Below are 1,153,433 nucleotides of genomic sequence, written 5' to 3'. Positions count from 1 at the left end.
ATCACTGCAGTATCCTCCTCCAACTTCTCCTGATTTAAACTCATCTTCCTTCACTCCATCAGTCACACCACTGTCAGAAATGGGCTTTCTAAATGCAAGTCTGGTGAGTTCACTGCCCTGAGGATTCTTCCAGAACCACAGCTTAACATGCAAGGCTTACCCTAGATCCAGCCCCTGCCTACCTCTGCAGCTTCACCCATCACCATTTTTTCATACCTACCCTTTGCTCATCACTAACCCATACCACTTGCAGCCTCCATACTCTACATGCTTACATGCCTTTGAACATGCCATTTTCTTTCCTACAATGGCCCTCACTCGTACTTCCCTGGCAGACCCACATACACCTTTCAGGATTTACCTAGCTCGTGACTTTTACTTGACCTGTGTCAGAAACAAGAGCGTATCTTTTGTCCACCATAAATTTTTTCCCTAATAAAGCTTCTTGTTTTGTTTTGTTGTTAAAAAGTGTGAACTCTAGTCGAGGTTCTGTTTTACATTTTAGAATTTCAATTCTAAAAACTGTCATAAAGCTAACAAGACCAGTGATATGTACAGGAAGTAGGTCTGTGCTGGTCTCCATATGGTCCAGATCCTCTATATCTAAAACCACCGCAGAAAAGGCTCAGAAGAGTCAACTCAGCCCGGTTTCCTTCTTGTTTAATTTAAAGGCTCTGAAAATAAATGTACCTTCCCTATAAGGCTATTGCTCTAACCATTTCCAGCATAGCCTTAAGACCTAATCAGAGGATCTTTGTTAAGCCTTTACCCCATACTATTTTTAGCTGGAAAAAATACCATCAACTCAAATTAGAACTGATCATAAAACTCTTCGTAGCCCTCTTGCCCAATTGAACTAAGCTTAACAATGTTCCCGACTAGAACGAAAATTAAAACCTGAGAGTAAAGTGCACCAGCCTCATCAATGCAAGATGTCAACACAACCTGAAGTAATGGCATACTTGCTACCATTAGCAGGAATACCTGTTTGCTATCTGACTTGATTAAGAGGCTTCTGGTCATTTACTAAACGAATTAAATCAATATATGATAGTGAACAAAAACAAAACAAAATGTAAAGTCCTCCAAAAAGACTAACCAGAAGGATAACACTTCATAGCAGGTCACAACTTAAGCATTTAAGATTTGAAAGGTGGGGAGGAGGAAACAAATACTAAGATGTCTCCAGCAAATCTCAGACCTAAAGGTATAGATGGAAAATAGGCAACTTCCAACTCCTTTTCCCAGTTCAGGAAGACATCCGGAATCCTTGGTGATCTGGCCTCTGTCTACTGATGGCAACAGTAATAGAGTTGTAATTAGATACCCAGTCTCCCTTGCAGCTATGACTACAGGCCACATGACAATATTCTCACAATTGCAAGGGGAGAGAAATGATGAGCAGCACTTTCAGGTCTGGGCTTTAAGATACTGGGTATGTACTCCTTCATAGCTCTTCCTTCCCTCAACGTGTATCAAAGTAACTACAATTCAGCTTTGTCCATGCAGACAAGAAAAATCGTGATATTAGAGCAACAGAAGAGAAGGGCACTGGAATCTGAAGGAACCTGTGGAGCAGAGCCACCAACTGGGCCACTCACCTGACGCTGATAAATGAAAGAGAAACTCCAAGGTTCTTGTGGCTACTGTATTTTATAGTAACTTTGCTACAACCTGTTAGCTTCCTAACTAATACACACATATCCAACTTTTTTTGAGATTCCCAAGGCACATGTACCCTTCTTCTGAGTCCTCATAGCCCACTGTTTTCATCTCGATCACAACACTCATCACAAGTCATTTCAATGGGTTGTTTACTCTTCTGCTCCCTCTAAAAAAAAAAAAAAAAAAAAAAAAAACTAACTCAGAATTATGAAGGCAGAAATTCATCATATCCTATGTCTTGCACAATGCCTGGAACAAGTTTGTGGCTTAATAAATCCTAAGTGAATAAGTCAAGTGGGAAACTACACAGACTTTCCTAAATTGTCTGAAAACAAATAAGAATTGTTGCTATACACGTCCATCAGCTCACACTCCACACTAATCATGTAATGCTAGCCATTAGAAAAAAAATGTTCAGGTTTTTCAAGAGGCATGGCCTTTCTGTCTAATAGAAGTATGAGCAAAATATAATGGTTGCCTCATCTAAAAACCATGGTTCAAATGCATCATGGTAATGAAGACTGAAAAATAACTACAATTGAGTGGAGGAAAAGAAATCACAAAAATGACTTTCAATAAATTACCCCCAATCAGCAACAGCTGTTATTTAATGTTGATCACTTTGGTTACAAAAATTAATATGACTATTCATGGCAATGGGTTATAGTAACGTTGGCCTCCTCCACAATAAATCATCTTTTCAGTTTTTAACATCAATGACAAAAAAATAATAATTTTACCTCTATCTGACCTCTGGCATGAATGCAAGTGATACTAACGTTGGTTTGATCTAAGTACTACCCTGGATTTCACTCTATGAAAAAAATATTACATAAAAGTCAAATGTAAGAAAGACACTATGTTTGCAGATGTGTGAAAGAAAGGAAATTGTAGTTGAGGCAATGTAACTACTATGAAGTAGAGTACTGGATGATATTCCTTTGGATAAGCAAATATTTTCATCTGAATATTTTGGGTCTTACAGACAAATATTTGGGAAGATTTTTTTTTTAACTTCCATCAGTCTATTGTTGACTAACAATACGTTTTTAAATCTGAACTGCTCTGATTATTAACTGGAATTGGGCCTTTACAATTCATCCATATTTAACAATCCTGTGCTGTGTAAGTGCTTTGTCCCCACCTCAAACTGCAGTAAGAGTTAACAGCCTTTGTCATGTTCTTTGTGTCTTAGGAAGAGAAGTAAACAGGTAGAACCACAAGTAGTCTTGACACATGTATTCTATTCATTATAACAATTAAATTTACAGAGTTAGGCAAATGCTCTGGAGAATCTGCTTCCTCAAGTTTGATTTGGGTGGAAGCCAAAACATTTCAGTTTTAGTACTCAGGAGTATTATTTAGAAGATAAATTGCCTGATATCAGATTTTGGAAAAGGTAGAATTACCATCAAGTCTTGTTACACAACAATTCACTGGAGGGAACATACCTTGTATTATTCAGTTTTGCTTATCATAAAAAAGGATTACTACTAAGGAGAATTTAATTGGAATAAAGTATCACTGAATTATCATTTAGTATAGCATTTCAATAACAAATAGACCACCTCCTTCTCCTAAAAAACAATGTTTTATTTTGAGGTTTTACTGTACCACTGGTATGTAATATATATTTAGAAATGTGTTCTTATCATAAATCTTTTAACATTAAAGTAGACTGTACCAACTAATAGGAGAGCTTCAGTATTGATCTTCCACTTCTTTTGAATGACAAAAACAGTTTCAACTTTCAGTGTGGCAATTTCTCAAAAATAAATTTGAGTGGAGGAGATTACATTCAACTAAAACTACATTATGAAGCAGCAGCAGCAAGATAATATAAAGTACTTTTCCTGGGTATATTTGAGATCTGTACATATTTTCAGTTTCTTTCAAGGTCTTGATTCAACAAGATTTATTAGCACTGTCTTCTTTAAAGGAAAAAAATGGCTCTCTATAAGTTTGTATTTTTCTGTCTCTAGAACCCACATTTCTGTACTTAACTGTCTCTAAATAAACACTGTGAATAAAAGGCTTTTCTTAACTTGGTTAAGCTGAATTAGCCTTGAATTGTAGCCAAGATTTACTCTTTTCACGGAGAAACTTTTAATAGAAATAGCAGGCTTTCAAATTGGAACTTTAAAATCGGAATGCTAAAGTGTGATCAAGGATAATATTAATGCTGAGGCCAGGTTCACAATGGTTGTGTGAAGTAGCCTGTGGAAGAATTAAGACAATAATGGACATAATTAAATAGAATGGGGTAGAGAGCAAGAAATGCGCCTCAATTGCATTGATATTTTGGCAAAGGTTTTATTTTGGTAGAGCTTTCTACATCAGTTTGAATAGATGGTTCTATCTTAATAAAATTTCACAAAATGACATGAAAATTCCTTATATACCTGGTGGGTGGGCAAGTCCTTGTTGAACATATTCATCCTTCCCATTATGAAACATATCTGTGCATCCACAGGTGCTTCTAAATAAAGGATTCAACACCCAGGAAACAAACATCCATCTCACCACCACTCTCTTTTCCTTTCCATGTGTGATTTCTAATAACTTAGGAAACCATCTAGTTGGCATATCCCCAGAGGTGCAATGAGGAAGCCTTAGTAAAACAGGAATTGTCCTGCATGGAGGAATAATGGGAAGTCAAAATTTTTCCAGGACTCAGTGCCCACACTTTTACCTATAAATGACGTGGACATATATAATAGTTCATGTTCTCTCTGGTACTGAAACTGGCCCAATTGTCCCATAGAACTGATATTTATGGTTTCTTTTTAATAAACATAGGAGTTAACCCTTCCATCTTAAAACGTGAGAAAGTTATATTTGTCTTATCTGAGTTCCTTTCTCAGGAAACCAACTCTCATGCTTCCCAAGATGGTATCAAGGAACTGAAACTCACCAGATCACCACATCTGGACAATGAGACACCAGACCCCTCACCAGTCATGACTGCCTAACTAACCACCTGCTTCCTGTTTACCAACTCCTCTTCCTTACCCCTCCCTAATTCCTGTTTTCTAAAACATGGTTACATTTCCTCACTGCTATATAAACCCCTAATTTTAGTGTGTTGAGGAGACAGATTCGAGGCTGATCTCTTATCTCCTCAGCTGCAGCACCCAATTAAAGCCTTCTTCCCTGGCAATACTTGTCTCAGTGATTGGTTTCCTAAGTGGCAAGCAAGCAAAGGGATCTAGACCAAACCCCTAGTGTTTCGGTAACAGTATTTCCTTCTTTTTGGCTAATATATGGTCACAGGTACCTTAACATTTTTAATTTACACTTTAAGAAACACTTTTTATGTGTACCCACAAGAAGAAAATGGTACATATTTGGAAAAAGAATATGACAGGTGGTTGAGAACTCTCAATTTGCTAATTCAAATTATATCTGTTGAAGAAATTATCATCATCACAAAATTTCTCAGTCTTAGAAAACTCTTTGTCATGCTTTGACTGTGTGTTACTACCTTCATAAATATCTCTTTTAATTTCCTACTGATACAGTGAAGTAAATCTGTTCATGTACTTATAAACATTTCATAAGTAACTGACCTGAAGTTGTCCTGAGATAGCATATTATTTTCATTAGATATACAGGACAGTGAATGAACCACTAGAGGCCATTAATATGTATTAAATTTTAAATATATTACTTGATTTCAGCAATTTGAAATGGAGTCTATTATAGATAATTCCTGCCTTTAAGTTCCAATACTAATAATAATCTTCACCTCCTACTTCCACACCAATACGCTCTGGACTAGCAGTCAGTAGACTCAGTCTTAGTTTTAGTTCTGCCACGTAGTACAGTGCAGCCTTGACAAACTCACTTAACTACTCTGTGTTGTGGTTTCCTGTTCAAGAAATTGGGAGCAGTAACAAGCCAGCTTCCTGACAGGGTCATTGAGAAGTTCGGGTGCTTGGGGGAAAAACATCACTGTGAAATGTAAGTTCTATGCAAATGTGAAGGGTTATTATTAGTGTTTTAATTACCTAAGTCTGCAAAGGGAAAAGATGTTAAATGTCATTCACTAACCACATTTTGCATGTAAGAAAAGCAAAGTGACAGGTTAGAAGACTTAGTAAAGCCGCATACCTGTTAGAGGGGGGTGGGTTAGGAACACAACCTTGGGGCTTTAACATTGCTTCCTTCCATGATTCCACTCAACTCATGAAATGAAGTAATAAACAAATTCATATGTGTATTAATGCCTCCTGGTATGTAGATCTGTGGGGGCTGGGTTTTAAAGTATCATTGATGATGCAATTGCCATTATGTAGACAATTTTGTGGTTACATAAAGTCCATTTCAATAGTGCTAACCAAATGCATGCTAAGAATGACTCATTTTATACACAATTATTATATAAAGTACCCCAATATCTGTTGTGATCCTCATTTCATATCAAGATATTTGGAAAACTTCCACTCCTACCCAGCACTTAAGTTATCTCTTTGATTTCTAGTCTGGCAGAAACAAGTAAAGCAAGTCAGCTAACTATACAGTTGTTTTCTTAGTATATGTAAAAATGCCTATTATTTCCTTGAAACAATAAATTCCTCCACTCAATAGCCTCCTGAAAACAGCTACTATGCCATCCTAAGATACTTCTGTTTCCACCGATTCAGTTACAGAGTGATCAAAAGGGAAATACCCCTGCAGGTTACTGCCACTTCTAGTCAGTCAAAATCCTAACAGCCTAACCCTGGAATCTCATTAATAAAATTCACTGTAGTAAAAAAAACAAAAGCAAATATTTGTCAAACAGCCTTTTCTTGAGGGAGGCCTCATACTCTGGTATTCAAAAATATTTCCATAAGGAAAAGGAGGGCCTCACATGGAAAAAAATTAAATAGATTACCAAACAGAATTCTATCAAGGAAATGACTGAAACGTACAAATATACCTTGTGTGTCTTTCCCCTTCTCTATCAATCTAAAGTTAGCCAGATTAATTTAAAGGCCTGATTCCCAGATCCCAGGCCCCTGTGTGCAGTCTGCACATGTACCGTGCCTGCTATTGAAAGTGTTTAATAATAGAGGAGCTTACACTTTCATGTAATTCATAATTAGAAGACGACTACAACTGCATTATTTAAAATCAAGCCTTTGTTATCAGCACCAGTTTTAGACAGAAGCTGAGAATCATTTGTGAGCTGTGGCAGACCCAGACTGTTCAAAGCAATTGCTGTTCAGCATGAAAGCTGCAATGGAGGTCATGAAACAGGTCAGGAGGAAAGATAGTGTATCGATTTCACACCAGGAATAGAGGCAAAGCGAGGGCCCACTGTTGCTGCATGTGATGTATTTCACTTCAGTTTAAGGCACATTTCATTCCAGTCCAAGAGGGGTGGGGAGCAAAGGGCAGTGGATTTCACACTGAATCATGATGAATTCTGGACTTGTGGATTCCAGTAAATATCTCCTTTCCTGGCATTAAGTATTTCTGTAGCAGAGTGAATATAATGGAAATTAGGCCTCCATCGGTAGCAAGAATGTACCTTATAAAAAAGGTAACCATGTTGTAGGAAGTTCATTTCCTCCACTTATTAAAATGCAATAAAAGCAGACATGAATGTAAAAGCATAAAGTGTATGCAAGTAACAAACTGCAGAATAACCTCACAATGAGCATCATTTACAAAGTCAGAATGATGCTATAGATCACTCAATGAAAGAAGTTAATTAACAGAAATAAACCTCTCAAAAAAGAATTCTTGGTCATGGCTTCATGGTTAAATCTCTGATGTCACACATGGGATACTGATGACATCCAAATATGTCATTTTGTCTTCTCACACTGCACACAGTCTTTTCTTCCTCGTCTCTGAGAAACCAGTCATACTCAATAGGATCAGAGAATCATTTCACACCAAACTTCATCCTGGTTCAAGCTGTCCTAAGATAACTGATAAACTCTAATGTTCCCAATAAATGCCATTAATTTACAACAGTGACCTTGTATACTGCCTTGACTATGCCCTTTAGCATTTTTCCACCTTCAAAACTTAGATCAGTTGGGTGGACTTAGGAATATAAAATATCTGATTGGATGTTTATATAATCTAAACAACTGGCAAACACAACAGCCTTGTTCTCTGAGCTCCCATTTTCCAGTGTGCATACGTGACATATGGTGCAGCTAACCCCAAATGCTATGCGACTATCATGGAAAATAATTTGCCGTTTAATAATAATGACATTATCCCTTTAAAAAGCTAAATTTCACTACACATTATATAATTTTATATATATGTGTATATATATATGTAGATGTATAAATAGATAATGTAACATTATTTCTGAAACATTGGTTTTTCCTACCTTTTTAGAAATATTTGGTTTTTTTCAGAAAACCAAGATTATATTAGAAATAGCACAGGAACATTCTCTTAAAATTATTTCTCCACCTAATCATTATTTGTATTAACCTGATCCTAGGCATCCAGGTAGGCCTTTTCATTCCCCTTCTTCCTGTATACCTCTCCTTTGCTATTTTATAAGTGAGGATCAATTAGCTATCTGCCATGGTAATAAAGAGATGGAAATTAAAGCATATATCTTGATAGATTTTTAAAAACCTTTCATTTATTCCCAAGGCTTCATCCCTAAGGGGGAAAAATTGAGAGGGAATTAGCACATTTTCTTTTTATCCTACAAAGGAAAACTTAAAAAGCTCAGATAGGGAAAAATATTCAAACAGAAAAGAGGAAATAGATTTTTCCTCCACAACTGAAGCTGACAAATAAGAATCCACACACAGGCAGGGAGAAGTTAGATGGAAATCAAGTGACATGGTGCTTCTATAAACCAGATGCCTCTAATTCTGAATCCAAAGTATCAAAGAAAAGTCCAAGCATCCACAGAAATCTATAAGGGTAATCAATCCAATCAGTTACTGGGGAGAATAGAGTAAAACAACTGAGATGAGTCACATAGAAATGTCCTCTTAAACTATTTATAAAATTTGGCTGATATTTAACCAATTCTTTCAAATGATCTAATGTATCAATCCAATTTCCCTAGGCATTTAATAAAAGCATTTGTTATTGGAAATATATTTGTTTGAGAATCTTTTTTCTTCTTTTTTGAGACTGGGTCTGCCTCTGTTGCCCAGGCTAGAGTGCAGTGCCAAGATCACAGCTCACTGCAGCCTCAACCTCCTGGGCTCAAGTAATCCTCCTACCTCGGCCTCCCGAGCAGCTGAGACCACAGGTGTGCAACAACACACCAAGCTAATTTTTTCTCTTTTTTTTTTTTTTGGTTGTTGTTGAGATGGGGTCTCACTATGTTGTCCAGGCTGGTCTCAAACTCGTGGGCTCAAACTATCCTCCTGCCCTCGCCTCCCAAATTGCTGGGATGACAGGCATAAGCCACCATGCTCAGCCAAGAATCTTTAATATATACAGTAGGATTCATTTCTCCAACAAATATTTTGGCTAGAATAATAATTTTGAGAAGTTTGGCAAAGTCCCAACCACCTATCTTAATATACAATATGAATGCAGAAAGGATTAATGATGCTCTAATATGGATTAGAACTCACAAATATATTAACATTTTTTAAAACCTAATTAAAGTAGCTAGTTCTTATATTCATTCCTGAGATATTAATTCCTGGCTTTTGTTTTTATATTTCCCCTACTCTACACAAGCGACAGTATGAGCTTTCAATCAAGAGTGATGGTATCTAAACACATTCTATGCAAAATCACAGTGGTTCAATTTCCAAACAAAAATCTATAAAACTAATAAGAGGATAAGTCAGAATTCTAGCTTTAAACTACATCCACAGTTCATAAGATGGTTGTGGCTTTTCTGCAACAATAATGATGCCTTAAGTAAGATGCCTAGATCCGTGTGCAGGTAGCCCCTTGATGGGATGGGTCTGAAAACAGAACAAGTCAGTAGTATATGCCAATGTAATCTGTTCAACTCAGGTACCTGAAAACATCTATTTTTTTCACATCCTTCAAAGAGTCTTTTATAGTTTATCAGTAAATGTCTGATTTTGTTTTTTACTGTTTTTAACCTAGAAATAGACAAAGTAATTTCCTTCCATACTATATGACGACTAATTCTAGATATAAACTTACTACACAGAGAGCTGTATTTCACATAACTAATCTTCAAATTACCTGTAAGAAAATCTCTGTTTCAGGAATTACTTCCCACAATAATAAATGCTACACTGTGCTTTATTCTGGCCTTGGAAAAATTATGGAATCCAGGAATTTTGTTTTCTGTACTGCCTTCTTCAGCCTTTTTCCTTCTACTATCTTTAGGTGTCCAGTTCCCTCTTTTTGGTCCAAGGCCTTTACAGTAACAACCTTATAGGGCTCCAAACAGTGCTATTATTCCTTGCTCCCTACTGGTGGGCCTCCTGTGTCACCTTAATCACTGTTCTCTGCAAGCACCTTGTTCTTATCAAGCTGCCAGCAGTTATTATACACTTTAATAATACAACCCTCCCTCTTCTAGAAACTAGCCCAGAACTCACAGCCCCTTGGGCTTCCTACCCCTACTGAGGCTGCTGCTAGAAACAAGGATTACAGTACCCACCAGCCCCGACCCCTAACCCAGAATTCTGACTCTTCTGCTTTCCAGAGCTCTTTGCCTTAGAAGGAGGCTTGGAATATGATGAAGAATATGGCTGTGGCATACACAAATATCTTTCAGCTCAAACATCAGGAAAGTCCCACCAAAAGGCTGTAGGTTGTACATAGATTGTAAAGGATGTGGCTTCTAGGGCAGTTTCAAAATAAGTTAGGAAAGCACAAGATGCTTTTGCTTTTGCCATCCTGTTTCTGTTCTCTGAGACCAAAGAAACTGGCCTCCCACGTGACGATTCTATGAAAGCCACACATCCACTAGGAAATGACCGAAGAGCACTGGCAACTTCCATATTGTAAAGGCGTCCCCTGTACCCAAAGCCCGGGAGTGTAAAGATGCTGCTAAGGAGGGCAAAACACAAATGGTACAAAGAGAAGAACTCATGTCAACAGAAAGTCTGTTTATCCTTAAAGCCACATTCATAGACTAGACAATTCCAAAATATCCCTTGGCAATCCCTTTTGCAAAGTAATTGGAAAATGCTGTGCCAAGTGATAAAAAGCATTTCAAGTTTCTGCCTAATGTCTGTTATTGTTTTCAAAGCCCTGAATGGCAAAACAAGATTAAAACTAGTTCTGAAATAAACAACAAGTATTTACTGAAGAGCAACTATGAGGCACGCTGCTGGAACTTTGGGGATTTGAAAATGTGTAAGACTGAGCTTACAATTTAGCTGGGGAGATCAGAGGTGTACACAGCAGAGGTTAAGCTCTAATACAACATGAAAATATCTGAAATGTCAAAAAACACCAGCAACTATTTCCATCTCAGGGAGTGAGGCTACTATCCTCCAAAGGCAAGTCCTAGCCCCATCAAAACAAAAAAAAATCTGCTTCTAGGTAATAATAACACAGATAAAAACAAATCAAAGAGATCACTGTCAATTTAGAAAATGTCCTCTAAAAGGCCCTTGATTTTTGCTTGCCCATTTAGTGAATATTATGTATGCATTAAAGAGATCATTTGCTAGGCTTAATTTATATGCAAAATTCACTAAATACATTCAGAAAATAAGACTAACTTTTTAAATGATGCCTTTTCATTACATGTCTGCAAAATATCAAAATAACTGATCAGTTCAGTCATTTAGTAAAAGAAATGTATCGGATGTATGTGATTGGCATTGGTTACACATGGCAAGCAATGTGATATTTTTTCTATGAAATTGACTTCTTGTAAACTGACAGATGATCTTAAAAGAAAATAATAAGTTGTCTTAACAAAACTTTTCCAAACAACCAGAACTGCAGAGCTATGTTCAAAGACAAGGAGTAAAGTGTCCCAAGGTGGCCTGTCATTGGTCCTATGGCCTCCTTGGTTGAGTCATTATCCTCTCCTTGCCCCAGTTTTCTCATTTATGAAATGAGATCACTGTGTTAGATGCTCTCTGAGAGTACTATAATCTGTAACTGTTCCAGGAAAGGAATATCTGGGGTTACTAAATTGAATACAATTACTTTAATGTTGACAGTCAAACACTTTCCTTCAAAATATCCATAACAAGCCCAATAGTGCATTTTACTTTACTAAAATATATTCTATTTTCTATTATGTAGACTATATAAATGTAAATACACTTTCATTTTAAATACCTAAAGCAACAGCTATATATTAATAAATATGTATTAATATGACATATAAACTCTATTAATATATAGTTTTACATATTAAAATTCTAACTTTGAAGAATATTTCCATATATAAGATCATCTTTCTTCTTATTTTTTAGCTGAGTGTACCAAGTTGGTTTATTCATACCAACAAGTATAAATAAAATTTATCACATTGTAATAGAATGAGCATAAAGACTCAAGGTTTTATTTACAATGTTACATAATCTTTTTGGAAATATTTTAAGACAAAATGTTTTTATAAATTTAAACTATTAATCCTACTTTAGAAACATATTGTAATTTAGCTTCTGATTTCATGTAATAATACATAATATTTTCAAATCCAAATTCTATATCTTTAAAGTGAAAAAAAGCAAATAATAAACATTAACCACATATAAAAATAATCCTTCATTCGAATTAGAAGAAAAATCTCCATTACATAAACATAAAAATGCGGTGATTAAAAGCCATTACATTTATTTATCCTCAGAATTACCGATTATCTGATTTATATTTGTCATCACTTCAATTTATAATAAATTGTTTTCGATATTGTGTTTTCAAATAACACCTCTAAACATTATTAAATAAATGTAGTTGTTTACTATGCATAAGGTTCAAAAGTTAAAGGCCAGTGGACATTTGTGCCTATAATAACAATCTTGTTCTTAATTTAACAATTCATTGCATGTTCTTAACACATTAAAGGAATGTCAGTATACCAACAATAGGAGTACATATAAGCAGAGCTTAACACTTGGCCAATGTTAGAATGTGATGAGAGGTAACTGATATAGCTGTGGACTGTAAATATGGAAGCTATCATTATTATGTGATGTATGATAGCTCTTAGAGAGAGTGGTCATCAGTTAAGTACATGAACCACTGGGCAGAGAATATATGTGATACTGTGGGCATGATATACTAATTTTCTAATAGGTGATGGACATTAACCGGTTCACAGATTTAATGAGAACAAAGACAATATGTAGTATATACACATGTACAAATAGACACACACACACATATATATATATATATATATTTTTTTTTTTTTTTTTTTGAGGCAGGGTCGCACTCTGTTGCCCAGGCTGGAGTGCAGTGGCGTGATCCTGGCTCACTGCAACATCCACCTCCCAGGTTCAAGCAATTCTCATGCCTCAGCCTCCTGAGTAGCTGGGATTACAAGCGCCCACCACCATGCCTGGCTAATTTTTGTATTTTTAGTAGACACGAGATTTCACCATGTTGTCCAGGCTGTTCTTGAACTCCTGACCTCTAATGATCCACCTGCCTCAGCCTCCCAAAGTTCTGGGATTACAGGCGTGAGTCACCCACGCCTGGACCAAATAGGCCTATATATTTAAGTGGAATTATGATATCAATATATTACAATTGAAAATTTAATTTTGTTTCTACTTTTCAAAATGTTTTGAAATCTGCATTTCTTTGTCAATATGAAGAGATTGGGCCAAATCACCTCTTAGAGTTCTTATTTGATTTGACAGTCTGCCTTGGATATCTAGAGACTATAGGCAAGCTGAAACTGTTTGGGGACCAAGAATGAAACAAACTGTAATTTCCAGTCTGAACCAAAGTTTGAACTTGGTGCCAGTAAAAATTCTGACTCAGAAAACCCCTATATATAATATAAGCTCACAAGATCAAATTGGGACTTTGCATTTATCTTTGTTTAAGATCTCCCAGAAGCAGTCCATGAGCTCAAGATTTGAGTACAAATAATTTGTTTGGAAGTAACGGAAGCACTGGAAGGGTATGGAGAAGTGCCACAGGGAAGACAAGGCAGCCTGTAAGAATATGCAGTCAGTGCTACCACTGTGGACCACTGGAGCTCAATCCTGCCAAGGAACTCTGGGAGTCCGTGTAAACTGTATATAAGGATTAGCACATCCATAGAGTGGAGAAACTGGTGTACTTACATACCATCTCTGTCAGTCCATGCAGACTGTGTTAATTCCCTGGCCAGGACTTCAGCAGTCAGAGAAAGCCTTGGAGCAAGAATGCTAGCAGTTAGAAGTCAAGTTATGGTCACTAATCACATGTGCTGTGATGTTCTAATGCACTCAAAAGCTCCATAAAGAAATAACCCTTAGGCATGCTGGCATCCTCCCGGAAGCCTTTCTTTCCTTTTGCCTTGAATGTTGTAAGGTTGTAAGTACCTTCCAATTGGTCTTCTCATGTACCTACTATCTCCATTTCTATCTCTCCTATGCACCACTGATAAACTAATCTTTCTAAAACCCAGTTCCAATCTGTCATTGCCTTGCTCAGAATCTTCCCATGATTTCCCTTTTGTCTGGAGAAGTAAGTCAAATGTTCAGTTTGGCTCTCTTCAGCCACATCATGTACAATCCTCCTCCATTTATCTTGCATTCTGGTCACCATGAGCAGTCACTATTCACCTAAACAAATTTTTGTCCTTATTCTCAACTTCCTGTTCAGTTAGCAGAATCTAGACTTCATCATAGTCTATTTCAAAGGGTGCCTACAGTCATCTAAGAAAATGAGTCTTCTTCACATGGGCTTTCCTTCCATACTGTCCCAGCATCTGATTTCCCTTTCTATGCTGGCATTTATTTGGCTTAGCATTGTGTCTACTTATATGCAGCAAATTATATGTCTATTACATACTGCTCTATGAGATCAAAATCTTTGTTTTAATCACGTTGTATCATTTACCCTACCTGGAACAATCTGGAGCATGCAATAGATGTTCACAAAACACATGGCAAGGGCCAAGGGCAGTGGCTCACACCTTAATCCCAGCATTTTGGGAAGCCAAGGCAGGGGGATTAACTTTGGGAACTTTGGGCACCCAAGAGTTTGAGACCAGCTTGGGCAACATTGTGAAGCCCCATCTCTACAAAAAATAAAAAATTAGCCAGGTGTGGTGCACACCTGTGGTCCCAGCTATTCAGTAGGCTGAGGTGGAATGATCACTTGAGCCTGGGAGGTGGAGGCTACAGTGAACCATGATCACACCACTGCACTCCAGCCTGGGTAATAGAGTGAAACCCTGTCTCTAAAAAAACAAACAAAAAAGCATATAGTGAGCTGACAACTACAAATGTAGGAAGGTGCCATGTGTCATAAAAAGAGAACTGAACTTGGAGTCTGGACATCTAAGCTGTAGTCATAACTAGGCATATGGCATTGGCATCCACTGAACCGTTCAGTTGCCTCATCATAAAACTGGATAATAAACTTTCTTTTGCTACACATTTCGTATAACTAACTCAAGAATCAAATAAATTAATATCGATGAAGTTGCTTCAAGATGTTTAGTGACAGAACATGAGAAGTTACTAGTATCGTAACTTCATGAAGGTACTGTCCTTCAGGTGATAATGGAAATAACACCAGTCTGCTGCTGAAATGCTGTGAGTAATTTTACCAGTAATTGTCCTGATTGTGCTTTCCTCAATTTTGGCTCTCCTTAAAATCAATGCCTGCATGTATAAGTTGACTCTCTAGAGAGGGGGCTCAGCATTTGAGTTCAGTTCAGAACGGGGTTAACTGGCCTCATATGGAGATTGAATAAAGAACCTTGACTTCATTAACACCAGGCTTCCACCAACACAGTCAAACAAGTGTGTGTGTGTGGTGGGGGGGGGGGGGTGCATGTGTTTGCATGTATTAAACACAAAAATGTCTATTAAAACAAAGAAGAATGAAGGCTTTCCTGCTTGTCTATAGTACATACGTAGGTTATTTTCACAGAATGCACTTGTGAATATGTACAGATAAAATACATGCATGTCCTCGTCCTCCATTCTAAATGGCATACACTGACTTTACAGTATACTCATACACTGGCATTGACACACCTTTTAAATATTACTAAAAGCCTGCCTTTCTACAGTGTATTAAGCAGCTGCTTGCATATGAGTATCTTGTTGTCCAGAGTGACAGCTGTATTTTCGCCTGTTTTGACATTGAGTCTGATCTGGGTGAATAGCTCATATCCATTAAAGTGCTATTACAACACTGAATGACTGCCAGAATACTTCCTGATCAATTTTAAAAGCCAGCTAGCTGTCATCATCTAATCGCAACAGCAAAAAACAAATCTTTGGGGAATAAAATGAGATTTTTAAACATTTTTAAAGCAGTGTATTAAATATAATCCCTAAAAACTATTTGAATAAGAATTCTAAGCTACAGAAATAGGAAGGTGGAAATAATATTTTCTGCACTCTGAAACCCTTACACTTGCATATTGGCAGGCAATCTCAAATACTCCTTAAATTTACCATTTCGGCAATCACTGAGTTTGAACTCCTGCCATTACATAACTTAATAAAGCAGCACTGAAAACAATCACCACCAAGTGCGATTGTGCTCACCATTAAATTTAGTTCTATAAAATTTAAGACTGAATTCAATCATCTTTCTCTCTTTGCTTCAATGGTTGAAATCCAAATGTTCAGGTTTATTTTTTACTTTCCTCAACAGCCAGACAATATGCATATTTTTAAAGCTACAATGCCAGCATTTTAGATTTGCATTTATTAAGCATTGCCAAAGGGAGGTACAACTCACTGAGACAGTTAAGACCACTTGAATCAACAGTTTAATTGTGGAAGTCTGATTCAAAGTTGTAATTCTGCCACTATTAAACGAACAATATCAACAAGTACATAATGTATAAATTGGCATAATCCATTTGGAGGGCAAATATTTTAAGGATGTAGTTTGTCAATATAATTAATCATCTGGGATGGTTTTTCTTAATGGGCAGCACTCAGTTCTTCTCATTTTGGTTTTGGCATTCAGTATTTTCACACTACTATTATGCCAGTAATACTCCCTCACAATTTGGAATGGGCTGTCTTAATGGCAGAAATGAAAATCCAACTCCATTTGATCACGAGGTTCAGTGGTCCTCAATTCCCTCCAGGACCACGTGCCACAATGTTGAAGAGTCTGAGCAAAAGACTAGAAATGCTAACATTCCAACTCATATATATATATATATATATATATTTTTTTTTTTTTTTTTTTTTTGAGACGGAGTCTTGCTCTGTCACCCAGGCTGGAGTCCAGTGGCCGGATCTCAGCTCACTGCAAGCTCCGCCTCCCGGGTTTACGCCATTCTCCTGCCTCAGCCTCCCGAGTAGCTGGGACTACAGGCGCCCATCATCTCGCCCGGCTAGTTTTTTTGTATTTTTTAGTAGAGACGGGGTTTCACCATGTTAGCCAGGATGGTCTTGATCTCCTGACCTCGTGATCCGCCCGTCTAGGCCTCCCAAAGTGCTGGGATTACAGGCTTGAGCCCAACTCATATTTTATAGAGTGTGATAAATAATGAATAATACATCGTATTTTTAAGCCCCTTCAGAATATAAGTCTCTTTAATAAAAGAGAACTATTAATGGAAATACTGGGTTGATTTTTGGAGATTCAAAAGCTCTCCTAAGAAACTGAAACCTATGCTACAAATAGTCTTCTCCAGATTATTAGATGATCCCCTTCACTTTTGATCAAAGTCTCCCTTAATTTTTTACTTTAAAAGATTCTCTTCACTTCTTGATTCATTTTTAAATATTAAAATCGATACTATTCTAAGAAACTAACTCTATCCTCTTCCCCACTTAAACAGTCAGTGTTCCCCACTGCATAGAGGAGAAAGGTGCCGTCACTTCACCTGGCATGCCAGTCTTTCCAGTGGTGCTGTGAAAAATGTATCCCCACCCGCCTTACTCCTATGTTCCCTTCTGTCTAGCCACATCACACAGTCCTCTGTTCTTCCCCAACTCCAGGCCTTTCCTCTACTCTGCCTTTGCTCCTGTTACACCCTCTGACTAAACCGCCCTCTGACTAAACCACTTTTGATCACTTCGACCTAATCAAACTCCTCAGCTGTCTTCAAAATACCTCCCCCATCGGGGGTGGTGGGGAGGGAGAGCATCAGGAAAAATAGCTAATGCACGCTGGGCTTAATACTTAGGTGATGGATTGGCAGGTGCAGCAAAATACCATGATACACGTTTACCTGTGTAACAAACCTGCACATCCTACACATACACTGGAACTTAAATAAAATTAAATTAAAAAAAAAAAAATATATATATATATATATATATCTCCCCTATCACCTCAAAAAAAGTCTCCCCCATCATCTCCTCCATAATATTTTCTTCAACTTTCCCAGTAAGTGTATTTCTTTATTTCTTGGTGTTCCCACTGTACCTGTACACAACTACTACTCCAGGCCAGGTATACATGACTATTTTACCTACTTGTCTATCTGCCTATGCTAACTGCCACAGATACTAGGTTCAGATGGGAATTATATAAATATAAATTCCACAGAGTCCAAATATATCCCAAAATGACAAAATTGTCTAACAGTGAAACTCCAGCATGAAAAAGAAAAATAGTAGCAGCAGAATAATGTCTATAGCACTAAGTTTTGTGTTTATTTTGTGGTGGCATTCACTCACTTGTTATTTTTTATCATTCCCACTATTGTTCAAGCTTTTCCCTTGTAAAGTAGAATTATCAAAACCCATCTATCACAGTTTAAAAATAGGGAATAGCTGGGGTTTAGTCACAAAACACAACACAGAAATGACACACTAAAATGTCAATGAATGACATCAAGGCAGAAATACAGAAAAGATCTCAATGTTTTTTCAAATCCGCATGTTATTTTTAAAGGGAAAGCTACTATTTATGAGCTGTAAATGTATTTCACACATGGAGACAAAGACTAAGTGTTCCAAAGTCAGAGAGTAAGATTCACAACAGAGACTAAAGTGTAACCTACATGACGGTCCAAGGCATGAGGTACTAAGTTTACCCCCAAGAAACTTCTTGAATTCATAAAAAAGTGACATTTTATGAGTAACTATATGTTAAGTGAAAGTAGCCTAGGTTATATTAGTTTGAAAACTCACTACTATACATGTGATTTTTTTTCTACTTTAAGTTTGACTACACATTGGACATAGGATCATGTGATATACAAAAGAAGGTACAGGAAAAGTTTTAACTGAGATCAGCTATTCGTGCCAATTCCCATTTCCATGATATCCAGCCTATTACTCTCAGTACAAGTTAGTTCAGCCTCCCCACGTACTGTTAAAAATATGTATATTGCTTCTGGGAGATCTACTGCCCCTTGTAAATTCACATATTAAAAGGTAGCATAGAAGGGAAAGGAATCTATAATAGAGCTGTTTATAGCCAAGTACTAAATCATATGATACAGAAAACAAATGTAGATAGCTTGAAGGGTGGGGGCAAATATATTACCTCTCCTCAATGAGCATTCATAAAATAAAATGGGATCTCCAAGCTGCCAAAATTAAGTGGAAGCTGGGCTACAAGAAAATTAAAGACAGAGGGAAAGAAAGAGAGAGAGAAATACCAACTTAACCTAATCTGAGTAAGTAGTCTAAGTAAATGAGCCTTTAAAAAATGAAATTCCTTTCTAACAAACTCATTATACCAATATATATTGAGAGAGAGAAAATAAAAGCTTTAGAAAGAAAAGGCTGGAAAATCAGGCCTTTTCCAACTTTTCCAATGATTCCTATTCCTCCTGATTCAGTGCCCAAGCACGTCTTTCTCTGAACTGCCTTGCTATTTTGCCAAAAGAGAAAACTTATTTTCCATCTATGTAAACTCCTAGAAGAGGAGGGAGCAGGAAGACTACTCAATTCAGCCCAAGAAAAATAGGGCCCTTGTGCCTATCTCCAAGTGTCTGGCAGTGGCCCAATTCCCTGCCAACGTTGGTGGTCCAGGCTACAGGCTATGATCTGACCTAGGAATTAGAAGCATTTTGCTAACCTCCCTTCACTGGGTCAACTGGAGAAAATGATACACTTACCAGGCAGGAAGGAAGGGCATGAAGCACATCACATCTAACACCACCCCTTTCCCTGAGCTGGCAGATCCTAGAGAGTCCCTGGAATTTAGCTACAAAGGATTTAGCCTTGCTAAACTCTGTAAAAAGAGAAACAGCTTCAATGCAACGGAGGAAAAAACGGAAAGGGGTATCCGGGAGAAGGATGAGGAACTCAAGCTCTGAATCCAAGAAGCCAAATCTGTTGTTATTTACATCAAATGTTAATTAACAAAAGCAATAAAAAGGCATACAAAAGACTAGCAATATATTTAAACTAGCTTTCTGATGAATGAGAATACTACAGCTAAGAGACAGATTGTACAGTAGGAGTGAATGAATTGGAAGGAAGAGTAAAAAGGACAGTAAATTCATTGTTAGGAAGAAGTAAAATCAGACAGGAAAGGTTATAGATTTTGATTCTTCTTTAGCTCTCCACAAAATATGAAAAACCAGCAAAAAGAACACAGTGAACAGAGAGGAATGAAAAAAAAAAAAGGAAAATCACTTAGCACATTGTTGTTGCTACGTAGACTCCGTTAACATGAGTGACTTCTTCCCAAACCATTCACATGAACCAAAGTTAACTGAATAGCCACTGGATCCAAAACTATGGTAAAGACTGCAGATACAAGGAGGAACCATACAGAGGCCCTGCCCTAAGGTGGCTTACATTTAGTGAAGAACAGTTGATTAACATATAATTGCAAGTGAGCAAGGTAAGAGGTACATAGAAAGGTCAAACCAAACTTGAGGTACCTGAGATGTCCCAGAAAGTGGCATCTAGGCTGAGACCTAACAGTTGAATCAGGGCCAGCCAGAAGACTAGCTATGGGAGGACATGCTATGTTTTTGAATTGAATAATGGTCATCTTATGTAAACAATGATTTGAATTTGACATACACTTCTTATTGAGTTACCTAAAATCAACCTGTAATCTTGTTCTTTTTATAGTAGACAAGAGAATAGGCTGCTATTAGCAGTGAAGACCTCAATGAAGAATAGGAAATTAAAACATCTTATTTTAAATAATCAAATTACAAACATCTCTTTTTCAATATTTTGACAATTCCCTATGGAACCTACTTGGCAACTGTATTAGTTCATTCTCACACTGCTATAAAAGCATATCTGAGACTGAGTAATTTATAAAGAAAAGGGGTTTAGTTGGCTCACAGTTCTGTGAACCGTACAGACTTCTGCTTCTGGGGAGGCCTCAGGAAACTTACAATCATGGCAGGAACCAAAGGGGAAGCAAGCACATCTTCACATGGCTATCAGGAGAGAGAAAGAATTAAGGAGGAAGTGCCACACACTTTTAAACCATCAGATCTCATGAGAATTCACTCAGGATCATGAGAACAGTAAGGAGGAAATCTACCCCATAATCCAAACACCTCCCACCAGATCCCTCCCCCAACACTGAGAATTACAATTCAACATGAGATTTGGGTGGGGACACAGAGCCAAACCATACCATAAGCTTATGAAGATCTCCCTGATATTTCCTAGCCTGGCAGACTTGCTCTCACCAACCTCTCTTGTAGGGGATAACCAGCAAGTTAACACCTGAACTGTATCTATGATTGGGAGTAGGGCAGATTAGGAAGAAAGAACTAATACTGATACCTACTGTGTGCTTCATGCTTGGTGTGTTATATGTATTATATATTCAATTCTGGCAACAAGCCAGCAAGGCATATACTGATATTCCCATTTTTAAGATTAGGACACAAGACTCAGAAACTTAGAGTGCTTTACCCAAGGTCTTACAGTCAGTCAGTACCAAAGCCAAGACCCAAACCTAGATTTGTCTGATCCCAAAAACTTCCTCAAAGCCATTTAAGCCAGCTGCCTTCTACTTTTGAAAATCTCAGTGATCACTGTACCTGTGCAGTAGCAGCCTCCTCTGTTCTCTCCCTCTTTTTTTATAAGCTTCTTATTTTAAAATCTATGAAGACACATATGTTACTTTGATTAGAGGGCATGGAGGTTCATTTCAAGAGCACCCTAACAATTTAGATATGCACAAATAGGTTAAGAATAGAATAGTTTAGAGAGCATAGCTATAGGATGTATTTTAATGGCAAAACTATATCTGATTTATAACTTAGATTTTAAAAACATTATATGGGTATTGTGGTCTCTAATATTGAAAAGATCCATTTTCTGCATGTTTGGTGTTTTCTGATTACAAAAGTAATACATTTTCATTATGAAGAGTTTGAAAACTACAGATACACATAAACGAAGTAAAAATTATCCATGATCTCAACATTCAGAATTAGCCTATGTGAACATTTTCATTGGTGTATTTCTATATTCTTAGGTGTGTGTATTGAGATATATGTAATTTTCAACTAAGATAAAAATTGTGAACAATGTTTTGTAAATAAATGTTTTCATTTAACATTATACGGTAAGCATTTCTCTCAACCCCACATTATTCAAAAACATGATTTTCAATTAATTGAAGGTATCTTATTTTACAGACCCATGCTGCTCAATATGGTAGCCACTAGAGACATGTGATGATTTAAATATATTACTTGGGAGGCCAGGCGCGGTGGCTCACACCTGTAATCCCATCACTTCGGGAGGCCGAGGCAGGCAGATCACGAGCTGAGGAGTTTGAGACCAGCTTGGCTAACCTGGAGAAACCCCTTCTCTACTAAAAATATAAAAATTAGCCGGGTGTGGTGGTGGGCGCCTGTAATCCCAGCTACTCTGGAGACTGAGGCAGGAGAACTGCTTGAACCCAGGAGGCAGAGGTTGCAGCGAGCCGAGATCATGTCACTGCACTCCAGCCAGGGTGACAGAGCAAGACTCCTTCTTGAGGGGGGGGAGAAATATATGTGTGTATATACATACACACACACACACACACACACACACATATATATACACACATATACATACACATATACACACACACATATACACATATATACACATACACACGTATATACACACACATATACATATATTACTAGAATATGTATTGCTATTGTTCTGTCCGAAACTCCTACCAAGTTACTCTTCTGCAAAAAACAAACTAAAGTGTCTGGTTTTCCTTCAATTTATCCATACTATGAATATCTAAGGGCCACATCAGTGTCCTTTTTTCATCTTTGCACCCCTACATTAGTGGCTGACATACAGTAAACGTTCAATAAGTATTTGCTGAGTTGATCTAAATGTATGCCTATGTGAGACCCACTGGATAATAAGGCCAGACTACAGATGGTGGATTTCTGCATGCTCTGTAAATACATGCACAATAAACAAACAAATCTAGGCTCTCAATTGTAATATAGTATTTAAAAATGCAAAAGAATACTCAAGACAAAAGCTCTATCATTATTTTATACCAAGAGCAGGAAAAGATGTTTCCTAAAACCTCAAAACTACTAAAGGATTTTAATGTCTAATATGAAAATGATGTATTCTGAATACTCTTCCCATCCACTTTACCAATGCTGCATTCAGGTTATTATAAAACTAGAGAATCAATCCACCTTTATAATGCATTTTTAGAATGTATTAGAATGACAATAATTGTTAACAGCCTACAGATCTATTTCCAGCAGCAGAAAGCATCAACACATGTATGAAAAAAGGTGATTCTGACTCAAAGTCAAATTAGGAAATAAGATACATAGAAGAAATATGGAGATTAGGTCACACCTTCCAATGAAAAAAATATTCATTCCAAAAGTGATGTCATGGGTCAGCATTGAATCCAAGTGTAAGGTTAACATTTTGTCTCACTAGAAAAAAATGAATTTGACCTTGTAATATTTATATCACACAAAAAATACTGCAGACAGATTTCTTTCTGAAAGCCTTCAGATTGCTTCTTGTCAAACCGTCTGTGTCAGAGATGTGAAATGTGATCTTAACTGGTAGCCATATTTGATGGTGGCAGCACAGAAGACAGGACTGGGAAATGTTTTAGTGTGGCCTCTTTTCTTTTCTTTTCTTTTCTTTTAATTTGTGTTTGCCACTATTTTTGTTATGTCTGCTCAGAAGAGTGCAGATGTCTTTGAGGGCAGCTCTCAGGCAGAATTGCTTCTTTTTGTAAAACTGTTAACAGTTTTAGATTAAAAATTTAAAGGCAGTAGATTCTGTCTGAACTCAGAAAGGCAAAGTCACCTACCTCAACTTTTGATAAAGCACAGCAACACACTGTAAAGCGACCACAGAACAAAAACTTCCAAAGATGACACTGGCAAATAAAAAGCTATCATGATTTTGATGAACGTTAATTATAGTAAAATATATTATTTATCCTTTTAAATATTTACAATGAATTAGGGGAAGGAGAGCATTACAAAGTTTTTAAACAGGCACTAATTAAACAATGAGTTGGGTTTTCTTATACAAAAGTAATATTTTTTAATCTCCAAGAATGTATAATTTCTAACAACTTTAATGGAAATGCCCTGCAGGATAATATTTAAGCAGGTTATACAGACTTTTTCTTCAAAAATCAAAGTATATGCTCCAATGTATTTTTCAAGTTATTTCGTATCGACTTGTAACCTCTATCTTCATTATTTTCCCATAGGCAGAAAGTTTATGCCTTATATTTTGTAAACAAAGGTAAATATACCTTTCAAAGGCCAATCACATGATTCCTCTGACATGGTCAAATATGTAGTAGGTGAGCAGGAGGCTACAGAGAGGCAGCCTGGTGAATAAGGTGGGAAAAGTACAGGGTTTGGGATCTGATAGATGTGGGTTGGAATGTCCAGCCTGTGACTTCCGCCATACCACCTAACCTCTACAAGTCTCCATTTAGTTTCCTCATCAGTGCACTAGGGATGATAATACCTACCTTGACATGTAGTTTTATGGGATAGCCTTTACAGGTATAAAATACGTGTCATAATCAATCGTAACAGTTATTGTTCTATTACCACTCCTGCAATTATAATATTGGCTCTTGCTATGAGAACCTAATTGGTAAAAGCATGTTACAGTCAACAACACAAAATATCTTATTTATTATCTAAGTTAATGTTACATTAAATATATACAAAGACTAAAAGTGCCGAGGGGCTCAGAAGAGAAAGGAACATTAGGGTGCAAATAATTAGGGATGACTTCAGTGGGAAGGGACTTGATCTTAGCTTTGAAAAATAGGTGGGATTTAGGAAGTTTAGAGGGGCAAGAGGGTGGGTGCACACACGTGAAAGGCATTTTTATGTGAAAATCTCTGGTTACTAAAACCATGTACAGCCCAAACCAAATGTGTCTGTAGGCTGGTTTTGACCCCTGGGCCATAATTTGTGACTCCTAATGTGCAAGAAATACACACATTTGGAGAAAACAAGGAAACTACTCAGGGACTTAGGTGAAGGTAATAGTAAAAATAAGTCCCACTTACTGAACAACTGCTATGTGCCAACTGCCCTCTGTGTCTCAGTTTCCTCTTCTGTAAAATGGGGCTAGTAGTTCTTAATTCAGGGAAAACACCCTAATCTTTGTAGGCATTGAAACACTGGCTTTGATTTTCACGCTGCTGCTGCTGCTCCAGTACCAGGCCCTCTGCAAGGCACTTTCCATAAGCAACATCCTCTACTTCTCACGATAATCCTTCAAGCCACATAGCAACAAATTGGAGGCAGTGGTTAGAATAGAATAGAGTTGAACATACAAATGTCGGACCTGGCCAGGCACAGTGGCTCACGCCTGCACTTTGGGAGGCTGAGGCAGGTGGATCACCTGAGGTCAGGAGTTCAAGACCAGTCTGGGCAACATGATGAAACCCCGTCTCTACTAAAAATACGAAAAATTACCTGGGCGTGGTGGTGTGCACCTGCAATCCTAGCTACTCAGAAGGCTGAGGCGGGAGAATCGCTTGAACCCAGGAGGCAGGGGTTGCAGTGATCCGAGATCACGCCACTGCAATCCAGTCTGGGCAACAAGAGTAAAACTCCATCTCAAAAAAAAAACAAAAAACAAAAAGAATGAAAAATGTTGAACTTGATATGGTAAAAGGAATCACTGATGAACAGCTTTAGGCACACCAATATTTTTTGAAGATTGGGGTGGCAGGAGCAGGCTAGCTGGGAAGCAAAAGAGCCACTGAGATCCTTGCTGTCCAGGCAATGAGATTCTGAGAGGCACTTTGAGGGTTGTAGAAATGGGGTGGAGAGAAAAGGATTCTGATACCAAAAAAAAAAAAAAAAAAAAAAAAAAAAAAAAAATGGGCATGACATAATGTCTTTATGATTCACCACCATTTATCAAGTGCTTAAAATGTGCCAAGCAACGTGTTCAACGCTTTTATGCTAATTATATCACTGAATTTTCCCTGCATTACTCTGGGTAGTTACCATTAACATTTGCATTTTGCAGATGAGTAAACTGGGGCTAAAGTTTACATCACTTTTCCATGGTAATACAGCTGGCTAGCAGTGGGGCCAGGATTTGAACTCAGATTTGTCTGACCGCAGAACCAGCCCTCTTGGCCTCTACACTGCCAGTTCTCGTATGGCAATATTTATGATGATAAATACACCATCTGGTTGTAAGAATTAATTGATATTGATTTCTTTGTTCTTCAGAATGCATCTCTTTGGTATCTGAGGTTTTACTCTGTACTAGATATTGTCAAGGCATACCCATTTTTAAACAAAGAATGCAAATTCCAATTGCCAGTCATCAATATTTTGAAAAATATAATACTGACAAGACAGTTCTGTCAAGGTATATACATATCTGTGGTGGTTTTCGTGAAAATAAACTTATTCATGAAAATAATTATTGCTCTTCTCCATTGGGTCGAGGTTTGTAATCAGATGGAAAAGAGACTCATATAAAGGCAAAGCAAAAGAAGTTTCTATATGGCAAAATCAAAAAGTTAATTTCATGAAACCAGCTGTTTTAAATGGGGTTGTTTAGAAGGCATTGTTCATATCTATTTAAATAGACCCCAGCCCGACCAAAATGTTAATCTGTCACTTCTAACTGATCCTTTACAAAACCTTAGACCACTGCTTACAAAAGGAATGTAGTTTATTACAGTTGTTGCACTCCAAATGAATATTGATTTCAATCTCAGAATGCTATGAAAGGACTTGCATCAATTACACAGTACATCAGAGTCATAATGCAAGTTACCTAGTTCCAATGATGCACACAGCAAATCAATCATTCACTTTCACACACCTTTGAAGAGACACCAGCCACCAAGAGCTTCCTTTATCTAAACCTTAAAATAATCCATGCAGTGCAAAGTGGTGATAGAAAAGGAAACCATCACTAGTTTTTTTAAAAGCCATAGGCTACTGTCAGAAAGCCATTATAATTACTCCCTTTCAAGTGGGCTGTGTGTTAATACAAATACAAATGAGGGGGTAAAAAAATGAAGCCTTAATGACAGCATTATGAGGGGAGGTTTCTCCTTTACATTATTTATTTATTCAATGGAAAATTATTTGGCAATTATGATAAAGCAACTAGAGGACAATGACTTTCTTTTGAATCACTAATTAAAATGCTGATTGCCCGTGGAGTGAGATGTGCAGTTATGGTCAAACAAGAACTTTCATTGTGCTAAACAGCTTGGGCTGGCCTGACACCTGGGTGGGGAGGCGAGGTATGAATCGAACACACTTCATTACTAAAATCAGACTCATTTTTATTCAGCAAAATTGTAACAGAATGTTATGAATCTGGGCAAGATAATACTGTAGCCAGCAATCTTAAGAGATTAAAAAGAAAGAAAACCCAAGTTCTAAAATGAATAACCTTATGAAGTCTAAGAGTATATTTGATACACATCAAGTAGCTTTTCATGTGAAAGGTTTTTTTTTTTATAAATTTGCACTTTCTGTGTTCTTAGCTCTCTCTACAAGTTACCTTTATGTGCATACAAACGTCAAAGAAATGTCACCTTCTTAACTCAACATAAATGCTCTTTAAACACAGATGATTTCCCTTCAATAAGGGAAGAAATGTCTTACAATTAATTGTGAAGAGGAAATTGCCTTTCTTGTAACCTAATGAATTCAGAGCTTTAAATTGTACTAACTAAAATCATGGTTTTCCCAATAACACTGAAATACTCATCATTTTTGAAAATGAAAAATATATTTCTTATACTTTCAACTTGTTTACATTCTTAAAAATTCAATTAAATTTATAAAGTTAAAGGAGAGTAGGTGCCTTTAACCAGTAACACTCATCATTAGAAAATGCATTCTTTTCAAAGATTCAGTCTCTCACAGAAGAATAAATTTTTAGATTTAGAAGAGAAATGAGAGCTCATTTACCCCCCACCCAATTTGGAAATTTCCTCTATTGTATCTCTCAGAAAGTCCTGCCTCTGCCATGACTTGGAGAAGATGATGTTTATCACCCTGAAAAGACCATCCCACTTTAAACGGTTCTGAAGGTCAGCAAAAAAATGCAAAGGCCAAATTGGACTTCCCATCACTTCTACCCTTGGAGCCCATTCTGCCACTGGAGCATCACAAGATAGATCGATCCCTCTTCCAAATGACACCCTTCAAATGTTTTAAGACAGCATTCATGCTTCCTTCAAAGTTTCCACTTTTCCAAATTTATTATCTCTAGTTTTTCCAGCTTGTCCCTTTGTAACTTTGTGTCCACCTCCACAATCCATCCCTCTTAACAAATTGGAGAAAAAGAAAAAGATACATATTCTAGATGTGGTCAAATTATTCAAGAGTAATGGGACCAGTTTCTTTTTTTGTTTGCTTGTTTTTTCTGTTTCTAATTTTTAAAGCCATGACACGACAATGAATCATATTCATCTCACAGTCAACGAAAACATTTAGATCAATTTTATGCAAATGAGTTAATAAAAGTACAAATTTTATGAACTTTACATTTATTGCTCCTAGATTTCATTTTCTTTGTCCATTATTAATCCTAATGAAATCTATTTCTGTCCACTTGATGTTATTTAATCTCTCTAAGGCTTAGTTTTTTCATGTATAAAACATTTAGTGCAGTAAATTCTAAAGAAGCACTAGCTACCATTTAGGGAATATTTCACAAATGAAAAAACTAAGGCACAGAGAGGTTCAGTAATTTTCTCAAGGTCACTCAGCTAATGACAGGGCCAGGCTTTAAGTTTAGACCACCCTTAACTCCCACACTATCAATGACTATTCCTCTTAATTTTCTGACTTGTAAAACATGAACAAATGGGACTGTGATAAACTGTTGAACAGAACCATATTGAAGCAGCATCTTTTTAAAGACCAGACTTCTATTTGATTAATTTATCTCTGGGAGATCATTTGCTCAAAAACCCATAAATCCCTCACCATACAATACATGTATTCACAAAATGCCCACAACCAGAAAATAATTTCTTATTTCTCAGTGACTTGCATAATCTGAGATACACTATGCCCTGGGATTTTTTCTACTCTAGGTTCAGTAATCATTTTTTTAAAAAGGAAATGAGGTTAGCTTGGCATCCTGGCTGGCATCTAATGACTACTATCTTTTCTCAAGAGCATCAATTCATCCATTTAGTAGTTCCCATCATAGAATATGTCTAATTTTAGGCATCCATTTGTTTCAAAATATCAGGAAATTGGCTCATCTCTCCTCTTTTCTGGATTTTCCAAAGTTTTCCAAGAGTGATTCCACAATCCCAGCTGAAAATTCCATTAGTGCCATGAGATGAATTTATAGCGATTTAAGGCAGCTAGGAGCTCATTTAGAATCTCTACACTTACTTGAGGTTTTCAGGTTCTTTTAGTTACGGTTGTGCTGCCCTTTCTAATTTGAAAAACCATTATCCTTTACAGAGAAAACAGAAATTAAATAGAATTTAGTAGTGTTTCTTTCTCTGTAGTCATCTTTTAACATTATACCATCTGTTCCAAACAATGCAAATCGGCAAATATTTATGAAACGCCTGGAATGTGCAAATATTTTTTATGAGAATGAAAGGAACACAAAGATGACACAGTGTGCTTAAAAATTAGGAAGGAGGTGGGGCAGAAGGCTGCAAGGGGAGTTACAGAGAAATAAATGGTTACGTATTCTGTAAAAGAGAAATGAACACACAGGAGAACAAAAAAAAAAACTGCTACAGGATCCCATAGAGAAGGTGCCAATTAAGCAATGGGTTAGGTCTTTTTTTTCTTTTCTTTTTTTTTGTTTCCATACACAACTTTAAATCTTTTTTCATGGTTCTATATATATATATATATATATATATATATATATATATATATATATTTTTTTTTTTTTTTTTTTTTTTTTTTTTGAGACGGAGTCTCGCTCTGCCGCCCAGGCTGGAGTGCAGTGGCCGGATCTCAGCTCACTGCAAGCTCCGCCTCCCGGGTCCATGCCATTCTCCTGCCTCAGCCTCCCGAGTAGCTGGGACTACAGGCGCCCGCCACCTCGCCCGGCTAGTTTTTTGTATTTTTTAGTAGAGACAGGGTTTCACCGTGTTAGCCAGGATGGTCTCGATCTCCTGACCTCGTGATCCGCCCGTCTCGGCCTCCCAAAGTGCTGGGATTACAGGCTTGAGCCACCGCGCCCGGCCATGGTTCTATATTTTACATGTGTACTCTGAAAACTGGTGTGTGACGCTTTAGACAACCACTCTCCTTTTCTTTTGTTATCAATTATTGTCAGAATTTTATTATTAGAGCCTACCACATCCACATGCCATCACTCAATCACCTTTTCATTCATTCGCTCATTTATTCCATGAATATTGCTATGTCCACTAAATACCACACAGTCTTTTACAGTCTTAAGTCATGGAATTACACATATCACATTTTTAGATTATCTACCATGAGCCAAGTGCTACAGAGCCACTAGCTCTATATTTAAGGGGCAAAAAAATTTTTCATTTGTATTGTTTAAAAATCTGCTGCGTAAATTCTGTTACAGTTCTAGCTATATACAGTCTTCACTTGACCAACAAATTCTCCCTTAATTTAGAATTAAGTTGAGAGTATTCAATTATTCCATTGTTTCCTCAATCATTTGAGAGATTGTTTTTAGGGCAAAGCATCAATTTTTCAGATTTTGGGGGACAATCTGTAGAGATGAAATTCCCCGACATTACTATACCTACATGATTGACAGTTTTACAATCCCAACAATTAAAGCATTATTGATTTCAAAAAGTAGCCAAAAACTACTCTTTTCAATTATTTTATCCATACCCAAGTACTTTCTACTCAAATATCTTTTGATATTTCTGGGATTTAAAAATATTACTTAAATACTATTTATATTGTCAAAGTAATAGATGTTTACTGTTGAAACATTTAAAACTATAAAGAAGCAGAAAAACAATTACCCACAATTTTACTGCCTGTAGGTAATTTCTTTAGCATTTTAGTGTATTTCCTTCTTGAGAATATGTAGGGGTGTGTATATGAATACACACACTTGTCTGTGTATGTATATATATTCTGTGTGTGTATATATGTGTGAGTACTGCATGTGCACCTATAATACATAGTGGGTCCTCTGCATTTTTTAAATCTGCTTCTTGCAAAGAGAAAGGTTAGTCCTTACATTGTAAGTCCTTCCCCTTAATCCTTGGGACAAGATTGGCTCACACTCCTTATGCTGTAATTTAGTTTTCTGCTTAAAACCTCTACTTTATACTCAGCATACAGATATCTGACGGTATTAATCCCATCCCCATTATTACTATGGTTTCCAGAGAATTTTCAGGACCTTCATTCACCCCTCCTTTTTGTTAGTCAGTTATTAATTTTAAGTTTTGCTTAGTTTTATTTTCTTCTCTTTACTAGCCCCAAATTTCAATTTAAAATCCTCTTGGTCCTAACAACAAGCCACCCATGAAAGTCATTCTTCCCAGTCCTGAAAACTTGAAAAACAGAAGAAGACAGTTCGTCTCAAACGTTGTAAGTTAGAATCTAGAACTTTAGAGATACATTCTCAGGCCTTTCTAACCATCTCACTCCTAAATACATTGATCAGCAGAAGTGGTAGCACCCCCGGCTTCAAAGAGATTTAACAGACCAGTCATTAATTCTCATATTCTCACTCCAAGAATGTAGTCTATATTTCATAAAAGCCATTTCTGATCTACATACAACCTCCTGCCACTTCCCAAGAGAGACTACTGCCAGTATCTGGAGTGTACCGAGTAAGAGTCCTCTGCAGCTCAGCACCTGTGAATACTCCTCACTGCTGGGCACAGTACGGGGCAGTGCTTCCTCTGAAGGTCCGGCTCATGCTCCAAGGGAGTCTCCCACACCTGCTGTGCAGCTCTGGTAAGGCAGAGGTACCTCTTCTCTTTCCATGTGGAATCAAGTTCCTATGCTCACCAACCTCTTGATGTTGGTTTACAATTTCCTGTTGATGTTCTTTTCTTCTTGGAATGTTTATTCCATTCATTTTGCCCTCATCAAAAAATAATCTAAGAAGTAATATTATTTACTTCTTACAGGTACCTAAAACAAGCAAACCTTCTCTTTCCACAGTTCAACAAATTTATTTACTAAAAAGAATAAATATGACTTGTTATTTTAATATACTAAGTTTTCATGATGTGTCATTTAGTCATTTACGATGTCATATATCACATTTCAAAGACTACATTAATAATCATTTTCATAAAAGGATGTGATCATTATCTGAAGATTAGTTCAAATGAATGGTATAATATTTTATTACAATTGTGGCATTTGAGTAGCTTATTTTATATTGAGGATACTAATTAGACATGTATCTCTACAACTTTAGCAGGAACAAAAAACAAATTTATATTTCTCTACAATTATTTATATATTTTTCATACTAAAGGCATATTATGAAATAGAATCCTTGAACAAATAGTATACTCAATAAATAAACAATTCCTTTCATTATCTGTGTCTCTGCTATAAAAATGCATCTTAGCATCCTCCCCAAATAATGTGACAAAGTAACATTTTAATATTAACTAAAAATTAACATATTTTTCTTTGCCTTTTCTAAACAGATTATGGGAATAATTTTTTAAATATGCTTTTCTGATTTGAGTAATACCTTATGGGAAGTAAGGAGTAAGGTCAACTCTACTGATCCTGCACTGAAGATGTTTTAGATTAAATTTTTTTTGTTGTTCACTTGGACATATATAGAAAAGTAGAAATAGTTTTATTTCTTTTTTCAGCTTATTTTATTGTGATATTTCCATGTTGTTACTGACATGAAAAGAAAATGACAAAAATTCTGGAGAGCAGTTTGACAATATTTATCCAAATTTAAATGCATATTCCACATATTCCACCTCTCTAAATTTATCCTAACAATTCTAGTAACTGACACATACACAGATGCAAAAAGATATCCACATCATTGTTTATAAAAACAAAATATTGAAATCAGGTTAAACATCCATTAATAAAGAACTGCTTACATAAAATAATATGCAGTTAAATAGTGCGCAACTATAGAAAATGTTGATGTAAAGATTTCTAAAATACATTATTAATTTTTTAAAATCATAGTAAGATCAACATGTACAGTAAAATATATTTTAAATGCATGGATGTATACAGAGTTTATAAGATTATCACCAAATTTTTTAAAATGTTTATATTTCTGTGAAGTGGGATGACAGGTTTTTGTCTTTAAATTTCTGTACACTGTGTGGCATACAATAAGTATGTATTACATTTAAAATCAAAAAAGGGAGATAGTAGAACTATCCAAAATGTAAATTCTCCTTTAAATTCATTATCTTAAATTAATTAAAATGAGCCAAAACACATGATTCTAAATTCCATGTAAGACTTTTTCTTTTAATAGAAATGCTAAGTCTGGATCATTTTAAAACATTTATAAGAGAATCTGCCATAAACCTTTAATAACTAGAGAAATAGACAAGACAATCTCTAGGGATACAGAGCTCCATGTATTTATGAAATAACAGCCAATATTCTCATTTGTTGTACGATGAAACCATCTAATCTAATCTGCATGTATTCTTTGGGTATGGAGAAACTGAGTGAAGAATACAATACTTTTTCTGACTTATTTCACTCATTGAAGCAGTATATCTTATTAGCAAGTAGTCAAAGGTCCAGTGGAGTTGACTGAATTTGCTATCCCACAAGGGTATGGACAATTTTCAGTCAGAAAACCCATCTATTCCCACTGCTTTCTCAGTTCCCAAGAACACTCAAATTCCACTAATCATGATACTGATCAACAAATCTGAACAGTGAATTCTCTTTCATGCTTTGCCACTGTTTATATATAAACATGTTAATTAAAAGATATGACTTTGGGCCAGGCACAGTGGCTCACGCCTGTAATCCTAGCACTTTGGGAGGCCGAGGCGGGCGGATTGCCTGAGCTCAGGAGTTCAAGACCAGCCTGGGGAATACAGTGAAACCTCATCTCTACTAAAAATACAAAAAATTAGCCAGGCATGGTGGTGGGCACCTGTAATCCCAGCTACTTGGGAGGCTGAAGCAGGAGAATCTCTTGAACCCGGGAGGCGGAGGTTGCAGTGATCCGAGATTGCGCAACTGTACTCCAGCCTGGGCGAGAGAGCAAGACTCCATCTCAAAAAAAAAAAAAAAAGATATGACTTTGAGGCCGAAAACATTATATACTTTTCCTGATACCATTTAGTTTGAAGTTTCTCATAGGGTCTAAATCTGAAAAGTGAATCTCTAAGTTAAAAGACAGAAAACAAAAAACATGGTTCCTGCTATTTAGCAAGTTAATAGTTCTCTTTAAACTTTGGTTACATGCACCAATACATGCCTTCATTGCAATAATCAGCCAATATTAGAAATTGAATATTTGAAGTAGATAGCAACTAAAAACTTTGTTTTGTGCAAGTAGGGGTCTCAATTCTCTTCTGCTCTACACCCCTACCACTTGAGAAAAAAAGTTAAAACCTATAGTTAGTGTGATAAAACTCACAGTGCTCTTATATCATTAGTGAAATTATAAGGGATAGGGCAAGGCTGTTTTTAATTGTTCTGTGCAGAGGCCTGGATGCTGGAGGGAGGACGCAGGTTGGAGAGAGGAAGGCCAGTAAAGGCAGCCACAGCCCCAGGTCTCACTCAACCTGAGAAGCACCACTTCTATCTGTTCTACATGCTGGGCTCCTGCGTACGATTTTATTTGGAGAAACGGGCCTACTGCTAAGGGGGGAAAGGAAGAAGATGAAAAAAGAAAGGAAAGAAAAAACCTTTGAGGTAAAAAAGCACATGAACCCTGGCCTTTCTAACTGAGAAACCTGAATTTTTTATTCATGTCTGCCACAAACCAAGAGTACACCTTGGGCAGGCCATCTCAATTCTCACAGCCTGCAATTAGAAGCAACACTGACGTGGAGAAAAAGGCACCAAAAGCAAAAACAAGGAAGGGAAGGAAAGAACATATCTGGTTTATAATTAAATTATTTTCTAAGCATAAGTAGGACATAAAGACTAAAGGCAATGGAAAAACAAGTAGGAAAAGCAGGACTCTGCTTTAGAAATTGCTGATTTCTCATGAATTACAGCAGGTCCTCTAACAATGTCATTTTGTTCAACCTCATTTCCTTATAACATTGATGAGGAGGAAAAAAAAAACTGATTTCTAGCCAGGGCCACTGTCTGTGTGGAGTTTGCAATGTTCTCCACAAGTCTTTGTGGGTTTTCTCCAGGTTCTCTGATTTCCTTCCATATCCCAAGGCTATGCACGTTAAGTGACCTGCTGGTAAGTCTACATCGTCTCAGTCTGAGTGAGTGTGGGTGTGTGAATGTGCCCTGTGATGGGATCATGTCCTCTCCAGGGCTGATCCCCACATTGTACCCTGAGTGGAGCTGCCAGGATAGGCTCTGGCTACTCATAACCCTGAATTTGAATAAGCGGGTTAGGAAATGAATGGATACAAATTATTGTCAAATAAAAATTGAAAAGTATACAAATGCATGGCGAAAACTGATGCAGTATAAAAGTGCTCAATGTGCCATCATATCGGTTAATTGTTTGTTTTTGAATTCCATGATGGTTTAAAGTGCTTCTTACAATTTTCACTTTTGCAAACATCTATTCCTCGATTTAACCCACCACCACAGTAACTACCATTACTCACAAATTCAACAAAAGTTGCATAAATAATTATTAGTCTTTCTTAAATGTATTTAGAGCTCACATCTATGTCAATGTTTTTCTTTCTTTTTTTTTTTTTTTTTTTTTTTTTTGAGACACGGTCTGGCTCTGTCACTCACCCAAGCTGGAGTACAGTGGCATGACCCTGGCTCACTGCAGCCTCAAACTCCTGAACACAAGCAATCCCCCCACTTCAGCCTCCCAAGTAGCTGGGACTACAGGTGCATGCCAGTACTCCCAGTTATTATTCTTTTTTTTTTTTTTTTTTTTTTTTTGCCCAGGCTGGTCTTGAAAGTCCTGATCCCAAGTGATTCTCCCTCCTTGGCCTCCCAAAGCACTGAAATTATAGGCATGAGCCACTATGCCCAACCTACTTCAATGTTTAATATTAGAAGAGCTTGCAGTCTTTATTTAGAAGCTTGGTGATGTTTCTGCAACCAGAAATATCTCGTAGGAACTTAATTCTTATCATATCAATTAGCCTATGGTAAAATTGTTATCATTATATATCATTTTCCTTACAGCTCCCAAGAATGTATCAATGACATTAAGTGAGGGCTTATTGTATTTGTAAGTATGTACCTTCTTAAGTAGATTGGCTCAAAGTTAGTCTGAAGGAGAACTGTCTTGTCCACTTCTCACTTTGACTACTGAAACTATAAACATTGGTACTTTTAGAATGCTACTGCCAAATATAATAGGTATGCAGTTACATTTCAATGAAAAAGAGGATCTCTATCCCCCTGGTTATGACCCACATCTGTAGGGACATTCTCCACCCTGGAAGTAAACAGAGAGGTTCATGCTAACCATGCAACATCTCCTTCATCCAGAGTTTAGGATATAGCCAGTAGAATAAATGTTGAGGCAATTAATTAAACTGGCTCTTTGATGAGATGATAACATTTTATTTATTGGACTCTAAAATTTTATTGAATGTCTACTGTTTGCCTGACACTGTTCCATGCATTATCTCATTGTCTCATCCAATCCACACAGTACAATTATTAGCCCCAATCTCTGAGGAAGTAACTGAATCATGGAATGAATGCAATGAATCTTAAAGATTACACTGTCCAGTGCCTTTATTTTATGGTGGACAAAAATAAGGCAAGGGGTTACTTAGTGTCAGAACCAGCACTAGACTATGGTTGTCCTCTGCGCCTGCTTGGTCTTGGAGGTTTGGGGCTCTGGAGTTAGAAAGTATTTACATACCTGCTTTGGCACTCACCAGCCATGTGTTCTTGGGCCCGTTATGTGATCTCTCTAAACCTTGGTTCCTCACCTTTATAATGAAGAAAAAGCGGTACTATGGTCTTGGACTTAGTGAGACGGAAAAGATAAGGATGTGAAACACTTAGCATCTTGCCTGGCATAAAACTCTCGGTGAAAAAACAAGACTCTAGTACGACTCCTACCACTATTTATGCTACTGCTCATGCTTCCATTACACCAGCACCAGCATTAATGTCAATATTGTTACCACTGTCATCATTACTACATTAGGCTCTTCCTCCAAATAGATGCCTAAAGTGCTCTCTGCCTCACCATCATTGACTGCAATCACTCTCCCTCCTGAAATCAGCCTTTCCATCTCCCCGTATCAATCCAAACTTTGCACTGAGGCCCAAATCAAGACACGATTCTCTCAAGAAGCTGACCCTCAACTGTTAAGAGCCCACATTGGTCCCCTAATCTGCTTTCCATATTACTGGATGCTTGCATTGGTGTTTAAAACTGTGATGTCTTTTGGTTTTGTTTAATTTCTTCTTAGTCCCCAGTGAGGTGGCTTGCTCTTCCAGGAAAGAAGCTGTCATTCACATTTCTTTTATTATCATTTACTTTTTCTAATACAGTGAGGAGCTCATAGTCAGCCCTCAAGAAATACTTGCTAGATTGAAAATAGAGTCTCTTCTCAACCTATAAACAAGATTCTTTTTACGTTGTTATCCAGTCTGGGTCTGGACTCACGTACTATACTATCCTATAACAGTCACATTTTAAAACAATGTGATGCTAAATTAAGGTACTGGCATCAGATCCTCACAGATTTCACTTGAGAAGGTAGCATGTTGCAAAATAAGTTTCCCTATCAAAATGTGACCCAAGCACAGGTATAAATTCCTAAGGCCAGACTGACCATAACACTGACATACAGCTCATAAATTGCTGACCACAGTGGTCAGTCTATTACCTTTGCTAAGTTATTGAGTTTCTCAAATTTCATAATGTTCAAAGATTTTCTGTACATCCAAGGCCTACGCAATAAATAAATCACATGCCCATTCTGTGGGAGGTAGAATTCTTACCTAACGTTCATTTCTTATATTTCCTATAAAACCCTCAAAATTACAAAGACTATAACTTTCATGTGCTACAATTTTAAACTTAAAAATTGTAAGTCCTCATTCTTTATACTCTTTCAGAATGTGAATGTCTGTCTAGCTTTTGTGTATGTGTCATTCTCTAGTGTCTTTTTAAATTTCGTGATTTCACGTTCTCTTTGACCTTTGACTAACACTCCTAAGACCAGTCTCTGTTCAGAGATAATCACTGTTATCAAGTTGGCATGTACTCCCCTATAGCTTCTTTATATAAATTCACAAATATATATTTTTACCTATAGAAAATATACTGTATTCTTTTGTGACTTTTTTGTTTAGCATAAACAGTGTCATATTCTATATGTCACTCTATAACTTGCTTTTTTATCCCCCAAGAAATGGTGCTGGGGATACATTTCCTTGTCAGTAAAATAACACATGTAGTTCATTTTTTTTAACTGTGCAGATTTCCACAATTTGTTTAACCAGTTCTCCATCAATGAACATTTAGGCTGTTTCTCTTTCTTGCTTTTATAAATAATGTTGCAGTAAGAGTCTCTGCTAGTGTTTCTCTATCATTCTTAGCATTTTATTAGGAATTATTTTAATTAAGTAAACATCCTAATTACATACAATTCCTTGGTAAACAATATGATACATGATTTTTTTTTCTTCTTTAACTGGAATAAATTTAAACTATGGCTTTCATCTATGTTAATATTAAATTTAGAGCTCTATCCTCACACCAGAACAGGAGTTGGCAACCTTGGCCAATAGGCTAATCTCACTCATTGCCTGTTTTTGGAAATAAAGTTTTATTGGAACAGAGCCACACTCATTCTTTTCCATATTGTCTTTGACTACTCGGAGCTAAGTGGATGGGACAGAGACCATATGGCCCTCAAAGCCAGAAATATTTACTATCTGTCCCCTTTCCAAAATATTAATACTTTTCCAACCCCTATACTACAACATGAAACATTCTTCCTCTGACATTTTTCTTTTGTTTGTACAAAGTGTAAGTTAAAGGGTCAGTATCTTTACATTTTAAGTGTAAAGCATGTAGTAGCACTTGCTTCTAAAAACCAAACAAAAATTCCACATCTGCAGAACAAAACAATATCTCTTTTGAATTCCACAACTGAAACTATGCAGTATAAAGCCATATCTGCTTTGGATCCTTCACAACTTTTGAAAATACTTAGTAATTTAATTAAATTCGAAATTTCCCTTTAAAATAGGAAGTTATCCCTCAGCCTGACTGCTGATTTAGGTCACCATTTTGAAAACATATATATACATTTTTTTAAAATGATGTACCTGCTATAGCCTAATAGTATTTCATAATGTTTGAGACAAAATTACAGAATTAGGCAACGAGGAAGCTAAGTTAAGTGACTCGTGCTTCTAGGCTTCCCTGCACCTTGTGGCATCTGGGATGCTTGTGCCAGGCGCTACTAAGACCCTTCCCAGTCCTCACATTCTGTGGCTCCTATAATCCACACTTTAAAAGGGGTACTTATAGTAGGAACCTCGTTTATTTAAATTAACACTTAAAATTATGACAACATTCACTGACAAGCTCTATTATCAAATATTGCCACTGACTGTGATATCTACGTTAAAGTTGGAAAATGGTGCTAACAGATAACAAAAAAGTCATAATTTAAGCTTACTCTATGCTCATGTACAATAAACTAATGTTTGCAAAATTAATTACTAATAGATTCTACACTTATTTAAAATAATACAAGGAGACCCAAAACATGCATAGATGAATTTGCTCCTATTAGAATATTATAAATGTTCTGATTCTTTTAAACTTGGCTTGCCAGGTTGTGTTATGCTTGTAGGGAAAAGGAAGAATGCTTCCAGCCATTGCCCGACATAAATGTTTTTTTCAACATTTCTCATTATGAAACATTATGGAAGGTATAAAGAGGGTCCCAACAGTTATATAAAGCAATGAATTCCCATTTTGTTCTTCCCTACCAAGAGAAAGAATAGAGAAATGAGTCCACCCATTTACGTTTGGTCAAAAATAATGGTAATAATAATCACTTATCAATTATTTACTGATTGACAGTTGGCAGACTTTTTAAACTTTTTAGATGCATTTAGTGACCAGATTGCTTAGTCTCTTAGAAGACCAGGCTGTGGGCCAGGCGCGGTGACTCACGCCTGTAATTCTAGCACTTCAGGAGGTCAAGGTGTGCGGATGATGAGGTCAGGAGATTGAGACCATCCTGGCTAACACAGTGAAACCCCGTCTCTACTAAAAATACAAAAAAAATTAGCCAGGCACCTGTAGTCCCAGCTACTCGGGAGGCTGAGGCAGGAGAATGGCGTGAACCCGGGAGGCGGAGCTTGCAGTGAGCCCAGATTGCGCCACTGCACTCCAGCCTGGGCGACAGAGCGAGACTCCGTCTCAAAAAAAAAAAAAAAAAAAAAAAAAACACAACAACAAAAACCCACCAGGCTGTGATAACCCATAGCTTCCCCTCCCCCTGCCAATTACTCACCAAAAAATTAGCACGATAATTTGTTGGTAGTGCTGTAGTTGTGTGGAAAGAATATGGAAGAGGGGTGGAGAAATAAATGCTTTTCTCTATCAAAGTCTTAAGTCCAGGGTGGATGCAGGACCTAGTTTGCCCAGGACAGCCAGCTTTACACCAGGTTGTCCTAGTGTTATGATGAATAGCCCCCACTTTCCCCTCAAAATGTCCCAGGCAGAACCACCAATGATGTGATCACTCTCTCTAGGCCCAGCCTTTCTCCCTTCAGCTTTGCCTCCTCTAGTGCCTCCTCTTTATCTTTTCCTTGAGAGTCCTGATTAGGAAGGTTCTGAAGCAAGAAGCAGGGAAGCACTGGTTTGGAAAAATCAATAGAGCCGGAGACAAGTAGGCTCCAGAGATCCAGAGAGCAAGAGGAGATGAAGGAAGTGGTCAATGTGCCGAGTCAGGGGAGGAGGCTGAGGTCAATGTCAATGGCTCCCTGCCTTCTGGTCAGCCAGCTGGCTCACGGGGAGGGAGTTACATGCTTCCAAGTTTGGCTGTTGAGGTTTAAGTGTTAGGGGCAGAGTTTCCGTGGAAGGATCGTTGTCATAATCATAAGGACACAGGTCAGTATCATGAGGACAGGTTATAGGAAAAACTGAAAAGAATATCCTTGTTCAAAGGTCTAAAGTGAGACTGAAGACTCGCAAGTGCTATCATGAAAGCTGACATTTAAAAAAATGAGGAAAGCTCTCTGAATCCTTAGGACCCAACCACCAAGTAATGTCCAAGGAACAGTAGCTTTAATTAACAACTTTGAGACTTCCACTGCCTGTAAATTTGGAACAACTCCCCTCTTCAACCCCAGTTTGCCTCTAAAGGGTTTCCTCTATTTGCCAGCACAGATTATTTCAGAGTGAGTTTCCTCTAGAAGGACGCCTTCCCTAGGTGGAAAATGTCGGCTGCTTGGGGTTCCAGCTATCTCAGGGACTGGGGACCCAACTCTCAAGCCCACCTCTCAGATTGTTAGCTGAGTACTGGGCAGCTGAAGGACTGTGACATGATGTGACTTGTGCTCCCAAGAAACTACATAGACGCACTAAGTAATCACAGAATAACAATGTAGTCATGTGCCACATGACATTTTCAGTCAAAGGCAGAGCACATACATGTAAATGGTCCCCTAAGATTATAATGGGGTTGAAAACAATTCCTATCACCTAGTGTCGGTGTAGCTATCATCATACCACGTTACTCACATGTTTATGGTGATGATGGTGTAAACCAAGCTTGTCCAACCCTTGGTCCACATAATATTTGATATATGCATAGTGTGTAATATTTGATAATGATAATAAATGACTAAGTTACTGGTTTAGGCATTTCTTATACTATATTTCTCTTAATTATTTTAGAGTGTACTCCATCTACTCACAAAAAAAGGTTAACTATAAAACAGCCTCAGGCAGGTCCTTCAGGAGGTATCCAAAAGAAGACACTGCTATCATAGGAGATGACAGCTCCAAGCATGTTATTACCCCTGAAGACCTTCCAGTGGGACAAGATGTGAAGGGGGAAGACGGTGATATTAGTGACCTTGATACTGTATAGTCCTAGGCTAATGTGAGGGTTTGTGTCTTAGTTTTTAGTAAAAGAGTTTTAACACTAAAAAAAAAACTTTTTACAATAGAAAAAAGCTTATGGAATGCAGGTAAAGAAAATATATTTTTATATATCTGTACAATGTATTTATGTTTTAAGCTGTTATTACAAAAGAGTCAAAAAGTTTTTAAAAATCAAAAGTTTATAAAGTAAAATAGTTATAGTAAACTAAAGTTATTATTGAAGAAAAATATTTTAAAAATAAATTTAGTGTAGCCTAAGTGAACAGTGTGTTTATAAAGTCTAGAGTAGTGTACAATAACGCCGTAGGCCTTCACATTCACTCACCACTCACTCACTGACTCACCCAGGGCAACTTCTAGTCCTGCAAGCTCCATTCACAGTAAGTGCCCTATACAGGGGTACCATTTCTCATCTTTTTTCTATATTTTTACTGGACCTTTTCTATGTTTAGATACACAAATACTTATCATTGTGTTACAACTGCCTACAATATTCAGTACAATAACATCATGTACAGCTTTGTAGGCTTTGAGAAATAGGTTACACTATATAGCCTACTGTGTAGCAGGCTATATCACCTAGGTTTGTGTAAATGCACTCTATGATGTTCGCACAATGACAAAGTAGCCTAATGACACATTTCTTAAAATGTATCCCCGTGATTAAGCAACACACACTGTACTAAAAATTATTATTATAGTTGTTGCATAGCTAATATTTGAGTGCTCTCTACATGTCAGGCTCTGTTCTAAATGCTTCACACTAACTATTAATAGTTCATTTAATCTTAACACACCCCTAATAATGACGGCGTAACTCCCATTTTACAGATTAGAAACCTGCGGTTAACTAATTTGCCCTAAGTCACATGTTAATAGGTGCTATAACCAGGATTCAAATCAGTGTAACGAGACTCCAGACCCTACCCACTCAACCACTTTACTACAATACCTTTCTTATATCAAACTCTTCTAAAATTCCAGGGTAAGTATGGTCTTAGAACCAGTTTTGATGCTCAACTTTAAAAGACTAGAATATCAAACTGCCTTAACCCAAAATAAGTCCAGGAAATCACACATACTATTCTTGAATTTCTCCCTTGAAAATTAAAATTAAAATGTAAAGGACAATGCTTTGTACTTTCCCCTATTCCTATGAATCACATAACAATCTTAAATCATTCAACTGTTGCAAAGCTTACACTGTGAAAATCTTACTTGGATTTCTTCTAAACCAAAATAACCTTCCAAAATATTCAGGGAAGATAACTCATGATGGTGTTATAGTCCTTTCTGAATGCTTCATTTAGACACCTACCAGAGATCCCTGCATGGACACAGAAAAAAAAATCTTAAACTGTCTCTATTTGATCGTGCTTGCCTAGGGCATTAAGTCCAATCCACCATGTCTCACCTCAGTAACTCAACACAGACTAGAAAATTCTTACAGTCAGCTTTCCCAAGGGATTTGTTAAGTTTCACATGCATTTAGTTGTGCAGTTGGCCTGCTTAAATTGATAAACTTGTAGCTAAATTCTTTCTGCAGCAATGGGCTGTTGGGCTTTTTTTTTTTTTTTTTTTTCAACAAGAGAGTAAATACTGCAAAAGAAGCTGTTACTATGTGTTAGTGTTACCCATTAGTTTTTAGCATAATTGAGCTTACATTCCAATTTCTCAGTAACTGATAAGTATTCATTTTTTGGATGCAGTTAAAGGGTGAAAGGGATTAAAAAGGGCTAACACTGAAATATAATTATAGCAAGAAAGGTGAGGAAATGTTTGTCTTCAATTCTGCAAAAAATAAAAGAAACAAAAATTATGAATGAAATCATCATTTGTATTAAAACTCTCAAGTTGCTATGATGCATGCCTAGACAGGGAGACTCTCAATGATCTGCCCCATGGAGATGCTCTAGCCTAACCCACACAATAATATGCAGAGAGCGTGAATGACTTCCCCAAGGTCACAAACCCCAACAACAACAAAGTTGGGATTAGATCACTGGTCTCCTAACTCTGCAATTAGAGCTCTTTGAAACATACCATCCTACCTGTAGAACATCTGCATCTGAAATCCTGTTTCATCCTAAACCTGAACATCTATTAAATCAACACATTACAGTCATTCAAATCATTATTCATTCCCAATTTGTTACCATCAGTACTACAGTTATCAGAATTTGTGAAAGCCACCTATTTCTTTCAGTCTCCAGGTATCAGTAAGTCCTATCATTTACTTTTATATCCTATGTTTCACAACTCAAAAGCCTATCAGAAATCTCTGGCTTCAGACTTCCACCTTCTCTAATTCTGTAGGGCACAGGGCCACTTCGCTGTCTGAAAAAAAGCAGGCTCCTTGATTTGACTCCATCTCTAACATATTGTATTTGTTTATTTGCAACCTGACAGGATCCTACAAACAACCATAAGAATTCCCTTCCCCGAATAATTTTTGATTCCTGTTCTCAAAAGCTATCAATGGCTCCCAACTGCCTCTTGAATCAAATGAAAACTCCTATCCAAATCTCTACACCTAAGTGTCTTCATCGCCATCCAATACATTTATTCAGCAAGTATTTGTTGAGTAATCATTGTGTGCCTAGTTACATGCTAGGCTCTGTGGGAAATTATGAGATATATGACATAGTCCCTGCTCTTATGGATCTTAACTATCAATGTGAAGAAACAAAACATGCACACAAACATTTTTATAGCAAAACAAGGCTAGATAAGTCTAAGTACCCAGAGAAGTGAGTGAAACACACAAGTGAAATATTACTGGAAGACAATGTGTTTATGTGCAAGGTTTCATGAGTTATACATGACATGAGCTGAGACTTGCTCCAGAAATGTACAAAACTGTACATTCTCCGGGGTCAGAATTAGCATCCTCTAAATTCAGAGACCGGGTCAGAATTAGCATCCTCTACATTCAGAGACTGCTATGACCACTCTGCCTGTAGAGTAGAGCCTTCCTGTGATTAGTTGTCAGAAATGAGGGTAGGGGACAGTGATTCTTTAGGCACAGGCTGAGGAATCTGGAGTTCATCCTCACACAAAAGGGAGGAAAAGAGATTACTAAATGAGAGTGGAGCAAGAAGAAAATGATTATTTATGTAGCAGCAATATTCGGGCTAGAGTTCTAGGTAGGGACTTACTATACCAACACCATCATTCGGAGATAAGGTCACTATCACGAGTGTGCGCAGATGGAAGAAGAAAAGAAAGAACAGGCTGAAGAGGTATCCTGAAGGAACACTGCTAACCATAACTGCAAGGTACATGCCAAGGTAATGAAAGAATGAAGAGACTGTTGATAAAAAATAATGGATAATGAAGCCAGGAAAGGAGAGAGTGGTGAGTGTGAGGTGACGGCAGGGCACGTAAGCTCCGTAGGAAAATTGGAGACTCAGATCACCTAAATTTCAGGTGAAAAAGAAGGATGTGCTCTAGATTCATAAGATACTAGGAAAAAAGTGATGGCAAGAGATGTGTCCCCCAAAGCCCATGTCTTTTTCCTCAGAGGCACCCAACTACATTACCTTTCCCGGGCTCTTGAATGGAGGTGGGGACACAAAACAGAGTTCTGGTCAGTAGAATGTGGGTAGCCAAGCCCCACATATACCTCCCACGGATTATCCTCCATTTTCTGTCCATTTCACCAGCTGGATGAAGGAGGTTCTTAGAACCTACAGGAAGACTCCTAGAACCTAGAATGTAGCTATTACAAACCTGCATCCCTAGATAACTGCGTAGAATAGAGAAACATACACACAAAGATTCCCATCGGATCTGATGTAAAAAAGTAACCTTTTATTTTAAGTCACCGACACTTGGCACTGATTGTTACAGCAGTTAGCCTACTCTAGTATAGCTGCTTTTCCGAAAGAAATGTATGTCCTAAAAATACTGAGCTTTTCCAGCAAACCTTATTGTCCTCTACAACAGTCTGCTCCCTCTGTATTTTCATTTCATTCTTACTTCCTAGAATGATTTTCCCCACATTAATCCTTGTCCTTCCTGGCCTTAATATTTTTGCATAAGTTTTACATCCTGTATTAAAACAGACTTACCCCAGCTGACAAGAGTCACTGCAATAATTTTCCCAACTCCACAGCACTTGTGCAAATATCTCTATCCATCTGTAACTGGTTATGACTATGTTTTTATGTTTATTTTATCTGTTATCATGTATCTCCATTTATATTTGTTCCATTAGATTATAAACTCAATATGAACAAAGATTGTGTTTCCTATTTCCTTTGTAATTTCCTACATGCCTCATATATTGCCCTACACTGTCAGTGCTTCATAAACCCAACTAATTGAAGTTCAAACTTCTACTCATATACTTGCACCAGATGCATAACAACTCACAAAATCTGTGTCTATAACATAAATACATGCAGAGTCCTACAGTGGCACCCTGGTTTATCCAGCACATCAGGAAGTGAGCTGACACACAGAGTTAATCTTGGCCATCAAATATAATGCAGTATGGTGAAACACGGTGGCTAAACAACCTGCCACACTTAGTTGGCATTTGAGCCTGAAATACTCTCTAGTAAATCACATTTTGGCAATAGTCATTAAAATAGGTCTCTACTAGACTTGAGAGCAGGTAAGTTCAAACTGATCAAAATTAGTTTACACTTGTGCGACCTGAGCAACAACTGGTAAAAAAAAAATAAATAAAAATTTTTAAAAAAATTTTTATTTAAGAGGCTGTTGACACTCTCCAGGCACCATTAAATCCTATTGCCAGCAACTCCTTCTTTGAAACTCAACTCCATATGGCCACCATTCTCTATTCCCCTAGCAGAGTGAAGGGTTCTCTCTTTTGTGTACTAGGTCATTTTGCATAAATGTCAATTGTAGCATCATCATACTATGTGGCAACTGTGAGCCTTTCTGTCCACTTCATCACAACCCACCACAAATACCCTGGAGACAAGGACTGAATTTTTTCCTTCTCATATCTCCAGAGTCTATGCAACACTTGTAGCATCCTAAGTTATAATATTCAGGATATTTTTTATTACAAGCAACAGAAACTCAAGCTAAACAATCTTAAGGGGGGAAAAAAAAAACATGTAAGAGTAAGTATAACTGGGTCTAAGAAAATACATCACTAACAGATTTTCCCCCAGGCTATATGTAATTTTTGGAGCATCTTTACCAAAGGTAAGAAGCTTATGTTGAAATTATTTTCCTCCAAAATATCAAAGGAAATAATTAGAAAAATATGCATGTAATTACTAAAAATAAAAACACTTCAGTGGGGAAATACAGACTGGGTAATCATTTAGAAAATGCAACTGTGTTAGACAAGGAATATAACTTTTTTTTTTTCTTTTTTTTTTTTTATTTTCGAGACGGAGTCTCACTCTGTCACCCAGGCTGAAGTGCAGTGGCGTGATCTCAGCTCACTGCAAGCTCTGCCTCCCGGGTTCACGCCATTCTCCCGCCTCAGCCTCCCGAGTAGCTGGGACTACAGGCGCCCGCCACCTCGCCCGGCTAGTTTTTTGCGTTTTTAGTAGAGACGGGGTTTCACCATGTTAGCCAGGATGGTCTCAATCTCCCAACCTCGTGATCCGCCCACCTCAGCCTCCCAAAGTGCTAGGATTACAGGCGTGAGTCACCAGGCCTGGCCGGAATATAACATTTATAGTAATATCCATCTAATTCCTCACAGTACTCCTATTGTAAATCAAGATATAGAAAAGAAGTTTAACTGACTTTTTTTTTTTTTTACCACAATCAACATCTGAAATTAAAGAAGCAAAAATTGCTGTTTAAAAAACTAAATTACTGTTTAAAAGCAAATTTTGAGTACCCACTATGTTTTCTACACTGTAGTGGGCACGAGGAATAGAAACATGAATAGGATGTGGTCCAGCCTTGACGAAGCACACAGTGTGATGATGGGAAGAGGCAGGGCCATCACAACCCTCAGCACAACGTGAAGGGGCTGTGAGGAGGCCTCCAGAGCAAGGGTGAGCAAGGGGAGGAGGCCAATAAAGAATGCTACTGCCTGGGGAGGGGCAAGGCAGGGGCATGGGCTTCATAGAGGAGCCAGCACTACTGTTCTTCACCAAGAAAGGAGACAGGAAGAAGAGCATTAGCCAAAGTAGAGAAGGATTAAACAACAACAACAACAAAGTGTTTTGGCAACAGCAACTATTTCCTTATGGGTGAGAGGAGACTACAGGGGAAGGAAAAGCAGGACAGGAAATGGAAAATTAGGTTGCAGGTGGATTGTGAAGGTCTCCTATAGGAAGCTGGGGAAACTGGAGCTTCATTCTGTACACAAGGGGGAGCCAGTGAAAGTTTGTTGAATTGTTTTAATTGAGGTGAAATTCACACGATGCAATATTAATCATTTTAAAGTGAACAATTCAGTAGCATTTACTGAAGGAGATGTGAAACCACTACCTCTATCTAATTCCAAAATATTTTCATCACCCCAAAAGAAAACCTTATACCCCTTAGGCACTCGCTCCCATTTCCTGCTTCTCCCATCACCTGGCAACCACCAATCTGTGTTCTGTCTCTATGGATTTACCTATTCTGAATATTTCATATAAATGAAATCATAGTATATGTGACCTTTTGTGTCTGGCTTCTTTCACTTAACATTGTTTTGAGGTTCATCCACACTGGTACATGTATCAGTACTTCATACCTTTTTATTGCTGAGTAATATTCCAGTGTACATTTATAACACAATTATCTGATCATCTGTTGATGGCCATTTGGGCTGTTTTTGTCTTGTGGCTATTGTAAACAGTGCTGCTATGAACATGCATGAGCATGTACTTGTTTGAGTACCATTTTCAAATCTTTCAGATATATACCAAGGAGTGGAATTGCTGGGTAAGAAGATAATTCTATGTTTAACTTTTTGACAAACCACAGAACTGTTTTCCATAGTGGCTGAACTACTTTACATTTTGAATTAGTTTGCTTTCATGCTGCTGATAAAGACATAACCGAGTCTGGGGAATTTACAAAGGAAAGAGATTAATGGAGAACTCACAGTTCCATGTGGCCAGGGAAGCCTCACAATCATGATGGAAGGCAAGGAGGAGCAAGTCACATCTTACATGGATGGCAGCAGGAAAAGAGAGAACTTGTGCAGAGAAACTCCCGTTTTTAAAACCATCAGATCTCCTGAGACCCATTCACTATCTGGAGAATAGCATAGGAAAGACCCACCCCCATTATTCAATCACCGCTAACAATACGTGGGAATTGTGGGACTTGCAACATGAGATTTGGGTGAGGGACAAAGGGCGAAACCATATCATTTCACCCCTGGCCCCTCCCAAATCTCATATCTTCACATTTCAAAACCAATCACGCCTTCCCAATAGTCCCCCAAAGTCTCAACTCATTTCAGCATTAACTCAAAAGTCCACAGACCAAAGTCTCATCTGAGACAAGGCAAGCCCCTTCCGCCTATAAGCCTGTAAAATCAAAAGCTAGTTACTGCCTCGAAACAATGGAGGTACAGGTACTAGGTAAATACAGCCATTCCAAATGGGAGAAATTGGCCGAAACAAAGGGGCTACAGGCCCCATGCGTGTCCGAAATCCAGCAGGGCAGTCAAATCAAACAGCTCCAAAATGATCTCCTTTGACTCCATGTCTCACATTCAGGTCATGCTGGTGCATGAGCTGGGTTCCCATGGTCCTGGGCAACTCCACCCCTGTGGCTTTGCAGAGTACAGCCTCCCTCCCAGCTGCTTTCATGGGCTGGCATTGAGTGTCTGTGGCTTTTCCAGGCACACGGTGCAAGCTGTCAGTGGATCTACCATTCTGGGGTCTGGAGGATGGTAGCCCTCTCCTCACTGCTCCACTAGGCAGTACCGTAGTAGTAACTCAGTGTGGGGGCTCTGACCCCACATTTCCCATACCCACTGCCCTAGTAGAGGTTCTCCATGAGAACCCTGCCCCCACAGCAAACTTCTGTCTGGACTTCAAGGCATTTCCATACATCCTCTGAAATCTACATGGAGATTCCCAAACCTCAATTCTTGACTTCTGTGGACTGGCAGGCTCAACACCACATGGAAGCTGCCAAGGCTTGAGGCTTGCACCCTCTGATGCCACAGCCTGAGCTCTACATTGGCCCCTTTCAGCCACGGTGGGAGTGGTTGGGATGCAGGGCACCATGTCCCTAGGCTGCACATAGCACAGGGACCCTGGGCCCAGCTCACAAAACCAGTTTTTCCTCCTAGGCCTCTGGGCCTGTGATGGGATGGGCTGCTGTGAAACCTTCTGACATGCCCTGGATATATTTTCCCCATTGTCTTGGGGATTAACGTTTTGTTCCTCATTACTTATGCAAATTTCTGCAGCCGGCTTGAATTTCTCCTCAGAAAATGGGATTTTCTTTTCTATCGCATTATCCAGCTGCAAATTTTCTGAACTTGTATACTCTGCTTTCCTTATAAAACTGAATGCCTTTAAAAGCACCTAAGTCACCTCTTGAATACTTTCTGCTTAGAAATTTCTTCTGCTAGATACCCTAAATCATCTCCTTCAAGTTCAAATTACAAACCTCTAGAGCAGGGGCAAAATGCCACCAGTCTCTTTGCTAAAACATAACAAGAGTGACCTTTGCCCCAGTTCCCAATAAGTTCTTCATCTCCATTTGAGACCACCTCAGCCTGGACCTTATTGTACATATTGCTATCAGGCTTTTGGTCAAAGCCATTTAACAAGTCTCTAAGAAGTTCCAAACTTTCCCACATTTTCCTGTCTTCTTCTGAGCCCTCCAAATTGTTCTGCCTGTTACCCAGCTCCAAAGTCACTTCTACATTTTCAGGTATCTTTTCAGCAACACCCCACTCTACTGGTACCAATTTACTGTATTAGTCCATTTTCACACTGCTGATAAAGATATACCCAAGACTGGACAATTTACAAAGGAAAGAGGTTTAACGGAGAACTCACAGTTCCACATGGCTGGAGAAGCCTCACAATCATGATAGAAGGCAAGGAGGTGCAAGTCACATCTTACATGGATGGCAGCAGGAAAAGAGAGAGCTTGTGCAGAGAAACTCCGACTTTTAAAACCATCAGATCTTGTGAGACTCATTTGCTATCATAAGAACAGCATGGCAAAGACCTGCCCCCATGATTCAATCATCTCCCACAATACGTGGGAATTGTGGGACTTACAAGATGATATTTGGGTGGGGACACAGAACTAAACCATATCACATTTCTACCAGTGAAAGTTTTTAAAGAGGCCATCCCATGGAACAAACAAGGCAGTTAAAAAGCTGTTCTGGTTATCTGGAAGAAAGATGAGAGGGCCTCAGCCAGGACCACCATGGTGGGAATCAAAGAAGTAGGCACAATGAGGGGCAAATAGGAGACAGAAATACCATGTAAGGAAGAGCCAAACATGATTCCCAGTCTTCTGGCTTAAGTAACTGGATGGATGGTTCGACCATTAACTAGGTTACAGAACAAGAAGGATAAGTCTCCAATGAGGGGAGGGAGTTAGATGGGCTGATTTGGAACAGCTGAATTATCCACCAAAGATGTCCAATGGGTCATCAAGAATTCTGGTCAAGGGATGAGGGTCCCATATTCCTTTTTCTGTGCTGAGCTGCCCAGCTTCAGTTTCCTGCTAAAACAGTCCTCTTTCTTTCCTGTCTTCTTTATAATATTTCCCAAGAGCCACTTGTTTCTTTAGTGAAATAACAATTGCTCCAAAGAGAGAATCTTGATTCAAGGAACTCAAAGTGCTTAAATATTTAAAATAGAAATAATAGAATGGGCTGGGTGCAGTGGCTCACGCCTGTAATCCCAGCACTTTGGAAAGCCAAGGCAGGTGGATCACCTGAGGTCAGGAGTTCAAGACCAGCCTGACCAACATGGCAAAACCCCGTCTCTACTAAAAATACAAAAATTAGCTGGGTATGGTGGCACATGCCAATAATCCCAGCTACTTGGGAGGCTAAGGCAGGAGAATTGCTTGAACCCGGCAGGTGGAGGTTACAGTGAGCTGAGATTATGCCCCTGCACTCCAGCCTACGCACAGGATCAAGACTCTGTTTCAAAAAAAAAAAAAAAAAAAAAAAAAACAAAGAAAAATAACAGCATGGCGCGCCTATCCAATGTTTTTTTTAAATTTAAGGTCCCAGTAGCAAGCAGTGATCTTGCAACCTGCATCAAAGATTAACTTCTCTTTATATAAAATCATTTTTATTCATTTAAATTAACATCTATCATGAAAAAAATATTTTGGGCTCTAATCTAAAATTTACAAAAGTTCAGTATGCTATTTTCATTTTGATATATTATTTTTGTCTTTTGCTGAAATGACAGAAGTATGAGTAGTATTCACTTGTCATAATTTTTGTTAACAGGTTATTAATTTAATATACAGGAAGTCAGTTGGCAAGTAGTCACTGTAGCAGAACAGTGAAGTACCACAGAATGCCCAAACCATTTACATTTTGTTCTCGATAGTGTACATTAAGCACACTTGCACATTTAAAGTATTCATGGAATTTATAATATAGTATTTCAAACAAAGTAACAAATAACTTCCCATCCCAGTCCATCATCTATACCCCCTTCCTCCAACTCCCCCAGAAAACAACAGCCGCTCTATCACCTTTTAACCTACAAAACTCAAAGGATGATATCTCTGCATATTTACTGGTTCCCTTTCCCTGGGGCAGAAGGTAATTAATTTGACTTAAAAATCCTCCTCTTCAAATTCCTTCTGGGCTAGATAAGCTAAGATCCTGTTTATGTAAACAAAAGTGCTAAATTAAACAGAGCATGTGAGAGTGCCAAAAAGACCTGGAAAGATTTTCATACTACCATTTTATTGATCAAAATTTGACTATATCTACAGAACCATGAAGATATATCTGTCTTTTAAAAGGTAACAGCATCTTACTTTTTTCCATTTTCTTAACTAACTTCACCTTCATTCAAAATTAAAATCAATTTCCATAAAAATTCATTGGAAAGAATGATTAATTTACTGTGGGAAATAAAAGCCATAATCTGTCAGTAAATCCCAGGACTTCTGCCTGACAAATGGAAAACAACCCTTAGTTATTTGAATATAAAAATACAAAATGGTTAACATTAATAAATGAATCTTTTATCATACATGAACTGTCATCAAAGTCAGTGGCCATTTCTAGGTCTAAAATCTTCTTTTCACTTTGTGCATTTGCTTATAATTTTCTCCTCAATTTCTCACCACCTTAGATCTCCCGTCCCTACACAAAGGGAGGGCATTTGATTGTATTTGATTATATTTCCCTCTCGAATTTCTCACCTCTTTGGATTTCCTGCCCCTGCTTTCAACTGCCTCCTTGAAAGTTTATTTCATATTTCCTTCCTGGAGTCTCTTGTTCTTCCTACTCTCAAACCTCTAAAACTGGTCAGTCCCAAACCTACAGATTTATCCCTGTCCTCACACAGCTCCCGTTCTTGCTTTAAGGGCCCATGGACATTTTTACTTTCACGGCAACATCAATCAAATGCAGCATAGTCTCAAGAGACCATCATTTTCCCTTTTTTTTTTGAGACGAAGTTTCACTCTTGTTGCCCAGGTGGAGAGTGCAATCTAGGCTCACTGCAACCTCCACTGCCAGGGTTCAAGAAATTCTCCTGCCTCAGCCTCCCAAGTAGCTGGGATTACAGGTGTCTGCAACCACACCTGGCTAATTTTTTGTATTTTTAATAGAGACAGGGTTTCACCATGTTGGCCAGGCTGGTCTTGAACTTCTGACCTCAGGTGATCCACCCACCTTGGCCTCCTAAAGTGCTGGGATTACAAGCCTGAGCCACTGCGCCCTGCCAAGAAACCATCACTTTGCTTGCCAAACCAGCTCCATATCACTGTCTTCCTATTTTGATTATTCATATTTTACCATTCTTCTCGTTATGTAAAACTTTGGAGTCATCTTTGACTCAATTCTCTCCATTCTAAATTTAATCATGAGTTTATGTATGTTTCATATAATGTTTTCAATAAGGGTAATATTTAGTATCTTCACATGAAGATATAAGCTAGCTTGTGTCTTTTTACCTCAGAAAATATGGTTACTATACTCCCTGATTACCTACTTTTTCCTACACTTCCAAAACATCAATAACTACAGCAACTTACCTGTCAGACAGCCTTATGCCAGGCCCTAGGACAAGTGTGGTTTCTAGGCCAGGGACAAGCAGAGAATCAGCCTTGGTTGTTCATGCCCCACTACCTCAGGTCTACACACTACCTGTTCCTGGGTACTAGGCAGTACCTACCCCAAACATCTGGAAATTAAATACCTATGAAATTTCTACCATAACTAGAACACATCAGAACAGAAGTAGGCAAAGTCATCTTAAGAAAACAGAATGGCTTCCAAACCATCAAAATTTACTACCTGATGACCTAAAGAAAGAATATGGTAGAAAACATATTCATTAACCACAGGTACTACCTAGAAAATGAGAGCAACAGACACAAATGTGGGCTGTGCCCCTCCATACCATTCTCCATGGAGGAGCAGCTTTGGTTAACAGACTTTTAGAAGTCCAGTTTACTGACCAGTCCATGTGCAGATGGCAGCATCAGCCATCACAGTTTGATTCCTCCAACTCCCCCATTCTGACTCCATGCTCACTGGGCCCCTTCTAAGTATAATCTGGCTCTTCATTTTGAAAAAGAATGTTTGAGTCTTGCTAAGACAAGCATTCCATCTGTGTGATTGTATTTCTAATGGTAAGCGAGTAATTTGGCATTCTGGTTTTATTAGTCTCATGAATGTAGTTAATGTGAGTTCACCCGAGAGAGACGGATCTGCCCTCTGAGTGCTGACAACATCAGACTTCTGAGTTGGCAAAGCTGAGTGACAGACCCTGCACCAGACACAGTCAAATTACCAAGGCAACGAATGCCTTACTGTGAGGCCCAAAGGGAGGTGCAATCGTATTATTTTAACCAACCCTGAATGATATTTTCAAATGTTGAATGTATGGGATAGCATTTATAATCCAAATTGCTTTAAACTAATCATGGGTTATGATCTAAATTATGCAAATTAAGAGACAGACAGTAAAATAACTGTCATTGATATTCTTTGTTATCTGGTCATTAAATGAATTACATGTGCTATTTGTATTGCTTTGGAGAGCCAGGGGGAAGAATTCTACCTACGTTTGATCTCCACTGCCATTACAAGGCATAAATGAGAGATCCAGGACACCACTACCTTGTACAGCTTCAATGACAGAGGCCACTAGTGTTACTGGGCAAACTATGGCCAATGGACAGAAAGCTAAAGACATCAATGCTGTGTTTTACCAAAGGGCCAGGTATCCCTTGAGAATCTTCATTCTCCAGAGCGAAGACCCCTAAAGTAGTCTCAGGGGACATTACCCTTCATGTCTAGATTACATTTTACGTGGGATTTGATTTTGCTGAAATTATAGCCCCAATATCTAGAAAGGCTTTCTGGGGAAGCATCAAGAACATAAAGCAGGAGTTTGAGACTAGCCTGGGCAACATAGTGAGACCTCGTGTCTACAAAAAAAATTTAAAAATTAATCAGGCATGGTAACACATACCTGTGGTCCCAGCTACTTGGGAGGCTGAAGCAGGTGGGTCACTTGAGCCCAGGGCTGTATATAACTATCCTGTATCTATCTCATTGATCCTGATAAGCCTCCAGGAATAAACTTCACCAAGAACAAACTTTGACAAATGGATTAATCCTCCAATCGGTGGCTTTTTTTGTTTGTTTTTCTTTTTCTTTTTGTTTTGAGATGGCATCTCACTCTGTTACCGAAGCTGGAGTGCAGTGGCATGATCATAGCTCACTGCAGCCTTAACCTCCTGGGATCAAGTGATCCTCCCACTTCAGCCTCCCAAGTAGCTAGGACTACCAGCATGCACTACCATGCCTGACTATTTTTTAAATTTTTTTTGTAGACACGGGATCTCATCTGTTGCCCAGGTTAGTCTCAAACTCCTGAACTCAAGCAATGCTCCTGCCTTAGCCTCCCAAAGTGCTTGGATTATAGGTGTGAACTACCATACCTGCCTGACTTTTTAAAATCTGTACTTACTCCTAGTTTTCAAGTTTTTGATTGGTCATTTCTCTTCCAGTTATTCCTCTGCCTACTGGGTTTGCCCACTGGTAGCCTTCCATTATTACTAAAATATTCAAAAAAAATGGGCAGTGAGGGAAGGAGGAATAATGGTAGCATCTAGATGAATCAACTTTAAGTATAGGGTTATGTATAGTCACATCAACCTATCTGGAAACTTTAAAGCAACAAAAAGAATTGTTTGTGACACTTATCTTTTCACTTTTATAATAATTAGACTGCTTCCTGTTGTGCTGTTTGATTTTAAAACAACCATAGCAACTCAATGATAGTCATTTAAAATGTAATGAATTGAAGGCTAATCACATCCATTTAATCATTCAATAAGCACTTGCTTATCAAATACATTGCATTATTTTCATATTCTGGATTAGTCTGCAAATATCTGTGTTTCTGCCATTTTATGTTTTCATGGAAGATCTCGGTCTCAAAGCAACCAAAATAGGACACATGATCTTCTGGCACACATTTGCTCCTTTTCCTACATTCCCTGTTTCAGGGAATAGAAACACAGTGTACTGAGTCAGAACCCAACCTTGGCTTATCGTGACTCCTTCGTTTACCCTCACCCCTCATATCTATTCACTAATTAGTTTGTGTGGATTTGCCTCCTATAATTTATCAAGTCCATCCCTATTCACACTGCTTTCAACAGGGGTACCAAGTCTTGCCTGGAACACTGCAAGAGCTTCACACTGGTATCTCCTTCTGTGAATCTCACCTCCTTCCTCTCTCCTCCACATCACTGCCAGAGTCATCTTTCTGAAATTCAAATCTAACTAGCTCACTTCCAAGCTGATCCTTTGTATTTCTTTCAGCTTAATTCAATTCACAGGTATTGTGATAGGAAGTAGAAAATAATGGTCAAAATTCATTGCATAGAATACAAAGTTTTAATAACTTCTCAAAATAGAGCTTCTCAACCTCATTTCCTGTATATGACTACATCTGTCCAGCCACAACAGCCTGTATAGATTTCCCTATGGTATTTCTGCCTCTGTGCCTGGAATGTCGTCCACTTTATCTACCTGCTTAGTTATTCCTCATTCTTCAAGAATTAAAGGGTTCCTTGCTCTTGACATTCACTCCTGAGCCTCCACAATGCAACTGGTAGCCCAGTTCTATGCCACCAGAATATCCTCTACCTACCTCTTCCACAGCAGTCATCACACTAGTTGCAACTGTTGCTTTGCACATATTTCTGCCTCCACTCCTGCCCCTCCCCGCATGCAAACTGGGAGATCCTAGATGGCAGATACCATGTCTAGGTCATCTGTGATCTCCACCACCCTGCTTAGTGGCTGTGCTATAGTGGTACTCAATAAATATGTGCTGAGTGACTAGATGATAGGGAAGATTCTATAGGAGTTGTGCCATGGGTTACATAATTGGAGATATAGAATAAATAAATTTAGAGAAAAATACAAATTGGAAAGTCTTCTTGAGGGGTACAAATTAAGTATTGGAGAGATTAAGTAAGCCCTAGAGAAGTTTTGGAGAACATTAGTCAAGTGACATCAGTGTATGACTGTGAGGACAAAAGGACATGTGTCCAGTCTACTTAGTTGCCACTGTGGCTAGTGAGACTCAAAGATGACATACCCTATTGGCATTATAAAACCAGATTCAACCTCCAGGGTCCTCATAAAAAAAGGTATCATATAAATACAAGATTTTCTCTTTTCTCTTATACAACAACAGACAGACCAGTTGAAAGCTTGAATCCTAAACATGTTTCTGGATTAATCAGTTTCTTATTCATTATTATATTTTAATCAATCATTTTTATTCTTTTAAATTTTCATCTTAATGGAGAAAAAGTTTTCATTTTAATGTATAGGATGTGTCTGTTTCTAAACTTCTATCATATGCCAAAGGAATTACTTTTTATAATTTAGTTTAGTTTTACTGAGAATATAAAAGATTAAAGAAAATTGTCCTTTTCCTTTGACATAGGTTTGCTGTGGACACACAGAAAAGGCAGTCTTAGAGGGCAAAAATAATCATTTTTTCAGTTACATGATGACCAGATCAACTATGCCAACTGCTCAACTAGGAAGGCTTCAATCTGTTGTTCCCAAAGTATCCTAAATGCCATGAACAACTATAAAATTCCTAAATTATTTACAATGTACCCACAAAAACTGCAAGCACATACTTACGAAGAAATTAATTACCAGAAAAATGTGTTTAAAAAGGTAAAGTCAAAAAGGCAACAACTATTGAAGAATAAATGGCTTGAATCCATAGTTCAAGTGGAACCCATATTCAGAGGTATAACAAAGTTATTTGCTTTGCCTTCTGTGTCTATAAACTTCCCTCATTTTGCTCTAATATTAAAGCAGCTACATGCTCGCCCCAAAGAAAGAGCCATTAGTAGGCATGCACCCAAGATATGCAGCACAAGTGAGAGGTCTGTGCTGTCCCATCATTTTTTTATCGTTTCTCATGGCTCAATTTCCGGAAAGCATATATAAAAAGTAGACAGAAGTTGCCTTTTGCCAGCCTCTGTCAACTGAGACTCCAAGGTCTAGTTAAGCAAGAAAACGTCCTTCTCACAAACTCCTCTTTCCCACTCACAAGGCCCTCTTTGAAGGGCCATGGGATAGAGAGGAGGCACTCCCTGCCCTTGCCTGTGTTCAGCCCACATGATCCAGCCATTTGTTTTCTCTGTTTTTCCTTTTCTTAATGTTCTTTCCATGGAGGCAGAAATCCTTTGATTCATTAATACTCTTCTTAGTGTAAACAACTTTACCATCTATTACATAATGATTAATACTTCAAGCCACAATTTAATGGAGAATTGCCATACTCAGACATTATGATTCTTAAATATATAGGCAACAAATCACCAAATCAATATTTTCTTAAATCTTATTTGAATATTTTCCATATTGGCATTTTGATATATTTTACTGAAATTGTTTTTATTAAAATGTTTTCTAGAACTTCCATTTTCTCCTATTGATGTAGAATCAGGAGTGGATATTAATTAACAATAATTAACTTTATAAGGATACCAATAGTTAAAAAGGAAATAAAAGAAGCATGCTTCTTTCATATGTTGAAACATGACAGAATGTTTAGTTATTTTAATTAGTATGTACTTTATCCAAGTATAACGAATTTCATGAAAATGCTCCAAATTAAGTCATGATAATAGCTGAGAAGAGCAAAAAGAAATTTAGAGTATTTTTTACATACAGTAATTTAATGTAATGTACTTACATTAAATTCATAAAATTCATTGTAAATTCATAAAATTATACTGTCTAAAATAAAAGTAAAGATTTGGTCTTTAAAATTTACAATTTTAATTTTGTAATTTTTACAAACTATAGAATTGTATGCTGTCCAATTGTTGTTACTGTCATCCATTATTATCATTTGTTTTATAAAGACCACAGCACATTTCCTGTTTCAAGAAAATTCTATATTACTAATGTTCAAAATCCAATTCCAATGTTGGTATGTTTCTAATCTCTGGAAATAAAAAATAAGAAAACTTGTGTAAAGGTCTGAAACTAACTCCCTGCTCTCAGGGATCATCCTTAATTTTTTAATCCATCCTGGAAAATGTAACATTTTTTTCAAGCAGCTGATGCCTTCAAACATGCAGGACTGGGCTGAGCATTCCTTCATCCTGATGTCATGGACCAGCATTTGTCTCAGAAGACATCTTTTGTAGTTGTAACCAAAAGGCAAAAGAAATCAGAGCTGTGAACAGGGAGAGAGAGGGAGAGAAGGCAAATTGCTTAGGCCAATTCACTAAAAAAAAAAAAAATTCTGACACAAACTTGTGTATTTTTAGTCACTCAACGTGCATACTTTAAAATAAAGCCTTCCGACTTTTATAAGGTATTGTGCTTATTTTCACACTATTGGTTTTAAAAATACTCTCTGCTCTATGGTAATGTGTCACAGGGAAGTTAGCTATAGTTTCATGAAAGACGTTTTCATCCCTGACTGGCATCTTCTCAATAGCTGGGGCCCAGGCACACCGCTCTCTTCCCGGCAAAGCCCTCTGCACTGAAAACAGTGCAGCATTCATAACTTATTCTCAGCACCGCGGGGCAGCGCCACAGAAAAGCTACTCCAGCCTAATGGGTTACATCACTGAAAAGTCTTCCATTTGGCCTAGGTGAAAAACATGAATGCGTGCCTCATTCATTTCTCCACCTTAAAAAAAAATAAAGTAAAATCATATCCATCCTTAGCTAAAGACCTGCATTCCCACAGCCCAGCTCAATCAAAGCTACAATGCTGCTGTTAACTGAATGTTATGCAGTGGAACTGCTAACTTTTTTAACTACCACCAACCTTCCAAATAATTTTTACAACTATGTCACTATTAAAAATGTAGAATGAGACACCGAAAATAACTTTAAATTTTAATAGAAAAGTCTTTGATTGGAGCTAGCATTACCTTTAGATTTAGGTCACATTTTAAAATATGCTTGACATATAGTAACGCAATCAAAACCTTACCCTCCCCAGTGACATCAACACACAAAAACCCATGCACACAGAGGTTTCCCTTTCTCCTTCTCCATACTTTTCCTGGTAGTCAAAGGAAATCAGCTGTGTCCAACTCTTTTAGAATGTGGCAAATGTCCATGGTTCCTTGGAAGGAAGGCACCCAGTAGTCTATCCAAAATATTTTAAATTAAAGAGAATACACTTTCCTTTCTCCTCATTAGAATATGCCTTTTAAGGCTGAATCATAATGAATGGCATGAGAACACTCCCACCCTTTTCTCAAAACATAAGCTAACGTGTGAACACAGGTCACACTTGGAGGGAAAGGGAACCAGTTTTCATTTTCTCTCCTCTAAATCATACAAATGAAAATGAGAAACTTAAAGCTGGAGCTCTGGCCATGATTTCTAAAATGACGCAACACATCCAAAACCACAGCTGCACACAGACGGTTCGAGAGGCACACAGTGTTCTCCTGCACAGAGAGTTCAGAATCCTCACAGCAACGCCCATGTGGACTCTTAGGGCTGTAGTGACAATGGCTGCAGCCCCATGTCCTTAATGCTGTCTGTCTGAATGACAAGGGGAAGCCATGTCAATTATGAAGAATCGTGGACCTTATGACTAACGACTCACTCAAAGCCATTTATATCTTTGATCGTGTAAATCCATCCTCACTCACCAAGCCATGATATGACAGAACTTTATAGCTTCTTCTAAGCTATTTCCTTGCATTATGGAGAATCAGGCTGCTGCCATCCATGTTCAGAATCTGAATCCTAGACATCCCTGTTAAATACAGAAATCAACTCTTTGCATTCCTACAGGCCTCAAATTTTTTTTCTGCTTTCTTTTTCCTTCCATGGTATATCTTTTCTTACGAGTTTGTTGATTTTTGTGTTCTGTTCTGTTTGTTTTTAAAACATAATCCCTAGCTGGCATATACTAAGAAAAATCTTCCCTAGTAAGTCTGCACTGAAAATTCCAAAAGGAGCTAAATTTCTTTACTAGACATATATTTTTGGCATTAGATAAATTATTTACAGAAAACAAGCATAAAGAATAATTCTTGAAACACTAAAAGTTCCCATTTGCAAGAGAATAGCCCAACATCAACCAGGCTGACTATTTTAATAACCAAAGGTCCCCTCTCTGCGTTATTTGGATAATCATAATGTTTGTGTACTATAGATTTCTGACTTTTCAAAAATGTTCCATAGCCTCTAAATTGTGTAGCTGCACCTCTCTCCTTCAACACACACGAGCCCTACCTAAATTAAGTTAAAAATGAGACACCAGCATACATAAAGACCACAGTTACTAAGCCCATTGGTAGGATTACTTTCTTTGTTCACCATTTTCTGTATTAATATATACGAATTGCTTGTTACCTGACTATAAGCACATCAAGCTGAGACAATGTTCTGATGTCTCATATCATATGGCCCCCATGAATATCAACAAATAATCATTAGCACAATTTAAAGAACTCCCAGTATGAGAGAATACATATAATTTGGCTCTCAAATTATGTACATTTTAATGCACGTTATACCCAGGACTTAATTAGTTTGCAACATAAACATCAAGTCAAAAAAATCCCCATTGATGCAATTGTCCTTAGCAATTAAATCAAATACTGAGCTTTTAGAACATAGGAATGAGTACACTGGAGCTGTAGACTTGGTGGCCATTCCCCCACAAACTCTTTTAGAAGACAGGGCAAAAATTCACAGAATATTCACATGACTAAGGATAATTAAAGTCAACCATTTCCACCCTACAAAAGAAAATGGAGCTTCTGTTAAGAATGAACAATAAAGACATTATTCCGGTTCCACTGTGTTTTTTTAAGGAGTTTCCATTTCTAAAAAACACATGCAAACACAATAGTTTTCCTGCTATCTCAATGTCATCCAATTCACTGATAATGTTGTTGGAAAGAATTTTGTGAATACCGAAGAAAAAACTGCTTTAAAATTATTTCCATTCAAAATACAGCACAAGAAAGGCTTACAGAGAAATGAAGCATAAGTATTTAGTTAGTTACTCAACTTAGCCACATCTCCAAAGACTCATGAAACAAAACGTTGATGAAAAACCAGATCTGTTACAGTTCATCTCTTTCCCTCTAATTTTTTTTGCCCAAAGTAAGTTTGTATTTACATAACCCTATTTGAGCATTTTCACCTTACAGAAGCACTAAAAGTGTGGTAAGATTTATACAAGCACATTGCTCCAATCTAAGTGGAAGATCCTTGAAGAACAGTTGGAGAAAAAACCCTTGCTCTGCTTCTAACTCCATACAAAATTCTAAGATACAGCAGGGATTAAAACCAAACAAAATAAGATTGAGGCATTATAACAGGTCAGGGTTGCATCTAAAGATTGGCAACTCTCTTTCACAACATAGGAAAACATATAATGTGTTACATATACTGAATCCAGTCAGTTAAACTTCACTTTACCACACTGTATTAAATGACTTCTCTTCTAAATGCATTTTTCTGTATAATACTTAATAATTCTATTTGGCCAGGTGCAGTGGCTCACACCTGTAATCCCAACACTTTGGGAGGCCGAGGTGGGTGGATCACTAGAGGTCAGCAGTTCGAGACCAGCCTGGCCAACATGGTAAAACCCCGTCTCTACTAAAAATACAAAAATTAGCCAGGCATGGTGGCACGTGCCTGTAGTCCCAGCTACTCGGGAGGTTGAGGCAGGAGAATTGCTTGAACCCGGGAGGCGGAGGTTGCAATGAGCCAAGATCGTGCCACTACACTCCAGCCTAGGTGAAAGAGTGAGACTTCATTTAAAAAATATATAATAATAATTCTATTTCATTCAATATGTGTTATAAATTGCATGAATATAGCGCAGCATCACTAATGTATAGCCATTATTGAAACAGAAGGGAAACCAGCACATATCACACAGTTTCAACCAAAGATTTAAATTTATACTGTTTGGCAAAACCTTTTAGAATGAATACTGGTGTATACTACTTTTTCATTTATAAAGGGAAATTTTGCACTTAATATTATTGTTAGAGGAACAAAAATGAGTGGAAACCTACAATGACAGATCAAAGTGTTTATCTCAAAAACAAATTATTTCATACAAGTGAGTGTCCTGCCCTGAATAGTAGGAATGTAAACAGGTTATTTAATGTACTAAATCATTCCATCAATATAAAGCATGCACATACATATGCACACACACACACACAATTTGGTGAAGAAGTGGGAGAATTTTTATAGTCTAAAGAAAAATACAAAATTTCACAAGCACGTATTTTTCAGGGATGTAAACCCTACAAAATACTCTAATAAAGACAGAACTTGAAGCTTTTTTAAAAATAGTCTTTGATGGGGAATATATTCACTATTGTTACTAGTTGAAGGTGGTGAAAATACCACAAGATACCTTTGTATGATGGCAATATGCTACTCAAACATCTACAGTTCTTAGTGCTGAAATAGGTTTTTCTTCTCTAATTATACCTAACAAACTTTTTTTCCTTTCATCTTTACTTAAGATAACTTATAATTGCATGCCATGCTATAAACTGTTACAACTGGCCAAATCAGACACACTTCATTTCTGCCGTAGCCTCAAACTTTTAAGTTATTCCTATCATTACAGAATAAGCAAAAGCTGCAAGTTACCTACATCTTTATTTTGGCCAATAGTTTTAACTCTACCTCCACCATCTAAGTGATATGAGCAACCAGGGAAACTGAGTGATATGGGTTTTACCTTCTTTCTGTTCCTTAATCCTACAGTTAGCAATAATATGCCCATTGACTGGTTCGTGTAATGCAGTGGACAGATGCAAGGGACCATGCTGAAGATAAGTGTATCGAATTTAGGAACTAATTGGATTTGAGAAGGAAGAAGCTGTCTCAAGTCTTGAACATTTACAACAGAAGAGCACGGATGTAAGAGATCATTTATTTAAGTCGTGCAGATACAGATTTTTTTTCTCTTTTGGTAGAGATGAGATCTCACTATGTTGCCCAGGTTGGTCTCAAACTTCTGGGCTCAAGCAATCCTCCTGCCTCTGCCTCCCTAAGTGCTGGGATTACAGGCATGAGCCACTGTGTTCGGTAAGATACTATTGCAAGGGATCTCTTATTTTGGGATTTGAAAGTGCTATGGTTTGAACATGTTTCCCAAAATGCATGTGTTGGAAACTTAATCCCCAGTATAACAGTGTTGGGAGGTGGGGCTTAATTGGAGGTGTTTAGGCTATTAGGGCTCCATCTTCATGAACGGATTAATGCTGATTATTGAAGGGTGTGAATCTGTAAGTTTGATCTCTTCCTCTCTCAAGCTCTCTTGCCCTTCCATCTTCTATCATGAAATGATGCAGTAAAGAAGTCCCTCATGAGATGCCAGCACCTTGATATTGGACTTTCCAGACTCCAGGGTATGAGAATTAAATTTCTGTTCTTTATAGGTTACCCAGTCTGTGGATTCTGTTATAGCAACATAAAACTAAGACAGAGTTCCTGGTGAGATATCTTGAAAGAGGAGTTCATCAGACAGTTTGAAAGATTAAGCAGAAAATAAGGCAAGAGATGGGAAGAAGAGATGAAAAGGAATGGGCCATCAGTAGAGCTGCTATTTGACACCCTAGGAGTGGATGAGATCATCTAGCGAGGAAGCCTAAAGGGAAAAGAAAATGGCCTGGATTATTTGCATTTGTGCAATTAAGAGTTGAGTGTGCATTGGTTCTGTCCATCAAGAGAGTATGCTGTTGGAGTTCTTATCACCCCCCGCTCCACACCATGCCAAGATGAAGTAGGACTTGTGCTGCCGTAAGAAAACCCGGGACACATCTATGCGATACATTAAGGAATCTTTTTTGTCTTGACAAAAAGACTCAACAGAGATTTATTTTTAAATAATCAACTTTCTGAGTATTTTTCTAATCAAAAGAACATGTTATTTTTTAGTAAGATTAAAAATAAAGTCTGAAAATTTTAATGTGAAATATAATTGATAAAGTTCCTCAGCAAAACATTTATTGCATAAAGATACAACTGTGCTTAATATGTAGCTTGTTAAAAACAATTAAATGGCTGCCACATTTTACTCCAGAGGTAGATTCATTTCATTTCCATATTGGACTCAAAGATCACTTTCTATAAAGTAGTCTCAAGATGCATGTTCCATTTACAAAGCCCTTCAGATGAAAGATGTTTTTGCAAATGCAAAATATGAATTATTGTCATCATCATCATTTTTATTGTGCTAGGCATGTGAATGGATTTTGCATCTGGTGGCTGGGTTAAAATCTAAATTCCTAAAGCAATACTGTAATACTTTGAACCATAGTGACATCCAAGAGGGATAATGACTTTCTGATGAAGTGAGCAGCTACTCCGTGGTATAAGGAGAAATGCCAAACCTGGAACCTGGTGCAAACTCACTGCTAACTCCTGGCTGAAAGTGGATAATAAATGGCTGCAGGCATTTCCGAGTTCCTCTGTGTGAGCCTCTAACAGCAAGAACCACTGGAGGTCACAGTGCTGAGGAGCCTAACAATTTGAAAGATATATGTGTGTGTGTGTGCCTGTGTGTGTGTATGTGTGTGTGGGTGTATGTATAGCTAAAAAATTAAACTGAAATACTCTTTTCTAAATACCTTACACAACATAAGTGGCCTGTATCATCTTTCAAGACAGAGTATCAGTTTATTTCAAATTTAGAGATACTGGCCTCGATTCAAATTCATGGCAGTTATAGAAACCAATGTTCCGTGCCTTGATTCAGGTGGCAAGCATTAAATCTTTTTCCGGCTGTCATGCAACAACAACTTTAATACAAATTAGTACTGCCAAACTCAGTTTCCTGGACTCAGAGGTCCTTGATGCTACTCCGTGAATTTTATTCAGACTTTCACATGAACTGTATGTTTTTTAAAATGGTAGCATCCAAGAAGAAAAACCTAAGCAAAATATAGTTTAATTATTCCAAATTCAATATTCTCATTTACAACTCATTACAAAAAAAATAATATCCCCTTTTGTTATTTTGATAAATATGAAATAATCATTATATCATACAGGAGAAGGTACTCAAATGCAAATTCCATTTCTATAACTGCAATCTCCATTTAAGCTGTTTACATTGAACAGAGACATGTCAATCAATAGTAAATCAAAAATGTAGTGCGTTAGTACCTCATGATTTCTAAGTCAAACCTTTTCAAAGCTCAAAACCCTGGGAACAACCGACCAAAATAAGAGAGCCACCTCTTTTCACTAGATAGAAAAATTCAATTACCTCTGAACCTGACACTCCAAACAACTTTGAAATGACTTCCAGGAAGGAAAGATCTGTCCGGGAAATAATATTTCAAGGTAGGAACCAATTCTTCTTGTTTCTTACATTAGTTTTTAATTAAGACACACAAGAGGAAATGTACTAGTTAGTTTTAGCTCCCAGGTCTGGATGTGTGATATGTTCAAAATCATGATTCTCTGGCAAAATGTTAACACTCACAGAAAGTCAATCTAGCTTCTTAAAATTCGTAACAATAGGTCATTTCTTTTCTTTACAACAAAAGTTTTTGACAAGTCAATTGACATAATCCTAAAACTAAGTGACCTCCCAGTTTAGTAGCTGATTTTACTTAATAAGCACTTCAAGACTCACATAATGGGCAACGTAACACAAAAATAACCTAATTTCAAATTTTGGCCAAGTGGTTTTACTCCTTTGTGATCTTGGAAATACAGAATTCAGTATTTTTAGACAGATCATTACAAGAAAAAAAAAGCAAAAATTTCAAAACCAAAGAAAAGTTTGGGAAAGTGTTATTTCTTTAAATATTTATTCCACTATGATGCATTTAAATCCCTCAACAGGGCAAATAAGGACTCTACTATATTGCAGCCCTCAGGCCCAAAGAAAGAGATGCTACGATAATGGCCCACATATGTGTATGGCCCTTTTAAATAGACTTAGAGTTTGTAAAGTACAGAACAGTGGCTTCAGACAGACACTTGCTATTACTACCGATGTGACCTTAGACTGATACCTTCATTCCCCGAAACCTGGTGTTCGAAATTGTAAAATGAGAACACTGCTACCTACCTCAAAGGACTTCTTCCAAGGATTAAATGAGACAGTGTGTCTAATTCAGTGGTGCATATAATACACATTAAGTAACTGTAAGTTCTAAATCTTATTTAAACTTTACAACAATCAGTGAAGTAGGTAGTAGTAGTATCCCTATTTTATATAAGAAGACCCAGAAGGCTCAATTTGTTTGAAGGTACAGAGGCTTTAAGCAGCAGAGTTAAGAGTTATCTTTTAAAGATAAATCACAATAATCAGAATAATAACTATTAAAAGAAAGCATTTCTTGTATACCTACAGTGTGACAGGTACTGCACTAAGCTCTTTAATATTTTATCCAATTTAATCCTCTTAAGAATACTATGAGATTCACACTATTATCCCCATTTTATAGACAAGGAAAACTGAGGCTCACAATGGCTGAGCAACTTTAAATTACTCAAGTTATTTTTTTGAGCCCTTATGACGTCCCAGGTATGGGAGATACAAACACACGCAGACAGATGGGATTCCTGACCTCTTGACTCTAAAAACATCACACCTAAGAAATCTTCAAAGGGTGTCATCTTAGAGACGAAGGAAAATATCAGCCTGAAACTGCAAGTAGGCATTACCTGACACTGTCATAAGGGAGACAGCAACCTACCACTTGAAGACCTTTCTCGCCAATCCATCCAATGTCTCTCTGATACACAAAACAATGATCATTTCCATTTTAGAAAGGAGTAAAGTGAGATGCAGAAATACTAATAACCTTGGATCAAAGGACTGAAAACAGTTTCATCAGTGAAAATAAAACGTTTCAGGGAGAATGGAACCTGAACACCTAGTGAGCCTCACGAGTGACAGAGACCCAGTTTCCTCCAAAGAGTCTAGATGGCCCTCCCTCCACCTAGCTTCCTAGCTCCCCAATCCATAAAAAGCTGCTAATATTTAGAAATACACAAACTCCATAACCCCTTCCAACTAGTGCTGGAGAGAGAAGTTCCCAGGCAGTACTACCATTTTGCGGAACTCTGGGGGACTCTATTCACACAAAATACAAGTGAAATGATGCTCTCTGAGTTGTATACGGATGGCCCTTATCCCAATTGTGTGTTTGGGCTTCTTCTTTGGGGTAGGCTAGGTTGTGTTTGTTTTCCCCCAAAGAGGTCTGTCCCCATTCCAACTCCCAATCTTACAAAGAGCCAACCCTCCAGTCACAGTAGAAAGGCAGATACTAAGAAGCAGAATATATACACATAGCTAAAAAACAGACCCCTTATATCTGGAGTCCTGCCTGTTCTCCAACTTACTAGCTGAGTGGCTGAAGGCAAGTTTTCTCACCTCCCCACATCTTTACTTCCTCATTTGTAAAGTGGAATAATAATAAGAGCACTTGCCTCAAAGGGTTATTGCAAGGATTAAATGAGATAATAAAGTGCCTTGCACAGTGTCAGGCACATGTAGCCTCAATAAATATTAGTAGTAGTAGCTATATTTATTATCGTTTTAAGTCCAACTTTGCTAGTCCTCTTCAAATTACTCAGACCCATGCAACAATAATGCTGACAAATATCAGTAATAAATAGCATTAAAATAAAAGATGATTTTTAAAATAAGAAACCAAAATAGATTTCAGATCTTCGGACACTGCCTGTGCTATGTGGCTACTAAAATATTAACAATATTGAGAGAAACTGCTGAAGTTTTTCAACGAGAAATTTATGTATGTATGTATTTATTTATTTATTTATTTACTTACTTACTTACTTAGAGACAGCATCTTGCTGTCACCCAGGCTGGAGCGCAGTGGTGCAATCACAGTTCACTGCAGCCTCAACCTCCTGGGTTCAAGCAATCCTCCTGCCTCAGCCTCCTAAATAGCTGGGACTACAGATACACAACACCATGCCCAGTTGATTTTTTTTTTTTTTTTTTTTTTAGTAGAGACACGGTCTTTCTATGTTGCCCAGGTTGATCTCAAACTCCTGGGCTCAAGAAATCCACCCACCTTAGCCCCTCAAAGTGCTGGGATTATAGGGGTGAGCCACCATGCCCAGCCTTAAACCAGAAATTGTACATATGCCTTTTCTCCTTTATTTACAATTCCATTAAATAAATAGATTAGGCGTGTGTGTGTGTGTGTATGTGTGTGTGTGTGTGTCAGAGACAAAACTCGCAGAAAGGTAATAATGGCCTTACGTCTAGAAATACTGACTAGAAGAACCTAGATAAAAAGACATGGCATCTTTGGAGCCTATAGACTATTTTAAAGAATAAAAAATATGAGTAGGCAAAGTCTTGATGCTAGCTCCAAAATAAGGAAAATGAAAGTTTACCTATGGGACTACATTCATAATTATAGTGACAAATCAGTGTTTTTAGTTGTTGCAATCTCAAAGTATCTTTTAAAAGTAATGTTATGCAGTTAAAAAAGTGTGTGTGTGTGTGTGTGTGTGTGTGTGTGTGTGTGTGTGTGTGACCTCGACCAGACAATACTTTATAGGAAAGGGTCCTGTGTGAACAGAAGGGGTTAAATCAAGTTTTAAAGACAAATAATGAGTAAACTCTCTAGAAAATCCACATTTATTTATATCCACTTTTGGACAACTGAGTCACCATTACTAGAAGTTAAGCTTTATTCACGGCTGAAGCGAGGGCCAGAACCTGAGAGACTGAAGTTACCTTGACTCTTCTGATTTCTCAGTAGGAGTTTGTTCAAATAAAGGTGTTCAGTCAGATAACTAACCTTAGCACACAGATACTTCTACTTGCCTTTTATTGCAAACCCTTTTTGTCCTCCCAATCTTTTGCTCTGTTCTGTGTGTATGTATATAGTAGTAAAAGAAACACTGACTAATGTTGAGACCTAAATGAAAACCAACTAAGGAACAATGAAATCTTGCAGACAGTTGGAAAGAGATATGGATTTTGGCCTTGTAAATCATTTAAGGCAGTGCCCTCCAAACTTCTTTGATCATGCACCACTATCAGTAAGAGAGTTTCTAGAACAGGCCTCTAATACATGTGTACCACTCTATTTCTAAAGTACGAATGTATAAAACTGTTCTAATACAGCATGTATGTTTTGACAAATAAAAAATAAATTTTAAATGGCAAAGTCAAAAATAAATATAAATAGAAGTTTCATTATTTCCTTTCTGAATCAAAATGAGTCTCCCTACAAACCACCTGGAGTGCTCCCATCACACTTCGGAGACCTCAGATTTCAGAGACCAGAGCAGGTGAGACATACTGAGGCCCAGTGCGAGAGTCGTCTTCCTAACTGCCCCTACCGTCTTGCTCACTGGTTGCAGGAGTGCTTCTTAAAGCAGAGTCCAGGGACCACCTGCAACAGAATTGTTTGGAGTACCTTTAGATTCCCAATCTCCACTCTTGCCCGACTTAATAAATCAGCAGGCCTGTAAGCCTTCATGTTTATCAAGCTCCCTGAAGGATTTTCACACACACTAATGTTTAAAAGCCACTGATGTATAACAATCACCAGGAGCTGATTGTCTTTGCTCCTTCATAGTTGTGGTCCCCAAGGAGTCCAGAGGAAGAAAGAGTCTAAGGTTAGGGTGGTTCAGGTAAAACGCACGCGTGTCCACAAACTCTCTCTCTCTCTCTCTCACACACACACACACACGCCCCTCACCACCAACAACCACAAATTATCAAGGAAGAAAATTACCTTTAAGAGGTGGAAATGCTGAAAAACATGCAGAGCTGTTTGTTGCTGTTGTTTTGTTTTGTTTTATTAATTACCAGAACTATCCATCCTTCATGATCTGTTGGACTATAAAGCACTTCATATTCCTCTACTAGAACATGTTTTTAAAACTGATGTAAGATTAATAAAAAAAAAAAAACTGTGAGCAACTTTTGCTCCATCACACTGGTCTAATGATTTAAAGATAGCAAAGATGTTTCCTTATAAATCTCCTTTGTTGGCAACATCAAAAAAGGTGACAATGACCATTTGAAAGGAATAACGGAAACAAGTCCCTTCTAGAAACTGAAAGGAGTCAGGCCCAGTAGTTCACATCCCTGTGGTGGCTCATGCTATTCAGGAGGCTGAGGCAGGAGGACTGCTTGAGCCCAGAAGTTCAAGGCTGCAATGAGCTATAATGGTGCCAGTGCACTCCAGTCTGGGCAATAGAGGGAGACTCAGTCTAAAAAGGGAAGGAGGCAGGGAGAGAGGGAGGAAGGGAAAAAAGGAGGGAGGGAGGGAGGGAAGGAATGGAAGGGCAGACAAAGAAAAAAAAACAACCATACTTTCTCAAATGGAGACAAGAAATCAGCCAACTGTTAATGCAAGTTCTCTGTGCTGGTAGTATTAAAAGACTTGATCTGTAGGTGACAGGTTCTCTATTCAGATATCCATCTCTATGATTAAAGGAGTCTTTAATCATTCAAGTGCTTGTTGTAGACTTTTATGTCACCCTTTTACTAGTATGGTACTCTGTAAAACTATTCAACCAATAGCATCCACTAATATAGACAAATCTAAAGATCATGATTGATTACCCACTAAATTCTGACAGACTACTTTATTAATCAGATACTCCATATTTATTCTCAGTAGTAGCAATAAAGGAAAACTTCTTTAGTTTGTTCTTTTCTGCTTGTGCTTTTTGTTTGAGACTGACATTTTTAGACCTTTCTAGTATAGTCCGGATGCTACCATGATAATTAAAGGCAGGCATGTGGCTCTGTTCTGACCAATGAGATGTAAGGAGAAGTTAACTTGGAGCTTCTGAGAAAGACTTTGCTTTTCTGATAAAAACTATGAAAGTGGCTTGACCTCCAGGTACCCTCACCCTTCCTGCCTTGAGAGCAGACAGGATGGAGATGAGGTATCCATGCTGAAGAGACTAAGAGAACCAAGAGAGATATTAGCTCTGTCTTTGTTTGGTTGTTAAACCAATACCAACATTCACCCACCTCTACACTTCTAATTATTTGGAAAAAAAAAAAAAAAAAAAACCTAATCTTTGTTTAAGCTACTACTGGCTAATTTTTCTGATAACTGCAGTGGAAGGCATACCTTGCTGGTACATACCTTCTTTTCCTTCATCACATTTCCAAATTCAAATTCGATATCACCAAACACCTCAATTGTCCTTACACTCTGCTGAATTACAAAAGCATTATCTGTAACTCAGCTGTGGCCATCATCATGTTTTTGTGCATTATCATTATCACCATTTTTCCAATGGAAAGCAAACTCCTTGAGGATGGAGTTTGTTTCATTCATCTTCGTTCCCCACGGAGCACTCAGCACAGTGACTAGCAATCTGAAGTGTTCAACTAAATATTTGTGAATGAACTGATAATAAAGAATAACTTCTTTTGTCACCTAGATGACAATACTCAAACTCACAGTTCTCCTCATCTAAATGACCTCTGGGAAGGTTCTCTTCCTACACTCTGGAGCCATTCATGTACTAATTCCTCAATGTTAACTGACCACTTACTGTGTGCAAGGCAATACCCTATGTATCAAAGGAACAGAAATCCATTTAATACAGTTCTTGACTTCAAATAGTTTCTAGAAAATATAGTTTTATATAGAAAATGAAAATATATTCACTAAAGTTATGCCTTATGGCCTATTTAAGATGTCAGCACTTGAAACAGTTACTTAAACTAGGCTTCCTTGTGATAGAAATGACATTCAAAATTCAAAATATGGCCAGGCTTGGTGGCTTACACCTATAATTCCAGCACTTTGGGAGGCCACGGCAGGCAGATCACTTGAGGTCAGGAGTTCAAGACCAGCCTGGCCAACATGGCTAAACTCCATTTCTACTAAAAATACAAAAAAATTATCCGGGCGTGGTGGCATGCACCTGTAATCCCAGCTACTCAGGAGGCCGAGGCTGGAGAACTGTTTGAACTCGGGAGGGAGAGGTTGCAGTGAGCCAAGATAGCATCACTGCACTCCACCCTGGGCAACAGAGCAAAACTCTGTCTAGAAAAAAAAATCAAAACATACTCATAGAACTATAAACAGAATTTCATTTACAAGCAATTCCAAACTTACAAAGTTCTGAAAGTACATTTTTAGATGGAACTTGGAACACTTTTTTCAAACAAACAACTTTTTAGATTGTAGTTAGGTGTCTGATCAGCCCCAGATGCCTGTTTAACCTTAACATGGCAGAATAATGAACCATGTATTCCCATCATAAAGATAAGTCAGTGAAAAGGAAATTTTTAAAAAGTTAATAAGAGACAAAAACCCCATTCTACCCCACTCCTTGTTTGGGCTTGGTGTTAGCTCAAGGCAAAATCTCCAAACAGATGAATGCGTCCTTAGAATGTCTGTTTTATTTAGAATCTTCTCTTTCTTAGATACTAAGCTGAAAGTGCCTTTATTCAAATCTTAATCACCATTCCCATTCTCTACACCACAAAGCCCCACCACCACCAAAATCATTTTCCCCACCCTAACAGTCACTGCAAAACTCTCTTTACCTCAGATATAAGAAAGAAGGCAACGGGACCAAACTAATCCACAAGAATGCCTTCCAGCAGTATCTACCTTGTAAAAACAGAATATGTGCTAACCATTAAAATGAGCTGAGTATTTCAGGTAGAGTAGCAGTTGTCCATTGTGTGTGTGAGAGAGGGTGCTTTTTTGTGAGTAATCCTGAAACAAATGGAATCTGAGGGTAAACTATCCTATTCCAATCCTTCTATCACTTCCACCCATTTCCAATTCCTGAACTCCCAGGTCTTGATGACTCTTCCAACAAAATGTATTTTGTTCCACAAAGAAATATGAAGGATCTATTCTGTGGCAAAGTGTTTCTCTTTTCCCCTTTCCTACAGTAGGTTCCACGGCAGACAAAGAAAAGATTTTAATAAGGGGGAGAGCAATGGGTGAGCAGGAGCAACCTGCTGGATTCAGCATGGGTCATTTGAAATTTGGCAACCCTCTGTACTCACAGGGTTGAAGACTTTAATTAAAACAAAAATGTGATTTCAAGGAATTTAGTTTAACTGTTCTTTTATGCTGCAGAATTTAGCAAAAGCTGTGTGTGTGTGTACATGTGTGTGTATTTTACATTTAGCAAACTTGATTTTAGGAATCTTCAAAGATAGAACAGACATGAATTATTTTCAATATTTTTAAAACTAAATCTTACATTCATTCCTTATTAAGGCTTAACAGGGTCACTAAAACATCAAGTTTCTTTGCTTTTAACTAGTATTGTACCAGCAGTATTTTACTACACAGGATAACTCATGCTCATCAAGAGTCCCACTGATTAAATAGATATCTGTCAACTCATAAAGAATGAGAAGACTTGAATCTATCTTAATAAGCACACGTATGTTTATTGCGGCACTATTCACAATAGCAAAGACTTGGAATCAACCCAAATGTCCATCAGTGACAGATTGGATTAAGAAAATGTGGCACATATACACCATGGAATACTATGCAGCCATCAAAAAGGATGAGTTTGTGTCCTTTGTAGGGACATGGATGCAGCTGGAAACCATCATTCTTAGCAAACTATCACAAGAACAGAAAACCAAACACCGCATGTTCTCACTCATAGGTGAGAACTGAACAATGAGATCACTTGGACTCGGGAAGGGGAACATCACACACCGGGGCCTATCATGGGGAGGGGGGAGGGGGGAGGGATTGCATTGGGAGTTATACCTGATGTAAATGACGAGTTGATGGGTGCAGCACACCAACATGGCACAAGTATACATATGTAACAAACCTGCACGTTATGCACATGTACCCTACAACTTAAAGTATAATAATAATAAATAAATTTAAAAAAAAAAAGAAAAATCAAAAAAAAATAAAAATAAAAATAAATGCTGTTTACCAGATTAAAACATTTCAAAATGGATTTAAAATGAACATGGTAATTTGAGTCCTTAGTAATAAACTATTTGGAGACCATGACCATGGATTTTATTCCAATATGAATAAACTGCATAAATAAAACACATTCTAGAAAAGTATATATGGGTATTAGTCCTCAACTGAGGAGGTAGTATCTAAGCATAAAAAAATTAAAATGTGATCCAAAATGGAGCTCACAAAACATCACTTCTACTATTATGCCTGCTGAAAGCTATCAGTACTATTTTAAAGTTATTTATCTTCACTTATGAAAGTAAGCATTTTTAATAAAGATTGTCTCAGGGAATTGAAGATAATATCATAAATGACTTATAATTTACAGTCCTGCTTATCCATTTCATTAAAAGATGCCTTAAAAACTATCTTTATTTTAGAGATGATGCACAGGTAGTAAGACTATAAAGAAAAACACAGGTGGGGCGCGGTGGCTCACGCCTGTAATCCCAACACTTTGGGAGGTTGAGGCAGGTGGATCACTTGAGGTCAGGTATTCGAGACCAGCCTGGTCAACATGGTGAAACCCTGTCTCTACTAAAAATACAAAAATTAGCTGGGCATGGTGGTGCATGCCTGTAATCCCAGCTACTCGGGAGGCTGAGGCAGGAGAATTGCCTGAATTTGGGAGGCAGAGTTGCAGTGAGCCGAGATTATGCCACTGCCCTACAGCATGGGTGACAGAGCAAGACTCTATCTCAAAAAAAAAATAAGAAAAAAGAAAGACACAGAAATCATTTTCATTAAAGTCCAACCTTAATTACCACAGAGAAGAGAGAGTGCAGTACTTCCAGGTGGTCATTTCTGAAATGGTAATAACACCCTGGGTAGGTGTCACGGGTTGGACTGTGCTCTCCCAAAAAAGGTATGTTGAAGTTCTAACCCCCAGTACCTACTTTAAAATAGGGGTTTTGCAAATGCCGTTAAGAGGAGGTCATTAAGGTGGGTTCTAATCCAGTATGGCCAGTGTTCTTACACAAATGAAAAATGTGTTACAGACACACACACACAGGAAAAACACCATGTGAAGATGAAGGCAGAGATAGGGATGAGGCATCGACAAGCCAAGGAGTGCCAGAGATTGCCAGCAAACCTCTGGAAGAAGGCAAGAGGGAGGCACGGAACAGTTTCTCCCTTACAGCCTTCAGAAAAGATTAATGCTGCCGACACCTAGATCTCGGAATTCTAGCCTCCAGAATAAAAAGACATAAAAGCTGCATTGTTTAAGCCACCCAGTTCGCAGCACTTCATTACAACATCCCCAAGAAATGAATACAGTAGGGTAATTATTTTTTTAATAATTACTTTTAAACTATATATGCGTGTTGTGTGAATTTTTCTGAACGTATTTTTTAATTAGCAATAAAAAGTAGAAGGAAAGCCACTTCTTTGGGAAAGGTAAGAGAAAACCATGAAACTGTGCAAGAATCAAAAGGGACATATTATGTTAGGTCTCTGAGTTGGAAAATTAATCAAGATACTGAATTTGAGGGTAATGAAAGCAACTAAGGGCAGCAACAACAAAACTGTAAGGACAAACATTTTGTCTTTTCTCAAAAATTGAGAATTTTCAGATATGAATTTAATCTATCTCTAGTCTAGGAAAAAATGATAGAAAAGAATCAAAATCAAGTTCAGTTGCTTTTCCATTAACACATATGACTTCTTTTATCCCATGTTTTGAAATTTGCTCCATAGGTTTACAAAATCATTTTCCTTAATATCCAGATATCTCAATGTGTTTTAGAATTTTAGCCCCTAATATTGCAAATGCCCTTTAAAAAGTTTTCATTTTAGTTCCATATTCATCCTTGAAGCCAGTGTCTCTTTGCTCTTCTCATTAGCCTCATATTGTTTTCAGTAATTACTAATGTGGTTTTCTTTTCACTTAAGTTAGAAAAGGCAATCCTATGTGACATTCTTTTCTGAATTATAGCAAAGTACTAAAAATTATTTTTAATGCACCTTTTTAAAAAAGAGTTTCTGAAAGGTAAACATTTATTTGTCTACTATTCAACTAATTCCACGACCTACCATTTACTTTTCATTAGCAGGCCAGGATTTTTACAAATTCTACAAGGCTGATGTTAGTCTTACTTTACAGATAAGAAAGCTGAGATTCAGAAGCGGCACAGTGGACATTCTAATCTAGTACCTCTAGTTCTTCTATTCTAAGAACTGTTTTTCAGTCTGGTATAATAAAGGCCATCTAAACCTACAAACTCAATCTAACAAAATCACCAATCCTATCCATGTGCAATGCGGAAAGAGGATTTGGTCCAGACCTTTTTATATAAAACACAATATTTTTGTCACAATATGGGCAATATTTCCTCATGAAAACTTTGGCACATTATTAGTACATTTTTTAACTAATAAAATACTTGTTGTGACAATCAGTCCCTAGGACGGTTCACAATAATCCACACCTCCTAGTACTTGGCACCCTCATGTACTCCCCACTCCCCACCCATACTGCACCAGGGTTGGTCTCTAAGTCCAATAGAATGTGGTCTGACATTTTTAAGATTAGGTTCTAAGAGACTAAAGCTTCTGTTTTGGGTTCTCTCTCTCACAACTGTACTCTGATGTGAGCAAACTGCCATTCTGAGGACACTCAGGCAGCCTCTGGTGTGGCCTAGGAAGTGATGGACTGAGACTACCAGGACAGCCACAAGGAACTGTGGCAATAGAACACCAGAATTTATTCCTCCAAACTCTCACTCTGCACCCCCTGACCAACCTCCCTCCATCCCCTGCCCCTCTAGTCTCCCAGTCTCTGGTAACCACTATTCTACTCTCTACTTGTATTAGGTCAGCTTTCTTAGATTCCACACTAGTGAGAAATGCAGTATTTGTCTCTCTGTGCTTAGCTTACTTTGCATAATATAATGTCCTCTAGGTTCATCCATGTTGTCACAAATGACACGAACACACTCACAATGTAGTACTATTGCAATGATACACAATGATATCTCCTCAACATATTAATTTCCTTTACTTTTGATATATATCCAGTACTGGAATTGTTGGATCATATGGTACTACTGTTTTTAATTTTTTTAGGACGCCCCCCCAAGCTGTTGTCCATAATGACTGTACTATTCCCACCAACAGTGTATAAGAGCTCCCCTTTCTCTACATCCTTGCCAGTATTTGTGATTTTCTTTTTTGTCTTTTTGATAATAGCCATTCAAACTGGGCTAAGATGATGACTCATTATGGTTTTGATGTGCATTTCCCTGATGATTAGTAACACTGAACATTTATTCATGTACCTGTTAGCCATTTGTATGTCTTCTTTTAGGAAATATCTATTCAGGTCCCTTGCCCATTCTTTAATCAGATTTTTTTTCTATTCAGTTGAGTTCTTTATACAGTTGAACCTTGAACAAAGCTGGGGTTGGGGGCACCAACCCCCGACAAAGTTGAAAATCTGTGTATAACTTCTGACTCTCCAAAAACTTCACTACTAATAGCCCATGTTGATGAGAAGCCTTGCCGATAACATAAACAGTTGATTTCCACATACTTTGTAAATTATATGTATTATATATTCTTATAATAAAGTAAGCGAGAGAAAACGTTATTAAGAATATCCTAAGAACAAGAAAATACATTTACTATTCATTAGGTGGAAGTGGACCATGATAAAGGTCATCATGATCTTTTCATTGAGTAGGCTGAGGGGGAAGAGAAAGAGGAGGGGTTGGTCTTGCTGTCTCAGGGGTGGCAGTAAATCCTCATATAAGTGGGCCTGGCAGTTCAAACCCATGTTTTTCAAGGTTCAACTGTATCTTCTGGATATTAGCCCCTTGTCAGATGCACAGTTTGTAAATATCTTCCCCCATTTTGTAGGTTATCTCTTCACTCTGTTGATTGTTTCCTTCACTGTGCAGAAGCTTTTTAGTTTGATGTAATCCCATCTGTCTATTTTTGCTTTTGTTGCCTGTGCTTTTTGAGGTCTTATCCTTGCTCAGGCCAATGTCATAAAGTGTTTCCCCTATGCTTTCTCATAGCAGTTTCACAGTTTGGGTTCTTACGTGTAAGTCTTAACATTTTGAGTTAATTTTTGTAAGTGATAAGAGACAGCGGTCTAGTTTTATTCTTCCACATGTAGATATCCAGTTTTCCTAGTACCATTTCTTGAAGAGATTGTCCTTTTCCTAATGTGTATTCTTGGCATCTTTGTCAAAAATCAATTGGTTATAAAAGCATATAACTTCTCTATTTTCTTTCATTTCAGCTATATGAATACAGAAGCTATTCATATACCTTCTCTGTTCTCTTTCATTGGTCTGTGTGTCTGTTTTCATGCCATTACCGTGGTGTTTGGTTACCACTCTTTTGCAGTATATTTTAAAGTTAGGTAGCATAATGCCTTCAGCTTTGTTCTTTTTTCTCAGTATTCTTTAGTTATTCAGGGACTTTATGTGGTGCCTTACAAATTTTAGGATTGTTTTTTATATTTCTATAAAGAATCTCATTGTTATTTCTATAGGTATTGCACTGATTTTGTAGATTGCTTTGAGCAGTACGGCCATTTTAACAATATTAATTCTTCCAATCCATTAACATGAGATATCTTTCCATTTGTTAGTGTCCTCTTCAATTTACTTCATCAATGTTTTATAGTTTTCATTGTAGAAGTCTTTTACTTCCTTGCTTATATTTATTCCTAGTTTTTTTTTTTTTTTTTAATCTATTGTAAATGTGATTGATTTCTTTCTTTTTCAGATAGTTTGCCCTTGGTCTACAGAACCACCACTGATTTTTGTATATTGATTTTGTATCCTGCAATTTTACTAAATTTGTTTTTTAGTTCCAACAGCTATTTTTAAACAGAGTCTGTGGAGTTTTCTATATATAAGATCATGTCATCTGCAAACAAGAACAATTTGACTTCATTCTTTCCAATTTGGATGTCCTGTATTTCTTCCTCTTCTCTAATTGCTCTGGCTAGGACTTCAGCTATGTCGAATAGAAGTAGTGAAAGTGGGCATTCTTGTCTTGTTCCAGATTTTTAGAGAAAAAGGTTTCAACTTTTCCCCATTCAGTATGATGTTAGCTGTGGGTTTGTCATTTCTGGTCTTTATTGTGTTAAGATACATTCTTTTTACACCTAATTTGTTTAGGGTTTTTATAATAAAGAAACATTGAATTTTGTCAAATGATTTTTCTTCATCTATTGAGATGATCAGATGTTTTTTGTCCTTCATTCTGTCAATGTTATGTGTCAAATTTGTTGATCTGTATATGTGGAACCATTCTTATATCCCTACGATGAAGCCCACTCGATCACTATGAATGAGCTTTTAGATGTGTTGTTAAATTTATTTTGCTGGTATTTTGTTAAAGATTTTTGCATGTATGTTAATTTGTGATACCGGCCTTTTTGCTTTTTATTGTGTCTTTGGTTTTGGTATCAGGGTAATGTTAGCCTTTTAGAATGGATTTGGATCAACTCACTCTACTTCAATTGTTTTGAATAGTTTCATAAGAATTAGTATTAGTTCTTCTTTAAATGTTTGGTAGAATTCAGCAGTGAATCCATCAAGTCCTGAGCTTTTCTTTGCTGTGAGACTTTCAGTACTGATTCAATCTTGTTACTTGTTATTGGTCTGCTCAGGTTTTCTATTTTTCATAGTTCAATACTTTGTTTGCTACCATTTCTTTCGTGTTTTAGAGACAGGGTCTTGCTCTGTCACCCAAGCTAGAGTGCACTGATGTGATCATAGCTCACTGCAGCCTCTAACTCCTGGGCTCAAGAGATCCTCCCACCTCAGCCTCCCTAGTTGCTTAGCACCACCACACCGAACTAATCTTTTTAATTTTTTTGTAGAGACAGGGGTCTTGCTGTGTTGCCCAAGCTGGTCTTGAACCCAGTTTCAAGCAATCCTCCTGCCTTGGCCTCCCAAAGTGCTAGGATTACAGGTGTGAGCCACTGCACCTGGCCTCAAACTGCCATTGTTTCAGGCTTCTCTAATTACACATTTTAAAATGCATAAACTTTCTCTGGCAGAATATATGGGTTGCCTATTTACAACAGATGTATCTATTAAATCTTCAGAATTTCTTCTACTCATATAGAATTTTAAACATCTTCATTAATAGATTTTATTCTCTATTTATATCACATTGTATGTATATATGTAACCATTGGACTTTTTTAACTTAAGGAAGTAGTCAGGAGGTTGAGAGTTCCGCACAGTTTGCACATATATGGTATACTGGATAGGAATGTGGGATCTGGAATTCAGGAGACATAGACTGCAATCCTGGCTATCAAATTTGCTAGTTATGTGACCTTGGTAATTTACTTAACCTCTCTGTTACTCACATCCTCATTTATAAAGTGGCTATAACACCTACCCCATAGAGTTGAATAAGAAATGAAGAACACAAAAAACACTCTTAGCACAGAGTATAGAATATAGCAAACACTAAATCAATTAATGTTCTTTTTTTTTTTTTTTTAGTGTAGCAAAATGTGGAACAAAAGAGCTGAAGAAACTTTCTCAGTTGGGGACAATATTGTTTTGGATATTATCAGTCATTTTGTCTATATTCTGACCAGCGTTTTCTGTAAATGTGATCACTTTGGATTTTGCATTTTAGTAAGGGCAAAATAATTATTCTTTGAATATTATTTTAAGGTATACCAAGGAAAGACAGCAAAAAACTGAATCTTCCATTAATTAATAGTGTCTCAGACCTCCCAAATCATGGCTTCTCAGTGTATTTTTCTTTATCCTGTAACAATAACAAAAGTCCTAATACTGAGGATCAGGGTGATTTTATGCCATGCAATTATCATATTACCTGGTACTTATAGAGAACTTTAGAATCTATAAAGCATTGTCCAATGCATTAGGTAATTGAATCATCTACTAAGTTCTAGTTGAATACTAAAAATTAATTTTAAATGTAAAATTAATTTAAACATTAAAATGGGGAGTCCAATTCTGTCTAACTTCAAAGTCGATCATGGCACTAATGACTGCCTCTGTCTCTTGGATAATTCATCTAGGGGAAGAAGGGGACAAACTGGGTGGAAGGTGTGGACCACCATGTCAGTAAGTATGTGCAGGGATTGCGTTCTACCCTCCTCAGCATCAGTTATACAGGGATACCCACTCCATTCCCTCCCCTCACAGCCAGCACTTTGTTGAGGTAAAAGAAGAACCTGTCTTTGAAAATGCTGGAGAACCCAGTTTCAAAGTTTCTCTCTTCTTTTTTCCCCCATGATTTGCTTTGGAACAGCCTGATCCGTTATCTTTTTTAGCAGCTCATTATTTCAATTTAATGTCCTTATCTGCTGTTTCTTTCCACTTCGCAAAGTTCTTCTTATCAAATGTTATTCTGTATTTAAAATCTGAAGGATAGCTAATATGGGACCTATTACAGCAAACACAGAAAAAAACCTTATTTTGCCATTATTTATTTGCATTCAGAACTGCCTTCCTTTTTGAAGCAAGTTCTTTAGCCTCAGAAGGTATAGTTTTTATCATTAAATTCTTTTAGACTTTCTTCAGAATCGTCAGCTATCACCACTATGAGAAAAGCCACTGGAGAGTGCCCATTTAAACAACAGATAGATTTCCAAAAGAAAGGAGATGAAGGGATCTTGAATTAGAAGGAAATGTGCACTTTAATATTGTGGTCAGGCAGCTGAGGCAAAAGGATCACTTGAACCTAGGAGCCCAAGGCCAGCCTGGGCAATATAGTGAGACCTCACCTCTTTAAAAAAAAAAAAAAAAGAAGAAGAAGAAGAAGAAGAAAGAAAGAAAAGCTACCCCTGGCCAGGTGTGGTGACTCACACCTGTAATCTCAGCACTTTGGGAGGCCAAGGCGGGCGGATCACTTGAGGTCAGGAGTTCAAGACCAGCCTGAAAAACATGGTGAAACCCTGTCTCTACTAAAAATACAAAAATTAGCCAGGCGTGATGGTACATGCCTGTAAACCCAGCTACTCAAGAGGCTAAGGCAGGAGAATCGCTTGAACCCGGGAGGTGGCGGTTGCAGTGAGCCAAGATCGTACCACTGTACTTCAGCCTGGATGACACAGCGAGACTCAGTGTCAAAAAAAAAAAAGAAAAGAACAAAAGAAAGAAAAGCTACCCCCAAAGGTTTGTGGTATAAACTCTGAAATTTTAGCATTTCCTTAGATTTCATAGGTGTTAGTAATCTATCTCTTGTTAATACTTGCAATTAATACTCTGCCATTTATAAACACAATATGTCTTATTAAGACATTTTTATCACTTATTAATGGCTTATTAAGTGGTTTGTCTTGTTCTAGCTTTATGCCAATATTATTACTTGCAGTTTAAAATAAATCAGTAGTGGTTAATAGTTTCAAAATTCATTTTAATAACAAAAAATCTAGTCTTATGTTTTTCAATTTAAACCAATATTAATAAACCAACTCACTTTTTGGCATCCTCCTCTACAGGCAGAAGTTCTTCAAATATCACCCATATGTCCTCTCCTTCCCTTTAATACAGTAAGACCCTAAACCCACACAGAAACAGTTTCCTACTAACATCAAAAAGCAACAGAACATTGTACCAAAATATTTGTTAATTCAGCTTCCTTTTTTACTAATCACCTGTTTTGACCCCAAAGCTACAAACGAACATTATTTGAGGAGTTTTATATTTGTGTTTAATTATTTACTTAGAGTAAATAATTAAATTGTGTTCATTTGTGTTACACTTAGACAACAGAATATCAGTATTCTATTCTGTATTTGAACTTCCAAGTCACTGTATTCACTCTTTTATGTTTTATTTACCCCTAAAATTTAGTTTCCTAAAAATAATCTAAATGAGACTGTGACTGAGTAGCAAAGTTCATAGCTTCTAAAAGACTTAGTTCCTCCTCTATAAAATGGGGAGATATCTTCCTCAGAGGGTTACTGGGGGAATTAAATGAGATAACGTATGTAAAGCTCTCAGCATAGTGACTGAGACAAAGTTTAAGAAATGTTGCATTCATGGTGACAAGGATGATGAGAATGAGGATGATGACAATGATCATGATGATGATGGAGGGTGTGTCCCTGTAGGATACCACATGATATGCACACTATCGATGACCAAGAGGCATCCATCCTCAGTTGCAGATATGGAGCAATGTATCACAACATGTTACTGAGATTCAGTGTGAAAACAGCTGGACCAATATAAGGTGGCAGCACTACAATCCGATACGAATTCACTTTTTTTTTTTTTTTTTTTTTGAGATGGAGTCTTGCTCTGTCACCAGGCTGGAATGCAGTGGCATGATCTCGGATGACTGCAACCTCCACCTCTCAGGTTCAAGCGATTCTCCTGCCTCAGCCTTTCAAACAGCTGGAACTACAGACGCTCCCCACCACGCCCGGCTAATTTTCTGTATTTTAGTGGAGACAGGGTTTCACCATGTTGGCCAGGATGGTCTCGACCTCCTGACCTTGTGATCCGCCCGCCTTGGCCTCCTAAAATGCTGGGATTGCAGGCGTGGGCCACCACACCCAGCCGAATCCACATTTTTTTTTAGAGAATTGTTATTAGGTTTCAAATCACTGGTCAAATATTACTTTGAGTTTTAAATATTTGTTTCTGTAATAGAAATAGTCACAAAATATTTTCGAAAACAAAAATGTTTATTTCAAGAACTGCCATGAAATTATCACTTACATGGAGAATTAAGCAGCACAAACATTTCTCTAAATACTTCCAGAGGTTAGTGAACATGTTTAAACACATGTGCTGATGAAAACAAAACAAACCCAAACATAAAACGCTGCTGTCAGGGTTCTTCTGATTAAATAAAGCTGTCTTATTGCAGGTTTTCATCTGCTACTATTTCTTAAATGATCACTGCTAGGTTTTATGTAAGTTATTTCCTTTTTTCTAATTCCACATCAAACATATAAGTATATATGCACTATGAATAAAATTCATGGCATGAAATGATTTCATTCTATAGTAAGAGATCCAAATAATGTTTTAAAAAACAAATACATGTATGACTGCATTTGACTAATTGGTAGACTAATGAAGAAAATCCATTTTTATAGCTGCTCACCATTCCCTTTAAAAAATGGTCTACAATTTGGCATTCCACTGTGGTGTTCTTGGTGATTTGTCGGAGATGCTGTCTCAGCCAATCACCATTAGGCACTGGAAGAGGTACGTCTTTTTAGCTTCCATTTGTATTCAAAAATGACTCTTTTGACATTAAAATCTGATTTTACTTTTACTTTTCTCCTGCTGTTCCAAGAAATGTTCAAGGATACAAACATAAGACTTGGCTTCTCGCCGGGCGCGGTGGCTCAAGCCTGTAATCCCAGCACTTTGGGAGGCCGAGACGGGCGGATCACGAGGTCAGGAGACCGAGACCATCCTGGCTAACACGGTGAAACCCCGTCTCTACTAAAAAATACAAAAAACTAGCCGGGCGAGGTGGCGGGCGCCTGTAGTCCCAGCTACTTGGGAGGCTGAGGCAGGAGAATCGCATAAACCCGGGAGGCGGAGCTTGCAGTGAGCTGAGATCCGGCCACAGCACTCCAGCCTGGGCGACAGAGCGAAACTCCGTCTCAAAAAAAAAAAAAAAAGACTTGGCTTCTCCATGGCTACTCTAATAAATATTATTTTTCCTACTTCCCTCCAGAACTCATTACATGAGTTTGGTAATCACTGTAAGGAATATGTAAAGAATATTTAAGTCAATGAAAAAAAATCTATATAAATACAAAGAAAACATAAAAGTAAACTCTCTTGGGTGATCTCTCTTTTAAAGTTGTTCCACGTATTTGATTACTATCATATAACCAATATATTACCCTTCTCTTCCAAAGTTCCCTAATACATACTTGGAAGGATAGGAAGAACTACAGATTCTGCCTAATTCAATGATTAAGTACTCATTACTCACCAAAAAAATATATATATATGAAAACTGAAACTCACATAAAACATCATTAGATATTGTGTGTCTCTTACGTAGCATTCATAGAATGTTTATGCCAGTTGACATAAGCTACCTGACTTCAGTCAGCATATCCCCTCTTTGTGGGTATAGGTGTGCACAGAAAGAACATAGATATCATCACTACATGAATGCTTGCTACTTGATAAATTCAGCAAATAGAGTTTTCCCCTCAATAAACCCAAAAATACTCAGGAATCTCAACACAAAGTAGAGATGCCATTATTGAGGAAATGATGTACGCCCGACGCTTCTAAAACCAGCACTATGTGTATATTCAAGTGCTCACTCCCTTACATCATAGTTGTAAGTAAGTCTCTGTCTGTGAGAAACCTGAACACAATTCATGCAGGCTGCAGAAGGTTTCATGAAAGAAAAGAAGTTTTAAACTGGCAAAATTAAAATAAAATCAAAGTATATGAAATATTTACTCGTGTAAATGTAAACATAGTTTTCTGAAGGCTTAGCTTATTTCAATTTTCTAACTTTAATATTATTAGACTGAAGGTCATTACTTATGTCTGGAATCTTTACTTGAACTACAGTTAAAGTGTGAACACACAGATGCACACATGTGCACACACATGCCCTCACAAATGTATTAAATACCAGGCAGCCCCTAGTAACAATCAGGCCAAGTGTAAGATTAAAGGTTTTGTGGTTTCTAGGGCATAAGAAGCAAAGCAAAGGTTTTCAGAGCAAGAACACTGAGGCAGAAATAAAGAAGTTCAAAAATCAGTCAAAATAAGCAAATCGTGTGCCTAAAAACCAGGAGGTCAAAGAGAGATTAAAGAGGACAAATTTAAGTGGTCAAGGCAAACAAGACTTACATCAAGCTTGTCCAACCCATGGCCCAACACAAATTCGTAAACTTTCTTAAAGCATTATGAGATATTTTTTTTTTGCCAAGTTCTTTAGCTCATCAGCTATCGTTATTGTTAGCGTATTTTATGTGTGGCCCAAGACAATTCTTCTTTCAATGTGGCCCAGGGAGGCCAAAAGATTGGACACCTCTGACTTACATGTTATAGTCTGGCAGAGGAAAATAATACTACCACCATCACCATTTTGTTATGAGCCTGTTCTGGGGCTACTTCATTTTCTAGAGTTTAGTGTGTTTTCCTGCCCATGTATTTACCCGCTCACTCATTTGATGTATAATATACTGAGCACGTACTATGTGCTAAATACACGGCACATGGTATAACTGTATAATTCAGTTTTGGGTCCCATTGAGTTTCAGGTATCCACGTGAAGTAGGAATGGCCATGGACAACACACAGTTGTGTATATGGATTTAGAGACCAGGAAAGAGATCTTGATTGCAAATGAGAATCTGGTGGTGTTAGCATCGTCACTCTGTTTTATGAAGCCATGAGAACGAATGCCAGGGTCCTGGAGGGAGTGCAGAATGAGATGAGTAGAAAACCCAGACAGAACTCTGGAAACCAAACAGAACTGGGAGGAATACCAGAAAAGCATGGCGTCATGGAAGTCCAGGGATCAGAGTACCTCAAAAAGAAAGGAGTGATCAATAGTGTAAAATGCTGCCAAGAGATTATGGAAGATAAAGACTCAAAGTGTCTATTGGCAGCAGATGACCTCAAGTTTGGAGGTATACAAGGAAGCTGAAGGGAGTAGGCAAAGGAAAGACTGAGGATAATGGTAGGTTCATGGGGTTGGGAGTGGGGGTTATTAACCCTTCTGGAAGCATTCAGTTATTTGGGGGAAGAGAACTTTCATTTTAAATAATTTACAAGATGAAAAAAACAAGGTAGACCATAGGGGTCACAGGCTTTTTTAAAAAGAGAAATAAATCTTCAGGCAGCAATTAAAAATGGAAAGGCCCAACTTTGAGGGGAACTGATGAAGTATATTTAAGGAAACGCTGGGTCAATCTGAGATAAAGGAGTACAGCAAAGAGTGGTTATAATGTAAAAGCTAAACTGGAGCTTTTCTGTACTGAGTTGGAGTGGCAGACAGTGAATGTAACTGCAATAATTCCAAAGCTAGTTTTTCTACACTTACGCTACAAAACGTCCTATCCTAAAAATCTCAGAGACAATGAGAACTTCCATAAGCCCATAATGCTTACTGTGATTTTACCACCAAATTCAGGATTAAGAAGTGCACAGTTCCCACACTGAGAGACAGAAGTCAGTCCAAAGGATAAGGGAGTAACTGTGTTAAACAAAACTGAAAATTTTTAGCTTTCAAAATTATTAAGAGAATAGGCAAATGCAAAATAAAATGCTGGAATAGAAAATGAATATTCATAATAACCCACACTTAAAAGATATCAAAGATCAGTTACAAATTAACAAATTCAAATGTTTAGAAAGTTAATAAAGAGCTTATCACTATGTTTGATATATAGTAACAGTGAAATAACCAGTAATTATTAAAATCTTACTTTTAAAACTGTAAAACATATATATTTACACAGCTTTTTCTGGGAAGAAGAGCATAGTATAGAGATGGTATATGTTTTTCAGAAAAAAGATCAATCTTCCCACGCAGACACTGAACATAGAAGACCAGTTTCATCTGAACCTGGGAAGCCAGAATTAATTTGGACAAATTAACTAAAATCATCATCATGCTAAGGCACCACACCAAATTGCCATTCATGGTTATATTGGTTTCTGGAACTCAGTGCTCTCACTGGAAAAATAGAAAGGTTTTGGCCAATAGATAGAGTTTTCAATATTAACACTGAACAGAATTTCTAACTATGTTATAGAGCAGACCTCTGTCTATATTTGCATGGTGTGTAGAGGGGGCATATTTTAGATGTGTTTTCAGACATACTTAGGTATATACATAAACACATCAAAAGTAATTTGGGTTTCGGAAAAGTGGATGTGTTTCCTTACCTGTGCATTAATAAACTGGTATTTAAATTTTATTCCAACATGTATTCAAGACATATGTCAACATGTCTGAATAAGGCTAATATGCATTAAAGACAAAATTCAGTGTCTACAGATTATAAACTTTGGAGAAAGTAAGCTATGTCCAGAGTAAAGAGAGAAAGGAATAAGTATATTTGAACTACTGATCCACTCTTTCCCTGGAGCTATTAATGATTTCATTTCATTTAATATATTAAGTTCAAGCAAGTTTATCAAGGTTTAGCTCACTATTGGTTTGTATGAAATAACAATGTTCACCACTATCAATCAATCATGGTGAGGAGCTAATCTGTGGTTATTTCACGTATCCTTGCATGATATTTTCAGTGCAAAGATTTGTGTTATAGGTACTATATACACAAGGCCATGTGATGACTGAATTGTGCCACCAGAGGAGAAATCCCTAGAAAAACTGTCAGCCCTCTTTGTTACCTGTTCTATTTTACATGATTGAATTTTTCAATTTTGGCCTAATCAACTTAAATTATTATTGGTACAATTTTGTGAAATACAGAATTAATGGAATTCAAATTTTATGGAATTATAATTGACTATAAAATGGGTTTAATATGATTCTAATTTGAAATCATTCATTGTTCCAGAATTCATCTATTTGGTGGTATCATTTGAAAGTTAAAAAAAAAAAAACCATCAATGGTATATGTGGTTGTAACTGATTTTCTTGATTCCTTGCTTAATAGAGAGTTGTGACACATCTTGAATCTAAAACTATTCTCTGTAGAGTTACAGGGGTATAATCTTCAGGGAATCCACAACATAGGATATAAACAATTCAACTTTGAAACCCAAAAGACACTAGGAATTACTAAGCATTAAAAATATATATTGAAAAATGCTTATATTTCTCTATTAATTTCTTTTTTACATCTGAGATCATGGGGCATGTTATGTGTAGCTGTAGATTTATGACAGATATGGGAAATTCCTGGGATGAAATGTAAATATCAATAGGCAGAATTAGAACCGAAATTCATTTATTCCTTCATTTTCTAACTCTGTTCCAGGGAGATGTTTCAGCACTGGGGGTGCAAAATGGAGACCAATTTGTTCCCTTCTAGAAAGGTCACAATTTATGTAAAAAGACAAGTACAGAAAAAGACTATACTTTATTTCTTCATCATCCATCATTTTGGTTAATGATCCTCGATATTGGTTATGGATATCTTGAGTTTTAGCAATAGAGTCTGACAGTGAACTATGATCAGCTTCTCAAAAGACATGTAATTTCCATGTTATGTTGTCACCTCTTCAAGAGCATCTTACAGCTTGATGTCTTAGCATGATTTCCAAACATATTGGACTCACGTTTATGTAAGTAGTCCCATTGCAGAGAAAGACTGTGCAATGTATCCAACAAAGTATATTTTGGTCTGGGTGATCTCACTACTTATTAGAGTATACTTTGATAATTAATTTACATTAAATTATATTAATAAACATTATTATATCCTATTGAGACAGACATTGAGCTAGAAGACTAGAAGGGGAAAAAGCAAAATGCCAACTCACTGGACATTGATTGCAGGTGAATACTTAATTTTAAAATTGCATCTGAGTTGACCGGAAGCCACAGGTTCTTTTGATCAAGCCTTTTAAGTGAGCTAGAATAACAAATTATGGTATATACAAAAGTGTGACTCCATGCAAAAGGTAGGAATATATTATGACCACAAGAATGCCCATACCACCATAATTCACAAAATGCATGTCTATTCACAACTGAAAAGATTGTATAAACTATGCAGGAAACAGAACTACAGATTACAACTTGCTAAGCAAGACTGTAATATCCTCATAACCATCTTTTAATGTAATACCTCACCATTATGCTAGGCATGATCAAACTTTTGGTCAACCTATTTATGTTATAATTGCAATCATTAGCTTTACAGGACAGTTACTATGGAATCAGAAGATAAGGAAGGTGATGATTTAGTACAATTTGAGAGTGCAAAAATGCTTAATACCAACAATGTCTATGGGAGGTATTAGAAAGTAAGATAGAAGAGGAGAGTTACAGGGTCAACCAGCCTCATACTGGGATTAGGAGAAGGGTATGGGGAAGAGAAAAACAGTATGATGTAGAAAGGTTATGTGGGGAAATGGAGGGGCCCCAGAAGAAAGAATGAACTAGAAAACCACTTTACAAGAGTCAGAAGGTAGTTAACATGGTAAAAGAATGTCATCTCATCAATCCAGACCGAGGCTTAAATCCAGTTTCAAAACTTTACTAGCTATGACCTCATCTACAAAGGAGAAATATCACAGAACCTATCTTATTGGGTTATGGAGAAATTTAAGTGATCTAATGTAAAGATGAAAAGGTGAACTTTAAACAAGTTGAAGTTTATGGGTAAATAGAACAAACCAGGAAGCGAGCATGCTTACAAAAGACAAACACTGATTGCAGGTGAATGCTTAATTTTAAAATTGAATCTGAGTTGACCAGAAGCCACAGGTTCTTTTGACCAAGCCTTTTGTAACCAAGCATGCTTACAAAAGAGGACAAACACCTACTGTGATACAACGGAAGACATGAGAACAGGAATACATTAACAGCATTAGGACCCATCCACTGCTGAATCAGCTAAACCGAAACAAGCCTGGCGTACTCCACCACATGATTCATGCTTAAGAAATTTGGGGAAGATTACATATTTGGAACCTTCATCATTTCCTCTCCGAATTGTTGACTTTGTGTTGCATTAAGCTCAAGGCAGCTCTCAACTACAGGACTACGCCACCATCAGGTCCTCTCATCCCTCTAAAATAATCCTCATTTTAGTGGTTCAGATTGTTGAGAGACAAGTCTCTATGTCTCTCACATTTCTTCACATCTTGCAGATAAAGTACTATTAACTGTCCTTTGTTAAGGATTAATTAAGGCTGTACAGATAACAGTCTTGGAAGACACAGTGTCCTCCTCCAGAGTAAGGAAGACATGTTTACTGCCTGTTTTAAAAGATTCAGGTTCCCTAAACTCAAGTGTCCGCTTGTAACACAACCTACTGCACTACTGCGTGTGCAGGTATCATTTGACCCTCTTTTTATTACCCTGTGGGAACTGGGGCTCAGATAATTAACTTACACACTAATATTCTGACTACTGTTAATGCTGTGAGTAATACACTGTCCTTCGTCTCCGACCCAGCATTCATTAAAGTGTAGCAGGCCAACTTGTTGGCTTGCAAGTAGAGTAAAATCTAAGATCCTTCACAATTCTTGACATAGATCTTTAGGGAAAATAGACCCCCTAGAATCACTGTTAAAATGGTATGAAGATGCTGTTTCAGTAGATTATTGGATTTCCTGAAACCCATTCACTAGACTACTGCAACACTGATAGACCACAGGACAGAAGACGCCCCACTCAGTCAGGGCCTACTGAAAGTCTTTGTGACCATGTATGAAATAGATGCTGCTTACAAGTGAATAGCAGCAGAATACAGCGTGGTGTTTATCCTTGGAACAACACTTAGTAAATGAAAACAGCTGCAGGAGGCAGAAAGGGACCAGATCTTGAGAAGTCTAATGTGGTTTGGTTCAACCCAAGTCTAAAACACTTGCTATGGATGCCTTTCTACAAAAAAATACTATAGCCATCTATAAATCCCAAGTTTAAATTCTATTTCAGCACTGAGCAGGTATTTCCAACCCTGTTTTTTTCTTTCCTTTTTTTTTTTTTTTTTTTTTTGGTTGTTGTTTTGGGGTTTTTTGTTGTTGTTGTTGTTGTTGTTTGTTTGCTTTTTGTTTGATGTTTTGTTTTGAGACAGGGTCTCACTCGGTCGCCCAGGCTAGAGTGCAGTGGCATTAACATAGCTTACTTCAGCCTCAAATTCCTGGGCTCAAGCAATCCTCCTCCCTCAGCCTCCCAAGTAGCTGGGACCACAGGTGTGCACCATTAAGCCTGGCTGATTTTATTTTTTTGTAGAAACGTGGTCTCATCATGTTGCCCAGGCTGGACCCGAACTCCTGGGCCCAAGCCATTCTCCTGCCTAGGCTGTGATTAAAGTGCTGGGATGAGCCACAAGTATTTCCAATTTTGGTTGACACTACATATCACTCAATTCTAAATTTCTTCATTGGTGGTAGATTTTTACCACAGTTAGTGACTTGTAACTAGATAGACAAATATGGTTACCAATGAAAACATGTACAACACATGTATTTAACCCAATTCATGACATTCACCCATTTTTATACTCAATGTTGTGATAAAATTAATTTTTTTTTCTAAAACAATGTCACTATGAGACATTGTTTCCAGGGGAGGTACTTCAAAGTATTGACTAATGTATCTATATGTGTGGTACGGGAGACAAGGAAGGGCACACTAAAGGTTTTTCACGTTCTATTAATTGAAAACATGTTTGTTATGATAGGCTCCTTTTAAAAATTCAAACAAACTTCACCCCTAAATCTGAATTGTTCTAATCAGATCATCTTCTAGTACCTAGCCAAAATTAGCTTCAGGAAAATAGAGTTTTGATGAGTGACGAGGGGGAAAAGGAGTTACAGAAGTCTAGTACACATTATAACGTTTTAAAACATTTTCCTAAGTGTCTTCATAATGGAAAAATAGAACATTACCTTTTGCAGAACTGAGTATTTCTTTGGGGAACAATATTTTATCAGTGGTATATTCCATTATTGCTGACAAGAGCTATAACTACATAGTTACAGGGATGAAATACTCTTAATCTACATGTGATACACAGGACATATGTATAATCTACACACATATATAGAAATTAAGCAAAAAGTTTAATCATCTTACGAAAATATACATGCAATGCCTATTAAGTATCATTAACTGGGAATTTTCAAGAAAACATAAATAAGTGATACCTCTATTTTAAAAGTCATTAATCTACTAGATGCAAGAAATCTTACCTACTCATAAATCTTTAAATCTGTCTGCACTACAAACCCCAAATCAGTTCACCTTTACGAGTAAAGGAGAAGAATTAGGAGAAAGTGCTTTTTAAAAACAAGGTTAAAAAGAAATAACTGTTGTAGTTTGGGTAAATATCTCACTACAGAATTTATTCCTCTATAAATGTTTTAGGAACACACAAAATCTTCAGAGATTAGTTATTCCCTTAAGCAGTTGCCTGTCCATCAAATATTACATTGTTAACTTCCTTCTTCATGGTATATCATCTAGTTTTCCAATATTTCCAGAGTTCTTCTACTGTCTCAATTGAATTTAACAAACAAATGTACTTATCTCCAAACATTTTTAGTATTTTTCTTTAGTGCTACATTGAGTCATGGCATCATAAGTCACTTTAAAATTTAACTTAAGGCATCCCATTGCTTCCATTGCAAAGTCCTCTGGATACTCTTGAAATAAGATGCTTCCTTTCAAAGATGCTTTTATGAAGAAGAATATTTAAACATCCTCTATTTTATATGGACTGAAATCTGTATGACAAGCATCATATTTGATATAAAAAATTTATTTAATCATTTTATAAATATGGAATATTTGTAAATGTTAATGCCATTGGAAAAACAATCTGCCATTTATAGTACCTCATCTCATTATTTTATATTATATGTCCACATAATTCAAATCACATAATCATAGATTTTTGCAGCTGGAAGTAGGTATTAGCAACTCAATATGCAAATAAAGAAACTGAGGCTCTCAAAGGTTAAAGAACCTACGTAGAATACAACTTCCTACAAAGATAATGGAAGACTAACACTGGTGACCAGGATTTATGCCATTCCATGCTGCTGCACTAGTTCCCAAGCAGCAAGTAACCAGTGGTAATTCATAATGTATTGCCCTGACAATCTCGATATCCATGGGCTTCTGTCTTAAGTACACATTTATTACTGAGTAATGGAACTCTTGCTTTTTGCCGGCCCATTGCTGTACACAAAGATTGACACCCTTTGGAGCATCTTGACTTTGAGAGCTCTCTACTAACTTCTGTCCTGGTGTATTTTACTGGCAGTTTAAAAATCCTGATTCAGCAACGTTATGGCAATACTATTACAGTTATCTTTTAAAATATACAAAACCACATTAGCTAGAGGGTGGTGTCACTATCATAAAAAGGGCTATGGGCCAATCATTTGTTTCAGTTGCTATGCAGCCACATCCATACGGCACAGATTGAGGCCTCAGGAAATTCTTAACATTCTGAGGTAAATACAAAGACGTGGGAAGATTATTTCTTTTTGTTAAGACTGTTCTACCTAGGTAGTAGTTGTATCACATCTGAAATGGATGCTGAAATGTAGATATACCCAACTTTTTATAGTTATAAGCTTCCCTATGTTTTATTTTTTAAATGATCCTGACTTTTCTCATCCTAAAATCAATAATATATGTGCTGTATGAAATTAAACCCTATGGATGAAACCACAGGCAAGAGCAGTAAAGGTTATGGAAAAATATGCCTTTATAATGCTTCTGTTATCTGTGCTGCTAACTATAACTCTTGCATATATAATTCCATTATACTTTTATAATTCAGGGCTTTGAAAATGCTTTTGAACCATTAATATATTTTCCTGGTTAAAATTCTTTGAGATGTTCTTAACAAGAGTCTTAGATAATGAATTTGGGCAAACTCTGGAACAGTCTTTACAGTATTATCATTCTCATTAATTTTCAGAACTACCCACTGTGTTGAGATGATTGTCATGGACCTAAGACTTCAATTTGGCTAAATATTTTTGCATATATTTCAACATATAAGTAACTAACAGATGTTTAAATGTTAAGTTCATATGGAAGAAATGGTTAAATGTATTTCATCTCATGATTTCTTTGCCACACTAATTCTTATTTTACTATTTCTTTATGTATTACACTATTTCCTCTATACTTTGGTGTATAATAAACCAAAAATTCCAAAATTCCTTCAAAGACAATCCTTCAAAACATTCTAGAATTAAGACATCTATGCATATATAAATTTAATATATGTAGCATAACTAACTTTTTTAAAAAGAATACCTTAAACAGTGATATAATTAGTAATATAAAATAATTATTTTTATAAAATATACAGAGTTCATATAAAGCATAGGACTGGATTTTTTACTTTTGTCCTTTATATTTTTAACAGAAAGAATGGTTTCCATTTATATTCTTATTTGGCTTTATCAACCTGATATATACTGCCCTAACCTGCCAGTAAAATATGGGTAGGAGACTAAAAACAATATTACTTTAAGAGAGTTAATGCAGTACACAGTTCCATACTTTCATCTAGTTTATTCTTTTCTCTTTGCCTGTTTGGTTATCTCTGAAGACTGCTTCTGTTTCCATTGTTTCATCCTTTGGCATTCACATATCAGAGCAATAAGTATTTCATTACTGGTTTATCTGTCCAGAGGCTTGAGAAGCGGTAACAATTAACCCTCCCTTCACAGTGATTGATACAGGCTTTGCTTTCAATTTGTTCCACTACACAGATCATGAAATTCTGAATGCAATCATCCTCATTGACCTACACTTTCAAACACACAGCTACAATGAGACTAAAGTAATTATTAAAAGGAACACAGGACTACTGAGATCTGAAACAAAGTCTTTTTAAAATCTGTTAGACGACCTTCTGGTAAAATTGGCAAATTCTGATGCTAAGGAAAATGATAGCTTAGTGTCCCTGTCTGGAAATATTCAATGCAAGCTGATCAATGTATATTATGGTGATTGCATTGGCTGTAGTATGTCCTTAGAAAATACAGAAAGCCATTCTAGAACTGTTAGAAACACATAGAGTTAAACTGTTAACATTGTGCCTTACTCTGTATAAAATTTTTTCAAAGAAACTAAAGTTCCTGATTTCTGTAAAAAGTAAAATACACTGACCATAGCGAAGAATTAAGACTGGAAATGCAATAGTTTTATTGTCCAAGAGTTGCATACCTGAGCCCTACATTTTCCCTCTCCCCTCTCCCTTTAGATGAAGAGTCACAGTAAGAAATGAATACATTTTTCACAAAGTCTGGAAAAATGGCTTCAAATAAATATTAATCTACTGCAATCGATATATATGAGGAATGGAGAGGGGCTGGTAGGAGAGTGGTGACTACAGAACTATATTAAAACAAGGGTTGCAGTTAAAGAAAATCAGGGCAGAAAGCAAGGCAGCAGGCCTGAGGCTCTAATCACAGAACAGAGTGATGGAGATGAACCAATACTGCATGGATTAGCGATGAATTATTTTGAACCGTAATCATATGCCTGCACAGGAGAGAGGCAAAAGCTAACCATTGCTCATAAACTGATCTGCTGATTTCCAGAGACAGAAAGAGAGAGGCAAAGAGAGAGAAAAGAATAAATTCATATGCTAAACTAATTCAGAATAATGAAAACCTAAAGATGTGGTTATATTTCAAGTAACATTTTATGTTTAATGTCTGCTACATACTACATAATATGGAGTGTTTCAAATATAAACTGTAAAGTTCTTAGATTCAGACAGGATTAAACCAACCATTTCTTCTAAGATTAGGATGCAATATATGTACTCTACATTCCTCGTTGCCCAATAAAACCATTTTTGGACAACTTTGACATCCCCCAAATATAAATGTTTTAAGCATTTATTTACAAAGAAGAAACAGCATTCAAGAAATTAACTTCCTTTGGATAATGTGAAAAATTCATAGCAAATGAAGATGCAATTGTTAGAACTAATTTTGTTAGGAAGAAAAAAATCAAAACTGCTGGTAGCAAGAGATTCCTGAGATTCTTATGAACAGACTGTTTAAATGAAGAGCACTTTAATCAGTAGAGGAATCCTCACGTTTCTAATGTCTTGCTGTGCATTCTGCAGGTTATAGTAGCAGCTGGTAGAGGTCATATATCTTTTGTGAGCATCCCAAAAAGGCTCACTGCCAGACTGTTAAATTATGAATAAGCAATGAACAAAAGAATGCAGATACGGTGGTGACAAGATAATCCAAGCAAATTTATCTATGACAAATTTCACAGGATTAACAAATTACATTTACACAGAACAATAAAAATGTGCAAAAAAAAAAATGATGAGCCTACTTTTCCTTACAGCATTAGGAAAACAAAAAGTCACCAATCCACTGCATACATTTAAATGTAACTCAGTCTAAAGTAAGACATTTATAATGTTCAAGATAGCTATGTAACATTTTTCCATTTCAGATAGACATACACAAACATGGTATATCTTATATTTTATATATAATTTATGTTGTAAACAGTGTATATATATGTATCATGTGACTTATATATAAGCTGCGCACACTATCTACAAAAATCTTGTATAATTTAAAAAATCATATACATGAATAGAATATATGTTTTTAGTGGATTCTGATGAATAAATTATATTTGTAAAGGGAAAATGTCCCCTCCATCAGCACAATACATACTAGTTAATAAAATATCCTTATTCATTCATGTCTCCATTTTCTAGGACCACAGAGAGAAGTTCTGCAAACAGTTTCAATCATTCCACTTGCCATCATCAAAATACTGCCATCTCTCTGAGTTAAAGTGCTTCTGAATGAAGTTTAGAGCTAGCATCCTTTTCCGCAGTGTTACTTTAGCAGAAAGGAAAATTCAGAGATTTAGGGAAGAGAGTGTTAATTATATCTATATTCACACACAGATGACCCTTAATTCAATATTAAATTCTTTATAATAAAATTCTTTTTATAAATCTTACAAATGAAAACGCCCTAGTTCATCAGCTATAAGGAAATATTATTGAAATGCCCTATAAGTTTATAAAGTGGTCTTAAAATGCCGTGGGACACTACTTTTCAAAATACGCAATTAAGATTTGTAAGTTTAATGTTTTATACTGGGTACCCAACTCACAGTCCTTTAATTCTGCATTAGAATACTGATGATAATATAATACTGTAATCAGATGTAATCTCTTCTAAGATGATCTGACGGCTGTTTAAAATTTTGTAGTCTATTTTTCACTTAATGCTTCCTATTGACTTTTGTTTTTTATCTTCAATATTTCAGTAAAACAACCCTCTAAATTTTAAGTTCTTTGCCACATCTTATAAGGCAACTTATCCTTTCATAAACAAGATATTTGCTGAAGGTAAAAAATGAATCTGATACACAAGCAAATTACCTTGCAACCACAAATACTCAAGCAATTCTTATTCAGTCCTTTAAAGCATGAAATTTCTATTATACATGTTATTTTTAAAGAAGCTATTTAGTTGACAATATTACATCCAAAAATGTAATATTGTGGCATGTTTGTCTACTACTGCAATCTTGCATATATTCTGCAATGAACACCCACCCACGTCACATGCTACAAAGTTTCCTAAAGTACAGTTTTTGTTAAAGAACTGTTATGTATCGGACCAACCCCTAGGGTTCCTGGCTTAGAGGAAAAAAATGTTACCAAAGCCTAACTTTCCCTTCTTGAAGATGACTCTGCTTGTGTGCATGTGTGTGTGTGTGTGTGTGTGTGTGTGTGTTGCAGGGATGGGGGAGTAAATAATAACTTACCATTTATGTATTTATTGTGGTCCATTTTAACATGTCATATTTTTAATTAAATAAGTGAATGCATGTAAAGCTCTTAGAAAAGTACCTGTTTATTAGCACACGATGCTATATAAATGCTTGCTGCCACTGTTATAATGCCAGATAATTTGGCAGGAGGCCAACTTGTACAAATCCTTATAAATTTCAAAAGACAATGTCCAGAAATACAGTTAGGTACTAAAATGAGTTATTCAGAAAGCCTTATGAGACTGTTTCTACACAACCAGTGGCAAAAGTATTACAAAATAAAAATGCTTCAACTATAATCTTTAGACAAACTTGTGGCACACTCTGAGCCATGAATTATATGAGCAGAGGGCCTTGACAACTTCACATGCTGTGACCAAAGAGGCAGATGTACATGGAAACCTGATTCTTCTGACACCACTTAGCTACAAATCTGCCCTAAAGTATGTATAGCTATGGAGTTTGCCCACAAAACTACTGGGACAGTAAAGGGTGAGGTAACGATGCTTTCAATATTGATTCTTTCTCTAATTTCATAAACACTGTATTTCTCCAAACATCTGATGAAGGACCAAAACACAGGGCTATCGTTCACTACCCACAGTGAATTGGTCTTTCTGCCATTGGAACTCTCTGATACTGGCTCGGAAATCTCTGAGTTTGGAAAGTCTGAAAATGCAGGCCCTTCCACACTGGTGTTCAGGTACGTTTCTACAAAGACTGTACTGCCTAAGTTCACCTCAGAGACAAACCTGAATTCAGTCTCTAACTCTATCACCTTCCTTGAGAATGCTAAACCTCTATTTTCTCATGCATAAATGGGGATATCAGCATTTCCCTCCTAGGTCAGTGGGGAAACTAAAGAGAAAATTATTGTGAAGCATGTAATATAGTGTCTGAAACATGGCAGTGTCCAATGTTTATATTATATAATCATCATCATCATATACTATTTTTATTTTTAAATCTCATCAAAATAACTTTTATAAAATTTGCTATAATTTCACTTCAATTTATACAGTATCTTTTCTCACTCCTTCCTCCAGGAGCCTCTAACCACTTTATAGTCACTAATTACAATAGTTTCCAAATTGAATAACTATCCTCCCAGAACATTAAGCTAACAGAAGTGAAAAAAGAAAGCCTTATATTTCTATGAATTCATTACTTCTTACTCTTTTAGAAAATGGTGTCTTCTGGCTCTCTATAATATTCTATATATCCAATAGAAGGGCAAGCCTATAACCAAAGCAACTGCTCTTACAAGGTATATATTTAGTACTGTACCTGGCACGCATCACCATGGTCCACAGTAGAGGTTCAATAAATGAAGCTGAATGAAAAAACCAGTCAATCATTACATTCTAGGGCCAGGAGAACTGTGGGCCATAATAACATAAGATCTTTATCTTGCTTCTTCTGGTTTCATATACAAGACCACAGCATTTCAATTAATTCACCAAGACACTATGTTTTACAAATGCATACAGAAAACTTCAACTATTGCTTAATGTTGTCACTGCCCTAGTCATTTCAGATACAGTCGCAGTTACTTTATTCTTACTAAGCCATGTCCTGTTTCTGCATTGTAGTATTACTAATATTACTACACATTCTTCTAACTATTCTACCAAACTTAATAGTGCAAACATCCTATTCACACTAATGAGGCCCAGCGCAGTAAAAATACCATTCAGTTACAGTTGGTTTATTACACCGACCAATGAGGAGGAAAAAAAGGCTACTATTTACTAGGAAAATACTAACATCATCGAATGCAAACAATTGGATTTTCCCATAAATTCTAGTTCTTACTAATCATAGATTTATATATTTAAAGTTTCACATATTCCATTATGTGCAATTTTGATAGCATTTAAAATTTAAAGAATAATATTTAATCAACTAAAATTTAACATACTAACTTAGTTACTAAGTTTCAGCTTTATTCATCCTAAGCAGTTAAAGACATGTCTATAAAACACCTGAAGTTAGACCGTAGCCCCAATACAATGCAGAACTTTTAAAAATCAGAGTGATTAAATGTTATAAGCAGAAAAAGTGACTGTGTAAACATAGCATGGAGGTGGTGGGGGCTAGTTCTGCTTTCATGTGGGTTAATTTTCTTTAAATTTAGTGACATTCTGCATAAGATACAGGTTTACTAGAATTTTAGAAAAACAAAAACAGATTAACGTTACATTAAGGTCATTATTAATAGTAAAGCACTTAAGGAAGTTAGTAAAGGAAAGCATTCAAAGGATTTTGAAATTTTTGTAATATACTCTCCATAAATATCCCCAAATAAAGGCCAGGCACAGTGGCTCATGCCTGTAATCCCAGCACTTTAGGAGTCTGAGGCAGGCAGATCACCTGAGGTCAGGAGTTTGAGACCAGCCTGGCCAACATGGTGAAACCCCCATCTCTACTAAAAATACAAAAATTAGCTGGGTGTATTGGCATGTGCCTGTAATCCCAGCTATTTGGGAGGCTGAGACAGGAGAATCACTTGAAGGCAGAGGTTGCAGTGAGCTGAGATTGTGCCAGTGCACTCCAGCATGCCTGGGCAACAGAGCAAGACTCTGAAAAGACAGACAGACAGAGACAGAAAGAGAGAGAGAGAGACAGAGAGAGAAAGAGGGAGAAAAGAAAGAAGAAATCCCCAAATATGAAGACCTACAGCTTAAGAAAATAAATAATGCTTCCCCAAAAGTGTTGCTTCACAGAAGCCATAGAAAACCTCACCACAGAGCAGGGGATCCTAGCAGCAGGTCCCACTTCAAACAGACACAATTTTAACATACCACTGAATCCCAGACCAGGATCTGGGGCAGGGAAAAGGAGTAAGGTGATTCACAGGTATTCTGGCATTCTCATAAAATAGCTATATTACAGTATAGGGCCAGCCATTGGGTAGAAGAATTACAGGGGAAAATCAAAATTCATATGACTAAAATTATCAAACTACTCCAATTTGTGGATTATATTTGAAGTACAGTATAAGTCTTACCAATTCATTACTGAGATATTAATTGCACATCACTTTTAGCCATATTTTTAAGACTATATAAAGACACAGAAACCAAAACCTTACTAATAATACTACTAGGTGCTGAAAATACCTCATGTAACTTAAAAAAAAAAAAAGTATCAAATAATGTTGAATTCAGGTTTGCTCATTTGCTCACTGTAAGGAATCAAATCCAGTGATTAGCATATTGTGCATGTGGAGTAGTTATATGCCTTTCAATTCATAAATCAGAAATTGGACATCTGAAAAGATGTTGTAATGTGGGAGGGTCTTACATAATAAAGGTCATTATAACTCCTGGCTCTGGAGCTATACGATCTAATATCCTCTCTGGTGGATCATGATATGCCCATGCATTACAGTTCTTGTTGACAGTCTGTTGCCTTGGAAATATTTCATTATTTCAGTTTTTCCATTTGTAGACCCTTGGCCTTGTGATATGAAGGCCATCCTATTTCATATTTTCGATTATCATTCAAGCAATCTTTTGGAGCTATTTATATATATAAGCAAGTGTTAGACAATGCATATAATCATTTATCATCCCTATTTAAGCTTATACTGTAGATAGAAATACCTCCAAAAAACAGTCTCCACCACCTTTACTTTTTCAACCAAAAGCCTTGTGCTACTGGGATATGCTTTGCAAATCAGCATGGGCATATCACATGCTTGACACTTCTCTCTGTCTAATTTTCTTGGTTATACATCCACATAGTAGAAAAACTTTGTGGTAGCGCTATATAATTTGCAGTCTATTGGAGTTTAAAGAAAATCAAACAAGTTTATGTACACAAGGTTTTCAACTTGTTCTTTCAGGCTCTAAAGAGGCACTTTCTGTATATATAACTCAGAGAAATTTAAGAAGCACTAAATAGTAACCAAAGACATTATCAAGAATGAGCTTATTTTTCTGAAATTTACATTATAAACATTACTATAAGGAAATGACTTTGGTACTGAATTATTTTACACAGGTTAGATATTTCATAAATAAATGAGACAATTCAAAAGATATATTTTTCTCTGTTTCTGCTTACTAATATATTTGAAAAGCAGTAAAGAATACATTGTCCATAAATGCCTCTGTGAAATCAATGATTTGGAAAACATTTTTTTAAATAAATAGGAGGATACTATTTAAAACATATCCACAGAAAGTCATCTTTTATAAACATATTTGTGTTCAACTGCTACAGGGAAATACTACTATTAACCAACAAGTTCTAGGCACAATGTGCAAATAAAGGTGGAATTATTCACTTACTTGAAGCAAGTAGTATGAAAAACAGCCCCCTCCTGAACAAACCATCTGATTTCCCATTTCTCATTACAAAACCAAATCAACTTACATGTGTAATGTTTACACTTAAAGTGTTAAGAGCATTTAAAACCCTGATAACAGAGTGAACCCTTGGGGCATAAAACAACTGTTTGGATAAGGGGCCAAGTTGGTGGTTACTGCCTTTTGAAAGGCTTAGTTTATAACTCCTTCCTTCCTATCTTCTACAGTGCTCCTTCTGCCCCGCACCCGGCTGTTATTACTCCTCCTTCTCCATACAGGTTAAACCTTCTCAGATCCAACCTTTAAAATGACAGCATCCAAGCTGAACAAGAAGATGCTATTAAAGGGCATTAAATTAAATACAGTATATCCTCCTACAACTTCAATCAGAATTTCAGACCAAGTGTTATTTAGTTCAGCTCTCAAGTGGAGCAGAATAACAAATCGCACACTTTGATTTACCTTCTTCGAATGCCAAATGGAGACAGGTGATAAAGAAAGCACTCATGCACAGGCTATGAAGTTTCCTCTAGAAATTAATTCTATCTCTGAGATTCTTATCTCAGAGAAATTCCCAAAATGGCACACAAATAGGCCTCTGCTAGAGAGATTACTGGGGCCATCCCAGTAAATACATTTATTAACAACACAACTGGGAGGGAGGGAGGGAAGGAAGGAAGGAAGGAAGGAAGGAAGGAAGGAAGGAAGGAAGGAAGGAAGGAAGGAAGGAAGGAAGGGAGGGAGGGAGGGAGGGAGGGAGGGAGGGAGGGAGAGGGGGGAATCAATTATAAACTTCTGATTTCAAAAAGTATTCATGTTAGATAAAAAATAGTTTTTAAAATCCTTGCACAACGCTCTGAGAAATTTTTTTTACTACAAGAGTAAAGTAATATGTGAATTCTTCATGAAACACTGATACTTCTTAAGAAGTAAATGCTCATTTTAGCTATATGAGTTATCAGATTTTCTACAGTTTGGGAGCAATAGTTAATGCTATACACATTTAACATCTTTAAAAACTGGATTTTGTATGATTTACTCCCTGATACATGATGTTTACAGAATCATCTCGCGTTTAGAATTAGTCAATTATGTATCTACTAAACAAAAGTATTCCTTAATCCTGACAATTCTGCCTTCCCTATTGTATGAAAGAAATAAGCAACAGTACAATATAAGCTTTTTAAATGAATGGATGCCTGAATATCTCCTTATCGTCTTCTGATGTAAGCTATAGGTTAAATATTATGTTGCATCAAAAATAAAACTATGTTATAATAATTAAATCTTGCAACTAAGCACACCCCTTGTCTTCAAGTTCACTTAAGCCTGTGAGGAAAATCAACGCGCCTGCTGCGGGTGGGGGTGCATATATCTGACTGTATTTGTTTTCCTCATGAATCAATGGGTAACATTTCATGCTTCCTACTGCGCCTTTCCTCTTCGGAGACAGAAAGAGATATCCACTTTGCTCAAACCAATATGCTATATACAATTAATGTCATTAACGCTGCCAATTAATAGTAAATAGGATTCCAAAGAAAGTAGGCTGGGTGGACAGCAGGAGGGAAAACCACGTTGGTGGTGATGGGGAGGGGGTGCTGAGTTACTCTGAAAATCTATCAATGCTACTCACGTAGGACAGTTACGGGTATTTTGAACACAAACTCCCTTTTCCTGTGGCTGTACTAGTTTAACTAACTTCAAACAGACATGCTCCACTGAGCCCCTTGCCTGGATATGCAATTCTCACCAGGAACTTTTTAAAACACAGATCCCCAAACAGTAACTAACGGGGCATAGATGCTCCAACTGCTGACACATTTTGGATCTCGCTGTTTGTTTGCTTATTTGGATTTGAGGGTTTTCTTCTTTATTTTTCTTTTTCCTTTGGGAGGGGCATGGAGGGGAGGGAAAGATGAGAGCGGAGGGCAGAGCGGGAGACCCACAAGTTGCCGAGCGGAGGGCGCAGCCCGGGAGGCGGGGAGGCGGGGAGGCGGCGGCCGCGCTCCTCTGGGCTCGGCCCGGCCTAGCTACTCGCGCGGAGCCGGAGCCGGAGCCGGAGCCGGCCCCTCCGCGACACATTCCGGGCCTGGCGCTAGCTCCGCGCTCCCCGCCCCCGGCCTCCTCCTCCTGCTCCTCGCCTCCTCCCCCTGCTCGCCGCCTTCCCTCCCCCTCCCCAGCCTTATTCCCTTCCTCGAGAGCAGCTGCCAGGGGACCTGCGGCGGCCCCGGGGATCCCCGGCCCCCCACCCTCGCTGCTGCTCCCGTCACACGGCAGCGCCTTCGCATCTCTGTTTGTTTCTCTTTTTCTTTTTCTCCTTTTCTGTTTCTTTCTTCTTTTTTTCTTTTTTTTTTTTTTTTTTTTTTTGTCAGCGAGTCACTCTATTCGCCGAGCCGAGGAGGTGCGACTGCTCAGAGAGCCCGGCCGCCGCCAGAGCCGCTCGCTGCCGCAGCCGCCGCGGGGACAATGCGCGGGGCCCCGGGCGAGCGCTGCGCCCAGACGAGGTCCCCGCGGGCTCGCGGCCCAGGAGGCGGGCGGGCGGCGGAGCTGGGCCCTCGGCGGCGGAGGCGGCGGCGGCGGCGGCGGCGGGAGCAGCGGCCCGGCGGCAGGTTCAATAAACAGAAAAGTGTTACCGTTCTCGCCTGGAAGGATCCTGCTGAAAGCTGGGCTTGGTGGGCGCCATCTTCCTGCTATTTTTTTTCCTCTCTTACTTTTTGCCTTTCTCCCCCCTCCCGGGTGGGGGGCGTGGGCGGGCGGGGGTGTGCGTGTGCGTGGGGTGGCGGGAGAGTGCGGCCGTGCGCGGCGCTCTGGGCTGCCCGGCGGGCGGCGGCCGGGGCTGGGGCCGTGGCCGTGGCCGTGGCCGTGGCGGCGGCGGCGGCGGCGGCGGCGGCCGTGCTGTTGAGGCGGGGAGGCTACGGAAAAGTAGTGGGGCCAGAGCCTCGCCGGCGGCCGGTCGTCCCCTCGCGCCGCCGGTGCTCCCAGGCGTGGGTCGCCGCCTCCTCCGCCGCCTGCGCCTTCTCCTCCCGCTGCTCGCCGGGCGCCGCCGCCGTCCATGCGCCGCAGAGCGCCCGCGGCCCGGGCCGCCCCGGCTCCCGAGGCATGCCCGGCGCGGAGACAGGCGACCGGCGGCGGCGGAGAAGGAGGAGGAGGGGGAGGCGGCGGCGGCGGGGGGAGGCGGCGGCGCGGTCCCGCGGGCTGCCCGGCCCAGGGCCCCGCCGCCTCCAGGTTCTCACCCCCGCGCCACCACCCGCGCCCCCCCCGTCACCCCTTTCTACCACCCGGAGCCACCCGGTGGCAGGTGGGGCGCACACCCTCCCGGCGGGGGGCGCGGGGTCTAGGCCAGGAGGAGCGGGGAAGGGGAGGACACGCAGGGGGTTCCAGCTTGACCGCTGTGAAAGTATTTCTGGGCATTTTCCAGCTGCTTTGCTCCAGAGCGCTCTCTCGCACGCAGACACACACACCCCCCCTTGTCTCTCTCTCTCTCTCAATCTCTCTCTCTCGCTCGCTCGCTCTCTCTCTCTCGCTCTCGTTGGGGGACTGGAAGGCTCGGCTGCCGGCGCAACAACGCCACTCAGTTGCAGTTTCAAACACTTCCCTTCTCTGGAGTATTGCAGCCAGGAAGAAAGAAAGAAACAGCAAAAGGAACTGGGAGGCCACGGGAGCGAGCTGGGGCAGGACACAGTCCCGGGAGCTCCTTGGGGGCAGCGGAAATCAATGCGGGTGGGGGGTGCGCTGGCCCAAGAGCCCCGTGGGCGGCGCAGCAACAGCACAAGCACCTTGTGGCTCTGGGGCTCTCAGCAGCGTTCCCAAAGCCGGAGCATCTGCATCAGTCACGGACGTACAGGAGTGCAGACCCCAGGGTTCACAGGTGAATCCCCGCGTCTTTAAACTCACATATGGAAGCCCCTCCCGACTCGGGTCCTGGGACCTGGGACCGGACTGCGCCCTCTGGGATCTAGCCCAGCCGCACCCCGGTTTGACAGTTCAGCAAGGCCTAGAGAAAGGCTGGCTACTCAGTCCAGGGCCCGCGCTAGAATCCTGTTACCTGGGTAGACCCTGGTCAGTGCGTTTTCTCCACTAAACCAATCAGAAGCGTGTGGACAGCTTTTTACGCAGAGACTTGGGTCAGTCATGTGTCAACCAGGCAAGTAGAAAGGACTCCCAAAGCATTTCCACTTTGAATGAATGAAAGCGCCTGATGGAAAACATCAGTCCTGTGTGAGGTTCTGCATTTGACTTTAAACTTACGAAAAAAAATAAAGACCTGAAAAGGGGTCCTCCATTCAGTCTCTACGACTCCAGTAAAGTAGGGCTGGGAGTTGGAAACTTCCAACGAACACATAAATGTTTTTCGTGGTAGAGGTGTTTAATCTGCATGATGGTGTTTTAAGTTCTCTTTGGAGTACACTCTACAGGTAGGAGAGAATGAGAAATGAACTGGAGTGGAGAGTGTTATGGACAAGATATACATGGGCTGGCAGAGAAGGGAAAAAGTTGCCAGTTCAAAGTGTTGGCTCCAGGACACCCAGTCTAGGGGGTTTCTGCCCCAAGATGACAAATAAGAGAAGCTTGTAGTCTCCCAACAGGCCACTCTTTGCTTGAAAAACCCCCACTCCTGTCACTCCCGCGGCGGACTCCTCAAAAGTACTTAAAAATAATTTTTTGGTAAAATGATATGTCACCATTCACTTAACAAATCCAGATGGAAACAAATCCAAGCGGAAACTAAGTCTGTCCCTCAGAACCCCACAATCCTGTTGAGGTGCCAGAGGACAGGGGACTCCTGACTCAGACCCTACCTGCAACACCTACCAATGACCTTGCCCTACACGGCTCACTCTCTGCCCCCCTCCCCCTATTTTAACTAAAAGACAGTAACAGGTGTCATCATGTCTTAGCAACAAAATCAAAGAAGTCTACATTTTTCACAGCTATCATCTTCTCTTCTGTCAATATAACACAAAAATCGAAGGAGGGAATAATGCACCCCAAAAGCTAAAGTTTAGAGATGCTAGGAAAAAAAAAAAAAGCCTTAGTCTTTAGAACTGCAGTGGAATTCAGAGACTTCATAAGGGACCCAAATTCAGAGTTGAAAGTGGAAAGCACCAATGCAGCTCTCAGTGTTGAGGTGGCAGACTGTAGGGGACTGCCCCTGGTGCTCCTGCCTTGAGGGAAAATTGTCTCCGAGGTGATCTTTATGGTAAGGGATAACAACACTCAGAGCAAACCTGATGGCAGAAAATTCCTAAACCCCCACCCCTTTATGCTCAATTTATATGGTATAGGTTAGCTCAAGTTCCCGGAGGTCCCTGAAATCTTCCAAAGGCCATCTGACACTTCTGACCCTTGACTCCCTACTTCACAGACCATACTACTGTGACCATTGCCTGCACTTCCTAGTTAAAGTGACCGCCAGATTCTATTGTCATTTAAATGTTGTATAAGTGACCAAAAAAAACATACCTGAACCATGAAAAGGAAAAATCTCATTCTTTTCTAGTCTTTTATGTTTGAAAGAGACCCAGATCTTTTGTATTAAAGGTTCCTGTAATCACTGAAGTAAAACAAGACTAAAATAATTTAAATCAAAAATCTCTTTGACAAGGAATAACCCCTTTTTGAGTTATTTTCCAAACTCTTAAAAAAAAAAAAAAAGAAAGAAAAAAACTTCAGGCAGTACACAGAGCATATAATGAAGGCTTCTACAGAATATCTGGAATACTGGGCATCAACTTGGAAAACACTCAATGTGTTATGCAAAATCTGCTCTGGTCACTGGGCCATTGGTTGGAAGGCACAAAATATGGCAGTGATAGATTATCTTAACCTTTTCAGTTTAAATACTGTTGGTTCAAATCAAAGGTTCTCAAATCAATGAAGTTTGAAATACAAGGTAAAAATAGGAACTGTTATTTGAATTATGCATTGTGTATATTTTAAGTTAAATGCCATTGGCAAATCTCTCAGATGTTTAATCGTGTGCAATCTGGGAAACACAAATATTTAATTTCACACTTTCATGTGCTCTTTTTTCTTCCATCTTTTATAAAACCAAGCCCCACAAATGGGGAGTTTACCTTTCACAGTACATTGTTAGTTTTTCTCAGCGCATTTTTGTGGATTACATTTTCAGTAAAATCTTGGAACATCAAAAGTTGTCCTCAGGAAAAACTTCAGGGTTCTAAAGCTGTTGGTGGTGGTAAATTGCTTTCCCTTTCTTTCCTAATTGAATCAAATTACTATTTCAATGTCAAATACATAATTTTTAAGAAAAATCTATAAATACTTTTAAGAGAAATACAAACAAATAATGCTTTAAAACTTCCTTCTCACCACCTACCCTGACTTTGTAAAATTTGCTTCCTAACCTGTATTCCTGAATCTTAGGCATTTGCATTATAATGCGTTTAAGATGAATACTTAACAGCGCCGAGGAGACTCGGATTTCATGCTGTATTTCCCTGTAGTAACAGGTGACATGATAACACTGTTATGTAGAATTCCAAGTCTACAGCTACACGTGAAAATCGTTCCTATTCTGTTTGGAAACAAATGATCAATCAGCCTCCAGTGATCAATTGCCCCCCTAGCTGTCCGTCTGCGCGGGTCCGCATCCGGCTGGGGCATTGAGAAAATTCCACTGGAAAGGGATGAGGATCCTAAACTTTGCAAAAGCACCTTGTGCGGCGTCTCAGACTTCGCTGCAACTCCTCCGCTACTCGGGGCTGAGGCTCTGGATTTGGGGGCCAGGCAAAGGGCAAAGCATGATTTCACTTCGCCAGCGCACTGGAGTGCTTTTCAATCCACCAAAGTGAAGTGTGTTTTTCTTCCTCATCTGTAGATAACGAGGGGCAGGCAAAGTGAGCCCTGGCAATGTGCATGTGTGTTGTAAGACACAAAACAGGAGGCAAAGTGAGTCCCACCCAAGCACCCCGGGGCGGGGGCACTATCCCAGTCCAGGCGGGACTACTCACCGCTGCTGGTAGGAGGTGATGCCCTGGACGTTCTGCGGGGTGCCGTTGGCCGCGGCGCCGGCCCTCCCCATGCCCGCGCCGGCCGGCACCCCCGCGGCCGCCCCGCCGGCCGCCGCGGCCGTCACCTGCACGCTGAAATCCGGAAAGATTCGGATCATCGCCGCGGCTTCGGCCCCCGGGCGCGGCGGCTCTGGGCACGGGCTGGCGGGGGTTCGGGCTCGGGCTCGGGCGGCGGCAGCAGCAGCAGCGCGAGCAGCGGCGGCGGCAGCAGCGGAGCCAGGCACCAGCCTGCAATCCCATTAGTGAGCCGCGGCCACTGTGCGCCGCGGAGAGACGCTTTGATGTGCGCGCAGCGGGCTGGGGTGGGGGGGTGCCGCGAGCGCGAGGAGGAGGTGCGGGGGGCGTGCGAGGGACTTGCAAACAGCAAAACGTGTCGGGGTGGGGCCTTTTTTCCCTTTTGGGGGGCGGCGGTGCTCCCCCCTCTTTCCAGGATGTTGCTCTCACTGGCTGCTCCGGCTGCGCCGCGCGAGCCCAGCTGAGGGAAGAAGGGGAGGGGGTGGCGGAGGAAGGATGCACCGGGAGGCTTGGCGAGGACTTGGCCGGTGCAAGGGAATGACCGGCAGCGGAGGGTGCGTTTCTTTCCCGCCCCCCTCTACACACACACCCACACACACACACGCCGCGCACTTCCGACCCAAAGTGCAAGACTCAGGCGCGCTCTCTCTCCCCTCCTTTCTCTAGAGAAATAACCACCATCCAGGCAAGCTCGCGCCTCCCGCGGCTTCCAGCAACCTGGAAGCCAGCCCGCGTGTGCAGGAATGGGGGCGTAGAGCCTCCCTTCCTGTCCGGAACCCCACTCTGCCCGTTTTATGCACATCAGGCAGCGCGAGGGCTGCCAAGCGCAAGTTGGGCTCCTCAAGAACTTGATACTTATCGAGGAGGGATGGTGTGCAAAGACGGAGAGAAAAAAAGAAGCCGCTTTTGTGCAATGGAGAGTTTGTTCTCCTTGTAAGAATGGGCTCTTCCCGCTACTGGTGGGCGGGCGGGTTGGTCCTGGACAAACTTGTGAGGTGAGGACTGTAGGTCCGGCTAGAGGTATCCGGTTGTGCCCCGATGACCCACCTCTATACGCCCCTTTCGACCGATGAAACGAATAAATTAGCAGCCACCACTGAGACGAACTCTGCAAATTCCAACCACCAGGGAAACAAAAAGAGAAAACACGTGCATTTATTTCCTCGCGTCTCTCAGTTACTTCTCCACACTATTACATCAATGTTTCTTTAAGGGGTGAGGAGGCATGCCTGCGGTTTGGGTGAGCCTTTTTAAGTGACGACTTGCATTCCTTTTCACTCGGCTAGTGGGTGGGGGCGGTAGGAGTTGATCGTTTCCCCCACCCCCTGCCCAGGACCCCCGTTGTCCCACTTCCTCCTCTTTCTTCCGGCTCGCGAGCCGGGAGTGGAGTTGCGGGCGGTGGGCGCAGTCTCCTTCGGGATGAAGGGCTCCAGCTCCCCTCATCTTGCGCGCGCCACCCTCGCCCCCTTTGCTGGTGCGGCTGGTGCTTGCCCCTTCTTGTCCTTGCTCCTTCCCACTTCCTGCACGCCAAGGCCCGGGCCCCACAGACGCAGCCAGGGGACGAGTGGCCGGCCGCCTTGCCTTCCGCAGGAACCCAAGTTGGGATCGGCTTAGCGTGGTGACCGCGGCCGCGCCGCCCCAGCCCTCGGCCAATAGCGCCTCGCCCGGAGAGGCACCTGCTTAACCCTTTGAGCCTAGGGCGCAGCCGGCAGGCCGGGACACAGAGGGGCAGGGCGGATTGGCCAGAAGTTGCCAAGGCCGAGAGTGACACAGGCCGCCCAGCCCAGCGTCCCCGCACACGGTGTAGGGGCCAGACGCCTGCCCTTGCCGCAGACCCGGGCGTCCCCTCCCACCCTGATGGCTCTCGGGAAACAGCCAACCCGCACAAAGGCGAGCCTTTGCCCTGGCGGCGTCCCGCGCCTGCCGGGGCAACCTCTGAACTCCCCTAACCCAAGTCAGTTTCCGGAGGCGCCTCCTGCGCCCGGCAGCCGCTGGGAAACAGAGGGAGGGAGCCCCAGCTCTCGCTGGCCGGGCCCACGGCGCAGCTGCGTTTCCATTTTCCTTTCAAAGAAAATGCTTTGGACGGCAGATAATACCAGGAGATATGAAACTGCTTCGTCCCCCACGTGTTGCACGTAAAAAGAATCGTAATGAGCATCTGTGTGAGGGATCCCACGAATTTGTTGAAGACCTAACCGAGGTCCTGACTCCCTCCTTCCCGAGAAGAAATCATTTTCTAGCTTATCGGCATTCATTTCGGGGATACTTATTGTGCAGAGGCCAAACGCAAGGTCTTTGGGCCGGGATTGTGGTCATGGGGGCGGAGGCCGGGCTGGTGGAAAAGATTTGATCACAGAAGTGGGTCCTCATCCCACGCGGAGCACACAGCGCTGGGCGTCGCAGGTTGACTTGCATCTCAGCGCGCTCTCCTCCCTACCTCTCGGGCTATGAAAAGATCACAAATACCACTCCTTGGCTCTGCGCAGGCTTTCTCAGAGCGAGAAATGGGAGTTTATGCCAATTCGAGAGCGGTCAGGAATGTTTTAGGGATTGGGAAAAGTTTCTTTCTCTGACTGCATTGGTCAAGGCCAGCGGTATTGTAGGCCAAAGGAAGTCTAGTATGTAAATGACTCATGAACGAGGCTAAAAATGAACCCCGATGCAGGCGGTGCCTTTCTATAAACTAGCTTTTAATTGTTGGCCCATTGTGGGGTGGTGCTGTGCCTGCCACAGATGTCTAGGCCAACCAGTTGATGGAGGCTTCCAGCAAGTGGCTCCTGGATCCACGTGTACTCCAGGAATGTAATGCAATATTCCACCTCGATCCTGTGCATCCAGAGGCAGCCTCAATGTGCCAAGTGAGTCAAAGGAGGGAAAAGCCCTCTGTGGCCAGAAGTGCAGAACTTTTAGATTAGTGTCCCTTTTAAAGTCTTTCTGCACAGTCAACGAGTTATATTTACAAAGAATATTACTGCTCTTCTTTGTTTCAATACCAATTCTAAGACTAGAAGAGGCCAGCAATAACATTTTATTCACTACTTATTTTACAAAATCGTTATTTTACACTACTTATTTTACAAAAATGTATCACCCTGTTTCCTGTCACTTTTGGAGGGCAATTTTTTCTTGGAAACCCAAAGGGCAAAATTGCCCCAATGGAAAGAAAATGTGAGATTTGTTGTTGGACATTTAAAACTACATAAACTGAAGCCTTTTCAATTATGCTTTGTTATCAAAATAGTTTAATGAGCACATTCAACTTCAAAGTTCCAAGCTTTCAATTACCCATCTTTACGAGAATTAATATGGCTCCTGCCCTCCAGAAAGTTTGTTTTCTAAAACAGGAATACACAAAATACTCAAAGAAGATTTGCACAGTAGGTTACCTTACAATGCACTTGTTAAGTCTGTTTCAGTATTTTATCCTTACATGTATAGTTTCAGAAGGTCGGTTTGCATGCATGAGAGACAAACTCCTTATTGGATCTGCTTATCTCCATGTTCATTAAGGACCTTAAGCAAAATATAAGTTTATTCTCTCATTAGTAATTCAGATTTCATTACTCTGCTCCTTCAGTTAAAATCTTTACATGCTAGCAGCTGTTTTGAAATATTTTGAAAGTTGCTTTGGCATTCACCCAACCAAAAGGACTCCAGTTAGCACTAACCTGTATACTCTCTCATTTTATACCCCTGCCACATCTAAATTTCAGTGCATGTAGAGACTTGGAAAAATGATTATATGATGTTTTAACCCCAAATACATGCATGTGATATATAGATACACAGTTACATATTTACATCTTTATCCTTGTCAGTGTACAACTGTGCCTTTTACTCATACAATACAAATATCTATTCTCTGAAAATTCATTTCCATGTACTTAAATTGTTTGACTTTGAATTTTCACTATTTCCTGTCAGAAGGTGCCAATGGCAGGTAGGAGAGAGAAGCCTACAAAGCCTGAATGTATCTAATTTTTGCTTCAATTTACTCAGATATTTAACAAGAAAAAAATGTATACAGAGATCAGGATAAGGTAAAGCAAAACAACCTAAGTAGAATAAAAATACTGTAGGTAGTATATAAAGAAAAAAATGCTTTCCTTGGAAATGTTAGATGTTTTTACTGAAGTGATTATGCTGCAAAAAGGGTTTTTGGGTTTTTTTTTTTTTTTCTATAAAGAAACTCTCATAATTTCCAACAACCTGAGAGTTGAGTCTTTATTACAGGAGAAGCCATGAACTAGTATTACACAGTGCCTCCATCATCTCTTGCAAAGAAGATTTTTACATTCTGTAGAGGGCTTAAATCTTTGATTTAACCAATTTTCCATCTTTGCTCCTCAATCCAAATGGAATTCTAGCTCTTACTACTAAATTTGCCATTCTATTAATATGTCCTTAGTACATTCAAAAGCAAAACAATAATGTCAGGGGAGGAAAACAACCATAAACTTAGTAATATAATCATTGTTGGTATTCCAGAAGAGAAACTAAGGAATTAAGAGATAATGGCTAATAAATTTTTATTATATATGTATATCCACATATAATATATAAAAAGAGTTCTGAGGATATTTTCGTATTAGTACTACATATATCAAACTGAAATATCTCGGACTATTATGCTAAACTAATTCTCAGAGGACTTTATAAATACATACCTAGAAAAAGAAGAGGTATAGTTACAAGAGTCTTTTAGCTTTTAAACTCAGTAGCAGGCAGTAGGGGAGGAGACACTATTTAGAAAAATTGGTGTTAGTGGGGAAGAGTTTCAGAAATCCAATGAGGATTTTAGTTAAAATATTTACACATTGTGGCACATGTAATTCCAAAGCATGTGCAAATCAATATAACTATAAATGAACTTTGAGTTAAATGCAAAATAACTACTCTTAACATATTTAAAAGGCAAATTTGTCTTTAAACAACAATCTTTTAAGTTTCTTTTGCTTATTTTCTCTTGATAGTGGATGTGATGTTGGGATTGAAATATTTCTAATTTCTAGAGAACCGATTTGCTGTTTTCCTGTGAATATAAGAGTCCTAAATGTTGGTTCTAGTAGTTTGCTGCTTCTATTACTGTCAGCGTAATTAGAACTTCGATGGAACTACTAAAACCTAACTTGGTACCCGTACCACAGATCTGCAGATTGTGGCTAGTTTTTGTTTCACTGGAAATTATACACAGTGCTAACTGGAACTTGAGTTTCTACTTGACTTGGTTCTTCCAGGTAGGCATACCCATGTAGCCATTGGGCTCTTTTCTTCACTGAATTTTCTTATTGATTATAAAATTATTAATTCAATGCCTGATTGACTAATGGAATAGCTAATTGCTTTGGATTGAATTTTTTTCAAAATAAAAACATTAGAGTTCTGAGATGAATTTTTCATTTTCAATAAGATATAATATTGCATAAGCCTAATAATACAGCAAATCAAACAAATGGATTTATTAAGCTGCATGCTCAGTAAACCTTTCTGTTTTTATTAAACTGTTATGTTCCTTCACCCTCAAGAGATGATTCTCAGACTTTAGGGTACATCAGAATTACAAGAAGGGTTTTTTAAAACACAAACTTCTGGGCCTTACCTCTACAAAATCTTATTCTGTAAATCTGGAGTGAGACCAATAATTTGCATTTCTAACAAGTTCCTAGATGATGCTGATGCAGTTGGCCCAGGCGCCACATTTGAGAACCACTGACCTAGAGTGTTTATGACAGAAGATCCCAACTTTGCTACACACACTGACTGAGCAGTCAAAGGCGTATTATTTAAGTTCTCTTTGCGTCTGCAACCGGGTATTAATTCAATCCAGCAAAAAAAGATGTGTCTTGTGTGGTGGGAATTCAGACACAGTTTCCTCCTTTAGTGAGCCAATAGTTTATTAGAAGAGGTAGATAGTAAATAAATAAATTGCAGCAAAATATCATAAGGGCAACAATAGATTTATGTAAAATGCACAAAACTGGCATGGGGATTGGAAGCCAAGCCAGATGAGAAGAGTAATCAAACATGGTCAAGAGCACAGGGTATGAATTATGTTCTCTGAGTTGAAGGTGAGTCTACCATTTACAAGCTAAGTGACTTCAAGCAATTTGTTTACTTTCTCCAAGCCTCAGTTCCTTACTTTGTAAAACTAGTATAGGCCGGGCAAGGTGGCTCACACCTGTAATCCCAGCACTTTGGGAGGCTGAGGCACGTGGATCACCTAAGGTCACGAGTTCGAGACCAGCCTCGCCAACATGGTGAAACCCCATCTTTACTTAAAAAATTAGCTGGGTGTGGTGGCGGGTGCCTGTAATCCCACTACTCAGGAGGTTGAGGCAGGAGAATTGCTTGAACCGGGGAGGCGGAGGTTGCAGTGAGCCAAGATCACACCACTGCACTCCGGGCTGGGTAAGAGAGTGAGGTTCCATCTCAAAAAAAAAAAAAAAAAAAAACAAGAAGAAGAAAAGAAAGAAAGAAAAAAACTAATAATATAGATCTAAAGGATTATTGTAGGCATTAACTGATGGAAAATACATAAAGTACTTAGTGCGTGCCTAACGCATGTTCATTACTCAGTGTAAGGTAATCATTCCCAGAAGACCAACGTCTAAGTTCTCTTCCAAGTTTTTTTCATGGTGATGGAAAAGGTCTTAGTGATAGTGATTATTCAGACAAGTTATAAAATATTTACATGTTCTGTTTATGAAGGTTGACAAGTCTAAACAGTTATTTCTTCTAAACTTACAACAATATACCTGAAATTATGAGTGACTAACTTTTTCATCAAAGTCAAGAAGGATGCCATGTAAAAGGATTGCACGTGTTCCATGAAGTCAGGAGCACTTTTCTAGAGGCTTGAAGTTTTGCTTTATACAAAAGTTGGTAATCTTCTGGCATCAATCATATACAAGAAGTGCAGAGGCATAAAATAAAATAGCTTCACAAAGTGTAAATGCAATTTGAATATCAGATTCTATATTGGTTATTATTGGAATTAAGAATATTTAGATTTTATTCCAAATCTTTTTGAATCAATGAGGGTAAGGATAATTGAAATCTTTCACTAAAGTATTACATAGTGCAATGATTCACAAACATTTTTGTCTCAAGTCCCCTTTAATATTTTTGAGCCACTGAAAGAGATTCGGATTATATATATCACATCTATGAATATTTACCGTATTCAGATGTAAAACCTATAAACTTATTATTTCATTTAAAAATAACAATGATAAACTCATTACACAGCATAACTTTTTTTTAATTTTTTTATCCCCAAACAAAAAGTAGAACTGTGATACTGTTTTATATTATTGGTTCTCTTTAATATCTGGCTTAGTAGAAGACAGATATCTCTTCTGTATTCAGTCTCTTATAATGCTCTGTTGTTTTGATTGTGCATGAAGAAAATCCAGCCTCACATAGATATGGAGTTAGAAAAGAGTTAGGTTCAAATATAATCACTTTTTCATATAATTATGGGTATTCTTTGCTATTACACCAAAACTCAACAAATAGTAGCTTCTTAAAAGTTAGTTAAAATGTGGAATCTGAAATCATAGTAATAAGATATTCATAACTGTGGCCATTAAAATCCATTGATCTATAGATTTTTTTGTTCATGCATGATTTTTTTTTGAGACAGGGTCTTTTGCCACTGGAGTGCAATGGCAAAATCATAGCTCACTGTAGCCTGGAACTCCCGGGCTCAAGCAATCCTCTCGTCTCAGCCTCCTGATTAGCTAGGACTACAGGTATACACCACCATGGCTGGCTAAATTTTTGTCTATAGTGAAGAGGGAAAATAATGTCTTAGTTTTATTATAAAATAGTGTTGCCCTCATAGGCACCCCAAAAGAGTCTTCAGCCCACACTCCAAGAACTGATGCCTTAATACTATGCAATTCTCAAGTTGTTATTAATAAATTAAAAAATTAAAATTCTCTTTTCTTCATTTTTTAAAGAGTGAAAATGTACTTTACAATTCTATATTGCTTTACTATCAAATTATGAATGGGTTATTACCAATGTTGTACTTAGAATTTCTTTTCTTCTAGTTTTTATTTCTGTGGGTATAGTAAGTGTATCTATTTATGGGGTACATGAGATATTTTGATTCAGGCATACAATGCATGATAATCAAATCAGGGTAAATGGGGTATCCATCACCTCAAGCATTTATCCTTCCTTTGTGTTACAAACAATCCAGTTATATACTCTTTTAGTTATTTTTAAATGTACAACAAATTATTGTTGAATATAGTCACTCTGTTGTACTATCAAAAACTAGGTCTTATTCATTCTATCTAACTATATCTTTGTACCCACTAACCATCCCCACTTCCCCCTCACCCCACTGCCCTTCCCAGCCTCTGGTAAGTATCATTCTACTCTCTATCTCCATGAGTTCAATTGTTTTATTTTTTTCAGTTCCCACAAATAAATGAGAATATGCCAACTTTGTCTTTCTGTGCCTGGCTTATTTCACTTAACATAATGACCACCAGTTCCATCCATGTTATTGCAAATGACAGGCTCCCATTCCTTTTTATGGATGAATAGCACTCCATTGTGTATATGTACCACATTTTCTTTATTAGGATTTCTATTTTATGTAGAACTCGAAATAGGTACTTTGTTCCCATATACTATTATTAACATCCAGGAAGTGGGTACTGTTTTGATCAAAGGAACTCAGTTACTTAATGTTGAAGATCTCAGGTCTGGAACTTCATTTTTTCTCTATTCTCTGAGAAAGCTATGAGAATGTATAAGTGAGAATGATATTCCAGAAGGCTGGAAAGATGAAATATATAAGGAACTAGATTAAGTTTCATATCAGAAGTAAATTTTCCATCATTCAGAATGTGAAGAGGGCCACCTCTGAAAAAGTGGATCCTCCCTTACCTGGCACATATTTTAGCAGACAAGAAAACTATCTTCTAGGTATTCAGAAGAGAAATTTTTGCACTGGGGGTCAGAGGGAGTCAGTGTCCTCTAAATTTATAACATATATACATAATCTTTAACCATATCATCTCTATATCATAAACAACACATCACAACACTGTTTTCAAAACATGTGATCTTTCTAACATGGTTTCCACAGGCAACTACAAATAATTTCTTTGTTTATCACTATTCTAAGGCAGGAGGATTTCAAGTTCTTGTTCAAAATGGGAAAACAAACTGAATTATTGTGCAAAGCATCTTCACTTGCTCAAAAGTATAAGGAAAAAGGTCTGTAACTTAAGTATTTCCAACAATTAATTTTATTTAAGTACCCTGGACAGCTGCTTAGGGTACAGACCAAATAGGGTGAGGCAACCTTTTGAAGTTAGGTCACTATCTATCACCAGTGACTCAAAACCAAATCAAAGATATATTTCAAACAGGTGATAAACCACTGAAGAATTAATCAGCTAACATAGAAATGAATATAATCTTGCCCCAAAATTGTACCCTGTCAGATATATACATAATGGAAAGTTTTAGAAGAATATGCTTCTTTATTTATAGAGACAACTTTTCAGTCTCCGTGCCTGGAGGGATCAAGAAAGGATGTGTATAGAAATTTTATCTGCGTACCTTTGCACAAAGCTAATACACTAACAAAACTTTTAATTCTACTTATTTTGACTGATAAATGATCCCTCCAAAAAAGTTACTTGTGTGGTTATGGCCAATAAAAACTATAAACTTGAAGAGGATTCACTGAGAATTACAACTTATTATATACGAGGGAAAACATCTAAACCAAAGTTTTGTCAATCCTTTTGTTGTTGTTGTTGTTGGAGTCTTGCTCTATCACCCAGGCCACAGTGCAGTGGCATGATCTTGGCTTCACTGCAGCCCCCACCTCCCAGGTTCAAGCGATTTTCCCGCCTCAGCCTCCCAAGTAGCCGAGATTGCAGGCACATGCTAACATGCCCAGCTAATTTTTTGTATTTTTAGTAGAGATGGGGTTTCACCATGTTGGCCAAGCTGGTCTTGAACTCCCGACCTCAGGTGATCCACCCACCTCAGCCTCCCAAAGTGCTGGGATTACAGGCATGAGCCACCATGCCCAGCAATCTTATTTTGTTTGATTTTGAAAAGTGATATAAAGTATTTGCACTTGGAGATTTCATTGTTGCTAAAGATCTTGGTTTATTATGATTTCCTTATTTTTTACTTTTTTCTAAAAAGGTATATTAAACAATGTAGAAGGAAAATACACTGTACATGAAGCTACCTTAGCTTTGTGTAACACAAACCCAAATTAATAGTTGCTTATATAAGACAGAGTTTGTTTCTGTCTCACGTTAATATTTAAAAGTAGATGGTTCAGGAGCCTGGGTTTCTTCTCTCTTGTTGTTCCACCATGTCAGGGGTGTTGGGCTAATCCACACAGTTGAAGATGATCAGCTACCACATCCACATCACAGGACAGAATTACCAGGAGGGAGGGAGAGAAGGGCGTGTACACTGCCCTTCAAAACATGTTTTGGGCATGATGTGTACTGCTCTCACATCTGATTGGGCAAAATCTAGTCACATGGCCACAAATGGCTGAAATGAACTGGGAAATGAAGTACATATTACAGAGTGATGTGGCCAGATAAAAATCAAGAGTTCTATTATTGTAGAATAAGACAGTTCAATTCAAAAATCCACTGAAAATTAAGAGACAAATAGAAATCCACTTAATCTGAAATGAAAATATTAGAAGTAACCCTTCACTGAAGCTTATGAGGATTAAGTTCAACAGTGTTTATTTGAAATAACCAAATTTGAAAGTATTCACCAGTAAGCAGATAAAGATGCTTCTGATTTTCAATGAAGACAAAGGGGAAGGGATATAGGAGTAAAATGTGGCAACATTTTTCCTTTTGTTAAAAGGAAGAAGATGACAAATTTCTAAGAATTCTAGTATAATAAGAAATTTTGTATTATGAGGTATGATTTTCGTTTGATTTATGATATAGAACTTAAATTCAGGCAAATGTGCACATCAATAATACTGTGGTCGTCTGTTGTTCCTTTAGCCTATATTCATAATGCGAGGGAGGGATAACAAGGATCAAGTTTATCCCATCATCATGTTTATACTTTGTGGGATTTACAGAAATGGCTTCAACCAAGCCTCCACCACACCCTTCATTGAAGGAGAGTCTGCAGGCACTTAACAGTTTGGGAAAGAGAGAACCCCCTGTTGGTGATACCAGATGTCTGACCATTTTCAGTCCAGTTTTACACAAAGACAGGCCTCAGAGTAACTCGTTTCCTCCAGTCTTCTCTATAAAAGATGCTCTTACCTTCACCCTGAGTTTATTCTGAATTTTTACCTAAACTACAGGTTTCTTTCAAAGAACATTTTGATATTACATACACTATTCTTAGCATTTGAAAGCTGCAAAGAACATAATACAAATGCCTCAGGTATTTTTTCAATAGTTGAGAAAAGTTCATCTTCTACAGGGCATGTGAAGGGTCAGGACAGGGAAAACTTGAGTGAGAGCTCCTGGATTTTAATACTGGCCAGGATCTTGGGGCAAATTGCTTAACTTCAAGACTTCCTTTCATTGATGCATAAATTTATTTTGACAAACTCTCCTTAAGCACCTACTATTTGCCAAGTATTTATTTATTTTTATTTTTTTGAGATGGAATGGAGTCTCGCTGTGTTGCCCAGGCTGGAGTGCAGTGGCACGATTTCAGCTCACTGCAACCTCTGCCTCCCTGGTTCAGGTGATTCTCCTGCCTCAGCCTCCAGAGTAGCTGGGATTACAGGTGCGCACCCCCATGCCCAGCTAATCTTTGTATTTTTAGTAGAGACGGGGTTTCACCATGTTGGCCAGGATGGTCATCTTGATCTTTTGACCTCATGATCCACCTGCCTCAGCTTCCCAAAGTATTGGGATTATAGGCGCGAGCCACCACACCTGGCTGCCAAATATTCTTTTAAGCAGCAGGGCTACAGCAGGGTATAAAACAAAGCCCCTGTTCATCAAAGCTTTCATTAGAGGTAAGAGGAGATACCAATGAACAAATATGCATAAAAGTCAGAAAAGATACCTAACAGGGTTACTATAAGGATGAAACAAGGTAAGCAATATAAAGTGTTTAGCACAGTCTCTGACATGCAAACGTACTTCCATGGAAAAGTTATTATTGGTACTATTACATGGATTTGGCTATAGAATCAACAAAAAAATTTGAATTTTTAATAATAGTCTAAACTAGCATGACTAGTCTGTATAGAAGGCATTGTTCCTATTATCTAATCTTTTTTTGTAAAAAATAAATTTTTTTAAAAAATCCCCAATTCCAATTATTGCAATGCATAATGAAACATAATCTAACATTTAATAAAATTTGTAACTTCCCCTCTCCTATTTCTCTCAGTTTTCAGTACCAAATATATTTGTAAAAATATCATCATAAAGAATTTAATGGGTCCAGGCACGGTGGCTCACACCTGTAATCCCAGCACTTTAGGAGGCCAAGGAGGATGGATCACCTGAGGTCAGGAGTTCAAGACCAGCCTAGCCAACATGATGAAACCCCATCTCTACTAAAAATGCAAAAATTAACTGGGCATGGTTGCATGTGCCTGCAATCCCAGCTAGTTGGGAGGCCGAGGCAGGAGAATCGCTTGAACTGGGAGGCAGAGGTTGCAGTGAGCCGAGATGGCGCCATTGCACTCCAGCATGGGCAAGAAGAATGAAACTCTGTCTCAAGAAAATAAATAAATAAAATAAAATAAAACACAAAATTAGCTAGGCGTGGTGGCACGTGCCTATAATTCCAGCTACCAGGGAGGCCGAGGGAGGAGAATGGCTTTAACCCGGAAGGTGGAGGTTGCAGTGAGCTGAGCTCGGGCCACTGCACCCCAGTCTGGGCAACAGAGTGAGACTTTGTGTCAAATAATAATAATAATAATAATTAATGGTGTTGAAATGGTTAAAGAAATGAAAATGAAACAATATTTCTTGATTATCTGCTACTGTCAGACACTGTTAAGCATTCTGTACATACTCTGTTTTAAACTTCATAGCAATCCTATAAAGTACATCTTATTAAGCCTTACTTTTACAGAAAAAAACTTCATAATCTACTATTGATTCCAGTAAGTATTTGAGACATTTCAAGAGTATTCAACATAGCTTATACTTTTTAGTTTCCAGTTTTTGTTTTACAAATAATTGACCACATATACATTTTTGTAAGAAACAAAGGAATACAGTATCACCCACCAGACTGAGAAGAGAAATGACAGTTTTATCTCAATAATTATTTATTCTAAAATAAATCAGGGTTTGTAACTTCCCCTATTAAGTTAATTCAGTTATGATATAAAACAGTCATAACCCCCTAGTTCAATGAACAATGCTCATAGAAATTTGAGCTTTTTGTTTTTTCTTTTTTTTCCTAATGGGTACTGACAGCAATGGCATAGATCAGTGGTTCTCAAAGAGTGGTCCCGGGACCAGCATTATCATCATCACCTGGGAACTTGTTAGAAATGCAAATCCTCGGCCTTCCCCTATTGAATAAAACATGCTGAGAGTGGGGTCAGAAATCTGTACTTTAAAATGTTCTCCAGGTGATTATGATGTACTCCAAAGTTTGAGGGTCACTGGCATGGATACTTACTGATATAAGCAATAGGCAATGTTACAGACCATTATAATACTATTTTCTCTGAGGCAAGACTCCCTCTCCCTAGCCTACAAAATGTATGTCATCGGTTTTTTTCCTGTGGAAAGAGAAAACAAAAAACAAAATATTTCTTTAAAGACTCAAATTTCAAGAAATTTCTAAATATCACCGTTTTGAGAGCTGCCCTGATAGTAAAACTAGAGCAAACATTTCAAAAGCAACCAAGGTCCGCTTCCTGTTTTATAGTCTTCTGCTTCTAAAAGGGTAGGGAATGCATTGCAAAGACCCCAAATCCTGAAAGTACAGAAGAACAAACCAAAAGAGTGAACAGAGAGCCCTCACCAGTGTACTTTAGAGGCTTACTTTCCTACCTGGAGGGCCAGAAAGAACAGGTCCTGTTCAGTATGTACGAGGCCAGAGAGCGGGATTGGTTTGTTAAGGCTGTCACTGAGATTAGAGCTTCCCGGAGCTCCTGTCCTAACATCAAGTCAATTTCTTGCTAAACTCATTCTCATTTTAAATGGGAAAAAGATTAGACTGTTGAGTGCTCGGGGAAAAATATAAAACTGGCTGGTAGGCAAGCTTGCTTTAAAAAAAAAAATTCTCTCAGCCTTCTGAACTGAAAGATAGCTTAATAAAAGCAACGGAAAAGACTAATACCAGAGGAAGAAAAAATAAGAGGATGAGAAAAAAAGAAACTAGATCCCCCTTAAAATCAGCATTCGTTAAATACCAGTGAAAGAAAACGACTTTAAAGTTCTTACAAAGGTACTGTTGAGACAGAGGAAGAGACTAACAAATGATTTGAGTAATATTTTGAGACTTTAACTCCAGAATGATGTAGGAAACAGGAGCTAAGGATGCAAAAATACGCTTACCATTAAAAGAGGCCGTAATTCTCACATGAACACTTGCCCTCCCATGGTGCGGACGCCCTTCTCACCACGTAATCGGAAACTGTCCTGAAAGAGACCTGTTGCATGATGTAACTGGAAGACAGCAAAAATGATTACATTTTATTTTCTTACAAATGTGAAAAATAGTAAAGAAAGGGCTCCTGGAGGTTAACTTATCACCCCAGTCTGTTCAGGAGACAGGAGTGCAAGAGGATTTGGGGAGAAGGTTTTTTAGACCAGACATAAAGCTGAGATTTATGAAAGGCAAATGGGGAGGATACAGAATTGAGCAAAGAGACTGTCAGACGCTGGAAAAGTCGGGAGTTATATAGTGTATTAAAGGAATCCCCCCATGCGTGGCAGAAGTGGCTGGCCCTGGCACTCCCATCATGTTCATTGTTTGAGGACCATCAGGAAAGAGTGTGGCCTTGGTTCAAAGTTGTAACATACTCCAAAGACACTGCTTCAGAAAGCTGTCAACCCTCTGGACTCCTCACAGCTGAGTAGCAGGTTCTTTCTTAAGGAGAGATGCATCCAGCACATCTCCCTGGCGGCCACAGGCCATTCCTGTGCCATTTGAATCTACTTCTCCGTAAACACTCAGGGGCAGCCCTGCAGGCTTCTCAAGGCATGTTCTTCCGAAGGCAGTCCTTCTCGCAACTGATATTCACTTCCCTTCTCCTCTCCATTCTCCTTGGCCTCCCTTATCATCTCTATTGGTTTTAATGGTTTTTGAAAAAGTGTGTATTTCTCTTTTGCAGATGACTTGGATTTGTTTCAAAATCCCAGGGGCCTGCATTGAGATTCTCCAACTGGGCTTTTCCCTAAATACCAATGTATCCTTTACCACCACTAAACAAAATCACAGGGTCTGCCTGATCATGTGGTCTGAGCAGCGGGGCTGCTTGAACATGAAGTGTGCACCTGATACCTGTCACCTGATACTTCAGCTGAGGGAGTATTGCTAGGTATGGAATGTGTTGTCTACAGAACCCAAAGCAGCTTACCAAGCACTGTGCTCCTTTCTTTCCTGTAGGGTATACAAGATGTCACAATTTGTTTTTTGTTTGTTTATTTGTTTTTTATTTTAGAGGGGATGCCTCAGCATGTCTCTGACTGCTGGGCCCCTAAAAACTTTACCCAGGTGACAGTCCCCTGAATCTTCAAAGGGTTGATTTCCTTTCCTCTGTAGTACACGTGCCTTAATCAATCTGTCTGATCAGCATAGTATCATCAATGCAATGGATAAACATGATATTCTGAGGGCTCTTCAGATGGTTCATATCACTTAGGACTCTGTTATGGCAGAGTTAACATAGCCCTGGGTCATAACTGTGAATGTATTCTGCTCTCCATATCATATAGATGTGGACTTTTTCTGTTCCCCTTTCTTGATGAGAATCAAAAGTAGCATATTTGCTAAATCAAAGCCTACATATCACGTACCCGAGGTCCTTGCCAGGGTGAAATCCTATATTCCAAGAGAGTGCCCCTAAGTCCATAAACTCTCCTTCATCCAATCTTATGTTCTGGTCTCCTTTGTCAAGCACCCTCAAAATCCAATCCCAGTACTTTCCCAGCTTCTGCTGGTAGATGCTGACTAATTTTTGTAGCAACTTTTAGACACAATTGCTGTCTCTGTGATCAGGCCAGCACAGATGTGGGTTATGCTGCAACTTAATCCTAGGTATCAACATGCAGCCAGAAGCACAGATAAACCCTGAGTGGACACCCCTGATGCCTTGCTGGGAAGAAGCCCTTCCAGTGTCTCCTCACATGCAGAGAGCTCTAGCTCTTAACAGGGATGCATGGGTTCCCCACACAGGCTCTGAGGAATCTGGGAAACCAAACTCTTTTAGGATATCAACTCAGATGTCCCTATCCAATATTCAAGCTTCCTCATATTCCCAACTCGTGCTCGATTATTAGTCCTGCCTCTACTAAGCATCTCATCATCTCTGAAGCTCAGTGATTCTGAGCCCTGAGGTTGTTTTCCAGGTTTTTCTGAAGGTAAAGCCTGCTTTTTAAGCTGCCAAAGAGGCCCCCTGGACCTCTCACTGAGTTTTCAGTTTGTTAACTGCCCTTAGCTTTTCATTATTCTTCTGCAGGGTTTCAATTCAATCTAATAACAGCAAACCAACTTGATTGTCCTTATATGCATTATTCTCCTGTCATCTCCTACTCAGCCTTGTTCAAAGTCCTGAATCATTATAGCAAGTATGATGTTCCCTTCCACTGCAACGTTGTCCTAGGTCACTGCTTGTGAAGGTTTAAGCAGTGGGGTCAGCACCTCGTGCTAGGAACTATGTGTGCTCTGTTTACCACCCACAACGGGGTCCTCATTGCTAGATGCCGAATGACCCAGCCTGACAGCCCATTTTACCACCAGTGTAGGTCACCCAGGAGGTAAATGCTGAGACAGAGCCAGGAATGCACAAGGTTTACTAGGAGGTAACACCTGTGAAAGATACAGGGCAAGAAAGTGGGATTAGACAGGGAAAGCTTTCAGACACACTTGAAAGTGTGTAAGAAAATGGGAGGAAGCAAATTGGAGAGCCTCACACTGCCATGCAGACCTAACCAATTCTTGGCCAACCCAATGGGAAGCTTCCAATCAAAGACTGCCCATAGAGGAGCACAGCATTGGGCAGAACTATCAGGCCCTAGAACCCTGCCATGCTCAGTCATGAGGACGTGGCTGTGCGGGAAGAGTATGATCTGAGCTAGGGTGCTCTGGTGGATCCTGAAGTCACTGCAGATGGAGATCAGCAATTTGCAATCTGAGTGTCACACTTCCATAGCTGCCACAGTTATTTAATGAACAAATGTTTATTTTTCACTTCAGAAAACAGTGATGGGGTCAGGCTTGGTGGCTCACGCCTGTAATCCCAGCACTTTGGGAGGCTGAGATGGGTGGATCACTAAAGGTCAGGAGTTGTGGGCCAGCCTGGCCAACATGGTGAAACCCCATCTCTACTAAAAATTATCCCGGCGTGATGTCGGGTGCCTGTAGTCCCAGTTACTAGGGAGGCTGAGGCAGGAGAATTGCCTGAAGCTGGGAGGTAGAGGTAGCAGTGAGCCGAGACCATACCATTGCACTCCAGCCTGGGTGACAGAGCAAGACTCCATCTCAAAAAAAAAAAAAAAAAGATGAGGCAAGCCAAGAGTTACAAAGACCAGCACATGGAGAGGACCTGCCTGAGAATGAAACCAGGTGAAAGGAAAGCAGCATGGAGGAGAAGAACTTGAGGATCTGGATTTTGAGGACACATTTGGAGCCCTTTGATCCCTCCAGACTTCAGAAATCTAGATCTACTCCAGGACTTTTCAGTTATGTGAGCCAATAAAGTGTTTATTTGGCTTAAGTCTGTTTGAGATGGGTTTACTTTTAACTAGAAGATTCTTAAGTCAAAACTGGTAGAGAAAGGGCTGAGTCTGGAACAGTGGTATGTTATAAGGCATAATCCTCTTTAATACGGGTCCAGAGAAGAGTCATTTCATATTAGAGTTGGAAAAGACCTTACACAGCCCTAGGTCCAGCCCAATCCCTTTAAACAAGAGTCAGTGAAAGCTGAGTGACTTGTCTAAGGTCACAAAGCCACTTGGTAGCAAGGCACATTTTGATTTTAAGTCTGCAGGTTTCTGGGCCACAGTTATTTTCACTGTAAAACATTATGTCCCTTGAGAGAAAGAGGGAGATTACACAATGTTTAGATTCACAGAACTCATAAAAAGTGGGGAAAAAAAAATTACAAACAATAGCAGCCAGCTAATGCTAATTTAGTATTAATGCCAGTAATCCTGGATAATGTGGCTATTGAAGAATAGTTACTAATGCAGGCTTCGTACTGTAATTTAGCATTATTCAAGTAAGAACAAAATCAAAATACACACTTTTGAACAAAGTGTGAAAAATATTTAATCCTTATGTTCTTTTTGCAACTTGTCTGAAAGTGTTTCTACCCTTTGTTCAGCATATTTCTATTCTTTAGAACTTATTGATAAAATCTGGAATGTTGTAAGAGTAAAACCATTTGGAAAATTAAAATTAACTTTTTCTAGTGCATTGTTATTTTCTTAATTATTGCAAAGCACTTCAGGGAGGCTTTTCCGTCTTAATAGTGCCACTATCTTGTTTTTTATAAAGTATTCTTATAACAGCATTTAAAAAAATCAGCCTTCCTAGATTTTAAAGGTTAAATTAAAAGCTAAATTTTTGAATGATGACTGTGTCCACAGAAAATACCTTAAGGAAAAGGTGAAGAATTTATACATTTATGAGTAATTGATACCTTTACAATTTTTTTATTTTCTATAAAAGGGCTTATGAATCATTTGGGGCTTTACATTTCAGGGAAGATTTATTTGTAGGTTTCCATTTGTTTTACCCAGGCTTTATATATATGTGTGTGTGTGTACATATATATATATATATATATATATATATATGTTTTAAATTTTTTGAGATGGACTGTCCCTCTGTTGCCCAGGCTGGAGTGCGGTGGTGAGATCTTGGCTCACTGCAACCTCCGCCTCCCGGGTTCAAGCAATTCTCCTGCCTCAGCCTCCCAGTGAGTTGGGATTACAGGCGCCCACCACCACACCTGGCAAATTTTTGTATTTTTAGTAGAGACAGGGTTTCACCATGTTGGTCAGGCTGGTCTCGAATTCCTGACCTTGTGATCTGCCTGCCTCAGCCTCCCCAAGTGCTGGGATTACAGGTGTGAGCCACTGTGCCTGGCCCAGGCATTATATTTTTAACATTATTTCTAATTTTTAAATGTACATGACTTTTTTTAATATACGAGATTTGGGGGGGCATTTTTCAGACTTCTCTAAAAGCAACATTATGATAAATCACACCTCACTCCTGCATAATGAGCTTAGCACATCAATTTTACACACTGTGGAATGGAAATAGGAGCAGGCAAAGGCTGAAGAGTGGCAATGAAGAGAGTGCACACCCTGATGCACACTCCATTTGGAACTCTCTGTGCTTCTACGTTTTAAAATAAATTTGATTTCAGGAATTTTGTCTATAATCTTTTATTCAAAGCCTATTGTTCAGTCTCACTGTATCCCAGCAAATCTTCATATTCATGGACATCATAATTGCAAAGAGATGGCACTTTAAAGTATGTACATAAGTACTATCACTGCAAACACCTAGTTAAAAAATACTGATAAGCAAAGAAACAAAACTTGATCATATTAATAAGAAACGAGAAAAGTAGTATATTCATATTCCACTATGAAGAAAGCCTGTTTTTGCCTCCTTGGCTACAATAAATTCTTTTATACATTCAATAAATATCCATTGGGCATCTATGTTAAATACTGAAGATATGAACGGACTCAATCCTCACTCACCCCTGAGGACCTTGAAGAAGCAGGGAGGCTAGACACGTAAACTAACATCTAGGGGACCATGCAGCCAGGAGGCCCCAGAACTTAGTGGTGATTGACGTGAAAACGGATGAGAAGGTGAATGTGACTTGGGCAAATGGAAGGGAGGACAGAAGCAGCCTTCACAGAGGAGAAAATCAGTTGCAGTTTCACAGGCGTGGAAGCAAAGAGCATTCTAGATCAGTCGTTTCTAGTAGGTGAGTGGGAGCACGCGTGTCCGCCTCATGCAGGGAATGGAGCACAATCAGAGCAGTCGGGGTCGTGGTGGGCAGCAGAGGTGAAGCAACACAGCAAAATGAGCAACAAGAAATTAGACTCAGGTTTGCGAGCTTAGCAGGAGGCGTATTTTAAAGACTTGAAAGCCAGATCATGGAATGTGGATTTTATCTCACATACATCTGTTAACTGAAAGTAATGCACAAGAATGTTCATGGCCACACTATGCAAGCCCCAAACTGGAAATTTCCCAAAAGCCCGTCAACAGTAGAATGGATAAATCAATCAGAGTATATTCATGATAGAATGAGAAAAAAAAGGAACACTTCATACAATATGGCTAAATCTCAACGACGAAAGAAGTCACACAAAATAGTACATATATAAAGTTTCAATTTACAGAAATAGTTTCAAAACAGACAAGATTACACTATGCTGTTAGGGGACAGGAAGGGGTTATTTCAATGTGGAAGAATGAATAGCTTCAGGGGTGCTGACAATATTCTGTTTCTTGATTTGGGTGCTGATTTTACAAGTATAATTTGTAAAAATTCATGGAGCTCTATACCTAGCTTTTTTTTTTTTTTTTTGCGTGTACATGATACTTTAATGAAAGGTTTTAAAAAATCTTCCCAGTGTCTAACATATGAGTAACATTCTGTATGAGTCAATGTTTTTAGATATATCTATGTGTTTACCTTCCAGGCATCCATCTACCTTTCAGATTAGGTTAGCATGCCTTTCTGATTAGGACAGTCCTTTCTGTACAATCAGTGATTTGTTGCAATGTGGAAAAGCATGCAGGTTTTTTCTCACTGGTTGTGACTGGCAATGCTTCCTAGTGGACAAGTGCTGAACTGGGACACCGTACAGTGTTTGCAGTGAGCTATGTGAAAATGCTCTGGTTAGGGCCTTTGCATGTGAAACTTGCTTAACATATACCAGCTCAGGGGCTAGGAAAAATCTGTCCCTGAACATCAAAACATTAAGACCGTAACCAACTAGGCTTTTGAATGAACTGGCAATTAAATCATTCTTAAGAGTTGATTTGAAAGCACTTTATAAACAAATACACCCCATGCCCTGATCCTCCTTGTACACTGTATTTTATTTTCATCATAATTTACATTACAGAAAATTAATGTTGATTCTACTGTAAATGATGCTTTCTGATCATTGTAACCTGGCAGAAGTTGTCCTATTGATTAGATTGCCATGCTAAAAATAACATGCAGTTTTACAAATTAAAATATCGAGTCAGGAAAACCAATACTTAAAATTAGATAGTTTTTAAAAGTTTAACACTGTTGGACGTTTAAATACATGAAAACTAGGGAAAGAAGTGTTTTTAAAATTTCATATATTGCATTTTCGTGATGATATTTAAAAAATCCGGGTTTTTAACTGAATTTTCTTGAGGTATTTAACATGTTTTATTTTAATTTTAGTTTGTGTAAAATTAACAAACCAAGATTGGAAACTTATTTGTCAAACTTGAAAGAATGCTTAACATTTGTTAGGTGAATTAAGATTCATGGATTGAATATAATAGTACCTAAATCTTCTAATTCGTGAGCCCATTTTCTTTGTCCAAATTAAAGTAAAAAAGGATTTTAGGTTTGAAATCCCACATGATTTCTTTCGTTATGCTGCTTTATATTTAAAAATCATCTCTAGGTAAGGGGAACCCTCCTGAAAAAGCATAATTTCAAGTTTCTTGTAGGAGATAAATAATTTAAATGCAATATATCAAAAAAAGTGGACAATTAGTGGTGACAGAGGTAGTTGCACAATAACCCACAGAGAGGAAAACTAACACAAGAAAGATAAGAAATGTGAATACCTGTTTGCTTAAAAGAAGTTTTAATATGGTCGCTTCCTGCTGGCTGCGAGTCTTCCTCTCGAATGCATATTATACACACATTCTGTATGAAACATTCTGTTATCAAGCTGTCCTCATGTTCAGGGGTCAGTGGACTGGCCTGGAGGCTTGGATTTACAGGTACCTGGATACGGCTTTCTACTTAAATTTGAAGAAACCCTTTGGTTGCCTGCATCTGACTGTCCTCTAACTTCTGACTTGGTGAGGACTAGTGTTACCCCTGCCTCTTCCCACACCATTTCTTCTTCGCCTTCTCCTTCTCTTTATTCACCCCATGGTTAGAGTCCTTATGAGACATTTTTGTTTCAAGCCTTTGTTTCACAACAAAACTTATTATGTTATTTTCTCTTTTTTTAATTTTTGGATTTCCCCAAATAAATAACACCCTTCACCAGCTCCCTACCATTGTCTGACAGAAGAACACTAATTCAGAGAAGAAAAAAATGTTAATGTAAAAATTACAACTTTTAGAAGCAACCATTCATTTTCAGTGTTAGAGAAAATGTGGAGGAAATGCAAGTCTTACTAAATAGGAAACTGCAGTGCTAAAAAGGAAAGTGATCAGCAGTTTAAAGTTTCAAGGCAAATAACCACCAGTACCAGAAAATAATGGCTAAATAAAGGTTAAAAAAGAAGATGATAGATATGCTGATCAAAAACGATCTCAGAAATGAGCTTCCCTTGAACATTAAATGGAAAAATCCAGGGTTGGGATTGCCAACTGTTTACAAAGAAAAGATTATTCAGAAAGACTACGTGACCTAAACAATAACATCTTTCACATTCTTCTGGGAAGATTGGTAGATAATATGAAATTTAAACTAACATTTGGACTTTGTCCATTTTGTGCACGGTGAAGATATCTTTGGCAAGCTATTTAAAATATTTTCCTATCAGTTTGTCATTCCAAAATATGGTGAAAGCACACTTCTGCAGTTGTATTCTGTGGTATGAAGGAAAAAAGTCAAAGGCAGAGGCCACTTTACCTTTTATAGAGATAAATAACAATTCTTTGTATCTATTTTGCATTATTTGCACCCTCTAATATATGCAAGATACAATGTGAAGAAATTCTTTGCAAGAGCAAAATCATCACCCAAACTTGGGCAAGTTACTTAACCCCTCCCTCCAAAACCACACTATGCTTTAGTTTTCCAATCTAAAAAATGGAGATAATAGGGGTACCTATTCCTTGAGTTACTATGAGGATTTGATGAGTTGATACCTAAAAACTACTTAGGACAGTGTACGCCCATAGTGTCAAAAATAAAGAGAAAAAAACATAAGACAGTGAGATGATACTGTTTATAAGACTACAAATTATCAAAACATTTATAACTGCTAGAAAAACTAAAAAGAATGTGTGATAGGCCATAGGAGGCCTGCAAAGCCTAAACTATTTACCATCTGGCCCTTTACAAGAGTGTTTACCAACCCCTGCTCCAAAAGATCATCTTGACCACAATAGATATGTTGATTAAGTGTAAGTGAATAATATATATGGAAAACCACCAATATTTAGATTTTCTCTGGGGTTACATAGCATTTACTAAGATTAAAAATTGATTCTATAACCAGATTACAGTTTCTTCCATAACTTCAAATGTTACCAAAGTATTTATCAAAGGAAATCATTCTGAGGTATGTCTGACATCTGATGCCAACAAATTGTTAGTCAGGGATTTTTTTGTTTTGTGTTGAAGTCTGGCCTATGAACATAATCACCAGGAGCTAGCAGAGATGCAGAGAAGCTTCGAGAACATTATTGTGAAATTAACCTCATTCGGGCTGCACAGCTCCAGGGGAACCAGCCATGTTGTATTCCATGTATTTGAGTTATGCTTAGCAGCAGACTTCTGAGCAATAGACAAGATGAACCAAACCCCTGAATTGTGCAACCCAGTAGCACTGACCTCAGCTCCATTTTCAATGGAAACAATTTGGTATATGAGGACAATAATTTAGACAATGTGTTTTTATTTTAGCAGACTAACAAACTCAGCCTTGATATCTTCTTATCAAGAAAGAGAAATATAGGTTGGATGTTAATATCATGATTTCAGCAGATTGAATGATTTTTTCCAAAGATTTAAAGATCATGGACCCAGGGATGGATGCCAACTGGTTGGGGGTCAGGATGGTAGGACAAGTGGCTTACCATAAAATTATTATCTTGGTCTAGGAAAGTTTAGCTAAGTTTTAATCCATGATCTAAATGAGCACATAGACACCATGATTATCAAATTTGCTTATGACATAAAACTGGGAGGACTAGAGAATACTAGGCACGGTTGCCACATGAAAATTTTAACAAAGGACCAAAAGTAAGCAAACAATCATAACAGAATTTTTTTTTTTTTTTTTGAGACAGAGTCTTGCTCTGTCTCCCACGTTGGAGTGCGTGCAGTGGTGCTATCTCAGTTCACTGCAACCTCCACCTCCCAGGTTCAAGCAATTCTCCTGCCTCAGCCTCCCAAGTAGCTGTGACTACAGGCACGCACCACATGCCTGGCTAATTTTCTGTATTTTTAGTAGAGACGGGATTTCCCCATATTGGCCAGGCTGGTCTCCAACTCCTGACCTCAAGCAATCTGTCCGCCTTGGCCTCCCAAGTGCTAGAATTAGAGGTGTGAGCCACTGCGGCTGGCCTCGTAAAAGAAATTGATCCTTTGCATCAGGGAACCTGTTAAATCATGGCTTTCTCAATATTGATATGTGTAACCGATGTTTTAACCTAACTGTATTTAGGCTTCAAAAGACTCAAGGAATATTAAGAGACTAGGGTAAATATAGAGAAAAATAGCCCTAGATATTTGACATTTTTTATTGAGTTTAATATATCTTTTTCCAGAGGTGAAGTTGTAAGGCAGGACTTAAAATCCCTAGTTATAAAAACTAAAGGGCCACATGCCAGATTTAGTGCATAGATAGGTTTCATTTACCACCCTCCACGTAGTATCTTATTTAACCTTTTTAATTAGTTGCTCAATTGAAAAATCCCATGATTTCACATAAACATTGGATTTTCAGCTTCTCTTGAGTCACAGAAGCGCTGGTGACACGGGCCCCTGATTCCCCTGGGAGCATGCCACTGGGGTAGCATAGCACTCACTCTCCTGTGGCCAGGCCTGCACCCATCGGGTCCCCATAGCCCCTACCACTCCCTACTGTATTACACCTGGCCTGCTTTCATCATTTCTCTATGTGCCTGGTCTCTAGGCATTTAAATTTGTGATTCCTGTAAAATTCAATTTTCCTGAAAAAAATGGAATTGGACTCCAAATACAGTTGGTGCCCTTGAGAGGAGCTGAGCTTCCTGTCTTGGAGGGCAGTATTGTTGAGGAATACGATGTGGATGTTAGAGAAGAGTCCTGCATGGGGCTAGAGGTTAGACTGGATCAATGTTTATCAAATTCCATTACATTTGTTTCATTTTATTTTTTGAGGTGGGGTCTTTCTCTGTCACTGAGGCTGGAGTTCAGTGGCCTGATCATGGCTTACTGCAGCCTTAAAGTCTGGACCCAGGCAGCCCTCCTACCTCATCCTCTGGGGTAGATAGGATTATAGGTGCAAGCCACTACACCTGGCTCTCAAATTTCTTTTTAAAAGAAAAGAGGCTTGCAATATTGTTTGCTTAAATTATTTCTGCTTTAATGACTCTTAAACATTCATAAACATACAACCCATAACATTCTTGTTTTAGCTTTTTAATATAAATTCCAAATATTTAAATCAAATTTCAAAATTATTGCTGTCAAACAGCTCTATAAACTTTTTAAAAAGTCAGATCTTATGTTTTTAGATACTTATATTGTCATGTCTTAATTCAAGCATTTATGATGTGTAGACAAAGGCTATATTTGTGATTTTATCATCGACATAGTTTTGAATGAACACTTAGGCACTGTGCTTAGTTGGGACTGTAAATTTAGGGATGAACCCCACAGTCCAAGACTCAAACGAAGCTCGGTCATTCACAACCAACATTCAGTGAAAAATAAGATAATCTTCATCATGCCAATTCATTCCAATTATGAATTCCAAAGTGCTGGTTTATACTATTTGAGATTCAGCTGCGCATGTGTAGGTTTCTCTTTCAAACGGAAAGCTCTGACTCATTGAAATGAAGTCAAAGGATATTCATAGTAAGTGCTTAATAAGTGGCCACCGTCGTAGGGACTATACAAGATACATAAGATAAGTCTCTGCTCCTAAGGAGCAGACTCCCTCATTAAAGAGAAGCCACAAAAACAAAGAATTCATGAATAATAAAAATAGTGCATAGTCTAATGTACTCCAGACTACATATATGATCGACGTTTGGAGAAGGGAAGGATGAACACAAACTGATGTAATTTGTGGAGAATGAGTAGAATGTGGATGATCCAAAGGAAGGGCAGAAATGTTCCAAGTAATGGACACAGCGTGTGCTAAGAAACATACTCCTCCTACTTGATGGAGACGTGCAAGGCGCATGTGGGTGTGTGGGGAGCTGGTTACAGAGGTCCTGAACACTATACAAGGTTGCATCCTTGAGCACTGCCTTAGTGATTGATGAAAGAGATGATATGAGGTAATAAATGTGATGGCATCTCGAAGACCAGCACGGAGGCCAGAGCTCTGATTCAGGTGGGCATGAGAGGACTCCTCCAGGAGGGCACAGAAGGGAAAATACGATTTGTTTCCATACGTGGATGTGTTGTGGGGGGCCATGGATTGGTGTAGTATGATGGTGACACATCCAAGAGAAATGCCATTTAAAGTGTAGAGGACTGTGAATGTGCTGACAGAGATAGCTGAATAACGAGCTCACAGTAGATCTGTTGCATTTCATTTGATATCATGGCCTTAAAGGGTAGAATTTGCTCCATGAAAAATGGGCTCATTTTCCCTCAGAGATAGATGCAAAGAGAGTTTGGGTAAGGCTACAAAGTTTGAGATGAAAATCAGAGAAGTTGAGGTGGCTTACGTGATAATGTCACTATTTTTTTTTCAATGAAGTAGAAATAAAGGGCTTCTACTGAGAATGAGTACATAAGATTAAGGGTTGAAGTTTAGGGAATGCAGGAAAGGCAAGCAAGGAACCCACCAGTACAGGGATTCGAAAACACATAAATAAGATGATTGTTTAAGCAGAGAGGAAACAGTGTGAATTTGTAGCTGAGTGTGGTATCACAGTTTTGAGAATTTTCCCCAGCACCTTGAGAATAACCAAGGACACAGAACCAAGAATACAGACAGTAGGAAAAAGTGGTATAGGATTTTAAGGTAATATGTGTATATTATTCACATGGTTGTTCATTTCACAAAGTCCAAACTAGGTATGAAAGCAAATCAAATGAGAGTTGCTAGGACGTGGGCTGGGAAGAAGGGAAGCATCAGAGGGCACAGAACAAGGAGAAGAGCAGAGGGGACAAGGAAGGAAAATGTTGTGTACCAAAATAATCATTATAAATTCCTGTGTTCAAGCTTTATAAGTACGGAAGCCCTGGGTGATTCTGTTACCACAGGTAAGGCTATGTCGAAAGTCAGTGAAGTTGGGAGATGACTAAGAAGATGAGAAATTGTGATGCCAGGGAGTTACATGGTCGTCACTGTGTATACCGAAGCCACGGAAAACAGTGACAGAGCCCAGGTTATAGAGAAGGTGGAGGCTTTAGTACCACGATCATTGAGGAAGTTGGAACAGCATCTTGGAACCTGAGGTGAGGGAGAGAGTGGTTTAGGGAGATGTCATGGATTCCAGAAAATGATTGTTGGCTGGGTAACAATTGTTACAGGGGATTGGTTGCCTCTTGTATAGGACACTTCATGTGCCTCTCTTCATATCCTCTTGAGCAACTGCTTACTGCAAGAATTGCTGCAGCAACCAGCTTCAAATAAATGTAAGCAGACAGCATCTCAGCTCAACTACACCACTCGGCTCTTGTCTTCTGTTCCAGAGCTTTTCTGATGATGCACTGATGTGGCACTCACTTATGCGTGATCTAAAAACCGGGAATTAAGACTGATTGGAACAACACTTGACCAACACTTAGCTGGCGGATAAGCACTTCCCTCTTCCATCCCTTAGGCAAACAATGGAGATGCTTTCTTTAAGGTTCCTCGGAGCATCCCGGACGGATTGCACTGCAGCTGTCCATGGCAGTGATCAAGTAGATAACCCATCTTTGTATTGGCTTTCCCTCCTTCCTGAGTCACTCTTCCAGTTCCCCACCCTGTGCTCTGGATCGCTTCCTAAAATATCCTACCAGAATGCAAGCCCTTGTTGCAGACCTGCTATCTTGGAGAAACCCAAGAACCCTTATCTGTAAATGAAACCATTGAGCGAGTAATAAGGAAGGTTTCATGGTCAAGTAAAAGCCAACTTTCAGTTAAGCAGAGGAGAAAGGAGCCCTGAAAGAGAGGAGGTTTTTACAGAACACAAGTGTCAGACAAATCCTCCTGGAACGGGTGGAAAGTCAGAGCAAGAGCAGGGCTGACAGAGACGAAAGCATAAGAGGAAAAAGAGAAAGGTTAAATATGAATTGTATACATTAAATAAGCCCCTCTGCATCAGAAAATAAATGTACTAATAATCATGATGGGCACGTTTTAGACAGTTGTATTTATTGCTGTAGCTTTGTATTTGCCTTCATTTGTTCCACCCCAGGCAGGACATCAGACAGTCTCGCCTTGTTGCATATCTCCCTTTCTTGCCAACCTGCTGATGTCATCCTGTATCTAGACCTTACCATCACTTAGAGTCACATTCATGTCTTTTGTTTTTTTCTTGGTGTCTAATTTACTATAGTTTTACTGAACTCGCTTTTCTCTAAATGGGATACATGGTCAATTCATCTAAGAAAAAGTGTCAAGAAACGAAACATAAGTACCCACAATAATACCATGTAGTATCCACTGGGGAACATTTTTAAATATACATTTATATATAATTATATAATTTTAAAAAATACTGTGTATTTTTTAAAGACATGCAATACTGACACAATGATACATTCCCCTGGGAAAATATTTTTGAATATCACTACCAAATTTTACCATATTTTTTGAACTTTCAAATTTTGAAATAAGAAATCAAGTTATTTTGAGTCCTATTTATTCTGAGCTGAAGATGGTCACTTTCAGACATTTTGATTTAAAATTTTAGGTCATCAGAGGCATCGGTAATGAGTTGAAAGGAAAAAGCTGTTGCTACTTCCTGAATCTGCTGAGTCATAAGCCATATGTATACACTGGTCCTGTCAAACCTATATCAGCCTGCAGGCCTGGAAGAGGGCCCCACTTGTTTAGTATTCAACTGAACCTTGAATTGTTATTGCTTAGAAATAATTCACAAAGGAGACACATTGGGTTTGGAAAAATAGAAAACTGAGATCAAGAGTCATTAGCTCCCTATCTCCTGCCAGTCTTTCACACAATTATTTAGGTTTTTTTCCTCCTGTACCACTCACCCTAGCCTTAAGCCATTTATGTTTAAAGTTCCATTATTGGAACACTAAGCTTGTGGGAGTTACTTATATCCTACTCCTCAAGGTCATAGCCAAGGTCTGATTTTTCACACAAAATTTCACAACCTGCAGCATAAATGGGTTAAACCTCTTCCTAGATGAGACTTATTCCACATGATATTATTGATATAATATTATTGATATTATTAATATTATTCCACATGATAATATAAATTATTCCACATGATAATATTACTGATAAAACTGATTTACATTTGTAGGTCTCGTGCCCATAGTAATACTAGGTCTGGTCTTTCTAATGGAAAGCAAGGTTTTGATTTGTCATGTCCATCACCCCCTCCTCTTACAGCCCACATTTATGTACACAGAATCATCTCACTTTCACAGCCATGGCTTAATTAGTACACAGAGCTTTGAGAAGTCATCTCCTTTACCTGGGTTCTATCAATTGCTTCTGCTATTCATTTTTTAATTCCTCCTCCTTTATCTCTCACCTCTCATTGATGAGGTTTTAGAAGGTATTTTTTTCTTAAAGATAATTCATCATTCCATCATCACAGTTAGTGGTGTCAGTTTAAGTCATGAATTTCAAAGCACAAGTCAACAAAATGTAATCCTAACCATCCAACAGGCTCTAATCCTCAGAAACAGTTTTGTTAGGGGTCCTCCATCCTTCCTTGAATAGGTAAGCTCTCCAAAAGCTACTCGGTCATAGCAATACTAATTATCAAGATTAAAATGTATTTATTAAGCATGTATGCCTAAGCCATATATAGAACAAGTTAGTTTAGTGCTCACTAGGACGTAGAAATCTAAGATTGTCCATGAATAGCTAGTTGGAGGGAAACAGTATTTTACTAACATTTATTTATGTGAAATGTGTAATGCAGTAGACTTGGGCTGTTTTCCAAGGCCAACATGTTGACTTTTTGTTAGGAGGGTGGAATCACCCCTACTCCATAGTCAATTCATGGGATATCATTGGAATTGTCCATTCTCCACACCTCCCAAACCACACAAACACAAGCTCACACACACTTACATACATACTCACTCATCTGGGGGCTGGAGAAGGAGGAATTCGACTCTAGCCTGGCCGTTCAGAGCATTCTACCCACTGGCCGTGGAAATTGTCTTTGGGATTGGGATGTGATACAATTTAGTCCAATGGGGACTCATTGTGGGAGTGTTGTCTTTCCAAAGAAGTCCTGAGAAGATGTCATAAAAACATAGAATCACTCATGGCTGTCTTGTCACCTCTAGGAGTCTGCCTGAAAGGAGCAACATAGAGGAAAACAAATCCAGAAGATGGACAGAGAAATCAAGACCTGATGATATCCTCCAAAAGCTAGCAGATGGTTATATTTTATTGAAGCCAGTTCTACCCTCATACTTTCCAGTTATATGAGTCAATATATGTCCGTTTTTGTTTAAACCAGTTTGATTTGGATACCTGTCGCTTGCAAGTGAAGAAGTCCCTACTAATGTATGTAGCTGGCCAAATAATAAGTTTTACCAGCATTTTGTATCAAATCTTTTGCATTTCAGGGCTTCTTAATGTGAAAACTATATCAGTCACTTTGAATTACCTGTGGTGCTTACAAAATGCAGATTCTTATGCTATAACCCTCATACCTCATCAGAATCTATAAAGGTGAGGCTCAGGGCCCTCACATTTGACAAGCTAACTCTGGTGATTTTATGCATACTACAATTTGAAAACCACTGCAGAAGTCATGACTATAGCAACTCAGATCCAGTAGTTTTTTTTTTTTTAACAAAGCGACCTGTAAGTTCAAACAACAATTCTTTTCAAATAATTGATCATCAGATTTTTAAATGTCACCATTGATGTAGACAGAAAACAAGCTAAATACTCAAGGGTATATGTGAAGGAACTGTAGTGGGACTTACATATTTAAATAACTGCAGAAGTTCCTGACTACATTTTTACCTGTAATCTAAGTGGTCATTAGGAGAAACACACTTCTACTAGATACAAGGCTCAGGAACACTGGCAGATAAGGTAGGAGGGAAAAATTAAGTTTACCTTTAAAAGACACCAGAATCAAGGGAGACCGCAGTGGAGACAAATGACCACGCTGTGCCTTTGTTCTTTCCAATGTTGAATAAACTATATCTCTCCAATGTGGCATGAATTCCCCATACGTGAATAATTCTTCATTTCCCAAAGAGCATCAGTACAAGAAAATATCCTTCCTTTTTGAGGACCCCATGGATCCTTCTGCTTCTCTGGATCTTTTCTGTTATGTTTCAATACAGATGTGTTTAATTAGCTCAGTTTTGGGACCAGACATTTTGAAACTCAAGGAATTCACTTTCAAACCAGTGTAGAAGGAAATGGAATATGTGGAGCAAAATCAACATGACTCTTGTCAGCGAGTCAACAGATAACTATATTGTGATATGTACTGAGCAAAAAAACAAGAGAAACAACTATACTAATGAATCTAAAAAACTCAGACTAAGTAAAATAATCCAAACACAATACAGTACATAAATTATGAGTCCTCTATGAAATTCTGGGAAGGTCAAAAGTACAATGAGAGAAAGCAGGTCACTGGTTACTCGGATCTGGGAGTTAGGAGAAGGCATCCGCCATAAAGAGGCACAAGGGAACATTTTAAAGGAATGGGATTGTTCCATCTCTTGATTGGGGAAGTGGTTTCATCAATGTGTATAATTATGGAAATGTATTAAATTATATACCTCGAATGAGTGAATTGTATTATATGTGTAAATTATACTTCATGAAAAGTATTATTACAAAGTGAAATTTAGATGGAGTGAGAACAGACTTTTTTTTTTTTTTTTTTTTTTTTGAGACAGAGTCTCACCCTGTCGCCCAGGCTGAAGGGCAGTGGTGCCATCTCAGCTCCCTGCAACCTCCACCACCCTGGTTCAAGCGATTCTCCCAGCTCACTGCAGCCTCTGCTGCCTGAGTTCAAGCGATTCTCCTGCCTCAGCCTCCGGAGTAGTTGGGATTACAGGAGCCTGCCACCAGGCCCGGCGAACTTTTGTAGTTTTTAATAGAGATGGGGTTTCATCATGTTGGCCAGGCTGGTCTTAAACTCCTGACCTCGTGATCTACCCACTTTGGCCTCCCACTGTGCCCGGCCAGAGAACAGAGTAGGATGCAAGGAACAGTCTGCAGAGGCCTGGGCTGCAGTTTGGGGAAATGGTCTGGGATCTGGAGATTTGGGCAGGTCCCAGCAAAGGAAACACCTTGGCAACTTAATGGAGAAGGGGAAACTCTTCTCCTGGGGTGGCAGCTTCTTCACTTTGCTTTGTCTTATGTTGCTTATTGGCTTCAGTGCCACACTGATCAGAGCTAGAGAAAGCCCAAAGCTCTACCTGAAGGTGATTAAGATCTTTGGAATTTGCTTACTGATAGGAACATGGTAACATAGGAGGTATCGACCAGGAAGGGCTGAAGTAGACGACAATAACATGCAGAGTGGCATCCTGGTGTGGGCATGTGTGGTGTTCAGCTAAGGGATGTACTGGGAAGGAAGAGAATACTTTCCAGTCTAAAGGACATTCATCTAGAGACCAATAGCCTCTTTTGCAGGCTAGTCTCCTTAGAATTATTCTAATGATGTCAACAGATTATTCAATCTAGGAGCAAGTTCCAAGCTACTAAACGATGCCAGAAGCAAGTTCCAAGCCAGGAAAGAATGCTAGTAAACATTAATTGAGTTAGAAAGTATATCTCTGGGAAAAAAAAAACTTTGCAAAAGATACAGAAAATTGCTTCTGAAAAATTGAGGGCATTTAACAAGCAAGTTTGATTACAGCAGCTTTAACCCAGACTTCTCCAATGAGAATGGAAGCTATTTTTTTTTTTTAGATACTTTCCCATAAATATCCTGTCTGCATGCAGAGAACAAAGGAGAACAGTTGAAGTCTGTTCATTTCATAAACCCCTTAAAAATAATGGGGTATCCCCAGCAGTGGTGTTTTATGAGTTAGACAATAGATTTGGGGTGCCAAGTGGGATAATTTTTTATTTAAACCCTAATTTTCTTATTCACTCATGTGCTGTCATAAAGCAAATGAAATTTGGCTCTTAAAAAAAGTGGTAACTCATGTAAAGAAACAATTAGAGAGATTATTAAAAATCCATAAATCATATTAAATTTATAAAAAGCTCTTAGTGCCAATAAATAAGTCATGTCCTTATCTAGACACATTCAAACTGGGCATCCATTTAAAAAGCCCAAGGAAATGAAAAGTTCAAATGGAAGAAGAATCACCAGATGAATTACTTCATCCTAAATGTTGCAATTGGCTTCTTTTACAGGAACAATTTTTTTTCCCAGAGGTGATGCAGAACCTCATCAATCTAGCTCTTTACCCTTGGCGGATACTTGTCTTTCTATATGCATATATTTTTTTTCTCTTTGGCTTCAAACACAAAACAGGGTATCATTGTGCTCCAGGATTTGTTTGAAGAGATTTCATCTGGAAAGAAGTCAAGCAGGGCACTAGCAGGGCAGCTTTTACAGATTATGACCTGTAATCTGGTTAATACTCTGAAACACAAAGATCCGAATGTTGGGATAAGACTGCTTCATACACGGTCATGTGCTCCACCTCCCCCAGCCCCAAGGAAGTCATCCCAGAGACTGACAAGAAGCCAGCCCAGGCATGCTGGCAGGCTAAAAGGAACGATCATGTAAATATAATGGCATATATTCCAAATCTGGCATAGGATAATCATCTAATAATAGGATTCACTTATTCTGCTGTTATTGCCATAGGAATCAATTTCCTTTTTGGTTTAAGGACTTTACACCATATCCATGGTCCTTGATAAAGAGAGGGTATTGGGTTTGAGTGTAAGGCTTTATTTCCATTCAGATATTTGGACTAAACCTTCAAGTTTTACTTTTTAACTAAAAGGTTATGTAAAACCAGTGTTTAACTTTACATATCCATTTGGAGACCAGTAAATTTTAATTCATCCTCTTTTAGGAACCATCTGCTGAAAGTAAATCTTCATAACATCTAAGTTAAATTGTGAATATGTTTTCCTTTATTTAAATGCAAAGAAGTTTCTATAAGTCACTAAATGATATATTTTTTCTCAATTCAAAATAAAAGATTAAAGTTTGTTTCCTAAGTCAAACTTGAGGGATTTTTAGGTGATTTGGCTTACAAACAGCTCATTAATGGCCATTTTAAAGTCCTATGACATTATTTCTGTTGTGAAAATCAGAACTGCTCACGATAGACTAAATCTCAAAACCTCTTCTTTTGTGCAAATCCATCTTCTAACATATTCACGTGCATCCCTGTGCTCTGTGATCATGGTAATTAGGCATCCCAACAGTGATTCTCCAAGAAATACTTAACAATTTACATGCAGAAAAAGTTATCAGAGGAAGCAAACCCCAAACCCCTAGTTCCTATGGGCACCATTTCTTCATTTCTTAGTCATAATGGAAAGTGACCCTTTCAGAGGAATACTTTATCTAACAAACATAATAACAGAGTCACTGGACCTCGAAAATATTGATCCACCTGCTCTGTGAAGGAGTTGTTGTCCTCTGAGTCTGTTCCCTTCAAAGCTGATGCCACCGAGGCAGAGAGATGTCTGAGACACTGGAATGCTTGTGGCTCTTGGAATATTATTAGAGCTCCTAAAGGTGTACATCAACTATGTACCCACAAAAACTTTTAAATAAAAAAAATTAGACCTCCTGATTCACTGTCAGCGAAGTTTTTGCAGACTAGTTGGGGAACTGAGCCACATTCCTAAAAAACACTGTCAGGGAAAGAGTAAATACTACATTTCAGACACCTTACATATATACTGACTCTCAGAAGTGGCCCACTCGTAAATCAGAAGTACCCAGGATTATTCTTCTGAGGTCAATCATTTTACAGTTTGGCTGAGAAACTGAAGTTAGGCTGAAACTGAAGTTAGGCTGAGTAATTTCTGCAAAACTTTCAGAGACCAAAATGAGGAGAAATTCTCAGACATGTCTAGTCTACAGATTATTCACCTATTTCATCCTGCAGATTGTTATTTTGTTTATATATAGACTTACTTGTTTAAAAAAATGAGCCAAAGCATTGTTCCAAGTGAAATTTTAAATGTGAACATTTAAAAAAATCCTTTTGGGTAGGCAGGAGAGTAGATTTTAACTGAGTTCTTCTATGACTCAATGGAAAGAATCAGTTCTAACACTACTGTCACCATCCCAGCGTTCAAATAAACATCATTTTTAAACTTCATGTTTTGCACATTTTGTACTTGTAGAAAAGAAAAAGGAAATGGGAGAGGGAGCTTCAATCTGAAGATGTGTGGCTGACTTTGGCACTTAGGAACTTTCTCTGCTCTATTTTCTCTATTTATAAATGCTGCTTCTCAATGTATTTTTACATTGAACATTTTAAAAACAGATTTATTTTAATAGAGAAACAACAGAACAAAATTTAAGACACCACTAATACACTTCCAGGATAGAGCAAAGTGTTAATGCAAAATGAACATACATTAGAGAAAATGTAACCTTTCTCAGGATGGACTTCTCACATAAATCCTCCCCTTCCTCCGGAGGCTGTGCGACAAATATCTTGGCTGTCAAAATCAGAAAGCTTTTGATATAGGTCCCGAGGCAAATTCCATATTTTTATACCATTTTTTCTCATTTCTAAAATGAGGATAACACCACCTTCATACTCTACGACACAGTGGAAACTGAAAATTAAAAATAAATAATAAGTAGGGCCGATTTTTTAGTGGTATGCTCTAAAATGTCAGTCTTTAAATTCAAAGACCACAGGACCATTTGACTGTAACTTTTAAATGCCTGAGCAGGTGAGTTCTAGTCTTTTGAATATCCCTCCTTTCTTTTAATCAATAAGCTTATTAATTTTGGAAATTTACTCGTTCTCACAAGTCTATGATGTACTTCTATATACATTATTTCGTTTGCTCCTCAGCAGAGCTCTGTGAGGTAGACCTGATTTTTTTTCCGTGAGGAACTGAAGGACAGAGAAGCTACTATCTTGACTGAACCTTATAGTCTGGCGGCAGTGGCAGTCAGCCTTGAACCTAGGTCTGTGAGGTCAAATTGTCATGCAGTTTGTGCAGTCTCCCAGCCAGACACAGCCAGTTCCTCATTAGGGAGAAGGCGGCCATGTTTTTCTTTATCCCTCTCACTTCCAGAGCCACATGAAAACCCACCAGAATAATGGGATGAGTTTTCGGGAAGGGGGAAGTGTACGTGGATATATCACAAACAGAATAGAGATTCCATACAGCAAGGCCTGGAGTTTTACATAGCTCGACTAAGAATTGCTCATCATTCCTCTGTTACCTTATTTGTTCCAAACATTTTTTTTCAGACAATCAAATGGGGGATGGGACCAGGAGGGAATGAGCAAGAAAGAAATGCCAGTAATCACGGTGAATAACAGTCGTAGGGGTAAAGTGACAGCTCAAGGTTTTACTGTTGTCATAAAAGTGGTGCAGTTTTAGAGCTTTAAGATGAGCAAATCTCTGGGGTCTACGTCCACCGTGGTTCTAATAGCATTAGAAAGGGTGAGTTGGTATAAACAATAACAAGATTTATGTTAGTGCAAACTGCTAACTATTGACTCTGATTTTGAAGAGAGGAGAAAAGAGAAAGCGAAACTAAACCAGATTCCTGTTATCTCTCTATTTATGGGAAAGTGAGAAACTCGACCGATTCTAGTGGACATTAACAATGGGAAGGCAAGCAACGGAGTCTAATGCTTTAAGATTATAGTCGGTAGAAATAAAATGGAAAAAGAGGACAGTAAAAAAAAGCTGTAGTGTGACTGCTTTGAACTGAAAGTTTCTAACCACAGAAAGGAGCTGACCAAAAGTAGCTGGACTAGGACAATTGCACGCCCAGAGGAACAGAGACTTTGAAATCCTACTTTGTGGAACAGAACACCTAACCAAAAGTGGCAACCAGTAGAAAACAAAACCCCAAACAGTCTTTCATGCTGACTTGTCTTTCAGTTTGTAAAATGTTTTTGAAACAGAAGACCTAGGATTTGCCTTCACTACCTGGACTTGACTTTTATGCCAAATTAACATACAAGGATGCCATCTCCGTCCCTTTTTCGTCAATAAAAAGAAGACTGAACCAAGCTCTTCTCCTCTTTGCAGTTATTATCTATTATAAGAGGTACTTTTCTACCCCAAGGAAACTTCCCATTGGGTTTATGATTATTATTGAATATCACAAACATTTTGGCTTCATCAGTTTATATTAACTATCTCATTAACTCAGATAGATATTTTCAGCAACAAAAAAATGACCCTTATTGTATTATTTTAGGTGGGAAGTTCATCTTCTTAAACACAACCACATTATTATAAAAACAAATATATAGGAAAGAAGTCTTTGGCCACAGGAGGGAACTTAACCAAAGTTCCATTGACAGATCTTAGCACAGTAAAAAAGAATTCAAGCTTAAGACAGAGAACTGAAAATTAAGCACAAGATCTCCTCCCATAATCTGGGAATTTTATGACCTCCCTAAAGGAAAGAGTATATGGTCTGTTAAATCTGATCATAAAATATATCCTTGAGGCCTTCAAATGTAACATGTCGGATGCGCAATCCATTCAGTATGGGCCAGTTGGACAGCTAAGATGTCAGCCCCCCCACTTCCAGGGTAGTCCTTCTGGTGTTATTGCCACAGAATACAGCCTTCAGAAAAAGGATGCAAGCTATAAAGTCAATGAAATAGTACAAATATTAGGATAGACATATACTTTCATTATATATTTATTAAATGTACCTGAATATTATACCTATACATCTCCTTTTCTATATAGGACCTGGAAAGATAAAAATTAAATTTTTAAGCGGTTATCTATGGAGTATGAGATTGGTAAGCAGTCTTTACTTTTTATTTTGTACATTACTTTATTGATTTTTTACAGTGAGAATTTATTTATTTAGCAATTAAAAATAAAGTCAAGACAGTTTTTTTTTTCCCCTAAAGAACATATTAGGTAATTGGAGACCAAAAAAAAAAAAATCTGGTTGGCTCAGACAAAGTTCAGTGCACAGTTAAAACTAATTATTTTGGGGTGATCTTATGGCTAAGAAATCATGATGTGAGAAAGATTATTTTTTTATTTACTAGGACATCTCTATAAATTCACTAATTTGTCCTAATTTTTATTGCCTTTGAGATTCATTTAGATTCGAGCAGTTAGCAATTATTTCTGCCTAGGGAGGATAAATCATTACCCTAGGTAAAGCAAGTCAGAACCATTACTAAGTTTTCATCTCAACCAAAGAACATTTTAGAGTACCAATTCTAGAGATGCATGTTATGAAAAGATACACTCTGATGGTTTGGGATTGGAAGCTCATGATCAAGAGGCAGAATAACAGCAAGACCATAGCTTTTGTGCAAGATCATGATCAACTCTAAGCTACTTAGAAAGCTGGAGTATTTGGGGCCTGGAGCCCTCTGTATCCTGACATGTGCAGTCTCACACTGAACAAAGCAGGTGTTTAAATACACAAATTTCCTGTGAGAATGGAGACAAATAACTGGAGTGCAGTTAGATTTGTTTGTTTGCCAATATTTTTTAAATATGTAGTAGAAACAAAGGATCTAGTGCTGAGGTGCTGAGGTGAGGAAAGGAGAGGGGGAATGAAGGGTAAGAGGCAAGGGGGTGCTTAGAGTTGTTCCAACCAGTTTCATAAATCGAGCCACTGAGGAAGGTATAAGAAATGAAGACCAAGTTCATGAAAGCCCAGAAATTGAGGATTTGCGTGCGAGACATACTCTCTAAAACAACTAAACAAGGAGAAAAAGGGCAAGAAAGAAATACTTCATAAAGCCAAGCCTAAACTAATGCTTTTTGCCCTATACCTTCACATTTACACTTAACCTAAAAAGATTAAAATATCATAATAATTCTGAGATTCCTGGCTCTCAAGATTTCCATTATGACACATCAATAAAGCAAGGCAAGGTGACTGAGAAAGAGCGGCCGGCTTTCATTTCCTGCTCATTTGAAGGTCACTTTTGGAGATAAAGATTATATTTTTGCAGAACCAGAGGATACACGAACATTTCTAGAAACTTGTAACATCAGATGTTCTGAACGAGCAAAGGAAAATGAATGATCCTATTAAGATACTTCTGACCATAAATCAGAGGTGTTAAGCTCTGACTGGCTAACTTCAGCTTCCCATTTGACTCATTTGAAAATGGAACTGATGTGAATGTAGATTGGAGGAAGATGCTCAGTGCCATTAGAAGTGGCTCATAAGCTGCTCCTCACGGATCTCAGATTGAAATACAGTGTGCCTAGCACCTGGGGACAAATATTTGCATCGTATCATTGTTAAGTGACTCTGTCCAAGTAGCAGAAAAATGGGTGTCATGCCTGTAATACAAAAGAACTGGTTGTGTTAAAACACACAGGCTTGCAGGGAAGGGTGGTGAGCAAATTACTAATGCCTGGCACTTGGAAAGGGTGATTGCCTTTTCAAGGTTTTTTAATAAAGGACTTTTTTACCCCTCTCCTATTTGCACAAGCATCTATTTCTCCCTATGCTCTGATGTCACAAAATTTGCTTCCTCTAATACTTGTGATATTTTGCTTTGACCCTCTAAGGGGGCAATTCTTCAGCAAGGGATATGTGGACTCATTTTCTGCCATTCTTTCTGAGTTCTTAGTATCCAGGGACTTTTTCCTAGGTAGCTTGGCAAAGTTCTGCCACTCACTCACAGGCAAGTGACTTGACCTTTCAGAGCCCCAGTTTTCCCATCTGCAAAATGAAACTAAAAAAATTCTCATCCCAGAGTGGTGCTTTGAGGCACAGAATTGGATTTGTTAAGGAAAAAAAACCTGGGACTTAATAAATGGCCAACAAATGTTATCTTTCTTCTACTACAAAGGTGCCATGTGGATAAAGATGAACTCCTTGACACAAAAACCCCAACGATTAAGTGATCAAATAATTATTTTTCATTGCTGAAAACATTAAATGCATTACCTTTGCTTTGCCAGGGCTCCATGCAGTGTCGGACACACAATGGCTAGTCGATAATGTTTGTCTCATAGTTGCTTTAAATGACCCCTATCAATGCAAACAGATCAGCCATTTCAATGGTCAACTGTGGGGGAAAGAAGCTATCAGAACAGCTGAAGAAACGTTGTCGGTGAGCATCTGTGATGGAGGCGAGTGTTGGGGAACTTGGTGAGGGCCTCTGAAGGCCTCTCTTCTGAACCTTGTGTGATTGCCATGCCACGTGCCACTAATCAACACAATGCACAGGGCAGAACATTAGAAACAGCTGTTTAAGGATTTCATAAATATCGCTTAGCCTTGAATGTGCCATGGTGAAATAGGTATATACTAGTCCCTGCAAAGAACAGAGCAGAGACACCCAGCCATGATCTTTAAAAGAAACCAAATGGTATCTTACATATTCTGCTATAACTACCACAGGTATTGCAATTAGGAAAGTCACGCATGAAGGCAATTAAATGATTAATTATTGAAAAAACTAAATAATGACTCAATCTCTAAATCATAATTTTATCATCTGGACAGTTTCTTAAACTGCAGGTTGTTGAGAAATAGTGCTAAATATTTTTCATACTTAGAGTTTGAATTATAAACTATAGTTCTTTAATACCAACACATCTTAAAGAAGAAAACATATTGAAGGAAAATTCTATATTTCTTAATAAAGGATTTTTTGACAAATCTATTAAATTCTAAAATAAATACTTCAAATTAAGTCGGACCTCACTGAAAACCCATAGTACATCTGAACTGATATTTTTTTTTCAGTAAATAAATGATCAAAACGCCATGTTATACATGCCAGAATTTCTGTTTCTATTCCCTAAGAAATTCCTGAAGAGGAAACTGTCATTTCATTTGGACGTGTTTTTGGTGCTTGTGGAGATGACTTTTGCACCTAGGTACAAATACTGTAGTTTGTAAGGCTTTGAAAGTTATTTGTTTCTTCATTCAGTTGCATGCCAAGGTGTTCTTTCTCTCTTTTCACAAGACTAAGTTTTCTTCATTCAAGTTGGAAAATTAAACCAAAATAATTAAAATATTAAATATTTCTCATAAATTCTGAAATGATTCACTAAAGTTGTCGGGTATAGTTGTTAGAAGCAGAAAATATTTGACAACTAGGCTTGTCAATTTACCATCTGTGAAAGTATTTTCAAGGTCTTTCAAACTTATCCAAAAAAAGAGTATAATTTCTCATCTTTATTATGTATTATATACTTGATCACATACTCCCAGTATGCTCATACATTCCTCTGAATGTATGAATTCATATTCACACCTTGATTTTTTTCATTTGCGTTCATTGTGCAAACTTTTGTTGTTCTATTATGCCCTAAGCTCTGGATATAATTATGAACAAATGCCCCAATACCCACTGCCCTCGTGGGGTTGACGATCTAATATGGGAGAGAGATGTTAATAAAAAAATCATAGAAGATAAATAATTACACACCATGGTACATGCTCTGAGGAAAAAGCATTAGGTGTGATGAGAGCAAAGAACAGGGGATCTGACCTGGTTTGGTGGTTACGGGAAGACTTCCGTGAGAAGGAGAGTTGGGTTGAGGTATGAAGATTACTGATCAGTCATTAATGATGGAAAAGGCTGGAAGAGAATGCAGTTGGCTGACCTAGTTTCAAAATTTGGGAAGAATCATTCTACTTTGAAGTAAGTAGAAACACGACCAGTGTAGCTAGAGACTTTGAAGCAATAATTCCCAACCCTGGCTGCACTTGGGAGCTTTAAAAAAAATGCAGACACCTGGGTCCCATCCCCTGAGATTTAGATAACCATCATTAGGGGATGAGGCAGGACTCTGGTATTGTTTTAAAAGTTCCCAGCTGAATCCAATGCATAGCCAAAATTCAGAACTGCTGCCTTAGAGTTAGAGGGAGTGTGACAAAGAAAAAGCTTGGGGGTTAGACCGTGTAAAATCTTCAGTGCCTCGTCAAAGTTTTTGGTCTTCATGCTAAGAGCAAGGAGAAGCCTTTGAAAGAGCATGTAAAAAATGAATATGCAATTATGATGGTGGCTGAGACAGCAAATGGCTATAATAATGAGAAAATCACTAGTTTTAGTGACCTGGATACACTCATTCATTCATGTGGTCATTTTTTTTCCTGTGGAAGAACAGTTTATTGAGATATGATTTTGTGTTTTTTCCTCCTGTATTTTTTTTCTTTTGAGATGAAGTTTCACTCTTGCTGCCCAGGCGGGAGCGCAATGGTGAGATCTTGATTCACTGTAACCTCCACCTCCTGGGTTCAGGTGAATTCTCCTGCCTCAGCCTCTTGAGTAGCTGGGACTATAGGCGCCCGCCACCATGCCCAGCTAATTTTTTTTTTTTATTTTTAGTAGAACTCCTAGCCTCAGGTGGTCCTCCCACCTCGGCCTCCCAAAGTGCTGGGATTACAGGCATGAGCCACCGCACCTGGCCTTTTCCTCCTGTATTTTTAAATCTCTAGCCTCTACTAGCAGGTAACCTCTTATGTCAAAGCTGCTTGAAGTAAATGCTCTTCTGGCCAGGCTCATTGGCTCACGCCTGTAATCCCAACACTTTGGGAGGCCGAGGCAGGAGAATCTCTTGAGCCCAGGAGTTCAAGACCAGCCTGGGCAACATATTAAGACCTTTTTTCTACAAAAAAAAAAAACAAACAAACAAACAAACAAAATAGTGAACTGGTTGTAGTGGCGGGCACCTGTGGTCCCAGCTACTTGGGAGGCTGAGGTGGAAGGATTTATTGAGCCCACGGGCTCAAGGCTGCAGTGAGCCATGATCATGCCACTGCACTCCAGCCTGGGTGATAGAGCGGGACCCTGTCTCCCCTTTCTCAAGAAAACAAACAAACAAACAAAAAACTGCTCCTTATTTTTTTTTAAAAATAAATTATTTTATTGAATTATTTTATCCTAGAGTGGAAAGGAGACGGCAGTGCCCGCAAAGATTAAGGTCAGCTGGGGTCAGAGCAGGTGGAAGACCTCATGGGGGAGTACAACGGTGTTACAGTGGTGTTTTGGGGGTCCCACAGCTGAAGAATTTAAGGGATGGTTAAGAGTTGGTAAGGATACCTTCCCAGAATCCACCCCCTCACCCACCATGAACAACCAATGTTGATTATTAATATTGTATTTCTCACTATCCATGTGAGAAATACAGTGATAGTGAGATAGTGAGGGTGTGGATTTAAGGTTCAGTTTAACTTGATTTGAAGAAAATGAAGATATGTGACATGCCTTATATAGTAAAGTTATGGTTGCAGATTCACAATCTTTATATTACGTTGAACCATATACAGTAAGCACCAACTACATGACAGTCATCATGCTAGAGGCTAAGAACAGACCAGTGTGCAAGATAGACCCTGGTTACAGCTTTTATAGCACAGTGAGAAAGACAGACTTGAAATAAAATAATTGTTCTGTAAAGGAAAATACCAGGAAGGAAATTTGCAGTGATGTTAAAATGTGCAAGGTGAGTCTACGGAACTCTGTTCCACCGATCTATTTTTCTATCTTTACAACAGTGTGACACTATCTTGATTACTGTAGCTTAATAATAAGTCTTGAAGTCAGTAAAAATTCAACTTTGTTCTTTATCAATATTGTTTTACTCGTTCTAGGTTTTTATCACATCTATGTAGAATCAGCTTGCCAATTTCTGAAACAAAATTCCATGGTGTTTTTATTAAAATTATGTTTTATTGGGATTATATTATAAAGTAAACTTGTGGGGAACGAATGCCTTGCCAATGTTGAATCTTCTGATCCATTAACATAGTAAATATCTCCGTTTACTTAGGTTGTTTTAAAAATTCAGCAATTTTTTAATGTTTTAAATGTACAATTCTTGTACTCACATTTGTCAAATTTATACCTAAATATTTTATTTTATGATGCTATTGTAAGTGGTATTTTTCAGTTTTAATTTCTAATCATTTGTTGCTAGTATGTAGAAATGCAATTGATTTTTATATATTTATCCTACAGCCTTGCTAAATTTGTTCAAGTAGCTTCTTTGCAGATTCGTTGACAGTTTTATTTTTCTTTTCTAATCCGTATGCCATTTTATTTCTCACCTTATTGCATTGACCAAGACCTCCAGTACAATAGTGAAAAGAAGTGACAAGAATTGTAGGACTTTATAGATGCCCTTTGCCAGATTAAGGAAGTTCCCTTCTATTCATAGCTTGCTGAGAGTTTTTAACATGAATGGAAGTTGAATGTTGTCAGATGCTTTTTCTGTGTCTATTAGAATGGTCATACAATTTTTCTGCTTTATTCTATTAATTTGTTGAATCATCTTAATTTATTTTCAAATACTAAACTAACCTTGAATTCCTGAGATACTTCACTTAGTCATTTTATATTATCCTTTGTGTATATTGCTAAATTTGACTGCTACAATTTTGATAAGAATTTTTTTGTTTATATTCATGAGGGATATTGCCCAAGAACTTTATTATAATATCTTTGTGTGGTTTTGATATGAAGTTACCCTCATAAGTTGTGTGGGAAAGTTGTGACCTCATAAGATGTGTGGGAAAGTTTTCTTACTCTTATATCTTCTGAAAGAATAGGTGTATATTGGTATTATTTCTTTCTTATATACGGGTTATCTAGTTCTTCTTCAGTGAGTTTTGAGCATTTGTGTCTTTCAAGAAATTTATCTATATCATCTATGTTTTCATCTAAGCTTTATTGGCATAAAGCTATTTATACTATTCCTTTATTACATTTTAAAGTAGTATACGTAGTGATATTTTTTCTTTTCTTTTCTTCTTTCTTTCTTTCTTTCTTTCTTTCTTTCTTTCTTTCTTTCTTTCTTTCTTTCTTTCTTTCTTTCTTTCTTTCTACCTCAGAAGGTCACACTCTGTCACCTAGGCTGGAGTGCAGTAGCATGATCACAGCTCACTGTAGCCTCGACCTCCCAGGCTGAGGTGATTCTCCAACCTCAGCCTCCTCAGTAGCTGGGACTACAGGTGGGCCCAGCTATTTTTTGTGTTTTCTTGTAGAGATGGGGTCTTGCTATGTTGTCCAGGCTGGTCTCAAACTCAGGCTCAAGCATTCCACCTACATGAGCCTCCTGAAGTGCTGGGATTACAAGCCTGAGCCACCATGCCCAGCTGGTATTCCCATTTTCATTCTTTTTGTGGGTAATTTATGTTTGTTTTTTCTTGATATTTTTACTAGCAGCTTATCACTTTAATTTTTTTCCAAAGGACCAACTTATGGTTCAATTAATATTTTCATTATTTTGTTTTCTATTATATTGAGTATTATTTTCTATTGTATCTTTTCTTCTGGTTACTTTAGATTAATTTGTTCTTTCTTTCTTAGTTTCTTAAGGTAAAAATTTAGATTCTTTGTGAATCCCTTCTTCTTTCCTAATATTAGTGTTTAAATTTATAAATGTTTCTCCCCTTAATTTGATGACATCTGACAACTTTTGATATGTTGTCTTTTTCTTTTCATTCAATTAAAAGTATTTTCTAATTTCTCTTTGACTTTGTTATTCAACTCATGGGCTATGCAGACTTGTTCAATTACAAATATTTGGGAATTCTCTATATGCCTTTTTGTTAACTTTAATTCTATTGCCATCATAAAGCATACTTTTTATTATTAAAAATATCTTAAATTATTAAAACTGGTTTATGGCCCAGAATATATTCTATTTCGGTGAATGTTTCATATGTACTTGAAAAGATTGTGCATTCTGCTATTATTGGACAAAATGTTCTATCAATTTATTACATCACGTTGGTGATAGTGTTGTTCAAATCTTCTGTATCCTTTTGATTTTTGTCTGCTTATTTTATCGAATACTGTAAGAGAATGTTTAAAATCTCCAACTCTAATTGTGGACTTTTCTATTTTACTTTTCAGTCCATAATTATTATTATTATTATTATTATTTTGCTTCATGTGCTTGAAACTCATTTATTAGCAACTCAAATATTTATCATTATAAAATACCCCCACTTATTCCTGATAATATTTCTTATTCTGAAATCCACTTATTCAATACTAATAAATTATAGATTTCTTTTGTTTTGCCTTTTCATAGTATTTGGTTTTTTCCATCTTTTTAGTTTTGGTCCATCTTTTTTTTTCAATATTTAAAGTGAGTTTCTTAGAGACAAACTATTTACAGTTGTGTGCATATGTAAATTTAATAAAAGTAAGTGCTCTCTTTTATGTTTTTTTTTTTTTTTTCTGCAGTATAATGATTTTGAGGGTCATCTGTGTTGTTGCAGGCATCAATCAACCTGCTGGACATACACTAAGGTGACTCTCATGAGTCACATCCTTTTACAAACCCTTCCCCTTGAGCGTGGGTGGGACCCATGACTTGCTTTTAACCAACAGAATGTGGCAAATAAGGGACACCATGCTCCTATTTATTTTATTTTTCCTCACTGTTAGATTTGGATTTTCAACTCACCTAAAATTTGTTTGGAATTAGGCTGTGAAATGACATTCTGAAATTTAAAATAGTTAATAAGTGGTCCCAAAATAATTTATTGATTTCATTTCCTTATCATTCTGTAGTGTCTGTTTTATAGTATATTAAATGCTTATATTTAGACAAGATTCTGGAGGAGGCAGGACTTTTAAACATGAAAACCAGTTTTAGGGTGGGAGCTGGAATCATAGAGAAAATATAATGAAAAAATGAAAAGATAAAAAGCAATTACTTGAGCCCCAGAGGCAGAGGTTGCAGTCAGCCAAGATTATGTCATTGCACTTCAGTCTAGGTGACAGGAGTGGGGAAAAAAAAAAAAAAAGCAATTAGTGAGGCAACAATTAGGCAATAAAAATGGGAAAATAAAGGTTTGTTTTCTGATTATAAAGTTCTTAAAATATTCTGTGTAAAGATATTTACAAAAAAGAAATTGAAAAAGACATAAATGGAAACATATCCTGTGTTCATGAGTTGGAAGAATTAAATTGTTAAATGTTAATGTTAATTTGGGGAGTAGTATTGCCCATACTACTCAAATCAATCTACAGATTCAATGCAATTCCTACCAAAATTCCAATGGCATTTTTTATGGTAATAGGAAAAACAATAATAACATGCATATGGAATCACAAAAGACCTGAATAGCCAAAGCAATCTTGAGCAAAAAAAGAACAAAGTTGGAAGCATCACACTACCATATTTCAAAATATACTACAAAACTCTAGTAATCAAAACAGCATGGTGCTAGCATAAAAACACATATATAGACCAGTGGAACAGAACTGAGAGCTCACAAATCTCTACACATTTAAGGTAATTGATCTCCAATAAGGGTGCCAAGAACACACAATCAGGAAAGAACAGCCTCTTCAATAAATGTTGCTGGGAAAACTGGATAGCCACATGCAGAAGAATAAAACTACACTCTTAATCCATGTACAAAAATCAAGGCAAAATATATTAAAGATTTAAACATAAGATCTGAAACTGTAAAACTACAAGAAGAAAACATAGGGAAAAAGCTTCTTGACATTGGTCCGGTTAATGATTTTTTGGATGTTCCAAAAAGCACAGACAACAAAAGCAATAACAGGCAAATGAGATTACATCAAACTAAAAAGCTCTTGCACAGCAAAAGAAACAACAGAATGAAGAGACAACCTATGGAATGAGAGAAAATGTTTGCAAACCATACATCTGGTAAGGGCACAGAAAGATATTACCTCATACCTATTAGAATAGATATTATAAAAAAGACAAAAGCTAACAAGTGTTGGCAAAGACATGGAGAAAAGGGAACCCTTGCACACCATTAGTGTGACTGTAAACCAGTACAGCCATTATGGAAAACAATATGGAAATTCCTTGAAAAGTTAAAAATAAAACTACTATATGATCCAACAATTTCACTATCGAGTATATATCCAAAGAAAATAAAATCAGTACGTCAAAGAGATATCTGCACACCAATGCTCAGTGCAGTTTCATTCATAATAGCCAAGATATAGATTAAACCCAAGTGCACACTGAGGGACGAATGAAGAAAGAAAATGTGATATATATGCATACGATGGAAAACTATTCAGCCTTTAAAAAGAAGAAAGTCCTGTCATGCAACAACATAGATGAACCTAGAGGACGTTATGCTAAATGAAATGAGTCAGCCACAGAAAGACAACTACTGCATTATGTCGCTTATATATAGAAGCATTGAATCCATAGAAGCAGAGATTAGAATGGAATTTGCAAGCGAGAAAAGTGAGGGAAAGGGGACTGGGGAAATGTTGATCAAAGGATACAAAATTTCAGTTAGACAGCTTGAATAGGTTCCGGAGATCTGTTATACAGTGTGTGGCGGCGACAGTTAATAATAATGGATTGTATACTTGAAAATTGCTAAGAGAATAGATCTTACATGTTCTCAGCACAAAAAAATGATAAGTATGTGAGGTCATTAACATATGAATTAGCTTGATTTAATCATTTCACAGTGTACAGCAGTCTTCCCAAAGAACAATTTTTTGTTTGTTTGTTTTTGAGACAGGGTCTTGCTGTGTGGCACCAGGCTGAAGTACAGTGGTGTGATCACTGTAACCTTGAACCCCTTGGCTTAAGTGATTCTCCCACATCAGCCTCCCAAGTAGCTAGGCCTATAGGTATGCACCATCAAGAACAATTTTTTAAATCGCAAAATACTGTAATTAAAGTGATATGAATGTGGTCTCTCTCAAAATATTTTATTGTACTGTACTCACCTCTCTTGTGATGATGTAAGACGATAAAATGCCTACGTGATGAGATGAAGTGAGGTGAATGACATAGGCCCGGGATATAGTGTTAGGCTACTACAGACCTCTGACAATATGCCAGGAGAGTCACCTGCTTCAGGTGATCCTGGACCATCAAGCCATGAGGATGCCGAGGCTGTATGTCAGGAGCAGATGATGCAGTTGACTAATGGGTATTCTGACCTAGGTGTACAGTGCGGAGACACTTGACAAGAAAATGATTCATGTCCCGGACAGTATGGGTCAGGCCAACTTGAGATTCTTCACACTAATCAGAACAATGCAATTTAAAAGTTATGAATTATTTCTGGAATTTTCTACATAATATTTTTTGACCCAGTTGACCACAGATAACTGAAATCATGGAAAGCAAAACTATGGATAAGAAGGGACTACTGCACACCTATGTCAAAATGTCATGCTGTATGCTGTAAATATATTCCATTTTTATTTGTGAATTATACCTTAATAAAGTTGGGGAGAGAAAGAAATTTACAAAAGAGAAAATACAACTTACTGATAAACATATTAAAAGTTAACACGTGTTGAAAAGTTCATATGCCCCAGTAACCAGACTAACTGCTTTACATGGATCTCATTCAATTCTCATAGCAGCTCCAGAAAGTAATAGAGGCTGGATATATTTTAATACTCGCTGTATATATTATTCACTTTCACTTGGTAAATTAGCAAAGTTTATTGAAATTCTGGTGGTAAGACAATTTCTTGGGTAGAACACAAAAAGCACAAGACAAAAGGACAAGTCACAAAATGGGGAAAAAAAATTTGCATTGCATATATCTAACAAAAGTACACATATCCAGAATATATAAAGAAGTCCCAAAACTCAAGAAGACAAACAACCCATTTAAAAAATAGGCAAAAGATTGGAGGAGACACTTCCCCCAAAGATGTGGAAATGGCAAGAAAGCATCTGAGAGGGTCTGCATCAGCTGCCATTTGGGAAATGCAAATTAAAACCACAGTGAGATGCCACTGCGAACCAACTAATATGGCTAATATTAAAAAGATTGGCCATACCAGGCTGGGTGTGGTGGCTCATGCCTGTAATCCCAGCACTTTGGGAGACGGAGGTGGGTGGATCATCTCAGGTCAGGAGTTTGAGACCAGCCTGGCCAACATGGTGAAACCCCTCCTCTACTAAAAATGCAAAAATTAGCCAGGTGTGGTGGCACCTGCCTATAATCCCAGCTACTCAGGAGGCTGAGGCAGGAGGATTGCTTGAACCTGGGAGGTGGAGGTTGCAGTGAGATCATGCCACTGCACTCCAACCTTGGCAACAGAGCAAGACTCTGTCTTAAAAAAGCAAAAACAAAACACAAAGATTGGGCATACCAAGTGTTGTCAAGGATTTGAAGCAAGTGGAACTCTCATACACCGTTGGTAGGCATGTTCAGTGGGTTACCACTTTGGAAAAACAGTGTGGTAGTTTCTGATGATATCAAGCATCCACTTACCATATCACTAGGAAATCCTACTCCTAGGTAATTGCCCTGGAGAAATGAAAGTCTCACATGAAAACCTGTAAGTGAATGTTCATAGTGGCTTTATTCAAAACAGCCCAAACCTAAAGCAACACAAATATTCCAAAGGGAGAAAGAATAAACAAATTGTAAATCTGCCACTCAGCAACGATGAACTTGTCACAACTAACAACACAGACGGATAGCAAAGTCATTATGCTGAATGAGAAAAGCCAAACCCAAAAGCATATACAGTATGTGATTTCACTGACAGGAAATTCTAGAATAGGCATAGGTTATTTAGTGACAGATCAATGGTTCCCTAGGCCAGGGAAGTGGGGGACACTAAGGGACACTTGTCTGATTGGAATACTCTGAGTTCTAACTATAATCATGGTTGCATGGGTATATATATTTCAAACTCCTTGAAATATAACTTAAAAAGAGTGTTTGTATTACATCATAAGCAAGTTATAGCTAAATAAAGCTGATTAATAAAAATATTTTTTTCATCCCAGTGGAATTTTTTTATGTTATTGAAACTGAAAAAGCAAAAAATAAAAGTTGAAAAGAAGTTTTGCTATATAAAAGAAAGCTTTGTTAAAGCAATAATGGCATAGCCCCATGTTGAAATATTATACATTTATTGTACAGCATGAATAATATTTAACGACATAAGAAAATTATCAAAATGGATTTTTAAGGAAAAAGAGTCACACAACTATGTGTGTGACTTATATGTGAATTATGTGTATCTGAATTATACCTCTCTTTAATATTCTCAAGTCAGTCCTTACAGCTTAAAATTTAATTTCTTTGTGCTTTCATGCTCCCTCATTAGTTTTTCAAATCTTGGCAAAATGCTTGTTTAACTGTGTAGCCTTTTCACAAATTACTGTGTTGCCCAAAGATACACCTTTTTGTGCCTGGATTTCTATCTATAATTGAGAATACAGAAAAACATATATACGTAATGTGTTTCTTCACAACCTTAGAATGTATCTAGCCATATGGGGAAATACATTCTGCAGGCTTTTTTGTTGTTTAACATGACTGAACCAGGCCAGACACATTAAAATTATTTCATATTAAAAACATGGCATAAATTATAATGTGTTATGTTAAAAACACATTTTGGAAGGGAGTATAGTGATGATGCTATTTTTCTCTCTTGAAAATTAAAGTTTCTGAATTTTTGCACAGAACACAATTTTATGCCACAAAATAATTCTAAACACTCAGAAGAAATTATGTTTGACTTTCTTTCCCATTTAACCTGACATTTTATCATTTTAATTGTCCTTGTGAGTATTTGTGTGTCAGAGGAGAATTTTACATTCAAAAAGTTAACCCAATTCTCTTTAATTGGGGAGTAGAATCAGAAATTGAGTCCTTGGGCAAAGCCTGGCAGAGAAATTGAATATCAGCTCCATTTAGGTTTCAGAGGTGAAACTACCAATTGGCTATTATAATTCAGGGCATGAATACGCCTACTAATAAAATATTTTAAGAATTATTTTCTTTGCTCAAAACATCCTCAGTGCCTCCTAGATGTCAATTAAATTAAGTCTTCATTCTCAGTATGGAATTCAAAGCCTTCTACAACCAATACCTGGTTCTACCACTTACCAACTATGACTTTGGCCAAGGTACATTTTTTTGTCGGAGCTTCTGGTTTCTTAGTTGTTCAAGTTTTTGTGGGTACATAGTAGTTATATATATTTATGGGGTACCTGAGATATTTGGATACAGGCATGTAATATGTAATAATCAGCATGGAAAATTGTGTATCTATCCCCTCGATCATTTATCCTTTGTGTTTCAGACAATCTAATTATACTCTTTCAGTTATTGTAAAAGTACAATTAAATTATCATTGACTATAGTCTCTCTGTTGTGCTAGCAAATACTAGCTCTTATTCATTCTTCTAACTATGTACTTTTTGTACCCATTAATCATTCCTACTTGCCCTCCACTCCCCCACTATCTTTCCCAGCCTCTGGTAACCACCCTTCTATTTTCTATCTCCATGAGTTCAATGTTTTTGATTTTTAGAACCCACAAATAAGTGAGAAAATGTGTTTTTCCTTCTGTGCCTGGTGTATTTCACTTAACGTAATGATCACCAGTTCCATCCATGTTGCAAAGGACAGAATCTCATTCTTTTTTATGGCTGAATAGTACTCCATTGTATGTAAGTACCATGTTTTCTTTTTTTTTTCTTTTTTTTTTTTTTTTGAGATGGAGTCTGGCTCTGTCCCATAGGCTGGAGTGCAGTGGCGCGATCTCGGCTCACTGCAAGCTCCACCTCCCAGGTTCACACCATTCTCCTGCTTCAGCCTCCTAAGTAGCTAGGACTACAGGCACCTGCCACCGCGCCCGGCTAATTTTTTGTATTTTTAGTAGAGATGGGGTTTTGCCATGGTCCCGATCTCCTGACCTTGTGATCCGCCCGCCTCGGCCTCCCAAAGTGCTGGGATTACAGGCGTGAGCCACCGTGCCTGGTCAAGTACCATGTTTTCTTTATCTTAGTTGGTTTTAAAAATATTGGCCAGACACTGTGGCTCATGCCTGTAATCCTAGCACTTTGGGAAACTGTTTTTGTTTTTTTTAGCTGGGCATGGTTGTGTATGCCTATAGTCCTAGCTACTCTGGAGGCTGAGGTCAGGGGGTCAGGGGATTGCTTGAACTTGGGAAGTTATGGCTACAGTGAGCCATGATCATGATTGTGTCACTGTACTCCAGCCTGGGTGACAGTGTGAAATCTTGTGAAAAGAAAAGAGAGAGAGAGAGAGGAAAGCATAAAGAAAGAAAAAAGAAAGAAAGAAAGAAAGAAGAAAGAAAAGGAAGGAGGGATAAATTAAGAAAGAAAAGGAAAGAAAGAAAAGAAGGAAAGAAGGAAGGAAGGAAAGAAGGAAGGAAGGAAAGAAGGAAGGAAGGAAGGAAAGAAGGAAGGAAGGAAGGAAAGAAAGAAAGAGAAAGAAAGAAAGAAAGAGAAAGAAAGAAAAGAACGGAAGAAAGAAAAGAGAAAGAAAAGGGAGGCAGGGAGAAAGGGAAAGAAAAATATACAGGGAGAATAATATCTTGCTTATAGAATTGTGGGCAATAAAATAAAATGTTGAGCACACTATATGTGTGGTATATACTAACTAGTCAGTACATGGAAACAATTCATTTAATGTGTTACTGGGTTTATTTATTTATTTGTTTATTTATTATTTTCCCTACTGGGTTATAGCTTAAAGGACTGCTGTTGTTTTTTTTCCTTTTCTCTTGTCTATTCAATGGATATTTATTGAATGCCTGCCATTGCCAGGCATCATTCTGGGTGCTGAGGTCACAACAGTAAAGAAAACCAATATGGCTCCAGCCTTTAAGTAGCTTTCAGTCCAATGGGGAAGACAGTCAACAAATAAGAAAAGAAATTCAAAGGGCAAAATAGCTGAAGGGGATATTAGCATAAGGTTAAGGGATAGAAACAGCATTTTGTAGTTGTTGTTAGAGAAGGACTCTAAAAGGTAAGGCTGAGGTCTGAGAAATGAGGATTTGGACAACATGCAAAGAGCAGAAGGGAAGTGCAGCCCAGTAAAAGGAATGCTACGGGCCATAGGGCAGATTTGACTAAGAGCATGACATGTGAATGTGCAGAGAGAAGGGGCTGGAAATTAATGAGCGAAGGGGAGACAGTCCTGAGATTTGCCTAGAGAACTCTGCAGGGACCAGGTCTTCATTGTCTTGGAAGCTTGGCTACGAGTTTGGGCACTATTCTGAATGCTGTGGGAAACCCTGGAAGGATGCTAAGCAGAGGAGTGGCAGCATGCAATTGACAAGGGAAAAGAACATTCTGCGGAATTCTGAACACCAAATGAATGGGGCCTGGGAGTCAGGAAGGTGGTACAGGAGGACAAGAGTGGAAGAGTCTTTTCACCTGCCTCTCTGGGAGGTGTGACTATAGAGTATGTTGGGTAGGGCCAACTCTGGAGCACTCAGATTCATAAAGCAAATATTACTAGATCTAAAGAAAGAGCTAGATTGCAATACAGTAATAGTGAGGAAGCACATGTTCAACACGCTACTTGCAACATTAGACAGATTATCTAGACAGAAAATCAACAAAGAAATATTAGATTTAAATTGGACTTTAGACCAAATGAACCCAAGAAACATTTACAGAACATTCTATCCAATAACTGCAGAATATACATTATTTCTATTAACACATAGAACATTATTCAGGATAGACCATATGTTAGGCCACAAAACAATTCTCAACAAATTTTTAAAAAATGAAATTATATCAAGTACCATCTCAGACCACAGTGGAATAAAACTAGAAATTAATACAAAGAAAAACTCTGAAAACTATGTAAATACATGGAAATTGAACAACATACTCCCAATTGACCATTGGGTCAACAAAAAAATTAAGAAAGAAATTTTAAAATTCCTTGAAAAACAAATAAAAATAGAAACAAAACATACCAAAACCTGTGGGATACAGCAAAAGCCATGCTAAGAGGAAAGTTTATAGCAATAAATGTCTACATCAAAAAGAAAGATTGCACGGCCGGGCACAAGGGGTCATGCCTGTAATCCCAGCACTTTGGGAGGCCGAGGCTAGGTGGGTCACCTGTGGTCAGGAATTCAAGACTAACCTGGTCAACATGGTGAAGCCCCATCTCTACTAAAAACACAAAAATTAGCCGTGCGTGAAGGTGGGCACCTGTAATCCCAGTTACTTGGGAATCTGAGGCAGGAGAATTGCTTGAACCCGGGAGGCAGAGGTTGCAGTGAGCCAAGATAGTGCCACTGCACTCCAGCCTGGGCAACAGAGTGAGACTCCGTCTCAAGAAGAAGAAGAAAAAAAAAAAGAATTATGAGGCCGGGCGCGGTGGCTCAAGCCTGTAATCCCAGCACTTTGGGAGGCCAAGGCGGGCGGATCACAAAGTCAGGAGATCAAGACCACAGTGAAACCCCGTCTCTACTAAAAAGTACAAAAAAACTAGCCAGGCGAGGTGGCGGGCGCCTGTAGTCTCAGCTACTCGGAAGGCTGAGGCAGGAGAATGGCATAAAAACGGGAGGCGGAGCTTGCAGTGAGCTGAGATCCGGCCACTGCACTCCAGCCTGGGCAACAGAGCAAGACTCTGTCTCAAAAAAAAGAAAAAAATAATAAAGAATTACGAACTAATAAAAGAATTACGAATTCATGATCTACAATGTACCTTAAGGAACTAGAAAACTAAGAACAAACCAAACCCCAAATTAGCAGATGAAAAGAAATAATAAAAATCAGAGTAGAACTGAATGAAATAGAGACTAAATGAATAATAAATAATACAAAAGATGAACTAAATGAAAAGTTGTTTTTTTGAAAAGATAAAGAAAATTGATAATCTGCTATCTAGACTAATCAAGAAGAGAGAAGACCCAAATAAGCAAAATCAGAAATGAAAAAGGAGACATTACAACTGATACCACAGAAATACAAAAGATCATGTGACTGAGGAAGATGGTGGATAGGAGGCAGGACTAGCTTGCAGCTCCTGCTTGGACAGGTAGAGCACCAGGTGGAGACTCACACTGTAAACTTTTGTTCCCAGAACTACTGAAAGAATATACCAGGAAAGCCAAGAGAATCCACAGACCCTTTAAAGGAAATGGATCACCGCTGCCTACTCCCTGAGATGCTGAAAGTGAGTCTGCTTGCTTTCTCAATGGGGAGGCCTGTGATCTGGGCCAAGTTCTCAGCCCTGGTCACCAGCTGCCTGGAAATAGACTTGGTGCTGTTGGAGGGGGCATGATGGGACTGAGACCAGCCTTTAGAACTGTGGGCTGTGTGGGAGCAGGGTGAGGCCTGTGACTGCCAGCTTTCCCCAACTTCCCTGGTGACCTGTATGACTCAGCAAAGGCAGCCATGATCCCCCTAGGAATAGAACTCCATTGGACTGGGAACCACACCCCCATCCCCCACAGCAGGCACAGCAAGCCCTGCCCAAGGAGAGGCTGAGCGCAGACATCCATATCCCTGTCCCCTCCTAGTGGTCTTTCTCTACCTGCCCTGGTAGTAGAAGACAAAGGTCATAATCTCTTGGGAGCTCTATGGCCCTGCCCACTGCCTGAGAAACATGAATACTTAACCAGGTGTCCCAAGGGCAAGTTTGCATCTTCCTATAGGACCACAGCTGATGCGCTCTTGAAAGCACCACCTCCTGGCTAGAGGCCAACCAACACAAAACCAGTGCACTAAACGAAAACACAACCAAGGACCCTCACAGAGTCCACTTCATTCCCCTGCTACCTCCACTGGAGCAAGTGCTGGTGTCCATGGTTTCAAGACCTGAAGATAGATCACATCATAGATACTCTTTGTAGGATTCTTTGTAGACACATAGGACTCTTTGTAGACACTCCCCAGTACCAGCCTGGAACTGGTAGCTCCAATGGGTAGCTAGACCCAGAAAAGCAAAAATAATCACTACAGTTCAGCTCTCAGGAAGCCCATTCCTAGGGGAAGTGAGAGAATATGACACCAAGGGAGCATACTTTGGGACGAAAAATGCTGAACAGCAGCCCTTGAGTCCCAGATCTTCCCTCTGACATAGTCCACCAAAATGAGAAGGAACCAGAAAAACAATGCTGGTAATATGACAAAACAAGATTCTTTAACACCCCTGAAATATCATAACAGCTCATCAGCAATGGATCCAAACCAAGACAAAATCTCTGCATTACCAGAAAAAGAATTCAGAAGACTGATTATTAAGCTAATCAAGGAGGCACCAGAGAAAGGTGAAGTCCAACTTAAATCAAAAACATGATAGAGGATACGAAAGGAAAATTCTTCAGTGAAATAGACAGCATAAATAAAAAACAATCACAACTGCTGGAAATCAAGCACACACTTAGAGAAACACAAAATGCACTGGAAAGTCTCAGCAACAGAATTTAACAAGCAGACGAAAGAACTTCAGAACTTGAAGACAGACTTTTGAATTAACCCAATCCATCAAACACAAAGAAAAAAGAATTTTAAAAAATGAACAAAGCGTCCAAGAAGTTTGGGATGATGTTAAACATCCAAACCTAAGAATAATTGGTGTCCCCAAGGAAGAAGAGAAATCTAAAAGTTTAGAAAACATATTTGAGGGAATAATCAAGGACAACTTCCCCAGCCTTGCTAGAAATCTAGACATCCAAATACAAGAAGTTCATAGAACCTCTGGGAAATTCATTGCAAAATGATCATCCCCTAGGCACATAGTCATCAGGTTATCTAAAGTCAAGACAAAGGAAAGAATCTTGAGAGCTGTGAGGCAAAAGCATCAGGTAACCTTAAAAGGAAAGCCTATCAGATTAACAGCAGATTACTCGGCAGAAACTCTACAAACTAGAAGGTATTGGGGTTCTATTTTTAGCCTCCTTAAACAAAACAATTATCAGCCAAGAATTTTGTATCCAGTGAAACTAAGCTTTATAAATGAAGGAGAAAAACAGTTATTTCCAAACAAATGCTGAGAGAATTCACCGCTACCAAGCCAGCACTACAAGAACTGCTAAAAGGAGCTCTAAATCTTGAAACACAGCCACAAAATACACAAAAATAGGACCTCCTTAAAGCATAAATCTTACAGGACCTATATAAAATAACGCAAAGAAAAAAAAACATATTCAGGCAACAAATAACACAATGAGTAGAATAGTACCTCACATCTCACTACTAACATTGAATGTAAATGACCTATATGCTCTACTTAAAAGATACAGAATGGCCGAATGTATAAGAATTCACCAACCAAGTTTCTGCTGTCTTCAGGAGACTTACTTAACACATAAGGACTCACATAAACTTAAGGTAAAGAGATAGAAAAAGATATTGCATGCAAATGGACACCAAAAGTGAGCAGGAGTAGCTATTCTTATGTAAGACAAAATAAACTTTAGAGCAACAGCAGTTTAAAAAGACAAAGAAGGACATTATATAATGATAAAAGGACTAGTCCACCAGGAAAATATCACAATTCTAAATATACAGGCACCTAACACTGGTGCTCCCATATTTATAAAACAACTACTAGTAGACCTAAGAAGTGAGATAGATGGCAACACAATAACAGTGGGGGACTTTAATACTCCACTGACAGTACTAGACACGTCATCAAGACAGAAAGTCAACAAAGAAACACTGGACTGAAATGCTACCCTAGAACAAATGGACTTAACAAATATTTACAGAACATTCTACCCAACAACTGCAGAATATACATTCTATGCATCAGCATGAGAGAAGAGAAAAAGAGACCCCCCATATTATTCTATATTGTTTTATGCTCAGTGCTTGTTTTAAGAAGAAATAAGGAAGTGAAACCAAAGGCAGGCAGCATGGCGCCAGGCACCAGAACCAAAACCAGACCCAAAACCAGACCCCCAAACCAGGCCTGGGTCTGCCTGACCTTAGCCTGATAGTTAAAATTCAATCCATGACCTAGCAACCAATGTTATCCATAGATTCCAGACATTGTATGGAAGGACATTGTGAAACTTCTCATTCTGTTCTGTTTCACTCTGATTACTGGTGCATGCAGCCCCTGTCACATACCCCCTAGATGGCTCAATCAATTACAGCCCTGTCATGTAAAATCTTTAGTGTCGTGAGCCCTTAAAAGGGACAGAAATTGTGCACTCAAGAAGCTCAGATTTTGAGATGCTAGTCTGCCGATGCTTCCAGCTGATTAAAAGCTACTTTCTTCACTATCTTGGTGTCTGTGGGGTTTTGTCCACGGTTTGTCCTGCTACAAGCACATGGAACGTTCTCCAATATAGACCATATAATCAGCCACAAAACAAGTCTCAGTAAATTTAAGAAAATTTAAATTATATCAAGTATATCAAATACTCTTTCAGACCACAGTGGAACAAAATCGGAAATCAACTCCAAAAGGAACCCTCAAAACCATGCAAATGCATGGAAGTTAAAGAACTTGCTTCTGAATGCTGGGTCAACAATGAAATCAAGATGGAAATTTAAAAATTCTTTGAACTGAACTATAATGGTGACCCAATGTATCAAAACCTCTGAAATACAGCAAAAGTGGGGTTAAGAGGAAATTTCATAGCATGAAATGCCTACATCAAAAAGTATGAAAGAGCACAAATAGACAATCTAAGGTCATACCTCATGAAACTGGAGAAACAAGAACAATCTAAACCCAAACCCAGCAGAAGAAAAGAAATAATGAAGATCAGTGCAGAACTAAATGAAATTTAAACAAACAAAAAAATACAAAATATAAATGAAACAAAAAGCTGGTTTTTGAAAAGATAAAAAAAAATTTGATAGGCTATTAGTGCAATTAACCAAGAAAAGCACACAGAAGGTCCAAATAAGCTCAATTAGAAACGAAATGGGAGATATTAGAACTGATACCACAGAAATACAAAAGATCATTCAAGGCTACTATGAACACCTGTATGCACATAAACTAGAAAACATGAAGAAGATGGATAAATACCTGGAAATATACAACTCTCCCAGATTAAACCAGGAAGATATAGAATCTCTAAACAGACTAATAACAAGCAGTGAGATTTAAATGGTAATAAAAAATTTGCCAACAAAAAAAAGTCCAGGACCAGATGGATTCACAGTTGAATTCTATCAGACATTCAAAGAAGAATTGGTACCAATTCTATTGACACTATGCCAAACTATACAGAAAGAAGAAATCCTCCCTAAATCATTTTATGAAGCCAGTATCACCCTAATACCAAAACCAGGGGCAGACATAACAAAAAAAGAAAACTTGGAACCAATATCCCTGATGAACATAGATGCAAAAATCCTCAACAAAATACTAGCTAACTGAATCCAACAGCATATCAAACAGATAATCCACCATGATCAAGTAGGTTTCATACCAGAGATGCAGGGATGGTTTAATATATGTAAGTCAATAAATGTGATACACCACCTAAACAGAATTAAAAACAAAAATCACATGATCATTTCAATATATACAGAAAAGCATTTGACAAAATCCAGCATCCCTTTATGATTAAAACCCTCAGCAAAATCGGCATAGAAGGGACATACCTTAAGAGAATAAAAGCCATCTATGACAAACCCACAGCCAACACTATACTGAATGAGTAAAAGTTGAAATCATTCCTCCTGAGAACTGGAACAAGACAAGAATGCCCACTTTCACCACTTCTATTCAACATAGTACTGAAAATCCTAGCCAGAGCAATCAGACAAGAGAAAGAAATAAAGGGCATCCCAATCAGTAAAGAGAAAGTCAAACTGTCACTGTGCTGATGATATGATTTTATACCTAGAAAACCCTAAAGACTCATCTAAAAAGCTTCTAGAACTGGTAAATGAATTTAACAAAGTTTCAGGATACAAAATTAATGTACACAAATCTGTAGCTCTGCTACACACCAAGCTGAGAATCAGCTTGCTAGCGACCATGCTGAGAATCAAATCAGTAATTCAGTCCCTTTCAAAATAGTTGCAAAAAATAAAATAAAAGACTTAGGAATATACTTAACCAAGGATGTGAAAGATCTGTACAAGGAAAACTACAAAACACTGCTGAAAGAAATCATAGACAACAAACAAATGGAAACACATCCCATGCTCATGGATGGGTAGAATCAATATTGTAAAAACAACCATGGTGCCAAAAGCAGTCTACAAATTCAATGCAATTCCCATCAAAATACTACCATCATTAATCACAGAACTAAAAAAAAAATCAACGTTTTTATGAAAAAAAATCATATGGAACCAAAAAAGAGCCCACATACCCAAAGTAAGACTAAGCAAAAAACAAATCTGGAGGCATCATATTACCCAACTTCAAACTATACTATAAGGCCATAGTCATCAAAACAGCATGGTACTGATATAAAAATAGGCACACAGACCAATGGAATGGAATAGAGAACCCAGAAATAAAGCCAAATACTTACAGTCAACTGATCTTCAACAAAGTAAACAAAAACATAAAGTGGGGAAAGGATGCCTTATTCAACAAATGGTGCTGGAATAATCGGCAAGCCACATGTAGAGGAATGAAACTGGGTCCTCATCTCTCACCATATACAAAAATCAATTCAAGATGGATTAATGACTTAAATCTAAGACCTGAAACCATAAAGATTCTAGAAGATACCATCAGAAAAAACCTTCTAGTCATTGGCTTAGGCAAAGACTTCATGACCAGGAACCCAAAAGCAAGTGCCACGAAAACAAAGATAAATAGATGGGACTTAATTAAACTAAAAAGCTTCTGCACAGCAAAAGAAATAATCAGCAGAGTTAACAGACAATGCACAGAGTAGGAGAAAATCTTCACAATCTATACATCGGACAAAGGACTGACATCCAATCTACAAAGAACTAAAAAAATCAACAAGAAAATTAAAAATCTCATCAAAAAGTGAGGTGAAAACATGAATAGGCAATTCTCAAAAGAAGATACACAAATAGCCAACAAGTATATGGAAAAATGCTCAACATCACTAATTATCAGGGAAATGCAAATTAAGGCCACAATGCAATACCACTTCACTCCTGCAAGAATGGTCATAATCAAAAAAATCATAGATGCTGGCATGGATGTGGTGAAAAGGGAGCACTTTTACACTGTTAGTGGGAATGTAAACTAGTACAATTACTATGGAAAACGGTGTGGAGATTCCTTAAAGAACTAAAAGTAGATCTACCATTTGATCCAGCAATCTCACTACTAGGTATCTACCCTGAGGCAGGTAAGTCATTATATGAAAAAGATACTCACACACACATGTTTATAGCAGCACAATTTTCAATTGCAAAAATATGGAACCAGCCCAAATGCCCATCAATCAATGAGTGGATAACCAAAATGTGGTGTGTGTGTGTGTGTGTGTGTGTGTGTGTGTGTGTATGGTGTGTGTGTATATATATATATGGTGGAATACTATTCAGTCATAAAAAGGAACAAAATAATGGCATTCACAACAACCTGGATGGAATTGGAGATGATCATTCTAAGTGAAGTAACTCAGGAATGGAAAACCAAACATCGTGTGTTCTCACTCATATGTAGGAGCTAAGCTATGAGGACGCAAAGGCACAAGAATGAAACTTTGGCCGGGCGCGGTGGCTCAAGCCTGTAATCCCAGCACTTTGGGAGGCCGAGACGGGTGGATCACGAGGTCAGGAGATCGAGACCATCCTGGCTAACACGGTGAAACCCCTTCTCTACTAAAAAAATACAAAAAACTAGCCGGGCGAGGTGACGGGCGCCTGTAGTCCCAGCTACTTGGGAGGCTGAGGCAGGAGAATGGCATAAACCCGGGAGGCGGAGCTTGCAGTGAGCTGAGATCCGGCCACTGTACTCCAGCCCCAGCGACAGAGCAAGACTCCGTCTCAAAAAAAAAAAAAAAAAAAAGAATGAAACTTTGGACTTTGGGCACTCAGGAAAGGGTGAGGGGTGGTGAGGGATTAAAAAACTACACATTGGGTACAGTGTACACTGCTTGGGTGATGGGTGCACCAAAATCTCACAAATCACCACTAAAGAACTTATTCATGTAACCAAACACCACCTGTTCCCCAAAAACCTATTGAAATAAAATAAATAAATAAATACAAAAGATCATCACAGACTATTATGAGCAAGTATATGCTGAGAAAGTGGAAAAACCTAGAGGAAATGGATAAATTCCTGGAAACATACAGACTACTATGTTTGTACAGCCTACTAAGGTTGAATCAGGAAGGAACAGAAAACCCGAACAGACCTATAACAAGTAGCAAGATTGAACCAGTAATAGACAGTTTTCTGACAAAGAAAAGCCCAGGACCAGATGGATTCACAGCTAAATTCTACCAAAGGTACAAAGAATAACTAATAACAAATGAAGCCAGCATCACCTTGATACCAAAGTCAGACAAGGACAAAACAACAACAACAACAACAACAAAAGAAAACTACAGGCCAGTATACTTGATGAACAGAGACACAAAAATCTTTAACAAAATACTAGCAAATCAAATCCAACAGCACATCAGGAACATAATACAACACAATCAAGTGAGTTTTATTCCAGAGATGCAAGGATGGTTCAACATATACAAATCAATAAACAGGACACACCACATCAACAGAATGAAGGAAAAAAACCATATATAGAATTATCTCAATGGAGGCAGAAAAAGTATTTGACAAAATTCAACATTCCTTCAACACAAAAACTCTCAAAAAAGCAGGCATAGAAGGAACATATCTCAGAATAATAAAGGCCATATACGACAAACCCACAACTAATGTAACACTGAATGTGGAATACTTGAAAGCCTTTCCTCTAAGGACTGAAACAAAACAAGGATGACTACTTTCACCACTCCTATTCAACATAGTGCCAGGAGTCCTAGCCAGAGCAATTGGGCAAAAGAAAAAATAAAAGGCATCCAAATTGGAAGAGAGGAAGTCAAATTGTCCCTCTCTGCTGATGCTATGATCTTACATCTACAAAAACTGCAAAAGATTCCACCACAAAACTAAAAATAGGCCAGGTGCAGTGGCTCACACCTGCAATCCCAGTGCTTTGGGAAGCCAAGGCGGGAGGATTACATGAGCCCAGGAATTGAAGACTATCCTGGGCATCATGGCAATACCCCATCTCTATAAAAAATTAAAAAATTAGCCAAGGATGGTGGCTCATGCCTGTAGTCCTAACTACATGAGAGGCAGGAGGATAGCTTGAGTCTGGGAGGTTGAGGTTACAGTGAGTTATGATTACACCATTGTATTCCAGCCTGGTGACAGAGCAAGACCCTATCTCTAAAAAGATAAAAAGTAAAAATATAATTACCATTCAGTCCAGGAGTCCCACTACTGGGTATTTACACAAAGGAAAGTAAACTTATCAAAGGGATACCTGAACCTGCATATTTATTGCAGCTCTATCCACAACAGCACAGATATGGATTCAACCTAAGTATTCACTAACAGAAGAATAGAGAAAGAAAATGTGGTATATATGCCAGGCACAAAAAGACAAATATCTCATGTCCTCACTTATATATGGGAGCTATCAAATTTGATCACATGGAGATGGAGAGTGGAAAGATAGATAACAGAAACTGGGAAAAGTGAGTGGGGGTCAGATAGGAGGATAAAGGTAAGTGGGTTAAAGGGTACAAACATACAGTATGATAGGAAGAATAAATTCAATATTTGTTAGCAGAGTAAGGTGACTATACTTAACAAAAATGTATTGTAGTTGGGTGTTGGACACCCAAAATACCCGGACTTGATCACTGCCCATTGTAGACATGTAACAACATTGTCCATGTACCCCATACATTTGTAAAAATAAAAATAAAGAAATAAAAATAAAATGACTATTCAAATACTGACAATGTTCTAATGATAGACCTTATTCTATCACTGATGTTGTTACTCAGGTTAGTAATGCTGAAAATCTGCATGATCACCCAATCAGTAACTACTGACAAGTTTGGGGATGCCAGAAATGACCTCGAAGTACATCTTCAGCTATTTGGTCTTTCCAAAGGCTGAGATCAAAGACAACACAATGTGAAGACCCAGACAAAAATGTGATGCCTCTCTACCTACTGCTGCTTTATTATCATTACTATACTCATCACTAACTAGGCTTTCCATGTTTTTAAAATGTTCTGTTTTCTTTGTTTACAATGTTGTTTCATGGGAATAAGGACTCTGTCTGTCTGGTTCAATAACATGACTCTCAAGCCCAGAAAAGTACCTGGCACACCGTGGATGTCCTATTGATGTTTGCTGAGCAGATGGGCAGATGGATCAACAGATAAATACAACAGTAGTACAGGCAAGAAATGATGGTGATTTGGACTTTTGCAAAAGAAGTGGGGAAAGTAACAGATTTTGTTTGCCTATAGAATCAATAGGACTAGCTAAAGGAAGTCCTATTGGAAGATGAGGGAATATTATTAATCAGGGTGACTTCCAGGGTTCTGGCTTGAGAAACTTCTGTATCTTCAGTGAGATACAAAAGTATTAAAGAGCATCCAGCCTTATACATAGGTGCCCCCCAAATTCTTGTCAAATTAGTGAATTGAGCTGAGCTTCAACTTTGATAGATTAAATTAGTAACTATGAAATTGAGAAGTACCTGCGAGAATTCTGGATATGATTTTCCCAGATCTGCCCACACTGCTGACATCTGAGGCCCACGTTCTCTTCTCAGTGGCAGAACTGTGAAGGCAGAGGCTGCTGAGGGGCAGCTTGTTGAGTCTTACTGGCCTAGAGAGAGAGACAGAGGTAGCACATTGCCGTTGCTATCCTAACTTGAGGTTTTCACTAGGTTGCTATAAAGGTAAGTGGTTTGCAGTTCCTCACCTTGTTCCCTGGAGAAAAATGAAGAACACCCATTCAGAAAAATATGACCGATTTTCAAATTAATTATTGGAACAGTATCTGAACCATGAAAAATTCCGTTTCCAGAGAAGGATTAAAAAAGAGCATATGGCACTAATTGTCATAGAGTCCTTGTTACATTTTATGGATTTTCCATTTTGTAAAGCAGTGGCTCATTTAAAGGAAAAAAATTAAACAGCAATTCCAGCAAAATGTTAAATTAATACAGACGTTAGCCCAGACTCCATGTGTGTGATGTTGGCAGGCTCCACACAGCTCTTGTTCCTGTGGACACCACACATAGGGAGGCAACCTCCTGGGCTCACTGCTACTCAAGCCTTTTACTAGAATGTGAAACCTGGTGTGTCCTTGCCCCTGAAATTCATTATGTGGGCTTCATGGGCCTGCTGGTCCTCCAATTAGCCATGTTTTCTTGCCTGATTTCTGAAGAAAAGGACAAAGCTATTTGAATGCAGCAGTATCTTACTCAATATGGAGTCTTTATCATTTTTCCCTTTTCAATGATTTTACAAATAACGTTGTGTAGAGCAGAGAGAAGATAACCATTCCAGCATGTAGCCACCAATCATCTCTTATTGTTTACAAAGAATGGGCAAGTGTTATTCTACACTTTGGGTCAAAAGAAATTTTTAAAAATTTGCTAGAGTCATATGCACGCATAAGTAGAAAAGTTTCATTCTTCTAATCAACAAAATCACAGTATCTTCTCCCAAATGGCCTCACTACATCAAATCTCCATTGCCTGTAATGATCCTGAAAAGCTGTAAACCTGATATCCTTTTCCCACTCCTCCATGCTCCCTATTCTCATTGCTTCCATGCACTTCAGGTGGCAAGCAGGGCAGTGCAGGGTAGATGGAAAATAACAGGGTTTAGAAGAGATGGGCCTGACTTCAAATATTGACTTATCCCCATCATTGCTGTTTGACCTCAGGAAAGTTGCTTGTCCTAATCTGTGGAGTGGGTTTAATAAACGTCTTGTAAGGTGAGTGTTAGAGATTGTACATGTATTAAATAAACATCTTGTAAGGTAAGCATTAGTGATTTTACATGTATTAGAGATAGTATATATGAAGCTCCTGCAATGTACTAAGTGATCATAGCTGTCATTGTTGCTGTCTGTACCACGGCCTAAATTCTCATTGCACGCTGATTTGCTTGTTTGTCAATACCACCATCTTCCCTTCAGTTCTGTATTGTGAAATGTCTCTTCCCTTCCATACATTGAACGTCTCCCTATCTTTCCTCATTTATTTGTTTAACAAATACAAACTGTGGAATTATGATGTCTAAGTATGACATTAGTCATACTGCTCTGGAAATCTCCCTGCCTTTTGAAAAACCTCTGTCAAACCACATTTTTGCATTAAAAAAAAATCCACGGTATTTTTATTTAAATATTTACATGTATTTCAAAGTTAGCACCAATTTATTTATTGGATGCTGCTACTTTGGAAGGCATCGGAAGGCCGAGATACAGACCACTGGGAATTTGTATTCTAACAGTTGATGCAGCTGAGGGCAAAGTATTTCAAACAAGTAACTTAGAAAACATGTTCATAAGTTAGGTCTGGAATATTATAGTTTATTATCTCTATTGCAGGAGGCCATGTAAGACCTAAGGAATCAGAGAACAAAATGTGGAGGGGCGGAGCCAAGATGGCAGACTAGAAGCAGCTCCTGTGCACAGCTCTCACGGAGGGGAAACGAAAGCCTAGTGAACACTGACCCTGCAGGTGGATCATCTGAGAAACACCTGGGGATCCATCAAGGCAGCAAGGGGACACAGAGAGCAGAGAGAAACAAAGCTGGGCACCAGCTTGTCTGGGCTCAGTGCAGAGCCAGGAAAACCTCTCCAACACAGGAGAGAGTCAGTGAGTGAGAGCCCTCAGGGGAATTCATGCTCCCCACGGGACATGTGCAGCACTGGGAATGGGAGAATCCTTCTGAAAGCCCTCCACCACCCACTGCACTTCTAGACTGAGGCAGAGAGTCACCCAGCTGTTTTGCAGGGTTAACTAAGAGGACCTCTACTAGCCTTGGGCTCCAGAGTAGACCAGTGCCCGTTCCATAGCACCAATAGAGGCCACAGTTCTGGTGCCTGGAAGCAGTAAGATTTCTCCACCCTGCCCCTTGCTGGATGGGGCTTGGTGTGAGATTCTGGCCCAAGCAGTCCCACGTCACCTGAACATGGCCAGCTACTCCACCCACCCCTGCTACTCGTAGCCAGGAAGTCCATGCCTGCTAGAGCTTCTGGCCTAGTGGCCCCACTTCTGTGTGAACTTGGCTAGAGGGCACAGCCTCCTGTTGTCCCAGAAAACAGCTGGATGGCAGGGTGCATGACCCTCCATCCAACCCTGCCACAGGGAACCTGGTGGACAACACCTGGTAGAGCTTCCGGTCCAGCAGTCCCACTTCTGTGTGAATTCAGGCAGTGGACAGTGGATACAACTTTCTGTTGTCCCAGAAAGCATGCGCATGCCAGGGCAGATGGTGCCACCCATCCCCATTCCTGATAGCGGGTAAGCAATGCCTGCTAGAGCTTCTGGCCCAGTGGCCCTGCTTCTATGGGAACTCAGCTGGAGGGTACAGCCTCCTGTTGTCCCAGGAAACACCCAGATGACAGAGCAGGTGTCCCCACCCACCCTTTCTGCTGGTAGCCAGGTGAGCCACGCCTGTTAGAGCTTTTGTCCCAGCAGTCCTACTTCTGCCTGAATTTACTGAGGGGGACAGCCTCCTCTTGCCCTAGAAACACCCAGAGAGCAGGGCGGACAACTCCACCCACCCCTGCTTCTTGTAGTCAGACAAGCCACACCCACTAGAGCTTCCAACCCAGCAGTTCCACTGCTGCTTGAATTCTGGGGGCAGGCACCACCTTATGTTTTTCCAGGAAGCACAGGGATGGCAGATTAGGGCCAATCTGGCAAGGATACAACTTCTCTGCCAATGGTGGCCCTTGCCTAAGGGAGCTCTGTGGACTGGAATACCCAACAAAAGAAACATGGGCACAGAGACAGTAATTGGAGGAGTCTCTTCCAAGATAGCAACCTAAAAGACTGAAGGAAGATCATACCCACATAAATGAGAAAGAACCTGTAGAGGACTACGTGCTCGCAAACGAGATGGTTCGATAAGTCCTGCTTTTGCAAACGAAGCAGGGCGTTGGGGGCTTGTTTATGTGTAAACATCTTGAAAATCCAGAAAGTCAGGGAAAGGTCAGAAAAACAAAAATGTGTCTTGTGACTTGGCAACATTCCACAAACGACTGTATAAAATAAAGCAGAGCGCGCCATTTGAGGCGGCCGCCATGTTTGTCTTGTCTTGTGTTGTCTTATGTGTTCATTCCTTTGTTTAGGAAACATGTGGACCCCAACAGAACCAACTCAATAACTTTGAGGCTTAAAACAATTCTCAGCAAATTAAAAAACAAACAAAATCGTACGAACCATCCTCTCACATCACAGTGCAATAAAAATAGAAATCAGGGCTAAGAAAATCACTCAAAACCATACAATTTAACGGAAATTAAACAACCTGTCCCTGAATAACTTCTGGGTAAATAATGATACTAAGTCAGAAATCAAGAAATTATTTGATACTAATGAGAAAAAAGATACAACATACTAGAATCTCTGGGACACAGCCAAAGCAGTGTTAAGCAGGAAGTTTACAGCACTAAACGCCCACATCAAAAAATTAGAAAGATCTCAAATTAACAGCCAAACATTACAATTAGAGGAACTAGAGAAACAAGAGCAAATCAACCCCAAGGCTAGCAGAAGGCAAGAAATGACCCAAATCAGAGCTGAACTGAAGGAAATTAAGATGTGAAAAACTGTACAGAAGACCAATGAGTCCAGAAGCTGGTTCTTTGAAAGAATTAATAAGATAGGTCAACCACTAGCTAGACTAATAAAGAAAAAAGAGAGTAAGATTCAAATAAACACAATCAGAAATGACAAAGGGGCCATTATCACAGACCCCACAGAAACACAAAAAACTCTCAGAGCCCATTATGAACACCTCTATCCATACAAGCTAGAAAACCTAGAAGAAATGGATTAAAAACATACAAGCTCCTATGATTGAACCAGGAAGAGATTGAATCCCTGAACAGACCATTAACAAGTTCCAAAACTGAATCAGTAATAAAAACCGGAAAAAGCCCAGGATCAGATGGATTCACAGTTGAATTCTACCAGATATTTAAAGAAGAAATGGTACCATTTCTACTGAAACTATACCAAAAAATGGAGGAGTGGGGGATTCTTTCCTAAGTCATTCTATGAGGCCATCATAATCCTAATACCAAAACCTCCCAGAGACACAACAAAAGAAAAAGAAAATGTTAGGCCAATATCCTTAACGGACACAGATGCAAAAATACTTGACAAAATACTAGCAAACCAAATCCAGCAGCACATCAAAAACTTAATCCACCACAATCTAGTAGGCTTTATTCCTAGTATGCAAGTTTGGTTCAACATTCACAAATCAATAAATGTAATTCACCACATAAACAGAACTAAAAACAAAAAACACATGATTGTCTCAATAGATGCAGAAAAGGTTTACAATAAAATTAAACATCTATTCAATCTACTTGTTAAAAACCCTCAACAAACTAGGCACTGAAGGAACATATCTCAAAATAATAAAAGCTATCTATGAAAATCCCACAGCCAACATCATACTGAATAGGCAAAAGCTGGAAGCATCCTCCTTGAAAATCAGAACAAGACAAGGATGCCCTCTCTCACCAGTCCTATTCAACATAGTACTGGAATTCCTGGCCAGAGCAATCAGATAAGAAAAAGAAATGAAACACATCTAAATAGGAAGAGAGGAAGTGCTACTATCCCTGTTTGCAGTTGATGTGATTCTATACCTAGAAAACCCCATAGTTTCTGGCCAAAAGCTCCTTGATCTGGTAAACAATTCAGCAAGGTTTCAGAATACAAAATCCTAGGAATATAGCTAACAAAGGAGGTGAAAGAACTCTACAATGAGAATTACAAAACACTGCTCAAAGAAATCAGAGATGACAGAAATAGAAAAACATTCCATGCTCATGCATAGGAAGAATCAGTATTGTTAAAATGGCCATACTGCTCAAAGAAGTTTACAGATTCAATGCTATTCCTATCAAACTACAAATGACATTCTTCACAGAAGTAGAAAAAAACTTTTAAAATTCATATGGAATAAAAAAAAGAGCCTGAATAGCTAAGGCAATCCTAAGAAAAAAGAACAATGCTGGAGACATCACATTACCTGACTTCAAACTATACTACAAGGTTGCAGTAACCAAAACAGTATGGTACTGGTACAAAAACAGACACATAATACAAGGGAACGTAATAGAGAGCCCAGAAATAATACCTCACACCCACAACCATCTGATCTTCAACAAAATTGACAAAAACAAGCAATGGAGAAAGGATTTCCTATTCAATAAATGCTGTTGGGATAACTGGCTAGCCATATACAGAAGTTTGAAACTGATCCCCTTCCTTTCACCATATACAAAAATCAATTTAAGATGAACTGAAGACTTACATATAAAACCTAAAACTAACAACCCTGGAAGATGATCTAAGAAATGCCATTCTGGACATAGGACTTGTTAAAGATTTCATTATGAAAACACCAAAAACAATTGCAACAAAAATTAAAATTGGCCAATGAGACCTAATTAAACTAAGAAGCTCCTGTACAGCAAAAGAAACTATCAACAAAGTAAACAGACAACCTAAAGTATGGGAGAAAATACTTACAAACTATGCATTCGACAAAGGTCTAATATCCCAAATCTAGAAGGAACTTAAATTTGCAATAATACAAATTTCAGAAAAATAAAAGTAATACACATGGCCAACAAGCATATGAAAAAATGCTCAATATCACTAATCATTAGAGAAACACAACTCAAAACCACAAAGAGATGCCATCACACACCAGTCAGAATGACTATTACTAAAAAGTCAAGAAGCTGGGTGCGGGGGCTCACACCTGTAATCCCAGCACTTTGGGAGGCCAAGGCAGACAAATCACAAGGTCAGGAGTTCGAGACCAGCCAGAACAACATGGTGAAACCCTGTATCTACTAAAAATACAAAAAATTAGCCGAACGTAGTGGCGGGCACCTGTAATCTCAGCTACTCAGGAGGCTGAGGCAGGAGAACAGCTTGAACCGGGGATGTGGGGGTTGCCGTGAGCTGAGATCACTCCACTGCACTCCAGCCTGGGCAACAGAACGAGACTCTGTCTCAAACAAATAAATAGTAAAAAAAAAATAAAATAACAGATGCTGGTGAAGTTGTAGAAAAAAGGGAATGCTAATACACTGCTGGTGTGAATGTAAATTAGTTCAGCCATTGTGGAAAGCAGTTTGGACATTTCTCAAAAAACTTAGAATTACCATTCAACCTAGCAATCCCATTATTGAGTATATGCACAGAGGAATATAAATGGTTCTACCATAAAGACACATGTATGTTTATGTTCACTGCAGCACTATTCACAATAGCAAAGACATGGAATCAACCTAAATGCCCTTTGACAGTAGACTGGATTTTAAAAATGTGGTACATATACACCACAGAATACTACACAGCCATAAAAAATAACAAATTTTTTTTTTTTTTTTTGAGCTGGAGTCTCTCGCTGTGGTGCCCAGCCTGGAAGTGCAGTGGTGTGATCTCAGTTCACTGCAACCTCCGCCCTCTGGGTTAAAGTGATTCTCCGGCCTCAGCTTCCTAAGTAGCTGGATTACAGGTGCCCGCCACCACACCTAGCTAATTTTTGTATTTTTAGTAGAGGTGGGGTTTCACCATGTTGGCCAGGCTGGTTATGAACTCCTGACCTCATGATCTGCCTGCCTCGGCCTCCCAAAGTGCTGGGATTACAGGCATGAGTGCCCGGCCCAAGATCACGTCCTTTGCAGCAACATGGATGAAGCCGGAGGCCATTATCCTAAGCAGACTAACACAAGAACAGAAAACCAAATACTGCATGCTTTCACTGTAAGTGGGAGCTAAACAATGAGTACAAGAACACAAAGAAGAGAACAACAGACACCAAGGCCTACTTGAGGGTGGAGCGTGAGAGGAGGCTGAGAACCGAAAAACCACCTATCAGGTACTATGCTTATTACCTGAGTGACAAAATAATCTGTACACCCAACTCCCGTGACATGCAATTTACCTATATAACAACCTGGACATCTACCCCTGAACCTAAAATCTTAAAAGTAAATTTAAAAAGAAATGTGTATACAGCATGTCCTCTACTTTATGTAAGATTACAATTTCATAAACAATACAAAATATACAATTTTTTGTGTTCAGTAGAGCACCTGAAACAGTTGGATCTTCAGTTATATCTAGAAATAAAAGTCCTATTTCTACATGTTACTCAGTTTTTCTGTTGTGCCTTAATCTCTGAACTTTTGGATCATAAATAGATTTTTGTAATTATAAATATGCTGGGAAGAGATTGTAGCCCCATGCTTGATTCTCTGGGTAGTTCTGGGACACATAAAGCGTAGATAATTGGTACCTGCAAATAGTATCTCCAAGCCCATTTTAATTGAAAGTTTTCATGTTTACCCTTAGTGAACTTTCTGCTAGAGCTACTGACAAATAGCAAAATAGACGGAGAATGCTAGTGATTCTGAACCCACAGGTGTTTGAACACAGCTGCTGTAGCAGTGAGAGTTTAGGACTGTAGGAGAGTGTATTAGTCAGGGATCTCCAGAGGGAAAGAACTAATAGGAGATATATATATATATATATGAAAGGGAGTTTATTAAGGAGAATTGACTCACAATCACGAGGTGAAGTCCCGTGATACACCATCTGCAACCTGAGGAACAAGGAAGCCAGTAGTGGCTCAGTCCGAGTTTAAAAGTCTCAAAAGTGGAAGCTGACAATGCAGCCTTCAGTCTGTGGCCGAGGCCCAAGAGCCCCTGGCAAACCACTGGCATAAGTCCAAGAACCCAAAGGCCAAAGAACCTGGAATCTGATGTTCAAAGGCAGGAAGCATCCAGCACGGGAGAAAAATGAAAGCCGGAAGACTCGGCAAGCCAGCTTATTCCCCCTTCTTCTGCCTGCTTTGTTCTAGCCACGCTGGCAGCCGATTGGATGGTGCCCACCCAGATTGAGGGTAGGTCTTCCTCTCCCTGTCCACTAACTCAAACGTTACTCTCTTCTGGCAACACCTTTACAGACATACCCAGAAACAGCCAGCCATCTAGGGATCCTTCAGTCCAATCAAGTTGACACCTAATATTAACCACCACAGAGAGGATCCAAGGCTTGGCCACCCCAGAGGGAAGCAAGGTATTTGCCCAGGACCCTGTAGGGGGACCTGGTTTTCAAGCAGGATGACAGAGCCATAGAGGGAGCCGGGAATGTCGGTGAGGTCCAGTAACTCAGCTTTATAACCTGAGGGAGAATTTCCAGTACGCTCTGTGAAGATGATTAAAACCCCTATAGGAGGAGCGACCCAATCTTCTGAATGCTCACAATATTATACAGAAAATTCCTGGAAATGCCTATTCATTTAGTAATAATTAAGTGCCTACTATGTGCAAAAGCTCTAGCCTGTACCTATAATCTAGCATTGCATGTGACCTTGAGTCTACTTTTATTCTCCTCGAGAGACTCTACCAGCAAAATCTTCTTGTTAGAGGGAGAAAAGTGCTCTATTTGTCATTTCTGAACTGAAATGCTTCCATCAACCTTGAATTACAGGAAAAGTCTCCTATACTTAGCTATTGTTTGCATCATCATCGTCATCATTATTGCAGGCTCCTGAAAGGGAGCAGAGAGTGCTTCTTTTAATGCCAACTATGATTTGCATGTTCATAGAAGGTTTGAAGTTTCAGAAATTAAATGTTGGGGTGTAAAATTCTCTTGAAGGAAGAAAGTATGATTGCATCAAACTTTCAAAGTACAATCAACGTCTAAAGAAAATATAATTATTATTGTCGGTTTATCACCTCAAACATGTTGTTGTAAATGTCATTATATCAGATGAGTTTGGTAACAGGTTTTCCATTTTGCACTTTATTTGACAAGGTGATTCATTGTTTAGTGCAGTTTAAGATGTCAGTCCTTCTGGAAGGAATTGAGCTGAGCGATGTGCATAAGAACATTCTTCCATCAAAGTATATGATTAAAGAAGGGTTAGACTCCTGAAATATTGTTTCCAAACTTGCTTTGAATAAGAGTGGTTTATTTGTCGAGATATAATTTATCACAGTTTGCTACATCTGGGAAAGTGTACATAGACTCTACATGCTGACTATAGTATAATACTTTGTATGGCTCTAAGCCTGGGCAAGATAATCCTAGCTTGGGTAAGTTTGTCTCTATCATGGAAATCTATCTTGTAATTGCAGCTGTGTGGTTTTTTTGTTTGTTTGTTTGTTTGTTTGTTTTTAATAAAGTATCTTACAGTGAACCAGAGTGATAGAGTAAACTATTTGGGCCCACATTATTGCATAGAGTGTATTGGGCTACCATGTGTTGGTCGCCTAATATAAGACACTTCACAACAAAGCATTCAGGTTTTGATCACTAGAAGGCAGCCAGGGCCTTCTTTTTGCCATTGTGATGATGCCACAGCATTTCCTTTTTCTCTTTGTTAATGTCCCGTATCAAAATTGTAAATAAGAACATAGATCTTTGTAATAAGGAACGCCATTTTTATATCTATACTTACGAAATGCCAGAAACTGGGCTACTTGAGGTCTTACCTCTCACATACAAAGTGATCTTGTAAATTATTTGCATCTTCATTATATGATTGAGGGATCTGAGACTCTGAAGGAGTAAGTAATTTGCCTAAAGACAGACAGACAGCAAGTGGCAGAGCTGGGATTCCAACTGAGCCCCTGTGACTCCAATGCCCAGAGCTCTTCCCTTCGTTGTGGTTGCTGTGTGTGTCCAAAATGCACCAAGTTTACCCTCCTTTTAGCAGTGTGGCCTATAGGTTTTACTGTTTGCCTAAGCAATGCCTATATGTATATGTGGTATCTTTTAAAATTCCTCTTGATACTTGTTAGTGTCTTATTTTAGGTGCAACAGCACACAATAAATGTAAACTGTGAGAAGGAACATTCTTTCTTTCCTTTCCCCCATTGAAATCTATGCTGATTTCAACAAAGGTCAAAGTGTCCCAGGCTTCTTTAAAGGAAAATTAGATGTAAAAGAACTCCCAGATATCTTCCAAATTACATTATTTAAAATGAACAAGGTAGAGGGCGTCATGTGATAAAAATTTCTTGTTTAAATTGAATTGAACAGCCTTTTTATGAGAGATGCAATGACCAACATTTGAGAATATGAAATAATAGTGATGTATTTATGCCGTTGCCATTAAAAATGACAGATATGTCATAGCTGAATAATATCCTCTTCAATGATGAAAAAGAGGCAGCATTGATACTTCCATGGGCTCAAGGCTGAAATATTTTCAAGGCCCCTCGGTTTTTCTTGACTGTAGAAAGTCCAGGATATTTGCAGGATGCTCTGTCTGGATGTAGCTCTGCTGCTTGGAGTTAAGGTCAAGACACCAAATTTCAGATCCATTTGAAAACATATATACCACACTAGGGGAAGGGTTTTGGTGACATTTCCTATTTATGTTACTGCTCTGGAAGCTTTGAAATTTGAGGTTTGTATGTGTGTTTGATCAGAGGTTTCTTGGCTTACATTTCTATAAAGCCATCTCTTGATAACAGGGATTGTTTGTGTTTTATTTAAAATTTTAAAATGCATATCTGTATGCATCTATCTCTCTACTCCTACATAGCAACAAATGTACACTTTATGGTTTTAAACTCCTCATAGAATTAAAATGGTCATCATACCTTCTCTACATAATGCTTTGCTCAGCAAGCAGCAGGAGATTGGATAGTGGTTACACACTTGGTTTCTGGTGCAGGCTCAGATCCCAGCTCTCACTCCACACTATTTCTGGGATCTTGGGCAAGTTCCCAACTTCTCTGTACATCAGTTGCTCCATTTTTAAAATGGAATCTAATTCACAGGCCTATATGAATTTATATGTTTTGTTTTGTTGTTTTTTTGAGACAGAATTTCGCTGTCTTGTTTTTTGAGATAGAGTGGCACGATCTTGGCTCACTGCAACCTCCACTTCCTGGGTTCACACTATTCTCCTGCCTTAGCCTCCTGAGTAGCTGGGACTACAGGCGCCCGCCACCATGCCCAAATAATTTTTGTATTTTTAGTAGAGATGGGGTTTTACCACGTTGGCCAGGTTGGTCTCAAACTCCTGACCTCAGGACATCTGCCCACCTCAGCCTCCCAAAGTGTTGGGATTACAGGCGTGAGCCACCACGCCCCGCCCTGAGTTTATATTTAAACTCCGTTATATTTAAACTGAGTACCTTGAAGAATATTTGGACATATAGTAGTGCTGTGTAAGTAGGTGCTTAATAAATGAAGTTTTGTTAGAAGCAATATAAGTATAATGGATTAGGATAATATGTTTAAAAGCATATTTTGAGAAGCATTAACTTTTTTGAAGTTTTGCTTGGTTCTCTTGGGGAGATAATTGATCAAATGTGAAGATACACATCACCTTTAAAAGGGAGCTGACATCCAGAACACGACAATGATGTCCACTTTCACCACTGTTACTTAACATAGTACTGGAAGTCCTGGCTAGAGAAATTAGACAAGAAAAAGAAATAAAGGCCTTCAACTTGGAAAAGAAGTCAAATAACCCTTGTTTACAGGTGATATGATCTTATATTTGTAAAATCCTAAAGACTCCATCAAAAAACTATTAGAACTGGTAAACAAATTCAGGAAAGTTGCAGGACACAAAATCAACATACCCAGATCAGTAGCATTTCTATGTGCCAACAGTGAACAAAAGAAATCAAGAAGGTAGTCTCATTTACAATAGCTACACATAGAATAAAATACCTAGGAGTTAACTTACTAAAGAAGTGAAATATCTCTAAAATGAAACCTATAAAAGATGGATGAAAGAAATTGAAGAGGACATCAAAAGATGGCAATATATGCCATGTTCATGGATTGAAAAAATCACTATTGTTTAAATGTTCATGCTACCCAAAACAATCTACACAGTCAATGCAATCTCTATCAAAACACCAATGATATTCTTTACAGAAATCAGAAAAAACAATTTTAAAATTTATATGGAATCACAAAAGACCCAGAATAGCCAAAGCTATCCTGATCAAAAATAACAAAACTGGAGGCATTGCATTACCTGACCTCAAAATATACTACAGAATTAGTAGTTAACCCAAACATCATGGTACAGGCGTATAAACAGACACATAGACCAATGGAACAGAATAGAGAACGAAGAAACAATCCATACATCTACAGTAAATTCATTTTTGACAAAGTTACCAAGACATACACCGGGAAAAGGACAACCTCTTTAATCAATGATGCTTGGAAAACTGGATATCTATATGCAGAAGAATAAAACTAGACCTCTCTCTCTCTTGCCATATACAAAAATAAAATCAAAATGAGTTAAAGACTTAAATCTGAGACCTCAAACTGTGAAACTACTACAGGAAAACACTGGGGAAACTCTCCAGGGCATGGAACTGGGCAAAGACTAGCGACCAAAGCAAAAATGGACAGATGGGATCACATCAAGTTAAAAGACTTTGGCACAGCAAAGGAAACAAGCAACAAAGTAAAGAGACAACCCACAGAATGGGAGAAAATATTTGCAAACAACCCATCTGACAAGGGGTTAACAACCAGAGTATATAAGGAGCTCAAACAACTGCATAGGAAAAAAATATATACTCTGATTTTAAAATGGGCAAAAGATCTGAATAGATATTTATCAAAAGAAGACACATAAATGGCAAACAAGTTTATGAAAAGGTGCTAAACATCACTGATCGTCAGAGAAATGCAAATTGAAACTACAATGAGATATCATGTCACCCCAGTTAAGGTGGTTTTTATCCCAAAGACAGGCAGTAAGAAATGCTGGTGAGGCTGGGGAGAAAAGGGAGCTCTTGTCCACTGTAGGCTGGAATGTAAATCAGTACAACTACTATGGAGAATAATTTGGAGGTTCCTCAAAGAACTAAAAATAGAACTGCCATATGACCCAGCAATCCCACTGCTAGGTATATAACGGCCCCTAAAAGGAAATCAGTATATCAGAGAGATGTCTGCACTCCTATGTTTATTGAAACACTATTTACAATAGCCAAGATTTGGAAGCAACCCAAGAGTCCATCAACAGACAAATGGATAAAGAAAATGTGGTACATATACACAATGGAGTACTATTTGGCCATAAAAAAGAATCAGATCTTGTCATTTGCAACAACATGGATAAAATTGGAGGTTATTACATTAAGTGAAATAAGCCAGGCACAGAAAGACAAACTTCGCATGTTCTCACTCATGGGTGGGAGCTAAAAATTAAAATAATTGAACTCATGGAGATAGAGAGTAGAACAATCATTATCAGAGGCTGGGAAGCATAGTGGGGGACAGGTAAGGAGGGCACTTGGGATCCAGCCCTGTTTTATGCCATTTAAGACAGACATTTCATCTCTCAAAAAGAAGGTGATGGCTAATACGTACAAATATATACCTATTTGTATATATACACTGTATATATTATATATTATGTATTGTTTATATTATATATAATATATAATAGGTACAAAATATAGTTAGAATGAATGTGGTCTAGTATTTGATAGCACAACAGGGTGACTACCGGCAACAATAATTTATTGTACATTTAAAAATTACAAAACGAATATAATTGTATTGTTTGTAACACAAAGACAGGATAAATGCTTGAAGTGATGGATACCCCATTTACCCTGTGTTATTATTACGCATTACATGCCTGTATCAAAATATTTCATGTACCCCATAAATATATACACCTACTATGTTACCCATACAAATAAAAAATAAAGAAATAAAAGTAAAATAAAGTGAACTGACATCCACAGTAGGGTAACTACAGAAAGAACCAGAGTAAGGTACACAATGCAAGTCAGTATGACTATCGTTATTCTGAACTACAGTTCTTAAAAACAGTAAGGGGCAGTGGTCAGAGAATTAATCTGCTTAAATCCAAGACTGACCTTAGACAAGTTCCTAAATGTTCCTGAGCCCCAGCTTCCTCATCTATAAAACGGAAATGTAATGTATCTACCTGTTAGGTTGCTGTGAGAATCAAATGAAATAATATTTGTTAAGCACTATTAATTTAATAACAGCTGTGATCAATATTAGTATTGATAGTTTTATTATTTCAGGTCCTTTTTCACAGGCTTTTCTCATCTGTCTGTTAATAATTGTAACTAGTATCAATTGACTCAGCTTATAATTGGAAAATACACAAGACTTACCTTGGACCACAGTAAGACTTGAAGAAGCCCATATATACATAGACAGTGATAGAGTTTTATAACATAATTTGTCAAACTTTGATTTCTGTATTTTTTAAAATATGTGAATAAATCACAGTGAATTTATAGAACCAAAAAATAAAAGAAGGGTAGATAAAATAAAATGAAATATTTAGCAAATAAGAAACCAGCCCTGAAATAAATGATAGAAAGAATCGGCCTCATTTACATGAAAAGAGACTGACAAGTGACCGGCTCAAAGCTTCGAAGGATAGTTTTTCTGAGAATGTTGACTTTAATTTATGAGAAGATAAAAGTGCTGACTAGAGATAGTGGAGATCAAGTTGGGCAACATAAGGACTTTTATACACAAATGATGTTCCCACAGCAGGACAGTCTCTCAACAGAGATAGTATAACAACAGCCTCTAGAAATCTTTAAACATTAACAATCTCTATTCTGAATGTTTAGTAATTAAATCTAATTTTTGGACATGAAAAACTGGAACTGATAACCACTTTCTACCAAAGTTTTGATTTTGTATATCACAGACCAAAGCCTCCCAAACTTAGTTAAGTGGGACACCAGAATGCAGTGTTACTGTTGTGCTGAGGTTGGACCTTCTTAGGCCCATGTCGGGCCCCCAGGAGGGACCACAAGGGCCAGTCACCACAAGCAGCCTCCTCCATTTACCCCAGAGTATGATACCATCTCTTATGTATGCCATGAGGCAAAAAACATAAGGAATCATAGACTTGGATGCATAATGCACTGAAAAATAGCTGGTATCTAAATTCAAATATATTATCAATCAACTGAAAGCCTTTTGGAGGCCAGATACAACCCCTTGGTATACATATGGGAGCCAGAACAGAAACAAGAAAATTAATGAATTTATAGATTTCATTATTCAAATGATCTTAGGTGTTCTTTGTATTTTTCTCAGGAAAAGGACATTAGAGGAATCCATCTGGGACATTGCAATGGCTTGGCCAAAGTGACAAGGCCTGTATTTCCATGGCAAGTGCCGATAGAGCCGAACCATTTTCAACAATCCATACCTTGAAAGTCTCAAGTGATATGATTCCAACTTTCCTTGACAGAAAGCCAAAACAACTTCTTGAACTGAAGGAGACAGATCACATTCATCACGTTCTTTGAATTTTTGTCTCTTTCTTCTGTGCTTCCAAATTGTTTGGTTAGAAACTTTATATTTAATCATGACTAAAAGAAGGAAATATGTATCCATGTATTCATCCATCTACCATTCATTCATTCTTTCATCAAGCAAACATTTAGAGAAGGCTTATATTTATAGAATGACTGTGAAAGCATTGGAGAATCTAATAAAATAGAAAGCTAATTCAAGCCATAAGATGTATGCAAACCTAAGTATACTATAAGAGTGTATAAAGAAGAGGCCTGAGGACAGATTAGGAAACAGGTTGTGGACAGTTGGGAGAGAGGTAAGAAATCAGCATGCAGCATACATATCTGAGGATAAAATGCAGTCTCTCAATCAGTTAGGAGCACTTTAAGACTTTTCATGGAATTATTGATCCATCATTGGTCATTGAATCTATAAAGAGGCCTAAGTGTATGATCTCAACATAGATTCCAACCTTATAATTCTCTCTCAGAGCCATTACTGCTGGCAATATGGCACAAATTAACATGGATAGGAAAGACCTTCTTTTTGAGAGATGAAATGTCTGTCTTAAATGGCATAAAACAGGGCTGGATCCCAAGTGCCCGCCTTTCAATTTTATAACTGAATAAGTTGTTTGTCTTTAGATGACCTAGCCACAGTGTCACAAGTACCTCTCATGTGTTGGTGACATGCCTTCCTACATGATCACAGAAGTGGCTCTGACAAGCAATTCAACCCATTGGCCAAAGTGTATCAGGAAAAGCTGCTAAATATTAATTTTTATAAAACTGAAATAATTAATTTTGGCAGACACATTTTGATGTCCAGATGGATAATATCAAATTATTCTGCTCAACTGATAGCCATAGTTAGTTCCCAAGGACACCAGCTGGTGATTTACTTGGTTAACCCTTTCGATGCAGTTGCATTTTACAGGAGTCATGTTAAGGATCTTCTCTAGTCAAGACAGACCTTTGGTACTGCTTATCCTCAAAAGCTTTCAAGACAGGCCAACTCTTTTGTGCCTTATGGTACAGAGTTATGGCATTTGCATCAACAATTTGTGCAGACCCCAAAGTGTTTTGTGAGCACTGCACTTCATCCCTTTGAAAGTGCTCGTTTGGCTCACTGTTGTACAGAGGTGAAGTGACCTTCCATTACAATAAAAATATCAGATAAGTCCATTTATTTTCACAAGGAAACACCCTTGTCATCTTCACTTTGGATCTTTTTTCAGTCAGCAATATGGGCTATCTGTGAGTAGAAATGGATAGTAATCTCAATTTTGAATTGTCTATTATCAATCTCCTGTCAAAAGTGTAGCTGAAGCTAAGGGGGCCACCAATCACTCGTCTTTAAACTTCTCCAAAATGCAACCATATTATGCCTTAAGTTCTCACATAAGCTTATTCTACAAAGTAGCTCCATGTGGACTTTTTAAAAAAAGGATTTAAATTATAGTATTCATCATGTCATTCAATGACCCTTAAAGCAAGACATATAGGGTGCATTCCTCACAAAGTGCAGGTGCAAGAGAAAGTTACTCCTTTTATTGGACAAAGAGTACTCCCATTGGTCATTCTTTTTCTTTAATGGGTAGGAAGCTCAGAGTAAAATTTTATGCTCAGTTTCAGTATTTGTTCTCTGTCTGAATTTTCATATAATTATTCCTTCACTACTTTTATTTATTGGCTTGTGTCTTTCATTATATTAATGGTTTCCCACTTAACCAAGATTTTTATTGTAAGCTGCCTCACATCACACATCACCTTTGGAAGTAGGCAGTGTCTAGATGCATATGAAAAAATATTTCTTCAACATAGATTAGATACTAGAGCAGGCACTCCCTGGAGGACTGTCTGAAAGTGTAGTCAGTGTTATACCTAGAAAATAATAACTTGGGATATTTATCCTGTAGATTCCTAGGCTCTATGCTAGGTCTACTGAATTAGAATCAAGGTAGACTGGGAATCTGCCTTTTTGCAAGCAACTCACTTGAGTCTTCTACACACTAAAGACTGAGAACCACTGGCCTAGAATCATTCTCCAATTGATCCACGACTTAATTGTGTCTCCTCTCCCCAAGTTGGAAATTTGCCTTTAAGACTTATGTTTCACCAGCATTGTTCACAGCTCTAGCAGGGGACAAGTATAGATATTCACTGTCAGTGACCCACAAATGAAAAGGGAGTTGGGATATCTATCTATCTATCTATCTATCTATCTATCTATCTATCTATCTATCTAACTATCTATCTATCTATCGATCATCTATCTATCTATATTTCCTAATTATATATATAGGAAATATATATTTATTTATTTCTCTCTCTCTCTTTCTCAGAGACAGATTCTCACTGTGTCACTCAAGCTGGTCTCAAACTCCTGGGCTCAAGCGATCCTTCCACCTTGGCCTCCCAAAGTGCTAGGATTACAGTCATGAGCCACCACACCCAGCCAGAATCAGGAAGTTATAGCCACCATGTAAAAATCATAGGAGTCTTGTCATCAGAGTGGGAATGGAAATGAAAAGTATTTAAAAGAGTTTCAAAATGTGGGGAAGAGCTTCAACCAGGACCTTTCTAGTCACATTAGGGGATTTAGAGTGAGAGAAAGGGGGGGAGAGAGAGAGAGAGAGAGAGAGGAAGAAGGAGGAGGAGGAGGAGAAGAAGAAGAAGAGGAGGAGGAGGAGGAGGAGGAGGAGGAGAAGGAGAAGGAGAAGGAGAAGGAGGAGAAGGAGAAGGAGAAGGAGAAGGAGAAGGAGAAGGAGAAGAAGAAGAAGAAGAAGAAGAAGAAGAAGAAGAAGAAGAAGAAGAAGAAGAAGAAGAAGAAGAAGAAGAAGAAGAGAGACAAAGATCAGCGATATCCCAGAGTTTGAATCTTGAACAATTAGGAAAATGTGAATGCCAGTATCTGAGATAGGAAATGTTATATATAAGAGTAGAAAATCATGTTTGATTTTAAAATATGAAGTCCTAAGGAAACCACCAAGTGGAAAGATGGACCTAGACCTGAGAAAAGTCAAGTTTAGAGATGAAATGCTAGAATTTTACACCTCGAGGTGAACTGATATTATAGGAATACAGAAAAATAACTCAGATAGGAACTACAGAGTGGAAAGAGAGGAAGGCTAAGAAGGAAACTGGGAGGAAGACATCTAGTAGATAAGGAAGGAGACACGTGTCAAAATGAAGGAAGGAAAATAGAATTTTAGGATTCAGAAAACAAGAGAAAAATGACTCTCAAGAAAGGTTTCAAGCACCAGAAGCTTCTTTGTGTTGGGTAGGATTAAGATTTCCAGAGGCATTGTGGTTGAGCAGTTACAGTAGAGGGAAGGGGACAGAAATAAGACTGCAGAGGAAGAATGAATGGGAGGGATATGACTAAGATGAAACTCTGAGAAGTCTGATTGTGTAGGGTGGAGAGATGTGATGGTAACTCTCCAGGGAAGGAGGGTTGAGGACAGGGCTGCTAGTAGACTTTACAGTGTCTTTTTGAAAATTAAGAAATGCATCCCTTCCTCTTGGTAGACATTTTTCCATATGTGAGCTGGCATGACTTGGCCAGACAAATATTGGATGGATTTAATCCTGACTGGCCTCTCCAGCTAGGAGTCTTTATGCAGTGTGCAAGCCCATGCTTAAATATATGCTGCCATCCAAAACTTTCTCTCAACAGTGCATGCACACTGCACTGGTCTGGCGAAAGTTGCCCGTTGTTGGTAGAGGTCAGGGGGCATCAAATGTAGTTAAGGGACAGGAGAATAGGGGTAACTGCCAGAGGAAATTCAAAGAGAAGCATGAAAAGATGTACTTAAAGCACAGTTGCTCTTAGACAATGAACACAGCAGATATGGTCATTTATGCCAACACATTTCTTGAAAAGTTTTTCTCATGTCATTAATCCTTTCACATAATCCAGGCATGGAATGAAATGCAGTCTCCTTTTGTATTTTTTTAAGAACCTCAAAAAGGTTGTGATATCAGTGTGTGTCATATATTTATAAAAGAAAGACATCTATGAACTAATGTGGAGTGATTTCCAGAGGATATTACATTTTAAACTCAAAGACAAAAAATGCATTTAGTATGATACTTTTGAGGCTAGAAAGAAGGAAAAATACAAAAACACATATATCTCCTTATTATTACAGGAAGAAAGAGAAGAAGAATCAGCCAGAAGACAATGAATTTGTGTGTTTACAAGGGCTGGGGGGAAATGGGATGGAAGAGATCGTGAAGGCGGTATTGGTTGTTTGAGTACAGTTTTTTGTATAGTTTTAAGTTGGAAAGCACGTGTATTAGTTCATTTGTGTTGCTACGAAGGAATTACCCCGAGGCTAGGTAATTTATAAATAAAAGAGATTTGACTCACCGTTCTGCTGGCTGCACAAGAAGCGTGGCTCCAGCATCCACTTCTGGGGAGGCTTCAGGAAGCTTTCACTCATGGCAGTAGGCAAGGCGGGAGCAGGTGTGTCCCATGGCGAAAGAGGGGGCAAGGGAGATGCCTGCCTTCCTTCCTTCCTTCCTTCCTTCGTTCCTTCCATTTCCTCCCCTCCTCCTCCTCCTCCTCCTCCTCCTTCTTCCTCTTCCTTCTCTTCTTCTTCTTTTCTTCTTCTCCTCCTCTTCTTCTCCTTCTTCTTCTCCTCCTTCTTCTTCTCCTCCTCCTGCTCCTCCTCCTCCTCTTCTTTCTTTTTCCTTTTTTTGTTTCTTTCTCCTTCCTTCTTTGCTTCCTTCTCTATTTCTTTCTCTTTCTTTCTTTCTCCTTCTTTCTCTTTCTTTTTCTTTCTTTCTTTCTTTCTTTCTTTCTTTCTTTCTTTCTTTCTTTCTTTCTTTCTTTCTTTCTTTCTTTCTTTCTTTCTTTTTCTTTCTTTCTTTCCTTTCTTTCTTCTCTTTCTTCTTTTTTTCTTTCTTTCAACAGGATCTCACTCTGTTGCCCAGGCTGGAGTACAGAAGTGTGATCACTGCAGCCTTGACTTCCTAGGCTGAAGCAATCCTCCCCTTTCAGCCTCCCAAATCGCTAGGACCACAGGCATGTGCCACCACACCCAGTGTCGACTTTTTTATTTTTTAATTTTTTGTAGAGACAAGGTCTCACTGCATTACCCATGCTGGTCTTGAACTCCTGGGCTCCAGCAGTCCTCCCACCTTAGCTTCCGAAAGTGCCAAGATTACAAGCATGAGCCACTGCTCTTTTTAACAACCAGATATCATGTGAACTATCAGAGTGAGACTACTGCTGGGAGAGCACCAAGCCATTCATGAGGGATCCACCCCAGTCCACCTCCAACATTGGAGGTCACATTTCAACATAAGATTTGGAGGGGACATATATTCAATTCATATCAGCATTCTACAAGTTCAAAAAATAAAATTAGGTCAATAAGAATGGGAGGGAAGAAAAAAATAACCTAAACTGAAAGGAAACTGAAACAAATGGACTTAACTTTAATTATTTTAAATGAATGCCATAATTATATTGAAGCGAATAAAGAAAGAAATGACAGAAGAAATGAAGAGAGAAAGAAGGAAGGAAGGAAGGAAAGAAGGAAGGGAGGAGGGAAGAGGAGGGCAGGGGAGGGGAGGGGAGAAAGAAACCAATCCAAGTAGGTTATGAACTTTGGAACACAGTATTTAACCACACACCCCTAGTATTGAATAGCACTGGGTATTTGGGAAAGGGAGGGTGGGAGATGGGATAATTGTAAATGAATCCTGAACTATTTTAAATAGGTTGATTATAATGGTTTTTAAGCAATTCTGACACAATTTAAATGTATCATGCTATTTAGCAAATGGGTATATATGTTGATGTTGTTATCGACGGTTCTTAAAGAAGGGAAATACAAATATGGAATCAGGGAAATAAAGAAAGATTCCTGTGAAAATGGACTAAAATTGGAGACATTGATGTGAGTTCTTGATTTCTAAAGTAAGTATATCTGTGTATACACATTTATATGTGTGTATGAATATGCCTTTGTGCATATAAAATTGTATATATGTTTACATTAATGTGTATAGATGTTCACATATTTCCTAACCTTGTTGGCTGAAAGCATCAAGAAGCAAAGATACCCTAGTAGCAATAAACACATCTAACACTAAAATCTTGGCCTCTAACGCCAATCCCTATTAAAAAGAACCAGGGGTCCTCAGAGACATGGCTGATTCAAGAGTTGGGACACTTAGGTACAAAACGAGAGCACTTTGTAAGACATTAAGAAATTGTTTAAAAGAGATCACAAGGATACAAGACCCAGATTGAAGAGGCTCCCACTGGCCAAACCTGGGACAACTTGAGCCCAAAATAATTTAAGTAATAAATTATAAATAATTGGAGAAAAGGAATTCATAAATTTCTGTCTATGATAAAGAGGTAAATATGTAGGAGTGAAGGGAGGGATTTCACTGGGGAATACAAAGGGCCAAGTGATAAATGTGAACAGAGTACTAGAGTTGGAAAAACAATTTCACAACCATCTTGGTAAAGATTAATTAGACAAGAATTACCCATTGATGCTAAATATAGGAGAAAACTTGAAAAGGGCGGGATACTTGCATGGTTTTAGAGCATCTCTCCACAAAATGATCAAAATTAACATAATGTATGGGGGACAGATGGACATTGCATTTCTCCAGATATGATACTCTGAAGAGAGACCACCACCCATGCAACATTTCTGCTGAGAATGCATAAATACAATCTCATCCCAAGGAAAGGGCAAACAAAAACCGAAGAAAAATCTAGTCAAAAAGTGGCGGGGCTGGGGGGAGTCTATTCTTCAAAATTGTCAATGTCATAACAAGACAAAGAAAAGCTGGAAAAATGGTTCCAGATTAAAGGAGGCTAAAGAGATATGACACCTAAATTTAATAACCAGATCATGTACTGAAGGGGGGGATGCTACAAAAGATATTATTGGCAAAACTCACAAAATTGAAATGTGAAAGGATTCAATAGAAATAATGCATCAATGGAAATGTATAAAGTTGATAACTGTACTATGGTTATATAAGAGAATATAACTATATATGCATTAGGATATGTACAATGAAACATTCAGGGATAAAAAGCCATGATGTGTGCAACTTACCTTCAAATGGCTCAGAAAAGTAAAAACCAGATAAATACATAGATTGATAGATAGACAGATACATAGACAGACAGGTAGATAGAGTTCATAAATGATAAAGCAAATGGGGTGAAATATTAACAAAAGGTGAATGTGGTTAAAGTGTACTACTTTTGGTTTTGCAATATTTTATAAATCTAAAATAATTTTTAAACTGTAAAAAACAATTGTCGTTTGTTATTTTAAATGTTTATAGCAGATGTCCTGCCAGTGGTGCATCTAGCAAATATGATGCACAAACTGTGGTATCCTAGGAAAGCAGCTCTTGAAAATAATGAGAAATTTTGAATTAAACTTTTTGTGCACTGAGACTTTAGTATTTACTCTTAAAGCCAGAATATCTTTGGGAGGAGAGGGGTGAAGGCTCGTGTAAAGAAGAGTCGCATAAAGGGTGCTAGGAATATAGCAAAACCCACATTTTTATTTCACTAAATTGAAATAGATTTCTCTCTCTCTACCACCTCAGATATTAAACAAAATACACAATGAGAAGTTGCATGTTTTAAAGTATTTCTTGAGCAAAATGTAATGATAAAAATGTATGTTCATACTAGAACATTAATCTCATTCTTCAATTAACTATTGCATTTTTCTTTCATCAACCTCTGACCTTTAAGGTGTTCCTGTTGTGTGTGTTTTTAATGCCTAACTTTTCTAGAAAATGTGCACAAGTCATAATGAGGCATAATTATATACTGTATACAATTTTCTTTGGCCTTTTTCAAGTGCTCATTTAGCTATCACTTCTTCCTATAGAATTTGTATAAGAAATACTTTTTAAAATGAAAGTCCTTTCTTCATTTTGGCATGAATTATATATTTAATAAGCATTTAATATAGGCAGGAAATTTAGCAAGGTATATATGGATATTAAATGAACACCGTTCACTATAGTAAGTCCTCCCTTATTTTCGAAGGATACATTCCAAGACTCCCAATGGATGCCTGAAATCTGGGATAGTATGAAATCCTATATCTAAACCATGTTTTTCCCTACACATACGTACCTATGATAAGGTTTAATTTGTAAATTAGGCACAGAGATTAACAACAACAATAAAATAGAACAATTACAACACTACACTGTAATAAAAGTTATTATACACTGTGGCTGTAACTTTCACAGTTTGTAACAGCAAAACTGGCATGGATTTCTTTTTCTTCCTTCACAATTTCATGGATAGAAGATTTGCTCTTACCATAGATTGCAGCAACCTAGACACACTATTTGTTTTCTTTCCTTATTGAGAACTTCCATCTTTTCGTTTAAAGGAAGCACTTTACAGCTTCTCTGTGGCATATCTGAATTGCCAGCATCACTACTCCTGCATTTTAGGTTCAAGGGTTACTTGAACTCAAGCACTGTGATATCAAGACAGTCACTCTGATAACCAAGATGCTACTGGGTGACTAATGATGGGCAGCACCTATAGTGTGAAGACACTGGACAGAGAGAGGATTCATCTCCAGACAGGACAGGGAGGGACTGCAGGAGATGTCATTAAGCAACTCAGAACTGTATGCAATTTAAAATTTATAAATTGTTTATTTCTGGAATTTCCCATTTAATATTTTGGGACTGCAGGTAAATGAAACTGCATGCAAAAAGAGACTGTGGAGAAGGGAGGACTACTGTAAATCCTTATTTATCACGATTGCAAATGAGATAATTTCCGTATTATATAGAATGGATAGCACCAATCATAGAGTATTGTGAAGATTAAATTGAGTATGTAAAGCACTTAGTAGAGTGCTTGGCATATAGCAAAGCCCTCAAGGGATCATGATTTATTAGATTGATTTAAAAAATAATATCCAGAGTGTGTTTACTTATTTAGCCTGATTTCCTATAATTTACTCATCTACAACACTAAACAATAATTGGTAATCATATGGTGAAGCTGGACCATCAAGGATTAAATTTTGTTTAAAAATGTGTGAGTTGCCAGTAAGTCACAAATGAGTTAAATAATCACACCCTAAGGTTGCTAAGAATTGTCTGTTGTTCAATCATTCTGAATCAAACAGAATCTCTTTTGTCTTTAAAAAAAACCTCTTTACTCACTAGAGCATTATTTCATTCCTTTAGAAAATGCCTCAACCTGTAAATGATTAGTAATTTAACTTACTAAAAAATATTTTAAAATATACTTTGCATGGGAAGACATCATTGGTAAATTAGAAAAGAATATTTGGAACTTAGAACACTGATAGAAGTGTTTAGGAAAGAGGCAAATGGTATATATGTAAAAATAGAATTGTTTCCTGAAAAGTTAAGGAGTTTTCACTTTATAAAACCTTGCTGTAAGCATCATTAGTTATTTGAGATCGGCAGGGATAAGAGCACAAATATGAAGAATGATTTGATTTTCACATGATTTTAATGACGAGATAAATTTCACCAACTTGCTTTCTATATAAAAAGACACTTGAAAATAAATGAAACATATTTGCAAGCAAACAAACACACACACACAGAGGGAATTATTTGTTTTGAATTGCTGACTTAGTGTAAGTAACTTGATCAACTAATAGAACCAAACTAATTCTACAAACCTTAGAGTATTTTTTATAAACCAGTGGTTAGGGAATATTGGGATTTAAAAGAGGATCTTATGCATTTTTATGTTCCTAATTCCTTCAATCATTTTAAGTCCTTGAATAATTTTCACGGAATAATATTTGTAATGGCCCATTGTTTATAGAGTTAGGTGTCTTTTAAAATGGCAGGTTACATTTAAGGACAAATAAATGTTTTAATAATTTCAGGATTGTTTCTCATTACATCATATTTTTATGCATTTGTGTTAAATTAATAAAATCCATTATCATATATCTTCATGGTATGGAAAAATTACCAAATCTACATCTGGTGATCCTAGTCAAACTTCCCCATATAAAATGACTAAAGAAGGGAGAAAGAGCAATGGTACAGTCTAAAACGTTGATGAACATGACAGGTTACAAGATATAGACACAAAAGGCTTTGGGTATATCTGGAAAACCTTGATGTTCCATTATCATATGACTCTGTAGTAAACAAGTTACCTCGACCACGTCATCAGGACTGGCTATTTTTCCAACATCACTTTGAGGCCAAGTTCTGTTGCATTTTACATTTGCTTTTTGAATTCCTTTTTTTCTGAAGAACACACCAGGAAGCTCAAGTTCTTTGTGCCTGTGGATTATCTGGGGCGGCACATAAATGCACAATGCGGTTGATTCTCTTGTTCTTTGGGAGCCCTCTCCCAGATTTAGGGGCACCTCATTTCAAGCAAGAGAATGCACGCCTCAGTAGCAGTGGTTCTTAAATATGATGTCACAAGGGGTTCGTAACCAATAATAGAATACCAAAATTTTGGAATACTTTTTTGAGTACTAATTAGATTGGCTTCGAAGTTACCCTTAGAGTAATGTCACTCCAATCTGCTGCATAAAGATACTCTGCTTGAGTAGGAGAGAAGGAGGCAGAGTATTCCACTGGAAATTATTTACTAATGTTTGGCAAAAGCTTGGAAGTGTCTCATTATCATCTCAGTATTTGTGTACCCCCAAAATTGATATGTTGAAACCTAATCCCCAATGTGATCGTATTAAGAGATGGAGTCTTTGGGAGGTGATTAAGTTGTGAAGTCTTCCTGAATGGGATTAGTGCTTTTATAAAAGGGGCCCAAGGGAGCTTGTTCATGGCCCCTTCCACCAGATGAGGATGCAGTAAGGTGCATCAATGAAACAAAGAGTGAGCCCTCCTCAGTCACTGAATCTGCTGGCGCCTTGATCTTGAACTTCCAAGTCTCCAGAACTTTGAGCAATAAATTCTGTTGTTTATACACAACACAGTCCAAGCAGTCTGGGCAGACTAAGACAGTCTTACACATATGAACACATTCCAAGTCCTGCATGTTGCAACGGAAAAGAGACAAAAAAGTTGCTTTATGCAGTTGATGATTTACTTCAAAATGCAAGGACAAATAAGCTCTGCATAATTTCTGCTTTGGTGAGAACCCATTAATCAAGGGCCAGAATGGTCTTATGGCATTGGCCAAAATGCCTTTGCCAAAGAAACCATACTATGTGGGCCTGACCCACCCACGTCATTCTATTATTTTACTCTGGAAATGAAAGTATGTGGCAACTCTCAAACTAAAGGGCCATTGTTGTATAGAAGGTATGTGGTTGCTTTTTAAAAAGAAGTGGCTAAAAGGTTTCCTTGAATGTTCCCTTCCCAGACGTGTGGCATTAGAAGGTGGCCGTGCTATCAAAGGTGAATTTAAGAAAGAAAAGGACTATTCTTTTTGAATATCTTCTTTTTAATTAGAGTGTCCACCTATGGCCACACCAGAGTTTGTGGTGAATACTTAATTCCTTGGTAAATTCAGCAGTTGGGAAGTGAAGGTGGACTGTATACAATATTTTGATCATGGTTTTGCCTTTGAGTTGAAAAATGAATTTGAAAAAAACTGACTGTGAAATGGCCTGAATTTAATTCCTTGGACTGCTTTAGAGAAACATTTAAAGAAAGAATTCCAGTTTATTGGTGCATGGAAGTGAGTTTAAGTTGTGTCAGTTTTTCTGATGGTTTTTATTGAACTAATTACTTAGTCTGTAATTGACTAACCCTCTAAATCAATCAAAGCCAGGCAGTAATAGTGAAGTAAATTTAAATCCTTAAACAAACTGTGGATGTGAAATAATCTTTAAGTGCACTTTATTTTTTAAGGTAATATGAAACAAGTTAAGAATGCAATAAAATCTAGGCAGTAAAAAGAAAAAAAACCACAACTATTGCAGGTGTTTATGTATTACATTGAATTTGCAAATGGAAATCTATCCTAAGAAAATGTGTCATAATTTAGAATATCATAGACCAGGGATCACACAACTTTCTGTAATAATCCAGATAGTAAATGTTTTAGGTTTTGCAGGCCATATGGCTTTTGTTGCAGCGACATAACTTTGTATAGTGTCAAAGCATCCATGGACAATATGGAAACAAATGTGCGTGGATGTGTTCTAATAAAACTTTATACATGGACACCAACATTTAAATTTCATAGGATTTTCACATGTCATGAAGTATTCTTTTGTTTTTTTAACTACTTAAAAATGTAAAAATTGTTCGAAGCTAACAGGTCAAACCAGAACAGGCAGTGGGCTGAATTTGGCCCATGCGCCACAGTCTGTTGACCCTTGCCTTAGATGGATGAAGCATGCGCTGAAAGAGTAAGTTGTAAACTTTAAAACATATCAGGAATGTCAGTTATTCAATCAATCTTCATTAAAGAGTGGCTTTGAATGCAAAGTCACCTATGTATTTACTTGACAAAAAAAAGTTTACCCTGAGTTTAATAATGAGAAAACAACTAGACCCATCAAGATTGTTGATCATTCTGCAAAACTGGCCTGGACTCTTCAGAACTGTCAATGTTATAAAAGCCCGAAGGAAAACAGAACAAAAGCACAGGGAAACTATTCAAGATTTAAAAACAAAAAAAGACTTAGAAACTAAAAGCAGTATGTGATTTTTTTTTTTTTTTTTTTTTTTTTTTTTTTTTTTTTTTTTTGAGACGGAGTCTCGCTCTGCCGCCCAGGCTGGAGTGCAGTGGCCGGATCTCAGCTCACTGCAAGCTCCGCCTCCCGGGTTTATGCCATTCTCCTGCCTCAGCCTCCCGAGTAGCTGGGACTACAGGCGCCCGCCACCTCGCCCGGCTAGTTTTTTGTATTTTTTAGTAGAGACGGGGTTTCACCGTGTTAGCCAGGATGGTCTCGATCTCCTGACCTTGTGATCCGCCCGCCTTGGCCTCCCAAAGTGCTGGGATTACAGGCTTGAGCCACCGCGCCCGGCCAGTATGTGATCTTTGTCTGAATCCTGGATTAAAACAAAAACAACTGGAAGAGGACATAATTTGGGTATTTAAAGAAATACGAATATAAACTATCAGATATTATTGTATTAATATTTTTTTTTTTTGAGACAAAGTTTCACTCTTCTTGGCCAGGCTGGAGTGCAGTGGTGCAATCTCAGTTCACTGCAACCTCTGCCTCCCGGCTTCAAGCGATTCTCCTGCCTCAGCCTCCCAAGTAGCTGGGATTACAGCTACCATGCCTGGCTAATTTTTGTATTTTTAGTAGAGACGGGGTTTCACCATGTTGGCCAGGCTGATCTCCAATTCCTGACCTCAGGTGATCCACACGCCTCGGCCTCCCAAAGTGCTGGGATTACAGGCATGAGCCACCATGCCCAGTCAATGTTACATTTCTTGAGTGGGAAGATGGTATTGTAGACTTGTAGAAGAATGCCCATGTTCTCAGTTAATACATGCTGAAGTATTTGCAGATGAAGTATCATACTCTACAATTTAATTTCAAATGATTTAATCATACAAAAAAAGTGTGTGTATACAGAGAGATGAAGTAAATATGGTGAAATATTAACAATAAATGAACCTGAGTGATGAGTACCAAGTATCTTTGTTCTACTCTCGACTTTTACATAGGTCTGAAGTTTTTCAAAATGAAAATTGAAAAAAGAAAATGTAGAAAAAATATAGCAGTAAATTTAGTTGGTTCAATTTATATTTAAAATATAAGAATTATATGACATTTGAAAAGTTAGTTTTTCTTTAAAATTCTAAAAATTTTCAACTTCTTTTAGAAGCTAAATCAAACTGACTTGTAAGAAAAACCTGGATCATTTCATTGTTTGATATTTTCATCTAGTTTGTTCCTAGGAATTATAGAATGGGTAAAACCTAGTCCGGATGAACCAAACACAACAATATCATCAAACTCAGGTTTCCAGAAGCCCTAAATTTAGATTGTTCTGTTGTTGTATAAGATGCATATTTATTCAGTGACCAGAAATCTAAAAAATATTTTTCCTTCTGTAATTAAAACCACTTTACTTTTTCTGGTAGTCAGATCCAGATGATTTTATATACTGTTTTGCTCACTAGATTTTCTTAAATGCAGAGAAACTTTATCAGAAACAAAGTAAATGAGGTCATCATTTAATTTAGAGAAAAGTCATAATCACTCTATTCAAGGACGCAAAAGGCACTTTCAGAAGAAAACCTGTAAACCTTTGGAGACAGATACCATGTGTTAGTTGCCTTTATATACCTAATGCCAAACATAGTGCCTCACATAGGTAGCCATTTAATAAACGTTCACTGAATGGCTGAATAAATGAATAAACGGAGGGAGTGCCCTACTTTATAAGGAAACAGGTTTGGTTTGTATTTGATATAAGGAGAAGATTCAAGATGACTTAGGCACTGGACTGGGCCACTGAAGGAAGTCATGGATTCTTATTTATTTATTGGTTGAAATTTACAATAATAGAATAAACATATCTTAAATATATTTCTAGAGAAAACTTAGCACTTAAATATTCAGATTCTTTTCTACATGTATGATGATAAAGACAGTTCCTTAATTTCAAGAATTCTGTCTGTTAACATTCAGTCAGGTTGGAATGGATCTGAAAACCATGACATATGAAGGGCAGTTGAGGGAAGACTGGTTGGGAGATGATGAGTAGCTGGCCTCGATTATCTCCAGGGTTGCCATGAGTAAAGATACTCTGGGCTGCTCCATAAGACAGAACTAGGACCAGTGAGCAAAATTAAATGTAGGGTAGTGGGGTACTAGGCAGATTTTAGCAACCTAAGAAATAACTTTCTAACAAAGAGATATGCCCAACAGTGGAACAGTTTGCCTTAACAGACAATGAACCACTATCGCTGGAAGTGTGTAGGCAGAGTTGGTGTGATCGTTTTCTAAGGGTAATTGGGGAGGTAGTGCCTACATGGGGTGGGAGATTGAGGCTATTTTTCCTCTTCCAACCTGAAAAGGCATTGTTCAACAAACCTGAAAGTCATTCTACAAATTTAGTGTTAATACTAAGCAGATAATTAACAAATACTTTCAATACTGCACAGTCTTCCATGAGCATGTAACAAGTAGGTAGAACATCATTGTCAGTTTGTTCTTTGAATATTTTACCAGTAGATGTAGACTTGACATTAGTTACTACCCAAAGAAAATTAACGTTGTCTCAGTATGTAAAATAATACCATATCCAAAATAATACCATATACCAACAGAGGTCTAGAATGCCCCTAGGAATTTCAAAGACTCTAGGATTTGTTCTTTCTCTACATCCTGGGCTGCTCTACTTGTGTACTCTGTTATCGCAAACTTAGCTTATTTTCTCCAGCTGCCCCCTAACTAGACAATTATCTCTAATGTCTTTCCCCTAAATCTTATTGAACACTGCAACTAGATGTCTGGCTAAAACCCCTTTTGAACAAATTACTACCTATTAAAAAGCCTAAAATAATTTATCCATTTAGAAATATGTATGAAAAAGATTAGAAGGGGCATAAATATACAAATAGTTATTAAAGTGGTAGAATTACAGATAAGCATTGTTTAAATATTCTTGGTGTGGCACTAATGATAAATAAAATCAGGTGCAAAACAGCCTCTACAAGTGTCCTTATTACCTAGCATTTTACATACAAAAGCTCCAAGGTACCGTTTTAAAAGACCTTTCATTAAGTCCTCCTAATTTAATTTTTCTCCTCTTACCCCTGCAATAAAGTTTCATGCATATTCCACTAACTTTCCACTCTCTCCAAGCCCTTTTTCTTCCTCCTTGTCCCCACTGCTGCTTCTCTCATTGTGCCTCTATACCTAATGCCAAACATAGTGCCTTAATTTCAAGAATTAAATACATTTCAAATACATTTGCTCTCTTCCTCAGCTCTGCAACAAATACTTCATGTCATTTGTGTGTTCACTTGTCCCTAATGTAGGAGAGCCTTCTGCGGGCAGGGCTTTGACTGTTTGTTCCACATTGCATCTTCTGGATCTAGAATAGTGCCTTGCAGATAAAAAGTGTTTCTGAACTATCTGTTAAATAAATGATTGTCATTCCTGTGACTACATGAACCCACAACATGCTTTACGTTTTTGAAATTTGATACATATTATCTATTGTGATTTTATATTGCATTGTACCCTTTTCTAGTTGTGTCCATGTTTTAGTGTCAAAATAAAGGGACAGATGTCACCATGTCACCTAATTTAATCCTTTAATTCAGTAAATTTTTATTGAATACCTACTGTGTCAGGCACTTAAGTAGGTGTTATGATATAAATTTAAAACTGCATTTAACAGGAGTCAGTAAAGGCCAGATGGAATATATATTTGTCAATTTCTTTTACACATATAAATATACCTGAACTCTATAAATAATAGTCAAATTTTCTATACTTTTCTACCAGTTTTCTATCAAACTCATTCAAAATAAATATTTAAAATAAATTAAGACATACAAGGTATCCTGAAATCCAACACCAAATCATTAATGATAAGTAGAAATAAAAAATCTAGTATAAATTTTTATTGGTTTAGGGGAACTGACATTTAATCATTTGCTGTTCCAAGATCCTTATAGTGACCAGAAAGATTTTGAAAACTGAAGGCTTTATGTCTAGTCTCTAGTTTAGGTAATGTTAAGCCTCTTAAGCAATATGAATATGTTTGGAAGCTGCTACATGCTATGCTTTTTCAGAACCAGATGCAACAATTTGGTAAAGAACATAGTAGAAGAGATCACTAATTTTCCTTTTCCCCCAATAATCTGTGTTTATTATGCCAATTTTAATTACCATGCAATCTAATGGACTTAAGGCTTATATTTTCCACATCACTAGACATCACAAACATGAAAGCATTTTATACTGTCATTATACATCAATGTTTGCACTTGGTTATACATATATACAGAAATTATTCACACATCTTAACCTTGCTATTTCCTCCTTTCAAACCAACATAATTTTACCGTGAAAGCAGCTTTTTAATAAATGGTATAAGAAATACAGCAAGGCACACTTTTTTAAAAAACTTTTTTCTCATTACCACCTCAAGAAGCATAAAAAATGAAAATGTTGTACATAATTCAATAGTAGAATGTCACCAGTTTATAATATACAACATCATATGGTTGTTTCTTGAAATGCTGCATAGATTATTTTTTTAAATGAAATAAATAAAATGGCGCTTTTAATAGTTGCTTAATTTTGAAAGAAGGACCAGTGTTTCTTCTCTATGCTGCAATCAATTCAAATGTTAGCTTTTTAGGTAAAACTCTTTCAATAGACACAGTCATCATACCATTTTAAAAAATCCAGATTGAAACATGAAATTGGTCAAGTACTGGTGGGGGGTCATTCTAGACAGGAGAATTTAATGGACCACCAGTTGGTGAACTGCAGAACTTTAAAGAGCGGAAGGGAGGGGAGGAGGCAAACAGAAAAGTCTAGCTGGAGAGAGAGGGGTGGTAGAGGTAGCTTGGGACAGGAATCCATGGGAGAACAAGCAGCTTTGCTGAACTTCAAAGACGATCACCTAAAGAGAACCAGCGCACACATTCAGATCACAAGGCTCGTGTGGAGAAAACACATTTGGAAGGAAGATTCATCTTGGGAGAAGTCAATGTAATAAACGGCAGTGACAAACGTGATGGAACCAGAGACCAGCCCAGGGCGGGAGGATGAGGCCACCCCTGAGTTGCAGCCAGGCGTATCTACAAGAAACAAAAAAGTGACAAGAAAAGGTTTCAGAAATGTATTTTTCATTAGCAAAACCAAGCTCTTTGAGGAACCATTGAAGGCTGCAATTGTGGGACTACTTGCTAATGTTCTGAAATAAAAAGATACATAAAGTATAAATAATTTTAATAGCCCAAGCTTCACATTACTGACAAAAAAAAGTCTCAGTGTAGATGTGAAAAATACATTGATTTTTTTTTAAAAAGATGTGGTTTCAAAGAAAACAAGAAAAATCATCAAGTTTGACCTTTTCTCTGGATCTCATCCACTCTTTTGCCTGTGAACTCAGTTTGGAACATCAAAATAGCTTCAAACCAATATGAAAATGTGAGGCCGCTGATGCCAAGTGGTGCGGCAAAGTATTTACAATGTACAATGATTCCATAGACTGGGAACTGATAGGCTCTCAGGCTTAACCCTTCCTGCAGTGATTTTATGTATGATATCGAACAATTCCACTATTGCATAGTGGTGAAAGATTCATAACATTGTGATTATCCGAAGTGTTTCAGCCTAAAAAAAGATATAACTGGGGCTTCTAGCTCAAATAGTAATGCATTTCATTTAAGGTACATACAGCATTGTGGAAACGAGATGGATTCAATTATATTTGTACATCTCATGGCTATGATATAAATTTGTTCCAAACTCGATCCATTCTGCTTGTTTCTAAATGGCTAAAAGCAACTGGTCAAATGTGAGGAACACCTAAATATCAAGTTTAGGCAATGCAGGATGCAATTATTGCAAGTCCCCTGACCAGCTCTCAAAGAAAGCAGGCTTTTGCTTGTATGGGCTTAAACTGAGTTCTGATGTCTCATATCAGGTTGTTTGACTGTTCCTCAAGAACGAAATATTCTCTTTGTCTTACTCTCTGTTTTTCTACAGTCTTTCAACTTGTGTTAAGAGCCAGAAAAACCTTAACAAAAAGTCGTTTGACTGGAGCCACGGGGAGTTGGGGAAAGACGAAAAATTAGATAAAGAACAGGGGTAGACAGAAACAGATGGGATGAAATTTGGTATAGTAAAATAATGCAGTAACATAAGAAAGCCTGGTGCATTGTTCAAATGCTAAGGACATGACTCATTTGAAATCTGGCCACAGAGTAGGGAATCCTTAGGTGAGGCAAATCTGGTCTTACTAAATGCTGGCATTTAAATTCTCTCTGGATAATCAATTCTTTCAACTTGGCCCACTTGGAAATGGGCAGGCCAAATTGGCTGAGGCACAGATCTGGGGGAGGTGTGTGTGTGTGTGTGTGTGTGTGTGTGTGTGTGTGTGTGTGTGTGTGTGAGATAGGTGACAGGTGATGCACAATAACATCTTTGTTATTTAGCATAGCAGGGCTATTCAGAAGTGCCAGATAATTTAAAGACACTTCACATCCAGCAAAACCTTGGTTTATTAAAGCGATTTTAAAGGTAAGTTTGATAAGATTATACCTGTATTGTCTAGTGAAAAATTCACACACAATTACCAAAGGTAGTTTCTTAAACCTGGTTGACCAGCTTTGGAAAATATTAAGCACTTAATGTCAATCCAATGAACAGAATGGGAATTGTGCTGTGTACATGAGAAACAAGTGTTCTTACAGCTTTCTCAGTTTGTAAAATCTGAGCAGCAGCATTTAAAACTCTTTATGTGTGTACTTGAGCATGTACAAATACAAGTAATTGCCTAAAATGTAAAATCTACTGGCCACCAACTATCACATTTACAGACCAATGAAGTAGGAAAGGTAATAAAGCTAAAAAGTTCTAAAGGAAATATCTGCACTGTAAGTAAATACACCTCCTCACCCCACCCCCCAAAACACCACACTCTTACACATACACATAGTAAAACAAAACTCCAAATCACTAGAGCAGACCAAAAGGAAAAGGAAAAGCACACATTGGCCGCATATGATGAGTTAAATTTTTATACCATGGGATTTATCCAGCCTGAAGTTTAGGGTTAAACCATTCATCAAAGATCAGAGGCTTATGATGAGGATTATGAAGAAATAACTGTCAGAATACAGCAAAAAGATTAGTGCAAAGTACATCTCTTAGGCAGGTCCTAGGAGGCACTACAGACATACATTATGTGCTTCCTCCAAATTAGGCAGAAAGATCTGGATCTTTCCAGTTACCTTTCCTTTGATGTGATCTGCTGTAACTGACCTCTCTATTTTTATAGAAACATGACACATAAATGAAAATAGTGAAAAGCACAGCAGTATGCCTGGAAATCAGTGCAAATGCATACTGTTAGATCATGTTAAAACTTCTCAAGCAGTTTCAGTGGGTTTTTAATTGGAACACAGTAAATAAAAAACCTTTGAAAATCTGAAAAACATTTTTTGTTACTGATGCAAACTCTATCTGCTATTCTAAGTTATATCTCTTCTGGATGGCATTATAATCATTTCATCATCTGAAAACTTAGTTCTGGAAAAAAAAAAAACAGCAAAAGGAATTTGGTGAATTTTACTGTCCTGATAAAAAGAGCATGACAACGGATGGTTTTCAAATGACTTTAAAAAGCACAGCTTTTTCTTTTTCTTTTTCTGAACTTGTAGAAAGAACAATGACAACAATTAGACTCTTGTAGACATGAAACCTCATATTTATCAAACAATTTTACTATGTATTCTTGACATTAAATACTAAAGGCATATCAACATTTTGAGATTAAATAACTTGTCCTGGTTGATAGTATTTTAACAATTATGTGACTATTTATACTCAGTTATCCAATGCTAACGTCTGGTAAAAAATTCAGGCGTCCAGATGTTTTGTCCACATGATACTGAAAAAAAAAAAAATCCTGAATAGGACCAGTAAATATGGCTATTTAAATAGCTCTAGGCCTATAACAAGTCACTTGGGGGCGATGTGAGTTCTGCAGAAGTAAAATCTGGCTGTTTCTCCCTTTGCCCGAGATAAGGCCAGGCATCAACGGGGCTTAACAAAAAATATTGCTGACTGGCAGGCGGGCTGGCTGCTAGTTTTACACTGTCCCTGCTTGTAAAATGTGAGGGTTACAGAGATCCATCAGCACATTCACTTCCTCCAAGTCTAAAGATGGAGCTGCTCATCATTTACATTTCATTTCAATTCTATGTAAGAGAGAGAAGAAATTCCCAGAGGATCAAAAAAGGGAGAGTGCATCGCAAAGGCTTCTCTAGTGCCAGAGCTTCTGGAGCTCCAGATCTCAGCATGACTGGTGACTTGAGGGTCACAGTCACATGATGTCATACTCAGAGTGGTGTTGCTTTCAAGCCTTTATCCCCTTTCAGAAAACAAAATCAGCCAGGCTCTACCAGCCCTTCTGTGGAGGTTGGCAGAGCCAGCAGTACAATCGGTTCTAATAGAACTTGTTTTGAAGCAGCTTATGGAATTGCAGTTACTCTCCCTTAATGGTCAGTTTTACTGCATACTGATGGAGAATGTGATTATAGGGTGGACATGTTTCACAGAAAATACATTCTCTCTCTCCTACTTTTGTTCTCACTTGCAGCCAATTGTAAATAGAGTCTGAAACACAGAAAATTAGTTGAGCTATATTAGTAAGTGGGAGGCCGTCCTTCAATTTTGCATACTGAGTTTATTTTTAGGGTATATATGGTATAGATGCCCCCCTTACTCCCCATTTCAAGCAGCTCTACACAGAATCACACATTTTAATAAGCTTAGGGCACAGGTGTTGCAGGAAAAAAATAATGATGTTTGCCATTCATCTTTCAAATTAAATAATGTGTTTTTAAATAGTAACTTTTTTCATAATACATTATGGGAACAACATTTATCTGTCACATTTTAAAAGATGTATTTGTAATAAATGTAAATTACTTTTAGAAAATCAGTAATTAGGCTCATCAAAAAATAAACAATCTGCCACAAAAAAGATAATCTTTAGCATAGTTAAGTATAATAACTGTTATTTGAATAAGTTAACAAATTAGGGCAGATTGCTTCTGTAATTCATTTCCTATAGCACGAGTTTAGGTGACGGCATTAAGCTTCTGGAGTGGGGGGTGGAGGTGGCATTAGGTACCTCATACTTGGGTGAAATATGACTCTCACATTTGAAAGCTCAAATTTTCTTCTTTAAACTTGATTGAGAAAGCATATTCATCACTGGGGCTTAGAAATGGGAAATAACAGAATCTTTGTGTCACTTTTAGAGACACATCATCATCCTGGAATTATCGATCAATAGCTGTCTTATTAAATATGAAGAGTGGAATGACTTTCTTAAAAAATTTGATGAAAATCAGCCTGTCACCTTCAGGCAAAATTCAAAAATTCTGTTTTTATGAAAACGCCATTAACTTGTCATGTATTCTTTCTGCATTTGCTTTCTGCGCCTGTTCTCAATCTGTGTGTGGATAAATAAGAGCCTCTTCTTTAACACCAACTTTCCCCTCCTGTTTGAATCCTTAGACGTGGCCATGATTAGGAGTTGTGACAGCACAGTCTTCCACTGGGGAAGCAAATGTGATGATAGTTACATTAGACAGAAGCATAAAAGGAAGGGCCAAATCAGGAGATGCAGCCTTTAGCCTAATAATTGTTCATCTCCCAGCACTGAAGAGAACGGACAGCTCTCTGTGCAAGAAGCTGAAGTGGAGGGTATTGTTACTGTGCGTGCATTTTGATCATGGAGTATAATTGCGATTTGGATAACCTTTTCATTCTCCCTCAATGGAAGAATTTGAGGCCTTAAATTGTTCAACTACTTCCTCAAATTTTGTATTCTTGCCAGAATGATGTAATAAAGATAATGTCACTAAGAATGTCAATTTTCCCTGGTTTTTTGTTTGTTTGTTTGCTTGTTTTTTCTTTTGCTTCACAGTTACTTTCATTGTTGGGAGCATTTCTTCTATCTAAATGTCTTATTTAGATAACTGTCTGCCATAATTGGTCATTCTGACTAGCCTTTTCTCTTACCATGGTTTTGCTGACCTGAACTCAATATTTTAAATACATATATGGCACAAGGACTATACGTACCTTTCAGTGAGATGATTTTCATGCTTGGGGAGGGGGTACATTCTACCTATGCATATTTCTATGTCGTTCTTCATGAAGGTTTAGAAGATTTTCTTCACAGGTTAAAGTTTTGGGGCTGGGATGCAATGCAGCCTTGTCTGTTGGCAGATTCGCCTTCAAGGAGAGGTCTTGAACTTTAGATTTGGCTGAAGCAGCGTTATGTTCTTCTGGCATTCCAGATTCACCTGGTTTTTCTGAACTTTCCTTTTCACTGTCAAGCTTTGAAGGAGTAAACTCTAAGTTTTCTGCACAGCCATTGGAAGTTTGGGGCAAACCATTCACTTCCTTTCCAGCCTCAGCTCTTTCCTGAGAGGAAGGACTTGAAAGAGCCACTGTATCTGCATCATCAGCTACAAGAGAACTATCACCGAACTCAGAAGAACATGCTGTTACTTGTAGTGGCACTGCAGCTTTGCTGGGAACTGCAGATTCATTTGGGGGAGCACTAGAGAAACAAGGCTCCTCTCCATCAGAGTCACCCTCAACACAGGCCTCAAAGAAGCATTCAATGTCTTCCTTGTCATCTAAGCCCGAGTCAGTAGGGTCTAGCGGCAATGGAGTGCTGCTTTTCTCTTCTATGTAATTGGTGACCTCCCCACAATCACTGTCATGAGATGAGAGAGATAAGTATGAATAAAAGTCTCCTTTTCTCAGCTGGATGGGCCGGTGAGAATGCTCCAACACTTTCTCCTTGATTTGAGTTAATGAAGTAGGAGCAGCCACTTCGTTTTCAGGTTGAGATTTACTTTTTAGGGCTGTTGAAGCCATGTCAATGATTTCCTTAACAAAGTTGTGTACTGAACAATCTTCGGCATCTTTTTGATGGAAAACATCTGGCTCACAGTTGCAACAGGAAATGTCGCTGATAGAAGCATTTTCCTCTGTTCCGTTTTCTTCAAGTGCTAGGCAACAACCAGCAGATTTTCCAGCCATACTCGGTGTTTCATCAGATGATTTCGGCGGATCAGAGTCTTGTCTGCTGTTAACCCTGGTTTCTAAAGCCAGTTCTGAGAATGACTTCTCAGTGGGGGTAGAAGCAGTGCTTTGATTTTCAAAATGGTGGTGACTTGGACATTTCTTTGGAAGATGTCTAACATCTTGGGAAACAAATTTCTTGCCAGCAGTATTTGAATCATCTAAACTATCCATAAGTGCTTTACACTTACAATGCTCACTCTCTGAAATCTCCTTCCCATTTGAACCAAGATTTTCTGACACCTTTGAAGTCCCATTCAGTTTGTCCTTTTGCCTTTCTGGAATACCTTCAATATTGCCATTTTCCATGTCAGCCACATATGGATCTTTATTAACTTTGAAAATAGTTTTCTTATTTTCACCCTTTGTCCCTAACTCATGGGTATGAGATGAATTCTTACCGTTTCCATTATTTTCAGAGACATGTTTTACAGAGCCATTTAGAAGGGCCTCAATATTCAGAGTATCAGAGGGATTGGTCATCTCACTGCTACTCACATCTTTACTGCCCTTCATCTCATCACTGACATTGCACCTTTTCTTCTCTCTTGTCAAAGACAATTTTGGCCTAATCCATGTCTGTAATTCATTCTTTATATAGTCTAGCCCTGACATCAAGTTGCAGTCTTCATAAATTTCATCATCTGTTGCAATACTGGAGTCGTCATCCTCATCTTTGATGCACAGCTCTTCTTCAGTCAAGGTAAGGGTAGAGCTGGAGAGCAGATCACTGTCATCTTCATCATCAGTGCAAGCAGAGGTGCAAGAGACATTAACAATCATGCTGACATTGACATCGCTTTCATCAGCCACTGAACGAGTCAGACGCTTCCTGAATGATGCATTCGATTCCGGGATCTTGTTCTTGTGTAACACAATATCCTCTGAGCAAAGAGAGAGCTCGTCACTGCTGCTAAGTTCTGTTAGAGATGCCGCTGAGTCTTCATTGATAGAAGATGCTATGTCCAATGACATCTGGCCAGTAAAAGACATCTTTTGGGAAGTGCTTTGAAGAGTGATATCAGAAACACTTCGCTTTATCTTTTGCTCTGAGGGGCTCTGGATATTCTCCAAACGATTCAGGAGATCTAATGTTCTTTTACTTAGTTCACCAACTGAGCCACTGCTCACGCTTATATCCCCAGAGCTGTGACAGCTAAAAAGATCTTCATTGCTTTTATAGGATGTCAACCAACTTTCTAAAGAAGTACTTCGCTGGAGGCTGTCACTGCCATTTTTAAAGATGCCCAATCCAAATAAATCACCCCCTGGAGAAAGGGACTCAATAGATGAACTACGCGATAAAAGGGAGAGCTGTTTGGCATTCTGCATGCCAGTGAATGTCTTTTCTATATTGCCACTTTTATATGAAATGCGATCCATTTCATGAGATGCACTTGCCAAAATCCTTTCATGGGGAGGTACATCTGGTTGTAACTCTGTAGTCTGATGTTTAGATTTGCATGATTTTTTATCAAAATAAAAACCACGAAGCAGGGGATCCTCCACATGTGCTTTTTCGCTTTGTGACTGTTTCATTATCATTGGTAATTTGAGTTTTGAGCCTTGGAGGTATGAGTAATCATAAAATGTAAACACATCATGTTTTCCTTGTAATTCTTCTCCCAAACAATCAGGGGTATGTTTGGTAACACTGTTTAAATCTCCAACTTTTCCATTTACACAACCCACTGGTGAAATGGACGACTGAGAGCTATTTGGAAGCTTAATGCATTCCCCCTCATCTTTAAATTTTTGCTTTAACACATTAACTGCATCTCCCATTTGTGGGTCCAGATGTTCAGTTTCAAGGTTACTTGGGGACCCATCCACTGCATTGAGCAAGCACATTTCAGAGTTGGTAGTGGTTTCTGTGTCTCCTTCACTGACAATTCCACTCTCACTGCCTGAATTCTGGCTCATGTCTCCTCCATGACATGCGCAGGGCTTTACCAAATTGGAACTGCCTAGAAGATCTGGCAAAGATTTGGTAGATGAAAATGAAGAGTCTTTACTGAGACTCTTAGTTAAAACATTAGGCTGTGTCATGCCAGTGACCTTTGGATTGTTTTTCAGAAATGGCATGTGGTTGTCTTCATAGAGTTCAACATTGTGGAGGCTGTACACCTGGTAAATATGTGGACTGGAGGGGGCAGTAATATTTGAGGCATACTGAGATCCCCCATGGTTATCAGCCTCCTCGTCATAACCAGGGTCCTCATTACTTGTCTCTCCAAGCTTCAAGGAAGGGATGACAGGTTGGGGTTCTTGATCAAGGTCATTTGATTCCTCATTCAGACTAATTAACTTGTTACTTATGTCCATTTCATCCCATTCCAGGGCATCCTCACTCATCCCGTTTAGGTCCATCAAGCCAGGATCAATCACATTCAAAGTCTCCTGTGTGAGAGAAAGAAAAAAAGAAACGAAAAGAATTAGGGAACACAAGCATGAAAATTTTATCCATTGAAAATCTCTTGGAAGACTCAGGAAAGAAAACTGCCCCAAGCACAGACTTGAAAGATAACCTAATTATCAGCTCTATTCCTCTCTGAAATAACACCCAAAATTTACTGAAATAGGCTTTTTGATCAATAGTAATTTGTTGAAAGCAACAACATAGACTAAAATGTATGATTATTATTGTCAAATTGTAATTTATGGAATTAGCCATTTCCTATTGATTTATCTACATTTTAAATCTTGGATACAGTGAAAACTATCAGGTGAATGAAGGTAAAAAGAGTACAGCCTATGACATCTCCTAAGGTACATTCACACTGATCCTATTTTAGTTCTGGAGTCCATAGTAGAATACTATCTGCAGCCACACATGGCAAACTCCTTCTTGCCTCTATTCATGGGTTCTCCATTTTAAGCAGCTTTTGCCTGGGGACTTAGAGTTGTAGCTACCATGTACAGCATTTTATGGGCCAGAGGCACATGACTGTGTACCCCTTCCTCTGTGTTTCTGTTCAGGGATCTGTCTTTTCAGATCGTGGTGCTGCTCCCAATCAGACATAAGATTAGCAACACTTGACTGTTTCCCTTACCTGTATCTTCCTAGACCCTGAATGCTCCAGGGCAATTTCTTAGTCAAAGTTCTCTCAGTCCCTTTCTTTTCCAGTCTCTCTCTGTGACAGAGATTTCACTTTGGTCCTTGTTAACTTGGCTCACTACTGTTAGTCCTGCCCCTATTTCTTATAGACAGGAACCTCTCACTCCAGCCCACACCAGCCCCAGAATAATTATGTGAAGACTTTCCTGACCACTCCAGGATGAAGTAGCCCAGATTCCCTTATGCTGCCCTCTGCCTGCCCAGTTGGGACCCTTGATGTTTCCTTGGACTTCTTGGCTCTGCATCTGTTTAGATAGAGCTTGACATATTCTGGGACAGAGTAGCTGACTGGACTCCTGGACTCTGTTCAAATTCCTTCACTGTCCTTACTTGCTCTCCAGCTGTTTGAATTCATGCTAGAGCCAAGAAAGATAAGATGTTTTATATATATATAAATATATATACAATGCAGGCCTTGATGGGCTCACCTACAGACAGAAACACAAACAGAACTTCTAAGTTCAGCTTATGCTTATGTAGGGTAGCCAAGCAGATGAGTATGGCACTAGAACTTGCAGACTGGTTGAAGGGCTGACTTTGCTGCTTACCATATGCATGACCTTGGGCAAGTTGCTTAACCTTTCTGAGCAACAGTCTCATTGCCCGTAAAATGGGGATAGCATTATCAATTTTTTGAGATCATTCTGAGTATTAAATAAGCTAGTAATTGCGAAGTGCTGAGGAGGCAGGCAGTATTAGGTGGAGATATATATATATATATATATATATTTTTTTTTTTTTTTTTGACAGTCTTGCTCTGTAGCTCAGGCTGGAGTGCAGTAGTGTAATCATGGCTCACTGCAGTCTCAACCTCCCAGGCTCAAACAATCCTTCCACCTTAGCCTCCCAAGTAGCTGAGACTACAGGTGTGTGCCACCACACCTGGCTAATTTTTATTTTTTGTAGAGACAGGGTGTGACTATGTTGCCCAGGCTGGTCTTGAACTCCTGGATTCAAGTGATCCTCCCACCTCGGCCTTCCAAAGTGCTGAGATTACAGGTGTGAGCCACCACATCCAGCCAGTAGCTATAATTCTTAATACATGCAGAATCGCTCTAGTGTGGTCTTGAGTCAATTCATAAAGGGTTTCCTCTGTCTGCTTCATTCTCTTCTTCACATCACACCTTCCAATTTGCTATTAAAACCACAAGGGATTCACGACATGGTAGAAAGAGACAGGTATCACACAGCATAACAGGCTAGCATATTTGTATTAACGTCAGACTTATTTTAACTGGTTGAAAAACAGCCCATGATGCTTTTATTCCTTAGTAGTGGGGGAAAAGCTTCACCTGCAGCACATTAGCAAAACTTTCCTAAGAAGCCCTCAATCCTTCCTGAAACTGATAGTTAAAGGGTACCACACAAACACATTAAGTATAAAATACCCATTCGCATTTTACTATACTGGGTATGTAAGAGATTATCTGTATAGCCTACTTAAGTTTAAGAGTCCAATTACAAGGTAAACATTAATTAAGGGATATTTTTAAATTTTCTAACAGAAATCTTTCCCACTGCCAATGTTACAGCAGTTAATCGAGTACCCAGCAATCATCATAGTGGCTTAGGTATGGAGTACATTCACTGTGATGAATTTTTATTAGAGTTTCTGTTTATTCTTTGCTTGCTGATAAAGGAAGTACTAATGACCAGTTAGTATGGCTAATGAATGTTAAAATCTTCAGCTGTAGGAACAATCAATCAGTCTGATCAAATAGTATATTAGTTTCAAATACTATCTTGCCTGCCACTGTACTCTGAGAGTGATAATAAATAATTGAATCAGTCTTTCAAAGGAGCTCTTTTTGTAACTCTGTGGTTGACTTTAACATTTAGCAGCACAGATTTTCCACAAGGATCCCAAACCTAGGGGCTCACATGGAGAAGTGGGAATTGTGCCATCTGGATGGGCTGGGAGCTAAGCCCAAGTGATGCCTGCAACTCAGACTCATCTTCCATGACACAGTCGTTTTCTGACCAAATGCTGCCTTTGTGGCTTTACGAATTCAAGCCTAAGAAACTATAAAGCTTATAGCAGCACCTAAAGGAAAAAATTCCTTTGCTCAATAAAGTATAGTTGGCCCTCCATATCCATGGCTTCCAAATTCACAAATTCAACCAACTGCAGATCAAATATATTTGTAAAAAAAAATTTCAGTTACAGAAAGAAAAACTTAAATTTTCCCTGTGTCAAGTGATATACAGGCATTGTATGAACTACTATAAGTAATCTAGAGATGATTTAAAGTAAAGAGGATGACCATAGATTATACGCAAATAATAAACCATTTTATATCAGGGACGTGGGCATCTGAGGATTTTGGTATCTGTGTGTGTGTGGTGGGGAAGGAACACTGACAAATAGCTGTAGTTGGAGTCGAAAGTTTCCATAGGAAAAGATTAAACTTTTGGATGTAATATTGTTCTTTTCTCAACTCTCTCCTCTTATAAACCTCTTATATTTATTGTGATTTCTGAAAATTTTTTGTATGTCAATTCCAGGAAATATCTGACAGGATTCATTAGAAAATCATTCACTTTAGACTTTAAATTTTTTTCATATTAAAGAAGTGCTACTCACTCTGCCCTCACTCACTCCCTTCCTGTTGTGGATTAAATTCTGTCAATATTTTCAATAAAATCTCCATTTCCTCAGGATTTAACTTCAACCATAAAATATACCCCTGGGGCAAGAAAGTGGGAAAAGTTTCCAAGAAAGACATTAGAATATTTATATAACTAAAAAAGTTCTCTTTTGGAAAAAAAGATTTGCATATACAAAGATGTAACTGATGGGAAAATTATTTGGTTGAATGCTCTCTTTGATGATAGCCCAACATAACCAATAATGCTCAAGCTAATCAAACGTTTGTTTTTGTTGTTGTTGTTTTCCCAGAGGAACTATTTGGTACTTTTTTTTCAAAGGCACAATGTTTCTGTCTTTGCTATAGTGATAAATCTAAATGAATTTAGACAAAATCTAAGAGTATTTGAATGAGACCAAATGGATAGGAAGTAGTAAATGAGGTTCCAAAAGAGAACCTGCAATTCCAGAAATAATTCTGAATTAATTCATGCAAGGGTCTTCTATTAATAAACTTGCTGCATGGGTACAGAATTTTGGCCCAAACCAAGGCATTATATAAATAATTACACACACACACACACTCACACACACACCTACCTATACAGATCTGCTCAAGAAACAAATGGAATTAAATAACGCTAGTTTATTTCATTATTTTTGTACTTAGAAGCATTTTATTTACATTAGCACAACATATACAGAGAAAGTAATAAAAGTAGCTGAAGAAATGATGATGCTGACGACAAAAAAGAAGAAAGAACTAAGATTCCAACTGTGGCAGGTAATACACATCTCAATTAACACCTCCTGCATGTATATGGCTTTAATTGAGTTAGGACTCCCATGATTGCATTTCCAGGATTTTCTTAAAATTTTAGCTTAAATGGTGGTATTTAGCTAAAGAGTAAAGATAAAAGAACTTGACAGTCTACAAAACAATAACCTAATAAAGAACTGATATAGCTGCCTCTGGATACCTTTAATTTCCTTTAAAAAGTTGTGTCTTTTGAAAGATTTCTTTCTAAAAAATCTCAAAAAGACTAGGATGAACTGAATGTTACAGTTAAACTTCTGGTACTCAGAATGCGCAGAACCATTAAGGAGGTCTTGTAATATGTGTCTCCCTGTTTATTCTAGATCCAGGAATTTATTGGGCAGCACCACATGCAAAAACCAGGAAGGAAAGATTTATCTGGAGAAATGTAGGATACAACAATAACGAACACATAAAAGTGACAACAACATAAACAGCAGTAACTGTAATTGAATAAAGATGTATATATTTACCCCAGGGTGAAAAAGCAGAACACACAGGTTTGAGGGGGTGATGGAGAGGTGGAAGAAGATAACATATAGCTCCAGATAGATAAATCAATTTAAACTAGGGGAAATGCCAACGTTCATATATTTACTCTGCTTTTTTTGGTACCCCCCAACCCTGAACCTAAAACCAAAGTGTCTGAGCATTAGTTACATAATTATCTTCCTAAATTAGACTTAGGTAGAAATTTTATAAAAACAAAAACAAAAGCAGGGCAGGTACAGTGGCTCCTGCTTATAATTCTAGCACTTTGAGAGGCTGAGGCAGGAGGATCGCTTGAGCCCAGGAGTTTGAGACCAGTCTGGGAAACATAGTGAGACAATGTCTCAATGTAAAAATTTTTAAAAATTAGCCAGTCATGGTGGCATGTGCCTGTTGTCCTAGCTGCTCTGGAGGCTGAGGCAGAGGATTACTTGAGGCCAGGAGTTCAATGCCGCAGTGAGCCATGATCATGCCACTGCACACCGGCCTGGGGAATAGAGCAATACCCTGTCTCCAAACAAACAAACAAACCATATAAGAACAATGACAAACAGCTGCTTCCATCTCTGAAAATGGAAAGATAACTTTTAAGGGAACTCTGAGTTTGTAATACTCTGCCTCTTATTGAGCAGAGAATGGACTCAGAGTTAGCAAGAAAAAAATATAGAAGAAAATAGAAATTAGGATAAAAAGAATAATGCTCCACGTTTATCAGCCATTTTGCAACTGGAGGAGGTACTCATACAGGTTTGGGTTTGAATCCTGGATCAGCCCTCCCATATGTTAGCTGTGTGATCCTGGACAAGTTATTTAACTTCTATATGCCTCAGTTCCATCATTTGTTTATCTGGGACAATTACAGTACATTGTATCTACCTTATAGATTGTTGGGAGCTTTAAATTACTAAAATGTATGTAAAGTCCTATGGGGAGAGCCTGGTACATAGTAGGGGTGCAATGACTGGCAGCTATCAGCATATATTCCCTCTGCTGAAGTGAGGAGAGGATAGTAAGGCTGAATCCTAAATAACTATAACAGTGTTTAAGACTGGAGGTTGGTTTACTAATCTCTTTGGTATGACCAAAGAGTCAATGAAAGAAACATTGATACTTTGGGAGGCCAAGGCGGGCAGATCACGAGGTTAGGAGATCGAGACCATCCTGGTTAACACCGTGAAACCCCATCTCTACTAAAATACAAAAAATTAGCCAGGCGCGGTGGCGGGCGCCTGTAGTCCCAGCTACTCGGGAGGCTGAGGCAGGAGAATGGTGTGAACTTGGGAGGCGGAGCTTGCAGTGAGCCAAGATTGCACCACTGCACTCCAGCCTGGGCGACAGAGCGAGACTCTGTCTCAAAAAAAAAAAAAAAAAAAAAAAAAAGAAACACTGATTAGGCCCCTTACTCACCTCTACTGCACTATAAATGAGGTGATACATTTGTTTTTTCATATCCTAGCTGGACTTATCCCATAAAGATAACCAAATGAGAAAAGACACTTGCCCAGTCCTCAGCAAGGCATAGCTCAAGGACTTTCTATTTCCTGAAAATAACCTTTTTTTAAAAAAAGGCAAGTCCATTGTCTGTGAAATTCTATCACAACTGACACATTAGAGCAATCAAATCCTGCTCACTATCTATCAGATTGACAATAATGTTAAAGTAACTTGTCTCAGCTCAGAAAACGCTTTGAAAGTCTATCTCACACTAATGATCAAAAACTGTTCTAGTGAATGCTCTTTTTCAATAACAAAGCTGATCAGAAACTCAAAACAGACAAGTAAAATCCAAAGTCATCTCACAAATCTCACTAAAATGAGTACTGACATGGACACATTTCCTAGTCTTGACTACACAGATAATTCTGAAATAGTTGAAAATGAAAAATCCATTAGATATTGTTTTAAAGTAAGTTTTATAACAGTAAAAATTGCCTTTGTTCTCAAAAGGGATCAGGGACAAAAGGGAGTCCAGTGATGGGAAGCAGGGTTTCTTTTCCTATAAATAAACTTCATGAGGACAGGGGCTCTGACTGTCCTGCCTCCACCAGAGCCCCAGTACTTAAAATAGTGCCTGGCATAAAGCAGGTTCTTAAAAAACGATTACTGATTGCCTAGGCATGGTGGCACATGCCTGTAGTCCCAGCTACTCGTAAGGCTGAGGTGGGAGGACTTCTTGAGCCCAGGAACTCAAAGCTGCAGTGAGCTATGATTGCACCACTGCATTCCAGCCTGGATGACACAGTGAGATCCTATCTCTAAAAAATAAAAAAGTAAGAAAGGAAAAATTTACTGAGTGATCTGGAGGAAAAAAGTAAAAAGACTTGCCTGTTGTCTCATGAACTGTTGAAGGGATCTGGGGATCTGGAGAAAGGTTATGAGGGTAAACTGTGCTGTGGCAAAATCACCTGGAAAATCTCTGACTTTCAAACTGGTGCAAACTCTGTTATAAAAGCTAATAGCCTCAAAAACATGTTTCATGAAAGAAGCCAGACATAATAAAGTCATATATTGTATGATTCCATTTATATAAAATATCCAGAATAGGTAAATCTGCAGAGATGAATGAGACTGGTAGTTGCCAGGGCCTAGGGGTGCAGAAGGAGGAATGGGATGCAACTGCTTTACAGGCCTGGGGTTTCCTTTTGGAGATAACGTTTGGAGGTAGAAGTGGTGGTTGCACAACATGGTGAATGTACTAAACACCACAGAACTGCTCACTTTAAAAAGATTAACTTTATGTGAATTAAGGGAAAGCCACTGAATAAACAAAAAAAAATCATTTGTAACCTTAGAGAGGGCAGGTGCTAGAGGCCAGTGCATGAGGAAACAAGTACAGGATGTGCTAGAGAGTAGCCTGGAAAAGTCCAGGTTCTCTGGTAAAATTTGAATTGAAATTAGGAGTGTGGCCCTATCAGGTACTGTTCAACACCTTGTTTGTCCTAGCACCAGTCTTGGAAGGAGAACAGAAGCCGAGAAACCACAGAGGTCATAGAATGTACAGGAAACTCTTCAATTGTTCTAATACCTCTACCTCAAAGCACAGTAGCCCATCTCAATTCTCATAACAACCACCCCAGGCAAAAAAACAAAAAACAAAAAACAAAAAACCTATCACTTTTGAATTTGATTTTATATGTGAAGAATAAGTTGCAAAGACCTTGAATGTTCTATAAACAGGGTGATTGTGAAGTTGTAGGAAGGACTTCCAAGAAGAAAGAGCAATACAAAAAAAATAAGGGTTTCTTTTCTTCCTTTTCTTACTGTAACTTCAGTTTCCCTGGAGGGGCTGCCCATCTAAGTGCTATTTTGATTAAGAAACTATGGTATAATAAGAAATATATTTGGTCTTTGTCCCAGTTCTCTGGCACAGAGCCCCTAAAGCCCTTGGAATTTCCTAAGTGATAGAATACCTTTTGTTATTCATAATGGCCCCTTTTGATCATACTGAGTTTATGCTAATGAGAAAATTTAGGGCAGGGTCCTGAGATAGCCTTAGGTTGGGGGTGGTCACCAGAAAGACCAAGTGATTAGAGGGCTGGAACTTTCTGCTCCACCTAAGGACCTCTGGAAAAGGGAGGGGTAGGGCTAAAGATGAAAATTGTAACTACCCTTGAACAAAGAGATTTGATGAGCTTCTAGGTTGCAGAATACCTGGAGATGCTAGGTGGGTAGTGTACCTGGAGAAACGTGGAAGCTTTGCCCACCCCCTTACCCTGTGCATTTCTTTTACATGTGGCTTTTCCTGAGTTGTATCTTTAAATAAACTGGTAAATGTAAGTAAAGTGTTTCCTTGAGCTCTTAGAGCAATTCTAGCAAGTTATGGTTAGAATAACCTAAGGAAGGGTTGTGGGTGTCAGGCCTCCGAATTTCCATTCCTTTCCTTTTCTGGTAGAGACAAAGGAGATGTGTTTTATCTGTGAACCCAAAACTCCGGCACCGGTCACGGACTCAGGAAGACAGTCTTTCCTTGGTGTTTAATCACGCGGGGACGCCTGCCTGATTATTCACCCACGTTTCAGAGGTGTCTGACCACACGGGGACGCCTGCCTTGGTCCTTCACCCTTAGCGGCAAGCACCGCTTTTCTGGGGGGCAAGCACCCCCCATCCCTTTTCTCCATGTCTCTACCCCTTCTCCACTTTCCTGGGGGACAAGCACCCCCCACCCCTTCTCTCTGTGTCTCTACCCTTCTCTTTAAACTTGCCTCCTTCACTATGGGCAACCTTCCACCCTCCATTCCTCCTTCTTCTTCCTTAGCCTGTGTTCTCAAGAACTTAAAACCTTTTCACTCTTGCATGACCTAAAACCTAAAAGCCTCATTTTCTTCTGCAATGTTGCTTGGCCCCAATACAAACTTGATAATGACTCTAAATGGCCAGAAAACCGCTTTTTCGATTTCTCCATCCTACAAGACCTAGATAATTCTTGTCATAAAATGGGCAAATGGTCTGAGGTCCCTGACGTCCAGGCACTTTTACACATTGGTCTCTCCCTAGTCTCTGTTCCTAATGCAACTCATCCCAAATCTTCCTTCTTTCCCTCCCGCCTGTCCCTTCAGTCCCAATCCCAAGCATCTCTGAGTCTTTTGAATCTTTCTTTTCTACGGACCCCTCTGACCTATCCCCTCCTCTCCAGGCTGCTCCTGGCCAGGCCAAGCTAGGTCCCAATTTGTCCTCAGCCTCCGCTCCCCAACCCTATAATCCTTTTGTCACCTTCCCTCCTCACACCGGGTCTGGTTTGGCTTACAGTTTCATTCCGTGACTAGCCCTCCCCGACCTGCCCAGCAATTCCCTCTTAAATAAAAGGTGGCTGGAGCTAAAGGCATAGTCAAGGTTAATGCTCCTTTTTCCTTTATCCGACCTCTCCCAAATCAGTTAGCGTTTAGACTCTTTTTCATCAAATATAAAAATCCAGCCCAGTCCACGGCCCGTCTGGCAACAACCCTTAGATGCTTTACCGCCCTAGACCCAGAAGGGCCAGAGGGCCGTCTTATTCTCAACATACATTTTATTACCCAATCCACTCCTGACATTAAATAAAACTCCAAAAATTAAATTCCGGCCCTCAAACCCCAAAACAGGACTTAATTAAACTCGCCTTCAATGTGTATAATAATAAGAGGAAAGGCAGCCAAGTAGCAATGTGTTTCTGAGTTGCAATTCCTTGCCTCCACTGTGAGACAAACCCCAGCTACATCTCCAGCACACAAGAACTTCCAAATACCTGAACCGCAGCTGCCAGGGGTTCCTCCAGGACCTCCTCCCCCAGGAACTTGCTTCAAGTGCCAGAAATCTGGCCACTGGGCCAAGGACTGCCCACAGCCCGGGATTCCTCCCAAGCCGTGTCCCATCTGTGCAGGGACCCACTGGAAATCAGACTGCCCAGCTCACCCAGCAGCCACTCCTAGAGCCCCTAAAGCTCTAGCCCAAGGCTCTCTGACTGACTCCTTCCCAGATCTTCTCAGCTTAGCAGCTGAAGACTGATGCTGCCGATCATGTACCCCTTACCATCTCATTAAAACCTAATCACCCTTACCCTGCTCAACACCAATATCCCATTCCACAGCACGCTTTAAAAGGATTAAAGTCTGTTATCACTCACCTGTTACAGCATGGCCTTTTAAAGCCTATAAACTCTTCTTACAATTCCCTCATTTTACCTGTCCAAAAACCAGACAAGTCTTACAGGTTAGTTAAGGATGTGTGCCTTATCAACCAAATTGTTTTTGCCTATCCACCCCATGGTGCCAAACCCATATACTCTCCTATCCTCAATACCTCCCTCCACAACCCTTTATTCTGTTCTGAATCTCAAACATGCTTTCTTTACTATTCCTTTGCACCCTTCATCCCAGGCTCTCTTCGCTTTCACTTGGACTGACCCTGACACCCATCAGGCTCAACAAATTACCTGGGCTGTACTGCCGCAAGGCTTCACAGACAGCCCCCGTTACTTCAGTCAAGCCAGAGTTCTTACACAAGAGCCAGGACCGCGCCCTGTAGCCTTTTTAGCCAAACAACCTGACCTTACTGTTTTAGCATAGCCCTCATGTCTGCATGCGGCGGCTGCCACTGCCCTAATACTTTTAGAGACCCTCAAAATCACAAACTATGCTCAACTCACTCTCTACAGTTCTCATAACTTCCAAAATCTATTTTCTTCCTCTCACCTGATGCATATACTTTCTGCTCCCTGGCTCCTTCAGCTATACTCACTTTTTGTTGAGTCTCCCACAATTACCATTGTTCCTGGCCCAGACTTCAATCCAGCTTCCCACATTATTCCTGATACCACACCTGACCCCCATGACTGTATCTCTCTGATCCACCTGACATTCACTCCATTTCCCCATATTTCCTTCTTTTCTGTTCCTCACCCTGATCACACTTGGTTTATTGATGGCAGTTCCACCAGGCCTAATCGCCAGTCACCAGCAAAGGCAGGCTATGCTATAGTTATCTTCCACATCTATCACTGAGGCTACTGCTCTGCCCCCTCCACTACCTCTCAGCAAGCTGAACTCATTGCCTTAACTCGGGCCCTCACTCTTGCAAAGAGACTACATGTCAATATTTATACTGACTCTAAATATGCCTTCCATATCCTGCACCACCATGTTGTTATATGGGCTGAAAGAGGATCCTCACTACACAAGGATCCTCCATCATTAATGCCTCTTTAATAAAAATGCTTCTCAAAGCAGCTCTACTTCCAAAGGAAGCTGCAGTCATTCACTCCAAGGGCCATCAAAAGGCATCAGATCCCATCACTCAGGACAATGCTTATGCTGATAAGGTAGCTAAAAAGCAGCTAGCGTTCCAACTTCTATCCCTCACAGCAGTTTTTCTCTTTCTCATCTGGCCACTCCCACGTACTCCTCCACTGAAACTTCCATCTATCAATCTCTTCCCACACAAGGCAAATGGTTCTTGGACCAAGGAAAATATCTCCTTTCAACCTCACAGGCCCATTCTATTCTGTTGTCATTTCATAACCTCTTCCATGTAGGTTACAAGCCGCTAGCCCACCTCTTAGAACCTCTCATTTCCTTTCCATCATGGAAATCTATCCTCAAGGAAATCACTTTTCAGTGTTCCATCTGCTATTCTACTACTCCTCAGGGACTGTTCAGGCCCCCCACCCTTCCCTACACATCAAGCTTGGGTATTTGCCCCTGCCCAGGACTGACAAATTGACTTTACTCACAGGCCCTGAGTCAGGAAACTAAAATACCTCTTGGTCTAGGTAGACACTTTCACTGGATGGGTAGAGGCCTTTCCCACAGGGTCTGAGAAGGCCATGGTGGTCATTTCTTCCCTTCTGTCAGACATAATTCCTCGGTTTGCCCTTCCCACCTCTATATAGTCCAATAACGGACCGGCCTTTATTAGTCAAATCACCCAAGCAGTTTCTCAGGCTCTTGGTATTCAGTGAACTAATGGTCTTCTAAAAACACATGTCACCAAGCTCAGCCACCAACTTAAAAAGGACTGGACAATACTTTTACCACTTTGCCTTTTCAGAATTTGGGCCTGTCCTCAGAATGCTACAGGGTACAGCCCATTTGAGCTCCTATATGGACACTCCTTTTTATTAAGCCCTAGTCTCATTCCAGACACCAGCCCAACTTGGACGGCGCCCCAAAAACTTGTCATCCCTACTATCTTCTGTCTAGTCATACTCCTATTCACTGTTCTCAACTACTCATAAATGCCCTGCTCTTGTTTACACTGCCGGATTACACTTTTTCCAAGTCATCACAGCTGGTATCTCCTGGTGCTATCCCCAAACTGCCACTCTTAACTCTTAAAGTAAATAAATAATCTTTGCTGGCAGGGCTATGCTGAATCTCCTCAGGCACTCTCTAATTGGATGTCCTAGACCCTCCCAATTCTTAGTCCTTTAATACCTGTTTTTCTCCTTCTCTTATTCCGTTTAGTTTTTCAATTCATACAAAACTGTATCGAGGCCATCACCAATAATTTTATACGACAAATGCTTCTTCTAACAACCCCACAATACCACCCCTTACCACAAAATCTTCCTTCAGCTTAATCTCTCCCACTCCAGGTTCCCATGCCGCCCCTAATCCCGCTCAAAGCAGTCCTGAGAAACATCGCCCATTATCTCTCCATACTACCCCCCAAAAATTTTCACCACCCCAACACTTTACCACTATTTCATTTTTTTTTTTTTTTTTTTTTTTTTTTTTTTTTTGAGACGGAGTCTCGCTCTGTCGCCCAGGCTGGAGTGCAGTGGCGCGATCTCGGCTCACTGCAAGCTCCGCCTCCCGGGTTCACGCCATTCTCCTGCCTCAGCCTCCCGAGTAGCTGGGACTACAGGCGCCCACAACCGCGCCCGGCTAATTTTTTGTATTTTTAGTAGAGACGGGGTTTCACCATGGTCTCGATCTCCTGACCTTGTGATCCGCCCGCCTCGGCCTCCCAAAGTGCTGGGATTACAGGCGTGAGCCACCGCGCCCGGCCTTATTTTTCTCATTAATATAAGAAGACAGGAATGTCAGGCCTCTGAGCCCAAGCTAAGCCATCATATCCCCTGTGACCTGCACTTACACATCCAGATGGCTGGTTCCTGCCTTAACTGATGACATTACCTTGTGAAACTCCTTCTCCTGGCTCATCCTGGCTCAAAAGCTCCCCTGCTGAGCACCTTGTGATCCCCCCCGCCCACCCAGCCCCCGTCTGCCAGAGAACACCCCCTTTGACTGTAATTTTCCTTTACCTACCCAAATCCTATAAAACAGCCCCACCCCATCTCCCTTAGCTGACTCTCTTTTTGGACTCAGCACACCTGCACCCAGGTGAAATAAACAGCCTTGTTGCTCGCACAAAGCCTGTTTGGTGGTCTCTTCACACGGACATGAGTGGGGATTTACAGCCTGTGGGCCAGAAGGATAGGAACTTGCGCGATTGGCATCTGAAGTGAAGGCAGTCTTGTGGGACTGAACACTTTCACGTATGGGATCTGATGCTTAACTCCAGATAGATAGTGTCAAAGTTGGATTAAATAGTAGGACACCCAGCTCATGTCTGGAGAGCAGACAGTGGCTTGGTGTAAAAAAACCCCATAAATTTGTTGTCAGAGTGTGTGTAGAGAAACTTTTAAGTGTGTGCAGAGAAACTTTTTATAGAGAAGCAATATATTTGTGCCAATAAATCAAAGAATTAGATAGTGTCATAATTTCTAAAGAATTCTCAGGTGCAGCAACTTCAGTTTTGATAGTATTATAGGTAGGTGGCAACAGATGAATCTCTTGCATCAAGCTATGTTTTTCTTAAACAAGTTAATTCTTGTGCAAATCATTATTCATAGTTGTTAAGCATCTACTGTAGAAAAAAGTTACTTTCCCACCCAACTCTGAATGTTTCACTAGAAGTAACTTGAAAAATAATCTACTTTTCACTGGCAAATAAATTACCTTGACTGTTGCTTTATATGTCAACACACTGTAATTTTTATTACACTCAGAAGAGCCTGAATAGGAAAACTGGTTTGTTTTTTTTCTTCTCAGTCTCTATATTCTGTGTTTCCCTGGAATTTCCCCACAGAGTTTCAAGAAAGTACCTAAATTTAGGACTGTTTAAAGATGAATTTTTAAAAAATTTAGGAAGAGTTTTTCAAATAAAAAGAATTTCTCTTTCTTACCTCTTTAGTATTACATAGAACTGAAACAAATAAAAGAAAGTTCAAGGGAAAAATAACATCAATGAATTTGTAAAAATCCCAACTGCAATGAAATGGTGGCAGTTTCTTCATTCTACCATATGGTAAATCTGTTTGAAGGGCAATGACAGAACCACATGCAAAGTTGCCTACATTCTTTCCCCCCAATGATAACATCTGGCCCCACTTTTTTTCCTGACATTGCTCAGGAATTGACATATCATGTGAGTTTTGTACCTCTGGATGTAATTTTTGCCTCGCCTTTGCCTTAGGGAAAAGTATACCCTTCTCCCTCCTTTATGATAATGATCTTACATTAATAAAAACTTACATTTTTTAAAACCTAAAATGCGTATTGGTAGAAAAGAGGTGAATCATCATGTAAACAAGTGAAATTTTCTAACATACGAATTTTCCTGTGAGATAGATTTCAGGTTCCAACTTTCAAACTCAGTTTCAAGAACACAAGATTCTTGGCATGATCTTGAGGTAGTCAAATGTACAAGGAAAGCTTTGCCAACATGGGGGTTTACCTGAAAAGCCTTATATCAGATAATAGAGTTCACTCATGTTTAGGAACTGTGCCCTTTACAGTTCTGATATAAGGCTTTTCAAATAAAAAAGCAACTGTCCACTCTCCAGACATGAGCTGGGTGTCTTACTATTTAATCCAACGTTGACACTATCTATCTGGAGTTAGTATCAGATCCCATACGTGAGAGGGCTCAGTCCTACAAGACTGCCTTCACTTCAGATGCCAATCACGCAAGTCCCCATCCTTCTGACTCAGTTATAGTTGTAACCTAACCATGGGAACATTATTTTTTTTTATTGAGAGCCTCTTGTGTCTTCATTCTCAATGAGGACACATTGGGAGCCAACATTATATCATAACTGTTCTTGTTTGCTCCTCTCAGATAAATATAATATGATTTTTGTTGTTTTTTAATAATGAGACTATGATTACAACTCATTCAGAGAAAAAAATAATAAAATGTTGATCAGTTTGGATTAGCAAATTAAGAATGACCAAAAATGGCACACATTATCTTAGTCTTTTTTTCCTCTTAACTAAGCCAGTCAAGGAAACTTGTCTTGCTTTCCTCATGCTTATCATCTGATTGGTCCAGGGTTTAAGCTAATTAATAGGTGGGTCAGCTATGAATCATTTTCTTAAGATGGTTTAACCCTTGTTCTACATCTGATTTTATTTCATTTAACATATCTTTGCTTTAATAGCCTCTCATAAAGATAACTGCTTTTAGACTTAGTGGAGATTAAAAAGTCTCAGAATTGCTAGAACACCTCTGTTGAGTCCCCTCCATAAAAATGGCTGGGAAGTTTACAAGTTACACTGATGCTAGAAAGGTTGCTTGAAATTTCAGGATGAATTTTTCTAGAAGGCAATACACATTTTTGAAGTAAATTTCCAAGAGATTTTATACTCTGATTCCTATGCTACAGTCCCCAGACACATTAAAAACATAGACTCCCTAGGGGATTTTCTTTTTGCGATCTCAAGGGAAACACACTTAGGATCCTGAGATCCAGTTAAATTTAAGAACTAAATCTTGACTGGAATAGAAGTTCTTGTCCTGGGCTCTTACACAGGCTCTTGAGAGTTTTAAATGTCAGGACCTTAATTCAAGCTGTAGCCCAAATCAAAGATTCCCAAATCAAAGAAATGTACATTTCAATCTAGAGAAAAAGGATTTCAAAATGTGAATTCATTTTGTAAATTTAAAAAAAAAAGGAGCATTAGGGGGTTGGGATCAGTTTAATCCCCTAAAATTCTTTGCAAAAAATAACCAAAATAACCGCAAGTCCCAAACTCTAGGATATGGGGCCTTGAGCTAGCAACTAAGGGACTATGACTGAGTTTATAGCACAGAGATGTAAGACATTGGCCGGCTAGTGGAGTTAATTACCTGGGCCATGCCTGCTGAATTTATTTCTCCAGGCACTGGACAATGGTAGCATTTGTGAATATCTCTGCTTTGCTTGCATTCAGCGCAGAGTGTAGGATACTTTGCACTACATAAAGCTTGGTTGCTTTTTTCTCTTAACAAATAGCAAGCAATCAGGGAAATAAAATACCAGGTGACCTCCACCTTTTACCAAATCAACAATATTTCTCAAAGGTCTATTCTGCAAGACATTCTCCTGGCAAATGTCATGGCTGTGATTACTGAGCATAAGGAATACTTGGATAAACGGAGATCCCTTATGCCTACCTGTAGATAGTTTCCATCCTAAGCTGACAAAGGCTTTATTTTTTTCTCTAAAATTGAAGCCCCCTGCTCCCAACCCCAACAAATTAATCATTTTCCTTCGTTATTTAGTAAAGCCACTAGATGAGCTGTGTGTGACTCCATAAACTTTAGGAACTCACTTATTATGTTGCCTGATCAGACCTCGCATTTATTTACACAGTGTACCCATAAAACCCAGCTTTCATTAGTGCTGGGGAGGAACAGCCCTGCTCCCTTTGCTGGGGAAGGTGAAGCTGGAGAAGATAATTAACCATGAAACAATAAGGAGGCTTGCTGGGTAAGCAGTAGTGTGAAAACAGTTACTCCTCACAAAAGAGGGGAAATTAGCTTGCTGGATAAAAAAGGAAGTGTCAGATTGAAGACTGAAAGGCCTGCCAACAGAAGTAGATAGCTCTATGCATCATTAATGAAATTTTTTAACACTTAAACGCCACAGCTGTCCACATTTAAATGCATGTAAATGCCATGTGTTTCCAGAGATTAATATGCATGTTAAAATATTTCTTTCCCCTTAAACTTCTAGCTGTTGTCTCTGTCTGTTTTATTTCACCTACTTTCTTTCTAAGAATAAAAATGCGCCAGCTTTCTCAGCTTTATGTCCTCATTTCCAAAGCCCACGTACACTGAGCATCTTAGAGATGGGCAGCACGCTCATTATATTTTAACAAACACATTATTTTACATTCATAATACTGATATTTTAGTAAACAAAAAGTTTGTTTTGATTTTGCTGCTTCACAGAGTGAAGACTTATGATGTGCGTTTCCTTTCAAAACTTCCTCCTAGAGCATTAGTGCTCCCTGAAGCAGCCCCATTTTGGCAGAAATTCAGTTCTTTGCAGTGCCAAAAGAAATAGAATAAACAAACACTGCTCCATGCAGCTGGCGAGATAATTTACATATTACTGCACACCAAACATGAAGACCTGAATATGGATTAGAGCTACGGTGATGACACAAATGTCATATAGATAAAGAGAAACAAAATTCAACACATCGTTGTTTATTTTACCACTGCTACTGTATGAGTGCTGCTCAGAAAGAAAAAAAATGGAGGAATTGCTTTTTGAAAATTGGACTCCCTTCCATATTTGAAGTGAGTTCTTTCAGACCGTAAAACAAGAAAAGAAAGGAGCAAAAAGCATGGGTTATTTTGGATCTCTTAATATTCTCTACTTTTGCTTTGTGAGTTAAAACAATTTTAATGTGCATCAATTTAGACGACGTGAGTTAGTAATCTTACAGGAATAACCTTTAAAATACAAAAACACCTGAATTCTTGCCCAGCCCTTTCTCCACCCTTGATAATTTCAGCTGACCACTGAGCTCTTTAACTGAGAATGAGGTCCTTGGTTAGGGAGGTGCAGTAGGCAATATGGGCCCATAAAAGTTCCTTCAGGAAATACTATCCCATGGACAGGAGTTGTCTTAGAGTGCTCAGCTAATGTGTCTTCTCTCTTCATCCCTGCATGTGCAGATTTATGCAAATCAATTGACCCTTTCTGACCTCAGCTAGATGTATAGGTATTCTTGGAAAGAAGGGACATCTCTCTGGATAATTATTGCTGTAACTCCTTTTCTAATTATTGGGGATGACAAGAGTTAAGAAAGTAACACAAATAATAATGATGGTGATAGGGTGAAGAACAAAGAGAATATGAGATGTTTTAGTCCACACCAAATTAAAAATTCTTTAACATGCATTGGACAAAGTTGACTTTTCTATACTTGCAAAACTGCTCTTGAAATGTGGTTTTTTTGGGAGCTTCTAGTCCTTTAATCTTTACAGGAACAGTATTATTATGACCACTGTTTCTCAAGTGTAAAAACAAAGGGACAAGTCAGGCCCACATAGGTGAATCTAGTTATGTATCATTAAAGTTTAATAGTTAAGGAATGATCTTTACAATTTAGGGAATAAACAATGTGAGAAGGTTCAAGGGAGTTGGTGTTATTTCACCAGGTGAGTAAAAGGCTACTTCTTTTCTATAGTATTTGAAAAGTTATTGGACAGGAAAAGTTCTTTATTTCCACAACTCTAAAACTCAAGAAATGGAATGATATTGCCACAAGAAAAAATAGGTGAGATACACAAGAAGTAACCATTATTAAAAAGGCAATTTAATATTCTCACAGTCTCATGAAAATTTGTGAAAAACTTATCACTAGACTTTTTTCAAAACAGAAGAGATAACAATGTATTTAGGATAATCACATGAACCACTTTCAAACCAAGCTTTTTTTTTTTTTTTTTTTTGAGACGGAGTCTCGCTCTGTTGCCCAGGCTGGGGTGCAGTGGCCGGATCTCAGCTCACTGCAAGCTCCGCCTCCCGGGTTTATGCCATTCTCCTGCCTCAGCCTCCAGAGTAGCTGGGACCACAGGCGCCCGCTACCTCACCGGGCTAGTTTTTTGTATTTTTTTTAGTAGAGACGGGGTTTCACCGTGTTAGCCAGGATGGTCTTGATCTCCTGACCTTGTGATCCGCCTGTCTCGGCCTCCCAAAGTGCTGGGATTACAGGCTTGAGCCACCGCACCCAGCCCAAACCAAGCTTTTAAGGCATTCCGTAATTTTGTCACATAAAATGAGTCAAATTTAAGTCTTTTTTTTTTTTTTTTCTGGAGACATGGTCTTGCTCTGTCACCCAGGATGGAGTGCAGTGGTGCAGTCACAGTTTACCGCAGCCTTGAGCTCCTGCACTCAAGCAATCTTCCCCCCGTCAGCCTCTTGCGCCACCACGCCTGGCTAATTTTTTAAATTTGTATGTAGAGGTGGGGTCTCATTATGTTGCCCAGGTTGGTCTGGAACTCCTGGACTCAAGCGATCCTCCTGCCTTTGGCCTTCCAAAGCCCCCCACTTTGAGATGGAGTCTCGCTCTGTCACCCAGGCTAGAGTGCAGTGGGGCCATCACGGGCTCACTGCAACCTCTGCCTCCTAGGTTTAAAGGAGTCTCCCACCTCAGCCTCCCAAGTAGCTGGGACTACAAGTGTGAGCCACCACGCCCAGCCAATAAATATTTTTTGAATAATGAATGAATACATAAATGTGGTTTATACTACCCTTACTCCAGTCTCTCAATATTCAATCTTAAACTCCTTTAAACATTTCTCTGGTAACCCAGACCTTAGTGATTTCCAGCTTATTTGATTCTTACACTAGAGATAGAATCACATAATTTAGCACTTGCATTCATGTATGCATTCAACAAATGTTCACTGAGTTTTGTGTGTGTGTGTAGGGTGACAGGGTTTTGCTCTGTCGCCCGGGCTGGAGTGTAGTGGCGCAATCTTGGCTCACTGCAACCTCTGCCTCCCGGGCTCAAGCAATCCTCCCACCTCAGCCTTCCAAGTAGCTGGGACCACAGAAACACACCAGCACCCCTGGTTAATGTTTGTATTTTTAGTAGAGAAGGGCTTTTGCCATGTTGCTCAGGCTGGTCTCTAATTCCTGGCCTCAAGCAATCCAACTGCCTCAGCCTCCCAAAGTGTTGGAATTAGAGGCGTGAGCCACTGGCCCAGGGCTCACTGAATATTTGTTACATAGTACTGCCCAAGCACTGAGCAGATATAAAGGTGAATCAAGTAGACTCACCTCTCAAGTGTCTTACAGTTTAGTATTTAGTTTTGTAATTAGTGCTGTCATTTTCACCCCACACATAGTTTGGAATAACTACTGTCTCAACTATGTCAATATTATCTTGCAGATTCCTTGAGTGTAAAGCTCATGTCCTGTTCTATTTCTGGGTAGGCAAATCCCAGAACAATGCTGAGCATACGGCAGGTACTCAGATGGTACTTCTTGATTATCTGCCTGAAGGTTCAGTTCCTTTCAATCCATTGAAACATACCACAAACCATCCTTGCAAATAGATTAAATATTCAGAATCCAATATTTGCATAATCAGCAGTGATACATTAATAGTACTAAGGCTATAGGAAGAACAGTTAATCAATACTAAAATAGCCTTCAGACCATGGTCCTATGGGTTTGCTTGTACTATTTTGCACTGCTACTCTCCTCTATGCGATAATTAGCTTTTTCAATATCGGTATTTCAATGTTAAACCCCTGGATGACTAAACATAGCATCTTTTCTTTGATATTCTGCAGACTTACCCATTTATATGTTAAAAAATCATAAACACAATTCGAGGGAAACAACAAACTTAAAACATTAGACCTAAATGAAAAAGAAAATTAGAGTAAATCTGATCTTCTATAGTGGGGTAAGAAAATTATTTGACACCAGTGGCACTTCCACTTAAATGTCTTCTCTTCAGTCAAAATGTAAATGTGACTGCTACTTCATGATCAGGGGGTTGATACTGAGGCTTAATATCTATTATTTCTAGACTAATACTTCTCAACCTTTTTCAAGTCATAACACATAGAAAATGCTATCATAGATTTGCATACTGGGAAGGAAGTTGCTCACTGCAGAAGGCAAGTAGCCTATAGTTCTCCCCAGTCTCCCCTTCCCCACCCATCTCTCCTCCTACACACAGGATGATGATTTCAATATCTTAGCCCACATCTAAATGATTCATGGTACATGGCTGGGCAACTTCCAGTATAACTAGAGGTTTCTTTGGTTGGCAAAACCATGAATATATGGTAACATGAAGGAGTAGTTCAAGGCTAAATTAATGACAGACTGAGATAGGAAGAAAAAAATAAATAAGTAGACAAAAGAAATTTATTATAAACTTTTGAGACAACTTCATTCATTCAATAAATATTCAACATATTTATTGAATACCAGGTACTGAGTAAGATAGATATGAACCCAGTAGGTCAGATTATAATTTGTGATAAAATACAAGAGGAGGCCAGGAAAAGTTTGCATGAGGAAATGGCTTTGAGCTGGGATAATAAGAATTCTCTGGGAAGGAACTCAGGGTGTGGGTGGGTGATGAAGGCAGAAGGAAGAAGGCTGTAGGCAGGAGGGAGCATGTTGCATCTGAGGGCTTGACAGTAGGCAGAGGGTCTGGCCTGCAATGAGAAAGGTTATGTGCCTGAAGAAGCAGGCAAGATAGGATAATCAGATTGTGTTTTTAAAAGATTACATAGGCTTCAGTGTAAAGAACAGCTGGAAGTGGGTAAAAGTTGATGTGGGGAAGGCAATATTATAGGCTATAGGTAAGTGGCACTGATAAGAATAGGAAGAATAACAACTAACATTTATTGGATACTTTCTTTGTGCCAAGCAATATCCTAAGCACTTTATAGGTATTAACTAATTTATGAGAGATTCTGGTAGGTTGGGCTAAGGTGGTGATACTGCAGTTAGAGAAAAGTAGATGGATTTATGAGCTCTTTAGAAAGTAAAACCAATCAGACCCATTAATGGACTAGATGGACTGATAATGAGTGAGGTGTCAAGGATGACCCATGATTGTGGGAAAGACTGAAGAGATTGTGCTCTCTCTCCTTGAAAGACAGAATAATGGAGAAAAATCAGTTTGCCAAGGAAGATTGGCAGTTTTATTTTTGACAAACTGAGTTTGAAATGCCTTTAGGAAATCTCAGTAGAGCTGTGGAGCTGTATGTATGCGTTTAGAACTCAGATGAGTAGTTCTTGAAGTTATGGGCATTGAGTGAGATTGCCTAGAGAGAAAGAAGAGAATGAAAAGAGCATCTAGACTCAAAACCTGGGTAGAGAAAGATGAACAGAGAAAATGGAAAGATCAATGTAAGCAAAAGTAATCAGACTTCTAAGAAGTATCTACAAAAAAAAAAATAAGAGTAGTCAGAGAGAAATTTGGGAAGAGGAGGTATTTGAGCTGGACTCTGGGAATCAGGTAGGATTTTTAGAAGAACTTTTCTTCTATAAAGTGATGCATTTTACAACTCTATAGGAATGTTTTTTTAACTTAGCAAAATATAAAGAAAATAAAAATCATTCTTAATAACTCAGAGATAACATCTGTAAATATTTGATGGCTCATTATGCATACATGACATGAACAGCATTACATGCATACCCATTTTTCATTCTTTGTGAATCACAAATATTTCTGTTTTGTTTTTTATTTATTTATTCTTTTCTTTATAGAGACAAGGTTTCACCAAGTTGTCCAGGCTGGTCTTAAACTCCTGACCTCAGTGATATGCCTGCCTTGGCCTCCCAAAGTGCTGGGATTACAGGCGTGAGCCACCATGCCTGGCCACAAATACTTCTTAATTCATAAAATATTTCCTTTTAAAAAATCTTTTAAGACAGAGTCTCACTCTGTTGCCCAGGCTGGAGTGCAATGGTGCAGTCTTGGCTCACTGCAGCTTCCGCCTCCCGGATTCAAGCAATTCACCTGCCTCAGCCTCCTGAGTAGCTAAGATTACAGGCATACACTGCCACACCTGGCTAATTTTTATATTTTTAGTAGAAATGGAGTTTCACTATATTGGCCAGGCTGGTCTCAAACTCCTGACCTCAAGTGATCTGCCCATCTTGGCCTCCCAAAATGCTGGAATTACAGGTGTGAGCCACTGTGCCCAGACTTCATAAAATATTTCTAAGAAACATGATTTTTAAGGATGTTAAATACTCTTAAAGGCTTACTTAAAACCCATATTGTTAGAAATTCATATTTCCAATTTTTTCTGGTTTTGTAAATAAAGCATGATGAATATCTTTATATGCATAGTTCAGGTTATTTTCTGAGAGTAAATTTGATAAAGATAAATACTAGGCCAAAGGATGTGAACACTTTTCAGTATATTAATAAATAGCTAAAGATTATGTGAATTTGCAACCAATTCTACCTCTCTAACACTGAAATTTGTCTTTAATTTTCCCTGTTTTTGATGAGTAAATAAATAGCAAATGACAAACTGTAACTTTGTATTTCTTTCACTACTATTTGGATTGGATATTTATTCATAGGTTTAGTAACCATTTGTACTTACTACTTTGTGAATCACTTGGTCATATCTTCTGCCCATTTCTGGGATACTTAGAGCCAACTGGATAGGTAGGCTATTCTTGGGGCAAAATATTTATATAGTCACAGTGGGACCAGACTATGGAGGCTTGGAAGGTTATGAACTTTGATTTACAAGCAAAATGAAACCAAAACATATCCTTGCTGAGTGGGATAATATAATGACAATAAATAAAAAATTCCCAAACTGAAATGCAGAGAAAAAAGTAAAAAGAATAAAACATCCCAAGAACTGTGGGAAATTTTCTAAAGGTATAACATATGTATAATTGGGATACCAGAAAGCAAAGAAATAATGGAGTAGAATATTTGAAGTGAAATGGTTGAGAGTATTTCAAAACTAATGACAGACAAATCATAGAGCCAGGAAGCAGGATAAATACCAAAAAATCTATGCTTAGGCAAATCATATACAAATCATAGAAAATGAAAGACAAACAGAAAATCTTAAAAGATGCCAGAGGGTAAAAAGCTGTATCCATAGAGGAATAAGGATAAGAACCACAGTGGACTTCTCATCGAAATCATTCAAGCAAGAAGAGAGTGAAGTGAAATATTTAAAGTGTTATAAGAAAAAGACCACCAACCTATAATTCCAAATCCAGAAATTCTCCTTCAAAGGTGAAGGATAAATAAAGACTTTCTCACACAAACAAAACCTGGGTGGTTTCATTGCCAATAGAACTGCCCTACAAAAAATATTAAAAATAGTTATTTAGGGAGAAGGAAATAACATAGGTAAGAAACCTGTATCGACATAAAGAAAGAATCCTCAGAGAAGGAATAAATGAAGATAAAATCAAATCTTTCAATTTTCTTATTTTTAATTGATCCAAAAGAAAACTGTTTAAATTAACAGTATTACCAATGTACTGGGTGATTAGGCCATATATATAAATAAAATGAATGACAGCAATGCTGTAAGAAATGGGAGGGAGGAATAGAGTATACTCTAAGTTACCTGCACTATACATGTGAATCAGTATAGTATTGTTTGAAGGTAAACTTGGATTTGTTTAAAATGTTTATGGCAAGCTCTAGGATAACCTCTAATTTTTTTTTTTAAATAAGTATAATTGATAAATTAAGAGAGGAAACAAAATGAAATGATATAAAGTGTTAAAATAAAAAAAAGCAGAAAAAGAGGGAAAAAAGAAAGAACAAATGCAATGAATAAACACAGTTACTAATATGATAGATATTAATCTAACTATATTAATAATACCTTTAAATATGAAGGGTCTAAATAATGCAATTAAAATATAGAGATTTTCAGAATAGACAAAAGAACAAGACCCAACTATATGCTGTCTATACAAACTCACTATTTATTTATTTATTTATTTATTTTTGAGACACAGTGTTACTCTGTTGCCCAGACTGGCATGTAGTGGTAAATCATGTCTCACTGCAGCCTTGACTTCCTGGGCTCAAGTGATCCTCTCACCACTGCCTCTTGAGCAGCTGAGACCACAGGTATGTACCACCATGCCCAGCTAATTTTTGTATTTTTTTTGCATAGATGGGTTTTTGCTATGTTGCCCAGGTTAGTCTCGAACTTCTGAGCTCAAGCAATCTGGCCACTTTGGCCTCCCAAAATGCTGGGATCACAGGCATGAGTCACAGCACCTGGCCCACAAACCCATGTTAAATACAAAGACTCTGCTATGTTAAAAGTAAAGAGATAAAAAAAGGTACCATGCTAATACTAATCAAAAGAAAGCTAGAGTATTTATATAAATTTCAGAAAAAGCAGATTCAAAACAAGGAAAATTATCAGGGATAGTGAAGGGTATTACACAATAACACATGAGTGAATTTTCTAAGAAGACATACAATTCTAAACATGTATGCACCTAACAATGGAACATATTAAAATATGTGAAGCAAAAATTGAAAGAACTGCAAGGAGAAACAGAACATCCATTATTATTGCTCAATTTTTTTTTTTTTTTTTTGAGACAGGGTCTCACTCTGCTGCCCAGGCTGGAGTGCAATGGTGGGATCTCAGTTCAATGCAACCTCTGCCTCCCAGCCTTGAGCAATCCTCCCACCTCAGCCTTCTGAGGACTAGGACTACAGGTGTGTACCACCATGCCTGGCTAATTTTTGTCTATATATATTTTTGGTAGAGACAGGGTTTTGCCATGTTGCCCAGGCTGGTCTTGAAGTCCTGGGCTCAAGCCGTCTGCCCACCTTGGCCTCCTAAAGTGCTGGGATTACAGGTATGAGCCACCACACCCAGCCTATTGTTCTATATTTCTACACCTCTCTTTTGGTAAGTGATAGATCCAACATGCAGAAAATCAGTAGGTACATAGTTGAACTGAACACCATTATCACTTGACTTGATCTAATTGACATTTATAGAATACTTCATCTAACAATAGCAGAATACAAACATTTTTCTCAAGCTCATATTGATCATTCACCAAGATGTACTACAATCTGGGCCACAAAACACACCTTAACAAATTTAAAAGAATAGAAATCATACAATGAATGCTCTCAGACCATAATGAAATTAAACTAGAAATCATTAACAGAAAAGTAGCTGAAAGTTTCCCAAATATTGATAAATAAACAACACTTACTAAATAACACGAGTTAAAGAAGTCTCGATAAAAATTTTAAAATATTTTGAACTAAATAAAAATGAAAATACAACTTATCAAGATTGATGGGATGCAACAAAAGTAGGGCTTAGAGGGAAACTTACAGCATTAAGTGCATATATTTGAAAAGAAGAAAAATTTAAAATCAATAACCTAATCTCCCACCTTAGGAAACTGAGAAAGAAAAACAATTTAAGCCTAAATGAAGCAGAAGAAAAAATATTAAAAATAAGAGCATAAAAGTCAATGACATGGAAAACAAGAAAACAGCAGAGAAAATCAACTATATCAGCCAGTACTGAAAGGGATACGTCCAGAATCAATTCAACTGTTTTAGCTTTGGCCCACTCTTGTGGAAAAGGAGGAGAGCAAGCATAAATGGTGAAGTCTACCATGAAATCCATCACTTAAGACAGGATTTCCTCCTCTATTCACTTCTCTGTCATTTGTTCAAATATTTACTGAGCAAAAATATATTCATTGCCTACTATGCCAGACAATGTATTATTTCTAGATAATTACAAATATAAGTAAGACTTAGTTCCTACAATAGCATAACTAAACTAATAATAGCAATTAACATTAATTGACTATGTGGCAGCAGCTGTTCAAAACACTTTTCATATATTAATTCATTTAAATTTCCCATTACCTATGAAGTAGGCATTACTTTTTTTTTCCAGCTTTTATTTTAGGTTCAGAAAGTACATGTGGTTTTGTTATGTGGGTAAATTGCATGTTGCAGGATTTTGGTGTACAGATTATTTCATCACCCAGGTAATAAGTATAGTACCTGATAGGTAGTTATTTTATTCTACCCTCTTCCCACCCTCCATCCTCAGGTAGGCCCCAATGTCCATTGTTTCCTTTTTGTGTCCATGTGTACTCAATGTTTAGCTCCCACTTATGAGTAATAACATTGTGGTATGTGGTTTTCTGTTCCTGTGTTAATCCACTTAGGGTAATGGTCTCCAGCTCCATTCACGTTGCTGCAAAAGACATATCTTGTTCTTTTTTATGGCTGCATAGTATCCCATAGTATACATGTACCACATTTTCTTTATCTAGTCTATTGTTGATGGGCATTCAGGTTGATTCCATGTCTTTGCTATTGTGAATACTTCTGTGGTGAACATATGTATGCATCTTTACAGTAGTACGATTTGGGAATATACCCAGTAATGGGATTGCTGGGTCAAATGGTTTTAAGTTCTTTGAGACCTCTCCAAACTGCTTTCCACAGTGGCTGAACTAACTTACATTCCCACCAGCAGTGTATAACCTTTCCCTTTTCTCTGCAACCTTGCCAGCATCTGTTACTTTTTGACTTTTTAGTAATAGTCATTCTAACTGGTGTCAGACGGCATCTCATTGTGGTTTTGATTCACATTTCTGTAATGATTAATGATACTGAACATTTTTTCATATGCCTGTTGGCTGCATACATGTTTTCTTTTGAGAAGTGTCTATTCATGTCCTTTGCTCATTTTTTAAAAGGGGATTATTTGTTATTTTCTTGTTGATTTGTTTATGTTCCTTCTAGATTCTGGATATTAGACCTTTGTCACATGCAGAGTTTGCAAATCTTTTCTCCAATTCTGTAGGTTGTTTGCTGTGTTAATAGTTTTGTTTTTTGTTTTTTCTTTGCCATGCAGAAGCATTTTAATTAGGTTCCATTTGTCAATTTTTGTTTTCAGCATCTTAGTTATGATATCTTTGCAAGGGCCTATGCCAAGAATGGCATTTACTGTGCTTTCTTCTAGGGTTGTTTTTTTTTCCTTCAACTTTTAAGTTCATGGTTTGCTACATGTGCAGGTTTGCTACAAAGGTAAACATGTGCCATTGTGGTTTGCTGCACAGATCATCCCATCACCTAGGTATTAAGCCCAGCATCATTAGCTATTCATCCTGATGCTCTCCCTCTCCTCTCACCACCCACTGAAAGGCCCTAGTGTGTGTTGTTTCACTCACATATGTCCATGTGTTCTCATCATTCAGCCTTTCAGTTCTCACTTATAAGTAAGAACATGTAATGTTTGGTTTTCTGTTCCTGCGTTAGTTTGCTGAGGATAACAGCTTTCAACTCCATCCACGTCCCTGCAAAGGACATGGTCTCGTTCCTTTTTATGGCTGCATAGTATTCCATGGTATATATCTACCACATATTCTTTATCTAGTCTATCACTGATACGGATTTAGATTGATTCCATGTCTTTGCTACTGTGAATAGTGCTGCAATAAATATATGCATGCATGCATCTTTATATATTCCTTTGGGTATATACCCAGTAATGGGATTGCTGTGTAAAATGGTATTTCTGCCTTTAGGTCTTTGAGGAATTGCCACACTGTCTTCCACAATATTTGAGATAATTTACACTCCCACCAACAGTGTAAAAGTGTTCCTTTTTCTTTGCAACCTCACCAGCATCTGTTGTTTTTTGATTTTTAACAATAGTCATTCTGACTGGAGTGAGATGGTATCTCATTGTGGTTTTGATTTGCATTTCTCTAATGATCAGTGACGTTGAGCTTTTTTCATGTTAGTTCACCGTATGTATGTCTTCTTTTAAGAAGAGTCCTTTGCTCACTTTTTAATGGGGTTGTTTGATTTTTCTTGTAACTTTAAGTTCCTTGTAGACTCTGGTTATTAGACCTTTGTCAGATGGATAGATTGCAAAAACTTTCTCCCATTCTGTAGGTTGTCTGTTCACTCTGATGATAGTTTCTTGTGCTATGCAGAAGCTCTCTTGACTTAATTGGATCCCATGTGTGAATTTTTGCTGTAGTTGCAATTGCTTTCATTGTTTTCGTCATGAAATCATTACCCAAGGTTATGTCCTGAATGTTATTGCCTAGATTTTCTTCTAGGGATTTTACTGTTTTGGGTTTTATATTTAAGTCTTAATCCATCTTGAGTTAACTTTTGTTGATGGTGTAAAAAAGGGGTCCAGTTTCAATTTTCTACATATGGCTAGCCAGCTGTCCCAGCACCATTTATTAAATAAGGAATCCTTTCCCCATTCCTGCTTTTTGTCAGATTTGTCTAAGATCAGATAGTTGTAAGTGTGAGGTCTCAATCCTGAGTTCTCTATTCTGTTCCATTGATCTATGTGTCTGTTCTTGTACCAGTACCATGCATGCTGTTTTGGTTACCATAGCCTTGTAATATAGTTTGAAGTCAGGTAGAATGATGCCCCCAGCTTTGTTCCCTTTGCTTACGATTGTCTTGGTTATTCAGTGCCTTTTTTGGTTCCATATAAATTTTTAAAGTTTTTTCTAATTCTGTGAAGAATGTAAATAGTAGTTTAATGAGAATAGCATTGAATCTATAAATTACTTTGGGCAGTATGGCCATTTTCATCATACTGATTCTTCCTATCCATAAGCATGGAATGTTTCTCCAATTGTGTCCTCTCTGATTTGAGCAGTGGTTTGTAGATCTCCTTGAGGAGGTCTTTCACCTCTATTGGTTAGCTATATTCCTAGATATTTTATTCTTTTTGTAGCAATTGTGACTGGAAGTTCATCTATGATTTGTCTATTTGCTTACCTGTTTTAGGTGTATAGAAATGCTAGCAGTTTTTGCAAATTGATTTTGTATCCTGAGACTTGGCTGAAGTTACTTATCAGTTTATGGAGCTTTTGAGCTGAGACAATGGGGTTTTCTAGATAGAATCATGCCATCTGCAAACAAAGATGATTTGACTTCCTCTCTTCCTATTTGAATGCCCTTTATTTCTTTCTCTTGCCTACTGTGCTGTGCAGAACTTCCAGTACCATGTTGAATAGGAGTGGTGACACAGGGCATCCTTGTCTTGTGCCGGTTTTCAATGAGAATGCTTCCAGCTTTTGCCCATTCAGCATGATATTGATTTGTCATAAATGGCTCTTACTATTTTAAGGTATGTTCCTTTAATACCTAGTTTATTGACAGTTTTTAACATGAAGGGATGCTGGATTTTATCAAAGGCTTTTTCTGTATCTATTGAGATAATCATGTGAATTTTTGTCTTTAGTTCTGTTTATGTGATGAATCACATTTATCGATTTGCATATGTTGAACCAGCCTTGTATATCTTGGGGATAAAGCTGATTTGATTGTGGTGGATAAGCTTTTTGATGTGCTGCTGGTTGGATTCAGTTTGCCAGTAGTTTATTGAGGATTTTTTCATCTACATTCATCAAGGACATTAGCCTGAAGTTTTCTTTTTTTGTTGCATCTCTGCCAGGTTTTGGTGTCAGGATGATGCTGGCCTCATATAATGAGTTAGGGAGAAGTCCCTCCTTTTCAGTTTTTTGGAATAGCTTCAGTAGAAATGGTACCATCTCTTCTTTGTACCTCTGGTAGAATTCAGCTGTGAATCCAAATGGTCCTGGGCTTGTTTTGGTTAGTGGGCTATTTATTACTGCCTCAATTTCAGAACTCATTATTGGTCTATTCAGGGATTCAATTTCTTCCTGGTTCAGTCTTGTGAGTGTGCATGTGTCCAGGAATTTATCCATTTCTTCTAGACTTCTAGTTTATGTGCATAGAGGTGTTTATAGTATTTTCTAATGGTTGTATTTCTGTGGGGTCAGTGATAATATGCCCTTTATCATTTCTGATTGTGTATATTTGATTCTTTTCTCTTTTCTTCTTTATTAGTTTAGCTAGTGGTCTATTTTATTAATTTTTTCAAAAAAATAGCTCCTGGATTCACTGATTTTTTGAAGAGGTTTTCACGTCTGTATCTCCTTCAGTTCAGCTCTGAATTTTGTTACTTCTTGTCTTCTGCTAGCTTTGGGGTTTGCTTGTTCTTTGTTCTCTAGTTTTTAGTTGAGATGCTAGGTTGTTAATCTGAGATCTTTCTAGCTTTTTGATGTGGGCATTTAGTGCTAGAAATCTCCCTCTTAACACTGCTTTAGCATCCCAGAGATTCTGGTAAGTTGTCACTTTGTTCTCATTAGTTTTGAAGAACTATTTGTTTGTTTGTTTGTTTGAGATACAGTCTCAGTCTTTTGCCCAGGCTGGAATGCAGTGATGCAATCTCAGCTCACAGTAACCTCTGCCTCTTGGGTTCAGGAGATTCTCATGCCTCAGCCCCCCAAGTAGTTGGGATTACAGATGGGCACAACCATGCATTGCTAATTTTTATATCTTTAGTAGAGATGAGTTTTCACCATGTTGGCCAGGCTAGTCTGAACTCCTGGCCTCAAGTGATCCTTCCACCTCGGCCTCCCAAAATGCTGGGATTACAGGTGTGAGCCACTGCACCTGGCTAGCAAATAACTTCTTGATTTCTGCCTTAATTATTTACCCAAGAGTCATTCAGGAGCATGTTGTTCAATTTCCATGTAGTCGTGTGATTTTGAGTGAATTTCTTAATTTGACTGTGCTGTGGTCTGAGAGACTGTTATGATTTCAGTTTTTTTCATTTGCTGAGGAGTATTTTACCTCTGATTATGTGATCAATTTTAGAGTAAGTAAGTGTCATGTAGCAATGAGAAGAATGTATATGCTGTTGTTTTGGGGTGAAGAGTTCTGTAGACATCTATCAGGTCCACTTGATCCAGAGCTGAGTTCAGGCCCCGAATATCTTTGCTAATTTTCTGTCTCAGTGATCTGTCTAGTACTGTCAGTGGGGTGTTACAGTCTCCCACTATTATTGTGTGGGAATTTGAGTCTCTTTGTAGATCTCCAAGAACTTGCTTTATGAATTTGGGTGCTTCGGTATTGGGTGCATATATATTCAGGATAGTTAGCTTTATTTATTGAATTGAACCCTTTACCATTATATAATGCCCTTCTGTGTCTTTTTTAATCTTTGTTGGTTTAAAGAATGTATATTCTGTTGTTTTGGGGTGGAAAGTTCTGTAGGTACCTATCAGGTCTGCTTGATCCAGAGCTGAGTTCGGGTCCTGAATATCTTTGCTAATTTTCTGTCTCAATGACCTCTCAAGCACTGTCAGTGGGGTGTTACAGTGTCCCACTATTATTGTGTGGGAGTTTGAGTCTCTTTGTAGGTCTCCCAGAATTTGCTATATGAGTTTGGGTGCTTCTGTATTGGGTGCATATATATTTAGGATAGTTAGCTTTTTTATTTTTTTTAATTAATTAATTAATTAATTATTTATTTTTTTGAGATGGAGTCTCGCTCTTTCGCCCAGGCTGGAGTGCAGTGGCTGGATCTCAGCTCACTGCAAGCTCTGCCTCATGGGCTTATGCCATTCTCCTGCCTCAGTCTCCTGAGTAGCTGGGACTACAGGCGCCCGCCACCTCGCCTGGCTAGTTTTTTGTATTTTTTTTTTTAGTAGAGACGGGGTTTCAACGTGTTAGCCAGGATGGTCTCAATCTCCTGACCTCGTGATCCACCCATCTCGGCCTCCCAAAGTGCTGGGATTACAAGCTTGAGCCACCGCGCCTGGCCAGTTAGCTTTTTAAAATTGAATTGGGTCCTTTACCATTATATAATGCCCTTCTTTGTCTTTTTAAATCTTTGTCAGTTTAAACTGTTTTGTCAGAAACTGGGATTGTAACCCCTGCTTTTTTCTGTTTTCCATTTGCTTGGTAAATTTTCCTCTATCCCTTTATTTTGAGCCTATGTGTGTCTCTGCATGTGAGATGGGTCTCTTGAAGACAGCATACTGACGGGTCTTGACTCCTTATCCAGCTTGCATTCTGTCTTTTAATTGGGGCATTTAGTCCATTTACATTTAAGATTAGTATTTGTTATGTGTGAATTTGATCCTTTCATCATGATGCTATCTGGTTATTTTGTGGACTTGTTTATGTGGTTGCTTCATAGTGTCACTGGTCTGTGTACTTCAGTATGTTTTGGTAATGGCTAGTAACATTTTTTCCTTTCCATATTTAGCGCTTCCTTCAAGATCTTTTGTAAGGCAGGCCTGATGGTGATGAATTCCCTCAGCATTTGCTCGTCTGAAAAGATTTTATTTCTTCTTTGCTTATGAAGCTTAGTTTGGCCAGATATTAAATTCTGGGTTGAAAATTATTTTATTAAGTCACATGATTATCTCAATAGATGCAGAAAAGGCCTTCGATAAAATTCAACACTACTTCATGCTAAAAATACTCAATAAACTAGGTATCGATGAAACATATCTCAAAATAATAACTATTTATGACAAACCCATAGCCAAAATCATATTGAATGGGCAAAAGTTAGAAGCATTCCATTTGAAAACCAGCACAAGACAAGGATGCCTTCTCTCACCACTCCTATTCAACAAAATATTGGAAATTATGGCCAGGGCAATCAGGCAAGAGAAAGAAATAAAGGATATTCAAATAGTAAGAGAGGAAGTCAAATTACCTCTGTTTGCAGATGACATGATTGTACATTTAGAAAACCCCATCATCTCAGCCCAAAATCTGCTTCAGCTGATAAGCAACTTCAGCAGTCTCAGGATATAAAATCAGTGTGCAAAAATCACAAGCATTCCTATACACCAGTAATAGACAAAGAGAGTCAAATCATGAGTGAACTCCCATTCACAATTGCTACAAAGAAAATAAAATACCTAGGAATATAACTAATAAGGGACGTGAAGGACCTCTTCAAGGTGAATTACAAACCACTGCTCAAGGAAATAAGAGAGGACATAAACAAATGGAAAAACATTCCATGCTCATGGATAGGAAGAATCAGTATCACGAAAATGGCCATACTGCCCAAAGTAATTTACAGATTCAATGCTATTCCCATGAAGATACCATTGAATTTCTTCACAGAACTAGAAAAAACTACTTTAAATTTCATATGGAACCAAAAAAGAGTCCTTAGAGTTCAGACAATCCTAAGCAAAAAGAACAAAGCTAGAGGCATCATGCTACCTGACTTCAAACTATACTACAAGGCTAAAGTTACCAAAACAGCATGGTACTGGTACCAAAACAGATATATAGACAAATAGAATGGAACAGAGACCTCAAAATAACACCACACATCTAAAACCATCTGATCTTGAACAAACCTGACAAAAAGAAGCAATGGGGAAAGGATCCCCTATTTAATAAATGGTGCTGGGAAATCTGGCTAGCCATGTGCAGAAAACTGAAATTGGACCCATTCCTTACATCTTATACAAAAATTAATTCAAGATGGACTAAAGATTTAAACATAAAACCAAACACCATAAAAATCCTAGAAGAAAACCTAGGGAATACCATTCAGGACATAGGCATGGGCAAAGACTTCATAACTAAAACACCAAAAGCAATTACAACAAACGCCAAAATTGACAAATGGGGTCTAATTAAACTAAAGAGCTTCTGCACAGCAAAAGAAATTATCATCAGAGTGAACAGGCAACCTACAGAATGGCAGAAAATTTTTGCAATATATGTATCTGACTAATAGGGCTAATATCCAGAATCTACAAGGAACTTCAACAAATTTACAAGAAAAAACCAAACAACCCCATCAAAAAGTGGATGAAAGATATGAACAGACAATTCTCGAAAGAAGACATTTATGCAGCCAACAAACATATGAAAAAAAGCTCATCATCACTGGTCATTAGAGAAATGCAAATCAAAACCACAGTGAGATACAATCTCATGCCTGTTATAATGGTGATCATTAAAAGTCAGGAAACAATAGATGCTGGAGAGGCTCTGGAGAAATAGGAATGCTTTTACACTGTTGGTGGGAGTGTAAATTAGTTCAACCATTGTGGAAGACAGTGTGGTGATTCTTCAAGGATCTAGAACCAGAAATACCATTTGACCCAGCAATCCCATTACTGGGTGTATACCCAAAGGATTATAAATCACTCTGCTATAAAGACACAAGCACACATATGTTTAATGTTTATTGCAGCACTATTCACAATGGCAAAGACTTGGAACCAACTCAAATGCCCATCAATGATAGACTGGATAAAGAAAATGTGGCACATGTACACCATGGAACTATGCAGCCATAAAAAAGAATGAGTTCATGTCCTTTGCAGGGACATGGATGAAGGTGGAAACCATCATTCTCAGCAGACTAACACAAGAACAGGAAACCAAAAACCACATGTTCTCACTCACAAGTGGAAGTTGAACAATGAGAACACATGGACACAGGGAGGGGAACATCACACAACAGGGTCTGTCAGGGAGTCGGGGGCAAGGGGATGGTGAGCATTAGGACAAACACCTAATGTATGAGGGGCTTAAAATCTAGATGACAGGTTGATGGGTGCAGCAAACCACCACGGCACATGTGTACCTACGTAATAAACCTGCATGTTCTGCACATGTATCCCAGAACTTAAAGTATAATAAATAAATTAATTAAGAAAAGAAAATTATTTCCTTTAAGAATGTTGAATATTAGCCCCCAATCTCTTTTGACTTGTAGGGTTTCTGCTGAGAGGTCTACTGTTAGTCTGATGGGTTTCCTTTGTAAGTGACCTGGCTTTTCTCTCTGGCTGCCCTTAACATTTTTTCCCTTATTTTGATCTTGGAGAATCTGATGATTATGTGTTTTGGGGTTGATCTTCTCATGGAATATCTCACTGGGGTTCTCTGCATTTCCTGAATTTGAATGTTGACCTGCCTTGCTAGGTTGGGGAAGTTCTGCTGGATGATAGCCTGTAGCATGTTCTCCAACTTGGTTCCATTCTCCCTGTCTCTTTCAGGTACCCCAATCAGTTGTAGATTCAGTCTCTTTACATAATCTCATATTTCTCCGAGGTTTTGTTCATTCCTTTTCTCTCTATTATTGTCTGCCTGTATTATTTCAGAAAGATAGTCTTCAAGCTCTGAGATTCTTTCCTCCACTTGGTCTATTCTGCTATTGATACTTGTGATTGCATTGTGAAGTTATCATGTTGTGTTTTTCAGCTCCATTAGGTCAGTTATGTCCCTCTCTAAACTGGCTTTTCAGGCTTTCAGCTCCTATACTGTTTTGTGACGATTCTTAGCTTCTTTGCATTGGGTTACAACATGCTTCTGTAGCTCAGTTCATTATTACCCACCTCCTGAAGCCTACTTCTGTCAATTCAACCATCTCAGCCTCAGCCCAGTTCTGTGCCCTTGCTGGAGAGGTGCTGCAGTCATATGGAGAAGAGGCACTCTGGCTTTTTGAGTTTTCAGTATTTTTGCATCAATTCTTTCTCATTTTGTGGGTTTATCTACCTTCGATCTTTGAGGATACTAACCTTTGAATGGGGTTTTTGTGGGGTCTTATTGTTGATATTGTTGTTTTCTGTTCGTTTTTCTTTTAATGGTCAGGCCACTCTAGCACAGGGCTGCTGTGGTTTGCTGGGGGTCTACTCCAGGCCCTAGTTGGCTCGTCTTTTCCTGTACCTGGAGGTATCACCAGTGAAGGCTGTGAAACAGCAAAGATGACAGCCAGCTCCTTCCTCTGGAAGCTCCATTCCAGTAGGGTACTGACCTGTTGCCGGCCCAAACACACCTGTAGAAGGTGGCTGGAGATCCCTGTTGGGGTCTCACCCAGTCAGGAGGAATGGGATCAGGGATCTACTTAAAGAAGCAATCTGGCTGCTGTTTGGTAGAGCAGGTGTGTTGCATTCGGAGAGACCCTTCCTCGTCCAGACAGTTTGTATTCTCCAAAGCTGGCAGGCTGGAATGGCTGAGTCAACTGAACTGCAGAGATGGCGGCTGCCCCTACGCACAGGAGCTCCATCCCAGGGAGAGATCAGAGCTCTGTCTGTAGAACCCTTGCTGGAGTGGCCAAAGCCTCTACAGGGAGATCTCACCCAGCGAGGAGGAACGGATTGAGGTTCTGCTTAAAGAAGCAGTCTGGCCATGATCTGACAAGGCAGGTGTGCTGCACTGTAGAGGACCCTTCCTTGTTCATATGGTTTGTTTTCTCCAAAGGCGGCAGGCTGGAATGGCTGAGTCTACTGAACCACATAGATGGTGGCTGCCCCTCCCCACAGGAACTTGGTCCTGTCTCAGTCAGACTCCAGCCCATTGTTGTTGGCTGACTGAAATTCCAAGCTAGTAGGTCTTAACTTGTGAGGTACTGTGGAAGTGGGGTCCGCAGAATGACACTGCTTGGCTCCCTGAATTCAGCATCCTTCCTAGGGATATGTATGGATGGATTTCCTGCCTTGCCAGGGAGGCCAGGGCCAGAATTGTAAAACTCCCGGGTCTCTATTTGTGCCTGAGTGGCTGCTCTGCTGAGACTCCACACAGCTCTGTGTCTTGGACCCAAAGACCTGGTAATGTGGGCTCACAAGGGGATCTCCTGATTTGCCAGTTGCAAAGATTCATGGGAGAAGCATGGTTTCCTGGGTGGGGTTGCACACTCACTCACTGCTTCCCTTGGCTGAGGGTGGGGGTTCCTTTGGCTCCGTGCCACTCCCAGGTGGGCTGTTGCCCTCACCCCCTGCTTTTCTTCATTCTGCATGGGTTGAGTTGTTTGCTTAGTTAGTTCCAATGTGAGATCCTGGATATATAAGTTGAAGGTGCTGAATTCCCTTGCCCCTTTTCATTCCTTTCCGTGAGTTTCACAGGCCACAGACCACAAATGCTTCTAATTGGCCATCTTGACTTTCCCTTCTAGGGTTTTTATAGTTTATCATTGTTATCTCTATCTTACAGATGAAGAAACTGAGCCACACAGAAGTTAAATAATTTGCCATGATCACACAGCTACTAAGTGAGAGAGAGTCTGGCCCCAGCTCTTAATCACCATATTCTAATACTCAAGAAAATTCCCAGCTTTCTTGAAAATCTACTCTGTCTACTGGAAACTGTCACATTAAGGATACATGTCTTATATTCTTATATTTAATATCAAGCCCTTCATGTGTAATTCAAAAATTATTTCTTCCTTCCCACCTTCTTTTTTGAGATGGGGTCTCACTCTGTTGCCCAGGCTAGAATGAAGTGGTATAATCACAGCTCATTGCATCCTTGAACTCGTAGGCTCAAGCAGTCCTCCTGTTTCAGCCTCCCAAGGATTTGGAATGACAGGTTTGTTTTTGGCTGTAATAAGTGGAAACAGGAGGGAGGGCATGTAGATCTCTATGTAATATACTTTCATATATTTGAAAAAAATGGTAAGGGATTTATGAAAGAAAAATAAATTTATTGGAGATTACTTTAAAAGAGCTTTTTGGTATTTGAAGCTTATCTAGAAATACTCTAAAGAAGAGAGCTGTTTTTGACATGTATAAAGACTTTTTTTTTTAACAGCGATCTCTCTTGTAAGTAATTAAGTACAAGTAATTACATAATTACTTGATTATGTAGCAGCACTAAAATTTTACAGGAGGTTTTTCACTTAAACTCTAGCCTTATAAAAATAATTGCCACAAGTCAAAATTATTTTCTAAATGTAGTAATTCTGTTTGCTTTTAATTTTTTGGGGGGTGAAATCTAGATCTATTTTTGTTCAGCAACCAAACCCAGATAAATATGTATTTAATAATGTGTCACTGTGTTCAGACACTGACTTAAAAACTTAGAATGAATCCCCAACTTACAATGTTGAGGTACACCTAGATGGAAAATGAAATTATAAGCCAAGGTCACAATCTAGAGAATTTCTTTGGTCATAAATTTCTGAAATCATTAGTCAGATTAGGATAAGAATGCTATTTATCTTAATATATGCATCACCAAATAATAAGATTGAGAGGCAGAAAAAGTGTGGGGTTCCTCCCCTTCCTTTCATTGTTTCTTTCTTTTCTTTTGTAAAGTGAGCTGTCTGATCATTACAAATTTCCTCGAGTTCTTAGAACTCTAATTAAAATGTGGTAATTGGTTATGTTACCTCAATTACCATGATGCATGGACATTGATGCGAAATGACACCAATTGAATCCTTTGGGTGTTTTACCCTGGGGCCATCCCATTTATCGTGGCCTTATTATTTTCAATTATGTGGCTAGATGTGTTATGTACTTTTGGGGCCAATAAATGTGTAAGGTTTCTCTGGACACAACGTTCTGTTTTCAATGTTGGAGTTCTGGAGTGCCAGGGCAAAAGAAAAAAATACATTTGTAAAAAGAATAAAAACTTAAAACCCTAAATTCACAAAGGATTCAAAAACACACTCATTGACATAAAAATATTTCAAAGGAATCCAAATTATTTCTGTTTAAAACATTTACTTGAAAAGCAAGAATAATTTACTTGCTACTGATAACTACTTGTCTGAAATCAGAAAACAGTGATAGGACCATTCAGAAGACTTATATGAGAGTTAGAGAGGTAAGGAAACAGATAGGAAAGGTAAATTTTTCTTGCTCTTAAGATAAAGGTTTGGGTCCCTCCGAGGGCTAAGTAGAGCTGTATTGAGTACTTTACAGATGTATATTATCAGAGATCTGTCCTCAGCATGAACATGAAAGTAAGAGTGCACCAAAATGGTTACAGAGCAAAGTGTTTTCCAATGGGGACGCTGCTGGCATTTGTGGAAAAATCTGTCTGCATACAGGGTTGTTTCATGCATTGTTACTGTCTCCCCAGATGCACCCACTCAAGGGCAGTGGCGTCCTCAGTTGTTAGAAATGACCCCAGAACATTTTCTTAAAAAATCGAGGATTGAATTGGACATTACTTGGGGACATCATCAATAAATGTAATACAACACTTTGTCAAAACATTTTCATTTTCTGAGAATGATACCTGTGTCTTCACCAGTTATTTTTTTAAATCACATTCTCATATTTCTGAAAACTAAAGAGAAATTTGTGTCCTTTTACTTATTAGTTTATGTCTTGGTTGGTTTGACTGTCTCCAAATAAGTATAGCATTCATTTATATGGTGCAGATGATGTAAGAATCTGAACTGGGAAAGTTGTGAGAGAAAGAAGTTGTCCTGTACAAAGATCTTTCAAAGACTGGCAGAGCAAGGATATTTATGGCAAAATCCCATACTATTTTCAACCAACACTCAAAGAGCCTTATATTTACAACACTTTGCAAGTACTTGTCCAAATAAGATTCACACATATATTAACTGTCAGATCATTTTTCCCTTCAATTTTGTCTTTGGATTCAAGAAAATTGCCAACAGGAAACTCAAGAGAGTTTTACATAGGACTCATTCTATTACTTTTGATAATATTTTAAAAGTAAAAAACATTGAATGATCATATATGATGCCATTATCCAAAGTATTTCATTCATAAAAATACATATTAAAAATCTAAACTGTAGGCTGGGCGCTGTGGCTCCCAACTGTAATCCCATCACTCTGGGAGGCTGAGGCAGGCGGATCACGAGGTCAGGAGATTGAGACCATCCTGGCTAACATGGTGAAACTCTGTCTCTACTAACAAATACAAAACATTAGCCGGGCGTGTTGGCAGGCGCCTGTAGTCCCATCTACTCGAGAGGCTGAGGAAGGGGAATGGCGGGAACCTGGGAGGCGGAGCTTGCAGTGAGGTGAGATTGTGCCACTGCACTCCAGCCTGGGCGACAGAGCAAGACTCTGTCTCAACAACAACAACAAAAAATAATAAAAAATAAAAAAGATCTAAACTGTAACTTATCATTTAATTATTTAAACTTTCTCAATTCAAAATTTAATTTTTAACTTCAATTATTTAAAAGAAATGTTTTCCCTCTCAAGATTTACCTTCTTTATTTAGTTATTTCTCATTCTTGGGTTTGAAATTTTTCCAAATAATACCAATAGTTAACTCTATTCATGTGTTTCTTCTGATGAATCCAACTCTTTATGTAAGAGCCAATTTTCATTGGAAGGACATGTAATAGAGAAAAAAGAGCCAACGAACAAGTATGGAGGGAAGCATTGGATTTATTTCCAAATGGTGTTCTCTAATTCAATCCAGTCTAACTTGAGTCTGCAGATCTTTAATATGTCATGCAAAAGTCCTTAGAACTGACTAATGAAAATAGTATATTAACGAAAATTACTGTGCTATCAATCATTTATATGATTCTTCTTGTATTCAATTCAAAAAGGAATTCCAGGCAGTCTCCAATAAAAAGAATAAAAATATAAATCATTAACACAGATATGCTAAACAACCAAAGTAGTCTTAGTGGGAAGAAAGGCAAGAAATCGTTATCAATAAACCCTTTAAGAGCTAAAAGAACTTTACATCTTGGAGTCTGATATGCCTGCATCCACATCTTTCTCTACCTGCTGGCTATATAACTTTGTATAATTTATTTAATCTACCAAAAATTTAGTTTCTTCATCTTCAGTTGTTATGAAGATTAAATAACACAATGTATTAAAAGTGGTAACACAGCAACTGAGAAACAGTACATGTTCAATGCTGTTAGCAAGTAATACAACAGCCCGACTCTCTTGGTGAGTGACACTTAAGATATGCCACATGGCTTTTTAGAGGGATCTTCAGCAGTAAATTAGACAAATAAAACTAATATGGAAAAAAATTAAAAACTGAGAAACATGTCTCCTCACAACGTCTAACACCCTCTTGTGATAGCAATTATGCAGATTCCCCTGAGGAAATTGTGTATACTAGACTGAACCTGTTCAGTAGAGAAGTTTGTTAAGATGGCATTTGAGAAGAGAAATTTGATTTGTGGTATATACAAATCACTGCTGGAAAACTGTCCTTCTTACTACAAATTCCATAAATGTCATGAGTTTCTGTAAGGCATGTGTGAATTTAATAAGAAAGTCCCATGTACTTCGAGGAAATGCTTAAATAAGTGTCAGTGAACTATCAGTGGTCAGCCAATTCACACAGCAGCCCAAATCCTCTTCTCTATTTTCTCCAGCACTTTAAAAGGGAAAGTGCTTGCTTACTCCATTTTCTTAAAGTTCTCATAAGAAATTATTGCTTTTCATAGTCCATTTAGATATAATTTTTGACAATTAAAACTTCTCCATATGTCACATGTGATAAGAAAATTTGATCCATAACTTCCCAAAATATATTGAAAATAGAATCACCTAATTTCCAAATCTAAGTCACTTAATTTGTATTTATAAAAGTCTTGTTCATTTACTTGATTTAAAAGTGACTGCATATGTACCATTCTTATCATTAAAGAAGGCTTTGTCCTAGAGAGGCAGTTTAGGATGTTGATTCAGGACACTGACTCTGAAGCCAGAACTCCCAGGTTCAAATCTCAAATGAGTTACAAACCAGGTGGTAACTCGGGAAAAGCTGCTGAAATTTTCTTTGCCTTAATATTTTTTCTTCTGTAAAATGGAGGATAATGGCACGTAAATTATATGGTTATTAAGAACCTTAAAGGACTTAACATTGCCTGATATATATCAAGTGCGATATGTTAGCTGTTATTAGTATTGTTTGGTTCTTCAGAAAAGAAATGCCCATTTTCATTTACTTATTCCAAGACAGTGATACTCACTGCCAGGCTTCAGGGTAATCTACCAACTCCTTTGTAACTAAAATTCTGAATATGTGTTTTTTTTTTTAACAGTTTTATTGAGGTATAATTTAAATAAATTATACATATTACAGTGTACAATTTTATGTTTTGATATAAGAATACACATACAAAATGATCACTACAAACAAGATCATGAATATTTCTATCACTTTCAAAAGATTTCTCATTGCCCTTTGTAATTGCTCCAGTGATCACAAAGATTTCATGCTATGATTTTTTTTTTTCTAAAATTTTCTACATTTTACATTTGGGTCAATTACTTATTTTGGCTAATTTTTATATGGTACATTATATAGATCAATCTATGTCTGTGCATATGGAAATTCAATTGTTCCAGGATCATTTGTTGAAAGATTATCCTTTCTCCATTGAATTGCCTTTGTACTTTTGTTAAAAATCAATTGACCATTTATGTGTAGCTCTATTTCTGAAATATTTATTCTGTTCCATTGATGTATTTGTTGACCTTGACAGCAATGCCGTACTTTCTTGACTACTGTAGCTTTATTATAACTCTTGATATCAGGAGGTATAAATCCTCCAATTTAACTCATCTTTCTCAAAGTTGCTTTGGGTATTCTATGTCCTTTGCATTTCCGAATGAATTTTAGAATCAGCTTACAAATTTTTACCAAAAAAAAAAAAAAAAACACTGAGATTTTCATTGGGATTACATTAATTCTATAGATAAATTTCGGGAGATTTGATATCTTAATATTGTGTCCTCTGATCCATGAATTCAGTATAGTCTATTATTGATTTAGTTATTATTTGTTAATAATTTCTCTCAGCAGTATTTTGTAGCTGTGTGCATACAGTTCTTCCGTATCTATCACTAGATACATCCCTAAGCATTTCATGTACTATTAATATTATAAATTGAATGTTTAAAAATTTCAATTTATGATTATTTATCAATAGTATCTAGAATATAATTGACATTTATATATTGATTTTATGTCCTACAACCTTGTTAAATTCCCTTATTCGTTTTAGTATCTTTTTGTAGTTCTGTAGCAGTTTCTACATAGACGGTGTTGGAATCTCTGAGTAAAAATAATTTTGCTTCTTAATTGCCAAATGGTATGTCTTAAATTCTTTTTCTTGCTTTATTGATCGGGCTAAAACTTCCAATACAATTTTTAATAGAAACAGTGAAATTGTACTTCTTTGCCTTATTCCTGATCTTAGAGGAGAAGTATTCTATTTTTTACTATTGAGTATGATGTTAACTGTTGATTAGCTGTGGATCCCCTTTATTAAGTTTTTCCTTAGGTCTTTTCTTCCTTTCTTCCTTTCTTTTTCTTTCCCTTCCTCTCTCCCTCCCTCCCTTCCTTCCTTCCTTTCCTTCCTTTTATTGATACAGAGTTGCTCTCTGTCACCCAGGCTGGAACAAAGTGGCATGATCTCGGCTCACTGCAACCTCCGCCTCCCAGGTTGAAGCAATTCTCCTGCCTCAGTCTCCCAAGTAGCTAGGATTACAGGTGCGCACCACCATGCTCAGCTAAGTTTTTCTATTTTTAGTAGAGATGGGGTTTTGTCATGTTGGCCAGGCTGGTCTCAAACTCCTGGCCTCAAGTGATCTACCCACCTCGGCCTCCCAAAGTGTTGGGATTACAGGCTTGAGCCACCACACCTGGACATTGTTTCCTTAGGTTTCTGAGAGTTTTTATCAAGAGGGATACTGGATTTTGGCAAATGCTTTTTCGGCATTGAGATAATCAAATGGTTTTCCTCTCTTAGTGTGCAAATATGATGAATTACATCGATTTTTTTCAAGTATTAAACTACTCTGTATTTCTAGGCTAAACCTCACAATATCATGATGTAGTTTCTATTTTATATACTTTTTGATTTGATAAAATTTTGTTAAGAATCTTTTTATTGACATTCATAAGGGATATCATCCAGCAGTTTTCTTGTATTGTCTTTTTGACATCTGGGTAATGCTTGCCCAAGGAATGAGAATGAAAAATATTCTTTCCTTTTCAATTTCTGGACAACTTTGCATAAAATTAATACTATTTATTCTTTAAATGTTTGGTAGAACTCACCTATGAAACCAACTAGGTCTGAAAATTTTCTTTCTAGGGAGGTTTTAAACTAATGACTCAATGTATTTAGTAGATAAAAGATTATTCATAAAATTATCTTCATACCTCTCCTTTTTTTTTTTTTTTTGTTTTTTGTTTTTTTGAGACTAAGTTTCACTCTTGTTGCTCAGGCTGGAGTGCAATGGCGTGATCTTGGCTGATAGTCTTCTTTTACTATTAGTAGAAGCTGTAGTGATGTCTGTCTCTTATTCCTGATACTGATAATTTATTTCTTCTCTTTTTTCTCCCAATCAGTCTGGCTAGAGGTTTATCAATTTCATTAGTCTTCTCAAAAATAACCCCAGCTTTTCATTTCATTGATTTTTTTCTTTATTACTTTTTCTGTCTTCTATTTCACTGATTTCTGCTCTAATTGTATTCTTTTCTTTCTCCTATTTACTTTGGGTTTAATTTGGTCTTCTTTTTCCAGTTTCATAAGGTGAAAACTAAGATCATTGTTTTGGTGGCAACCCACAGATTTTAATATTTTGTTACTATTCAGTTAAAAATACTTTCTAATTTCCTTTTCATTTCTTCTTTGGCCCATGAGTTGTATATAAGTGTGTTATTCAGCTTCCACGTATTTGAGGATTTTCCAAATATATTGCTATTACTTATTTCTAAGCTAATTCTATTATAGTCAAATAACATACTTTGTATGATGTGACTTATTTTAATTAAAAAATAATAGATATGGAGTCTTGATATATTGCTCAGGCTAGTCTCAGGCTCAAGCCATCCTCCTGCTTTAGCCTCCCAAAGTGCTGGGCTTACAGGCATGAGCCACTGCACCTAGCTGAATTCTTTTAAATTTAAGACTTGTTTTGTGGCTCAGAAGAGAGTTTTAGTAGATGTTAGGTGTGCAATTGAATGTATATTCTGCTGCTGCTGGATGGCATGACTGATTTTTACATGTATATATTGTGTACAACATGATGTTTTCATATATGTAGTGAAGTGACTTCTATATTCAAGCCAATTTACATATCCATCATCTCAGATTGTACATTAGATCTCTAGATTTTTTAATCGGACCATAACTCAAACTACATACCTTTTGACCTACATCATCCCATTTCCCTTGTACCTGATTTCTGGTACCTTTAGATTCTCTGTTTCTTTCATTTTTTTCTTTTTGGATTCCATATATAAGTGAGATCATGTAATGTTTTTCTTTCCGTGTCCGGTTTATTTCACTTCGTGTAATGTCCTCCAGTTTCATCCATGTTTTCACCAATAGCAGGATCTCCTTTTTTTTTTAAGGCCAAATATTACATTGTGTGTATGTATGTGTATAAGCATGTATATATACATATATATTTTTTTCAATTTATTTTTCCATTCATCTAATGGACACTTCAGTTGTTCCCGTATCTTGGCTATGATAAATAATGATGCAATGAGCATGTGAGTAAAGACATCCTTATGACGCAGCGATTTCATTTCTCTTGGGTATAGATCCACAAGACAGATTTCTGGGTCATATAGTAGTTCTATTTTCACTTTCCTTAGGAACCTCCAAACTGTTTCCCACAGAGGCTACACCAATCTACATTCCTACCAACAGTGGACAAGGGTTCCCTTTTTTCTACACCCTCACCTCACCAACAATTGTTATTCATTGTCCTTTTGATAAAAGCCTTGGATAGAGTGTTTTAAGTGCCAATTAAATTGCTTTATAGTATAATTCCATCATTCCAAGTCTTTTACATCTTTACTGACTTTTCTGCTCTATCAGCTATTAAGAAAAAGTATTAGAATCTCTGCCCAAAATGGTCTGTTTTTTTTTTTGTCTCCTCACAGTTGTATCAATTTCTGCTTTATGTATTTTAAAGCTCTGTTTTAGAGCATAAACATTTAGTAATGTTATGTCCTCTTGATTAATTGGCATCTAATCATTAAGAATGCACTTCTTTATAATTTGTAATATTCTTTGCTCTGAAATCTACATTGTTTACTATTAACACAGCCACTCCAACTCTGTTTGTGTTAGCTTAATATATATTTTTCCATCTCTTTGCTTTATTATATCTTTATGTTTAAAGTGGGTTTCCTTTTTTTTTTTTTTGGCGCTGAGACAGAGTCTCACTCTGTTGCCCAGGCTGGGGTACAGGGGCACAAACACTGTTCATGGTAGCCTCAACCTCCTGGGCGCAAGTGATCCTCCCACCTCAGCCTCCTGAGTAGTGGGTAGCTGAGACCACAGGTGCACTGCCACCATGCCCGGCTAATTTTTTATTTTTATTTTTCTGTAGCGACGGGGTTTCACCATGTTGCCCAGGCTGGTCTCAAACTCCTGGGGTTAAGTGATCCTGCTGCCTCAGCCTCCCAAAGTGCTGAAATTACAGGTGTGAGTCACCACATCTGGCCTAAATTGGGTTTCTCATAGGCAACATGTAACTTAGTAGAGCTTTATAAACCCAATCTGATAATTGTTGCCTTTTAATTGGGGCTTTTAGTCCATTCCCATTTAACAGGATTATTTATGCAGTTGTTTTAAGTCTTCCATTTTGCTATTCTTCTATTTATTGTATCTATTTTTTATTCCCTTTTTCTTTTATTTTTTTTAAATGATTCTATTCATTTCCTCTGTTGGCCTATTAATTATAGCTTTTTGTTATGTTTTTAAAGAGTTATAAGCTAGGCATGATGACTCATGCCTATAATCTCAGCACTTTGGGAGGCCAAGGTGGGAGGACTGCTTGAGGCTAGGAGTTTGAGACCAGCCTGGGCAACATAGCGAGATCCCATCTCTACAGAAAAAGAAAAATTAGCTGGGTATACTGGCATGCTCCTGTATTCTCAGCTACTTGGAGGCTCAGGCAGGAGACCTGCTTGAGCCCAGGAGGTCAAGGCTACAGTGAGCCATGATTGTGCCACTGCACTGCAGCCTGAGCAACAGAGTAAGACCCCATATCTAAAAATACAAACAAACAAAAACCCAAAAGCATATATTTTATCTTATCACACGTCTATTTTTTTCTTTAATCCCCTTTTCAAAAAAAAAACTTTAAATGATATTATACTACCTCCCATAGAATAAAAACCACATAGTTCCATTTCTTGCTTCCTGGCCATTGTGATATTGTTGTCATACATTTGACTTCTACATATGTTATACATAGACAATAAGCTGTTATTAACTTGATTTAAGCAGCCTATTACCACTTAGAGATTTAAATAATACAAAAAATATTTCACAGTAACCCACACAGTTACTCTCAGTCTTCTTCATTCCCTTGTGCCTCTCCAGGTTTCCATCTGATAGAATTTTCCATTTGGTTGAAGGACTCTCTTTCACATTTCTTGTGGTACAGGTCCATGGGTAATGAATATTTTCAGGTTTTAATGAATGAAAACTATTTTATCTTCCTTTTTGAATGATATTTTCTCTGTATATATAATTCTAGGTTATTTTGTTCCACTATCTTTCTATTTTTATTTTTCTGAGACAGGGTCTGACTCTGTCATCCAGGCTGGAGTGCACTGGCACAAACACAGCTCACTGCAGCCACAACCTCTCAGGCTCAAGTGATCCTCCTGCCTCAGCTTCCCAAGTAGCTGGGACTGCAAGCATGTGTCTTCATGCCTGCCTACTTTTTGTATCGTTTTGTAGAAACATGGTCTCGTTATGTTGCCCAGGTTGTCATTGAACTCCTGGCCTCAAGGAGTCCTCCCACTTCAGCCTACCAAAGTGCTGGAATTACATATGTGAGCAACAGCACCCAGCTTCCACCTTCCTTTTATTATGGGATTCTAATTCTAATCTTCAATTAGGCTGCTTGAAGATACCTCAGAAATCACTGATGCTCTGTTTTTATTTTGTTTTGTCTTTTTTTCTTTCTGCTTCATTTTGCACAATTTTTATTGCTATGTTTTCAGGTTTACAAATTATTTCTTCTGTGATGTCTAATTGGCTGTTAATCTCATCCAGTGTATTTTTCATCTCAGTAATGATAGCTTTCCTCTTTATAATGTGATTTCAGGTAGAGATTTTTTTAATGTCTCTACTTAATATGATCAGTATATTTTCCAGCAGCTTGAACATATGGAATGTGGGTATAATAACTTTTAATGTTTTTGTCTACCAATTCTATACTCTGTGACATTTCTGGATCAGTTTATATTGATTAATATTCTTCTCCTCATCAGCTGACTATTCCTGCTTCTTTCCATTCCTGGTAGGTTTAGACTGGATGTCAGACACTACAAATTTTATAAATTTTATCTTGTTGTATGCTGGGTATTTGTATTCCTATAAATATTCTTGAGCTTTGTCCTGGGAGTATAGTAAAATTACTTTGAAACAGTTTGGTCCTTTCAGGTCTTGCTTTTAAGTTTTTTTGGGTAAGACCACAGCAGCACTTAGTCTAAGTTTGCCCCATTACTAAGGCAAAAACCTTTCTTGGTACCCTATCACATGCCTTGTGAATGATGAGGGTTTCTACTACGAGTGAGGGAAAAGGAACCATTTCTAGCTCTGTGCAAGCTCCAGGGACTGTTCCCTCTAATCCTTTTAGGTGGTTCCTTCTGCTGAGTACTTGAGAACATCCCTCTGTATATCTCCGGTGTGCCTAGTCTGTGTAGTCCTTTCCTCTCTGGCATTCTGCCCTGTAGCAATGTTAGCCACTTTAGCCTCCTTAGACTCCACTCAGAGACTGACAGTCTCCTTGAGTTTAGGAAACAGGTCTGGGAGTCTGGGGAAGCCTTATTAAACAAGACAGATTAAAGATCATCTTCTTGGTGTTCTTATAGAAACATAACACTCAGCTACTTTGTGAAAAAATGTAAAAATTTAGAATATACAGTAACTCCAAATCAAATGCCAGAATGAAACAAAATTTATTAAATGAACACATGTACTCATTCATTCAGCAAATACTTATTTGTAGACCTACTATGTCCAAGTATTTCCCAGGCCCTGGGGGAATACAGCAGTGTATTAGTCTGTTTTCACACTGCTGATAAAGACATATCCAAGACTGAGTAATTTATAGAGAAAAAGAGGTTTAATGAACTCACAATTCCATGTGGCTGGGGAGGCCTCACAATCATGGTGGAAGGCAAAAGGCACATCTTACATGGCAGCAGACAAGAGAGAATGACAACCAAGTGAAAGGGGTTTCCCCTTATAGAACCATCAGATTTCATGAGACTTATTCACTATCACAAAACAGTATGGGGGAAACCACCTCCATGATTCAATTATCTCCCACTGGGTCCCTCCCATAACACCTGGGAATTATGGGAGCTACAATTCAAGATGAGATTTGGTTGGAGACACAGACAAACCATATCAAGAAGTGAAAGTCCCAATGCACAAGCAAGGATGAAATGGGAATGGGGACGTATGATAACTGAAGAGCCAACTTAGAGGTTTCTGATTATCTGCAAAGGCAGCCTCCCACATTGGCAACTTCAAAGCAACTTGGACTCTTCACTCAACCAACAGAGAAAAGAAGCAGAGAAATATCTCCCACTGAATGATGTATCCTGTGCTTACAGTATTTGCTGGCATTAGTTCACTCTCTTCATTCCTTTTCCAACAGTGATTTTCAACTTTTTTTCAGCAGAAAGGACCTTATTTGCTACCTTCATTTTTCCAGTCTACACATTCAGCAGTCAACGTAAACAAAAGGAAACACCTTTCTCTGTTTGCAATTTGAATCTGCCTGTATGTAGTAGTTTGAACCTTTAAGAAGCAGCCAGGGTTTCCTCAAAGCTAAAGCTAGCCTTCACCATAGAAGTAGGATAAAAGGCTGAGTGCAGTGACTTACACCTGCAATCCCAGCACATTGGGAGGCCAAGGTGGGAGGATCGCCAAGAATTTGAGACCAGCCTGGGCAACATAGTGAGACCATGTCTCTACAAAAAGTAAAATAAAAATTAGGCAGGTATGGTGGCACATGCCTGTAGTCCTAGCTACTTGAGAGGCTGAGGTGGGGGGATACTTGAGCCCAGGAGTTTGAGGTTGCAGTGAGCTATGATCAGGCCAGTGTACCCCAGTCTGGGAAATAGAGCAAGATCCCATCCTTAAAAAAAAAAAAAAAAAAAGAAATAGGATAAAAATGTCTACATGTAGTCTGCAGAGAACTGCTCTAGAACCCCTGATCATATGATTTCAAATAAATCCTCAAAGAAACGCAACTTTGACTCCTCCAAAGCATGACTCCTGAATGCTTCCAAAATTTCACAACTTTTCCTGCTGCAGTTGATTTTTGCATATATCTTATGGCCACTACCACTATTACAGGCTTAAAAGTATAGAAAGTAATAACAATAATCTCATCTGCCCCTCCAAACACTCTCAAAACAAACAAAAAACATGCCAGCTAAATAGCTTTACAATAAACAGGTCATTTCAAGAAAAGACATCTAATTATGTTGACTCTGATTACTAGTAATAACTTGGAAGTCTTAAGAAATTTAACAGTTCAGCTTAAAACAATTAAACAGAACTATTGAGGATAAAATCACCCCCTAGACTCAATATATCTACAGATACAAAAATAATTAGATGGCTTGCTGATTCATTGTCCCTTCTGTTCCCAGTCCCAAGTGCCAAACACATCAGAGAGCAGATATTAAGGCTTCGTTAAAATCAGAATTCATAGGAGGAAAGAATTTTTCAGCAGCATGATTTTTACATTTGATTTTTCAATTTTGGATCCTGAACATTCCAAAGTTACAGAACTGAAAAATATAAACATATAAGGAAAACTTCCCATTCTATGTATATATGTATGTATGTATGTATTCCATTTATATAAGTCAAACATGGGAGTTGGGCCTTCAACTAATAGACACTGACCTCAAGGTCATTTGGAGTATGCAATCTTTTTATCGATAAATCCTTTCTTAAAGGATATGAAGGCTCTCTGGACAAATATGCATTGTATATTACAATGATACAACTTCTAGTTATATCTATTTCCTTCATCTAGCAACAGCTTAAACCCATACTCAATTTGGAAAATCCTTAAAAGGAATCTCTACTCACCACTTTGAGCACTGCATTAAAACTCTAAGAGGAAACTTGCCAATTCTCAGCAATGAAACTATCAGAAGAAGCTCTAAGCAGGAACACTAGGAGATTAGTGTACAAATAGATGATGTTATGTCATGTCAGGGAAAGGTAAACAATATACTTTATTTCATTGTATTATCTGCAGAGCGTACACATTGCTCCAAATGCTCTGACAATACTAAGCTACTTTCTAGCAAAATATTCATGGGTTATTGTATGATTAATGAATATTGTTAGTGAAGGAATGATTGAAAGAATTAATGGCTTAGGTTGGTAAGGTTAAGCAAAACCTCCATGTGATTTTTTTCAAAAAGACAATGAGATACACTAAAAGCATTTTAGCAAGGCAAATAAATGTCAGTGTTACAACAAATGGAGTTTCATTTAGTGGACAGCTAGTTAGTAGTAAAACTACTAGCTTTAGTTACTTAAAACCACTTGTAAGAGGGCAAAACCACTTCGTTAGTAAAACCGTTTATAAGATGAACACAGTTTCCAAGCCTGAAAGAATTATTTTTTGTCTGAGAAAATGAGAGACCATGATGCTTAAAAAAAAAATCACTCACAGATTCCTTTCCCATCTTCTTTTGTAGACGTGTTTGCCACTGGACGGCTTGCATGACAATGGCTTCCCACCTTCTTTCAAGATTTACAATGATCAGCTGCATGGGCTGGTGGTCTGCATTCAGATTGCAAGTCTCCCGGTCATCCAAAAGATGCTGGCATAGTCGCAGAATGGAGGCAACTCCTCGACGTCGTTGCTTGATTTCACGACAGAGGGACTGCAACATAGAGAGCAACCAATCTATAAGTGTTTATACGGCAAAGTTCCCTAAAACATGAAACACCTTCTTCCATCATAATTTCAAATTGTAGTGATACACTCAGCTACCAACAATAGGACAATAAGAAGAGCTCTGATGTCTCTTTTAGAATGGAGGCCTTCTACAGAAGCCCAATATGCTAAAGAATTTAGCTGCATCCCATTCCTCCACACTTTTTCACTGATTTATCCCTCTGAAATGTAGGGTCCCCCTTGACACCTGAGTAATTAACAATTTCCAGTCTGATGAAATAAATCACTTAGGTCAGACGAATGCCAAACAGATTGAAATGCTTTGACATAAGGTCAAAGGAAACACAAAAGATACAAAAATCCTCTGAAAAGAAATAGAATTTTTCCAAATTTACTCCTACATTCTTTGGAGGCAAAAAGTTCAGTTTTCTACTGGCTGAGAACAAGTTAAATAAGATTGCAAAGAATTTTTATATATAAAATCTATTATCTGAAAAAAAAGATAAGAAATATTCCTCTTCCGAAGCTTGATTAACAGAGCAATAATGTTCTGAAAGCGAAAATTAAGATACTGGATTATTACTGCACTATTTGTTGGTTGCCGTGTTTCTTTTAATAGACATTCACACAATTTAAGAAGGACATGCATGCATCAAAATACCATTTTGCCCCCAGAAGCATTTGTATTGCTGCAGTGACCCTAAACTGAATGATTCAAGCAAAATAGTGGGTACACATGTCTAAAAATATTATATCCTTTCTTTGCCTACGGATAGTATGTAAGTGATATTCTAATTCGGAGCCTTCAGGAGAAATGATGATTATATCCACAAACATCACTGAATTACTAATCTTCTACTGCCACAATTGGACTGTTCTAACAGTTAACAGATTGCTTATTAATCAACAAGGGTAAACAAGACAATGCAATTTCATTTAGTGTGAGAGTTTTAATGCCTGAAAGTATTTGTGCTTAAAATGTTAATCTAGATAAGGCTTCATTAGAAGAAATCTTAAAATGATTAAGGGTGGTACGCTGAAATGTGCATGGAGTGGGGGTATTAGATCAGCAGGTGGACATTTCATACAGATGTTCCACTTATTGATACAATGCATGCTATAGCCATTTAAATGACCCTAACTCAGTAATGGCTGGAATTCTATTATTTCTGAAATGAGAGAACTCTGTACCTTTACTATTTCTGAATTTTAAATAAAGAGAATGACAAATTCCCAAACCTCTATTTACGGCAAAATATGACTAGAAATTTTATTATTCAATTTATACCAGTGCAGCAGTTTCAGTTATGTTTCTTGAACTTATCCTTATTTATTTTCCTAGAGTTCATTACTGTTTTCCTATATAAGTCCTGATGTAATCACTATGTCTGACAAATTTCTTTACTGCTGCTACTAATTGGTTCAGTGCTGAATGAGGAGAAATGCCTAAGACATTCAAAGATAAAACTTAAGCCTACTAAGACAACAGGCATTGTTTCCATCTCTTCTACAACCCTGTCAAATGTCTCCCCTCAACCCCACACGCATGTTCTCTTTCTCTCTCTTCCTCTCTGTCTCTTCTCTCTCACACACACAAACACACACACACATCCACACACACCCTTCAATTTATCTCTTGCTCTAGAACAACTCTTGGGCAAGTCATACTATGAAGGCCACGTAATACCTGCCAATTTGGGGCCCAATATTAAACACTTCAAGATAACATTATGGCTAAATGAAATTGGCCCAAGTGAGTACTCTAAATATTAATATTAAGGATTTGGGGTTTTGTTTCTGTTTTGTTAACTTGTTAAGAGTCAAGGCCTAGAAAAATCGAAAGAGATGTTTCTGTGCCACAGAACTGAATTCTGCAAAACTCTCTTTAAAATAAAGTTAACTAGCATAATAACTGTATTTCTTAAGCCAACAAAAAGTCCCAAAGTTCTTAGCTGAATGAAAATTTACAATGGATGGCACTAAAGATATGTGCAGAGTTAGCACAGGCCACATCAGGTAACATTTGCAAAGCACCACAAATAGACTTCATTCACCTTATAGGCATTTTCAAAGTTCTGAAACAGGACACGTGAGGTTGCTGGGAGAAATTCTTCATAAAGATCACTGGCCATAAATTTTTTTGTAAGTATCTAGAATGTATCCAGTATTTAAGTATCTAGGTGATCCCCACTCCTATCTTAATTTGAATCAATCAAGATGAATACAGTGGTTTAAAAACTGAGAAGGCAGTTACTGTTGATATCCAATATCTGACTTTTGGATATTCACAATTCTGCAGGGTTTTTTTTGTTTTTTTTGGTTTTTTTACTTTAAATGAACAAAGGGCTTAGTCTACATTCTGAATTAAAAATTTATCCTACATGTGCACTTGGGAAATAATGCTACTTTTAAAAAGGAGGGGAAAATTGGAAATTTTACATGGCCAGCATATTTTTCAGTACTTTTTTATACCTAGAAGATATAATTAATAAAATAACATTCTTCTACATAAATGGGCTTCCATGACAGCCATTAAAATATACATATGCATTTATAATCACAAATGCTTAATAAATAAAGTCAGTAGATTTGCTGGCAATGTTTCTTAGAATCAGTAGTTTATATTATTTCCATAAATATGCATAGATATTAACAAACAATTATTATAACTATTTTTGGCTTCATTTCAGAGAAAATGTGCTTTGAAACAGAAACTCAAGGTAAGTTACCTAAGTAAAGCACAGAAATAAGACAAACACATCCCTACCTCCCTGATCTCCTCAAACGTGTACTGCACTTTCCATATGCTAGGCACTGTTTCAGGAACGAAGGCTTCAAAAAGGAGCAAGTTCCCTTTTTCCCTTAAGGAGTTGAGAGTCTACTGGAAGTAAACTATACGAATAAGTGTAATATCAAGTATACTTCAGAGAGGAAGGTGCTAACAGAAGTATGTGCAAGTTACTATTAAAAGAGTCAATGAAATCTTCAGGGGAATGGTGTGAACCAGATGGACTAAGATGGGTAGTGGTGGTTATATGGGTAGAAGGCTGAGAGGTATGTTAAAATGGAAAACAAGTAAGTAGCCTCTGGCAGTGGGAATGCCTGGTATGTTGGGGAGAGAGAGTGAAACAGTTAGAAAAGGAAGTTGGAAACAGAAAAGTTTGAAATGCTTTTCATTATTGCCATTTTTAAGCATTTTCTTTAACATCTAATGAGATCATGTTGGTTCCCACACAAGTCATATTGCCTTCCCAGAAAACTATAAAGAAGAGGGAAACAAAATTTAAAAAGAAAGAAAAACACAACTATCAATATGCCTAAGAAAGGGATTCCAAATGCTTTCATATTTGCCTATAATTTGCTAATCTTTAGGCAATTTCATCTTGCCAGGTTAAATCTATTAGTATGGAGGTCATTATCTGTCTTTTCCCCCCCTTATAATGATCTCTGATCCACATTATAAGGTAGTTACCAATAGGCTGAAGACTTTTGTTTCACATTTGCAAACTGTCAATTTGATTTTCAATTTACCAGTGGCAATGCACAGGGGTGTGTTTTGGTTTACTTGGGTTTTATTCCTCTACTGACTTCCTCTGTCACTTTTTCAAACTGTTTAAACCAATCATATTATTGAACAAATGTGCAATATTATTCTTCACATTGGCTTCAGTTTAATACCATTGAAGTTAAGACTTTCAACACTGGTATTTAGTCTTCATTATGTATCAAATATGTGCATATATGCAAACATATTACATAGATATTTACTTATATTTACTTGTATACACATACTTGACATTTAATGTCATACAGTTTATAAAAGGATATAAATAAGCTTATAATAAAAGAACAACTTCATTTACACCAAGAACTGTTACAGCAAATGAGATGTAAGAATCAGTTCAGAGGCCGGGTGCGGTGGCTCACACCTGTAATCCCAGCACTTTGGGAGGCCGAGGCGGGCAGATCATGAGGTCAGGAGATCAAGACTATCCTCGCTAACAGGTGAAACCCCGTCTCTACTAAAAAATAAAAAGACAAAAATTAGCTGGGCGAGGTAGGGGGCACCTGTAGTCCCAGCTACTCGGGAGGCTGAGGCAGGAGAATGGCGTGAACCTGGGAGGCGGAGCTTGCAGCGAGCCAAGATCATGCCACTGCACTCCAGCCTGGGTGACAGAGCAAGACTCTGTCTCAAAAAAAAAAAAAAAAAAAAAAAAAAAAAGAATCAGATTAGGAAAAAAGAGAGATGAGAAGGAAAATAATACTTTGAAATCACCAAAACGAAGTATATATTAAAAACAGAAAGAAACAAATTTAACTGAGAAACTCCAAAGTAATTTGTCTCCAACATTTATTACATAATTTAACTTTGTAGGTTGATTAAACATCATTAGGCAGGCCAATATGAACAAAGTGGTGGGACTTTAGCTGATCTGTTACATTAAAAAACAACAACAACAACAACAAAAAACAGCCTATGAAGCAATTCCCACTTTTAGACTTCACCTTCTAAACTGATGAACAGTTTAATATCAGTTGAGCATGGCTTCTATGTGGCAAGCACAACAAAGAAGGTACAATCTCCCTATATGATTATGTACCTGCCTTCAATCTAGTTGGAGTGAGGAAACATACAGAGAGAAGGGAAGCATGAACGAACACAGGTGACTTCCAGTTTAAATATTATCAGGAGGGGCCAGGCGCAGTGGCTCACATCTGTAATCCCAGCACTGTGGGAGGAGGAGGCAGGTGGATCACCTGAGGTCAGGAGTTCAAGACCAGCCTGTCCAACACGGTGAAACCCCATCTCTATTAAAAATACAAAAATTAGTTGGGTGTGGTGGTGGGTGCCTGTAATCCCAGCTACTCAGGAGGCCGAAGCAGGAGAGTTACATGAGTCCAGGAGGTGGAGGTTGCAGTGGACTGAGATCGTGCCATTGCACTCCAGCCTGGGCTTCAAGACAGACACTGTCTCAAAAAAAAAAAAAAAAAGTCAAGAAAGCAGCTCCATCCCATAGTTGTAACAGTTTCCTAAAATTTTCCACGTGTTTTGCTGTCTGCTCTTTGTCTGCTACCTATGACCAGATTTTCTACAAGGGTCCTCAGAGTACAGTGCTCAGGCCAAGCAGTATTCACATCACCCAGAAACTTTAGAACTACAAATTCTCTGATGCTACTATAAATCTTCTGAATCAGGAATTCTGGGGTGATGCCCAATGAATTATGGTTTAAGAAGTGAGCCCTATAAGTGATTCCAATACATGCTAAAGTTTGAGAACACTAGTCTACAGGAAATAAAGAAACTTAGTTTTTAGATAAGATGATTAATCTAGCTGAGTAGACTTTTTAAAGTATAAAAATATTAATAGAAATTTTACGTTGTAATTCTGGAGTGAAATTGGTAGCCAAGAGACTAGGGACCACAATTGTTGATGATCAATTACTTCTCATTTTTATCAAATGACTGAAATGAGTGAATCAATGAATAGATCTTTTCATCCAGTGATATCTTTATGTTACTAGTATTTTCTTGATGACCTCCAGAATTTCCAGTGCAATTACGTATGAGGTCATTTGGATCCAGTATTTGGTGATTTTACTCTTTTTTGTCATTTTTATCAAATAGGTCATTTGCTAATTAATGACTCTAATACATATGGCATTGTGCTAAGCTAAAAAGAAACTCTGCTTCCAGAAAGCACACATAATAAAGCAAAACAGTGATGATTAGTTGGAAGGTACAAGGTATTCAGGTACAGATAATGTTAATGCCTGAAGCTATAGTCTAATAAGAAATAGAGTAAGTGGAAAAAATGAGAGGCTATACTGGTACCTCTATGCTTCTTTAGAAGATGCATTTGTCTGGCTGCTTTGAGATCATTGTTTTGTGGGGGAAGGTTGGAAATGATAATTTTCATAGCAATAAGCATTTATTGGGCATCATTTATGTGCCAAACTTCATACTTTTCATTACAGAATTAGCGTTAGTGGATAAGAGGCATGTAATAAAATGTACCTGTTCTTAAGAGCTGGTGGCAAAGAGAAGACTGATTCCTCAAAGTGAGAGAAATAAATACAAGGCAAAGGTTTTAGGTAAGACCTAACCCATCAGGTTGTAGTATGTTCCAAATAAGGTAAGGGAGGTGAATGTGCTTTGAGAATAGTGAGGCCATGACCCAAATGTAAGGTGTGATTGATATATATGCTAAACTATAGGCACTGAGTTTGAGAATAAAAAAGATCATTATTAACTGGAGCAGACAGATTAGGATTTATGGTATTAGAACCAGGCTGTGAAAGTTGCTGAAGGTAAGAAAGGTGGAGAGAAGAGAGGATAGGCATTACAGGTTGGGGAGCACACATTTTAAAAGACCAAGAAGGCATAATTTTTGTAACATTTTAAAACAAGATGGAAGTTCAAGTGGGGTGTGGTAATAATCAATATTCGAGTATTGATCTGTCCATCCAAATGTACGTATTGAGTGCCTTTTATTTGCCAAGCAGTGCTCTCAGTGGTGGGGATATAGCAGTGAGCAAGATACATAAAATGTCTACTTTCATAGAACTTACATTCACATTTGTATGCATGTGAGTGATGAGAGGCTGGAAACAAAACATGAAATATACAAGAAAATATCAGACAGTGATAAAAGCTATAAAATAAAATAGGGTAATATGACAAAAATAGCTGGGGAGTTATTTTAGTTTGGGTTTTCAATAAAGCTTCTCTGGGAAGGTGACTTCACATAATAACAAGTTCAATGTAGAAACAAAATATCACCTAGTGTTCTGATGGTGTAATAGCGTAGACAAGATAATGTTCATACAATCAAGACTAATTTATGCCATAAAAGACTTATTTTACAGTTAATTATGGCATAATAAAGATTAAAGATAGGATACCTTTCAATAAAATAAGTAAAATTAAAAAGCTCTGGTATAATTAAGTCAGGAAAGAATAGTCTTTTCAACAAATGGTGCTGAGACAACTGGATATCCACATGCCAAAGAATGAATTGAACCCCTATTCCACACCATCTACAAAACTAACACAAAATGGGTCATACTCTTAAATGTAAAAGCTAAAACTATAAAAATCTTAGAAGACAATATAGAGGTAAATATTCATCATGTTCGGGACAATGGTTTTGTAGATATAACATCAAAAATAGAAACAGCTTTTGACTTCGTAGGCAATGGCTTCTTATTTATGACACAAAAGTATATGCAACTTTTGGGCTTCATCAAAATTTAAAGCTTTTGCACTTCAAAGTATACCATAAAAAGTGAAAAGAAAAACCACAGAATGGGAGAAAATTCGAGACCTGTAACTCAATTTTTTAAATGGACAAAGTATTTGAATAGACATTTCTCCAAACACATACAAATGGCAAAAAAATTAAAAAAGGCTCAACATAATCAGTCATCAGAAAAATGCCAATGTAAGGCATAATTAGATATTACTTCACCCCCTAGTAGGATGGCTAAAAAGGAAATAACAAGTGTTAACAAGGATGTGGAGAAATTGGAACCCTCATCCATCAGTGGGATTGCAAAATGGTGCAGCCACATGAGAAAACCGTATGACATTTCCTCAAAAAGTTAAACATAGAATTTCTGTATGATCCAGCAATTTCCTCTTGAATACATACCCAAGAGAAATGAAAACATATTGAGAGGTGACAGCATGCTGGCAGCCCTCGCTCGCTCTCGGTGCCTCCTAGGCCTCAGCGCCCACTCTGGCCGCACTTGAGGAGCCCTTCAGCCCGCTGCTGCACTGTGGGAACCCCTATCTGGGCTGGCCAAGGCCCGAACTGACTCCCTCTGCTTGCGGGAGGTGTGGAGGGGGAGGTGTGGAGGGAGAGGTGTGGAGGGAGAGGCACAGGCGGGAACCGGGGCTATGTGTGGTGCTCAGAGGCCAGCGCAAGTTCTGGGTGGGCGCGGGCTTGGCGGGCCCTGCACTTGGAGTGGCCAGTCAGTACCGCTGGCCCCGGGCCGTGAGGGGCTTAGCACCTGGGCCAGCAGCTGCAGAGGGTGTGCTGGGTCCCCCAGCACTGCCAGCCCACCCGTGCCACACTCGAATTCTCAACAGGCCTCAGCTGTCTCCCCACAGGGCAGGGCTCGGGAACTGCAGCCTGCAATGCCCGATCCCCTCTGCCCCGGTGGGCTCCCGTGTGGCCCAAGCCTCCCCGACAGGCGTCACCCCCTGCTCCGCAGTGTCTGGTCCCATTGACCGCCCAAGGGTTGAGGAGTGCGGGCACAGCTCCACCTGCGGCCCTAGTGTGGCATCCACTAGGCGAAGCCAGCTGGGTTCCTGAGTTGGGTGGGGACTTGGAGAACTTTTATGTCTAGCTGGAGGATTGTATATGCACCAATCAGCACTCTGTGTCTATCTTGGGGGTTTGTGGATGCACCAATCAGCATTCTGTATCTAGCTAATCTGGTGGGGACTTGGAGAACTTTTATGTCTAGCTAAAGGATTGTAAAAGCACCAATCGGTGCTCTGTGTCTAGCTCAAGGTTTGTAAACATGCCAATCAGCACTCTGTGTCTAGCTCAAGTTTTGTGGATGCATCAATCAGCACTCTGTACCTAGCTAGAGGATTGTAAACACACCAATCAGCAATCTGTCAAAATGGACCAATCAGCTCTCTAAAATGGACCAATCAGCTCGCTGTAAAATGGACCAATTAGCTCTCTGTAAAATGGACCAATCAGCAGGATGTGGGTGGGGTCAGATAAGGGAATAAAGGCAGGCTGCCCAAGCCAGCAGTGGCAACCCGCTTGGGTCCCCTTCCATGCTGTGGAAGCTTTGTTCTTTTGCTCTTTGCAATAAATCTTTCTGCTGCTTACTCTTTGGGTCTGCACTGCTTTATGAGCTGTAACACTCACCGTGAAGGTCTGCAGCTTCATTCCTTAAGCCAGCGAGACCATGAACCCACCAGGGGGAATGAACAACTCTGGATGGGAGGAATGAACAACTTCAGACATGCCGCCTGTCTGTAACACTCACTGGGAAGGTCTGCAGCTTCACTCCTGAAGCCTGCGAGACCATAAACCCACCAGAAGGAAAAAACTCCAGACACATCTGAACATCAGAAGGAACAAACTCCAGACACACCATCTTTAAGAACTGTAACACCCACTGCAAGGGTACACGGCTTCATTCTTGAAGTCAGCAAGACCAAGAACCCACCAATTCTGGACACATTTTGGTAACCACAAAGAGACTACTGCCTATCGCCAAGCAGTAAGACTATTGCCTATCGCCAAGTGGTAAGACTATTGCCTATCACCAAGCAGTCAGTACCATCAGATCCCTTTCGCTTGCTATTCTGTCCTATTTTTCCTTAGAATTCGGGGGCTAAATACTGGGCACCTGTCGACCAGTTAAAAGCAACTAGCGTGGCTGCCAGACTAAAGGCACGGGTGTCAGGCTTTCTGGGAAAGGGCTCTCTAACAAGCCCCAACTCTTGAGTTGGGAGAGTTCGCTTGCCTGGAACCAGCTTCCACTTTTCCTATACTTCTGGGCTGAGCCAAGGGTCGACAGAGAGGAAAGCCATTGAGCTCCAGGGTCCCGACAACAAGTTGGATGACCCTGCAGCCATGAGTGGAACTCTAAAAGGCAGGTCGCCCAAGCAAGACTCGCCCCTCTATCCTATTTGTCCTGACCCTTGCCCCCGGGTCCTAATGCCTGCCACACAAACTTCCTCTCGCCTCTTCTCTGAGGCTAGCCCCGCTTCTAAAAACCACTCCCTGTTTCTGGTGCTTTTCTAGTTTCTCTTATAAGAATGATTTATAGTATAAACTCCAGGACTCTGTTACCTTTTTTAGGCACCCAGGCTCACCAATCAGAAAGACATAAGTTTTGCCCAAAGCCCCATTTTAGGGGGTACTATCGGGAATTTTAGGATCCCGCCTCAGACTAGCAGGCCTAACAAAAGCTATGCCTGAAGCTAGGATATGGGGAGCCTCAGAAATTGTATCCTTCCTGTTCATATAAGTGAGGACAAAAGGCATCACTCTTCCAACCCTGGAGATCCCTTCCCTCCCTCAGAGTATGGCCCTCTACTTCATTTTTGGGACATAACATCTTTATAGGACAGGGGTAAGGTCCCAATACTAACAGAAGAATGCTTAGGACTCTAACAGGGTTTTGAGAATGCGGTGGTAAGAGCCACTAAATCCAATTTTTCTTGGTCCTCTTTGTGGTCTAGGAGGACAGGCAAGGGTGCAGGTTTTGAGAATGTGTCAGTAAGGGCCACTAAATACAACCTTCGTCAGTCCTCCTTGTGGCCTAGGAGGAAATCTAGTGTTTCTGCTGCTGTGTTGGTGAGCACAACTATTCCGATCAGCAGGGTCCAGGGACCGTTGTGGGTTCTTGGGCAGGAGGAGAAACAAACAAACCATAACTGCGGGTGGTTTTGTCTTTCAGATGGGACACACTCAGGCATCAACAGGCTCACCCTTAGGCCGGGCGCGGTGGCTCAAGCCTGTAATCCCAGCACTTTGGGAGGCCGAGACGGGCGGATCACGAGGTCAGGAGATCGAGACCATCCTGGCTAACACGGTGAAACCCCGTCTCTACTAAAAAAAATACAAAAAAAAACTAGCCAGGCGACGTGGCGGGCGCCTGTAATCCCAACTACTCGGGAGGCTGAGGCAGGAGAATGGCGTAGACCCGGGAGGCGGAGCTTGCAGTGAGCTGAGATCCGGCCACTGCACTCCAGCCTGGGCGACAGAGCGAGACTCTGTCTCAAAAACAAAACAAAACAAAACAAAAAAAAAACAGGCTCACCCTTGAAATGCATCCTAAGCCATTGGGACCAATTTGACCCACAAACCCTGAAAAAGAGACAGCTCTTTTTTCTGCACTATGGCCTGGCCCCAATACTTTCTCTCTGATGGGGAAAAATGGCCACCTGAGGGAAGTACAAATTACAATACTATCCTGCAACTTGACCTTTTCTGTAAGAGGGAAGGCAGATGGAGTGAAATACCTGGTCCAAGCTTTCTTTTCAATGAAGGAGAATACACAACTATGCAAAGCTTGCAATTTGCATCCCCTAGGAGGACCTTTCAGCTTACCCCCATATCCTAGCCTCCCTATAGCTCCCCTTCCTATTAATGATAATCCTCCTCTAATCTCCCCTGCCCAGAAGGACATAAGCAAAGACATCTCCAAAGGACCACAAAAACCCCCAGGCTATCGGTTATGTCCCCTTCAAGCTGTGGGGGCGGGGGGAATTTGGCTCAACCCAGGTACATGTCCCTTTCTCCCTCTCTGATTTAAAGGAGATCAAGGCAGACCTGGGGAAGTTTTCAGATGATCCTGATAGGTACATAGATGTCCTACAGGGACTAGGGCAAACCTTTGATCTCACTTAGAGAGATGTCATGCTATTGTTAGACCAAACCCTGACCTTTAATGAAAAGAATGTGGCTTTAGCTGCAGCCCAAGAGTTTGGAGATACCTGGTATCTTAGTCAAGTAAATGATAGAATGACAGCCGAGGAAAGGGACAAATTCCCTACCGGTCAGCAAGCCATCCCCAGTATGGATCCCCACTGGGACCTTGACTCAGATCATGGGGACTGGAGTCATAAGCATCTGTTGACCTGTGTTCTAGAAGGACTAGGGAGAATTAGGAAAATGTCCATGAATTATTCAATGATGTCCACCATAACTCAGGGAAAGGAAGAAAATTCTTCTGCCTTCCTCGAGCAGCTACGGGAGGCCTTCGGAAAATATACTCCCCTGTCACCTGAATCACTTGAGGGTCAACTGATTCTAAAAGATAAGCTTATTACCCAATCAGCCGCAGATATCAGAAGAAAGCTCCAAAAGCTAGCCCTGGGCCCTAAACAAAATCTGGAGGCATTATTAAACCTGGCAACCTCAGTGTCCTATAACAAGGACCAAGAGGAACGGCCCAAAAGGAAAAGTGAGATCAAAGAAAGGCCGCAGCCTTAGTCATGGCCCTCAGACAAACAAACCTTGGTGGTTCAGAGAGGACAGAAAATGGAGCAGGCCAATCACCCGGTAGGGCTTATTATCAGTGTGGTTTACAAGGACACTTTTAAAAAAGACTGTCAAATGAGAAACAAGCTGCCCCCTTGTCCACATCCACTATGCCGAGGCAATGACTGGAAGGTACACTGCCCCAGAGGATGAAGGTTCTCTGGGTCAGAAGCCCCCAACCAGATGATCCAACAACAGGACTGAGGGTACCCAGGGCAAGCACCAGCTCTTGTCATCACCCTCACTGAGCCCCAGGTACATTTAACCATTGAGGGCCAGGAAATTGACTTCCTCCTGATACTGGTGCGGTTTTCTCAGTGTTAATCTCCTGTCATGGACGACTGTCCTCAAGGTCCGCTACCATCTGAGGAATCCTGGGACAGCCTGTAACCAGGTATTTCTCCCACCCCCTCAGTTGTAACTGGGAGACTTTGCTCTTTTCACATGCCTTTCTTGTTATGCCTGAAAGTCCCACACTCGTATTAAGGAGGGATATATTAGCCAAAGCTGGAGCCATTATCTACATGAATATGGGGAACAAGTTACCCATTTGTTGTCCCCTACTTGGGGAGGGAATCAACCCTGAAGTCTGGGCATTGGAAGGACAATTTGGAAGGGCAACAAATGCCTGCCCAGTCCAAATCAGGTTAAAAGATCCCACCACTTTTCCTTATCAAAGGCAATATCCCTTAAGCCTTGAAGCTCATAAAGGATTACAGTACATTGTTAAACATTTAAAAACTCAAGGCTTAGTAAGGAAATGCAGCAGTCCCTGCAATACCTCAATTCTAGGAATACAAAAACCAAACGGTCAGTGGAGACTAGTGCAAGATCTTAGACTCATCAATGAGGCAGTAATTCCTTTATATCCTGTTGTACCCAAACCCTATACCTTGCTCTCTCAAATACCAGAGGAAGCAGAATGGTCCACAGTTCTGGACCTCAAGGATGCCACCTTCTGTATTCCCCTGCACTCTGACTCCCAGCTTCTCTTTGCCTTTGAGGATCACACAGACCACACATCCCAACTTATGTGGACAGTCTTGCCCCAAGGGTTTAGGGATAGCCCTCACCTGTTTAGTCAGGCACTGGACCAATATCTAGGCCACTTCTCAAGTCCAGGCACTCTGGCCCTTCAGTATGTGGATGATTTACTTTTGGCTACCAGTTCGGAAGCTTTGTGCAAGCAGGCTACGCTAGATCTCGTGAACTTTCTAGCTAATCAAGGGTAAAAGGTGTCTAGGTCAAATGTCCAGCTTTGCCTACAGCAGGTCAAATATCTAGGCCTAATTTTAGCCAGAGGGACCAGGGCCCTCAGGAAGGAATGAATACCGCCTATATTGGTTTATCCTCACCCTAAGACATTAAAACAGTTGTAGGGGTTCCGGGGTTCCTTGGAATCACGGACTTTTACTGACTATGGATCCCCGGATACAGTGAGACAGCCAGACCCCTCTATACTCTAATCAAGAAGACCCAGAGAGCAAATACTCATCTAGCAAATTGGGATACGAAGGGCAGGTTATGCCATAGTCAGTGATGTAACCATACTTGAAAGTAAGCCTCTTCCCCCAGGGACCAGTGCCCAGTTAGCAGAACTAGTGGCACTTACCCGAGCCTTAGAACTGGGAAAGGGAAAAAGAATAAATGTGTATACAGATAGCAAGTATGCTTATCTAATCCTACATGTCCATGCTGCAATATGGAAAGAAATGGAGTTCCTAACTTCTGGGGGAACCCCCATTAAATACCACAAGGAAATTATAGAGTTATTGCATGCAGTGCAAAAGCACAATGAGGTGGCAGTCTTACACTGCCAAAGCCATCAAAAAGGGGAAGGAGAGGGGAGAAGAGCAGCATAAATGGCTGGCAGAGGCAGGGAAAGACCAGTAGAAAGGAAAGAGAGAAAGAGACAGGAAGTCAGAGAGACAAAGAGGGAGTCAGAAAGAGAGAGAAAGGCAGAAGGAGAAAGAAAGGAAGAGACAGACAAAGAGGGAGTCAGAAAGAGACAGAGACAAAGGAGAAGTCAAAGAGAAAGAAAAACATAAGTAATAAAGAAAAAACAGTGTACTCTATTCCTTTAAAAGCCCCCAGGGTAAATTTCTAAACGTCCACCCAGCCAAGGCATATTCTTCTTATGTGGAACATTGATCTGTATCTGCCTCCCCACTAACTGGACAGGTGCCTGCACCTTAGTCTTTCTAAAGTCCCAACATTAATATTGCCCCAGGAAATCAGACCTTATCAGTACCCCTCAAAGTTCAAGTCCATCAGCACAGAGCCATACAACTAATACCACTACTTATAGGGTTAGGAATGGCTACTGCTACAGGAACCAGAATAGCCGGTTTATCTCCTTCATTATCCTACTACCACACACTCTCAAAGGATTTCTCAGACAGTTTGCAAGAAATAACAAAATCTATCCTTACTCTGCAATCCCAAATAGACTCTTTGGCAGCAGTGACTCTCCAAAACTGCCGAGGCCTAGACCTCCTCACTGCTGAGAAAGGAGGACTCTGCACCTTCTTAGGGAAAGAGTGTTGTTTTTACGCTAACTAGTCAGGGATAGTACGAGATCCCACCTGGCATTTACAGGAAAAGGCTTCTGAAATCAGACAACACCTTTCAAACTCTTATACCAACCTCTGGACTTGGGCAATGTGGCTTCTCCCCTTTCTAGGTCCCACGGCAGCCATCTTGCTGTTACTCACCTTTGGACCCTGTATTTTTAACCTCCTTGTTAAATTTGTTTCCTCTAGAATTGAGGCCATCAAGCTACAGATGGTCTTACCAATTGAACCCCAAATGATTTCAACTAACAACTTCTACCCAAGACCCCTGGATCGACCTGCTGGCACTTTCACTGGCCTAGAGAGCTCCCTTCTGGAGGATACCACAACTGCAGGGCCCCTTCATCTCCCCATCCAGCAGGAAGTAGCTAGAGCGGTCATCAGCCAAATTCCCAACAGCAGTTGGGGTGTCCTGTTTAGAGGGGGGATTGAGAGGTGGCATGCAGCGTCCTGGCAGCGCTCGCTCGCTCTCAGCACCTCCTCGGCCTCAGCGCCCACTCTGGCCGCACTTGAGGAGCCCTTCAGGCAGCCGCTGCACTGTGGGAGCCCCTATCTGGGCTGGCCAAGGCCAGAGCTGGCTCCCTCTGCTTGCGGGGAGGTGTGGAGGGAGAGGTGGAGAGGTGTGGGCAGGAACCAGGGAACACGGGCCAGTGTGAGTTCTGGGTGAGTGTGGGCTCGGCAGGCCCCACACTCAGAGAGGCTTAGCACCTGGTGTGAGAGGCTTAGCCCCAGAGTGAGGGGCTTAGCACCTGGGCCAGCAGTGGCAGAGGGTGCACCGGGTCCCCCAGCACTGCCAGCCCACCCGTGCCACACTCAAATTCTCACCAGGCCCTAGGTGCCTCCCTGCAGGGCAGGGCTCGGGACCTGCAGTCTGCCATGCCCGATTCCCTCCACCGCAGCGGGCTCCCGCGCAGCCCAAGCCTCCCCGATGGGCGCCACCCCCTGCTCCACGGTGCCCAGTACCATCAACCGCCCAAGGACTGAGGAGTGCGGGTGCATGGCGCAGGTCTGATAGACAGCTCCACCCGTGGCCCTGGCACGGCATCCACTAGGTGAAGCCAGCTGGGCTCCTGAGTTGGGTGGGGAACTTGGAGAACTTGCTGGAGGATTATATATGCACCAATCAGCACTGTGTGTCTGGCTCAGGGCTTTGTGGATGCACCAATCAGCACTTTGCATCTAGCTAATCTAGTGGGGACTTGGAGAACTTTTATGTCTAGCTAGAGGATTGTAAACACACCAATCAGCACTCTGCCAAAATGGACCAATCAGCTCTCTAAAATGGACCAATCAGCTCGCTGTAAAATGGACCAATCAGCCCTCTGTAAAATGGACCAATCAGCAGGATGTGGGTGGGGTCAGATAAGAGAATAAAAGCAGGCTGCCTGAGCCAGCAGTGGCAACCTGCTTGGGTCCCCTTCCATGCTGTGGAAGCTTTGTTCTTTCGCTCTTTGCAATAAATCTTGCTGCTACTCGCTCTTTGGGTATGCACTGCCTTTATGAGTTGTAACACTCACCGTGAAGGTCTGCAGCTTCACTCCTGAAGCCAGCGAGACCACGAACCCACTAGGAGCGATGAACAACTCCAGACAGGAGGAATGAACAACTCCAGATGCGCTGCCTTTAAGAGCTGTAACACTCACTGTGAAGGTCTGCAGCTTTACTCCTGAAGCCTGCGAGACCATGAACCCACCAGAAGGAAGAAACTCCAGACACATCCAAACATCAGAAGGAACAAACTCCAGACACACCACCTTTAAGAACCATAACACTCACCGTCAGGGTACATGGCTTCATTCTTGAAGTCAGGAAGACCAAGAAGCCACCAATTCTGGACACAGTATGACCACATAAAAACTTACATACAAATATTCATAATGGCATTGTTCATAAAGCCAAAAAGTAGAAACATGTCAAACACCCATCAACTGTGAGTGGATAAACAAAATGCAGTATATACATATAATGTAATATTATTTGGCATTTAAAAATGAAGTACTTATGCATATCATAACATGGATGAACCTTGAGAACATCATATTAAGTGAAAGAAGACAGATACAAAAAGTCGCATATCTTATGATTCCTTTTATATGAAATGTCCAGAATAGGCAAATGCATAGAAACAGAAAGTGGAATAGTGATTGCCATCGCCTCCAGTGAGGGGGAAAAACGGAGCTAATGTGTAAGGGGTTTCTTTTGAGAGTGGTGAAAACATTCTGAAATAAGATTTTCTGGTATGTAAATTATATCTCAATAAAAATATTATTTTAAAAAAAACTCTTGGTAAGGCCAGAAATATATTATCAACCCCATAAACAATTACACAATCAGAGAATTTACCATTCTGCTAGGGTGTGTCATACAACAGATGCTAATGATATAACTAATACCATCCAATCAGTATGGTTCTGCAACCATGGGTGGATACAAGGATTAATTTATCAATGCAAACTTGGAGGGTTTTTTTCTTTTTAAAGTTATGGCTATAAAACGTCCTCAGATAGAGTCATTACTACACTATACATATATTCTGCCATATACGTCTATACATCTCTGCCAACAGATCAGACATTCTGCTGTATGACAAAAATAATGCAGTGTCATTTTTAATATAGCTGTTCTACTCCTAGAAATAGCATAAAACATAAACAGAAAAGTAAACATAGAAGACTATGAATCTGAAAGAGGAGTTAAAGTAAATGTGGGAAATGAAGAATGTTAACTAAATCTAATGATTGTAGTGATGAATTTCATATATAGTCATATACATCTTATGAAACCGTAATCTACTGTGGTGATAGTATCAGTACAAAAATGAGAGACTTGACATATCAGATGTACTTCATATACTTTACCAAAGATCATTCTGAGTTGACTATATGCATCTGAACAAAAACAAATTAAAAATAATGTTATGTTTTCTTCAAATATTTCATCAAGATTCACTTGAAGCTGGGCACGGTGGCTCACACCTGTAATCCCAGTACTTTGGGAGGCTGAGGCAGGCGGATCACGAGGTCAGGAGTTCGAGACCAGCCTGACCAACATGGTGAAACCCCGTCTCTACTATAAATACAAAAATAAGCCGGGTGTGGTGGTGTGCACCTGTAATCCCAGCTACTCAGGAGGCTGAGGCAGGAGAATTGCTTGAACCTGGGAAGCGAAGGTTGCAGTGAGCCAAGATCGTACCACTGCATTCCAGCCTGGGTGACAGAGAGAGACTCTGTCTCAAAAAAAAAAAAAAAAAAGATTCACTTGATTACAAAATAATAACCTATAATCATTGGGATATATCAATTGCTGGAGCACTATTTTTAGTAAGATTTTCTTAGTTATTTTCACTAATCTCCAGTAGTAATGATTAACATTTTTTGTATATTTATGTGTGCCACACATTTTAAAAGGTATTTGATATGTATTGAATCATTTAATCCTCACAGCAACACTATGATGTGTGTGTGTGTGTGTGTGTGTGTGTGTGTATTATTGTCATCTACCTATTTGACAAATGAGGAAATGGAGACACAGAGAGGTTAAGTAACTGACCATAAGTACACAGCTAATAAGCAGCAAAGGCAGGATTTTAACCCAGGCAGCCTGAATCCAAAGCTGATTCACAAAAACAATATGCCACATTGCTTTTCATAAGAAAGCTGAAGAAGCTTGTAAGATTTCTACATTTTCAGACAATCTTGTCCCTGACTTCTAACCAGAAGTAGCCATAGCCATAAAGTTATTATTAAGACAGCCAACAACCTCTTTCTGCAAAGGGAAGGAGATTGAACCTTTTCAGAGGTCCAACCTTCATAAGCCTGCAAATATGTAACAGTTAGTAATCTATACAAAATTTAAGCTCAGGGTGGTTATAGTAACAGAGATGGAAAAAATACTGATTCATTCACTGAACAAATATTTATGGAACACTTTTTATAATGGACAGTGTTGTAAGTACTTCAGATATTTCAGTGAACAAAACAGACAAAACCTTTTCTCAAAGACCTCATATTCTTGGGGACAGTGGGAGTAATTTCTTTTCTGAGAAAGATGTAAATTATATAAGTAATAAAGAAGAGATTAAAAAGGTAGGAAACATTCATTTAGGCAAGTGATTATCAACATTTCCAGCAAGGGGTCAGAAGCTCTTTTGGTCCTGATAGCTCTATTCTCTAGCCAATTATGTGTTTAACTATACCTTGTATATAAATGTTGCAAATAAGAATTTGTATCTTGGAATTGTAAGAAGTAATTCTTCAAAATAGCAAAACATTAAAATACCTCAAATGAAGTACGAATAACGACTTGCATATTTTAAAGAAAATATAGGCAAATGACATCTGGGTATTTTAACTGATTACAAACTTAAAAGACAACGTCAGCCAATATAGACATTCAGCTCAGTTGCAAACCCTGGAACTTAATCTATATTGAAGCTAAATATTCTATAAGCATGCAGTGAAGTGCAAAAAATAGCAATTGAAAAATGACATGATTAAATGGCACGACATGCAATCATTTGCTCTCAATTATATCAATGTATCTTCTTCATTTCTAGGAGTCAGGCAGAAATATTGTTTTTTAAATGCCTCTATTAAATTGGTCACCAGTAATAAAATAGATGAGAGTCCTAATAAGCTCATTTACATAACATACATCATATACTACAAAACTATTCTCTCCAAACAGTTTTGCTCATAGATTTGTCTCCTGGTTGTCATGAGTCTTTGCCACATTAGCAGATTTTAAAAGCATAACCCTGTCTTCAGGACCATTTGTAGAAAAACGTTTATGAAACTTTTCTAGTTAACCCTTGGCAGGATCCTTATTGCTAATTATGGAAAAGGTATTGACATAATATCTTGGCTGTCACATTTTATTATGGTGACGGTAAAAGCAGAATCTAAGTCTGACATTTTGGAAATATCATCTAATTGCAAGTCAGAAACAGAGAATGACAGTTTTAAGTAGATCATAACTTCTTTCAAAATAGCAAACTGGTTTATTTCATGTAAAAGCTAGATTTTAAAAATAGCATTAAAGCTTCCTGAGTTGGTTCACCAAGCATATTTCTATTGGCTCTTGAAGAAGGGCTGGGTAGTGTGCCAAAATAGTTTTGACAGTGTACATGATATTACAAGTCTAGATTCAAACACTAAATTATTTCTTATAACCATTTAAAATAAAAATATTTTCAGTAAATCTTTCCATTTTTAAGAAAAATTATCTCCCCTCTGTTTGTTTACCTAGTCCACAGATAAGTGAGACCTAAAGTTACTGCAATCACCTTTACCTCCATGGCCTTATTGGCCTGACCTTTTAACCTAAAGATCTTAATTTTTCTTGCCATCTGGTATACTCACCAATCAAGTTGAATCATTAAGGGCAACCAGGATTATTAATACTGTAAATTCTTGAAGATCCTTGGATGAATAGAGGCATCAAGGGAAAAGAATCATTCTTTTACAAACATTCACAATTATGTTTTAATAGTTTGTATTTTTTTCTGTTGGAAAAAAAATGTGTACTAATTTTACTTGGAAAGGAGCATTTCTATTCCTCTTGGCTTTTGTTTAGCTGCGGGCCAAAATATAATAACCATTCTAAAAATGTAGACCCTCAGTGAGTTATCCCACGAATGCTGTGGTTATCTCTATGTGGCATTCTTTGTTACTTTTCCTAAACTAAGTTACGTACTTTTAAATATGTTTGTTTTTAAGAGTCAAGCTCAGTGGCCATGTGTTTAGTTCATATTCACATGTAATTAATAATATGTTATATAGTTCTTTTCTAAATTAAAAACAGTGTTAAAATTCCAGACATATAAAACAATATAAAGATTAAGTTACTCTAAAGAAAACTGTAATAGCTTACAGATTGCTTGTATCATTACTAAAATGCTGATATCTATTACAGAGTCTCCCTGGAATAAAGTATGCACTTTTAGCAATAATCTGGTAAAAACCTGTCCATTATTGTTAAAATGCTAAACTAGACTGCAATTATAGAAAGGTAACTTTTAGTAGTAAGGGGAAAAGGGTGCTGTATATAAATGCAACTTAGCCATTATACTACAAAATACTTTTTCTTAAAACCCCATAATCACACTTCTCCTAAGCAGATAAGCATTAATTGTCATTTATTTTTATATTGTTATATTTTGAAATCTATTTACAACACCCACTGTGCTTTTTATCTTTTATTGATTCCATAGGAATTATTTCAAAGTAATTCTGGGGAATGGATGAAGGCGTTTTTCTTCTCTAGATCATTTGTTGATTCTAGCTACCTGAAATCATCTTTGCTTTTAATAAATCTTGGGTATTCACTGGCCAGGTCAAAGGATATCCAGGACAGTCTTGAAGAAAGGAAGGAAATAATTCAGTATGACGGGTATGGTGCCATACACCCAGTCAGTAAAATCTATGAAAAAAGAATCATAATAAAAGGCCACAACAGGGTATGAAATAGCACTAAGAAAGAAAGCAAGGGAACACAGGAGCTAGGATGATGACCCAAGAGAAATTCTTAGGGATAATGTAAAACACACAGGCAACCTGACTCATGGGAGAGGACAGATTATTTATTATTAGTTTCATGACTTGCTCAACCCTGCTGCATGGTATTTTTCTTGCTCTCTCATCCATACATAGTTGGCTATTCTCCACTCCTCTCCTCTATCAAGCCCTGTTTTTCCAGACTTATCTTTGGCTAATATATTCTTTATTGTCTAAGAAGCCACTCCTAGAACTCATCACAAAGTTCAGAGTGTTACTTGAAGTATAAAAGCTAGGAAAATGTATTTTAGGAAAGTGTTCCTATTATTCCAGAATGCTACAGAAGGGAAATAAATGGATTCAAGAACTCTAGGGACATAACAAGAATACAGGAAGAGAGTCAAGCATGGGGAATAACACCTCTAAAAAGAAGGAAAATGATACTAGAGAGAAAAAGTCAACATTAGAAAAGACATACTGTTTATTCACTTACTTCTGTCTGACTCGGAAGAGGCAAAGGTATAGATGGCTTTATAAACTTCATATTTCTGTTTTTATTTTCATAGCATCTAAAATAAATAGTACATTTTCCTATGAGTTTGGTCCACTGGGAATGTGCTTCTTAGCTCTTTCCTTTGCATTTGTGGTGGAAGTTCAAGGCAACTTGACTCCTTTTCACCAGTTTTCAGTATTCACGGATGTGTGGTAATACCATACTCTCAGGGTCATTCAGAAGTTTAACCAATACATAACAGCAAAATACTCTTCAAATATCGTATTAGGTAGTAGAGAGATACTGACTAAACATTAGTCAACTGGTAAACTGTTATAATGATTTTTTAGCTTAAAGCAATATTCGGAACCCTGTGAAAAGGAAATATCAGAACTTCATTGATCAAACACTCTCATAGCTAAAACAAAGTGAAGATCCAGGAGAATTTTTCAAGACCATTTTCTTGAACAAAGCTAATTTTCCTTTAGAGGAATAAATTTTATTCTCTTCTGGTAAAAGGCACCACACCTCTCTCCTGCCTGCTCTCCCAAAGAAGATTGAGTACATGGGAAGGTAGTACTCTCATTTATGCCATCTAATATTTTGGCAGCAAGACAGAACACAAGTCACTAATCATAAAGGTGTTTTAGTTGAACATCTGAAAAGCAATGTGGATTGAAAACAAACCACAACTTAGAGTTTTCTCCTACTTTGGTAATAACTAGTTGTGCAATCTCAGGTAAATCATGTAATTTCTATGTGCCCTCAATACTCTTTCTCTAAAATGCATTGATCCTTTAGGCTCTAACATCTTCTGGGATCAAAGATTATATAACTTTATTCTGAGATAGGAAAAACGTTCTATGGTGATCTAAGATGGACTTTTAAAATATAATTATAAAATACAACTTTGACTATCTCTCAAACAAGACATAAGTTGGTTCTCATCTTCTCTGATTAACTTCTAGGGGTGACAGAATATTAATTTCAATATGCCTTTATTGCTGGCTTTAACTGTGGACAGCTGCTTTAACTGGGTAAGTGTGTTGTTGCAATGATTTGCATAAAACAACCTTGCTTGGTCTCAGATTCTGTTCATATCTTGGTCATGTTCTAACACCTTCAAAGTCTAACTCTAAATAACATTATAGTGAAAACCACATGTGTAAGCAAAGCAAACAAGATTGAAAATGTAACTTCCACTGATGCTTTGATAAAGTTTTGAAATTTGTCGCGCCAGTATTTTATTAAGAGTTACAATGGCATGTGATACAGTTTGGATCGCTGTCCCTGCCCAAATCTCATATTGAAGTGTAATCCCCAATGCTGGAGGTGGGGCCTGGTGGGAGGTGTTTGGGTCATGGGGGAAGGTCCCTCACGATTTAGTGCTGTCTTCATGATAGTGAATTACTGCAAGATATGGCCATGTAAAAGTGTTTGGCACCTCCCCATTCCCCTGGCTTGCTCTTGCTTTTGCCTTGTGTTGTGCCTGCTCCCACTTCCCCCTCCACTATGATTACAACTTCCTGAGGCCTCCCTAGAAGCTGAGCAGATGACAGCACCATGCTTCCTGTGAAGCCTGCAGAACTGTGAGCCAATAAAACCTCTTTTTTTCTTTTATAAGTTACCCAGTCTCAGGTATTTCTTTATAGCAATACAAGAATGGCTTAATACAGCATGACCGAACATACACTCATTGGCTTTCTTGCTGGTGGTCTTGGCTAATAGATAAGGAGTAAATGGGTCTTGAAACATCCCTCCATTTCCTAAAAGTCATTTCTCCTGATCATGACTAAAGAAAAATAAAGGAGGATATTTTGAGAAAAGGCAGAGGATATGAGGGAAAAGAGGAACCGAGGTTACTGCTTAGTCTGTGCTTCTCAAAAGAACATTCAACATCAGATCTTTCAATCTATTATTACACTTATCCTCACGATATTAAATTCAAAAAAGAAAGAAAAATCTCCTTGGGAAAAAGAATGTGATATTCTAAATGTAGAGGGTATAACTTGGGATTTAATCAACCATTTAAAGCATCAGTAAAATTAAAAGAGATAAGTTAGGCTATTTTTTTTTTCCCAGATGGGAATAATGATTTATGTCTCCACCCTCTCTGAGAGGTTTTGGGAGGATTAATGAGCTAATGTCTGTAAAGCTCCTTAAGCTCCTTGTATGGAGGTGCAACATAAACACAAGGTGAAAAATGATAGCAAACTCTATGCTGAGTTGAGCTCCCAAAAGTAAAGCCCCTGGGAATGAGAAACTGTTGCAAGTTGAGATGGTAAATCTCTGCATTCCAATGCCAGAGAAGCCTTGGTTTGTTGTCATATGTGTTTTTAATTCTGTTTAAAGTAGTACTTAGTAGTATCAATAGGCATTTCTACATTTCCTATTAATCATAGTAGCCCCTGTGATCATCTTTTTTGTTTGTTTGTTTGTTTGTTTGTTTGAGACGGAGTTTCGCTCTCGTTGTCCAGGCTGGAGTGCAATGGCACGATCTCAGCTCACGGCAACCTCCACCTCCCGGGTTCAAGTGATTCTCCTGCCTCAGCCTCCCAAGCAGCTGGGATTACAGGCATGTGCCACCACACCTGGCTAATTTTGTATTTTTAGTAGAGATGGGGTTTCTCCATGTTGATCAGGCTGATCTCGAACTCCTGACCTCAGGTGATCCACCAGCCTTGGCCTTCCAAAGTGCTGGGATACAGGCATCAGCCATCATGCCCGGCCTCATTTTTTTGTTTCTATGCATCAAATGAGAAAGGCTTATTACCTATATTTTACAGAGTAAAAAGTGGAATGTGAAAGTTACAAAGCCATCAATGATAACCCACAAGAAACCAATGGTTCAACGTTATTGGACTGTGGCCTGGATTGGTATTCTGATATAGGCTGCCATCTGGCTCTGATTGTCTGATCATGGGTGAGTCATTTAATTTATCAGAGATTTAGTTTTCTTCTCTTAGGAATAAGGAGGCTAAGTTAGCTAGATGAGCTCAGGTATTAATCAGTGAGGATATTCCACCATCTTCTAAGCACTTCTTGAGTATCTAGTGACTCCAAGGCATTGTATATAATACTATAAAGGGCATGCAAAACAAATAAAACTTCAAGATAGTTTCTATTCTTAAAGCTTACACTTTAGTCTGTTGACAAGATACACACTCTTAAGTACACATACGTGAGGAATATTCAAATAAGCACACAAAACAACAGAAATTTCTTCAATCACTTATCTCCAGGCCTCCACACATGCATATATTGTTCCGTTTCCTCCTCTCCACTTCAGATCTCATTTTAGAGTCGCTTATTGCAGGAATTTCCTCACTTCTCTTCATGTGCAAACACCCAAGCCTCCCCAGGAATGTACTGCGCACTTCCATAGCACACTATGTTAACCCATCCAACCACATGCCACATCCTACCCTACTTGCATGTTTCACTGTCTGTATTTCCCTTTAGCCTGTGTGTTCCTTGGAAGAGGACTATATATGGCTCACCACAGTATTCACAGTGCCCAGCACTTGACAAAGATGTTTGCTTAGGAGAAAGGTGTTGAATAAATTAAAAATATCTCTACCTATACTCCCCAAATCATCTCGAACTGCTTCTTATTTCTAACGACTAGAACCCCTCCATTCTTACATACATTCTATTACTTACAAGGCCTTTCATTAAACATTCTCTTCCTTATTTAAAGGGGAGCCTGTGCTGATGCAACAGTTAGCATTCCAGGGACAGATGGACTCTTCATGGGAGTGAGGCTTTCGCAGAAGGCCTCCTCCCTCTTCCCCATCCCTACCAACAAACCAGTTCAGAAATCCTATCATCTCTAATCTAGCCTCCTAGGAGGATGTCAGCAAGATGGCAAAATAGGTCTTTCCCGTGCTCATTCCGTAAACAGGCACATCAGCTTGAACAACTATTCATACAAAAACATACTTTCATAAGAGCTAAGGAAACTAGATGACAGATTACGGCACTTGGGGGTAGCACAGAAACAAGAAAAGATGTATTGAAAAGGGTAGGAAGGACACTTTTACATTACAGTTGTCTCTCCTTCCCCAAGCCTGGGCAGCACAACATGGAAAGACACCTACCACTTGAGGCAAGGAGAATTAATTGAGTACCTGACTTTATCTGGGACTCTAGCACCAGGCTAGCCCCTACAACCCCAGGCACTACTCTGGCCTCTGCAGCCCCAGACTATAGCTTGGCACTCATGGACCCAGCCTCTAAGCCTTCCCCACTGTCAGGCTGGCACATGCACACCCCAGCTCCAGGTCAGCACATGCAACCTCAGACACCAGTCTGGCACCGTGATTCTAGGCAGCAGGCTGGTATCCATGGCCCCAGTCTCCAGGCCAGCCCCTGCAGCATCACACTGCAATGGACTCAGGGTCAAAATCCATCTCAAGAGACCCTAGCACCAGGGCAGCTCCTGGGGAACCAGGCTTGGAGGCCCACTCCAGTGTCGGGCTGGTCTCTGTGGCCTTAGGCTCTAAGCCAGCTCCTGCAGAGATAGTCTCCAGGCCAGTATGCATAAACCCAGCCTCCAGGGCCTCCCCTGCAGAGCAAGGCTAGGTCAGCATCCATAGTCCCAGGTACCAGGTTAGAACCCATGGACTAGAGCCCATGATAGAGATTCCAGACCAACCCTTCATGGACCCAGACTCCAGGTCAGGCACTGTTGCCTTAGGCTCCGGTCTGCCCTAATATACTCCAGCACTGGGCTGACACCCACATACTCAGGCTCCAGGATTACCCCTGTGAACCCAGGCTCCAGGCTGACCCTAGTACAGCTCCAGAAGCCAGGTCCACCTCCATGACTCAGACTCCAGGCCTATTCCCAAAGACCCAAGCACTGGCCTATCCCAGTGTTAGGCCAGCCCCCACAGACATAGGCTCAAGGCCCACAGAGTACCAGGTTGACACTAGAGAACCCAGGCTGTATCCAGCCCCCACAGACACAAGCTTCAGGCCTGTCCTGGTATATTCTAGCTCCAGGTTCATCCCAGTGGACCTAGCTCCAGGCATGATCCTATAGACCCAGGCTCAAGGCCAGTCCTTATAAATCCAGGTGCCAAGCCCACCCACCTGCTGACCCAGGTAGCAGGCCCACCTGGCCATGGACCTCACCAGATGTCACACTCAGAATCTCTAGACCAGTTGATTGGTGAAGAATTTTCCCTGATGAAGTGAGTCTGTAAAGACTAGAATAGGTGGCTACTTCCTGATATGTGCAGGCACAAATGCCTAGCCACAAGGATCACAAATAATCAGAGAATATGACAGCACTAAAGAAACAAAATAAAGCATGAGTTAGCGGCCCTAAGTGTCTTCTTGGCAAACAATAAAAATAATTGTCTTGGCTGGACTTATGCCTGTAATCCCAGCACTTTGGGAGGATCACTTGAGCCCAGGAGTTTGAGACCAACTGGGCAACACAGTGAAACCTTATCTCTACAAAAACTTCACAAAGTTGCTGAGTGTGATGGTATTCACCTGTAGTTCCAGTTACTCAGGAGGCTAAGGTGAAGGGAACTCTTGAGCCCAAGAGGTTGAGGCTATAGTGACCCAAGATCATGCTGCTACACTATAGCCTGGGAGAGAGAGTGAGATCCTGTCTCAAAAATTAATAATAATAATAATAATTGTCTTAAAGAAGCTCAGTGGGCTACAAGAGAACATAGACAACTAAACAAAATCTGGTAAGCAATATACAAACAAAACTATAGTTCAACAAAGAGAAACAAAAATGAACCAAAGAGAAATTCTGGTGCTAAATAACACAATGACTGAATCAAAAAATTCCATAAAAAGCTACAACAGCAGACTCAAGAAGAAAAAAATCAAGAGAGATTGAAAACATTGTTTGAGATTACCTAGTAAGTGGAACAAAAAGAAAAAATAATGAAAATGAGTGAAGAAAGTCAACAGTACTTATTGAGCCCCACCAAGTGAACCAATGTATGCATATGAGAATCTCAGAACAAGCAAAGCAAGAGAAGGGAACAGAAAGCTTATTTAAAGAAACAATGAGAGAAAATTTCCAAAATCTGAAGAGGGACATGAACATTCAGATCCAAGAATCTCAAAGAACCCCAAATCAATTAAAATATATCTTCACCAGGTCAAATTATAATCAAATTCTCAAAAGTCAAAGACAAAGAGAGAATATTGAAAGCAGCATGAGAAAAACAACTCATCATATACAAGGGTAGCTTTAATACTATCAGCAGATTTTTCAGCAGAAACTTTGCAGGGCAGGAAAGAGTGGGAACATATATTCAAAGTGCTAAAGGAAACGAAAGTATTTGGCATATGACGTCCTTCAGAAATAACGGAGAGATAAGGATTTTCCTAGAGAAACAAAAGTTGTGGAAGTTCATCACCACTAAACCTGCCTTACAAGAAATGCTAAAGGAAGTTCACGTTGAAACAAAAGGATGCTAAAATCATGAAAACACATGAAAGTATAAAACTTTGTGTAAAGGTAAAGATATAGTCGAATTCAGAATATTCCAATAAAGTGGTGGTGCATAAGTCCCTTGTAAGTCTATTATAAAAGGTAAAAGAGAAAAGTAATAAAAATAATTATAGCTAAAATAGTTTGGTAATGAATACATTTTATATTACATATGTAAGATATATGAATTGCCAGATCAATAAAATGTGGGAGGAGAAGAAGTTAAACTGTAGTTTTGTATGTGGTCACAGTTAAGTTGTTAACGTCAGTTGCATACTCCATGCAAATGGTAACATTTATCAGACAAAAATTTTCACAAGAGACAAAGATGGTAATTTTATAATGATAAAGGGGTAAATTTATCTAAAGGATGTAACAATTATAAATATATATGCACCCAACACCAGAGCACCCGTATAAGTAAAGCAAATGTTAACAGAAATGAAGGGAGAAATAGCAATACAATTATAGTAGGGGACTTCAATATCCTGATTTTGATAATGGACAGATCAAAATTCCAATGACTTTTTTATAGAAATAGAAAAAATAATTCTAAAATGTATGTAGAACCACAAAAGACCCTATATAGCCAAAATAATATTAAGCAAAAAGAAAAAAGCTGGAGAGATCACACTCCCTGATATCAAAATAAACCAGAGAGCTATAGTAATCAAAACAGCATGGTACCGACATTAAAAACACACACACGGCCGGGTGCGGTGGCTCAAGCCTGTAATCCCAGCACTTTGGGAGGCCGAGACGGGCAGATCACGAGGTCAGGAGATTGAGACCATCCTGGCTAACATGGTGAAACCCCGTCTCTACTAAAAAAAATACAAAAAACTAGCTGGGCGAGGTGGTGGGCACCTGTGGTCCCAGCTACTCAGGAGGCTGAGGCAAGAGCATGGCGTAAACCCGGGATGCGGAGCTTGCAGTGAGCTGAGATCCGGCCACTGCACTCCAGCCTGGGCAACAGAGCAAGACTCCGTCTCAAAAAAAAAAAAAAAAAAAAAACACACACACACACACACGTAGTCCAACTGAACAGAAGAGAGACCTCCAAAATAAATCCACACATTCATGATCAACTTTTTTCAACAAAGGTAGCAAGAACACACCATGGGAAAATAACAGTCTCTTCAAAAAAGTTGTTGGGAAAATTGAATATCTACATGTGGAAGAATGAAACTGGACCTTTATCTCACACCATATACAATATCAATATATACAATAATCAACTCAAAATGGATTAAAGACTTAAAAGTAAAACATAAAACCAAAATTACTAGAAACTTTTCCCCTAGAAAACATAGGGGAAAACTTTCTTGACATTGATCTGAAAGAGTTTTGGGATATGACCTCAAAAACACAAGAAACAAAAACAGATTGATAGAATTACATCAAACTAGAAAGCTCTGCACAGAAAGGAAACAATCAACAGAGTGAAAAGACAACCCACAGAATGGAAGAAAATATTTACAAGCCATACATCTGATAATATCCCAAATAGACAAGGAACTTAACCAAACAGCAAGAAAACAAATAACCCAACTAGGCAAAGTCCTTGAACAGATATTTCTCAAAAGAAGACAGGCTTATAAAAAAATCCTCAACATCAGTAATCATCAGAGAAATACAAATTAAAGCCACAAGGAGATATCACCTCACACCTGTTAGAATGGCTACTATCAAAAAGACAAAAGATAGCAAGTGTTAGCAAGAATGTGGAGAAAAGGGAACCCTTTTGTTCCCACTGTTGTTGGGAATGTAAATTAATATAACTATTATGGAAAACAATATGAAGTTTCCTAAAAAAAATTAAAAGGAGAACTACCACATGATCCAGCAATACTACTTCTGGATATATATCCTAAGGAAGTAAAATCAGTATGTCAAAAATATGTCTGCACTCCCATTTTCAATGCATTATTCATAATAATCAAGACATGGAAAAAATCAAACTGATGTATGGCTATAGAAAATGTGGGATAAACACATTCATACACATACACAAACTTACACACACACACATACACAATGAAATGCTGTTCTTTCTTAAAAAAGAAAGAAATCCTGTCGCTTGTGACGACATGGATGAACCTGGAAGACACTATATTAAGTGAAATAAGCCAGGCACAGAAGGACAAATACTGCATGATCTCATTTATATGTAAAATTTCAATAAATTGAACTCAGAGAAGATATTAGAATGCCAGTTAGCAGAGACTGGGGTAGGAGATGGGGGGAGGGGGTGGAAGGGGTGAAGAGATTTTAGTCAAAGGGTCACAAAGTTTCAGTTAGAAAGCAAGAAAAATGACAAGTGTCTGAGGTGTTGGATATGCCAATTAGCTTGATTTAATCATGTCACAACATATACATATATCAAAACATCACAATGTACACTGTAAATATGTTCAACTCTTATTTGTCTGTTATACCTTAATAAAGCTGGGAGGTGGGGGGTAGAAATCCAATCTCTTCCCTCTCACTGTAATTGTCCCATATCAATCCCTCAGGTCATATCACCTAAGTTACAGAATAGCAACCTCCTAATAGGACTTTCTCCTTCCAGGCTGGTTGAAACATGCTCTGCAAGACCACCCTCCTGCTCTGGAACACTGAAGACATCCCTGGTAAATTAGCAAAGAGTAGGATACTTGCTCTGCTTGCAGCTCCACTTGACGTTAGACAGTTTACCTTATGCTTCAGTATCAATACACAAATTGCTATTCCATACATATGGTCTTTCTGATCCCTGAATTTTAATAAAATCGAAGAAAATCTAAAATTTCCCTTTGGTTTTTGTCTTAGACTGAAACATCTGTACAGGGAGCCATTTATATAATATTTCAAAGAGGATCTATTTCAATACCGAGTGTTAGAAAACAAAAACTCCTCAAAAAATGGACAGAAAAATCAACACACACATCAACAGACACTGTAGTTCAAATGAGGGCCCAATTTGAAGACTCAGAACAATACTGAAATAAATAAATACCGAAAAAGAGAAAACAATTCATGTCTTGAAAACAGGCACAAGGATATTGCATTCATGGCACGGAGGTAAGTAGGCACTTTGGAAGACAGAACAATTTAAGATCAGTAAAGATTGTATAAAAATGAAAAGAACTTCTATTGAATTAAAAATTGCAATGAAAACAATTAATTACAAAATTAGGTACTGCAAAAACAGAAAACAAGCTTGAGAATTCTACCAGAAGTCCCTAGATGAAGAAATAAAAATAAAAATAGATTTTTTTAAGTGAAGGCAAGATCTAGGAGATTCAATATGCACAGAGCAGGCCTTTCAAAAAGATGTAACTAAACATATGGAGAAATTACGATAATCAAATAGCGGGTAAAACTTTCCTGATCTAAAGCGGGATTTTCAAAATCAATTAGGACTCACCATGTTCCCAGCAAAAAAAAAAAAGTGAAATGAGACAGATACCTAGTCCTAGTCTATATAAATGAAATTAAAACAAAAGCTACAACTCACACATAAAAGATAAGCATATCTTCTCTTTTATGACTACAAATTTCAAAAGAATCAGAAATTTTGATGACAAAAGATTACACAGCCCTTAGAAAAATTTTATATTCAGCCAAGCTATTGTTTATATGTGAGGTAAAAGTAAAATACATTTTGTGACACACAGGGTTTGGAAAAAATACTAGAAATGGGCTTTTCCTGTGAAAATTATTAGAAGATGATCCAACAGCGAGTACTAAAAACACATTTTTAATGGAAAGTTGTTATATGAAAAAAACTGATGTTCAGCAATGAAAATAGTATGAAGAATTAATTCTGAATTACTTTCATTTTTATTTATTAAAAAAATTATCTAGCAACCCAGTCCCACTGTCTTAACCAGGCTAGAGTGCGGTATAAAGAATTAGCAGGTCGGGTGCGGTGGCTCACGCCTGTAATCCCAGCACTTTGGGAGGCCGAGGCGGGTGAATCACAAGGTCAGGAGATGGAGACCATCCTGGCTAACATGGTGAAGCCCTGTCTCTACTAAAAATACAAAAAAATTAGCTGGGTGCAGTGGCTGGCACCTGTAGTCCCAGCTACTTGGGAGGCTGAGGCAGGAGAATGGCGTAAACCCAGGAGGTGGAGTTTGCAGTGAGCCGAGATTGGGCCACTGTACCTCCAGCCTGGGCGACAGAGCAAGACTCTGTCTCAAAAAAAAAAACAACAAAAAAGAATTAACGAAAATTAATTTAGTGACCCAGTCCTGCTCTCTTGCCCAGGCTAGAGTGCACAATTGAAGCTCACTGTACCCTTGAACTCCTGGGGTGAAGCAATCTTCTCACCTCAGCCTCCTAAGTATCTAGGACTACAGGCACCCGCCACCACACTCAGGTAATTTAACACAATTTTTTTTGTGTGTACAGATGGGGTCTTACTATGTTGCCCAGGCTGGTCTCAAACTCCTGACATCAAGTGATCCTCCTGTTTTGGTCTCCGAAAGTGCTATGATTACAAGAATGGGCCTCTAAGCTAGGCCTGAATTATTTTAATATACTGCAAATGTCAAAAGAAATACTTGAAGGTATGAAAAAAGGACATAATTATATTAGTAAAATAATAATAATACCTAAAAATTAAATCTAAGATTATATATTATCAACAAAAATAGGGAAATAGGGTGGAGGACAGAGAAAGAAAAACAAGCTCATTTTTAAAATTTAAAAGTGGCATCGGAATCAATCTTGAGACTGTAAATAAAGAAAATACGTAATTAAAAAAATCATTCCAATTCACTGCAGTAGAAATAAAGAAAACAGCATTCCATGTAGCAAAATATTTAAACTAGCCCATAATATAAACTTTGTGGTATTGCTAAAACCCAGCCCAGTGCCTAAATGAAAGAATGTGATAAGATGAAAAAGGATCAGTAATCTTAATCAAGGAAATAAATATGAATGGGCTTAATATTCTTATTAGAAGATAGAGACTGTCAGATTTGGTTAGAATGCAATTTGTGAGAAACTTGCCTAAAAGAATATAATGTGGAAAACTGATAACAAAAGGACAGGCAAGGATATACTAAGCCTCTACATATATTGTGAAGGACTTCAAGTTACCTAAGAGATGAGAAAGGAAGACGCTAGGCCTATGATGGTAGGGTTTCTGGTTAGTCCTTCCAGATTCAAATCCTCAATCTCTTCAACTTGGTCATGAATTTTAACTGAGAATTTTCTGCCTTACATCTTATAGATCTGTACATTTGCTTGCCATCACTGCACTAGCAGTTTATTAGTGTATTTCCTTTCACTTTAAAAATGACTCAAACAAGTCTCTGTTAACTTAGAAGCCAGTAAAAACATATTCATGTTATAAGTACGGCTATCCAGACTGAAATTCATAACTGGGAAGACTTTTTACTTTCCTCTTTTAGGCCAGTGTCTGTACTGAACATTATAATGCTAGAAAGGAAATGGGTACAAAGAGAAAGATTGCTACTGTGGTGCTAAAGGCAATAACATTGCAATTCTTGTTCAAAAGATGCTTCTTGCCTTTTGCAGTATCATTTTCAATGAGGGAAATATAAATCCTGGTATACAGAACTGGCCATTGGCTGATCTACCTAAAATTTTGTGCCAAGCTGAAAGTGTTGTTTAAAGAAATTGAATGACATCTATAATTGAAAAATTTACCAATAGAAAAAGATAGCTGTTACAGAATCACAAGAATGCTAGAGTTGAAGGGAAGCTTTTCAATCAAAAAAACCTAAATTTATAAATAATATCAGGCAAAGAAAAATTACTTACCTGAGATCACACAGCTGAAAGTCCTAGGTCATAGTGTTGCCAACTAACAGAAACTAGTGATGATACTCAATAAATACTACTAATTGGTCAATTATAAAAGAATCATGTTGTAGTAAAAGTTACAGAAGATGACTGGCAATTCAATATGGACATTAAAATATAAATTTTGTTTCTCTCCTTAAGTGAAGGTCTAATTGTGTGTGTATGTGTGTGTGTGTGTGTGCACTCACGTGTGCACACATAATGTAATAATTTTGGAGAAACAGGTAAAAGGAGGGTTTACAAAAGAAGGTCATGGAGACAGAAGTTGGAGTAGAAAATGGACTGTAAGTAACTGGCTTGCTGCCTTGCTCAAAAGAGGAAAAGTAGCCCAAATGTGGAGACCCACCCTTAATAATCTGGGACTTGGTTTTTACCACCCCAAAAGAGCTTTTCCTTCCCAGGTCAAAGGGCAAACTTGGGAGGTATACTGACTATCTCCTTTTTTCCTAGTCTTGGGAAGGAAAAAACTTCTCTTACAATTTTACCTAGATAGTAAGTAGGTCAATGATCCAATTAATAGATAATTCAGTTCCTAGAGATCATACAACTCACCAAAGTAGGTGAAACCCCAAGGAATTTGCTTCATCTATTTACTATAACCCTGCTTTATTAAATATAAATGCTTTTTTGAAAGTACAGTTTCATGCTTTAGAATTCTAATGCTGACTGCTAAAATATATTGAGCTTTTAGTAGGCAGACCCTATTTTAAGCAGTCTTCATGTATATATTATCTCATTTAACACTCGCAACCACTTCTTAAGGTAAGTAGTATCATTATCTCTATTTGTAAGATAAGAAACCTGGAGCTTTCAGGAAGATCATCCATCAGAAAGAGGTAGAGCCAGGACAAACACAAGCAACTTGAATCCACACTTAAGCCTCTCAACTATGATGGATCAGATTCACTGTTCCCATCCTATACTTACTTGAACGGAGAGCATTGAGATACCTTTGCAATTATGTTCTTCCAGTTTTTTCCTTATTTGAATTTACTAACAAAGAAAGTTACATTTAAGAAATGTAAGAGACCAGTTAAGAGTAGAAACATTCATTCTCTGGTGTTTCAGAGGCTAAATGCTGTTCTGTCTGATTTTCAAGACAATAAGTAAAGATGGGTGAGATCTCTCTTTCCTCTTTCTAGATTAGCATGACATTCTTGATTTCCATGAATCTGGTCTGTCTGATAGCAGCAGTACAAACACCACATATAAAATGAGTGCATAGCTGTATCTCTGCCTTCTCAAACCAAGGGCAGAACTCTCTACTTCATAGGAATCATTCAGCATCTTCTTCTAGCAAAATACGTAGTCAGAAAGAATTGGGCTGCTATTCCATTTTCTTTTACTTTAGAAAACTGTACTGGGACTACCTGTAAAAATTTTCTGTGGGTCTTCCCACCACCCTCAGACAGTAGTGTGAATAACATTTATTTATAATAAATCTATCTTTGAATTTCAACCTTAACCCAGCCAATTTTTCCTATAAGGCAGTTCTGAACTGTATCCAATTATTTAAAATTATTTCCAAAGAACTGTTAGGTGATGGGTTTTTTAATATGTGGTACAAAAAAAATCTAATAAAAGACTGTTGATGAATATACCTGGCTTTCTTTTGATGGATATACATGGTTAATATGTTTTTTTAAAAATGTATCTATGATACGCAGAAAGGATTAAGCCCTGTTTGATGTCTGTTGAATTTGAAAGTGTTTTGTATGCTTTTGTTACGGTTAGACCGAGTTACTGTAATTCTTTGTTTGCATCTTTGCCAACAGCATCATTACAAAGTTTGTAATGGCTCCAAGATAGAGCAGCAGGGATGATCCAGGCACCTGTAGGAATCATGGCTACTTTTCTTATACATAAAAACTGCTAAAACATTCTATCCTGTCTTTCAGCCTCATCTCCTTTAAATGTGGTTTTGGGGTCAGAGGAAATGAGAACTTATGGTACCATTTGAAATTGGTTATAGCGGACACGAGAAATCCCCCCTAAAAGATTGGATGAAATTGATCTTATTTTTATTTCCGAAAATTATGCACTGAGGTTTCAGGAAACATTCCTTAAAGCATATGAACTGCTTAGCTCTTTTCTTCCTTTATTCTATAAAAGTAAATTAGTGATATTCCTTTTCAGAGTAATTACTTGGCAATGGTGCACATTTTATTGTTAATTTGAAATCCTTTTTTTTTTTTTTTTTTTTTTGTTTGGGAAGTTCTGAGTTATCATTCCTTGAATAAACTTTCTACTCTTACCTCTTTCTCTACCTCCTCTTTCACGCTAATAACTCTTTTTTTTAAAATTTATTTATTATTATTATACTTTAAGTTGTAGGGTACATGTGCATAACGTGCAGGTTTGTTACATATGTATACTTGTGCCATGTTGGTGTGCTGCACCCATCAACTCGTCATTTACATCAGGTATAACTCCCAATGCAATCCCTCCCCCCTCCCCCCTCCCCATGACAGGCCCCTGTGTGTGATGTTCCCCTTCCTGAGTCCAAGTGATCTCATTGTTCAGTTCCCACCTATGAGTGAGAACATGCGGTGTTTGGTTTTCAAAGGCCCTATTCTATAAATTTAATTTCCAAGATTTAAAACATTGACTCCTTGACTTCCTCCAGCTGGCTGTCAAGTATTCAGAATGGAATAAGGAACAAAAGAGTAAACTATGTGCTTTTCTCTTGCAAGTAACAGATCTTTGACCTAGGGACTTCTGAGTCTACATAGGGGCAGATTCTGAAACAGTTTCTAGGTGTGACTATTGGCTTTATCACTTACTAACTTTATGACCTTGAGTAAGTTACTTCAATTTTCCCCACCTCAGTTTTCTCATCCATGATAGTGGATGGGGCAGAGCAAGATACCAGAATAGAAGGCTCCCTAATCGTTCCCCTTGCAACCCTCGACAAGTACACCAATTTAATGATGATCCACTCTGAATGTCTTGCATCTTAGATACCAGCTCAACTACAGCAGGATAGGGCAGCAGTCAACATTTTAAGGCCCCCGTTCCAGGCCCTAGCTCCCAGACAACAGCTCTAGACATAACCCTAGGCCAGAAGGAAACCCACTACCTTGAAAGGAAGGTCCCAGTCCTGGCAGCATTAATCACCTGCTAACTGAAGACCCTTTGAGCCCTGAAAAACCAGCAGTAATACCCAGGTACTATGTAGAGGGCCTTGGATAAGTCTCTGAGACTTGCTGGCTTTAGGTGAGACTTAGCAGATTTCCAGGTGTGGTGGCTAAAGGGCAAAACTCCTTCTGCTTGAGGAAAGCAGAGGGAAAAGTAGAGGACTTAGTCTCACATCTTAGATACCAGCTTGGCCTACAGAGGGGTAGAGTGCCAAGTGGGCTCTTGGGGTTCCCAATTCCAGGACTTGACTCTTAGATGGCATTTCTGGACTTGCTCTGGGCCAGAGGGGAGCCCACTTCCCTGAAAGGTGAGTCCCAGGCCAGGCAGCATTCACCATAAGCCGACACAAGAGCCCTTGAATCTTAAGGGAACATCGGCGGCAGTCTGGCAGTACTCTCCATGGTCTGTGGTGGTGGCCATGGGGTGAGGCTCCCCTGGTTTTGGAAAGGGGATGGAAGAGTGGGAAGAACTGCATCTTGTGATTTGAGTGCCAGTGAAGCCACAGTAAAACAGAACACCTGGTAGACTTCTAAGGTTTTTGACTCTAGTCCCTGACTCCTGGAAGGCACTTCTTGGACCCAGCTGGGGCCTGGGAGAACTTGCCACCCTGAAGGGAAGCACACAGGTAGAGCTGGCTTTGCCACCTGCTGACTGTAGAGCCCCAGGGCCTTGAGCAAATACAGGCAGTAGCCAGGGAGTGTTTGCAGCAGGCCTTGGGTGGGACCCAGTGCTGTGCTGGCTTCAGGTCTGAACCAGCACAGTCATAGTGGTAGTGGCCACAGGGATGCCTGTGTCACTCTACCCCCAGCTTTAGGTGGCTCATAACAGAGACAGAGAGAGAGAGAGAGAGAGAGAGAGAGAGAGAGAGAGAGAATGAACATTTGTTTGGCAGAAAGTAAGGGAAAAGAACAAGAGTCTCTGCCTGGTAATCCAGAGAATTCTCCTAGATGTTGTCCAAGACCATCAAGCCAGTACCTCTTTGAGTCTGCAAGAACTACAGCATTACTAGGTTTAGGGTGCTCCCTAAAGCAAATACAGCATAGATCACAACACCCTAGTCCTTTCAAACATCTTGAAAGCCTTCCCAAGAAGAACAGGTACAAACAAGCCAGACAGTAAAGATCACAATAAATACCTAACTCTTCAATGCCCAGATACCGAAGAACATCTACTAGAATCAACACCATCCAGGAAAACATGACCTCACCAAAGGAACTAAATAAGGCACAAGGGGCCAGTCCAGGAGAAACAGAGATATGTGACCTTTCAGACAAATAATTTGAAATAGTTGTGTTGCAAAAACTCAAAGAATTCAAGATAACACAGAGAAGGAATTCAGAATTCTACCAGATAAAGATTAAAATAATTAAAAAGAATCAAGCAGAAATTCTGGAGCTGAAAAAATGCAATTGGCATACTGAAGAATGCATCAGTCTTTTAATAGCAGAATTTATCTTGGGAGGCCGAGGTGGGTGGATCACAAGGTCAGGAGATCAAGACCATCCAGGCTAACAGGGTGAAACCCCGTCTCTACTAAAAATACAAAAAATTAGCTGGGTGTGGTTGCAGGCGCCTGTAGTCCCAGCTACTTGGGAGGCTGAGGCAGATGAATGGCGTGAACCCGGGAGGTGGAGCTTGCAGCGAGCCGAGAGCATGCCACTGCACTCCAGCCTGGGCTACAAAGCGAGACTCTGTCTCAAAAAAAAAAAAAAAGCAGAATTATATGTAGTCAGAGGAGACAACAGAAAAAGAATAAAAACAATGAAGTCGGCCTACAAGATCCAGAAAATTGCCTCAAAAGGGCCAATCTAAGACTTATTGGTCTTAAAGAGGAGGTAGAGAGATAGGAATAGAAAGTTCATTCAAAGGGATAATAAAAACAGAGAACTTCCCAAACCCAATGAAAGATATCAGTAAGTACAAGAATATTACACCAAGGATTGGGTGCGGTGGCTCATGCCTGTAATCCCAACACTTTGGGAGGCCACAGTGGGCGGATCACGAGGTCAGGAGATCGAGACCATCCTGGCTAGCACCAGGATGAAACCCTGTCTCTACTAAAGATACAAAGAATTGGCTGGGCATGGTGGTGCGTGCCTGTAGTCCCAGCTACTCATGAGGCTGAGGCAAGAGAATGGCATGAACCCGGGAGGCAGAATTTGCAGTGAGCCGAGATTGTGCCACTGCACTCCAGCCTGAGCGACAAAGCGAGACTCCATCTCAAAAAAAATAAAAAAAAATAAAAAGCAGAATATAACACCAAGCAGATTTAACACAAAGAAGGCTACCTCAAGGCATTTAATAAACTCCCAAAGGTCAAGGATAAAGAAAGGATCCTAAAAGTGGCAAGAGAAAAGAAGCAAATAACATACAATGGAGCTCCAATATGGCAGGCAGCAGACTTTTCGGTGGAAACCTTACAGGCCAGGAGAAAGTGACATGACATATGTAAAGTGCTGAAGGAAAAAAACTTTTTACCCTAGAATAGTATATCTGGCAAAAATACCTTTCAAACGTGAGGTAGAAATAGAGACTTTCCCAAATAAACAAAAGCTGAGGGATTTCATTAACACCAGACCTGTCCTACAAGAAATCCTAAGGGGAATACTTCAATTAGAAAGAAAAGGACATTAGTGAGCAACAAGTAATCACCTGAAGATATAAAACTCACTGGTTACAGTAATTACACAGAAAAACAGAATATTTTAACAATGCAACTGCGGTGTGTAAACTACTCTTATCCTAACAGAAAGACTAAATGATGAACCAATAAAAAATAATAACTGCAACAACTTTTCAAGACACAGACAGTACAATAAAATATAAGTAGAAACAACAAAAAACTAAAAAGCAGGGGGATGAAGTTAAGGTGTAGAGTTTTTATTAGTTTTCTTTTTGCTTGTTTGTTGGTTTATGCAAACAGTATTGTTGTTATCAGCTTAAAACAATGGGTTATAAGACAGTATTTCCAAGCCTCATGGTAATCTCAAACCAAAAAACATACAAATGGATACACAAACAATGAAAAGCAAGAAACTAAATCATATCACCAGAGAAAAACACCTTCACTAAAGGAAGACAGGAAGGAAAGAAAGAGAAAGAGAAGACTGCCAAACAATGAGGAAACAAATAAGAAAATGGCAGGAGTAAGTCCCAACTTATCAATCATAATGCTGAATGTAATGGACTAAATTCTCCAATAAAAAGACACAGAGTGGCTGAAGGGATGAAAAATAAAACCCATTGATCTGTTGCCTACAAGAAATACACTTCAACTGTAAAGGTACACATAGACTGAAAGTATAGGGATAGAAAAAGATATTCCATGCCAATGGAAACCAAAAAAGAGGAGGAGTAGCTATATGTATATCAGACAAAATAGATTTCAATGCAAAAACTATAAGAGACCAAGAAGGTCACTATATAATGATAAAAGGGTCAATTCAGCAAGATGATACAATTTAAAAGACGTATGTACTCAATACTAGAGTACCAAGATCAATAAAGCAAATATTATTAGAGCTAAAGAGAGACATAGGCCCCGATACAGTAATAGCTGGAGACTTCAACACACCCACGTTCAGCATCAGACAGATCTTCTAGACATAAAATCAAGAAAAAAACATTGGATTTAGCCTGCACTATAGACCAAATGGATCTAATAAATATTTTCAGAACATTTCATCCAAAAGCTGCAAAATACACATTCTTTTCCTCAACACATGGATCATTTGCAAGGATAGACCGTATGTTAGATCACAAAACGAGTCTTAAAACATTCCAAAAAAAGGAAATAATATCTAGCATCTTCTCTGACTATAATGGAATAAAACTAGAAATCAATAACGAGAAGAATTTTGGAAACTATACAAACACAAGGAAATTAAACAATATGCTCCTGAATGACCAATGGGTCAATAAAGAAATTAAGAAGGAAATTGAAAAGTTTCTTGAAACAAATGATAATGGAAATACAACATACCAAAACCTATGGGATACAGTAAAAGCAGTACTAACAGGGAATTTTGTAGTTATAAGTGCCTACATCTTACTCCAGTTAAAATGGCTTTTATCCAAAAGACAGGCAATAACAAATGCTGGCGAGGATGTGGAGAAAAGGGAACTTTTGTTCACTGTTGGTGGGAATGTAAATTAGGACAACCACTATGGGGAATAGTTTAGAGGTTCCCCAAAAAACAAAAAATAGAGCTACCATATGATCCAACAATCCCACTACTAGGTATATATATCTAAAAGAAAGGAAATCAGTATATTGAAGAAATTTCTGCACTCTCATATTTGTTGCAGCACTATTCACAATAGCCAAGATTTGGAAGCCCAACCTAAGTACCCACCAACAGATGAATGGATAAAAAAAATGTGGTACATACACATAATAGAATACTATTCAGCTATAAAAAAGAATGAGATCGTGTCATTTACAACAACATAGATCGAACCAGAGATCATTTTGTTAGTGAAATAAGCCAGGAACAGAAAGACAAACATTGCATGTTCTCACTTACTTGTGGCCTCTAAAAATTAAAACAATTGAACTCACAGACATAGAGTGTTGGGGGGATGGTTACCAGAGGCTGGAAAGGGTAGTAGGGGCAAACGGGATGGTTAATGGGTACAAAGAAAAAAATAGGATGAATGAATAATACCCAGTATTTGATAGCACAACAGGGGGACTATAGTCAATAGCAACTTAATTGTATATTCTTAAATAACTAAAAATGTATAATAGTATTGTTTGTAACATAAAAGGTAAATACTTGACGGGATTTAGTCACCATTCTCCACGATATGATTAGTACTCATTGCATGTCTGTAACAAAAAAATCTCATGTGCTCCATAAATATATACACCTACTATGTACACACATATTTAAAAAATTTTAAAAATAAAAGTAAAACATAAGAGATCATACTATAATAAGTCTCAGGATGGTGATGACTAATAAGTGAATGCAGGTAAAACATTTAGAAAGTATGCCTCATACATATTAGTTGTGGTTGTTACAATTATTAAAATAACTTTTTGTTCCCCTAATGCAATTGTAGCATGGTCTCTTTTCTTTAAAGACGACACAGACTGTATCCATTCTCATGCTTGTAATAATTTTTGTAATCTAGAGCAGGGTCAGGAAACTATGGCCTCTAGGTCAAATCAAGCCCACTGCCCTGCATTTGTAAATAGTTTCGTAAATTAGTTTTATTGAACACAGCCATACTTATTCATTTACATATTGTCTGTGGCTGCTTTTGCACTACGATGGCAGAGCTGAATAATTCGTACAGAGATTATATTATTATCTGGCTTTAACAGAAAATGTCGGTCAACCCCTGATTCAGAGTAAAACAAAGTTTCAACGTTTATTTGAAAAGTCAGTGAATGACAGGATGGGAATCTGTACTCAAAGACAATCGTTTTTCCTCTGTCTCTACTGCTGGTTGCTATGGGGATTCAAACGAGTCACATTACCTTCCCACAACTCAAATTCTTCATTCATAAAAATAAATACCCACACATATAAGAAGGTAATCATAATTTTCTGACTTATATAATTAGTGTATATTTTAAGTATAACAATATGCATAAAAGTGCTTTGTCAAATTTAAATTATGAAAGCAGATTTGGTTCATTAATCATCAACAAGGTTATTAAATCTAATCCACTCATTCACCTTCTTGATGACAAAGTCTTGTAACAGGTCTAAACTTGCTCTTCCTCAACTGGTTTTGGGACCAGGCCAGTGCTGTGGCCTTGTTTAGCTGCTAAGGAATAATATCTTCCCATTTTGAACATTTAGAATAATGAATTTGGTTATGGGATACAAGGAACATATGATTAAGCAATTATTTTCTTTTCTCTCTGAAGGATCATCATTAAAAAGTAGTGCTTTCCAGCCAACGGCATTGAAGCTGCACACACGCAGCTCGAAGGGGCCCTTTGCCAGCTGGCCTCATTAAATCCCTGACATGCTCTCCTGCATTTTGTTGTCAGAGTGTGTTCATTCCTCGATAACTCTGCATTCCTGTCCCAGGGCTCTTAGGTCCACACCTTCATGTTTCTTCCCTCTTGCTGAGTTTGGACTCTTTCTTTGTTGGGTAGAATTTTCTCCTGTGTCTAGTCCCATATTTCTCATACTTATTGCTTAAAGAAAAGGAAAATGTTCCACAATTGGTTTGTCCTTTTTTCTGAAAACTGAAGATCCTGATCCCTTGTCTCATCCCAGACCAATCTATCAGAAGGAAACACAGTTCTGTCTACAAAGCTATGGGTTTTCCGTTTCATATGTAGCACCTTCCCTTCCATTCTCCTGGAGAGTACATTGTAGTTTATCTATCATTACTCTTAGTGTCATATAAAGGACTTCTGTTAAAAGGCTGAGGATTTATAGGATAAAGAATCATAAAACTAAACCCTGTGGATAAAGCCTGTCCTCTTCTGTGTGACGAGTCATGGCAGGAGGCCTTTGGGAACCCACAAGAGGCAGAGCATGGCAGAGGGTTTCTCATATGTAAAAAGGTTCTTCAGTCACTCTCCTGTCTGAGCTGTTTCATCACTTAGAAAGGCAGAGTGTACCTGTTCTTTGGGTTTGTGGTAAGTAAAAAATTTTTACTCTGTACATGCTTATTACCAATTATAATTTTGACAGGTTACAAACATTACATTATGTTATTATTATATTACAAACATTTGCTTCCATTCTTCCAGTGCATGTGGTAACACACAGAACACTGGATTAATCACACACTAAACACTAAGAGTAAATAGCTCAGAATTATTTAAAATTCTGGCTAGGAAAGAGATTTATTCCAACAGTCATGAATAAAATTTTCTTTAAAAACAATTAAAAAGTGCCATTATGCTAGATCCCCCTAACTTATCTGATCAAACTCCTCAAGGTCAACTTTAGAAAGGAACTAGTTTCAAGTCATAAAGAAAAATCATCAGGGCTCCATAATCTCAAAAAGTTTGAAAAGTTTCATTAAAAGATCTGAAGATTCCATCTCCCTGCAGTAGAGGTTAGGATGAGTCAAGTGGAGATAAAACAGCAAATCATCTGGGTATTAGATTTCAGACCATAAACCCATTTGCTTTGGCAAGACACTTTAACTTCCAATTTGGTCTGTCCATTAAGTGGCAGAAGAGGAGGTTTTCAATGAAAGGTAATTTACAGGTGTGCAATGCAGATAGTTTATTGGGAAGTATTGTGGTCTTGTCTTTGAGGGTGCCTCCTCTTGGGTTATAGAGGTGAGCAAGATGACTCTGCCTGTTTGGCAGAGAGAATGTGAATCACATGTGACTAAATTTTCTGACAGATTACTGGATGATTGCAGGCAGGGTGGGATGAATAAAACTTGGACCTACAATGCTTTGAGAAGAAATGGTTGCTTGGTTCCAAAAAGTTCTTTTCTTCTTGTTTTTCCTTTTACTCCTCTCTAAGATTTCTTGTGATGAAGATTTATTGCCACCAAATTCAAATTCTGCAACCCCAAAGCCTCAGGCTGACACTAGCCAGAACCCAAATAATGACTGCATTTATGGAAAGATTCAAGCAGTATGGGCTAGGTTGGGCAATAGGGGAAAACATTCTAATGTTAAATTGCTTTTAAATAGATATTGTGTAAACAATAGAAACAAACCAGGTGAAATGCCTCTCCATGGACATATAGTGAATATGAATAGTTGTGTTGCTGAGGTTGGTAGATTCTATAATGGAATATGCCTGTAATATAGGAACTTGTTTTGCTTTATTTCTTCCCTCCATAAGTAGTTGACTCTTTCATATGTAAAAATTATGTTTCCTTTTGTTAGCAGTAATGGACTTCAATTAAATCATGTGTTTTTATCATGTCAATTTGTGTAAGTATTTTTATCCAAGTTATTTATAGAACATTTAGGTCTGTCCTTCAAAGGCCTTAGTAATCTTTAATGTTTGCTGGTCTGCTTTTAATTCATCAAAGTTCTCCCTCAACAAGCATTGCAAAACACACACGTGCAGCAGAGATTTTCCCTCTACGATGTATATTTGATATGCTTAATGTTCATCTTTATACACACAGAGGCATATAAGAAATGTGGAGGTTGTCTATAAATTCAAGGAAACATTTAGGTGCACAGTGATACATAGATACATGGGTATAATACTTTATGTACTTGATAAATATTTCATCCCTACCATAAAAAGAGCTTTTTATCAACTTTGATTGTTTTTTTATTACCTTAAAGTATTGCAGTTGTTTCTCAGTATTCATTGTTCCTTCCTTTTCTTGTCTCAGACAGGAATTGAAGATGAAAAGCTCTGTATCTCTTAGCCACCCTTTCAGTTCTTTGATCCTGACCTCCAGCTGCCTTACCAGGCTTCCACTTTCAGGAGAGAGCAGGTCACGTGGACTGGACCCACTGTGCCCTGCCATTGTGTCCTGGATCTTCTCTCCTAGGGTTTTCTAATGCATCAGATTAAAAAACAAAAAAATAAAACAAACAAACAAAAAAACCCACCACGAACAACAAAAAAACAAAAACATAGATTAGCTTAGGTACCAGAAACACATTACACTTTTGTTGGTAACAAGAGCCATCTGGAAGCGTCCATCTATACCTGCCACCTCACTACTGACTTTCAGTTCAGATTAGGTCGCTGTTCCATTTAGTATTTGAATTCTCAGTGCAAGTTGTTCTGAGTACCAGCGGATACTTAAGAAGACCTCATTCCTTATTCACTTACTTTCCTTTAATAGAAAGGAGATTTGGCCCATAGTTCACCAGATAAAAATTCATTTGAATTTTTTTGGTCACAGAGAAAAATTCATTTGAATTCTCATGATAGGACTTTATAGTAAAACAGTCTGCACATAAAACGTTCAGGAGATATAAGTTTAATAAATATACTAAAGAGACCAAGAGTAGATGAAGCATGGAGAATTAACTTCCATTTTTTTGTTTTGTGACGTATTCCTGAAACCATGTAACTAAAGGGTTTTAAGAAAAGGAAGCCTCCTTGGTGATTTTGTTGATTTTACCTGACTTGGAAATTGTTCAATTCCACAATTCTTTCCATTTTGCATTTCTGGATGCTGGACTTTCTAATATAGAATATGTGTTAAAATAATCCCCAACTCACTATGCCAGAAGCCTACTTAAATTAACCACTATGGCAGGAGAGTGTTGTCAGGGAGGGCTCTTTTCTTTTTTTCTTTCTGGTGGAAAGCACTCCCAATCAATAGGATTTAAATCTATAATGATGAATTAAACATACAAAAATAAGCTTTAAAACACAAATAAAATTAAGTCAACAAACATTCATCTGGTGTGTAGTGTTCTGTAAATAGTATCTTTAGGAGATTGTAGCAGAAAAATAGCCTTTCTTGGCAACACCCTTGTATTTTCATGGTGACACCCTTGTATTTTCATGGTGAAAATATTGATAATTTGAAGACCCTCAGTGGAATCCAGATTTAGCTATTGTTTTTACGCTGTAACAAAAGTAGCAGCAGGAGGTGAAATCAATGCCCTTGGAGGGTAGGGTCACAAAAAAGAATTTATTGCCACTTTTTTGTTCTGGAACAGTTTGCAATCATAAATTCTTCATAAACAGAATACTTCAGAGAATGGTCCGTCTTCATAAATATACGACAGAGGACATCAATTTCATTTAATTCACAATTTGTGTCAGCACAGCAGATGCCAATGCCTGCCTTGATAGGGTTGTTTAATATGCAATTGAGACAGAGTAATATGCAGCACAGGGGACAAAATTTCACAGATTAAACTGTACGCACCACTGACATTTCATTCTAATGTATTTCCATTCCACACTGTTCACCTTAGATGAAAGTAATATTAAAAACCATATCCCTCTATTTTACTATTGTTAGAAGTTAAAATCCTTGTCTTTAATTTTTTTCATGCCAATTAAAATGTAATCATGCCAATTAAAACAGTATGCCTGGTGGTGTTAGCATGGTACAGGATTTATAAAAAATCTTCCCTCACCCTACTCTCTCACTGCAAACCTGCATGTTGTATTTGAATGATATTTTTGCCAAAATGGCAACTATTTTTAAAGTCTCTGATTTATAAAGGATAGCTAAATATTATTTCTTTTTTCAATATAATATTGACTTAAAATTCTGTTGAGGAAGCAATACACGTGACACAACTTAAACAATTTTCTTAAAATATTATTGTTATTTATCAAATTAGCAATGGATATATTAAAATGCAATGTAAACAGACTTATCACTACTTTATCAAGCACATAAGGTTGCTATTCTTATCTATGTACTAAACAACCTTTTAAAATGTCATACACTAACCACATTTCTCCTGTCTGAGATCAATGAATGCTGTAGAATTTGGCAGATTTTGATTTAAGTCACCGTACTATAAATTGAAAGCCATTAATTATTATTAAAAAGCAACAATATGTTAGATGAAAAACTTTTAACATTTTAAGTTACTTTGCACAACTGCAGAGTGTAGTGAATTTAAATGAGAAACAAGGACTTAAACTTGCAGTTTTTTAATCTCCCAGATTAGGCATGGCATAAACAGAATACTGGCATTCCTCCAAATCATCAAGGTACATGAAGAGCTTTTTATTCAAAATATTTTTGGAGTATTATTTATCTAAAAAAATTTTTTTAAGGTAGAAAACTGGAAGGCATGCAAAATTATGCTCCATAACTGACATCGCCCATACTTGGCTGTTATAATTAATTATTTAGGTAATTGACAAATATAGCTTACCCTTGATTTGAAGTGAAGGCAATTTAGGAGAGAAGCTGATGAAAAAATACAGTTTAACTTTTCTCTCAGCTGTCTTCCAACAAAAGGACAGCACTGTCTCCTGCACAGTGCCATCCTGGTCTCTGGGTAACAGAATCTCTATATTGCCTTTTTGCCAGATTCTTGCATCTCAGTCTTTGGCTGAGACCCAGACCATCATTGCGTGAAATGAATTACATGAAACTTTTTTCTTTTTTTTTTGGCTTTTGTTAAAAGTGAGCTGGAAATTGAGGCACAAAACACAGGCTGATTCAATTCTGCAATTCAGATTTGGGTCAAATTTGCATCTTTGTTTTGGTAGCTTTAGTGTGACTTGAAAGCTGTAGTGACAACTCCACTTTTCATCTTAAGGGTACAGTAAATAGTTAAACAGTAGATGTCTCTTACATGTACCTTCAGAATAAATTCTATTAACATTCATTCAAGCATGACAGTCAGTATATATCAGATATACTGCATTATAGTTGACTTGGTGCATACCCATAATACATGGAATATTTTACTTACTTTTTCATGTATTAAAGAACCAAAATTATTAAAATCTGAGAGGAGTCAAGCTCAGAAAAAAAAATCAACAGAAGAGGAAAAGCAGTGTCTTTCCCATAATAGCATGAATAGCTTGTTTGAAATGTAGGTAGTGAATTGAAAGAGAGAGATATTTGTGCCTCAAATTAGAAATCAGACAGATAGAGTACTTCACTACGCAAAAAATGTACACATAACCTACAAACAGTAATAAAAATGCAAATACCCCAAGCAGTTCCCATTTTTCATTAATTGAATCCACTTTTTCAAGGAGATCATTTGGTAGTAAAACGCCACCTTTCTTCAAAGCTTCAACCTTACTAAGCAGCTCCGTCTTTTTCAGGTGTCTGATGGACATTTCCACACTGTATCGCTAAAATGAAAAGAGAAAAAGAGATATCATTAGGGAGAGAGGTGTTCTTAGAAAATCATTGAACACAGAATTTGTGATGCTTATGAGCATTAAAAGTTTTTGTTCCCAATAAAATTTATGGGGAGGCTAAACGTAAGTACTTTGAGTAGATGAAGAATATTGCTGAATATATTATACACACACACACACACACACACACACACACACACACAGTTATTACATTTAGTTGACTAAGATTTCTTTCTTAAACTCAAGTTTATACACATATTTGATCTTTAAAATATTCCAAATAGGACAATAACTGGTCTAGGGGGGTTTAATATTACAGTTAATTTTGGTCATCATTTGGCTCCAGAGTGCTGTCCACCTCTCATCTCTGCCCCTAAAGGACCAGTCTCAAAGTGGAAGAAATAAAATTATTCATGAAGATTATGTAAGTTCTCTGAATTCTCGGTTAACATTTTGTTTTCATTTTCTTTTCCTTAAAAATTCTGTGTGGGCTTGGAGAAAAGGTACACATAGACAGAAAAAGGAAAGCCACCATTTTAGGTATAGTTACAAATCTATGCTTCCTTATTGATTACTGTAAAATATCCCCCAAATCATAGTTGACTACAGAACCCTCTCCCCGAGTATGTATTATATTCTAACAAACTGCCAAGAGAGTCTCTCCTAAAAGATGTTTTGCTGGAGATAATGTAAATGCTATTTAATATGACAGTTACTATGGTGATTCTCTTCAAATAACTCTATTTGGATAACTCCATAGTTAGTCCTATATTATGGATAGCCATAAATGACTATGACTGTACTTTATAAATGTACATGTAAAAACACCTCTGAGTAGAAAATCTAGATTCTGGTTAAAATATTAAACATATTTTACATTTTTAGCACATTTCCAAAATATAATAGCAATTTTAAAACTTTTTTCTTTCAGGCACCATATTTAGGTCACTGAGTTCCATGGTAGTATTTGTTCCTTTGCCCTAAATGACCAAGGGTGCCCTAAGATAAACACTTTTATCAGAGTTAATAAAAACTTTTCTCTGGAAATAAGTAAATCAGTAAGTTCAAATGTGCCCAAGCACTTGGGTGATTTCATTCACCTTGAAAACATGATATTATATAAGATCCCAAACAAAAATACAATTGGAAGCAGATTAAAGGAAAAGAAGGTGTGAAATCACTGTTTCGGTTAATAGATCTTCAGCATTTGCATGCATATGTTTGCATACTTTTAGTTTCATATTTTAATCTTTCATTTACACTAAACATGCACATCATTTGTATTATGTAAACTTCTCCAAATGTTAGTCATTTGTGGATCACAGAACAAAATGTTTTAAATGAGGTGATTTAAAGCATTTCATATTATTAATGAATGTTGATCAGGGTGTCAGAGTATCCAAAATTACATGAATATGCATAGTGGAGAAAATCAAGGGTTACTTTAGAGCGCTTTTAGAATTTGGCCCGTGATACAAGAGAAATTCTGATTGCGTTTTCTAATGGAAGGCAATTACCAGGGCCATGTTACTCCAGCACTTAGGAAACACACTGTCCACTTGAATTTTCTGGATTCAATATTCAGAAGTATTCTAGAAACCTAGATAGTGTTTCTAGAGTGATGTGATGATTGGAGGAGATGACAATCTGCTTTATGCAATTAGGTTCCCATCTGAAATGATATAGCTGACAAATATTTACATAATTAATTTGGTAAGATTTCCACATAATATTGGGGGAACCAGTATTTCAGGCAGGCAGGAAAATCTTATTCAAATATTTTACTTATGCCACATGGTATTACACATTGACAGAGAGAGTCCTCTGGCTGTGCCACTTGGGAATGGCCTCTACCAGTTATCCTTTAACTTGTGACAAGCTCATCCCCCCTCTTCACCCCAACTTTAAACAGCTCTCACACAGCAGACCAGTCAAGAAAGGAAACAGCTTAGATGTGTCCCATAAAAACGACAGTCTTACACAAATAAAAATATAAAAAGCAATTAATTTAATTTTAGATGTAATCAACTAATCTTCTCCATTAAATGTGTATAAGTAGTCACTGCAATAGCTATTATAAAAGGTTATTACATTTAAAAGAAACTTGTCTTTATGTATGCTCTCAGTCTTTGTCACCATATAGCCTACTGTCTAAACAGCTTGATGAAAGGTGTGACTGATAGACAATGCCTTCAAACTATAATATAAAAACTAAGAGGATCTAGTTAATTGTTCGATGTATTGATATATGAATGAAAGGTACTAAAATGTTATATAATTTAAGGTGAAAATATTTTAAGTTTTGAAGCACATTCAAGGTTAAATCTAGTACGATTTAGGGGCTCAAGCTGTATGTGTAATAATGTCAGGAGCTTCTATTTTTGTTGATGCTAGTATGTTTTTGCTCTTCTGTCTCTTAACATCTTTTCAGAAGCATTAGACTCAGAGAATCAACTGCCAGCTCTATCAGTTTTCGGTCATCCTATCAAGTGGGGCTACTTTATCCTGTGGTGAGAAGATAATTTAATCTTCATATTCATTCCACCCACAGCAGTAAGTGAGCAGAGGCTGCCCCATTGTGTCCTGTAGTCTGGGGATGTTATGATATAGACTACTCTTCAATAGGCAAAAATGAGATTAGCAAAGTTAAAGTCAGAAAGCTTTTCTTGAGTGCTAAGGTAAATAAGCATCCAGTATTTAATTTCCCCACAGCACCTGCTGTGGGCCTCTCTGTCTAGTCAAAAATAAAATATACTCTCTTGAAAGGCCATATTTACATTATTAAGTGTATTTGCTTGGCCAATTCAATTTTGACTAATGAAGCCTCCTAATAGATACGTGAATGATCTAAATTAAAGACACAGGACACTACTATTCTAAATGTCATCCCTGTGTATAAAATATAAATAAAACTTAAAAAAAAAAGAGTTAAAAATAACTACAAACTCTAGCCCACCATTTTAACTAAGAACTAAAGAAGTTGTAGAAAATTCCTATTGAGTGCTTTACTTAGCACAAATGCTAAAACTGAATTATAAAACAAGGTTAGCAAAAACAGGAATTTCTGAAATAAACATACTTAGAAATGCATGAAGACTTGATTGAGATAACTTTTTTGACAGTTATGCTAAAGGCTTCCCCGCCACACCGAAGTCCCCCTCCTTTTTTTTTGTTAGAAATCACACCGAAAATTCTGCCCAAATGGAGACTGGAACAATGCCTTGAAACAGTGTTAATTGTCACCATGGAAACCAGAAGAATAAGCCATTTTGAAACTGGTATAGAAGGCACACATTGAGCAACTCAAGCATTTTTCTGCCTCCCTCAATGTTAAGGAACAAGATGCCTTGTCACTGTGAGGTCAGAGAAAGAAAACATCATGAAAGAGTTGTAGATGCTCACTGTCTGGTAAATAAAAAAAATAAAAAATAAACTATATACAGCTAATGCTATAAGACTCTACCCAGTGAAATCTTTTTGAAACAGAAGGATCATCAAAAGATGGCCAGGATTGGGGGATGGCTTCCACCTAAGCAAAACTTCAGGGCTATATTATGTGAACCTTGCCCCCAAAGCTCCCAGGGAATTCTGCTGTTGTAATAAAACTTCAGAAGAGGAAAGAAAAAAGGCAGCATGATGGAATTCAAAATAATGCTCTAAAAGCACACAGAGAGATTAAGACATCCATTGTAAGACTTTTGTATGGTGCTTCTGTTGGTTATGCTGAAAAGAGACCAGACATTGCTGAACAGAGAGTGAAGCTTTGGCTGCGAGAAACACACAAATTAAACTAAAGACATTTCTTGATTATTAGAATAGGGCTGTTGTATTCTGTGTCATCAGGGTTTCAGCATTTATATCTTATACCATATTACTTTTAACTGAGCTTCAGTTGACTTTATATTAGGAAAAGTGAAAACAAGGGAAATGATCTAGTTATTAGAATGACAGGATTGAATGTCTTTCCTGGTACAAATAATGCCACAAACACCTGTTTACCCAGCGAGATTCCCTTTCCCATATACACATGATTGACTGATAGATACGATCGATCTATCGATAGATAGAGAGATAGATAGATAGATAGATAGATAGATAGATAGAATACACTGAGAAAATAAAATATATCTTACTTAGTCTATCAGTAAGAAAGCAAATGCTAGGAACACACCAAAACACCAAACTATTGGCAAAATAATGTGTGAAAATACGCATTTTTGCCAAAAAAAAATCCAGGGATGTGTCTATTTACAACTCTCACGTGTTTTCTGGCTAGTGTTTGCCCTCTTCATTCGAGGCTTCATGGTGGCCCCTCAGCAAGTCCATGCCTAATGCCATTCAGTGGTGAACAAAGAGTCTTTTTATATAAAAGTCCAGGGTCCAAGCTCAGCTGTACATGCAGAGTGCAGGAATCTGCTAGAGGCCAGTGTTGCCTTTGCAGCAGCTCTTGTGCTGCCCCCCTTTTCAGAAGACTTGTGTGTAGCATCTCACAATGCATATGATGCTGCACATGGAGTCAGTACCACCAACACATCCAGAAGATGTTCAAAATTGAAGAAAAGGGTTCAAGTCCAAGACAAATAATAGTCGTTATTTCTTGCAAACTCCTTGTATTTTATCATTAGAATTTATGGTGAGTAATTGCATAGAGAAATTATGAAGACTCCTACAATTGTCCTTGTAAATTAATAATAGGTTTTCCTGATTGGGATAAATTTGCTGCGGAGCCTTTGGAAAAATTAAAAAGTGCAATGTCATTTAAAATTGCCAGAACTCGCACAGCAAATTACACCTGAGGTTAAGAATTGAGTTTTCCCCCTCTTCTAGCTTATTCCATTTGCATGATCTGGAAATCACATTACACTGGCCATGTACTGTTAATTGGACATAGATTGCATTATCTTTAATATAAATCAAACTACAAATATGAAAATGAATTGCAAATTCCCTAATAGAAGATCATAAAACAATCTTTTTTAAAGTATCTCCCATTAATAATTTAATTCCAATTATATCACTCAGAAAACTTAAGTAGGAGACCTGGCAACTTATTTCTCCAATCATTTCTTTTAAATAACAAATATCTAAGCCTTTAAAAATAAATATAGCTAGACTAGAAGTCACTGTTATAGAACAAAAATAAAAACACCAATAACTGAAAACTTTCATGTCAATTTCATATAAAATACGGCATAAGGATGCCAAGTCTACCTGTCTCCTTTCTTTCTTACCCATGTCAAGGGTGAGAAAAAAGTCTCCTATAGGTAAAATTTAGTAAGTTTAAGAACTATTTTGATCATACCCTGTAAAATTATAATATTGATTATTATGTTTTTATTTACTTTTTAAAAAGGTTCTCTATCCCCTTAGATATTTCTATAAATTTGATATCTTTCTGAAGCTTTTGTATGGCCTTTAATGAGTTTATATTAAATATTTAATACTGTTTAGGGCATATCCACTACTACCAAAAACAGTTATATTCCCAGCAGTCCCACTGTTTCAGGCAGAGGACTTGATTGATCCTCCTAGCCTGAATTGAGTAGAATGAAAAGAAGCAGTTGGAAAATAGCTGCAATCATTTAATGCAGATGACCTCTGACAGCCTCGCAGCTCTTCTATCTGAACAGAAATTTGCATGGGGTCTCTGTGCAGAGGAACAATGTAACCTAAATGGTAGACAATCTTTATTCTAATGAAGTGGGTGTCAAGGTCAATGTAAAACTGCAATGATAAATGGTGCACCACTAGGCAAGAGAAGTTGCATAGGCATTGTAGTGCTTTCACATTAATTGAAGACTGAAATGCACTGCGTGAAAAGCACAAGCCTCCCTTTTCACCATAATGTGTTAATGCGCCAATACTGAAATGATTTCTTCAAGATGTTTGCCTGTTGACATGTATCTTATTGCAAAAATAACCCAAATATAAAATTATGGCAAAAAATGGACATTTTTAGAATTTAGTGTTTTCCTGGAATCGAATTACAAAAATTAAATAAAACGCTCCCAAATGACGTCCTGACACCTAATGTAATTCCTTTGATCTCTTTTTCTTTTCTTTTTCTATTTAGACTTGTCTTTAATTAGTTTCAACCAAGCAACCTTTTACAGAACCCTTCGTTTGGGTACTTTCCTGTTGAGCAAACTGTAAAAGAAGACTGAGGAGAGGAGAATCATTCAAATATTATTTTTCCCCTCACTTCCAAGTTTTCTGCTTAGTCTGCAGTAAAGATCTTCAGGTGGTGTTTGTCCTGAATGAAAATGTAATGAAAAGTCTACGGTTTGTAAAAGAAAATAACTATTTTCTAGTGTGGGAACTAGAAAACCTTAATCTGGTCATTGGAAATTGCCAAAATGACTGCACAGAAATAATTACACCATTACTTCAGTTGGTCTAGCAATTTTGTGGCAGTCAATATTTTTCATCCCATAAAAATAAGGATAGTAAGCTGCTTTTTAAAAATCCGGATCTACTTAAGCCTGTAAAGGGGACATTGTTTGCTAATACACTCATTAGCAACCAAGCACTTTAACTTCATCAATTAAACAGGAAATGGAGTTGCATCATTTAGTTTCATAATTTGCTAAAATACTGATAAGAGCATATTATTAACCATTTGGGAAACATTTCCAGGCTCAACTCATAATATCTTATAAACTGTATTTTTATGGTTGATATTTTTTTCAGATTCTGGTAGACTCTATGATATAGCTACATTTCCAACAGTACACTTCCTGTTACAAATAGATTTTAATAAAGCAATTACAGTTATAATAGTCAAGAATGGTCTGTAGGTCTGCAGTCTTGGTGAGAGAAGGCTATTAATATCCTTTATTATAAAATAAATGATACTGCTAGTCTGCAACTCTGATGTAAAAACAAATTGTCTCAAACGGAAATCAACATTCCTGAAATGGTAATTCAGAGAAAAAAAAAATCTCAACATGAAGAGGATAGTGAAAAAGAAAAAAAAGTTACTGATGAAACTGTTTAAAAAACTGTACAGCTTCATCTGTGTGTGATTTGTCAGGTCTGAAGCTTTGACGTGCCCAAGGGGCAGACCCCAGCGGGGAGTAGGCTGCCGAGCTAAATAGCTGTGAAAGAAGTCTTAATGTAGGATGGAATTCAAACTAACCTTGACATGACCTCGGGAAAAATATGCAAAAAGTAAAATGAATGCTCTCTGCAAGATACATCCTAATTTTGTGGTAGAGCTGGTTAGTTTTACAAACATAACTGAGACCTTAAAAGAAAAATAGAAAGCTAGTAAAAGGGGAAAAGTTTAGAATACAGGCAAAAAACGTAAGCAGGCATGATGTGTTACTGTGAAGGCATGTGAACCATTTGGAAAGAATCCAAATAAAAACCCACACCGAACAATATTGTTGTCAGCCTGTCTATTCAGGAAAATTGTTTTTTTTTTTTTTTTTTTAGGTTGAATATAAATGACACAAAGCCAAGATTACATCATTGCATTACAAAGTCTGTTGTGGCTTTTAGCTGAACAAGCCCCATGGATCTATTGGTTTAGGACAGTAATTCAGTAAGGAGGTTTTAATGTGCTATTTCTTCCTCCAGTGTCAATAAAAAAGAGAGAAATTTAAGGAAGAAATATCCCATGTGCTCTCTAGTCTATTTCTTGCTTTTGATCTGTATTTGATAAGCTGAACTCCAGTTTTAGTTGATGCATTCAGTCCTGATTTGACACTATTATAAATTTTGCTTGTTTTGAAGTGATCGGCTTAGTAGGAAGGCATTTGCTCTAACTCCCTAGCCAAGAACTGGCTAACTCACTGGATATATGGAAGTTTTAATTGAGTGTCAACTTGTGTAGAAATTCAATCTTATTACCTTCTCAATGCGATTTTGTAGCAATACCAGTTATTTACTACACTACTAACCAGATTTTAAACATAATTAAATTGCTAAGAACATACACCCAAAATCTAATGACTTAAATCCCTACTCCAAGAATGTGAATTCCTGGATTAGATGTATGCGCTTCCATTAGATTTCATAAGCATAAAGTGAGCAGATGGATGCAATCTTTTAGAAGCACAAAGGTTTACTGAGGACCTGTTGAACAACTATATGTAAAGATCATTGTTTAATGGATGTTATGCCATAGGTCTCTTCTTTGGTCCATTCTTATTAAATATTTTATTAATGACATAGATAAGAAAAATATGAATTTGGCATATTGATCAGATTGGGAGATTATACTAATCTCACTGATCAATAAAGTAGAATATATATTTTAGCTCAGAGATCATAAACTCAAATACCTAAGTGTAGTGGTATGCTAGTAAACCGGTTCTCTAAGCAAAAAAAAAAAAAGAAGAAAGAAAGAAGAAGAAGAAGAAAAAAAGACTTGATTTGTAGTGTTCGTTGATTTCCCTGGTATAAATACTCCCACCGTGGCTGATTCCAATCTACCAATGGTGGTTGCTGCTGGTAAAATTCCTGAATATTTAACAATATGCTCTCATAAGTCAGTATTAGCCAGCTCCAACACCTCATTACCAGGCAGATGATATCAAGGAATTGAGTAGGGCAAGGATAAATCTTCTTCTCTCTTTCATATTCGAACTATTGCTACTGTTATAAAAAAGAGAACTTTTTTTTACTAAAATAAAGAATGCATAAATGTGATTATTACTAATATCCAATATCAGTAAGAGATAAGAGGGTGAACCGTGGAGGATGGGAGAGCATATGCCTCATCTAAAAGGGGCAACCCTTCACTCAGCTCTGCCAACTGTTAACATGTGGAAATATGGCTTCAACATGGGTTCAGTATGGCTAGACATATATATTTTAAAGCCTATACACACACACACACATATATTTTATATGAAGTCTCAAAATTATTATATGTTGCATTAAAACTTTTTAACACTACACAGACTAAACTATGTCTCTGGATATGAATCTGCAGGCAACTACTTTACAATGTCTATTTCAGATGATAATAGACCCTAAAAGGAACAAAACATGCTGCCATAATGAGTCAAATCTAAGAAGGAGAAATGACAAATGTAAAGTCAGATAGTTAATAACCACCCCATTTCACCCCATACCCCTACTCCAAAACTATAAAAAGTTTTAAACTGCATAAAGAATGGAGGTGACAGGCTTCACTTGCCTTTAGGTTCAATGTGAGTCAACAGACAACGGAAGGTAGATGCAAATTTTAAAAAAAGTGAGACAGGAGAGTTCCCCTGAGCCCTTCAGGAGACCTGTGAGAGAGGTGTGGCTCATTTACTTGGCCACCCGCATTCCAACTCCTTGCAGGAGGGGGAGCACGCAGATGAGCGAGTGCAGGACCCAGGACAAGTGACTTTGGGTGCCAGCAGGAAAAACACCTGCACCGACCCGCGGCGGCGTCTAGGGGTTGCCCACAACCTCTGGAGCCTCAGAGGGCATGTGTTACAAACAATGCTCTTTTAGCATTTGCCATCTGTGGATGGCTTAAGTGTTAAACAGCTTAGAGAAGAGTCAGTATGACAGCCTTTTTGGGTTCCCGCACCTGGCGCATCATGAATTCTTGTCCAGCATCCAGGAAGAATCAGGTCACACAAATGGACTGAAAGGTGATGTATGTGGAAGATTTTACTGATGCAAGTGGCTCTCAGTGGGATGGGGAGCTAGGAAGGGGATGGAGTGGGAAGATAGTCTTTCCCTAGAGTTTGGCCATCCCTGGCTGAACTCCTCTCTGACTGTCCCCAGCTGGCCGAACTCCTCTTGACATTCAGACGCTGCTTCTCTTCTCTCCTTCTCTGCTGCACTGCTCTTCTCTGCCAGTGGAGCCTGGGGTTTTTATGGGTACAGGGTTGGGGGTGTGGTGGGCCAGGGTGGTTTTGGAAAAGGCAACATTCGGGCAGGAAAACAGGAATGCATGTTCTCATTTAGGGCTGTGGTTCCAGGCTTGCGGGTGGAGCCCTTGCCAGGGACCCCCACCCTCTTCTACCCAATATTTCCCTGCTTCCTGTCCATATCAAAAGGAAACATGATTTTGGGTTGAATTAAGACAAACACAGGGTTAAAAAAAGAAAGGTAATGGATATATTAGTTTGACTGTGATTTGCTAGGCCCCAACCTAATACTGCTTGCATTCCATTTTCCAAAAGGGACCTAGACAATGTTTCAAAGCAAAGCACTTCAGTAAGGGAGAAGATTCAATATCCCAAGGGCCAAGCTGTTGAATGAGCTAAAGGTATTCAGCTAAGAGGGCAAATAAGAGTTAGAGGTGAGAGAAGAGAGGAAGGACATGTTAGCAGACTTTGAATATTTAGAGGACCTTTGCATAAAAAATATTAATTTGTTCCATCTGACCTCAAAGGTCAGGCTGGGGGTCAAAGGCTGAAGCTTGAGTAGGAACACAGCATGAAAGATAGTGAGTTCCCATTCATTAGAGGTGTTCAGGCAGAGATGAGAAGTCTACCTGGCTGGGATATATTATGGGCAAATGAAGCATTCAATGAGGATTGGCCTGGAAGATAGAGCCTAAAGTTCCTCTCTGTTTTAGAAAGTTGAGCTTCTTTGGATCCACATTCACAGGATCAGCCATAACAATTACATTATTTCAGGTAAAAGAAATGCCAAGATTGAAAATCACCAAGTTAAGAAGAAGCTGTCACTCGCTGGAACAAGATTCAGAAACAAGATTCTCATACAGAAAAACCTGAGAGAATAACAATAGAGCAAATACACAACCACATAAAATGTAAGCTGTAGAATCTAAGCTAAGATGGGCTACAGAGAACCAAAAGAAAGGGCAGGGTTAACTGAAAATTCCAAAACTGTCTTCAATCCATCCTGTTTTAGAGAGGCATTTCATTGAATGTGAGGTACAGAATGAAACCTTTCAAGTCCTTTTATCTGATAAATATAGGAGACTTCTATGATAGAATTTATGTGGTTAGGTTCATATTTCAACAATGTCCTTCCTGTAAATTTTTTTAAAAGACATAAACTTCAAGATAAATATCTCCCTCAAAAATCTCCTTCATCAATACAGACTTTCTTCAGTAGATATCGAAGATGTGCATTATAACCCTTGCTACCAGCAGCATGAGCATAATTGTAATTTCTCCTCCATGCTATGAAACTTCATGGTTGTGCTATATTATATTGCAAATCTACACATCTCAAAGGGTTTTCTGTGCATTCCAATGCACTTTAGTGACGATGTGGATCATTGCCATAATACATCATGACTACTCTAATTATGGTTTCATTATGATGCACCATATCAGGGCTGTTGTAATGTCATGTCAGCACATAGTAAAAATAGTTATGCAATTATGTAATATCTGTTAGAGTATGCAATGTAGGAAGGAAAAAAGACTTGAGGCACAGCAATTAATGTAATGAAACTCAGTTTTCTCCTTTAAAAAAGGTTTCCAATGTAAAAGTTTCATTTATTTTGTTTTCCATTTCCCAACCTAAACAAACACCTCTAAACACAGCTATTTCTGTTGAATTTGGCACTACTACATAATTTTTTAAAGTTTTTTTTGAGACAGGTTCTTGCTATGTTGCCCAGGTTGGAGTGTAGTTGGCTATTCACAGGCATGATGAGCACACACTATAGCCTTGAACTCCTGGGCTAAGTAATCCACTTGCCTCAGCCTCCTACGTAGCTGGGAGTACAGGTGCATGCCACCGCACTCAGTACAACTACTTAATTTAGAATTTTCTAATAACACAAAATAAGAAGAATAGGAACAGAAAAATTTTTGACTCTAGCTGTTCTCCAAACGTAACAAAAGAAAACATTTACCTAATACGTGCTATACGAAATCCAGTAACAAGTTAACGGTAGTAAATTAAAGTCCATTGAAGAATTACCATTATGCAAACTTCAAATACAATAGTCACATTCTTCTATCTTCCATGACCTCTTGTGTGGACATACCACTATTTGCCTTACCCCCTAAAACTTGATTGACCATCTATCTCCTAAATAAACTATGATAATGAAATGAGATAAAGCAATGATATGCATGTTTACATCCCTAAACTACTAAGACCATAAATATTCACATGCCTTTAGTCTAGCTGCTAAAATATACACAGATATCTATAAAAACAGAAATGTTATTTGTCTTGTAAATTTGAAGAATAAACTTTAAAAGATGGTGGCTATGTCTTCTTTAGTTGACCACAGAATATCTTGAATATCTGAGACCTTCAGAAAGCCTTGAGTCAATGAATAGTTTCTCAAACTAAGTGATGTATGAATTGCTGTTTGTTGTTTTAATATACAATCAAAGGAGAATTTATATATCATAGCTTACCACATATCTTTATAGCTGAATTACAGGCCTGTTCAGTGCAAGTATTTATAATGAAAATGCTGAAGCCTGAACTATGGATGTGGATGGTTGTGCAGCAGCAGCAGCCATTTCAAATATAGATTTATTTTTAGCATTAGGAGGCACCAAGTTTGTTTAAATCTGGACTTTTTTTTTCTACAATTGCAAGTAATGTTAATAGCACACTGTAAATGTGAAGGCTAAGTGTGCAATGTCAAAATAGACTGGATCTCTCTGAAAATTGGAAATTCAGGCTTTTCAAACATAATCCAGATGTTTGGCTTTTATTCAGATTTCAAGAAAGAGGGATCTAATATGATATAAAATTCATACATGCATATTTCATTAGTGCCTTTTGTATCGCTGAATTAAACATTCTGAAACGTGCTTTTCCCAAATCACATAGAGTTTTAAACCAAAGCAGTTGCCAAGATGCTCCACACCTCAAAAATAATGCCAAATTAATTTCATAAGGAAGAACTTATATATTTCTTATGTTAACTCTGTTGATATTTCCTCAAAGAGATATCTTGCTTTCTCTTTGAGGGTAAGAAGAAAAATGAGAAGTAGAACACTGTAGCCATTGTAGTTTATCAAAAAGGTGTTGCTGCAGAACATGGTGGCTTTTGAAATCTATGAGAATCAGTTTCCTAAATAAAGGCTGAATGCACTATCGCCCTTATTGTCATCATCAAAAAACTATCTTTTCAAGTTTCGTGCAAATGGGCATTCCCCAGGGACTAAGGACTCCAGCACTGAGAAGCTGCACCCAGGATTTACCATGTGATGGTAGGTGTTAAGACAGAGCTGATCAAAGCTTTTCCAGGGTTGCCTGTTCCCAAAACACAATGAAAGTGCCATTATACCTTTATGTATTCACATTGTGACTTTTTTTTTTTTTTTTGCAGAGTATTTTCAACCTTCAAAGGGTTTTCACATCTATAATCTTAACAGATCCATAATGCTATGGAGTTTTTCTTGATGACTGCTCAAATCCCTGTATAGGGAAAATATCTGATTTTTAATGCTACTTTTTAAGAATATCTCTGGTGCCTTCACTTCAGATGAGGATAAGTATGGTTTCAGAATTAGATTATAAGCTAATTCTACAAGGGAATGTATGAGGTCAGAGACCACATGTGTTTCACTCTTTACCCACCGTAATTCTTAGCATTATGGTTTAAATGTAGGAGGTTGTTGCAAAATATTTATTCATTTGAATTTCTCCCAAAAGAAAGTCCAGGCAGATATAGAGAGCAGTTGAAATATATGCCAGATATAGTGTTAGTACACAGAAATGAGTAGAGTGTGATTGCTTTATCTTTGAGCTTCATTTTCTGTGAAAAAACTTATTTGGCAAAACATCCAATACAGAAATATTATTCTCAATTTTCAGACAGATACCATGAACAAAGTTAATTGTTTATCATGGCCATGAATGGTTAACACAAGAAAAGCTTCTGTGAAAATCTATCAAAAAAAAGAGGAAGGTGGCAGTAGTTCTTTGAATATTTTAAGGGCACCTTTTATAAGGCAGTGTTTTCTCAAAGCAAGAACATTTGATCAGAATGCGAAAGGCTAAATCTAATTTCTAGTTCCGATATCAGTATGCTACAGACTTAAATACCTTTCTGTTCTACCCATCCCCTGACCCCTTGGGTCTTTTTGTTTCTTTTGGGTACCTACCCATATTTGTCAGAAAAATATTTAAAAAAAAATAAATTTTAGAGATTTTAGGCTTTAAGGCTTAAACACTGCTGCTGCAGCCTCAGAAAGCTTGACTGTCATTTCAATGGATTGTTCTTTTTTTGTTGATCTATGGCAAGCCCATGGGGAAAAGTTAGTAATATTACTTCTGTCTTACAGATTAAAAATTGATACATAGAAGCCAAGTGACTTGCCCAAGGTCAGTAAGATCTACTAAAATCCACAAATAGAATTTCAGGAGGAATTTCAGCTTAGCTTGGTAAGTCATACCACTGCTCTTGAAAATACATCTTTAGATCTCAGTCCAGAAGTCTGAAGAAATTGGTGGGCCCTACGAGTATAATGTAAATAAAGTCAAGAATGCCATTCAAAGTGACATTGGAGTGGCCAACACATACTTGAGAACCCTACTCCTGTAGCCTCTATAGCCAGATTTATTTGGCATAGGCTCATCCTCAGAAACCCAACAGATTTTTAATAGCCTGAGATTGAGACTAACAGGGCAGATAGGAGAGTTCTCACTGATAGTCATGCCTGTCATTCAGAAGAATGACAATTCACAGTTTAAAGAAGCTGTAGGGTACAAGTGGAAATTTATTGGTATAAACTAAGACCATAAAGAACAAACCTTGGTTATAACTGCTTTTGAGCACTTTTTGAGCTATGTAAAGGAGTCTGCTATAAATATTCAAGGAAGTTTCTTAGAATAGTTCCATCGAAGAGAAACAGAATGTGTGTGTGTGTGTGTGTGTGCGTGTGTGTGTGTGTGTTTGTGATAAGAGACAAGAGTAATAAAAGTAAAGAGGAGGAAGAAGTGAAGATCTGGAGAATGTAATGATGGAGATGCATAGATGCATGGAGAGAAAGTAATAAGTAAATAGGGGAAGTTACAGAGGTTTAGCTAGATAGGAAAAACAATTCCTAGTCTACAGGGAATAAATCCTAAAAACTACAAAAAATAAACAGCGTTGCAGAAAAGGAAGGAAATTACAGCTAGAGAAAAGGTCTTAGTGAATGACTTCCCTGAAATAAACAGATGAGAGAATATGATGTTGATGACTTAAACATTTTGCATAAAGGCTGAAAAAAAATACTAAGAGGATATTAGAACCAAAAGAAGCAGAAGTACAAGGATGTGGCCGTTTAGCACAGCTATAACCACAACAATGGATACATTTTCAAGAAGATATGAGTACTAAAACATGTGATTTTTGAGAATTTTCCCTAAGTACCTTTTGCTGGGCACCATCAATCCTGCAACTGTTACTTCTGTTTTTGTTCTCTTTCTTGGTGGCTGGACACCTGATCCACCTGATCCAGGGAAAGTCATTTCATATTTCCATGGTCATCCCATCCGTAAAACAGGGACAAAGCTATCTTTGCCACTTGTCTAACACAGATATTTTAAGAGGTAAATAGATCATATTTGTAAGAAATTTTAGATCTTGATATAAAATACAACATTAATAACAAGTCCTTGATTTTAACACACACGAGATTTGTAATAAGATTTTTTGGTTTGCTACCCATGTGAGAAAGCAAGACTGCAAATTTCCCATGGTTTTTATTTTTTGTCTTAGAAATAATGTATTATAACTAGTGTTGGGCCATATTAGAGAGTAAAAGAAATCACACATCAGGGTGAAGTCATTAGAAAGGTAAATACAGATAGATAGATAGATAATGTATACCATATAATATATAATTAATATACATTATATAATATATAATTATATATATTATGTATTTTCTAAAAGACAGGAATATATACATGTTTAGAGAGAGTACATAGTATATAGTACATATATTTAGTATATACTAAATATATAGTGTATACTATACTATATACTAAATGTAATTGTGGTTTTTGCCATTAAAAGCAAGGCAAAATCCCAATTACTTTTGCACCGGCCTAACAGTATATAGTACATAATACATATAGTGCATATATATATATACTGTGACAAAGTTTTACTATTCTTCTTGACTCTTAATGAAGGGAGGAGGGAGCTTGTTGATATTACCTATTAATACTATTTCTTAAAATCTATACATATGTGACCATTTAATCACTCATGAGTGATTAAACATAAACATGGTGACAAAAACCATGCCAAACATTTTAATTTGTAAATCAATGAGATAAAAGAATATTGGTTAAGAAAAATTACAAAAATTAAATTAAATGCCTGAAAAATAAATTAAATGCCTGGAATCAGACTCCCCATATTTAAACTTTGCTTGCATTGCTTACTAGCTGTGTACTTCCCTGTGCCTTAGTTGCTCATTTGAGGATACTGTTAATACTTCATTAGGTTGTTGTGAGGATTGGATGAGCCAGTATCTGCAAAGATCCTAGAACAATTCCTGTTACATAATAAACACTATATACAAATGTTTGTTCAAACTTTTCTTAGCATGCAGAATTGCACGCTAAGAAAATATGACCTCTGGCATAACTTTTCTGTCTCTTTTATGCCACTAATTCCTTTATTTGTATATATAACTTCTCTTCACTGTATGAAATATTGAATCTAGGAATCAATATTCACTAGAATTAAAAAAAAAATCTTTCCTTTTATTGACTTTCACTGAACACATGGGATAAAAGCTATACGGTTTGTCACTGGTTTTCCTCTTCTCCAGTTCGTCTTCCTGTTTTTGGTAAAGTCCTAGGAACACGTCAAGCTAATTCCTAGATCTGAGGTTTTTTCCCCCTAAATTGCATTATTTTGTAATGCATCTATCTCTATTCCAATTATTTAAATTATATCCAGTAAGGTTCAGTTCAAATATCATTTCTTCCATGAGGACTTTCTAAGAAGACAAGCACTTATTTTTCATACCACATAAATTTGCTATCTTTGCTATTATTTCATGTTTTTTCATTTTGCTTTTCTAAGTAGATTATAAATTACTTAAGGAAAAGGATAACCTCCCTTTATTTGGTTCTCCATAGCACACCATAGGACCCTAACGAATACTTATTGTCTCATTCCCACAGTCACTAAAATGAGAAAACATCATTCCTTCTTCTTTTTAAGTAAAAGTAAAATAATTAGACCATTAATTCCTGATATATGTATTAGGACATATGGACATATGTAATTTTCAAAATATATGTGATAAGAGAATTCAGGTGAAAAATGTCTTTGTGCTTAGACACACAGAAAGTGATGCAAACTTCATAAATTGTTAGTTGAATTTGATACCAATTAGTGCAGTTTGCAAGGCAGAAAAACTTGTAATCAGTTTTTCCTCAAGCAAATATGAATCTGCCTTCAACCATATAGCTCTCCAGAGAAGCATCCCCAGTAGGGAATTTGAAATTAGAGTGATTGCCTGTCACTAGGTCTCCCAAGGTGTAGACTTTGAATTCAAACGTGAGTCTGTTCTTTACCAAAATGCCTTAGGGACTATTCAGGTCCTTTCCTCATAGACAGCTAAATGCCTTTAGTCATATTTGCCATGACATCCAATGTGACAATTCAAATAGTGTATAAACTACCAATGTGTGTACCACAATACAAGCAGAAGGTAAGCAAACGTTGCTCATATGTTATGAAATGACTTAGTTTCAATGGAAGTGTAAGCGAATGTATCTGTTCCATGCTGTGAAAACAACTGAGGGGCACTTGGTAATTCTGCCTAAAAAAGAAGGTAGAAAAATTAAAATGTGTAGAAAATAAGACGTCAAAGAGAAAGCTGAATTTCCATTACAGACAGCAAAAGACACTGCAGAGAATCAATGGAATTTATCTGCCAGTGAAAGAAAGTAAAATGGAAAGGAAAGTGTCTAAGAAGTTTCATAAAATATATATTTATATTTTTATTGACTGAAATGAACCAAAAGTACTGTGGTATTTAGAAATTATACACTTTTTATGGTACTTTAAAAAAATACAGGCACACTTGGTTTTATTATGCCTTACAGATATTACAATGTTTACAAATGGAAGGTTTGTGACAACCCTGTGTCAGGCAAGGCTATTGGCACAATTTTTCCAACAGCATGTACTCATTTTGTATCTCTGCATTACATTTTAGTAATTCGGTCAATATTTCAAATTTTTCATTATTATTTTTATCTGTTATGAGATCTGTGACTAGTGATCTTTGATGTTACTACTTGTTTTGAGGCACCACAAACCACACCCATATAAGACTATGAACTTAATCCTGAAGTGTTGTGTACGTTCTCATTGCTCTACCCACCAGCAGTACTCTCTGTTCCTCAGACCTCCCTATTCCTTGAGACACAACAATATTGAAATTCAGCTAAGTAATAATCCTACAATGGCCTCTATTTATTCAAGTGAAAGAAAGAGTCACTTTAAATGAAAAGCTAGAAGTAGCTAAGCTTTGTGAGCAATGCAGGTAAAAAGCTGAGATATTCTGAAAACGAGGCCTCTTGTGCCAGTTAGCCAAGTTGTGAATGCAAAGGGAAAGTTCTTGAAGGAGATTAAAAGTGCTACTCCAATGAGCACATAAATGAAAAGAAAGTGAAACAGTCTTAGTGCTGATAGGGAAAAAGTTTTAGTGGTCTAGATAGAAGATCAAACCAGCCACAACATTCCCTCAAGCCAAACCTAATTCAGAGGATGGCCCTAACTCATTTTAATTCTATGAAGGCTAAGAGAGGTGAGGAAGCTGCAGAAGAAATGTTGGACACTAACAGAGGTTGGTTCATGAGGTTTAAGGAAAGACACCATCTCTATAACATAGAAGTGCAAGGTGAAGCAGCAAGTGCTGATGGAGAAGCTGCAGCAAGTTCTCCAGAAGATCTAGCTAAGATCACTGATAAAGGTGGCCACATGAAATAACTTTTCATGTAGACAAATGATTTCATGTAGACAAGATTTTCAATGTAGACAAAACAGTCCTCTATTGGAAAAAAATGCCATCTAGGACTTTCATGGCTAGAGAGGAGAAGTCAATGCCTAGCTTCAAAGCTTCAAAGGAACGTCTGACCCTCTTGTGAGACGCTAAAGCAGTTGACGATGTTAAGTTGAAGCCAGTGCTCATTTCCTATCCTGAAAATACTAGGGCCTTAAGAATTATGCTAACTCTACTGAGCCTATGCTGTATCAATGGAACAACAAAGTCTGGATGACAGTTTATCTGTTTACAGCACAATTTACTATATATTTTAAGCCCATTGTGGGGACCTACAGCTCAGAATAAAGGATTCCTTTCAAAATTTTACTGCTCATTGGCAATGCACTGGGACACCCAAGAGGCGCTGATGAAGATGTTCAAGGAGATTAATGCAGTTTTCATGCCTGCTAACACAATATCCATTCTGTGGCCCATGTAGCAAGGTGTAATTTTGACTTTCAAGTTGTCTTATTTAAGAAATACATTTTGTAAGGCTATAGCTGCCACAGATAGTGATTCCTCTGATGGATCTGGACAAAGTCCATTGAAAACCTTCTGAAAAGGATTCACCATTCTAGATGCCATTAACAATATCTGAAATTCATAGGAGGAGATCAAAATATCAACATTAACAGGAGTTTGGAAAAAGTTGATTCCAACCCTTATGAATGACTAAGGGGTTCAACACTTCAGTGGAGGAAGTAACAGCAGTGGTGGAAATAGCAAGAAAACTAGATCGGAGGTAGAGCCTGAAGATGTGACAGAGTTGCTGCAATCTAAAGATAAAACTTGAACAAATGAGGTGTTCCTTCTTAAGAATAAGCAAAGAAAGTAGTTTCTTGAGATGGAATTTACTGCTGTTGAAAATGCTGTGAACACTGTTGAAATTACAACAAAGAATTTAGAATGTTACATAAACTTAGTTGATAAAGCAGAAGCAGGGTTTGAGAGGATTGACCCCAATTTCGAAAGAAGTTCCACTGTGGGTAAAATGCTATCAAACAGCATTGTATGGTACAGAGAAATCTCTTGTGAAAGAGTCAGTGTGGCAAACTTCATTGTCTTATTTTAAGAAATTGCCGCAGCCACCCCAACTTTCAGCAACTACCACCAAGATCAGTCAGTCAGTAGCCATCAACACCGAGGCAAGACCTTCACCAGCAAAAAGATTATGACTTGCTGAAGGCTCAGATGATCCTTAGTATCTTTACGCATTAAAATATTTTTTAAAATAAGTACATTTTTTAGAGATAATATTATTGCACACTTAACAGACTATAGTATAGTGTAAACACAACTTTTATATGCACTGGGAAACCAAAAGATTCATGTGACTTGCTTTATTGTGATATTCTCCTTATTATGGTGGTGTGGACCTGAACTTGCAATATCTCTAAGGTATGCCTGTATTATATTTATCCATGAGTTTGGTCTTTTAGCCTGTGAAATTAAGTCTTAAAATTCTGATTTTGCCCGATTGCTTATAGGCAAAGTCAATTACTAATTGAAGTAATCTTTGATTTTTTTCACCAAAGAGAAAATATTGAAGTTGGAATGGACCTGAGAGATACTGAGTCCACCCCCCTTACTTTACAGATGAAGAAAATGAGGCCTGAGAGGATAAGAATAATTGCCCAAGGGGAATCTGGCCTCCTTCTCCAGGGCTTTATCACATGGCTTCTCAATCTTCCTTTGCTAACACTAGTCTTTAGTGAAGCTTAAAAATAAGATCAAAGAAAGCTCAAAAGGGGATCTATAGAATAAAATAATATAAACTGGGGCACTGAGATGAGGTCCATCCATTCCCTTCGAGAGAAATTAACATATAGAGATCTGCGCCTCTTTGGCCTTTGTCTTTTCCTGAGAAAGCTTCAAGATCAGTTAACTCTGTATACCTATGAGAGTGGGACTGAATCATGGCAAAGCTATTAGTGACAACCAAGTTTCTTTATTAAAAATCCATTTTGGTGTATGTGTGTGTGTATGCATTTAAAAGCAATAATTCATTTTATAAAAAGGTCAGTGTGAATCTATTTATGTTTCAAGGCCAAACATGAAGTATAGGGTTCAATGAACAATTTCAGAGCAGTCAAGCCACCAGAGAAGTGCCATATGAGCACAGTGAGAGCCAAAGTTGAAAGAAATGTATAGGATCCACTTTCTGATTTTCTTCGGTTATCACAAGCACAATAGAGTATAGGAGGCCACCTGGTGGTGAAATGAACCAATTAACCATTTAATGTTAAACTGAAAAGCAAGCAAAACAGAGTTTGGGTTGTTACAAAAGGAAAACTAGAACCTGGGGCAAGAGGATAATAATCAACAGATATTACTGCAATACATCAGATAGAAAATTGAATCAGGAAATTATTCAAGTCTGTAAAATAACGGATATTCCTAAAGTGTTGCCATAATAGTTATTATTTATACCAGGGATTAGCAAACATTTTCTGTAAGGAGGCAGATACTGAATAGTTTAGGCAGGCTGGCCACATGGTCACTGTTCATGCTACTCAACTCCACCATTGTGTAAAAGAAGATATAGATATTTCCTAAATGAATGTGCCTGGAAGTGTTCCAATAAAACTTTATTTTAAAAATGAGTGGTAGGCTGCATGTGACCTGCAGGTCATAGTTTGTCAGCCCCTGATTCTGTTTTATCTATTGAGCACATACTATTTACCAAGGACCAGGTGAAGCCCCTATATACATTACTTCATGGAATCCTAACAACAACCTTTCAAGGTAGATGTTATTATCCCTACTTCCCACATTTAAAAACGGAAGCCTAAAATGTTTCAATAATTTGGAGGAAAAGGCACTAAGCCTCATTCATTAGAAATGCTTTGTGTAGCGCCATAGCCATTTTTTTCCTCTGTGATTGCACACCCTTGTGCTGACCCTCCCTCCCATTTATCTTGCAGAGGCTGCTTTCGGTTTCCCTCAGTGGTGACTCTGCTCCTGTTTCTCCACCTCATGTTCCCTTGAAATGTTGTTTGTCTCTTAACATCTTTTTCTCCATCACTTCTTTTATGTTTAAAAACTTTATGTCAGTTTTCATAACAACAGATGTAAGCAAGCATGAAAAAGAGACAAAAGCAATGTATTAAAAATAGATAGCCACATATACAACAATAAGCCAGGGAAACTGTCATATTGTGTATGCTCCAAATGGAATGTGAGCCAAAAACACAATGCTCACTCTTACATAAATAATATATTACGCATCCACTGGGAGAAGAAGTAGCTCTGTCCCTAAATGGAAGAGGTTTTTTTTTTTTTTGGTCCATTTTTTATGTCACTTTCTTTTTCTTTTTAAAATTTTTAAAGGCATATACTGTAAGTCATACCATCTCCGACAGGCTACATTCCTCTTCCAAACCATCCATGAACTATTTCATTAACTGTTAATAAGAGACAGTTGAAAAACCTGATGGAGAAATCCATGGAGCTTACTAAAGCCTCTCAAATATATGGATTTACCAGCAGTCTTTCAATATTAGCATATTTTCTGCTACAAAAGAGGATGGAAGTGGTTTCAGTTAGATGGAGTGTAGACAAAACTGAAATAAATGACTTAAAAATTTTTTTTCACCAACCAGCTTTGAGCACCAAAAAATTTTCTAACTTAAAACTGCAAAAGCTTGAGAAATGTGACTATACAGAAAACAGAAGAGCTCATTACAGAGCATAGATTTTGGCTGATCTGACAATGAATTCCACCAACAGAGAGGATTTACACTAGATATACGAAGACTTTCAGGAAAGGGAGAGTCTTTCCTGAGTCTCTCAGGACTTTGAATGGCAGGCTGTGGAATTCCCTCTGGAAAGATCTTCAGTGGAGGACAAATGCTCTTCTATATGGAATGGATAAAAACAATCCTTGAAAGAGAAGGAATGAAATGAAGGTCCTTTCAAGGTACTTGCAGTCCTGGAACACCACTGAAATTCCCACTTTACATGGAACTAAATAACTGTACAAAATCTCTTAGAGATCAACTTTGGCATATTCAGGAGAAAAATCATTAAGCAGGTGATTCAAATCAGAAAGTATTTACTGAGTGCCAAATATTACCTAGCGCTGGGGAGATGTTCTGAGCAGCAGTGTGGACAACAGCAGACAGGGAACACAATTATTCACTTCGGATTAAAAAAAAATCGTTGTGCTCCAATGCTCCAATCAGCTTTCTGGAACTATTTCCTGAACTTGGTGAGCTCAAAACTCCCACAAGAGCTGGCTGTCACATGAGATTTCTGGCATTACTCATGGTATCCCTGGATCTTTTTGTAAACAGAAAAGGCTTCTGACAATGTTTCCATACTTTATTTCTTTTTCTAACCCAAACTTGGACGGATGGAGCCTAGTGAAACTATCATCAAAACTTGGATTATAAGATGCTAGCCAAATTTGAATTCTTTTGCGATATTTCCATGTTACAGAAAAGATTTCAATTAGTTCAACCCTAGAGACTCATTTATACTTAAGTTAACATGAGGATTTTGGCTCCTGGTTTATAAGACATTACTTCACAGAATGGGTCTTTAGCACCACCAGGCAGATGAGAGTGAGGAAGAAGAGAGAAAAATCATACAGACAGGAATGTTTATCATGCATATTTTCAAATTGCAGCATGTCAGCTGAGGAAAGCTAAGGAGGAAGGGCAAAGTTCAGTGGAAAAACAGTAAACCCAAAAGGATGTCAAGGTGGACACAAAGAGGACCAAGAAGTGAAGTGACTACACATCTTTGTCAGATGCTAATTTGAAATGATGCATTTTGTAACATTTTCTTAATTGTTTAAAATCATTAAAGCTCACAATTAATCACTAAGTAAAAAAATTACAAATTGCCATATATGATTATTTCTTAAAATTATGAATAGCATAAAACTTTTTAAAAACGAAAATGTAGGAGAAAGTTTCAAAAGTGTTTCAGCCCTCTCCTGGTATTAGAGTAGTGACATTTAATTTTTAAATTTCCATATTCTGAATTAGCTAGCTATAGCTTTGGGAAGATAAGTCACTCTTTTACTCTCTCTTTCTGTCTCTTGCTCACTCTCTCTCTCTGTCTCTCTCTCTCTCTCTTTCTCTCTCATGTGCACGTGTCTCTCCCTCTCATCATAAACTTGGACTAAAAAGCCAGCCCAAGTCCAAGTCCCTTCTTGTCTTCCTCACCCGCTTCTGACTACCTTCTCAGAAGCACATGCTGATCTGAAGTCATATCTAATTTTCTGCAATGAATGTGTCAATAAACTCTTCTGCCAACTGTGGTACAAGTACAAATTGTGCTTCTATACCTACCATTTCTAATTACTGTTCATATTCACCTACATCCATTACCTGATTTTTAGATTTCACATTTGCACAGCACATGTTACCTTCACATGTATAAATAATCATACCCGTATGTATCTAAATATTCAAGAATACACCAGAGAATACTATGGTTTGAGAGGCTGGAGACTAGCCATAGAGTTATGGTGATTAGTTGTAGATTTTTGTACCATTTATGTCTCAGATATGGGTGTCTTTGTCCTTCCCTTCCTCTCAGCCTTTTTCTTTCCCTACCACTTTCTCTTTCTCCCTGATATCAACCTGGCCAAGCCTGAGTACTCTTGGTATTAGGAACTGTCTTTACTGCACTTTGGTTTTGCAAGGAGAGAAACTTTTGTTTTATATATAACATAAAAGAACATAAAGCTTTACATTCAATTATCACAGCATAAAAATAGTTTTGTTGAAAAATTAATAAATTGATAGCATAGTTCTGATTAATAGAGTTTAATTAACTATCAAATAAGCCTTGTTGAAAATATGTGTTTCAACATATATTTATTGAGTTTCTATTATGTGCCAGGCACTGTGCTTGGCACTGGAGATATATTAATAAACAATCAATAAATAGATAAGAACCCTCCACCTGTAGTGTGAAGTCTAACAAAAAATATAATCAATCATTCTTAAATGTGGCCTATAAAGTCCATATTTATGATCATTATTTTAAAATATGCTTTTAATTAATAAACAAGTATTCACAGCTAAATAATCCCCAAGAAGAACTTTCTCAGGGAGGCACTTTTGAGTACTAAAAGGGATAATACTGTTATAATGAAGGTTGTAAAATCCAATATGCCAAGATTTATAACATGGAAATGTGCTCCAGACTGAAACTTGGCATATATGAAGGAATTTTGTACAGTTATTTATATATGCATTATTTAAATGTCTTGGGACTACAGCATATCTGATTCAAGGAATCTGGCTTCATTCAAATTCGATCTTGGTGAAAGATTTTTTTTTAATTAAATAAGTTAATACTTTGTATACGTGTATATATGTATACACACGTAAATATATGTGAATAAACACATTTTATGTATGTGTACTTCCTCCACAAACTTCCCAGCTTTTTTTTTTTTTTTTTTTTTTTGTGACGGAGTCTTGCTCTGTCGCCCGGGCTGGAGTGCAGTGGCCGGATCTCAGCTCACTGCAAGCTCCGCCTCCCGGGTTCACGCCATTCTCCTGCCTCAGCCTCCTGAGTAGCTGGGACTACAGGCGCTTGCCACCTCGCCCGGCTAGTTTTTTGTATTTTTTAGTAGAGACGGGGTTTCACCGTGTTAGCCAGGATGGTCTCGATCTCCTGACCTCGTGATCCACCCGTCTCGGCCTCCCAAAGTGCTGGGATTACAGGCTTGAGCCACCGCGCCCGGCAACTTCCCAGCTTTTAAGGCTAAAATGAGATGACAAGGGGAGTATTAAAATTCACACATTTTCTTTATGTAAATGTCTATAAGCATATGGAATCAACTACTTAGGAAAGCAGCTGAAATAGTAAGTTTAGATGAGTTTCAGTAGGGTATAGCTATCCTTCTGGAGAAAGGCTAGAGCTCTGTGGTTTGAGAAACTTTAGAAATGAAATTGAAATAAACCCAAAGGCCATAAGAGCGTTAGCCTCATTGTTTCTTTCCTAGCTTGCATGTGTGTGTCTGTGTGTCTGTGTGTTTTGTGTCTTACGTAAATGAATCAAGCTTCAGCAGGAAGACCACTCCTTCCTTCTTTGCTTACCCCAGTGTGCCTCATTAGGGATGGAGTGTCACAGAAGTGCTTAGTTTAACAATGTATGAGAGTTTCACAAATGCCCACATTATTAAAAATATGGTTAGGAAGGCTCTTGTTTCTGAGAACTGAAATTGCTTCCTCAACAGGACTAGAAAATGGTTTTTCTGAAAATGATATTCCTATAGAGCATCTCTCCATGGGGACCCTCCTTCAGTAACTTCCTTTGGCATAACAGGATCCAGGAGGTTGCATCCTCTGAGGGCAATGCTGCCTTTAGTGCATCTTCCAAAAAGCATAAATATTTTCATCCTTAGCTTTCCTGAATCTAACAAAATGCAGGAGGCCCCAGTGAGGCTCAGCATGGCAATACTTCCCCAGGGTATTGAGGTGCTTCAGAAAGTTTGGGGGCTTTCACAGAACAGCCTGATGATTAGCTAAAGAGCCAACCCAAGTCTATCACCTTTTCTTTGCAGATATACCATCTAACATTTCTTTCTTCTATCTTAGCACAAAAAGCTTATATAGAGGGAGGAAATAATGTTCTTGCAAGAATCTACCTGTTGTAGAGAAGACGTTGGGGCAACAAAGAGCAGGCAAGCAAAAGACCATGAGCATTGCAGCCACCCAGACTGGGTTCAAACCCCAACTTACTTAGTTCTTGTGGTAGTTATTAGTACTGCTCAACAAATATTTCTAGCTTTCCACATTTCAGGCACATAGTAGGGCTGCATTTCCCCCATCTACTTTGAAGTTGGTTGTGGCCATGCAATTAGTTCTGGCCAAAAATTTTGAGTGGAACTGATGTGTTTCTTTCAGGTAGAAGGCTTAATGGCCAGAGTGAGACCCGCCAGAGCTCCCTTTTCTCTCTTCCATAGTAAGGGAATATTTAAGAGGGTGGCTGCTCCATTAGCCTAAGTCTTAGAGTGAGGACAATGCCAAGCAGAGCCAATAGCCAACCTGTGGTGGACATGTAGTAGGCATGAGAAATAAATCTTTGCAGTTTTAAGTCTCTGAGATTTGGGAGACTTTTAGGCTAGCCTCCTAACTTCTTTATGTTTTTGGCTCAGGGTCTATGAATTAATGAAAATAATCAAGATCCCTGCGAGCATTAAATAAGATAATGTGAATGGGGCACTGACACAATCAAATTTATTAGTAAAATCTTACTATTTGACAAGTTTCTTTCTCCCTCTATCCTATGCCCATCTCAATACCACACAAACAGGTTCACATATACATACACATAAACACACTTCTCTTTTTATCAAATGTTGAAGAATCGTTTTTGTTCCCTTTTCTAGATTTCTTCTCTCTACCCACTCTCTTCCCTTACCAATGCCTTTCTATTTTAGCTAGATATTAAAATTGATATTTAATTCAATATCATTATCCTGCCCCTTCCCCACAGAATATCTGCATTCAGTAGAGTGCATTCTTCTTTACCCCAAATAAATGAATCTTGAGAATGGGATTACAGGCAGTATGGTCAGTTGGTAATGGAGCTAGTTGGGTTGGAGAATTTCCTAATACTCCAAATTCATATCCCTTGGACAAGCACAAATCTACTTCCTTCCAAAGTTAGACAATGTTATGAGATAAGGACATAAAGGAAGTTAATGAGTTTATGTGTGAAAGCACTATGGGAAAGCTTTTCCCTTGGGACTTACCATCTATTCTGAACAGGTACCAGGACTTCTTTTGAAATAACTGAAACGTTACCTAGGTACCTTTTAGCTCCACATTCCTGCTTTAGGAATACATTCAAGAAGTTATAATAAACTATACAAACTAGAATGATGATAAAGACAAATTATTTAGACTAAATAGCATATGTATCTTATACACTTCCTTGTGGTTATAATTATGATAACCAATGCCTTCCTGATGTAATTACATAGAACATTAAGCCTATCATTTATCTTTTTTATATTAATACCCCTTTGTCAATGATAATACTTGGTTTTCATCTCTAAACTTTGATACTCTTTTTTTTTTTTTTTTAATTTATTTATTTATTTTTTGAGACGGAGTCTGGCTCTGTCACCCAGGCTGGAGTGCAGTGGCTGGATCTCAGCTCACTGCAAGCTCTGCCTCCCAGGTTCACGCCATTCTCCTGCCTCAGCCTCCCGAGTAGCTGGGACTACAGGCGCCTGCCACCTCGCCCGGCTAGTTTTTTGTATTTTTTAGTAGAGATGGGGTTTCACCGTGTAAACAAAATAAATAACCCCATTCATACCATAGCTGTCTGTAAAGTTTAATCACACATCATATAATTTTTTGCCAGCCTAAAACCAGATTAGCCCCAATATGAATATAACCACTAAAGAGAAGTAATTTAAAAACAGGGCATGCTAAAAAGCAGGTGAGGGCCACTGCTATGAAGTCACTGACCTGAAACATATACATAGTATTGAGTAGTTCAGGAGCCAAAGATGGCAGTGATCCAAAAACTCTTTCTTATTAGAAATTTAAATGTTCCTCTAATTTCTTTTCTAGAAACTAGAAAGAAATCTACAAATATCTGGGGCTAAAAGAAAAGCTATCAGGTTAACAAAAGAGTGAATACTATACATTCCCATCTAATTAAGTAAGTCACTTTTCAAAAAATTAAAGGCTGAAATTTTTTGCAACTTAATCCAAAATTTTATTAGCAAACTCTAATTATTATCCTGATTGGAAGTCATAAAATCTCCCAAACAGGTCAACTAATTTAAGTGCTATCTGTAATCATTTGGATTTTAACATGATGGTTATTACTTATTACCCTGAAACCAAGCAGCACAATGAGATATTGATTACTTTTAACCTTTAGATCCAAGGATTCAAGAAAGGTCAGAGAAGGGGAATATTCTACCTCTCTTGGCTGGCAAAGGGATAGCCTTCAGGAGAATTCAAATGATTCCCATTGGCCAAGTACATCCAAGATTAGTTTATTCTCTAGGCTAACAAGAAATGATGATACTTTTAAAAATAACACTTGGCACATATTTAGTGAGCATTACCTTTATATAACCAACGGCTTCAGATGTGCTTCACATCACAGCAAGTCTCAGATTGTTAACCCTTTACCAAGTTTTGTTTGTGGAAGCCTCTTTTTTGAAATGAGATAGTAAATATAGGAGCATTTGTTGGAATAAACTTATCTCATTGAACTCAGAATTCTTAGCAGATTCCAAAAGGCTGAATACAATCATTGGCCACTGTTGGCCACTAGCATTTCTTTTGGTTTTCTTTTTCCATGACAGCATTTAGAAATATTTTTCACATTTGTGCTGCTAAAAGCAATGAGTCCTAGGTAGGGTCCAGCAGAATTACAGGCAAGAGAAACATAACTGTTATGTGTTAGATTAATTTGCAGAACACTTGGCATTATTATTGCCAAGTCGTCAAATTGTTCCAAGTTGTTCCGGAAGGTTGTTATTAATAGTATGTTTTCTGAGGAAAGTTCTGTCTACTTTTGGAACTGCATTTCTGTTGCCAAGGAAACTCCTTTAAGCACAGTTTTCTAGGAGCACACTGCTGCTTTTGTTTGCCAGTGTCCTATTCATATCATCTAAGTAAGCGTTTTACGTGCTCCAGCCTTCAGTCCCAAATGTTGAAGTTTTAGCCCATTTAAGTTGCTTTTTCAAACATAGCTAATGGCTGCTATGATTTCCCTCTCTCCCTTTCTCTCCCCTCACTCTCCACTCTCCATCCAAGCCCCCCTCTCCCCGCCTTCTTCCGACTCTGCCTCCAACATGCCCAACTCTTACTATTCAAGTTTTATTTTTTTAAACAGTTGCATTAGGGCAGATAGTTTTCACAAGTTTTTGATAAATTAACTTTAATTTGAATAATAATTCCATAGGTTGTAGCATTAGTCCTTCAAGTGTTAATTATCTTTTCACTCTAAAATTAATGTACTCATTTCCTACTGACTCCTCTACCCCATTTATTGAAGTGCTGAGGAAAACATGTCATTGAGTCCTGAGCCAGCCCTGTTGTTGTGATTAAGCGTGGTCACATGGCCCATCTCTGCCAAAAGGAGGGCCCTGAGAAAAGGTGACAAAGACAGTGATTTCCTGTCAGCAAAGAGTACGACAGGGCTGTCTAGAAGTGATGCAAATGAGGGGAACTTTCCCCACGGCTTGTTTGATCCACTCTAGGCCAGAGCCAGCCAGGCCAGGGAGAGAAAGAGCAGCACAATGCCTCAGAGGCCAGCCCAGAGAGCCAACGCACCTTCCGGACAGTAGCTCACCCGCTAGAGACAAAAACTGCTGGCGGGGCTTCCCTTCCTTGCCCCTCCACACACAGAGCCAACTATTTCTTGGCATCCTATTCTCTTAACATCTTTTTTTTTTTTCTTTTTAAAGAAGTGATTCAAATAGGAATTACAGGCTCCAGCATGAACAGTGTTTCAAACGTTGTTGAGAAACCACATTCATCTACTTTTTCTTCCTCTAAACATTTTCAGGATAAGTTTTGCCCTCTCTCAAAAAAAGAAAAAAAAAAGGAAAAAAACATATTCAAGTATTCATAGCAAACACCGATTCATCAAAGCTGAAATTAATATGACAGTTAATCTAAGGAGTTTTCAAACTTTAATAAAAATAAAACAACAAATTCATTTCTAGATAAGCAGTAGAGACAATCTATGTCTTTCCATTCTGATCACTTTTTAAATGACTAGATAATGTTATTTGAAATATTATAATGAATTTAAGCATATTCTTCTTATCTTAATGGAGTTTTAATCTAACATACAATTAAACTATACAATTAATCTACCAGGAAAAGAGGTAAAAAATTATCATTAAGTTCTTGTGCCTGATATATCTAGTACGTTTTTACCTTGGCTGCTTCAATAACTGTAATTTGTTTCATTTTGAACATCAGGGTAGAGATGTAACACTCAACACCGAAATTCCAATATAAGGCCTAATTAACAGAATTTAATTTTTTGACACAGTCCTTCTATTCTATACACCACCATGTGAATTTTTTAAAAAAAGTTAATGAATTTTCTTCTATTTCAAGTCTAGCTACTGCGACCTGGACCATGAACCAACCTAACATTACACTTTCAGGAGCTCAAGTTTAGTCATAAGAATATCAAATCACATCTGAAATTAGTTAGATCAATTTGGTCCAGAACAAAATAAAAGAGAGCTATTCCAGAAGGCTGAAATGTGTGAATTTATAAAATACACGAATAGTGTGATTAATCTGTTTTCTGTGATCAGTCCATATCTATGACAACATCATTTTGATATCAATAGTTATAAAATAGCAAGTCAACTATGTTCCATTTTTCTTCTTGCACTCTATATTTCCTATTTCTCAGAATTTCTATTTCTATTCCATACATATTTATATTTAATAATTATTATGATTAGAAATTTATTTACCATACCATTCTAAGCCCTTATATTTAAAAAAAAATCCTAAAAGAAAATGTTTTCACATCTAAGTATCAAAACAAAATTTCTTCAAAGGAAGTTATATCTCTTTTTCTTATAGAGAGTATATATTTTGCAGTTGGACACATTTCCCTCTTTGCTTTCACGACCAGGAAATTCAAAATATAACACTGGGATCACGTTTTAGTAACTTTATAGGGCTTTACAGTTTATATACAGGCATATTAACTCTTCTTACAGATGCAACTTCTAGTCTATGTATATTTTCTCCAGTGTGATTTGTATTTATATTTTTAAAATATTTGTATTATTTTTGTGTTGATTCTTAGAAATAACCTTAAATTCATAGCAGGGTAAAAATGTAATTGATCTGTTTAGTAGCCATGGTATTATATAAATGAATGGCCCTTTTCCTTTTAAACAGAGGGCATGTTTGGACTTCTATGAATGGAGCCATATGAGTAACTAACCTTCAAAATTAAGTACAAAATCTTTAGTATAAATTATCTGAAAGTACAAGGGTCTTAGTTGAATTGGATACTTATTTAGTAGTATTTTAAGCTGGGAGAGTTATTTTTAACCCTTTATAAATCATGTACAAATCATGTTGCTTGACAACGGGGATATGTTCTGAGAAATGTATATCCCTGCTATAATCTCTCCTTTTCTCCCCACCTCACTTTCTGCTCTCTTTCCAATCAGTGTTTCATGATTTTGTCACTGTATGAACATCCTAGAGTGTACTTAGATAAACCTAGATGATAGAGTAGATGGTAGAGACTACTACACATCTTGGCTATATGGTAGAACCTATTGTTCCTAGGCTACAAACCTGGACAGCATGTCACTATACTGAATACTGTAGGCAACTGTAACACAATGGTAAGTATTTGTGTACCTAAACATAGAAAAAGTACAGTAAGAATATAGTATTATAACCTTATGGGACAACCATTGCATATGTAGTCCATCATAGGCCAAAAATCTTGTTATGCGGCCCATGACTGTAATCTAATATTTTATTGATGAGGAGCAGGTAAGCTATCATTCAAGGAACAAATCTATAAGTGGGGTGTTTCAGTGAGCTTCATACTATCTGAAAACTCGTGTTCAATTATAACAATAATCACCGGGCTGCAACTTCTGAATTTGGCCCTTCAAATTAACCCTTGGAGTCTGGTACTCCATACTAACATAGCATCACTAGGAGGTCTGTCATCTGTGCTCTGTAGGTAGCAGCAAACTGGCAGTCCTTTGTGCATAGGTAAGGAGTCCCTGATAGGGTACACCCTCTCCATACTACAAAGTCAGCTGTAGCTGCTGGGGAGGACAGTGCAGCAGCAACAGCAGCAGTCTGAGCTACAACTCTCCAATCGTTGAAATGCTTCTAGGTCACTCAGTCTATAACACTTAGAGGATGGGGGAGGAGGTGTCGTGAGCTTCCCCAAGCCTAAGAATAATGCCACCTTTGATCTGTAGAAATGAAAAAATGGAGCTTTTCCTTCACAAGTGGGTTTTAAATATTTCTCCATTAATAGTTAATGCACATGCAGACCAGCAGAGTGACAGCTCCCTGTGATTATGAATTCTGGCATCGTAACTCTAGTCCAAATAGGAGCTGAACTTTCAAAATCATAGTGGTTACTTTTGACAAATTAAATTGTCCTACTTAGGAAGATAGGAGGAATGAAGAGAAAGAAAGTGAGAGAGTGGGTGCAAATTTTTCTTCGAGGTAATTCTCAGGTTGAGGAAGAAAAAATGAGAAAAGACTACATTGGTGTTTTCTAGGCTGACGATATTGACAATGTTTGTTAGAAAATAGATATAGAAGGCTCCTATTCAGAGGTAAAGCAAGACAGATAAGGGGGAAGGGAAGTCATTGGCAGTATAACTCACTGTCTCAAAACAAAGAAGTAGATTTAAGGGGATGGTTAGTTTTTAATAGGAATTAGGTTGCTTGAGACTGCAGTTTAAAATTAACTCAAAAAATGGTCTTAAATTTCTAACAATATAAAAATAACAAGAAATAGTTTAAATAGAAAGTCCACTTTATAGCTTAAGGTTTCTGAATTATGTCAAGTTGTACTAATGTAGTCTTTGCCCATTAAATCCAATTATTTGTCTTTATAAATTCCTTGTATGTTTTGCTGGCTTTGGATAGCCTAAATATCACAATAGATGCTCTACTCAGGATATCTGCTGAGTGGATAATCTAGGGTTTCTGTATTTCATACAATCTGTAGTTTCATATTTAGGAGGTAAAGCTAGCTGATTTTCTAGTGGAGACCAGGATATAAAAATATATAGGTAAAGTCAGGAAGGTAATGCATAATGTTGAAAAAGCTAAATAAGCTTCACTCTCACTGACTAGCATCTTACTAGATTTTATCTAACCTGACATTTCTAAATGCATACCTTGGGGATCAACCTAGGACTCTGTAAGTGCATGAGTCAGGGTTTGGGCATAAATACTCCAGGAAAGGAGTTGAGTGATGAAACACAGAGAGCTACCGATGGAGAGAAGAACAAAGGTTTTAAATGCTCTAATAGAAGGAATAAAGATTCAGTCCTGCTCTGTAGTTTCCTAGGATTTTTGCCATCAGTTGGCTGAAGATCTCCCTTAAAAGTTTCACTTCATCCTTTTCATTAATACCAGGGATGATGAGCTTCATTTTCATCCTTGAGTTTTAAACTCACAACTGTTGGTTCAATATCAGCTATATAAGGTGTTTGTTCAATAATGTATACAGTACAAGTTTAAGGCATTTTCCTTGGTGTTATATAAGTATTTTAAAAAACAAAGATGGTATAGATATGTTGAGATTGACTGGGAAATGCTGTAAAATGGGTTGGGAAGTCTTGAGTTGTCACAATGACTGGGGAACATGAAGAGTAAATGTTCTGTAGTGTTAAAGACAGGCCCACAAACTGAAAAAAAAAAAAAAAATGTTTTGCCCTAAATGTCAATGGTGCCCTTAATAAAAAATCTTGATAAAGCACTGGTATCTTTTGGGGTCAACAAATAAAAAGATTAGAGATAAATAAGGTAGTCTCAAATTGTATTTAAAACCTAGCAAGGCCTGGGCACCAATTGAAGAGCTTTATTCCTTCAGGTATCTCTATGATCAACAGACCATAAATACCCCTTTCTCAAGGCATCAGTTCAGTTGATTCCTGGAAAAACAGATTAGAATAGAGGAATAAGATATTGAAAATATTGACCTAACCTGGAAATCCCTGAGGATTCCTGGGAAGACATGAAATTAATTCTTCTCATCAGTTTTTCTAATTTAGGAGCCACCTGAAGTTCTACATGACTCCTCAGTCAATATCCTCAGGATTATTCTGGAGGCTTCCAAGCCTCCGGAATAATTTGGGAGCGCACATAAAGAAAGACCCTACAGACTTGCAGCATTTTCTACTGGTTTCTAACTCAATCTTTAATTTTGCTTATAAGCCAAATGCAAAGTTAGTGCTGGTCTAATGAGCAGAGCTATGTTAAGCACCTAAAAGCAGAAGAATGGTGACAGGACGTGAGTCACAAATGAAAAATCACAGTACAGAAAATGTTTGGAAAAATACTATAACCCAGAAGTTCTGAGTGGGTGGAATAATGGTCTTCGATATGCCAGAATGGGAATTTTCAGGCAAAGCACTTATAAGGAAACCGCAAGAAAAAGAAGACTGCATTTTTGTTCAATGATTTCCTATTAATTGTGATGTAAATTATATGAATGTGATTTTGACAAAGAATAGCACTGTTTCTGAAAAAATAGTGGCTTATGTGCAAAATACAAAATGCATCAAGAAGAAAAGAAATGTTATTTGGCACCATGAGTGCAATAAAGTCCGAGATAATGGCTTATGGTTAGGTAACCTTTTATATTTTTCCCGTTTGGCTCAATTTTTAATACTTAAGTCTTAGGGATAAAATATTTTTCTATCACTAAATTAATATAGATTTATACACGTTTTCATATGCAATTCCTGATCCTGATGTGAAATGTGAAGTCATCTAGTTTTAGCTAAATTCGGTTGAGACTGTTACCGTAACAATATGTTATGCCAGAAGATATATTAGATAGCTGTGTTGTTAATGTGGACAGCTATCCATCCAGGAAACAGCTAACAGTCAACAAACTCAATTAATGTTGGACTGAATTCTTTAGAGAATAAAATGTCCCCATTTGCTGGATCCCTGGGGAGCTTATATCTTCTCTTAACTGAGATGATTCCTAGGGGACACTAATTAAAGTCAACCAGACTCTTGAAAAGTACAAATATCTCTCTTTAGGGGAGCTAAAAGTTAAAATAATTTATTAATGAACGGTAATTTAAAATGATAACATTGAAGAAGAAAGAAGGCAACTTTTATTTGACCTTGAATGTACTTCTTATTCTATAAGAAATTTTAAAAACTAGAGGGTAGTTGTTTCTTGTCATTATACTGTTGCTGATTCTGTGGTTAGTTATTAATTTTATTTTTTATGATTCACAATCTGCTCTTTGAAATATGCCATATGCTCAAAGCAATTCAAGGATGACAACTGTCAGAATTACTCCAATAAAAATTGCCTAAATGAGGAAGATTTACTGCAGTCTGATATTTCAGTGGAAAGTCCCTCTTCCCTCCCCCTGACAGCTTTTTCAGATACTGTGAATCCTGCATCCATTTTTTTAAGGCAAAATCACATGATTGGTTTTTAACTGCTAAGACTATTTAAGTAGAATTGGTAAAATACAGTAGGTTCAGGGTGGATTAGCAGACATGGAAAACAATATAGATAGTTATTAGATGGATTGCCTGCAATCAATACATGAGTTTCAAGCCAGTTTTCTTAAATCACATGGAAATGTATTGACGTAATACGACAACGTCTGCTCTATGTATCACTAATAAACATTAAATTGGATGAACGCTGTAATTTGGCAGCAGCAAGCCAAACCAAAGGCAAATTTCTTTTTTCCCTGGGAAGATCTGAGGGGTAGATAGAATCCACCTGAGTGCTCCAATCGTACCACGTTTTGTTAAATGTTACTAGTCCATTTATCCTTCATTTTGTTTCAGTCTATTTATGAATGCAGTTTCATTTACTGCTATTCATCTTGAAGATAAATCTTTGTCCTTCTATAGAATTACAGCAAATAGAATGTGATAAAGGGAACTTTCTTGCAATTATGATGTCGGTGCAGCCTGTCAGCACACAAGGGATGGAAATGAGTTTGGGGACAGGGAAGGGAATTCTAATAGACACCATGATACATACAATGAACGAAAAGATATCCTGAGAGACAGAGAGACTTGTCAGGCTAATCAGATCTTCCACAGCAAGGTAAAGGCAGGAAGGGTAGCTCTAACCTTGTAAAGATGCTGCTGCTGCTCCTCTGACATCATCAGGTCGTGGCTGTCCATCACAAGGGACTCCATGTCAATCAGCCAATCCCAGAGCTCCTGATATTCTGAATCAAAGTCCAGAAGCCTGAAGATAAGGCATAAAATGTAGTACACATAAATACAGTGTAGTTGTTAAAATCTCATATTAGAATAATATATTCTTGAAAACCCATGATGTTCCTAGTGATATCTACAAAAAGAGAAGAGAAAATTTCTATGTTGTTACACAGTGGGCAAAATAGAAACTCAAACCTGCGACACAGCCACCTCTTAGATTGTGAAAACATAATATGCAATTCCAGTGCTCATATCTGAGACATGTTATGGCTATTTCCATTTTCTAACCCTTTCTGAGGATTTGCAGCACTTGAACAAAATGATCACCACCGCATCCTTAAAAAAGAGCCCTGCCATTTAATAGACTGGGAAATACAGAGTCAGTGACTTGTAGAAGGTTACATGGTCCCAAATTTGGGGTAAGAACAGCACCCTCAAAATTTGAACCCCTTTCCCCTCTACTAGATTTTCTATGGGTATTACATCTAACAGATTTATGATTAAGAATAACAATTTAACTAATTTCTCTATAATGATCACTATCAGATCCAAATATATTGATATATACTATCAGATCCAAAATATTATTTTCACTGGGAAATCTCTCAATCATTTATCTGTCCCTCTGCTGTCTATCTGCCTATCTCTGCGAACACATATCCTATATTTATTGTTATGGATGAGTAGTCAGCATTTCAGTTTAACACTCAGAGATAGGCTTGAGTGACTCTGGTAAGCCAGTGAGAACCAGTGGCGGATCCAGTATTAGACAGGTGTTCCCCACAGACATGTAGGAAACAAAGGTAAGGACAGGAAGTCAAAACAATGAATCTTTGAAGAGCCAGCAATCATTAAAATTCAAAGGAGGATCACTATGGTTTTCAACAAAATAAATCATTAGAATAAGGAGCTTAAAAGGATTAATGTGATTCTCTATTGAAAGCCTGGTGAATAAGTAAAGCCCAGATTCTTCTAAAACACTGTGATCTGAAAATGAAAGTACAGAATGAAAAACTATAACTTTGTCCTTTATCCCCAAAATCATCCCACTAAAAGAAATCCTACAGTCTTGTCAAATTGTAACTGAGCAAAACCCTATCAGTACTAATGAGGCAGCAGCCTCAGGTACGAATCTGAATTTTTCAGTTGAGTATTTTATTACTACCTGTTCCTTTCTCTGTACATTAAATGACTGCTTTCCATGAAAATATAAATCCACTTTTAATAACTTGTAATTTAATCTTAATAGATCTGTCAAAAAATTTAAGGTGTGCCTGGTGATGGGGGTGAGGGGGAATAGATCTAGGATTGTCTATTTTATTTTAATTACTTTATCATAATTATAAAGATCCCTGATTAGAACTACAAGCACCTAAGGGCAAGGATCAACACTGGCTAACATGTGGAGTTTATTAATCAATTTTTACTGAATGCCAATGATGGGTATAGTTGATATACTTAAAACCTTTAGTAAGGCTATGGTGGCCTAGAGCAGTGTTTCTGAAACTAAAACGTGCATACAGTGCAACTGATCATCTTGTTAAAAAGAAGATATTGATTCAGTAACTGTTCTAGGGTGGGGCTTGAGATTCTTCATTTCTAACAAGTGTTGGCAACACTGATGGTCCATGGACCACACTTTTTTTTTTTTTTTTTTTTTGAGACGGAGTCTCGCTCTGTCGCCCAGGCTGGAGTGCAGTGGCTTGATCTCGGCTCACTGCAAGCTCCGCCTCCCGGGTTCACGCCATTCTCCTGCCTCAGCCTCCTGAGTAGCTGGGACTACAGGCGCCCACCACCACATCCAGCTAATTTTTTGTATTTTTACTAGAGATGGAGTTTCACCGTGTTAGCCAGGATGGTCTCGATCTCCTGACCTCGTGATCCACCCGCCACGGCCTCCCAACGTGCTGTGATTATAGGCATGAGCCACCGTGCTGGGCCCATGGAGCACACTGAGTAGCAAGGACCTCCAGCATATATGTGAAATCTGAACTAGTATCCCATTTCAAAACACTAAAACAAAACAAAACGCAACCACTATAAAAGGGCCAAACAAAAAATAAATCATCTGATTTTCTTTATTGACTCTGTGACTAATAAGGAATAACTAATAAACATTTCCTTATGTGATAGGTATAACCATATGGAAATACTTCCTGAATTATGGTCACTATTTCTCTCTCCTTGCACCCTCCTATATTTTAACCATAAAGACAGAAAAGGTGGAATGCCACCCACAAAATTAGAAGAGTATATCATTCAAGGGATTATTAAAGCAAAGGGGAAAGGAAGAGAAAGCTCTTTCCATGTCAGAGGATTTGGAGAATAAAAAAGAATAAGGCAGGAGGAGCAGGTGCTCAGATGTGTGTTCTTCTCTCTCTCGGCCTAAGACCTAGAAAGGAGGCATGTGAAACAGGCTGGGAAAAAAGCCCAAAGCACAAGGATGTCAACTCCATTTTCTGGTCAGAACTCTGGGAGGAAATTGCCTCATACATTGTCCCCACAATAACCTGGAGTGGGGATGTTGTAGACAGAGAGAGATCTTTGGTTAGAATTCTCTTTGCTCTGTTGTTCTCTCATTCTCCCAAGAAGAGACTCCAAGGTTCTTGAGAGTTCAGCTGGTGAACTTGAAAGAGGCATTGTCATGACAACAAAGGCACAACGACGGCCTCTCTCCAACAAAAGGAGAGCCAGGTGGGTCTCTGAATCCAGACCACAGAGAGTTGGCAGGGTCAGTGAGGGCTGCGTTGAGACTTAGTCAGCAAGAAATACCACTGAGCCCCGACCAAGTCAAGAGGTAACAATATAAGCTAGACCAGCTACAGGCCTCTGTGGGAGGAAGCCTCATAATATCCTTGAAAAAACCCATTTCAATAAGCCCAGCCAGCCTGTACCTAAGCACTGTGTTAAGCCAGGGGACTCCACTGCACCCCAGAATTACAAGATCATGTAAATTCCTATATGTTCAGATGTCTTCTTGGAGAAAATAATGGAGACAATTAGAAAATCTGAAAAACAGGGCCTTGATCCCAAGAGAGTATTTCCTAAAGAGAATGTTAATTTATTAGAGAGGCTATAATGTGTCTCAGAGCCTAAACTCTGATCTTAAAGCAAGTTTTCTTCTCGCTTTTCTAGGAAAGTGTGAGTGATCATAAAAATGATCAGTCAGCAAGAGAAAAGAAAGAAGCTTGTTTCTTTTTCATTCATGTGTACCACAGAAAAAGAAATTTTGATTATGACTAAGAAATTCAAAGAGAAGAGATGAATTTATTATCTTTGCATCCTCAGTGTCCAGCATAGTCCCTGGTGATTGATGATAAATGAATCTAGATAAAGAAACCAAAAACCTTCAGTAGGGCAAGAATGACTTCAGAAAAGCAGCATGTGTCAGCAGATATAATAGCATCTCATCGCCAAAGGCCAATACCAATACAACCAGTGCCATGAACAGGCTGCTTTACTCATTCTTTACGTGAGATTTTGTTTTTACTATATTAAAATGGTAAATTCACTTACTTAAAATGATTATATGTAGTAGATGTTAAATCAATGTTAATTGCCTTCCCCTTCCTTTCACCTCCTCCTCTTTTCTATAGTGAAAGATAAACAAAGGAGGTTTATGAACATGAGAATTATTAATGAATAGTTTTCAAATAAATTAAAAATACATAAAATAATAAAATGCTCTGAAGCATGGAAATTTTTTCACTGGCTTTTTAGCATGCATTTATATCTATTGAACTGTTTCCTTCTGTTATTCTCCTTATCATGGGCCTTGGAACAAAAGTCACTTAAGACTTTTTCTCAAACAGCCTACACTGGAGACCTGCAAGTAGCAAATGAACTTAATACAGATACTCACCCTTTATCCACTCTAGTTTGTTTTCATCCTAGCAGAGAATATTTAGATTTGATATTTGATTTGTTAGATACAAATGTCTTGGTACCACATTTTGTTTCATTGGTACACAATGAACACCAATGTCCTAAACAACAAATTCTCACAAAGTCTCAAAACAGAAGACAAAAACCTTTTTCTTAAAAGCATTTGTGCCTGATTTCAGATTCTTGGCCATGTGTTAATCCACAAGTTGGAAAAGACCTGAAATTTTTCCACATTTACTGAAATCAAACATATAACAATGGCAAATCAAAGCCAGGTGCAGTGGCTCACACCTGTAATCCCAGCACATTGGGAGGCCCAGGCAGATAGATCACCTGAGGTCAGGAGTTTGAGACTAGCCTGGCCCACATGGCGAAACCCCACCTCTACTAAAAATACAAAAATTAGCCAGGCATGGTGGCACATGCTTGTAGACCCAGCTACTTGGGAGGCTGAGGCAGGCGAATTGCTTGAACCCAGGCAGCAGAGGTTGCAGTGAGCTGAGATCATGCCACTGTACTCCAGCCTGGGCGACAGAGCAAGACTCTGTCTCAAAAAAACAGTGGCAAATGAGAAATAAATTACTGAATTTCTTTGCAGGTCCTTTCTAAAGATTCTGAAATTACCACAATTTAATGTCCCCATTATTACAGGAAACTTCTTAAGTAAGGAAAGAGTTCACTTTCTTACGTTTATGTTACCTGCGAAGGCATGTTTTTTGAGTGATTTTATAAGACAATGTGCTCCAGGAAAAGTTCCAGCTACTCTACAGGAAAACAGAAAAGATCATGAACAAGTGAATTTATCAAGGGTAGGGCAGAACTAGTTAACAGGTCTATATTCCCTTGGAGAATATGCTGATTTTATCAGCTGAATTCAGAACCAGGATCTTCTCTTGAATTTCTAGTGACAACTGCTCTCATCTCTCTGTTTTGAAGGGAGAGAGGTGATTAAAACTGTGGCAAGTAGCTTATAATCTTATAGGAATACAAATATAAGAACTATGAGTCCCTTTTGGAGGGACTTTCCTCATAAAATTTTCTTTGTAGTTATGCTTCGGTTTATGTCAAGGCAGTCACTCTCATTTGTAATCTCCTAGATGTTAAAAGGTCTGTTAGCATACCATTTTAATACTCTATGAATATGTTACAATTTCCATGAAAGTGTTATAAAGCAGATTCATATATACTCTATGAAAGTATTATAAAGCAAACATTTAACCAAAATGTATTCTTTCCGATACTTTTTATTTAAATTGCCATATACTCGATCTTAAATGGGTTCACAGTAAAAGAGTTGGACACTCTGATGTAGGTAGCTTAATCATGTTATGGGGAGAAAAAGTCTTCTAACTTGAAGTCAGTTTTTCTTAGACAAATATAGAAGTATAAATGCATTTGTTTTATAGTTTAAGGATCTAAACAGACAAGGGTATAGAGAAATAGATGTGCAAAATGTTTCTTTAGTGTTTAGTTTTAAGTTTGGGTTTAAGTACTATGGGCTCTAAGTATTTCACAGCATCTTGCCCACCATTTTACTTTGCCTTTTTAAGGTTAAAAAAGATTCTAGGGCTTTTATAAATAAATCAAATACTAACAACCTTATTTAGTATCATTTTTCTGCAGATTTGATGGTAATATATTACTTGTGAGGCCAGCATAGTTTAAGAAATAATCCTTCCTCTAAACCCTGATGGGAGTTATATTTGACTAGCTAAGTGTTTGAATACATAAATGCATTCAGCCTTTGGTATTTAAAGTGAGCATCATTAACTCAACATTTCAACTTAAACTTTGCTTAAACGATAAAGTTTCACCCAAGTGAAATCAATGGGAGGTGTGTGTGAATATATGAGGTTTCAACTGGGCTCACTAAGGAATTTTGATGAAAACAGACAACCAAATTAAGAAATCATTAAAATAGAGCAATTATTGTTTGAAAAAAATATGTAACACTAAAAGTCCTAAAAGTCCTCACAGGTTTTCTACCTAAGGCTGAGTAATCGTGTGTGTGTGTGTGTGTGTGTGTGTGTGTGTGTGTGTTTTGGGGCACTTAAGAATACATCTTTTGTATGCTTAATGTTAATTCACACTAAGACATCTAAAAACACCAGACTGGTTCCTGAAATACCACCTGTCTATATTGGGAGTTCTATTAAATGATCCAATTTTCCTAGCTTCTTTAGCATATTGATTCCTTCCCCAAATATTCACTAAGTGTTCGCTGTTCACATTATTTGCCTAGGAAAGTTTGCCTCTGGCTTTCAAAAAAGACATGTAAAAGAGTGTAACAAAATCTTGCAAAAATATAGTTTAAGTATTTTACTGAAGTAAAATACTAATAATAGATCAGAATTTCCCATCATCCTCTATTCCATGTGTCATCTAAGCACAGAAGGGAGATATAACAGTGATGCCTGTTATGTCTCCAATCATAATATCATCAAAGAATAAAATGTAGTTTTCCAGACATGGAATCTGATATGCACAGTTGCATGTAGAATCCCTTTCCACTCTAAACATATTAAAGTGTGGACACTAATTTACTATTTTGAATGAAAATTCATGAGCGACTTCCTCATGAGAAAAGCAGCCTGCCTTTGCCATTAATAAATAAAAAGGAATATGGAGTTCTTTCTAGCAGTAATTTCCTCAATTTTATATATACCCACATACATGTGAACATGTCTAAGAAAAATCAAATCAAGCCTACAAACTTATTAATAACTGGCCCTGCTTTCTCGTGGACCATCTGTCCACCAACACCTATTATTGAAATAAAAAGCATAAAGCACCAAGATAATCCATTAAAAATTCTAACCAATGAGATAATCTATAACATTAGAAACATCAGTGTAGATTTCCGGGTGTATTTAGAGGATTCTGTTACACTATCAGGAAGTCAAAGGCTTGTCCAAGTTTTTAGATAATATGCTGGACTAAGTTCTACCCAGGGAAACAGAAAATATTCTGAAGAATTTTAAAATCAGTAGTTGGAATAACAAATGGATAAATGTACTTCAAAAGACAAAGAGATTATTTTTTTAAAAGATAAACCGTCCTATGTTATCATTTGTGTGTTAACAGGGGAATGGATCCAAACCTAATGGCACACTGGTGTGGGTTGGGCAGTTCACCCTTTCATTAAAGGATTACCCTACTCCAGGCCTCACTAGTTTTCTGAGATGTAATAGGCAATATATCAGCAACCTGGAAATAATTGTTTGTTACCAAATCCTAACAAAAGTCTGGTAGCACAATTAATATGAAAAGTTATCCTTTATTGAGGCTGACCCTACCCAGAGAGCGCTATGCTTGGACTACAAGATTTTAGTTACTTATAGAACTGTTCTTACTGAATTGTGCTTTGACATCACTTCTGCAGCCTACATCAAAAAACTGCTTTGGGGATTTGACTTCTCTTGCATGGATGTAGTATCACAGACACCTGTCTCTGCCTTAAAGCGCTGCAGTAGAAATTCCTCTCAGGTCTCAACAGCATAAGAAGTTGTGCATCATCTGACACAGATTATTTTTAATCATAGGACATTATGAATTCTCTGATAGATAAAATTTCATTTTATTCTTTGGGTGTGGATAGCCCAGAGCCAAATCATAGCCTTTCTTGAGGACACACATAGGATATACATTTGTTTATTTTCTTACTTTACTTTTGCCTAAATTATTTCAGTCAAACATTTATTCTATTTTACTGTCAAAATTTTTGTAAGTTGACTCAGATCCTTTGTTGAAGGGGATAGGAAAATGAATAAAGGAATACATTTGAAAGAAAAGAGCTAACCTCAGTATACTAAAATGAAGTAAGTGAGATTTGTTTTAGGCGCCTTCTCATTGTCCCTGTTGGCAACTTTCCCCTTTTCCAATGGGCCCCATCAACTCCCCAAAACAGTACAAAAATTGATCATTGTTATCATGAAAGATGTGTGGGGTGTGTGTGTGTGTGTGTGTATAATATAGTATATATATATTTATATATATAATATAGTGTGTGTGTGTGTGTGTGTGTGTGTGTATCTTCATTAGTTGAGTACACTGTTAACTTTGAAGTCATACTTCTCCCAAAAGCATGCTTCTACCTCTCTGGTTTGCCTTTTGTTGGCTCTTGGCATGAATGGCATCAGATCAGTGAAGTGGAAGACTATCTAGGTCTACAATCGATTTAACATATTTCACATTAAAGGGGTATAATATCATGACCCAAGTGAACACATTTCTACTGGTAAGATTTTTTTGTTTGTTTTAGTCCAGAAAGACCTATTTCAATAATTACATAGTGGTCAGAATATCATTTATCCAGGAAGTAGACAAGCACATTTTGCTCCTTTTCACTGTAGCCTATATTGTTACCTTACTATTTAACAGTTCCAGAGCACAAAAAGGGCCTGAATTGAACACTGATCTTCTATTAGACTGAGGTAAGGCAAGAGTCAAGGGAAGGAAGTAGAAATGCAGGATGGAAATAAGATTTCTTTGGGTTGTCTAGTGATTTAATCTATATGTGAGACTGTTATCAATATTGGCACACATAAGAATAGCATATCATTTTATGGCTGGTGTGCACCAAAAAGAACACACTTTATGTAGCAGTGTTCTAAAAATACCCACTGGGCAGAAATTCAAAATGGTCAGAGTATATGTGTTTGTAAGAGAGAGAGAGAAAAAACAAGAGAAAGACAGAGAGAGAGAAAGAGAGAGAGAGAAATAGCATGAGAGAGCATGAATATTTTGCATGCTGCTCAACAGAAAACCAGAAAGATTAACCCATGGCAGGAAATCCAGGGTGATTATATCCCTTCTCATTTGGTTAAAGTCATTTGGCATATCTTATTGTTTAATTAATTTAGATAAACAAATTTGGTCTTTAATCAAGTGATATTTTAAATCGTGATTCATTTGTTTTCACTTGTCAATATCACTTCTCTTTGGGGATGTTATATTTATATATACTTTCACACCCCTCTAGAGGCACTTCTTTTCCTAAAAGAAAATGAACTCATCTTTCCTGCTGAACTTTTAGCCTATAATCCTATTTTAATTTAAAGTTCATTTTATTCAGCCTGTTGTGCTTGGGATTAACCTATATATACTGTTTCCATTTGGGAAGAAAATTTATACTAAACCCTTGTGTGATGAGGGGTGAACTATTCCTGAATTCTCAGACACAAGGCATAAACCTCAACTATATCTCTAGCTGTAGACATTGCCCAATTTCATCCACAGCCAGAGGAAGTCAGGCATACAACTGATGATACTGGAACTTCTCCCACAGGAGTGGAAGTCCCTTAAAAACTCTCTTGGAATCCTTCTAATTCCAGGAAGTGGAGTCAGAAATCACCTCCATGATCTTCTGCTTCAACAGCATCAAACTATTTGCAGTAAACCTCAACATATTCAGATACTCCCCCTACCTAGTTCCTGTCTTATGGCTGAAATCCTCACTCTCCCTCTACATATACCTCTTCTACTTTTTGTTTTATTTATTTCAAATTTTTTATTTTTAATTTTTGTGGGTACATAGTAAGTACATATATTTATGGAGTACATGAACTATTTTGGTACAGAAGTGCAATGAGTAATAATCACATCATGGAAAATTGGGCATCTATCCTCTCAATATTTAGTCTTTGTGTTACAAACAATCCAATTATGCTCTTTTCTTTATTTTAAAATGTACAATAAAGTTATTATTGACTATAGCGCCCCTGTTGTGCTATCAAGTACTATGTCTTATTCATTCTTTGTATTTTATTTTAACCCATTAACCATCTACACCTCCCCCACTCTGATGCCCTAGTACCCTTCCTAGTCTCTAGTAACCATCCATCTCTGTCTCCATGATTTCAACCGTTCTGATTTTTAGATTCCAAAAATAAAGTGAGACCATGCAATCTTTCACTTTTTGTGCTTGGCTAATTTCACTTAACATAATGACCTCCCGTTCCATCATGTTGTTGCAAATGACAGAAGCTCATTCTTTTTTATGGTTGAATAGTACTTCATTGTGTATAAGTGCTACATTTTCTTTATACATTCATCTGTTGATGGGACACTTAAGTTGCTTCCAAAGTTTGACTATTGTGAACAATGCTGCAACAAATATGAGAGTAAAGATATTTCTTCAATATACTGATTTCCTCTCTTTGGAGTATATGTCCAGCAGTGGGATTGCTAGTTTGTATGGTAGCCCTATTTTTAGCTTTTTGAGGAACCTCCAAACTGTTCTCCATAGTGGTTGTATGAATTTAGATTCCCACCAACAGTGTATGAGGGTTCCCTTTTCTTTACATCCTCATCAGCATTTGTTATTGCCTGACTTGAATAAATGCCATTTGAATGGCACAGACCTCTTCTAATGGCTAAAATCTATGCATCTTTTAAGATAGCGCAGATGTTCCCTCCTCCCCCAAGCCTTCTTGACCCCTTTCAGCTGGGCTGGATTAGGCAGCCCTTCTAAGTACTCCCGTAACACTCTATATCTTAAAATTTCCCCCTTCTTAATTAGGTAATTTATTTTTCGAGACATGGTTTCACTCTGTCTCCCAGGTTGGAGGGCAGTGGCGTGATCACAGCTCACTGCAGCCTCAACCACCTGGGCTCAAGCAATCCTCCTGCCTCAACCTCCTAGGTAACTGCGACCATAGGTGCAAACCACCATGCCTAGCTACTTTAAAAATTTTTTGGTAGGTTGCAGGGTCCCGGGGGTCTTACTATGTTGCCCAGGCTGGTCTTGAACTCCCAGGCTCAAATGATCCTCTTGCCTTGGCCTCCCAAAGTTCTGGGATTATAGGCGTGAGCCACTGTGCCCAGCCCTGCCCATTGTTTTATAAGGATGTATCTAAACGTCTCTCTCTCTCACTACACTGAAGACCATGGAGATTAAGTTTTATGTATCTTTTTCATTGCTACCATCTCATACTACTGCCTGCAACACAGTAGTTGGAAAATAAATATTTTTTAACTGATTTTTCATATTATCTACTGCATTCTAGGTATTTTAGATATTTTCCTATCAATTATTGCATTTCCTTTCTCAAAAAAAAAAAAAAAAAAACCCATGAAGTACACTAGAATAACGATTCCCATTTTGTAGACTAAGATATTATATCTTGGTGAGATTAAATGTACCAATCAAGGTTCCATAGCTAAAAAGCAGCAGAGAGCTAACTTGAATTCTATTCTTAATTTTTAATCTAGTTGCTCTCTCTTCTCTTAGGAAATTAGACTATAGTGAATGCTTGACTTATCCCTAAAAATAAACATTATTTGTGTAGTTGGAAGCAATCTGAGCAGACTCAATGCAATCTAATATCTAGGATCAGGAGCTTTTACCTATAGCTTCAAGAGATAAAATAATAGTCAACTGTAGTCCTCAATTCCTGTCAATCAAGATATTACCTGGAATTCTCAATGGTGTAGTCTTTATTTTGTAATTCTTGCATATTACAGCAGGAAATACTCTGACTGAAATAAAAATGTTCTGCTTACCTATAGTTTTAAAAATAAGCATTCCTTAAAGACAATGTTATGTTCACCTGGCAGGGAGGGCATAGTTTACCACAAGGTAAATTCTTGGCTCTCTCAGCCTCTGCTACCCCATAGTTACCACACTGTCCTCCATGTTGGCTGAGGAGCCCAAAACATTTCTGACCTCCAGATCTGCTTCCTGGGCTTTTCTTCTTAGATGTTTCAGAGACCATAGAAAGAACTATGTCTCAAATACTCCGCTCTTCCTCCCTCTTACTCTTCCTCTGCATTCCCCTCCTCAGTGAATGCCACATCTGTCTCCTAGAGTGCACGAGTCTGAAATATGGAGGTCCATTCTCAAATAACCCCTCCCTCAACAACCCCATCTACCCAGTGACCAAGGCTTGTCAAAGCAGCTTCTTTCAGTTTCTATTACTGTTGTCTTAGCTCAGGGCCTATTTCTTATTTGAATGCCTGGAATAGCCTCGTAACTGAGCATTGTCTAGCCTAGGCCTAATCAATCTATTCTCCACACAGTTAGTAGATAATTGTTGCAAACTACTACTCTAGTCATACTGGGCATCCTTTAGTCATTCCGGCTATTTGCACACACTGCCTCCTCTGTGAGAAACACCCTTCTCATTTCTGACCCTGGGCCATCCTCCATGACACTTCTCTGGAAGGTTTTCCTGATTTCCATATACCTATCACCTTTTGTGTCCCACTGCCTCTATGTCCCCAGTGCCTAACACAGCCTGCACTTAATAGGGGCTAAATAAATATTACATGTTGAATGACACCAAAATCACTTGAATCCAAGTATTCCTGTTTTCTTTCTCTTGGAGCCAATATCTGGGGCATCAGAATGGTTCCTTCTCCCTCACGCTCTTCGTCCTGTGGGCCACTGAGGTTTACTGATACCTTCTGGCTTCAGTTGCCATCTAGTATCCACGTGCTCCGTTAACTGTCAACCCAAAAGTCTTTAATGTCTAAAGTGGTGCTTCTCAAACTTCAGCATTAGATTCACCTGGGGGGGTCTGGGTGTGGTGGCTCACTCCTGTAACCTCAGCACTTTGGAAAGCTGAGGTGGGTGAATCACTTGAGGTTAGGAGTTCGAGACTAGCTTGGGCAACATGATGAAACCCCGTCTCTACTAAAAATATAAAAATTCGCCGGGCGTTGTGGCATGCACCTGTAATCCCAGACACTTGAGAGACTGAGGGACAAGAATCACTTGAACCTAGGAGGTGGAGGCTGCAGTGAGCCAAGATCATGCCACTACACTCCAGCCTAGGCAACAGAGCAAGACTTTGTCTCAAAAACAAAAACAAAAAACAAAAGGAAAAAAACAGAATCACCTGGGATGCTTGTTAAACAAAGATTGCTGGTCTCCACCCCTAGACTTTCTAGTTTAATACGTCTGAAGTGGGACCTAGGAATGACATTTCTAACACATTCCTAGGAGATACTGCTGCTGGTGGTCCAGAGACCATACTTTGAAAACCACTGAGGCAATGGTTCTCAACTGCTGGTGAGCATTAGAACCCAATCACTATCATCTACTTCTGCCTACTGAATCGAAATTTTCAGTAGGGTGGGGCAGACAGGCTTTTTTTCTGCTTAAAAGCTCCACAGGTCATCCTGATGCACTATCTTGGTTAAGAACCATGAATTCAACGACTAACTTCTGGATCTGGACTTCACCTTCTTCCAAAGCCTTATTTTTCACACCTCCTTTAACTTCAATCCTCCTCTTCAGTCCTATGAAACAGTAAGCAGTCTGATGATTCCAGACCTTTCCTCCCTTTTAGCCCTGGACCAGTTTTATTTATTCATTCATGCATCCATTCATTCGTTGGGTACCTAGCACTTGCCAGGCATTGCCCCAGATGCAGGAGAGAGTGCAGTGAATATGAGAGATGCAGCCCTGCTTTGTAGAGCTCATCCTGTTTGTTCTAAGCTCCCTAGCATTCTCTGTTTCCCCTTCTCTCTCACTGCACAGATCTGTATCGGCTTCATGCCATAGTCTCTTGCTAGACTGTAAATTCAATGAAGGCAAGGACTGTGGTATGTCTTTGTAGGTGCTCAATATGTGTTTTTCTGGTTAAATTGAAAAGCACTTCTGCTGACCTAGCCCTCTTTCAAAAACCATCTCCAGAGCCTTCTCTCTCTGCTCTTTCCTGACCTGCTCTAATTCTACTTGACACAGTCAGAATTGAGCTCTGCCTTCAATGAGCCCTCCCCTCTTCCCTACACAGATTTCTAACTTGACACTTAAAATGCTTTATTCCACGCTGTTTACAGAGATCTGGTTCCTTCTACCAAACTGTGAGCTTCTGAAATGTAGGAACCATTTCATTTCCACCATTTTAATATCTGTACTTCAAGAGCCTGACATATGGAAAGTACTTTAAAATGTTTGTAAAATTCAGCCTGGGCAACATAGTGAAACTTTGTCTCCACCAAAAATATAAAAATTAGCTGGGCATGGTGCCCCACCCCAGAGTCCCATCGACTCAGGAAGCTGAGGTGGGAGAATCACCTGAGCCAAGGAAGTTGTGGCTGCAGTGAGCCAAGATCACACCACTGCAATCCAGCCTGGACAATGGGAATGAGACCCTATCTAAAAAAAAAAAAAAAAAAAAAAAAAAAATAGTTTGTCAAATTAATGAATGAGTTAATTTTGTTTTGATTTAAAACTGCTCTGCAATGTTTTGCCCCAAACTTCCTTGCGGTTTTAATGAACTCTACTTAAGACTTCCATTTCTCCATAGTAGGAAGATACCTTAATTCAAATTTCATACAGTATGGAATATGCACAACACCAGATTTGGGGGAAAAGCTTATTAAGAATCCAGATAAATCCTTACAGAGAGGGCAAAGAGTGACTTTATAGATTATCTCCTGCATTCTTGACTCAGAGTGCTGACTCGAGGTCTTAACTCCACTTTAAACCTTCTATCCGTGCCTCTCAGTTCTCTCCTTTATATAGACTGAACAAAAGACATGGTTTTTAATCTACACTCAGTTTTGACATCAAGAATGATACTACTTAGCAAATTAAACTGGTTCTTTGAAATTCATTAGAAAAATAAAATCAGATAACCTCTCAATAGGAAAAAGTATCTGAAAAAGAGATGGTTACACTTTACAAAATATACAGAAAGTAAGTGTTCTTGATAAACTATGCTCAGAGTATCATGCCATGCACATAGTAGGCCCTCAATGAATATTTATTGGGTGAAAAAAGGCAACTGGTAAGTGCTTTCACCTAAATTGAAAAGCACTGACTTTTGCTACTGTTGTTTATCACCAGAGACTCACACATTGCAGGTCCCTCCAGGAGCTATGGTTCCACTTTGGGATGCTGGAGCCAGTGCCAAGTGTTTTCCACAGGTGAATAAACTCTGTTACTAGAACTCATACAGCCTCATGTATGTTCAGGGAAATCCTCCTACCACATATATTCATAACTGCTAACCACACAATTCAGAGTTGTATAATATATAAGCTGTGATATATCACCTTGATATATAACTTTTTGTCAGGCTAAAGTGGTTATAAATTCATTTCTAAAAGTTATTTTGGCTACATAAAATTCTCAGAAACTTAAGATCACCATTCAATGTAGCAGCTCAGTCTTCCCTGGGGTAGTCTTATTCATTTTTCAACTACATTAGTACATATAATCTTTTTAGCACGCTTGTAGGCATGAGAAGGAAATAAAATGACATGAACTGTATCACCAACTTAATTTTCTCTTTAGTGTATTGGATATCTGCATGTGGAATGAAGATCCTTGAAAGCCCACACCATTCCCACAATTACTTATTGGAAACAATGTTCATTCTATGTAACAAAAAGAATGATTAATGAAGTTTATGTATCATTGGAGCAGATAATTTTACAAAGCTACTTTCTTAAGGCTTTAGAATTAAGGATTTGACTGTGGGAACAGAGAGTTTTAAGGGCAGGACACCCCAGATAACCTCACCCACATACATTTCTCAAACAATGCTTTTCTGTATGTAAACAGAAAATAGAAAGGAGTATATGGTTTTTGTCCTTAGTATTAAATAGCTGGCTTTCTTTCAGGACACTCTTAAATTTCTGCACAATGCACAGCCTTCAGCACCCCAAGGAGCATAAACAAAGGATATCACGCAAGTTCACCTACTCCCACTTCACAGAACAATGCTTGTTGTTAACTAAGCAATTCCCAGGGCAGATTTATGATTTGTGGAGCCCAGAGTGAGTGCTCAGGTTGGGTCCCTGGAATCCGGGGTCAGAAGCACGTGGTGCTGCTCAATCCCCAGGGCTTTTACAAAACATTAAAATGTGACCTAAAGTTTGTGCTTGCATGTACACCAGAGGCTCTTTAGGCATTTAGAGAAATTAAAGCACATTAAGGCCTCAAAGCAGTTTATTGTTCATGCTTTGAGATTTAACTTTTTCTTTCTTATTTGCTGCTATGTTTTTCCTCTGGTGAATAAATGACTACTGAATCAAGTAAGATGAATTGACTACATATATAACATGTCTCACGTATTAAAATATACTGATAGAGCAACAAGTTATAGAAATAGGTAAATGTGAAAACTTGAAAATTCCCTTTTCATTTCCTAAACAGAATTACGACTCTGAATGACTAAAAATACAGGAGTTATTTCCTGTATTCTTAGACACTGGGTTTTTATAATAAGAAAGAATTTTTCTTCAGTGTACTTAATTTATCCCAAAACTTTACATGAGGATTGTAGTTCCAGTCAGAACTATAAACACTTAAAAAAAATAAATGCAAACAAGTGCTTGAAAAGGCTTCTTTCCTCTTGTCACTTTAAGAAATATTTTGGCTAGAGTTACATCCCATAGGTTTATATAATGCTATTAACACGTAATGTAACTTTGGGGAATAATTTCTCCTTTGTGTTGTCTGGTACAAGTCTAAAAGTAAAATAGGTTACTGTTTCCATTTTTATGAGCATAACTATTATCAAATTATTAATACTATGAAATAATCCAATTTCATCACTACTCTTTTACTCTCTAAAATCACCTATTAAATATTACAATTGGGCTGGAAAAAAAGAAAAAAATATATGTGTATATACATATACATATATAGAGAGACAATGTTCACATCATTTTAAAAGTCATTTGGAATTATCTAAATATGTGACTTAACTGTTCAATAGTATGAATAGTTAGTATAATATAAATACAGCCATATGTCCCAGGCTGAATGAAATTGTTGATGGGTCAGTGAAGGTGTTGGGTCCTCTCACATACTATAGACAATTCAAGAGCTAGCCTATTCCAATTGACTTCATGTGAAGCTAAGTGGCTAACCCATGGTCTCTAAACAATTATTACATTTCTACATTATTCAGGAAAATTATGTTCTACCAAGTTTCCAGTGTGGTTCTGGTGTTTAAAAGTCCTCAAATAGGCTTTAAAATAAATTGTGAAATCTGAAAAAGAGCGAACGCAAGGAAAAAATAATTTATAAAGAAGACAGATCAATACTAAAGGCACATTGTAGTCACAAAAACACTTATAAAATCACAACGCTGTATTTTAAAAATTAATAATGAGTCAGAAAGTTCTGGATTAGATGGCAGAGGCTGATGAAATCCAGTCTTCAATTCTTGCACAAATGGAAAATAACATAAATGCCTAGTCTACTGGGCTTCTCCTTGTCTGTTAGCTAGAGAGGAAATACCTTCCTAACACCTACCAGTGGAAAATCATTGAAAAAGTAGATTAGTGAGAATAAAACAACAAAAAGAATAGTTCCCTACCCATTGCTTCCCACTGAATGAACTTTTGACATATCAGCAAACTCTTCTTTTCGCTTGCTGCTGCTGGTATACTGCTCGCTGTACAGCTTGAGGGACATCTGCTCAACAGCATCTCTTTGTGCTTCCAGGTAGCATAGTTGAACCTCAGCCTGGAAAGAGAAACAAAGAGAAATTGCTGTTTTAATCCAGAAGGAATGCATTTCAAGTGAGGTGTAACAGCTCAAAGAATGGGAATTCTTCACATCATTATACTGCTTCTTTTCGAGTTGGATTTAATGGGATCAGTTGGGCATATTACAGAATTATATTTTAGATCTGAATCTTATAAGTTCTTCCTTAAAATATGACCTGAATAAATGAACCCTCAGAAGACTCTGTAAATATCACAAAATATCCCTGAGATCATAATACTGTATGATAAAACTTTACATAAAAATTCTGTGAAATTCCTTAATAATATTCTTCCTTATATTGTCACATATGTAACACTTATTTTTTAAAAATCCCTCTCCAACTCACACATTTGCATGGACACATATTCTAAATGCTTCTCTATTATTTTCCCTATGGACAATAAAGAAGCCTAGTGTTAATTCCAGTACCTCTTCAATAATCACAATAGACTTTATTACATTTTTTGGTTGTCTGTGTTACTGTCTTAATAATTTTAAAGTAATGCAAATAGTGATTTTGCTTACATGCAGGTATGAATTGTTAAATCTTTCATACTTAGGGCTCACTGCAGTAAAGGAGAGGTAGTAAGTTCACCATGCTGTTTTCTATCAAACCAAGGCCAAAAGAATGCTGAATAATATTTGGCATGAAACTGTATTGAATAGATGCTTTATTTATTGCAGCTGTTCTGATCCCTGTGGCTTTCAGTTTCCCTAGAACACCAGATGAGACCGAGAATGATATCTTCTCAGGGGCATGCTTGGCCATGGTAAAGGGAAGGGAGCAATGCTGAGTTCATGTACATTGTAGACCAAAGGACTCTTCTTTTAGTGTGCTTCACTAAATCCAAGCATGTCCATTAACACTTCTCATAAACCTTAAAATCGCTACTTTACAATTTTATTATATATTCTAGGAAAAACATTTCTGGGTCAGCTGTTAAGTAATTGCCAGAGTTCTGTAACATGTAAGAAGAAAAGTCGGGTCAGACATGACCTTCTACTCTTAGTATCCACAGCTGACCAAGGCCTTTTGTCTGATCTCTAGTTTTACAGCCTCAACTATGGAGAAAAAGTGAATATTATAAAGTGGCAGCTGCTTAAATTCCAAATTAGTACTCTATAAAGGAAATGGGTAGCCTATGAAAAAATGAGGTCTTGCAGGCCGGGTGCAGTGACGCATGCCTGTAATCTCAGCACTTTGGGAGGCTGAGGTGGGTGGATCACTTGAGATCAGGAGTTCGAGACCAGCCTGACCAACCTGGCAAAACACCATCTCTACTGAAAATACAAAAATTACCCAGGTGCATGTCTGTAGTCCCAGCTACTTGGGAGGCTGAGGCAGGAGAATCACTTGCACATGGGAGACAGAGGTTGCAGTGAGCCAAGATTGCTTGACTACACTTTAGCCTGGGCAACAAAGTGAGACATTGTCTCAATTTAAAAAAAGAAAAGAAAAAAAGAAAAATGAGGTCTCAAACCATTCTAGAATTCCTATGTTGTTGCTTTTTATAAGTACTTAATTATGAATGCTCTGGGTTGCTGAGAAAGAATTTAAAGAAACACTGTTAAAATAACTATAGTTATATAATTGAAGTTTCAGAAATCAGATCAAAACTGCAGTCTATTTGTTGGTTCATGTGAGCTGCTCTTGCCCAAAATAATTGACTTGAATAAGAAGACACTCAATTGGATTAAGAACTATGTCAAACACTATAAACAAAGGATAATGTTATATGGAGTACATTCAGTTGGGAGTAGGGGGTATGGCTGGCGGGAAGGCACAAAGAAAATGCTAGATCTAGTGATGTTAGTATCTTTATTGATGATGTGGAAAAGGAGGTATGCAGAATGTTAACAGCACATATAGAAGACTGCCAACTAAGAGGTTTGCAAATATCACGGAACCTGAAAGAATGATAACTACTGATGAAATAATGTTTTATTTTTAAAAGGATAAAACTAAATGTAAAAAGTCAACAATAAGAAACACAACAGAATAAATCTTTTAGAAGAACATATACATTTTTATGAGATAAATGAGATTACAGAGATATTGAGCAATAGTCAAAGAACTTAAGAACAATACTCCTCCAAAATGCCACCCCTTTACTTCCAATGCAAAGCCACAGAGTTTAATGAGTATTATAGCCACACTAAGTATTCCACTGACCCAATTAGAATAATGCATTTGTGCCATTAGGCGCCAAAGGACATGTTTGATATCTAAAGGTTCCTGTTAGTTTTTAACCATCCTAAGTCACAAGCTGGACCATGGTTCATTCTGCATAGTGACCTCATAAATGTGTGCCACTGGTCACAAAAAGGATCATAAACAGAGAAGCCAACTTCATATAGACTCAACACCAGTACAGAAAAATAATCTGCATTCATCACTGTGATCCTCAGCCATTTCTGTGTACAAAGAGATATACTTCACATATGACAGGGATATATGAAAAGAAATTCAGAGAACAAAGCTGAGAGTAACTCCAAAAATAGTCACCTTACAAAATGATTGAAATGTTATAATCTATGACTTTTATTGCATAATACCTCACAAGCATTTGGCAAAGGAAATTTCCCTGCACTAACAAGGAGATGAATTAGATGGCACAGGTCTTTCTTATCCATCTCTATTTCTATTTCTGTTTTCAGTGATTCATTCCTAAATGAGATGATAAAAATAGAACCAAAGTAGTTCCTCCTGCTAAGGTTGAATGGCTTTGCCAGTCTAAATCTCTCTGCAGACTGTTTTAACTTTTTTCTCATATTCTATCTTAGTCCAAAGATAGAAAGAGTTAAAGAAAACTTAGTCCTTTAGAAACAGTAACACAATCTCTGGTTAAAAAAAAAATTATTAGCATCTGTAACAGTGGATACTTTAAAAAGTTACTATATTTTACAAATGGAAACTTAGCACAATTAAATAATATTTAAGATGCACAATGAAAATAATTTGGCAACTTACTCATTAAATAGGGGGTTGGGGAAGAAGACTCGGTGATGGAATCTCCTCTTCCCTTCTAGGTCACTAAAAGACCCATGATACCATCAACAGAAGTAGGAGTATACTCCTGTATAGGAAGAGCAGTTCAAGTGGATGGGAGATATCATCTGGATTTGAATCTATCAGTTTAAGGTACTGGTGGGATGCTTAGAATGAGATGTTCAGCAAGCAGGTGGAAATATTAGGACTGAAATACAAACCTACAGGCAATGGCTGCCATTAGGAGGTGAAGTGAGAATGCCATGGGAGAGAGTAGACAATGAGAAGAGAAAAAAGATCAGTTTTCACTTACTCTGGTCTAGGCCTTCATTATCATTGGCTTACCCAATGTAATGGATTCTCAGTCATTCTCCCTCCCAAAATTCATTTTATTTATTGTTCAATGATCTTTTTGAATCACAGTTGAGATCACTGGTGTATTGTCTGTGGGCTCGATTCTGGGCCACTTTTCTCTATATACTCTCTTCCATGGCTTTAAAGGTCAACTAAGTAGTAATGCCTTCCAATGCTCTTCTCTAAGCTGCATACTTACATACCAACCAGTCACCTGACATCGCTGCTCGGGTTTCTTTAGACTTTACTACTTAAAACAGAACTCTTCATCCTCATCTTTACCACATCCCCCAAACCTTTCTGTACTTAGGCCTTTAAATAGAATAAAACCCTTCCTTTTAAATAAATGGTACTGTGTATTGTTCATGTCAGAAACCTGAGAGTCATTGTTGACTCTTCCTCTTCTTCATTTCCTTTAGCAGGTTATTCCCTAAGTTGTTGAGTCCTCTTCTAAAATGTCTCTCCAGTCTCTTTCTCCAATCGGCACTGCTGCCAGCCTAGTCCAAGCTTTCATCATCTTTCACCCGCAGTACAGCAAATATATTCTAACATGTATCTCTCTGCACTCATTCCTAGACCCTAATCTCTTCGCTTACAGTGGCCCAAGTAGTCTTTATAAAACATGAGCTGGTTTTAGACTGCATTCAGACCCAAACAACAAAATTCTCCCCATGGCCTAGGATATTTGGTTCCTGCTGACCTTAGACCACGTTTTCTACCAGTCTCCCTCTTGATCACCACGCCCCTGTCATCCTTGCCTTGTTTCAACACTTTAAATATTCTAGTTCTTTTAACAGCCTGTTCTTGCCTCAGGGCCTTTGCACATATTGTTCCATTTCACTGGAACATTATCTTGCTAATGTCTTCTCATCTTTCCAGCTCTCAGCTGACACGCTACTTCTCAAAAAGGCCTTGCCTAACTTATCAAAACTAGATCCATTCTATTTTTCCTCTATTTCAGATACAGATTAATTTCCTTCATAACACATACCAAAATTTAAAATTCTTGCATTTGCTGGTTTACATTTTTTTCTGTCCCTTTTTCTAGACTCCAAACTCCATAAAGGATTGTTTCTGTCTCCTTTGCCATTTTGCATTCCCAGTACCCTGGCAATATCCGGAACATGACAGGGGCTCAGTAAATAATTGTTCAATGGATGAGTTGTACATTCTTGCATTCATCCATTCATTTATTATTATTATTATTATTATTATTTTGAGATGGAGTCTCACTCTATTGCCCAAGTTGGAGTGCAGTGGCATGATCTTGGCTCACTGCAACCTCTACCTCCCAGGTTCAAGCGAATCTCCTACCTCAGCCTCCCAAGTAGTTGGGATTACAGATGCCTGCTGCCACGCCCAGCTAATTTTTATATTTTTAGTAGAGATGGGGTTTCACCATGTTGGCCAGGCTAGTCTTGAATTCCTGGACTCAGGTGATCCACCTGCCTCGGCCTCCCAAAATGCTGGGATTACAGGCATAAGCCACCACACCTGGCTGCATTCATCCATTTATTACTCATATGTTTACTGAGACCTTCTCATGTCTCAAGAACTATACTAAGAACTGTGGGAACAGGGAAGAAGAAAACTTAGTTACTTCTCCTGAGGCACTGCAGTGTGGTAGAAGGGAGAGCCATGCCAACAGATAACTACAAGTGTACAAGTGAAATTATTGTAGGGAAGGATGAGAAATAAAAATAATTTATTGTTTGAAGGTGGGGGTTTAGGGTAGGGAGCAAAGGCTTGACAGAAGTGGCATTGGAGCCAAAACTGAGATAATGGGTCTGACCTTGTCAGGTGAAATTTGTACACCATCTTGGCCACAATGAAGTGCCAGTGGAAGCTATTGTCATTTCTGTGATGGCCTTAATCTTCCTCTATCTCTCTTTTTCTGTCATGACAAGATAGTGCCTAATGGATTAGTCCAAATAGCTGGTATAGCTCCTACTGGCTGGTGTACTTGGAGAAAGTTGCATTGAGAACTTGAATCAGCAGTTCCTATCAGGCTGGATGCCCACTATACCAAATAGTGGGAATGTCTAAGAGATTCTAGTAACTAGTACCTCTGGTAAACTTTTAACATAATATTATGGACTGAATTATGTCCCCTCACTCCCAAATTCCTATGTTGAAGCCCTAACCCCCAATGTGACTATATTTGCAGATAGAATCTTTAAGAAGGCAATAAAGGTTAAACGAGGTCACAAGGGTGGGGTCCCAATCCAACAGGATTGGTGTCCTTATAAGGAGAGGAAGAGATACCAGAAGTGTGCGTGCACAGAGGAACAGCCATATGAGAACGTAGCAAGAAGGCGGCCATCTGTGAGCCAAGGAGAGAGGCTTCACCTGAAATCAAACCTGCAAACACCTTGATCTTGGACTTCTAGCCTCCAGAACTGTGAGAAATAATTTCTGCTGTTTAGCCACCTAGTCTGTGGTATTTTGTTATGGCAGCCTAATCATGTTAGAAATGCTGCCTTCTCATCTGAGATTTAATACACTTGCTTTGCTACTTATCAATAATAGCATGATTCTCCCCTTTATTTTGTATGCATTTAGCACCTAAATCATTAGGGGTACTCCTTTTCAAATTCAGACTACAAATTAATCATTAATAATTTAATAAGGACACAAAATGCAGTTTGTTAAAATATTTTATAGAAATTTGGCTTGGTATGTGGTGACCCAGATTCAATGCCTGGATCATTACTCAATCATATACTTCCCTCTGATCTTGTGTGTGTAAGTAATAATAACTGTATAACATATTTTGGGGAGGAAATTTCAGTCAATCTAATCATTTTGAAGGATTAAACACATAATCACTTTTATAATCACATATAGACATAATGCTTTATCTTTGTCCTAAAAAGCAATTTTTAGTTTGCTTTTTGCTAATTTGACTGATTTATCACTTCATGTCCTGGAATTCTTTATTGGGTTAAGCATCCTGACGAATATTAAAATCAATTTTACTTTTTCGTAACTCATACCATTGTAGATCTCCCTGTTCACTCATACTAGACTTCATAGTTCTCACCACATCTACTACTGCCTATCTGCATCTGGGTCCACGTCCTCTGCTATTCCTTCTGTTTCTACAGAAGCTGTCCATATTTCTAAGGCTAATCCCTTGCACTTTGGTACCAGACTTTCCTGACCTACACAAAGATGATCACCCCCCAAAATTGCCTTTCTTTCCTGCATCAAGTTTTTTTTTTTCTCTACTGTATTATTCCTATTGCACATTAGCCCAAAAAATGCTGTTGTTTTTCCAATGGTAAAAAACAATACGGAGAGAAAAAGAAAAATAATCCATTGTCACTAATCTATCTTCTAGCCATTTTTCCATTTCTCTGTTCTCCATTATAGCAAAAACACTTTTACTTTAATTATTTATACTTGCTATTTACAATCTCTCTCCTCTTTCTCTCTTGAACACACTCCAATCAGATTTTGGTCCACATTCCTCATGCAGTGGTCAGTCTTTGGTCCTCAACCTAGTCTAGCCTGCTTCAGCGGGGCTGGTGGGTGTGCTCTTGGGGCATTTGCTTGTGTTTGCATGACAGCTCAGTCCCTCATTTCTCTCAGGTCTTTGCTGAAATATCCTCTTGCATCCAAGACTTCCCTGACCTGCTACTTAAAAACTACAACTCACCCCCATCCCTAGAAATCCCTGTCCTCCTTCCTGCATACTTATCACAGGTAGCCAAACATGTGGCTTTTTTTTATACTGTCCATCTTCCCTCAGTGAACTGAAAGCTCTATGAGGGCACGAGGTTTTGTTTGTGTTTACTGCTGTATCCCTAGCACCCAGCACAGCATATGTGATAAGACACTCTATACAAATTGAATAAATTTTACTGAGTTTGAACATCTAAAATGGTTTAAAATGTACAAAGAAATAAAACAGATAGTTTGAAGGTGAAGTCTCAGCTTCATTCAAAAAACTGTTGGCTTTATTCTCCCTTAAGGAGACTTTTTTCTTTGACAGAAAATAAAATAATTGAAATATAGAACTTGTTTACTATTCTTCCTAGAAAAAAAAAGAAAAAAAAAAAAAAGCTTCCGAAATTCATGAGCCATTTGGGCTTTTGGAGGAGACACCAACAATGGCAGAGTTTGTATTTGGAAGAGTCCACACTAGTTCAAGATCACAGGGATCCTTCAATATAATGGGAGGAAACCCTACTTTTTTGGTAATCATTTTGTTACTTGGGGACATTTTCCTTCTTTTACTACAAAATCTTTTTTACCTTCAATGCAGTATATCTAAGCACCTGTCTTTTCCTTTGCTTCCTTACAAAAATACTACGTTTCCCTTCTTTCCTCCTAATAGTATCCCCTTTAGCAACTAGTCCAGAATGCTTCCTTCTTCTGGAAAGACCTTCAGGTCTCAAGACCCTCATGGGCCCTGCCAAGGAATTCCAGGTTTATTAGAATCTACATTTGGTGCTATGGTCTGGCTGTGTCCCCACCCAAATCTCATCCTGAATTGTAGTTCCCATAATCCCCATGTATCATGGGAGGGACCCAGAGGGAGGTAATTTAATCCTGGGGGCAGTTACCCTCTGCTATTCTTGTGATAGTGAGTTCTCATGGGATCTGATGGTTTCATAAGCGGCTTTTTGTTTTTTGAGACACAGTCTCACTCTATCATCCAGGCTGCTATGCAGTGGCGTGATCTTGGCTCACTGCAACCTCCGCCTCCTGGGATCAAGACGTTCTCTTGCCTCAGCCTCCCCAGTAGCTGGGATTACAAGCACCTGCCACCCCACCTAGCTAAGTTTTGTATTTTTAATAGACACAGGGTTTCAACATGTTGACCAGGCTGGTCTCAAACTCCTGACCTCAAGTGATCTGCCCACCTCAGCCTCCCAAATTGCTGGGATTACAGGAGTGAGCCACTGTGCCTGCCCACTTTTCCCCCTTTTGCTTGGCACTTCTCCTTGCTGCTGCCATGTGAAGAAAGACGTATTTACTTTCCTTTCTGCCATGATTGTAAGTTTCCTGAGGCCTCCCCAGCCATGCTGAACTGTGAGTCAATTAAGCCTCTTTCCTTTAAAAATTATTCATTCTTGGGTATGTCTATTAGCAGCGTGAGAATGGATGAATACACTTGGAAATATCTACTATTTGGTTTGGCAGAGTGCACATACTCATTCCAGAATTTAGAATTATTACCTTTCCACTGCTTTTTTCTAAAATCATCTTTATTTTGTGTGTTTTTGCTTTTGTTGTCATTGTTGGTGGTTCATAATTTCCTAAAATAACTCACCTTATTCTAAGTGCACTTCCTTTGTCCAGAAACAAACTTCTTCAGGCATTTATTCACATACCATGATTAGCTACATTCTGGCTAAATACAAATAACATTTGGTATTACAATGAATGAGAATCTCAGGTTGTTCTTCTAGTCCTGCATGGATGCCAAAGCTTCCTTCTACAGAATCAGAGCAGGGAGTCATAGGACTAAAGGAGCAATGTATTTATTTGGAGTAAAATTGATTCAGGGCCTTCATTTATTCATTCAACAAATACATCTTGAGTGTCTCTTAGGGGTAAGATATTGTGCATGATACAAACAAATCTAGATCAGACACAGTATCAACCCTCAGGGAATATATAATCTTTAATCACAGAAAAACTGTACTACATAATAGTAGCTCAAAGGTAAGACCAATATTATACTTCAAAAATATTGCCGGGCCGGGTACAGTGGCTCACGCCTGTAATCCTAACACTTTGGGAGGCCGAGGCAGGTGGAACACAAGGTCAGGAGATTGAGACCATCCCGGCTAACACAGGGAAACTCCGTCTCTACTAAAAAAAATACAAAATATTAGCCAGGCATGGTGGCGGGTGCCTGTAGTCCCAGTTACTCGGGAGGCTGAGGCAGGAGAATGGTGTGAACCTGGGAGGCGGAGCTTGCAGTGAGCCGAGATCACACCACTGCACTCCAGCCTGGGCGACAGAGCGAGACTCTGTCTCAAAAAAAAAAAAAAAAAAAAAAAAAAAAAAAATATATATATATATATATATATATATATAGCCAAAGAAGCACTTACTAAGTTTGTTGGAATGTTATTTTTATTATTGTATAAGAGAGTTATAAAAGTATTAAAAAATATAAATATCTTCCCTTGTCAAAAATTTATATATCAAAAACTTAATAAAGAATCTCAAAGCTATTTCAATATTATTACTCAGCAAAGACCACTGCATATACTAATCTTTGTACATTAGGATATAAAACTAATCATAAAACTGATCATAAAACTAATATCACAAGACTAATCATAATCACAAAACTAATCATAAAACTGATCATATTGGCAGTTACAAAAAAACCTAGCCTTAGGTTCTCAAGGTTTATTTGTAGACCTCCTGTCTAACAAAGTCAGGACAACTGCAAAAGATAAATGATTTAAGTAAAAAAAAAAATATTACTTTAAAAATTCATTTTTATTTCTTTGGACCTGTTGTTTGCAAATTAATAGAAACATTCACTACAATGTTTAGGAAATTCAATTTTAAAGCTGCATCATTAATGATATTTGTTAAATGGTAAACATTTAAACAAAAAGTTGAGAAATTAACATTAACACCATTTCCATTATTTCTACTTTTTGTGCATAAAGAAAAACATCCTTTCCTCCATTTTAATGACAGATGAGATGTTTATTAAAAATAACAACAAAACACCTCCACCTAACAAACATGAAGAACAAATATATCAAACAAACATATCAAACAACTGCATTTGTGAAGAGCTTTTATCTACCACTACCCTCTCCTTTTTGTAATGCATGTAGTTAAAAATCATTAAAAATTCAGCATTTTATGTCATGATCTAGGGTGGGAAGGGAGTGCAATTATACTATGTGAACTGAAGAGGATGATTAGAATTTTTGATGTCACTCCATTACTGTTTCCTTGGCAAATCTCTGCACAATAACATAGGCATCCTCTGCTTATATTCTATGGCAGCATCCTTATTCTCATCTTCTAAATTCCTCTACAGCAAATCGTTATTTACTTTCTGGTAGAAACTAAACATCAAAGATGTAAAATAGGAAGATAGTTTCTCTTGCCCTGCAGAACTGGCACTTCCTTCCTAAGTACTACTATGCTGGCAAATGCTGTTATTAACTCTATGACTGCAAGACGTGCACACTAGTTCCTTTGAAATTCTATAAAATAGTTGTCCTTAAGTGGTGATAGACAGAAAAGAATGAAGCAGGAACAACAAGAATTACTTTACATACTAATAATAACAATTTAGTTATCAAAACAGAACCAAACAAGTGTGCCTTTATACTGTTCTTTTAAAAATTTAGGCTCCTAGGGTTCTAATAATCAGGACCTATGGTTCAGGAATGCACAGTAGCACTCAGCTCAGTGCCTATATCCTCATTTCAAAGAGAATCATTCAAACCGACATCTACCCTGTCAAGAATCTCGACTTTGAGCTGCTAATGTAGAATAAAAATCAATATAAATTTTGATCATTTGATGAATATTTACTTCTTTCTTTAGTGTTTGGGGATTTAGAATTGAAAAGTGCTGAATCAAGTCATTTTATTTTTTTGTGTTTGTGCCAACACCAATTTACTACCCTCCAGAAAGTTCCTGAACAAGATGTCTCAGGTGGCAAGCATGTTGGTTTTTCCTGTCAATCATAACAGTGTGTCAGTAGGGAACCATAAGCATTTCCCTTTCATACTCTTAGTGTTCCAAAAAGGAATATTTTGATTACTTCCTTGGAAAAGGTAAACTTTCTCATTTAGCCACACTACTGTAAAACTGGGTGTCTGTTGTTTTTGGCATTCAGCTGAGCCTAAATTGATACAATCTATTAAAAGTTAAACACCCCATTTTAGGCTCTGAGGGTCATGCACAATAAACAGAATTTACAAATGGGTTCCTCTACAAGCACAATTCAGTATTACCCTCAAAACAAAGAGCTTTTATAGAAGCTGCTATATTTCTCCATGCATTTTCTGAAAAATAACAAGAAAATATCAACTGACTGCTCTAATTAGCAGACAGACTTCACAATAAAAAAGACTTTACAGTTTTATTATAAATGAAAAGAAAATGCACTACAGACAAATGACATTTAAAAAGCTTAGCAATCAAAATATGATTCCTATGTAAGGCTAGTTACATGAGTAGAGGAGCATACCACCATTTTCATTATAATTTCATATCTGTAGCAAAAGATTACTATTCTTACAAAATAATTCCATAGTGATTTTTAAAATGATGGTCTTTTCCAATCTGAAAAAAGCCTAAATTAATTGCAAACACCAAAAATGTAAGATATCCTCATAAAAAAATCTTATATATGACATAGTGGCATAACACTCTATATTAAGGATGCATTTTTGATGGTTCCTTATAAATTAAATAAAAATGACAGCAGCTGCCTTTCTCAAGAATGACATACCCCTGGACAATCACTAGATATTATGTAGACAGATGTTTTAAATAAAATAAAGTATTTAGATTGCTAGATATGAAGGCAATTATAGGATGTCTTTGTTAAATTACATTTTTCATTTTTGTGAGGGGAAAAAAAGAATTGTCCTGGAAACAGTACCAACAGGAAATGATCCTATATCTAAAACAGCTGGAGACTGTAACTAATATAAATTTACTTGAAAATAAAAATGCTGTGTGCCTCTGGAGACATGCAGTAACATGCCATAAAAACAGATGAGAATATAAAAGTATTTAAAAAGGAGAAAATACATTTTATCTAGATATTACACTGAGATGTGAGCCACTGATAAATGACAAATATACAAAGATGAAGAAAAGAGAGAAAATCAGATGAGCCATTTTAAAACTTATAATAGATATTTTATTTAAAACTATATTTGTAGAAAATATCAAAAATATTTTTCTTAGAAAATCCTTTGCTTTTTAATATACTGGTTATTAATCAATTTACTGAAGGCATAATAATAATGTAAGGGCAAATAATTGTGTTTACTTAAAATTCTAATGGAAGCAGAAGATGTATACTATGAGTAAGGTAAGGGCCTTAAATGTTAGATAAGAATATTCTAGTAATTCTCAAAGTCATATGTAACTAAGGCTCCCTACTACATGTGTCCATCTCCTCCTATCCCCATTCTTGTTAGCTGTTGAATTGGAAAGGTATCTGATATACTAATTCATACCAAATATACACAAACATTAACATCTTGTAGTGTTATGATATATACTGGTTCTCATCCAAAGCTCCTGGCTTATAACTCCCATAGCCTTTCCTTGGTTATAATGTTGGGTGTGTTAGGCCTCAGGGGTAGGCCTCTGACTTTCAGCTCTCCTTTCACCTGCCCTAAGGCAGGACTCTAATGTTCGCCTGCTTTTCTGATTGTGAGTCTTAAGACTCTCCCATGAGAGGATCCCACCCTATACTGCGGGGGAACGAATGCTGACATCATGAAGATTCCATAAAACCCCAAGAGGACAGAGTTCAGTGAGTTTCCAGATAGCTGAACTCATGGAGGTTACTGGAGGGTGATACGCCCAGGAAGGGCATGGGAGCCCCACGCCCCTTACCCCAATTATCTCCCTATGCATCTCTTCATCTGTATCCTTTACAATAGCCTTTATTATAAACCAGTAAATGTAAATAAGTGTTTCCCTGAGCTCTGTGAGTTGCTCCAGCATATTAATCCAACCCAAAGAGGGGGTCATGGGAACCCCAACTTGAAGCCAAAAGTTCGGCACTCTGATCAGAATTTCTGGAGGGCTGAACTTTCAACTGGTATATTGGGGGCTGGGGGAAGTCTTGGGGACTGAGCCATCAATCTGTGGGATATGACACTATCTCTGGGTAGATAATGTTAGAACTGAATTAGAGGGCACTCAGTTGGTGTCTGCTGCTCAGTGTACAGGGAGAACTCTCCCCACCCCCAAATATGGTCACAGAAGTCTTCTGTATTGACGATTATTGTCGTGTGAGAGTAGAGGAAAATCACAGTTGAGTTTTCTCTACACATATCTTAACATAGAACATGTCCAAGTTCATGAATTTCAATATTCTTCACTTAAAAATTGAAATGCATTAATCTACACGACACTTTTAAGAAAAGCTATGGGTGGAAATCTATTTGCACAGCAGGGGTGAGGAGAGCATGAAAAAGTATCTCCAAGTCTTGAGTGTTTACCTGTCTTATCTGTACCTGAGACTCATCCTAGTCCAGTTCCTAGGGGTCTGGGTCTCAGACAGGAAGAGACCATGTGAAGTTGAGACTTCCTATGGGGCCCTAATTTGCACAGTCAGAGAAGATCACAGAGCCTCAGAAGCTGGTGTATGCATGTCAGCTGGAGATGAGACCCAATAAAGGAACATAAGGTGAACAGAAAAAAGGTAGAATGGAAGAGGAAGGTGAAAAAATCATGCATGTATGATGAATGTGAATAACAATTATCACAAATATACCCATAGAACCCAAAAAGGAATGTTCTTAAACAAAATCGTGACTTAAAATTCTTTTGTATGCTGACATTGCAGTAATATTTTCAAAAGTAAAACTCTAGAACCTAAATTAAAACTCAAAAAACATAACCAATATTCTTCACTAGCCACACACAAGCATGCACACACATACACACAACTCTACAACAATGATTTCCATGAATTTGTATCCTCTTTATCACTGTATAGATTGATCATCATTGCTGCTTAGAGCTTGTAAAGCTTGACTTGTTGCTTAGCTGTTTCTGAAAATTCTCACTACCTTTTTGCTATTATATTCAGAGGAGACTGAAAAAAAATGCAAATACACGTTTTTTTCCTCTTCAGTGTAAGGGACAGGTTAAGCAAAATGATATCCTCCTGCTTTATCTTACTTTTGCTTATCTCAGTTATCACTCCAGCCTCCTCCCTAGCTGCTCTTGCCCTTGCCCACACACAGATTCTCAGGTTCTTTCCATTTTAATTCCTTCCCACCTTGGACACGTTGTTTCTTCTGCCTGGAATTCTCCTCCTATCTTTTTCACATGTCTAGCACCTATATATGCTTTAAGTTTCAGTTTAAGTGTTACTTCCCATGGTGAGCATCTACATATACGTAAGTCTCCATTTAAATGTTACTTCTTTCCCTGATCAGCTTATCTCAGGTAGGTATCTCCTATTATACTCTCTCTCAGGTCTTACTTATTTTCTTCCTAACATTTACTGCAACTTACAATAATATTTATTTAACTGGATGATTTTTTAAAAAAATGTTGCTTATTTTCATTCTTGCTTGTTTCACTGGGATCCATATCCCACTGAAATGTAAATACCATATGGGAAGGCATCATATCTTTCTTGTTCATAATTGCATCCCCAATGCCCAGAAATTATATGTTGAATGAATTAGTGAATGAATGAGTTGCTGAGTGAAAACTTGTGAACTATTACAGTAGGAGGCTAGAAGGAGAGGTGATGTCCATGCAGAAAGCAGAGATCCTTGGCTAGTGCTGACAAAGACCTCAGGTTGCCAATCTGAGAGGGAAGATATGAGTGGTCGAATTCAAAAGACTTCTTGAGCCACAGCAGGATAAATACCCTTAAAAGGGATGCTTTGACCAAAGTCTCCTGAGATTCCTTCAGTTTAAGAAGTGGATTGGGGCTGGGTGTGGTGGCTTATGCCTGTAATCCCAGGGCTTTGGGAGGCCGAGGCTGGGGGGATTACCTGAGGTCAGGAGTTCGAGATCAGCCTGGCTAACACGGTGAAACCCTGTTTTTACTAAAAATACAAAAAATTAGCCAGGGGTGGTGGCACATGCCTGTAATCCCAGCTACTTGGGAGGCTGAGGCAGGAGAATCGCTAGAACAGGGAGGCACAGGTTGCAGTGAGCCGAGATCATGCCATTGAAACAAAAAAAAAAGAAAAAAGAAAAAAGAAAAAAAGAAAAAAAAGAAGTGGATTGGGATTGTCTAAGAAGTGCAAACAGAAAACCCCTGGAAGCTATTAAACCTCCATGTTACACATTTTAATTTAAAGTGATGATGTTTAATTTTAGCAAGTCTCTATGAAACTTGAACTCTGGAGATAAAAGACCCAGTTGAGCTAAAACATGGAGAAAATATATCACACTCCAGACCACAGAGGGAAACAGAATTCTCAAAGTCACAGGGAAGAATAGTTGAACAACACATAACAGGATAGGAAAGTTCAAATCACAAAGGAATGAAGGGAAAATGAAAATGCTTATTTAAAATCAAACACCCTAAACTGGGCTCTCAGTGACTCCCAAATGTACCTCATTCAGCTTTCAATTAACAAAGGGGAAAGAGATGGAACAATTTACCTCTTGAAGTGCCAGCAACTTTTTATGAATTGTATTTCTTCCATTTAGGATGGAAGTCTGAGATATTTCATATCCTTAAACAGAATCTGTTCTATGGATAACTGTCAAAATATAACATCAATTATAACGCTGTTATACTCACAGGTATTATTGGTGCTGCTTTTCTTTACATAGAATGGCTTTAGACCCAGTGATTTTAAAGTTCTTGTTTCTGACTTAACAGCTCATGCTCTCTACTACATCGAAGATGGAAGAGTTATTCCTTGCAATTCTTGATGTGGCAGCCTCTAGTAGCTTGTCTCATCTTTCATATATGATATGTTAAATTAAGCTGAGAAACTAGACAACTGAAGTTCTAATAAGTATATAAAAAAACAAAAGTAAGTAGTCTCAGAATAAAAGCAAAAGAAGTCTTATTTCAGTTTCCAGGGTTTGAATTCTCAGCATTTTGGTTGTTAGATCATTTTGGTTTCTGCTACAGTTTGTATAATTAAAGTTGACCATGTAAGTAGCACATGGAGGTATAACTCTATCAAGATTTGGAGAAAGAACCAAAAAGGAAGGAGTTCTATGCCTGGGAGAAAGATACCTGGGCTGTATAGAATTTCTCATGGTTGTGGGAAGTTGAACCCATCCTTATTATCAATTGACATTAAAACCCTTTTGATGATCTTTTGTTACATATAAGACACAAATCACAGGAGTAACTAGTGCCCTCATACTTGAGTCATTAGACCCATCACTGGCCAGCTTACTCAGCATCCAACCCAGATGAAAAAAAGGCTTCTGTATCAGGATTGCCATAGCACATCTTGTCATATTATTATTTTGACTTAAAAATTAAACAATAACAATGAAGAACAAAAGCCTTTTAGTGGTTGCTATTTTCTTCAGAATAAAATCAAATGTCTTAGTATAGTATTTAAATACCTGGTGTCATGGTTGGATCCCAGTCTACCTTTGCATGTACCCTCCATGACTTCCTTTTCTGACAAATAGCAAAACCCACCTATACTCACATCAGACTAAGCCATGTCCTCCCAGGTACACAGCTTTTCCACCTCTGCTTCCCAGGCTTCCCTCCAATTCTGCAGCTCCACATCTCACATATTCCTCTGGGCTCAAGAAACTCCTCCCCCACCTGAATGTCCATGATACGTGATCTGTCCTTCTAATATAAAACATATCTCTCTTCACCTTATAGTACTCAGGACTCCTCTGTCCTGTTAGATTTTAGGCTCCCCAAGAGTGTGATATGAACCGGATTTCTTCTGACCCACAGCAGAGACTCAATAAGTATGTACTGAAAGAATGAGTGAGGCAAGGAGAGGGTCTGATATGGCTTATTTCCATCTAGGAAGAACTGAAGATACTATTTTAAAAATACTTTTAAAAGGGAAGGCAGGGAAAGTATAAGGTGAGGCTGGGATTTCTTCTTGTACTAGAAAACAAAGAAGCATTCCTTGACTAACAGGGATCTGCCAAAAGGACACAAGTGTCATCATGAAGAGGCTCCCTTTCGGCAAATGTGGGAAACACAAGCACTAAAAAAGAATTATTGCAATTGATTGTTGTATATTACATAAATAAAACTCAATTAGTCTATAATTATACTCAAAAGAGAAAAAAAAATGCCGCCATTGAGGGTGACTATTACACTAACTTCTTACCACCAAAATTGGTAAATAATGAGAAAAGCATTTCACTTGCTTTTTAAAAGAGGAACTATAGTTCATCTGATGTTGATAAGAGAAAGTCTATAGGAAAAAATGCCAAGTTAAAATGTGGAAGAAATAGTAGAATTAGGAAATCTTCATTTTACAACCCCTAAAGAAATAATTGATTCCAGCAAGAATCATCAATGTATTCTAAAACTCTTAAGCAAATATTTGAGGGAAAACTGGACATTCACAGAATGCCCAAGCATTATCCTATAGATTACCTGCTAATTATAAAGGAAATCTTGTCTATAGAAAGAGGTACTGTGTCTGGCCACCACCACATTAGCATCACGAACAGTGGATAGCCTGGCATGATGGGATGCCATTTGAAGTACACATGCCAAAAATGTTTAATCTGAATCCAAACAAGACTCTGGACCAAATTTCTAGTTTGTAGGGAAGAGTGAGTAGAGGAAAAAGTTAAGAGACACCACAAGGAAACAATCAGACAAATCTAGAACATGAAACATTCTGATGATTCATCTGGCTTCTTCAGATTGATATTTAACAACTGTTAGGACCTCAGTTTGAGTGAGGTTCTGAGATAGAAAGAAATGTGTCAGAATAAAAGACAACAGTGAGAAATGAAGTCGTATTTTGTATTGGCAATCTGCTACTTCACAGCTTGAGAATCAGTCCTAAGAGAGAACTGTATTTTTTAAAAATGACAAACATTCTATTATTAGTCAGAATCCCACACCCAAAATGAACCTCTCTACCATTTTACAAGACATTTAAAGAGAACTATAAAATTTTATATTTTACATAATTAGATATTTATATTTTCGTTTCATTCCAAATAATCTATTATACTATGAAACAAGTATTGATTTTGTCCTCTTATTTGCAACAGTATGCAAATTAACAGATTCATTGGATGTGGTAAGCCCAGGTTCACCTACTTCAGTTCACTGTTCACTGGGTACCTAGATAAATGCTTAAATCATCATTGAGAGTAATATTCTGCTTGATCAGAAATCACTTGGTAATATGATATTGATACTTTGATAATAAATTACATTTATACTTTTATGGTGTGTGATTTCATATATATTATCTCATTTGATAATCCTAACAACCTTGTGCTATGTGCAGGTAGATCAGGTGTCATTATCCCCACTTAGCAGATGCAGAAGCCAGAGGTCAAATAAATTCGTTTGTCCAAAGTCACATAGATAATGAGAAGAAGAACCGGGGGTTTCTGGCTCCAACTCCAGTGCTTTTCTACTAACCATCCTATGTATTCTCTCTAACCAGTAGTCCTGAAACTGTGATTTCCAGTCTCTAGCTAGTCCCTGACTGAGGCTGCCAGCACAGACATAGACAACTAAAAGAGCCCGGGTATGACATCAAGTCTACTGAGTAAGGTATGCACTTTGGTCACTTTCTGCAAGGCCCAATGTACTACTTGTCTTATGAGTCTTAGATTTAATCAAAACTCTGTGCTCCCACTGCCTCCAGGAACGACACTGATTGTGCACCTTTGGCGGTGTACACTACCATTCGTTCCTTGTCTGCACACTCTGATTAGCTTGCCCTGTTATAGCTTACCATTCAACTGCTTTGTCACTCCTTCCCTTTAAATGTCCAGGGTGTGGTAAGCAATGAAGCCTCATTGTGAGAATTTTTCCTTTCCGATTCTGATTGCTAGTTCCCTATCAGTAGCAGGATTTATTATTATATAATTATCATGATTTATTGATATGTAGGGTTTATAGGGGGTCCTGCAGTAATTTAGAAATTTAGGGCTGGAGTTGCAGCACATGTTGAGCCCTTGGCTCCTCTGCATTTTGACTTCCTAGTATTCCTTTCTGGAGACACTATACCTGTTCGCTCTGACCTCCTTTCTGCCCATTTGCCATTTCTACATTTCCCAAAATGACATGTTACTCTCCCAGTGGTGAGTCTTGAAAGATAGAGAGGTTATGAAAAGTTAGGTGATCCTTGTGAGAAAGCAGGAGAGTGAGCAATGAGATACAGACAGACAAGGACAAATGGCTGGAATTAGGGGGGGAAAAGAAAAAATATAGACCTAGAAATAGCCAAAACAGTTTTTAAATTTTATCTAGGTCCCAGAAAAGTCATAAGATAGTAAATTAAGAAACAGGAATGGTGAATTGAGTTGTTAAATACTCTACTTCCCTCACCCCAGTTTAATTAGCATTTCCATATTCTCTATGAACATCTAACCTTTCCATATACTCTCAGAATCTCACATTTTAAATAGTATTCATGAATTAAATATCTTCCTAAAGTAGATTCCAGGTCCAGAGAGGCCTCACGAACTCCTTTAAAAAGTTTGTTCTTATTTAGAACTTGGGAGGAAACAAATGAATGCTCCGTAATCTATTTGGCCAGGCTCTAAAGTGACTTCTTTTCAGAATTCCCTCAAATTCCTGAACTAGAATTTATTGCTTTGACCAACTTCTTCCTCCCACCAACCAACACACTAAAGTTTCTTTCCAGGCTTTTTGAGTGATTGCCCACAATTAGGAACAACCCAGCATACCCATTAGGTTGTCACTTCCTACCAGATGTTTTCCAGCTGTTCTCAATGTCTTTTTGCTAATGCTCTGCCATCTGCTACCTTAATGGTGGCACAATGGGGAATGGCTGCTTTGGTGACTTTGCTCTACAAGTTATAAAGACCTGGCCCACTGCCTCATCCTGGAAAGTCTGATATGCACATTTGTCACATTTCTCCAACTAGTTGTTGCATTTATTCCATCTACTAACTAGCCAATATTAAACCGGTGTGACATGAAATACGTGAGCTCTCACTATCAAATCTAAACCTGGATCAGTCTTCATTAATGGACACATTCACATCTTATTTCCAGCTATCACAGGTCCTGCCATTAAGACAACAGCTAACATCTTATTGCCCAATCAATACGATTCCCTTTCACCTTTCTTTGTATTTTTTTTTAACCAGCATGCCAATAGCACATCAGTACAGTAAGCAGTTATGCTTCCTTTGTGTCACCTTGTCGGTTACACCTTATACATGGAAATCTTATGTTTGTTTGATATTCTCTACAGCTGAATGAAGACAAATCTTAGCCCTCTGAGACTGATGGTAACTTATCAGAGTCAAATTCTGCCAAGGCACAGCAGTTATCAATGTAGATTTCCAGGGACTGTAAATCAGTGTGTAATCTATTTGTATATACTTATTGAGGAGATTATTGCTCCCTTCAATTATGGAAACTATTTTTCTGAAACCATCATTATACTAGATGTGAAAAAGGTTAGTACCATTAGCCCATAATCCCTTCCGAAGGCCCGGTGGGAATGGTTGTTATTGGGACTTTGGCAAACATAACAGTAAGTTCAGGAAAACTGATATCCATACTAATTACAATGTACTTGTCTCCAGTAATCTATATTTTTAATTTATTATTTTAAGATTTGAGCTGTCACCACATGAAACTCCATGTCTTATCTTCCAAAATGACACCAACCCTCGATGGCTGTCTTAAATAGACAGCTTGTTTAAAGTATTTGCGCTTATGGTCACAAGCCAGATCTGCTTGCAGTACAGTCAAAATACAAATCTAGGACCAAAAGAGGATGTTAATATCATCCCTGACAGCACAAACACATGTTCTTTGGTTTCACAACACTATTTTTACTTGAACAGGTACCTTCTTCCCCATTCCAGCTTATATTTATCAGAAATTAATGAAAATGTCAATCTTTTATTTGATAAAGCAATAAGATCTCAAACAGCAACTTCATGTTTTACTTGGAGCAGCCATGAATGTAGCAACAGTGGAATCACCATGTGCTAAAAGTTCACTCATATCCACTGTAGTCAATAAACGTACTTACTGGTTTTACACATACTTAAAGAGTGTCTTCAACTTACAAAATATGCTAGTGTCTTGTCAAATGTGCTTATCTTTGTAAGGAATAAAGACAAGGTGCTTCTAGTTAGCGAAGGACACAGATTCTAACAACTAACTATAATACAAAACAGAATAATATACAATAAATAAGAACAACAAACTGAAACTCTGGTAGTTGGCTGAGAATTGGAAAATACTTCCTGGAAGAGGTGGTGTTTTCACTGCATCTTGGTGAGTAAATAGAATTTTGGTCAGTAAATAGGAAAGAAATATAGTTAGGCTTTTTTTTTTTTAAAGAAGACTATAAATGAACCTACCAAACTCCACTGTGCTTCATATAATCACTGATATTTTGCACCCCTAAGAGTGTTATTTAAGTTTTCAATGCAGTTAATTGAAACCCTACTAGATGCAAATCAAAAGTTTCAGCCTTAATTGAGATATTTTGAAAATTGAACCCATTGCTTCAGGCAGGTGCTACATGAGATTCCATTAATATAGGTAATTAACATTAGCCTCTGCTTTAATTAACATGCATACTTTAATTAGCAAAGCATTAACCAACATTAAAAAATCTGATCTTCATGCATCACAAAAAACTGCAAAGTTATGACTACTATGTTATTTTTCTCCAAGGTTGTAAATCACAAAACAGTGATCACTTCTGAAGTACACATCAAATTTAAAATATTAAACAGGGAGATACGTACAATATGAGTGAAAACATCATCAAAATAAAAAAGGATGCTATTTAGAAATTATAGAGCCAACAGCTTTCACATTTTAAACAGGAGTTACATTGTAATCTCTCAATGATCATTTGCAAGGCAGGAGACTTTTGGCTTGAAAATCCCCATAGACTGTCATCTTCCTTGTATGTAATAAATCAAGGACTATACTAGAGTACCATTATCTATGTGACCATCTACCTCCTAACCTCTTCTTATCCTTCTCAGGGATCAAAGAAAGCACCAGTTTCTGAAGACATTTAATACCTGAGGTCTCAGACTAGCACAAACTTCATTTTTAAAACAATCTATGTTGCCTTGTTTTATGTTTAAGACCAAAATGTGTTACACTAGTTCTTTATTGTCAATCTACCATGTGTGGGACCACCAACAATTAAGGATGCCTTTTGTTAAATATAAAATTGGCATTCATGCTCTTTCCTTACTATGATAATTAGATGTGCCAGCTTTCAAATCCTGCTCATATGCTGTATAGATTTTTTTATTACTTTAATGAAAACAGCATCATCATTATATGGAATAGAAGTACCATAGAAATGGTATCCATATAGAGATCATTGTATTCTTTAATGCCAAGACATGATAAAATTATGGTAAAAAATGGCAAACTTTTAAAAACATACATACATTCACAGAAAAAGTAATCATATCCTTCCTGATTAAGCATTAAGAAAAGCAATCATAATACTGCAGATAGATCAAAATTAAAAACAACGAAGTCTCTAGTAAGTCCGTACTGGATATAAGGCAATATTTAGACACAGAGAAATCTGAAAGACCATGACAAAAAGTGTCCTGGATCTCATAAGCTTTCGTTTAAATCCAAACTGAAAATCTCAAAAATTAGGTCCATTGTGGTACATGCTGGTATGATGAGAAAAAAACAGTTAGGGAGCAGCACTCACAGATTTGTAGGCTCATTTGCTGCTTTAAGCTGTTACTAATATTGGAATTGCTTCCATTGACTCTAATGAGGGTTGGGCTTCTCTCTTCTTGTTCCTGCCACTGGCTATTTTAGCATCACAGCCACTACAGGGTCAGCATGAGTCAGCATCTTCTCTCTACTCCTTTTCAACTAACAAATGGGGAAATGAATGTTTCTTGGGTTTGCAAAGCCATTCCCCAAGTTACAGTGATTTTCTTGGCCCTTTTCCCTACGTCAAATCAGAGCCTGGGCTCCCAGGAGATCATGCAGGAACTGGCCATTCTTCTGGATCTGTGCTGAGGGCAGTACCCTGTAAATAGGTGCAAGGACACCTCTCAGTTCTGTTTAAGTGAATTTGAGGAGTCTTTATCAAATTCTCCCCCTATTCCATAAACTGTATTATGACAAAATTCCATATATTGGATTGCCGTATGTCAGTTCTATCTATGCTCTGCTAATTAAATTCACTTGGGCTTTCACTCAGGAAAGGTATAATATAAGCAGGATAAACAGAGAGAAGCATATTTACAGCCAGGGCTTTAAGAAGCATAGAACCCTGCTTTATAAATGTGTGACAAACCCTCACAAACTTCCCTGTTGTAGGTTTTAAGTTCATAGGGCCTTCCTGAGAGAAGTCCTTCAAAGATGTAGGAGTGGAACAATAGCATCAACCACTGAGCCATTTACTTAACTGGGTATAACACTGAGGCATTTACTTAACTGTCAATAATATTTAAGACAATTGCCTATGAATGAGAGATTGCTCTACACTAAACGTATGTATTCCTCTTCATTCTAGGGCAATGTTTCTCAGAAAGTAGTCCTCAGATTATCAGTTTCAGAATCAGCTGGTACATTCACTAAAATGCAGATTCCCAGGCCCAGTGAGGACTGAATAAACCTTAGTTTCCCAGGTGAGTCGGTTTTGACTGTCACTCCCAGGTGATGCTTACTCAGAGTAAATCTGGAGAACTGCTAAGAAGGAGAGAAACCACTGTCTTCTAGTTCTTGTACTACAGGTGGTGGTCATGAAAGTGAGCAAAATATTCTGTACCTAATCTCATAACTCTGTATAGATCATTGTGGGAAAAGAAAATAGGTTTTGTGGGCGTGCTTAGGCAGGCGGCGGGGCGGCTAGAGTGCCCTGGGGAGGGCTGTGCCGGGTTGCTTTCTGCAGCCGCGTCTCGGCCAGCTCTCCTCGCCGTCCCAGGGGCGCTGTGCGTCTCCAGTCCGGGACCGAAGCCGCCTGCCGTAGCGGGCGGCCAGATCCGCGTCCCACCTCAGCGCCCGGAGGACATGCGGGAGAGAGAATGAGCCAGAGGGACACGCTGGTGCATCTGTTTGCCGGGGTATGTGGTGGTACAGTGGGAGCTATTCTGATATGTCCACTGGAAGTTGTAAAAACACGACTGCAGTCATCTTCTGTGACACTTTATATTTCTGAAGTTCACCTGAACACCATGGCTGGAGCCAGTGTCAACCGAATAGTGTCTCCTGGACCTCTTCATTGCCTAAAGTTGATCTTGGAAAAAGAAGGGCCACGTTCCTTGTTTAGAGGATTAGGCCCCAATTTAGTGGGGGTAGCCCCTTCCAGAGCAATATACTTTGCTGCTTATTCAAACTGCAAGGAAAAGTTGAATGATGTATTTGATCCTGATTCTACCCAAGTACACATGATTTCAGCGGCAATGGCAGGTTTTACTGCAATCACAGCAACCAACCCCATTTGGCTTATAAAGACTCGGTTACAGCTTCATGCAAGGAACCGTGGGGAAAGGCGAATGGGTGCTTTTGAATGTGTTTGTAAAGTGTATCAGACAGATGGACTAAAAGGATTTTATAGGGGCATGTCTGCTTCATATGCTGGTATATAGAGACTGTTACCCATTTTGTTATTTATGAAAGTATAAAGTAAAAACTACTGGAATGTAAGACTGCTTCTACAATGGAAAATGATGAAGAGTCTGTGAAAGAAGCATCAGATTTTGTGGGAATGATGCTAGCTGCTGCCACCTCAAAAACTTGTGCCACAACTATAGCATATCCACATGAAGTTGTAAGAACAAGACTATGTGAAGAGGGAACAAAATACAGATCTTTTTTTCAGACACTAGCTTTGCTCGTTCAAGAAGGTGGTTATGGGTCTCTTTACCGTGGTCTGACAACTCATCTAGTGAGACAGATTCCAAACACAGCCATTGTGATGGCCACCTATGAATTGGTGGTTTACCTACTCAATGGATAGCAGCATGAGGGCTGCTGTACTACAGAAAAAGAAGAAAGATGACAGTTGTCCATGGAATATGGAAGCCAGCATGGCAGACAGAAGAAAAATAGTTTGGGAACATGTAACTATTATAAGTGGAAGTTTTGTTGTAGGAATTATAGTGATCACACCACATTTCTTGGCCTTTCAGTAATGTGGAGAAAAAAAAAAAACCTCAGAACCTCCAAGGAAACGCCTTTAGAAGCACTCCTCTCTCAAAATTGCCATTCTCTCTACCATGTCTACCAGACACAGTTGGGTTTTGTTGATTTATGGCAGTCTTTTAAACAAAGCCATCTTTAATTTTACATACTGTATTGTAACTATCCAAAGATAGTATTGGCAGTCATAAATCTATAACTTCTGGCTTTTGTTTAATTCCAGTAAAATCACAACAATGACAATGAGATCGTCAGTATTATTTTCACATTTCCCTGAGAGGACCTGGCACAATATTTTATATTTAATTATTTGCAGTAGTCACTGTTTTTGACAACCAATGAAATAGCATCTAAATATCTTGTATATTTTTTAGCATCAAAATGTTTCAGTTTCCACTGCTAACAGGTGCTTGATGTTTAGCCTAATGTGTATATTTAAATTGTTAACATACCAAACACACATGGTAATAGTTTGGGACAAAATAACTAGTAAATTGTTGATTCTTGGCTATTTCGCTGAAAAAAAAAAATAGGTTTTGTTGGGACACAGCTTTCATTAAATAGAGTCACCTTTGATAATTAACTAAATTTGATGGGCAGATAATAAAAGTCACATAAAAGAGAAAGATTTATGTTTATGTTTAATATATTTTTATAGTCATACATGCTATAAATATTGCTTCATGAATGCATTTTAAGCATGAGATTTTCCAAACACATTTATTTTTAAAAATCCAAATTAGTTCTGTTGGTATTCTACTTTTAATACTTACTTCATCACTAGATGGCCAGATCTTTATTATGTTTCATGTCAACCAACTCTGACTTTCACTGAAATATCTAGATGAGAGATATTTATCTTAAGAAAAACAGACAGATTTATCTTAAGAGAGACAGATCTATCTAACATACATTCACTTTCTTTAGATTTCTGATTATATTCTATATGACATGATCATCATAAATCTGGGACAGTGTGGTCCATGCCACCTACCTAGATAAAAAAGTTAGATTAGCAAAAAAAGCTTTCCCCAGTCTCACCCCAATCTCCTTTTAAAATTGTTATCTCTCATTACTTTCTACATAATAATCTTCCCCAGGCAATTTGTCTATTTATCACTGGCTCCCAAATAGAAAGGCTTCCTACCCCTGAGTTTTGCAAATATTTCTTCTGCATGAAACGCTTTCTCTAATCTGCTCTCTTACTTCGATGAAACCAAAAAGTCCTCTAAGGGCCAAACAACTCTTTCATTTCCCCAAGTCTATGTCTCTATTCATCCACTATGTATCGCTGACCACCTTGCATTGGCAGAGATCTATCTGCTAGTCTTCGCTTCCTAACTAAATTATGAGCTTCTTAAAGTTAAGGACTTCCCAATATATTTAGGACCCTGTCTGACACATCAGAGTTACTTGGAAACTTGACCTCAACATTTAAAAAGATTTACTAAGAGATCCAATAATAAATTGTTCTAATATGCCATATGGAGTTTAACATTTAGTTACAGTTAACATCTTGCATCTACGCTCTAGTGGAGAAACCACATCCAGTTTCACACAGTTTACTGGAGACATCAAGGTATAAGGAAAATAAAAGAATGTTAATGACTAGGTAAGTAGGGCCTTTATACCTTAACTGAAATAAAATTCATTTCTGTGGTGATACAGTCATTCTCTGCCACAGTCGATTATTTCCTAATCTGCTGCATATTCACTCTTTTCCTGATAGTCAATAATTTTACTTCATTAATCAATTTTACTCATTAATATCGTATTCCTATTTGATGAATTTTTCTGAAATCAACTTCTCAGTTGGGATTTCCTCACGAAAATATTTTACCACCTAAAAATTATGTAATAAACAAGATTGTGGTTGCAAATTCTGCAAACATTATTTTGTGAATTTATAGAAATACTCAAAGCATGATTTTTTCATATCCTTTATATATTGTATAAAAATAGCTCCTTCATAATACTTTTTTTTTTCCTGAGACAGGGTCTTGCTCTGTCACCCAGACTGGAGCACAGTGGTGCAATCACAGATCACTACAGCCTCGATATTCCAGGTTCCAGCTATCCTGCTGCCTCAGCCTCCTGAGTAGCTGGGGCCACAAGCATGTGCCACCATGCCCAGCTAATTTTTTTTTTTTAGTAGAGACAAGGTCTTGCCATGTTGCAGGCTGGTCTTGAACTCCTGAGCTCAAGCAATCCCCTGCCTCGGTCTCTGAAAGTGCTGGGATTACAAGGCCTGAGCCAACTGGTTCAGCTCATAATATTTCTAATTGTGTACAAGGTATCTTTTAAAAAGACTATCAGTCTGGTATATTTCACTCTACCTAATTAATTCACAGAATTGTGTGTTTTGTTTTGATTTAATTGGTTTGTTGCATTTGTGATTGGTTTCTTTTCAATACATTTTCTCACAGAGAAGAAAATTTTCATTTTAGTCAATGCCATTTCACTCCATGACAGAACATCCCCTAGGGTAGCCCTCAGGGTATGAGAAATATGCTGTGGGACTGTGTCAGAAAAACAGACCCAGAGTGTCAGTGGTGCAGGCTTCAGAGTCCAATTCTTGTGAAACTAGAGTTTGTAATGGCTTCACATAGCTCCCTCAGTCAGTTGCAAACAACATACCAATATTAAATTGAGTATGACATTTTTTGAAAGAGAAAATTACACAGCAGATATTATAGCTGCTAAAAATTATGGGCATTTTATAGGGCAAAGTCTGATTTTTAATAAAGATCTGAAATAATGACTTTAAGTTTGAGCAATTAGTTAAGAGTTTAAGGTACAATGGTTTCAAATTAGACTTGTATACATGGCAGAAGAACCCAAATGGCCCAAGACACGGGCCATCTGATTTGCTACTATGAGTCTGTGTAAGTTTGTAGTAGGCAGAAACTCAGAAAGTGCCACTCATTCAACTTACATGAATGTGAAATGATAGAAATCCATTATTGTGTTTTTCTGTTGAACTCAAATCATGACTATAAATAAAAATGAGGCGATATCTCATTTGCTCTAGTTTCACTAACACAAAGACCACAGAAAGCAAATGAACAAATACAAACTTATAACTCAGTACTTCTCGATTTCATTATATTCTTCAAGATAATTATTATTATTCCCTTTTTATAGATAAGAAAATTGATTACAAACTGTATTAGGCAATGCTTGCATTGCTATAAATACTTAATACTGGGTAATTAATAAAGAAAAGAGGATTAATTGGCTCATAGTTCTGCAGGCTTTACAGGAACCATGTCAGCTTCAAAGGTGACAAACCATGTCACCAGGAAACTTACAATCATGGTGGAAGATGAAGAGGGAGCAGGTGTGTCACATGGAGAATGCAGGAGCAAGTGAGAGAGAGAGGGGAAGGGAGGTGCCAAATACTCTTAAATGACCAGATCTCATGAGAACTCACTATCAGAAAGACAGCACCAAGCCATGAGTGAGCCCTCATAATCTAAACACCTCCCACCAGGCCCTGCCTCCAGCATTGGGGATTACAATTCAACATGATATTTGGGTGGGGTTCAAATCTGACAAACATATATATCCAAACTGTATCACAACACTTATTAATAAATGAAAGGAAAAGGAGAAAAAAAATGGCCAAACATGGTAGTTAAACTTTTGATGACAGAATACCTAAATTGAGGCCAAACATATGCCAACTAAATGAGTGATTCTTCCACACTTTAAATGTTATGGCACGCAAAGTTGTCCCTGGCTGTATATAAGTGATGGATTTATTTATTTTTATTTTTATTTTATTTTATTTGAGACAGGGTCTTGCTCTGTCACCCAGGCTGGAGTGTAGTGGCACAATCACATTTCACTGCAGCCTCGACCTCTTGGCCTCAAGTGACCCTCCCACCTCAGCATCCTGAGTAGCTGGGACTACAGGCATGTGCCGCCATGGCCAGCTAATTTTTAATTTTTTTTGTAGAGATGGGGTCTCCCTATATTGCCCAGGCTGGTTTCAAACTCCTGGGTTCAAGCATTCCTCCCACCTTGGCCTCCCAAAGTGTTGGGATTATATGCATGAGCCACTGCAGCACTCTAGTGATGGACATTTTGGAGATGTGCATTCAGAAAGAGGAATGGGAAGAAAATAGCAACTCAGGAGAAAGGTGAGCAAGCCTAGGAGATAGCAGTAGAGCTGTAGCTTGAATGGAGAGTAAAGTCTTCTTGGCTGGAAATGAAAAATTAATTTGGTGTGATGGCTGGCAGTATCGTTAGAGAAAATGCAAACTATATTCGATTTAATCCAATATGATTATAATGCATGCAAGTCCCTTGTAAGAAATTTTATGATTTTATAAAGATCAAAAGGCAAAAGAATATTCTGGGTTTCTAAGAAAGTGAAGGAAAATTGGGTAAGAGGCAGGTGGAGTAATCTAGACATAAACAGATAAAGGCCTGGGCTCCTAGGCCAGATGGGGAAATAGAAAAACATGATTCCAAGAGGCCTTGTCAAGGAAGATGCAGCAGTTCTTGGTGGCTGGTGGCTCCCATTTGGGAACAAAAGGGGAGAAGAACAGTGAAAATTATTTTCAGCTTCTATAGCCAAGGAGCCTGGCACGTTGGAAGGATATAATGACAGAAAAGGTGGAAAAAAAGAAAGTGGTAAACTTAATTATTATGGAAATTTTCAGGTGACAACAGTATATAAAACTAGCAGTCTTCTAGAGTCAATATAGGATGGAACCATAGCATGCAAAGTGGGAGGACACTAAACCGAAGATGTAGATCTGGACACCACTGCCTATAGTGGTGGCTACAATCATCCTAAATGATAAGATTCCTAAAGGAATATGCATACTATATAAAGAAGAACAGATAGTCTAGAATCCACAGCCAAAGGGTGGCAGGAAAAAAAGTACTCCATAAAAAATGGGCCTAAGATGTAAGGGGACCAAAAGGAAATTGCAATCATTTACTGTTAATAATCTCAACAGTAAGTGGATGTTAGACAATACATGGAGGTACAAGTAATCCACGCTATGGTTTGAATGATGGTGTCCCCTTAAAAATTCATGCTGAAACTTACTCCCCAGTGCAACAGTATTAAGAAGTGTGGCCTTAGGGAGGTGATTAAGTCATGAGGGCTTAGTATTCTTATAAAAAAGATTCAAGGTCGAAGGGAGCGTGCTCTTGCTTATCCATTCCTTCTGCCATGTGAGGACACAGAGTTCACCCTCTCTGGAGAATGTAGCCACCAGGCACCATCTTGGAAGTGAAGACTGGACCCTCATCAGACAGCAAACCTGCCAGTGCCTTGACCTTGGACTTCACTTCCCAGCTTCCAGACTGTGAGAAAATAAACTTCTGTTCTTTATAAATTACACAGTCTCAGGTATGTTATTATAGTAAAATAAACAACGAATATAACCCCACATAGCATAGCCTAGACTACCTGCAACAATTAGACAATCCACTACCACCATAGTGACGAAGAGCCAGTCAAACAATTTAGAAGAGTGATGAACCCATTAAACCCATGATTCTTGGCTGCTGTGACACTACAATAATCATGAACACCTTGCTTAAAAACTAGAAAGTAGTGGGAATGTGGAGGAGTGAGCAAGGCAGACATTGCATAGTTTCTAATTGTGTCAGTGGGTACCCAAGGTGGGAGCCATTTATATATATGTTAAAAGGCAAAGAGGCCTGCACAAATTCCTATGACCAGTTAGTATGAAGAGCAGCAAATAACCTACACAAGTCCCAAGGCCCTCTGGTTCTTGCAGCATCATCTCTAGTTGTTTCTCTGTATTTCAATCAAAGATGGAATAATTGGGTATCATGGATACATTTTTCCTTCATATGTCTTACCTTATGGCTTAAAAGAAGCAAATTTTACAGTCCTCTTGGGTGAGTCACAAGGACTACATTTATAAAAATCTACATTTATAAAAATATAAAATAGAGTTAAATAGAGTTATCAGAACTACCCAGCCTAAACCACTCTTTTAAGTACGTTTTGTTACTTTCTCGAAGTATTAAAAATCTATGCATGGTCTAGGTGAATGGAGAACAGGGTGAACAATGCTGCTTTCATTATTATTCCATCTCTTGGGGAACCCTGGTCCAGTTAAAACAAATTTGAACTGGTCACTGATTTACTTTTCTCTTTTAGGTGACATGAATTTTTGTAAATTAATGGTATTTAGCATTTATTTTTATTTTTATTCATTTTTAAACAGAGTCTCACTCTGTTGCCCACGCTAGAGTGCAGTGGTGTGATCTTGGCTCACTGCAATCTCCACCTCCCAAGTTCAAGCAGTTCTCCTGCCTCAGTCTTCTGAGTAGCTGGGATTACAGGCATGCCACCACACCTGACTAATTTTTGTACTTTTAGTAGAAACGGAGTTTCACCGTGTTGGCCAGGCTGGTATTGAACTCCTGGCCTCAAGCAATCCACTCACCCCAGCCTCCAAAAATGCTGGGATTACAGGTGTGAGACACTGCACCTGGCTGTATTGAGCATGTAGAAGTTAGAATGCCACACTGGTATGTCTGAAAGACAAACCACTGTGTAGTATGTTGGGCTTCTTGCATGGTACACAGCTAAGGTGAATTAGGGGGAAGTAGCACAGGTTAAAACTGGATATCCTCGTTTGTATTATCCACTACTGTAGTGTTTAGGGAGTTTCATTTTAAAAAGGAAGAACTAGAACCCAAAACAAGTTATCTTTTGTATCTCAGAAATTTATAGCTATAAGACAAACTCAAATCTACAAAATTAAAATAAAAATCCAAACCCTAGAAAATTAATTCAACATCTTTATTGGGGAAAGGAAGAACAAGAGCCCTTTTCAGCCTCTGTTTCTAAAAGTGATCTATATGAAATATGAGCAGTGTGTGCTGCTTAGGGAAACCCAGTCAGTGTCACCATCAAAGACAAGGAACTTTCCTCTACAAGGCAATCTTGTGCCTTCTCGTCATTTGTTAAACTGACTTAAAACCGTTTACCAAACCAATTTCAAACTTAGCTTAGTGACCAACCAGCTCTCACTTTTTTATATTATTCTTATGAAATGGAGGTTACTTCAAAAAAGGGGCTATATATAAAATTAACCATAAATTATGTAAAGTGATTTATTATTGCACATTTGTTCTATGTTTGCATCCATAATTTACAGACTAAAACTTATATTTTATTAATTTATATTTATAAAAAAAGAAACAATTCATAAGATTTGCAGTCAGGAAAAAGATGTCGATTTAACTTTATAAATAATAAACACAAAATAACAATAAAATTACATTGGGCTTTATTGTAACTTTTCAATTTATGCCTTAGAAATATAAAGAAATTTCTAGAAATTTAATGAAAACTTTGTAGCACAATTAAATGTAAAATAAGTTTTAACATGCATTTCTCCTGCCAATTGGCATACATAATAGAAAAATGGTAGAGAATAGGTTAAACAGTCTAAAAGGATTTTAACCTTAAATTTGACAGAAGTTAAATGGCTGTGACATTGGGTTCTTCTGCTTTATTCCAGCTAGTAATCCACCCTCAAAGTTCCTGTCAGGTAAATGACCTTGTATTTCATTAACTGATAATTAAATGGATTTATTCCACTAACGGTTTTAATTAAAATGCTAGAAATATTGATTACCCCTCTCATCCTTATTCCCCCAGATGAAAAAAAGGTTTTAGGAATGTTTATTTAGAGAAGACAGAGAATTAAATTAGATTGAATCTCTATGAGACCCGAAGACTGGTTCTTTCATTTCTGCTGCTCAAGCAGAAAAAGGTTTCAATTTTTTGATGTTTGATTAATTATTTTGAAATCCATTTATGCTTACCTTGGTGTTTAATTAAAAATGTCATTTTTAGCATAATTAAATTGGCTATCTGTGGAAGACTAACTTCAAACTTATATTTTAAAAATGCAATGCCTTTTTTTTGGTAAAAGAAACTTTTTAGTTATTTGCTTTTTCAGTAGAGGTACCGCCTCATGAATGAAAAACTAAGAAGAGCTAGAGCTTAATTGGATTTCCTACATTTGAATATTAGGCCACATATGCTTATGACTAGTCTAAGTTTATTTGGCTGTGCTCTTTAATCTATTAGTGATTCATTCATCCTAACAAACACAGAGTATGCTTTTCCAAATGTGTTGGATTTCATAGTGTTTACACTGACAAAATGTACCTCATAAAAGCTGTCTTCGCATGCCTGGGTGCTTTTCTTCAGCACTGATTCAAGTAAGCTAAGATACAGTTTCTACTGTCAGTTCTGTCAAAGCACATCTAGGCGATTGGAAACCATTTTCACTAAACATCAGAGCTGATAATGACAGAGTGCGAAGTGTAATAAACAAGAAAGGAAGACCCAATCCTTCTTGCTTAAGGTGCTTACCAAGAGGAATACCCTTCTATGTGCTCACCAAAAAGGCAATTCTGAAAATGATCACTGCTATTATTAACAAAATAGTGCTAAAATACTAATTTCTATAAAGGCAAATCATCATTCACAAGAAAGCCACAACCTGAGAGATAACCAACAGAAACAAAATATTACTCAAGAATGAGACATTTTTATTGTAATTTTTAAGCAAATCCAGCTCAAATCAACATTCTTCTAAAATGTCTGTTTTTAAAACAATTCCTTCTAAATTATCTTCCAGCTAAGTGTGGGACTTAATGCATAGTTGTAAACTGTTGAAGTCACAGAAATAGGAACACATACAATTCTCATGCTTATGACTACTGAGGCCACAAGAACTAACAGCCTCCTTTTGTATTACTTTAAATGAAAAGACAATTAAGGGAATTATACTGATCTAAAGATTGTTGATAAAGCCCTATTTTGGTACACTTCCTTATAGCACAATTTGCCTTTTTTTAAAATATTGCTTAATGGTATACCTTTCTAGGGTATACTCTTGTGATGGAGAAAAGCCCATACAGTCATGCTGATCATATGATACTTTGAATTGTTTGATTTACTTCAGAGGGGCTACTGATTATGTTTGTGCTCTGAATAACAAGGCATATTTCATGGAGTTGGGTAGACTAGAATTATAGTGGCCTAATGACCCACAGGCAGGAAGTCCTGTGTTTCAATTGCTCCAAAGAAGAGTAACAGCACTCATGTGGTGCCAGTATCTGTTGCCTAGATTTTAGCATTCTAATTTCAACATTGTGGATTTTTTTTAAGACTTAGAAATCATTGGTGCATCTTTATCCTGTCTTATTAATTATCAGAAGAAAACTTTGGCCAAAGCTTTTGCCAGACAGCTGCACTTAAAAGCTGAAGATGCCACTTAAATTCTGCTCAGTCTTCTTATTAAAAGACAAGGGAAAAGGGTAGGACATATTCATTGGCAAAAAGAAGACTGCAAAAAGTGAATGTGAGAAGGATTCTCAGCTCTTATTTTTCTTACCAGTTAAAGGAAACAGAAATGGTCATATATCTCAGTTTTCTCATCTACCAAATGGAAACAATGCCTAAGGAGAACAGTCTTCCGGCTCTGAAAGCACTGGCATCTGCAGATCTGAAGACCAATGAATACCATTTCTGGAATTATAATTGCATCAGAAGTTCAAATTTGCACAGAAGAACAAAGACTTAGAGATAAGGGATGTTGGCCTGAGCTAATATATACTTGGAAAATGTCACATTTCATTTTTATAATAATATATGAAGCAGGGTTTCTCATAATATCTACTATTCCTGGTTTTTAAACAGCATCCACTTGTCAAGATTACTAATGGTTCTACCATAATTTTACTTTCTTGACTGTTGTTTTGGGATATAGTGACATGGTATGCTCTCAAATACATATGGAAATACTTTCAAGATATCAAAATAGTTGTAGTGCCTTTCCTATGAACTTTAAGAAACTAGCAAGATTAGTAACTTTATTTTTAACACTGATATATGACATATTTTAACTTGTCTATATACAAAAGTAGAGCTGTTAACAATTGCAACTTTCCTCAAGTATGCCATGAATCACCGTATTCCTTTTCCCTTTTTTCATGCACCATTGCCACTATCTTACCTTCAGCAGTTTTGCTAGATTTCAGTGAAGATGGAACTAGAGGGCACACATTAGAATTTTATATCAGTTCAAGAAGGGGAGAAAAGAAAGACATATGAAGCCAGAATGACATTCATTGAAGGTTCCCTAGGGAAGATAACACATGTTTTTGTCTCTCACCTGCTAGGCATGCTAAATCAGTGCAATGATAAGCTAATTTATGAAATATATTTCATTGAAACCTGGACATCTTTACTGTTGCTAGTTCAGCCATTAGAATTTCAGGAATAATGGCAGCCTAATTTTTAAAACATAAAAGACTTGAATTTTCTGATATAATGCTTATGGTAGATCTTGCATGCAGCTTCAGATTTCTAATTAAAATAATTGTTACTACACAGTTGTTTAGCCTAAGCTCAGAATCTCTATTTATGTCTCTCTGAAACTTGTCATATTAGTGTTGAATACCATTATTTTTTCATTACAGTGTCAAAGTGATTGGGTTTGTGAGAATATATATATCTGTTATATATTATTATAGATCTATTATATATTATTATGTATTATATATTATTATAGGTGTTCTCGGATACACAACTGACATTTAGTTTTTTAAGTGGCCCTTTCTAATGCCTTATAGCTCCAATGTCCAAACTTAGCTTTTTACCCACTTTTTCAATACTCAATATTGACTCACTTTTCTTCAAAACTATGACTTTAACAAAGCGATCAGGCAATCACAACTGGAAGAGTTGGCCTGGAGATGATAAGGTGATTCCAGTGGTGCATGCTTCAATATTTCCAGGTGGGCACCATTAAAATATAATGCCATCATGGTAGCCCTCAAAATCAATCTTGTTTCATCAGCAATAGAGCAGATAGTTTTTCATATAATCAATGCTTTCTCCAAGGAATGGCAAATTAAATGTGGATCAAATTAAAAGCATCTAAGCATAAAATTAGAGTCAAAACAAGAATTTTCCATTAAAAAGTGCCATTCAGCCTTGTGTGATATTTTTCTCAAAGACTCCTTTTCCCTGCCAGGCTCTGATCCTCCTGCCAGGTTCCCAAGAACTGTGTATAAACAGTGTCTGCCTCCTTTATCACCCACCTGCTCCACTTGCCAGACTTACTTGAATTCAACACAGCCCTGGTTTGAGGCATGTGAGCTCATCAATATAGGAGTAAGTTCCCCTGTCACTCATATTAGGCAGTGCCATCAAGAAATAGACAATGTAGGTGGGTGTGGTGACACAACCCTGAAGTCCCAGCTACTCAGCACGCTGAGGAAGGAGGATCACGTGAGCCCAGGAGTTCAAGTCCAGCTTGGGCAACACGTGAGACCCTGTCTGTAAAATAAATAAATAAATAAATTTTAAAAATAGAAACATAAATGATCAGAGGAGCCCAGTTATGAAATAGACTGTGTCTTCACCCACAAATATATTGACAATCAGCAATGATGGGAAAATAAATGCAACAAACATTTCTGATAGCTTAATGGGATTTAAATAAAATACTCAAGGTTGAAAATGTCCTCGGTGCTACATTGCTCTTTTAAGTATATTCCTTCTAGGATAACATAGCTTTGCCTAATACTATATATACAAAAAATAATTGGGTTTTAATTTAATAACCTAATTTTCCTATATACAGAGTCAAAATTTAAATAGAATCTAACCTTTTAAGATTAGGTCCCTATAAAAAATGAACATTCTTTTTCTTTAGTTAGATAATAGCACCACCTTTAGCTGTGCACTAATGCATGTTTTACAGCAAAGATGACAGAAAATTTAGGCTGGTCACAGAAATAAATCCATAATTGAGAGAGGACTGGCTTGTAACTTCAGTGTTTGAATGATCCATTGATTATGGTATATATACCCGTTAGTCTGTCAAACACCAGAAATATCATGGTGGCGTTTTAGAAAAGCAGAGGTCTCTCCTGACAAAGACTGAAGGGAATTTTATTGGGTAATCATATGGAGAACTACTGAGCTCTTTGTGAAAGCAATCAGGGACATTAAGTGAGAAGGCTAAAAATAAATTATATATTTAGAGAAATGCAGACATTTCAGTTTGTGATGGTTGGTGAGGAGAGAGAATAGAGAAAAGGAAACAGAGGCAGAGAGAAACAGAGGCTAAGGGATTTTAAAAAATGTTGGTCCCCAAAATGCAATAGAGAAATAAAGCCATCCAAGGCCTGGTTATACAGACTTTGTGCAACTTTATAGCAAACCAGGAAAAAAGATTGAGTACTTAAAACCTTTTTTACTTCCTAGGTCAGTAGAACTCTCAGGAACATCCTAGAAACAACCCCCTGGGCAGTATTTACAGAGATCAAATGGATGTCTCAAGAAACCAGTACCATGTTAGTTTCTTTGCTCTAACATTGCCAGATATAACCTAGCTAGGTTAGAAATTACTGACAGCTTTCCTCTCTGATGCGAGCCTAGATACACTTGATAGAGAGAGAGAGCAATGACCTTCACAGAAAATGTCACTTCTCTGGATATTATCTGACAACATTTGGAGTAGCAATTTCTTATTCCTAACACCCCTTCAAATTCCTGAAGAATAACTCCAACTCCATTTGCAGTAAGCTCTGTGTGGACATTGGACTTACAGTGCTTTTGTATCACTCTGTGGTAAATAGAAGATCACCAAACAAAATCAGACCATTTAACATCAAATGATCTGTTAGAAATGGTCTACTCCAGCAAACGTCTCATCCTTAAGGGTCTGCAACTGAGTAACTTTCATAAGTCAAAATTATGTGCTCTCTAAATGTACACACATGAGCATCACAGGACTCATTAATATTTCAGTGTGTCAGGTGAATATATCTATAAGAAATAGGGAGAAAAGGCAAATAACTGCAGTCAACATTATGAGTTTATTTAAGCCTACAGATTGAATCCTAACAGAAGATGAAGAACTATGCATTTTTAATTTCTATCTCAGATGGCTTAGTCTGAGCAGAGAATCAAGACTAAGTATCAAGTTCATTACAGTTCACATGTCCATAACTAGCCAAGTATAACAACATGTCCATTTTCAAAAGGACACGTCTCTGTCTTTATGTCTTCCTGATGACATACAGATGGCATAAGGAAAACCTGTAACTCTTGTTAAATAGCTCAAATGTTTAAAAACAACAACAAAGAAAACATGCTCATAAATCAGGAGGGAGAAAAGGAAAATGGAAAAGGAGAAAAGCAGGAGACAAAAGAATGTATGGGCCAGGCATGGTGGCTCATGCCTGTAATCCCAAGACTTTGGGAAGGAAAGGCGGGCAGATCACAAGGTCAGGAGTTCAAGACTAGCCTGACCAACATGGTGAAACCCTGTCTCTACTAAAGATACAAAAATTAGCTGGGCATGGTGGCGGGTGCCTGTAATCCCAGTTACTCGGGAGGCTGAGACAGGAGAATCGCTTGAACCTGGGAGGTAGAGGTTGCAGTGAGCCAAGATCGCGCCACTGCACTCTAGCCTGGGTGACAGAGCGAGACTCCGTCTGAAAAAAACAAAACAAAACAAAACAAAACAAGAAAAGAATGTATGAAGAAAATGAAGAAGGAGAGGAAAAACAAAAAGAAGAGAAGGTGGCAAACAGAATACCTTTCTCAAGATAATATCCATCCTGGTAGGTGGGTTTTACCATTGATTCCTACTTTCTACTTTCAGGGCTAGAAGATTTCAATCATCCATTAGGATAACAAACACAATGATAATAGAGTACCTTTTAAGAGACTCAGAGCATTAATCTTACTTACTACATTTGTTTCATAAGAGTTACATTGAAATGTACAGATTTTTTCTAGTTGTCCTAGTAAGTCTCGATTTATCCTTTTATGTTGTCATGAAAACATTTTTTTTTTATTGTAATGAAAACATTCTAACACTATGTGAAACTCTAATTGTATTGCCAATTTCCTTGTCATCTGGTATTCCCATGGTACAGTATTAATACTGATATACTTTAACTGTGCTTCATGTATAAATTTATACACACAGAGGCATATGCATTTTTTAATGGGATTTACCTGAGTAATGTTAATAGGGAATCACACATGTAAATCCTTGTGCATCGAAATAAAAATATAACTCTGCATTATTCTCAAATAAGGTTTCTTGAGGGATCATTTAATGTTTATGGGGAATTCATTTATATTTGTAACCAATTTTAATCATCTGAAGGTCACAGCATGTGGAGTATTTTTTTTAAATGTTCCTTTCTGCGGTGAATGAATGAAACAGACTATGCTTAAATTTGTTGCTCTCCTCTGAGCCCATTTAAAAATGAGATGCCTAATTTTAAGGACATTTTCCCTCTATGTAAAAAATAAATCAACTTAGTGAAAGAAAAAACTATACAGCTGCCAAGTATATGTAAGTTCAAAAGTTTTTCTATTGCCTGAAATGGAGACACACGAAATTACATTAAAGTTTTAAACAGAAACAGAAGTTTTCAGCCAATGTAGATCAAAATCTATTAGAGATAGAATTGTTTTGACAAAAACTGTGTAAATACAATGCCACTGGCTGCATGCCTATTACTGAATGCAAGTGGAAAATAAGAACAGCACTCCTGAAGGGGCATTGCTAAAGTGACACAAAATAAACACAACCATTTTGGTATAATTTTTCACATTAATTATGTTCTCTTATCATAGATGTATAACTAGCCAAGTATAACAACAATAACAAGATAGCACTGAAGTTATTTTGCAAACAGGAAAAAGCAAATAAAATAATACTGATATGCTAGTTATTAGATTACTAGCCTTTTATCTTGTGGAATAGCTTCCCTGAACATAAAGACTGTATTAATCATTTCTCTTCCTCCAAGTAAATGATATTACACTTTTGGAAAAATAATGTTAACAGTCTTTTTCCTTAAAGATACCTTCATGTGTTTGCTGATTTGCCATTTCCAAATCTCTAGCCACTGAGAACATTTTCAAAAACAACTTCTAGCATAAGAATATTCATTTTTTTCTCTTTCCACATTAAAATGCAATCCCCTAAAAACATGTTCCCATCCCCACTTTCCTTAGATGGAGTTTTTGTACCCATTCTTTACAATTTTATCAAGGAAATACCTAAAAATTACACCATTTTTAGTTTCCTCAAATAAACTGGCCTTCCCTTAAGTTCCAATTGTACCTCTTGTTATTTCTCTCAGGGTAAAATTTAGGGACCACATGAAATTCAACCAGTCTCCATCGTCAGTCTTCAAGGATTGTCCTCTGGAAGCCATTGTTTCTGTTCATTGCTCTTATAAACAAGCCCAAATCTTAAGTCCAATAGACTTAGTTAACATAAGTCCTTCAGCAAGAAAATTTCTTTTTTTTTTCCTCCTTTTCTTTTCTTTCTTTTTCTTTCTTTTTTTTTTTTTTTTTAAGCAGGGTTTCACTATTTTGCCCAGGCTGGTCTTGAACTCCTGAGCTCTGGCAATCCTCCCATCTCAGCCTCCCAAAGTGCTGGGATTACAGGTGTGAGCTACTGCACCCAGTCAAAATTTTCTTTTTCTTTGGCTAGAAGGTCCTAGTTCTGATTTCCTTTCTTGTATTGTGTATTATTGTATATTCCACTTCTTCCATTTATATAACTTGCATTCTTCTTTTGCTTTCAGATCTACCCTCTGAACACTAAGCACACCAGATTTAATCGAATGCACACCTGATTACTCATTACCATCATAGATGGAGAATGGGCATATTTTTCTTTATCAGTCCTAAAACATTTTCAGTGAAAAAAAATTCACAACGACCTTCCAGAGAGTAGAAGAGCAGTAATCTATTTCTCCTGCAGCCCCATTAAATATGGTATCCATGATGTGCCTTGAAAGAAATCTGAGGATTCTCTAAGTGGTACATCCAATTGCAGTAGTTTATGAAAACACATCACCAAAAGGTCATCAAAGGGAAATGGCAGCAGCTAATTATTCCTCACTTATGTATTTTACATCTTCAGACTTTTGTTTGTATATTTGTTTGTTTGCACATTTTTGTTTGCATATTTCTGTAACAGAGTGCTATGCTACTATTACACAGATTCTCAGTAGTATTTCTGTGTCATTTCTGTCATTTCTGAATCCCATTCTTTGAAGCTTAGCATTCATAAGATTTAGAACCTTGATCTCTTTGGAGTATAAAAGGATATTAGAATATACTACGGGAGGTACCTAAGATTCTCAATCAATCAAGGGTCATCTCTGAGGGCTAATACGAGCACAGGCAAGAGCAAGCTGCTCTCTATTTACAATGTGAGGCATGTTGAATACCTGCCTCACATTGGCTTGTTTTAAGAATTGATTAGAACAGGTGTTTATATTTGCATTTTATTTACATAGACATTTATCAATTGTTACAAAAGAAAATTGTTTACTTTCATTTCCTTAAAATATGAGAATAAAAGACATGTTGAGAAGAAAATTGGCAGATCATGGACCCCAAAAAGAAATAACAGAACTCAATCCTCTCTAGGGCCTAAATCAAAGCTCTGGAGTGATTTTAAAACGTTTTTAAAATGCTTTTTAAAAAATGATTTAATATAGTGAGTTGAGATACATTACATTAGATATAATTAGACCTAGACAGGAAAGGTGGTTCTGAGAAGCTAATGAAATATCATTAAGGTTGAATATAAGATTGTTGATTAGGATAAAGCTAATCCTGATTAGGATAAACAAGATAGGAGCTAGAGATCTTATTTTTTTCTCTTATTTATTTATTTTATGAGTGAAGAAGAGGTGTGCTATCTTGCCTTTATTGAAAATAAAAAATAAAGAATATTATTATTTTATATTCTGTTAAAATATTCTATCATGATAATATCTTTTCCATTTTATTTTTTGGGAAGGCATTTGCCTTGAGATGTACCTATATCAAGGTAAAAGATCTGAACAAAAATGGAATTTACTTGCTGTGTATTTTGCCTTCAGAGCAAAGAACTACAAGGCCCCAAGCAATCTGGCTGCTCGCTCCATCCCAAATCTCACCCCACACCCAGCCCTACCTGTACTCTCTTCCAGTGCCACGGTCTTTCTCCAGTTTCATAATCACCAATACTCTTTCAGCCTGAAGACATTTCAGTCCCCAGTCCCTTTCCTTGTTTAATGTCTAATCATTGTTTACATCTTTCATTTTGCTTCCTTGGTGAACACTTGCCTAACCTCCCTGACTGGATCAAATTAACTACAAGTTCTTCTAACACTTTGGACATCTCCCTTGTGGTATTTTTCACAGGTGCAATTTTCTGTTTATTTGTGAAAATGTGATTACACTCTATCTTCCTCAAGCCTCATGAGGGGACAAATCCTGTCTGGTTTCGCTCACTATTGTTTCCACAAAAGCTTGGTGATTTCCAGCACATAGAAGATACTCAATGAACACTTGACAACTGAATGAATAAATATACATATGAATGATTCTCACTTTTTATTGGGATTGTTGTGCTATATAGACACATTTCACTTACTCTCACGCCAATAGTGCTATATAGACAATTAATCATTAGCTCTTGTCTTGAGATGGATGAAGATGGCTATAGCATTCTTTCTCTAAAAATCTGACACATACTTGAAATCTTCTATTCTCTGAGAACAAATATCTCTATTCTTTAAGCATGTATCAATGATTAGCCACAAACCATATGTTCATGTACATTCATGCAAAAACAACGGAGATACTTCTGAATCACCTATAACTTCTTTAATCATCTTCAGGGCTTATTCTTAAGTGTTAATGGGTCATTACATTAGTGTGAGCCACTCAGTAGCAACAGCATTTAGATATCATATATTGTACATAGGTCAATTATCCATGCTGTTGAAAGAAAACCAAAGTAAATCATATATATATGAAGTCACCTAGATTTTGAAATTTAGAAAGTGCTATTGCTATCTCAGAACCAAAATTCCCACTAAAACACACTAATCCATAAAGCATTTCATATTCTTTGTTTTTTCCTCTATACTGCCATAAGATAGCATTTATTCCCTCATTTCAGTCCATGTTTTTCTGTCATTAGAGTTATATTATGTTGTATATTATAGTTATATATTATGAGTATTAACAAGTCTGTTTTCTTATCTATAACAATCGTAGGAGTAGGAACCAGGTTCTGTTCATTCTATCCCACCCTTTATCCTCCACCCTACCAACAACCAAGAACAGTGCCTTGGTAGTTAAAACTCAATAAATGTGTCTTATATGGAAAGAAGGAGGAAAAGAGAGGGAAAGAGAAAGAAAAAAAGAAAGAAAAGTGGTCTTCCTACTTATAGTACCATTTTGCTTGGATCAGGCCTTTAGATAATATCAAATTTTGCAGCAATTATTCAACAAAAACTTTTTTTAAGGTTTCATGACAATATGTCATCATCTACTGATTGTATGCTCATTTCTTCTCACTATTCCTCTCCTCAATTATCTGGCTGAAATGAAATGAAATAGGAAAAACATTGGAAGCAGAAGAGAAAAAGAAACAAGGCATACAAAATAGAGTTGAATATATTGTCTGTTAGGCCACAGGCTGCTGACACTCTCCAGCGCCTCTTTATCAGAACGGAAGTTTGGGACCAGTTAACTCTACCATGCCTCTCATCCTTGCCGTTCTTCATCAGTACTCAAAGAGAGAGAGAGAGACCTTCTTATGTCTTTTCTCTTAGTCTCACCCCAGTAGTGCTCCCAGCTCATATTCCCCTTGACATCCCCACTAGCCCTTTCTTTAGATGTAGAGGCTGCTTGGTCTTTCTCTCTCCACTCACCGTAATACAGAAGACAGTCAGTCTTTGTGTTCTTACAGCCTTTTCCAAGCCATTGTTTCTTTACCCTAATTTAAAAATATGTCCTTTGAAACTCATCCTGAGTCTCTCTGTGTGACTCACTACTGGATTCATTGGTCGAGGATTATGGCACCTGCCCTGGGATCTTTGTTTCTCCCTTCTCCACCCACTTCCATTCTGCTTTTGACAATTCCAGTGTGATATTGATTCTTCCCACATCCCAGTTTCTTGGCTTCCTCAATTTCAGTGACCTACACCATTCTGCAACCAACTCCCATTATCATATTTTTGCCATATCTAGAATATAAACTCCCATGTCCCACACTCTAACTACAAACTGATTCTCCCAACTCCCACTCTCCACTTTCACCTCATTGTTAATATACTTATTCTTTCTAGACAGGTCCTAAGTAATTCTAATCCCTGCCTCTATATCAGCTCTCTTCTGCCTTCCTGTTTTTTCAACTTAGATCTCAGGGTTCATTATACCAATCAACCCTTTGTCACTATTTCTGGACTCTTGACTTGATTGCACATAGTTTTATATGTTACAAACACCCCAAAACAAAAACAAAAATAAAATAACAAAAAAATCTTATCAAACATCTCCCTTTGGCTATGGTATTATTTTCCTCCTTCACTTCACAGTTAAATATCTTGTTAGAGTAATCTATCTTTTCTATAATTCTGCACTCTAAATTTTATTCTTGAACCTGCTACAATCTGGCTTCTGACCTTCAGAATCAATCCTTCCTCTAAAATTACCTATCTCAGAATATAATGCTATTCACTCATTACCTCTTCAACAGCCCGCATTCATTACATTTTGCTTTCTTCTCATCAGTTACCCCATTCTGCTGATGTATTATGACGTAACATAAGTTAATATTTATGAAATGTTTTCTACCTATGTTAAGTGGTGCTTTACATTTAATCCTTTCAACATAACCTATGGAGTACACAGTAGGAGTAGTATTCCCATTTTACAGATATGGAAATTATAAATAGAGATAATAGGCTAGGTCAAGGACTTTTTACCTCCCTAACATCTCTTGGATCCATCCTGTCTTCTCTATATTCCCACTGTTACTGTTTTGAGGCTCCACCTTCTCACTGTCTTCCCTGACTCCATTTTGTGTCCCCCATCCATCCTCTGCACTGCTTTTAGAGACCCCTCTAAATTGCACAGCTGATCACGCCACCCCCTGCTTAAGTACCTTCACAAGTGCCTCTTAACTATCAGTGGTCACACAAGTCTGTTCATAGTCAGCTCCTCTCTTGCCTCCTGGCCTCATCTTATGCCACCTACTCCTACTCCTACAGCCCAGTGGAATTACTTATTGTTTCCTTCCAGCGTCATGCTGAATACTTTCTGAAGGCATTTTCAACTGACTAATTTTTATTCATTCTTTAAAATTTGGTTCCAACACACCCTTTCAGAAAGCTATGTGATTCCCTGTGTAGACATCCTTCTCTACCATTATGACTTACCACACTGTACTCACAGCATGGAGCTGTAAGTCACTTTCTCACACTCAGCTATGAGTACCTGTAGAGCTAGCAGGAACTTTCTCAACTTTGAACCACGAATGCCACTCTCAGCACCTATCTATATAGAAGAACTCGAATATTTACTTCTCAATCTCTTCTAATTTAGCTGCCTTGATTCAAACTCACACATCAAAATAATGTTTTTCAAAATCTATCATACACCTAAGGAAATTTAAAAAGTAATTTTCCAGTATAACAAATTATGTTTTGATAGGTTAACATTCCTAATGAAGACAGCACCCATGAATTTGGAGTAAAACAGACATCATTTGCTTGTTTTGATGGGCAAGTAATTTGATTGCCAGCAATTATGTTGTATATGTATAGACGTTTCTGCACATGTACCATTTGCTGCATTTCAAAATCTGTTATTTTTAAAGGTATAGATTTTTGGTTTCAAATGTATAATAGGGAGCACATTTATTTTAACTAACTTAAAAAATAAGTGCCAAACATTTCTGGGGAAAATACAAAGTCCTTACAAATACTAGTCTATATACAACTGAGAGAAGAGACCACTCTTTGCATGTAAATCAGTAAGCTTAATAGTGGATTTCAGTCTCTTGAGAACTATGTAACATAAAGCAACGAATAAATTGAATGGTGCTGCATTGCTCTCACAAAAGCTAATAAACATGGCTTTATAATATCCTATTCTTTGAAGTAATCTTCTCTTATACCATTATTTGGTTTAACCTATATATTCCTACAACCTTCACACATAGATTCATACTTTTAAAAAATAAGTTACAATTAATCACCCATTTTCAACATTCTTTATATGTTTATTAAAATATGTCCATTGAACACATAATTTTCTCATAAAAATGTTTGATGTTCTTTTCTCCCACTATAATTATTAATTACCTTGAACATATCCACTGTCTATTTTTACCAGTGTTATTTCAGTCAGATTTTGTTGTAATTCATTAATCTAATCTAGCTACAACAGTAGCTCCCAGCTCTAGAACAGCGTCCTAGCCACAGCTAAATAAATAAATGAGTTCTCTGTTGAGGGTAGTACTTTCTAAAATTACTTTCGATTTAATAATTACAGATGGATCAGTGATGTGCTTGTATCATGTGATCCTTTCTTTTTAGCGATTGACACAAATTAAAATGGACAATAAAATATCCATATGGAGCCCCAGTTACTTATTTTGTCCATAACTTATGTACATGTTAATCCCTGAAGCAAGGATTTTTACTCTGACTATGACTCATACAGCAAGTTTTTCATAATTCCCTGTTCTTCACAGTTGCACAGAATTGGCAAGCTGCTTTTCCTTGCTCCTATTCTCCTACTAAAATAAATTGATTCCCAGAGTTTCCTGGAAAAGCTGTAATTTTATTTTCCAATCTGAAAACAATTAATAAAGTACTCAGCAATGAGTCTCAAATAATACAACTTGACCTTGGCAGAACATACACTTTATTTAGCTAGGAATGATCTTCTCTTTCAAAATTCCCCTGATTTAACTCAGCAATACTGAGGTCACTCTTGAGTTTACACTGAAAACTAACCCCATGATAGGTGCACGAAAATCTCAGAAAGCACCGCTAAAGAACTTACTCATGTAATTAATCACTGCCCATTCCCCAAAAACTTATTGAAATAAAAAAATTAACAATTAAAAAAAAGAAAGAAAACTAACCCCAGTACAGGCCTCACTTAACACCAAACCTTAGCTTCCCTGGTGGTCTAGTGGTTAGGATTCGGCACTCTCTTAACACCAAACCTCTTGTTATAGCTACAGGATTCTTTCAAACTTTAGGTCTATTTAGAAAAAGAATTGGCTGACATGACAGATGTCAACAATTTTCAGAGCTGCTTAAAAGTAATATTCTATTAAAACTATGGCCATTTCTGCACTGACTCTACCCCTACTCCCTATCACCACCCCCTCCAAAAAAATAACTGGCTCTCAACATGAATAACCTCAACAGGGTAAATATTATCGATTAATTAGACTGGATAGTCATGATGTCCTCAGCCTATAGGATACAGAGCAGGTTTAACTCACTGTTTGCCTTCAAGAAGATTAGAACCAGGTATAGCCTAATTCACAGGAAACAACAATGAGAAAGTAAAAGACACTATCAAAAAAATTGTAAGGGAAGACTTCACAGAGAAATAAACTTTGAACTCAAACTTGAAGTTTGGTTAGGATTGAGATAAGTCAGAAGGCAAAAAACATTCCAGATTAAAAAAAAAAAACCACCAGTTAACATTTCTTGAGCATTTACTATGAGACAGATACCACACTAAGCATTTTACATGCCTAACATCAGTTAACATTATAGCCCTGTGAGTTGTGTACTTTTATTATCCTTCTTGAATTATCCAATTTTAAGGAAATTGAAGCTTAGATAGGTTGAGTAACCTGTTCAAAGTTACCCAGCTAGTTGGCACCGGGACCTGGGTTCAGTCCCAGGCTGAATCCAGAAGCTAGTTTTAACCACTATATTCTACTACTCTAAGCAGATGTATACAGACTGTGAGACAATGAGGAAACTGGCTCAACCAGTGATGGAGGCTGTGTGAAGTGAAAACAGAAAATAAGTTTGACATAGAAATTAGGCTACAGGCTTGCCTTGGAAATAGACAAGTTTCACATTTAAAATAAGGAGCCATGGAGGATTTGTGAGCTTCCTTACTTGTGACACGAACAATATTGGAGGAAGACTTAGAGATGGGAGACATGAAGAAGTGCAGACTGGTTTGCTGAGGTTGGGGAAATACATGGTCAAGCCTTTGGTAATTGTATTTGGTAAGCTTTGCTATAGTAACAAACCTCCAATGTTCGAGGCACAGGAAAGCAAATGCTTACTTCTCACTTACATTACATGCCCACTTAGGATGGCTGTGAGTGGGTTGTGGGTTTTCTCTATCTGTCTTCACTCTTTCTTCATTCCTGGCTGCAGCCTCTATTTGGATATGCTATTCTTCTGTCAGAAGGAAAAGAGCCAGAGAGCTAGCAGAGACATGCAATGGCTCCTAAAGCATCTCCTCGCTTACCATTGTCCAAAGTTCATACCAGCCAAGCTCAGAGTTGATGGGGCAGGGGTGCATCCTTCTCCACAGGAGGCCTGCGAGTCACATGGTAATAGACAGGGGTGTATAATCCTCTTACAGAAAAGGGGAGTGAATTGTGGGAACAATAATGCAATCTACCAGAGTAAGCCTGTGCTCTTTGCAGATGCTGTCACTATAAATTAAAGCAACAGACCGAAATGAGTAAACTTCGTAGAAGGGGATGGAATCTCTTGTTTTCCCTGGATAGAGGGCTCTGTCCTAAAGAGAACAACTGCTGTTCTATTTCCATATTTTCTGATGTAACAGCCTTATGCTGTATGATTTTATCATTTTGTGCTTAAAAATCTGTCAAAGACTGAAAAGTGAATCAAAGACAGTTTATATGAATTGATAAGTTCAATATGAATCCTTTATACTGTTTCATTACAATTAAAATGAAATTAAATTAGAAAAAAGTAAACAGAGAAAGGATCCAGTTAACATGTGTCCATACTTTCTTGATTTTTCTATCCTAGATAGCGTTACATTTAGAATGATTTTGCTTGCTGATTCTTTGTGCCTGCTGATTCAATAAATTATTCCAGTCTCATATAAAATATATGTGATACCAATGAGTGATAGTTAAGAATCAACTAATCTAAATACATTTTGGTACAAACAAGTTATCCCCAAATATGCAAATGACTAAATAAAATAAAAATGATGTTCTTAGAAAGAGTTATTTCCAAGCCTTTCTTTGGAATTTTTTAAAACATATAAAGCTAGAGTCTGAATCTTAGCTTTATGCTATCTGATTGGTTTTTTCCTGTGCAAGTCTCTTGTGCCTACTCGTCATTTATAGCTTTCAAGTCCTTTGCAAAAGGTCAGTGTTTCTGTGGTCCAAAGCCCGGTTTTTTGATCCCCTTCTCAGTTCCCCATCAAGCTCTCCTGCTTGGATTCTTGGATATAGATGCATATATTTGCAAATTTACCACTTCCTCTGAGCATAAAGTTTGCTGATACCAGAACATTCTCTTTAAAGATTAATTTTGCCTGACATTTAATTAGAAAATGGTCTGTCTCTCTCCTTTCTTGCAATCCTACCAAATATTTTATAGGAGAAGCCCAAATTTTCCCATGACACAAAACTTGAAAGTCTAGGAAAGACAACATGTTGGGATGTATGGTAGGCATTCAATACTTAATAAATATTTACAGAATAAATGAATAGACAAAGGCTAAATGAATTGACTGATCATTCCAGCAGTTAAGATCCCCCTACACAGCAAGAGCTCCTAAACTTTCATTTAAAGGCATTTAAAAATAATTCAATATATGTTTTTCACATAAGATGCTCACTAAATATTTGTTATTGTTTACCTGGACAAGAAGGGAATAGTAAATGGTTCATAGCAAAACAGACATCCCAGTTACAACATCACTTCCTAACCTCCCCCATTAAAAACAAAAATTAAACAAACAAAAAAAAACCCCAAAAATGTTTATAAGCCTTGAGGGAAAAGAATGAATATACTGCTGAAAATCCTACCATTGGGAAGTGAAAGTTGTCTCACATCCATCTTCTAAAATACCTTTTCCTAAAACTCTGTAGAATGCTATTCTACAGAGGTCCAAAAAGGCTTCTTTGGTATCATAATGATCTACTACATGTCACCTTGCTTATGAAAGAACATTAACAACTCACAGCCTAACCACATCCAGAGTGTATTCTATTTGCTTTCTAAAGACCTTTACCTAAATTGACAATCAAAATGTTGTTGTAAATTTTAAAATCATTTTAAACATCTCATTTACGTGGCAACTTCAACAGTTTATTCTAAGGCTACTTTCTGCAGAGTAACTCAACTAGTGTCATGAGCTACATCTTACTGGTAAAATGCTAGAGTGCTGGGCTCAATCATAGCAAAGAAATCTGAAGCACTGAAAGAGTATAAATAGAATTCAATCTCTTTATGCTGTAATTACTGCTCTCAGGAGATCAATAAATGTATTTCTCCTAGTTTTGTACAACTACACAACCGTAATATCCAGTGTTTACTGTCTTACTACATTTGTAAAACCTATTTAAAATATAACCAATCTCAATCTTAAAAAATCATAAACTATTCAATCATGAAATCCAATCAGGAAATCATAAACTTTCCAAGAAGGCATTCTGAAAAGTGGAAAATTGATAAATGTAAAACCTGTCATTTTAACATCATGAGTTTGTTCGCACAAGCACAGAAGTGGTGCTAGTCTTAATCTTACACACAGGGTGCTAATCTTAATCTTATATACAGGGTGCTCAAAGAATAATTTTCTAAAAACAACATGGTAAACAATAGATGAGGTATTTCATATTCCATATGAAATTTTAGTAAAATAAATATGAGAACAAATCTCTCAAACAAAATGAAACGTTATTTGTGGAAAATGAGACATGGAAAGTATAATTCTTAATAAAAATATGAAGTATAAAATATCTTGATCTAATTTAAATCGCTCCATATAATCTGTGAATTTTAAAAAATTCAACAAAAATATTAGCAGTAGAAAGAAAGACTAGAAGGATCTTCAGAATGCTACATCAGAATGTTGTAATGGCTACATTAGAAGCCAGAAGAATGTCTGCTGACTACATCAGAATGGGAGCCAACCTTGTCTTTTAGTGGTAAGATAGTTGTGATTTTATTCTTTTGTATTATTTTCTGTACTTACCAGGTTTTCTTCAATGAGCATCTATTACTATTAATATCATAAAGAACAATAAATTATTTAGAACATTGAAAGAACTAACCCCTTTGTATCAGAAAAGGGTTACATTGTTAAGCAGACATTACACATGCTATGTGGAAGGGCTTACTTACCCTTTACCTCAGATTTCAAAGAACATTAGAGGCTCATATATCAGGTTATAATTTCACTTCTACTGGGATCATTGCTTGCTTCTAAGTCCTAGCAGGTGACAGCCTTGATAGGAATTTTTTCTCTCTGGTCCAAAAGTATCTCCTTTTTTCCCCCTGAACTATTGTAAAAATTATTGCAAAAATGTCTTGGAAAACAAAATCAATGCTGATACCCAATTCTATTGCATTAAAAAGTTTTTCATCAAATTCTACAAGTAATGCATTATATTGCCTTTTTTTCCGTACAATAGCAACATGTGGTCCATCATACTGTTTTTATAGTTGGAAAAAAAAAAATCTTGCATTCTCTAAATGTTGAACAATCAAATAAGCTGCTTATATTCTAACTGGGACCTTATTTCTAATTCCAATTCAAAGATGGTTTGAAGTAAATTAAGTGGGCCTATGAAATAAGATCTTCTCAAAGCCCAAGTTTAAGATGAAATGAGATCTTCAATTAAAAACTCTACACGTTAAAATGTGACAACTTATTTAATGGGAATAAGAAGAGGCAGTTGAGAGCTGGTCATTATAATACCTGTACACTGTAGAAGAAAAATTCACATACCAGGACAAATTTCCAGATACCACACAGAAATGGTCATTTAAACCTAGCTGTTGGGAAGCAGTTTTCTTTTCCTCTCATAATGAGTTTTTCTTTTCTTCTCATAATGAGGTCATTCCAAACTAAGACTTCAGTAAGTCAATGAATTATGGCAGAGTTTTATCATTCTTTTTTTTTTTTTTTTTATTTTCTATAGAGACAGGGTCTTGCTTGTTGCCCAGGCTGGTCCTGGCCTCAAGAGATCCTCCTGCCTCAGCCTCTCAAAAGTGTTCAGATTACGGTGTGAGCCACTGTGCCCGGCCAGAGTATTCTTAATCTTATAAAAGACGTAATTTCAAGTCACACTGAAGTATTGGGTTATATTTAAAAATCCACGTTCTAGTTCTTCTGGCTTCCTGACAAAAAAAAAAAGCTTATATGCAATTAGTTTTAGTTGAACTTGTCATAATCTTACGTGTACACTCTCTTACTAGCAACAAAGCTTAGGGTTGGCCCCTCACATTTATAAAACAGACCACTTACAGCTGAGCATCCAGAGATGTGGGGCTAGTTTAAGACCCTAGTTCTACAGGCTTTTGGGGGAAAAACATACTTCAACGGCTTTCACATTGTGGAAAAAAAACATGACTGCCTTCTTTCTTTCTCTCTCTTTCTCTCTCTTTCTTTCTTTCTTTCTTTCCTTTTTTTTGAGAAACTCGCACTTCAGCAAAACACATTGTTATGCTGTGTTATGATGCATGATGTTTTCATAGCAATGTGACACGTTTAAATGACAAAATGCTGGCTATCTACCAAAAATGTAAAATAGCTTAAATTCTTTTTCAAAGGAAAAAAGGCCATTATCAATTCTTCTAGCAAAAATCTTTGCTGTAAATGGCAGCCAACCAACTTAACAGCGAATCTTCATAAAGTTTATGATTACAAAGAAACAAAGGGTTTTAGGTATGGACGATTTTGTTTATGAAATTGTTCACTACCCACAGCGCCTTCCTTGTTGGCTCACAGAAGTAAAATTATGAACCTCGAAATTATCTTTCTTTTGTTCCTGGAGGAGTAGTAATAGAAGATTCCCTCCTCAAACTGCTCATCCCTCCCATTTCTCTGAGATCTGACTGCAGGTGGGTGGTTATTATTATTTAGAAAACAGTTTATTTATAAATCATGAATGGTAAAGTTCTGGCATTAACTTCCATTTTTATTTGGCTTAACTTAAATATTTTAACAAAGTTTTCATTTTATTCTGACTTTTCACAGATACTGCTACCTTAATAGAAACAACAACACACAGATGTGTTGAATTTTTAGGAAAGGTAATATTCCTTAAAATTTAGAGAAAAAAAAAATCTGGTGTTTTGGATTTTTTTTTTCTATTTCCATTGAGTTGCAGAGAAAGGAAAAAAGGAAGGAAGAGAGAAAGGGAGGAAAGGAGATATATATTATGTTTAAAGGCCTGGCAAATGCATGCAAATCTAGCCATATAAACAGACCTTTTCACCTTAAAAAAAAATTAAAAATAAAGGCAAAAACAAAAGACAGAACTTCCTTCCCTTCTTTTTTCCCCTAAACCTTTCAGTGGTCCAGGTTAAAATTATTTCCTAGAATCATTCACCCAGCCCTAATTCTAATAGAAGACTTCAGAGCAGTTTGTGTCTAATAACAGCTCTGTGGAGGCCCTTGAAATTCTAATAAAGACCCATCAACCTATCAAAAGAACATGTAATTTCATGTTCATTACTTCTTGGTGCCCGACTGTAGAATTTGGATTGTTGCACCTCAATTAAAAGTTGAATTGAAGTTAATATCATTTAAATAAAAACTTCAATAAAAAGTTAAACTTCTATTCTTAATAGCATTAATATCCTCTATTGACCGCTACGGTCATTACCACCAGATAACTGACCTCCTTGACCCTTTCCTCACTGAGAAACCTGGCAACACAGTCAATTATTTAGCAGTAATGAGCACTCTACGGAAGATTATTGTGTAATCAAGTACCTTGACTTACCACTTCTGTTATCTCCATTCTTTAACAACTGTTGCATTTTTCCATTATAGGTTTTTCTGTTTCTAAAAGAGAAAGCTGCTCAGGCTCCACATCCACCCTCTCTTGCTTTGCCCTGCCATATAATCCTTTGCCATATAATTGGCAGAAATTTTAGATGTAATTAAAATGGTGTAAATTAGAGAGGTCTACTATTTGTGGGCAGTGACTGCTGCCTATTAAAGACCTTAATCCCCACCATTTGAGACTACTCTAAAAAAGAAAAAAAAAAATGAAAGCTTAAAAAGGAAGTTAAATGTGGCTTTCTAGATCTCTTTCTCACTGGGCTTTGCATGTGGTGTTAAACTTGGAAGTGTGGGAGACACAAAGAAAAGTCCAAACAGGTGATTTTAACAAGAGAGACTTCCATGAATCCTTTAAGAACTTAATTTCCTGTTTTCCTTTCCTGGAAACTGCCATGAACTGAGGGTTGTGCTAGAAAAAAGAGAAGGGACACTAACCCAGTGTTTTGCTAAACAATGTCTTAGAAAGCTCCTGAGAAGACTGAGAAATTCTCATTCCATAACATACATTATTTTAGGGGTACTGTTTAAGGAAAAAGAACAAACTCCTCATGATGCTCTGGAATTTTATATCTTAATGAAGAGTGGGCTAAGTTGGCAGAAAATAATTCTAATTTTTGTGGCAACTCAAACCCACAATCTTGGAAAAACAAAATAATACCATATACTGATTAATTTCCACTAATTTCCTTACAAGTCAAACTGGGCTACAAATTGAAGTGAAGCAATGCTGATATATGAGATACCCCAATTCAAAGTTCATTTATTTTGTTTTTCTGATTTTCACACTGATTATTTACTTTAGTAGGAGATTATTCAAAGAATAAAGGCAAAATAATCTTTGATTCCTCTAAGGACAGATACAAGATGAACTGAGCATTTGACAGTACATTCAGATGTAAGCAAAATAACATATTAACAAAGATTTTTCCACTAGCATAATGTGTTGCTCTGAGGAAATATATAATCTCTTCTTCTATAACTGTGTCAGGTATGTTTAGGTCTATAACCATGTTCATAAAGTCACAAATGTAGGGAAATTAAGTTGATAGCCTAATAATTCAATGATTCCCAATTATTTCAAGATTAATAAAGTAGAAAGAAATATTGTTCATCTATTTGCCAATAAAGTGGTACCTATTACATGTTGTGTGAGGCATTGGTAAGAAAATAAAGATGAAAGGTATAGTTCCTGCCTTCAAGGAGCTTATAATCTAGTGAACATCGTAGGATGAAATATTTGAGAAATCACACCAAAGCAATGTGCTGAGGGGATGCACCAAATGTGATTAATTTTGACTGAGGGAGAATTAGGAAGAACTTAATGGGTGAAGCAGTATTTGAGCTGAATTTTGAAGAAATAGGGTTGGATGAACAGAAAGTAGAGAAGAGCACCCACCCTGAGGAAACATCACATGTGCTGACTTGCACCTGTGGCTGAGTGTAGTGCTGGAGAAGCTGTGAGCAGGTCCAGTTGGCTGAGGTATAAGCCATGCAATAGAACTAAGGGCCAATGAGCCTGGAGAAGTGATTTGGTGCTGGATCAAGGAAAATTGTCAATATCTTTTTAAGGATTTTGAGTTTATTCATTGGCAAGGCTTCTGAGCTAGAGTTTGAGTGATTCAACATGTATTTTAGGAAGATGACAATGGAGGTAGAGCGATTAGCATATTTTTTTAAAAAAGGAAAATTGAAGCTGAGAGCCAATTATAAGTCAGTGACATAACTCAGCCCTAGCACTGTACATATGAAAGACCACTGGGGTTGGGGTAGACACTGCCAACATTAAGATTATAGTAAACAAGTCAGAATCCTCTTAGAAGCTCTTCTGTAAAATAAAAATTATTTGCAATGCAACGATTCTATATGTGAGAAACTAGGTTTCTAAGTAAGTCTACAGTCCTATCTGACTTGACGATGAGGCCTGGACCAAGTATAACCAACCAGTGGGTATGAAAATGAGAGGAGACATAAGGGAAGACAGCTCTGTGGCTCCACCAAATGCTAGTGCTTCCACTTATTTGTAAATAAAACCACATTTGACCCATGCTGGGAAGAACCCAAGTTAGACACATATTTTGCTATTATAATGGGCTTCCTATTTAGTCCCTTTTGTCCTCTGTATATGTTAAACTAAAGCCAGGCTGAAACACAGTCACCTAAATAGCAACTGGAATGACCTCTGAAAGGCTGGTGAAATATTGTCCCTTTGGTTTAAAGGGTGCTTAACTCATGTCTTTCCAACAAATGCCAGGAGCAGAAAGAGAAATGTTCTACACACAGCTGGTGCACAGGTATGACCACAGGTGAGGTTTCCACAGACCAAAAACAAAAAATGTCAGGCAAATATTTTTACTACACTGAAAGAAAATGCAGCAAGAAGGGTTTTTTTTTTATTTGTATAAAATATATTGTTCTTCCAGGCTGCAGTGAAATAGTTTCTATTTAATCGCACAGAAATCCTAAGAAGGTTACAGCAGCGAAACATTAAAATTCTAAGGGCAACTAATAACATTAAAACTTTATAGCCCCAGATAGAATAATTTAGACAAAAACAACATGAACATATGTTTTGTGTAATAATAACAAACATTTATAGCTGTCAAGAGAGAAAAACACAGGTTTATGCACACCTTAATGGTGTGCATGGGTGAGCATGAGTATATTTAAAACATAATATATTACAAAAATGACAGCAGGCATGGCTCTTCTGGGTACTATGTTAAATCAATGAATAAATTACCAAAAGTGAGCTGTGGCTGTTTGGATGTGTAATTGAGCTTAACGTACGTAGTGTTATTTCAAAAGAAACTGTTCAAGGAGTTTCTAGCCCAATCTACTCTGAATCTATCCTAGGCAGTTTACAAATAGCAATAAATGAAACCTTTTCACAGTGGGAAGGAAGTTTAGTTATACACATTACTTAAATTGAGGAAAAGTTAATTTTAATATGCTTTGCAGGAATTGAAAACAAACTTATAATAATTTGCTTATGTTCACCAAACTGAAAATTGAAATGTTAATATTTGAATTTAAATTTATTTTAATTATTCACTGTATGACTCACAAAATCACTGGGAATTATCTGTTCAACTTAAAACAAATACATACACAAACCCTTCATAAATATATGTTTATTATTCTACTTGTTTTAATTACACCATTTGAATGTCACACTTTTTCAAAAAAATTATTAGGACTACAGAATATAAAATAAATTTTAAGCTTGTTTGTGCCAACAAGTTAATAGCAATTGGTAATAACTGAGCTGCAGACAGAGCCATCAATGTGATTTTTTAGAATAAAAATAACTTCTCATAATTTTCTTTCTAATTATAAGGTTGTTTGTCTTACTTAGCACTCTACCAAAGTATTGTGAAACAGGGAAAGAAGTATGTTTTCTTATTTTTCTCTGCCTATTTTTTCTGGCCTTAATCATCTCATACTTTTCTATAATATATAAAATGCTCTCTTTTACATAGGAAATCTGAAATAAGATTCCAGAAGAATTAAATCTTGAATCTTTTGAATTATACATCTTGCCAGGTAGCCAAAAGGGCCACTCAACAACTGCATTTTCTTTTTAGGAGACTGCAACTTTAAGCAATTTAAAGTGTTATTATGGGTTTAGGTAACAACCATCAACCATGCTGACTCCCTATTTTTCATTTCTTTTCTGTTAATGGGTCATTATATCATGGCAAGTTTGGGATGTAGAAATGTCATATGTTTTAAGAAAAGAAGAACTATTTTTCTTGAACAGCATATTTTCCTCTGTCCTATTAGTTCTGTGCTTTGTTGTCATTTATGGCCACCTAATACAACAAGTGTCTTCTAATAGTCTCAGCAATTGTGTAGGTCCTTGACTCAAAAACCGGAAGACTTGCTTTTCATTATGCACTATGTGAATATCTTCTGACACTAAAAAAAGTTTTTACTTACCAAGATCTCTTTTTATATTCAAAATCATAATACAGTTAGATAGGAGGCCATCCCTCTGCATTTTCAGCACCACTTTTACTCATGTTATCACTTTTAATTCACTTTACCACTCTACTCTCTTCTCCCAAAACTTTGCACAAACCAACCAATTTGCTGACTCTGCCAAACACTTATTCCCCCAGGGTTTCCATGCTTCTATGAAGAGATGATGACTAACACAGTCAGGGCAGTCAGATGCAGCAGACAGCGGAGCCCACTTACTGCTCAGTGGTTGTTAGGAGATGAAGATATGAAAATTGTTAGGACAAGGAATACAGCTTTATGAACTGGAAGTTTAAAGACCTGGCCATATATGCTGAAACAGGTAAAGCTACCTAGAAAAATTTCCTTCTCTCACTCTCTTCTGAGTTATGCCATGGTTCTGCAAATTATGCCATTGTTTTCTGTCTCTAGGCTTGACGCCACAGAGCCATCACTGGTTTTTAAGCAGCAAGTGTCAAATATTTTGCAGAACGGAATTTAGTGAGGCTCTTATGGGCAATGCCATAAGGTCCGGAGACTTTCTCTGACTATACTCATTTTAGGTGGCTCATATTCCTTTCCTGATTTAAACTGAATCCTATGGAATTAATGGGTAAGAAGTAGGGGGATGTGGGAAGGGAAAAGGGATAAGCATGTAAGTCATTGTTAAGTCACCAGCCAATTGTCCTGTTTCAAATATTAACCTATGGATACTAGAACTAACAAGAGTAAATAATAAGCACACAATCATGGAAGCAATTTATTCTAGATCTCTAAATACATGTTAATTAGGTCTTAGCATCAAAGGCTCTTGACAAGGTATCATAGTAATAATTGCCCACTAACAACAACAACAAATATTGAAAACATATTTCAAGATTTCAGATCCTGTATCTTTTAAACCTCAAGATCTTCATCACCTTAGGGTTTAATGCTGGAGCTTAAAAGTAGGAAGTCAAAAACTGAACCTGTGGCATCTATAGGACCAGTATTTTAGCAGAAGAGGAACCCCAGGAATCACAGGATAGTGTGTGGAAGGCATGGCCTGTGCTGGGACTGATTTTTCACACACCCTACCACTACCACCACCACTGGTAGCACCCATGGTCCCATCATGAGGCATGTGGCTCTGATTATTGGTGCCTCAAAGTGGTTCTCTCCAGGTTCTACTTCCTGTTTTTCTTTTCAGATTCATTCTCTCTGCTTCCTGTTGTAAACTCAGTCTTTACTTTAGACTATATCATTAGTTCTCATGCCCACCTTCACCTTGGGTGCTGTGATCCTCCTGTTCCATGTCCCACTCAAAGCTCCTCACTGTAGCCCAGTGAGGAGCCACAGCTCCCCATGGCCACAGCTCCCCACCTGCCTTTACATGAGACCAAGAAGTCAGACTCCCACCCTGACAGCAATTATATGAGTTCAGAAATGTTGTATAGAACATTGTTTGTCTTCTTAGCAACCACCTCTGATATTTTCATATATTTCACCGAATCTATTCAATAACCCTTTGAGGGAGGGAGAGAGGATTATCATTCATTTGCAGATGATGAAACAGATGCAGAGAAGGGATTCTTTAACTTCTTGGTCCCTAGGGTCAGCACCTTATTTTTTTTATGGCTTATGGTTATATGGGTTTATGTGAAGCTCTCAATTATCTAGTTCTGGAATTATGTGTATTTGACTCTATCATTATATCTAGTCTAGTCAAATCCTCCCCAGTGAAAATAATAGATAATATTGGTCTTGAAAAAAACATTAAAGTTTTCTTTAAAAGCATTTCAATCACTATATTATCACTACTATATCATGTGATATATTCTTATTACAGTTTATTTGAAAGCTTGTCAAATCAACATTCCCTTTCCTTGTCACCAGAATTATTTAAAGATATTGGTGACATACATTAAAACTATGAAGCACTAAGTAACTAAAATGAAATAGTAAGAACTAACTAGATAGTAGTACAGTGGTATATTCCTTCTTTCACCAATTTTTGGTATTTTTATTAAAATTAATGAAATCCTCAGGTACATTCTATCAAGGAATGATAATCTTACAAAGGTTTTAGGAAACAGGAAAATAAATGAAAAAGGATATATGCTTTATTGAGACTACATATTTGTCCTCTCTGGGAGCTCAATAACAATTATAATACTTAAATGAAAATTAAGTGTTTAAAAATGAGAGTATTAGTACATCTGTCACACTTATCATTAATTCATAACTGGTATGCCTAGGATATCAGTTAGCTAACAAACTCATAAATAATCCTGCTTAAAATGTCCAAGTATGCAGCATCACAATAATAGGGGGCGACTTCAACACCCTACTGATAGCACTAGACAAATCATCAAGGGAGAAAGTCAACAGAAAGACACTAGACTTAAACTGCACCAGAACAAATCGACCTAACAGATATTTACAGAACGTTCTACCTAAGAACCATATAATATACATTATTCTCATCAGCACATGGAACATTCTCCAAGATAGACCATATAATAGGTCACAAAACAAGTCTCAATTTTTAAAAAATCAAAATGTTATCTTCTGTAACTTCTCAGACTACAGCAAAAAAACCTAGAAATCAATTCCCAAAAAAACTCCTTAAAACTATACAAACACATGGAAGTTAAACAATCATCTCTTGAATGATTTTTGGGTTAACAATAAAACCAAGATGGAAATTTAAATTATTTGAAATGAATAACAGTAACACAAATTATAAAAACCTCTGGGATGTAGCAAAAGGAATGCTAAGAGGAAAGTTCACAGCACGAAATGCCTACATCAAAAAGTCTAAAAGATCATAAATTGACAATTTAATGCCACACCTCAAGGAAGTAGAGAAATAAGAACAAACCAAACCCAAACCTAGCAGAAGAAAAGAAATAAAAAATATCAGATCAGAGCTAAATAAAATTAAAACGAAAAAACACAAAACACCAAAGAAATGAAAAGTTAGTTATTTGAAAAGAAAAATAAAATTGATAGACTATTAGCTAGATTAACCAAGAAAATAAGTCATAAACTCAAAAGTCAAAAGAAGAATAAGGTCAATTAGAAATGAAAATGGAGACATTATGACCAATACTGTGGAAATACAAATGATCATTCCAGACTACCATGAATACCTCTATGCACACAACTAAAAAATCTACAGGAAACGGATAAATTCCTGGGAACTTACGACCCTCCTAGCTTGAATCAGGAATAGATAGAAATCCTGAACAGACCAATAACAAGCAGTGAGAAGGAATCAGTAATAATAATATAAAAAAACTGCGAATGAAAAAAAAAGCCCTGGGTCAAATGGATTCACAGCCAAATTCTACCAGATATTCAAAGAAGAACTGGTCCCAAACCCATGAAACTATTCTAAAAGATCGAGAAAGAAGGAATCCTCTGTAATTCATTCTATGAAGCCAGTATTACCTTAATTAACCAAAGCCAGAAAAGGACTTAACAAAAAAAGAAAACTACAGACCAATATCTCTGATGAACATAAAAATTCTAGCAAACTGAACCCAACAGCACATCAAAAAGATAATTCATCATGACCAAGTGGGTTTCATCCCAAAGACACAGGATGATTCAACATACAAAGCCGATAAATGTGATTCATCATATAACAGAATGAAAAACAAAAACCATATGATCATCTCAGTAGATGCAGAAAAATCATTCAATAAAATCCAGCATCCTTTTATGACAAAAAACCCTCAACAAACTAGGCATAGGAGGAACATACTGCAGAGTCACAGAAGCCATATATGACAAACCCACAGCCAACATCATACTGAATGAGGAAAAGTTGAAAGCATTCCCCCGGGAACTGGAGCAAGACAAAGATGCCCACTTTTACCACTTCTATTCAACATAGTACTAGAAGTCCTACCCAGAGAAACAAGGCAAGAGAAATAAAGAAAGGGCATTCAAATTGGAAAATATGAAGTTAAACTATTTCAGTTTGCCCATGTTTTGATCATAAATAATCCTCCAAAAGACTACTAGATTTGATAAATGAATTCAGTAAAGTCTCAGGTTACAAAATCAATGTATCCAAATGAGTAGCACTGCTATACACCAACAATGACCAAGCTGAGAATCAAATCAAGAACTCAATCCCTTTTATAATAGCTGCAAATGAAATAAAATAAAACAAAATATCCAGGAATATACTTAACCAAGGAGGTGAAAAATCTCTACAAGGAGAACTACAAAACACTGCTGAAAGAAATCATAGATGACACAAACAAATGAAAATACATTCCATGCTCATGCATTGGAATAATCAATATTGTGAAAATGACCATATTGCTCAAAGCAATCTACAGATTCAATGCAATTCCTATCAAATATCAACATCATTTTTCACAGAATGAGAAAAAAAAATCCTAAAATTCATAGGGAACCAAAGAAGAGCCCAGATAGCCAAAAACAATCCTAAGCAAAAAGAACAAATCTGGAGGTATCACATTATGTGACTTCAAATTATACTCCAAGGCTATAGTAAACAAAATGGCATGGTACTAGTGTAAAAGTATATACAAAGAACACACTATTGGTACTGGGAAAACTGGATAGCCAAAGTAGAAGAATGAAACTGGATCCTTATCTCTCATTATATACAAAACTCAACTGAAGATGGATTAAAGACTTAAATCTAATACCTGAAGCCATAAAAATTCTAGAAGAAAACGTAAGAAAAACTCTCCTGGATGTTGGCTTAGGCAAAGAATGTATGACTAAGACCCCAAAAGCAAATGCAACAAAAATAAAAATAAATAAATGGAACCTAATTAAACTAAAATGCTCCTACAGGGCAAAAGAAATAATCATCACAGTAAACAGACAACCCACAGAATGGGAGAAAATGTTCACAAACTATGGATCTGACAAAGGACTAATGTCAGGATCTACGAGAAACACAAATAAGCAAGAAAAAAAAAATCCCATTAAAAAGTAGGCAAATGATATGAATAGGCATTTCTCAAAAGAATGTGTAGAAACGACCAAGAAACATGAAAAAATGCTCAAAATCACTGATCATCAGGGAAATGCAAATTAAAATCACTTTATCCCAACCAGAATGGCCATTATTAAAAAGCAAAAAAACAATAAGTGAAGGCGTGGATGTGATGAAAAGGGAGCACTTGTACACTGCTGGTGGGAATGTAATTTAGTACAATTCTTGTGGAAAACAGCATGGAGATTTCTCAAAGAACTAAAAGTAGATCTATCATTCGGTCCAGCAATCCCACTACTGGGTATCTACTCAAACGAAATGAAGTCACTATATCAAAAAGACAGCTTCATGAATATGTTTGTCATAGCATAATTCACAATTGCCGAGATATGGAACTAACATAAGTACCCATCAACCAATGAGTGGATAAATAAAATGTGACATATATACACCATGGAATACTACTCGGCCATAAAAAAGAACAAAACAATGTCTTTTGTACCAACTTGGGTGGAACTGGGGGTTATTATTCCAAGTGAAGTAACTCAGGAATGGAAAACCAAATACCTCTGTCCTCACTTATAAGTGGGAGCTAAGCTATGGGTATGCAAAGGCATACAGAGTAGCATAATGGACATTAGCAACTCAGAAGCAGGGAGGGTAGGAGGAAGAAGAGGGATAAAAGAACTACATAGTGTCAACAATGTATACTACTCTGGTGAAAGGTACACTAAAATCTCAGGTTTCACCACTATACAATTCATCCATGTAAGCAAAACCCACTGGTACCCCTAAAGTTATAGAAATTTTTTTTAATGGTAGAAAAAAAGTAAAAATAAAATGTCCAAGTACGGACATAGTAGACTGCTTTGTTTTTCTTTCTTTTTTAGGCTGTGAAATGCAAAGATATAAAATATTTTGTATTAAAAAGTAACCTTCCCTTTGTTTTATTTAATTGTTCTAGATCCCATCATATAATGAAATTTAATTAAATCAATTTAATCCTACATAATCTCAAAGAGTATGAATCAACTTACAAAAAAGGAACAAATGCTTAAAGAACTAAAAAAAAAAAAAATGACCTGAAGGGCTGGGCGTGGTGGCTCACGCCTATAATCCTGACATTTCAGGAGGCTGAGGCAGGCAGATCACTTGAGGCCGGGAGTTTGAGGCCAGCCTGACCAACATGGCAAAACCCTGTCTCTATTAAAAATACACAAAAATTAGCTGGCTGTGGTGGCACACACCTGTAGTCCCAGCTATTTGGGAGGCTGATGCACAAGAATCACTTGAATCTGAGAGGCAGAGGTTGCAGTAAGTTGAAATTGTGCCACTACGCTACAGCCTGTGTGACAGAGCAAGACCCTGTCTCAAAACAAAACAAAACAAAACAACCTAAAGGACATACGTAATTTAAGGGTTTGGATTTGTGTTATAATTTTTTTGTCACTCAGCAAGCATTTCGTTCAAGAATAGTCTTTGAGGGATATATTATGCTGAGCATTGCAGTGTGCAGAACAACGAACAGGAAATGGTTTCCTACCTTAAGAAGAATGCAGCTTGAGGAATATCTTTAATACGAAATTCAAAGACAGAATGTGGTAAGTGTTATAAATGAGGTACAAATCCTATGAGAATTGATAAAATTTAGAATCATTTTGGTATAGATGGCTACTGGGTGGTAGACAGACCACTGAGATAAAACATGATAATGGGGAGGATTAAACAGGTAGAGATGAGCAAAGATAGGGAGCTGAACAAGAAGAGCATAGCAACAAAAGATAAACTGGGAAGTTTTGGAGACTAGAGGTACCCGCATGTGGCTCTAGCAAAGAAAGAAAAGGGAGTGTCAAAGGAACAAGGCTAGAAAGGAACTTTATAGGTATGCAATGGAAAGCCACTGAAGGATTCTGGGTAGGACAGGCACATATAGTGCAAACGGAGAAGAGGCAGGAGAGGCACCAACGGTAAGGTCAAATTCACAGGCTAGTTTTAGTACTATGTCCCATGGTACCTGTGAGCTTTGCAGAGGTCAGGGACATGGAGGGCTAGAGAAGTCCCAGGGGACAGTAAGCAAAGGGCAAAGCCTCCAGGTTCTGAATCAACTGAAAAATCCTACTCTGTGTGTGTGTATGTGTATATACGTTGGGGTTATAAGTAAGATTTAGTTTGAAAAAAAAAAAAGAATATTTTTTTTTAACTTTTATTTAAGTTCAGGGGTACATGTGCAGTTTTGTTATACAGGTAAAACTGTTATTGGGGTTTGTTGTACAGATTATTTTGTCACCCAGGTGTTAAACCTTGTACCTATTAGTTTTTTTTTCTAATCCTTTCCCTCCTCCCACCCTCCACCCTCCAAAAGGCTCCAGTGTCTTTTGCTCCCCTCTATGTGTCCATGTGTTCTCATAATTTAGCTCCCACTTATAAGTGAGAGCATGCAGTATTTAGTTTTCTATTCCTGTGTTAGTTTGCTAAGGATAATGGCCTCCAGATCCGTCTATGTTCCTGCGAAGGACATGATCTCTTTCTTTTCTATGGCTGCATAGTATTCCATGGTATATATGTGCCACATTTTCTTTATCCAGTCTATCATTGATGGGGGTTTAGGTTGATTCCATGTCTCTGCCTTGTGAATAGTGCTGCAGTGAACATTCACATGCATGTGTCTTTATGATAGAATGATTTATATTCCTTTGGATATATACCTAGTAATGAGATTGCTGGGTTGAATGGTGGTTCCATTTTTATCTCTTTGAGGAATCCCCACACTGCTTTCCACAATGATCAAGCTAATTTACACTCCCACCAAGAGTGTATAAGTATTCCTTTTTATCTGCAATCTTGCTAGCAACTGTTATTTTTTGATTTTTTAATAATTGGCTAATAATTCTTAATTAAAAGTCACCAATCAATGATTTATAGAAAGGAATTCAAGGCTAAGGGACTGATTTGGTAACCAAGAAGTCATGAGGGAACACTGATGAGAATAATTTTAATAGTGTTAGTGTGAACAAAGTTACCATGTAGCAATAAGTTGAGAAGAGGTTAAAAAGTAATGGTTTAGGCCGGGTGTGGTGGCTCACACCTGTAATCCCAGCACTTTGGGAGGCCGAAGTGGGTGGATCATGTCAGGAGATCGAGACCATCCTGGCTAACATGGTGAAACCCCATCTCTACTAAAAATACAAAAAAATTAGCAGGGCATGGTGGTGGGCGCCTGTAGTCCCAGCTACTTGAGAGGCTGAGGCAGGAGAATGGTGTGAACCCGGGAGGCAGAGCTTGCAGTGAGCAGAGATCACGCCACCGCACTCCAGCCTGGGTGATAGAGGAAGACTCCGTCTCAAAGAAAAAAAAAAAAAAAAAAAAAAAGTAATGGTTTAGCATTGGGGGAAACATGTAAAAGGAAGTATTGTGAGATTCAAAAGGTAGAGAAATATTCAAATTATATAACACTCAACAGACTACAATATTTCATTAAGACAGAATGTTTTTGTCCCTAATAACAGAAAATTTCAGCTCCAACTAGAGGAAGGTTAAAAAAAAAAAAAAAGAAGGAACTTATAAAAAGTGCCGAAGGTCAAACATCTCAAGAGTTGGTTCATTCAGCTGTTCAATAAACATCTTTCTCCTCTGCCATCCTTGGCATATTAAGCATTATCCTTGACCTAGCTCCATTTATAGTTACAAAATGGCGATAGCACCTCAGCTTCTTGCCCTTGTGAAAGCATCCAGAGCTTGAAAGGGAACATTTTCTTCTTATCTTTTTTTTTTTGTTGAGATAGAGTCTTGCTCTGTCACCAGGCTGGAGTGCAGTGGCATGATCTCAGCTCACTGCAACCTCCACTGCCTGGATTCAAGTGATTCTCCTGCCTCAGCCTCCCAAGTAGCTAGGACTGCAGGTGTGTACCACCACGCCCAGCTATTTTTGTATTTTTAGTGGAGACAGAGTTTCACCATGTTGGCCAGGATGGTCTCGATCTCTTGACCTCGTGATCCGCCCGCCTTGGCCTCCCAAAGTGCTGGGATTACAGGCATGAGTCACTGTGCCCAGCCTTGTTTATCTCTTTTTCAAAAGAAAGAAAACCTTTCCCAAAGCCCCATAGACTCTCTTTATATCTCACTGGCCAGAAGTACATCAAGTAGCTATGCAAAGGGAGCCCTTATGGTTGCCTCATAGACTAACTGTGATTCTCTGGCTGGGCTGGGAATAGGGCCCACTTCACCTGAACCACACACCATGAAAGAAAGTAGTATGTGGACAAAACAAGTGGTGCTGTTAGGACAAAGGAGGAAAATGGATATTGGCTAGGCAGTCCACAATGCCTGCCAAATTAAGCTTAATAAACATTATCTGATACTGCTGTTGCTGATTGTATCATTAGTGCAACATCCCCAACACACTCCCTTTTATGAGAAGTATATCTATACTTACTAATATCAAATTTTACCACTTATGAGAAGAAAGAACTATTGATTGCCTTGGAAAATTACACAAAACAAGAGCTTCTATTTCAAGGCATTCATTGATAGAAGACTGTTATGAGAGAAAGTCTGCTTAAAATGCAGACTTTCCAGAGATTTCATCTTCAAACTCTTTTACCTGATTTCCCTTTTGTGTATTAGCCAATGGAGCATAGTCATTAAGCTTTTTGTGTATACGTGAGACAAAAAGTATCTGTAGATAATGATAAAAGATGCTGTTTGCCAAAGGTCTGAGGCAGGACTTCAACTGAAAACCATCACACAATTGGAAAAAATACAAAAATAATAGCAAGGAAGAAAAACACTTGGAATATCAAATTTATTTTCATTCAGCGATATCTTTGTTCACATTACTGTCCTCTTTGTCCTGTATTATACAGTTAATAATTCTTAGCCTTCAACCAAAAATGAGGGGAAATTTTCAATTACTGATTAATAGTAATAGTTAAAAAGTTCTCACTAGGAAATGAGATGATTTCACTCTAAAATGCAACAAAAATTAGTAGCAGCACTATTTGATGATAATTTTGAAAAATACATTTTGTTTTCTGTTCAGTCATATTTAGTCTAATTGACTTGAGAGAAAAAAGCATTGTGTCCCGAGAACTTCATGAACAAAGATGGGTAGTGGGGTCCAGAAAGCTGCTATTTTAAACATGTGTATACAGCTGTCAGAAGAGTTCGTTAAGAAGAGGAACAACATGTGATCAAAAAAGGTGGTCAGTGTGAAGGTGCCTGCTAGGTGTACAACAGGCCAGGTAAGAGAACCTCCAAAGTCTTAATGAGGAAAATTCCAACACAGTAAGCAGGTTGGCATTACCCTACAACAGTCATTATCACTGATGCTATTGAGCCTGCTTAGCATCAGAATCACAAGTTTATATCATACTATTATTAGCTTACTTTCAGCTAGAAAAGAAATGAAGGCTTTGGGATGAGCGGCAGAAAAGAAGAAAAGAACTGAGACAGAGGAGTTTTCTGAAATTCCTCATAATTCACAATGCATAGCCCCTCAAGTTATGAATAAACTTCAGAAGGTTCAAACACTGGAAGTTCAAATATGTTGATGAAGCTTAACTAATCATTTTCTAGTCTCAAAACTGGACCAAAACTTCCCATTAGAAATGGTCTAATTCCCTTAAAAATGAATGGTTTTAGCCAGATGAAACTATCCAGTGGAATTCCGTATTTGCTCCCCATCTATCTAATGATAGCTTGAGTATACACAAGAGGTATCAAATGAAAGACAGCAGGGAAATAAATTCAACCAAGCTGGTTTGGAAAAAATGCCTGAGTGTCTGTGTTTGTGTCTAGTATAAAACAGAGAGGCTGTGTTCCAGAAAAGCAATCCAGGTCATTTTACAGAGAAGAGAGCTCCCCAATCATGTATTTCCAACAAATGTCTAGAGGTGTATAAACTACATTATGTTAGCTAAACCTCATTCATCATTTCCTAGAAGGATGTGTATGTATACAAATTGCGATGGACCAAATATAATATGTCAGAAATTATACTTTGATAGCGATTCAAATAGTGGTATGATCTAGTTCTGCCCTTTGAATTTATGTCAATTTAGAGACCTTTACCTTCTCAAGTTCAATCTCACCTAATCTTGTTAGAGAGCTTTGGAGCAAGGACTACAAATTTCATCAACCAGTGTGCTGGTCAGCTACCAAGTCATATTAGATGGTTTTAGTGTTTTTCAAAAAAGCAACTCAGAGTATATCCTTTCAGCAAGGCTGTTTAAATGAAGGTTTTAAAAAATCTAACAATCCATTAACATAATTAACCAACTAGACCTGCCTCAAGGAAGTATGAATATAATAATTTTACACTATAATAAAAACATATTTTTAAGGAATAAATGCCTAGTTATTTGGGGAAAAAATAGGTGAAATGGCTCTTCTAAAAGTTGATTTAAAGATTGCTTTATTTACAAAACAAAAAACAAACAAAAAAAACAAGCAGCAAAGAAAATGGAGAGAAGTGTAGAAAGAAAGAACCAGATGTTAAGATGGGATTGTGCCATGATTTACACAGCTAAAATAAAGAAAGAATTATGAAAGATGAGACGATAAAGTAGGGCTCTGTCTTTGGCTTTAAAAAGGATATTATAACTAAACATGATGTTATAATCAAATAAAATTAACTAAAATACATTTTAAAGCTCAAATAATGTGTAAAGTGAGTAAAACAAAGCTTAGGATGTAGTTGCTGCCCCAAGGAGTTTGTGATCATGATGGATGGTAATCACCTGAAAAGTTAATTATGAAAGATATAAATGGAAGTTCAAAACCACAGTGAAAATGGTGTTTTACAAGGCTGTGTGAGATTAATCACCAAATGTATGGCACAAACAGTAAATGAGAAGTTTAGAGGGCACAGTGATCAAACAGGACTAGAAAATTTTAGGAAATCTCTTTTGAGAGGAAAGGATTTGACTCCTACTCTGTTCTCTAGTCCCTCCTCAGCTTCTACCCTTCCTCTATTCAAATAATTGCTCCACTGACTAATCTCATTGAGTTTGTCTTCATTCTAAATTCTTTGGCTTCCTTCCCTCTTTCTGTCCTAACTCAGAAGATGTATCCTCCTTTCCTGAAAATCACAGCTCCACTGATTCACTTCCTCTCCTCATCTGAATCATTGTACCAATAACTATTCATCTTTCCTGTCCTTGAAACTATCTCCAAGTTTCCCTTTTTCATTAGTCCTATTCTTCAGTCTATAAACATGCTAAGTCCACTCTTGCTCCATGAAGAGTTCCTCTGACCTGCTATAATACTACTCCCCGGCTGCCAGCATTCTGGGCAGCAGGGCGTGAAAGTGTCACTCCTGAGGATGTAGATTCTCACTTAACCCCCAGTTTTAGTGTGGTATCCTGGCTCTCAGTTACCCTAGACTTTCCTTAAAGTTCTATTGCACATGCACTTTATTCTCACAGAATAGTCTCTTGTTAAAATCAGCTTCCAAGGTTACAGCTATTATTTCTATTTGGACTACCAAATCTACATCCTTAACACTGACCTCTACTCCGAGCTTCAGGCTTGCATTTTCAACTGTTACACAAGAACATAGCATTGATTTTTCAGGTTTCTCCTCCTTACTAAATCTTTGTTCGCAAACTTTCCTGTACTTTAGAATCACCTGGGGAGGTTACAAAAATATCTATGCCCAGGTTACACACCTAGATATTCTTATTAATTGTGCATCAAGGTCACTGTTCTAAACAGAGTTAATTATCTTCCCTTTCAAAGCTGTTCCTTATCGAAATGTGTCCAACCTCAGTTAATGGTAATACCATTCTCCTAACTGCTCATGCTCAATTCCTTTAAGTCATTGTTAACTCTTCCCTCAGGCTCCATCCCCTAGATACCAAATCCTATTATTTCTTCTTCCAGACTATCAGTCTTACTTTTTTCCTTATATTATCACAGCCACTGCTTTGCCTCGGCCTGCCTTTAGTTATTGTAGTAGTTTTCTAATTCATTGTCTTGACTTTCAGTCCTTCCTCTTTCATCCTACCTTTGCCATCTGTTTTCTATGACCAAATTCAGTCATCAAAAACACACAGGGCACACCAGTAAAACACAACTCTTCAGCCTGATATCCAAAGCTGTACAGTATATAAGTCAAACTTTTTCAGGATCTATCTTTCACTAAGTCCTCATCTCTTGCTCATAAACACATGGATACTGTATGCTCAAAAAGCCAAACTATTCACTGTTCACTTTCGATGTCCCTCATATTTTCCCTTTTCCATACTTTTGACCATGCTATTTCCTATGTCAGGAATGCTGTCCCTCCAACATCTTTCTATTACCAATTTAGCTGAATATTACAGACCTCCACAAAATCCACCTTCTCTTAGGCCTTCCCAGAGCCCATCGGATTGAAATAATGTTCCCTCCCCCAGTTTTTGTATCTCTTGTATTTATCGCACAGTCTGCTTTAATTTAGAACTACATTTGTGCACATCTTTCTCCACCACTAGGCAGTGAGCAAGGAGAGGTACAGTATCCTGTCCAGAGCTACATCATCATGTTGTAGTTACATTTTAAATATTAATCTATTCTAAGGATGAATAAAAGCAGTATAGATGGAGAGAATGAGAAAAGCCATAAGCAAGAGCAAAGAACAAAGAAAAGGAAAAATATATTTGGAAAAGGGTGAGTAAACTGGAAGAATTAAGAAATAAAACATTGACACAAATCCTAACTAAGCAGCTAGAATCAAATGATGGGCTAAGAAGTTTGTCCTTTCCCTTGTTATAGAAGGTGTCTAAGAAGACTGTCTCAATGATTATCTAATGCATTTGGAACCTAAGTTTTTTGTTGTTGTTGTTGTTGTCAGTAAAGGGAAAATAATAATAGGAGTTAGGACTCCTGGCATTGTTGGGAAGAATGAATAAGCAAACCCAGGTAAAAGGCTTTACATGAACCTAAACTATAGTAAGCCCGTGGTGAGTGCTAACCCCATTAATAGAATATGTTGTATAAACACACCCACACACACAATGGTTATACAATAATATCTAAGATGTCAAAATTAAACAAAGTTTTTCTGCTTTTGATTTCCAGAGACTGAGAAAGGAATGAACATGTGTGTGCATGTGTGTGTGTGTGTCAGAGAGAGACCTGATGAATACACTAAGGTCCATGAAACAGACTTGGGCAGCCTGTGGAACAAATGCCTCTAAAGACAGCTGAGGCAATGTTTTTTAGCTTCTACCACATTTCACTAGACACATGCTTCCTTCTTTAATCTTTCTCCTCTGTTCCTTCTCTCTTCTTTCTAGTCTCTCTTTTCTTTTGTCTTAGTCTCTTGATTTAGGCTTCCTTTTTTCCTTCTCTCTCTTCTCACTCAGGGAGGTCCACGACCTTGCTGAGCTCTGCTGGAGGTAATGCTAAACAACTATTGGCCTCTGCAGGCCAAATGAGTATAAAAATGAGAAGCTGCTGCCCCAATCCAATGCAAAATGGCCTGGAACCTACAGTGAGATGGTCCCTGAGTTCTGCCTGGCAGGACCTCCAATCTAGTTAATGTTTTCTGAGAAACATAAACCTTCATTTAGGCACAGTGGGAGCTAAGACTGGGAATGTTCTCTGAGTACTGGTGGCAAAGAGCAGTACAGTACCTTAAAAAACACTCTATCTCTGGTAGCATCACAACCGCATAAATGGCTATATTCCAACTGAATTCCAAAGAGAAAGAACAAGCAAAATGTGGACAACTCAATGCCATTTGACTACACTAGATGGGAGAGATACTCTGGGTGTGAGAAAAGTTAAACAAGCATTTGGAGTATTTAGGGTGCCGAGTGCAGATGTGTGTACATTTGAAAACTGCCATTTAATAAGAAGGCCTAGGCGACTCAATAAACACAAAAGCCAGAGCGGAGTAATCCCTTTAGCAGGCAGGGCTCTCCCGGGCTCAGCCTGCTCCCCTGCCAGAAACAACACATTCCAGGAAAAAGTGTAAGTCACACACTGAGGTAATTGTTTCACACTTTCAAAGAATGTACTTATTAGTTTTAAAGTGTTTTTTAGAAGCAATTCTGTATCTTGCCTTCTTTTTTTGTGCTTACTTATATTAATAGATTTTTTTAAATGTTTGACCTCCACTATATAGCACAAAGTGCTTCTAATGTGTTTACTCTATATTTAAAATTGATCAGACTGAGTTACAAAATGTGAGATCTGCCAATAAAAATGGCTGCTTTCCACAGACTGTAAGTTTGTAAACAATACCAAGCATCTTTGCAACTTTAGGTATTGCAGATTCAGAGATCAGGCATTCTCGGACTAAATAGGAAAAAAGTAAGCTACCTATTCCTGTCAATGACTTTTCCCTGTGTTGATTAGAGACATCAAAGAATTTTACTCCCAGATTCTTCCTGAGCCAAATGTTTCCATTCTCAAGGCCATCAGCAATGGAAATATAGTGTGAAAAACAAAATAAGACATGCTTTTTTTTTTTTTTTTTTTTTTGAGACAGTCTTACTCTGTCACCCAGGCTGGAGTGCAGTGGCACAATCTCGGCTCACTGCAACCTCCGCCTCCCGGGCTCAAGCAATTCTTCTGCCTCAGCCTCCTGAGTAGCTGGGACTACAGGCACATGCCACCATGCCTGGCTAATTTTTTATATTTTTAGTAGAGAGGGGGGTTTCACCATATTGGCCAGGCTTGTCTTGAACTCCTGACCTCATGATCCACCCGCCTCAGCCTCCCAAAGTGCTGGGATTACAGGCATGAGCCACCACGCTCAGCCTGCTATGCTCTTATACACTATACAGACCATGACCATTAGCTGTCCTTTGACCTAGTATATATTTTTATTTTCCCAACCATTTTTTGAGTCATCTCAAGAGAGTGGCAGACCATTAAAAAATTCTTCATCTTAGATCCACCCATACATCTTATAATATGCAAATTTAAGTGCCTCAAGGAGATTAGAGAAACTATTTTTTATTGGATTCTATCACAAACTTAGTAACCACACTGATCTTCAAAGAAGGACTCACTTTTGTTTCTGTCTTTCAAAAAATACTTTTGAAGAAAAGTTGCCCTTCTGATAACGAAAAAAAGGGGCTATTGAAAAATCCACAGTAGAAGAAAGAGTTCTCCCTAGATACTGCAAATCAGGACTATGTTTATATAGTTCAGCAGGAAAGGAACCACATCGGATACTGGCTTTTAGAAAGATTTCTGCACAGAAGAGGTGGAATTGGTAATGTATGTATACTCATTTGCTTGCATCAAGAACTCCATTCCATTTCAGTCTGCCAACATCCTAATTAAGATGATCTGAATCTTAGGTAATCTATTATTCTAGATCTAAGATAGCCCAAAGTACCTTAGACAAGATGTTACACTATGTGCTTACACTGAAATGATAAGACCACTAAGCAGAAAAGCATGTCTTCTCTCATGTCTGGCCTGGCACTGGGCAGAGTGCAGAGTTCTCTGTTGGCACTCAATAAATAATGGCCAGGCCTTTGCCTGTTGTTTTCCTTTCTATTACTTTAGGCACAATTTAATCTTACTAGATCATTTCTGGTTTCTTTCGATAACATATACCTGCGCTCTCGTTTGCATGAGGAAGACAGCAAAGTGTCTCAAGCAGTTCCTTATAAATGTGTGCATCAGTATATGTGGGACTGACAACACATAAACGCAATTCCCATTGATTGTATTAGTGCTCTTTCTGAAGATCTTATATTAAGGAACATGCTAACTCCATGAGCTTCTGAGCCAGAAAAGAAAAGAATGTAGACCCAATACTTTGTCTCACCAATGCTGTGGAAAAATCAGGATCAAGTTCTATTCTAAGAAAATATTAGCCAGTTGCGCTATTACCCGAGAGATGCCGTAAAATACAGAGAAAACATCTTGCCAAGAAGCTCCCCAGATTGACTCCTTTATATCCCTTCAGTTAAAGAAAGTTATCCATAATTCATTAGCATAGATACTGGGTTAAGACTTGGGCATCTGGTAAACAAACAAAAACACATGCTAACACTGGACTTGCCCTCTCTTGACATCTAAAGAAAGGTCAAATGGGTATATTGTAAGCAATATACCCAAGTCAAAGGCCACATAGATGTAAATTATCAGCCAATATCTAACACTTTCATTCATAGGGCTGAGCAAACATATATAAGGAATATCCTTAAGCTTACTCTTCTGTTATTGTTGAACAGATAACATTGATGACCTTCATAGTCTGATATCCATTTCCAAAGGAAGATGACTTCAATCTAAGAGCCTCAAAGAAGGCAGATAAAATGAGCACAATCCTAGAGTTCAAAGCAGCTAACTCTCTGTCTCCTTTCACTAAAGAAATGAAGATGTTGGTTGGGACTCAGGCTAGGTCACCCTTGTAGTAGCTGTAAAGTTTTCTGAATTTACAATAAATCTTCAAATATTCTTTGTTCTGGAAACTTATCTGTTTCTTTAAAAGGGGTGAAGGAACTGTTGTTGCATGCGTTCAGTATGCAAAGTTGGATAAGGTCATATGGGGAAATCCTGGTCTCCATTCTAAGACACCTGTAATAATGCATGCTTTATAAGTGAAAAATAAAGAAAGAGAAGATAAGAATAGTTTAAAGGAGGCAATGTATAAAATTTAAAGATGCTTTCTTGCTTTCAGAATTTTTGTTTTTTGCCTTGAAAGGTCAAAAAAATGTAGCTTTTGTTAGGTGTCATTCACTATGTTTTGAAATCCCTTCAGTTGTAGACCATTAAAAAATTGAACATACTGAAAGCCTAATCTAAGGTGATAAACTTTCACCAATCTATCTTAAAGTAAAAATATATAATTATAAGCATATTTTCAATTATTTGATGTGACTGCTGAAGCTCTATTTCTAGAACTGGTGAATTCTATTCTCTATTTCCATGTATAAAAGATCTCACAGTCCTGAGAAAACACTTTTTTAAAAAATGAAATACAACAAATAAGGTATGCTGCCAAGTCCTAGGGGAGAAGTTTCCCAGAGTCTTTGAATTTCCTCCTATCCTCCCTCTTTACAAGATTTCTAAAACCAAGTCCTTTTCTGCAGTCTCTCAAACAAGGTAAAAAAAGAAAAATACCCCCTAGATATATTCCTTAGATTTTCTATTATGCTTCTCAAGCTCCCAGTAGCTTCTGAAGTAAACCTAAGATGAATTCTAGAGTTATTTTTTTTATCATGTTTTAATTTTAGTTCCTCTTTAGGTCTAAGATGAAATAGATGATCATAACTGCTGTGCTTGGAGATGCATTTCACGGCACAATTTGTACATGACCTGTGCAAGGTCACGTCATGGAAAGAGGGCTGACATAATGGCTAAGAAGCCAAATCCAGCTTTTAGTCATGGAGAACTTCAGGGAAACCTATTTAAGCTTGCTCTATTTATTGCAATATAACAATAAAAATTTTGGCTTAAACAGTATGTTTAGGTTTATTCTGTATAGAGACCTCACTCTGGCTTGGATTATATTAATAGAGACATAGGAGGAATTATTATCAAATCACTGATCATTAAGGATCGTTTTTTGTTACATTGTTGTGTCTTGGTGCAGACTGTGGCAGGCTGGCCTACTCATCATCTGCAACAAGGGCCCAGGTTCCAGCCACACCACAGTTTTCACACCTCTCTATCTTGGTATGTGCTATTCTCGCTGCCCATTATTTTCACCTTGGCAAAAATCCTGTCTATCTTTCATTTAAAACATGAATGCCTCCCTGTAAATTGTTCTTTAATAGCCCAAGGTAGGTTTAGTTATTTCCTTCTCAGTGTATTTATAGCACTTTGCTCCTATCTGTATCAGAGTATTTATCAGATCCATTTAATATCTGTTTATTATTTATAACCTATTATTTATTATAATTATTTATTCATCTCTAGAAAATGAAAGCTTGTCCACTATCCTCAGCAAGCTAACACGGGAACAGAAAACCAAACACCACATGTTCTTACTTATAAGTGGGAGCTGAACAATGTGAACACACAGATCCAGGGAGGGAAACAACACACACTGGGGCCTGTCAGCGAGGGGACAGGTGGAGGGAGAGCATCAGGAAAAAAAGCTAATGCAAGCTGGGCTTAATACCTAGGTGATGGGTTCATAGGTGCAGCAAATCACTATGGCACATGTTTACCTATGTAACAAACTTGCACATCCTGCACATGTACCCAAAACTCTAAATAAAATAAAACAAGAAAATGAAGTCGTGTGTTTACTCCTGCTTAGGATTTACTGCGTGCCAGGCACTGTTCTAAGCACTTCAGGTGTGTCAGCTCTTTTAAATCTGTATCACAACCCTTTGAGGTGGATATTATCTTACCTCTATTTTATAAATGAGAAAACAGAGGCACAGGGAAGTTAAATAATTTTCCCAGGAACACACAGCTAGTAAGTGCCAGTCACTGAACTCAAGCAGTCTGGCTTCAGAATCTGAGCCTTTCTATTATTATTATTATATGTGTTTGCCCAAGGGAGTAAAAGAAGCAGTTCCTAAATATTAAATAAATAGAAAGCATGAACATTCTGATTTTTTCATAGTTTCTTAAGCTTAAATTAAGAAATATATTTTGTGTTAAATTGATTTCAAATTCATCCTTGAGTATGGATGAGTTCATTTTTCCAGAGAAAATTCAGCCAAGATTGTGGAGAGAGAACTAGTTGGGAGGTAGAGGCCTGGGGTTTTGCTGACTCAATCATGTCAAGATCTCAAACTCTCAGAGCCTCCCTCAACTTCTGCATCTGCACATACCTACAAAAGCCTCTCCTTGCAGCTGCTTTTAGATGCACTATGCTGTGCATATAATGTGACATGAAAATGCTCTGGAATAGAAATACTATTAAAAAGGAAAACATGAATGTTATTCTTGGTAAACTGATGTGATTCAAGGTATTTTCGCCTTTGGAATAATGTAAGTGGAGGGTTTTTGCTTGGTTTTCTCTTAAGAAGTAAGGCACCTTAATCATTAAGAACCAGATGTATTTCTTTTTCTTCTTGATATTTAAATTCATATCTCAAGTCCCTCAGCTCAATGTCACCTATTTTACCTCTTATCACTTTTTAATTCTTATACTTTTAAATGTATTCTTATTTTTTATTTATAATAATTCTTGCTCATTGAGAGGTTTGGAAAATTCAAAGACATTCAAAAATATATAATTGTATATCATAGGTATCCTCCAATATTTCCAATTCTCTTCTAAAACATGATTTTTATGGTTATATAACCATAACATTTCATTAGAATGAAATTTAGCATAATTTAATCAAACCATTCTTATTTTAAACATTTCAGTTGATGCCAATTGTTTGCTACTATAAGTAACAATGCAACAGACATTCTCTTATTCATTTTGGATGAGGATCATGTAGTCCCTGCAGGAAAAGGGTCTTCCTAGTGCCTATTATAGAGGTTCTCCAAGAGCTTATTGGAATGCAGATTCCAGGGCCCCACCCATGAGGTTCTGGTATGGTCTGAGGAAGAGCCTGGGTAGGTAGGTCCTCTTTTTGAGAAACGCTAACAAGGCTTCTCTTTGATAACACTTACTCCTTCTCACTGGGTTATCAACTTCATTCTGTCTCAATGCCTCCTTAAACAATAAGCTGATTTCAAAGCGTCCATTTCAAACTGGCGCTGGTGAATGTACTCATTTCCAACATAGCTCTTTCATTAATTTAGGTCATTGCGCTATCTCTGTAGTCCACTTTGGCATGCTCCCACCCTACCCCCACTCACCCCACCCCACCCACTTATATCCCATACCATAGCCAGTAAGAGGTTTTTATAGCGCAATGCGATGATGTCATTTCTCTTCTTACTCCAAAAGCCTCCCCTTGTACAACAACAGGGAACCCAGCTTCCCTTGCACACTTCTCTTTCTAACCACACTGGCCTGTTGGCTCCCTGATGCCCTAATCTAAATCACTTCTGCTGGCCCAACCTCTTGTGCCTCTCTTTTCTTTTCTTTCATAGCACATCACAATCTGTAAAGACATGGGTTATTAAAGTCTGTTTCCTACACCTCACCACAAGCTTCATGAGACAGGCACTGAAGCCAATTGTTCATCTCTAATGCCTCGTCCCACACTTGGCCCCGAGCAGTGCCAGTGAAAGGCAGTAAGCTAGGTGGTGATGAACATGGGCTCTGCGATCAAAGGGCTCCCAGCTCTGCTACTCAGCAGCTGTGTGACCTTAAGGAAGTTACCTAACCTCTCTTTGCACCCCCTTTTCTCCATCGGGGATTAAAATAGGGCCACTTTAAAAATTTGTCATGATAATTAAAAGACATAATACAGAAATGCTATAGAATAGCATCTGGCATGTAAAATGTAGCCAATACAGGATAGCTTTTTAAAAGTAGGCACTCACTGTATTCTTGTTAAATAAACAAAATACAATGAAGATTTTTTAAAGTGATTTTCCCAACTCAGCCTCCTGAGTAGCTTAGATTATAGGCGCGTGTCACCACACCCAGCTAAAATGAAGATTTTTGACTTGTTTTTTAGAGACAGGGTCTCTCTCTGTTGCCCAGGTTGGAGTGCAGTGCTGTGATCCTAGCTCCCTGCAGCCTTCAATTCCTGGGCTCAAGCAATCCTCCTGCCTCAGCCTCCTGAGTAACTAGGACTGTAGGTGCATGCCACCATGCCTGGCTCATCTTTTACTTTTTGCAGAGATAAAGTCTTGCTATGTTACTCAGGCTGGTCTCAAACTCCTGATCTCATGTGATCCTCCTGCCTCCGCCTCCTACAACAAGTTTTTAACTGTGTCATTTCTCTTCATCTTTCCTCTCCCCACTTCCACACACAGCCAAAGCATTAGCCCAGTGAACTTCTCCCTACAGCCTACTCCTTAAAATAGCTCCAAGTCTGCCCTGAGAAATCTGCCAAATATACTCTCCATTCCATATTATTAGTTCCAGCTTTGATCCTTTCATCACATCACTTCCTAAAATATGTGCTCATGTGCCAAGTCACCTCTCCTCCTTCCTTTAAATATTTCCTGAAATGTGACCTTCTTCATGGAGCCTTCTTTAAGTGAAACTGAGCTCATCATTCTATCCTCTGTTTCCAACAAATAAGTTAAAGGTGTTGTTTGAGATTCAAAAGCCGTAAATTCAGCTTTTCACTGGCTGCATGGGTCTCAACATTGCAGGGCTGGATGGGTTTCTCCTCTGCCTGCATTTAAAAATGTGAGTCTAAGAGGGCAAAGTGTTTTTTAACTTGCTTTGTATACATTTAGTACAATGCCAATCTACATGGATGCTGAATAAATGTGATTTGATGATGATTTACTTACTTTGTCCAAGCCAGGAATAAAAACCATGAACTCTTAAATCTGTTTCCCCCATGTTACAATACGTTTTATTCTGGATTTATTATGAGGCTGGTTTTCACAGATGCAAAAGAAAGGAGTGATTACATGAAAATATCAAATTAATAACATTATTTTCCACATTATGAGTCCAAAGATACCTTTAGAACAGTGCCAGTCTATATTAAAAGGTGCCTCATTTAAAGTTCAATTGCATATGTTTTATGGGTTATTTTGGACATCTAAAATGAACAACCAAAACACGTCAATACTCATTTTTAAAGTACTTGTTGTATTCGGTGCATGTACCATTATGGAGAACTTACACTCGGAGCAAAAAGATTTGTAGCAAAGCATATGACCTTCTTCCCACTACAATGACCATCCCCTAATTAGGCAATGCATCTGATAGTCATTAACAGGAATGAGATAATGAATCACTTTCTCTCTTCTTTGTTAATTTGCTGTAACCAAGCGGCTAATGGATGTCAGAGCTGAGTGATTGCACTGATTATAGTGATTTATAGTTGCAACAAAACAATTTAAAACCATTCTGATTATTCATGTTAAAGATGCTTTATGTTTTGTTTACTAAATGTTTTATGTCTCCCTTTCTCTCACCCCTAAAGTACTGTCCCCCTCCTTCTCTGCCACTTTTCAAAAAAAGATCTCTTCCTGGAAAACTTGGAAGTTGAAGGCTTTATTGTTTTAAACTAAGCCATTTCATTTTGTTTATATATAGAGAGAGATATATAAAGTTTACCCAGTAGAAACAAAAAGCCTTAGGGTTGGAAAGAAAACTTCAGTGGTGCCTAGTTCAAAAGAAGACAGAAATGAGAGGAAATAAGGAAAACTTCAAGCCACTTACCTTAGGGCTTCCAGTCCCTTCCTCATCCTCCACAGACACATCAGTAGCCAGTATCTCGGCTTTGATGGTATCCAGAGCCCTGAGAATCCAGCTGTGCTGCCGTTTGATTTGCCTCTGCAGCTCCTTCCATTGACTTGCAATCATCCGCAGCATGTCCTTCAGTCCTTCTCCAAAAGGAGGGGAAAGCAGAAGTTGTGGGCCTGAATGAATCTTTGCTCATTATTTTTATTTAGTAAATTAGATGGCTATTTTAAACAATATAAATATTTTTAAGTGACCATTACCATCACCTGCCATATCAACATTTGTCACTCAGAATAGAAACAGGCAATTCTTGACAGGAGGTATAAGGACACAAAAATGTGATAACCACATAAATCTCTGGCTTGGAAACTGACTTACTCAGTATATTGACTTAAAAAAAATACATGAGGAACAAAAATCACAATGTATAAAAATTAGTAACATTACAGTTTCACATTCCAAATAAAACGCTCTGTGTGTATCTGTGTAGAGACTTCATAATGATAAAAAACATCTACGGAACTAGGTAAAGTCAATTCAATGAGAAATACAGTAAATAGGCCAGAATTAAGACAGCAGTCTTTAACATTAGCAAATCCAATTAATACTATCTTTTTCCTGTTTAGCTTTGCTAAGCTCAAACCTAGAGCCAAACTGTAAGTCATCCATCCTGTCTTATGGTCTTCTATTATCAGGATAAGTATAACCAAATGACAAAATTATTTTTTATTTATTATCTGTTCCTTATAAATATATTAATACTGGGGTAAGAATTGGTTGAAGGCCAAAAACTCTGCAAGATGTTCATGTGTGTGAAGTGGCAGGGAAATAATTTAGACTGCTTGCCTTATATCTGTAATGATATCTATAAGTACCCTAATGCGTATGCATTATAACTATATATACAGTTCTCATTCATTATCTTAATGTTATTTCCAGAGCACCTACATCAAAAAGCATGTCAATGTGGAGTTTTCAAGAATGTAATTTCAACTGAAACTCAGGCGAAGAGCAAGCCCAAAATAAAATGAACAGACCATTTGGAGGCAGTATTTCATCTTATAAGTATCACAGCATTGTATGCAGTATATGAAACATTTATAAATCCTGAAGGTCAATCTGATAATGTAAATATTAATAATACATAAGGAAGTGAATATATGCAGTAATTTACAGCAATGCTTCTTCATTCTTAATAGTCTGGAGACATAAAGACTTGCAATATTTCAGGAGGATTTACCTGCTTTGTGAGATGCAATAAGCTCAAGAAGTTGGTGTCCTTCCTCCTCCACAGCTTCCTTGAGAGCACAATGACTGTCTACATTCAACTTAAAACTCTGCAAGGAAAAATATGAGCATCAAACCCTGGCAAGGCAGTTACACATAAAACATCCATATAAAATTACTTGCTACTTTTTATCAAGAACCACACAGCCCAATTTACCCAATAGACAAACTAATTTGCAATACTAAAAGCTATTGATATTTGGGATCTGGGCTCAAAATGTTTCCATTAGATTAGCTGAGTGCATCTGTTTGGAAACAGCTGACAAACCTAGAAATTCATTAGGTTTTTATGAAAAGTCACATCCCGTAGGCTATATCAAGAGTAGCAGTGTTCTATAAAATATACTGAATTTCTACTAGCACATATGAGCTCTTTTCTTCATTTTTTAGAAATGTTAGTGATAGCACTATTTATGAAACCATAAAAAATTGGCAGCATAAAATATATTAGCCTTATGTGTACATATATAAACCCATTAATATAGTAGGGTTTGATTCAGCTCTGTTTCTCAGATATCACACAACAAAGAATACAGTGGCAGATTCCGGTGCCGCACTGAGGAGTTAAATGTCTTTCAGATCTTTGCTTTTTAAAAGTTTATTACCTAAAATATGACACTGCCTTATAAACGAATACATCAAGCACAATCAGGCATTTTTCACTCATGATAGTTATCCAGAAGACAAAAACTGCTGTCATAGTTGAAATCTAACTCAGAGTCATTTCTTTCAGGGTGTCTTCCCTAATGCTTTATGTGGAATTAATTACTCCCCACTCTCTGCTCCTTATATCTGCTTCTACTGTAAAATTTATCTTACTATATGCTGCTTTATTTCTATCCTTGGCTATGAAATTATAAGTAATTTGAAAAATTGCCAGTTTTACATTTATCCCCAATTCATGTCACATTCAAGTTGCTCAATAGATGTTTGCATGAATTGTGGATATCCGTTGAACAGTAACACTCTGAAGGGGAAGGTTTCCATTTAAATATTTCAAGAAACATAGATGACTTTCCAAAGATTTTTCCATCTCTGGAATCTCATAAGGCATTCCAACCATAGGAGGTCCAGTGGAGAGTAATCACACTAACCAATCTATTGAACCAATGGTTAATTTGGGGGGTGAAAATTCATTCCTTGACTAATTGGAACCAGCATGGATTTTGAAATGCTGTGTGGCCAAATTTTGGCTTCTCCATGATGAGTCTCCAAAATATATATGTTTTGCTCTCACTAAACATTTATTGAGAAGGTCTGCACTGCACACTGCACTGTACTTGGTATTAAGAATATCTGATAGAAGTTTGAAATGATACAGTTCCAGGTAGAATATAATTTTGGATTAAAGAAGTAAATCAATCATAAATTGTGAAATTAGGTATTCAGGTTCATTCATTCACTTAGAAACCATGTACTGTGCCCATTCCATACACTGTGCTGGGCAATAGAGATTTAAGAGTATAAAGCATGGCCTCCGGCCCCAAAGGGCAACTGAACATGTTACTAGGAGAATGAAGTGTAGCCTGAATCATCCTGGGTGGTCAGTGGTGAGTCCGAACTCTCTTTTTCTCAGCAGAGAAAATGGATCTTTTTAAAGTTCAGAATACTGAAACAATGATCAAAAGAACCTAGAAATGAAGGAGATAGAGATATGCAGATCAAGCCATGAAGTATAAAGATAAGAATTATAAGTTATTATAATTGTAAGTCATTGTTAAAAGATGAGTCCAGAATGATGAATCATTTAATCTGACTAGAGGCATAAGATACAATAAAGTTTCAGCAGCCAATATAACAGAAAATGACAATATCAGGTTTCCCCAAGGCTGTTCACCATTTCTTGTACTGTCCTCTTTTAGCTACAGGTACCTGGTTGAATAAAATAAAACATGGTAATGTATGGGAAACCTCATGCTTCTGATCAATCCAAACTATATATTACCTATGAAAAATTAAATGCTTGTTATTTATAGTCAAAACATGACTGCACTTACTTTTTGCCACTGCCACGGACATCCTCAACTCTGAAGCAATGCCATGCAGAATGAGATACATGTGTGTTTTAGGGAGCAGGGACAGGGTAAAGAGAACACCTAAGATCACCCAAGAGCACCAAAATTTAGGAAGAAACTTATTGTAGACATTTTCTCATAACTGTAAATTTAGCCTAGGGCTCTCTTTGATTCACTGTTTACTTACAATAGACCTGTTTTGAATAGTTGGTAATCATGAGCTTCCAAAGAGGTGCATGAGGTCTATGTCTCAGAGCAAATGGGAATCTAAGGAACCATAAGTGGTTGAATAATTTGATATAATTGAAGCCAAGAGTATAGAATAGATGCAGCTGGAACTGGCTATGCTTCAAGATGACATGGAAGCATTTGATTAGGAAATTGGAAAAGATGAGGTATTCATTATTAGGAAAAAGATAATCTGATAAGCTTGATGCTGTAGAAAAGAACCATTTAACATAACTGTTACCCAAATGGTACAATATTGCTTGATTTTCAGGTGCACCCATTAACCATTAATAATATCAACTAAGGAATTCACAATGAGCCTCTGAGAAGGCAGACGAGCAGGCACATTAACAAAATTGTCAATGAAATTTCTGGCTGCTAAAGGATTCTATAATAAGCTCTCTCCATTTTGCCCCCACCTTTTCCCAAGGGAAGGAAGCTTAGATGAAAGGTTTTATTTTTTTGTTGCTGTTCTTTCCTTAAACTTGATACTTGAGCACATTTCCATTCTTCAGCAATGCCCTATGGTGTACAGTCCCTCTACAATATCCATAGCACTCCCTGAAAATGCAGAGCATTCTCTGAAGAATGAATTTATGGCAAGAACATTGCCATAGGCAGTTACCATAGTCCTATGGCACTGATTATATGAAATTCCATAAATATGAGTAATCTGCTTCCTGGATGACACCAGATCTTTTTAGCATCTTTAAAGCAATGCGTAGACAAATGACTAGAAGAGAATAACTAAGGAAATGGAAAAACACAATGACTGAAACAAGCACAGGATTATCAAAGATTCACCAATGGGCATTTCTATTACTATAACCTCTAGCATCACCAGCTTGCATATATCTGGATGTACTACTTATTGGCAGGAACAAACTTTGAGTATTCCCACTGATTGTACTTTGGTCATGATCAGATTTGCAAAGCAGATAAAATATCTAATCCTTTTCACTCATATTTCTGAATAGCCCAGTTTGATAGTCACGTGGACATAAAACCAAGGAAATATATGCCGTGACGCAAACAGATATCCTGGTACAAGAAAAAGTGGGAAAGATCATAAGCACATTCAAAGGCTTAAATGTCCAGAGTGGTTCAATCTTAGCAGTATCAAATCATGAACACAGACTTTCGATCACCTGATGGAAATATTGTTAGTTTTTGCCAGGTCCACTGAGTTCCATTAGTCTTGTGATGTTCATGAATAAGTAGAAAGGACAAAAAGAGTTAGATTATTTTCTGGCCTAAGTTTTGTTTTTTCACAAGGCATAAATTCATATAATAAATATTTATTGAGTAGTATTTGTCAAGCCTATAGATACAAAAGTTAACAATATACAATCCTTATCCTCAAACAGTTTATATTCTATTATGTAAAGGAGATAAGAAAACAGGTAGCTTTACAAGACCCAGCAAAGAATAAATATGTAATTAGGGTTTAGTGCATAACACAGAGTGGTGGGGCCTTAAGCAAACTAAACGGTGATATGCCTTGACCAATGGGATTCAAGGTTTTTTTTAAAAAAAAATTATTTAAGAATTACGCTGGCCAAGTAAAAACAAGGCTAAATTAGCTGGGTGTGGTGGCACGCACATATAGTCCTAGCTACTCGGAAAGCTGAGGTGGGAAGACTGCCTGAGCCCAGGAGTGAGCTATGATCGTACCACTGCACTCCAGCCTGGGCAATAGAGCAAGACTCTGCCTTTAAAATAAAATAAAATACAAACAAGACGGATTTTTATAGTCTGTATAAGTGCTGGATAGGGGTTGTGGGAGCCCATGCTGGGATCCAGGTTCAGCAGAGCCTAGCAGGGAGCTTGTGGAGAAAGAACTGATTTGTACATGGGCCTGAAGATACTCTTACATTATAGTATGAAGCAGGGAGCCACAAGCAGCTCAGTGTGGCTAGGGCAGGATGCAAGCAAGAAAGACAGCAGCTATGGCTACACAGGACTTGACCCCAAGAACCATGAAAGAGTGATGGAAGAATATGCCAGTGACATGGGAGAGTGGCTGGTGCAAATCTGTGATCTAGAAATCTTTCTAGCTATTGCATATAGTGTTGATTTTAAAAGGGCAGACTGGAGACAAGGAAGCCATTTAGGAAGCTGCTGTGGTAATACAGGCCAGATGTTTCTGCATGCTCATATTTTTTTTAATTAAAAAAGGTATGCTTTTCCTTCTAAGTGAATAGAAGAAAAAAATGGACAAAATCTTCTGTCTTTTTAAGTTTCTCTCAGTGCGTGAGAGAAGCATGTGCCAGAATTTAGTTCTTTGGCTGTTCTGATGATAAATACCAGAGGTTATTAGTCAGGAGTCTCCAAATGTGAAAGACATATTGAACTGATGAACTTTTACTCCCACTGTCATTTTAAAGAGATGGTATATATGCTGATGAATAAGACACTTGACGACACTTTTTCTTCACACAAAAGATTTTTACTACCCTAAGAAAAAGAAAACTTGCCTTTTTACAAGGGCAGGAGGAAGAATGTGTGTTCAGCCAGAAAAGCCAAGGCTTGAAAAGTCACCTGCTATCTGCCTCAGGCCATCTCTGCCCAGGCTCCACTCTGAGCTGTGCCCAGAACCACTCTCCATTCTCAGAGGGGCTCCTGGGGGAGAAGAAAGCCATGATCCTCCGAGTAGTTTCTCTTCTCCTCTCCACAATGCCATCCACAGAGGATGGGCAGATGTACCTGTCCTCAAAATATATCTTTAAAATGCCACATATACCAAGAATTGGAAGATTTCTATGAGTAAGCATTTAAGAACCTCCTGAAAACTTGATAAGACATTAGATAGCCATCAAAATGAAGACTAAGCAATCACATGGACAATACATAGATCATGCCACAAAAAATGAAGATTCCAAATTGTATCTATGATAAAATTACATATGTATAAGTAAATAGTCTTAGTACTTAGAAAAAGACTGCAAAAAAAACACAACAAAATGTTAACATAATTTGTACAGGGTTGAACTTGGAGTTACCATGGTCTGATCTTAGGGAACAAGCTCTGGGTGCTTTAGTTTTCTAAAATATAAAATGGAAATAATACTATCTAACTTCTAGGTGGCTGTGAGACTTAGAGATAATGAATGTAAAGCATTGAAACACTGAGAATTGGAGATAATAAATATAAAGCATTAAAGCAGTGCCAGGCAATGAGTGAGACTAAAAAAATTATTATGAATTTTAAAATTCATTTTCTCTATTTTCCAAATATTCTATGTAATAGATGGTACTTTGTGACATTTTCAGGTGATAAGGGTTCTTTATTGTTGAGGTTCTCTGAATTCCTCAAGGGCAGACACCAGGTTTCCTTTGCCGTATGCTTCTACCCAGCAAAGGTCTGCGCACAGAGGACTCTCTAAAACATAAATGCTGCTGTATGAGACATGGGGAAGAGTAAGCCCAGACTGAGAATCCAATGATTGGGTATTCCTGTTGCCTCAAGTGTGTGCCCTTGGATGAGTCATTTAACCCATCAGGGCTTCTGTTTCCTTATTTATCATCCAGGCATTTGGACTCAATATTTCCCAGCCCTTGAACACTTTGGTTTTACCTTCTCTAAGCCAGGCAGTTAAGCATAGGCAGCTTGGGAGAATTTTGATTTATTTTAAATCAGAGAATGTTCAAAAGGGGAAGAATCCCAAAGGCTATCTAACCACTCATCTACCCAAGGGCAGCTCTGTCTCTCAACCATCCCAGGCAGATGTGTCCCTTCTATTTTTAACCACCTCAAGGGAAGTCTCTTCTAAGGTCTCATCCTGAGTCCGCAACATTTCTTCTCAGGAATTTAAGAACTCTGTGAAGAACAGTGTAAGCTTCCCACTGCTTCGCATTCTTTTGCCAAGTCATCCCTCCAGTGTATGGGTTGGAAATCAGAAGCACTGTGAGAATATTCCAACAAAATCCACACATCCAATCAATCAGCAAGCCCTGACCATTTATTTCCGCTTCTTCATCTCTCCATATTGACTAACACTGCCTTAGATTAAGGCTTTCATTGTCATCCCTTGCCAGGTTAACTAGAATCACAGCCCTCCTCAAAACTAGACTTACTCCTTATTTGTTGTATGCCTATGAAGGTGCAGATGGTGTCTTAAGCTTGAAGGATATGGCTATAAAGAAGACAGACATGGTCCCTGCTCTCACAGAACTCACAGTCATATGTGTGTGTGTGTGTGTGTGTGTGTGTGTGTGTGTGTGTGTGTGTGCGTGCGTACGTGTGCTGGGGTGGAGGCGGGGGACACTATGTAAACAAGGAATTGCAGTCAGCTGTGTCAAGGGAATTATGACATGGTGTAGAACGGGACTGTTGACAAGCAAGGGCTCTGGAGCTGGACAGCCTGGGTTCAAATCCTGACTCCTCCATCGCCCACTGTGTAGCTTTGGCCAACCTCTGTGTACTCAGTTACTTCATCTATAGATGAGGGGAAATGTTAATGCCCACTTTATGGGGTTGTTGTGAGGATGAAATGCCTTGATACATGCAGAATGGAGCCTGGCATATTGCAATAATGCAAGTGGTTTTATTATGCAAAATGACCTTCCTACAAAACAACTCTGACATTAAGACTCTCCAATGGCTTGCCAGGGTGGAGAATAAGATCCAGGCCCTGAGCATGACCTACAGGGCCCTCTGAGACCCCAGCCAACTCAACTTCACAGGCCACATATCTGCCTTGAAATGTGCCTGGATTGCTTAAAGTTTCCAGCTCACACCAGCTGTCTTGCTACTCCGATTCTACTCTGGCTGGCACTTCTGCCTGGCAAGCTCTTCCCCTTGAAAAGCCCTGCGCATCCTTTAAGATTCATCTCAGGTGTGACCTTCTCTAGCAAGCTCTCCCTGACCATCTTCGACCCAACTGGTTTCCCCACCCTTGGCACCCACGGTACTTGTGCAGAGTTCAAACCTTCACTTACTACGTTGTGTTAAAATTATTGATGTGTCTGTTTTGCATACAAGAGTTCCTTGAGAGTAGAACTCTTTATTTTACTCATTTTTGTATCCTCAGTGTCTAGGACAGTGCCTGGCACACAGCACATAACTAACAAATGTTCAGGGAAATGAATGCATGGAGATTTGTACCACAAATCTCCCCACGTAGCTTTTAAACAGCTTGTGGCATTTTGGGAGACACTGGTACAATCACTCTTCACTTGGAAGTAGTTGATAAATGTCCCCAAATTTTACTCAGTGAACACCATGTAAATGAGCTGTCATGTTCCTTCACTTACAAAATTACTTGCCAATTACAGTTAGATGATCCCAGCGTAATTGCCATGTAAACTGTACCCTGGCTGAGATAGCCCAAATCATCAATTAACTTTGCCCTCTCGTCATGTGGTACTTACCACATAATTAAATAAATGGTCAGCCGCTACCACAATTGTCTATTTCCCCAACAAAATGAAGTGGCTACATTTGTCATTGATTTATCAGTTATGACAATCTGTAACACACCTCTAGGTATAAAAGCAGAAGCTTTAAAAAAAAAACAGAACTCTGTACTCTTGAGAAAGATGTTCCAGGTTTTTGATCAAAAAGATAAGCATTATAAAATCTTTGTTTTCCTTTTGGAAAAAAAAAAAGAGAGAAGATACTGAGATATGAAGACAAAAAATCCTCCTTCTTCCTGAGGAGAGTTTCTTCCTGAAACCTCAGACAATAAAAACATTTCCAAGAATTTGAAAGTGAATTTAGCTCTTCAAACAAGTTACAATATATTTCAAACAAACAGTTTTTTTTTTGTTTTTTTTTTTGGTGCAAAGTAGATGCATCTTACTGAATCTGACGTTCTTTTCTGATAGACTGGCTAATATGTTATGCAAGAATTAGATAGATGGGAGAGATCCTGAATGTTGATGGTGGCTTCAAGTGACAGCATTTTCATTTGCGTCTCTGGATGCCATCTCCACACCTGACACAGGTAATCACATTCACTTCCCAGCATGGCCACATTAGGCCAAATGGATTCCCAAACAGGGGTTCTGTCTAAAGGGACCATTTGACTTCCAGAACACACTGTTTGGAGGCCCTGATTGAAAAGGAGGTCAATGCTGGCCCAAATATTTCTCTACTCCCTGAGGTGGAATAATTGACGTGCAGCAGCCCCTACAGATGTGGATTCACGAGAGTGATGGATTGATATAAGTATATTATTCACACGTACAGCTGCTAATATACAGGTCCCAGTGCAAACACCAGGACTTAAGAATATTATGTGGATTTAGGACAATCCCTGAAGGACTCCAGTTCCATTAAAAATTTGTTTGGCAGCCTGGGGCAGATCTATTCCAACTCCCATATGCTTCATGCATTTGAGAGGGGGAACTAAACCACTTTAAAAATAAATTTAATAAATTTTGTAATGTCAAGTCATTAACATCCTGTCTAGTCAAACTGTCTTCATATTTTGAAACAGTAACATTTACCTCTGAAATTAAAAAACATTCAAATATCTGAGTTAACATTTTATCTGAGAAAACATTCCTGGTGTTTTTTGCCAAAGGCGATAAATTGCATCCTGAAAACAGAAGAAAACATTCCTATTTTTCCCTCTGTAGATGTTTTTCTTGTCACAAATATACCAAACAATACCTAGAAAGTCCTGTGACAAGTCCATTTTGATTTGTAAATGGTAGAGGAAATAACTTGCAGACATGCTCAGTTATCGTTTGATGATTTATAACATTCGTTAGAATCTGTTGCCCACAGTGATTCTAACACTGCTTTTATAAATGCTCATTCATTCACTTAGCAGATTTTGTTTGTTTTTTTTGTTTTGTTTTTGTTTGTTTGTTTCTGAGACGGAGTCTTGCTCAGCCGCCCAGGCTGGAGTGCAGTGGTGCAATCTTGGCTCACTGCAACCACTGTGAGCACTGCGCCCGGCCTTAGCAGATACTTTTAATACCTATCATGCATGTGCAAGACTGGGAGTTGGGGGAGACACCACAGAGACAAAAGCCGTCCCTCAAGTAGGTGACAGCATCAAGACAACAGCTGAGGGGAGGGTGGGCAGGGAGAATTTCAACTCATCTAAGAACACCCAAGCTTCTCACGCCAAATGTTCCTGGGTCTCCAAGGAAGATTCCCCCAAATGATAAAAGCATCCTCATCCTCACATAAAACATGTTTATTTCACCTTCACAACAACCCTATAGATACATAATAGGCATTTTTCTGGCTAATGTAAAGATCTGGAAGTTTAACTTCATATTATTTATATCAGGTGAATTATTTCAAGATTCCAAAATTCCACGTAATGCAGTAGAGAAGTAGGATAAGCTCATGAATCTACACATGGAGAGAGATGGTAGGTGACCACACTCGGGCTCATGTGAGTCTCTCATCCATGCACGGTGTCCTTCAACCTGTGCATGGACCCTTACAGTGTGAGGCTTGTCTGTAAACCTTCTCTTCAATGCTTAGTATAATACTGCCGTAAATAGGAAGTGCTTAATAAATGCAGTGTTTCCCTGACATTCTAATTAAAAACAGTCATTATTTCCTAAAGAGAAAAATAAAGGAATAAATTAGTAAAATGGGCACTAACAATTTTCAAAACAATAACTACTGGGTATTATGGCCCAAGAATCCTTAAACTGAGACAGGCAAAAGTACATTCCCAGGTGCTTGAAACAGTGCAGGAGTCCTATTTAACAGAAAAGGGAAGATAACACTATTTGTCTCCCAGATGCACACAAAATTAGAGTTACATGAGTAAAGGAATGTAGTCCAAGACTTTCATATGTCCAAAATGAGCCTCCTACACTACCATTCCCACATACCAACCTCAAAATGCCTGCATGCTATAAATTTCTGAAAGACCCTTTCAGCCCTGTGCCACCAAAGGAAGAAACTCAAGGCTGGGAGTTAAGTGGTATTCCAAGTCCCCCAAAGAGAAGAATGTTGCCAGTTCCCACTAAACTCTCTGCGACTACCCTTAAACTGGTGGGAATCAAGGGGGACAAGCAAATGGGACTTCAAAGCCCCTGTAAGGCCACCAGCCTGTTCATCAAGGCTGAGGGAGGTGGGGGCAGTCCAGTGAAACTCTCATAGCTCGTGCTTTTGAAGTTTGATCCACTGCTCTCATTAGCTGAGCAGCACAGCCAAATGACAGCTGCTGGTCTTGTGAAGCTTAACTTGCTGGGGCATTGGCTACCTATGGAGATGCTGGGAGAGACGGGCACCAGGAAGTGGGAAAAAGAAAACTCTGTCATCTCTTAACTTCAAGCAATGAAAAATGGAGCAGAGGTAGAGACAGGAGGGCAAGCAAGAGAAAAACAGCTGAAAGTATTTGGAGAAATTTTCTTGTATGGCTAAAATCTCTGTAAGAAGTATACTGGTTTTTCTTATGAGACAAATGAAAGCTGTTTAATCAGAAACATGATATAACATGAAGATCTAAAGAAATACAGATGATAAATGCACGCATATATCTTTATTTAGAATTTTGTTAGACACTTTAAATTGAATCTATTTTTATAAGTATTTAGTATAATGACACAATAAGGAAACATTTTCAAACCCTTCATGGACACCAAGACTGTAAGCACTGCCTGCAGGAATTTGGTGCTTCTGTGCCACCATGTGACAGTCACCTAAAATTGCAGGCACCAATCTTAAAAGGAATAACAAAGTTCAGGAAGGTATGTTTTAAAAGTCTACTGCTATAAACATGGCCTCAAAACTCATACACACACAAATCCCACTCATTTTTCAGGACTTAGAGAAACAGCTGTCCCTGGAGTGTGACAGATTTATTACAGAGACTCTCTGAATTGCTGCTATAGGCAGACACTAATGGGACAAGGAGGAAACTCTCAATTGGTGTTAAAATAAAGTTCATTGAGTATTATTTGCAAAAGTATAAATAAGAAGGCAGTTTGAATGCCCATCATCATGGAAATGATTAAACAAACTATGGCATATCCACACAATAAAATATTAAGGAGCTGCTAAAATGTGCACCAGATCTTCACATACTGATAGAAGTGTATCTATGACATATTTAGATACAAAAAGCAAGTTGTTGAACAGCATGCATAATATGAATTAAATAATCCTTAAAGTGTATGCATTTTTCCATAAAAAGGTTCAAAAATATATAGAACTATTTACATTGGTTACCCAAGGGAGGGTAAGACATTTTACTTTTAATTTTATGCTGTTTAACACAATTTGAATTTTTTTCCAGTGAGTATAATTTAATGTTTTTCTTTAAGCAAAGTTCCATAATTATAGAAGTTGTATAAAAGACAGTTTGCTCCACCTTTAGCATGTACCCCTGATACACAGAAAGAGAAGCTCTCAGCAATTCCGCATCCTTCACTACACTCAAGTCTTACCCAGCTGTAGAGCAGTGGGCCATCCTATGCTATAGCCTTAGGGGAAACTAGGACAGACAAAGCATGTTGGTCATGAGATTTCTGACTAGAAAAGAGTGAGCCTCAAAAAGAGAACTGCTGACGTGTCTCTCTAATCTGTTCCTCTTTCTTGAATCTATTCCCTCTTCTCTATTCTTAACTACCCCCACCCTGATCCACCATTTCTCTCATTACTCCAACATCCTTTAACCCACTCATTTGATTCTAACTACCCTGATCTTAAGCTTGTTCCTTCCAAGTCTAAGTAAGCAATCTCCCTAGAACACACTGGTCTTTCCAGAATTGAAATCCAAACGTGATTTTCCCCATAGTAGAAACCTGTTACATGCTTATCAGCCTGGCCCTCCATGTCTGCCTAACCTTTGATTCCTCAAACTGTTGAGATATCCATATGCTTTTACAACAGAACCCCAGAATACATTTTTAAAATTTCCTATTCACAGAGAAGAGACTAATTGCCTTAATATATAAAAAGCCCCTATAAATCCTGAAGTAAAAAACCAATGACCAACAGAAAAACAGGCTAAGAATTTTAAAAATAGTTCTCAAAAAGGAAATACAAATGAACCCTAAAAACATGCAGAGATTTTCAATGCCACTTAAAATACAAGAAATACAAACTAAACTACAGTAAGATGCCATCTGTAACTATCAGAGGGACAAAGTTCAACAAATGTAATAACATACTCTGATAGCAAGAATGTGCAGAAATAGGCACTCTCATGCATTGTTCAGTATAAACTGGTAAAATCTCTATCAAGGACAGTTTGGTAACACATTAAAAATTTAAACGTGCTTAACCTTGACCTAGAAATTTCATATGAAAGGTATTCATTCTAAGGATATACTTATAGTATCCAACATGATGAATTTCCAAGAATATTCACTAAAGCATCATTTATAATAGAAAAAGACTATAAACAACCTAAATTTCCATCACAAAGAATTGGTTATATAAATTATGGCGTATTTGTAAGTAGAATTCTATGCAGCCATCCAAAAGGATGAAGTTGTTTTATATTTATTGACTTTGAATTATTACTAATAGAAACTACAGGAACAAAGTTAAGTACATAGATATATTTGTTTGTGCTTTTTGAGACAGTCTCCCTCAGTGGCCCAGGCTGGAGTGCAGTGACGCAATCTCAGCTCAACCTCTGCAACCTCTGCCTTCCAGGTTCAAGAAATTCTCATGCCTCAGCCTCCTGAGTAGCTGGGACTACAGACATGCGCCACCACACCCAGCTCATTTTTGTGTTTTTGTAGAGATGAAGTTTCACCATATTGGTCAGGCTGGTCTCAAACTCCTAGCCTCAAGTGATCTCCCCGCCTCAGCCTCCCAAAATGCTAGGATTACAGGCATTAGCCACTGCGGCCGGCCTGTTTCTAAATACCTGAAATAAATCAGAAATGATATAACGAAACAAGGAACATTGGTTGCCTCGAGGGAGAAGAATCAATGGGAACACGAGTAAAAAGGGGACTTACTCTTGACTTTAACCTTTTACTCCCTTTCTTTAATTTTTAAATTTAAACACGATTCAAAAAACTGATAAAAGCTTGCCTGTACCAGCATATCCTTCAAATACTATACCCAAATCCATTTTCTTTCATGCACAGAGTTATTCTCTCACCTAAGCCACGAACCTCATCCAGTTAATCCATGCAGACTGACCCTACACCCATCAAATTTACGGTTGATTCATATTATTCTCCTGTTTTAAAACAAAACCGGACCTTCAGTGAGTCCCCATTGCCCTCAGAGAAAAGTTTAACCCATTAAAAAGACATTCAAACTCCTTTACCAGCCAGCCCCAACCTGTGAGACTCCAACCTAGTCTCAGCTACACCACGTGGCTCACCATACCTCTCTTACTATGCTTATAAAGTTTCCTCCCATCTCCCATCCTCCCTTCCCTAACAAAATTATATATGGCCTTTGAGGTCTATGTCAAATTACCTCTTTGAATGTTCCCTACCTCCAGAAAGAACCAATAAATTTTTTCTCTGTACTCCTAAGAATACTTTGCTTATCCTACAAGAAGTTTACTGATTAAAATTATTAGTCATTTATGGGTCTACAGATTACTACATATAATCTATCGTTACCTCTCTTAGACTGAAAATCCCTTAAAGAAAGAAACCAAGCTCATTCATCATGTATTCCTAGCACCTAAATTCCTAGCCTGGCACACACAGTTACAGTTGTGTTACACACACACACACACACACACACACACACACACACACGGTTCACAGTCACCATTTTCCCCCACATTCCTCATTTATCAAATTGAATTAAGAATCTTGTTTCTCCAAGGCTATTTCTACGTGGTTGGTTAATGTGTGTCCAGAATAACATGGTGCTACCTACGCAACTATACTTCCTAAGTTTAAGCCAGGCCCTTGTGGTTGATTGTTTTTCCTACATCTTGCACAGCTGTCTGGTATTGGTTTGACTTCACTTATTATTATTGAATATGCTGATTGGCTGCAGATAAAAGAAGTGCTGGTTTGTCTCCCTGAGAATGATTACATTTGATGACTTAGGTATGCATAACAATTTGGAGAATCAGAGTTACCATTTCAGGAGCAAATGGATATGAAATAAAATCTCTAGAGGGTGAAAGTGCTGACCTGCTCTGCTGCTTTACTCTTAAGCATTCTAATTCTAAAGATACTATAAAATGTCTTAAATGGAAAAAAAAAACCTAGTTATCCAAGAACTATTTATGATAGTTATTCACTATGCTTCTATTTATTATGCTTCTACTCAAATACAGCTTTTAGTAACTCTGGTTCTTGAGGCAATAAAAAAGGTGGTGGGGAAAACAGCTTAAATGTCCATCAACAGGTGAATGGATAGAACAAACTGTGGTACATTCATACAATAGACTACCTCTCAGCAATACAAGGGAATTAATAATTGATACATGAAACAACATAACATATCCCAAAATAAGTATGCTGAATGAAAGAAGACAGACCAAAAAAAGTACACATTGTTTTATTCAATTTATATAAAATCCTAGGAAATGCAAACTAATCTAATAGTGCCATAAAGCAGATCAAGGATTGGTTAGAGATGGAGTAGAGGCCAGGGAGGGGTAGGAGGGAAGAATTACAAAGTGTCATGAAGAAGCTTTTGGGTGATAAGTATGTTCACTATATTAATTACAGTGATTGTTTCATGGGTATATATATTTATTTGTCAGATTGTCAAAACTCATAAAATTGTAGTCCCTTTTATGCATGGTTTTGCTTTCTTCAGTTTCAGTTACCTGTGGTTAACCATAGTCTAAAAATATAAATGCAAAGTTCCAGACATAAACAACTCATAAGTTTTAAATGACACGCCATTCTGAGTTGTGTGGTGAAATCTTGCACCATCCTGCTGTGTCCCACCTAGGGCATGAATCATCCCTCTGTCCAGCATCTCCATGCTGTATATGCCACCTGCCCATTAGCCACTTAGTAATCATCCAGGTTATCAGATCAAAGACACAGTATACATGGTTGTGATACTATCCGAGGTTTTAGACACCCAATGTGCGGATTGGAACATATCCACCATGAATAAGAGGGACCACTATACTTTAAAATGTGTAATTTATTATATGTCAATTATACCTCAATGAAGCTGTTTTTTTTTTTAAGTGGCAGGAAGAAGACAGAGGTGAGAGAAGGGAGAGGGAGAAAGAAGTCTGTCCGAGAACATACCTATACAATTCTATCTTAAAGTGGTTTTCAAAGAAGAGGGAATGTTCAACACTTGCAAAATACCCTTCCAGAATGACATTTTCCTGAAAATGTCATTTTCTAAGAAGGTAGGAATTGTATTTTTGAAAGGAGCATCCAGGTTGCAAGCAGATGATTAATTATCATGGAAAATCATTGATGTATCATCGCAATTTCACAGTGTTTCTTACAGTTAAAATAAAGCTCCTTCATATCTCTCATAAAGGTATTATAAAGCTTTAATTGATTTGTGTTGGTGAAAACCCTTGGTTACCATCATGGAAAATAATTTAATTAAGTATCAAAATATAAACATACAACTTTGAGTATGATTTTTATATTTTTCTTTATAATAAATATTGGAGGGTACCAGCTAGTTTAACACATTAATAAACCAGGGGAGACTCAGACCCTAGAGGCTTGCACATCGGTTGATTTAATGTCAAATATAGAATCTAAAGAGATGTCTAAAGAAACTTGTGTAGCTACCTCTACTACTGGATAAAATCTTGCAAGTACCACTTGGCCCCTCATTAAAAAGCAATAATGGTTTATGCAGGGTTAACTAAGGAATACAAATCTCTAGGCTTACTCATACATTTTCTTTTATGGGAAGGTTGAGAAGAATAACTTTACCGTCAGCATGACAGTAAAGAAATACAGTAAAAAATGACAATAGCGATCAGGAGGACAATATAGACTCATATGGAAAAAGAAAAACTAAGAATTTGATTGAAAAATATTTGAGTCACAGGCTGTATCTAAGGTAACAGACACAGCATTCAGTATAATGCTTGATTGCACTTTAAGAGTATCATTCAGTAGCAATCCACACACACTAGGTCTTCAGTAACTGCTAGACATTATTATTCATGATTTTGGAAGTGAAATTGGAGACTGTAATTTAACATCCAGTCAACAGGTCTGGAGATCAAAGTCCCTCACTATTTGCAAGGTAGAAATAAAGAAGATGTTCTATGATATCTCTATTCCAATTAATATAATCAGACATGGGATAGTAGAGAAAACTCATCCAAGAAAGTGTTGATCATTAGGCAGAAACAAGAAGATTCTTTTAAGAAATAAATACATTAAGAAGGACTCTTTGCTGTGGATCTTTATACTGGTGACCCACAGCAAACTGGAGAATAACTTTCACATTTTGGGATGAAAATGTCATTATGAGGCAGGTACAGATTGCAGTTCGTTATGGTCACCTGTAAAAAGCTCTGCAATTTGTAAGGCTAGAGAGAATACAGAAGTCACCAGTCACTGTGGAAATTTAAATTTAAATATAAGTCAAGTAAAATTAAAAATTCATTTCTGCAGTTGCATTGGCCACATTTCAAATGCACAACAGACACATGTAGTTAGTGGCCCCCATATAGAAGAGGGCAATATAGAATATTCCATCATCACAAAAAGTTCTAGTGAACTGCATTGGGCTAGAAGGAAGTAGAGGCTAACATAAGGATGCCAAGTAAGAAACCCTGTAATACTGTATTTGAGAAAGAGAGTGCTCATTGGTTACAAAGGGGCCATATCATTCAACCTCCAAAGGGGAAAAGGGACCTTGGGTTCATACTCTCCTAGCCTGGCTTTCAATAAATAATCTAGAGTTAAAGCGCTCTCAATGCCCTTGTGCCCTCTGGGACCTCAAAAACTAAATGTGTGTTTTCCATAAAATATTAAGTCAAGAGAAAGTAAGACAGCACACTTAATGTGAAATAAAGTTCATATACTCCTGTTTAAACACAGATTAGAATTTCTGTCAGAACAATGCCAGTGAAAAGTTGACATTCTAATTAATACAATTTACATTATAAAGCACTGAATATCTTTATCTTGCTATTATGAAATGCCCTCTTTTAAAAAAAATTGAAACTCTACTCAACAGGGAAATGAGTACTAAGGACAGTATGTAAAAACCCATGTACAAGAGAGGTGGTTAGGGTCACTGGCATTTTTACACACCATCGACTCAGGTATCTAAAAAGGGAAGCAATACACTCATCCTCTACCACACAGTTTTGTCATTCTTTATCATCTGCAAGGCTATTTGCATGCAGCAATAGGATTTTAAGGCTGTTTTTCTGTTATAAAACATGCTGCAAAACACAAAACACCAAAACCTGAAACATTCTCTCTTTCCTCTCTTTTCTCCCTCTCCATCTCTCCCTTCTCTCTCTCACTTAACATCATAGAGAATAACAGTTGTGGAACCCTACAAACTCGCATACATGTAGGACTCCCACATAATGTTTATTCAATCCAAATTCTGAGTGTGTAAGAGGGGCAGAAAATCAACCCCACAGTTGGGCACCCAAGGATTCATGTTCATTGCCTTTGTCAATTTTATGCTATCAGTGAAAGGAATAAAGATGAGATCCTTACAGCTTGAATTTTCATTTCCTATGACACGTGCTTTTTCTTCATGCTTTATCACACTCCACTACTTGGTTTCCACCCCTTCATAATTGATATCGGCCATTTGAAGCATTCAGTAAAAACCTCATGAGGTTCATCGAATGTCCCCCAGTCTATAATTCTTGCTTTTAACATATTCAGAAGCAAATTTATCTGAGTGTTTTCCACTTCCCCTCCATGGTTTTCTCTATGCACAGGGATGAGTGTGACAGTTGTATTAATTATATGCTGAAAAACCCACATAGCAGCAAAAATGATGGAGATCATCATTTTAAATATTTTATTAAAATAACCCAGTGTAGAACAGATAATGTAGACCCTCTTGATAATGAGAGGTTCATTAATTTTACAAGAATTCTAGAAAGCTTAGAATGGTCATCAAAATCATTTTTCATTTATTTGTTTTTTAAGAAAGGGAAAACGTTCAGTTGTTCCTTTAGAGAACAAGGGTATAATAAAATTTTCTAAGGTATTTTTAAATAATCACTTATCCTTCCAGAAAAAGCTTTGAAAAGGTAGCTTGAAATAGAGATTATTTAGGTTTCATGGTATTACTTGAAATGTCTGTAAATTTGCAGCTTCTGTGACCCATTAAAACTTGGTTTCATTGACATATAGTAATCTTTGATAAATAAAATTGATATTTCCTATAAACAAACAAGCAGTACATTAAAATCCTTTGATTATTGACAGCAAGAACAACACAATCTTGCCTACCAAGTGTGTCTCCAGATACAGTTTAAGGCCATCCATCTCTGCTTTAGGGGGAGTCCAATTCTCTGTAGTTTCCATGGCTTCATTTAACCATTGAATGAATTCATCCAGTTTGTTTACAAACCCCTTGTGAGAGGAAAGAAAAGGGGGAAAAAGAGGGCAAGAAAGCATGTTAGTTGGTTATTCTGTAAAAAGCCAATATTAAACGTTCCAAACTTTATCCATGATCAAATCCATCCCACCACACTCCTATCCTAGTCTCATCTTTGCTGTAATGGAATTTCCACTATTTCTGGACCTGAAGTCTTATCAAAATGGGAAAGAAATTGTCAATGCTTCCCTCTCAGTTTTTCTCTAGGATCACTTTTCTGAGGAATTTAGATTGGATTGGGGGGTGTCACTGTATGGATGCCTCAAAACATCAAAACATTTCTGGTGTCTGACAAGCATCCCCCTGCCAAAAAATCAGGTCAGGTCTGCTAGGAACGCTCATTGGCTTTGGGGGATAAAAGCATTCCTGTAAAGATGGTGTTCTTCACTCAGAAGCCTGTGGAGTTCAGTTGCCATAGCTGAACTAGAAATATATTTTAAAATTACATAAGTATTTACAGGTCCTTGGACGAGTTCTGTCCACAGCCCAAATGTCTGTGTCTAAGCCTGTATGCTACAAAGGAAGGAAGCGTAGAAAGTGGGACCAATGAACAAACATAAATACTTGGCTTCGGGTATGTACAGACATAAAGATATATTCTTGGCTAGGAAGCACAAATCACAATAATCTTGTAATTTTTCAAATAGTGGTTATAAAATTTTATTGACCATTTAAAAGAATACATCTGTAGAAACAGAAAATATTTTGAAAATATGAAAGCCCAACTGCAAACCTAAGTGAAAGAAATGGGGCTGGGCTCCTGCTTTCCACGTCTGGGTAAACAGCACCACCTGGAGGTCATAAGGAGCAAGGGCAGGCTTCCACACATAGGAATGGGTTGAGATGCCATTTCCCTATTAAACTTAACCCATTGTTCAGATTTGCCTTTCAAATAATCTTGATTAATATTTTTAAGGCTTAACTGAGGATGTCCTGAGACTGAAGTGGAAAAGGTAAAAGTAAATATTTTTTATAATGCTTCTCACAAACTAGGCTTTGCCATTAGGGTTTTTCCTAGATAATATTTTAAGATTCATAACCCTTTAATTGGAGCAATTAGAGTACCTCAAAAAAAAAAAAAAAAAAGAGAAAAAGAGAAAATGGAATTGTGGAGAGTGTAAGTAAAAGGACAAATAACACTCAGGAACACAAATTGTTTATTAGAGGGGGACAAAGCAGAGATGTGGGCACAGAGTCCCACAGAGTCAGATCATACCATACTGTTATGCTCTGGTATGTTGCCAACCTGTGTAGATAGAGCTCAGTCTATCATCCCACATAGTGACATATCATATGTTTCCCATATTCATACATGCTTCCAAAAGCTTTCCCTATTGAAAATCTCTCTATTGTACCAAGTCTCCAAGGACAGTCACACCCAGGGACACATATCACAACCAGATTTCACAAATGCAAGATTTCTCATTTATATTCCTTTGAAAATCTATCCCAATCAGTTAGATTTGATAAAACTAATGAGAAATATCATCTTAGAGACATCATAATCACAAACTGAAACCTATACAATTACAATTGGCTGAGCTGGGTACTATATGGTAGTTTAACATGCCTCCAGTCCTAGACTCCAACCCTAAACTGATTGATAATATCATTAAGGTTTCTGTTGGTCATCACTCAGAAGATTTTCTTCCAGGTGAGGTGAAAATATGTCCAACGGAGAAGGTTTCATAAATTTCATACAATGTATTCCCTTACTAAGTGAATTTTCTGGTGATCTACCAAACTCAGCCTTTTTATCTAATTTTCTCATATTGCAACTCTTTCCAAATGCCAAGAATCCCTGCAAGATCATTCATTTTGCCCCTTCTCCTATCTTTAGGGTATCAGTTTGCCTGTTCTTCTGCCTTTCCTGCATTTGCATAAGTTTGAGAGTTGCTTTGCTTTTCACTTCCTCCCAAATACTTGACTCTTTTTTTTTTTTGAGACGGAATCTCGCTCTGTCGCCCAGGCTGGAGTGCAGTGGCCGGATCTCAGCTCACTGCAAGCTCCGCCTCCCAGGTTCACGCCATTCTCCTGCCTTAGCCTCCTGAGCAGCTGGGACTACAGGCGCCCGCCACCTCGCCCAGCTAGTTTTTTTGTATTTTTTAGTAGAGACAGGGTTTCACCGTGTTAGCCAGGATGGTCTCGATCTCCTGACCTCATGATCCGCCCGTCTCGGCCTCCCAAAGTGCTGGGATTACAGGCTTGAGCCACTGCGCCCGGCCTACTTGACTCTTTTAATGTAGAAGTTACACTTATTCAAGCTCAATCTTCTCAGTAGTGTCCCATCTGTTCAAAATGTTATTCCCCAAATTCCTACCTAGGGCTCAGAATATTTCACAGGTTCATATCTGACTTGATGTTTACCATAGATCCCTTCAGATGTGTACAGTAAACCTGTGAGCAGAAGTAAGGGCAGAATCTGTTAGAACTCCAGTCCTAATTCTCGATACTCTCATAATTAAAATTTTGGTGAAAACTTAAGATACCCTTTGCTGACCAGATGGACTTACAGAAATATTGTCTGTCATCGGTGGATGCTAGTCAGAAAAGTAGAATTTAGATGGTTTATAAATGGGAGATGAAAATAGTACTTTATAGTACTTACAGCATTAGTTTTTACTGTTGTATTTAGAATTGTGTTGTTATATCTGTGTATATAAATTGGTTTGGGGAGAAAATTAAGTCAGAAAGTATATTATTTAGTGAACAAGTGGTTAAATCCAAGAAGATAAATAGTTAAAGACATTATTTGAAAGGTAATTAGTTATAAGTCATTCATGATCTTCTCCCCTTCAAAAACAAACAAACAATAACCTGTGTGTGTATGTGAGTGCATGGCTGCTTCATCATAAAAGGTTAGTCTTAGCCGAAGAGTACTAAACAATGTGTCAGGTTTCCTAACAGAACCATAATTACATAGTTAGCTGAAATCTGTGAGATGCAGATTAGACAAAACCCATTGGTCCTGGGTGAACATTTCTGGATGGCACCTCTGTGTATCCCAGTCAGATAGCAAAACAAGGCTGTCTGATATAGGGGAAACAGGAGTCCTCTCAAGGATTCTCTCTGGGTTTCTTCTGAATTATATCCCATCCTCACAACTTTTTATTTGTTGTACATTTCCTAACTCTTTTCTTGCCAACACTAAAAAGTTTCATCACTCACAATAGAAACCTGAGAAATCCCAGTATTCCTAACTTATAATAAAAGCTAAGCACCCCTTCCCTTTAGGGAGATCTAGCTTTCCACCTCCCTTCCTGCTTCTATGTGTAGCCTCAAGAATACAAACAGAAATCATGAAAGCAAGCAAAACTGGAGTCCATTCAATTCATGATACATTTATCACATGCTATTTTTCCACCTCACTCAGCCCCCTCTATCTGTGTACTATCACCAGGTTTCTGTGTATAGTGGACAGTGTACTAGGTACTCTCCCCCTGTGATGAGATGTGCTTAGAAAGACCAAGAAAGTGCCACTCTATACACAGACCATGTGGATGTGCAGATGTGGTCACATTCGGACACACACAACAAATATTTGATGCCCATTTTCAGAAGTTCTGCTGGCATCTTTGTGGTGTGAATGAAAGAAAACAAGGATGACATAGGAAAATGGAAAAAATATTTTAAAAATTATTTTGAAACAGATCAAATCCTAATGCAACAAATATTGATCATTTATTCATTCATTTAACAAATGTTTATTAAGTGCCTTCTATGTGCAAAAAAGCACACTGCTAGACATTGTTGAGAATACAAAGATAAATATCATTGTGGCAAAAATTTCAGCAGAACATAAAGCATGTCTAAGCCCTGAATTCAAGTAATTTTAATAGTCAAAAAGAATTTTACAATAAACAAAGAGTTGGGACACTCTCCTGGATATTGTGAAATTATTATATCTGTATCAAAATTCTGTCTGTATCCAAGTTTGCTCTCATTCTTAGTATTGGCCTACCTGTGTGTGTTTCTAATATTCCGAATTCAAATTTACTTCTCTAGAAAGTCAGAGGACTATAAAAATCAGATTTTCTTCATGACATAATCCAATGCCACCACTGCACTACATGAAAAGTACATTTTATGCATATTCTACTCTCTGCCACAGGCTGAATTACAAACCTTTGAAAGGCTACATTTTAGCCTTCATTGTTCAAACTCCTGCTGCTGTATCTGTTCAGTGTCCTGTTATTTTCTACCAGTGTCCTTATCGTCCCTTTCTGCTTCTTCTTCCATTACTTTTCTTTGCCTCCCTGACAAGCTGTCCAGGAGCACATGGAGGGTGACCTAGTCCATGAGATCTGTACTCCTGCCCACTCTCACGGATTGTTTCCTTCTGAGTGAATCTTTGTCATACTCCTATTTTATACAGGCTTTGAGAGCCTGTAGACCCTTGTTTGGCACCAAGCCAGGATTCAACCCCCAGAAGAAATCCTGGTCATCAAACCTGGGAGAAAATGGAACAGTGGTTGGCCCTCCTAACATCAGTTGTCAGCATACCTGCTACTCCCAAATCATTTGTATTGTGAAAGTTCCTTCGTGAGGGTGAAAACTTACTTTTAAACTTTCTAAAACATCAATCTCTTTAAAGACTAAGATGCACAGTGAAAGTACATGCAAATGTGTACTCACTGGTTTGTGAAAAATAATTTGCTAGAGCCTTTGGCTGGCTAAAATACACTTGAAGATTATTTTCACAGTGAACACTTACAGTCAAATCTTGCAAAGTGCTACACTCTCCCAACAAGTTAAGAATGCTCATTATTTCTTTTCCTAACTCTTTCTCCTCTACAACAAGCCTTGTTTGGTTAAATATAAACTGTCTTGGTAGTTACCTTTGCCCTCTGGCAAGGTTGTCATATGGAGCTAGAATAAAAAGGAGGGCCTTCCTTGTGCCATATGTGAGGCCAGGGAACAACCACACAGTGGAAAACAAGATATGGCCCCTGCCTGGTGTTATTGAAAGTCTAGGGGTGATTTTTTAATGGGATTAATTATAGACTAAAATAAAGTGAAAAATTCTATCTCTACAAGACGAAAGGGGAAATATACAGCAGGAAGTAAATGCTGTGTCATCACCACAACTCTTCGAGATGGTGTTGATTACGGTCATTTTACAGATGAGGAAACTGAGGGTCAGAGAAGGTAAGTGACTTGGGATTTGAATATGGATCTCACTCCAAAGTCTATTCCTCCCACAGTACCACACCACCCTCTAGAAACAGCGTTCCTGCAGACAAGTTATCAGATCCAGGTAATGGAGAAGTAGCATTTATTCCCAGTTTTAAAGTCTTGGCACTGAGATAAAATTCCCTGAGTCCTAAGTCTCTTACCCGTCTCATTCACTATTTTCTGTTGTTTTTTTCTAAAACAGAATTTGTGATGAGACTAAATACTTAACAAGAAACACACTTATTTTTAGAAAGCAAAGATTACTGTAAAGTTCATTTCTAATGCACAGAAAATTTAAATGAAAAATTTAAGGGAGTTACATGTTTGAATGAGCCCATTCTACCAGTGCTCAGTTACAGATGGGCTTGACTCAGTTTAATCACAGAGGAGATGGCCCTTAGTTCTCAGAAGGCAGTTGAGCCACCTTTCTGAACTGCTAATTCCTTTTGGTATTTGCTGTTTGGAAGTGTATGTGAATGTGTGTGTATTCATCCTCAGAGTAATTCATATCTATTTGTGGACAGAGAAATTAGGTGTGATGTCTGACTCAGTCTAGATCAAGTTAGCTGCCTCCACACAGAAACATGCTGAAGAGTATCAAAAAAGTGAACTATTTTCATTAGATTTTATGTATTTATTTATTTATTCTTTTTTTTTTTTTTTTTTTTTTTTTTTTTTAGAGACAAGGTCTCTCTAGAGATAAAGCTAGAGTGCAGTGACATGATCATAGATCACTGCAACCTCCAACTCCTGAGCTCAAGGAATTCTCCTACCTCAGTCACCCGAGTAGCTGGGACTACAGGTGTGCACCATCACACCCAGATTATTTATTTATTTATTTATTTATTCATTCAATCATTCATTCTTGTAGAGACGGGGTCTCACTATGTTGCACAGGCTGGTCTCAAATTCCTGGCCTCAACTGTTCCTTCCAGTTTGGTCTCCTAAAGCAAAGGTATTACAGGCATGAGCCATTGCACCTGGCCTATTTCACTATGTTTCCAAAAAAAAAAAAAAAAGTCAGCATCTGCTGTTGAATCTTTTAAACTATTATGCTCTCATCTGGACAATTCTAGCTGAAACAAATAACCCTCAGATGGTACTCACCATGTGCCAGAATCTGTTTTAAGTATTTTGTACAAATAGATCATTTAAGTCTCATAATGGCCCTATGAGGTGGGTACAATAGTCTCCCCATTTTACAGATGAGAAGAGTAAGGCCCAAGAGGTAAGGAAGTCTGCCCGATACCCTACAGCCAGAAGGTGGCAAACTCAGTACCTGAATCCAGCGAGCCTCACTGGCACCACACGAAATCATGAACAGTCAGCTGATTTAACAGCTTAAATATGTCCCTTGTAGGAATTAGAAGAGAAGAACTAAATGAGGACTAATCTGGGGGGACACGGGAGGGTATATTAAAAGAGGGGAAAAAGTGCTTACTATGAGCCAGTGTAGATAATGTTAAGAGAACAGTTGCTACAGCCAGACAAAACTGAATTTGATTCATTTAGTTTAGGTATAAACTGAATGAACGACTTAATGTCTCTGAACCTTAGTTTCTTCATCTGTAAAACAGGGACATTAACAGTCATCATGGGGTTACATGAGGACTATAGGAAAAATATAGTTTAAAGCCTGATGTAAAACAAGGGCTTGATAAATGGTTCTTTAAAAAATCATTCCTAATTAATAAAAGTTCCAATTTGATCTTTTATCTCATTCACTCGACAATTTTTTATTATTTACTAAGTCTACAGCACTGTACTACGTGTAGTACAGTGAGATGGATGATCCATGAGATGGATTTTTAAAGTCCCCACACAGGCCGGGCGCAGTGGCTCACGCCTGTAATCCCAGCGTTGTGGGAGGCTGAGGTGGGTAGATCACAAGGTCAGGAGATAGAGACCATCCTGGCCAACATGGTGAAACCTCGTCTCTACTAAAAAAAAAAATACAAAAATTAGCTGGGTGTGGTAGCGTGTGCCTATAATCCCAGCTACTCGGGAGGTTGAGGCACGAGAGTCACTTGAATCCGGGAGGCGGAGCTTGCAGTGAGCCAAGATCACTTCACTGCACTCCAGTTTGGCGACAGAGTGAGACTCTGTCTCAAAAAAAAAAAAAAAAAGAAAGAAAGAAATTCCCCACACAGTCACAACATAGGGGGTGGCAGCAACTGCTCTGGGCATTTAGAAGAGGGAGTCATGGCTTTCACCTCACATGGTAAATGAGAAAGCATGAGGGGCAGCATCTGAACCCGCAGGTTAGCAAGAATTTCACCACCCTGCTACCTGACCAGTGGATCTGGAGGGGATCACGTTTCTCGACTAATTGTTACAAGTTTCAGGAAAATCTGACTTAATTTTTCAAAACAGGCCACATTCTTTGGAGCCTATCTTTACATCAGCAATGGGGCTATCAAAAAGTAACAGCTAAAGGACATCATGATCCTCTTATCCACAGTAAAGGTTTGTTTAGGCTCTAAATAAGGTAAGTAAAATTAGAACTTTATTTAGAAGTAAAATTATGCATTGAGATTTTTACATACATATTTACCAACATATATATTTAATCTTCTGTTTTTGTACATAATTCTTTATACACATAGTTTCTACATAAAATGACTAGATTTAGATTTTTGCATAACAGCACTAAAATGCAATTTACCTTTCCCAATCAACTAACTATATACTTAATGTGCCACCTAGGCCCAGGGGCTCAAGACAAAGTGCTAGAGAGTTAAAAGTTGTGCTTTGGACTCTACTACCTCACTTATATACCCACACTCCTACCTAGAAAATCCAACACAGTATGAGTAATTGACAGAAGAGGAGAGACAGTGTATGCTTTTAGAACAAAGATTGAAGAGAAAATAAAATGGCTTCAGTCAGTGTTCACTCTGATGCCACCAAGAAAACTCAAATACTGAAATGCCTAATGAAATATTTAGCTTCTTTTCTAAAGGTCGAATGAGAAGGCTTTAGAATATAAAAATATTCCTGATAAAATTGTTCCAGAATTAAGGTAAAAACTGTCAGTGGGAAAGAAAGAGCAAAATGGCATGCAATGGTATTATCTAAAGCTACCCAGGTGGGATGTTCTATTCTGAACTCAGCAACATGTAGAAGGAATATAATGCTGAATCCACAGTTTCTTCAAATACTGTTTATTTATAGTGGCTTCAACTGGGAAAAGAAGAACCCAGAAAGATTCCTAACTCTTATGATGGGAAAGGGTTTCATCTAACAAATCTAGAGATTTTGACTTCAGTTGCTCCCTATAGGTTCATCAAAAGAAATTATCAATCATTCTAAGGGCAAAACAAGATTGGAATGCATATTATCAAAGTCTAATAAAAATAGATATGAATAAAAAATTGGGAATAAACTGGAACAAACAATAGGTTAATATTAATTAAGCACTTACTACACACCAGGCACTTACATAATCCTTACAACAAACCTATGATACAATATTACTGCACTCTCCATTTTATAGGGAGGAAACTGAAGCACAGACAATATCAAACACTTACAAGCTCCCAACATTGTCAGGTATGAAGCTGGGGACCTCTCATTCAGGTAGTATGACTGCCCCAAAGCTTGGCAGACTTCCTCTAGGTGAGACCTTGCTTCAAGCACCCCCAATCCTCCAGAGGCACTAGATAAGCAGATCACATCATCTTTATCTGCCTTTAAGTCTCAAATGAGTACCTGAGATACCCATAACTTAGAATTTAGGATTATGACAGTTTAATGGTTTAATTGTAGGTTTTTCATATCTAGTATTATAATTAACAATACTTAACATTTAGGTACTATCTACCAGCTATTCTTTTAACAACTTGTGAAGTTATTGAATAGTCAAATTTCCCCATTGTACAGATGAAGAGGCTAAGGCATAGAGAAGTTATGTAATTTATTTAAGGTCATATAGCTATTAAGTGGTTACTGAATAGTTTTGCTCCAGGGGCTAATCTCTGGACTACTGTCCTATATTCTCTCTCTAACCAGATTTGTTCCCACAAAGTCCACAGAGAGAAAACAAAGGACAGTCACATTCTCTGTTGTTCACTCCTATTTTCCAACCTTCTCTGAGAACCCCAGCTCTTGCCACATAGTTCAATCATTCCTATCAGAACCCTATTTTAGATCATTTTTCCTATACTCTGTGCTCTCTCTTTTCAGCCTTTCTTTTCTTTCTTCCTTGACTATTGTTTCTCTTTTGCCTCTTTTTTTCTCTTCCCTCTTCTCCAGCCCCTCCCCTCCTTTGTTCCCCACTCCTCTCCTCTCTTCCCCTACTTCTCCTCTTTTTTCCACTTGCTCATTGTTCCTTTCTTTTTTCTATTGTTCAAAGTCTCCTCCAGCCTTGTTAGGGCTAATCAATCATTTTAAATAAACATTTCTGGACATGTCTATAAAGTTTTAGTGAAAAGGGCTGACTCCTTGACACTGAAGTACAGACCTGAAAATGTTGTTTTATTCCTTGCTTGGATTAGCTCTAAATACTTTCCTGATTAACAAGAACTCCTTGCACATCAAATATCTGGAACAAGAGTGAGTGTGACTTGATGGGACTATTTGCAGAATACTAAGATTATTCAAAAGATTACATGTGATTGTTGAGTTGTTGTTTATCTAAGGATTCTAAATTTCCTCCAGGGAATAGACAACAAAATTATTATTCAGTAATAACAAAGTTATTATTTTTAGAAAAAAAAAGTGGAATTCCATGTGAAGAGTTCATCATACTGAATGAGCAAGAAAATGCTATGGCCAACTTTCTACCAGAGAGCTTCAGGTTGGCAAGTTAGTAAATGCTAACAACTCAACTATTGTAGCTGAGTACCAAGAAGACAGAAAAACAGTATTATCTAAACACATCTGCTTGGAAGTGGGTAAAGGAGAAAGAAGAGTTCCCATAGAGATTAGAAGCACAGACCCCATTTTCAAAAGGCTCTTAGAATTTATCTAGTTGAAAGCTCCCTCCATTTTACAGATGAGGAATCTGATGCTCAGAAAAGGTAAGCAGGCTGGGCACAGTGGCTCGTGCCTATCATCTCAGCACTTTGGCAGGCCAAAGCAAGAGGATCATTTGAGTCTAAGAGCTTGAGACAAGCCTGGGCAATATAGTGAGACCCCATCTCTACAAAAAATAAAACATTTGCTGGGCAGGGTGGTGTGCACCTGTAGTCCAGCTACTCCGGAAGCTGAGATGGAAGGATTGCTTGAGCCCAGGAGTTGCAGGCTGCAGGAGCTCTGATTCACTACTGCTCTCTAGCTTTGGTGACAGAGCAAGACTCTGTCTCTCAGGGAAAAAAAAGGTTAAGTACTTGACAGATAACATTCACTCACCAGTAGGTAGCTGAGCCAGAAGAATTTGTGTTGTGTAATCAAGTACAGAGATCTAATTGTTCATTTTTAAAGTTTTCATAGACATCTTTTAGAAAAGATTTCCAGAGATCAAAAAAAGGGACAGAACTAGAGTTTTTAAGAATAATGTAAAACTTCAAAGGACTATTGGCTTAGTGAATTGCATACACTATTGGATAGCATTAGGCCAGCTGAAGTAAGGATTAAATTGCCTTTTTTTGTTCAAATTCCATGTGTATGAGTACACATACATGTGTGTATTAAGTTGTTTATTCAAAAAACATTTATGGGAGTTTACTAGTACCAGAAATTGTATTAGGCCCTTGGGACTCACATATACATAACCCAGATTCTTCTATTAAAGAGTTCAGAGCACCGTAAAGTATGAGATGTATGATAATGCAGACTCACGGTTCTCGAACTTTTAATCTCGAGTCTCCTATTAAGAATTATTGAGATCCCCAGAAAGCTTTTGCTTCTCTGGGCTTTATCAATATTCATTTCAGCAATTTAAAAATATTAATACATATTTTTAATACATTAAAAATAATAATATATATTAATATAAATATATTATTTAAAAGAATGTTTTCAAAAACAGTGAAAAGAATGGCATTATTTTAGCTATATGCAAATCTTATGAATGCCTGGCTTAATAGAATATGGCTGGATTTCTATTTCTACTTCTGCATTTAATCTATCACAGTATCACGTGTTATGGAGCTTCTGGAAAACTCTGCTATACACAGAATGAGAGTGAAAAAGGCAAATAATATTCAGTATTGATATGATAATAGCTTTGACCTTGTGGACCCCTGAAAGGGTCTTGAAAGCCCCTCGAGGTGCCAAGACCATACTGAGAGAACCTCTTGCTGTAGATCATACCAAGTGCTCAGGAGCCATTGAAAAGACATTTAACTCACTCTTTGGGCATCAAGGGGGACTTCCTGGAGGAAATCACAGGAAATTGAGCCCTGATAGATAAGTGTAAGTGATTCAGAAAAAGAATAGGGGGGACTAAGAAGAGCAGAGAATGACATTCCTAAAATGAAGCCTGAGAGAACAGCTTATTCTGAGAACTCTAAGTAGCTGAGCCTGGCTAACGAACACTGAAGAGACAAATACAAAACACTTAGAAATGAGGTTGCAGAGTCTGGCCAGGAGCTAGGCCACATACAACATGCTCTGTAGTTTATATTTTATCCTAAAGACAATGGAATGGTCATTAAAGTTTTGATGCAGAGAGTGGGAGAATCTGATTGGCTTCTTAGAAGACTCACTCTGGCTGCAGTGTGGAAAATGATTGCCAGTTGAAAGACTGAGAGCAGAGAAGCCAGTTAAAAGGTTGCTGTAGCACTCTGAAGAAGTTGATGAGGCTAAACTAAAGCAGCTCAGTGGACATGGGCAGAACTAGGTTCTGCTAGGTTATAGAGAGTACTCAAAGGTAGAATGGACAGGACTAATTGGATCTGATGGATGATGAGAAAGATGTTAGAATCTGGGATGACTGCCAACTTTCTATTTTGGTTGGAGGTACCATTTCCTGAAAGAGGAAATACAAAATTCAGAAGGAAAAATAGTTTGCAGGAAGATCATGAACATGATATTATGTATCATGAATTCGGTTTCTCAACTTAATCAGTTGAAGCATCTAATAAGACAGTTAGTTGTATAAGCCTGGAACTCTACAGCAAGATCTAGTCAGAGAAAGCAACATACAGGGTGTACTAAAGACCATGGGCATAGATGAGATAGCCTAGGAACAGTATGTAAAGGGAAGATCCACTTGTGTCATCTACATTATGAGGCCCGAGAGTGCAATGCACTCAACTTTCTTCACTCTGTCCTTCATTCTGTTGTCTGTCTCAATGATCCTGACACTGGTTGTGCCTCAAAATCAACTGTGAAACTCTTTAAAAATAAACAGAATTCAGAGAAAAGAGATCTCCTCAAAGTCTCTCAAGGATAGAAAGATAAAGAGCCAACAGCTGCAGAGCACTGGAAACATTTAGTGTGGATCTTAGGAAAGAAAGTATTTGATGCCACTTTGTGACAAGCTTGAAAGATCTGGTGATAACCAGGAGACAGGATGTTCTAACAGCAAGCACTGTGGGGTGGGAGAGACAGACTCTACTTGTAAAATGAGGGCATTGGGTTGAATGATTCTTCATGCCTTCTGACTGCTAACATCTGAGGTTCTTGCATATAGAGCTTCCTTCAAAGCCTGAGACATTGAGACAACTTGCCTCTCTTCCAGTTAGACACGGAACTGATCTTTGGAGTCTTCCACATACTCTCCCAATGCCTTCTACTCCATTCACTATATCTATCCTTCAAGATCAAGCTCAAATGCTCCTCTCCCAATAAATCATCCCAGTCTATTGCTGCCTTTCCAATACACTTTCTTAATCTTTGTATATTTAGCAGTCAGGGGTTTGAGGGACAGTACAAAACCTATTACAGGCCCTTCCTTTTTCATGCCTTAATACACTGTAATGAATCTACCTCTAGTTAAAGAGTTCTGTAAGAATTATTATTTATAAGCATATAATTATAAATATATATTATAAATACAGTCGGCCCTCCATATCTGTGGGTTCTACATTCATAAATTCAACCAAGCTTGGATTGAAAATATTTTCTTTAAAATGGATGGTGACATCTGTACTAAACATATATAGACTTTTTCTTGTCATTATTCTCTAAATACAGCATAACAACTATCTACATAGCATTTACATTATATTACATATTACAAGTAATCTAGAGATGATTTAAAGCATACACAAGGTGTGTAGGTTATATGCAAATACTATACATTTTACATAAGGGATTTGAGCATCATTGATTTTGGTATCCACAGGGGGTCTTGGAACAAATCCCCCACGGATACTGATGAACGACTGTATGTATAAATATCAATTATGAATAAATAAGTATATATTATTCATAAGGTTGTTGTGTGACAATATTATAAATTAGAATGTTGTTTGTATTTGTCTGAACACACATTCGTAGCATAAATTTCCCTATATAAACTTCCTAAGATGTCAAAGAAGTACATTAACTAAAATTATTGGGCCACTTAGAGGAGAATTATCCCTAATACAGTTCAAGAATCATCTGACAAGGCAGGAAGACAAGGCAAAGTCTTACAGAGAAGAGGGTGCAGGAATCTGGGGTGGCCATCACAGGTCTCATGAAGGGGGAAGGGTACCCTTAACCATTGTAAGTGAGAGTTGTGTAGGAGGCTGAAGCTTCATAATAACCAAGGTGGCTGAAGGTGGAAGGAGAAAACAAGGTGGTGGCATTTGATGTCAAAAGACCAGCCATCTCCTTACAAGGAGCTGCTAAGACCTGACCCTTCCCCTCCCACAGTACTAATAATAAGAACAATAACAACCACCAGGGCTAACATTTATTGAGTGCTTACTACATGCCAGGTACTATTTTGAGCTCTTTACATATTTTAAGACATTTAATCATGACTCTCTGTGGCAGATATGATTTTTAATTCTCCTTAGCAGGAGGAAACTAGAGCACAGAGAGGTCAAGTCACCTGCTTACAATAGCATAGGTATTGTAACACAGGTGATAAGCTGAGACATGGTTTACACAATATGGCTCCAGAGCCCACATTCATAGTCACCATGCTTCACAACCATCCAGCACCAAAGAACCCCCTCATCAATTAATATGCATTCCTCCAGAAATCTCTTACTATGAATATTTCTTTTCGTTTACTATGGAGTTCCATCTACTACTTTTCTGAATATTCATCCTTTTGGTACCATGAGCAAGGTTATTTTTGAAGTTCTTCCCAGCCATGTTTCCCTTGTATAAAAGTGTGTCTAGATAGTGAAATGGGCACAACTGTGATTTTTCATGGACCCTGCGTTCTATTAAGACTCTGGCCAATAGTCTTTTAAATACAATGGCATGCACCAAACAATATAAAACTTTAGATGTAATAAGGATAGGATAAAGAAAATAGCTTTAATGAAACTTTGTGAGGTGAATGTGATTACTGCACTACAGAATTCAGCCTGAAACTTTATCTATCTATCTATCTGGAGTCTCGCTCTGTCACCCAGGTTGGAGTGCAGTGGTGCAATTTCGGCTCACTGCAAACTCCACCTCCCAGGTTCAAGCAATTCTCCTGCCTCTGCCTCCTGAGTAGCTTGGACTACAGGCACCTGGCACCACACTCAGCTAATTTTTATATGTTTAGTAGAGACAGGGTTTCACCATTTTGGCCAGGCTGGTCTTGAACTCCTGACCTCAAGTGATCCACCTGCCTCAGCTTTCCAAAGTGCTGAGATTACAGGCATGAGCCACTGTGCCCAGCCTGAAACTTTACTTTAAAAGAGTACCAATAGTCTTCTCTATGCTATAGAAAATAAATCAAATGCAAAAGCATTTCTGTTAATTCAACTTGTCAGCTTTATTTTGGAGTTCAGGTAGGAAGGAAAGAGAGAGTATTAGACAGCCAATTATGACTCCCCCCCCCCCACACACACACACATCTTTCTCAAGCAAGTAGCACTAGTCTCCAGACAAATCCAAAAATATGAGTATCACCTATAAATGACACCTTTCCAGTTTGATTTTCTTAAAGCATTAAAAAAAGAAAATACAACTTCCTTTATTCCTAGACAAAACATGAAGGTAAATAGTAAAGTCACTGGGCTTCCTAAAAAGCAATGCACTGAGCCTCATCAACCTGAGAATGGAAGCGTATGAAGCAGATATTACAGGCAGCACCTTTCCTGGATAAAGTTGCTTAATCACCATGCAAAACTCAAGCCAATCATTCCTAGATAGAAAATTCCATAACCTCAGACATGGCCTGACATCATGAGTGACCTTGAAACAGAACCTACACTCTTGAAATGATTTCCCCCCATATTGTCTGAACAGAGCACAAGCCTCAGTGCTGATGGGTACTTTTAAGGCATCACAATGACAAGTCTGCCAAGGCAAATGTTTTTAATCTGCTTCACTTAGCTGACCTTATTTGCCATAAATTCAGGCTAATCCATATCTAATTCTTACTGGGTAACTCACTTGTTTACTGTCACCACTGGCCCTGGTCTCTTGGCATCTTATAAACTCTAGCCAGGCCCCAAATTCCTCAAGGATGTCTGGCTCTTGTCATATTACAGTACCAGGGAGGCAGCACGAATGGTTCATTCCTCCAGGCTCATTAATGTCACAGCTTCACATTCACTTACCATTAGGATCTTCTAAGGGGAACTTGAGTTCACCCAAAGTTCCAAGGAACACAAAGCCAGCCATGTTGAAGTGATATATGCCAAGGAATATTGTACAAAGAAATGAGTGCTTCTCTTAGTTATTCCTCACAGTTAGTCTCTCATAAAATTTCAGAACAGAGAAGTATTTATAGGTCATTCAATCTATTCCTTTATTAATATTTATTTTTTGTAACTGAGGCTTGTGAGGTTACATTTCCAAGGTCACAGTGCTACTTAGGGGCAGAATTAAGGTTCTTACCCTAGTAATTTCTAATATATATGGTGCTAATTCCCTGGATTCATAGGAAAAGTCACAATAATAATAAAACTAATATTCATGTAGCCTTTAGATTTACAATTACCCCTTTGCTCTTTGTAGTTTCATACAATAATCTGAGCAAAGGCATGACAAACATAATTAATATCTCATTTTAAAGACTAGAAGACTTATACAGTAAACTTTAAGTGACGTATTCAAATTTTCATAATTAAAATGAAGGATTGTGAACTGAGCCCAAAATTTAAGTTCTATATCCTTGAGTAAATTACTAACTTCTGTCTCTCCTCATTTATATGAGAATATAAATCCCAGCACTTTGGGAGGCTGAGACGGGCGGATCACGAGGTCAGGAGATCGAGACCATCCTGGCTAACACGGTGAAACCCCGTCTCTACTAAAAAATACAAAAAAAAACCTAGCTGGGCGAGGTGGCGGGCGCCTGTAGTCCCAGCTACTCCGGAGGCTGAGGCAGGAGAATGGCGTGAACCCGGGAGGCGGAGCTTGCAGTGAGCTGAGATCCAGCCACTGCACTCCAGCCTGGGCAACAGAGCGAGACTCCGTCTCAAAAAAAAAAAAAAAAAAAAAAGAGAATATAACAGTGTCTGCATCAAGGAGGAATTTTTTTCCTGAGAATTAAATGAAGTGATGTACTAAGTGAATAAACCCCTTAGCATCCCGCCCAACAGTTTGCAAGGGGACAAAAAATAACAAAGTTTTATTTTGTATTTAAATTATTATTTTTCTGAAACATCCTACCAGCAACACAAGCTATGACTTCAGGATTAAAGATAAAGAATAATTCATTAATGTTCCAAGAATCATTTTAGTTGGATTTAAAAATGCAATGCTAAAAAAAAAAAAAAAAAGATAAAAATGCAAGGTTGAGTTTATCCATCTTTTGAGTTTCATCATGATAGTAATATTTGCCATCAAATGCAGTTAGGCACTGTTATCATCTTAATACAAGACAGTATTGCATCATAGCCTTTCCATACCAAGAAGATTACAAAGAACTATTTTCACCTTGATGTTTAAAGCTACAAACAAAAGGGTGATCACCTTCCCTATATATTTCAGAGGCCAACAGCCATATGCAGTAACTGGATACAGCCTCACGGTGGTGCTAAATCATCACTGATAACAACTCAAGGCCCATTGAAGGCTCTACAGAAACCAAACTGAGGCAGGACTGAAACACTCCTAACGTTAACCAGCAAGGAATTTGCTTTGGATCCCTGCGGTTCTTCTGGACCAACCTTGCACAATGATCCTGACATGTTGTCACAACAAATCCATTAGCAATGTTAATTTATAGTTTTCATACTGGCATTGCGACAAATAAAATGTACACAAACGATTTTTATTATCCTTAAAAAGAATTGTGCAGCCTTACCTTTTAAAATGTTATGTTGACTTAGAATTCTCAAACTGGATTTGGGCCCCATTCATCCACTGTGTGTCTTAATTTTATGCATCCCTTGGAGACATTTGTTAAACTCCTTATATCTCCCAGCCCCCAAATTTCAGCTTTAAATTTCAACTCTTTTGACTCCTTTCCTCTTCTACTCTCTTATTTAAAACAGCCACCAAATTTTATCAATCTGCCCTTTATAATATCTCCCACCTATCTATTTCTTCAGTCAGCTTCCACAACCACAGTTCAGACCCTTTTACCACATGTCTAGGCTATTTCAATAACTCAAGATTAGGCTTAGAGGAGATCACACCACTGCACTCTAGCCTGGCAACAGAGCAAGACTCTGTCTAAAAAAAAAAAAAAAGATTAGGCTTAGAGGACTACCTCCCAACCACAACTGTACATTACAATTGCCTGAAGAACTTAAAAAATACCCAACCTCAGGGATTCTGATTTAGTTGGTCTGGGGTGGATATAGAGGTTTTTTTATTTTTTTAAACCTTCCCAGTGATTGTCATTTGCAGTCACAGTTGAAAACTACTGCTAGAGGTGTGCCCAGCATATCACAGTCAGATTAACCTTCTTAAACTACCAACTCTCCGGGCCAAACATTTTAAGTAGTTTCCCATCTTGGCAAAGATTGCGAATTAGTGACTTAAAGGCCAAATTATCCCAAAGATATGTTTTTATTTGACCTATTTAAAAATTGTTCAGACCCAACATCTAAAAAATTGGGAGATGTCACATAAAACCCAGATTTTCTACTTCTTTTTAAAAATTCCAAGATCTTGTCACAAATGGCCCACATTCCCATGCAACTGATCAGCTGGAGCTGAGTAGTGGCTGCCCTTTAGACATGTCACGTATCTTCCAGTTGATTCAGTCCCATCACTCCCATTTACAGCTGGCTGTATGATTCATTTATACTATCTTCCTGGCCTCTTAATTTTAGTTTGTTGCCCTGATCTAGAGAATAAAGTTCAAACTCAATGATATGTTCACTTACTCATTCTCTTAAATACTCATTTATTCATGCATTCATTAGTATTGATTTTGTGTCAATGCTATGCAAACACTTGGAATTCAAAGTCCCTCATACTTTGGCCCTATTCTTTCCAACTTCACATTCCCCTTCCTCTAACAAATTTATTTCTAACTAGTAGTTAGTTTAAGAGACATCTTCTTCCCAATATTCACAGCTTAGAGGCTAATTTCCAAAACACCTTTGAGGTCAGGTAATGCTATGTGACAAAGTGGGCCAGTGGGATGTGAGTGAAAGTGGCATGTATAACTTCCAAGTCATATCCATAAGAAGAAAGGTGGCTGCCCTCCATTTCCCCTTCTTGTGAGCTGGAATGCAGAATTGAATTCATGTTCAATCTGTGATCCTTTAGGATTCTTGGATCTTCTCATTTTAATTACAAAACTGAACCTATCCAATTCTTTAAGAATCTGGCTTTTTCCTTGATATTTAACTAAATCCTAATTCTCTTCATTCTTGTATCTAAACAATTCCTTGACTTTTGGGATACATATTTTAAAGACTAAGAAATGCACTGAAAAGATCAAGGGCTCAAGTTTGAATGATAATGAAGAGACAACTCATAGTGCCATCATATTTGGAATCTGAAAATCTCTAGGACAATACTAGAGGAAGAAAGTAAAAGATACTCTCAGTTAAAAAAAAAATGGGTGACAGAGAGTGAAAACTAGACCGAGAAGATAAGTAAAGAAAAGCAATGGGAGACAAGATATAAGGAAGAGAGAGAATACAGAGACAAGAGGACTAGCAACTGTGAATGAAAAAGTTAGCATAAGGGAAAGGCACGTGCAAAATGGAATGCCAGTGAAGAAAAGTGGAATTCCATAACCTCAAGATGCTTCCTAATAAGGATACTCATAAGAGATCATTATCAACATCCAAGTAGTGCAGAGCACACTACTACTCCATCAACACTAGGAAAACTGGTGCATGGTGGGTATAAAAGAAATATCAAAGGCAAGTGAGAATTGAATTTATAGCAGAATTGTGATTGCAAGTTACTCTGTGGGTGAATAAAAAAGGATACAGCTGTGTTTCAAATGGGACTTATTTGTATCTCAAATCAAGTAAATAATGGCTAGACAGTATCTTTTTTTTTTTAAAGAGTAGGTTATAACGGGCCAAGTGGTGGCTCCTGTCCATAATCCCAGCACTTTAGGAGGCCAAGATGGAGGATGGCTTGAGTCAAGGAGTTCGACACCAGCCTGGGCAACATGGTATAATGCTGTCTCTACAAAAATTACGAAAATTAATATGAAAATTATCCTGGCATGATGTTGTGCACCTGTAGTCCCAGCTACTGGGTAGGCTGAGATGGGAAGATCGACGGAGTTCCTGGAGGGCGAGACCTGACATGAATTATCATCACGCCACCACACTCTAGCTTGGATGACAGAGTGAGACCCTGTCTCAAAAAACAAAAACAAACCAACAACAACAACAACAACAAAGATTCTCAAAGTATCTTTTTTTCAAGACAAATTCCAGAAGATGACTTGGCCTTAACCTTGTAGCTGTGTCCTATCCTAAAAGAAAGCCCGGAGTGAGACCCTTAAAATATGGGTGGTAACTACATTGAAATTTAAAAAAAAGAGAGAGAGAGAACTCAAAGTCCTAAACATAAGACCCAAAATGAAAAAACTCCTAGAAGAAAACATTGAGGAAAAACTTCATGATATTGGGCTTGGCCATGGTTTCTCGGTTATGGCACCAAAAGCACAGGCAACAAAAGCAAAAATAGATAAACTACATCAAACTTAAAAATTTGATGCATCAAAGGACACCACCAATAGAGTAAAAAGGCTACAGAATGGGAGAAAATAATTTGCAAATCATACATATAATAAGGTATTAATAGTCAGAATGGGCTAGGTGTGGGGGCTCGTGCCTGTAATCCCAGCACTTTGGGAAGTTGAGGCAGGTGGACTGCTTGAGCCCAGGAGTTTGAGACCAGCCTGGGAAACAGAGTAAAACCCTGTCTCTACAAAAAATGCAAAAATTATCCAGGTGTGGTGGCGCATGCCTGTAGTCCCAGCACTCAGGAGGCTCAGGCAGGTGGATCAATTGAGCCTGGGAGGTCAAGGCCGCAGTGAGTTGTGATCATGCCACCACACTCCAGGCTAGGCAACAGAGCAAGACCCTGTCTCAATTAAGAAAACAAACAAACAAAAAGAATATATAACAAACTCCTACAACTGAACAACAAAACTCAACGCTATTAAAATACGGGTAATGGACTTGACATTTCTCCAAAGATGATATACAAATAGCCAACAGGCATATGGAAAGATGCTGAACATCATTATTCAGAGAAGTGGAAATCAAAATCACAATGATATATCACCTCACACCCCTTAGGATGGCTACTATTCTTGTTTTTAAAAACCTAGAAAGTAACAAGTATTGGCAAGGATGTGGGGAAACTGGAAGTCTGTACTCTTGTTGGTGGGACTGTAAAATGGTGCAACTACTTTGAAAAACAGCATGCAGATTCCTCAAAAAATATATATGATCCTAAAAAAAAATATGATCCAGCAATCCAGTTTTTGGGTATATACCCAAAATAACTGAAAGTAGGATCTTGAAGAGGTAATTGTACACCCATGTTCATAGCAGCATTATTCACAATAGCCAAGGGGTGGAAGCCACCCAGATTGTCCACTGACAGATGAATGGATAAACAAAATGTTGAATAGATATATAATGGAATATTAGCTCTAAAAAGGAAAGAAATCCTGTCACATGCTACAACACGGATGAACCTTGAGGACATGCTAACTGAAACAAGCCAGTAACAAAAGGACAAATACTATATGATTCCACTTAGATGAGGTACTTAGAATAGTCAAAATTATGGAGATAGAAAGTAGAATGGTGGTTACCAGAGGACAGCAGGGAGAGGGAAAGGGGAGTTGTTATTTCATGGGTATAGAGTTTCAGGTTTGCAAGATGAAAAAGTTCTGGAGATCTGTTTTACAACCGTGTAAATATTCTTAACACTACTAAACCGTACACTTAAAAAATGGTTAAGATAGCACATTTTGTTATATATATTTTTACCACAATAAAGAAAACTCAGAAGGACATGATACTTTTTAATGGCTGCTATCATCAGTATGGACGCTAGGATGGGTCCCTCTGGACCCATTCTACCTCTTGGAAAAGAAATGTAAAAATGAGTGCCAAGTTAATCGCAGGGAAAAACTTCTCTACCTTCATATTACACAGGTACTAACCACTACTTCCCAGCTCCATCTCTAGCAAGAGCAATGGTAGCCACATTTGTGCTGCTACCACAAAATTGGGAGCACACTTGATTGCAATTTTATAGTCTAGTTACAAAGAGGAAGAACTCAGCTAAATATTTGCTGCCATGAGTCCAAAATAACTTATGTGCAAGGACATCCTTAACTGGCACCAAAGAAGTTTGTTAAATTAGGTTATAGATGTCTCTAGGACAATAATATACAACAGCTAAGTCATTGAACTATAATCAAGATGCCCTAATTTGGCATTTAAAGACATGTATATCTCTTGAAAACAAACAGGCTAAGTTATGTCATGCATCCATCAATTCCATATCACTGAGTCCAACTTGACAAAGTTCTATCTTCCAGGACAAGTTTTGAGAATTTAATGGCAGCAGAAAGCCCAAAATGTGAGAGGTGGACCATGCCCTATATCCCAAAGGACAGATCTCCTGAAATGCTTCACTGAGATGGCATACCCTGTGCTGCTTTCTGCCAGCTCCCCTAGGAATTATACAGCTATTAACCCAGCATCAATAATTACCTACCTTATACAAGTGGCTACTTACCAACCAGTTCATTTCTCTTCGGGTTATGAGGAAGAAGTCACACTGTTTATTTACTAATCTAGTAGTGGTTTGTGGGCTTCATAAATAGATTTTATTTTCATATGTGATTACTGTCTAAATTCCCTGGCATTTGATTATATCTCATGGAGAAAACTAAGTTAGTTTGGCATCCCAGCTGGAATACCAGCTCTCACACTTCGCAGCATTATGACCCTGATCAAGTCATTTGCATTTAAGCCTGGAGTCCTCATCTGTAAAATAAGACCAATAACAGCTCTTCCACATGCTTATTATATAAATTAAATGAAAGAATCTGCTTCAGATCCTGGCACACAGTATATGCTGGTCAGAAATTATCTCCCTCTCTTCTTCCTTACTCAAGAGCAGGGGTCAGCAAATTTGTTCTGTAAAAGGCAAGAGAGTAAATCTTTAATCTTTTTAGGCCATATGGTCTCTGTCACAATTATTCAACTCTACCACTGTAACACAAAAGCAGCCACAGACAAACACCATGGCTGAGTTCCAATAAAACATTATTTTTAAAAGCAGGTACTAGACCACATTTGGCTCACAGGCCATAGTTTGCCAGTCCCTATTAACTTATACCACATATGTCCAGGTATCATGCTAAGTTAATTTTTCACTATTCTGTTTGATTTCACCTGTTCCAGATATATTCTTCACTTTTATCTCTTTTATTCTATTTCTTGAATGTATCAGAACAAATGTGTCTGTTTCCATTACTTGACTTAGCTTCTCACTTTGAATTTTAGGCCTTGAGAAGTTCCCATAGGTGTTGAGCACTGAGACCTAAGATGCTCTAGTAATTTATTCACACAATGGGTTCTGGGTAAATCAGCCAGAGGTAAGCAAAATCCCCTCAACCCTTAGAAAAAGACTGGGAAGAGATCATCCATTGGGAACTCAGAGTTTACTAGGAGTTTTTATTTGTGGAGAGGGAATGGTTGCAACTGATTCCCCAGTTTTAAAAATATTGCCTTAAATTTTGTTTTCATTGGCTTATATATATAAAGGCCTTCTTAAAAATATATAAGTACTAAAAACAATAGTGATCACATATGGTGAAGTGAGAATTCAAGATGGAGTGATAAGGATGAGAGGGAGATTTACTATTTTTAAATGTCTACGATTTAAAACCATGTGAATATATTATCCAAAAATCAATTTTCCCAAAGAATAAATCTTGGCCAGGCACGGTGGCTCACGCCTGTAATCCTAGTACTTTGGGAAGCCAAGGCGAGTGGATCACGAGGTCAGGAGTTCGAGACCAGTCTGGCCAACATGGTGAAATCCCGTCTCTACTAAAAAAATACAAAAATTAGCTGGGCGTGGTAGCAGGTGCCTGTAATCCCAGCTACTGGGGAGGCTGAGCCAGTAGAATGGCTTGAACCCAGGAGACCCAGGAGGCAGAGTTTGCAGTGAGCCGAGATCGTTCCACTGCATTCCAACCTAGGTGACAAAGCAAGACTGCATCTCAAAAAAAAAAAAAAAAAAAAAAAACAGAAAAACAGAAAAAGAAAAGAAAGAAAGAAAAAAGAATCTTTTGTTTTACAAAATTAGCCTATTATAAGAAAGATGCAAATGTGAGGGGTGGGGACGGACAGGAACCTACTAGAGATTCTATCAGAGCCCCACACTCTCTTGCGGCTACTGGGCTTCTATGTGCCTCCTGCCTTCTGTTCTGTGTGACTCAGAGAAGACAGAGTGGAGCACTTTGGCATGACGAGTTAATGGACTCTACTCTCCATTTGACAGAAGTGGGATTAGAAGCAGGATATATTTTTCAGTATTTTATCGTTCTTGATATCAGGCTGTATCGTTCTTGATATCAGGCTGTAATTCTCCCAATGAGTTCCACATTCCCTCCCTTGTTTCTCAGTGCGTCCATATTTACATACACTTCCCAGCTACTTTAATCTCTCTTGCCACTTCTGCCTTCAAATAAGCTTCAACTTTTTTTAAAAGAAACTTTTGACTTTACTCTCAACTATTGCCCTTTGCCTCATATTGTGTTTTCAATCCAATTCCTGGAAATGTTAGGAATGATTGTTTTTTACTTCTTAATCACCTATGACTTTCATTCCTTCATTAAGTCTGTTTTTTCCCTAAGGTCTTCATTAATTATTTCAGATAAATCTAAAGGTTGTTGGGTTTTTTCCCTTAGTCTTTATTCTTCTTGATCTATCTTTTGCAAATAACAAAGCTCATGTCCATTTTATTTAGTATCTCTTTCTCTCTCCCCATGTATTTAATACCCAGTAATTCTTCCTGTCCCTTCTGATCCCCACAACTGGATCTCTTCCTTGATCCTGTCTCATAACTGGGCTACAACTTGAATCTCAGTCATCAGTCCCCCTGCTTTTCTCCATCTAGCCTCCTTCTTTGAAGGAATTCATCTATTCTCAAGTCTTTATGTTGTGCAAGGGGTAAAGCAGATGGTGGCCTGAAGCCTGGCTCTATGTGACTTATTAGCTGTGCTGCATAGGAAAAATTGTTCGTTCAACTTTCTAAATTCAGTTTCCTCTGCTCTAAAATGGGGATTCATTCATTCAATAGTTTTTACTGAGCACTTACTGTACACCAGGCATTGTTCTAGGTACATGAGATTCATTAACAAACTAAACAGATAAATATTCCTGCCCTCACAGAGTTCCCATTCTAACAGAGGGAGACAGATCAAAAATAATAAATATACTACATTAGAAAATTATATAAAATTACAGAATGTAGGCCGGGTGTGGTGGCTCACACCTGTAATCCCAGCACTTTGGGAGGCTGAAGCAGGCGGATCACAAGGTCAGGAGATTGAGACCATCCTAGCTCACACGGTGAAACCCTGTCTCTACTAAAAAAAAAAAATACAAAAAATTAGCTGGGCGTGGTGGCGGGCACCTGTAGCCCCAGCTACCTCAGGAGGCTGAAGCAGCAGAATGGCGTGAACCCGGGAGGCAGAGCTTGCAGTGAGCTGAGATTGCGTCTGCACTCTAGCCCTGGCAACAGAGCGTGACTCCATCCCAAAAAAAAAAAAAAAAAAAAAATTACAGAATGTGGTGAGATCTGTAAAAGAAAGAAAAGGTCAGGTTTCACCTGTTTTTTTGTTTGTTTGTTTTGTTTTGTTCTTTTTCTGAGACTGAGTCTTGCTCTGTCACCCAGACAGGCATGCCGTGGCACACTGTCAGCTCACTGCAACCTCCACCTCCTGGGTTCAAGTGATTATCCTGCCTCAGCCTCCCGAATAGCTGGGATTACAGGTGCACACCATCACACCTGGCTAATTTTTGAATTTTTAGTAGACATGGGGTTTCACCATGTTGGCCAGGCTAGTCTCAAACTCCTGACCTCAAGTGATCTGCCCAACTCAGCCTCCCAAAGTGCTGGGATTATAAGCATGAGCCATGGTGCCCAGCTGGGTTACATCTTTTCTAAGATGGTCAGGGTAGTCTTCTCTGAGAAGGTAATATTTTAGCAGAGACTTGGAACAGGTGAAGGAATTATAAATGAGGGCATCTGTTGGAGAGGATGTAGACAAAAGCAGCTGACAGTGGTCCTAAAGGCAAGAAGCATGCCAAGTATGTTCTAGGAAAGGGAGTGTAGCGAGCATGGGGAAAAGTAGTTGGAAAGGATGTCAGAGAGGAAATCAGGGTCACAGTCCATGTAGGACCTCTGAATACAATGGCAACCCTCTATTGTGAAGTTTTGAGCAGAGGGATGACATAATCTGATTTATCTTTTAAAAGGATCACTCAGGCTACTCTGTTGGAAATAGACTGTAGTGGGAGAATAGAAGCAGAGAAACCAGTTAGGAGGCTACTGCAGTAATCCAGGAAGGAGGTGATGGGGGCTAGGACCAAAATGGCGTAGGAGAGAAGTGGTAATTTAGGATTAAAAACCTTAGAGGGTTGTTATAAGAACTTTATGGGAGAGTTATTATAGGTAAAATGCCTAGTAGATGCCTTGTATAAAGAAGATGTTAAGTAATATCCTGTCATTATATTTGCAAGCAGAATAGGTTCTCTGGGTCACTATAAGGAGGAGAGCAAAGCTAGAGAGTGACAGCCAAGGTCAGTTGACCTGGATGTTGGCAGCTGCCCTCATCTGATGTAGTAAGGGAGGCTGGCCTGAGGAAGGAACTTGATCTTCTTTTAGTCCTTCCCTCATATCTCAACTCCAGTATGGAATTTTCAACTGCCTATAAACCATTTCTTCTTAAAAGTTTCATCATATACTATCTATGCACAGTTTTTAAAAAGTTACCTGCACCATCTCTACTTCAAACCAGCTACTCATCCAAATGTTTCCTTCTATTAGAGACACACCAGTCTCCAGATGCTGAAAACCTGGCTGCATTTTTGTAGAACTGTAGAATCAGACTGGAAGTTGGTATCATAGTCATCATCTGGTTAAAACATCTCTTTTTACAAAAGATGAAACAAGGCTCAGAATGGAACATGCCAAGCTGTGGGCCACACCAGGCTTTGATCACTAAATGGCTCCTGAATTCTTTCTAGAAAGGTCTAGAACCAGTTTTCTGGACTCATTCACTTTCTCAACACTCCCCTCCCTTCCTCTTGCCTGACCCACATCACAGCAGTTCCTCCGGTTGGCTGCCACAGGCCAACATCTCTGCCCTGGTCACCGCCATGGCTGCCAGGACCATCTTTCTGTTATTGCCAATTAACCTTTCTGGAAAGACTATTAGAGACCAGGGCCTACACTGCTTTCAGAATGCTGGCTATGGGGTCAAATCCTGGCTTTGTACTTACTAGCTGTGAGGACTTGAGCAAGTTTCCGAATCACATTCTGCCTTAGTTTCTTCATCTGAAAAATCCTCCCTTCTAGGACTTAAGTAGAGTAAGGCATGTAAAATACTTAGTACAGAGCCAAACACAAAATAAGAGCTTAAGAAGTATTAGTTATTACTGTCAGTCCCTTTCAGAGAAGTTGCTGTGGAAGCCTGGTGAACAAATTCTAATTGCCTTGGTGTGGCCTTCAGGGACTTTCCATACCTACTATAGGTATGGAAACTTTCACTGATCTCTGATGACAAACCTTCCAATCAGGACAGCTCTCTTTGTACCCCATATATGCTCATTCCCATTTCTACCTCTGTGTTTTAGTTTATGCTCCTCCTACCTGAAACGCCACCTTCCTTCTCCTTTATCTGTCTGAATCCTGCACATCCTTCAAAGCTCCACTTAAGGTTTAGTACTTCGTAAGAACAGCCTAGGCAAATTCTAGCTCCACTGAGATTATTACTTCTCTACAATACCACAGTTTTTATATTCAGTACTTACTGATAACTTCTTCACAGAGAGGAATGAGGGCATGTAGTTAATAGTATGGGCTCTGGAGCAGACCGCATGGTCTCTCTCAGCCTGTCTCCTCAGTCATAAAATAAGGTTAATATTAGGGTTGTTGTGAGGATTAGATACACGAATACTTGATATATGTTAATGATGATTAATATGTTATTACTGCTATATATTTGTTAACTTTTTCCTCTTTGTTTATAAACCTGCATTTTCTTCCTCCAGGTTATTCTATCCATATGCACTATACCTTTACCCAGTGTCTAGCACAACGCTGGTCTCAGAGTAGTGTTCAACAATGAATGGATGTAAAAAAAAAAAAAAAAAAAAAAAAAAAAACAACTAGGAGGAGTGCCCATAGCAGTTACATCAATATTCTCTATCCAATCTGAATGGGTCCTGAACTTTCTTCTCCCTTACCTTATAGTTTCCTGGTGAAGGAGAAACTACAACCCCTTTCAGGGAGGCAACATGATACTATAGAAGAAAACTGGACTAAGAATCTGAAGACACGGGTTTGCGTCTCAGCTTCCCACACAAAAGATCTGTCTGGTTTGTCTCTGTCTCTGCCTGTCTGTCTATCTGTGTCTGTCTGTCTCTATCTATCTATCTACTATCTATCTATCTATCTATCTATCTATCTATCTATCTATCTATCTACCTATCTATCTATCTATCTTATCTTGGGAAAAATCACTTAAGCTCATGGAGCCTGTTTCCATCTCTGTAAGGGAGAATAATCTGGCATGGCCTGCCTCCTTCACAGGACAGCTGTGAAGATCAAGTTAAAAAAAAAAAAAATGTATGGGCCACGCACAGTGGCTCATGCCTGTAATCCCAGCACTTTGGGATGCCAAGGCGGGCGGATCATCTGAGGTCAGGAGTTCGAGACTAGGCTGGTCAACATGGCGAAACCCCGTCTCTACTAAAAATACAAAAATTAGCTGGGCGTGGTGGTGGGCACCTATAACCCCAGCTACATGAGAGGCTGAGATAGGATAATCTCTTGAACCTGGGAGGTGGAGGTTGCAGTGAGCTGAGATGGTGCCATTCCACTCCAGCCTGGGCGACAAGAGCGAAACTGCTCAGAGAAAAAAAAAAAAAAAAGCATGTGCGAGAGCTTTGCATACCATAAAGTCATATACAAATTATATGTAGCCAGGGTGGCCATTTATATGTCATCAAACAAGAAACCATTAATAATTATCAAGTCAACTGGATCTACTTCCAATGGCCTCCTGAGGAAAGGGCCATTACCACAGTAATCACAGTGAATCTCTTTGCCCAGATGCCTCTTAAAAGGTCAAATTATTACTTACACTATGGTGCTCAGTCCTGAGATTTTTTTTTTTTTTTGAGATAGGGTCTCACTCTGTTGCCCAGGTTGGAGTGCAGTGGCATGACCACAACTCACTGCAGTCTCAACCTCCTCGCCTCAAGCAATCCTCCTGCCTCAGCCTCCTGAGTAGCTAGGACTGCAGGTGTGTGCTACCACTCCTGGCTAATATAGAAATGGGGTCTCCCTACGTTGCCCAAGCTGTCAGTCCTGAGAATTTTGATAAGTCTGTCCTCAAACATTTTGTCATATCTAGTAATTTGTTCAAAAGTACAGATTTAGCCAAAATGTCAACTTCACATCCCAGAGTCCATGGGTGGTACATGGTATAAGTAATATGGTTATTAGCCAGGGTTCTCAAAGAGGAGGAAGAGTAAAGAAAAAAATGATCCCTAATAAATTAGAAATATCTGGTCTATTTTTACAAGAAGTTAACATTGGAGATGTGGAACGTATTCTAGAGTCAGAAGAAATGAATAAAATCACTCTGGGGTAACTGGAATAGTCTATGCATATATTCCTGAGCTACTTGTGTGTGCATAGTTATTGTTCTATTTAATTTTGTATTAGATCCAAGGGATTCCAGCATTCATCAGTAGTCATGATAGACTTGAACAATATCAACAGAGAATTCTATATCACGCAGGAGCACATCAAGCTAATGCATTGACAAGGGCAGTTCCTAGTGATTCATACTCTTTGTCACATGCAGTGATCATTGTGCTTTTTCTTTTCTTTCTTTGGGGAATCAGATTTATCAAAAATAGCCATACATTTTATAATAGAGTGTAGAGAGTGTGACCTTCTCCCAGCATTACTTCCAAAACTCAAGTGAGAAATCATTCATAATAAGAAAATCACTTTACCTCTATTTTTTCCCATATGGCTTCATAGTTGTCTTGGTGCCGAATATCTTGCATCAGTTTCTGAATTAAAGCTGATTTAGTGGCAGAATGGCTCTCATTTTTCTCAGAGGATGAAGCTCTTTCTGACTTCTCATCAGCATACTTTTTCATGCCAGAGAGAGGCACACTGGACTCCTCATCAGAAAGAATGTCACTCAGGGGCCCAGATTCAATGCTCTCCCCTAGTGAAGAGGCTATGTCACTAGATGAGCTTGGAGACACCCTGCCTAGCCTTGTATGCTTCTTTTTGACATGATAGGTTGGATAGATCTCAGAATCTGAATTCATTTCAGACAGTTCCCAGTCATCAATATTCTGGATGGTTTCTCCTCTGGGTTTCTGAGGCAGAAGCTTTGTTAGGTTTTCCAACTTCAAAGCCAATACTTCTGTCTGCTTAAGGTGAGAGGGCAGTGCTAGGTATTCATCAGAGCCATACCAGGCCTCCACAACCTGACCATTCCTGGTGACGTGACTTGGAGAGGAGGCATGACCTTTTTTGCTTTTGTGTTTTGAAAGAAGTGGCACCGGAGACATGATGTTGTCTGAGCCAACAGAGGATTCACTGCTCTGAGTAAAAGGTGGTGAACTGGATGTTTCTGACTGCAATAGCAATTTGGCATTCCAATTTCTCTGATTACAAGGCTCAAGGGAGGATGTGGAAGCAGAATTTGTTTGTGGCCCCTCTATGGCCTTGGAAGTACAAGAAAGCTCTCCATTTGGCACTGCTGAGCTCCCTGTATTTTTAGCTTGTTTGCCTGAACCAGTCCCCCGTTTAGGTGTTCGGCATGGAGGCACCTCTTCTGAGGTCTTGTGTGGCTTTTTAAGTCGAGATTTCTCTTTATAGCAGTCGTTAAGCCTTCCCAGGCTGGAAGAAATTTCTTTAATGTGAAATTTGACTGTGTTTTCAAGATTCCCATCCCCCACCTTGTGCAAACACTCATAAGACTGGCTGGCAGCAGAAGGGCTGTTAGGGTAGGAAGACTGCAACACCAGGCAAAGTTTGGATCTGTCAGGAGGATCTACTAGCGAAGGGGTGCTTCTGCTCATCTCAGGCTTTAGATCAACCATTTGCTTCTTTCCATCATTGCCTTTCAGATCATTCTTAAAAGTTTCCTCTTTAAGAAAAAGTCCTCTTTTTGGCACTGTGGGCTGCGTGGGAGAGTCCTCATTATAATTAAAGCAATCTCTGATGGTTCGCTTGGGGGTTGCATTTTCACAAGGAACAGGCTGCTGATTCTTTGCACCAAGATGGGAGGAGGAACTGGATTCTTGCTTCACAGTCTCAGAGGACGGCTGAACAGCATTTGTCAGAGCTTCTCCTGAAGACGATGACACTCCCGGTGTTAAGCCTGGTTGCTCTTCGACTGCAGAAGCATTGTCTTCCTCACATCCACCTTTGTCGTCTACTGAGAGAGATACTTGAGATACCTCCTCAGTAAGTGCTTCACTGCCATTGGTAGAGATAGAGTCAGCAGCTACCGTAAGTAACCCAACACTTCGGATAAGCTCAGGAAACTCCTTTTCCATCTCACTGTAGCTCCAAGAGTCAAAGGGTTTGGTTTTGACTTGGCTAGAGGTCATGTCACCTAGCCCACTGAGCAAATCCTCACTTGGACTGTAGTCAGACAGTTCGAATGCAGTAATGCCACAATCCAGAGACAAGTAATTTTGAGAACATTTGATAGTTAATTGTCCTGAGTCATCCACTTCTGTAAGAGAATCAAGTCGGCCCTGAAACAGACAACGGCAATGGTTTCAGTAAATGCAACATGAGTTATAACATCAGCTGCTATTTAAATGAAATTTCAGTACAGGGCACTATAAAGGTCAAATGTATTGGTCTCTATTGCTTCTGATTTGACATACACAAAGGGATATTAATCAATTACCACATTGCTTTATATAGTATCTTCTTCTTAAACACCTGAAGATTTTTCACTAATCTGGAGCATACAGCCTTAATAGAAATGTCAAGATCAAGCCAAAAGTATCCATTCTTGCCTTAATTTTCAACTTTAAAATAATATATTATTCATTTAATAAGAATTTCATAAACAAAGCCTTAAGTAATACAATTTCTGGGATCAAAATAATGTAAAAGTAAAATCTCCACGAATGTGTTTTGCTTTTTGCTATCATTCCAGTAACTACCACAGTGGCTAACTCATGGTAGATGCTCAATGAATATTTTTAAGTAGAATGATTAATTATAATAAGCCAGTGTGTTAAATATATGTTGATGAATCGAAGGAAGGTAAACTACTGAATTTGCAAATATGTAACAGTTCAAGACCAGTTTCTGTTTGGCCACATCCTTTTGAAGGAGAAAATTAATGAATGTCCAAACTTTATCATTAGAGATAGCCTCATCTCCTCCCTCTGCATGTTTTTCTCCCCAAGTCCTACCCCCACTGGTGTATGTGAGCTATTAAGTGCACATATTTCTTACTATTCATAATTCTGGATAGGCTGATTTGATTTAAAACTCCCTCGCACTAAAAAAAACAGCATTACAATTAACTATTTTTAATTTGTTAAATCTTTAATTCTGTAATTAAGGCTTTTGTCTCATTACTATTGCAGTTTCCGATTTCATACAACAAATGGAAAGATTTTCACTGATGCTTTGTTTGGGGTAGAAGAGCCCCAGGAACCATCCTATTATGCCTACTGGCTAAATAACAGCCTGATCTAACCTAGCCCCCTCAGGAAATGAAAAAAGAAAACTGCAAAGTGAAGGGTTGTTGCATCCCCAGATCTCCATTTTTTCTGGAGGAAGAACTGCAGTGAGCCAACTGAAGCTGGATCCCATGTGGCAGTTGGACCCTGTGATCCTTTCAGCCAGGTTTTCCCAAGATCTGGCTTCTCCAGGATCTTACATCTGGTTTTACTGCTCATTTGTTTGTTTTGTTTTTGGAATGTTCTCTCCCTTCAGACCTTCACCCTGCCTTTATCTCCTACTCTGCTCACTCTCATTCCATAACATCTAGATAAACAGATGAAAAGCCTTATTTAACTTTTCTAAGCCTCAGAATCCTCATCTATAAATGATGATGGTTGATTACTACAATTACTTTTTCATTTAATCCTTAAATTTTTCTTCTGGGGACTGTACTATTGTCGCTGTCTTACATAAGAGTAGCTTGGACCAAAAGATGACACCGGCCCTGGATGAAAGCTGTCCCCAAAGTCTATATTCTGGCCATTAGATATTACTTTAAACTGGCATGCCCCCACCTCCAATTTGTTTTCCACACTGCCACCAGAGTAACCTTTACAAATTGCAAATCTGTTAGTTCTTTAAAGTCCTTTAGAAGCATCCTGTTGCTGTTAAGTTCAAAATCCAAACCTTTCCTCAAAAAACCTAAAAATTGAACTACCAATCCCACTACTGAGTATATATCCAAAGAAAAGGAAATCAGCACGTCAAAGAGATACCTGAACTCCCATGTTTATTACAGCATTATTCATGATAGCCAAGATACGGACTCAACCTTGGTGTCCACCAACAGGTGAACGGATAAAGAAAATGCAGTATATATCCACAATGGAATACTATTTTGCCTTCAAAAAGAAGGAAATCCTGTCATTTGTGACAACATGTATGAGCTTCAAGGACATTATGTTAAGTGAAATAAGCAAGGCACAGAAAGACGAATACCACATGTTCTCACTCATATGTGGAAGCTAAAAAAGTTGAACTCAGAGAAGCAGAAAGCAGAATAGCAGTTACTAGAGGTTGGGAAAGGTAGGGGGTGGGGATAGCGAGAGGCTAGTTAATGGATACACAATTACGGCTAGATAGGAGGAATAAGTTCTGGTTTCTGTAGCAGGGTCAGATGACTATAATTAAAAGCAATTTATTCTACATTTTCAAATAGCTAGAAGAGTGGATTCTGAATGTTCCCAACATGAAGACACGATAAATGTTTCAAGTGATGTGTATGTTAATTTCCCTGATTTGATCATTGCATTGTGTACATGTATCGAAATATTATACTGTACCCTATAAATATGTACAGTTGTTATGTGTCAATTAAAAATAATAAAAGCAAAAAATGACACATAGATATATAAAAAATGACACAAAGATATATTGCTTTAATATTTGAAGATCTCCCAAGTATATGACTGAAAACAGAAATAAACGATATCATAGACAACTATTTTTAAAACACAACCAAAACCCTTTCCAGGCCAGACCCAAAGAGGCCTTTCTTATGCTATTCTCCCCTCACTGGCCACACTCAGCCACAGTGTCCTCCTTTCACTTTCTGAAAATACCATGTTCTCTCCTACCTCAGGGCCTTGGCACATGCTGTTTGCTCTGCCTGGAAAGCTTCCAGCCTATACCCCTTAACTAGTTGACTCTTCCTTATCACTCAGATTTCAGCTTAAGTTTCACTTTTTCAAGATTCCAGATTCACATGTAAGTCAGAATCTTTTATTGTAAGCCCTGCTTTCTCTTTAAGCATTTATCTCAATTTATAAATACTATTGTGATTATCTGATCAATCTGCTTTTTCCACTAGTTTGTAAGTACCACGAGAGTATAAATCACACAGAAAATGGTTGTCTCACCAGGGTACCCGTAGCACCTAGCATAGTGATCTGCACAGAGTATGCACATTTGTTGAATGAATGAATGAATGATGACATTTTAGAATGTCTCTCTATGCCTTCTTATAATTTCTTTCTCTGATTATGTAGTTTTAGTTAACCCCAATAATTAAAAGCCCAAGTTTCAAATTCTGGCTCTAGCACTAATTAGTTATGTGACCATGAGCCAGTAGCTTGATGTTGCTAAGCTTTATTTCCTTCATCTATAAAAAGGAAATGATAAGCCACGCCATGGAGTGTTGAGAGGCTTAAAGGAGGTAATATATGTAAGACAGAAGTCTAGTACATGGATGAGTGCTCAATGAATGTTCACTCTTATGACGTTATTATTTTAAAAATGAAGTATATTGAGGAGGAAAGTTTCAAGATGAAAGTTATTGCTAATACTAAATTATACTGCACAAAATAAGAAATCAATATTAACTGCCAATCTCAACAAAAATTACCTAAATGGAATTGTATAACTTTTGTGCTTCATAACTGAACTAGGAATCAGTCAGCCAAACAAAAGTTATACTTTATGCAATTTTTAAAAGCATAATAGTGAGATTCCCAATTCAAAAGCAGGTTGTATTTTCTTTAATCTTTTGATTGTTCATTACTCAGAACTTACTCTTTTATAGAAATAGTATTATAAAACGATGGTTAAATTCCAAAACTATCCCATAAAACCTATTTAAATTAATAGTTGAAATTTGCAACATGATTTTCTATTACATTCATCATGGTTATTGCACTGCAGTGTTTATATGAGATTAAAGAAAAGCGTTTATATGATAGATTAAAAAAAAAAAAAAAGAAATCTGAGGGTCCAGGTAAAAATTACACTCCAAACTCAAGTGTCAGCCACCTGCCTTTGGACAAGCAGGGAATATGACAGTCTTGCAAATACATTTAGTCCCCATTCTGGTGGTCATAGCACCTTAAGACCAGGGATACTGTCTTGCTCAAGAATAACAGATGCTCAATCAGTAATGTTACATGAATATATTGAAAAAAAAATATATATATGACATATATATTACATTATATATATAATTACAATATATATATTACATGAATATATTGCTTAATGGATACATCTCAGAGACTAAAGTATGGCTGCCTTTCTTAAATCTTCAGGAATCTCTAGCCAGGTCCTGGTTTAGAAAAGAAAACACCATACTCAAAAACACTTAATGCTTCAGAGGAAGCTCTCTCCCATCCTGTCCCACCATATCAGTCCGGCCAACCATCTCAACTAGTGAATAAATGCCATCTTAACTGGTGAGACAGTTGAGTGATTGTCACTCGGGGGGTAATAACTATTTTTTATTTTATTTAATTTTTTTATTTCCATAGGTTATTGGGGAACAGGTGGTGATTGGTTACATGAATAAGTTCTTTAGTGGTGATGTGTGAGATTTTGGTGCATCACCCGAGCAATATAAACTGCACCCTATTTGTAGTCTTCTATCCCTCAGGGGGTAACTATTTTTTATTCAAACTGTATTTTTTAATGTGAAAAAATATCCATCCCTGAAAACAAAAACAAAAACAAAAACAAAAAACCAAAAACAGTATATAGTATTTCACCGTGCAGAGGCAATTGTAAGAAAAGAAAGTTCTCTGAAGTTTCTCAGAGTAGATGAATGAGTTTTATCTCTGAAAATATTGCTTAGTAATACTAATGTTTTTAGTTCCATTGCTGCCTTCCACATCATCTTCCCACATAGTTTTCTAACATATGTACATAATAAAGTCTCAGGAAGATATGGAGTTAGGGGTGTTGCCTGTTGGTTTTACTGCCATTATTTCAGAAATATCACATGTAATTGTATAGTACATGTAGCTGGGTGAGAGCTGCCTAGCCATGCACTCCACTTAAATACACCTCCATTTAACATGTTATGAAGTAGGCCGGGCACAGTGGTTTACACCTGTAATTCTAGCACTTTGAGAAGATGAGGCAGGTGGTTCGGTTGAGCCTAGGAGTTCAAGACTAACCTGGGCAACATGGCAAAACCTTGTCTCTACTAAAAATACAAAAATTAGTGGGGCATGGTGGCATGTGCCTGTAATCCCAGCTACTGGGGAGGCTGAGGCATGAGAATCGCTTGAACCTAGGAGGCAGAAGTTGCGGTGAGCCAAAAATCGTGCCACTGCACTCCAACCTGGGCAACAGAGCGAGACTTGGTCTCAAAAAAAAAAAAAAAAAGAAAAAAAAAATATATATAGCAAAGAACACCTCTCCTTTTTTTTTCTAATTTGAAGCAAGACATTTTGCTTTGTTCCTTATCCAGAATTAAGTTAACTGAAGCCTAGTTCCAAATGCCTTCTTAGATCTTTCTTTTTTTAAAACTATGTTTCACCACCAACTGAACATGAAATTTAACATTCACAACTTAGAGATGTGGAGATCCTGAGTCCTCAGACCTGTGGGGGCTGTGGCATTCTAGTAAGAGGCCCATCAATTTACATGTTAGTCTACATGGACTAGACTTTTTCAGATTCCTTTCAGCCCTACCATGTTGGGATTCTATGATTCCAAATGCATCCCACAGAACAGCAGTGGACTGAGAAGAGCAAGTAATGACAAGCAACTGTGAAGTACAACAAAGGTTTGTTTCTCATAGGCAAGGGGAAAAAATATACAAAAATCTTTCAATATTTTTATTTATACTATATTAATAGTTCATAAGAGAGCTCCCATTTTCTACATGCTGAAAGTATGAATCAAATAATTAATCTCAATGATTAATTCCCAGTTCATCAAACTGAAATTATATCTCCCTCTTCCACATCTAAAGCAGGGATTATGTGCATTATTTAATTCAATTCAACAAATCAGACTTTTTTACAGCAATATGAACTAGGTGCTGTGGTAGATACACAGATGAATATAATCTGGAACTAACCCTCATGTAGTTCAAAATATAGCACACACTTTGGCCTGATACAATTTGGCTCATTATAAGTGCCAGTGGAGGAATCCACAAAGTGCTATGTTGTGAACACTCTAGAAGGACCAATGCATCCCCATGGAGAAGGTAAGTATCATTTAGGTAAGTGCTTACCACACCATCTAGCACATGGTAAGTTCTCAATCAATGTTTCCTATTGTGTTGATATTATTAAGAGTTACCACTCCTATCACCTGTGTGACATCACCTCTCTCGACCTCAATCCTCTCATCTATAAGATGAATACAATCATAATACCTGTAAATTGAGGATAACAGCACTTGCTCTGCCTACCTCTTAGAACTATGTGATGACCAAAAAAATTATGAAGGTCATTTCTAACATATGTTATTCATCTTTGAATGCACAGAGTCTTACACATAGTAAGAAATCAATAAATAGTTAAGGAAGAAAGGCAGGGAAGAAATAATAATTATTATTAAAATAGAAATCAGTTAAAAACTGGTTTTGTTTTATGTAATTATGCCCAGATTTATATCCTTAAGTATTCACTTAACCTCTTTTTAAAAAATTTAATTTTAATTTTAATTTTTAGTTCTGGGGTACATGTGCAGGATGTGCAGGTTTGTTACATAGAAGTATTCACTTAACCTCTTCTTAAATTCAGTTTTTCCATATATAAAATGTAACTATTTTTTTTTTTTTTTTTTGAGACAGAGTCTTGCTCTGTTGCCCAGATTGGAGTGCGATGGCGTGATCTCGGCTCACTGCAAACTCTGCCTCTCGGGTTGAAGCAATTTTCCCACCTCAGCTTCCCGAGTAGGTGGGACTACAGGTGTGCGCCACCATGCCTGGCTAATTTTTGTATTTTTAGTAGAGACAGGGTTTCACCATGTTGGCCAGACTGCTCTCAAACTCCTAAGCTCAAGTGACCCTCCCGTCTTGGCCTCCCAAAGTGCTGGGATTACAGGCATGAGCCACTGTGCCAGGTTAAAATGTAACTACTTTTAATATCCCTTACCTTTCTTCCTTAATGAAACAAATTTAAAGTGCTTGTCACAATGTCTAGAATATAGAAAATTGCAGAAAACATCTTTTAAACAGTTTTGAGCTTTGCCTTAAAGTGTTCTTTGTTGTTGGGTTATTGACTGGTTTTATTTTAGTAAGGTATTGGCCAATTTTTTTTTTTTTACTAGATATAGTCTGCTCCATAATTAAATAAAGAATAACATTCATATATTGTTTTTTCAAGAAGAGAAGAAGATGGAACTTGCCACTCTCCAGAGTTCCAAACTTACTCTTTTATGTGGCTCTGAAATTTAACTAACTTTCAGAAAGACAAAAATGAATCCTCCTTCACTGGAAGGACAGCTACTATTCTAATTTACCAGTGCTTTTTTAATTTGGTTTTTTTTCTTGTTTTTGTTTTTGTTTTTTGTTTTTTTTTGCCATTTCCCTCATCATTCTATAAATCTTTCATAGTTGAATTTATTCTAAGAAAGGTGATAATTTTATCCTAATTATCTTCCTGTTTTACAATTCCAGTGTGCTGGCAGAAATAAATAAAACTAAGCAGTATTTTAAATGTCCTCATAGAGTCACACTAGACACACAGAAATAAAAGATCAGAAATCCAGTTTCAGGAAGTATGGTTACAGAGGCAGAACTTTAATTCATAGAAACATATCCACAAAGTGGATAACTGAAAATCTACTGTTCCTTTACCCCCATACATTTTCTTCAATCTCTACAACAGGACTAAAGACTGACTTCAAACATAAGAATGCACTAAACTGCTTCCAATCAAATCCATTCATAATTGCTGAGTTCGTGTTGTGAGAATAGATGCAACTTATTGTAAATTCACAACACAATTGTAAAAACAGTGGCCAGCAACAATTACCCTCCATGGCTCTTCATCATTTCTTGAGCTACTACTTCATGAATGATACAAGTTCAATGAAGTGTATGATGGATGTATTCCACAGAACAATAATAACAGTAACAATAAACCCTAGAGCACTGCTATATCTCCAGCTCCTACAACAGAGTTGATTATCAATAAATGTTTATTGATTTAATAAATATATGATTTGAATCCATGATTTTTAATCTCCTTCTAGTAGTAGAAAGCAGGCAGATCTGATTACTGACCAGCATTGGATGCTGGACAGAGCATTGGGTGTTGGAAAACAAATGGGGAGGGGGGAAGAAAAGAATGTATAGACTTGAAGATGCCAGGTAGGTATCTAAAGAAAGATCTCTCTAGAGGTTAGACAAATCTTCCTCATCTCTGATCTCCATTAGCACATTCTGTCATGGATATCAGATTTAGGGCAAAGTTGGTCAGTTGAGATTCTTTGTAGTCTCCCGTAACCACAAGAGTCCCAGTTGAGAACCCTCTTGGGATCTACTTGGGAGGGACGGCATCTGGGAACTAACACACAACTCACATATTCATCCTATGGTTACTCTACTGAAGTCTAAAGTGCCACAGTAAAATGAAGAGCTAACTGAAAACAATGACTGTGACTTAAAGTTAGAGGTAAGCCTAGTCGATTTTGATTCCTATGGAGTTCTAGGGCCTGTGGGGAGTTTGCCACAGCAAGAACCTTTATTTTGAATAAACAAAAATCAACAAGCATAAATGGTTTGTGAGAATAGGTACAGATTTGTTTGGTGGTGTTGATAATGTTGGAGGCACTGTAACATTAATAAGTCAATAAATTAATGAATTATCCAACACTCATTATAAGGCCTTTTAATCTCATATATTAATATAAGTGCCTTATAAACTTTTAGAATATATGTTTTACACAAACTAATAGTAGAACACTAAAGTGGGTATTAATAGCCAAAAGACTAAACACACATGCCCGCACACAAACACATACCCACCACTCCCCACATACAATGCATCCATATATGGTATCTATATGTATATGTATATGTACAGCCCCTGCTTAGCAAGCAAAAACACTTTTTTTCTATAAATATATGTCCATTTTATTTAAGAATGAGAGAGTTAACTTGGATTCAAATGTACAGGGTTCATTCTTAAGTTATTCATCAAGAATAACAATAAAATCTTCCAGGTACTGAATATAAGAAAAATCAAACATATTTTGTATAATATTCTAAATGTCCATTTGATTCACTGTATCTGGAATGATTCTTCTAAAACATGAATCATGGGAGTTCGCCAAACAAACATTTCTTTTGTCCTCAAAATAAAGTCCAAATCTCTTAATATGGATTTAAAAAGCTCTTTACCTTCATGATCTGACCTCAGCTTACCTATTAGCCCAAATCCCACCTCCTGGTTCCTTGGGCTTTTTGCTCCAGTCCTACTAGTAGCTCTCTGGGCCTGCCATTCTCTTTTTATCTCTGGGTATTTGATCATGCCATGTCCTCTGCCTAGAACATGTTCTGTCTCTGTTCACCAGTCTATTCCTGTCTCTCCTTTAGGTCTCCGGTAGAGTCATTTCTTCTGGAAAGCCTCCTCTGTCTGGATTAGGTGCTTCTTTCTCTGTCCTCCAATGGCATCTTATAGACTTATCAGTTTGGCTTTAATGTCTATTCACTTGGCTCCATTTTCCTCTAGACTCAAAGCTACTTGAAGACAGAAACCATGTTTTTATCATTATTATATTCTTAGCACTGAGTGTCTGACACATAATAAGTACTCAATATATATTTATTAAACAATTGAAGAGGAAAAGGAAGCCAGGTTAGCATCAATAACAACGAATGGCATGTGTGCAAATTACCAGGTATGAGCTAACTCTGGTCTAAAGCCCCATTCATATTGGAAGTGCCCTAGCTTCTAGTCACTATGCCTAGATTCAAAGCCCATCAGGGCCTGCTTATTTACCTACAAAGAATTCCTATCCTATATCTCTACACTGAAAACATTCTCAAATGGTCACACCTGGCAATGCATTGCTTAACTTCAAGGAAAACACTCACCTCCTTTGTCTCTTCAGAGAAAGCTTGCAGAATGTCCGTCTGCCTAGTGTAGTTGCCATTGGCGTCCTGCAGACCTTGCAGAATGCGCTCCCGCAGAACCAGCACTGAGACTCGAAGCTGGTGCCAGAGGAGCTGCACTGCGTGGATGTCCACTATCACGTTGACAGAGTAAGACAGCAGCTTTAAGGAGAACTCTGTTTCAAGGAGGGCATGGATTTGCTCAACATGATCAGAAATATCTTCACAAATGTCCTGCAGTAAAGAAAAGCAAAATATGTGAGGACTACTTTGCCTTATCCTGGAGGGAGGTGAGGGTGGTAGAAAAGTTCACTCTTACCTAACACCAATTACCAGGGCCAACCGTAGCACCCTGGATATCTGGGGCCTTTGTTTTAGTTCAGATACACAGTTGGAAGCCATATTCCTGTGCACTGGGCCTTTGACCATTTAGGTAAATTAATCTTTTTCTAAACCACACAAATCCTACTATTCCATCAGATGCCCAAATTGAAAGTTCAGCCAAGGTGAGAGGTGCATCTCTCCAATTCACTGTCTGTTCTCTTTTTTATTGTTTGTTGGGTATTCTGGAAGGGAACCAATGGCTGTTTTATTTGCTAGTACTAAGCTACACTGGGCACACAATATTTCAGGTTAGAAGCATCATCTAGACACCTTTGAAGAAAGATAACCTAGAATGTGTGCTTCAAAGGCACTCTCAGACATTCTCAATGAACTATGGGGTATTTGATGTAAGGGGCAATTGTCACTATCCCACAAGTATACAACTTAATATTTAAATTCAGTGGTTTTTTTTCTGTTTTTGTTTTGTTTTTGTTTTTGTTTTTAGACAGAGTTTCACTCTTGTCACACAGGCTGGAGTGCAATGGCGCGATCTCAGCTCACTGCAACCTCCACCTCCCGGGTTCAAGTGATTCTTCTGCCTCAGTCTCCTGAGTAGTTAAGTTTACAGGCAGCTGCCACCATGTCCAGCTAATTTTTGTATTTTTAGTACAGATGGGGTTTCACCACATTGGCCAGGCTGGTCTTGAACTCTTGACCTCAGGTGATCCACCCACCTCAGCCTCCCAAAGTGCCGGGATTACAGGCGTAAGCCACTGCACGCAGCCTAAATGTACAGTGGATATCGAAATTTTCAACCCACACTTTACAAGCAGAATCACTCTTATGAAACAAAGCCAGAAAAATTCCAAAGACAAAATACAATTTTGTCTTGTTTCATGCAGACATTTTAAACAAAAACATTACTAACTCAGTCTCAATCTCCTTGACACATACTATTAGGTAGGAAGGTTTGGTATCTGACATGTCACTTGTTCTTACAAGTTCCCAAATTTCCACTGTGCTGTCAGAGGCCAGCAGCGTGAAATGAGTGGCATGAATGGTAGTATTTACTTGGGCAATGTAAGAGACCATTAAGGATCAAAATGATGGTGTCAGCTGAAAGGGCTCAGTTACTCATTTTTAGTTGTACATTAGTGATTTTTTAAAATTGAGCTTTTATTTATGATTTTTGTTAGGGCCAAAATTTGAAGATAGCATTAGAGTTCTGAGCCCCACCATCAGTGTCAAAACAGTCATTCTATGCTGGAAACACAACCTTCTGATTTCATGTAATTCAGTTACTTTTTTAAAAAGAAAAATGAAAATATATAATCTGTATTTAAAAATGTACAAGGGAAAAAATCTATTGAAGAATGACAAGCTGTGCTAAATTATGAATATTAATTGTTGTACAATTCCAATGAGTGCTCCAATATTAGTTCTTGAAACCCAAGAACTAATTGGTGACAGTGGTACAAACTGGTGATCATAACTTGAAACAGAATAAAAGTTTAAACTAGATGAACTTTGAAGCACTAATTGGGTAAGGTTCTCCCAAATGGCACCCACAAGGTAATGCAGTCCAAAAGAAATTTAGGGCAAAAAATCTATTACCCCATTAGCCAGTACATGGGAACCAATCACAGCCAGATTGGCTCGTCTCTGCTGGCCTCATCACAGAAGAGCAGGGCTCTCATTGCTATCATCAGATATTCCACATTGCCTGGGATTTCTGGTTGGAGCGTCTATTTCATGTATTCTCCCACACCTCTTGACCACTACCCCAAAACAAATGCCTGTATCTTTTGTCCTCTTAGCATGTTCATTTCTGTGTTGTTCTGTGCCACTTTGAGAAACTCCCTCCCTCCCACTGCTGAGTTCTTCCAAATTCTCTATACTTTGCCCCATTCTGTTGTAAAAAACACTCCTTAACTTCTTCACAGAATCCATCTACTTCCTGGTCTCACCCAAACCTGATTCTGCACAAGAGTCCCACTTCCCCTGTTGCCCTCCCAGGGAAGGCTGCTCATTCTCCCAGTCCTCACCTGAGAGACGATAGTACGGATGATGGGGGAAGGCTGGCCTCAATGCCTCTTTGCTACTTTGGTACTTTCTGATCATTACTCTTTCACCCACATTCTAACACCCTTTTTTCCCCAGTAGGTGCCTGGTCTGACAAACCTTACTGTCTTCCTCCCTCGTTGCTGTTACCTACATTCTTCCCTTTTACTCCTCTATACTACATTGAAGAATGCAACTGGTTCACATTTTACTGTCTCTATATCAAGCATGGCGTTATCTTTGGTAATGCCAATATTCACACTGATGAACCAACCAACCAACACTGTAGTCTCAAATTTCCTTTACTCCACAGCTCCCAGGACCTTCATACCCATTCCACTGGGACAAGCCTCTACCCTAGCTCTACTGTGGACTTCACCATCACATCACCTATGTAACAATATCAGAAAGTCCTCTATGCCACCAACCTCTATTTGTTCAACTTTTTCACTCCTGTCTCCCACTACAGGTGCGCTTCAACCTCATCCAGGCCACCAGCTCCTCCAGTGACCCTTTCCTCAAATACGACCCTCCTCCTAGCATCTATGGGGTATGCCTATGCTATGGGCAGTATCTATGGTGATCACTGTTCAACTACTATCTTGGCAGTAGTCTCCACTTCCTCATACTCTTTTTTTTTTGAGACGGAGTCTCGCTCTGTCGCCCAGCCCAGGCTGGAGTGCAGTGGCGCGATCTCGGCTCACTGCAAGCTCCGCCTCCTGGGTTCACGCCATTCTCCTGCCTCAGCCTCCCGAGTAGCTGGGACTACAGGCGCCCACAACCGCGCCCGGCTAATTTTTTGTATTTTTAGTAGAGACGGGGTTTCACCGTGGTCTCGATCTCCTGACCTTGTGATCCGCCCGCCTCGGCCTCCCAAAGTGCTGGGATTACAGGCGTGAGCCACCGCACCCGGCCTCACTTCCTCATACTCTTGATTCATAAGTCAGATTTGTTAGCCTCTGTCTCTGGCATCTCACTTTGATGCTAAAGATGCAGAATATCTTTCATACCTAGGAGAGAAAAAGGCTTGGGTAACCTTTATGCTAGCAGCTCAGAATAGCCATATACACATTTCTCATCTACTCCACACCATCCTGCAATACAAAATGTTACATAGAGTCTTCGCACCACGAAAGCATCATGTCAAAGCACATGCCATCTTTTCCTCTTATACATGATTTGGCTCCTTCGTAATAGATGTAGGAATGTAGTCAGAACCAGGTCATGGGTCAAGATTGCCAGGAAACTATCCAGGGAAAACAATATATAAAGGGCACTAGGGTACCATTGGTGCCAGTTAACTTAGATTTTCACATCTTACTCCCTACATAACTGGGCAAGGTAAATTGGCCCCATTCCCACCGAAGCAGATGGACCCCTAAGGGGAAAAAAACACCTTTCCCACAAGTGCTGACCTACCAAAGAAGATATCATGATGGCAAATAAGCACATACAAAATCTTCAACTACATAAGCCAAGATGGAAATGTAAATTAAAACCACAATAAGATACCAGTTTACACCCATTTGAATGCCTAGAATAAAAAAATTACTGACAGCACCAACTGCTAAGGAATTCTAGAACAACCGGAACTCTCCTGTGCTGCTTACGGGAATTCAGAACAGTACAATCACTCTGGAAAACAGGTTAGCAGTTTCTTATAAAATTAAGCATACAATTACCATATGACCCAGCAATTCCACTCCTGGGTGTTTATCCAAGAGAAATGAAAACTTATACGCACACAAAAATGAAAAGAAGTTCCGCCCACCATCGCTAAAACCTTCAATGGGTAAACTGATCATAGGTAAGTGGTCCTTCAATGGGTAAATAGATAAACTATGGTACGCCTATACAATATGCAGCAGTTTTTTAAAAAGCGAACCACTATACATGTAACAATTTGGATAAATCTCAAAGGCATTACACTAAGTGTAAGAAGCCAGTCTCAAAATGTTACACACTGTATAATTCTATTTATATAAATAACATTCTCATAAGACAAAACTATAATGATAGACAATAGATGAGTGACTACTAGAGACTGGGGATGGGGAGGGCATGATTCTAAACTGATAGCACAAGGGAGTGTTGCAGACTGATGGAACTGTTTGGTATAGATTGTGGAGGTGTTATGCAAATCTACACATGGGTTAAGCTGTATACCAAAAAAGAAAGTCAATTCTGCTGTATGATAATTTTTAAACTAATACAGGAAAAGCAGTTTATAGTCTCAGTAAAATACACATAAAATTCATTTTGGATCACACACTGCCTTCATATTCTTGGAAATTACAAAAAGCACAACTCTTTAAAGTCATGGTGGCACTGTGATCATCAGCACTAATTTTATATAGTAACTCTGTGTAGCTTCCATATTATTTTCTAGCAAGTATAAAGGAAAATGAAGCTAATCTGGAGCCCATCTCAAAGTGAATTAATGCAAATGACAATGTTAACAATATCTTCAAAGTTGCATAGATTTTTTTCCCACAGATATTACCGTGCTAATGTGGGAAACTGACCCTCTACATTGCTTTGTTTAATTCACATACAGCACAATAGCCCTGTGGCGTTCAGTACTCACAGAACAAAATGCATTGAATACATTATGTTGCCAATTGCTCATTTCACTCAACCTTCCAGATACCTTGCTGTCTCAAAATCGCAGCTGCTGTCTCCTGTCAATGAGAAAGGAATCTTCTGTGGTTACTGAAGCAGCTGATACAAACACTAAGGTGACCTGAGAGTGTTTACAAATAAACTCTAGTTGGCTGAGTCAGTTGGTTTTTCTGTTTTCTTTGTTTTTTAAAATTGGGTTGTATGCTTATGTGAGAGGGGTACGTTTTCCTTTTGTAAAACATATTATTGTATACTTTTTCATTGTATCTTATTTCTTCTAAACAAATGCAGGGATGTTAAAGTAACTCTTATATATTTAACCAGTATGTCCAGTTTTCACCAGCTAGGGACAGAAATGAGGCACCCTTCTTGTGATTGCTCTGATTGCTTACTGTAATAACTCTTGAGTGTGACTTCTCAGCTCCTGCTAATTGTCCGTAGGAGGCGATCTCTTTGCTGCCTCATCATGAGGCCATCATACCCCTTCTCCACCATTCTCAAAACATCTTAAAGGTTTCCCTGTAAAATTACAAATGTACATGGATCAACATTCTGCCAAGGCGCCTCAAATTGCCAATCTCCAGGGCTCCATGTGCATCTGGAAGGAAGTCTGCCCTCCTAGCAACATCCTCATCCAGGTACTGAAGCAACACTTGGCACCTCAGTTTCAAAAACTCACACAAATGGAATCCTAAAAAAAAAAAAAAGAAAAAAGAAAAGAAAAGAAAAAGAAAAAGAAAGAAAAAAAAAAAGGAAAGAAATGCAAATTCCCCTAATGGCTGGGTGAAGAGGCTCATGCTTGTAATCCCAGCACTTTGGGAGACTGAGGCAGGAGAATTTCTTGGGCTCAGGAGTTCTAGACCAGCCTGGGCAACACAGGAGACCCCATCACTACAAAAAATTTAAAAAATTAGTCAAGTGTGGTGGCACACACCTATAGTCCCCGCTATTCAGAAAGCTGAAGTGGGAAAATGCCTTGAGCCCACGAGGTGTAGGTTGCAGTGAACCATGATCACACCACTTCACTCCAGCCTGGCCAAAGCAAGAAAATAACCTGTCTTAAAGCAAGAACCTGCCTCCAAAAAAAAAAAAGTTTCTTTACCCATATGCTCACCATATGTGTATGTGTTTATTACAAAAAGCTAAAAAGAGATTCTGACCTAAAACATGTACTTTATATTTTAAAATACAGATTAAGGAAATATCACAGTTAGTTGCAATAAAACTCACAAGTAAACCTTAGAAATTGAAATTGCAACTTTATACAAAAACGTACCTATTGCAGAGTACGAAGTAATCTTCAGTTGACTATCAAAACTGTCCTTTCTCCAAAAACAGAGTGACAGATTTCCCTATGGCAAAATATTTTTATTTCCCCAAAAGTAAACTATCCCTCTCAGTAAAGGAGAAGTACAGGGGAACTTTCTCAACTTGATAAAGAATATCTACAAAAAACCTATAGCTAACAGCAAACTTAACAGTGAGAAACTAGAAGCTTTCCTGCAAAGATTGACAGCAAGGCAAGGATGTCTCCTCTCGGTACTCCTTTACAACATCATACTAGAAGTCCTAACTATTGCAATAAGATAAAAAGAGGAAAGAAAAGGCATATATTTGGAAGGAAGAAATGAAACTGTCTTGTTCAAAGATGACATGATCATCTATGTAGAAAATCTGACAGAATGGGAAAAAAAAAAAAAGTAGACTCCTGGAACTAATAAGCAATCACAGCAAGGTTGCAGAATATGAGGTGAATATACAAAAGTCAATTGTTTTCCTATATACCAGCAATGAACAACTGGAATTTGAAATAAAAAACACAGTATCATTTATACTAGCATTCCCCAAATGAAATCTTAGGTATAAATCTAAAAACATGTATGAGATCTACATGAAAACTACAAACTCTAATGAAAGAAATCAAAGAAGTAAATAAATGCAGTGGTATTCTATGTTCCTGGATAGGAAGATTCAATATTGTCAAGATGTTAGTTCTTCCCAACTTGACGTATAGCTTCAACTCAATCAAAAACCTAGCAAGTTATTTTATAGATAACAAACTGATTCTAAAGTTGATGTGAAGAGGCCGGGTGTGATGGCTTACACCTGTAATCCTAGTACTCTGGGAGGCCAAGGCAGGATCATCTGAGGTCAGGAGTTTGAGACTAGCCTGGCCAACATGGTGAAACCCCATCTCTACTAAAAATACAAAAATTAGCTGGGAGCATTGGTGCATGCCTGTAATCCCAGCTACTTGGGAAGTTGAGGCAGGAGAATCGCTTGAACCCAAGAGGCAGAGGTTGCAGTAAGCTGAGATGGTGCCATTGCACTCCAGCCTGGGGGACAGAGCAAGACTCTGTCCAAATAGTAATAATAATAATAATAATAATAATAATAATAATAATAATACAGTTTATGTGAAGAGGAAAAAGACCCAGAATATCCAAAACAATATTTAAAAAGAACAAAACAGGGGGACTGACATTACCCAACTTCAAGATTTACTACAAAGCTACAGTAATCAAGACAATGTTATATTGGCAAAAGAATAGACAAACAGATCAATGAACAGAATAGACAGCCTAGAGGTAGACCCACATAAGTAATAGTTAACTGATCTTCAACAAAGGAGCAAAGGCAACACAATAGAGAAAAGACAGTCTTTTCAACAAATGGTGCTGGAATTGGACATCTACAGGCAAATAATAATAATAATGATAATCCTAGACATAGACCTTACACCCTTAACAAAAATTAACTCAAAATATATCACAGACCTAAGGGTAGACCTACTAGACAGCCTAGAGGTCGACCCACATAAGTAATAGTTAACTGATCTTCGACAAATGAGCAAAGGCAACACAATAGAGAAAAGACAGTCTTTTCAACAAATGGTGCTGGAATTGGACATCTACAAGCAAATAATAATAATAATGATAATCCTAGACATAGACCTTACACCCTTAACAAAAACTAACTCAAAATATATCACAGACCTAAGGATAAAATGCAAAACTATAAAATCCTATAAGATATCATAGAAGAAAATCTAGATCACCTTGAGTTTGGCAATGACTTTTTGTTAATAGATACAATGCCAAAGGCACAATCTAGGAAAGAATTAATAAGCTGACTTCATTAAAATTAAACATTTATGCTCTGTGAAAGACATCATTAAAAGAATGAAAAGACAAGCCACAGACTGGAAGAAAATATTTGCAAAAGACTTATGAAGGATTATTATTCAAAATATATAAAGAAGTCTTAAAGTTCAACAAAAACAAACAACTCAATTAAAAAACAGTCCAAAGACCTTAACAGATGCCTCACCAAAGAAAATAAACAGATGACAAATAAGAATATGAAAAAATGGTTCCATATCATAAGTCACCAGGGAAATGCAAATTAAAACAATGAGATACCATTAAAACAACGAGATATCATTATATAATCGTTAGAATGGCCAAAATTCAGAATACTGACAACACTAAATGCTGGTGAGGATGTGGAGTAACAGGAACTCTCATTCACTGCAGTGGGAATGCAGTTTGACGGTTTCTTACATATTCTCACCATAAAATCCAGCAATCACACTCCTTGGTTTTTACCCAAGGGAGTTGAAAACTCATATCCAAACAAAAACCTGCACACAGATGTTTATAGCAGCTTTATTCATAATTGCCAAAACTTAGAAGCAACCAAGGAGTTTGGTAGGTGAATGAATAAACTTTGGTATATCTAGACAATGGTATATCTAGACAATAGAATATTAGCGCTAAAAAGAAGTAAGCTATCAAGCTATGAAAAGACATGAGAAACCTTAAATGTATATTACTAAGTGAGAGAAGTCAATCTGAAAAGTCTACAAACTGTATTATTCCATTTATATGACATTCTGGAAAAGGCAAAGCAGTGGCTACCAGACCGTTTGGGGGCAAGGAGGGAAGACTAAGAAGAGAAGAGGATGTTTATGGCAGTGAAACTATTCTACATACTATAAAGGTGGATACACATAATTTAATATTCTTCAAAATCTGTAGAATGTACAAGACAGAGTGAACCCAATGTACACTATGGAATTGGGGTGATAATGATGTGCCAATGTAGGTTCATCAATTGTAACAAATATAGCACCCTGGTGGGGAGTGCTGATAATGTGGAAAGCTATGCATGTGTGGGGACAGGGGATATAAGGGCTACCTCTGTGCCTGCCTCTTAATTTTGCTGTGAATCTAAACTGGTTACAAAAATACTATGTAAAAAAACACAAACTAGACTACCTCTTCTTTACTCTTCCTCTAGCAAATACACTTTTCTAATAGGCCTAGTTTCTTCTTTTGTCATATGAAGAATAATTATAATGGGCTGAACATGGTGGCTCACACCTTCAATCCCATCACTTTGGGAGGCCAAGGTGGAAGGATCCCTGAGTCCAGGAGTTTGAGACCAGCCTGGGCAACATGGCAAAACCCCATCTCTACAAAAGATACAAAATTTATCTGAGTCTGGGTGGGGCGCTGTGGCTTACACCTGTAATCCCAGCACTTTGGGAGGCTGAGGTGGGCAGATCACTTGAGGTCATGAGTTTGAGACCAGCCTGGGCAATGTGGTGAAATGACGTCTCTACTAAAAATACAAAAATTAGTGGGGCATGGTGGCAGGCGCCTATAATCCCAGCTACTCTGAGGCTTAGGCAGGAGGATCACTTGACCCCGGGAAGCAGAGGTTGCAGTGAGCCAAGATTTCGCCACTGCACTCCAGCCTGGGCAACAGAGCAAGACTGTCTCAAAAAAATAAAAATAAAAAAATTATCCAGACCTGATGGCAGGCACCTGTAGTCCCAGCTACTTGGGAGGCTGAGGTGGGAAGATCGCTTGAGCCCGGGAGGTCAAGGCTACAGTGAGTCATGATCACACCACTGTACTCTAGCTTGGGCAACAGAGTGAGACCCTGTCTCACAATTTAAAAAATAATAATAATAAAAAAGAATGACTATAATGGAGAGCAGTGGGAATGATGCTGAGACTTTTTATGATCATCACAGAACTTCTCTCCAACGTTTGAAGAACTTTATAAACAGTAGTTATCCTTTTTAGTGCTAAAAATGTGAGTGTGATGACTAAAAGGAGCTAATTTATGTGGAAATGATTTGCTATTATTGGCTGTTACTCATCCATCTCCCTAACTAGACTGTATCTTTCTAGAAGCAGGAAATGTGTCTTATTTGTCTTAGTTATCTATAATGCCACACTGTTAGGACACTGCCATACAAATGCAAAGGATGTTTGTGAAACTGAATTCAATTGGATAAAATACTATATTTTACAAATTAGAGGTAAACCCCTAAAAAGCAAACAGTAGCTTAACTTTCTTTCTGAAGTATATTTACACTAATTGGCACTCACTCAGCAAGTCACATCAGTAGTCACTGACACTGGGTCACCTCATGCTTTGATTAGGAGAGGGTCTGAAAAAGCGAGCAGAGAGATGATAGAGGAGGATGTAGATGCAGAATATAGTCTTGGAAGGGTTCACACTTCTGCCTTCACGTCTCTGAAAGTCTCCTCTGCCTTCAACTGAGAAAGGACCAATTAGAAGTTCTGTCAGGATATACCTGGCCATATACAAATGTAGATTGCTTTTCTTTCCATGATTTGAAAATTTTTTGCATAAAATTGTTATTAAAAAGCTTCAGAGGATTCATTTATTGAGCTATCACTTTAAATACCTAATTCCAGGCTCTGACTTATTTGACCGGGAATAAACCCTAAACAAAAAGTTTGGAGGAAAACTGACCATTGCTATTGTACACTGGAGAAATTGTTTTTCTAAGCAAGCTACTGCTTAGTCACTCTTGTATTTAGTATTCTACAATGACACAATACAGGTTCAAAATCTGAGTTCATTCACTAAAAAAATCATGGCTATGGTCTTGACTCTCAATAGCTCTTCTGGAAATTGTTCACAATATCTCTACCTTCCCCAAGATATCTTCATAGAGTGATTTTTTTAGCAGTGTTTCAGGTAGAAATTAATAGAGAAGCCAGTGGTGTTTCTTACCTTGCAGTGTGCTTGTTAACCATGCATATTCCTGGGCTACTCCTTTTGAAGATAGCTAGGGCCAAAGAATCTGCATTTTCTTAAGCATGTGGTGGCCATCATGCTGGTGTTCTATGCACCACACATTGAAAAACACGGAGCCAGAAACGGGTCATCTGTCTAGGCTGACTGACGCTGAAGTGGGAACTACGTGCAAGCCTGCTGCTACGCACTGCAAAAACAAAACCTCCCAGCACTTGAAAGGTAGCCCTCCACTGATAATACACAGATATATCTACAGTACAATTTATATTCTTTGTGCACCAGAAAATAACATTTCATAACTTTATTTACCCAGTACCGATAGTGCTGTAATAATCTCTAGGGCAGCATCAGGTTTGTGGATTTTTCTAACATGCCTTCTCTTTTGCTTTTTTTACAATTTATTATAAAATGAAACAGATGACTGTCTCACACAAATAAATATATTTAATAAATGTATGTAATATATATGTATATATGTAAATATGTATTTACATGTATACTATATATTTTTATATATGGCTTAGTAAGTTATTATAAGGAAAACACTCTTGTAACAACCACCCAGGTCAAAATTTAGAACTTTACCAGCCACCCTCACCCCAGAACTGCTTCCATCTGTCCCCTTTCCATCACAGAGGCTTCATCCCTCCAAAAGTGACCACTATCCTGATTTGCATAGCAATCATTCCCACACAAGAGTACCTGGATATAAAAATTTACTTTTGCCCAGTTTTTATCTTGATATGTCTTTTAAGTCTCTTCTCCATTTTTTTTTTTTTTTTTTTTTTTTGAAACAGGCTCTTGCTGTTTGGCCTAGGCTAGTCTCAAATGATGCGCCCACCTTAGCTTTCCAAGCAGTTGGACCATAGGCACGTTTTACCACACCCAGCTTAAGTCTCTTTTAATCTCTTTTTCTATCTGTATTTCTTTTTTGTACAATTTATCTGCTGAAGAACTTGGGGCATTAGACCTGCAGAATTTTCCACAATCTGGATTTGCTGATTGAAGCCACATGAAGCAGTCCAGCCTGCTGGTTCTTCTGTTTTCTTTACTTTCTACAAACTGGTATCTGGATCCTGAGGCCTGATTCATCTCAGCTTCAATTTATTTGACAAAACAGTAAGTACCACAGTGTGTGTGTGTGTGTGTGTGTGTGTGTGTGTGTGTGTGTGTGTGTGTGTATATTTGTTTGTTTGTTTTTAAATCAGGAGGAGTATTTAACTTCATGGCTAGGCATGGTGGCTCACACCTGTAATCCTAGCACTTTGGGAGGCTGAGGCCGGCGGATCGCCTGGCTCAGGAGTTTGAGACCAGTCTGGGTAACAAAGTGAGATGCCATCTCTACAAAAAATACAAAAATTTTTTGTATTAAAAAAATACAGACATAGAGGTGTGTGCCTGGGGTCTCAGCTATTCAGGAAGCTGAGGTGGGAGGATGGCTTGACCCTGGGAGGCGGAGGTTGCAGTGAGCTGAGATCACTGCAACTCTAGAGTAACTCCACTTAACTCTAATCTGGGCGACAGAACCAGACCCTGTCTCAAAACAAAAAAAAAAAAAGAGAGAGAGAGAGAGAGGTATTCAACTTCAACTTTTGCTCTTTTTTCGATAGTTGGTGATATCAACTATTTTGGTAATTGATGGACAGTGGTGCCTAGATCTGTTAATGTACTGGGGGTTGTAGCATGATGATATTCTTTCTTTTAAAATTGTACTTTAAGTTCTAGGGTACATTTGCACAATGTGCAGGCTTGTTATATATGCATACATGTGCCATGTTGGTGTGCTGCACCCATTAACTCGTCATTTACATTAGATATATCTCCTGATGCTATCCCTCACCCCTCACCCCATCCCATGACAGGCCCCAGTGTGTGATGTTCCCCACCCTGTGTCCAAGTGTTCTCATTGTTCAATTCCCACCTATGAGTGAGAATATGCGGTGTTTGGTTTTCTGTCCTTGTGATAGTTTGCTCAGAATGATGGTTTCCAGCTTCATTCATGTTCCTACAAAGGACATGAACTCATCCTTTTTCATGGCTGCATAGTATTCCATGGTGTACATGTGCCACAGTTTCTTAATCTAGTCTATCACTGATGGACATTTGGGTTGGTTCCAAGTCTTTGCTGTTGGGAATAGTGCCACAATAAACATACATGTGCATGTGTCTTTATAGCAGCATGATTTATAATCCTTTGGGTATATACCCAGTAATGGGATGGCTGGGTCAAATGGTATTTCCAGTTCTAGATCCTTGAGAAATTGCCACACTGTCTTCCACAATGGTTGAACTAGTTTACACTCCCATCAACAGTGTAAAAGTGCTCCTGTTTCTCCACATCCTCCCTAGCAACTGTTGTTTCCTGACTTTTTAATGATCACCATTCTAACTGGTGTGAGACGGTATCTCATTGTGGTTTTGACTTGCATTTCTCTGATGGCCAGTGATGATGAGCATTTTTTTCATGTGTCTGTTGGCTGCATAAATGACTTCCTTTGAGAAGTGTCTGTTCATATCCTTTGCCCACTGTTTGATGGGGTTTTTTTATTTTTTTCTTGTAAATTTGTTTAAGCTCTTTGTAGATTCTGGATATTAGCCCTTTGTCAGATGGGTAGATTGTAAAAATTTTCTCCCATTCTGTAGGTTGTCTGTTCACTCTGATGGTAGTTTCTTGTGCTGTGCAGAAGCTCCTTAATTTAATTATATCCCATTTGTCAGTTTTGGCTTTTGCTGCCATTGGTTTTGGTGTTTTAGTCATGAAGTCCTTGCCCATGCCTATGTCCTGAATGGTATTGCCTTGGTTTTCTTCTAGGGTTTTTATGGTTCTAGATCTAACATTTAAGTCTTTAATCCATCTTGAATTAATTTTTGTATAAGGTGTAAGGAAGGGATCCAGTTTCAGCTTTCTACTTATGGCTTGCCAGTTTTCCCAGCACCATTTATTAAATAGGGAATCCTTTCCCCATTGCTTGTTTTTGTCAGGTTTGTCAAAGATCAGATGGTTGTAGATGTGTAGTATTATTTCTGAGGGCTCTGTTCTCTTCCATTGGTCTATATCTCTGTTTTGGTACCAGCACCATGCTGTTTTGGTTACTGTAGCCTTGTAATATAGTTTGAAGTCAGGTAGCATGATGCCTCCAGCTTTGTTCTTTTGGCTTAGGATTGTCTTGGCAATGCGGGCTCTTTTTTGGTTCCATATGAACTTTTAAGTAGTCTTTTCCAATTCTGTGAAGAAACTCATTGGTAGCGTGATGGGGATGGCATTGAATCTATAAATTACCTTGGGCAGTATAGCCATTTTCACGATATTGATTCTTCCTATCCATGAGCATGGTATGTTCTTCCATTTGTTTGTGTCCTCTTTTATTTCCTTGAACAGTAGTTTGTAGCTCTCCTTGAAAAGGTCCTTCATATCCCTTGTAAGTTGGATTCCTAGGTATTTTATTCTCTTTGAAGCTATTGTGAATGGGAGTCACTCAAGATTTGGCTCTCTGTTTGTCTGTTATTGGTATATAATAATGCTTGTGATTTTTGCACATTGATTTTGTATCCTGAGACTTTGCTGAAGTTGCTTATCAGCTTAAGGAGATTTTGGGCTGAGATGATGGGGTTTTCTAAATATACAATCATGTCATCTGCAAACAAGGACAATTTGACTTCCTCTTTTCCTAAGTGAATACCCTTTATTTCTTTCTCCTGCTTGATTGCCCTGGCCAGAACTTCCAACACGATGTTGAAGAGGAGTGGCAAGAGAGGGCATCCCTGTCTTGTGCCAGTTTTCAAAGGGAATGCTTCCAGCTTTTGCCCATTCAGTATGATATTGGCTGTGGGTTTGTCACAAAAGCTCTTATTGTTTTGAGATACATCCCATCAATACCTAGTTTATTAAGAGTTTTTAGTATGAAGGGCTGTTGAATTTAGTTGAAGGCCTTTTCTGCATCTATTGAGATAATCATGTGGTTTTTGTCTTTGGTTCTGTTTACATGATGGATTAAATTTATTAATTTGCATATGTTGAACCAGTCTTGCATCCCAGGGATGAAGCCCACTTGATTGTGGTGAATAAGCTTTATGATGTACTGCTGGATTTGGTTTGCCAGTATTTTATTGAGGATTTCTGCACTGATGTTCATCGGGGATATTGGTCTAAAATTCTCTTTTTTTGTTGTGTCTCTGCCAGGCTTTGGTATCAGGATGATGCTGGCCCCATAAAATGAGTTAGGGAGGATTCCCTCTTTTTCTATTGATTGCAATAGTTTCAGAAGGAATGGTACCAGCTTCCCTTTGTACCTCTGGTAGAATTCGGCTGTGAATCCGTCTGGTCCTGGACTTTTTTTGCTTGGTAGGCTATTAGTTACTGCTTCAATGTCAGAGCCTGTTATTGGTCGACTCAGGGATTCAACTTCTTCCTGGTTTAGTCTTGGGAGGGTGTCTGTGTCCATGTCTTCTAGATTTTCGAGTTTATTTGCATAGAGGTGTTTACATCTCTGATGGTAGTTTGTATTTCTGTGGGATTGATGGTGATATCCCCTTTATCATTTTTTATTGTGTCGATTTGATTCTTCTCTCTTTTCTTCTTCATTAGTCTCGCTAGCAGTCTTATCAATTTTGTTGATCTTTTCAAAAAAACAGCTCCTGGATTCATTGATTTTTTTGAGGAGTTTTTTGGGTCTCTATCTCCTTCAGTTCTGCTCTGATCTTAGTTATTTCTTGCCTTCTGCTGGCTTTTGAATGTGTTTGCTCTTGCTTCTCTAGTTCTTTCAATTGTGATGTTAGGGTATCAATTTTAGATCTTTCCTGCTTTCTCTTGTGGGCATTTAGTGCTATAAATTTCCCTCTACACACTGCTTTAAATGTGTCCCAGAGATTCTGGTGCGTTGTGTCTTTGTTCTCATTGGTTTCAAAGAACATCTTTATTTCTGCCTTCATTTCGTTATGTACCTAGTAGTCATTCAAGAGCAGGTTGTTCAGTTTCCATGTAGTTGAGCAGTTTTGATTGAGTTTCTTAATCCTGAGTTCTAGTTTGATTGCACTGTGGTCTGAGAGACAGTTTGTTATAATTTCTGTTCTTTTACATTTGCTGAGGAGTGCTTTACTTCCGACTATGTGGTCAATTTTGGAATATGTGCAATGTGGTGTTGAGAAGAATGTATATTCTGTTGATTTGGGGTGGAGAGTTCTGTAGATGTCTATTAGGTCCACTTGGTGTAGAGCTGAGTTCAATTCCTGGATATCCTTGTTAACTTTCTGTCTCATTGATCTGTCTAATGTTGACAGTGGGGTGTTAAAGTCTCCCATTATTATTGTGTGGGAGTCTAAGTCTCTTTGCAAGTCTCTAAGAACTTGCTTTATGAATCTGGGGGCTCCTGTATTGGGTGCACATATATTTAGGATAGTTAGTTCTTCTTGTTGAATTGATCCCTTTACCATTATGTAATGGTCTTCTTTGTCTCTTTTGATCTTTGATGGTTTAAAGTCTGTTTTATCAGAGACTAGGATTGCTACCCCTGCCTTTTTTTGTTTTCCATTTGCTTGGTAGATCTTCCTCCATCCCTTTATTTTGAGCCTATGTGTGTCTCTGCATGTGAGATGGGTCTCCTGAATACAGCACACTGATGGGTCTTGATACTTTATGGAATTTGCGTCTGTGTCGTTTAATTGGAACATTTAGCCCATTTACATTTAAGGTTAATATAGTTATGTGTGAATTTGATCCTGTCATTATGATGTTAGCTGGTTATTTTGATTGTTAGTTGATGCAGTTTCTTCCTAGCATTGATGGTCTTTACAATTTGGCATGTTTTTGCAGTGGCTGGTACTGGTTATTCCTTTCCATGTTTAGTGCTTCCTTCAGGAGCTCTTGTGAGGCAGGCCTGGTGGTGACAAAATCTCTCAATATTTGTTTTTCTGTAGAAGATTTTATTTCTCCTTCACTTATGAAGCTTAGTTTGGCTGGATATGAAATTCTGGGTTGAAAATTCTTTTCTTTAAGAATGTTGGGCCGGGCGCGGTGGCTCAAGCCTGTAATCCCAGCACTTTGGGAGGCCAAGACGGGCAGATCACAAGGTCAGGAGATCGAGACCATCCTGGCTAACACGGTGAAACCCCGTCTCTACTAAAAAAATACAAAAAGCTAGCCGGGCAAGGCGGGCGCCTGTAGTCCCAGCTACTCTGGAGGCTGAGGCAGGAGAATGGTGTGAACCCGGGAGGCAGAGCTTGCAGTGAGCTGAGATCCGGCCACCGCACTCCAGCCCAGACGACAGAGCACGACTTCGTCTCAAAAAAAAAAAAAGGAATGTTGAATATTGGCTCCCACTCTCTTCTGGCTTGGAGAGTTTCTGCTGAGAGATCTGCTATTAGTCCGATGGGCTTCCCTTTGTGGGTAACCCAACCTTTATCTCTGACTGCCCTTAACATTTTTTCCTTCATTTCAACTTTGGTGAATCTGACAATTACGTGTCTTGGAGTTGCTCTTCTCGAGGAGTATCTTTGTGGCGTTCTCTGTATTTCCTGAATTTGAATGTTAGCCTGCCTCACTAGGTTGGGGAAGTTCTCCTGGATAATATCCTGAAGAGTGTTTTCCAACTTGGTTCCATTCTCCCCATCACTTTCAGGTACACCAATTGATGTAGATTTGGTCTTTTCACATAGTACTATATTTCTTGGAGGCTTTATTCATTTCTTTTTACTCTTTTTTCTCTAAACTTCTCTCCTTGCTTCATTTCATTCATTTGATCTTCAATCACTGGTACCCTTTCTTCCATTTGATCAAATGAGCTACTAAAGCTTGTGCATGCATCATGTAGTTCTCATGCCATGGTTTTCAGCTCCATCAGGTCACTTAAGGTCTTCTCGATGCTGTTTATTCTAGTTAGCTATTCGTTCAATCTTTTTTCAAGGTTTTTAGCTTCTTTGTGATGGGTTCGAACATCCTCCTTTAGCTCGGAGAAGTTTATTACTACCGATTGTCTGAAGCCTTCTTCTCTGAACTTGTCAAAATCATTCTCCATCCAGCTTTGTTCCATTGCTGGCAAGGACCTGTGTTCCTTTGGAGGAGAAGAGGCGCTCTGATTTTTAGAATTTTCAGCTTTTCTGCTCTGGTTTCTCCCCATCTTTGTGGTTTTATCTACTTTTGGTCTTTGATGATGGTGATGTACAGATGGGGTTTTGGTGTGGATGTCCCTTTTGTTAGTTTTCCTTCTAACAGTCAGGACCCTCAGCTGCAGGTCTGTTGGAGTTTGCTGGAGGTCCACTCCAGACTCTGTTTGCCTGGGTATTACCAGTGGAGGATGCAGAACAGCAAATATTGCAGAATGGCCAATGTTGCTGCCTGATCCTTCCTCTGGAAGCTTCATCTAAGAGGGGCACCCAGCTTTATGAGGTGTCAGTCGGTCCCTTCTGGGAGATGTCTCCCAGTTAGGCTACTTGGGGGTCAGGGACCCACTTGAGGAGGCAGTCTGTCTGTTCTCAGATCTCAAACTCCATGTTGGGAGAACCACTACTCTCTTCAAAGCTGTCAGATAGGGACGTTTAAGTCTGCAGAAGTTTCTGCTGCCTTTTGTTCAGCTATGCTTCTCGGGTGAGGTGACGCCCTGCCCTGCTTCAGCTCACACTCCGTGGACTGCACCCACTATCCAAAAATCCCCAGTAAGATGAACCTGGTACCTCAGTTGGAAATGCAGAAATCACCCATCTTCTGCGTCACTCACACTGGGAGCTGTAGACTGGAACTGTTCCTATTTGGCCAACTTGGTACTGCCTCCAGCATGATGATATTCTATCATTTTGTTTTCATTTATTAGTTAGAATAACTTCAATAGAAGGTGCTTCCCTTTATCAACTATTTGAACACAGAGGTAAAATTCATAAAGGAAAGTAAAGACAAACATTTGACTCTTTAATTTTCTTTACCTAGTTTTTGAGGAAATGAATTGGTTCTGTCATATTCAGAAGATAATCAACAGGTTGCCTTACTTGATATGACTGCATACTCATGGATTTAAACACATATGATCCACTTTTGATTCACTGCAGTTCTTAACCTTATTGAAGTTCAGTTGCCCATCTTTGGCCAGTGGGATCTTCTTCAATCTAACTTCAAGTTGACTATTCTGTAATAGTAGTCTTTGATAGCTTATTTGTTCATCTTGTACGTGATGTAAAACCAGATATTTTTCTAAGAAGACATGGTTTCCTTTAATGGGAAAAGTTTTTCCAGACGACCACCAAGGCAATAGGGCTGTTCATTACTACTGAATTGGTCACTGTTTCTAGGCTTTTTTAATTAATAGAGGTAGGAAAAACATGTATTGAAAAATAAAACACCTGTGAGTTCATAACTGATATATCCAATTCAAATTCAGGAATACAGGGTTTTACCTAATATCTTCTACAGTATATTTGTATTTCTTTCTTCCACCCCAAAATTTTGTGTTGATGGAATTAGAAAATCCCATACTTACTTTTCGTTTTATTTCACATTACACATATGATAGTTTTAGAAAAGCAATACTATCTTAATACTACTATTAGTACTGGTCTTGAAGCAAAAGACTAAGACAGGTATTTATAAGATACCTGATCAAAGTGCCTTTTATCAGCACAGAAGAGAGGAGGTTCACCTGTGATTTGTCTTTATCTGGTCTTTGAGAGCAAAGAATTTATATCCTAGTCTCACTGTTCACCACAGTTCATACTATATAGTTTTAAAAATTGGGAATTTTATAAGTTCCTTTACCATCTTCAAGGCCTATCCAGAAGGAAAAAAAGGCTAATAAAAAATATGACTAAGAACACGTGATCATTAGTTCCCATTCAAAGAGGGAAAAGCCCTTTGCAGATCATCACAGAATATGCAAAAGAAAAAAAATCATGGAAGATAGTCATCAACGATATACCAAAGAAACTCCACTCTAATGCTAGGTATGCCAGGTGAAGCACTCTTGTTTTTTTTTTTCTTTCCAATATAACTACTATAGATCACAGGGTTACGAAGACAGATCTCTTCAAGCAACAGACTGTGAGCATCTCTTCATTCACCATCTCACATGGTAAAAATTATGTAATTTATATATTTGCTTTTTTTGTTCAGTGGTCTATAGGTCATTTCTGTCTATCTCTATCACGTCTCTCTGCCTTAGGAAATTCTTGTAGGGCAAGCACTTTGTCTATTTTGCTCCACAGAGTTTAGTACCACATGTAAATAAAGTCTTACTACATGCTGATGTTACTGATATTGAATTCACAAACCATGAGACAAAAGCTTCAAGATGATCATGGAAAGAATAAATGAAACAAAAAATGTATCTGGATCACTTTGCATCATGCTGGGCATCAGAGAGTCTGAATTCTTGGCCCCTGTGTGTATTGGTTATCTGTATCCCCATAGATTGCTGAGCCTCAGTTTTCTCATCTATAAAGACAGTACTAGATGGGTGAGCTCTACTCTCAAGCTCAAAGATTTTTTTTGTTTTCTTTCTATTTTACTTTGTGTAATCCACCCATAAGACAGCCCAAGCTTTAGTTACCCAGAAGTTTTTGCATATCTCTGAAAAACCTTGTAAAATTACTGTTATTTCTTCCAAGTAGTAGAACCAGTACTAAGTGGGAATCAGAAGACTTGAGTTCCAGTCCTAGGGACATTGAAATGGTTTGGCTATGTCCCCAACCAAAACTCACCTTGAATTGTAATAATCCCCATGTGTCAAAGGCGGGGCCAGGTGGAGATTATTGAATCATGGAGGCAGTTTCCCCCATACCTTTCTCTTGGTAGTGAACAAGTCTCATGAGATCTGATGGTTTTATAAATGGAAGTTCCCCTGCACAAGCTCTCTTGCCTGCCACCATGCAAGACTTGCCTTTGCTTCTCCTTTGCCTTCTGCCATGATTGTGAGGCCTCCCCAGCCATGTGGAACTAAGTCCATTAAACCTCTTTCCTTTATAAATTACCCAGTCTCAGGTATGTCTTTTTTAGTAGCGTGAGAACAGACTAATACATTCTAGGACTCCTGAAGGTCACCATGCCACAGGCCCTGAAGTAACAGTGCAGATCCATACCACCAAGCTGAGGAGGAAAGGTCTATGGTTCATTCAGAATGAAAGTTAAGACCCCCACCTTTACTCCAGGATTAATGTCCTGAGAAGCCCTTTTGGTTGTGTTTTCCTTAGTTGCCATGCTGGATTCAGGCCATTACTCCTCCACCCTACTTATCCCTTCCCAGGCAAGAGGTACACACAGATTCCTTTGAGTCTCATTCTCATCTCCCTATAGCACCTGTTGCTCTTTCTTCATTACAGCCATTTAAGATTTTATCTTGTAAAGAATCTATCAACATCCATGAGCAGTTGAGATTTGTTTTATCTGATGTAAATGTCTAGTAACTCTCTTGAAATTCTGGAGCATTTCAAGGTATAAAGGACCTTACAGGTTAATTTACAAATGCTTTCTCCTGACCTGTTCATTAGTACTTTTTATACTGGGAGAGAGAAGTTAAGGAAATGAAAGTTCTATTTGGGATTTCATTGCTGACTCATTGTATGACCTTGGGCAGCTCTTTCTTAGATGTACTTTTAATATATTTAGATCAGTAAGACCATGGCACAGCTTCTAAGGATGTGTTTCTATGCCTTCCTCCCCCACATAAATAAATATCCACAGCAACTGGCTTGACTGTTGATTTGCATTTAAACACCTACAATATGTCTGTTGGGAGTTAATATTACAGACACAAGTTTTTAGGTCTTACACCTCAGAGTCCAGAACAGGAAATGAAGCCTCATAGGATCTAAGTCCTTTGGTTAGGATTCTGAAAATTAGATAACAACAAATCCAGATTCTGAGGCCAGTATCATTCTTTCATATCAGGTAGATGGGAAGGCAAGCTGTCAATTAACCTTTGGAAAGCTCCATTACCTCCCATCGACCCAACAATTTTATTCATAGGATTCTTTTCTAAGGCAATAATGAATTTACCTACTGAAATGCTATCAAATACTTGTTTATGATGGTGAAAAATTATAAAAAGAGAGAAGGAGTTTAACATGATGTGGTATTCCACATAATGAAAAAAATGCACAGATGTTAAAAACATTGTAAAATATATTTAATGGCAGCAGAAGATCTTCAAGGCATATTGTTACCTGAGAAAAAGTAAGTTATAAAAGAGTTCTATATAGAAAAAAAGTATAGCTATGTATACTAAAGTAAAAAATATGTCAAAGCTGTTCATAGTATTTTCTCTAGGTGGCAGCATTACAAATGATTTTTATTATACTGTTTATCTGTATGCTTAAAATTTTCTCCACTAGAGATTTATTTCTTTTGTGAGAAATAAAAAAAGAAAATAAAAAGTTGAACAACCAAGAAGTTAAGTCAGTTCCATGGCAAAACAACAGTCAAGGAATGCATGTCAAACTATGCACAAGAAGGACACAAAGTACAATATCAAAGCAGACAACTGAATAAGATCAAAGCAGCAGGATGCTCAGATTCCCAGCATTCTTTTTGTGTAAGCAGGGGCCTCTCACTTCACAGTCATCTTCATTCTTTTAGGGCTCTGTGTCAGGTGGCCAGGTAATATTAGCCAGGTATACAGATAAATAACGCATCATTACTTCTGGTTACTAGGATTATTAACTGTGTTTGCTCTGATTGTTTTTTCTTTAAGTTTAGCAGGATTGAAATAAAGACATAGGAGAGTAAAATATACTTATTAATCTGAAATAAGAGTGGGAATGTGAACCTTACTCATTCCATCTCCTTCTTAATTTGATTGATTGCTTTGCCCTAGAGTATAGCTGAATAGATTACCAATCCTCTTCTACATTTTCATATAAACCCACAAGGGAGGAGATAGTTCTATGGACAGATTCCATCACTTGACAAAGCAAGATCTTGTTTACCTCCTGGAGTGACCCCAACCCCAGTCACCCTAAGATGCACAATCTTCCACTTTCAAGCCTTTGAGTAATTACTGGGGGAGTAAAGACATCTGAGAACTTAGTGCTCCCTGGGGGATACACTTTGCATAACTAACATTTCAGTCCTTCAAAATTCCTTAGGGTTTATTGCAACACATAATTTTTGCTAATTGATTTATATAAACTTACGTTTACTTTCACTAACCCAAATAATTTGTACTGATAGATTTTCAATCTAGAACATTTTCTGGAAAATTTATTGCTGAGCATTGGAGTCTAAATTAAAACACAGAATCCAGCTTACGTCTGGGTTACAAAAATCTATTTTAGTATTTTTCCTGCTCCATGCTTGACTGACTGTCTATATTATAACTACTCTTCAGCAAGCCCTAGACATACAAAACAAGACTAAAGTTACAGAATTCCAATACTGTGGTTTTAAATCCACCCTCATTACCCTTTTCCAGAGGCCCCTTTGGGAAATAAAAATGGATCAAGAATAACATATCTGACCACCAAATACAGTAATCATTCATTATTAATGTCCCAATGTCACACCAAAACGGAGGATGAAGGGTCCATTCAAATAATCCTGTAACATTGGCTAAGATTCCTCAAAGGGCACTGTGCTTTAGTTTTGAAATCAGCTGCCAGCTAAGAAACAAATTCAATTTCAATGCACTTGGTAAACCTCCAGATTAATTTCATCTATAAAGTCATTTTTAAACTCATTGCTTACTTAGATTGACCACAAACTTAGTGAGGAAGAACTTTCTTCTCTCTGATTATACACACAGAATTCTACTCATATCAAACAATGAGTGGAGTTTCAGAAGGCAAACAAATGGAAAAACAGGATCAAAAAACTAGCTTTGAGTAAACATAAATATCAACCAAACCTCAAGTCATTTATTTCAACATTAATCAACATGATTAAAAAGCACCTCTCCACAGTATCCTAAATCTTATGCCCATCCCACTGCTATTTAACTGCAGACAGAAACCATCTTGTGAATGTCCAGTGAAAATCCAAATGTCTACAAGTAAATTAACAAGTAAAGTAAGTAATAAAATTAAAGAACCAAAACAAAAGGGACAACTGAGCTGGAGATACAGAAAATATGGGTAAGACTATGTGAGAGATTTACAAGGATGGGACAACTTATATGACCTCTCTATGCTTTATACCTTACCTGCTTCCAAAACAGGGGGGAGATGGCAGGTTACTTACAAATAGTAAGGTATACTATTAAAGTTAAAAATTTAAAACACATGAAAGAGAAAGACGAACGAGACATTTAAAATGAGATTGTTACCGGAATTGAGCACTCAGTTTAGCTTGATGAAAGGAGGAAAAAATGTGTGGCCAAAAGTAGACGGCTGAACAAAAAGAACTGGTATGAGGAATTAAATATATAAAGGGATTATCAATAGTCAATACAACCTGTAATCCTAGCACTTTGGGAGGCCAAGGTGGGTGGGTCACCTGAGGTCAGGAATTCAAGACCAGCCTGGCCAACATAGTGAAACCCCGTCTCTACTAAAAAATACAAAAAAAAACTAGCCGGCCGAGGTGGCGGACGCCTGTAGTCCCAGCTACTCGGGAGGCGGAGGCAGGAGAATGGCTTGAACCCGGGAGGCGGAGCTTCAGTGAGCTGAGATACGGCCACTGCTCTCCAGCCTGGGTGACAGCGCGAGACTCCGTCTCAAAAAAAAAAAAAAAAAAAAAACATTAGCCAGGCGTGGTGGCACATCCCTGTAGTCCCAGCTACTTTGGAGGCTGGAGGCTGAGGCAGGAGAATTGGTTGAACCCACGAGCTGGAGGTTGCAGTGAGCTGAGAACCACCACTGTACTCCAGCCAGCCCGGACCACAGAGTGAGACTCCATCTCAAACAAAAACAAAAACAAAAACAAAACAAGAGGGTAGCAGTAGATGATTTCTGTAAACAGAATGAATTTAAAAAGACCTGAAACACCGAAACAAGAAAGATCTTGCCCTTTTAGAATTGCATGGCATCTTTGTGACAAATTCAGACTCTGAAAGGCAGAGATAAGATTCAACAGAGAAAGCTAGATGTAGAGAGGTCTGGCCTGAAAAGAGCTGAACTCAATAATCAGAGAGAAAACATTGACAACAAGGAAATTCCTAAGGAAAATTTATTTCTGAAACTAGCAAAAAAATGGACTCTGTAATTAAACTTTGTCCATGTTGCTTGTCCATTCACTTACACCGTATCAAGGATTTGTGCTCTGGGACTGCTCACACAAATGTCAACAACATTCTTACACTTTAAGCAGACAATAGAGGGTAAGTGTGGGATGATTTTGGTCAGAGGAACGTCTTCTCCTCCGTCTTCCTTCAGGTCGGTGCAAAGCTCAAGATCATCAGTGACCCTGAGGAGCCTTCGGTGTTATCACAGAATCCAAAGAGTAAGGATGAGATTGGCCAGCTTGACTCCAGAGATTTCACATAGCTAGAGCTAACACGAGAAACTAAATGAATGCTTCCTTGAAATGAACAAATATTCTGTGATTATATGATGAGGGCCAAGAGGCCATCCTGAAGTTAGAAAAAGTAGTTAAGTACCAAATTATAATAGCATTTGTTCTCTATAGAAAGAGCAGGTCTATCTTAGGTGGAAAACATTGGTACAGACACAGCTTAAAGTCTATAAATAGACTATATAAGTGGTAGAACAAAAGCTTAGAAAAACCATGTGGGCAGAAAGTAAAAACAAGTATACAGAGAAAATATATCCAAATATATTCAGGGAACAAGATAGTAGGTAATTTTTTTCTTCATATATATATATATACACACACACACACACATATATATGTATCCATATGTTTACTTTCATATTATAATTTATTATAGGAACATGGAATACTTTTTAATAATTTGGTGGCTTTTTGCTTGCCTGTTTGTTCTTTGGCATATACAAGATCCAGCATTTTAAAAATAGAAGGCAATGATGAGTGCATTATAACAGAGACACTATTAGTAGTCATGGGAGAAGAGCTGGGCAGAGGGAGGAAAAAATAACACAAAGGCTTTTGTGTAAGAGCCCTGGAATTTGGTGCTAGCCAGTGCTAGATCTCCCTTTAAGCGCTCCGCCCACAAAGTATTACAGCCAAGTCCTTGCCCATCAACTAGCCTCAAAACTTCCTTTAAATGTAGCAAGAATACATTTTGTTTTTCAGTCTGCACGGGGTCAGCTGCACGGTGGGGCAGCAGCTAGGGCTTATGGAACGACAGAGATTTCCGGGAGAGGCAGCTTCAACAGGAATGAAGGAGCGTCAAGTAACATAAGGCAAATGTAAATAGACACCAAGGGTGGAATGACCGGACCCTTGAAAGGACTATAAACAGCCAGCAGCAAAGTCCCAGCAGGACTCTATTTGCCTTGGAGCCAAACTAAATCTGGGAGTTCTGACCACGCTGGCTTCACCAAAGGGCAGACAGTGCCCTAATCTACCCTAAGCAGGAGACTGGTGTCCTGGAGCCACCTCCTATCTTGTGCAAGACCTGGACAAGACACAGGACAGAACAGTGTAATTTAAAAGAGTGCACCCTCTACTCCACATGCACAGTCAAAGAGAATTCATGAAACACACATACCACACAAATAGCCAAAGGAAGGATTTTTAAAAACTTTTTTAAGAAATTATTTTGCCACAGAAATAATGTGAGTTCATTACAAAAAAAGATAGAAAAGATAATACAGAGTGAGACATTATATCAAAAAAAAAGAAAAAGAAAAAAAAGGTACTCAATAAACCACCACTGAATGAAGAGTAATTAGATAAATCACTAATAATCCTATTATTCATATAAAATGGTATATAATTTTCTAGATCATATTCTATATTTGTGTTTTTCTTACTTTATAACATATGAATAGTCTCCCATGTAAATAAGTATGTTTCATAATTCCCTATGGCTGCCTAGTATTTTATGAACGTACAACATTTATATGTAGTCAAGCCTTTGTAGCTAGACATCTGGCCTTGCAGTAGGTGTCATTCTCTTAAAGGCACAAGTATCCTATTGGTCAATCACCAAATCCTGCTGAGTTTTTCCTTTTGTTAGAATGTAAGTTCCACGAGAACAGGGGCCTTTTCTGTCTTTCCTACAACCAGATCTTCAGAACCTCGTATAGTTTTGATGATCAACAAAGAATGAATAAACAATGGTTCTAGTGTCTGTCTCCTTCTTTTGATTTCTATTTCAACTACCCTGTTCCCATATGAACTATCAGCATAGCCTTCAAGCTGGTTTCCTTCCTCCAGTATGTCTAATCCCTTTTCCCAAGGCAATCATTCTTCACTGAATTTAATACCAATAATTACCCCTTTCACTATGTGATGAATTCCCTCTTTCATTATGTGATTTTCTTGTTAAGAACAACCTTAAGGACTGTTAGGATAAATTCAAAAGTCCTAATTCTAGTTTATCAAGGACCACCATAAAAGAATCACAAAATGCTTGAAAACAGGAAGCCACCTTAGAGATTTTTTTAGTCTGAAAGCATCATTTCACATCTCAGATAACTGAAGTAGAAGATTCAATGATTGTCAAAGACACAGACCAGTTAGTGACAGAACTCAGGTCTCTGGGTTTGCAGGCCACGGCTTGTTCCTTTCTACCATTATCAGCTGCTTCCCAGTCTACCTTGCCAGCTTCACCTCCTACCCAGACCCTCATTTCAGAGAAGATGGGTTTCATACTATCCCTGAAATAAGCCTGACTCATTCTGGTTGTTGCCTTTTGCTCATGGCATTGCTGTTGCTTGTATCATCATCCTGTCCCTCCTCTGTGCTCAAATATTTTTCAAGGTCCAATTTAAGCCCGATCTCCTCTACAATGCCTGTCCCAGGCCACACTGAATTCTTTGTCTGCTGATCTCCAATAGCACTTGACTGCATCACTCATTCTGGCACTTAATTATATGTTGCCTTGAAATGGTAAATATTTCACAGCTGAGTGAAATAGCTTGCTGCGCACGTAGGAAGGAAAAAAAGGATGGAAATGGAAAAAAAAAAAAACCCACCACAATGTGCTCAATCAGCCAAATACATTCTGATGCTCGAACACACCACTTAATAAGCACAACTACCCACCCATTGCATTTTGATGTTTCCAACACCCTTATTTTAAATGTAGAAGTTAACTTGAGGCCTGTGTTTCTGTTTTGCTAATTGTAAAGCCTTCCACCTTAAAACTAAGATTATTTCTTACACTGTGAAACACTGGATGGTAAAATCTTTGAGGGGAAGAATTGTGCCTTACTTATCCTAGTGTTTACTACTGTGCCTTGTGCAAACATTAGACTACAAATTTTGTAACAGGTCTGATTACTTTTCTATAAGTAATTCTATAAATGCCCAATTGAGGTTTGCTATGCTATAATTACCTAATATCACTGAGAAATAACAAGCAATTGTTGGATGGATACAGACAATATGTGTATAACTGACTAAACTGGAAAGAAGATGGTCAAAAATTTTACTCAACCTTGCCAGCCAACAAACAATCAAAATCCGTCTAATATATTTAAATTATCTTATGCTAGTCACCAGTGTCTCCTTCCTTTCTATAACTCAGGAAAAAAAAAATGATTTTTAAGCATTTACCTAGACATTTTTTTCTTAAGGGTTTCCTAAGAAGTGTGTGTGTCTATGTGTGTGAGTGTGTATAATTATATATGCACACAGAGAAAAAGAGATGGGCAATTTTTTTAAGGTAAAAGAATTAAAATGAGGGGCTGGGTGTGGTGGCTCACACCTGTAATCCCAACACTTTGGGAAGCTGAAGTGGGCAGATCACTTGAGGTCAAGAGTTCAAGACCAGCCTGGCCAACATGGTAAAATCCCGTCTCTACTAAAGATACAAAAAAAAAAAATTAGCCAGGCGAGGTGGCGGGTGCCTGTAGTCCCAGCTACTTGGGAGGCTGAGGCAGGAAAATGGCGTGAACTTGGGAGGTGGAGCTTGCAGTGAGCCGAGATTGCGCCACTGCACTCCAGCCTGGGAGACAGAGCAAGACTCCGTCTGAAAAAAAAAAAGAAAAGAAAAGGAAAGAAAAAAATTAGCTAGGTGTGGTAGCAGGTTCCTGTAATCCCAACTATGACAAAAGTCATAGTTCTTGAACTCCTGGCTTCAGGCAATCCTCCTGCCTCGACTTCTCAAAGTATTGAGATTACAGGTGTCGGCCATCACACTCAACCCAAAAGTCATAGTTCTATTTGTTCTGTCATGATGTAGAGACAGAAAATAAAAGACTACAAAGAGTAGCAAATGCTCCACTATGAGGTGACCAGTCCCTACTACATCTATATAATCTGTTCCCTCTCCCTTACTCCAGAATTTCAGTCATGCTTGGTTGTAAGATCTGGCCTTGGTTATGTATGCATATGTGAGTATCTAGACACACCTAGACTTACTGGCCATTAGGTGAGGGCAGTCCATTCATTAATCAATAAATCTGTGAATAGATCAGTAATCCAGCCCGATTCAGAAACACAAAAAGAGACATTCAAGCCCAAACCCGTTCATCTATATATCAATAATAATTATAACAACTTTATGGCATTTGTAGTTTATTAACATTTTTATGTGTATAACTCATTTTATAATAATAATTATTATTATTTGAGATGGAGTCCCACTCTGTCACCCAAGCTGGAGTGCAGTGACATGATCTGAGCCCACTGCAACCTCTGCCTCCTGGGTTCAAATGATTCTCCTGCCTCAGCCTCCCGAGTAGATTAAACTACAGGTTCATGCCACGGTGCCTAGCCCATTTCTTATTTTTGATCAAAGATTAATACCCAGCTTAACAACCCTGCTTACTTATCCAACACTTGACCCTTAACAATTTTTGCCTGTTTTTAAAAAAATTCCACCATAAAAAGCATGAAAATTAGCCACCATGCAACACTTTCAAAGAAGTATCCAAAAATCTCTAAAGGAGATTTCAAAAAATGAACTCTCAAACTACTGTGCATATGATCAGACTGTAATTGTGAAAAGAGCTTCATTTAGTTGATATAAATACCTTATGACTTCTTAACTAAATGGAATCATCTGTATTTATATATACTTCATAAATAAAAATACACATTTTGCATGTAACAATACACATAACACTCAAGAGATACTTTTTCAATAATTTTTCATAAAGACAGAATAGGTATTACTAATTTTCCCTTTTGGCTTAGGCTCCAATATGGCTTGGCACAGCATTGTTCTTATTCCTGTCTTTGTTTAAAATGTTGATATTTTGTTCATCATGGATTTGGCTGCATTAATTTTGGTTTTCAAAAATACTGTGTTAAAATACCATATATCTTGATTACCAAGTTTTTTTGTCATCTGCTTAAATTTTGTGCCAGAGAAGTCCCTTACTTGCCTCAACCTAGACACAGTCCTACCTTGGCCAACTCACTAATTCAAGGCAGATACGAGATATGTGAAAAGGAACTTGCTTGCTAAGTCTGGCCAACATCAGCCACCTTCAGTCAACTGTGGTAGTTTATCATACAGAAAGAACCAACTGATAACTAACACTGACAATTATAGGTCTACACAAATTAAGTACTTGGAGCTAGCGGGCTCTAAGAGCTATGATTGTTATTTGAAGTTTGCTGCCTATCTGGAAAAATTAATTAGAGGTTATAGTAGATTGCACTCTTCATTTCTAATTCATTTCAGTGCTCCTCCCTATGAAAGGGCTGTACTTTCTTGCACTATTGATATCAGGCTTGGCCATATGACTTGCTTTACACAATTAAATGTGAGCCAAAATAAGGTAGCTGGAATTCTAAAAGCCATCAATTGGTTCTGTTGACACGCTTTCCTGTCTGACTTTGGAAGACTAGTATATCTCAGATGGAGCCACTCTTTCAGTATGGTCCCAGATGACAAAGACATGGAGCAGAGCTGAGGCCTACCCTAATGGGTATGTAACATGAGCACGAGCGTATCATATTGTTGTCAACCATGAAGATCTCAGAGTTGTTTATTGTGACAAGATAACTTAATGAAAGCTAATGGGACCAGAGGAGTAACTACTGGGAAGAGAAAGGTAAGCCTACCATTATTCAAAGATGATATGATTGTATGTTTGGGAAAACTCAATAACTGACTAAAAATTCCAACAAGCAAAAACATTCAATCAGATAATGGAATAAAAAACTAATACCTCCAAATGGCCAGGCATGGTGGCTCATGTCTGTAATCCTAGCACCCTGGGAGGCCGAGGTGGGTAGATTACTTGAGCTCAGGAGTTCAAGACCAGTCTGGCCAACGTGGTGAAACCCATCTCTACTAAAAATATAAAAATTAGCCAGGTGTGGTGGCACACACCTGTAGTCCCAGCTGGGGCTAGGAGAATCTCTTGAGCCTGGGAGGCAAAGGTTGCCGTGACCCGAGATCACGCCACTGCACTCAAGCCTGGACGACAGGGCAAGACCCTATCTCAAAACACAAACAAAATGAACAACAAAAAAATTAATACCTGAAAATCAATAGTAATAAAATATACAAATAACAAGCTCTTTTTAGCTATAACTGAAGATTCCATTAACAATATAGCAACAACGAAGATAAAATGCCTTAGAATAAACTTAAGAGAAATGTGGAAGACCTAAACGAAGAAAACTTTAAAGTACTATAGAATAATTTTTTAAGATGAAAAATGGAATAATAAAATAGATTATTGGATAGGAAAACTCCACATCAATAAAATAGCAACCTCACTAAGCTACTTTATCAATGTATTGTGTATATTTATAAAATAATTAATATATCAATATAATGCATTAATATACATTAATATAAATGATAACAAACTTACCTTTTTATGGGGGGAAGGGTTGAAAGGTAGGATGGGAAAGAGTCTGATTCTAACATAAAAATGGACAATAGGAATAGTCACACAAAACTGAAAAAAGGGCAATAAGGGCAACCTAGTCTAGCAAATATTAAAATATACTGTAAAGTCTCAGTAATTAAAACTACGTGATACTGACACAAGAATGCAGACAGGTAATTGGGAAGAATAAGTCAAGAAATAAACCCAAATATATATACATGAGTATTTGGGCATGTGATAAAGGGGGCATCTCAAATCAATGAAGAATAACAACTAGATAAATATCTGACAAAAAGTAAGTTGGATCCATTATACATCTTGATAAATCCCAAATGTACCAAAGATTTAAAAGGGGATAAAAATGTAAAAATTATTAGAAAAAAATAAGTTATATATAACCCTGTTAAGTTACATATAACCTTGTAGTGAAGAAAGTCTTCTGAATTTAAAATCCAGAGCTATTAAGAGAAAGATAAATTTGATTACAGCAGAAAAAGAAAAGGAAATAAAACTTCTGCATAGTAATGAAAAAAGATGCCATAAGTAAAGTCAAAAGACAAATGACAAACTGGTGGAAAAAATATTGCAGCTTATACCACACAGCTTATCCCCATAACAAATATGGAGTTCCTATAAGTCAAAAAAGAAAAGACCAACAACACAACTGAAAAATAGGGAAAGGATATGAGCACAGTTCATAGAAAAAGTAATACAAATGATCCTTAAACATATGAAAAGATGTTCACCTTTCTCACAGTAAAAGAAATATAATTTTAAGCTACACTAAAATATCATTTTCAGACACAAAGCAAAAACAAAAAATTTCGTAACAATCTATGGGGAAAGGTACATGAAATAGGCACTATTAAGTATTCCTGGTTGGAGGGTAAATTAGTGCAACCACTGTAGAAAGCAGTTTGGCCATTTCTATTAAATTCCAAATGCATATACTATATACATTGACTAGCAATTCTACTTCTGAGAATTTATGTCTGCAATATGTTTACATTTTTTGTGAAATGACTTAGTTCAAGCTTATTTATTGCAATACAGTTTGTAATATCCAAAGATTGGAAACAGACTAGATGTTCATCAATATGGTACATTTATTCAGTAGAGCACTACACAACTATAAGAATGAAGATAATAAGAAGGCTCTTTATATTCCAACACAGAAAGATTTTCATGGTGTAAAAAGCTTAAAAAGCAAGGTGAAGAACAGTGTGTATAGGATAAAACAGGAGGAAAACTAAGAATATATATTCACATTTGCTTATAAATGCATACACAAACTCTAGAAGAATATGCAAGAAGAGTAGAATGAGTACCTACCTAGTTGGGTTACAAAAGGGAGAAACTGTTAGAAAGGCCAACTCTCTGCATTGGAGGATAAAAGGTGGAGTTTTCACTGTATATCTTTTCATATTTAAAAATTTTTGGCTCTGTAAATGTATTTCATATTCACAAATATAAGGCAGACAGCAACAAAAACTCTAAACCAGTTTGCCGCGGGTAATTTAAAGCTAAAGGGCAGTGGTCGAATTAACTGTCTTTAATAAAAGTTGCTCTTGATGGACATGTGTTATAATCAGTAATCCATGGACAGCGGTCACTCTTTTTTTTTTTTTTTTTGAGACGGAGTCTTGCTCTGTCACCCAGGCTGGAGTGCAGTGGCCGGATCTCAGCTCACTGCAAGCTCCGCCTCCCGGGTTTACGCCGTTCTCCTGCCTCAGCCTCCCGAGTAGCTGGGACTACAGGCGCCCGCCACCTCGCCCGGCTAGTTTTTTTGTATTTTTTAGTAGAGACGGGGTTTCACCGTGTTAGCCGGGATCGTCTCTCGATCTCCTGGCCTCGTGATCCGCCCGTCTCGGCCTCCCAAAGTGCTGGGATTACAGGCTTGAGCCACCGCGCCCGGCCGGACAGCGGTCACTCTTCACCACTAGTTTCCTTTGAGGAATATTTATCTCATTTCTCCATCTAAAATATCCCCTTCCATTTAAGAAATAAAACAGCTTATCCAAGCACTTCGTTTCAATAATTTCACCATCAAGAGCATTTCTGTTACTATTCTTCTAAGCACTTTTAAAAAGCTAAAATCTTCAATTGAACAGACTGTTCATTATAACATAAAATACAATTTATACATTGATTGAAACGGCTTGATGAGGACCTTAATAATCAAAAGATTATTGAATGAGGAGCTTCAGGGTGAGGAAGGAAAATGCCTACTCAAAATGATAATGTAATGCTGAAAATAGTACTATTAGTTAAACGATCCAGTAATAAGGCATATTTGCTTCATTATACTGGGCGCTTGTCATTTTCTAAAACAGAAGTAATAGGATACTGTCATTAAGTCAGAGAACAGCCTAGGAGAGCCAATGTGATAAAATATTGAAGACATAGGTTTACTGCAAGAGCTGCATCTACATGGACAGAGTTAAAGGGGAGGTTGAAGGAGAAACAAAGGAAAGAAAGCAGGGCAGGCTGATGAAAGAAACATCACTCCAGAGAGTGACGATCTGGAATCTATTTACATTTTCCCATTAACAAGAATGTTAGTTAATCTGCCTGGGCATCAATTTCCTGATTTGTAAAATATGTTATTAATAATACCTTATGCTGTGGTAAAGACTCTACTATGTACTCACCAAACCTATTTTCTTCCTCCTGGGCACACAGCAAAATAACATTTTCCAGGTGCCCTGGGCAGTTAGTTAGATCGGGTCATATGGACTAAGTACTGGCCAGTGGAATGTGGGTAGAAGTGATATACTTTGGTGCCAGGTTGAATCCTTAAAACTTCCTTTGAGATATTTTATGCACTCTCTTTTCCTTGTCTACTGACTGGATTCAAAGGATAGAGAGGATTCTGAGGTCCTAGAAAAATGGGCCTCTAGATCTGTACTGTCCAGTGTGGTAGCACTTGAAATGTTTTTGCTAGTCCAAATTGAGATGTACCCTAAGTATAAGATACACACTGGATTTCTAAAACTTTGTGTGCAAAAAACAATTTGAAATTGTTTATTAATAGTTTTATATTAATTACACGTTAAAACAATATTTTGGACAAATTGGGTTAAATAAAAGATATTAAAATTTATTGTCTGTTTATGTTTACCTTCTTGATTTAGAAAATTTAAAAATCACAAATATGATTCATTTGTGGCTTCTATTATATTTTTATTGGACAGGGTTGCTTAGGAGGGAAGGAACCTCAGTCCATGAATAACCGATAGAGCAGAGCTTTCCAAATACTTTGCTGCGCCACAGGCTAGAATGCACTTGGCAAGGGGAAACTTCAGGGCTTGACCTTTGTTCTTTAAGAGTCCATTTGAAGGTTCCCTGCATACATACCTGCCCTAGTTAAGGTAAAGGAAAAAGGAATTTGTTTATACCAAGTCAGGATAAAGGGAATGGGGGAAGGTATCTCATGATATGGTGGTGACTATGACCATCATACCTTTAGACACTAGAAACATCTGGTGTAACTAGCAAAGAAAAAGAGAAAAGGTTGGGAGATACAAAGATCGGCCAAGAATGCAGAGCCTTTTTGATACAGACTATTCCCCATACATGGTAATTAAGACTAAAGTATAGAACTTCTCAGGGAAGCTTCTGTACTCAAACCTTCACCATTTTAACTAGTACTGGCACCTACACTGGCAACACCATACCAATTCTGGGTAGATATGCTGCATGAACACAACTTTATTGGCACCTATGCATCCCATATAGTAAGGGTGCCCTCCTTCCAACCAGGGACTCTGGGGAAAGTATGCTCAGTGTCACAGAGTGATAGAAGTGTAGGAAATGATAATTGGTTCACTATTATATTATCCCTCTGTCCTTGTAATAAGAATCACATTCAGACATACTGCAATATTCATTTTAAGCTAAATATCAATAAATAATCTTATCAGGTAAATACTTCATGACAATCTACCAAATGAACAGGTCATGGGTTATGTGTGGGTAACGACTTCTCTACAAAGCACATTCAAGTATTTTGTTAGCAAGATCATTGCTTAAAATAATCTGTTTATATTTCCTGCTGATAACTTCGTGGATCATGCTCATGAAACATGTTAAGTGAGTTTTCCTTCCCTCTTCTCATCTCTCTTTTCTTGAAAGTAAAGACCTAGTCTAAGTGGATCAAGCACAAAGATCCTGAGAAAAAGAATCAAAATCTGAGTTTTGGTGTTTCTTAGACACATCAATTACAATTAAATTTTTATAGATAAGAGCTAAATATAGATATATTGTTTTGGTACATACAAATACAAATTCTTATTGCAAAGATTTAGTTTTTTTAATCAGGTACATATGTACATACTTAACACGTTCTACTCCTAATAATAGGTCTTTGGTATGAATAAGTATTCATCAACTAAAACTGTCAGAGTTTTAGGTTAAAAACCATGTAATAAATTAATACTGTGTCTAATCTCTCTTTTTAAGTGATTAATGCTTGAAAAATTAAACATGTAAAATATATATTAATAATATTCAGCATCTTTTTAGTTTTATAATACACACCAATGACAAAATTGATAATAAATATTATGCAATATTTCAACCATCATGTAATATATTAAAGTGGTATTTATTTAATACTATTATTACATTGTCATAAATGTTATCCAACTTCTATTCTGAGCATAACACTGCTTTGTATTATCTACCATATTTATCTTCTAGACAGTCTAAATTATAATATAGAAAGATCTGTCTACATAAGACTAAAATCAAACATCATCCAAAAACTGAAGCAGAGAGCAGAACCACTTTCCTAATTGTACAAAGAATTACAGCCCAGGCTGGGCACAGTCACTCATGCCTATTATCCCAGAACTTTGGAAGGCCAAGGCAGGAGGATCGCTTGAGCCCAGGAATTCGAGAACAGCCTGAGCAACACACTGAGACCTCGTCTCTACAAAAAGTAGGAAAAATTAGCCAGGCGTGGAGGTGCATGTCTGCAGTGCCAGCTACTCAGGAGGCTGAGGTGGGAAGATTGCTTGAGCCCAGGAAGTCAAGGTGGCAGTGAGCCATGATCACCACTCCACTGTTCTCTAGCCTGGGTGACAGAGCAAGAACCTGTCTCGAAAATAAATAAATAAATAGAACACCAGCCCTAAAAATTAAAATTCCTTCTTCCAATCTTTCTTTTTTTCTTGTTTTTGCTGTTACACTTATTTTTTCTCATGTGTTTTAAGTTTTTGTGTTCTGAAATATGGCTTAATAAAAGTTGATAAATCATAACAAATAATAATGTGAACACATGTGTAACCACTACTCTGATAAAGAAACTGAACATTGCTAACAGCCAAGATGCTTCTCATATCCCTTTTGCCCAGAGGTGATCAAGCCTATTACGTAAATCACTTTCTGGTTTTGTTTTTTATTTTACCTACTTTGTATGCATGCCTAAATAAAATAAAGTTTCCCATTTATGATCTTTATAGAAGTGGAATCACACAGTATATATTCTTTTCTCTCACTTCCGTCACCTAACATTATGTCTGAAAGACATAATGCTGGCTATGTTCTATAATGAAAAAATATTCTACTATTCAGAAGAATATATCATTAACAGGTAAAGCATAAAGAACAATAAGATTACTCTCATGTACCCACCACCCAGCTTTAGAAACCTCCATTTTTAAACTGTGTTTATCTAACAGTTTCCAAAATGTTTTAATAAGAAAAAGAGAAAAAACAAGTGAGATTTGTAGAACTGTTTAGCCACCAACTTATTGACATGATAGTTCAGATCCTCTAAGCATCTTGATCCTCTACACATCTTTACCAGTACTACAACACCACCAGTCTGACCTCCCAACCTCAGCCCCTTGGACTTCCCCTAGCCTAGATGGTAACTGAAATAAATTCATTTCTGTGGCCAGGGCTGCTGAAGTTACATTGTCCGGAAAGAAACAGGGGCATGTGTCAATGGCCACTGGCGGCCTGAGGTACTGTAAGCTGCTTTTCTCTGAACCACCTACTCTACTCTCAGTAGGCAGAAGCCTCTATTCACAAACTATTTGTTGATCTAATTTCAGTCCTATATGCATATCATAATAGCTCATTCCTGGGTCCCTGAGAACGCTTTCCTTGAGTACTACAGTGGTATATCTTCTGGTGATAGTCACTTTCTTCAGGTAATACCCAGCTCATGACAGGGCTGAACAACAGCTCTAGTTTTTTCCTATATCCTCCATGGTACCAGGAACAAGTATTCATTCATTTATTTGTTCAACAAATATTATATAGAGTTTTATATGAATGACTGGAAAAAATGGCTCCTGCGCCTAACTCAGGAGACATTAATTATTACATATTGAGGACTGATATTCAGCCAGCATGCACCAGTGAAGCCATACCTTTTATATCTGGCACTCATTCTAACTGGCCAGTGCTCATTTCATGCTAAATGTTAAGTACATGAAAATCTTGCATTATGTGTGCTATAAAATGACAATCACATGACAATGAGGAGGAAGGACTATAAAAGCTATAACACTGTAGAAATGGAATTGTAGAAGGAAGACTGAAAACTATCAGTGAATTCTACTTATACCTTGATTAATCAAATAAGTATTTTAATAAATAAAATAGTTTCACAGTTTTTACATAAATACCTTCAACTGAAACTCCATAAAAAAGAAAAGCCTTTCAAAGAAAGCTGAAATGGCTATATTGACATGAGAAAAAGTAAATTTCAGAGCAAAGACCAAGGATAAAAAGGGTCATTTTATAATGATAAAGGGATGAGTCCATCAAGGAACATAACAATCCTAAACGTTAATTCACCTAATGAGAAAGCTTCAAAATACATATAGCAAAAACTGAAAAACTGAAAGAACTTCAAGGAGAAACAGACAAATTCACAATTTTAACTGAAGATTTTAATGCCCCCCTTTCAAAAATTGATTGGAAAAATATATATAAAATCACTAAGGGCATACAGAGAAGATTTGAACAACACTAGCAACCAACTTGACCTAGTGACATTTTAGGTAAATTAGAAGAGTCAACTAAAACAGAATATACATTCTTTTCAAGTGTCCATGGAACATTTACCAAGATAATGATCATAAAACAAGTCACAATAAATTTTAAAAGATTCAACTTATAAAAAGTATGTTCTCTGACAACTGAATTCTAGAAAGACTTTTAGAAAATCCCCAAAAACTTAGAAAATAAATAATGCACTTCTAAATAATCCATGAGTCAAAAATGTCAAAATGTAATGAGAAAGCATTTTAAATGAATGAAAATAAACATACAACATGAGATTCTCACTAAAAGCAGTACTTAGGAGATAATTTATAGCACTAAACACCTATATAAAAATGAAGAAAGCTTCAAATCAATGACTTCAGATTTCACTCTAGAAAACTGGAAAAAGAACACTAAGATAGTATGCATAGAGAGACCCTAACACTGTGACACACATTCAGTTACAGGCAAGCTATCCAGAGGATGAACTTCCTCAAAGATAACCCAAATCCTGCTAAATATCAACTCTCGGCCATTGAGGATGTATGCCCACAGTCTCCGGATCTCATAAACACTGTAGGCAGCACTTGGCAGAAATGTAAGTCCTTTTTAAGAGACCAAACAAAGAAGTTAACAATCGAAAGAAGGACATAACACATGCATACTGGATTTGTTCACAGGAAGTAACCCTGGATGATCTACTTTTTAACTAGATAGCTCTCATACTTTCATTATAAGAATATATTTGGTTCATACGACTACTGTTGGGCACTTAAGGCTAACCTTTCATTAATATGAGTTGATGTTCATTAAATAACTAGGTTGAGCCATACAAAATTGCCATTTTTATAGGTCAAAAATTGTCAAATTTTGGCAATTTCATATGGTTCAAGCTAATAATTCCTGAGGCTGCAATATGTTAACAATATGTTAGATGGGCAATAATACTGCAGCTTTTCAAGTATATTAGTGACAACAATGTACAAACAATAGGATAATATTCTTTTCAACGTTTTTTTTTTTATCTCGAGTCTCAGACCATGACCCTTCACTCCAGAAAATCTTTCCCCACCAAAGACACAATTTAACACCCGATATATCTAATAGGCCACTCCCAAATCCCCTCAGACATCCTTCTAAGGACCCCAAGGGTGTCATGTGATGATATAATATATATGTATACACAGATGTACATGTATATGTGGTATGTATATATTTCAAGATAATAAAAATGCAGTTTTTGTTCCTGAGAAACTTATCCAAAGTTATGCACCATCAGTGAATCTCAATTTAAGAACCTGACATGCAAAAAAGAACCATCAAAGCATAAGTTTAGTTGTAACTACCTATTCATTTTATACATAGATTCCTTAAAAGTGATCAGCTTTCCAAGTATGTGTTAAGTCACTCTAATTACAAAACCTCATTTACATATGTTTTAGGAATATGTCTGTCATGTGATATGAGGTATAAGTTTGAATAAATGCTGGATTAATTAACCTACTCAGGTAGAAGTTCCAAAGCATCATTTACAGCATTCATATACTTATTATACAGCATTTGTATACTTATGTGCCAAATACTTGAAGCCAAAACTAAATTTGATACTCTATAATACAGGTCAACACTGGGGTAAGAAGAACAAGAATACTGCAGTAATTTATGTTAATTACACTGATATGGGCACAAACCGTAGTTTAACTGAGTTTATTTGGAAAAGAGTAGTGTTGATTTTCATGTTAGTCTTCAAATGAAACTCAAACCCTATTAAGCAGTTTAAAAATATAAGAAAACTATATGTTCTGGAATATACTAAGAGGCTTACATTTTCTCCCACTGTTTCCCACAAATACAAAAGCCTGCCTTTTGGAACAAGAATAAGGAAAATAAAACAGAAAAGAGAAAGGTAAATTTTAAAAACGCATTTTACCACATGCCAGATGAGACACACTTTCTGTGAATGCCCTCAGTCTCCCTTATGTCCTAGAATTTAAAAGAACTTGAGTAACAACAATACGAAGACGTTCATTTGGCATGTTGTCTAGCTAGGGAGTGAAGCAGTGTCCACCAACATAAATGTGCTATGTGCAGGACAGAGGCTTGAGACTCTCATGCCCAACTCTGAAACTGAACGGTTTAATGACTTCTGGCAGTCTTTTAAAGAATGACACATAAACAATAGCCTACCTGAACTGCACAGCAAGAGGTCCAAAATGCAGCGTGGTCCTAAACAGGCTGCTGCAACTTCATGTCCCTCAGCCAAGCCATTCGCTTCTGTCAGCTACTCCACCACCAACCAACAGGTTGAAAGCAGAACAGAGAAAGCCCAGACCTTGTAACTCAAGTCGATTTGGTTTTTAATCAGCTGTCACTAGTTAACCAGCTTTACAAACGGAGAATCTAAAACATAACATATGACTTTCTTTCCATACCTGAACACTTAAGGGCTTTAGGTCTAACTGCCTAGAGGCTTGTTATGAACTGTAACTATAGCAAGGTTTCAAATCCTCAGTCACTCAGCTCCCAGACTGCTAAGTGGAATTTCATTCCACATGTGCCCCCACAATTAACAGGGTTATTTTAGGCACTGACCTAAGTTCTCAGAGAATGTAAGCTGATGGCAAAGGGGTGTCTAATGTGTCAGTTGCTTGGTTACAATAGAAAGCTCATATGTAAAGCTTACAATCCATGTGCAGTGCTTCCTCAATACCCCACAACATGGGGTGTAGTTTACTTTAGCTGATGGGAAACACTGAAGTTATACACCTACCTTTAAATACCCACAGAGAGCTTAGACCCATCACGATATACATAGAACTATTACAGTTTTGTTAGTGATGTGGATTGTTAGGGAGTATAGAATTCAAGAGAGGCATGCAAGTGACTTGGACAGCTGTTTTATGGAGCAATTTCAAATTCTGACTGCAGTATCCAGTCACGGAGTGCATCATTCCCCAGGAAGTTCCAGTAAAAGTAAACTAACTGCCCAGAACCCTATCAAGAATACTCATTCCCTTCTAGGGTATCATAGAGAAAACTATAAATACAAGAATAAGCATTTTTCAAAATTATGAAACTTAGTTCTCCTTTACAATTTGACACATAGCTACTAAAGCATACTACCTCTAATAAAGTACTCCACCTACTGGCTAATACGACTGTTTTGTAGAAAAGAAAAGAAATTAGCAAAAAAATAAAGTGGAAGGAAAACGCATAGTGCCTCCTTACGATGTGAGTTCCTTCATGCCAGCACTGAGCATTCTGAATCCCAGAAGTAACATAGCATAAATTCACAAATCTTCCAACTTCATCATCAACACCCTACTCATGGTTTCCACAAAAGTCAGAACTCCAAGACAGAGTCTGGATTTCCAGGAAGGGGTGGGCATAGCTAGATATAAGGAAGAATTTCCTGGGTTAGAGATTTGCTGAAAACCACTTGTAGAAAGAATGACTCAAACCTTATCATGAGAGAAGTTTAAATAAAAAGGTAAATAAATCTGTTGTGAATGGATAGCAGTGGTCTCCAGAAAGAGAGAGCACCAAAATGGATAAAGTCTGAAAGTCCCTTCTCTTTCCTTGGCTACCACTCTCTCAAACTTTCTGACAGACAGTTCAGTGGCCACCTCATCTGGAAGCCTCATGACTCTCCTTGCCTGGCTTAATGCCCCCTCCTCAGTGCTCCCAGGCTTTGCCTCTGCCTGACATCTTAATGTTCTCTTTACCTCCCTCACTCCCCAACTAAGAGAACCATAGTTGGCAGTTGCTATGTCAGGGTCATCTCTGCAGAGCTGGTTTAAAACAGCACTGGGCCCTTAACAAATGTCAATGAATATTTGCTAAATGAATGAATTCTGGAATATTACAGAATCAATGGAGCACACATAGCTTACTTCTGGGTTCAGCAAGCTACCCCCAACCAACTCCCAATTTCCTGAGATATTGTTAGTTCAGAGTGACCAGCAGCCCTGAGATGACATAATGGATGTCATGTAGACTTCATTATAAAACACATTATAAAACTCAATGAATATTTGATGAAGGAGCAAACAAATGATCCAATTGCATATCAAATCTTTTTAGTAACAGTGTGCCTTAGGCCGGGTGCGGTAGCTCACACCTGTAATCCAAGCACTTTGGGAGGCTGAAGCAGGAGGATCACTTGAGCCCTGGAGTACAAAACCACCCTAAGCGATATAGTGAAACCCCATCTCTACAAAAAAATTAAAATAAAAAATTAGCCAGGTGTAGCGGCACAAGCCTGTTCCCAGCTACTTGGGAGGCTGAGATAGGAGGACTGCCCAAGCCCTGGAAGTCAAGGTTGCAGTGCGCCGTGATCGCCCCAGTGTACACCAGGCTGGGTGACAGAGAGAGACCCTGTCTCAAAAAACAAATGAACAAACAAAGAGTGTGCCTTAGAGCCCATTCCCAGTCCCAATCTTAAGCCAGGTTTGCTCCAGTCACTTCTGACGATAAATTAGAATCTACCTTCCTCAAGCCAAAACGCTTTTAACATAGTTCCTTCTCTGACAAACAGTTACCCTTTTTCTCCACCACCCCAGTTCCCACTTTCCACAAGCTGAGGTTCTTCAATTTGTGATAATAATACAGAAAGGCAAGACACATCCCATAGTCAATGCAAATTCACAATGTAGATTAATCACAGATTATAATGGTGGCATTTCATTTTTATGTGTTTCATAAACACCAGTTTGACATAAACTGGTGGCATCTTAACCTTTAAATTATTTGAATATCCTCTAAGAATAAGAAAAAGGCATATTTTCTAATAGGAGTGGCAAAAGTATCTGGACCACTGGAATATCTCTTAGGAGTTATTTTTTTCATCACTGGATTTTATCTATATTAGATAGCACAGCCCATGGAGAATTTGTTTTAAGAGAGAGAAAGATAATCCCAGTTCTGTGGTCAGTTATATCCTGGCAGGGAAAAAAAGGAACATGTACTTTACAGGGATCTATTTTTAATTCTCATTTAAATAGCTGTCAGCTCTTGCCAGCACAAAAGAAGAAAGATGACAAAATGAAGACAAGATTTTCTGACCAGAACCAAGTATTAACATCAGTCTGGAAAGCTATGTTTATTTGAATCATATTCCTAAGAGAATTTAAGAAAAAATCCAAACATAATTTTCCATAAATCTGCCATGCACCAAAAGTTATGTGAGATATATATATACATATATGCATGTACCCAAAAGTCTCTCTCTCTCTCTCTTTCTCTCTCTCTCTCTCTCTCTCTATATATATATATATATGAAGAGGCATTTGGCAAAGTTAATTATAAGGAGGTTTCTTCTAAGATTCCTGTAAGGAAAATCTGTTTCTTTAATAGCTCTCACTGTGAAATATATTCATTCATTTAAATATAATTTGTTTATTTGATATACATTATATATTTGGCTCTGCGCTCAGCTCTCAGAATGTAATAAACGAAAAGAACATGGTCCCTGTCCTCCAGGAACTTAAGAATCTAGAGAGAGAGATAGATAAGTAAATAATTACAATGTAGTTTGAGAAGCACAGTGATATCTACAGAGTGTGTCAAGAGAACAGGGAAAAGAGGAGGGACACCTAACCCAGAAAAAGAGAGAGAAGGCAGTTAGAGGAGGTGAGGCAAAGCTGAGTTCTAAAAGCCAGACATGGGCAATGGGAAAAAGCATGCAAGGAAGGAAGGGCATCACATGAGATGTAGAAGGATAGTATGAGGCACTTGTTGAGGGGGCTGAAAATACCACAGTATGAGAAGAGCTTAGTTTGCAAGGGTGGGAATGAGCAGAGAGGCAAGAGATGTAACTGGAGAATAAGATAACCCCTCACACTTCAGGCTAGTCCAGAGGAAGGGATTTCTAGGATCACAGGTTGCATGTATCTTAATCCTGAGGGACTTCTACAGGCCTTTTAATGGTGGCAAACATCAATTAAAATGATTTAGTTAAATCATGATTTAGTTTCCCACTTGAGTCATGAATCATTGCAGATAAAATCAATTGTTGCTACATAAAAATTACATAGTTGATGTCTGAGATTATTCTACACAAAATTTGTACAACCTAATATGAGTGTTGGTATAAACATAAGATCAATTTTTAAAAGCAAACAATATATTTTAAGGCAATGATTCAGAATCACAAAGTCACAGGAGTTGGAAATATTCTGGTTCAATTTCCTCTTCTTGTAAAGGAGGAAATCAAGGTCCAGAGAGGTTGTCATGTGCTCTAGTCATATGCTGGAAAGGGGCATCCCCTGAACAAGGACAGAAGTTTGAGTACCCCACATCACACATTGCCTGCCTTCAGTATCTGCTGCAGGGAGGATAGCCACATAATATATGTAATTTTATTCTATGGGTTATAGAGAACCATTTTTGGATTTTAAGCACAATACCAAAAGTTTGAGTGAGATTTGTATTTTAGAGAGCTCTTTCCTTGTTTTGAGAGAGGAGTGAGAGTAGAGGTCTTTTCAATAACTCAGACAAATTATAACAGTTAGACCTAAGCAAAGGCAGTGGAGATGGAAAGGAGTGAACAAAGTATACAAATGTAGGGAAAGCTAATAGACATAATTTGGTAACCAGTCGGACATTGTGGGAGAAGATGCCTAGAAGTTAGGATAAATAACTCTTCATTTCTTGGCATGGGTAATTGATTAAACCAGGAGGAAGCATCTGGTGGGATACACATGAAGCAATTAGGGAGAAGGGAGATGCCGCCTAGCTTTTGAGATGATCAGAATTAATCTGAGATTGGTGGGGTGACAGATGCCACAGCCAGATCACTTTAGCAACCCTTGGCATAGTAAATGTCTTTCTTGGTATGTGAGGTAGCTTGTGCTACCTTTGTTCCTCCCAGAGGCATCGACATAAAATTATCATCAGTAATACTATTGCACTTTGACTGAATCTTAAATGGCCAATTTATATTATTTCTTGATTTTTCCTTCTGATTATAGCAGACTAGCCTACGTAGACAAACCATCTCACTCAGAACAACCAAACAAGCTAGACAAATAAGAATCAGTTCTGAAGATATAGTATAAATATTCTCATAGAGAATGCAAATTTACAGAAGATATTTGGCAACATTTTCCCCCTCCAAGTCTTTGCTGATGTATGAGCCGAATCTAGAGGTTGAGAAGCTAAACTGAACTTCTAGCAGTTTTCAGTGCTGTAGCGACAAAAACTGGAGCTCAGAACCCACCAAGGAGGAGAGGCCCTGGTAAAAATGTAGGCTTTCAGAGGACCTCTAAAGGACCACTTCAGAGGAGTAAAGGTAAACTAGAAATAGACCAGTCCCTGTAAGATGAATTCGGCAATACATAAAGGTTATATATCCACGTTGGATTGATTCATTCCAAGAAAGTAAGGTCTGTTTCATGTTTGAAAGAAATTTTTAAAAATTATACGGTGATCTGAATATATTCATTTTTAAAAAGTGTTTTTATAAAAAGGTAACATTCACAGATAAACCTCATAAACATGTTGAGCAAAAGACAGGAATGTCAGGCCTCTGAGCCCAAGCTGAGCTATCACATTCCCTGTGACCTGCACACATACATCCAGATGGCCTGAAGCAACCGAAGATCCACAAAAGAAGTGAAAATAGCCTTAACTGATGACATTCCACCATTGTGATTTGTTTCTGCCCCACCCTAACTGATCAATGTACTTTGTAATCTACCCCACCCTTAAGAAGGTTCTTTATAATTCTCCCCACCCTTGAGAATGTACTTTGTGAGATCCACCCCCTGCCTGCAAAACATTGTTTCTAACTCTACCGCCTATCCCAAAACCTGTAAGAACTGATGATAATCCCACCACCCTTTGCTGACTCTCTTTTCGGACTCAGCCTGCCTGCACCCAGGTGAAATAAACAGCCAGGCTGCTCACACAAAGCATGTTTGGTGGTCTCTTCACATGGACATGTGAGACACAAAAGAATATATGTGGCATGATTATATTTATTTGAAGCACCAGATCAGGCAAACTATGTTATTTAGAGATACCTACATGGGCAGTAAGACTGTAAAGCAAGGAAATGATGATCACTAAGTCAAAAAGGTTATCACTTAGGAAGGGCCAAAGGGTATCCCACGTACTCTTCTCTGATGAAGAGTTTCTATTTTCCTTTCTCTGGCAGAGGTTTATTTCTGTTTTTTAAATCTAGGTAGTTACAGGTCAGGTGCTTTCTGTAAAGTTTTTTTAATTAAAAACATTGCATATACACATATATAGCAATTTAAGAACATGAGAAAGGGGCTGGACATGGTGGTACATGCCTGTAATCCCAGCACTTTAAGAGACTGATTGGAAGAATTGCTTGAGGCCAGGAGTTCGGGACCAGTCTAGGCAACATAGAGAGACATCGTCTCTATAAAAAATTTTAAAAATGAGCTAGACATGGTGGCATCTGCCTGGAGTCCTAGCTACTTGGGAGACTGAGGCAGGAGGATTGCTTGAGCCCAGGAGTTTGAGACTGTAGTGAGCTATGATCACACTACTGTACTCAGCCTGGGCAACAGAATGAGATTGCAGCTCTAAAAATTAATCAGTCAATCAATCAGTCATGAAAAAGAGAATATATATTGATGGGAATAAAGAAAGACTTGAATATTAAAATATACTATGTTCTAAATATAAAGACTCAAGATTATGGAAATGTCAAGTGTACCTAAATTCATCTTTAAATGTAACATTATCCTAATGAAAACACCAAAAATATTTTATTTGGTACTAGACAAGCTGATTACAAAATTTTAATGGAAAAATAAGCTATAAAGACATAAAACCGGGGGATTCTCAGGCAAGATGGCCGAATAGGAACAGCTCCAATCTGTAGGGCTCAGCTAGACCAACACAGAAGGCGGGTGATTTCTGCATTTCCAACTGAGGTACCTACCTCATTTCACTGGGACTGGTTAGACAGTGGGTGTAGCCCACCAAGGGAAGCAGAAGCAGGGTGGGGTGTTGCCTCACCTGGGAAGCACAAGGGGTCAGGAAACTCCTCCCCTAGGGCCATGAGTGAGGGCCGGTGCTATCTGGTCCAAATACTATGCTTTTCCCACTGTCTTTGCAATCTGCAGACCAGGAGATTCCCTCCAGTGCCTACACCACTAGGGCCCTGAGTTTCAAGCAGAAAACTCGGCAGCCATTTGAGCAGACACCTAGCTAGCTGCAGGAGTTTCTTTTCATACCTCAGAGGTGCCTGGAACCCCAGTGAGACAGAACCGTTCAGTCCCCTGGAAAGGGGGCTGAAACCAGGGAGCCAAGTGGTCTTACTCAGCAAATCCCACCCCCATGGAGCCCAGCAAACTAAGATCCACTGGCTTGAAATTCTCTCTGCCAGCACAGCAGTCTGAAGTCCACCCGGGATGCTCCAGCTTGGTGGAGGCAGGGGCGTCCGCCATTACTGAGGTTTGAGTAGGCAGTTTTCCTGCCACAGTGTAAACAAAGCCACCAGGAAGTTCGGAGTGGGTGGAGCCCACCACAGCTCTCAAAAGCCACTGTGGCCAGACTGCCTCTCTAGATTCCTCCTCTCTGGGCAGGGCATCTCTAAAAGAAAGGCAGCTGCCCCAGTCAGGGGCTTGTAGACAAAATCCCCATCTCCCTGGGATAGAGCACCTGGGGGAAGGGGTAGCTGTGGGCACAGCTTCAGCAGACTTAAACTTGCCTGCCTGTAGCTATGAAGAGAGCAGCGGGTCTCCCAACACAGCACTCAAGCTGTGATAAGGGACAGACTGCCTCCTCAAGTGGGTCCCTGACCCCAGGGAGACACCCCAGGGGTCAAGAGACACCTCATACAGGAGATCTCCAGCTGGCACCTGGCAGGTGCCCACCAGGACGAAGCTTCCAGAGGAAGGAGCAGGCAGCAATCTTCGCTGTTCCTCAGCCTCCACTGGTGATACTCAGGCAAACAGGGTCTGGAGTGGACCTCCAGCAAACTCCAGCAGACCTGCAGGAGAGGGGCCTGACTATCAGAAGGAAAACTAACAAACAGAAAGCAATAGCATCAACATCAACAAAAAGGATGACCATGCAAAAACCCCATCCGAAGCTCACCAACATCAAAGGTAGATAAATCCATGAAAATGAGGAAAAACCAGCGCAAAAAGGCTAAAAATTCCAAAAACCAGAATGCCTCTCTCCTCCAAAGGATCACAACTCCTTGCCAGCAAGGGAAAAAACTAGATGGAGAATGAGACTGACGAATTGACAGAAGTAGGCTTCAGAAGGTAGGTAATGACAAACTCCTCTGAGCTAAAGCAGCATGTTCTAACCCAATGCAAGAAAGCTAAGAACTTTGATAAAAGCTTATAGGAACTGCTAACTAGAATAACCAATTTAGAGAAAAACATAAATGACCTGATGGAGCTGAAACTATTCCAAACAATAGAAAAAGAGGGACTCCTCCATAACTCATTTTATGAGGCAGCATCATCCTGATACCAACACCTGGCAGAGACAACAACAAAAAAAGAAAAATAGACCAATATCTTTGATGAACATTGATGGGAAAATTCTCAATAAAATACTGACAAAAACCAAATCACAACACATTAAAACACTTATCCACCATGATCAGGTCAGCTTCATCACTGGGATGCAAGGCTGGTTCAACACACACAAATCAATAAATGTGATCCATCACATAAACAGATCCAATGACAAAAACCACATGACTATCTCCATAGATGCAGAAAAGGCCTGGGATAAAATTCAACACTTCATGCTAAAAACACTCAACAAACTAGGTATTGATGGAACATTTCTCACAATAATAAGAGCTATTTATGATGAACCCACAGCCAATATCATACTGAATGGGCAAAAGCTGGAAGCACTCCCTTTGAAAACTAGCACAAGACAAGGATGCCCTCTCTCATCACTCCTATTCAACATAGCATTGGAAGTTCTGGCCAGGGCAATCAGGCAAGACAAAGAAATAAAGAGTATTCACATAGGAAGAGAGGAAGTCAAATTATCTCTGTTTACAGATGACATGATTGTATATTTAGAAAACCCCATTGTCTCAGCCCAAAAACTCCTTAAGCTGATAAGTAACTTAGCAAAGTCTCAGGATACAAAATCAATGTGCAAAAATCACAAGCATTCCTATACACCAGTAACAGACAAACAGAGAGCCAAATCATGAGTGAACTCCCATTCACAATTGCTTCAAGGAGAACAAAATACCTAGAAATACAACTTACAAGAGATGTGAAGGATCTCTTCAAGAAGAACTACAAACCACTGCTCAAGGAAATAAGATAGGACACAAACAAATGGAAAAACATTCCATGCTCATGGGTAGGAAGAATCAATATTGTGAAAATAGCCACAGTGCCCAAATTAATTTAAAGATTCAATGCTATTCCCATCAAACTACCATCGTCTTTCTTTGCAGAATTAGAAAAACTACTTTAAATTTCATATGGAATCAAAATGGAGTCCATATAGCCAAGACAATCCTAAGCAAAAAGAACAAAGCTGGAGGCATCACACTACCTGACTTCAAACTATACTATAAGGCTACAGTAACCAAAACAGCATGGTACTGGTACAAAAACAGATATATAGTCCAATGGAATAGAGCAGAGGCCTCAGAAATAACACCACACATCTACAACCATCTGTTCTTCAACAAACCTGACAAAAACAAGCAATGGGGCAAGGATTCCCTATTTAATAAATGGTGCTGGGAAATCTGGCTAGCCATATGCGGAAACCTGAAACTGGACCCCTTCCTTACACCTTATACAAAAATTAACTCAAGATGGATTAAAGATTTAAACATAAAGCCTAAAACAATAAAAATCCAGAAGAAAACCTAGGCAATACCATTCAGGATACAGGCATGGGCAAAGACTTCATGACTAAAACACCAAAAGCAATTGCCACAAAAGCAAAATTGACAAATGGGATCTAATTAAACTAAAGAGCTTCTGCACAGCAAAAGAAATTATCATCAGAGTGAACAGGCAACCTACAGAATAGGAGAAAAATTTTGCAATCTATCCATCTGACAAAGGTCTAATATCCAGAATCTACAAGGAACTTCAACAAATTTACAAGAAAAAAAAAAAAAAATCAAAAAGTGGGCAAAGGGTATGAACAGACACTTCTCAAAAGAAGACATTTATGCAGCCAACAAATATATGAAAAAAAGCTCATCATCACTGGTCATTAGAGAAATGCAAATCAAAACCACAATGAGATACTACCATCTCACACCAGTTAGAATGGCAATCATTAAAAAGTCAGGAAACAACAGATGCTGCTGAGGCTGTGAAGAAATAGGAACACTTTTACACTGTTGGTGGGAGTATAAATTAGTTCAACCATTGTAGAAGACAGTGTGGCAATTCCTCAAGGATCTAGAACCAGAAATATCATTTGACCCAGCAGTCCCATTACTGGGTGTGTACCCAAAGGATTATAAATCATTCTACTATAAAGACACATGCACACATACATTTATCGAAGCACTATTCACAATAGCAAAGACTTGGAACCAACCCAAATGCCCATCAATGATAAACTGGATAAAGAATATGTGGCACATATACACTATGGAATACTATGCAGCCATAAAAAAGAATGAGTTAATGTCCCTTACAGGGACATGGAAGCTGCTGGAAACCATCATTCTCAGCAAACTAACACAGGAACAGAAAACCAAACACCACATGTTCTCACTCATAAGTAGGAGTTGAACAATGAGAACATATGGGCACAGGGAGGGGAACATACATACCAGGGTCTGTCAGTGGATGGGGGGCAAGGTGAGGGATAGCATTAGGAGAAATATCTAATGTAGACGACGGGTTGATGGGTGCAGCCAACCACCATAGCCCATTTACATCTATGTAACAAACCTGCACATTCTGCATATGTATCCCAGAACTTAAAGTATAATAAATAAATTTGGGGGGGGTGCACAGTGGCTCACACCTGTAATCCCAGAACTTTGGGAGGCTGAGGCATGCAGATCACCTGAGGTTGGGAGTTCGAGAACAGCCTGACCAACATGGAGAAATTAAGTCTCTACTAAAAATACAAAATTAGCTGGGTGTGGTGGCGCATGCCTGTAATCCCAGCTACTCAGGAGGCTGAGGCAGGAGAATTGCTTGAACCTCGGAGGTGGAGATTGCAGTGAGCTGAGATCATGCCACTGCACTCCAGCCTGGACAACAAAAGCAAAATTCCATCTCATCAAAAAATAAATTTTTTTAAAAAGACACAAAACCTCTAAGAGGAAAAAAATTCAATAAACTTCACTATAAAAATGTTTTACATTCCTATTTGAAATATAAAATGCTACAAACAAAGTTAAGATAAATGGCAAATCAAGAAAAGTATTTGCAAATATGCACATTATTTTCTACAAATCAACAAGTAAAACTCAACAAAGTTCACAAAACCTTCATAAAAAAAAAGTATTATAATAAAGATTACATAAAAGAGAATACAACTACCTTTTAAATATATTAAAATATTTTCAATCTCACTTTCAGTAAGAGAATTAAAAATTAAATCACACTGAAATACCATGTTTTACCTATCAGATTAACAACATTAAAATATTGGTGAGGATGTGTTGAAAGAGGCATGCTGATATCTTGCTGGGAAGAATATAAATTAGTATAAGATTATAGAAAACAATTTGGTTGTATCTAACAAAATTACCAATGCAAGATATATATACACACACACACACACACACACATATACACAGCTTTACTTGGTGTAAGTCATATGTGGTCTGCTAATCAGTTTTATTTTCTCCTCATTTTTATAAGAATATGTATTAGTCATATAATCAAGAAAAACAATAGAAGTAATTTTTAAAAGCAATTGTATACAATACTGAAAATATCAAAGTGAGGAGTCGATAGTTACTTGGTATAAGTCACATGTTCCTAAGTCTAAACCCTGAGTCAATGGAATTCCTTCTCAGAAAGCATTCTCCCCATATTCCTAAGAGTCTTTTAACATGTCAAATTCTCATCTCCTCTCCTCCCAATATATTTTCTTCAGCTCCCTCTAATTTAAGACTATCTCTTTCTTCGTGGATACTAATTTTATTTTGAGCCAAACAGGGGACATAGTAGAAATCAGGAATTCTTGGCCATTATACCAAGGGATCCTGTTTATGCTTCTCTTCCATTTCCTATCTTACGCTAACTATTTTCTCCTCCTTTATCTGCGCAGCCAGTCTCTATCCATCCCCATTTCCTGCCTAAAAGAGCTATAATCATCTTTCTTTATATTCAATCATCACAATGCAATTTATGTGTTCTAGGAGCTCTCTATAAAATCAAGCTGAATGTTCACCTTCCTTCCCCTGACCAGCCTTGAGCAGACCTATATTTCGGGCTAAATCCAGTTTTCTAGTTGCTGATTATCTCTTTCTGGCATCAAATTATATTTTTGTGTTTTTTTATGGTAGAGGTCTCCTCTGATGTGTCTTCTACCGCATTTGGTTTTCCCTCGGAGGACATTCAGCCCATCTTTTATCCTTGTCACCCATGGGCTGTTAGTGTTACCACTGCTGCTTCACATCTTGACTCCAGTTGGAGCTTGGAATTCTCCTTCTCACTATTCACTTAATCATTCAGTCATCTGTTTAGCAGATGGACCTGCATTTCCCTGACATCTATTCCATAGTTTCACAGATCTGGGCATGATGTCTTCCTGACATCTGATGGCAATCACACAGGGACTTGACTTGTGGGCACATGTACGTGTGTGTGTGTGTGTGTGTGTGTGTGTGTGTGTGTGTGTGACTTCTTGGCAACAACATTCATTAATGTTGGCTCTTAATCACTGAATAAGAACACCCAAAACTCCATATAAGGCAAATGCTCAGCACATGCCTTTGCTTTGAATCTTCGAATTTGCTTTTGGCATTTAGGGCTGATGCCCACTATGTCTGTCAAGCTATGTGAAAGATTCACTAGGGAGGCTAAACCCCAGCCATGCAATACCTGTTAACAGGAGACTCTAAGACTTTCTCATCATTCTAGCTATATTTATAAAGTGCTCACTATGGCCAGGCATCATTTTAAGCATTTCACAAATACTATCTAACTTAAGGCTCATTGCAGCTCCATGAGGATAATATTATCATGACCATCATTTTACAGAAGAAGAAAATGAGGCATAGTGAGCTGCTTTATGTAACCCTGTAAGAAGTGGAGTTGGACTCTGAACCCAGACAGTTGGACCCCAAGAATCAACTCTCTTAACCTCCATTCTAAATTGCCTCTCAGCTGTAGCAAGATTGCTATAAATAAAAATGCTTCATTACTGAAAAGATCTGGCTAAATATGATTTTTGGAACCCAAGTAATAAATATGCCAGAAGGCATTTTTGCAAGTCGGTGATATAACATCATCTTGAAATTGCAGTACTAATTTCATTTGTTAGGACAGACATTCACATACATACAACAGCCAAGTTGCCTAAGAGTTGAGCTCCAACCTGCCAGCCTCAGCCACTGCTTAGGAGAACTGTGAACCCCAACCTCAGCTTTCCTCTTTAGTTGCTTCTATGTATAAGATGGACCCAGGACCCCTCTCAAGGGCTTGCTATCCTCCCTCCCACACCCTCTTCACTACTGCCAGGCATGGAAATAAAGCAAGATCTTGAGCTCCTTCAATGGAAATTCCAGGCACCTAGCTAGCCCTGAGAAGTAAATGAGCAACTTGATAAGCAAGAAAGTAACAGTAGCTTAAAACAATAGCCAAGGAAGTTAGGGTCATGAGATGTTCCCTATAGAAATTAAAGATAACATCTTAACATGAGTTGTTTTTCAGAAACCCAGACCCCTTCCAAATGGATCCACTGGCGTGTAGACCTCAGATAAAAGGGAACTGAGGACTGAACTCTGACTGCTGTTCTTTGTTCTAAATTTCTTCCTGAGGAGCCTGGAAGAGGTCATACCCATGAGCCAGAGCTAACTTTCTTTTCTGCTGATCACAAAGTTTTAGACAAAGCTTCATTTCCTTAACCAATTGCAAATCAGGAAATCTTTGACTCTATCTATGACTTGTTAGTCCCCACTTTAAGATATCTCACCTCTTTAGGCCAAACCAATGTATAACCTCTGTGTATTGATTTGTGACTTTGCCTATAATCTCTCCCTCCTCGCCTTTAAAAGGCCTTACCTGTAGGCTACTGGAGAGGTTGGGTCTTAAGTGTGAGCTGTTGATTCTCCTTGCTTGGCATCCTGCTATAAATGCTTCACTTTCTCTTGCAGCAATCCCTATGTCAGTGTTTGGCTTTGCTACACCAGGCAAGGGGATCCCAGCCTGGTTTGGTAACACTTATGGAAATTCCCTCCCTATTATTTTAACACTGTGATTCAGAAAGATCTTCAACTTGCGGCCCAGTGTCTAAAGGTTTTAATCTTTATCTGATACAAGTCAAATATGATTAGATAAAATTCGATGGGAAATAGGGCTAAAATCCAGTAGAAGACTTGCATTCTATACAAAAATCTTATTGCAATATATCTTTGAGGATAACGCACACAAGAAAAGTTCAACTTAAACCTCTACCAGACCCTATTTTGCTGTCTGCTTATGTCCAAGTAGGGTCTGAGATGACTTTGGGGGCTTCCAAATAAGGAGGCACTATGCATTTCTACCCAAGCCTCTCAACTCTATCTAAGGAAGTGCTTCTATATAGATCCACCCTCCTTGCCTAGCCTTCTATGGATAAAGATTTTTAAAACTAATCATTATAAAAACTTTAAGAGCATGAAGTCAGAATTGTTGTCACTTGTGTTTACTGCTATGCCAAGAATAGTTTCTGACATACAATAGGCATTAAATATTTGTTGAATTGATAAATATAAGGTCCCAGAAAATATATCACAAAAATATGCTTAAGAACAATATATTAAATGTATATTTCTGCATATAAACATGACAATTTAAAGGTGCCAAATAGATAATAATTATTATACAAGTACTGCTAGTTAAAAGTGTACTTGAAACATTTTTATGAGTAGTTAAAAGAGCTGAAAATGATTTCTGTCTGCAGACTCTGCTCATCAGATTAAGATGTAAGGATGCAGGTGAGCGGGTTGGTTGCATGCCAGTGCTGCAAATAGAAGCTGGTTTTGCTCGATCCTCCACATTGATAGAATTCATAGGATGCTTTTTTGGAAGCTTTGCTCTGCATAGAATTGTCAATATGCACCTGCCAACAGTCCTTCAAGACATCTTGCCCAAAATATCACCTTTAAAATAAGAATCCACAACAAAAACTAACATTCACTAAAAAAGATTAATGGAGGGGATGCCTGAATCAGCTGTAGCCAATGTGAAGGTAGAATGGTGTTGTAAACAAGAAAGCAGAAGGCTTTAGAGATGCCCTGAAAATCAGCCTTAGATTTATTATTATAATAACAACTGTGGGTCTTTGGAAGAGAAGCTTAACCTCTGTGCCTCAGTTTCCTGGGTTGTGTGTCAGGGCTAGGACCCACATCACAGGGTAAGGATAAAACACGATAGTGCATGCAAAGTATCTGACATATAGTAAGTGCTCAACAAAGAGTCACTGTGGATTATTATACATCCAGAAACCATTGAAAATAAATTATAGACGAGTACTACACTGAGATGTACATTCTTTTGTGTAAGGAACGTTCATTAGGCTGTAGCTCTATATATGTATTTCCAGAGAGAACATTTAAAGAAATATACTTCCGGTGTCTCAAAAGTACAAAATTGAGAACAAATGTGCTAGAGTTGTGGCAGTGAACATACGTACACCTCTCCCAAATGAATGGTAGGTTAGAATTTTCATCTGTTTTGCGAAGAAATTGATATACTTCCTATTCTCCAAAGCAAATAGCAAATAAACAAATTTATAGAAACTTAACATATAAATCTGGAATCAGAACAAATTTTGGAAAATGAGTGAAGTGCAAATATCAAACAATTTCTAAAATAAATGCAGGACCAAATGAACTGGAAACATATTCCATGAAGGAAACTTAAATCCTCATCCCCCTTGGGGAAAAGTGCTAGTTTCCTGCAAGATGCAATCCCTATTTCTTTTATGTGTGTGAATTATAAGCCAGCCCCACCTGGAATTTAGTTTGATTACCAATAAGTTTGTCAGATTGTTTACCTTGAAATCCTTCTTCTTTCCTTAGAGAATTCTAAGAATGGTACTTGCAGTCACTCAGCTTTTTCCTCAGAGAACTTGCTTGTATACAGATGTTGAACCATGTGAGACTACCATTCAATTGCCTTTGACCCACAAAAACAGCAATTTCATATGGTTCACTTATTCTACGTTGGATGGATGTGGTCTAGGAAGAGTTGAGGGGTTAAGGAAGTGGATCAATAAAGAGAAGATATTTATTCCTTCTTAATGAATTTCACCTCCTCCAAGCTGTTATGTCACAAAACAAAACACGTGTTGAGGAAGTAGAATCACTTCATGTGGAAAGAATTAAATTCTCTTAGCATTGATGAAAAAAGACAGTGGGCTGGGCACCATGGCTTATACCTGTAATCCCAGCACTTTGGGAGGCCGAGGTGGGTGGATCACCTGAGGTCAGGAGTTTGAGACCAGCCTGGCCAAATTAGTGAAACCTGTTTCTACCAAAAATACAAAAATTAGCCAGGCACAGTGGTGCACACCTGTAATCCCAGCTACTCGAGAGGCTGAGGCAGGAGAATCACTTGAACCCGGAAGGTAGAGGCTGCAGTGAGCCAAGATCGTGCCACTGCATTCCAGCCTGGGCGACAGAGATCCTGTCTCAAAAAACAAAAAAGAAAGAAAAAGAAAAAGAAAAAAGGACAGTGATGCTTACATTGAGAACAGCAGCAGATCCATGACCCAGCTGTATGAGGTGTCAAGGAAGTGTAACTATTAAGCAAACGAAGACAACAATGGCTTCCTGCCCACTGTGCTGGGAAGAAAGCCACATGTGGTGGATGAACAAGTTATTCTGAGAAACAAGATCAGGCAGTTACCTACCATCGAAAGCACTAGGCTGTCAGTCCCCCCACACCTCCTGGTAATCCACACCCCTTCAAATGAACCTTGTCCTGGCAGGTTTACTAGAGTTGCAAAATGCTTGGATCTGCAGGAATGCAAGGAGCAAGCACCTCACCCCACTAATTTGGCATTTCAAGCTTTTCTTCCTTTCTCTCTTTCTGCTTTGGAATTTTCATTAGAGTATGACATTTGACTCATTCTGAGAGCAAACATTATATTTTCTGGCTTTTCTAATTTGAAAAACAGATGGTCTCCTCACTGGCCCTAGGGAAAAAAGAAAAACTTGTTTTAACAATTTCATCTAGCTTCTGCTTCTCATTTTCTAGTTTTGAAACATGTAATTCTATTATTACCTGTTGTATGTGCACCCCACAGCCTTCACAGGCTGTGGGCAGCCTCTGAAGTAGTAGGCTTCCTGCACAGCACTATGTCTGAGGGCCACACCTCATTTTCTCCCATCTTCACTGCAGTACCCATCCCCATTGCCCATAAAAAGTGAAGTAAAAAATAACTCTAAATCATCATCTATGCTATATTAGAAGTATTGCTTCAAAACTTATGGTAAGAAAGCTGTAGGTCAGTCTTGGAGAAAAGACAAAAACACAAAAACTGTTTTTCACATTATACTTCCAACATTCCACAGGGATTTATATTTAGGCAAATATGTGTGTTTGGGTGAGCTTCTGGGCTCAACTTTAATCATTCTGAGAGAGAAAGAATCCAACCAGTTTAAACTAGATTTTCACTCTTTGTAACCCATGTGGCATTCCAAACATTTCTAAGCATTAGGATTACATCATTTTCTCTTTTTTTCTTTTCCTTTAATACAAACAGCCATTATATTCTATTTTCACGACCTTTAAGTTCCCAATATCAAATTACCCAGCTGTTGTTTCAATCTCTCTTAGTTGCTAAGAGATGGAGATGGTGGCAGACCAGACCAATTTTCTTCAACATAGAATTGCAAGCTGACATAAGAGGGAACTAAATTCAGCCAGAGCACAATGAGCCCAACAGTTGGCAGCCAGGCTGTGTGTCTTTTCACAGCTGCAGAAGACAGTTGGTGCAGACAACCTCGTTGCCATCTCCCTGCCAACATCACTGCCATGTTTTCATGCATTCTTCACAATGCCTCTCAGTAAAGCGGGGCATTGCCATTTGCATTACAGGGATCAGTCTGCTGTAACATCGCCTCTCCTAGAATAAAGTTCCATGGCTAAAGACCATGATCCTTTCTGGGTCAAGCCATTCTTTAACAATAATAGAGAAAACACCTACATTGAATGAGGTGGACAGCATTTATAGTTGCCCTCCTCCTACCCCACCTTATGATCAAGACACTTATTTACCCCAGCTGCTAAGCAGTGTTGACTGCTTATTGCTCTCAGCTGAGACCTTCACTGGGAACTGCCCTCAGCTGCCTCACCCAAGGTCATGCCCTTCCCTGGGAGCTTTCCACATCCAATGTCTGCTAAATGGGAGGAGGTATAAAGCCTGGGGGAAAGGGGGAGCCACTTTAGAGTTCTGGGTAGGAATGACGGCCTTCTCTGTCACAGCTGCAGTTCATCTCCTCCCTCTGGTTGATTGACTTCCCTCACCTCTCAGAGGTGCTTTTCCCAAGAACTCACCCCAATAAACCTCCAGCATGCAGATCTCAGAGCCTCAGAATCTGATTCCTGGGAACCCAAACTATGACAAAAAGTAAATTCTCAAATCTCTCATTTATCTTAAGGAACAATCCACTAGGTTTCTGTGTACTGAAGTCTGAAAGAAATCTCACACGGACTATTTTTCTTGGTTTACTCACAATTGTGCCAGCACAAAAATCAGGACGCAGAATGCTTAACACACTGCATTATCTGTGCTTCCTTAGAACAGTAACAGAGTGTCCAGTGTCTTATTAGCCAAACTCCAGTCTAGAAGCAATGTCAACAGAATTACTGTTAAAATGGAGGTGAGACAGATAATAAAAACAGTTTATACCCTGGATGGAGGTACAGGTCTCAATTAACAATAACTGTGCAATGAAGACATTAGCTATAGCCCTGGTGGGGGGTACAAGATTCCATCTACCCAAATTGGGTGAGAGAATGTTGAAAGGGTTTACAATAAAAATTGAGTAAAGGTATAATACATTTAGGAGACAAGGCAATGGCCTGTGAAACTAAGTCTCAGCTCTCGCCATGGACTTGGATACCCCCACTGACCAGAAAGACTTAAACTGTTAAAAGGTTCAGCCTGCTAATTCACAGTTCAGGAAGTAGCACCATGATCTTGCTTTTGGTCCACAGTTTCTTATCACTACGCCTGTCCATAAATGCATTACAGAACTGGTCATGGATCAGATGACTTCTACTTGCTTTAGTTGTATGACTATGAAACACTAGGAAAATGTAGAAATACAGAGATAATGACATAAGCCTAACCCATGGTACTTTGTGCTAAACTTAGGTAGTACATTTTATGATTATGGAGATAATCTTGGTATTTATTATTTAAAATAATTGAAATGTTTTTAAAGAATACAAAATACAAAATTGCCTTGAAGTTTTAATTTGAAATGTTTAATAGATATTGGTCATTTTAATAAAGGTAAGAATTTGATTAATTTTGTAATATGAAGGAACCTAGTTTATCATAGTTATAAATTTGGTTTATTACATTTTCAAAACTGGCCTAAGTTCACTGAAAGATTTGGCCTAGTTAGGTTTCTAAGTCTATCCTCTTATCTATATCTAAAGTATTTGAGATTATTAGATGGATTAAACATCTTAGGAAAATTAACTAAATTTGTGAATGACATTCATTTGTTAAACTTATGAACTAATTCAGCATTAACCAAAAAACAAATGGCTGTTACTGCTCTTGTAGTAAACTAACTAGGTTTTTAAATAGAAGAGAGAGATGGGTAAAAGAAAATTTAGATTTAAGAAAAATCAAGCTTTAAATTTTCCAATTTATTCATAATTCTAGCTCTAGGTATTGCTTTCTACTTCAATTGTCAGGAATTCTTTAAGCCTACCTCTACTCTGTTCAAACTATGATTCTATCATACCAAACTTAAATATTTTGTTAGCATTTGCATGCCCTAAAATTTCAGAGTTGGCAGTTTTCCTCTCAGCTGTTTTAAATGGCTCCCTGATTACTTTCCCCAAAGATGAAGCTGACAGATCCAATGGGAAAGGACTGTGTCTTCTTTGTTCAGTTGCTGATGTGAACCCCAATGACAGCAGTGATACAATTTACATTCAATAAGCCATGAGTCAGAGAATTTCATCTAACTTTTTATGAGAATAAGATACTGTAAATTCAAAGTTGTAATGAAAGACCTTACTCTTGGTTTGACTGCTGTTCAGTATTCTGGTGAGGGTGGGTAGGGTGGGATACAAAAAATGCCTGCAACATTGCTTCTCAAATTTTAATGTGTATCTGAATCACCTGGGGATCTTGTTAAAATGCAGGGAGCCAAGAAGCCTGCATTTCTAACAGTTCCCAGGTGTGGCCCAAGCGTCCAGTCCACAGACCACACTTCGAGTAGTAAAGCTCTAAATATCAAATACCCTAGTTGATGTTTTGTGGGTTTTTTAGTGATGAAGAGTCTGCTGAGGGTGAGGAAAGGGAGTGATGGTATGTAAGTGGTAACCCTGGATCTAATCTGACATCATTTTATATTAGTAATTATATTCAGAGGAACTGATGTTTTACCACTTAAGTGTTCATTGGAAGAGCAACTGAACTTAAAGCAAATCAGTAATTTCCCAACATCTACAGGTTATTTTATTAGAAAATAAAAAGATAAACATCTGATTTGAGAAGCGATAAAATATGTCATATATGCATGTCAAGCATCAGTTCTGATCTTTAGGTAACTGAAGGCATAATCTTTCATTTTGGAGACAGACATAATGCAATCTCTGTATCATAACTTTAGAAACATCTCTGAGCAGCACGTCTGGCTGACAAGACAAGATATTCTTGTAACTAGCGGGGCAAAGAAAAATGGGAAAGCTGTAAAAGCTTGCTTCTTTATCAACAGTAGGTGGTGCTACAATACAAGTAAACAGTAAATGTACAGCAAGTACTTTTGTCAGCATTCAAATAATGATTTAGTTACCAGATCTTGCCCACTTTCTTACAGATCAAGATCAAAACTGTCTTGACTTTATTATACAGAGTATTGGACATGTTTTCAAAAGTTTTCTACTACCAAGAAACACTAGGAATCTACTGGTAGTTTAATATGTCACATAATCTAACTTTTTTTAAATGTGTAAACTTTGTGCGTATCTTGTTTTTAATTCTTCTTAAATTACTTGGGGGAATGCTAGTGATCATAGTTTGTTATACACTGGCATACCAAGGAGGTTGTGAAAATCTCCTCCGTTGGAGATTGTTGAAAAGCAACACAAAACCCTCTATTGCTTTCACAGGACTTGCTCAAAGCAAGTTGATGAACTTTACCAGGCAGTGCCTAGAAATTATTTCCTGGCACAAAGTCTAGTGGCAGGACAGGAAAACACTTCCCCAGAGTTGCAACAGTTCTCACAGTACACCCCATGAGTCAGGGAGGTATGACAAAACAGACGAGGGATCAGCAAATTTTCTAGTGGAATGCCTAGTTAATACCTCTTCCAATAGCATTCATTACTGTAGAGTTTAGGACAGTTTTTCACACATTCCACTAGGCAGAGATTAATTTGGACTAAACCTGCCTATTATTCATATATTATTAATAATCACTTAAAACAGATGCTCTAAAATCAGTATCCTAGAAATAATAATTTTAATGAAGGTGGAATAAGATTGTTAGAGCAAAGCAGGGCAAGTCCAATTAAAACACAGGACATTTGAGGACTGGCAAGTCTTTGGAAGTGGTTGTGCTTCTGTCAGGGCTTTGATGAGAAAAAAACAACATAAGGAGAAAGAATGGAGAGACAAAGATGGGAGGAGGGAGGACAATAAAACACAACAAAAACAAAAGTCCTGATTTGCACTTTTGTCTTAAGTCATGGTAGCACAGATGTGTAAATTACCAGGCTCTTTGTAGCACTTGATCTATGCAAGAAAGGTAACATCCTGTGATTACAGGATGTCTAAGGACAGAGATCTAAACTTGAATCAACAAAGTCCCTGCCCTCAAGAAGCTCCCAATCTAGTGTTTCTGTGCTATAATGACAGAGGTGGGCTAACCTTTACTACATGAAAGAGCAGGGCATTGTCTCAGAGGACTTTGGTCTATTCACTTCATAGATACAGAAATTTTCGCAAGTCATCCAGGGATGAAAACTAAGTCCCACAACTTAAAAGGCACAGAGTAAGAAAAATTTTTGGCATGAAACTAGCTCTTCTGAATATGTCATTTAATTTTCTCTTCATTAATGTCATCAGTAAATATTAACAGAGTACCTACTGTGTTCAAGGTGCCAGTGTTTCTCTTAATCATTTTTCAGTAGAAAAAGTACAAGATTTTCCTAGATTCTGAATGCTGCTGTCTGGGTTCCTATCCTAGGACTGCCTTGTGACAGCTCCCTTTGCTGGTTTAGTTTATCAGACTCTTTGAAAGGGAGATGACAATTAGGGTGAAAATGATGGAGAAGCCAACAATTATCTATAGCACATCCAAGAACAGAAGGGCTGTAACCAGCGGTTGAAAAGTTCCTTAATGAGAAAGACTAAGGAGAAAAGGGAATATAGAAGGGGATGAAAGGTGAATAAAGAAGAAAATAGGAACTAAAAGCAAATAAAACCAAGAAAATTTAACATGTAATGGCAAAAGAAAAGAAGCAGATGCATCCTGAATGGAAGCTGAGGGAAATATTGAGGGTCTCATTGAAAAGTAAAATGTGTGATATTGCAGGAATTACAGACCATCTTCTTGGGATTCTGACCTCTTCCACACTGAAGATCAGAGGACAGGGAAGAGTTATCCAAACAACCAAAGAAAAGAACCATCCTGCTTTTCAAGACAACATGGTTTAGATAAGCAGGGACAAGATAGTGTCAGAGGATCCAGACTGGATTCCTGATTCTGACAATTTAGTTACATGTCCTGGGGCAAATCATCACCTAAGATTCTGTTTCTTGTCCAAGAGAGTAATAATGCTTCACTACAGGTCTGTGAAAATCTTTTTATAAATGGTAGTTATTCCATTTTTTAAAACTTTTTATTACGGAAATGTTAAAACATACGAGGATAATGAACTCCCATGTACCCAACACCCAGCAATAACAGGTATTAACTCTTGGCCAATCTTGTTTCATCTTTGTTCCTACCCACTCCCTCAACCGCAAATTAATTTGAAGCAAATCCTAAGCATCCTAACATTCTGTCTAAATAATATTTCAGTGCATATTGCTAAACGATAAAAAAAACTCTTTTTCTTTTCTTTCCAACTTTTATTTTAGGTTTGGGGGTTCATGTGCAGATTTGTTACATGGGTAAATTGTGTGTCACAGGAGTTTGGTGTACAAATTGTCTCATCACTGAGGTAATGATCACAGTAACCAACAGGTAGTTTTTCCATCCATACCCTCCTGCCACTCTTCACCTCAAGTAGGCTCTGGTGTTTATTGTTCTCATCTGTGTCCATATATTCTTTCTTTTCAAATACACCACAATGCCATTATTATACTTACATAAAAATTAATACCTTTACATTATCTAATGTCCAATATACGTACATATTTCCTCAATTGTTTTGTGTTTTTATATATATACACATATATAAATGAATTAGTCTTGCCAAAAAAGAAAAAAGAAAAAGAAAAAATATATATACACACACACACACACACACATACATATATATATTGTTTTTATACCTTATATTTTGAATCAGGATCCAAAAAGGGTCTACACATCAATTGGTTAATATCTCTCTCTCTCTTTTTTTTTTTTTTTAACGTTAAGTTCTAGGATACATGTGCAGAATGTTCAGGTTTGTTACATAGGTATACATGGGCCATGGTGGTTTGCTGCACGTATCAACCCGTCATCTAGGTTTTAAGCCCCGCATGCATTAGGTATTGGTCCTAATGCTCTCCCTCGCCTTGTCCCCCACCCCCCGACATGCTCCGGTGTGTGATGTTTCCCTCCCTGTGTCCATGTTTCTCACTGTTCAACTCCCACTTGTGTGTGAGAACATGCAGTGTGTGGTTTTCTGTTCCTGTGTTAGTTTGCTGAGAATTATGGCTTCCAGCTTCATCCATGTCCCTGCAAAGGACATGAACTCATTCTATTTTTATGGCTGCATAGTATTCCGTGGTGTGTATGTGCCACATATTCTTTATCCAGCCTATTACTGATGGGCATTTGGGTTGGTTCCAAGTCTTTGCTATTGTAAATAGTGTTGCAGTAAACATACATGTGCATGTGTCTTTATACTTGAATGATTTATAATCCTTTGGGTATATACCCAGTAATGCGACTGCTGGGTCAAATAGTATTTCTGGTTCTAGATCCTTGAGGAATTGCCACACTGTCTTCCACAATGGTTGAAATAATTTACACTCCCACCAACAGTGTAAAAGCATTCCTATTTCTCCACAGCCTCACCAGCATCTATTGTTTCCTGACTTTTTAATGATCACCATTCTAACTGGTGTGAGGTGGTATCTCATTGCAGATTTGATTTGCATTTCTCTAATGACCAATGATGATGAGCTTGTTTTCATATGTTTGTTGATGGCATAAATGTCTTCTTTTAAAAAGTGTCTGTTCATATCCTTCTCCCACATTTTGAAGAGGTTGGTTTTTTCTTGTAAATTTGTTTAAGTTCCCTCTAGAGTCTGGATATTAACCCTTTGTCAAATGGATATATTGCAAAAATTTTCTCCCATTCTGTAGTTTGCCTGTTCACTCTGATGATAATTTTGATGATAATTTTGCTGTGCAGAAACTCTTTAGTTTGATTAGATCCCATTTGTCAATTTTGGCTTTTGTTGCAATTGCTTTTGGGGTTTTAGTCATGAAGTCTTTGCCCAAGCCTATGTCCTGAATGGTATCGCCTAGGTTTTCTTCTAGGGTTTTTATGGTTTTAGGTCTTACGTTTATACCTTTAATCCATCTTGAGTTAATTTTTGTATGAGGTGTAAGGAAGGGGTCCAGTTTCAGTTTTCTGCATCATCATTTATGATGTTTTCCCAACATCATTTATTAAATAGGGAATCCTTGCCCCATTGCTTGTTTTTGTCAGGTTTGTCAAAGATCAGATGGCTGTAGATGTGTGGTGTTATTTCTGAGGTATGTGTTCTGTTCCATTGGTCTATATATCTGTTTTGGTACCAGTACCATGCTGTTTTGGTTACTGTACCCTTGCAGTATAGTTTGAAGTCAGGTAGCATCATGCCTCCAGCTTTGTCCTTTTTGCTTAGAATTGTCTGGGCTATGTGGGTTCTTTTTTGGCTCCATATAAAATTTAAAGTAGTTTTTCTAATTCTGCCAAGAAAGACAATGGTCGCTTGATGGGAATAGCACTGAATATTTAAATTACTTTGGGCAGTATGGCCATTTTCATGATATTGATTCTTCCTATCCATGAGCATGGAAAGTTCTTCCATTTGTTTGTGTCCTCTCTTATTTCTTTGAGCAGTGGTTTGTAGTTCTCCTTGAAGAGGTCTTTCACATCCCTTGTAAGTTTTATTCCTAGGTATTTTATTCTCTTTGTAGCAGTTGTGAATGGGAGTTCACTCATGATTTGGCTGTTTGTCTACTGTTGATGTATAGGAATGCTTGTGATTTTGCACATTGATTTTGTATCCTGAGACTTCGCTGAAGTTACTTAGCAGCTTAAAGAGTTTTTGGGCTGAGACGATGGGGTTTTCTAAATATACAATCATGTCATTTGCAAATAGAGACAATTTGACTTCCTCATTTCCTAATTGAATACCCTTTATTTCTTTCTCTTGCCTGATTGCCCTGGCCAGAACTTCCAATGCTGTGTTGAATAGGAGTGGTGAGAAAGGGCATCCTTGTCTTGTGCCGGTTTTCAAAGGAAATGCTTCCAGCTTTTGTCCATTCAACATGTTGTTGGCTGTGGGTTTGTCATAAATAGCTCTTATTATTTTGAGAAATGTTCCACCAGTACCTAGTTTATTGAGAGTTTTTAGCATGAAGGGATGTTGAATTTTATCGAAGGCCTTTTCTGCATCTATTGAGATAATCATGTGGTTTTTGTCATTGGATCTGTGTATGTGATGGATTATGTTTATTGATTTGCATATGTTGAACTAGCCTTGCATCCCAGGGATGAAGCCAACTTGATTGTGGTGGATAAGCTTTTTGATGTACTACTGGATTCAGTTTGCCAGTATTTTATTGAGGATTTTCATGTCAATGTTCATCAGGGATATTGGCCTGAAATTCTTTTTTTTGTTGTTGTGTCTCTGCCAGGCTTTAGTATCAGGATGATGCTGGCCTCATAAAATGAGTTAAGGAGGATTCCCTCTTTTTCTATTGTTTGGAATAGTTTCAGAAGGAATTATACAAGCTCCTCTTTGTACCACTAGTAGAATTTGGCTGTGTATCCATCTGGTCCTGGGCTTTTTTTGGTTGGTAGGCTACTAATTACTGCCTCAATTTCAGAACTTCTTATTGGTCTATTCAGGGATTTGACTTCTTCCTCATTTAGTCTTGGAGGGGTGTATGTGTCCAGAAATTTATTCATTTCTTCTAGATTTTCTACTTTATTTGTGTTGAGGTGTTTATAGTATTCTCTGATGGTAGTTTGTGTTTCTGTAGGATCAGTGGTTATATCCTCTTTATCATTTTTTATTATGTCTATTTGATTCTTCTTTCTTTCCTTCTTTATTAGTCTGGCTAGCGGTCTACGTATTTTGTTAATCTTTTCAAAAAACCAGCTCCTGGGTTCATTGATTTTTTCAAGGGTTTTTTGTTTCTCCATCTCCTTCAGTTCTGCTCTGATTTAGTTATTTCTTGTCTTCTGCTAGCTTTGGAATTTGTTTGTTCTTGCTTCTCTAGTTCTTTTAATTGTGATATTAGGGTGTGGATTTTAGATCTTTCCTGCTTTAACCTGTGGGCATTTAGTGCTATCAATTTCCCTCTAAACGCTGCTTTAGATGCATCCCAGAGATTCTGGTACACTGTCTCTTTGTTCTCATTGGTTTCAAAGAACTTATTTATTTCTGCCTTAATTTCGTTCTTTACCCTGTAGTCATTCAGGAGCAGGTTGTTCAGTTTCCATGTAGTTGTGTAGTTTTGAGTGAGATTCTTAATCTTGAGTTCTAATTTGATTGCACTGTGGTCTGAGAGACTGTTTGTTATGATTTCCATTCTTTTACATTTGGTGAGGAGTATTTTACTTCCAGTTATGTGGTTGATTTTAGAATAAGTGCTATGCGGCGCTGAGAAGAATGTATATTCTGTTGATTTGGGGTGGAGAGTTCTGTGGATGTCTGTTAGGTCTGCTTGGTCCAGAGCTTAGTTCAAGCCCTGAATATCCTTGTTAATTTTCTGTCTCATTGATCTGTTTAATACTGACAATGAGGTGTTAAACTCTCCCACTATTATTGTGTGGGAGTCTAAGTCTCTTTGTCAGTCTGTAAAAGCTTGTTTTATAAATCAGGGTGCTGCTGTATTGGATGCATATATATTTAGCATAGTTACATCTTCTTGTTGCATTGATCCCTTTACCATTATGTAATGCCTTTCTTTGTCTTTTTTTATCTTTGTTGGTTTAAAGTCTGTTTTATCAGAGATAGGATTGCAACCTGTGCTTTTTTTTGCTTTCCATTTACTTGGTAAATATTCCTCCATCCCTTTGTTTTGAGCCTGTGTGTGTATTTGCACGTGAGTTGGGTCTCTTGAATACAGCACACTGATAGGTCTTGACTCTATCCAGTTGGCTAGTCTGTGTCTTTTAATTGGGGAATTTAACCCATTTACATTTAAGGTTAATATTGTTATGTGTGAATTTGATCCTGTCATCATGATGCTAGCTGGTTATTTTGCACATTAGTTGATGTGGTTTCTTCATAGTGTCATTGGTCTTTATATTTTGGGGTGTTTTTGCAGTGGCTGGTACCAGTTTTTCCTTTCCATATTCAGTGCTTCCTTCAGGAGCTCTTATAAGGCTGGCATGGTGGTGACAAAATCCCTCAGTATTTGCTTGTCCGTAAAGAATTTTATTTCTCCTTCAGTTGTGAAGCTTAATTTGACTGGATATGAAATTCTGGGTTGAAAATTCTTTTCTTTAAGAATGTTGAATATTGACTCCCACTCTCTTCTGGCTCTCAGGGTTTCTGCAGAGAGATCTGCTGTTAGTCTGATGAGTTTCCCTTTGTAGGTAACCTAACCTTTCTGTCTGGCTACCCTTAATGCTTTTTCCTTCATTACAACCTTAGAAAATCTGACGATTATGTATCTTGGGGTTGCTCTTCTCGAGGAGTATGATAGTGGTGTTCTCTGTATTTCCTGAATTTGAATGTGGGCCTGTCTTGCTAGGGTGGGGAAGTTCTCCTGGATAATATCCTGAAGTGTGTTTTGCAACTTGGTTCCATTCTCCCCGTCACTTTGAGGTACACCAATCAATCATAGGTTTGGTCTTTTCACATAGTCCCATATTTCTTGGAGGCTTTGTTTGTTCCTTTTCATTCTTTTTCCTCTAATCTTGTCTTCACATCTTATTTCAGTAAGTTGATCTTTAATCTCTGATATCCTTTCTTCTGCTTGATCAATTTAGCTATTGATAGTTGTGTATGCTTCACAAAGTTCTCATGCTGTGTTTTTCAGCTCCATTAAGTCATTTATATTCCTCTCTAAACTAGTTATTCTAGTTAGTAGTTTCTGTAACCTCTATTCAAGGTTCTTAGCTTCCTTGCATTGCATTATAACATGCTCCTTTAGCTCAGAGGAGTTCGTTATTACTCACCTTCTGAAGCCTACTTCCATCAATTCATCAATCTCATTCTCCATCTAGATTTTTGCCCTTGCTGGCAAGGAGTTGTGATCCTTTGGAGGAAAGAGGCATTCTGGTTTTTGGAATTTTTAGCCTTTTTGCGCTGGTTTTTCCTGATCTCACTGGATTTATCTACCTTTGATCTTTGAGACTGATGACCTTTAGATGGAGTTTTTGTGTGGGGGTCCTTTATGTTGATGTTGTTGTTGCTTTCTGTTTGTTGGTTTTTCTTCTAATAGTCCGGCCCCTCTTCTGCGGGTCTGCTACAGTTTGCTAGAGGTCCACTCCAGACTCTGTTTACCTGCGTATCACCAGTGGAGGCCACAGAACAGCAAAGATTGCTGCCTGCTCCTTCCTCTGGAAGCTTCATCCCAGAGGGGCACTGGCCTGATGCCAGCCCAAGCTCTCCTGTATAAGGTGTCTGTTGACCCCTGTTGGGAGGTGTCTCCCCATCAGGAGGCACAGGGGTCAGGGACCAATGTGAGGAGGCAGTCTTGTCCCTTAGCAGAGAGAGTGGGCTGTGCTGGGAGAATCCCTCTTGTCAGGATCAGCTGCTCTATTCAGAGAGCAGGTAGGAACAATTAAATCTGCTGAAGCAGCACCCACAGCTGCCCCTTCTTCCAGGTGCTCTGTCCCAGGGACATGGGGGTTTTGTCTGTTAGCCCCTGAATGGGGCTGTTACCTTCAGAGATGCCCTGCCCAGTGATGAGGAATTTAGAGAAAAGATCTGGCCACAGCCACTTTGCTGCACTGTGGTGAGTTCCGCCCAGTCCAGACCTCCCAGCCTCCTTAGCACTGTCAGGGGAAAACTGCCTACTAAAGCCTCAGTAATGGCAGATGCCCCTCCTCACACCAAGCTTGATAGTCTCAGACTGACCTCAGACTGCTATGCTCGTAGCAAGAATTTCAAGCCAGTGATTCTTAGCTTGTTGTACTCCATGGGATTGGGACCTGCTGAGCAAGACCACTTGGCTCCTTGGCCTCCACCCCCTTTCCAGGGGAGTGAGCTGTTCTGTCTTGCTGGCGTTCCAGGCACCCATGGGGTATGAAAACAAAACTCCTTCAGCTAGCTTGGTGTCTGACCAAACAGCCACCCAGTTTTGTGCTTGAAACCCAGGGCCCTGGTAGTGTAGCCACTCGAGGGAAAATCCCGATCTGCAGATTGCAAACACCATGGGAAAAGTGTAGTAACCAGCCAGGTAGCAGAGTGCCTCATGGCTTCTCTTGGCTGGGGGAAGGAGGTCCCCACATCTCCTTGCACTTCCTAGGTGAAGCAGTGCCCCACCCTGCTTCTGCTCGCCCTCTGTGGGTTGGACCCACTGCCTAACCGGTCCCAGTGAGATGAACTGAGTACCTCAGTTGGAAAAGCAGAAATCACCTGCCTTCTGTTGCTATTTGGCCATCTTGGCCAGTTAATATATCTCTTATATCTCTTTTAATCTGTACATTTCCTCTCTCTCCATCTCCCTTTCTATCCTGGAAATTTTGTTGAAGAAATAGGGTTGTCTGTCAGCCTGGGTTTTGCTGATTGCAGCCCCATGATACTATTTATCTAATTCACTAATTCACATTCCCCTCTCTCTCTGTCCAATTCTCCTGGAAATTGACAGATCTAAAGGCTTGATTATATTAAGTTGTATTTTTCCTTTCTTTTTTGGCAAGACTAATTCGTTGATGGTGTTATATAGTTTTGTCAAGAGTTACATGGTTGTGTTTATTTTTGTGTTTTTTGATCAGCCAATCACTGCCAGCAGTCCTTACATGGATATTTCTCCCATCATTCTGATTACCTAACATATTCTCCAGGAGATTCCGCAGTAACTATTTACGGGAAAAATATGTCCTTATTTCTTGCAAGTTTGTCTGTGGCCTTTATATCTGAAGTTCTATGAGGCTAAATCCTTAGCTCCCATTTTCCTTCCCTGAGTATCCTAAATATATTACTCCAATGTCTTCTGGAAAAAAAAAAATCAGTTGACAAATTTTGGTGACAATTTGATATTCTTTTTTCTTATTAATGACTTGGCTGTTAAGACTGGATGACCACTGAATTTTTTTTTCTTTTTTTTTCCCTTTTGTAATCCAGTGGTTTTTACTTTCCCGGGTAGATTTTTTTTTTCTCATATGTATAGTGCCTTTCCAATAAGAAATTTTAAATGACTTAAAATTTTATTTCAGGGAAGTGAAGATGTCAATATTGGTTCTATTCCACTGTTTTTGTTTTCTTTCTTTGGGATTTCTATTATGCATGTGTTGAATCTTCTTAGCAATCTATCTGTATCTGTAACTTTTTCTCAAAACCTTATCTCTTTATTATTTATTTTTTACTGAAGTGTAGTAAACATACAATAGAGTTCATCCTTTATAAGTACACAGTTTGGCAAATATTCATAAACATAAACAGCTGTATGACCAAACTCTAGAATATTTTCATTGTCCCAAAAATTTCCCTCATGCCTCTTTGCAGTCAGTTGCCTCCCCCTTACCCACATATACATAATTCCATCTCTAGAAACCACTGATCTGTATTTTGTCCCTATGTTTTGACATCTTTTAGAATGTCATCTAAATGAACTCCACAGCACATAGTCTTTCTTACATCTGACTTATTTCATGTAGCACAATGCTTTTGAGATTCATACTGTTGTATGTATAAGTAGTTCAATTATTTTTATTGCCAAGTAGTGTTCCTTTATGAATAACATTTTCTCTATCTTTTCACCAGTCGATGGATATCTGAGTTGTTTCAAGTTTGGGGATATTATGAATGTCTTTCCTTCTATCCATACTTTGTTTTCTTAAACTAGTATCTGTTACATTTATTTGTCCTTGCATTCCTTCCTTCTAGCACAGTCTTCATTCCTGAAATTTTTTTCCTTTTATTTCTAATTCTTTCCTGACTTTACCTCTCTGTTAAAATCTTCCTTCTCTTCAATTATCATATTTCTGATTTTTAAAAATTCTGATTCATGTTTTTATTTCATGGCTTCTATGATTTTCTCAATTGTTTTTGGCTCAGTTGGAAATATTAGGTATCATTTTCATTTATTTTGTGGGCATTTATTTCTGGCACGCTTTTATTGTCTGCAAAGATGTTATTCTGCTCCTTAACCTCTTTTGTAAAAAATAATAACTTTGTATGGTAATCAACTCTTTATGTTGTTCATTTTCTTCATTACTATTGTGACTACTAATAATACTTTCAGGGACATTTACAATTACAAATAATATAGGAAAACTTCCTAAGAATATATAAAACTAAGTATAGCATCAACAACATATATAATTATACAGCTGCTGTCATCTGCAGAAATTAGGTAACATCATTACTGCGCATGAATTTTATGAAGTCAGTATTTATCCTTAACGTTACTGAAGAAAAAAACAACATACCAGAAGTTAAAAGCTTCTTCAAGTTTATAGGGAGACAACATTACAACTCTCAGCTTGTAATTATTGGACCACATATTAAAGATGTACACAATTAGAAAAAAGATCATTATCTTAATCTAAAAAATTGTTTTTTCTAAGTAGACTTTTCTTTACTTTGGGTTCCCTTTTTAAAAATGAAAGCAAATTTGAAATATTTCTGATGCTAATACAGTTCTAGGGTGGTAAAAGAATTTCCATCCTAAACAAGTTAACTTTCTTTTATATACTTATATGTATTTGTCAAGGCTTTTCACTCACACTAACTTGCTATTAAGTAAGCAGATAGAATAAGATATGACTTTGGTCATTGGATAATAACTGTACCATAAAACGTCTGATGTAATCCCAAAATGGCAAAGTAAATAATTGTGAGTTACTGAAATGACCAAGTCAGCCTTGCAAAATTAGGAGAAGGAGGTCTCAGGCAAGTGAATGGAAATGTTTAAATTTTTTACTTTGGCATGATATGGGTCCCAAATATATAAATAAAGTTTATAACATCTCTGTCTAAACAGAGATGAAAATGCCAATGGAACAATTCAGAAATGTCATGTTTATGACGTAGAGGAAAAGCACACGGTCTGGAGACCAGGCACTGTCTGTGCAGCTTCACCAGGCACCTGAACTCTATCAGGATGTCAGCGCCAGCAGCACACCGGGAGGAATTTCCAGCGTGGTCATCATTTTGTTTGGTTTTGCTCTCTCATCTAGTACTGTGTTGAAGTTCTAAAGTTGACCCTTTAACAAGAAGGTTAAGATTTTTTTTAGTTCGGCCTCCCTAGCACATTGCTGGATATGATGGGAGAGGGAATATTCTCACCATATTTGTTATATTAAGAACTCTCAGTTACCCAAGGCAAATTTCTAATTCTGAGTTACCTCTATTCCACACCAGGGCCATTTGAAGCCAAACAGTGAAGAGGACGTAATAGGGTTCAGAATTCTCAAGACCTTACCTGACACTGCTAAAATTGTCCATTGCCAAGGGAGCTCCAGCCTTTCCCCACTCTCCCACTTGATCAATATCTACCTCTTCTATATTGGATTTCCTCAGGCCCTACTCAGTAGATACAATTCAGTAGTAGACCAACCTTGTCTTCACCAAGAAACCTCTATTGTGCCTGTTCAACAAATTAAATTTATTCAGAAATGATTTATTTTTTCCATTTAATCAGTGACACATTTAACTGCTGCTCAGAGTTCCCTGACTAATATGAGATAAGAGATGTTAGTTACCTTGTGGATTTGATATAATTTAAGACAGACGGCAATACAAAAGTCAGTCTATGAAGTTATATCTTGGTTAAATTTATAATTTCCATCCCGTGTTTTGAAGTTTTAAAAGTACTTTGAAGACTATCATTTATTTGAATATCATAAGTTGAAGATCACTGTTTTTTTCATATTAAATTATTTCTCCTAATGCATGTAATTCCCTCCTCTTGGGTAAGTTAGTATCTTTCTTTGATTAAAAATGCATAAAATTATTAGCACAAAAGAAACAGCAAGTCCATTAAGAGTTATATTTGGGGACCGTGGACAAGATCCTCTTCTCTGACTCTGGTCACCACCAGTCCTACCTGCCAACCACAGATACATGATAATTTAAGGTACCTATTTTGAGACAGATATTTTGACCCAGCCATTTGACAAACCATTATTGAACCACAATATATACTTGATTGACTTAAATTTCACATCCAGCAAAATTTCAATTTGATAGCATAATTCACTTTAAAAGGTTTGTCATCAGCTAAATATTTTTGTTATTTGATAATAAAACAAAAAAAGTACGCATGTTTACTTCTGAAAACAGTTGTATTTGGTGATTTGTTTAAATAGTATTATAGCTCTGTGCTTTGTATTTTGGTTCTGTAAAAATATTTTGATCTCTTTGGTTTTTTTGAAGTCAAAATTGAACTATATTTCTGTGACCTAAAGAAAATATTTCTATTTTTTCTTCATTTTGTAAGATTTGACAAATTTAGATGGCACTAATGACACTGAAAGTATATAAGACTGCTCAGCATTAAAATTAAACCATGATGAATGTTGCTTTTCATATAAGACACCATGATAATATTTAGGCCAATTTCCATGAAACCCACCGGCATTAGCACTATTACTGTATCCGCTTTATAATCAACTATCCTCATGTATTTATCAAGTCTAGGCATTTCTAAATTTTTGAAATGCATATATATCTGTCCTTTACTACATATGCTCCTCTACCACTAAAAAATCAGAAACAAATAAAATCTTCAGCTCTTAAAAAAATCACCAGGTTAAGATTACAATAAAATCCCTTCCTCTAATCAAAGCAGCCACTCCAGAATGTCCTTCTTTGGTCAGTCACCTTTACCCCCAACCCATTTTATCTAGGCAGATGCATAGTCAGTAAATTCAGTCATTTGTTTAGGATTTATACTTCAGTACTTCCAAAGTAGGTTGGGGGAAGGTTACAAGTGTTATATAATTTTAAAATAGGACAGAACTGATAAAAACAGATCAGAGTAGATCTAAAGAAAATAAAGGGGACAGAGATTACAAGGTTTACCATATTGTTCCCCTAGCAACAACATCACAAAAGAAAACTTTAAAGTGAACTAATTTTGCTTCAAAAACAGGGGAGAGGGCAAGCAAATTTATTTTCAAATTAATTTTCAAGGAAGAATCTCTTAGGATTTTGAGTAAATTATGCTTGATGACAATTTGGCAAATACACTGAGACAATATTCCAATGGATAATTCTCACATCCAGATCATCACACTATCTAATTGCTGCACATTCAGGAAAAATAGACAACCCAATTTTTAAACGAATAAAAGAAAGAAAACAATTTCACATAAAGAAGCACTTACGTTGGGGAAAATAATCTTACCCATTACAAATTTAAAATTATATGCCTGTTTATATATAGCAAAAGAGAAATATGAAATTTAAAAAGTAACTCTTTAAAGACCTAAATACGTGTATTATCTGCATATTTTCAAATCATGTACAAATCAAGTTTTTGGCCAGGCACGGTGGCTCATGCCTGTAATCCCAGCTCTTTGGAAGGCCAAGGTGGAAGCATTGCTTGAGACCAGCCTGGGCAACACAGTGAGGCGCATCTCTAAAAAAAAATTTTTTTTAATTGAAACAAAAATAGCCAGGCATGGTGGCACACCTGTAGTCCCAGCTACTCAGGAGGCTGAGGTGGGAGGACAGCTTGAGCCCAGGAGGTTGAAGGTGCAATGAGCCATGGTCGTGCTACCACATTCCAGTCTGGGTGAAAAAGCAAGACCAGGAAAGAAAGGAGGAAAGGGAGAAAGGGGAAAAAGAGAGGAAGAAAGAAAGGAGGGAAGGAGGAAGGGAGGGAGGGAGGGAAGGAGGGAGGGAGGGAGGGAGGGAGGGAGGGATGGAGGAAGGAAGGAAGGAAGGAAGGAAGGAAGGAAGGAAGGAAGGAAGGAAGGAAGGAAGGAAGGAAGGAAGGAAGGGTCAAGTTTTCACTTGACAAGCATTCTCATCGGTTGTGTTCTAGCACATGACTTGCTGAAGGGGGTGTTCCCTTTCTAAATATAAAAGTTCTGCTGCTTCATACAAGACCTAGATGCAAAGAAATAGAAGGGCTATCAACCTCAATTTCTTTTAGTTATTTATTGCTAGCTTCTATCAGACATTTTTTTTAAATGCCAGTGAAAAGAGAGATCCTGAGGAAGGTACCTGGGGATAGATTCAGGGAATGGACTCTGAGACATGTTCAGACAGTTCTGAGAGAACTTGGCCATCTGGTTTGTTTTGCAGGCTGATTGAAAAATCCTGCATAACTTGAGGCCATCCGTACTCATGGTTTCTTCATGTAAAGTCATAAAATGAAATGAATTAAAGTTCAGAGATGAGCCACAGACAGATAGATTCGAGACCTTTACCAAATAATTCACTTCTAAGGAATGCTGTCTAACTTGGATGCCATTCATAAGAAAAAGGTTTTATTTCTAATTTGGCTTAAAGAGTCAGTTTGAAAAATTCTATTATCTCTATAGGAATTTTAAGTGGCTAATAACAATTTAGTAGCCTGACTTTCAAATAGCCCAGTAAGCCTATACAGGCATTGATTTTAAGAATAAACTTCTAGATAAGTAATTGTTATCAAACTAGATTACAACACTGGCTTAATTTTCATCTGAGGGATAGAAAAAATTCCCGCCACCTCCTGATTATATCATTAGAGCTGTGGGGTATAGGGGAAAGGACACTGGATAGAACGTCAGAGGGCTGAGGTCTAACCTAGATTCTGCCACATGTCAGCAGTTTGAACATGAGAATTCAATGTCTCTGGCCCTCTGCTTTCTCATCTGTAGAATGCGGAGTGGAACTGGATATCTCACCGAACTCTTTTTTTTTTTTTTTTTTTTTAATGTTGTAAATGACAGGTAGACCTGTCATTCCATATATGTTTCAATGCAGTTAGATTAAGAAAACAAGAACACATTAGTATAACCAAACTATGAATATTAGCTTTATAATAAAGCAAGCAGTAGTAATGAAGAATCTAGGAAATTTGCTAATGATTATCTTAAAAAATGTTCCCCTATTGTCTACAGACATGGCCAGTAAAGATATTTAGAACCAAGCAAAGACAATTTAAATTAATTATTTCTAATTTTTTTTTAATACTTTAAGTTCTAGGGTACATGTGCACAACATGCAGGTTTGTTACATAGGTATACATGTGCCATGTTGGTGTGCTGCACCCATTAACTCGTCATTTACATTAGGTATATCTCCTAATGCTATCCCTCCCTGCTACCCCCTCCCCAAAAAAGGACCTGGTGTGTGATGTTCCCCTTCATGTGTCCAAGAGACCTCATTGTTCAATTCCCACCTATGAGTGAGAACATGCGGTGTTTGGTTTTCTGTTCCTGCGATAGTTTGCTGAGAATGATGGTTTCCAGCTGCATCCATGTCCCTACAAAGGACACAAACTCACCCTTTTTTTGGCTGCATAGTATTCCATGGTGTATATGTGCCACATTTTCTTAATCCAGTCTGTCACTGATGGACATTTGGGTTGATTCCAAGTCTTTGCTATTGTGAATAGTGCCACAATAAACATATGTGTGCATGTGTCTTTATAGCAGCATGACTTATAATCCTTTGGGTATATCCCCAGTAATGGGATAGCTGGGTCAAATGGTATTTCTAGTTCTGGATCCTTGAGGAATCGCCACACTTTTTTCCACAATGGTTGAACTAGTTTACAGTCCCACCAATAGTGTGAAAGTGTTCCTATTTCTCCACATCCTCCCCAGCACCTGTTGTTTCCTGATTTTTTAATGATTGCCATACTAACTGGTGTGAGATGGTATCTCATTGTGGTTTTCATTTGCATTTCTCTGATGGCAAGTGATGATGAGCATTTTTTCATGTGTCTGTTGGCTGTATGAATGTCTTCTTTTGAGAAGTGTCTGTTCATATCCTTGCCCACTTTTTGATGGGGTTGTTTTTCTCTTGTAAATTTGATTGAGTTCTTTATAGGTTCTGGATATTAGCCCTTTGTCAGATGAGTAGATTGCAAAAATTTTCTCCCATTTTGTAGGTTGCCTGTCCACTCTGATGGTAGTTTCTATTGCTGTGCAGAAGCTCTTTAGTTTAATGAGATCCCATTTGTCAATTTTGGCTTTTGTTGCCATTGCTTTTGGTGTTTTAGACATGAATTCTTTGCCCATGCCTATGTCCTGAATGGTATTACACAGGTTTACTTCTAGGGTTTTTATGGTTTCTGGTCTAACATTTAAGTCTCTAGTCCATCTTGAATTAATTTTCGTATAAGGAGTAAGGAAAGGATCCAGTTTCAGCTTTCTACTTATGGCTAGCCACTTTTCCCAGCACCATTTATTAAATAGGGAATCCTTTCCCCATTTCTTGTTTTTGTCAGGTTTGTCAAAGATCAGATGGTTGTAGATGTGTGGTATTATTTCTGAGGGCTCTGTTCTCTTCCATTGGTCTATACCTCTGTTTTGGTACCAGTACCATGCTGTTTTGGTTACTGTAGCCTTGTAGTATAGTTTGAAGTCAGGTAGCGTGATGCCTCTAGCTTTGTTCTTTTGGCTTAGGATTGTCTTGGCAATGCGGGCTCTATTTTGGTTCCATATGAACTTTAAAGTACTTTTTTCCAATTCTGTGAAGAAAGTCATTGGTAGTTTAATGGGGATGGCATTGAATTTATAAATTACCTTGGGCAGTATGGCCATTTTCACAATATTGATTCTTCCTATCCATGAGCATGGTATGTTCTTCCATTTGTCTGTGTCATCTTTTATTTCACTGAGCAGTGGTTTGTAGTTCTCCTTGAAGAGGCTCTTTACGTCCCCTGTAAGTTGGATTCCTAGGTATTTTATTATCTTTGAAGCTATTGTGAATGGGAGTTCATTCATGATTTGGCTCTCTGTTTGTCTGTTACTGGTGTATAAAAATGCTTGTGATTTTTGCACATGGATTTTGTATCCTGAGACTTGCTGAAGTTGCTTATCAGCTTAAGGAGATTTTGGGCTGAGACAATGGGGTTTTCTAAATATACAATCATGTCATCTGCAAACAGGGACAATTTGACTTCTTCTTTTCCTAACTGAATACCCTTGATTTCTTTCTCTTGCCTGATTGCCCTAGCCAGAACTTCCAACACTATGTTGAATAGGAGTGGTGAGAGAGAGCATCCCCGTCTTGTGCCAGTTTTCAAAGGGAATGCTTCCAGTTTTTGCCCATTCAGTATGATATTGGCTGTGGGTTTGTCATAAACAGCTCTTATTATTTTGAGATACGGTCCATCAATACCGAATTTATTGAGAGTTTTTAGCATGAAGGGCTGTTGAATTTTGTCAAAGGCCTTTTCTGCATCTACTGAGATAATCATGTAGTTTTTGTCTTTGGTTCTGTTTACATGCTGGATTACGTTTATTGATTTGCGTATGTTGAACCAGCCTTGCATCCCAGGGATGAAGCCCACTTGATCGTGGTGGATAAGCTTTTTGATGTGCTGCTGGATTTGGTTTGCCAGTATTTTATTGAGGATTTTTGTATCGATGTTCATCAGGGATATTGGTCTAAAATTCTTTTTTTTGTTGTATCTCTGTCAGGATTTGTTATCAGGATGATGTTGGCCTCATAAAATGAGTTAGAGAGGATTCCCTTTTTTTCTATTGATGGAATAGTTTCAGAAGGAACGGTACCAACTCCTCCTTGTACCTCTGGTAGAATTCGACCGTAAATCCGTCTGGTCCTGGACTTTTTTTGGTTGGTAGGCTATTAATTATTGCCTCAATGTCAGAGCCTGTCATTGGTCTATTCAGGGATTCAACTTCTTCCTGGTTTAGTCTTGGGAGAGTGTAAGTGTCCAGGAAATTATTCATTTCTTCTAGGTTTTCTAGTTTATTTGCATAGAGGTGTTTATAGTATTCTCTGATGGTAGTTTGTATTTCTGTGGTGACAGTGGTGATATCCCCTTTATCATTTTTTATTGTGTCTATTTGATTCTTCTCTTTTCTTCTTTATTAGTCTTGCTAGCAGTCTATCAATTTTGTTGATCTTTTCAAAAAACCAGCTCCTGGATTCATTGATTTTTTGAAGGGTTTTTTGTGTCTCTATCTCCTTCAGTTCCGCTCTGATCTTAGTTATTTCTTGCCTTCTGCTAACTTTTGAATGTGTTTGCTCTTGCTTCTATAGTTCTTTTAATTGTGATGTTAGAGTGTCAATTTTAGATCTTTCCTGCTTTCTCTTGTGGGTATTTAGTGCTATAAATTTTCCTCTACACACTGCTTTAAATGTGTCCCAGAGATTCTTTTATGTTGTATCTTTGTTCTCATTGGTTTCAAAGAACATCTTTATTTCTGCCTTCATTTTGTTACGTACCCAGTAGTCATTCAGGAGCAGGTTGTTCAGTTTCCATGTAGTTGAGTGGTTTTGATTGAGTTTCTTAGTCCTGAGTTCTAGTTTGATTGCACTCTGGTCTGAGAGACAGTTTGTTTTAATTTCTCTTCTTTTACATTTGCTGAGGAGTGCTTTACTTCCAACTATGTGGTCAGTTTTGGAGTAAGTGTGATGTGGTGCTGAGAAGAATGTATATTCTGTTGATTTGGGGTGGAGAGTTCTGTAGATGTCTATTAGGTCTGCGTGGTGCAGAGTTGAGTTCAATTCCTGGATATCCTTTACCAAGGGTCTTAGCAAATGGCACACCAAGAGTTTATATCCCACACTTGGCCCAGAGGGTCCCATGCCCATGGAGCCTACCTCATTGCTAGCACAGCAGTCTGAGATCTAAATGTAAGGTGGCAGCAAGGCTGGAGGAGGGGCGACCGCCATTGCTGATGCTTAAGTAGGTAAACAAAGCTGCTGGGAACCTCAAATTGGGTGGAGCCCACCACAGCTCAAGGAGGCCAGCCTGCCTCTATAGACTCCTCCTGTGGGGACAGGGCATAGCTAAACAAAAAGCAACAGAAACCTCGGCAGAGGTAAATACCCTTGTCTGACAGCTTTGAAGAGAGGAGTGGATCTCCCAGCACGGAGGTTGAGATCTGAGAACGGACAGACTGCCTGCTCAAGTGGGTCCCTGACCCCTGATTAGCCTAACTGGGAGACATCCCCCACTAGGTACAGACTGAAACCTCACACCTCACACGGTAGGGTATACCCCGAGACGAAGCTTCCAGAGCAAGAATCAGACAGAAACACTCGCTGTTCAGTAATATTCTATCTTCTGCAGCCTCCGCTGCTGATACCCAGGCAAACAGGGTCTGGAGTGGACCTCAAGCAAACTCCAACAGACCTACAGCTGAGGGTCCTGACTGTTAGAAGGAAAACTAACAAACAGAAAGGACACCCACACCAAAACCCCATCAGTACATCACCATCATCAAAGACCAAAGGCAGATAAAACCACAAAGATGGGGAAAAAGCAGTGCAGAAAAGCTGGAAATTCAAAAAATCAGAGCGCACCTCCCCCTCCAAAGGAATGCAGCTCATCGCCAGCAATGGAACAAAGCTGGACAGAGAATAACTTTGACAAGTTGAGAGAAGAAGGCTTCAGTTGATCAAACTTCTCAGAGCTAAAGGAGGAACTACGTAACCAGCGCAAAGAAACTAAAAACCTTGAAAAAAGAATCGATCAATGGATAACTAGAATAATCAATGCAGAGAAGACCTTAAAAGAACTGATAGAGATGAAAACCATAACACGAGAACTATGTGACAAATCCACAAGCTTCAGTAACTGACTAGATCAACTGGAAGAAAGAGTATCAGCTATTGAAGATCAAATGAATGAAATGAAGCAAGGAGAGAAGTTTAGAGAAAAAAAGAGTAAAAATAAATGAACAAAGCCTCCAAGAAATACGGGATTATGTGAAAAGACCAAATCTACATCAATTGGTGTACCTGAAAGTGACGGGGAAAATGGAACCAAGTTGGAAAACACTCTGCAGGATATCATCCAGGAGAACTTCCCCAACCTAGTAAGGCAGGCCAACATTCAAATTCAGGAAATACAGAGAACGCCACAAAGATACTCCTCGAGAAGAGCAACCCCAAGACACATAATTGCCAGATTCACCAAAGCTGAAATGAAGGAAAAAATGTTAACGGCAACCAGAGAGAAAGGTCGGGTTACCCACAAAGGGAAGCCCATCAGACTAACAGCAGATCTCTGGGCAGAAACTCTCCAAGCCAGAAGTGAGAAGGGGCCAATATTCAACATCCTTAAAGAAAAGAATTTTCAACCCAGAATTTCATATCCAGCCAAACTAAGCTTCGTAAGTGAAGGAGAAATAAAATCCTCTACAGAAAAACAAATGTTGAGAGATTTTGTCACCACCAGGCCTGCCTTACAAGAGCTCCTGAAGGAAGCACTAAACATGGAAAGGAATAACCAGTACCAGCCACTGCAAAAACATGCCAAATTGTAAAGACCATCAATGCTAGGAAGAAACTGCATCAACTAACAATCAAAATAACCAGCTAACATCATAATGACAGGATCAAATTCACACATAACTATATTAACCTTAAATGTAAAATGGGCTAAATGTTCCAATTAAAAGACACAGACGCAAATTCCATAAAGTATCAAGACCCATCAGTGTGCTGTATTCAGGAGACCCATCTCACATGCAGAGACACACATAGGCTCAAAATAAAGGGATGGAGGAAGATCTACCAAGCAAATGGAAAACAAAAAAAGGCAGGGGTAGCAATCCTAGTCTCTGATAAAACAGACTTTAAACCATCAAAGATCAAAAGAGACAAAGAAGACCATTACATAATGGTTAAGGGATCAATTCATCAGGAAGAGCTAACTATCCTAAATATATATGCACCCAATACAGGAGCACCCAGATTCATAAAGCAAGTCCTTAGAGACTTACAAAGAGACTTAGATTTCCATACAATAATAATGGGAGACTTTAACACCCCACTGTCAACATTAGACATATCTCACCCAATTCTAAGATTAAAACAGAAATTATCCCACTTTTCTAAATGTCCTTGAATGGAAAATCTTACATTTATATTGGTGTGCTTATGTCTATAATAATAAATTATGTTTCTGAAGCTAGGATTCTCTTTCCCATAAGGAAGTCTTTAAAGCTCATGTTACCACCACTTTTCCTTATTTTGAGTGTTAAACTAAGATCATAGAGGATTCAGGGTCTCTGATTTTCATCCTCCCAACAATAGATGGCTTAATAGTATGAATACTATACATGACAGTAGCACTTTCATTTTTTAAAAGTATTTAAATGTATTATTTCATTTTTTATCTCATAACTACCTAGTAAGGTAAATGGTAAATACTATTATTCCTATTTTGAACAGAAAATTAGATGAGACTTAGAGAACTTCAGTAACTTGCCCCAGTACATAAGAATATTCACAATCAACCAAGGGATTATTTATTAATACAGTCTGTGGAGCACAGTTCAACAGCATGTACTAAAATGTAAAACATGCATAGCCTTTGACCAAGCAATTCATTTTCTTTCTTTTTTTTTTTTTTTTTTTCTGTAGAAACAGGGTTTCCCCATTTTGCCCAGGCTGGTCACAAACTCCTGGCCTCAAGCAATTCTCCCTCACCAGCCTCCCCAAGTGCTGGAATTACAGGTATAAGCCTCTGTGCCCAGTCTGACCAAGCAATTCCAATTTTGAATATTTTAGACAAGTATACAAAGATGTATTCTCAAAGAAAATAATCAGAACACTTTTTATAATAGGGAAAAAACGAAAGTAACCTATATATCCATGAATAGCAGACTAGGAAAATACATTAAAACACAGCCAGGCAGTGGATTAATATGCAGCATTAAAAATTATAGCATAGGTTGGGCCTGGTGGCCCACGTCTGTAATGCCAGCACTTTAGGAGGCTAAGGTCGGCAGAGTGCTTGAGCTCAGGAGTTTGAGGTCAGCCTGGGCAACAAGGCAAAACCCCATCTTTACAAAAAATATACAAAAATTACCCAAGCATGGTGGCCTGGGCGTGGTGGTGCATGCTTGTAGTCCCAGCTGGGAAGCTGAGGTGGGAGGACTGCTGGAGCCCCAGAGGTGGAGGCTGCAGTGAGCCATGATTGCACCACTGGACTCCAACCTGGACAACAGAGCAATACGGTGTCTTCAAAAAAAAAAAAAAAAAAAAGAAAAGAAAAAAAGAAAAAGAAAAATGATAGCATAGAGTTATAGTTGATAAAGTAGAAATATTGTCACAACTTACCTTTGATTTGGAGAAAAGGGGTGGAGGAAGTAGGGTTAAAACACCAGTCAGCACTCTCCAGTAGAATTCTATATGATTTGGAAATCTTTGCTGTCCAGAATAGTTGCCACTAACTACTATTAAAATGTGACTAGTGTGACTAAGAAACTGCATTTATTTTTAAATAAATAAAAATTTTATTTCATTTTTATTTATTTAAATTTAAAAAGCCACATGTAACTAGTGGCTACCATATTGGGCAATGCAGTCAACACAGTTATTTTATGTGTTATTTTATAGTAAAAATATTAAATGTTTTGTTTAAACAACAACAACAAAAATAACCAACTTGTGTCTAGGAGACAACTAGAAGATACAGGAATAAATTAGTCCACGACACCTTTACCTAAAAAGCTGCAATGCCTGCAATATTAGGCCCAAGTGCACATTTTTTACACATGGTTTCTATACTTTGGCATAACTATTCTAATTTGGTGAGTTTCCTAGATACTAGTCCACATACTAGCAAATAAATAGCTGTATACAAATAAAGCTGTATCTTTTGTGCAAACTCTGCAGAACAGGTCCGAAAGCAAGAATAATAAATGGAATAAATGGAAGGAAGAAAATGGGAACTGGAACATTGAAAGCAGGATCAGGTTTTTGTAAAAGGATAATAAATTATTCAGCTCACTGAGTGGATATGTAGTAATTAGGAAGCTCATGTTTTCTTCTTACAAGTTTTGATTATATCAAAATTACTGTAGCAACAAAATATCTTATTTTCTCATACACCAGCCAGTATAAAATTTAGTCTTGAGGAATCAAGACTAAATTAGCTAAAGGCTAATCTGACTTTCAGACCCGCACAAAGTAGGAGGCATATTTGTTTGTTCATAAGTATTTCCAAATTCCAATCCACTTGCAAATATAAAGCAATAGAGTAAACTAATTTTTTCCACTACCAGATATTAGATAGACAAAACATAATAATAAACCACTTTCCTCATTTATGTTATTTTCAACATTTTACATTATAAACAAGATACAGTAAACATTCATATAGAAGGGATTTTTTTCTGTATTTGGGATTTAAAGAAGCTTTCTTAAAGACCAAATTGGCCCAAATTGTAGCATTCTTAACAGTAAAACTATAATTAACCAAGGCCCTCAGTTAATTGGATTCCTCCCTCCTTCTACTTTTTAGAAGGAAAAAAAGAAACCTCAAGAAAAGATATTGAAGGAAGGGGCAAATTTGCAATGTAAATCTCCTAATACATCCAAATCTGTTACTCTTACATGAAAATGATATTGTAACTGATGACTTCAAAAACTTCAGTATCCTTAATCCTGAGAAAGCTTTAGGTATGTTCAATACTATACACTTGAAGTTTGGAAGAGAAAGTGTACCAATACACAGTAAAAAAAAAAAAAAAAAAAGTATAATGAGAAGTCAAATTTATTTTTATCACATCCTGTTAACTAAAAATTTCAAACAAAATATGCCCTGCCCCTTGCAGGCCTTGTTAATTGAGGCTATATTTCCTATATTTCACTGTGTTTTAATGACCAAAACCAAATTATAGAGGAATGTATTTTGATTGGCAGTATATATAAGTTGCCACAAATCAATCTCTCTCTCTCTCTCTCTCACACACACACACACACACACACACACACACACACACACACACCCCAGCTCACCCTACCAGAGTCACAAAATCAGCAAGCAGTATTTAGATTGGGATAGAATCATAATCACAACTACTAACATGTCATGTAGCATCAGAGAAATTTCAAAATTCTTCTAAAGAATGATCTTGATTTTTACAACAACCTTCAGAGGTGAGTGTTTACAGCTAAGGAAATTAAGGCTCATAGAAATTACTGAGTTGCCTGGTGTCCAACTTCTAGTAAGTAGCAGAATCAGGAGCAGAACTAGGCCTGCCATCTCCAAATCCTGGGGGCTTTCCACTCTGCCTCTCCTGGAACCAGCCAGCAGGCAAGAAGGAGGCATGAGGGTAGGCATGACAACTGACTATCACTAATTTGAAGAACTCCCATTCCAGCCATTAAAAGCTGGCCGATACTAAAGAGGCATCAAGCTTTTATTGCTCTCAGTGTGCTTCTGAAATCTCTGACGCAGTTTGAACTAAATTAACCACTATCAAGAAAAGGGGCCAGGACATCTCAATATACCTTATAAATTTGGGAAGACAGCCCCAATCTAGTTTCAAGAATACCTTCAACTATTTTAGCCGTTACTACCTACTTGCTTGGAATCTAGTTTGTTCTACTTAAACTAGATTATCAGTCCTCAGGCCATGTGACTCAAGGTAAAAACTGGCAGTTGATTAGCAGGGCCTCTTTCTGAAGCCTTTCCCTTCCCTCTTTATGGGACCAGAGCTGTCTTCTCCAACAGAAAATCTTTTCTAAGATGGAGTCTAGCTCTGATGCCCAGTCTGGAGTACAGTGGCACTATCTTGGCTCACTGCAACCTCTGCCTCCCGGGTTCAAGCAATTCTCCTGCCTCGGCCTCCTGAGTGGCTGGGACTACAGGCGTGCACCACCATGCCTGCCTAATTTTTTGTTTGTTTGTTTGTTTGTTTTGTATTTTTAGTAGAGACGGGGTTTTACCATGTTGGCAAGGCTAGTCTCAAACTCCTGATCTCAAGTGATACATCCACCTCGGCCTCCCAAAGTGCTGGAATTACAGGCATGAGTCACTGCACCAGCCTGGTATTTATTCTTGATGTAAATGGAAGTGAATGCATTACTTCTCCCAATGACATTGATTTTTAATGCCTAACTTCTAATTATAGAAAGCCTTTGTAGAGGGTAAAGGAAATTCAGATATTAAAAGAGCAGACTGGAGAGTTAATTTGTCAAGGTGATGATCTTTCCTGCAATCTCATCTTCTACCTGGGAGTGAGAGCTTCCCCAAAGTTCCTGATGCTCATGTATGTGAGGAAACCTAATGTAAACAAGAATCCAGGTATCTGTCTTTTGCTAAACATTGTAGAATCAAGATTGTAGAATCAAGTATGCATTGCTAATATCTCCCTTTAGAATAATATCTCCCTTGTAGAATCAAGATTCTAGAATCAAGTATGCAACGCTAATATCTCCCTTTCTCTCTCAGAATCTTTCCATTTTGAAATCAGGAAAAAAGTAAACTGAAAAAGCACTATGATACAGTATACTACAGGTATTAACTTGGAGTCCCCCATGAATGGGTTTCAAAGGATCTCTTGATATAGTATGCAAAATATTACTGGCACGTGTGTGCAACATTTATAGATAGTTTATGGTTTACATCATATTCTCAAAAAATTACCAATCTAAAAAGCTTAACACAGACTTTAGGATTAGGAAGACCTAGTTTTTATTCCCAGCTCTACCACTTTGTAGTGGTGTGATTTTAGGCAAGTAAATTACCCTCTCTGTACCTCGGGTCCCACACTAGAGGGCCAGGTATTAAAGATTAACTGAGATAATACATGTGCTTTGAGGAAAACAAAGCATAAAGGATTGGTAGCTCACTCATATTATTACTGGAAGAGTAAAGGACTTGAGAAACTTTAAGAGGAAGAAAGGGTCTTCACCCAGACGCAGAAAAAGTAGATTGGGGATCAAGGCCACAAACTTGGCAAAATTTACAGTTTGCTTAGGATGTACTTGGTTATTGTCACGAAATGGTAGGGTTAGAAGGTACTCTGTAGTTCCCTCCATTTACAGTGAAGAAGCTGAGACCCAGAAAAGGGAGGCATTGCCACATTATAAAGTTAGTAATAAGAGGAGGATGCCAGATTTTGGTTCTAGTCCAGGCAATTGAGAACGAAGAGAAGCTGCCACTGAGGTACTGTTATTCAACTACAAATGAAAATCACTCAACTTTGCCTCATTTATACATCCTTTTCCTTCCCCGAAAAAGGACCTTTGGTCCTGGGCATCATTAATCAAAATGTTCAGTGCATTTCATTTCTAGTTCTTCCCATTTGCTGTGCTTACTACAGAAAAAGCAGTGTGCATGGGTAGATTTGTAACTGATTTAAATATGTCAGTATACTTGTTTTAACCTTTGAAACCAAGACTCTCACTGTAGGAACTGTTAGATAGAATGCCATGAGTGAGCACATCCTCTCACTTGGACAGAAAATGGATGTCAATGAATTATTAAGTTGCCAACTAGTCCAAGATGGAGGGAGATGCATAATTCTACTTTCTCTTAAACATGATTATGCGATACACTGATAATTTTGAAGAGTTGAATTAATAAAAGACTTTCAAAGGGTTTCAAACTTTAACTTGACCCAAATTTTAGGTTATATTAACTGGAGTCTGCTGTCTTTGAAGAAACTTAATTAAGGTTACTCAACATCTCATTCTTATTTTTTTTAAATGTCAAATTTTTCTCTGGGTTAATTCCAGGTAAATTCTGCTTTTTTGGCCAAGTCCTAACCCCAAAGCTTCTATGAACAATTACGCTAATTTTTAAATACTAGTGAATACTTGCGAATGAAATGTCCTTGGGAGGTTATAGTTTTTTTAGTACACCCAGTGCCACTTAGAAAGAGCAGAAGGAAAATTTAAAATCATAACATGAGGATTCAATTAGTTGACCAAAATAGAATTTACAATTTTATACAAAAAAGTAGGAGAAACTGCCCTTAAAAAGCTCTTAGTTTTGTTTGAGGAAACTAGAAAACAACATATGAAAAAAGCAAATAAGAATGCAAGGTAGTAAACACTGGTGCTAAATTATGTATCAAGAGACAAGGTGCTCTCAGAGCAGTGCAGGCTGAGTGTGCATGAAGCTTTTTAGTAGAGAGATGAGTTGTTTGCTAGGCCTTGAATCACTGGTTTTAAGTCAAATAGGGCTGAGAATAGTTGTAAAGGTGGAGTTCATGCTGTGATGTCTAGCTGGGGTCATAACATGGGGAGAGAGAAACATAATCATCTTAAATAGTTTCATTTCAGAATAAGATTTTTTTTTTTTTTGCTATCTTTGGCTAACAAATCTATGACCACAAACAAATAATTTAAGTGTGATGAGTAAAAAAATACCACATTTGCTTTTTAAAATAAAAGTAGAAACCATAAAATTCTATCAAATAAATACATTGTCTTTATAAAGCCTTGTGGTTTAAGCGTCAGTAAACTTGTTCTGGAAACCTGTAACACATTCATGGAATTGCATTTTTAAAGGTGTACTGAATTTTAAAATAACCACATTAAACAGTTGTAAAATATTTATACTTCTGATCCTGTGGCAGACAAAAAAAAAAAAAAAACAAACAAAAAAAACAGTTGCTTGTAGATCTATAGGAAATGCTAAGCCCAACAATCTTGAAAATTAAAAAAAAAAAAAAGATGTCTACTAGCTCTAAGAAAACTTACCATTTTCTAACAATCTATTCTTAAAGTCTATAACTTAATCTATGACAGTAAAAATAAATAGTTTTTGAAATACAGATATCTCAGGTTTAATCTCAGGTTTATAACTACTAAGAAGAGATACATGTAGATCACAAGAAGCAGAAAGGAGAAAAATGAAAAGGAAACCTTGTATCCTACATATACAAAATAATATCTTCTGTATTAATCCACACAAAGTTTAGATTCATTTTTATTTACCTAGCTCGTTACTCATTATAAAAGAGCATAATCCAACAGATTGTGGGATAACTACCAGAATTAACACATTTATATAGAATTGAGCACATCAAGTACATATGGTATTTAACAAATAGTTTTTGCCATGATAATGAGGTAACTGTGTACCCACTTATACAAATCCTATATTTGTCTATGCAAAATATTGCACAGAAAATTCAAATAAGCTAAAATACACCATCTCTGAATCTCTTATAGTAATGACATCAAGTTATCAACCAACATAATTTACCTTTAAATATTCTTCAATGCATTATATATAAAATTGCAAATAGAACTTTTGAGGTGAGGCTTTCTCCCTCAAATCATCCCTAAATACAAAATGTCCAGCACATCTAGGAATCTGATTCACACCCTCAGATTTCCAGTACAGGTATGGGAACTAGCTTTCCCTAAGGAAGATCTGCCAATTATTTACAAGTCTATTAGTTTGTATGTATCTAATCAACAAAATAAAGGGAACAAGTTTTATGCTCATTGTCTCTGGATTTCAAAGTCATACAAATGTATCAACACAGATATGAATATAGAAATAGAAATATGAATGAATATAGGAATAGAAAAAAAAATAGCTGGAGTAGTAATATCTCAAATTGAATGCCGTGTCCATGATTATGTTATGATAGACACCCATATGAAAATAAGGGGAGAACTGGCAGGGCACAGTGGCTCACACCTGTAATCCTAGCATTTTGGTAGGCCAAAGCGGGTAGATCACTTGAGGTCAGGGGTTCAAGACCAGCCTGGCCAACATGGCAAAGCCCCGTCTCTACTAAAAATACAAAAAAATTAGCTGGGCATGGTATCACATGCCTGTAGTCCCAGCTACTCAGGAGGCTGAGGCAGGAGAATCGCTAGAACCAGGGAGGCAGAGGTTGCAGTGAGCCAAGATTGCATCATTGCACTCTAGCCTGGGCAACAGAGTGAGACTCCATCTCAAAAAAAGAGAAAAGAACCAGAAAACCTACAGAAGGATTAACCAGCTTGGCTGGCAAGATGGTTTAACCAAGCAGATGACATTTTAGCTATGATTCAGAGTAAGTACAGCAATTTTTCCAGGCAGAGAAGTTTGGGGTAAAGAATGAGGTAATTTCCCAGAGAGAGAAGAAACCATATTCCAAGGTATGGATTTATGAATGAGCATGGCTTGTTAGAGGTGCAGGAAGGAAAATGTCAAGAGAGGGAACAACAGGCAAGCTGGTCTAGATTTTCAAGGAACTTAGAGGCCATGCCCAAGAATTTGGACTGTGGGAGGACAGATAGAAGTTAACAGAAGTAAATGCTATACTTAAATGTTTTATGAAACACATTTTATTCCTAGTTACTTCCAAGATAGGAGCATAGACACATACATAAGAGGTAGTCTCCTATGTGGTATTATTTGAAGGACTCAAGAATCACCCTTAGTGACAATCTCTCTCCTCATCATGCCTGACTCACTATTACAGAAATGGATTCCATTTTCCCTTTGCAGAGGTAAATGTTGAAGATGCAGCCATTGTTAACACTATTGCTTGAATTACTTTATAGAAGCTTTTAATAGAAATTACATTTTTGGAAAGAAGAAAATATGCAAGAAGCACAGAAGACCTTCTTCATAATTTGTCAAAGGCCAGTTTGTCAGACTTTTGAACTCATTCTCCAGTAGACCTTATAATCATTCCCTCTTTCTTGAGAGAACAGCAGATCACTTCTCATACTGAATTTCACATATTCCTTTTCAATTTAATGATATATTTGGCAAATCTTCCTTATTCAAATAATGAAGAAAATTGGTACATTAAAGTATCACAGAACAATAGAAGCAGCTTACACCAAAAAGCCCACTGATAACAGCCACATTGTTAAAGTGGACAGAGAAGAGATTTCTATTCTGTTCCTTTTTATTCTATTCACATTTATACAAAGAAAAAACAACCCTCAGCCCTAATACCAACTGACAAGAGACATATAAATTCAGCTTGAGCCTGATGAGGGCAAATTAAACTGAGAAAACCAATTGCCTCTAACTCCTCTGCTTGGTGTCTGGTCTGATGAACTTTTTCTTGCCTCCCACTTCCACCACCCAAGCCCAGCTACTCTGCATCACTTACTCAACAGCCTCATAACTGTCTCACATCTCTCCCCTTTCCAGACTAACCTGAACACACTTGCAAAATCATCCTAAGACATGGTTTTATTTTACCACATTATTACTTTGTTTGTGGGTGTCCTTATGACTACCGTAATCAAGTCCAGACTTCTCTGAGCCATTTTAAGTTTTTGTGGTCCTTCATAATGTGTTTCCACCAGGCTCAATCATATGTATATACCTCCCATCATGCCTTGGATCCAGACAAGAAAAGAACCATTCTGTCTTTCATATCCAAAACACCTTTGCCTACAAAGATGTTTGTATCTCCCATGACTATATAAAATAGCCACATAAGGCCCTGCAGGTGGTACACTGCACAACTTCAACAGGTGCCATTCACATGTAACCTGCAAAACCATAGATGGGCAGCCCTGTGCCTGGACTGCTCTGTAAGATGATTTCTAGTTCAATGAGGAGTTGTGAAAATCAAATGAGAGAGAAATATTTGCCTTATCTGGATTGGGTTTTTCTTTTGTATTTGAAAAGTTAAGATAATAACATAAGATAGTACATTTAAAGCATATAGGTAAGTGTCTGGCATGTACTTATTTCCTTCCTTCCCTTTGCATATACTGACTTTATGAAGTTACTTGAAAAACTGAAGAAGTTCAAACAAATCATGTAGAAGCCCTTGCTCCTGATGAAAAAAAAAAGTGTATTTAAATCCTTGGCTATCTGTTTGGAAGGATGGGAGAATAAACGGAGCAAGCAAGATGTATCCAAAAACCCTCTGCTCTGAAGCATCTCCTTCCAGGTGCTGTCAGCTTTGGCTATGCAATGGAATCACCTGGGGAGTCTTCAAAAGACAGATGCTTGGGTCCAAACCCAGATTCTGACATGACTGCTCTGGAACATGGCCTGGGCAATGGTTTTGTTGTTGTTGTTGTTGAGACGGATTCTGACTCTGTCGCCCAGGCTGGAGTGCAGTGGTGCGATCTCGGCTCACTGCAACCTCCACCTCCAAGGTTCAAGCAATTCTCTGCCTCAGCCTCCTGAGTAGCTGGGATTAAAGGCACCCGCCACCATGCCCAGCAAATTTTTGTATTTTTAGTAGAGACGGGGTTTCACCATCTTGGCCAGGCTGGTCTTGAACTCCTGACCTTATGATCCACCTGCCTTGGCCTCCCCAAGTGCTGGGATTACAGGTGTGAGCCACCGTGCCCAGCCAGACAGTGGGTTTTTTAAAGTTTCCCAGGAGACTCTACTGTGCAGCCAAGGGTAAGAACCATGGTCTCTACAAATGCCACAGCTTGAAATCAATTGATTTGTTAACATTTTTCATTTAAGATGTTCATTTCTTGTTCCACCCACCTCCATGTTAGGATACTAGTCATTCATGCCTTACTTCCTTTTCACTTTAATTGTATAACATTTCCCCTATTTTGAGATGTAAAATTTTGAAGACAGCAGAGTGGGCAAGGTACTAACATAGGTACCTTATTCAAGGTAGCTATGACACCCCTACTCAGAGGGACCCCAGGACTTCATCTATGTCCCCATTTCAAATTGCTCACATTCCTACTTATGATGAATTAAAATACACATAGGTTGGATCTTCTTAATAAAATAAGCCCCCCACCCTCACATTCGTTCCTTTTAACTGTCTAATGTAAGAAAACCAGAATTTTTTTTTTTTTTTTTGAAATGGGATCTTGCTATGTTGCTCATGCTGGAGTGCAGTGGCTATTCACAGGCATGATCCCACTACTGATCAGCATGGGAGTTTTGACCTGTTCCATTTCCAGCCTGGTTCAGCTCACCCCTTCTTAGCAACCAGATGGTCTTCTGCTTCCAGGAGGTCACCATATTGATGCCGAACTTGGTGTGGACATCCGATTGGCATAGAGCACTACTGCCCAGGACCCCTGGACTCAAGCAATCCTCCTGCCTCAGCCTCCCCAGTAGCTGGTACTACAGGCATATGCCTCTGTACCTAGCCAGAACTATTATACTTTATAGCCACTCAAATTTCTCACATCCATAGAAGGGTATGAAGCCAGTGCACCAAAATAGAAAGAATATTAGACTTAAGGCTCATAATACATGATTTGACTCCCAAGTTGATCACTTAACCTTTTGAGACTCAGTCTCCTCATTTCTAACAGAGGGTTATTGTGAGGATTAAATAAGATACTATAAATAAAACTCCTAGTGTACATTAGATACTCTATGAATTCAATTGAAGTGAAAACTCTCAAGGCAAGGAAAGAGTTAACTCATATACTCTCTCTGGTAGATGCCCCTAAAAATATCTAATCCTGTGAGACCACAAAAACAGATGGCTATTTGTTCAGTGAGAGCTCATGGTGATGTTATTAAACCAACATCTTTAAGTAACAAGCCCCAATAACACTTCTCTAATCAAAGTAATGCCAGTTTCTTTAGATTTTTTTCAAAATCCTTTTCTGAAATGTATTACTTTTCTCTAAACTGTTTTCACTATTTCTTTCAAATTGCAAAATCTGTGATAATCTTCAGTTTCCATGCTACTTTTGCTAATGAAAAATTACACAGCTGTACAATCTGTTAGATTGATTGAGCCACCTCAACAAATAATGACCCCATTCTGAGCTCTAAATACATTAGTGCATATGGCTAAGATTCATGTATAGCCAAAGATCTTCCACAATTATGTGCCAGGAACCACCAATATTAATTTTTCTATATCTTAACCAAGAGTGTTCATAAGTAGTCCAAAACAGGTGGTAGGTCTGAGGCTTATATCATCTCTCCAAATCATGATGAAAATACATTAATCATTCAACAATCAAAAAAGGATTTATTTAGCACTTAGTCTGTTTTCCAGCATTGGATGGGGAAAAGAGAGAGATAATTACTCAACAATTAATTGAGATAGATTTTTTTTCCCACATAATTGGGTCTTCTAAATATCTAAAATTAGCCATTCAAACATCAGACATCCTTTTTATTTCAACCATTTTTCTTAGTTGGTGATACCAAATATTCTTACACAACTTAGCACTAATTGTAGAAAAAGCATTTCCACTAATAAGCAACATAATGAAACCACACTCTCTATACACTTGACTACTAGTATCCAGCTTCTCAAAGAAGACACCCTAAGGAAAACATAGTCAGTTATTCAGACTACTATAACAAAACACCTTAGACTGGGTAATTTATAAACACTAGAAATTTATTTCTCATAGTTCTGGAGGCTGGAAAGTCTAGGATCAAGGCTCCAGCAGATTCTGTGTCTGGTGAGGGCTTACTCTCTACTTCCAATATGGCACCTGGTTGCTGCCTTAGCTCCCTGGAACCTTTCTTTATGAGGTCACTAATTTCATTCATGAGGGTAGAGCCCTTATTATTTAATCAGCTCCTAAAGACCCCACCTCTTAATCCTATCACACTGGCAATTACATTTCAACATATGAATTTTGAGATCATAGCACCCATCAACCATAAAAAGGATTACAGTCACAAATCTGGGCTTTGGGAAAATAATAAATGTTAACATCCTCATACCCATCAACAAATACATCAACCTCATCTTCCAATTTTCAGAGATTTGGGATATGCTTTTGGGGTTGCCAATTTAATGGGTATTTCATGTAAATTTTAATCCCATATAAGAATTAAAACAATAATGTTACACAAACAGCACCAGATTACATTTCCTTGCATAATATGTTCCAAAATTAAAGTATATATCAAATATCTTGAGGAAAGTTGGGAATGGCCTAAAGCAGTCACTATCAAACTGTTCTGGCCTTGACTCAAAAAATACATTTTTACACCATGACCAAGAACTTGGTTTTAATTAAACCAAGTTTTACAACATAGCACTTATCATTATTCATGAAATCCTTTTCTAATTCATTATTTAGCTCTTTAATTCACTAAATTAATTTCACAACCTGCTAAATGGGTTAAGATCTATTTGTTGAAAAATAGTGATCTAAAGGGCGAAAATGAAAATAACTACTCTTTCTAGAAAATAAAGATACTTTGTCTTCAATGTTAAACCAGGGCTTATAATATTTAAGATGTACTGGAAACCACTCAAAGATGGTGTGAATTGAATGCTTCAGGCTTTAACACACAGTCAAGTTAACATTAAGATCAGAATCCAACAAGCCAGTAACTTTTAATGTCAGAAGATAAGTTCCACTCAGAGTTCATTCTCCTTATCAAAAATTTATGAGAATCCAAGGGCATGTTTTAGATATGCCCATGAATCAACCCTGGCTGTTGCTCACTATCACAACTATGGACCCTAGACTCCACAGTTGTCACCTTGGTGGCACCACTGCCATCTGAGGCAACGCTTACTAGTTATGCTCCAGCAGTAGGAGAAAGAGAATAATCTTTCCCTTTTGCACCTGCTGAACAAGGGGAAAGTTGGCTTCAGCCACTGGGGAGGTCCTCCAAGTCACAACCATAGCCCTTTCCCCTCATTAGTTATCCACACTGCCCTGGTGCCAGCCCAGGTTCCAGGGCTGGGAACATACTGTACCACAATTCACCATCCCTTTTCCTCCCCCCACACTGGGGCAGACTTCTTGTCCCATAGTAACAGAGAATCCTCTCCCAGGAGCCCCATCATCCTTGGACTTCCATCATCTTCAGTCCATCAGGTCCATCTGATGTCCTAAATCCCAGCTGTGGAAAGGATTCAATCCTTTTTCCCAGTAGGCCCTCCAGACCCCATGTGATCACTGGGTATGTGCATTAACTTCAGATGTCAGAGGCATCACAGTCTGGGTACAGTCCAGTCAGAACATCTTGTAAACAGAGTCTCTGTTGACTACTCTAACTTTGAGAGTCACGTCGAGGGCGGAGCAAGATGGCCGAATAGGAACAGCTCCAGTCTCCAACTCCCAGCGCGAGCGACACAGAAGACCGGTGATTTCTGCATTTTCAACTGAGCCTCTGCTGCTGATACCCAGGCAAACAGGGTCTGGAGTGGACCTCAAGCAATCTCCAACAGACCTACAGCTGAGGGTCCTGACTGTTAGAAGGAAAACTATCAAACAGGAAGGACACCTACACCAAAACCCCATCAGTACATCACCATCATCAAAGACCAGAGGCAGATAAAACCACAACGATGGGGAAAAAGCAGGGCAGAAAAGCTGGAAATTCAAAAAATAAGAGCGCATCTCCCCCGGCAAAGGAGCGCAGCTCATCGCCAGCAACGGATCAAAGCTGGACGGAGAATGACTTTGACGAGATGAGAGAAGAAGGCTTCAGTCCATCAAATTTCTCAGAGCTAAAGGAGGAATTACGTACCCAGTGCAAAGAAACTAAAAATCTTGAAAAAAAAGTGGAAGAATTGATGGCTAGAGTAATTAATGCAGAGAAGGTCATAAACGAAATGAAAGAGATGAAAACCATGACACGAGAAATACGTGACAAATGCACAAGCTTCAGTAACTGACTCGATCAACTGGAAGAAAGAGTATCTGCGATTGAGGATCAAATGAATGAAATGAAGCGAGAAGAGAAACGAAAAGAAAAAAGAAGAAAAAGAAATGAACAAAGCCTGCAAGAAGTATGGGATTATGTAAAAAGACCAAATCTACGTCTGATTGGGGTGCCTGAAAGTGAGGGGGAAAATGGAACCAAGTTGGAAAACACTCTTCAGGATATCATCCAGGAGAACTTCCCCAACCTAGTAGGGCAGGCCAACATTCAAATCCAGGAAATACAGAGAACGCCACAAAGATACTCCTCGAGAAGAGCAACTCCAAGACACATAATTGCCAGATTCACCAAAGTTGAAATGAAGGAAAAAATCTTAAGGGCAGCCAGAGAGAAAGGTCGGGTTACCCACAAAGGGAAGCCCATCAGACTAACAGCAGATCTCTCGGCAGAAACTCTCCAAGCCAGAAGAGAGTGGGGGCCAATATTCAACATTCTTAAAGAAAAGAATTTTCAACCCAGAATTTCATATCCAGCCAAACTAAGTTTCATAAGTGAAGGAGAAATAAAATCCTTTACAGATAAGCAAATGCTTAGAGATTTTGTCACCACTAGGCCTGCCTTACAAGAGACCCTGAAGGAAGCACTAAACATGGAAAGGAACAACCGGTACCAGCCATTGCAAAAACATGCCAAAATGTAAAGACCATCGATGCTAGGAAGAAACTGCATCAACTAACGAGCAAAATAACCAGTTAATATCATAATGGCAGGATCAAGTTCACACATAACAATCTTAACCTTAAATGTAAATGGACTAAATGCTCCAATTAAAAGACACAGACTGGCAAACTGGATAAAGAGTCAAGACCCATCAATCTGCTGTATTCAGGAGACCCATCTCACATGCAAAGACATAAATAGGCTCAAAATAAAGGGATGGAGGAAGATTTACCAAGCAAATGGAGAACAAAAAAAAGCGGGGGTTGCAATACTAGTCTCTGATAAAACAGACTTTAAACCATCAAAGATCAAAAGAGACAAAGAAGACCATTACATAATGGTAAAGGGATCAATTCAACAGGAAGAGCTAACTATCCTAAATATATATGCACCCAATACAGGAGCACCCAGATTCATAAAGCAAGTCCTTAGAGACTTACAAAGAGACTTAGACTCCCATACAATAATAATGGGAGACTTCAACACTCCACTGTCAACATTAGACAGATCAACGAGACAGAAAGTTAACAAGGATATCCAGGAATTGAACTCATCTCTGCAGCAAGCAGACCTAATAGACATCTATAGAACTCTCCACCCCAAATCAACAGAATATACATTCTTCTCAGCACCACATCGTACTTACTCCAAAATCGACCACGTAATTGGAAGTAAAGCACTCCTCAGCAAATGTACAAGAACAGAAATTATAACAAACTGTCTCTCAGACCAGAGTGCAATCAAACTAGAACTCAGGACTAAGAAACTCAATCAAAACCACTCAACTACATGGAAACTGAACAACCTGCTCCTGAATGACTACTGGGTACATAACGAAATGAAGGCAGAAATAAAGATGTTCTTTGAAACCAATGAGAACAAAGATACAACATAAAAGAATCTCTGGGACACATTTAAAGCAGTGTGTAGAGGGAAATTTATAGCACTAAATGCCCACAAGAGAAAGCAGGAAAGATCTAAAATTGACACTCTAACATCACAATTAAAAGAACTAGAGAAGCAAGAGCAAACACATTCGAAAGCTAGCAAAAGGCTAGAAATAACTAAGATCAGAGCAGAACTGAAGGAGATAGAGACACAAAAAACTCTCCAAAAAATCAATGAATCCAGGAGTTGGTTTTTTGAAAAGATCAACAAAATTGACAGACCACTAGCAAGACTAATAAAGAAGAAAAGAGAGAAGAATCAAATCGACGCAATTAAAAATGATAAAGGGGATATCACCACCGACCCCACAGAAATACAAACTACCATCAGAGAATACTATAAACACCTCTACGCAAATAAACTGGAAAATCTAGAAGAAATGGATAATTTCCTGGACACTTACACTCTTCCAAGACTAAACCAGGAAGAAGTTGAATCCCTGAATAGACCAATAGCAGGCTCTGAAATTGAGGAAATAATTAATAGCCTACCAACCAAAAAAAGTCCAGGACCAGATGGATTCACAGCTGAATTCTACCAGAGGTACAAGGAGGAGTTGGTACCATTCCTTCTGAAACTATTCCAATCAATAGAAAAAGAGGGAATCCTCCCTAACTCATTTTATGAGGCCAACATCATCCTGATACCAAAGCCTGGCAGAGACACAACAAAAAAAGAGAATTTTAGACCAATATCCCTGATGAACATCGATGCAAAAATCCTCAATAAAATACTGGCAAACCGGATTCAGCAACACATCAAAAAGCTTATCCACCATGATCAAGTGGGCTTCATCCCTGGGATGCAAGGCTGGTTCAACATTTGCAAATCAATAAACATAATCCAGCATATAAACAGAACCAAAGACAAGAACCACATGATTATCTCAATAGATGCAGAAAAGGCTTTTGACAAAATTCAACAGCCCTTCATGCTAAAAACGCTCAAGAAATTCGGTATTGATGGAACGTACCTCAAAATAATAACAGCTATTTATGACAAACCGACAGCCAATATCATACTGAATGGGCAAAAACTGGAAAAATTCCCTTTGAAAACTGGCACAAGACAGGGATGCCCTCTCTCACCACTCCTATTCAACATAGTGTTGGAAGTTCTGGCTAGGGCAATCAGGCAAGAGAAAGAAATCAAGGGTATTCAGTTAGGAAAAGAAGAAGTCAAACTGTCCCTGTTTGCAAATGACATGATTGTATATTTAGAAAACCCCATTGTCTCAGCCCAAAATCTCCTTAAGCTGATAAGCAACTTCAGCAAAGTCTCAGGATACAAAATTAATGTGCAAAAATCACAAGCATTCTTATACACCAGTAACAGACAAACAGAGAGCCAAATCAGGAATGAACTTCCATTCACAATTGCTTCAAAGAGAATAAAATACCTAGGAATCCAACTTACAAGGGATGTAAAGGACCTCTTCAAGGAGAACTACAAACCACTGCTCAGTGAAATCAAAGAGGACACAAACAAATGGAAGAACATACCATGCTCATGGATAGGAAGAATCAATATCGTGAAAATGGCCATACTGCCCAAGGTAATTTATAGATTCAATGCCATCCCCATCAAGCTACCAATGAGTTTCTTCATAGAACTGGAAAAAACTGCTTTAAAGTCCATATGGAACCAAAAAAGAGCCCACATCTCCAAGACAATCCTAAGTCAAAAGAACAAAGCTGGAGGCATCACGCTACCTGACTTCAAACTATACTACAAGGCTACAGTAACCAAAACAGCATGGTACTGGCACCAAAACAGAGATATAGACCAATGGAACAGAACAGAGTCCTCAGAAATAATACCACACATCTACAGCCATCTGATCTTTGACAAACCTGAGAGAAACAAGAAATGGGGAAAGGATTCCCTATTTAATAAATGGTGCTGGGAAAACTGGCTAGCCATAAGCAGAAAGCTGAAACTGGATCCTTTCCTTACTCCTTATACGAAACTTAATTCAAGATGGTTTAGAGACTTAAATGTTAGATCTAATACCATAAAAATCCTAGAGGAAAACCTAGGTAGTACCATTCAGGACATAGGCATGGGCAAAGACTTCATGTCTAAAACACCAAAAGCAACGGCAGCAAAAGCCAAAATTGACAAATGGGATCTCATTAAATTAAAGAGCTTCTGCACAGCAAAAGAAACTACCATCAGAGTGAACAGGCAACCTACAGAATGGGAGAAAATTTTTGCAATCTACTCATCTGACAAAGGGCTAATATCCAGAACCTACAAAGAACTCAAACAAATTTACAAGAAAAAAACAAACAACCCCATCAAAAAGTGGGCAAAGGATATGAACAGACATTTCTCAAAAGAAGACATTCATACAGCCAACAGACACATGAAAAAATGCTCATCATCACTGGCCATCAGAGAAATGCAAATCAAAACCACAATGAGATACCATCTCACACCAGTTAGAATGGCGATCATTAAAAAGTCAGGAAACAACAGGTGCTGGAGAGGATGTGGAGAAATAGGAACACTTTTACACTGTTGGTGGGATTGTAAACTAGTTCAACCATTATAGAAAACAGTATGGCAATTCCTCAAGGATCTAGAACTAGAGGTACCATATGACCCAGCCATCCCATTACTGGGTATATACCCAAAGGATTATAAATTATGCTGCTATAAAGACACATGCACACGTATGTTTATTGCAGCACTATTCACAATAGCAAAGACTTGGAATCAACCCAAATGTCCATCAGTGATAGATTGGATTAAGAAAATGTGGCACATATACACCATGGAATACTATGCAGCCATCAAAAAGGATGAGTTTGCATCCTTTGTAGGGACATGGATGCAGCTGGAAACCATCATTCTTAGCAAACTATCACAAGAACAGAAAACCAAACACCGCATGTTCTCACTCATAGGTGGGAACTGAACAATGAGATCACTTGAACTCAGGAAGGGGAACATCACACACAGGGGCCTATCATGGGGAGGGGGGAGGGGGGAGGGATTGCATTGGGAGTTATACCTGATGTAAATGATGAGTTGATGGGTGCAGCACACCAACATGGCACAAGTATACATATGTAACAAACCTGCACGTTATGCACATGTACCCTACAACTTAAAGTATAATAATAATAAATAAATTTAAAAAAAAAAAAAAAGAGAGAGTCACGTCAAAATCAAAGATACAGACCCAAATCTCATGTGGAGGTAGCTTAGGACAGAATCTATCTAATGGGGGTTTTCGGGGAGCTGATTTCAGAAAGTCACTTCAAGACTTCTGTCTGTTATCCAGCCTATGCTAGCTAGTCTACACCTTGCCTCTTTCCTGCTATCATGTTTCCAGGAAAACAAATAATATTCTCCCTGAGACGACTGTTCATCAGGAAGCAGAGATACGATACCTACTTTACCTTTTTAGCACCCAAATACATTCACCCAAACCAGTGGTCTCAGTTAAAATCAAAACCTTTTAAGGTTCTTGATCTGGTTTTCCTGTACGGCACAGCTTCTGAATCAAAAGAAGGGGGAGAGATTCTAAATTTGGTTCAGCTGGTTTCTCATACTTCTTACTGAAGAATATCTGGAAGCTAAGAAGCAAAATATGTAGGTTGCATTTTCAGTTTTAAAACTAATGGAAAAAAATACTCAGTATATTTCACTGTTTCCAATATTTAATCTCTGTTTTTATTCACTCTCAAGAGCAATCACTTCCCCATGGGAACTTTATAACAGTTGTCTGTAGTTCATTCTGGAGGTAAAATTTCCCCTAAGAACTTGGAAATAAGGGAGATAAGAGTGGTCTCTGGGAAATAGACTTTAGGACGAACGCAATGACCAGAAGATAAAATCACTTTTAAAGAAAAAGAGTGGGTCTGGGTTTAGAAGACCTGAGACTATGCTTATTAACCAAAATCATCACCAAAGAAGGAGTACAACAAAAAGGGGGATGTGAGAGGGGCCAGGCACAACCATTTACAGAAGAAGAACAGACTTTCCTGGGCAGACTCCCCAGGCAAGATCCCCCAGACTTCTGAACTACTCACAGACCCTTCCTAATGGGAGAGCACCAAACATATTGGGCCTTGATTCATCCAATGCCTTTGTCCTAATTCAGTCCTCACTGAGCAGCCTTCCTTATGTGACTTTCTGTGTAAGCCTATCTATGGGGAAAGAAGGCACTGACCACATAGGCTTGGACTCACCTATACAACCACAGGTGTGAACTGAATCCTCTCTAAGTGCCTGGCTCTGTCCTAGACAACAGACATACAATAGAAAACTCAACAGTTCAGGTCCTTAGGGAAAACACAAACAAGCAAATAAATAAGTAACTGCAGCTAGTGATAAGAACCATTAAAAAATAATAATAATAAAGGCCATGCCTGTAATCCCAGCACTTTGGGAGGCAGAGGCTGGAAGATCGCTTGAGCCCAAGAGTTCAAGATGAGCTTGGGTAACATGGTGAAATCCCATCTCTACTACACAGAATACAAACATTAGCTGGGCATGGTGGCATGCACTTGTAGTCCCAGCTACCTGGGAGGCTGAGGCAGGAGGATCTCTTGAGCCTGAGAGTCAAAGGTTGCTGTGAGCCCAGATTGTGCCACTGCACTCCAGTCTGGGTGACAGAGACCCTGTCTCAAATAATGCTAATAATAATAATAAAGCTAGGTGATGGACTAGATAATGGCTGGGTGGTAGGTGGTTTAAGAAGAGGGATCAGGAATGGCTTATTTGAAAAAAAAAAAAATGACATTTAATTTAAGAGCAGAGACAAAGCCTACCCCAAGCATTTGTTTCGTTTTGTTTTGCTTTGAGAAGGAGTCCTGCTCTGTCACCCAGGCTGGACTGCAGTGGAGCAATCTTGGCTCACTGCAAGCTCTGCCTCCCTGGTTCACACCACTCTCCTGTCTCAGCCTCCCAAGTAGCTGGGACTACAGGCGCCCGCCACCATGCCCGGCTAATTAGTAAAGACGGGGTTTCACCATGTTAGCCAGGTTGGTCTCGATTTCCTGACCTCGTGATCTGCCCGCCTCGGCCTCCCAAAGTGCTGGGATTACAGGCGTGAGCCACCGCACCCAGCCCCAAGCATTTTCTAAAAGCATTTTCTAACTACGCTTTTTAAAACGTCATGTATTGACACGATGGTAGAGAAGAGCATGATGAAAAGACTTAGAACCAGCAATGCGAAAGGGAGTATGAAGTGTGTAGACAAGTTAGGTAATGGGTAGATTCTTTTTTTGTGCTTGCCCTTCATCAAACACAGCTGAAGCCCTACTTCCTCACTGCCAATCCCTGCCCAACCCTCTCCCAGGTTTGCACCCCCAGATGTTAAACATGACTGTGCCTCTGGCTGATAGCGTGGTGAGGATCCAGAATCTGCCATGTAACAATGGGGAAAGAGAGCTTCTCTGCAGAGGGAACAGGAAAAGCTGTCAGAGAAGAACAAACCCAATGCTTCTTTGGAACTTACAGTGAATCTGGAGCTTTATGAACACGGAGAAAAGTACAGGAGCCAGGATCAGAGAAACAGCCAAGAGCAGAGCCACAGGAAAAAGCTTTAGTTTTACTGTAAGTCCAGTAGGAAGTAAGCAAGTGACATGACCTCATTTGCATATTTATTTTTATTTTATTTTTTTGAGACAGAGTCTCACTTTGTCACCCAGGCTGTAGTGCAGTGGAGCATGAGCAGCCTCAACTTCCCAGGCTCAGGTTATTCTCTCACCTCAGCCTTCAGAGAATCTGGGATTACAGGTACACACCACCATGCCCACCAATTTTTGTATTTTTAGTAGAGATGGGGTTTCCCATGCTGCCCAGTCTGGTCTCAAACTCCTGGACTCAAGCAATCTGCCCATCTCCGCCTCCCAAAGTGCTAGGATCATAGTCTTGAGTCACCATGCTTGTTTACATATTTTAAAGATCCCATTGGCTACTAGGCGGAGAATAAACTGCAAGGCTAAAGGTAAAAGAAGCAGCAAGATTAGTTAGAAAGTTCTAAAAGTACCCTAGGCAAGCAGTGATGTGGCTTGACTAGGATGCCAGCAGTAGTGTTGGAGAGAAGAGAGTAACTTTAGGGCATATTTTGGAGATGGAGTCCCAGGATTTGTTGATAGACATGTATGTGGGGTGGAGAGTCATGCTTTGGCTTAGCAGAGTAGTGATGTTTATGGAAACTAGAAAGATTGGGCTCTTTGATGGGCTTGAGATGTCCACTAAAGGCACAAGTAGAGATTAAGTTAGGCAGCTGGGACTCCTGGGAAAACATTGAGATGAATATATAAATTAGGCACTTATCTGTGCCTAGATGATCTCTAAAGCCATGGGCATTCCCAGCCTTGAGGTGGTGATTTTTCACTGTAAATTAATAAATTGGGTAACTTATTAAGGTAGTGGGAGCCAAGCTAAGATGCCCCAACACAGCTGGTCATCCCTAGTGTGGGCCTGCCCATCTGCTTTGCCAAAGGCCTCAGTTGAGAGCTGCTTCTACAAGGTTGTTTTGTTGTGTTTCCACATATAAAACTCTGTGCCCAAGTTCCCCTTTATTCTTACGGATCAACGTGGAAATCAGAAAAAGTGATATTTATTTAAAATGTTTTTGAAAAAATGCATGACAGTGCTTATTTGGTGGAATAAAGAAATATTACACAAATAAAAGAGAAACTTAAATAAGCAGATTAAGCAATACAACCAAACACTTGTGTAGACCTTTTCTGAGGCAACATGCAGTAACCAGAGCTCCTTGACTCTGAACTCAATGTGGAAAGGCTCTATTGGTTAAGTAACCTAACGAAACAAGTACCCCAAAAAGTCATGATAGACATCCTAGAATAAAATGAACATAGGGCAATTTATATTTATCCCCTTAATAGTTATTCATTGAGTAATTACTATGTAATTACTGTGTTGACTTAATGCCCTCCTGGGGCTCCTTTCTCAGCAGAGGAGACAGACCATACTAAGGGATGGAGCTGATGGAGGTGGGTGTGAAATACCTTTTGACCAAGGTAAGAAGGTGATAGGCAGTTCCAACGAGAAAAGGACCCTTAGTTAAGCTGCCCCTAATGGGGCAGCTGGGCTCAGGATCTGCTGAACCAGCCTGAGAAGGCTGAACCTTCTCTCCTCTAGGCTCTATGCTTCATTTTAAGTGCCCATCTTTCCCCCTCAGGCTGATGGCTGCATCCTGTAAACCATTTAAGTGTTAAGATCCAAGAATGCTTGACTTTTCATTTCAGATTATGTAGGATGAACCAGTTTAGGTAAAGGAAGTTTCCTTAGTATCACTTCCAATTGACTAGAAATTTACCATGGGGTTTGTGGCCAGTGCCCTGACTGGCTATAAACACGTCTTGCTCTGCAGGTCACTGACCTGAGTGTGTATTTCCCTCAAGGACCTGGGAGAGAGGAGTGACTATGGCAGGACAAGGTTCACCTTATCTTGAAGTCCCTAGGCCAAAAATTTTATTAGTAGCACTCTTAACTAGCACCTCCATTTCATTATTGCCAACAGTCAGGCTTTTAAAGGGCTTCAGAGGCTACAGACTTTTTTTTCAATGTCTGAACTTCAGATGAGTTGTCATAAAATCACCTTTGTTCTACATGATGCATTGTGCCTGGATGAAACAACTCATTATAAAAGGAGAACACTGCCCTTCCCCACCATGTCAGAATTCAGTGTTTGCCACAAAGGCAGCATCAGCTTCAACCGAAGATAATAGTCACATACACATACTCACAATCACAGCTGAGTTTGATATTTTACCTATGACAGTCTTTTATTAAACTCTTTGTAAGAGATTTTAAATACTTTCATTCTTTATAACTTATTTGGATAACACTGCACAAGAATGCCCCTCCCTTTCCCCATTTCTCTGCACTATCACCAAAGGCCAGTTGTATTCTAGATAATCAGCACATAAAGTAAAATCAGAAAAGAATTAATTATTTCCATGTTTACCTATAAAGATAATGGTTTGAAACCTGTTACTGTGTTTTTCTTCCTGGATAATTCCTCATTGGAAATTACAGAACACAGGCTCTAGGTGCCACAGCCTTTTGAAAACTTCTATCCTGAGAGGATCACAGACCTTGCCTTACCTTTAGTTGAACTAGATGTACATCCACATGTTTGCTGTCCGAATCCTGCTGGACTGAATAGGTTAGGTCTCGGACCCTCTCTGAGGTCATCCGGAGCCAGGTCTCAATTTCAGGTAAGTGGAGGACAATTTTCCAGTCAGCCCCTGTGTGTAGTGGGGGTGGCTTTTCATACTGCTGGTCAGAGTCCATGTCCTTCATTGCCTCTTCTCCCTCACCCTGCTCCACAGTGGGGGTCACATTGATGGCCATGGGTGAAGCATCAGTAGCCATGGGATCCAGGTCCTGTGACCTCAGGGGGGAAAGTGTCACGCTCATGGTTAACATGGAGAAGTCTAAACCTCACTTCTTTCCAAAACAGCTGAAAGGCAAGAGGAAAGAAGAAAGCAAGAGTCAGTCAAGATTGCCAAATAAAGAAATGATACTTCACAGAAGAAACAGGATTTCTAAATTAAGCCAGATTTCTAAATTAAGAAACCATAGCTCATAACAAAAACAGAAAGAGGTGTTTTGATTTTCTACATGGTAGCCCCAAGAGCCAGGAAATAATATGAACATAAAACCATTGTGATATTGCCTACTACCCCCCGCCACCCCCATCTATTTTTCCCTCATTTCTTAGTAACAAAATCCGAGTTTTTAGCTGTTCATATTCCTGCCCAGAATTTAAAACTACATTCCCCATCTCCTTTGCAGCTAGGTGTGGCCATGTTCTGGCCAATGAGTGGAATTGTTGTGTTGAAATTCTGGGAGAGCTGCTTACAGGGAGCTGACTCAATTAGGAGGGGCTCCCTTTATGCCCTTCTACTTTCCTCCCCTTCTTCCAGCCTGTGACGTGGACTTGATGGCTAGAGCAGCTGGCAACCCAGACCCAGAAAGGCCTTTGACTATGATAGGTGGAGGATGGTGGAGCATGGAGGTAGAAACACGGGTCCCATATGATAACAGAGGAGCTACCATACCAGGTCTGAGTGCTGCCCTGTATTTCTTTTATGTGAGAAAAAAGCCAAACTTCTATCTTGTTCAAGCCACGATTATTTTGGGCTTTTTTACTAAAAGTATCCAAACATCATTTTGACTATAAAATCAACATATTCAATACATGGGACAGCTACAGTGGGAAGATGTTCTAACTACAAAAAACACTGAGCTGAATTCAGGAGATATTGCTCCTTTCTATGACTTGTTAGCTAAATAATAACCTGTGACAATCCCAAATCTTTACTTTCCTAGAAAATATAAATCATGGATTGTACTGAATAGATCTAATTAACTCTCAATCTAAATTATATTAATATTTGGTTATATGGAATTTTTAGAGGTTTCTGGAATTTTAAGGGTAATAAATTGGTCTGAAATACATAAACAGTAAAATATTAACCAAATAAGTTAAAATAACGTAAGTGTAATTCATCATAAAGTAAGGTTGGGTTTTAAGATAAATTTAATTAGTTTAATTATCCAGCTATTAAATTTATCTCTCTTCTGGAACCAGTCTAGTATAACAACAACTTTTAGGCTCTTGTATTTTAAAATAAATAAGCACTATTTTTAGTCTCAGGAGCAGCTTTTTCTACTCAAGGCAATGAATTTCTTTTTCTTTTATAATTTTTTGTCTGGTTCTACATATTCAAGTTAGTTTATACCGTTATTCCCCCAAAGATGAAAGGTGACTCACCAAAAGATCAGAAATTAAATGTGATTGTCAAAAAGTAGTTCATATTTGTATAGTAACAAATATTCAACAACAGAAGCAAAATTATCTTTACATACCAAAAGAGAGGGGAAACTTTAGAAATGCTTCCAATTTGACTGGAAACATGTATCTTTCCATACAGGAATGAGGAGTGGAAATAAAAAAGACTTGTTGAGTTGACAAAAGCCTTAAGACTAAGTCACTGCTATGACATATTTTTTCAGAATCTTTCCAATACTGCAGCATAATCCCTTTCTCTAATTTCTTAAGCATCTAACTTTTGAATTAAATGATGAGGAGAAGGCCAGGCGCGGTGGCTCACGCCTGTAATCCTAACACTTTGGGAGGCGGAGGCAGGCGGATTACCTGAGGTCAGGAGTTCAAGACCTGCCTGGCCAACATGGTGAAGCCCCATCTCTACCAAAAATACCAAAAATTAGCCGGGTGTAGCGGTGGGCGCCTGTAATCCCAGCTACTCAGGAGGCTGAGACAGAAGAATCGCTTGAACCCGGGAGGGGGAGGTTGCGGTGAGCTGAGCCAAGATGGCACCATTGTGCTGTAGCCTGGGCAACAAGAATGAAACTATGTCTCAAAAAAAAAAAAAAAAAAAAAAAAACCAGAGAGAATTACAGATAAATTTTTAAAACAAAGTTATTTGCACAGAGCAAAATATATGTCATAAAGTAGGTTTACCACTTTGATACCTGCCTTAGAGAATGGCTTCAGGCTTCAATTAGATAGCCTCCTCCACCTGATTGCAAAAGGCAGAAATCCATACCCCACACTTTTTTCTTTCCCATGAATATAAGGCAGACACCCCACATTTTTAACTATGCTTGTATTCTCTTTTAAAAGTAATAAGAATACTAGACCCAGCTATTAAAAAAAAAAAAAATTAGAAAATAACAAAATTTCACTGAGAGGGATAAAACTCCAGGAAGAGTAAGCTACCATACCACTTCTTCATAAACCATACTCCAGCCTCAGGCTGATTCCAACTTCTCCAATTTTTTTTTTTTTTTAGACAGAGTCTCACTCTGTCACCCAGGCTGGAGTGTCGGCCAGGCTGGAGTGCAGTGGCATGCTCTCGGCTCACTGCGAGCTCCACCTCCCGGGTTCACGCCATTCTCCTGCCTCAGCCTCCCGAGTAGCTGGGACTACAGGCACCCGCCACCACGCCCGGCTGCTTTTTTGTATTTTTAGTAGAGACAGGGTTTCACCGTGTTAGCCAGGATGGGCTCGATCTCCTAAGCCACCGTGCCTGGCCCCAAATTTTTAATATTTAGAAAAGATTATTAATTGAGCCACTGCCCTCTGGGGGTAAGTTTAGAATCACAATCCTAGAGAAGGAATCTGATACATAAAGGTTAATAAGGTTTCTAGTTCAAGAACATAGAACTGGTTATAAAGGGAGACACTGGTGTCACAACGGTTTCCTCTTCTAAGAAGCCAGAGTCATTGAAACTAGAAAACTGAATGCTGAGCCAGGGCAGCATACAATGAACTGTTTAAGCTACACTCACACACACACACTCGCCCACAAAACCCTGCCCCAAAGCCCTGCACAACTGAAAAACAGTGCTTAGTCACTGTGTTTTCTCTGAAACTCCTAAGTCAAGGCAGGGCCTTCCTTGGAATACACATCCTACTGTAAACTAAAAAACACACTAAAGAATTAGCTCAGTGCAATTTATGCCCCAACTTGCAACATTTCCATATACACCATTATGTGCACTAAGCACACTGCAGTTTTATATGATTCGGGGTAAAATGCTCCACACATTTCTTGGCCTCAGTTTCTTCATCTGTAAAATGACAAAATTGAACTAGATGGCCAGTAGGATCCCATTTGCCCTAAGAATCTGTGATTGCCTAGGGTTATTTATCCAGAGATTTGGAAGCTCTTGGAAGTTTCCTGCCTATCCTGAGAGCTGTGTAGCTACTAAATGATGGTCTCCATTTTATCAAAGCATACAAGTATTATTGATAGATGTGTCCTACTTAATGAAAAGGAATAAATTGCTATCATGAAAAAAGCATTTTGTTAAGTCATCATTTACACATTTTTTGTTGCTAATTCTTCCCAGAGGAACAAACATGGGAGATTCTCCCCTCTAGAAGTCTGCCACTTAAGACTGACAAAACAGATGTGGTTATATACGTAGAAGACAAATCAGAATAAAATAAAAATATGAAACAAAAGCATAGCTGGAGAGGAGAGGATGTGCATCCTATGTGAGTAAAGTACAAAGAAATCTTACATTCAAGCTGCCAAAGCAAAATTTTCCTGTAACTATAAAACTTTTACCTAGATGCTATGTTTCCACATTTAACTGATCAGACTATACACAAGAGAATTTCTATAACCTGCAGAAATAAAGCAAAGTGTGCTTTACTCAAGTTTCATTTCAACTTCTATTTACTTTCCCTCACATATATCTTTGCCACTAGGAAAAGAATGGTATATGTATCATTAAGCACAGCAAGCCTGGGTAGTAGCATAAAATGGATTAATTGCCCATTTTCATGAAAAGAAATTACCACATTTTTCAGTTGTTAGTAGTAGTTCACATTTAAATGTAGCATATATGGATGGTCATACTCTATTTCTGATTTTAACAGAATCACATCTGATTTTAAAGATAAATTATAATTTTTTTAAAATGCTTCCCATTGTGGAAACCTACAGTAACAGTCTTTGTGAATATTTTTCTTGCCCTTATCAGGATTATTCAAGTTTCTTTCTCACCAAGCTAATTACTCCATTTGAATGCAAACAGAAAGCAGGAAATTGAGCATAAGTCTATATTTGTAAATAACATAAGTTTTGAATTCTTTTTTACAAGTCATCTTGCAATAAGATTTCTTTCTAGTCACAGAGACGTTTTTTAAAAAGCTTAGACTACAAGTTCTGATAGTGAAAATAAAAAAATTTGACTAAGTGCACACAGGCACCCACCAAGTTGCAACTCTGGCTCCAAGATGGTGTGAAGGGAGTGATCAGCCAGCTTTTTGGAACCCAGTGACCTCTCATCTCCCTCCCCCTACATCAAATGCTTGTCTGCGGCCACCTTTCCAACATTAGCGATAATACCACCTTTATCCCAGCTGCTGTTAAAAATAACATCCATCAAATCCTTTCCTTTACACAAATCCAAAGAAGAGGCAATAATTAAAGTGCAATAGCTGAAAGCAGTAATTATTTTAAGGCTTTTTAAAAAAAAGTTATAAAAGGGTTTTCCCATCTTACTCTATAATCCTATAGAAACATGCCATGGATGGCTTATTAACAAGAACTGTTTCTGTGATCTCGTGTCCACAAGTTTTGGGTTGGAGCCTGACGCTAGCAGAAGGCATTCGACTTGAATAAACAAACACAGTTAAATTAGAAAAGTTCATTCGACCAAATCAGGAGACAAAAAAGTTCAGCTACATCGCCATCAAAACTTCCCACCTCCCTCTCCTTTCTTTTACAATTTTTTCTCTTAAATAAAATAACAGAAAAGCCAGGTATCTTGCCGACTGTACTCACTGTAAATGGTTCTGTCCCTAATGGCCCTTCAGGATTAATCATCTGGCTCCTCCTCTCCCCGCTGTTTCTTTTCTTGTGGCCAAACAATATGAAGGCCAGTGTCGGGGCTGCACCATGCTGGAGGACACTGGTGCCAGTAGGGTCCCAGCTTCATACTCCCTTAGTGGCCTAAATCTCTTGGGCAGAGAGGGCTGCTATGCAGTCCCTATTTGGAAGCTAATGTATAAGCTCCAGGATTGTGCAGTCATAGGCAGACCTTTTGCAAACAAGCAGTGATGAGTGGGCTGAGAAAAAGGAGACAGTTGCCAGAACAAGGATCACTATAGAAAAGAGTCTTTGGGTGGACAGAGCACTTACAATCATGGTTCAGAAGAATCAAGACTATACTCTCAAAAACCCCAACAATCTTAAAGCAGGATAAATTAATAGTACTGTGCTAACATGACTAGCTGACAAAGCCAACTTCAGCCAAATAAATTCCTGCTCTGTCTCAGCAAGAAACTGTTCTTTCCATGTAAGAGCATTATCATGAGTACAGTTTGAGAGGCAGTCTTTTCATCATGTAAATCAACCCTAAGCCTACATTCTTATTCTCAGTCTTTCTCGCCCTGCTTACTCCTTAAAACATAAGCAAGTGATTAAAGCATAATTCTAGTCAAATTAACAGATGTGCTTGCTACATAGCACTTATTGCAGAACAGAGGTAGAAAAAATTATATTAAGCATCACATAATTTTCCTTTTTCTCCCCCTTCATTTCTTCTCTTACATTTTTATAACCACTCTTCACAGAACCTATTCATACAGACACTGAATTTAGAAATAAATAAAAAAATCCTCTGGCCTGTTTCAATTTTTGTCTAAGGTTAGCTCTCATGACTTGATTGCATTAAGGAGAAAGACAGAAACTCCAGAGGTGTACCCTGTATCTGATTCCAGGATACCAGATTGGGCTCTGCAAAGAAAACACAAAAGCAAATTTAATACATTGGTTAATTAAATGCCACTGCCTAACCAGATAGATGAGGGTCTGATTCGTCACTTAGTTTTAAATCTTGCTGCCTGCCTACGTCCCATGCCTTTTGTTGGGTCAAGAGCTGGGAAACTTTAAATGGCTTTAAGCTCTAAAATAGAAGAGGCAAAGAGTTGCTGCCAAATATTAAGTTAAATTTGTACTTAGGGAAAAAGTTAAAGTGGCTTCTGTAAGATGCTCCTAAGGAAATGTCCATAATTGCTTCCTGATGCCTTCTTCTCCTTTGCTCTCTTTCCCTGCCCACCCCAGTGCCCTCCAGCACTCACGTAGAGTAACACTGTTTAGTGAGAGCACTGTAGTAGCCCCAGAATAATCTTACTTTCTAATCCTCTTGCAATAACAGGCCAGCCTACAAGTGGATGTCAGTGAGGAGAAGGACTACAAGTGCCCCAGGGGGGAAACAGCATGTCAATAGGGGAGCCCAAACAGATTTCCATAATTTAAAAGATCTCGGTGTTATCATTGGTGTTTCTCTCTCCTTTCCCTTTTTGAATATGTCCTTTTGTACAGCTGTGCCCCTCGGCAGATGGGTGATTACATTCTGCTAATCACTTAGAGACCATGCACCATCTCCTGGGTCTTTCCTCAAATACCCGCTAACTCCCTTGCCCAGAGAACAGTCTGCTATCAACCATAACACACTTAATCAATCATCTTCTCCCCTCAAACCTTCCTCCTACCCCTCTCCCCAATTATTCAGATCTTCCTGTGGCAGGGATACTGAGATTGACTCAGATATTCATCATGCCTTCTGTATTTTCTTTCCTCCACTACAGCAGTCATTTCCTGTCACACAGAGATTCATTTGGCTGCTTCAGGCAGGCAGCCGCAGTGGCACCCATGGTCATCAGTATGTGGACCTGGACTCAGTGAACACTAATGAGCATTCATACTTCTCACCCTCATCCCAAGTTGCTAAAAATCACCTTAAAATATTAGGCAGTCACCTTTCTATTGTTCAAGAAATTGTGAGAGACTGGATTTGTAAAACTTTAATACATAATTTGTACAATTGTTGCCTTTGTCAATGCTATTAAGGTAAAGAAAATGAAACAAGATTCATTTCAAATCAACTGACATTTAGTGGTCAGTATTTAAATCAACTGACATTACTGAAAATCAACTATATAAAAGGCATTCTATGTATATGTGACTCATCATATTTACCCTCAAGGAAATTATAACTTTATAGAAACAATCTCTCTCTCTCTCTCACCTCTCTCTCTCCTCTCCCCGTCTCCCCCTGACCCAAACACATACTCATACCTACTGCACCGACAGGCTATGGTCAAATATATGAAGGGCAAAAACAAACAAACAAAAGCCCAGTAAGGCCCCAGGAGTGTCAATTATCCTGAGTAAAGGAAAGATAAGTGCGAACCTTTACCACAGAAGGTAATATTTCAGGTGGCTTATAAAAATGGGTCTGGAATTCCCTACTCAATAAATGGTGCTGGGATAACTGGCCAGCCATATGCAGAAGATCAAAACTGGACCCTTCCTAACACCATATTCAAAAATTAACTCAAGATGAATTAAAGACTTAAATGTAAAACCTAAAACTATAAAAACCCTGGAGACAACCCAGGCAATACTATTCAGGACATAGGCATGGGCAAAGATTTCATGATGAAGACACCAAAAGCAATTGCAACAAAAGCAAAAATTGACAAATGGGATCCAATTAAACTGAAGAACGTCTGCACAGCAAAAGAAACTATTAACAGAGTAAATGGACAGCCTACTGAATGGGAGAAAATCTGTGCAAACTATGCATCTAACAAAGGTCTAATATCCAGTATCTGTAAGAAACTTAAACAAACTTACAAGAGAAAAACAACCCCATAAAAAAGTGGGCAAAGGACATGAACAACTTCCTTCCTTCCTTCCTTCCTTCCTTCCTTCCTTCCTTCCTTCCTTCCTTCCTTCCTGCCTTCCCGCCTTCCCGCCTTCCCGCCTTCCCGCTTTCCCGCCTTCCCGCCTTCCCGCCTTTCTCTTTCTCTCTTTCCTCTGTTGCCCTGGCTGGGATGCAGTGGCACAATCTCAGCTCACTGCACCTCTTCCTCCTGGGTTCATGTGATCCTCCCACCTCAGCCTCCCAAGTAGCTATGACCACAGGAACACAACACCACGCCTGTCGAACTTTTGTGTTTTTTTGTAGAGACAAGGTGTCACCATGTTGCCCAGGCTGGTCTCAAACTCCTAGCCATTGGCCCACCTTGACTTCCCAAAGTCCTGGAATTATAGGCATAAGCCACCACAGCCAGCCAATGAACGGACACTTTTCAAAAGAAGGTATACATGTGGCCAACAATCACATGAAAAAAAAGCTCAACATCACTGATCATTAGAGAAATGCAAATCAAAAACAAAATGAGATGCCATCTGACACCAGTCAGAATGGCTATTATTAAAATGTCAAAAAAATAACAGATGCTGGCAAGGTTGTGGAGAAAAAGGAATGCTTATACACTGTTGGTAGGAGTGTAAATTAGTTCAGCCATTGTGGAAGTCAGTGTGGTGATTCCTCAAAGACCTAATGACAGAAATACTATTTGATCCAGCAATCCTATACCCAAAAGAATATAATTCATTCTATTATAAAGACACACACATGCATATGTTCATGGCAGCACTATTCACAATAGCAAATACATGGAATCAACCTAAATGCCCATCAATGGTAGACTGGATAAAGAAAATGTGGTACATATACACCATGGAATACTATGCAGCCATAGAAAAGAATGAGATCATGTCCTTTGCAGGGACATGGATAGAGCTGGAGGCCATTATCCTTAACAAACTAACACAAGCACAGAAAACCAAATACGGCATGTTCTCACTTATAAGTGGGAGCTAAATGATGAGGACACAGGGACACACAGAGGCGAACAATACACACAAGGGCCTTTCAGAGGGTGGAAGGTAGGGGGAGGGAGAGGATCAGGAAAAATAACTAATGGATACTAGGCTTAATACATGGGTGATGAAATAATCTGTACAACAAACCCCAAACACACAAATTTTCCTATATAACAGACCTGAACTTGTACCCCTGAACTTAAAATAAAAGTTAAAAATAGACAAAACAAAATTTTTTTAAAAAGAGAAAAAGGATATCATTTAAACAAGCAGAGATGGAAGGGAGGTAAAGGAATTCTAGGCTGGGGAAACTGCATGGATAAAGATACCTCAACACCAAGAAGCTGGGAGAATCAGCAAATAATTGAGTGTTGAAGGGAATAGGAAGCTTGATGGGGCCAAGAAACAGATTAAGCTACAAGGTAAGTTGCTGCCATATTGTAAGAGGGATGAGAATGCCATGTTATGGAATTTGGAATAAATCTTGCAGGGAGCAAGGATTCTAAAAAGATTGTCAAAAAAGAATAATTCAATTATAGTTGTATCCTAGAATGGTACAGGAAAGTCAATACATGCACTCTTATTTAGAAAATGAAATAAGAAATCAGCATCATGAGAGGATCAACATCCACTTTTTCAAGCAAAGACTTTATTAACACAAAGTGTAACCTTAAAAACTTCTTTCTAGCCCAGAAAGAAAAGATATATATAGAGAAAGAATACAAGTTTGACTTTTGGATCAAAATGATTAAAAGAGTTCTACACTGTGTCCTACCTACTCCATTAAATATAAAAAGAATTCTCCATTTTTAGTTCTCCATTAACCCTACTCACAATCTTAGTATTATAGATTTGAAGTGGAAAAATTTTAAGGATCATTTCATGCAATGTTTCTACTTTTTTCTTGTTCTAAAATTATTTTAAAATTCATTAAAGAGTTATATATATATAAACATTGTATATATAAACATATATATAAAAACATTGTAAAAATAGGCAAGATTGAAGATAAAAGATCCCTCTTTAGCCCCACATTCTCTACAGTCAACAAGCAATAAGAAGCTATTTATATGCTGTGACCTCAATAGGTAAAGTAGGAGAGAAATGAGCCCTGAGGGAAGGGTCATCTTGAAAGATCCTGAAGTCTGAATTAGTTATCTGTATTAATTCAGCAATATAGAAGTATTTGCTAATTTAGCATTTACCAGGTGTTAATAAGTATTCTACAAAAAGGTTGTTAATAAAAATAAGTTGGGGCTGGGAATGGTGGCTCATGCCTGTAATCCCAGCACTTTGGGAGATGAAGGTGGGAGACTGATTAAGCCCAGGAGTTCGAGACCAGCCTGGAAAACATAATAAAACCCCATCTCCACCAAAAAAAAAAAACTTAGCCAGGCGTGGTGGCATGCACCTGTAGTCCCAGATACCAGGGAGGCTGAGGTAGAACGATCACCTGATCCCAAGAGGTCAAGCCTGCAGTGAACTGTAGTCTCACCACTGTATTCCAGCCTGGGTGACAAAGTGAGACCCTATCTCAAAAAACAAACAAACAAACAAACAAAAAATTAATTGGGAGAGGCCTGGGCAATTTCTGAGTAAAGACGGCCAACTGAATACACAGACTTAATTTTTCTCCTTCCAGAAACCCTACCAACACTACTGAAAAAGTTTTTTTGTTAAGTATAACCACTCAAGAACGGGAAAAAAAATGGGATTTTGGAAGCCAGAAATTAGATGAATAAATGATAAATGACTTAACCAACTCATAAAAACTAAATCTTAAGTCAGCAGTACAGAGAACAACCAACCAACAAAGAACAGAGAACAATTCTGATTTTTACTTTAGAATCCTTCAAGTATTTTGAAATTGATGGAACCAGGTACCTCTGGAAGTAAAGGTGGAGTGTTGTGTAGGGAAGAATTACCTTTATCTAAAGAAAAGATGGGCCTTTGCCCCAGCTCCCAGGAAGTAACCTCTAAACCCTTGGAATTTCCCAAATGTTAGGAATATCTGAGTTAATTATGATGGGCCCCTTAGACTATACCTGGTAAGTGTGTGCTAATAAGGTGACTCAGAATGAGGGCTGGCCAGACAGAAGAACCAACCATGTGGTCAAAGGGTTGAGGCTTTGGGCAATGATGTGGGTGGTGATTCAATCAATCACACCTATGTAATGCAGCCCCAATAAAAACTATGGACATTGAAGCTTAGACAAGCTTCCCAAATTGGCGGTATTCCATGTGCATTGTCACACATCAACAACAGAAGGGTAATATATCCCTGAGGACCTGGAAGATTTGTGCTAGCCTCAGATTCTTCCCTATGTGTGTGTTCCTGTGGCTGGCTCTTATGTGTATCCTATTGCTACAATAAAACCATAATAAGTAATAGCACTTTCCTGAGTTCTATGAGTTGTTCTAGTGTATTATCAAAACTGACAGAGTCTATGTGAACTCTCAAATGTATAGCCAATTGGTCTGAAATGAGGATAGCCCTGGGGACCCCCAAATTTGCAACTGGCATCAGGAAGTTGGGCAGAACTGTCAGTCTTGGTGGTCTGTGCCCTTAACCTCAAGCTTGGCCTAACTCCAGGTAAAGAGACAATCATATGTTAAGATTAATCTTGATTTTTAAAAATGTTTAAAAATCAGTGAGAACTATAAGTCTCTCCTTACTCTGTGTTGCTGATTAGTTGCTTCCACCCCTAGTTCAGACAGAAGACTGGACGTATATTACCTAGAAAGAATGAATCACAGGGTCTCTGGACTGGCAGACACCAGGCGCAATTGAGGAGTATTCTGAAAATAAGAGGATTCAACTAATGTAGACATTCTGAATGTTGAGATCCCCAGTCCTCTTCCCTGACTCAGCTCCTCATACACTGGGAGCAATTTCTTTACCCTCCAGTCAAGAGACTAGAGATTCCCTCTCTAGGAGATCTGATCAGTCCAAGAAGACAAGATACTGAAATTGGCACATCCAGATTACCCTACAGTGACATTCAGTCAACAGGCCTACCTACACATTCAGAGCATCCAATCAGCTTTCTAGTCTTTTACTCCTAAATATGAGAAGGCAGTCAAGGATTAGCAGAGATTTAGGGAAAGCTCCAGTTTGTGTAACAGACTCACAGCAAGCAACAAAAATCTCAACCTGGAGGAAATACACTATCCATGGAAAATATGATTTGGGTAAAAAAGAAAGATTATCAGAGATAAGATATTATATCCATAAAATAAGAAAAAGAGGCTATACTTCAAAAGAAATATGTGTAGAACCAAAAAAGAACTCTGGGAAAATAAAAGTATGTATAATAGCAAAAATGAAAACCACAATATAATAGCTAAAAATAAAGTTGAGGAAATCTCACAGAATGTAAAGTAAAAAGGTAAATAGATATAAATTAGGAGAGAAAAGGTAAGATAATTAGTGACCATTGCAGGAGGTCCAACACCTAGAGGAAAGGAGTTCCTGAAGGCAAGTGGAAAGAGAAAGGAGGAATTATCAATGAAATCTTTCAAGAAAATGAAGGACCTGAGTTTACAAATTTAAAAGACCAGCCTAGTGCACTAAAAATAGACAAACACCAAAGGAACATTATTTGAAATCTCAGAATATGCAGGGAAGTAAGTTTTAGGGTGGAAGTAGAAGTATATACAAAGCATGATAAATCAGACTGGTTTGGATTTCTCAACAGCAACATTAAAAGCCAGAAGACAATTTGTTTTACATAAGAAGGAAAAATAATTCTAATCTAGAATTTTATAGCAAGAATAATATAGACTAATGATCAGTGAGAAGGTAGAATAAAGGTATTTTCAGACACATACACACACACACACAATCCATCTTCTACACACTTTTCTTAAAAGATACCAGAGGCTATGCTCTGCTAAAACAAAGGAGTAAAGCAAGAAAGAAGTAGTCACAGGATGAAGCAATAGGAGGCCCACCTCCCCAGAGCGAAGAGGAAGGGAAATCCCCAAATGGCGGCTGTATACCCGGCAAAGAAGGGCTTCCAGTCCAGACTACAACAGGTCAGAAGGCTCCTGTCAAGACTGCTTCAAACAGATGATGTTGAGAGAAAATCTGATGTAAATGAATATACCCAGAAGAGATTTACCCAACTTGTAGAGAATTAGGGGTTGAATTGGAGATAAACACATAGAAAACTAAGCAAACAATAATAATTGTAAATTCCAGAAAGAAACAAAAATTGTTGAAAAATAGAACAAAAATCATATTCTTCTTTGTGGTATAGCTACAAACTGCACTTGAATAGTCTTAATAATTTAAACACTCAATGCTGCAATAACCCAAAATCATGGCCTAATTTTATAGGAAGAAAGGAGGGATGGGAATTGTGTGCATGTGCACGTGCACGCCTATGAGAATGTGAGAGAAAGAGAGAGACAGGGTAGGAGAATTAGCTAAATAAATTCTCATCTTTTACAGTGAGAGGTAAATAGATAAAGCTAAGGAAAAAAAAATACTCAGGGAGTAGCCATACCATCCTATCATTTCAAGATAGAGGTAGTTACCAAGAGAATCAGCTAAAAGATAAAAAGTGGTTGCCTCTGGAGAATGGGAAATGGAAAAGAAGAGAGGTTGGAGACTGTTGTGTATGTTAAGAAACCTCAGAACTATTTGACTTAACTATCTGTATGCAAACATAAAGCTTAAAACATACCTAGATTAAAAAATGAAAGAACTTCTTTACTACAGGACAGGGTTTTAACACTCTCGGGTACATTGAGCATTTCCAAACAGGGGATAGGGAGATAGAGCGCATTAGTTCCAAAATCTATTTTACTATGAAAATAATGATTTTTTGTTTTTTTTCTTTTGTTTTTTGTAGAGAATGTCATAAGACTGGGTGGGGTACAACTTGGTTGATATTAACTTTAAAATGCTAAAAGTTCAAAATTGTGCCTATCCACTCCTAAAACATTATATATTTTTAAATACAAAATGCTCACTGTGACTGAAATGAATAATGAGGTTGCATTTGCTTCATTCAATCTCTTTAAGAAAGAAATGCTTCCTATGAAATAAACCTGATCTCAGGATGACAACCACAGGTGATTAAGTGATCAAGTTGAAAGTAAGGTTATTTCACTATCTGCCCCATAAGTAGATATATTGTGGAGTGAATAACTTTTATTTTTTAAGACAACTGAATCAGGCTGAGATATCAAATAACACATTAAGCCAAATCTGTCAACTAATATTACATTTGTTTTTGCTGTTCATGCTGCAACATGAGAACACATCAAATAACTACTCACACTGCTGTTCTTTCATAAACAGAAGGCATTTTACGGGTGATGAACTTTCATAAAGAGCATGATTTTCAAAAGCATTATTCCTATTCACTATTATTTCCTACTCACTATAGACTCCCAGACATGTAAAAAAGAGTTTCCCCTACAAGACTCTGATGTCAGATTTTAAAATACTAACAAGAGATAGCAAGGGCTCTCAATATCCAGAGATTTGATGTGATCAGAGATCCTCCCTCTGAATATTCTTTATTACAGAAAGAATAATAAAGGTCTTCTACTATGTTGACTTTTCAAAAAAACAATTTCAGCAAGGTAGAACCTATTATTTCAAATATTATATAACGGTTTTGCTTAAAATGCATCAAGTTCATTACAGTCAAGCATTTCAGCCTAATTAGCCATCTAAATTGAAGGTGAGTGTTTGATAAAGTATGAATTGTTTCAAGATGAATTGGTGTTTTCAAAAATAATCCCTAGAACAAGTAATTTAAGTTACATATCATGGATAAATAATTTAAGTTACATAAAATGCATATTTTCTAGTGGAAACTAGACAGTACAAGCTTATGAATATTTTTGTTCTGTTTAAGCTGGTAGATAATAAAAACATGGCAAGCAAACCAGCTCAATACAAATTCATCTTCACTCAATTTTTCTCTTTTTAAATAATAATTTATTATCTTGCTCAATGAAATAAATAGCAACAATAAGAACTGCTGAGTAAGAGCTAATGACTTAAATGCCTCTAAAAAGAATCTAGTAGATCCTTCATCAACCCTAGAAAATTAGTTATAGATTAAATATTACCAGATACTTTGCCAACTCTTCCATTCAGCAAAGACAGAAACAAGATTTTTTTTTAATTCAGGGGTGTCTCTAAGTCATGGGAAAATAAGGAACAGAATGCTGAACATTTTAATAGGTCAACCCATATTCTCTCCCCTCTGCCATGAGAGTACTAAGGCCTAAGTTAAAGCAAAGACCCATCAGCCATTTGCTTTTATTACTTACCACTAACCAAAGTATAGCTGTGATGTGGAAGGAAGGAAGCAGCAGTTGCTAAGCAGGGTCATGATTTCTGAGCCTTTCACTTTTTGCCCTCCTTTGCCCTCTTGGATAAAACTTCAACATCCCAGCACTTGAGCAGCTGGCTGCCATCCGAGAGTGATTCAGATGTTTGGAAGGTAATTGTCCCCTATGCTTTTTAATTTTTCATTCTTTCTCTTTGTTAGCAATAGTTTCTCATAATTGACATGACACTCAGAAACAACTGGTCCTTTTCAATAGGCTCTAGAAATCATCTATTTATAATTTTCCAGCTAATGCTTCAAAATCATCACATGACATTGCTACTGTTGGTCTTACTTAGTCATTTGCAGCCAAACGCAAATGAATCTCAGACAAATTCTGCTAGTCATAACTCTATTCATTGTGCTCTTTGGCCTAATCTTATCATTGTTAATAGTTCCGTATGATTCAGACACTGATTTGGATACTCAAGGTCTTTTGACTGAGTTTCCTTAACAAGAAATGATATTTCATATGCCTGAAAATGAATAATCCAGAATATTTCATTAACATTCAGCTGACCGGTTTTAAATAAGAGCATTTGGGATTGCATTCAATTAAACTAGAGTCTATAAGGTAAGAATTTTATTTATTCATTTAACTTTTTTAAATTAAAAAAATAGCTTGAAGAATATGATTTTTCTCTGTGTCAATGTGCAAAATAACATAAAAATTTAAAGGAAAAACTTAGATTTATAAGGAGGCAGAAGAGTATATTGGCCTGACAGTTTTGTATACACTACAGTTAAGCAGAATAAAAGGTATCTATTGAGCATCTCACTTTGTTTGGCACTCACTGGTTGAGCTCTGGCTAACAAGCGAGTCGACATTTTTTGTCCCTCCACCCTCCAGAAACTTCAAGTCCAGGAAAGAAAGAACTGGCAGCTTCCTTGTTTATTTACTTCTCAACTGAATTTTACAGAGAAATATGTGGAGAAAAACTGATCTTGAACCCAAAGAAGTGTCTGTACTTTTAAACTGAGTTTCTCAATCTATATACTTTTTTCAAAAAGGTATCTTCTTATCACTTCACAGGGATCACATAACAAGGTTTATGTTTAACCTTGTTAAAATATGACAATATTTATATATATTTAAATATATAACAAGGCTTATAACAGGATCTCTGTGTTCAGGCAAGGTTACTACAAAATTTAGAATATTTCTCTGTATGAGGACAGAACTTTTAAAAATAGCATCTTAGATTCAGACTGTGAAGCAGTCACTTGAACTAAATAATACTGGTTTTTATTATTCAAAAAGTAATCAAGGTAATCCCAGCACTTTGGGAGGTGAGGCAGACAGATCATTTGAAAACAGGAGTTCGAGACCAGCCTAGCAAACACAATCAAACTCTATCTCTAGTAAAAATACAAAAAATTAGCTGGGTGCAGTGGCACATGCCTGTAATCCCAGTTACCTGAGATGCTGAGGCATGAGAGTCAGTTGAACCCAGGAGGTGGAAGTTGCAGTGAGCCAAGATCACACCACAGCACTCCAGCCTGGGTGACAGCAAGACTCTGTCTTAAAACAAAACAAAAAGAAGTAATGAAGAAAAAATACACTTTGTGAGACTGAGGCGGCAGATCACTTGAGGTCAAGAGTTGGAGTCCAGCCTGGCCAACATGGTGAAACCCCATCTCTACTAAAAATACAAAAATTAGCCAGGCATGGTGGTGGGTACCTGTAATCCCAGCCACTCGAGAGGCTGAGGCAGGAGAATCGCTTGAACCCGGGAGGCAGAGGTTGCAGTGAGCTGAGACTGCATCACTGCACTGCAGCCTGGATGACAGAAAGAGATTCCATCTCAAAAAAGGAAAAAGGATAAATAGACAAATCGGACTTCATGAAAGTTTTAAAAGTTTGTGTATCAAAAGACCGTATCAACAAAGTAAAAAGACAACTCATAGAATGGGAAAGAAAATTTGCATATATCTGATAAGAGATGAGTATCAAGAATGTATCAAAAACTCCCAAAACTCAATAACAACAAAAGACCCAATTCAAAAATGGGCAAATAAACATTTCTTCAAATATGATGTACAAATGCCCAATAAGCACATAAAAAGATGCTCAACATCACTTATCATTAGGAAAGAATGAAAATCAAAACTACAAGGTATTGCCTCATACTGATTGGTATGAGTACTATCAAAAACATACAAACAGAAAATAATAAGTGTTGGTAAGAATGTGGAGAAACTGGAACCTTTGTGCATCGTTGGTGGGAATGTAAAATGGTACAGCTTCTGTAGAAAACAGTATGGCAGTTCCTCAAACAATTAAAAATACAATTACCATATGGGCTAGCAATTCCCCTTTGGGTATATACCCAAATGGATTGAAAACAGGGTCTTAGAGAGATATTTGTACCCCCATGTTCATAAGCAGCATTATTCACAATAACTAAAAAATGAAAGCAACCGAGTATCCATCAACAGATGAATGGCAAAACAGATAAGTAAAATCTGTTATATACATATGACAGAATATTATTCTGCCTTAAAAAGGAAGGAAAATCTGATATAGGCTATAACATGGATGAACCTTGAGGACATTATGCTAAATTAAATAAGATGGTCACAAAAAGATAAATACTATATGATTCCACTAATATGGGGTACTTAGAGTAGTCAAAATCATAGAGACAGACAGTAAAATTGTGGTTTCCAGGGGACAAGGAAAGAATGAAATGGGGAGTTCTTATTTAATGGCATAGATTTTCAGTTTTATAAGATGAAACAAGCTATGAAGACAAATGGTGGTGATGGCTGCACGATACGATGAATGTGCACGATACCATTGAACTGTACACTTTAACATGGCTATATACATTTTACCACAATTTTTTAAAAGTAGAAGAGAAAAGCACTGGGAAATAAGAAATGTTGTTAGCAATATAAGTATGGATAGATAAAAATATCTGTAGATCTAAAACATATCAACTAAGTTAACATAAAGTCTCAAGTTAATACATGAATTACTTTTAATTAAAAAACAATTCAGGATACAACCTAAAAATAAAAGTAATGGAAAGTCTTAAGATAACAAAGATAATCCCCAAATACTTATTGAGTATCTGATCAGTTAAGGCACTGGTGTAGGCACACGTATACAAACCTTAGGAGACACGTGTGTACTGCTTACAATAACATTGTAGGATGACATCATCCATTGGCTTATAGAGAGACTTCTGTACCAGTGTAATGCATTATATCTCCCAAAGAATTTGTAAATCATGCTGATTTAGTCCACTCTTCTTGTCTTCTACTTCTTTTCCATCAGTATTGCCAGTTATGTCTGTGTCCATGAAATATTTAAGTAGAAAAATAGCCAAAATCTCATTCTTAGGTTATAATCAGATCCATTAGCTTTATGCAAAACTAATTGGTGGGTTAAAAATACATAATATAATTACTTGTGCTTAAAACGAAACAGGCATCCAAATTTAGTTATTGGAACAAAAGCAAGTTAAATTCAGTGAGTGCATTAGTCTGGTGAGTTATTCAAGGTCACTCACTGGCTAGGGCAAAACTAAATAAGAGAGCTGAATTTCCCAAAAGTTTAGGTTTGATCATTCTCTCTTTTAAACTTGGCTATAAAGTGAAAGGGCTTCAAATTTTTCCTCAATGCTTTGTGTCATCTTAATAAACACTGCCTACATAAAGACAAAAAAAGTGTTAAGTATATACCCATATATTAAAAATGAAAATATCCACTCATGTAGAGCTACTTCAAGTCAGCTGTTTCCCATTCAAATGCAAACAAAAAGACCAATTCATTCAGCTGTAAAATTGCATAAGCTGAGCTCCAACGACCAGGGGGAACAGTATATCCTATCACAATTCCAGCATAAATATAAATAATATCCAGAGCATCATTTCCTGAAACATGGTTCATGCAATACCGGCTCTGCAAAGTACTTTAAGAAAATGTTTAGAGGTTGATACATCTGGGAAATCCTGCTTACACACACCCCTTATGAGAGATACGCAGCTCACATTAGTTCCCAGGAGTCTTCAGAAATCTGTCATTTTTGTGTAATTCAGTCTTTTCCAAACACATATTTTTTTTATTAACAGAACCAGCACTTTGGGGATCATTGCTCTAAAGAATTTCAAGTATTCATTGTATTCAAATACAGAGTGATTGTAGACCTTATGAAATCAAAAGCAAGAGGCCTTTCTTATCCTGTCTCTGAAACCTCGACCTCAGCAGTCCCCACTTCATGGCCAGGCTTACTCAATCTCAAGCTACCAGTCTGTAAAGGAGAAAATACTGAAGGTTGTGCTGGTTTCTCATTTTATTTACCGTCTAATTTCAACCAAATCTCCCATTCTGTTTTTAACAAGCTTATGTCCCTTTCAACATTCTCTAAGTTTTAGGCTGGGATTCTATTTCTGGCATTCCAGATTCTGGCTAGCCAAATCCATGACTACCTTCTGACACCGAACTCTTTTGTACTTAGTGTACAGCTTTTACCTTTGATCCTGTACAGAAGCCTGTCAATTTAAGTCCGTCTCTACTTTGGGCTTATCCTCCCTCCTGCCTGTGATAAAACTAATAAAGGCAAACCTCAAACTGTAACAAGGAGGATATGCTCCATAGAGACAGAGAAATCCAGTGATGTTTCTTGCAGCTTGAATTCATCCATCAATCAATTAAGAAACACCCAAAGAGCTCCTTCTGTCCTCAAGACATTATGCTAAGAGCTATGGAGAATTTAACAGAAAACACAATGGCAGGGCACTTCATTTTGAGTAATGTTTTGGGGAGGAATTGGCCCAGGAAGCAAGGGAGAAATTTGTGATTCAATAACTGTGAGGTTCCTCCTTCTATGGCTATATATTACAAGGATTTAAGAATGGTTTTCGGCCAGGCATAGCGGTTCATGCCTATAACCCCAGCACTTCGGAAGTCCAAGGCAGGAGATCACTTGAGCCTAGGAGTTTGAGAGTAGCCTGGGCAACAGAGTGAGACCCATTGCTACAAAAAAATTTTTATAATAGCCAGGTGTGTGGCACATGCTTGTGGTCCCAGCTATTCAGGAGGCTGAGGTGGGAGGATCACTTGGACCTTGAGGGGTCAAGGCTGCAAGTGAATCATGATCCCACCACTGCACTCCAGCCTGGGTGACAGAGCAAGACCCTATCTCAAAAAAACATAAATAAATAAATAAAAAATATTTTCAGTGAATACTTTATTTTTGTCCCTAAGACCATCCCTGACCTGTTTGATGCTATTCTTACATAACATCTTTTGGTGATAAAGATAACATACTGTTAAAAAGAAAGGCATTTTTAAAACAGTATGTCCAGTTTTAAGGACCTCTGGATAGCCTCTAAAGTAGAAATACAGGAGACACTGTATATAAAATGGCACATGGTGAGATTGACTATCTGGTTTACAATAAAATCCCCAATTTCAAGATTAAGAAAAAAGTGCAATGTATATACCTACTCTCAGTCCACCATACCATCTTTTTTATTTAACCAAAGGCATTTGTATTTGTTAAGAAATATAGGTCTAGAACAAGGCAGATTGCTGATAACATCATCCATGGTGTGTGTTATTGAAGATCTACTATGCATATAGGCACATTGCATATGCTGATTTGTTTTAGGGGAATCATTTCCTGGAGACTTGAAGAGTGTACCAATTAGAAGCTCCTTTGAGGTACACAGCAATGAATTTTTAGCTTCAATTCCTAAGAACTCAACAGAGCCAAAACAGAAGTGAATAGTAAATTTCTTTTGGCTATGACATCTGATAAAATAGCGTCCCTTCATAGAATGCATAATGCCTGCATTATTTTTGTAAACATAGCCTTGCCAAAAGATGCTCTTGAAAGTTAATATTACAAAAGGGGAGAGTAGTAAGTATTGTGTCAATATTATGTACCAAAATTATGAAGTATGTCTAGTTATCATGGAAACATGTCATGTAATTTATTTCCAAAACATACGAAAAAGATTATAAACTCCTTAAAAGCAAGGATTATGTGACACAATTTTGCATCCTACATGGTGTCTCACTCAGACCCTTCGGCATAGCAGGCATGTGATATACTTGTACTGAACATGTAATGAGTCAAGGAGTGAGTGAGACACTGAATGCATGAATGATTCAATCAGTGAAGAAATAAAAATTCAATAAAGCCTTTATATAAATAAGCTGGTAGACAATTGTATGCTACCCACTAAATAAGAGGGTATGAAATAGTTAAAGAGAAAAGAAAATCCAGAAAAGCTGAAAGTAACTACTGGAAAATGTTTCTTCGTTTGCTTGTTTTAAGTAACAAGGGAAACTTCTGAGGTAGCATTCAATCTGGACCCTGTCTCACAAAAACCAAGATCCTGACAAATCCCTTACCAATGTGTTTTCTTAAAGCCATTTCCTGGTATTAGCTTGTAAATGAAGCAGCTAGCATTACGGAAACATATTAGAGAAGAAAAACTAATTTTATACTTCTGGTAAAGACAGAAGATCAAATGTTCTCATTAGCCTCTGCTACCTTCCAAAACCCATAAAAATATCACTAAATAATTTTAAAAAAGGAGAGAGAGTAAGAGAGATGGTAACAACAAGAGGATTTGGAAACCAGAAAATAAATGGGCAAGAAGTAACTGATTTAGCAGATCTAAGAAAGCTAAATCCTAAACTGGCAGTGGGGAAACTGAGAGTCAATAAAATTTACAGGTAGAGCCCCCAAATGCCCAAAACTGATGACATCTTGTTCCCCTGGAAGAAGGGTGAAGGTGGGCCTAAACCTAAGATAATCACCTGGAAGCCAATTTAAGAACCAGCTAAAACCCCAGATTCCTTCTCTTGGGAGTCTGCCTCTCTATGCAGAGAATAAAATAGAGGGTCTCTAGATAAAAGGATACCAATGTTGAAGGCAGGGACACCTTACCCTACACTGGGAAATTAGGTCAACATATGCTTATTAAATGTTTAAATCCTGCCTTCTTCCTCCATTCAGTTCCCAGAGTGCAATCAGCAGGTTGGAATCTCATCAAATCTAAAGGAAATACCTAAAGATATGGATGGAGAAGGATATTCCATCAATGAACAGCCCATATCAACCTATATAGCAGGATTTCTCAACCTTGGCACTTTTGACATTTGGGACCAGAAAATTCTTTGTTGTGGAGAGCTGTCCTGTGCATTGTAGAATGTCTAGTTGTAGTACCTGTGGCCTCTACCCACTAGATGCCACAACCTCTCCAGCATTACAAACAGAAATGTCTCTTGACATTGCCAAATGTCCTATAAGGAGCAAAATCACTCCTGGTTGAAAATCACTGCTTTATAGTGAGGCTGATAGCTGACAATTCCCTCTCATATACTCAGAGTTTCAAATCAGCTTCTTAGATATTAATGGATACTAGTTGAAGTTATGCATGGTTGAGCACAGATTCACTTACAATTTATGCTTGAATTAACCATTTAAAAAGCACAGTGTGATTTAGTTGTTTTCAACTAAGATTATTTTATGAAATCTAAATTTTTAAAAAATCTTTCTAACAAACATCATCTGAAGTTAAGAGTATCCCAAAATAATTAAAAAGTAAAAAACAAAAATAAAAATAAACCTAATAATATGGTCTACCTATAGGCAATAAATTGGGATTTACTTTACCCCATAAATATCTAAATAGTTTGCTCTTTCTCACTTAAGGAACATTTGTTATCTTAATAATAATCTTTTAAAAAAGTCTCATTATATTTGTCAATGAAAAGAGTCAAACTCTATAAAATATTTGAAGAGATTTATTTTTAGCCAAATATGAGTGACCATGGCCTGTAACGCAGCCCTTAGGAGGTCCTGAGAACATGTGCCTGAGGTGGCTAGGGCACAGCCTGGTTTTATACATTTTGGGGAGACATGAGAAATCAATCTAATATATTTAAGATGTACATTGGTTTGGAAAGGCAGGACAACTCAAAGTGGAGAGCTTCCAGGATATAGGTAAAATTTAAATTTTTTCTGGTTGACAATGTGTTGAGTTTATCTAAAGACCTGGGATCAACAGAAAGGAAATATCTGGGTTAAGATAAAGGGGTATGGAGACCAAGTTTTATTGTGCAGATAGCAGACTTCAGAGAGAATAGGTTAGAAAGTGTTTCTTATTGGACTTAAAAGGGTGCCTGACTCTTAGTTGATTATCTCCTGGATCTGGAAAGAAAAAAAAGGAGGAGGGAAAGGGGATTCTCTACAGAATGTAGATTTTTCCCACAAGAGGTGACTTTGCATGGCAATTTCAAGATATGACAAGGAAATATATTTGGGGTTAAAATATTTTGATTTCCTTCCTTATTTGTTACGTGATGTTATGCCAGAGTCAAGTTGGAAAGCAGGCCACATTATACAGGATTAAATAAATTCCTCTGATGAGACTTTATGGTTTGCAGGGTGTGACTCCCTAGGTTCCTTAGGTAGGATTTGGGCAAAATAAGAAAAAAAAAGGTCAGAGTTTAGTCCTCATACATAATCAAGAGAAGTGAGTAAGCCAAGTGGACTCTCCTGGAATGCTTCTGAAGTTCTGGTCTTTAAGAGATGAGCATCTGACATCAGTTGGAACACGTAGAAATTTATTACCTTTCAAACTGTTTACAAGTTTTATTGTCAGTTTCAAATTAGAAGAGGAAGAAAACCTTTGTTGTTAGGCCATATCAGTATATGAAATGCATTTTGAATGTAAGGAAAACTTTTTAATGAGAATCACACAATTTCAGCTAGAAAGGAACTCAGAAGCCATCTGTCAACCTCCTTCCCAAGGAAGGAATCACCATTTCAAGATTCATGGAACATGTTTAAGGATAAGGGGCTACTGTTTTCTGAAGATGGTTCAGTTGTGAATCACCTTGAAATGTACCCAAGTCTGCTTTTATAACTTTTATACACTAGTCTAGCCTTTAAAGGGGAAAAAAAGTATTTTTCTCTCTAATTCATCTGTTTCAGTTCAAGAATTCTTGGCTCCTTTGTCATCTATGTAATTCTGTAGTCTCTAAGATATGTCTAAGCCTGTATCTAACTCTCTTCAAACATATCCTAGTCATCTAGGTAGCTGGCATTTTCAAAGGTGAAATTGGGTATATGAACTAATCTTTTTTTTTTTTTTTTTTTTTTGAGACGGAGTCTTGCTCTGTGGCACGGGCTGGAGTGCAGTGGCGCAATCTTGGCTCACCGCAACCTCCGCCTCAAATGATTCTCCTGCCTTAGCCTCCTGAGTAGCTGGGATTACAAGCGTATGCCACCACGCCTGGCTAATTTTTGTATTTTTAGTAGAGACAGGGTTTCGCCATGTTGGCCAGGCTGGTATCAAACTCCTGACCTCAGGTGATCCACCTGCATCAGCCTCCCAAAGTGCTGGGATTACAGGCAATACAGGGGTGAATCACCATGCCCGGCCTATATAAACTAATCTTATTCGGTTATATCAACTAATCATCCCACACATGAAGACTTCCACCAGCATTTTCCTTGCCATGGATAAGAAAACCCCACCCTTCACCAATATCCCTCCACCAAACCATGATCTACATCCCTACTACAAGACCATTAGAGTGAAGGCACAAAGATCATCTACCTTCCCTATACATACCTACTTGGAGATATTTCTAGACTAGAGCAAAGTATAGTAACTCTGGTTACAATAACAGACTAAGGTCAGGTCACACTCAATTTACTGGTATTCTTAGGAAAAACTCCACAGCTGATACCTCCACAGCTGATACCTCATCCTTATGTTTAGAGTGGTTGCTCATTGAAAATTATATAATTTTATAAATTATAAATTATATATTATATAATTATATATAAGCTTCCAGTAATTAAAACCATCACCCAAAACCAGAGTCCATCAGTTACTCTGAACACTGAAAATCTTTTTGTACAAATATTATTGCTAATCTGAAACCTATTCCTTTCTTTTAATCATTTTTAAGTCTCTGACCCAATTGAGTAAAAGTCATTTTGAAGTTAAATTTACAACTATATTTACAAGACAATGCAACATTTGAAGAATCATTAAAATTTTTATTATCCCTCAGCAGATTTTTGTTCTTTTCCCCTCCTTCCCCGTTCATTTCCAGTTGAAGAATCCTGGCTCCCAGCCAGCCAGAGTCTTGGAGGAGTTCTTATTCAACCACCCACTTCCCACTGCTAGCCATGGTGTGCCAAACAGAAATTTTTACTCATGCCATGATAACTACCTTCTTAGAAGTTTTCCAACCTCCCTTGTGTTACAGTTTAGGGGTGTTAGAAGGCCAATTATTTGTGTGGATTATAGAAGATTCTGACATCCCCTAGAAAGAGCCTAATATCTGGCACTTTTCTGCACATCATCTGGCAATAAACACCATCTGCGGTTCAGCAAGGAAGCTCTTTGCTGTGCCATAGGATGTTTCTAAACTCCTAGCAGTCATTAAAAGCAATTATTTTACCGAGATTCATTCCTCCTACCAGTGTAGAAACCCTTCTCCTCCAGGTTGGTATATCCTAATCCAGAATCCTTGGGGATTTTGCATGGTTTCTGTGTGTTTGTGGAGGTTGGCAACAAGAGATGAGTACTATGCCACTGCCCTAAGGTTACATGGTACCATTTGATAGAGAGTCTGTAAGTCTAAAACTACGAGTTTCCTGAAAAACACTAGGAACTGAAATGAGAAGGAGACATGGATCAGGAAGTGGAACAAAGGAAGAAGCAGAGAAACTGAAAAAATTCAAACCACCTCACTAACATGCAGTAAATATCAGTTTTAGGAACTCTGAAAACATGCCTGCACCTCTGTTCAGGTCAGCCTCCCCAGCCTCCTCTTCAGACCGGGCCAGGTAGGCTCAGACTCTGCTCTCACACTCACTGCTCTGTGGAGGCTGAGGCTCCTTTCTGAGCCTGTGTGGGGATCTCCTCACACACAGCCGAGCTGGAGAGCTGATGCAGCCCAGGCCTGAGAACAGTGGGGACTGGATGGTTTGTCTAATTCTCTGAACATAAACTTGGCAGGAAGTTCTTTGAGTTACTAAGCAACTGCACATCTGACATGAAGCCTATTAACAACCTTTTCCATAGATTAGTAAAAGTTCCCAGAACAAATTCATGTCTGGTCCAGTGAAGAAATAAGAAGGAAACAGGGGTAGCTAAGAAGGGGATGGGAAAGGAAAGCCAAGATGGAAAAAGGAAGCAGCTTGTCTTGTGACATGTGGACGCAGGAAGATGAGGAAAGCAAACAAATGGAGGCACTTGGGTGAGAGTTGGTGGCATCCAGGGAAGGAGAATGTGAATAAAGTATGGTACAAAATGATCCAGAATTGCATTTGCCACAAGCTCTAGGAAGCAGTCTTACAGCAAAAAGAGAACTTCCAAGGTTTTCATTTGTTATGTAGAATTATAGATCTTTCTTCCATTTTGTTATAATCATCCCCACTCAAGCACTCACCACAGGTACATTGCTGTCACAAAAATCTGTAAGGATAACACACTAATGGGCTTGACAACTTCATGAAAACAGATAAGGAATGACTTGGAAAGTTCTCAATTTATAACTTAATGTCCTGGGTAAGCTGCCTTGCTGCTGCCCCTAGATTCACTCTCTCTTCCTTTTCTACCTTACTTTGCTGTGCCCAGGGTACAGACAATAAGGGAGTGAATTGTTTGTGGAGAATTTTAAAACATAATAAACTGACAAAAAGTCAACCTGCTTTTTATTAACACCTTGGCTAACTAAGAATTACTGCAATTATAACAATATATATGTAAGCCTCCAATTCTCTCTCTTTTAAAAATTTTCTTTATAAAAACATTGTATTCGCCAGGCACAGTGGCTCATGCCTGTAATCCCAGCACTTTGGGAGGCCAAGGTGGGCAGATCATGAGGTCAGGAGTTCAAGACCACCCTGGCCAACATAATGAAACCCTGTCTCTACTAAAAATTCAAAAATTAGCCGGGCATGGTGGCATGTGCTTGTAATCCTAGCTACTCGGGAGACTGAGGCAGGAGAATCGCCTGAACTCAGGAGGCAGAGGCTGCGGTGAGCCAAGATCACACCACTGCACTCCTACCTGGGCAACAGAGCAAGACTCTGTCTCAAAACAAACAAACAAACAAAAAATTGTATTCTATATGGAAGCTAATTCAGAGAGCTTCTAGTTACACAATCAGTCCTGACACACTTAAAGTCAGCTACACTCCACTATTCACAATAGCAAAGACTTGGAATCAACCCAAATGTCCATCAGTGACAGACTGGATTAAGAAAATGTGGCACATATACACCATGGAATACTATGCAGCCATAAAAAAGGATGAGTTTGTGTCCTTTGTAGGGACATGGATGCAGCTGGAAACCATCATTCTTAGCAAACTATCACAAGAACAGAAAACCAAACACCGCATGTTCTCACTCATAGGTGGGAACTGAACAATGAGATCACTTGGACTCAGGAAGGGGAACATCACACACCGGGGCCTATCATGGGGAGGGGGGAGGGGGGAGGGATTGCATTGGGAGTTATACCTGATGTAAATGACGAGTTGATGGGTGCAGCACACCAACATGGCACAAGTATACATATGTAACAAACCTGCACGTTATCACATGTACCCTACAACTTAATGTATAATAATAATAAATAAATTAAAAAAAAAAAAATCAGCTACACTCCTTCCCAGGATACATTCTTAGGGTCTAGAACCATTCAAGTTTGCTGCAGGAGCAGTTCCTGCCTCTGGCCTCCAGAGTGCTACCTATTCCTTATTTAAACAGTAGATTAGAAACTGATTTTCAAAAGGAGTAACTGAAACCTGAGTTACATCAATTCTGTCATTCTTCATGGACACTTGGAATTTTTAATTTATGTTTAAAATTAAAACAATGTGTATTAGTCCATTCTCATGCTGCTATGAAGAAATACAGAAGACTGGGTAATCTCATCACAGTTCTGCATGACTGGGGAGGCCTCAGGAAACTTACAATCATGGCAGAAGGCACTTCTTCACAGGGTGGCAGGAGAGAGAATGGGTGCTAGCAGGGGAAATGCCGGTTATAGAACCATCAGATCTCGCGAGAACTCACTCACTATCACAAGAACTGTATGCGGGAAACTGCCCCCATGATTCAGTTACATCCACCTGTCCTGCTCTTGACATGTGGGGATTTGGGGATTGTAATTCGAGATGAGATTTTGGGTGGGGACACAACCAAACCATATCACAGTGAAACACAGAATGAACTGCAAAGTGAAATATTTTTGTTTGGTAAATGAAAATTTGAGATGTATAATAAGATGAAATATTTTACCAAATTTGAACAATGTTAACATTGTAATTTAGTCTTTTAAAATTGTCAATTATATTTGTTGTGAAACTTAAGGATGAGTCAAAAAAAAACAATCATTATGACTTATCATTATCGAAAATAATTTTGTCCTGTATAAGCAAGGGGAGGGGTATTTAAAATGATCTGCTCTAGGTGTCAGCCGGTATGGAGCATGTGGAAGCAGGAATAAGAGGAAGGCACATACATGTAAGCACTTGGGTGAGAGTTGGAGGCATCCAGGGAAAGAGAACATGAATAAAGTATGGTACAAAATGATCCCAGAATGACATTTGCTGCAAGTTCTGCCCTCTGCCCTCTGGCTTGTATTGGGTTCATACAGGACCACTGGCTTGAGATCAGGAAAAGAGAAGAGTGAGGTTAGGGCATTTATCCCTTCCTCTCCCTGAAGCCTTCTTCTAGTTTGCCAACATACTTTGACTTAGACCAGAGGTCACAGCTCTCATCAGAGGCCTTCCCCACACGACTAGTTCTCAACCTTCTCACTCTTCTCTCTTCCACCCTCCCTCCTTCCCTTCTTGGAATATAGTTATTGCTTGCCTGTCTGTCTTGCCAGTTCAGACCCAGGGATGGAAAGACACTGCCCTCATCTTACTAGCCTAAGAATACTGCACTACCCTTTGTACTTTTCCTATACCCTGCCCACACCTTTATAAATTTAGTGTTAACTCTGAAAATTACCCAATTTTCAGGTATCAACTATTGCCTGCTGACATTCTGACTAATATATATATCCTGACTCCTCATAACCCCAATTTCTATCACTGTTCATTATCCTAGACATCAAGTGGAAAATTTTCTCCTCCTTAAATATGCAATTCTAATTCCATAGGCTCTGAAGATCATGGAAATGGAGCAGTTGATATTAGTTGTTTAATTGCAATTTCACTGATCAGGGAAAAGTGGGGGAAATATCACAGGATGTGTACTTAGCTGAGGAATCTGCTGCAGCACAGCCTTCTGAAAAACACCCTCCCTTCTCAAATGCTTGCCAGTCAACTCATAAAAGTAAAATCTGACAAACTGCCTCATTTAACATAAGCCCTCCCCCTACAAAAATCACTTCAGTATTTTTTCTGCTTCTCCCAAAGATGGGGATTAAAAATTCTAGGATTAATCAAAACCTTTCATCATTTTAAAGGGGTTAATCTTAAAGCTAATGGAAAGAATTAATTCCAGGCAGTACTGACTTCAATCTGTCGGAATCCTTTGCATTTCATTTTATCCTTTTCCAAGTTAACTACAACTGTAAAGATGACTAAAAGACTCAACTAAAAGTTCTTCTTAGAATAAAGAATATTTTTATTAATATTTTTCAAAAAAAATATTTCATGGGATAAAAAAGTACATTCACTGAAATTCAAAGGATCTTGATTCTCTAGCCTGGTAATCTTTAAATGACTTAAATACCCTCAGAGTGTGAGAACTTGATTTCAAAATGCCAAGCAAACTCAAGCAAGAAAACTTAGAATTATACCTAGCACACAATAAAAACACATAATTTCTGCAAAATAATTCAACAATCTGATCTGACCTCAATGTGATGACCCAGAAGAGAATTTGGTGGTGAGAAGGGCTGCAGAAGATACAATTACCATGGTTAATCTGTATTCATGAAAATGAGAGCTAGAGTCGAACAACAACAAAAGCATCAGCAATATTAATAGCTAACACTTATATTATGTTTACTGTTAATATGTGTGCAAATCACTGTTTTAAATGTTTTTCATGCATTGATTCATTTAATCCTCAGAGCAACCCTGAAAGGTAGATCACTATAACTATTTTCATCTTACAGACGAAGAAACTGAGACTGGGAAGGTTTAAGTAATTTGCCAAAGGTCACACAGCTAGTAAGTAACAGAGCTGAGATACAAGCACAGGCTTGGCTCTGAGTTCATACATCTAACTACCATGATATACTGTCTCTACCAGAACTTGAGAACACGGTCCTTTTAATTGGTGTGCAATTTAAAAAATACAATCAGTCTAATCACAGCACATGAATTCAATTTAATCTCCGTTTCTCTTTCAGGAACAACAGTTAAAAATGGGAACTGAGGTATCCCCAAGAGAACTCTTACTGCTATATTTGTGAAGTCATGACAGTATCATCAACATCTGGAGACCTACTAATAGTTTTGTCAAGAAGAAAAGAAAATGAATAGCCTAGTTCAGTAATTCTCCTCACTTGGAAATGAATCAAGAACCCCTTTGTGATTCTGTTGACAGCTATGGTCCCTCTCCCAAGAAAATGTCTACTTTGCATTTAATTTCAATAAATTTCCAGAAGGCTTGATGTGCATCCACAGGCTCTATGTGAGAAAACCCTCTTCTTAGATGATTTCTAAGTCTACAGTGTTATATACTTCACAGAAATAAAAAATCAACCAACCAGCCGAGCTCAGTGGCTCACACCTATAATCCCAGCACTTTGGGAGGCCAAGGTGGGCAGATCACTTGAGGTCAGGAGTTCTAGACCAGTCTGGCCAACATGGTGAAAACCCATCTCTACTAAAAACACAAACATTAGCCAGGTGTGGTGGCATGTGCCTGTAGTCCCAGCTACTCAGGAGGCTGAGGCAGGATAATCACTTGAGCCCAGGAAGCACAAGTTGCAGTGAGCCAAGAGCACGCCACTGTACTCCGGTCTAGGCAACAGAGCAAAGATCTGTCTCAAAAACAAACAAACAAAAAAGAATCAACCAACCAACCAACATTTACTGAGCAACTACTATGTTCAAAACACTGTAGTGGACCTTGTGTGGATAATACAAGAAAAGATATTATATAATTCCTGCCTTCAAAGAGCTGTATAGTCAAGTTTGCAAAATAAGACAAGAATAGGGACACTAGTTCTCCAGGCACTCAAAAGAAATATCATTTCTAGCTTGAGTTGTCAGGCAAGGCTTCAAAAGAGGGCATGAACTATGAACTGGTCTAGATAAATTATTAGGATTGGAGAGAAAGTAAGAAAAAGCATTTGATATTGCCTGAATTTGTGGGCTGAAAATTTAATTTTATGAAAAATGCTGTATGTTAACTATAACTAGGAACTTTATTCTCTGACCAGATAGTGTGCCTCATGCCACATCAGTGCAATTTGTTTACCTTAGCCCAGCTATCTGCTGGGAAGATATCACACAATTGGAAGCCCTTGGCCTTCTTTCTCAGAGGTCAACAAAAATGTGCATTGCGCTGTTTACCATGATAAGAATACCTGTCAATAGAAATTGGTTTGAGGTTCTTAACTCACCTCTCCATGGCCAGAGGAGCCAACAGAGAGAAATTTATTTTTATTTCAAGGTGGCTTTGTATCTCATTAACAATCCCATGAGCCTCCACCCTTTTTATTCAACTGTCAACAGTCCTTGATGTTCTGAATAAAGAGCTGTCCAAACTAGGATTAAACAGAAGAAGAGGGGAAAAAAATCACTGTTCTCATTCTGAGATTCCACGTGGAGGTGCTAAGCTAGTTCAACTCCCTTGAGAGCTACATTTTTATTTTCTTTGCAATCCTGGTCACAATTCAGGATTCAGGCATTTGCATCATGAGGCTTGATTCCTGCTACAATTCTTTCCAGCAAAAATACAACACAGTAGGGCAGGGTATATTTGAAATTCCAATAAAATCAATGTTGACTTGATTGGGAAATTCTAAAAATTAGAACTGAAGTCTAAAGAGAGACAGATTAAGTTATTAATTAGCTAGGGCTGCCAGAAAACAGCAATATATAAAAAGGGAATACAAGGAAGAAGACTTCCTGTAAAACTGTCATCATGCATTCAACTAGAAATGGATCCTGCAGTCCCACATGTGGAAGTGAGATGCAAGTTTGGAGTAGCTGCCTCCCTTCAAGAGATTTATAGTTTTGAAGTGTTACAGCATATTCCCAGAGGGCTGGGTGAGACTGTGTGTGTGGTGGGGTAAAGTGGAGAAAAAAAGTGTCACAGAAAATCAGTAGTTCAAAAGAAGAAACAAAAACATAATTTGAAATGAACTAACTTTTTCACTCTGTAGCTGGGGGTGGCAGATAATAAGACTCAACATACCCATATGATAGCTGTACCACTTAGAATCTTTGGGGCTGCAGGTAACCAGAAAACCCTGACTCATTTCAAATTTTAATTTTTTTTTCTAATTATGGAGTGTCTCACATAATGAAATAACAGAAGTAGGGCAGGACCTAGCCAAGTAAGAGCTATCAGGATTCCTTCTCTGCTGCCCTGAGATTCTCCTGGATTAGCTTCATACTCACAAGGAAGGTAAGAGGCCTGTGATAGTTCTAGGCATCATGCCCTTACATGACAATGCCCAGAGGAAAACAGAACCATTTTTTCCTAGGCCTCTTTCTCAGGATTGAGGTAACCTTTCCTGGAAGCCCCCAGCAGACTTCCCCTCATCCCTTCTGGTAGATTTAGATCATATGCCCATTCCTAAACTAGTCTCAAGTGGAAAGAATAGGATTATCATGACTGATTCTTATATTGTGGTCCCCAGGCCACCAGCAGCACTTGAGAAAAATGCTAACTATTAGGACCCACTCCAGACTTACTGGATCAGAATCTCTACAGATGAAGCACAGCAGCACAGCCATCTGTGTTTTAATAAGAATTCCAAGAGATTCAGATGCGCTTAAGTTTGTGAACCATTGGTTTGGAGCAGAGTGGAATGGATGTTGGATTCTCAACCACAATGAGGACACTGGTCAAGGAGACAGGAATTAGGAAGAACACAACTATTAAAATAACCAGTCACTTTTGACTAGCATTTATGACATTTATGAATGCTTACTCTCTTCCTTTTTTTTTTCTTGCTAAAAGTAGACTAAATATCTTGAAATACGCCTGCCACCAAACACCTGGAAATGCTGCATAAAATATAATTGACAATTTTTTAAATATATAAACTCTCAGGAATGAAAAATGAAACCCTCAAAGTCCCAAAACAAAGAGAAATCTGAAAAACAAGGACTCAAACTTTTGTAATTCTAAATGTCACTGCCAATCTAAGTAACCAAGAGTCTTGTGTGTAAATGACAGAGTGGCCAAAAGGTAGGGTGATAAAACTGAGATTCTTATGTTGAACCAGGACCCTAGAGGTCTATATCCTCTGAAAACAAGTGGACTGGAAAAAAAAATCCACCCACAGAAGTAAGCAACAAGGAACCTCCTCTATCTCAGGCTGAGCTCTGGGTGAAGGGAAAAAAATTTCCCCTGAGAATTTATAACCACAGGCCTGCCTTCATGTGGGTTTGAGATACAGATTTACACTACTACAAAGGCAGGTAAACCCTGCAGATAAATTAACATAAAAATGGATTCCCAGATATCATTGCTGAGGTTCTGGCAGAAGAAAACAAGAAGCCTCTTGGTAAAAACACATTCTCAAATAAGGTCACACAGGATTCTCACAGATAACAAAAGCTTGCAACCCTAACTCACAAAACACCTGGGGAAACACAGCTCCCTAATCAAGGCTCAGCAGAAAACAGCAAAATATGAACAGCATAATAGAATTATCAGGAAGGGCTGTAAAACAAGCTGGTTTTAAACTATTTTTATAAGTAAAACAGGGAATTAAAAACAGGAGAAAGGAATAAGATACTATTTTTTAAAAAGAACCAAGCAGATTTAAAAGAGATACAAAAGGGAAATATCCAGCTTCTATCATCCTCAACAAGAAATGTATGACCTCAACAAGAAATCAGCCTGGGCTGGAAGAGAAGTTGTCAGAGAACCTGAGGAAGCTTGAGGTTATTCTCAACACTTTGTAAAGTGTTCTATAATTTGGGTATTTAGGTGGGGAGTCCCCAGAAGGCCCCGCTTGAGGTGGTATCCAATGCGTACTCCTACAAAGATATGAAAAGATTTATCCCCATTCTCTCCTGTAATGTGACAAGACACTGGATGACAGTTAAATTACTGCTGATGATATTTTTGAGAGTATGGGGAGAGCATTTGAGAAAAAGCTTTGTGAAATCTCTTGATCTGCAGAACCTCTTTATCATGTTTTAACCTCTCAGCTTAATAGTTACATTTTATGATACTTCATAACAAAGTCCAATCTTTCAGAAGCACCATATTAAACTCATACCTCTGTATATTTGAGTGAGTCTTCTTAATCAAATTTATTGTAGTTTTTGCTCTGACTCCCTAAATAAGAAGTGTTTCATTTAAAATTTATTTCTAGTAACTTGTAGAAATATAAGGGCAGGCCAGGCGCAGTGGCTCATGCCTGCAATCCTAACACTTTGGGAGGCCAAGGTGGTTGGATTGCCTAAGCTCAGGAGTTCAAGACCAGCCTGGGCAACATAGTGAAACCCCATCTCTACTAAAATACAAAAGAAATTGGCCAGGCATGGTGCCATGTACCTGTAGTCCCAGCTACTCGGGAGGCTGAGGCAGAATTGCTTGAACCTGGGAGGCCGAGGTTGCAATGAGCCGAGATTGCGTCAGTGCACTCCAGCCTGGGCGACAGAGCAAGACTCTGTCTGGACAAAGACAAAGACAGGACAGGACAGGACAGGAAGAAGGAAAGAAGGAAGGAAGGAAGGAAGGAAGGAAAGAAGGAAGGAAGGAAGGAAGGAAGGAAGGAAGGAAGGAAGGAAGGAAGGAAGGAAGGAAGGAAGGAAGGAAAAGAGCAAATATATAGTGTGCAAAGAGTACCATCAATTTGCTCCAAATCAAAACTCAATTATATTATTGGAGAAATGCCACTATAAAGGCCTACAGTTTGACAATTATTGTGTATTTACATATTTACAGAGACTGTCCCTCCCCTTCTGCTGGCTAGACCCAGGAGAAGCCTGGAACCATGGGAGAGGCCTCAGTACATGGTGTGGGATGACTGGAAAGGACAGGGATGTGTCTAACCACATCCATCACATTTGATGTTTCTGTCTTAATCCATTCCTGGCTAAGGGAAATGCCACTCCTTTAGATTCCTCTCTACATTTCCAGCATGTATGAATCACTTGGCAAAACCTGATATTAAAAGAAATGCAGAGTGGTAAAGCCAAGAAGCCCTTGTCTGACCCTGCCTCAAGGTAAACAAACACCTGATTTAAACAGAGGCTTGGAGGAAGCAGATCCTTCCAGCCAGGGAGAAGTCCCCACACCTGCCGATTTCCTTCCATTACAAATCAGAGGCAGAGCCTCACTGCATCTGGGGCCACTATTTGCTGCTTGGAAGAAAGCATGGGAGCACTCCCAGCCCTTGTACAATACCAATTATGTTTCTCATTTAAGAAACAGTTATTTGTCTGAATGCAAACTACATAAAGGGCAGAGGGAGTTCTCTTCTCTTACAGAGTGATAGTTTGTTATTCATCTGAAACACAGGAGTGTTTCCCTGATTGTAATCTTGGAGTTGATGTGTCCACAGAGGGAGTAAATACTTGAAGGAAAAGCAACATTGACAGACTAGTACAGTACTATCAGAGATTTATTTCGTGGTTAGTATGAAAAGTAAAAAGAGATAGGTGATGACAGGTTTTCAGAGCAAAAGCCAAAGGTTTCAAAGATGAGACCTAAGTGTTGCATTTTCCCTAAAGGAAAAGTTGCTGGAACTTCTTAGCAAGGAGGTGAATTCTTATTTACATAATCATCATCCTGGGCTAGTTTTGGCCTTCCTTATATTGTACCTACCCTTGCCTTAAAACATCCAGCCACAAAATTTGGCAAATATTGCTTTCTTTCCAGTGAGTTAACCAAGAATTATTTCCAGTGAGTTAATTCTGTATTACTGAGTGCCTACAGTGTGCTTAGAAGTGTGTGTTAAATCCAATGAGGAATAAAGATATTCAAGTCATATGCTCTCTCCTCACAGAATTTACAGTTTAAGAAGACAATAAAAAGTTTAGCCAGGAACAGTGGCAAGCACATGTAGTCCCAGCTACTCAGAAGGCTGAGGTGGGAAGATCACTTGAACCTGGGAGGCGGAGACTGCAGTGAACCGAGATCACACTACTGCACTCCAGCCTGGGTGACAAAGTGAGACCCCATCTCAAAAAAAAAAAAAAAAGACAATAAAAAGTGTTTTGATAACTTCTGTACCATTATGCTTTGAGGGGCTCAACCTGCTCAACCTGCTTTGAGGGGCTCCATGGCTCTTCCAATGAACAGCTAGAGTTCACTTCTTGGCACCATGGCCCTGCCCACCACTCTTGGCTATCCTGGCATAAAAGGCAGCATGCTTGGAAGTCTAAGGTAGTGGTTCTCAAAGTGTGGTCCTTGGACCAGTAGCAACAGCACCATTGTGGAACTTTTTAAAGGTGCAAATTCTCAGGCCTTCTCCAGAGCTACTGAATTGGAAGCTCTGGGACTGAGTCCCAGCAATTTGTGTTTCAATAAGCTCTGGTCTAAGGAAACTACTTTTTTGTTCTCCTACCTGCCAAATTGTCTTTCACTGGCCCTAGTTTCCATTTTCCACCTATTCAACATTAGAGAAGTGTTTTTGTTTGTGTGTGTGTTTTTTAACAAGTTAGAACACTTTAGGCTGCAAGTCACAGCAGACGCTTATCAAACTATCTTAAAAAGTGAGAACATTTATTGACTCATGTAACTGGAAAACTAGCATAAGGGCGGGTTCTATGGTTGACCTAATCTACCAGCCCTGGTTTGATTTCCCCCAAATTCCATTAATTCTGCCCTCTTCTGAGGGTTAACTTCATCCTCAGGCTCCCTGTGAGTTGGCAACAGCAGTTCAGTCTCACATCTGCATACAAAAGCCTCCAGAGAAAGACAGAGAGAGCCTACTTCTGGAAACTCCCAAAAGATAAGGGAAAACTTTCCTAGAATTCCCCAATACACATTTCCTTTCCTGTTTTATCACTAGCCCAAACTGCAGCACATACACATTCTTGAACTGATCACTGGCAGGAAGGATGGGATTGATCAATCAGGTCCATACCTGCGTCCAGGGGTGGAATCCACCCACAGAGACACATGCTCCATGTAGAAATAGGGTAGATGGCAAAAGAAAGTCAGGGTTCAGTTAGGAAGGAGAAAGGAGGAATGACTGATAGGTAGAAAAGTTAATGAGTGTCTTTATGAGTTTCCAAGAACATGCTTTTAGGAAACGAAGTCATCTGCTCTTGACATGGCAGTGAAAGCTAAACACCATGAGGCTGGCAAGTCATGACCACAAACCCCTCAGCATTGAATTGCAATCAGTCTGGAGTGAAATTTATCATATTTCACAAGCAAACTCAGGTAAGTGAAAAGGAAAAACTATTTCCTTTTTCTTTCTCCTCCCATCATTCTCCCTCTTCTCCCACCCGAAACAATTTAATTTTATATTAAATAGTAGCAGTCGGCCGGGCGCGGTGGCTCAAGCCTGTAATCCCAGCACTTTGGGAGGCCGAGACGGGCGGATCACGAGGTCAGGAGATCGAGACCATCCTGGCTAACACGGTGAAACCCCGTCTCTACTAAAAAATACAAAAAACTAGCCGGGCGAGGTGGCGGGCACCTGTAGTCCCAGCTACTCGGGAGGCTGAGGCAGGAGAATGGTCTAAACCCGGGAGGCGGAGCTTGCAGTGAGCTGAGATCCGGCCACTGCACCCCAGCCTGGGCGACAGAGCAAGACTCTGTCTCAAAAAAAAAATAAATAAAAATAAATAAATAAATAAATAGTAGCAGTCTTTTGATCATTTCTTCACTGATATATATATATACACACACACATTATAGATCATTAATGACATATTTCTCTCACAAATAATGTATCCTAGAACTATTTCCACAGATTACCAGACATTAAGTATAGCAGCAATTCTAATCCAGGCACAGTGTTAAACAAAGGATATATAATGATAAATAACAGTGGGTCCTCATCTCTAGGACTCACGGAGTAGTAGGGACAGACACATGAACAAATGGACATAATGCAATATGCAGTGGACAATAGAAGTATGCCCACACTATATATATGTTACAAAAGTAATGAACTCCATCTGAGGTATAAGGGATGGAGGTGATAACCCAGGAAAGTTTTGAGGGATAAATAGGGGGAAAAATAAGTGTAAGTGTATAGATAATCCTTAGAAATCAACATAGAAAACAAGGCATAGACAACATAAGATTACTTCAGGATAACAAAGCAGGGGAACTGTCCCAGAGCAGGATGTTCCACTTTCTTGTGGGGACTCACCGGCTGTATCTATCTGTTATGGGATGTGTTGAAAGTAACTTGCAACTAATGACAAAGTGCTAGAATATATTATACAAATAATTCAGAGCAGGTTCTGAAAATACTTAGATTATTAATAACTTAGAGCAGTTCAAGGTTGTCACTATAATCTTGTTATTATCCTCTGCATTCTCATGTGCTTTCAGAAGTGAAAGAGAAAGAAGATGGAGTTATATTTAGCCTGCTTGGAACTGAACATATTCCTGGGTTTCCTATTATTGTATACATGGGAATGAGCAGGGTCTAAAGGCCCAGTTGGAAAAGGCTAGGAGTGCAGCTCTGGGATAATGCCATATTACTACTTAATTCCTGAAGTCAACTCCTAAATTGTGGTAACCAAGGCCCCTAAAAAGGAAACCAAGGTGGCCCTGAAATGTTTCAGGATCCACTCAGTGATGCTATTTAGCAGACACAATTTTTTACACGCACAATTTGTTTTGCCCCACAATTTTGCAGAGATATTTTCCTCCTTTTCCTTTAGTTTCTAAGAATGGCAAATATATAGCCCTTAATATAAAAATAAACCCATAGCTACAAGTCAGGAACTACTTCTCTATCTTAATGATATAACCAAAAATCAAGGTAAAACTACATGTTTTCGTTGACTAGGAAAGGAACCAAAGGTCACTCCAGTAAAAACAGACACATGCAACAAGCAAATGCAGCATAGCCAAGTTCAGAAGTAACTGTATGAGTGTCTATACATGTGTGTGTATATTTAGGTATAGGGAAGAGAAAGGGAAAGAGAACTACCATCTGATGTGAATATAAATTTCTCTAAGAGTAGGTAACCTTGATTGTTCTTTGGTCTATTTGTCATGTGCATCAGCGTCCCCACATATTTTATTCTATTCTTTTTGAGACTCTGACACCGATGTTCCATCTCACCCTGTAGAAGTACAAGACCACAGGTCATACTCTACTCCACCCCATGGTCCCAGTTTTGGACTTTTATCTCCCTAGAGTTATAATCATACTTGCCAGGCTCCTTTGGAATCTTAAATCTTTGAAAGCATAAAGCATTTGCCTTAAGCAATCAGAGAACATATCTCTTGTGAGTGACACTCAACACATCATGAATGTTCAATCAATTTTATTGATGATGGTAGCAGAAAATGTCCCTTGGAAGAAGAGCATCAGAAAAACTCCTCCTGAAAGAGAACTACCAAATAGCTTTCAATTTAATGATCTACTCAGATCTCACTTCAATGAAATTTTAAGCAATTTCATATTCAAAAAGTCAGAATTCATGCACTATATTATATATAATCATTTAACATGACTGTGTAGGTGAGAGCATTTGATGATTATTACTGATTTTAAATACATCATAATTAAAGTTAGGGGAACCAAGTTGAAGGTCAAAATTTGCCGTGTGATTTCTTTTCATTTCTTTCAATTTCTACCCCAATTATATTATTTACTTATATTCAAATTTGCCAGTTAGAATTAAAACAAATAACTTTAAATACGTGACAAGCCTGAAGTGTTTACAAATGTATGTATCTCTTTAGAATAAGAGTAATTTCTTCTCTTTTTATTATTATCGATCATGTCTAAAAATAATAATAGCCAAGAAGATAACTAGAACCCGTATTTGGCCTTAAATCTCTCCCCATTATAATTTTTCTTCTTAATTTTTTTAAATTTTAACTTTTCATTTTGAGTTACAAAAGAGTTTCAAAATAGTACAAGAAAGTCCAGTAAACTCTCCACCTAGCTTCCCTGAATGCAACATCTTATACAACCACAGTACTTGTCAAAACCAGAAAATAAACACCGATGAAATATTATGAACTCATCTACAAATCTTATTCAAATTTTGCCATTTGTCCTACTAATGTGCTTTTTCTGGTCTAGGATCTATTCAGGGTCATTCCCTGCATTTATTTGTCATGCCTCCTTAGTCTGCCCCAGTCCAAGACAGTTCTTCAGTCTTTGTCTTTCATGACCATGACAGTTTTGAAGTGCACCAGCCTGTTATTTTATAGAATGTTCCTCTATTTGAGTTTGTTTGATCTTTGCTCATGATGAAAATCAGGTTATGCATTTTCGGCAAGACTATCATTTAATGATATTATATACCATTTTCAGTTTATCAAGGCAAACATGTCAGTATGTCTCAATATTGATAATGTTAACTTTGGCCACTTGGTTATGGGGTGTCAGCCAGGCTTATCCAATATAAAGTTACTATATTTCTCTTTGAAATTGCTAGGCACTTTGTAGAGCTATATTTTGAGATTATGCAAATACTTTTGTCCAATTGTTTTAGCATCCAGTGATGATTCTTGCCTATAACTATTATTATTATAGTATTTAATAAATGGTTGGCAGTTTTGAGGGTAATGTACAAAAGAAAAAAATTAAAAATTAAAAAATAATAAATGGTGATTTTTCTATTTCCATAATTTCTGATACATTCGTTAGAGTTCTACTGTAAGAAGAGATCTCCATTCTCCCAGTTTATTTATTAATTTTAACCCTATGAACTCATGGATATTTATTTCAGTCTATGAATTCTAATTCATTACTATCATAACTTATTTTGTTGCTCAAATTTGTTTTCAATTTGGCCAGCAGTTGCTCTTTTAACTGGGCTCCTATATCCACTTGACATATCCCAATCATTTCTTGAGCACAGCCGTAGTTTCTGGTATAATAAGATGCTTTAGGTCATCTTATACTTTCTCAGCCTCAGTCCTGGAATCAGCCATTTCTCTGAGGAGCTGAAGTTCCCTTTATTTGGAAATGGTATTTAGAAACCAAGATCTGAGCTAGGAGTGCTCATGGCTACTGGGCTTTCACTGTTTCTAGGACTCTCAGTGGACAGAACTGGAAAATATATGTATGTATACTAAAGCCATGCATACATAAGCATTAGTATCTATTTCTTTATATTTGTGCATATATATTAGAAACCATGAGTTCATATTCATACCTCCAATTCTAATCCACCACAGAGGTCATTCCAGCCTTCCTTCTTCCCTTATTTGTACTTTCTTCCTCTGACAATGAGAAACAGTTTTCATTATATTATTTACTGCAATATATTTACTTAATTGCTGTAAAGGACACATAATTTCAAAATTGCTAACCCTGTGAAAAACAAGCTATTAACTAAACATTGTGTACAATTCTTCACCTTGTAATATATAATCAAAAACTGTTTTCCAAAGTTGCTTAATTATTTCCTTCACTATCCCATTCACTGTTGTTATATGTGTAATAGTTAGGTTCAGTTATTACTAGTGGTTTTCCACTTTGGTTTTCCCCACATCCTGGATGATTTTTTTAAGTAAGTGAAATATTAACATGGTTCTAAAAGTCAGAAGTATATAAAACGAAATATTAAGATGAGAGTCACTCCCACTTCATATCTTCTCTATTTCCATTCCCCTCTACTTTTTCCCTCCCATATTAGTCTATTCTCACACTGCCATAAAGAAATACCTGAGACTGGGTAATATATAAAGAAAAGAGCTTTAATTGGTTCATAGTTCTACAGGCTGTACAAGAAACATAGTGGCTTGTGCTTCTGGGGAGCATCAGTAAACTTACAATCACGGCAGAAGATGCGAAGGGGTAAGCAGGCACATCTTACATGGCCAGAACCGAAGCAAGGCAGTGAGGTTAGAGGTTCCACACACTTTCATCAAACAACCAGATCTCAAGAGAACTCACTATCACCACAACAGCACCAAGGAGGATGGTGTTAACCATGAGAAACCACCCAGCCAGAGTCCAGGTGGACCACAGAGCTGCTCTCAATTGCCCAATGGTCAGGGAAGAGCTGATTCTGAAGAATATGCTTTGAAGGAAAGCAAACCTCTTAATATGCTGGATTTTCACATATTTGTTCAGAAACATGTAGGAGCAGAGATAACTAGAGCCAAAAAGGATATGAACTTCCAGCTACTGCTGTTGAAGACACTGCAAGATTTCCCAGTTGGTAATAAAAGCCTAGGAAGGGAAAAAGCTGAAGACTCAAGACCAAGACATCAGAGAAAAACATCTAAATAAGACAAGAGCAGAGACACTCCAGCCAAGGAATTTTGCAACTTCCAAATCAGGAGGCACTGGAAGTTGAATATGAGAATGCTATTGCATGTTATCTTCCATTTGCTTTAAGCTGACATTGAGCAACCTGAGGTTCTTTGCACTTAATCCCTCAACTGCTTTTAACAAAGTTTCTATCAAAGCACCTGGTCGTGTGTCATTGAGAAGTGACATCTGGGTCTCAGGGAACAACTGTAGGTCCTATACCCATATTACAGGGAAGCAGCCTGCACTGGTACCTAAATAAGATATTTTCCTGCTGGGTGTGGCACATGCTACATTAGCAGCAAATGCAACATTTAAAAAACAGAGACAACTAGATTCTTGGGGGAATCATGGCAGACAGGAGGCAGGACTAGATTGCAGCTCTGACTTGGATGGACAGAGCAGCATATGGAGGCTTGCGTCATGAATTTTTGCTCCAGAACAACTTCAGGAATAAATCAGGAAACCTGAGAGGACCCACAGACCCCCTGAAGGAAACAGATTGCTCCTGCAGGATCCAGGAGACACCTCAAATACTGTGCTGGTATCTACAGCTGAGAGACCCACAGATGGTTCACATCACGGGACTCTGTGCAGACAACCCCCAGTACCAGCCCAGAACCTGGTAGACTTGCTGGCTGGCTAGATCCAGAAGAGAGATAACACTCACTACAACTCAGCTCTCAGGAAACCACATTCATAGGAAAAGGGAGAGAGTACTACATCAAGGGAACACACTGTGGGACAAAATAATCTGAACAACAGCCTTCAGCCCTAGACCTTCCCTCTGACAGAGCCTACTCAAATGAGAATGAACCAGAAAACCAACTCCAGCAATATGACTAAACAAAGTTCTTTAACACCTCCAAAAAAAATCACACTAGCTCACCAGCAATGGACCCAAATCAAAAAGAAATCCCTGATTTACCTGAAAAAGAATGCAGGAGGTTAGTTATTAAGCTAATCAGGGAGGCACCAGAGAAAGGTGAAGCTCAATGTAAGGAAATCCAAAAAATGCTACAAGAAGTAAAGGGAGAAATATTCAAGAAAATATATACCATAAATAAGAGACAATCAAAACTTCAGGAAACAATGAACACACTTCTAGAAATGCAAAATGCTCTGGAAAGTCTCAGCAACATAATTGAACAAATGGAAGAAAGAAATTCAGGGCTCGAAGACAAGGTATTCGAACTAACTCAATCGAACAAAGAAAAAGAAAAAAGAATAAGAAAATCTGAACAAAGCCTCCAAGAAGTCTGGGATTATGTTAAATGACCAAACCTAAGAATAATTGATGTTCCTGAGAAAGAAGAGAAATCTAAAAGTTTGGAAAACATATTTGGGGGAATAATCAAGAAAAGCTTCCCTGGCCTTGCTAAAGACTCACACATCCAAATACAATAAGCATAAAGAACACATGGGAAATTCATCACAAAAAGATTATTGCCTAGGTACACTGTCTTCAGGTTATCTAAAGTTAAGACAAAGGAAAGAATCTTAAGAGCTGTGAGACAAAAGCACCAGGTAACCTCTAAAGGAAAACCTATCAGATTAACAGCAGACTTACCAGCAGAAACCCTACAAGCTAGAAGGGATGGGGGCCCTATCTTCAGCCTCCTCAAACAAAACAATTATCAGCCAAAAATTTTATGTCCAGTGAAACTAAGCTTCATATATGAAGGAAAGATACAGTCGTTTTCAGACAAACAAATGCTGAGAGAATTCACCAATACCAACCACCACTACAAGAACTGCTAAAAGGAGCTCCAAATCTTGAAACAAATCCTGGAAACACAGCAAAAAAGAACCTCTTTAAAGCATAAATCTCACAGGACCTATAAAACAAAAATATAATTTTTTTAAAAAAAAAGGTATACAGGCAACAAATAGCAGGATGAATAGAATGGTGCCTCACATCTCAATACTAACACTGAATGCAAATTGCCTAAATGCTCCACTTAAAAGACACAGAATTGAAGATTGGGTAAGAATTCACCAACCAACAATCTGCTGCCTTCAAGAGACTCACCTAACACATAAGGACTCGCACAAACTTAAGGTAAAGAGGTGGAAAAAGACATTTCAGGCAAATGGACACCAAAAGCAAGTAGGAGTAGCTATTCTTGTATCAGACAAAATAAACTTTAAAGCAACAGCAGTTAAAAAAAGACAAAGAGGGACATTATATAATGATAAAAGGCCTTTATATCACAATCCTAAACACATATGCACCTAACACTGGAGCTCCCAAATTTATAAAACAATTACTAATAGACCTAAGAAATGAGATAGACAGCAACACAGTAATAGTGGGGTACTTCAGTATTCCACTGACAGTATTAGACAGGTCATCAAGACAGAAAGCCAACAAAGAAACAATGGATTTAAACTATGCCCTGGAACAAATAGACTTAACAGATATATACAGAACATTCCATCCAACAACCACAGAAAATACATTCTATTCAACAGTGCATGGAACTTTCTCCAAGACAGACCATATGATAGGTCACAAAACGAGCCTCAATAAATTTAAGAAAATTGAAATTATACCAAGCACTCTTTCTCAGACCACAGTGGAATAAAACTGGAAATCAACTCTAAAAGGAACCTTCAAAACCATGCAAATACATGGAAGTTAAATAACCTGCTCCTGAATGATCATTGGGTCAAAAATGACATCAAGATGAAAATTTAAAAATTCTTTGAACTGAACGACAATAGTGACACAACCTACCAAACCTCTGGGGCACAGCAAAGGCAGTGTTAAGAGGAAAGTTCATAGCCCTAAACACCTACATCAAAACGTCTGAAAGAGCACAAATAGACAACTGAAGGTCACACCTCAAAGAACTAGAGAAACAAGAACAAACTAAACCCAAACCCAGCAGAAGAAAGGAAATAACCAAGATCAGAGCAGAACTAAATGAAATTGAAACAAACCAACAACAACAACAACAAAAATACAAAAGACAAATGAAACGAAAAAGTGGTTCTTTGAAAACAAATAAAATTGATAGATCATTAGCAAGATTAACCAAGAAAAGAAGAGAGAAAATCCAAATAAACTCAATAAGAAACAAAATGGGAGATATTACAATTGACACCACAGAAATACAAAAGATCATTCAAGGCTACTATGAACACCTTTATGCACATAAACTAGAAAACCTAGAAGAGATGGATAAATTCCTTGGAAGCTACAACCCTCCTAGCTTAAATCAGGAAGAATTAGATACCCTAAACAGACCAATAACAAGCAGCGAGATTGAAATGGTAATTAAAAATTACCAACAAAAAAAGTCCAGGACCAGATGGATTCACAGCAGAATTCTACCAGACATTCAAAGAAGAACTGGTACCAATCCTTTTGACACTATTCCACAAGATAGAAAAAGAGGGAACCCTCCTTAAATCATTCTGTGAAGCCAGTATCACCCTAATACCAAAACCAGGAAAAGACATAACTAAAAAAAAAAAACAAAAAAACTACAGACCAATAGCCCTGATGAACATAGATGCTACAATCCTTAACAAAATACTAGCTAACTGAATCCAACAACATCTCAAAAAGATAATCCAACATAATCAAGTGGGTTTCATACCAGGGATGCAGGGATGGTTTAACATATGCAAGTCAATAAATGTGATACACCACATAAACAGGAATTAAAAACAAAAATCACATGATCATCTCAATAGAGGCAGAAAAAGCATTCGACAAAATCCAGCATCCCTTTACGATTAAAAAATATAATAAATATAATAAATAATAATAATATAATACATATATTATAAATACAATAATATATAAAATATAATAAAAATAAAAATGATAAATCTAATAAATATAATAAAAGCTGTCGATGACAAACCCACAGCAAACATAATATTGAATGGGGAAAAGTTGAAAGCATTACCTCTGAGAACTGGAACAAGACAAACATGCCTACTGTCACCACTTCCCTTCAACATAGTACTGGAAGTCCTAGCCAGAGCAATCAGACAAAAGAAAGAAATAAAGAGCATCCAAATTGGCAAAGAGGAAGTCAAACTGTCACTGTTTGCTGATGATATGATCGTTTGTCTAGAAAACCCTAAAGACTCCTCCAGAAAGTTCCTAGAATTGATAAAAGAATTCAGCACAGTTTCCGGACACAAAATTAATGTACACAAATCAGCAGCTCTTCTATACACCAACAGTGACCAAGCCGAGAATAAACTCAAGAACTCAACTCCCTTTACAATAGCTGGAGGCATCACATTACCTGATTTCAAACTACACTGTTAAGGCCATAGTCACCAAAACAGTATGGTACTGGTATAAAAATCACCATATACACCAATGGAACAGAATAGAGAATCCATAAATAAACCCAAATACTTACAGCCAATTGATCTTCCACAAATCAAACAAAAACATAAAGTGGGGAAAGGACACCCTTTTCAACAAATGGTGCCAGGATAATTGGCTAGCCATGAGTGGGAGAATGAAACTGGATCCTCATCTCTCACCTTATAAAAAAATCAACTAAAGATGGATTAAGGACTTCAATCTAAGACCTGAAACTATAAAAATTCTACAAGATAACATTAGAAAAACCCTTCTAGACATTGGCTTAGGCAAGGATTTCATGACCAAGAACCCAAAAGCAAATGCAATAAAAACAAAGATAAATAGCTGGGACTTAATTAAACTAAAGAGCTTTTGCATGGCAAAAGAAACAGTCAGCAGAGTAAACAGACAACCCACAGAATGGGAAAAAAAATCTTCACAATCTATACGTCTGACCATGGACTAATATCCAGAATCTACAATGAACTCAAACAAATCAGTAAGAAAAAAAGAAACAATCCTATTAAAAAGTGGGCTAAGGATATGAAGAGACAATTATCAAAAGCAGACATACGAATGGCCAAGATACATGAATAAATGCTCAACATCACTAATGATCAGGAAAATGCAAATCAAAACCACAATGAGATACCACTTTACTCCTGCTAGAATGGCCATAATTGAAAAATCAAAAAATAATAGACACTGGCATGGATGCGGTGATCAGGGAACACTTCTACACTGGTGGTGGGAATGTAAACTAGTACAACCACTCTGAAAAACAGCGTGGAGACTCCTTAAAGAACTAAAAGTAAAACTACTATTTGATCCAGCAGTCCCACTACTGGTATCTACCCAGAAAAAAAGAAGTCATTATACGAAAAAGATACTTTGTAGAAACATGAAACCAACCCAAATAAAGAAACTGTGAGATGTAGATAGATATAGATATATATGATGAATATATATGTGATGAATATATATATTCATTATATATGATGAATACTATATATCATCATATATGAATACATATATCATCACATATATGATATGAGACATCTCTACATATATAGAGAGATATATAGTATTCATATATATATGATGAATACCACTCAGCCATAAAAAGGAATGAATTAATGGCATTCACAGCGACCTGGATGAGATTGGAGGCTATAATTCTAAGTGAAGTAACTCAGGAATGGAAAACAAAACATCATATGTTCTCACTCATAAGTGGGTGCAAAGCTATGAGGATGCAAAGGCATAAGAATGACACAATGGACTTTGGGGACTTGGGGGAAAGGGTGGGAAGGAGGTGAGGGATAAAAGACTACAAATAGGGTGCAGTGTATACTGCTAGGGTGATGGGTGCAACAAAATCTCACAAATCACCGCTGAAGAACTTACTCATGTATCCAAACACTACCTGTTCCCCAATAATGTATGGAAATTAAAAAAAAAGAAATAAAAATAAAAAACAGAGACATCTAGTTGAAAATAAAAAATAACAATCTTAGTAAAAACAGAACTCTGTTCAAACCAATGCCATCAAAAGATAAAGGGGAAGAATTCCTCTCCTTTTATGGCCATGGGACCTGCACTCTGGGGCTTCAAAGCTTGAATCAGAGTAAACATTTAAGTAAATGCTTCCAATATGCATAATGGATGCTGCTTTTCCCTCTCAAAAAAACTGTCTCTTACAGCCACCCCTTTTTTTTTTTCCAGAGTGTCATGAGGCAAGATGGAGTTTCTTATTGAAGGTGAAGTCCAAGCAAGACCAGCGACAGCATCATGACAGGTGAAGCACCAAAAAAAGTAGTCTAGAGCTTTTTATCATTTCAAATTTGCTCCTTGCAGATCTCCCTAATGCCAAGCAGATCAAAGCATGGAATATTCATAAAACCACATTAATTCCATAAGCACCCATTACCATAAGTTGAATCAATTTTTCCAACTGGAGCTTTCGTTATAGGCATCATCCGTACCCCCTTCACCCATCCTAACAGACCCCATTTTAATCTCTCCCCACCCCTGCACATACAAGCACAAAATGTTTTCAGAATTTATGTGTACTTGACACCTTGCCAGTGACAATCATGCCCCCTAAAACCAAAACAAGTAGTAATAATGTGGACTTTGTTCTTTTCAGGGAACTCATTGAAGGGTGGAGCTGAACCACCACAAAACAGGATAAACCAGTTCCTATTAAACCAATGCATCAGACACACTGAAATAGCACAGGTAAACACCAGCCCGAGGCTAAGAAACTGAGGTTCTGGTCTTAGCACTGTCATGTATTAAACAAATCATTTCTCCTCTAAAACTCAAGAAATAGGATTGAGGTCCCCTCCATTACCAAAATTCTATGATTCTATGACTTCTTGTAGGTAGTCATCATCAGCTATCCTTTGCTTCTCTCCTCAGATGACTAAACAACAACAACAAAACATGAGGTGGCAACTTGAGAATTTCCCACATTTTAGCCCCCACTCCCTCATGAGAATTTTTCTAGTGGTATTAAGATCATCCTGAATACTCCGCAGATTAGGGCAATGTAAGACACAGAATCTCTACCCTAGAGACTTAACCTATTGCTCCGGTATCATGAAAATTAACCTAGTAAAGAAAGAAAGCCCTCCTCCCATTATTCTAGCAAGAAGGGAACACACCGACCAAAGATTCATTTCATCTTGGGCCTATAGCCTCATTTCAACAGTTAAGGGATTTTGCTCAATCATAGCATTTACCAAATGTAAGCCTTTAGTTAGCAGAGTGCTAACTCTTAATCAGGTGCTTCTAATTCCAGCACTGTACACCACATTACTGGTGGCCGTTTGTGCATCATGAACCAGTCCATCAACAGCCTACCCTTGGTCAGTTACATGCACAATGGCAAAAGCAGAGAACACTGGAGTGTTCATCAGAACTTTAAGTTCTCAAGGCAGCAAATATGGTCAAAGATGCTCACTTTGAAATCCATTAGCAAAGTGCCACATGAGAGATTGATACTTGGCCTCTCAATAATGCTGTTTTCCTCTAGGATTGGAACAGATGATGACCCTTTCTCGAGTTAAGCAAAAAAAGTTGGCTTGCACTCAGGAGCCATGTTTAAACACCAGAATTACCTTGAGTCCAGGGAGATGCTCCCAAAAGGAGAGGCCGAAGAAAACAGATCAGCCAAGGAAAAGCAAATGTATGCCTCCCATCCCCAGGGAGCTCCCAGAGCAGGCCTAGGCTCATTGAGTAAACTGATATGTAGAATTACTCATGATATTTAAATTTCTTTCCAAATGCTCCCAGTTGAATTTATATGTGTTACATCACATGATATAACTCCACTGTAATGTTACTCAGGAAAGCATACTGAATTTTCCGGGACGGGCCAAATTCAGACATTTTGTGTCAGCCTCAGAGTATGTGAAACATTATAGGTTTCAGAGACTGCAGTCATTCTAGAAGATAATACAGTCCCTTGAAAGATAATTCGCCCACTTTTTCAGACTACATTAGGAAATGACATGGTATCTTGATGAATACACACACATACAGTCCTGTCTTGTTTTCTATTAAAAAGCCTTGATCTATTACAGTGGCAAGTATAAGATATACTATTTTTGACAAATGGTTAAATAAAAGATATTCTTTTAAAGTTGTTTTAACACAATTCTTTTACACAACTAAACATTTTGCTGATATTTTGAAGTAGTTTCATCTTCAGCCTCTCTCATTACTTTTCAGACAGAAAAAAAAAAAAAAACACACATAAAATCTGTCCTCCTGATTAGAACATCAAAATTCTATCTCTAATTCTAGAATGAAGCATAATCTTTCTAAAGCAGTAACTTTTTTTAACCAGGGGTTGTAGTGCTCTGGTGGTATTAGGAATTTTGAAGCTAGTGTCCAGAGGGTAAGGCTGGTGGAGATACCAACAGTGTGCAGGTGGTGGCAGCAGCACCCTTTGCGGGCCCACTCTCCTCAGCCCAGCTGCTACCACATCTCTCCTACTCCAGGCAACCACATCCAAATCACTGCATCCTTCCCCTGTACCACAGTTTCTTCCTATTGGTACAGTTTATTTCCCATGAAAAACAAAGCCGGTATACACTTCCACACTCTTCCTCTACCACAGGCAGTAAAACCCGGCAAGCATCTCTCAAGGATTTTCTCTGGACATGCCACTGTAACTTGCACTTGAATCCTGCCAATTTTTCCTTCTGAGATGAAAAGATGAAGCTGCAACATAAGGACATCATGTCATTGGGCACAAAGCACTCAACAAATTTTCTAAATTGAAGTATCTACCAATGATAGCTAACATTTATTGAGCGCTTACAATGTGCTGGACATTCTACTAAACATTTTTGTGAAGTAGCTCACTTAATCCTTATTATAACCCTATGCAGTAGAAATCAGTATTATCTTCAAATGATAGATGAGGAAGCTAAGCTTCAAAGACAGTGTGCAACCTGCCCAAAGCTCACACAGTGAGAACGTGGTGGGACCAGGACTTGAACCTGTGATGTCTCACTCTAATGCTGGTACAGAAATGTCCTCATTTCAGAGCCTCCCTCTGAAACCTTACTCTCAGACAGAGGGGTAGGCTCCAAGCAGAATTCCAGAGACAAATTCCCAGCAGATGGCTTAACTAGTGAGAGGACTGAAAAGCACTAGTATCAGCAGAGAAGTGAAGGTATGGAAACAGCAGCAAAAAGAAAAGACAGAAAGTGAAACCAATGTTTGCTAAGGACCTGCTAGACGACTCACATTCCTGTAAGGTACTACTAACCCCCTTTTCACAGATAAGATTACGGAGGCCTAGAAAGTTAAATAACACACCAAAGGTAAGGTAAGTTAGGACTCCACCAAACTGGAGATGAGCAGGCAGAAATTTTCATTCATCTAGGAAAAGAGAGGGAAGAGACGAGATCATACAGTGAGTAGGACCCTGGACCTGAGGCAGGTGAGGGTTTGAGGATGGAGGTGAGGAGAGACACTGGTTAAAAACCAAAGGAAGAATCTGAGGAGCCTTGGGTACAGAAGTCATTAGAGGAGGGTTTGGGCCAGATGAGGTAAGTTAGAAGAAAAGAAGGGACAATGAAGCAGAGAACTAAAATAGAAGGTTTATGGAGGAATAGGGGTAACTAAAGGAATGGCCAAAAAAGCAGAAGATGTTGGTCTCTTCCTCCTCTTCTCTTCCTCCCAGCCTTTCCCTCTAATGTAAACTTCACTCTGTCTCCTAGTTCCCCCACTGCTCTACCTCCAGATCTTAGTCTTATATTTCTTTTTCTTTCCTTTAATGGCCCAAACAATGGAACCAAAGCATACTTTTATTTTATATGATTGAATAAAGTCACATGCTCACACTTAGGTTTTAAATTAACTCAAAAGATAGTTTTCTGTCTCTACCACTACCCAGAAACTTCACTAAACTAGAACCAAGTTTCTCTTCATAAGGAAATATGAATAGCTCCATAAATATCATAAGGAGATATTTCCTTTTTGTTTTTTTTGTTTTTTTGTTTTTTTTGAGACAGGGTCTCACTCTGTCACCCAGGCTGGAGTGTGGTAGTGCAATCTCGGCTCACTGCAACCTCTGCCTCCCGGGTTCAAGCAATTCTCCTGCCTCAGCCTCCGGAGTAGCTAGGATTACAGGTGTGTGCCACCACGCCCAGCTAAATTTTTTTGTATGTTTAGTAGAAACAGGGTTTTGCCATGTTGCCCAGGCTGGTCTCGAACTCCAGGCCTCAAGTGATCTGCCCCTACCAGCCTCACAAAGTGCTGGGATTACAGGCATGAGCTACTGTGCCCAGCCAATATTTTCTATTAATATGTAACTTTAAATTTGTCTTATTCCTACCATAGACTAGGTGCTTTGAGTGCATGTTTCTTCCACTGAATTGTCATTTTTAAAAATAAGACTTTGGAGATTTGTTTTATGCATAAGCCCTGCTAAAAACACTAAGAAAAATAAAACTCTTTTGTAAGAGGGTCTTAAGTGAAATCTTCACTGAAATCTAAGAAATCTTGAGAAGTAGAAGTTCTAAAGCAGATGGCTGCTCTCTATAACTGACTACAAGTGGTTTTAATGGTAGCAAGTTGCTTTTCTCATGTGACTCTAGCAGCAAATAATTCTGGAGATGGTACAGAGGCTTGGGGAAATCAATAAGGACCAGCACTTCTATCCTTCTGTGTGTTGGCATTGCTTTCCCTTATGAGAGGCAGAAAATTGATAACTTTTCTATCTAAATGCCTCTTGAAGGGAGAGTCTGTTTTAAAATATTTTACTAATGTCTGAACCACTGACTTTGATAGCATAAAACACAACTTCAAGCCCAAATGTAACTAAAAAAGACCTTTCAAAATCTTCATTCATTTACTCCATTCACTCACCAAGCATTTGCTAGTTTGTACCTGATCTGAAATAGGCACTGGGATGGAGACTGAGAGAGAAATAAACTATAAAATGTTGTCTCTAGGAGCTTTCATTCTGGTGCAGGAGACACATAAAAACAATTTATCACAGGTTGCTCAATCACGTACTATAAGTGAGGAAAGAACAGGGGGTGGGGAACTCAGAAAAGGGGAAGTTACTGCCTGAAGACACTGGGGAAGCCTTCATAGAAAGGATAATCCCTCTAGTCTTGAGGGATACACAGACATTTTCCAAGTGCATTTTCAATGCCAGGAGCAATAGGCTCACAGGATAGAAAAGGAGCTAGAGATTCAAATCAGATAGTAAAAGTCTTTAGATGTTCAGCAGAGACAAACAGGTTTCTTAAGTCTGAGAACGACAAGGAGAGCTTCAAATTTGAAGAATAAAACTTGCAACATTGTAAAGACAAATTTATATAAGGAATTAGCCAGAGATAAGGCAGCTGTGGTCATCTCCAAGATGTGATAAGTGACTAGATGAGACAGAGACAGAGAGGAGTGGAAAAGATGGGCTGATTGTGAATTTCTAAGGCAGATGTGACAGGGTTTGATACATGATTAGAGGTGGAGTGATAGGGAGAAGACATTGTCAATGGCAATTCACAGATTACCAGGCTAGATGGAAGCTAGATGGAAGGTGATGCCATACATGGAGATTAAAAATAATGTTCTTGGCAGGAGTTGCTGATCTCAGTTCTAAAGTGTTGACTTTGAGGTTCTGAGAGGCATCCAGGTCAAGATCCAGTCAGAGATACAGAGCTCAAACCTATGACCAAAGTCTACAGACCAAACAGTGATGGAGACACCCTCTCATAGGAGGGGCTGACATCATTAAAGAGGATCAAAGGGGAAAGGAAAAGAAGCAGGAAGCTCAAGGAGAGGAGGGACAGGAAGTGAGGAGCAGAACGAGATGTGGAAAGAGAAAAAGGAAATGAGAGAAGGAACAGTCTTTATACTTTACTCTGATGGAAAGGTATAAATCTATCTCAGGCTTCCTGGCTCTTCTTCAGGCAACTCTATGTAAAATAAGAGAGCAGAATAGAAACAGAGAACCTGTATTACAGAGGACAGTTGACAGCAGCAAACGAGATGCAATGAAATAACTTTCTACCTTACTCCAAAGTAGTTAATGAGATTTTCTTTAAAAGCTAAGTAGTCTGAAGTAATTTCATACTGAAGAAAATAATCCTACACTCATGGCCAGGCGCGGTGGCTCACGCCTGTAATCCCAACAATTTGGGAGGCCAAGGGGGTGGATCACCTGAGGTCAAGAGTTTGAGACCAGCCTGGCCAACATGGTGAAACCCTGTCTCTACTAAAAATACAAAAAAATTAGCCAGGTGTGGTGGTGCATGCCTGTAATCCCAGCAAGTCCAGAGGCTGAAGCACGAGAATTGCTTGAACCCAGGAGGCGGAGGTTGCAGCGAACCAAGACCGCACCACTGCACTCTAGCCTGGGCGACAGGAGTGAAACTCGGTCTCAAAAAAAAAAAAAAAAGAAAGAAAGAAAAGAATCCCAGACTCTTCAACTGTCCAGTATTAGTTTCAGTTATCCAGAAAATTCACATAGATGAAATGTCTGTGAGAGTGTCAAAATAAAAGAATTATTTCCATTTATAGGTATTATTTTCCCCCAGCTATTTGAAACAAAAAACACTATCCTAAAAAGAAGTTACTGATTTTGGTCATCTTAATAGCTTTATAACACTAGAAAATAAATCAAACCAGTTTAAAAGTCACTTTGGTGTGCAGCCTAATAGATGATGTACATGAGGACAATCAATAAATATTATTTCCTGTTGATGATTAGGCTGGTCTCTCTTCCCCAGCAGGTACCCAATCCTCAGCCACTTTTCTCTCTTCCAGGCATGAGCTCCCACTGACTTCAAAGGAAGCTTTAAAAATGGATTAAAGCAAAGATCATATATTGACTTCAAAGGGAGCGCTGAACACACACAAGATATTTCACGGGGGAAGGGATGGAGATGGAAATTTTGTTCCTCTTATTATTCCATGCTTAATGAATACCATCAGCATTTTCCATGTATTCAGCCAAAGTGTATTTCTTCCCTTTGCAATACTTTCCATTTTGATGACATCATAATAGTTGTTTATTCTAGAACAAAATCTAATATTTGCTTTAAATATTTCAGTATTATTATAATGATGCTAAATGTTAGTTTTCTCCCTATATAATATGGCAGCTATGACAATTAGGTTTTGTCATACCATGCAAAATATTGCCATTTTAATTACATACCATAATGTCACTATGAAAAATTTTGAGAGTTACTCTTTAGAGCATAATGTTCTTTTAGTATACACAGCCAGATCTGATTCTCAAGACTCTCTTTCTCTCCCCAAATGCAAATAATTTAATATAAGTTTAGAATTTTCAGTATTAGTGTTCACCATGTCTACTGCCTCTCTGCATGATAATTGTCAATATACCACCACTACCACCTTAACATATGCAAATTCAAATAACTTACACTTCATGGCACTGAAGAGACTCTGAAAACAAGAAAATATATTACAAGTACAGTTTATCTTCTCCATAAAAAATCTCAGACTCATTCTAAAATAGTAATTATGATTAATCAGGGGCTCTTAAACAAGTATTGTAAGTTAATAAAACTCCTACAGAGCCCTCTGAACTCACAAGGATTCTGGTGTTCTCTAGAAGTAGGACACCCAGCTAACAAACAGTCAAATGAAACTTGAACACAGGTGGGGCTGATGTCTGTGTAGGAAGAAACCAGTGATTTTTACCCAAATGGACAGCCCTTTTCTAGGAATCTCCATGCTCCTGTGACTGTACTCATAGCTGGCCTTTTTCTCAGCATGACACTCTGGCTTCTCTCTCTCTCTCTCTCATGCACATACATATATGCACATTTCTACATGACTTAATCATACATGGGAGTGATGAGCCACATGATGCAAAAAAAAAAAAAAAATGTGGGAGGGAGTTAGAGAAGGCTCTCTTCTATTCTTATGGGGAAAACAAAAGAGGGCATGGCTGAATGTGTTATACAATTCAAAGGAGAGAAAGATCAGACACAACATCACATTTGACTAAATTCTATATAAGGTCTCACAATTGAAATAATGAAACTAGTGGAACTGCCGCCAATAGTAAGCTAGAATGAACGAGAGAAATAATTGCATCAAACCAGTAAGAAATGTTCAAAGGGTACGCATAGGCACTGATTTAGTTAGGAAATCCAAGTCTGACTTTAAATTGTAAGAAAAGACCAGAACCACTTAGGAAAAGTGATGTTTCCAGGACCTACTGGTATATACCATATGCAGTCATGACAGAAATAACCAAAATGTTGCCTTCCTCAGTTTACTCCTCAACTAAACCTAAAAGCAAACAGTTCAAATGAAAACAAAAACTGCAGGCTGGGCGCGGTGGTTCACGCCGGTAATCCCAGCACTTTGGGAGGCTGAGGTGGGCGGATCACATGCCGTCAGGAGTAAGACCAGCCCGACCAACATGGTGAAACCCCATCTCTACTAAAAATACAAAAATTTGCTAGGCATGATGGTGGGTACCTATAATCCCAGCTACTCGGGAGGCTGAGGAAGGAGAATCGCTTGAACCCAGGAGGCGGAGGTTGTAATGAGCTGAGATCATGCCACTGCACTCCAGCCTGGGTGTCAGAGTGATACTCTGTCTCAAAAAAAATAAAAGAAAAGAAAAGAAAAAAAGAAACTGCAAACATATACCCTCCTTATTCTCAAATGAAAGCCTGGTTTGAGTATAAATTTACATCCACATTTTGAAACAGTTCTTTTATCTGGTTTTAATAGAGAACTTAGTTTTATTTAAAAGAAAAAGTACTAATTTTCTCTGTGTTTTATTCATTTTGTTTATTCATTCAATAGACACTGACCAAACATTTATTATATGAAAGGCACTGCAATAGGTCCTATGTAAGAACCCGAAATGAAACAGATGTAGACTCCATTTTCCTGGGGCCACAGAAGGGCCACTACAGGGCACAAATAATGATATTGCACGGGAGAATGTATTCTATGGCCATCAGGAATAAGACACAGATAAAGCTTATTATATCTCTCTTAAAAGCAACTAAGGAAAAGTAAAAACTAATTTTCACTGAAGTGCTTCAGAACCCTAGTTCTGAGGGGAAGTTTATAGATTTTCTAAGGGAGTGGGGGGTGCCCCAAGGTCAAATAAGTTCAAATAACTTTGGGAAACACTTGGTAGACAAGTTAGAATAGGTTCTTTACTGTAGGACTTCCCAATAACTTTGATGAGCTAATTTAACTTGCAAATTTCCAAGAGGATAGTAGAGTTGGCAACATTTCTTAAACTCATTTGACTACAGGACACTTTTTTTCAGAGCATCTCATGGAACTAGTGATCTACAAAATACTTTGGAAGTCCTAGTAGAGTTTGAGCTTGTGCAGAAAATATGAAGCATTTTAAATTGACCAGTCTTAAGTAAGCGAAGAAGACAAAGTTGGAAAGGTAGGTTAGAGTCAGATCACGGATGACTATGACCTGCTGACTACTCTCTCCTGGAAACTCCCCTTCCTTAGCCACTATGTTAAGGCAAGTCTGAATGACTTTGGCTCAAAAACTGCTCTGCCACTCACTTACTAATCTTAAGACCTTCAGCAAATTACTTTTCTTTCCCTGAGTTTCCTTATTTCCACACCTATAAAATAGGGTTGTTATGAGGAAGGATTCGATGAGCCCATGAATATAAACTGCTTATCATACCTGACAAATAATAAATGTTATCTATCTTTCCATCTGGGGCAATTCCCTTTCCTGCCTTCTGAATATTCCCCTCTGCCTCCCTAACTGACAGAGCACTTTCTTCAGGTTCCTTAAATATAGGCTTTCCTTAGAATTCCTTTAGCCACCTTTTTTTTTGTTTTGCTTACTCTAAATGTTCTCCTTTAGTGATAGCTTCAATTTCCTAGCTTGATACACTCTATATCTACAAACCCAGCCCTGATATTTCTCTAAAATTCTAGAGAGTACTTCCAAACAACACCTGAACATGTGTACCAGAAATGTCCTACAGGTAGTTTGAGCTCATCATGTTCAAAACTGCACATAGTATCTTCTGTTGTAGTGTACTTCCATACTCTTTTCCCTTCTATATTATAGGTCCCATTATCAAACACCCAGTTGTTAAGGCTAGAAAACCTTGAATTCAATTTTCACTTTTTCTACTCTCCCAACCCTGCCTTTGCTTCCACTACCCTCCCCACATTCGGGTGATCAACTGATCCACCGATTCAATTTCCAGATTATTTCTTGAATTAATCAGTGCTGTTTCATTCCTACTACAGGCTCTCATCACATTCTTAGAATCTCTCATTTAGATTTATGAAATAGGTTTCTAACTTGTTTCACTCTTCCAATTGATCCTCCACAGTATGACATTTCTTAAATACAAAATTGATTATCTTATTTTCATATCTTAAAACCTATTAAGATTACAATTTTTATATCAAATATTTTAAACAAATAATAAACACTAGTTAATGATAGTCATGCTGAAGTATTTAGAGAGGAATGAACTGAAACCTATAATTTGTTTTGAAATGTATAAAAAATAAAATGAATTGATGGATTATAAAGGGATAGATAGGTGATTAAACAAGTATAGCAAAATGTTAATAGTACAATCTAATGGTAGTTGTACTAGCACTGATTGTAGAAGTCTTTCCATTTTATTTAAAAATAAAATCTATACTTTAATTGTCTATAATAAAATGTTGCGGAAGGAGGAGTAAAACTATGAAGGCTCCGGGTCATCTACAGGGTAGCATCCAAATATCTTAGGTGGACCCTTCACAACTTGGCTCCAATTTACCACTCCAGCCTTCCATTCTCCTACTGATTTGACCCTATGTTCTAACCAAATGGAATGAATCGACACCCCCTTAATGCCTTATAGACTCTTTTGTGGCTAAGGCTTTGTCATCCTTCTATCTTTGCCTGGAAGAGTCTTCATTATTTTTCTGTCTGGCAAATGTCTAATCATTTTTAACAGCAGCAGCATCTCCTCTGGGATGACTCCCTGGACAAAGTTAACTGATTGATATTCATTCTCTCTCTCTCTCTCTCTCTCTCTCTCTCTCTCTCTCTCAATTGCATTGTAGCACTTACTGTGTTGAGCTGTGATTAATACTTACGTATGTGTTTTTCCCAACTGCACTAGCTGTTCCTTGATGACTATCTCCCAGTCTTTGTATACACAATACCCAGCATAGTCCCAACACATTCTAGGTCCTCAATATATGTCTCTGAATTAAACTGAACACTAAGACTAAGAAGTATGCTAGTCCTTACGCAAAGTTTAAGTTCCTGTCTCTGGGCTTTTTTACTTTGCTCAGTGGCAATCTGTCTGTCCTCTGTTCCATATGCCAGGGGTTTGTACTCTCTCTCATCTTTAACCAGCGATAAGTATATCAGCTGTTGTATTTAATCCAAATGGGTTACATACATTTCAAATCTGTCTTCTATAATTATGGAGTAAGGGTTTTTCTTCCTATAAAGACTTTTACATGTGAGGAGAAGCTCACTGACAATTAGCTAATGCTTGGTCTATTTCTGGAAGTGCTAAAAATGACCCTATGAAACCGCCTTTGCAAAATTATGACAGACAGTGAAAGAGATCTAACTTAACTGACTCCATCTTGCTTCTAACCTCCAAGCTGTCCTTGTTCATTCCCGGGCATAGGCTGAACTAACTTTGGGAGAAACTTAGTTTATAGTTTAAACAAAGAGAGTAACAGGCTTTCCCAAAGCAGACCTCCTTCTTGCCTGGGGACTAGATTGCCTTTGTAGGACTAACATTAGCCAGAAGATTAAAAATTATGGTTTAGGAGTCATGCAGCTGGAGGCTACAAGATTCCAACCCTCCCTAAACTGCTCCTAAGATCAGTGCTTGAGATATTTTGCAGACTCTGCACTTGATGGATCAGCTGGCACCACCCAGATCAATAAACTGGCTCATCTGATCTTCTGGACCCCCACCCAGCAACTGACTCAGCACAAGAAGAGAGCTCTGACTCCCTGTGATTTCATCTCTGACCAATCGGCTCTCCTGGAACACGGGCTTCCCCCACCCAAGTTATCCTTAAAAACTCTGCTCCCCAAATGCTCGGGGAGACTGATTTGAGTAATAATAAAACTCCGGTCTCCCGCACAGCCGGCTTTGTGTGTATTACTCTTTTTCTATTGCAGTTCCCCTGTCCTGATGAATTGGCTCTGTCTAGGCAGCAGGTAAGGTGAATCCCTTAGGCAGTTACACTTATACCTCCCCCCCAAAAAAAGCCATAAATTTTGAAATGAAATTTATATTACAAAGAGCTAGAACCATCAGACTCTGAAACATTGAAAATTCTCTCAAAATTTCTACCAAGGATTGTGTCTAACATCATCTTTTCCTAAAACAAGCAACAATTAGCAATAGCACTTCAACCACTCACTTAGTTTCCCCCAATCATTCTCAGTATTCTCAAAAGAGTTTCCAACACTACCCAAATCCCATAATGCTTGCTCTCTCTCTTTCTTTTTCTTTCTCTCCTCTCTCTCAGACACACAAGCACATGTGAATACACACACACACACACACACACACACAGAGCAACAAAAAGATGTAGAGGTAAAACTGAATACACCATTCACTCTTCAAAGGTAATGTTATTTTCTTGTGGGGTTCCTAATTCCTCCTTCTAGTGTTTTCAGAAAAATTATTGCCAATTAATAATTCAATGCTTGATTCCAAAAATCTGAATCTTGCCAGTTCCTCTACTTTGTCTCTAGCTTCCAAAAATTAAAAAAAAAAAAAAATGTGATCTTAAAGGAGTATATTTCTATAAAGAAGCTTTTCTCTGTTAAAAAAATATATAACTCTTTTCAGAGTTCATTGTTATGGCCATTTGATTTGGATGACTAGTACTTCTTACCCATTACAAACACTACATCTGACCCATTAAATTGACACTGGTCCAAGTTTCACTAAACTAAAACATCCCCTCCTCAGCCTGCTGATGGTGTATTTCCTTATAAAAGAAATCTTAAATAGTGAGTCAGAACTCCTTTACAGAAGAGTCACAGAAGTCTACAAAAAAATGCATCAAAAGTAAAAGAAAAAAATGTTACATGAATAAACACTTAGTGTTTACAAAGTGGTTACAATTTTGATTTGCGTAACAAGTCTTCCCCAGTTCCCATCCTGTTAGCCACTCCTTCCTCAAGCTAGCCTCCTTCTATACAGCAATTTATTTGTTCATCTCCTCTACAAGGCCCTGACCCTTACAGGGGCATTCTATATCCCCAGGGCACAGCACAATGAAGGAACAAAGTAGGTACTCGGTAAATATGTGTAGGGAAAAAAGAAAAGGAAGGAAGGAGAGAAGGAAGGAAGAGGGAGAAGGAGAGAAGAAAGAAGAGAGAAGTAGAGAGAGAAAGAGAAATAGGAGTGAAAGAGTAATAATCTGCATATCTTGCAGATGAGGAAACCACCCTTCAAATCAGGTAAGTAGCTTGCCTAGGGAGCTTCCACTCCACCCCACAACACCTGGAATCTTTGACTCCAAGCTACACCTTGGTTCCTTCTATTCTCCACATTTGAAGTATCTTGCCTCTTTCTAACTTCCTCTTATCAGTTCATTCTTCAAAAAACAATAGTTAATTCCACCTTTTTCACCTATTTCAACTCCCCATGATTTTTCCCTCTACTGCAGACCAATGTCACCAATTTTTATACAATCATTTTATTTTATTTAGAAACAGGGTCTTGCTCTGTCATCCAGGTTGGAGTGCAATGATCATAACTCCACAGCCTCAAACTTCTGGGCTCAAGAAATCCCTCAGCTTCAGCCTGCTGAGTAGCTAGGACTACAGGTGAGCACCCTCACGCCCAGCTAATTCTTTTGTGTTTTTTTATTTTGTTTTGTTTTGTTTTGTTTTTGTTTTGCAGAGACAGAAGTCTCACTGTGTTGCCCAGGCTAGTCTTGAACTCTTGGTCTCAAGTGATCCTCCTACCTTGGCCTCCCAAATATGCAAACATGTTAACACTTAAATAAAAACAAATAGTAGTCTTCATGTGTACATTTTATTTATTTACCTATCCTTTTCTCAGAAAGATTTTAAGGTGACTTTTTATATATGTGTGTTCTGGCTCTACAAAATCCATGTATATTCATTAGGGGTTGGGGTTATGGTGCATATGTCTTACTTATGATGTTTTATCAGTCATAGAAAACAAGACAAGAATTTATTTTTAGGACTTAGTTAATTTTCATGTTTCTGAAGTTCTCTTGCCACAGTTTAATATATATTCCTCTACTTCTCAGTATTACTATTTAAACTAACAAATAACATCCCTCAAAAGAAATCAACCAGAGTGAGTTTTAAAAGTATGATTTGTTGACTCAGTTTTACACCTTCAGGAATCTACTGAAATTAAAACCAGGAGTCATAATGAGTCACTCCTCTTCCTCTTACATAAGGAAAGGAGTAATCATGAATGGGATATACAACAAATAAGGCAGGTCTCTCCAGTACTAAAATCTGCCCAAGTCTTTTCATGCCAGCAAAACTAAAAAATACTAACCCCAAAAAGATCTTTAATCACTTTCTCATTTGTTTCCATTTTCAGAGCCTTCATAACAGTAATTTTTTTAGCTTTAAGAGAACTTACCACCACTCTATTGTTTACAGTGTAGTAAAAGATTTATTTTATGCAAGTTACTCAGTCTTTATTCCATTTCACCAGCACTAATAGAGCCACTGGTTTCTTCTCTGATCAATTAATAAGTTATTAATGGCTAAGCCTCAGAACTGTGCAATAAAAGACACTGCAGAGCTCTGCTAATGGTCACATATCAGAACAACAGTTCTGGTTTGTAGGGAATCAAATAATGAATCCGTCATTATTTGTGTTCACTTCTGGTAATTAAGCATTTAAATAGCACTTGACATTCAGCAACCATTTTTATAAGCATTCCCCTTAAGAACCTAGAACACCATCAGATCAATAGCACTGTCTTTGTAAGGCACAAATTGATGGTGGCTAAGGACCAAGAAAGCTTCTCCCTTCCGTGTGAAGGTGATGCTACTCCCATTAGGGAAACCACTAAACTTCTTTTCCAGCAGCAGTTTCTGGTTTGTGCTAATTTGTTGACAGTCTTTCTGTCTTGTACCAAGTCTCCTCCTGACAGATGGCAGGTGTTTCAGAACCTTTGACCCTGTCCTGCAAATGCCAAGCATCATATGGCCAAAGTGGAATACAACATACTGACTTAGAAATAATGGTCATGTAGGCCGGGCGCGGTGGCTCAAGCCTGTAATCCCAGCACTTTGGGAGACCGAGACGGGCGGATCACGAGGTCAGGATATTGAGACTATCCTGGCTAACATGGTGAAACCCCGTCTCTACTAAAAAAAATTACAAAGAAACTAGCCAGGCGTGGTGGCGGGCACCTGTAGTCCCAGCTACTCAGGAGGCTGAGGCAGGAGAATGGCGTAAACCCAGGAGGCAGAGCTTGCAGTGAGCTGAGATCTGGCCACTGCACTCCAGCCTGGGCAACAGAGCGAGACTCTGTCTCAAAAAAAATAATAATAATAACAATGGTCATGTAATGACCCCATGTTAAGCTGCTCTAGGAGGTTATAATTTTTTTTTTCTTTTTGAGACGGAGTTTCTCTCTTTTCGCCCAGGCTGGAGTGCAATGGCGCAGTCTCAGCTCACTGCAACCTCTGCCTCCCGTGTTCAAGCTATTCTCCTGCCTCAGCCTCCTGAGTAGCTGGGATTACAGGATTCTGCCACCATGCCCAGCTAATTTTTGTATTTTTAGTAGAGATGTGGTTTCACCATGTTGGCCAGGCTGGTCTCAAACTCCTGACCTCAGGTGATCCACCCACCTTAGCCTCCCAAGGAGGTTATGATTTAAAGGGAACTTACACATTTTGTTTTGTTTAAATCATGGAGAACAACAAAAAGAACTGTTATTTATATTTGGAGCAAGCCAACTGCTAAAGGAATAAACTCAGTGTTTGAAATGGATTGTTTTCTCCTTCACCTGTTGAGGAAAATATTCTTTAAATTAATTTAATAAAAGTACAGTGCACTAACCACAAGCCAGCACTTGGAAGAAAATAGCGATCCAGGATCCAAAGTATGATCACTGTGAATAAATTGTGTCAGGCTAACTTCCTCCTACTTCTTTGTTTTTAACAAGCTTGCAAATTAACAGTTTAGAAAATGTAATCCATATGTATACCTATCTACATTTCATCAAAGATTTTAACTAAGTTGATTGAGATGTGGACAAGGTAATGGACAACAGGAAACCTGTAACAGATCTAATGACCTTGTCTAACAGTTACTGGTTTCTGGGTCTTTATCAGTCTGAAAGGAGGTTTTTTTGGTGCCACACTGTATTAATTGCCCCTTGCCTATTGTGAACAACAGATCTTTCCTCTAAGCGCTTCTCAGATCCATTCACTTCCCTCCACCTCACTGTATATCTTGGTAGCAGTCCTGGCTATCTTTCATCTGGGTCCCTGCAATGACCAATCTCTGCCTCCAGTCTTGCTTCCTTCTAGTTTTTAACCACATTTGAAAAGAGTGCCCATCTTTCCTGATTTGCCCAGTTTATGCCTGTTGTCCCAGAATAAAGCCTGTTCATTCTCAAAAGTGCCTCCATTGGGTGAAATTATATGCCTAACTTTAAAGAGTATGATTCTAACCACATCACTCCCCAACTTAACCCTTTCAGTGGCTTATTCCTGTCCTTAGAGTAAAGCCCACATTTGTTCAGCATTTTTTTTCACTTCTTAATATCCAGTAAACTATAAGTTCCAAGAGGACAGGGATTATTTGGTTTTATTTTGGTCTTATTTGATAACTACCAAAAGCCCAGGGCCTATAATAGCACCTAGTGCATAGTAGGTGCTCAAATACATGTTGAATAATTAGCTTGTAAGGGGTCCACGGTTTGAGCACTGCCTACCTATTCAACTTCATCTCTGCCCTCTATTCACAGTCTAATCTTCAGTCAGATTGTACTGTATTCAGTTCCTTTCTCACCTCTAGCCTTTACATATGTTCGTACATGTTCCTCCTTCCCCCACCTCTACCTCTAGCATCCCCCCAATCTCCTGCCTAATTCCTTTAAAGTAACTTCCTTTGGGAGGCCCTCCCCAACCCTTTAGTTAGGAAATGTCCTCCTGCTGTGTACGCCCACATCACTCTGCACTTCTCCTAGACTAATACTCATCATACTTTACATTTAACAATTTTTGGTCTCTTACTCTGGTAGTCTGTTTGTTCTGTGATCACACTTATACATACTCCCAGCACCCAGTACAATGTCCATCACCTGAGACATAATTAATAAATAACTGCTGAATTAATGAAATAGGCTGATATGATCTTAAAGGTACAACATAAAGATGAAATGGGATGATAGTCCTCCCTTACCTGCAATGGATTATGTTCAGTTCTAGGTACCATGTGTTAAGCTCCTGCCTCCTCAGAGAAAAGCAATCAGGAAGATTAATAGAGTGTTAACCAGAAATGAAGATGAGAGAGAGAGAGACAGAGGGAGGAAAGAAATGAGGGATGAAGGGCCCTCAAATTTCTAGAAAAAAGATTAAACATGTTTTATATGACCCTGGCAGGACCAATAGAAGAAAATTAGAAAACAAGAAGTTTGGGCTTTTTAGCAGTCAAAACTACCTGACGATAAATGCGTTGTCTGTGAGGCACTGAGTTTCCCGTCTCCAGAGGCATTCATAATAGGCCAAACTGTGAGTTGGTAGAGATGTAAAGTTGGACTATTTTTAGTAGTAAATAGCAGAGAAGAAAAGTAGTAAAGATTGAAGCAGCTAAGCAGCTTGGGAAGTCAAATTGGAAAGGAAATCCAAAAAAGGCCCTAGTGCATACCTCACTGAGCTAGGTGTGAATTCATTCCTGTCTCCATTCCACATGTCTATGAAGGAAAATAGGCTGGATTAAGTAGAACAAAAGGGAAGGCTCAGTAAGCAGGATACTAATGATGATGTAGTCACTGAAGAGAAAATATGAATCATAAAAATGCAGTTGATGGCAATCCATTCCTGTTTAAAATACAATAAAAATGTAAAAATAGATATTGAAATCAGTAGTCAACTTTTAATAATAACAAAGAAAAAGAAAAATCTGTTCACTTTAATTCTAGGTGAAAAGAAAGAACTGATCTTTTTCAAAATAAATAATATTTGATAATGGTTATGTTCACAGACTTAGCTCCTGAACAATTAATAATTTTTTAAAAACAAGCAAGGAGATGGAGTTGACATCCACTTAATTCTATGAGCACACACACTTCTAACCACTTCATATTCTTAACTCATGCTTTGAGTCACTGGTGTAGAAGTGCATGAATTATTGAGCCCTGCATTAAGACTCCAGGAGGCAAACTGACGACACTGATCTATGCTTTGGAGGCTTTGTTGTTTTGTTGACTTAGTGGAGCAAGAAAGAAATTCCCAGCTGCCAAGACTGAAGAAGTGGGTGGGCCTCTCTCATTCATGGGAGCCAGTCCAGGGGAGTAGACCACTGTTCCCAGGAGGGCTTCCAAAACAACTTCTGAATAATTCATGGTCTGAATTGGAGCAGCCTGCAACATGGAATTTTATAATGCCCTCATGTTTGACTACCATGCAGGCTCTTTTCAAGAACCTATTCCGGAGCTTCACGAAGAGGGATATCAGCTGGTTTATAAAACACACTGGAGTATGCCCTGGCACTTATTTCCCCCCAGCCTCCTCTGAGCTATGCTGTGACCTTGCATAAGTCTGTCTTTCTCTGAGGGGACAAGTCTGAGATTTGAATACCTCAATTTTCATAATTAATATTTTGGGCTAAACATACTAAACATAAATGAAAATGCTTTTTACAGCTTTGATGACCATACCACTTTCCACCACTACTCCCCAATACACACCCACACACACACACAGAGCATTTTCAAATCCAAATATAAAGAGAGAAATATTTTACTCTGTAGTTAGAAAAGCAGCACAGCAAGAGATAAAATATGCAATGCCAGTTAAAGTCAACATTCTAAAACATAGAGGGCTTGGTTCTCAGGACAGATTGTCTTACTCTCACAATGGTTTTCTAAAGACCTTGGACTGAAGTCAGAGAGTATCTGCCAAGGATCACAGCCTTCCCCCACAACCCACCCCACCCAGAGTCACTATCAGCCACTGGGTGGTGCAGGAGACAGGCTATCAGCACACAGTCTGGGAACCCATCTGGAGGAGACTTGTACTCCATGAGGGACTGCTCCACAAAGAATTAACTCCCAGGAATCCTCAGCATGAAGCTCAGTTCAAATGTAGTGTTCTAAGTGAAGGAGGACTTGTTAGCTAATAAAATAAGGGAGTCTGGCTATCAGGCATCAGGTCACTGCAAATGGGCAGCGACAGGACAAATAGGGGACCGATAGAATGGGGCCTGAGCACAAGTGGCTCTCTTCATGGAGGGGGTGCAAACAAGAAAGAGTAGGAAAGAGAGGAAATGGCAGTGGGGGAAAGGTAGGAACAATGGATTGCTGTTTAATGTGTGTGGTTTTACTTATATGTTCGTTTATTTTAGTGGGAGAAACTATGAGAGGGTTTACCCCCTAAGGGGCAGGACTAATAAAGAGAAAGAGAGGTTTGAAGATACAGGGAGTAGAGAAGGGTTTGACCAGTGGGCAAGGAAGCCAGGAAGGGGAGAGAGGAGGACTACCTGCAAACAGGACAGGGACACCTGTCCCCTAAGGCAGAAGGAAATAGTAGGTAAAAATGGTGGTTAGCAAGTCTGGGCCAGCCAGGAAGCTGAGATGTTCTCACTCGATGATCAAAAGCTACTCAGTGAAGTAGGGGGCATGGTCTTCCTCCAGGAGAAGGGGGGAGGTGAGATAATGGGGAGGGGTTTGAGGCAAAGTTTGGACTGGCTGCTGAGAGAACAGGAGAAAGGCCTGGTGGTCCAGAGGCCCTTCTGACAGTTGACTAGGGTACAAGTGGCCCAGGAGTGGCATCCATGGGAGATTACGGTACAGGAGAGAATGGCATCCCTGGGGGCCAGGGCTGCAGGGAGAAGCTGTTCAGAGGAGGTTATACAAATAGGAAAGAATTGGGATCAGTAATCAAGAGGGTTAACTGACTACCCAAAGCACACATTATATGGTTGGTTCCAAAGGAAAGCTTGACAGGTCCTGGGGTTGTCAGTAAGTCCTGCTGAGACATCAGACACCTTGGATGGCAAGTGTTCCTGTCAGTGCTGTACAAAAGGGAGCGACCCAGCACAAAGATACAGTGTGGAAACGCATTCTAGGCTACAAAAGACTCCTAATTGGAGAATCTCTCTTCCTTTTCTCCTGTGACTTAATCATTAGATAAAGTAACTTTATTGTCCAGACATTACTCACTTGACAGTTACTGCCATCCTGTAGCTCAGAAAATCATGGGAGAGATAAGACTAACCCTGGAAGCAATTAGAGAATATGGCACTGTGTCTTGTCATCTGTAGCATCTGTTGAACAGTGAGGGAGTCCAGGTGGGGACTCAGTGTGAGCCTACCTTGTTTCAACATACTAAACCTGGGCACACAGCTTAGACTCTTTGAGTGTCAGCTTCCTCTTATGTAAAGTAAGGGGGTTGGTCTAGGTTCCAGCTAATTTCTAAGCCATTCCCCGATTCTATTATTATCTATAATTTCATCATTAACTCTTTTCTTATAAATTACATGCCTGATTCCAGAATCAAAGCATCTCTGGCAACCTAAATCTACCAGTTAGCAACAAATAAAGCAGAAACATTCAGACTGGGACCCCAATGTGGCTGTCATGATTTGCTGTTCATGTTGTCAATTGTCATCTAAAAAAGTAGTCTTCCTAATTGGGACTTCTAGAATATAAATTGTGGGAAATGATTAAAAAATCCTGCTCAAGATTTTTCTTTGGAGTATAAATCGCATCTCCTTTCCTTGAAATATCTACACTTCAGTAGGGGCGGGGGCCAGTGCTGAGATAGGAAATGAGTAGTACTGGAGTGGAGAGGGAGGATATGGTCTAAATGAATAGAAGGTTGAGAAATACCTCCAGTGTGAAAGATCAAAAAAATTATGATAATTTACCTTAGACAATGGGATAAATTACTTAGATATTCACCAAAATAATCCTACTCCCTCCTACCATTACCCCTGTTTCAACAGATTGGGTAGGGAACTCAGGAGGAGCACTGACATTACAGCTGCCAGCCTAGAGTTGGATAGACTACTCTGCCCCTGCCCACAGGCAGCAATCACAGTCTACAAGCCAATCAAATTTTCCAAGGGTCCTTCTTGTGGTAAAATGTAATATGAGGTTACAATGGAAACTTCTGTGTATCAATAGCTAGAAGAATCCCAGAAAGTACTATAATGAACTGTTCGAAATCCATTTCATTTTTTTTTTAAATTTATTTATTATTATTATACTTTAAGTTCTAGGGTACATGTGCATAACGAGCAAGTTTGTTACATATGTATACTTGTGCCATGTTGGTGTGCTGCACCCATCAACTCGTCAGCACCCATCAACTCGTCATGTACATCAGGTATAACTCCCAGTGCAATCCCTCTCCCCTCCCCCCTCCCCATGATAGGCCCCGGTGTGTGATGTTCCCCTTCCCAAGTCCAAGTGATCTCATTGTTCAGTTCCCACCTATGAGTGAGAACATGCGGTGTTTGGTTTTCTGTTCTTGTGATAGTTTGCTAAGAATGATGGTTTCCAGCTGCATCCATGTCCCTACAAAGGACACAAACTCATCCTTTTTTATGGCTGCATAGTATTCCATGGTGTATATGTGCCACAGTTTCTTAATCCAATCTGTCACTGATGGACATTTGGGTTGATTCCAAGTCTTTGCTATTGTGAATAGTGCCGCAATAAACATACGTGTGCATGTGTCTTTATAGCAGCATGACTTATAATCCTTTGGGTATATACCCAGTAATGGGATGGCTGCGTCATATGGTACATCTAGTTCTAGATCCTTGAGGAATCGCCACACTGTTTTCCATAATGGTTGCACTAGTTTACAATCCCACCAACAGTGTAAAAGTGTTCCTATTTCTCCACATCCTCTCCAGCACCTGTTGTTTCCTGACTTTTTAATGATCGCCATTCTAACTGGTGTGAGATGGTATCTCATTGTGGTTTTCATTTGCATTTCCCTGATGGCCAGTGATGATGAGCATTTTTTCATGTGTCTGTTGGCTGTATACATGTCTTCTTTTGAGAAATGTCTGTTCATATCCTTTGCCCACTTTTTGATGGGGTTGTTTGTTTTTTTCTTGTAAATTTGTTTGAGTTCTTTGTAGGTTCTGGATATTAGCCCTTTGTCAGATGAGTAGATTGCAAAAATTTTCTCCCATTCTGTAGGTTGCCTGTTCACTCTGATGGTAGTTTCTTTTGCTGTGCAGAAGCTCTTTAGTTTAATGAGATCCCAATTGTCAATTTTGGCTTTTGCTGCCGTTGCTTTTGGTGTTTTAGACATGAAGTCTTTGCCCATGCCTATGTTCTGAATGGTATTACCTAGGTTTTCCTCTAGGATTTTTATGGTATTAGGTCTAACATTTAAGTCTCTAATCCATCTTGAATTAATTTTCGTATAAGGAGTAAGGAAAGGATCCAGTTTCAGCTTTCTACTTATGGCTAGTCAATTTTCCCAGCACCATTTATTAAATAGGGAATCCTTTCCCCATTTCTTGTTTCTCTCAGGTTTGTCAAAGATCAGATGGCTGTAGATGTGTGGTATTATTTCTGAGGACTCTGTTCTGTTCCATTGGTCTATATCTCTGTTTTGGTGCCAGTACCATGCTGTTTTGGTTACTGTAGCCTTGTAGTATAGTTTGAAGTCAGGTAGCGTGATGCCTCCAGCTTTGTTCTTTTGACTTAGGATTGTCTTGGAGATGCGGGCTCTTTTTTGGTTCCATATGAACTTTAAAGCAGTTTTTTCCAATTCTGTGAAGAAACTCATTGGCAGCTTGATGGGGATGGCATTGAATCTATAAATTACCTTGGGCAGTATGGCCATTTTCACGATATTGATTCTTCCTATCCATGAGCATGGTATGTTCTTCCATTTGTTTGTGTCCTCTTTGATTTCACTGAGCAGTGGTTTGTAGTTCTCCTTGAAGAGGTCCTTTACATCCCTTGTAAGTTGGATTCCTAGGTATTTTATTCTCTTTGAAGCAATTGTGAATGGAAGTTCATTCCTGATTTGGCCCTCTGTTTGTCTGTTACTGGTGTATAAGAATGCTTGTGATTTTTGCACATTAATTTTGTATACTGAGACTTTGCTGAAGTTGCTTATCAGCTTAAGGAGATTTTGGGCTGAGATGATGGGGTTTTCTAAATATACAATCATGTCATCTGCAAACAGGGACAATTTGACTTCTTCTTTTCCTAACTGAATACCCTTGATTTCTTTCTCTTGCCTGATTGCCCTAGCCAGAACTTCCAACACTATGTTGAATAGGAGTGGTGAGAGAGGGCATCCCTGTCTTCTGCCAGTTTTCAAAGGGAATTTTTCCAGTTTTTGCCCATTCAGTATGATATTGGCTGTGGGTTTGTCATAAATAGCTGTTATTATTTTGAGGTACGTTCCATCAATACCGAATTTATTGAGAGTTTTTAGCACGAAGGGCTGTTGAATTTTGTCAAAAGCCTTTTCTGCATCTATTGAGATAATCATGTGGTTCTTGTCTTTGGTTCTGTTTATATGCTGGATTATGTTTATTGATTTGCGAATGTTGAACCAGCCTTGCATCCCAGAGATGAAGCCCACTTGATCATGGTGGATAAGCTTTTTGATGTGCTGCTGAATCCGGTTTGCTAGTATTTTATTGAGGATTTTTGCATTGATATTCATCAGGGATATTGGTCTAAAATTCTCTTTTTTTGTTGTGTCTCTGCCAGGCTTTGGTATCAGGATGATGTTGGCCTCATAAAATGAGTTAGGGAGGATTCCCTCTTTTTCTATTGAGTGGAATAGTTTCAGAAGGAATGGTACCAACTCCTCCTTGTACCTCTGGTAGAATTCAGCTGTGAATCCATCTGGTCCTGGACTTTTTTTGGTTGGTAGGCTATTAATTATTGCCTCAATTTCAGAGCCTGCTATTGGTCTATTCAGGGATTCAACTTCTTCCTGGTTTAGTCTTGGAAGAGTGTAAGTGTCCAGGAAATTATCCATTTCTTCTAGATTTTCCAGTTTATTTGCGTAGAGGTGTTTATAGTATTCTCTGATGGTAGTTTGTATTTCTGTGGGGTCGGTGGTGATATCCCCTTTATCGTTTTTTATTGTGTCGATTTGATTCTTCTCTCTTTTCTTCTTTATTAGTCTTGCTAGTGGTCTGTCAATTTTGTTGATCTTTTCAAAAAACCATCTCCTGGATTCATTGATTTTTTGGAGGGTTTTTTGTGTCTCTATCTCCTTCAGTTCTGCTCTGATCTTAGTTATTTCTTGCCTTCTGCTAGCTTTCGAATGTGTTTGCTCTTGCTTCTCTAGTTCTTTTAATTGCGATGTTAGAGTGTCAATTTTAGATCTTTCCTGCTTTCTCTTGTGGGCATTTAGTGCTATAAATTTCCCTCTACACACTGCTTTAAATGTGTCCCAGAGATTCTGGTATGTTGTGTCTTTGTTCTCATTGGTTTCAAAGAACATCTTTATTTCTGCCTTCATTTCGTTATGTACCCAGTAGTCATTCAGGAGCAGGTTGTTCAGTTTCCATGTAGTTGAACGGTTTTGATTGAGTTTCTTAGTCCTGAGTTCTAGTTTGATTGCACTGTGGTCTGAGAGACAGTTTGTTATAATTTCTGTTCTTGTACGTTTCCTGAGGAGTGCTTTACTTCCAATTATGTGGTCAATTTTGGAGTAAGTACGATGTGGTGCTGAGAAGAATGTATATTCTGTTGATTTGGGGTGGAGAGTTCTATAGATGTCTATTAGGTCTGCTTGCTGCAGAGATGAGTTCAATTCCTGGATATCCTTGTTAACTTTCTGTCTTGTTGATCTGTCTAATGTTGATAGTGGAGTGTTGAAGTCTCCCATTATTATTGTATGGGAGTCTAAGTCTCTTTGTAAGTCTCTAAGGACTTGCTTTATGAAAATGGGTGCTCCTGTATTGGGTGCATATATATTTAGGATAGTTAGCTCTTCCTGTTGAATTGATCCCTTTACCATTATGTAATGGCCTTCTTTGTCTCTTTTGATCTTTGATGGTTTAAAGTCTGTTTTATCAGAGACTAGTATTGCAACCCCTGCTTTTTTTTGTTCTCCATTTGCTTGGTAAATCTTCCTCCATCCCTTTATTTTGAGCCTATGTATGTCTCTGCGTGTGAGATGGGTCTCCTGAATACAGCAGACTGATGGGTCTTGACTCTTTATCCAGTTTGCCAGTCTGTGTCTTTTAATTGGAGCATTTAGTCCATTTACATTTAAGGTTAAGATTGTTATGTGTGAACTTGATCCTGCCATTATGATATTAACTGGTTATTTTGCTCATTAGTTGATACAGTTTCTTCCTAGCCTCGATGGTCTTTACATTTTGGCATGTTTTTGCAATGGCTGGTACCGGTTGTTCCTTTCCATGTTTAGTGCTTCCTTCAGGGTCTCTTGTAAGGCAGGCCTAGTGGTGACAAAATCTCTAAGCATTTGCTTATCTGTAAAGGATTTTATTTCTCCTTCACTTATGAAACTTAGTTTGGCTGGATATGAAATTCTGGGTTTAAAATTCTTTTCTTTAAGAATGTTGAATATTGGCCCCCACTCTCTTCTGGCTTGGAGAGTTTCTGCCGAGAGATCTGCTGTTAGTCTGATGGGCTTCCCTTTGTGGGTAACCCGACCTTTCTCTCTGGCTGCCCTTAAGATTTTTTCCTTCATTTCAACTTTGGTGAATCTGGCAATTATGTGTCTTGGAGTTGCTCTTCTCGAGGAGTATCTTTGTGGCGTTCTCTGTATTTCCTGGATTTGAATGTTGGCCTGCCCTACTAGGTTAGGGAAGTTCTCCTGGATGATATCCTGAAGAGTGTTTTCCAACTTGGTTCCATTTTCCCCCTCACTTTCAGGCACCCCAATCAGACGTAGATTTGGTCTTTTTACATAATCCCATACTTCTTGCAGGCTTTGTTCATTTCTTTTTCTTCTTTTTTCTTTTGGTTTCTCTTCTCGCTTCATTTCATTCATTTGATCCTCAATCGCAGATACTCTTTCTTCCAGTTGATCGAGTCGGTTACTGAAGCTTGTGCATTTGTCACGTATTTCTCATGTCATGGTTTTCATCTCTTGCATTTCGTTTATGACCTTCTCTGCATTAATTACTCTAGCCATCAATTCTTCCACTTTTTTTTCAAGATTTTTAGTTTCTTTGTGCTGGGTACGTAATTCCTCCTTTAGCTCTGAGAAATTTGATGGACTGAAGCCTTCTTCTCTCATCTCGTCAAAGTCCTTCTCCGTCCAGCTTTGATCCGTTGCTGGTGATGAGCTGCGCTCCTTTGCCGGGGGAGATGCGCTCTTATTTTTTGAATTTCCAGCTTTTCTGCCCTGCTTTTTCCCCATCGTTGTGGTTTTATCTGCCTCTGGTCTTTGATGATGGTGACGTACTGATGGGGTTTTGGTGTAGGTGTCCTTCCTGTTTGATAGTTTTCCTTCTAACAGTCAGGACCCTCAGCTGTAGGTCTGTTGGAGATTGCTTGAGGTCCACTCCAGACCCTGTTTGCCTGGGTATCAGCAGCAGAGGCTGCAGAAGATAGAATATTGCTGAACAGCGAGTGTACCTGTCTGATTCTTGCTTTGGAAGCTTCCTCTCAGGGGTGTACTCCACCCTGTGAGGTGTGGGGTGTCAGACTGCCCCTAGTGGGGGATGTCTCCCAGTTAGGCTACTCAGGGGTCAGGGACCCACTTGAGCAGGCAGTCTGTCCCTTCTCAGATCTCAACCTCCGTGTTGGGAGATCCACTGCTCTCTTCAAAGCTGTCAGACAGAGTCGTTTGCGTCTGCAGAGGTTTCTGCTGCTTTTGTTATTGTTTACTGTGCCCTGTCCCCAGAGGTGGAGTCTACAGAGACAGGCAGGTTTCCTTGAGCTCCTGTGAGCTCCACCCAGTTCGAGCTTCCCAGCAGCTTTGTTTACCTACTTAAGCCTCAGCAATGGCGGGCACCCCTCCCCCAGCCTCGCTGCTGCCTTGCCGGTAAATCACAGACTGCTGTGCTAGCAATGAGGGAGGCTCCGTGGGCGTGGGAACCTCCCGGCCAGGTGTGGGATATACTCTCCTGGTGTGCCTGTTTGCTTAAAGCGCAGTATTGGGGTGGGAGTTACCCGATTTTCCAGGTGTTGTGTGTCTCAGTTCCCCTGGCTAGGAAAAGGGATTCCCTTCCCCCTTGCGCTTCCCAGGTGAGGCGATGCCTCGCCCTGCTTCAGCTCTCGCTGGTCGGGCTGCAGCAGCTGACCAGCACCGATTGTCCGGCACTCCCCAGTGAGATGAACCCAGTACCTCAGTTGAAAATGCAGAAATCACCGGTCTTCTGTGTCGCTCGTGCTCCCATTTCATTTTTTACATCAGTTTATTTTCCCCCAAAACCTGCCTTCTTTCTCATTCCTTCCTTTCCCTGCTCAGCTTTTACAAAAAGCAATCCAGGTTCATTGTCTCTACATCCTCTCCCCAGTGTAAAGCAGCTTACCACTCCATGCTTGCTTCTTCTGTTCTCTCTCCTACCACTCAGATGAGATATGATACCAAGTGAGAGAAACAGCCCCCTGACTTTATCCTTCTTACAATCTAATGGGGGAACCCAGCTAATTCCTTTACAATTCATCTCCTTCCATTACTTTCTTGCCTAGGCAAATGTTACTCCCTCAACATGGAATGAATGCCCACTGCTCTCTTCTCTCCCTAGCAACCACCTATTTGCCTTTTTGGTTGAAGCTCAGATGGCAACTTGTGATGGTTAATACTGTCAACTTGATTAGATTGAAGGATGCGAAGTATTTTCCTGGGTGTGTCTGTGAGGGTGCTGCCAAAGGAGATTAACATTTGAGTCAGTGGACTAGGAGAGGCAGACCCACCCTCAGTCTGGGTGGGCACCATCTAATCAGCTGCCAGCATGGCTAGAATAAAGCAGGCAGGAAACAGTGGAAAGAACAGACTTGCTGAGTCTTCTGGCCTTCATCTTTCTCCCATGCTGGATGCTTCCTGCCCTTGAACATAGGACTCCAAGTTCTTCAGCTTTTGGACTCTTGGACTTACACCAGTGGTTAGACAGTGGCTCTTGGGCCCTCAGCCACAGACTGAAGGCTGCACTGTTGGCTTTCCAACCTTTGAGGTTTTGGGACTCAGACTGGCTTTCTTGCTCTCAGCTTGCAGACAGCCTATTGTGGGACTTCACCTTGTGATCATGTGGGTCAATACTCCTTAGTAAACTACCCCCCACATGTACATCTATCCTATTAGTCCTATCCCTCTAGAGAACCCTGACTAATACACATCTCCTCTGTGAAACCTTCCTCTCCTCCCTCGGGTAGACTTAAATGCTTGTTTTCCCATGTTCCCACAGCGCTTAGTACATAGTCAACATGGGATCAGTAGTCAAGAGGGTTAACTGACCACCCAAAGCACACATTATATGGTCAGTTTTTGGTAGGAGTTTTATTTGTTAGTTTGTTTGTGTGCATCTGTTTAATCATTAGGGTGGTAAATTCTGTGAGGGGAGCATGTGTTTTCTCTCTGTAGCTCCAGTGCCCAAAAGAGCAAAAGCTACAAACCCCAAAGTCATCTTTGGCTTATCCTTTTCTCTCTTCCATCAAAGTCCTACTTTGATCAAAGTCTTGACATATACCTCAGAAGTACTGGCTCTCTCTACTGCTCTCTGGCCCCACAGTCACACCCTCATGCCAGCCCTTATCTTGTCTCACCCGACCTGTAACATTCCCCACTTCCAGCTCTCCCCCAACTGACTGATCTTTCAAGTTGTCGAAAAAGTGATTTTCTAAAACATAGATCAGATTGTGTAACTTCTCTATTCAATAGGATAAAGTCTTAACTCCTTAGGATGGTTCCAACTCACCTCTCCAGTCCCATGTCCTACCTCCCCTCTGTGACTTGCCTGTCCCCACCAGCTATTTATTTACCTAACACCTCAGTTACATCACCTGGCACATGCCATGTTTTCTCATGCTTCTATGCCTTTGCATGTGCTCTTCATCCTACCTTGAACACCACTAACACTAGTCTATTCCCTCTCCTCCTCAAACATACAAACCAGCATAAGCACATGCATGCACACACACATCTTTTCCTGGAAAACTACTATTTGGGATAAGAGTCCAGCTCAAATGTTGCCTTCTCTCTGAAGCTTTTCCTGAGTCTGACAGAGTTCATTTGCCATATTTTACCCACATTACTTTGTATTAATGTGCTGCATTTTAATTCTGTCTATGCACCTGTGTACCTTAACAGTACTGTAAACTTACTGGTACCCATGATACACTTTATTTATCTTTGTAACGCACACAAGTCATGTAGTACTGACATATAGGAGGTTCTTAATAAATGCTTTTACCACACCTGAAGATGGTTGTGGAGTCTTCACGCCTGGAACTATGCAAAAAGAAAATATAAAACATTTAACCTGAAGGCTGGGGCCACTCACTGGTTCACAGGTAGAAGGAAAGACTAGACAATCCTTCAAGGACCTTCTCAGTTCTAGTCTGATTCTCACAGCATTTACTGAATACCTACAATAGGCCAAGCACTGTGCTAGGTAATTGTTTTAAATCAGTCATTTTATTCATTTCTTACAACAAACCTGAGAGGTAGGCAAATTATTTCTATTTCAATGCTGAAGAAAAAAAAAAGAAAAACTCAGAGAAAAGACTTGCCCAAGTTCCTGCACTCACTCAGCAGCAGAGCCCCCACATCTGGCATGCAATTCAACAATAAGCCTGCACAACAGGAAGCGAGCCCTTTTTAAGCACTGAAGGAGAGCAACACCCCACTGATCCTCAATGAATGGGAAAGAGCAATCTACTGATAATAAATGAACACACAGAAATCAAATTATTTTTCCTGTAGCCCAAGTGAGCTCTGGTCTCTGTTGGGATTGAGCCTTATAATGTGCAAAGCAACTTTAATAAAAACCAATACAAATTCAATCCTAATCATAACTGCAGGTAGAAATATCCCCTACAGGAAGGAGAAAGATTTCAGAGGCAATGAATAAAGCTAATTACTCCCTCATATCATACTTAGCAAAACCCAAAACAAAAAACTAGATGGCCTCCCTTTAATGATCCCCTGATGCACTACTTACTGTGCTTTGTAACAGCTACCAACTTCCCTGTTTGCTGCCTCCTTTCCAGCACTGGCCTCCTGAACTCTGTTTTTCACTACCCCCTACCCTCTGCATCCCCCTCATCCTATGCCATTTATAGCAGAGCCTGACACTGATTCCTTGATCTCACTAGGTTCCACCCCTTCAGTCTAAGACGACCTTCCAAAGCTTCTCAAATATATATATTCAGGCCTTGTGCAGTGGCTCACACCTGTAATCCCAGCACTTTGGGAGGCTGAGGCAAAAGGACCACTTGAGCCCAGGAGTTAAAGAGTAGCCAGGGCAATATAGTGAGACCCCTATCTCTACAAAAAAAATTTTTTTAATTAGCTGGGCATGGTGGCATGTGCTTATGGTCCTAGCTACACAGGAGGCTGGGGTGGGAGGATCGCTTGAGCCCAGGAGCTTGAGGCTACAGTGAGCTGTGATCATGCCACTGCACTCCAGCCTGGGCAAAAGGGCAAAACCACATCTCAAAAAATGCACGTGCACACATGCACACACACTCAGTGGCCAAAACTGGAACAATTTGAGCAATGTATTAAAAAATAAATAACCATAGTATTGGATTATAATTCAAGAATAAAATAAATATCCATGAGTCTATGCTGATATAAATGATTGAATAAATAAATGCAGGAGTAAAAAAGTTCCTTACAGAAAAATTTCAATTAATAAATGTAGGGGAGTGTGGGAAATAGAAAATCACCAATATTTGCTACAGGCAAAATCTATTGATTGCTACAGGCAAGCTCTATTGATGAATGCTACAATCAATGGGTAAAATTTTTAGGAAAAAGAGGATAGGCCAGGCACAGTGGCTCATGCCTATAATCCCAGCACTTTGAGAGGCTGAGGCGGGCGGATCACCTGAGGTCAGAAGTTTAAGACCAGCCTGGCCAACGTAGTGAAACCCCATCTTTACTAAAAATACAAAAATTAGCTGGATGTGGTTGCGGGCAACTGTAATCCCAGCTACTCAGGAGGCTGAGGCAGGAGAATTGCTTGAACCCAGGAGGCGCAGGTTGCAATGAGCCAAGATTACACCACTGCACTCTGGCTTGGGCGACAGAGCAAGACTCGGTCTCAAAAAAAAAAAAAACAGAAAAGAAAAAAGAAAAAGAGGATAACTGCATAGCCTCAAAATATCTCCCACCAGATTTACTAATGACTATGGTGCTTTTAACAGGAATCCAGATTCTTTGATACAACTCCCTCCAAGAGGTAGAACTCAATTTCTCTTCCCTTGAGTGTGACTAAACTTAGTGACTTGCTTCTAATGGACAGATCATAGAAAGGGAAAAATAAGAATTTTAATGACAAATACCATATTAACCATGTGATCAAGGTTAAAATCACCAGTAATCTGTTGTATGGCTATTATAAGCCCTCCAATCTGATGTGATGAGAAAGGTACATCACTTTCGTGGTACTCTCCTGAAAACTGATAACCTCAGCCTATTCAGGAGGAAACACAAGACAGACTCAAATTGAGGGACATTTTACAAAATACCTGACCATTAGTCTTCAAAAGTGTGAAGGTCATAAAAGACAAGGAAAGACAGACAAATTGCAATAAACTTGAAGAAACTGAGGACACAGGATGACTAAATCCAATGTAGGACCCTGGATTGGGCACTGGAATAGAAAAGAGGATATTAATGAAAAAAAAAGTCTATGTAGTAGTTTAGTTAATAGTGATATATTAATATTAATTTCTTAGTTTTGATAAATCTACCATAATTATATCTGATGTCAACATTAAAGGAAGATGGGTGAAGGGTACATATGAGAGCATTCTTTATTAGTTTTATAATTCTTTCATAAATAAAATTATTTTAAAATAAAAAGTTTTTTAAAATATGACTTTTCTTTTTTCTGCTTTTTGTACATATTTTACATTTCTATTTAAGAATTGTTTTTAAACTGAGCATGTTTTTCTTCAAAAATCAAAAACAAATAGGAAAATGTTCATTTTTAAAGACCAACTTTTTGGAGAAGGCTCCTGTCAGAAGAATAAATTGCTCTTTATCCTGTACTTCCCCAATTTTTTCTGTACAAAAACTCTACTGTAACACTCAGTTCATCCTATTTTATTTTAGAGTTGTTATGCGTCTCTCTTTTTGGCAACTCTCCAGAGGCAAGGGCCTTTTTAATCCCACGCAGCACTTAGAATCCAATGAGGGTTAGCTGAGTTTTTGTCATGGAAGCAAGCCTAATAAAGGTCAGTCCCTGAGCCAACCCTGGCTTTGGGACCAGCCTGCCAGATGCTCATTTCTCCAGACCTCCTCTGCACCTGGGACCTCAGCAGGTGTCTACTGTGCTCTGATGCAGCGTTTTACCAGAGTTCTAAGGCCAATCAGTCCAACAATGATCCAAATCTCTACTATATCTGCTTAATATTGAAAATACATCCTGTATGATGATTGATCCTTAGCAGTAGGCTTCTCATGCTGATGCAGGCATCTTTTCTTTTACTTTTTTGAGACGGAGTCTCACTCTGTTGCCCAGGCTGGGAGTGCAGTGGTGGGATCTCCGCTCACTGCAAGCTGCTCCGCCACCTCCTGGGTTAATGCCATTCTCCTGCCTCAGCCTCCCTAGAAGCTGGGACTACAGGCGCCTGCCACCATGCCCGTTTTTTGTATTTTCAGTAGAGACGGGGTTTCACCATGTTCGCCAGGATGGTCTCGATCTCCTGACCTTGTGATCCACCCGCCTAGGCCTCCCAAAGTGCTGGGAAGACAGGTGTGAGCCGCCACACCCAGCCGCAGGCATCTTTTAATCTGACTCACATCTCATCGTTTTCCCTCCCTTCTCACTATCCCCTGAGGAACCCCACCCACCACCCTAGCTCCAAAGTAAGCAAGCCCATCTACAACCTGCACCTATCCTCAGAATGTTTCATCCACCTCCCAGTGTTACTGGAATCATGGCTATCCTGTTATGACAGTCCTCTTCAGAGGCTAAAAATCAGAATACACCTAGAGTCAACTGCTCTGGCTCACTGCATACCTAACCCTCTACTCAACACAGGTCAGAAACCAAAAAGAGAACGGGAAAAACAGGGGAAACAAAGTATATCCAAATTCCTTCAGATCTAAAACTTTATTCTTTATAAGAAAATAAGCAAGAGTTCATTTTTATGCAGAGAACAGTTTTTTGGCTTCATATGTTGAGCATCAACCACAGGATTTGCACAAGAACAGGGATTCCAAGTTCTGAACTAAGCAAGTATAAGAAGTGTCAAAGCCCAAATTCTAGCCACAACTTTGGTGCTTTACCACAGTCCTAACATGTGTAATTGGAAATACAGAGTTCCCGAGTTCCAGAATAGGAAGTTGAGAGCTGAAGGTGTACCCTCTGTGGAGCCATAGCTAATGCACGTGATGTTTCAGAACCCTTAAGGCTTTAATACTTTTAAAGCCAGGTAAGCAACAACCATGGTGCTCTTTGATGCCCTCTTTCAATTCTGTAGGACACAATGGTCTGGATGTGGTTTCGGAGTCACTTGGATGTGCTGAAAGTTAGCTTCTTTTTCCTCTCAGTACAGTGCAGCTGGTATTTTTTCTTTTTCATCTGAAAACCTTCATTATCATTTGAACAATAAATAACTGGTAGCAAAACCACATATGAGGAGAGAATGCTCATCCCCTGGCTAAGGCAGCCATATATGCTACAATGCAGATTGTGCATTACACACGGATGTCCTTCACATCACAGATAACACAGATTAGCATATTTATTAGTGTGACTTTCCAGAAGATGGCAGTTGAAAGTACCCTATTCCAATTAAGTCAATGTATTATGACAATTTCCTAAAGGTGGATGTAAGGTGTTTCGAGAAAGGAATGTCTTTTTCTAATTTTCATAAAGGTGCCACATGGGTTAGTAGCAGCCATGATTTGACTGTATGCTGTAAGATTATCTTCTGTTCAGTAATTCTGTCTCTAAATTTTTACACATCAGTCCATAGTAAAGACTTGCAAATATTCCTGACTTTTTTGGCTATTTCTCTAAGAGTTTCCACTTGCAGTAAATCTAACCTCCATTCAGATAAACATTTACAGATGTGATATGGGAGAAAAGAACAATATCATACAAAATAATAATGTATCTAACTAAACGACAACCTTAAAACAGACATGGTTGGCTGAGCTTTTATATATAGAAACTCATACCAGCTTTTAAGATGTCTACATTTTCATTTTGCCTGCATAGCAACAGTTCCTTGACCTAGTTTCTCCACTAAAGAGGTCCAATTATGTTACACAGTAAGGCTAAAATTTTGTCCTAAATTTAGAATGCAAGAGACTCATTAATTTTCTCTCATCCCTAAAACAAATGCACTCTCTGTGTGAACGATGCGATAGTGATTTTTTTGGTAACACTAAATATGTCAAAAAATATTTATTGGGAACAACGACTATATATGGTAAGAGTTCCTATTATGCTAAAAACTAGAAACACATAAATAAACAGAATATGGTCCTTTTCCTCAAGAATTTTACACTTTAGTGACAAAGAGAAATATACGAATACATGATTGTAATTCACTGTAATATGAACTTTACTAGAGGCGTATGTCCAGTTCAAGCATGGGAATGAAGAAGGAGTGTCAACTATATGTGAGGCATCAAAGAAGTTTCCCTAGGAGATAGCACTTGGGCCATCTTGATAGATGAGTACAAATTAGCAAGTGAGCAAGGCTAGGGGATACAATAGCCTGTGCAAAGGTTTAGGGAATGAAAAATCAAGGGACATTCAGAAAGTTCAACTATGTTTAAATGGCTAAAGCAAGTTGTGCAAGCAGAAGGTATAGAGTAAAGGGAGTATGGAGAGAGTAAAAAGGCAAGAGATAGAACCCATCACATTGCCTGTGGAGGGCTTTTCATGACATACAATGAACTTTGAATTGCAACCTGTAGGCAAAGGAGAGTCATTGAAGAATCTTATGTAAGGAAATGATACACTCAGATTTTAGAACATACCAGCTTTTTATAATTATTCTGGCAGCAGTATTAAGGGAGTACTGAAGGGAACAATACTGGAAGTTAACCACAGAGCAGATGAGAGATGAGAAACCCCTAGGACGAAGAGGTATAAGAAGGAAATTCAGGTGTAGACATGTAGAGGGGGAGATGCCTATGAGACAAACAGAGGAAGGTCTCTGTATATAGATGTCCAGGCTCAGGATATAAACCTGTGAGTCCTCAAGACATGGATAGTAGGAGCAAGCCCTGGTATGGATGAGAAACCCTAAGGATGGGACTTAGGCAGAGATTCTTCACGTAGAGTCCTAGGACTTCTGAGGATTCTGTGGATAGAATTCAGGAAGTCTGAGAACATAAATGGGAAAAAAATATGTTCTTGTTTTCATGAACTAAAATTTCTCTCATTTATAAATATAGGAAACAAGTTAAAGAAGTATTAGCAGTACTTGTGATTAAATCACAATACCTGCCAGGTATGGTGGCTCACAGCTGTAATCCCAGCACTTTTGAGGCTGAGGCAGGAGGATCACTTGAGCCCTGAGTTTGAGACCAGCCTGGGCAACATGGTGAAACCCCATCTCTACAAAAAATATATATAAAAATTAGCCGGGTGTGCTGGCAGGCACCTGTAATCGCAACTACTTGGGAGGTTGAGGTAGGAGGATCACTTGAGTCCAGGAGTTCGAGGCTGCAGTAAGCTGTGATCACATCACTGCACTCCAGCCTAGGGGACAGAGCAAGAACTTGTTTCAAAAAAAAAAAGAAAAGAAAAGAAATCACAATATCTGTGATCACCGACAGAAATCTCAGATATTTTCATATCACATTAAAGTTATTAAAGATATCTTGAAATAGCATTTATACTCATTATTGGTTCAAAATTATAGTAGTTGTTAGGCCCACCACTAGATCTTGTCTACTGTGTTAATAAAATAGCACACATATTACTACATCACAATTTTTAGAAATATTTTTGTAATTACATTTCAGCATATTTTGAGTTTTTTGTAATTCCATGCATTTCATTCAAAACATTTAGAAACACTGGGATTCAGAGGCCTACCCCCCCTGCCGGAGGGTCTGTGGCACAATTCAAGAACACCTGGGATAGCATGAGAACAAGACGAAGAGAGAAAACTTAGGGAACAAACATTATGTAGTGGGGCTTGGAGCAGGGGGGGACTAAGAATAATGAGGTAGACAGGTAAGAGAAGAGAAGAACCAAAACACTGCATCATTGCAGGATTTACATACAAGAACAGAAAATTTCAAGGATGACAGTCTATAGTATCAGAAAATAAATTATATAAGTATTGAAATGTTTCCCTTTAATTTACAAATTATAGCTTGTATCAGTTAGAGTCCTTCTGCTATAAGCAACACAGCCATCTAAGGTACGTAAAAAGAAATGTATTGAAGGAATATGAGGTAGATCACAGACTCCAGGGAAAAAATCAAAGAATTAGCCCATAGAAAGGACAGGAAATGAGGATGTCCAGGAGGACTAGGGTAGCAAGCAGGAAACGTCACCATCTGTCATTCCCCTGACTTGTCTGCTTGGCCTGACTCAGGGTCGTATGTCCACCCCTGGGCTGGGAGAAAGCAGGCACCTGAACTGACAGTTACACCAAGATCCACAGAGAAGGGCAGCTCCCCGGGATGGCATGATGTCAGAAGGCGAAAGGACACTAGGCAAACAGAAGCACATGTCCACTTCAGGAGGTCCTACTGGCAACCTTATGACAGCAGTTTCAGTGTAAGGGGGCATGAAATCTGGATTGCTTTAGTTTACGAGCTGACTTAAAGTGAGGCAGAGTATCCCACTCTGTCAAAAAGCTTGATTATGAGAAAGAAAAACGGAGTAACAGAAAGGAATGCAAGATCAAGGGAGGGTTGAAAGAAAGATTTGAGCATACTTATAGATAGAGGAAAGAGCCAGAGCAATAGGATAAGTTTAAGATATGGATAAGCCCTGGAAGGTGGGTTGAATTTGAATAGAAAGAAATTACCATTGTCACTTATCATGCCAGGCACTTATTGTGCCAGACACCACGCTAAATAGACTTCATCAGCATTATCTTTTAATACCACCAGTAGGTAGTATAATTATCCCCATTTCACAGAATGGGGTAGCAAGATTTAAGTAAATTGTCCAAGGTCACACAGCTGTAATGGCAGTGCAGGGAACAGGTACCTTTCCCTATAAAAATCCATACTTTTTTTTTTTTTGAGACAGTCTTGCTCTGTCCACCAGGCTAGAGTGCAGTGGCACGATCTCGGCTCACTGCAACCTCCATCTCCCAGGCTCAAGCAATTCTCCTGCCTCAGCCTCCTGAGTAGCTGGGATTACAGATGTGTGGCACTAATGTTCGGCTAATTTTTTATGTTTAGTAGAGACAGGATTTTACCACGTTGACCAGGCTGGTCTCGAACTTCTGATCTCAGGTAATCCACCCGCCTCGGCCTCCCAAAGTGCTGGGATTACAGGTGTGAGCCACCATGCCTGGTCAAAAATCCATACTTTTAACAAAATTTTTCCTCTTTCTATAAAACCCAAAGAAAGGAGGTAAAGAAGGGTGTGCCAACTTGCAGGTTTGTACCAAGGAGGTAGGAACATGGAAGGGATTCCTATCACTTAGCTTCACTGTTCTCTATAGGGACGTGCCAGCCACTGGTGGAGAAATGGGAGGCTGGCACCCCAACTACAATGGCTATTATCAAAAAGACAAAAAAAATATGCTGGTATGAACGTGGAGAAAGGAAACCCTGATGCATTGTTGGTAGAAAAGTAAATTAGTACAGCTATTATGGAAAACAGTGTGGAAGATCCTCAAAACCTTAAAAACAGAACTACCATTCCAGCAATTCCACTACTGGGTATTCATCCAAAGGAAATGAAATCACTATGTCAAACAGACATCTGCACTCCCACATTTATTGCTCCACCGTTCACAATAGCCAAGATATGGAATCAACCTAAGTGTCATCAATGGACGAATAATGAAATGTGGTATATGTACGCAACGGAATATTATTCAGCCACTAAAAAATGAAATCTTGTCATTTGCAGCAACATAGATAAAACTGGAGGGCATTGTTAAGTGAAGTAAGACAAACTCATAAAGACAGATACAACATGATTGCACTCATTTGTGGAATCTAAGAAAGCTGATCTCATAGAAGTAGAGCATAGAATGGTGATTACCAAAAGCTGAGGACAGAGAGAGGGAGGGAGAGATGGAAAGAGATTGGTCAAGGGGTGTAAAATCATAGTTACATAAAAGGAATAAGTTCTGGTATTCTATTGCACCGTACAGTGATTATAGTTAACAATCTTGTATATTTCACAATAACAAGAAAGGATTTTGAATGTTCTCACCACAAGGAAATGATAAACGTTTGAGATGATGGATGCGTTAAATACCCTGATTCGAACAGTACACAATACATACTTGTACAGAAACATCACACTGTACCCCACAAATATGTATAATTATTGTATCAATTAAAAATAAAATAAAACTGAAAAAAAAGAAATGGGAGATTGGGAAAGGTACAGTGAAGCTAACGAATGAAGGACCGTTACAAATCTGGGCTAGGAATGAAAGAGAACTGGCTATGAGAGGAGAAAGGGCCTAGATACACGCCCCTTCTCACACACACTCACACACACACACACACACACACACACACACACACACACACACACACACACACAGACGGTCTCCCAAGACTACACAAAAGCAGTGCCCACAGCTGTGGAACTCTCTATAGCTTCCATATCAGGGCTACCCAGCGGACGTGGGAGTACTGGAGACAAACCCCAGCTCAAATCACAGCCCTGCCTGTTACAAGGAGAAATGAAAAATAAAGAAAACCTATAATTATTAGATTAGTAATTTATTTGGATCAGAGATCAGATAATCAGTGGTTAACATTCTTATACTGTCTGAGCCAGTAGCAAATGAATGCTTTTAAATTTTATAGATATAATTGTGTATGTATATACACACACACAGTCACACACATATATATTCAATTTCTATCACAACTTCAGCTAGCTAGCATTCACCAACAAAGTTATGATCAACTAGCAACATCTTTCATAATTCTATTTATTTAAAGATTAATACATTTCTTTTCTTAATATTTACTAAAAATCTATCATTCCAAATTTTTAGAGCAGAGCAGGTAATAATTTTTTTTTTTTTTTCTTTTGAGATGAAGTCTTGCTCTGTCTCATCCAGGCTGTGCAGTGGTGTGATCTCAACTCACTGCAGCCTCTGCCTCCAGGGTTCAAGAGATTCTCCTGCCTCAGCCTCCTGAATAGCTGGGACTACTGGTGTGTGCCACCACACCTGGCTGATTTTGTATTGGCTTTCACCATGTTGACCAGGATGGTCTTGAACTTTCAACTTCAGGTGATCCACCTGCCTCAGCCTCCCAAAGTGCTGGGATTACAGGCATGAGCCACCATGCCTGGCCCAGGTAATAATTTTGACTAATATAACAAAAATTTAGGAACATCTAAATGATTATTTTAGACGTCTGGGTTAGAAGAAATGAAAAACTAATGTCTATAAGATATATATCTAGGCCGGGCGTGGTGGCTCATGCCTGTAATCCCAGCACTTTGGGAGGCCGAGGCGGGCGGATCACAGGGTCAGGAGATCGAGACCAGCCTGGCTAACATGGTAAAACCCCGTCTCTACTAAAAATACAAAAAATTAGCCGGGCGCCGGTGGCAGGCGCCTGTAGTCCCAGCTACTCCGGAGGCTGAGGCAGGAGAATGGCGTGAACCCGGGAGGCGGAGCTTGCAGTGAGCCGAGATGGAGCCACTGCACTCCAGCCTGGGCCACAAAGCGAGACTCCGTCTCAAAAAAAAAAAAAAAAAAAAAAAGATACGTATCTAAAATGCTTAAAAATAAAGTAAGATGTAGACTCAACAATTTAATACCTTTGTGGAAGCAATACTCTCTCACAAACATTTAAAAATCATCTGGAAGATTACTATATTCTGTCTCAAAACCAAGTCCAAGATTCAGGGTTTAGTAGACAAAAAAATAAGCCATAGGACAGAATGAAAAGCAGAGTTCCATATTTAAAATATGTACCTATACATCAAAGAAAACATCTGGGAAAACATATGCCAAATTGTTAAGCTATTTACCTGTGCTATTAGAATGGGGTAGGCTTGGAGTTCCTACTCAGAGAAGGAAATTTCTACTTTTCATCCTACCATCTGCTGATTTTTAGAAAATAAATCTGTATTACCCTGTTAAATCTTCAACTATTTATATGTATTTTTATTTATATACTTATTCATTTAATACATTTTTTATTTTGTTATAATTTTATATTTAGAGAAAAGCTGCAAAGATAGTACAAAGAGTTCCCATACCTCTCACCCTGTTTCCTCCGTTGTTAACATCTCATGTTACCAAGGTACATATGTAAAAAGTATAAAACTGATCTTAGTACCAAACTATTAATTAAACTCCAGATTTTATTTGTATTCACCAGTTTTTTCATTAATGTCCTCTTGCAGTCCCAGGACCTAATCTTGAGTACCACACCACATTTAGTTGTCATATGTCCTTAGTCTCCTCTAGTCTATAATAGCCTTTTAGGCTTTCCTTGCTTCTCATGACCTTGATAGTCTGGAGGAATACAGGCCAAGTACCCCTAGAATGTCCCCAGTCTGGGTTTATCTGATATTTTTCTGATGATTAAAATGGATTATGGATATTTGAGAAGAATACCGTAGAGATGAAGTAGTACTCTTCTCACCACATCACATTAGGGGTATACAATATCCACACAACATCAATGGTGACATCAACCTTCATCACTTGGTTAAGGTTATACTTACTAGCTTTCACCACTGTGAAGTTACTATTGTTCACTTTCATATCCTGTTTTCTGAGAGCAAGTCACTAAGTCTAGCCCACCCCCAGGAGTGGGTTAAACTCTTCCTCCAAGAAATGGGAGTATCTATGTATATTATTTGGAAGTTTCTGTAAGAAAGATCTGTCTCTTCTCCTGTTTATCTATTTATTCAATCATTCATTTATATTAGTATACACTGATTTATTTTATTTATTTATTTATTATTATTATTATTATTTTTTATTTTTTTTGAGACAGAGTCTTGCTCTGTCGCCCAGGCTAGAGTGCAGTGGCACGATCTCGACTCACTGCACACTCTGCCACCCGGGTTCACGCCATTCTCCTACCTCAACCTCTGGAGTAGCTGAGACTACAAGTGCCCACCACCACGCCCGGCTAATTTTTCGTATTTTTTTCGTACAGACGGGGTTTCACCGTGTTAGCCAGGATGGTCTCAATTTCCTGACCTTGTGATCTGCCCGCCTCGGCCTCCCAAAGTGCTGGGATTACAGGCGTGAGCCACCATGCCCAGCCTTATATTTATTTTATATTTTAACTCAATACTACATTATTTATTAGGTTTGGCTAGTAGAAGCTCTTTCAGCTTGGCTCCTATGTCTCTTTGACAGCTCCACCCTTTTGTTTTTTGAACATTTCCTTATACTCTTGAACTACATGATACTTGCTCATGCTCATCTAAAATTTTTCCCTGCCCCTAGTATTAGCCATTACTCCAAGGAGCCCTGATTCCTTTTATTGATGAATGGTGTATAGCACCAAGATCTGGGCATTAGTGTGTTCCTTCAACTACCCTTGAAGTTTGTTGAAGCTTCGAGTTAGCGTATATCAAGCACTTCCTAACACAGAGCCTGACACATAGTAATCACTCAATAAATGAAAGAATCCATCATAGTTGTTATTCTTTTTACGTACATTTGTAATAAATTTCAAATTTCCAACTGCTAATCCATAATTGTATCCCATTACTCATTGCATCAAACCCTAACATGTCCACAGATATTTCTGTATTTCTTTCTATATTTCTGAGGCTCAGGACCACATAAAGCCAAGAAATAACCACTCTCCATCCTCTGGGCCAGAAGTCTGCATTCTTTCACCATAAAACATTTTCCCTGCTTTCCAAGCATCTATGCAGAACAATGAAATCAAAAGAGCTTTGTGGAAAACATCTCCTGTGATCTTCTAGTTTTTAAGTTTAAATGAAATGTTTTGAAAGGCACTAAAAAGAAAAAAACTCCTATACACCAGTCAAACTCACTTTGGATCTATAGAGTCCAGTTTTGAATTCCTGTCCAAAATAGCTTTTGTTTTGAAATACTGCACTGTCATTGCTTTGGAAATGGCCATTGCCCTACAGATCTATAAAAAGCCCCTTTAAACAAATCCTGCACGTCAAACATCAATGTCATTGTTCTTATTGAGTAATAGGTACTGGAGAGTCCCTTATGAATTATATACCAGTAACAAACGTCCTAAGAGGCTGATTTAAATGGTGCCTCTACTTCAAGCACTCTGTCTGGTTAGAGTGGCTGCCGGGAATCCCATGGCATAGGAATCAGATGGGAGTCCTGAGAGATCTGTGAAGAGGACCCTGGGACTGAAAGGCTGGCCTCAGGACACAAGAATAGGAATAAGAAAAAATTTAGGGCCACTTGCACCTCTCAGGGAGTTATCTGGGCCCTGCAGAGTGTTGGGAGGGGAGCAATGTGGAAAAAGCACTCTGGTTTAGCAGGTATCAGAAGCCTAGAGGGTCCAGGGCAAAAGCATTGCAAAAGAAACATGATGGGGCTGGGCACGGTGGCTCATGCCTGTAATCCCAGCACTTTAGGGGGCCAAGGCAGGTGGATCACTTGAGATCAGGAGTTCAAGACCAGCCTGACCAACATGGTGAAACTCCATCTCTACTAAAAATACAAAATTAGTATGCGTGGTGGCACATGCCTGTAATCCCAGCTACTCAGGAGGCTGAGGCAGGAGAATCACTTGAACTCAGGAGGCGGAGGTTGCAGTGGGCTGAGACTGCGCCATTGCACTTTAGCCTGGGCAACAAGAGCGAAACCCTGAAAAGAAGTACCCAATTCAAACAAAAGTCTTTTGAGTTCTTCAGTATCCGCATTCTTCTTACTAAACATTCTCAGTTTGGGATTACAGCTTTTTGCACTCCGTATCTTAAAATGTGCTAATTTTACGTTGGTTATTCTTGCTTTATCCTAAAACCTACATTCTTCTGGGCAAGGTCAGGTGATCCCTGCCATAGGCTGGAACCTCTAAAATCCCGTGGTACCTGTCTAGCATATTTCTGGTCTGGCCCACCTTGAACTTCTCACTTTTGCTCCTGGCATGGTCCCACCCAGCTGTGTCTTCCAGGTTCTTGACCTGCCCAGCACTTCATCTCTATCTCACTATCCACAGCAGCCCCTGCCTTTGGGTCATGGCCTTCAGGGTCCATGTGGCTACACACAGATGTCCCTCAAGGCCTAGAAAATGTATCCCAATTTCCTTGAGGAAAAGAGTTACAAGAACTAAAGCAATTGAAGGTACCCTTGGAAAATTTAAGCAAAGCCTCATAAATCTGATAGATACTGTCTTTCCTCCTCTCAGGAAGAGTTACAGGAGGAATCACGTCAACAGAAGACACAGATTCCTTACTTTTTAACATTGGACTATTACTATTAATTAAACTTTAGACTTTTAAAAAAGTGGCCAAGGGGCAGAGTGCCTCGATCCCAAGAGGTCAGCATTGGAAGTGGCCATATAGTCAGGGGCATTGGTATTACAAAGACAGCATGGAATTGAGAGTCATTTACATTTGGGTTCAGTGTCTTATCCCTACTCACAAGTTGAAAAACTTTAGGCAAATCATAGATCATAAGCTTCAGTGTCTGTAAAATGATAATCCAATGTTATAAGCTCTATAATTTATTTTTAAATACTTCATTACAATTGGTTTGATATATGTGACAATTAATTTAAGTTTCATTTCTAGGCAAAGTCAGCTAAAGCAATGCCTGAATTGTACAGTTTGAAAGTGGGTATGTGTGTCAGGTAATATTACATCAGAAAGGGGATGGACTCACTCCTACTTCAGTCAATAACCATTACCATTTAGCAAACCATTACCATTTAGAAAGTTTAGAAATGGGTTTTACCTGGTGAAATTAAAGGTATTCAAGACATATGGGTTAGCTAAAATAATTTAGAAACACGTGTAAGAAAAAGGGATCAGACTTCTATGATGCCTCAACTTTGTACCCTTGAGTGATGTTGCCTAAAACTTAATCCCTAATCTGTCCTTGTCTCCAACCATTGATTTAAAAGGATTTGTGATTTACATACAAAGGATGCAGAATCCTAAATAGAGCAAAGCTTTTATTTTTTTTTACTTAATATATAGTTAGAGCACCTAAAACAAAATAGAGCTGAGAGTTCATCAATCTACCAAACAGACTGTATGAAATATTTTGTGCCTGCTTTGCTAATTAATGCTAGTCTAATAAATATTTCTATGTGTGTGAGATTTTGGTCTAAGGCTTGAATTCATTACAACTTGGTATCAAGCCTATAGAAGAAATAACTATCACCACCCCAAACTTTTTGGGTGGTTACTATGATTTCCAAAATGAAGCTGAAATCTGAGTGTAACCAAATTAGCTTAAAGAAATTCTCAACTTCCATCCTTCATATCCCACAGAGTTGTTGCAAAGTTACAAGTGAAAGTGCTTGGTAAATTCTAAAATGCAATACAAACATACTGTCTCAGAAAGATTTTTAATTTTGTACAACTCAAGTTCCTCCACGGCTCACCAGCCTGGAGGTTCAAATGGAGTAACATTTTTAGTAATGTACTACATTTCTCTGCATCTTTATTTTACTCCCCCTTATCAGAGTCTTAGCTCCCTGAAAACAGGGCCCTAAGTAGAATTTCATGAAGCTCCAGCATGAATTTCACATGTATGCACACTCACTGCATCATGGGCATCTTTACCAGGAAGAGCTGCTATTTCTGGGCACTGCCAGGCCCCTCCCACTAATGCTCTAGAGCAGGGGTCTTCATGATGGGGGACTCATCATAAAGGGGGATGCAAGGCAAACCTTTGAGGTGTGATGAAAATATCAGAATTTCTGTTTAATTTTTAATTTAGCCTTTAAGATTTTTACTTCTACATGTTTTGTAAAATATGTAAGACAGTAATACATGACAGAGCTCAGACATTTTTTAACAAATAAATATGTGAATCAAAACAGTTTGGAAACCTCTGATTTCAAGCATCTGTGGATAGAGGGAAATATGCCTTTCTCCCTCTTATACAATATACTCTCCTGAGGGCTATTGCAGCAGTGGTCTTGTGCTCAAATGACATACAGATTCTTTAGTGGAAGAGCTCTTACATTCAGCCCACTCACCCCTCCACAGCTTTTCTAGGACTCAGGACAGACAGAGTCCAGGGAATGGCTGACAGAGGACACTTCCTCATGACCCACATGGAAACTGACCTCAGAATCACTCCACCCTCTGGTGATCAGAGCTTACTGTGGCTGACTCTACCTTTCTTAGGATACATTCTCTCTGGGAACCGCTTTTGACTCTAGTATCAAGACACTGATGGGACAGACCACCAACTCATCACAGATACAGGGCAGACATTCAGCAGACATGCCCAAACATGTCTGAAGCTCAGTGATGGAGACAATTCAAGCTCAGATGCTACTGGCTACATCACAGCTGACAGCCTAAAGAAATACTAACCCCTCATTGCTAAGTCATGTAATCATTTCCAAGGCAATGCTTTACCTGTACCTGGGAAAAAGCCTTCAGGCAATTTTGTTCCTTGAGAGTTACCCCTGTGTCTGCTTACATATTCAATACCTGTGGGAAAAATGTGAAGTTAACTAGATACAGCATTTTAACACCTGTGTATGCGACAGACTGTGTGAACTGAATTGGTATTAGAGAAGTAAATGCACATTTTAAAATATGGAATTTCCCTTGACAACATTGTGTTTTAACTATGAATTTTAATATTCATTGGCCCTAAAATCCCTTCTATGAAAACATTTCCCCAAATTAGAAAGGAAGCATAGGAAAAACAAAATTTGATATATAAATACTCATTTTACACAGCCATTTTTTTACATGCCCTTCCAAATCCCATCCAAGCCTCCTCTCTGAGCCTCATCCTAAACACAGACTCTCTATACCCTCATTCTCCTTATATATACTCTTTTTTTTTTTTTTTTTTAAGACAGATTCTCACTCTGTTGCCCAGGCTGGAGTATAGTGGTGCTATCTAGGCTCACTGCAACCTCCGCCTCCCAGGTTCAAGAGATTCCCATGCCTCAGCCTCCTGAGTAGCTGGGATTACAGGGGTGCACCACCACACCCAGCTAAATTTTGTATTTTTAGTAGAGACAGGATTTCGCCATGTTGGCAAGGGTGGTCTCAAACTCCTGACCTCAAGTGATCTGCCTGCCTCAACCTCTCAAAGTGCTGGGATTACAGGTGTGAGCCATTGCACCCAGGCCTCCTTATATATACTCTTATACTCCACTTGCTTAACACGGTGGGCACCCACACTCAGAAATGCCCTTATCTATACCCAGCTGAAATCCTCAGTCACTCCTCAAAGCTCAGGTCAGATTTTACTTCCTGTTTAGACCCTGAACCCTGACTGAATTAACTGCACCCTCATCTACCTTCCCATAGCTCTTTGTAATTACTGGTACTAATTAGGTGGTTTTATAATTTCTCTGACTCCCCATTATCTTGCTCAGCTACACATGTCCTGCACAATCATGGCACAATCATGCCACTGTGTAGGCATTAGATCAATGCATGTTGGATTAGTGTTATATTCAGGACACTGCAAGAATCTCTTGGTCTTATAATCACTACTTGTCTGGACAGCTCCCAAAACATTGCAGCTAGAATGACAACAACACTGTTTGGATGGATCATGGGACATGGCCTTGAGCAATGCCTGATGGCAGACTCCAGAAACAGCTTCCTGACATCCCTGAGTAGAAAGAGGGACTGGGAACACAGGCAGAGTAGGTCAAACTGCATCTGTCCCCAGTTTCACACAGGGGCCAGCTCCTTGGGGAATACAACAGGCAGAGTTTTTGCCAGAGGTGCTTCCAATTGCTTGAGGAGACAGACTTACACATGTGAAACAACCTCAGAGTATATGAACAAATAGTAAATCATGATAAAAAGCATTATTGCTTTAGGAATTCAGAGAGGGTTATGACCACAGAGAGCTAGAGAAAAGGCAAAGGTTGTAAGAAGAAACTGGGGCTTTAATGAGGTGTGAAACATGGGCCAAGACAAGCAGAGATACTGCTAGTCTCCCCAGTTCTTTACAGTTGATACAGTTGTTCCTGTCTAATTTAAGGAGGAAGCAGGGCAGCTGGATTAGATTATAGTACAAGACTTACTTGACCACCAATATCCCACAGGTCCGGAATTGGAACAGAAAGTCTCCTAAAACCAGGGCTAGGCAGGCTGACCACCAGTTAGCCCTCTGCTTACATTCTGAATAGTCTAGGTCTCCACTAACCACTCCAGATCACCTCCTGTATCTTAGGCACTCTGCTAGGTGCTTTACACACATTGTGTCTAAGTCTCACTATACTTGACAAGGAAGGTACTGTGAAGAAAATAGGACCAAGAAAGGTTAGGCAAGTTTCCCTGGGCACAGAGCTAGTGGGTGGTGGGACTGAGATTTGAACCCAGAAGATTTAACTGACCCCAAGCCCAAGCTTACCAACATCCTATCTACCTTCCTCATGGGAAAATCCTCAAGGGGAAAAAAGGTCTTTTAAATCCTCAAGGGGAAAAAAGGTTGCTGCTTTGTTCTATTGTGAACATTAGTGTGAGTAACAATGCCAGTGTTGTAGGCCATGGAGTTAAAACTCGCTCCTGCCTACTGGAATTAATTCCAAAGACAAATGATAATTGTGCAAAACAGAAACACTTTCTGGTGCTGAAGCCAGCACTATGTAATCCTCTTGAATTAGGATGTAGTAACTTTACATATCAACTTGGAGAATTCTCTGATCAGACAGACTTCTATTTCAAAATTAAAAAAAAAAAAATAACAAACCCTTTCTATCTAGGATCACACATCTCTTGTTCAGTAGAGTCCCCATCCAGCGCTGACGCTGCATTTTCTCCCTCTCTTCACCACAGTTCACTAGCCACACTGGATACTTGAGGCTGTCCTAGACATGGGCTTTAACAAAGCTGGAAAAGATTCAAAGAGCAGCTAGAAAGATCATGGAGATAGGAGGGCCTTCATGAGAAAATGTCTAATAATATCAGTTCTATGGTTTAGAGAAAGGGAAGCCAGGAAGTAGAAGAACATGACCTAGATCTATCACACAATGAAAAATTATATGGGGTGATCTTAAGCTCATTTTTACCAAATCCCAGTCACTTAGAAACAAAACAGAACTTGGTGACTCAACAGGACTTGGGTGAGGGCAGACATGGAAGAGAGGGCTTAGGATGACTCCCAGTCTCCACCCTAAGGGTAGGGACTGAAAACAATGCTTAATTCCAGACAGGAAGTTCAGAAAGGATGAGATCATTTCAGGTGTGCTAAGTGAAAAGTGCCTGTAGAAGATTCAGGAAAAGACATACAGAAAGCAGGAGAAATACAAGCCTGGATCTGGGAGAAAATAACCGGAGGCTAGAAATCTGAATTTATGAGTCAGCAGCACATGGCAATAGGAGAAGCCATCAACAAGCATAGATTATCCAGAGAAAAGGTGGAGACTCAAAGATTTGTCCCTTCCAGTCTGGTACCAGACTCATGGACTCAACAGAGTTATTTTATTTACGTATTTATTTTTAGAGACAGGGTCTTGCTCCATCACCCAGAATGGAGTGCAGTGATGTGATCACAGCTCACTGTAGCCTCAGACTCCTAGGCTCAAGCAATCCTCTTGCCTCCGCCTCCCTAGTAGCTGGAATTACAGTTGTACACCACTACACACAGATAATTTTTTACTTTTTTTTAAGGGACAGGGTCTTGCTGTGTTGCTCACGCTGGTCTCAATCTCCTGTACTCAAACAATCTCCCTCCTGAGCTTTCCTAAAATGATGGCCAGGCCTGAGCCACCATATCCGGCCTGACAGTAATTTTAGACCAAATAAAACATTCTGGCACTATTCTGGGAGCCAGGGGCATTCTTCTTAGCAAGCTTGAGAGGCAGGCATTATCATTTTTATTTTACAAACAAGGACACTGAAGCTCAACAAAACTCAGCAACTTGCCCATGGTCACGATGTTGGCAGTGGAGAAGCAGAATTCAATCCCAAATCTATCTTTCACCAAGGACCCTGTGTGCTCTTTGCTTCACTAGTTCATTTAGGGACTGGCTCTCCTCACTGAGTTATAAAAATAGTAAAGACTAACATTGTTATGATAATGAACAAATTATTGGAAACTGTTATCAAAGTATCATAAAACTGTTAATATGTGGCCATTTTTTGACAACAAAAATGGAAATTCCATACAGTTTGACCTAACAACGGCACATTCACTTGTATTTTATGTGAATGTCTAGAGCAGCAGCGTAAATTTCTAAAGAAATTCTATACCCAATAGGAAGAGTAGAGGGGAACCAAATACTTCACCCAACTCATTAACAGCAAAAATATGTTGTGGCTAAAAAGAGAAAAAACAAATAGAAACACAAATTTGCAAGATAAGGAAACTCTAAAAAAATTTTATTGTGAAAGACAATAGCTTGTTAGTTTAAGTGAAACTTTATGTGTTGACTTTAGGTTGACCACCAAAAGTATTATGAAATATAAGCTAATAAAACACACAAGTGTGAAATATAAATGGTATATAAACACTCTTGTTTGAATGTTGTGTGTTCCCAAAATTTATATGTTAAAATCCTAACCCCCAAGGTGATGATATTAGGAGGCAGGTCCTTTGGGAAGAGATTAGATCATAGGGTGAAACCCTCATGGATAGGGTTAGTGCCCTAATAAAAGAGGCCCAAGAGAGACTCTTTATCCCTTCCATTATGTGAGCACACACTAGAAGGTGCCAGCTGTGAACCAGAAAGTGGACTCACCTGACACCAAATCTGTGGTACCTTGACCTTGGACTTCCCAGCTTCCAGAACTGTGAGAAATGAATTTCTGTTGTTTGCAAGCTACCCAGTTTATGGTATTTTGTTATAACACTCCAAATGAACTAAGATAATAAATTAAAGTATGTTTTCATCTACATGAGCACACTAAGGACATTTAAAATATTCTATGGAACAGATTTTTGGAAAATCCTAAGACTAAATAAACAATGGAGAAATATGTAGAACCCTGTAAATGAGGCACAAAATACTAGAGCTATCAGGAAATAAAAATCATTTAAATTTTACCCTTTTGTTTTACTGTGGAGGAAACCAAGATTCAGGAAGAGTATGTCAGCAGGAACTAAAAATTCAGGTGCCTTACTCCCAGTCCAGTGCTCTCTGAAATAGATTAGAATAACATGCTATTTGAACACAATAATGTCTTTGTACATTGCAACTGACCATGCCATATATTGCAGTTGTAAGAAAATTTTCATGAAGTATAATTTTTATTTTGTAGCATAAGGTTGTTGAAAGTAAGTATATTAAATATGTTTTATTATCATAAAATAAAAACGCTGTGAGTTTTAAATTTTAACAACATGACTTTTTCTTATTCAGCTTGTTATGATTATGGTATAACCAGAACACTGCCTTCTCCCAAGATGTCTTTCTACTGCTTTTGGATATTGTTTGTCTTTTTAAAGAAAAAGGCATTCTAAAAATAGGATACTGTCAAAATGGTTTGAATTTCAAGGAAAAAAAAAACCCTAACACCTGCTCCCTGAGAAATAAATACTCAGTTCGAAAGCATGACATTTAGAATATGCCTTTGGTACAAAATTCAGCTGCAGATATCCACTACTAAAAGATTGTTTTGATTCTAATTCAAAGTAAGTATAGAATTAGGCTATCTTAATTAGTCCCTTCATTTATGAAGCTGTATGTTCTTCTGGCCAAACAACTGTATCATTGTGTTCCTGTGCTTTGCTCTATTTCTCATTAGAGTATTTTTAATAGCAACAGAGAAGGGCTGACTGTCATGGCTTATCAGTCTCCCTATCTGAAACTTTCATCAAAGAGTCTTTCAAATTCTACCAATCCATCAATCTGAGATTTACAGCTGGGAATTCATGATTTAAAGGAGAATAAATAACCCTGTTCCTGAAGGGGACCCAAATTCACTAAAGAGAGAAAGGAAGAGACAACCACCAGTAAAAGAATCAATATATCTTTCAAATGACCTGTGAAACCCCACCTCCCTCATTGAAACCCTTTAGAGAGGAGGACATCAGAGCTTCCCAGGCAATATCCCTGCTTCCAATAGAAGAATTTAGAATAATTGGATGGTACATGATACCCTAACCATCAGCCACAAGAATTTCTTGGCACACTATCTGGAATAGCAAGAATAACTTAAGGGTGTTTAGTACCTTAAAAAGGACCACTGCAAAAGAGAATTAATTTTTTATTACTGCATACAATCATGTTGCCTCTCTCACAGGGTTATGTGGATTCATTTACTCTTGTAACAAATGTTTATTGAGCACCTACCATATGCCAGGCACTATTCTGGGAGCTAAGGAAACATCAATGAACAAAACAGACAAAAATCTCTGCCCTTATACAAGTTATATTATACCAGGGAGAAACAAACAAACAACAAGTAAAATGTTTAGTTTGCAGAAAGTGGTAAGGGTTATGAACAAAATTTAAGTAGAGAAAGGAAATTAAATGAAATAATATATATGTTTGACACAGTATAAGCATTTAAAATATATTAAAGAGTTCCTTCTCTTAAAAACTCTAAAAATGATGTTCTTAGTTTCAGGGCTGGAGTTGAGGAGAAACTGCATTTTCTTCTTGAGAGAGTGATAATTTTACCCCACTACTTCTAAATATGTGAAATAATAACTTTTATTTATCAAATGCTCACTTCGTGCCAATAACTTTACATAAAATACTTCATTTCATCTTGTAAAATGGATATTCTCCTTACATATGGGGAAAATGGGGTTCTAAGAATCTTAAGATCATAACTCTAATAATTTTATAGTAGAACTAAGATTCAAAGGTAAACATACCTGGCTCCAAAATCCACCCTGCCGAGGTCTGTTTTTGTTCAGTGTTTAGGTATAGGGTGTCAGGAGATGGAGTAAGTCAAGAAGGGAAACATGACTATTATTCTCATGGACTGCCTATTCCCTGCTCACCTCCCCCACCACTAATCTCTTACTCAGAGAATTTCAGTCTATATACATATGTGTAAATTGCTGGATGTTAGGATTCCAAACCCAAAATGTAATCCTCCTATTTGATGCAAGCTATTGCAAAAAAAAAAAAAAAAATCACTTTAGATTTGGGTATGTAACATTTCCATCGCCATTTAAGGTTCTAGAGTAGACTTTTTTTGAAAGCTTATTTTCTCCTCAAGCTGGTTGATAGCACTCAATTTACTACTTCTCGTTTGAGTATCTGAGCATATATGGTATTTAGACAGGATGGTGTTAAGGTCTAAGAACCAGAGAAAAAAACATCACACCAAAGATAATAATTTATGTTATTTTCAGAAATAATATTTTTAATTCTTATATTTAAAAAAGAAAAACAAAATATATGGGTGTATTGACCTTTACAACAAATCAACCAAATGATATTAACTAAAGCAAATAAAAAAAAGGAAAAACTCTTTAAGTAAACAACAACAAAAAACAAACAAGAAAAAAACAGAGTAAAACATGTTTTGTTTTGTTTTGTTTTGTTTTGTTTGAGCCAGGGTCTTGCTCTGATGCCCAGGCTGGACTGCAGTGGTGCAACCATGGCTCACTGTAGCCTGGACCGTCTAGGCTCAAGCAATCCTCCCCGCTCAGCCTCCTGAGGTGCTGAGATTACAGGCATGAGCCACCATGCCAGGCCTGTTTCTCTTCTTACGCTGGTTATGTTATCTTTTTCTCCATCCTCGGCCTTTCAACCTATTTTCAGTTTAGTCAAAATTCAAATGTTTAAAAATCCTGTTATCAAGTATTTATTACTAAATTAATATAAACTGTAACATCTTAATTCACCAATCTGATTCTTTATTTGTTCTCAGAGGAATCATATCTCTCTTTGTGGTAGTTTTTATTGTTACCTTTGTTTTCAGATCTGTCCTTTTTTCTTGAAGAAGCTGCCCTTCTGAGGCAGTGTTCTAGAAGTTGTGTGCTCCTACTAGCCAAGCCTGAAGAAATGTTCATCCTTCGGCTTCTTCTTGTGCTGCCCATCTTCTCATCATCACCCCCTTATTTTTATTTACTTTTAATTTAAAATGAAATGTACCAATAACCCTAAAGGACAAATTTGTTACACTGTACTTGCACAACTGTTTTCATGTTGTATATAGTCTCCTACCACATCACATACGCCCCTCCCGCCCACTGTTTCAGTTATTTCTAGTTGATTCTCCATAGAGGCTGCCTGCAAGACTGACTAATATGAGTTTTAAAGGGTCATTCCCTTTCAATTCACACAAAGACAAAAACAGATTAAATACAAGGAAGTATTTGAATTAACTATTAAAAGCTAAAAGCAAGCAGATTATTTCCAAGGGCCATATCAGAGAAACTGCAGTATCATTTGGTTTTCCATGGGCTACTTTTATGCTAATGTAATAGGAATAAACAGTGGCAGAGAGATCAGGGCCTCGGGGACTGCTGGTGGGGAGGACTGTGATGAGTTCAGAACTGTCCCAAAAGGTCACATTGATAAGAGACTACCTGGGGTAGTAACAAACTATGAGCACTCAAGATTGAGAAAGCTGAGAAAGGGCTGAGAAACAAGAATTCTGAGTGGGCCAGCAAAAGTAATGAGTTATTAGACAAACACTTAAATCAAGAAATTGGATGAGAACAGAAGATGAGAGAACCTCCACAGATATGCTTGGAGCTCCATGTCAAGGTATGTTCAGAAAAAAGGAAGAACTAATCATGACCATCTATATGCACAGCCCAGCTAACACCATGTTAAATCTATGTCGTGCTCTCCAAGTAATAGATATGTGTGTGCCTATAGTCATCCTTATTTGTAATATGTTTGTTCTCTTAGCATATGATACTGTACATGGTAGATATGTGATGCATTTGTCAATTGTTGACTACTGGTGAAATTAGCTGAAACAGCTAGTTTTACAGCTTGTACAGTGATGGACATAGTGAGTATCAGAATTGTTCAGGGGTACAAGATCTTGAGTTCCTGGGGCTTGATCCTTGAAGAAGACTCTATTCTCAGGCTTCTAAGAGGTGGCAAGAGTCCTTTCTGGATTTGTCAGGTTCCTGTTTACTCACACAGTCAAAAAAACTTTACCTTTTTCCTGTGCAGCAAGTGCCATCATTCATACTCATTTTCTAACAACTCTCTGCAAATCTGTAGATTAACAGATTAACACAGCCACTTCTCACAGTGACATGATGGGTGGGAATGCTTCACCTACCATAACGTCCAGGAGTCGGTTACCAGCATCTCATTATTATAAACAGTAATGGCAGATCTGGACTTCTGAACATTAGCATGGCTGGAACTGCCTTGCTGGAGAAGGGTTCATTATAAATATTGACTATAATTCCCTTTTAAATTGAAAAAAAAGAACTTTTCCTGTAGTAATATAACCGTGAATTATAGGCCCTCTGGCCTCCTGGAAAGAGAGAATTAAAAAAAAAAAAAAGGATAGTACTAAAAAAAAAATACCCAGACAGCATAAATATGTTGTGTAATTTAAATGAGAGTTAAACAAAGAAGGTGATAAAAGTAATCAAGTAGTAAACAAAGGGCAAGAGAATTAATATAAACATTGAACCAACAGGATGGTTAATTAGCTTGCTTTGCAAAGAAGATTTGATTTCTCCCCTGAAAGCAATGGTGGTGACAAATAAACCTGACCTACCAAATATCTTCAAGTAATATCTTACTTCAAGTAATATCAAAAAATATCTTCAAGGATAATGTAATATATCCCCCATTGCCTATAAAAGAAATGCCACTGAGTTCCTGTGCATGCCACTGAATTACCATGTACAAGGGCCTTGCTCTGGGTTGTTTTGACAATGGTCCCTTAGTTTTTCTAAGCACTACAATTTCTGTTTGAATTGTTCCAGAGTAGGAGGAAGCAGGGAGTCTCAAACTCAAACATCTACAGGGCTCAGGCAGTATCAGTGGGGGCACCAAAAGGGCCATATGGGACTGGCTACATAAGGTCCACTGCAAAATAAAAATGTGGAGCCTCTTATTTAAAAATTATTTTAAGAATTTCAAGATGGTTACAGCAGAGTATTAAACTAAGTGTGGACCCTTCTCAGTGCAGGGCCCTCTGCAACTACACAGGTTGCACACCCATAAAGCCTGCCCAGCAGCCATACAAAACAAGCTGCAGGCTAGGTTTTGCTCATGTATTAGCCAGTTTGAGACCCCATTCTAAAGCCAGGTGGGTGATGTGTACCTGCAGTCCTAACCACTTGGGAGGCTGAAGTGGAAGGATTGTTTGAGCCTAGAATTTCGAGGCTGCAGGGAGCAATGATTGTACTACTCCAATCTAGCCTGAGCAACAGAGTAAAACCCTGTCTCCAAAAAAAAATCTGAAAATAAAATAAAGGTTCCAAATTCTCTCCCTACTTCCACTTGCGACTTAAAGCACACCACCGCAAGATGGCTGGCAAAGTTTGGAGCATGCCCCATGGCTGAAGAACAGAGAAAAATATGGCTGGTGGTTTATGAGGAAAACAAAGTCTGTCCTTTATCTTCATCAAGTCTTAAAACCAACTCAGGAATTCAATTACTGACCGGTATGTGTTTGTGGAGAAGAAACGGTATGCCTTATTAATTCAAAATGCAATAGTCCCTCTCATTATCAGAGGATACGTTCCAAGATCCCCAGTGGATGCCTGAAACCATGGATAGCAACAAAACCTATACATACTATGTTTTTTCTTATACATATATACCTATGATAAAGTTTAATTTATAGATTAGACACAATAAGAGATTAACAATAACTAATAATAAAACAGAACAATTGTAACAACATGCCGGCATCACTAATCTTGAACTGTGGAGTCATTATTAAGTAAAATAAAGGTTATTTGAACATAAGCATTATGATAGTGAGATAGTTGATCTGAAAACCAAGACAGCTATGAAGTGATTTAACAAGTTGGTAGCATATACAGTATGGATATACTGGACAAAGGGATGATTCACATCCCAGACAGGACAGAACAGAATGGTGTGAGATTTCATTGCACTATGCAGAACAGCACATAATTTAAAATTTAACGTTTATTTCTGCAATCTTCCATTGAATATTTTCAAACCATGGATGACCATAACCACAAAAAGCTAAATCACAAATAAGGGCGGAGGAGGGGCTACTGTACCTAAAACGCTGTTGCCATAGCCAAAGTCCTATAAGGATCGCTATTCCTCTGAAAAACCACACTCAAGGGCCATCTACAGAGTTCAGTCCATCTGATTGTTTAGAGAAATGCTTCCCATTTAAAGCGATACTGTAAGGCACACTAGGGTGATTAGATGAGGCTGAAGGTAACTGGTATACCTGTCCTTGTATGGTACATACCTCCATCAGCAGGCTGGTTGGAATGCTCAATTTAGAGGGCTCTCTGGACAAACAGTTTTTAAAAAGGTGATGAATATCTTTATAAAAATAAAAATCTCTCTCCTTAACTGATCTGCCATACACATTTCATATTTCCATATGTCAAGTTTGTCAACTGAGATAGACATGCACTATTTGACTGATTATAATTTTTTTTTTTTTTTTTTTTTTTGAGACGGAGTCTCGCTCTGTCGCCCAGGCTGGAGTGCAGTGGCGCAATCTCGGCTCACTGCAAGCTCCGCCTCCCGGGTTCACGCCATTCTCCTGCCTCAGCCTCCCGAGTAGCTGGGACTACAGGCGCCCGCCCCTGCGCCCGGCTAATTTTTTCTATTTTTAGTAGAGACGGGGTTTCACCATGGTCTCGATCTCCTGACCTTGTGATCCGCCCACCTCGGCCTCCCAAAGTGCTGGGATTACAGGCGTGAGCCACCACGCCCGGCCGACTGATTATAATTTTATTCCTCAAAATAGCTTATTCCCAAAAAATGCTAATTGCCATATTGGTCTTGTCCACATCCAGAAAGATTCTAATCCAAACCCAAGCAAGAAAAGAAAAGTTATTATTTAATGCAGTAAGTTTACCTCCACATATAAACCATATATGTATATGTACCTATACAAATGTGCACAGATAATGGGCTTTTCTAATAGCACAGGGGATAAAAAGTAAATAGAAATAGTATTGCAGTATTAGAGGGAATAAATTATTTTACAAATTTACCCATTTTTCCCTTCCCCTCTAGAATGTAGTGGGGGAAGAGATTTGCATCTGTCTTGCTCATTGCTATAGATTCCCTGACAATGCCTGGCATATAGGAGATACTCAATAAATACTTATTGAATTGAATTGAATCCATGGGGTCAAAACAAATTGCCTTTCATGTGTTCTAGGATTACAAATAGAAAAAAAATCAGAGACATTTAGCAAGACCACCAACTTCCTTAAATTCCACTGGCTATTTTATTTCCTAATTGGAACCTAACTCCTGTAGTCAATGCACCTAGTAGCTTTGATGCTTTCTGATCAGCCTCTCATTCCTGTACCTCATGCAGACACAAGCTTGGGCCTCTTTGGAGCAGGTTGGGACAAAGATTAACTTCTTCCTGGAACCTAGAAAAGGCTAATAAGCCCTGTGGAATAATATTTCTAAGTATTCACCATACTGGAATCAATATCAACATGCTGTCAGTGTGTGCATTAGCCCCACATTCAAACAAAGAACAGCCCTTAGAGCCTAATAATGATGCTGGGCGTGGATAGCTGGGGATGAGCAAGATGATACAGAAATGACTGTATCAGCTCTCCTCAAACACAAGGCTTCCAGGATATTACACAAGACTATCATTCTTGTACTTTGTCAGAGATAGACAGGGTTTGGTTTCAGCCACTGATACATTCAGCAAAATAAATCCTCTATCTTCTTAACCTAAGAGATAGATTCAGGTTACACTTTCCAGACTGTGAGAGAAGTTTCTGCTTCCCTGGCAACACCAGGGAATACAAACATCTTAAAGTTAACAAAGCACCAGAAATATAGCTGATAAGACAGGTATATAACAAAGTTGAATCATTACTGACTCAGGTAAGACCTGCTTTGAGTGCAACTCCATCATGCCCACACTTATTGATGTAACATTTTCCATACAGAGATCCTGCTAGAAAGTTATGTCAAGCAAGGGTAGTGGCAAAGGTCTAAGCATCAACTCTTGGTTACTTAAATCTCTAGGTACAAAGTAAATATTCACATCTGATCAAGATTCATGCTCCTCCTTACAGCAAAATCAATCTTAGTGTTGCAAATGAGATTTCATTCTACATGTGAAATCTGATTTTCCAATTAGAATGAGGAGGGGTGGAGTACATGTGATAGAGTATAGATGACTGATCTGTATGGTATACACAGTAAAGATGTAATAAAACTGAGATGACCATGGGTAAGCATGTGTGCTGCATGGCCAGAGTGCAATGATTTGGAATCACTTATTAACTACATAACCTTGGCTAAGTTTATTTGCCTGGCTAAGGACTGGTTTTTGCAAAATGTGAATAATAACACCTAATCCTATAAAGTGAGATTATTACTCTCTACTTCATTATAATAATATACACAAAACTTAATTCAGTACTGATACACAGTGAGAACTGAATAAATAATAGCTATGATTGTTATTATGATTATTATTTTTATCATCCCTAAGTGGCCTAGTTATCAGCAAATAATTAACTTCTTTGTAACTTTGTAATTTATTTATGAAAGCCATAACCAAAAGTACAGAGGACATTAACTTCTTGTGAGGCTTCCATGGCCTAAACTTTGTCCAATAAACATGGTCTTGATGATCTATCATTACTGTGAAACAAAATTCCATAAATCGTAGAAAGTTTCAGTGAGGCACCAATAAACGCAGCCATAGAGAAATCTCTTCCTTCCCCTATATATATATACACACACACACCATCCACCTCTTGGGGATATATTAAAACTGAGCCAGTAATTAAGACATGCAGCTAATCAGAGAGCAGCACAGGCTGTGGCCCTCTGCAAAGAAACGAAGAAACAAAACATTAGGATGACAGCTCCCATTACCAGGGCTTTGTTCTCCTGGAGCAAAAAGAGCACAAAAGCATAAAGTTGGAGAACTGTAATTGCATTTTGAACATTTGTGGGGGGAAAAATTACAGGCTTGTCTGAACCGGGAGGATGTTCCACTAGATAAATGCGTCAGTCCACACCCACCAGCGCCCTTCCCCACCCTCAAAGCATGACTCCACTTTTTCTAACACTGCCCTTAAGGAATCTAGCTTTTGTGACTTTCAGTAATTGAACAAATCAACCACGATGAAGCAGCTGAACAGCACTTTAGACAAAAGAGACAAGAATTAAGCAAATAGAAAACTCATTAAAATGCTGCCTTTTGCTTTTTCTTACTCCTAGAAATTCACGTTACCAAACAAGTCTTTCTTGGTTGCTCTTCTTCAGAAATAACACTTTAAGAGAATTCTAATAGGCACTAAGTGATTTTCTCCAGATTTATAATCTAGCTATGAGACATACTTTCCCTTCCCCCATCACCATCTAGCACTCTTCCCTGTCACCTTAGAGCTTTTGACTTAGATGCATTCACACCCAGCAGTCCCAGCAGAGCTTTCTGCTCACATTATATGACATAAAAAAGCAGGCAATGAACAATTCATGCTCCTAAGTGCTTGCGATAAAGCCAGGCTGAGCTGACCTCTCCCATCCTATATAGCTGCATGTCAGAAACATAAGCTTAAAGGACTGAGAGTAGCAAGCATGCGTGATGTGGTATAAACAAACAAATTAAAATCTGAGGCCTTTCCTCTGGCTGGTGCCTAATGGTACTAACATGCTCAATTCTGTGCAAAAATAAATAAATAAGTAAATATAAATAAATCACTCAAAGCTAGCTAAAGTATTGCTTTTCCTGCTTTCCACGATACATCTCTTTAGCCTCAATAAACAGACTAAAAGAAGAGGAATTCAATGGTTGCCATTCTTTCGTGTAAGACTCTTTGAGTAAAAACTATCAATTTGGCAGCATTAAGCCACGAGACCACTCCCTGATTCTAAGTGGACATATTGATCAATTGAACTGACATGTGCCTCCTCCTTTCTCTCCCCTAGTAGCAATCAGCTGCACCAGGGAAATCCATTTCATTTCCCAAAACAAAAGGCAACACACCACTCCTTATCTGGCCCTGTCAGACTAATTTTTTAGGAAAAAATAATAATGAAGATGCCTAAAAACAGAGCTAGGAGTTGAAATGAAAATGATACATGTTTAGAGTTTTGGAATTGAGTTGAGGTTATGACTGAGTGCAGAGATCTGTATTCCCTACAACCACTGAGGACCCTGATATGTATTCATCATACCCAGATTTTTGTTAAAGTTAAGCAAGGGATGGCAACACCACTGCCACTTCAGAGGCTCTCCCCCAGGTTACCCTTCACTGCAACTGCCGCAGAGAGGAGACTTGTTCCTTTCTCAGTTACAAGTCAGTCTGCAAACAACTCCAGCTATTTCAGAGACTAGCTAGAGATGGAGAAATATGTGGCAGTCTTTCAACTAACTCTGAAGGACATGGGTTGAAGAACTACCATATAGATCAAAAGGCTCAAATAATTTCATTTGTGTTAGGTCTTTATGCTTTTAATAAATTCTGTCTTGAATATGCAAGAGATCCCCTTTCACATCAGGGTTATGTCAAATGCTTATTCAGCATTTGTTCCTTGCCATGAAGAAACTGAAACCCAACCGAGGTAAATACTGAATTTCATACTGCAAATCACTGAATATTTCATATTTCGCAAGAGCAAAGAGGGGGCCAATTAGCTCTGCCTCCCAAAAAGAAATCTATATTTTTACAATGCTTAAATACTGTTAACTACTCATTTTAAAGCTTATTTGGGGTTTTGCAATTGAAAATCATCTTATGTTTATGAAAAATTCTGTAAGAACACTTAAAAATAACAGACAGAGCTGGAGCAAGAATAATTCTACATATTTTAATTCCTGTATGACTCTTACAGGCCTTTGTCTTAACCCGGCAGCCTGAAAAACAGATTTAGGTAAAACAGCCCTTCTTTTCCCAGTCCATTTTAAGCAGAGACAACATCCCCCAATCTCCGCCTTAGCAGACACCGACTAACCAACAAAACAGCCATGCAATTAAGGCCCAGACATTTAACACTCACCATCTCCTGATCCCACCGTCTTCTTTTGATGTTTACAGCACATCTGTAGGATGCAATACTAGGAGATGCCTTGTTTGACCTGCTGCATGATGCTGTGACATCAGTTCAGATGATGCAGCTCATTATGGGAAAGACTGCTGTTGCTATGGCAACTGGGATGTGCTAGGAATCCTTGCTGCATTTCCAGTGGAGCCTGAGACAATACGGAAGCCCTGTAAGAAACAGACGATATGCAAAATTTAGACCAAAGGAAGAGGATTCCTCATTGGACTAAAATCCATAGGTTTAGAAGGGATTTCCCTGAAAGCATTTTGGAAAAAATAAAAATTATCTCCCACTTTGTTGTTAAACATTTAGGAAAAAAGGTAGGAGGAGAAAATAGAATTAGTACTAAGCAAATAAAAATTGAAATGTATAGTGTTTCCTTATTAGACAATTTGATCACTTTTTCCTCCCTGGTCAGCACTGGGATAGCTTTTTTAAAGTTATTAAAAATAATTTTTGCTCATCTGTCAAAGACCAAAAGAACAAAACAGTGAGCACAAAAATAATTTAAAATGGAATATAAACAGCTGACCAAATGACTCTCTCAAGTAAACAAGTTTTAATTCTCAAAACATGGGCAAACCCTTGGCCAATGAAGTCTGTCCTGGTCATTTTCCCTGAGGAACACCAACCCACAGAACCTTCTCATGCAGAGTAATCCCGGTTTTCACCTGGTCATCAGATAGGCAGCAAAGGGAAGTTTGGAATCTAGAGGGGCATAACACAACACCCTCAACTTCTAGTGACTCTTCCTTTGGCCTACAAGGAACCCCTCCCTTTGATGGCCAAAAAATGCATGTCAGTCTTTTCTGGGATCAAACGTAGTGATTGGAACAAGTAGCAGACCTGCTAGAAACTTCCTAAATCATTGGCATTCCAAACATTGGGGTCTGTTTTCTTCTTTTCTGAGCAATAAAACTGCCTACCACACAGATTATTCATGCTCCTCCCCACCCCCAAAAGCTGGAACTGGGTGACAAGCCATATTTAAACAAGACACAGTAAGGTATTTCTCCAGTTGGTAAAAGAAAAGCAAACCTAAAGCAATCACTTCTTTCCAGTCCTGAGCAGAAACAAATATCACGTGGTGAGAACTAGGGGGAAGGAGATATGGACACAGCAGCCTATGTTTTGCATATTTAATATTTGCAGGCCATTAATAGAGGAAAAAAACAGAATCAAGCTGACCTGTATCCACTCTGTCTTCACAACTCTGAAAAAGAACAACATTCCAAAAGTTTAAAATATAATGAGACAATTATGTTGTCTCCTCCTGCTTGAGATTTTAAAATGACACTGTTAACCACCAGCATATGGGGGTATGGGATGAGTGGCAGAAGGAATTCAGGCAGTGTCTCTATAAATAGGGGCTAATAAAATGCCTGAGAAGTGCCAAGATCCCAGCAGGGTGCACCATCAACCTCGCACAGAGCAACCCTGCCCTAGATGGGAAGACAGACTTGTTCTTGCTTCACCTAGAGAGGAATTAAGAGACCAAAGCAGGAGGTGAATCTGCCTGCGTAGGTCCTCAGTGGCATCAGCAGAGCCTGACTCCCCCACTTTATCTTAGACTTCAGACCACATGCCACACACAAGGAGAGAAGTAGTAGGCAGCTACCCCAGTGCAAAGAGCATGGATCTGAGAGTGAGGAAACCCAACTGTAAATGCCAGGTCCTCCTAGAGCATCTGCGTGAGATCAGGCCAATTGACTAACCTCCTGGGGCCTCAAGTTTTTCATCTGCAGAGAAGATTGATTTAGCTAATAACCACAGTTTTCAGGTTTTTCATTAGTAATATAACCTTTATTTTAATGATACAGATCAAAGCTGGACTGTCTTGGTTGAGGCAAGATAAGAAGCCCAGAGCCCAGACTGATGAGCCATTCTCAACCACTCCCTCCAACTTCATTTGCTATAAGCTGACTCTTTAAGATGTCTCTGAAGAACCCCTCAGCCTCTGGAGAAGATAAAAAGACGTGGATCTATTATAGAACAAGATTAGTCTTTCCAGAGCTAAAATCCACATGCTATAAAGAGGAGAGGACAGGGTGGGAGCAGGTGTTCCAGATTTGAATATGGCTTCTCAAGATGGTAAGGATCTTGTTAATCGTCTTTTCCAGAAGCAAGTCAATAGTTTGGTGGGAAGAAATGGATGACTCATCAAACCTGAGGCCAGGTCAAACTTTTAACAACCTGAACTAGCTAAATTGCTGGCCCACAAAATGGCACTCACCAATGAAACGGAAGTGGACGTGGAAAGCATCACCTCCAAAGGTGGCTAAGACCAAGTGTCTCTTCTTCATATTTTCCTGTCCTGCTAGCTGGATACAAACAATCCAGTGGAACTCTGAAGCCCAGAAAGATAATGGCCACACATTGTGGATGGAGCCTGGGTCCCTGAATGACTGCATGGAGCTCAACCATCCTCTCCTAACTACCCATTGACCTACACTGGGCTTCAGTGAGTGAGAAACAAACCACCAACGAGATTCTGGGGTAGTTTATTCTGAATAAATTATCTATTTATAGACAAAATTGTAATAATTTAATAAAATATAATAAATTTTCTAACAAGATTATATTATATATCATTATTTATGATAAAGTGACAATGTCAAAAACATGTTCCTTTATTGCAGACTTTCTTTTTTTATTTTATATTACTTTAAGTTCTGGGATACATGTGCAGAACGTTCAGGTTTGTTACACAGGTCTACATGTGCCATGGTGGTTTGCTATACCTATCAACCCGTCATCTAGGTTTTAAGCCCTGCATGAATTAGCTATTTGTCCTAATGCTCTCCCTCCCCTTGCTCCAACCCCTCGATGGGCCCCAGTGTATGATGTTCCCCTCCCTGTGTCCATGTGTTCTCATTGTTCAAATTCCATTTATGAGTGACAACATGCAGTGTTTGACTTCCTGTTCCTGTGTTAGTCTGATGAGAATGATGGCTTCCAGCTTCATTCTTTTTTATGGCTGTAGAGTATTCCATGGTGTATATGTGCCACATTTTCTTTATCCAGACTATCATTGATGAGGATTTGCGTTGGTTCCAAGTCTTTGCTATTGTAAATAATGCTGCAATAAACATACATGTGCATGTGTCTTTATAGTAGAATGATTTATAATCCTTTGGGTATATACCCAGTAATGGGATTGCTGGGTCAAATAGTATTTCTGGTTCTAGATCCTTGAGGAATCACCACACTGTCTTCCACAATGGCTGAACTAATTTATACTCCCCAAAATAGTGTAAAAGTGTTCCTATTTCTCCACAGCCTCTCTAGCATCTGTTGTTTCCTGACTTTTTAATAATCGCCATTCGAACGGGCATTAGGTGGTATCTCATTGTGGTTTTGATTTGCATTTCTCTAATGACCAGTGATAATGAGCTTTTTTTTTCATATGTTTCTTGGCCACATAAATGTCTTCTTTTGAGAAGTGTCTGTTCATATCCTTTGCCCACTTTTTGATGGGGTTCTTTTATTCTTGTAAACTTTTTTTAAGTCCCTTATAGATTCTGGATACCACCTTTGTCAGATGGGTAGATTACAAAAATTTTCTCCCATTCTATAGGTTGCCTGTTCACTCTGATGATAGTTTCTTTTGCTGTGCAGAAGCTCTTTAGTTTGATTAGATCCCATTTATCAATTGTGGGTTTTGTTGCAATTGCTTTTGGTGTTTTAGTTAGGAAGTCTTTGCCCATGCCTATGTTCTGAATGGTATTGCCTAGGTTTTCTTCTAGGGTTTTTATGGTTTCAGATTTTACATTTAAGTCTTTAATTCATCTTGAATTAATTTTCGTATAAGGTGTAAGGAAGGGGTCCAGTTTCTGTTTTCTGCATATAGCTAGCCAATTTTCCCAGCACCATTTATTAAATAGACTGCAGATTTTCTAAGAGTTTTAAATCTGCTAATATGCATTGAGACTCTCCTGTAGAAATATAGTATGCAGTATTTTCCTAATTTATATTTAACCACAGAATCCTTTTTTCACAGACTAATGTTCCATTGGCTGTCCATCTATACAACACAGTAAATATGACTGTAAACAGCAATGAGCTAGAACACCACTAAACCACCTATTCAGCCTGGGGCTACAGAAGAAGGAAAAAATAAAACTTCTCTCACCTTCTGCACAACTCAGTCTGCCTCCAATCTTTCTCTGCCATCCTGAACTGACAAGACAGAAATCTGGTAGTATCATTTGCAGACAGCAACATTTATAGAAATGTTTCCTCCTGGCCGCTTTTTCCTATTTGTAAGTAGGCATTGGCTATAGTTTGAGTGCTCCCTCCAAAATTCATGGGTTTGGTTTTCTGGGTTTTTTGTTTGTTTGTTTGTTTTTGTTTTGTTTTGTGTTTTGTTTTGTTTTGTTTTAAGAGGAGGCATCTCAATATGCTGCCCAGACTGGATTCAAACTCCTGAGCTCAATGAATCCTCCTGCCTCAGCTTCCCAAGTAGCTGGAACTAGGCTCATGTTGAACCTTAATTGCCATTGTGATGATATTTAAGAGGTAGGGCCCTCATGAATAGACTAACACCACTATCATAGGAGTAATTTAGTGACTGCAGGAGTTCAGCCCCCTTTTTACATCTCCTGTATTCTCACCCTCTCTCACCATGTGATCTCTTCCACAATGTTATGATTCAGCAAGAAGGTCATCACCAGATGCAGCCCCTTGATCTTGGACTTCCAGCCTCCAGAACTGTGAGCCAAATAAACTCCTACTGCTTATAGATTACTCAGTGTTAGATATTGTTATAGCAGCAAAATATGAACTCAGACAAAACTGTATCCCAAATTCTTATTATTTCGAAAGCAAATTAGTATTATTTCCAAATCATCAGCTAATGATGCAAACATACATCTTGTGTTTGCATGTTAGGGTTCTTAAAAATCTTAAAGCCATTTCTGAAAATGCAGCTGGCCTGCATCTCCTAGTATACAATGAGAAAATTTGTAGATCTGAGGAATGTGTCTGTTAGTTAAGGAAGTACTAATGGATTTCACAGCTAGGCCCCTAAATTACTCTGGCTAAATATAATTGTGTATGTCTTATTCATTTGAACTCTAACTGAATATTCCTGACTGCAGATGACCTTCTACATGGTCATTCAAGACGTCTCTCTTGAGGTTTCACCTTCCTCTAATGCCTTAGATTCCTGGGCATCAGTTGACCAATTGAGGAAAGATGGGAGATGGTACATGGGGAAGTTTTCATGGGCTAGATCTGGAAGTACCCTTCTTCACTTCCACCCCACATTCTACTGGTTAGAAGTTGGTCAAATGGCTATACCTATTTCAAGATAAGCTGGAAAATAGAATTTAGCTTTGTGCCATGAGAGAAAGGAAATAGCTAAAGTGCACAGTTATCCAGTTCTGCCACATCATGAGATCAGGAATATGATCCTTGCTTCAGGCTGCATTTTACATATGTGTCTGAAATACCTTCAGTGAGTCTTCTTAAGCTCAATTGAACATTCAGGTGTATAAGACTATCACAGCCAACATTTGGCAGCAGCCTACTCAGAGAGTTTGCCAACAGAGCAGCATCAGGCATTCCTCTTCTCTGGAGTCTTGTGGTAATCCATGGAACAATCTATACAGTATCCAAAACTATTCTATCTGGCCCCCAGGTGACAGTTTAAGAACAGCGGTAAGAACACATTAGGCAAGTTCAAGAGTGCCCAGCCTTGAAAGCCTCATTCCTCACAGAAACCAGTATCTTTGTAACAACTTTATAGGCATAACTTCCAGATCCCTCCAAGAGCCACACCTGGTTACAAGAGTCACTGCACCCAGAGAAGCCCAAAACTACAGCTTCCTCTTAGAATTTATAGTTATCTCAAACTAGCTACTAAGAAGGGCTTACTCCTCATCTCCCATTTCAGATGTAGCCAGGGAATATAATGAATGGAACAGGGCCATGACAGAGTAAACAAACAACCCCTCTTGGAGAGCAGAGTCAGAGCCAGACCAGGTAAATCCCCCTTCTCCAAGGCAGTCATTTTCACTAACCAAGGGTCATTTTTACCCTAACCAATGTTACCCAACAACATGGTTGACATTTTACTGTTTTCAAGGGAACAGAGTTAGAGAGTAAACCAAAGGTCAAAATCTGATGCAGAAGGAGAAAGGGTTTAGTGAATCCTCTACCAACCGTGCCCAATTCTGGCTTTAAAAAAGACCTTCATTCACAAAATAGAAAAGTATTCAAACACTCTAACCACATGCCTATATGATCAGAAGCCCATGCTGACTATGGATGCTGCTTCAATCAGTACACTTTCTATACTTTCTGAGAGTATTTGAAGGCCAAAAATATTTGGACATCAGATATTTAGGCACAGTGCATATATGTGGCTGCTATTGTTGTTGAATGCTCAGCATCCCTCTGCTTTATGTAGGTAGCCATGTAAAGAAGAAATTATTGCCTAATGATTATTAATCATTGGCAATCAGAACAGAAGTTGCAGCAGTAATAATGGTATACAAATTCAGTTATTTTGTTACCTAATGCTTGCATTTATTATTTCCTCTTAAGATATCACCTTTTTCTACATTCAAACTTACATGCTTTGGGTGGGAATCTAACCAAAGGGATGGAGTATGTGACCCAATCAATCTTAAGCTAATCAGTTTATTACATTCCCCCAACCCATGGAAATTAGCTCACAGGTGTACATGGGATACCACTGAAGCCACTGAGAAGCAATGAAACATTTTACTGAAAATCGCTATTGGCTCCTGATTTTGAATAGGAAAGGATGTCAAGTCTAAAGTTGCTCATCCATTTTGTATTCATGAATGAAGAACCTAAGAATAAAGCCAACACAAGGAGAAGAGCAGAGCTGAGTTGAGAAAAAGGAACACTATTCTCTCACCACTGGTGCCAGAAATCAGCCTTACTCTGGTTCTGTTGGTTATGAGTCCAAAAGTCCCTGTTTCTGCCTAAGGCAGTGTATGGCTTGGAGGTTCAGTCACAGTAAACAGAGGCCTACCTGATCCACAAAGTCATCTGAGAAATTGTGTAATGTGTAAGTAGGCACTGTATGATGCAGCTTCCTAGGAAGGGAAAATAAAAGCTCTTAGGTCCCAGAGGGGTTCACAGACTCAGAGCTGAGACCCCTTCAAAGGGTTAGGTTCAGGGCCAGTACGGGTAAGACCTACTCACAAGGTAGATGCAAGATATTATCCTCCTTTACTCCTGAACGTTCCCAAATTTACGATAGTGACCACCATCTCAATGAGCCTGAGTTCCATTCCTCTCCTTTCCCAGGCAAAATTCCCATCGGCAAAGACGAAAACCTCAACAATCCCAGGGAGGGTAGATCAGATCTTGAACGAACATTAGATTTGGAATCTGAAGTGGACCTTGGGGTGATTTTGCCCACAGAAACTTGCCCTAACCAGTTCAGAGATTTCTCTGACATCCTTCTGAATTCAAGATTTTCTCCTGTCTGACTTTATAGAACTTTATAGTGTTTTTATTTGTTTTTGTTTTTGTTTTGTTGTTTTGAGACAGGATCTCTGTTGCCCAGGCTGGAGTGCAGTGGCACAATGACACTTCACTGCAGCCTCAACCTCCCAGACTCAGGTGATCCTCCCACCTCAGCTTCCTGAGTAGCTGGGACTATAGGCGTGCCAGCATGCCCAGGTAATTTTTGTGTTTTTTTTTTTTTTTTTTTTGAGAACAGGGTTTCACCATGTTGCCCAGGCTGGTCTTGAACTCTTGGGCTTAAGCAATCTGCCTACCTCAGCCTCCCAAAGTGCTAGGATTACAGGCATGAGCCACAACCCCTGATCGACCAGTGTTCTGCTGTTTCATTTTGATTTTAACTCCAAACACAAACATTTGACAGGGAACCAAGTGGCTTTAATGTGTTAATGGAAGCACAATTGTGCTGCTTTATATAGGCAAAGGAAAACACTGAGGATGAACATATTAGGCAGGAGTTTACAAGCTTTTTGAACCCTGTACTGGGGCTTTCCTGTTTTAGCATTCAATGTTTTCATAGTCTTAATCTTCCCTCCTCAAGTAGGCAGCTCTTTATGGTACTGCTATCTTGGTCACACTCCTAGGCATAAGTAATTTCTTAATAAGTCCTTCTTAATTCTTAATTTTTTTGAGAAAAATAACATTATTTCCATTTCAGGCAATGATAAGCTTCCTGCAAGCTTTCTCTTTATCACCCCAGTGTTTGAAATATTGTAAGATTCCACTAAGGTTTATATGTGTAAATCTTTATCCCTTCCTTTACTGCCTAAAATACCAACATATAATTTGCTAATGAAAAGATTAGACCTAAAATGACAAAGCAAGTCAGCAAGAAAACACCTACTATGTGTCATCAGAGTTCTTATTTGCAGGAAATAAAGTGGTGCTCATGATACCTGTTTTCAAGTTATTAACAACTGTCTTGTAACTAACACAGCAACTTCACCCCACAAGTTATTTTAACTTAGTCTCTGCCCCTTACCCAAGAAAAAATATTGATAATCAATCCTCATTTACAAATATCATCCCAGCATAAACATAATACACTCTAGAAAAATGGAAATTTCCAAGATAATTTTAAAGATGCTCATTTTTTAAGGAAAATTAATTATATCATGCTTACGAGGTAAAAATCCTTCAGTAAATAATATATTAAAGGGTACACTACAACAAAATCACAGCAGCTCCAACAAAAAAGATTTATTTATGGGGTAGAAACATTTTCTTTAGCGAATAATCCAGTTTGACAAATATACTCTTAAAAATCAGCTCTATGAAGTATAGGGTTGTACACCATTCACAAGTCTTTTCATTTGCTAGGGTTCTATGAAATAAACAAGAGCTGAAATCCTACATCCTATTATAAGTATCAACTTCCTTTTACCTCTAGCTGAGACTTTACATCAGCCTGCCTTGTATTCCACTAAACAGATGTTTGTCACAGAAACAACTTCAAGCTCCTTTGGGTCAAGGACTGTCTTCCAGAGTAGCATAGGTTGTGTAGCAAGCACTTGTCGGGCACCTCGCCTAGTAAATGCTTTTTGTCTGAGTTTGCCAAATTCAGCAACTTAATCCTCCATCCCATTCTCCAACCTCTGGCCAGTTAAGGACGTGCAATCAAAAATTCCAAAACCGGCCAGGCACAGTGGCTCACACCTGTAATCCCAGCACTTTGGGAGACCGAGGCAGGTGGATCACCTGAGGTCAGGAGTTCGAGACCAGCCTGACCAACATGGTGAAACCCTGTCTCTACTAAAAATGCAAAAATTAGCTGGGTGTTGTGGTGCATGCCTGCAGTCCCAGCTACTTGGGAGGCTAAAGAAGGAGAATCACTTGAACCCTAGAGACAGAGGTTGTAGTAAGCTGTCATCGTGCCACTGCACTCCAGCCTAGGCAACAGAGCAAGACTCCTTCTCAAAAAAAAAGAAAAAAATTTCAAAGTCAACAGTCAAACATAAACATGTGTGCATATAAATACACACACATATGCATATAGATTTAAAAACATTAGTGACAATGAATTTTTGCATATATTATCAATCTTTCCTTCTCATACTAGTCAATGACATCATTTTATATTTGTTTACTAATATACTACTGAAATAAACATTCTATCAAGGTTCTTATTATGAAAATATTTCACAGTAATACAAAATATTATTGCTTCATAGAATTCTTCTGAAAAGGATTACACAGACACAAACATAAAAGTAAATATATAATACTCATAAGTATACATGTCACAAAAAGAACATATACAATAATATATACATTGAGATATAAAAAGAACAAAATCAAGTAATAAAATCATTGCTTTACTCAGTTCTATGTTTATAGTGTTTATTTACCCAGCTGTTATTTGGAAGTTGGCCAAAGAAATCAACATTTTTCCCAACAATATAAGATTGAAACAATTTGGGACCTGTTTTACTGGTGTGTTGACTTGGCTTAATGTCTTTTTTTTTTTTTTTTTTTTTTTTTTTTTGAGACAGAACCTCTCTTTGTCACCCAGGCTGGAGTGCAGTGGCCTGATCTGATCTCAGCTTACTGCAGCCTCCACCTCCCAGGTTCAAGCAAGATTCTCCTGCCTCAGCCTCCCAAGTAGCTGGGACTATAGGCATTCACTACCATGCTGGCTGATTTTTGTATTTTTAGTAGAGACAGGGTTTCACCACATTGGCAAGGCTAGTCTCAAATTCCTGACCTCAAGTGATCCACCAGCCTCTGCTTCCCAAAGTGATGGGATTACAGGCATAAGCCACCACACCCAGCATTGACTTAGTGTCTTAAACCACCTAAGAAGTGTGGCATAACTGAAGCATACCTACTGTGGTTGACCACCACCAGAATAATGTTTGGTTCAAGATTTGAATTGTTATTGGGATGCTGTAGAATATCACTAATATACTACATTGGATAAGTTAGACCGAAGAAAAGGATGATGCTCCAAGGTGAAAATGAGCCAGCCTATATTACATATGTGATATTTCAAGTGTTCATCTTAGAACAGGTAAATACTAAATCCCCACCCCCACCCAAAGAGGGGCCACTCTGAGTTCCTGAGGAAGCGCTGTTTCTGATGCTCTGTGAGGCTCCCATGCACTGCAGGCTTTGAAATCAGCTTTGGAGTCCTCTTCCTCTGCAGGCACCAGCCTTATGAGTAACTGTCACTCAGATGGTGGGATCTGAGGAGAATCTGAGTCTAGTTTGCCCTACGGTCTCCCTCACAAACCTGCTTTGGTTCCTAAATTACCTCAGAATTCAGTCCAATCAGTTGGAAGCTAACGAACCTTTTAAAGGAGAGGTATCACCGTCGGCCATCCACAACCATGGATATCTGCAAAGCAGCACATGCTGTGGGAAAGATACTAACTAGACTAGTGGGAAGGTAATTAGGTTGGAGCCCCAGCACTAACTAGCCACAGGAAATCAAAATAACTGCTCTGCTTACCTAACATTGCTATCATCCACTAAGAAGTAAAAGGCTGTATTTGAGCTTAAAGAGAAAAGGGAAACCAGTAAAGGGGAAGAGAAAAGTGAAGAAAAAAGAGGGAAAAAAAGGGGGAGAAAGGGGACTGAAAGGGATTAGGGAAAAAAAGGAGGAAAAAAGGACAGGGAAAAGGGAGGAAGGAAAGGAAGGAGGAAGAAAAGAGGGTCAACAGGAGAAAATGGAAGGGGACAAGCAAAGAGAAGGGAAAGAAGTGAAGGTTGGGGGAGGAATCAAAGAAGGTAGGCTTTAAAATCTAAATTCCTTTCTGCACGTTACTCCCACCTAAAATCTGCCCTTGGGCAAATAATTTATCTGGGCTTTATGTTTTTTCCCCTCTGGGAAATGGGGATAATACCTGCCTTACAAGATTATTATAAAGATTAGCAATCATACATCCATTCAACAAATCTTTATTGAGCACCTACTATGTACCAGTCACCACTGTTCCAGGTGCTTGGGATACATCAGTGAACAAACAGGCCATGATCCCTGTCTTTGGGGAGCTCATATTCTAGTATAAGTTAAAGGATCCAGCATGGTGCCTGGCATATGTCAGACATGCAATAGATATTGGTTAATATTTTCATCGATACCCTATAATAACATATAAGGTGTTATGAAATATAAAATATTATTATTAGCCCAAATTAATCAGATTAGCCAGATTGCATTCCTATGGAGAAATGAAACTTAGAAGAGGTAAACTTTGATGTGCAGCATAAGAAAGGTCTGGCAAACCAGATGGTGCCTGGGAGAGAGACTGAGGTAGAGCCCTGTGTATCCCCAGGAAGGACAGCCCTGCGTCATCAGTAGGAGAAAATTGCTCTTTGACCAGAAACATCCACTGTGGACAATTAAATGAAGAGAAATAAACTACCATAATACAGATGCTCCTTGGCTTACAATAAGATTACACCCCAATAAATCCATTGTAAGTGGAAAATATCATAAATAGAAAATGCATTTAATACACCCAACTACCAAACCACATAGCTTAGCCTAGCTTACCTTAAACATGCTCAGAGTACTTAAAGCAGCATACAGTTGGGCAAAATCACCCAACACCAAGCATATTTTATAATAAAGTGTTGACTATCTCATGTAATTTATCAAATATGGTACTGAAAGTGAGAAACAGAATGGTTGCATGGGTACTCAAAGTACAGTTTCTACTGAATACATATCACTTTTACACGATCCCAAAGTTGAAAAATCATTAGTGAAACCATTAAGTAGGGGACCAACTTATTTGAGCTGCTATATTTATTTTCCTAGAACCCCAGGTTATTCTAAAGATTAATCAGGGCTGAGAAACATTGAACTAAATAATTATCATGTGAATAATTGAGAGCTACTTTGTCACATTATGTGAAGTATAAGTAGATAATTAGTGTACATGAAGAATCACCACAAACTTTGTTTGGCTAGGACAGGAACTTTTGAGTTTTTCTACTAAGCATGACATATTTGCATTGATATACTTTCTTTGTTCACTTGACTTACAGAAGGTGAGGGGGAGTGTGCAAGATGAGGCTAGACAGCGGGGCAGAATGGATCTTAAATGTGACTCACAGAGGGCTCATTCTAAGGGGGAGCCATTTAGCATTTAAACCAGAAAAAGGCATAATCTGAATACTATTCTTCTAATAGAGTTTCCAAATATTTCCTTCTCATCTGGGCTTCCTATAAATGGGCTCTTCTTTTTGTAGTTGTTTGTTTGTTTGTTTATCTGAGACACAGTCTCACTCTGTTGCCCAGGCTGGAGTACAGTGGCACAATCTCGGCTCACTGAAACCTCCGCCTCCCAGGTTCAAGCGATTCTCCTGCCCCAGCCTCCCAAGTAGCTGGGACTATAGGCGCAACCACCGTGCCAGGCTAATTTTTGCAGTTTTTAGTAGAGACAGGGTTTCACCATGTTGGCCAGGCTAGTCTCAAACTCCTGACCTCAGGTGATCCACCTGCCTCGGCCTCCCAAAGTGCTGGGATTACAGGCATGAGCCACCACGCCAGGCTGGGCTCTTCTATTAATCTCTAAATTGGTATGTTTCTCTCATTTTTAATTTTATCTAGAAGCTATCTTTTAATTGGAATGGGTAAAAGTTTCTTGAGTAATACCCCACAAACACAGGCAACCAAAGAAAAAATGAACAAATGGGATCACATCAAGTTAAAAAGCTTCTTCACAGCAAAGGAAACAATCAACAAAGTAAAGAGACAACCCACAGAATGATAGAAAATATTTGTAAACTACCCATCTGACAAGGGATTAATAACCAGAATATATAAGGAGCTAAACTCTGTAGGAAAAAAAAAAAACTCTAAGTATCTGATTTCAAAATGGGCAAAAGACCTGAATAGGTATTTCTCAAAAGAAGACATACAAATGGCAAACAAGTATATGAAAATGTACTCAACATTACTGATCATCAGAGAAATGCAAATGAAAACTACAATGAGATATTATCTCACCCAAGTTGAAATGACTTTTATCCAAAAGACAGGCAATAACAAATGCTGGTGAGGATGTGGAAAAAACGGAACCCTCATACACTGTTGGTGGGAATGTAAATTAGCATAACCACTGTGAGAACACTTTTAGGGTTCCTCAAAAAACTGAAAATAGAGCTACCATACAATCCACCCATCCCATTCCTAGATACATATCCAAAAGAAAGGAAATCAGTATATCAAAGAAATATCTGCACTCCCATGTTTATTGCAGCACCATTCACAATAACCAAGATTTGGAAGCAACCTAAGTGTCCATCAACAGATGAATGGTTAAAGAAAATGCACTATATACATAAATACAAAACAGAGTACAATTCAGCCATAAAAAAGAATGAGATCCTGTCAATTGCAGCAACATGCATGGAACTGGAGGTTGTTGTGTCAAATGAAATAAGTAAGGCACAGAAAGACAAATTTCATATGTTCTCACTTATTTGTGGGAGCTAAAAATTAAAACAATTGAACTCCTGGAGATGAAGAGTAGAATGATGGTTATGAGAGGCTGAGAAGGATAGCAGTGGGTTGAGGGGAAGTGAGAGTTTTCCTGATATATTTTGTTTGAATGAATTTATTTCATTAGGATATTAATTTCATGGTGTGTTGTCATTTTTCATGTGCTATATTTACTGTGCTAAGCCTTGTATACATGTACTGGGATGGGCATACTAGTGTCTTTATATACACATTTGCTAAGCAGAAAGTGTGTCTTTCCCTTTGGAATTGCCCTTATGGGAAGGATTTGAAAAAATATGTGATTCATGATCAAGCTTTGCTCACATTTGGCTCTTTGCAGTTGTTTTCTTTTTAAACATATAGCCATGTATATATTGTTAAACAAACTTCCTCCCCTTCCCCATTTTCCCTAAGGGAAGCCATATATAAAAGGAATGCAAGAAAAAGAGGAAATTCCAATGCATAGGTGCATCTATGCTCTTGGTTACTTTCTTAAGCAATGATTAAAATCTTCCCCATAGAAAGAAAACTTTGCATGGGAGGATGGATGGATGGAGGAATTATCCAGTATTTTCTTGTCTGCACTCTGGTCACTCTCCCAACCTCTTTGTCATTGTCCCCAAGGTACCCTGGACCAACGTGGGCCTCTCATTCAGCTGGTGATCTGGGCCTTTCTGTTCCTTTCATGATACTTGAAAAATGACTTTGAGACTGCAGGAGAAAAGCCTCTTTTTTTTTTTTTTCCCACCCATCAACCCGTCACCTACATTAGGTATCATTAATTTTTTTTTATACATACTTTAAGTTCTAGGGTATATGTGCACAACGTGCAGGTTTGTTATATATGTATATATGTGCCATGTTGGTGTGCTGCACCCATTAACTCATCACTTACATTAGGTATATCTCCTAATGCTATCCCTCCCTGCTACCCCCTCTCCACAATAGGACTCGGTGTGTGATGATCCCCTTCCTGTGTCCAAGTGATCTCATTGTTCAATTCCTACTTACGAGTGAGAACACATGGTATTTGGTTTTCTGTTCTTGTGATAGTTTGCTGAGAATGATGGTTTCCAGCTGCATCCATCTCCCTACAAAGGACACGAACTCATCCTTTTTTATGGCTGCATAGTATTCCATGGTGTATATGTGCCACATTTTCTTAATCCAGTCTGTTATTGATGGACATCTGGGTTGATTCCAGGTCTTTGCTATTGTGAATAGTGCCGCAATAAACACACGTGTGCATGTGTCTTTATAGCAGCATGACTTATAATCCTTTGGGTATATACCCAGTAATGGGATGGCTGGGTCATATGGTACATCTAGTTCTAGATCCTTGAGGAATCGCCACACTGTTTTCCACAATGGTTGAACTAGTTTACAGTCCCACCAATAGTGTAAAAGTGTTCCTATTTCTCCACATCCTCTCCAGCACCTGTTGTTTCCTGACTTTTTAATGATTGCCATTCTAACTGGTGTGAGATGGTATCTCATTGTGGTTTTGATTTACATTTCTCTGATGGCAAGTGATGCTGAGCATTTTTTCATGTGTCTGTTGGCTGTATGAATGTCTTCTTTTGAGAAGTGTCTGTTCATATCCTTGGCCCACTTTTTGATGGGGTTGTTTGTTTTTTTCTTGTAAATTTGATTGAGTTCTTTATAGGTTCTGGATATTAGCCCTTTGTCAAATGAGTAGATTGCAAAAATTATCTCCCGTTCTGTAGGTTGCCTGTTCACTCGGATGGTAGTTTCTTTTGCTGTGCAGAAGCTCTTCAGTTTACTTAGATCCCATTTGTCAATTTTGGCTTTTGTTGCCATTGTTTTTGGTGTTTTAGACATGAAGTCCTTGCCCATGCCTATGTCCTGAATGGTACTACCTAGGTTTTCTTCTAGGGTTTTCATGGTTTTAGGTCTAACATTTAAGTATCTAATCCATCTTGACTTAATTTTCATATAAGGAGTAAGGAAAGGATCCAGTTTCAGCTTTCTACTTATGGCTAGCCAATTTTCCCAGCACCATTTATTAAATAGGGAATCCTTTCCCCATTTCTTGTTTCTCTCAGGTTTGTCAAAGATCAGATGGTTGTAGATGTGTGGTATTATTTCTGAGGGCTCTGTTCTCTTCCATTGGTCTATATCTCTGTTTTGGTACCAGTACCATGCTGTTTTGGTTACTGTAGCCTTGTAGTATAGTTTGAAGTCAGGTAGCGTGATGCCTCCAGCTTTGTTCTTTTGGCTTAGAATTGTCTTGGCAATGCGGGCTCTTTTTTGGTTCTATATGAACTTTAAAGCAGTTTTTTCCAATTCTGTGAAGAAAGTCATTGGTAGCTTAATGGGGATGGCATTGAATCTATAAATTACCTTGGGCAGTATGGCCATTTTCACAATATTGATTATTCCTATCCATGAGCATGGTATGCTCTTCCATTTGTCTGTGTCCTCTTTTATTTCACTGAGCAGTGGTTTGTAGTTCTCCTTGAAGAGGTCCTTTACATCCCTTGTAAGTTGGATTCCTGGGTATTTTATTCTCTTTGAAGCTATTGTGAATGGGAGTTCATTCATGATTTGGCTCTCTGTTTGTCTGTTACTGGTGTATTAAAATGCTTGATTTTTGCACATGGATTTTGTATCCTGAGACTTTGTTGAAGTTGTTTATCAGCTTAAGGAGATTTTGGGCTGAGATAACGGGGTTTTCTAAATATACAATCATGTCATCTGCAAACAGGGACAATTTGACTTCTTCTTTTCCTAACTGAATACCCTTGATTTCTTTCTCTTGCCTGATTGCCCTAGCCAGAACTTCCAACACGATGTTGAATAGGAGTGGTGAGAGAGGGCATCCCCGTCTTGTGCCAGTTTTCAAAGGGAATGCTTCTAGTTTTTGCCCATTCAGTATGATATTGGCTGTGGGTTTGTCATAAACAGCTCTTATTATTTTGAGATACGTTCCATCAATACCAAATTTATTGAGTTTTTAGCATGAAGGGCTGTTGAATTTTGTCAAAGGCCTGTCTGCATCTATTGAGATAATCATGTGGTTTTTGTCTTTGGTTCTGTTTATATGCTGGATTACATTTATTGATTTGTGTATGTTGAACTAGCCTTATATCCCAGGGATGAAGGCCACTTGATCATGGTGGATAAGCTTTTTGATGTGCTACTGGATTCAGTTTGCCAGTATTTTATTGAGGATTTTTGCATTGATGTTCATCAGGAATACTGGTCTAAAATTCTCTTTTTTGTTGTATCTCTGTCAGGCTATGGTATCAGGATGATGTTGGCCTCATAAAATGAGTTAGGGAGGATTCCCTCTTTTTCTATTGATTGCAATAGTTTCAGAAGGAACGGTACCAACTCCTCCTTGTACCTCTGGTAGAATTCGGCTGTGAATCCATCTGGTCCTGGACTTTTTTTGGTTGGTAGGCTATTAATTATTGCCTCAATTTCAGGGCCTGCTATTGGTCTATTCAGGGATTCAACTTCTTCCTGGTTTAGTCTTGGGAGACAGTAAGTGTCCAGGAGATTATCCATTTCTTCTAGGTTTTCTAGTTTATTTGCATAGAGGTATTTATAGTATTCTCTGATGGTAGTTTGTATTTCTATGGGGTCGGTGGTGATATCCCCTTTATCATTTTTTATTGCATCTATTTGATTCTTCTCTCTTTTCTTCTTTATTAGTCCTGCTAGCGGTCTATCAATTTTGTTGATCTTTTCAAAAAACCAGCTCCTGGATTCATTGATTTTTTGGACGTCTTTTTGTGCCTCTATCTCCTTCAGTTCTGCTCTGATCTTAGTTATTTCTTGCCTTCTGCTGGCTTTTGAATGTGTTTGCTCTTGCTTCTCTAGTTCTTTTAATTGTGATGTTAGGGTGTCAATTTTAGATCTTTCCTGCTTTCTCTTGTGGGCATTTAGTGCTATAAATTTCCCTCTACACACTGCTTTAAATGTGTCCCAGAGATTCTGATATTATGTATCTTTATTCTCATTGGTTTCAAAGAACATCTTTATTTCTGCCTTCATTTCGTTATGTACCCAGTAGTCATTCAGGAGCAGGTTGTTCAGTTTCCATGTAGTTGAGTGGTTTTGATTGAGTTTCCTAGTCCTGAGTTCTAGTTTTATTGCATGTGGTCTGAGAGACAGTTTGTTATAATTTCTGTTCTTTTACATTTGCTGAGGAGTGCTTTACTTCCAACTATGTGGTCAATTTTGGAATAAGTATGATGTGGTGCTGAGAAGAATGTATATTCTGTTGATTTGGGGTGGAGAGTTCTGTAGATGTCTATCAGGTCCGCTTCGTGCAGAGTTGAGTTCAATTCCTCGATATCCTTGTTAACTTTCTGTCTCATTGATCTCTCTAATGTTGACAGTGGGGTGTTAGAGTCTCCCATTATTATTGTATGGGAGTCTAAGTCTCTTTGTAAGTCTCTAAGGACTTGTTTTATGAATCTGGGTGCTCCTATATTGGGTGCATATATATTTAGGATAGTTAGCTCTTCCTGATGAATTGATCCCTTTACCATTATGTAATGGCCTTCTTTGTCTCTTTTGATCTTTGATGGTTTAAAGTCTGTTTTATCAAAAACTAGGATTGCAACCCCTGCTTTTTTTTGTTTTCCATTTGCTTGGTAGATCTTCCTCCATCCCTTTATTTTGAGCCTATGTGTGTCTCTGCATGTGAGATGGTTCTCCTGAATACAGCAAACTGATGGGTCTTGAGTCTTTATCCAATTTGCCAGTCTCTGTCTTTTAATTGGACCATTTAGTCCATTTACATTTAAGGTTAATATTGTTATATGTGAACTTGATCCTGTCATTATGATATTAGCTAGTTATTTTGCTCGCTAGTTGATGCAGTTTATTCCTAGCATTGATGGACTTTACATTTTGACATGTTTTTGCAATGGCTTGTACCTGTTGTTCCTTTCCATGTTTAGTGCTTCCTTCAGGAGCTCTTGTAAGGCAGGCCTGGTGGTGACAAAATCTCTCAGCATTTGCTTGTCTGTAAAGGATTTTATTTCTCCTTCACTTATGAAACTTAGTTTGGCTGGATATGAAATTCTGGGATGAAAATTCTTTAAGAATGTTGAATACTGGCCCCCACTCTCTTCTGGCTTGGAGAGTTTCTGCCCAGAGATCTGCTGTTAGTCTGATGGGCTTCCCTTTGTGTGTATCCCAACCTTTCTCTCTGACTGCCCTTAACATTTGTTCCTTCATTTCAACTTCGGTGAATCTGACAATTATGTGTCTTGGAGTTGCTCTTCTCGAGGAGTATCTTTGTGGCATTCTCTGTATTTCCTAAATTTGAATGTTGGCCTGCCTTGCTAGGTTGGGGAAGTTCTCCTGGATGATACCCTGCAGTGTTTTCCAACTTAGTTCCATTTTCCCCATCACTTTCAGGCACACCAATCAGACGTAGATTTGGTCTTTACACATAATCCCATATTTCTTGGAGGCTTTGTTCATTTCTTTTTACTCTTTTTTCTCTACATTTCTCTTCTCACTTCATTTCATTCATTTGATCTTCAATAGCTGATATTCTTTCTTCCACTTGATCGAGTTGGTTACTGAAGCTTGTGCATTTGTCACGTATTTCTCGTGTTATGGTTTTCATCTCTAGCAGTTCTTTAAAGGTCTTCTCTGCATTGATTAATCTAGTTATCCTTCATCCATCCTTTTTTCAAGGTTTTTAGTTTCTTTGAGCTTGTTATGTAGTTCCTCCTTTAGCTCTGAGAAGTTTCATCGACTGAAGCCTTCTTTTCTCAACTCCATTCTCCGTCCAGCTTTGTTCCATTGCTGGCAATGAGCTGCATTCCTTTGGAGGGGGAGATGAGCTCTGATTTTTTTAATTTCCAGCTTTTCTGAGCTGCTTTTCCCCCATCTTTGTGGTTTTATCTGCCTTTGGTCTTTGATGATGGTGATGTACTGATGGGGTTTTGGTGTGGGTGTCCTTTCTGTTTGTTAGTTTTCCTTCAACAGTCAGGACCCTCAGCTGTAGGTCTGTTGGAGTTTGCTTGAGGTCCACTCCAGACCCTGTTTTCCTGGGTATCAGCAGCGGAGGCTGCAGAAGATAGAATTTTGCTGAACAGCGAGTGTTGCTGTCTGATTCTTACTCTGGAAGCTTCGTTTCAGGGCTGTACCCTGCCGTGTGAGGTGTGAGGTGTTGGTCTGCACCTAGTAGGGGATGCCTCCCAGTCAGGCTAATCAGGGGTCAGGGACCCACTTGAGCAGGCAGTCTGTCCGTTCTCAGATCTCAACCTCCATGCTGGGAGATCCACTCCTCTCTTCAAAGCTGTCAGACAGGGGCATTTACCTCTGTCGAAGTTTCTGCTGCTTTTTGTTTAGCTATGCCCTGTCCCCACAGGAGGAGTCTTCAGAGGCAGGCTGGCCTCCTTGAGCTGTGGTGGGCTCCACCCAATTCGAGCTTCCTGGTGGCTTTGTTTACCTACTTAAGCCTCAGCAAGGGTGGGCGCCCCTCCCCCAGCCTCATTGCCGCCTTGCAGTTAGATCTCAGACTGCTGTGCCAGCAACGAGGGAGGCTCCGTGGGCGTGGGACCCTCTGGTCCAGGTGTAGGATATAATCTCCTGGTGTGCCATTTGCTAAGACCCTTGGTAAAGCACAGTATTAGGGTGGGAGTTACCCGATTTTCCAGGTGTTGTGTGTCTCAATTTCCTTTGGCTAGGAAAAGGAATTCCCCTCTCCCTTGCACTTCGCAGGTGAGGTGATGCCTCACCCTACTTCAGCTTTCGCTGGTCGGGCTGCACCCGTGGACCAGTGCCAACTGTCTGACATGCCCCAGTGAGATGAACCAGGTACCTCAGTTGAAAATGCAGAAATCACCTGTCTTCTCTGTCACTCACACTGGGAGCTGGAGGCTGGAGCTGTTCCTATTCGGCCATCTTGGGCACACCCAACATAGCCTCTTAAGATTTGGAAGTTTTGAAAGTCAGAAAAGAAAGATCCAATCTAGGCTGAAGTTTGAGAGTACAAGTGCCAGGATTCTTTTCTCCTCGCATATTAAATGAATCAGGTTTGCCATTCTGTTCAAAATTCTACCAGCTTCTTTCATTAGTGTCTTCTACATTTAATAATGGCATAAAGGTACTACATTTGATACTAGTGGGAATGACAACTTACTAGACTAGTATGGAGATACATGTATTTAACATCCATCAGCATCTGAGCTTCCTCAACTTGTAGGGTTTGCTAGATTTCTTATTGATCAAAGTGCCTATAGATCACTGCTTATTTGCATGGAAGACTTTATCTTCTTGGTGTAGGGATAGATAATCCATAGCATAACAAGGAACAAGCTGTGACAGCATTGCAATTATTGCAACTGTTATTATTGCTGCCCTACTAGTATTGCTACTGCTTTTATTGTTGCTGCTATTTGCTGCACTAATAATGATTGTTGCTGATGCTGCTGTGGCTGATTCCATTGCAGCTAATACTGCTCCTTTTGCTGCTGCTGCTGCTACCAGTCATCATTCACATTTTTAGTTCTATGCTAGATGCTGTAGGGATTTAAAACAATTCATTATCTAAGCCTTTAAGATGTTTAGTCTACATAAAACTAAACTAATGGCTGGCAAACAATAATTATCATCTATATAGCACCACTGTGTGCCAGATGCTTTATATGATTAGCTCATTTAGTTTTCTTGACAATCCTAGGAGATAGGCCTTGCTAACCCTTTTCAATAGATGAAGAAACTAGGTTCAGAGAGGGCAAACAACCTTCCCATGTTCACACAGCAAGTGGATGGCAGAGCTTGAATTTAAGCCTAGGTCTGTTGGGCTCTAAAACTTATGCCATTTTCATTAGACTGTCTTTAAACTCAGAAAGCACATTTCCCTTTACAATACTTCCCAGAAATGACAGGGCATGTATCATGAAAACTGACCAACAAACCAAACAAACACAAAGAGAGAATATGCATGAACCTCAGAGCTAGTACAGGAGTGAGACTCAGGGCTCCCAATTCCTTGCCCTGTGCTCTACTTATCTATGGAGCAATAGTTGTTTTACTGACTCTGTCTTTATACATTAATCCTGGAAATTAACACAGGCCTGGAGCCTGAAAATTACACCAGGGCAACATAGCAATTATTGAGATTGTACTTCCTTGTCTGCTTGCCATGTCGTGTATTTTGTACAGCCATCCTGACTTTGATTAACAGCCTTGTCTTTACAGCATCTTTGTCCTTTGAGCAGTATTGGTACTGTTGTGTGGAAATAAATACCCAATGGGAACTGGTTTGATGGCTGGAAATCTGCCGATTGCTTTGATCAACAAGAATTTACTGAAAACTTAGTAGGCATCCACCAGTGTCTGTTTGTACCAACAAAGTTTTCTTAAGCAAGCTTTAATTCAATTGGTGGCCTCTAAAATGTGAGGATTCATTGGAAGATATTTAAGACACAATTTGCCTTTTGAGAACAAACAAGTCAGAAGCCCTGTTTTCTGTACAGACCAATGAGCTCTCCATTACCCTGCATCTTCCTCTTCCCTCAGCGATAGGAACCCGAGGTCACGAAGAAGATTGCATTTGGCTGAACCCCAAAGGGAGGAGCAGTTTTGATCAGAACTCTCTGAGCAGTCAGACCAAGGGATAGAAAGCTCGAGTTCTCTTCAGTTCTGCAGTGGACACACATGAGTAGTGATCCTAGGAGTGCCACTGAAAGAAAGTGTTCACAGAGCAAAACCTACCATCTCTATCCCATCATCATGTCCCTGAAGTCAGTAAGGACTCACAGATCTTGAAACTTCCTGTGGCCACCACAGGAATGGACTGCCTGATTCTAGATTTCTAACTTTCCCAAGCTCAGTATTTGCCAATAGTGGGCCTCAGCTGGGTAATGGAACAATACAGAAAGTGGTGGCATCGAATGCATATGTACTGGCAAATATCTATCAAATGGCTGATTGTGAGCCAGGATGAATACCTAAGTACAAGGATCTGGATTAACAGTTTCAAGTTCAGTCTAGTAACATGGTTGTCTCACAGACATTGTTGGCAAAGACCCCCTCATTCCTTGTTGGTCCCAAAGGCAAGTAGTGGCAGGGCAGAGAGAATAAAGTAACCTAGTAAAAGCTGAGGGAACACTGGGGGATAGGATGAGGCAAACTATGCCCACCCCCACAACAAATATCCACTAGTTATTTGAATGGTAAGATTTGGAGTTACCAGCTTGGGCTGAAGCAAACTACTCATCCCTAAAATAGACCTGGCGGCAACACACAGAACATTTTGTGAACTATAAAGCACTATATAAATGTACTTGTTATCTTTACTACTGTTACAAAAGAGGCAATATCCAGACTCAACCATTTGGAAATTATATTTTACTCATTTTTGTTTTTAAGCTATTAATGGTCTAGGTGGTTTCTTCATTGAACTTTGGAGCATTTATTAGTCATGTCAAATATTCTCTACAGAAATTCTAGAGCAATCAATCAATCAATGAAGGGGGAAAACACTTTAAAAAATGTGTCTCTCCCTCTAAAAGACATTGAATTTCCATTACTAAACAGAACACTTACCACACAGTCTGAAATATTTATATGTGGATGATTTTACCAATATTCAAGGCTATTCCAAGCAACAAGGAGTCAGTTCTTTCATTACAGCTCTATGACCTATAGGGCTTATAAAACAAAAACTGTGCTCCGAATATTATTCCTGCTTCCACCCATTACATACACAGAAAATACAGTGCTGGAAGCTTTAGTATAGGAGTTTTGTCCTTCATTCCAGCCAGTTCAGAGATATAGAGATCTGGCATCAGAGACTAAAATATTGCACTATGCAATTCAGTACCAGACTCAGGCAACATAAAGCATAATGTGAGTTCTGACCACTTCTAAGATTATCCAATATTTGAGGAGTAAAATCTGAGTGGAGAAGATGATGAAAGGGAGGCTAGCATGTGAGTACTGGAGGCAATTCTATCTGCTCAGCTACAGGGACTTGAATTCTCTTTGTAATAGGCAAAGCCGTTGTTTCAAACAAACAAACAAACAAAAGAACCCTGGGTTACATCTACCAATTTTCTTGAAGAAAAATGTGCAATAGGCCAAGCACAGTGGCTCACACCTATAATCTCAGCACTTTGGGAGGTCAAGGCGGGCGGATCACGAGGTTAGCAGATCGAGACCATTCTGACTAACATGGGGAAACCCCGTCTCCACTAAAAATACAAAAAATTAGCCGGGCGCAGTGGCGGGTGCCTGTAGTCCCAGCTACTTGGGAGGCTGAGGCAGGAGAATGGCTTGAACCCAGGAGGCGGAGCTTGCAGGGAGGCGGAGCTTGTAGTGAGCCGAGATCGCACCACTGCACTCCAGCCTGGGTGACAGAGTGAGACTCCATACCAAAAAAAAAAAAAAAGTGAAATAATCTAAATGCAGTTGTTTCAAACTAAAAATACAAGTGTTCTGTTCGGTAGAGAATATTTTCATTTTGGGTTGAGCTTGTGTGTGTTTTAGAGACATTTTTGTCATTTTTTTGGAGGGGAACTATGGATTGAGACTAAAGTTGCCCTAAGGTAAGTTCACAATCCTGGGATGAGACAGAGACTTGGACAAAACACAGGGACTCAGAAAAGTCAACCTTAGACTAGGAGGAGAACCTCTTCTCTTTCTGGACCTTGGAGCAGGTATGCTTAGATTCTTACGAGTAGATACACTCAGAGCACTGAATATGTGTATCGTCAGCTGGCCTCTGCCACATAGAAACATGCAGAACACTAAGTAGGCAGGCACTAGAAAGGTTTCTGAAGGTACCCTAGCTATGTATACTGAAGGTAGCCACAGTACTATGGACTGAACTGTTCCCCTCTGCCACCAATTAATAGGTTGCAGCCTTAATCTCCAATGTGACTATATTTGGAGATAGGGCCTATAAGAAGATAATTAAGGTCAAATGATATCTTAAGATTGGGGCCCTGATCCAATAGGATTAGTGTCCTTTTGTCATGAGAGAGCTCATTCTTTCTTCACCATGTGAGGCCACAAGGAGAAAGCAGTTGTGTGCACGTCAAGAGGAGGACCCTCACCAAAAACTGAGTTGGGCAGCACCTTGATCTTGGACTTCCCAGCCTCTAGAACTGTGAGAAAATTAATTTCTGTTGTGTAAGCCACCCAGTTTACATTTTGTAATAGCAGCCTGAGCAGACTAAGACACACATCTAGTAATTGTTTCAGGATGCTTTTTGTATTGTATTGGTTTTATTATTCCTTCACCTTAAGGGGTCCTGTTAAATCTGACAGTATAGCAGACCATTAAAGTATTTGAATGGCTAGTATGCTCCAGGCACTGCACTATACAAGGGAAAATACTGGTAAATAAGATAATCATAGTTCCTAACCTTATGAGAAGTCTAGAAAGATATTAAACATACACAAGTAAGTCATGACAATTGTGACAAGTGCTATGAAAGAGAAATGTTCCCTGCACATATGAGAGCATACTGTAATCTCTGCCATTCTGTGCAGAATTAAGGGAAGATGCTGCTCCCTTTGTGGCACAGTAAAGAATGGGGCAAGGTCAGCATGGTGATGGGCGCACTCAAAGCATGAAGGAGATCAGAGATTTCTGGGTTACGGGGCATGACGGCAAGAGCCAGATGGCAGCTTGATGAGGAGAATGGACACTAAACTAAAAGCCCCATGAAGACAACAACAATCTCTTGTCACTGCTACATCTAAGGGTACACTCAATATGTACTTGTTGGATGGATGGAGGGATGGATGGATGGATGGGCAAAAGTGACAAGACCAGAGGGGAAACCTCAGAAATAAGTGGAAGATAATCTGAGGTGATTATAGTCCTATACTTCAGCATATAAAAACACAAAGTTGCTGTAATAAAAATATGAAGAGAAAGTGACACCTTATTGTAATTTCCAGGGACATTCCAGTAACATGACACTGATTTGTTTGTGGGGCCATGTGAAAAAATGCTCTGTAATAAACACCTATTATTTCTGTCCAACAACCATTTCCAAAGTTTCCAAGGGATCCAAAGGTTCCTTTGGAAAAGAGGATCTAAATTTTCCTTTGGGAAACCACCTTCCACCATTCTCTAGTCATATGGTTTCCATGGAACTGATTCCATCCCTAGCAACAGGGGGGTCCTGGACTGGCTTATAATAATACCATACCCATCCCTGTGGCTACATTGATTAGTTCCAGTATGGCACATAACCCAGTCACAGCCAAGAAAACATATTTACTTTTCTTCTGGAATTCGTAATGTGAGGATTAAATCACCAAGTGAGCCAGTAAAGCTGACAGCTAGACAAAGCAAACATAGAGACAGATCCTGGTGATAATATTTGAGTACTGGACTAAAGTACACTGGCAGCAATAAATTTATGGGAACCAATAAATTCCCATTTTGCTTAAAGCACTTTGGGTGGGTTTTTCTAGCACTTGCATTCTAAAGAATACTAATGAACACAAACATGCCTTGCTTGCTCTGTCCTCCATTCTCTTCCAGGCTGAAACAGGTTGGGTCACAGGAGCCATGAATCTCCCTGCCTTATGCCTCTCAGCAAGGGCTGCTGGGATTTCTCTGGCAGATCACCAGTCATCCTGCCATGAATGAATGTCCTGGGTAGGGCTCCCTATGCCTTTATGATTAAGGGCTCCAGGTTACAACTTGCCCTCCCTGCATCTGTTTCCTATGGCAGGAAGGCAAATGCCCAATATGAGATAACTGGGGAAATTCCTAGACTTGAAGCTCTGCTACTGTTGCAATAACAGATTTCAGCTCTTTCTGTCCCCACCCTGTCAGTATCACAACTACTCAAAATAAAGAAAGAAGAACATTAGGGACCCAGTAGGATTACTGAAACAAGGAGCACAGCCCCTAAAGGCAGAGGGGCAGTTTCGACTCCTCTTACACTGCACTGTAGCCCAAGATTAAACAACCATGGCCCTTTTTCCTTCAATTCTCTATCACGGATTGGTAGCACAGTCTATGATCAGAGGATGCTATGAGCCGAACTGTGTCCCCACAAAATCATATGTTGAAGCCCTACCCCCAATATAACTGTATTTGGAGATAGGGCCTAAACGGAGATAATAAAAGTACAGTCATCAGGGTGGGCATCTAATCCAATGGGACTGGCATCCTTATAAAAGAGGGAGAAACACCCTGGAAATGGCCATGTGAGGGTGTAGCAAGAAAGCAACTGTCCACAAGCCAGGAAGAGAGTCCTCACCAAAAACCAAATCAGCTGGAATCTTAATCTTGGACTTCTAGCCTCCACAACTGTGACAAAATAAATTTCTGTTGTTTAAGCATCCAGTCTATGTATGGTATTTTGTTATGGCAGCTTGAGCCAATTAATACCTAGGAGGTTACACAGTAGCCCCTTTATCTGAAGTTTTGTTTTCTGCAGTTTCAGTTACCTGCAGTCAAGCTCAGTCCAAAAATACTATATTTTGAGAGAAAGAGAGACCATATTTACATAACTTTTATTACAGTATAATTATTCTATTTTATTATTAGTTATTGTTAATATCTTACTGTGCCTGATTTATAAATTAAACTTTATCATAGGTATGTATAGGAAAAACACATAGCATATAGCATATACTGTATAGGGCACAGTTTCAGGCATCCACTGGGGGTATTGGATCACATACCCCTCAGATAAGGGGGGACTACTGTAGTTACCTAAAGCCAATGGGGGCAAACTGTGAGAACAGGTTGTCCAAAAAGCTAATGCAATCTCAACCTGCATTGAGAAAGCATTAAAGTACTATTGATGGACAATAATAATCATATTTTACTGTACCAGCCATAAAAAAACACAGTCACTAGCCCAGCCAGCGTGATGAGTCACCATTGATGAAAATTGGAGTTGCTGGCTTGGAAAAGAGGAGGTAGTTGTTTTCAAGTAGCAAAGGGATGTCATGAAGAGGAAGCTAACTTTCTTCTGGGTACCTCAAAAACTAGATCAATGAAAAAAGATAGGGTAAAGCTGGTTTTAGGTTAACATTGGAAAGCTGACACAAAGAGCTGCCCAACAATTAACAGGTTGTCTCATTGGGCCAATGAGCACTTTGTTACTGAAGACAGACAAGCAGAAGGTGAATAAGGAACTCTAAAAACTATTAAGTTACTTAATATTAATTAACTCCCATTACGGGACATAAGGTTGAACTATAAAATCTTTACCTCGTCTTCCAACATTATGGTTCTATCACTAATTAGTAATTAAGAACCAGACTACTGGTTTCAAATTCCATCTCTGTCATTTACAAGCTGTGTAACTATGAGCAAGCTACTTAACACCTCTTCATCAGTTTCCTTGTTTGTAAAACTGTGGCATCAAGAGCATCTTCTTCATCTTATGGTGGTAAAATGAGTTAATGTATATAAAGAACCTTCCAGGAACCAAGCACCTGGCCCATGGTAAGCCCCCAGTAAGCATTAGCCATTAGCCATTATTATTAATAGTTGAATGACAACTGTGTGCTCAGTCCCATTATAACTAAAATTGGATACCAAAATATACGTGTGGCCCTGGTCCTCAAGACCAATACATGAAAACAGGAGCAAACAATGATAGCCACTAATTTTTGAATGTCTACTACAAATTGAATACTATAGTGTTTTTTGAGCAACCAGCAAAATAAGTATCACCATTCCCATCTAAGATTTTTTTTTAAAGTATAAAATTAAATAATTTGCAGCTAGTTACAGGACGATGGTAAGCTTTTTCAGGCTCCAAGGGGTGGGCTCTTTCAATTCTAGTAGCCATCTCAAAACTAGTCTGTTCCTTTCTATTACCTAATCTTTGCCACACTCTTTTAGGTAAATAGAGTGGACAGTATCATATGAAAGTTGAACATATAGGCTCTGGAGCTGGGCAACCTAGGATCCAATGGCAGCTCTATCATTCATTAACTATATGACATTGGGTAAGTTACTTAACTCAGGGCTCACCTCCTTCACTATAAAATAAAGAGGATGATAATAGCGCCTGTATCAAAGGATTTCTGGAGGATTAAATGAGCTAATTCATAGCAAGTACCTGGCACATAGCTAAGTAGCTATTATTATCATCCCAGTGATGGATAAAGAAACTAAGATAAGTCAGTGAAAGAATCTAGACCACAAATCAAGTTTGTTGTTTCTCAGCCATTTTTCCACTAGGTCATATGACTATACTGATATGACATGTTAGTGTTTTTCTTTTAAAATAAAAGACAACAAATTATATTTCCACAAACTTGAATATTCCTAACACTGAGCCCTTAGTCAAAATGATTATATTTCTACCACCCTACAAAGTTCAAATATCCAATATGTTTTAATGCTAATAACTTAATCTCTAATCATAAAAAATCAGGTCCCTGATTACCCCTTTTCTCTCCACCCCTGCAGCATCGCTCAGTAAAAGAAGGAGCCTTCTGGTCCTCCTGGCACAGCCACAGCTTCCACATTCAAGGATACTTTCAGGCCTCAGTACCCTGCTTTCTGCCCTGCTACACATTCGAACATGTGGCTGTTCCAGAAATCCTACTTTCCTCACATCCAGCTTCTATTTTCTTTACTAAATGGTGGAGTTTTCATTTGGTGACCTTTCCAATGATTCCTGATAGACTTCTGAACAAACCCACCATGGGCAAACATTTCCTCTTAGTGAAACTCCTTGTCAACCTGACACTGATTATTGTTTTTCCTTATTGTAGTCCTTGATGATGGTAAACTAACACTCGCCCCTCTCTTCTATTGTGACTTAGGGATCAGAATAACAGTCCTTGAATTAAAAAAAATTTTTTTTAAAGAACCAATTGGGAATTATTGACAGTACCTATTCTCCACCCTTTTCCTCCCTCACTCTCAAATGAGGCCTCTGACCCACATTTTCACATACACAATGGTGTTTGTACCACTCTGAGGATGCCAATTCCATGCCCAATCTTGCTCCCCCCATATGGCAGAAAGGGCTGCCACCGTGGGACAGCTGCTGAGCTGTACTAAATCCTGTATGGCATACTTATGGCCCAGAGGGTGTCACCTCCAAGATGTTCAGGGCTCCATCTCTCCCTCTCCGCCTGCCTATTATGCTTGGAAGCAGGCGTGCAGCATAATCACCCCTGCCTCTCCTGGATCCCTGAGGGGAGCCTCCTCCTCAGGGTGGGACGTCTGTCATATGGCCACTAGGCATCTGGTTTCAAGCAGATTTTTGTTGAGAGGTGAAATGGTGCCAGTATTGTACTGTTTCCCTTCCCTGTGGACATTTGTCAGAGTAAATGACAAGAGTAGATTAGCCCATTAAGGATCTGAGTCCCACTGGCTAAAATTTTGATTATTTATATCAAGGATCTTAAACTTCATGTACTAGGGATCCGTTCCAGTGTTAAAGTGTAGCGGGGCTTGAGTTGTCTTTCAGAGTTTATATTCTTGACTGGTTGCCCCTACACACACACATTTTGCAACCTATAGTTGGTTTCATTTTTTTCCTTACAATTTCTCTGTGTCCTTGTTACTGATGTGGAAACATTTTGTACTTCAAACTCAGGTTGATGGACATTGAAGCTTTCAGGCTAAATCAGCAAGAGGCTGGGAAATAGGTCAAAAAGGTCATCTCTTCACTCAGCATCAGAAAGTGCTGGAACTGGAGGACTGACAAGGCAGTATGGCTTGGGACAGATACAAAAGCAGAGACCAAAAGCCTGGAAAAAAGTAACCCTGTCCAATGATATCAAGAAAGAAAGGCGAGAAGGAAGGGATAGAAGGGAACAAAAAGAATATCCATTGTCATGTTTGCTCAAAAAAAAAAAAAAAGAATGGTGAGAGAGGGAGAGGGAAGAAGAAATGAACATTTACTAAGCATCTACTGTGTACCTTACAGTACACAAAACCTTACAAGATGATTCCATGTATGTTTAATCCCTACTAGGACCTCATAAGAAAGATGGCACCCCATTTTTACAGAAAAGTAACTTGCCTGGAATTGTTTAATTTTGCTAATAAATATGATCTAGGACCTAAATTCAAGTGTGGTCTATATAAAATCTCATTCTTTTAAATGAATCACTTTCTAAGTCCAAATGATTGTTCATCCTAAGCCACTGAAAAATGAATATAACTATAGATACATAACATTTTAACATTTAAAGGAAGCTGAGTGACGGGTTTTTTGGAACTCTCTGTACTAGCTTTGCAACTCTTCTATAAATCTAAAATTATTTCAAAATAAATAGTTTTTCTCTTAATGAAGTAACTGCATTTCACAGAGCACATGCAGCCCACACAGGGAGCTGGTGATATTGTGGATTGAAAGTCCAGTGACTCAAGGATCAATAAACAGACATTATATACTGTCCTTTTGACCTCAGATGCTAATGAGCTCAAATGTTTCTTCTCACTAAGATTTAAAATAAATGCTTTAAAAACTGCTCTCAATCTTAAGATATTTCCCAACAAAACTGTTAATGTTGCTAATTTAAGCATAGTATTAAAAACTGCAATTATTTACAATGCCACATGCATATAATGATTATACTTCACTGCTTTGAGATATATTCCCAGAGGCCAGGTGCAGTGGCTCATGCCTTTAATCCCAGCACTTTGGGAGGCTGAGGCGGGCAGATCACCTGAGGTCAGGAGTTCGAGACCAGCCTGGCCAACATGGTGAAACCCTGTCTCTACTAAAAACTGCAAAAATTAGCCAGGCACAGTTGTGTGTGCCTATAATGCCAGCTACTCAGGAAGCTGAGGCAGGAGAATCACTTGAACCCAGGAGGCAGAGGCTCCAGTAAGCCAAGATCATGCCACTACATTCCAGCCTGGGTGACAAAGAGAGACTCCATCACAAGAAAAAAAAAAAAAGAGAGACAGAGAGACAGAGATATACCCAGGAATCTCATTCATATTATAAGCAACTAAATATTGTAAAACATTTAAGCTTTTGGAGTGATGCTATGGTTTGAATGTGTCTCCCCAAAAGTCATATGTTGGAACCTAAGAGCCAATGTGATAGCATTAAAAGATGGCACCTTTAGGTGGTAAGTCATGTGGGTTCCACCTATTAAAGTTTTATGTGTTAACATAATCTTTTCAGATATTAGACAAAGAAAGAAGACACAGATCCTTCAGAGGACACAACCAGGTGAAACAAAGTTAACAGTCATCTAACTTTGCTGCTACTTTTCCTGCTACCACATTTCATGTTTCTAAAGGGATATTTTAGAATCCTGTCTTTCTTTGGGGGATGTTGCCCTTCCACCTTCCGTATGATACTCTCAGCCTTGACATCCTATCCAGGCCAAAGGGTAGGTATATAGACAATCGAGATCTGATCCTTTCCCCCAGGAACTGGAATATTGGGACAACGAAGGAACAGATGGAAGGTTAGTGGAACTTATCCATTCTGACGGCAGCAATCACTTTCTGTGATCTTTTCTGTGAGTTCCACCAAAGGAATTACCTGGACTACCATGGCTTCTATACTTGTAAGATTCTGTTTTCTGTAACTATGTGAGCTACACAAATCTACTTAATAAATTTATTTTTTAAAGTTAGTCAATTTCAGTTACAAGCAAACTTAGAGGATCAGAACATCATTTCTGGAAGGCATATTAGAAATGACTTAATAACAATGTCCCTTCTAAACATTATGTTTAATTAAAGAAAATTATTTTAATTGTTTTTAGTCTTGATATATGGAAAGTCAATATTTTGACCTTGAAACTAACAGCACTCTAGTGTAAACAGTCCCTGAAGGTCTAACTGTATGCCTAGGAAGGAAAGAACACAGGTATTACTGAGTTCCAGAGGGCTTCGCCATAAGCAGAAAATTTCTCGGCTTGAAAAAGAAGATGAGGGGAAACTATCTGAGACCAATTTTAGTGTAATTTATCCCTACTGAAACGCAGATTTCCCTACTTGAATTAGCTACACACAGATTTTAAAATACTTGATTTTTACAATGACACAAGAAAAGCAATCTCAGCAATCGAGATATGCAAGTTTTGTTGAGTACACATAGACATAAAGAAGGGAACAACAGACACCAGGACCTGCTTGAGGGTAGAGGGTGAGACCAGGGTGAGGATTGAGAAACTACCTATCAGGTATTATGCCGATTAGCTGTGTGACAAAATTATCTGTACACCAAACTCCCACAATATGCAATTTACCTGTGTAACAAACCCGAATAGGTACCCTTGAACCTAGAAGTTGGAAAGAAAAAAAAAATGCAAGTTTTTTTTTCTTAAACAATAAAAGCAAAAACCTAAAATCTAAGGAAAGTTGAATGATTAGGCCTCAAGTGAAGAAAGAGGCTATTTTCACAGAGCCAGTTTGGTTTTGCTTACCCCATCTCTTTTGATTTCAAAATAACCATTACCAATAAAAGGGGTGGAGGGCAGAGAATCAAGATTATAGAAACTCTAGTGTAGTCAGGAAAATGACTATAGTAAGCTACAGTTTTCCAATTGTGATGTAGCATGGTTTAAGGGAGCCCAGTTCTGGAGTTAAGGAGCAGAGAGGAACCTTTTAAGCAGAACTTCGTCTTCTAGTAGACCCTCTGAATCTTCCTCTTCCATTTCCATTGTCATGTGGGCAGTCACTACACTAAACCAGATTCAGGTGTTCCTTATGTGATTAACTGCTATGTAACTCATTCTGCTCTGCCACCTTCAAATTAGTAAGATCGTTGTTCTCCATCTTGTGTTCTTCCTTGGGCTTCTCATGGGCTGTGGTGAATGTGACAGCATCCCATAATGGGGGCCTTGGGTCCACAGGAAAGAGTACCAAAGAAGAGCAGTTCTCTTTTATAATCTAAACACCCCAAGAGTATCACGTCCAGTTGTTAGGGAGTACATGATGTTTCTCACTCAAATAAGATCTTTGGCTCTGGTCATCTCTAAGATCTAAGGTCTGGGATTATCCCTAGTAATGACCCAGGGTCTGAACGCCTCCCTCCTGGCACACCACACCCTAAATAATAAAGCCCCCCAATTCCCTGTATTTTCTATTGATGATCTGTAGCACAATGACTTAGAAAGAGAGAATGGGAAAGACCAAGGTATGGTGGTCCAGGCCAGCAGGCCTGCTTTGGAGGCAGCCAGCAGGCTGGGCTGGCAGCCACTCAGAGCCTGCTGCTTTCCACCAGGGGTTTTGCTGACCAGATCAGAGCAATACTCAAGAAGGCAGCAGCTGTGGCTAGAGCCAGCTCCCCTAATTCCTTCTTAGCTAATGAACTGGAAGGATCCAAAGGGAGCCAAGGAAGAATGGGTCCCCTGGGGCATACAGATAGGCCTCTCCTTCCATGAATTTTCCATTTTTAATTAGGCTTGATGGTCTAGTCAGAATAAGACTTTTTAGATAAACTGTCATAGTGAGCAGGGATGTCCAAGGCCTAATTCATCAGATCCCTCAGGATCTCAGACCCAATATTCCCCCTGGTTAGACCTTCTGACTTGCTTTGATGGAGCCAAAAATAAATGAATAGGGTATTTTTAAGTATGTTTTTTATTTCAAAAGAAATACATTATAATTATTAGAAATCAAAAAACCCCTTAAAAATATATGACAGAGAAAGAAAATGTGCCCCATAAACCTTCCTCCCCAGAGGATGACAATTATGTTTATTTAGCTTTTCTAAATAGACATACAAAGATACCTGTGTGTGTTATTCTGCATATATTAGATATTTAAGACAAAATTGACCATATAATATACTCTTTTGCAACTTACTTTTTTGCAGTTATTATACTTACAGCTCTACCTCATTCACTTCAATAGCTGAATAGTATCTGATTCCAAGTTTATGCCTTTATTTGACCAATCTTATACCAACTAGTAACACTGAACACTTTTCAGATGCTTTTAATAGAACAAATTCTTGATATAGGAATTGCTAAGTCAAGAGATTATATATTTCTGTGTGTGTATGTGTATTTTTTCTATTTTAATAGATATTGCCAAATTGTAATATTTTAATATTTTGTTCAGTACGTTTCCAAATCAACTCTAGGGCAAGTTTTTTGAATGATATGGTCATGAAATAAAATCACCAGAAAAGTTCCTGCCTAATAAGAATGACAAAATGGACTTAGGGGACTTGGGAGGAAGAGTAGGAGGGGGTTGAGGTATAAAAAATAATACATTGGGTACAGTGCTCACTGATGAGGTGAAGGGTGTATGAAAATCTCAGAAATCACCACTAAAGAGCTTATTCATGTAACCAAACACCACCTGCTTCCCCAAAAACCTATTGAAATAAAAATGATAATAAAATACAAAGTTCCTGCTTAGATAATTGTTTTCAACATCTAGGCATGTGGCTATGGAAACAGTCAGCATGACCATAAGCAGAGAATCCACTCAAAATAGACAGAGCTATAAATGTCTATGTGAACAGACAAATCACTTGTATAATTTTATGTTCAATTTCTGATCCTGGAAAATATTCACAATTGTACAATGTTAACTCTTTTTAAAATACAAATCCTGCCCCTCTATGTTTCTATAAAAAATTCAGTTCCAGGTAGTTTGGAAATCAGAAATAAACCAGGATCTATAAGGAAAAAAAGATAATGTTCCCCACTCATGGCATGAAAAAAAGAGTGGGTCCTCTGAAATAAAATAAATATGAAATGAGAAAGGTCCTCTACCTGACAAACAGTTCACTTAGGTAGATGCTAAATGTTCCTGCCCTGGGCATGGGATCAGGGTATCAGTGATATCTCTGTCTTTACATTGTAACAGATGGAGAAAAGAAACTAAGAGAACCAGCCCCAAACTGCTGCTTCTTGGGACCACAAATCTGCAACTCACCCAAAATTCAGCTCTTTTTTGCCTCCCTAACTTTCCTCACTCCATAAACAATGGGGCAGGTCTGTATCCTCACTTGTCGAAGTCACTGCTGAGCTACCCTCCCCAATGCACAGTAGCCTGGATCCAATCCCAATTGTGTGTGACTAGTAGAGGTCAGTATGGCAGCTTTTGACATCACAGGAGCCAGGTAACACCATGGAAGAAACAACTGGTGCATTCATTCTCATCCAAGCATGTTTCAGTCTTTATAGACTATAAAAATTGTAGTATTGTAATAACAGGAAACCAAAATAATGTCCTGTATGGATGGGTTGGAAAACAGCAATATAAATTTATTTAGCCTTATATATTTACTTTTTCTACTCACAACTTAAACGTTTTAAAGTGTGGTGCAAAAGTAATGACTACTGATTATACTGAATCTCTGTGTAAACTGAAGATAATAGAACAAAAAGTCAAAAAGAAGGAGAAGGAAAAGAAACTTCTAAGAGTGGATAGACTTAGGTTTTGAATAAGGTAATTTGGGGAGTCAGTACCTTTCTTCATTTTCAAATTAGGAATATGATACAAATAATTAAGTAATTTCTTGGAGTTCATACAATAATTTGATGAGAATTCTGATAATCATGGTTTGTTGTAAGTTAAATTTAATATAGAGATTTTAAAAGAGAACAGTATTCTGAATGCCATGAGCAGACATCAATGTTAGCATACAAATGCTTATATAACAGTTTATGTATATAAACACACACCTTACAAATAACTCCCTTCAAAAAAAAAAAGGAAAGAAAAAGTACTGTTTTACCACCATGCCCTCTTAACATAGGCTTATTTTGTTTAATGTAGAGACAAATTGGATAATCCCTCTCCCTAACAGAAAATATGTGAGTGTGTGAATGTGTATGTATACATACATAAACACACCCTACTGTTTTATTTCAAGTCACTGCATTTAAATGTATTATCTTGTAATATACCTATAATGAATTTTACTAAGGAAACCCAAGCTTACTAGAATCAGTCCTATTTTTTTTTTAATTAAACAACAACAACAACAACAAAAAAGGGTTTTGTAATCATACAGAACCGTGTTCAAATCCCAGTTCCGCCATTTACTCTTTTTTTTGGTTTGTTTTTTTTTTTTTTTTTTGAGATGGAGTTTCACTCTGTCGCCCAGACTGGAGTGCAGTGGCACAGTCTCAGCTCACTGCAACCTCCGCCTCCCGGGTTCAAGCAATTCTTGTACCTCAGCCTCCAGAGTACCTGGGACTACAGGTGTGCGTCACCATGCCTGGCTAATTTTTGTATTTTTGGTAGAGATGGGTTTTCACGATGTTGGCCAGGCTGGTCTCGAACTCCTGACCTCATATGATCCACCCAACTCGGCCTCTCAAAGTGCTGGGATTACAGGTGTGAGCCACTGCACCTGGCCTCACCATTTACTCTTCAGGACTCGAGACAAATGAGCGCATTTGGGAGAGTAAAGGGAGACTCTAAGGCATGGTTTCTCTGTTGTACATTGGAGAGCTACTCCCCACAAGCTTGTGATATGAATTAGTGAGATGAGGACACCTAAAATGTGCCAGACAAATCCTAGACATTCAATAAATTTTTTCCCTTCCCTTTAATTCAAACATGATTTTTGCAAAAATGCTTCCTACATTTATTAATAAATACATTTATTAATAAGTGACTATAGTTAACATTGCTGATAAACACAATTGAATTTTTTTGCAATATTTGTCTTGTGAGATCATTACTCTGAGTTAAATACATAGCCACTTAACCTTAAGCACTATATTGTGTTGCATTTATCAACCAAAATAATTCAGAGACAGGGAGTTTATCCTAACTATGGTCTTTCAATCCAGTGACCAAAAAGTAGTATCAAATGTAAAATGGACTGTAACCAGGATTGTTAAAGTATTATGTATCATTCCTGTTCACTAAAGAGAAACAACAGAGAGTTGATTTTTAAATCACTCATACACCTTAGCACAGCAAAGAAAAGGTAAACAAAGGAAACCACCTAATAAACACCTGAAATATATGTTTTTTTAACTAATACTTTCCCTTTCCCCAATATGCTTCCAGAAAACCAAGCCCTTGAAGTTTTAGTACAGGCCCCTAATCAATGCACATTACCAAGTCTAATGTTTAAATCTGCCAGTGTTGTTAAATGTTAAAAAAGTTCAAAAGTAGGGGGGAAAAAGCCTGGAATAGCAACAGATACTGTAGACCTCAACTGGAATCTGAGTATGATTGAATAGACTTCAAAGAAAGATCAGAAGCAACCAGAATTTGCACGGGTTCTGTTCCTCCTTGATGGATCTGGATCCCACTCAGGCTTGTGATTCCAGCTTATTCTTGCTCTCTTGCATTTGGTACTTTGTAGCCATCTTTCCTTCCCCGCCTACACTGTATCCACAAGCTTCTGTACCAGACTTGAAGATGACAGCCTTCCAGATACCGCTTGACCAGCTACCACAGTTACATAAAGTCACATCCCTATAACAAATCCCTTCATTTATGTATGCATATGTGTATAGATGTATATGTGTGTATGCATCTGTACATATATATGCATAGTATATATGCATATATATGAAGGGACTTATTACAGGGATGTGGCCTTATATAATTGTGGGAGCTGGGGATAAAAAAATATATATATATTCATCTGATAGAACCCTCACTGATAATAACACCTATATATTTAAAATATATTATTTTTCTTTCCTTCCTTTTCTCTAGGTATCTCAAATCTTTTTGCCCTCTTCAACATGAGGTGAGGGCTAAATAATAATAAAAAAAAAAAAAAAAAAAAAAAAACAAAAAAAAACACCTCTCTCTCTCTCCTCTCTGTCCTTCAGTTTTTTCGGTCAATTAGTGGATAATTAGTGGCCATTATCATGGTGACATTACAGAATAAAGTATACCCCAAAGCCATTTTCTACCTTTCTTGCACACGCCACCACCACACCCAACTAATTTTTGTATTTTTAGTAGAGACAAGGTTTCACCATGTTGGTCAGGCTGGTCTCAGACTCCTGACCTCGTGATCCACCCACCTCAGCTCCCGAAAGTGCTGGGATTACAGGCGTGAGCCACTGCGCCCAGCCAGAGAGAGATCGTGATTAGTCCAAGCATTGACAATTTATTTTCTTTGCCAGGAATTAGGTTAGAAATGAGCACATGACATAATTCTGGAGAGTAAAATGATGGTAAAGCTTTAGGAAATTCTCCCTCACTCCTTCTTAAAAGAAGAATCGGCCCCTATTCAGTCCTTAGATGTTATTGTGTGAGGAGATGGTATCTGGATCTATGGTAGCTCTTATGGTAGGCAAATGAGCCCCACAGATGTCCTCATCCTAATCCTCAGGACCTGTAAATAATTAGGTTACATGGAAAAGTAAAATTAAGGATGCAAATGGAGTTAAGGTTGCCAATCAGCTGACCTTAAAATAGAGTATCCTGGTTTATCCAGGTGGGCCCACTGTAATCACAAGGATCCTTAAAAATGAAAGAGGAAGGCAGAAGAGGAAAGTCACAGGGAGATGTCACTATGGAAAAGGGGCACGGAAAAATGCAACATTGATGGTCTTGAAAATGGAGGAAATGGGCCACAAGCCAAGGGATGTGGACAGCCTCTAGGAGCTAGAAAAGCAAGGAAATGGATTCTTAGAGCCTCCAAAAAATAATGCAGACATAAGGACACCTTGATTTTGGCCAAATGAGATCCATGTCAAACATATGACCTACAGAAATAGAATAAACTTGTACTGTTTTAAGACACTAAATTTGTGCTAATTTGTTTCAACAGCAATAGAAAAGTAATAGAGTACTCTTTGACTATAATGCTGATCCAGTTGAATTCAAGAAATCATTGGCAGGAGTAAGATAAGGTAGAAGAGATTTGACTTCTCCTTGGGGTCCTAGTTGACCCAAATTCAGTACGTTCAAAATAATTACTAAAGTAAACATAGACTACATTACTAGCCCAGTGTAACACCCCTACTAAGTTCTGCACTTACGGATTGCTGTGTCCAGTTTTGAGAACCAGGTTGAAGAGGAACACTTTATAAACTAAAGTGCTCATTTGACATCACAGGAACATGACAGCCCTGAGGATGCTTGCCTTGGAGGAGACTTGAAGGAAGGCAGTAATATCTATAATCCTTATGAGGCTACCATGTGAAAATGGAAGTGAGACCATGTTCTTCCTGGGACAGAATAGAACTCATGGGTGGAAATCACAATATATGGAAAAGCTTTTTATCAGTAAGAGATGAGCCCTGTTGGAAAGTGCTGCCTTTGAATGTTGAGTACTCAGTGTCACTGGAAGAGACTGTGGGTCTCAATTACCTCTTCTAAAATCCCTTCTAAATCTAAGGCTTTATCGATTTTTTTTTAGTAGGAATTTTAGAGAGTAGCACATAATTATGTGCTGTAATCCCAGCACTTTGGGAGGCTGAGGCAGGCAGATCACCTGAGCTCAGGAGTTTAAGACCAGCCTGGCCAACATGGCAAAACCCCATCTCTACTAAAAATATAAAAATTATCCGGACATGGTGCGCATGCCTGTAGTCCCAGCTGCCTGGGAGACTGAGACAGGAGAATCACTTGAACCCGGGAGACAGAGGTTGCAGTGAGCTGAGATCGTGCCGCTATACTCCAGCCTGGGTGACAGACAGGGGCTCCATCTCAAAAAACAAAAAAAAGAAAAACAAGAAAAGAGGTTTAATTGACTCACAGTTTTGCATGGCTGGGGAGATCTCAGGAAACTTACAATCAATCATGGCGTAAGGCACCTCTTTTCACAGGGTAGCAGGAGAGAGAATGAGTGCCAAGCAAAGGGGGAAAGCATCTTATAAAACCATAAGATCTCAAGATAACTCACTACCACAAGAACAGCATGGGAGAAACCACACCCATGGTTCAATTATCTCCACCTGGTCCCACCCTTCACATGAGGGGATTATTACAATTCAAAGTGAGATTTGGGTAGGGACACAGAGCCAAACTGTATCATTCTGCCCCGACCCTTCCCAAATCTCATGTTATCACATTTCAAAACACAATCATGCCCTTCCAACAGTCCCCCAAAGTCTTAACTCATTTCAGCATTAACCCAAAAGTCCAAGTCCAAAGTCTCATCTGAGACGAAGCAAATCCATTCCACCTATGACCCTGTAAAGTCAAAAGTAAGTTAGTTACTTCCTAGATACAATAGGGGTATAGGCATTGGGTAAACACACCCATTCCAAATGGGAGAAATTCGCCAAAACAAAGGGGCTACAGGTCCTATGCAAGTCTGAAATCCAATAGAACAGTCACTAAACCTTAAAGTTCCAAAATGATCTCCTTTGACTCCATGTCTCACATTCAGGTCATGGTAATGCAAGAGATGGGCTCCCACAGCCTTGGGCAGCTCCACCCCTGTGGCTTTTCAGGGTGCAGCTCCCCTCCCGGCTGCTTTCACAGGCTGGCATTGAGGGCCTGCGGCTTTTCCAGGCACAAGGTGCAAGCTGTTGCTTGCATTCTACCATTGCAAATCTACCATTATGGGGTCTGGAGAATGGTGGACCTGTTCTCACAGCTCCACTAGGCAGTGCCCCCGTGGGGACTCTTTTGTGGTGGCTCTAACACCAACGCATTTCTTCTGCACTGCCCTAGCAAAGGCTCTCCATGAATGCTCCACCCCTGCAGCAAACTTCTGCCTGGACACCTGTGTTTTTCCATACATCCTCTGAAATCCAGGTGGAGTTCCCCAAACCTCAATTCTTGATGTCTGTGCACTGGCAAGCCCAAAACCACGTGCAAGCTGCCAAGGCTTGGGCCTTGCACCAAGTCCAGAGACTGCACAAAGTAGAAAGGACCTGAGCCTGGCCCATGAAACCACTTTTTCCTCCTATGCCTCTGGGCCTCTGACATGCCCTGGAGACATATTCTCCATTGTCTTGGTGATTAACAAGTCAAGGTGATTAGCTCCTCATTACTTATGCAAATTTCTGCAGCCGGCTTGAATTTCTCCTCAGAAAATGGGTATTTCTTTTCTATTACACTGTCAGGCTGCAAATTTCCTGAATTTTTATGTTCTGCTTCCCTTTTAAACATAAGTTCCAATTCCAAACCAATCTTTGTGAATACATAAAACTGAATCTTTCTATTTTTTTTTTTTTGTTTTTTGTTTTTTGTTTTGAGACCAGGTCTCACTCTGTTGCCAAGGCTAAAGGGCAGTGGTGCAATCTTGGCTCATTGCAACCTCTGCTTCTGGGTTCAAGCAATTCTCCCACCTCAACCTCCTGAGTAGCTGGGATTACAGGCACCCACCAACTAACCCAGCTAATTTTTGGTTTTTAGTAGAAACAGGGTTTCACCATGTTGGCCAGCCTGGTCTCGAAATCCTAACCTCAGGTGATCTGCCCACCTCGACCTCCCAAAGTGCTAGGATTACAGGCATGAGCCACTGCACCCAGTCAAAACTGAATGCTTTTAAGAGCACTCAAGTCACCTCTTAAATGGTTTGCTGCTTAGAAATTTATTCTGCCATAGACACAACAAAAAAAGAAAACATCAGGCCAATGTCTCTGATGAACATCAATGTGAAAATCCTCAGTAAAGTATTGGCAAACTGAATCCAGCAGCACATCAAAAAGCTTATCCACCATGATCAAGTAGGCTTCATCCCTAGGATGCAAGCCATGTTCAATATATGAAAATCAACAAACTTAATCCATCACATAAACAGAACCAATTACAAAATCACATGATTATCTCAATAGATGAAGAAAAGACCTTTGATAACATTCAAGATCCTTTCACATTAAAAACTCTCAATAAACTAGGTATTGATGAATCATATCTCAAAATAATAAGAGCTATTTATGACAAATCCGTAGCCAACATCATACTGAATGGGCAAAAGCTGAAAGCATTCCCTTTGAAAACTGGTACAAGTTCAGGCCAGGGCAATCAGGCAAGAGAAATAAATAAAGGGTATTCAAACAGGAAGAAAGGAAGTAAATTGTCTCTGTTTTCAGACAACATGATTCTATATTTAGAAAATGCCATCATCTCAGCCCCAAAACTCCTTAAGCTAATAAGCAACTTTAGCAGTCTCAGGATACAAAATCAATGTGCAAAAATCACAAGCATTCCTATACACCAACAATAGACAAGCAGAGAGCCAAATCATGAATGAACTCCCATTCACAATTGCTAGAAAGAGAATAAAATACCTAGGAATACAGCTAATGAGATGTGAAGGACCTCTCTGAGGAGTACTACAAACCACTGCTCAAGGAAATCAGACAGGACACATACAAATGGAAAAATATTTCATGCTCATGGATAGGAAGAATCCATATCATGACAATGGCCATACTGCCCAAAGTAATGTATAGATTCAATGCTATTCCTATGAATTACTATTGACATTATTCATATAATCAGAAAAACTACTTTAAATTTCATATGCAACCAAAAAAGAGCCCATACAGCCAAAACAACCCTAAACAAAAGAACAAAGCTGGAGGCATCTTGCAACCTGACTTCAAACTATACTCAAGGCTACAGTAACCAAAACAGCTGGTACTGGTACTGGTTTTCGGTACCGGTACCAAAACAGACATAAAGACCAATGGAACAGAACAGAGATCCCAGATATAACACTACACATCTACAACCATCTGATCTTCAACAAACCTGACAAAAACAAACAATGGGGAAAGGATTCCCTATTTAATAAATGGTGCTGGGAAAACCAGCTAGCCATATGTAGAAAGCTGAAACTGGACCCCTTCCTTACATTTTATACAAAAATTAACTCAAGATGGATTAAAGATTTAAATGCAAAACCCCAAACCATAAAAATCCCTAGAAGAAAACCTAGGCAATACCATTCAGGACATCAGCATGGGCTAAGACTTCATGACAAAAATGCCAAAAGCAATTGCAACAAAAATGGACAAATGAGATCTAATTAAACTAAAGAGCTTCTGCACAGCAAAAGACACTATCATCAGAGTGAACAGGCAACCTACAGAATGGGAGAAAATTTCTACAATCTACCCATCTGACAAAGGTCTAATATCCAGAATCTACAAGGAACTTAAGCAAATTTACAAGAAAAAAAAAATCAAAAAGTGGGCAAAGGATATGAACAGACATTTCTCAAAAGAGACATTCATGTGGTCAACAAACATGAAAAAAAGCTCAACATCACGGATCATTAGAGAAATACAAATCAAAACCACAATGAGATACCATCTCATGCCAGTCAGAATGGCGACTATTAAAAAGTCAAGAAACGATAGATGCTGGCAAGGCTGTGGAGAAATAGGAACGCTTTTACACTGTTGGTGGGAATGTAAATTAGTTCAACCATTGTGGAAGACGGTGTGGTGATTCCTCAAGGATCTAGAACTAGAAATACCATTTGACCCAGCAATCCCACTACTGGGTATATACCCAAAGGATTATAAATGATTCTACTATAAAGGCACAGGCACACATATGTTTACTACAGCACTATTTACAATAGCAAAGACATGGAACCAACCCAAATGCCCATCAATGATAGACTGGATAAACAAAATGTGACACATATACACCATGGAATACTATGCAGCCATAAAAAGGAATGAGATCATGTCCTTTGCAGGGACATGGATGAAGGTGAAAGCCATCATTCTCAACAAATTAACATAGGAACAGAAAATCAAACACTGCATGTTCTTACTCATAAGTGGGAGTCAAACAATGAGAACACATGGACACAGGGAGAGGAACAACACACACCCAGGCCAGTCGGGAGTGGGGGGTGCTGAGGGGAGGGAGAGCATTAAGACAAATTGCTAATGCATGTGGGGCTTAAAACCTAAATGACAGGTTGACAGGTGCAGCAAACCACCATGGCACATGTGTACCTATGTAACAAACCTACACGTTCTGTACTTGTATCCTGGAACTTAAAGTAAAATAAATAAATAATTTTAAAAGTTAAAAAAACAAACTTCTTCTGCCAGATACCCTAAGTCATCCCTCTCAAGTTCAAAGTTCCACAGATCTCTAGGGCAGAGGCAAAATGCTGCCAATCTCTTTGCTAAGGCATAGCAAGAGTCACCTTTATTCCAGTTCCCAACAAGTTCCTCATCTCCACCTGAGAACACCTCAGCCTGGACTTCATTGTCCATATCACTCTCATCATTTTGGTCAAAACCATGTGACAGTTCTCTAGGAAGTTCCAACCTTTTCCCTATCTTCCTGTCTTCTTCTGAGCCCTCCAAACTCTTCCAACCTCTCCCTGTTACCCAGTTCCAAAGTCACTTCCACATTTTCAGGTATCTTTATAGCAGCAACCCACCCTCTCTGGTACCAATTTACTGTATTAGCCCATTCTCATGCTGCTATAAAGAGTCTGGGTAATTGAGAATGGGTAATTTTTAAAGAAAAGAGGTTTAACTGACACAGTTCCACACGGCTGGGAAGGCCTCAGGAAACTTACAATCATGGTGGAAAGCACCTCTTCACTGGGTGGCAGGGGACAGAATGAGAGCCAAGTGAAGGGGGGAAGCCCCTTATAAAACCATCAAATCTTGTGAGAACTCACTATCATGAGAATAGCATGGGGGAAACAACTCCCCATGATTCATTTATCTCCACCTGGTCCTGCCCTTGATGTGTGGGGATTATTACAATTCAGGATGATATTTGGGTGGGGACACAGAGCCAAACCATATAATTGCCTTTGTTATTTCTCTCTAAAAATGCAGATAACTCTAGTTCAAAGTGGCGGTCAGAAGATAACATATTGATTGCTTTCCTAGTCGTGGAGAGACTGGGGCATCAAAGCTGAGTACTGCAAAAGGGAAAAGGGTGAAAAGGGAGAAAACAAAAATACACTGCACTACTCAAAACCACAGGGTTATCTGAGCTTCTCTTGTGATATCACAGCTTGCTAAGGAACAAATTTTAGAACAAATTTAGCTGACAAACCAATTCTAGAAACTCCTTGAGTGAACTCTCATTAATGGTCTGCTTCTCTCACATGGTGGATACTGCTCCTGGAAGCATTTTGTATAATGTGACTCTCCCTAACTGGACAAGAATAAGCACAATGTCTAAGCTGAACCAATCAGAATCCATTTACCAATATTTGAACCGAAGCAGTCAAGAAGGGAAAGACAGAGAGACAGACTGGCTTAGTCTCTTGGGATGCCTCCTCTAGTTACCATAAACATAACCTTGGGACCTGTGGGCTGAACATCTTGCACTTGCTATGTAGATCAAAAAGGCAGAGGAAACAGGCTTACAGAGAGAATGAAGAAGCTATGCCAAGAAGCAGCAATGGTGTGATTCCACGCTCTCCATAGGCCTGGATGCATTCTTGTTCTGGATTACTTGAGTTGCCCCTGTATCTTGAAAAGTACTTTTTCCTTAACTAGTTTTCAAGTCTGTTTACCGCCACCAAAACAATCACAGTAGTACACATCTTTAGTGGGCTTTGTAATGTATCGAATTGGCTATGCTGAACTACATTTCCCAGAATTCCCTGTCCTGCGTATTTCTGATGAGCATCAGAGACAGAATGATTCCTGTGGGCAATTTAGTGTGCAGAAATGATGTAGCAGCCATGTTTTGCTCACACAGGTTGCTGGTTTTCTCTGCTGTTTCACTTCATTGGAGTGAAGCAGCAGCTGGGCCTACAACTTGCTCTACTTTCCCATGGATCTTCCTTCAGCTGCTCCAATTCCTGGGCCAGCTGTATGTGTTTATCTGTGTGACAAAGAATTCTAAACGTTACTTTTATCCACACATTATTTTATCCTGTTGATACCAGGCCCATCCCCCAACCTATCAAAATCATTTTGATTATCTGTCATTGTGTACATTAGCTACCTAAGCTTTGTTATATAGCTATAATCTGACTCCTTGCTGTCTTTCTCATACTCTTCTTATTAATACTTCTAGAGGCCTTCCATCTTCTAGCAATCTATTAAAGGCACTGGGCAATAATGAAATGAGATCTAATATATTGATGTACTGCCCCCTTCCTATTCATTTAAACAAGTGTTTCTGAAGATAATAACAGCTCAAAGTAATGACTTCTGCAGAAATGGAAATTGCGATCAGGCTTGATGGCAAAAGGAGGCACCAAGGTAAATGTCCATCTATTGTGACTACTCTTATGGTAAGCTTTGGCCACCACACCAGAAAATGAGAAGCCCCAGCTTCTCCTATCTCTTAACATGGTGAACATCCCTGACTCTTTTACTTTCCTTTGCAGAACTGTAGGATAATGAGGTCAGGGAAAGTATCTGTTTTGTTCCCAGCCTTATCCTCCACATCTTGCATATGCCTTGCACCAAAAGGCACTCAGTAATGTTTGTTGTTTTATGCTTGCATAAGCTTGCACAAAACCCATTTTGACATGAAGGACTCAGGAAATTTTAGCCAATCCTGAAAAACTTCAGTACAGACACCACACTCCAAGTCCACAGCAACAGACACATTTCCAGCACTGACTCATAACATTTGGGAGTAAGAAAGGGAGAAAAGAAAGGAAAGATGATATACTCCTTATCAAGCACAAAAGTCCAACTTAAAACTAGAGGCTAGTCAAATAAATTGTCATCCTTAGGCCCTTTTAATTGGTCCTTGAAATTAATTTAAATTAAAATATACCACTTAAGAAAAATGAGTGTAGTATGTTAACCATTTATCTAAGAAGGGACAGGGAGATATAAGATATGTAGATACATATATAGAGATCAAAAAATACAAAGTGGGCCAGGTGTAGTGGCTCATGCCTATAACTCCAGCACTTTGGGAGGCCAAGGTGGGCAGATCACTTAAGCCCAGGAGTTAAAGACCAGTCTGGGCAACATGGCAAAAACCTGTCTCTATAAAAAAAAAAATACAAAAAGTTAGCCTGGTGTGGTGGCACATGCCTCTAATCCCAGCTATTCAGCTGAGGTGGAAGAATCACTTGAGCCATGGAGACTGAGGTGGCAGTGAGCTGAGATCATGCCACTGCACTCCAGCCTGGGCATCAGAGTGAAACTCTGTCTCAAAAAGAAAAAATTTTTAAAAAGGCTATCTACAGAGGGAAGAAAGGAATAAAGTGGAGGAGACAAGAATAAAAGCTTGACTTCTTTGTATACACTTCATTGATTTGACTGTGGAATCATGTAAACATTTTATATCATTATAAGAAAAATACATATTTGTAAAAGCAGTCCTTTTATGCTAACAGTCTATACTTAAAAAGCTATATACTGTATGATTCCTTCTATATGACATTCTGGAACAAAGCAAAACTAGAGGGAAAGAAAACAGATTTGTGATTGCCAGAGATTTGAGGGCAGGGAGAGGAGTGATTACAAACAGGCTCAGGGCAATTTTAGGGAGTGATAAACTGTTCTATATTTTGATTTTTGGTGGAAGTTATATTTATGCATTTGTCAAAACTTGTAGAACTATACATTAAGGCCGGGTACAGTGGCTCACGCCTGTAATCCCAGCACTTTGGGAGGCCGAGGCAGGCGGATCACGAGCTCAGGAGATAGAGACCATCCTGGCTAACACGGTGAAACCCTATCTCTACTAAAAATACAAAAAATTAGCCAGGTGTGGTGGCGGGCGCCTGTAGTCCCAGCTACTCAGCAGGCTGAGGCAGGAGAATGGCATGAACCTGGGAGGCGGAGCTTGCAGTGAGCTGAGATTGCACCACTGCACTCCAGCCTGGGCAACAGAGCGAGACTCCATCTCAACAACAACAACAAAAGAACTATACATTAAAAAGCATTAGTTTTATGGCATGTAAATTATACCTTAATTACAGAAGTATGAAAAAGCAATCCTTAATAATAAAAAGTAAAAAAAGGAACCTAAATATATGTACAGTTGGTGACATTACCATCAGAAACAAAGCATTTCAAGTAACTTTAAAACACAGTAATACATCTGGTCATTTTTTTGGTGACATACTCAAATTATAAAAATAACTGCAAACAATTAAAAAACTTTTAAACCAATCATGTTATTGGGAGTAGCATTTGTAACATTACTCTCAGATACCTGTGTGTTTAATATGGGATAAGGAAAATACATACTTACATTGATGTTAAGAACAGATTTCAATATAGAAGAAAGGAAATATGGACCAACAAAATTAAGCATAACCCATATTTTTTTTCTCTTACTTCTCGATTTATTTATTTATTTATTTATTATTATTATACTTTAAGTTCTAGGGTACATGTGCATAACGTGCAGGTTTGTTACATATGTATACTTGTGCCATGTTGCTGTGCTGCACCCATCAACTCGTCAGCACCCATATTTTTTTTAATTAGAAGCATCAAAGCATTTTATCTTAAAAAAATTTTTCCTCTATCTGCCCACTGAAAAGACCTAGAAATAATGACCAAATTAGATAGAGACCACAGGTAACCACTGTACCCAGGTAGTGGTCTCTGAAATACTTCAGTACTCCCTGGAGAAATGGCAGATTCTAGAGCAGGAAATGTAAAAGATGAGCCTGGAACAACTTGTTACATCAGCAAATAGGCAAGTCATCAAACACTACTAGAGTTGTAGTTAAAGGACCCAGGAGCCAACTTGAATGTTCCCACTGGCAAAATACGGGAAATTTAGGCACCAATAAGGATTACACCAGCAATGGATTAGAACAAGACATGTATGTTTAAATCTGTAAGTTCATAAGGATACTTCAAAAAGCTCTGGTGATTACTGCTGCGTGCTAGAGAACCACTTCATATTTTTAAAGCTGGTCAATAAAGGGAAAGAATCAAGCATCTCTCCTGCCTTTCCTTTGTGAATTGTAGCTCAGAGAATGCTAGTAGTAGTAATTGAGGGGAAGTTTTTCTTTAGCTATAAGTATTCCAACTAATAAAGGAAGAAGTAAAAACAGAACATCTCCCTTTGGAATATGGGGGATATGCCTTATGAAAGTAGAAAATAAGCATCAGCAGTTGCTGACACCCTCAAAAGGGTCAATATCAAATGTTATATACCTCCTGGTAGAGTACCCAAAACAATAATCTATGAAGTATCTGAATCTGATCAACCACTAAATTTAACTACCAATTTTATTTTTTGAGACAGTCTCACCCTGTCACCTAGACTGGAGTGCAGTGGCACATTCTCAGCTCACTGCAACCTCCACCTCCTGGGTGCAAGAGATTCTCGTGCCACAGCCTCCCGAGTAGCTGGGATTGCAGGCACGCACCACCATGCCTGACCAACTTTTGTATTTTTAATAGAGACAAGGTTTCACCATGTTGGTCAAACTGGTCTCAAACTCCTGACTCCAAGTGATCCACCTGCTTCGGCTTCCCAAAGTGCTGGGATTACAGGTGTGATCCTGGCCTTAACTACCAATTAATAGTAAAAACAGGGCACAGAGGGGTACATGCCAGCAACACCATGGAGATGCAATCAGAAAATACAGACCATGGGAATTCTTCAGGCCTGATTACTTCAACAACAAGAAAATTGCAAAGAGAAAAAAAGACATGGAGGTGGGTGGGACCATAGATTAAAAGAAATGTAAGAAATGCAATTACCCCTAAAAGAAGCCTAATACCCATTAGTGGTCATTATCATCACTCCCTCATTGCCACCCCAGCCCCAGGCAACCACTAATCCACTCTCTGTATTCTGGATTTACCTATCCTGAACACTTTACACAAATAGAATCATATAATATGTGTTTTTTTGTGGTATCTGGCTTCTTTCCCCTAGTATATTTTCAAGGTTCATCTATGTTGTATTATCAGTACATCATTCCTTTCCTTTTTAGGACAGAATAATATTCCATTGTATAAATATATGACATTTTATTTACCTATTCATCAGTTAATAGGCATTTAGGTTGTTTCTACCTTTTGGTTATTATAAATAGTGCTGCTATAAACATCTGTGTGTAAGTTTTTGGGTAGATATATGTTTTTACTTCTCTTGTTTATATACCTAGGTGTGGAATCTCTAGGTCATATAGTAATTCTATGTTTACACTTTCGAGAAACTACCAGACTGTTTTTCCAAATGTTTGCACTAATTTACATTCCCACCAACAGTGTAAAGAGTTCCAATTTCTCTATCACCTCACTAACCCTTGTTATTATGTCTTTTTTATTCTAGCCACCCCAGTGAGTGTGAAGTGGCATCTCATTGTGGTTATGATTTGCATTTCTAATGATAACTCTTTAGTGTGCAGAGAAATCATTTTTCTTGAGCCTTTATTGCTGAAAGTGAGGAGAGAAGATACTTTTGAAGTGAGAACAAATTGTTTCACGCTTCAAAAAAATTAGGTGAAATTTTTTGTGTGGGAGGGACAGTCAAGATGGTTTTTGGGAACAAGAACTTACTTAAGAATCTATCCTGTAAAGAAAAAAGGATGAAGAACATGAGAAAATAGGGTAGGTATGTCTTTTGGTCATAATTTGACACCGAAGAATTACAATGAATAAAACCTTTTACTCCCAAGAACTGATTTTTCAATCAAATAGTGTCAGAATGAGCAGAAAACTCCTAAATTTAACTGACAGAAACAAGGGACGGAAGGAATTGGTGGGTAGGTGGATAGGTGTAGTAGGTAACCTTTGTGTTTTGAAACATTTCTTATTAAAGTTGCAACTGAGGAGTCTGAAACTGGATTAACAGAAAGGAGATACCATCAAAACTCTCAAGTTGACTAGAGAAGAGAATTCCAAAAGTGTCACTATAATGTCTTGATATGCTAAAAAGTTGGAAAAGGACTTGGAGAAAATTTTAAATCAATATTTAGGGAAATCTAAGAGATTATAACATAAATTGTCTAATTCAGATAAATTCACAGAACAAACTCAAACATCCCAAGACCACCAGATTTTGACATTCTTGATGCAGTGCAACTAGGTGAGCCTCCCTAACATGAGAATATGGAGTAAGCCATCTGGTCTCACCAAAAGAGGAGGCAAACTTTGAAAAAAATCAGTCTTCACAAGTGACTGTTTATATACTCTTTTTTTTTTTTTTTTTTTTTTTTTGAGACAGAGTTTCACTCTAGTCACCCAGACTGGAGTGTGATGGCACCATCTTGACCCACTGCACCTCCACCTCCCAGGTTCAAGCAATTCTCCTACCTCAGCCTCCTGGGTAGATGAGATTAAGAGCATGCGCCACCATGCCTGGCTAATTTTTGTATTTTTAGTAGAGACGGGGTTTCACCATGTTGGCCAGGCTGGTCTCAAACTCCTGACCTCAGGTGATCCACCTGCCTCAGCCTCCCAAAGTGCTGGGATTACAGGCATTAGCCACCACATCCTGCCTGTTTATATACTCTTTAAGGAAAACTAGAAAATGGAATTTAAGAAAAGGGACCTACCAGAGGCCCAGAGAAGAAGTTATGTTAGGGTCATCTTCCTAGAATAAGAGGAGAAATCTCTGGCATTTTGTGTTAGAATCACTCTTCTGATAAATCAAAGATAGTTCAGAAAGAGGGAAGTTTTGTATACTCCATGAAGAAGACAAAAAAGTAAAAAGGGAATAAGACAGAATTAAAATAAGTGAGACACCGAGAAAGATGAAAAAATAAAGTTTCAGTAAAGAATACCTTTCTTAAGAATATAATAGACTAGACAACTCTTTGAAATCTATTGAAAGATTTTCCAAATATAGAAATCAACAAGACCAAAATATTTCAACAAGAGGTAGGTTAACTACGTATCAGAAGGAAGAAAGGAAAGTGAAAATAGGATGTTGTCTTTGGAGAGAGGAGCCAAAGAAGAAAAGATGGGAGCAAAAAAAGCAAGGGTATGGGGAGTAATTTGAGAATCACTTGATTTACTCAAGGAAAGGCTGACATGAGCTTCTACAGTTTTTTAAAAGTTAGAATATAGACAATAAATGTAGAAATGTCACAAAATGGTAAGAAAATATAGGTCAAGAAAGTGTTTTGAGAAATTATCACCTTGAAGAAGAAAGGGAAAGAACATCAATGAAAACCATCATTAAGAAAAAAGGTAGCCAATCTTTTTTTTTTTTTTTTTTAAATGAACCAAGATTTTATGTAATTTTGAAATGGCAGCGAATGAACTGGAAAATCATCATACCATTGAAAAGATTGTGCATTAGACACTGTAATAAATAATTTACTGAAGACTATTAGAGTTTAAATTAAATTCATTTGTAATCGAGTAAAAGGAACTTGGAATATACTGCTTGATTTCAAAAAATGTGTTTGATATAAATTCCAGTTTGTAATAGCATTAACAACTGGAAAAAATTTTAATTTCACATAAATATTGGTGCACTGTGTACAAGAACTTAATACATTTAGCTTACTTTTCTTGGATAAGCAGTTCAATGAAATGGAAAAATGACAATTTTCTATTTCATAAGAAAAGTAATATAAGCAAACTATAATAAGAGAGATCTAAGGATTACTGAGATCTTTGCCATTCAATAGCATCAAATACTTAGAGAACATTTGACCAACAATTATTTAGTTAAGGCTCTCATTTTACCAATAGACTTTAATGAGACCTCCATTTTTTATTTATTTATTTATTTATTATTATTATACTTTAAGTTGTAGGGTACATGTGCATAACGTGCAGGTTTGTTACATATGTATACTTGTGCCATGTTGGTGTGCTGCACCCATCAACTCGTCATTTACATCAGGTATAACTCCCAATGCAATCCCTCCCGCCTCCCCCCTCCCCATGATAGGCCCCGGTGTGTAATGTTCCCCTTCCTGAGTCCAAGTGATCCCATTGTTCAGTTCCCACCTATGAGTGAGAACATGCGGTGTTTGGTTTTCTGTTCTTGCGATAGTTTGCTAAGAATGATGGTTTCCAGCTGCATCCATGTCCCTACAAAGGACACAAACTCATCCTTTTTTATGGCTGCATAGTATTCCATGGTGTATATGTGCCACATTTTCTTAATCCAATCTGTCACTGATGGACATTTGGGTTGATTCCAAGTCTTTGCTATTGTGAATAGTGCTGCAATAAACATACGTGTGCATGTGTCTTTATAGCAGCATAATTTATAATCCTTTGGGTATATGCCCAGTAATGGGATGGCTGGGTCATATGGTACATCTAGTTCTAGATCCTTGAGGAATCGCCATACTGTTTTCCATAATGGTTGAACTAGTTTACAATCCCACCAACAGTGTAAAAGTGTTCCTATTTCTCCACATCCTCTCCAGCACCTGTTGTTTCCTGACTTTTTAATGATCGCCATTCTAACTGGTGTGAGATGGTATCTCATTGTGGTTTTGATTTGCATTTCTCTGATGGCCAGTGATGATGAGCATTTTTTCATGTGTCTGTTGGCTGTATGAATGTCTTCTTTTGAGAAATGTCTGTTCATATCCTTGGCCCACTTTTTGATGGGGTTGTTTGTTTTTTTCTTGTAAATTTGTTTGAGTTCTTTGTAGGTTCTGGATATTAGCCCTTTGTCAGATGAGTAGATTGCAAAAATTTTCTCCCATTCTGTAGGTTGCCTGTTCACTCTGATGGTAGTTTCTTTTGCTGTGCAGAAGCTCTTTAGTTTAATGAGATCCCATTTGTCAATTTTGGCTTTTGCTGCCGTTGCTTTTGGTGTTTTAGACATGAAGTCTTTGCCCATGCCTATGTCCTGAATGGTACTACCTAGGTTTTCCTCTAGGATTTTTATGGTATTAGGTCTAACATTTAAGTCTCTAATCCATCTTGAATTAATTTTCGTATAAGGAGTAAGGAAAGGATCCAGTTTCAGCTTTCTACTTATGGCTAGCCAATTTTCCCAGCACCATTTATTAAATAGGGAATCCTTTCCCCATTTCTTGTTTCTCTCAGGTTTGTCAAAGATCAGATGGCTGTAGATGTGTGGTATTATTTCTGAGGACTCTGTTCTGTTCCATTGGTCTATATCTCTGTTTTGGTACCAGTACCATGCTGTTTTGGTTACTGTAGCCTTGTAGTATAGTTTGAAGTCAGGTAGCGTGATGCCTCCAGCTTTGTTCTTTTGACTTAGGATTGTCTTGGAGATGCGGGCTCTTTTTTGGTTCCATATGAACTTTAAAGCAGTTTTTTCCAATTCTGTGAAGAAACTCATTGGTAGCTGGATGGGGATGGCATTGAATCTATAAATTACCTTGGGCAGTATGGCCATTTTCACAATATTGATTCTTCCTATCCATGAGCATGGTATGTTCTTCCATTTGTTTGTGTCCTCTTTGATTTCACTGAGCAGTGGTTTTTAGTTCTCCTTGAAGAGGTCCTTTACATCCCTTGTAAGTTGGATTCCTAGGTATTTTATTCTCTTTGAAGCAATTGTGAATGGAAGTTCATTCCTGATTTGGCTCTCTGTTTGTCTGTTACTGGTGTATAAGAATGCTTGTGATTTTTGCACATTAATTTTGTATCCTGAGACTTTGCTGAAGTTGCTTATCAGCTTAAGGAGATTTTGGGCTGAGACAATGGGGTTTTCTAAATATACAATCATGTCATCTGCAAACAGGGACAATTTGACTTCTTCTTTTCCTAACTGAATACCCTTGATTTCTTTCTCTTGCCTAATTGCCCTAGCCAGAACTTCCAACACTATGTTGAATAGGAATGGTGAGAGAGGGCATCCCTGTCTTGTGCCAGTTTTCAAAGGGAATTTTTCCAGTTTTTGCCCATTCAGTATGATATTGGCTGTGGGTTTGTCATAAACAGCTCTTATGATTTTGAGGTACGTTCCATCAATACCGAATTTATTGAGCGTTTTTAGCATGAAGGGCTGTTGAATTTTGTCAAAAGCCTTTTCTGCATCTATTGAGATAATCATGTGGTTCTTGTCTTTGGTTCTGTTTATATGCTGGATTATGTTTATTGATTTGCAAATGTTGAACCAGCCTTGCATCCCAGGGATGAAGCCCACTTGATCATGGTGGATAAGCTTTTTGATGTGTTGCTGAATCCGGTTTGCCAGTATTTTATTGAGGATTTTTGCATCGATGTTCATCAGGGATATTGGTCTAAAATTCTCTTTTTTTGTTGTGTCTCTGCCAGGCTTTGGTATCAGGATGATGTTGGCCTCATAAAATGAGTTAGGGAGGATTCCCTCTTTTTCTATTGATTGGAATAGTTTCAGAAGGAATGGTACCAACTCCTCCTTGTACCTCTGGTAGAATTCAGCTGTGAATCCATCTGGTCCTGGACTTTTTTTGGTTGGTAGGCTATTAATTATTGCCTCAATTTCAGAGCCTGCTATTGGTCTATTCAGGGATTCAACTTCTTCCTGGTTTAGTCTTGGAAGAGTGTAAGTGTCGAGGAAATTATCCATTTCTTCTAGATTTTCCAGTTTATTTGCGTAGAGGTGTTTATAGTATTCTCTGATGGTAGTTTGTATTTCTGTGGGGTCGGTGGTGATATCCCCTTTATCATTTTTAATTGCGTCGATTTGATTCTTCTCTCTTTTCTTCTTTATTAGTCTTGCTAGTGGTCTGTCAATTTTGTTGATCTTTTCAAAAAAACCAACTCCTGGATTCATTGATTTTTTGGAGAGTTTTTTGTGTCTCTATCTCCTTCAGTTCTGCTCTGATCTTAGTTATTTCTTGCCTTCTGCTAGCTTTCGAATGTGTTTGCCCTTGCTTCTCTAGTTCTTTTAATTGCGATGTTAGAGTGTCAATTTTAGATCTTTCCTGCTTTCTCTTGTGGGCATTTAGTGCTATAAATTTCCCTCTACACACTGCTTTAAATGTGTCCCAGAGATTCTGGTATGTTGTATCTTTGTTCTCATTGGTTTCAAAGAACATCTTTATTTCTGCCTTCATTTCGTTATGTATCCAGTAGTCATTCAGGAGCAGGTTGTTCAGTTTCCATGTAGTTGAGCGGTTTTGATTGAGTTTCTTAGTCCTGAGTTCTAGTTTGATTGCACTGTGGTCTGAGAGACAGTTTGTTATAATTTCTGTTCTTGTACATTTGCTGAGGAGTGCTTTACTTCCAATTACGTGGTCGATTTTGGAGTAAGTACGATGTGGTGCTGAGAAGAATGTATATTCTGTTGATTTGGGGTGGAGAGTTCTATAGATGTCTATTAGGTCTGCTTGCTGCAGAGATGAGTTCAATTCCTGGATATCCTTGTTAACTTTCTGTCTCGTTGATCTGTCTAATGTTGACAGTGGAGTGTTGAAGTCTCCCATTATTATTGTATGGGAGTCTAAGTCTCTTTGTAAGTCTCTAAGGACTTGCTTTATGAATCTGGGTGCTCCTGTATTGGGTGCATATATATTTAGGATAGTTAGCTCTTCCTGTTGAATTGATCCCTTTACCATTATGTAATGGCCTTCTTTGTCTCTTTTGATCTTTGATGGTTTAAAGTCTGTTTTATCAGAGACTAGTATTGCAACCCCCACTTTTTTTTGTTCTCCATTTGCTTGGTAAATCTTCCTCCATCCCTTTATTTTGAGCCTATGTATGTCTTTGCATGTGAGATGGGTCTCCTGAATACAGCAGACTGATGGGTCTTGACTCTTTATCCAGTTTGCCAGTCTGTGTCTTTTAATTGGAGCATTTAGTCCATTTACATTTAAGGTTAAGATTGTTATGTGTGAACTTGATCCTGCCATTATGATGTTAACTGGTTATTTTGCTCGTTAGTTGATGCAGTTTCTTCCTAGCATCGATGGTCTTTACATTTTGGCATGTTTTTGCAATGGCTGGTACCGGTTTTTCCTTTCCATGTTTAGTGCTTCCTTCAGGGTCTCTTGTAAGGCAGGCCTAGTGGTGACAAAATCTCTAAGCATTTGCTTATCTGTAAAGGATTTTATTTCTCCTTCACTTATGAAACTTAGTTTGGCTGGATATGAAATTCTGGGTTGAAAATTCTTTTCTTTAAGAATGTTGAATATTGGCCCCCACTCTCTTCTGGCTTGGAGAGTTTCTGCCGAGAGATCTGCTGTTAGTCTGATGGGCTTCCCTTTGTGGGTAACCCGACCTTTCTCTCTGGCTGCCCTTAAGATTTTTTCCTTCATTTCAACTTTGGTGAATCTGGCAATTATGTGTCTTGGAGTTGCTCTTCTCGAGGAGTATCTTTGTGGCGTTCTCTGTATTTCCTGGATTTGAATGTTGGCCTGCCCTACTAGGTTGGGGAAGTTCTCCTGGATGATATCCTGAAGAGTGTTTTCCAACTTGGTTCCATTTTCCCCCTCACTTTCAGGCACCCCAATCAGACGTAGATTTGGTCTTTTTACATAATCCCATACTTCTTGCAGCCTTTGTTCATTTCTTTTTCTTCTTTTTTCTTTTGGTTTCTCTTCTCGCTTCATTTCATTCATTTGATCCTCAATCGCAGATACTCTTTCTTCCAGTTGATCAAGTCGGTTACTGAAGCTTGTGCATTTGTCACGTATTTCTCGTGTCATGGTTTTCATCTCTTTCATTTCGTTTATGACCTTCTCTGCATTAATTACTCTAGCCATCAATTCTTCCACTTTTTTTTCAAGATTTTTAGTTTCTTTGCGCTGGGTACGTAATTCCTCCTTTAGCTCTGAGAAATTTGAGGGACTGAAGCCTTCTTCTCTCATCTCGTCAAAGTCATTCTCCATCAAGCTTTGATCCGTTGCTGGCAATGAGCTGCGCTCCTTTGCCGGGGAAGATGCGCTCTTATTTTTTGAATTTCCAGCTTTTCTGCCCTGCTTTTTCCCCATCGTTGTGGTTTTATCTGCCTCTGGTCTTTGATGATGGTGATGTACTGATGGGGTTTTGGTGTAGGTGTCCTTCCTGTTTGATAGTTTTCCTTCTAACAGTCAGGACCCTCAGCTGTAGGTCTGTTGGAGATTGCTTGAGGTCCACTCCAGACCCTGTTTGCCTGGGTATCAGCAGCAGAGGCTGCAGAAGATAGAATATTTCTGAACAGCGAGTGTACCTGTCTGATTCTTGCTTTGGAAGCTTCCTCTCAGGGGTGTACTCCACCCTGTGAGGTGTGGGGTGTCAGACTGCCCCTAGTGGGGGATGTCTCCCAGTTAGGCTACTCAGGGGTCAGGGACGCACTTGAGCAGGGAGTCTGTCCCTTCTCAGATCTCAACCTCCGTGTTGGGAGATCCACTGCTCTCTTCAAAGCTGTCAGACAGAGTCGTTTGCGTCTGCAGAGGTTTCCGCTGCGTTTGTTATTGTTTACTGTGCCCTGTCCCCAGAGGTGGAGTCTACAGAGACAGGCAGGTTTCCTTGAGCTGCTGTGAGCTCCACCCAGTTCGAGCTTCCCAGCAGCTTTGTTTACCTACTTAAGCCTCAGCAATGGCGGGTGCCCCTCCCCCAGCCTCGCTGCTGCCTTGCCGGTAGATCACAGACTGCTGTGCTAGCAATGAGGGGGGCTCCGTGGGTGTGGGAACCTCCCGGCCAGGTGTGGGATATGATCTCCTGGTGTGCCTGTTTGCTTAAAGCGCAGTATTGGGGTGGGAGTTACCCGATTTTCCAGGTGTTGTGTGTCTCAGTTCCCCTGGCTAGGAAAAGGGATTCCCTTCCCCCTTGCGCTTCCCAGGTGAGGCGATGCCTCGCCCTGCTTCAGCTCTCGCTGGTCGGGCTGCAGCAGCTGACCAGCACCGATCATCCGGCACTCCCCAGTGAGATGAACCCAGTACCTCAGTTGAAAATGCAGAAATCACCAGTCTTCTGTGTTGCTCGCGCTGGGAGTTGGAGACTGGAGCTGTTCCTATTCGGCCATCTTGCTCCGCCCCAAAGGTAGCCAATCTTTTGGAGGTAAATAGAAATGAATAAAAATGGAGGCTGGGCACAGTGGCTCATGCCTGTAATCCCAGCACTTTGGGAGGCTGAGGCAGTTGGATCACTTGATGACAGGAGCAGGAGTTCGAGACTAGCCTGGCCATCATGGTGAAACCCTGTCTCTACTAAAAAGTACAAAAATTAGCCCAGAGTGGTGGCACACACCTCTAGTCCCAGCTACTCAGGAGGCTGAAGCCGGAGAATCATGTGAGCCTGGGAGGCAGAGGTTGCAGTGAGCACAGATCGTGCCATTGCACTCCAGCCTGGGCAACAAGCGAGACACTGTCTCAAAAAAAAAAAAAAGAAAAGAAAAGAAAAAGAAAAAGAAAACAGGAAAACAAAAAAGAAAAATGAATAAAAATTGATAGTTTAAAGCAAATAATAATTGTCACTTAGAGGTAAAAATATAGATGTTTTTATCAAACTTTGAATTCTGACAATTTTTTAAAAACTTATTTTTCTTTCAGCAAAAAAATCAGGGGAAAGTTAAATACAGTTCCTCACTACCACAAATTATGCAGGTTGACAATGTTTATTCTTCCCCTCAATTATACACAAGGCTTTTTTCCTTTCCCGCCAAAAATCTTCAACCAGTTCATTCTGTTGATTGTTTCCTTTGCTGTGCAGAAGCTTTTTTGTCTGTAGTCTCACTCACAGAAGGAAATACTGTATGATTCCACTTATGTGGGGTATCTAAAATCGTCAAACTCATAGAAACAGAAAAAATGGTAGTTGCCAGAACTTGAGAGGAAGAGGAAATGGGTAGTTGCTGTTCAGTGGATACAGAATTTCAGTTACACAAGATGAGTAAGTTCTAGAGATCTGCTGTACAACATTATGCCCATAGTTAATACCATATTGTACAGTTAAAATTTGTTAGGAGAGTACATCTGATGTTAACTGTTCCTACTGCAACAAAAATAATAATAATTTTCAGCCAAAAGAGGTATAAAAACTATTTCCCTCAAAGTTAGAATTAATACAAGGTAGGCAATTCCTTCTGTCTGCCCTGTTCAGGAGAGATCTGAGAACTATGATCTCCATAAATGGAGAGATACTCGTATTTATAATCCAGGCAAGTACATGATAGGCACTCAACAAACAATGAATAAGAAATCAAATGAATAGAAAAACAGACATACACCTAAAATGCTACTTTTTCCTTGAGATATCACTCAAGATTTCTGTCACATCAAAGAATACCAAGAACTATTTTTAAATTCAACTAAAGGAAAATATAATTCAATTAAACAAAATGCAAAGCTTATCAGACATGGATTGGTTTTTTAAAATATTATCTTTTGACAGATCATGAAAAGAAATATCAGAATTAAAATCCTGGATATTACTGAATAGGAATACAAATACCCATTTTCTTACCTAAGATTAGAAATAGGATACCACCAAATTCATTTTTATCTTTCACTGCATTCACCAGCCTTAGTTAAATTCTGTTTAGAGGCTCCTTTTTGAACAATGCTGCCGGGAGCGCTTTTTATGACAAGTTTTGTAAATTGACCTGGAGACAATTAGGTCTAGTCAGAAGCTTGCACAATGACCATAATTTTTTATCAATAGAAATCTCTCTGCATTTTTAAATAGGTTAATCATTATATTCCAGATAAAGGTATCTTTTTTTATCTGACATCTACTCTGTTTGGTTACATATAATGTGGGGGAAGGAAGATTTTAATTCTAAGTATGACACTTGAAATAGGCTTTCACGTGACATCAAAAAAGTCTTCTTGTACTAAATGAAGCAAGATAAATCTACCTGTCCCTGTGGTCATTCACGAGCATCCATCCCTTACCTCTACCGTACAAAAAGGGGGATGACAGAAAAAGATAATCTATGGCATGTATTTGCCTGCCTCCAGCCACTAGACTCTGAGTCCTTGAAGGCACAAACCAAACATGATTCTCTTTGATCTTGGTCCTGACAAAAGACCCTGACAAAATGATGCTTTTTATTTAGCTTGGGTGAAAGAAGATTGGTCAGTTTTGAATACAAGATTCAAACTAGACATTAATTTGTGAGGACATTTGTTGTGGTCCCAGGCAATAGGGTTTAATACTCTATTTAGTTTCCTAACCTGGAAAACCTGTTCTTTCACCCATCAAGCGTTAAGCATCTTCTAGAATCAGGCACTGTTACATTGCTTCAGATACATAAGATAGTAAAATTCCTTTCCCTCATAGCCTACATTCTATTGGAGGAAGACAGATAATAAAAATTAAGTATAATCATTTATATCCTAAGTTAGGTAATAAGTGCTATGGAAAAAGAATGGAATAAAGCAGGTTAAAGGGCATCAGGTTTGCAGAGGAGAATGACTGTGATTTTAAACAGGTTGGTCAGAGTAGGCTTCCTTAAGAAGGTCACATCTGAACAAAGACACAGAAAAAGTGAGAGAATGCACTATTAGAATATTTGTGGGAAAGGTAGCAAGAGGAAACAGTTTCTGTCTTCTGCATATGGCTAGCCAGTTTTCCCAACACCATTTATTAATAGGGAATCCTTTCCCCATTGCTTGTTTCTATCAGGTTTGTCAAAGATCAGATGGCTGTAGATGTGTGGTGTTAATTCTGAGGTCTGCTTCTGTTCCATTGGTCTATATATCTGTTTTGGTACCAGTACCATGCTCTTTTGGTTACTATAGCCTTGTAGTATAGCTTGAAGTCAGGTAGCATGATGCCTCCAGCTTTGTTCTTTTTGCTTAGGATTGTCTTGGCTCTATGATCTCTTTTTTGGTTCCATGTGAAATTTAAAGTAGTTTTTACTAATTCTGCAAAGAAAGTCAATGATAGCTTGATGGGAATAGCATTGAATCTACAAATTACTTTGGGCAGTATGGCCATTTTCACAAGACTGATTCTTCCAATCCATGAGCATGGAATGTTTTTCCATTTGTTTGTATCCTCTCTTATTTCCTTGACCAGTAATTTATAGTTCTCCTTGAGGAGGTCTTTCACATTGTTGTAAGTTGTATTCCTAAGTATTTTATTCTCTTTGTAGCAATTGTGAATGGGAGTTCACTCATGATTCGGCTCTCTGTTTGTCTGTTATTGGTGAAAAGGAATGCTTGTGATTTTTGCACACTGATTTTGTATCCTGAGATTTTGCTGAATGAAGTTGCTTATCAGCTTAAGGAGTTCTCGGGCTGAGACAATGGGGTTTTCTAAATATACAGTCCTGTCATATGCAAACAGAGACAATTTGACTTCTTCTCTTCCTGTTTGAATACGCTTTATTTATTTCTCTTGCCTGACTGCCCTGGCCCAAACTTGCAATACTATATTGAATAGGAGTGGTGAGATATGGCATCCTTGTCTTGTGCTGGTTTTCAAAGACAATGCTTGCAGCTTTTGCCCATTCAGTAAGATATTGGCTATGGGTTTGTCATAAACAGCTCTTATTATTTTGAGATATGTTCCATCAGCATCTAGTTTATTGAGACTTTTTAGCATGAAGAGACGTTGAACTTTATCAAAGGTCTTTTCTGCATCTACTGAAATAATCATGTGATTTTGTCATTGGTTCTGTTTATGTGATGGATTACGTTTATTGATTTGCATATGTTGAACCAGCCTCGCATCCCAGAGATGAAGCTGACTTGATCGTAGTGGATAAGCTTTTTGATGTGCTGCTGGATTCGGTTTGCCAGTATTTTATTGAAGATTTTCACATCAATGTTCATCAGGGATATTGGCCTGAAATTTTCTTTTTTTGTTGTGTCTCTGCCAGGTTTTGGTATTAGCATGATGCTGGTCTCATAAAATGAGTTAGAAAGGAGTCCCTCTTTTTCTATTGTTTGGAATAGTTTCAGAAGGAATAGTACCAGCTCCTCTTTGTACCTCTGGTGAATTTGGCTGTGAATCCATCTGGTTCTGAGCTTTTTTTTTGGTTGGTAGGCTATTAACTACTGTCTCAATTTCAGAACTTGTTATTGGTCTATTCAGCGATCCCATTTCTTTCTGGTTTAGTCTTGGGAGGGTGTAGGTGTCCAGGAATTTATCCATTTCTTCTAGATTTTCTAGTTGATTTGCATAGAGATATTTATAGTATTTTCTGATGGTAGTTTGTATTTCTGTGGGGTTGGTGGTGATATCCCCTTTGTCATTTTTTTATTGTGTCTATTCGATTCTTCTCACTTTTCTTCTTTATTAGTATGGCTAGTGGTCTATCTATTTTGTTAATCTTTTCAAAAAACCAGCTCCTGGATTCATTGATTTTTTTTGAAGGGTTTTTCATGTCTCTATCTCTTTCAGTTCTGCTCTGCTCTTAGTTTTTTCTTGTCTTCTGCTAGCTTTTGAATTTGTTTGCTCTTGCTTCTCTAGTTCTTTTAATTGTGATGTTAGGGTCTCAATTTTAGATCTTTCCAGCTTTCTAATGGGGGCATTTAGTGCTATACATTTCCCTCTTAACACTGCTTTAGCTGTGTCCCAGAGATACTGGTATGTTGTCTCTTTGTTCTCATTGGTTTCAAAGCACTTCTTTATTTCTGCCTTAATTTCATTATTTACCCAGTAGTCATTCAGGAGCAAGTTGTTCAATTTCCATATAGTTTTATGGTTTTGAGTTTCTGAATCCTGAGTTCTAATTTAATTACACTGTGGTCTGAGAGACTGTTTGTTAGATTTCTGTTCTTTTGCATTTGCTGAGGAATGTTTTACTTCCAGTTATATGGTCAATTTTAGAATAAGTGTGATGTGGTGCTGAGAAGAACGTATATTCTGCTGATTTGGGGTGGAGAGTACTATAGATGTTTGTTAGGTTCACTTGGTCCAGAACTGAGTTCAATTCCTGGATATATCCTTGTTAATTATCTCTTTCATTGATATAATATTGACAGTGTGGTATTAAAGTCTCCCACTACTATTGTGTTGGAGTCTAAGTCTCTTTGTAGGTCTCTAGGAACTTGTTTTATGAATCTGGGTGCTCCTGTATTGGGTACATATATATTTAGGATAGTTAGCTCTTTTTGTTAAATTGATTCCTTTACCATTATGTCTTTTTTTGAACTTTGTCTTTTTTGTCTTTTTTGCCCTTCTTTGTCTTTTTTGAACTTTGTTGGTTTAAAGTCTGTTTCATCAGAGACTAGGATTGCAACCCTTGCTTTTTTTGCTTTCCATTTGCTTCCTAAATATTCCTCCATCCCTTTATTTTGAGCCTATGTGTGTCTTTGCATGTGAGATGGGTCTCCTGAATACAGCACATTGATGGATCTTGAGTCTTTATCCGATTTGCCAGTCTGTGTCTTTTAATTGGAGCATGTAGCCCATTTACATTTAAGGTTAATATTGTTATGTGTGAATTTGATCCTGTTATCATGATGCTAGCTGGTTATTTTCCACATTAGTTGATGCAGGTTCTTCATAGTGTCATTGGTCTTTATATTTTGGTGTGTTTTTGCAGTGGCTGGTACTGGTTTTTCCTTTCCATATTGATTGCTTCCTTCAGGAGCTCTTGTAAGGCAGGTCTGGTGGTAACAAAATCCCTCAGCATTTCTTGTCTATAAAGGGTTTTATTGCTCCTTCGCTTATGAAGCTTAGTTTGGCTGGATATGAAATACTGGGTTGAAAATTCTTTTCTTTAAGAATGTTGAATATTGGCTCCCACTCTCTTCTGGACTGTAGGGTTTCTGCAGAGAGATCTGCTGTTAGTCTGATGGGCTTCCCTTTGTAGTTAACCTGACATTTCTCTCAGGCTGCCCTTAACATTTTTTCCTTCATTTGAACCTTGGTGAATCTGATGATTATTGTGTCTTGGGGTTGTTCTTCTCAAGGAGTATCTTAGTGGTGATCTCTGTATTTCCTGCATTTGAATGTGGGCCTGTCTTGCTAGATTAGGAAAGTTCTCCTGGATAATATCCTGAAGTGTGTTTTCCAACTTGGTTCCATTCTCCTCATTACTTTCAGGTACACCAATCAATTGTAGGTTTGGTCTTTTCACATAGTCCCATGTTTCTTGGAGGCTTTGTTCATTCCTTTTTATTCTTTTTTCTCTAATCTTGTCTTCATGCCTTATTTCGGTAAGTCGATCTTCAGTTTCTGATATCTTTTCTTCCGCTTGATCAATTCAGATATTGATACTTGTATATACTTCACGAAGTTCTCATGCTGGGTTTTTCAGCTCCATCAGGTCACTTATGTTCCTCTCTAAACTGGTTATTCTAGTTAGCAGTTCCTGTAACCTTTTATCAAGGTTCTTAGCTTCCCTGCATTGCATTATAACATGTTCCTTTAGCTCAGAGTAGTTTGTCATTACCCACCTTCTGAAGCTTACTTCTGTCAATTTGTCAATCTCATTCTCCGTCCAGTTTTGTGCCCTTGCTGGATAGGAGTTGCAATCATTTGGAGGAGAAGATGCATTCTGATTTTTTGGAATTTTCAGCGTTTTGACGCTGGTTTTTCCTCATTATCGTGGATTTATCTACCTTGCATCTTTGAGGCTGATGACCTTTAGATGGGGTTTTTGTGTGTGGGTCCTTTATGTTGATGTTGATGCTTTCTGTTTGTTAGTTTTTTTTCTAACAGTCAGGCACCTCTTCTGCAGGTCTGCTGCAGCTTGCTGGAGGTCCACTTCTGACCCTGTTTGCCTGGGTATCACCAGTGGAGGCTGCAGAACACCAAAGATTGCTGCCTGCTCCTTCCTCTGGAAGCTTCCTCCCAGAGGGGCACTGACCTGATGCCAGCCAGAGCTCTCCTGCATGAGGTGTCTGTTGACTGCTATTGGGAGGTCTCTCCTGGTAAAGAGGCATGGGAGTCAGGGACCCATGTGAGGAGGCAGTCTGTCCCTTAGCAGAGCTGGTGCGCTGTACTGGGAGAATCCCTCTTGTCAGGACCAGCTGTTCTCTTTAGAGCCACTGAGGCTGCTCCCACAGCTGCTCCTTCCCTGAGGTGCTCTGTTCCAGGGAGATGGGAGTGATATCTGTAAGGCCCTAACTGGGGCTGCTGCGTTTCCTTCAGAGATGTCCTGCCCATTGAGGAGGAATCTAGAGAAGCAGTCTGGCAATAGCGACTTTGCTGTGCTGTGGTGAATCCCACCTAGGCCAGACCTCCCACCCTCTTTAACACTATCAGGGGAAAACCACCTAACGCCTCAGTAATGACAGATGCCCCTCCCTCAAGCTCGACCACCCCAGGTCAACTTCAGACTGCTGTGCTGGCAGTGAGAATTTTAAGCCAGTGGTTCTTAGCTTGCTGGGCTCCACGGGAGTGGGACCCACTGAGTGAGACCACTTGGCTCCCTGGCTTCAGCCCCTTTGCCAGGGGAGTGAATGGTTCTGTCTTGCTGGGGTTCCAGGCACCACTGGGTTATAAAAAAACTCCTGCAGCTAGCTCACTGTCTACCCAAACAGCTACCCAGTTTTCTGCTTGAAACCCAGGGCCCTGGTGGTGTAGGCACACAAGGGAATCTCCTAATCTGCAGATTGCAAAAACTGTGGGAAAAGCGTAGTAACCAGCCAGGAAGAACAGTCCCTCACGGCTTACCTTGACTTGGGGAGGGAGGTTCCCCTGACTTCTTACACTTCTCAGGTGAAGCAACGCCCCACCCCATTTCTGTTTGCCCTAAGTGGGTTGGACCCACTGCCCAACAAGTGAGATGAACTGGGTACCTCAGTTGGGAAATGCAGAAATCACCCATCCTCTGCATTGGTCTTGCTGGGAGCTGCAAACTGGAGCTGTTCCTATTCGGCCATCTCCTTGCAGACTTTTTTCCTGTTATTGTTTTCTTGATTTCATTTTTGGATGCTTCATGTGTATGTTGATTTTGTATTCATTTATTGGTTGTAACTGTTTATTTGTTGAGTCTTTAAAGTTTTCTACATATAAGATTATGTCACCTGCAAATAGAGATAATTTTACTTCTTCCTTTCTTATGTGGATGCCTTTATGTATTTATTTATTTTATTTATTTATTTTTGTCTTACTGCTCTGGCTAAGGCTTCCAGTATTACATCAAAAAATAAGTGGTGAGAGTGGGTATCTGTACCTTGTACTGGATTCTAGAAGGAAAGCTTTGTTTTCCTCCATCAATGATAATGCTAGCTGCAGGCTTTAGATATGTCACCTTTATTGTGTTGAGGTTAGTTCCTTCCACATGTATTTTGTTGAAAGTATTAATCATAAATGGATGTTGAACTTTATCAAAGGTTTTTTCTGCCTTTGTTAAAGGCATTTTTGTGTCTATTTAGATGATCATGTGTTTTTCTTTCTTTGATTTTATTAACATGTTGTATCATGCTAATTTGTGTATGTTAAACCATCCTTGCATGTCAGAGATAAATCCTATTTGGTCATGGTGTATGACCCTTTTAATGAGATGTTGAATTCAGTTTGCTAGTATGTGCTTGAGGATTTTTACATCAATGTTCATCAGAGATATTGTCCTGTAATTTGCTTTTCCTATAATGTCTTCGTCTGGTTTGGTATCAGGGTGATGCTGGCCTCATAGAATGAGTCTGAAAGTGTTCCCTCTTCTATTTTTTGGAAGAGTTTAAGAAGGATTTGTATTAATTCTGCTTTGAATGTTTGGTAGAATTCACCAGTGAAGCTATCTGATTCTGCACCTTTCTGGGGGGATTTTTTTTACTACTAATTCTATCTCCTTATTTGTGATTGGTCTTTTCAAAATTTCTATTTCTTCTTGAATCAGTTTTTGTAAGTTGTATGTTTCTAGGAATTTTTCCATTTCTTTTGTTTATCCAGTTTGTTGGTATAATAGTATCTTATGACCCTTTTTATTTCTGGGGTATCCATTGTAATAACACTCTTTCTTCTTGAGTCTTTTTTTCTTAGTCTAAGAGTTTGTCAATTTTATCTTTTCAAAAAAAACAGCTCTTAGTTTTGTTTTTCTATTCTCAATGTATTTGTGCTCTAATCTTTATTATTTCCTTCTTTCTGCTAGCTTTTGGGCTTGGCTTATTCTTCTTTTTCCAGTTCCTTGAGATGTAAAGTTAGGTTATTTGACGTCTTTTTTTTTTTTTAATGTAGGCATTGATTGCTATAAACTTCCCTCTCAGTATTGCTTTTGCTGCATCTCATAGGATTGGTATGTGGTGATTTTGTTTTCACTTGTCTTGAGATAGTTTTGAAATTCTTTTTTATTCCCTGTTTGACCTAATGGTAGTTCAAAAGTATGTTGTATAGTTTCCATGTATTTGTGAATTTTCTAGTTTTCTTGATGTCTTTTCATTCCACTGTGGTCAGAAAAGATGTCTCATATTATTTCAGTCTTCTTCTACTTGTTAAGATTTGTTTCATAACAAATGGTACATGTTATACGCTAGCATGTAATATATCCTTGAGAATGTTCCATGTGTGCTTGAGAAGTTTATTCTTCTGCTGTTAAATGGAAAGTTCTGTGTATGTCTATTAGCTCCATTTGGTCTACAGCATTGTTCAAGTCAGCTGTTTTTTTATTGATTTTCTGTCTGGGTGTTCTATCCATTAGCATAAGTGGGGTAGTGAAGTTCCCTACTACAATTTTGTATTGATGTCAATTTTGGTCTTCAGATCTATCAACATCTGCTGGACATAATTAGGTGCTGTGATGTTGGGTGTGTATATAATTAAAATTGTTATATATTCCTGTTAAATTGACCCTTATATTATTTAATAATGACCATCTTTTTCTCTACAGTTTTCTACCTAAAATCTACTTTGTCTGATATAAATGTAGCCACCTCTGCCTTATTTTGGTTACCATTTGCATGAACTATATTTTTCCATCCCTATAATTTCAGTCAAGGTGTCTTTCAATCTCAAGTGAGTTTCTTATGGATAGTGTATCTTGTTTTTCAATCCATTCAGCCACTCTATGCCTTTTGAGTGGTGAGTTTCATGGATTTACATTTAAGGTAATTATTGATAAGTGAGGACTTACTATTACCATTTTGTTAATTGTTTTCTTTTTTGCTGTTATTTTCCCTCTTTTCCTCCTTTGCTTTCTTCCTTTTCTTTCTTTTTCCCCTTATTCTTTGTTTACCTATGGTAGGTTTTTTTCGTTATGGTTAGCTTGAAGATTGCATAAAATAATCTTGTAGTTATACCCTTCTAGTTTAAGTTGATAACTTAATTTCATTTGCATACAAAAACACTACAAATTTACTCCCCTTCTCCCCCACACACTGCGTTTTATAGTGAGAGTTAGTTTCTTTTTGTATGGTGATTCCATTAACAAATTTTTATCTTTTAACTTTAATATTAGGGTTAAAGGTAAATTATGTACTACCATTACACTGTTAAATAAATATTTGTATGTCTATATATTTATACTTACAGTGAGATCTATGCTTTCATATGATTTTGTGCTGCTGACTGGCATGTTTTCATTTCTATTTTTAAAACTCCCTTTCGGATTTCTTGTAAGGTACATCTAGTGGTGACAAACTCAATTTTTGTTTTTCTGAGAAAGACATTAACCTCTTCTTTTTTAAAGGATAATTTTCCCAGGTATAGTATTCTTGGATGGCAGTTTTTCTTCTTTCAGTACTTTGAGTATATCATCCCACTCTCTCTCAGCTCACAAAGTTTCTATTTAGAAATCTGCTGCCATAAAATTTTATGGGGATTTCCTTATTTATGATGAGTTGCTTTTCTCTTTTTGCTTTAAAAAATTATGTGTTCTTAACTTTAAACAATTCAAGTATAATGTGTCCTGGTAAAAATCTCTCAATGTTCAGCCTATTTGGGATGTTTTAGGCATCATGGGTCTAGATGTTCATTTCTCTAATCAGATTTGAGAAATTTTCTGCCATTACTTCCTTAATTAAGTCTTATGCCTCTTTCTCTGCTCCTTCTGGAACTCCCATAATATGCCTATTGTTTGCTTAAAGTTGCCCTAAAAGTCACTTCAGATTTATTAATTCTTTTTTTGTTTTGTTTTGTTCCTCTGACTTGGTCATTTCAAATGATCTGTCAAGTTTACTGATTCTTTCTTCTACTTGATAGAGTCTGCTATTGAAGCTCTTTATTGAATTTCTTTCTTTAATCACTGTATTTTTCAGCTCCAGAATTCATTTTGTTCTCTTTTATGGTATCTATCTCTTTGTTAAACTTCTCATTTTGTTCATGTATTATTTTCCCGATTTTTGTTTAGTTGTCTATCTGTATTCTCTTGTAGCTCAGAGTTTAAGATGACTTTGAATTCTTTGTTAGGTAATTTGTAGATCTCCATTTCTTTGGGGTCAGTTACTGGAAAATTATTGTGTTCCCTTGGTGGTGGTATGTTTCCTTGAGTTTTTGTTTCTTATAGCTTTGCGTTAATGTCTATACATTTGAGGGAGACATCACCTCTTCCAGGCTTTGGCTGGTTTCAGTGGGGAAGGACCTTCACCCATGGATGAGTGTGAGGGTATTGTCTGGGTGGGGCATGGCAGTTCTAGCACTGAGGAGGTCATAGCAATGTAGTCTCTTGCAGCTCCATCACCTGAGATCACTGTCAGCTAAGACTGCAGGTGTCCTCAATGGCAGCAAAGGCTATTGAGATCTTCAGTGGTGAAGGCTGCTGGAGTCCTCCTGTTCTCTTTATGCCCCCTGGCCAAGGGAATCCTTGGAGCCACACCCAGGGTCTGGAACAGAGTCATGCATGGTGTGATTGTGGCTCTGGAATCCAGGGCCCAGGTATGCCCACTGCGGTGGTGTCACCAGTGTGTGAAGCACAGGTACTCTTAGAACAACTATGAAGCTGAGGAGTGCAGGCACACCTGCTGTAGCAATGGTACCCGTGTCCAGGGTGCAGGCATGTCCATGGCGGTAGTGATGCTGGTGTGCAAGACACAGGCACTCATGGAGCAACTGAGAGTCAGGGTCTGGAGCACAGGTGTATGCAGAAAGACCAGGGTACAGGCATGCAGTTGCCAAGGGGGTGGAATGGTGTCTCCAGCCTGAGTGGTGCAGCAGCAACTCCTTCTCAGGGGGCAGGAGGGCAGGCCTGCAGCAGTGTCTCCTTCTCCTGGGGGCTAATACCAGCCGTGATGGTTGCTGAGGTCCTTTGCAGAGCAGTCCACTGGGAACCATGGCGGCACCCACTCCATGGCTGATAGTGATATTGATAGCCCCCCGCCCTTCTCTTTTGTTCTTATCTGTCTCTAAATGTCTCAGTTATGCTGATCTCCTCAGCAATATTAGTGGAGTGATACCAAAGAAGGCCCTTTAAGCAGTGCCTAAAAAAGGCTGGGGACGCAGGTTGCTCACCCTGCTCTACTTTGCTCCATGAGGGGAACTCACAGGCCTGGGAGTACTCTCTTGGTGATGAGCTATGCTGGCCTGGGGGATGAAATAATGCAGGCAAAATGAAACTGTTCTTCCTAGCCTTTCTGTGCAGTGCAGTTATTCTCATACCACCATTTTTTTTTTAATTCTCCACTATGTTGCTGCAGCTTCTTAATTGGACTCCTGGGCTCTCCTAAAGCTATTTTCATTCATGGATAGCTGTCTAATTGTTGTGTTGTGGAAGGACTCTGCCATCTTGCTGACATGACTCTCCACTCTCCCCCAGTAAATCTCTTGAAATTCTAATTCCATCTGCGCATATATTCCCAAGAATCTGAACTGATACAGGAAGGGAGATTTAAAATTCAGTTTTAGAGATGGTAATTTTGAGATACCTACTAGACATACAAATGGAGATGCCAAGTTAGATATACAAGTAGACTTAAGGAGTGGTGTTTGCTTCAGTAATATAAATTTAGGATCCATCAACACATAGGTAGTATTTGAAGCCATAAGAGATCACAATAGGAGTGAATATAGATAAAGAAGCCTTAGGACCGAGTCCAGAGCACAACAATTTAAGAGTTCAATGAGAAGAGTAATCAGCAATGGTGACCAAAAACAGTAACCAGTGAGGTAGGAGAAATCCAAGAATGTGAAATCCTGAAAGCCAAGTGAAGAAACTATATCAAGGAGAAGGGAGGAATTAATCATATAAAATGTAACTGATACATAAAATTAGCTGGCAACAAGGAACTAACCATTGGATTTAACACATTGGAAACTACCTGTGATCTTGGCAAGAGCAGTTTCAATGGTGTGGGCCGTGGGGAGAGTGAAAAACTTGAATGCAGTTTTTAAAGAACAGAAGAAGGGGAATCAGAGACCACCAAAAGTAGACAACTTTTCCTGGGAATTTTGCGGCAAATGGGGAGCCAAGAAAAGGAATGATTTCTGGAGTGGAAAGTGACTCAAAAAATGATTTTTTAAGATGAGAGACAAGTTTGTGTACTGATGGAAGTGTCCTACTAGAGAGGAAGAAACTGATGATGTATGAAGAGAGGAGAATCTCTGGAGCCATGTTCTTGACTAGGTGAGAGGTGGTGGAATCCAGTGCAGAAGAGGAGGAACTGACTCTTGACAGGAGAATGAAGAGTTCATATGTAATAGAGAAGTGAAAACAGAATGCAGGGGTACAGATGTTGGTAAGTACATAATTGACAGCTTGAGTCTGTGGGCATCCTTCCTGACTGCTTCAGTGTTCTCAGTGAAATAGGAAGCAATGTCATGAACTGAAAGCAAGGATGAGGAAGGGAAAGTTAGTAGTTTGAAGAGATGTAAATGGTTGTTTTATTGACAATACATAAAACGTATAATAGACAATATCCAAGGTATTCTTAGCTTACTTTGTCTATCTCCTTAAACTCTCTTGCCTGTGAGGAACTTTCTATTTTTCATGAACATTCAGTGGGACTAGATTATCCAAATAATACCATCTGAGGCACCATCCCATGGAATCTACCACAGCCAACATTAGAAACCATTTGATTTAGTTTATCTCAATGCTGCTGGATGAGAGCTTACTAGAAAACTTAAACATGACTGCTTCTCTATAAATGTAGGTCCTGAAGCCCCTCTTTTCCTGCCCTTCCCTGACATTGTGAAATACTCTCAGGGAACCAGGTGACAATAATAATGGCTGAAATATGACCTTAAGAATTCCTGAAGGTAGATGTGTATATGCGTCAGAGTGTGTCTGTCTGTCTTTATATCAATGCCCAGTTGCTATAGGGCGTGTGTGTGTGTGTGTGCGCGCGCGCGTGTGTTTATACCAATATCCAGTTGCTACAGGGCCTACCATTCCTTGCCATCTTACATCTAGCGTGGTTCACTAGGATGTTAACTGCATGGCCCATTAAGGTACTTAAAGTCACAAGACTTCTTTCAAGGGATAATAAAGGGAGCTAAGAAAAACTAAAATAGGCCAGGGGCAGTGGCTCACACCTATAATCCCAGCACTTTGGGAGGCCAAGGTGGGTGGATCCCAAGGTCACGAGATTGAGACCATCCTGGTTTACACAGTGAAACCCCATCTCTACTAAAAATACAAAACAAAATAGCCAGGCATGGTGGCACACACCTGTAGTCCTAGCTACTCAGGAGGCTGAGGCAGGAGAATCGCTTGAACCTGGCAGGCGGAGGTTGCAGTGAGCCAAGATCGTGCCACTGCACTCCAGCCTGACAAAGCGAGACTCCATCTTAAAAAAAAAAAAAAAGGAAAGAAAAGAAAAAGGAAAAGGAAAACTAAAATATTTGTAATCTTTAATATAAACGTCCATATATTGGATACCTGGTTGTAACTGTAGTATAGTTCTAGTGTTAACTACCCACCCCACCTCACATAAATAGTTGCCTATTCTCCAGCCAGATGTTACAAGTCTTGACCCTCTCTTTCATACTCCTTGTGATGCATGCATCTTCTTGCTCAGTTTCAAACTGATCTGTTCACTCCTTGATCCCATATTGGTCGTTTTCTTTGGTATCACATGTAACCTTCTAAATATAGAGCCCCTCATTCCCCATCTTCAATTTGGGATTCAAGACACAGGCAAGACATTACCAATTACATTTCCATGGCTCATGACTGAATAATGTGTACAATACAGAAATCTCATGTTTGGGGTCCCTTTTGCACCTGGTTCCATCAGTAATTTATAATATGTTCGGGCATGAAGAGATTGCATGCTGCTTACAAAACTGCCAAGTTACTTAAACTGCCCTCCTCAAGGACTGTTTCCTGTAAAAGTCCCAGTTTAGTGAAAGATCAAAAGAACCACCTGCTGCCTGGGGCCAGAACTGAGTTGGTTGCTGAGTCATAGCTTATCTATTTAACTCTTTCCCATTTGCCAGATGTGAGTGACACTCCCTCCTCTCTTAAGAAGCAGAAGAGGAAAGATGGCATGATAATGAACATCTGACACATTTAAAATAATGAGCTTTTGCTATAATGAATGGAATGTTAGAGATCATGTTCTTAATATGCAAAAACTAAAATGAAAGGTCAGTTTTTCTGTACTGAATTAGTAAGTGAGAAGATGTTTTTTGACTGTGGTATTATAAAGAAGACAGCATTCTGACCACACTCTTCCACCTCCTAAAGCTCTAAGACCACTTGTCATATTTTGTTGTGGTGGGTGGCTAAGATATTTGAATTTTCAAGTCATAAGGAAATTGAAGAGTTAAATCTCAGTAGCTCAGAGAACCAAGCAGAAAGATAAATGCAGAGTTTAAATGTCTTTTCTCCTTCTAAAACAAACAATGCAGAGTCAGGCATTTAAGGCACCTTCCATTATGGTGAATTTTGTACAAACAGGGTCTAGAGTATGTGTTCTACAAAATTATTTGTTTTAGAAAATTCATAATCAACAAAGTAACAATAGATGGCTACTACGATGCAAAAACAGAAACAGTCCAGAAAGGATCCCCTTTTTGGAATTAGCTTTGTATCCAAACAGAATTTCATATTTACAGGCCAAGAGTCTGAAAGAGAAAAGCTAAGTTTCTAAAGATAAATGGGTTAAAAGATGGGGAGTCTGGATGGCATCCCCTGAGATACCATTTACTTGGCATCAGGAATGTTCAGTTTTTGAGTCAAAGCTATGTCTGTGGTATGAGACAGACAGTTGTTGGTTTTAAGGTCCTTCAGCAGAGGTTCAATTTCCTGGAATGCCAAGGGAGGAAAGTTCAGGCCAACCCAGCTTGTCTTTACGGACAGCTGGCCAAACTCTAGTGATGATCTGATTTGGATAGCCAAGAAGTCTTAGTTTTGATCTTTTGTAAGGAAAAGTTGAGACTCTGCCCAAGTCAACAGAAAAAGGAAGAGGCCAGGGTGGGAGTAAAGCTTATGAGATGATGCCTGCCTATACACTGTGCAGGCGTGTCCAGTTTGAGGCCTCTGGCTTGCCTGCTTACACTTTGGGCAATTACTGAGCTGCTGTTTACTAAGCCTTTACATAGAGGATATATTCATTTATTGTGTCTCTGACATGCTGTTTTAAAACATCTTAGAGAGGGGTCTTACCAGTGATAGATGACCCTGAGCTCAAGAACAGGGTCCTATCGCTTTTCCAGAACCCTTTCCTGGGAGGTCTAAATAAACCTTTTGCTTCTCTTAATGTCAGAAATAGGAGGACAGTAACCAGGCTGGGAGCCCAGTAAAAGGCAGCTGGCTTCAACTGGCCTGTGGAAGTTGCTTTCTCTGTAGCATACAACTGGACCGACATATGGTGTAACAGTTTAAAGCACAGACCATGAAGTCAGAGATGGGTCAGTTCCCAGTTCTGCCACTTTCCTGTTTTGTAAATTTCAGTAATTTTTAAAATCTCTGTAAGTCGGCTGGCCACAGTGGCCCACGCCTGTAATCCCAGCACTTTGGGAGGCCAAAGTGGGCAGATCATGAGGTCAAAAGATGACCATCCTGGCCAACATGGTGAAACCCCATCTCTACTAAAAATACAAAAACTAGCTGGGTGTGGTGGCACGCGCCTGTAGTCCCAGTTGCTTGGGAGGCTGAGGCAGGAGAATTGCTTGAACCGGGGAGGTGGAGGTTGCAGCAAGCCAAGACTGCGCCACTGCACTTCAGCCTGGCAACAGAGTGAGACTCCATCTCAAAAAATAAAAATAAAATCTCTGAAAGTCACTCTCTCCTCATCTGAAAAAAATGGGAATACACCTATCTCACAAGAAATAATAAAATAATACATGTAAAGTGTTTTGGCATTAAGTAAGTTGTTAACATCTGTGTTATCCTTATTACCAGTAGAACAATGAATTGAGAAAAAGGGAGACAGGAAAGTCATTCTTTATCTGTCACTCTATTTCTCAAGTTTTAAAATAGGAACATGAGTACTCTACCCATTTACCTTTACCCGTGAGTTCTTTACCATTTACCTGAGATGACAGAAGTGAACTTAATTAGGACAGAAATACAAGATGATGTCATTAATTAGGTTATCACCTGAGGAAACCAAGATAATGTCATTAACAAAAGGCTATCATCTAAGGAAAGAAAGCCTTGATATTTGCTTTCTAATTTTCCTACTACATGAGAATTCACATTTTCAGTTTATATTTGTCACATGCTGAGATTTTAAATGATATCAAAATGTCTCTGTAAAGAAATAAATTTTTAAGAAAAGGAAAAAACAACAGGTGATGAAAAATGAAGCCTCCACATGACAAGACTTTGCTGAGTCACTAGGCAAACTTTGATCAGGTCAACCTCAGTGAAAGAGAATTTAAACTGACCTAAATCTATCTGAAATGAGATCTCTTTTCTCCCCCTCTGGGGAAAAAACAAAACAAACAAACAAACAAACAAACACCAAAACTGGCCAGGCGCGGTGGCTCATGCCTGTAATCCCAGCACTTTGGGAGGCCGAGGTGGGAGGATCACGAGGTCAGGAGATCGACACCATCCTGGCTAACATGGTGAAACCCTGTCTCTATTAAAAATACAAAAATTAGCTGGGCATGGTGGCGGGCACCTGTAGTCCCAGCTACCGGTAGGCTGAGGCAGGAGAATGGCGTGAACCCGGGAGGCGGAGCTTCCAGTGAGCCGAGATCAGGCCACTGCACTCCAGCCTGGGCGACAGAGCAAGACTCCATCTCAAAAAATAAAATGAAATAAATTTAAAAAAAAAAAAAAACCAGCCAGGTGCAGTGGCTCATGCCTTGTAATCCCAGCATTTTGGGAGGCTGAGGCGGGCGGATTATCTGAGGTCAGGAGTTCAAGACCAGCCTACCCAACATGGTGAAACCCCATCTCTACTAAAAATAAAAATAAAAATTAGCCGGGCGTGGTGGCACACGCCTGTAAACCCAGCTACTCGGGAGGCTGAGGCAGGAGAATTGCTTGAGCCCAGGAGAGGGAGGTTGCAGTGAGCCAAGATCGTGCCACTGCACTCCAGCCTGGCTGACAGAGCAAGACTCAGTCTCAAAAACAAAAACAAAACAAAACAAAACAAAAAAACCCAAAACCAAAACAAACACATTATCTTACCAAAGTTCTGATGCAAAAGCTAACAACCCCACAGTGTTTTGTTTTTGTTGAAAAAAAATTCTACAGTTTATTGCCTTTCCTTGAAAATAACACACACAAGGTCTTAAATATTTACCAGATGATGCAGATCTGCCAGGGTTTTCAGCCAAGTTTCAAAGTTTTATGAAGTCACTTCTTGGACATATTTCTAACAATCTGGCCTATGAAAATTAACTGGGGAAGATCTTTCTACCTTCTTCATATGGCCTTTAGCTCACAATCTCCATGCTTGCCCATAAGAAAACTACACCCTATAATCATAAATGTCCTAGCTCATTCAAAAGCAGTACACACACACAAAAAGTTTATTCTTTGGGAATATTTATTTCCAGTGAAGACACCATGTGTTCTGGCTTCAGTACAAATTCATTTTCCCAGCCTCTACCTACTTAGATCTCAACTATCTGCTCTCTTTAAGTATCTTTTCAAAAATAAATCTCAGTTCAGGTTTTCTACAGTAGCAATTTTCAATTTAGACTCCACAAAGCCAAACACAAAACCTGTCTCAATCAGAGTATATCTACATTTTTTCTTTAAACTTTATAATTTTATTTAAATTGAGGCTGTAACATTTTTTAAAAATAATACTCTTCTGTAATTATATCTCTTAATACAGAAGAAAGTCTGTGTCATTACCTCAGTTGATAAAATTTTTTAAATTAATCATAGATATTAAAATGTCTTATTCCCATTTAAAAATCTTTCAAAAGTATTGTATGCCTCTGAGAAATTTCAAATAACAGGGAGGCCGAGCCTCCACATCCTGTCCCAGTTGCCTTGAGGGTCTGGCTGCCAAAAATCTAAGTCTTGCCCATGGGAGTCCCACACACACATCCATCCAGGAAGGTCACGTTCCATCCAGAACTCCAGAGGAAGAAAATGATCCAAAGGGGTGCAAAACCAGGCCAACCATTTACTCTAGACCAAAATTTATCCATAAAGCAGTGACCCAGTTAGTGAAGAAACATTATCCTCATTCCACCACACTATTATTTTTGTGTTTCTATGTGGGTCACAGCACAGAAAAATCCATGGAGAATTTGACAGGGAAAATAAGGAAGTTACAACTGAGGATTGTTGACCCCACTTTTCTGCTCAAGTTGTCAAATAAAGGAAAAGGTAAGACTGACCACAGGGAGTAGCAAACTGCATTTGGCCAGACTTTGGCATTTTACAGATAGGAAAATATTTTAAAAGAATTAGGGAACTGATTTACATTTTCTTTTTCTTTTGCCAAGCAAATATATGTTTACAGTGATAACCCTCATCTCTCAGCATCATTTTGTAAAAATGCATTTTAACACTAAAAAGGAAGGAGACTATAATCTCAGGAAAAAAGGCCATTCCTTTCCTGAATAGGGCAGTTGGTCCTCTTATAGATGTCACAACAAAGGTGGCCACCCTGCCCCCTACTTTGGATTTAATGTTTTGTTTTGTTTTGTTTCCACTTTCAACCAGTGAGAAGTATTTCAAGGCAATCCCAGTCAACACACTGGATACTCAGAGGAATGAGGCCAGAGCATAATGTGAGCGGGGCTCACAAAGTAGCCTGGGCCTGAGGTGGCTGGCCGTGAGCTCAGCAGGCTGAAGGGGAAATCCCTGTGGGATAACTCTAGTTGCCAGTTAGGGAGATCCAGCAGAAAACCAAGCACACCACAGCATTTTGTGAGTTTTCCTGTATTCTGCCTAGCCCTAAAAGAGGGCTGAAGAAGCCAGATTACACACCCTCCTCTGCTTTGCCAGCCAGCTTCCCAAGCGTGGTGATCCTTTTCCAGCAGGTGGCAGAACACACACGTAGAAAATTACAAAGCTACCCAAGGTTTCCGTCTTTCAGTTGGTCCACTGTGTTATTTCTTTAAAAGTTAGCCATGTACGGTAAGAAATTTTGCAAACAAAAAACCTACTCATATTCCATCCTGGAATCCTGTTTACACAGGTACTTTGGTCTTCACAGAGAGGCTGAAACCCTGCAAAGAGGAGGACTACAAAATAAAGAAAAGCCTGGCCAATAAACTATGAATACCAGAACCCACATCTTCCAGCTGTTAAAGAACCCAGCAAATAACTCGTGTTTCACTTTGTCGCCCACATTGGAATGCAGTGGCATGATCGCAACTCACTGCAGCCTCAACCTCCCAGGCTCAAGAGATTCTCCCCCCTCAGCCTCCTGAGTAGCTGGGACTACAAGTGTGTGCCACCACTCTCGGATAATTTTGTATAAATTTTGTGATAAGGTCTCACTATGTTGCCCGGGATGGTCTCAAATTCCTGGGCTCAAAAATCCTCCCGTCCCAGCCTCTCAAAGTGCTGGCATTACAGGCGTGAGCCACCCACCACTCTCGGATAATTTTGTATAAATTTTGTGATAAGGTCTCACTATGTTGCCCGGGATGGTCTCAAATTCCTGGGCTCAAAAATCCTCCCGTCCCAGCCTCTCAAAGTGCTGGCATTACAGGCGTGAGCCACCGCACCCGGCCTCCTGCATTTCTAAAATTTCTAAATCCAATGAAAGCTTTCACTAATCTTCATCACATGAAGGGTGTAGTTACAAATTGTCTTTTCTAAAGAAACCTATGGATTTTACATTGCCCCTTTCCAAGGAGAAAAGTCACACAGTATCCAAAGTCACACAACAGGTCAGGAGAACAACCCAGAACACCTGTCGGTACCTCTCTATTGAAGTGTTTATTCACAAAAGCAAAGTCATGTTTAAAGCTGAAAAAGTATTTCCTAAAATATACTCTAGTTGAATATTTCAGGTACAATAGTAAGTAGGTCACTTGCTCTCTCGGATTCAAAGAATATGGGCCTGCATTACTCTGTTTCTGCCCTGAACAGGAAAGTTAAAAGGAAACACTGCACAACAAGAAAATTCACAGCACACAGTTCTTTAAGCAGCTGAGGCTTGGGGGTCAGGTCTATCACTGTAAGCTTTATAGATAATCTTCAAAACTAATGTGACCCACAAAAGTAAAACCAACTGGGCTTTCCCAAAAAATCTGCTACAACCATATTCATAGTACCACCCTCCCTTCCAGATAATTTATAGTCAGAAATTGAACCCAAGAATAAATGCCCTAGAAATATTTTTTTAAATAGCCTAAATTTGACTGTCAAATCATGTTCCTTCTCCATGGTTTTTTTTTTTTTTTCAGTGTCTAATCTGGTCCTACTCCTACCCCCAAATAATTTTCCAGGGGTCCCAGGGGTGCTCCATGTTCTACACCTTTTTTTTTTTTTTCTAAGATGGAGTTTCGCTCTTGTTACCCAAGCTGGAGTGCAATGGCATGCTCTTAGCTCACCGCAACCTCCACCTCCTGGGTTCAAGCAGTTCCCCTGTCTCAGCCTCCCAAGTAGCTGGGATTACAAGCATGCACCACCACGCCCAGCTAATTTTGTATTTGTAGTAGAGATGGGGTTTCTCCATGTTGGTCAGGCTGGTCTCGGACTCCTGACCTCAGGTGATCTGCACGCCTCGGCCTCCCAAAGTGCTGGGATTACAGGTGTGAGCCACCGCACCCAGCCCTACACCTTCTTGGATGCTATCTGCCACACAAAATAGAGTAAGAGCTAGAAGGGACTTGACAGGAATACAGCTACTTCTACAGATAAGGAAAACTTCGTCCTGAAATAAACTCACCAAGGCTACAGCTTGCTAGTCCCAATGTTGTAACTCCACCCCTCAGTGTCCCATCCCTCTAGGTCTCATCAGGTCATTCATTTTCACTAGAAGTAAGTGTGGGTCAAAGCAACTGGATTCATTATTACTCCTCTCAGAAAACATAATGAATGAGGGGCTTTGGTTGATAAATTTCGGAAAAAAACTGGTTGGTTGGGGGAAGACAATTTTGAACAATGGGTACTTTCTATGTCCTCAAATCACATTCTGCCTGTAAATAAATCACACTTCAAAAATACAAGCGTTAAGAACTGATCCATGGTGACCCACTTATTGACAACTGTAGAATGTAAGCTCCATGAGGACAGAAAGTCTGTTTTATTCACATCTGTATTTGCAGTATGTAGAACAGAAGCTGGCACTGAATAGCAGCTCAACAGCAAATATTTGTTAAAAGAACAAAATGAAGAAAGCATCCCTATTTTCTTCTCTCTATAGTCCATCTCCACCCCCATTTTGTTCCCTTAAGGCCTAGTTTCCTTAATCAAAACTCTGTTATGAGGCAAATATCTACCTGTCATTTATACTTTTGTAGCCTTTAAGTCACTGCTTGGAGTGTTTGGAATTTCAGTTTCACATCTAACAAAAGGCTGTGAACCCCCCATTGCAGGTCCCCAGTCTCAGCCAACAATGCAAGGCCTTTGTGGCCAGGCCTTTCTGTGCATATGGCCAAGCTTTGGATTCTTTGGAAGAATAGCAAACCATTCATTGGAACAGCTCCCTTCCCCAGTGACCTCTTGATTCCCTCCTGTGGCTCTCCCTTAGCCTTCATATCCTTGTAAAGTAATCTAAAATCCTATCTTCCCGCTGTCTTTATCTTCCTTTCTCAGCTGTCAAAACCTGGAAGACATGCTGCTGTTGCATATTTAGCCTCAACTATATTGTTTAATAAATGCCAAGTTGCCAGTTTCTCACACTGCACTCTGTGAAGCCAGAACACCTCACCTTACTGTTAACCAGGAACACATCCTCACCCTATAATACACTAGGGGGTGCTGTTGCTATATCCAGATCCAGTTGCTATACCCCGATTGGAACCAGGAAAAGGAAACAAGGGAGCCTTCAGGGTCCTGAGAGACATTTCTAGATGGGCCACTCTCTGCACAAGCCCTTAGCACAGTTCCTCAGAAGCAAAGAACATTATACCTTACCAAGTCACACAATTCCAGAATGAAGCTCACAAATGGTACAAAAAGAAGGGAGGGCTGAAGATCTCCAGGCAAAAGGCTCTGTTGTAAGACTCATTAACATACATGGGCCTACACAATCATATTTATGACAGCTGCTAGATGTGAATAATTAATGCTCACCCTGCTACCAGTTAAAACTCTGTTTAGACAATCAAGTGGCAAATATTGTCAGGCAGAATCAGATACATCAAATGCAACCATAACAGCTGAGAAATACTTGAGTTTATCCCTGCTTTTCACAATCATCTTTCCTGGTATGTGATATCTAAGACTTTGGGAATGAAAGTTTTATAGACAAACAAATGAGTATCAACCTCTCTCAGCCCGCGGCTTGGCTACTACACAAAATTTCCAAGCTGCCAGAGAAGCCTCTTTGGCCTCACTTAACTCTGCTCAAATGACTGGTAGACCCACATGACAGGGAAAGCTCTCACATACATCAAAAAGCCTTTTCAAATTTCTGAACAAGTCATCATGAGAAAAGAAGTATTTTGTTGGACTTGTGGATTTTTTAAAATAAGTTTTAAAATGTGTATTTTTAAAAAATTATCTGAACAAGACCCTCACCTAACAGTTTGAACATTAAACATTCCCACACAGAGAAGAATGGATCTGCACCAAGGGAAATATGTCTGGTATTAATCCAAGAAGAAACAATTCAGCTCACCCTCCCTGCCCCCCAAGCTAGGGTTTCACACCCTTTGTGGTGTGATTTGCAGTACTCCTCACAAAATGCTAGTAAGAACTCACTAATGCTAATAATTGAATTGGAACTATCTTTGGCTCCAAAGGCAACCCAGTCAAGCTTGAAACTTGAAGGATCCCAAAGTAAATCAAGAGGAACTAAGACAAAGGTGCCATTCTAGGGCAAATCTTCACAGAATGGTTTCCCTTTTGCCGTGAATCCCATCCCTAAAAGAGACCGAATCCAGCTGTAGCTGTATCATACTTTCAAATGAAATGCAAGGAATTTCTGAGCCCAGGTTTTTCCTCAGCGACTAGCCTGACATTTCCACATAAAGCTCTAAAAACAAGGATTACTATGTCACACTTAATAAAGAGTCAAGGGAACTTGTGGCTCTCAACACAATTTCTGCCTTCAGATACCCAAAAGATACACTCCATCAGCTACCAGGGCTGATTACTTCAGTTACACAACCCGGGCCCACACTAACCTAGAGAGCAGATTACAATGGGGGAGGTTGGTGGGTGTGCTGGAAGGTATAGTTTGAAAAAATCTTAACTCTGAAATAGCTACTCAGAAAAGTCCTTTGGGGCACTCTGCTCAACTTCGTTGGGAATCACTAAGGTTAACATAATCATACACCAAAGAGAGCACACAGATGGTTAACACCAATATATTAATGATCCAAGGTCCTGATAAATGGCAAGTAGTTATTTCCAGTCTTAGTGCTAGAGTATGTAGCTAGGCACACATGAGCAGAGCAGGAGAGGTCCCCCCCCCACCACTCCCAAAGTCAGGCAATTGTTAAACTGTCTCTCTGGAAAGGCAGTCTCCCAGTAGATTAAAAACACCTGAAGCCGGTGATGAGCAGCTTCCTGATAAGATCTCAGGAGTTGGGCAAGTGGGCTCAAGCATTTGCACTAAGAGGCAAATGGCAGAGTTTAACTGATACATGACCTTCCTCTAGGAACTCTCAACTGGTAAGGCCTCAAATAAGCATGTGCATGACTTCAGTAAACATACTGCACGTGGCCCCTCCCAAGTGCTGGCAGGCCATTTCACATGTGGACAGCTCACCCCAAGGAAAACTCAAGGGAGGGGAGATTCACCCCAGAAGCATGCCAGTGTATAAAACCCCAAGTCAAAGGTCAAACAGGGCACCTGGATCTCTCAAGTTGCTCGCTTCGCCCTCTTCCAAGTGTACTTTACTTCCTTTCGTTTCTACTCTGAAACTTTTTAAAAATTTGTCACTCCTGCTCAAAAACTTGCCTCGGTCTCTCACTCCGCTTATGCTCCTCGGATGAATTCTTTCCTTTGAGGAGGCAAGAATCGAGTTAGTGCAGACCTGTATGGATTTGCCACTGCTAACATACTTTGGTGTGTGACTCAGATATGTTCCATAGTGGTAAGACACCTCTATGCCTCACCTTCTTTGGCTGAAGGTGTTCAACTCCCATACATGGTTTCCCTCTCCTCAGTTTCTCTCTCCTGCTTACTAACCAACCCCCAGAACAAGTCCTCTCAGCCACAGAGGCTCTGCTCCTCACTGGGCTGATCTCTCAGCTCACCCTGATGGGTGGCTCATGGGGGTGGGAAGAACCTTGGAGTCTGCACCAAGTAGACCTGAGATACTAAAGGCCTTCCTGAACAGGAGGCTTGCAAGAGTCATAGGACTAAACCCTAAGATTGTGCAATGTCTGGGGTTTCCTCTGCTTTTTCAGTGAAAACTGGCTGTTTTCCAAAAGCCTGCACCACCTACTCTCCTGTTTTCTGTGTGTATATTCTGAAATGGCCTTGTACACCTACAGGACTGCCCGCCTTGGGGGCAAGTCTGTCTCTTCTCTGTTTTCACTTCACATGCCACATGACTTCCTTCTCTGCCTTAAACACACACTCCTTATTATTCGTGCACCCGTGGCTCTTGCTGTGTTTGCACAGCAGCAAAGAAATGGGCTCCCTTGTAGATGTCTGTTGGCTCATTGATGGGACAGACACTAATTGGAACCCTAGCTCTGGCAGCTCCTTATGATTTACCATATGCTTGTCATTCCTGTTATGCTCCAGGGCCAAGTTTCTGGTGGCTTTTCAAGCAGTCCTGCATACGACCTCACTCTGTGGCACTTTAAGGACCCCACCTACTTGCTTTTTTTCAGTTAGCAACCCTTTGGAATGAGGGAAAATTCTTCCTTTGCCATCTGTGAGCCCTTATCCCAACCCCCACGTCCTCCGGAGGTTCCTCCTTTATCTCAAGAAGGTACATAAATATTGCCCTCTCAAATTCAAGGGCTGCTGTTTTTGTGAGCATATGAGGCTTTCCATGAGTATCCCCCTCGCTTCCTCCTGCTTCCTCCTGGAGCAAAGAGATTGTCCTATCTGCTTAAGCATTTGTTCTGCATATTACCCTGGGAGGATGAAAAACCCCAAATATAAATTTTCCTCCATTTCTCTAATCACTTTCACGCTCTCAATATACATCAAGACCTTCAAGGTCATATTCGAAGAAAGGGAAATTCAGCCCCCTGTAGTAGTTAGCTGAAAAACAGGTTTCTCATCTAATAAAAAACATGGGAAATGGGATTATAAGAAAAGAGATAATCATTTTGTGCTAGCATGCTCCAAGTGAGAGTCACTGTAAGGTCATGGAGACAAGGATATAGGCCAGCTTAAGGTTGTAGGTACAAGAGACAAAAGTACACATAGGACAGAGACAAAGGCTGGTCCTAGGCTATAGGCACAGAACAAATTATCATTAGAACAGAGGTGAAATCAAGGTTAGCAGTACCTGGTAAGAACAGTTCATTCCAGAACCCCAAAGATGAATAGGGGGTCCCTATTTCCTCTGCTATCTCTTCTATTCTCAAGTGGGTAATTGTGATGAGACGGGATCAAGGTTAAGGGTACCTGGTAAGACTGGTTCATTTCAGAACCCTAAGGATGAATGGGGATGCCCTGTTCAGGAAAGGATGACAAGGAAATAAGAGAGTACGCCTTCTTTTTCCTTCTTGTCTCCTCTGTTCTCTCTTCACAGATGGATAACCATGTCTCCATACCACAGGACACATCCCTCAGAAACATCCTCAAGAACAGGAAAGAGTTTGACCCTCAAACACTAAAGGTTTGGTTTATATTTTTCTATAACACAGCCTGGGTTGAATAGAAGCTCCAGGACTAGGAATCTTGGCTACAAAATGGAAGCATATGTTTTAGTACAATCTATCAACTAGATTTGTTTTGCCACTAACAGGGAAAATGGACAAAAAATCCCCTATGTACAGGCCTTCATGACTCTAGGAAACAATCCTGACCTTTGTTGGGCTTGTAAAATGGATCCAGAAATGACAGCAGCCGTAGTCAGGCAGCCCCCTCTGGTAGATTTGGGAGACCCTTTATAAGGTTTACCCAGGGTTCAAGCACCAGAGGAACCAAGGGCAGAGCTTAGCACAAACCCCACTGCCCCCTCTACTCTATTATATCCAAGTCTCCCAGCCCTGGTGCTCTCCCCTCCCTACCCAGGGCCATCCTCTGGACCCCACCCTCAAATTATACCCCCTTCAGGAGGTTAACAACCCTAGTGTACCCACTAGAGTCCAGACTCCATTCATTATGCAAGACCTGAGCCAAATTAAAATGAAACTAGGGAAGTTTCTGGAGGACCCTGATAAATACATCAAAGGGTTCCGTAAACTGGGCTTAACATTTGAACTCACCTGGAGGGACCTCTCAGTCATATTAGGGCAAACACTGTCTAAGGGAGAACACGACTCCATTATGGAGGCAGCCCAACAATTTGCAAACACAATGTACATGACTGACTCTGGTGGCTACCACAGTTCCCCAGGTCAACCCCAATTGGGAATACAATAACCAGTGGGGTATATGGGCAAGGAACCACATGTTCCTCTGTCTGGTAGAAGACTGAAAACCAGCAGAGCAAAGCCTGTGAACTATACTAAATTTGCCTTAATAGATCAAGGCCCTCTTGAAAACCCCACCACTTTCCTAGAGGCTACGAGAGGCCCTAGTGAAACATACTAACCTAGACCTAGAGACACAAGTAGGGTAACTGGTCCTAAAGGGCCATTTCCTAACTCAAGCAGCCCAAGATATTCAGAAGAAACTCCAAAAACTAGCACTAGGCCCCAACACCCCTATGCCTGACATCCTTAAAATAGCTTCCTTGGTCTTTTACAACCAGGACCAGGAAGAAAAGGAAAGGGCTCAGCAACATGAGAGGCAAAAGGAAAAGCTCTACTGGCTGCCCTACAAGTGTGCCAGCCCTCTCCAGGTTGCACTCAGAATACTCTCCCAGGTAACTGCCATCAGTGTGGGAAGCCAGGCCACTGGAAGGCAAACTCCCCGAAGGGACAGAGGGGAGAAGCCCTGCACGGCTTGTCCCCTCTGCCACAAGCTCTGCCACTGGAAACAGAACTGCCCTGAGGGCTGAAGAGTCCCAGGGACAGAATCCCAATCCTGATGGCCTTGAGCTAAAGGGGCCCTATGCTCTGGTCTGCTCGCGGATTGAACATCACTATTGAAGGGACAGTGCCAAGGGCTGCTTTGGACATGGCAGGTAGTGCTATAAGTTTTCTTTTGGACATGGAAGTGGCCTGCTCGGTGCTTACCCCTTTTCCTGGGCAAGTATCCTCCAAATCCTCCAAATCTGCCAGCTGAAGGGGATAAATGGAGTACCCATAACCCAGAGGTTTACTCTTCCTCTGTGCTGCCTATGGGGGAAAACTGTCTTTGCTCATTCATTTTTAGTGATGCCAGAATGTCCTCTGCCCCTTTTGGGTAGAGATATTTTGCATAGACTCAGGGCTTAGTTAATCTTTCCTCCAGGGCCAACACTCCCTTTTCCAAATGCAATCTTATGCCTCAAGGAAACCACGCACGAGGATGAGCTAGCTGCCCACAGACCTTCCCATTAATCCAGAGGTCCGGGCCCCAGGAATACCAGGAAAGGCCATAATGGCAATGCCTGTAGTGATTCAGCTCAAAGATCCTTCTAGCTATCCTTGTAGAAGTCAGTTTCTTCTTTGGCAGGAGGCCAAAGAGGGACTTTGGCTGCTGATTGAAAAATTTCTAAAACATGAATTATTAATACCCTGTAATTCATCCTGTAACATGCCTATCTTACCTGTTAAAAAGAGCAATAGAGAATACAGGATGGTCCAGGACCTGCAAATCAAAAATGAGGCAGTAGTCCCTATATACCCAATGGTCCCCAATCCATATGTAATTCTAGCAGAAGTCCTTCAGATGCTCAGGGGTTTTCAGTCTTAGATCTCAAACACATATTCCTTTGTACCCTCTGAGACCCATCTTCCCAATTTCTATTTGCATTTGAGTGGGAAAATGAAAAAGGAAGGAGTCAACAGCTCACCTGGACAGTCCTTCTACAAGGCCTCAGAGATAGTCCCCATTTGTTTTGGCAAGTCTTAGCTAGAGATTTGCAGGACCTAATTCTTGAGGTGGGGAAGCCATCTCCTACAGCACATGGATGACCTATGAATCTGCTCCCCTACAAGAGAGTTAGGACTCCAACATCTAGTCCAGACACTAAATTTCCTCACAGACAGAGGGTATACAAGGACAAGGTATCCAAGGCCAAGGCACAGCTACTAAAATAAGAGGTCCAACACCTGGGAATAATACTGACCCCAAGGGAACATAAACTCTCCCCAGAACAGATACAGGCCTTCCTTAGAATACTTACCCCAACCACCTGATAGTAACTTTGCACTTTTCTGGGGATCACAGGATATTGCAGACTTTGGTACTGGGATATGGTGGAATTGTTAAGTCTTTATATCAGGCGCTAAAAGAAGGGACTGATAAGGATCCATTTCTCTGGGGAAGGGATCAAGAGCAAGCCTTTAGACAGCTAAAAACTGTCCTCTCACAAGACCCAGTCCTTGGACTACTCATACTAACCAAACCATTTCAGCTTTTCATCTCTGAAAGGCAAGGTGTAGCCCTAGGAGTTATAACTCAAACCATTGGGCCAATCAAACATCCTATAAGTTACTTTCCAAAGAACCTAGACCCAGTAGCACAAGGATGGTCACACTGCCTCAAGGTAGTGGCTGCAACAGCCATCCTACTCCAGGAGGCCCTCAGAATCACCATGGGACAGTCAATCCCGCTCGTGACGTCCCACCAAATAGACCTCTTATTGGACATAAAAGGACCACGATGGCTCACTGACAACAGACTGCTAAAGTCCCAAGTCTCGCTGTTAGAAAACCCACAGTTCAGTGGTGCCCCATCCTTAACCCGTGCTCCTTACTGCCACTACCAGGAGAGGATAACTCAACACATTCATGTTGTGAGATACTTAGTCAAATGTATGTTAGCCGGGAAGACTTAAGAGATCAGCCCCTAGATAATCTGGATGGTTTTCAGATGTGAGTAGCTTTGTCAGGAATGGAATTAGATATGCAGGGTATGCTATAGTGTCCCTTCACCAAATTACAGAGGCTAACGCTCTGTCCCTGGTGATCTCAGTGCAACCAGCCAAACTCATCACACTGACCAGAGCCCTAAAATTAAGGGAAAGGAAAAGAATAACCGTGTATACAGATTCCAAATATTCCTTTCTGGTGCTTCACACCCACCTGCCTATCTGGAAGGAAAGGGGGTACCTAACAACTTGGGATACTCCTATTAAGTACAGGCCTCAAATCTCAGAGCTACTAGAGGCTGTTCATTTGCCCCAGGAAGTGGCAGTAGTATACTGTAAAGGACACCAGAGGGGCTCCAATGAAACCGTATGGGGAAATAGGTTAGCTGACCAAAAAACTAAAGAGGCAGCCATCTCAAAAGACACTTTCATGGGAGCCTTGCTCCCCTCTCTCCCCAGTGAACTGCCCCCTCTCCAATAAGGAATAGATTGGGCCATCCAACATGGGTATAAAAAAGAAACCAGTGGATGGTACAGGTTGGGAGAACTTCTCTATCTACCTAAAGACTCCAAATGGAAAGTCAGCAAGAGTTTACACAACTCCTGCCACCTTAGAAAGGACAGTCTACAGCAAATTTGTAAACAGGTGCTCAGTGGGAAGGGACTAAACAAAAGTATTCAATAGGCTTGTCAAGCCGCACCTGTGCACCATAAATAATCCCCAAAGACAGAAGCCCCCTCCATTAATAAATCCAATCCAAAAGAGAGGTACATACCCTGGGGAGGACCGGCAGATGAATTTCAGTCAGTTCCCTGCATGCCAGGTATAAGTATATCTTGGTCTGTGTAGACACCTTCAAGGAGGGGTAGAAACCTGCCCCACAAGGACTAAAAATGCACAGGACTAAAAACCTGTGCCTTTTTAGGTTCCTTTAGTTCCCCCTAAAGGAACTCATTCTCCAATTCGGGCTCCCCAGGTCATTGCAAAGGACAATGATTCATCCTTCATTTCCCAAGTAACTCAACAGGTTAGTAGTGCCCTAGGCATAAAGTGGTACTTTCACTCTGCCTGAAGACCACAATCTTCAGGAAAAGTAGAAAAAACTAATCAAACCCTCAAATGCGTCTTCAATATACTCTGTCAGGAAACAATACAGCCATGGGTGAACCTCCTACCTTTAGCCCTCCTTCAGATTCATATTGCCCCTAAGTCTCCCTTCAATTAAGCCCCTTTAAAGCCTTCTATGGTAGGCCATTCCTATATTTAGACTTATTACTAAATGAAGAAACTGCCAAAATCACCCAGTATGTCTCTTTAGCAGGCTTCCAAAGGGCTCTTTGGGAATATGGATTACAAACAAACCCAAAATCAGAAGGGAAAAAAATCTCCACCACTACATCCTCCAGGCTCACTAGTTCTCATTAAAGCTTGGAAGGATGGAACCCCAAATTCCCAACTAACTTGAATCTTTATTACCTACCTCCACAGTCATTAAAGTACCAGAGATTGCCAGCTGGATACATCGTACCCAAATGAAGCTGTGGGAAAGCCCCGAAATATCAGAACTGAAACCAACACCCTCAGATACAGAATACGCTCAAGAGGCACTGGAAGATCTGAAATTCCTCTTTAAGCAAAAAGATAAGTAATGCCCTCAAACATCCTTTCACCTCAAAGTAAGGTGAACTCAATATTAGGAATTTTACTCACAAAAGTTCTAATTGTTATCACTATTTTCAACCTGACTTGTATACCACCAGGAGTTCCAGTGGCAGCTTGCTTTGTGACCAATTTCTCTTTTTCACAATCACCTTAGGTCACCATGGGCCCACTCCAGCGGGTTCTCATTCTCACTCCTTTACTAGTAGCATATTACCAAGCTCACTTCCTGTTATTGGCAAAAGCTCAACAATTGCTCCAAAGCACAGAATCCCCTAACTCCACAAATTGCTGATTACATACTAGCTCTTCCACTAAAACACCAGGAAGAGCTTAAGAAGCCTCGCCTGGAGACTGGACAAGCATAGAGACAGAATTACATATTTTCTATCAATGGGACCCTAATCTGAAAGGGATGTTCGGGCCTGCAAGCCTTCTTGCAAAAGTAAAGCAAGATTTCCCTGATATCCACAAGGAATCTCCCATTTTCAGAGCCATCTTTTCTATATCACTTTAATGGGAATAGCCCCTATCTGTGGTACAGGCACATGGAAAAACGGAATGGATATAGGTGCTCTGCCCAGAACAGTTTGTAATGTTACTCTCACTGTAGATCCTCATCAATGAATTTACCGAACATACATCTGCAATGAATTCTGCCATCAGCCAAGATTCCCAAACCTCCAACTATTACCTTTCCTCAGGGAACTTTGCCAGATAAGTCCACCCAATTTTTCCAGGGATGCCCAAGCTCATGCAGTGCTCAAAATTTCTGGTTTTGGCCTGCTGATTATAACTAATGTCTGCAAATTGCCAACCTCAGCTCTCCAGCAGAATGGGTTCTACTGGACCACACTCGAAATTCTATTTTTTGGGAAAATAAAACCAAGGGAACTAACTAGAGCCAAACCTGCATCCCATTCTTAGCAGGCATGAGTATAGCCACCAGCTACCAGGGTATGTCGGGAGCCTTGGGATTTTTTGGAGCTGTCCTCACTCCCTTATTTTGTTTGTCCATATCTACTTGTCTTAAAACCCAAGGAGCCTTCTGTCTTTGTGGCCAATCTATTCACCAATGCCTTCCCACTAACTGAACTGAAGTAGGCCCAGACATCCTCAGAGTCCCTGGCAATCTGTCTCTTCCAGTAGCAATCCATGGGCATTTCATCTTGCCCAGGATGAGGAGGGCTATCCAATTAATTCCCCTTCTCATGGGACTCGGCATTATAGCTGGTACGAGAACTGAAATTGCTAGAATTATAAAGTCCTCTTTAATCTATAGTCAACTCTCAAAGGAAATAGCCAACAATACTGATGCCAGGGCTAAGACCTTAACCACCATGCAAGAACAAATCAACTATTTAGCCGCTACAGTCCTCCAAAATCATCAAGGGCTAGATAGGTTAATGGCAGCACAGGGAGGAATTTGTTTAGCCTTATTAAAAATGTCACTTTTAGGTAAAACAATCAAGAAAAGCACAAGGCAGCATCAGACAACTCCCAAATCCAACCTCCAGTTTACGGGAACAAGCATCTCAGGGTTCGTTAAATTGGGAAGGAAACTAGAAATGGTTCAACTGGGTTCTTCCCTTCTTAGGCCCACTAGTCTCTTACTTTTGCTCCTTTTTGGTCCATGTCTTTTAAATCTAATAACCCGATTTGTCTCCTCTCATCTTCAGGCCATCAAGCTCCAGATGATCCTCAGTGAGGGATACCATCCTCTCAATATTCAAGAGTCACCCTTCTACAGAAGAGTCCTAGACTGCCCATCAATGGGACATGACAGAGGCAAAATCCTGCCTGTATCCCTTAGACCTGGTTGTATACCACTTTTACCAAACCATAGAGCTACTCTGCCCTGACAACTAGCAAGAGGCCAAGATGCACAGAACAACCATCACTGCCCCTCTGTCAGCAGAAAGCAGTTACAGAAGACTGACCTTTATCCATTCTCCCAAAGAATTGGGTCTTTGACTCTTTAAGGGGGAAATGTTAAAGTAGATAGCTAGACAGACATGAGAAGGGCAGGACAACCCTTGCTTCCCCACAAACACACACCAAGGAATGTCAGGCAACCATCAGGTAATAGGCAGTTGTTAAACTGTCTCTCTAAAATAATAAAATTATAATTGGTCACAGCCAGTGCCAGGGAAAGGCAGTCTCCCAACAGATAGATAACACCTGAAGCTGGTGATCAGCAGCTTCCTGATAAGATCTCAGGAGTTGGGTGAGTGGACTTAGGCATGCACACAAAGAGGTAAAACGGCAGAATTTAACTGGCATATGACCTTCCTCTAGGAACACTCAACTGATAAGGGAAAACCACCTCAAGTGAGCATGTGCACAACTTCAGGAAACACACTGTGCATGCAGCCCCTCCCAAGTGCTAGAAGGCCACTGCAAATGCAGACAGCCCATCCCAAGGAAAACTCAAGGGAGGAGAGATGCAAAACCCCAGAGCATGCCAACATATAAAACCCCAAGTTAAAGGTCAAACTGGGCACTTGGATCTTTCAAGTTGCCCACTTGGCCCTCTTCCAAGTGTACTTAACTTCCTTTCATTCCTACTCTAAAACTTTTAAATAAACTCTCACTCCTGCTCAAAAACTTGCCTTGGTTTCTTACTCTGCCTTATGCTGCTTGAACAAATTCTTTCCTCCAAGGAGGCAAGAATCCAGTTGATGCAGACCCATACATATTCGCCACTGCTAACATTAGTACCCTGAAGTTTTACTCTTTCAAAAGAAAAACACAGGCTAGGCGCAGTGGCTCACGCCTGTAATCCCAGCACTTTGGGAGGCCGAGGTGGGCAGATCATGAGGTCAGGAGTTGGAGACCATCCTGGCTAACACGGTGAAATCCCGTCTCCATTAAAAATGCAAAAAATTAGCCAGGCATGGTAGCAGGTGCTTGTAGTCCCAGCTACTCGGGAGACTGAGACAGGAGAATGGCATGAACCCGGGAGGCGAAGCTTGCAGTGAGCCGAGATTCGCACCATTGCACTCCAGCCTGGGTGACAGAGCAAGACTCTGTCTCAAAAAAAAAAAAAAAAAAAAAAAACACACACACATACACACACACAAAGCCTTGTAACTAATGCTGTCTAGAAATCTTCATTTGCAAAACGCTGATTGGTTTGAAAAGTAATGGCAGAAAACAAGTTTTAACATTATCAGCTACATTTTAAAAATTGGTTTTTATTCATAAAATTTCCTCACCCAAACAGTGAAAATTGAAAGTCCTGCCTTCTTGGTAAATTCAGTAGTAATTCTTAACCCTGTTTGCCCATCAGACTCAAATGAAAAGATTAAAATACCCTTGCCCTGACACCACCCCAATAGATCATAATTTTTAATTGGCTTAACGCAGGACACAGGTATTGGTATTTTTTTCAAACTCCTCACATGTACAGCCAGGTTCAGTACCACCAAACTGATACAGAATGAGAACTGAATTTAGGTCCATCATCTGAACATAATTAGCTGCCTTCTCTTCACTTCCCCATATCTGAATTTTATTCTGCAAAATGACATTAATCAAAGGCCAATTCTCTTGACTGAATATAGTTGAAACTATAATCATAAAGAACTCTGAAGTAATGGAAACAAGGAAGTGGTTACTGTTATCTTGATATTTGAAACCAATTGTTGGCATTGCTGACAATGAAGCCACAAGATTTTGATGATGGTGAGATTATACAGCAAGCATGCAGCAAATCTGTAATTTTGAGATAGAAATATATTAGACCGCCTTACCAAAGAATTTATTGCATTGCAGAATTTACTATTAAATTCAAACAAAGAAGCAGCAGAGGGACAGACAAACAAAAAAGTAGTAGAGGGACAGAGAGAAGAAAGGGATATGAGAAGCTGGGACCATGAAAAGTCTAAGCACAGATTCAGATGATAGCAAAGTGCCTGAGAAAGAAGCTATTAGTACCAAGGCTTGCCGGCCTCTCCTTTGCTTACTCTTCCCTTCCCACATCTCCCTGAAAAGCCAATGGACTAAGTGGGGTTCCTTACTGAGACCATAACCCTCAGATGGCCTCTGTCCTCAACAGTGGAGAGAAGTCAGCCCCTCACTGCTGGCAGAAGTTAGATCCCCCTAGAATCTAAAACATCACTTAAGATCAAATCAGATTTCAGAAGTGAGAATCAATAGACTGAACCCTAGAAATCAGGATTCTCTGAGTCTCAATGTAGCTTCAGAAGAAGAGGGCAAGTGGCACCTTTCAGATATGTAAGCTCTGAACTGGCAAATTTCACCTTCTCTGAGAACAAGAGGAACAGACCCCTTGGCCTGCAGAAGATGGCATATTTCCACTCTCACACACCAGGAGCATCACCACGACAGTAACACAGCTGGCTACATAAGGACAAAACACAAGAAACACCTCACACAATCAGAGATATGCAGAAAGGTGGCAGGTATGGACCTGTATTGGAATTTCACATGGGCAAAAGTCTCCAGCTCCTTCCAAATATATTTTTAATGACTTAATTTGGTCAGGATTTTGGTGATACAGCTTAGCAACCAGCACAAAGTAACTTCCCTATCCCTTCCTTCAATACACCCACAACTCCTAATTCAGATCTTTTCACTCTTTCCCAGTAAGGGTAAGCTCCAGGATTTCAGTTTCCTAAATAGGGCCTGGGCTACTGCAATGATTCTTCATGCAGTCATGATTGAACTCTTGCTTCTAGGAGACTGAAGCAGGCTTCTAATAGCCACCAGTTATCAAGTACATGTTATGTTGATAGTTTATCTCTATTTATCCCTATTTATGTTGGTAGGTTATCCCTATTTTACAGAGAAGGAAGTTGAAGCACAGAGAAATTGAATAATTTCTGCCTACAGTCACATCATTAGTAAGTAGTAGAGCAGGCTTTCAACTCAAGCTTGTCTGATCTTTAAAATAATAATGGTGGGTTCTTATACAGCACTAAGTGCCAGGCACTGGTCTAAACACTCTAAATACTAACTTACTCAATCTTCACAATAACCCTAGGAGAGAGGTACTATTTTTACCACTGCTACTATACAGATGAGAAAACTGATGGGTACAGTTCAGCAACTCTTTTAAAGTTGCAAAGCTAATAATTGGCAGCACCAGAATTCAAACCCAGGCAGGCTGGTTTCAGCATCCATACGGGCCTTAACCACTGCCCATACTGCCCCCTCTTTCTCTCTGTAACTTGGTTCTTTCTATAATCATTCATTCAAATATTGCTTAGGCCCCTACTATGTACCTAACACCTTACCAGGAATTGAAGAAAGATTACCAGTATTTGACAGGATACCTCCCTCAGAGAGCAGTAATCTACATGGGCAAAACCAGTGAAAGAATATAAGAAGGCTGTTACTAAAATGTGAGGTGAGGCAATGCATGCTAGGGTACCAGGAGGACTTGAACAATGGCACAGGCAGGAGGGCCTCACCGAGCACTGAAGGTAAGTTTCCGGTAGGGAGAATAACATGTGAGCAAAGACGAAAGTGAAGAGAAGGACTGCAGGAAGAGGGAGGTAACCCCTTCCCATGCCAGGCTTTGCATTCCTGTTTCACATGTATTATGTATCTCATTTAATCCTTCTGCAGGCCTATGAAACATCCTTAAAAAAGAAAATGAGGTGCAGAAATTCCAACAATTCATACATGATCACGCAACAACCAACTGACAGAGCTAGGTTTGTCTGCCTCCAACACCCTTTCTCTAAACCTGGAACCTCTTCACACAAGTAAATACTAACAGCTGAGGCCAGGGAAACAGGCAAACGTTGATAGGGCCAGAAAGAATCTAACCATTCTGATTTCTAGAACCCTTAGGGGGCTCTTTGTCTTTCTTCCATTTCCCAGAGGAGGAGTACCTGCATTTTCAACTTAGAAATCTCCTCCTATGGTGTTCCCACTGCAAACAAGCTTCCTCTCTACAGACTGACAAATAGTGACTTGCCTATTTGCAGCCCTCTAAAGCCAGCCAAGCCAACCAGAGAAGGGCCTGGCTGAAGCAGGCTCTGGCTGGTGGATCCTCAAGAAACAAGGATTCCCTAATCCAGCTCCTTTCCCTCCTAACAGGGAAAAAGTGAGGCCCAGAGAAGGGCATGAGTCACTCAAAGCTGTACATTCCCCCACTCTCAACACACACAAAAAAATTCTTAACCCCATAAAAGTACTTTGGCAAGCAGGGATCTGAAATTCTTACAACAGCTTGGGGAGGAGGTAACTAAGAACCTGCCTTCCCACATAGTCTGTCTTTAGACTACAGTGCTGCTAAGAGTAACAAGTGCAAATCTGTTTACTTAGCAAGGTTGAGGCTTGACTCAAATTTTGTGTTGTCAGGATGGGGATGGGGGTGAAAGGACATCTAAATGTGAATCATTAGCTCTTAACCAGCAACGTGGGGAGAGGGATGTTTTGGGAAAGTGTACCTTCTTGAGCACCTTGGACTTGCTTTCTTCCCTCTGCAGGGAAAGTAGGCCTGATGGTATAGCAACCACTTGCAGCCTCTTATAAGAGGCTCATAGTACTCATCACTGCCTATAACAGAAATATAGATGTTGTGATGCTTCTGCTTGTACCCTTAGGCGGCCCTCTAAACAAGCTTTAAGTAGTAGACCTAACTGCAGCAAACGAGACTCTGCTGGTCAAAGAGTAAAAGCAGCACCCATTATTTCATTGTCAGAGTATTTAAAATGTGTATCAAGGTCATTACTCATCAAACTTTCCCTCTGGGAACAAAGTCCATTGTTCTTTCTAAAGCCAAAAGACTGTGTGCTGCCTGCCATTAATATTTCCTGTCACTCTTCAGTTCCATTTTCACTAATCATCACATTAAACCATTGCCAAAAGACACAACTTTAAAAAAATGTACTTACCTTAATGTGTTCAGAGTATTTATAGGTCAATTTCCCTGCTGGCTACTATTAGCATAGTTTTATAATGTATAAAGAGTATTTATTCTCATTGTCTTTAACATTAGGTAAAATCATCAGAGGGAGTAGAACCTAGATATGTTTAAATAAAACAGACTGATGACCTAGGGCTATAGCATTCACACAGTAGTGATTTGATATGCTTTCCCCACCCCCCCCCCAATCTGGGACTTATTGACCAAAAGTAAACTGAAATATTTAGGAACCTAGAGACTGGATGACCCAAAGGTGAGGAAGGTGGACCATTCCCTCTGTCTTTAAGTTCTCTATTCCCCAAGCATGCCTCTCTGTGTTTGCCTCCTAGCTCTCTGGCTACTCACTGTTAGGTTTATTTTGTACCTCCCTCTCTGCCAAGACAATAAATGTTGGTATTTCCTTGAAAAAATGCATCTACTCCCATATCTATTCCCATATCTGCATCGTAAACTCCCAAATTTGTACTTCAATTGATAGCTGTCTACAGAATTTCAGGTCCATTCATCCAACTGCCACCTACACATCTCTAGGATGTCCCACATGCTCCCCAAACTATAACTGTAGAAAACTGAACCCACTGTTTTCTCTACCACCTTTCCTCATCCATTTCTCTTTCTATGGTCCCTGTCTTATTGATGGCACCATGCTCCATCACTGCCCAAATCAAACACCTGGGAATCATGCTTCACCCTTTGCTTCTCCTCACCCAAACTTCCTCACATCCTGCCAATCCCTCTCTTGAATCTATCCACTTTTCTCCACTCACTAGGCTAGTTCAGGCCAAAATCCCCATTTCCCCAAATTGCAATAACAGTACCCTCACCTGTCTTCCAATCCATTCTTTACATTAAGCCCAGTAATCTTTATAATGTATATATCTTAGCATGTCACACCCTTTGCTAAAAACCCTTCTGTTACTCCATTCTGCTTTTAGGGTGAAGCTCAAATGCCTTCACCAACTGAAGAGACCTGTACAAGCTGGCTTTCAGGCCGGGTGTGGTGGCTCATGCCTGTAATCCCAACACTTTGGGGATGCCGAGGTGGGCGGATGGCTTAAGGTCAGGAGTTCGAGACCAGCCTGGCCATCATGGTAAATCCCCATCTCCACTAAAAATAAAAAAAATTAGCAGCTGGGCACGGTGGCTCACGCCTGTAATCCCAGCACTTTGGGAGGCCGAGGCAGGCGGATCACAAAGTCAGGAGTTCAAGACCAGCCTGACCAACATGGCGAAACCCCATCTCTATTAAAAATACAAAAAAATTAGTCGGGCATGGTGGTGCACACCTGTAATCCCAGCTACTCAGAAGGCTGAGGCAGGAGAATTGCTTGAACCTGGGAGGTAGAGGTTGCAGTGAGCCGAGATCACGCCACTACACTCTAGCCTGGGCAACAAAGTGAGACTCCATCTCAAAAAAAAAAAAAAAAAATTAGCTGGGCATGGTGGTACATGCCAGCTACTCTACTCAGGAAGCTGAAGCAGTAGAATCGCCTAAACCCAGGGGGCGGAGGTTGCAGTGAGCCATAATTGTGCCACTGCACTCCAGCCTGGGCAACAGACTAAGACTCCATCTCAAATAATAATAATAATAATAATCTGGCTTTCATATACCTCTCCAGCCTCATCTCTCACCAGAATTCCTTTACATTCCATGTTTCAGCGACACTGAATCTCTTTGCTATTCTCAAACCTGCTACTTTCTCTCTTGCCTCCTGGCCTTGCTAGAATCACAGAATTGTAGAGAGGAAAGGGACTGAAAGATACCAAAATCAGAACTCTTCACCAACTTGCTTCTTATCTTCAGGAAACTCAATCCAATTTATTATTTATTCAGTGTCCACCAAGGGTAAAACACTATCTTAGTAGCTGTAAAGACACTTAATGAGTAGGTCCATGTTTAAACAGTATGCAATCTCATTGCTTTTCTTTTTGTTGTTGTTGTTGTTGTTGTTGTTGAGACAGAATCTTGCTCTGTTGCATGAGTAGGTCCATGTCTAAAGAGTATGCAACCTCATTGCTTTTCTTTTCTTTTTTTTTTTTTTTTTTTTTTGTTGTTGTTGTTGTTGAGACAGAGTCTTGCTCTGTTGCCCAGGCTGGAATGCAGTGGCATGATCTCGGCTCACTGCAACCTCCGCCTCCCAGGTTCACGCCATTCTCCTGCCTTAGCCTCTCGAGTATCATTGCTTTTCTTAAACTTGAGTTTAAAAGTTCAAGTTCCTGAAATTTAGCTCCCTTCCTCAAATCTAAGTTCAAGTTACACTAGGAAACGACCTGTCCTTGACTAAACTGGCTTAAGCCTATATACAGTTTTACCAGAATAAAAATTCCCTGTCAATCCAGAGCCCACATATCTCCCCCCAATCTGTACACTTCAAGAAAGTCTTCCAACATAGCCTCACCTGTCTGTTCACACTTACATTAAAAACTCTCTAGGTTTCTGTTGGCTTTCTCAGCTATTGCTGAAAGCACTACAATTGGCATCAATCACCAGGGATTCTCAGGAACTAGAAACTCTGCATTTAGTAGGTATATGTGGTTTGGTATCAGTCAGGGCTGAATAGGAAATTTTTTTTTTTTTTTTTTTTTTTTGGAGACAGGATCTCCCTCTGTCACCCAGGCTGGAGTGCAGTGGCTCAATCTCTACTCACTGCAACCTCTGCCTCCCGGGTTCAAGCAATTCTCCTGCCTCAGCCTCCTGAGTAGCTGGGATTACAGGCACATGCCACCATGCCTGGCTAATTTTTGTTTGTTTGTTTTTAATAGAGATGAGGTTTCAGCATGTTGGTCAGGCTGGTCTCGAATTCTTGACCTCGTGATCTGCCCGCCTCGGCGTCCCAAAGTTCTGGGATTATACGCATGAGCCACCGCGCCTGGCCAGGATTTTTAAGTGTAAAATTATGAGGCCCAGAAAAGGGAGTGGCGGCAAGAGCCATCCAGAAGAAATTTAATAGCCAGCATTCCTGAATTGCCCCTCATGACAGAACAAAATGATGGAGCTAGGTAAAGACCACCTATCTGGAATCAAAGGGCTGTATTCTGTGTCTTTGCTGATTCAAGAATGTGCCTTGATAACGGAGACACAGATCTGGGTGGTAGTTTTCCTTCTTCTTGGTAGGCTTAATATTACTACCATTGAAAAAAGGCAACCACTCTGGGCAAATAACAAAAAGTCTCCCCTTCCTCCTGACTGACTGAGGGGAGGGGCACATACTTGGGTGACTAGAGATGGGCTTTGTGCAGGGACACTGCATGTCCATGCAGACTTAGCCCTTTATGACACCTCTTTGCCTACCAAATTCGTGGCTTTCCTACATAAATACATGAAATATTATCTCAAGTTTCTTAACACCCAGACCTAAAAAAGAGGGAGTCGACTTTCCAAATAGAGAAAGTGGCTATAATACATTTTTGCATGTATCTTATGTACTTGGAAACTCATTTGAAGTTCCCTAATGCTGCACTATCTTCATTTGTTCATAATGGCCAATCTCTCACCATCTCCATCAGTGAAGCAGAAATTTGTATTGCTCTCAAACACAACACAAATAGAATTCCCAGCAACCAGAGTTTTATCTAGAAACAGTAATGAAACATAATAATCCCCAGCTGACAAGAAGCCCAATGACTATTAATAGAGAGAAACAATATGAAAGTGTCAAATAGGGTAGAAAGCAAGCTACAGCTGGGTTGAAACACTAAATTATTAGGAATAGAATGTAGAATCAAGTGGCAAATTGTCCTCCATCTTATTTTCTTTGCTTTTTGTTAGTCCTGATTGATCCCCATCCAGTTCAGGATGGGACACATACTAGCCTAATTTGATTTGTGAGCCAGCAACCCAGATTGTCAGATGCTCCCGTTAAGGCAGGTCCCAGGCCCCAGTTTGGCTAAGTGTTCCTGGGTCTGAGATACCTTTCCTAACATCCATTGCAAAGTGGGGTTGTGTGTATATATTAGCAACAGCAGTAAGCACAACAGTGAAAAGATTAGGTGTGGCACCAATTCCATGTTTTACCTGCATCTTTAGAGTACTGAAGATTCTGGGCCGGGCGCGGTGGCTCAAGCCTGTAATCCCAGCACTTTGGGAGGCCGAGATGGGCGGATCACGAGGTCGGGAGATCGAGACCATCCTGGCTAACATGGTGAAACCCCGTCTCTACTAAAAAATACAAAAAACTAGCCGGGCGAGGTGGCGGGCGCCTGTAGTCCCAGCTACTGGGGAGGCTGAGGCAGGAGAATGGCGGGAACCCGGGAGGCGGAGCTTGCAGTGAGCTGAGATCCGGCCACTGCACTCCAGCCTGGGCGGCAGAGGGAGACTCCGTCTCAAAAAAAAAAAAAAAAAAAAAAAAGATTCTGCACCCAGGGTAACCAAAAAAAAACCCCATAGAACTGCACACGGAGTGACTTTCATATTCTCCAGACTTTCTGGCAAGGCCTTATTGCTCAAAGGATATTTGGGTGGTTAACACTCAAGTGGTTATACTGCATTCCATCTAAGAACCTTTCAGTGAGTCTTTCAATATGAGGAAGCATCAAATAAAGGAACTACTGATTTACAGACCAAAGATATTTACTGAGTTTAGAAACATTCAATTATCTTCTCTGTGGAAAACAATGTACTTAGCCCCCGTGTGAAGAAGAGCTTTAAAGATGACAGAGACACAAGAACACTCCCTCAAGGAACCTTACAAAGGAAAGAAACAGGCATTAACACCAAGAGAAAACAAGAGAGGAACAGAGTCCAGATGTCAGGGGCTGTGATTGCTGAAAGAGAACCAAATTTGGAACTTGCCATATCATCAACACCTTTTACATATTTTTTATTCCTTTAGAGTAAAACCTTCTCTCTCCTTACCTGCCAAGAAGAGAAACTACAATAAACAGAAATATGTGCCTTGGGGAAGATTTGTCTGTACTCTTTTGCTATTCCCTGGACAGAGACCTGGAGGCCTATTTTCAAATTAAGTTGGTTATGATGTGTGTGAAAGATATGGTTAGTAAGACAAACTAGGCAACAGATCAAAAAGATAAGAAAGACCCACTAAGGCAAGATTGTGATCCATCTGCCAGAAGTTACCTGAGTTCTACAGTAGGGCTAGGAAGGACATATACCTATTGATCCAAGAAGATGGCACCATAACTGTGTGCCCCAAGGCTCTGTCAGTATTTTACACCCTGGGGAGACAGTAATTGTGGTCCTGGCAGGAAAGCCTGTGAAACCAACTGCAGAGCTTCCCAGTACACTAGATTTGAAAATAAGAGGCTTTGCTGATAAGACAAGTGGAGCATTGAAAGTAACTTGGGATACTGAAAATCCTCTGCCATACCCAATTCAGCTTGATTGTAATTTTTGACTCCAGGCCTATCTCTGAAAGACGTCAAACACAAAAAGAAAAAAAAAAAAAAAGTCTGAGAAAAAAAAAACACAGCTTATTCCATTTGGGGGACAGAATTTGAGACATGTAACAGATGGAATGGGGAAGGGCAAAGGGATTAATAAGATTCACTACAGGATTAGGCTTTCGTTTGATTAAAACCAGCCTATGCAGGGCAGAGGCAGAACAAAATCACACGGCTCTGACTCATCATGCTTCAGCGTGTGCAGCCACCACCAGGGGGCAAGACCAGGTGGAAGTCATATATGCACAAGCACTGCTAAGAAGAACCATAATTGGTGGACTCGGCTCTGAAGGTTTTGCCTTACTTTTCCATGTTATGAAAGTCTAGGCTGAAGAAAGAATAGTTCATATGGTACTAACACAGAAGCTGTCAGCTTTACATTCGCAGTGCCTAATGCTGTGCCAGATGCATCTGTGCTTGAATAACTGTTTTTGAATGAGTAAAGGTCTAACCTCTCAGTTATGTCCATGAGGTCTGGGAGGATGTATAGGTATAGTCTGTGACTAAATGTTGGGATATGACAGTCGCATAACTTTGTAGCAGCACAATCAGTAATGCCCCCTTTCATGTGCAAAAGTGTGTCAGGTTTTGACCGCTCCCAAAAATTAGTGATAATAAAGAGAGGGAAGAAAAGAGAAAACCTATCTTTCTACAAACGAATAAATGAAAAAATAGCTTGAGTAAGGTCTACATGTGGGTAAGGAGATAGAGTTTCAGCCCTGTGAATTTTTCTTACTACCGGAAAAAAAATATTGAGTATGTGCTTGCTTTTTTAAGCAAGCAGTCTGATTTATTCCTGGGACTTCTATCTATTTCCATTTATTTAGATTACAGTTTACACCAGCAGGATTCAAGAACAATTCTGTTTTGTTCAAGACAAATCATCGTTCACTCTGGGAAGCCCAAAGTCATCACAAAAATAAAGAGAAGTAGCAGGAAAAAGGAAGGTTAATAAGAACTGGATCCACTAATGGGTTGGAATATTTATATTTTTTACCTTTTATATTTTACATAAATTTTTTTCAACCTTTCTCTCGGACATCAAATAGGAGTTTATTATCTGGTGTGTAAACCTCTTGTGAGCTTCTGGTATGACTGCTAATAAGAAAATAATATTTTCTTTCTTAAGAAAACAAAGCACAAGACTCTTTTGGCCATATCAGATGCAGGACTGAATTAGAAACCTTGAAAAAATAAATTCAATTTCACATAATATGGCATAAAGTTAGACTCTAAAGATATGGTTTGGAATTCTATTCTGTCTATCCCCGTGTGGCCTTGGACAAATCTCTTGGAGCCTCAGTTTCTCATCTGCACAATTAGGGAGTTCTTTGCTAAAGCTCCATCCATCATTGAAGCTCTATAAGTCTATGACTTGATCATTTGGTAAGAATTAATTTCTCCCATTAGCCTTTTGGAGAAGATGGTTCACTCCCATTCCCTATGCCCACATGCTACTAGTCATCTTCTAGCACTCTAAAAATAAATAGCCCATGAAGGGGGCATGGAGGCTCATGACTGTAATCCCAGCACTTTGGGAGGCTGAGGCAGGCAGATGGCTTAAGCCCAGGAGTTCGAGACCAGCCTGGGCAACATGGCAAAACCCCAGCTCTACAAAAAATACAAAAATCAGCCAGGCGTGGTGGTATGTGTCTGTAGTCCCAGGTACTCGGGAGGCTGAGTTGGGAGGATTCCCTGAGCCTGGGAGTCAGAGGTTGTAGTGAGCCAAGATGGCACCACTGCACTCCAGCCCGGGCAACAAAGTGAGATTGTCTCCAAAGACATATAAAAATAGCCCCTGGGATCCCTATGCTCTCTCAATGCCCTCATTGAGTTCCCTGAATCTGATGCTTTGGATTACACAGTTCCATCAGAGTGACTTCTAGTAAATGAAAACTTACCATGGCTGGCTATACCTTGGCTATGAGCTATCCAAGCACAGCAAAATATTTCAGATCAAAGATTCCATCTGTCTTGAGCTAGAATATAGAGTCTGAATAACCAAGTTTACTACAAATTGGCCAGCACAGGTCCACTACTGACAAATAAATTGCTCAGCCTTCCATGTCTTCCAATGTACGTTCAGTGGATTCAACAACACAGCAATCTCAACCCCTCTCCTCCTCAGCAAAGAATGTTACTTCATTCCACTTACCTAGAAAGGTAGCAACATTCCCTGACTTACTACTTACATCCATTGATTCAAACCTGACTCTTAGATGTGTTTATTTAAAAGAGCCTAAGCAAAGCCTAAGTTATTCATTTTCCATTAGTGACAGTAGATCTTCCAGGATCTTCTCTAGTGACCTTTGTCAACCTGGTTTAAAAATGGTGGTCATGATTTGCTAGTAGCCTCTGTTCCTGTGAGGTGGAAACACTTTTAAACAGTCAGGCCCCCCCGGCAGAGCCCGACTTTAAACACCTGATTTTAAACATCACTTGGAGATTTTCTGAAAGATCCTTCATAGCACTACTTCTTGGAATTGTGGGTACTGTGAAATATGATGATGTATTTAAAGCGCACAAAGCCTGCATTACAGGAACTCTGTTCCCCCCTCCCCCCGCCGTAAGGATTGGAAAATTACCTTAAAAGAGGTAGATTGCAGAAGTTCTTTTGATGATGGTGGGGAAGGATTACTGTGAGTAGGTGGTAAAACGGTGGGGGTAGGAAAGAAGGAATTGAGGCTTATGTAGAAAAGTATAAACGAATAGGAACAGATATCGAATAAATCATGAACACAATGTGGGAAAGTTCCCAGACTCTAGGTTTTCAACATCTCAAATGGCACACTCATGAAAACTTTACTTTCTGGTGGGACTCAAATTCCATCCTCATTACAGAATCTGTAATTTACCTACAAACTTCCCCTTTCTGCTCTCTAAATGTAGCGGTCATAAGAACACACTCTTTGCTCCTTAGTTTTTATGCATAATTTCTCCATCTCCCCCACAGTACCAACAGCATTCACATCTCTACATTTGATTTCTGTAGTCTAAGTGGAAACAGATACCTGAGATTCTATTTTATAGGTAATTTGGTAAATTCCATAATGTCAGGGCCCATACCCATCTAATTCTCCAGGAATTGTATCCACCACTGCCCTCCTGCATTCAATAGCCCATGTTTGATATTTTCTTTATGGTAATCATGGGAGCCATATATAGACTACAGCATTTGCTCTGTGACTAGCTGAAAACAGCTTCCCACTCAGAAATTGTCCTACTCTAAACATCAGTGCTTTCCCTCATCCCTCACCCTGCTGGTAAAATCTTTTTAGCCAAATAAAATGCTTCCCAAAAGATAAGTTCATCAAAAGCCTTCACAACTCTAAACATTAGTCTTGCTAGGCTGACTCCCCCTTCCCCCACCCCAGTTATATAAGGTAGATAATCTGTGGTCCCTCAATCTTATATCCTTGTCCCTACAAACTGGTTTCAAGGACAGTGGCTGGTACAAGATATTCTTGAACTGAGACTCCCAACTCAAATCTACCAACCACTACCTGAAACCCTTGGATTGATTAAATTTGTTCCCAGTGTCTTTTCCTTGATTTTCTTTGTCTAGCTTCCTCTGTCCTCATAATTACTGTTTCCTCTTGATTGCAAATAAGCCTTTCCTTCCTTATGCCATCTCCTAAACCTCCCTGAAGGAATTCTCTGGTGAGTTCTGGCAATTACAAAAAGTAGCAAGGGGCCAGGTGCAGTGGCTTACACCTGTAATCCCAGCACTTTGGGAGGCAGAGGCTGGTGGATCAGGAGGTCAAGAGATTGAGACCATCCTGGCCAACAGGGTGAAACTCCGTCTCTACCAAAAATACAAAAATTAGCTGGGTGTGTTGGCACATGCCTGTAATCCCAGCTACTCGGGAGGCTGAGGCAGGAGAATTGCTTGAACCTAGGAGGCAGAGGTTGCAGTGAGTCGAAATCGCGCCACTGCACTCCAGCCTGGCGACAGCTAGACCGTCTCAAAAAAAAAAAAAAAAAAAAGTAGCAAGGATGCTAAAGACCAGTTTTTAAAAAATGAAAGTAAGTGTACATTTGGTTCTGGAAACCACATACTTTTATACTATCTTAGTCACTAGCAGAGAAGGGTCCCTTGACAAGGAATCGGGCTATAATATTACTTAATACTTAGTATCAAGGCAGGACTGCAAGGAGATATTCACCATGACTTTCCTTGTACCCAAGGGCTGGATTTCTAGCAACTCCTTCCCTGGGGCCAAAGTCTAATACTTTTATGGCCAGAAGAAGTTATATAACAAGTCAGAGGAGATGAAGGCAGGAATTAGATCCAGGTCCAAAGTGTCAGCGGCACTGTGCACAAAAAAAAAACTGACTCCTGGAGGGAATAAAGGTCAAAGCTGATCTGACTACTTGGCAGTTTGAGGATGTCATTAGTTGGATAAAATGTCTGAAGTCTGGCCGGGCGTGGCAGCTCACGCCTGTAATCCCAGCACTTTGGGAGGCCGAGGTGGATGGATCACCTAAGGTCAGGAGTTCGAGACCAGCCTGACCAACATGGAGAAACCCCGTCTCTACTAAAAATACAAAAATTAGCTGGGCGTGGTGGCAGACGCCTGAAATCCCAGCTACTCGGGAGGCTGAGGCAGGAGAATCGCTTGAACCCGGGAGGTAGCGGTTGCGGCGCACTCCAGTCTCGGCAACAAGAGCACAACTCCATCTCAAAAAAAAAAAAAGGCTGAAGTCTAACCCATCCAAAAGAGGTAGCTGGCACCTCATCTGCCAGCTCTACACTGAAATAAGAAAGGAAGCCCAGCTTCTGATGCTTCTTCCAGCAGTCAGTAGGGTGGCTTGACAACACGGTGCCAGACCCTAATCATCCCTTCACCATACCCCAGTAGGAAAGTATCCCTAATACAGGGTCCAGCAACACTCTGTCTCTAAGGGTAACAAACAAGAGGTTTACAGGTTATATTAACTGAGGTGAAGGGAGACCTGGAAAGAGGCAGCAGATGTGTCCTTGGATGGATGGCCACACTTGTCTAATTGATGTCTTTGTGTCAATTATAAGGCTGTCATTCTGGGCCAGGCGCAGTGGCTCACACCTGTACTCCTAGCACTTTGGGAGGCCAAGCCAGGCAGATCGCCTGAGCTCAGGAGTTCAAGACCAGCCTGGGCAACACAATGAAACCCCATCTCTACCAAAATATAAAAAGTTAGCCAGGCATGGCAGCATGCGCCTGTAGTCCCAGCAACTGGAGAGGCTGAAGCAGGCAGAGGTTGCAGTGAGCCAAGATCACACCACTGCACTCCAGCCTGGGCAACGAGCAAGATTCTGTCTCCATAGAAAAAAAAAAAAAAAAACCCTCACTCTGGATGGACACAGCACCACGGGTACACAGTTTGGATGGAGCACTAACTGGATTTTAGCCCCCATGGCTTTCTATACTCGGGAACATTGCACAACACACAGCCACACAGTGCTGCCCCATTCCATAGTTCAGTTCAGAACCAGAAATAAATTAGGTTCAAGGCAGTGTTGAAAAAGACAGTAGGTCTTATGTCTGGGTCACCCCAACCCAAAAGCAGCCTTCTCACATTCTTCTTCAGACTCCTCTGGGGCATCAGTCTCTGCCATGTGTGCTAAAAGAAGAGGGTGTTAGGAGGAGCAAGAGTGGAGGGGACACGGTGGCCCTGCCAGGACTCACACTTAAGCCAGCCATGTCCTAACCATACTTTGATACAGCTACTGAGGCCCAATACACATCCATCATCAGCTCAGTCACCACCATCTGTCCCTGAAGAAAATTATGGAACAACTCTTGCTTGCTTATTCTGGGGTATATTTGGGGATTCAACAATTATACATGAAAAATCAGGCTGAGTGGCATGGTCACCAATAAAAAACAAATAGGGAAAGGCACGCAAACAGGATCTAATGGATTCTAAAAGAAGAGGAATGGGACTATACCCATCCCATCACTACTACAAACACAAAGAACAGATAAAATGTAAAAAGATATTTAAAAGGTATGCTCTAAAGCAAGCTAATGATCTCTTTGGACCCAACTGATTTCAGCTCTTCAGGATTCATGGGAATTCCACACATGGTATGTACCCTGAGCCAAGCTCACTATGAGAAATCAGGACTAGACCAGTGTCTCCCATCCATCCCACCAGTGACATAAGAGCTACTACAGCTGCTGCCTGATGTTAAGCCTCCTGTGAAGCTGCAAACAAAGGGAGACAGAAGGAAACTGTCACAGTCCTGAAATTAAATTAACTTGTCCTGAGCAAGCTGCCACAAATGCAGGGACTGGACTTGTGACCTATTCAGTCCCCACTACCCATAAAATACCTGGTTCTGAGCTGACATTCCAAGGGGACTAAGGGAGAGACAACCATTCAGGAAGGAATGAGGGAGGAAAGAGGGAAAGAGGGACACTCTCTGAATGAAGACAACCAATAAATGTCAACCAACACAGCAAATGCAATGGAAATAATAATCTAAAAAGGGTATATATATATTTTCAGGATCTTCACAGAGATAGTGGAAGGAATAACATTCATTTAAAAGATGAAATGAAAACATGCACAAATGAAATTAGAAAAAGTAAACAAAAAATATGATAAATGAAAAATACAGAAACTGAAAAGCTTAATGAATGAGATCACCTCTAGTCTGTACACTCTCAAAAAAAGATTAGGAAATTGAAAAACTATGCTGAGAGTACACTACTGAGAAGCAGAAAAAATTATGAATGGGCAGTTAAGAGACATGGAGAATATACAAATACACTTCAAAATATAATCAACTGCAGAAAAACAGAGTTGGAATTGGAAGAGCGGCAGTATTCAAAGGATTCGTGGCTAATAATTTGCAAGAACTGAAAATACACAAGAAACCACATTTCGAAATGCATTCTATAAAGGAAGGTGAATCAATAAAAATAAATCCACAACCATAGTGTGTTGTCAAACTACAAAACCTTGTAAAAACTACTAGAGAAAAGACAAATTCCTATGAAGGAGTGACAATTAGACTGACAACGGATTTTTCATCAGTTGCAATCAATGCCAAAAGAAAATGGAGTATAGCTCCCACATACTGAGAGAAAATAATTATCTACCTTGAATTCTATATGTAGCTATTTAGTCATAATAGACAAAGAGAGTTTACCACTCACAGACTCTCACTGAAAAAAAAAAAAAAAAAACATTTAAAAACTGAAGAATGCACTTCAGGAAGAAATAATCCAGAGGACAATGAGCAGAGAAACTGACAAAAATATAATAGTGGTATATTTAATTCTTAACCATAAAAATAACTATTTTGTGGGGTTTTGGTGGGTTTTATTTAAAGGTAAAATAAAACCCTAGACAACAAGAAGAAGAAAGATATGTGGAGTATCTGTGCAGGGGGAGGGGAGGAATCAATAGATTATTTTCTTATCTATAGGAGAAGAGATGTACTGAATAAATACAGGCCTTATAGACATTTCAAAAATGAAGTGTGTGTTAAAACTGTAAGGACAACTACTAAAACAAGAAAAATACATCATATATATTCCAAGGCAACAAAGGGAATAAGAGGAATAGAAAACAAAGGGGAATAGAGAAACAAAGGGAAATAGAGAACAAAAAATCCCACAGAAGGGAGAAAAGAAAAAAGGCAGCAAGGAAAAAGGGTGATTGTGGCAGAAGTGCCCAGATGTCTGCCAAAGGTATGTGTTCCTCTACCACCTGAGGGAGTGTCGCTGAGAAGTGGCTACCACAGAAACTTTATTTCCTAGGTCCCTCTTGCATCTAGGTGGGACCAGGTGACTAGCTCTCATCTATGAAATGTGAAAGATGACATAAATGACTTCCAAGCTAATGTGGTTAAAGAAGCAGGTGTGTCTACTCCACTGCCTCTTTCCCTTTCTATGGTGATTATGCAACCTACACATTGGGAGTGACAGAGCCACTAGATGGAAGGAAGGAGCCTGGGTTCCTGAATGACTACAAGGGGCAGACCATCCATCCTATTTGTGCCACTGATTGGATTTCACGTTATAAAACATAACTGTTATATATTTTATAGAAAACATAACTTTTATATGAAATATAACTGTTTTTATATAAAATTCTATATAAAATATAACTGTTTTGTATTTTATATAAAATATAACTGTTTTGCATTTTATAATATATAAAGTATAATTATTTATAAACTATAAAATATATATATATTTTATATGTATAAACATATATAAACATTATAATATATATAAACATTAAATATAATTATTTTATCATGTAAAATCTAATCTTCAATGTGCTGAGCCACTGAGGTCTCCAGATTAATCTGTAACCTCAGCCAACACTGCCTTAAGTAATATAAATGGTAAACAGAAAACACAAAATAAGCCAAATATATCAACAATCACAAAAATGTAAATAGATTAAGGCAGGGGTTGGCAAACAATAGCTGGCAGAACAAATCTAGCCATGCCTATTTATTCATGTGGCCTGAGGCTGCTTTTGAGTAGCTGTAACAGATACTATATGACCTGCAGAACCTAAAATATTTACAGCTGACAGAAAAAAGTTGCCAACCCCCAGATTAAATCTACATATTTTTAAATGGAATGAAATTGGTTTAATTTTTAAGATCCGAATAATGCTATTTATGACAAACATAATTTTGAAAATCACACCAAAGACTGGAAAATAAACAGAAGGATAAAGATATTCCAAGCAAATATTAACCAAAAGGAAACATACTTAGCAATATTAATACAATATAAAAGTTAACCACCACAACTGCATTAATATGGATAAATAAGTAAACTACATAAAAATAAAAACATATACCCACAAAATATAACAAACTTTTAAGTGCCTCATTACATAAAGCAAAAATAAGAGTTACAATGAAAATTTTTTCTGAACTATAAATAAAGAGGCAAATTTTACCACAAATCTTTCAGAAACTGATAAACCAATAAATGTTGGTTAAAGAAGCAGCAGTTAAAAGATTTGAAAGCTGTGAGAAAACAGGTGAGGGTTTCAGAACCACCTGAGGGACTTACTCAAATAACACATACCCTGCCACCTTACCCAGAGAGAAGAAAAGGGGGAGATCCTTTGAGAACAACTGATTCAGTATATCTCTTTGATTGTGGAAGAGGGGTATACCTTAGGGGATGCTATTGTCTTAGTATGATTTGTGCTACTATAAGAAAATACCTAAGACTGAGTAATCTATAAAGAAGAGAAATTTATTCTGTCACCGTTCTGGAGGCTGGAAAGTCTAAGATCAAGGCATCAGCAGGTTCAGTTGTCTGGTACGGTCTTGTCTCTGCTTCCAAGATGGCACCTTGAGTGTTGTGTCCTCACATGGCACAACATTAAGCCCTCCTTGTAGCCTTTTTATAAAGGCACTAATCCCATTCGCAAGGGATGGAGTCCTCATGACCTAATCACCTCTTAAAGGTCTCACCTCTTAACAGCATCACATTAGCCATTAAGTTTCAACATTTGAATTTAGAAGGGACACATTCAAACCATAGCAGCTACTACTGAAAAACTAAAAAAAAAGGTTAGGAACTGTCTTTCTCCAGGTGGGAAACAGCAGACAATCTCTTTACCAAGTATTTAAATCGTTTCCAACACGAGCTTCTCCATGGCTACCGGGGATATAAAAGGACTGGAATAAGAAGAACAAAACATCTGTTATAACAGTGATCAGGTATCTCTCCTGAATTTCTGGATAATTGTTCCTAAAATTCAAAATGGGTCAAAGCTTTGTCTTACTATTATAGATTCAGTTTAACTAACAATGGCTCAGAACAGGAAATTTTTTTAAGTTGTTCAAGACAATCTATATATTGACTTAAAATGTCGGCCATCCAGCTTTAGAGAAATTTTGTCAATAGACAATATATTAAAAGGTACTCCATTCCCTTTAAAAGTTCAAGGTGTGGCCAGGCGCAGTGGCTCACGCCTGTAATCCCAACACTTTGGGAGGCCGAGGCAGGCAGATCACGAGGTCAGAAGATCGAGACCATCCTGGCTAACATGGTGAAACCCTGTCTCTACTAAAAATACAAAAACTTAGCGGGGCGTGGTGGCGGGTACCTATAGTCCCAGCTACTCAGGAGGCTGAGGCAGGAGAATGGTGTGAACCCGGGAGGCAGAGCTTGCAGCGAACCAAGATGGTGCCACTGCACTCCAGCCCAGGCGACAGAACGAGGAAAAAAAAATTCAAGGTCTGTCTGGCCAACATGGTGAAACCCTGTCTCTACTAAAAATACAAAAATTAGCTGAGTGTGGTGGCAGCTGCAGGAAGCTGAAGCAGAAGAATCGCTTGAACCCGGGAGGTGAAGGTTGCAGTGAACCAAGATCGCGCCACTGCACTCCCGCCTGGGCAACAAGAGTGAGACTCTGTCTCAAAAAAAAAAAAAGTTCAAGGTCAAAGTTCATTGAGCAAAAGAAATCTAATGTAGTCTAAGGAAACCCCCAAAGTGCAGTTTAACTCTGTGACAAAATAGAAGAATGTAAGGTCCTCCTCTAATCACCATCAGTCCATTTGGTTTCCCTTCCCATAAGCAACTCTAGCCGTTGCTTATGGGAAAGGATTTACAATAATGCAGTCAATGTAGCAAAATCTCCTTTACCAAAGTAAGTTCTATGACCACTGAAATTTCTAATGAATATATTTTGAGAATATATCATCAAAAGCAAGAGTAAAGAAATTGTGTGTAAATAATGGACGGTAGGCAATATTTTGGAGTAATGAGGAGTGCAGTTGATAGAAAACAAAATTATAATGTGGAAGGCAGAGAATCACTACTGTTTCTTAAATAGATGAGTGACATGGTGAAATGGTGTTTGTACAAACGACAGACAATTATGCACAAAAGGGATTACAGGAAGAGGAGAGAAGCTAGAAGACTTCTGTTTCGGTGGTTTTTTTGGGTTTTTATTTATTTATTTATTTATTTTTTTTTTTTTTTGAGACACAGTCTCACTCTGTCACCTAGGCTGGAGTGCAGTGGCACGTTCTCAACTCACTGCAACCCCTGCCTCCCAGGTTCAAGCAATTCTTATGCCTCAGCCTCTTGAGTAGGTGAGATTATACAAGTGTGCGTCATCAAGCCTGACTAATTTTTTGTATTTTAGTAGAGATGGGATTTCACCATGCTGCCCAGGCTAGTCTCCAACTCCTGAGCTCAGGCAATCTGCCCACCTCCGCCTCCCAAAGTGCTAGAATCCACAGGCATGAGCCACCGTGCCCAGCCTTAAAGCTAGAAGACTTTTGGATAGTTCAGGTATTAGGCAGTGTGGGTGGGGGTTTAGAGCTCCAAGAGAATGAGATGTAATGTAAATGAAGCCTGGAGAGGAGGAACCAAGTAGACTTTGTGAATAACTGGATGAGAGAGGAGGAAGAGGCAGGAGAAGAAAGGAGGAAGGCAGAATGGAGGAGGAAGAAGATGACTAAATTTTCAAAACTTTGTCCGGGCAAGGTGACAGGGAAAAGAAACCTGTATTGACTTGTGGAAGGTTAATTAGTTTTAGGTTCCTCGAATGTAAGATAAAAGGAAAAAAAAAAAAAAGCAAATATTAAAAACTGGGCCAGCAATTGGAGAACACAGTGATTTACAAAGGGTAGCTAGCCCACAGAGCCCTGCATCAGAATCCCCTGGGTTCCTGTTCAAATACAGATTCCAGGGCTCCTCTCCAGACCTACTAAATCACAGTTCCCAGTGTTGGGACCCAGGAATCTGGATCGTATGAGTTCACAGAAGGGATATACTGAGCACACTGGAGTGTATCCCCTATTGAACCAGAGATGCACATATGCACACTCTGTATACCAAATCCCAAGTGGCTAAGCTTACCCAAGATTATTGAAGTGGAAGCAGGATCCAAGCACTAAGGCTGGGGGTCTCAGTGGTTATGGGTTATGGATAGAGTAGCCAATGAAGGATACAGAAAACAAGAAGTTTATAAACTTAGCATGAACCAGTATTACACATTATCACAAGAATGAGGACATTTCTAGTGGAAGCATTATTGGATAGTTGAATGTTGGTTATTCCCCCTGCCCCCGAAGTACTAGGTGATTATACTGGAACCTTAACAGCTGCCTAAGAACACAGTTTGAGCTTGCTGATACTCACCCTAGACAATAACAAAGATCAATTAGCTAATAGTAGGTACAAGTAGTAAAACATTTAAGTCTTAATTTCCTCAAAGAGATAGTAGATCTTACCTCTCTCATTTTCATCATGTATTTAACAAACAAGACCCAAATGTACAAAATTTTTGTGTTAAAAAAATTAAGAAACATGTGAAACAGATAATACCTAATATTCTAAGCTTTGGTGGGGTGGGGAGTGGGGAGTGGGGGGTGGGGGGAGAAGGTGACTGGCCCTAAGTTTGCTTTTCCTTAAAGTTACACCATTTCCTTTCCATGGTTGTTGTTTTTAACTGGTCATAATTTACAAGATAACAGCTGACTACTGGGTTGTATTCCTCAGCTTAAGAATTGTAGGCAAGTGCTCTTCAGGATATAGTGAAGGTCTCTGATGCAAATGCCCAAATGTTCTTGAATTAATGAATTATAAAAACCTGGCCGGGCATGGTGGCTCACACCTGTCATACCAGCACTTTGGGAGGCCAAGGTGGGCAGATCATGAGGTCAAGAGATTAAGACCATCCTGGCCAGCACAGTGAAACCCCGTCTCTACTAAAAATACAAAAATTAGCTGGGCATGGTGGCGTGTGCCTGTAATCCCAGCTACTTGGAAGGCTGAGGCAGAAGAATCGCTTGAACCTGGGAGGCAGAGGTTGCAGTGAGCCGAGATAGTGCCACTGTACTCCAACCTAGCGACAGAGCAACACTCCATCTCAAAAAAAAAAAAAAATTTTTAAATTAAAAAAAAGATAAATTTTTAAAAATCCAATCACCGCAAACCTTAAAATTGAAAAGATTCTCACCGCAACAACAGCAATTTACACACCTGCCATGCTTTGCAATGTACAAGGCACTTTCCCAAGCATTTCTCACAGATCTTTCTGTCAACCCTAAAAGGCAAGCAGGGTAGTTATTATCCCCGTTTCACAAGAGAATGTGGGTTGTCCAAGGGCTGGGACTGGGGTTGGAACTCTGACCATCAGACCAAAATATCAGTTCCATGACACCCAAAACACACAATAAATTAAAAAGAGATTTTTTTTCACTCTTTAAAAATAATCAGACAGGAAGATTTAATTAATAAATGTTTTACTTGCAGTTTACTGCTTGCACTGCAGACAACAGGGCAGCCTCAGTTTTTTTGGTAGATTGAAACTTAGACTTCCTGGGAAACAAAAACCTTCATGAGCTGTGTGAATGAACAGAGTTGATGGGGGAAGTGAAATCACAGCATCAATAAAGAGATGTGAAATATAAAGGCTTTAAGCACCTTGGGTCCTAGCATGAGAAATTAACTCCTACCCACCTTTACAACCCAGGAATATACAGAGCCATTCCTAGAAGCAGTGAGGCTGGCCCATAGAGGTGATCGTATATGAGGGCCTGAACAGCCTCCAGCGGAGGAAGTGAGTAGAGGCTCATAATAGGAGTCCAAGGGTGTCTGTCACTCAGACCCACTGTTCTAGAATGATTCAGGTTAAACCTAGCTAGAGTAGAAGTGGCTAAGATTAAAAAGTTAATTACAGGCTGGGTGTGGTGGCTCACACCTGTAATCCCAGCACTTTGGGAGGCTGAGGCAGGTGGATCACGAGGTCAGGAGATGGAGACCATCCTGGCTAACATGGTGAAACCCCGTCTCTACTAAAAATTTAAAAAAAAAATTAGCCGGGCGTGGTGGCAGGCGCCTGTAGTCCCAGTTACTCAGGAGGCTGAGGCAGGAGAATGGCGTGAACCCAGGAGGCAGAGCTTGCAGTGAGTCAAGATCACACCACTGCACTCCAGCCTGGGCGACAGAGCAAGACTCTGTCTCAAAAAAAAAAAAAAAAAAGTTAATGACAAAGAATTATCTCATTAATAGCTTCCTAAAGAGCAGCATGAGAAGACACCACAGTGTAGAAGTTATTTCTGAAATTGCCCCCATGTGAGAAGAACCTGTCTTACCATGAAGTAAGTGAGGTAGAGTCATGGAAAGATATTGTTACCGTTGTGTGACTTTATTATACATTAATTCATTCAGAAAGTACTGAAGTCAGACTTTGTGGCAGGCATTGTTGTGGACAGTTGGAATACAGCAATAAACAGAACAGATGAAGTCTTGCTCTTTGGAAATTATTCTAGCTGGGGAAGACAGAAAGCAAGCAAATAAATAAGTATGTGATGGAAAGAGCTGCCACGAAAAAAGTAGAGCAGGATAAAGGGAATGTGATCTGGCAAAATATAAGTTGTGTTTCTGCTTTAAATCTACTTTTATAAATCATTGAAAATACATTTGAATAATCTTAGTAGTTGTGAATGTTGAGGATCATTTCATAATGATAACAGAATCAATTCATCAAGAAGACACAGCAATCTTAAATATGTATGTAACAGGAAAACTTCAAAATACATGAAGAAAAAAATGTCAGAACTGAAAGGTCAGATTGAGAACTCTGCAATTACAGCTAGAAATTTAAACAGTCCTCTCTGAATAACTGATGAAAGATATACAGAAAATTGGTAAGGATATGCATGATTTGAACATTATCAACTAAGTTGGCTAAATAACCCATGTGACAAAGAAAAATTTTTAAAACTACAAACACAGTACAATAAAATTTGTATGATTCAGCTAAAGTAGTGCCTAGAAAGAAATGTGTGGCTTTAAATGTTTATATTAGGAAAGAAAAAAGGTCTAAAATTAAATCTAAACTTCTACCATAAGAAACTGGGGAAAGAAGAGGTAATTAAACCAAGAGTAAACAAAAGGGAGGAAATAATAAAGAGTAGAAATCAACAGAAAATGTACAATTCTATTTTAGGTTTCCAAAAAACCCAAAAACTGGTTTTTCAAAAAATGTCATAAAACTGAAAAATTTCTAGCCAGATGGATCAACAAAATAAGAGAGAAATTGCAAAGTACCAACATCAGCAATGAAAGAGACCACACTACAAATACTACAAAGATTAAAAGAAAATAAGGTAATATGAAAAATTTCATGCTGCCACTTTAGGACAAAACTACTGTTTTCCTTGAAAAAAACAGAAGCACATACAGAGTTATATGTCTTTGAAATAGCAGTTTCTAAGTGTAGTCAATCATATAACTATCACTTTTAACCAAAGTAACTTCTATTTTGCAGAGAAAAGTTGGGGGCTGGATAATTGTGAACTGTCACAACCCAGCATTTTATCAGATTAGCAGAGCTCGTCAATATGCATAACACAATTTTCTACAGTGGCTAACATCGCAAATACAACTCCTTAAAGTGGCAAACATAAACACATTACTTAATATGACCCAAAGAGATAGCCTGTCTATAGCATATAATCATAAAAAGCAGAAGCTATAATTATGCTTAATAACTAATATTTTAGTTGTTACTTAGAAATTATCTAGTTATGCACTGATTTTTCCATTAATTAGCCCAATTTAAAACTGATCCAAGACTTTAATTTACCTAGATCTTGGAAACTTATCTTCCATCTGACATGCTACAGACCAATGACTAACAAAAAGAAGTTCACAAAAACAAGTATGCAACTTGGTCAAACACAAATTTACACTTTTCCTAAGCAAGCATTAAGCAGAAGTAATGTAAGCTTATTTGATCAGTAAACCTGCATACACTTAGAAAAACATACCCAGGCACAATAAAAATGTACACTTGTATTATATACAACACTGATAAATCAAAGAAGACACAGCTATTTTTACTAAACCAAATTAATACAACAGTCTAGTTTACCAGAGATGTGCCTAAATTATGTGAATTTGAATTCTTAAAATGTTCCTAAGCTGGTTGCTTTTGGAATACTTTTTAAATGTAGCACATTGAAATTTTTAGAAATTCCATTTATTATTTTCTGGGAGTTATTGGCATACTATGCTTATGTAAGCATTTATTCATCTTTTCAACCAGCAGTCTCCAACCTTTTTGGCACCAGGGACTGGTTTCCTGGAAGACAAATTTTCCCTGGGGTTGGTGGGGTAGATGGTTTGGGGATGAAACTGTTCCACCTCAGATCATCAGGCATTAGATTCCCATAAGGAGGGTGCAACCTAGATCCCTCACAAGCACAGTTCACAATAGGGTTTGTACGCCTATGAGAATCTAATGCAGCTGCCAATCTGCCAGGAGGCAGAGCTCAGGTTACAATGCTCACCTGCCCTCTGCTCACTTCCTGCTGTGTGTCCAGGTTCCAAACAGGTCACAGATGGGTACCAGTCCATTGCCTGGGGGTTGGGGACCTTTGTCTTAAATCAATCAGAACCGAACTCCTTTAATGCAGGAGATTTCATAATCTAAGTTGTTAACACCCTCTAGATTTAGGAAAGCATTACACATTCATACAATGACAGGGAAAGACTTTTCTGAATTACAAACATGCAGACATAGAGTTTATAGCTTTAATTCTAAAATTTCACTCATGGATCAAGAATAAACACAGAAGCACAAAAAAAAAAAATTACCAATTCAGATATCAAAGAGCTGTTCCTCTTCCTGGTGGGCATAATATTCTTAATTGATTTAAGCCCAAAATGGACAAAAGGCATATAAACAAGACTAATAAACTAGTTTCTCTATAGTCTCTCACCCAACAGAGACTAGATCTCTATAAATATTAATCCATTCACAGAGCTTACTAAATGATTAGACCATGACCCAAAATTCCCAATTATTGTTTCCACCCAGTACAGCAGATGCACTGGCTGGAAGCAAAACAAAGACAAACCACAAACTTTATTAATAGAAAAAAAATATTAAAATTAGAAAAACGGAGTCACCAAAGTTCCATTGTGATTTGGCAGCCAAGAAAAAAATGTATTTGGGCTTTAAGCAGCCCACAGGCTAGCCTGGTAAAACGTATATCTGGTTTTGTTAGATGAATCCAGTAGACAGCTCATTGGAAGATCTCTAACTTTTAAAAACACAATTTTTTTAAAAAGTGGATAAAATCATGCCTCTCACACAGATAAAAAAATGAACACATGTTAAAGATTTTATTTATCATGAATCAATGCAGAAACATAGCAGATGTCACAACTAGTTCAAAAGAGAAATTTAAAAATTACGTGTAATAAAGGAAGGTTGAATGTGCAAATGGAAGCAAAACTGGGTTCCTCCACAGTGGTGAAGAGAAGTCAATTGAACTTCCAGTCAGGAGAGAATTTGCACAGCTATAAACAGAAAGTATTAACTGCCATGAGTTATCTACAATCTACAGAGTTGTAAAATAGCTTCCATAGAATGGGAATCAGATTTTGTTTTTTCCAAACAATTCAGTTTTCTACCTGGGCACTAGTTTTTTTCCATACAAATAACATCTATTTGTAAATAACATTTTTCCGAAATGTTATTTCAGAAAAGAGGATGAGTGTATATAGAGTTAAATTTATAGTAATTACAATAAATTAAGAAGTTCCTCTCTGACATGGTTTTTTCCCTACCAAAAAAACAGAACATGAGGTTTATCTTCTACACATTAGGGAACTGGTTGCCGTGAAAGGGCTCCAAGCACCAAAATATCTCACATCAGCTTCACCAGAGTGACTTTCTCATTTCATTAAAAGTAGCCATTACAATACAGATAGGTCGTATGGGTGATATGCCAGATGGTCCTCTGAATACATTGGCATAGGTCAATCCTCTGGAAACTGTAAGAAGTTGGGTCTGGGAATCTATCACTAAGAAAGCTTGAGAAATACTATTCTAGTATACTTTAGTTTGTGGAGTTAGTTAGCAGAGCCCTGAAGAAATAAAGCCCAGACTGGTGTGTCTTTAAATATCCTTGCCATTGTAAGTGGGACATTTAGGAGGAGTCTTGGGGAGCCAGTGGGTGCATTATGAGGGAAGGAAGTGTGGCCATAAAAGGAAGCCAATAGCAAAGAAAGCGGCCTGGTGGTGAACTTGAAACAAGCTTCACCTGATGTAGTGTGTCTCATGGAAAACAAAGAAGACAGAAAAGAAAGAAGGGTGCTGACAAGCCCAAAGAAGATCTTACAAAGGCTGAGAGCTCACAGGAGGCATGGAGAGAAACAGAGAAGCAGAGAGAGAATGCAAAAAGATATCTCACAGACACTCTGGCAATTAAATCAGAATCTCTTGCCAGGCACAGTGGTGTGCACCTGAAAGCCCAGCTACTTGAGAGGCTGAGGCAGGAGGATCACTTGAACCCAGGAGTTCCAGAGCAGCCTAAGCAACATAGTGAAGACCCTGTCTAAAAACAACAAAGCCAGAATCTCCAGGGGAGGACTCAGTCACTTGTATTTTTAAAAGCTCTTGTGATTGCAACCTGCCGACCAGGTTGAACCTTTGTTCCCCACCTGGAGTTCACCAATTTCACACCAGGTGACGCTGGTCATTGATGCTGTGGTTCTAAATGACTCATCTGTTCCTTGCTAAAGAGGATGTGAGGATTTAGGATGAGTTTCTTCTTCTTTTTAATTAGAGCAAAATTCCTGAAGAGGAAATGACCTGTGGTTTTTTACTTTCAATTGTGTCACATCACTGAATGTGCCCTTTCTGTGAGTAAAAAGAAAAAGAACAAGGTCAGCTTTCTATATAGTGTGTGCTGTTTTGTTGCAGTCAAATGAGCAGAACTCAGAAACATAATTGTAAAATGGCAGGCTTTATCTTTTTCTTTGTAGTTTACTGCAAATAGTATGACCTCGTAATACTACAAGTGGTGCAGTAAAAAGAGCAATGAATTTGGCATAAGAAGATGGTAGGACCAGTGGCCAATCTTGCCCAAGGAGGTCACTACACTTATATCAGCCTCAGTTTCCTCTTCCAAAAAATAAGATACATCTCTTTGGATCTAAAATGTCATTGATTGCGAAATGCACCATAGTTTTACATGTCACAAAGAAAAGGTAGTTGTTTTATTTCAGTTAATGTAAATAATGAAAATTATGTTTATTGATGAGTTCAAATGTTCCAGAATATAAAAATAAAACATTTGTCTCATTGAAAAAATCCTTTAATTTCTTAAAGCCAATTTGTTAATAATGCCTATTAAGCAAGGCTCATGGTGAGGGTGGGGGGCCAGAGCGCGGTGACTCACGCCTGTAATCCCAGCACCTTGGGAAGCCGAGACGGATGAATCACCTGAGGTCAGGAGTTCGAGACCAGCCTGGCCAACATGGTGAAACCCCGTCTCTGCTAAAAATACATAGACGGGGTATGGTGGCACAGGCCTGTAGTCCCAGCTACTTGGGAAGGTGAGGCACGAGAATCACTTGAACCTGGGAGGCGGAGGTTGAAGTGAGCCGAGATCACACCACTGCACTCCTGCCTGGTTGACAGAGTGAGGCTCCCGTCTCAAAAAAAAACTCATCCTTCTCAAATGAGTCAAATCATACAAAATATTATTTACTTAAATAGCCACCTACCTCATAAATTTCCTATAAAGATTTGATAAAGAACACTATTTCCTCCTAAAAAAAAAGTGATTGGAAATTCATACATACTTAACCGCGGGTACTAATACCAGAGTTGTTTTTCTCAAAATGCAAATACGGGATCTTAAATAGTTTTGAGTTTAGCAGAAGCCAATAGGGTTTTAATGTTGCAAGTGTGCAGTGTGAAGACATGCTGAACTCAAAAATGTTTAAGATCTCCTATTTGCATTTGGCAAAAACAACTTTAATCTAGCCTAAGAAAAGTAATTTCCTAGAACAAGTAACCCAACAACTATGGAAAGCACCTGGTCATAGGATCAAATGATCCAGAGACTCAAGTGGTATCAACACTCTTTCCTAATTTATTTCCCTGATCTTATTATTCTCTCAATCTCTCCCAGGGGATACAGAACTTAGCCACCATAGGCCATGGGGTTACATCCTTATAACTCACAAACTCACAATGTTTGTTTATAAACATTGGTTAATGGGTACAAAGCTACAATTAAAGAAGAGGGAAAAAATTCTGATATTCTATTGCACAGTAGGGTGAAGACGGTTAACAGTAAAATTTTGTATACCACAAAATAACTAGAAGAGAGGCTACTGAATGTTCTCACCACAGAGAAAGGATAAATGCATGAGATGGTGGATACATTACCCTGGTTGGATCGTTATACAACATAGATATGTATCGAAACATCAAATTGCACCCCGTAAATATGTACAATTACAATGTGTCCTCAAAACAAAACAAAAAGCAAGCAAACCACCAGACCAGACCTTCTACTTGGATATTGTTCATGGGTGTATCCTAAAACCATTAAAGGAAAGATTTCTGGGAAACTTTATAGTGTGAGGGGTCAGACGGCTGACCACCTGCACCCACAGGTTAGGGGTAGGCATCACTCACACCGGGACAGCCAGCAGATACACGACTCTCGCTGAGGTGCAGTAAGCACACACCCTACCACTGTTTGAAGCCGTGCGGGCTTCAAAACAAAACACAACACAACTGAACCAGAATCGAATGAGTCCATCACCCCTAACTATAAATTTTCAAGAAACATGGAGGCTAGAGAAACAAGTTAAACGACACTATCCGTAAGTAATGGGCCAAATCCCAAGATCTGTGACATTCCACAGGGCAAATATCCCTCAGTATATGAATGACATGAAGAAAAACGAGGCGAGGGCAATTAGAGGACAACAGAGACCCAGGGTGGTAGCAACCAAATACAACGTGGGACCTTGTTTGAATCTTTGTGACAATTCGACTGTAATAAGGAATTTCTGAAATAAGGAAATTTGAAAGTAGACTGAATATTAGGTGCCATTAAGGAATTAACTTTTCTAGGTGTGATAATGGTAGGTTAATTACTTTTTTAAAAAGAATTACTCGTCAGAGGAAGTTTATGGTGAAACGACCTGTTCTAAAGGTGTCGCGCCGACCCCGGGCCGGCCCTCCCGGTGCCGCAGGAGCCTCGTTATCACGGTGTCTCCAGCTCGCCTGGGCGCTGGACCCCGCCGCGCGGTCCGAGGCGGCCGCAGCGTTGGTAGCTCCCGGCATGCTCCGCGGGCTGAGCTCCACGGCAAGAGAATTCAAAGCCCCGGGCCTGGGTTCCACGCGGGGCCCCTTACCCAAGGTGCCCCGGGCGCTCATTTGCATGTCCCACCCAACAGGTAAACCTGACAGGTCAGTCGCGGCCGGGTACGGCCTGGCGGTCAGAGCACCAAACGTACGAGCCTTGTGATGCGGTTCCATTGCATGAAATTCTCCTAAAGGCCCCAAGATGAACGGGAAAGCGCGCGGTTCGCTCACCGTAACTAAAACAGGTGAGAGACTCCCGTGCCTTATAAGGCCTGTGGACGGAGACAATTGCGTGCTCGCTTCGGCAGCACATATACTAAAATTGGAACGATACAGAGAAGATTAGCATGGCCCCTGCGCAAGGATGACACGCAAATTCGTGAAGCGTTCCATATTTTCGCGGTTCACGAAGGTTGCTGGACAAGACACGGTGGTGTTTGTGGAGGCTGTTCAAGATTTCTCTGGACCTGCATTTTCCTGCTCGCGGACTTAGCCTAGTGGACATCTACGACGCTGTCTGGGCCTCCCACCGGTTCTGTCTCCCGGTGGGCTCCCTTCCTCCACAGCCTCCATCTTCAAGGCGCCCAGTCACGTTACTATTAAGTTACCCAGGTGATCCTCCTATCTGCATCCAAATACTTGTTTTCATTGAGTAAAATATGCTTTCAGGCTGGGCAATGAACATTCCTCCTAATCGAATTTCCCATCACAGAATCTGTCCGATTTATGTAAACCGGCCTTTCTAAGTACTTCTTAGAGGATACATGAAAACAGAAGACTCGTGAAAACAGATCCAGAATGGCCTTGCTACTTGTGGCCAGTATTCAAATGGGTCCTGGAGCTCTTAAATCTATAGGCAAAGGCCAACATTGACCTCCAATAATACCAGTCCTTAGTAGCATTCCTTTCCTTTGTGCAGCTCGCAGTCTAAGAGAAAAAGGATGTAAGCACTCAGGTCTAAAATGATGGAGAATGGCACAAAGTAGGCGCCAGAAATGAGCGCTAACGTTTCCTTCCTTTAGTAGAGATTTATTAGTTTAGGAAAGATTTAGTAAGGAGTCATTGAACAATTCATATGCCAGGTGGTCTTCTATTGAACAAAAGCCAAACAAGCTGGGGCTCTGGAGTTTGTGTTGTTTGGGGAGACAAGACCGTAAGTCTATTTCAGAATGAAAAGTTCAATGAAGAAGGCACAAGGTGACCTTTCTCCATTTCCAAAATGCGCATTAACGATATATTCGCACACGACATTCCACGGGTGACTCTGCTCCCTTCCCACTTCATAGATCTCCTTACACAAGTTTTTTGTAATGAAAACCACAATTTCGTCATTGGGTGCCACCCATTTTTGCTTAGATTCACACTATTTCCTTAGTGCTAGTTAGCAGATATTGAAATGATTATCGAAGACTACGCAAAAATATGGAACGCTTCACAGCGTTCCATATTTGCGTGTCATCCTTGCGCAGGGGCCATGCTAATCTTCTCTGTATCGTTCCAATTTTAGTATATGTGCTGCCGAAGCGAGCACGCAATTGTCTCCGTCCACAGGCCTTATAAGGCACGGGAGTCTCTCACCTGTTTTAGTTACGGTGAGCGAACCGCGCGCTTTCCCGTTCATCTTGGGGCCTTTAGGAGAATTTCATGCAATAGAACCGCATCACAAGGCTCGTAAGTTTGGTGCTCTGACCGCCAGGCCGTACTCGGCCGCGACTGACCTGTAGGTTTGCCTGTTGGGTGGGACATGCAAATGAGCGCCCGGGGCACCTTGGGTAAGGGGCCCCGCGTGGGACCCAGGCCCGGGGCTTTGAGTTCTCTTGCTGCGGAGCTCAGCCTGCGGAGCATGCTGGGAGCCTGGCAGTCCGTGCGGCAGCAGTGGAGCGCGGAGGACCGCGCCGGTCTGGAGCGCTTGGCGTCTCTCCGAAGCCTCTCTGGGAGCTAGGGAGGCGGCTGGCCCGCTAGGTCACTAGGTCCAGCAGGGGTCCTCCCCAAAACATGGAAATTTTCACCGATATTTCGCCAGTGACACTGGGGCCTTGTGCCAACAGACTTTGCCGAAGTGAGCCCAGAGTTCAACTCTCTGGGAGAGTCCTTACAACGACTCGACCACTCAGTTCTGGAGCGGTCGGCACCACGTTCTAAGCTGCCGTGGACTACACTGGCATCTGCGTGACTGTCTCCTGCCGGTGTGCACAGGCGCCCGTCGGGTCGGGAGCTGAGGACTTGGACAGGGCGGCCACACCGCTCTAGTACAGCAACTCCTCCGTCCATTCTGCGCAGGGGCCTCTGGGGTCAGGGGACGGAGGAGCCCGGGCGAGTAGCCACGCCCCTTCACAGGTGTCTTCCCTCGACCGCTACTTTCGCCCCTGGCAGCCAAACACAGGAACGCTGAAAAACAGGCTGAGAGGTGAATTTGAGGAATTACATCGTTCCCTTAGAGTTGAACTGGAGAAGCATTCTTGTACGTCCTTATACCTCCCGGCACTCTAATCCTAACCCTGTTAGAATACAAACGTACAGGACAGACCTACTGTCAAGAAATACTCTGTTAGTGTTAAATATTCTCATTTTTAACTACAGCAAAAATCATACTGTTCAAGTCATATCCCTGAGCGTTGTGAGATGAGGGCCAAAGATCAAAGCCTCTGGTATTTATTTGGTTACAGTATTTCATATATTGAAGTAAGTGAAGGGCAAATGTTTGCCTGTGTTGCGTTAAAACGGCACCTTGAATGAGGACTATGGCACATTTACCAATAACTGGAGTTTTGCTGCTTTTTCTCCTTCCTCTGGTCGTTTTACCCCTTCCTGAAAACAATATTTTGAAGTAGAAACCTACTAAAAATCAGTAATTGAGAAAAATTTTAATTGGTATCCAATTTTCTGATGTATCAAAAGAAAATAGTGTGAAATCATACGAGTTTCTGGTATTGCTGAGCCAAAAACAGAAAAAGGAACAGAAAGGTAAGCCCACAGGAATTATTGCTAAGCCTATCTTTTTCCGTGTTTGTGGTTGTAATTCTTTTCTTTCACAGCTTTTGAAAAGTAATAAAAACACTATTTGAGGTATCCCTCAAAAAAATTAGGCAAAAACGACATTCCTGTTGAGTTAAATTGCCCAATTACAAATCAAATGTGGTTTGATATATTTCTCATAATGCTGTCTTTCCAATAAGCTGTTTCTGCTTTGTGACTTCAAAGCTAGGAAGCAGTAAATCGATGTTCAATTTTATGATTTGAAGAAGAATATAAAAATTCTTTCATGTTCTCTCTTTAAAACCTTACAACTAATCAGCTTATTAAAGGATACATGGTCAGAAGAATCTATAGTTAGAAGGACGATCAGAGTTACAGGGTCATGAACTTGATGTCCCTACAAGCTATATGGGCCTTCAGAGTTAAGCTGCATTCCCGGATGACTACTTATAAACTCTTTCCATTCTGAAAAGAGGGAAAAGACTTAGCACATACAAGAAAAAGAAATGTTTGAAGGTTGGCAGGAGATAAATCCATTGGGGAAAAAAAATCTTTACAAATGGTTGTAGGCCTGGTGAAGTCCCAGAGTTTTGTGAGGCCAAGGTGGGAGGACCCCTTGAGACCAAGTGTTCAAGACCACATGGGCAACTTAGTGAGACCCCAGCCTCCCTATCTCTCTCTATATATAGAGAGATATCTCTATATATAGATATATAGAGATAAATATAAATATATATTATATATGTTTATATAGATATGTTTATGTATTATATTTCTATATATAGATCTATATTTATAATCTTCAGGTATATACACCCAATATATACCTCTCTATATCTATAATTATACACCCAGTATATCTATATATAAATGTATAGATACTTACAGCGATGTAAGTAATTGGGCATACATATATCGACATTTGTGTGTAATTAGGCAATTTAACTCAACGGGAATGTCATTTTTGCCTAATTTTTTTGAGGGGGAAAGAACATATTGTTTTTATTACTTTTCAAAAGCTGTGAAAGAAAAGAATTATAACCACAAACACAGAAAAAGACAGATATATCGATATATCTATATATCTGTACGTATATCTACATATATATAGATATACTGGGTGTATATTTATATATATAGAGAGAGAGGTATATACTGGGTGTATATACCTGAAGATTACCTGAAGTTAGTTTAATTATTAAGACAATTCTTAAGCTATTTTTAAAGTTTCAGTCTTGAATTTATAGTTAGACCATTGGAGATAAAGAAGAAACAAGGCTTCTCATTGTGTTTTATTTATATCTGTGTGGGACTCTGTATACTGGAGATATATATATATCATGCCCAGTGGCATGCTCCTGTAGTCCTAGCTATTTGTGAGACTGAAGATAGCTTTAGCCCAGGAGTTCAACGCTGCAGTAAAGTATGATCAAACTGCTACACTGCAGCCTGGGTGACAGAGTGAGAACACTGTCAGTAAAAAAATAATAATAATAATAAAGTAAGTTGTTTTAAATGCTCAGATGTGTACAGAAATAATACGAAAACTTAATTTTAGAGTTATGGCATTACTGAACAATGTAATGTTAAAAGAGCTAAAACAATTTCTCACAGGTGACTTATATATGTCCTCTTTTAAAACACAAAATTCTCCCAAGATCTCCATTGTTACTTAAATTCCTTCTATTGTTCTTTAAATAAATATAAACACAAAACGGCATAAACTCATTTCTCTTATAGCTGTTACACAGCTCTAAAACAAAAGCAGATTTACAAATTTGACATGAAAGTACAAATCAATAAAATTCAAATTAACAGCATTAATTTATTAATGTACTGCAGTAGATAATGCAGTTGGCTGAAACTAAATCACCACTTTGAGTTTGCAAAAATATTAGCCATACTTTTTTTTTTTTTTTTTTTGGAGACAGAGTCTTGCTGTGTCGCCCAGGCTCGTCGCAACCTCCACCTCCCAGCCTCCAGCAATTCTTATGCCTCAGCCTCCCGGGGAGCCAGGATTACAGGCATGCACCGCCACACCCGCCTGATTTTTGTATTTTTAGTAGAGAGGGGGTTTCACCATGTTGGCCACGCTGGTCTCAAACCCCTGGCCTCAAGTGATCTGCCCGCCTTGGCCTCCCAAAGTACTGGGATTACAGGTGTGAGCCACCACGCCCGGCCTAAAGCTGTATCATTTAATGCAGCATGGAGTTAGTATAATAGTATAATTTAAATCACCACTAAATATATATCCAATTAGATTTTGCTGAAATTTGGAATAAGAAAGATTACCTGCAGTTAGTTTTAATTATTAAGACTATTTTAACGCTTTTTTTTTTTTTTTTTTTTTTTTTTTTGAGACGGAGTCTTGCTCTGTCACCCAGGCTGGAGTGCAGTGGTGCCATCTGGGCTCACTGCAAGCTCCACCTCCCGGGTTCATGCCATTCTCCTGCCTCAGCCTCCCGAGTGGCTGAGACTACAGGCACCCGCCACCACGCCCGGCTAATTTTTTTGTATTTTTAGTAGAGACGGGGTTTCACCATGGTAGCCAGGATGGTCTCTATTTCCTGACCTCGTGATCCGCCCGCCTCGGCCTCCCAAAGTGTAAAGCTATTTTTAAAGTTTCGGTCTTGAATTTATAGTTAGCTCATTGAAGATAAAGAAGAAAGAAGACTTCTCACTGTGTTTTATTTATATCTGCATGGGACTCTATTTGGCTAATATTGCAACAATTGTTGGCAAAAGAGAAAAAGATTAATGGAGATAGTCTGTGTCCTCAAAAATTCCCTCTCACTCTCAAAACAGGGCAGACAGGTTTCTGTAGTGAAACAATTCTGACACAGGCATCACACAGTTTGTGGTTTTTCAAACAGGCTCAGCACCACGTCTGCCTTTGAATGAGGCTTGAGAGGGCAAAATTTCACAAGGTGATTGGTAGATACCAAAAGTTACTCATTTACACCATTTCAAAATTAATCATAAATTGAATTTTATTATTATTTCCATCCTGTTTTCATTTTAGAATATTCAAATTACTGTTACACTTTTATTGGTACAACGTGTCTGAAAGCATTTGGCTTTTGCCTGGTACAAATATATCACTTACATTATTCAATCTGTCCCTGTTCATTTCTTACTAGCCCCTACAAAGTAGTACATTAGTCAATCGTGTTATTTTCATTGTGTGAAATCAAAATATTGATTTATTGAAACCATAAGAAACTAAAGTCTTGGTAACTGAAAATATTATTCATGTATGTATTATCACTGAGAAAAAGAAATTTTGACTTCATTTACAAGTAATTCAACATAAGCATAGTGGCAGACACTAGCCATTGCTATCATTTAGGTAGCAGGACATGCCCACCTAATAGCAGCCAGTAACAAACACTGTCACACTGACAATCCGTTAGCTAAGTAAGATGGCATGGCAAACCATGCAGATTCATATTGAAATCTCATGACAATATTTAGTTATAAGGTGAATATTCAGATGTTTTAGACCCTGCCTATTTTAATATTTTAAGATGATCATCCCAATAAAAACTATTTATTTCTAAAAATCCTCTAGAGAATCCTCTAACCCTTAAGAATCTGTCTGAAGATTTCAAGAGGTTCTAGATCCTAGTCTGAGGAACACTGTATAGGCTGATACAGAAAATTTCAATTCCTGGAATTTGTGTATCATTATATTTATTCTTTCCTGGAGGTAATAACTCAAGAGTTAGAAAATGTGGTGGAAGGGTGTAATATTTATTAAACAACAAATACTTGACAGATATTTTACATATAAGATTGCATTTAGTATTTGCAATAATTCCAACCTAGCTATTACCCATTCTACAGCTGAAGAAACTGATGCTCAAAAGAATTATGTACCTTGCGGCTGGGCACGGTGACTCATGCCTGTAATCCCAGCACTTTGGGAAGACGAGGCTGGTAGATCACGAGGTCAGGAGATGGAGGCCATCCTGGCTAACACGATGAAACCCTGTCTCTACTAAAAATACAAAAAATTAGCTGGACGTGGTGGCGGGCACCTGTAGTCCCAGTTACTCGGGAGGCTGAGGCAGGAGAATGGCAAGAACCCGGGAGGCAGAACTTGCAGTGAGCCAAGATTGCGCCACTGCGCTCCAGCCTGGGCGACTGGGCGAGACTCCGTGTCAAAAAAAAAAAAAAAGAATTATGTACCTTGCTTAAATTCATACTGGTAATAAAAGCAGGTTACGGGAAAGACAACGTCCAAACTAAGGATCCTCAGAATCCTAATCTCAACCTTTTTCTATTATTCTGTGATTTAATTTAACATTAAAGATAACCAAATACTGTATAGCTTTAACAAGGAAAATTTTTATGAACTGATTTGAAATTCAGTCAATACATAGAACATAATAAAAAGGAAAATCTTCAGTCAAGTCTATGTGTTCTAGGTTATGAAGGAAAAAAATTCAATATCAGACCACCTTCCAAAATGTTTCTGGGCTACCTTCTTTAAATTACTGATGCTTACACATGAAATGAAAGGCAATATAATTGTCAAAAAATAAAAACAAAGGAAAAACCCTGCAACTATAAACAACAGTAATGAAATTATCCAAGACACATCATCTGTGCCCATGTTAGTCTCCATTAATAGAAATCACTCAGAATTGTCTTAGTGTTCAGTTTTTGAATAAAGTGACTAAATAATAATTTAATTATTTAAATGCATGTGTCATCAATCAAAATCACCTTTACTTTAGGCAATAAACTTTTGTTTTAATAAAATAGTTTTCATTTCAGGATCCCAGGAGACTTACATAGAGTCCCAGCATTTCTGAGAGCTTCTACAAAGGTAGATAAAACTGTTATATTTTTTTGTAAGTGCACAAAAATTAATTTGGAATGGAAATTTTAAAAGAAAACATAGGAAAATAATTTTACAACATTGGCCTTAGCAAAGATTTCTAAGACACAGAAAGCAGAAACCATTAAAAACTTAACAAATTGGACTTCACCAAAATTTCAAACTCTGCTCATTAAAAGATACCACCAAAAAAAAAAAAAAAAAAAAAAAAAAAAAGGCAAGCCAGAGACTTGGAGACAACAATCATAATCAAATATCAGAAAAAGGAACTGTATCAAGAATAAATCAGGAACTCTCATAACTCAACAATAAAAAGAAGAAGAACCCGAAGAAAATATGGGCAAAAGTCTTAAACAGACACTTCATCAAAAAATATACAAATGGTTAGTAACAAAATGAAAAGATAACATCATTAATCATCAGGAAACTGCTAGTTAGTGCAATGAATACAACACCTCCTAGAATGGCTAAAATGTAAAAGACTGATAATACCAAATATTGGCAAATATATGGAATAACTAGAACTCTCATACATTGTTAGTTGGAGTGTAAAATAGTACTTCTTTTGAAGAACTATTTGGCACGGTTCTATAAAAATAAACATACACGACCGGGTGTGGTGGCTCACGCCTGTAATCCCAACACTTTGGGAGGACGAGGCAGGCGGATCACGAGGTCAGGAGCTCGAGACCATCCTGGCTAACACGGTGAAACCCTGTTTCTACTAAAAATACAAAAAAAGTAGCCGGGCGTGGTGGTGGGTGCCTGTAGTCCCAGCTACTCGGAGACTGAGGCAGGAGAATGGCGTGAACCCGGGAGGCGGAGCTTGCAATGAGCCGAGATCGCGCCACTGCACTCCAGCCTGGGCGACAGAGCGAGACTCCGTCTCAAAAATAAAAATAAAAAATAAAATTAAAAAGATAAGCATACCCTTACTTACATTGTGACCCAGCAATCCTACCTTTACATATTTGTCCAGGATAAATTAAGACATATGTCCACAAAGATCCATAGATGAACATTTACACTTGCTTTATTTGTAACAGTCCCAATCTGGAAACAATCCAAATGTCCATCAACAGGAGAATGAATAAATTATGATATATTGATAGAAGGGAATATTACTCAGCAGTAAGAAGAAACACATTAGTGGTATGCACAACATGGATGAATTTCACAGAAATATTTCACAAAAGAAGCCAAAAATGAAAGAGTATATATTGTGTGCTTCTATTAATATAAAGTTTAAGAACAAGCAAAGCTACTCTAGTAATGATAGAAAACAGAACAGCAATCGCTTAAAGGGGAGGGGGAAAGTGAACTGACTAGAAAATGGTACAGAGGAACTTTCTGAAGTGATTTAAAGCTCTATATCTTGATCAGAATGTAGGTTACATGTGGGTGATGGTATATTCATTTGTCAAAACACATCAACTGTATACTTGAGATCTGTGCTTCTCACCATTATGAACTATATCACAATAAAAAAAGCATGCTTAAATAAAAAGAAGAGAGCATCAAAAACAAAAAACAAGTCTGTTGCTGAAGTTTAATGCCAAAGGATTTACTGTTTCTAACCAGTGTACTGTGGTTTTTGGAACTTTTTACTCTACCTGTACCCCTTCACTAAACATGTATTGATCCCATCATTACAAGGCATTAAGCTAAGCTGGTAGACATTGTGTCTGTGGAGGCATCAGTCAAGTTGACTCAAGGAACATATAAATATAATTCTAAAGTAGTTCACTGAATGCTTTTAGTTTATATTAATTCCTTTATTTAATAAGCATTTACTGAGCCCTTATTTATATGCCAGGCAATGTTCTAGGCACCAGAGGTTCAGCAGTGACCAAGACACCGCACCCCTTGCCTGATGGAGTTTCATTTGACTTTGGAAGAGACAGATAATTTAAAAGTATACAAATAGGCCCAGTGCGGTGGCTCATGCCTGTAATCCCAACACTTTGGGAGGCTGAGGAGGGTGGATTACCTGAGGTCAGGAGTTCGAGACTAGCCTGGCCAACATGGTGAAACCCCATCTCTACTAAAAATACAAAAATTAGGTGGGCATGGTGGCACGTACCTGTAATCCCAGCTACTCAGGAGGCTGAGGCACAAGAATAGCTTGAACCCGGGAGGCAGAGGCTACAGTGAGCCAAGATCACACCACTGCACTCCAGCCTGGGCAATAGAGTCAGACTCCATCTCAAAAGAAAAAAAAAGGATACAAATAAATAAATGAGGTAATTTCAGATGGTGAAAAATATATTGAAGAAAATGAAATATTTAGAAGATGAAACATTTGATCACATTTTACTCATTTCTGAGGAAGGGTGTGTGAATCACATATTTGCTTGTCATGTTATACTTAGCACCATTGACATCAAAGATCAACTCTCACATACTTTTATTCTCACTGTGCAATGAAAATAGTTTCAAAATGAGAACGAGGCCATATTTTACCAGTGCACATTTATGTACATCTTATTTTCTTACACACTCCTTTAAAAAGGACAGATTGACAATTCACCAGATCATTACACACAAATTAAGAGCATATGGACTGTGTGTTTAACCAAAGCACACCACACTGTTAAGAACCATTATGGTCCCTCAATTTCACTGGGAACTCTCACTTTTCCTCAGGACTCAAGACTAGAGATTTTTAAAACCTACTGACTTGAGATAACTCGTGAAAATCAGACTACATACCAACCCCTCATTCATGATATCATGCATAGTATAGAGAGTAAAGGTTTCAGACTGTAGAAGTATTATTAGCACCTAGTACATTAGAATTGTTTGAGAGACATACAGCTGTCCCACACTATTTCACCAGCCTATGCATCTGTTACCATTCAACAGTATTGTTGCTTTTTATCTTTTAATGTTTATATTGGTTCTCATCAAAGTAGAAACAGAGATACCAGACATTAGAATTTTAGCTATGTTTAACATCATTGAAAAGCTAAAATTGTAGTAATCTGGACTAACATCTCAAATCTTGTCATGAAGCCAGCTTTCTCAAAGCCAAGCAAATCTGTGCCAGGCAAAACATGGGTAAGATTATTTCCTATTATTTTAATTTCTACTATGGTTTATACCATTTTGAGAAATGCTGTTATCTTTCATTAGTTAAACTCTATTAGCCCTTCATGGAAGACAACCGGTGACAAGCGTCATTAGTCATTGCCTGCTTGGAAACAGAGATGCTGCCAGGAGGCAACACAGTCAGCCTAGTGGCTTACTGGCAGAACTGAAGTTCAACCAGAGTGCTGAGTTGTCCTTTCTGGGCTAATCTTCTAGCATCCCTTCTATGCCACACAACTCATATGGAAGAACTTTTGCTGATTGTTAGTTGATTCTATACATGATGAAAATCTACATTTATGTTCATTTGCCTTGCCAAATAATTATGACAGTGTTGCTAGCTCTCGAGAAACCATAGAACAGGTTTTCAAGTGAAGGCAAGCAACTGAACAGAGGACACTCAGGCCGCACAACTGCCTGAACAAAAAGAAAATTAAGAATCAAAATGACCGCTTCTATAAGAATGAAAATAAAAATGGACCCCTACAATTTATACAGGAAGGCTGAGTTCGGTTTTCCCCCTCTATTTTATGAAAACATATCCAGCGTGTTAGTAATCACATGAAAAACAATCACTTGTGTCTTTTTAAAAGCAGAGTTTGAAGCTGATGGCAGTGCAGGAAAATGCCTGTTGATCAGATCTTGCTTCATGTTTTCCAGCCGAAATGTGTCATACTCTAGACTGAGAAAATACCTCCAGGTCGCCCTCCTTGGATGGCACACATGATGATGTCTGAAGTCATCATAGAATGTTTTATCCTCCTTGGTCATTCTTCATCATTCTGAGATCCATGGTTAGTAAAGGACCCCCTTTTGGTAGATCATATGGCCCTTAAACGTTTGGAGTTGTTAGAAACAATGCCTTTGGGCAGGACATATCTGGATTTGAATTTCAGTGTGCCATTTACTAGTGTGATCCTCAGTAAGTTCTTGGTGCTTCCCTAGTTCCTTGAATTGGACATAAGACCTACCTTCTCACATTATTGTAAGATTGAAATAAGATGACATTTGAAACATACCTGGCTCATAAAAAGTACTCAAATAACTATTGGCTCGTTTCCCCTTTGCTTCTTTCTCATAATTCTTATCACACATTGCCTCATATAAGTAGTTATCTGTGTTACGTCTTATCTTTCCCCTCACTAGACTATAACCTCCTTAATGGTTGGGATGATGGCTCACTCATTTTTGTGTCCCTGGACCTCCCCCACATAGTGCCTTAGACAGAGCAGGCACTTGGAAACTATATATTGAATGTTATTTTTTCTAACTCAGCATATACTCAGCAATTTAGTGAAATAAAACCATAGTCAGAATGTCCAGTGATTTCTCTTTTCTCCATTAGGTCGGCTGCTTTTATTTTTAGAAGCGTCTTTCTGAGCATTCACATAGACTGATGGCCATTTACTGCAGGCAAGCAATCTTCCCAGGTTAGATTGCACTATCTATTTTCACAATTCAGATGAGGCTTTGCTTTTATCCTGAGTTTGTGATATGCATGTTTAGATGAGCCCAAAGTGTAAAGCAGCCAAACTATTCCACCTTTTGTCAACTGAACATTCATTACCTACACTGGCAGATTTCTGGCATGGCTGACTATATACCTGACTCTACATATGACTATATGTATGGATATAAGACATATACATATTGTTTATATAGTCTTTTATATATAAAATATATTTGAGAGAAACCTAAATGTGTCCAAAATTCTTTGATCCAAGAAAAAAATTTTTAAGTTCTACAGAGGTAAAATAAATGGCAATTATATAAATACATTGAAGAGGCAAAATGAAATGAAAAAATCAGTCACATTGAGCTATGCTTTGTGCATTTTACCTGGAAAAAGAACTTAACTAAATTACATTAGCCTTGAATATTTATGAATTAAGTACAACTTTTCTTTCCTTTACCTTTCCCTTTGGCTCTTTGACCTTAGAAAACCTCCATTTTCTTATCTCGCAGGGCTGTTTTAGGGATTAAATAAGTTTACACAATCCCAAACACAGTGTCTACTACACATTACAAACTCAAGTGTGTGGCAGGCTGTACTGCTATTTATGGCACACCATAAGCCTGGGCCTTCCTTTTCGTTAAAAAAAAAAAAAAAAAAAAAAAAAAAAAGGAAGTGCTCAGCAAAAATCGAGCCACGAACTTCCCAATCCCTTCTCCCTGAGCCCACAGACATTCCAAATCTCTTTGTGTTGACACAGTGTAAGAATTCTGGTCCCAGCAAATGTTAGCAAGAATATTACCTTGAAACAAACAAAGATACCATCTTGGGGGAAAAAAAGCAAAGAAGTGATTGCCAAGGTCGGTGGGGGCACTCAGGGAATTTCTAAGAGCTACAAACAAAAATACTACCTTGGCCTCAAGCGGTGGCTCACGCCTGTAATCCCAGCACTTTGGGAGGCTGAGGAGGACGAATCACTTGAAGTCAGGTGTTTGAGGCCAGCCTGACCAACACAGTGAAACCCTGTCTCTACTAAAAATATAAAAATTAGCCAGGTGTGGTGACGCATGCCTGTAATCCCAGCCACTTGGAAGGCTGAGTCAGGAGAATCGCCTGAACCCGGGAGGCGGAGGTTGCCATGAGCTGAGATCGCGCCATTGCACTCCAGCCTGGGTGACAGGTTAAGACTCTGTCTTAAAAAAAAGATACCACCTTGGGGGAAAAAAGCAAGGAAGTGATTGCCAAGGTTGGTGGGGGCACTCGGGATTTCTAGGAGCTGGCAGTATTCTAGAGCTGGGTTGTGGCTACATGGTTTCACTTTATGATAATGTTAATGTTTTATGTACTTTGCTGTATGTGGGCCGTATTTCACAATGAAAAAGATTTAAAATGAGGTGGGTGGGTGTGTGTTTTTTGAAAAAAAAAAGAATAACTTCTTGGATTTTGAGTGTTTTATGCTTCTCAGAAGGCTTTCAAACAGGTGATACACTGTGAATCAAATAGGACTTCCTCTATTTGATTCAAAGATGCTAAAAGAAGTACTGAGGTTACATTCTGCTAGTTCCTGGTAGAGCCTGGGGTTTAGGACTAAGATGTCCTAAGTTTAGAGCTCTGTTTTCTTCTCCAAACTTTCTTCCAAACCAAGATGTGCACTTTGCATGTTAATATTATGCAAACTAGTATCTTAAATAATTCTCAAATTATGAAATATTTCAAACATATAAGCAAGTATAGAGACTATAAGGAAGGGGAATTGCTTGAACCCGGGAGGCAGAGATTGCAATGAGCCGAGGTGGTGCAACTGCACTCCAGCCTGGCAACAGAGCAAGACTCCATCTCAAAAATAATAATAATAAAAAATAATAAAAGTGCATTCACTCACAGAAAGAAGACAGGTTGTATCTATTATTTTGCTACCAAACAAGACTGATGAAACATTCTTATAGAAGAGGGGTTGGCAAATTACAACCAATGAACCAAATCTAGCCTGCCACCTATTTTTGTGTGGTGTGGTCCATGAGCTAAGAATGGTTTCTACTTTTTTTTTTTTTTTGAGACAGGATATTGCTCTGTCACCCAGACTGGAGTGCAGTGGCTAAATCTCGGCTCACTGCAATCTCGACCTCCTGGGCTAAAGCCATCCTCCCACCTTAGCCACCCGAGTAGCTAGGACTACAGGTGCATGCCACAATTCCTGGCTAATTTTTTGTGTTTTTGCAAAGGCAGGGTCTCACCATGTTGCCCAGGCTGTTCTTGAACTCCTGAGCTCAAGTGATCCACCTGCCTTGGCCTCCCAATGTGCTGAGATTACAGCTGTGTGCCACTGCCCCTGACTGGTTTTCACATTTTTAAATGGTTGAAAAAAATTGAAAAGAAGAATAACATTTTGTGACACATGAAAGTTATATGAAAATCAAATCCCAGGGTCCATAAACTTTAATTGGAACACAGCAATGCCTATTTATTTACATATTATCTAAAACATTCACAGCAGAGCTGAATAGTTGTGCTAGAGATGATGTTGTCCATAAAGCCAAAATATTTGCCACCCAGCCCTTTACAGAAAAAGTTTACTGACCCCTATTATAGAGGTCTCTTAATGTATATATGTGAGAGTTTCTCTAGGATACATTTCCAGAAGCTGAATTACTGGGTCTTTAGGTACTAGAATCTTCAGCCTTACCTGGTGCAGTCTAATTGGTTGCAGTTATTATTCCAGTTCACACTACTACAAGCAATATATAAGAATTCCTGTTGATTGACTTGGTAATCCTTAATGTTATCATATTCTTAAGTTTGTGCCAGTCTGATTGGTATGAAACGGTATTACATTATGATTTTTATTTGCATTTCCATGATTACTTAGGAGAACAACCATTTTTCCACAGATTTACTGTCAATTGCCTTTTCATAAATTTTTCTAATTTTCCTTTTTGGTTATCATTTTCTTATTGATTTTCAAGAATTATTTATGTATTCTTTAATACTAATTCTTTCTAGGTTATGTTGGTTACTAATATTTTCTCCCTGTGTTTTTGAGTCTCCTCTTTTAACCTTGTGTATCTTGTGTACAAATATATATTTGAATATAGTCAAATTTGTTAGTTTTCTTTATGGATTGTATAGTATCTTTTTCTTTTTCTTTTCTTCTTTTTTCTTTTTCTTTTTTGAGATGGAGTCTTGCTCTATCACCCAGACTGGAGTGCAGTGGCGTGATCTCGGCTCACTGCAACCTCCACCTCCCGGGTTCAAGTGATTCTCCCACCTCAGCCTCCCAAGTGGCTGGGAGTACAGGCATGTTCCACCACATCCAGCTAATTTTTGTATTTTTAGTAGAGATGAACGAGGTTTCACCATATAGGCCAGGCTGGTTTTGATCTCCTGAGCTCAAGTAATACACTCGCCTCGGCCTCCCAAAGTGCTGGGATTACAGGGGTGAGCCACTGCATCCGGCCAATGTTTTTTCTTATCTAAACATTATTCCTGACTGGGCACGGTGGCTCACGCCAGTAATCCAGCACTATAGGAGGTCAAGGAAGGTGGATTGCTTGAGGTCAGGAGACCAGCCTGGCCAACATGGTGAAATCCCGTGTCTACTAATGATACAAAAAAATTAGCCAGGCCTGGTCCACATGCCTGTAGTTCCAGCTACTCAGGAGGTGGAAGCTGCAGAGGTTGCAGTGAGCCGAGATCAAGTCACTGCGCTCCAGCCTGGGCAACAGAGTGAGACTCTGTCTCAAAAAAAAAAAAAAAAAAAAAAAAAAATGCCGGACGTGGTGATTCATGCCTGCAATCCCAGCACTTTGGGAGGCAGAGGCGGGAGGATCACCTGAGGTAAGGAGTTTGAGACTAGCCTGGCCAACATGGTGAAACCTCGCCTCTGTAAAAATTTTTTTTAAAAATGTATTATTGTATTCTAATGCCATAAAGATAATCCTTATGTTTTATTCTAAAACATTGTGAAGTGATAACAAGCACTTATCTAACTACCTAGGTCAAATGAATAGAGGACAGTTACTAACTTCAACTCCTATCTGTGCCACCAGAGCATGGAGTAATTCTAGCCAGCAAAGGAGCCAGTATTGCAAGAGAGAGAAAACAAGATAATAACTAAAAAGAAATATACTGATGACCTTGACTGGTGGAGTGGGTGGAAGTACAAGCTGGAGGTGCAAATCACAGAGATGAAATGTTACGTTAATGGGAGATAGGAAGTGAAAATGAAATCATTCTTTCAACAAGCTTGGCCATAAAGGAAATGAAAGCTGTAGCAGCAGATATAAAGTAAAAGAGACTTTTTTCATTTTTTTCATTAGAGAAAATTAAGCATGTTTATTTGCTGATGGCAAAGAGTAGAGCAGAGATTGAAGATTCAGGGATGAGGGGAGATCACTGATTGAGGCAGGTTCCTGAGGAGGCCAAGGAGATGGGATGGAGATTGGATGGCAGGGGAGACCTACTCTTTCTCTTGCTGTAGTTACACCTCCCTCAGCTACCTCTCCCTCTTTCCTTTGCCTCTCAAAAAGCTATACATTATTTATTAAGACTATCAGATATTGGCACAAAAGATAGACAAATAGATTAATAGAACCAAAAGGGCACCTGATTTATGACAAGGTAGCACTGAAGGGCAATGGAGAAAGGGCAATCACTTCAATAAACAATATTGGCAGCTGGATGTGGTGGCTCGTGCCTGTAATCCCAGCACTATGGGAGGCCGAGGGGGATGGATTGCCTGAGGTCAGGAGTTCAAGACTAACCTGGCCAACATGGTGAAACCCCGTTTCTACTAAAAATACAAAAATCACTGTAATCCTAGCTACTAGGGAGGCTGAGGCCGGAGAATCACCTGAACCCAGGAGGCAGAGGATGCAGTGAGCCAAGATTGGGCCACTGCACTTCAGCCTGGGTGACAGAGCAAGACTCCATCTCAAAACAAACAAACAAACAAACAATAAACAATACTGGCTCAACTGTATCTGTTTGCAGAAATCTTGATTTCTACCTCATGGCATACTTGAAAATTATTTCCAGATAGAATGTGTATCTAAATATAAAAGTAAGATAATAAAGCTTCTAGAGAGTAATAACATGAGAAAGTATCTTAGTGACTTTGAAGTAGGGAATGTTTTCTTAGACTGGAAGCAAAATGTATTAACTATTGATAAGGAAAAGATTAACTATATTAAAATTGGGGATTTCTGTTCATCCCCAAAAAAATCACCATTAAGAAAATGAAAAGGTAAGCTCAAGAGTAGAAGATATTTGCAATACATATAACCAACAAAGGGCTCATATATAAAGAATTCCAGCAAATCAATAAGAAAAAGACAACTAAATAGAAAAATGGGCAAAACACCTGAACAGGCACTTTACAGAAGAAGCTAACCAAATGGTCAATACACATATAAAAAAGTCTCATTGTTATTGGTCATCAGTGAAAGGCATATTAAAACTATCTTAAAAGACTGGCAACCTAGGGTTGGCAAAGATGTGGAGTATACTAATTTTCATACAATTCCAGTGAGAGTATAAATTGATGCAACCACTTTGAAAACTATTTGTCAGTATCTGTTAAAGCTGAACGTACACATACTCTGTGATCCAGCAACCCCACATGTGTATATACACATGATTATTCATAGAAGCATTGTTCCTAAAAACCAAAATATCTTGTCTTCAACAAGAGAATAAATTAATTAAGAAATATGTATTCAATGCCGCAACAACATAGATGAATCACACAAACATAACATTGAGTAAAAGACGTTACACACAAAAGAATCTACTCTGCCCCATTTTTATGAAGCTCTGAAACTAGTCTACTGTGCAAAACTAGGCAAAGCTACTCTACTGTGTTGGAAATCAGAATAGCCATTATCTTTTAATAAGGAGTGTAGAAAATGACTAGGCATATGGTAGGCTTCTGGAATTGTGATATTCAATCTATTTAACTGTGTGGTAGTTACACTGGTGTGTTTATTCTTCAATAATTATATACTTCTAATTTGTGTACTTTTCTGTATATGTGTTAAACTGTGATTAAAATGTTCATTGTGAAACATTAAAGCTATCTATTCTGTCATAAACAATGTCATCCACATAAATATTTTGTACTTTTCTACTTACCTATCTAGTCATTTATCTGTTAATCTTGTTCTTCTAATTGGAAGAATGAGATTAAAGGTTGAGTGTTACTTGTCTTTTGGTTTTCTGAGGGTCTCTGCACACAGCAGGGGTTCGATAAATGTTTACTGAATTGAAATTTTAAAACAATATGTTAGAACTCTCTTTGGGGAGTTTTCGGCAAACATGTCATGAAACAATTACTACTGATTCATCCTTCACCAACTGATCCTTTCCTTTTTAAAATGTCCTAACATGAGATGAACATCCACAAACACTAAACAATCTATTACTGTTGCTTTGGAACGTAACTATTTTGAAGAAGTTTCTCTATGTGTTGCAAATTTTTTTCTGGGTGCTGGACTGGTAGGTATATGATCTATGGGCATAATTTGTCCATATACAGAAGTCAGGGGCAGCAGCAAAATAATTTTTAATTGTCAGAATATTAAATATGTATATAAATGCTCTATTGAGAAGCCAAGCTGTCTGTTCACTAGAATAAATATATTTTATTCTTCATTTAAAAAGATGCTCCTATCCACACTGCACCACAAGACCATCTGCTGTAAGCTATTTCTTCTAGTAAGAGTGAAAATGTGATGGATCCATCCATCTCTCTCTTTTCAAGGCCCATGGTTATCATATGTTGTATGTGTTTGCAGGAAGTCTGATGTAGGATAAGGGTACCATTTGTGACCATAGACCATGGCTAAGATAAGAAGCTTCTGTAACATGTTGCTTAGGGATACACAAAACAAAACCAAAAAAGAAAAGTAAAATAAGAAGCTTCTGCAGAAAGAATACACGAAGTTGGCCTCAAATACAACATATCCTAACCAATTGACCAAATCAGGTTTTGTTAACTATATTACTGACAGTAACTTTTTTGTGCAACCTTGTCTTCTAAGAGAGTCTTCCCACTTTTACTGCAGTCTGGATTAGATAACCTTTTCTGAGCTCTCACACCCCCTGGGCAATAACACTGAACTGTAATTTTCTCTTTATTGGTCCATCTCCCCCTCTAGATTATGAGGACCTTGGAGATCACGTCTTTTAAAAAAAGTGTATCTCCAGTTCCTAGTATCATATTTGGAACAAAGTTGGCATTTACTAGAATTACATATTTGAATGAAAGTATTAACTGCAGACTTGATCCGTCACATTCCTAACTTAAACAAGGCTCCATTGTTAATATTTAGTCATGCCTTGAGATTAACTATTAACTCACAAATCTGAATTTGCAGTGAGGTGTTTAATAGTAGAATGAAACTGAACATCTTGGAAGCAGAACATGAAAGAGTATTGACTGCTAATCATATAAAATTAGACTTCTGTTTCTGGCAATATGAGAATCAGATACCCTGAGGAATTCTCTTGGAACAGAACACCAGGGGGAAAAAGATATGTAAGCATTATTTAAAAGTGTCTATGAATGCAGAGCTGATCTGGCAAGAAAGCTACCTCCAGATAAATAATGAACACTGGAGATGATACATGCCTGAAGCATCTGACAGGCTCTGGTGGCATGAATATTTTGGTTTTAACTAACTGCATGCAAGAGTCAGGAGACAAAACTGAAGGTTTGTAGAATGTAGGAAGTCAAAATAAGACCTCAGCATAAGCAGAGACTCTGAAAGGCATCATTCTAGTGGAAGGATGAACTTGGGGGAAACTCTCACCACATAGAAGAAAATAATTAGGAAACATGTCAATCTCAGCCTTATTTATAAATAGAAGGGGAAAAAATGTTCTCTCGAGTATGGATTCTGGGACTGAATTCATATTACATAAACTGAAATTTTAGTTTAAAGTGCTGCCAGGTTGACAGTGACTATGTTTTTAAAAATAAGAGGGTATCATGGGTATACCCAAGGAACAACAGACCATAAAAAATTATCAAGTAGATAGATCTAGTAAAAAAAAAATTAAAGACAACATCTAGAAATGAAATGTGAAACTAAGATCAGAAACTCAATGATTAGATTAAAATATCAAATGGTCCATAATTAAAAAGAGAGTTACTAAAATAGAAATTAGAATGAAAAAATGTACACAGAATGTAGCACAAAGATATTAAAACTTATATAAAGGAGAGGTTACGCAACCTGGAGAATAAAGTGAGAAGTTCAAAATACATTTTTAGAATACAGGTATATTAATTTGCTAGGACTGCCATAACGAAATACCACAGACTGGGTGCCTTAAGCAACGGAAATGTTCTCACAGTTCCAGAGGCTAGAAATCCAATATCAAGGTGCTGTCAAGGAGGCTGGTTTCTGGTGAGGCCTCTCTAGAGTATAGACAGCTGCCTTTTCATTGTGCCCTCACGTGGCCTTTCCTCTGTTCATGTGGAGGGATTAGGGGGACAGTGAGCACAAGCATACTTTGGTCTCTCTTCCTCGTCTTATAAGGACACCCGTGCTATTGGATGAGGTCCACTCTTACAACTTCATTTAACCTTAGTTATTATACCTCCCTAAAAGTCCTATTACCAAATACAGTCACACCGGGAGTTAGGGCTTTAACATATGAATTTTGGTGGAATGAAATTCAGTCCATAACAATAGGCAAAACTAGATAAAACAGGAAAAAAAAGACAATATTTAAAGACATAATTGAAAACTTTTAAAACTGATGTTCAACAAACTTAAAAAAACTAAAGCAGTATAAATGAAAGGAAATACTTGCTTTGACACATCATACTGAAACAATAGAATACCAAAGACAAAAATAAGATTAAGGACAAATAATGAAGACAGATTATCTACAAAGGAAGCATTATTAGGACAGCCAACTTCTCATCAGTTTCAATGAAAGAAAAGATAAAGTTCTTCAAAATTCATTGCCATTAAAAAAAAAAAAAAAAAAAGTGAAGCTTGGTTGTGGTGGCTCATGCCTGAAATACCAACACTTTTGGGAGTCCAAGGTGGAAGGATTGCTTAAACCCAGGAGTTCAAGACTAGCCTGGGCAACACAGTGAGACTCCATCTCTGCAAAAAAAAAAAAAAGAAAGAAAGAAAGAAGAAAAGAAAAAATTTAGCTGAGCTCGTGCCTGTGGTCTTAGTTAGTCCTGAGGCTGAAGTAGGAGGATCCCTTAGGCCCAAGATTTCAAGGCTGCAGTGAATTAGGATCTCGCAATTACACTCCAGCCTGGGTGACAGAGTTAAACGCTTGACTCTAATTTTAAAAAAATTTAAGTATGAAACTCACAGGTCTTATAAAACAATTTCACAAAGGAGGATCAGAAACAAATCATATGCCAGCACAAGAGGACTCCATCAAACCACAAAGACAAACAGGAAAAAAAAAAGAGGGAGAAACAAAGATTCTTGGAAGCAACTAGATAATAACATTATGACAGGTACAAAACTTTACATGTCAATATTAACTTTGAACATAAGTTGACTAAATGCTCCACTTCAAAGATAGATTGGCAGAATGGACTAAAAGAACTTTGAAACTTGAATCTACAAGACCAGTGTTACACTGATACCAAAACCAGACAAAGACAATTCAAAAAAAGAAAACTGTAGGCCAATATCAATGATAAATATTGATGCAAAAATTCTCAACAAAACACTAGCAAACTGAATTCAACAACACATTACAAAGATCATTCATCATGACCAAGTGGGATTTATCCCTGCGATGCAAGGATGCTGCAACATATGCAAATCAATTAATGTGATAATTTATAACAACAGAATGAAAGACAAAAACCATGTGATCATTTCAATTGATACTGCAAAAGCACTTGATAAAATTCAACATCCCTTTATGATAAAAACCCTTAAAAAACCCCTGAATATAGAAGGAATATACCCCAGCAAAAAGAGCCATATATGACAGACCCACAGTTACTATCATACTGAATGGGGAGAAACTGAAATCCTTTCCTCTAGGATCTAGAACTGACAAATATGCCCATTTTCACCACTATTATTCAACACAATACTGAAAGTCCTAGCTAGAGTAATCAGACAAGAGAAAGAAATAAAGGACATCAAAATTGGGAAGGAAGAAGTCAAATTATTCTTGTTTGTGGATGAGATGATCTTATGTTGGGAAAAACCTAAAGACTCCACCAAAAAAACTATTAGAACTGATGAATAAATTCAGTAAAGTTGCAGGACACAAAATCAACATGCAAAATTAGTAGCATTTCTATATGCCAACAGCAAATAATCTGAAAAAGAAATCAAGAAAGTAATCCCATTTACAATAGCTATAAATAAAATAAAAGAGCTAGGAATTAAATTAACCAAAAAAGTGGAAGAGCTCTACAATGAAAACTATAAAACATAGATGCAAGAAATTGAACAACAAACAGAAAACTGGAAAGATATTCCATGTTCATTAATTGAAAAAATCAATATTGTTAAAATGGTCACACTACCGAAAGCAATCTACAGATTTAATGCAATCCATATCAAAATACCAATGACATTCTTTGCAGAAATAGAAAAAAATCCTAAAATTTATATGAAACCACTCAAAAAAAAAAAAAACTCAGAATAGCTAAAACTATTCTAGGCAAAAACAATAAACCTGGAGAATTCATATTACCTGGCTTTAAATTATACTACAGAGTTATTGTCACCAAAACAGCATGGAACGGCTTATAAACAGACAGATCAGTGGAACAGAATAGAGAACCAGAGAAAAATTCATACATATCTACAGTGAATTCATTTTTGACAAAGGTGCCAAAAACATGCATTGGGGAAAGGACAGTCAGTCTCTTCAATAAATGGTGCTGGGAAAACTGGATATCCACATGTAAATGAATGAAACTTACCCCTATTTCTCACCATATATAAAAATCACACCCAAATGGATTGAAGCCTTAAATCTAAGACCTCAAACTATGAAATGACTACAATAAAACACTGGGGACATTCCCCAGGACATTTAACTGGGCAAAGGTTTCTTGAATGGGGCTTGTGCCCCACAAGCACAGGCAGCTAAAGAAAAAAATTGACAAATGGGATCACATCAAGTTAAAAAGCTTCTTCACAGAGAAGGAAGCAATCAACAACGTGAAAAGACAATCCGCAGAATGGGAGAAGATATTTGGAAACTATCCATGTGACAAGGAATTAATAACCAGAATATATAAGGAGCTCAAAGAACTCTACAGGAAAAAAAATCTAACAATTCAACTAAAAATGAGCAAAACACCTGAACAGATATTTCTCAAAAGAAGATATATGAATGGCAAACAGATATATAAAAAAGTGCTCAACATCATTGATCATCAGTGATATGCAAATGAAAACTACAAGGAGATATCATTTTACCCCAGTTAAAATGGCTTATATCCAAAAGACAGGCAATAATACATGCTGGTGAGGATGTGGAGAAAAGGGAACTCTTGTACCCTGTTGGTGGGAATGTAAATTCCTACAACCACTATGGAGAACAGTTTGAAGTTTTCTAAAAATAGAGCTACCATACAACCCAGCAATCCCACTCCTAGATACATACCCAAAAGAAAGGAAAACAGTACATCAAAGAGATATCTGCACTCTCATGTTTATTGCAGCACTTCACAAAAGCCAAGATTTGGAAGTAGGCTGTCTATCAACGGATGATTGGATAAACAAAATGTGGTACATATACACAATGGAGTACTAGTCAGCCATAAAAAAAATGAGATCTTGTCATTTGCAACAACATGGATGGAACTGGATGTCATTATGTTAAGTGAAATAATGCTTGCACAGAAAGACAAACTGCATGTTTTCACTCTTTGGGGGAGCTAACATTTAAAACAATTGAACTCATGGAGATAGAGAATAGAAGGATGGTTACCAAAGGCTGGGAAGGGTAATGGTGGGGAGGGTGAATAAGAAGTGGGGTTAATGGGTACAAAAAATAATTAGAAAGAATGAATAAGACCTAGTATTTTTAGCACAACAGGGTGACTGACTATAGACAAAAATAATTTTATTGTAAGTTTAAAAATAACTTAAAGCATATAATTGGATTATTTGTAACACAAAGGATAAATGCTTGAGGTGATTGATACTTCATTTACTCTGATGTGATTGTTACACATTGCATGCCTGTATCAAAACATGTCATGAACCCATAAATATGTATACCTACTATGTGCCCACAAAAAATTTAAAAAAAAAATTCAACTATATGCTGCTTACAAGAACTCACCTTACTGGTGAAGACACAGACTGAAGGCAAAGGGGGGAAAAAGATACTGCACATAAACAGAAAGCAAAATTGAGCAGGAGTAGTTATATCAGACAAAACAGACTTTAAACCAATAACAGTAAAAAAAAGAAAAAGAAAAAGAAAAAAAAAGATAAAGTCATTATATAATGAGAAAGAGATCAATTCAACAAGAAGATACAATTCTAAGCAAGAATGTACCCAACCACTCACTGGAGCACCCAGATTCACAAAACAAACACTACTTGACCTAAATAAAGACACATAGACAGCAACACAGTCACAGTGGGGAAGGGCCTCAACATTCCACTGACAGCAGTAGACAGATCACTGAGACAGAAAATCAACAAAGAAACACTGGGCCTAAATATTAGACCTAAAGGACCTAACAGACATTTACAAAACATTCTATCCAACAACAGCAGAATATACATAGTTCTCATCAGCACAGGGAACAGTCTCCAAGACAGACTGTATATTAGGTCAAAACACAAGTCTCAGTAAATTTTCAAAAAATCAAAATCATACTGAATATTTTCTGAGACTACCATGGAATAAAACTAGAAGTCAATTCCAAGAGGAGCTCTCAAAATTATATAAATACACAGAAATTAAGCAAACTATTCCTGAATGATTTTTGAACAAAGGACAAAATAAAGATGAAAATTTAAATATTTTTCTTGAAACAAGTGAAAATGGAGATACAACATACCAAAACCTCTGGGATACAGCAAAAGCACTGCTAAGAGGGAAGTTTATAGTGTTAAATGCCTAAACCAAAAGAATAGAAATATCACAGATTAACAACCTAACATCTCACCTCAAGGAGCCAGAAAAACAAGAACAAACCAAACTCAAAGCTAGCAGAAGAGAAGAACTAACAAAGATCAGAGCAGAACTAAACGAAATTAAGAACAAAAGAATACAAATGATCAATGAAACAAAAAGTTGGTTCTTTGAAGTGATAGAATTGATAGGCTAGCTAGACTAACCAAGAAGAGAGAAGATCTAAATAAACATAATCAGCAATGAAAAAGGAGACATTACAATTGATACCACATAAATACAAAAGAACCTCAGAGACTACTAAGAACAACTATATACCCACAAACTAGAAAACCTAGGGGAAACTGATAAATTCTTGCAAACATACAACCTCCCAAGACTGAACCAGGAACAAATGGAAATCCTGAACAGACTAATAATGAATAGTGAGAGTGAATCAGTAATAAAAAAAATCTCCCAATAGCAACAAAAATCCCAGGATGAAATGGACTCACAACTGAATTTTATCCTGTAAAAAAAGTACCGGTACCAGTCCTCCTGAAACTCTTCCAAAAACTTGAGGAGGAAGAAATTCTCCCTAACTAATTCTACAAAGCCAGCATCACCCCCATGCCAAAGCCAGACAAGGACACAACAAAAAAAGAAAACTAGAGACTAATATCCCTGATGAACAAAGATGCAAAAGTCCTCAACAAAATGATAGCAAACTGAATCCAACAGCACATCAAAAAGATAATCCACCACAATCAAGTGAGTCTTATTCTAGGGATCCAAGGATGGTTCAACATTTGCAAATCAATAAATGTGATTCACCACATAAACATAATTAAAAACAAAAACTATGTCAATTGATGCATAAAAAAGCATCTGAAAAAGTTAGGTATTTCTTCATGATAAAAAGCCCTCAACAAATAAGGTGTAGAAGGAACATACCTCAAAAATAATAAAAGCCATCTATGACAAACTCACAGCCAGCATCATACTGAATGGGCAACTTGGAAGCATTCCCCCTAAGAGCCAAAGCAAGATAAGGATGCCTACTTTCACCACTCCTATTCAATATATAGTATATTGGAAGTTTTAGCCAGAGCAATCAGGTAAGACAAAGAAATAAAAGGCACGCAAATTGAAAAAGAGGAAGTCAAATTATCTGTTTGCTGATTATATAATCTTATATCTAGAAACCCCCTAAAGAGTCCTCCAAAAGACTCCTAGATTCGATAAATGAATTCAGTACAGTTTCAGGGTACAAAATCAAGGTACGAAAATCAGTAGCATATCTATACACCAACAACAATCAAGCTGACAGCCAAATCAAGAGGTCAATCCCAAGTATAATAGCTACAAAAAAAATTTAAAACCCACCTAGGAATATATTTAACCAAGGAGGTGAATGATCTCTACAAGGAAAATTACAAAACACTAAAGAAAGAGACACAAACAAATGGAAAAACATTTCATGCTTATGGATCACAGGAGTCAACGTTGTTAAAATGACCATACTGTCCAAAGCAATCTACAAATTCAACGCAATTCCTATCAAAATACCAATGTCATTTTTCATAGAATTAGAAAAGTAATCCTCCAATTCATATGGAACCAAAAAAGAGCCCGAATAGCCAAAACAATCCTAAGCAAAAAGAACAAAGCTGGAGGCCTCACATTACCTGACTTCAAATTATACTACAGGGCCATAGTAACCAAAACAGAATGGTGCTGGTATAAAAAGAGACACATAGATTAACAGAACAGAATAGAGAACCCAGAAATAAAGCCATATGCCTACAGCCAACTGATCTTTGACAAAGTAGACAAAAACATTCACTGGAAAAAGGACACCCTATTCAATAAACGGTGCTGGGAAAACTGAATTGCCATATATAGAAGAATGAAACTGGATCCCTATCTCTCACCTTATATAAAAATTAACTTAAGACCTGAAACTACAGAAATATTTGAAGAAAACCTAGGAAAAACTCTTCTGGACACTGGGCTAGGCAAAGAATTCATGAGTGACACCTCAAAGGCAAATGCAACAAAACAAAAGTAGATGAATGGGACTTAATTAAATTAAGAAGCTTCTGTGCAGAAAAAGAAATAATCAATGGAGTGAACAGACAATCTTAAGAATGGTAGCAATTATTTTCACACTATGCATCAAACAAAGGACAGATATCCAGAATCCACAAGGAATTCAAGCAGCGCAACAACAAAATAACCCCATTAAAAAGTGGGCAAAGGACTTGAACAGACATTTTTCAAAAGAAGACATGCAAATTGCCAACAAGCATATGAAAAAATGTTCAACACATCTAATCATCAGAGAAATGCAAATTAAGATCAAAATGAGATATGATCTTACATCAGTCAGAATGGGTATCATTAAAAAGTGAAAAAAAATAGATATTGGTGAGGATGTGGAGAAAAGGAAATGCTTATACACTGTTGCTGGGAATGTAAATTAGTACAATTTCTATGGAAAACAGTATGGAGATTTCTCAATGAATTAAAAAATAGAACTACCATTTGATCTAGCAATCCTACTATTGGGTATATACTCACAGGAAAATAAATCATTATATCAAGAAGATACTGGCACTCTTATATTTATAGCAGTGCTATTCACAATAGCAAAGATATGGAATCAACCTACGTGTCCATCAACAACACTGGATGAAGAAAATGTGATATACCTACATACACACATACATACATACACACACACACACACACACACACCCCATGGAATACTACTAAGTCATCAAAAATAATGAAATCATGTCTTTTGCAGCATGTGTATGGAATTGAAGGCTATTAAGTGAAATAACTCAGAAACAAAGTCAAATACTGCATATTCTACTTTATAAGTGGGAGCTAAATAATGTGTACACATAGACACAGGGTATAGACTGACACACTGAGGACCCAGAACTGTAAGTGGCTGGAAGGGAGTGGAGGATGAAAAATTACTTAATGGATACAATGTACACTATTTGGGTGATAGTTACAGTGAAATCCCAGAATTCACCACTGCAATATAACCATGCTACAAAACTGCACTTTTATTCCCTAAAGTTATTTAAAATTTTAGAAATCAACTGTGAACCTAGACATGAATACCTAGTGAAACTATTTTTTAACAACAAGTGCAATATCTATTTCCTGACAAACTAAAACCTAAAAATTATTTCTAAGAGAAATTCAAAAGAATATATTCCAGGAAGAATAAAAATGAATCCAGAAGGAAGATCTGAGATGAAAAAAAGAATGGTGAGCCAAGAAGATAAATATGTGAGTAAATAAAAACAAATGTTATAACAATAATGTTGATTACCTTATAAGATTATAAATTAAAGCTAAAATACTGGAAAACAGTAACGTATATGTGGGGATGGGGTGATCAGAGTTATAGATTATTCTAAGCTCTTATAATGATCAAGAAAAGGATAAATGTATTGACTAACTTTGGAATTTGCTAAGAAAATGTTAAAATTTCAAGAATAACACAAAAAAATAGACATAGAATGTACAAATTTACAATTAGTGGAGGTGAAAAAAAATTCAGTCAAAGCCAAAAGAAGGCAAGAAAAGAAGAAAGACAAAGAGGGAGAGAACATGAAACAAGTGGAAAGCATAAAACGAAATGGTAAATAGGAATGCAAGCACATAAATGATTACAAGACATATAAACAGGACTTTTTAATCCAAATATAAAAAAACTGTTACCCAGGGTTAAACAAAACTTCATCTCTATGCCATTTACACAAGCAGCATCTAAAGTTTGAGGACACACTATGGTTGAAAGTCAAGGGTAAAAAAAGACATACCCAGCAAATGTTAACCAAAAGAAAGCAGCAGAACTTAATAATGAACAAAACAGATTTTATGTCAAAAGGGAGAAACAGAGCTATGGAGAGATATTATAGGACAATAGTATTATCTACCAAGAAGTTTTAACAATTATGAGTTTTTACGTACCTAATAAAAGGACGTCAAATTATGTAAAGTAAAAAATGACAAAACTTAAGGAGCAGCTGGCAAACTCCAGTTCTGTAATCACATGGAAAAATTTAGCAGACTTATCTTAGTAACTGATAGCAATAGGCAAAAAAAATTCTGTAAAAGTATCAAAGGTTGAAGGACACCGCAATTGAATGAACTTAGTATAATGAACACGTGTAGGCCACTGCATCCAAGAATTAGACACCTCACATCTTTCCAAGTGCCTGTGGAAAGAAAAGTGACCACATACGTAAAATATATCTCAGCTAATTTCAAAGAACTGATATTAGAAAGACTGTGGTCTCTAAAAAATTAAACTAGAAACCATAAAAATATAACTACAAATCTTCTGTACATAAAATATTAAAATGCTTGCAATGAACATAGAAATTAGAAAATATTTCAAAATAAACAATGATTAAAAACATATCAAAATTTATGAGCTACAGCTAATGTGCTACCAGCAGGAAAACTTATTTTAAGTGCATATTAAAGAGAATAGAAGAACTAAAAATTAATTGTCTCAGCAAACAACTTGAGGAATTAGAAAAATAACATGACAACCCCAAAGCAAGCAGGAGGGAAATGATAAAGATAAAAGCAGAAAATAATTAAATGAAAACAAAGACACAGTAGGAAGAACGAATAAAGTGAAAGGTTAAGTTTTAAGAAACACTAACAGGCCGGGCGAGGTGACTCACACCTATAATCCAAGCACTTTGGGAAGCCAAGGTGGGAGGATCGCTTGAAGTCAGGAGTTTGAGTCGCTGTACTCCAGCCTGAGCGTCAGAAAAAGACCCCATCTCTAAAAATGAATAAATAAATAGAAACAATAATATCAGCATACTTTTGGTGAGACAAAATAGGTACAAATAATTTTTTTTTTTTTTTTTTTGAGACAGAGTCTCACTTTGCCACCCCAGTCTGGAGTGCAGTGGCGTGATCTCAGCTCACTGCAATGTCTGCCTCCCAGGTTCAAGCAATTCTCCTGCCTCAGCCTCCTGAGTAGCTGGGATCAGGTGCCCACCATCATGCCCAGCTAATTTTTGTATATTTAGTAGAGATGGAGTTTCACCTTGTTGGCAAAGCTGGTCTTGAACTCCTGACCTCAGGTGATCCACCTTCTTCATTCTCCCAAAGTGCTGGGATTACAGGCGTGAGCCACCGTACTCGGCCACAAATAATTATGTTTAGAATATAAGGGGGGACATTATAGATTTAGCAATAATACATATTATGAAAAACTTTGTGCCAATAAATTTGTAAACTTATGTGAAGGACATACATTCAGGAAAAAAAATTCTTAATCCTATCAGATTGATATGATTACAGAATGGTGTAAATTGGAAATTCACTAAGAATATTCAGGCTCACACCAAAGAAGGGATCTCCTTCAGTTATCATTTAGATGATCCTCCAAGATTTTTTGAGTACTTCCTGACCAGAAAAGGAAGGACTGACAGAATTCTGAAGTTTCATGCTAAGCGTCTCTTAGTGTGTGGAAAGACAAATATTATCTGAGGGTAGGAGTGAGGTGGGAAAGGACTAAACATCAGAACCCACCCCGTCAACCATGAAAAGCACCACAAGAATTCTATTAGTGTTCTTAGTGAAAGAATACACCACTGCTCATTTTCTTTTCATTTTTTTGTGCAACCTCAGAAATTCAAAAGTTTCAGCCTTAATTTTAGAGTTGGATTTTTTCCAGTTTCATCAAAACTGAAGCAATATCAGCTTGGCAGTCTTACCTGTCACTTCCTGATGCAGTAAGAATTCAGAGCATTGTGGACGTTATCACATGACTGTTTCGGGTAGCAACAGCTCTACCCAATTAACAATTGGTAGAAACAATTGGGGAGAAACATGACTGTTTCGGAAGAAACAGCTCTACCCAATCACCAAATCAAATGATTGGAGAAGTGGATGACACTGTGCAAAACAGGGGTTTCGAAGTCAGACGAACCAGGGTTCAAACTCACCAAATATTTTGCATGGTTGTATGAACATAGCGTGGCTGATAGGATTTCTAGACCCAGTACAGAAAGTGTTTAGTCTGTAGATGTTCTATAATAAGTTCTTGTCCCTGCCCCTTCTCAGTGTTGGTGGAGATGAACATGTTTCTAAGTGGATGCTTCCCGTGGGATCTCGCCTAGGAAATTCTATACATCACATATTTAGTAATCCTATTGTTTGGATAAAAGGTTCAGTTTCCAGAAATATTGCGTTTTTGGTTTATCACAGTTCCCAAGAGGCTGGTTAACATTTTAGTCTGGTTAGTATAAAAGCGAATATCCTGCTTTCTAAGTGGTCGTGGAAGAAGACACAGGAGCATCATTGAAGTGGCTGGTTTCTCACAACCAAGAAGCTGCCCCTATGGGTGTGTGTGTGTGTGTGTGTGTGTGTGTGTGTGTGTTTAGACGGAGTTTTGCTCTTGTCACCCGGGCTGGAGTGCAATGGCACAATCTCGACTCACTGCAACCTCTGCCTCCCGGGTTCAAGTGATTCTCCTACCTCAGCCTCCCGAGTAGCTGGGATTACAGGTGCACACCACCACGCCCAGCTAATTTTTTCGTATTTTTAGTAGAGACAGGGTTTCACCATGTTGGCCAGGCTGGTCTTGAACTCCTGACCTCAGATGATCCACCCGCCTTGGCCTCCCAAAATGCTAGGATTACAGGTGTGAGCCACTGCGCCCGGCCAAAGCTGCCCCTGTGGTGTTCTTTTTATGTCAATAAATACATGGAAAGACACTTTTGTGGGACTGGTCTGCTTTATATCTTTAAAAATATATTCCCCCGTTATGGGAAATGTATTCCCAGTCTAAACAACAGACTTTCAAGAAATAGTTCATATCTGACAAGTTAATCTTTGAGTACATATTGATATCAAGTTATATTACAGTCTAGAATTTCTAGGCCTGTAACTCTCAACATCGGCGTTTTTTTAAACTGTGGAACTTAACCTGTTACTGGGTTGTGAAGTCACAACCTGCTGAAGAGGATTGCGATGACAATTAGTTCGTTATATCAATACTAAAAACATACAGAAAAAACATTAGAGAGCAAAATATATAGTAAGGGAAGGCGTTTGGGAAACGTTCACATCTGTGTCATGCGCGCGAGTGTATAGGTGTGTGCGCACATATGCATACTGGGTCATAATGTCAAAGTATTACTTTTGGAACTTTTGGATCTTGATCATTTGAAATGAAAGCTGCAGCTTCATGTGAATTGGTAGAGAGATTTGGATTTCTTGCCCAGTACATGGGCCAGGGGGTAAGATTTTCTCCTGTGGCTGAGAGCCTGTAACACATACCTCACACACATACCCACACATACAGTAGGCAGTTCCCAGTGTTTGAATGTGTCTAAGGGGAGTTTGGGGGTGCTCAGAATACATTATGAAAGAGAAAGTCTTATCGAGCCGGCCCACAAAAGCCTCTTTAAACTAAAATGTACTGCCACAATAGTACTAAACACCCCAAGAACTGTGTGCAACACTGTTCCATAGGCACAATGCAATCATTTTCAATTTAGGACGTGAGAGACTCACTAAGCTGGTGATAACTGCTTAAAGCAGTTATGTCTCTGGACTCAGCTGTCTTGGGGTGAAATGTTGGAGAGCTTTAGTGTTTTTCTCTCTATATAATATGACAGTCCAACATCTTACTGTGCAGCCTTCCTCCCCACAATGGAGTCGGGTGTGTGGGTGGAGGGAAGAACACATACTTAATGCATTAGTTATGAGCCACTTTCTACATCTACTTTCATTGGTTGGTTCTCTTCACTCTTTGCTATCCCAGAACAATCTTGAGTTTTCTTACTACAAAGATAAAATACATTTCTGACTCAAGAGACTGTTGTCCAATATAGAGAATCATCAATTTAGTCATAATATTATAAAATGCTTTTGAATATTGATACTTTAAAATGTTACTTGCATTTGACTAGAGTTATTCTAGACTGGGAAAATGAAAATTAAAATGCCAGGTATCAAATTTGAAAAGTTCTGTTAGTAAGGAATTGAGAAAGCTTAAAAAGGGAGAATGAGAACAAAGAAGATGAAGGAAATGTCTGCCAAGCCTCCAGCCTGGCTGGTATTTCCTGTTGGAGAGCAGATGGTCGTAAAGAGATAGTACGCCTTGTGGTTGATTACAAGATTGAGAATTCATTCTGATTTGGCCATGGCCTCACTGCGATAGATGATGCATTTGGATTTTTGACATGAATTGTATTCTGTACAAACTTGAGCCCCAGACTCTGGAATTTATTACCTAAGACAGGGTCTCAAGTTTCCCCTCTCATAAAATAGGTACACTTAAATCTCTGGACGTTGTGAAAAAAAACTTCAAGGCCGGGCGTGGTGGCTTACGCCTGTAATCCCAGCACTTTGGGAGGCCAAGGTGGGTGGATCATCTGAGGTCAGAAGTTCAAGACCAGCCTGGCCAACATGGTGAAACCCTGTCTCTACTAAAAGTACAAAAAAAATTTAGCCGGGCGTGGTGGTGGGCACCTGTAATCACAGCTACTCGGGAGGCTGAGGCAGGAGACTTGCTTGAACCTGGGAGACGGAGGTTGCAGTGAGCTGAGATCATGCCACTGCACTCCAGCCTGGGTGACAAAAGCAAAACTCCGTCTCAAAAAAAAAAAAAAAAGAAAAGAAAAGAAAGGAACTTTAATACTCATTATTTGCAGTCACCGAAGCTATCTAAAATCTAAAGCCAGGGTCATTTAGCTTTCTCCTACAGGCTCAGCTTTACCTCACATTCAAGGATGGGTGAATTAATTAAGGAATCCCTGAACTAACATATAGCAGCTCTGAATCAACCCAGTTTAGTAAATTGTCCTACCTCAAACTATCCATAGCTTCTAGACATTAGGCTCACATGCAGTTCCTTGTGATTAAGCCATTGCCTGAATTCTAGTTCCAGTATCTAAAAGCCTGCCTTGTGTCATTTTTTTTCATTTTCTGCTCTACTATTCCGTCACTTGGGCCTTATCTTTCCCTTGCTAATACTCTGGGGTACTAGAGTCCTTACCTTGAACCCAGTTCCACAGCAGCATGCATTCTTCTTAGAGGTCTAGGCCAGCTTGATCAGACTATTACTTACAGCCATCCCTAGTCTCTCCAAATGCATCTTTCCCATGCCGTCTCAAAACACCTCCCCTGATCAGCAGTCAGTCCCACACCTGAGGCTTTGCTTTCCTTGCTCTAGATTCCTACTTGTGTACTAGGGTGACCAACAGTCCCGGTTTACCTGGGACTGCAAGGATGTAGGACTTTCCTGGAATGTGGGACTTTCCATGCTAAATCCAGGAAAGTCTTGCACAAACCAGAATGAGTTTGTCATGCTGATTCAGCAAGCCAGTTTGTCTTCTTACTAAGTTCTGATTTGAATTTGTGCCTTCATTCAAGGACCTCTTCTTGTGCCTCATTGCTATGTAGGAGATTGTTGATACAAAGATCTATTACTGCCTGAATATGTGTGTCAGAAATCAGATTCCCTGGGAAGCTGACCCAGACACAGATTAGCACATAGGAATTTTATTATGGAGTGCTCTTGTGATCAACACCTGTGGGCAGTGGCATGTTGGTTTTGCTGATTTGCAGGGTTTGCTGATGTCCATGGTATAAATACCATGACTGATTTTAAGCCGCCAACTTGACATCAGTCAGCTTGCAAAATCCCTGCAAATTCAACAATTGGCTCCCATAATGCAGTACAAACCAGCTCCAGGATCCCCTTGCCAATGACGAAAAAGAAGAAAGCAGGATTGAACAGAGGGAGGAGGTGGGCTATGAGGCAATCACAACACAGGCCTCAGCCAACTGCACCAGGAGGTCTGAAACCAATATGGCCCTTCAGTATTATCCCAAGTTGGGGTGAAGGTAAAGTCTTGTTACTAGGCATCACTCTCAGAAGTTAGAGAACTGAGTTTTTTCACTGCTACAGTGGGGATGTGGGCAGTGTGACATGGCATCCACCACAGCCCACCCTTTCACAGCTCAGATCATATTTCCTTATAAGTTCTAGGAGCATCTATTCTTCCTTTGTAGTGGGCTTTTTTTTCTGGGGGAAAACTTATAAGAAGATTAGCAGTGGGACTCTAGTGTCTATAGAAACTACAGTCATTCTTGAAGACACAAATGATCATCCTAGTCTTTCTCCTCTACAGTCCATTGCAGATTGCCCTCACCCTGAGCTAGCACCTCAGGTAGTACTAGTACTCAGGTGGTACTAAAAAAGGAGTACCAAGAGACACTCAGGTAGATCACTTGAGCGCCAAACATATTCCTTCCTGGCCCCACTGTATAATAGCACTTCTCCTTCCCCCTGATGATTAAGATTAATTACCCCTGTCAGGATGGTGATTATTCCTCTTGTCTGCTGGATCACTTGGCATTGAAGCCTTAAGTCACTGGTGGTAGCCGTAGCTTACATTTCAACAGTGTAAGCATTCACCCTTTTGGAAACACAACCTCTAAATTCACAGAGCCCAAAGTTATAGGGACAGGAAACACAAACTCCCCAAGGTGATCACTAGGAGCAACCCCGAGGTTTCTGAACTCACACATTCTTCCTATTACTGGTGGATCAAACACTGCATCACTCAGTGAATCCATACTGAGAAAATGTGTCTTTTCCAATCAAAATGGGTCACTACCCCTTTCATAGTGGTACAAGATAATCAATATGCTACCAAGTAGTTGATTGGTCTTTTTGAAAGATTATCTCCTTGCAAAATGGGACTGTGGACTCTGTTGCTAGAAGACTGGACAGGTTGGAGATTTGGAAGCAGTGGTGGTTAGATCAAACTTGGTAATTGGGATCGTGTGTGGTTAGGCCCATGAATAGCCTCCAGCCCTGCCATCATGGCCATTCGGTTTGTGTATTCATTGTGCCAGCACTGGAGTGACCAGTGGCAGAGGCTGGCCGATGTTAACTAGTCCAGTCATTCTGTGTAATTGGTTGTTTAGTGCCTCTTCCACGGCATATGCGCTCTGATGGACATCAACACCCAATACAAAGATCTTCACATTTTGTATCCACTTCAATAAGTCCATCCACATGTCTCTGCCCCAGGCATCTGTGTTCCTAATATTTTAATCCTTGATCATTTGTCATTGCCCATGGGTCTGTATATATGCTGAACTTGAGCCACTTCTTTTTTTATGAAAATGAATAACCAGGTAAACCACCTGAATCTCTGCCCACCAAGAGGATTTCCTCTCACTGCTACCTATTAATGCCACTCCCAAACGAAGCTGAAAGGAAGTTTCAGTTCACTTTTGGTTTGTACCTACATACAAAGACAACCCACTTATGAAATGAGCCTAGGTTTTTTTTTTTCCTCTTCCATCATCTGGTTATGTGGGTCCTCCCTAAGCAGCCTATGTTAGGGTGAAGTCTCTGAGAAGTGGACACCAAGACGGAGTTGGAAATGCAAGGTATTTATTGAGGGTAACTCCCGTGAAAGATAAAGAGAAGTGGGGGCAAGAGTAGGCAGGGAAAGCCTGTTAGGCCAGGAGCTTCTGGATGATGTGATAACTGATACAACCGGAGGGTCCCATGGTCATGGTGCATTCCTGCACTTTTTTCACTGGATGCTATGTTATGTGGGATTTCATGCTTATTGACCTAGCATTCCATTAAGTCCTCAGATAGTGGCGCTGCTGAGGTTCGGGGGATGGGAAAAGACAAATTAACGTTTATTCTTGGACAAATGAATCCTGACCCTTCCAGGCCAGAAGAAGCCAAGTGTAATCAAAATGTCAGTAGGTAGCTGGTTGGTCTCCTCAAGAACAGTTCCATATTGGAGACTCACCTTTGGTCTCTCTTGCTGGTAGATTGGATATCCAGAGGAGCTGAACCAGCCTGATTCAGTAACTAGATCAGGCTTGTTCAGTGAAAGCTATGCAATTAGGCCAGTATATAGCCTCCGCCACTGCCTCAGTGGCCACTCTGCTCATGAGCACATTGTGCCACAGGGGTGACTCATGACAAAAACTGGCTAATGTCAACTGGCTGAGTCATGCTGTCTGTTTGGTTAGTCAGAGACTTGACTATGGTTTATGCTTTCTGGTGAGCATTACTATGTAATATACCCTCCAAAATTTATACTTCATGCTCATTCCCATATGGCCATCTATATTCCTATACCCCAGACCTCCTTGTCACGGATTTTCAAGCCCTTTCTCTTCCAGGCCCTGAACCAGCCAGTCAGCTATTTGCTACTGCCTGTAAATCCATAGATGTTCTCACCTCAGGCTACTTCTCCTCTATACAAGATGGATGGCCAGGAGTACCACTTATACCACTGCCCATTGAGAACATTTTCCTTCATCACCGTCTTTCAAAGCCACTCCTGACAGTGTCTATTTCCTTTTCTTTTATGTAATGGTCAGTCAGGTGTGGCTGCAAGAGGAGACACAGGAGAGGCTCAGGAAAACAAAGTTCATTGTACTCACAGGTCCTAGAGACAGGAGGCATGGCATGCTATGCAGGGCCACATGGGAAAGATGCCAGTATAGCCAGAAGGCAGAAAACAGACGCGAGGGGAAAGCATTAGGTCAGAAACTTTATTGGGGTTTCTGTGCGAATGGCAAGGCAGGGCAAGGTGCACAGCTGAGCACTGGCTAGTTTCAATAATTTGGGTGGACTCTAAGCTACTGGAGTGGTCCCTAGGTGTCTGGTACATATATACAGACCCACGGGCAATGACAAATGATCAAGGATTAAAATATTAGGAACACAGATGCCTGGGGCAGAGACATGTGGATGGACTTATTGAAGTGGATACAAAATGTGAAGATCTTTGTATTGGGTGTTGATGTCCATCAGAGCACATATGCCGTGGAAGAGGCACTAAACAACCAATTACACAGAATGACTCAACTAGTTAACATCCGCCCTTGAATGATTAAGGCAGGGGAATATTGTTTCCTGGGGAGTATGGGCAGGATAGAGGAGGCATGGCTCTGGATTGGTTAGTTTGTGTATCAAAGATATGTTCCCATCTTGTAAATCAAGCTTGGGTTTTTTCTCCTCCTTTATCTCATCATAGGAGGCCCCTCATACAACCATAGGGGTGAACTGAGGGAGGTAAACATGAGTAGTGGTGGTGGGTGATCTGCCTGCTTATGTATCAGGCTGAGGCAAAAGTAATTGCGGTTTTCACCATTAAAAGTAATGGCGAAGGCTAGATGCGGTAGCTCACACCTGTAATCCCAGTACTTTGGGAGGCCAAAGCAGGTGGATCACGAGGTCAGGAGTTCAAGACCAGCCTGGCCAACATGGTGAAACCCTGTCTCTACTAAAAATACAAAAATAAATTAGCCAGGCGTGGTGGTGTGAGCCTGTAATCCCAGTAACTCCAGAGGCTGAGACAGGAGAGAATTGCTTAAATTCGAGAGGTAGAGGTTGCAATGAGCCAAGATCATGCCACTGCAGTGCAGCCTGGGCAACAGAGCAAGACTGTCTCAAAAAAAAAAAAAAAAAGTAATGGCAAAAACTACAATTACTTTTGCACCAACCGAAATAGCTTACTAGTGCAGGGTAGTCCTGCTTAGGTGCAATCCCAGATGTACGATTTCCATCTTACAATGGATTGCTGCTGGGCCTGCCTATCTTTATGAATTCATGGGTCTAACAAAACCCATTCATTATGGGCCACTCCAGACACATGGCCAATGTTCATTTCTCTACTAGGGTCCAGGAACATACCAGGAGCTGTTTTCAAAGGCCTGAGAATCTCCACTGTAGCTGGTGTGGCCTTGCTCCAGAACCCCAGGGGCTTCTGTTGTAATTGTCCCCATGGGGCTTTCCATAATTTCTACATGACATCTTTCCACTACTGACACTGTCATACCTTAGGGTCTGCTGGATTATATGGTCCAGGCAGCAGAGTTGCTTGTAATAAAAGTCATGACCTTCTGCAGAGTTCTTTTCCTGTCTGGACCGCCCTGAAATCTGGCAGCCTTCCCTTTTACTTGGTATATGGGTCAAAGCAGAATTCCTAGATGTAGAATACTGATTCTAAACCAGAGATAATTTTGTTCCCTAAGGGACACTTGGCAAAGTCTGGAGCCATTTTTTATTTTTATGACTGGGGTAGAGGGAGTGCTATTGACATCAATTTGGGTAGACGCTAAGGATGCTGCTAAACATCTTCTCTGGTTTGGATGTGATTTGTCCCTGTGAAAACTCGTGTTGAAATTTAATTGCCAATGTAACAAAGTTGGGAGGTGGAGCCTAGTGGGAGGCGTTTTGTCATAGGGGTGAATCCTCATGAATGTCTTGAGGCCACTCTTGAGGGACTGAGTAAGTTCTTGCTGTTGAGAGACTGGATTAGTTCTGGAGGGAATGGATTAGTTCCCACAAGAGCCAGTTTTTGCTCCTTCACATGTGTTCTCACTCATCTCATGGATTGGTTCCCACAAGAGCCCCTCGGGTTTTGCCTCTTCACATCTGTCCACTTCCCCTTTGACTTTCCACCATATTATGACACAATATGAAGTCCCTCACCAAAAGCTGAGCAGATGCTGGGGCCATGCCCCTTAAACTTCCAAGTCTAAAGAACCATACACTAAATAAACCTCTTCTTTTTATAAATTACCCAGTCTCAGGTATTTTGTTATAGCAACAGTACACAGACTAAGACAACATCCCATTCTACAATGCACAGGATGCCTCTCTACACAAGGAACTATCTGGCCCAAAATGCCAATAGCACCAAATCTGAAAAAGCCTCATGTAGAATGTGTTGCCTTTAAGGCCTGAGGAGGCCTGCCAGGTGCTGTAGGGATGCAAGATCCAACACATCTTTCATCCTTTAGAGGGGCTCTCCTGGCACATGCCTGACCACTGAACCCCTAAAAGCTCTACCAAAGTGGCAGTTCCCTGATCTTCACAGGGCTCTCCCCTGTCTCTGGAGTGCATTGTCTTATCAAGGACTCCAGCCTGCTAGCTATCTCTTGATCATTCTGTCCAATGAGCATGTCATTAATTTAATAGATCAAAGTGATGTTCCATGGAATGTCCAGACACTCTTGTCTCTTCAAAATGTATTATGATAGGACAGTTAACATAAGTCATGAGGTAAAACTATAAGTGAATACTGTTGTCTGCTCCACATGATGTCAAACTGTTTCAGGTTTTCTTTCCTAATTGAAATGTATTCTCTTACTTGCCAAATCAGTGACCATATAACATGTACCTGAGTCCTCATTAATCTGCTCTATCAATGATATCATGTCTGTCATTACTTCTGTGATTAGTACCACCACTTGGCTGAGCTTACAAGTTTATAGTCATTATCCAGGATCCATACCGCTTCTTCAGGGGCCAGACTAGTGAATTAAACAGAGATATGATAGAGACCAGCCCCTCTGCAGTCTTTGCATTTTATGGGTGGCACTAATCTCTGCCACCCCTATCTGTGGGATGTAATATTTCTGGTTTACGTTCTTGGCTGGGTCTTGAAGATAATGTCATAAGCTTCCACGTGGCCATCCCCACTATAATGGCTTTTACCCCAACAGGCCAATGACCATGTGGAGGTTACTTCAACACTTAGACCTGGTCAAATAACCACTTAGAGTGGTTTCTGTGGAAACAACGAACCCACTCTATGCTGGACTTTGGCCAGGAATCCATGTATTACTTGGCCCCTAGATATCTCTATTTCAATAAAGGGGTGGTGATGATTCTTTGGGTTTCCAGGTATTGAACGTCAACTCAGTCCCTATGTCTAACATTGCTCAAAATGTAAGATACTTCTCTGTCCCAAATGTATAATCATCTGAGTAAAAGGCCTAGATCACTGCGGAAAAGGCCGGGAAAAATCTTACAGTATGTACTTGCTGGGGTGTTGTATGGTCTTTCCTTGAGACCTGTTCGCCTTTTCAACTGGCTGGGTCTGAACACTGGCTTAGGTTAGGGAACTGAGCAAGAGATTTCAACTTTTATTGCAGCGGTTGCCCTTGGCCTCTTGCTTCTCCATACTTTCTCTTTTTAAAATTTCAGACATTCAGCTGGGCATGGTGGCTCATACCTGTAATTCCAGTACTTTGGGAAGCTGAGGCAGGCAGATCACTTGAGGCCAGGGGGTCGAGACCAGCTTGGCCAATATGGTGAAACCCCATCTCTACTAAAAAGACAAAAGTGAGCCAGGTGTGGTGGCATGCACCTGTAGTCCCAGCTACCCAGGAGGCTGAGGCACAAGCGTAGTTTGAACCCAGGAGGTGGAGGTTTCAGTGAGCTGAGATGGCACCACTGCACTCCAGCCTAGGTGATAGAGCAAGACTCCATCTCAATACTATTACTACTACTACTACTACTACTACTACAATTTGAGACATTAAACAGTACCAACATTGAATGTCCATCTCTTTTGCCCTAGTGATGTCATGTCCTATAAACCATCTCCCCAGTTCCCTGCAGGTCAAGCTTCTATGGCTGTCCCTCCAACTTTGTAGGTTATTATGGTAACTATGGCCTGTGGCTTTGGTAATTCAGTGTGCCACCTGCTTTGCAGCACTATTGTTCCTATTGCTGCTAACGAGCAAATTCTGTGATCACCTCTCCTATCATCATTCCCAGCCCATAATGAATAACTGTATGATTTTCATAGGCCCTGTTCTACCTATTAAAAATTATATTTTTACTGGTATAAATACAAAAATACTAGTATTATATATTAAAACATTTTATTTGACCTAAATGTTGTTTTTTTCTTCTGATTTTAAAATAAAATAAAACATTTTTGTGGGCCCCTAAAGTGTTATGGGTCGTAGGCACTGTGCCTACTGTGTCTGATGGAGAATTAGGCCCAGGTGAGTAAGGTGTTCTCTGGACCCTCCCATGAAACATATTACTCTGGTGGGTCTGGCCTTACATAAATCATCTTTTCCAGCATGCTTATGCTCCTGAACCTTTTAATCATTTCCTCCACTGTCTGCCATGGCAACTCAGGCATTTCAATTTTGCTCACTGTGGGTTATGGCTTTCTTTGGGCTTCTAATGGCCACCCTAGTTTGCCCCATCCCCTGGGGCGTGCCACAGTATTAAATCCCATGTTGTTACAGAGTGCCCCATGGATGTGGTTTTGAGCTGAGGAAGAGGCACTAGTGCAATAGTGATTGATGAGATGGGGGTCTGGACTACTTGCTCATGCAGCTTAATTGGGTTCTGTGTCCCTATTGCTCAGTCACAGATTAACACTTCAATGCTGTTATCAGATGCTACAAATTTAGAATTGCTGTATCTTCCTCCTGAGTTGATACTTTTATCATTATCAAACGTTCTCCACCTCTAGTGATGCTTTTTGCTTCACCATTATGAGGCATTGGACTCTGCGTCATAATAGTATGGCAACACCAGTTTGCTAGTATTTGTATTATCTTTTTATAAAACACTTTATCTGTCAGCACATACTTTCTCCTTATTCTGTAAATGTGATGAGTTACGATTGATTTTTGAAGTTAAACCAACTTATTTTTTCCTTTTAATACCTTGCTAAGCACTAATATTCGAAATGGCATTTATATTCATGAAGGTACCTTATAATTTACTTCCTCTTTAAATTTGATTATCAAGATTATGCTGGCCTCATAAAATGAATTAAAGTGCTTTTTCTTTTTTGTTGTTGTTCTACTGAAACCTTTATAAAGGATTTGTGTTATTCCTTATTTAATAAAATCCACTTGCAAAGTCATGTGGGCCTGTGTGAGCAAACTATGAAATCACAAATTCAGTTTAATAGGTATCAGACTATTTGTGCGTTCTACTCTTTTTATGTAAGTTTTGATAGGTTGTGCTTTTGGGGGAATTTTCCTATTTCTCTCAGAGTTCACGTTGAAAAGTTCTTGCTTGTCCAAGAGGGTAGTAACAATTCAAATATATTAGCATTGTTTATAATACCATCTTTTTCCTCTAAACCTCTCTGTATCCTTGTAATTTTGGTATGGCCCTTGTGAATAGCCTGTAATTTTCCTGTTTTTTTGTTTTTGTTTTTGACTCATCTGATGATCTGATGTCCCATTAAAACATTTATTTTTTAATTTGATGCAATGTTTGGGTTTAAATATACAATATTATATTTTTGTTCTATTTGTCTCTGTTGTTTCCTTTTCTTTTCTCCCCTTTAAACATTTTCTATTATTCAATTTTTTTCATTCTTACTAGTTTGAATGCTACATTCTTTTTACTATTATTTTAGTGGTTTCAATAGAAATTGCATGCATCCTTGACATAACAAAATCTAACATTAATTGGTATTACCCTCCTCTGGGAGAAGCAAGGACTTTCCAACATGAACTCCAGTTATACCTCTTCCAATTTAGATGCCTTATTTTAGTTCATTATGTATTTAAATCCATAATACATCTTTGTTTTTTCATATTAGCACTTAGATTTAACCAAATATTGGCCATTTCTGTTGCTTTTTATTCATTCTTACATATCAACATTCCACCTGGGGATAGTTCTCTTGCCTGAAAATCTCTTTTCAGTATTATTCCCAATAAACCCTCAGATTTATAAAAGTATAACTCAGTATTTCATTGTAGGAGACTTTTCTACTTTTCTTGAAAACAACTTTTACATTTTTAAAGGTTATTTTTGTTAGACATTAAATTCTAGGTAAAGACACCACTTCATTATGATTTGGTTTCTGTTTTGATTAAGTAGCTTTTAGTGAAGTGGTACAATTTTGAAGGTAATTTTTTTCTCACTGGTTGCTTTTAAGATTTTTTTCTCTCTGGTTTTCAGTTTTATTATAATATGCTTAGGTATGAATTTTTCTTTCTTGCTTGGGATTGATTCAGAAGCCTCCCCAGATCAGTTGCTTATCTTGACAGCTGTGGAAAGATCTCAGTAATTATCTATTAATATATTGCTTTTGCCTCTCTCTGCTGTTTTCCTGGGGCATTAAATTTGATAAACATTTATCTTCTGTATTTTCTGTTCCTGTTTTATTCTATTTTCTTCTCATCAGTCTTTCAGTTCACGAATTCTATCTTCAGCTGTGAGTAACCTGCCACAAGAACAATGAGTTCTTGATTTCAGCTAATATTATGTTTGGCTCTATAACATTGGAAACTTTTCTGTATTTTCCAGATATCTGCTAAATTCTTCATCTTGACTTTTATCTCCTTCGATTGAACAAGCATATTTTAAAATCTGTGTTGTATTTGATTCATGTTGTCTTGTCTCCACACATGCCTTGTTATTTTGTGGTAAACATCGTTTGCAAAAGTACAGAAGTACTTTAAAGCTTTAAAAGGCCTTTAACTCCAATTCCTATTCAGCTATGCCTGTAGGATGTGCATCAGATGTATTGTCAGCCTCTTGGCTACCTCCTCTAGAATTCGCCAAAAAAACTCGAGAAAGTGGCCCCCAAAACAGGCTCACCTATTTGGATGTTATTTTCTCTTCCAACTTTTGGTTGTAATTTTGTGCTTACTGGCTAATGGCCTTCACATTGATTTTTTTTTTTTTTTGAAATAATTTTCTCCATTTTGTCTCAATGCCCTCAGTTGGAGGGTTGGTCCAAATCATCTTATATTACTATAAGTGGAAATCCCTTCTTGTTGCTGTAAGTCACTTGTATTCTAACTATATAGGAATTCGGCTTTCTCCAAGTAAAGGTGGTCTGAGACAGCTGTAAATATCTGGAAGCTGTGGTTTAAGAAAAAATGTGTAAACCAATTTGGCTTCTTTTAAATTCCATTTGAGTATTCACAAAAAATGCTTGAGGTCACACAGACCAATTTTGGTACACTGAAGTTAGGGGACTATGCAATAAGTTAACCAGGAGCTAGGATCATTGGGGGCCATCATGAAGGCTGGCTACCATTCAATAAGCAAGTTTAATTTGTGGTTGACAGCTTTTTGCCTTCAGTATGACATTACGGTGTACACTGAATTGTGACTTCTGGCCAGAGTGAATGCTCTGATATGCAATCAGACCAATTTATAGGTGAAAGCCCTTTCAATACATTCGTAAGTCTCTCCAGCCTGAGCATTATGGCATATAGATATGTAATCTGTTGACCTTTTCCCTGCAATATTTAACACATATATATTCCTCGCTTTACAATGGGACCAAGTTCTGATAAACCCATTGTAAGTCAAGGAGTGCACTGAATGTGTATGGTTTTTGCACCACTGTAAAGTTGAAAAATCTGGAGTCAAACCAGTCGAAGTCAGGACCATTATAAAATTTATCTCTGGGATGTTTGCCGACATGGACTTAGGTGTGACTTCGAAGAACTTCCCACAATTACTACATTTATGTTTCTCTCTATTATGAATTCTCTGACCTTTCATCAAATTTATCTTCTGAATAAAGGCCTGCCAACAATCGGTACACATATAATTTCCCTTCTATATGCATTCTCCGAAGGAACCTGAGTAGACTGGTTAGTGATGCCTATACCTTGGAGAGACGACCAATTAAATAATAATCACATGCTTTTAGATCAATTATGGACATGATTTTGTTAAGTGTTAATAACTTCATTAGTCTATGCCACAATTTATTGAAATAATTTGTGGTCATGATTAATGTACAGAATGTGGAGATATAATTACTGTCCTGAAAAATATTTGTTATCCTTAATAAGGTTGTTGAAAACAAATCAGTTCTGATGTGTACAACTGTATCACCAGTCCTACCTTCCAGATGCAGTTTTTAATGTTACTAAAAGCTTTTAAAATAATCATTTCACATAGCTCTCCTTATTTACTTATTACTAAGTAAATGAAAACAGAGAATTTCCTTTGGAAACAATGGTAATAGGAACAGAGGGTAATTGTCCTGCGTAAAATTTCACTCCAACCGATACTATTTTGAATTATCTATCATAAAATATTCCACAAAGATAAAAGTTGGAGGAGCTAATTTCATTAACAATCTATGCCAGAGACCAGCCAATAATGTCTGTGGGCCAAATCTGGTCTGCTGCTACTTTTTTACAGACACAATTTTATTGGAATACAGTAATATTTCTTTCATTTCTGCATTATGGCTCTTTGTGCATGACAGCAGAGAAGTGTCACAGAGATCATATGGCCTGCAAAGCCTAAGACACTATCTGTCCTTTCCCCAAAAAGTTTGCTAACTCCATAAAAATAATCTAAATGGATTCTAAGGTACACAACAGTCATTTTTTAATTAAAGTACTAGATATAACATTTTAGTTTGTATTTATGTTTTTTGAGACAGGGTCTCCCTTTGTCTCTCAGGCTGGAATGTAGTGGCTTGATTTTGGTTCACTGCAACCTCCGCACCCTGAGGTTCAAGCAATTCTCATGCCTCAGCCTCCTGAGTAGCCGGGACTACAGGCGCCTACCACCATGCCCAGCTAAATTTTTTATTTTTAGTAGAGATGGGGTTTTGTCATATTGGCATCATGTATATTGGCAGACTGGTCTTAAACTCCTGACCTGAAGCGATGCACCTGCCTCAGCCTCCCAAAGTGCTGGGATTACAGGCATGAGAAACCATGCCTGGCTTTAGTTTGTATTTTTAAAAGTACATTGCTGGTAATAGTTTCTCTCATTTCAAGTATTACAAACCAAAAGACATTCAGCAGCTATGCCTGTGACTGCCAACAAATGAAAAATTTCGAAGTCAAATTTCCAAGGAGGATATCTAAAGACTATGTTCTCTCAGACAGATATTTTTTATCTTTTCACCTACATTTATAAATAATCCAAGTCCTACACAAATAACAGTATGATAGTGTGCACAGCTTCTGATTTTACGTATTTTAGGGAATTAAACAGAAGTCTACTTCTTAGAACACCTAAATATTTATTTGGATAAAATAAAATAACAAGAATCTGGAGAAAAGGAACTAAGAGCCCCAAAGTTAAAGCTGGTAAAATAGTTCAAGAACTTGCAGCAAGTACCTAGAAAATGTTAAATTGTTAGGACAAAACATTCACAGTTCAAGGTCCCAAGAAAATGATCTGGTGAGCAAATACATATACACACTTAAAACTAATCTGGATGAATTGGTGAAGCAATGAATAAATAAGTCAATTACTAAACCCACATAACTTATGCAAATAAAATCTAATACAAAAAATAAACTTGAAAAAAATAGGTTAAAACACTAAATCTTAACTGAAATGTTAGGCAAACTAGAACAGGAGGCCATTGTTAAATTGTTCACAATAACTTTTACTATTTGAGACAAAATTGAATAGAAAATCTGAATTGTAAGAATAAACAAGTTGTTTCTCAAGTACAATTCTTTGACAGCTACTCAAAAAGTGCATATACTGCAGGTCTTAATACTACTAACTACTGGTAAAAATGACTAAACCAGAACTGCCAGCACCAAATTAATTTCAAGGGTTATAATTTTATGCATTTAGTAATAACTAAAATGCTAATTATCATTGGTTACTTTTCAAAATCATTCTCACTGCCTACAGAATTTCCACAAAAGACTAATATTACACAATTTAATTAAGATGTGAATATGAGATTCTGTGGCTCTCCCCACTCCTCTCCCCGACAAAGAAAACTCATATAGTGGAGGAAAAAATGGAGTCATACAAATAGGACAATGATGAGGATCAACTGAATAGTGAAGACTCCCAAAGTTAATTAATTAGATTTTAACTGCTTTAAAAAGACCAGGGTACTTGGATCACATCCAGTAACTGGATGTTGGAATATGAGATTAATGCTTGTACAATCCTCTCATCGTATGTAAAGATGCTATCCTAAGAAAATGATTTGAATAGTACCTTCCCTTATCAAATCTTAGAAAATTTTACTTTCAGGTATTTGATAACCTGAAAAGGCTAAGAACTTCGAGTCCTAATACGGTAAAAAAAAAAAAAAAATCAAGCATGTCCCATATGCATTGAAACAAATTAGAAACTGTAAAAGTCTAAGAATTTAAGTACCTTGAAACTATTAAATTCAAGATAACACAAAGATTCACGTCAAACAGACCTCACCAGATCCAGATTGACAACACATGCCATAAAATTTGGCCTAATAGTCACAAACCATGAACACATAAATATATTCTTTAACATTAGCAGCTGTGGTGTAACTAGAATAGTTTTCAAAATATTTCCAGTGGCTCCAAAGCATGTCTATCCCCAGCTCAAAAATCACATCCAAGTAAGATCTGAGTCTTAGAAATCTGTGCATTATCTTGTTTTCCTGACAATTAAAAAAATCAGATTTTCACTTATATACACCCCCAGAAAAAATTTTGAATCTCCTTTCCAGGTACAGTGAAAACTCAATAATACATCTCCTTATAAAATTTCCATCATATTGATAAATTTAAATTTTTATTTTTCATATTTCACTTGAAAAAAATTAGCTAATTTTTACCAATGAAATGGTAAAAATAGAGGCAACTATAACTTAAAATTACACAGCTTCTTAATGTTTTATTCATAGCATTCTTTATACATCAGAAGCTTCATTGAAATTTAATTTACTGCAGCATCCTGTGGGTGAAGCACAAAAATTACATTAAACAAAGAAACAAAAGCACTTTTGACTTTTAAAAATTATATATATATTTATATCCAGTTGACAAATAGCATCACAATTATTACTGTATAAAAAAACTAAAAATCACCATGGAAGCTAAGGCCTAAATTCTCATTCCAATTGTTCCCTTTTGTTTATATCTAAGAGATATTATTAATTAGATTCCAGTACCTTAAAAAAAAAAAAAAAGAAAAACCCAAACAAACAAAAATACCCAGGTCTACATTATTTACATACAGTATGGGAAAAAAAGCTGCTTTTTGACTTAGATTGCTGTTACCTGCAGTATTTACACTGTAAATATTAAGGGGAAGAAGCACTACTAACAAATACCATTTAAAAAAAAATATATTGTGTCTGGAATTTTATTCTTAAATTAGTTGTATATCCTAAGAAGTGTCTGTTCAATAGAATTTGACTTCTAATAAATCTACTGAAAGTGTGAAACAGAGTACCACTATGCTTCTTTATACTGCTAATCTAGATCCTGTTAGGTCCAATATTGTAGTAACTATAAGCACTGAACCTTAAATGAAACAATGGCAACGTGTGTGTAGATGAAATTTTATTATTGTAAAATATAATGCCTTGATGTTTACTCACAATTATGAGACTATCCTCCTATTTTAATCCTTTACGAAGTCTCAGATGATAGGTCCCTAAACAGTGAAACCTTCCAGTAACTTACCAGAAAAAAGTTTAATTATGTTATTCTGTTCTTAGATGTTTCTAATATTTAAAAACATATTTAAATCCTTGGCAAAAACAAACACAATTCAGTGTAACAGACTGAGCTTTAAACTGTACTTTAATTTTCAATAACTGTAACCTACTGGTTAATTGAACCAAACGTAGAATATTTAAATGACTCACTATGAAGTGTGTCAAATCAATGATAGAATGCATAGAAAAGTGGAGATAAGTTTGGGAGAAGGTGCAACGTAGGTTAATGTGAAAAATGGTAAATGCCAGTTTTAGTAACAAAAATGGTACTAAATGCAGATGAACATTAAATTAATACAGTATAAAAGAGAATAGCTTAAATAAACTGGTATTCACATATTACAATAGCAAAGTTATGACAGAATGAACTGAAGACACGAAGTTTTGAAAACTCTCTTTTCAGCCCACTTCCAATAGAAATAGTCAGGCTTTTTTCCTGTACATAGTTTGATGCTTTGTCTATACCATATATAGTAGAAAAATAAATTCTTTAGCAACCTAGAAAGTTTATAAAACTCTTAAAGTTTAATTTTCTTTGCCAGACATGCCAATAGTTAAACTGACAACTATAAATTAAAGCTATATAGACAATAAGTATAAGTAATATAGAACAGGTTAAGAATACTACATTTACCGGATTTTTTTTTAAAAATTACTGTACTTTCTTAATTCCTGTGTGCTTTGCAATAGGAATAATAGGGACTTTGTTTTCTTAGAAAAGATAACATGTAAGAGTATAACACAAATAAGATAATTTATAATATACATGTACTTCAACAGCAGCCTGGTTCATGCCAACATCTTGGTTCTGAAGTTAAAATTGGAAGTACAATACCTAGAACTTAACAGTTGGGAAAGACAATATTTTAGGAAAAAACAGAGCAAATCAAACTCTTAGGAGCCTTGAATCTCAAAATCTATTTACTATAATACATATAAGATAATCTTAAAATTGTAGTCTGAATTAAGATAACATTGACCAAAGAATTTTTTTCTTTACTACACAAAATATAACCTAGTAAAATTTACCTGTGCCACCTATTCTGAAAATTTTATCCATAATTTAGTGTTCTGGTTTTATCTTCACTAACAAAATGTTTACCCCCAAAAGCAGCAGTCATTTATAGTAATTCTGGTACCAACATCAAAGGAAAAACTGGCTTAAAAATGGTGCAAAAGCCATTTTGGATTTTAGTACAATGCATCACAGAAAAGAACATGAATACAAATTTGTAATATAAACACTCCAAAGAGTCTGTCAGTACCCAAAGTATTTTTATTGCTATATTAGCAATGGGTTTTTTGGATATGTTTTTAAGGGCCACATAAAAATAGATTCAAGAAACAAATTAAATTGAAGTCCTAGATTTAAATGTTTGGTTTAAAGAATTTTCTACAACAAATTTCATGTTTATGTATGAAAAGTTATATAACCTTATATGAAAATGTAATGAAGTATTTTCTACACTATACTAAATGTGTTCCCCAAGAGGGAAAAAATTAAAATATCTAAAATATATTAGATTAAGATTACAAGACCATCATAGATCTTTTGAACATGCATCTGTTTACAGAATTAACAGTATACAAAATGTTTATTTCATTATGGACCATAAAGAAATGCGTTGGTGACAACTATCCTTTGCACAACATTATCAACTCACTTTAGCCACAAGCATGTCCTTGGTATGTGTGTAAAAGAAATAGGTTCATTTATCCCTCATCAAATCATCCACATGTTTACTGGAAGTACAGATGAAGGTACAGAAATGTGAAATATGTCAAGTGTATTTTTTTTCTTTCAAACAACATCCCAAGCATGGCCTCAGTAGCCTGAAATTATAAAATACTTAACTGGGCTTTTAGTTATCTACACTGACTGCCAGAATGTAAATTACGTTGCCCAAATTAGCATATCAAATAACAAAATCAGCCAGAAAGCAGGCTGAAAAGCATTAAATGTTTCATATAGGTGAGTTTTTAAATCATTTAATTTCTATAGAAAAATTTTATTCACAATATAATGTGACAGAAATTGCCACAGGAATGATATATACTGATTGCGATAAGGTTGCATGCAGCAGCAGCTTTGTATTTTATAGCTATTTTTGTTTATAAAAATTAAACCTCTCCAGTCATGCTTATCACATGGTCTTAGATTTGTAATGTAAGTGAATAAGGAATACCATCTAGTTCAAAGAGAAAATGTAATTTTGAATGTGACTTATCTGTATGAAACATGAAGTATACTACTGAACCCTGAAACATGCATGTCTAGATTTGCTTTTTGTCCAAATCCAGGCTGTCTGCAATCACCTCCTATTCATATAATACCAAGAGGATCCGTTTGTAATTGTGGTTGTATCAGCTGAGGTTGCAATGGTGGTGGCAACTGAAGTGGTACCATTGGTTCCACCAACTGTCCTGGGTTTGAAGGTGGTGGAGGAGCCACAATGTTTGTCGTTTCTACAATTTCTCCATTGTAAAAGAAAAACTGACACTGTTGAATGAATGTTTCAACAACAGATTGATGAATCTTAGTAGTAGACAGAAACTCTCGATTTTCAAAATCAGGTCTCATCAAGGTTGGCCAAAAACAGATGGATAAGTTGTCTGCTGTCATTAGGTTGATTTTATTTTGCTGACTAACCCTGAAATTATGAAAGGAAAAAACATTTAGAAATCAAAACTCATTACAATCACAGAATTCTAGAGCTAGAAATGGTCTCAGATTTAACGTTACCTTTTATCCTACTTCAAACCTGGGGTTTAAAAATTTGCATAAAGAAGCATCTTTAATTCGTATGTAAAAAACTTTTCCTGGGCAGGTGCAGTGGCTCACACCTGTAATCCCAGCACATCGGGAGGCTGAGGCAGGTGGATCACCTGAGGTCGGGAGTTCGAGACCAGCAGGACTAACATGGAGAAACCCCATCTCTACTAAAAATACAAAATTAGCCAGGCGTAGTGACACAGCCTGTAATTCCAGCTACTTGGAAGGCTGAGGCAGGAGAATCGCTTGAACCTGGGAGGCGGGGGTTGTGGTGAGTGGAGATCGCGCCATTACACTCCAGCCTGGGCAACAAGAGTGAAGTGAAACTCCGTCTCAAAAACAACAACAAAAAACCTTTCCTGATGTGACAAATTGTAGTGAGTTTTTGGCAACAGAAACAACAAATTTTAATTGTATATGTAACTTCTTTGACTACTATGAGAGATGTAAAGATAAACCAGAGTATGCTCTCTCTCTCAACCAGCTTTGGAAAAATTACTACCACAGGCGTTTGACACTAATGTCAGGCTAATTTTCCCTTCCTTCCTCCCCCACGTCCTCTCTTTTTCATCTCTCCCTTTTCTTTCTTTCTCTTCCCTTCCTTTTTTTTTTGGAGAATCAAGTCTCACTATGTTGCTCAGACTGGTCTCAAACTCCTGGCCTCAAGAGATCCTCCAGCCTCCCAAAGTGTTGAGCCACCACATCCAGGGAGAATTTTTAACTTTCAAAAAACCCGGTTGCAGCAGGAGTGGTGGCTCACGCCTGTAACTCCAGCACTTTGGGAGGCTGAGGAGGGCAGATCACAAGGTCAAGAGATCGAGACCATCCTGGTCAACATGGTGAAACCCTGTCTCTACTAAAAATACTAAATTTAGCTGGGCGTGGTGGTATGCATCTGTAATCCCAGCTACTCGGGAAGCTGAGGCAAGAGAACTGCTTGAACCCAGGAGGTGGAGGTTGCAGTGAGCTGAGATCGTGCCACTGAACTCCAGCCTGGTGACAGAGCGAGACTCCATCTCAAAAAAAAAAAAGCAAACACTGGTTGCTAGCATTCCACAAAACAATCTTTTTTTTTTTTTTTTTTTTTTTTTTTTTGAGACAGAGTCTTGCTCTGTTGGCCAGGCTGGAGTGCAATGGCATGATCTCGGCTTACTGCAACCTCTGCCTCCCGGGCTCAAGCAATTCTCCCACCCCAAGCCTCCTGAGTAGCTAGGATTACAGACGCTCACCACCACACCCAGCTAATTTTTGTATTTTTAGTGAGATGGGGTTTCACCAAGTTTCCATGGTATTTTCTCAGGGAAAGGTTATAAGAAATGTTAACACGGTTTTATACCACATTGCTAGTAAAAAGTAAGCTTTAAACATCGGTTAATCCTCTTTTAGGAGGTACAGGCTGAAATGTACTTGGTTTGGGCATTGATACTATTAGTTTAAAAAAAATACAGTTCACTAAAATGTCAGTAGAAAATATTATGAGAAAACTTTTGAAAAAATTAGCACACATGCTAACAGTTCCATTCAATCCTCAGAACAACTTTGTGAAGTGCTGTTATTCTCATGTTTGTAGTTGAGACAATCAAGACTTAGCAAGAATAAGTCATTTACCCAAGGTCACAGAACTAGTAATTTTTCAAACCAAACCCTGTTTCAACTCCAACTAGGTCAATCTGGTTAATTATCTAAGTGTCATTTCATATCTAAAATTCTAAGATCCTACAGAGAATGTGGTAAAAAAGAAAATATACTTACCACACTTACTATTTATATAATCATTTCATTACAATACTAATCACATATCTTTTTAGATATAAATTAGAAAACCAAAATTCAACTGTATGTTTAGTCTGAGTCCCCTTTTCTATCTGATAATTACCCAATTTATAAAGTTTACATGTTTGAAATGTGTAGTGCATTTTATTTGCCAAAAATCCCTAAGGAAAAAAAAAAAAAAATACCTGTTTAGATGTGTTATCACATATCTGAATACATCATAGTTTACAGGATGAAATTTCTTAACAATTTCTTTCAGGGCATGAAGACGTTCTGTTTTATCCGGGATTTCTGTGAAATTAAAAGTGAAGAGTTTGTATAAAACACATTTAAAAATATTTGATAAAGCTTCCTGCTATATTTACTGTAACAATCAAGAATGTGTTTAAAGCATATTAGGATAGGTAAACAAAATCAAAGAAAATGGTCTAAAGCAGCAGTCCCCAGCCTTTTTGGCACCAGCGACCAGTTTTGTGGAAGACAGTTTTTTCACAGATGGGTGGGGGGATGGTTTCAGGATGATTCAAGTGCATTACATTTATCATTAGATTATAAGAAGTGCACAACCTAGATCCCCCACATGCGCAGTTCACAATAGGGTTCCCACTCCCATGAGAATCTAATGCTGCTCCTGATCTGACAGAAGGTGGAGCTCAGCTTCCCTTACCCAACTGCTCACCTTCTGCTGTGAGGCCTGGTTCCTAACAAGCCAGGCTGTGTGGCCTAGGGGTTGGAGATCCCTGTTCAAAAGAACCTGCTAAATAATGTAAATTAAGAAATCACTTCAACTAACATTATCTATTTCTATTAATGTTATCATTTATTACTATAGCCTTTTGATAAGGAAAGCTAATCACTGAAGACCAAAGTGACTCAGCATTGACAAAATGGGAAATGGTATATTAGCAATTTACGTAACTAGATACTGATTTATAATTAATTACTTACACATCTGTTAGGCTCTTAACATTTATGCTACAGAGAGTAACTATTTTAGGCTTTGTGGGCACACTTACTCAACCCCGTGTTGTAGCACAAAAGCAGTAACAGGCATAACAAATGGGAGTGGCTATACTCCAATAAAACTTCTGAAATTTGAATTTCATGTAATTTTAATGTGTCATGAAATTTTCTTTTCTCTTGGTGTAAAAACGATTCTCAGCTCAAAAGTCTGCCCAAAACTGGCGATAGCCTAAAATATGGCCCTTGGGCTATAGATTTGTCTATACTACAATTACTTGTAATCCATTTTGCTTATCAGAGATTTTCCTTTACAGGTAGTTTAAGTATATAACTTACTCTCCAAATCTACGCAATTATGAAACAGAGTAACTAAAATGTGGCCCTGAAATAAATGAGATAGAGGGTGCTTTCCTCCTCTTCTTTATTTTGGAGACCAGTGTGCATACCACATCATTATGGTAGCAAAACCAATTACTAACAAAATTTCATTTGTTATACATTACTTCTAAATCGGTCCTCAAAAATTTCCTAAGTAGGACAGTTCTGAGGTTCCTATTAATGGTCAATAGATAAGAACATCTAAACTATCAATTAAACCATTTTCCCACTTTACCTGAGAGTATGTATAAGGCAACTATACCTTGTGACAATATACTGAATTAAAAAAACAAAATCACTGAGAACTTATAATCAGAACTGTACAAAGTAGTCTCACCTAAAAGAACTTGATGACTTGCAACCAAAAGGAAATAGTAGACAGAAGTGTTTAGCAATTATGTTAATTTTTTTGTCACTGAGAAATCACATGAATGAAAATGATGCCCAAACAGACTTTAGGTCTCATTTTCCGGATAAATGAGTCTCTGTTTAGTGGAAACATCTGAATGAAAGATGCCAAAGTAGGAATAAATACTAAATAAATATCGTGTTCTTTCCCAAAATGACTTACAACACGTGGTCTGCTATGGTTTGAATGTTTCCCCCAAAGTTCTTGTGTGGGAAACTTAATCCCCAAGGCAACAGTGTTCAGAGGTGGGATCTTTAAGAGGTGACTATATCATGAGGGTTTTGTCCTTGTGAACAGATTAACACTGTTACCTCTTAAGTGAGTTAGCTATTTTGGGAATGAATTCCTGATAAAAGAGTAAGTTCAGGTCCCTTCCTGTCTCTCACTCTCTGAGTGTGCTCTCTTGCCCTTCCACCTTTGGGCATGGAATGCCTTTGCAAAAAGGCCCTCACCCGATGAGGCCTCCTTGACCCTGAACTTACTAGCCTCTAGAACTGTAAGAAATAAATTACTTTATAAATTATGCAGTCTGTAATATTCTGTTACAGCAACATAAAACAGGTAGACAAGGCCAAAGTAAATTTCTTTGACTTACAATTTGAAGAATTTATTTTTCTTACAATGCCCTTAAGTTTGAATTAAAAACACAAACCTCAAACTTCTAGTACAATGATCTAATTTCTAGGAGCATTTAAGTCACCTAGGGGGCTAACTAAAACAGAATATTCCTGGAGGCCATCTTCAGGGATTCTGATTTTAATTTAGAGGAAAATACCTTTAAGAAATAGAGTTCTAGTAAGTTAATTTTTATTAGCTACATATTCTAGCACATGACGATTTTAACACTTAGCAATCGATATCCAAAAACTGCCAGTATCAACCCTCTCATAAAAAGGAGGTTTATACTTACTTGCTGCTTCCAATAGCTCCGGATGAAGAGAATATGGAATTAAAGGATCTGGCAGATCTGCAAAGAAAGCTTTAAGGGCTCCAGCTACAGCATTTACTGTTACTTCCATTGACACCAGATTGATACTATGATCTACAAGACAAAAATTAACATTTTAAATTACATAATAAAACTTTATTATAGAAGTAAGCTAAACGGTTACTTTTAGATCAAAAGATAACTTTAAGTCGTGGGCCACTTTTCTTTTTCTTTTTTTTTTTTGAGACTGAATTTTGCTTTTGTTGCCCCGGCTGGAGTACACCTCACTGCAACCTCTACCTCCCGGGTTCAAGTGATTCTCCTGCCTCAGCCTCCTGAGTAGCTGGGATTACAGGCGACCGTCACCACACCCAGCTAATTTTTTATATTTTTAGTAGAGAAGGGGTTTCACCATGTTGGCCAGGCTGGTCTCGAACTTCTGACCTCAGGTGATCCACCTGCCTCAGCCTCCCAAAGTGCTGAAATTACAGGTGTGAGCCAAGGCGCCCGGCCCCACTTTTCTTTTTAGGCTGACAAACTACATGGATTTGGGAAAAGACAACCAAGCAATAAGTCTTTTCTGTTATAATTTTAAAAATGCTGTTAGGTTTATTAGTATATTGAGGAACTTTAATAATACCTATCTTTTTTTGGTTTATACAGCTATTTAAAAGAGGCCACAAGAGGCAGGTGAGGTGGTGCGTACCTATAGTCCCAGCTACTCAGGAAACTAAGGTGAGAAGATCACTTGAGCCCAGGAGTTTAAGTCTAGCCTGGGCAACATAGTGAGACCCTATTTCTTTGGAGGAGGGGGAAAAAAAAAGAGGCCATAAATAACTAGAAAGAAAAAAGAAATATGCATACAGGTGGATCTGAAACTTGTTCACTGGAACATTTCATATCTGGCATAAACGCCAAGTAAAATACACATATTCCAAAATTTGAAAAAAATCTGAAATCCGAAATACTTCTGGGCCCCAAGAATTTTGAATAAGAGATACTCAATTTGTATAAATTCTCATTTGGACTTTTTAAGCTTACAGTTTAAAATTTCATGTAAAACAGTTTAAATTTAAATAGTTGGTGAAGTTCCGACTAAAAAAATCAAGACTAGAACATACTAAAAGTGTATTATAAGGTTAATTTGCTATCAGTAAATCACTTTAATATAAAAAATAGGCCAGCAAAAAGAAAAAAAATTTCCCCATCACCTAGACAAGCACTGCTTACAGTTTAGCATGTTTCCTTTCAGCCTTTCTCTGTTCATTAAAAAAATTGCCAAATCAATTGTTAACATTTTGCCCTACATAAACAATTTTAATGGCTGTGAAATATTTCCTTAGATTACACAATTTACATAATATTCTATTACTGAACATTTAGATTTATTTCATTTAAATATATTACAATAATATGAAAATGATATGATGCTATGCTTTAATACATATAAGCTTATTTCCTTAGGCTACATTCTTTGTAGTAATAGCTACCCAATGAACATTTAATATGGTGCTCGGACAGAAAACTCTTCATATGCATTATCCCATTATCCTTATAGTTACTCTCATCATTCCCATACTAGACATGAAGAAATTGAGATTTAGAAAGATTAACTTGCCAGAGACACAAAAATAGTGGCAGTAGTGGCAGGACCAGAAAATAAAACAAGAAAGTCAAACTCAAGAGCCTTGGTATTAACTACAAAAATGCATTCATTACTGGAAGTTAACTTCTACCAATTTAATATCATTAAGTCTAAACAGTTTTTTAAACACTATATATACAGAGAGAGAGAAAGAATTTTTTTTTTTTTTTTAGATGCAGTCTCGCTCTGTCACCCAGGCTGGAGTGCAATGGTACGATCTCAGCTCCCTGTAACCTCCCCCTCCTGGGTTCAAGTGATTCTCCTGCCTCAGCCTCCCAAGTAGCTGGGATTACAGGTGTGCACCACCATGTCCGGCTAATTTTTTGCATTTTAGTACAGATGGGGTTTCACTATGTTGCCCAGGCTGGTCTCGAACTCCTGAGCTCAGGCAATTTGCCCACCTTGGCCTCCCAAAGTGCTAGGATTACAGGCGTCAGCCACTGTGACCGGGCAATATTTTTAAAAAATGGGATACTAGACTATACGATACTCTTTGGCAACAAGGTGTGTTTTTGTAAACACACAGTCACACACACACAACAACTGACGTTTTGACATTTCAACAGGCATAAATCTTTATTTTATGTGGCTTCTTAGTATTCATTCTACTTATGAGACCCGAGTGGTATCCCCCCAACACCCCTTTAAAAAAAAACAATACTGCAAGGAACAGCTTTGTAAGTATATCTTGGCATGCTTATGCAAAGACTTCTATAACAAATTCCTAGAAGTGGAATTTCTCTAGCAAAGCTATCTGAATCCTGATATTCACAAACTGCCTCTCAAAAGGCACCTACAACTAACAGTGTACAAGATACATGCTTACCTACGCTCTACTAACAATTCTTTTCATTCAAATAAAACAAACAAATATAATCCTTTAATTTTTATCATTAATAGAAGCTAAGCATATTTTCATTTATTTATTGGTTGCTCTCTTCTGATGGGAATTACTTAAGCTAGGTATGTCACACCCTGTTTTAGCCACATGTCATACAGAATTTTTACATTTTTGTAAAATTTTAGCATGTACACAGTCCAGTCTATCAACTTGTGTTCAAGCTTTCTAGGTTTCATATCAAGTTTAGGCTTTTCTTTACTCTAAGACTATAAAAATATTCACTCATTTTTCTCTCTGGTACTTATGTTTTTCATTTTTTACATTTAAATCTTTAATCGCACATAGAGTTTACTGAGTAGAAAATTTGGCTTTTTTTACTCCTAATGGCTAAGATGTCAATCAGAAGTCAAATTATTGCTTTTCTAACTCTGGTGATGGATTTATATAGGTACAGTCACAGTCTTTTACTTGTGAGATTGTTTAATGTATTAGGAATATGAAATTTGGGAAGAAACTCAGAGTATATGGGCCATAAAATACCTAATCTTACATCAAAATATTTTATAGTATTCCCTTCAGTCTTAGGGTAAGAGAGAGTTTCTTGTTATTTCAAAAACAAAATTTATTCTACTGCATTCCATTCCTTCCGGGCCTGATGGACTTTGCTTCAATACTTTTCCAGTACCTCCTTTCTTATTTACTAAATCCTCTTCTGTCTTCATACTTACATTAAAAATATATACAATATTGTATTTTCTTGACTCAACTGCCTCTTGTTTTCAATCTTTTCTTCTATTGCAATTGTATTTTAAAAAGTTCATATCATCTGCTTCCTCTTACAAATCCCTAGTACTGAGGCCCCTTAATTCAAAGGCTCTAAAAGTAATCAGTGACTTGCTTGCTAGTGTAAAGAAAATAGACTTTCCCTAGCTGTTTTGTACCTTTACTGTGGTATCTATTCTACTCAGTGCTTCTAATCCCACTTCAAAATCCTCTCTCCTCAACATCCATATCCTTATGAAGTTTTCAAATGAAAATCAATCTTCTCACCATGAATTCTAATAAGTAAAACATAAAACAACAATTTTATTTCACATAATTATCTTCTTACCTTGATCGAACTGCTTTTGAATATTGTCTTGGTCAGTTTTGTTCCCGCTAACACGGTAGAGTCCTTCGGTACATAACCCTAAGAGAATAAAGAAATATACATACTTTAATAAACACATATATATCCACATGGCTGGGCACAGTGGCTCATGTTTGTAATCCCAGCACTCTGGGGGGCCAAGGTGGGAGAACTGCTTGGCCCAGGAGTTTGAGCCTAGCCTGGGCAACATAGGGAGACTCTGTTTCTACAAATAATAAACAAAAACTTAGCTGGGCATGGTGGCATGCACCTGTAGCCCCAGCTACTCGGGAGGCTGAGGCAGGGGGATCACCTGAGCCTGGGAGGACAAGGCAAGAGAGCAAGACCCTGTCTCCCAAAAAAAACCCCAACCAACCAAACAAAAAACCCATATGTATCTATAACAATAAATGTGCTTAATCTTATGTACAATTTAGTTACAAATTTATAGTGGTAAAATATTTTTAAGAATAAAATATTTTTTGAGCATTTTAAAAAAGTAAGTTCTTAGTGGACTATTTTCTATTTTAAACCATTTAGGACATTCAGCTCCAGACACAATGAATAGACTTATTTCTCCCTACTCTCCCACTAAATACAGCTAAAACCCCTGAACCTAACATGTAAAAAAACCAAACATAAGTATTCTGTGAATGGTAGAGAGAAGAAGGTGAACTGGCTAATGACTTAGAACTTGAAGAACGACATGACAGTAACTTCCCTGATTTTTGAGGGGGCAGGGAGAGGCTCATATTGTGACTGGGCATTGGAGAGGCCTGCAACCCAGAAATACTAATGAGCAAAGGCAAAAACAACAAGACTACCACCACCACCACCACCACCACCACCACCACCACCACCACACCCAAAACTAACAAAAACAAAAAAATAAAACCCAACAACAGCAACAAGAAGTCTGCTTTCCCTAGTGAAAGGATTAGAAGAGGTACAGCCTAGCAAAACAAAACCTTTTTGACTATAATTGCCCTCCTCAAGCCACAGAGCATGGAATCCCTCCTCACTCTTGTCAGTGGAGGCCAGCTTGAAAGCCTACACTTCTACCTCTGCCAATCAGTAACAAGGAGTTCTTTACCCTTTCTGGAGTGTCAGCAGAGGCTGAGTAGAGAGCCTAAACTTCCACCACCAATCCTAGGTAAGAGATGTCCTACCTACCCCACCATGCTATTATCAGTGAAGGCCAGTGGAAGCCAACAGGGAGTCTTAACTTCCACTCCCACCTTGCAGCCCTCCTCCCCTGCTGGTGCAACGTCAGAGGCGGCCTGCTAAAATAGATTTTAGTAATATTCCAAAGTCTCTGAACGTGATATCCAAAGTGTCTATGATACAATAATAAAACAAAAATCCCTCACATCAAAAACCAAGAAAAATGTCAACTTGAATGATAAATGACATTTAACAGACACTAACTCAATGGTGGCAATTATGGAATTATTGAACAGGACTTTAAAGCAGTTATTATAAAATACTTCAATGTGCAATTACAAACACACTTGAAACATGAAAAAATAGGAAGTTTCAGCAAAGAAATAGAATATATAAGGAATAACTAAATGGAAATTTTAGGCCGGGAGTGGTGGCTCCCGCCTGTAATCCCAGCACTTTGGGAAGCTGAAGTGGGTGGATCACTTGAGGTCAGGAGTTTGAGACAAGCCTGGCCAACATGTTGAAACCCCACCTCTACTAAAAATACAAAAATTAGCTAGGCGTGGTGGTGGGCACCTGTAATCTCAGCCACTTAGGAGGCTAAGGCAGGAGAATCACTTGAACCCAGGAGGCAGAGGTTGCAGTGAGCCGAGATCATACCACTGCACTCCAGTCTAGGTGACAGAGCGAGACTCCTCAAAAATAAATAAATAAAAAATATATAAATAAATAAATGAATAGAAATTTCAGAACGAAGAAATACAGTGACAGAAACAACTCACCAAACGGGCTCAGCAGCAAGATAAAGATGACCAAAATAACAACAACAATAATAACTGAACTTGAAGATAAATCAACAAAAATTACCCAATTTTAAGCCAGGCATGGTAGCTCACACCTGTAATCTTACCTCAAAATAACTAAACCTCATTGTTCTTTAGATACCATTTATCCTGACTTTGTGAAAGTATTCTTTTACAGAATTCTTATTACTCCACGTCTATCTATATGTCCCAGTTGAAACATTTCTTCCTCATTGACACATTCCCTGCTATCTCCAATTAGATGCAATTTTTTTCCCTTTGAACTCCTGTAGCACTTTATCTATAGCTCTATCACCACTCAGTAAAAGTCATAGCAGTACCTTTCCATCCCCAGGGTTCTTCACATAATACAGTGGTTCTCAGCTGGGGGCAGCATGCATCTCAGGGAACACTTGGTAATGCCTAGAGATATTTTTGGTTGTCAAAATTGGAGGAGGGCTATCTAACAGGCAGAGGCCAGGAATGCTGTTAAACACACTAGAATGCACAGGATAGCCTCTAACAACAAAGAATTAAATAGCCTCAAATGTCAATAATGCTGAGGTTGGGAAACCCCTTCCACAGTGATAAACATTTATTATTATTTGTTAAATGGAGATTATAAGGCCCTTAACTACCCACACTAAAATCTTGCCCTTTACTCACTATTAACAGTGATTTCAAAGAACAAAAACACAGACTAAATTATCCAGCTGTGAATTATCCAAGTTTTATGTGGCCTTAAATCACCCAAAGTATCTATCCTGGACCTCCAAGCAATAAAGGGATTAGAAACCAATCCCAACATTCCCAAACTAAATATAAAATTTTAGTAATTTAAAATAATGTTGCTTTTTGGCCAGCCACGGTAGCTCATGCCTGTAATCCCAGCACTTTGGGAGGCCAAGGCGGGGGGATCACGAGGTCAGGAGATTGAGACCATCCTGGATAACACGGTGAAACACCGTCTCTACTAAAAATACAAAAAAAATTAGCTGGGCGTGCTGGCGGGCGCCTGTAGTCCCAGCTACTTGGGAGGCTGAGGCAGGAGAATTGCTTGAACCCAGGAGGCAGGGGTTGCAGTGTGCCGAGATCATGCCACTGCACTCCAGCCCGGGCGACAGAGCAAGTCTCCGTCTCAAAAAATAATAATAATAATAAAAAAAAATAATAAAATAATATTGCCTTTTAATTAAGTACCTTTTTTCCCTTTCATTAGAAAAGGTCACTACCCCTTAAGTAACCCAGAGTATTACTGATATCTGAAGTTTTAGAATGGCCTAAGTTTTATTTGAGTTGCTAACAGATACAAAACTAGGGTTTCACTGCCTGTTCCCCTACACCTTCAGGATGACATAATTATTTAAGTCATTATTAAAATAGATTACAAAGGGTAACAGAGATGCAAGGTGTGTAAATAATCCATAAATTTGATAAATATGTCCATGGGGAGTGATGTCACCAAAAGTGGTGGAGAAGAGAATTCCAGCGACTAATGAGCTGCCAGAAGGGTAAGAATCAACATTTGCAGAACTCCGTAATCTATTAAAAAATTACAACCAGAAGTAGTCTTGGTGAAGAAAGCTTTAAATTACCTACCATTCCCTATACCCGAGATTAGTGACAATCATGAGGACAGTAGCCTGCACTGTGGGTGCAGGTTACACGAGTGCCAGAGAGCAGTATGAACCTTATTCTGAAAGAACTGTGGTCACGGATTTCAACCTGTCTTTTGGCTCTCTGAAGGAAAAGTATAAGGGCTTGCCTTTGTTTCACCCACAAGACTTGGAAAGTGTTGTTTTTCCTTTGGCTCCAGATATTTAAAGAAACTAACAAATCACCACCAAGTGAATAGAACAGACTTCAGTGGCAGCAAAAGACAAAGAATATAGACTTCACAAAAATAGTTTACAGAAGTCTCTAAACAAGCAAACAACATAACCAACACACAGCAAAAGCAAACCCTGGTGAGGGGAAAGAATTTCATTTCCAGGATTGCCATATTATAATCTTTTAAATGTCTTTATTTTCAACAAAAAAGAGGCATACAAAGAAACAAGAAAGTAGAGTTTATTACAGGAAAAAAAGAAATTTAGAGAAACTGCCCACAATGAAGCCCAGTCATTGCATTTACTAGACAAAGAATTTAAATCAAAAGATTTTTTTAAAAAATCACAAAGAGCTAAAGGAAACCATGAACAAAGAACTAAAGGAAACCAGGAGAATGATGACTCAATGAACTGAATATCAATACGTACACAGAAATTATAAAAAGACCCTAAAAAGAAATTTTGTAATTGAAAAGTGCAATAAACCAAAAGAAAACTTCACCAGAGAGGTTAACAGCAGACATGAGCAGTCAGAAGGAGTAATCAGTGAATTTTTAAAGACCGGTTGAGATTATCCAGTCTGAGGAGAAAAGAGGAATGAATGAAAAAACAAGAAAGAAGCAACTGTCACATATAAGGTATATTCAATAAGATTAACAGCCTACTTGATCTTTAGAAACCATGGAGGTTGGAAGGCAGTAGACTGATATTATTTAAAGTGCTTAAAGAAAAAAAAAAACCCTGCAAACCAAAAATTCTGTGTCTGGTAAAACTACGCTTCAAAAATGAAGGAGAAATTAAGATACTCTTAGATAAATGAAAGTTGAGAGAGTTTATCACTAGTATACATGTCCTACAAGATATGGCAAAGAGAGTAAGGAAGTTCTCTAAGCTGAAATGAAAGGGCACTAGACAGCAACTTGAAGTCATACAAAAGAATAAATAACCAAGGTTATGGCAGCAAGACAGCCAAGCAAATAAGCCAGCAGTACTTCATTTTTTACTCATAACTCCTTTTTGTCCTCGTATGATTTTAGAAGTACATAAAACAATAATTACAAGTCTATGTTAACGGGCATAAAATATATAAAGATGTAATTTCTGACAATAACAAGGATGGGAAATGAAGCTCTAAATGAGCAGTTTTTGTACACTTTTGAAAAAAAGGTGCTTTCAATTAAAACATGATTATTATAAATATGTTAACTGTAAACTGCAGGGTAATGACTAAGAAAATAATTTGAAATCTATTAAGACAGAGACTGGTAGAATGGATAAAAGAGAAAAACAGCATCCAACTATACACAGTCTACAAGACAATCGCTACAGTACCAAAGACACAATAATGTTGAACGTAAAAGGATAGAAAAGTATATTCCATATAAATAGTAATTAATAAGACAGTCGGAGTAGCTATCCTAGTATCAGAAAAAATACACTTTAAGACAAAAACTGTTACAAGAGCATAGAAGGACATTATACATCAATAACAGGGAGAATCCATCAGTAAGATATAATTATAAACATATATGCACCTAACAAGAGTCCAAAATATATGAGGCAAAAACTGACAGAATTGAAGGGAGGAATAAACATTTCAACTATAAAAGTTGGAGACGATAATAGTCCACTGCAATAATGAACAGAACTAGACAGAAGATTACCAAGGAAAACAGAGACTTTGAACACTGTAAACCGACTAGACCAAACAGACATACAGAACACTCCATCTAACAACAGCACAATATACATTCTCTTTAAATGCACATGTAACATTCTGGAGAAAAAAACACTGTATGTTAGGACATAAAATAAGTTTAAATACATTTTAAAGGCCTGAAATAATACAGAATATGTTCTCTGATCACAAGGGAATGAAAACAGAAATAAGTAACAAAAGGAAAATTAATAAATATGTGAAAATTAAACAACTTTTTTTTTTTTGAGAAGGAGTCTCGCACTGTCGCCCAGGCTGGAGTGCAGTGGTGTGATCTCGGCTCACTGCAAGCTCCACCTCCTGGGTTCACGCCATTCTCCTGCCTCAGCCTCACCAGTAGCTAGGACTACAGGTGCCCGCCACCACGCCCGGCTAATTTTTTTTTTTTTTGTATTTTTAGTAGAGACGGGGTTTCACTGTCTTAGCCAGGATGGTCTTGATCTCCTGACTTCGTGATCTGCCCGCCTTGGCCTCCCAAAGTGCTGGAATTACAGGTGTGAGCCACCGTGCCCAGCCAAACAACACATTCTTTAACAGCTAATGGAACAAAGAAGAAATTACAATTAGAAAATACTTTGACATGAACAAAAAGAACAATATACAAAAACCTATGGGATGCAGCCAAAAGATTTTCAGAGGGAACCTGCATCTGTAAAAGCCTTCATTAAAAAAGATTTCAACTTTAAGGAACTAGAAAAAGAAGACAAAGCTAAACCTAAAGCTACCAGAATGAAAGAAATAATAAAAATTAATATGCAGATAAAATAGAAAGTAGAAAAACAATAGGGAGAATCAAACAAAACCAAAAGTTGGTTCTCTGAAAAGACTGATTAAATTGACAAACCTTTAGCTAGATTTACCAAGGGAAAAAAAAAAGGAGACTCCAATTACTAAAATCAGAATGAAAGGAGACATATTACTACTGAAATATAAAGATAAAAAGGGTTACAAGAGAATACTATGAACAATTGTATGCCATCAAATTAGGTAAGTTAAATGAAATAAACAACTTTTTAGAAATATAGCAACTACCAAAACTGATTCAAGAAATGGAAAATCTCAACAGATCTATAACAAATAATGAGATTGATCTAGTAATCAAAAGCTCACAAAAACAAAAAAGCCCAATACAAGATGTTTTCACTGAAGAATTATGCCAAACCCTTAAAAAAGTATTAACAATAATTGATCTCAAACTCTTCTAAAAAACAGAAGAGAAACACTTCCTATGAAGCTGTGATTACCCTAATGCCCCATAGCCAGATTAAAAACACAAAGTGAAAACTACAGGCCAATATCCCCTACATATACAGATTTTTTAAATCTTCAACAAAATACTACCAAACCAAATCAAGCAGAGTATTAAGAAGATTATACATCATGACCAAGTAGGATTTATCCAAAGAAAGCAAGGGTAGTTTGAAATATGGAAAACAATTAGTCTGATGGGCCACATTAATAGAATAAATTGGCAGGGGGTGGGGGGAACCATATGATCATCTCAACTGATGTAGAAAAAGCATTTGACAAAATTCATCACCCTTTCATGATAAAGTCACTTAAACTAGGAACAGAAAGTATCTTCTTCAACATGATCAAGGACATTTATGAAAAATCCACAGCTAATATACTTATTAGCTGTGATGAAATATGGTAAAAGAATCAGTTTTCCCCTAAGATGGGGAAACGAGTATGTCTGTTTTTGCCACTTCCATTTAACATTACACTGGAGTTGTAGGCAAGGAAAAATAAATAATATCCAAGTTGGAAAAAAATGAAGTAAAATTATCCCTATTTACAGATTACATGACTTACATGCAGAAAATCCTAAAGAATCAGCAAAAAATACCAGTAGAGTTGGCTAGCCACAGGGCTCACGCCTGTAATCCCAGCACTTTGGAGGCTGAGGCGGGCAGATCACTTGAGCTTAGGAGTCCGAGACCAGTCTAGCCAACATGGTGAAACCCCATCTCTACTAGAAATACAAAAAGTAGCCAGGCGCAGTGGCATCCACCTGTAATCCCAGCTACTCAGGAAGCTGAGGCAGGAGAATTGCTTGAACCCTGGAGGTGGAGGTTGCAGTCAGCAGATACTGTACTACTGCACTCCAGCCTGGGCAACAGAATGAGACTCTGCCTCAAAAAACGAAACAAAAAAAAAACACAAACAAACAAAAACTAGTAGAGTTAATACAAAATTCAGCAAAGTTGCAGGTTACAAGATCAACACATAAAAGTTAGCTGTATTTTTATACTCTAGCAATGAGCAATCCGAAGATGAAATCAAGAAAACAATTCCATTCACAACAGCATCCAAAAGAATAAAATACCTAGGAATAAATTTGACCAAGAAGGTACAACACTTGTACAATGAAAATGACAAAATAGTGTTGACAGAAACTAAAGATCTAAATAAAAGATATCCTGTGTTTGTGGATTGGAAGGCGAAATTTTTGTTTGTTTTTTTTGAGATAAAGTCTCGCTCTTGTCCCTAAGCTGGAGTGCAATGGCATGATCTTGGCTCACCTCCACCTCCTGGGTTCAAGGGATTCTCCTATCTCAGCCTCCCGAGTAGCTGGGATTACAGGCGCCTGCCACCACTTCTGGCTAGTTTTTGTATTTTTAGTAGAGACAGGGTTTCACCATGTTGGCCAGGCTGGTCTTGAACTCCTGACTTCAGGTGATCCACCCACCTCGACCTCCCAAAGTGCTGGGATTACAGGCGTGAGTCACCACGCCCAGCTCGGAAGGCGAAATATTTTTAAAATGGCAACTTCTACCCAAATTGATCTATAGATTCAATGTAATTTTTATCAAAATCCAATTGGCCATTTTTGCAGAAATGGAAAGGAAAATTCTCAAATTCACATTCAATTGCAGGAAACTCTGTAGCTAAAGGAATCTTGAAAAAGGAGAAAGAACCAAAGAACTCTATGCTTTCTGATTTCAAAACTTACTACAAAATTACAGTAACCAAAACAGTGTAGTACTAAGCAAAAGTACAATATACAGATCAATGGAATAGAATTTAGAGTCCAGAAATAAGCCCATATATCTATGGCCAACTGATTTTCAACAAGGATGTCAAGACCATTTAATTAGAAAAGGATACTCTGCAATAAATAGTGCAGAGACAGGTGAATATCCACATGCCTAAGAATGAATTTAGATCTCTACGTCATACTATATACAAAAATATATTAAAGACCTAAATGTAACAGCAAACCCTGTAAAACCTAGGGATAAAGGAAAAAGTGATAAATCTTCATGACCTTTATTTTGCCAATAAATTCTTATTTATGATGCCATCAGCATGAGCAACAATATACATCCAATTTATTTAAAAATAAATTGGATTTCATTAACATTTAAAACTTTTATACACACCTACAGAATGGGAGAAAATATTTGCAAATCACTTACCTGATAAACGTCCAGTACTAGGAAATACAAACAACTTAACAAAAGATAACCCAATTTAAAAAAGGCAAAAGACTTAAAAAAAGAGTTCTTCAAAGAAGGTACAAATGGCCAAGAAGCACATGAAAAGATGCTCCACATCATTAGTCAACAGGAAATGGAAATCAAAATCACAATGAGGTATTACTTCATATTTACTAAGGATGGCCATAATTTAAAAATGGAAAACAGCAAGTGTTGGTGAGGATGTGGAGAAACTGAAACACTTGTACATTGCTGTCAAGAATGTAAAATAGTGCAGCTACTGTAGAAAACAATGTGGTGGTGATTCTCTACTAAGTTAAACATAGAATTACTGTATGATCCAGCAATTCCACTCCTAGGCATATACTCTCAAGAACTCAAAACAGGTACTAAAACAAATATACACAAACGTTCACAGCAGCACTATTCACAATAGTCAAAAGAATGAAAACAATCCAAATATTTGTCAATGAATAAACGGATAAATGTGGTACAGCTATATAATGGAATTCATAAATCATAAAAAGAAATAATGTACTGATACATGCTATAATGAGGATAAGTCTAAATAATATGCTAAATGAAAGAGCCATACACAAAAGGTCACATTTTGTGATTTCAGAACATGAAATTCCCAGAATGAGCAACTTATAGAGAAAACAGATTGGTTGCAAGGGCTGTGAGAGGAATGAATTGAGGAATGACTGTTTAATGGGTACAGGATCTCCTTTTGGAGCAATTAAAATATTTTGCAACCAGAGGTGACAGCTGCACAACATTGTGAGTATACTAAATGCCTCTGAATTATATACTTTAAAATGATTAACCTTATGTTATATAAATTTTACCTCAAAATAATTCTAAAAGCCCATGCTGGGAAGAAAAAAACAAAACAAGAACTAATAGTAGATAAGCTTATTGAACCTAGCTCCCACTGAATTAAAAGTACATTCTTATGTTTGATATAAGTATAAAGACTACAGGAGATCCATGAGTAAATGGTAAAAATCATATTTCAAGAAAACTGCACAATGCAATATGCATTTTAACACAGTAAAACATATCCTACATTCATCAGTTATCAAAAATTAAATAATTATTTGGTAATGTAAAATTAAAAATTAACTAGGCACTATGTTCACTATACTGTACTCATCAGATTCTCTCTTCTGGAAATTTGGAATTAGAATTCAAAGATACCTGGTTAGGCTTAGCATGTGGTTAAAACTTAGACCTAAAAATTGGCCGGGAGTGGTGGCTTGCACATGTAATCCCAGCACTTTGGGAGGCCAAGGTGGGTGGATCATCTGAGGTCAGGAGTTTGAGACCAGCCTGGCCAACATGGTGAAATCCTGTCTCTACTTCAAAAATTAGCTGCGTGTGGTGGCATGTGCCTGTAATCCCAGCTACTCGGGAAGCTGAGGCAGGAGAATTGCTTGAACCTGGGAGGCAGAGGTTGCAGTGAGGTGAGATCACGCCACTGTGCTCCAGCCTGGGCAACAGAAAGAGACTCTGCCTCAAACAAAGAAACAACTTAGACCTAAAAATCTAGGATCTGCGAACAGACCAGGTGAGTCTAGACAAAGAAAAGACAGAGAAGTGAAAAGAGAACACTGCCTGATTCTGGCCCAATAGATGAGTTGCTTTCAGCTTCTCTACCTTCATTCCAGTTAAATGTAATTTTTGCATTAGTGTTTTGCTGACTAGCAACTAAAATAATTTAAACCAAAAAAGCCTCAATTCCTAAGCAATGAAAGTTTGGTCTTTTTTCTTTCTAGGCACTCAATACTTTTTAGCAGGAAAAATATTTGGGAGTGATGAGACAACTGGATTGGAAGGAACAAAATAAATGCTATAATATACTGAGTCTTCCCTGTAAAACAGATGTTAAGACAAATATTGCTAGGAATGGACAAGGATGGGCAATTAATGGTATGTGGGCACAATGGGTGAAAAAGACAGATTAGTGAGATACCTGAGGCCTGGACAATTGGGAGAATTAAATATAAGAATGAAATATAAGAACACTCTGGAATGTGAGAGATAAAGATCTGGGAGTCATTCTTGTAAATGTGATGGCTCAGACCCAATAGCAAAGTAAATCAGATACGCATAAATTACATCGACAGTAAATGGAATGGCTATAAATTACTCAAACTAAAGATGTACTCAGGAGAAGCAAAAGATAAACACATGAAGACATACTATGATGAGACATTGTGGTATTTTGATTTCAAACAAGATTTAATGTTTAAGTGCCCACTATGTGCTGTATTTACAGTACATATGTGTGATATAATATATTGTTACATAAAATATACAAATACATAAAATATATTGTCCCTGATATTGTATAGTTCAATAGGCCAGCTATTTTGAGTTTTACAACAACAGCTGAAGTAAATGTGTTCATGCTGTTTTTAATGATGCATTACTAATGGGGCTTCACTTAAGCTAAGTGAAGTGAGATTTTTCACATGCTAAAAAGCTGATAGGGATGAAGTAACATCAATAGAGCAAGAGTTTTTTGTGGTGATACTTGACATTTCAGGCACAATGCCATTACAGGAATAAGATGAAAGGCAGTATTTTCTTTTCTCAATTTATCAAAAACAAGTTTCTTAAAATTCCATGTGGGGAGGGGATATATATATATTATTACGAGTTCAGTTTACTGAACTGAAAAGTGTCACTACTTTCTAGTCAAATAAATTTAAGAATATTCTGCAAAAAAAAAAAAAGGCTTTGAATTTTCAAAAAATATAAGTGACATGAAAACAAACACACAAGATTAGAAAACTATTCTAAATTAAAGAAGACCAAAGAAGTATGACAAGAAAAGTAATACATAATCATTGCTTGGATCTTGGATTGATACAACAAAAAAGCTCTAAGAGGACACTGTTGAGACAATTGGGATAATTTGAATACAGATATTATATTAGACAATAGAATTGTATCAATATTAAATTTCCTAAACATGGTATTTATTTTGCAGTTATGTGAAAAGAATGCCCTTATTAGTAGGGAAATCTATGCTAAATGACTTTGAGGTGAAGTGTCATGCCATTTTTAACTGAATTTCACATTGTTCGGCACCTCCCACCAAACTCCCAAAAAGTTGGAGAAGAACTGTGGTAAAAAGTTTACTTGGTGAAGCTAGGTAAGGGTAAACAAATGCTCAATAATATTATTATTGTAACATTTCTAAGGATCCCAAAATTTTGAAAAATGTGAGAAAATAAAGCAAAACAGGTTGGGCGTGGAGGCTCATGCCTGTAATCCCAGCACTTTGGGAGGCTGAGCCAGGCGGATCACAAGGCCAGGAGTTCGAGACCAGCCTGGCCAATATGGTGAAATCCCATCTCTACTAAAAATACAAAAATTAGCAGGGTATGGTGTGCGTGCCTGTAGTCTCAGCTTACTCAGGAGGCTGAGGCAGGAGAATCGCCTGAACCCAGGAGGCAGATGTTGCAGTGAGCTGAGATTACACTACTGCACTCCAGACTGCGTGACAAAGCAAGACTCCATCTCAAAAAAAATAAATAAATCCTGGGCTGGGCGTGGTAGCTGACACCTGTAATCCCAGTACTTTGGGAGGCCAAGGTGGAAGGATGACTTGAGGTCAGGAGTTCGAGATCAGCCTGGCAACATGATGAAACCCCTTCTCTACTAAAAAAAAAATCCAAAAATTAGCCAGGTGTGATAGCGGGCACCTGTAATCCCAGCTATTCAGGAGGCTGAGGCACAAGAATCACTTGAACCTCAGGAAGAATCACTCTACCTGAGGTAGAGGCTGCAGTGGGCCAAGATCACGCCACTACACTCCAGCCTAGGGTACAGAGCAAGACTCCGTCTCAAAACAAAAACAAAAACAAAAACAAAAACAAAAAAAACCCTTATGAATGCAAGGGATTCAACAAACAAATTTACTAGGTAAATTGGAAATATAAGATGATTAAGCTGCTTAAGATATGTGGGGAGATATATATATATATTTATTTCAGAGGTAGAGTCTCCGTCTCACTTTGTTACCCAGGCTGGAATGCAGTACTGTGATCATGGCTCACTGCAACCTCGAATTCCTGGGATAAGGCAATCCTTTCGCCTTGGCTTCCCAAAAGTACTGGTATTACAGGTGTGAGCCACTGTGCCTGGAAGTGTGGTCATACAGTCCAAGTGAACTGCATGGTTTGTTTTTCTATAGCCATGATCCCCTGTTCTGTTTCAAACACAGAGTAACCAGAGGGTTTAACCAAAGTTGAGGTTTTGCCAAGTGAATAAAATGGTGGAAGTTTTAAGGAAGTATGCAAGGGAGTAAACATAAAAATTGATTGAAAAATATCCAGACAAGATAGGGCAGGAGAAACAAGGGATTGATATTTAGTGAAAAAGTGTTGTAGTGATACAAAAAAAAAAAAAAGGCAGCGGGTAGTTCTTGAAAGCATGAAGTGGGAAAGTTGAAGTTTAAACAAAGAGGTTTTGCTTAAGGAAGTTGTATTTACATTAGCAATAACACAAAGATTCATTCATCCATTTTCATCCCATATTGGTGTGGTGAAACTACACACAAGTTTTAGACCAATATACAAAGAATGCTATTAATGTTTATCCTTCTAATCCACTTTTACCAAAAATATAACCGCTATGCTTTAAAGACAGTCTCTGTTTCTTTATAATTCATCTGTAACAGTGGGGTGTTCCAGATTAACTGCAACCACATGCAAATAAAAATTCTGGCAAATACAGTAATACCTCACCTATCTGGAATTTGGTCACCTGATCACCTACTCTATCATAACTGGAAAAAAATGGGAACAGAAAGGACTACAAATAGCCAATAAGATGTCACAAAGCCTTTCCACTAAAATATATTATTTCACTTGTAAGAGAAACACCTTAGGTTTTTCCACAGATTCTATTTAACCTAACCAAAAGCACAATTTAACTCTGCCATATGTTTTCCTGACTCACAGCAGATTAGAAGTTGCAAACTGGAAAAGCAAAAATGAGATACACAGTAGCAGGAGGTATACTGACAATAAAGCAGGAGGCTGAAAAACTAAAAATGCAGAAAAAAATTTAGAAAGCATAAGTATCTAACACAAGAATGCCTCAATAGATTCTGAAGACAGCACACTTTTAAAACCAGGGAACACAGTCATTAAATATACCATTCTAAAAGTAGAAATACTTCCTAACTCCTATGAGGTCAGTAGCATCCTGACATTAAATTTAGACAAAAACACCACAAGAAAACAAAACAGACCAGTATCTTTTATGAATATAGATACAAAAGTCTTCAACAAAATACTAGCAAATAGAATCTAACAGCATGTTAAAGGGATTATATACCATAACCCCAAAAGCATTTATTCCAGGAATGCAAGGGGGTTTAATATAAGAAAAAGCAATCCATGTAATACATCAATAAATGAAAGAAAAGAAAAATAATATGATTATCTCAACTGACACAGAAAAGTAATTCAATAAAATCCAATGCCCTTTCATAATAATAATCACTGTCATCACTCAACAAACTAGGAATGAAAGGTATTATGAGTTGAATTTTGCCTCCTAAAAAGATATGTTGAAGTCTTAACCCTAATACCTTAGAAAGTGATCTTACTTGGAATAGGATCATTGCAGATGTAGTTAGTTAAGGTAAGATGTGGTCATACTGGAGTAGGGTGGGGTCCTTAACCCAATACGAATGATGTCCTTATGAAAAGAAGAGAAAACACACACACACACACACACCCCTGCACGTGCACGCACATGGAGAATGCCAAAGGCAGAGATTGTAGTAATACAGCTGCAAACCATGGAACACTAAGGATTGACAGCCACCACCGGAAGCAAGAAAGAAGCAAGGAAGATTTACCTAGAGTCTCAGAGGGAGCATGGCTCGCTTTCAGACTTCCAGCTTTCAGAACTATGAGACAATAAATACCTGTTCTTTAAAGCTATCCACCTTGCAGGACTTCACTATGGCAGCCACAAGAAAATAAGACAGAAAGGAACTTCCTCAACATGACAAAGAACATTAAAACCCACAGCTGATATCATACTCCATGATGAAAGAATAAAAGCTTCCCCTGAGATAAGGAACAAGACAAGGGTGTGCTCCTTTCACAACTGCTATTCGACATTGCACTGGGAGTTCAAGCCACAGCAATTAGGCAAGACAGAGAAACAGAAAGCATTGAGATTGGAAAGTAAAGGTATCCCTATTCACAGAAGACAAACATATATAAAATCCCCAAATACACACAAAAAATAGAGCTAATGATTCGGCAAAATTTCAGGATACAAGATCAACACACAAAAATCAGTTCTACACACCACCATAAACATCCTGAAAATTAAACTAAGTAAACTCCATTTACAATAACATTCCAATAAAATACATAGGAATAAAGTCAACCAGGGCAAGACTTGAACACCGAAAACTACAAAACAGTACTGAAAGAAATTAAAGACTTAAATAAAAAAGACATCAAGCATTCATGGATTCAAAGACTTAATATTGCAAAAATCACAATACTGCCAAAGAAACCTACTTGGTGATTAAATGGAATCCTTTTCAAAATGGATAAGACAGCTAGAATTAAAACATACACAGAACACATACAAGTGTTGGCAAAAACATGGAGAAATTTGAACCCTTGCACATTGCTGGTGGGAAGTAAAATGGTATATCCACTGTAGAAACAATCTGACAGTCCCTCAAAAAGTTAAACACAGAATTATCATATGATCCAGTATTCTACCCCTAGGTACCCCAAATAATTGAAAACAGGTACTTGAACGAATCGTTGTATACACGAATGTTCACAGCAGACTGTTCACAATAGCCAAAAGGTGGAAATAAACCAAACGTCCACCAAACAACGACTGAATAAGCAAAATGTGTGTGTGTGTGCATGTATGTATATACACATAATGATACATGTTACAACACAGATGAACCTCAAAACAATAATGCTAAGAAGCAGAACAAAAGGTCATACATTGTGTGATTCTACTGATATGAAATATCCAGAATCAGTAAATTCAGAGAGACATAAAGCAGACTGGTTACTGCCAGGGACTGGAGTAGGGGGAAAATAAGAAGTAACTGCTTAACGTGTACAGGGTTTTCTTCGGGGTAAATGAAAATGTTCTGGAACTAGATGAGGTGGTGGTTATCCAACATTGTGAATATACTACCTGCCACTGAACTGTACACTTCAAAATGGTTAGTTTTATGTTATTTATGAACTGCACCTCAGAAAAAGCAATGTAAAAAAATCATTCTCACTCAAATGTTGATAATCATGCTTCTTTCTTACTATAATTTTTCTTCTCCCTAGTGTTTTAGGGCTCCACTCTTGTATAGCCTGTTTGCACTGCGAACATTTCTTCCCACCCTAGATGTCTAACCTGAATTATGTCAACATATAGCTTTCATTAATATCTAGACATTGACAATTACTAAAATCATATCTAAAGACAAAACCACTTTCTAGAGATCCATAGTCATATATACAACTGAGTCTCAGGCTTTTATATGTCCCACAGGCACCTTGGAAGATTTAACATGTCCAAACATGAATCCATTATGAAACTGCCATTTCTTATTATAACTTCTATTTTCATTAATGGAATGCCATCTACAGTTACCCTAATAGAGCAATCTGAGAGGTACTTCTGAGCCCTCTTTCAACCCAATATCTATCAGGTTTATCATCCTTATTAACTCTTCAGTAAGACCTATTATTCCCTTTCTCTTCAGTTGCTCTCTTCCGCACTATCCCTTTTTGTCTACTGTAAACTTATTACCAGTATTTCAAGGGTCATTTCCCAACTGGAACCTAGCACAACTTATTAAGATAGTACTATTATAAAAATAAGGACATATGCTTCCACCATGATGCCCTGATTGCTATGGAAATTGCCCTTCCACAGTGAAAAACTAAAGACTCGAAAAATTGTATGAAACACCAGTTTTCAGACACTTAACATTGATCACTGAACATGAACACTAATCACAGTTCAGAACCACGATCCATGAGGGAAAAAGCAGCAAATGAGGCAAGCTGTCTGAATGCCCCAACATAATGTCTGGAGAGTTTTGAGATGGTAGTTAGTGATGGGAGGTGGAATCACAATGGTCTACCAAAGCGGAGGAGATATGGGAGTTCGGAAAGACTGAGAAGTCTAGAATTTGTGGGGTAGAATACCAAAAAGATGAAGAAATACAGAGAGAAAGAGTATCGGATATGCAGAAGAGTCTCTGGGTTCTCTGGTTGAATACTGCACATGTATGAGATAAAACTTCCTGAGGCCAAGAGCTGAGAATAGTTCAAGTTTTATTCTCAGAAAACCTTTTTCATATATGGGGCATAGGGTCAAATCTTGTTTTATTGTAGGTATAAACAAGTATCAGAATAAAGGCTGCTTTAGATCTGCCATACAAACTTACAATCCATCTTAGAAAGGACCAAACTGATTCACAAGATAATTAACATATGAAAAAACAAATCAAACATTTTTTCTTTTTCTCCACCAGCCAAGCAGAAGCACCGAGCAAATCTAACATTCTTTAAAGAAACACTAGTAACATCATCCAATTAAAAATTCAGAAGACTAAATAATATAAAATTCAGAATTCTGACATCAAAACTATCAAAACAAGAAGGAGAAAAATATAACCCACCAAACAACAAAAACAACAGAAAGAGACCCAGAAATGATATACGACATAATTTGTAAACCAAAAATCTTAAAATAGCTATTATAAATCGTATATGCCCAAAGACATATATACACGGGAAAACATCAATATAATAGGTATAGAAATGAATACATAAAAAGAAAGACTTAAATGGCATTTCTACATTTGGCCATACAGAAAAAAAAAGTTTTAAAGAATTCCTAGAGGTCTAATGCACGAATAAGGAGTGGGAAATGGAAGAAGAGAAAAAAATACTTTAGGAAATAATGGCCCCAAATTTTCCAAATTCGAAAATTATAAACTAAGAGAGCTAAGATGCTCCAGAAACCTCAAGCAGATGTAGTTTTTTTTAAAAATAACATACTAAGATTAAAATTATGTGATAATTTTATTATTTTTAATAAAATTGCTGAAAACTAGAGAGAATAATCTTGAAGTAGTTGGGAGTTGAGGGAGAAAAGAGAATACATCACAGTCAGAAGAACACAGATAAGAATGACAGCAGAAATCTCATTAGGTATGAGATACCATAATAAGTAGTCTTTAAAGAGAGGAATGAAAAGGAAAAAAAGACAACATCAGCCTAAAACTCTATACCCAGAAGAACAAAGTTTGAAACAGTCACATTTCCTGATTTTAAAACTTACTACAAAACAATAATGAAAACGGACAGATAACAGCATGTATAGACAGATATATAGATCAATAGAATATAAGTGAGTCCAGAAATAAACCTTCACATTTATGGTCAACTGATTTTGAACAACTGTGCCAAGGAAATTCAGTAAAATAGTCTTTTTAATAAATAATGCTTATAAAATGGATATCCACATGCAAAAGATCAAGCTGAAGCCTTTCCTTAAACCACACACAAAAATTAAGTCAAAATGGATCACAGACCTAAATGTATGTGCTAAAACCATTAAAACTCTTGGAAGATAGGTAAATCTTCGTGACCCTGGATTAGGCAAAAACCTTCTCAGACACGACATCATGCACACAGCAACAAAATTTTAGAAACAGACAAAACATACTTCATCAAAATTGAAAACTTTATGCTTCAGAGCATATCATCAAGAAATTGTACAAAACTACCCACAGAATGGGGAATATTTTAGCAAATCGTATTTGTAAACAATTTGTATCCAAAATATACAAAGAGCCCTTAAACTCAACAGTAAGACAAACAATCCAACTAAAAAGTGGGCAAAGGATCTGAATAGATATTTCTTCAGAGATGTATACAAAAAGCCAATAAAGCACTTAAAAAGATGTTCTGCTTCATTAGTCATCAGGGAAATGCAAATCAAAATTATATGAGATACATTTCACATTACCACTTACTCGACTATAATCAAAAAGAAAAATAAACATTGGCAAAATGTGGAGAAATTGGAACTCACACTGCTGATGGGAATGTCAAGTGGTGCCACCTCTTTGAAACAGTCTGGTAGTTCCTTAAAAGGTTAAACATAGATCCAACAATTCTACTCTAAGTATATACCCAAGAGGTGAAAACATATGTCTACACACAAACTCTGACAGTAATGTTCACAGCAGCACTCTTCACAAGAGTTAAAAAGTAGAAACAAACCAAGTGTCCATCAATGGATAATTATTCAGCAATAAAAAGAAATTAAGTACTGATAGATGATACAATATGAATAACTCGAAAACTATGTTAAATGAAAGAAGCCAATCACAAAAGACCACATTATATATGATTCAATTTATATGAAATATCCAGGAATAGGCAAGTCTGTAAAGGCAGAAATTGATGGGGAGTAAGAGTGGGGAATAGAAAGTGATTGCTTAATCAGTATACTCTTTCTTCTTGGGATGATGAAAATGTTCTAAAATTGATTGTGCTGATGCTGGTACAACTCTGTGAATAAACTACACTTTAAATGGGTGTATTGTATAACGTGAATTATATTTCAATTAAGCTATTACATAAAAGAATTCTAATCTAAGAAAGTATCTTTCAAAAACAAGGACAACAATCTGTTTAAAGCAAAAATTATAAACATGTATTGTGATTTTAAAACATTATAGATTTAAAATACATAACAACAGAACAAGGCATGAAGGAAGTATATCGTTCTAAGGTTCTTATAAAACACATTAAAGTGGTATATCACTTGAAGGTAAACTATAAAGATGTATACCACATAAGAAATGAAGATCTATAAAAGCATAAGTAAAGAAAAAGATATATCACAAACACTACTCAAAGTAAAAAACATTGGCTATATTAATACTAGGCAAAGTAGACTTCAGAACAAAAAATATGGCAAAACATAAAAAGAAATTTTTTATAATGATAATACGTCAGTTCGTAAGGCATTCCTGGCCAGGCATGGTGGCTCACACATGTAATCCCAGCACTTTGGGGGGACTTAGGTGGGAAGATTGCTTGAGCTCAGGAGTTTGAGACCAGGCTGGGGAAAATGGCAAAACCCTGTCTCTACTAAAACCAAAAAAGTTGACTGGGTGTGGTGGCAGTCCCAGCTATTTGGGAGACTGAGGTGGGAGGATTGCCTGAGTCAGGGAGGTGGAGGTCGCAGCTAGCTGAGATTACACCTGTGCACTTCAGCCTGGGTGTTAAGAGAGAGAACCCTGTCTCCAAAAAAAAAAAAAAAAAAAAAAAGACATAATCCCAAATGTGTATGAAATTAACAGATCTTCAAAATACATGATGTAAAATCTAATAGAACTGAAAGAAGAAACACACAATCTACAATCATGATTGCAGATTTCAACAGTATTCCTTAATTTTACAAAAGTAAACAAGAAAAATAGGATATACAAGACTTGCCCAACAGGCTCAAAGAATTTGATCTGACATTTATAGAACTCTTCACACTATAATAAACATTCAGTTCAAGGTCTCATTAAACTATTCAAAAGAGACCATATTCTGGGCCATAAAACAAGTCTCAATAAACTTAACCTGGAATCAAACTCTTTGTTTTTCAAATGCAAAATAATTAAACTAGAAATGAACAAAAAAGATGTGGAAAACCACCAAATATTTAGAAATGTAATAACCGATGAGTTAAACTGTTTTTTTGAAAAAGGGAAATTACAAAGTATTTTGAATTAAACAAAACCTGAACACAACATATCTATATGGAATATAGCTAAAACAATGCTTAGAGGAAAATCTGGACCATTAAATATTTACAGTGGAAAAGAAAACTGGTCTAACACAGTAATCTAGATTTCTATTTTAAGAAACTTCAGAGAAACTAAAGAAGATAGAAACAAGAAGTAGAATTCAATAAATTAAAAAATGGGAAAAAAAAAGGAAAATCAGTAAAAGCAAAAGCTGGTTCTTTGAAGTGATCAATAAAATTGATAAACCTCAACCATACCAAAAAAGACACAATTTAGTAACATCAGGGTAGAAAGACATCACTACAGATGCTACAAGGCACTAAAAGAAAAAGGAATTTTATTAAAAACCTTGTCAATTTAGATGAATGCATTCCTCAAAACACACAAACAACCAATGCTTACTCAAGAAGAAATAAAAAATCTGAATAGCCCTATATCTACTAAAGAAATTTAAATTAAAAACCTCCTCACGAACAAATTCCAGGTCAAAATCATTTCACTGGTGAATTCTACTAAAATTAAAGAAAGAAATATTACCAATTCTACACAAACTCTTCCAGAAAATAAACTTAATCTATGATGCCAGCTTTTTAGTCTGATATCAACCAGACAAAGACATTGCAAGAAAAGAAAACTACAGACTAAAATCCTTCATTTTAGAAAATGAATTCAGCAATACATAAAAAGGATAAAACATGACCAAGTGGTATTTATCCCAGGGATGTAAGGTTAGTTTAACATGTGAAAATCAATGTAATTCACCATCCACAGCAAAAAACAATCATTAAGATAACCTCAACAGATGCAGAAAACCACGTGACAAAATCAACACTTATTTTGTATAAAAACTCAGCAAACTGGGAATGTTATAGTACTTTCTCAACCAGATAAAGTTCATCTACAAAAATCCAACAGCTAACATTATACTTAATAATAAAAGACCAGATGCTTTTGGGGGTGATGAAAATAACTTAAATCTTAATTGTGGTGGCAGTTATATGACTATAGATTATAAAAATTCATACTGTACAATTCAAATTAGTGAATTTTATTGTATGTAAATTATATCAATAAAGCTGATTTTTTAAACTGTCAATATTTTCTCCAGGGTTGTTCAAGAAAGATTAGTCTTTTAAACAAGAGGACTGATTATAACAACACAATTACTGATCATTTATATCATTACATCTAAGGATCTATAAACAGCAAAATATCACAATTTTTAAGAAATGGGTATCTGCAATATATTTACAAGCTGAACTTTAAATATAAGATGGTTATGCTACAGTCCATTTTGAGAGCTGTAAATTTATGAAATTTAGATGAAATGAACGAATTCCTCAAAAGACACAAACAACCTCGTAGGCAATTAAGAGTTTCTGCTAAAACCATTTAGTAGTTTTAAAATTAGTAATAAAATCAAGCAATATATTACAATGACAACAGAAGAATTAGTTTAATCTTTTATTCTACTCTATGGTCTATGTAATCTTTCTACCAAAGTACTTAAATATATAAATTACCTAAGAGTTGACCTAAACTAATTCAAGTTGTGTTAAGAATTGGACTAGACCTGCATTTTATCCTATATTTGGAATTCATTTCTTTTCCTCAAACCGAATCACTCAACTACTATGAAATATTCAAGAAACGGAAATTTTAAATAATAAATGTACAAAACGCTAATCTATAATTTTATTATTGCTTTTCGATCACTAAAGGAAAGTATTTTCTAATTGTTCAGTTGTATCCCTACGCTTAATTATAATACTAGAGAAAATCAGAATTCTTTAAATCCAAAGCAGGAAGTTAGTATTTTAAGAACCTTTGCATTTCTGCTACATTAAAGATGGACAGAAAAATAGACAAGAAATTTATCTAATAACACTTCTCAAGTATTTCTTGAAGGGAAAAATAAATGATAAAGAGCATATCCAAATGTAGCCTCTATAAATTAACACTTACTAACTGAAGGCAGAAGACACATGCCATTTCAACTACAAAACTAGTGGATAATGCAATTTCTTTTTTCTTTTTTTTTTGAGATGGAGTCTCACTCTGTCACCAGGCTGGAGTGCAGTGGCGCAATCTCGGCTCACTGTAACCTTCACCTCCCGGTTCAAGAAATTCTCCTGCCTCAGCCTCCCAAGTAGCTGGGACTACAAGCACGCACCACCATGCCCAGCTAATTTTTGTAATTTTAGTAGAGATGTGGTTTCACCCTGTTGGCCAGGATGGTCTCGATCTCCTGAGCTTGTGATCTGCCCACCTCGGCCTCCCAAAGTGCTGGGATTACAGGCGTGAGCCACTGCGCATTCTATCCTCTCATTAAGACTGAAAGTCAACATTCCTTATAATAATATCTATTACCAAATAGATAACTCAATATATATACAACTTAGTTGATAAACCAAAGGGCAAGGTGTACATGTGAATAAATATGAGCATGATTTTTTAGCAACGACAAGAGTATCCTACTTTGTTTTTCAAACAATGCTTATCTATCAAGAGATCATTAGTAACAAATAAAGCCGAAACTGACTTAGCTCATGTTTTCAAGCCATTAAAATGTGTAGTACATTCAGTCACTAAGGTTACATAGTTAACTCGTGTTTGTTTTAAATGCACTCAAAAACAATCTTCTGTCCCTATTTTCCACCTTTAACTTGCCTATTTTTTTAGTTTTGAGATTATATGAGGCAAAGTAAACATAAGAGCAGGTTTGCTTTTAAAATAATGAGGATATCTACGCATTCCTTAAAAATACAACACAAATCATATAAATGTCAAGCTAGAACTATTGAATAAACAGTAGCATCACAAATAGAACAAGCTGCCTTTTACACATTTACAACTATTGCTCTAAGTTTTAAAAGAAAAATCCATATGTAAAATGGGTAATGCAAGTAAACAGTATTGGACTTAAAAATATGGGACACTTCCAAATTATTCAAACCATAACTGTATCTCTTCATTAAATAGCGTAACTTAATAAAGTTATTCTAAATCCCAGAATAAGGTAAGCTTAACAGTTTAGTATTCAACTTTGCCATTTATTACTTCAGGAGAAGTCCAATAAAAGCATTATTGGTCAACAAAAACTTCTTTCAAATATCAGATGGTTACCTGATCAGATGGAGTTAATATAAAACAATCCTAATAATGAAAACTATATACCACTTTCAAAATTTATTTTTAACAAATCACAAACGTTAGACAAACTATTGGTGTATCAAAAGTGAAATTTAAAATCAAATCTCTTGCAATGATTCTTCTATCCTACCTGTATCTTCAATAAATTCCACACATTTCTCAACAAATAGTGGTATGGGCTTCTCAGCTGTAACCAGATCCTGGAGGGGCATCCCAAAGTAATTACTTTCCCAATTTCTACGTGTTGGTGGATTGAAGTTCTTAGTTTTCTTTTTCTGCTATAAGAAAACATATTTAAGTTAACACTATTAAAATTAATTTCGGAATAATAGTAATAAGCAATGTAAATACACAGTTCGGATCAAAAGAAAAATTATAAAGCCACATCCAACCTAAATGTCCACCAATATGACTCACTAAATAAATTTTGCCAGAAGTAGCAACTTGATTGGAGACATAAGTGAACAGAAAAAAAATGGCTTATTGGAAGAAAATGTTCTCTTTGGAAAATGACAGAAGACTTGATAGGTCGGGAGAGATTAGAAAATAGCACTTTTCAATGCCAACACAAGGGACACACTAGGGGTAAGCAATACCTGATTCAGTTTAGGTGTGATATAGTAATTTCATTTGGTCTCTGGAGGCAGGTCCAAGTGAGTTTTTTGTGTCTGTCTATATTTGTAAGAACATAAAAGTTCTAATTATTGATTGTATAATGATGCTATATAACTCCATGAACCGTCCATCATTTGTCCCTTATTTTTCCATTTTTTTCCTACCTAGGGATGCTTTTCATTTTTTACAGACGAAGTCTCGCTCTGCCGCCCAGGCTGGAGTGCAGTGGCGTGATCTCAGCTCACTGCAAGCTCCGCCTCCCGGGTTGACGCCATTCTCCCCCTCAGCCTCCCGAGTAGCTGGGACTACAGGCGCCCGCCACCACGCCCGGCTAATTTTTTTGTATTTTTAGTAGAGAGGGGGTTTCACCATGTTAGTCAGGATGGTCTTGATCTCCTGACCTCGTGATCCACCCACCTTGGCCTCCCAAAGTGCTGGGATTACAGGCGTGAGCTACTGTGCCCAGCAGTTTTTTATTTTTTTCTTTTTAGACTGAATCTTGCTCTGTCACCCAGGTTGGAGAAGAGTGGCGCAATCTCGGCTCACTGCAACCTCTGCCTCCCGGGTTAAAGCAAGCCTTCCAAGTACCTGGGATTACAGGCATGCACCACCATGCCTGGCTAATTTTTTTTTTTTTTTTTTTTTTTGTATTTTTAGTAGAGATGGGGTTTCACCATGTTGGCCAGGCTGGTCTCATGATTCGCCTGCCTCAGCCTCCCCAAATGCTGGGACCACATGCATGAGCCACAGCGCCCAGTCGATGGCTTTTTTTTTTCTTTTTTTGCGAGGGAGTCTGGCTGCCACCCAGGCTGGAGTGCAGTGGCGCGATCTCAGCTCACTGTGGAATGCCTCCCAGGTTTACACCATTCTCCTGCCTCAGCCTACTGAGTAGTGGGGACTACAGGTGCCCACCACCATGCCCGGCTAATTTTTTTGTTTTTTTTTTAGTAGAGATGCGGTTTCACCGTGTTAGTCAGGATGGTCTCGATCTCCTGACCTCGGGATCCACCCGCCTTGGCCTCCCAAAGTGCTGGTATTACAGGCGTGCGCCACCACTCCCAGCCAGATGCTTTCTTAAGTGTTAGGATAACATTCAGAAGTAATGTACAAAACGTTTTAACGATAGTTAAAAAAACAAAATTAAATATGAATTTTCACAGTTGAACTTCAAAGTAGCATTAGAGGGAAAATGAATCTTAACCAAAGAATGAACACCTCAAAAACTTAAGGAAGTATTTTTGGGAATCAAACTACTGAGGAGATTCTGATTCACTCTCTAGGGTATAGCAAGGATTCCTACAGATGACTCTACTGTGCACATCCCATTGAGAGTTTCTGAAGTATAGGAAGATGGACAAGTTTTCAGAAATTCAGAGGATATTACGGTACTTTTATTGACAGCCCTTGTTTTTGAGGTTAGTTTTATCTACAAATTTTTATTTTCTCTGGCATAAATCACAAATCTATTAATATTTGTCCTATTTGTATATGTGTGGGCAGAGGAAGGGAGCACAGGCAGGGCTTTCAATGCCTAAAAACAATGGTCTTCATCTTAGTTTCTCATTATTTCTGGAAGTCTTTCTTTTGAATGCATACTTCAAGGTATTCTTCTGAGTCTCTGAATATCTTAAATATCTTAAGTACTTAATTAAATCCTTTCAATTTCAGGTCACTCCATCCAGCAAACTCTCAGAGCTCATGAAATCTGACTTCTAAATCACCCACCATCATTCTCTGGTGATGCAGATTATATGCAACCCTGTTAAGTGCAGATTAGACCAAACACAACTAGGTGTCTGGAATGTTATCAAGGGGGCACTGGAGTGTTTGTTTCTGGCTCAAGACCTAACTCAGCAAGCCAAGTGCAAGTCAAGTGGTGTGGATCCTTATTCCTTAAATGATCACTCCACTTCCACTACCACCAAAACAGAACAGTGCAAAGTGGAAATGAAGAGACTATAACCTCAAAGTTGAGGCAGGGGTATGGTGGCTGAGTTCTTTTCTTTCTCAGAAACACAAAGGTGCTTTGTAGCCTGCCAACTATTAGCTATATTATCATTTGATTAGAAAAATGAAAACTGAAGCAAAGATGTTTTCTGTTTGGAGATAAATGCAGTGTTGAAAGAGTACACGTAGATTTTTTTTTTTTTTTTTTTAGGGAGTCTTGCTCTGTCGCCCAGGCTGGAGTGCAGTGGCGTGATCTCAGCTCACTGCAAGCTCTGCCTCCCAGGTTCACAGCATTCTCCTGCCTCAGCCTCCTGAGTAGCTGGGACTACAAGCGCCCGCCACCATGCCTGGCTAATTTTTTGTATTTTTAGTAGAGACAGGGTTTCACCATGTTAGCCAAGATGGTCTCTATCTCCTGACCTCGTGATCCGCCCACCTCCGCCTCCCAAAGTACAGGGATTATAGGTGTGAGCCACCGCGCCCAATCGAAAATCCAATTTTTGATTCATTACTACATTCATTTGTATTTGAACTTTTACTTAAATGCAAATGTCCAGCCTTTTCTCTAGCCACTTAAGCAAATTTCTTATCTGCAAAAGCACATCACAGTAAAACAAACATTCCATTCAGCAATTACATCTCATTAAGTGTCCAACATATTGGCCGGGCGCGGTGGCTCAAGCCTGTAATCCCAGCACTTTGGGAGGCCGAGACGGCCGGATCACGAGGTCAGGAGATCGAGACCATCCTGGCTAACACCGTGAAACCCTGTCTCTACTAAAAATACAAAAAACTAGCCGGGCGAGGTGGCGGGCGCCTGTAGTCCCAGCTACTCCGGAGGCTGAGGCAGGAGAATGGCCTAAACCCGGGAGGCGGAGCTTGCAGTGAGCTGAGATCCGGCCACTGCACTCCAGCCCGGGCTACAGACCAAGACTCCGTTTCAAAAAAAAAAAAAAAAAAAAAAAAAAAAAAAAAAATAGTGTCCAACATATTAAAAACTCTCATTTGTGTACGTAAACAGGACTAGGAAGAAGAAAACAGCCCTTTCCAGAACTGCTCTTCCTACTTCAGTAATATCAGCAACACAAGGGGTCACCTAAGCAACATCTTCAAATAAATACTACAGTAACATTTTTAAAAAACCAAACACCTCAAATTACTTCACCAGTAACCAAAAATTGAACAAAACTTATGCAGCGAAATGCAGTTGACTCGACGCTCAAAGAACCAATTCCAGAAACAAGAAAACCGGATGTCTATTTTCTTACATGTGATTCTTGAAATTAAAAAAATCAAAGAGGCCAGGCGTGGTGGCTCACGCCTGTAATTCCAGAACTTCAGGAACCCGAAATGGGTGGTCACAAGGTCAGGAGATCGAGACCATCCTGGCCAACACGGTGAAACCCCATCTCTATTAAAAATACAAAAATTAGCTGGGTGTGGTGCCCTGAGCCTGTAGTCCCAGCTACTTGGGAGGCTGAGGCAGGAGAATCGCTTGAACCCGGGAGGCGGAGGTTACAGTGAGCTGAGATTGTGCCACTGCACTCCAGCCTAGTGATAGAGCGAGACTCCATCAAAAAAATAAATAAAATAAAATTAAAAAAATCAAAGCAGCAGCGTGACAACAGGAGATGAAATGTAAAGAAACTGAAACAAAAAACTCATCACAGAAACAAAAACCTACTTAGAAGTAGCAAATAAAAGATTCAATATATTTGAAAAGATCAAAATAAAATGGAAAACACCATCAGAGAGTTCCTTTTCCTGCTATATCATTCCTATTATACACACCACAAAATGCTGGGTTTTGCTCATTTAAAAAAGTCTCTATCTTCTACTCCCTTTTGCAGACAAACTATATACAAGTAATCTATACAAGATGTCCCAATTTCTCTCCTTCCATTCATTCCTAAATGTACTCAAATTAGTTATCACCCTCAAAATTCCACTAAATCAATCTGCTCTTATTAAGGTCACCAAAGACTGTTTTCCATAACTAGCTCTCAGTTATCATCTTGACTTTTCAGCAGTCACTCTCTTCACTGGACTTCTAAAGAGACCCACCCCTGTTATCTCACTCACTCTTCCCTTTTTAGTCTTCTTTTCTGGTCCCTCCTCATCAACACTGTAATGCTGTGAATATTCTAATCAGTCTCTGTCTTTTGCTGCTGTTATTTGAGACAGCATCTTGCTCTGTACTCAGGCTGTAGTGCAGTGGCACGATTATAGCTCACTGTAGCCTCGAACACTTTGGCCTTAAGTAATTCTTTGGCCTTGGTCCCCCAAAGTGCTGGGATTACAGGTTGAGCCACAGCGCTAGGCCCTGATTGTCTTCTTTTCTCTATCTATACTCACCCTCTTGGTAACATCATCTATATGCTGATAAGCTAAATTATTATTTCCAACGCAGCTCTTTCTCCTGAAGCCTAAACTAATGTAAAACATCCTAACATCAGTTTAAAGTCTAAGAAAAACCTCTCATGCTTTCCTTAAAATGTAATCAATCTGCAGCCTTCTCCATCTCAGTTTTTGGGAATTCTATCCTTTCAGTTGCTTGGAATAAAATCTTGGAGTCATCCTCGATCTCCTTTTTCTCTCATACCCTACTTCCAACTGTTAGGCAAATGGATAGATACAGAATCTACTTACTTTTTACCATCTTCATTGTTAACTCCCTGGCCCATAAGGCTATCATCATTTCACATATATGGATTACTGCAACACCTGCTTAATATCCCCTGCTTCTACCATCATTCCGTAGAGGCCATCCTCTACAGAGAGCTAGAATGTTGGCTCCTTGAATAGACATATACAATCTGCATGCCTTGGATTCTGCTCCTTTACATTTTGACCTAATTTCCCTCATCACTTACTCCTCCCTCAAGTCACAAGTTTTCCTTGCTATTTTAATATGCCAGGGATGCTCCTGCCTTAGCACTTTTGTAGTGGCCGTTCCCTTTACCTTCTCAATGAAGCCTACACTGACCACCCTATTAAAAATTGTAATCCAATCCCAGCTACTTGGGAGGCTGCGATGGAAGCACAGCTTGAGCTTAGGAGTTTAAATTCCAGCCTGGGCAACACGGCAAGATCCCATCTCTTAAATAAAAAAAAAGAAAAAGAAAAAAAAGCAATCCTACTGCTGTATTTCCCAGCCCCTCCCCAGTACTCTGCTCCTCTTACCCTGCCTTTTCTCCCCACAACACTATGTTAACTACTCATGTATCATTTTTTTATATTTTATATTTTATTTTTTTTTGGGGGGCTCCCCCTGCTACAATTTAAGCTCTACACAAGGGCAGGAATTTTTATCTGCTTTGTTCATAAACATACCTCAAACATCTGGAATACTATGAAATAAATTAGTACAAATGGTCCAGAAAGAGATACTTGGGGTCTCTTCTAAAATAATGAGCTTAATTTGTAGATTAAACGACCTTACTATGTACTAGGAAAAATAAACAACAAATAAGAGCAAATCAACAAGTTAGGGGCATATCATGCTGAACTTGGTAAGCTACAAAGAATCTTAAAAGCATCCAGGCAGAAGAAACAAATGACCAACAGTGGGGGGGGGAAAAAAGGCAGGACAGCCTCAGAGTTGTCTGGAAAACTGGAAGCCAGAAGATTCATCTACAGGAATGTTCATGGGAAACAAGTGTCGAGAATTCTTAACCAATATGTTATTCAGGTATGTATAACTCGTAACACGTTTTTTTAAAAAAGTCTGCAAATATATAATAATTATATTTAAATTATAAGTCTCAAACTCCTGAAAAATCTTAACCACATGATAAAAAATCAGTTAAAAAACTTACACTGGAGAATTTATGCTATGAAAAATGTAAGAGTGAACACTGAATATTGTAAAACTAATTCTAATTAACAGTGTTATGGCTATTAATTTATAATTTTTCAGGTAAAGCTATAAAATGTAAAAATAATTTGATAACAGGCCAGAACTAAAAGCCTCAACCTACCCTATATACAGGGGGAGGAGGGATGAGATATAAGATATAATTACACTAGTGCACAACAGGTACGATAATATACTATTTGGAAGGTGGAATAAAGATGATAAATTGAAATAGGAGTTCAATATATTTAAAGATAAAAATATGAAGTACATAAATTAATAGCTCCTTCTTTTTTTTCTTTGCTAATGAAGAATAAAAACTAGAAAACAAGAAAATAGCAAGCCAAAACTTATAACATAAATATAAATATAACAGGATCAACTATAACAAAAAGATTATCGGGCTTAGTGAAAAAGTAAACTCAACCAACCACGTGCCATTTAAACAAAGGACTCCAAAGAGTTAAGTAATATATATGTATATTTTAAAAGAGCAGTATTAACACTGGAGTTGTTAAGGCAAAAAGCCTTTAACCATACAAACAGACTCACTTGACAATGATCTAGAATTCAATCTATCAGGCAGCAACAACAAATTATAGCAGAAATAAGTAAACATCTATGGAAACAAAGAGTCAGAAATTTTAAAGGATCTCCTTTACTTTGTCAGCTCAAGTATGCCCAAATTAAGAATAAGCACTGAATGTTGATTTTAATAGATTCACACATACACTAGATAAATTTTAAGTCTTATAAACAGTATAATCCCATTTCTATAACATCATTTATGTTCATGTAAGTATAGCAAAAATTGTAAATTTTAACCCTTCTCTTTTCAAAAAGGAAAAAGATCTGAAATCATATTTTACTCCAATGACTTCCAATTTGAGTTTCCTCTGGTCCCTATATACTGTCTCATACTTGAGATTCTCCACATATCCCAGCATATTCTGCAATTAAAAAAACCCAAGTAATACATGCACTACCTACCTTCCTCTCCCTTCCTAATGGCCTGAAATCACATTTAATTGAGAAACAGAAAAAATAGGAACTCCCTCATATTATTGCCAGGACCAATCTAACTATAACCCTACTCGAAATATTTCATCTTTTCCCTCTATAATAACTGCAGTACCCAAATCCTGATCACAGGATTACACATCACCTAAATCCTGATTCTCCTTCCTCTCTTTCTTCTCCTTCAGAATCACTCCTATTCCCCATCACTTTTCTCCTATAGCATCAATTTGTCCCTCTCCTGGGTCATCCTTATGAACATACAAATACTCTCCAATTTCTCTCATCTTTAAAAACAAACACAAAAACCCTCCTTTGATCCCACATTGCCTTCTAGTTACTGCCCCAATTCTTGCTCCCTTTCACAGCAAAACTTCTTGAATATGTCAGACATCCATTGTCTCTACTTTTCCCATCCCAGTAATTCTTTAACCCACTTCCATCTGGCTTTCCCTACCATTCCCTTAAACCACTTGTCAAGACCAGATACTATCAAATGAATAAGAAAATTTTTTCTTTATCCTTGATTTCTTGGCAACATTCTTTCTTGAACTTTCTCCTTGAACACTTGCTCTGTTGGCTCCCGTATCATACTCTTCACTAGCTTTTCTCTTTTCCCACTAAGGATTTCCTTTCAGTCTCATCTACCAATAACTCTTCTACCCAAACTCAGTTCTGAGTTCTCCCTTCTTCTCTAACTGTAACTCTCCCCTTATGTGAATTTATCTAATCCCAAAACTTTAAATACTTTATACATCTTGATAACTCTTCCTGAGTACCACACTCATACACCTAAATTTTAGACTTTGCCACTTCCACTTATATGTCAACATAGATATTTTAAACATAAAAAGCACAGATGTCTTTATTCTCTCTAGTCTGAATCCTTTCACCCTTAGTCTTTGCTATCTTAGTACATCTACCCAACTGCTCAAACCATAAACCTAGGAGTCAACCTTGGTTTTCTCTTTTCCTTCACTCTCCACAGCAAACATATCACAAGCCCTATTGGTACAACTTCCAAAATACTATTTAAAATCTGGTCACATTTCCTTTTGGTTCCTGTAACTGGCACAATATATATAGCACATGGTAGATACTCAATAAACATTGACAGACGCAAACAACTAAAAACAGGCACCAGAGGAAAGCCTTCACCACATAAGATTTCTGTTAATATATAAAGTACTATTGGTTTACATACGATTTACGGTAACAGTTTCATTTACCTAATTCTTCATTCCTGTAGGGGTTACTAGACAGGTATGTCTAAGCTTAAGCATCCTAACCTAATCAGGATTCATATGAAATAATGACTACTCACATCATCAAGTTATAGGAAGAATAGCCAACTCTATGTGAATTCACTTGGAAAAAAGGTGATGTACTTTCAACAGTCTCTAAGAACTGAAGAAATCACTATACGATGTGCAGAGCATTTAGTTTACTGTAAAGGATATTCAAAATCAGTGGAATTTAATGCCCTTGAGAAACATATAATCTGTTATAATGAAAAAACACCTCGCTACTAGTCATTAATAGCACATACAAAATAATATGTGATTAAATGCCAAAATAACTAAATGTAAGACTTAAATCTAGATTCAAAGGGTAGAACTTATATAGGAATGGATAATGTCAGGGACATTTTCGGAAGTTAGAAAGGGTATAGTGTGTAAGTAATTTCCTCATTTAAACATTTGGGTGCCTATTGTATGTCGGGATGAAGACTATAGAAATCACCAGAAACTGCCATTTACTGCTTACTATCTATTAGGCACTTATTAATACTATGTGCATAATCTTAATCTTCACAATGGCTCTGAGCCAGCTACTATTTTCCGTCTATTTTGACATACCTGGAGCTTAAGAGTATGCGTGGAAACAAATAAGGTTAAAAACGTCAGCAAGGGCCATACTGCAAATGGCTTTTGACGCCTAACTCAGGTATTTGGAACTTTATACAGAGGTTACAAATATACTTTGTAAGGACAGGGATCAGGCACTTCTATTTTAGCACTGCCCCCCAGAAAGCAACATAAATACCAGTTTGAAAAAATTGGTGAATGGAACACAGATACTTAATTAAAAAGTTACTGTACCACAAATATTGGTGAGGATGCAGCAGCTCACGCCTGTAATCCCAGCACTTTGGGAGGCTGAGGCGGGTGGATCACGAGGTCAGGAGTTCAAGACTAGCCTGGCCAAAATGGTGAAACCCCGTCTCTACTAAAAATACAAAAATTAGCTGGGCATGGTGGTGGGCCCCTATAATCCCAGATACGCAGGAGGCTGAGGCAGAGAACTGCTTGAACTTGGGAGGTGGAGGTTGCAGTGAACTGAGATCGCGCCACTGCACTCCAGCCTGGGCAAAAGAGCGAGACTCCATCTCAAAAAATAAATAAGTAGTATACCCACTCTGGAAAACAGTTTGGCAGTTTCTTATCCTGTATTTGAACGTTCATGACAACTTTATTCAAGATGGACAAAAACTGGAATGACCTGATGTCCTTCAACAGGTTAAAACACTGATGTATCCATATTATGGAATATTATTCAGCAATAAAAAGAACAAACTGTTGATACATGCAACAACTTGGCTGAATCTCAAGGGCATTATGCTAAATGAAAGTCAATCCCAGAAAGTTATATGCCCTGTGATTCCATTTATACAACATTCTTGAAATGACAAAATTATAGAAATGAAAAACAGATTAGTGGCTGTCAGTGGTTAGTGATGGGTGAGGAGAAGGAAAAGCATGTAGTTATAAAAAGACAAAACAAGTAATTTGCTAGTGATGGAACTGTTTTACATCTTGACTATAGGAGGGATGCACAAACCCATACACATGAAAAACTGCAAAGAACGAAATATACATATGTACAAATTAGCACAAGTAAAACTGGGGAAATCTGAATAAGATCTGTAGATCATATTAATGTCAATATGCTGGTTGTGATATTGTACTAGTTTTGCAGGATGCTACCATTGTGGGAAAATTGGCAAAGAGCACGAGGTCTCTGCCGTTTTTGTTTGTTTGTTTTTAAACAATAGCATGTCAATCAACAATTAGCTCAAAATAAAATCTTTATTTCTTTAAGAAAAAGGTCTTTGTGATAATGCAGGTAAGAAGTAATGACAATCTTAACTAGTATTATGAAAATGGAATGGAAGCAACATATTTTATAGCAGAATAATGAATGATAAACAGTTGAGTATGATAAATGACAACAGCATGTAGCTCTGGCCCACAGTTAACATAATGCTGAAAATATATTCTTACTCAATCATGGTGAGGCTGGGGAAGAAAACGCTATGACCTATATGGAAAACCCTACCTTTCTTATTGAACAGATACAAACATGCCTTGTATTACTGACTTCTAGAACTTCAGAGACATTTTCTTCAAGACACAGTCTCCTACACGAGGGTTTCTCAATTTCAAGATTATTGGCACTTTGGGCTATATAATCCTTTGTTGTGGAAAATGGCCTGTGAATTCTGCAATGTTTAGCAGTAACCCTGGCTTCTACCCACTAGATGCCAGTAGCAACCTCCTACTTCCAGCTGTGACACCCGAAAACGTCTCTAGACGCTGCCATATGCTTCCTGGAGGGCCAAAGTGACCCTGGTTGATAGCCACTGTGCTAGACTAGTAAAAACAAAGACCAATAACTCAAGTTTGGGAAATAGCTACAGATGTATTTCTGAAAAGCCTGAGAATTTTAACTTTAAAAAAGGTCCACACGACTCAAGACTGAGAAACAATACTGCAGGTTATACAAAGCTGAATGATAACCATAACTGCCCTCAAAAAGGTTGTAACATAGTGAGAAAAACAAAATTAAGCTACAATATAAAGTGATCAGGCAGTGAGAAGCAGCATTACATTATAGTTTAACACACTGGTATAAGAAAGAAGCCTTCAGGGGACCCAGCACTGTAAAGGTTTATTTAATCCCCTTTTTAAGCCTATAAAAGCTGTAAGTGCTGGCTGAAAGTCCAAACACACTTCAGAAAACTTACATTGTGAAGACTCTCTCACACCCTTTATGCTAACACTAGGTGAAAAGAGGAAATAAAAAACAACAGAGTGTAAATAAATGTGATCTAGGTTCTTGCACATACTTATCAGGCAAACTAACTTTAACCTTGACTCAGGAACCTTTATTCTCTAAGATAACACCTTCCTAAAAAGCATTTCAACATATATATGTGGCAGATATTTTATTAATGCCATTAACAACTTAACAAAAACTAAACCTGGAGTCACAGAAAGTTCTAGCAAAGCAACTAACTATTCAAGTGAACGGGTGGATTTCTACCCAGCTTCCCCAAATTTCAGTGTCTTCCTCCTCCCTCTCATCTTATAAAAGGAGTTTCTTAAACTGGGGTCCACAGGCTTTTAGGAAGTATTTGAAAGCATTAAAACTCCAGTAACATTTTGTGCATGTGCATTTTTCTAGGGAAAATACCCAAACCTTTACTCAGATCTTCCAAGGCTAAGAGGAATTTCCAAAAAGTTCAAAACAATCATGTTATACAATGTATGCAAGTTGTACCCTTTATTTTGACTAAGATACAATCATAAGATCTCTTTTGTTGTATCCTTATATTTTATTGTAAGGATTCTAAACATCAAAAATTACTACTATTTTTAAAAAGCAACTCTCCTATGCTCTGGGGTTTCTCTTCTTTAAAAGTCACAGATTAAGCCCTATTGACTGGAGTACTCCATCCACATATTAGCTGAGATGACAGGAAAACATTACAGAGCAAGAAATCATAACACTGCATCTACTGTAAAATACCTCTTCTAGGAGTGACACAATTTGTAGTACATAAAATTTTGGTGTACATAAATTAGCAAACCTATAAATTTACCTATTAGTCTTGCAATAGTAACAACTGTCCATTAATATAAGAACACAATTATCTACGTTATAGAAGTGCCTCCATGAAACATACTTAACATTTACTATTAATCCCCTGCAGAAATGAGTAACTTCAATAATCTGTACTATGCTTTTACTAAATATTCAGTACGCTGCTATAAACACTAAGAAAAAGTTTGTATAGAAAGCCAAATTTAAATTAGTGAAAATGTATGCCACCAACATAATTTTTCAAATTAAATCTCAACAAAATGTATAAATCAGAAATATACTTTAAAAATTAACCATCCAATTACATTTCTGTCTGAATTTGAAAAGCAATAAATCAAGGTCAAATGAACAACACAGAATTCAAAGAAACGGCAAATAGTAAAATCCTGCCAGAAATACTTGCACTATATATCCACACTTGTTACCATAAATTGGTGTAGCCAGCACCAAAAATGCTGCTGAAGAAACAAATTTTAACTTTATGAGAAATTATAGAAACACCATAGATCTAGTTAATCAGGTAGACCAATTTAGCTGGTTAGCCAGGAAGAAAGCAATAGAAACAGTACTGAAGAAAGCCTAAGTAAATTCTTTCCACACGAGATGAGATAAGAGAAAGAACCAGAAGTCCGGCTAAACTTGTTTAAAATATAAAACATATTTAATTTTCAGGAAAATCAATTTTATTAGACTGAACTTCTTGAGAGCAGAGCCATGAATGACCAAGTCATCCCCATATTAGTTTCTAACAGTGTTCAGGCATAGCAGGCATTTACCGAAATGCTTGTTGAATAAAATGAATTTGCTTGAGTCAAAATAAATTGTAATTAAACACATGAACAGTTCTTTTACAAAAACAAAGGCCATACATTTATGCTGACTTCAACTGATCACAGTACAACACAGAGTACTGTGCTAGGCCACAGAGATCAACTATAAACAAGATACAAATCTTGCCTGCAGTAGACATTGTGGTTTTCCTACCTTAGAAATTACCTCAATTTCACAGAAAGCCAATTTCACCCAGAGCTCTCAGGATAAAGAGTAAAACCTAAACTCATTTTTCTTTTTTTTTTCCGAGACAGGGTCTCGCTCTGTTGCACAGGCTGGAATGCAGTGGTGCAGTCACAGTTCACTGCAATCTCAAACTCTTGGGTTCAAGTGATCCTTCAGAGCTCATCACTATGCCCAGCTGAATTTTTACATTTTTGTACGGATGGTGTCTCACTATGTTGCCCAGGTGGGTCGGACCTAAATTTAGTTGGATAATTCTACTCCCTTCGACAGACTGTATTGGTTAGGAATAGATGCAGGACCTAACTCAAGGCAGACTAGAAAAGATGCTGGTTGAAGGTTCTACAAAGGAACCTTTCTCATTCTCCTAAACACACTTCCTCTACAAAGGTGACTCTCACTTTCTTCCCTAAGGGGATGTTTTCAAGGTAACAATGGATACAATGAATATTCCGTATCAACTCTGAAGAAATTAAGCAAGAAAATAAGTACGAAAAAGAAAATCTGAAATTTTCAAGCAGTTCAAGACTTTGTTGAATAAAGAATCTTTGCTCATTCAACGAAGTGTAAGCCCATCCCTTCAGATCTGTAAGTACTGGCTTCCTATAGTAAGCTTTTTTTTTTTTTTTTTTGGAGACAGAGTCTCGCTCTGTCACCCAGGCTGGAGTGCAGTGGCACGATCTTGGCTCACTGCAACCTCCACCTTCTCGGTTTAGGCGACTCTCCTGCCTCAGCCTCCTGAGTAGCTGGGATTACAAGTACACACCACCCCTCGTGGCTAATTTTTATATTTTCAGTAGAGACAGGTTTTCACCATGATGGCCAGGCTGGTCTTGTGTTCTGACCTCAAGTGATCCGCCTGCCTTGCCCTCCCAAAGTGCTAGGATTACAGGTGTGAGCCACCGCACCCTGTCTGCTCTTTCTATATAGTAAGCTTTTTTATATCCAGTTTTTTTTTTTTTAGCCTTCACAAAATTCTTTCAAGAACCTGATTTCTCTCAGATGTGAACACCAGCAGTCAACCTAATGACTGTCAAGAGGTTAAATGATACACACTAAAAAACATAACTTTCTCATTATTTATGCATTCTGATATAGACAAATGACAACAGAAACATTTCCATATATTTCATTACTTTTATATCTGGAATGAACAATTTACAGATAGAGTAAGGTTCTAGAAATCAGAAGTCAAACAATGCTAAACCTAAGATTTACTACATTAATATAATAGCATGGTATGAAGTTATGATTTGCTAATATCAAATTAATACCTTGTGACTCAATATATACATATTAGTATCTATCTAAAACATACTTATTTTGGTTTTATTCTTCTGCCAGTCTCCAAACCCCATTACAGTGGCTAAAGCAGCAAAATCTTTTAAGACACTAATTGATGGTGGATTTAGATAAGAAGAGAGCAGTAAAATACAAAGAAAAAAACACTGACTAAGAGGAATACAAGTTGGTAATTACTAATACAAAAAGGAGGAAAATATTCAGGGCCTGGAATAAGACATGAAAACAATTTAAAAAGAAGTTAAAAATAAAAAAATCATCTGAATACCAGCTTATACTAATACACCATAAAATTCAAGTATTTTACTATTTATCTGAATCAAGCTAAAAATAAAATAGACAAAATAGATACTGAAGAAAAATCAAACCAACTTAAACACAGGTGTTTAACACATTCCTTGAATGTGTTAAAAACTGGCAATTTTATTATTAATACAACTCAGATTTTCTCAGGAAATTTCAAGCAGTTCTCTTAAAGGGCTGCTTTTTGAACACTAGTAGGTTACTAAATTAATTCCGATTTTAAGTAAAAAAGTACTTCTTTTTTCACTGTAATAGGCTACAAATCTATTTTGGTTTATTAGAACACAGCTATGTTCATCCGTTTACATATGGTCTATCGCTGCTTTCACAATACAACAGATATGACCAGGTGCAACAGACTATAGGACCCTCAAAGCCTAAAACATTTACTATCAGGCCCTTTACAGAAAGTTTATCAATGTCTGCCCTAGATCAATGACTAAACACATTGACCTCCTTTAAGAACATACTATGTTCCTCTCCCACCGTATGTACATCCTATTTATTCAGCATTAAATACTCTCCATTACATATCACCAACCCCCAGTTAACTATGTAGCTATCAGATCTGACTAAAAATGACTTTTCAAGAAGGCCTTTCCTCACCATTTAGACTAACACATCCTAATTCAACTAGCCACACTTCAAGTGTCCGATAGCCCCATGTGGCTAACATATTTGAAAGACAGCAGTAAACCAGAGGTCTGTTTGTTTCCAGACTCTATTCTATTAGTCGATATGCCTACCTCTGTGCCAGTAACACACTGTCTTGAAGTTTTATATTATATGATAGAATGAGCATACACACTACCACCATTCCACCCTGCCTTTCTTCTTCAGAAGTGTCCATGCTATCAAATCAGCATGTGAAATTTCTTAAAAACTTTTGAAACTTCCAATGAAACAACACTGAATCTAGAGCTCAGTCTGAAGAACAGTGACTTTTCTATGATACGCCATATTCATGGACAGGAAGACAATAGCTCTGTCATTTATTTAGGTCTTTTTAATGTCTTTCAATAACATTTTATACTTTTCCAACACAGAGGTTACACATTCATTATTCCTGGCGACTTGATAATCTGCCATGTTTTTGTAAATGGTGTCTTCTGTAATGACTTTCTCTAGTTTTCTGCTGCTAATATGTAGAAATGCAACCTATTTTTGATTACCGATCTTATATCAAGCTATTTTGTTAACTAATAATTTATCAGTAGATAAACACTACTTTAGTAATACTAATCTTTTTTGGCTTTTACTACTACTTCACAATTTACTTAATACTTACAGGATTATTTGAAGCATTTTTGTTTAGGTCAATTACATTTTTCCAGGACTTTATTCATTTTGTTTAAACTTTCAAACTTGTGGCACGGAATTGTTGATAGTATTCTCTATTATCTTTTAATCTGATCTATCTGTAATTATGTTCTCCTTTTTATTCAGTGTTTATGCCTTCTTTTTTCTCACATCACTATTACCAGAGGTTTGTCTATTCTATTTTTTAGTCTTTTCAAATAAAATCAGCTTTTAGCCTTTATTTTTCACATGGTCTCTGTAACTCTACTACTTTACAAATGAATGCCTATATCTGCCTCCTGACTAAAAGTATACAAAATTATACTAATACTGTAATTAGAAGGACTATGTGGCAGTATGGAAAAATATGATTGTACTACTGCTATTAAAGAGAATGTTTCTGGTCTTAGGAAATACACAATGAAATATTTAATAGCAAAAAGAGTCCATTATCTCCAACTTAATCTCAAAGGGCTTAAAAAAATAAAACAAACCAATAGACACAAAAACACACACACACATGCACGTGCATACACAGCTCCATCAAGTGGGGCAAAATGTAGATAATTGGCAAATATGGGTAAAGGATATATGGATTCCCCTTTACTATTCCTCCAACTTTCACTGAAATTACATCAAAATAAAAGGTTACCAAAGCAATTAGGCTTGTGAACAAAAATGGAAAAAAAATCCACAAAAATAAAAGCAATTTAAAAATGGAAAGGCTGTGTTTTTTGTTAATAAACATTAAGTAGTTTTAATAATATAAACCAATTAACAGAAAAACATTAAAGTTTTTTGTTAGTGATAAAATGGAACTAGTGATAATAGGGTAAGTGTGAAGAGATGCCAGAGAGTAGCATGTTATGAGTTCAGTATGTGCTGTAAGTCTAGATCAGTATATTTTTAAAAGTTTACAGCTGGGCGCGGTGGCTCACAGCTGTAATCCCAGGACTTTGTGAGGCTGAGGCGGGCCTTGGATCATCTGAGGTGGGGAGTTCAAGACCAGTCTGACCAACATGGAGAAACCCCTGTCTCTACTAAAAATACAAAATTAGCCAGGCATGCTGGCACATGCCTGTAATCCCAGCTACTCAGGAAGGGTGAGGCAGGAGAATCGCTTGAACTCAGGAGGTGGAGGTTGTGGTGAGCCAAGATCGTGCCACTGCGCTCCAGCCTGGGAAACAAGAGCGGAACTCCATCTCAAAAACAAAAATTTTAAAAAAGGTTACATGCCTCCTCCAGAAAATTTGCTAATGACAAAAAAACATAATACATTAACTTAAACTTAGAAAATAAAGCAGAGTCTATCCAACTCTAATGAGGAGTTACTATATTTAGGAAAATTACCTAGACTAAGCTTACTCAAAATATCCTCATCTTTAATTGGGTCTGATAAACAGCAGTCAGCTATAGAAAATAAGTATTGACAATTTACAAGATTATGGACTTAACCTATGAAGAAATTACCAGTACATTAGCATAAAAGCCTACTGAATGCTATCTTAAGACCATAAAATCCTTAAATAAAAGTTTGTGTGCAATTAAGTGTCAAACAGTATTAGAAGTGAAGTTGCTAAAATACCACTGTGAAAAATATCTAATAAAAGTCAAAATTATTAAATACAACTTTAACAGCATTCATATTTAGGTTTCAAATGCTTAATACCATCAGATGGATTAGCACCTACTGAAAATGTAAAAGATGAAAGAATGCTTGCTTTCTTTCTTTTAATTTGGTTAGAATTCTTCAATTCAAATTTCAGAAACCTTTCTGTCTACCTTCAGGCAGTATACCACCATCTGCAAAGAAGCAGCCTGGAAAAGTTAATAAATATCCAAGACTATAAACTGTTACAATTTTATTGTATTATTAATATCCTTGAGTGAGACAGGTATGCCAAATTAACACTGCAAAATGGTAGGGCAAAAGGGAAAAACAGAAAAATAGGATGATTTACAAATGGAAAAATTAAGAACAAAATCACTTCATATCTGGGTTTCTGTAAAAAGAAAAAACACATTCACCCAGAATTTTTATGCTGAAGAATATGAAATCAAACTCTATCCCAATAAAGCACAAAAATAACAAAAAATCACTTAACCCCACAGAATACTCAGAAAATTAAAAAGGGCTAATAATTACACATATGGAATGAATAAGACTAAATTCTAACACTGATGTATTTTAAAAACGCAACAACAAGCATTTTTATAAACATCACTGACCTTAAGTTAACCTTACCTTTTTATCTTCTTTCACTTTGTGGGTTTTCTTCTTCATCTTCTTATCATCTAACTCCTGGTCAGAAGTGATTGCAGGATTATCAATACCACCTTTCCAAGTTTCAACAGGAGAAAGAAGTGGATCTTCTTCACTTCCACGATGTCTTCCTTTTCTTTTTGTTTTAGAAGTGGTGAAAGCCTCATCATCACTGGCATCTGAATGTGTTCTTCTATAGTATGACTTGGCTTTACTAAACAAGGTTTTAGATTTGTATTTGTATTTTGAAGGCCTACGTTCCCCATGACTTTTTGAGGTTCTATCAGAAAATCCGTTTTCTTCATCTCCTTGGGTATTATTTACAAATGAGTTTCGAATTTTAATGCGATTTTGACTATCATCTGGGACAACATAAATCTCATCAGAATAGCCCTTCTGTTTGAAAATTGTATCAATGGGTTCCGCATAGTTATCTGAAGGATCCATATCTTCAGGATGTGCCAAAGGCACCCGGGAAGTCTGCTTTCTTGGATTTTTACCAATACCAGCTTCAATTGTTTTTAAAAGGTTTGGATCCAGTTTTTTCACATTTGTCTTAGGTACAACTGGTTTAGGTTTAATAGGTGGAGGCACTTTATGGTTGCGTTCATGGTCATGACAGTTTGGGGTACTATGAATGGGATATTCATTTCCTTCCAAATCTAATCTATATCTGGAACGGTCACTAGGTGTTGGAAGCAACTGTACATCATCCCCAATTGGACTATAAGGAGGTGGTGCTTCGGTGTCATCATCTGAATCAGGGTAGTTATTATAGGGAAAACAGTCTCTGGGAGATGGTAGAAAAACATCTTCACTTTGATGGGTTGATTCCCTTGTATTATCAGACAAATAAGAATTTTCTATCATATTTTTTTTCTCTAGAACATCACTAAAAAACAGAGTAAAGACCTCAGTTTGCCGATGATACTGAGATAAAGAATACAATGCTGTAAATTTAGCAGTGATCTCAGTTGCAATGTGTTCTCCTTCAGTCATTAACTCTTTGATAGCCTCATTTTCAAAAAAATCTGCTTGGCTGTCAGTAACTGCCACCAGCTGTACAGGAATGGTGTCTTGAACTTCTGATAGAAATGCTCGAAGCATTCCCATTGATGCTTTCCGTTTTGCAGAGTAAACTAATATATACCCATGAACTAGTTCATCTTTTCTTACTCCAATTGAAGAGTGGTATGATAATATTGTGATCTGTATTCGCCTCCTTTTTTCACCAATGATTTTATCAAGCATTAGGGAATTATTCTGTCCAGCTTGAGCAGCACTGCAAGAATGAGAATCAAGGAAGGGTGAAAGAATAAGATCCACACTAAATGGATCTCCACACATGGCGCACATGACAATTCTCAGGTCAGCTTCTGATATGTCCTTATTGGCAGGAACTGGGCTCACCATATCCAAATTGTGTTTAACTGATTCCAATACTCCTCTTAGAGCTTGCTTTATTTGGGTTTCATTAAATTTACGAGGATACGTACCAGCAGGTACATCTACAAAAGGACATTGTAACTTGTTTGCCAACTGCTGCCCTTGGTGCCTGAGAATTGGTAGATTCTTACTAATGGAATCTCTCTGATTAGCCAGAATTAATGTAAATGGAAGATTAGCCATATATTTATCTTTTCTGATCTGAGAAGCTTCAGTTCTTATTTTCCCAATAAATTCCCCAATAAAACTCAATGACTCAATGGAATTAAATACACAGAAGCACCCATGTGGTTTAAAGGCGGCAGTCCATAACTGACTCAAAAAGTAAGGCGATTTGGCATCAACCGGCCGAAGATCAAGTTCATAAATTTTTCCATCTAAGGCATACTCATCATCAGTGGACTGTGTCCTTATCTCATTTGCTAGTTCTTGGGCAAGGCCATCCTTCCCTAAAATAAAAAGGTTAACTTTATCTATATTGGTACTATCGTGATATAATCTTAAGCGGCTGTGATCCAACTGTAAAAGACTACTAGCAAGTAACTGCTCCACTTTAATGTCTGTACAATTTTGACCACTAAGACATGTTTCTTTAGTGGGATGATAAACAAATCCTATATGCTTAAGTAGAAGAGATTCCCTATCAGGTGCAAGTTTCTGTAAAGCTTTATATCTAGGTTCTTCACTCAGAACTGTATGAATTTCACTCATTTTATCTGAACTGGGTGTTGCATTAAGATCTAAATCATAAAAAAGTTCAGAATGCTCAAAAAGCATTTCTTGAAACTCTTCTTTGGCTTTTTCAACTATTTCTCGCTGATGCCTACCATATACCTCTTTGCTATCAGCCTCAGTGATATATTTGAAGGCTTCATCCTCCATAACAAAGCACATAACTTCCTCCCACGGCTGCCCAGGTGAAATGAACTGAATTTTTTCCAAAGTCTTTTTGAATTTTTCCTTCATTTCTACCCTCCTCTTCTCGGATATTAGATGTTGTACATGGTTCTGATAGACTTTTTCAGCTTCTAAAGTGCTCAGGAGGTCAAATGGAATCCGCCTATCATTAATTTTGTCTATATGGTCAGTTTCATCCCAAGGTGTTTTTTCTAGCACCACAAAACATAACTGGAAATCTGCTCTCTTTTCCATTAACTTCAAAGCTTCTGACCAATTCAAATGTTCAATCTCTTCTAGATTTGGCAAAAGAGTGTTAAAAGCTCTTGGTAAAGTGTTTATATACTCTTCTCTCCTTTTTCTTATGTGTTCCTGTTTAAGTTGTTCTATATGTTTTGAGAATGCATTTCTGGCCTTTCTTGTTCCCTCTAAGTTGATGTATTCTTCATAATCAGGATGATTTTTTAATTTATTACTAACAGTTTTCCAAGTTGCATGATAATCTCTCACAGTCTGCACAAGTTTTTCAAACTTATCTGTTGCTGTGACAACAAGTTGTCTCTGTGTTTTATAAGCATCCAAATAGGGAATAATTTTAGGCTTGCTACGAGTTTTATCCAACATTTGTACCAGTGCAGTGAAACATGTTTCAATGTTGACATTAAATCGTGCTGATGTTTCCACTACAAGAAGGTTCTTTTTGTTTGAAGCAAATGCCTGAACTTCTCTAAGATAATGATCCACGCATTCATCGCATTTAGTTGCTGCTATTATTACAGGTTTTTTTGATTTTGATAACTGGACAAAAAGGTTATTCACAAATTTAAGTTGATCATCAAACTTCCTATTGCATCCCTGACTTACATCAATGCATAATAAAAATCCATCTACATTGAGCTTCCCTTCAGGCATTTGCTTCTGTTCAAAGTCTTGTTCTAAGCCTAGTTGATCAGTGCAAATGTACATTAGCTTTTCTGCTGACTGCAATTTAGATGCAGCTGCACGTTTTATATATGGTTGCAAATTCGTACTCCGATGAGGCAAGAAAGTCTGGTCATCAATGAACTCTGTTTGTTCAATGACATGAATTTTGCATTCTACTCCATCTTCACCATTTTGTATTATGTCACCCCAGTACAAAAAGTGATCATTGTTTACTACTCGTCCTCCAAAGTCAATGGTGCTAAGCACAGAAGTATGCTCTGGATAATACTCATCTGCTTTTGAGCGTACAAATCTATTGCACAAACAAGACTTTCCAACTCCACAGTTACCTTTGTCTTTTTCAGTCCCAGAGAGTCCAACTACACTGATGGTATAGGATGGGGGACGAGGCTCTTTGTTTTTTGCCATCATAACTCTCTTCTCATGTCTCTACATTCATAAAGGTAACCAGATATGCTTCTCATTCTGAAAATAAAATCATCTCAAAATACAGATCCCAAATTTCAGAACTGTATTTGGTTCTTTGTATTTCCCTCATTTCTGTGCAGAAACGTCTTCAAGATCATAGGGATCATCTTCCTATAAAGAGGGGGGGGGAAAAAACAAATCTTAATCACAAATTACATACACTGAATTACAAATAACAAAGATGTTTACAACAAAGCACCATACAAGTTAATAATAATGATACATGTATTTTAAGAGGTAACTACATAAACAGTTTATGACTTACTGTTATAAATACACGATGACCTCAAAACATAAGGCAAACCTAACAAAATACAAAATCTAATGTAATGTCTCACAAACTTTAAAATAAACCTCTATTAAACTAAATGTACATTTAGCCTCTAATTACCCCTTCCTGTGAGTTTGAAAAAACAGCTAGTCCTTTCCACTCCCTTAATTTTCCTGCCTTCTGTCACTGGAGGCTATGCTGGTAATAACTAAAATGTACTAGTTGCCTTGCAACTCCCTCACAACTTAAAAATACAAAACAACCTGCTTTTTCTATTACAGGGTTCCTCAAAACTTATTCCTTAAAACAGAATTTCATAAGAATTTGATAAGATTTTAGAATATAAAATTTTTTTCAATAAATTTCAATAGTCTTTTTAAAAAAATCTACCAAATGTTATGCCCCCCAAAAATTGACTATTTAAATACTTAAACAGAGAAAACAGAAATGAGTGAACACAATACAAATAATGATGGCATTTCCATAGATCACTGCTTCTTAAACTCTCTAAGGACCAAATTTTATTTCAAATCTACAAGACCAACTGCAAAATATAATGAAATTTATTTTTACATCGAAGCCTTGATTTTTTGTTAGATTCAAGAAACCTAAAACTGCCAAACTGATCCTAAATGCTCTTAATTCCTGGATATATTTCCTCTCAAAATAGTTACAAAGGGCACAAGGACCACATTTTGAGTAGCACCAAGCTAAATAATTTTAAAATGATATATCTGAGACAATCTTTTAGAATTATTTGATATGCTAGCAACACAAGATAACTTGTAAGAATTCCATAAAATTCAATTTTGATTACTTTTCAGGTAGGTAATAAATTGGTCTTTTAAAAAAGTTTTTAAGAGATTCTTCACATTCTTTTGAGAACAAATTAAAAGAACTACATCATTTCCACCTCCAAATTTCACAAGATAGGAAAAAAATCACAAGCAATGTACATCAGCACATATGAAAAGTATCCTCAATTCAGACAAAGAACAAACAAAAAAAATCTAAGAAAAGTAAGAAAAGACCACTTCCTCCCCCCTCCCACAAATACCTGCTAGTCCACTGACCTCTGTTGTAAGTAAACATCTATTTCAATTACACCGAACATATGTTATACTAACTAATGGTGAAGATAAACTGTGCTCATAATTTAAAATCTTGACTAATATTTCTGGTAAAATTATAATACATAATTTTTAAAAATAAAATTTCAGATTTCTCATATTTTAGAAGCTTATTCCATCAATCTCAAGTAAATATTAACTTTAATAGCCATCTGACAGTCAAACAAAATATATATTAGGTTCACTTTTATAGTAAATATTACTATATTGAAGCGGCAATACAAGGAAGTGGAAATCATGTGTAAATACAACTGATTTCAAAATCGGACTCCTATCATTTACTCGTTGATGACAACAGTAAAGCCCTAAAACTCTTAAGACATAGTTCCTTCATCTATAAAACAGGGCTATATCTATAAATCATTTTTTAAAATGTGAAGTGCCTAGTGAAGAGGCTTAATAAATACTAGTTCCAGGTCTTTATTTGATTCTTGGAACCATGGGAAGCTGCTTAAGATTTATGAAAAATAATGTGATGAGACTTGTGACTCACAAATATTTATGTGACAGCAGTGTATACATGTAGTAAAGGAAACTAGGGCAGTCCCATCCAATCCTATTAACTTTTTTTATTAAGTAAAATTTTTACAAATCTTAATCTGGCCAAAGTGAAAATTTGTACCTAGCATCAACTTTAACATTCTTTACCTGAACTGTGTAAAAGAATAAGTGAACACTTTATTTATGGATATTACAGAGAAGAAAACATAGTGTATTCTGGACAACAAAGTTATATATACAGTGACATAAAGGGAACTTAGTATGGAAAACAGCACAATGATTCCATACCTAACAATTAATTAATTGCAAAATGTTGAAAACACAAGAGAATACAAGATCTATTCCTTTTCATTAGAAAAGCAAAACCTGCAGATGATATACTTATCAAAAGACGACTTATCTGGTGATTACTTTGGGGAATTTTTACAGTACAGTAAGAACACTACAGTTACATAATGAAATACAACTCTTTATTAAACAAACATCTATTCTGAAAACTAACAGTAATTCAAAGACGTTTTTAAAAGTAAAACCATCCCTTGTCTTCAAGTCATATATATGCTTACCCAAATAATGTAATTCTGAATACTATTACTCATTAAGACTCACTTCTGCTCTCCAATAGCATAAACCCCAAAACACTGAGATATACTCTATATGTTAAGATAGAAAGGTAAAGCAGAAATGAAAATACTCTCTCATAAAATGTATTTTTAAAGTTTCAGAAACAAAAGGGTCTTAAATGAAGAATGGAGGCATTAAGTCATCACCCTTTCATTGGTCACTGAAAACTGGAAAGCTTTTTATTTGACAGAAATAAAAACTATAATGAGGTGAAAATTTAATACTAAGGCTTCAACACATCCTCATTCATTTGACACTGGCAATCTGAATCTTAAGTGTTCATGTTTAAATTAAAAATAAGGTAATTTCACATGACTTCTATGGTTTCCACAACAATTCACAGTAAAATGCCCATTAGATACAGGGAGGAACATCCTTATCCTTCTAACAAGCCTGTTAAGCAGACTACCTGCTGGTATTTTGAAATCAACTCCAGAGCTTATGTCGTGAGTCACCATATAGTGATTTACAAACTGTGACAGAAAAATTCTTCCACCTAGATGTGGGAAGGGTGCTGGAAGAGTCCTTCCAGCTCTCACCAGAGGGGTGCCTTCCTTATCTGATTTATAGGTTTACTTAATTCAAGAGGCTTTGGTTTGAAAACAAAACCAAAAAAAGGTAGGGGAGTGGGTAGAAGAGTTTGAGAAACCACAAAAAAAAATTGTTGTCACCTTGCCCTCAAAAGCATTTGGCTATTTGTTTGAATGAGTATGGTATTATCACCTCAATGGACAAAGGATCTCATGAAGTTGGCTGTAACACGTTTTAAGGGAATTTCATTTCAAACACTGAGATAGTTCATATATATATACAAATTATCCATTGGCCCCTTACATCCAGATCAAAACTGTCCTCTTCAAGCAATTTTTTTTTCAGTGCTAAGAACAAAAATAAATTATGTTTTTTTCATGCTCCCATTAATAAACTAATGGCCAGCGTCTTCAATTATATGAAGGCTATTTGAGTTAATTCAAAAACTCCTTTCAGTCTTAATATCTATGTCAATCATGCACATCTTTTCTATTTTTGACATAAGCTTACTTTCATGCAACTTGCTCTTCTAGCATCATGTTTATTTTTACTGATGAAGAAACCAAGACAAAAGTAGCAATAACCTATTAGAAATTACAAGGTTAGAAGGAAAATCTCTTCATTTCCAATCTTTTATTTTTTTAAGCAATAGTGCTGCTTTTAATAGCTTGCAGTACAGTCTCTCATTCTGCCTTTAAGATTATCTTTAGGATAATCTTATAGAAATTATTTATATAGAATTCCTTATAGAAATTAAAATTGTGTCAAAATGAAACTATCTTCACAACTAAGTTTTCTAAGATATTTTACTAGACCATTGAAACACCGCATCCTCCTTTGCAAATCAAGAAAAAAAAGTTCTACGAGGAATCCAAAAAATTTTTGTAAAAATCTCAATAAATCAGAACAAACTAAAACACGTACGTTTTCACAAACTGATGCATTCATTAATAAAAGGTATGTATTTAAAAATATTTTACGCTTTTAAATTATTATACCATGTCAGGAAATTCCTAACGGTCCTATCTTTAAAATATATCCTTAACTTTTCAGTTTTTTCTACTTTTACTGCTCTCACCCATCAATATCTCTGGCCCAAGATTACTCCAAAGTCTTCTAAACTAACTCCTCTGCTTCACTCCTGCTCCCTTTTCCCAGTCTATTCATATCAGAGCAGCCAGAGTGCTCCTTTTAAAACATAAATCAGAGCTTCCCACTCTTTTGTTTAAAACTCTCGAGTACTGCTAAAAATAAAAAGCAAGTCCTTTCAATGGCTTACTACAAGATCTTCTCCAACCCTCTCTTACCTCTCTGGCTTCCCCTAATACTATTCTACCCTTCTCATTCTGCTTCAATCACACTGGAGGAAGATAACATGCTAAGGCATGTTCTTGCCTTTGCACTAAACTTTTCACAATATCTCCAAAGACCCCACTGGTAACTCTTTACCCTCCTAACTTCCTATACACCTTATTATGTCATTAACTCTATCCCTCTCTGCATCCCACTCGTAATAAAAGAGTCACAAGGCACAAATCTTCATTTCACCAGTATATCAAAAGCCTACAATAGTGCCTCCCACATAATAGCTACTAATTCAATGCATAAATCCGAATTTAAACTCAAATACTTAGTCAAAAATGAAACCATGAGAACGAAAGCTAACTATAATCTATAATAATGTATTTAGCCAGCATAACAATCTAATTTTAATTTATGACATCTTAAAAAAATTTTTTTTCAAAAGTGAAGTTGAGTGCAACCCCAAATACAGTTAATTCAAAATTTTTGGCTGTTTATAGACTTTTGCAGAATCACAAAATTTATGATAAGAAATTACATTTCCAGGCCGGGCGCGGTGGCTCAAGCCTGTAATCCCAGCACTTTGGGAGGCCGAGACAGGCAGATCACGAGGTCAGGAGTTCGAGACCATCCTGGCTAACACGGTGAAACCCCGTCTCTACTAAAAAAAAAAATACAAAAAAAAAAAAAACTAGCCGGGCGAGGTGGCGGGCGCCTGTAGTCCCGGCTACTCGGGAGGCTGAGGCAGGAGAATGGCGTAAAAACCCGGGAGGCAGAGCTTGCAGTGAGCTGAGATCCGGCCACTGCACTCCAGCCTGGGCGACACAGCGAGACTCCGTCTCAAAAAAAAAAAAAAAAAAAAAAGAAATTACATTTCCAAGACCTAATTACACAGAAGGAACTTTGTAATTACATGCTCTATCTTCTTTAAATCAAATAAATATCCCTTATGTAAACAAATATTCAAAAGAAACAAGAACAAAGCCCAAAGATTATCATATATTCTACAACCTTAGGCAAACTTGTCGGAAACAGTTGAAGAATAAAATAATCAACTCCATACTAAAAGATGAGTAATTTGTTCAGCAGCAATAGAAAATAACAACAAAAAAAGATGAACAGAGTGTAATACTGATGCATTACTTTTCTGTTTTTTGTTTGTTTTGAGATAGGCCTCTTAATCTGTCATCTAGGCTGGAATGCAGTGGCATGATCATAGCTCACGGCAGCCCTGAACTCCTGCGCTCAGGTGATTCTCTCATCTCAGCCTCCTGTCTAGTTAGGACTATAGGTATGCACCACCACACCCAGCTAATATTTAAAAATTATTTTGTAGAGAGGGGTTCTCCTTATGTTCCCCAGGCTGGTCTCAAACTCCTGGGCTCAAGCAATCCTCTTCCATTAGCCTCCCAAGGTATGGGGATTATAGACGTGAGCCACCTCCCAGCCTGCCTTTTCTTAATGTTGCTATTTCTGGTAAATTTATCAATGCTGTGAAAAGTGAGAAGAAATCAAAAAGTCATTTTAACACACATAAAATAGCTAAGTAATTCAACAATGTAATACCTGTAGGAGAGGAACTCATATTCCATAATCTCTCTTTTTTTTTTAAATAGGGTCTCACTGTCACCCAGTCTGGAGTGCAGTGCAGTAGCAGGATCATAGCTTACTGCAGCCTCAAATGCCTGGGCTCAAATGATCCTCCTTTCTCAGCCTTCTAAGCAGCTGTGAATACAGATGTGCACCACCACACATAGGTAATTTTTAAATTTTTTTGTACGGAGTCTCACTATGTTGTGGTCTCAAAGTCCTGAATTCAAAATAATACTTCACCTTTGAACCACAGTTTATACCACAAAGCACACAATTTTTATGCTGAAATGCGCCCTAAAAAGTCATTATTCCTATGAATTAGTCTTGAAACATATAATCAGGCAAATGAAGAGAGAACCAACCTGTCAAAACTTTGAACAAATTATGTGGTGACTAAATAACCTAGAAGCATTGGGATTTTTGTTTTGGAATCATATCTCCAGCAACAGTGCCTGACACACAGCGAGTGTTCAGTAAATATTTGATGAATAAATGACTTAATCTCCAGACTAAGAATACTCAGCTTCCAAACCACTAAATAATCCTGAACACTTAACAACAATTACGTACTGCTTTGGGCCCATTACATCTAGTACAGCAAAATATACTAACATAAAAAGTCCAGTTTTTTCCCCTAAGACTATAATGTGATCATTAACACACATTATGGGTATATAAACAGTAAGCCTAAAGGTTTGTAGTACTTCGAGGGTCCAACTGGAAAGTACTCTGGGAGTTTGGCAAACCCACACAGCAAAGGTAATTCTGCTTTTACCTATTTTTATCTTCTGATATTTCAATTTGTTGGGAAAAAAAACTTCACTGCTGAAAATATGCAAAAAACCAATGACCAAAACTATTCCCAAACACATTAACTTCCACCCTATTATTTAATCTACACCCTACTCTGATAACATGTTATTTCCCTGAGGCCTTGGTGTGCAAGTCATTCTAAATTCTTTCATTTCAGTATGGAAAACAGAAGGACCAAAGGTCATCCCATGTTCATCAACCTAGGTAAACAACCGTAGTATTTATTTACTGTGCTTAGCTACTATCGGTTTAACTTTGTCAGGGATTTCCAATGTATGAAGGTACATATAGGAAAGTCTACCAAGCCAGTAACTATGGCTTGGTAGTTCACCTCCCTTCCAGTGTCTGGGTCCTTTTCTCTCCACCTTGGAGAACTGAGAAGTGGGGAGAAGGGCATAATTTGACATGCAATATTACAATGCCATATAGTAGAGAAACCGTCATTTTCATTATACAAACAACTTTAGGTAAGGCTTAACAATTTTTAAAATGACAGCACCTGATTGAAAAAGAATATCAACAAGAGGTATAAGCTTTAAAGTAAGTATGCATTAAGAAAAAAACCCCAAAAAACTGAAAAGCACTTTCCACACTATATTATTAAAACGCATAATAATAAATAGTACCATAGCTGAGGAGATAAAGGCAATGTGTTATACCATGGTACTAATAAATGCAACAGGAATTCAAAGAAATGAAAGTGCAAGTTGAAACAACTCACGGTTTGGAAAACTTTTTCTGTAAAGGGCCAGGCACTAAATATTTTAGGCTTTGCATGTTGCACAGTGTCTGTCACACTACTCAACTCTGCTGTCATACTGCAAAAGAGTCATAGACTATACTTAAATGAATGACCATGGTTATGTTATAGTAAACTTTACTTAGGAAAATCTGAATTTCATGTAATTTTCACATATCACAAAATATTATTCTTTTAATTTGCCCCCCAATCATTTCAAAATGCAGAAAGCCATTTTACAAAAATAGAGAGCAGGTAAGATTTGGCCCAGAAGCCATAGTTTGCAGATCCCTGAAACAGATGAATGGTTTCAATGATGAGGAAGGATTTGAGTAAGCCTTAAAAAACAGACGAGATTTGGATTGTAAAGTCGTCTCTCCAGGTGTACAATTAGGGTAGAATGGCTGAGCACGGTACCCATGTTGGAAAGAAATACTGTTTTGAACACATAAGTTATGACCCTAGGTCTCAAGGGAAAACAAGAGTTAGACCTTGTCATAAGCAATAGAGAAGCACTACAGATTAGTCTAGAAGAGGAATACAACACTAGGCACACAGCCCAAGAGACAGAAAAATACTACAGGCTAAAAGCTCTCGAACTATCATAGAATTTAGAAGAGCAATCCAGCTGGCGTGGTGGCTCACGCCTGTAATCTCAACACTTTGGGAGGCCAAGGTGGACAGATCACTTGAGGTCAGGAGGTCAACACCAGGCCGACCAAGATGGTGAAACTCCATCTCTACTAAAAATACAAAAATTAGCCAGGTGTGATGGCATGTGCCTGTAATCTTAACTACTCAGGAGGCTGAGGCAGGAGAATAGCTTGAACCCAGGAGGCAGGGGTTACAGTGAGCTGAGCGCCACTGCACTCCAGCCTGGGTGACAGAGCAAGACCCCATCTCAAATAAATAAATAAATAAATGAGCAATGCAAGAGAAAGAGAGCTTGGGAACTGGCTACTAGACATAAGAAATAAAAGACAACACATTAAGCCAGTGTTTCTTAATGAAAAACTAATCAGTTTCAGCAATAGATGGTGGTTCATTTGACTTTCAGGTGTTATTTCCAAAGACAGATGAAACTTCGGTAATGAAACAAGGCAAGTTTAGGATTATTAACACAAATTTCAGCATCATAAACTTTAGAAAATTACCTATGAGACCATTTGGTGTAATACTCTTATTTTCTAAAGAAAATATATGAAGAATTAGATACTTGTTTAATACAGAAGAGTAGAAATCTAGATCTTAAATTCTCTAGATCAGGGGTCCCCAACCCCAGACTGGTACCCATCTGTGGCTTATTAGGAACTGGGCTGCACAGCAGGAGGTGAGGGGTGGCCTGGAAAGCGGGCATTACCACCTGAGCTCCACCTCCACAGCAGCAGTAGATTCTCAGAAGAGCAAGAACTGTAGATTGCTTGCTCCCTTTGTGAATCTAACTAATTAATGCCGGATGACCTGAAGTGGAACAGTTTCATCCCAAAACCACGCCCCCAATTCCATGAAAAAACTGTCTTCCACAAAACCAGTCCCTGGTACCAAAAAGGATCGCGGCTCTAGATTATAGTAATGTTAATTTTTTATTAGTTCTCTAAAAGAGGTATTACCGTGGCTCTCAAAAGGTAAGTATAAAAAGAAACAAACAATTTTGAATCAGTAAAAGAACATGATCAACAGAAAGAAAATAAACAAATTATGCCATATCAGAAGCCAAGGTAAGAGTTTTTCCAAGGCTGTTTGACAAGCCAAATACAGTAACTAGACAAATAGTTATTCCAATGTTACGTGTTTATTTCCACATCACCCCTTCTATCACTCTTGCATTGATACCTTCCCCAAATCTTTCACTCTGGCTCATAAGATACAAAACTGATGCTCTTTCATTTTTACCTTTTTTTTTTGAAACGGAGTCTCGCTCTGTCGCCCGGGCTGGAGTGCAGGGGCGCAATCTCTGCTCACTGCAAGCTCCGCCTCCCGGGTTCACACCACATTCTACTGCCTCAGCCTCCCGAATAGCTGGGACTACACATTTTTATCTTATATTTTCTTCCCATCTGCTAATCTGTCCTCTACTTATCTGTGCTTTCAGTCCACACTGTCATTAACTTACCTAAATGTCTTTTTCCCCCTTCACTACCCCAATTGTGTGCTACTTCCAAGTAATACTTCCTTTAGCTAAATATCTTTCTACTAACCTTTAAATCAGTATGTAATCCAAGTAATACTTCCTTTAGCTAAATTCCCTTCTACTAACTTTTAAATCAGTATGTATTTCCCTGTATATACCTCAAATTCTTAAAGTGTCATGCTCGCTGTCTCTCCACAAAAGTTAAAAGATCTTTTAAGGGAGTAATATTTTATACTTTTTGTATCACTCAGTGCCTCGCTGCTCAATAAAATATTGGTCAGGGATAATAAAACAAGCTAAGGCTAATCTAACACTAGAAAAATGAATATCTATTTTTACCATTAACTCTTCATGATGAAAAGCTTGAGACTCTAAGCAAGTGACATACTAGTCAAATTTTAACCATGAAATTACGAGGTTATGCTCTTTTTCCCAAGTAATAATTCTACGAAGTAAAACATACATATATGACCAAGCATTAACAATCTGTTTCATTTCACTGCAAATCTAAGTATTGTAGACAGCTTCCAAAACACAGTAGGGGGAAAAAAAAAAGGTTATCCTTTTTGGTTCTCTCTTACATCTAAACTCCTACTTGCAATTAAAACTCAAAATGTTTCTTCTTCTATGAAGGATTCCCAGAGGTCCTGAGAAAAACAGGCATTCTTTTTTCTTCACATCTTAATACTTTTAACTATTTACTCCTTTACACAGCTTGAGCTATTATACCTGTATCTAATTTATCTTGGTAATTCCAGGGTTGGCACATAGTAAGCGCTAAATAAAAGTAATCTGAACTAATGAATAACAAATCAGAGACTTAAAAAAAGTTAATGTAGATGGTTTTTTTTTTTTTAGGGGCTTTTTCTTAAACTTTAAGTTCAGGGGGACACGTGCAGTTTGTTATAAAGGTAAACTCATGTCAAGGGGGTTTGTTGTTACCCAGGTATTAAGCCTAGTACCCATTAGCTATTTTTCTTATATTTAAATAATAAATATTTTTCTTATATTTAAGTTAAATATTCTTATATTTAAATACAATACATTTAATACATAAAAACAAAAGCTGTCCTGGTTTGGGAGGGTGGGTTGTCATAGGAAGTCTCAAGGAATCTAGGAAAAAACCCACAGGAATCCAAGGAACAGAGTTTGAAAACCAATTAAAGTTCGTACTTAAAATTCTTAGCATTGAAGCGTTTTTCTTAATTTCTAATATGGTTTTTCCTACTTCAATAAAATGATCGACAAAAGCCTGCACTTAAGAGCCTGATTACTCAAATTACTGAATGATGAATCACTTTATTGATGTTTCTTCACAGTTCTTTTAGAAATTAAATTCCCTTGGTGTACTGTAAATATATATTACAAGTATCTTTTAGAGACATAGACATCACTAAAACAGAACATTGTACAATGCTTCTTCAGCCAATTATATTACTGCACACCTTCTTGGTATGCAAAGAAAAAACTGCGGACCATACAACCCAAATAAATAGTTCTTAAAATAGTATCTGTGGAAACTAGAGTTGTGACAAAACTTATTCTGTAGCTACCAAGAAAATCTCTATTATGCCATTTCATATTTAAGAAGTGATCACTAAAGGCCAACACTCATCTTACATCCTGCTAATGATGGAAAAGTTTAGTAAAGTCTTTATGAGACCTTTTTCTTCAATTAAAAAAGTGAGTTAGAAAACTTATTATAAGCTGTATCGCTACTTCAAATCCAAAAATGGAATGCAAATACAATATTCATTCCTTAAATAATCTTACCTTTCAAGGTCAAAATAACTCTCCAAAAAAATGTGCTAATACGCTTTTCAAACACAAGTAAGAAGGGAAGACGGTTTTCAAAACACTTAAGTATTTTGTGACATAATTAAGGTAATAATTTTGGAACACATTTTAAAAATTGCTAAGGTCGTTTAAATGGGGAGGGGCACTACAAAACTCATAAAGATAACAGAATTCTGCCACAATTCTTACATCAAAGGGTAACCCACTTCACTCCCCAGTACTCTTAATAATTAATGCACAGAGAATGGCAAAATAAGACATGTTGATCTGGGTTTAAAAACGTAGCCTACACAAGACAACCAAATCAATAGTTATTTAATCATCTGTACCGTCTGATTCCACTTTAAGTCAATTAGATCAATAGTGCTATTTCTTGAAAGTTACAAGCATAGGTATGCGCAGCCTTTCACTCCAGTGTGTTTAGTCATAAATTGCTCCAGTATCTTTGCAAGTTTTTGGTGACACATACTTACCACTCTTTGTACTATAGATAAAGGTAATGGAGGTCAATTAGTATACAAAGGATAGATGAAAGCAAAAAATGAGAAAGGAATTTAAAATGAAAGCAAAATCTTACTCAGAAAACTGTCCAGTAGGTTACCTATACGGTTAGTATGGTTATCTACAAACACTGAATAAGAATACCGTTTTATGGTATTAAAGTACAAATAAACTGGAATTAACAGCAAAAGGTTTCATTAACATATTTTTAAACCAAACATTATTCCAAATGTTGCATCTAGATGAAATTTTTGTTAGGAGAACCATTTTAAATGGAAATGTAGAGCAATCTCCCATGAAGTGAACCAGATCCTTCAGGCGGATAAACACCACCTAACACCTAACTGTTCTAACTGAATACTGGTTCTGGACTTAAGAGGAACTGACAAACTCGACCCCCCCCACCACCCGCCACCTGTAGAAGGCAACATAAGCAAGTACTAGTAAATACAGCGAAGCATTTTGCTGTTTTACACCTGAATATTTTTTTTTAAATTCAGTTTCCCACCTATCACAAAGGAAAAAGTAAATGATCGATGAGAATTTAAACTTAAAACGTGAGCACAAACCCATCTATATGCCTATCTTGCTCTGTCTCAAAATATTTGAATTCCCATTTATTAAGCTATGGCCAAATCCGAATTTCTATCACATGGTAGAAGTATAAGCGTCTCCCCTACAACTTTCTCGGGATTTTACTAAATGTCCTAATAACAGTTTGCCCTTACTTCCGTGCACCTTTCAACCTCAGCTACCCCCGTGCCTTCAGCTCTCCTGCATTTCTAATAACGCTGGAGAGGGAGGGTGAGAGGGAGTATTTCTGTGTGGATAAGTGCGCGCGCGCTCCCGCGCGGCTCCCCACCCCCACCCCGATACTTTTCTTTAGTGGAAAGAGAAGAAGAATCTGGAGGTTATTCTAGCGAAAACTCAGTATCAAAGCCTCAACCCAGTCGCAGTCAGCCCATAGGACTCTGGGCTCTGGTTGCGCAGTACAACTTCTCAGATCTTACTCCAAGCTTCAAAGCGGATGGAAAATTGGTGAAGAGAACCCAGGGAGGAGTCGGGGAGATGAGGGAAAGTGAAAGGGCCGATCCCCCTACAAGGCGTTTAAGTTTGCAACCGAGACTGTTTCTGAGAATCTCCACCCGCCCCGTGTACCCCCTTCCAGGTGGAACTCGTTAACAGCAGCAACCCGGCCAACGGACACCGCCACCTCCCCTCCCGATGGACCACCCGAGACCCGAGCAAGTGAGGCGACGGGCGAGAGCGGACGCCTGGCGGGGCCGGCGATCCCCGGCCAGCACCAGGCCTCCGCCGACCCTGGCCCCGTCACCTGTGGAGAAAGCACCCCCTCCCCCGGCCTCTCTGCCCTTCACGCCGACCGTATCCCTAACGCTGCAGCTGCTGCCCGCCCGGCCTGCGAAAACCGAATGCAACGCCAGGCTCCCCTCGGCGGCCGCGGGGCCCCAGCCCCTTCAACTGGTTACAACCGGCAGCGGCGACCGAGCGGGGCAGCTAGCCGCAGGAGGGTCCCCGTCTGGGAGGGGGCAGGCAGGCTCGGAGGAGCGGGAGCCGCAAGGTCCTACCTAACAACGTCGGTCTCCTCGGTCTCCACCTCAACGGCAGCGGCCCCGGCGGTGGCGGCGGCAGCGACATTCCTGGGGAGCGCTCCCGCCGCCGCCACCTCCTCCTCCACTCTCCGCTCGCCTCTCTTCCCCGGCGCGTTCACCGAGCGGCGCGTCCCTTCAGCCACCTCCCCCCGCCCTCCCCGACACACACGCCCCGAAACCCTGAGCCCCACGGCTCCCGCAGCCAGCTCACCCACCCTTCTTCCCTCCCTCCCGCCACCAGCCTTGGCCCCGTCCCTCCCCCCTTCCCCAGCGCCCGCCGCCGCGCCGGGCTCAGTAATGGCGGCCACTCGGGCTCCCTCGCGCTGACGGATTTCTCTCCCTCTCTCCCCGAACTTTACCTCAGCATCTCTCCCGGCGCGCGCAGCCACACACCCGACCGGGGGCGGAGCGGCGGCGCAGCCTGCTCGGGACGCGCGCGCGCGCGCACCCGCGCTGCCGGCCCCACAATCCCCCGCCCCCGCCCCCTCACCTCGCGACACCTCCCGCGCCGCGCGCCCGGCACGGCCCCGCCCCTGCCCTCGTCTCCCGGGAGCCTGGGAAGGCGCGAGCGATCCAGTCGGAGGGAGGGGGCGAGCGCGCGGGACCGCGTCCTCGCTCGCGTCCCCGCTCCCTCCTCCCCTCTGCTTCCCCCTCCTCTCCGCTCCCCCATTGGCTTCTGCCCCTCCCCCTTCTTCCTCCGCCTCTCCCACCATTGGTTCCCTCTCCTACTCCATTCCTTCTCACCTTTTCCCTTTTACCCATTGGCGTGAGTATTTTTCCTCAGCTTCCCTCTTTCTCCGTATTCCGTTCCTCCTCAGTCCCATCCTCCACGCTTTGGAAGCTGCTGCCTTGCTGCCCGGAGCGCCGTCGTCCCCGAACCTCCCCTGCTTTCTCCCTTTCCTTCTGTTCCGGTTTCTGGTCGTAACTCAGGAGCAAACCACCGTACTGCAAAGGAACCAGATATTGTGCTCGCGGTTTCAAACCGGGCATGGGCACCGAATGCTTCTCGATAAATCCCCTTACGGTCTCTGAGCATTAGAGAATGCAAGGGAGGAAAACATGCGCCCAAGCTGGTTCGCAGGAACATGCTCGCGTGTCTCCGCCTGTGTGCGCGGCCAGTTTTCTGGCTGAGGATCGCTTGCCAACTACAGACATCACCCGCCCAGGACCCGGTGCCACACTCACCCAGAAGACGAAACTCCACAGGAGCGAGAAAAGGAGTCCATTTCTCCGCCGGCACCACGCGGGGATGCAGGCCCCTGATTCAGTACGTTCTGTGGAAGTGGAGCGAGAAGCCAAGACTTGGGGCGGGTCTCAGGGTGGCCCAAAAGACCCTGTTCACGCCACTACCAGCCTAACTTTAGGAACTGTCGGCCACCTGGCTTTTATTATACCGCCTTAAACATACTTTGAGACTCTAGAAATTTCACAAGTCTCGAGATAGAGCACACTGGGCTTTGGGTGTGTTTCTCATGAGGGCACTGGCGCTGAATGGTGCAGTGAGAAAGGACGGTCGAAACCACTGCCTTTGCTTTTACCATTGAAGAAACTGAGGTCCTGTGACTTTCCCGAGGTCATCGGAATCTGCCTTACACAGGAGACTTAAAATAGTTGCCAGCAGATAAAAGAATGAGCAAAACCACATCTACTCCAATTTGTTAAGTCTAAAAGAAAGTAATTGAGGGGGGATTCCTCTTTGGGGAAAGATTTATTTCCTGCATTGAAAATAGTTTATTGTTAGTAAACATATAAAAAGTATTTTAAATTCAAGTTATTCTTTATTTTTTACGTTACATAAGGTAATGAAGTTAGCCAAGGTTGCTTTTTAGTGTTATAATGATGCAGCTGCTGCCAACCAGAAGTACATTTACGGTCTGTCAGTAAAGAAAACAAAAACTGCCTGTTGGTAAAAATCTGTTAGAAAATATTTGTCAGTAAATCTGTCACAATATTCCAGCAGAAGTTCTGTTTGTTTTTCCGTCCTTCTGCCCCTGTTCATATTTCTCAAAGGTAAACTTAATAAAGGTAGAAGAGACATTTCTAATTTTTCTATATATCTCTTGCTCCCTAATTTCTAAAAGGCATGACTAAAATCCCTTATTCGAGCATCTGAATCCTCCCTACCAAGTAGGTTAAGAGTAGGTTAGGTAAGGTCTGTAGCTACTTCTTTCTTTCAGTTACAAATTGTAGGTGGGAAAGAAGGGTACGGAAAGAAACTTGCAATGAAAGTAAACAGAAAAAAGTAAAAAAGGAGAGAAGGGAATTTGGTGGGTGATCCAACCATCAAAATGTGGTATTAATGCCATAGGTATCTACACCATTTATATAAGTTGGAAAGTTAATGCACTCCAACGCATTTTTTATCTTTGTACTAAAAGCCCTTAAGAATACCTGAAGTAAACATATAGAAAGTATTTTAAATTCAAGCTATTCTTTATTTTTTATGTTATGTAAGGTACTGATGTTTGCCAAGGTTGCTTTTTTAGTGTTATAATGATGTAGTTCAAAGTCATAACCTGAATAAGATGTTAAGTACTATACAGTGTATACCCTAAAGATACTTTAAAAATTATGTCCTAAATAATCAGAAATTTTAATAACCATGGACATGTATCAACATAAAAGCCAAATAAATCAGGGCTTCTAAAGAAAACATTAAAAAGGTGTAATGTTCAGTTACAGGTCATGATACTGGAGGCGGGGAAGACTTGAAATCTCGTTTATTTTCTTATAATGAAGACACCAGAAGATATTAAAAAAAAAAAATCACGATTTCCAAACAATGATTTTCATAGTCGACATTATTTTCAGTTCTTTATCTTGATTTAGGGAGCCTGGAAATGTAGGACTTTGTTTCTTATCAATACTAATAGTCTAAAGGTGCTTACCAGTACAAATAAGTTATTGTATGTAATTTGCTCTTCTCAAAAAATAGAGTTTTCTATATCAATAAAAATCTGAAATGGGAATTGGGGGCCAGAATTCTGTAGCTAATAATGCTTATATATCTATAAATGAAAGGCATTAAGGAGCAGGAGGAAAAATATATAAGATGGCATCTTTAAAAATTGATCAGGAGCCAAGACTTCAGAGAAAAAGTTTTAAAACACCCACCCTCCCTACTCAAAAGGAGAATTTTTAAGAAAATAGGTAACTTATTTACACACATGCACGTGTGCACACAGAAATATGGGAGAGAAATGGAATAAATATTAACGAGCCCTCTCAAATCAACTACTCTTCTTATCTAGAATAAAAAAGTTAAGCCACTGTTCTGCTGTACCGGATGATTAAAATAACTGGACTCTTTGTTCCTCATTTACTTTGAAAAAATTAGAATAAGATTTTGTCAGGCATTTTAGGTTTTTAATTTAAATTTTCTTCATAAATCTCTAGTTCTTCATCATATCCTGATAAAGTATTAATATGCATGGTCTTTTTGAGATCAAAAGACATGACAGTCATAAAAAAAGTTATCATAATCCCAGCTTCTACCATTAGTGGTAATACTGCAGTATTCAAATGTTTCATACGATGTGGCTTCAAAAGAACTTACCCTATAGAGGCGGCTACACCCCCTGCTGGAAATCTTTGATCATAACAACTTTGGCTTCTGTAGTCTCAATCAAGAACATATGAAAAGCCAAATAAAGGGCCTTACCACTCATGACAGAATCGACCAATACTTTAGCCTGTCTCATACAAGACAGGCTTTTGGAGAACAACCTATCTCAGAATATCACCTTGATTACAGACAAAATACACAAAGAGGATGGAGAATAATGATGTAAATAACTAAATAGCCAAAACACTTTTAAGATATTTGCTTAATTTCCAACTGTATTTCCACTCTTTACCTTATCCCCATCTCCTGCCTAGACTTCTCTTTTTCTATCTCATACAATTAGGCCTACTTGGGGGGAGGAAAAAAAGGCAGGATAAGATGGGATGTTAATCCTTCAGGTAGTCTAATAATGGTGTATCAATCCCCAATAGCCATTTGCTGTGTTAAGGTGCTTAAGGGCTTTCCCCAAATTTGTTTTATGGCTACCAATGATATTTTCAACATGAAGAAAAGGTGCTAATTATGTCTTGGCTATTACTGTAGAAAATATTTTGACAAGAGTTAAGGTAATTGTGAGCATGGGACTGGAACAGGAGGAAAGTAGTGCATTGACCTTCTTGGCATTTTGTTCCACAGAGCCTTGTTCTGTTGATATTCCAGAACTGTATTTTCAGACTGAAATCCCAAAGATGGTATCAGAGTCTAGCTTCAAAATGTCATTCTCATGCAACTCTAGTCCTAGGACATAACTGAAATAGTGAAAGCAGCACACTATTTTTAAATAATTAGTATTTTGTAAAGATTATTTGTAATGCAGACTCCTTTTAAAGGAAAAACAATTCATTCAGATCCCACCAGCACAAATACTTTAATTAGACAAAAATCTTCAAGTTATTTCGTCTCACAAAAGGAGGTATTGTTGGGCCATCTGGACCCTCTATTGAGTTTTTATGAAAGATCACAGCTTGAATTTAATCAACCCCAATAAAGTTAACCCCATAAAGCTAAAAAAATAATTGCAAGGGTTGCTAACTGAAGGATTTGAATTCTCTCTTTGAGATTGTTACCACTGTCATTTGTAAATCATTACAATGGGAAACAGGAACTTGCATTGCTTGACTGTTTAACCTCATGAACATAATTTTTGTGAATTTCCCACTCTCTTTAGACCAAATTTAGATTGTGAGTCTCTCTACGTAGGAATAACAAAATGAATATTTGGCTCTATATAATAACTAGAAGATGTTTAGTAGAATGTTTGATAATATAAAATGTTTGATAATATAAAATGAAACACTCTAGGTTTTATGGATTTCTGTGGATTTGTGGTAACAGAAGGCTTTATATTTTGAAGTGCCAGCTGAGATAATCACTTTGGAAAATACAAATCATTTAAAGAAATCACTGAATTCACCTGTGAACGTTGAGTTAAATGTCCTTCTTCAAGTACAATAGACATATCTCCACATAACATCTCTCTAGTAGGTAAATGTGTGTTACTAACAACAAATAACTATGGGTTTGAAACATCTGGAAGCATTCTAAAGAACTAGTGCAGTATAGTTTCTGAAGCCAACAGTAAGGTGGCTAATCACTTCGCAATTAAGTCTCTATCAGTTTTCCCTATTATTTTAAACTACAGTAGATGGTAAATACATATTTTGCCAATTCACACTTTGCATTTTCTTCAAAAAGGCAAAAATACAACTATTTTTCTAGTTCAATGAATACGTACATACTTCTAAATACAGAAGGTCCCTGACTTACGATGGTCCAACTTAAGATTTTTTGTCTTTATGATGGTACGAAAGCAATAGTGACGGCATTTGGTATGAACTGTACTTTAAGCACTCATACAACCATTTTTTTTTCACTTTCAGAACAGTATTCAATACATTACATGAAATATTCAACAAATTTTATTATAAAATAGGCTTTGTGTTCGATGATTTTGCCTGACTGTAGGCTAATGTAAGTGTTCTGATGATGTTTAAGTTAGGCTAGGCTAAGCTATGATGTTTGGTAGGTTAGGTGTATTAAATGCATTTTTGACTTTACAGTATTACAATTTATGATGTGTTTATTGGGAAGTAACCCCATCATCAGTTGAGGTGCATCTGTACTTCTGTATGTCTCAAATTACAATGTGATTCTTTTGATGAACACATAGCTTCTTTCATATACATCTGTTATACAGTGAGGAATAGGAATAGTCACCTTCTTTCTCCAACTAGGCTTCTTACTCCTCTTCAGCACAGCTCAGGACAGGCCTATATCACATACATCATTTGTTTCTGGTTCTAATTCTTATAGGAATAGACATTAAATAGCTGTTTTTTATGCTGTGCCACAAAATATTAGTTAGTCTGATATTTTACAAACATGACAATAATGTAAAACTGATGTAGCAAAAGCTACGTAAACAGCTATATGTATCCTATAAATTAAATTCTTATAGAATTAAATTTAAAAGGAAGCAATTATTTAAAATGATATTTTAGAAGCATGTATTTATTGAGGTAGAAAAATAGCCATAATACTTTATGTGGAAAAAAAATAGTACAAAGCAATAAAAGCTGTATGTTTTTGTTGTTGTTGTTGTTGTTGTTGTTTTTGTTGTTTGAGATGGAGTCTCGCTCTGTCACCCAGGCTGGAGTGCAATAGCAAAATCTCGATCTCAGCTCACTGCAAGCTCTGCCTCCTGGGTTCACGCCATTCTCCTGCCTTAGCCTCCCAAGTAGCTGGAACTACAGGCGCCCACCAACATGCCTGGCTAATTTTATATTTTTAGTAGAGATGGGTTTTCACCGTGTTAGCTAGGATGGTCTTCATCTCTTGACCTCGTAATCTGCCTGCCTCGGCCTCCCAAAGTGCTGGGATTACAGGCGTGAGCCACCGCGCCCAGCCTTAAAAGGTGTATGATTCTTATAAAAAGAAAATGTCTGAAAACAAGATGACAGTATTATTGACCAACATGTTAATAGAGATTTTAACTAGATGGTGAGATTATAGGTAATGTTTATTTTTTTCCCTGTCTGTGTTTTCTAATTTTCTACAATGAACATGGTATTCCTTGTACAATAAAAATTTGAATTACAGTGGGGTTGAAAGTTGAGAAAGACAAAGAGACACTGTGTAAGGCAGGATGAGGTAAATTGTCTTGAAGCAACTGGCTGCCTACCATGTATGTCTCTATTTTCTCTTTTACCCTTCTCTTTTCTTCTCTTTTTTTAACCCCCTCTTACTCCTACTTTAGGTGTTTTTTCCTTCATCCTTTCCTTTTACTTTTTAATTATCTGTCTTCTTTTCCTTCTCTCTTAATTATCTCTTGGGCCTCTTACAGGCCACATTAGGTATTGTCTGGTTCTGTTTGCAGCACAATAGCTGTAATATTGCCTGGCATGAAATGGTCTATGCAAACATCTTCTTGCCGCCACTGGATTGTATTGACTTTAATGACCTTTTAAAAAATTCTTTCAAAGCAAAACATACTAAGCAAAGAACACACATTTTATTATCCTTTTGTTTTTAATTATGTAAATGTGCCAATTAGTGGCATTGCCTATATTGTAGGTGGTCTCACTGTAACTGTGTTGAAAAGTTTTCAGATATAGACAATAGGTAGTTTTCTCCGGTGCTGATAAAGCTGAGCTGATCTTTCCACCTGCTTTAGTCTTTCCTTTTTGGACCACAAGGTTTATAATAAAATGTGTCCCATTTGGATTTGTTGACACTTGAGTTACTTTTGAATTCCACCACATCAGTAACTAATGGTTGCTTTTCCAAGTTGGGGCATTTCTTTAGTAGAGCTCCTCCTCTATCTACTACATTCTCCTTAGTAGAGCACAGTCAATTACCAGCTTAAAGAAAAGGTAAAACTGTCTGACTACAGTGCAAAGGAATTATTACATACACAGTAGTCTGTAGTGGAAAGACCACTGAACTGGGGAATCAAGAAACCTGAATTTTATCTCAGGTTCTGAAACCTGAGATAGTGGTGGCTAGGTGGCTAATCACTTCACAGTTAAGTCTCTGTTAGTTTTCCCTATTATTTTAAGCTACAATAGATGGTAAATACTTGTTTTGCCAATTCACATTTCTGCATTTTCTTCAAATGCAAATACTGTGTGATCTTCAGAAGTCACTGAATCTCCCTGAGCTGATTTCCTCATCCACAAAATGGTCCCTTTGCAGCTCTAATATTATTTAGTTTGACTTGATTTTGCCCAAAGACAAGGCTTCCCTTCTTCCTGGTTTACCCTAAATTTAACACCCACCTATATTCACTACCACACCTAGAACAAATCTGTTACCTTTTGCTCCACCTTTGGTTTTGTCTATGACCGTTACCCCATCCCCCTCCACAAAGATAATTTTTTATTGCTATACACATGAAGCCAAGTAAATTGATATTCATCCAAATCCCACACCTAAAGTCTATTTCATTAGATTTGGATCTCCGGATTTCCCACAACAAACCTGTCCCATTCATGTTATAAAGCCGGTGATTCTGGACCTTCCTTGCCAAAAGTTGCCTTGTACTTTCTAAGCCCATGGTTCTTTAAATTTTCTAAATTTATTCATCACTTTGCCCCCTCACCCCGCCCCAACAGTACAATCCAGAGCATCCAACAGTCCATCCTGGGCCCCCTATATAACTCTGTTTACTAATCTATTCAGGCCGTATCTTTTGTCCCTTAGGCTCGTTTATAACTAGTCCCATTTTCATCCTCAACCTCAGGCAACCACTACTCTACTTTCTGTCTTGAGAAATTTGCCTATTCTGGATATTTTGTATAAACTGAATCATACAATATGTGATCTTAGGGATCCGGCTTATTTTACTTAGCATAATATGTTTGAGGTTCATAAATGTTTTAGGATGCTTCAGTGGTTCCTTCATTTTCATTGCTGAATAGTATTCCATTGCATGGATATACAGAATTTGTTTATCCATTCACCACTTAACTGATGTTTAGCTTGTTTCCACTTTTTGGCAATTATGGATAATGTTGCTCTGAGCAACCAAATATTTGTGTTCATGTGTTTTAATTTCTCTTGAGTAGATACTTATAGGTAGAATTGATGGATCCTATGTCAATTTATGTTCAACCTTATTAGAAAATGCCAAACATTTTTTCAAAATGGCTGTATCATTTTATATTACCACCAGCAAGGTATAAGGGGTCTAGTTTCTCTATAATCTATAATATAATATGGCCAACACTTGTTGTTGTCTATCTTTTTTGTGATAGCCATTCTAGTGGATATGAAGTGGTATCTTATTGTAGTTTTATCTATCTATCTATCTATCTATCTATCTATCTATCTATCTATCTTAGAAACAGGGTCTCCCCCTGTTGCCCAGGCTGGAGTACAGTGGCATGATCATAGCTCACTGCAGCCTCAAACTCCTGGGCTCAAGTGATTTTCCCACCTTGGCCTCCTGATTAGCTAGGACTACAGGCATGTGCTGTCACAACTGGCCAATTTAAAAATAGTTTTTTTGCAGAGACAGGGTCTCGCTTATGTTGCCCAAACTGATCTCGACCTCTTGGCCTCAAGTGATCCTCCCACCTCAGCCTTTCAAAGTACCAGGACTACAGGTGTGAGCCACAGCGTCCAGCCTCTCATTGTAGTTTTAATTCATATCTCCCTATATGACAAATGATGTTTAGCATCTTTTTATGTGACTATTAGCAATTGGTATTTCTTTTTTGATAAGTTATCTATTCAAATCTTTTGCCCATTTTAAAATTGGGAAGTCAGTCTTATAATTGAGCTGAGCTTCCTTGAATTGCAAATTATTTGACTGAATTTTTAAAACAAATCCTTAAAATTTTTTTTCTTAATTCAGTGATGACTTTATTTTTTAATTTAATTTATTTTATTTTTTGAGATGGAGTCTCCCTCTGTTGCCCAGGCTGGAGTCCAGTGGCGCGATCTCGGCTCACTGCAACCTCCATCTCCCAGGTTCAAGTGATTTTCCTGCCTCAGCCTCCGGAGTAGCTGGGACTACAGGTGCACACCACCACGCCCAACTAATTTTTGTATTTTTAGTAGAGATGGGGTTTCACCATGTTGGCCAGACTGGTCTGAAACTCTTGACCTCAGGTGATCTGCCCCACTCAGCCTCCAAAAGTGCTGGGATTACAGGCGTGAGCCACCGTGCCCGGCAGATGACTTTATTTTAATATGCTCCCTGTACCACTTCCCAAGAATCATTTTCTTGCATTAGCAGTACTTCTTTTCCCCAAATTGCAAAAAGTTATTAAAGATACAATGGCATTGAGTAGAATACTCTCTCTGAGGGCATTATTACAGTCATTCTACTTCACTAGTAATATGTGGTTGTTTAGACCTTCCCTTATTCTTCCTTCCTCAAACAGGATAGCTTCATGCCAGTTATCCTATTTGATTTTGTTGTAGAAGCAGTGCATTCATTCTATCAGAAAATCCAGCTGAAGAACTATTAAACAGTGAGCAATATGCTACCTGATCCACTTACAATTGGATTCTCCATCTCAATAACATGAGCCTTGAGCAGGACTTTTGGGGCATATCAATCAAAACTGAGTGACTACCCTTAACCTTCTTTTCCTTGATGCCTAATTCATTTTCAGTTAGTAAATGTCTCTGAAAGTGAGTTAACTCTTTTAAGCCAAGAGAATACAAATTTAGTAGTAGTAGTTAAAAGTTATCTTTTCATTTGATACCTCAAAATAATGCCATGCCTTTTAATATTTTGTGGTGCGAGGCAACTTCTTGGCCCCAAAGAAATCATATGCCACAGTGATTTAGGAATTAGAAAGAAAAGAGGCTACTGCAGTTTGGATACTCACTTCTGATTTACTGTGTGTACATCTGCAGTGTGGCCTGCAGGTTCATATTATTGTGGCTAGCATCCCAAGTGCCATCCTAATTCTAATAAAAGAGCTCTGGTTTTGACAGTATTCTGTATGTTTGCTTTGTAATGGAACAGGCTGCTGACAATTCTTTGAATTTACCTGAGGGTAAAACTCTTCACCCTACCCCACTTCTCCACTAGTCGCCTCATCAGTTAACTCAGTGTAATCAACTGTCCCAATCCACCATTCCGATAAGCATTTTTAGCTAAATCATCACAATAGATATCTGCAAAGGTACTTTTTGATCAGCTGCCATTATGTACACCTGCAACTTAGTGAAAACTCTTGTCTGTCAAACTCTCCTAAAACTCAGAGAATACTCTGTAAGTTACTAAAAGGAAATGTCCTCATTTGAAAGTGGAGTCTTCCTACAAAGTAGAAACACTTTAGGAATACTGACAATCTAGAGCTCTAGGAATATTCCTCAGTCCCCAAGTCCTATTACGTTGATCCAGATCTTACTTAGTTTTAGTTTTTACTTTAATTTTGTTGAGAGCTCTTGTTTTAAAGTGGTATGTGTTAAGTATAAACTGGTAATAGGGTGATTTGTTTTAGTTTATTCTGCATTATTTTATATATGAGATCTACTTGTGGTTTTATATATTCTGGAAATTCCATACGGTCTCAAATTTATACAAATATTAAAAATAAATATGGCCTGGGCAACATGGCGAAACCCCATCTCTACAAAAATATATAAAAATTAGTCGGGAGTGGTGGTGCGTGCCTGTACTCCCAGCTACTCAGGAGGCTGAGGTAAGAGGATAGCTTGAGCCAGGAGGTTGAGGCTACAGTGAGCTCAGATCACGCGGCTGCATTCCAGCCTGGGTTATGGGAGTGAGACCCTGTCTCAAAAAAAAAAAAAAAAAGAAAAAAAAAGAAAAGAAAAGAAAAAAGGAAAGGAAAAAAAAAAAAGGTTAAATAGCCTGGAAAGAAATATATCAAAATATTAACAGTGACTATCTCTGGGTAATTTTCTTTAAAATATATTCAGCTTATATATTTTCTTATATACTCATTTTACTTTCATATATATGTTCTTATACATCTTTATACTTTTTTAGAATTTAAAAAAGAGGGTGTTTTTTAATGCTGCACATGTTAATCATATCTTCTCATTTAAAACATTCCTTAAAATTACAATGATTGATAGAATACAATCAACATGACTTTGGAATCCTAGGTAGACTTCCTCTTTAGAGTATTACTTGGAGACATTCTCTGATTCAACAACTATCAATTTGCACCCACTATGAGACAAAGACTATGCTCAAGCCAGATGCATAAAGATGAAAGGCATGATGCCTGCCTGCAACAAGCTCATTTTCATGTTCTAGGATTGGATCTTAACTGAGAAATTGGCCCATAGATTACATTTCTGTTACAGTATAATAGCTTCATCATTTACAATTTATCATTTTAAACATGACAAGCATGATAAAAAAGAGATGATAGATGACAGATAGATAGATAATAGAGTCTTGGAGAGTGACAAATTTGAATAGAAAATAATACTTTATCAAATTGACCAACTAACTTGCTCAAATTACTTATGTGATTAGTGTGTTTTCAAAACTCACATTCTGAATGTTAGAAGCACTTTGAATCAACTCTGTTGTTTTTCTTTTCTACTGTCAGATTTGTAGACTCATGGTTTTGTTTTTTGTAGTCGTTAAGGTTAGCGCCATGCCACCAAATGACATACAGGCCATTCTGAGACTGAGTGAAATATTGTTTTAACTGGCATGTAACTATTTTTATTTGGGTTTCTGTGGAATTTGAACGTCTGCAACTCATCCAAAATAAGAGCATTCCACAAATTCCATTTCCTAACAGCCATCCCTTCTTCATATACTGTTTCCATTTCTTTCAATGTAACTAAAATTTTTAGCAGGACATTCCAAGAAAAGTTATGAAGGGAGGTGTTTTAAGACAAGCAAAACACAGAATTCATCCACAAGTCCTCCTAGTGGTATTAACAGTACAGTAGTAGCAGCGGAATCAGTGGTAATAGTAGTATAGAAAATAAAAATCATAATATAGTCAAACACTTAAAACATCAAATTTTTAAATGACTGTAGGAAATTCCAGAATTAAAAATATCAACACTTGTATATGTGTTGGTTGATTTAATACAAGTAATATTCATAATTCTTTAATAATATGTGCTATTTCTCAGTTTAAACAAAAACTCTTTTTCTGTGTTCCCCAATTTTTAGCCTAAATATCTGTTTTTCTTTCATTTTCTGTGTGTGTGTGTGTCTGTGTGTGTGTGTGTGTGTCTGTGTGTGTGTGTGTGTGTGTGTGTGTGTGTGTCTGTGTGTGTGTGTGTGTCTGTGTGTGTGTGTGAGAGACAGAGTCTCACTCTGTCGCCCAGGATAGAGTGCAGCGATGTGAACTCGGCTCACTGCAACCTCCACCTCCCAGATTCAAGCGATTCTCCTGCCTCAGTCTCCTGAGTAGCTGGGATTACAGGCACACACCACCACACCCAGCTAATTTTTGTATTTTTAGTAGAGATGGGGCTTCACCATGTTGGTCAGGCTGGTCTCGAACTCCTGACCTCAGGTGATCTGCCCATCTCAGCCTCCCAGATTGCTGGGATTACAGGTGTGAGCCACTGCACCCAGCCTGTTTTTCTTTTAAGTGCAAAAATTTATCTGCACTCTAAACATTTTAAATGCAAAGAGAGGCCAGGTGCAGTGGCTCACACCTATAATTCCAGCACTTTGGGAGGCCAAGGTGGGAGAATCTCTTGACCCCAGGAATTCAAGACCAGCCTGGGCAACATGGTGAAACCCTGTCTGTACAAAAAATTTAAAAATTAGTTGGGTTTGGTGGTGCACACCTGTAGTCCTAGCTACCTGGGAGGCTGAAGCAGGAGAATCACTTGAGCCCAGGGAGGTCGAGGCTGCAGTGAGCCATGATAGTGCCACTGCATTCCCACCTGGGTGACTGAGTGAGACTCTGTCTCAATTAATGCAAAGAGAAACTGAGGGACAGATTCTGCTATGGAGAGAAAGCCTTAAAGAAGACCTTGGCTTGGTGTGGTAGGTAATACCCATAATTCTGGCACTTTGGGAGACCAAAGTGGGAGGATCGCTTGAGGCCAGGAGTTTGAGACCGACCTGGGCAACAAAGTGAGACCCCTTCATCTCTATTAAAAAAATAAACAAAATTATCTAGGTGCTGTGATGTATGCCTGTAGTCCCAGCTACTCAGGAGGCTGATAGGAGGATCTCTTGAGCCCACATGTTTCAAGGCTGCAGTGAGCTATGATTATACCACTGAGCTTCAGCCTGGGCAATAGAGTGCGACCTTGTTACTTAAAAAAATTTTTTTTAATTAAGAAAAAAGAAAACTCTGGCTATATTTCAATAAAACATTACTCCCGCGGCAACTTGTTTCCTGAGAAATTCCGCTAATGGCAGCTCCCCATACGGGAGTCAGTCTCTTCTGATGTGATAGTTAAACTCATGAAAATTAATGGTTATGAAGCACATACATCAAGGCGAGCATGGAACTCACAGAATATAATAGCAGAGGAGACACTGAGAACATTCTGATTGTGACTGTCTAGTTGGTTTGCTGAATGGTAATAAGCGTTTTATTCTGGTCCTCGTTTCATCTGGGAAAAAACCTTGGCATGTTTTTTCCAATTCTGTCTTTGTGCAGGCTCATGGCAGGATGTTTTGTGGTAGTGATATGCTGCTGCTCACTGTCTCTTCACTGAACACAATTTATTTTTATTATTTTTGAGACAGAGTCTTGCTCTGTTGCCCAGGCTGGAGTGCAGTGGCACAATTTCAGCTCACTGCAGTCTGGACCTCCTGGGCTCAAGTGATTCTCCCATCTCAGCCTCCCAAATAGCTGGGACCACAGGTGCATACCACCACACCTAATTTTTAATTTTTTTGTAGAGATGAGGGTCTCACTATGTTGTCGAGGCTGGCCTTGAACTCCTGAGTTCAAGTGATCCTTGACCCTCAGTCTCCCAAGTGCTGAGATTACAGATGTGAGCCATCGCACCCAGACTTAAACACAATTTAATACAAATACTTCTGAGTACACTAAATTATGGGAAATATGCTCTGTAAGAACTGGAGTAACTTGAATTCTTTTGCTTGAGAAAAAGAAGACTATTTTTAAGAATATGACGGATGCTGTGATGAACAAAAGAAAATGAGCTTAGACTCCCATAAAGTTAAAAAGAAAAAAAGAATGTCCTGACAGTGCTAAGTATAAAGATTAGACTCCACAGCGTTTTGTAGGCTTCTCTAGAGGTGTTTAAAAAAATCAGAGAAAGTCAGGTGTGCTGCTAGTAAGTCAGGATAAAAGACGGTATATGTTCCTATGGAGTTAAGTGAAAAATGCCATTAAAACCAAATGTTCAATGTATCTTAACATACCTATAAAACAAGGAGAAATTACCTTTCACTTGGTATAAGCTCATGGTAAATAGTGCTCTAGTGGCACATTGTGCATACCGATATCAAAGTACTTGTCATATTGTAACATTTCATTGGGTTCTTTGTCTGAGTCCTTGGTCTCAGATTAATCTTTGCAACAGTACTACAGGTCCTCTGTCCCCATAGTTAATAATAATAATGATAAATAATAATAATAAATGAAGGATTAAGTCATCATCCCATTCCATATTTGTAACTTTTTTTAAAACCTACACCTGCTCAGGTAACAACATATTTGTAACATTTTGAATCATCCAAAGTTTAATAAATAGGCATAAGAAGGGATGCTGTGCCATGGCTACCAAACCTTTCATATTCACTTCAAGAAATATCAGTAGTTTCCATGTGCTATTTTGTGTTTTGACAAAATTTGGGACAAATACAAAATGACAAAAAAAACTCACAAATTTCTTATCATTTTAAAATGAGCAGATTTTGTTCATTCTAGTGACATTTAGGTACATTTGAAAAATAGTGCCTGTGGGACACTGTATGTGAAGTCTCCAGACAATGCTCGGCAGGCATATATAAGGATTCCTAGCAAAAGTCTCAGGGATCTGGATCAACAGGTTCAAAATAACACCCAGAGCTGAGGAGACCTGGATCTGCAGTAACTCGCTGAACACATATGAACATATCTTCTCTCTGAATCTTAATTTTCGCATCCATAAAGTAAGGAGGTTGAACGGACTGGCTGCTCTTTCAGAATCCTTTGAGCTCTAAAATTTCTTTGATTATATCAAGCCCTTTATTTAGCAACCACACACAGTAAATTTAAATGTCATATGTGGATGTAAATGTCAATATGTGGCAATATTAATGTTTTTCATGCTAGGGAAATTGCTATCAATATTCCTATACATTTATGTTTAGTGAACCCATTATAAATATTAAGCATGACTATTCTTTTTTTTGTTGCTTTGTTTTGTTTTGTGTTTTTGAGATGGAGTCTGCTCTGTCTCCCAGGCTGGAGTCCAGTGACACGATCTCAGGTCACTGCAATCTCTGCCTCCAGGGTTCAGGAGATTCTCCTGCCTCAGTCTCCCAAATAGGTGGGATGACAGGCATGCACCACCATGCCCTACTAATTTTTGTATTTTTAGTAGAGATGAGGTTTCACCATGTTGGCCAGGCTTGTCTTGAACTCCTGACCTCAGGTGATCTGCCTGCTTTGGCCTCTGAAAGTGCTGGGATTACAGGCATGAGCCACCTTGCATGGCCAAGCATGACTATTCTTAATGCTTTATCTTTTATATTTCATTTAGGCAATGTCTTAGTCTATTTGGGCTAATATAACAAAAACACTACTAACTGGATAATTACTAACAGATTATTCTTTACAATTCTAGAGGCTGGGGAATCCAAGATCAGGATGCCAGCAGATTTGGTGCCTGATAAGGGCTCATTCCTCATAGATAGCACCTTCTCACTATGTCCTTACATGGCAGAAGGGGCAAACAAGCTCCCTTGGGCCTCTTTTATAAAGGGATTAATCCCATTCATGAGGATTTCACCCTCATGAACTAGTCACCTCCAAAAGGACCCACTGCTTAATTCTACATATGAATTTTGAGGGGACACAAACATCAGAGCATAACAGTCAGTACATCTTAAAATTAGGTTTCAACATTTTTATCATTATATTTTATATGGAAACATTGAAGTCTATCCAAAAGATCACACAGGAAGTCAGTGACAGAAACCAGAACAGTGCTCTCATTAGGAAGTAATTTCTGCAAAGAATGCTAAAATAATCTGTTTATGCTCTCTTCATAGTAATAAATTATTGAAATAATAATTGGTGATTTTCTTCTGTAAAATTAACACTTTCATAATTACTGATTACTATTAACACAGTATTTTTCTAGTTTATGCTATTTGATTATAATTGATTAAAATATAGTAACTGCTATATCGAAGTTTGTCTGTTTTTTAAACGTTGAAGTTGAATTATACCTTAAAATATTGATTTAATATTATTATTACTTATGTAAATAGCATCTGCAAGAAAATTTTGAGAGTAAATGAGTTTATAAAATTCTAATAAGTACTTTCTCAGTAAATTTCAATGAATTATTATACTTTTTAATTTAAAAATATCAAGTTGCATTTAATGCTAATGTTTATAGAGCTATTTGATATGTTTACTTTCCTTCAGTAATACAATTCCAGAGCTATCATTAGCATTTATTTTATCCTTTTGACCATGTTTTTCCTAAAGTGTATTTATATACAAAACCAACATGACTTTATACACAAACACACATATTTAATATCTAAATGCCATGCACAGATTTCTCCTTTTTCTTGATCATTTTGTACTCTCAATGGATATTCAGACAGCCATAGGAATACATTTACTGTATCATTGTAAAACCTAATTACAGGAAAACATGTTTGTCTTAAAATACTGGGAGTCTAGAAATGAAGAGATTTCTACTCAGAAATTTGGGATAGACAGTGTTTTAAAAGCACCTGAGCACTCACTGTACCAGGAAGAAGAGTAGCTTTCAATTTGGAGCAATGGAACTACTGTCCAGAATAAACCAGTACCAGTTTAACAAGGGCTCAGTGTGTTTATATTTCACCCAGGTATAAAACATTGCATTACGAAGCTAAGAAGTCATGTCAAGCTAAGATAAGCATGATAAAGGTCCAGGGGTTTAGCTGGCCATGGCAAGGAGAAAAACAGAGCCTCAGAAATGAGGAACTTAAACCTAGAACAATTCCGCAAAGCCAGGGAGTATGGCATTGAGACATCTGTCACCTCAGCCTGCCCTTCTTTTTACCTTGTCTCATTTCTGAATGAAGTAGAAAGACTGGACCACATTGCAGGCCCTATAAGGGGTCAGCCCCCTTCACAGTCACCCTGCTGTGTGGAGATAGATGCTTTTATGGAAACTGACTCTTTAAACCAGAGGAGCAAGTTTTACATACTGATTAAGCACTTGCTGATTTAAGGCTGCTGAGCAGTCTCTTCAAGAAGCTTTCCCAGGATTGCTTGGCGGAATCAGCAGAGGAGGATTTTCTTCAAAAATATACTGAGTAGGGAATGGTTGAGATACAAACTGGAAAGTGCTGCATGAGATAATTAGGGTCAGAAGCAACTCATTAGAAGCTCACAAGGGTATAAACAGGCATTGATTGGCCACTGCACGATGAAGAGGACGCCAAACAGGATTCTAGACATAGACACAAATAAAACTTCTCAACTCTTTAGTTGAGAAACACTACTATAGTTTTAAAGACTAAAAGAAAGAAAGTTCAGAAATTAACTTCAGCTTTATATAATCACACAGGAAGTAATTAAATGAAACAAGACAACTTGTTTGTTCAGAAATTAATTTCTATGCTAATCTTGAATCCCCAATTTTTGCTAATCCTGTTTTACTTTCATCACTTTTACAAAAAGCACACACACTTAATCGTGTTTTCCAAATGTCACTGTTTAGCAGTTTTCACAACATATTTAGTTCTGATACAGATCTTATCATTCTTATAATCATCCTAACAAATAAAAAGGGCAATCAAACTTAAACGTGATCGCACACAAATTTTGAAATGCTTCTTGGTACAGGTGCCCCAGAAAATTTTTATACATCAGTTTGGCCCAGTCCAATTGATCAGAGGACCCTGCAATAAGCCTCTGGAATCACTTCTATGGGCTGAGGGGGAATCCAGCAAATTACCAAACGATGGATGGACAATTGCTGTCATGATGCCTTTTGGCCCATCAGCAATCACTAGATCATGCAGAAGTCATTTTCCAAAGTAACGGTTATTCCCCTCTACACAAAGTCTTAAAAAGGTATAAATAAAATGACTATAGCTTTAATATGGATTCAGACAGGGACTTCTAAACCATCCTTCTTCCTCTAGTTTGAAATACACATATGACATCTAAGAAAGAACTGTTTGTCCAATTAATTTACTCAGTCAATTGTTCATTCATCCATCCATGTAACCAATATTTACTGAGTGTTGGATATTGTGCTTGGTGCTGAAGATATTAAGATAGAGACAAATCCCCTATCCTCATTGTTTAATGTGAGAGGCAAACAGGAGAACATCAAACTGTGGTGTTAATCATGCTAGAACACTTTTCACTGGGCGTGAAGCTGCACTGAGGAAGGCCTCCCTGAGGAGATGAAGATTAGCCAGAGTCTGAAGGAGGAGAAAGAGCCATCACAGTGAACAGAGTAGGAAAGGGCCAAGGGACAGGCACTTATCCAGAGGGTATAGGGTGGGGGCAGTTTTTAGTTTTGATTTAATTTCATTCTGTTCTCATTATCTATCCTTTTTTAACGAAAAAAAAAAAAGGTAAAAGAAAGAAACTTAGTAGGAAGCATTTGGAAAGATGAACTGTGATTGTACTGAACTTCAGCTCATGGTTTTACTGCTTCAGACCAGGGAAAGGAGTCAGTAGTCTCCAAAGACCCCTTTTCCACTTAAAAATTTTCTAATTTCTGAAGCTGTAGCACAGGCCTAATGATAAAAGTGATAAAGAAGATTAACTTGCATTTGTGACTATAGCAAACAGGTTAGGTAGGAGAGGGTGCAGAGATAATACAGGAGGAAGTCTAGGAAGCATGGTCAAATGGCCCACAGTTAAGTCATCTTCCAATATTTTTCCAAAATTCTATGGCCCTGGTTCCCCAATCCCCTTCGAACATTAGTTATAACTTTCCATGTGAGAGGTTGCAATACATCCCCATTCTTAGAAAACTCCATGCCATTTAAAAACACAATTCAAAACATGACCCCTATAGTTGTAGCCTGAATATCTCATTTTTTCAACATTTTAAACTCCAGACTTCTTAGATGTCTCTCTTTATCCATTAGAAATGAAATAATGGAAGCATTTTTTTAAACCCCAAGCTGGGCACAGTGGCTCACACCTGAAATTCCAGCACTTTGGGAGGCCAAGGCAGGCAGATTGCTTAAGCTCGGGAGTTCGAGACCAGCCTTGCCAACATGGTGAAACCCCATCTCTAATAAAATACAAAAAATTAGCTGGGTAATCCCAGTTACTCAGGAGGCTGAGGCAGGAGGATCACTTGAACCTGGGAGGTGGAGGTTGTAGTGAACTGAGATTGCGCCATTGCACTTAAGCCTGCAACAGAGCAAGACTCCGTCTCAAAAACAAAAACCAAACAAACAAGCAAAAAACAGAAAATATACATTAAATTTAGCAGCAATCATGTCATAGGGCTTCAGTAGAACTAGATTGCAATTGTCTAATCTACTGGAAAGTACTTTATTCCATTTTTGCCTGCCCCTTCAAATCCATTCCATAGGATAATTTTTTAAGGGACTACTTCATTTGAATAGTTAAATTATCCTTGGATGTGGCAGAAGATAGAACAAATATAAAACTGAAATCGAACTCAGCATTAAAACAAATCATTATGATAAAAACCCAAATAATAAGACATCATTAAAACTTTCTGATTAAATTAACAGAAGTGGCAATTCCTTTGTCTTCCTTCTTTATGAAGCTAAAGCTTCTTTATGACCACATCTGAATGTATTTGAGGGATCAGTTAAACCAGGGTAGAATTCCAACCTCCTATTAAACAGGGAAGAATAACAAAACAAAGAGCTATTATTACTAAGTGTTGCAATAGACAGTTCAAAGTGGCACTCAAAAAATTGGTATGTCCTTTAACCATTTATGTAAGTGTATGTATATGAACATATATCTATAAATTTAATATATGGGAAAAGGTTTGAATGGATGCACACTTGCAGAGGAAAGTGGATACAGTGCAAGGAAAAGGGGTAAGGACATGGCAAAGAGGAATTTGTAACTTAGGCTTTTACACTTTTAAGTTTTTATGATTAAAGCTTGTTTAAAATTAAGAAACATAAAACAAAAACAACCAAGGCTGGGAGTCATGACTGCACCACTGCACTCCAGCTTCAGCAATAGAGCAAGATCCTATCTCAAGAAAGAAAGAAAGAAAGAAAGAAAGAAAGAAAGAAAGAAAGAAAGAAAGAAAGAAAGAAAGAAAGAAAGAAAGAAAGAAAGAAAGAAAGAAGGAAAGAAAAGGAAAGAAGGAAAGAAGGAAAGAAGGGAAGAAGGGAAGAAGGGAAGAAGGGAAGAAGGGAAGGAAGGAAGGAAGGAAGGAAGGAAGGAAAGAAGGAAAGAAGGAAAGAAGGAAAGAAGGAAGGAAGGAAGGAAGGAAAGAAGAAAGAAAGAAAACATACCAAACTAGTATGCATCAATTATTAATCAAGAGAAAAGAACAACAACATTAGCGGATATGGTGGCTTGTGCCTGTATTCCCAGCTACTCTGGAGACTGAGACAGGAGGATCACTTGAGCCTACGAGGTAGAGGCTGCAGTGAGGTGTGACTGTGCCACTGAACTCCAGCTTGGGTGACAGAGTGAGACCCTGTCTCAAAAAAAAAAAAAAAAGAAAAAAGAAAAAATTCAGGCTGGGTGCAGTGGCTTACGCCTGTAATCCCAGCACTTTGGGAGGCCAAGGCAGGTGGATCACCTGAGGTCAAGAGTTCAAGAGCAGCCCGGCCAACATGGTGAAATCCCGTCTCTAATAAAAATACAAAAATTAGCCAGGCATGATGGCAGGCATCTTTCGCCTATAGTCCCAGCTACTCGGGAGGCTAAAGGAGGAGAATCACTTGAACTTGGGAGGCAGAGTTTGCAGTGGGCTGAGATCATGCCACTGCACTCCAGTCTGGGTGACAGAGCGAGACTCCATCTCAAAAAAAAAAAAAAAAAGTCAATAGCCAACTGATAAACGGAAATGAATGAATAGAGTCTAGTTTAGACTCAATAACACATCAGGGTATAGGCCAGAGCTCTGCCCTAAAATCTGTTCAAAAAAACCCAAACTGGCCCCAGCACTTTGGGAGGCCAAGGTGGGAGGATCGCTTGAGGCCAAGAGTTCAACACCAGCCTGGACAACATTGTACGACATTCACTCTATTAATAATAGTAATAATAATAACAACAAAACAAAACAGAACAACAGTAACAAAAAGCCTAAAACAAAGAAAGTTAGGGTCCATAGCATACATTAGGACAGGGGTACTAGAAGTCTATTGGAAAAGGTTGAAAACTATTTTGGTAGCAGCTTCTTGTTCTTTTCTTGCTATCAGATAAGGTGCTTGCAAACACTGAATTAGGTAACCCAAAGGCATAACATCTCTGCTTTGGTATGCACTGTAACTTTATACTATACAGATTGTATCATTTTGTACTATGTGTCAAGTATGTCACTGAAAAGTCATAAAAGACATGCATTTTACCTATGATAAATCACCTTGACTAGGTCACAGAAGAAGTAGATTGCATACTGCAGAGTTTTCTAAGTGCCATGTAAAAGCTCTGAAATTTAGTGACACTTCTCTCATTTTGCTGACATAAATGACACATACCATCAAAATCATGGCCCCATCTCACATTTGTCACATTTTTGACAAGCAATTTTCATTCAGTAATGCTTGTTCATGTATACTTGCATAAAACAAAAGGAGACATATAACAGTTTTTTTCATTCATAATTGTAAAGGAGTATTCAACTATATATTGTATAATGCTGGTCGTTTCTTAGAATTATTGGACGTATTATGATAATACATAAATAACTAAACTATAATAACGTATTATGTAGGGATTTTTGTTCCATGGTACCCAGTTGTACCTAGTACTTAATTCCCTCATTTCCTCCCTTTTTTCTTTTTTTTTCCCTCCTGTATTAGTCTGTTTTAACTCTGCTGATAAAGACATACCTGAGACTGGGAAGAAAAAGAAAGAGGTTTAATGGAGAATTTGTAGTTCCACATGGCTGGAGAGGCCTCACAATGATGATGGAAGGCAAGGAGGAGTGAGTCACATCTTACATGGATGGCAGCAGGCAGAGGGAGAGAATTTCCAAAGAAATTCCTGTAAAACCATCAGATCTCATGAGGCTCACTCGCTATCATGAGAACAGCATAGGAAAGACCTGCCCCCATCATTCAATCACCTCCCACCTGGTTCCTCCCACAACACATGGGAATTGTGGGAGTTACAATTCAACATGAGATTTGGGTGGGGACACAGCCAAACCATATCACATCCTATCCTTTCTTCCTGCCTTCCTGCTTTCCAGAAATATGTATTAAATACCTATTATGCATCAAGTAGTATGCTGGGTACTGGGAATCCGAAGATAAATATGACATAATCCTTGCCTTGGATGAGTTTACATTGCAGTGGGGTAGCCACATATATTAACAGGTGAATCTGAATAAAACATGGTGTCATAAACAAAATCTTGATGAGAAAGAGAATAATATTAATCTGGCATGCCACACACCATGTTAGTTTTTTAATTATTAATAGCACCATTCACTCTGCACCTAAGATGTTTTATGTACATTATTCACTTAACCTTCACACTTAACTTTCATACTGTCACATGAGTATTTTTACCTTCTTTTTGCAAAAGAGGAACTTGAATTGCAAAAATATTAAATTGTGTTAACAAAATTTCAAAGCATCTAAGAAATAATCAGCAGCACTATTAGGATGGTAAACTATAAATCTGGCTGGATTAATTGGCTTGTCAACACTTGCTCTTGAACTAGAACACATTGTCAAAACTCACTTTTGGATAGACAGTAAGAGGCTGCTATAGTTCATTACAAGGAAATACAGTATTTGTTTTAATCATTTAATTTTGTACTTCAAGTATAAGAAGACAATAGTATCATTTTATTAACAATTAATTAAGAAGAGAAATGTATTGATAATTGGGTAACTACATTTTCCTGAAAACAAAAGCACTGACACTCTATATGGAAAATAGAGGATGCTAGAAATGCTGTTGAATGATGATATAGTTTGGGTATTTGTCCTCTCCAAATCTCATGTTGTAATGTGATCCCCAACGTTGAAGGTGGGACCGAGTGGGAGGTGTCTGGGTCATGGGGGAGGATCCCTTCTGAATGGCATAGTGCTCTCACTGCTGTAATAAGTGAGTTCTTGTTCTATTAGTTAATGTAAGATCTGATTGTTAAAGATTCTGAGACCTCCCTCTTCCCTCTCTCTTGCTCTGTTTCTCACTGTATGACATGCTAGCTTTCCTTGCCTTCCATCATGAGTAAAAGCTTCCTGAAGCCTCGCCAGAAGCTGAGCAGATGCTAGTGCCATGCTTCCTGTACAGGCTGCAGAACCATGAGCCAAAGAAACTTTTCTTTATAAATTATGCAGTCTCAGGTATTCCTTTATAGCAATGCAAAACAGACTAACACAAATGGCTTATCTGATCTCCATTTTACCAACATTTTTTAATTTCACAGTTTATATGCATCCTTATAATGGGAAATACTTTTTCTTCTTTTTGGGGAGCAGTATTGGTACAGTTTCTATAGCCAAGAAGTATCCAGATGCCTTAAGGCCCTGTAATTTTTTGCATATTATATCTTCTAAGCTTTTTTGGGAGCTGGGGCTGGCATTTTATAGCTGGTAAAAGTGAAGAGCTAAGAGTATTAACTCAAAGGTGAAAGAAAGGACAGTTAATGAACCTTGCTCCTAACTATAATAATAGTTTAACATTTTCTCTTCTTTTTAAATATAGATGAAAGGTACTTTGTTTGCTTCCTTCTTTCCTTACAACAAACATATATTAAACACCTATTGTGTTCTGGGCTTTGCGCTAGATACTGTGTGTACGAAGATGAAGTAGCTCAGAGTCTAACAAAGATAGGCCTACAAAGAGATTATTGTATGATGGTAGAGGTACTGTTCAGCAGTAACCACAGTTACCATGTTCTAGACACTGTACTATGTGCTTTACGTGGGTTATTTTATTTAATACATAAAACAACTCTGTTCAGGTAGATACTAATATCGTCTCCATCTTACGAATGAGGATAATAAAGCCAACAGAGGTTAGGTACTTGCCCAAGATCACATATCCAGAGAGTGGCATTGCTAACTGTGTTTGTATTTTAATTACTACAGGATGCTACTGTAATAGCAATATAAACAAATAGCTGTAGGAGCCAGAAAGGGCTAAAGGGGACTTGGCTTCCAGGCAGTCCAGAGATGCTTTATAGAGGAGACCACATTTGACCTCTACTTTGAAAGAATAGAGGATATTCACTGGGTGGAGAAGAGTGGAAGAGCATTCCAGGCTGTCAAAAAAAGATATGCTAAGGCACAGAGGTGTAAAAGGGCATGGCAAGGTTGAAGAAACAGTTCAGGATCTGTAAGAAATCAATAGACCAAAAGCTGGATGTGGAAGATTTGCATGCTTCAACAAGGAGCTTGGCCTTTATCTTCTAAGCTGCAAAAAACTAAGCAAGTAGAATACAAAGTGTGTGTGTGTGTGTGTGTGTGCACATGTGTAAATAATGGTTACAGCAATGTAGAATGCTGGCTAGCATACAAGGTTTACCCATATGCTATCTGAGATTCTAGTTCTGGGGACTAGAACTAGATGCTGAGAGGGCAAATAAAACTAGGTAATAAGGGAAGTTTTGTTTATGTTCACACCTTATCATGCCATGTTATTGTGTTAAGCATTTATACATGTATTATTTCAGTTGATCCTCACAACAACCCCAAGAAGTTATTTCTTTCTCTATTTTGCAGAGGAGAAATCTGATTGTTAAGAAGGTGATCTATGGTCATATATGTGATCACTAGCTGAGCTGAAATCTAAACCACCCAAGTCTGTCTTCCTCCAAAGTCCATGGCCTTTCCACAGAGAACATGTTCAAGGACACTACGATTTAATGGTTCCATTCATTCCAGTTTGCCTTCACTGAATTTAAATAAATTGCCTTCAAGAGCCAAAGTATTAAAGCAGCAAATGGACATGATAAAATAAGGGTCACAAAACAGATCCATAAAATGCAGGACTAGTTAAAGCTCTTTTTAAAAATATGCTTTATATTTCACCTTTGTTGGCATATTGTCATCCTCCTAAAAGGGAAATTTCTACAGATGAATATGTCATTTGCATTAGTTGTTTTGGAAACTTCCCAGAAAACTATGATTTGAATAAAAGGATGTGGTATTAGGGCAAAAATTACACTTAGCTTTACATAGCACCCAACTCCCAAAATCAAAGTTATTACCAAAATGATTTTGAATAGGTTTTGTGCATTTATCTGCATATGTATGTACACACAGACAAAAGCATTTGTATGTGCACGTACACACAGTGTCTGTTTAGGGAAACCATACTAGCCTGCTGCCCTTAAGACCTGTTTGCAAGAACATATTCCTGTGACTGAATGTCCTTGATACCACAATATATTAAGTTTCACATTGCTGTGACAAAGTGCCATTACACTTCTATTATCATTCATTAAGCTTCACAAATGGATTGGGGAAGATAATCCACATGGTGTAAGTGCCATGTAACTGTTAGTTGCTCCTGTTGCTATTTTTGTTACTCACCATCACTACCGTTATCATTATTTTTCAAATAGACTGACATTAATACTACCAGGGGTAGACCCTAACACCTTGTTTGGAGGGTGTAGCCATAGCAGGAAACTCATATGCCTTTTCCCAAAGAAGTATCTTCTTTTATCTGAAAAGGGCATTTTCTTCAGATAATCAGATTGGCTCAATCAAGCCAATTATCATTCCATGATTTGATTTCCCTCTTTCAATTTTTCCCCTCTTCTTCCTTTCTTTCAATGAGCATCTTTTAACCCTGATGCTTACTTCATCTATTTATTCAATAAATATTTACTGGGTACCTACTCCAGGCCAGACCCAGTTCCAAATGCAGTGAATAAAGCAGACAAAAAGACCTGCCCTCAGGAAGATGCTATCTATTGCATTGGTCATGCCACACATCAGATTGTCAGTCAACCTGAGGGCACATGTCAGACATTCTTCCAGGACCCAGGATTGGCAACAGGTGAAGAGTGGGGAGGAGAAAAGCTCAGGTCTCTAGACAGCCCCCAGTCCCTACCTGCACCCTCCTGCCACACCAGGATGCCAGAGGGGAAAAAAAATTTCCCTTCTTGTCATGTTCACCTTTGTGTGATCCCCTGGGTTGTTACTGCCGCTGGAGTCTCCCAACTCTTGCAGTTGCGGGTGTGGCTCTTACTTTCCAACCAGCAGATGCCTCATACAAAGTACCTAGGATACAAAGCTTTACCTGAGGAAAAATCTGAAGATTTGAAGGAACTGAGGGCATTTTATATGAAAATCAGGACTTCTGGCTGCAGGCCCTGTGCTGGCACCTTCTTATTAGGTTATAGCCCATGCTGCAGTCTAGGAATCCATCCACACACAACCCACGTCTGCTGAGCGAGAAGCCCACGTCAGCAATGCCTGGAGGGCACTACCAGGGAGACTGAATTTGACCTACTTCATACTCAGATTCCATCTCTGTAGGATCTTAATGAGCTTTGTTCAACCAAATCTTCTCAGTTCCCCTAAAACTTAAGGAAGGAAACAAGATTCAAAATGATCCATTTAGTATATCATTTTCTCATGCAATGTTGATTAAAGGATATAATGAAAGGATATTTCATTATAAGAGCCAGAATGGAAACTGTCTAAAAAATAGGTAAATTAAACTCTTAGAAAATACAAAAATGTTATTTTGGCCAGTGATTCAGCCTCGTCACTTCAAATCAAGTCTTTTACTAAGAGTAATAACATATGAAGAACATGGATGTTTTGAGTTGCATTTCTTATTTTCTCTTTCCTCCTTCTGGTGGAGGTGACTAATGAACAATGAAATGGCCAAGAGATAGGCAGGAAGCCACAGAGGTGAGGAGGAGGAGCCAAAGATAGGAATAATCCACAAATAGTTGCCAGGTCTGAAACAATGAAGAATTCAGTGTATTTCCACTTTACAAGGTAAGGGAAGAGGAAAATAATAGTTATATTAGCTTAGGTAATTACAGTAATTAGTAGTTGCATGCTTTTAATAGGCCAGGCCCAGTGCCTGCACAATATTTTATTTCTATGATCTCTCAGCAGTTCTGCAAGGGTGGCATTATAGTTATTTCAAAGAAGAAAAATTGAAGACTTAGAGTGCTCAGTAAGTAAGTTGCCCAGGCCCACATAGCAAAGTTAGCCTGGATTGGAACCCAGATTCAATGCCCTTCACTTTCACCATAGGTCTCCTCTGTACCAGTCCTTAGAATCTAGTGCAAAACAGTACAAATTCTCCAAATGGGAAAATGTTAAAACATCAGTTTAAAACATATTAAATAACATTCTAGAGGAATATATAGGATATCATTGGCCTATGGAATGTAAACCTTAGTGTACATAAAAGTTATCTAGAGAGCTTGTTTAAATGGCATATTCCTCGGTCCCACCCATGGAGATTGAGATTCAATCTGTCTGGGACTCCAGGAAGTCTAGGAATCTACATTTTCAAAAGGCATCCATGTGATTAACGGAGGCGATCCTCAGATCATACTTTGACCTTACCCCAAATTGTGAATTCTCAATGTACTATTCCTTTGCCTCAACCAGTTCATTCTAACGTATATGAAGCTTTGTCAATGAGATAGTCTAGTGTAGCTGAGAAAAAAAACAAAAACAAAAAACAACACTGGCAGAAAGAAGACTAGGGTTATAGGTAAAACTCTGTTGCTAACAAGTTGGGAAAACTCAAATAATTTCTTTGAATTTGGTGGGCGTTTGTTTCCTCACATGTAAAATGAAGTGTTTCACACACCTATGATTTTATTTGGCTGAAGTAAGCCAAATTTTTAAATAACAATCTATAGAGCCTAAACATCTCAATGGTGACATGTAGGAAGCAAAGTCTACTTTATTTATAAATTTGTAATATCAACAAAGTGCTTCCAAATATCATGGGTTTGGGAGAAGGAAATGGGAATCCAAAGATGGAAGCAGATATAACTTAAATTATATCATTAAGGCAATTCTGTTGTTTGCTTAGCAATGGATTCCTCAATCTGGTAGTTGCACCTGTAACTAAGAAAGTTTCAAGTATATGGTATTTCAAATCTTAAAACTCAAGTCTTTATTCATCTTAAGAAACAAAAAACAAAATCCTACATGAAATTAAAAAATTTAAAAAGGCAAAAAAATCAAGTTTTTGCATAATCATTCATTCTAATTTTCAACAGTATCTTGAAGTTCAAAGCTATTTTGAGCTTGTTTTTAAAAAACTACAGTACCCCTTCATTTATATTAATACACCACTAGATGCTAAAAGCACAGGTTAAGAATTTTTTATTTACATCTTAGACAAAAATACTCACAGTATGGCATATTGGGTGGTTAGTGTTCATGGAGACAAACTTAATGAAATGAGTCCCACAAATGAAGTCGCAAGTTATAAAGGAGAAGGAAGGCCATTGATGCAAAAAATATATAGTTCTAAATCAATGAGGAAAACCACAAAGTGAACTTGGTGCACCTTCAGAAAATTGTGTGTATATTTACCTCCCTTGAAATATTCCTCTTTGCTCTGTGACGTATTAACACCTTCCCAGGAGCCACTAATTTGCTTCTTCAAACACACTAATTTGGCAGCAGAATTTGGTTGCAGAAAGAGACAATAAAAAGATGTAATATTACATAGGAAATCTGAATCACTAGAAACAACAGAAACAATTCACTCAATTATGAACTAAGTTAAGATGCACTACTTACAGCAATGTTGAGAAAAACATTAATTTCACATTTAGATAGTGTGTAATATTTCCTCCAACATTTTGCAGTATAATTTAACAGCTCTTATTTAAAAAGGAACTTTTCAACTCAATCAATGCCAGTTTTATCTCCAAAGCTTTCAATTATACCACATTCCCAAAAGCATTCTATCAAGTAAACTCAGTGCATTCATAATCTTACATAGCCTGTACAGCATACTAGAGTCATTTAGGGAAGTGTACTGAGATTATTTTGCATGTATCACAGGGATAAATATACTTTTTCTATGTATTTTCTAGCTATTTCTTTAGCAAGATCTTGGAGAGTTCATAAATTGACTTTGACTTCAGTTTATGATTTTGCAGCATCCAAGAAAGATAAAATGTTTTCTGCTGCAGCTAAGGAGGATAATATTGCTACAGTCTATTTACTTATAAAGTAAGCTCAGAAGTTAAAATGAAAACATTACTGTTTTAGGTCAAAAATTCTAAGAAAAACAATTTTTAAAATAAGTATACTAATCTTTAATAACATCCATGAATTCTATGCCTTAAAAAACCAAAGGAACTGGGTGTTTTTCTGACTTAAAAAAAAATTTCAGCCAATAACCTCTAATTCACACACAACCTAAAATATGAAACATCAGAATCAAACCACTGACAAGCCATCAAAGGCCAGTGAGGCACCGGGCTCTGTAGATGCTTAAGCACCTTCCTCCTTCACATTTTTCTGCATCTTCTAAAGTGAGAAAACAATTCTGTGAGCCTGAAAGGGGCTTGTGGAACTGCAGAGCTCTCTTTACCAAGACAAATTAGATGAGTATGTCCCCAGTGGACCAAGGACTTCTATAATTATGACTTTCAGAAATCACTGGAATGCAACTTGGCCTGCAAAATTTGCATTTAATTACCTAATTTCTTAGAGACTCTGGCCCACTTAAACAATTTTGGATATAATTATGGTCTAAGGATATTCTATAATGTTGAGAGAAACACAGAGACAGGCCTCTGTTGGTAATGTGTCTATTTTGTAAATTGGTAGACGAAGCAATTCTGAAGAATAATTCTGAATAATTCTGGTGTCTGAAAGGCCAGAAGAAAGAAGAAGGACTATCAAAGTAGATAAAATGTATTAATTATAATGGCAGCTAAAATTTATCAAATTTTTGACATGAATGATCTTGGTTAATCCTAATGGCAATCCTTTGAGCTAAGGATAAGTATATATTCTGTTTTACAGAGAAGTAAACGGAGGCTAAAAGAAGTTAAGCAGCTTGTCTAAGGATTCACATCTGGTAATAGCAGAATCAGCTTTTTTTTTTTTTTTTAAGACAAGGTCCTGCTCTGCCATCCAGGCTGAAATGCAGAGGCATGATCTTGGCTCACTGCAGCCTCAACTCTCTGGGTTCAAGTGAACCTCCTGCCTTAGTCGCCCAAGTAGCTGGGACTACAGGCGCTTGCCACCGCACCCAGCTAATTTTTATTTTTATTTTGTAGAGACAGGGATCTCCCTATGTTACCCAGGCTGGTCTCGAACTCCTGAGCTCAAGTGATGCTCCCTTCTTAGCCTCCCAAAGTGCTGGGATTATAGGCATGAGCCACCACACCCAGCCCAGAATCAGAATTTAACCCAGGCATCTGGGTTCCAGATTTGACATGTTTAAAAAGTATGATATACTTACTACCTTCGAGAAGTGAAGAATAGAAAGGAAATTCCTCTTCTGTTTCCGTAAGTCCAACTCTACAACAGTTAGCTTATCTCTGCCTATGCAACATTAGTTGCCAAGGTAATGAGACAATCTCCAAGGTAAGCATCATAAAATGTTCAAATGAGATTTAAATAAGGAACTTATATTTTTAGTTTATGCTACATTGTGCTTTACTAAAGGCAATTTATTTCATTCAATACTTCAGAAGCCATTCTATTAAGTTTGGAATGTGAAATTATCATTGAAGGCTTACTTGCCCTATTCAATCTGTTACTCTTTTTGATAGATATTTCTCTAGCACTGAGGTTCTAGAATTCTGGGGCATGGAATTACAGCCTCTGTGAACACATTTCAAGGTGTAAATCTCCTTGCAAAGGGTTGGGGAAGACAGGGCAACTCTCTACCTAAAATTTGGGGGAACTGGCCATAAGACAAATAGAATTCTCATTCATATGACTCTGACTGGGAAAATCTCACTGCCTCAAGGTGCTTCGAATAAACTTGCCAACTCTGACTAGGGAGCTTGGGATATCCCAGCAGCACTTCTTCAGCAGTGGGACCCTTGCAGTCCACCCCTCACCTTTAAGGACCTGTGTTTCTCAGCCTGAGAAGAGATGCTAAGGAATCCCAGGAACCCTGTGCAATTCCTAACATCTTAGGGGCACAGTTAAACAGTGCACACTATTTTCTTCCCCAATCTTTCTATTCTGAATTTTGGGGTTCTGTGTTATCTGCAATCATGCAGATCTCAAGCTTCAAAAAGTGACAATGACCAATTTCTCTTATGATCCATTCATTTAAAGCTGTGGTCAAAACAGACAAAGAAATTACTGAAAAAGGCTAGAAAGCTTAAGAATGTTTCAGAAATTATGTAATATATTAAATTGCCTAAAAGTGCATGTGTCTTTTCAAAAGATAGCATCCTTGTTTGTAATCACATTCTTATTGTCTAGACACAAGTTCAGCCTATATTTCATGAAACATTTTTATTATTTCCTTATCTGGCAATGGTTTTCTTGAACCTGTGGTCAGATTAGAAGGTTGGACAGATGGTACCTTGAATTTAAATACAATGTTTGCTCTGCCTAAGAAGAGTATTGACTATAAAAGTCACAGGCTTCGGACCATTTCCTGTGGGATTTTTCCACTATCCTTCCAATTAGTCAAAATGATGTTTCTCTAAACATGATCATTCATTTTTCTCTGGAGGGTTGCCTTCCATCCCATGCAAGAAAGATGATCCTGGAAAATAAAGGAAGCTTTCTACTCTCCGTGCCCCGGTTCCGTGCAATATTTATGATTAATTGCAGTCCCTATGAACGAATGACGAAAGAAAAAAGCATTCAGTTTCCTTGTTCTCCTCACATAAAAAAGCATTTGTTGCAATTTGGGTCCCAGCCAACTTTCATTGTTTAGGCAATAATTAGTCAAATTATAGCAATCACTAACAATCATAACAGAAATCATATAATTGTAATTTAGACCAATGACCTTGGACTTATGAAAATAGGATGTGGGGTATTTAATTGCATAATGTTCCACTACAACTCTATACCTATAAACTCTAGGTTTTTATATTTGCTGATTAATTTACAATACCCTGAACCTAAACATTTCTGAAAGTGACCAAACAATGTAAGTTCCACAAAAGATCCAAATAGCATACTGTTGCAAACAAACTGAGCCATATTAGAAGTAAAATAAGGCTCTCATATAAATAATGACTTCAGATATTTCATAAATGTGAATTGATTTGCAGCAAACACTTAAATTGAACTGTTTCAGAAAATTGGGTCTAGTTTAAATTATTGAATGATTATGGCAAATCAACATATTTTCTAATCAGAGAAATGCTGAATCTGTTCAATACCTATCTCAGTAGAGTTCACCTTAAAAAACAGAATGGATTACACAGACAAAAACAAACCTCAAGTTGGATACCTCCCATCAACAAAACGATGAATAAAAGACTCTTCCAGCACAGTAGGCAAATTTCTCCTTTAATAAGTAGCCAGGAAAAAAGCAATATTTCAATGTGTGCTTTCCTTCCTCTAAGGGAGAAGGTTTCACTATGACTTATTTTACTTCCTTTTGATTCTGTCCTATTTTCTTGGCTCTCACAGACAGCTCCAGTAGCAACATGACAATACCACTTTGCACTTGCCGAAAGCGCCTTTTCTCTAAAACTCTCAGCTGTGGTCTATGCGAGGAGAGTATAAAACAGGGGAAATGATGCAAACATTGAAGTTCATCCTCTCGTACAAACATTTTGAGAAACACAGAATCATCTTAACCCAAGGCTGGGAATGAGGGACACCCTCCAAAAACAAAACAAACAAAAAATTTTTTCCCAGAGTTCATGCTTAGTATCCTTGAGGCCTCTGGCAAGATTTATCATTATCTCAAGCTCTGGCTCAGACATAAAATAAAGCAATGTCCATTTCCTTATGAGGATGTGAAGAGTAAGTAGATTGCCTTTTCTAAAGTAAAAGTTGGGGGTAAAAAAAAAATTAGATTGCTGGAATTCTAAAAATAAGCCTTAAGTGGGTACTACCTAGAGAGAATCAATCTTGAATGCGTGTTTCTGGAGTAGGGAAAACTCATATATCTATATAAAAAGAAAAGAAAAGAAAAGATTTACTTGTCCAGGGAAGAAACACCTCACAACAAAAAATGTTTCAACATAAAAGTTTTCAAAAGATTGTTAATGCTGTCTCTCCATATGTGTGTGTGTGTGTGTGAATGTGTGTGTATACACACACATCTATATCTTTCTATACAGTATTTTTTGATGGAAGAAAGAAAACTTTCTTTACAAATATCAGAGCTATCTGATGTATATTTAAGGTTATTACTTAAGGTTATCATCATAAGACAGAGATTTTGGACTCACCAGACATCTGATGAGTGAGTGCCTAGATTTCAAAGATTGGTGCTCACCCCCTTGCTCTTAGCATTTATAATGACCTTCAAAACTCACAGCGGTTTCCTCTTCACAGTTTGTCAAAGATACAAATAATTTATTTCAGAGTTTATCAGCTAATTAGAAGAGTTGGTGTGTGGGGGTTGAAAATTTCTCATCCCAGGTTTTGAATTTAATGAACCTGAACCACTCCCCTATTATAAGAAAACACAGGGAAGAAATAAATCTACTGGCATAATCAGAAAGAGCTTTTCTTACAACTATGAATTTCTTTTAGATTAAAAAAATATGACTTTTCAAAAAGAGATGACAAATCAGTATATATAGTACCATTCTATTTTTGGTTTGAAAAAATACACATTATACAAGTCAAATACAGCAACATATAGAAGGATAATATATGATGGCTAAGTGGGATTTATCCTGGGAATGCAAGCCTGGTTTAACACTGAAAAGTTAATTAATATAATTTGCCACATCAACAGACTAAAGAAGAAAAATCACATGATCATCTCAATATTCATTCAAAAGCATTTGAGAAAATCCTACATTCATTCATGATACTCTCAACAAACTAGAAAACAAATAGAAATTACTTAACCTTTATTGATTAATAAAGGGTGTTTACAGAAAACCCTATGGCTAACATCATATTGAATGGTGAAAGACTAAACGCTTTCCCCCCAAGAACAGAAACCAGATAAAGACTCTCACCACTTCTATTCAACATCATACTGAAGGTCCTAGCCAATTCAATAAGGTAAGAAAAAAAAATAAATGCATATAGATTTGAAATAACACAATTTTCTCTGAAGATAAATGAATACATCTAAAGATGTTCAATGATATTAGTTATTGGGGAAAATGCAATTGAAACCACCATATTATATTCCTTCATATCTATTATAATTGTTTTTTAAAAAATGATCATACTGAGTGCTGGTCAGGGTGTGGAACAACTGAAACTCTATACTTGCTGGTGGGATATAAATGGTACAGCTACTCTGAAAAACAGTTAGACATTTTCTTATAAAATTAAACATGTACTTAACATATGATCCAGCAATCACATTCCTATTACTCAAGAGAAATGAAAACTTATTTCCACACAAAACCTTTACTTGATTGTTGTTGTGGCTTTATTCATAATTGCTAAAAACTGGAGACAATGCAAACGTTCTTCAACTAGCAAATGGAAACAAGCTGTGGAAAATGTATACAATGAAATATTACTCAGCAATAAAAAGAAGTGGACTACTCATATGTGCAATAACATGGATGGATCTCAAATGCTTTATGCTAAGTGAAATAAGCCAGACTCAAAGGGCTACATCCTGTATAATTCCACTTCTGGGATGTTATAGGAATGGAAAATAGATTGGTCACCAGGGCGCTGAAAGTAGGAATAAGAGCAGGGCTTGACTACAAGGGAAGCAAAAGGAATATTTTAAGGGTGATAGAACTGTTCTGTATCTTGATTGTGCTGATACTTGCACGACAGCATATATGTGTTTATCTAAACTCATAGAATGGTACCCCAAAAGTGTGAATTTTACTGTAAGTAAATACAGTAAACTTCAAAAGTGAATTAGCACACGCAGATACAAACATAAAAGGATGTATGCCAAAAAAACTAATGGTGATTATCTCTTAGAGATGGTATTATTCATGATTTTAATTTTCTTCCTTGTCCTTTTCTGGAATGTTAAAATGATTCCCAATCAATAGGTATTATTTCTGTTTCTATGAGGAAAATAAAGTTGCATTCCTTTCATATATTGAATGTGAGCCTCCAGACCTAGTGAAGATGCCAACTGCCTCTTGGAGACTCTTGGATACCAATTTCCCTCCCCTTTTTCCCTCCTGTCCTATATCCTTTATAATGGTTTCAACATATCAATCCGTCAGTTCAAGAAGCTGTAATTGTTGCCAAATGACTTTTCATGCAACCCCCAATTTTTTTGCTGCCATTTGAGTCTATTTCTGACATAGTAATAAGATTAGGCAAAGATTTATTGAGCCCTTATATGTGCTAGGCACTGTTAGGTGTTCTCCATGCAATATCTTATGCATCTCTAACACAGCAACTTTAAATGTTGTACTTTTTCTGTCCTCAATTTATAGATGCTCATGGTCACAAGCTAATAGAGACAGAAGCTGGATAATTTCAGAGTCTAAATTCTCAACCACTGTAGTGAAGTGAGGTGGTTAAGGACCACAGCATCTGGAGGAAAGCTGCCTGGATTCTAAAGCTTGGCTCCCTTTAGTCGTGGGGTCTTGGGGAAATTACTTCACTTCTCTGAGTCTGTTTCCTGAGAGTAAAATAAGGATAATAGTAGTAACTACTTCATCAGTTGGTTAGAAGGATTAAATTATATTATACATGTGAAGTGCCTAGTACAAAATAAGTATTGTCATTAATCCCATACCCCAGCCCCAAGTATGCTTTTTTCTTTGGGTGTAGCAAGAACCTTCAGCTTCCATCAAGGTGACTTTTTAACTGTTCAGTAACAGCACCAGGCTCTTCTTGACTCAGGATCACTGGTGTATTATCCCCTCAGTCCAGAACATCCTCCCTTCTCTTTTTCACCTTCTGTCTTACCCTAGCCTGCAAGGCTCAGTTCAAGTTCTCCTCCATCCAAAACAACATTGCTTCATATGCTTCTTCCTAAGTGGTCACAAATAGTTTCATCGGCATTAATTTTGTCTTTGATTAAAATGGTCATCCAATAAAGTAGTTAGTAGCCTCATGTAGTTATTTAAACTTAAATTGATTAAAATGAAATGAAATTAAAAATGTGCTTTCTTGGTGGGTGCGGTGGCTCATTCCAGTACTTTGGGAGGCCGAGGCAGGCAGATCACCTAAGGTCAGCCTGGCCAACATAGTGAAACCCCGGCTCTACCAAAAATACAAAAATTAGCCAGGCATGGGGTGGGCACCTGTAATTCTAGCTACTCAGGAGGCTGAGGCAGGGGAATTGTTTGAATTTGGGAGGCAGAGGTTGCAGTGAGCCGAGATGGCACCACTACACTCCAGCCTAGGTGACAGAGCAAGACTCCGTCTCAAAACAAACAAACAAACAAATAAACCACTTTCCCAGTTACGCTAGCCACAGTTCAAGCGCTCCCACGGCTAGTGTCAGCTATATTGGATAGCATCACTATTGAGCATTTCCTTCGCTATAGAAAGTTCTATTGAGTGCTTGTCTAAAATGTAAACAAGGGCAAGAACTATAGCTAAAGCTCTGGAAACCCAGCAGTGCACAACCCAGTGATTACACAGGAAGAACTTCGTTGAGTACTTGTGTTTTGTATTATTGATTCACCAAGGGGTTTCACATTTGATGGAAAACCTAATGTGGCATGATCTTTTGACCTAGGCTACAAATTACTGATTGATTAAATCATTGACCCAATTTTAACTTTGGTCTTGGAGTACCAAATTTCCAGAAAGCCAAGCCCATCTTTCCTTTTTAGGATAACGCAATAATTATTCTGTCAATGACCCCTTCAGTTAGGAGCTGAAGTCCTCTACGACACACACAATTCATACAGAATTTTAGATGTGAAGCTACACATGTTGAATAATCTTTTGCAAAACCCAATCTAAAATAATTCTCTTAAAGTGAAAAGATTTCCATGTGGTTGGCAAATACTGCCCTGATAACTTGCAGCATTTGAATAAAATATATTCGCCTTATTTTAGAGGTGAAGAATCAAGGTCAAGTGATTTATCCAAGGTCACATTTCAGTGCTACTTCTGGATCCAGTTCCCTCTGACACCTGAGCCCCTAGCTTCTCTCTTTGCCGAATCCCAGAGTTCTAAATCACTCCCATACCCTTAGTGCATTTTACGCCCACTAATGATACCACTTATTCTGAGTGTCTACAATTGTAAGCTCTCTGCAAAAGCAGCAAAAGCAGAGGCTGCTGCATTCCCCACCACCCACCCCATCATGTAAACATATTGGCTGTATCCCAGCTGAGTCACTGCCACAGAGTAAAGGACACACACACACACACACACACACACACACACACACACACACACACACACAAATCAGACCAAGCTTAAAGCACTCCACTAAAGCTGCTGCAGATAAGTAGATCATTAAAAAATAAAACAAAATTAGCAAAACAGCATTTTTCCCCCACCATATGCTAAGAGGTTTCACCAAATGATCATACACACACACACACACACACAAAATCCATACACCAGATAGGAGGGTGAAGTAAGAAAGTGGCTTCAGGGATACGTTGATTGAGATACTCAAGCAAGATGAATTGCTTTTTGATAATTAGATTTGAGGAAATCTTTTTTTTCCTTCTGTGATTCCATTGTTGCATGTATTACAAAAAGACTTAACATTCTAAGAGGTCTTTCTCCATGTGCGTCACATGGTCTTTCTCCATGTGCATCATCTCTTTGTGCTTATATCCAAGACATTATGATAAGAATTTGCATAAAATTTTTCTTAAGCTTATTTGCCAAATATTTTCAATGTTAAATAGTTCAGTTTTTCAACCAAACTAGAATTAAGAGTTGAAGAAGAAAATTATTCCAGGTATGTCATTATTTACATTCCAAAAGAATAAAAGAGGGATAGATGTGAGTTTCAACAAATGAAATTAGCAATATGAACCTGATTTAATATTTTAAGTATTCCCTGATAGCTTCTGGAATCATGGCATAAATAATGGCCCCAATTATTAAAACTGAGAAATCTAATAAGGCACAAGATCAAAGTGCACACACACTGGGCTAACTTCACACTCATTCAGTCACAATTACTAAAAAATGCTTTCAGTTGGGCTTGCACTTTGAATTAGAAGGGATTTCTTAACTGACAGCAAATTTACAGTCTTTCCTTATTGCAGCAAATTTGCTTGACTTTTGGTCTTTATGCTGACATTTTGACAAACTAGTACTCCAGTTCCAATGAGAAATAGCATGATAACAATCTACGGCAAACGTGCAAATTTTAAAAAAGAGGCAAATAGCTGGATAACACAGAACTCTCCAGCATCAGAAACAGTAATCAACAGTACCAACAAAAACTTACTGGCAGCCTCTTTGCTTTTGTCCCTTTTGAAATCCTCCTGACCACCCCCATCCCCTGGGAGGTATGTTGGATCTTTTCATTAAAGAGATTGGAATAGGGCGGGGGGAAGAAATCGATTCAGAGGATGTAGACTGTGATGAAGAGATAGAGAGAAATAGACACAGAGACAAGGGGGAGAGGTAGAGAAGCAGAGAGAGCCCAAGATGGATGATGTGGAAAGAGGTGCAGAGAGAGAATTAAAACTTCTAATGTAGAGCTAGTTAGTGTTAGGTTGGGATTTGAGTGTAATAATCTATTGGGAAATCCAAGAAACAGTGAAAAGAAGATGGATGTACTCAGCTGAAACTGATTTGCTCAGAGGTCCAGTCAATTTTCCCAGACATTTCACCACATTGTGCCCTCCATTCATGCTCAGGGTCTCTCTTCTGAGCAGCAGCATCCAACCTTGGAGTTTTCACTCATGATGTTCCAGTCAGGTCAGTCTCTACTGAGTGAAGAATACTAACGTATAACCTCACAGATATTTGGATCAGGAAGTTATTTTTCCTTTGAAAACTCAACAGCCTGAGCTACTCATCCTTGACACGATTATGTAGCACATATGCCCGGTTGCTCTCAGATCCTGGCATTTCATTGATTACTACAAGAGATGCCTCTTACACTTTCATTTGACAAGGCATCCTCTTCACCTGTGAAGCAGTAGGTACAGACATTTGTAGGATCAACTGATTCTGGGGGATTGACAATATGAAGCAAGAGTTCATGTGATTTGTTCTACATCTGGGGACATTGGCCTATTTGTTATTCACACCAGCATATACTAAGTATCCTGGTGAACTTCATTTTTAAATGCAGGCCAATAGTATTTATTGTGCCCGTGGTTCACACACTTGAGCATTCATCAGAATCACCTGGACTGGAGGGCTTACTAGAACACACATTGCTGGGTCCTCCTCTAAGAGTTTCTGACCCAGTAGATCTGAGGACCACCTTGAGAAACTAAGCAATCAATCCTAGGCTATTTAAGATGAGAATGCTGTGGGGAAAACTATTATGTTCAAGGATGCAAAGAGGGAAGAAGATGCCTCCTCTAGACTAGTGCGTTTTAAACTTGAAGGTGCCTATGAATGCAGATTCTGATTGACAGGCCTGGGGTGGGTGCTGAAATTCTACAGGCCTAACAAAACTCTCAGGTGATGTTGATATTGATGCTGCTGACCCAGGAACCACACTGAATTTCAAGGCTCTACATTAACCAGGGGAGTGTTTCTCAAAGTATATCCTGAGGACCATTTATAAAAAAAATCATAGGGTTGTTTGGGGGAGTGAAGGGGTTATTAGTGCAGATTCTTTGGTCCACCCCTAGATATACTGTTATCAGAAACTCTAGAAGTAGAGCCTAGGAATTTGCATGTCAAACAAGAGTTTCTTACATTCTTCTACAGATTGAGAGAGAACAAGGTGGGTGGGGAGCCAGGACGTCAACAGGTGGATATTCAGAGATCAGTATTTCCAGGCACTGACTACTTGAGTCCCTAGTTATTTTCTCTGTCTTAGTCCTTCTACTGTCTTTTTTTTTTTTTTTTTTTTTGGCTGTTGATGACATCACCAGAAAAGGTTAAGAGAATTTTAAAAGAAGGGGTGAGGCCAGGCGCAGTGGCTCACGCCTGTAATCTCACCACGTTGGAAAGTTGAGGTGGGTGGATTACTTGTGGGAGGCTGAGGTAGGTGGATAACTTGAGGTCAGGAGTTCGAGACCAGCCTGGCCAACATGGTGAAACCCCATCTCTACTAAAAATACAAAAATTAGCTGAGCATGGTGGTGCCTGCCTGTAATCCCAGCTACTCAAGAGGCTGAGGAGAATTACTTGAACCTGGGAGGCAGAGATTCAGTGAGCTGAGATGGCACTACTGCATTCCAGGCTGGGCAACAGAGCAAGGCTCTGTCTCAAAAAAAAAAAAAAAAAAAAGTGAGGGGTGAAACTTCTAATGATCTGTTATACTCTGCATTAGCCAAAAATTAGTAGAGGAAAATAAAATGGAAACTGAAGGCGATGTTTTAAAAAATTTCCATAGACTTAAATTTTTTTCTGTCTTACCTATCCTCTGTTTCTATAGACAACCACAAATTGTTGTGTAGACTGGTTTTGTTAGTGGTAAGTGAAAAATATTTTTGTAATGATTATTTAATATGTTGCTAAATCCAGAAGACAGGAACTGTCTGCCAGCAAGTGCCATATTGAAGTTTCCTAAACACTACAGAAAATAGAAATTATTTACAGTTAGCACTCAACATTGGCAAACAAGTCATGCTATTAGAGATATATTTGCATATGTTACATTAAGAAGCATGCAAATGTATGTGCAAAACTACATATAATTGGGCATAATTAATCATTTCTACCAATGATAAATATCCCATTTTCCAATACTGGCATCCAATCCTCCCTTTCTTTTGAGCGTAGACATGTGTGTTTCTGACCTTCTGGGATGGCAGCATTATGTAAAATACCTCTCCCTCCACCCCTAGCTTCTGTACCTACATCTAAAGGACTAACCACCGGATCAATTTCATGTTTTCATTCAAAAACTAAGAAAATAAAGTTTGAACAGCAGTAAATATGGACAGTTGTTTCTAATTATTGTTCTTGTGGTTAGGACCATCTAGGGAGCTTTCTAAAAGTTTGGATTCCCCAACCATGTCAAGATTCAGATTCAGTTGGATTCAGTTGGTCTGGGGTAGGCCAGGAAATTTATAACATTCCATGTGACTCAGATGTTCAGCTAGGTTTGGGCACTACCAGTATACATTAAAGAGCATTGGACAGAATCAGGGAACTTCAATAACATTGTAGTTATTATTTTTGCTGTTAATAGTATTTGTTAATATTAGTTTTCTTTCTGTCAGACATTTGCAGATATCTGTCAGACATTTGTCAGACTAAGCACTTTACATACATTATCACAGAATTATCAAAATAGCCTTTTATCTCGTGGATGAGAAAACTAAGACTTGGAGAGGTTAAGTGATTTGCCTAAAGCCACAGAGACAGTGAGTGGCAAAGGCAGGAATTTGGTTTTATCACTGAGTAATATGTAGGTCATTTAAGTAGTTAGGTGAGTCATTTAAATCATTAAGTTTTCTCATTTGGAGATGAGGGGCATTGGACTCGACACTAGATCACACCTAGGCTTCCTTGCAGCTCTAATGTTTGCTTCTGCAATTGAACTAGAAGACCTGGTTTTTGGCCTTCTGGAGCTCAACATGCATTGTTAAGCTTCCTCACTGTCCTTCCCATTTAAGTTTAAAGCACCACTTCACCTATGGCTCCTCATTTTCCACAGAGCAAAAACTCCTTCAGAACAGCCCTAATCCCTCTCTCGAGCTTTGGCTCCCAGTGTCTTAGGGCACACCCCTGCAACCTCCAGTCCACTGGGTAACGGGTGTTTTGAGCTCCATGTCCTTGCTAAGTGTTTGTTTCAATGCTCTGTCCTTCTTGGTTCAATGGAATAATCCTACTAACCCTTCAGAGACAACCCACATAGCAGCAACTCCCTTGTAAAGACATCACTCTTTTCCTGGTCAGAATTACTTTGTTCTTTTAAGATTTTGTTTTGTCTTGTGTTATAGATAGAATGAACTTCAGACCTAGCTCTCTGGCAACTTCATTTTCAAATATCCTGTCAGCTCATCCACATAAGCATGCCAGTACTTGGCAGTCTTGATTTAGGCAACATGGCAACTGTAGTTATGGCATATATCCCATGAGGGGTGGGAATTATTTTCCTTTTGGTGAGATTCTAGAGGGCTGGGGCACTTACCTTATCTGACTGTTCTTTCACCCATCCATCCATTCATTTACTTGCATATATGTTAAATTATGTATCCCAAATTTAAATTGCCTATACTTGGCACATAATAGACTCAATTTTTGTTGCATTAATATTAAATGCTTTTATATGACCCATTTAGATAAATCTTTTGCAATCAGCTTATTTTATACTACCACTTCTGCCATCATGGATAAAAACTGTTTCTTCTGAATAAGTAGGTAACCAAATAGCAAAAGAATGATAGCGCTGGAAAATAAAAGGAAAGACAAAAATGTTATATTTGATTAGTGCAGGCTCTTGGCATCATAAAAGAGACAAAGCTGATGTGTTTTGGTTAAAAGACAACAATGAAGGCCATGCTTTTCAACTGGACCTATGCCCAGCACTGCTTTGTAACAAGCCTGGAAAAGGAGGCAGAGCAGCATGCCACCAATGTGACCTGTAAGACTAAATGAAGGTAAGCAAGGGGCCACCAGCAGGTCCTCGGGCTAGAGTCATCTAGCTCACCACAGGACAGGGTGGTGGTAGTCAGGGAAAAAAATCTGGTAGGCTTCTAAAAGGGGTTTCTGTGCACTTGGACACCAAGAAAACAACATGCATAAAGGGGAGAATTTTACTCCATTCCGAATCATCTTTTCACAACTCATCGTTGCTTGGCAACTTGTAGTAGCTATCACCGACTTCCTAAGGTCTTCTTAGGCGTCTCCCCCTCTGGGTTCCCAGACTTCCCCCGATTAACTACCAGGCTCTGGTTTCCTATGATTTTAGGTACCACTCACACTAAACTGAAACTCTGTGAGGGTAAGGATTAATTCACTTTGCTATTCCCAAGGAAGGCCTAGCAGAGACATGGCAGCTACTCAATGTATGTCTGATGAATTAATGAAGGGAAAAATTAGCCACCTGTAACTATCACAGGTCATTCTATTAGTTCCTTTTAATGAACAAGGGAGACTTTTAGAGTGGGAAGTGTTGTGTTTGTGTTATCCTGACGAAAATGTAGGTTGTTTCAGACTACAAGTAGGTGTCTTACCCTGGGGAGGTCTAACCTTAGTGGCAACGAGGTAGAAAGGATCAAAGCATAGGAGGCCTAGTTGGATTAAATCTCCTTTAAAGCAGAGAATATCAGATCTCTATTATCCCAGTTATGGCTGGAAAATGGTTCTCGTTCTGATTTTTTTATTTATTTGTTTGTTGTTGTTGTTGTTTTAGAGACAGGGTCTTGCTATGTCACACAGGCTAGTGTGCAGTGGCATGATCATAGTTCACTGTAGCCTCACACCTGGGCTCAAGTGATCCTTCCACCTCAGCCTTCCAAGTAGCTAGGACTCTGGGCATGTGCCACCATACCTGACTAATTTTCATTATTATTATTATTATTTTGTAGAGGCGGGGTCTTGCTCTGTTTCCCAGGCTAGTATTAAACTCTTGGTCTCAAATGATCCTCCTGTCTTGGTTTCTCAATGTGCTGGGACTAATTCTGATTTTATTCTACTAGGATGAATGTTTCCTTTGCAAGGGTTTGTCCCCTTCTTTCTGGCTTGGGTGAGTATCCAAAGAATTTTTGTAGAGGTAGCAAATGGTCTTCTCCTTGTTCCAGATAAGAACTAAGACTTTGATGCTTACTCCCTCTTAACCAGGGCCTGGAAATCCCGAATCAATAATGTCAAAGACTAAATGAGATGGCCTTTTCTTTATAACGTGTTTTTCTATTTCACTATCCATATATCTTGCTATTTTCTTTTTGCAATAATCGGCAATTAGCTTTCTGTTATGCTCTGTTTAGAACAGGGGATGCATTTCCATTGATCGTCTACTTGAATATTGTATACTTACTCTGTGTTTGATAGAACCTATGTTTTTAAAAAATAGGTGGACACAGATTTCAATTTTTTCTTGTAGGGAAGCAGGGAACTAGTTTTTGAGGCTTGCATTAGGGGCTAGTAGCAAGTCATAAAAATGTTGGCTTTTGACATTCTCTCAGCAAGGCCTCTAACACATTCTAAGTCAGCTTCACTGTGTCTCAGTCAGAAATCAAAGATATGTGATCCTGCCTCAGCTCTATTAAACAAGATGATATATTTAAAAACACATGGTCTATGGTAGATGATCAATACATTGACTCTCTTGCTCTTTTTTTTTTTCATTTCCCATTCATTTCCCTAATGCATGCCTAAAGAATATAACCCAGCCGAAAGTCAGTCAGTGGAAGTGGAAGAAAAATAATGATGTGCGTGTGTATGTGTGTGTGTGTAATGTTTCTCTCTTCTGTGGGAATATTACATAAATTTAACACTCCCAAGTTCCTTATGGTTGGGAAGTTTTAAAGTCAAATTAGATCTACATTGAGTTTTAAGAGGAGTCTTTCAATGCTAAATATAATAAAGCATTCATTAAAGCATATCTACATACAAATGGTTTATACCTTCAAAGGATATTTTGTTCTAACATTCCACAATCCTGACCATTTCAATAGGCCATATGCAGAAAGTATAATCCTCCTTTCCCTACTTTATTATTTCTGATAGTGAAAACATAGACCAAAGGATCATCAAAATTGGGCCCTGGATTTTTTATATTCTTCAAAGGGAGACGTCAAGATAAAGTACACACTTTTAAAATCAGCTTATCACTGACAAGTCACTCTTTAGACTATTAAAGTTGCAAGAACTTCCATAAACATCATTTACTGTTTATAGAAAAAAATTAATTGTTATGGTAAGAAGAGAATAATAATGTAAGACTATTCAGAATTGTTGACAGGCATAATTTACAAGACATTATGCAGTACTTTGCAACTCCATCACCTCTCAATCATTTGAGTTCTGATTGTCCACCCTGTGTATAATTGAAATCTTTTGCGACTGCTTGTCTTATTAGGGCCAGAGGTTCTTTCTCCAGACTCTCTGGGGCACTGTTTCTCAAACTGGTGTTATGCAGAGTACTAGTCTTCAGGATGCTGCAAGAGACATAGATCAGAGTGACTGAGACCATATTGGTTATGGGTATGAGCTTTAGATGGATCAATTACAAGGCTTGCAATGGACCTAGGATACTGATTAATCCAGTTCCATGAACATGATGTCAAAAACATTTGTAAACTTTAACGCAGATATTGTCCTATCTCTGGCATTTCCACCTCCCTGATTTTTAAATAAGGTACCCTCTCTAATCCTTAGTCTCATTATTTATAAAATAAGCATGATAGGCCAGGCGCGGTGGCTCACACCTGTAATCCCAGCACTTTGGGAGGCCAAGGTGGGCTGATCACGAGGTCAGGAGATCAAGACCATCCTGGCTAACACAGTGAAACCCCATCTCTACTAAAAATACAAAAAATAAGCCAGGCGTGGTGGCAGGCGCCTGTAGTCTCAGCTACTGGGGAGGCTGAGGCAGGAGAATGGCGTGAACCTGGGAGGCGGAGCTTGCAGTGAGCCGAGATCCCGCCACTGCACTCCAGCCTGGGAGACAGAGCGAGGCTCCGTCTCAAAACAACAACAACAAAGCATGATAAAACAGTCCCCTGTCTTGCTAGTTGTTGTGAGAATAAGATAATGTAGCCAGGTTTTTTTTGTTTATGTATTTGTTTACTTGTTCATTGTCTGTCTTCCCTCTACCTTGCCCTCAAGGTAAAAATCAGGAACTTTATCTTTTTCATGGAGGTATTCCCCAGTGCCAGGAACAATGCGCTGTACATAGCCAAGTTTAACAAATATTTTTAAAATACATAAATGAATGAAGTAACATATGAAATGTTCTTGCCATGATGCCTGGCAAATAGTATGTGCTCAATAAATATTAACATAAAAAACAACCTACTTAACCTACTTCTGTGAGATGTTTCTCAAATAAAGGATTTTGTGCAGTCATATATTAAGAAGACTGAGATATCCTTCAGGGAATAAATTGATATAACTTATTTTTAGCTCCATATACCCATGTTATTTGGCCACAAAAACCCCTTCTTCCCAGGTGTACCTGTTAATTAACATTCTGTAACATGAGTGTACCACTGAACATACTTTGGGAAATAATGAATTAGCCTAATGTCCCTGTTTTAGAGATGAGAGGCCCAGATATTAAATGGTTTGCTTAAGTCAAGTAACCAGCAGCAGAAATTCCAAAACTAGAGGCAAATCTCCCATTTCCCGAGCCTGTGTCTTTACCCAGGCCAAGTGAGGAGTGGTGTGTGGGCAGTGACATTGTATGTCAGCATTTGAAGGTATTGAATTTAAATCTCACCTGCATTTTCTAGCATTGAGGCCTGTATCAGACACTACTGCTGACCCACCTCATATCCTGTTTTTCCTTAATGGGGACCTCTTTGACACCTGAGCATAATATACCTACTGGCTGGCCTTCAGGAATGTGCAACCTGGAAGGAGAAGGGTCTTAGCACCCTACAGGGCAACCCTTGGCCAAAAGAGGATGAAAGTTAATGGGTAAATGCTTTCTCCTCTTCTGCAGGCAGATAACTCTGAGATGCATTCTGTGTCCTTTGAGAGTTCTGGTAGGATCAATCCCAGTTGCCCACATCATTGACTTAGGCCACAACTGAGCAATATGACAGTATAGGCAAACTTTCCAAATTCCCAGCTTTTCTCCTTTCCAGTCATATTGCCTTTTCCCAGGTGTGTTACTCTTTCGCTTTCTATTGAAAACAGCTGTGTCATCTCTTGTGAGCCCATTAAACAGGTGCCATGTTTCACACCAAAGGTGGCTGCGATTCGGCAGGCGGGGGTGTAAAATAGGAAATAACATCTAAATATAAATTGGACTAGAATGGAGGAGGCTTCTAACAGATGAGAGGTGCTACGAGGCTCACTGCTCTGTTGATTTTTTTTCTCCCGTTTTCAAGGATTTGGGGAAGGCATGAGTATAACGTGTTTACAAACATACTCTGTGTTTATGACGCCTGGTTTTTCTGTCATGCTGAGTAAAAACAGGGAGCTACTCTTGGTTTGAGAAAACGGTGCAAGCTGAGGTAGTTTCCACAATGTTTCAGCAACTCTTTGAGTAACCTACCAGAGCACCAGAGCTTTGAGCTGTAAGCCTGTTTTACTGCTTTCAGCCCGCAAGGCGAGAAAGGGAGGCAGTGTAGCTGTATTAGTTAAACTGTGGAAACAAATAGACCCCCCAATTTCAGTTTATTTCTAGCTCATGTGATAATACAATCCAGGTGCTCTTGTTCAGCAGTTTTCTTCTGTTGTGACCCAGAGACCTGGGCTTTTCCGCAATGTGCTTCTGTTGTTCCCTGGAGCCTTGTGGTCTCGGTATTGAGCTGGCAAAAGAGGAAGTTGTGGAGCAAGCATTTTCAGCCCACAGGTGACACTCAAAACCAAACGCATATCCCACTGGCAAAAACTAGTCACATGGCTCCCCCTGGAAGCAAGGAGGGTTGGGAAATGTAGTGACCAGCTAGGTAGAGACTTCCCAGCAACAACTGTGTTCTGTGGAAGGTGAAGCACCATTGCAGGGTAGCATCTAGCCATCTCTGCTGGGTACATTTGTCAAGAATGCCAGTTCTAGAGCCCGGTGGACCTTGATTCAGACCCGTGCGCCACTGACTAGCCCTGTGAATGTGGGCACATTATTTCACTTCTCTGACCCCCTCTTCTCATTTGTAAAATGATGATAATGGAAGAATCTGTCTCACAGTGTTGCCATGGGGTTTAAATGATATCATGTACATACAACTCTTGTCACAGTACCTGGCACATAATGAGCACTCAGTAAATGGTGGCTGTTTATTATTATTATTAGAGATGAGGTCTCACTGTCACCCAGGCTGGAGTGTGACGGTGTAATCATAGCTCACTGCACCCATGAACTCCTGGGCTCAAGTGATCCTCCTGCCTCAGTCTCCTAAGAAGCTGGGACTATAGACACACACCACCACATCTGGCTTTTTTTTTTTTTTTTTTTTTTGGTAGAGATGGGGGTCTTGCTATGTTGCCCAGGCTGGTCTTGAACTCCTGGCCTCAAGTGATCCTCTCGCCTTGGCCTCCCAAAGTGCTAGGATTATTGGCATGAGACACTGTGCTTGATCTGTTTTCATTATTAACTATGAAGCAATGCTGCTATCTCACTCAGTGAGATGTATCAGTTTTCTTCAGTTTGCAAGAGATTACACAAGTTATCTCAATTAATTCGAATTTGGTCTTTTTAGAGACACAGAAAATAAGAGCAGGAAAAAAAAAATCTAAGCAGCCAAACAGCCAGCTTCTTGGTATCAGAACACTGCATAGGTGACATGAAGGGCTCTACTTGTGAGACAATAGTCCTGGAAACTCAGGAGCACCTGTCCAGAGGACATTGGCTGCCCCACCCACAGAACTCAGCTCTTCTCTGGCTCAGCATCTTTCTTTCCTGCTGCTTCTGACTGGCCTCTCTGCTTTCCTCAGCATCTCCAGGTTTCTTCTTACTCACAGCTTCTACGAGCTTTACTCTTTGTGCATCTTGGCTTCTTTGCCATTGTGTTTTCTGCAAGTCTCTATTGATGTCTTATGCTCAGACACTGTGAGAGGATCTGTTAGACAGACCTTATACAATAAAGGGCACCTGTCGGTGGTCAGAACCCAGAGCCAGTTCACCCAGGATATCCATGGCTACTTTTCTTTCGGGTGTAAATCTGACTCAACCAGCTGTGACTACCGTAGTGGGGATAGAGCATACAAACATGTGATGTGGTATAAGAAAATGCTTCAATGCCTCCTTGTTGAGAAAGGAACAGTGCTTAGAGCCGGCACTCACAATATGAGTAACAGGGTAAGTCATTAAACACTTCACTGGTGAAAATCTTCAAATTTATTATCTGCCTTCAATTTGCCATGGATTTGCTTGGTTTCCTAAATCTTCTTAGGATGAGTGCTTAAAAGTGAAGTATACACCTTCCTACCCTATCTGAAAAAATGAAAAAAAAGTGAAGTATGCAATTCACTATCACTTAACTGGTATCCCTGGCTAAAGTTTGTCTGCATCGGGCTGGGCATGGTGGCTCATGCTTGTAATCCCAGCACTTTGGGAGTCCAACGAGGGCAGATCATGAGGTCAGGAGTTCGAGACCAGCCGGACCAATATGGTGAAACTCCATCTCTACTAAAAATACAAAAAATTAGCCAGGCATGATGGCATGTGCCTGTAATCCCAGCTACTTTGGAGGCCGAGGCAGGGGAATCGCTTGAACCTGGGAGGTGGAGGTTGCAGTGAGCTGAGATTGTGCCACTGCACTCCAGCCTTGGCTACAGAGCAAGACTCTGTCTAAAAAAAAAAAAAAAAAAATTTGCCTGCATCTACCCAACTTCCACACTTCTACCAGAGTTCTTATCCCCATGTAAATCTGGTTATTTTACTTTCTTGCTTAAAACTCTGAATTGGTTCCCTTCTAGGTATATACAAAGCCCTGACTTCTGAGCCTGCTGCCCTTACTCATTTTCTACCCTTCTCTGCACTACCCTTCTACCAATGTCCCACCACACTGAATTTTCTCCATTCTCTTTCACACTTTTGTGATCACACATATGCTGTTGTCTGGTTGGAATGCTATTCCCTACCCCATCACCCCTTGGTAAATGCCCATCTATCCTTTAACACCCAACTCAATGGATACCTTCTCTCAGAAGCTTTCCCTGGATCTGCCAGTCTCCGCCTGCCTCTCCCCCAACACACCACTGTGGCTGGGTGAAATCACGTGTCCCTTCGCCAGATCCCCATACTCCATAAACAGATCCCATTGGTGGTGTTGATTATTTTATATCCTGGTTATCCAAGTGTCCATCTCTCAGGCACAACTGTGAGCCTCAAAAGGCAGAGAACGTGATTTATTCATCTTTTACACTGCCAGGGTCCAAGAGCACATCTGTCTTCTTTAGCCCCCAATACCTGGATGTTACATTTTACTGGAATTCAAAACCCTGCTGCCACAGAGGGATCTGGAATATGAAAACAAAATCCACTCGTTCTCCTGTGTGTGTTTCCTGTGCAGGATCTTTACTTCCGAAGAATCATTTTATAGTCAACCACATTTAATCTATTCTACACAGTACAAAAGAGAAACTAGTCTGCATTTTCCATAAAGTAACATGACAAGAGATCCCATTCCTAGGTCTAGGAGAAGTGTTTGATTTGCTATAAACCAGGTGATTCTCAAATGTCCTCTCCTACGATTTTTCTCTTCATGTAAGTATCATCCAGGGAGCAATGACATTGTCAAGATGCGTTAATTGGAGACGTGGGCTGGCATGTTTGAAGCTACATTTCTCCCCACACACACAGAGTCTCTTCAGGCTTTTGAAAACCAACCTCTTATTTTTAGGCTTCTTTTCTCCAGAGGGACTCTCCCAATTTGAACTCTTTCAGAGAAGCTGGCATTTGGAAATGTGTGCGGAGCTGGGATGGTTGTCACAATGATGGTTGCTGCAATTATTTAGTGGGTGGGAGCCAGGATGCTCATATCGTACAATGCATGGGACCATCATACAGACCAAATGTTGTCCCACCCAGTGCGAATAGCCCTCTAGGAGAGAACCATTGGGTTAAGGGATATGTTTAAAGTCCAAAAGAAGCTCCTGTCTCAGTTTAAGAACTTCTGACTCAAATAAATTCATAGTTTTTTCTTCTATATCAAAAATGTGTGCTTATATCAAGTTCACTGGAAACCAGAGACTTTTAAAAGAATCAACAGGAAAAAGCATTTAGCATGCCTTCTTGCTAGTGTAAAAAGACAAAATAGTGGAATAAAATGGTCCTTTCTTTGAAATGCATTTAATTTAATAAAATACGAAATTAAAGGTAGGACAGTCTCGTCCCTATTACAAAATAACCTGCAGAGTGAAAACTGAGACATGCACAATTTCATTAACCTTCCATTCATAACGCATAATGTACAGAAAATGCCATTTTAACATCCAACTGAACATGGCTATTTCCATGCCTTGAGAGGGTTTCACATATTAGCATTATTTGTCAGTGAGGAAACAGGAAACAGTATGAAGAAAAAAGGTCCTAGTCACACAAAGCATTTATCCTTTTCATAGTCTATTTTTTGAATGAAGATATTTTTCTTATTATATAGTGTTTTATCTCTTTGTTAACCATTCTTAGCAGCATACAGAAAAGCATGTCAGTAAAATCTGGAAATTTTGTTAAATCCTGACTCAGAGTGTGTAGCATCATTGAACATTAGAACTTCAGAACTTCAAAGGTCCTGGAGATGACAAGCTTCAGAGATCATGAAGTCCATAGGATCATGGATTCCTATTTTGTAGATGAGAAAACTGAGGCTTAGGGAAATTAGTGACAGTGGAGGTGATAGCTTACTAGGGCCCACGAGAGAAAACAGAGCTGGATAGGTTTGCTTTGTGAGTTCTCAGTGTCTTCTCATTACAAACTGTCTTCAGTGCACCTTTAATTATTTTCTGAATAGACAATGGCAGTTCAAAACCCTGCTCATTTTATAGCATTCCTTAGCTGTTAGTACTATTACAATGACCAAAAAAGAGAAAGAAAAATTGGGGCAAAAATGAACAACCTTGCAATTTATACAACTGCAAAACATAACTGTTACAGGAAAGGGGTCCCAATCCAGACCCCCAGAGAGGGTTCTTGGATCTCGCACGAGAAGGAATTCAGGGTGATTCCATAGTGCAAAGTGAAGGCAAGTTTATTAAGAAAGTAAAGGAATGAAAGAATGGCTACTCTATAGACAGAGCAGCTCTGAGGGCTGCTGGTTGCCCATTTTTATGGCTATTTCTTGATGATCTGCTAAGCAAGGGGTGGGTTATTCATGCCTCCCCTTTTTGGACCATATAGGGTAACTTCCTGACATTGCCATGGCATTTGTAAACTGTCGTGGTACTGGTGGGAGTGTAGCAGTAAGGATGACCAGAGGTCACTCTCGTTGCCATTTGTGTTTTGGTGGGTTTTGGCTGGCTCCTTTATTGCAACCTATTTTATCAACAAGTTCTTTATGACCTGTATTTTGTGCTGACCTCCTATCTCAACCTATGACTTAGAATGCCTCAACCATCTGGGAATGCAGCCCAGTATGTTTCAGCCTCATTTTACCTAGCTCCTGTTTAAGATGGAGTTGCTCTGGTTCACACGCCTCTGACATAACCACCTAACATTTGAAAAATGTGTCATATTTTATTAAAATATTGTGTTGCAGTGAAATATAGTCATTGCAAAAGGATGCAGCATCATTTACTTTCTCTGGCTTTAATGTGTTGGAACAAGCCAAGCACATCCCTTGGTGCCCACTTCTTCCTCCATCCCCTAACATGTCGTTTGCAAATGAATTGTACACCTAACATTTGCTTTGTGCAAGGAATTTTAAACCCAGGAAACAATACAGTATGTTTTATTATATTATAGCAATAGACTTCAAGTTTAATGAGCTTTGGGTCTAAATGTAGCAATTTGGAAGTCTCTTCAAGCTTATAAAATGAGATTCTACCCAAGTTTGTAAGCAGGTACAATAACACTTGGAACGTAACTGTGTCAGGTATCTGAGAGGTTTTTCTTGAGGGGATGTAGAATCAATTGGCTATGTAATACTCCTCCTTCCTTCCTAGTATTTTATTCCACGACCACTGACACTGGAACAAAATGTCCCTATTTGACAGACATTACAACATTTTGGTAATTAGCTTAAAATACAGCTGATTTGTCCTCCTGCTGCCGTCCCCTACGGCAACCAGTATCTGAAAGCTTGTTTTAAAGCCATTCAACAAGCACAAAGAACCATACCTGTTGCACCTGATTTCCTCCCCATTAAATCAGGATGAATAATTTAGTAAAAACTGCTTATGCACAGATACTGCAGTGACTGCATGGAAGGTAAGACTGTGAGGCTGCTGGCATTTTCACCACTTCTAGCTGGTTGTCAGTGGAATCTTGGCTTTTCTCTCAATGGCAGGGAGCCAAATAGCCCAGTGACCTTGGCCTTTCACCTAAGGGTCCTTAGTGCACCAGGACCTTTCCCCTGTAACAAAGCCCATTCCTTCTTTTGTAACTGTGGCGGACACTATTGGTTGGCTATTCAACTGACCTTCACAGCCCCCATCTTCCTTAAGGTTGAAATAGGCAATTACTTGTACTCTCTGCCTCCCTTGCTGCCAGGCAGTCATGTGACCCAGGTCTAAACAATGACATATAAGGTAAGGTGTGTTGAGGTGCTTCTGGGAAACCTCTTCTTCCCTAATGGAGAGGTGGTTTGGCACCGTAAGGGCTCTGGAGCTGAACTGCCAGAGTTTAAGTCCCAGTTCTATCACTTCTTGCCTGTGTCATACTGAGAAAGTTAATTCTGCTTTTTGTGCTTTGTTTTTTTAATCGGCTGCAGAATTAAAACTTACAAAGTGCTCAGGATAGCATCTGACATACAATAAATGCTGAGAAAATGTTAGTTACTATTATAATTAATAAAAAAAAAGAAGGCATGTGATGAGCATTCTGCTTCCTGCTTTTGGAAATGGCTTTGTGAGGTTAGGATGCCTGGAGTTATGGCAACCATTTTGTGACCAAAAGGGGAACAGCAAGAGAATCACAATGACTCTGACTCAGTGTCCTTGCATTGGCAGAGATGCCAGCCCAGCCCTGGGACACCTACCTCAAGATTTTCTTAAGTAAACAAACTATAGATATAGTGGATTTTCTGTTACTAGCTGCTGAACAATCCCATCTTTTATATATATATATATATATATATATATATATATACACACACACACGCACACACACACATATTATATAGAAGCAGGAAGCAGAATGCTCATCATATGCCTTCTTTCTTCTTTCATATATATATATATATATATATTTTTTTTTTTTTTTGAGACAAGGTCTCACTTTGTCACCCAAGATAGGGTATGGTGGCATGCTCACAGCTCACTGCAGCCTCCACCTCTGGGGCTCAGCCTCCCAAGTAACTGGGACTACAGTGTCAGCCACCATGCCCAGCTAATTTTTATTTTTTGTAGAGATGACGTCTCACTATGTTGCCCAGGCTGGTCTCAAACTCCTGGACTCGTGATCCTTCCACCTCAGCCTCCTAAAGTGCTGGGGTAATAGGCATGAGCCACTGCACTCAGCCATCTTGTCATTATTAAGCCAGGGTTTAAGCCCTGCCTTCTCTGGTTCTAGCTGCTCTGTTGACTTTGTTCACCATGTACTGCTTCCTCCTCTAGTAAAGATGAGATGTTCCCTCCTAAGAGGCTTAGACTGATTTTCTTTAATCTGCCTTGGGAGCATTCTTAAATAGACTGTGGGCCTGATAGCAGCCTCATGTATGGAAATCAGGGCTTACTGGGGGGAGGGTGTGTAATTAAGCCCTTGTCCTACTTCAACTGAGCAGGATCTAGCTCTGCAGGCCTTCCTGGCTCCCATAGGTCTGGCTGCAGTATGTAAACATCTTATGGGAGGCAGGGGTCCCAATCTGGCTGCTACTGGGATCTCTTTGAGAGAGGAGAAAGAAAGAAACTGGTCAAGAAGGGAGTTAGGGTGAGTCCTCAGTTGAATTCTTTCAAACAAAAGAACAGCCTGAAAACTCAAGCTGCAGGCACAGATAAGGGAACTTGCACAGGGTGGGGGGCTTACCTAAGACATGCCCACAGTTGCACAGATAAGAAAGGCTACACAGGTGACTTGCCCAGACATGCCCACAATGGAAAATCCTGTCCCCTAGCACATGCTCAGTAAAGGGAACAAAGCAGTATGGAGTAACTCAAGCTAAGGGCCCACATGCACACTAGAAGGACAGGTGGAGCTACCAGAAATTCGTGCCTTATGCAAATGAGACGCCCAGCCCTCATCAGTTTCTTGTAAAAGCCTTTACATTCAGTTGTAAAAGCAGCAACGCTCTTCCGGGCTCTATCTCTGTGGCGGAGAGCTTTCTTCTTTCACTTAGGAAACTTTCACTCCAACCTCACCCTTTGTGTCCACGCTCCTTAATTCTCTTGGTTGTGAGACAAAGAACTCCGGGTGATACCTCACAATGAGAGACTGCTACATTGTTGTGCACTGGAGAGACTATAATATCTTCAACCTCCAGGTGCCATAGCACAGAGGCTCTGCTAGGAATCCAAGGCCACCATGTGTGGGTATGGAGGGGAGGATTGAGTGGCCCCTAAAAATCCCAAGTGCTTTCTTGCCAAGATCACAGCAAAGCTGCTCCACCCGTGCCCCCCAGTGCACTCATGTTTCTTCCAGCAAAGTTTGTTCTCTATGATTCTTTGTTTTCCAGATCACACCTGGGCAGACTGTTCTGAAAATGATCAATGATCATGTTCAATCAATGATCAAGAAGACAATGATCTTGTAGAATGACAGAGGAAGTAAAAATTATAAAAGTAGAAACTCTGGGACTCCCTTTTCTTTAGAAAATTGGCTTCTTGCTGGGTGCCTTACTTTTCTGTTTCTATATCCAACTTACATGATAAGCCCCTAAGGATTTCTGTCATTCTGTTCCTCACTGAAATCACTACAAAATTACAGTAAAAAATAAGGATAATGAAAAGAGGATCACTTCATAGCCTACCTGGATTCTGGAATTAAATCCAGTTCAGGTCAGGAATGAGCCATGAGATCTAGTAGTTTTTACCCATTATCAGACTTAAATCAAATTATTTTCAGTATTTCCAGTGTAGACCTGTAGATGGTTTTCTATCACATAAAATTCAAAATGACAAGGAAGTTTATCTAGAGAAATTTAGAAGAAAGAAAGGTACACTCATCTATTGTCTGAAAGTGTTTTTATTTTTTAAGCATATCAATGTATTTATTATTTAGCTAAGCACCCACATGATGTCACATGTAAGGATCAGCACATTGCCATGGGCCCCATTCTCAGAAGAGAATGGACCCTTCTGGGGTCCAAGCTGACATGAATAATTTAGGTTATTAGGGTGCTGGTTAATGAATTGTCCCAATGTTTGGGCATCCTATGTCCCTGCTAACTCCCTGGCAGGGCTTCCTTAAGAGAACAGTTTAACTCAATGTACTTAATAGATATATTTCCATGTACTATGAGATGACTCAGGGTTGGTCAGTAACCTGGGTTTTTTGAACAATCAGAAAGAAAAATGGAAGCTCGTTGGTGGCTTTTCCAGCCCACAGCGTTAGTCTTGCCTAAGCCCTCTCTGCAGCTAAACAACTCGTTTCCCCCCAGTGCTTCCTGAGTCCTTATTCCTTTTAATGAGAAGCCAGAAAAAGAGGTCAGCGCAAACGGGTGCTGAAAAGAAAAAAATCCTGGCTCTCTTTTAACCAAGAAAAGCAGAGCATTTCTGAATTCTGGCTCTGACACAGAAAAGCCCTGTCTCTAAGTCCCCCCTCATGATGATTGCCTGGGGACATGTCAGAAAAGTATTCTGGCTGATATTAACTGCCACGATCACGTATCCCGGGAGAAACACTTTCAAAGAACCCAGAGCCAGCTTTTTGGAAGCAAGTAGGCCAAGCAGTCTACTATACGTCAAGTTTAAATGAGAACATGCCTGTAAAAAGGCTTTAAGACCTGTAAAGTCTTAAGTGTGTGCCTCGTACTGTGCCCAGCCCTCGAGCACTGAATGTAGAAGACGACTCAGAAGACATGCTTCCTACCCTCCTCACTCCCTCCTAGAGCTTAGATTCTGGGAGAGAGACAGGATCATTCTATGCAAAATAATTAAACAATTAAATGTTTGACTGTGTGGCTGTAAGTAGAGTTATGTCAGGTGGCCATGAGAGACCACTGGGACTGAACTTGTCAAGAGATGGTTTGTGAAGAAGCCACAACCCCCATGGCTGGTGTCCTGTCGGGGAGATCACAAATTAGAAAGGATCAAGATGGGGCAACTTGTTTTATACACAAAGGATATCCATGTGGGTCAGGAATGCAATCAGACAACTTGTGTTGGTTTGACTCAAACTTTGTACTTAGCTCAAGATATGATTTATAGCTTCAAACACTTACCTACAAACAAAAAGACACCAACAAAACAATTTGAGTATTTAAAATAAACAGTTGAGAGCTGGTTTAACTATAGTATGTGGGTTCATAAGAACTAATATGTTTGAGGCTCTTTCCACTATGAAGATGACAAGTCAGGACTTTAGTTTTCAGGAAACAAACATTCATAGCTTTGGTCACCTGCTTGCTAGAGAAACAATAGGAGGAGGGGCTGAATTCATTCCATCCATGTCTTTCACTTTGTCTTGATTTCTAAAGTAGTGAATGAGTTTTTAAGCAGCAGTTGCTGAATTCTTCTTTGCTTTGTCCTGACATGCAGACAATCTAAGAGGAAAATCAAGTCAGGGAAGTATTTAGAGAAGAATGCTGATGCCTGCAATTTGCTTTGAAATCAATAAAAAAAGGTGGATGATTGGGTAAAGGAATGGATAGATATGTAGATATGTGACAAAGCAAGTATAGTAATATATTAATGATACATATAAGGCTGTGCATGTAAAATTAATTTCCAACTTTACTACAAAAAATGTCGTAATACTATGGTGGGAAAAAAACAAATCAGGGTTTTCTTTGTGTTACCCTTTCTTCTAATAGTTAAAAATCATTATCTGAAAGGACACATAAATAAAACAGCTTGGAATAAGTCCTAGACATAAATGAAAAGTAATAATTGTGTGTGTTATTTGTTTAAAGAACCCTCAAATCTCTCTCTACTAGCCAACTGTTGATGCTAAGTATTCTGCTATTAGAAACAGTCTTTTGAGCTAAGGGCTTATTCTGTAAAAACCTCTTGGAATTCTTGGGAGAACTACCAGATTAAACTCAATTAGTCATTAATACTCAACTGCAAATCAATTTAAGTGATCACTTCCAAGTAATATAGAGCTGAAAGGTTTGGAATAAAGGAGAGGGAAAAGAGAACATAAGCACCAAATGTCTTAGGGGAGGAATGGGAGATGCTGAAAGACGATCTGTAGAGGCATTAAAGATCAACTCACCTTCTTTACAAGGTTACTCTGGGCCAAACTAAATCCTGATATTAGTGTTTGCTGCTTTTGAATTCTATATTTAGAATTTCTGAAACTCCAGTGAAGGTGTCCTATGGCACTTTAAGAAGGCTGTTAAACTGCCTTTCTGTAGTTCTTGCTACTTGATACTAAGGACTCAAGCCCAAATCTTACTCCACAGGGGATGCTGTGGACCATGGGCTGTTCATCTATGGTTAGGTTTAAACTTTGACTTACTTTCCTTCTATGGAGGGGAATATTTTCTTTTCTTTTCTCTCTCTCTTTTTTCTTTTTTTCTTTTTTTTTTTTTTTGAGACAGAGTCTTGCCCTGTTGCCCAGGCTAGAGAGCAATGCTGTGACCACAGTTCCCTGCAGCCTTGATTTCCCTGGCTTAAGCAATCCTGCAGCTTCAGCCTCCTGAGTAGCTGGGACTACAGGCATGTGCCACCACACCTGGTTAATTTTTTAATTTACTGTAGAGGTGGGGTCCCACTATATTGCCCAGGCTGGTCTCGATCTCCTAGGCTCCAGCAATCCTCCTGTCTTGGCCTCCCAAAGTGCTGGGATTACAGGTGTGAGCCACTGTGCCTGGCCCATATTTTCATTTTTGTACATTACTCTATTTTTCTTTCTTTAGAGACACCTTTTCCTTAGCTGGTTTCTTCAGAAAGTAGAGTCTGAGGCAAGGGTTTATGTGCCACGATTTTCTTAGGGAGCATACATTAAGGACCAGGAGGGAAGGATAAATAACGTGAGACAGAAAAGGAGATAAAACCAATACAGGTACAAGGAAGTGTATTGAACTGGCTACCACTAAGGACAGCTGATTGTTTGATATCACAGAGTTATCTTCAATGAAGCCATGTAAAAAATGTCTCAAGAATGTCTCTTTGGGTGAGAAAAGGGGAAGAATTTATCCCCTGCTCCCATATCTCATTGGTCAAAGCCTCATTCTAATGGGTCCATTCTCCTGCACGCCCAGATTGTACAGGTGTGAGGGTTGCTGTGAATTTCCACGCCTTGTTATCAAACAGAGAAATCTCAGAGTAACAGGTGAGAGCGCATGGGGTGGGATGAGGCAAAGTGCCATCTGGTTGTGCCTTCAGGAAGCTGCTTGCTGAGGTGACAGCTGGAACAAGAGACGAGTGAAGCTGAGAGGTCTAAAGTGGTGAGTGAGAACAGTCTAATGAGCCTGACCCTCATACCACACAGCCTGCTGGTGCCCTCCATTATCTGGTTCACTTGGTACATTCTGGAGCCTCTATTTTTCTGAGAACAAGATGGCCTGTTTTCCCTGAAGGAGAAGGTATGAGTATAATCTGTCACAGAGTCTCCTTCAAGATGGCGGTAGTTGAATTTCTAAAAAGGTCCAAGGCAAGAGGACTAGTGAAGCAAGATGCAGTCCCTCCATTATAGCTGATCCTAAGGCCATAATTGACATCTGCCATCCTCCACTTCTACCTCCCATTTTAGATTTCTATCACCCTTGGTCAGCACTTTGCCATTGATCTGCACTGCCTGCCCGGTAATATGATCAAGACCTACATCACCAAGAGGTCTGAGGTCTGTATTGCTTTGTCCTTGGTCTGTAATTGCGACAATTACCTATTTTCTATGGATACACCAAAACATGTCCTTGTGAATCAGGTGGATTCCAGACATAGTCTCCCTTGCTCACATTGTGCAGAGTAACCATGGCTCCTTGTGGTGTTCAGGAACTCTCTTTGTTTGCTGATCCACCACTATGAGTTCAAAGTAACCCCGTGGCAGTTGCAGTTTTAAGTGCAGCATAAACCTTACTCATCTCTGGGAACAAGCGCTTCTAAACCTGGCAAATTCAGTTTGTATGAGTGGAAAACACAAATTCCATAAGAAGGTCACTGGGAGTAATGATGACCAAAGCTATGCCTTTTCCCCAGACCCATGTATTCTAACTACTGGGGGCCATATATTAGCTGTTAATTCTACACATATATTGGATGCTCAAAGGAGAGTGCTCCAACTTCGTGGCCTATTTTCCCTGAGCTGGGGTCTTAGCTGAGCTTTCAATAGCCCATTCCACCATGCTACTAGACTGGCTGCTTCTGGATGGTGAGGTCCATGGTAGATGTTGCAGTTATGTGCCTATTGTCACAACTCTTCTGCTGTTTCTGTAACATGGATCCCCTGTTCATAGGTAATGCTGTTGAAGGCTACCATACCTATATTTATTAGGCATTGTGAAAGGCCTTAGATGATTATACCGATGGAGACACTACGGGAAGGAAAAACAAACAACCGATATGTAAAATAGGCAGCAATTCCAGTAAAGATGAATTGCTGCCCCATTAGGGGTAGAAGGAACAAAACATAACCATCTGGCCATGAAATGGCTGGCTGGTCTCACTGAAGAATGGCATCATATCAAGGAATCAATGTCAGTCTCTACTTCTGGCAGTGACAATGGGGACAGTATCAGCAGCCTTGATAAGAAGCAGCCTATACTTTTGGGCTCATGGATAGGCTCCAACCCTGCTACCTTGGTCACTCTGTTTATGAGGTCGCTGCACAAATGCTGGGGTAGTTGAATAGAGACCCTTGCTTATCTTCACCGGATCAGTCATCTGTGCCCCTGGTTGTTGAAAATCTCCTCTGTGGTGGATACTCTTTAGTAATCATTAATATTACACACAAAGATCTGCACAATTTGCCTCCAGTCCCATAGGCCGAGCAGTATGTCACTTCTCTATATCTTCTTGCTCCATCTGGGGGACCATCCTCTAAGAAACAGTATAAATTACATCTCAAGGACTGTCTGGCGTCTTGGAATGGGGGGAAAAAGAGGGGAAAATTGCTCCACCAGCTCTTGTTTCCCACTGGTCAAAAGTTTAACCCACAAGATTGTTAACTCTCTTGCATTTCTAGGTTGTTGGTCATACGTGGTCACCAAGTGGGATCCTATGTCTTTGTGTCAACTGGGAAGCCGCAGGAAGAAGGTAAAGGGTTTACAGTGCAGTTATGAGGCTAGACAGTGTTAGACCATGCAGAGCTGGTCATTGCTGTAGCAGCTGGAACAAGACAAGTGAGGCTGAGAATATCTGAAGTGAAACATAAGTGTTGGATATACCTCTCAAAAGCACACTTCCAAAGAAGTGTGACCCAACTGTCTCCAGGATATAGAAATCAATGAAGCAATTTCATTCTTAATATGGAGTTTTGCTGGCTCATAGGACTCCATCTGCATGACTCCCTCTCCACAGCCCCTCACTCTGTAGGCAATCTTGGAAGCCTCCGAGGATGTCTCGAAAGTGTTTGAGATTCCTTCTGGGCCTGTACTTTCGGTGACAATGCCTCTGTATACATCCTGTTTCCTACACTGCCAGCCTTGGTCCCTCCAGCCTGATCCCCTGCTACTGCTGGTGCTCTGCTCTAGAGGCCAGCCTTGCTAAGTGCCTTGGCCAAGAAGCTTACACCTACAAAGAAAGAAAATGGTGTTCTCTCTTGCATCATGCTATGTCAGGGGAGAGGCCTACTCCTGCAGTGGCGTTGTTTGGGCTCCACGGTGTTAACAGACTTTGGTGACACAGCATTGCCAGTTTTATTTATTTATTTTTCTTCTCTCCAGGGCTAGCATACAACACAAAGATAATTGGGCCAGGGTAGATTCAAATAACAGCCTTTGTGCTGAACCAAGGGTCATTACTCCTTTTGATCCTTAAGTCCTGTTGCTAAGCCCAGCTTACTGTGCCAGAATTTTTCTTCCCCCAGGATAAATTTTCTCCTAGGAATTGCACAGCTCTTGCAATATAGTATCTGATGCATCTTTCTCCCTCTGATCTCCTCCAGTTTGCCAAAGGACTTTGTACAATTTTTTTTTTTCTTGTTCCGTCAGCCAAGCTGGAGTGCAGTGGCACAATCTCGGCTCACTGCAACCTCTGTCTCCTGGGCTCAAACAATTCTCCTGCCTCAGCCTCCCGAGTAGCTGGGATCATAGGTGTGTACCATCATGCCCGACTAATTTTTGTATTTTTAGTGAGATGAGGTTTCACCATGTTGGCCAGGCTGGTCTCGAACTCCTGACCTCAGGTAATCTGCCCACCTTGGCCTCCCAAAGTGCTGGGATTACAGGCGTGAGCCACCGCGCCCGGCCGTACAAATTCTTTACCCAGAAAGTTCCTGAGGACTCTTATAAACCAGAACTACTGAGGGATGGGGTGCTACTGAAATTGCCCCCACAGGGTTGACAACAATTGCATGCTAGGTTCTGGACAGAAATATAGTTATAATTAAGCATCAATCAGGCTGTACTGTGGCCCATTTCCAGTAAACGTCACTAGATACTGATCATTTGCATTCCCATTGTTTCTATAGATAGGATTTCTGACATTAGGGTCATAAGACTGTTTAAAAATTGATTTGCATCCCCATTGTTCCCACAGACAGGATCTCTAATATTAGACTCATAAGGCTTCTGTTGAAGGATCACTTAAGATTTTTTTCAGACATGAATTCCAGCAACCAGTTTGAAGACCCCCACAGGTTCTTATTATATTTCTGTCCAGAACCCAGCATGCAATTCTTGTCAACTCTGTGGGGGCAGTTTCAGTAGCACCCCGGCCCTTAGCAGTCCTGGTTTATGAGTCCTCAGGAACCGCCAGGAATGGGATCAGCATGAGAACACGGTTCTTCATCTCCCTGTTCCATGATGCCACTCTGCACTTTTCAACCAGTCAACGATCTCCACATTTCAGCCACTCCCAAACTCCTAAAAACCTGAACCCCAAATTCATTGGGGAGATGGATTTTGAGGCTTTCTACCATCTCTTCATTCAGTGACCCTACAATTAAACCTCTTTCTCTGCTGCAACTGGGTGTCTCTGCTTATTGACTTACCATGTACACCAGTCAATGACTCTTTTATGGACACACTACTGCCTTAATTCTAACTCTTTTATGGACACACTACTGCCTTAATTCCTCCCACTAATCATACCTGACCCTCAGCTCTGGCCCAACCCTAGAGCTTCCTAATTCTTAGGAAAGGAGAACAGATGTTCTTATACACACACACTCTCTCACTAGCAGGTTAGTAACTTAAAGGTTGAAATTGGAAGTCATGCTTTAAGAACTTCTATTAAATGTTTACAAAACTTTTGTATTTGCACAGCATCCTTTCCCACTGTTCCCATTTTGATAATCACTCCCTCATTGGTTTTTGGTACCACTCAAGTTAAAATATTTGGGTCTTTGTGATACACAGAGACCAGGGAAGCGGAGAAAGGTCTACGGGAAAATGTGCAATGGACATCCTCCATGCCCAGGTGCCAGTCATCATCCACCATCACCACCTCATAGGAGATGGAACCCAACAGATGGTCCCAACACAAAGGAGATGCTTTTTGTCCCCTGCAAAGTTATCATGGATCTCAGGCCCTGTCTTTTTAGACTTTAGGTGGGAACTTCCCCTTTGCATTTCTGTTGTCCCCTGGAAAAAGGAAATGGAATTTTATGTCAGCCATGATTCAAGTTAGTCAATACAAACCTGGCTGACACACTATTGAAGAAAGCATTTTATATGATGCTGCAGGTAGGTGTGCCCTGGAATTTTAGCTGCCTTCAGCTAAAATACTCATGTAAATGCTCACTTCAAAATGTATGTGCAGGTCAGATCCTGGGACAGATGCCAAGATGCTGCTAATATTGTTTTATTAGGCCATTATTCTGTGGTGGTTTCTTAAATGCAGTGGTCTTATTGCCATCTTCCTTTCAACAGCACTGGGCACACAGTTGGTATTAAACATGCTTATTAAAGAACTGAATGAAAGAAGTAGTGGTAGCAATCATCTCTTAAATTAGATGCCATGATCTGGGGATCTTTTCATTTTTTTAATGATAAATTTTCATTGTAGAAAACTTTGGAAAGAGAATTGGTATAGAACCCATTTGAATATTGTATAGACATTGATAAACATGGACTAACACACAGTCACAATTCCAATGTACAAAGATAGGGAAAGAATACAGCTATGTCTTATTTATCATTTCATTTGGATGTATTTCTATGCTTTCATAACTTACAATATTAGAGCTGGAGGAGATTTGCCAGATATGAAAACTGAGGTCCAAAGAAATGAAGTGACTTGCTCAAGGTCACACATTAGTTAGTAGCAGATTCTGGACCACAATTCAGACGTCTAAATGCCTACTGGCATTTTCCCTTCTACTGCTTGCTCATAATGAGGCTTTCTCCTTAGCTGTATTTTTGCTACCATGTCACATGAATGTCTCCCCCTTTAATTTTGAAGTCCACTGTGCCAGAGGCGAGCCGGTCTCATTCCTTGAGAAAGGCTGCTGAAAGCAGTTTTTATTTCACCTTATACCACCAGATTTTAGTCATTCTCTGGCTTAATAACATCTCTGATGAATTGGTGGAAACACTGCTGTCTGAAATATTTCTGACACAGCTCTTCATTTCACAAACTATGCTAATTTTAAGAGGGGCAACATTATTGTGGAAACAATTTGGTTAGAAATGCCATGAGTTTCCCTTCTCTTCTTCTTACTTTCTTATTTTTTTTTTCTCTCTCTCTCTCATCACACACATACAAACACACACACCTCAATTATTTCCTGCCTTCAAAGGTCTAAAAAGGAGCCTGGAAAATTATCCATGTTGTTCCCCTTAGACCTGACCATACCTGTACCTCTCAGATACGAGCAAATTTGGCTGTTTGTACAGAGAAATCCTCCCTCAGAAGTGCCTTCGGCTTCTAATAACTCTCACTAGGAGTGAGGCCCGCGTGAGTGCACAGCACACACAGGCACAGCGTGGCCAGCCAAGGCAACCAGAGCGGCCCCCCAGCCACCACCACTGGAAGCCTACTGAAGGCAGTGCAGATGAAGAGGGGTAAAAAGCCAACCCACAGCTACATTTTCTACACACACAATGCCGGGCTCTATCAGGAAGTGTTTCCTGGGAGACATGACTGAACAGTCACACCTTTCTAAATGGACACACCCCAGGTGTGGTTCAGAGCTTGTTTCTGGTGAAAGATGCTTCGAATTTGTCATACCATCTTCTTATCAAGAAATCTTTCCTATTCTAACCTGTCACAGGAAAGTCCATTGCTATCACTTCTCACTGACCACTGTGAATATGCAGGAGAGGTGGTGACTACCTCTGAGTCACTGTTCACTGTTAGCTTCCTCCAGGGCAATCATCTTCCCAAGAAAGGCACATCTATCCTCTTTCTATGATCTAGCAGCTGCTGATGTGAAATCTATTGAATAGACCTTTATTGAGAGCATCTGTGTGCTGAACTCTTGGTAGATGAAGATAAATAATGTGAACCCTGCATCTGAGAAACTTATGATGAAGTAGAAAAGATGATATCATTAATGATGATGGTAATAATGATTAGAAGATGCCAGGCCTTTTACTAATTCATTTTAATTCCCACATCCACCCTGTTAAATATAATTATTTGTAAGGAAGCTGAGGCTCAGAGAGGTTATGTGACTTGCCTAAGGACACACAGCTAATTAGTGACAAAGCCATACTACCTTTCTCCAAAGACCATGGTGCCAACCACTGTGAAAAAGCAGACAATTTCAGCAGGTGGTAAGAACTGTAGAGGAGTATGTACAAGGCACCTCGGGAGCACAGAGAGGCCATCTCACAGTCTGGGGAGTTAGAAAAGGCTTCCTGGAGGAGATGTTCTCTGAGTGGCCTCAGGCCCCAAATCCCTAGTCCAAGGGCAGAGGGACTCATGCAGTCACAAAGGGTGGTCATCACCTCTACCTCCACGAAGCCCACTGAGTCTCCACCCACATTTTCCTCCTCCACATCTTGGCTGGACATGACCCGCCCAAATCACTGTTGGTCCTGGTACCAGACTCTTCTTCAGAGGGATTTACCCTTCTTATTCTTCTGCACCTGTGCACCCCCAACTCGAGTGACTCGATTTCTGTCTAGTCTAAAGCAAGCAAGAGAATTGGCTGCTTTGGCTGCTGCCTCCCTTTCACCATTGAGTGAACCCGAGTGGCAGGGGAGGAGAATCAATGCATTGAATCCGAATATATCTGGGATGGAGTGACTCCATTACAAACGCATTGTGTCATACTTGAACAATATAAGGATTCTTTCCTTCTCTCTGAGAGCCCACAGCTGCAATATTTCTATGCTGCTTTGCAGACTGTTATCACAGTTTTAATGAAGTGTAGTTGGTTTGAAGTAAAGTCTGTCAGTTCTCATGAAAAGAATTAAATTTTGGTCTTGCACTGCATATTCAGCTTAAAACAGGACTCAGGGCTCATTATTCAGCAAACAGTAATTTGTTTTCATCCCCAAAATATTAATTGTGCTGCTGCATTTTCACCTGATGGGACGATGAGCTCATTATTGAGAAGGGTTTGCCCATAGGAAACGATTGATTACAATTATCTAGAAACCAATTGCTCAGAAAGAATTTGAAAGGGTCAGACACTGCAATGCCTAAGGGGCCCTCAGCTGGAAAAAGAAAACTAATTACCATTCACAATCTAGTGACATCCAAGGCAAACCAGTATAACCATTAGGATGTCTGTAATATTTGTAAAAGTTCTCTGGGGGCACTTTGTTTTGTAGCAATAATCAGTGACTATGAACATAGGGCCAGAGAATAAAACAAGGTTGTTTAGGACTACCCTTAATCTTCAATTAAGCCTATATGTCAAATGGGTAAAACTATCTCTCTTCTGGCTTACAGGTTGCCAATGACTTTAATCTCAGGGGTCTGCACATAAACAGCTGCTCAATAAATAATGATAAAACAGCTGAATGAATAAACAAATCTGAAGGCCTGTTCTGGCTGTCCTGGCTTTCCCAGAAGTGATTTTCAACCAGACATTCTACTGCAGATTCCAAGAAGCAATCTAATTTTTCCAACCATAGCTCTGGAAGGTGCAGAGAACATGGTTTATAAAGGAAAAAGAAAGAAAGAAAAAAAAGGGAAAGAGAAGGAGACAGAAAGACAGAAAGGAAGAAAGGAAAAAATGAATGGAGGGAGAAAGAGATGGAGGGAGAGAGGGAAGGAGGTAGCGAGGAAGGAAAGGGAATGAAATGGAAGGGAAGGGAAGAGAAGAAGGAAGGAAGGGAAAGGGAGGAAGGAAGAAAGAGAGGAAGGAAGAGAGAGAGAAAGAAAGAGGAAGGAAGGAAGGAAGGAAGGAAAGAAGGAAGGAAAGCAAAGAAAAGAGAGAAAGAGAGAGAGACTGGGCATATTGGCTCATGCTTGTAATCCCAGCACTTTGGGAGGCTGAGGCAGGAGGACTGCTTGAGATCACAAGCTCAAGACCAGCCTGGGCAATATAGTGAAACCCTGTCTCTATAAAAATAAAAAGAAATTAAAATATTAGCTGGTATGGTGCTGTGTGCTTGTAGTCCTAGCTACTCAGGAGACTGAAGTAGGAGGATTACTTGAGCCCAGGAGTTGGAAGCTGCAGTGAGCCATGATCATGCCACTGCACTCCAGCCTGGGTGACAAAGCAAGATCCTGTCTCCAAAAAAAAAAAAAAAAAAAAAAGAGAGAGAGAGAGAAAGAAAAGCGAGCTATTAGGAGAAGATAAGGGACAGGGAAAAATAAAAGCGGTTGCAGACAGTCAGGAAGGACAGGGGAAAATATAAGACGAAAGGAGGGCAGTGGGGTGGCCAGGCTGAAAAGAGGAGGGTGACTTGGGAGAGCAGGCGTCTAGTAAAGCAGTTAAAGGCCTAAGAGCAGCTTTAAATAGCTCTGACTTAATAAAAAACAAGTGATATGACCTGGTAGTCTCAATAAATGAAAAGCAGAAACAGCCCCTTGGGAGGAATCTATGTCTCTGGTGGTTTAACAGACTAAATAAAAAGGTTAAAAGAAAGAGAAAGAGAGAGAGAGAGAAAAAAAAAAAAACTGTCTCAGCTTAAAAAATCTATAGTCTTCCTAGAACTGTCAGGGAGTTCACTTACACAGTGATGAGAAAGGCTCTAGTTTCCAAAAGGGACTTTTCCAGAGAGAGACTATAAAATAATTGCCACACCCACAGGTTAGAGCGCTGGTTGTGGGGAAATAAAGTTGCTTACGCCAGAAAGCAGACCTAACTTATTCAGATAATATAGACTCTTTCCTTCTGTGAAATTTGGTTGGTATCATTGCTTTGTATAGTGGCTACCACCAGGATTGTGTTTTTGTCTGCCCTGCTCAGCAACTTAAAATGCTCCTAATCGACAAGTTCTTCATTATGTCTAACCGGTATCTCTCTTGCTTTAATACAAGTTTCTTTTTTTCCTCTCCAGCCTCATCAGAGGAGGAGATTAATTAGTGTCTATCTTCTGTACAGTATATTCCTTCACAGTCTTTACTCATTCATTAGCCTTCTCCCCCAAGGAAGGCTTTGAAAAATAACTAAATAGATAATGGGACCTGTTCCTGCTGCCTTTTTCTAACACATCCTAATACTCAGCATCACAGACCTGCCATGGGGAAGAGAATCACAAAAAAAAAAAATTCAGATTAAGAATTAACTGCATATTTCTGGCCGGGCGCGGTGGCTCACGCCTGTAATCCCAGCACTTTGGGAGGCCGAGGCGGGCGGATCACAAGGTCAGGAGATCGAGACCACAGTGAAACCTCGTCTCTACTAAAAATACAAAAAATTAGCCGGGCGCGGTTGTGGGTGCCTGTAGTCCCAGCTACTCGGGAGGCTGAGGCAGGAGAATGGCGTGAACCCGGGAGGCGGAGCTTGCAGTGAGCCGAGATCGTGCCACTGCACTCCAGCCTGGGCTGGGCGACAGAGCGAGACTCCGTCTCAAAAAAAAAAAAAAAAAGAATTAACTGCATATTTCTTAAGCATTTGGTATAGATTATCACCCAAACATTAACCACATAATCTTCCAAACATTTTTATATGACTGATCCAGGCAGGAATTATCACCTCCACATGAGGGAAGAAAATAGAACTGTTTCTTTCCCTCGCAGGTTATCAGCACAGCCAGGGGAAACCCCCAGTGTCTGGGCTTCAACTTTCTCGCCCTGCCTAGAGCCCAAAATATCCTTAAGAAAGAAAAATTCTCTTTCAAAATGGGCATATCTTCAAGTTAAAAGTCCAGAAAAAATCTCAAGGAAAATCTGAGAGCCACAGCCACAACAGGCAGCTTGTTCCTGCTCTCTTGGCCATTCTAACTCTTCCCTCCACCTCCCGACTCATCCTCCCATCATGCCGGCTTTCTCACCGTGAAATCCTTTCTCCAGAAAAGAGCCTTTAGGAAATGCTCCAGCCATTGACTTGGTTCATAATGACAACTTTCTTAAAATTTTCCATTAAGCACCAGCTGTTCTTTAAGGTAAACTGAAGAGAAAGGTCATCGTCCTTCTTGCTGCTTAAACTAGAACATGACTCAGAAGAACAAACAGGGAAGAGATGGCGGTAATTCCCACATTATTTTTTAATATTCCACGTGCTACTGCAGGCCCCACACAAGACCCAGGACTAAAGTAAGTCTTTCTTTCCTTATGTAACTGTTGACCTTTGCACAGACTCTCTAAGCTCCCAGGATGTGCAGGTGCCTACAGAAAAGGCACTGCATTCCTCTTCCCTCATACTAGACAGAAACCCGCCAGGCAAGACTGGCTTCCTCTGGGTCAGGGAAGCAGATGCCTAAACCCACGTCAGAACAGAAAGTGTGCAGCTGAGTGTGGGAGTGTGAGCAGACCGTCTCCTAGTCACAGAAGGTTGTAGAGACTGCAGGGAGATGAAAAGGCCCCATCCCCAACCAACACTGCTTCCCAGGCTTAATAGCACCTGTGAAATGCCGTCATTAGAGATTCTTTGCTTTCCATCTTCTGGAACAAACCACACAGTGAACCGTTAACAAGCCAGTGGGAACTTGCTGATTAGATCACTCCCTCTGGAAGGGGGTGGGTGGAGGGAGGAGGTGCTCCCAGGTGCCCAAGCTGCTGGACATGGGGCAAGAAAGGTGGGAGGGTATAAAGATGGGCTTTTCCATCAGCAAAGTTGCCCAAGCCCCAAGTAAGAGGATATAAACTGGAGCTATGGAAGGAGTGGGAGCAGGCATCCAGGTCTCTCTCCTTGGTCCAGCCAGTCCGTGGTTCCTAAGACTCCATGACGAGTTTCTCCTCACCCGCGTGTTAGACTGGCACACCATTTATACACACACTCAGAACAGTTCTGCCCTCAGAATGCACCCCTCACAATCTTGATCTGCGGCCCTAGGTTTTCAGTATGGGCTTTCCCTGGGTACCATGTCAAGTTAGGTCGATAGAATCTCAGCTTTGGTACCTTGGCAGTTCTCTCTGAGATTCACCCTTTGAGGCTTAGCTTTGCAAAAGGAAAAAGATGAAAGAAAAAAAAAAGGAAAGTTGACACCTGCCCAGCTACCTTTTGGGTGAAGAGGCTCTACTTACCCAATGAAGTGTTAGCCCTGCCCACTTAGTCCTGAACAGGCTGCATGGGCTGGAAGCCTCCTTTATGCCTCAAATTCCTGATAATATAGTATCCAATGGACAACTTCCAAAACATGGCATGTGAACTCTCTTCTTGATTTTAAGGCTGGGATTTCAGAAGTGATTTCAAGTTTGATTGCTGAGTTTTCATTTTCTATGGATATTGGCAAGCCAGCGTTCCCCGACAGTGTTTTCACCTGCTAGCCCTCACCCCTGCTGGTGAGCATTTCAGATTGAGGCAATCCCCTTCTGAGCCATGAAGTCTCTTGCTTCATTTAAAAGAGCAAGTCTTCCAGGAATCTGCCTGTAGGCGAACCTCTACGTTAAATCATAGCCATTTGTCTTCAGCTTTGGTGGGTGTTACCATTTCCTCTCAAGTGTCCTCCCTTTCACGGGACAGCCCCATAGGAAAATGTATCCTCAGCCTTGTGGTGGAATTTCTCCTAGAATTTGCCAGGTGGTTCAAGTGACATTTCCAACTAGCGAGGAGAAAAGTAATGGAATGGGAAGCACATTCATAATTCTTTTCTTCTGTGACTAAATTTTTCAAGGAATTGGCCAATTATTCTTCTGGCCATGGTATATTTCAAACAGTTGCATTCACATTCTTCATTTGGGACAAGCTGTCTTTGGTCATCTCAGTTGACATGGGAAATTGGGCACTTTGGGCCATTTGGGTAAAATCTCACCTGTGTCTGAGTTATCTAGGTTAATTTAGGAAACAGGCTAGAATTTCACCTGATATATGTCTCTAGATTCTGTTTTACATTGACGACATGGCGTTTTAGAAACGTGTGGAGTCTCCCAGGTCTATCTCACATGGATTACCTGAACCAAGGTGGTCATATTATGAAGCTGAGAAGAGATTAGCTTCTTGCTTGATTTACTTTACTTTTTTCTCAGTTTTTACCCTATTTAAGGAAAGATGGAAACTCCCCGTCTTCTTTTATGCTCATTATTTCCACTCCAAAATGAAAAAGGAAGAAGTTGGTAACCAAATGCTTTTGATCTTCTCTGTCTCAGAACATTCTGCATAGTTCTATCCAGAGAGGACAGAGGCTGTGTCGATTCTGTCTGTGAAAAACTGAGACAAGTGGGTTTCAATAACGCACAGCTTTTCAATCTATTAAGGGGGTAGCCACGTGGTTGTTTATCATACCTAAAAGACTGAGGATTGGCAGGTACTGCCATTCAAATGACACCAATATGAGCGCACAGGATGGAAAGGAGGAGCAGTGGTGGTGTCAGCAATAAAGTGATGACTCATTAGACGATTGCATCCTTCTCCCCACAGACACAAGACCACATTTCTGTTGGAATCACTACTCACTTCCATTATGCTCTGTTTCTCAAACCACAGCACAACACTGCCCCCCTTGACAATATGTAGTCATGTGTCAGGTACTGGTAACCAAGGGATAAACAAGCCCATTTTCCTGCAATACAACTTTTTCCTCAAAGATTTGGGGGTTGAGACATATAAAGTGACTTAATTGCTGATTTAAATAATTTTATATTTAAAAACAATATATTATGAAGTATAGCATGCTAATGTATTTTTAACACAAAAGGGGAGAGTGGGCCAGGCATGGTGGCTCACACCTGTAATCCCAGCATTTTGGGAGGCCAAGGCAGGTGGATCACCTGAGGTCAGGAGTTCGAGACCAACCTGACCAATATGGTGAAACCCCATCTCTACTAAAAATACAAAAATTAGCTGGGCATGGCACTGCGCACCTGTAGTCCCAGCTACTCAGGAAGCTGAGACAGGAGAATTGCTTGAACCTGGGAGGCAGAGGTTGCAGTGAGTGGAGATCATGCCACTGTACTCCAGCCTGGGTGACAACAGGGCAAGACTCTGTTTAAAAAAAAAAAAAAAAAAAGGCACGGGGGAGAGTGCACCCAGATTTTCCCACTGAAGTAACTCTTCTGCTAAGTGCCAGGCTTCCAGGGAGTGGCATTTCCTTGCTCCTGCAGGTAGGGTACTTGGGCAGAAACACCTGAGAAGCACATCCTGCTCCGTGTAACAAAGACTACCTGCCATGTAAGTGTTCTGAGGCTGCTCAGCAGCCGGGCTTCTGGTGGACAGGCCTGATCCATGCATGCAGCTGAAGAACTAGTCGCATGACATTGGGCCAACACGAGTCATTCCACTCTTCCTGCTCTAAATAGATCACCACTGTCTGTCTGTTGCTATTGCTTCTCACTTGACAGTAGTTATGAGGCCATTAGCAGAAAACAAGAATCTGCTCTTACTCCATCTGCATATTGGACAAGTCCTGTACTATTTAGCTTGTGAGCCCTGATAAGAAGTCAGCACAATCTGCCCATTGACTGCTGACCTTCTTTTCCAGTCCCAAGTACCACAGTCTCCTGGCTTAGACTCTAATTTTGCATGTCGCTAGCTGTCCCCAATTGAATCCCTTTCAGTTGCACCTGCATGGTACTTGTAAGAGAAGAGAAAGGGCTCCCATTGAGCTAATTCAAACTTCTGGCCCTCACACTTGTTCCACTCTTGTGTGTCTTGGGAATCTCTAATTTAAAGCCTAAACATGTTTAAAGAATGCTGTTTTCATGCCTCCACAATGCACTGTTTATTCTGACCTATACTCCTAGGAACATGGTGGGTACTTCCTTTGTATTTTTTTTTTTTTCCAAAGAAGGAGGCTAAGCAGTGATGACTGGGCTCTTTTACCTTCTCCTTCTTCGTATGGGCTTGAGGTCAGCTATGCCTGTGACCAGGTCTTCAAGGAGGGTTTGCAATAATCTCTGGGTTTAGCGCCTTAAGCATCTATTCTGGATCTGGTTCTCCCATTGTTGGTTTTAAAGTAAAGAAACTTACTTGGGACATGAATAGCTCACTGCTATATTCCCATGAGGGCTTAACACATTTAAAAATTGTGATGATAACAGAATATTAGATGCCATGATGAATTAGGAAGTTCAGATGCCAATTTATAATGTAGTGAGGTTTAAGAAGAATTACTATAATAACTCTTGCTACTAGAACTCCTTTGGTGAAGAGAACTAACTGTTAAGTTCCATAAAGGTAGGGAACTCTTTGAATGCCCAGTTCCTAGCTCAGCACTGGGCACATAGTAGGTGCTCAATAAATACTTGTTGAAAGAAATGAATGCATGAAAAACATATCAACAGCATCTGGAAGGAGACAGCAGAACAAAGGAAAAGCTAAATGGTTATGCATAAGAAACCGAAAGGGGCTGGACACAGTGGCTCACGCCTGTAATCCCAGCACTTTGGGAGGCCGAGGCGGGTGGATCACTAGAGGTCAGGAGTTCAAGACCAGCCTGGCCAACATGGTGAAACCCCATCTCTAATAAAAATACAAAAATTAGCCGGGCATGATATTGGGTGCCTGTAGTCCCAGGTACTTGGGAGACTGAGGCAGGAGAATCGCTTGAACCCGGGAGGAGGAGGTTGCAGTGAGTTGAGATCGTGCCACTGCACTGCAGTCTGGGCGACAGAGTGAGACTCCATCTCAAAAAAAGAAAAGAAAACAGAAAATGGAAGGAACTGGTCCTTACGAGAGAAGATAAAAGGAAGAGTGAGAAGGCTAAACAACACTTAAAGAGGCAGGAATGGATATTTAAACTCAGGTATGTACTGAAATCAGTTTTAAGTTGTTTATGTTTCAGGGGGCATAAAATAGCTCCATTTCCCTGTATGTATATAAAGTCTGCCACACACGCAAAGGTCTCAAGCGAGGGCTTTCCATTGCTTTATTTGCTTAGTGGCAAGCAGTGAAAGGTGCTGAGTTTTCATGTGTGGGAAACACCCAATGAGAAAGGGCTGTACACATGGTGGTTAGATGGTCCATAAACTATTTTGCTTGAAGCAGGAACCAAGAGCCAGAGATACCACCTCCTCCTTTCCCTTCTCCCCCAATTCCAGAACGTTTAGTTAGCAAGGATTACATCCTGCACGGGAGGGATGGGTTTCATTTGATCCCACTGGCATCTAAACATGGTAAGGAATGACCTACTTCATTGGTGTCTGATATTGCTCAAGACTTGCTTTTTCTTTGTGGGGTGGTCAGAAGGAGGCAGAGCATCAGGAAAAATAGCTAAGCTAATGCATGCTGGGCTTAATACTAGGTGACAGGTTGATCTGTGCAGCAAACCGCTATGGCACACGTTTACCTAGGCAACAAACCTGCACATCCTGCACATGTATACTGGAACTTAAAATTCAAAAAAAAAAAAAAGAGAGCAAGACTTGTTTTTTTCTTTCAACCCTTCTCATTATCCTCCTTTCCCATTGTTTATAATGTCTTCAATAATTTTAACTATTATGAAAAATGAAAGGTTGCACTAGGAAGAGAAAAACAACAAGGTGAGAAATCTGTGTAATTATTCCCATAATCTCTGAGACATTTAGGCCCAGGATTGTCACTTATGAAATCTATTATTGTCTTTTGTAAGACCCAGTTTAATACAGGTTAGAATGGCTTTTGAAAAGGGCTTATCTTGAATCCAAAGTAATAATTAATTGGCGTAAATAAATATGATAAGAAGTTATGACAATATCTAAAGCTTCAAATCAGTTTTAATAAAGAAAAATCTTTCAGATCACTGAGGAAACATGCTTTTCCATTTCCAACCACCTCAACCACTATGATGGACTACTATGATTAAAACAGTAACTCTCTCTCCACCATTTTGACTATGATAATAGGTGTCCTTTATCATATCTCTTTATTCAAACCTTTAAAAATGAATTTGATTAAATTTGAACTTATGGGAAACTTGAATAACAAGAGACAGTTTAAAGTTAATGTTCTTAAAAATTATTTCAGCCTTTTCTCCAAACTCTCCAAAGATTTTTCCTAGGACAATACTATGGAAAATAAATGGGGAGAGGAGACCTCTGGCATTTGAGGATTTAACAGTGGCATACTTACAGTCCACAATTTCTGCTACTTGTGAATTCTATGATAGAGACAAATTTGTCATTTTGAACCTCATCTTAATGTGGCTCTGTTGTTCTCTACTGCTCTGCTACTCAATAACTTTCTAGAAATGATAAACTTTCTTGAAAATTGAAAAGGTGGTTAATTCATGGTGTGAAGGTAGGTACAAGAAACAGACTATCACTGGAAATGTGGTTCTAGAAAAACCTGCATTCCCCAAAGTAAAGAGAAAAAAATCACTTCAAATATTAAGAAGGTGTCTGCATTTCTCAAAAGAAGACATACAAATGGCCAACAGGTATATGAAAAAATGCTCAACATCATGAATCATCTGGGAAATGCAAGTCAAAACCACAACGTGATATCATCTCACTCCAGTTAAAATGAGTATTATCAAAAAGATACAAAAATAACAAATGCTGTCGAGGATGCGAAGGAAAACATTTTCAGTTTGATGTTGGTGGGAATGTAAATGAGTACAGCCACTACGTAAAACAGTATGAAGGTCCCTCAAAAAACTAAAAATAGAACTACTATATGATCCAGCAATCCCACTGCTAGGTACACATCCCAAAAAAAGAAAAGCAGTCTATTGAAGAGATATCTGCACTCCCATGTTTATTGCAGCACCATTCACAATAGCCAAGAACCTAAACGTCTATCAATGGATGAATGAAGAAAATGTGGTGTATATATACACAATGGAATATTATTCCACCACAAAAAGAATGAAGTCTTGTCATTTGCAACAACATAGATGGGACTGGAGGATATGAATTAAATAAAATAAGCCAGGCACAAAAAGACAATGTTGCATGTTCTTCCTCGTATGTGAAAGCTAAAAAAAATTTGGTGAATAGATGGAGATGGAGAATAGAATGGTGAATAGAGATGGTGGAGATGGAGATGGTGAATAGAATGGTGGCTATCAGAGGATGGGAAGGGAAGTGGAGAAGAGGGTGGATAAAGATAAGTTGGTTAATGGGTACAAAAATACAGTTAGGTAGAGGGAATAATCACTAGTAGCACAATAGGGTGACTATAGATAACAGTAATTTATTGTATATTTCAAAATACCTAGAATAAATGGAAAATTTCTAACATTCCCATTAGAATTGGAATGTTCCTAACACAAAGAAATGATAAATGCTTGAGATGATTGATATCCCAATTACCCTGATTTAATCATTACACATCACATGCTTTTCTCAAAATATCACATATATTCCATAAATATGTACAACTATTACGTATCCATAAAAATTAAAAAATAAAAATAACAAAAAAGAAGTTGTCCGCTGGTTCTGAGTTAAAAAAAATTAAGATTCAGGTAGAATCATTTTCACTACCAGTCCTTAGCTGAAACTTTAACACAGAGGGATACTATAGGAGAAGTGACATTATACTCAAATTCTATTTACTGCTCATCCACTAGCCAGCTGTGTGAATTTGGGAGAGTTACTTCGTCTCTCTGGTCACTGTCATCATCATCACTACCCTCATGGCCAGCATTCATGAGCTCTTTCTATGAGTTAGGCACTGTGCTTAGCTCTTTGCTAGGATTATCTCATTTAAAGCTCACATCAACCTGATGCAGTGGGCATATTACTATCCACAGAAGCCAATAATACTGGAGGACAACTGCCAATATTTACTGAATGCTCATCGTGAGGGGGTATTATGGCAAGAGCTTTAAATGCATCATTCCATATAATCCTTATAATAATGCACTGAGTCTTATGAAACTTCTATTTAACAGACAGAAAGTTGAGGCTTAGAGAGGCTCATTAATTTGTCCATGGTGACCACAGCAAGTAAGAAGTGAAGAAGGATTCTGAATTAAAAATTATCTGACTCTGAAGGTCAAGATCTTAACCACTAGGCTCTGCTGGATATAAAAATAATCCTACTGAAAATTAGACAATTTGTTTACAGATGTGGAGTTCCTTATATTTACATAAACACTGGTGTTGGCATTCTTATGTCACTTAACTGATATGTCATGTAGACAGTATTTCCCATTGGCAAGGCCAGACCTTAGATCGATTTCCTCAAAATTTTCATGGACCCAAACTCAATGTGACTTCCTACATGTGGCCAATAACAAACACTTCGAGGACAGCTAGTTGAAGTTCAGGTGGTAAAAATACTGACTGTTAAGCTGGTTTCATCTCTGACTTTAGGTGGCACATAAAGGATTGAACCTGTGCTCTGATCGAATTAACCATGTACTTTATCCAAAGAAACCAGTTGCCTTCATCAAATCCTAAGTGTTAACTTGAGCAATTTCTTTTTTTTGTACCCTGGCAAACAGATGGCAAAAATCTGTTTCTGACAGTTGAGCAAACTTTCTTTTTGCCTTTCTTAGCTTGCAAGAGCAAAGGAATAGAAAATGGAAATTCACTAGGATGAGTAGAAGGCAGATTTCTAATGTAGATGCTTCAAATCCTACATATACACAGAGTCTCTCTCTCACACATAAACACACAGGCACACGCACCACACAAATACACTCACATGCCCTGATATGCGCACGTGCACACACACACACACACACACACACACACACAGAGCCCCCAGTAGCAGAACAGCAGACAAGAGTGACCAGCGATTTGTCTATCACAAGAACACAGTGAGAGATTGGTAATATTCCATTTTCATGCATTTTCTTTACGAGATCACAGGTCAAAGTTTAGACTTTTCATAGAATACACAGAAACAAATAGAATCTGTTAGATGGATTGTAAATCTGAGAAGCAGTTGTATCCAAATTATAGTTATTAGTGGTATTTCAGTCTCTGGGGAAAGATAAATTACATTCAAGTCCATTACTTAGCAGAGTTGTTATGCATTTAGGAACTTAATTTGGGGACAGTTTTGATTTTCTTTGGAAGAGAAAAGACAGAGTCATCCTTTGGCTGAAGCACAAGTATTTTGGGTTCTAGTCGGATGTCATCTTCTTGTACGAGACTGGCCAAGTGTCAGTCTTTTCCGCCACGGGTGGTGCCGATGAAAAGAGGAGGCACATGCAGGGGATCTGTTCTCAGCCTCATAATGATACTCTTCCTGCATCTGACATTCACTAAAAATAACATCTGAATGAAGGAACTGGGTCACCTGGTGACATTTCTGGTAGTAGCAGAACATTGTAGGAGAAAGCCTTTATGTTTTCACGCAGAATTGCACAGGTTCAATGTGTTGGGTTTATGCAAGGCACTTCCAGAGAAAGCTAAGGAAATTCCTCATTTGGATCTCTTCAAAGCAAAGGAGAGAGGGCTGCACTTCCGGGGCAACTTGAGGACACTCCCTCACAGAGGCAGGGGCTGAAGTAGATAAAGAAAACTTTAACATCCCATTTCAATTCTGCAATTCTGTAATTTTTTTTCCATGTGACATACTGGCCCCAGGAAGTAAGTGAATCACTCAATTGCTTTATCTCTCCTAATGCACTTGTTTCCTTTTCCAAGCACTAAAGCACAAGCTGCAGATTATTTTAGTGTCACATGGCTGGAGTGAAATTTATTTAGAGCCTTTGAAGACAGAAGATACTTGTAGCCTAATTCCCAACTCCAGGAACTGTCAGGATACCTGGCACATAGGTTCAGTAAGGGTTGTTGAATGAATAATAATAATCCAAAACCTCCTACAGCCTCTCTGATGTATCTTTCACTGCTTTTACCCTCACTCAGTCAGCCCATCCCAGCCACATGGGTGCCCTGGCTGATCCTCAGACACATGAAAGCATTCGTCTCCTTTTGCATTCTCTGTGCTTTGGGCCTGGAATGTTTCCCCCATGTATTTGTGGGATTGGCTCCTCTACTTCCTAAAGTCTGTTGAAATCTCACCTCATCAGTGAGAACTTGTCATTTCCTTCACTCCTCCTCGATTCTCCACATTCTTTCATCATACTTACCAGAGACTGATACAGTATATATTCACCTGTTTATTTCATGTCTTCATCCTCCCACTAGAATGTGAGCTCCACAGGAGCAGTGACTTGGTCTTGTTCATTGCTGGATCCCCAGAGCATAGACTCAAATATTGACTGAGTGAATGAATAAATGATTGAACAGATGTTTTAGTCATGATTCCTCTGGTCGACAGCAACACTCACTCAGGCAAGCTCAGGTAAAGGGGATTCAACTTAGTAGGAAGAATCTTACAGAAATCCAAGAATAGGAATATCGGCTGGGCGTGGTGGCTCATGCCTGTAATCCCAGCACTTTGGGAGACCCAGGTGGGTGGATCACTTGAGGTCAGGAATTCAAGACCAGCTTGGCCAACACGGTCTTTCATACAAAAAATTAGCCGGACATGGTGGCAGGCACCTGTAATCCCAGCTACTCAGGAGGCTGAGGCAGGAGAATCATTTGAACCCGGGAAGCAGAGGTTGCAGTGAGAGGTTGAGATTGTGCCACTGCACTCCAGACTGGGCGACAGAGCGAGACTCTGTCTAAAAAATACCACAAAGAGGACAGGTGCGGCTGCTTACACCTGTAATCCCAGCACTTTGGGAGGCCGAGGCAGGCGGATCACTTGAGGTTAGAAGTTCGAGACCACCCTGGCCAACATGGTGAAACTCCGCCTCTACTAAAAATTCAAAAATTAGCTGGACGTGATGCACACCTGTAATCCCAGCTGCTCTAAAGGCTGAGGCAGAATCGCCTGAACCCAGGAGGCAGAGGTTGCAGTGAGCTGAGAGGGTGCCACTGCACTCCTGCCTGGGCCACGGAGTAAGACTTCATCTCAAAACAAACAAACACACACACACAAAGAAACAAAACAAAAACAAAAACAAAGCAAAACAAAAGGAATGTTGACAGCCTTCTTGGTAGGACCGGGCATCCTGGAGGCAGGAACCAGAAAGAGCCTCCAGGGCATCAATGGAAGGGTGGGGAGGATCTTGCTTCCAGCACTGTGCCATTACCACATTGCACATCTCCTCTCATCAGTTCCTTGTTTCCTTGAACTTTGTTTGACTTGTACGATGCCACGTGACAGCCCCAGCTCTGCTCTGAGTTTGCCTCATCACCTCTCTATTGGCTGTCAGTCTCAGTTTACCAAAAAAGGAACCAATGGTCTCAGATCATCTCTGCAGGCCTGGCCGGCGGTTCCTAGTCTCTACCTTCTCACCTGCTGGGCAGCTGCCCTGCCTGGGTCCACTCACCTGTGCTGTGGCGCAGGCAGCATGTGGTCTGCTCCTCATTCAGAGGCCACTCGAGGGACAACTTCTAAAAGGAGCAGGCCATTGACCTCCTTCACACCATCCTCCTCCTTCTCCTGGATGCTCTTTAAACTCCTACATTCCCCTTTAAAGGCTGTAGGAGGCTCGCTGTACTTTTTACATTTGTTTGACTGATGTTTTAAACCAGTTTTGCTCAAAAGTGATTTAAAAATTATGTTAGTTTAAAGACTTATAGTTAACGTGGAACCAAATATCAAATGAGCGCTCTTTTTGTCGGGCTTCATGGGCAGATTCTCAAAGGAATCTGACAAGTACAGCTGATGTGGCAGGTCCTGCACCACTCCTGGGCAGAGAGGGTGTCACATACACAATTGGCAAGAAATGCCATATCTAGGAGGTATGCTTGTCTTCCCAGTTAGGAGGACTGTCTGAACTTGGGAGAAGGAATACACTGAGACAGCTATATTTAAAGCAAAGAGCCAGGCAGCAGACAACTATTTTGCTCAGCTCAGAAGCCGGGAGCTAAGTCTCTTGAAAGGTGTGTGATTAATCCCTTACATGTCCTATTTAAGTTTCCTCCCAAGCCCAGGGTTTGTTTTCCTTTCTGGTCTCAAGAGTGTATAGTGGGGGATGCTGAGCTAATCATATTGAAGGCCAGCATGGACCCTGATGATGTTCCTGGCTGTTGCCCTCAGTGCTCTGCGGAAAGCAAGCAAGAACGAGAAATGGGACAATGACCTCTGGAAGCCCACAGGTGCATTCAGCAGACCAGCCAGTCACTCCCATTCTGTGGCTCTCACAAGTGATAGCCCCTTTGGGCCTCAGCTTCCTTATCTCTAAATCTCAGTGTTATCAGGATCAAAATCTAGGTGACACATGGTGTGTGGAAAATTCTAGGTTTTAAGCTTATCAGGTAAGGGACTTTATCTTTTAGAACAGGGATTGACAACTATGGTCCAGGGCCAAGTCCAGCTCACTGCCTGTTTTTAATGAGCTACAATCTAAGAAGGGTTTACACTTTTACAAAGTTGGAATGAATAAAAATAATAATAATATTTCATGACATGAAAATTAGAAGAAATTTTAATTTCAGTTTCTGTAAATAAAGTGTTTTACTGGAATACAGCCATTCCCATTGGTGGTTATATATTGCCTATGACTGCATTAGCACAACAACAGAGTAGCTGGAACAGAAACTACATGGTCCACAAAGCCTAAACACATTTTCTGTCACTTTACAGAAAGAGGTTGTTAACTTCTGTTTTTGAGTATGGAGCCTGGGTCACCCACACCTAGATTCAAATCATACACCCTTTCCTACCTGTGTGACCTTGGAAAGCTATTTAACTTTTCTAAGCCCCAGTTTCCTCATCTGTAAAATGGATGAAAACAGTCTGTATCTCAAAGAGTTGTCAGGAGAAGTTGAATGGAAAATTGAATGAGATCATCATGAAGCACTAAGCAGAGATCCCAGCACAGTTGAATAAACCAATGCGTGATTCCAAGTCTCTTATCCTCAGCTTCCAGATCGGCAGCTGGCACAAAACAGGTGCTACATATATATATCTGTGAGATAAATAAATAAACTGTAAAGTGTAAATTTAATATTATTTTGATGTATCATTCTGAAGATGTCTGGGGCAAAGCAGTCAGCAAGACAAGCCAGAGGTTCAGGACGGGTCAGGACCAAGCAGAGCCAGACCAGTCATGGATCTGTTGCTGTTTCTACTCCTGCTCCCCAGGGCCAACTGAAGCATGGGGGTGGCTATCACTGGACACTGAGATTTTTTTCTCCCACTCAGGCTTATCATAGTACTGTCTGAAACTAGAGGACATTTACTCACTCACTCACTTACTCACTCGCCCATCAGGAAATTCTTTCGGATTTACCTTTAAAAGTATATCCAGAGTCCTCCCTTTCTGTCTCCTCTGCCATTCCCATCACTCTGCTCTGAGGCACCCTATCATCTCTCATCTTGATTATTGCCTCATCCTTCTAACTGGTCTCTCTGCTTCCACCCTCATTCTCCCAGAGCCTATTCTTAGTACAGAAGCTAGAATGACCCTTTAAAAAGGACAGGTCATGTCAGTCCTCTGCTCAAACTGTCCAGTGGCTGACCATCTCACGCAGAGGAAAAGCTGAGGTCCTTACGATGGCTCACAACTCTCTACCTGTTGTGTCCCACCCCACTGCCTTTGACCTCCTCTCCTGTTACTCTCCCCATTACTCACTGTGCTCCAGCTACAGGGCCTCTTTGCTGTCCTCAAATGCACCAGCAGTCTCTTGTCTAAGGCCTTTGTCTGGTCTGTCCCTTCCATCTGGACGCTCTCCCTCCAGATATCTCTGAGGCTAACTCCCTCACCTCCTTCAACTCTTTCCTCAAATTTCACTCTTTGATGAGATCTTGGCCACCCTGGTTAATCAGTGCTGCTCACAATCAGAAATGTACGCTTCCAACATTCCAATATCCCTTGCCTTATTACTTACTTATTTTGTTTTTATTGTTTGTTCCCATTCAAATGTAAGCACCATGAGGGCAGGAATTTTTGTCTCTTATGTTCAGTGATGTATCCCAAGCATCTAAAACAGTGCCTGGTAGGTACCCAATAAAGTTTGGTGATTGATAGTCAGTTAATGATCTAATATTTTATAATACAATAGTTTTTCCCCCAGACTCAGAATCTGCCTGTCATTGAGTCTGCCAGGAATCTGACCACCTTCTCGAAGCCTTTGAACCAACAGCTTAGAGTCTACAAAGGAAACTGTGGGGAAAACTTCCTCCTCCTCAGGGAAATCTGAGAAAGCCCAAACTGCCCCCCAGTGACAGCTGTACCCTCTGGTACAGAAATGACTGCGGTTCCTGCTCACCGAAGCAGGATAATCCAGCATCAGACTATTCATACTCTTTCACTTGCTTTGTTTTTGCACCAGTATTATTGACAAGATCTGTATAACTTGAGCAAAGGAGTGGAGAAAGACAAACCTCAATAGCAGTGATTTTCCACCTTGCATAAAAGATCTGGCAGGAAAAAGAGTTTGAAATATTGGCAAGAATTATGGGTAGAGTCTGTTAGTTATCCCATTTACCCCAGATAATAGTGGGGTCATATCATCACCTCTAGGAAGGATAGAAGAAAACTGTGATCTCCTCAGGTTCTGTACCCCACCAAGCACATCACAGGCACATCATGCACATCGATCTCAAGAAGGAGGCCATCGCTCACTCACAGACACTCAGTCCCCAGTTGTCATGCAGTAAGGAATCCTGTCAATGTTAATAGGATACATCCCCAAGGTTCTACTCCTCTGGCATATGTTCCATGAGAGATGGCTGTGGTCAGAGTCATCATAAAGTGTTAAGTACATATGAATCATAAATAGTGATGAATAGCCACATTATAAATTGTGCAAGCCTTGTTTACTGGGATGAGATTTATACCTAAAGATACTGGCAGTGAAGTCTCCCTCTACCCTTTTAAGACCTCAGAATACTTGACAATAAACAAAGAAAGGAAGTGGCCTGAAGAATTTATTGAGCAAAGCCCTTGACTAGACACAGCTTAGGGCATTCCTAGTGCTTCTCTATCTATAAGGCAGAGCAGGCTCCCAAGGTGATGCATGGACTCTTTCTTCATCTTCCCCAAGTGTTCTGTTCTTTTTCAATTTGGTATTTAAGGAAAGGGGTGGGGGAAGGAAGATTCTTAAGGGAGAGCAGAGTGTAGCCTGCATTTCTGGGCTTCTCTTTAGAACCTGCAGGTTTGAAGTAAAGCTTCAATGCTTCTAACGAATATAGAATTATTTACTGATGTAGAGCAGGCATCTACAATATTTTCCAACCATCGCTTTTGTAAGTGTGCTTAAAAAAAAAAAAAAAGAAAGAGAAAAAAAGAAGCCAAGCTGTTGCTCCTCCCTGCTCCTGCCCAGTCAGAACATAAGGAACAAAATAAGTGAAATCTTCATGCTTTATAACGCCCTCTCAGGCAGTGCCCCCTTCACCCTGGGCCAGTGAGTCTATTTGCAAAGCTTATTTAAGATGAGAAGTGAAATGCAGTGAACAAGCTGTGCCCCTCTGCCTTGATGAATATTTTCTAAGGGAACTTTGACCAGTCTCAAACTTCTTCACAAATTCAAGAGGAAAAGGCATCAGGCTTCTAAATGGCCTGGATCAGGTTTCCATAGTAGCTTGGTTAGACAACAGACCTTTTTCCAAGAGTTATGCAGATCTTGTCAATAATGCTGGTGCGAAAACAAGAAAGCCAACAATGAGGTCTTGTTCATTTTAAGCTGAGTCATGAAAAATCGTGCACTAAAACCATCCTTGGAGAAAGACCTGATTGGTAAAACAACAGCCACTAAACTTGGAAGGAATTTCTGAAAGGAAATGTTACCCTGAAATGTACTCTGAAAGCCATTTAAAGCAATGAGAGATTTAAGAAAAATAATTTGACACCACACTTCTCAACCTCATAAAACATTTTAGAAATGAACTCATTATAATAATTTATAGCAGGAACTAGTCTCTTAAGTCTCAATGGACAGTCTGTCTGACATCACGGTCCCATTTGTATGATTCATTTTTTTAAAAAGGCAATCTTGCCAGACCATTAAAAAGTAAAACAATTAATTACTTTTATGATAGTTGGTTGCCTTCTAGTTCCTGGTTTTTCTCTTCCGGGAACATTATCACTCAGGCAGCCTTGCCTGATATTTCTGCCAACACATGTCAGAACGCTCTCTGTACATAAACACAGACCATCCAAAACCTGCAAAATGAAGCCCTTATTTCTTTGGGCATTGCAAATTTCATACTCTTCCTATCTGGTGTTGCTTACAGTTTCTGCCTTCTACTTCAGGATCTCTTCACAGCAAGCAATTGTTCAAACTGACCTGCAATACCATTACACCAAATGTCACCATTTATCCCAACAAATAGGAAAGCATTAGTTAAGGACAGAGCTGTTTTCACTGGTGCCCTCTCAAAGGAGACAGTGGGAAGGTTGTAGTGATGCAGAGTAAAGGATTAGGAAATTATTCCTTCGGAGACTGCTTATCTGCCTCTACCTCCAGGGGAAAGCCCGATGCTATCTCATTCAAAGCAAGTCTGGTTTTCATTTCTCAACCTCTTCCTTCTCCCTTCCTAATCTTCTTTATAATTACAGAAAAAGTAGACCACCACCACTGTTGTACGTTTTTTAATTGCTTACTATAATTATTATGACAACAATTGCTGGGTGGATTTGCCATCTCCGATGTTTTACCACAATGAAGAAATCAAATCCTCTTATGAACATGATCTCATTAGTTCCCATAATGACACATTATTCTGACATGATGCAAGGTCTAAGAACTTCAATACTCATTCTCTTTACAGATGGGGAAAGTGAGTCAAAATTCTGGGAAGCGGTAAAGCAATTATTCAAACTGGAATTAAAACCTAGTGTTCCAATGCTCATTTAGTGCTAGTACTACCCAAACTGATTCTACATTTTATAAGCAGGTAATAAATATATGAGGGTCAGCCAGGATGGAGTGAAAATAAAAATAATTCCATGGCGTTTTAATAGCTTTTCTGTAACTTTTGACTGCAGCTCTTTGGCCGAAGTGTAACATACAAAACCAAAAGACAGTAAAACAGAACATATTGAAACCTTGACACCGCTCAAAGAACTAGATGGTTTACCCTCTTACATAGGAAGCAAATAAAGGAGAAACCGTCAATGACTGATGGGAACATAATACAAAATTTAAGTTAGTGGTTTATTTTTAAAGTTTGTATAATATGGACTACAAAGGGCATTTTTGAGGCATGGAAAGGTCACCCACACACTATTCCATTCAAACTAGCTTCTTCTTTGAGATGAATCTTCAGTTTCATCTCCTCCATGAAGCCTTCTTTGACTTCTGTAGCCTGGAGTAATTTCTATCTTGGCTGAATTCCTACAGCACTTTTCATCTAAACCGTGATTCTAGTTACAGTGTATTTTACTATATGGGAGGAAAACCAAACACTAAAACCATCTCAAGTAAAAAGAGAGTTATTGAAAGGATACTGTAGACTATTATGGGAATTTAATATTAGAAGCACAAAGAAGACTGAACTGGAAAATTATCAGGTAGAATTCTATAGTTTTCCCTCTGCCTCTGGAATATTGCTATTTCTCTTGGTGTATCTACCCTAGTCTCTCTGATGACTGCTCACCTATGGTTCTTACTCCTTCATAGCCACAACTTGGCCATGACTTTGGCTTGACCTAGTACCCATTCCATTGCCAACTCGACATAACCTTACTGCCCAAACATCTACTACCAACTGACTGCAATCTCTGAGCCTCTTCATTCAAATCCTGAGTGGGAAATCTCACTGGTTAAGCCCTATCTATAGGTTGGTACCCTTTGGGTTAGGTGTCCAATTTTAGTCCAGTTCCTAAGACTTGGGTGTGTGGGGGCAATCGTGTTTGATGCAGAGGTGCCCCTCCAGCTATAAGGGGAATTTAAGCCAGGGTTGCCTCATGTATTTGTTCCAACCAGGCTTAGTATATAATCATATTCTGCCTTGCCTTCATATTTAACTCGTTTTGTACATGTGACCTGTCTTTCCTGATACAACAAAAGTCTCCTGATCTCAGGCCCTGCCTTATTTTCTTTATGCCACTTTCAGAGCCTTATAAATGGGTTATCAAGAATATTTCTGGAACTGATTTTATCTTTCTTTGACAAATACAAAATGTAGACACTCCTTAGCTATTTGATGAGTGAATTAATGGTGTTACATTTTCAATTGCAATATTTTGAAAATATTGATTAAAGAAGATCACAGATAACCTTATTTTTCTTTATAGAAGTTTGGTCTTCTCATTGGCAAGCATCACATACAAGCAAGTGCGTTTGTATGCGTGTGTGTGTGTGTGTAACCATATTTCAAAAATGGTTTTAAGATAACATGTTCATAGACTTTAGTGTCCCACAATGACAGAATAACTGATACCTGACTTTCCTTCCCACTGAAATAAACTGTAACAATGAGCAAAATATATGAGGCCATTGTTTTTGGAAAAAGAAAAACAGGCATCTGTATTAGGCTGTTCTTGCATTGCTATAAAGAAATACAGAGACTGAATAATTTATAAGAAAAGAGGTTTAATTGGCTCACAGTTGTGCAGGCTGCTTAGAAATTTCCACTGCCAGATACCCTAAATCATCACTCTTAAGTTCAAACTCCCACAGATCCCTGGAGCATGAACAGAATGCAGCCAAGCACTTTGCTGAGGCCTAACACACATGACCTTTGCTCTAGTTCACAAATAAGTTCCTCATTTCCATCTGGGACCTCATCAGTCTGGCCTTCATTGTCCATGTCACTATCAGCATTTTGGTCACACTCATTTAACCAGGCTCTAAGAAGTTGCAAACTTTCCCTTATCTTCCTTTCTTCTGCTGAGCCCTCCAAACTCTTCCAATCTCTGCTCATTACCCAGTTCCAAAACTGCTTCCACAATTTTAGGTATCTTCACAGCAACACTCCATTCCTTAGTACCAATTTGCTGTGTAGACCACTCTTGTGTTGCTATAAAGAAATACCTGAGACCGGATAATTTATTTTAAAAAAAGAGGTTTAACTGACTCACAGTTTTGTAGGCTGTACAGGAAGCACAGCACCAGCATTTGCTTCTGGGGAGGCCACAGGGAGCTTACAATCATGATAGAAGGTGAAGAGAGAGCAGGCGGCTCACATGGTTTCAGTGGGAGTAAGAGAGAGAGTGGGAGATGCCACACACCTTCAAACAACCAGATCTCATGTGAATTCATTCATCACCAAAGGAATAAAGCTAAGTCATTCATGAGGGATCTGCCCCCAGGATCCAAATACCTCCCACCAGGCCCGACCTTCAACACTGGGGATTACATTTCACATGAGATTTGGTAAGGACACAGATCTAAACCATATCAGCATCATAGGACTGCTATTCGTGACAGAAGGGAAACATGAGGTGAGCCCCACAATTTCCCCCACTCTCTGCCTGGGACATATTCTTGCCACAATATAGGAAAATGAAATGAAAGCAGAGTGAACAGGTGAGGCAGAGATTCCAGGCTGCTAAAACAGTTGGAATTTGTGATCCTGGGTGCTAGAGAAGCAACTGTGCAGAGGGGAAGTCTCAAAAGTCTGAGTGAGAATGCACCGTGGATCCTTGCACAGGTCAAATCTTCCTGAGGCCTAGCAGAGATCAATTGCCGCAAGGTTGAAGGTGAATGGTAATACCAGAGATTGTGTGGTGCTGGGAGATACTGGAGTTTCCCAGTCTAGAATTCAGTCAACATTGCAGAAAAATGGTGCCTTAGGAACAAAGTCTCTACTTAGAAATAGGAACCTTAGGAGTAAGGACTATAGCACAGAGAAAGAGCATACCTAAGACTAAATCAAAACCAAAATAGACCTTCCCTAGAACAAAAGTGAGCCTGATAGAACCAAAAAGGATCTACCAGTGATTTAATAAGCCACAATAAAACTCAATACTTAACACATAGCCTAGCATTCCTATAATGTATCATCTATAATATTCAGGCTACAGTAAAATTTTACTAGACACACAAACAGAAAACTGTACCCAAACTAAAGAAATAAAGAAAAAAATAAGAATCCAAGACTATCCAGATGTTGGAATTATTAGACTATGACCTTAAAGCAGCTACTACAAATAGGATCAAAGACTTAAAGTAAAAGATAGTCAAAATGAGTATACAGATGTGGAATCTGCGCAGGGAAACAGGAAAAACAGAAAATAAGTAAATGGAAATTCAAAAACTGAAAGTACATATATGAAATGAAAATTTTGCCAGATGAGTTTAGTGGCAGATTAGAGACTTCAGATTAAATGATAAATACACTTGAAGAGAGATAAATAGAAATCATCCAATCTGAAGATAAAGGATAGGCTTAAAAAATGAACAGACCTCAGTGGTCTATGGGACAATCACAAAAACATCTAATGTACATACAACAGGACTTCTATGGAAAAATAATATAAATAATGGGGCAGGAAAAACATTTGAAGAAATAATAGTCAAAATTTCTCCAAATCTGATTAAAAGCATCAAACTACAGATCCAAGAAACTCAGTGAACTCCAAAAAGGATGAATACAAAGAGAACTACATCTGGGAACATCATAGTCAAACTCTAAAATCCAAAGATAAAGAGACAATATTAAAAGCAGCCAAGAAACAAAGAGATACATTACTATTAGAGATGGGAGGTTTGTGTCTCCTCCCAAATTCATAGGTTAAAATCTAATCTCCAACTTGATGGTATTTGGACATGGGTGTTTTGGGAGATCATTAGACATGAGGGTGGAGCCCTGATGGAGGGGATTAAGGTCTTTATAAGAAGAAGCCAGAGAGCTAGCTTGCTCTCTTTCTGCCATGTGAGAATACAATGAGAAGTTAGCACCTGCAACCAAGAAGTGGGCCCTCACCAGATAGCAGATTTGCTGGAGCCTTGATCTTAAACTTCCTAGCCTCCAGAACTAGGTGAAATAAATGTCTGTTGTTTAAGCTATCCAGTCTATGGTAATTTGTTATAGCAGCCTAAACTGGCTAAGACAATTACATATGGGGGTAAATTACACATATGATTACCAACTTCTCATAAAAAATATTAGAGGCCTGAAAGGCATCTTTAGAGTACTGAATAAAAGAAACAGTATCAACTCAGAATTTTATACCAAGCAAAAATATCCCCCATAAATAAGACTGAAATAAATTTTATAAATAAAAATGGAAAGAAATGGACATCAGTAAATATGCGCTAATAAAAAAAAGGCTAACGAAAGCTTTTCAGGCTAAAGAGAAATGACACCAAATGGAATTCAAATCTGCAGGAAGGAATCAAGAGCACTAGTAGCCACAAATATGTGGGTAAATAAAAAACATCACGTTTTAACACTTTCCCTTAACTTCTTTGAAAGGCCATAGACTGTTCAAAGCAAAAATTATATAACTTTATCACAGAGTTTATATCCTAGGTAGATATAAATATATGACAAGAATAGCACAAAGGATAAGGGCATGAAAAGTGGAACTTTACTGTGACCAGATGCTCATATTTTATATGAAGTTGTACAATATTACTCCAAAGAGACTGTGAAAATTAGGAATTCATATTGTAATTCCCAGAGCAATCACTAAACCAAACAACAACAACAACAACAACAACAACACACACACACACACACATACACACACACACGTATAGCTTTAAAAAAATTAGTAGAATTGAAATGGAATACTAAAAAGTATTCCGTTAACTTAAAAGAAGTCAGAAAAGGAGAAACAGGAACAGAAAACAGATGCTACAACTAAACAAAAAAATAATGAGACAGTATACTTAAAACCAGTAATTATGTTATGTGTAAATGAACTAAATATTCTGAGCAGCCACCCACCTGGGACTAGTGGGGAGCCAGGAGAAGCTCCCTAACACATGGAAAGAACAATATGATAAGAGTTCCTGGGGGATCCACACTCCCATTGGAACTTTTGCAATCCTAGGAATGGGAGAAGCCCTTTGACACCCTCCTCTCAGTCTCTAGACTGACACAGCCAGCCACCTGGAGTTTTTGCAGAGGCACCCCTCAAGACCACGGGGAGCCCCACAGTCCCTGAATCCCTGAGCAGCCCAGTACCAGCTGCCATAATGCCAATAGAGGCTACAGTCATAGTGCTGGGAGGCAGTCCGACTGCCAGAGAAGGCTCCACTCAGCTTCCAGAACAGCAACTGTGCTCCCTGCTTGAATTCTGTGAGTGGGCACAGCTCTGTGTTCCCTTGGGAAACACACTGGTGGCAGATCTTGTGACTCCCCCTGTCCCCACTGTGCCTAGCCAGGCAAGTCTTGCTGGCTTGGGCTTCCAGTGTGGGTTCAGGGAGTTCCACCCCAACCTGAATTCTATGGATGGGGACAGCTCTGTGTTCCCCAGGGAACTGCCTGGATGGCAGACTGTGAATCCTATCCCCCACTACTCCTAGCCAGGAAGACCCACTGCCTTGGTGGTACCCGAGTCGGGAAAGAGTCCCCACTCTCAGAACACTGACAGAGGTTAGATGCTTGGGTTGCTGGGCTGGTGCAGGAGCAGGGCATGCCTTCCTCGGCAGGGCCAGCCCAGGAAGCGGGTAGGCTGTCTGTCAGCCATGGCCTTTCCCCAAGGGAGCCCTGTGGCCCAGAACATCTAACAAAGGAAACACAGGGGTGGCTCCAGTGATTGGAGGGGGCTAACCTAAGACCCAAGAGTGAACCCAGTGAGGGAGTCCTCTCTCTCCTCTGACCCACCACAGAGCACTACAGCAAATGTGCTGAAATACAAAAGAGCCACATGGCTAAGGGCCTACCTCCTAGCCATCACTCTTTTTATTTTTCTCTTCAGCATAGTGTATTTATTTATTATTATTTTTGAACTTCTCAGAAGCTTTATTATGCTAACATGATTATAATTTCCACACAGGTAGAATTGGTATACAGTATTTCCCAAGCTCATTTCACTATTGGTCTCTTTGCTCTTGGGATACCTGTTGAGCTGTCTAATACATCATCAAACCATCTGCTGATAAAGCAAAACTAAGTTAAAAGAACTCAAGGCGGGAAGGGAGAGAACCACAGCATGTAAGCTGTGTCTCGGGAAGAGGAAGACAGGAGGATTTTGCAGGGTCCTGGGGGGTCTCGGCTCAAGTCGGTTAAAATGCTTTATATATATATATATATATATATATATATATACTTTAAGTTCCAGGGTACCTGTGCACAACATGCAGGTTTGTTACATATGTGCACATGTGCCATGTTGGTGTACTGCACCCATTAACCATCATTTACATTAGGTATATCTCCTAATGCTATCCCTCCCCTCTTCCCCCACTCCATGACAGGCCCAGGTGTGTGATGTTCCCCATCCTGTGTCCAAGTGTTTCAATTCCCACCTATGAGTGAGAACATGCGGTGTTTGGTTTTCTGTCCTTGTGGTAGTTTGCTGAGAATGATGGTTTCCAGCTTCATCCATGTCCCTACAAAGGACATGAACTTGTCCTTTTTTATGGCTGCATAGTATTCCATAGTGTATATATGCCACATTCTCTTAATCCAGTCTATCACTGATGGACATTTGGATTGGTTCCAAGTCTTTGCTATTGTGAATAGTGCCTCAATAAACATATGTGTGCATGTGTCTTTATAGCAGCAGGATTTATAATCCTTTGGGCATATACCCAGTAATGGGATGGCTGGGTCAAATGGTATTTCTAGTTCTAGATCCTTGAGGAATCACCACACTGTCTTCCACAATGGTTGAACTAGTTTACAGCCCCACCAACAATAGGTAAAAGTGTACCTATTTCTCCACATCCTCTCCCAGCACCTGTTGTTTCCTGACTTTTTAATGATCACCATTCTAACTGGTTTGAGATGGTATCTCATTGTGGTTTTGATTTGCATTACCCTGATGGCCATTGATGACAAGCATTTTTTCATGTGTCTGTTGGCTGCATAAATGTCTTCTTTTGAGAGTGTCTGTTCATATCCTTCAACCATTTTTTGATTGGGTTGTTTGATTTTTTTCTTGTAAATTTGTTTAAGCTCTTTGTAGATTCTGGATATTAGCCCTTTGTCACATGGGTAGATTGCAAAAATTTTCTCCCAATCTTTAGGTTGCCTGTTCACTCTGATGGTAGTTTCTTTTGTTGTGCAGAAGCTCTTTAGTTTAATTAGATCCCATTTTTCAATTTTGGCTTTTGTTGCCATTGCTTTTGGTGTTTTAGACATGAAGTCCGTGCTTATGCCTATGTCCTGAATGGTATTACCTAAGTTTTCTTTTAGGGCTTTTATGGTTTTAGGTCTAACATTTAAGTCTTTAATCCATCTTGAATTAATTTTTGTACAAGGTGTTAGGAAGGGATCCAGTTTCAGCTTTCTACATATAGCTAGCTAGTTTTCCCAGCACCATTTATTAAATAGGGAATCCTTTCCCCATTTCTTGTTTTTGTCAAGTTTATCAAATACCAGATGGTTGTAGATATATGGTATTATTTCTGAGGGCTCTGTTCTGTTCCATTGGTCTATATCTCTGCTTTGGTGCCAGTACCATGCTGTTTTGGTTACTGTAGCCTTGTAGTATAGTTTGAAGTCAGGTAGCGTGATGCCTCCAGCTTTGTCCTTTTGGCTTAGAACTGACTTGGCAATGCAGGCTCTTTTTTGGTTCCATATGAACTTTAAAGTAGTTTTTTCCAATTCTGTGAAGAAAGTCATTGGTAGCTGATGGGGATGGCATTGAATCTATAAACTACCTTGGGCAGTATGGCCATTTTCACGATATTGATTCTTCCTATCCATGAGCATGGAATGTTCTTCCATTTGTTTGTGTCCTCCTTTATTTCGTTGAACAGTGGTTTGTAGTTCTCCTTGAAGAGGTCCTTCACATCCCTTGTAAGTTGGATTCCTAGGTATTTTATTTTTTTTGAAGCAATTGTGAATGGGAGTTCACTCATAATTTGGCTCTCTGTTTGTCTGTTACTGGTGTACAGGAATGCTTGTGATTTCTGCACATTGATTTTGTATACTAAGACTTTGCTGAAGTTGCTTATCAGCTTAAGGAGATTTTGGGCTGAGAAGATGGGGTTTTCTAAATATACAATCATGTCCTCTGCAAACAGGGACAATTTGACTTCCTCTTTTCCTGATTGAATACTGTTTATTTCTTTCTCCTGTCTGATTGTCCTAGCCAGAACTTCCAACACTATGTTGAATAGGAGTGGTGAGAGAGGGCATCCCTGTCTTATGCCAGTTTTCAAAGGGAATGCTTCCAGTTTTTGCGCATTCAGTATGATATTGGCTGTGGGTTTGTCATAAATAGCTCCTATTGATATCAATACCTAGTTTATTGAGAGTTTTTAGCATGAAGCGCTGTTGAATTTTGTTGAAGGCCTTTTCTGCATGAATTGAAATAATCATGCAGTTTTTGTCTTTGGTTCTGTTTATATGATGGATTATGTTCATCGATTTGCATATGTTGAACCAACCTTGCATCCCAGGGATGAAGCCCACTTAATCATGGTTGATAAGCTTTTTGATGTGTTGCTGGACTCAGTTAGCCAGTATTTTATTGAGGATTTTTGCATCAATGTTCATCAGGGATATTGGTCTAAAATTCCCTTTTTTTTTGTTGTGTCTCTGCCAGGCTTTGGTACCAGAATGATGCTGGCCTCATAAAATGAGTTAGGGAGGAATCCCTCTTTTTCTATTAATTGGAATAGTTTCAGAAGGAATGGTACTAGCTCCTCCTTGTACCTCTGGTAGAATTCGGCTGTGAATCCATCTGGTCCTGAACTTTTTTGGTTGGTAGGCTATTAATTATTCCCTGAATGTCAAAGGCTGTTATTGGTCTATTCAGGGATTCCACTTCTTCCTGGTTTAGCCTTGGGAGGGTGTATGTGTCCAGGAATTTATCCATATCTTCTAGATTTTCCAGTTTATTTGCGTAGAGGTGTTTATAGTATTCTCTGATGGTCGTTTGTATTTCTGTGAGATTGGTGGTGATATCCCTTTTATGATTTTTTGTTGTGTCTATTTGATTCTTCTCCCTTTTCTTCTTTATTAATCTTGCTAGCAGTCTATCAATTTTGTTGATCTTTTCAAAAAATCAGCTCCTGGATTCATTGATTTTTTTGAAGGGTTTTTTGTGTATCTCCTTCAGTTCTGCTCTGATCTTAGTTATTTCTTGCCTTCTGCTAGCTTTTGAATTTGTTTCCTCTTACTTCTCTAGTTCTTTTAATTGTGATATTAGGGTGTCAATTTTAGATCTTTCCTGCTTTCTCTTGTGGGCATTTAGTGCTATAAATTTCCCTCTACACACTGCTTTAAATGTGTCCCAGAGATTCTGGTATGTTGTGTCTTTGTTCTCATTGGTTTTAAAGAAGATCTTTATTTCTGCCTTCATTTTGTTATGTACCTAGTAGTCATTCACGAGCAGGTTGTTCAGTTTCCATGTAGTTGAGCGGTTTTGATTGAGTTTCTTAGTCCTGAGTTCTAGTTTGATTGCACTGTGGTCTGAGAGACAGTTTGTTATAATTTCTGTTCTTTTACATTTGCTGAGGAGTGCTTTACTTCCAACTATGTGGTCAATTTTGAAATATGTGCGATGTGGTGCTGAGAAGAATGTATATTCTGTTGATTTGGGGTGGAGTGGTCTGTAGATGTCTATTAGGTCCGCTTGGTGCAGAGCTGAGTTCAATTCCTGGATATCCTTGTTAACTTTCTGTCTCGTTGATCTGTCTAATGTTGACAGTGGGGTGTTAAAGTCTCCCCTTATTATTGTGTGGGAGTGTAAGTCTCTTTGTAAATCTCTAAGGACTTGCTTTATGAATCTTGGGGTTCCTGTGTTGGGTGCATATATATTTAGGATAGTTAGCTCTTCTTGTTGAATTGATCCCTTTACCATTATGTAATAGCCTTCTTTGTCTCTTTTGATCTTTGTTGGTTTAAAGTCTGTTTTATCAGAGACTAGGATTGCAACCCCTCCTTTTTTTTTTTTTTTTTTTTCCATTGCTTGGTAGATCTTCCTCCATCCCTTTATTTTGAGCCTATGTGTTTCTCTGCACATGAGATGGGTCTCCTGAATACAGCACACTGATGGATCTTGACTCTATCCAATTTGCCAGTCTGTGTCTTTTAATTGGAGCATTTAGCCCATTTACATTTAAAGTTAATATTGTTATGTGTGAATTTGATCCTCTCATTATGATGTTAGGTGGTTATTTTGCTTGCTAGTTGATGCAGTTTCTTCCTAGCATTGATGGTCTTTACAATTTGGCATGTTTTTGCAATGGTTGGTACTGGTTGTTCCTTTCCATGTTTAGTGTTTCCTTCAGGAGCTCTTGTAAGACAGGCCTGGAGGTGACAAAATCTCTCAGCATTTGCTTGTCTGTAAAGGATTTTATTTCTCCTTCACTTATGAAGCTTAGTCTGGCTGGATATGAAATTCTGGGTTTAAAATTCTTTTCTGTAAGAATGCTGAATATTGCCCCCCACTCTCTTCCAGCTTGTAGAGTTTCTGCTGAAAGATCTGCTGTTAGTCTGATGGGCTTCCCTTTGTGGGTAACCCGACCTTTCTCTCTGACTGCCCTTAACATTTTTTCCTTCATTTCAACTCTGGTGAATCTGACAATTATGAGTCTTGGAGCTGCCTTTCTCGAGGAGAATCTTTGTGGCATTCTCTGTATTTCCTGAATTTGAATGTTGGCCTGCCTCGCTAGGTTGGGGAAGTTCTCCTGGATAATATCCTGAAGAGTGTTTTCCAACTTGGTTCCATTCTCCCTGTCACTTTCATGTACACCAATCAGATGTAGATTTGGTCTTTTCACATAGTCCCATATTTCTTGGAGGCTTTGTTCATTTCTTTTTACTGTTTTTTCTCTAAACTTCTCTTCTCACTTCATTTCATTCATTTGATCTTCAATCACTGATACCCTTTCTTCCAGTTGATCGAATTGGCTACTGAAGCTTGTGCATGCATCACATAGTTCTCGTGCCATGGTTTTTGTCTCCATCAGGTAATTTAAGGTCTTCTCTACATTGGTTATTCTAGTTAGCCATTCGTCTAATCTTTTTTCAAGGTTTTTAGCTTCTTTGCAAGGGGTTTGGACATCCTCCTTTAGCTCAGCGAAGTTTGATCATCTGAAGCCTTCTTCTCTGAACTTGTGAAAGTCATTCTCCATCCAGCTTTGTTCCGTTGCTGGTGAGGAGCTGCATTCCTTTGGAGGATAAGAGGCACTCTGATTTTTAGAATTATCAGCTTTTCTGCTCTGGTTTCTCCCCATCTTTGTGGTTTTATCTACCTTTGGTCTTTGATGATGGTGACGTACAGATGGGGTTTTGGTGTGGATGTCCTTTCTGTTTGTTATTTTTCCTTCTAACAGTCAGGACCCTCAGCTGTAGGTCTGTTGGAGTTTGCTGGAGGTCCACTCCATACCCTGCTTGCTTGGGTATCAGCAGCAGAGGCTGCAGAACTACGAATTTTGCAGAACAGCAAATGTTGCTGCCTGATCATTCCTCTGGAAGTTTCGTCTCAGAGGGGCACCTGGCCATGTGAGGTGTCAGTCGGCCCCTACTGGGAGGTGCCTCCCAGTTAGGCTACTCGGGGTCAGCGACCCACTTGAGGAAGCAGTTTGTCCATTCTCAGATCTCAAACTCTGTGCTGGGAGAACCACTGCTCTCTTCAAAGCTGTCAGACAGGGACATTTAAGTCTGCAGAAGTTTCTGCTGCCTTTTGTTCAGCTATGCCCTGTCCCCAGAGGTGGAGTCTACAGAGGCAGGCAGGCTTCCTTGAGCTGCAGTGTGTTCCACCCAGATTGAGCTTCCTGGCCTCTTTGTTTACGTACTCAAGCCTCAGCAATGCGGGGGCCCCCCTCCCCCAGCCTCGCTGCTGCCTTGCAGTTTGATCTCAGACTGCTGTGCTGGCAATGAGTGAGGTTCCATGGGTGTGGGACCCTCCGAGCCAGGTGCAGGATATAATCTCCTGGTGTGCCTTTTGCTAAGACCATTGGAAAAGCACAGTAGTAGTGTGAGAGTGACCTGATTTTCCAAGTGCCATCTGTCACAGCTTCCCTTTGCTAGGAAAGGGAATTCCCTGATCCCTTGCACTTCCCGGGTGAGGTGATGATTCGCCCTGCTTCAGCTCATGCTCCTTGGGCTGTACTCACTGCCCTGCACTCACTGTCTGACAGGCCCCAGTGAGATGAACTCGGCATCTCAGTTGGAAATGCAGAAATCACCCGTCTTCTGTGCCGCTCACGCTGGGAGCTGTAGACTGGAGCTGTTCCTGTTCAGCCATCTTGGAACCTCCCGCCATCACTCTTAAGTGCCATCTACTGTACTGGATCACAGCCCTAATTAAAACACCAAAAATATTTTGCCAGTATACAGCACCTGTGAACCTAAGACAAGAATGCAGCCACAAATAAAGATCTTGTACAGAGCCTTGGCCCTCTGAAAGCAACCAGAAATAAAGCCAACTAACTATACTCAACTTACACCACAGTTAAAGGAACAACAGCCCTCTCAGATGAGAAAGAACCAGTACAAGAACTCTGGTAATTCAAAAAGCCAGGCTGTCCCCTTATCACCAAATGAACACCCTAGTACCCCAGCAATGGTTCTTAACCGGATTGAAATGACCAGTGGCTCACATCTGTAATCCTAGTACTTTGGGAGGCCCACGTGGGTGGATCAACTGAGGTCAGGAGTTTGAGATCAGTCTGGCCAACATAGTGAAACCGTATTTCTACTAAAAATACAAAATTTAGCCGGGTGTGCTGGCACGTGCCTGTAGTCCCAGCTACTTGGGAGGCTGAGGCAGGAGAATTGCTTGAACCTGGGAGGTGGAGGTTGCAGTGAGCTGAGACCACACCATTGCACTTGAGCCTGGGTGACAGAGCTAGACTACATCTCAAAAAAAAAAAAAAAAAAAAAAAAAGAGAAAGAAAGAAAAGAAAAAAGAAATGACTAAATATCAGATCTAGAATTCAGAATCTAAATGGCAAGGAAGTTCATTGAGATCCAGAAGAAAATTGAGACCCAATACATAGAATCCAAAGAATACAGTAAAAACAATCCAAGAACCAAAACGTGAAATAGCCATTTTAAGAAATAACTAAACTAAACTTTTGGAAATGAAAAATTCCCAATAAGAGTTTCATAATATAGTCAGAAGCATTAACAGTAGAACCGACTAAGCTAAGGAAGGAATCTCAGAGGCTGAAGACTGGGTCTTTGAATCAACTCAGTCAGACAAAAATAAAGAAAAAATAATTTTTAAAAAATGAACAAAACCTCTGAGAAACATGAGATTATGTAAAATGAACAAATCTATAACTCACTGGCATTCTTGAGAGGAAGAACAGAGACAGTAGGCAATTTGGAAAACATTTTTGAAGATAAAGTCCATGAAAAATTTCCCACTCTTGCTGGAGAGGTTGAAATGCAAATTCAAGAAATACAGAGAATCCCTGTGAGATAATATACAAAAAAACCATCAATAAGGCATAGGTCATGAGATTCACCAGGTGAACACAAAAGAAAAAACCTTAAAGGCAGCCTGAGAAAAAGGTCAGATCACTTACCTAGAGAACCCCATCAAGCTAGCAGCAGACCTCCCAGCAGAAAGCTTACACACAGAAGAGATTTGGGGACCTGTTTTCAGCATCTTCAAAGAAAAGCAATTTCAACCAAGAATTTCATATTCCACCAAATTAAGCTTCATAAGTGAAGGAGAAATACAATCCTTCTCAGACAAGCAAACACAATGGGAATTCATTATCAGCAGACCAGTCTTACAAGTGGTCCTTAAGAGACCACTAAACAGGTAAACGAAAGATTGATACCTCCTACAACAAAAACACACTTAAGCACATAGCCCACAGACAATATAAAGCAATATACAATAAAATCTACAAAACAACCAGTTAACAACATGATGACAGGATCAAATCTTACATATCACACATCTCACATATCTCATTACTTATGCAAATTTCTGCAGTAGGCTTGAATTTCTCCCCAGAAAATGGGTTTTTCTTTTCTATTGCATCATCAGGTTGCGAATATTTGAAACTTTTATGCTCTGCTTCCTTGTGAATGGTTTGCTGCTTAGAAATTTCTTCTGCCAGTTACCCTAAATCATCTCTCTAAAGTTCAGTTCCACAGATCTCTACAGCAGGGGCAAAATGCCACCAGTCTCTTTGCTAAATCATAGCAAGAGTCACCTTTACTCCAGTTCTCAACAAGTTCCTCATTTCCATCTAAGACCACCTTAGCCTGGACTTCATTGTCCATATCATTATCAGCCTTTTGGTCAAAATCATTCAACTAGTCTCTAGAAATGTCCCATACTTTCCCACATTTTCCTGTCTTCTTCTGAGTCCTCCAAACTATTCCAACCTCGCCTGTTACCCAGTTCCAAAGTTGCTTTCTCGTTTTGGGGTATCTTTATAGCAGCACCCCATTCTCTGCAGTACCAATTTACTGTATTAGTCCGTTCTCATGCTGCTGTGAAGACACACCTGAGACTGGGTAATTTATAAAGACGTTTAAATGACTCACAGTTCCACATGGCTAGGGAGGCCTCAGGAAACTTACAATCACAGCAGAAGGCACCTCTTCAGAGGGTGCCAGGAGAGAGAAGAGAGCTCAGTGAAGCGGGAAGCTCCTTATAAAACCATCAGATCTCGTGAGAACTGAGTAACTATCATGAGCATAGTATGGGGGAAACCACCCCCATAATTCAATTGTCTCCACCTGGTCCCTACCATGACATGTGGGAATTCTCAGAACTATAATTAAAGATGAGATTTGGGTAGGGACACAGCCAAACCATATCAGACCTAATAGATATCTACAGAATACTACCCAACAACCACAAAACACACATTCTTCTCATCTGCACACAGAACATATTCTAAGATTGACCACGAGCTCAGTCATAAAGCAAGTCTCAATAAATTAAAAAATACTGAAATCACACCAAGCACACTCACAATTCACAGTGTAATAAAAATAAAAATCAATACCAAGAAGATCTCTCAAAACTACACAAAAACATGGAAATTAAACAATTTGCTCCTGAATAACTCATGGGTGAAAATTTAAATTTAGGCAGAAATTAAAAAATTCTTTGACATTAATGAAAATAGAGCCACAAATTACCAAAATCTTTGGGATGCAGCTAAAGCAGTGTTAAGAGGAAAGTTTATGGTGCTAAATGCCATCACCAAGAAGTTAGAAAAATCTCAAATTAATAATCTAACATTGCACCTAGAAGAACTAGAAAAAAAAACTCTAAAGCTACCAGGAGAAAATAAATAACTAAAATCAGATAAGAACTGAATGAAATTGAGATGCCAAAATCCATACAAAAGATCAATGAAAACAAAAATTCGTTCTTGAAAGAATAAACAAGATTTAGACCACTATCTAGATAAACAAAAAAAGAAAAAGATCCAAAGAAGTGCAATAAGATATGACAATGATGACATTACAACTGATCCCATAGAAATACAAAAGATCCCCAGAGACTATTATGAATACCTCTACACATACAAATTAGAAAATGTAGAGGAAATTGATACATTTCTGGAAACACACAACCTTTCAAGATTCAACCAGGAAGAAAGTGAAAACGTGAACAGACCAATAACAAATTTCAAAACTGAATCAGTAACTAAAAAAACCTACCAACCAAAAAAAGCACTGGACCAGATGGGTTCACAGTCAAATTTTACCAGGTGTACAAAGAAGAACTGGTACCAATCCTACTGAAACTATACCAAAAAATGGAGAAGAGCCTCCTCTCTAGCTCATTCTATGAAGCCAGCGTCATCCTGATACCAAAATCTGGCAGAGGCACAATAAAAAAAGAAAACTACAGGCCAACATTCTCTGTGTTTGGAGATTTCTCAGAGAACTTAAAATAGAGCAACCATTTGACCCAGCAATCCCGTTACTGGGTATATACACAAACGAAAACAAATCATTCTACCAAAAAGACACATGCACTCATACATCCATTGCAGTGCTATTCACAATAGCAAAAACATGGAATCAACCTAAGTACCCATCAGTGGTGAATCGGATAAATAAAATGTGGCACATATACATCATGGAATACTACACAGCTGCAAAAAACAATGAAATCAGCTGGGCGCGGTGGCTCATGCCTGTAATCTCAGCACTTTGGGAGGCCGAGGTGGGCAGATCACAAGGTCAGGAGATCGAGACCATCCTGGCTAACATGGTGAAAGCCCGTCACTACTAAAAATACGAAAAATTAGCCAGGCGTGGTGGTGGGCACCTGTAGTCCCAGCTACTCAGGAGGCTGAGTCAGGAGAATGGCATGAACCCAGGAGGTGGAGCTTGCAGTGAGCGGAGATCATGCCACTGCATTCCAGCCTGGGCGACAGAGCAAGACTCTGTATCAAAATAAATAAAATAAACAAACAAACAGATAAATAAATAAATATTTAAAAAATTAAAAAAATTAAATCATGTCCTTTGCAGCAACATAGATGCAGCTGGAGGCCATTATCCTAAGTGAAATAACGTAGGAGCAGAAAACCGAATGCTGCATGTTCTTACTTATAAGTAGGAGCTAAACATTGAGTACACATACATGTAAAGATGGGAACAATAGACACTAGGGACTACTATAGAGGGGAGGGAGTTGGGTGTAGGCTGAAAACTAGCTACTGGATACTATACTCACTACCTGGGTGACGGAATCACCTGCACCCCAAACCTCTGCATCATGTAATATACCCATGTAACACACCTACACATGCATCCTCTGAATCCAAAATAAAAGTTGAAAAAAAAGTGAATATATTATCCATAAGAGATCAACCTGAAATATAAAGACAGAGATAGGCTAAAAGTGAAAGGATAGAGAAGATAGATATGTAAACGTAAGCATAAGAAAACAATTGTGGTTTATTAACATCCAGAAAGGTAAGGAGATAAAAAAGGACATTTCTTTTTTTTTTTTGAGAAGGAGTCTCACCCTGTCACCTAGGCTGGAGTGCAATGGCGCAGTCTCCGCTCACTGCAACCTCCGGCTCCCAAGTTCAAGTGATTCTCCTGCCTCAGCCTCACAAGTAGCTGGGATTACAGGTGCACTCCACCACGCCTGGCTAATTTTTTGTATCTTTAGCAGATCTTAAAAAAGACAAATGCACTTAGCAGATCGAGACCACGGTGAAACCCATCTCTACTAAAAATACAAAAAATGAGCTGGGCATGGTGGCAGGCACCTGTAGTCCCAGCTACTCGGGAGGCTGAGGCAGGAGAATGGCGTGAACCTGGGAGGCGGAGCTTGCAGTGAGCCGAGATCGTGCCATTGCACTCCAGCCTGGGTGACAGAGCGACTCCGTCTCAAAAAAAAAAAAAACTCCAATTGCCAAAAGAAAAACAAAAATAAAGAGAAAAATTTTACTAGTCTTGTGCCTATTAAGGAAATTGAATTTGCAATTTAAAACTTTTCCACAAAGGAAACTTCAGGACCAAGTAGGGCCTGAAATTTTTTATAAAAATTTATTTTAAACATTTAAGAAAGCAATCTTACAACCATCAAGGACTTTAAAGATACAGAGTAGTGATTCCTACTACATCCCCACTCAACTTGCCTATTTGTACAGAAATCAGGTGGATCTTGGATAATGACACTCAATTACCATAATCTTAACCAGATGGTGATTCTAATTGCAGTTGCTGTTCCAGATGTAGTTTCGTTGTTTGAGCAAATTAATACATCCACTGGTACCTGGTATGCAACTATTGAGCTGGCAAATGCCTTTTTCTCTATTCCTGTCAATAAGGACAACCAGAAGCAGTTTGCTTTCAGCTGGAATGGTAAACAATATACCTTCACTGTCCTACCTCAGGGATATATCAATTCTCCAGCTCTATGTTATAATTTAGTACATGGGTAATGTGATTATCTTTCCCTTCCAAAACATATCACACTAGTTCATTACATTGATGATATTATGCTCACTGGATCTATTGAGCAACAAGTAGCAACTACTCTAGCCTTATTGGTAAGACATTTGAGTGTCAGAAGCTGGAAATATATTTGACAAAAATTCAGGGACCTTCCACCTCACTGAAATTTCTAGGGGTCCAATAGTGTGGGGTATCCTTCACCATGCAAGGTGAAAGATAATTTGTTGCATCTAGCCCCTCCTACAACAACGACGAAGGCATAACACCTAGTGGGTCTCTTTGGATCATGCAGGCAACATATTCCCCATTTCAGTGCACTACTTTGACCCATTTACCAACTGAAACTGAAGAGCAGCTAGTTTTGAATGGGACCAGAACAAAAGAAGGCTCTGTAGTAGTCCAGATCACTGTGCAAGCTGCTCTGCCACTTAGGCCTTATGATCTAGCAGATCTGATAATGCTTGAAGTGTCAGTGGCTGATAGAGGTGCTGTTTGGAGCCTTTGACAGGCTTGTATAGGTGAATCACAACAGACTCTTAAAACTTCGGAGCGAAGTCTTGCCATCTCCTGTAGATAACTACTCTTTCTTTGAGAAACAGTGTTTGGCCCGCTACTGGGCCTTAGTAGAGACCGAATGCTTAACCATGGGCCACCAAGTTACTATCTATGCAACCTGAGCTTCCCAGTATGAACTAGGAGTTATCTGACCCACCAAGCCATGAGGTTGGGTATGCTTAGCAGCACTCCATCATCAAATGGAAGTGGCATATACGAGATCAGGCTTGAGTTAGGCACAAGTAAGTTGTGTGAAGAAGTGGTGCAAATGCCTATGGCCCCAACTCCTGCTATACTACCTTGTCTCTCCCATCCCACCTCTATGACCTCATGGGGAGTTCCCTACAATAAGTTGACTGAGGAAGGGAAACCTCAAGACTGGTTTACAGATTGTTCTGCATGAAATGCGGGCACCACCTGAGAGTGGACAGCTGCAGCACTGCAGGCCCCCTCTGTGACATTCCTGAAAAACAGTGGTGAAGGGAAATTCTCCCAGTGGGCAGAACTTTGAGCACTGCACCTGGTTGTTCATTTTGCTTAGAAGAAGAAATGGTCAGAGATATGAATCTAGACTCATTCATGAGCTATGGCAAATGATCTGGCTGGATGGGAAGGGACTTATAAGTAACATGAATGGAAAATTGGTGACAAGAAAAGTCTGAGGAAGAGGTAGGGGAGTAGTCTTCTCTGAATGGGCAGAGAAAGTGAAGACATGTGTGTTCCACATGAATGCTCACTGAAGGATGACCTCAGCAGAGGAAGATTTTAGTAATTAAGGACATAGAATGACCCTTTCTGTGGATGCAAGTCGGTCTCTTTTCCCAGCCACTCATGCCATTGCTCAAAGGGTTCATGAACAAAGTGGCCATGGTTGCATAGGAAGAGGTTATACATGGAATCAGCAACATGCATGTCCATTCAGCAAGGTTAATCTTGATACGATTACCGCTGAGTACTCAATTGGCCAGCAGTAGAGTCCTTGATATGGCACCATTCCCTGGGGTGAGCAACCAGCTACTTGGTGACAAGTTGACTACACTGGACCACTTCCACCATGGAAGGAGCAGTGATTTCTTCTTACCAGAATAAGTAATCTGGATATGGATTTGCTTTCCTTGTGTACAGTGATTCTGCCTAAACTATCATCCATGGTCTTACAAAAATGACATATCCACCATCATGGTATTCTACACAGCATTGCTTCTGAACAAGAAACTCACTTCACAACAAATTAAGTGTGGCAATGATGGTGGTGGTGGCTCATCTGGAGGGGCTGCTGTGGAGATGCCAGCTACAGCAGGGGAGGTGCGGGCCAGGGCTGTACACTCTGTGGAGCCAGCAGGGTCCAGGAACAGACGGTCCACCAGGAGCCCCACACCCTACTGAGTTGGTGGGGCAGGAGCCCATGCTCCTGGGTGCAGCTGCAGCTGCCCTTGCCCAGCTGCGGCCCATGACCCAGGCATCCCTGCACTCTTGGAGGCCCAGGAAGCTCTCTGCCCCTGCAGGTTTGAAAGTGCCTGCTCCTGCTCCCTGGCCTCTCCCCACTCTGGGTGCCTGCTCTGGTGCAGAGCACGGTTGTAGCCGAGCCCGGGCACTGTCACGACCCAGCTAAGTGTGCATACACTTGGGATGGCACTGACACACCAGCGCCCCCCCAACCTACTGCCTTATCCCCTTCTGAAACTTTGGGCGCTAATGAGCTCAGGGAGAGAGGTGGGGGGTGCTGAGGGCAGCTGAGCAAGGGCCTGCAAGTGCCCCTCAGCACAGACAGCCTGGGCACTGCAGATGGCATATTATTGGAGGTGGGAGGCAGACAGGTTCTTAAGTGGGAAGGGGCAGGTCCCTGGTGAAACCCCATCTTCAAGCCAGGGACCGCCTACAGCATGGGGTCCAGGCTGCCAGTTCCTGCTGAAGTCCACCACCCAGGTGAGAATTTCATCAATTCCTTTAGGCCAATTGAATAGTGCTTTTTCCAGGCCCTCCCATGGCTGCCCATGGACCAATCAGCATGCACTTACTCCATTCTGAGCATATTAAAACCCCAGTTTCAGCCAGACTCAGACACTCCTAGGGGTGACCTGCCTTTGGGAAGGAGCTACCCATTTCAGGTCTCCTGAGAGCTGTTCAGTTGCTCAGTAAAGTTCCTTTCCACCTTGCTCACCCTCCAGTTGTCTGCATAACCTCATTCTTCCTGGTCATGGGACAAGAGCTCAGGACCCACTGAATGGCAGGAGCGAAAGTGGCTGTGACACATTCCTGACTGGCTTGCTGAGCTGCAGGCAGTGACATCCTCCTGAACTGCAGGAGTGAAGAGTGGCAACCCTTCTGGGGCCCAGACCTCAGGGTTCCCCAAGCCAGAGCTGCTGTAACACTATAGCCCTCCCACCCTTGGCCAGTGCTGGGTGGGCACCCCATATAACAGGAAGCAGTGGCAGGGCCAGACCAGTCTAGGAGTTGCGTTCTAGAGCGGGGCTGCAGGACTGAAGGAGCTGTAACACAAATGGGCCGAAACATGCCCCTCTAAAAACACACCCCTGCACTGCTCACTGTGCTGCAGGCAGCAAGAAGGAGAGAAGAGTTGCAGCCCTTTCTGGGGGCCCAGATCTCAGGGCTCCCCGAGCCTGGGATGTGACATGCTGTAACACCCTCTTTGGGGTTCTGAGGTTCCCAGCATCTCTGAGCTTTTAGGTGCCGCTGCATTCCCAGGTGCCTATAGTGGAAGCCGCTTGTGCATGCCTGGTCCAGCCACAGCCTTGCTCAGAGATGGGCACCTGTGCTGGCACCTGGAGCTGCCCACCCTCCCTCAGCCATTGTGCCTGGCTGTGCACAGTGGCTGGATCCCATGCTTGCTCGCTCACACACCCCTTGTCGTTCCATGCCTGGCTCGACCTTGGCAGGCACGGGATCTGGGACAGTAGCATAAGCCACTGCAGCCTGCCAGGCCAAGTGGGCAGAACGAGCCCAAGGGGGATGAGCAAAACCCAAGCAGAGACACCACCAGCCACAGAGGTTTCTGGCTGGCAGAGTGACACCCTAAATATCCTGTGACAGCAATGGGCCTATAACTATGGAATTCACTGGTATTACTATGTTCTCCACCATTCTGAGGCACATGGCTTGATAGAACGGCAGAATTGCCTCTTGAAAACTCAGTTATGGTGCCAGTCAGGTGGCAATACCTTGTAGGACTGTGGTAATGTCCTCCAGGAGGTTGTATATGCTTTTAATCAGCAGGCAATGTATGGTGCTCCTCCCACAGTCAAAATTCATAGATCCAGGAATCAATGGAAGGAAATATAGCACCAGCCACTATTACCTCTACAGCACCAGTCACTATTACCTCTACAGCTCTACTTGCAAGACTTTTGCTTCCCGTTCTTGTGACCCTATGGTCTGCTGGTCTAGAAATCTTGTTTTCAAAGGTAGAAATGTTTCCACCAGGAAACACAAGAATGATTTAATTGAACTAGAAGTTATGACTGTCATCTGGCCACTCTGGGCTCCTCATAACTCTGAGTCAACAGGCAAAGAAGAAGATTACTGTACTGACTGGGGTTACTTGTCCTGACTATCAAGGAAAAATTGGACTGCTACTACACTACTGAGGTAAGGAACAGTATGTCTAGAATAAAGGAGATCCTTTGGGATGTCTCTTAGTACCACTGCTATAGACAGAATGTTTGCGTCCCCCTAAAATTCACATGTTCATAATCCCCAAGGTGGTGGTATTTGGAGGTAGACAGTTTAGGAGGTAATTAGGTCATGAAGGGGGAGCCCTCATAAGTGGGATTAGAGCCTTTATAAGAAGAGAAGCAAGAGAGATGATCCATCTCTCTCTGCCATGTGAAGGTATAGCAAGGTGTCTATCTGCAAACCAGGGCAAGATCCTCAACAGGAACCAAATCAGCCAATCCCTTGACCTTGGACTTCTCAGCCTCCAGAAATGTGAGAAATAAATTTTTGTTCTTTACGCTACCCAGTTTATGGTATTTTGATTTAGCAGCCTCAGCTAAGATAACTACCATTCCCTAAGATTGAAGTCAGTGGGAAACCACAACAACCCAACTCAAGCAGGACTGCTAATGTCCCATTTCCTTCAGGAATGACAGTTTGGGTCACTTCACCAGGCAAAGACTACAACCAGCTGAAGTGCTTGCTGCAGGTAAAAGTAATACAGAAATGGTCATGGAAGAAGGTGGTTATAAATAACAGCTATGACTATGTGACAACTTGTAGAAACAAGGATTGTAATTGTTATATCTCTTTCTTATATTGTCATAATAAACGTGTATGTACATATCTAATTTAATATATATTTTAAATATTTCTGTTTTCTTCCCTGTCTTAGCCCTAGATCATCTAATATAACATGTATTAGTAATAGCTAACATTACACCATAGTATTTAAGTTATTGGATATCATGGAGAAGACTGAACATCACCCAATGCCTTCACATCTTCACTGGAGGAAAGATCTGTGCATTATCAGATATATACATATATATAGGATAGTTGTATAATGTTAGATGGAAGTATGGCTTTGCTGTTGTCTTTATTTGGAAACTGAGTATGGTTTAAGGTGTTATGGGTGCTAAGCTGACAAGGGGTAGACTGTGATGGTGTTTTATGTGTCAACTCTACTAAATAATAGTTCCCAGTTATTCAATCAAACACTAATCTAAGTGTTGCTCTGAAGATATTTTTGTAGATTTAAGACCTACAGCCAATTGCCTTTAAGTAAAGGAGATTATCCTCAATAACCTGGGTGTGCCTAACCTAATCAGTCGAAAGACCTTAAAAGCAGAACTGAGGTTCCTCTGAGGACAAAAAAACTCTGCCAGTGGACTGAAGCTTCAGCTCCTGCCTGAGCGTTTCCAGCCTGCCCTTCCTGATGGGCTCCCCTACAAATTTTTAACTTGACTAGCCAACATTCACAATTGGATAAACCAATTCCTTACAGTGTACCTATCTTTCTGTCTGTCCACCTGCCTAGCTACACACACACACACACACGGATATACATATATTATACATATATACATATGTCCTATGGTTCTTTCTCTGAACCATAGGTGGAACTCTGATTGACACTCCCAGCTCCTCTTATGAGACCAGAAAACCATGAAACCAATATGCAACAAAAATACAGAGGAAAAGAAAATTTCAGACCAACATCTCTCAAGAATATAAACACAAAAATTCATAATTAAATGTTAGCACACCAAATGCAGCAATAGAGAAAAGATAATACATCAAGGTCAAGTAGGTTGATTCCAGAATTAAAGTTGGTGCAATATATGAAAATCAGTCACTGAAATTCACCACTTTAACAGAATACAAGAGAAAAGCTATATCATTGTCTCAATAAAACAGCAAAAGCACTTGACAAATTCTGCATCCTTATGTGGTAAAAATTTTCAGCAAATGAGAACTAGAAGGAAACTTTCCTGAGTGTGATAAACAACATTGTAAAAACCTACAACAAACATTATACTGAGTAGTGAAATGCTGCTTTCCCCTAGAGAACAGGAACAAGGCAAGAATGTCCATTCTTACCATTTCCAGGCATCACTGAACATAGATCTTGTAACCAGTGCAATAATGCAAGAAAAGATATAAAAGGCATAAGGATCTGAAAAAAAAGTAAAACTGGCTTTATTTCATATTACGAATTTGTGGCATAATTGTTTATGTTGAGTCATGACTCTACCATTTACTAGCTTTTTGATCTTGGGCTAATTACTTAGTTTAACAAGCTTTCTTGTCCTCAACTGTAAAATGGTGATACCAAATTATGAGCATGAAATGAAATAATACACATAATGTGCTTAGCTACCATGACAGGCTCATGAAATGTTAGTGCCGATAATGACAGTGGTAGTGGTGGTGGTAACTTAAACAATCCAGGACTTTATCCAGAGTTTTCACCTCTCTATGCCTTAATTTCCTTATGTGTTAAACAGTGACAATAATATTGCTTGCCTCAGATGGTTTTGTGAGGATTATAAGCAAATGCATATAAAGTGCTTAGAACATCGTCTGACACAAAATAAGTGCCAAAAAGCACTGCTACTTTTATTATTTCTCTAATTTTATGTTCCACATGTAAAATGATCTAATAATTTGAAATTGTTCTCTGATAAGCCACCCTAATAGAAAAGACTTGGAGTTCAATCTTCTTGGTGAGAAATACAGTGAAACTTCTCTGGAACCCTACAGTAGTTTGTAGCCAAAGAAATTTAATCAGATTCAGCACATATTTATTGAATACCTACTCTATACCAGACAGAGCTAGGCATATTTTATTCTCCTTTAAAATTTTAATCTCTTTAATCCTTAAATAAACTTTCAGTTGGGTTCCATCCTCAGGCTCATTTATAGGAAACTGAGACACAGAAAGCTTAAATAATTTGCCCCAAGTCCCACTGCTTGTAACTGGCTAAGTTAAATATCTCTAAGTCCTCTAAATCAGGCGTTCCCATTGCTTCTTAGTCATGTACAACATGAACAGCTCCCACTAACCTCACCAGATTGTGTTTATTCTTTGTGTACAGATAAAATTAGTTAGTCCTAAGCATTTATTCTAAATGTCCAAATTAACACTGCAAGTTATGTCAAATGAATCCAAACTGTTTCTGGGGGCGGGGAAACAGGGAGGGAGAAGGTTTCTCTCCATCCGGAGTGATCTGGATCAAGACCAGAGTTTCTGCCCCAGCTTTAAAGACTTTATGCTATGCGAAAGAGAAATCAGGGCCTATAGTAAATGGAGTCTCACCAAACTCCATTCCCAGTTCTGGCCAGGAAAAAAAAAGCAGCAGCTAAAAATGTAACCTGGACTGGAGCTTGCACAAAGTCAGCTTTCATTACTTACTGCTACATGTTGGTCGAGAAGAAATATTTCATTAACTACACTCTTGCTGTAGATGTTATCTAGTTGCCATAGAAACTTTGGAAGAAAAGCTTGTTTTTAACCCTTGGACTAGGTTTGCCACCCAGTTTTATAGCTCCATTTAAAGAGCCCCCTTGTTATTTTAAACGCTTCCCCTTCTGCTCACCTGTTTTCTCCTCCTGTTAGACAGCTGGACAGAACCTGTTCATGACCTTCAAACTGCCACTTACTGTGACTTCCAAGGCACAATTCCTGAGGGTGGATGGCTACAGCCAACAGCGCTTTTCTGTGTTTATCTGCGAGATGGGCTCTGGTTACAACAGCTTTTTTTTAAAGCTGAAGTTTCGCTTTATCCAAAATAAAAATGAACTATCTTGTTTGTATTGCCTCAGCCAAGCAAATTTCTCCACTTAGCCCAAGTCTTTATAGAAGGCATCACGAGTCCCCACCCAGCTCGATCAGATAGCTTCCTAATTGGAAGTGTCTGGTTTCTAGATGCCCTAAGTACTCCTGTCCTTCCACTGGCCTGTCCTCACTTCTCCTGGAGTTCCCAAATACAACACTAGGACTGTGCTTGCCTGTATAGCTTTTTCTTCCCTGGAGAACACACACATATCTCAGAGCGGTTTACACCAGTGGGCCCCCAGGATGTGGGCTCCTGGCTGTCTCCCTACTGGGTGACATCTTTTCAACACTGTCTCTTTGTTCTCCTGCCTGGGGGCTCATTTGGCGCATATGGAAATTCTCATCTGGTTGCAATTGATTTTTTTCCCGCAGGAGAGAGGTGGGTGTGGAACAACTGGGTTACATTTAGTGGGGTCATTCAGGGCCTGGCCTTGCTCTGGTTGGAGGGAAGGTTGAAGAACAGATGTTGGACATTTCCGGAAGCTAGAAAGTGTTAACCTGTGGAGGGCAGGATTCTTCCAAGCTCTTTTAATTTTGGTCATGATGGAGGTATGGTCAGGTCCCATGGCTGAAACAATTTCATGCAAATAACACATTGCCCCTGCAAAGGCAGATCCAGTCTCCCAGAGAGGAAGTGAAAGTAGGGCCTCATTGTGTCCAAGTCATGACTGCTACTCAAGTGGACTTAACCCCTCAAGGTGAGGATGAAAATTAGGTCCAATTACTAAGGAGCTTGAAACTGCCAGGCAATTTCACCTCGCAGGAGTGCTATCCACTCAGGAGGACGTCTCATTTTAGAGCTCTCTCTACTTAATTTCTGCATTATGGAGCTCCAGAGAAAAGCTTGGATGATTCCCACAAGAAGATTCATTGCAGCCAGCGCTGTTTCTGTGATTATCAAGTAACCACTGAGATAAGCCAGCTCATCAATGAAAGACTCCCTGGAGATGCAAGGGCTTCAGGGTTGCCAAAGATAGGCAGTGTCTCTCTGCTAGGAAGTCCAAAGGCAGTAACTGTGGCCCACATCTGGTTCTAAACTGACACAATTCTAGGTAAGCCTTAGACGTGGGCAAGGAGGAATTTCAGTGCATCTCTGAGTCAGAAACTTCTTGTTTGCCTTATTTCTGAATGCCTCTCATGCCTCAGACAAAGCCTGGTGCATAGTAGATGCTGAACAAGTGTTTGTTAAATGTGAATTAGGGTTTTTTTTTTTTTTTTTTTTTTTTTTTTTTTTGCTATAGAGCATAGATTTCTTTTTGAAAACAATGACTTTATTGAGATATATGTCACATAACATAAAATTTACCCTTTTAAAGTGTTCAATTCAGTGGTTTTTAGTATATTCACAGAGTTGTACAGCCATTACCACTATCTAATTTTAGAACAGTTTCCTCACCCCCTCTAAAAAACTCTGTACTCATCCTCCCCATCCCCCAGACTCTGGTAAACATTAACCTACATTCTGTCTCTGACCATAGATTTCTGACCATTACATTCAACAGTTTTATGGATCTCTATATGAGCACACAAAGCAAAATTTCTACCAGGGTCATGCTCTTCAGAAAGCATTGCTTGTATTTTCCTGGTTCTAGCTAATTCTGTCTCATCCTTTCTATCACTTAAAAGAACAGATGGCTTAAGCCTTCTCTAGGCCAAGGCTGTGTCTCTGTATTGCCAAACATGTTGATGAGCACTGAAATTCAGCCCAGAATCACAATGAAAGCAAATGTGAAATACCTGGACATCGCCAAAGTAATTCAGGCATTTCCCCACACTCTGGCACTATTTAGCAACTGCATGGGTGACCCATTCTGGTGCAATGGCTCTTACCAGACATGAAATTTGGGCATGCCAGGTCAATAACAGCATGTCAAGCTTAGCCTCAGAAGGCAGCATTGAGGAGGCGGCAGCAGCATTAATCATGGAATTCACGTTAAAAAGCCCCAAGCGCTGTTTTGGGAGGAAGTTCCCAATCTGAAGAACAGGGGGTGAGTTGCCCTGGGAACAGGGGCATAGCCTGAAGGTTTCAAGCCCAGGGCAGAGGTGGTCCAGAAGCCATGGTGGCAGTCAAGTGCTGAGCACTAGAATCTGTGGAGGCTGAACAGGGTGAACAGGATTGTTCTGAGAATTGTTGCCAAATAGCCTGTTGCTACCCCAGTCAGATTTATTAGCCCAATTTGGCAGTTTTTGCCTGAGAGCATTTTAAAGGCACTATGGGATCTTTGATACGGGGAACTAAAAATCACTGATAGGAAAATAATCTGGAGGAAGTAGTTCTTCCTTCAACAGCTTAGCCTCTTCAGAAAATGAAAGTTCGTAAGAAGCATTCTCCAGTTCCAAGAACATCATGGAGGCTTCAATGAGAGAAAGTGGTGACGCTTCATGTCATGTCTATAGTTGGTGGTTAACATGTGGTTTTTCCAGACTAGAACATGGGCTTCTTGCAAGGAGAGTCAATGTCATTTTCATTTTGGTATCCCCAGTGCCTAAAAGTGCCTGGCACATAATAGCCACTCAATAAAGACTTAGTGAGTAAATGTTTCTAGGCCCTGCTTCCAAGATTTCCACAGAACTCAGTGGCATTCTTCCTTCAAAATTGCTATATTGAGGAGGATAATTATGATAAAATGTAAATGTGTACTTTTAAATATGCTACTCTTATCAGGGGAAAAATGATACTGCACATCCAAAGGGAAAGTGTGTGAGCTGAATAAAGATTAAAAAAAAAAAAAAAAAACAACACTGAAAGCTTGACATAAGGCCAAGGAAACAAGCTTACTGCTGGTGCAGAGACAGCAAATTCCCTTCGTGCATGTAGGCTGTCTCCCTCCCAAGGCCGTGAGGACACTGCTAATCAAGTCTAGGCTACTCTCTCCCGCCAAACTGAGGCTGAACCTTAGACTCCTTGTCAATGTCGTATTTCATGCGGTTGCTACTGGCTGGTTGGTGTTGATACACTCAATGTAACCTATTAGCTGTGGCTGAGCCAGGGTGTAGGAAGGACAAGGCCAGTGACAGGTCATCTAAGCAAGATGAGGAAGGGACCTGGGAGGAGCCTACTGGGCTGGCTGAGATCATCAGGTTGGCTCCAGCTTTCTATGCAGATTGTTGGGTGTGTTCAGAGCAATTTCAGCCACACTCAAGGAAGAGCCCTAGGGCTGGATCTGAGATCCAGTCAGAAGAAAAAAAGTCTGGGTTTGTAGATAAGAAGACCTCAATTCCAGCTTTAGCACTTACTAGCTGTGCAGTCTTAGGTGCTTACTTTAACTTTCTGAGCAACTGTAAATCACTTAAATTACAGTTTGTGAGCAACTGTAAATTGGGGATACTGTTACTTAAGTGTCGTCCTGAGAATTAACAGTATACGTAAATAGCTTAACATATCAAGCATAATCAAATAATGCTAAATCCACCCATCCTAGGCAAAGATGGAGGCTGGTGGCTCTCCTCCTATAAAGTAGGCAACACAGGAGAAGTCAGTGTAAGAGACAATTCTGGACTCCTAGGTTTCTAGATGTCCAAGCCAAAGCCCTTTCCTCTTCTTGATCTTTCTGCTCTCTCAGCTTCCCGCAGGCTCAGGAACGGGGTAGGGGAAGCGGGTGGAGGCAGAACTCAGCAGGCCGATGGCCCTTCCGACTCCCAAGGCCCTAAATGGAGCCAGAGCCTTGAGAATCGGAAAGGCCCAGCCACCAGCTGCGCCCTGCCCTCAGGGCCGCTTTTGGGGTCACTTCAAATGAAGCACAATTTGGAGAGAATTACAATCATTTTGTTGGGAGGTGACAACACCATGAGAGTCTGAGGGGGCAGGAAGAATTAAGGAGAGCCTGGCAGGAAGCCATACCACGTTGGTGACCCTCGTCACTGGGACTTCAAAAGACATTCTGTTTGCTTCATGAATCCTCTGCCCGACTCAGAAAGCACGAGTGTGTTTCAGAGTCCCTTCCCAACCTCCTCCCCGTCCTCATGAGCTCTGGGAGCGCCCCTCTGCTGGGCTCAGCCTCTGGCAGCTTCCTCAGCCAAGCCCTACAGCTTGCCAGGAGGTAAGATCCAAAACACAATTGCAACAGCTATAGCAAAGGCTGAGCAAACAGTCTCGAAATGAGAATGAAAAGCTGAACCGGGGGAGCAGGCAGGCTGTCTGGGAATGACACCAGAATGACAAATCATGGCAAGGAGGCCCCAAGCTCTCCAGACCAAAAGCTTAGCTGGGAATGATGGTGCCCAGGAAATGGTTAGTCTCCCTGAGCACATACTTGAAGAATGGCTCCTTCTCTTTTAAAGTAAGGTGTTGATGTCAAGGTTGTTAAGACCACAATGAAACACCACTGGAAGAAAGTGTGAAAACGGGACCATGAAACCTTAGAGTAGGCGGTCAAAGGCTGGTATATTTAAAAAAACAATTCTTCCTCAGCAACCACTGGTACAGTCTGCTGTACCTGCTAAGCACCTGGACTTCAGGTTCTACTTATGTTACTGCATGTTCTAAGCCAGTGTCATTACAGCTGAGAGTCTCTCCTCATCCAGCTTTGATGGTGGGCAGCTCCCATGGCTGCAGCTGTTGTCCAGAAGATGTCTGTGTTGAATACAGAAGTTGCCACAAGACTGGGCACAGCCATCTGTGGCATCTCTTTCTTCTTGAAGCATCCTTCTTTTGAGCACCGGTATGTACACGAGCAGTTCCAGTACAGACAGGCATGAGGATGCTGTGGTGGGGGACAGCATGCCATGGGAGCACATAGTGAGGGCAACTAACCTAGTCCTGGGAGACAATGAAAGGTTTCCAGAGTTGGTGTTTCTTAAAATAAGACTTTGATGAGTTAGCTGGTTAGGGAGTCTAGGGAGAATGAGAGAAGAGTAGCTTAAAAGAACTGATTTAGTGTGGCTTAATCATTTGGTAGGAATGTCACCTTGGTTTCTCTCTATTTATTTAAAATAGTTTCATGCCATAAATAGTAAATGATCATGTAATTATCTGTCTCTAACGATTTATCTGTCCATCCATTCATCTATTCTCTACCTTGTTCCAAAAGGGATATAAGCTGACTTAAAGATGCTTAACTAGAAGTCAGTAGAGAAAATTAGTTAAATGGAATAGGGGTAGGAGTTTGGAATGGAGACAGTGGGAGGTGAATTAGCTAAATGTATGCCACGAAGTGCCGTGCACTTGCTAGACGTAACCTGGGTAAGAGTGGGAGGATGCATCTTTTGTAAGATCTCTGTAAGTTTTCATTCCTGCCTGCCTATGATGTTTAAGATCATGTTGCTTACAAATGGAGGGTGGGGAGGAAGAGGGAGGAGAGAGGAATGGATTGGATGCTCACTCACAGTACACTCCTGTCCACTGGTTCCACATGCTCTATTGCTATTCATAGTATTTCTTTTTCAACCAAAATGTAGGAATAATCTGACTGCCAAGCTATTATGGATAAAATGAAGAGGCTGCCTATGTACAAATCAGTATTCCCTTCTGTTACTGAAAGCCAAGGGGCTAAGGCCTATCCCAGCTGGGTGTTCACATGTGCAGATTAGCAGGGCAGTTTGTTCCTTGAATAGAAAGAAGACAAGATTTATACATCACCCATTCCTCAGAGCATGGAGTCACAGTCTGGATGTACTGGTGTTTTATTATGCTGCTTCTGGATTATTTATTTAATATCGTTCCATTAAATTTTAAAGAACACAAGTGGTTTTACAAATAAAACATGAAATGCCAGGGTAAAAAATGGATGGTTAATTTCAACAAATATTTTTAAGTTTCTGAAGGAACCGAAATATGATGCCTGTGTGTTTATGCAGGAGAACAGATAATATTTTGTGACTAAAGATCCTTCTAGTCACGTTGAGACCTGTGAATACAGAGGCATGGTGCTGCCTAGCAAACTGAGCTCTACCCTAATTTGTCTAAATACCCCAACCTTCCATTCCCGTGCAGAGTAAACGGCTAGACTTCAGCATCGTATGCTAAGTATTCAGGGCACACACATCAAACTCGTCTTTGTTTTCCATGGGGATGGCAAAAGGCTGTGAAACACACTCAAGGGCCCACAATTCTATTGACTGGTTTGGAAACAGGAAGGCCCTGGCTGTGATATTCAACCACATTAAATGACCAGCATTATCCAGAGCCCTGCAACATGAGTTAATTGTGCTTGCTGGGCTTTGAGGCTGAGAACACTGGAGAAAGGCTGTGCGTAATTAGGAGCTGGCCTCATGAAAAGGGCTTCGTTCACACCACATGCCCAGTTTTTGTCCTCAGAGGAGGGTGCCAATCTGAGAAAGGGTGAGCCCCTAGCGATATCCATTTATAAAGAATTTTGAAGATGTGTGACTATCTTGTTACAGTGAATTTGGGGCAGGGAAAAGATTCCTAGTCAGAATTTAGGCCATGCCACTTGCAGGTGATAGACTCATAGAACTCTGCTGGTGACCACTGTGCACAGTGAGATACAGGCTCCTATGTTGAGGGATTGAGATGTGTTTTCCTAATAAATTCTTCCCAGTCCAATGTGAATTATTTCCAGGTACTTAAATGACTCAACAACTTAATATTTCATTTTAAACCATGCTTTGTACAGGAAACAAGGTTGACATTATTACGATTTTCAGATTTAACATGTGCCTCATCCTGGTTATTTTCAAACCCTGAGGTGGCATTACAGAAATATTTCTTATAAATGCTAAATAACTCACACTGTTCTTTAGAAAGGCAGAATCAGTCTTTTCAATGGCTTGAAAAAGCCTTGAAATGAGGAGAGTATGGAGAGTTTTAGCACTTTTCAGACATAAATATAATCCCTCTGAATGGGGTGCCTCCTGCCCATTTTGTCAGCTTTCATTTGCCAGACTGGAAGTTCCCCTTAATTCCTGGAACCCTTTAGTTTGTAATTTTTTCAGTAGCCAAATCCCTTTTATGAGGATCCCAATAATCTGAACAAGCTAACAAGCTTTCAGTCCCTCTCTAATCTTGATGTGGCTGTGCTCTCCAAGCAGACTCCATTATCTACCATTCAGTTCCACCAATCTGGCTGTGGATTCCTATGCTCAGAGCTCTGAGCAGGCGTGGGTATGCTGAGACCAGCTGTTGTGGCTTAACCATGAGCAAATTCAGGCCTAAGCATTTGAAAGGTCCATCTGGTTCAATATTCTTCCCCGACAGACAGTAATCTCAACTCTACTTGAAATCCTCACTGCTTGATAAGCGAGTCTGCGAAAGTTGGACATCACTAATTGCCATACAGGTCTCCCACCCTTCACCCAGTGGCTCTCCTCTGTCATCTCATATTCCTCACATATCCCTGGTGCAGCTCTCTCCATGATAATCAGAACTAGTTGTTTATATATATTTTTTCTCTGGTGAACTCCTGAAGGCAGGAGCCCTGTCTTATTCATCTTGTATCTCCATTGTCCCTGACAAATGCTGAAAAGAAATGAGCAATTATTCTTTCTACTTCAGCACTAATCCACCTCACTCTATCAGTCGGCCAAACCAATCTACTTAACTGTGCCATAATTCAATATACATTTCTCCGACTTATCTGTAAACATATCATAAAATATTCTGTCCAATAGCCTCTTTTAACCTGAATGTACCCCCCAGATCTTTGGGTGTAATATTTAATATGGTTTGGATGTGTGTCCCCTCCAAATCTCATGTTGAAATGTGACCTCAGTTGGAGGTGGGGCCTAGTGGGAGGTGCTTAGGTCATGGGGACAGATCCCTCATGAATGGCTTGGTGCCCTCCACACAGTAAAGAGTGAGTCTCACTCTACAACTTCACATGCCATCCAGTTGTTTAAAAGAGTAAGCTAAAAATACAAAAAATTAGCCAGGCATGGTGACACGTGCCTATAGTCCCAGGTACTTGGGAGGCTGAGGCAGAAGAATCGCTTGAACCAGGGAGGCAGAGGTTGCAGTGAGCCGAGATCACGCCACTGCACTCCAGCCTGGACAACAGAGTGAGACTGTGTCTCAAAAAAAAAAAAAAAAAAAAAAAAGAGTAAGTGGCTGGGCACGGTGGCTCATGCCTGTAATCCCAGCACTTTGGGAGGCCGAGGTGGCTAGAACACTTGAGGTCAGGAGTTCAAGACCAGCCCAGCCAACATGGTGAAACCCCCTCTCTACTAAAAAATACAAAAATTAGCTGGGCATGGTGGCATGGTGGCACACGCCTGTAGTCCCAGCTACTCAGGAGGCTGGGGCAGGAGAATTGCTTGAACTCAAGAGGCAGAGGGTGCAGTGAGTTGACATCATGACACTACACTCCAGCCTGGGTGACAGAGTGAGACTCCATCTCAAGAAAAGAGTATGGCACCTTCCCCTACTCCTTGCTCCCTTTCTCACCATGTGACATGCTGGCTCCTCTTCACCTTCTGACATGATTGGAAGCTTCCTGAGGTCTCACCAGAAGCATATGCCAGCAACACACTTCTTGTACAGTTTGCAGAAGCATGATCCATAATAAACCTCTTTTTTTTTTTTAATAAATTACCCAACCTCAGGTATTCCTTTATAGCAATGCAAACAAACATATAAAATTTCAATAAAAAGTAAAAATGAAGTTAACTTGTGATCATTTACTTTTGGTGAATGCATATTAGAACGTAATAATCATGTTTCCCTTTTTCACATATTTTAACAAACTATTTGATAATCCATTCTAGAAATTTGCTGGTAGCTAATGTGAAGATTATCAGCCTGTAATTTCCAGAATCTACCTTTGAAATGTGAGGTAAAAATTTCACCTCTGATCTGTAGATATTGATTCCTTGGCAACTTGTTCAAAGACTGTTAAAAACAGTTCCTCAGTCATATCTTTAAATTGTTTTGGTTCTCTGGAAAGTAAATTGATCTGATCTTAGAGACTCCAATGCATTTCAAATGGCTAGCTGCTCTCTACATCTTTGCCCTCAATTGGGGCTTCACCCCACCTCTTCAGGGTGTCCCCACTGATGAAGGGAAACAAAAGTCAATTCATTCCTGCCCACTGGGACAGTGTGACTCTGGGATGTGGTGTGTGGTGATTGCTAGAAAGAGGGCTGCTGGAGAGTCCTGCCAGGTTTTGGCAGAAGTGGCTTTACCGTGAAGCTAAGGAAGTTTAACCTTCAGATTCCTCATGAGTTTTGTATTCTTTTTCTTAAAATTGGTCTGCCAAACTGTGTCAGGGACCTGGATCTGTCCCTGACTCTTGTGTAAGCTCAAACATTATAACTCTACAAGAGCAGTTCTTATGGGCATTATGATAACCAGCCTACCAAAGCAAGACATGAAAATCTAGGGGTGCTTTATGGGCTACCAGGAGGCTTAAAATACCCAGTGCTGATACCAACATTTCACCAGGCATTTAGCAAATCCACTTAACCTCACGATTCTTTCCTTCCCTTTTTTTTTTTTTTTTAACCCACAACATGAGGATGATAATCCTTATTTTAGTCTTAGTTGACATCAAATATTGACCCATTATGGGGTGAATTATGGGTATATGCCACCTTACAACAACTTGGTAAATAAAAATAAATACCTGTTGACATTACATACGCACACATACAATAGAAAAATTAACTTGGCAGAATGACCATTTACTCTATGAAAGAATTAATTTAACTGATGAGTACAGAATAAACAAAAAAATAAGATTTACAATCAGGAGAACTGATTTCTAAATACAAGCCAGGAAGCAGCAGCTGGCTGAGCACATCACTCAATCCCTGTGAGTCTTAGTTTCCTCGTTTGGTAAATAGAGATGACAATATCTCCTCACAAAGACATTGTGAAAACTGAGATTCTATATACTATAATGTTTTGTAAATTTTAGAAGTAATTTATAAATGTATGGTGTTACTACTACCCTTTAGTCATTAAAATGATGATTGACTTACAAAAGTTCAACGTACACAAAATTTTCTAAAGCACAAACTGTACATATTATCGGCATTCATGCAAGGCAGGAGTTAGAAATTTAGTGAATGACAATGCAAATATCATATGCTACACAGGCTGGGAGCAGTGGCTCACACCTGTAATCCCAGCACCCTCGGAGGCCACTCTAAGCCAGGAGTTCGTGATCAGCCTGGCCAACGTGGCAAAACCCTGTCTCTACAAAAAAAAGACAAAAATTTGCTGGGCATGGTGGCGCATGCCTATAGTCCCAGCTACTTGGGAGGCTGAGAAAGAGAATCACTTGAACCTGGGAGGGGAAGGTTGCAGTGAGCCAAGACTGTGCCATGGCACTCCAGCCTGGGCGACAGAACGAGACTATCAAAAAAAACAAAAGATATACAGATAAATATCAATTTTAAAAATCAATGAAATATCCTTTCTGTAAATCAAATCTCTCCAGTACAGACCACACTTCTCCTGCTTTGCAGAGTAGAAATGTTAGTGATGTTGGGAGTTATACTGGGAGTCCAGGATCATAGATTTGTTATCTGACCTTGTCAAAAGATAAACATTCCTGGCTGGGTGCAGTGGCTCACACGTGTAATCCCAGCACTTTGGGAGGCCAAGGTGGGTGGATCGCCTAAGGTCAGGAGTTCAAGACCAGTCTGGCCAACATGGCGAAACCCCGTCTCTACAAAAATTAGCTGGGCATGGTGGTGAATAACTGTAATCCCAGCTACTCAGGAGGCTGAGGTGGAAGAATCGCTTGAACCTGGGAGGGGGAGGCTACAGTGAGCCGAGATCCTGCCACTGTGCTCCATTCTGGGCAACATAACAAGACACCGTCTCAAAAAAAAAACATCAACATTCCTTCAGTCCCTTTTTTAATGTGCCTCAAAGTCTGGGATATTTTGTTGATACCACCCCAGACCAGAAAACATCTCTCCAGATTCTCACTGAAGTGCTTGAGGCTGAAATTCTGTCTCCTTTTGTTTGCCCCATAATCTTACAAGCTTCCAATTTAAGGATGTCCCTCCATTCAGAAAAACAACCTTGGAGTTGTCAGTTGCCCTTGAGATGCTTAATCTCCTTCATGACAGAAGGAATTTTGCACCTGTTCCCTTTCAGAGGTTGCCAGATTTGAGAAGCCTTCAAGCCTCTTAAGAGTTTTCCAAGCACCTAGCTTGCAGGATTAATCTGTTGAGTTGGAAGGCTATTGCTTGACTTTTCTTAGCTCAGTGTAACAGCAATTTAAACATAGATTCCTCTCCTTACAATCTGTTGTTCTACAAGGAAGGTCTCATTTCACAAAGTCCCATGCATAGTGGAGCTTCTGGGCTCAGCAGAGACAACTGCATTCATTATCGCCAGCCCTGACTTTCAGTTCAGAGAGGAATCCTGTTTCAGTTCATTATCTCTCTGAGTTCCGGCTTCATCAGTCTCCATTAGGAAGTACCTTGCCTTTCTGCCAAGGGGCACCAAAGGTGAGTGGCCCAATTCCCTGCCACAGGTGCTGGCTGCCAGCAGCCTCCTCTCTGCCATGCACTTCCCCCTCCACCACCCTGTCTTCTGGAGGCCAAAACCCCATCTTCCTCTTTAGGGATAATATGTCTTTTCTTCAGAAATCACCCTGACATGCTGGGTCTGAACAGCAGGCTCTTTCCGTACCTCCCCATTCCCTTTCATTCAGTGGGCCCCAACCATTTGGCACCAGGGACTGGAAGACATTTTCACAGACAGGGAGTGGGGACAATGGGGAGTGGGGAATGGTTTGGGGATGAAACTGTTTCACCTCAGATCATCAGGCATTAGATTCTCATAAGAAGAACACAACCCAGCTTCCTCACCTGCACAGCTCACAACAGGGTTCGTGCTCCTATAAGAGTCTAATGCCACCACTGACCTGACAGGAAGCAAAGCTCAGGCAGGAATGCTCCCTCATCTGCCACTCACCTCCTGCTGGGCAGCCCAGTTCCAGACAGGCCACGGAACTGGCCCCATGGCCTTGGGCTTGGGGACCTCTGCTTCCATTCATTTGCATATTTTTAAATTCCTGCCATTGAATGTTACCTCACCATGTCTCTTGTGGCCTCACATAAAACCCTGGTTTCCAAAATGATCCAGACTTGGTGTTTGAGTCTCCTCTCTCAGCATCTCTTCCTGATTATTCAACCCATGTCTTTCAAAGAAGAAAAAAACAAGGAAATAAGGAAATTAAGACCAATTATGGACAGAGAGGAAACAATGAGAGGGTGAAAGAAAAACCAAGATGTGGGGGGAGAATCTTAGGGCACGGTGAGGGGTAGGCACTGGAAGCTGAATCAGGAACCGTTCCAAGCAGGGCAGAGACTATCAGCTCATGGGCCAGAGACATGTTTTTAATTGGCATGAAAATCAGGCTCATCAATCCTTGATTTTATGTAATAATCGAGAAGGTGGAACTAAAATATGCTTATGTTTGTGGACTGGTGGGACTTTCTCTCCTCTTCACTTTTGTCATTTCCCTCCTCTGAGTTTTCTAAGACAAATTAAAAAACAGACCCTGTTTAGCCCAAAACACATCAAAGATTTGCCAGGAGAAACAGCACACATACATGAGTAGTAGAAAGGCATGTTTGTTTTGTAGATTCTCCAGTCTAAAAATCTAAACACTCCCTCAACCTTGCACGGGAGAGACTTTATGCCATCCCTTACCGGGCGACATCAAGAACTAGAATCTTCGGGATTCATCACAGACCCAGTGGAGTAGATCCCCTTCCCCTCTCATACCAGCTTTGGCTGTGCTTTCCCTCCCAACAGGCAGCCTCTGTTCTCCTGTTAAAGGATCACCTTTAGGGTTGCACAGAGAGCTGAAGTATCTGGGAATTTCTATCTGGGGGAGGAAGACAGGAGTCATGCCTAAACAACAAATGACTGTTGGTTGCAGGGGCGTAAATGACTTCAGTTCTTTGTTCACCCCTTCCCAATGATGATGACTCTGATGTGTGATCTTCTGTCTCCAAGAGTGCCTCTGTGGGACTTTGCTTGATACCTCTCTATACTTCCCCTCCTGATCCCACTCCACCACCAAATTTTCCTAGAAATGCTTCCTAATAAATCACTTTCACATGATTCATTTTCTCAGCGGCAGCCTCTGAAGAACAAGACACTCTAGAATGGAGCTAAGAGGTTGCAGGAAGGGAAAAGAAAATAATCTCCAAGAAGTGGCAGGACAGGATACGTAGAAGGAAAATAAGAGCAAAAGGCTTGACATATGGACTGAAAGGAGCTTTGTTGGACAACTAAAGAAACATTTTGTACCATCTTCCAGATCCTTTGTGTCTTCTAAGAAGAAGCTGTGTGTGCATACACTCACATGTGGGTGTATGTTTTTCCCTCTCTCTGCTAAAGGACTGCATTGCATGCCCTTCAGATACAGGCATAACTGAAGAGTTGCATATTATTTTATTCTAAAATATATATTCTTTATACTTTCCTAATTTTGGTAAAAAACAAATACAGGCATACTTCAGAGACATTGTGGGTTTGGTTCCAGATAACCACAGTAAAGCGAATATTGCAAAAAAGCAAATTTTTTGGTTTCCCAGTGCATACAAAAGTTATCTTTATACTATAATGTAGTCTATTTAGTGTAATAGCATTATGTCTAAAAAATGTACATACCTTAAATTTAAAAATACCTTATTGCTAAAACGTGTTAACAATCGTCTGAGCCTTCAGTGAACCATAATCGTTTTGCTGATGGAAAGTCTTGCCTCTATGTTGATGGCTGCTGACTCATCAGGGTGGTGGTTACTAAAGGATGGGATGGCTGTGGACATATCTTAAAATAAGACAATGATGAAGTTTGCCACATCAATTGACTCTTCCTTTCAGGGAAGATTTCTCTGTAGTATGTGATGCTGTTTGATAGCATTTACTCACAATAGAACTTTCAAAATTGGAGTAAATCCTCTCAAACCTCGTCACTGCTTTATCAAACAGGTTTACGTAATATTCTAAATATTTGTTGTCATTTCAACAATGATCACAGCATCTTCACCAGGAGTAGGTGCCATCTCAAGAAACCACTTTCGTTGCTCATCCTTAAGAAGCCACTCTTGGCTAGGCGTGATAGCTCACACCTGTAATCCCAGCACTTTAGGAGGCCGAGGTGGGCAGATCACCTGAGGTCAGGAGTTAGAGACCAGTCTGGCCAACATGGTAAAACCCTGTTTCTACGAAAAATACAAAAATGAGTCAGGGTGGTGGTGCACACCTGCAGTCCCGGCTACTCAGGAGGCTGAGGAAGGGGAATTACTTGAACCCAGGAGGCAGAAGTTAGTGAGCAGAGATTGTGCCACTGCATTCCAGTCTGGGTGACAGAGTGAGACTCCATCTAAAAAAAAAGAAGCCACTCTTACCTTTTCAAGTTTGTAGCAATTCAGTCCCATCTTCAGACTCCACATCTGCAGTTACTTCCTCTAGCTATGAATATCCTAGATGCCATCTTGTTTCAATAGATGGCTGTTTCATCTACATTGAAAATCTCTTGTTTGGTGTAGCCACCTTCCACAATGATCTTAGCTAGATCTTCTGGAGAACTTGCTGCAGCTTCTCCATCAGCACTTGCTGCTTCACCTTGCACTTTTATGTTATGAAGATGGCTTCTTTCCTTAAACCTTGTAAGCCAACCTTTGTTAGTTTCCAACTTTTCCACAGCTTCTTCCTCTCTCTCAGTCTTCATAGAATTGAAGAGAGTTAGGGTCTTGTTCTGGATTCGGCTTTGGGTTAAGAGAATGTTGTGGCTGGTTTAATCTTCTATCTAGACAACTAAAACTTTTTCCACACCAGCAATAAGGGTGTTTTGCTTTCTTACCATTCATGTATTCAATGTTTAATTTCCTTCAAGAGCTTTTCCTTTATATTTACAACTTGGCTAGCTGGTTGGTACAAGAGGCCTAGCTTTTGGTCTTTCTGGGCTTTTGACATATCTTCCTCATAAGCTTAATTATTTCTAGCTTTTGATTTAAAGTGAGAACATGCAACTCTTCCTTTCACTTGCACATTTAGAGGCCACTGTAGGGTTATTCACTGGCCTAATTTCAATATTGTTGTGTCTCAGGGAATAGGGAGGCCTGAGGAAAAGGAGAGGGTTGGGGGAATGGCTGATGGGTAGAGCAGTCAGAAGATGCACATTTCTCAACTAATTCACCATCTTATATGGATGCAATTCACAGTGCCACAAAACAATGACAATAGTAGCATCAAAGATTACTGATCACTGAAATATATATAATAATAATGAAAAAGTTCAAAATACTGCAAGAATTACCAAAATGTAACACAGAGACACCAAGTAAGCACATGCTGTTGGAAAAACGGCACAAATAGACTTGCTCAATGCAGGGTTGCCACAAATCTTCAATCGTTAGAAAGAGAGAGAGAGAAAGAGAGAAGAGAAAGAAAGAAGAAAAAGAAAGAAAAGAAAGCAGAGAGAGAGAAAGAGAGAAGAGAAAGAAAAAAGGAAAGAAAGAAAAGAGAAAGAAGAGAAAAAGAAAGAAAGAAAGAAAAAGAAAGGAAGGAAAGAAGGAAGAAAGGGAAAGAAAGAAGAGAGAGAAAGCAAGCAGTATCTGTGAAGGGCAATAAAGTAAAGGACAATAAGACAAGGTACGACTGTAGCTTTGACAGGAAATAAAATAAGTGAAAACACAGTTTAAAGAAATACCATTAAATGAGCCTTTAGCCAAGTAACTTTAGGATATTAAGACAGGACTAGGGGACAGGAATGGAGAAGTACCTCCCTTCTGGCTTCGCATTTGATCTCCCCACCCCTGAGCTGTGAGGGCCAGCCCCAGCTCTGCGGTGGCTCTGGGTGCCAGTGCTTTACAGTATTAATGCGTATGACTCATGCAACAATCCTCTGCATAGATATCGTTACTATCCTCTTTTCACAGATGAAGAAATGGAGGCATAGAGAGGGAATACAGTAAAAATCTACTTTTCCTACTTCACACAGTTATTGTTAGGATCAAATAAAACAATGTATGTGAAAATGTTTTGACAATGCACGACAGTGGTGTATGGTATGATCTGCCCAGTGTAATTATTATTGACCACGTTCACATTTGCTTTCAGGGCTATAGACCAATCCTTGGTATAAATGATCTTTCCCTACAAATCTTACAAAACAGAAAGACTACATTCCTGCTGACACCTTGATTTTGGACTTCTAACCTCCAGCACTGAGACAATACATTTCCGCTGTTCAAGCCACCCAGTGTGTGGTACTTCATTACATCAGCCCTGGCAAACCACTGTAGTCTCCCACTGAGAAGCTGTCCCACTCCCAGCCTAATAAGAAGGCAGGGGACCCTTGAAGCCCCCAGCTTGGGTCCAAGCTATGGGGGAAGAGACTGGGAAGGAGTTCTGAGCCAAGGACAACCAATCCACAGAGAGATGACTCAGCACCATTACATTCTTAGACAATAAGAAGCTATAGTGGGTGGTGGGTGCTAATTTAGAAGTTCATGTAGACCCTGGCATGTGGCTGTTATTCTGGGTTGTATACAAGATGAGTAAACAGAGGATGCTGGTCGCAAGAAAGCAAGGAGGACAGAAAGAGGCAAAGTGGCCAAGAGGGCGGGGTGCAGCCAGGCCCTAGTATTGTCTTGGTTTCGCCCTTCCTGAAGCCAGACTTCTCTGGGATCCATCCACACATGCACATCCTTTAATAAGTGCCCCTTCTTTTTTTCCTCTGGTAATGACTTCTTTTCCTTCACTAAAGTGGTCTGAGTATGACAGCTCAAAAAGAAACCTGCAGAATGATGCCTAGTAAAGCAGTGACATGGACATTTCACTTGGTCCAGCTTCCCAAGTTCTCATTTTAATCTGAGAAATCATGGCCGTGGGTAAATTCAAAATCTTAAAAATTGCTTTACCTAAAAGCCCTAAGATATTAGGCACGAATTAGAATTGTTTTGGAACCCTGTGACAAAGTATAACCCCCAAACAGGGAGGAAGAGAGAGGCAGGAGAATGAGCACATTGGTGGTCTGATGCTTGAAATGGTTCTGGGGGCCTAGTCCTGAAGAGCCTCCTAGACCATTCTATTAAACAGTTTGACCTTTTCCTAGAGAAGGGGAATGACCCAAACTGCTATGCATGATAGAGATGAAGATATCAGCAGGGTGTTGAACAAGTTAGGAGGAAACAAGACTGGAGGGAGGGAGTATGATTAAGAAGCTGTTGCAGGAATCCAGCCATGGGATGATGACGACCTGAGATGAAGGTGGGACCCTGGAGGGGGAGACAGGAAGAAATGAAGCGAGAAGACATTAAGGTGGTAATGTTCAGGGAGCCTGGGGCATGTGGCATGGACGGGAGGGAGGCATGGGGGAGGATATACTCTTTGAGGGGACTGGAGGGAGAGGCAAGCCCTGAAGCCTGGGGTGTAAGAGCCAGGCAGCTCTTCCCTTATCACTGCAAGAACCAGTCCCTGACAGTGTGGCCCCATCCCTAGGGGTTGATCACATAAGCCATCCCCACAAAAGCAGAAGAGCTGCTTCAGGCTGCTGCCTGCTTGGAGCCTCACACTAGAGCTCTGTGTTTACACATTCGAGAGAATCGAATCTCACATAATCATATATGTGACAAAGACCTCCACTATAAGCAACATTAATGAAGACAAATGAATCAGCCAAATGCTGCAGCTTGCACAGCAGCACGCAGGGAGGCTGCTTTGTGGGGGGAGCTCATTTCTGGCTGCGGCTCTTGCCTTTCCTGACAGAGATGTATGAGGAGCCTCCCACGGAGGGGGGTGCCTCAGCCACTGCCTCCACAGCCCCAGCGAGGGGGCAGGCGGTCAGGGGGCTTTGAGGGAACTTTCAGAAGACTCTCAGAGCATGTTTACACATTTTTATGAAAGTTATCTTAGGGGAGATGTGCAAATAGAGATTAGTTGGATCCAGTGGTCTCATAGTATTAACTAAACAGGCTCCCTGCATCCTGGCAGTTGCTGACTGGGTAAGTAGCTATGAGAATTCTCAGCCCAGCCAGTGGGTAACTGTGCCCCATTCAGGCTTACTGAGTGCCTGAATCAGGCCTGGATTGGCTCGGCTCTGCAGAGTCCCCTGCTCGCCTTTAGGCCATTTGTATTGTTTGTCCCATCCATTTCTCTTTGTGACAGAAGAGCAAACACTCAACTTTGAGACTTTTACTCCAACCTCTCCTGAGGGGATGACAGCCAATTAAAACAAAGGCATTTATAAATCAAGTGGCATGAGACTGGAGCTAGTGAAGTGGCCATGGCTCTGTCCTGGCCCCGGATGGCTATGTTTTGATGCTTACCAGCAGCTCAGACAACCTCTAGAGGTGGAAAGATGGCATTCTCATGTGTTTCTGGTGAGACGACATAAAAAACTGCCCATGAAAGGCAGATCTGCTTGTTGTGGAAGCATTTGACCCTGGCAGCAGGAAATCCTGCCATCCTTTCGGCCTTTGCTCTGCGTAATTCAAGAGATGGCAGGAAGGACAAGCTCTCCCTCCTAAGGGATGTCTCCAGCAGGACATTTAAAAAAAAAGTACCTTATCCGAGTCTAAATGAAACATTCTCAGAAAATTCCTGACACAAATTAAACAAGCCAATTTTATTAGGTCAATATGAAGGGCCTTGAAACTAATTAATCAACGTAGAGATCAGATCAGCCAGTGACAGTGAGACAACGGAATGAAAACTTGGTAGGTCAGTGAAAGGCCTGGATTCAGGCAGGGAAACAACACTAGGTTTCATTCCCCATGGAAGAAATTCCAATTGCTCAGGAAAAGACACTGAGTTGGGTGACAAATCCACTGTCATCAGCAATCTTCTTCAGGTAATATGCTCTTAATGACAGACTGATTTTCCATTCCCGGGAGGAAGAGAAGGAAGTAGAAGTGATCAGAAAACATAAATATTTTTTAATAAACCCGGGCAGGCTGCTGGAAGGATACATGTATACAAGAGAAATAAACAATAAAAACAATGCACTTGGGGAAATGAGTTTCCGGCATAAACAGAGTAACTATGAGTCAGTAAAACTGGAATGAAAACAGTGTGGGGCATCTTCTGATAGCACTTAGCAGCCACACCCTCTCAATGGCGGCAGAGGGAAACTCACAGGTAGCCTTGGGGCTCACTCTCAGGCTCCAGTTTCCTCCTTCCCTAAAACAAAGGGTTGAGCCAGATGAACTCGTGGTCCTTTCTTTCCTAAAGATGCTATTATTCAATACTCTTCCAGAGCTACCCTGAGAGGTGGCCAGGTCAGCAGTAGCTAAAAGCTGGTGATGACTGTGTTGTGGGAGTACACAGAGTAGGGACTCCAAAATCAGAGCTAGACCTGGCCTCACACACACTCATCACTTCATTTATCAGAAGCCTCTCAAAACCTAATCAAATTGTAGCACATTATTTTATACTTGCATAACACCATGCCAGCCATGTGATAGTTCAAAATGTACACATCCCTCATGTCTCCTGGAATGGTGAAAAACACTCAGCTTTTGGAGCCAGAAAAAAAACTGAGTTCAAATCCCTGCTGTCCCACTAGCTGGTGTTGTGATTCTACACTAGTCACTGTCATACAACAAACTATTAGTCAGCCATTAAGAAGAATGAGGTGATCTACAGGAACTCACATGGAAAGATGTCCACAATATATTACTTAAAAGTAAATAGCAGACAATTGCCAAAAGGCAGAAGCAACTCTGATGATGGATACATAGATAAACAAAATGTGATATATGCACACAATGGAATATTATTCAACCATGAAAAGAAAGGAAATTCTGACACATCCTACAGCATGGATGAACCTTGAAGACGTTCTGCTAAGTAAAATAAGCCAGTTACAAACAAATACTGTGTGATTCCATATATGAGGTATTTAAAGTAGTGAAATCCATAGAAACAGAAAGTGAATGGTGACTGTCATGGTCTAGAGGGAGAGGAGAATGTGGAATTGGCGTTGTAATGGGTACAGGGTTTCAGTTTGGGAAGATGAAAAAAGTTGTGGAGATGGATGGTGGTGATGGTTGCACAGCATTGGAAATGTACTTAATGCCACTGACCTATGCTCTTAAAGATGGTTAAAATGCTAAGTTTTGTTATATATATTTTATGACACTTAAAAAAAGTAAATGACAGAACAGTAAATATAGCATGATCCAATTTTGGTTAAAAATTTTGAATCTATATATTGTCTATGTATAGAGGGAAGTCTGAAAGGATATATATGACAACAGTAATAGGGGTTACTCTAGGGGAGTAGGATCATGAAGGGGTGGTAATGGATGACACAATTTACAAGTTTCATGTGCCTCAAGGCATGAAGCCTTGTGTTTGATAGGGCAATGGCAATAAATTCTGACTCTCAAAACCCTCTGTGTCTCAAAAGGAAAAGGTATTCCTCATTATCTGGTCCCTCTTTCCCGGGATGCTACCTATGACTCTCCCCAGCATTTTTTTTTAACCAAATACAGTCTAAACTCCTTAGCCTGGTATTTAAAGCCCTATACAACCAACCACTGCTGTTGGTTTATAAAGTATGAAATCTTCTGTCCCAGAGGCTGGACTGGGCTCATTCCCTCTATAAATTGTCATTCCTTCCAATCTATGCCTATGGATATCCTGTCCACTCTTCAAGGATGTAGTCTCTGAATCCCTTGGTGGGAGCAATGTCTCCTCCCTCTCTCAAGGCAATCGCCACATCTGCCAGTCTTGGTTTGCTTGTCTACATGTCTTCTCTCCCCTCAGGGACGCTATGCTCCTTGAGAGAAAAGGAAACGCCTTATGTAGCTCAGGAATGCCTGTGACACTTACTGCAGTGTAATTACACAACTGCAACAATGATGATGGTGCTCACAGCACCACACAGTGCCACCTGCACAACCATGAGAGTGGGTGCCTCCCTAAATTTTGCACCCTAGGCACTTTGCTCACCTACCTAGTCCCAGCCTACTACCATTCATTGAATGCCTTCACTGAGTGCATCAGGTACTGTGCTAAGAAAGGACATATATCACTTCACTTTATCTTCACAGGAGTTTACTATGTAGGTATTACCCACACTTTGCAAATGAAGAAACCACAGCTTAGAGATTAAATAACTTGCTTAAGATCATATTACAAAAGTGGGGATTTGAACTCAGGCTTGACTGATTCCAAAATGTGTAGTTCCAATAATTGTAACTCATTGCCTTATCAGTATACTTGAGAATGCAGTAGGCATTCAACACTTGCATGTTTAATGAGTTTAACTGGAGACAGGTCAGCATGCTGCTGGAAGAGCACAATGACTGTTGCCCTGGTCCTGTCACAAACCTCACAGTGCTCTGGACTCCTTTGGCAGGGGTAGGCACCAGAAGTATCAGCGTCACTTTTGCTTGCAGCATTCAAAAGAAACTCCATCCTCGTTCTACTGTTCGGCCCAACTACAGCTTTCCCCTCACTCTTTTCCTCAATCCATTTCAGACACCCACTTCTCTCCAACAAAAACCTGGCGTTCAACTCATCTCTATAGATGGTGAAGTCAGGAAAGATAGTGGGAGTGGCTATGAAAACCTCTCGGATTCTGACCTCAGATGCACAGACATGAGGGAACAAGCCCTGCAGACCCGATTAAACCCAGTTAACCTTTTGTGCTGTCCAGAGCACCGATGGTAAAGAATGCAAGAGGGAGTCTCAGAGGCTGAGAACAGATTCCAGGAGCCCTGAGAGGCGTGGAAGGAGGAGCCATGTGCTGCTGGGAGAAGTGAGGACCGTTGTGATCAGTCCTACTTCAGGGGCAGACGGCCCCACTACTTAGGTCTATCCAGGCTGTCACTGTCCACGTGTGGCCATTGAAATGTGACTGGTGTGAACTGAGATGTGCTGTAAGTGTAAAACACACGTATGATTCCAAAGACTTAGCATGAAAAAGGAATGCCAAATATCTCATTAATCATTGTTTATGTTGATGACTGTTAAAATAAGATTTTGGAGGGTTAAGTTAAATAATATAGATTATTAAAACGACTCTCACCTGTTTCTAGTTTTTTCAGTGTGGTTATATGAAGTTACATAAGTGACTCACTCTTGTGACCTGTATTATATTCTCACTGGACAGAGCTGACCTGTAGCCCCAGACTGTTCAGACCATGCCTTACCCCATCAACCAGGGCCCAGCTGCTGGGGCTCAGCTCTATCCCAGCTTGGGTCTCTGCACAGTGGCAGCTTTGGTGACCAATATACTCTGTAACTGCTGTAATTTAGGGGTGTCCCTGCCTCTGAAGCCAACTGCAGAGGCTGAGAATAAGAAATAACTACATTTTCATGCATTCACTCACATTTCTCCTCCCAGCCCACCTCTCTAGCTGTCTTTCTTTTAGCACAGCTGTTCTAAATACATGATCCCCAGAACAGCAGCATCACATCACCTGGGAACTCATTAGAAATGCAGATTACCAGGTACCATCCAGAAACTCTGAATCAGAAACTGTCCAGTAATCTATGCTTTAACAAGCCCCTCCCCACAAGGACATTATTCTGATGAATTCTAATGTTTGAGAACCAGGGTCTTAGGGTACTGAAACTTTGCAGCATATTAAAATCATGTGGGCTGCTTTAAAAAATTCCAATGCCCAGGCCACACCCCAGGTCAAGTAAATCAGGTTCTCTGGGGGTAGAACCCAGGCACTGGATTTTTGGAACTCTCCACTTGATTCCAATGTGCAATCACAGTTGAGCCCCATTGCCTAAGGGTAAAGAACTCAAGAATATTAGTCAGTCATTTCCCCTATGGTGGAGAGCCTGTAGCTTTGGGCCCAGCAGAGAGAAGCCTTCCTGTGGGAGGAGAAAACTGTGTGTAAAATGAAGAAAGGGGCCAAACTGGGCATGCCTAAGCTTCGAAGGCCTCTTTCATTATAGGCTGGCTGCTGTAATGAAACAGGAAATTGCACCTGAGATTTTTCTGAAGTTGAAATGACAATGTGGAAAGGGAACAGCTTCTCTCCACAGTCCATCAAGAGGGGAGTGGCCAATGGGCCGCTTGGAGGACAAAGACCAGGGACACGTTCATTCTCTGAGGCTTCAGGTATATTAAAATGAAGAAATGCCCAAATAGGGTTTCAAAAATTGTGATATCCTATATTTTAGAAGTTTACATTTAATAAATTAAGACTTTAACATGTGTAAGCTTTTTTTTTTTTTTTTTTAAAAAAAAAAAAAAAAACGTGCAGGTTAATATAACCATCCTATTCACAGGATAATAGCAGGATTAATTTTAAAAATTCATGGGCCTGGTACCAAAATCAGGCATAAGTTTAAAGCTGATGAGCATTTCCATCTTTCAGTCTTATTAGCATATCTTCAGAGATAAATTTTTAAAAATCCAAATGTGAAGTCTGTGTGTGAGATCCCTGGATGAAAGGCCCTCCTTTGCCGTGCCCCTGGGGCAGACTAAGCGGACCACTGGAAAGAGACCCTAAGTGTGGCCCTGGAGCAGCTGTGAATGATTAGGTTGTGGGAAGATGACTGACGTCTGGGTGCCTTGCAGCAGCCTGCCCCGGGAGGTCTCAGGGAAGCCAAAGGACCCCCCCACCCCCTCTGTGTGTTCCAGGGCAGTATAATACCTGCCTCCCTCCACACAGTCGGTGCCTGCCCACCCTCTGTCCCCAGGCACACTTGGCTGCTGACAACAGGAAGTGAAACAGCCACACCCTCCTTTTACTCTATTAAGGTAACTCCTAGTTTGATAGGCATCCAGGGAGGGAAAGACATAAGGGAGACACTTCCCTTGTGCAGCACTGCTGTTGGTTTATAAAGCACGAAATCTTCTGTCCCAGAGGCTGGACTGGGCTCAGGGCTGCATGTGAGATTGTGCTTCGGGAAGAGAAAGCAATCCCAGACTGAACAACAATTTCCTGGTGGCAGGTGCATCCATGAGGAGCTGCAGTCGGTCCCAGCAGCATATGCTTTCTCCTCTGGGAGGGGGACTCAAAGATGTGCAGACTAATGGGACCACCGGCTGCAAGCCTCAGAAACCTCTCAGGAGGCCCCTGGCAAGGCCTGTGGTATCTGAGCAGTGCAGGCAGCCTGGGCATCATAGGATAAAGGGGTGGGGAGTGGGGCAGGGAAGAAACAGCACAGAGGAAACAGCACACCTTGTTCTCATTGACTCGGAATCAATGGCTGCCCACAGACTATTTCCTGGAGATTCAAGCCTCACACTCTCCTGTCCTCTCCCCTGAGTTAGGCTTCCAGAGAGTAAGGGCCACACCCAGACAGAGGTGGGTGAGGCTGGGGTTCAAAGTACAGAGCCAGCCCTTTTATCTCACAGGCAGAGGGAATCATCCACTGTGAACCCACAGCATCCTCCACCAGGGCAGCATTTGATTCCTCTGTCTCATATCTCCGCTTGCCTTCCCTGTGGGTCAGTAGTTCCTGACTTTCTCTAGCCTATAGGAAACATGAGGAGGAGGGGGAGAGATGGAGGGGGAGGAGGAGGAGGAGAGAAGGGAGAGAATGAGCACATGGGCTGCCCAGCCCCAGCCCCATGGCACCAGCATGGTAAACACTTGGAGGGAGGCCAGCCGTCTGGCGCCTCCAGTCTTCCACATCTCCCCAGCCAAGATTCAGACCTGTATATTCTGGGCTCTTTCTGCCCCATTTCACCCAGGCTTTAAATTACCCAGACTTGGGTCTGGGTTATTCTATCCAAAGCTTTCCTCTGAAATCTAGATTGTGATGCAATGTATACATCCTCTAAATCAGATTTCTGAGGACTAAATGCCAGACTGTGTGGCGTAGCAGTCTGGCTGCAAACCATTTCAGTCAGCCCAGTGGAGGAACACACAATAAGGTGCTCATCCCTGCAGCCGTGCACAGGAGACAGCAACAGTCCAGGTAAATTAGAAAGGCCTAACTTGAGCCAGCTAGTCTTGGCAATTTAGGGAAAGTAAGGACTACACAGAGGCTCTGAGACGGCTTGTGGAATCAATGCCTACGTTGCTGGATTGCTCCTTCTTTGGTTATGGAACTAGTGGTTCCAAAATGTACCCCTTGATTCCATAAGATGGAAGAGCATTTAGACAAGCTGAGCCAAAACCCAGAGTCTTGGAACAAGCCTGTAGCAATAATAGTAGCAGTAATGACAATGATTTTTAACATTCCTTGCTTAACAAGTGCTGACCACAGTTCTCATGCTTTACACGGATTTACTTAGGGAATTTGATCGCTGGATCGAGGTGAGGACCACCCTCACTCCTCAGCTCCCCGGAGGACAGTCCCTTTCCCTCTGCTAGTCTGGGCTTGTTTCTTCTCATCATAAGAAAAGAAACAGGGCTACAAAGAGTAGCAAGCCCCTAACTGCTGCCCTTAAGTGAACTAGCTTTAGGAGAAACACAGGTCAGGAGGCAAGCACTGTCTGCTCATGGCTGTTGTTCTTCTGGGGAATTGTGAGGGTGGGGTGAGTGGGGAAGCGTCTCTCATTTTGTGAGTACACAGTATATAAAAAGCTGAAATGAAAATAATTCAGAAATTATTGTTGTCTTTATAAAACAACCTGTTCTGGGGTACCTTTCTGTACTTCCCTAAGTATATATAAAATACAATTTTAAAATTCAGTTTAACAAAGCCCCATCAAGACACACTCATTGCATTGTGCACATCTGTATAAGTGCCCTTAAAGTGCAGGTTTGCATGAACCTCAGTTTTCTAGAGGAGTGCGTCCTATTGGGGAAGAAGGGAAAGAAGGCAGTAAAAATAGCATTGTGTAGCTGCCGACTGTGCACTGGCCACACAGCTAAGCACAGAGTGCCTAGAGAGTTTTGGCAGGATCATCACATGTTGTCCTCACAACAGACCCACAAGGGAGGTACATCATCCCAATTTACAGATGAGGAAACTGAGGCTCAGGAAGACCAAGTGACGGCTTCATTATCACACAGCCATTAAGAGCAGAGCTTGGTGGGAACTCAGGCTTCCATGACTCTAAAGACTGGAACTACAGACAAGCTGCAAAGCAAGATCAGGTCAAGATATTCTCCAAAGTTACATCCCGTGGCTCCTCAGTTACAGATGTGATTGCAGAATCCTGACATTTATTTTCTTTTTGGTCTCCTTGTTTTCTCAATCCAGTCAGAATGAATTTTAGATGTGTCCCAAGTGCAGTCTGCCTTCAGCTGTGAAGAGCCACTCAGACACTTGGAGCTAGCCCAAGTGGCCCAAGTAGTAGGTCTGTGAATAAACGTCACTTCTGGAATCATTCTTCAACAAGTATAGCTTGACTAGAAAGACTCAAATGCCTGCACTGGTCCCAGAGAGCCATCACCCAGTGCTGCCAAGTCTGACCAAGAGGCATCCTAGCTAAGGAACCAGTCACACCACTGGCTCTCACGCCACACCTGAAAGGAGCACAACAGGAGTTTCTCCAGGAAGCTTCCCAATGTTCAGATGAGTTGCTCTCCATGTGGATTCAGAATCCTGATGAGCTGACACCAGTTCCAGGCCTGGCATGTCTAACAAATGCAGCATTCAAGCCCAAGACACAGAAATTGTTACCTCATGTTATAAAGGACCTGAAGCTGCATGCAATTAGCACTGCATCTGTGAGACTTGGGAAAGACAACTGAGAGAACAGGGGCTTAAAAAGACTATTTTGGTCCATATGGAAAATTGGTGTGTTGCATGCATGGTAAAATCCTTTCAGATATGTTTTTAAACCTTACATTTTTAAAATTGGGGACTTAAATATTATTATAGGAAAAGCAACATGATTCCTTTAACATCAGAAGGAGATCTGTAAGTTAAAAAACTGTTGGAACCTTGTAAAGAAATTAACATTGTGAATGAACTCGGGCATTAGTGCAAATTAATCAAACTGCATACATTACAATTTTTAATCAGTCATGGAATCTCAATACTTGAAGGGACCTTGGAAATCACCTGTCCCAAGAGCAAGAATTATGGAAGATAAATTGGGCAGGTGGAGAAAAACCTCCTGACTAGAGAAAGGTACAAAAAACAAAGAGTTGGGAGGCAGCATGTGCAGTGGTTTGAAAGCTCAGGGGTTTGCAAAGACAGCCTGGGTTCGAAGCTCAGCTTTGCTTTTTGATGGCAGTATGAACCAGGCTGAGTTGTTTGACCCTCCTAGGTGACAGTTTGTAAACAAAAGGTTATTCTGAGTCTTAAGAGAGACCATCCATAGAAAGGGCGTAGTATGGTCCCTGGGATACCATATGGTGCCTGGGGCATCAGTGCTGAGTAAATATTAGCTCTATAGAAAAAGGAATTTCACAAACATAATCTGAGTGAGCCAGACTGACACACTATGTATAACTGTGGTCTTTCTCTTTTACTTGGCCATGAAAGAAAAGCAAAATACAGTATATCGAAGCATTCAGATTTCTGACCATGAGAACAGGACGTAATACCCAAGGTCTTTTCTGGAATAAAAAACGATCTTCATAAAAGGGAATCACATTTCAGCTGTAAATAAAGTCAGAACTGATAATCAAGAAAAGAAGACCCCATGGAGATGGTGAATCACGTACGTATGTGGGTAAGTGAAAGCTGCCTCCAAAGGTCTTGATGCAAAGCTGTCCAAGGTTTAGAACTCTGGGCACATTTCTGGCCAAAAGAGGTTCAAAACCATCATCCACGGTGTTCTGTTCTGGCCTTAAGATGGAACTAGTGCTGCATTAAGTGTCTGATTGGGAAAAGTTAATGGTTAACAAATAAGATATAACTCTTTGGGACATCATGATATAAATTTAGTTTAGCCTTATAATATAAAAATTATTAATTATGCTGAGGGAGGGAACATAGATTGGTGGAAGACTTGTAGGCTGTGGAATAGAACAAATCCTAGAACTATCAATTGGTACTGTGAGATCTTAAACAAGAGATACAATATCTTCAGCCTCAGTTTCTTCATAGTTGCTATGAAGGGCCAGCACAGTGTCTGCCACACAGGTGGTACCCAAGAGGCATTCATTTTCTCTCTGCATTCATTCTACATTTGTCATATTAAACAACTCTATTTTTTTTTAAATTTAAGTAGGTTTTTGGGGAACAGGTGGTATTTGGTTACAAGAATGAGTTCTTCAGTAATGATTTCTGAGATTTTGGTGCACCTATCACCTGAGCAGAGGGGGTGGGAGGGGGTGAGGGATAAACAGCTCTATTTTTGGGTGGAAAAAGAGGGCTTTACTTGCTTGACTCAGTTTCCAACACAGATAGGAAGCCCAGCAGTTCAGACCAACACTAAGAATAGACAACACTCTCTATTTAGCAGCAACACACCTGAATTACAGACACGGCGTTTGTGTGGGAATCAGCTCTGGACTACTAATTTCCCAAACCCAAACCTACAGTGGCAGAAAAGACAGCTGAACTCAGAGCAAGAGACAAGTCTTCATTCTATTTCTGTTACTAGCTAGTTTTTTTCTTTTTTTTTTTTTTACCGTAGGCAAGCCACTTAACATTTAACCTGTGTGTCTGGCTCCAAATCTACAAAATGAGGGCTTTGACCAGATAACATCCAAAGTTCCTTAGAGCTCTCAAAATTCTATCTTTTTATAGTTTGGGTTCATGCTGTTTGTTAACGTGTGTGACCACTTCTACTCCAAAAGCCACAGGGCCCTGCTGCATGTCCTCCACCTTCGTTCAAGCCATGATTTGTTTCCTCGGTTAGTGGCTCCATATTAACAGCAGTTGCACAAACAGAATCTAAGTGAGCCAGGCTGCCAGCTGTCACTGCTGTATCTTCTGCTTACTCTGGAGACAGGCTGAAGCTGTGTGATCTGAGAATAAATGGATCTGCCATGAAGGTAGGATTTTATTGTGAAAATGAGTTTTCTGATGAGTTTAAAGCAGCAAAAATACTCTGAAGGCTGTTTTATACCTAAATCGTGCTATATGAATTAAAAAGTAAAACACAACCTCCGATACTTCAGGTTTTAGTTTCTTGCGGCTGATGTAAATTTCACTTAACTCCCAACTGACGTCCCCAAAAACATTTTTTTGGATCAGAATTCAAAATAAAATAGGGGCACATGCCAATTGTAGCCCCATACAAACCAATGGGGGCAAGGGCTGGTTTTATAGAATGTTAAGCGCTCACGAAACTAAGGGTTTGATTCATCACTGTAGCTTTATAGTTTCCTCAACACTTAGCAGTGTTTTGTACCTAGCAGGCTGGCAGCCGTTTGCAGGCAGAGATGATACTTCATTCATATCTAGCACAGTGCACTGGTATATTGGAAGTACATGTATTAGTTTGCTGGGGTTACCATAACCAAATACTGCAGACTGAGTGGTTTAAACAATGGAGATTTATTTTCTTACAAGTTTGGAGGCCAGAAGCCTGAGATTGAGGTGTCAGCAGGATTAGTTTCTTTGAAGGCCTCTCTCCTTGGCTTGTAAAAGGCCATCTTCTGTCTGTGTCTTCTCGTAGTCTCCTCTCTATACACACCTGTCCAAATTTCCCCTTCTTATGAGGATACTAGCAAAATTGGATTATGGCCCACTCTAATGATCTCACTTTAATTACCTCTTTATAGACATATCTCCAAATATAGTCACATTCTGAGGTACTGAGGGTTAGGACTTCAACATATGAATTTGGAGTGGTAAGGGGGATAATTCAGCTCATAACATATGCTGAGTAAGTAGTGTATGCATAAATGGTGGATGGATGGGTGGATGAATAGGTGGACAGATGAATGGATGGATGGATGGTGAATAACCAGGTGATCAACAAATACCTGATGCATTGAGTAAATTTACACAATCACTTGTGGAGACTGGGTTTTACTATAATATCACCCCAAAGATTTTAAATTATACATTTTAATCCAGCCTTACAAGAAAGTTTAAAAATCATTGCCTATCAAATTCTATCAAGCTAACAAAAAAATAGCCACACCCAGACTTACTAACGCCATTTCCCTATCCTAATCATTCCCATCTTTAATGACTTCCTGTAGCTGAGAGAATATCAGTATTTGCCTACAACAAATAACTACTACTTCTCCCATGAATACCTACATACTTAAAACCTTTGCATTAAGAAAACAGGAGGCTGGGCACGGTGTCGCGTGCCTGTAATCCCAGCACTTTGGGAGGCTGAGGTGGGTGGATCACTAGGTCAGGAGATGGAGACCATCCTGGCTAATACGGTGAAACCCTGTCTCTACTAAAGATACAAAAAATTAGCTGGGCATGGTGGTGGGTGCCTGTAGTGCCAGCTTACTCAGGAGGCTGAGGCAGGAGAATTGCTTGAGCCCGGCAGGCAGAGGTTACAGTGAGCTGAGATCGCACCACTGCACTCCAGCCTGGGTGACCGAGCAAGACTCCATCTCAAAAAAAAAACCAAAAAAACAATGATTAAGAGAATAGTTTTAGTTAAATCTGTTGCCTGATATTTCATTGTTTGTTTGCTTTTAACTGAACCCGACTAGTACTTAGTTTGTAGGTTGCCTTAACACTTTGATTCCATTCAACAAACTACAGAAATGCCCCATAGAATTGAAGTTAAGAGGAAATATCCCTACCAGGGACCTCAAGGAATCTTCCTTCTGATTCATCTGGTCACTGTGAGTGTTTGTTACATCTCTAATGATACAGAAATTCACAAGCCTCCATCACCAACATTCCTTCTTTTTTTTTTTTTTTTTTTTTTTTGAGACGGAGTCTCGCTCTGTCGCCCAGGCTGGAGTGCAGTGGCCGTATCTCAGCTCACTGCAAGCTCCGCCTCCCGGGTCCACGCCATTCTCCTGCCTCAGCCTCCCGAGTAGCTGGGACTACAGGCGCCCGCCACCTCGCTCGGCTAGTTTTTTTTGTATTTTTTAGTAGAGACGGGGTTTCACCGGGTTAGCCAGGATGGTCTTGATCTCCTGACCTCGTGATCCGCCCGTCTCGGCCTCCCAAAGTGCTGGGATTACAGGCTTGAGCCACCGCGCCCGGCCAACATTCCTTCTCTATTTTTCTGTCTATCAGATGAAGTTGGTCATATGTACACCTATCAAGGGAGTTGTAGGTACACATCTAGACAAGGGTCAGAGGAGTGCCTGAGCTCCCCTGTCCTGACCTTGATGTCCTGAGTCATGTTGCTGGCTGCAGTTCTGACTCAGAGCTGCCATAGTATCAGCCTACATCATGACAGGAAGTGCTACCAGAAGTCATGCTCAGCTCTACTGAATGAACTGTTTGTCACAGCTAGTATGAAACTGATTCACTGGTGTCATGGGACCATGTGGGCACTCATTCATTCATTCATTCTTCAGTCATCCACTTCCTACTGGAATCTTGTCTAAGAGAAAAGCCATAGCATAGCATCTCTTGAAACAAGTGTGATACTTTTAAAAGTTCTGTTATGATTTATACCATTTTTGTCCTTAAAAATTAAAACAGAGCAATAGATGGGTTGTATGAGTTCTATCTGTATAATATATGATTTAGGTATTAAAATTTAAAGACAAATTTATGGAGGTCTTTTTTCTGTGACAATGATGAATTATCTTGGCTCTGATCCTTGGACAAACTGGCTACACTAAACTTAGAGTTAACACATGCGGTGGTTCTTCTGCTGCATTCCCCGAGGCTTCCTGAGACAGATACTATGAATGAATATTTTCACAGGTATTGCTAGGCATGATGTCACTTGATTTTGACTCCAGGTGTAGGATGGGGCCCATGAGGTTCTAGGTTCCCCTTCTGCAGAGTTCCTTCCCCATTCCTACACACCCGGACATTTGTAACGGGAATTGATCAAAATGTATTCATGTGCTATAACTTCTTGTCAGGGATTCAAACCAAGTGATTTCTGACCTCTCTCCATCCGCCTCTCTTTTTAAAATATGTTTTAATTGTCTTGTTTTAGACATGTTTTATTGTAAACTACTTCACATTCTTTTTGAGAATAGGTGGCATGTAAACCATAGTGAAGAAAAACCTTCAAGCCAGCATAACATTCCCAGAGCACAGAAAGCTCAGTGAGGAGGGGGCAAGGAGAGGCTGGTTGCCCTGGGGCCTACCCACTAGGTGTACCTGTCACTCCCACCATCAGGCTCTGTCCTCTGCAGGCTGAGGGATGATGGAAGACAATCCAGAGGTCTGTTAGGAGCCCCACTCTGTCAGAAGCAGAGCATCCAATTCACTCAGGCTTTGCTCTACTGACAACTTCATGTCACAGAGGGACAAGGATGTTGTAAGAGAGCTACTGCTTGGATCTAATTTTGGCCACTGAAGGTGAACTAGGTGGATAACACAATGGAAGTGACTGGCACTTAGACAGAAAAGGACCTTGTCACCATATGATTCTCAAGAGCCAAGGAAGTGAATGCGAGCCGTCTATGTTCCGGAGACTGCAAGAATAAAGAACTATACAAGCCCAGAGAAAAGAAGGTGATTCAGTGGATTAAATCTCAGAGGGCAGCAGAATGTGGAGGCTAGAGTACATGCTCAGGAATCTGGACAGACCTGGGTCAGGCTCTTGGTGCTGTCCTTACGGCTGTGCAAATGTCACCTCTCTGTATCTCAATTTCCTTATCTGTAATCGTGAATAATAAGACCTACCTTATATGTCAACAGTGAGAATTAAATGAGATCACATATATAAAGCCCCTAGTATGGTTTACAATTATGATGAACACTAAATAAAGGTTATTGTTGTTATTATTGTTACCATTATTGCAGACTTCCTGTGTGTAAGACACGAGGCTAGACGCTCTTTGATTCCATGGTCAGAGACTCTAATCATGTAGAACTTGGTTCTAGAAAGATTGGAGGCTCCATCTAATTTAATTCTGACTCTACTCTGGAGAGGAGGAAGAGAGGGAACTATCTAAATAAATTACTGTCTCCAATGAGCTTATATTTTACAAGGACACTCACAAAGGCAGGAAGTAGGAATTTGCAGCTGACAGCAGATACAAAGGAGTGGCATAAAAAGAAAGGATCAAGTCACGGAAGTAGAAGGCTGGGGCACAAGATAATGCACACATAAAATACAATGAGAGCCATTGGGGTGGGTTCGGAACAAGAAAAAGAACAAGAGAAGAGTTGGCCTCCTGCTTAGGGCAGATGATACAGTTAATTTAGAGATGATACAGTGAAAACAGAATTACTCAACTCCTAGTTTGCTTCCATCTTCTTTATCAGGAATGACCTTTGAGCCAGAAAGAAGAGCAAAAACATGGCCAAGAGGAAATTAAAGTCTGTGATAGTGAGAAGATAGGAGGAGAGCACCTGGCTGCTGCATTTAAGTCTCCAGGCTCAGATGAATTACATCTCAACACCATCTGTACATGCACCCCAATACTCAACAGGAACAGTAAAATAAGAAGTCCTAGGACCCTAAAATAACAGGAATTCATTTACAATATCTGACATCTGAAAAAAATGGAAATATTATAATATATGAGACTTTATGAAGCATGGTAGAACTTACAGAAACTTGCAGAGGGGCAAATATCTCAATTTTATTAACGGGGACTTCTAGCAAAATTCTAATGCAGCTTAGATACTTTGTGTTGACGAGGAAGATGAATGCTGGTCAGACTAACCTCATCTCCTCTCTTACAGGGTTCCTCAGGTAGTAACTGTTCCATTGTCTAGTTAGAAAATGGTGACAAACAAGTGTGCACACTTTCTTTGTGGACAAGGTAGAGAAATACAAGCTCCATGATAATACAATAAGGAACACTCAGAGGATCTCAACTATAATCCCCCAAAAGGACTGGAGAACAGGATAATATTATTCTCTACAAAGATGTGAATGGGCACATGACTTGGTCTTCAGTGCCTCTCTATACAAAAACAGTAATGACTTGCAAGACAAAGGAAGTTTGCTGACATCTGCTGGGAGAACGATCAGGAGGCAGCTGGTGAGGTGGAGGAGGGGTTGAGAGCTCAGGCTGCAGATGTAGAGAACTGTTTGAATCCCAGCTCTACCACTTACTAACTGTGTGATGTTAAAGAAGTTACTTACACTCTCGGACTCAATTTCCCTATCTGGAAAATGGGGATAATGATTGTATCTACTTCACTATATGAGGTAGATTAAATTAGTACGTAAAGCATTTAGAACAGTACTTGATTATAGAAATTGTCATTATAAATAGGATCCCAACCACTTCTGTCAGGAAGTGATGGAATCTCACAAGATGAAAGCTATACAAATAAGATATTGACTATAACTTATACTACCCCAAAAGGAAAACAACCTAAAAGTCTAACAACAGGAGACTTATAGTTCATACATATGATAGAATATTACAGCCATTAAAATCATGTGGCAGGCAACAAAAGCAAAAATAAACAAGTGGGACTACATCAAATTAAAAAGTGTCTGCACAGCAAAGGAAACAATCAAAATGTAAAGGCAGCCTACAGGTTGGGAGAAAATATTTGCAAATCATATATTTGATAAGGGGTTAATATCTAAAACATATAAGGAACACACACAACTCAAAAGCAAAAAAATGAATAACCAGATTAAAATACAGGCAAAACACCTGAATAGACATTTCTCCAAAGAAAGTATAAAAATGGCCAACAGGTATATGAAAAGGTACTCAACATCACTAATCATCAGGAAAATGCAAATCAAAATCACAATGAGATATCATCTCACACCTGTTAGGTTGGCTATTATAAAAAGACAAGAGATCAGTGTTGGCAATGGGATGGAGAAAAGGAACCCCTTTGCAATGTGGTGGGAATGTAGATTGGTGCAGCCATTGTGGAAAACAGTATGGAGGTTCCTAAATAAACTAAAAATAGAACTATAATATGACCTGGCATCCTCTTCTGGGTATATACCCAAAGGAAATGAAATCACCTCCTCATAAAGATAACTGTGCTCTTATGTTCACTGCATTATTCACAATAGCCAAGATATGGAACAACTAAAGTTGTCCTTCAACAGATGAATGAAAACAGAAATTGTGGAATATTAGTCACCCTTAAAAAAGGAGATCCGGCCATTTGTGACAACATAAAAAGGACATTATGCTACGTGAAATAAGCCAGACACAGAGAAAATATTGTATTATCTCACTTACATGTGGAATCTTAAAAAAATCAAATACACCGGGCGCGGTGGCTCATGCCTATAATCCTAGCACTCTGAGAGGCCAAGGCGGGTGGATCACAAGGTCAGCAGTTCAAGATCAGCCTGGTCAATATGGTGAAACCCTGTCTCTACTAAGAATACAAAAATTAGCTGGGCTTGGTGGCGGGTGTCTGTAGTCCCACCTACTTGGGAGGCTGAGGCAGGAGAATCGCTTGAACCCAGGAGGCGGAGGTTGCAGTGAGCCGAGATCGCGCCACTGCACTCCAGCCTGGACGACAGAATGAAACTCTGTCTCAAAAAAAAAAAAAAAAAAAAAAAAAAAAATCAAATACATAGAAGCAGAGAGTAGAACAGTCATTACCAGTGGCCAGGGGTGGGAGAATAGGAAGATGTAGATCACAAGGTACAAATAAATAAGCAAATAAATATGTACATAAATAAAAATATAGTCATGTTACAGAAGAATATTTAATTACTCTAATAAGGAAAATGAATCAGGGAAAGGGAAAGGAGAATGATGGAGGCAGAGGTACTGTTTGGGCAAGGTGGTGCCTGAGAGAGGGTATGGGATCAGGTGCTGAAATGGACTGAGCCATGTAGCGCTGGGAAGAGCAAAGGCTCTCAACAGGAAAGAGCTTGAAGTGGAAAGAAGCCCTGGAGATGGAGTAGGTAAGCAAAGGGGAGAACAGAAGGAAACGAAGAACGCAGTTGGAGAAGGCCCATCACACAGGCCCCTGCAGGCCAGAGTAAGGAGCGACTGGGGTTTCATTTTATGTGATATGGGAAGCCCCTGGACGACTCTGAGCAGGAGACAGTCAGGATTTTAAAGGATCACAATGGTTATTTTTTGGAGAACAGCGTGTAGGGGAGTAAGAATGGAAGCAGGGAAACCAGTTTTAAGGGATAGTAGTTTAGTAGTTTTACAGCAGTTTAAGAAAAAGATAGAGGTGGCTTACGTTGGGAAAAAATGGTGAAAAGTGTCAGGCTCAGGATATATTTTGAATGGCAAACAGCATGATCCTAATTTTATAAAAAAGAAACATAAACACATATTGGAAATATATATATGCAGATATTAATAGAGGTTATCTCTGGATCACGCTATTCATGGTAACTGATTTCCTTCTTTGTATGTTTCTGTATTTTCAAAGTTTCCACAACAAACTTGTAGTATTTAATCAGAAAAAAAGAAGGTATTTTTGGAAAAAAAATCTTTTTTTTTCTAAAAGGAAAAATCAAAGGCAGGCCAAGTGAGGTGTGGACGAGCAACAGCCTAAGTAAAGAGATGTCAAGGATCTGACTGACTACAATTTCAATACTGACAGTGTAAATGACTAGCAGAAATAGTAATGTCTTCTAAGACTGTAGGTAATAGGGCATCATGCACCCTGGGGAGGAGGTGATTGTTCCCTTCCACTCTGCTTTATTCAAGCCCACCTGGTATAGCATATGCAGTTCTGGGCACCAACATCTAAGACCCAATTGAGGCTGGGTGTGGTGGCTCGTGCCTTAGCTGGATCTTAGATTGGATCTTAGATCCCAGCATTTTGAGAGGCTGAGGTAGAAGGATCACTTGAGGCCAGAAGTTTAGGACCAGCTTGGCCAACATAGTGAGACCCTGTTTCTACAAAGAATTGAAAAAAAAAAAAAAAAGCTGGGCATGGTGGCTACTTTAGTGGCTGAGGTGGGAGGATCCTTTGAGTCCAGGAGTTTGAGACCTTAGTGAGCCATGATTGCATCACTGTACTCCAGCCTGGGTGATAGAGTGAGAACCTGGAAGGAAGGCAGGAAGGCAGGAAGGCAGGAAGGCAGGCAGGCAGGAAGGCAGGCAGGCAGGAAGGCAGGAAGGCAGGAAGGAAGGAAGGAAGGAAGGCAGGCAGGAAGGAAGGAAGGAAGGAAGGAAGGAAGGAAGGAAAGAAAGAAGGAAGGAAAAAGGATCCAACTGAATGAGAGAACAGTCAGGACTGGTAGGGGCCTTCAAAGCATGCACTGTAAAATAAGGGGGGTAGTTACCACCCACTGAGCACTCACTCTGTGTCAGGCACTTAAAACATGTGCAGTATTTAAGATATGAGATGCTCACTTGAATGGAAGGAAAAGGGTGGCAAATGAACATTTTTTGAACACTTACAGAGCCAGGGCTAATCACTTTTCATACTTTAGTGCATCTAATTCTCACCACAACACTCTGAGATAAGCATCTCTGTTCTATAAATTTGAGTTAGGGATACAGTATTGCATCACTGTGGGCTCTGGAGCCCGAGAGCCTGTGTTCAAATCCTAACAGATATGTGACCTTAGGCTTACTACTAAGCCTTCCTAAGTCTCAGTTACCTCATCTACAAAAAGGTGGCCTTTTTGTAGATGGGGTTGTTTAAAGACTAAATTTGTTAATATATTACAGCACTTAGCACAGTACTGGGCAAATAGTAAGGTCAATAAACATCAACTGTGATTGTTAAAAATGTGACTAAGATTAACCAATGAGTAAGCTGGCAGCCAGTGGAGAACAAAATAATCTGAGGTCCCTGGGTATTCATTTGGTGAAGTTTTGTCATAGGGAAGATGTTCCTACTGACATCAGGAAGTAGAACCAGGCTGGGTGAGTTGGTTCATGCCTGTAATCCCAACAATTTGGGAGGTCAAGGTGAGAGAATCACTTGAGGCCAGGAGTTTGAGACCAGCCTGGGCAACACAGAGAGATCTCGTCTCTAAAAAAAATAAATAAATAATAAATTAGCCAGACATTGTGGCATGCACCTTCTGATATCGTGGCATGCACCTTCCAAGTCCTAGCTACTTGGAAGGTAGAGGCAGGAGGATCACCTGAGCCCAGGAATTAAGAGGCTGCAGTGAGCTATGCTCTCACCACTGTACTCTAGCCTGGGCACCACAGCAAGACCCTATGTCTAAAAAAAAAAAAGTAGAACCAGACCCAGTGAACAGAAGTGTAACAGGGAATCTGGTAGGAAGCAACCTGAAATTAAATAGACAGTTACTTTTCTGTCTAAGTGGACACCAATCTTCCCCATTTGATGGAGTCATTAAGTGGCCACTCTTACTTATGATGCTATAAGATATTTAACACCCTGTTGCCCTGGAGAGGAGAGTCTAGTAGAAGTTAAGTGTGGCCTGACAAAGCCTGCCCCTCCTTATTCCCTGTTATGCAGAGCTGGTCTCTGATGAAAGATGGAACAATTGCAGGGAGGTCAAGGAGCCTCCTAGGGGGAGACATTTTTAGAATCTTCCTGGTGGGTTAGGATAGACCCCATAAGAAGCCCAGAGGAGAAAAGGACACCAAAAATTCCATAGGGGAAACTCACCATGAGAAAAGGGACAGTCTAGACTGATGATCCAGTGTTACCAGCAGGATTAAGGATACCAGGGGTATGAGGAGGCTGCTCCCATGTATCCCATGGCTGAGGCTAGAAACCCTTCTGGTTGTGGGTGTGATTGGAGAACAATGATTGAGCACTGTGAACTAAAAGAGCTGTAATCTTGAAGTCCAAGTCCTAGATCCATGAAGAAGACCTAGGTCAGTGAGAGAATCCCTGCAGCAGTGGGGGAAGCAGCTGCTGGCTTGTGTAGAGCCAGTTTTCAATATTACCCCACAGGAAGAAGCAGCAGTATTGGCAGACCACTTGGACTCCTCAGTTTTTTCTCGGCTTGCTTTTAGAACTGGGACTGGCCCTTTTGGAATGAATTAAGACCAGACTGTTCTTGGCAATCTCGGATGTTTAGAAGAGGTGAGAGGTCGTAGGGCCTTAACAGAGATATTGGGCTTCCTATTAGTATTATCAGGAAGATGTTCTGGCAACTAATAGGGGAATAAAAGATATATCTATTATTTGTACTCCCCAGGTCATTAAAGTGGGTTATATCATGGGTTATATCAGTTGTATATAACTTAGTAAAACTTAAGCTTAATGTTAAGGGCTTTCTAAAAACCAGAATTAATAATAATAATAGCAGCTAATATTTACTTGCTGCTTACTATATGCCAAATTCTACCTCCCTTAGCTCATTAATCATCACAAAACTCTATGAATGTCAAAGCAACACAAGAGTCCATGGATGGATAAATGGATAAACAAAATATGGCATATATATATATACACACAAAAGAATACTATTCAACCTCAAAAAGGAGGGAAATTCTGACATATGCTACAAAATGGATAAACTTGGAAGACATTATGCTAAGTGAAATAAGCCAGTCACAAAAAGACTATATTTTCCACGAATATAAGGCACTTAGAGTATAAAAAATCATAAAGACAGAAAGTAGAATGGTGATTCCCAGTGGCTGGGAGGAGGTGGAAATGGGAGTTATTGTTTAAGAGGTATAGAGTTTCCATGTTGCAAGATGAAAAGAGTTATGGAGAAGGATGGTGGTAATGATTGCAGAACATTATGAATATATTTAATATTACTAGACTGTTCACTTAAAATTGAGTAAGATGGTACATTTCATATGTATTTTACCACAATTTTTAAAAAATGTTAGGGAAAAAAACAGCTCTGAGTTGTTTTTATCACCATTTTACAGATAAGGAAACTGAGGCAGAAAGAGGCTAAAGTATCTTGTTCAAGGTCACACAGTAGACATGGGTGGGACAAGAATTACATGATAGGGTCTCCTGATCACAGAACCTATTCTTTTACCTCTGTCCTCTTCTCCCTTTCTGTAAAGACGGAGAGATGCAATGCCCCATGGGGATGCAGTTGATGGGATTAGAATAGATGGGTGGTTGGACTACAACACCTATAAAATCTATTTCTTCATTGCAGCACTTCCTTCCAACCTTAAGAATTTGTGTGCTTCATTTAGCCCTACAGAATTACTATCAAAATGAACTGTTTGCTATGGTTGGAAAACAAGCTTAGGAACTACTGCTAAGGAATATAAAGATAAACCACATATTGAGTTGCATTCTAAGTCTACAGGTCAAACCTATTACAACAACCTTTAGAGAAATAGCATTTGTTCATCCAACAAATATTTATTACATGCCTTCTACATGTATTGTTCTAGGTGCTTGGTATATAGCAGTGAACTAAATGGACAAAGATCTCTGCTTTTGTGGATTTTACAGTCTTGTGGGGGAGAGAAAGTAAACAGTAAACATAGTAACTGAGTAAATAATACAGTACATTAGGAGGCAATAAGTACTTAATCACAGCTGCAGTTTTAAATTAGGTTGGCAGGGGAGACCTCATTGAAAAGGTGACATCTAAGCAAAAGCTGAAGGCGTCAGAGGCAGCCACATGTGAAAGAAGAACATTTCAGGCAGAAGAAACATCCAGTGCAAAGGTCTAAGACAAGAGTCTGTGCGGCTGGAGCTGCTACAGGGAGGCCCATGTGACTAGGGCAGGGTTGGGGAGGGGGTGAGGAGTGGGAGGTCAGTGCAAGCAGTGAAGGAGGGGTTGATTATACAAGTCTTCCAGGCCACTTTTAAGACCCTGGCTTTACACTGAGTGAGATGGGGAAGCACTGCAGGGTTTTAAGCAGAGAAGTGACATGATCTGACTCACATGGGATATATTAAAACACACCGTATTTAACATTGTTTTGACTTGAAAAGATTCTTTATCCCTGAGATCACTGCTCATGAGGAAACGGAGCTTACATCTAAGCAAATGTCATCACGACGTGCTGAGAACCCCACTGATCCTGTGAGTGCAGTGGAAGGAGAAGGAGTTAGGGGAGTTGAGTAAAAATAGTTGTGTCACTTTGTTCAAAGAACTGCTGGGAGGAATAACTAATAACAATAGCTGTAAAGGTCACTGCAAATATTAAGTGCTATCAAATGCTAACTACTATTTAAAAATAGAAAGCCTGTCATTATTCTTTGGCCCAGGAGTCAGGACCTCTGGCAGCCTGCACCCCTCGGCCAGCCTGTTAATGTTTCAGTGCCTTTAAAGGACTTTCCCATCAGACTATGTTATCTGATGGCTCTATCTCCCATCTACAGTTATGGTGGAAGGAACTGAGCTATTTACCACATATACTCTGCAACAAAACACAATCCTGAGGGTAGGGGTTGATGAGCATTTGTTTTTTGGTTTTGTTTTTTTAAAAAATCATTAATTCTTGGGCTGCACTTACAAAACTCCCTGAAAGCACTGAACGTTTGAATGGATGACATGGGTTTTTACATGTAAAAAGTTCTTGCAGCGAGTTGTTTACATCAATCTATTGGGTCATGGAAATTTTGCTCGAGATTTGTTTGTGTGGGAATAACACTGAAATACTAGCTTGTCAGTGCCAGCTTTGAAACTAACACAATGAATAGCTATTGTTCTGACAGAATATCCGGCAGCTCATGTCTACATACACTGAAGATGACCTTCCTCTTTAGAAATAGTTCCAGTCATTATATATATATTTTAAAATGGTATTGGTGTACCCAATGTTCTAGGTGCTTGGGGAGAAGGGACATTGTATAAAGATATTTCAGTTTCTCTCCTAAAAGGATTCCACAACTACTCTATTTGGTTAGTTAGGTCGCCAATATTACTGCATTCCTGGTATAAAAAGATATGTTACAGAGATAGAAAATAAAGAAAGGAAAAGGTAAGCTTGTCATTTAACACCAATTAAGTACCAGGTTCTATGATATGATATCATTTCACTTCACCAGCACAACCTAATAAAAATAGATACTGTCCACCATTTTGCAGATGAGGGACTAAGACAGATTACGTCACTTGCTAACTTTAGTTAAGTGATACTCACTAGTTTAGTAAATGTCAGAACTGGGATTTGAACTTTGTGCGGTTGACTCTAAATCCGTGCTTTCCCACCACACAGATCTGCCATCAAGAAGACTGCCACCTGGTGGGTATGACAAGACTCAGGTATATAAATCAACTAGAGAAAAACAAGCAGCACATGACCAAATGCTTAATCCACATGACTCCAAGACGCCTGGGTTTAATTCTACCAGCAAGTACAAAGGCCTACAAAAAGCAAGGCTCTAAGCAAAGTACTTGCAGGGACATTAATGGAGTAGAAGAACTAAAGGAGGTAAATATTTTTCTATCAATGACATATATGCCTCAGATAATCCAAGATGACTGAGAAGAGAGGCGTGATGTTACAGGCCGAAGATGACACTGCTTACCTTTTGAAGTGCTAGGTCCATTTGTGTCTTACACCTGAAGTTCCATGGTCTATAAGCCAACAGTCTTGAGGGGTGGGATGTGAATAAGTCCTATGCAGTAAGTCTTCACACATTAAAGAAAATGAGAATTAGAGGTCACAAAGACAGCTGTAGCATCCATAGATAATGATGAAAATAAGTCTAAAATGTGATTGATTACCTGTTAATGTTTAAGGGATTAACAATGAAACACTTTCCTTTTAGCCAAGGGACACTTTCCTTTTAGCTGAGATCCTGGAATGCCATGTTAATCTTTAGTTCCTAGGATGCCTGTCCTGTTTTTTGTAATCCACTGATATCCACTCTGGGAATGGCAATTGTGTTAGTTACGACACTATAATCTCTCAGCTCTAAACTTCTATGCTCTGACTTGTGCTCTAGGCTGGGACTCTCTGGCCTGCTGGCTCCAGAGTAGGCTCTATCAAGGAGTGCTAGACAGAGACAGCAAGGCTGGAAAAGGAAGAAGGAACCTGCCTTTTTCTGTTTGCTTCCCACTTGTCACTGCCTCTGCAGTCTACTTCTTCACCCTGGCAGAGGCAGTTCATTTGGTAGCAACAGTTGATTCTAGTTTGCAGTTTCTCTAATACTCACAAACTTCATAGTGTACAACCCCCCACCATCATCCTCCCCATCCCCAAAAGCTTTTTAAGTTTTAATAATTCTGACCTCTTCCCATGTCCCTCTAGTCCTAGGCTGTCCTTCAGTTACTACCAACATGAATACTGTAATGTACTCTTAGTCTTTTCAGTTCTTCCACACCTAGTTAACAATTCTTTATACTGAATTCTCTGTTAATTGATGTGGTTTCTGTCTGTTGACTGACATACAATTAATTTCACTGTTATTTAAATTAAAGCACATTGGAAAGCTATTTAGTGTATGCTAGGTACAATACAAATGTTTGGAATAGGAATATTCAGTTAATCTCCTGCACACGAGGCTGATGGTTCATGTCCAACTGATCATGTCCCTGCCTGGTTTAAGACCTCATAATGACCTCCCCATTCCATAATGGATAAAGTCCAAACTCCTAGCACCAGGCTCTCCATGACAATCTCTGCTCTTCTCCAGACGCATCTGCCTCAACCATGCCTTCTCCGAACCGACCATGCTCTTTTTCATACTCCATACTCCATACCTTTGCCTAGGTTGTTTCCCCTGCTAAGAATTTATCTGTCAAAGTCCAGCTCAGGTATCACCTCTTCTAAAAAGTGGTGTCTTCCCTGTTTTCACTCTCCTTCTAACAGCTACACACTCCCTACTCTGTACTCCTGGTGCTCCTAAGTCTAAATGTGCTCTCCTATCAGACCACAGGCCTCTTGAGGCCAACGTAGACATCACATTCTACCATGTTTTAGTACCTGGTATAGTGCTGGGCACTCAGTAGGCTCTTAACTAATGTTTGGTGACTTAGAATTATCTGTAACTTTTTCATTATCCAAGTTTCTTGCTACCTAACTGAAGCATAGAGTTAAACAACAACTCAATGTTCAGAAAATTTTAAAACTCATTTCTTTTCCTCTTCCACTGGAAGAGGAAAAAAATACAACTTCTCCAAATCCAAAGTTGTATATATTTGCACTAGGTTTTATCCTAGGAGGTGAGGACATTATAATCTCCTTAGTGCAGTACAAGGAGAGCTGACAACACCCTGAGTGCAAAACCTGTAGTTGACAAAGGAACAGAAATGGCATTCCAGGATCTCGGCTAAAAGGAAAGTGTCCCTCTGGCCAGGGCAGGCCACAAGAGTGCTGAGCAGTCCTCACAAAACTCTTCTTAAGTCAAATATGATAGCCATCTTGCAAGAAGTTACGTGATTTGCCTAACTGGAATCTATAACTCAGCTCTCCTCTGTCACCAGAAATGGGGATAAGAATGGTACTCCTGGGAGGCCGGGGGTAGTGGATCATGCCTGTAATCCCAGCACTTTGGGAGGTTGAGGCAGGTGGATCATGGGGTCAGTAGTTCAAGGCCAGCTTGGCCAACATGGTGAAACCCCATCTTTACTAAAAACACAAAAATTAGCCAGGTGTGGTGGTGCACCCCTGTAGTCCCAGCTACTTGGAAGGCTGAGGCAGGAGAATTACCTGAACCCAGGAGGCAGAGGGTGCAGTGAGCTGAGATCGTGCCACTGCACTTCAGCCTGGGTGACAGAGCGAGACTCGGTCTCAAAAAAAAAAAAAAAAAAATTTACCCCTGGGAGTAACTGGTCCAAACACCCCAGTGTGGTCAAGGGTCCCTCATGGATTAAGGGAGTGGCAATATTCCCAAATTAACTATATCATTGGGGCAATAGGATTTTTTCTGTCCCACATCTTGAAAGTCATTTCTCCTGCTGCTGGCTAGCCACACATGTGCTCCACTACCTTGTTGCTTCCTCAAAGTCTGAAAGTGCCAAAGGAGTGTACGTGGCAATAGATAATTGGAACCTGGAGGCAAATAGCAGGCAGCACAAATCTACTCTGACCAAGGCTGCTGGATGCTCAACATTTTGAAGGTGGGGCTAGAAAGGAACAAAGGCAAAAAAGAAGCACAGTTTCTCTTTCGCCTATCATCTATCTATCTCTTGGTCTTTCAATATGCAATAGTAAGCATCTGTTCTTGTATGGGGAAGAAACATGAGTTAGTATGGTCAGAAATAACTGTGAGCTCTCCAAGACAAATAGTATGTTTTTACCCACAGAGATGTATTTTCACACTTGCAGACATCACAAGGACTCAATCTTATGGAGAATAAATTATTTCACTGCCTACCTCAGGAGTAACTACATCTGTCAGTTTTTGTGACTTTATTTTCAGGAATCTCTGCTGAACAATTGCATACCTATTTGTTCTCTAGCATGTTAATATCGAAACTTTGTGTAAATCTGCGAAAAATCAATTTGAGAGAAATGCATTTGGTGTGGTATTAAGTATAATATGCAGAATGAACTTAGTTAACAGAACAAAAAGATATACATTTCCTAGTCCAATGTGATACACCCAAAGACACGAGTTAAATCTTTTAATATTTCATCCTTGTGAAATGTTGAGCACTTCAAGTGGGATATGAACTATTTTTAAAAATTCCACAGGAGAAGGGCAATGAATGGACGGCGGGCTGGGTGTCTTCCCTTTGCCCATCCAGGTCCATTCTCCACCCTTTCCACTCTGAGCACTGCCCCAGGAGCCACAACCTACAGACCATGTCAATGGGTTATCATACTTCTTAGCTTCCCATTGGGTTCTGCCAATGGGGAGCTTAAAGGAAATAGGCCTCCATATTGTCCATGGCTAATCGCAATCCCTGCCTTTAGAGTTGCTTCAGGTTGACTATCCTTGATTTAAGGTCACTTCTCTCAAGGCAGTCTTCTCTAGGTGATAGCCACCCCTCCTCCATGCACTAGGGCCCAGGGTGAGGGCAGCTTTGCTGCTCTTGGCCCTGGGTTACTGTGCTACCCCTGTGGTTCTCCCCTACCCCACCCACACACCCAGCTGCCCATGAACATCTTGTAAATAGTTCCCTTATAAATAGACTCTGATCAAATTATATTAATTTCAGTGTGCATCCCTTTCCTGTTAGGAACTTGAATGGATAATTCTATACTGCTCAATATTGAGGGGTAGAAACATTCCAGTCTTTTACTGGAAGTCTCCTTTCCAGAAAGTTTGGTAATATGCAGGGGTGCTATTCAAAATATTGAACATAATGCTCCAGCAGGGTCCTGGAGTCCTTGCTGTACCAGGCATTATCCCTTTAGTGGCTGGATTATAGCAAAATCTAGAGGGTCCCAAGGGAGGAGCTGAGGCAGCCAGGGCAGATTGCACTTGGAGGCATCAGGATCATCACTATTTACTGAACAACAGGAAAACGTTTAGTGTTTCAGCAGCTATTGCATCCCAGCTGAACATTAGCCCAAGTAACATGCCTACCTATTTTCACCTTTACCTTAGTAATTTCAACCAGAAAGTTCATTTCTATGGTTACTTAACATACTCTAATGGCAGAACCGCAGCCGAAACATTAGCAGGGAACAGATGTTGCCATGTACATATAATGAATGAGCAACACATTTTTCATTCCCTCCCCCGACACCCCAAATGAACCAAGAAAGAACCAATTTTAAGCCTGTGGCAGAACGGGTAGTGTACTGACAAGCGCGACATATGAACCAAATTTCAAAGGCTGCCCGGTGCTACCAAGTGATTTTTAGAACTGTGACATTTGCATCAAAGATTGTGTTTGTACTAAGCATTTTGTATCCCTCATGACAGTCCTTTTAATCCTGGACTTTGGTTTTGGAACTTATTTGTTTGAGCATATAAAATAAAACACTGTTTGATCCTAGCCACATACAAGACATTTCTCGATTCTTTTAGAGCTGATCCCGTATAATATAATTGGTTATTCCTCCTCTGAAATATAATTATATCACATATTTTTATATTTCCTTCTGCTGCTTCTATGGTGACACCATTTACATATCTCAAGTGATTAGTCACGAAAAGGGGCCATATGCTTATAACACATACTATCTGGATTTTTAATCCTGTTAGCTTAAGCCATGGACAATTAAATAAACTCCTTTCTTATTCACTGTGTTGCAAATGCTGAATAACTAAACTATCTTGCTAATGAAGCATCACATTTAAGAAAATGAGACATCTAGTGATTTTACCAGAATTTAATGGTGGATCTTTAGCTACACAACAATGGTTTAATGAGAAAGAACACCCATTCCAAGAGCTGGTGTTTCAAATAAGTAACAGGGTAACGTAACAGGATGGGGCAGCAAACACAGTATGTATGCATATATGTCTGAGATGCTAAGCGATACAAGACAGACTAAGCTACAGAATAAAATATTCTGACTATTACAAATTATACAGTGCTGTACACAAGTCATATATTTAGTATGAATGTCTAGGTTAGCTAATATCTATAATTCATACATTGTACTTTTGTTTAGGTTTCTATTCCAAGGCTAATTGAGGATAAAGGAGGATGTCCTGTCTTAATATGAAGATATATTCTTCAAAGTTTATTTGTTGAGTATGCTTCCTTAGTGTAATATATGAGATTCATGAAATCAAACAGTTTTCCTTATAAAGAAAAATATTATGCCACAAGCCTTTAATTAAACAATCACCTCTGGAAATAGAAAGGTAAATAGAAATACAATTAATTGTACTAACTATTCTTCCCTGAGGACATTAGCCAGGTCTTCTGGAATTATTTAGAATAATATTAACGAAACAGAATTATCAAGCTACATCTGGTACTTTTCAATCTTATAAAACATTTCCAGGAAAGATGGGTACTTGGTTCAGTAGTGAGTAAATTCTTTCAACATTTCTAAATATATTGTGTCAAAATTCTCTGAGAACCATGGCAACTCCAGGGTCACTGTTAGTTTCCCCTGCCAGTACATTCGAAAACATACCATACAAAAGATCCCAAGACAGGGAAATAAATAAGCAATCTTTTGGTTTCTACTAAAAAGTTAGTTGTTCTGGGAATAAAATGTACTTTTACCCAACCTCCAAGTGCGAAAACTCAATCAAAGTGCAGTAAAAGCTTAAGGTAAAATAGGCAGCAAAGTAAACCCTTGAGTTCTAATGCTGCTGACAAATAGCTGCTGATCACCCAGAGACCATTACAGAAGCCCCCACAATTCATCACTTCAGTCAAGTGAATTCCCATTTATTCCTAAGGAGTAGAAGCTATAAATTTTCCTATAAATGTGCTGCCCTAGCAAATCTGTGACCAGAAGACGCCAACACTGCTTTGGCAACAGCCTTGGCTCCCCCATCTGACAGCACTTCAGTTCTGGGACTGCCTTTCTAAAATAGCCTTAGGGGACTTTCTTTAGTTAGAAGCACACAACATCCAATTCAATAAAATAAAAGCATCAAACCAATTCATTTGCCAGGTTAAAAAAGATACTGCTGACATTACAGTCTCAAAAAATTCAGATACTGAGCCATCCGGAGTCTCAGTGTGGACTGCTTGCAATGAAAACAGATCAGGAGGTGCAAAAGTCAAAGGGTCTTCTGAGGGGACAGCCAGCCCCACAGAGATCACTTCTATGTTATTCCTGGCAAATGATTCCACTGCCTTTTGCAAGGCAGTCCACGGCTGCTTGGGTCAAACTGACAGTTGTTCAGATGGATCTAAAACATTCATCCCTGTAACACCAGTGAGACCTTTTGGGTCTCACTTTTCGTTTTTCTTGGGAAATAGAACAAGTCTAGCCTGCTTCTCCCTTAGAGCTCTGCATGAAGTTGATGCCTACCATAACGTCTTCTTTAAGCCTTAGCTCTTCAATCTGAAAGAACAACGCTTATTGGCTACCTCTATCAGGTTCAACAGAGGGGGTTCAAAAATCCCGTATGTGGCAGACATACATAATTAAACTTAATACAAGAAGATGACTGCTATATCCACATACAAAGTCCTTTAGACACTGCTTTTTAAAGTATTTTTAAATTTTTTCCCATAGCAATATAAACTTTTTCACAATCTTATGGGAACACAATACACAAATGGGACTGAAGCAGAGCTGCTCTGGTTGAAGGGGGATGATGGGGCTCAGAACCTCACCTGCTCAGCCTCCCTCTATTCCGTTTAGAGGCCCTAGAAACACCCATGGGACCCCAGGGACCCATACAACACAGTGTAACAAGCACTGCTCTAAAACTTGAGAGGAGGGTGAAAGTAACTGCTGGTTAGATGTAGAGGGCTAGGGAGGGGGTGATGGTATAAAGAGCAGGTAACAGAGAAAACGTCCCTAAAATTAGTGGCATTTGGTGATACAGAGTTTATATCACAGAATGGAACAAAATTATAGAAGTTTATAATGAGATTATTGCAACAGGTGAGATGATGCGAGCTTGTGGGCAGGCTGTTTCAGGGATGGAATTAGTAAGAGTTGCTGGTTATTGGATTAAAGTAGAATTCTAAGATAATGGCAAAATTTCTTGTTCATTCATTCATTTAATGGGCATTTGCTGAGAAATCAATATGTGCCAGGTATTATTTAGAGATGAATAAGAATAGTTTTTGCCTTCAAACAGGTTACAGTCTAGTCAAATGAGAGGGATAAGTAATGAGGCAGGTAGTAGAACAGGAGTGGTAGGTAATATTATGAAAGGTGTACATGATAGTATGAGAGCATAAAGAAGTGGGAGGCAGATACATGTACTGGCTCCCTGTACTTTATTCCAACCTCCTTCTAGCATGCCTTTCTGCTTCTTTGGGACTGGAAAACTAAAGACTACACATCATAGTTTCCGTGCAGCTCCATTTCCCCTCATGGACCTAGCCTCTGCCAAACAGAAGCAAAGACTGAAAGACTTGGAACATGTGTGTGGCTACCACAAGGGAGAGACCATCTATTACTGCTGCCATTGTTTAGACTGACATGCATGGCTGTGGAGGTTTCTGATTTTTCAGTGACAGTGGTGCCAGTGTTTGGCCCCTGGCTTCCTAGACACTATGCTGACATGGATCTCGGCAGAGGCAGACAGACCTAGAGCTACGAATTGTGGTGGCACCTTCCTTCTTTTCTGGCTTCCTGATCACAGCAGAGGCAGTGATCCCTTGGTGAGCCAGTTCTGCAGTGTTAATCTGGGAGTCACTCCTGGAAACTCAACCTATAGTCTGCTCCTCTAACCCTTCCAATAATTTTATTAGCACCTAATCCTCCCAACTCCCTGCCTTTTTTGTTAAAAGCTAGCTAAATAGATTGTTAGCTGCAACTAATTTCTAACTGAATCAAAGGGATATTTAACATAGGCTAGAGGTGGTCAGGGAAGGCTACCAGGAGAAGATTCCAGGCAAAGTCAGGAAGGTAAAGAAGAGAGAGAATCACAGGGCATGGTGGTGCATGCCTGTAGTCCCAGCTACTCAGGAGGTTGAGGCAAGAAGATCACTTGAGACCAGGAGTTTGAGACCAGCCTGGGCAATGTTGCTAGACCTCATCTTGAAGAAAAAGAAAAAAAGAAAAGATGGAAAATGATGTGTTCCGAGAAGTGCATAGGATTTACAAAGGGGAATGCTAGAAGGGAGAGGCAGAAGGGCAGGCAGGGACACATTCATGAGAGCCTTGTGTCAGTCTAAGCAAATTAAGAGTTTTATTTAGAGGAGTTATTGGAATGTGTAAGCAAAGAAATAATATAAGCATATTTGCATGTTAAAAAGCCATCTCTGCAGAATTGTAAAGTGTAGATTGGCACAGCTGGAGTGTAAGTGGGGAGACTTAACAGGAGGGAATTGCAATAATCCTGGCAAGAAATATTGAATAATGTGAGATTAGCTAAAAGACAGTAGAAGTAGAGTGGTGGGAACAAATTTTAGAAGTAATAAGGCAGCAGAATCTTTAAGACTTTAAGACCATCTAGGTATCAAGGTAGTATGAGTAAGGTGTTGTGCAGGATGGCACTCCATTTTCTGGCTTTTGGCAACAGGTAGATGGTGGTGCTATTTATTTGTATATGGAATACATAAGGGGGAGTATGTTCAGTGGGGAAGATGAATAGTTTAAGTTTGGATGTGAGAAATTTTAAGGAGCCTGGGACACAACTAAGTAAAACTGTAAGTAGGCCTTGGGATAGATGAGTTTGGAATTCAGAGTTCAGTTTGATAGTCCTCTCATGTAAGTGGACAATGAAGATGTGGGTAAGATTATAGGACAATGGGTACCCTGAAAAGAAGGCAGGGTTCACCTGGATGTGGAGTGTCCAGTGATAAGACAGTGAGGCTCAGAAGGGTGAGGAAGTAGGAGGCGGGTGGATGGTGAGAGATTTCTTAACGGGTACACTGCACATTATTTGGGTGATAGATACCCTAAAAGCCCTGACTTTACCACTACACAATCTATGCATGTACCAAATTACACTTGTACCCCATAAATTTATACAAATAAAAAAATAAAAAGAAGGCAGGGCTAATGACAGCCCTGAGAATAACAACCATATCAGAGAAGCATAGAAAAAGATGGGAAGATTGGGCCCGGAAGACAAGAGAGAGAAAAGAAAATGGTATCTTGGAAGGCCACAGGAGAGACTTGAAGAATGAAGAAGTGGTTCAATGTCAGATGCCCCAGAATGGTCAATATAAGCATATGCACATGTGCACACACACACAGAAATTGGTTTTTATGAGCTATAAGCAAAAGTAACTTAATGGGAGAATTGAGAAATGCATTTGACAAAGAGGAAAAAGTAAGCGCTAGAGCAAGGCGAAATATCAAAGGCTGCTTATTTTTTTTAAGAAACTCAAATGTGATGGGAAGAGAGATGAGGGAGTTGCTAAGAGAAGACATATGTATGAAAGTTTTTTTTATTGGAATGTCTCACAATAATGTGCAATTATTGAGAACTTACTGCATGCCAGGCACTGTTCCATGTGTTTTACATTAATTCATACAATCCTTACAACCACCTTATGACATAGGTACACTGTTCTCCCCATTATACAGAAGAGGAAGGTGAGCAACAGTGAAGTTATTAAACAAAGTAATCTGTCCAAGGTCACAAAGTTAGGAAGCAGCAATGCCAAGGTCCATACCCAAAAAATCAGGATACAAGGGTACCTGCATAGTCTTGGGCTTTACTGCCTCTCACACCTACAGGATGATCAGAAAAAGCAGAGGAGAGGAAAAAGTTGAAGATGCTGGAGAGTAAGGCATTTGCAAGGAGCCTAGATAAGACAGAGTTCTTAGGAGGAAGAAAATAGTGAGAATGAATACAAATGAAAAAAGTTATAGCTGCAGGGGTCTAAAAGTAGATGTTGTATACATTAGACCTCCTTTTTTTCTGTCCAATAAGAGGTAAGAACATCTACTCAGTGAGAGAGGACATCGTAAGGTATAGCCCTTGACATGAGCAGTGAAGGGCTGAGATAACTGCTGGGCATACGACAACAGCAGGCATTACTGAGAGAGAACTAAAGAACTGAGGATCTGCATGGGGTCTCAGCTGAGGCCGGAGCTCATGAGTTTTCACTGCCCTCACTCTGCCTGATGGGTGATTTTACTGAACACACTGGGGAGACAGAAACTGGGAGTTTTTCAAAGTGAGGGAAAGTTAAGAAAATTAACATATTGGAGGGGCCGGGCGCGAAGGCTCATGCCTGTAATCCCAGCACTTTGGGAGGCTGAGGAGGGTGGATCCCGAGGGTAAGAGATGGAGACCATCCTGGCTAACACAGTGAAACCCCATCTCTACTAAAAATACAAAAAATTAGCTGGGTGTGGTGGTGGGCGCCTATAGCCCAGCTACTCAAGAGGCTGAGGCAGGAGAATCACTTGAACCCGGGGGGCGGAAGTTGCAGTGAGCCGAGATCGCATTCCTGTACTCCAGCCTGGGCAACTGGGCAATATTCCATCTCAAAAAAACAAAACAAAACAAAAAAACAAAAACAAAAAAACAGCATATCGGAAATAAATCAAAATATTAATTTAACAAACACTAAATGATAATTACTATATGCCAGGCATTGTTCTAAACATTTCTAAATATTAACTCCTTTAAAAATTATCATTGGGTTGTCAGCGAGATGGCCAACTAGAAACTCTTAGCTCTCTCCCCTACTCAACAAAAACCCTCCAAAACAACAAATAAACTACATTTTGACCAACATAACTAAAGGAGAGCTCCAGAGAACAGCAAGGAAGCCGAGAAATGATGTAACGCATGAAATCCTAGGATGGCCACATGGAGAAGGGAAGGAAACACCTTGCCTCTGCCACCCATCTCCCCGGGTGAAATCAGCTCAGAAGTAGGAAGAACTCCTTGCTGGGAAGAGGTAACCAGGAGGATCCCAGCAGCCCCCATCACCACTGTGAACACCTGCAGTCTTTACTCCTGGAGACTCCAGTAGCCCTCACAGGATCACAGCCCAGCTTCAGGGGTTCCCTGGAGTCCACACACTTAGCTACCCCCAGAGAAACAGCCAACACTGTTCCCTGCCCCACTGTGGCCCATGCTGCTACTGCTCTGTGCCATCTTGGAACCAGAGCCACTGCTATGGTGTGTCCTGTTCTGGAGGCAAGCAGCCATTGCACCCCTCCATCCCTGAGGCCCCACTACCACCAAACCATGCCAAACCAATAGCTTACCATCCCAAAGCTGAGCTGCTGCTATCTCCTATTCGCTAGGGCCAAGCTACTACAGACCTGCTCCATTCCACCCAACCCAGTCATTGCTACATCTTCCCCTTACAGCCAAGCTGCAGTGTTGCCCCATCCCCGGGGACCTGGAACATTGAACTACTGGAGCAGCCACACCTTCGACCCGGTGCTACAGTTGAAGCAGTGCCCCAACCTCAGGGGCTTCAGGCATCCTGCATAGTGGAACAGTTGTACTTCCCAGCACAAAAGGAGGTACTGCTGAGCCACGTAGCTGTGCTTTCTGGGACTAAGAAGATGCAGTGTTTCACATCTCAGGAAATCAGAGACTTGGCTGGGCTATACCACCCTGCTCTCCAGGCTGCAGCCAAAGCACCCCACCTACATGGAACTAGATTAGCCCCATCACAGTCCCAGCTAATGAGGTACCCCACTTCTCCAGGGAGTGGTCATTGCTGTACTGCTCCCCTCCCTGTGGGGCCCAAGACACAGCAACATCTTGCCATTCCTGGGTCCTTGCTGCTGCTATACCTGGTCCCACAGAGCCTGGGCTACTGCTGTGTCCCACCATCCCAGGGCCCAGAGTCACCACTACATAGTACCTCATTTCTCAGATTCCGAGCTGTCCCTGTCTCTTGCTTGTTCCAGGTTCCAAATTGAAACTGTTCCCTGCTCCTCAGGGCCCAAGCCTGAGTATACCCCTTCTTCCTTAGAGCTGTGTCAGTGCTATGCCCTGGCTCCCCATGTCAGAACTACAGCTACATCTCAGGCTTCTGGGACCAAGCTGCTGGGGTGTGGCTCACAGCAACAGACCCTGGCTTAGTGAAAGAACTGCATCAACTCGTGCCTTGGAGCATGAACCTGAATGGCAAGTCCCAGGTGATACAGTAGTTTCACAAGACCTTGAGACCAGGAACCCAGCTGCACAGTCCCTCGGAGCACCTATACCCTGGATTGCAGTGCTGCTGTGGCTGCCTATGAGTCTCCCAGACCCAATATCAAGAGATCCCCTCAGCTAAGATTTACTACTCTGAGGAAGACAAGAAAAAAGGAACCCTAAAGCCCTTTCCCTAATAACCTACTCAGCCATGATCACTGCCACAAACTCCTGTAGCCTAGGCCATTTGAGGCACTCACAGTCATTGTTAACATAAATAACAACTGAAGAAGCTACAAAGAGACTATACCACTAACCCACACAAAGCCAGAACCACCACACCCTGCCCAAGTGACACCCTTAGGCCCTCTGGAGGTAAAAGTCCTCCCTTACAAAAGCCACTCTGTTAAGTTTGGAATAGGTAACTGCACCACTAGATGAGCAGACATCAATGCAGGGACACAAGAAACAAGGAAACATGACACCACCAAAAGAACACAATAATTCTCCAGTAACTGACCCCAGGAAATTTACACAATGCCTGAAAAGGAATTCAAAATAACAATCTTAAAGAAACTCAGTGAGATACAAGAGAACACAGACAATTCAATTAAATCAGGAAAACACCACATGGTGTGAATGAAAAATTCAACTAAGAGATAGATATGTGTATTCATCTGTTCTTCTATTGCTATAAAGAAATACCCAAGACTGGGTAACTTATAAATAAAAGAGGCTTAACTGGCTCATGGTTCTGCAGGCTGTACAGGAAACACAGCAGCACCTGCTTCTGGGGAGACCTCAGGAAGCTTACAATCATTGCAGAAGATGAAGGGGGAGCAGACACATCACATGGTGAAAGCAGGGGCAAGAGAATGAGGGGAGAGGTGCTACACATTGTTAAATGACCAAATCTCATGAGAACTCACTCACTATCATGAAGACAGTACCAAGGGGAACGGTGCTAAACCATATATGAGAAATCTGTCTTCATGATTCAACCAGGAACCACCTCCAATATTGGGGATCAAGAGATTTGGGCAGGGATACACATCCAAACAATACCAACATCATACAAAAGAAACAAACAGAAATCTTAGAGCTGAAGAATTTAATCAATGAGATAAAAAACAATACAATAGAGAGCTCCAGCAGCAAACTAGATCAAGCAGAGGAGAAAGAATCTGTAAACTTAAAGATAGATCTTTTGAAATGACTCAGGAGAAAACGAAGAATGAAAAAGAGAGAAGATGGCCTATGGAACTTATGTGACACCATTAAGTAAATTTTGCATTATGGGAGTTTCAGAAGGAAAAGAGACTGGGAAAGGGACAGACAGGTTATGTAATGAAACAATTGCTGAAAACATCTCAAGTCTTGGGAGAGATATGTACATCCAGATTCATGAAGCTCAAAGATCCTCGAGCAGATTCAATACAAAGAAGTCCTTTCTGAGGTATATTATAATCAAACCATCAAAAGTCAAAACAAAGAGATAATTTTTAAAGCTACAAGAAAAAAGTGTCAGGTCACATATAAGTGAATCCCCATTAGACTATCAGTGGATTTCACAGTGGTAAGTTTACAATCAAGTAGAGAATGGAGGATATATTCAAAATTCTGAAAGAAAAATCAAAGAAAAAAGAAAAAATAAAACTTGCTAGCCAAGAATACTATACCCAGCAAAGCTGTATTTCAGAAATGAAGGAGAAATAAAGACTTTCACAGACAAGAAAAAGGTGGGGAAATTCATTGCCATTATACCAGCCTTATAAGAAATGCTCGAGAGAGTTCTTTAAGCAGAACTAAAAGGATAATTACTATCATGAATACACATGAAAGTATACAACTCACTAGCAGAGGTAAACACATAGTCATATTCAGAATACGCAAATGCTGTAATGGTAGTGTTTAAATCATACATACCTCTAGTATGGAGGTTAAAAGTTGAAACAGTAAAAAATGACTATGATAGTCATTAAGTGATACACAATATAAAAGATGTAAGTTGTGACATTTGTAAACCAAAAATAAAATTCAAAGCCCCCAACAAACAGATGGATCCTCCTCTTGGCCAATGGCATTCCAAAGTTAACCTGAAAAACTAGTTCAGGCTATGAAAGGAACCAGGGTGGGCCATGCCTTATTATTCCCTTCTCCCTTTTGGAATTCAGGCACAGCTGACTAGCATTAACATTAAACAGATGTTAAGACTGACAAAGCAGATTCTTCATAGCAATAAGACCAAATTCCAGCCTGCCTCCAGTATAGCATCACATGACAGACAGCAGACCCTAAAAGAAATCAAAGTATTTTGCCCCAAATTATATTTCTTTGATATATTTTGAAATGGCCTTGCAAACCTGTCTCTTGTGAGGAAAATATACTTTATGTAGACAATCCTCATTTCTTTCCATGTCTTTTCCCTGATCCAGGAGAGAATTAACTGAGTCTGGTCCCTTTTTTGGGTCTGATGAGAGCTCTGAAGCTTGCTACCAGCAGGTTTCACTTGCACGATAAAACCTTGGTCTCCACAAACCCTTCTCTTAATCTAGACATTCCTTTCTATTGATTCCAGGTCTTTAGATAATAACTTTTTCAACCAATTGCCAATCAGAAAATCTCTGAATCCACCTATGACCTGGAAGCCCCCTGCTTAGAGTTGTCCTGCCTTTCCAGATCAAACCAATGTACATCTTATACATATTGATTGATGTCTTATGTCTCCCTAAAATGCATAAGCCAAGCTGGAGCCCAATCAGATCTCCTGAGGGCTGTGTCATGAGCCATTGGTCATGCATATTTGGCTTAGAATAAATGTCTTCAAATACTTTACAGAGTCTGATTCTTTTTGTTGACACATCAAAAGCATAAATGGTGATGGAGAGTAAAAGTCTAGTTTTTTGTATGTGACAGAAATTATCAATTTAAACTGGTAGATTATAAGATGTTTTCTGTAAGCCTCATAATAACCAAAAAACAAACAAAAAAACTACAGGAGATAAACAAACAATAAACAGAAAGATATCAAAGCTTAGTACTACAGAAAATTATAAATTCACAAAGGTAGACAACAAGAGAGGAAGAAAGGAATAGAGGAGCTATAAAACAACCAGAAAAAAAGTGCTCATCATCACTGGCCATCAGAGAAATGCAAATCAAAACCACAATGAGATACCATCTCACACCAGTTAGAATGGCAATCATTAAAAAGTCAAGAAACAACAGGTGCTGGAGAGGATGTGGAGAAATAGGAACACTTTTACACGGTTGGTGGGATTGTAAACTAGTTCAACCATTATGGGAAACAGTGTGGCGATTCCTCAAGGATCTAGAACTAGAAATACCATTTGACCCAGCCATCCCATTACTGGGGATATACCCAAAGGATTATAAATCATGCTGCTATAAAGACACATGCACACATATGTTTATTGTGGCACTATTCACAATAGCAAAGACTTGGAATCAACCCAAATGTCCATCAGTGACAGACTGGATTAAGAAAATGTGGCACATATACACCATGGAATACTACGCAGCCATAAAAAAGGATGAGCTCGTGTCCTTTGTAGGGACATGGATGCAGCTGGAAACCATCATTCTCAGCAAACTATCGCAGGAACAGAAAACCAAATACCGCATGTTCTCACTCATAGGTGGGAACTGAACAATGAGATCACTTGGACACAGGAATGGGAACATCACACACTGGGTCCTATTGTGGGGAGGGGGGAGGGGGAAGGGATAGCATTCGGAGATACACCTAATGTAAATGACAAGTTAATGAGTGCAGCACACCAACATGGCACGTGTATACATATGTAACAAACCTGCACGTTGTGCACATGTACCCTAGAACTTAAAGTATAATTTTAAAAAAACCCAGAAAACAAATAAGAAAATGTCAGTAGTAAGTTGTTACCTATCAATAATAACCTCGAAGGTAAATTGATTAAATTATCCAATCAAAAGACATAGAGTGTCTGAATGGGTTAAAAAAAATTAAGGTCCAACTATATACTGCCTAAAAAATAAAGAGACTCACTTAGGTTTTAATGACACCCACAGGCTGAAAGAGAAGGGATACAAGAAGATATTCTATGCAAATGGTAACCAAAAGAGAGCAGGGATAATTATTTTTATATTTGATAAAGCATATTATAGCCGGAAAAGAAAGAAAGAAAGAAAGAAAAGAAAGAAAGAAAGAGAAAGAAAGAAAGAAAGAAAGAAAGAAAGAAAGAAAGAAAGAAAGAAAGAGAAAGAAAGAAAGAAAGAAAGACAGACCGACCAAGCATCCAAATCAGAAAGAAAAAAGTAAAATTGACTCTATGAATTCAGTGAACTTACAGGACACAAAATCAACATACAAAAATCAGTAGCATTTTTATACATGAATAACAACTTTTAAATTGAAAAAGAAAGAAAGAAATTCCATTTACCAAAGCAACAAACAAAATAAAATACCTAGGGTAAATTTAACCAAGGAAGTGAAAGATATGTACACTGGAAATTATAAAACATGGATGAAGAAAAGTGTTGAAGAAGACACAAATAAATAGATGGGAAGATATAGATTAAAATAATTAATATTGTTAAAATGTCCATACTATCCAGGCAATATACAGATTCAATACAATCCCTATCAAAATCCCAAGGACATTCTTCACAGAAATAGAAAAAAGTCCTAAAATTTGCATGAAAACATAAAAGACTAAATAGCCAAAACAATTCTGAGAAAGGAAAACAAAGTTAAAGATATTACACTTACTGATTTAAAATTATA

General features: G+C 38.8%; 4 protein-coding genes, 1 long non-coding RNA gene, 1 other non-coding gene and 2 pseudogenes across 16 annotated transcripts in view; 3 read left to right on the top strand and 5 right to left on the bottom strand.

The window, feature by feature from the left end:
- Positions 1–107,777, bottom strand: part of NPAS3 (neuronal PAS domain protein 3) — an 864,000-nt gene extending 756,223 nt beyond the window's left edge. For both annotated transcript variants that reach the window (XM_028851483.2, XM_028851486.2), the window contains exon 1: positions 107,284–107,777. In XM_028851483.2, the coding sequence (XP_028707316.2) occupies positions 107,284–107,333 (50 nt within the window). In that variant the 5' untranslated portion in view covers positions 107,334–107,777. The remainder of the gene's footprint in view (positions 1–107,283) is intronic.
- Positions 107,778–209,753: 101,976 nt separating this feature from the next.
- On the bottom strand, positions 209,754–736,396 carry AKAP6 (A-kinase anchoring protein 6). Of its 2 annotated transcripts, none has more exons than XM_015143518.3 (14): positions 736,286–736,396; positions 625,703–626,060; positions 517,723–517,974; positions 506,192–507,961; positions 476,156–476,278; positions 457,576–457,672; positions 456,312–456,475; positions 374,786–374,934; positions 357,525–357,645; positions 320,645–320,791; positions 317,325–317,549; positions 271,853–272,068; positions 216,295–219,708; positions 209,754–211,268 (listed from the first exon to the last, which is right to left on the bottom strand). In XM_015143518.3, exons 2-13 carry the CDS (start codon positions 626,024–626,026, stop codon positions 216,337–216,339), a joined length of 6,960 nt encoding a protein of 2,319 aa, XP_014999004.3. In that variant the 5' UTR covers positions 626,027–626,060; positions 736,286–736,396; the 3' UTR covers positions 209,754–211,268; positions 216,295–216,336. The 2 variants fall into 2 exon arrangements, with proteins under 2 accessions (XP_014999004.3, XP_077797009.1); XM_077940883.1 differs by lacking the exon at positions 736,286–736,396 and adding an exon at positions 630,928–631,058.
- On the top strand, positions 399,031–400,153 carry LOC717478 (solute carrier family 25 member 36 pseudogene; annotated as a pseudogene).
- LOC144330202 (uncharacterized) lies at positions 736,286–861,444 on the bottom strand. Its single transcript, XM_077940884.1, has 2 exons — positions 861,070–861,444; positions 736,286–736,497 (listed from the first exon to the last, which is right to left on the bottom strand). Exons 1-2 carry the CDS (start codon positions 861,404–861,406, stop codon positions 736,448–736,450), a joined length of 387 nt encoding a protein of 128 aa, XP_077797010.1. The 5' UTR covers positions 861,407–861,444; the 3' UTR covers positions 736,286–736,447.
- An 80-nt stretch (positions 861,445–861,524) lies between these two features.
- On the top strand, positions 861,525–861,631 carry LOC114679738 (U6 spliceosomal RNA). The gene has a single exon (XR_003731851.2). It is a non-coding gene; the product is annotated as a U6 spliceosomal RNA (small nuclear RNA).
- Positions 861,632–862,648: 1,017 nt separating this feature from the next.
- Positions 862,649–862,763, bottom strand: LOC114680083 (U6 spliceosomal RNA; annotated as a pseudogene).
- A 47,688-nt stretch (positions 862,764–910,451) lies between these two features.
- On the bottom strand, positions 910,452–982,221 carry ARHGAP5 (Rho GTPase activating protein 5). Of its 9 annotated transcripts, XR_013395097.1 has the most exons (8): positions 981,527–981,977; positions 964,234–968,118; positions 945,879–946,026; positions 921,783–921,860; positions 918,168–918,299; positions 916,187–916,264; positions 915,693–915,798; positions 913,594–913,612 (listed from the first exon to the last, which is right to left on the bottom strand). XR_013395097.1 is itself a non-coding variant. In NM_001198663.2 (7 exon segments), coding segments are annotated over 6 exon segments (4,509 nt in total). In that variant the 5' UTR covers positions 967,951–968,118; positions 981,910–981,988; the 3' UTR covers positions 910,452–913,284.
- A 139,468-nt stretch (positions 982,222–1,121,689) lies between these two features.
- On the top strand, positions 1,121,690–1,136,768 carry LOC144330201 (uncharacterized). The gene is made up of 3 exons (XR_013396161.1): positions 1,121,690–1,121,975; positions 1,123,048–1,123,245; positions 1,136,308–1,136,768. It is a non-coding gene; the product is annotated as an uncharacterized LOC144330201 (long non-coding RNA).
- The last annotated feature ends 16,665 nt before the right edge of the window (positions 1,136,769–1,153,433 follow it).

The sequence above is a fragment of the Macaca mulatta genome, chromosome 7, assembly GCF_049350105.2.
Source record: "Macaca mulatta isolate MMU2019108-1 chromosome 7, T2T-MMU8v2.0, whole genome shotgun sequence".
Lineage (NCBI taxonomy): Eukaryota > Metazoa > Chordata > Mammalia > Primates > Cercopithecidae > Macaca > Macaca mulatta.
The sequence above is the reverse complement of the archived record's forward strand: the minus strand, read 5'-3'. Positions and strand labels throughout refer to the sequence as shown.

Coding starts and splice junctions, on each gene's coding strand:
- AKAP6 (XM_015143518.3), bottom strand. CDS start 626,026: ATGTTAACCATGAGCGTGACACTTTCCCCCCTGAGGTCACAGGACCTG. Junction 517,975..625,702: donor TACATCTAGTTCAACTAAAG/GTAAGGCAAGGT, acceptor TCTTTACTGCAG/GACATTTGTGAAGATATTTC. Junction 456,476..457,575: donor TATTGCATCTCACAAAGCAG/GTAAATCCTCCT, acceptor CTTTTGGAGAAG/GACTGAAGGACATGCTGCGG.
- LOC144330202 (XM_077940884.1), bottom strand. CDS start 861,406: ATGGAACCGCATCACAAGGCTCGTACGTTTGGTGCTCTGACCGCCAGG. Junction 736,498..861,069: donor GCGCGACACCTTTAGAACAG/GTCGTTTCACCA, acceptor TGTTTCTTACAG/GGCTTCCGTATTGTCTCAGG.
- ARHGAP5 (XM_077937617.1), bottom strand. CDS start 967,950: ATGATGGCAAAAAACAAAGAGCCTCGTCCCCCATCCTATACCATCAGT. Junction 921,861..945,878: donor GGAATTTATTGAAGATACAG/GTAGGATAGAAG, acceptor TTATTCTCTTAG/GGTTATGTACCGAAGGACTC. Junction 918,300..921,782: donor TCAAAAGCAGTTCGATCAAG/GTAAGAAGATAA, acceptor TTTGTCTTGTAG/ATCATAGTATCAATCTGGTG.